Source organism: Pelodiscus sinensis, chromosome 12, assembly GCF_052426305.1.
Source record: "Pelodiscus sinensis isolate ZL-2025 chromosome 12, ASM5242630v1, whole genome shotgun sequence".
NCBI lineage: Eukaryota > Metazoa > Chordata > Testudines > Trionychidae > Pelodiscus > Pelodiscus sinensis.
In genome coordinates this window covers 23,091,178-24,244,548 of record NC_143063.1, presented here as the reverse complement: position 1 = coordinate 24,244,548, position 1,153,371 = coordinate 23,091,178, and the positions used below count along the sequence as shown (strand labels likewise).

The 1,153,371-nt window shown below is 42.1% G+C and overlaps 8 protein-coding genes, 1 long non-coding RNA gene and 1 other non-coding gene across 40 annotated transcripts; 5 read left to right on the top strand and 5 right to left on the bottom strand.

The window, feature by feature from the left end:
• Window positions 1-25,870: 25,870 nt before the first annotated feature.
• On the bottom strand, window positions 25,871-44,273 carry HDIP1 (HDAC and MIER1 interacting protein 1). The gene is made up of 4 exons (XM_006121191.3): window positions 43,982-44,273; window positions 35,826-35,922; window positions 32,216-32,398; window positions 25,871-26,386 (listed from the first exon to the last, which is right to left on the bottom strand). Exons 1-4 carry the CDS (start codon window positions 44,045-44,047, stop codon window positions 26,268-26,270), a joined length of 465 nt encoding a protein of 154 aa, XP_006121253.2. The 5' UTR covers window positions 44,048-44,273; the 3' UTR covers window positions 25,871-26,267.
• A 4-nt stretch (window positions 44,274-44,277) lies between these two features.
• GPT2 (glutamic--pyruvic transaminase 2) lies at window positions 44,278-112,559 on the top strand. Of its 3 annotated transcripts, none has more exons than XM_075940194.2 (12): window positions 44,278-44,407; window positions 63,096-63,689; window positions 86,463-86,552; window positions 88,640-88,748; window positions 97,313-97,446; window positions 100,761-101,004; window positions 101,676-101,755; window positions 103,510-103,646; window positions 104,845-105,019; window positions 107,559-107,714; window positions 108,834-108,946; window positions 109,516-112,559. In XM_075940194.2, the coding sequence occupies exons 2-12, from the start codon at window positions 63,342-63,344 to the stop codon at window positions 109,604-109,606; spliced, it is 1,677 nt and encodes a 558-aa protein (XP_075796309.1). In that variant the 5' UTR covers window positions 44,278-44,407; window positions 63,096-63,341; the 3' UTR covers window positions 109,607-112,559. The 3 variants fall into 3 exon arrangements, with proteins under 3 accessions (XP_075796309.1, XP_075796307.1, XP_075796311.1); XM_075940192.2 differs by lacking the exon at window positions 44,278-44,407 and adding an exon at window positions 45,376-46,158; XM_075940196.2 differs by lacking the exons at window positions 44,278-44,407; window positions 108,834-108,946; window positions 109,516-112,559 and adding an exon at window positions 106,616-106,754 and having other exon boundaries at window positions 62,892-63,689; window positions 107,559-107,696.
• A 3,245-nt stretch (window positions 112,560-115,804) lies between these two features.
• Window positions 115,805-195,097, top strand: LOC102449365 (borealin-2-like). 3 transcript variants are annotated; one of them, XM_075940201.2, is made up of 11 exons: window positions 115,805-116,059; window positions 118,722-118,850; window positions 122,388-122,437; window positions 122,991-123,051; window positions 125,123-125,190; window positions 126,056-126,126; window positions 129,289-129,384; window positions 130,622-130,751; window positions 131,496-131,582; window positions 173,062-173,135; window positions 192,066-195,097. In XM_075940201.2, the coding sequence occupies exons 1-10, from the start codon at window positions 115,924-115,926 to the stop codon at window positions 173,104-173,106; spliced, it is 873 nt and encodes a 290-aa protein (XP_075796316.1). In that variant the 5' UTR covers window positions 115,805-115,923; the 3' UTR covers window positions 173,107-173,135; window positions 192,066-195,097. The 3 variants fall into 3 exon arrangements, with proteins under 3 accessions (XP_075796316.1, XP_075796315.1, XP_075796314.1); XM_075940200.2 differs by lacking the exon at window positions 192,066-195,097 and adding an exon at window positions 176,025-178,596; XM_075940199.2 differs by lacking the exons at window positions 173,062-173,135; window positions 192,066-195,097 and adding an exon at window positions 132,438-132,842 and having other exon boundaries at window positions 115,808-116,059.
• Window positions 146,275-167,581, bottom strand: DNAJA2 (DnaJ heat shock protein family (Hsp40) member A2). The gene is made up of 9 exons (XM_075940197.2): window positions 167,371-167,581; window positions 161,403-161,462; window positions 158,921-159,144; window positions 156,737-156,817; window positions 155,619-155,752; window positions 153,387-153,583; window positions 148,000-148,144; window positions 147,684-147,811; window positions 146,275-147,053 (listed from the first exon to the last, which is right to left on the bottom strand). Exons 1-9 carry the CDS (start codon window positions 167,446-167,448, stop codon window positions 146,865-146,867), a joined length of 1,236 nt encoding a protein of 411 aa, XP_075796312.1. The 5' UTR covers window positions 167,449-167,581; the 3' UTR covers window positions 146,275-146,864.
• Window positions 195,098-259,712: 64,615 nt separating the features above from the next.
• Window positions 259,713-311,132, bottom strand: NETO2 (neuropilin and tolloid like 2). 9 transcript variants are annotated; one of them, XM_075940209.2, is made up of 10 exons: window positions 310,116-311,125; window positions 293,229-293,285; window positions 289,926-290,066; window positions 285,650-285,898; window positions 281,498-281,542; window positions 281,281-281,408; window positions 274,203-274,431; window positions 264,783-264,935; window positions 261,517-262,001; window positions 259,713-259,804 (listed from the first exon to the last, which is right to left on the bottom strand). In XM_075940209.2, the coding sequence occupies exons 1-10, from the start codon at window positions 310,147-310,149 to the stop codon at window positions 259,784-259,786; spliced, it is 1,542 nt and encodes a 513-aa protein (XP_075796324.2). In that variant the 5' UTR covers window positions 310,150-311,125; the 3' UTR covers window positions 259,713-259,783. The 9 variants fall into 9 exon arrangements, with proteins under 9 accessions (XP_075796324.2, XP_075796320.2, XP_075796321.2 ...); XM_075940205.2 differs by having other exon boundaries at window positions 261,399-262,001; window positions 310,116-311,123; XM_075940206.2 differs by having other exon boundaries at window positions 259,713-262,001; window positions 281,519-281,542; window positions 310,116-311,126.
• Window positions 311,133-311,604: 472 nt separating this feature from the next.
• On the top strand, window positions 311,605-348,372 carry LOC149523727 (uncharacterized). The gene is made up of 3 exons (XR_016350505.1): window positions 311,605-311,816; window positions 340,282-340,369; window positions 348,285-348,372. It is a non-coding gene; the product is annotated as an uncharacterized LOC149523727 (long non-coding RNA).
• ITFG1 (integrin alpha FG-GAP repeat containing 1) lies at window positions 320,525-534,543 on the bottom strand. Of its 2 annotated transcripts, none has more exons than XM_075940203.2 (18): window positions 534,419-534,543; window positions 526,976-527,048; window positions 524,290-524,435; window positions 521,127-521,184; window positions 517,478-517,552; window positions 505,033-505,127; window positions 472,655-472,716; window positions 462,827-462,911; window positions 432,278-432,372; window positions 426,746-426,918; window positions 399,647-399,797; window positions 393,659-393,767; window positions 388,425-388,468; window positions 381,706-381,784; window positions 339,454-339,578; window positions 338,434-338,516; window positions 325,509-325,626; window positions 320,525-321,839 (listed from the first exon to the last, which is right to left on the bottom strand). In XM_075940203.2, exons 2-18 carry the CDS (start codon window positions 526,978-526,980, stop codon window positions 321,780-321,782), a joined length of 1,563 nt encoding a protein of 520 aa, XP_075796318.2. In that variant the 5' UTR covers window positions 526,981-527,048; window positions 534,419-534,543; the 3' UTR covers window positions 320,525-321,779. The 2 variants fall into 2 exon arrangements, with proteins under 2 accessions (XP_075796318.2, XP_006121246.3); XM_006121184.5 differs by lacking the exon at window positions 534,419-534,543 and adding an exon at window positions 534,199-534,417.
• Window positions 534,544-534,546: 3 nt separating this feature from the next.
• PHKB (phosphorylase kinase regulatory subunit beta) lies at window positions 534,547-772,806 on the top strand. Of its 9 annotated transcripts, none has more exons than XM_006121178.5 (33): window positions 534,547-534,684; window positions 537,811-537,879; window positions 557,044-557,061; window positions 574,029-574,118; window positions 580,212-580,350; window positions 591,282-591,381; window positions 602,143-602,250; window positions 604,992-605,072; window positions 616,829-616,944; window positions 634,076-634,139; window positions 646,635-646,730; window positions 654,533-654,730; window positions 658,120-658,177; window positions 664,779-664,856; window positions 667,391-667,549; window positions 682,407-682,501; window positions 709,109-709,164; window positions 709,394-709,487; window positions 718,046-718,129; window positions 719,167-719,271; window positions 721,344-721,426; window positions 721,508-721,598; window positions 723,802-723,863; window positions 723,952-724,114; window positions 725,669-725,750; window positions 729,889-729,946; window positions 731,932-732,022; window positions 733,265-733,467; window positions 753,841-753,975; window positions 765,865-765,994; window positions 766,430-766,537; window positions 768,573-768,713; window positions 771,540-772,806. In XM_006121178.5, the coding sequence occupies exons 1-33, from the start codon at window positions 534,618-534,620 to the stop codon at window positions 771,675-771,677; spliced, it is 3,360 nt and encodes a 1,119-aa protein (XP_006121240.1). In that variant the 5' UTR covers window positions 534,547-534,617; the 3' UTR covers window positions 771,678-772,806. The 9 variants fall into 9 exon arrangements, with proteins under 9 accessions (XP_006121240.1, XP_006121241.1, XP_006121244.1 ...); XM_006121179.5 differs by lacking the exon at window positions 731,932-732,022 and adding an exon at window positions 730,858-730,948; XM_006121182.5 differs by having other exon boundaries at window positions 537,768-537,879.
• Window positions 772,807-956,759: 183,953 nt separating this feature from the next.
• On the top strand, window positions 956,760-956,885 carry LOC149523726 (small nucleolar RNA SNORA40). Its single transcript, XR_016350557.1, has one exon. It is a non-coding gene; the product is annotated as a small nucleolar RNA SNORA40 (small nucleolar RNA).
• Window positions 956,886-1,049,433: 92,548 nt separating this feature from the next.
• On the bottom strand, window positions 1,049,434-1,141,573 carry ABCC12 (ATP binding cassette subfamily C member 12). 10 transcript variants are annotated; one of them, XM_075940213.2, is made up of 31 exons: window positions 1,141,458-1,141,573; window positions 1,130,366-1,130,490; window positions 1,123,749-1,123,915; window positions 1,122,686-1,122,841; window positions 1,120,750-1,120,897; window positions 1,117,029-1,117,262; window positions 1,116,599-1,116,772; window positions 1,114,458-1,114,605; window positions 1,108,907-1,109,055; window positions 1,103,986-1,104,093; window positions 1,101,486-1,101,752; window positions 1,100,600-1,100,671; window positions 1,099,441-1,099,565; window positions 1,094,907-1,094,979; window positions 1,091,883-1,092,086; window positions 1,084,015-1,084,149; window positions 1,083,816-1,083,918; window positions 1,083,661-1,083,732; window positions 1,082,232-1,082,321; window positions 1,081,280-1,081,383; window positions 1,076,118-1,076,324; window positions 1,074,096-1,074,322; window positions 1,072,306-1,072,443; window positions 1,069,631-1,069,817; window positions 1,066,872-1,066,961; window positions 1,066,555-1,066,744; window positions 1,064,187-1,064,346; window positions 1,062,139-1,062,217; window positions 1,061,678-1,061,791; window positions 1,052,389-1,052,553; window positions 1,049,434-1,050,128 (listed from the first exon to the last, which is right to left on the bottom strand). In XM_075940213.2, the coding sequence occupies exons 2-31, from the start codon at window positions 1,130,459-1,130,461 to the stop codon at window positions 1,050,036-1,050,038; spliced, it is 4,275 nt and encodes a 1,424-aa protein (XP_075796328.2). In that variant the 5' UTR covers window positions 1,130,462-1,130,490; window positions 1,141,458-1,141,573; the 3' UTR covers window positions 1,049,434-1,050,035. The 10 variants fall into 10 exon arrangements, 8 of the variants coding, with proteins under 8 accessions (XP_075796328.2, XP_089637589.1, XP_089637588.1 ...); XR_012906711.2 differs by lacking the exon at window positions 1,049,434-1,050,128 and adding an exon at window positions 1,055,265-1,055,433 and having other exon boundaries at window positions 1,052,416-1,052,553; XM_089781463.1 differs by lacking the exon at window positions 1,117,029-1,117,262.
• Window positions 1,141,574-1,153,371: the final 11,798 nt, after the last annotated feature.

The following is a 1,153,371-nucleotide window of genomic DNA, read 5'->3' as shown; positions in this document are numbered from 1 at the left end:
GACTTGGGGACGCCTGGGGCAGAGCAGCTGGGGTGCTGCTGGGTTGCTCCAGTAGCGCGGCTCCTCAGCGCTACTGGAGCAACCCAGCAGCACCCCAGCTGCTCTGCCCCAGGCATCCTGATTCATCCGCTGCTGAAACTGACCAGCAGCGGCTGAATCAGGACACCTGGGGCAGAGCAGCTGGAGTGCTGCTGGGTTGGTCTGGAGCGGCGCTGCGGGACCAACCCGGCAGCCCCCAGCTGCTCTACCCCAGGGGTAGGCAAGAAAAGCCTGGTCTTCTGGGGGGGGGGCACTAGCTGCACCCCCCCCAGCAGACCAGGGAGACGGGGGTGGTGGGACCGCCCAAGTCCTCCACGGCTTTGCTATGCCTCCCTGGTCTGCTGACCTGGGAGACGCGGAGCAAAGCCGCAGAGCACACGGTCAGCGGGACAGTCCAGGCGCGCCGCAGATGTCCCACTGCTGGCATGCTCCGAACTTTGCTCCCCATCTCTCTGGTCTGCTGGTCGGGAGACGGGGAGCAAAGCTGCAGAGCTCACCCACAGGGAGACAAGTCAAGCGCACCCGGGCTGTCCCGCTGCAGGCATGCTCCAAGGCTTTGCTCCCCATCTCCCTGCAGACGAGGGAGACGGGGAGCAGCTTTTCTCGCCCCGGAGGACGGGGGCGGCGGACCGCGGCGCATCTGGGCGTCCCGCCGCTCCCATCCTCTGGGGCGAGAAAAGCCCCGTTCGTAACTGTGGATCCGACATAAGTCGGATCCACATAACTCGGGGACTGCCTGTAACTGTCTGTTCCAGCCAGCCATCTGCTAGCGTCTCTCAGTGCTCACACTGCCTGGGAGATGCCTCGCTGTTGTGGAGCGTGTTCCCAGTGGAGGCCATGTTCAAAGGATCCCACCCGTGGGCTGCATGTTGAGTAGCCCTGACCTAGATCATCCCTGACAGATGTCTATCTAACCTGCTCTTAAATATCTCCAGTGATGGAGTTTCTACAACCTCCCTAGACAATTTATTCCAGTTTTTAATCATCCTGACAGGAAGTTCTTGTCCTATCATTAAAACAGCAATACTGGATCAGAGCAAAGATCCATCTAGCCCAGTATCCTGTCTGCCCACAGTGACCAATACCAGATGCCCCAGAGGGAGGGAACACAACAGGTAATAATAACGTGATCCCTCTCCTGTTAACCATTTCCAGACAAACAGAGGCTGGGAACACCATTCCTATCCATTCTGGCTAATAGTCATTCATGGACCTAACTTCCATGAATCTATCTAGCTCTTTTTGAACCCTGTTAAAAGTCCTGGTCTTCACCACATCCTCTGGCAAGGAGTTCCACAGGTTGACTGTGTGCTGAGTGAGGAAAAACTTCCTTTTGTTTGTTTTAAACCTGCTGCCTGTTAATTTCATTTGGTGACCCCCCTAGTTCTTATACCGTGGGAATGAGTAAATAATTTTTCCTTATTCACTTTTTCCACATCAGTCAAGATTTTATAGACCTCTATCATATCCCCCTTAGTCTTCTCTTTTCTAAGCTGAAAAGTCCAAGTCTTTTTAATCCTTCTTCATATGAGACTCATTCCAAACCCCTAATCGTTTTTGTTGCCCTTTTCTGAACCTTTTCTAATGTCAATATAACTTTTTTGAGATGAGGCTAAGGAGAACAAATTTTCTCCCTCCTTCTAACACCCTTTTAGATGCTTGAAAACTGCTATCATGTCCCCTCTCAGCTTTCTCTTTTCTAAACTAAACAAGCCCTATTCTTTCACTCTTCCCTCATAGGTCATGTTTTCTAGACCTTGAATCATTTTTGTTACTCTTCTCTGAACCTTCCCCAATTTCTCCACATTTTTCTTGAAATGTGGTGCCCAGAACTGGACACAATACTTCAGCTGAGGCCTAATCAGTGCAGAGTAAAGCAATAGAATTATTTCTTATGTCTTGCTCATAACACTCTTGTTAATGCATCCCAGAATCATGTTTGCTTTTTTTTTAAAACAGTGTCATACTGTTGACTCATATTTAGCTTGTGGTCCACTATGATCCCTAGATCCCTTTCTGCAGTACTCCTTGCTAGACAGTGGCTTCCCAGTCTGTATGTAAGCTTTCTGTATATTCTATATAATATAATAACTGAAATATTTTAGATGTGCACATTTTCAAATATATTGATTTCCATTAGAAACAGCATACAAAGTGAACACTGCTCACTTTATATTAATATTGATTACAAATATTTTCAGTGTAAAAATTATGAATAAAAGAAATACAGGTTGGATCTCCCAAAACTTGGACTCTCTGGTCTGGCAACATCCATGGTCCAGTAGGACCACAGATGTTCCTAAACCAGAGAATCCTGACTAGGAGCTACAGTAGCAAGAGAGCTGGTGGCTGGGAGCCTAGTGGGGCTGAGGCTGGGACCAGGGCTGGAGCCCCTGTAGTGCAACGAAGGTCACGGCAGACACAGCAGTGAGGCTGGGACTAGCGATGAGTCAGCCCCAGAAGAAGGGATGGGGTGGCAATGCAGCAGCCCCAATAGTAGGGCTGAGCCAGGGATGTGGCAGCTGCAGAAGCACTGGTAGCGAGGCTGGGGCTGCAGCAGCACTGTAGCCTGGCAAGGGGTGGCTGGGGCTGGCAGCTGAGGGCTGCAGGGCCAGTAGCAGGGGACCTCCTCTGATCTGGCAAATTCCCTCATTCAGGACGGGTCAGGTCCCGAGGGTGCTGGACTAGAGAGGTCCAACCTGTAGTATTTTTCAATTCTCTTCATACAAGCACTCTTTATAGTTAAAGTGCAACTCACAAATGTAGATTTTTTTTATGTAACGGCGCTCAGTTCTATTTCTTCTTTAGCCAATTGCTAAGACCCAAATACATTTGTTTACATTTATAGGAGATAATGATGCTCACTTATTTACAATCTCTCCAGAAAGTGAGACTGGGCATTTGCATGGCACTTTTGTAGTCAACATTGCAAGGCATTTATGTGCCAGACATGCTAAACATTTGTATGCCCCTTCATGCTTTTACCGCCATTTTAGAGGACATGCTTCCAGGCTCATGACACTGGTTAAAAATACGTCCATTAAATTTGTGACTGAATTCCTTAGGACAAAACTGCATGTCTTCTGTTCTGTTTTATCTGCATTCTGCCATATATTTCATATTATAGCACTTTCAGCTGATGATCCAGAAGGTGTTGTTCATTTTAAGAATACTTTCACTGCAGATCTGACAAACTACAGAGAAGGACCAATGTAAGAGTTTTATAGCTACAGAACTCAATCCAAGGTTTAAAAATCAGAACTGTCTTCCAAAATCCAAGGGGGACAAGGTGTGAAGCATGCTTACAAAGGTCAATGCAGAAACTACAGAACCCAAACCACCAAAAAAGAAAATCAGCCTTCTGCTAGTGGCATCTAACTCAGGTGATGAAAATGAACATGTATTGGTCCACACTGCTTGGATCGCTATCAAGTACAACCTGTTATCAACATGGACAAATGTCCCCAGAATGGTGGTTGAAGCATGAAGGGACATATGAATCTTTAGTGCATCTGGTACATAAATATTCTGCGATACCAGCTAGAAGAGGGCCATGAAAAACACTTGTGCTCACTTTCAGGTGATATTATAAACAAAAAACAGGCAGCGTTATCTCCTGAAAATATAAACAAACTTGTTTGTCCAAGCGATTGGCTGAACAAGAAGTAGGACTGAGTGGACTTGTAGGCTCTAAAGTTTTACATTGTTTCATTTTTTGATGCAGTTATTTTTGTACATAATTCTATATTTGTAAGTTTGCATTACAGTACTTTTAAGTGAACTGTTTTTTATAGTGCAAACATTTGTAGTAAAAACATGTGTAGTAAAAATACATATAATGTGAGCATTGTCCACTTTGTATTCAGTATTGTAAAAAAATCAATATATATGAAAATGTAGAAAATATCAAAAAATAAATGGTATTCTATTATTCTTGAATATCACAATTAATTGTGCAATTAATTTTAAACACTTGACAGCCATAGTTATTTCCTGTAATCCATGTAACCTGGACAAATTATAAAATAGCCAGTTATTTTTGAATGTCACAAGCTATGGAAACTTCACTTGCCCCTGTAAAATATGAAACTAAACAAAATCTGTGATACACCAAAAACAAAATAACGTGTCCCACAGTGAAAGGATAGAGACCAGCCTTTTCACATGCTATGATATTTTAGATCAAAGTGCAGCTGCTCTTCCTGGCCTTGTAGCAGGTTTTTCTAGTGATAGTAAAGAAGAAAGGGAAATGAACCAGTTGTCATTGATGTATAATACATTTTCTCAGACTCTCAACTCTCACTTGGACTACCCTGTTCCTCATTAGCTAATTATTTAATTGACACAGTCTTCTTTGACTCTGGCCAGAATAACAGCCTCCACAGCAATATACTTGTTAATGAGTTCCTCTATCTCAAACAGTCGATCAACCAGAGAACCAGTAGTTCTTGTGAATGAGATGCACAGAAGAATGTGTGAAATGCCAAAGTTTGTGCAAAGCTGTAGGTGTCGGTAGAATTAGCTTCATTAATCTCTTTACATTTGAAGCTGAACTTTAGAATCGTACATACTAGGTGTGCAGAAAGATACACAGTCTCACATCCTTGACTACCAGTTATAAGGTATTTAAATGAGTAAGAAGATACATGGTTTAGAGGAATGCAGAAGATACTAATGAGGAAAGCTGGCTGTCTTTCCTGTCACGTTACAGTCTCCTCACCAATCTAGCGCCCACACGATTGCTGTCTGGCTTTTTCTAAGACTGGACTACTGAAATGAGAAATTGTATCTCCTCAGAATGGAACAAGGCAGCAGAAAAGGTGATATCTAATTTTCCTGGCTCTGCATCCACAGCGGAGGTGTAAAGTCATTCATTTCCTTTGCAGGATAGACCATAGGAGAAGGTGTGATACGCCGTGTTATGGCTGGAGTAGTGTGTAATTGATTTTGGTACTGTAGGGCAGCTGGATATCTATTCAAAGGAGAACATTGTTAACTTTGTTCACTCTAGTCCTTGGAAAACTTCCTAGCAAGCTGTGTTTTTTCGCTCTAAACTGTGAGAAGTATTTAGGGATCCATTTTAATTAAGATGAGCACTTCTTGGCTCCCCATGGGTGGTGTGTGGTCATCCCAGCCACCTGTGAGATGCTGAAGCTGCATTAACTTATCTGTAGCCTCCTCTGCACAGGGGAAGTCCCTTTTGGGGGGCACAGGATGCTCAAAAGACAATGGTACTCAAGAAAGCTTAGACTGTTCAGTGGCTAGGAGCCAACAAATGTGGGAAGTCCTGGAGATATTAGGAAGACACAGTATCTCCATCCAGATGGACACAGTATTGCCACTTATATTACATAGGGTTTTGGGAAGGAACTGCTGCTCAATCTATAGGGAAGAACCCTGCCTTCCTTTCAACTCATTCTATCCTGCCCATCCCTAATTATTTCCTCCAAAATCTCATATGATTTTCTCTCTTCCCAAATATCCCTCTTCTATTTGTCCTTCTGAGTTCCTTCTGACAACCCTCCTCCCTCCAAACATACTTCTGCCTGTAGTAAGTTGAGGGTCAGTAACATGGAGTCAGCAGGCCTAAATAGAGGCCTGTAACATGAAAATAGCAACCGGCCTGCAATCTAATGAGCAAGACTTTGGTTCAATAACCGGAGCCAAGAAAGAGGCCCTACTGATAACTGTGTAATTGTGTAAGTTAGGTCGAGCATGGAAGGACACAGGAAGGCACTGGGTACAAACTGTAAGCCAAAGGGAAGTAACGGAACATCTTAATAAGAAATGTCTTGGTACAAAGACTCCCTAAAAACTAATGCACATACTGACCTAGGTTCAGGACCAGGTCGGAATTGGCATCATGAAGGATAGTAAGTAAGCCCCCCTTCTGTAAGGTGAGGGGTCATAACTAGGCAACGGAGGGTGGTAACCTGGTATGTAAAGAAATGATGTAAGTTGTTTGTACCTGTCTATAAAAGGACACCGCAGAGGGTGCTCTCCAGCCGACCTTGGGGGGGTGCACTAGGCACCTGAACGGCAGGTGTCATTGCCTAAACTTACAGAATACATAGTAGCTTAACTTTGACTAACTGCTGTTAATATCTGTTATATGGCAATAGGCCTGCCCGGTGTTGGTACCTTGTCAACGTGGGCCATGGTGCCCAGTGGTGTAACATTGTACTGATCTCTGTTACCAACTGGTAGAGCTTCGCATTTGACAATAAACCTGCTTGATTGATTTCAAACCTTGCCTGCATCTGTCGTTTCCGGGGCCTCTCAGAGATCTCCTGTGTTGACCAAAGTGCACGGGGTCTAACACTCTAGATAAAGGGAGTACCAATTGTTAAGCGCGCAGCTGAAAGTTTATCATCACCGACGGAGTAGAGATCCTGTCAGGAGCGCGCCAGGACGACCCTGACCAGACGACGCTGACACTGAGAAGTTCAGACCACCGAAGGTACCGAGGTACGAAGACACCGAGGTACGACACTGCCATAGAGACCTCTGAAATGTACATATTGTGGCCCCTGCTACTCCACCTTACCCGAAGTCCCCACTTGTCTCAGCATCCTTCATCTTCCCATCTCTTCCCCCTTACATTTTCCTGATCTCCTCTCATCATCTGCCTTCACACTGCAAGTTCACCCTAGCTCTTGGGTCTACCCCAAATCATCCCAGAATGGTTCTCTCAGTTCTCCATATCAATTCGTCCTTGATCTCACCTTGCCTCTTTCTCCCAAGCTCCTGACTACTGTCTGGTCCCCTCTTCACACCCCAGCTCTCACTCATCCCCCACTCTATTCCACACAGCTCTCCCCTTATGCCCTCTGTCTCTCTAGTTCCCCAGAACCCCTACTACATAAGGAAATTCCACAGCAAGTCATCCTGGCAAACAGTGAGAACTGACCCCATGAAATCCCACAATCACTCATTTTATTTAGACACAGAGATATCTCAATAGCTGTTACACAGTTTTAATCTCTCCATAGCCCTTCAAGTCAAAGTGTTTGCTTTAAGAGTTGCTGTGGTCATAAAACAAAGAACTAAGTAACAAACAATTAATATTCCCTTTAAAATGCCATAAACTGATGCAAAGTAATCCCAAAACCAACCACTGAACAACAGCAAAGAAAACTAACAACTAGAAATTGGAAGAAAGCAAGCATGGTAAGAAAGGTGGTAGGAACATGACAAATAGCATAAAGTAATAATTACAGCTCAAGAAAAACAAATTAGTATTATACCTCATACTTTCAATTAGTTACTAATTGAAACTAACTTTCAATAATCTCTCTTGATATATTATTAGTGCCCCATTTTTGTAATTTTCCCAAAATTCTAAATTTTCAAAGTCATTTGGTAACCAAGACGTTTAAGTGATCTTAGATGATCAAAATGAAATATTTTTCCCTTACCCTTTCCATTTAAAGTGTTTTTTTACTTTTAATATTTTAAAAATTAGACTTTTCATAAAGTTCTCTCATATCAAATTTCAAACATCTAATAAAATTAGTAGAAATTAACAGTTTCACACACCACATTCTCCAATGTGTAATTGCCACCAGTTTTGATCTGTGCAAATGCAAACATCCCGGTTACCAAGTAACAAAGTATCTCTCTAGCTGGTAGATAGCACAGTGAATGTTGTAAGCAATATGACACAAGTTGCGAGCTTCATAATTTGGCCAGTGCCAAGACATGTAAGCTAAACATTTTGGTTATCATGCCTTTTAGATCTTTGTAAAACAAATGGGAGTGACAATGACAGACAAATACATTGGCTTGTGACCAAACACCTGGTTAATTCTTCAACCCTCTGGGGAAGGCTTCTTCCATATCAGGACTGCTACTGAGTATTACTGAGGATTAACATATCCCTGAATATTTAGTTGTGTCCACTACACTTCCCCTAATTTTCACCTTCTAACCAAACTCCTCTTCACTGCTTTCTAGCTGCCAATTTTATATGCTTCTATCTATTTAAATTGTAGGGTCATAGCATGAAAAAACAGTTATACAGTCAAGTATCAATGTACTTTTTTAAAAAATTAAAAAGCAAACTCAATGTCCCACCCTGACAAATCAAAAAATACCAATTTTGGCCAATTTTTTCAAGCTAGTTTTCAAGAGATGAGTAAAACTAATGGATCAAGGGACCTAAATCAGTCCTGGTGTGATTAAATCTATTACACAAATACAGCCAAAAAGGGGTTTAATGACCTCTTCGAAGATGCGGTTAGTAGATGCAAGCAAAATCTACCTCACGGCCTAATGGGAGTCTAGTTTGGAATCAATAAACTGGCTTAATCAGAGTTAAAGAAACTAGGTTTAGTCCCACACACAAAAAAAAATCACAAGCAGATGTTCTGGTAAAGCAACAGTTCCTAGGGGCACAACACAGGAGAAATCTGATGTAAAGAAGAGCCATACATCTCATGTCTAAAATGACACATCCAGGAAATGAGAACTTGCTTCTCCAGATAAAGCAGAGATCCCCAAATTCCCCACCCCCCAGCTCTGCTCCTGCCCCCAGCTGTGTCCCCTGCTCCCATCCTTGTCCCCAAACTCAGTGCAGCTCTGTTCCTAACACAGGGCCAAATCTGGAGGCAAGGCTGGGAATAGAGCCACACCTGGTGGAGGCCTGGCTGCTGGCCCTCACCACAGCCTGGCTGTGGCTCCACACCTGCCTGCAACCTTTGCCCCAGCAAAACCCTGTTCCTGGCCCCTGACTCATCCCCAGCTGCAGCCCTAGCACCCTACTACCCAGAGTCATGGCCCAGCTTCCAATCATGGCTGCGTGGGCAGTGCAGGAGGAGCTGACAGGCATGGGGGGGGGTGGGTGCAATCTTCAAAAGTTTGGGAACCACCGAGGAAGATTCCCATTGTTTCCTTTAATGTTAAAAGCTCTCTGTATCACCAGAACAAGACCCTCCATTAAGACCATGTACACCTACAGGCCTTTCCCAGTAGCTAGGGTTGCCAGGTGTCTGGTATTCACCCGGACAGTCCGGTATTTTCGCCTCCTGTCCGGTAAAAAATTCAGAGAATACCAGACACCTGAGATGTCCGGTATTTTCTGAAATTTTCCCTGACCAAGAGGCGAAAATGCTGGCAGCTGGCAACCCTACAAACACTCAGCGCCCAACCTCCCCTTCCACCCCCCAAGTCCCCAACAACCTCAGCCCTGGTTGTGTGCCAGAGGACCTAGTTCCTATCATGCTGTTTTATTTTTAAAAACTTTTTTTTTGGCTTAAAGTCCTTGGAGTCCTTTCTTTTTTTTTTTTTTTTTTTTTTTTTCTGAATAATTTTGGTTCTCTTTTCTTTTCCTTTCAACAGAATTTTTTCCTATTGTTTGTTTTTGGGTATTTTTGTGGGGGAGGGTGTTCAGTATTTTTGTTTCGACCATCTGGCAACCCTACCAGTAGCTGCTAGTAACAGAGGTTAAGAACCTTTCAAATTGCAGTTGGGCTGGATCCAGACTCTGAAATCTGTGCCCCTTCACATTTCTGAGACTTGGTAACTAGATTTAAATCCCTGAGCCCACATGCTATTGCCTTCATCAGGAAGCCAGTTGGCAATATAGCTGCACAGCAGAAGGTGGGAGCTGAGTTCATTAGACTAATAACTCTTCAAATTACTCAGAAGATTTGTGTACCAACTAATCTAAATCCTAATTTGTCTGATATCTGAAAGCTGAACCATTGCTAAAACCTAATCTGAATTCACATTTGAACTCCACTTCCTTGTCTTATCCATAATTGTAATGTTTGCATTTTTTCTGCAGTTATCCAAAGCATAGAAGTTACTTAGATAAAACTAACAATAATATCACTCCATAATTTGTAACCCTAGAATTGACATTGTTAGGAAAGAAAAGCAGTATCTCTTGAAAAACAAAACAGTAATTTTTTCCAGCTGCCTTCTCTTCAGCAACTAGTCCAACAGACACATCACATAGCAATAACACATCAAGATTTAGCATAAGTTAATCATTGTTTGAATATAATATAATCTATATTTTAATTCATTTCTGTTTGACATATAGCTATGTGTATTCCTGTAAAGAACAGGAGTAGTTTCCTAAGAATGCAGAGGGTAATTGTATATGCAGGATTTTCACTTTACTCTGTTATAAAGATACTAAGATACCCTCAGTTTAATTTCACTTATTTTTAAGTTGTTGACTTGCAGTCTGCCCAAATTGCTTAGTGGGTTTTAAAAAACAAGCTTAGCATTTCAAACTACATTCCTTTAACTGTAGACATTGAGTAATTTTAATGAAAGCCCCAGCTGTCGCAAAACTATGTACAATAGACAGCTGTTCTTTCTTTCAACAGTTTCTTATGTTCATGTGTTATAATTTCAGTCACCCCTTGTGTTAAAGAAACAAACAATTGACATTATGAGTGTGACACATGGTGCAGCTACTCAACACAGATTAACATTCTCCTGTACCCAATGTATCTTTTGTGACAAAGCTAAAGCTGTAATTCATGGACAATGCTATGAGTAAGGATAAAACTAACTTATCTCTCTAGAAATTCTGATTGTTAATAGAAATATATCTTTAAATGTTTTAATTTTTTAAGAAAACCAAACTACTTTAACAAAAAAGTTACCTTCCAATTTAGTGTGACCATAGTAAAGTGCTGTGAGGGCCATAAACAGCAGTAATGGACCTGCTGATGGCACAGTAGCATTCATTGCAAGGACTGGTAGTACAAGATGGCCCAAATAAATAATTGTTTATTCTCAGAGCATGAGAGAGACAAGGTAGGCATTTCATCTGCCTTGTCTCTCTCAAAGAAATATCTGGAATTGAGAATGAATTCTCTTCTATTCTTCAGGTTGGAGAAGCATGGAGAGAGCTTACACAATCAGGTTTTGTCTACACTACTTTTTTTGTGGAAGAGGCAGTGCAAATGAGGCGCTCATTAGCATTTTCTCGGACTTCATTTGCATAGTCTCTTCCGATCCTTTTTGCGCAAGGCTTTTGAGCAAAAATAAGCAGTGTGGACGTGTCCGTTTTGTGCAAAAAACCCTTTTTGCGCAAGAACGTTTTGCCTCTATTTTATCTATAGATAAAATAAAACTGTGCTAGTGCTGTCAACTGGTACCTTTTCTTCAAGAACTATAACCCAGGTGTTCAGATCATTTTTTCTCTCACACTGGACCTGCTTCTGGTGGTGCCCAGTATAACTGGTTGGAACGTTTTAAACTAAATTAATTTTTGCCAAAACATGCTGTTCCATCAAAGCCGAAACTTTTCACAGAGACATAGTGGTTCTGGTGATGTTTTCACTGGGCAGGTTGAGAGCAAGCACGCACACCTTGAATGTCAGAGACACAAGTACCAGTCCCTACTTTGCTTGGTTCAGTGATCTGAAATGAAAAAAACTCTTCTCAAAATCAGACAGCAGAGCAGGGAGTTAAACATGGCTGTCTCATATCCCAGGCCAATGCCTTAGCCCCAAACTATAGCTACACAGATATGCACATCTCTCCCTCCCTACATTGAAAATAGGCATGTGAAAGTGTAACGGATTACATGGTTAACCAATGAACCTAGGTTCATTGGTTAATGTGCATGGTTACATGGAACTGCCCCCCATCCTACCCTGCTACCTCCGTATCAAAGGCAGCAGCACGGGAGCAAGAGGGGAAGCAGGCAGGAGCCGGTGCATGCAGGGAGCTGGATTTTCAGTGGATATATGATTAGATAATTATATGCATTTTAACATCCCTAATTGAAAAGCTCAGATTTTGTTCCAAAAGAGAGACTGACAATTCAATTTTTGCAAAAATTTGCAACAAATTGTAGTTTTGTTCCACTGCAGAAGGATAAAAAATTTCAAAACCTCAAGAATTGCCATAAAATAGAATCATCGTCCACTAGTCAGCTCTCATGCTCAGCACAAGTAATGGTCATTCTCAATAGAAGACGTGGGTGTTCCTTCCTTTCTAGGACTAGGCCCAATAGGAAGCCACACCAAAAAATAAATATAAAATATTTTAAAATAAAGTATTAAAGGCTAAGGAGAAGTGAGACAGAAACAATTGCACAAGAATATGGCATTAAAGACAGCGAAGGGTCTTTGCAAGGAAGACAGCACTGAACCTCTGAACCCTAATTATCACCTTTAGTAGCATAAGCCCTGGATTAAAAAATTGTGGTCCTCTCCCTACTTGTGGATAAACTGAATAGGTGGCAGAGGAAAAGCGGAAGGAGATTGAAAAATAAACCTATGATTATAGTACAGTTGCAGGCTCAAATCTGCGTGCAAATATGTTTGCTCAAATTAGATCTTACATTTTTCTAACCACTTCAGTCTTTGGGGAGTGGCCTGTGTCTTGCCTGCTGTCTGAGTGGCATTGATTGCCTTCTAGTTGGGGTCCAGATCTAGTTTCAACAACAAACAACTACATTAAGCAACACTTTGTTAAAAAAAAAAAAAGCAGCAGAAAAAAACCTGACCTTTTCTCATGGTAATTATTGTATTTATGGATTGTAGTCAGCTCCATCTATATTTCATAATGCCAGACACAAAATATGGTACCTATTCCTGAGATATCTAAGCATTATTGGAGGAAATTAGTCAAGTCTCAACATGTGCTGCTTCATAATGATGGAAGCAAACAATTAGTCATTAGAGTAGTCAGAAGCCATGTTCAAAGTAGACAAGTCAAAGTTAAGACAGAAACAAAGTCATCCTCTTGGATATCATCTTTGATGTTCTGCTATCCCTATATGCTTGAAACGTGCCAGGATGTTTAATGTGAATTCTAAAGAGGAAGGAAGAGCAGAACACTGCAGTCAAACTCAGCTGTGTGGATGTGAAAGGAGAATTTGCCCGAAAATAGCCTGAAAACTTAAGAAAGAAAATGGAATCTATACAGTCTAAATAAAAGTACTTATAGAGCATTGATAGTGGAAAAGTAATTACACACAGAGAGAATGAAACAAAATGCTTTAACGTTCCATATACTAGTTGTGAAAGGAAACCTTCACAATGTGATGTAAGGCATAATTAATTACCTGAAGTGGGGAATATGAAGTAACCAGCCATGTAAATTCACCAGCCTTAGTGAGGGATCATAGGAAAAAATAGTACTGCTGTGCCATTTTGGGAAAGATGGATGGGGTTTTTTTCTGTTTGTTTTGTTTTTTAAAAGAGGAAGTTAGTCTAAAAACCCCGAGTGAAGAAATTAAAACCCTCAGACACAGTGTACAGAAAACGTAATGAAATATAACTGAATCGCAGAAAGCAAATCAAAACAAAGCAGGAAGGCAAGAAAAAGCAGCACTGTAAAGTGATACAAGATCTAGACTAAAAACAACGAGGAACTTCAGAGGGAGTTGGGGACCTAGTAAAACTAAGAGAATGGACAGCATGACAGATTAAATTCAGTGCAGATAAAAATGAGGTATTACACGTTCAAATTAATAGTTTGAACTACATACAGATTCCTGAATTCTGAGTTCTTTGAAACTACAGTGATGCCCATGCCTTTTCCCTAAGTGGACATTAAACATTTCTGCTCAATGCACAGTAATGGTCATAACATCTAATTTACTTTTTTGAAAATGATGGGATAAAAAATAAGCCATCATAACAGATATGGCAATTTCTTCCAATATTTTTGGGAGCTGTACTATATGAACTTTATATATCATTGTGGGCCAAGGACTGTATGTAATTCCATGAAGGTGGATGACCGCAGATCATTCAGAAACAAAGAACTATGGAGAGGTAGAGGTAAATTCATGCTAATTATAACACCTCCAGAGAAGTACCACCCTCACTTCAAAAGGGCTTGCCTATACTTGTTCAAGTTGGATTCAAGAGAACAACAAAGAAAGAACTTTTGGATAAATAGCCTGAGTTTAAACAGAATCAGAGTCTTCTTTCTGATCTAACAAGCTAGCAGGATCTCCTGTCCATGAAGTGTCTGAGTCCTTCCTAGGAAGGGTTGGAAGGATTTGGACCTATTGAGGTCCTATAACACTGATGGGTGACTTCTGGTAAGCTTTTAGCATGTGCATAGAAACTTTTATTTTTATATATGTTGTCTCTATTGTAGGCAGACCTCCTGGAAATAGTAATCAATAATGTAAATATGTTAATTATAAGAATTGTATGTTTATTTGATAATGTTAAATGAAATTTCTGGGCTGTTCATGAAAAACAAAATGGAGTCTGTATATCAGGTGACCTCAGAGCAGGAAGGGTCTCTCCTCCTCAGAGTGGTAAACAAGAACTGGCACCGACTGGAGTTTCCCACCTTTTTCCATTTACCTCAGAACTGGTCCCCGCTGAGGAGTCACATGGTAAAAATCACTTCAGGGGTTTCCCGCCCTCGAGGCTTTGTAAGTCCGGACACAGCCCATAAGGGGGGCTGTCCATCTGAGTAGCAATGCTTGCATGGGTTGTCAGCTCTCTCCTGAAACCACAGAGGGATCTGTTCCAGCTGCAAACCAGTCAGAGGAAGAGAAGAGGACATCCCATACGCTACCTACCATCAGCACCAGGATCATCTACCTGCAGTCCTTTCCAGGGTTCTTGTACCATCTGTGAGGGACTCCGCAGCCTTCCCTCCTGCGGGCTCTCAGTCAGCCCAAAGGTTGCGGGTCCTGGGCAACACAGCTCTGGCTCAGCCACTCCAATCCAGAAGAGTAAAGTAACCATTTGTATTTAGGGTATAACTTACATTTATTTCTGTGCAGTCCTGTTGAGACATTAAGGGTCCTTGTAATTGTTTTACTGTTCATTTCCACTGTTTTGTTAAATGTTATTAGTGTCAGGTCTCTTCCCAGTTTTCCCCTTGATATTGTATAAAATCCCTACTACAGTTTCCTTTTGTTTTTACTCTTACCTTGAGTCTGTTTTTATCAGCCTAATTCACAGGTGATAGACCCTGAGGGAGGGGGCGGATCTCTTTTCTTTTGACTGGGGGTTCACTAACAGGTTATATTTGAATGTTATCCAGGCCCCAGGGATAATACTATAACATTTTCAACATAAGAATAAGGGCTAAAGGCTGTGCAGTACCTTATGACTCTGGTCATCTGCAGAAGTGGGCTGTGCCCACGAAAGCTCATGATACCATCTACATGTTTTGTTAGTCTATAAAGTGCTACCAGACCATTTGTTGTTTTTTTAAGTTTATCCTGTACAGATTAATTCGGCTACCCCCTGAAGCTTATAACTGCTGGCATTTATATTGTTCATAGTAGTCATGATAGACCACAGAAGGAACACAGATGTAGATTGGGTAAATACTTTCCTTTGGGACCTAAACCAAGTTTGTAGCAACATCACAGAATCTAGGTTTCTTGATTTTAAATTTTGTCTCCTCACCATGAGACCACCCTAGCATGTGAAATATTTTCTGTTTTCTGGATCTGTCCTATTTTCAACTCCTTTCCTATTATAACACAAGCTAATGAGTAGATGTTTGTGAGAATAAAACAAAATATCTCTTAGCATCTGCATTTGTAAGCCCTTTTTGAAAGTTAGAAATGCACTCCTTTTATCTGTGATATTGATGGTCAGCAGACAATAGACATGAGCAATGATTGTCTAGTCAGGTATATCTACATTGAAATAAAACACCAGTGGCTGGCCTATGTCAGCTGACTCAGGCTCATGCTTCAGGGCTATAAAATTGCAGGATAGTTGTCTGGGCTCGGGCAGGGTCCCTTAGCCCAAGCTCTAGATTGACCCCAAACTGCTGCAATGAGCCTGAATTGGCTGACAAAGGCCACCTGCAGTTTTATTGCAGTGCAGACAGACCCTCTGTGACATAACATCACAGAAACAGTTGGTGACAGTCACTCATTTTCAGTTTGGAAAGCCACTAATAATTCCCATTTGCAGTATTTCCAGCTCTAAAACTTACAGCTGAGATAAGCAAGTGTTGTTTTTTTAATGAACATTTTTAGTGAACTTGCACTGAAAAAGCAAGCAAGCTAAAATAATTATGTCTAGTTCTAGTAGCAAGTATCCATGGATTTGCATTACTTTTCTAGAATTATGCTGCCATCTAGCAACAGAATAAGGTATATGCAAAGAAATCATGAACTCAAATTGGAATTGTGGATCCATTCTACTTGATATTATAACACAGTAATACTGTAATATCTCTAGGAACATAAGGCAAAAAGGGCCAGATTTCAAAAAGGTATTTAGGCATTCTTCCACTCAATATTGAAATGCCCAACTGAAAATTGGGCAGAGATTGAGTGAGGCATTGTGCTGTTATCTATATGTCCTAAACATCTCTGTCTGGGAGTCTGCTTGTTCAGGAACTCTTCCTAAATGGTAAGAGCTAGGGCCATGAAATTTGGTATGCAGCTTCCTCTTATCCTAACTTAAAGCAAGGTCAGGGTTTGATTATGCCAAGAAAATGGGCAGTGCCAGGAATGGGACTGTTTTCCATAAAATGGAAAGGGAGGGGCACAAAGAGGAGGGATGTGATACTGAGAGTGGCTCCTGGGGGTCCACAAGACCACAAGTGAAAGCTGTACTGCAGAGACACCACTGGTGGCAGCCCACCCCAAGAGAGTGGCCAGCAAGGATGGGGTTCCGCCATGTTGCCTGCTACCAGACTGGATAAGTAGCCCCCCTGCTCCATACCCATTCTTCTTTTCCCTTCCCTCAACCCCAGCTCCTGCCCCTGGGATGCAGTGCCAGAGGTAGAGAGAGAAAAGGCCCCTGGTGGCTGTAGGGGGCTGGGAGCAGACAGAAGGCCCTTGGTGCCCGGAGGCAGACAGAAGGTCCATGGAAGCCAGGAAGGCTGAGGGAGAAAGAAGGCCTGTACTGGCCAGGGGGTTGGGGGAAGAGATAAGGCCTGCACCAGTGAGGGGGGGACTCCCCACCCAGAGTCCCTCCTTACTGCCCAACTCTCACAGTCTCCTGCCCTGCCCCCCCTACACACACATCCCCAAGGCTCTGCCCTGACTCCTGCACCTCCCCCTGCCCCCCACCCCCACACACATTGTCAGCTCCCTTCCCTGAAGTCTTCTAGTACTTTTATAAATCTAAGCCAAAATGTCTTATTTTAAAGCACATAAAGGTATAATATTGGTTTGGATTTCAGAGTTTGGTCTAACTTTTCAATTACACTGTAATAGTTTGGAACAGAAAAAGATCAATAACTAACTGAGTAATGGTAAGTGAAGGAATTAAAGGAGATGTTAAAACAATGTTTTCCATGACAAGTTTGGCAGCGACCATACCTACTTAAATTGGCCTAGCTGAACATCACAGCAAAAGGGAGATAATCAATGGAAACACGTTAAACTAATATTATTATACTAGAATACTTTTTGGAGTTTGATAGATGGAATAGTATTAAAATGTTTTCCATTCCTGTTAATGCTCTTACCACAGGAATATTTATTGATGTAATACTATACTTAAAGCAAAGACTTTAAGTATTAAGTATATTATATATTATATTCGTACTCCCAATTTCTTACAACATGTATTTATTATCTTATATAAATATAACAGCATTGAAGTCACAAAAAGAATTCTATTAAGAGTAAAAAGAACTATTCATTTTAAAGGGCAAAACAAAGAACTTCATTTAATAATGTTAGCATATTATAAGAAAATAAACATTTTTCTCTCAGTGGGAATGAGGACCACAATAGAATGAAAGAGAATTAACTCAAACTGGGTTCAAAATGTAGACAATTATAAAAATAAACTGAAGTCCAATAGAAATGCTTCCATTTTTAATTCAAATTAATTAGTTAAGGCTTTTCTATAGCAACTACAACCAAAGTATAGAATCGGAAAGTGAAATGCACTGTAATCAAAAGTGAAACTAACTTAATGAAGATGAGTTGTCCAAACTAGAACAAAAAGTTAGAAGTGGTGAAAAATAAACTGAATATACAAAATTGCAGATTTAATTATAAATTAATCTAAATTCTCGACATTTAACGGCTATGTGACCTTGAGCAAATCACTTAATCTCTATGCCTGTATCCCAATTTGTAAACTTGGTGTTACAAATTGAGGTGTTTTAAGGATGAATTTGCATTCTGTAAAGTGTTTTGCCCATGGACAATACTAAGTATTTTCATCCTTACTGTGAAATAAATATATGAGTTTGGATAAAAAAACTGTTGCCTTAAAGATCAGGGTATGCTCAGTGGAAAGAGGATAAAAGCGCTGTCATCATTAACCTGTCCTGAAGATGGCTTTACTTGGAGATCTATGATTTAAATTACAGGTCATTGCTGATTCTTTGTCAAATAACACTCTCTACTGAAGTGAGGATTTAACATTTATTTAGTAACTGTATAAAGATAAGAAACAAAAAACAATCCAAAAGGGCAAAGTTTCTTAGATTTCGAACAGAACATTTAACAGTCAGGAAAGATGGTTCTTTATTTATTTTGGTCACTGATATGATCAATGCTACTGACATCAAGATAAGAATACATAGCACTATAATATAAACCAATAATTAAAATGACTTATATAACAAAAAATATTCGGGTCATCTAAAGAAGTGAGCTGTGCCCACAAAAGCTCAGGATACCATCTACATGTTTTGTTAGTATATAAAGTGCTACCAGACCATTTGTTGTTACATAACAACAGTGATTCATAGGTTTCGTACACTCTCACTCAGAGAGATATGTCTTTGTACAAAAAAAAAAAATCTAAATCTAACAAAAAGGGAGGTTAAAGACAAGGCAAATAAAGTATTTCCTGTTTTCTGCTCCAAGCTATAATTGCACTGTAAGTATCTTCTGAAGTAGAAACAGAAAAAACAGTCACTTTTTTAAAGAGTCAAATCAACTCATTCAATGATTTGCAAAAAAGTGAGAACAAAGAAAATTTCTTGCAAGCTTGAGGGGCTAAGACATCAGCTATATGACTCGCCAATAGTCCAATGACATAATCATGTGAACAGACGAAAAATGGGATAAAGTGTGAATTTCTAGTTTCATATTACACCCCAAAGGGCCCACAACATGTTTGTTTGTTAATGATTTTCCAATGTAACAAAACACAATGACAACCTCAATAAATAATTCTGGTGTTCTTAGACATTCAAACTATTTTCCAGAATGAAAAAAATATTGTGTATCAAATACAACTTTAAATGAGCTTTTATGCCAGGTTATTTGAACAGACTATTGATATAGCTGCCCTAAATGTGGTGAGATTTCATGAGCAAATTCATAATGCATAATTTAACAGACTAACTTCCTCCACTTTGTAATTAAACCTTTTTCTTTTTAATTCCTTAATTATGAATAGTTTTGTGAGCATCTTACATACACTGCATGTACTGTCCATTACTCTGTCTGGTCAGGTAAATTACATAGCATTGCTACAGCTTTCCAATTAGATGAGAATTCAACAATAATGGGCAACCTATGCTAGTGAGTGGGCCGTCTAAGTGGCCCTTCATCTCAGTGGTTTGCAAGATTGTTGTAACCAAGATGGTCTCCAGGGATAGGGTAGTTTTGCTAACTGCATACACAGAATTTGTGGGGTGTACCAATTGAACCATCGCAGCACTTTGATTGGATGTAGAGGGCGCTCACAGCTCTCATTGCATTGTACACAATCAACATGCACCTCATTTCATGTGCCCTTGCTTCAATTGTGTGTCACTTTTGTAACACTGATAGGAAAAAAACTATGCAAATGAGAACCATAAGAATCTGGCAACCCTGTATGTGGGCAACAGTAAACAAAATAATGTCTCACACAAAGGGCCACAGATTGCCCACCACTGATTTGAAATGTTCTCGTATTTAGTAGTATATGGACAAACTTGAATGATCTGTACAATTTGACAGCCATGCACCATTATGTCTCACTTTACTGTGGCCAGTGCATGGACATCACAATTCTGGTTAGTAAGATTTTGTAGTTTCTTGGAAGGAGAAGAAGTAATGCATACATTCTTGCAGTTCCTATTCGATTACTCACTAGTCTGTCAAGATGCCAGATAACTGAATGAACAGAGCTTAGTCTCCAGCACTGGTTTCATTGTAAGCACACATACTTTCACTTGTATTTGCAGCTAGCAATGATACCTACACTAAGCAATCTTACTGAGAGCGCTTGAGAATTTAATAGGCCACAGCTGAAACTATTAAAGCTTTAATTTGTGATGTGTGTCAATTTTTCAGTTTTCAGGTTTTTTTATTTTATAACACAAGAAGCTTAAGATTAGGTCATTTTTAAGGATTTCTGACACATCTAGACAACCTATGGCCCACGGTCTGTATGTGGCCCATCTGGGTTGTGTGTGCAGTCCAGGCACCTCTCCTCTGTCTTCTCCCCTCATACTTCTCACATGCTGGGGGCCCTGCACATACCTATTCCTCTCCCTCTCTCCCAGCACTTCCAGAGTACCATGAATAATAATCCTGTGAGTTCTTGCAAGATTGTGGGCCATGTTGTTATTATTGATGACAACACGATTCCCTGTAAGCTGCAAGCTCTTTCAGCCATTTTCTAACCTCTGCTCAGAAGTTCAAAGGTCCCACACAGCAGGGAACTCAGCTGTTTTGTGGGGGGAGGAACCTCTCACTGAGCAAGTAGCTAAATGAAGCTAACTACCTGATTGAATTGAGCTCATTGAGAGCCAGTAAAAATGGAGATAAGGAGACAATTAGTGGCTGGGAAGATGGGGAGTAATTAATTAGCTGATGAGTTAGAGGGGAGGAGAGTTTAGAGCATCCCTCTTCAGGAGTGAGAGAGAGGTAGCTATGTTAGTCTGATCTTGGTAAAACAAAAGGAAAAAATATCTAGCACTTTAAAGACTAACAAGATAGTTTTAGTATTATTATTAATCACCTATCTTGTTAGTTTTTAAAGAGTTAGATATTTTTTCCTCTACAGGAGGAGAGAGAAGCAGAAACTCAGCACTCTCAAGCTTCCTGGGAAGGGGGAGGTAAGGGGCTGGCTGCATGGTTTATGTTGGGAAAAGAGAGAGTTTGTGGGTGCTGGCATCTGTGCAGTGAGGTGGAGGCAGGGGCAGTTTGTTTGGGATGTCTGACTAGCTGCAGTCCTCTCTGTCTGACTGGGTTGCGGGGGAGCAGGGTGCAAGGGAAGCATGTGTACGCCAGGACATTTGCATGATTGCATTTCAAAGTTTGCATAAGGTGTTAACAGCTTAAGATAAGAAAAAAGATTTTTAACTGAACTGTTGTGGAGTGTTGCAAATATCTAAAACTCTGAACTTAATGGTTTTTTAAAAATCTGTGTTACTAATGAATACATGGTATATTGTATTACATTAAGGCCAGATCTTTGCTATTTGGTAGGGTTGTGGCTGTTACGCATTAGAAGTTGCAAGTACTAGCTTGACCTGTTAGAAAGGTGGATATATGTACTCTAACAGTAGTGGATTTTTTTTTATTTAATCATATTAAATATTGTATGCATTAATCCATGTTAAATATCCCTTGTTTTAATATTTTCTTCCACACATATGGACTGCTTATAATCATGTGTGTTTTGTTTGCATTGGTGGTGCACATCCACCCACACACAACCTCAATATTGGTGGTACACAAACTTAAACCTGCCCAAAAGAAAATTCAACCTGCACAAGGAAAGAAAATGTTAGAGGGAACACATGATACTGAGTTATTGATTATGTCATCTAATCTCATCTGAAAAGAACAGATTATACCAGACACAATCAGTCCCTTCACACATTCTCAAGATGCTGCTAAGGCAACAAATGCCAGATGAATGATTAAGTCCTCAACATTTCCTTTGTACTCTGCAAACTAATACTGTATAGCAATATATCAGACAGCATTAAATTAGTGAATAGCATTCAGCCTAATTGCATTGAATTAAATGAAAGGATAATTCACTTTTGTTTTGTGTGTTGCCATTTAAAAACTGTAGACAGTAAATAAAATGCTGAGGAAAATTTTAGACTCCTAGATTAATCCAAAGAATTCTGCTTCCAGGACCTTATTGTTTCTCTCATTGTTTTAAGAGACAATTGTGACAATGCTTCCATTTACTTTCACCTGAAAAAAAATCTGTTTTTAATATGAAAATGGAAACTAAAAAAATCCATAACTAAAGAACACAAGAAATACAAATCTGGGTATTTAGTATTTTCTGAAGATTCAGGAGGAGGACCTATAACACTACACTGGAAGAAAAGATGTACTTCTCAGAAGTAGATGTTTTCTATTAAGTCAGTTATTTTAAATAAACAGTTACATTTAAAAGACATTGCATTTCCCCCTTTTTCTTCCTCATTTTTTGGCAGTCACTGGCCTTAGGTTATTACTATGATGATTACTACTTTGATTACTTCAATGCATTTAGATTGCAATGCACTTTAAAGTGCATTTGCTTCAGCTACCAGCCCTAACAGTCATCCTATCATATGGAATTCTGTTCCGCCAGTCTCTCTCTCGCTCTCCTTACCACTTGCCATCTGTGACCGTACATTTAGATTTGGAAAGCAGAAAAACCACATGTTAAAAGTGAAGAACATTGTCTTGTTTGTGATTACAGTATAGATAAGCAGGTTGTGTTCTTATCCATACCCTCCTGTAAAAGGAACACCACCATTTTATAACAAACAATTTACTATTAATTTTCTGGTTTTTCCACTTACACTTCCATTTCACCTCCTTGTTGTGGTTCAATCGAACTTACGTTAACATACTTTTTCCCTTTGAATCATGTACTGGTATTAAAAAAAACATCAGCAGAATTTGGAAATGCTTTTTGTTAATAAATCTTTGCTCCCCTGCATTGACTAGTTCTACAGCAAGGCTCATTAGCTGTTCTTTGGTATAAAATAATAGTGAAATTTTATTTAAAAAGCATTTTGGTAACTTTCTCTGAGACTAACAATATTGAGAGGTCTAATCTGAGATCTAAGATATTTGACTGTATCCCTGGAAGTATCATCTTCAGTAACACTGAATGAAAGGTGCAAAAAAATTGAAGAGTTATTTAACATTTCACAAAGACTGTCACAGGTGGCAGACAGTCAATTTACTAGCTATGTTACTCCTGCAGCAATTCTGCACCAAAACATTTTGTGCAGAATATTTTCAAATTCTGCAAAATTCTGCATTTTATTTGTCAAAATAACACAATCACACCAGTTTCAATTATTTTTGGTCATTTATTTCAAAATACCTTGTCAGCAAGTGTGTCTGTAACAATTCAGACAAAAGATTCGAGTTGTTTTTTTTAAACAAATAGATTCCTTAGTAGGCATATTAATACAGAATTCTGAGTAATAATTCATTTAAGTTACAATACAATTCCATATTTTCCACGCCCCTTAGAACCAGTGTCAAGGCTTAGGAGAATCAGAAGATATGGAGGAGCTGAAAAAAGGCAATTGGTGGGAAGGAGCCTGGGTATGAACTTGGGAGTGTTGTTGCGTGTGGGTGGGAGGAGTATAGAACAGGGTTTTTTTGGTGGTAGGGGGAAAAGGAATTGTTAGGAAGCTTCCCCCATACAGACCTTGAGCCTCTCCCAGTCAGGCATAGCTGCCCTGTCCCCATGTATCCTTGCACTCTTATCCACATGTCCCTCCACCCCCATACCAATTCTCTCCACTAAATACTAATTCCCCATCTCTATGGGGCCCTGCACTCCCTCCCTGTCTCCCTACTCAGCCACCTTGTCCTTAGGCCCCGGCACCCTCTCTACCGATCACCATGTGGTCCTGCACATCCGCTAACATTCAAACCCTGCTCTAGCCTATCCTCCTCCATTAGTCCTTATGACCCCCATCTAACTCCACAGCAGCTCTACGTCTGTCTTCACATAGCCCATCTCCTGACCTAGCTTGACAGGTGTTCTGAAGAAAGCAGACTCTTTTTCTTCCCTAGCTGGCCAGAAGCTGCTGCTCTGTTCTAGTGCCACACCACCTGCAGCTGGGCAAAAGGCAAAACTGCAGCAACTTTCCAGCAAAAGTTTTTTTTCTGCTAAACCGTTAAATGTGTAGCTCATTAATTAAGCATGTGCTCAGTGGTACAGAATTCTCCTAGGTGTACTATGTGTGAAATATGAGCTGCAACTACTCATGTTGCACTGTAATATTTCAGTGAAACAGTCTGTACTCAAATAAATATCAATATAAATTGGATGTTTGCCCAAAATCTATTTTTGACTCTCAGGTTCATAGACTTTAAGGCCAGAATGGACCATCACAATCACCTAGTCTGACTTCCTGCAACCTCAGCCACCTGCTCCTATAATAGACTCCTAACCTCTGGCTGGGTTACTGAAACCCTCAAAGACTTAAAGAGAATCCACCATTTACACTCGTTTAAATCTGCAAGTGACCCAGGCCCTACTTTGCAGAAGAAGGGGGAAAAAAAATCTGCCCCAGGACAAAATTCCTTCACAATCCCAGATATGGCAATCAGACCCTGAGCATGCTCACAAGACCCAGCAACAGCCTAACACCTGGGAAAGAATTCTCTGTAATCATTAGGATCCTTCCCATCTAGTGTTTATCACTAGCCATTGGGGATATTTTCTGCTAGCGGTTGCAGATTGGCTTTGAGACTGAGCTTCATAAATTTATTCAGGGGATGGTATGATGAGACCATGTACAATGATATGTTGCCAGTTTGATTTTTTTGTCCCCATACTCCACTTGTAAGGCTGCTCCAGAACTTCATGTCTCTGACAGTTTGAAACATTCCTCTAATTTGAAGCCTAAAATTATTAATAGTAGTTTATATCCATTTGTTCTTGTGTCAACATTAGTGCTTAACATGATTAGTTTCTACAGATTCATGTGGATCAACATTCAGATGTGAAAGTTACAGCTAGAAACTGAGCAGTCAAATGACTGACTAAATTATATTTTTATACTCTGGTAAAAGATACCAGCTTACGATAAGAGTGATTCTGTTCATTCCAGTATGCAGTGTTGTAGTAGCAGTGTTGGTCCTAGGATATTAAACACACAAGGTAGAAGTTGGTCCAATAAAAATTACCACCTCACCCACCTTGTCTTGGTTCAATCTAGACATACAAATGAAAGAGAATCTAGTGGTTTGCCTGCACCACAGAATACCTATACTCTCCTCAGCAATAGCAAGAAAGGTGAAAGGGTGAAAGATCAGAACAGTGGCACCAGAACAAGGGAGGCCACAGTGCCATAGCTCTCCCACTTTTTAGAAGTGGATGGGCCTGTCCTGTCCACATTTCCCTACAGCGGACCTTGCCTCCTTTTCCTTCTTCCCCCTGAGACCTTATTCCCTGGCCAGACAAGCAGCTGGTGGAGTCTGATTGCTTTTGGCCCCGCCCCACTTTAGGTAAGGGAAGTGCCTCTGGAGAAATGGGTGGCACTTTGGGAGAAAAGGTGGAACAGGACCTAAGGGACACCTGGCCCCTTGTCTTCTATCCCCCCAGCATACGCACACACTTTTGGGAAGGCTTCAATGCCCTAGGATCTTTACTAATTAAAGGAAATGCAGCTGACAGTTACCTGGTACAAATGGTTTCTTTAGGACTTCAGCTGCTTAATTCTGCCAAATTTAAGGAGTCAAGCCCACAAAGGCATATCCAGGATAAAAAGAAAATACTATATAAAGTGAACCCAGTACTAAGGAGAGTTCATATGGAACATGAGTCACCATGCAAGGTGATCCTGAGAAACCTTGCATGCTAATCCCTACTATACCACATTTATAAAATGAAGAACCAGATCCACTGATCAAAATAACTGTCCAGAACCATCTTCAAAAAGCATAGTGCTTCTATCAAAAGGAGAATAAGATCAAGACACCTTAAATAAGTCCTGTACAAATGTACTAGCCAATTCAATAAAGTATCAGAATATCAATTTATTAAAAGGTAAGATGAACTATACAGAAGTAAACTGTAATATAGTTGAAAAATCTGAAATATATTTAATTTTAAAAAGAAAATCATTCTTTCAGAAAATATTTAAAATATTGCATTTCTGGGCAGCAAATCTAATGAAGTGCTCTGGAAATGGTGCATTCTCTCTGTGCATTAGTCTTCAAGGTATAAAGAACTAAAATGCTGACAACATTGCTTCTTGCTGATGTGTAGACACACAAGTCTGTGAGCTCCAAACCAGCAGCACAGATTTAACAGAGAAAGCTATGATCCTGGTTGATGAACATGCCTCCTGGGAGTCCATGACACCTTGGAAATATGCTAGTCATACTGCATACAATTACATCAGATTGTGCTGATAAGTTAGAGAATAAGTCTTTGATTGATAATTTTTCTGTTTATTTCTGCCAAGGCCACTGAAAACACGAAAGCCTTTTCATCTGAAAGGTTAGCATACATGTCAACTTCTTTTTCTTGTTTCTCTGTAGAAGAAGAAGAAAAGTCATTATGAAACAAAAGCTTTTCTCTAGCTCCTGCATCAGAAGTTTGTACATCAGTTACGCAGCTGTTAAATTATTATAATATAGGACAACACATAAGTAATGAAAAGTTGTATTCAAAACAATCAGCTCCCATCAGAAAAAAAGCTGCAGAATCAACCATCTGAAAATAAGGCAAGTCTACACTGTCACTTTACTGTGAAAACACACACACGTGTCCAACTGCTGCAAGTTAAAGTGTCAGAGTAAACATGCTCCCAGCACCGTTAAGCCATCTCCATAAGGCTAACTAGAGTACTATGAGAGTTCTCTCCCAGCATTCCTACTGAAGCCATACCACCACATTCAAGAACAGCCATTGGCTGCACTTGAAACCTTCAAGTGTAGACAAAGCCTTAGATTCAAAAACCTAGTCTTCAGTGAAGTTGACTCAGTACCTTCCCTTGCAACAAACCCCGTTGCCAGCTTTGTCCACATATTCATTCTGCTGATACCATTATTGGACCTAACCAAGTGAGTTATAAGATCAAGAACACATATTCCTGCGCATCCAGAAATATAATCTATGCTATCATGTGCCGAAAGTGTCCGTCTGCTATGTACATTGGACAAACATCTCAGACACTTCGCCAAAGGATTAATGCCCACAAAACAGATATCAGACAAGATCACAAAGAGAAAACAGTTTCTTGCCATTTTAACCAGAAAGGACACTCTCTCAATGACTTAACCACCTGCATTCTGCTACAAAGACCTTTTACATCTGCACTTGAAAGGGAATCCTCTGAACTGTCATTCATGTTAAAATTCGACACTTTACAAAAAGGACTTAAACATTTGAACTATCTCACCCATTACCAAGACAGTTTCCCCAATTATCACCACTAATACCATTAACTCACAAACATCCCACTCTCCCTACCTCTAATATCATCAATTCACAGACACTTACCTTCCTTCCCCCCCCGCCCTGCATCCTCCTCCTGTTCTGCAATGTGATTTGTCCTTTTCATATTTGTTCATTTTTTTAATTGTATCCTTTGGTATATATGGTTGTGACTATTTTCTTCCACTATTTGATCTGAGGAAGTGGGTCTGGCCCACGAAAGCTCATCATCTAATAAACCATCTTGTTAGTCTTTAAAGTGCTACATTGTCCTGCATTTTGCTTTAACATCATATGGAAGATTCTTAGCACACAATTAGGAGAGTAGCTAATGTAGCTAATGGTGCCTAATGCTTCTTCCTCCAAATGAAAGGCAACTCTTTACACTTTGCACTGAAATAGCACATTTCAGCAGAGGACATAAAAATGTATTGCAAAATGAAGGCATCCTGTAAGAAATAGGATAGTCCTTTCCCTATGGCATAGGTCCAAAGGGGGCGGTGGAAGGGAGGCAGTCCCGCGGGAGCTGGTATGTGCGGGACCTAGCTTAAAAGCCAACTCTCCGTGTGCTCCTGCCTGCCCCACACACACTGCTGCCTCTGATACAAAGGCAATAGCATGCTGAGGTGAAGTGGGATACTGTGTATTATTGTTAAGGCTAACCCATGAGACCAGGCTCATTGGTTAACCATGAACACGTTTACACTCACATCCATAGTTCACAGTGAAAATGACAGTGGGGGCAAATCCTTAAACACCAAGATTTGGCCCTCAGTGGCTGAACATTATACATTTTGTGAAAAGCTATTTAGCAACCTCAAACCACTTATAAAACTATGCTTCCCACATTCACTGGACAGCAGCTTGCTTAGTGAGGTATTTGAAATATTAAAAACCAGCACAGCTGTTCTAATGCAAAGCTATGAGAAGGCTGTTTTAGTTAAGTATGGAAATTTGAAACCAATTCAATCTTGGGAATACAAGTCACTTGGGCAATGTCCAGATTTACCACTTCAGAGATGCATCTGGTATTTGATTTAGCAGGTTTAGGAAGGACCCATTAAATCAAACATGGAGAGCAAAGTCAGGAGTTAAGAACCATATATATGCCAACAGCTCTTCCTTCCACACACTCTCCCCCATAAAGCTTTGGAGGAGCAATTTTCTCTCTTCCTACCTTAATTCCTTGCTCCCCCACCCCCATTTATAAAATGACAGATCACAGGAACACCCCAACTATTTTTGTATACTGTTCAAGAAAAAAAGGACTGTAAGTGCTAATTATTCTGTATGAAACACTTTGCAAAGTTCTGGCTCAAAGCTATTTTTTTTTCCCTGTATCACATTACGCTAAGCAAATGAGCTCAGCCATCTAAAATTGTCAGAAAAGCTTTTTGGGGTTTCTTCCAACTCCTTTTCACAAAGGATGGCAGGAGATTTGGAGTATTAGAAATATATAAAGTAAAATGTACTCCCTTTTCTCCATGAACATTCACTTGGAATTCAAAAGATTAACAAATTAATTTTACTAAATTACTGTCATCTATTCACAAGCTTCTTAACCAAGCAAACTTATTTTCCAAAATGTTTTCAAATGAATAGCTATTCCCAGGGGCTACGTCTACACTGCAGGCTTCTTGCGCAAGAAGCTTTTTGCAGAAGAGTTCTTCTGCAAAAACGTCTTGTGCAAGAGCGCGTCCACACTACAAAATTGGAAAAATGCATTGGAAAAGCGCATTGGAAAAGCAATGCGTTTTTGTGCAAGAGTGTGTCCAAACTGCATGGACGCTCTTTCGCAAGAAAGTTCTGATTGCCATTAACAGAATGGCCACCAAGGCACCTGTGCTTCTTTTGATAGGCTGTTTTTGTGCAAAAAAACCCATTTCCCATCCACACACACCTTTTTGCCAATAGCTCTTGCACAAAAAGGAGTTATTCCTCATAGAAAGAGGAATACCTATATCGCAAAAACCTCTCTTTTATTGATTCACTGTAAATTTTCTTGAGCAAAAATGCACTTGAGGTGTGCACGCTCCACAAGTTTTTGCACAAAAATGGCCTTTTTTGTGCAAAAACTCTGCAGCGTAGACATAGCCATGGAAATATAGTTCTGAAGAACTTAACTGAAAAATATTGCTAGATGATGCTACCATGCAGCAGTATCAATCATTAACGCAGAATTAGTAAGCTACAGTCATTCTTACTGCAGTTTCATCTTTCTCAGCTGTAACTATTGCTCATTTTATAGCTGGTTGAACTTTTCCAACGTGCTATGCATAGCCTCTGATTTAGAAAAACATCTATTAAAACCTTCCTCATCTGAAGTCAGTCTGACTCAGTTCTCTATTATTCACATTTGAGACTTCTCTGCAGGCACGCACAACTATTTTTGTAAGACACCAGAAATGAGAAGTCTTTTGCTGCTAAAATAAAAGATTACACATATCGGTATTTCAGCAACAAAAAAAAAAAAAAAAAGAGAACAAAATAACAACCTCTATCCTAGCTAATACAGGTTGAACCTCTCTTGTCTGGGACTCTTTGGTCCAGCAACATCTGAGGTCTGGTAGGACCACAGATGTTACTAGACCAGAGAGCCCCTGCCACAGAGGTTGAGTGTGGCTGGGGGCAGAGCTGCTCCAGTGATCTGGGGGCCATGAACCCCAGGAGCAACTGCCACCTTGCATGCAGGGCCAGGAAACCCCAGAGCAGCTGCCCTCCCCCCCACATGCAGGGTTAGAGGCAGGGAGCAGAGCTTCGAGAGTGGGCTGGGGGCAGCAGAGCCAGGCAACTGGGCCAGAGGAGGTCAGGAATCCGGGTTGTCCCGGGGTAGCAGCCAGGAGGGGAGCCATAGGAAAGCTTGGATGCCTAACCAGCCCTGTCTGGCAAATTCCCTTGCTTGGGACCACTCCAGTCCCAAGGATACCGGACCAAGGAGGTTCAACTTGTAGTTACCATTTAGTGAGGGGTGAAAACTGAGTAGGCCTACCACACCACCTCAGTAGCAACCTGAAAAGTTTTTTAAAATGCGAAGAAACGTATCAATCACACAATTAGCAGGGTCAAGCAAACACAAAAAATGGCCTGCCATTTCTAGAATCAAAACTAGTGAGTTTTGGATAAGGAAATAAAAAGCCACCAGTAAAAATCACTATGAAAAAGAAGTTATTTTGTTTTACAGTGAAGACAAAATATTTTAGTTTGAAAAGACCTGAAAGGATCTATTGTATAATATGAATAAATGTCCACTTTTATTTCCCCCTCCAGAAACTCAGATAAAAGATTTTGAAGTTACAACAGCACAGAAAAACAGCTCAACATGGTAAACTTCCTAAAGTTCTCTTTAAATTTCATCAATTTTAAATTAAAGTTATGGATGTATGGAAAAATTTGTTCTTTCTTCCCTAAGTCCTTAAACTGTATGCCAAACTTCAGGATGACATTTATATGGCCCAATTAAAATCCTCTAAAAATAAAAGGTTAAAAAGAATTAGGGATGTTAGCAACTAATCGACTCTCCAATAAGCAAATGCTTATCGGATAGTCGAGTATCGACTCAACTAGTCACTCCCCTCCCTCCCTTGTGGCTTCCATCAGAGAGAGGCAGCAAAGCGGGGAGCAGGAGCCAGTGCTGATATGCCACAGTACTACTTGTTTTTAAAGTTATGAACTAACACGGCTACGCCTCTGAGACTTACTTCTGTCCAACTGCTCCTTAGCAATTCTGACTTTTTTATTGCAATTAATCAGAGAACTAAATTGTTATTGAGGAATATAAAGAGTTGGTATGTGTTTTGCTCAAACATAGGAAATACTATAAAACCATAATACCAATTCATTTGGCACCCTCTTATCTTAAGTACTATGTGAAACAGGAGAACTAGCTGCGAAATGCTTTACAGTCTACACTCTCAGTATTAAGGAGTGTGAGAATCTCTGACATAGCCCAGTATCCTACTTCTAACAGTGACTTACACCTGTTGCGTCAGAGAAAAATGAAACCAAACCACTGTCAGATGTGTAAAGGTTGATCAGAGACACAGGAAGAAGGAGGAAATCATCTCTGACCCCTGCAGACAATTGGTTTATGCCTACGAGAGACCTTTTCAAAAGCAAATATCTGAAACAGTTCTTGCTTCCACAAAGAAAATAAGTTAGCCTTCCCATACATAACAATGTTGCTCTGGACAGAAAAACTAAGTCTCTACAGCATGAGACACTTCTTCCTCCTCATAGACTCTCAAACTTTAAAGGTCAAAAGGGACCATCATGATCAGGGTTTGACAAAGAATGCAATCTACTCACCCGTGGAAAGTAGATTACAACCCGGAAGAGCTGGGTTTGGGAGATCTGCGCATGTGCAGATCGCCGGACAGCACGGCTGGCGAGCCCTGATCACGATTATATTTTAGTCTGACCTCCTGCACCCTGCAGGCCACAGAACTTCACCCACCCACTCCTGCAATTGACCCCTAATCTCTAGCAGAGTTTGACATCCTCAAATCATGATTTACAAATTCACATTACAGGGAATATGCAGTTTACCTTAGTTTACATAAGACTACGTCTACACTTCACCCCTTACAATGGCACAGCTGTGCCACTGCAGACACCCTGTTGGCCACTCTTTGTCACTGAGGGTTCTCTTGGAAACAAAACAAAACCATCCCAAAGGAGGGGTGGTAGCTTGTCACCAGGAGAGGTTCTCCTGCCACTAAAGCACGGTCTACACATGTGCATATCATCACTATTACTTTTGTCATCTGGGGCAAGAGGGTGGTTTCACACTCCTGAGCAACACAAGTTTTAACAATGAAAGGGCAATTTAGACAAAGCCTAGAACATGTCACCAGTTGAGTTAATGCCAGCACACCATTAAAAAAATTAAAATAACTTCCCCCAACGAGGTTTTGTAATTCTCATACCTCTTTCTTCCTCATGCTTTTTGGCTGAGACACTCTTAGGTCTTCCTCTTCCCCGTCTGTTATGGTCTGAGTGGCTGTTAGATCTGGACCTTTTTCTGTTTTCTAAGTCTTTATTTACTGCAGAATTTATCTTCTCTCTCTTAACTCTCTCTGTTCGTCTCCTTTTGGCCTCACTCTTGTTTTCTGTATAAATGAATAAAGAGAAGTTTTAGGGTTACTTTTATGTCTTTTGAGTCACTTAGTCTCAGGTTTTTTCCCCATCCCACCTCTTTCCTTAGATCTCTTAACAAGAACGATGAATTGCCTGCACAGTAAGTCACCTCTCAAGCAGCTCACAACATGTGACTGAATATGCACAACATTCTCTGAGCAGAGTTGAGCAAGTTGTTCGAGGCAAAGGCATGGGCATACCCCATTTTTTTTATCACAAGGATCAAATCAAAATTGTAATGACATTCACATAGCATTTTACAACAAATAAGCAGCATCTATAAGCCATACAGTGCATAGGAAATGTTTAGCTCTTTCACTAACTACACAGATCACAGTTTTCAAGTGTTCCTGGTGCACCACTTCTGGTAACTGCTCTCATGCCAGGTTTTCCAAATTACTATCAAGAGATGAATAAAGAGACAAACACTAAATCTTCATATTTGTGTTTTTGTTTTGCCATCACTCCTGAAACCATTCTCATATTATAAAATTCAATGTACGACACCATTTAATCTGTACATTCAGTATTTACTACAGCAACACCTAGGCTCCAACTACTATCACTACAGCAACACCTAGGCTCCAACTACTATCAAAGGCCCATTCTATTAGGGGCTCTACAGACACACATATGGCGCTGCTAGTGCAGAAGATAATCTAAGCCCATGGTCACCAACCCGTCAATCACAATCGACTGGTCGATCAGGAAGGCCCGTGGGGTCCCCCTATTTTCCCCCACCCCCAAGAAGCCCCACTACTTACCTCCAGCGACAATGGAGGTAGCATCAGCTTCCAGCGGGGTGGATGGAAGTCCCGCAGCTGCGCACCACTTCCAGGGTTTCAGGAAGTGCGCTGGCTGCTCCCCATCCCCCAAACAGCCAGCACGGTACCTGAAAGGACAGGTCTGTGGCTTGCCGGGGACATCCCCTGGGGGGGAGGAGGGGAAGGCCTGAGCCAGGACATCCTTCCCCTGCGGGGCGGGGGAGGGGTAGAAATCCCGGGAGGAGGCACATGCGGGGACTCCCTGTTCCCTGCCCCCCACCAACAACCTGTCCCCTACCGCAGCACCCACTGGCACCCTGTCCCCTGCTTCAGCACCCACTGGCACCTTGTCCGCTGCCCCAGCACTCACTGGCACCCTTCCCCAGTACCATGTCCCCTGCGTCCACCAGCACAGTTGGGGCTACATTAGTGAGGCTTGTGGGTTGTGGAGGAGGGTTTTTTTTGGTTTTTTTTTTTTTGTCTCTCACTTGTGTGGCCCCAACTGACTTCTCTGTGGGTCAATGACCCCCTGACTCAAAACAGATTCCCCACCCTTCTCATAAATAAAGACAATGCTGAAACTTTTTGTGTTTGACATATTTTATTTAAAAATGAAGCCTGGCCAACATACCCCAATTGGGGCCAAGCCCCCATCTGGCCGCAGCATCATTACACTCCAACCCTCTGCCTAGAGTTCCCTCCCCGACCCAGTATCCCCTGCTCCACCTCCTCCTGCATCCAAATTCCCTCCCAGAGCTTGTCCCTCTCACCCCTTCCCACACCCAAATCCTTCATTCCCACTCCAGAGCCCACACATCCTCTCTCAACCCAGGGAGGGTATGGCTAGACTACAAGTGTGTTTCTGGGATACCAGAGGTATCCCTGAAAAACTCTTCCACGTCCAGGGATGTGCTGGTTCTTCCACTTTTTTTAGTGGAAGAGCAAACATGCTCTTTCGGCAACTCCTGTATTCCTCGTTCCACGAGGAATAAGGAGCCTTCCAAAAGAAGGGTTTTTTTTTACATTTGGCCCAGTCTAGACCGGCCAAATGTTGGAAAAACCTCTTCCTGCAAGAAGAATCGAAAAAAAAGCAGCAGTGTAGCTGTACCCTGAGAGTGTATAAGGGCTGGGGATAGCAAGTGATGGAGAAGAGAACAAAGAGGGCAGGGCTTCAAGGAAGGGGTGTGGTCTTAGGGAAGGGATAGGGTAGATCTTGGCTTGTTCTGACATTTAAAAAGTGAGCCTGGGCGTAAAAAGGTTGGAGACCACTGATCTAAGCCAACAGGAAAGTGCACTCCTGTCAATTACTCCAGCCCCTGTGAGTAGTGGCAGCTATGTTGGCGAGAGAAGTGCTTATGTTACTGTAACTTATGTTGCTCAGGGGGATGGCTTACACACACCTCTTAGTGAGTGAACTTATTCCAATGTAATGTGTAAGTCAGTGCATACACAGCTTTAGTCAAGCTGCCTTTACACTTCTCACAGGCCAGTTTTGGGGGAAAGCTTCCAAATTTTGCACCTGAGAATTTTTGGTATTTACCTTTGGACCTGGTTCTATTACTTTCCTTGTGTCCCCACCTTCCAATTAGCTATAGACTGGGCACAACTAGATGGCTCGATATAGTTTGTGACTATATTAGACAGGAGAACAAGACGCATTCACTTTCACACTGGAAGTACACAAGAGCCTTGCATAATCATCATAAAGCCTTTAACATATATAACTTGGTTAGGAACTAGTTTAATTAATCAACCATTAGCTAAACAATGGAAGGCAATTGCTGTTTTTTCCAGAACAAGTTCCACAGTTATTTCCCCACTGCTTCCACACTGCAAATCAACGTCTGACATCACCACTTTATTTTTTCCTACAGTTGACAACTGTAACGTTTTCTCATCAGATTAAATTAAGATACTCTCTAAGCTGATCCTTTGAATCTTGTAAGTCAAGAAATTCTACAATTCTAAATCAGATACTTTTGGGATTTTCCCTCAAGGGGATTTGTTCTGAGTAATGACCTATTAATGGTGGACAAAGCATTAATACAAATATAAGAGAGAAAATGAATCATGCTAGAAAGCGTATCTGACTGATTCCTTTTGTATACATCTACAGAAAGATTTGCATTTAAGATAGTTTATTTTACCACATACTTTAAAGAGATGAACATTTTAATAGCTTTCAAAATATCATTTGTTACACAAAGTATTAAATGACATGCTGCTATTTCAGGACGGAGTAAATAAAATCAATATAATATTTAAAACATTAATAAAACAAGCTTCAGTCATCAAATACTATGAAATCTGGCTTCTTTGGACATTTATCTTCAAAGTAGGATTAACAGAAAGCTTTCTTTAGGCAGTTATATTTTCATGGTGATTAAGCAAGCAGCTACAGGATAAACAATGAATAAAATGTCCACTAACACCCCTATACAGGAAGCAAGGCTGTAAAAACACCACTTTTTGTCTTAGTTTGTGGAAGATTAACTTACATTCAAAGTTTCCCTTTCCTGACTGCATAAAAGAAAGAAGTGACAAAAGTCACAGTTTATAACACAAGAGGCCACATGCTCTTCATTTTTTCCCCAAAGCAGAAATATGAAAGGGAAAGCCCCTCAGTAACGTTTACCTGCAGTAGGTGGTGATTTCTCAGCACGTTTGGCATGCAAGAGCTTTCGACTAATAAATATGTAGCCACAAGGACATGATTTACATGCAACAGGAACCTGAAAGCAAAGGGGAAAAATACGATTTTGAAGTATCACAAGAGTTTTTCTGTTCCAAATATAAGCATGTGCTCTCCAAGATAGTCATCACATTTTGTTTCATCATTAAAGTTCCATAGTAGGTGTAGAAGTTATAAATGCAATTGCGGTGGAACTAAGCGCTCAGAATCCTCATTCAATTCAGCCCTGATATTTACTAGCAATAAGTTTAAAAATGTGAGGGGTGCAGGGTAGGGATGTAAAAGGTTAGAATGTAACCCCCTCCCTGCGGATTACATGCTGGCTTCAGGAGCTGTTGGCCCCCTTCCCTTGGCAGAGCCCACAGCAAAGCCTCCCCTGGAGCAGGGCTGGCAGCAGCCCTCGTGGTCCCTGCTCCTGGAGAGTGGCTTCACTGAGGCTGCAAAGCTACTTCCCCGGGAGCATGGCTAGCAGCAGCCCTGGACCCGTTCCTGGGGAAGCTTCGCTGTGGGCTATGAAGTACAAAGCTTATTTATGCTGCATTGCCCGCAGCGCACGTAACTGCTTTTATTTATAGTGGTTACACAATTACATTAACTGCATTTGTACTTCTTTAGTGCAGGGTACATTATAGAAGTATACTTTAGGATGTCACATATGTTTGGTATTAGTGCTCTGTCCCTCCAGACCCTTAGAAAGAAGGGGATATTGCGGAGCAATGCCAAATAGAAGCAGGCTGGGTAAATTCTAGAGGAAACCCTGCACTACCCCTATCTGGCAGAACAATGCTTGCAATGTGGAAGAATTGATGAGACTGTTCTAGAACACTTGGGACAAAAGCATATTCTTTCCTTATTTAAAAGAAGTTAACAAAAATTCTTTCTTTGAACAATTAAAAAAAAACCACACACATAAAAGTTACCAAAGCTCTACATCTACATTAAGCATTTTGCAAACCATGGCTTTAAAAGGCAACAAGGAATGCATTGTGCTGCTCTGTTTTGATAGGTAAAGGACTAAAAAACAGAAAAAACTAAACAAAGATTTGGAACAAACAGAACAATGTTAATGCAGGACAGTACAGAACACTCTCCCCTCCTCCCCCTCCAAAAAAGGCATAACCATATCAAAAACATTGAGACAAGTAGCTTCAGGTTTGCTGCTGTTTATTAAGATCATGCAATAATGAAAGTGTAACTCAAATTTACTGTTTACTCTTTACCAGACGCACAGGAAACCAATTTAATTATTTTAGTAGAAGAAACGCCACAAACTGGTACATTCTAAGGAAAACTTTCTTGCTATACAGACCATGCAAACTGTGTTATTGATTTCTGTAGTACAGATATATTTTCTGTGTTTTGCTTCACAGGTTTAAAAGGACATCATATTTAACAAAAGCATTTTTTCATAACCAAAACTTGAAGCATTCACAATGCAATTTAAAACAGTTCATTGCAATGCAAAAATGAGAAGTCCTGTGGCACCTTACAGACTCTCAGATTGATTAGGGCATTCACTTTAATGGGTAAAACCTACTTCATCAGATGAATTGGAGTGGAAATTACAGAAACAGGAGTATATATAAAAGGAAGAAGTTGCTTGTGTGAATTAAGCTACTTAAGTCAGTTTGGAAGTGGGTCATTCACAGCATTTGGTGTGGAGATGTGACTATCTAGAGTAGGGAAACCCATTACAAAGGCCATTTCTCCTCTGGATATCCACATCTCCACTTCAAATTGAATGACTCACTTCCAGTACTGGCAGCCAGCAGGGGAGGGAGGAAGGCAGTGGCAGCCAGCAGCCCCAAGCAGGGGGAGAGGGGGCACAGAAAGGGATCCTGCCTAATCTGTCAACTGGTTAAATTTAAGGTTTAACAGGTTAACTGATTAACCAAGATTTTACATCCCTACCAAAGAAAAGACTACATCTTCATTTCATAAGCTCAATGCCAGACAAATGTGCTGCAAAACAAAAACAAACTACTATATTTATTTTTAAATATAGATGAATGATTGGTATTTGAAGTTATAATTAAAGTGGCATAGAACTTCCCTTCTACCCTGTTTATTACTTTCAACTATCTTGATAGTCACCTTTTCAGACTCAGTCTTTGCCTAACAAACTATGGGGAAAGGGGAGGAAGGAAGGCAGGAGAGCTTAAAGGGCAAACAATACCAGACAATTTTGAATATAAATACAGGTTGAATTTTTACATAGTCACTCTTCCAACAAATGCAGGGTCCACATCTTTGAAAAGAAAATGCTATAAAATGTAAAATATGGGTTAAAATGTTGTGAATGCCTACTAATAACAGGCAGTGATCTTCTCACAGTAATAGTAAGAGTTTGCAGGATCATACCCACCTATTCTTCTATGCAAGATTTTCATTTAAATCATTTGCACAACCCATGAAAAATTAATGTTCTTTATTTCATGCTAATAACACCATGTGCCTTGGGCTCCTTGATTTACTTAACTACATGGTTTGATGTTGTTTTCACTGTGAATGTGAAGATTGAACCAGTAAGCCCTACCCTTAACAGGTTAAGGTTAACCAGTGAGGCTGGCACAGCTCCCTGCTTGCCATGGGCAAGCCATGGGCTCCAGCCTGTAGAAGGCCTGCCGCAGACAGGGACTGCTCCATCCGATTGAGATGCCGGACCAGCCCCTGTGTATGGCAGCGGGGGTAGGGAGGGATTTCCAGCCCAATAGTGGGTGGGACCACCCTGACAGCCCCCTTTAATTAGTTAACCAGTTAAACAATATGTTTAACTGGTTGGCCAATTAAATGGGATTTTACATTTCTAGTTTTAACACCATATACGGTGAGTGGTTCTAAGTGAGCTCTTACACTTAAGCTGTATTCAGTAGGTATGTAAAATTTCAATTAGCTAATCGAATAGTCAATGCAATTTGCATCAACTATTCGATTAGTCAATAAGGGAGTCTCCGCCTGTGAAGTATAGCAACAGCCCCGTGCTCCCTGTGGCGTTTCAAAGTGGCAGCCCTGTATGGAGCCCAGGGTTAGCTGGGTCTCTGAGTTACCAGCTGACCCCAGGCTCCATACAAGGCTGCTGCTTTGAAATGCTGCAGAAAGCCTGGCATCAGGCTCCACGTGGCGTTTCAAAGCAGCAGTGCTGCATGGAGCCAGAGTCAGCAGGAGAGACCCCAGCTGACCCAAGGCTGCATGCGGCGTTTCAAAGCAACAGATCACACAGCCCGGGCTCCCAGATGGCTCCAGGATGCACCTGGCATTTCAAAGCAGCAGAGCCACATGGAGCCTAGCCCCGGGTCCAAGCAGCGCTGCCACTTTTAATGTGGCTCCTCCTCTCCCCTGCCCTTGCTGCCTCTTTCTGATGGAGGCAGCGGGAGGGGGGGGAGCAATTAGTCAGCTAGTTGTTCACATCCTTAGTATGCAGTTAATATACTAAAATCACCTCAAGAGTTTGAGTTAAACTATTTCTGTGGAAGTTCTCCACACACATTATTGGTAGCACAAAATTCTGATCATGTTCCTCAACACCCCTGTTCCGAGAGAATTTCAGAATTCATACTACAGTCTGACTACCCATCAATGCCCCAACGTGAGAACTTACTCTATAGAAGGAACAAAAAACAGGACTATGTAGCACTTTAAAGACTAACAAGATGGTTTAATAGGTGATGAACTTTCATGGGCCAGACCCACTTCTTCAGATCAAATAGTGGGTCTGGCCCACGAAAGCTCATCACCTATTAAACCATCTTGTTAGTCTTTGAAGTGCTACATAGTCCTGTTTTTTGTTTCAGCTACACCAGACTAACACGGCTACATTTCTATCACTATTCTATAGAAGGACTGACAGATAATCATGGGTGACTATTCTGGGAAATTTATATAATCTAGCCACTTACATCAAAAGCTGTCTGTTCCAATAATGTTAAAGCAAGAATTTAGTTTCTTCTACTGTGTGGCACAAGAATCCCAGGGAAAAATAATCAGGCCACACTAGAAGCCTTTGTGCTGGGACAGCACATATGCATGTAATTCCATGCTAGCAGCATGAAGAGCTACTAGTACAGAAATTCTATTCAGATATATGCATACTAGGTATATCAATGCGTAGTCAACCATATGATTAACCGATAAGCCTAGGCTTCTCAGTTAATCTTGTCAACTACATGCATTTCCTTCCACCCTTTCTGGCTCTTCTGTATCAGAGGTGGCAGGGGGAGGCAAGAGCTGGTACTAGAGGGAGCTGGCGTAAAAGCCAGTTCCTCCCAGCACCCACTTCACAGTGCTGCCTGCCCTCTCCCTCCCACCCCACCGGCATTGCTGACTATCAGAGGCAGCAATTGAGGGGAGGAGGGGACGCTGCCACGAAGCAACTTCTGTGCACCGCAAGCCTGGGATCACCGGGGATCTAGGCAGCAGCTGATACAGAGGCTGATAGAGAGGCAGCAGCATCGGGTGGCAGGGGGCTCACCGGGAGTGGGGCCAGAATACACTGGCTGCCAGCACCCCTAGGACTATCAAATACTCGTGTAACCAATAAGTATTCATGCGGTTACACAAGTATTCAATTACTGATACCTAACATCCCTAATGCATACCATTTACTTTAGGCTGAATGAGCAGAATGAATTAGCAGCACCTTTAAAAACAACAATTTTACTTGCTCGCTCTGTATCATCAGCTCCAATATTTTTATTCATTTTAATTTCTTCTTTTATCACCCAGGATGAGATCTAAGAAGAACTTGCTACTCTCACCCTCCAAAATAATGTCAATTTAAACATATAAGCATTTGCAATGGATAATATTTAAAAAAAATTAACAACACTATTGTAAAAATTATATAATACACAGGTTGAAGAGTGACTTTACACCTAGGTATTGTGCTTAGCTTACCCAAATGCACAAAACATATTTATCTTCTGATTCTTAAACCAAGGTTATTGCAGATTGTGTAGTATATTTTATGTTAATACATTTACCAATACAGTTTAGATACTAGAATCCCAATATTCAAGTACATCACTCATGAAAAGTTATATAGAGTTGGTTATAGAAAGCAAATCTAATTTGTAGATTTAATAAGTTGTAGATTTTCCTTCAGTAATTAAGCATTTAGGATAGATTGTCCTTCAGTAAATATAATCCACCAGATAAGTATTTCAGTTACTTTCCGATTTCACCTAACATGAAAGCATATCCCCCAAAGCCTAGCTTTCCACACAAATATAGAGGATGAACAGAAATGCCTTACAACTAATATAAGTCTATTGCAAGTAGAAGCCAGGCAAGAATAAGCAAATCAACATTTTATGTCAAGCTAAGGATGTTAAATTTAGATTAATCAACTAATTGAATAGTCGATGCAATTTGCATCGACTATTCGATTAGTCCATAAGGGCGTCTCTGCCTTTGAAATGTAGCAAGAGTCCTGCTGGCTCTGGCTACTTTCCCAAGGTAGAAGCACTGCAAGGAGCATGGGGCCAGGGGGAGACCCAAGCAGTCTCCTGCTGGCCCTGTGCTCCCTGCTTGTGCTTTGCTTTTGAAATGTACAAGAGCCAGGGGCTTCTCAAAAGCAAAGCGCGAGCAGGGAGCCAGCAGGGGACTGCTTGGGTCCCCCGCTGGCCTCATGCTCCCATCTTTGAAATGTAGCAAGAGCCCCTACATTTCAAAAGGTGGAAACACTGCCAGTTCCCTACTGCACCCCTGCTTCCCTCCCCCTGCCCCGCCCAGAGATGGCAGTACCAACTCCTGCTCCCCCCTTGCTGTCTTTCTCCGATAGAGGCAGTAGGGGTAGAAGAAAGCATCTAGTTGAGTCACTAGTCGACTATCCGATAAGCACATGCTTATAATTTATAAAAGTTTATTTATTTTATTTATTAAAGGCAGAACACATCTGGTAATAGACAAATATTTTTAGAGTTGTACAGCATGTAATATTAAACAAACATTTTTCAATAAGTTGAAATTACTTTGAGGTGAATGTTCCAGTGTAGTGCTGTGCCATTTTCCTGTGAATTATGAGACTGAAAATGACTAGTCATTTTCATTTTTCAAAATTAGTGATACATAAACGATAAATAGCATAAAGTTAGTTAAAAATAAAATTATTAATATACAATTTGATTGTTTTTGCTATGTAATTTTTAATGCTGTTGCAATAGTCCATCCACATGGCAATACACCAGTAACAGCTTATCAACACGTGGAGCAGCAGCTCACAAAACTCCCTACAGATTTGACTCACACCACATTAGCAGCTAGGACTCCTGTGTCACTTTAAAGACCAATACATTTATTAGGGCATAAGCTTTTGTGGGATGATGCATCTAACAAAATGAGGTACAGCCCATAAAAGCTTATGCCCTCATAAATGTGTTAGCCTTTTAGATGCCACAGACTCCTTGTTGTTGTCACTGAAACTATCACAGCTACATCTCTGACACCACACTCGAAAGTGTTCTGATTAAGGTCCAAACCTGGTAAACTGCAGCAAAGGGAGAGACAATTACTCAATCAGTATCACACATTTGCTATTATGATTCCAAAGGTAAAGTTGTATTTTAATCCATTTATTAACCCAACAAATACAGCAATTACTCGTTTAACAAGTGCCTGCTTAACACATTTTCGCAATAGCACAATTTTTTATTTTAAGGAAAGTTTTTCAAATAACACAACCTTCCTCGAAATAACACGAAAATAATCAAGTCGCAGACTACTTTGCGCGGTGGTTTAGGTTGGTGAAAACAAAGATAATACGCATGAGCGGATGAATACACGTGGTCACAGTGCTCCTCCACTCACTCACGTTTATCTTTGTGTTTTAACAAACAGCAGCGACTTGTGTTGCTAGTTATTTTGTGTTGCTAGATAACTAATGTTGATGACCCAGCACCAACAAAAAATTGATTTTGCCACCACCACCTGAAACGCAACCCCCACCTTTTCCATTATTTTTAATGGGAAAATTGACCTCGCATAGCACGTTTCCGCTTAGCACAAACATTTTCAGAAACGCATCTATTGTGTTAAATGAGAAATTACTGTACTAATACCGTCCGCATAATTCTATAGTGCTAATAAATGTCTCAAAACATTCCGACTGGATTCCAAACAAAGACTAGACAGGCAAAGGCCATATTGCACTTGAACACTGGCTCAGAATTAAGCAATGTTTATAAGAGTTCTATTTTAAATTCAGGAAGCTAGCTTATCTTTTTTCACAACTTGAATACATCTGAGCCAAAGAGAAACTTCCTGAATTAACCTTGTAAAGGTTCAACACCCAGGCAATGCTGTAACTCCAGAAAATCAAGTACTAGCTATCAAGAAGTAGAGAGTGGACTGAAGCAACAGAGGGCATTAAAAGCACTATGTTCAGTTAGGCAGTGGTGTAGTGACACACAACACACAGCCAAGGAAAGTGAAAGCAGCCTATGGAAATGGGCTCTGACCTTCTGAATCCAGTCCAACTAAGAGGGCTGAATAAGCACACTGAACATACCTCGTGCCACGCAAGGACAGGGCAAAGCAGACTTTCAATGGGATTTCTGAATGATGATGAATTAGGAAGTTAGAAGTTAGAAGCCATTACTGAATAATAAATAAGAGTTTTGTTAAGAAAGCTGAACCACGAGATTCTTGTGGTATGAGAAGCCTTTTCCCCCCACCACCTAACCTGCATTGCGTTACTAACATTTTCATGCTGTCTTGCACTTCCACAGAAAAACATTCTGTAACGGTACAAAAAAGTTTTTTCAACCTCTCTTCTCCAGCCTCACTGTAACCCCCAACTCTCCTCGGGTCTCCTCAAAGCCATTCGTCAGAGCTCCCAGAGCACAGCACTCCAGAGAGCTAGCAAAGCAAAGGCATGCCCCTTCCCAAAACAACCTTGCAACTCCCAGAATGGGCTTTTATTAATTAAACAGAAGCGAACAGAGGGTTGCAAAGGTGAGTCTCTCCTCCCCTCCCACCCCGTGGAGGGGCACGTGCAGGGTGCTGCAGAACTTTGGGATGGGGAAAGCAACTCTGCCCAGGCTTGGCCTTCAGTGGGGCTGAGCTGGTCCGGCTCAGTGCCCCATGCCCAGCAGGGGCCTCACCTGCTGGTCGCACTCCGGACAGGACTTGGTGGCCATCTTCACTTTCTTGGCCCTACTCGAGGACATGCTCTTTGCTGCTGCTGCTGCTGCTACTGCGGGAAGGGTGGGGGGGGGAGAGTGACTGCCGGCCGGCTGGCCGGCGGCCCCGCCCCCGAGAGACGCGATGGAACGCGGAGCTGGCCGGCCTGGCGCGCGCCACACACCTCACGCGGCCGCCCGGAGCAAGTACACGCTCGCTCTCGCCTCGCCCGCGCGACCTCAGGACCCAGCTCGCGCCCGAGCCCGCGCCCACTGCCGCGAATTCGGCCCCAACGCGCCACCGCGTCACTCTCTCCGCCGTCACCAAGCCCCGCCCCTTCCGAACGCAGCGGCAGGGCGGGATGTAGCGAGACACCGCCCAGGGAAGGGATTGGCCGGCGGCCTCAGGCAAGCGGGCCTCGGGCGGGGAGGGTTGGTGGCGACTGTTACCGGGTGAGGGGGACAGCGAAGGCTGAGCCCGGGCACGCGCGGGCTGGTCCCCCCCCCCCCCATGCCCTATCTGGTTGCGGGTTCCGCGCCGGGCCCGGGAGGCCGCCTTGGGGCCGGGGTGAAGAGCCCACGCTCCGCCGCCGCCCCCTTCGCTCGGCTCCCGGCCGCCGCCGCCCACTAAGAGGGCCCCGCTCGGGACAGGAGCGCTCCGGACATTTGCCGCTCCTGGCGCTGTGGGGAGCTCCCTTGGGAGGGCTCCCGCGTGGGGCTGCAGGCGCCGGTGACTTGTGGTAGCCCCGCTCCTGAGGAGCCCGCTGCCGCTCTGCGCTGCTGCCTCGGAAGCAGCCGCAGCGGCCCGGGCTGCCAGGTGGAAGCTGGTCCGCGGGGGGAGTCGGTTTACAGGCCAGCTTCCCTTGTGGATAGGCTGAGACAGGCCGCGGCGTGAGGTGGCAGCCACCCCTGTCCAGGCTGAGGGAGAGCGCTTAGCTGCCTGCCTGGCTCCTAATCTAGGTCCCAGACTTGGCCTGAGCCAGGCTGCTAAAAAAAATGACTGGGCGTGTGTGTAAATGTACGGGCTGCCTCTGCACTGCCAACTGGACCTTTAGGGGCTCTGTGGGCATTGCCAAACAGAGCTGCCAGGATCCCTTTTCAACCGAGTGTTCTGGTTGAAAACCAGACTCCTGGCAACCCACCTTATGGCTCCAAAATCACTGCTGCAACGTGCTCAGCACAAAGCAGAGGGAGAGAACAGAGCACTGGAGCTGGGGTCTGTAGCCAAAGAGAATTTCAGAGCTGACAAATAGGGTCTATAACCTAGCCTTATTGGGTAGTCCAATTGACTACTTGCTCTTCTTCCCTTCCCCCCCCATCAGAGGCAGCAAGGGGGGGGGGGGAAGGTGCTGCCTTTTCCCTCTGGGTCCCCTACTGCTGCAGCTCTGGCTTTTAAATATACTAAGAGGGTTAGCTTGCTGGGGCTACTTAGTCCTGGCTAATGCCGCACAAGGAGCTAACCTTGTTGCAGCGCTGCAGTTTAAATATAGTAAAATATGGGCTGCTGTGTTCCTGGTTCCTACTACATTTAAACTGGAAAGCTGCAGCTGGGGTAGCTAGAGTCCCCCCTTATCAACTAATTAAGTAGTTGATGAAAATTCCATCAATTTCTTCATTAGCTGATTAATCACAATTTGAGATCCCTACTCATAAGTATCATTGTAAAATTTCTTTTTCATGTAGCTAGCTCCTGTAGTTGTTCAGGAAGGTGTGGAATTGGAACTAGGAAACTGGGTCACCAAGAAGATTGTTTTCTAAAGTGGCTGAAGCAAAATTATTTAGAAAAATCAAAGCACTGTTTTTATAAAACCATCAGTGCTAAGGGTTATCTCTTCTGATCAATGTTACAAGCAATGTTACTCAAGGATTGTCACAGTTGGCATCTTTCTTTACCAGTTGAGTGTCCCATAACTATAAGCAGCAGTCATAAAAAGACAGAAATTAAAATATAACCTTACTCTTATTTCCAGTGTTTTAAAGTAAAGGCTAACTATGAATAAGAAGAACTGGAGTAATAAAATGGAATTGGAGTTACAGACACATCTTACTGAATTAGAATATATTTTACATTCAGCAAAAACATTTTTACAGTGAGATTTTAAAACAGATACTATACAAGTCATTTGTATCAGGAAATCCAGAAGAAGAAAACTCTGAGGGTGAGAAATTTTTTGTTTTGCTCAATTTTGTTTTAGTTTGATGTTTGTTTATGTTTGGGTACCTAGTGCTTCAACCTCAGTCATGCACATACATGCTATTATACACTTGCAAATTCAAAATAGTTTCTTCTAATCCATTTCAGTCTTTTTTTTCTAACTAATGTGTTTGGTATCTTTGCCAAAGATACCAAAGTTTGATTTTTTTTTCCTGTTAATGTCCAGCAACTTGTTTTTATACATTAGCATTTTCTTCTCTCTTTTTTTTTTAAAGGGGAGAAATATAGGTAACTAGCAAGTGAGGCTCATCATTGATTGGGCTAAATCATTTTGTGTAGATTACACTTTTAGGAAAGTTCAAGAAATTAAATATGTAACAATTTTTTTAAGGGAAATACAAGAACAGTTTTAAATATGTAAAATTTCAACTTCAAACATAATTCATTTTATTGAATAATACCATATATAGTAAATTGGAATCAGAAACTTGTAAAGCTTCCATTACTCTTTCCTTAGCTAATTTGAATTATTTTGTGATTTGTAACAGTAAAAATTTTCTTTGTGTTAAAATGACAGTTGAATAGGTGACTCAGTTTTAATTTTATTAGCAAATATTTATGAACGCTAATCATAATAGTCATGACTTTTTTCTAATGAAAAATAAAATTATGTAAACCTTTCACTCAGCATATTATTGTGAAAAAGTAGTATATTTAGCTAATTTAAGTGGCAGGATTGTTTATGCAAAATTTGATATCTGTTGGTCAGGGGTGGGGAAACCTTTTTTGGGTCGGGGGCTGTTGACCCACAGAAAAATCAGTCGGGGGCCACACACAAATGATAAGTAAAGCAAGAAGCCCCTGACTGAGAAGAAGAAAGACATTTCCCACATTCCCCTTGCACACCAGAGTCTAGAGGGGCCCATGCTTGTAGATTTTTTATGTGGATGGGCGGCAGGGGGCTGGAGCGCCAGCACAGGCTCCCCAATGCTGCCCCTCAAGGCCTGGATCCATGCAAGCAAGCTGGGGGCCAGATCCAGCACCCAGGCCTGAGGTTCCACACCCGGAGGTAGATAATTGTGAATTATGACTTTAGTTTGCACAAACAAATCCAGCAACAAACACACACTCCAAAATATATAACACTTTTTTATACCATACTATAAACTTGTTGCTGACCAAATTTCTTTTTTAATAGACTTTCTAAAACAATGACATAAATTTAAATATTTCATGTTTGAAAATTTATTTTAAGAAATGGCTTTGTCTGAATCTGTTGAATTGTAAAGGGCATTTTTCCCTAAAAATGGTTTATAGGTGAGATCAACCTCTGGAGAGAAAAAAGAGGATAATAGTGGACAGTACTGACAACCTTAAGTATAGCCTTGAATGACCTCTCTAAAGGGAAAGGGGAGAAAAAGGGTCTTTGGAAAATTCATTTTGAAGATTATTGTTTAAGACAGACTGAAGTAGAGCTGCCAACGATATTAAAGAATTGTACTGGGACTACAATGTTTCCACATGGGTGGAAGTCCATGTATTATAAGGCTGGCTCTGCACACAATGCAACACAAGACATTTGAAGTTACATCTCTGTTTTGGACTAATTCATTTTGTATTGTCTAGATAAAGATACTGAAGAAAATCTTATGATAAAAGGTTATCTTACTAAGAATCGTATCTGTGTTTTTCTTTGAGGCAGAGAAACATAGGGCAAACTGGAGGATATATTTTTTAAAAGCCAGTCTCTTATTATTGCTAATTTATTGCTCAGTTTAAGTTGATGCAGTCATTTAGTTCCTGGTGGAAAAGAATAGGGAGTGAGGTATTTACCAAGACAGCAAAGTTTGTTTTTTCCACTAGTCAAAAAGATACTATTCTTTCTTCAGCCAAAACTTTATGCTCCAATAAATCTGTTAGTCTTTAAGGTGCCACAGGACTTCTCGTTCATGCAGATTCAGACTAACACGGGTACCCCTCTGATACCTGATTATAAAATCATAGATCTGGAAGAGACCTCAGGAGGTCATCAAGTCCAGCCCCCTGCTCAAGGCAGGACCAATCCCAACTAAATCAACCCAGCCAGGGCTTTGTGAAGCCTAGACTTAAAAACCTCTAGGGTGGGAGATTCCACCACCTCCCTAGGTAACCCATTCCAGTGCTTCACCACCCTCCTACTGAAATAGTTTCTCCTAATATCCATCTTAGACCTCTCACTGTTTATTGGTTCCTATTTATGGTTAAACTCAGGGCTGGGGGCAGTCGGTAGGGGCAGCTGCCTGGAGCAACTGGCAGCCTCGTGGTTAACCATGTAACTGATAGAATTATTATTGATTACATGGTTACTAATTTATAATGTTTTACATCCCTAGGTATAACCAAACATTGCTTTAAGTTATGGTAAGAGGAAGCTGTTGATCAGACAGGCAAACTCTCTCCAATATATAGTAGATTGATTGATTGATTTATATAGCAGACATTTTTTGTTTTACAAGATTTCAGAGTCTTTAACAAAAACAATGGAGTGTCCTGCTTTGCATTAATCTAGTGGAGAATAAAAATCTATTAAAATATCATTCCTTTTCTGTTAGAAGAAAGCATTAGTGAATGACATACAAGATGCTGATAATGTTCAGTTTATGGTTCAACTATATTGTTACAAGCAAAACAAAAAATTGTTTCTCTACATGTAAAGCTGCTAGTATTTATTTTTTAGGCAATTATTAATTACTGAGATCATCTGAATAATGCATGTAGTTTTCAGACATTTTCATTACTTTCTGGCTTTCTTCCCTTTTTATGATTGTTTCCCTTAATATACTCAACTGTTTAACTTTCAAAGAGAGTAAGTCTTGTTTAATACATGGTCTAGCAGATGCTGTCTACAGCTAAGACAGCTCTAAGGTCTAAAAGTCAAATATAACGAAGACAGCTCTAAGCTTTGAAAGTCAAATATTTATTTTGCACCATGTCATATGGCAGCCATGGGCTCAGTCCAGCAGCCAGAATGACACTAAGGACATCCCTGAAGGTTCTCAGAACCTTTAGTCTTCAATAGGATTTAATTAATGGCACGCAACATCTCAGTGGAAATGCTAGGCCCTTTGATAGATTAAGACTGATATGAGAAGTGCTTTACAAGAAGTTGAAATAGAAAGTGAAAACGTGATGACACCTTTTTCATCTCATTTCACATTTTGTATGAAAAGTCTTTTTATCCTTGCCTGTTCTTCATGGCTATGTCTAGACTGGCATGATTTTCCGCTAATGCTTTTAACAGAAAAGTTTTTCCGTTAAAAGCATTTGCGGAAAGAGCGTCTAGATTGGCACGGATGCTTTTCTGCAAAAGCACTTTTTGCGGAAAAGCGTCCGTGCCAATCTAGACGCGGTTTTGCGCAAGAAAGCTCTGATCGCCATTTTCACCATCAGGGCTTTTTTGCGCAAAACAGTTTTTAGCTATCTACACTGGCTCTCATGCGCAAAAACATTTCTGGAAAAGGGCTTTTGCCGGAACGGGAACATCAAAGCATTTGCGCAAGAAGCACTGATTTCACACAGTAGAACGTCAGTGCTTTTGCGCAAAATCAAGCGGCCAGTGTAGACAGCTGGCAAGTTTTTGCGCAAAAGCGGCCACTTTTGTAGAAAACTTGCTAGTCTAGACGCAGCCCATGTGTGTCTAGTATTTAGAAAGCATGGCGTAAGAAAGGTGTTTGGGGATTTAGAATTTTTCCTACCTTTGATTTATTAGAATGCTTTTATATAGAAATTTTTTAAAGAAGCTTTTGCTACACTACAGAATCTCCCAAGATTAAAAGAACTGAGAACAAGAAAAATCTAATTATAAGATTAAATTATCTAATCCACAGGTTAGGAAGAAGAACCACAATATACATTTAAATAAAAAATGCCACTTTCCCCTTCCCAGCCAGCTTTGGCATTGAGCTCATAGCGAGAGGTCGACAGGAGAAACGCTCCCATTGACTTCCCTTATTCCTCATGAGGAGAAGTAGTTCTGGCATCGATGGGGGCGCCCACAGTGTTTGATTCCATGGGTCCTAACTAGACCTGCCAGATCGACCACCACAGCATCTATCTTCTCTGTAGACTAATGTGGCAAAACAGTAATTCACCTGGCAGTGGGCTGAAACCCACAGCTATGAGATTAAAGGGCAGTTACAGTTTTCTCCTAACCCTCACCTTGAAGGGAAGGAGTATGGAGGAAAGGGAAGGGGTCAGTTATCCTTTTCATACCCCTAACCACTGCTAATGAATCACAGTTTTGAAGGATTCATTAGCAGCGCCTGCTTCATTCCCCAGTTTCCTGGTGTCCCAGAGAGATTCCCCTTCCTTGCTGTTTCCCATGTCAATACAGGAAGTGGGTTTATTTCTGGACTAGGGATAGACATTCCCAAGGGCTCTAAGTATCCCCCACATTTAAGCTAACGGGACGTGCACATTCTTGACATTTCTGTAAATCAGGCCACTTGATCAGATGCCTAAATACAGATTTTGAGGCCTAACAGAAGGTTTGTTATAATACTTGGTGTAAGTGTCTCCATGGCTGTGTCTACACTGGGCCACTTATTCCGGAAAAGCAGCCGCTTTTCCAGAATAACTTGCCAGCTGTCTACACTGGCCGCTTGCTTTTCCGGAAAACAATGACGATCTACTGTAAAATTGTCAGTGTTTTTCCAGAAAAACTATGCTGCTCCCTTTCGGGCAAAAGTCCTATTCTGCAAAAGGGCCAGTGTAGACAGCACAGTAGTCTTTTCCGTAAAAAAGCCCCAATCGTGAAAATGACGATCGGGGCTTTTTTCCGGAAAAGCACGTCTACATTGGCCATGGACGCTTTTCCGGAAAAAGTGCTTTTCTGGAAAAGCATCCTGCCAATGTAGATGCGCTTTTTCCGGAAATACTTGTAACGGAAAACTGTTCCGTTTTAAGCATTTCCGGAAAAGGGTGCCAGTGTAGACGTAGCCCATGTGTCCTCATTTCACAGGGTATCATTTGTTACCATTAATAAAGCACTTTCCCATTCTTGTTTGGAAAACAAACAAACAAACAAAAACAAAATGAGGAAGAACGGCTCATGCTCAAGAGGGTGTTTTTGCGCAAATAGGAGCTGTGTAGATGGCTCCTTTTTGCGCAAAAGCTTCTTACGCAAAAACAGTCCCTAACTAATTATGCAAATGAAGTGTGGCAATATGCTAATCCATGCTTCATTTGCATAGGCTTTTGCGCAACAGGGATGCAGTGTGATGTAGCCCTGGAGAGAAAGAGGAGGAAGAAGTCTAGGAGACAGAAGCACGGGGCCCTATTATTAGCAGGGGCACAGAGCTCTTCTGGTTTTGGGCCAGGGAGAGTGCATTCCTCTAGCTCTGGGGCTGCACTGGGGGCACAGAATGTGTCTTTCAAAAAGCGGTCAAATTTTTATTCCTGCATAAGCAAGTGTGTCAGACAGTCAGGCTATGCACTTTGACAAGTCCCTGAGAAGGATGAAACAGCCCCAGAGAGCAGAAATAGCTCTGATGGTAACCCAGAGCAGGATGGGCGCTAAAGAAGAAAGAGAGGAAGCAGCCCAAGGAAAAAGAAATGTAAATTAATAAACATGTTAATTTACAAGTCAGTACAGCATTTTGTAACATTTTAGAGGTATGATTTGTGTATTTTTAGATTACTTGGTATTTATTCATTTAGAAACTAGTACATAATACTCATACCTGTGTCAAACTTCAGATGCAATAGCAGTACATTAGGAATGGTAAGACACAGAGAGAGAGAGAGAGGAACTTATATTTTATTAAACTAAACTGCTCCAAGAAGCCAGCAATTCAAAAGGGCCCAGGGCTCTTAGCCACTGCTGCCACTACTGCAGCATTTGCAGAGGCCAGAGCTCTGGGCAGTGCTAAGGACTGGCAGAGGGACGTAGCATGGTCCAAGCAGCAATGAGGGCTGGTTGCTCCCAGTCCCATCCCTTCAGAAGAATAAAAGGAATATCCCTATTCACATAAACCATGTGCTTTGCCGGGACCCTTCTGCCATCTGCTTTCATATCCCAACAAGGACATGGAAAGCAGAGGACATCTCTACCTCTGTTTATCTACTTCTATGAGAGCAAAAGATACTGAATCAATGTTGGTTGTGTAATAGAACTGCCATAGTACTGTTCAAGAATTAGATTTTAATTTACTTCTTAACTTATTTTCTCACAATATACCAGTAAAGCATTTGTCTTGGTCACTTGGGCATGGGCTGAGTGCCATCTTTAAATGGTAGATGGAGAAAAAGAGTATTCTATGATTTTAGGATTCATCAGTATGCTTATCTCCACTCACCTTGGTGGTGTGGATAAATCTCTGTAACATTTCCATATAACCATATATCATTCTCATATAACTTTGTATTAAGAGAAAGTTTGTAAGTCCTTTTATATATATAGATCTTGTCCTTTTAGATATATCTTTATGTTAAGCCTTCTTATAGAATCCCTTGTATTAAGAGAAACTTTGTATCCAGTCTTTTCCATAGAAACTTTGTATCAAGCTCTTTATGTTATAGGTCTTAAGAATAGTTAAGGTAAAGAAAAATGTCTTTTTCTAGGAGTAGAATAGATCTCTCCCCTTTCATGGATTGTCCTGTTGTAATGAATGAGGTGTGAATGGAGAAGCCTTGAAAGGTGAGCACCTCCAGCAGCAGTTGCAAGGGTGGAGAAGGGCTGGGAGCCAGATCAAAGACAATACCTGTGAAGTGAGCTCATTGAAAAGAAGACTGGATATATGACTGGCTTTGGGAGTTAAGCAGCAAGTGCCTGCCCTTGAAAGGACTCTCTTTGAAGTAGCATTAAAAAAGGTGAGGAGATGACTAACTGGCTACATGAGAAGGATAAATATGAGGCATGTTGCAGAGGGACCCTGGGTTTTCCTCTTGTCAGCATTGGAGCATTGATCCAGATCGGCAGAAGCCCAGCTCCACCCCTCTCCCATCTAATTCACCTGGTCAGTGCAGTTAGAGGGAGCAACTATTGGTAACAACAAGACAGAGTGTGCGTGTGTGTGTGTGAGAGTGCATGAGTGTAAAAGTATTGATTGATCTATGTAAGCTCAATAAATGTGGCATGTTGCCTTATCCCCCTGAAAAAGATCCCAGGTGCTTCTTTTAAGCACAACAGTGGGACTGGCTAGACTGCTGGAGAGTTTCCAACAGGTCTTGGTTAGCAACATGGTTGATGTATGTGTTCCCCCTCCTCCTTTTGATTCATGGCAAGATTGTGCCTGTCTTAAATGCCTCTTCTATATCCATAGTCGTCTTCAAGGTGCCAGTCCACCACTGGAAAACATGGCAAACAGCAGGTTTTCAGGCAACATTGATTTCTTCCTGCTTCCCTAGCCTTGTGATATCCCTACTACAGTTCTTCCTCTTTCACACAGCACTGCTGATGATTGCTGTTGTACTCTTTTTCCTGTGACAGTTTGTAGCCTTATCTTTACTGCTTTTACAATACTATGATAAAACTTGTTCAAAGTATGTGTTGTGAAGTATCATTTGAAAACTCATAATCTACTGATCATTATTGTCTTGGTAAAATGTGTGTGGCAACTTTTACATACAAAGTTATAAGATTCCACTTTGTGGCATTGCTGGGACATGCTCCAAGTTTAGAAAAGCAAGTACAGACCACTTGTCAGGTATCAACAAAATTAACTGAACAATCACCTGGTTAAGTGGCCAATTTTTGGCAGGAAGAAAGATGTGAGAAAGAAATTTACTTCTTGGCAGACAAACTTGCTGTCACCTGAACCCCACTGGAGATGATTCTCAAGAAAAAAAGATATAAAAATGAAGAACAGGGACCCAAAATTACCTCTCTCCCCTCTTTTCTACTCACAACATCAACATTTGAAAGACTAAGGAAGGTTTATTGAACTGAGACACCTTAGGAGATCACAGACTCCAACCCCCTCTGCCCAAATCAGGACCAACCCTAACTAAATCATCCCAACCAGGGCTTTGTCAAGCCACGACTTAATAACCTCCAGCGATGGAGACTCTACCACCTCCCTAGGTAAACCATTCAAGTGCTTCACCACTCTCCTAGTAAAATAGCTTTTCCTTATATCCAACCTAGACCTCCCCCAACTTGAGACCAGTGCACCTTGTTCTGCCATCTGTTACTACTGGGAACAGCCTCTCTCCATCCTCTTGGGAACCTCCCTTCAGGTAGTTAAATCCCCCCTTCATGCCCTGAACATGCCCCAATCCCACAGCCTCTCCTCATAAGTCTTGTGCTCCAGCCCCCAATCATTTATGTTGCCCTCCACTGGACTTTCTCCAATGAGTCCATATCCTTTCTGTAATGAGGAGCTGCAGCCCAGTCGGGCTCTGGGAATGGATCCTCCCCCTCTGGGTCAGTGGGCAAGCACTTGGCCCCACTACATGACCGTTCAGTTTCTCTAGGTGAATCAATTGTGCTGGGTTTTGGCTTCAGGTCAGTCCACAGCCACAGATAGCAGGCCCAGTCCTGGGTTCAGGGCAGGGCAACAAACAATTCAGTTTGCAATCACTAGACCAGGGGGTGGGCAAAAGGGCCTTCATGGGCTGGATGCAGCCCGCCAAGTGGGTGGATCCAGCCCATGGAGGTCCTGCTGCTCCCCCACCCCCAGGCCAATTAGGGTCTGGGGGCAGGGGAGCGCCCAAAGCCTTCTCCGCTCTTCTCCCACCCTGTGAGCAGGGAAGTGCACTGCGCTGCAAGTAGGGGAGTGGAGAAGGCATCGCATGCTCCCCGCACCCAGGCCTTAATTGGCCTGAGGGTGGAGGAGCGCACGAAGCCTCCTCCCGCCCTTCCAGGAGCACAAGGTGCTTCGAAGCGCTGCTTGCAGGGCGGGGTGGGAGAGTGAAGAAGGCTGTGTGCACTCCCCAGACCCCAGGCCAATCAGGGACTGAGGGCGGGGGGACTGCATGAAGCTTCCTTCAAAGTGACACATGCTCCTTGCAGGGTGGGAGGAGGCTTCCCGTGCTCCCTAGGCCCTGATTGGCCTGGGAGTGGGGGAGCGTGCCAAGCCTCTTCCAAGCTTAAAAATGGGATATATGGTCTCCCTATCTCCAGGCAAGTGGTCCTGAGGGAGCCCAGACCCTAGCCTCACTGATCGCAGCACTCCCAAGAAGCTGGAGTGATTCCCTGGCACCAGCCCAGCCTGGACTCACTGCTAGCTGTCCGATAGGTGCAGTCACCTCCCAGTAGGGCTGATGAGTGCAGCTAGGGAGTGAGGCATGTGGGAGTGGGTCAGGGTGAGAGGTGCTGGGCAGTGGGGGAGCTTTGGGTATTTTGAGTTCTAGTGGTGGGTCCTGGGGAGACAGGGAAAGTTTTGTGTGCTGTGTTGCTGTGTAGTTTGGGGTCTGTGTGGGATATTGTGTAGTTATGGGACTGCCAGGAAGGGCACTAGGAGTGAGAGAGATGTGTGTGTCTTGGGGCACTGAGGATTGAGGGTTGAGATACTGAGCAGTTGTAGGGGTGGGCTTGGCCCTAGTGGTGGAGCTGTGGGGAGTGGGTGCTGGGCAGGAGTGGTGGTTTGCAGCGTGTTGTGCATTTGTGGCAGAGGACTTTGAGGGGCACTGGGCATAGCAGGGTCAGGAGTGCTGGGCATAGGAGGTCAGGGAATATTGTGAGGGACGGACAATGTGGCACACAAGGGCCAACCCCTGAGCAGAAGGGGCATGCTGGCAGCATAAGGCTGGGTGGGCCAGTGTATATCTGGCAACTGCTTGTTTGTAAACAGTGCTGTCATACGGTATGTCTACACTACAGTGTTATTTTGAAATAACTTATTTCGAATTAACTATTTTGAAATAAGATATTTCAAAATAACGCGTCTACACACAAAATGCATTTTGAAATAGCGTTTTGCTATTTCGAAATAGCGCGTCCTCACTGAGTGGATGCTGAATCGCATTTAAGGCCGGCCAGAACCAGGTCTGGCAGGGCATCAGGTGAGGAGTTACTTTGTGTGGCTGCTGTCTGAGGCTATCTGAGGCCTGTGCTTAAAGGGACCCTCCCCCCCGGACAGCTGGTTCTCAGCTTTCCCTGTTTGCTTGCCTACCTCCACGAGAGACAGCAAAGCATTTTGTCTCTGTGTGCTCTGGTTGCCCTCACTCGGGACACCACAGCACTTTGCCACATGGAAACAGGGCTGCCCTTGGGCACTCTGGTGCTTCTCGTGGACATGTTGTTGCAAGACTGGCTGTACTTTCTGCAGGTTGCCATCCAGGAGGTCCATCAGGGGGCTGTCAGTATCCAGGCGGCCCTGCGGGAGAGCTTCCACCCTGAGGAGGACTAAGAGCCTCTCTGGTTTGCCCCCATTGGGGGCTTGTGCTTCATTCCTCCTTCACGTCCTTCCACTTACCCCTCCCTAGCCCCCCTTCTTGATGTCAAACAAAATACATGTATTTTCATGAACACAAACGCTCTTTATTTAACAAAACTGGGGGGAGTAGGGGGCAATGAAACTCTGGTGAGACTGGGGAAAGGAGGTGGGAGAGGGGAGGGGAGGGGGAAGCAAGGGGAAGAAGGGGGAGCAGAAGCTCAGGATCTCGCCAGACCTACTTTATTTTCATGTAAACCTGCTCCTGGGTTCGCATGTGGCCTTTGGTGGCCACGCTGGCAGCTATCCTCTGTCTAGTGTGGAGATCATGGATGTTGAGGGCACCCCCCCCCCCCAAACCTGAATAAGGCGCCCACCTTCTCTGGACCCTGGCAGGCTTCTGGGAGCTGGCAGACTGCTCCTGGGTGTGGTTTAAAGTAAAAGGTTCGGAAATGTGGCTAGTCCCAGGGAGGTGCAGAAACAGGCAAACTATTACTAAATATCTTTTAAACTTTTATGAGAATACTTCCAATTATAGTTTTTCTTTATTAGTCTCTTACATGCGTGGCCACCAAATAACTATTAGTTGGAGCAATAAGCAAAGTGCAATACAATAAATGAAAATTCCCTGAGCTTTTTCTAAGTCCCAATAGTTGTCAATAAGGGACCAGGATTATCAACAGTTATGTTTACATCAATCTTACTCATAAGTCTAATTATTTATCTAAAACTCTTAACAATACTACTTAACAAAACTCTTAACTAAGTTTAGATAGCAATACTCACACTTAAAAAAAAACACAAAGTACAACAGCAACAACAGCATAGCTGGTATACGTTACGCTCTACAGGAACTCTGGTTCGGTGAGCGGGAGGTGGCCTTCGGGTGATCAGTCCTTGGGCCTGGCTCGTATTCTGCCATCCAATGTTTATTCGGGATTCCTCAATTTGATATAGGAGGGGTAGCTGTTTTATAGAGAGCTTTTGTGCACTTTTTGTGATAGGCTAGCAGACCCGGTCTGTTAAGTGACAGGAGTAAGGGGGTGAGATGGTTTCCTGTTTTTCCTTTTCTGCCTTATCCAGGCATGGGACAGTCAGCACAACCAGCATGAACTTTACAGATCTGGTTTTGGTTCCTGTTAGTCGCTGACCTTTAAGTTACATAGTGTAAGGGTTTTCATCAGGGGGAAGTTGACCTTTTGCTTGGATGGCAATACGCGCGAGAGGCCTGGCCAGCAAAGAGCCTGCTTCCACACTGGGGAGTGGTGGAGGGCTGGCTGCCAGTGGCTTGCTGGCTCATGTTTTGGGGCCACTGGGTATGGGGCAGTGACTGTTGGCTGTGGGCTGGTGGGCTGGAGCTGGCACAGGCACTGTGGCCAGAGTCAACCCCTTTAAGGACTCTGGGGAGGGGGAGGAGTGTTCTTGGTTAAGGCTGGAGTGGCCACCAGGGCACCCTGGGAAGGCTGGAGGCCTCCTATTTCAATATAAGTGTCTACACAGCACTTATTTCGAAATAGGTATTTCAAATTTGGCGTTATTCCTCATGGAATGAGGTTTACCAAATTCAAAATAAGCACTCCGCTATTTCGAATTCATTTCAAAATAGCGGTTTGGCTGTGTAGACGCTAGTAAAGTTATTTTGAAATAATGGCTGTTATTTCTAAATAACTTTGCTGTGTAGACACACCCATACTGGGCTGGGAAGAATAGAGCTGCCCTTGCCATGCTCTTGGCTGGCCCCTTGCTCCGGTGACTGACCTACCTACACTATGCTCCATTGCTCTCATGGGGGCCCACAAAAGGTTAATCCAGATCTGTTTCTGTAGTTAATAAATGTGTTTTATTGTTCTATTTAAACCAGTGTGAGTTTGGGTTGAAACTGCACTTGATAAGATTTCTGCATATTATTTTCTATTAATAAAATGGCATTCTTTCTATAAGCTTGTATTGTCCAAAACGAACCAGCTGTGCAGAACAAGACACACATTTCTGGAAATAAGTTTGAGACTAGGAATTTGCTGATGACACTGCAATACAATTCAGAAGTGGCTGGCGCTAAGCACTCATAACCCATTTTGGAGTAATTTACACGTTAGAAGCTATATGTGAACAAGGCCAGGAGTGGTTGCTCTCACAGCACGGCCATGTAAAAGGTACTCCACATTGTAAATTGAAGGGCTCACAGCTTTTCAATAGTCCAGACTGTTCCTTAGGGAATGTGACAGGCTGCATCATCTGTGAAATCTATTTATTGATGCCTACATTTCTATATGTTCCATAGCTGTGCTTGCATAGCTTTTTCTCAACACAGGTCGAGGAAACCTATTCTTCTTGCCTGCTCCAGGCAGGAGTGCATCTTTTCATATGCATGCAGTCATAGTGAGTTGGACATGGCACAAGTGAGCTGCTTGGTTCACTTACCAAAGGCATTTTAAAAAATATGGATTTTTTAAGAAGCATAGACCAATGATCTCTGGTAAAAGTGTGATCAGAGCAATCATGTTGCAGAGATTGGGGCATTGCGGGACAATGTCTTTAGTACTGTTAGGGTCAATACAGGCCCTATAGTGTCTAGACTCACACTGTGCCAATCAAAGTAAGTCAATCATCCATTTTAGGGAGGTGGCTTTACTGTCTTGCCGTAATAGGGATGTTTATATCAGCCAGAGACAAATGTGAGCATGGACATGTGTATAAATGCATGGCATCTTATGTTGACCTAACTTTGTAGTGTAGACTAGGTCTTAGTGACAGCAACAGACCATGCACGCAGTTTTCATGAATGATGCTATGCAAAGCAATGTTGCATTATTACTGTAAAACACCATTGTTGTTAATGTTTAAACAAAATGGGAAATTATTTTGTATTCCATCTCTTCTGGGTTTAGAGTCAGTAAACAATAAGAGATGGAACTAATGAACCGCACATTTACAGCCTGATTAAAAGCCATTGAAATCAATAAGAATCTTTTCCATTGACTTTGGAGCAGCAGAACTGTAAGGCGCCTAATGTTCTGAATGGCACTCTGCTCACATTCATCATGTTCCAAGATGTCATCAATGGTGGCATCCCACAGGAGGAAGTCTTCTTTCCCATTTGTGCTGCTTGTCCAATAAAGAACCAGTATTCTCAGTAAAGACAGTTATCAAAGCATTGTGCTCTATTCGTTAAGATTTAAAAAAATAAAATAAACCTTAAAAACATTTCCAATCTGGAGAACGCTTAATGACTCAGTAATGCAAATTGAGTTTAAATACTTTATTTAAACATCTTCTTTAAATTAAATTTGTTAATTTGTAAAAGCATTAATTTAATCACTATTTTATTTAGTGCATGTATTTAAATACAGAAGAGCATGACATACCTAAATGCTAAACTATCTATATACCATTATTTTAAGCATGTGATTTGAACTATACAGCTCTTTATAGTATTTGGTAGAGGCCATCATATGACAGCATGTACTAGATGTGGCTGGCTATTCTGCACATCAAGGCTTTTTTCTAAAATTCACTGTCCAGTCTGATATAGTTATTTATGTGTTGTTGCTGTTTGATCTTTCCATCTAAGCACCAGTTTAAAATATGTTATTCTTTAGCTTCTTTTAACTTCAAGAGAAACAAATTATGTCTCTTACCAATATGAATATATGGAGGAATAAAGGAATCAATGTAGAATGACCCTTTGTTAACCACCACTTCCACTTACTCCTCTATATGCGCTACCAAGGAAACTTATGTTCATATGATTTCTACAAAGTACACAAATTGCTGGTCATGCCAGTCAGTCACATGCTGACCAATCTGCAAAAAGCAGTTACAGCTGACATACATTGAATTTGAGTGACTTGCCCAAGATCACAAATCAAGTCAGTACTGACTACCAGGGTGAATGTCTGATTCAACCTGTCACTGTAGTTTTGTCATGACTCATTAACATCAAGAGAGTCAGAATTTCAAACCAAGACCACATATTTGATAGACAACACCACCTCTCCTAAGATAAAAGGTTTATATTTAAAAATACATTAATAAGGATGTATTATAGGTAGATGAAGATATATTTATAATCTTAAATTATAATCCCAACACTTTCTCCTATAGTATAAAATTTTATAATTAAATCTAAAGGGATTTTAAGATCTTTTTACTATTCCTTTAATTTTTTGATATTTTGCTTTTCTCATCTTGGAGAATAAAATGAAGCTCTTTGTTTTCACATCATGTACATTCAAGTACAAATTATTTTCACTGTCAGGTTAACAAGCCCTATTCCAATGCTATAGTGCATGTTACAAATATAGAAGATAGTATTTATTATTTTAAAATCACCTACTGGAATTTTAAACATTTCAATTTGTTTGATGAAAGGTATTTTAAGTCACTTTTTATTTTTATGCATCAAATTTGACCTTACTGTCTTTCAATTTCAAACCTTTTATTTTATAAAGTTATATTAATTCAGGAACAAACTATTAATACTTGGATTTTTTTCATGAATAGTCAAAAGCAAGCTTCAAGAAATGTTCATTTTTGGCTATGTTAGTAAGTTACTGCTTCAAAGGAATGTTATCAAAGCCAGCTAAAGGTGAACCCTGCTCTTTCAAAAAAATAAAAATTAAAAAATTAAAAAAGCATTATCATACTTTTAAAAGTCATTCTCTGGTATGGAAGAGGCCATCAGCCTGAACAAGACAGGCAGTAATTATCTTGAAACATGAATATTTGTTTGGACAACCAAATAAAACCTACTTCCCAGGAACCTGAATTCCTAACACATGGTGCTCCTCTGGTCTCTTGTTGATTTTGGTTTTTGTGGGGGAAAGGCAAAGACTGTGCTTGTTAATCCTAACCTCATAGAGAATGCAAACAAAGATTATAAAAAGTGTACAAAAGAACACAGCTAAATAAGGATTGGAGGAGTGAGTGTATTGTAGGGATGTGATAAGGATCTCAAAGAGGAGAGTACAGATACAAAGAGAGTCTTTGCAGTGCATAAAGAATGAACCAAAAGAAAATTTAAGCTTACAAAATTACATTGCACATAAAACTAAATAGCCCTGGTGATGTGGAGAGAGTGAGAGAATGAATTAACAGATACCTCTATCCTATGGGACAGGGGCAGCAAAGGCAACTAAGGCAAAAAAAATCCCTCTTCCCCAGGAGCTTGGAAAGAAGGCTGTAATCCATACCTCTGAGCCAGGAAAAATGAGAAAAGGCCTCCTACCATAGCCTGGAGAGGGACCAAAGAGGAGACCACATGCATATACACACCTGTCCACTTCCCTCTAGAAAGCTCTTTCCTACTCTTGCTCCCCATGAAGTAAAGTGACATAACTCGAGCTAAGAAAAGAATCTTGCCCTTTCCATCAGCTAGGAAGAATAAGGAGAAAGAAATATTTTTGGTATTTTTGCTGCAGTTTCATAGCTAGGGGGTGCTAATCTCTGAGAAAATACCAGAATGGCAAAATGAGTGCAACAAATTATATGGCTAGTGTTTCCTGGAGCACCTACTGTAATTTAACGTTTGTTTAACCTATGAGCTGGCTAATCAGCAGCAGCACCAGACAGCTGTGGTGATATATAGATAAACAAGAAAAACTAGAAAGTCAAATTAAAATTGAAATTTCAAGGAGATAGGAAACAAAGGCAGGAGAGAGAGGATCTGTTTTAACCAAATGGACAGGGACAAAAATCAGCAAAACAACATAATTGAAAGAAAAGAAAGAAGTAGCATTAGGGTTTTAGGAGCCAAGACTTGTGAAGATTATTCCAGCTTCATTAGACTTGTTTTGTAATTTAAGCTCTTATTATCTCAGTTTCCATATCTGTGAACTGGGAATAATACTCTCTGCCAGCTGGAAGCTATTTAAAGGGCTGGCAGAGATCCGGGTTGCAATAGGACAGTTACCTATAAGAATTTTCAAGTTACTTTCACCCCTGCTTACCCTTAAAGTCTGTGTAGCTCAACGAACATCTGTAAGGAGCATTGAGACTTTCAGGTGACAAATGCTAAATAATGGTGTTTCTAAAATGTTCAGCTGCTGCCTTACTCGGTCCTAGGTACAGGATGATGCAGCAAAGGCTAGCAACCAGCCTTCAAACCTGGGGGCTGTACCAGCTCTCCTGGAGGATACTGGCTAGCTATGCTGTTTTTCTCTAATGAGTGATGGCAGAAAGGAAATAGCTCCATTATTTATTCAGCAGCTCCCACTTTTACTTAATACTCTACGGCATCTTTAACATGATTCGCCTCCCTCCACCCTTCGATTGCTTTGCAGCCGACAGCCGAGACAATGAAGATACATGATGTACCCGGCCGTGCTTTGACGGAACTCTGGGTATGGTAGTTTTCTGGCCCATCACCTGATGCTGCGGAGAGTTTGTAAGAACTACAAACCCCACCAGACCGCGCGACTGCGCCCTGGCTGGTGCAAGCTCTATTACTTTTGCATGCTGAGAAAGCGGGCTACTAGTAGCAGGGATCTGAGCGTGCGTTGGCTGCAGCTCTCAGCTGAATAGCTTTCCCCGGGACCCTGCCAAAGTATTAATGCAGATATCTTTTTTGTTTTTATTTTTTCCAAAGGTTGTGGCAATGGTGGGATTTATTGCTCATCTGATGGCATTGCAGCCTTGCAAGATCAGTTGTGCCTACTGCAATTAAGTTTCCAGAATCTGGATGTGGGGGAGACTGCAGAGAACTGAGCATGCACTTGTAACTGCCTGTCCACCGGAATCTCTTCTGGTCACACCTTGTGTGTGTGAAATTGTTACCACTTCCAATTTGTAAAAATAATTTATTATTCTTTGGAAGCGGCTACGCGCCAGGAGCATGCATCGGTTCGCAGTGCTTGCCAAGCAGACTGCGGCAAGCTCGGGCTGTAAAGGGCCAGGGTCCTGCAGGAATGGAAGGAGAGACGTGGCTTTGCGGTGCATTGCCTCGCTGGCGGCGGAGAAACAACACCGGCAGCGCTTTACCCAGCTTACTCGCTCGGGGAGAGAAGGACTCGTGCGTTGGAACAGCGCTGCCAAGGCCTCTGCGGTGAAAATCAGCGAGAAGACGAGCAGGGAGAAAATCCTGACGCTGGAGTCCATGAACCCGCAGGTCAAAGCGGTGGAATACGCCGTGCGGGGCCCCATTGTGCTGAAAGCGGGTGAGATCGAGAAGGAGCTGCGGAAGGTGAGGCGCGTGGCGCGAGGGGGTGGAGCGCTCGGGCTGGCTCCCGACAACTTCCCTGCAGGGCTGGGCGCCCAGCAGCGGGGCAGATGGGCGCGCCCCTGCCCTGTTCGTCTGGCCAATCTGCCGGGCGTTGCGCGCTGCGCGCCGGGGCCAAGCCCCGAACACTCCCCCGCTGCAGCGGCTCCTCCTTGGGGCTGGGGAACCCAGCGCGGAGAGCACGTTCCTGCCCGGCCCCTCCTGCACCGCTCGGGAAGCGGCGGCAGAACTAGCAAAATAGAACGTGGCAAATGTCGGACCCTCCCGGTGCTGTCCCTAGCGCCCCGCGTCCCCTAAAGTTTTAGGAAATGGTTTTGTAGCCACGTCTAGAGAAAGTGCAAGTGGGAGTCGGTGAAGTTGTGTCTAAGCGGGCAGTCTGGGTAAAAGTGATACTGAAAACAGGTGTTGTTTTACCTTTGTTAGACTCCGACTTTTAAATTTAACTAATTTTCGCCATTTACCACTTTGTGTCAGCAGCTGAGTTCGGGTCCTGAATGAATCCAAGTTTTTGTCATCACCCATTTTGGTTTTTCTGTAACTTCAAAATATCTAGCTTAATGTAGCTCTCAGACAATACAAATCAATATTCAATTAACTGTCATTGTCCTTTTAAATCTTAATTGTGGTAGTGTGGCATTTATATGCACAAGTGTTCGTAATCGTTAAAAAACTAGTCAGGCCTCTTTGGGGGGTGGGGGGGGGGAGACGGCAAATTCTCTCTCCGGGAACATTTGTTACCATTTATTGTGTGCACATGTCAACTGATGTATACACTGCAACAATAATCTTTACTTTTCTGCCTCTATCACTCCTTGGTTTAATCCAGTGCTCCTTTGTGTTTACACAAAAAAGTAGTTGTTATACAGTGGGTGCGCTTGAAATATTTACTCTGATTTTAGAGCTACTATATCTTTAAGTTGTGTTTCCTGTTTTAAATATAGGGAATATTTCTGCCAAATATGTTCTTTCTAGAACTGAAAAGGTGTTAACTGGGTCTGCTGTACTTCTCATAGTTTTGAATAAAGTCCCTGCTACTTCCCCTTTTTTTGCCCAAACTGCGGTTGTTAAGGCACTGTCTCCACTGTACCTTATGTCAGCACAATTTGTCAGAGGTGTGAGTAAACCAACTCCCTGGGCAACACAAGTTACAGGTCATGAATTACAGACTAACTTGGCTACCCCTCTGAAGCATAAGTTACACTGACATAGAGCTGTCCAAACCAGTACTTATGTGGCAAGGGGAGCCTCAGCTAACTGCTCATGGGAGTTGAAGTAGTTAAAGCCATCTGAAGTGCTCTCTCCCATTAGCTTAGAGAGACTACATTACAGAGCATACAACACCACAGCTGGACCAAAGTAAGCTCTCTAGTGTAGCAACTAGCCATAGCTTTAGACTCAAATCTTCTAAAGTGATCACGGAGGTTGTGTGGCTTCACATTTATGTATTTTATTTATTCATTCATTCATTCAGATATGCCCAATGTGAGACTTTGGGTCTGAATATTTGGGAGTTGTGAATCATTCGTGCATCTGAAGACCAGCCCAGAGGGTTCCAAATTAGATACCAATATCAGTCTTTGCTTTTGAAAACTTTGACGGTGACACTTTGGCCTCAGATTCCTCATTTATAGACTCTCTACTGAGGTTAAAAACATTTTAGTGATTTAGGCATGGTTTATTACTAGCAGTGTGTACAATGCAGTTTTCATGATCAGTGTGAAGACTTTTATAATGTATGACATATAATTCCAACTTGAGGAAAAGTTCTGAATAGCTTCCTTGAACAGAACCTGGGCTAATAAAATATATTACCTCTGGTTTTGGTTTGTGGAGGATCTCAGTGAGGAGCCTTGCGAAGACTGACTGGTAAATATGTGTAGAAGAATATTGTAGAAGGACTAAATGCAACATATAATTGCATACTTTGCCTCTCCACATTATTTGGTTTGTTGCTGTTGTGGAGATGATCAATTCAGAGAAGTTGAGCTTTGCACAAATCATTTTTCTGTGTGTAATTCGGTAAAGCTAAAGAGAAACTTTTCAAAAGCCCCTTAAATGTAAACTGTCACTTAGTGATGGAGGGAGCTATAAGAGAGTTTTTAAGACTGTGGTATTGTTTAGGGATGTCAGTGTATAGACGTTTACATGATTAACTGACAAGTCTGTGCTCATTGGTTATTCAAAACTAGTACACGTAACCCCTCCCTCCCTTGCTGCCTGTATTAGAGGCAGCAAGTGGGGAAGGCATGAGCTAGTGCCTGGGGGGGGCTGGCTGGCTGGCTGGCTGCATGCCAGTTCCTGCCTGTCCCCTCCCTGTGCTGTTGCCTTTGTATCCGAGGCACCAGTGCAGGGAGGGTGGGGCAGCGGAGGCTGTCAAAGAACAGTCTCTGTCTGCGGCAGGTCTGGGCTCTCTATGGACAGAAGCTGCTCCGTGACGTGGTGAAGCAGCCTATATCCACCCGGAGCTTGGGCCCCCTGCAGACAGGGGCTGCTGCTGCCCTGTGCTGCTGCCTCTGTAATAGAGGCAGCAGGGTGGAGTAGAAGGGGGCTTCCCGGGAGTGGGGCATGTAGCACTCTGGCTGCCGGCCCTGCCCCTGGGACCATTTTAGTAACCATGTAACCGATAACATTTGTTGTGGCTACACGATTACTAAAAAAACCCACGTTATCTAACATCCCTTGTATTGTTTGCTTGTTTTTAATTTCACATCTAAATTGAAATGAGTCCCATATGAAGAGAGACTAAAGAGACTAGGACTTTTGAGCTTAGAAAAGAGGAGACTAAAGAGGTATATGACTAAAGGGGTATGATAGAGGTATATAAAATCATGAGTGGTGTGGAAAAAGTGAATAAAGAAAAGTTATTTACTTGTTTCCATAATATAAGAACTAAGGGCCACCAAATGAAACCAATGGGCAGCAGGTTTAAAACAAATAAAAGGAAGTTCTTTTGCACACAGCACACAGTCAACCTGTGGAACTCCTTGCCTGAGGAGGTTGTGAAGGCTAGAACTATAACAGGATTTAAAAAAGAGATAGATAAATTCATGGAGGTTAAATCCAGTAATGACAATTAGCCAGGATGGGTAAGGAATGGTGTCCCTAACCTCTGTTTGTCAGAGGTTGGAGATGGATGTCAGGAGAGAGATCGCTTGATCATTACCTGTTTGGTTCAGTCCCTCTGGGGCACCTGGCATTGGCCACTGTCGGCAGAAAGGATACTGGGCTGGATGGACCTTTGGTTTGACCCAGTATGGCCATTCTTATGTTCTTATGTGATGATTTCTCCACCTCTTATGGATTTTGCTTCCTCTGTGGATGTCATTTCTCCCATGCATTACATTTAAAAACTTTTCTTGAGGATTGCTCTCCAAGGGTACGTCTAGACTACAGGGTTTTGTTGACGGAAGTTTTGTCGACAGATACTGTCGACAAAACTTCTGTCGACATAGAGCGTATAGACACATTCAGTTCTGTCGACAAAGCAAGCTGCTTTGTCGACAAAACCCTGTAGTCTAGACGCAACCCTACAGGCAATAACATCTTCTGTCGACAGAACTCTGTCAACAGAAGGTGTTATGCCTCGTAAAATGAGGTTTACCAGCGTCGACAAAACAGCTGAGTTCTGTCGACATTATGTCGACAGAACTCAGCGGTAGTGTAGACGCAGGTATAGTTTTGTGGACAAAAGTCCACTTTTGTCGACAAAACTCGGTAGTCTAGACACACCCCTATACTCACTTGTGGTGTTGTCACTGTCACTTTGTCATGCAATGAAACTCCATGCTAGCTATGATTTTAGGAACAAAATATAAACACTTTTCCAGCATAGTCTTTGACTGTTTATTTTGTTGTCCTTTGCCTTGATTATGGTTGGAAAAAGCCTTTTTGTGTAACCTGGAAAACAGATTGCATCCACAATACACAAGCAACCTAACTGGCCTTAGGGGGTAATCTTTTGAGAGTCCTTTGATAACATAAGAAAACATCACTGCTAATGGTTTTTATAAAATGGTATTTTTAGCTGTTTGGTTTCTGCTTATGTGTCAGTTTTTTCCGTGTAAAAAAACTAGGTTTTTCTTTCCCAAAACAGCAGAAGGGACTATTATCAATGGCCATTTGTATTTAGGTCCACATGACTATGCACTGTCTGAAGACAAACAAAGCAAACATAGTTTACTGAGCCAACTAATGGCCAGTGGGAAGAGATAGGAGGAGGAGATGTGAGAAAGCTGAGTGAATGTATCTGCAAAGAATGTTCTGAACCACCTAAATATGAAAAAGCAGCTGCACTCAACGTTTTCCCCTCTCGCTGCACTCCTTCTTGCCTTGAATCCTTAATAGCTTTCTGGGAAGCACAATTATACTTTGAACATCTGTTCTTTAAACAAAATCCCAGCTAGTAGAATGCTATTCTATATAAGCAGTGGGTTGCTTTTCATGAAAAGAATGATAAAATCCAAGTATTATAATTTATAGCCGAAATATCTTGTGTCAGGTGTCTATTCTAAGTCTATATTGGACTGCAGTTTTGTCTATATGTGGTTGGATAACTCTCAGTTCTGTTTCCTTTTCACAAAAAACAGACAGTATGTGTTCTGGCCAATTTTAGTGGCATGGCTGAGGAAAATTGGCTAATCCATATTGCGGACAGAAGTGATGGTGGAGATTAAAAAGCTCAGAGGATGTGGCATATGGAGTGTCTACGCTCTTTGTTAAAAGGGTTCCCAACCCCTTGTCAGTGAGGTGCATACCCCCAGAAGTTGGGAGAAGTAAGTTGTAGATGTTGAAGGCCTTCCTCTGAAAGTACACTGTTTCCTGCCCTGAAATTCCAACCTACCAGAGGGACTAGTAAAAGAAGGATCTCCGTTAATCTCAGTTGTCACAATGGCACTAAAATAGAGAAGGGATTTACAGTGTAGCCAGGACCCAAATCATGGAAATTTTATCTTGTAGCTGGTCAGAAAATGAGGTATTTCCTGTGGATAATGTTGGTCAATTGGAAAATCTTCTATTTGAAGATACTATTGCAGTGTCTCATGAGAGCTGTATTTCACGTGCCTCATGGCCCATTTCTCTCTATGGCTTTGTCCTCCTGGCTGACATTTCTTATGATGCAACACCTTCTTCTCCTTTTGCTAAGTCACCATGGTGTATCATGGGAGACAGCCCACATGGGGAACTCAGACCATAAAGAACTGGGAAATAAAGCACCCAGATTACAAAACCCCTGAGAGATCATGGTGGCATCTCTGAACAAAAATTCAGTTTTCAGTAAAAGTTTTCTGAGGCATAGGCACTGACTTCCCCTCTAATTGGGGAGGGGAGATGCTTGACTCACCCTCTGCCCCCATTCCACTCCTTCCCTCAAGCCCTCCCTCTCTTTCCCTGGGCTTCCTGACTGCTGCAACGCAGCTGTATGTGGTGCTCTGGAAGTGGTAGGAGGGTCAGTGGATTGAAGGAAACTGTGAGGAGAGGAACAGAGTGGGGGCTTGGCTGCTGGTGCGTAGTCGGCACCCACTTATTTTTCCCCATAGGTGCACCAGTCCCAGAGCACCCACAAAGTGGGTGCTTAAGTTCTGGGGTGTACAGTTTTTCAACAAAAGTAAAAATATTTTGCAAAACCCACAATTTTTGCACCAAAACAAAGTCTTTTAGTCAAAAAACAAATTAACATTTCAGCAAAGTCATTTTCTAGAGATTAAAAATATGATTTTTTTCCCACTGGATTCCAGTATAAACCTTACAGTTCACGTATAGTATGCTCCACCTGCACAACTAAGCAAGCAATCTTATTCTATTCTAGCTGGTGTTGTAAAGTGACCTTCAGAACAAGACTTACCTATATTACAGCGGTTCTCAAGCTTTTTGGGCTCCGGAGCCCTTTACATGCATAAAAATTTCTGTGGAGCCCCAGTGGTCCACTGATTGTGTGTATTGTACCTATCGATGTTGGCCGCATTAGATTTTCACATTTTGTGAAATGTTGAACATATATTTATCAACTCGTGTGTTTTATTCATAAATAATAACAATCACATCATTTACTTATACAATACTTTTTTATTCAGATTTTAAAACACAACATTTTTTATAAGAAAAATTACTGCATTTTGCCCAAAATGTTGCTATATTTAGTTTTGGTTGAAGCATATGAAGAAAATCCAGCCTCGCACAGATAAGTAGTGGCAAATGGAAGGAGTATTTTAACAGCTTTCTTCGATAACTGTGGATATTCTCCTCTGATACGGCACCAAAATTCCAGACGTGGTAGTTCTCAAAGGTTGCTTGTATTGAGGAATCCAAAATTGTGTAAATGAAAATTTTGTACTCTGTTATAGTGAATTCTCCTGGCCTTTCCCTAACTATGAACGGATTTTTAACCGATGAATCATTTTTCAATTTCTCGTCTTGGTCATCTGGGAAATAAGGCTTGACCGAGTTATATATATCTTCCAAATGTTGATGAATTTCGTCACACAACATCAACATATCACATTCTTCAATGTCGCCATCAATCTTGTGAAAGAAGTCCTTAAGTTTTGGGAAGCTGTCAAGTTCATGGTGGCGGATGCAAGTGGTCCAAAATTCCAATTTCCTCTTAAAAGCTCGAATTTTGCCATTGGCTGTGAACACTGTTACCTGTATTCCTTGAAGTGACAGATTCACTTTGTTTATTTTTGTGAAAATGTCTGTCTGCTAAGTATCCAAGCCAGAACAACCATAGCTTGTCTGTCAGTCGTTCTTCCAGGTCAAACCGGTATTCCATGAAGAGAGCAGCCAGTTCAGCCCGCAGCTCAAACAGTTGCACAAGGGTTTTCCCTTGAGACAGCCATCACACTTTGGCATGAAGTTGTAAGGCTTTATGAATGTTTCCCATGTCGTTGCACAAAACATTGAAAAGCTGTGTTTTCAGGGGTCTAGATTTAACAAAATGTATTATTTTTACAGCCTCGTCAAGGACATTTCTGAGCGAGACTGGCATTTTTTTTACTGCGAGTGCTTGGCAGTGAAGAATGCAATGGTGTTAATTGAATCCGTTTGAGGTGATTCTCTATTATGCTTTGAAGGTTTTCCAGTTTGTCAACCTCACAGAGCCCCTGGAGATGTCTCGCGGAGCCCTGGGGCTCCGTGGAACAGTTTGAGAAACACTGCAATATTACGTTGCAGGAGAAACTTAAAAATATAAACCCACTCCAGTGTTCATATAGGAGGGAGTTCAAGAAAAAATCATGTATTTAAATTATCAAAAATAAATCAAAACCTCTTCAATCAAGAATTGAGGGAAAATGGTGTAGCTCTGAAATGAAGTAATGATACTACAAAGCACTGAGGATACCACTAGCTGTTGTGTCAGAAAAGTACAATAAAATAAAATGTCAAAAAAGTACAATAAAATGAAGACACAGTGGATTCCTGTCCCGGTCAGATTGCCAAAGTATAAAATAAAAAGCCTCTCCTACAGGCAATGTGTGCTGCTTCATGTGCCAATATGAAATGTAATTGGACTGAAAAAATTGAGATTGTTGGTCATCTTTTAATAACTATGGCATAGTTTATATTAGAGAGATGTTGGAACCTCTTATGGAAAAGAAGATGGTTAGAGAGGAGGGAGACTACTTTGAACACATCCACGTCTGAAGAATGAGGAGTAGTCATGAATATGGATGTGCCAATTTTTGAGGCTTGGTGCAAAGTTCATAGCTGCACTTTGGCTTTTTGACAAGGGGAAGATTAAGCAGTACATGGTGATGGTATAGTGATTGGAGGAGGCAGAATAGGAGGATTCTTTTTTATTGCCCCTTTTTAGTGCTGATTTGAAAATGGATTTTAATAAGATATTATGGTAATATTTTAAAATAAAAAATTAAACAATATATTGAAGAGCAAAATATTTGTTGTAGAAATACATACATATTGTTGACCACTCCTACATTTCAAATCAACACATTATTGGGATAGAATTTTCCTGGATCAGTTACAAAAATTGATTTAATATAAATGCCATTGTATTCTGAGGGATTGAGCTCAAAATACTTCAGCTGCTGAGAGAGTTTCATCATTGCCACTACCCAAGAACTCTTATTTGCAATATTTGTAGGAAGCAGGTTCAGATGAGGATGACTAAAGTTCATCCCATTGAACGGCACAATAGGATCTGCAATCACTCATCTCTGAATAGTGTTCCATCTTCTGAGCACTCAGTACAATGTGCTCCATTTTAATGCTATTTTATTGCCACTATCAAGCAATTGCCAATGTACTTCTCCCAGCCTCAAATACACCTCCCTAGTAAGTTTCAGTGCTCCTTTGTAAATCTTTAATGTTCATTAAAAATGTTATTTCAGTTCAGGAATTAAGTACCAACTCCCCTCCATGTCTCGTGTCATCCATTGTTTTTTTTCTTGTGAATTCACCATCTTGCTATTTGTTTAAACCCCAACTTTTCCTTTTTTTAGTTGCTAAATGTGAGTTACTGTACTTAAAACCTACATACATTCTTTTTTAGAGTGAAGGAATGGGCTTTCTACTACTAACTCAACATCTCTAATATTCTGTTAATTGTGTGAAAGCGGTCACCTTCCAGTGCCAAACCAATTAAAAACCTTTCAGTAATCTCTTAAAAGCCCACACATTACGTTCCTTTTGATTTGTAATTTTAAAGCCTCCAGGTTTCATCTATATTGTGCCTTAATAGTAGCAAATGGGATAAAGAAATAATATTCTTTCTGTTTTTAATTGTTGAACAGACATCACTGGCTTCCTTTTTTCTTCTCCTCTCTTATTCCGAGATCACTTTTGATCAACGACAAAGCTTTGGGATGGGGACCACATAGCTCAAGAGACTGTTAAATCTTAAATCTTTTCATTTGTGAGATGTTGGTTTGGGTTAGTAGCATTGGTGTGCACACAGGGTGTGCCGGGTGTGCCTAGGCACACCCTAATGCAGGGACGGACTGGCCCGGTGGGACGGAGCCACTGGGCTCCGCACCCCTGCACGGGAGCCAGTAGGGGAGCCGGCAAGGTGGCCAGCAAGCTGACCCTGGCTGGGGAAGGTACCGGGCAGGGGAAGGGAAGCCGTCAAACCAAGTTGTAGCGTCGGGAGGAGCTGGGGCTGCGCCAGGGGTGGGGTCACACGCAGTGCACTGGAGGGGGTGGTGCCATATCGGCGTGGTGTTGCAGCGCCGTTTTTAAAAACAGCCAAGCCGCGGATTGTGGAAGGAGACACGCTGAGTAGGGTGTGGGGAGCACAGCCTGGCTAGAGGCGGGGCGGCAGCTGGGCCAGGGCTGTGAACGCCGAGCAGCCCAGCTCCAGGTCCGATATGTGGTCTGGCGCCTGGGCTGTGGTGACTTCTGGGGTCCAATCGCAGCAGACTTCAGCCCTGCAAACTGTAAGGCAGAAGGTAGGCGAGGGGAGGGGAGGGTAAGGGGGAAAAATAGGAAAAAGGGGTGGGAGAGGAAGGGGCTTGTGCTGATGGAAGGGGGGCAGGTCAGGAAAAGAAAGGGGAAGGCACCAAGGGACAGGGTGGAGGAGAGACAAATGCGGGGGTGGTGGTGGTAAGTGGAGACGACTGAGGAAAAGGGCAGGAGCCAGGAGGGGAGGTGTCAGTGGGAGGGGGACAGGGTGATGCTGGGAGAGGAGAGAGTAAGGGCATTGGAGGCTAGAGGGGGGAGGTGCTGGGAGAAGGCTTGAAAGAAGGGGTGGGCATGAGGAAGGTGGGGATGGAGAAAGGCATGTGTGAGGGCACAGGGGCATGATGGGAACGGGGGAGGAGGTTGGTGAGGGGGTGAGTATCAGGGGAAAAGAGGGCAAAGGGGGCAGGGGCAGTGAGGGAAGGGGGAGGCACTGGAAAGGTGCAGGTGCTAGGGGATTCTGGGGGTGAAGCAGAAGGGCAGACACCTGCAGGGGAGGGACCAGCACCAGAGAGAGGCAGGGCGGGTGTGTAGAGGGAGGTGTTAGGAGAGGGGATGAGGAGAGGTAGCTCCCATGATCAGAGTGGGGCTACTGGAGGAGTGGGTGCAGAAGGGAGAGAAGGGCTGGTGGAGGGGGGCAGTTCTCAGGAAGGCTGAGGGCAGTGAGAAGGCGGAGGGGGGAAGGCATCAGGACAGCAGAGGAGGGTGAGGTGTTGGGGGCAGCAGGCACCGGGGTAGCTGATGGAGCAAGCGGAGGAGACCTGGCAGCAGAGGGAAAAGGTAGACATTTATAAGATATTCATTAATAACTTGGGTGCCACAGTGGCACATCCAAACAAGCCACATGAACTCAGTACTGGTGCACAACACAAAATTCATTCTGCTCATGGGAGCAGACTCTTAGAGGGAACACTTCCCCCAGCCTCTCCGCCCCCGAGTTAATGTCACACACATTGGGTTAATGCAATTGCAGAATAGTTGCATGCGGGAGGCTTGGTGGGGCCAAACTAATCCCTGTTGGTAGGAGGATGGTGGGAAAAGTAGATGGGGGATGGGGAAATCACATGACACCTTTTACTTCGGGTCATGTGTCCATCTTGCCCCGAGAGTGTTGCCTCCAGAGGTGTGGCTAATGGGGGGGTCAGGGGTGTGGCTAATGGGGGTCAAAGAGTACATTTAAAAAAAATTCTTTGGGTGCACACCCTAATGAAATGTGCTGCGTACGCCTGTGGTTAGTAGCGATTGCAAGTAGCTACCCTCCACTGAATGTTCATTGGCTAATATGAAATAAGCAAGTCCATATCCCAGTAAATGTGTCCCCATCACAAAAACACCAGCCTCTTTGGCATTAACTGGTAGGCAAAGAACTAAATGGGTCTGGAGATTGATGTGTTTTTGAGAGAGAAGATCTACAGGTTAGAATTGAAACCTATAATCTGGTATCTTCTAAAGCGACACTGTCAAATTAAGTCATACATTATATGCAAATAAAAACAATTTTTAAAAAATTGTATGCAAATGACTTTCTTTATATGTTGTCCGTAACAACTTATATTGGTTCAAATTAAAATTTTATATTAATTTTACTTTCCACTATTTAAGCCATTGGTTTACTTTTTGCACTTATCTCTGCTTGGACTATAGCAGTGATGAAATCATTTTCACTTTAATAGTCCTAATTTCAAGTTTCATGTGCTGTAGTGTTTGGATTAAAAATACTGGTGGGAGTGTTTGTTTGGTCACGCCTCCTTTTTTTCCTTTGAGGTTTTTAAATTGCATAGAAACATCTCTTCTGACTTACTAGCCAATATTAAGGATAAAGATGACTTGACAGTGGCCTGGAGCTATGGAAAGTTACAAAAAGAAACAGGTTAGACCCTGACATGCAGCAATATGATTTGACATACATGAAAAACCACAAATGATACTTGATTTATTAATCACACCCAAAACCAAGAGGGCTAATTTAATATGAAAAGTGATGTCTAGCTTAGTATGTCCTAAGCGGGGCGGGGTGGAGGGAGCGATAGTCTGACATCTCCTGGGAGATAGCTGTTGACCAAGCAGGACAGTCAGAATGGTTCTTCCTCATTTGCCCGCGCATATTATATAATAGGAAGATAGAGTAGTGAAATCTTGCTTTCTGTAACAGTGGTGAAAACAGATGCAGATTAGGATGAGAAAGCTGAATCATTTTATGATTTTGGCAAACATTCTTTCTTTGATGTTTTTCTGCATAAAATCACATTGTTAGTGAAGAGAATGTTATGCCGTGTGCGGTTAGTTTTTTAATTTGTGTAGATTACTTATTTCCCCTGTTTTGATAGGGAAGTGGAAAAACATTTTTCAGAAGCAGATGCAACTTTTTAGAAAAGTCCCCTAAAATTCTAATTTATTTTTCAAGGGTAATTGCAAAAGGCCAGGGCATATGGTGTAGACGGAGCTTGATCCTGCCTTGAGGGCGGGGGGCTGGACTCGATGACCTCCAGGTCCCTTCCAGTCCTATTATTCTGTGATTATTCTATGATATTGTAATATATTCCTGTTGTTTAGTTTAGCCACTGGTTCTTAGTGCCACCAAATACCTCAGGCTAGTCCAGGCGACATTAGGGATAGAAAATCCTGTTTAAAATGTGAATGGATTAAACTATATGTTTAACCGTTTAATCAGGCCACTGTGCCACGGGTGGGGGCCGCTCTGGCCGGGCTAGATGCCAGTTAGCTGATTACCCATTTACATCCCTAGGGGACATTAAAGCTCATCATTGCTATTTTTCAAGTTAGAATTCAAACTCCTCATTCTTCTTCCCAATCATTTACAGTTCTTGTCATCTTGAATTATACATGCATAACACAGACTTAAAGCTATGCTCTGTGGTAAGCAGGTCAGGTTTATTTTGCTGCCAAGAGCTGGTTTAATAACCAAACATTACAATGCTAATTCAGGCCTTGAAGTTCCTATTAGGTGCCCAAGGCTGGTGCTTTTTAGATTATTTAAAAAAAAAAATGTACTTAGCTTCTGGGATATCCAACTCATTTATGGTGAATTTTTTTTGGTCTTCTCTTCACATTAATTACATAGTCTTCTCTTATTTGTGCAACCCACAAGACAGACAGGCTTCAGACAGGCTTGGTTTATGTAAGGAATTTTAAAAAAATAGTTCCCTAATGTGGGCATAGCCGGAGAGCTGAGATGAAGATGAATGTGAAACAGTGAGAAATAGTTATGAATGAGCCAAGAATGAAAATAAATAGCATTTTCTGATCTGGCTTCTTAAAGGGTTAGTGGGGATTTCAATCAAAAGAGGAGAGCCCTGGGGGAAAATGAGGCAAACTGAACATATTCCAAAGGAGATGAGACACAGACTGGGAAAACGGAGTGTTTAACAGGGATGTTGAAATATTTTGTCTCCAGGTTGCTAGTTGAAATCCAGTCCAAAAAGATAGCAACTGAAATTTACTGCCTGTAATAATTTCAGTCCTCTCCAGTTCCAGTCAAAACCCACCATCCTAGCCCTTATCCCTCTTGCTGACAATCTCAACAGATGGGCCAGTGAGTGTGTCTTTCATCCAAAGATTTGAGGTGAAGCACTTGGACACTTGCACAGTTTATGGTGTTCAGTGGTTCTTAATCTCTCCCTGTACCCTCATTTGCTCTCTCTCCCCTCAGTCTTCAGTACCCTGAGCTGTCAATGCAGCATCTATTTCAAGACCTTGACTTGCACAACTTTGTCACTTTCTTCATTTTTTTTAAAAAAGGGAGGAGGGAACCTTGAAGGAGAAATAGAAAAGATTACAGTTGTTTTGTGTAAATTCATTCCTATTTCTGACATTCCTCTGAAAAATTCCCACTGCTCTGTTTACTCCAGAATGAGGAAAGGTGAGGGCGTGTGTGGCAGACACGTTCCAACGAATTGATGCTTTTTGTTGGTTAACTTACTAGGGCTCTATCTTTACTGCTAAAGAAAGGTAGTTTTTTTTTTTACTGTGCATTAGCCACCCAGTTGTGAAATCCCAGTGGAGACAGAGCTCTATAGCTTTACCATAATATAGGCTAGGTCATGAGCTAGTCATGGGTAAGGCCAGGAGAGGGTATAGTGCTGACCTTGCCTAGATATCTCACAGTAAAAATTACAGGTATCTTGTCTCTGCTGGGATTTTACAGTGAGAGAACTATTATGCTTAAAACCCAAACCAACTCCCCTCCCCACCTTTTGGACATGGAAATCATAGCCTAGATTTAAGGGGCAGGTACCGTACTTTAGCGAATATAACCCGCGGGTTATACAAAGTTTTATTCCCCTTCCTCCCTGTCAGCCGATGTTCAGGGCAGTGAGTGGTGTGTGTGTGCTATACACCCGAGACTTCAACTGCTGAGACCGGGGTCCCTTGCAGCGGGCAACCTGGAGGAGGTTGACGAGCGCTCCAATTCTGCCAACTGATGGTCAGGGCAGTGAGTGGTGTGTGTGTGTGTGTATACTATACACCCGAGACTTCAACTGCTGAGACCGGGGTCCCTTGCAGTGGGCAACCTGGAAGAGGTTGACGGGCGCCCCAATAAGTTTACAGGGAGAGCTTATTAGACTTCAGATTTTAGCTGCTAGAATCCGTGATTCCTTCGCAGCGGGCAGCCTGGGGGAGGCTGAGAAGTGCCCCAATGGATCTGCCACCTGGGAGTGACACAAATCCAAACGCCCAAGCTCTCCCTATATCTGTCCCTTAAGACCGGCTGAAGTTCTTTTAAATTGTGCCTGGTTCTGTTACGGCAACTGAAGGAGTCAGGTTAAAAGCTTAAACAGTTACTATTTTATTGTTACAGGGTAAACTTAGCTGTTAAATGCTACTGCTGTGTTACAGATAACACAGCCACTACAAAGGACAGGACAGAAATTACACTAAGAAGTCACTTATAGGTACCATGAAACCCCTTTGGTTCTCTGAGCTCTTATTAAATGCATGCAAAATAGACACCTAGCAGGTATATATACTCACCCCTGCATTCCAGACTTGGCGTGGCCAGCGTCTTTCTCTCAATCCCTCGGGAAGAAGTAGGGCGAGGTTGAGCGTCCCACAGACCTCGGGAGACAATCAATACCTGCCAGCAGGTATAGGTGATTGGAGCTCAAATGGGGTGGGCTTCTGAACCTCTTTTTATACCCCTTGGGTCATGTAGGCTTCTTCCTGGTCTCAAGTGGCCAATTAGGAAAAATGGCTTTGAACACCAAGTTTCCCACGAAGGGTGCAAAGCATAATTTACACCTGGGAAAATGCAGACATTGGGCACCTCTGGTATGTGATGGGCGAAGATTCCTCTCCTGGGACAGTGCAGGCGTGTCAATTACTGGTACTAGCCATCAGGGCGACGGGAGGTCCCGGGTTGTCAGCTAGCCCATTTACTGTCTGGTTTCTGTTTATGGTAGAATCAGGGACAGGCAGCACACCTGCGTTCCCAGGGCATCAAAGACTGACTGCCTTTCTCTTTCTCTCTGGGGGGGGAGGGGCGGAAACCAAGATGGGGTTCATGTCTGGCTACACCCCCCGACAAGTTATACTCGTCTGCGTGTAATACAGGTTGTTTTTTTTACTGAAAGGAAGATAAGACTGACTCTTACTTGAGAGAAGCAGCATATTTTAATTTAATAATAGGGGCAGTTATATTAAAATACATTAAAATTAATTAGTTTACTGTGCAACTAGTAAAAGAATAAGTTTAAAAAGTTTAAAATACAACTTAAAAACACTGAAGGAATAAATTAATAAAGCGGTGTGGTTCAAAGGGGTTCTATACCAGCGATAAGGGTTGTAGCCTGCTCAGTGCTACTTAGCGGCTCATTAACACTTGATTACAGGTGCTTTGCATTAACAATACCCGCAGTCCATCTCGCGCTGACTATACATGTGCGTGGGGTATATAAGACTTTTTTTACTCAATCGGGGAAAACCGCGGGTTATACTGAGGTGCGGGTAATACTAGTGCGCGGGTTATATGCACTAATTTACGGTAGTACAGGCAGTCCCCGGGTTACGTACAAGATAGGGACTGTAGGTTTGTTCTTAAGTTGAATTTGTATGTAAGTCGGAACTGGTACATATTGTAGGGGAAACTCTAGCCAAACATTTCTCCAGAGCTCAGTTTTATTCTCCCACACCTCACTTCCCTCAGTCCTTTATTCTCAAGCTGAGGTGTCTGCTGAGAAAAGCCGCTCCGCGTCTCCCTGGTCTGCTGTGGAGGGGGGGGGAGCGCTAGCTTCGCGTCTCCCTGGTCTGCTGGGGGGGAAGCAGCTAGTGCGGGTTGCCTCACCCCGTTTGTAAGTAGGGATCCGATGTAAGTCGGATCCATGTAACCCGGGGACTGCCTGTATATTTACATTTCTGCAGTTCAGGCCCTTCATGCCATGAGATTGGATAGACCCCATTACGTTAATCTCTTCCCCTCCCCCCTTTAAAATCTAAGATGGGAGCCCTTGCCTCACATGAGGAAAGGTTAGTCTCTTGTACTTCACTACATGGAGAAGTGGCTTCTGTATACCTCCTTTTTTTAAAAAAAAACAAGGAATGTGGTAACATTCATGGATGAAAAGTGGGGAAAGCTGCATGGCTTTTTGTGTGTTGATCATTTGTCTTGTTTGTCAGGAAGTTTCTGTTCCAGTTTTGTTAATATATGGGTGGGGAGTGGTTACATGGTTCCTTTTGAACTGTGTTTTACAGCTCAGAACAAGCAGGCAAAATTCCATCCTCCAACACAGTGAACCAAATCCAGCCTTGTTGTAAGCTAGAGCAACTGCTACCACTGTCAACTGAAGTTTTGGCTACATTTGCCACAGTTGATTTTGGCCATTTCTTTGTGCCTTTTTGTATTCATTTGATTTTTAGTTTAAAATTACAGGTGGCCTTTGTTCTCAGTGGACCTCCATCTTATTTGAAGAATGCATATTTAGTCAGAAATGATACTTGATGCTGAGGAACAGACATGAATGCAATTCAGATACAATAAAACTACTGAACCCTAAAAATCAGATTTTGAATTATGAGGGATCTGTAATTCATTCCAAGCACTTCTCCTGACAGCATTAATAAACCGAGAAGGCTCTCTTGACAAGCAAAAAGGGCGTGTCTTTTAAATTGTTTTGGCTTAATATTTTGAAAAACACATTCTTTGAGTCTATTGCATGCACCTAAGGTAAGACCTTCCAGCTGTGTCTTGCCTCTACTTGCTCAGTTCCAAAGGAAGCTTGAATGTTATTTGCCTGAATGGCATCATCTGCAATAACAGAAATTGACAAAGATCTCACCCATGGCCATCATTGTTGCTATCCATTGACTTCTTGATAAAGAAATGTAATAGTAAGTCCTGTTCAGAACACTGGAGGCAAACAAAAGAAGGCAGTCACATTGCCTGGTCCTACTGATCAATGCAGTTAGTGCTCCCTCCCCCTTCTTTTTTCTTTTTCTTTTAAAGAGAGCTCTGATTACAAGCTCGTGTTCAAGTGCTTTCCCTCTAGTCTGATAATTAGGGGTTTGGAACAGCTCCCATGTGAAGAGATTAGGGGTTTGGACGGGTCCCATATGAAGGATTAAAAAGACTTGGACTTTTCAGCTTAGAAAAGAGGAGACTAAGGGGGGATATGATAGAGGTCTGTAAAATCATGACTGGTATGGAAAAAGTGAATAAGGAAGAGTTATTTACTTATTCCCACAATAAAAGAACTAGGGGTCACCAAACGAAATTAATAGGCAGCAGGTCTAAAACAAACCAAAGGAAGTTTTTCTTCACTCAGTGCACAGTCAAGCTGTGGAACTCCTTGCTAGAGGATGCAGTGAAGGCTAGAACTTTAACAGGGTTCAAAAAAGAGCTAGATAAATTCATAGAGGTTAGGTCCATCAATGGCTATTAGCCAGGATAGGTAGAAATGGTGTCCCTAGCCTCTGTTTCTCTGGAGGTTGGTGACAGGGGAGGGATCACATGAGGATTATCTGTTGTGATCCCTCCCTCTGGAGCACTGGTATTGGCCACTGTCAGCAGACAGGATACTGGACTGGATGGACCATTGCTCTAACTCAGTATGGCCGTTCTTATGTTTTTATGTTCTAGTCTCATAGTGGATTCAGTTCCTCACATGAGAAGTATGGCTAGAAAAAAACAGCCAGTTTTTTAGATTTCATAGATCAAGCATTTTAAATGCTAGTGCTGTTACTATTAACATTAGTCAGTACCTAAAATTTCCAGTCAAGGCCACGTTGTCCTAGTATCTGTGCAAACACATAATAGAGTATGACACATTTTCTAGCCATAGAGCTTGCAGTCTAACTAGACAAGACACAAACATTAATAAGGAGGCATAAACAAGTTGTCAAAAGAACTAAACTTGTTTAACATTTTTTCTATTTTTTCCTCAAGTCATTCTGCTTCTCCTCCCTTCCCTCTTTCCTGTTCAGGTACCCTAGCCAACCCTGCTGAGCCCAAAACCCCTCCTTTCATCCTGCCTACCTGTCTGATGTAGTTTCAGGTCCTGTTTGGAGAGGAAGAAGGGGGTACGAAAGAAATTACAGACTGGTTAGAAATGTATAAAGGCTTTGTTGTGGGGGATCTCAAGGTACAGAGGGAGCATTATGGTCTCCCATTGCATCATCTGGCTTCTCTTTCCTCATGGCCTACCATCAGATTCTAGAACTATTCTTTTATCTCAGATTATATTAAGGGATAGATGTGTAAGACTTTTGTTGCATTTGGGCAGGGTGAGAAGTGCAGGTGGCTATGTCTGTGCAATTTAAGATTAACTGTGTTCTGGTGTATTAGACTACTTGTTTCTGGTCATTTGCAGTATGCCCCTGCAAATATAGCTGCAATAGATGCAAAACCCTGAACCCAAATGCTCAGTGTGGCTCTCAGCTTGGTTCTTTATGAGGCCTGTTTAAAGCTGACTGTGGCTGAGCTAGGTTCTTATTATGACCTGGGGCTTCACTGATTACTCAGAAAAGAAGTGTTAAAGTGAGAAGTGTGTAGTTGGCATTATGACTGAGCTGGAGAGTGTGAGTGGGCCAGATGGAAGTGAAATCCATTTAAAAAGTGAATTGCAGCCTTGGTATCTACTAACGTCTCCATTTAAACTTGATTTCACCATGATTTTAGCCCTATCCATAGAGGCTGGATCAAGCTTTAGCTAAAACAGGGGTCTCAAATGCCCGGCCTATGGGCCATCACTCGCTGGGGCAATTGTGCAGTCTGTCCCGATGGGCTGGGGAGGGTTGTCCATTCCCATTCCCCAAGCCTCACCCCTTCCCCCCATTGTCCTGCCCTTTCTCCCTCATGGCAGTTCATCCCCTGACGATGCGGCTTTGGGGATCACCGAGGAAGCCTGGTGCAATGTAGCAACAGCAGCAGCAGGTGGACCCTCTGCATACCCTGTGGCAGCAGGAGCCATAGGGAAGGGGGGGAGGCTTGGTGAACAGTAAGACAGCGCCCTCCTCCCCCCGTCAAGATTCTTGGGCCAGATTTTGCATAATTGCTGCAGTGGGGGATGGCTTGGGTGCCTGGGAGTTTGACACTCCTGACCTAAAACCCTATTGGATCATAATAGAATCTAGCAACTATTCCTAATTCTGTTTTTCATAGCGCAGGAAAGGTTCTCTTTAACTTTCAGGCATTGTTGGTAGCAGGGTTCTTTAAACTTGGGTCAACACCTGTATCAACAAAGCCTGGAAATATTTATAAAATATTTCTAAAGTCATAAGAAAATAAGAAGGACCATATTGGGTCAGACCAAAGGTCCATCCAGCCCAGTATCCTGTCTGCCGACAGTGGCCAATGCCAGGAGCCCCAGAGGGAGTGAACCAAACAGGTTATGATCAAGCGCTCTTTCTCCTGCCATCTATCTCTACCCTCTGACAAACAGAGGCTAGGGACACCATTCCTTACCCATCCTGGCTAAAAGCCATTAATGGACTTAACCTCCATGAATTTATCTAGTTCTCTTTTAAACCCTGTTATAATCCTAGTCTTCACAACCTCCTCAGGCAAGAAGTTCCACAGGTTGACTGTACGCTGTATGCAAAAGAGCTTCCTTTTATTTGTTTTAAACCTGCTGCCCATTAATTTCATTTGGTGACCCCCTAGTTCTTATATTATGGTAACAAGTAAATAACTTTTCCTCCTAAACTGGTATGTAATCACCTGAAATTTGTGCTTAAAGTATTTCTTTTACTAGAGTTTGTACTTACTATACAAGTGTAACAATAAGGTGTTTTACCCAAACCATTAAGGATCTGTGTCATCACCTGTCATGTGCCGTGGGTGCTTCCGTGTTTGCAGCGTTGATTCAGAGCCCTGATACTATGCAGAAAGCACAGTGATGTCAGCATGGCTTCTATCAGCCTGGTTACTTCTTGCAGTGAGAGACCAAGAACCTTTCCAGTTCTGAGTCTCCCCTAAACCATTTTCCTGGCAGTGTACATTCTCTTACTGGATGCTGAAGTTAAGTTTGCTACACCCACAGAGACAGATCATGCAGCCTGTTAATTTTAAGGATGTTAGATAAGGTGTAATTGAACTGACATGTAACTGTATAAAAATGTTAGCGGTTTAAAAACCAGCTTCCTGTGCAGACCAGCTCCTGCCTGCTGCCCCACGCTGAGCACAGGGTGGCAGCAGCCCCTGTCTGTGGGATGCCAAAGCTCAGACCCCCCCCCCCCCACGGACAGGGCCTGCTGCTGCGGTGGGCCTCAACACGCAGTTGTCAGAGGCTGCTCCATGGGATGCACAGCAGCCTCTGTTCCCAGGGAGCTCGGACCCCTTGTGGCAGGGGCACGATAGAGACAGCAGCACAGGGGGAGTAAGGCAGGAGTCAGTGCTGAGGACGAGCTGGTGCTGTGGAAGGCAGCAAGGGAGGCAGACAGGTCCAGGAAGCCAGCACACGTAGAGAGCTGTCTTGAAAGCTGGCTCCTCGTGTGTATCGGCTCCCTCCTGCCCCCCTTGCCTATCAGAGGCAGCAGCATGAGGGGCAGGGGAAGGTGGCTCTGGTGCTCGTGGGGGCTGGCTTTAAAGCTTACTTCCCATGGGCACCAGCTGCCTCCCCCCTCCATCTAACTCGTGTCATCGTCTACACATTGATATCCAATTTAGCCAAGGACTCCACCCTTCACTTTAATGTACAAAACTGAGATAGTTTTGTATTAAAATAAGAATGTTTATTAACAAAGATCTGTCTGTCTCTGTCTGTCTGTCTGTCTGTCTGTCGGTACATTTGTTCAAGAACTCCTCCTAAATGGTAAGAGGCTAGGGGCACCAAATTTGGTATGCAGTTTCCTCTTCTAACTGAAAGCAAAGTCAGGGTTTGGTTGTGCCAGGCAGGAATGGCCCGAGGCCGGCTGCGGCAGCTGGCGCCCCAGGCAGAGTGCGTGATCGGCGCCCCCGCCTGCAGGGCCGTCAATGGCCTGACATCATCGGCGGGCGTCCCGGGTGACCCCGTGACGTCATCATCGGGCGACCCGGGCAACAGCACCCTAGGCGGCAGCCGAGTCTGCCTGTAAGCCACAGGCTGCCCCTGGTGCCAGGACAACCAGAAGTTCCAGGAAAAGGACTGTTTTCTATAACATGGAAAGGGAGGGGCTGTTTGGAGGGACATAGTACTGAGAGTGAGGAAAGCGAGCCCACGGAGGAGGGCTATCCTGCGTAGTGGCCATTGGGGACAGCTGTACCACCATGGGAGTGGCCATCAGGGCAGGGACTCGGCCATATTGCATGCCAGCACACCAGGTAATTAGCTTCCCTGCCCCAAAACCTTCACCCCGCCCCTGCTTCTGGCCCTTGACTGCAGTCTGGTCCTTGACCACAGTGCCAACTGGGCACAGATTTATGTGGGGTTCTAGTCCTTTTGAGGCTGTGAACCTGGGTCCTGTGGAAAGTCCCTGTGATGAGCCTTTCCAGGGCTGATCTGATCTGGTCTGTGTCTGTATCTGTATTAATCTGCTGTGAACACAGTGCTGGAGGGGGCGGGAGAGCCAAGCTCAGCAGGACAACGGGCTGGGATGTCCCAAAAGACAAGTAGGGGTGGGCTCAGTGCCGTCTTTAGCCCACCTGCCGGGGGCACCGCGAGGCAGAAAGGGAGGCGAGTGGAGCAGGGAGTGCCGAGGCTGCAGGGCTGGGGCTACGCAACAGGGTAGAGAGCTGTGGGCTGGAGGAGGCAGGGTTGGGGCTCCCAGGTGAAGGCGGCAGAGGGGATGGAAGGTGGTTCTGCACCACCTGCCCTCCTCCGAAGCAGGAAAACAGTGCCCCAGAGCAAGCCCTCCCCTTCTCCCACAGCTACCGCACCCTAGCCCAGCTCCAGCCTGCCTCCAGCAGTCAGTTCTTTGCCTTTATTTATACTTCCCAAAGTCTACTGTCTTCATTTCAAGAGCCTGGAAGTTTTCCTGGGGATGCAGGATCCATCCCCCATCATGATCACTAAAATGTTTTTCCCTGCTCATTGAGTTCTGTGCCTTACATTGCAGATGTACCTTTTGTTGTCCTCTGATGTGTTGTTACCTGGTTCAATTTACATTGTAGACATAGGAAAGGAGGCAAAATAACATTCCTTTGTGTAGGGCAGGCTGCGTTTATGTGTTACTTGCAGAGTATCTTTTAACAACATATTTTCACTAGACATTGATAATTATTTATAAATCACTCCTACATATATTATGTGATAATACTAATGGCCTGCATGTTACTGGTTGCATATGACATCTTAAGTGTAACTTTTTATAAAAACAAGGTGTTGGGTCAATGAAAGTGTCAGACCTAATGGGAGTTATTTTATGTGTGCCCTTTGCCATTGGTATTGAGGGCCTCCTAGGATCATAGCAGTTTAAGGGACATTTTTCCTTAACTAAGCATAACCACTGTTCTATCTTCATGTTTGTTTGTTCATTAGTGGTAAAAGAGGGAAAAAATGTAAGGGCCTCAAATTGCACCTGTACCCAGAAATACACACACATACCCATTCAAATTCATCTTTTGCATTTATATTGCAATTGTGTGGGTAAAATTAGAGGCATGTGTTGAAAATGTGTCTTGTTTTTCCTTTGCAAAATGCTTTGAGATCTGTTGATGGAAAATGTAGTGAAAAGTTACATATTACTAATTTATTATTATTGAATTATAAGAAATAAACTATACCAATGTTAACACCTTTACATCAGTCTAACTCTGCCGCTATTCTGTTGTTGTACTGCTTTAATTATATCTGTTTTTAAACTAATGCAGTTAAGTGGTAAAATAAAAACAGATTATAGAAACACTTGGTCTACTTCAGAACTAACAGTGCATTGTGAATTGTCTCACTTCAGGGAATCAAAAAGCCTTTTACTGAGGTCATTAAGGCTAACATTGGTGATGCACATGCAATGGGACAGCAGCCCATCACCTTCCTTCGTCAGGTAATGGTTTTATAAAACAATATTGTTTCTATATCTGGTATAGCCATGGTGTTAGCCAGTAGCCATATGTGGCTATTTGGTCGTTTGAGTATGGCTAGTTAGTGGCTACAGTTTCAGAACTGGTTGGACACCATGACTCTATGGAATATCACACAATTTCAGACCCTGTGATTTTCTGGAGAAACTTGTTGCAGCTAAGTGCTTGATTGCCCCCAATATGACAGTAATGCACAACAACCCAATTGTTTTATCACTATTATCAGTTGTGCTTTATAGCCTATGCATGTTTCATGTTTGTTTGCTTGCTTGTGTGAACGGATGGATTTTATTTGTATACATACACAGGGTGTGATACATGGAGCTGCCAGTATAGCTTCTCCAGTAGTGCCTTTATCATCAAAATGCTAATAGTTTGCCTTCTAGTAGTCCCCACTGTGGCTCTCTTTTGCATGTGAGCCTAGTCTACAGTATTCTTTCTCCCTGTTTTACGCCCCTGAAATGTCCCAGCCTGCTCTCACCTGCTACTTTACTCACATTTTCAGCCAGCAAACCAGTTATTGGTAATATAGGTAAGGGAAAAATAGACTGTTTTAAAATCAACAGTGTTCTTTTAGGGCCTTGCTTTTCTAAAGTGTGTACAAACAGTATGCATCCAATTACATGTGCCTGATTTATGTGTTCAAATATTGCTTTTGAGCCTGCTGACTAAATATTTGCATATGCATGAGGGAAATGAAATGCATAGCAGATCTCAGTTTACAGCAGTCAGTCTTAGCAGGTACAATTTCAGTTGCATGCATCTTTTAAGGTCCTTAATATCTTAACATGTCTGGGCTAGTTTTGAAGAATGCTTGGATGCTAAATACATGGGTTCTGTTGTAGAAACTATACCAAAGCAAGAACAACTGAATACTTGTAGCTACAATACATTTTTAAAGAACATCTTATGCATTTACGCATGTAAAATCCTCAAATTCCATTTTATTTATGAATATTATGGCATCACTCGAAGGTCCCAATTGGAATCAGGGCCACATTGTATAGTTGCTGTACAAACACAGATGATAAAAGCAGTGTGGCTCACAATTTTTTTTATATATATATATATATATACAATTTTTTAAAAGTCCATTTAGCAAACTCCATTACCTTTCATAAAGATACAACTCATTATAGCAAATTAACTTTGATCAGCTAAAATATCAAATAACAGCTCTGAGCTCAGGGTCCCTTCTCCCTGTGATACACATACATGCATTAATTCTACTTCCATTGCTGCCCAGCAAGAATACTATGACTTATCTATGTCATCGTGGTGAATGAATGCAAAATGAGACAGAGATTGAAACAAATGGAAGCTCCTTTCAGCAGGGACCTCTTGATTTCCCTCACAGTGGCTTAAATTTTCTTCACCACAGTTTATTTCTTTTAGCGCATGGCTCTGCTTCGACCCTCTGCTCTCCCTTCATTTTTTATTTAAATATTTTTAGCAATTTCATATTGGTAAAATAAAGATGCAAAAGTTATTTGAGAGACCTGTGATAGGGCTGGGACTCAGGAGACTGAGGTTCTTTTCCCACTTCTTCCTCAGACTTTCTGTGTGACCTTGGACAAGTCATCTTCTGTTCTGATCCTTATATTTAAACTGGTGCTAGAAATAACTATTCCTTCAGTCCTTTTTCTATTGAGATTGTACATTTCTCAGAACAGGAATCTCTTGATATCTGATTATACAGTGTTTAGCCCAGTGGGGCCCCAATCTCGATCAACTGTATTACAACAAGAAAAAAAGACATTTGCTGCTCTCAGTATTTTTAATTGGGTTCCAAACTCTGATGGCAAATATTTACATTATTATGTTTTGGAGAGAAGGGAGAATATATATATATATATATATATATATATATATATATATATATATATATATATATATATATATATATATATATATATAGAAGATCAAGAGTTTGAGACCTAATTTATTTATATTCTTTAGCTTACTTTCATATTAACAACTTCAAAATAGCTAGTGGCAATGAGCAGTCAATAGCAATAGTCAGTTTACAAAGATTTTCTTGATACTGTAGGTGGTTGCACTTTGTACATACCCAAACTTGTTGGACAGCCCAAGCTTTCCTGAAGACTCTAAGAAGAGAGCCAGACGGATCTTGCAAGGGTGTGGCGGGAATAGCTTAGGTAAGATGTTTATTTGCATAATTTGTTTGTAATTATAGATCTGTTATTTCCTGTTTTACCATCTTAAGACTGTGCAGTGATGGGCCTTTTAGAAAGGATATAATTATATGAATGTGGGCGGGGAGGTAGTGGTCTGTGGAATGGTGTATGTGGAGGTGTTTACAGCATTCTCTACTATCAAGGTAGGGTTGAAACTGAAAATGGTAGGCAACCACTGGTGTTTGTTGTTGAGAAGTCAAGCAGTAAGCAAACTTCTCAGCAAGACGCTTACTATAAATACATTTCTAGGTAACCCGTTACAAAGTTCCCTGTCCTTTATAATGCAGAGCAGCAGCAGGGGAAGTGGAGGTTGTGCTGACTAACCAGAGACCTTCCAGAGACCAGGGACTGCCCCAGTAACAGCTCTGGCTTCCCCATCCTTTATAATGCAAAAACTTATAAAACAACAAATAGTTTAGTAGCACTTTAAAGACTAACAAAACATGTAGATGGTATCATGAGCTACTCAGGTCATCTGAAGAAGTGGGCTGTGCCCATGAAAGCTCATGATACCATCTACATGTTTTGTTAGTCTTTAAAGTGCTACTAAACTATTTGTTGTGTTTTAAGTTTTTCCTGTTACAGGCTCCCCCTCTGAAACTTTATAATGTAGAATGGCGAGGGGGAAGGGGAGAAGGCTGTGACTAATCAATAGTGCAAACCGATACATTTCTGTCAACTAACCGCTTACATCTCTAATTGGCACAGCTGCGTTCTCCAGTCAAACTGTTCAGTTTCAAAGATCTTGAGGCATTTCTTTGAGTGTATATTGTTAGGGATTTCTGTCATTACGATAGTTTACATTAAAATGAAAAGGAATCATGCACAGTCTTTGTTTACAGTGTTAGAGTTTATGTAATTATTAAAATTAATTTTCCTCAAGATGTCAGTAGTGGGGTGTTGTACCTATTGGAAAAAAGTTTGAGAGCCTGTGGTCTAAGGTGTATAAATTGCATGTCCACATGGTTGAAAAATGTATTCTGCCATTATCCATATAGTCATCTTAATGATGGCTGCAATCAACCATGTTTGCAAGATAAAGTAGCCCTAAGAACATACTCAGGTTCCAAAATAGTTGTCTTCAGCCTACTGTCCAATATATATTTACCTATTGAGGGGGACAGGTCCTTTTTGTCCATCCAGCAACTTAGCCCCTTGATTGTATCTGGGAGCTCCTATTTGAGTTACTACTCTAAATATAGTGCTTTAGCCACGGGGTAGTATTGCACAGTACCTGAACAATCTGACAGACCTGATAAACTCCTTTCCAATATGAAAAGAGACTAGGGGTGACATTTCAAAGTACATATTAGGGTAACTGATGCATCTCCTAATTTTTGTGATTGCAGTGCCTCGTTGTTGTGGTAGTCGGTCCTATAAAATTGAATATAATTAGTGGTTTGGTTAGCAGTCAGGCACATTCAGAGGAAGTCAAACAATTCATCCAGTGTCAGTTCAGCTTTCATTTTTATCTTTTTGTTTACACATAGTTCATAAGTTCATCTTTTTTTGTATTGGTTTTTATGTGGTCATGTGAACTGGTCTGAGCACTTCCTAGTGGTTCATGGAGAAGAGTTTGGACGTATGGTGCTGGCTCTCCTTATTTCAACTTTTAAATTGCAGTAAAATAAAAATACTTGAGTCCTTTTCTATTAGGGGTCTCTCAATCTCTTTTAAACGGTGAGCCACACTACAAAAAATAATAGCGAACCCATGAATTAAACTGACCTTTTTGTACAACATGCCTATGCCTATGTCTAAACCACAAGCTGTGGAAACAGTTGTTCTGTTCTGTGGCTCATAGGTTGCAGTCATGGAGGTCGCAGAAGTCATGGCCATGGCTTCCAGGGATCTCTGGGACTTCAGCTTGCAGTGGTCGTGAGCTGTAGAGTACCCTGGCAGGGAGCCCAACAGTTTCCCAGCTGCTGCAGGTAGCAGGGGCACCCTACAGCCCTTGCCTGCCACTGGTGGTAAAGGAACCCCGTACCTCCTGCTCCCGTGACCTGCAGGGGAACCTCCAAGCTCCTATAGCAGGGGCCCCTGCAGTTCCCAGCTGTGGGCAGTGAGGGAACTGGCGCTCCCACACCCAACCCACGGTGGACGACCCCAGACCAGCAAACAGTATGAGGACCTGCAGACCCTATTACGTCAGATATTTTTAGCAAGTCACTGATGGGTCACAGATTCCATCAGTTTCTCTTTATTGCCTGTGACTTGTTCATGATTTTTATTTAAAATATCCATGGCAAAATCTTAGCCCTACTGAGGGGTAGCAACAAGGCTAGTTCAGCTCTGTTATATACTACAGAGAAGCTGATGCTGCACAGAGATAATACTTAGTATAACCCCCACACCTAGTGTGGTTACTGAGTACTGCAAGTGGCACCTAGACCACTGCAACAGTTAAGATCAAAGAGACCTCTACAGCATGGGCTGGGAGCCAGCTGGCTTTTAGCTCAGAGGGTAGAGGCTCCTATAGTCAGCTCCTGAGGTCCCAGGTTCAAATCCCGCCTTGGTGGTCGTTACATTAGCACACACAATACTTCATGGGCTCATCTACATTGGCCCCTTTTCCGGAAGGGGCATGTTAATTTCAGCGATCGTAATAGGGAAATCCGCGGGGGATTTAAATATCCCCCGCGGCATTTAAATAAAAATGTCCGCCGCTTTTTTCCGGCTTTTAGAAAAGCCGGAAAAGAGCGTCTACACTGGCCCCGATCCTCCGGAAAAAGCGCCCTTTTCCGGAGGATCTTATTCCTACTTTGGACGGGGATCTTTCGGAAAATAAAGCCTTTTCCGAAAGATCCCTTATTCCTGATTTTAAGAGGAATGGTTTATTAGGTGATGTGCTTTTGTGGGCCAGACCCACTTCCTCAGATCAAATTGTGGAAGAAAAGATGTTAGCGTACTGTGGGGCCATCCATGTTCTTTATGGCTGACTTAGAACAACGTTTCCTCAGATCCTGTCCCCTTTTATCCCTTCTCTACTTACGCTACATCGATGACATCTTCATGATCTGGACCCATGGCCAAGAAACACTGGAGACATTCCACAGAGATTTTAACAACCTACACCCCACCATCAATCCCAGCCTGGACCATTCTACACGAGAGATCCATTTCCTGGATATCACAGTACAATTCACCAATGGTAAATTAGACACCACTCTCTACAGAAAACCCACCGACTCGTACAGTTACCTACATGCCTCCAGTTCCCATCCAGAACACACCATACGATCCATCGTCTATAGCCAAGCCCTTCGATACAACCGCATCTGCTCTAATCCCACTGACAGAGACCAGAAACTCCAGGATCTTTACCAAGCATTTATAAACCTCAATTACCCACCCGGAGAAATAAAAAAACAAATTGAAAGAGCCAGACAAATACCCGGAAATCATCTACTTCAAGACAGACCCAAGAAAACCAACAATAGAACACCACATGTCATCACCTGCAGCCCCCAACTTAAACCCGTCCAATACATTATCAATAAACTACAACCTATATTGGAACAGGATACTAAACTCCGAGAGGCTATGGGAGACAGACCCATAGTCTCCTATAGACAACCACCTAACCTCAAGATGATTCTTACCAACAACCACAGCACATACCACACTAATACCAACCCTGGTTTCCCTTGCAACAAACCCCGTTGCCAGCTTTGTCCACATATTCACTCTGCTGATGCCATTATCGGACCTAACCAATTCAGTTATAAGATCAAGAACACATATTCCTGCTCATCCAGAAATATAATTTATGCTATCATGTGCCGACAGTGTCCGTCTGCTGTGTACATTGGACAAATGTCTCAGACACTTCGCCAAAGCATCAATGCACACAAAACAGATATTAGACAGGATCACAAAGAAAAAACCGTTTCTTGCCATTTCAACCAGAAAGAGCATTGTCTCAATGACTTGATTACCTGCATCCTGCTTCAAAGACATTTTAACACCAGACTTGAAAGAGAATCCTCTGAACTGTCATTCATGCTTAAATTTAACGCTTTACGCCAAGGTCTCAACAAAGATGCTAATTATCTTACCCATTATAAAGATAGCTTCCCCAATTATCACCTCTAATATCATTAGCTCACAGACATTTACCTCCCCCCTCATCCTCCCTCTGTTCTGAAATTTGATTTGTCCTTTTCATATGTGTTCACTTTTTTTTTTTATTGTATCCCTTCGGTATATATGGTCATGCCAATTTTCTTCCACAATTTGATCTGAGGAAGTGGGTCTGGCCCATGAAAGCTCATCACCTAATAAACCATCTTGTTAGTCTTTAAAGTGCTACATAGTCCTGTTTTTTGTTTCAGCTAGAGTAGACTAACACGGCTACATTTCTATTATGTGGATAAACAGACATTCTGTACTTTACAGACTGGAATGTACTTCTGTAGTATTGTATGTGGTAATGAGCAACTATCCTTCTGATTAACTGTAACAATCTCTCTATATATATAAATTTATTTTCTTGCGGGACAACAGAGTGACATCATTACATCACTCTGTGTCCCCTGGAGCCAAGTGCCACTCACTCCCAGCCTGGCCCTCCTCAGGGCTCACGTGGAGAGCTGGGGCTGCCTGTGGCCACGGCCTAGCCCTCCCCTCCCCAGCAGGTGGGGACAGGCATGGCCACAGTCTGACCTTCCCCAGTGGCTGGGGGGGAAGGAGGGTGGAGAGCCGGGGCTGGCACAGCCTTGGCCTGCCCCCCCTCCCCCAGGCACTGGGCAGAGAGCCGGGGCTGGTGCGCTGCAGCTCAGCCATCAGGGGAGTACTGGGGCCAGCTCGGGTAGGGAGCAGGAGCCAGGGTCCGGCCTTCCCTGGCAGCAGGGGAGGGGGGAAGACCTGGGGCTGGCCAGGGGAAGGAGATCTGGGGCCATCGGGAAAGTGGGGGGGTGGGAGAACTGGGGCAGCCTGGCCCACTGAGACCCCGTACCTCCAACCTGCTCCTGCCCCCTCCCCTTGGCCGGACACCTACCCCCAGAGTGAGAGGAGTTGGCAAGCATAGTGAGCAGGTCGTGCAGCTCCCTAGTAAATGTATAAAAACTGGCAGCATATATGGAAAAAGTGTGACGGTCATGTATGTGTTTTCAAAATAGTGCACCAGTCACCAATCTGATTAGCCCCCCAAACGGCCCACTGTGAATATTTGTCTAAGATGAGGTGTGTACATTTTCTGACTGGGAGCTGTCATTACCATAGTGCTAAGCGTTCAGCATTTCTTGTTTTTTGTAAACATAGCACTTCCTCACATACTTTTATGACGGGGTGGGCAATAAAACAGCAGCAGTTCACCAGAGTTAGCCCCTGGTAGGCCGCTTCCACTATATTTACCTGCACCTCCACAGGTACAGGTGATTGCACTCCCATTGGCCAGGAATGGTGATCCGCAGCCAACAGGAGCTGTGATCCCTGTACCTGCAGATCCCCCATACTTGCAGGTAAATACATTAGTGTGGGGGCCACCAGGGGTTAACACTGGCACACCGGATCCGGCCCGTGGGCCGGTGCTTATCCACCCTGGCTTTGTGGTCTGATGAACTGTGTTAAAATTATAGCTACAATAAAACTGGTGTCTTGAACAGGCTTGGCAGACCAACATGGAAATTGCCAAACTGTATTTTAAAATCAGTTTAGCTATATCAGGACCAATGATCCTAATTCTCTAAGGGTATGTCTACACAGCAAAGTTATTTCGAAATAACTTTCCTAGCATCTACACAGCCAAACCACTATTTCGAAATAAATTCGAAATAGCGGAGGGCTTATTTCAAAAGTGGTAAACCTCATTCCACAAGGAATAACGCCAATTTCAAAATTGCTATTTCGAAATAAGCGGTGTATAGACACTTATTTCGAAATAGGGGGCCTCAAGCCTTTCCCAGGGTGCCCTGGTGGCCACTCTGGGCACAACCAAGAAAACGCCTCTCTTCCCCGCCTACCCACAGCCCTTAAAGGGGGTAGACTCTGGCCACTGTGCCTGTGCCAGCTCCAAGCCTGACAGCCCAGAGCCAGCAGTCACTGCACCTGACCCAGTGGCCCCAGCATGAGCCAGGCAGCCTGTGCCAGCCAGCCCTCCACCACTCCCCAGGACCAGTCTGCCAGCTCCCAGGAGCCTGCAGGGGCTGGAAAAGGTGGCGCCTGCCTGGTCCAGTGCAGAGATCAGGGACCTAATTCAGGTTTGGGGGGATGCTTCCAACGTCCATGATCTCTGCACTAAATGGAGGAACGCAACTGTCTACAGGCGGATGGCTGCCAGCCTGGCCACCACAGGCCACATGCGAACCCAGGAGTAGGTTCGCATGAAAATAAAGGAGCTGCGGCAGGCGTATGCCAGGGCCACGGGGGCAGCTCCCAACCAGGGGCAGACCCAGCCACTGCCCCTATTTTGATGCCATGGAGCGCATCCTGGGGGGCAGGATGGTCTGTGCCCCCCCAGGTGGTCATCGACCCTGGGGCAGAGCTTGCTGCATCCTGCTGCTCCAGCCCCTGCTGCCTCTCCAGCTACCGCTCCTCCTTCCACTCCTTCTCTCCCTCCCGCTTCTTCCTCCCCACACCCCCAGGGATGCCGAGGCCCCTGCACCTGCGGAGCTGGGAGACAGTTGGGCTGGCGAGAACCCCAGCCCTGAGCGTCTCCTCCCCCTTCCTCCCCTGGCCACCCCCTGCCAGCTCCCTCCTCCCAGGTTTCCCCCTCCCCTCTCCCACCTCCCCTCTTCCACCTTCTTTCCCCAGTCTCACCTCAGGTTCATTCCCCCCCACCCCAGTTTTGTTCAAGAAAGAGGCTTTGTTGTAATGAACACACGTGTCTTTTATTGTATAGCAGGAAGGGGGGTTAGGGAAGGGTAAGTGCAAGGACGTGAGGGAGGAATGAGGCACAAGCCCCCAGTGGGGCACACCAGGGAGACTGTTACTACCTGCAGAACGTGCTGCCAGGCTCGCAGCAACACATCCAGGAGAAGCACCCAAGTGCCCAGGGGCGGCTCTGGCTCCATGCTGCAGAGTTCTGTGGTGTCCTGAGTGAGGGCAACGAGAGCACGCAGAGAAAAAAATGTTTTGCTGTCCCTCAGCGAGGTAGGCAAGCAAGCAGGGAAACCTGAGAACTGGCTTTCCGGGGGTGTCCCTTTAAGCACAAGTCTCAGATACCTTGTGTGGCTGCTGCCTGAGGCTAACTCCTGACCTGATGCCCTGCCAGAACTGGTTCCGGCCAGCCTTAAATACGATTCAGCGTCCTATCAGTGTGGATGCACTATTTTGAAATAGCAAAATGCTATTTCGAAATGCATTTTGTGTCTAGACGCGTTATTTAAAAATAAGATATTTCAAAATAGCTATTTCAAAATAAGATATTTCAAAATAACGCTGTAGTGTAGACATACTCTAACATTTTCCGTTGTTGCTACAATTGTAGGGAGACTTCAGGGTTGTTGGTAATTTATAATAGCTGTTGACTTACCTTGCTCAAAGTAGGTATAAATTACATGGTAGTTAAGAATGTTGTTTGCAGTGCATTGTGGGTGAAACCAAATAATTGCTACACTCTTGAATGAACTCTCACAGAAAAACAATAGAAACAAAAACCAAAACCCACCATATTGTCCCTTAGGTGAAGGTTTTCACAATCCTTAAAGGAAACCTTCACCACACCCTCAGAAGGTGAGCCACGTCCACCTACATCCATCAATCTACCTAAAGCCAAAAATGTCCTGCAGCTTCATGGCATGGTGCTAAATTAGCTGTGCACTTGTCACTTCAGCCTCCATCAGCCCTAGGCCTTATACCTTGAATTTATGTTGCAGTTTGCTGCAGGTTTATTTTTGTGCATACTTAGCAATGGCATTTATAAAACTCAATGCACTGCCTTTTTTAAGACTGTTACAACTATGATTCTAAACTGCTTCAGAAACTTGTGTACCATAATCTTACACAGCACTTTTGGTCACCCTGGCTGCTTCTGCTACAATTGAAAAGCGATTTAGATTGGAAAGCAGTATGATTGTGTGCTGCCACAGTATAAGCTGAAATGAAACTCTTACAAGTTTCAGAATGTTTTAAAAACCCTTTATGTTATTATTCCATTCAGACAGGTTCCATCCATCCTCTTGTTATTTAAACAGCAGATCCTTTTTTAAAATTAAATTGGTTGACTTTTTAGGTGACTTGGATTGGGTGAGGGTTAAAGGGAAGAATTGGGTTGCTACTTCTATGGCAAGGCAAACTTTTAGATAATTTGTATTGGCAATCCAATGTCTTCGTATTTATTTTGTCTTTCAGAAATATTTATTTCAGGTTTGCAGCCCTGGCTGTGTTTCTCTTACAATGCTGTGAATGTATTATTTCATTTTCTGCTTTAGAAAATTGCTGTACTGGGAAAATAATAAAACTCTCATATATCCAAACTACCTCATACACCACAAACTTTGGAATTTTAATGCCCAAAAATGGGCATTTAAGGATTTACGATTGTGTACATTTGAATATCTGCTCATGTTCTCTATTTCTCACAGGATCATACAGCGCCAGTCAAGGTGTAAATTGCATCCGTGAAGATGTTGCTGCGTACATTGAAAGACGAGATGGAGGAGTTCCTGCAGATCCAGACAATATATACCTTACTACAGGAGCTAGTGATGGAATTTTTGTAAGTGTTAAAAGTTAATGTGTGTATGTATATATTTTGCGCATAAATAAACTGTAGTACATTAGACGTATCCCTTAAGAAATATAGTCCTATAGAGCATGATTCTGATCTTCTTTTGCACAATTGTATGTCTGATCTATCACATACACCAGTGTTTCTGATCTGACTTTCATTCTCACATAACTGACCAATGTAAGAGACAGGATTTCAGAAACTCCATGGACACTAAAATCTTTATAAAGACATCTAAAGCATTTTATGTGCCTAAATATGGATGTAGGCAACTAGCATTAGCTGTCTTAGGTAGAAAAATTTGCCATACAGGATTAAGAGTTTGGCTATACTGGATATGCACTGCTGCAGTGATTCACTGAAAAACACTTCTGCGGAAGAGAGGGGTATCCTGTTGTCATACATAACCCACTTTTGCAAGAGGCAGTAGCTAATAGCTGTATATGTTGGATGCTAGGTCATCTTAACTGTGCCACTCAGGGTATGGATTTTTCACACTCCTGAGCAATGTAGTTAAGCCATCTTAAATCTCCAGTATAGCCCAGCCTAAAATATGTAGACACTAAGTCTTAGAAAATGTTGTTTGAGCCCCACAGACTGAGAATTCTTGGAGAGCCATTGCTCTTATTGAATACTTTAAGAAAACCATGTGTTAGGTAGAGTCAGTGAAACCTGCACTAAGGGTCACCTTCAATTAGCCAGCCTCCTTATATTAAGCATTTCACTTTAAAATGTTCCCAAAGCAGTTTTTGTTTGTTCTTCAGCTGAAGATCATCTCTACTAGATAACTAGTATATGTTGATTCTTTGCATGCTTACTGAAGATAGATGTCCTCCCGTTTGCTTTGCTGTAGCTCTATTTTTACTTTTTTATGTAGTTTGTAAATCATTTTCTGAAATTATATCTTGTGGCATAGTCTAGTATTTCAATTCTCTGCTTTACAGCAGTTTCATTGATTCACCCTGAGTAATGGGTTCCCTGGACTTTGCAATTCCAAGAGCTCTCTTGGCAGTGTCATCACGTTTTTTCATAAAACTTTCTCAGATATAATGCATCTCTATGTATATTTTAGAGGTTTGTCTGTCAGTGTGTCTGTCTGTCTGTGTCTGTCTGCAAGTTCATTTGTTCAAAAACTTCTAAAGGACAAGAGCTAGGACCACCAACTTTGGTATTCAGCTTATCCTTACTTAAATCAAGGTCAGGGTTTGGTTGTGCCAGGAAAATAGGAAGTGCCAGGAATGGGACTGTTTTCCATAACATGGAAAGAGAGGGGCACAAAAAGGAGAGACATGAAACTGAGAGTGGCTACTGGGGGGCACTGAGCCCACAAGTGAGAGCGATATGCAGAGTGACCACTGGGGTTAGCCATACCCCCGAGAGAGTGACCAGCAGGGCTGAGGCTTTGCCATTTTACGTACCACCAAACTGGATAAGTGGCCCCACTTAGGAGCCCCGTCCCCCAAGAGAGGCCAGGGGCAGGAACCATGGCCCGGCCCCAGACAGGCTGCAGGTATGCAAGCTAAGGGGGTGGGGCCACTGCAGGCTGGGGCAGCCCCTGGCCTCCTGCCCTCCTTTCAGACAGCCTGTAGACCAGCGACAGCTGCTGGAGCCTGTTCCCCCTCAATCCCTTGGATAGGCCACGGGTAGCTCCTGGAGCCCTGGCCCCCCGGGAGGAGTTGCCATCCAGGGAGTGTGGCACTGGCTACCAAAGCAGCACCACCCTCACCCCCATGGGTGGCCCCAGTAAGCTCTGCCCCCCAGCATCTCAGCCTCTTGCCCTGAGTCCTGTACCCCCACCCATTGTCCTGAGCCTCTATTCCATGTCCTCATTTCAGTGCCCCCATTCTCTGCCTTCACTTCTTTACCCCCATACCTTTCCCTAGACCTCCCACCCCCTGCCCTAACTCTGGCACCCTCCACCTCCTGTCCTAAGGCCCCTCCACATGGAACCCTGTGTCCTCAGCCCCCCAACCCCTGCCTTCACTCAAGTATCCTCCATCCTCTTCCCTAAGTCTCCCAATTCTCCTAGCTCCGTGCCCTGACCTCTGCACCTCCACCCCCTCACCTGACCTGAACCTCCTCACCAAACCCTGGGCCCCCACACCCTGCTCTCGTTCCAGCACCCTCCACCCCAAGGACACTAAGTAGCAAGTAAATGACTAATCGTGTACTTGATACAATTTGTATCGAGTGCACAGTTAGTCAATAAGGGGCTGCTGCGGCTCTGTAATGTGCAAGCAGCCTGGCTTCTACTACATTTAAACTGCAGAGCTGCAGTGGGGGTAGGTCTGGGGCCTGGTGCAAGACGGATCCAAACCACTGGCCTCTGCCTTTTAAATGTGCGGCTCTTACAACATTTAAAAGGCAGAGCCACAGTGCTGCTACGCCTCTGCCTCCCTGATCCTCTGCTCCCGCACCGTGGAGATGGTGCTGGGGGTAACCAGCTTTTAAACCGGCTCCCCCTGGCACCAGCTCCTGCTTCGCTCCCATCTAGGTGCCTCTGATATAGAGGCAGCAAGGTGGGAGGGAAATGTGAGTGGTCTACTCAACTACCCAGTAAGTCTAGGCTTATTGAGTTGTCGAATAATCAACTACTCTTTTACATCCCTACTCCACCTCCTGTCATGAGCACTCCCAGCCCACTGCCTTCACTCCTGCACCCACCCCCTTATTAGCTAAATTGCAAATACCGTCTGTCAACAAGTTCTATTTGTTGTTTAAATCACTTTCCTTCCCATATTAATAAAAACTTATTTTTCCTTCATTTTTTAAAAATACAATAATTTAACTAAAGCATGTACATTTTCCTTTTATTTTCCATACAAACCCCGAAACCCATTACTTCACTTAAAGATCCGAGCAACACTGAGTGCATCTGCGTAGTACAGCCATACTTGGTTATAGCAGTACTGCGTTTGTGGCGTCTTTTGAATTTGCCAGTGAATAAGCTGTAGTTAATGGGTTTCAGCTCCAGCTGGCAGTTACAGCATGAGGGCAGTTGTTGGTTATTTTTAAAGAACTCTTGGTGTTGTATTGTGGCATTGTTAAGTTCTGTGTAATTTTTGTTATAAAAGTCCTTAACGTTCTCTCTCTCTAACGGTGTGAAATGTAGAACTACTAGTGTCACTGTCATAAAGGCTTGTTGTGACTTTGTACCTCTTTAACTGAAATTTGCCAAGGGCCTTGAATTCCATAGAGCAGAAGAAAGTCACACAGCAAGTTTTTTCTAGCAGAATATACTCTAAATTGTTCTGTCATCTTTTCTTCTTCTTCGTCTTCTTTTAATTCCTCAACTTTCCCAGACTATTCTAAAGATTCTGGTCTCAGGAGGAGGGAAATCCCGAACTGGAGTGATGATCCCAATCCCACAATACCCCTTGTATTCAGCAGCCATATCTGAACTAGATGCCATTCAAGTGAACTATTACCTGGATGAAGAGAATTGCTGGGCACTAGATGTGAATGAACTTCGTCGTTCCTTGAATGAAGCCAAAGCCTACTGTAATCCAAAGGTCCTTTGCATCATCAACCCAGGAAATCCCACTGGTCTGTAATTGTTTCATTTAAACGTTTCAAAATTTATTTTGTTCACCCCCCTCTTTTTTTTTTTTACTGTACATTTTTAGGGTTTGCTTGTGACTTATTAGATATGTATGGCCAAGTTTCAATGATAAAATTAGGGATTTCTACCATATGAACAATTTGTCACCCTGAAACTTAGTTAGACATGTTTTAATTTACTGAAATAATTTACCAGCTAAGCCAGCAAGCCTAACCTCAGAGAACTTATTTCAAGTTTAAGTATTTTGTGAGAGGTTTGGGCATACCTCATGTGTGAGAGGTTTTTCACACATGTAAAAGAATGTGTGAACTGTAGTAAAAAACATATATAAAGAAGACTAATTTGTTGACAAGTCTGAAAATTAACATCTCATAAATTCACTGTTGTCTTCTATAATTTAGACAATATACCTGAAGCGTTTGTGGCTGAGGATTTCCCCTCCCTCATCATATTGTGTAGCGTATATAAGGGATTGTAATGAGTTTTATGTCCCACCTTCCATCGTTTTTTTTTTTATTTTTATTTTTTATTTAACGGAAAGAGGGACAACTTATTGAAAAGGTAGTAACCTTCCTGGTTTTAGACCGAAAGACTTTACATGTTCTCTATTAATTAACCTGAATTGCAATTTTTCTTCTCTCATTTTAAATTATAGGTCAGGTTCAAAGTAGAAAGTGTATCGAAGATGTTATACATTTTGCTTGGGAGGAACAACTCTTTCTTCTGGCTGATGAGGTAGTAGAGCATTAAAACTACATACCTTTTTGAAGTGAACACACCTTGAGTACAGCAAAAACACTAAGTGCTCTAGTATCAGAGGGGTAGCCGTGTTAGTCTGAATCTGCATAAACAACAAGAAGTCCTGTGGCACCTTATAGACTAACAGATTTATTGGAGCATAAGCTTTTGTGGGCAAAGACCCACTTCGTCAGGTTTGACGAAGTGAGTCTTTGCCCACAAAAGCTTATCTTGCAATAAATCTGTTAATCTATAAGGTGCCACAGGATTTCTCGTTGTTTACTAAGTGCTCCTGGTGGGGCTGCCAGTGGGCGGGATGTGCTGAGAGTGGTGGTGGGGAGATGATCAGGGCTGGTGATTGGGTGGAAGTGAGACGGGTTCCAAGCTGGGTGGTTTTCAGGGTGGGTGGGTTGCACCTTGTTAAACTAAAACAAGATACTAAAACAAGGTCATGCACCTTGTTAATCATTCCTTGTTTTAGTATCTTTTCTTACATAACAATTTAATATTTATTTTTATACATACATACATACATTTTGTAGTAACCAAGGGCTGCCATGGTGGCACACATTCTAACTAGCGCACCTGATGTCAATATTGGTGCACAAAACAAAACTCACTCTGCTCATGGATGGAAAATGTTAGAGGGAACACTGTTCTTGACCTACACAATACTGGCTGACAACCATCGGTTTAGATAATTTAAAGGAGAGAAACTGGAGCACAGGTGCCATGGGGATTGGGAATTGAGTACGCAGATTAAAAAACATAAAAAGTTATGGAAAAGCAGAGTTCAGTACTCTTCTTGCAAGGCCTACTCAATTAAATATAGGACAAGCCAGGGCTGGGCAATTGCCTGTCAGCAGGTCAGGTCTGGCCTGCCAAGCACTTTGATCCAGCCAACAGCAGCTTCCGGTTCCGCCACTAATGCATTGCTTGGGAGCCATTGGGTAGGTGTGAGCCTTTTCAATTGCTGCTATTTAAAGGGCTCGCGCCTTCTGGGTGGCTGACAGGCAATGTGGTAGGAACCGCCCAGAAAGCATGAGCCATTTAAATAGCAGCAATTGAAAAGGCTCGGGCCTCCCCATTAGTGGCAGAGCCTGGGAAGCGCGAGCCCTTCAGTTGCTTCCATTTAAAGGGCTTGTGTCTGCCAAGTGGCTGCCAGGCCACGTGGTAACAGTCACTCAGAAAGCTCAGGTCCTTTAAATTGTTGCTATTTATAGGGCTCACAACTCCTGAAGCTGGAGCCAGGAGCCTTTTAAATAGCAGCAGTTGAAAGGGCTCCTGGCCCCCAGGCCAATCGAGACCAGGGAACAGGGGAGCGCACAAAGTCTCTTCACCCCGCCAGGGGCACATGGTACTAGAGCGAACGGCCAGCTGTTCAAAACTCTCTCTAGGCGCTGCTCGCCCCTTGCAGGGCTAAGGTGGTGGTGGGGGCTAAGACTTCACGTGTTCCCTCACCTGCAGGCCAATCAGGATTGGTAGGCTGTGAAGTCTCCTGGCCTCATCCCTTCCACCGGAGGCCCCGCCCCTTCTGGGGCAGCCCACGACCACTTCAGAAATTCCAAAATTCCTTCAAAAATTATTGCCCACCCCTGGTATAAGCTATATTATACATTTTTGTGCTTGAAGTAATTGTAACAAATTTCTGTTTTGTAAATGCTTTTAAGCTTTCTTTAGAGACTTCTGTTCTGTGTAACATGCTGTCATTTATTCACATTTGGACATAGTGTAATTCTCTTATTGTGTAGGTTTATCAAGATAACGTTTATTCAGAAGAATGTCAGTTTCATTCCTTCAAAAAGGTTCTGTATGAGATGGGTCCAGAGTACTACAACAACGTAGAGCTAGCATCTTTCCATTCCACCTCCAAGGGATACATGGGCGAGTACGTCCATCTTCATTTCTTTATTGTATCACCCCGGCATAGTATTTAGTAGAGTAGCCTCCTCTTGTCAAGCAAGCATAGTGCACTGTCATCTTGTGTCTTCTGTTACCGTTACTGAACAACTAGTAAATAAGGAAAATGCAGTTTATATATGGAACCTGACTTATGGGCTAGTCCAGTGGTTTTGCAGACTTTTTATTTAGTGGAGTACTTGCTCAAAAGAGAGCACCTATCGCAGACTTGCCTCCCCTCCAGGCCTACACTAATACGTTTGCAAAATAGTTATGTGTGCACAGTGGGGTGACAGACTCACTGGGCCCCTGGGAAAGGTGGGGAGAGGCCCCTGCTCCATGTCCTCAGGCAGAATGGATGAGCTGGGAGCAGCCAGCCCTCAATGCTGCCCAGACTGCAGTTCCTCCCTTCCCTCCTCTAGACCTCCAAGCTGCTCAGAGTCCACTGTGCAGCACTCCAGGAGTGATTTAAAGGGCCCGAGGCTCCAGCCACAGCTGGGGTGGCTGGGAGCGCTAGGCCCTTTTGTATTGCCAGGCCCTGGGGAAAATGCCCCACCACCACCACCATCAGCGGGTCTGCATATGCAGCCTACTATGGACAGCACAATGGACCTCTGGTCTACTGACCAATTGAAGATTGACTGGATCAGCCTGATTCTATAGAGGGGGTGGATATATGTGTTTGTTTCTTTTTTGGAGGTGCCGGGGGATAAGAGTAGGGGAGAGAAATGCCAGTTTCCTGATCAGCTTCTGCTGTATGCTCCACTCTGAAGAATAAACATCCATGGCTGTGTCTAGACTGCATCCCTTTTCCATAAAGGGGATGCAAATTAAACACATCGCAATTGCAAATGAAGCGGTTTGCAAAAAAAGTGCTTTTGCCGAAAAGCGTCTGTGCCATTCTAGACGCTCTGTTCCGCAAATGCTTTTAATGGAAACACTTGTCCGTTAAAAGCATTTCTGGAAAATCATGCCAATCTAGACGCAGCCAAGATGTTTACAAATGCAGGTTACATGTATTGGTGCTAAGCAAGACACTATAATTAATATCAGATGGATGCTCCCTCTTTTTCCTTTTTTGGAGTTGTTTTCAGTAATTAATATTCCAGATTATATTTATTTTTATCTATCTCTCTCTCTCTCTCTCTCTCTCTCTCTCTCTCTCTCTGTGTCTACTGTATCCTCAGGTGCGGCTACCGAGGGGGTTATATGGAGGTGATTAACTTGCATCCGGAGATTAAAGGACAGCTAGTTAAACTTCTCTCTGTTCGCCTCTGTCCTCCAGTCTCTGGACAGGCGGCTATGGATATTGTAGTGAATCCTCCAGTACCTGGGGAAGAATCTTATAAACAGTTCATCAAGGTCAGCTCTAACATGATTTGTAGTTTTCTTACCCTGTCCCATTTATATTACATGGTGTGATGAAAATATACAGAAAGATACCAACCCTCTCAACCTTCCTTATGATAGAGCCCTACAACAACACTGGCCAACAGGACTACAGTAATTTCAAATACTCTTTGTATTAGCAGCTTAACAATCTTTGTTAAAGAGCCACAGCACTTCCATCACATGCTTGTGGCTTTTTACTGATGTCATCTTCTTTTAAAAATGTCTTTTCCTCCCTGTGGCTTCCGTGGCAAATGAGGGCATCTGCTCAGTGAAGCTGGTTTCTGTGAAAAAGAGCACAGGAGAAATTCAGCTACTAAATGAGAGTGATTATATAAGCGAAGATATATAATACCTTTATATACTGAATTCTTATTTGAACAAAGAATAGAATCTTCTAATTTGTGCTAGGGATGTAAGTGACTAATCGATTAGTCGACTGTCCAATGAGCAAAAGCTTATCAGATCATCAACACGCTAGTCACTTCCCTCCCTTGTTGTCTTTATCACAAAGAGATAGTAAGTGGGGAAGAGGAGGGGGGGTTGGAGGGACCCAGCTTAAAAGCCGGTTCCCTCCAGTTCCAGCTCCATGGGAGGGGGCAGGGGCGCAGCAACGGCTGACTTTGAAATGTTGTACATTTCAAAGGGGAAGCACCCACATGGAGCTTGGGGCCAGCGCAGGACACTGAGTCCTCTGCTGAGCCCAGGCTCCATGTGGCGCTTCCACTTTGAAATGCACAAGAGCCCCCACTGCGGATTCTTGCACATTTCAAAGTGGAAGCTCCCGCGTAGAGCCTGGGGTCAGCAGGACTCCTCCCTGGCCCCGGGCTTCATGGCACGTTCAAACTTTTAAAAGGCAGAACGTGGACGTTATTATTGAATAGTTGATGGAAATCTCATTGACTATTCGAGTAGTTAATTGACATTTAATATCCCTAATTTGTACAAATGCTCAACCAAATTCAGCTCCTGGAGTTAAAAATGGATAAATGTGGCCCACTATTTTAAAAAGAAAGGGTTTTCACATTATATGCAAAGTCAATCCTTCCGTTAGGAGTATTAGAGATCTTTCCAACAACATATGAGTAGCTGGTCTTAGTAGTTTTAGTGAATGTCTGTGTGTACTTTAAAGTATTTTTAAAGACCGCTCTTTTTAGCTCAGGGTTGGGCAAATACTGGCCTGCAGCCTGGATCTGGATCACCAGGGTTAGCTCTTGGCAGGCTGCTGCTGATATATTTAGCTGCGCCTCCCAGGTCTGGGCAATTGCAGCTCTTGTTGGCCATGAGTTGCAATATTTGGCCAATGGGAGCTGTGGGAAGCGGCGTCTTGATCTGCGCTGCTTCCCACAGCTCCCATGGGCTAGGAATGTCAATCCGTGGCCAACAAGTGCTACAATCGCCCATATTTGTGGAGGTGTAAGTAAATATAGTGGTGGCAGCCTGCCAGGGGCTAACCATGGCAAACTGCCACCATTTTAATTGCCCAGCCCTGTTTTAGCTCCTAACTACTGCCTGTTGGGTGGCCTGAATAGCGCAATATATTAATTAGACAACCCTGTTTTGCCTTAGGATCACCAGCCCACATTGACGATGACTGAAAGTCATCATCATCTGAAGAATGCTATTGAGCGAGCTTTTGAAAGGAGTTTCGCAGTGTTGTTCCAAATGGACAAGTGTTCCCCTCACAAAGGCTACAGTCGTCACCCTTGTAGGTAGTCTCGGCAGAAGTGCCACAAACTGAATGAATTTGGGGACTGAACTACTCTCTTATCCCTGGAAATTGTTTTTTCCAGGTCATACTTGAGGCGTATTGAAAATATAGTTTGAAAAGGTTGACCTACTTATTCTGTGTATAAATAGAGAATTCCAGGAATGTCCCCCCAGAAGTGTTGTTTCAGAACTCTTCACAAATGCTCAATTCACAATGGCACTTCCTTAAAAATATCACCTCTCCTCCACACATTTCCACTGGACTAGAGCTCGCACTTGAATTCTGGGCCTTGCAAGGCTAGTGCCTGTAGCAGTGACTTAGCATCTGCTTTGCTACACATGCAGAACTCCCTCTTGGCCACAGAACCCAAGAAGATCCAGGGTTTTGGGGCATTTTGATTGTGTAGCACATATCTGCAGAAAATGGCACTGAAATTAAAATGGTTTTATTCTGTGGGGGGAAAAATTATATATGACAAAACTAGCCCAGGCTAGAACCCTGTTAAACCTTTAGGTTTGCATCCAGTGTTGCACCACAGTGATAGGAAATACATACTCTTTTGTCATTTTCCTGCAGCAAGTATTTAAGATGGAGTATGCTAGATTTGACTGCTCCATTATGATTGACATCACTTGGTCCATTGCCGTTTGTCTAGAGTATTTGTTATATAGTCTTATTTAACTCTCATCTAGTAAGGAGTGAGTTTAAGAAAACTTTGTTGAACTAACTTACTATCACAATTAGTTATTTAAGAAACAATTCAACCCTTTTCTATTCCCCTTCCCCTCCTTTTTTTAACAGGAAAAGGAGTCTGTTTTGAACAATCTTGCCCAAAAAGCCAAGCTAACAGAAGATATGTTTAATAAAGTGCCAGGAATTCATTGCAATCCACTTCAAGGAGCTATGTATGCTTTCCCAAGGATATTTATCCCTTCCAAAGCCATTGAGGCAGCAAAGGTCAATCAGCCTTTGTCTTCTTATTCTGTTACTGGTTGCTATCAATGAGGAATTTGTATATCCTAGAATAAAACAAGTGCTTTCCAGCTACAAGGACTGACTATTGCCAAGAGATTAATTCACTAATAAACATGTGGCACCTTAATTTTCTAATTTATTTCTGATTGGGGCTTAGGTCTGCTCTCAGCTAAACAAATGCAAATTTTAATTGGCTTTAATAGGTATACCTGTGTTACTGAGACCAAAAATGGAGATTTTTGTGAGCGGTCTGATCTGAAATAATGTCTCTGAATCATGCCTATAGCTTTGACAGGTTGATTTGACTAACTTAAAATATAAGAATTTCCTCCAAATTATTATTAAGATGATTTACTACTCAGCAGATGTTTTGGAAAAATCCAATGTGAATGTCTATGGGTGTGTCTACACTACCCCCCTAGTTCGAACTAGGGGCGGGTAATGTAGTCATACAGAGTTGCAAATGAAGCCCGGGATTTGAATTTCCCGGGCTTCATTTGCATAAAGCCGGCCGGCGCCATTTTTAAATGCCGGATAGTTGGGACCCCGTGCCGCGCGGCTACATGCGGCACGGACTAGCTAGTTCGGATTAGGATTCAAATCCCGGGCTTCATTTGCAACTCCGTATGACTACATTACCCCCCCCCTAGTTTGAACTAAGGGAGTAGTGTAGACATATCCTATGTATCTGTATTCTGGGCAATATTATAAGAATGGGAATGTATGAGTTAATTCATCACATATTAAAATATCTTTAATCTGTTAGACACTTTGGTAAAATTATTTATAACACCAAAAAATCTGTTGCTAGAAATCTCAAGGGTGCAGTCAATCAAAGAAGGGAATAATTATATAAAAACAGAGTAATTGGCTAATTCTGTTCTGCTGAACCCTGGGATCCTCCAGTGGGGAGTGGATTCATTTCACCACCAGTGGGAGTTACTGTTAATCCATTTAGTGAAGAAAATGTTGTAAGCAGTCAGAAAATGCAAGAGAAATATTTTGAAAGAAAAATGAACATAAGAAGTGTATCTTGTGCAGTATGATTTCATGTTATAATCTGAAAATGAAGAATTACTCCAAAATTCCAACTCTTCTCAGGCTCATAAAATGGCACCTGATTTATTCTACTGTATGAAACTTTTGGAAGAGACTGGAATCTGTGTGGTACCTGGCAGTGGATTTGGCCAAAGAGAAGGAAGTTACCACTTCAGGTGCAGTATCTGTTGAATAGCAAATTACAGTGTATTGTGAGAATCAACTTTTTACAGTCTCTCTTTACTAAATAAATAAACTGTTAATACGTTTATGCAGTGTAGACGCGCGACAAGTTTTGCGCAAGAACAACTGTTCTTGCACAAAAAGCCTGCAGTTTAGACGTAGCCTGTGAGAGTGACTTGGGGTAAGCAGTACCTCAGCTTATTTCAAATTTGGATCGCAGGGCTGCCAGATCAAGCTGCTGGCAGGCCTGCTCCACTACTTAACGTGTTCGTTGCCACAGAGCCTTGTAGCTCCCGTTGGCTGCGGTTCTCCAGGTCAGCCAAAACCACAATATGGTATGTACACTGTAACTGTAGCTGTAACATAAATGCAGAAAATAACAGAATCCTTTTCAAAGTGGATTGCAGGAAGTTAAAGTTCTACCTACCTTCTCTGCACCATTTGGAAACTATATCTGGTGTGTGTGTGTCTCTTTCTGGTTTCCATTTCTTAAATTAATGATGTTTATTACAAATGTATCGTATCCAATGTTTTACACTACCGTTTTTCTCCTCTTTCCCAGAATGACCATTCTCCCTCCAGTAGAGAAGCTGAAGATTGTACTGGAGAAAGTGAAAGACTTCCACATACAGTTTCTTGAAGAATATGCATGAAAAAGATGCAGAGTCCTTGCCCCCCCTCCCCCAAAGCAAATATAGAAAATGAACAAATGTGAGCTGAGAATGGGCTGTTCATCTAGTTGATTGAATTACTACAGATTGAGCCCATATGTGGGTAAAACTTACACTTCTTCCTGAACAATTAAACCTAATATCTGGTGTGGAAGATATTGCTACCTTTTAATGTTTTGGAGAGGCGGTTGGGAGGGGGAATGTCTAGCAGACTACTTTGTGCCTTGATTGGAAATTATATTCTTGATTTACACTTCTGGCCTAGTTGAGGAGGAAAGTCACCTATGAAAACTATTCATATCATCACCTTTTACAAAGTAGAATTGCAGATAGCTTACATTTCCTTAGAAATATCCATTTCCCCTCTTAGATTTTACCCCCCAAATCCTAAAATGTACATTCTGGGTGTGGTTGGATTGTTGTTGGTTATGAGAATACACTAAAGCTGTTACCCAGATCTGATCAAACTGGCAGCTGTTAGAATGTTCATAAAAATCTTTTGCAGATCATTTTGTGTGGCTAAGTTCTATTGCATTTGAACTTTATATTATTTCTAAATAAAATCTGAGTGGACCATCACCAGTTTTGAAGGCAGAGACAGTGCATACAATATATTGTGTTTTTTCAGTCTTGGTTTATTAAGTTGAAACTCGGTTAATTATGATGACAAGCTAGTTTATCTACACACAATTCAAAATAAAGTAGACCAGTATTAGAGAACAATAGCATTGAGTATTTCCATCTCATAACCACTTTATTCAGAAAACAATAAATCTGAGGAGACGGTCCACGTATGCCATTTGTGTATATTGCCTATTGTAAGCAACCATCTTCAGAGCCAATGTGAACACTGTTAAGTCTTAAAAATGAGAAGGTCCAGCACAAAAATAGTTAAAATTGCAGCACCTCTTGATCTTTGGACAATGATTCTTTGGATGATTAGTTATGGGAGTAAGACTCTTTCACTTTTCTGGTTATTGGTTTGAATCTAGCCCAACGCTGTAAAGACTAAAAGAAGCTTCCATCAGACAAATGTTTATATGTAGCTTAAAGGAAATGAATTGTTGGTTTCAGTTTTGTTCCTAGCAGAAGTGTCCATAGCATATAAACTACTATTTCCGACATCTTCAGCAGGGAAGGTAAAGGCTGAATGGACATGAAGGTTTTGGCACTCTGAACTCCAGAGAGGGTTCTTCCAGAACAGGATGAGGTACGATGGCACAGTATTACGGAGATGCTGGCTCTGATTGTGCCATTCTTATTTAGCAGACAAACATACAAAAACAGTTAGGCTGTCAGTTTGGCACCTTTTGTCAGCACATACACACAACCGAAAACTCCCACTACCAGTCATGGAGGTACTAAGTCACCGTGGCAAGTTTTGCATGAGTACTTTGTATAGATCACACTTTAGCAACAGCATCTCATGTATTCACATCATTAATTGAGAACTTAGGAGTAAATTAGAAATCTTATTTGCTTACTACCATTGTTTCATTGGGGTTTTTTGTTTTGCTTTTTAATACCTGGCTCAGCATGTGGTGCTAATAAAGAAGTTACAGTTTTGGAAGTTGACTCGAGTACAGGGATGTGTCAGTCTAGAGCAGTGGTCTCTAACCTTTTTAACCACAAGATCACTTTTTTAATTTAAGTGCAATGTAAGATCTACCTCAAACCCAAATACCCTTGCCCCACTTCCTTCCTGCCCCTTCTCTGAGGCCTCACCCTGCTCAGTCCTTCCTCCCCTATCCTAACGCACTTTCACGAGGGTTGGTGTGCAGGCTCTGGTCTTGGCTTGGGCCAAGGAGTTTGGATTATGGGAGGGGCTCTAGGCTTAGCCCAGGATGGGGGATTGGGGTCCAGGAGGGGCTTCAGGGTACAATCTCTAGGAAGGCATTTGGGTGCATGGGGACTCATGTCTGAGGCAGGACGCTGGGTGTTGGAGAAGATTCAGGGCTGGGACAGGGATTCAGGAAGCAGGCTCTGGCTGGGCACCGTTTAACAGATGGCTGCTGGGTGGTGGAGCAATGGGGTTAAGGCAGGCTTACTCCTGCCCTGGCCTTGCACCACTCCTGAAAACAGCTGGCATGTACAGCCGTGGCTCCATGGTGCCATGTGCTGCCCCTCGTCTACAGCACTGAGCCCACAGCTTCTACTGGCCACCATTCCCCATTACTGATCAATGAGAGCTGCAGGAGTGGTGTCTGCAGGCAAGGACAGCATGTGGAGACCCCCTGCTCTGCCTTTCTCAGGGGCTGCAGGGACATGCCAGCTATGTCCAGGAACAGCAGTTACCACAGGGATAATGACTCGAGCCACAACAGTTTAGTCATTTTAGAACTCACTACTCAAAGAATTAAATTTAAGCATGAGAGAAATGAAAATAATGAAATGCACAGACCAGTCAAAAACCTAAAATACCCCACTTTCCAGGTAGTAAAAGAATTAACAACCCCCCACGTATGTGTTGGGTCTGGAGATGAAATGAGAGAGAGAGAGAGAAAATGACAGCGACACACACACGGTGTGAGAGTGACAGAGATTTTCATTGCCAAGCTCCCTCCATCCTCTTCTCTCTATGTGGAGATGGGGGGGCGGGAGGAGAGACACCCTAACATCAGAGCCCCCACCCTTTTCCCTCCCACACTCTGCACAGCAAGCAGGAGGCTCCCAGAGGGGCAGCTCCAAGGCAGAGGGCAGGAGCAGCATGATAGTGGGTGGAGGGGCATCACATGATAGCTTCCTGGCCAAACCAGTCAGGATCACCTGTCAGAGGCTTCAAGATCTACCAGTAGATCCCAACCTATGGGGGAGGGTGTCCACTGGTTGAGTGTATTAAGGATAAAGATAATTATTTGCTACATATCTTACAACAGCATTTACTGGCCTTTACAGTAGTATTGGAACAGACTGCACTTAGGAACTGTCAAAAACATGCCCTATAGGGAATGAATCAGTGGCCTCCTTTCAATGTCTAGTGGACAGATGTCCACAATGCAACCTCAGTCAAAAATGGTACGCTGGTGGGCAGTGTTGTCAAAGAGTCCTGGAGACTAAACTAAACTTTTACCTTTGGAGAGATGTTCATTATATCACTGGGAGGGTAGTCTGGGAACACTTGTGTTGCTATGCATGGATAAACAAAACACTTCATTTACCAGCTCTCTGGCACTTTTCATAAGTTCTAACAACAGAACAGAAATTTAAAAATAAAAATGCAAGAGGCCAAAACATTCACATTTAAAGAAAAAAAATACTAAAATTATCAAAGAAATTACACTTTTTTGCTGTTGGAATTAGTCTCCAAGTCAAATCTGATTTGGGGCTCGCTGCTTGGAAGTGGCTGCCAAAACAAACATATCTGAAAATTCTACAGTCTAATAAAAGGAAGTTAGTATATTTTTTTACACTTTTGTAACAGCAGCTTCTTTTCATGGAGTAGAATTTGTAGTCTAAACAGACCAATAGATTTTATATTTACCTTGTGTTTACACATGATATTCCTAAAAACAATTCAAGGTTTACAATATACTAGAGACATTCTATATGGGTGTTGAAAGCTGCTTTTCCCCCCAGTCAGAGCAGCAATCCTTACAGGTAACTTTTAAATCAAAGATACTGATCAAATTTGAGTTTTCTAAACATCATATGATGGTGCCTTTTATGTTTCTGACACTGCAAGGGAGAATATATGTTTGTTTTGATACATCTCCTAGAGAAGGGTGTGGGGTTTCTACTGTTGATCCACAATATTAGTATGTACTGTGGTAAGCTACAGTTTACAGATATGTTTTTGTGAGACATACCTAAAAATCTAAGAAGCAAAGGCATATATTTTCATTGTATTCAATGTTTGTTTAATAGACAATCTACTTTTTAATGCATGTTTCTAGGTTTGGTTTATCTACAGGTGCTCCTTAATACTGTACTAAGATTACCTTAGATGTATCCAAGACTTCAGAACAATAAAATAGATGTAAAAGTTGTAGTAGTACTTAATCTTCTGGGTCATTTGAAACCAAATGTCCAGTTTGTATGGTGAAATATTTATTAACTACGTAGGCTCACTATATAATATAATAAATCATTACATCAACATAATGTATGGTTGATTTCATACTTCTTCCAGTACATCATTCAGTGCATTTGTCATTAACATCAGTTAACAGAGTTCCCTCTTTCCCATGCACATAAAGCAGCAATGCACTCCTCTAGATTGCCTGAATTCATTCAAAACGGAAGGGGGCTGATATCAGAGGATGGGACTGAAGTCAATTGGTATGCAAAATTGTGCTCATTGATAGGAGAAAAAAATCTATACAAGAATTTTTTTAAATACCTTTTTGAAATACAAGACCTGGACAGCATTTTATTACATATAAAACTGAAAGAAGCAAGAGGAGGATCCTGCCCAGCTTCTCAGTGACTTCTGGTTACACTAAGTGCTGTTCCTGGAGCTGGAGGGAAAAAAAGGGGGGCTAGATCCTGTCGAGTTGGTAGAAGGCTCCAAGATGTCTTTTCTCCTCCTTAGGCACAAATCCAGCCCTTATTTCCCTAAATACTTACATGTAAGTCAGGCAATGACGTTTTAGTTTGCTATGATCTATAGCAGTGTTTCTCAACCAGTGGTACGAGTACCCTTAGGAGCACTTGAGAAAAGTCTGAGGGGTACATCAACACAACTTAAATTTGGAGAAAGCTGAATTTTTAAGTTTTACAGTGTTTTATTATTTTTGTACTTTTTACACCCAAAAATTTTATCGCCCGCCTGGCTACGATTAAGTTGTTTAAACAAATGTGTTGCAATGGTAGAAAAAAAAATTGTGTCTGAAAACTGTAGTTACTGGGGGTATTGTAATTTTTTTAAAGGGGTACTTTATAAAAAAAAAGGTTGAGAAACACGAAGCTCTTCTTAGAAATGATGTAACGACTTTTGAAGTAGAAATTATGCTTATCTATTTGTAGTGGAGTAGCATAACAGCACTCTGTTTCTAATTAAATGAATTTTTGAGCAAGCAGTTCAAACCATCATGTAGTTAGATGACGAAGCTTTGAAAGAAAAAAAATCCCTGCCTTGATCATACACTATAATGCGATAGAAAGGATTTCCTTCTCCTGTACAGGGACTATGTATTCCTTTCTAAAGGGTACAGCTACACTGCAGGCTTATTTTGGAAAAAGCAATTCTGGAATAGATAATTTTGAAATAGAGCCTCCACACTACAGGAAAGCTTCAAAATTAGTCAGAGGCAGACTCCCCTAATGTGGCTGCACTATCTTGATTTAGAGCCCCAGGAGGCACTGGGGAGGAATAACTTAGAATGGTCCTAATGAGCTATTTTGGAAGAGGCATTATTCCTCGGAGAATGAGGTTTACTAACGTTGGAAAAAGCCCTCTTATTTTGATTTTCTTTCAAAATTACACAGTTGCTGGCTGGATGCTAGTATTGCTTTTCCGGAATAACGGCACAGTGTAGATGCACCCTTAATCCTTGCTCTAAAGAACCTATAAGCATGCTGTTAACCACATGGTATAGTCCAGCATGTTAACACATAACAGTTCTCTATTTTCCTTTCTCCTATTTTGCTGAATACAGAGAAAGCTGCCCTTACAGCTGCAGATGGAAGTCTATGAGTGTTGTAAGATGTATTAAGTCAAAGAGGGTAAGGGGGAAGCAAAATGCAGGACAATGTAGCACTTTAAAGACTAACAAGATGGTTTATTAGATGATGAGCTTTCGTGGGCCAGACCCACTTCCTCAGATCAAATAGTGGAAGAAAGTAGTCACAACCATATATACCAAAGGATACAATTAAAAAAAATGAACAAATATGAAAAGGACAAATCACATTGCAGAACAGGAGGGGGATGCGGGGGAGGGGGGAGGAAGGAAGGTAAGTGTCTGTGAATTGATGATATTAGAGGTAGGGAGAGTGGGATGTTTGTGAGTTAATGGTATTAGAGGTGATAATTGGGGAAACTATTGGGGTAAGGGGGGAAAGAACTAGGTTAACATGTTTGAATGAGACCATTAGCTGGGTCCCAGATTCATACCATTAAATGAACACGTGTCCAGGCACACACCTTTCTTTACATTACATTAAAATATACAGGGCGGGGCGGGCGAATGATCCTCTCCTAGCCCGGGGGCAGCGGGTTGATTCCCAGCGTGATCCCTCCTCTCGGCCCCGGCAGGGGGCGCTCCCCAGGGCCGAGCGAGCCCCGCGGCCCGGCGTGGGCGCGTCCCGCCCCGCGGCTATAAGCGGGCGGCGGGCGGCCGGGCGGGGTGCTCGCAGCCATGCCGCCCAAGAAGTGCGCTGCCGCGGGCAAGAAGCGCAGCGCCGACTCCGGGGTGGAGACGGGCCGGGCCGCGCTGGCCCAGGAGCAGAAGGGCCAGCGGATCGGCCTCTTCCTCCGGGGCTTCGACCAGCAGGGTGAGGCGCCGGGCGGGACACGGGCTGCACAATGTTGGTGCCCTGCCCGTCCCCAGCCTCATCCCGCCTGTGGCTCTGGGATGGCGCTAGGGGGCAGATCCTGGGCTGGGGCAGGGGTGCAGGCTGTGAGCTGGGACTGGGGTGCAGGTGGGGGCGCAGGCTTTGGGAGGGGGTCTGGATTGCAGGCTCTGGGCTAGGGCAGGAGACTGGGGTGCAGGAGGGGGTGGGGGTGCAGGTTTTGGGAGGGGGTCTGGATTGCAGGCTCTGGGCTAGGGCAGGAGACTGGGGTGCAGGAGGGGGTGGGGGTGCAGGTTTTGGGAGGGGGTCTGGATTGCAGGCTCTGGGCTAGGGCAGGAGACTGGGGTGCAGGAGGGGGTGGGGGTGCAGGTTTTGGGAGGGGGTCTGGATTGCAGGCTGGGGACTGGGGTGCAGGAGGGGGTGGGGGTGCAGGTTTTGGGAGGGGGTCTGGATTGCAGGCTGTGGGCTGGGGACTGGAGTGCGGGAGACTGGGGTGGGGGTGCAGGTTTTGGGAGCAGGTCTGAATTGCAGGCTGTGGGCTGGGGCAGAGGGTGAGGGGTTAAGGGCTGTGGGCTCTGGGAAGGAGTTAAGGGGCTGCAGAAGGGCATTTGGAGGGGTTGGGAGTACAGGCTCTGGGAGAGAGGGATGGGGATGGGGGTGGGGTTGTGGCACTTACCTGGGACACCCCCCTATGGCAGTGGCTAGTAGGATGAGGGGGATTTTTGTGTTCTGCTGTCTGCAGGCACTATCCTGCTGCTTCCCATTGGCTCTTAGGGTGGGGGCAGCAGGCAGCTGTCCCCTCCCACACAGGGACCACAGTGATATGCCAGCGGCTGCTCTAGCCGGGCTGTTTTAGATAGCCTGGGGCAGCAGGTGGGCTAGGGGATGCACTAGGAGGAGTGGAGGGCAGCAGTCTGGTGGTTACTGAGTCTGGGCTCCTGATACCAATTAATTGGTAATACAAAGAGGGGTAATTATCACTTACCAAGTGAATCCTTGCTTTTGTTGTGGGATGCTGCCTGTTGTATTCGCTCAATGCCCCACTTCCTATCTTCCACTTGAAGTGGAGGTACGTAGCAAAGAAAAACATTATTTCCCGTTAGACTGTACTACTTACATTTTTGGCTTGTTGTCTTTATCATCCTGTCCTATACTTAATTCACTAAGGCTGGTGCTTTAAAAGGGGAAAATGGAGAGAAACTTGCAGGAGAGACTCCATGATAAATGGAAACTCATTTAAAAAAAAACACCAAAAAACCTAAAGCTTGTGGGCCCTAATAAATGAAGTTTGGATTTATGCAAAGAGACTGTGGGTAATGGGCATTAGCATCTTCATAGAATTAATGTCTGTTCATCTTGTTAAGAATGTGGAAACTTCAGTCTGCATTTTAAACCTAATAATTGGTTTACAGACTACCTTGTTAAACTTCGATTGGGATAACTGTTGTCTGCAGAACTAACAAATGTGCATTTACATTTGATTTCTAACTACATGAATTATAATCAATATTTAGTTCAAAAAGAAAACCTCATGTGACATTGGTCCGGATATTTAAGATTCCTATTGATGTTGTCACAGGAAATTGAACTAGAAATGTAATTGAACTAGACTTTTTGGAACTATTTTATTAAAAGTCAACAGAGCCCTTCTAATATTTACTGATCAGTTGCACTGAAATGGACAAGGAAATGGCTGCTGAAGTCTACATTTGATCAGATGAGTCTGGCAATTCAAACAGCTTTGCAATACAATAAAAAGGCACTTTTGTAAATTCACGTCTTATTAAAGGTTAACTTTTGATATTGTAAAGTGCCTGACAAGGCACCGAATGGCTAACTGCCATTGAGAAATAGTTTTCCAAAGATGCTAAACTAGGTTAAGTTGCTGGACAGCCATAGATTTGTGCAGCACATTTGAAAAATCAATCCTTAAGTTTGTGGGTGTGACTCTACAAATTGGTTTGCTAGCTCAAATGAGGTAATGATAGCTTCATATCCATGGGTATCTGCATCCATGGATGTGGATGCAGATATCTGTGGCTCACTTTTGTGGATACTAATTTTGAATCTATGCAGACCTCTATTATTCCTTTAAATAAAAGAATACATTAATAACACTTCAGGTCACTAAATCAAATTTTAGGCAATCTTTCCTTCCCTCTATTTAAGGGCTAGTCTAGGGCTCTTCTCTCCAGGAAAATCATTTTTAATGTCTAAAGCACTGGACTAGAACTTAGATATGTTTTCAGTTTCTGTGTAACCTTGGGGAAGGCAGATAATAATCTCTTCTTTCATCTATCTGTAAAATAGGATGGTATTTTTGTACCTTTCAGGGGTGTCCTGAGGCCTAATTATTAACAGAGACGCTTGACAATTAAGATGATGAGGTCATCTAAAGATAATGTTTTAAAATGTTGAACTGTTGACCAGTTTGAGAACTGACCGATTCTAGGAACATGTGACACTAGATAATTCATAGTCTACTTGGTATTACATTTAACTTCTAATCAAACTGACTGATCCCTGTAAATCATGATCTTAACTTGGCCTAGAACAAACATGCCATCCAAAAGGCAAACTATTAATCTACTTGGCAGTGCTTTGTACACTTAGTAACAGGGGTCTTTTTTTTTCTTTTTTTAAGCCAAAGAGAATCTTCAAGAAATGAAGAAAGAAATTGATTCACTTTTGCAAACTGCTGAGAAAGCGTTTAGAGTGGAGTTGCTGAAGATGCCAGTTGCTGTCAGAAAAATGAAAAGAAAAGACTTGCTTAGTAAGTGTGGGTTTTCTTGGAATGCATGCATAACACTACTTTCATGTCGTAAGTGTAGCTGTGCACCTCCTTGTAGACTGTTTGCCATTGGCTTTTGATAAGCTACTTTGTTGATTGACTTCACATGTTAAATTTTAATTGTGATGCAATCATTAAGAATAGAACTTATGATCAGCTGGTGTGACTGTGCATCACAGGCTCTAGAACGTCACCTAATAATTCCTGCAACCCACCCAGAACTTCTGGGTGGCTTTCTATATATTAGAGCAGTGGTCTCCAACCTTTTTAAGCATGAGATCACTTCTTGAATTTAAGTGCAATCCAAGAGCTACCTGAAATCCAGATACCCTTGCCCTGCCTCTTTTGTGCCCCTTCTCCGAGGCCCCACCCCTGCTCGCTCAGTCCTCCCTCATTTTCACCAGGGGCAGAGGCTTGGGCTGCAGGCTCTGGCCTTAGATTAAGGGATCTGGATTGTTAGAGGTGCTCTGAGCTGAGCCTGGGGCAGGCAGTTGGCGTGCCAGAAGGGGTTTGGAGGCAGGGATGCTCAGGACGAGGGCAGGGGCTTGTGGTCTGGGGGGGGGAATCATGACTGGGGTAAGGTTTTAGGATGTGGGCAATAGCTGGGCACTGCTTACCTCAGGTGGCTGCTGGGTGATCGTGCAGTGGGGCTAAGGCAGTCTCACCCCTGTCCTGGCCCTGCAGCACTCCCTAAAGCAGCCAGCAAACTCCATTCCCAGTCCTGTTGTGCCCCCTCTCCGCTCTGTGGAGATAGGATGCAGAGTGGGAGAGGGGACACCTTGACATCAGCGTTCCCTCCTCTCCCTCTCCTGCCCTGCACAGCAAGCAGGAGGCTCCTGAGGGAACAACTCCAAGGCAAAGGGTAGGAAATGTGCAACAGTCTTGTGGGGTGGCAGGTGAAGTGCTGGGCTTGATAACCTATTGGCCAAACCAGTCAGGATCACCTGTCAGAGGCACCAAGATCTAGCAGTAGATCCTGATCGACTGGTTGGTGACCACTGTATTAGACGCTTTTTGGATTTGAAGCCTCTAAGCAATGGAACGCCTTATGCTATTAAGTCTTTTCACCATGTTAGTAATTAGGTTTAAGACTATTTTGGTCCCAGCTTGCACTTGCGAAATAATAGAAGCAGTTCAATCTGTGATGGCCAACAGCAGTTATTTGCTGCTATTAGAATATTGGTTTCAGAAGTTTCTCTTCCAAAGTGAAATTCTTGTAGGGGACCAAATTAAGACCAAAATGGGAAGTGCTTATTGAATCTAGGGTTAATCAAAGTGGATTTAGATGCTTTGCTTCTGTCAAAATTTTAGTGTAAAATAGTTAACTGTGACAAGTGCCTTAAATACAAGCTTCCCTTCCCTTTCAGTTACGAACCATGTCTTGTGGGACTATATTTAGCTCCTCCAGAGATGTCAGCACCCTAGAGCTATCAGCACCCTAGAGTAGTAAGGAAAGCTGGTATCTGAGCTGTCAGACTTCATTTCATGATTGAATTCTTAAGGGCTTGTTCATATGTTGAATTAGTGTGAGGTATTTGGGGGTATAAATCTACAGTGCACAAGCTTGCTGCCTGCTGTCCATGCGGACCTTGTTGCCATGTACTAAAAGTTCCTTAGCCTGGTGTACTTTGACCTATTCCTATGCAGCATCAGAGCCCACATGGATGGGGAGAGCATGGCATACTAGTGCTCTGTAGATTCACGTTCCAGCTTGCTTATGCATTCATTGAGTTGAGACAAGCTTTTACCTTCTTTCTTACAAGACTAAAAATTGTACAAATGACATACTAACCCAGGCCAGAGCAATTTCTTGCGACACTTGTGCACCATAATTTTGTCTCCAGCTGTATCACTTGGTCTATTCCAGGCTCTCTCCATCTAGAACAGTGGTTCTGAAACTGTTGGTCAGGACCCCAGAGTAGGTTGGGTCCAATGTTCCTTGCAAGCGGTGAGATTGGGGGGCCACCCAGGAGAGATCCAAATGCTGGTCAGCTGATTAGCACAGTGCCCATAGCATCATGTGTTTCTACTGGTGATGCATAGTCACAATGCCTTCATGCATGTAACAACATTTATTCAAAATATGAATTGAATAAATTAAAGGAAACATTGGTCAGGACACCATTTTAATAGGGTTGCCTGGACTGACTTGCTGGGACTCAGGGCTGAAGTCTGATCACCACTGCCCTACACGGAAAAGTTGAAGCCCGAGGGTTTTAGCCCTTGGTAGCAGGACTCAGGTTACAGGCCCCCAGTCTTGGGCAGAGAAGCTCAGGCCTTGGCCCCACCCCTATCCCCCGGGATCATTAATGTTACCTAATTTCACTGGAGACAAGCCCAGGGTTACACTTACATTTATTTATTCAGTGCTGCTATTGGATCAAGCAATAAGGGAATGGAACTCTTTTGGAACACACATTCAGACTAAGGATGTTAAGTATTGGGTAACTGACTAATTACATTTTGCATTGAATATTTGATTAGTCTATAGGGTGCCTCCACCTTTGAAGTGCAGCAAGAGCCCTAGAGATTCACCAGCAGATCCTGGGCTGCACGTGGCATTTCAAAGTGGCAGCATCGCGTGGAGCCTGGGGTCTGGCCCCAGGCTTCAAGCATCTCTGCCACTTTGAAGTACTCCTACTTCCCCCTTGCTGCCTTTCTTTGATAGAGGTGGGGGGGAAGCGACTAGTCGTTCACATCCCTAATTCAGACACTTATGCACGCGACTAGTTGTGCAGAGAGAGCAGAAGAAGCCAAACGTGGTGGGTCCAGTGTGCCTGCCTGCAATCACCAATGTGGGTTAGCTAGCTGATTGTACAACCCATGGTCTGCATGCTCTCTCTTTATTGAGCTGGGCAGCCCCTGTCACAGACACTGAGTTCTTGCTCTGTCTCTCTCACCGAGAGGCCCACCCAGACTTCATTTTCCTCATGCATATTAATTCCTTCCCATCTTCGCTGCCCCTCCATTTCTTATCTTTCTCATGTGCAAGCGAAGATTACATCAGACCCCACCTAGCCCCTAGCTTCTCTCTGTAGCCTTGCAGTTCCTCTCTACAAAGGCGTAGATGTTACCCTACACACGCCATTTACACTACCCACTCATTCCTCTGTCACAGGATAGACTGTTACAGCGCTTAAAGATTGTACTGTACTAGCAATAGCTGGAAGTTACAGAACTTGAAACATTACATGAAAGTTACATGGCTTACAATAAAACTACATGTCAGATTCTATTGTAAGACATAACCTGGAACAGAGTTACGTGGCTTACAATAGCTGAGAGCTGCCTGACTTGCAATGGCTTAAACTGACATGACTTCTAATACGAAAAGATAAATGTCTTACATTCACATTATACTGGATTGGGTGGAGGCTTTACACAAGTGTCGTAATTTTTGTTGTAAAAAGGGGTTCTGGTGCAATGAAGTTTGAGAATCCAACCTAGAAATGCATAGACCCTAGTTAAACAAATAGTAGTTACTATAAACAGGGTACTTTTTTTTTTCTTCTGTTGCAGACCTGCAAGGAGGAGAGGAAGCCGCTGTTGTAGCTGCTGCTGTTGTAGCGGTAAGTGTTTGTAAATTGTAGCAGAAATTTTAAATATGGAAAGTCTCTTAAATCCTTACCAATGACATAAAGAAATCTTAAAAGGAACATTCTTTTCTATTAGCTTATTTTAAGGGAAAAAAGCCAAACCAAAAAAATGGCAGGGCACAATGGCCTATAATAGTGAAAGTGACCCTTTTAGAGTAACTTACAGATATTATTGACTAGGGATGTGAAAGTGTAAATGGTTAACTGATGAGCCTGCACCCTCCCTTGTATATATGAAACTGTTGAAGTTTTCAGCAGTTAGGTGTTTACCTAAATACATGCATTTTAACAACCCTATTGTTGAGAGAACTTCAAGTTTAGTTATTCACTCGTATCTTGTCTTGTGCATGTGGCTGAAAATGGCTTTGCTAAGCATAATTTTTCCCTCTATGCTGGAAAATTTCTGAAGATATCTTGTATCCATTTTCTTTACAAACTCAGTCACCTTCTCCCTAGGTTAACGAATACATATCTTGGGGAAGTTTACTGATTGTATAGCTCTCCGTTTTATTTAAATATCTTATAGAATGACTGCTCTGTAGAGGACATTCCAAATACCAAAGTGGTGAGAAACTGCAGCAGAAAAGGTGAATAAATTCTTGTTGGGGACTTTAGTATCTGATTTTTTTTAAAGAAATTATTATATATATTTAATGACGGGAAAAGTAGTATTGTTAGGATTCTCTTTGGTACACTGACTGTATAATTTACTATAGTAAAGCCTGCATAAGAACAGCCATACTGGGTCAGACCAAAGTCCATATAGCTCAGCATTCTTTCTTTCAATAGTGGTCAATGCTATGTGTTGTAGAGGTGATCTATTCCCAGTTTTTGGCAAACAGATGCTAAGGACATCATGCCTGCTTAGCTTGGGTAATAGCCATTGCTGGACCTGTCTTCCATGAACTTACCTCGTTCATGTTTTTTTGTTTTGGGTTTTTAATTTAAACCATTTTAGCCTTGGCTTTCAATCTTTTTTGGCAAAGAGTTCCACAAATTGACTGCATTGTGTGGAAAAAATAATTCCTTTCATTTGTTTTAAACCTGCTGCCTATTCATTTCATTTGAGGACTCTAGCGCTTCATGTACTTTCTCTGCATCAGCCATGATTTTATAGAACTCAATTTTATCTTTTCCAAACTAAAAAAGTCTCTTTTAAAAAGTCCCAATAGATATTAGGGAGTGGAGGAAGAGAGGTGGAGTGGTACAACATGGCACTGGGCATTGAGTAAAATCTGCTCATCTTCTGCTATATATTTGAGAGAGTGTCTGTCTGTCCAGGAGTCTGTTCAAAAACTCGTAAATGGTAAGAGCTAGGGACACCAAATGTGATATGCAGCTTCCTCTCATCATAACTTAGTGAGGCAGGGGTTTGATTGTGCCAGGACAATGGAATGTGCCTGGAATGCAGTTGTTTCTCATAAAATGGAAAGGGAAGGCCCTGCTAGCAGGGATAGTTATACTGAGCAATGACCATGGGGAGCAGCAAGGGGTCAGATGGGGACCAGGACAGCTATAACCCCATTGGGGTTGAAGGGATGGAGAAAAGGACTATTCTATACGAGTGTGTCTGTCCTGCAGCCTCCCCTAACAGCATGCTGCTGCAGCCAGAGACAGGTGTCTCACCTGGCTCCAAGCTGCTGCTGCTGAGAGGGCTGGGCTTGTCCACTCCCTGGGGCTGCCTGCACACTGAACCTCTCATCCCAGCCCCACCTTAGAGCAGTTATTTGAAATAAGTTTTGTTTTTCTTCATTTAGTGAAGGCCCTGAGCAATGCCGGGTAAATCCTCTGTGTTCCCTTTATTGTAAAACGAGGTGAAATAGGTTTCCTGAGGTCACACAAGTCAGAGGCAGAGCAGGGTGTAGAATGCAAGTCTCTTGGAGTCTCATTCCAATCCCCTATTTTATGAGCCATTCTGTGAGAATTAGCAATCCCTGTGGACTTCTTGTAGTCCTTCTCTTCAAAGGAAACAGGCACATGCTCAAAAGATGAGTAGGAGTTTAAATTACAAACTCTATAAACCTCATGACTCTTAGTATGGGGGAAAGATGCTGACTTTATGGATTATGACAACAATTGGTACCTCACTAACTCCTTTGTCCTCTGCCTCTACAGGTGTTAGTGGGCCACTTCACCCTGAATGGTGTCTTAAAATATGTGCATGCCAACTTGTGCTGAACTTTGTCTGACTTAGTATTTAGCTGTGGTGCTCCTAGTACCTTTCCAAGTCTTGAGCTCTGGATGGCTTAAAACCTTATTTCTCTCAGCTTTTATTAGACCAATTTTTGTTATGGTCTCACCTGCCTTGTCTCTCAAAGAAATAGTTTACTCTTTAATCTTAGAACAGGCACAGTAGGAAGGGTGCACCTCTGTCAGTGCACTGAACCTTCTTCAGAGGCGGTCACCTTTAAGAGTGACTTGATATTCTTCCCTCCCAGCATGTCATTGAGGGTGGTCATCCATATGTCATAGCTATGATGGTGGGTACAGGTGAATTCCACTTAAGCACTGAACTGAGTGCCAAATGTCTATCAAATGGTGGAGTCAATTGCTACTTGTCTACTAACAGTCAATATATAGCTAAATACATTTGTTGTGTGTCCATTGCTGGAGCTATTAACGTTCCCTGTATTTCTATTCCTGTTTGGGTTTTTTTAGTTAAAGTAACTACAATTGTTGAATATAAAGATGAGGAGACTGTGCCTGCCAAGAAAGCTTCTCAAAAGGTAAGTTTTCAAGGAAAACTTCCTCAGCTTATAGGACAGATCTCAGCAGATCCTTGGCCAGTTGCCTGCTTTCCATCTTAAAATAAACTATTGAATTTGTTTATAAAAAAAATCTCTTGAACTATTCTTAATTCAGAATTGGTTGCAGTTCAATATTCTTATCTTAATAAGTTAGTTTATATAAATTCCTTTTGTGAACTAGTTTGGTAGTAAACAGATAACGAATTAATAAAAGTGTACAGCAGTCATTGGCTATGAATTCAGTGCTGTTTTTCTTAAGTCTTCTCCTGAAATCGAGTAACACTGGTGGTAGTTCACCCTGCTGAATCATTAGGAGATATGTGGGACTTCAAGTCCAAACTTGGTTTTTGTTTTGGTTATGTTTCAACGGGGGGAAAAAAATGCCCACCTTGTGTTGAGTAGTTACCTTGCCATATTTGAGTAAATCGTTTGTTTGTTTTTAGAGACCAAAAGTAAGAACAAGCATTGCATCTGCCTCAGTTTACCAGTCTTAACTCACTTTTGCTCTGTGGCTTACAAATTTCAGCTGAGCACTGTGACATGGGTACACCCACACTCCCATCCATCCAGCAGAGACTTGATCAGTAGTACAAGCATGTGGGTAGATGTGCCAAAATGGCTCTTTCAAAAAAGTGTCGTGTGGTGTACGGCACAGTTAGGACAAGACAGACAAACAATAAAAATTTTACAATGGAGCCATAACATGGGGATTTCATGTGCCTCAGTTTACTCATCTAAACAGTAGCCTATTCACCATGCTATTAGAAGGCTTAAGTCTTCTTCATCAGTCTGTCTTACTATATTGTCATTTATTCTAACAATGCTTAACTTTTTGTTTTTTAAGGTGTCTAAAACAAAATCACTCACTACTTTAGCATCTGGCATACACGTAAACAATAACCACACTCTTTCTAGGTAAGAACATGACCTTCAGTAACTCTTGTAATTAATCTAGACTGAGTGGATTTTCAAATAAATTGCAGTGTGACTTTTTTTTTAAAGTGCTAAGAATAAAGAACTTAACAAACGTTATCCAAGTTAGACTTCCAGTGATATACTCTACTGTAGTAAATTGAATCTGATTCACCCCTTAAAATGGTGTGGTTGCTAAAGGAACATAGCGCAAATCATTTGACTGTATATACTGATGCATGCAAGTGTGTGTGTGTGTGTGTGTGTGTGTGTGTGTGTGCGCGCAATATAAAAATATCTAGTTAATGTTTAATTGAAGACCGCATGTAATGGAGGAAAGTAGCCTTTAGTAAGTAGTAACCTGAAATGCTTCTTTTAACAAAAACAGCAACCTGCAGAGTAATACTTCTTGCCAATCTTAACTGTAGAAAAGGAATTAGGATTTGCATGAGTATTTGTGTACTGGAATTTCTATTTGAGCTACTTACAGCAAAATCTGCTTTTTCTTTGAGGAACTGAGGTCTCCAGACAAATTGGCATAAAAATCTGTGCAATTGTTCTTTTTAAGAATCTGAAATATGTCTACTAGCTTAATCTACACTGTTTGTCTTCCTTTATTGAGGTGTACTCCAGATGTTGAATCAACTCAAACTGTACAGGAGAGAATGAGAGAGCCTAAACCTAGTTAAGCTGTGTCTATACTTGCAGAGGTTTTTGTACTGTCAGTTTAACCTGTGATAGGGAACCAGTAAAAGATGCATTGGCTTAGGTATTCACTTACTTCTGTGGGCATCGATGAATATTCACATTTGCAGCACTTCCGTTGCTGATGCAAGCAGCACCTTTAGGGCAGCCTATCCCAAAGTGCACCTCTCTCCATTTTGACAATAGGTCTTGTGGAAAGGGGGTGGAGTGTAATCGCAGGGCATCCTGAATCTCTACCCAGACCTCTCTGGGGGTTCCAAAAAGAGCTAGATAAATTCATGGAGGATAGGTCCATGAATAGCTATTAGCCAGGATGACTAGGAATGGTATCCCTAGCCTCTGTCAGGGAATGGGTGATGGGGAGGGATCCCTTGACCACCTGTTCTGTTCACTCCCTCTGGGGCATCTGGCTGTGGCCACAGTTGGAAGGCAGGATACTGGGCTAGATGGACCTTTGGTCTGAGCCAGAATGGTGGCAGTTAAGTTCACTAAACACTGATCAGCTCCAGTAGTTCTGCATGGCTGCAAATAGGGGATCGTTTGCTCTATGGAACAGGCATTGTCACCTGGCTAGATAAGTGAGCATTTGGCAAGAAAATAGGAAGGGGAGTTTCAAAGTTGCTTGGGATTTACAGGGGGAGGGACAGATATCCATGAACCTAGCATCAGGCAGAGGTGTTGGCTGGAGTGGTCACTTGAACACTGGGCCATCTTGCAGAGGCGAAAAGCTGTAAAAGAGCAAGACCTGGTTATCACTGGTAAGAGCTGTACACTTCTTGTAGAGGTGGCTTTCTTTTTTGCAGTGAAACTTCTGAGTCACTGCAAAAAGCCTTTGGCAAGTGGTCACTTCCACAGTTTTTGTGCAAAAGGACTTTTTTGCTTTAAATGACAAGTGTAGACATGCCCTAAGTGATATGGATTCCTAATTTAGGATTACAGATAATGTTCTGGTCTACAGAACTGACCTGGTAAAACTAGTCAGCTCTAGGCAAAACCTCTTTGTCAGTCTCAAGTATGTGGCTTTTCCCTACATTTCAGTAGCATTTTGCTCACATCAGCTCTCCTGAAGTGAACTCAATTCTGTGTTTGTGAAGGGCTTTAATAGCTATCTTGAAATCAAACTTCATGGGCCCATGAGAGGAGGATCCAAAATTGGAAGTACCCATTCTCTGGCTCAGGTGTGGCTTCTCAAGAATTCTCATGGGAACTGATCTTAGGAAAAACTCACTCCTCTTTTGATTAAAAACTGCCAGGAGGCTGAATAGGAATCTCAGCTTAACTGTGTCAAGGTCACAGTCCTTTCTCAGACACAAACGATCCTGTATTGCTTCTACAGGCAGTCCCCGGGTTACGTACAAGATAGGGACTGTAGGTTTGTTCTTAAGTTGAATCTGTATGTAAGTCGGAACTGGCGTCCAGATTCAGCCGCTGCTGAAACTGACCAGTGCTGACTACAGGAAGCCCGAGGCAGAGTTGCTCTGCCCCGGGCTTCCTGGAATCAGCCGCTGATCAGTTTCAACAGGCTGAATCTGGACGCCAGTTCCGACTTACATACAGATTCAACTTAAGAACCCCAGGCGTCCCCAAGTCAGCTGCTGCTGAAACTGATCAGCGGCTGATTCCAGGAAGCCCGGGGCAGAGCAACTTTGCCTCGGGCTTCCTGTAGTCAGCGCTGGTCAGTTTCAGCTGCAGCTGACTTGGGGACGCCTGGGGCAGAGCAGCTGGGGTGCTGCTGGGTTGCTCCAGTAGCGCGGCTCCTCGGCACTACTGGACCATCCCAGCAGCACCCAAGCTGCTCTGCCCCAGGCGTCCTGATTCAGCCGCTGCTGGTCAGTTTCAGCAGCGGCTGAATCAGGACGCCTGGGGCAGAGCAGCTGGGGTGCTGCCGGGTTGGTCCAGTAGCGCCCAGAGCAGCTGCTCTACCACAGGCGTCCGGAGAAAAGCCTGGTCTGCTGCGCGGGGGCGCACTAGCTGCACCCCCCCCCCCCCCAGCAGACCAGGGAGACGCAGGTGGCAGACCGAGACGCACCGCGGTCCCGCTTCCTGGGTCCTTCGCAGCTTTGCTTCCCCCCCCAGCAGACCAGGGAGGCGCAGAGCAGCTTTTCTCTCCTCGGGAGGACGCGGGCAGCGGGACCGCGGCGCATCTGGGCGTCCCGCCGCTCCCGTCCTCCAGGGTGAGAAAAACCCTGTTCGTAATTGCGGATCCGACATAAGTCGGATCCACGTAACTCGGGGACTTCCTGTATTTGAAACCAACTCTATACTTGCATAGGCTAGATTCTGGTGGATGAAACTTTGCTGTGTAGAGGAATTCACCTTTTCAGTGCCCTCTTAAACACTAGAGAACTAAAGTACCGTACACTCTTCTACTTATGGCATTTAAAATGTCTGCTTTGTAACTGGTACACTCTAGACTAAAAGCTGTGTGCTGTGTAAAAGCAAATGCTGTTTTTCTGGCAGATCTGCATGTTCTACTCCAAACGTGAGACACATTAAGGCTCTTCCATCTGATCGTACAGCTGCAAACTATAAATCTGCTCCACGTGTTTCTAGAAGGTAAAGCTTTTAGGTCATAGAATGACTAATCTCTTAAATTCTTATTACCACCCATATCTGGATTCCACCTAAGGAATGCTCCTTTGAATGAGACAATGCGAAGATCTTTTTAAGTACGGTGTCTGCCACTTCAGGAATATAGGAAAAGGGTCATGGAGGGGAACCTGAAGTGGGTGACTGATGTGGATATGTGCAACTAAACTCTTGTGCCAAAATTCTAGCGGTATGGCTGTGCTTTTGTAGTTAAGGCTACCTTCTGAAGCCAGCTTAATGGAGCACAAGCTACTAACTTTGTCTGCATGTGTTGACTTGGCTTACAGAAACAATACAGTTTAGAAACTAGCTTTCAGGGCTCTAATATAACTGAAATAATTTTGTTTGTTGAAAGTACTTTCAACATTTAGTGTGAATTCAAACAAGTATGTCTAGCCAGATAAACTATATAGTATAGCTGAGCTGGAAAGGTTCAAAAACTGGTAATTGTGAACTTATTTCTGGCAGACAACCTGCTAAAGTGATATCCTTTACATTGAGACTACATCTACACTACGAGGCTCTTGCAGAAGAGCAAATGCAAATAGACCATGTGTCTTGCTCTCATTTGCATTTCTTCTTTCTTTCCCTTTTGCGCAAAAAAGCGTTGTGTAGACGGCACTTTTTTGTGCAAAAACCTCCTTTTGCACGAGCTGTTCTTTCTCATTTTTTGAGACTGGCTCTTGCGCAAAAGGGGTTTTTGTGCAAAAAAGCGCTGTCCACACAGCACTTCTTTGCATGAAAGGAAATGCAAATGAGAATGTGACACTTGCAAATGGAGCGCTCATTTGCATTTGCTCTTCTGCAAGAGGCTCATAGTACAGACATAGCCTACGACAGCTCAAATAAGTCCTGAAGCCACACAGTGGTTCATAGCACAATGGCTTAATAGCAGGCCAGTGTAATGCTAAGAATCTTGTTTTTCAGGTTAAAGAAACCCAAAGTATCCTCCTTTCTCTCAAATATTGCACCTTGTCTCTGACTATGTTACTTGTGGTGCCAATAAACACTTACAGCATTAAGATGTTTGGGTTTTCTTTAGTGTTGATTCCAAACAGCTTGTAGAATAAAGTAGAAAATGAAGCTTTTCTCATGAAGTGCATATGTGAATCTGGCTGTTACTAAATCATGCAGGCCCTAATGGCTGACACACATGAAAAGGCAATTTATTATCAGTGAAACTGTTATCATATTCTATTTCTAGACTAGCACAAATGGCGGTCTCAAGAACTGTACCTATGAGAGACAGAGTCCAACCCATGTCACTAAGAAGTAACTCAGTGCCTCGGGAAAAAGCTGTTCCATTTGTTAACATACCTCTGACTGATGGGAAGGTATTACACCAACTTTTTAGTTTCACCTGCTTTAGATCAATATGTTTCTTGTAGATATATAAAAGGCGCATTTGGAAAATGTGTTATCTGTTTTTGCTAGCAAAATGGCATTTCAAAATCATAACTTTCTGAAGTAGCCACTTAACTTTCTGTATTGCTTTAGTGCCATTCTAATACATGACTTATAACAAGATTCTAACACTGGAATATATGATAGTCTCTAGGTATCATGCCAATGAATGTACTCATCAGCATTGGTGATGTGAAATAAGCATTTGATATATTTTCACTGGGCTGCACACTCTAAAGTAACTGAACTAAACACTCTGCAAATAACTTGGGCTACTGAAACTCTGTGAAACACTTGTTTCAGCCTGTACTACGGCTGACTTTGAAACATGGGATTCTGGCTGTGACAGCTGATGGATATTGGTTAGCTAATAAGAATGATATCTCTGTGCTCTTGGTGTGCTGAAAACTCTTGTTTCTTGAATTAACTACTTGACCAGTAGTAACACTAGTTTAATGGGTCATTAGCTTATGATTGATATTTATGAACATTAAAGCCAATGATGAATTAGAAGACGACATGCAGACTTTAACACTTTTTGGGCAGAATGTTCTTTGAGCCAGTAAAGCTGTTACAGATATTGAGTGGAGGTGTATATTTAAGGAAAATGGATATAGTGATTCATATAAAACATACTGAATAGCCTTATCTCTAACTTTCTGATTTATGCTTAGACTCTCTGTTCTGCTAATGAAGACCTTCATAACATCAATGTTGAGTTGCTTAATGATGACACAGTTCAACATATTCATAATCTAGTGGTAAGTTTAAAGAACCAGAAACTTGTAAGCATTCTATAGGCTAATGGCACTGAAGTCCTGGTACTTAGCCTTCAAATCTAAGGAACAAACAATTTCTAGTAAGGGAGAAAAGTTTCAAGTTTAAACTACTTGAAATAGCACTTTTTTCCTTACTAGAAATAGACTTTGTATAGGACTAATTTTATTCAGTCCTAACAGCGACCTTTCAAAGAAAGGGCAGAAGTCTTCCTTCTCCCCTGTGTACCCTGATCTGAGAAGACACTGTTAGTGAGAAGAACAGTGTCTCAATCTGCAGAATTAAAACCAAGACAACTGAGTTTCACATCCTATACAAGCCCTCTAGTCTACATCAATCTGCATAAAAACTATAGGGGTTCCCATCAAATCTGTACTTACTTTGGCTTCTTCCTCCTCCTACTATACTCTCTCCTGGACACCCCTACTAATTCTTTGCCAACTAGTGGCTCTCCAAGAGGTTATTGTGATGGGCACTCTTAAGATGTAACTACTGTTAGCAATAACTAATATATCCATAGGTAGTGAGTATTATGTAGAAAAGTGACCAATATAATGGGTGAGACCTTACTTTAAATTATATGAATTGTAGCAGGCTGAAGATTTGGCAGCTACAATATAGCATTCTCTCTGCCTGTATTGCAATCAGGGTGGGGAAGTGTGTCTAAAGCTAAATACTAGGCAGCAGCGGAGATGCTCTGCCTCCTCCTCTGCTAATCTGTGCTATATCCTACTATTGAAGACTTGCTTGTCAGTTTTGCTGTCTTGCAGAGTTGAAACAACTCTAGTTTTAATATTTGCCAGTAAGGTTGGTCTAAAATAGCTTTCTTTCCCTCCCAGAGCCAGTTGACTGTTTTATGTGGGAAAGCGACAGTTAAACCAAGTTAACGGAGTCTACATGGAAAATCTCATTTTCTCAATTGCACAGAATATTTTTATAAAAATTACCGTTTGTCTGTTTTTTAAATATTTACATAGCACTTAATATATTTTAATAAAAGTTTAATACTGCATATTAAACTTTTGTCTCGAAAGACTTAATGAACACATATTGACTGTAAAATTAGTATGTTTTACAAGCTCAAAGCCATGTTACCAGTTGCTTCCTTAACTGAAATTTAAGACTGTTTTCTACTCATGTTAGTTTAATGAAAGGATAATTTTATATCCTTTCCAGATTGCTCATTTATTTTTGATCCCCTGTGATCAGTAAATTATACATAAGAATATAAAATAAAATACATCTGTTACATCAGAAGCTATTTTCCCATCATTCTGGTGGTAGACTGCATCAGTGCTAAGCACCATTTAAAAATCATGTAAAGTGACAAATTGGTCTAAACAGGTTTAAAAGTGAGTTTGTAGCAGTCTCATTTGTAACTTGTATGCTGCGAAGTAGGTAGAGAATATAATGTAGAGGGGGTAGAATCACTCTAAAAATCTTAGGCCATCTTGGTATTTTATTTTTTTAGTCTAACTCTTAATCATGTGCCTAAGACCAGGCAAAAAAGCTTAAAGTCTTGCCTATGTGAGGAGTTTAGATCAAATTTAGCTGCATAAGGTTGGGGGAAGGAGTGAGTCCACACTACCAAGGCCATTCTGTCAACTTTAAGGGCCACTGAAGTTGATTTTTGGATACTCCTGCTTTTACGAGGAGTAATGCAAACTTTGATCTTCCATGGATGAACTTATGGTAGCGTAGACCCAGCGTTGCCATGGTCCGGGTTCTTGCACTCTGGGAGGCATCCCACAGTGCCCTGCTCTTGCCAGAACTTGCACCTCTACTACTCCAAGAGAATAGGAAAAGCACCAGGAAAGTTTGAATTTCATTTCCCATGTGACCAGCATTGTTAGTACATCTCAGAGCAGGCAGCACACCTGAGTAGGCCATGAGCTCCAGTTCCCTGGGGTGCAGAGTGCCAGCATGGAGTACAGAGGAGATCTTGGACCTCATGGAAGTGTGTGTGGGGGAGGAATCTGTTCTTTGGGAAGTCAAAAAACAGCAAAAGAAACACCAATATCTCTGCAAAGTGCCTGGTGGAGCAAGGATGCTCCAGGGATGCCCAGCAGTGACGAGTTAAAGGAGCTGAGACAATCCTATTTTATCACAAAACAAAGGAGGCAAATGGATGGTCTGGGGCATTACCACAAACATGCTGCTTCTACAACCAACTGCATGCAATTCTGTGTGGGGGACCCATCCAGCTTCCCAAGCCAGGTCATGGAGTCTGTCCAAGACGCAGAGGGCAGCAACATGGAGGGGAAGGAGAATGGCCAGCCAATGAGCATCAAGAGCCAAGAATTTTTCATCACTTGGGAGCCAATCCCCTCCTCCCAGGCCATCTCCCAATCAAGCACTGATCCTGGGGAAGGCGCTTCTGGTGCATTCACAATTTTTCCTTGCTACAAGGCAGTTGGGTGTGATGTCTGGCACACTCTGTGCCTACACAGCATGTGAGGGCCAAGTAGAAGCTATTAATGTGTCTGGAGGAGGAGTGGGAATCCTCCCTACCTGTCTCATAAAGCTCTTATAGGAACTATTTGATCCTTCTCTCAAGGTTTCTGGAGAGGCCACCTTATTCCATCCTCCATGGCAGGACACCTTCCCATGCCAAGCCAGCAGTAAGTGGTCTGGTGTCATTGCAGCATTAAGCATAAGGCCCAGGTTTCTGGCCACATTCAGTTAGTATCAGCTCCCTATCACTCTGATTCAGAGAAGACTGATATTTCGCATGACAACCTGGAGAAAGGAGGATGGGAAGCTATTAACTGCTGCCTCTGCTGCTATTGTGGCTTCAGCCTCCCTCTCCCATCCCACAGGCATGTGGGTAGGATGGAGGGAGAAAGTACCACACTCCCGGGGAAGAGGGGTGTGATGGACACTGAGGAGGAAAAGTGTGAGAGCCTCCACCCTGCGCCCATCCTCACTGCAGGATTGTGCCTTGACAGGTCCCTTACTCTGCCTGCCTCCAAATGGCCCCTTGAACTCTTGAAAGCAGTTGTAGAGTGGCTGCTTTAAAGCATAACTTCGGCCATACACAGACACATCTCTATTGTCTCTATAGGGCCCTTCGCTGTATGTTAAGAGTGCAGCCTAAAACCTAATGTATCTACTGTAGTGTGTACCCTTGTAACTCTGTTACAGCAGGGAACTTGCTAGGCACTGCTCCAGCAGTTTTCTGGCTCTCACAAATCCGCAGGTGAAAACCGACAAGGGAAGACATGTTTAAGGAGCAAATGGAGGGGAGGAATACATGCCTGGAGCAGATGTGCATGGACTGACAGGGTGAGATAGCAGAGCATGCAGGGAACTGCAAGCCAGGCAACAGGAGCCGGTCTTTTCCTCCTTGACAGCGGTGATGGAGTGTCTGGCTGCCTGCCTAGAGAATACCCTTCCCCTGCCGAAACTTCCTCCTCTCTTCACCCTATTGCATAGTTTCTAGCCCCAAGACACAAGGGGGGGGGGGGGAGAGAGAGGAAGATCAAGGGCAGCCTCACACACAACCTCCAGGGCCTTGGGAGGCAAAAGGCTGTCCTCCTCTTTCTGGTTCTCTTCTTCCCCCTTGCTCTGCATGGTCTCTGAACAAGGCTCTGCAGTGCTTGTATTGCAGTGGTGGGGTGAGGGGTTGCAGGCAAACACACTGAAGGCAGGGACAGCACCTGGAGAGCAACATGCATGTCTCTGAACTGGCCATTCATAAAGCTTTCTTTCAAGGTCTCTCTGACTTGTGCTGTGCTCTTGTGGTGATCACCCTGGGGTCTGGCTGCTACAACTGTCTAGGCACTCTGCCTCAGGCCCCCATCCCGCTGGGTAACTTCCCCCTGGCACTCTTGTATATTATGGAGCACACAGCAGGATGCCGCTACAAAAGGAAAGTTGCGTTCATTGAGGTCTAACCTAGTCAGACTCCTAAAACTTTCCTTTAAAAGTCCAGAAGCACATTCAACCACCATTCTGCACTTGCTCAGTCTGTAGCTGAACTGTTCTGTAGTGGGCTGCCTGTGTATGGCTTTATGGGCACAAGGGGTAGCCTGTGTTGCCAAAGATCGCTATTGGTATTTACACCTCTCCAATTCTAATTTTCCTATCTTGGGGGGGGGGGGGAACGAGCAGGAGGAGGAGGAGAGGAGTTCCAGCATGCATCTCCTAAAGCTATGCATGCCATGCACCTTTCCTGACCATCCCATGATGCCAGTGAAACAGCCCTTGTGGTCCACCACTGCCTGTGCACCCTGGAGAAGTATTGCAAGCTTCCACAGGACAACTGCCCCATGCTTCAGCATGGTCTCATTTGGGAGTCCTTCAGCTTCAGGCCAGGGGAAAGCCATTCACACAGTTCGATGAAAGTGGCCTTGTGCATTTGGAAGTTTTGCAGCCACTGCTGATCATCCCGTACCTGCAGCACTATGCTCTCCCACTACTCTGGTGCCAGAAAAGGGAGTTTACTCACCTTGTGCAGTAACTGGTGTTCTTCAAGGTGGGTGTCTCTGTGGGTGCTCCACAACCTGCCCCTCCCCCCTGCTTTGGAAATGTAACACCTTCCACAGTGGAGAAGGAACTGATGCAACAGTTGATGCCCCATGTGCAGCGGCACGTTTGCTCCGGCACTGTGGCGCATGCACGATGCCACCCTGGGAGTACTGCTGCCAAAAAGTTGATACAGAAGCATTAAACACCTAGAAACGAGTGTCCAGAGGGACACTCCTCAAAGAACCAGCATTCCACTGTGTCCAGAAAATTGCTTGCCAGCTGCATTTCAATCAGTGCAAGGGCTTGTCTGAACAGCGTGTCGACGGGATCCTGAGATTTGTGCTCGTCCTTTTCCTGGCAGAATGACATGTATATTCTCTGGAAATATTGACCATTAGCTGTACCACGATAGACCTCAACCTCACAATGGTTTGATGCAAAATGGGATCCATGCTTGGGCTGCTATGGTGTCTGTGTGGATTACCAGGGCCAAAAGGGCTGCAAGAAACCTGTTTCCCATTGGTCTCAAACAAGGGGGGGAAGAAAGTTGATGAGTGCATTATGCATTACATGAATCCAGGACTAACCACTGCACAGTTTTGGTCCCAGTATTCACCAGGAGCATAACCCAGAATGAAAGCGGAACAGGTACTGAGGGATAGCTACCCACAGTGCATTGCTCTCAAAGTCAATGGCAGTCTCTCTCATGGATATGTGCTACTTTGAACTATACTGAATTCTTATGCACAGTGGGGACATGGACCTTGGACTTTGCAAAATCAGGTGACTAGCAATCAACCTTAATAGATTTGACCTTAGCTCATAGTGTAGCAGGTCAAGAATAAAGTAGACCAGTGGTCCCCAACATGGTGCCTGTGGGTGCCATGGCGCCCGCCAGGGCATTCATGGGTGCCCGCTGACAACCTGGGCCGGCCCCGCCCCCGGCGCACGGGAGGCGCGGGCTCCAGGCGCGCGACACGCACTGGGTGCGTGGTGCTCGGGCGGCCCCAGCCCCGGGGCACATGCGGGCGCTCGGGCGCGTGGTGCTCGAGCGGCGCCAGTGCCGGCCCCAGGCACGTGGCTCGGGTGGCAGCACCGGCCCCGGGCCCACGGCATAAGGCGCTCAGGCGGCCCCAGCCCCGGCCCATGGGCACACTCCAGCGCCAGATGCAAGGGCATCCCAGTCCCCTGGCATGCCCCCGGATACGCGGCCCCGCCCCCAGGCGCCCGGCGCGTGAGTGGCCCCCACCTCCCGGGTGCCCGGCGCGTGAGTGGCCCCACCTCCCGGGCGCCCGGGAGCCTCTAAAGGTTGAGGACCACTGAAGTAGACAAACCTTCTGAACAGTTATTTGACAATCTAGGTGTTAAAACTTTACACTTGAGTTGACTTTCAACCCATCCCCCCAGTAGGCTGTCCTGTCATGCCCATTGACGTCTGGAGCATAATTTATTGAAGTGTAGATCATACTAGCTAAACGATAATATTGTTTCTCACAATAATCTAAGCTGCTGAGGTATCTTGGGTGCAAGGACAAACTGGGGCTCAACACAAGGGTCTGTTGAGAGGGGCTGCAGCCTAGTCAGTGTTATGATAACTCTTGACTCGTTTACACCTCCCTTTTCTTTTTAGCAACAGTCTGTGCTAACTTTTTAGGCTGGTTTCCCTGAAATGTACACTTACGTTGCATGTTTGCCACAGTGAGTCCTTAACTGCAGTAGATACAGGTTTAAGAATGATGAGAGGCAAAGGTGTGCTGCTAGATTAACTTTTTAAAATGAGGGGATTTTCCTAGTATCCTACCTCTGATCTCTCTTTCCTCTTGTAGCAATTAGGAATGGAAAGGCTGAGTTAGTGTCTCTGTAACTTCAGGATCTGGTCTCATGATCCTTTATCTCTTGCAAGAGCGTGGGACATTTGTCTCCTTCATAGTGCAGCTTTTGGTGGTTCTCCATCACTAGTCACCCTTTCCCAGTAGACTGTCTACTAAAAAGGCATCTACTGTGTCTGTTTTTTCCCTTCGCGTTACGGCTCCAATTAAAGAAATTAGAATTTTACACTGCAGAAAGTAAACATGAAAATAAGGCAATTATCATTTAAGGGTAACAATGCTTCCAGACTCTCAAACCATAACGAAGGAGAATGTAATGTTGGGAAGATAAGGAAAATATATAAAAATGTCTTAGCCTGGATGTGATTACCATGGTATCAGGGGGAAGAGTTTATAACTTACTATTAAGGTTGATGTTCTCCTCCAGAGCCTGAGTAAAATTTGCAAGCGGTTCATCCTTGGTCAAACTTCCTAGAGTTAGTCATGACTCTTTGTATTACCGTTTCACTCCTTCTAAGAGTTTTCTTATACCTTTTGAGGGCTGTTTTCAGTTTGAGGGCTGATGGAGACTTTCCTGATGCGCCCTGGATGTGGTTGCTCCTACTCTGGAAATAAATGAGGAATAATTCCAAGTGCAGACAAGACCTAAGGTAAAAGTGGGTGAACTCTTTTGGAAGTCAGAGTTTTGGTACTTGTAATCTGCCAAAACAATGCTACAGTTATTGAGTACCCTATTCAATACAGGTACAAACCAAAAGTCCCATGTCCTGGCTTGCAAGATGCTCCACAGGACAATCTAAGTCAGTGTTTTTCAACCTTTTTTTTATAAAGTACCCCTTTAAAAAAATAAGTCCCCCCCAGTCTAACCCAATGCCCTCCCCCCCACACAGCTAAGCACCTCCAGCCCCCCTCCCCACTCCAACCCAATGCACCCACCCGCTCCCCCAGAGCCAGGCACCTCCCAGATTCATTTAACAACACCCATGGTCTCACTGGAGCCACGCGCTTCTCCCTCCAGGCTCTAGGGCATGTGCACAGAGTGGCATGAACTGTCCAGGCGCGTGGCTCCCAAAGAGAGACGACGGCAGGTACTGCTGCCCTCTCCCCGAATCCCGGACATTTTTGTGTTTTAAAAAAGCTGGCTGGGTGGCAATTTAACACGGAAAAACGAGGCCATGTCTGGAAAAATGGGACAGATAGTAACCCTGCCTTTGAAGTGCCCGCTCCCGCCGCCTGCCCCTGCCTCAGCAGCTTGTTTGCAGGGAGCAAGTGGCCTGCCAGTGCTGGGTTCACCGTGTGGGGTTGTGCACTCCCACCTTAGCCTAGCACTCCCCTCCCCCCCTGTGTGGCGGCCAGGGGTAACTGCCCCCCTGTGGCCACCTCCCTGCTCCCTTTTGCTAAGCCTCTGGCCAAAACCGCCCCCCCCCCCCAACTTGGAACTGCCCTGAGTCTCACTGGAGCCACCACAGCTGTGTGTGTCTCCCTCCAGGTGCTGGGGCATGTGCATTAAGTGGTTGTTTGTGTCCAGGCATGTGGCTCTGAACATTCAGTTTGACAGGTACATGCCACTGCCCCCTCTCTGATCCCCTTTGCAGGGCAAAACCCCAGACATTTTTTGCCAAATTTCACTTGTGTTGACGTACCTCCCCGACTTCTCTTGCGTACCATCGGTTGAGAAACACTGATCTAAGCCATGTCAATGCCACCTCCACAAGAAGCGTAGAGCCAACCAGAGATGATGTAAGTAAGTTGGGGTGCAGCTTTCCTTGTAGCTGTTCTACAGCTGTAGGAGTCCTGACATACTATCTCACATCTTGCTACTAATTTCAGAAGTGCTGGACTTCCTTTCTTTGAAAGTTCTCCAATCCAGAAATCACAGCTCTATTTTACATGGTGTTGATAGGGCAATGCAGTAAGATGAAGAGGAAGATCGATTAAAATAAATCATTTTCATAGCGGGGTGGGAAAGGAGTTAAAGTGAATAGCTAGGACAGTTCATTTTGGATCAGTCTTGGTAACCTCCTAGGTGCTCAAATATGGCAGTGATATACAGTGTACATGAATAAAATAACTACCCCCTTTCCCAGAATAATGGTGAAAGTTTCTTTTCAAGTTGAATTAAGTCCCTCTGTATTTGGCAGCAACACTCTAAGTCCTCGTGTGCACTAGGAATATTGATCAGAATCTTTTTCTGCCTCAGGAGTGTGAAAAATCCATATGCCTGAGACATAGCTGATGTAAATTGTTAGTGCAAATGCTAGATCAACAGAAGAAGTCTTCTATTGGCACAGGTGCCTTTTGGGGAGGTAGATTGCCTATAGTTGATGGAAGAAGCCCTTATGTTGGTGTAAGTAAATCTATTGCTGAAGGGTTGTTATGGTCTATGCTTATTGACTGTATGTGGCAGCTGGGCAAGATTAATAACTTGGCATCAATGGTCAGTAGGTATCTAAAATTAACACACTGCCCTCCAGGCTGTTTAATCATAGTGGAGCCAAATAATTCTGAAGAATCAAATTAAATGGCATTGTCCCAATAAGCTTGATGAAGTATTTTACAGCCCTTAGTGTCTCCCCTCAACCTATTTCTTTTGCAAGTCATTACCAAAACCCATATAAGCAAAATGCTGCACAACTGTTGCTAGGGAAATATGTTTACACATTTATGCTTGATGTACTCAAACAAGCTAAGGCATGTGTTACAAACAAGCACTGCTGGGAGAGAAGCTGTAGGGAAGAGTCAAGTGCAGGCCAGTGCATTCCACATAGCCTGCTAATTTAAACTAACCATCATGAGAATTACTCATACTTCCCTTTCTACTTTAGCAACCACAATGATCAATACCTATTCAATTGCATGGGTGGGACTCTAGACACTTGAATTGTGGTTTTGTTCTTTCCTTGTGCTGATTATTTTAATTATGCGGCATTATCTTGGTTCCAGTGAGCGAGCATAACATCACTAACATGAAACAAACAGCATGAGCAACATCTTTAGAATTAGGAAGATGATTATTATAACTCACTGTAAGTGCCTTGATGGAAATACAAGAGTACAGTAAGGACCAAAGGAACTGCTTTGTCCTGTCCTACTTTTCTCATCACTCCTTCAGAGAATCCTTCCCCCCAGTGTTTTTGTAAGAGAAGTTTCTACAAGGGTATTACATGTCTTCTTGCAGTAGTCATTCAGAAATACCAATTCAACCACCATTTCTACTCTAGCTGTCTAAAGTAACATCTCAGCCTGACATCTCCTCATGGAAGGCTAGCTGTCATCTATGAGAAGATATCATGGATGTGCACTCAACATAGCTAAAAGTGGAATCTTTCTCCCGCTTCCTATTAATCACCATGCTCTTGCCTGTCACATGGGTGTCATCTTTCACTTGAATGACTCTAGCACCTTGCATCTGGACTGAGTCTTAGTCTTACTGTTTCTTTCTACATAGCCCATGTCGTCTTAGTCACACAGCCAGAAATCTTGCCCAAGCTCTGATCTTACAGCTTGATTACTGCAACCTCCTCCTTACTGACCATGACAAATAAAGTCTAACTCTGGCTCATGTCCATTCAGCATGATGCTGCAAAGATTAATTTCCCTAAGCAGACATTCTGACTACATCACACCTGTCTGCATTGCTCCACTAGTTTCCTCCATCTTTGTTGCATAAAACAAACTGCTTGTCTTTAAAGGTCATGCTATCTGTCATCTTCCTGTTATTGAGGTGTTGACTCCTACCTCTGACCTGCAGCATTAGCCCCCATCACATTTTCAAACAAGCACTTCCATGCTCCTATTGACCTTGGGAGTTCCCTCTAAACATCTGCAAAACTAATTATTCTTTGCCCTTCTCAGTAATGGCTACACTAAAACAGCTTGCTGTTATGTTGAGATACTGTCTGTCTAGCTCTTTTGAAATCAGTCCCTGCTGCCAGGAACATAAATGCATTTGTAGTAGCTTAGCATAGTTCACTCCTGGTCTTTGTACAGAACTCTTGACTACTAAGCTTCATTTATTGATATTACCAATCACAAACTTTAATTTATTCCACTGTATCCGTTACATTTTACTTTACCTCTGTCCACATGAAGACTGTTCTGCAAGTAAAAGTGATACACACTTAAAGTGTTAGAAGGGGAATTGTTTTAATTTTCATCAGGTGATTCAGATGCTTCCCTCCTTCCTACCCTTACAGAAATGGAAACTACAGCCTAGTTGTAGCAGTGTCAGTCTAAGGGTATTAGATACAAGATGAGTGAGGTAATATCTTTTATTGGCCTAGGTTAAAATGTGTAATTAACCATTTCACTGCTGAAATTTTCAGCAGTTACATAATTACATGAGGGGCAGCAGCCAGCTCCCCAGGAGCCACTGTGCGCTTGCCACCTCAACCCTAGGGAGCCAGCTGCTGCCTCTGATACAAAGACAGCAGCATGGGGCTGGCCACAGGCAGCTCCCTGGGAGCCACATGTAATCATTTGGGTAACGGGTAAGCTCATGCTTAGCACTTTCCCATTTAAATGGCTACACGCTTACATCCCTATACTGAACCATCTTCTGTTGATAAGATTACATCTATACTTATGTGCCAGAGATTGATCTTCTGGAGCTCAATTTAGAGGGTCTAGTTAAAACCCGCTAAAATCAAATGCCGAGGGGACCTCCAGTCGGCACCATTACTCCTCACAATCACAAGGACAAAAGGAAATCGATGGGAGAGTTTGCTCCCGTCAACCTTCCACTATGAATATGGTGCCAAACTACATTATTTACATAGCTGGAGTTACATATGTGAAGCTGAACTTCTAGGTCTAGTGTAACCCATGTCTAAGACAGACAGGCTACGTCTACACTGGCAGCTTCTTGTGCAAGAACAGCCGTTCTTCCGCAAAAACTTGCCGGCTGTCTACACTGCATGCCTGCGTCTAGACTGGCAAGCTTTTCAGCAAAAGCAGTTGCTTTTGCACAAAAACTTGCCAGCTGTCTACACTGGCCGCTTGATTTTGCGCAAAAGCACTGACGTTCTACTGTCTGAAATCAGTGCTTTTTGCGCAAATGCTTTGACATTCCCATTCAGGCAAAAGCCCTTTTCGGGAAATGTTTTTGCGCAAGAGGGCCAGTGTAGACAGCTAAAAACTGTTTTGCGCAAAAAAGCCCCGATGGCAAAATGGCGATCGGGGCTTTCTTGTGCAAAACCACGTCTAGATTAGCATGGACGCTTTTCCGCAAAAAGTGCTTTTGCAGAAAAGCGTCCGTGCCAATCTAGACGTTCTTTTCCGCAAATGCTTTTAACGGAAGAACCTAGAGTGTTCTTCCAGAAGTAAGTTTACAGTACAGCATTGTAAAACAAGGCTTCTTCCAGAAGAGTTATTCTTCTCCCCATGAGAAATATGCCATCTTGTGCAAGAGCTCTTCCAGAAGAGGGCAGTGTAGACAGGCAGCATGAATTTCTTAAGCAAGAAGCCACTATGGTGAAAATGGCCATTAGAGCTTTTTTGTGAAAGAGAGCATCCACACTACCATGGATGCTCTTGCGCAAAAGCACATCTCTTGTGCAAAAGCACATGGCAGTGTAGATGCTCTCTTGTGGAAGAGTTTTTGCACAAGAACTCTTCCGCCAAAGAGTTCTTGCAGAAGAAGCTGCCAGTGTAGACATAACCACAAGTTGTGGTGCCCCACAAAGCTCTACTTCAGGTCTAGGAAAGATATTTGTGTCACAGATGAATACAAGGTGGAACTAATAGTTTAGCAGAAGTAGGTAATACATGGTCCAAGGACTTATGAGAGGAGCTAGACTAGATGACCATATACATTGGTCTTCAGGTCTTGGTCTGAAGTTCTTGAAAGTTACCCATCTTCAATTCTGGAAGAAAATCAAAGCCCTGTTGCTAAAGGACAGCAGATCAAAGACACATCCCAAGAGTTGTGTTCCAGTTTCCATATTACATAAGAACGGCCGTACTGGGTCAGACCAAAGGTCCATCTAGCCCAGTAGCCTTTCTGCCAACAGTGGCCAGCACCAGGTGCCCCAGAGAGGGTGGACTGAAGACAATGATCAAGCGATTTGTCTCCTGCCATCCATCTCCAGCCTCTGACAAACAGAGGCCAGGGACACCATTTCTATCCCCTGGCTAATAGCCTTTTATGGACCTAACCTCCATGAAATTATCTAGCTTCTCTTTAAACTCTGTTATAGTCCTAGCCTTCACAGCCTCCTCTGGCAAGGAGTTCCACAGGTTGACTACACGCTGTGTGAAGAACTTTCTTTTATTAGTTTTAAACCTGCTACCTTTAATTTCATTTGGTGTCCTCTAGTTCTATTAGGGGAACTAATAACTTTTCTTTATCCACCCTCTCCACACCACTCATGATTTTATAGACCTCTATTATCTCCCCCCTCAGTCTCCTCTTTTCTAAACTGAAAAGTCCCAGTCACTTTAACCTCTCTTCATAAGGGACCCGTTCCAAACCTCTAATCATTTTAGTTGCCCTTTTCTGAACCCTTTCCAAGGCCAAAATATCTTTGAGGAGAGACCACATCTGTACACAGTATTCAAGATGTGGGCATACCATAGTTTTATACAGGGGCGGCAAGATATTCTGTCTTATTTTCTAGCCCTTTCTTAATTCCTAGCATCCTATTTGCCTTTTTGACCACCACTGCACACTGTGTGGAAGTTTTCAGAGAACTATCCACGATAACTCCTAAGATCTCTTTCCTGATTTGTTGTAGCCAAATTAGCCCCCATTATACTGTATGTATAGTTGGGGTTATTTTTCCCGATGTGCATTACTTTACGCTTATCCACATTACATTTCATTTTCCATTTTGTTGCCCAATCTCAGTTTGAGATCTTTTTGGAGTCCCTCACAGTCTGCTTCTGTCTTGACTATCCTAAACAGTTTGGTATCATCCACAAACTTCACCACCTCACTGCTTACCCCTTTCTCCAGATCATTTATGAATAAGTTGAAAAGGATTGGTCCCAGGACTGACTTTTGGGGGACACCACTAGTTACCCCTCTCCATTCTGAAAATGTACCATTTATTCCTACCCTTTGTTTCCTGTCTTTTAACCAGTTCTCAATCCAAGAAAGGACCTTCCCTCTTATCCCATGGCCATGTAATTTACACAAGAGCCTTTGGTGAGGCACCTTGTCAAAGGCTTTCTGAAAATCTAAGTATTCTATATCTACTGGATTCCCCTTGTTTGCATGCTTGTTAACCCCTTCAAAGAACTCTAATAGATTAGTAAAACATGATTTCCCTTCACAGAAACCATGTTGACTTTTGTCCAACAAATTATGTTCTTCTTCATGCCTCACAATTTTATTCTTTACTATTGTTTCAATTAATTTGCCCGGTACTGAAGTTAGACTTACCGGTCTGTAATTGCCAGGATCGCCTCAAGAGCCCTTTTTAAATATTGGTGTCATGTTGGCTACCTTCCAGTCTTTAGGTACGGAAGCCGATTTAAAGGATAGGTTACAAACCACAGATAACAGTTCAGCAGTTTTCCATTTGAGTTCTTTTAGAACCCTTGGATGAATGCTATCCGGATCCGGAGATTTGTTAACATTAAGTTTTTCTATTTGTTCCAAAACCTCCTCTAATGACACTTCAATCCGGGATAGTTCCTCAGATTCATCACCCGCAAAGGATGGTGCAGATTTGGGAATCTCCCTAACGTCCTCAGCCATGAAGACTGAAGCAAAGAAATCATTTAGTTTCTCCGCAATGGCTTTATCGTCCTTGATTGCTCCTTTTATCTCTCGATCGTCTAGGGGACCCACAGGTTTTTAGCAGGCTTCCTGTTTCTAATGTACTTAAACATTTTATTTCTTTGAGAGTTTTTTGCTAGTTGTTCCTCAGTTTTTTTTTTTTTTTTGCTTTATTACATTTTTACACTTGATTTGACAGTGTTTATGTTCCTTTCTATTTATCTCACTAGGATATTAGGCAAGAGCTGTGAAATTTTCAAATTCTTAACTTTGAAAATGAGCAGGATTTAGTTTTGGATGTCAAAGCTCTTTCCTGGCATTTTCATACTGAGGTGTGAAATCTTTTCACATTTAAGATTTAGAAGATGGAATTGTACTGAAAGATCAGTCTGCACAAATGTTAAATTCAAAAATACTTGATTAATAAGGAAAGCTGCATATGAAGGTATTAGTATTTGAACACTTAATTTTCTTAAATGAGTTTTCACTTGATTATGAACTCTAGAGCAGAGATGAAAGTTATACAGCATTTAGTCAAGTACAAGAATACCATTGTACTAGTACTTCTAGTATAGTATAACAAATACAAAGGAACTAGCCAAGTAGAATGGTGTATCCTTTTAGATAAATAAAAGTGTGACAAGGGGAAGGGAGTATATTATACACCAACGGCTTTTATTTACTTTCGGAAACCTCACAAGATGGTAAAAAACTTTTACAACCACTTCTAATTTAATCTTCCGTTGTTCCCAGTCAGCTCTATACCCACTATGTGTAAAGCCCATTTATTTACCATGCATCTAAAATGATAGATACAGGCTATGAAATTCTTTATTCTATTTGTAGCAGCTTACGCAGGTGCAGCCAAATACCAAGCCTCAGGACAAGTTGTACACAAACTTTACAATGTAGAATTTGAATTTAAAATATGAAACTTAAAATCTACACAACTGGTAAAAATCAAGCACAGATACGAGGACTGAAACTTAAAACCCATGTGAAAAGGAGTCTCGTCTTCCTTTCAAGTGCTTTATTCTGCTACAGAACAGTCAAAATGAAGATGTAAGCTTTGTGGTTAGTTTAAATTATACACTCTGTAGATACTATAGACCAATTTAAAAGTTACACATACAGCAATAGATGTCCATCGGTTCATCTGGATTGCTTATACAATCCAGCTGGATTGCTGAAAACAAGTCAGGCAAAACTGGAAAGAATCCTTGTGCAACTTTTTAGACAAATGTTTACTGATGGGCACACTGTACCCCAGGTCCATGATGAGTGCTTTCTTCATCAGAACTATCATTGTAGGCTTCACGCCTCTGGCCACCACCTGATCCACGAGTAGTATCGAATTCCTGAAGATCCACTTCTTCTGTATCACCAATTACACTGGGAACTTCTGGTCTAGCTGGCAGAAGATCTTCAAGTTCCTGCCAATAAACGGAGTACCGTTAATGTTGTGTGAGAAAGCACATGTCGATATTTGGCATATCTCCCCTTCATTCTTAGACCATCTCTGCATGATTAAGTTGCACCAATTTAACTAAAGGTGTGTTTTAAAGCCAGTTGCAAGTCCCATTAGGGACATTCATGTTTGATAACTGTGTAAGACTCTTAAGATTGCTAATCTGTTAGGTTAAAATTAAACAGGTTTGCAGCACTAATTTGCATTGGTTAAAATCAGTCCTCTAACTGGTCCAACTTTCTCATATCGATAAGGTCATAGGAAGCAAGAAATGAAAATCAAATCAAAACAACAGCTGCCTTCTTGTCTTCTCAATATAGTAGCTATTACAAGAAGTTTTCAAGCACTTTTTTATTATCCCCCTTCCCACAATCTTACAGGAGGGTTGCTGTTCGAGAGCTTTTTTTATATAAACTGACTGATTTAAATGGAAGGTTTTAAAATCACTTGTGCACTGTAAATTATACTGAAAGAACAATTTGGCTGTACTCAAATCCAAAAAAACTACTGGAAAGGAAGTGTGTGGGCACAAAACAATTAGCCCTTAAGACACCACATATCAAAACATTTTTGACCAAACAGAAGGAATACTCACTGAGAGTTTTTCTGGGCTAATCCAGTTATTTTCAGGAAACTGCACATCAAACTTTATGTAAAGATCTCCTTTTTCAAAGGGATTGCGATATTGTGGCATTCCTTCACCTCGAACTACACGAATACAACCTATAGTAAGAAAAGACAAAAAGACTTATCAGTTTAAGGTAGCCTGTTCTGTAACAGCTTTCCATCTGATGAAGTCATATCCCTGCATTTCTGCAACAAAGGCTGCAAGTTACAAGAGCATGAGAAGAATTTGATACAACAGTTCAAATGTATCCAAATAAGTTCTTGTATAAAAAAATCAAGATTACCTGGTTCAATTACTTTTCCAGGAGGATATTTTACCATAATCTGACGTCCATCCAAGTGTTTAAATGTGAACTGAAATCCACACAGTGCTTCAACAAGTCCTATCTTATGTGTCATGTGCAAGTCATTTCCATCCCTCTGGAAGACCTAAGAATGAGACATTTATCATCACCATCTGCATTCTAATACTTATTATTGCCAGTTATCCACCTACCCACACCTTGGTTTCCCCGACAGTTCACTATTGTTATATCCCCACAAAAAAAGTCAAAAGTACTCTATTTAGTTCCGCTTACAGAAGACCTTGGATACAATGAAGTGTTTCTTAATACAATCCTGCAGTAATAAACTCCATGGCTGCGTCTAGACTGGCAAGTTTGGAAAACTGGAAAAACTTGGCAGCTGTCTACACTGGCCGCTTGAATTTCCGCAAGAACACTGACCATCTCATGTAAGATTGTCAGTGTTTTTGCAGAAATACTATGCTGCTCCTGTTCGGGCAAAAGCCCTCTTGCGCAAATGCTTTTGCGCAAGAGGGCCAGTGTAGACAACGCAGTATTGTTTTGTGCAAAAAAGCCCCGATCGCGAAAATGGCCATCGGGGCTTTCTTGTGCAAATCTGCGTCTAGATTGGCATGGACACTTTTCTGCAAAAAGTGCTTTTGCGGAAAAGCATCCGTACCAATCTAGACGCTCTTTTCCGCAAATGCTTTTAACGGAAAAACTTTTCCGTTAAAAGCATTTGTGGAAAATCATGCCAGTCTAGATGTAGCCAACAAGTTATAAAATCACTGCCTTTAAAAATTAGCACTTGTAAAGGATAAAACTCCACATCATGGTTTTCCACAATTAAACAGGTCCTAAAAGATGCATATTGTGCAACATGCAATAATGTATAGATGTTTACTTCTGTGATTTTGGTTCCATATTCATTAGAAGCAAACCAGAGCTGTAAAGTGCTGTATAACTCTACAACAGACTATTTTCCTGATTGAAAGGAAATAAAATTATACATTAAAGACTATTTCACTTAGCCTCAAAATGTTCATATTAAAGCTGGCTGTTGACACTGTCACTATTTTCCCAATTAAACAAAAACAAAACAAAAAAACGGGGGAAGGGCACAAACCTGTTTCAGATAGTTGTATTCTACTGGACAGTCCAGTTTTTGCACCCTCTGTCCGGTAAAAAAATTCAGAAAATACCAAACATGTGCAATATCCGGTATTTTCTGTTTTTCCGGCTGGACGCCAGACAGAGGCCTGGCGGTGGCGGGGAGAGTGGCTAGGAGGCAGGGCCACCATCAGCACTGGGAGCTTGTGGTAGCATGCAAAAGCTTGGCTGGGACAGTGGCTGAGAGCCCATAGCTGACTGCATCTGAGGAGGAGTGATGCCCCGGGGAGGAGAAGCTCCATCCCTGCTCCTGAGCGCTGTTCAAACGCATTGTGGCGCCATAGTCCAGAAGAGAAGCCTGCAGGTGCTTTGTAGTTGCCTTTAGGAGCCTTCCACGGGCTCTCAGCCAAAACTGACTTGCATTGAATTTCTGCTTCTTCCCACTGGGACACCCAAAAACCTGGCTATGGGGGAAGTCACCTTCCTACCCATGGTCATGCCACTCCCCTCCCCCCCCGCTATTGCCTCGGGAGCTGCCTCTCTCCACTTTGGGTAGCAGGCGGGTGCCTTGAAGAGCAAGTTCTGCTGCCTCCTCCTTTGTTCCCAAGCTTGGTGGCTCTTGGTAGTAGCCACACAGGATGTGTGTTCGGTGTGGGTGGGTTTTTTTTGTTTTTTTTTTTTTTGGGGGGGGGGGGGGCTCAACAAATTTTTAGCCCGGGCATTCGGTATTTTTTGGGAGACCATCTGGCAACCCTATCTATTGCATAGACCTGAAGTTCACTACTTGCTTGCAGAGACACAGATATTTAGTGTAACAGCATATAAAACTTGGTTCATGATTTCATCCTCAAAGTTGTTCTTTCACAGCAAGAAGAGACTTGCATAAAGGTTTTTTAATCCAGCATTAATGTCTGTGCTTGAAAATAAAATATGGCAACAATTCTATGCTGATTTGTGAGAAGACAAGTTTCTCCCCAACAGCAAGTAATTTTTGGAACCGGGAAATACATCTCCACTGGCATATCAAACATGACAACAATTGTAATAGTTTCATGCTACCTGTGGCCTCAAATACTTTCAGATAAAAGTCATTCTCAGCTGCTAAACCAAATTTAACAACCTGCCAATGTCTTAGTTTTTCCCATCCAAATGCATTTAGCTGCAAGGCTTTTACTTAGAGTCAAATGGCAACAGGAGACCTTTCCTCAAGCTTTTAAGTACATGGAAGTTTTGGTATCAAAATGATTTAATGTTTGAGGAAAAACTTAAACCACAACAAATAGTCTAGTAGCACCTTAAAGACTAACAAAATATGTAGATGGTATCATGAGCTTTCATGGGCATAACCCACTTCTTCAGATGACCTATAGAATTACTAGTAAACATGGTCGTAGCAAAAAAGAAAAGTCCACAGTGTTTTATCATATAGGACAGTACCATAGTAGACCTAGCTAGATCAAAAAAAGGCCAAGACTGAGACGGCCCCTGCTTCAAATTTCTAACCTGTCATTTCTGCTAGTGGTACCTGAGACTTCAAGTCACACTATTTCTCCTTGTAGCCTCTCTTTCCGTTCACCCAAAAGACAGCCAAGAAATTGGGAGAAGCACAAAGTTACAATTGAGCACATAGGGAAACCATACCAACAGCTGTAGGAGAAACTGGGTCAAGTGCTTTGATGTTGGAGTGCAACTGCAGCATGAATCATTTTGAAGATTTTTCAGATACCTCTATTTCAGTTTTTAATTCAAAGCTTTCGTACATATGAACTTAGTCATTGTCCAGTATTTCATTAATCAAATTCTAAATTCACAATACTGAATTGTGTATATGGAATGCCAGAAAAGAAACAGCTTGCATTCTAGTTTCCCAAAGTAGTTTCACATGCTGTTATCATAATACTGAACCATCACTTATTTTATTGCACTTACTATTCCGAATTTTACCAAAAATAGTTACTATATTAAAGCATGGAAACATTCTCCTGGATTTTACTGTATACTGCAACTTTCTTAATTCACATGTTCAAAAAATTTAGCGAAGTGTGTCAGAATGAATTTCATAGTACTTAGTTCAAAATAATATTCTCCAAAGTACCTAGTATATAGAAAATATGTCAAGATAAAATAAAAAATGCAATTAGCCAAATTTAAATGTCTACAGTTTAGACCGAAACGAAGAGCAGTCCTATGATCAGTGCAACATCAACATGACCATGCTACTTATCTGGGTTAATATTTCCAAACCCATTTGTCACGCTTCCTAGGTCAAACAGAAGCATAACAGTTTACAGCTAGTGAAGATTAAGGGAGAATTCCCCATTTTCATCAACAGCCTTTGGGGGAAAAAAACCCCAAACAGCTAGCTTTAGACTCAAGTTTTACTTACTGCATGCCAGGGCTGAAGCAGGTGCATAACAAGGACTGTATATTCATAGTGGTAAGTATTGGCAAGGGTCACCCTGCTTCTGTTAGGAGAGTAACTTCTGACCATATTGACACAGTGGGATTCTTGGTGTGCTCCTCTCCAGGTCTACAGACAAAGCCTTCTAACTCAGCATTTCTCAAATTGGAGTCCAGAAGGGAACTCCAGGGTTTTCTGCAGGTCCCACTGATCAACTCTTCCCCCCTCCAGAGGCTAAGGCAGGCTCCCTATCTGCCCTGGTTCAGCTCTTAGGGTACGTCTAGACTACATACCTCTGGCACCAGAGGCATGTATATTAGACTACCCAACATAGGAAAATGAAGCGGCAATTTAAATAATCGCTGCTTCATTTAAATTTAAATGGCTGCCGCGCTGAGCCGATCAGCTGTTTGTCGGCTCAGCGTGGTAGTCTGCACACTCCGCGGTCGACATCAAAGGCATCCCTCCTGGGATGAGGCATACCTGGGAGGTCGACAAATGCCTTTGATGTCCACCGCGGAGTGTCCAGACTACCGTGCTGAGCCAACAAACAGCTGATCGGCTCAGCATGGCAGCCATTTAAATTTCAATGAAGCGGCATTATTTAAATCGCCGCTTCATTTTCCTATGCTGGGTAGTCTAATCTACATGCCTCTGTCGCCAGAGGCATGTACTCTAGACGTACCCCTAGAAGTAGCTGCCAGGTCCCTGCTACCCCTAGGTGATTGGGCAGCCAGAGAGCTGTGTGCTGCACCTGCAGCTCCCACTGGCCAGGAACCGTGGACCAATGGGTGCTATAGGGTCTGTACGTGTAAGCACGTGGGCAGCTCTTAGGGGAGGCAGGGAACTGGTGGCTGCTTCCAGGGAGCTTGTACCCCAAGCCCTTCCCCCTGCCTGTACTACAAATCTCTCATCTCTAGCCTCATCCCAGAGCCTGTACCTCCATAGGCAGAGCCCTCTTCCTCCACACTAGAGATGTGAAGAAGCATGTAATTCATTAATTGTGTAGTTGACAAAAATTTTGTTGACTACATGATTAATTGATAAGGGGTAGCACAGCTACCACTTAATCCCAGCTCCTGCCTGTCTGGCAACTTCCCCTAGTGCAGCTCTGCACAAGCACTACAGAGCTGCAATGGGGGTTGATGCTGAGTCTTGGCACTAAGAGTTGGCATGTGAGCAGGCTGGCTCATCCCAGCTTGCACAGGGACCCGGCAGCTACCCCCAGTGCGGCTCTGCACTACAAGCACTAAGAGCCAGTTCAGAGGTTGATGCTGGGTCCCAGTGTGAGCAGGGACCGAGCCAGCCTATCAGCTGGACAAAATTTACTTGCAGGTGTGTGGCGTGTAGTTGATAATGTTAAAGCATAAGCACCTGTTTATTGGTTAATCTATTAGTCAACTACACTATTACATCCCTACCCCACACACTCCTCCATCACCCAACCCAGAGTCCCCTCACATACTCCAACCCTCTCATCCCTGGCCATTACCTTAAAGCCAACACCCCAACACTCTTGCCCCAACCGAGTGAAAGCAAGCAAGGGTGGGGAGATCAAGCAACAGAGGAAGAGAGGGATAGAGTGAGTACAGGTAGGTCTCAGTGAAGGGGTGAGGCAGAGGATTCATGAAAAATTTTAAATCAAAATGGGGATCCTCAGGTTGCTAACATTTCCCAACTGCTGTTTTAGCTCAAAATTATAGCAGTTACCGCTAGGAACAAGCTGTACATGTGTGAATTCAGTTTCGATCTCAAAATGTTCACTTAAAATAATATAGGCAATCACTAGATTGTCTGTACTCTATCCTCCAGTTAGAAATATTTAAGGAGTATTAAAAAACCCATCAACTTTACTTTACCTATCAAGTCAAGTTACCTCATTCTCCTTTTCCTGGAGTAGGAGGACAATGTCTCCCGGTTCCACTCCTGGGGCCTGATCTGCTTCTCCAGTAAAGGTAATCCTCTGCCCATGTTTCATGCCTTTATCTACATGGACTTCAAGAATCTTTACTTCTTTGATCACCTTCTTCCCTTCACATTTTTTACAACGGTCTTTTTCATTAATAACTTCACCTAGAGAGAGAGGATTGTTAGTTTTTCAATGCCTGAGGATACAGTCCCACCCCCCTTTTTTACTGTACATTGGGAATGTGTTCAAGAGACCAAATCCCAAATCGCTTTGGAAGAATTTTTTGCTTTTAGTGTTGTGTCCTATTGTATAGGATATACTTTTAAAGGGCAGATATTTAATAAGGAACTGCCTTGATTAGAGTAGAATAACCAGAAAGTACTAGGTAACTATCTTGTACAATTCTATCACTTCAGATGCCAGTACAGTTCCTACTAAGCCATAGTTCCATGAAACATAAGTGTACAGAACATTAGAATGTATCAGATGTGTCCAGTTCTACTACTAGAACTATGCATTTACATTAAATTGGGCAAAGTACAAAGTAGCTAAAAAAACCTGGAAACCATACGGTATTTCAATTCTTTGGTAAAAAGTTTGGTTAAAAACGTAAGAGCAAAAACCAAGTTTTTATTGAGGCTCAGCACTCAGAATTTTCAGCTATTACATCATCAAGAGTATAAGCACAAGATTTCAGACAAATTAGTGTTGTGTAAATTAAGAGCCAGGAAATATATTTAAGACAGAGGATGTTTAATTTATTACCACAGATGTGCCCAGAATAGGGAAAGTACTGTAGAATGTAACACTATTATTGCCATCTTTCAGAAAGTGAACAATTTAAATACTGTATGGAATTTAACATTTGTTTCAGAAGAAATAAACTGATAATATTTCGGGAACCTGAGAAGATTGGATAAAAATAATCAGTGATTTAAAAAATAAAATTAATTTAAAAATTATTTAAAATTAAATTTGAGATGACATGTAAATTTAGGCCTAAATTTATTATCATTTCAAATAATTTAAAATAAAAAAATATTAAGCAGTGCATATTTGATACCTAGTTTGAAGGAAAGCTTGGTTTTCTTCTTGTAAACTATGAATAAAATTAGGTGAAAGGAAGAAATGTACTAGTTCGAAAATTTTGAAGGATACTTCTGGACCTATAATTCAGTTATTAGCTACAGATAATACTTCCTTTGTTTAATGAATAATTTTAATGCAAAACTGCTTCTGTAAGTTTTTGTTACATTTCCAGCATACTGCAGGTAATTTTATTTAATAAAACCATTTAACATATTCAACTGAATTCAAATGTTCATCTAGACAAAAAATACAAGTAAAAAATTAATTTAGGAAATGAGATGATCATTCACCATTTTTTAAAATCATAAAAATGTTAGCATTGAATTCAAATTTGTATGTGAAGCTTCCTAATTGCTTCAGTGTACACATACAGTGCACACGTGCTGGTTAACCAGAAGCAACACCCAATTTAATGCAAAGGCTATATATATTTGCCGAACCAATGTGTTGCAGTGATTACAAATACATGACAATCACACTCTATTTAGGAAAAATAATTCAAATGAACAAATGTAAAACTTTAAGCCTGATACAGAGCATCCCCTCTATAAGTCGCCCCGCTATACAACCGTTCCACACTAAAGTCGTTGACATTTGTAGGAACTGATGCGTGATAAGTCCTCCAATTCCCTGCTATAGTGTGAAACACTCCCCCTTATTTGCTTAAATGGAAGTCATGCATGGGAAAAAAATTCCCTGCTTTAAGTTGCTTCGCTATAAGTTTTTTGGACGTATCTTGGACTTATAGTGAGGATGGCTTGTAATTTAAAAATCAGTATATTCTGATGAGTTAAATTTATCTCATAAGAGTAAAATTTTTGTAGTGTAATGCAGCTAAACACTGAGGTAAGCATATCCAAATATTTCCAAGCAGTAGCACTTGCTATTCAGGTTCCAATAATCCCTCAAGCAGACTGCAAACTTTGCCAAATTGTGTTTGTTCTGATACACAAAAAAAATCTCTCACAGACTGAGATCAAACTGCACTAAATTACAAACAAAATCTAATTCAAAGATACTCCAGGTTAGATGAGTTGTGACCGTTTACTACTGAACCTAGATTCTAACCACTTTCAACATTTTTAAAAGTACAGCACACAGTTGGCTTACCTTCTCCATTGCAATCAGAGCACACAGACTGCATCTGTTGAACCATCCCAGGAGCCAGCTGTCTGATCATGATACGCACACCTCTACCTCGACAAGCACTACACTTCTGAACAGCTCCGGACTTCCCACCTTGACTAAATTGGAAAGTGCCAGTTACATTAAAATTGAAGTTATTTTGAGAAATGTGGAAAATAAAAACCAAATTTAAGTTTTACATCTCCAATTCCATTGACAGTGTCAGTTGCAGTTAGGCTAATCACTAAGATACAGAGGATGTTTTTTCACGGTTTCACAAAGAGCACCATCAATTGCATTACAGGTTAGATTTTTATATCTTTTATTTTGGTGATTTTGCTTCAGTACTTCAACCTGTTCCTAGCTCACATGTGAAGAACTACACTTCCTGCTAGATACCAGGGAAGTTAAATATAGTTTTGATCAACTAATTGACTAGTAGATGGATTTTTCCATCGACTAGTTGATAAGCAGGGGAGCTACAGTGGGGTTAGCTCTTGATCCCCGCAGCAGCTCTGCACAGCAAGGGGGACCCCAGTGCGAGCTGGGACAGCTGACTTGCGCTGGGTGTCTCTGCTGAGCTTCTGATTTTTAAATGTATTAAGATCGGACAGGCTCTTAATACATATAAAGGGCTAAAGCACAGCAGGGGGGACCTGGCGCAAGCCAGAAATCAGCTGGCCTGGCTCACGCCCGGTCCTCCCCACTGCACAACAGCTCTTTACATGTATTGAGAGCTTGCTGATTCTTAATACATTTAAAAAGCAGAGTCGCAGCCTCTGGGACCTGGCGCAAGCCGGGAATCAGCTTGCACCAGGTCTCCACTACTTCCCTGCGGAGACAATGCTGCAGGGGAGGGTGGGAGCTTCTCACAGCACTGGCTCCTGCTCCCCCGCTTTGCTGCCTCTGCTAGAAGCAGCAAGGGGGGCAGGAGCGACTAGTCAAGGAACTAGTTGACTATCTGATAAGCTTTTGCTTATTGGATAGTTGACTTGTCACTTACATCCCTACTAGATATCAATTTAAAGTAACAGTTTAATGCATTTAAGAGTAAGAAAGCAGTCAAAAATTTTAGCACTGTTAATGAAAATTATTGAACTTACCCATTACATGAACTACAAAGGACATTCTTGCTAAGCTGTAGTTTAGTTGTCTTTCCATTATATAGATCTTCTAAAGACACTCTAGAAAATAAAATAAGTTCTCCAGTATTAGTGTTCCAATAATTACTTTGGGATAAAGTGACTTTAACAGTCTAGCTTACGTATAAGCCACTATCTAACAGGGATGTTGAAATGCATTTAATTGTGTAACTGCTGAAAAGTTCAGCGGTTATATGCGGGGTGCAGGTACTTCCATGGGTGCAGGTAGGTGTAGGAATACTAGCTCTCACCTAACCCCACCAGCGTGTGGGTGGGTGGGTTGGGGAGAGGAGATGGGGGGAGGAGGGGAGGTAGCTCTCTGGGAGCCAGTGTGTGCAGGGAGCTGGCTTTTAAGCCACATTTCTCCTCCCCCACTCCCTTGAATACCAGGAGCCTGTATGTAACCATGAACGTTAACTGATGAGCCTGGGCTCATCAGTTAACCATGTACATGGCTACACTTTCACATCCCTACTAAGACAATTTTTGGTAAAACTTAAAAAAGTCACAGCAAACTTGACCCTTGTTTACACATTGTTCTTGGGAAAAAACACACACAGAAAAGATGTTAAACACGAAGTTTTTGAACAAGTAAAATTCTATATACTGACATTGTATCAAAAGCTACAATAAGATACGCTGTAATTAAAAATACAGAATCCTCCTCTTTCATGATTTTAAAACAGACTTTGAAGAACAGTTTCAGACCTGGAGAAATCTCATTTAAAAACAATGCACCTGAAAACATACATACTTCAAGGAAAAGCTCTAAATTAATCAGAAGCCAAGCTGAAGTTAGCTGTCTAGCAGAGGCCAACAGGAAACAAATTAGTTTAGTCTTCTGAAGAATTAACAAGGAATTTACAAGCTATCTAAAACAAGTCTCTCAGATGCAATACAATTCCTACCAGTTCTGAATAATAGTTATAGTTTAATATTTTCCTTAGGAATTCACACTAGGAGTTTGTTTTATTTCCACTGGAACAGTGTTGTATTGCTATATTATGGTATGTTCCCATGACCACATCAGCAGTAAGATTTACTAACATTGGACTACAAGATATCTAATGCACGAGAAAAAAACTGGATTGTTCTTTTAACTTTACAGTTTAGCTACTTAAAAGTAGCTGTCTAAAAAAATGTGTGTGTGTATATATTTGTGGGTTGGGACACAAGTTCAGTGTTACATTTTAAGTCACAGAAAAACAGATTTAGGTTTTTTTTTTTTTAAATCAAACATTTTTTAATTACCAACAAGTAGGATATCTGAAGAGGAGTTGTTGCAACTGATTTGCTGGCAGTAATTTCTGCTGTACATAATTAATGGAAAATAATCAGAAACATGCCCTTGTTCCCATGCTGGTCCCAGGGTAAGAATATAAATACCTTAAAACCTAACTCCACAACATACTAACAGCTCTATTTCCCAAAAACATTGAACTAGTGAATACTAAGTAATTTCATGCATTCTGAAGGTCAGAACATTTGACTAATTATGTTAATACAACCAGGGAAAATAATTCTAATCAATCTGTTATTAACAGTGATGAATGGGGCTGCAGAAATTCCTATCAATAGAGGATCCCCCCAGCCCCCCAAAAAAACCATCCATAGACTCCCAGTGGAATGAAAAACAGTCATTATCAAATCTAAGGGAGCCAATTTTCCATAGACCAAACTTCTAGTTTTGAATAAAACATTCAGGTTGGATGATCAGAGATTATTAGGAGGCTGGAAGGCTAACAGATCCCACTGTACAACTTTAGGCCATTTATGTTCAAATAATTAAAGCAGTTTGTGTAAACCAGTCAAGACTACGCAAGATTTAAATGTTTATAAAAATAAGCAGGGTTTACACACTAATAAAATATGTATCCTAACACTTGAAGTTTCAGCCACATATATTCTTCTAAAACACAATTTCTAAATGCAAACTTTTAGAGCAGGAAGATCGGTTTCTTTTAACTGTTGTGGAAATCTAGAAGTAACTCTTTTCAATGAATTTGAGTTGGTTGTGCCCACACAAAAACAGACTTTGAATGAACTGATACCCACTAGAGCATCAACAATTAGCAGACCATGTTCACCTTCACTGTATCTTTTCAGAAATTTAAGGGAGAAGAATTACAGTATCAAAATACTCACTTAAGTGGATGCATCATATCTTCTCCTCTTCTTCTACCATTGCGACTTCTGCTCTGACTACCCATGAAACTGAACAATCCACCACCAAAAATGTGGGAGAAAATATCGTCCATTCCACCACTTCCACTGCTGCCTTCTCGAAGGCCCTGTTCTCCATATCGATCATATAATTCACGTTTCTCAGGATTTGACAGAACTTCATAAGCAAAGCTTATTTCTTTGAACTGAAAAAGCAGTCAAGAAAAAATCCCTTAAGTTATTTACACACCCAAAAACAGATTTACTTTGAAGGTGTTCCACAAAGGAAATACCAGCATAGCGCCACTTCATCCTTTCTTGCACAAGGTAGTGCACAACCCTAAAAAAAAAAAAATCTTCCACATCAGAACATTCCATTGCAATCTACATTTTGTCCTTTAGAACAGGTAGATTTGGCTGTGCTTGCATGCTTCCAACTTTTCTCCTGTTTTACCATGACAGACTAGGCTGGCCACAGATAGAAGCTTATTTGTGGCAGCAGCCCCTATCCACGTGCGGGGTGGGTGAGCTACCTGCAAACAGAGGCTGCTCCACCTCTCACGGACAGAGGCTGGTCCAGCAGCAGCCCCTGTCTACAGGAAGATCAGATCCCCTGCACACCAGCCTGTCCACAGTGAGCTCGGGCTGCCACAGACAGAGGCAGCAGCGCAGGGAGGTGGTGGCACCCCGGAGCTGGTGCTGGGGGAAACCGGCTTTTAAACTGGCTCCTGCCTCTCCCCCCTCCCCCCCGCCCTTGCTGCCTTTGTAGAATACAGCGTAGGGAGGAGGGGGAAAGAGGCAGGTTCACACTGCAGGCACACACACAGAGCCAAAAGCTGGCTCCCCACAAGTACTGGGAGGAAGATCTGGTGTTCACGGGAGCCGGCTTAAAGCCAGCTCCTCAGTGCATGTAGTAGATAATATTAACCAATAAGCCAAGGCTTATCGGTTAATCGTGTAGTGGACTACATTCCTAATCTTTACCTACAAGGCCTTGTCAGGACTAGGATTTAAGTGTGTTACTATATTAGCTAACAGTTAAGTATTAATATTACTCTTAAAATTGTGATCCAGACAAGGTCTAAGATCTTGTCTTGATGGACGAAAAAGGATAATCATGTTAGCTTAACAACTTAAAGAAACACTCACCAGTTATAGTCCACTTGGCTAACTAACATGGCTTCAGATGTTAATTTCTTTAATTATTAAGAGGGCTTTTCCATCGTGTTAATCCACCACATTTGAGACATCATTGAAACATCTCTCTCTCTAGACAGGTCATTTAACGGAGCCCTGAATATCCAATCTAGTTTACCTTGAAGGTGACAAGCATTTTGTTTGCATCTCTTTCAAACACCTCCACTTCCATCTCTTATGAATAGAAAACACTTGATCTGCAAAACTTCTGCCTTATTTTCAGGCCCATCCTAAACATTCACTTCTCCCATGTTGCCTCAAAGCCACACCCAGCTGACTCCAGGTGGTGAATAGAGGCTTTTGTTTACTATCCAATAACTCATTTTGATGTTACTTTGTCCGAGGCCCCATTTGTCTCATCTACTTCAGAGACTGTTTCATAAAGTAGAGCAGTGATCTCCAAATTTTTAATATCTAAGATCTACCCAGCCCCTTCCCCCAAAGCTCCACCCACTCGACCCCCCCATTTAATCTGGCTGGTGTAGGGGCTGGGGGTTCAGAAGGGAAAAGGGTTGCAGGCTCTAAGATCATTTGCCCAAGCCTAGATTCCCTCCTACACCCAAACTCTTTCCCAGACCTTGCACTCCTCATTCCTGCCTCTACAACACTTTGGTGCAGGGGAGCTCCAAGCTGGGGCAAAGTGTCAGGTGCAGGATAGGGCAAGGGCTGTAGGCTCTAGGAGGGAGTTTGTGTGCAGGCTCAGGGCTCACACTGGAGGCAGGGTGCAGACTGCCGCTGGAAAGTACTTACAACAGGTGGTAGCAAACAGGGCTCTGCCTGGCCCCACTCTGCTCATGGAAATTGGCAGAGTGCAGGCACCCTCTGTGTGCAACCACTGAGGCTGGGAAGAGGTTTTCATGTGCTGCGCTGCTGCCGGTTCCCACAAGTGGTGCCCCCAATGGCCAATTCTCAGCCAACAGAAGCTGCTTGGAATGTGCTAGGGGCAAGGGCAGCATGAAGCTGCGCCCCCCAGGGCTGCAGAGATTGCCTGCACTCAGCCAACAGGCTGCTTCCAGTAGCAGATGGGGCCAGGCAGAGGCAGCCTACCTGAGGTTTACAACTGACTGGCAGAGGCTCCAGGATCTACCAGTTGATCGAGATTGACAGGTTGGTGACCAGTGAGCTAGATCATCATTTCTTTGGGTCACTCTTTTTGTTACTGCGTATGCAAGTCCTAAGACAATAGTGCCCCGAGTCTCTTTATGATGCCCCTAGATTCAATGGCAAAACAAATAAATACATTTCAAGATTAAAAAAAGAAGCTTACTTTGTCTCCTGCATTTGGATTCTTATCAGGGTGGTACTCCTTGGCCAGCTTTCTGTATGCCTAATTGACAAAAAAAAAAAAAAAAAAAAAAAAAAAAAAATTACGAAAGTGATTAAGTCTGTGATGGATTCCAGGTTTCAAAATACATCAGGTTGATTAACTGAACCTGTACTTGTTAAAGAATGATATAAAGGTCTCTTGTAAATGTGCAACCAGCACCTATTTAAGTCAATACTGCAAGATTAGAATTTGGCCATAAAGCAAAAGTCCATTAGAATAAAACAAATGAGTTTAGTCCATTTATACCTCCAAAATAAAATCAAGTACCTGATGTTTTATTTTACTGCAGGAGAGGGCAATCATTTTAATGGGAGGCTACCCCAAGATTTTGGTAAGTGGTCAAGGGCCACACTTCTGCAGAGAGGGTGCGGGGTCTGGGATGGAGGTTGGGTTCAGAAGGGAGCTTAGGGTAGGAGCCTGGGGTGGAGAGGGTGTGGGGTTTGAGAAGGAGTTTGGGTGAAGAAGGTGGTTGTGATATGGGTAGGGCTTGGGGTGCAGGATTCAAAAGGAGGTACGGATATAGAAGAGGATTCTGATCTGGAGGAGGAGGGGGTTTCAGGGTGTGGGAGGGAGTTGTGCCCTAGGAGAAGGGGATGCAGAGGGTTTGAGTGGTAACCTGGGGCAGAGGAATGGGGTGCAAGATCAAGGAGGGGGTATGGGTGCAGGAGAGGGGTCTGGCCTGGGGGAGGGATGTAGGAGCAGCTGCAGGGTCAGGGAGGAAGTTATGACCTGGAGCAGGTGGTGAAAGAGGGTAGAGTGTTGGCGACCTGGTGGTTGGAGGAGAGGGGGAGTGGAGTGCCAGAGGCAGGCTCTGGCTGGGAGGCTCTTACTTAGGTGGCTCCCAGCCAGCAGCCCTGCAGGAACCTAAAAACTGCCTATCTGCTGCATCTCCAGACTGGTATGCTGCCCCTACCCCCGGCAAAATTTCTCAGCTCCTATTGGGCAGAAACTAGTTCCAGTAAGGAAGCTATAGGCTGGATCCAGCCTTCGGGCGACATCTTGCCCTGCCCTGTTTTACTGAGTTAACAACTACCCATTTGTTGATTTGGCACATTAATGCATGCACAGAGTAAATGAAGTACTACAAAAACTAGCATTTAACTGTTGATTTTCTGTATTCTGGTTCAGGTATTACACTGAACTAAACCATTTCTCTGTACAGCATTCACTACTGACAAAACTAATTTCCATATGTGAACAAGGGCCGAGGATTATCATTAGCTAGAAGGAATGGATTCACATACCATAGTTATTAAACCATCATGTTGAATACAAATCATCCCCTGATTTGACATGTCCCTCAGGAGTCCATCAACATATTCATAACAAAATGGCTGCCTCAGGTTCTCACCCAAACCAATCAATCCATCCATCCACACTGACAGTTTCTTCATTTTCTTCCATATATAACTCTCCGGGAAGATTTAGCTACACTTTGAATTAAGTACATCGACAGAAGTACGTGGACTCTAGTCTTATAACTCAATTGTTCTGTGACAGTATCACAAGAAAGTAAAGTAAGGACTGTAAGTGGTTTTCAAACTGCTTCTTTCTGTTTGTACACTTCTGGATGTACCTAAGCAACAATATTTCTATGCAGCTTAGCATAACGTACTTTCCTGTGACCACTTCATAGTGGTGGAGCTGAATTTAGTTGGAAAGTTTTCACTACGTTGTCTCAAATCAGTTACTTGTGATGTAGAGGGAAGACTTCTCAAGAACAAGAAAAAGCAGAGTATTGAGAAGGGTTTACACATGGTTTTTCATTTCTACAGTATAGTAGTATTACATAAAGTCTCCACATCATTTTCAACTGACCTATTTACCCAAAATGCTGCATTTGAACAATATTTGTATTATTTTCATTGAAAACAAAGTTCTATAGATAGAACACACCTTCTTTTGTGTAGGGATAACTAGAATGATGTTGGTTTATAATTACAAACCCATCTTTTCACTACATAATTACAAAATAATCTGCATTCATGCATGTAAACAAGGGATAGGAATGTTTACTGTAAAATTTAGCCACAGTAACAACACAGAACCCCGATTATAACCTAGTGTATTCTAGAATACACTGAAAAACTGCAAAATTCCCAGGTCCTGCCAACACTGAGTATGCCAACATACTGCGTGAACACTTATTTGGGTGAGTTGTATGTGACATAAGCAAAACCAAACTTTTATTCTGGCTTATAAGAATGTCCATGTAAGGGTTATACTGGTATAGTTATCAGTTAAAAAACAAACACACAAACACACACACTTTAACTCATACTACTTCCTGTTTAGACAAATCTTTGGCCAGGGATGTGGCTATACTGCAGCTAAGAGCAAGCATTCCGGCCTGGGGAGACAGACTCACTAGTGCAGGGGTGGCCAACCTGTTACGGACAAAGAGCCAAAATAGTTGTGGATACAGCGCAAAGAGCTGAGGGGAAAAAAGTTGTTGAGCAAAACAGACAGACAGAAACATGCTGCCCCTTTCAGGGCCGAGAGTGTGGGAGCCGCAATTTCTTCTTTGAAGAGCCGCATGTGGCTCACGAGCTGCGGGTTGGCCACTCCTGCGCTAGTGTGAAGATAGCTGTGTGGACATAGCTACTTGAGCCCAACCAACCTCTTAGGTCTGAGCTTGGGTGGCTAGCCTGAGTTTTGCTGGAGCCACAACTGCCAGACTGCTGTTTTTAGCATGCCAGTTTGAGCCTCACTACTTTGCTCCCAGCTGCAATGCAGACATACCCTAGAGCCCAAATCCTACAAGTAAATATGCACCACAGCAGTCCACATTTAGCTGAATGGAATTACTCAAATACCCAGTTATTTTCAGATAAGTATTTTCAGGATCTGGGCCTATATTAGCATTCTACTGCAGCCCTAGAAGATAAAAAAAAAATAGTACTTAGTACAAATTAATACGGATCAAAAATAGCTTTGCCATCTCATCAGCATCATAATGATAAAACTGTTTTGCTTCGATTTGTTTTAATTTTTCCTTTCTGCTTTGGTGTAAGGACTAGACATCAGATTAAAAGTGTCTCCCTATATTGTCTCAGTTTCATTAGAGTAGCTTGTAAGTATGTTACAAAAGAACGGCCATACTGGGCCAGACCAATGGTCCATCTAGCCCGGTAGCCTGACTGCTTATAGTAGTCAATACCAGATGCCCCAGAGGGAGGGACCACAACAGCTAAACCTCACATGATCCCTCTCCGTCATCCATTTCCAGACAAACAATAGGCTAGGGACACCTTTCCTACCCATCCTGGCTAATAGCCATTGATGGATTTAACCTCCATGAACTTACCTAGTTCCTTTTTGAACCCTGTTAAAGTCCTAGCCATCACTACATCCTCTGGCAAGGAGTTCCAGAGGTTGACTATGCCCTGAGTGGGAAAAAAAAACCTTCCTTTTGTTTGTTTAAACCTGTTCCCTATTAATTTCATGTGGTGACCCCCTACTTCTTATATTGTGGGAATAAGTAAATAACTTTTCCTTATTCACTTTTTCCATACCAGTCATGATTTTATAGACCTCGATCATACTCTCCCACCCTTAGTCTTCTCTTTTCTAAGCTGAAAAGCCCAAGTCTTTTTAACCTCTCTTCATATGGGACCTGTTCCAAACCCCTAATCATTTTTGTTAGCCATTTCTGAACCTTTTCCAATGCCAATATATCTTTTTTGAGATGAGGCAATCACATCTGTATGCAGTATTCAAGTGGTAGGCATACCCTGGGTTTATATAGAGGCAATATGATATCCTTTGTCTTATTCTCTATCCCTTTCTAAATGACTCCTAACATTGTTTGCTTTTTTTTGACTGCTGCTATACATTGAGTAGATGTTTTCAGAGAATTATCCACAATGACTCCAAGATATCTCTCTTGAGTAGTTGTAGCCAAATTAACCCCCATCAAATTTTTATGCATAGACAGGATAATTTTTTCTAATGTGCATTACTTCGCATTTATCAACATTAAAACTAATTTCCCATTTTGTTGTCCTATCACTTAGTCTGGTGACGTCTTTTTGAATCTTTTCACAGTCTGCTTTGGTCTTAAATATCTTGAGCAGTTTGGTATTATCTACAAATTTTGCCACCTCACTGTTTACCCCTTTCTCTTAAAAAAACCCCCCCACAAAAACAAACAAAACAAAAAAACACCTTAAAAAGCAACGAATAGCCTTTAAGATGCTATTAGACTAACAAAACATAACTTACTAACAAGTGGATGATGCCCATGAAAGCTCATGATACCATCAACATGTTTTGTTAGTCTTTAAGGTGCTACTAGACTATTTTTTTTAAGTTTTTCTACTTACAGACTAACTTGACTACCCCTCTGAACCCTTTCTCTAGATCATTTATAAATACATTGAATAGGATTGGTCCCAGGACAGACCCTTGGGGACACCACTAGTTCTCTCTCTCCACACTGAAAACTTACCATTTATTCCTATCTTTTGTTTCCTGTCTTTTAACCAGTTATCAATCCATGAAAGGACCTTCCCTCATATCCCTTGACAACTTACTTTGCTTAAGAGCATTTAGTGAGGGATCTTGTCAAAGGCTTTCTGGAAATCTAAGTACACTATATCCACTGGATCCCCCTTGTTCACATGCTCGTTGACTCCCTCAAAGAACTCTAGCAGATTAGTAAGGCATGATTTTTCTTTACAGAAACCATGTTGACTTTTCCCCAACAAATTATGTTCAGCTACGTGTCTGATAATTTTATTCTGTATTATAGTTTCAACTAATTTGCTTGGTACTGACATTAGAATTACACGTTCTCAGTATTTAGACACCCAGTTAGGTCCAAATTAATTAACGAGAGATTACGTGCTTGGCACTGAGAGATAGCTGGCAACTTTACCATTAACTATTTAAGTATACTTTGGACTATGTACTTGTTTTGTTTTATAGGTATTAAACAATAGCGTTTCCAAGACCACCATTCATACAACAAACAAGATGCCCTAAACAAGGTTTCTTTCTGTAGACAGTATGATCATACTTGGCTGCCATCATTTCATAGCTTCCTTTTATCAACACGTATTGGACATATAGTTTCATAACAATTAATACCCACCCCAAACAAATTTGGCTATCACGTGCAGATACCTAGTTCACTGCAGCAGCACCACCCATTATTCCAAGGGATCACAGGCGGTGACCAGTAAATACCTAACCAAGGCTATGATGTACTTTTAAGTGCTAGGTGATGCAGTTGGGAAGTGGGTAAGGAGTGGCTGGCATACTAGACGATTAATACAACCAATACACGTTTAGAGGTCAGTGATGGGTATAGGGTAATGAGGATCCCAAAACACTGGGCTCTAATGCTCAGCTTCCTTGTTTATTTTCCCTAGGTGCTTTCAGCTTGGGAAAGACCAGCTCCACAGGGACGGGCCGGGGAGACCCAAAGGGGGCCCATGCTGCTGCAGTCAGACAATGGCAGTGGCTGGAACGCCACTTTCAGCAGGTTTCAGGGCTGAAGCCTCCAATCGCGATGGGATCGGCCCCCAGGGCACCACGGAGAGCAGGCGACGCTCCCTCAGCGCACGGGGCACGCAGTGAGGAGACACGCGCAGGCGGCTCCGGGCAGGGAACCCGGTCGACCCCCTCACGTTAGGCGGAGACCCCCCCCCCAGCGCCCGGCCAGGATCCCCTCCCCCCCCCGCGGCCCCGCTCCCTCCAGCGCCTCCCCGCGGCCTACTCGCCTTCCCCGGCGCCGGCCAGGCAGGCCCCAAGCGGCTTCGCGGCGCGGCCTCGCCTGGAAGCCGCTTGGGGCCTTCCGCTCGGCCTGACCCCCGCCAGCCCGGCCCGGGGCCTCCCCGCCTCATCGTGACCTCCCGGCTGCCCAAGCGGGGCCTGCCCGGCGCGGCGCCTCCCCGGCCGGTACCTTCTTCAGCTCGTTGTCGGAGGCCCCGGGCGGCACCCCCAGGATGTCGTAGAGCTTGGTGTCGGCCACGTTCGCCATGGCGCAGGGACGGGGCGGGCTGGCGGCGCGCGCGGGACAGGCCGAGGGGGCAGCGGGGCCGGCAGCGAGGACGAGACCGGGACCAGAATGAGAGAGGCCGCCGCGGCGTCACCCACGCACGCGCGACGTCACCGCGCCGCCCGACGCCACCATTCGCCTCCTGCGGCAGAGCCCCGCCCCTGCGTGTCCTTCGGGCGCACGCCCCCCGAGCGGGGAGGGGCGCCGGCCGCCCGAGGCCACGCCCCCTCCCCGCGTTGGCCCTGGGCCCGGCTCGCGGAGCGAAGTTGGGGGAGGGCGGTGCTCTGCCTCGCTGCTGCACTTCCCTCCCTTGCTTTGCACAGAACAGGTCGGGCCAAAGGTCCACCTAGCCCAGTAGCCTGCCTGTCAGCAGTGGCCAATGCCAGGTGCCCCAGAGGGAGTGAACAGAACAGCAAAATGCAGGACAACGTAGCACTTTAAAGACTAACAAGATGGTTTATTAGATGATGAGCTTTCGTGGGCCAGACCCACTTCCTCAGATCAAATAGTGGAAGAAAGTAGTCACAACCATATATACCAAAGGATACAATTAAAAAAATGAACAAATATGAAAAGGACAAATCACATTGCAGAACAGAAGGGGGATGCAGGGGGGTGGGGGTGGGAAGGGGGAGGAAGGAAGGTAAGTGTCTGTGAATTGCTGATATTAAAGGTAGGGAGAGTGGGATGTTTGTGAGTTAATGGTATTACAGGTGATAATTGGGGAAACTGTCTTGGTAATGGGTGAGAAAGTTCAAAGACTTGTTAAGTCCTTGTTGGCAAGTGTCGAATTTTAACATGAATGACAGTTCAGAGGATTCCCTTTCAAGTGCAGATGTAAAAGGTCTTTGTAGCAGAATGCGGGTGGCTAAGTCATTTAGAGAGTGTCCTTTCTGGTTAAAGTGGCAAGAAACTGTTTTCTCTTTGTGATCTTGTCTGATATCTGTTTTGTGGGCATTAATCCTTTGGCGAAGTGTCTGAGATGTTTGTCCAATGTACATAGCAGACGGACACTTTCGGCACATGAACAGAACAGGTAATGGTCAAGCGATCCCTCTCCTGCCATCCCTTTCCAGCCTCTGACAAACACAGGTTAGGGGGGCACCACTCCGGCCCACCCTGGCTAATAGCCATTAGTGAACCTAACTTCCATGAATTTATCTAGCTCTTTTTTTTAACCCTCTTAAAGTCCTGGTCTTCACAACATCCTCAGGCAAGGAGTTCCACAGGTTGACTGTACACTCTGTGAAGAGAAACTTCCTTTTTTTTTTGTTTTAAACCTGCTGCCTATTAATTTCATTTGGTGACCTTTAGTTCTTATGGGAACCAGTAAATAACTTTTCCTTATTCACTTTGTCCATATCTGTCATGATTTTGTAAACCCATAGTCTCCTCTTTTCTCAACTGAAAAGCCCCAGTCTTTTTAATCTCTCTGTATATGGCATCCATTCCAAGCCCCTAAAAATTTTTTGCCCTTTTCTGAACCTGTTCCAATGCCAATATAGCTTTTTTTGAGATGAGATGATCGCATCTGTATACAGTATTCAAGATGTGGGCACACCATGGATTTTTAAGGCAATAAGATATTCTCTGTCCCTTTTAAAGTTATTCCTAACATTCTCTTTGTTTTTTTGCCAGCTGCTGCACATCGAGTGGATGTTTTCCAGGCCTGTACGCAGGGTGTGTGCAAAAGGTGCAAAAGCACTCTCCTATGCTCCCCCAAGTAAGCATGATCCAGCTACCCATGGAAAGGGAGTGGCATGCTACCTGAGCCTCCTTCCCCCATGCTCTGGCTGGCTGGGGGAAGGCTGGGGCTGATTTCCCTGCTTACTTGGGAAACCATGGGAGGTGGATGTATTTAAACTCTTTCAGTCCACATTTACAAAAAAAATCACCCCCACACAAATTCCTGTGTACAGGCCTGTTTTCAGAGAACTATCCACAGTGACTCTAAGATCTCTCTCTTGAGTGGTAATAGTGATAGAAATGTAGCCGTATTAGTCTGGTATAGCTGAAACAAAAAACAGGACTATGTAGCTCTCTAAAGACTAACAAGATGAGGTGATGAGCTTTCTTGGGCCAGACCCACTTCCTCAGATCAAATAGTGGAAGAAAATTGTCACAACCATATATACCAAAGGATACAATTAAAAAAATGAACACATCTGAACAGATTTCCTTTTCATATGTGTTCATTTTTTAATTGTATCCTTTGGTATATATGGTTGTGACAATTTTCTTCCACTATTTGATCTGAGGAAGTGGGTCTGGCCCACGAAAGCTCATCACCTAATAAACCATCTTGTTAGTCTTTAAAGTGCTACATAGTCCTGTTTTTTGTTTGAGTGGAAATAGCTAAATTAGTCCCCATCATTTTGTATGTATAGTTGGGATTATTTTTTTCCAATGTGCATTACTTTGCATTTAACAACATTAAAATTCATTTGCCATTTTTTCCCCCTAGGGACTGTTTTATTTGAAAATGCATTTCTCAAGCTTTTCCCTTTCTATACAACATTACCCATCTTCACCCAGCCCCGTTTGCTTCCTTCCACAGCTTCAGAAGCTTTATTTGAGTTTCCCCTGAGATTTGTTTCGATTTACCTCTGCCCCACATAGGCTGGGTGTCCTCTCACAATAAATAACCAGCCTGAAAATTGCTGAGTCATGGAGCAGAGGTTCTAGGAAACTCTCTGTAATGTTAAAAAACGAAACTAATATCACTTCTGCTTTTTTTAAAAAAAATCTTCATTATAGTTAGGTTGTGTTTGTGCAGTTTGTGTCTTGATCATGCATTTTAAAGGAAGGGGTCACTTGTTAGGCTTTTAGTAAGTTGAATGCTATACAGTAGTTACTGTGTTATGTGTGAATAAGTGGTAAACAATGCCTGCTATTCTCGGGACTTTTCTGAGTTAACTAGCTTATTCTGGCACATGAAACACAATTTAGAATGGGGTTTAATCATATTTGAAACCAGATCTGAGCTTTTCCAGAGTAAAGAGGGTTTGGATAGGATGTTGATACACATGCATTTTACAAAGATAGGTCAGTCTCTCCTGCATTGTGGTCCAAATTTCTCCAAAATACAAGAAGCGTATGCATCACTACATACATATTATAAATAATTATATTGGATTATTATTATTTGGACCAGTGGATTTAATTTTTTTGGCTCTAAGATGTACTTACTGCTTTAGAAACATCTTGCTAATATTTTGGTAATTACAATAACACATTTGTTTTGGCACCTTGTGGAAACATTAGGCATTATGTGAGGCTGCACTGGCCCATAGGGGCACAGAGTAATCTCCTGTGTGGTTCTTGGCCCAAGCCAGCCAGATCTTTATATATATATAAAAAAAGGTTTAGGAGGAGATCCTGGTTGTGTTTAATAATAAGAGACTTCTCTCTTTAAATCTTGCATAAAGAGCAGCCTCTCATCCTTCTGCCCAGGTGAACCCCTTTAACTATTAACAAATATAGTATCATAAGCTTTTGTGGGCAAAATCCACTTCCTCAGATGAGATGAGAGGAAATCTCTAAGGTGCCTTAGGACTACTCATTGTTTTTAAAGTTACAGACTAACACAGCTACCTGTCTGAGCTCTTTGCCTACATGTGCCTCATTAAAGTGCTCTAGAATGCAGTGTACATAGTTTCAGGATAGGGAGGCAATTGTCTTCATGCATTTATGCAGAAAGAATAAATCTTCCCCACTCTGTTGCTGTCCAAGTACTTCTGAGCCTTGTGAAGAATGATCTACCTGCTATAGGTGAGTCATGGTAGCACTCAGAAGATGCACTGCCCTCCTATGCTGACATTTTAATTGCTAAATGGGATGCACCTCTGCCCAGCCCTTCCTGTACCCCTTCCTGTTGCAGGCACCAGTCACCCCTGCCATTAGCCCTTCTCTTGCTCAAGATTTGGGGGAAGAGAGTTGGTTAAAACTTGGAGTTCAACCAGTGTGAAACCTGAGGTGAAAATGTTCCCACTGATACTGCCTGTATTGCCTGGAAAGATCACACAGTGACAGATACTTGAAAGTGAGGCTGATGGTAGCTTTGGTGAGGGGGACAAAAAGTAAAGAGAGGCCTGTTAATGCACATTTGAAAGAGACATGCTTCTGCCTAAAGGTATTTCCCTTCTCCACCTGTATGTCAGCCCACCATTTTGCAGACTATGCATTTTCTTTCCTGAGAGGCCCTTGTTGCCTCAATCCAGTGCTGCATTATGCTATGAATAACCAAAAATGTTAAACTACCACATAACCCACCAGAAAATACATAAAGTAAGAAAATAATGTTGAAAGATGAAAGTGTTCTGAGCCTGCTTTGAAATAGAGTAAAGAATCAACAGCCAGGATGAGTTAGGTTTTACCAAACTGATATAATATAAGCAAAGGTCAAATACTGAGAAATAGAAAAGAAGGATTTCCTTCTCTGGCATTATTGCCAGCATCTATCCATCCAGTATCTAGGTAAAATATAAGCCATGAAAATATACCCCTTATATTTACCCCTTTTTTTGGTTCTGTTTCTATCCATCCCTTCTGTCATCATGTTCCTTCCATCTTCTCCTTCTCAACCACCCCGACAAATTGATAGTAAACAAAAGTAATAATGTACTGGAAGGGAATTGCATTTAAAACTTCAGCAGCTGCTACATCAAGTAGCTGAGGAATTATGTTGTTTTCTCTAGGTTGTTTATTACTACCAATTTTTTAAGTTTTTCCAGTTACAGACTAATTCAGCTACCCCTCTGAAGCTTTCAAATATATTGTGTATAGCAAGTTTTAGTTAAAGTGAATGATACAATTCAAATCTCTTTCAGCTGTTATTTTGGGCTGCCTGCAGACTATAGGTAGATGCACTTTTTTAAATTAAAGATGAGATTCCCATTTCATCATGTGACTCCAGAAGCTACTTATGCCTTAATCTGACCTTGGTTAGTACCCAGATGATCTTGCCTGGATTTCTGTCTGAGCCCATTGACTGGGAAGAACTTTGTGAATGTAGAGTGTATGATGTGAAGGCTCAAGTGCTATGAACACGATCTATAAGAATCACTTTTGCAATTATATATTGCACTGTTGAGTGTCACTGATGTGGATTAAGAAGCTCTCTGAAGTGAGGGTTCACAACACATAGCACTTTGCAGGATGCATCCATCATCTTGGAGGATCCCTAAGTGGTGGCATGATAAGGGCCTAATGAATAAAGGACTGTTTTCACGAGATAAATTATTTGCAATGAATGTTTCAACTAGCCTTGTTGGATGTCTGGATGGTCGGATCCCCATAGCGCTTTAAACCCTGTATCAAGTTCATTTGCATTTTCCTTCGCACGGTTTACATTACCAATGTGGATTATACTTATCAAAAAGTCTTAAATAAGGTTATGGTGGGAACTAAATAACATTTTAGTTTATTAAGACTTACAGTATGAAACAACTGAAAACACTAGTAATAGATCTAACAAGACTCAAAATTATCCATGCAAAATTTTTGTATTTTTTTAAGTTATCACATCGAGCAGTTTTAAATGGGATTTTCTCTTAATCAGTTTTCTGTATAAACTCTGTTCTTTTATCTTTTCAGAGTTTGCAACAACAACCTTTTCCTTTTGTTAAGGAAATCCACTAGCATTCCCACACTATATAAACATTTGAATGGTAAGTACCCAATCTTTTAATGTTTTCAAAAGGTTGTGATTACACTTGTCTGCAGCTTTGGACCACTGTATTTTAACCTAATGTCCTGTAGGTCCAATTGCAACTTTTTCCTTTTAATTTTAAGTAGGGGTATGTGATGTGGCATCTGCCCTGCACTGGCCCAGCAAGGGTAAAACTCAGCCCTGGGAGAGGGCTGCAGATTGTGGAGCTGAGGCACTTATCAGCCAATTAGGGCCCATCCGAGGGATGTATAAATGAGGGCTCCCGGAAGGGAGGAAAGAGACACTCCTGTTCCAGATGTGGAGCAGGAGGGACCTGGCTGCCAGGGAAGCTAGAGAGCAGGGCATGTGGCCTGTGGGCCAGATCCGGCCTTCCTAACATTTAGATCCGGCTCTTGGACTACATCTGGCCACTTTGTATTTATATATTTCCTGCTGCCCATGTCACTGAATTTCCAGGCAGTGTCTCGGGCAGCAGGATCCTATTTAAATGGCTCAAGGCTGCTGAACACAGCACTACCCTGGCAGGGTAGTACAACCCCAGGCAGCTGCTTGGCAATGCGGTAGTGGCAGGGCTGGAAGCCGTTAGCTGTGTTTTTAATTCAAAATCTCCAGCCCCAGACAACTCTATGGGAAGGCTAGTCCCCAGGCCTGCCACTTTTGTCCCAGGCCCCACCCCTTCTGGGGTGGAGCCAGTCCGCAACACGTACCAAAATTCATTAAGTGGCCTCCTTGTGAAAACTATTGCTCACATCTGCTGTAGAGGCTTCCTGACACAGAGTAGGGCTGGGGAAAGGCAGGCATGCAGCACTGGAGAGCGTTGGCCAGGCAAATTCCCAGACTAAGGTCTTGCTCTCAAGGCCTGAGCATACTAGGGCTCCAGGGAGGCAGCAGGTCCAACCCCTTGCCAATGATGCGTGGCCATTTCAGACTGCAGTTTGCCTCTGAGGCAGGAGCCAGATGATGACTGGCAGCAGGGTCACTGAGGCAAGGTGAATACAGGGGATTTGGGGTTCTTTGAGGAGGACCCAAAAGTGTGGGGGCACTGTGGGAGGGCAGTACCCTGAAGGAGGGGGTCCACAGTCCGGGAGGGACACAAGTCCTGATACGAGGTAGAGAATAGACAAACAGGTAAAGCAGGTGAGACTCTGGTCCAGAAGGGGGTGCGGAGTTGAGCTAATTCCCATGTGACAAGCAGGCGGCACGATGGTAGTGAGTCACACTGTGTTACAGGGTATCACTGTTTCCATCCCTAAAAGAAGAATTTTAGATTGTCATCAGATGCTCAGTTTTGAAGTATATAGAAACTCAGTGCAAATACATGGCCCCTGATTTGCATGTGGACAAATACCAGAGTTACATAAATATTAGAGTTTGCAGACGTGGACTCCTGTATCAGCAGAACACAATAATGCTTGCCTTTTTTTTAATGTACACTTTTGAAAATCTATGCTATTCGATACTGTATTTTGTAGACCATAAACTAGTTAAACTATGAAAGGAGATATTCTCATTGTTTACTACTCCTGAGGTTTATTTTGTTTATTGTTTAAAATCTAGCTGAAAGCATATTCTGAACAAATAATTTTCTGTGTTCCAGAGAAGCAAATCAAGGATATTTTCCAATGATAAAAGGGAGTGTCAGCAATAATGACATTTCACATGTATCTAGCTTCATGTCACAGCTATATAATACTGTATCAACTGTAGCTACATTGATGTTTGCAGTGTTGTAACTGTTGATCCCAGTATATTAGAGAAACGTTGATCCCAGTATATTAGAGACGCCGCTTTGCTCAGCGTCTCCCTGGTCTGCTGGGGGGGGGGACGCAGCTAGTGCCCCCCCCCTCAGCAGACCAGGGAGACGTGGAGCAAAGCCCGGGGCCTAGGGTAGAGCAGGTGGGGTGCTGCCGGTTGGTCCCGCAGCACCGCTCCTTGGCGCTACTGGACCAACCCGGCAGCACCCCAGCTGCTCTGCCCCAGGCGTCCTGATTCAGCCACTGCTGATCAGTTTCTGCAGCGGCTGAATCAGGACGCCTGGGGCAGAGCAGCTGGGGTGCTGCTGGGTTGGTCCAGTAGCTCCGAGGAGCGGCCGCGCTACTGGACCAGCCCAGCAGCACCCGAGCTGCTCTGCCCCAGGCGTCCCCAAGTCAGCCGCTGCTGAAACTGACCAGCGGCTGACTACAGGAAGCCCGAGGCAGAGTTGCTCTGCCCCGGGCTTCCTGGAATCAGCTGCTGATCAGTTTCAGCAGCAGCTGACTTGGGGACGCCTGGGGTTCTTAAGTTGAATCTGTATGTAAGTCAGAACTGGCGTCCAGATTCAGCCGCTGTTGAAACTGATCAGTTTCAGCAGCGGCTGAATCTGGATACCAGTTCCGACTTACATACAGATTCAACTTAAGAACAAACCTACAGTCCCTATCTTGTACTTAACCCGGGGACTGCCTGTAGTCTGGGCACAGCCCGTTTAATATTGGGGTATTTTTCCATTGGTACAGTTTTCCAGAACACAAGTGTGCTTTCCTTTAGAAAAGACTTCACTCTATTGTCCTCTGACAGCTCAGTCATCTCAGTCTGAGAAGCTGCTTTATCTGTGACTAATGGGGCTTTCAAACAGTCAGCCTCTGCAGTGAAAGGGTGGACCAAGAATCTTATCTGTGGCCTTTTCAATTGTAGATCATAGAATCTTTCCATGAAACTATCCTGAAGTTTTTCGTGTGGTGGTTTTTTTCAAGGCTTCAGCTGCTTGTTAACATTTCCCTGCATTTAACAATGAGGGAAAAAGCGTTAGTTCCTGCCTTTGAAGTTGTACTTTGAACAGCTTGAGTTTTTTGACAAATGCAAATACACTTTGCACCAGGTCAGGCAGCATCTTCAATTTTCCTTGTAGGTCTAAGTTGAGTCTGTCCAGATGATGCAGCATGTCCACCAGAAATGCCAAATCTAAAACCCAGTGTGGATCTGAGAACTCGGGATATTCTTTATGCTTCTCTTCCATGAACAGTTTCACAGCGTCCAAAAGTTCAAAAAAACGAAACAGCACTTGGCCCTTTGAAAGCCACCTTACAGTACAGTGCAGTGGCAGGTCTCCTGGAAGATCTTGGTCAAGCTCAGAAATTATATTCTTGAATTGTCTGTAGTTAAGAGCATCTGTGCGAATATACCTGACAATTTCTAGCACAGTTTCATTACATGGTCTAAATTCAGGTTTTTAGACACCAGTTGCTCCCAATGGATGTTGCAGTGAAACATCCAGAACTCAGGGAACCTGTCATCAGCTCTACATAGCCCCACAAGTCCATTCACAGATCCAATCATAGACAGCGCCCCATCCATTGCTATTGCTGCAAGTTTCGGTAAAGGCAGATTTGTTTTTGCAAACACTTCCATCAGTGTTTCTTTCACATCAGTGCCGCAGATTCTGTATTTTAATGGTACAGTATCTGGGAGTTCTTCGTTGATTACACAATCCTCTGTACAAATATTGCCAATTGAGGTTTGTCCTGTACATCATAAGACTCATCCAGTGCAATACTGAGGTACTCACATTTCTGAAGATCTGAATACAAATGTGATTTAAGTGCATCATTTATGTCAGATATTCTGTGTTTGATTGTGTGGCGTAAGAGTTGAAGGCCTGAAACCATTCTTTTTAGATTGTCATTTTCTGGAGACAAGATGGAAACAACATCTACAAGGCATTTTTTTAACAAACTCGCCTTCGTTGTAAGATTTTTTAGTGCGGGCAATGAGTCAAGTGTAACTTTCTGAGAATGCTTGGAAAATTTACGGAACCCTCCAGTCTGTTTTTCTATTTGACTTTTCCAAGTTTTAGTTTGTGATTGCGAAGTTCAGTACCTTTTGGAAATTCCCAATCGATGTTAGCATAGTGTGTTATGAAATGGCGCTGGAGATTTGGACACTTGAAATGTGCTAACAAAGTCTGGCATATCAGACAGAGTGGTTTGCCATTGCATTCAATGAAAAAATATGAATTTTCCCACTCTGTTAAGAATGTTCTATGTTCTTTATATTTGTGCTTATTTTTACATTTTCCTTCCATATTGAAAGAGGATTACCACATGCTGCAAATTATAAAGAAAATATCAGACACTGCTAAACATCTCACCAACAAAATGTGTTCCCCTCTCTGTTCCCTTCCTCTCCATCATTAGCTGTCCCCAGCCCTTGCTCACTCTCACTGGGTTGAAACAGAAGGGCTACATCTAGACTGGCATGATTTTCTGCAAATGCTTTTAACGGAAAAGTTTTTCCGTTAAAAGCATTTGCAGAAAAGAGCATCTAGATTGGCACAGATGCTTTTGCGCAAAAGCACTTTTTGCGGAAAAGCATCCATGCCAATCTAGACGCGGTTTTGCACAAGAAAGCCCGATCGCCATTTTCGCCATTGAGGCTTTTTTGCGCAAAACAATTTTTAGCTGTCTACACTGGCCCTCTTGCGCAAAAGCATTTGCGCAAAAACACTGACAATCTTACATTAGATCGTCAGTGTTCTTGCGCAAATTCAAGAGGCCAATGTAGACAGCTGGCAAGTTTAGCCGCTTTTGCGGAAAAACTTGCCAGTCTAGACGCAGCGAAGGTGTGGGCTCTCGGGTGGGAATGAAGGATTTGAATGTGGGAAGGGGTGAGAGGTGCAAGCTCTGGGAGGGAATTTGGGTGCAGGAGGAAGTAGAGAAGGGGATGCTGGCTCAGGGAGGGCGCTCCAGGCTGGAGGGTATTGGGGTCAGGTGGAGAGTTGTGGATGTGAGGGTGCAGGAGTTTGGGTTGGGGTGTACAAGTGGCTCAGGGCAGAGAGGCTTGGTGTATGCTGGGCTCAGGACACAGATTTATGGTGTGTGGATGGTGCAAGAGTCTTGTGGCAGAAGACTGAGGATGTGAGAAGCTCAGGACAAGTGGTTCCAATGTATGATAGGCTCAGTTTTGGGGTCTCTGTGTGTGGTGTGTATGTGTTTGTGTGTGCGCGCGCAGGAGTGTTATGATGCTGCGGCCAGATGAGGGCTTGGCCCAAATTGGGAGCTTTTTGGCCAGGCTTCATTTTTAAATAAAATATGTACAACACAAAATGTTTCAGTGTTGTCTTTATTTATGAGAAGGGCAGGGAACCTGTTTTGAGTCAGGGGTCACTGACCCACAGAAAAATTAGTTGAGGCCACACAAGTGAGATGCAAAAAAACCCAAACAAAACAAAAAACAAAAAAAATCTCCACCCCCCCCTAAGCCTCTCTAATATGGCCCCAGCTGAAACACCTCACTCCCCTGGCACTCCAGCCCCAGGCCAGATGAACTCTTCTGGGATTCCAGGGTTAGTGGAATTTGTGGGCCCCTTTACAATCTGAGGCGGGGCAAATGAGGGATCTAGTGTGTGGGACAAGGCTTCCAGTGAGTGGGATAGGGATGGGGGTGCAGAATCTGGGTGGAAAAAAGGGTACAGGAGCAAGCTGGGGATAGATGTCTGGCCAGGAGGGAGGGGGCAGGAGCAGGGTGCTGGTGGGAGTCTGGCCAGGGGGCAGAAGCAGGGTGCTATTAGGGCTTTGGCCAGGGGGCAGGGTACTCGTGGGGATCTCGCAAGGGGGAGGGGACAGGGACAGCTCGGTACCTGGGGATCCCAGGTCTCAGGAAGCGTGTGGGCTGATCTTCCACTCCACTCCCCTAAACAGTGAGGCCGTGTCTAGACTGCATCCCTTTTCCGTAAAAGGGATGCAAATTAGACACATCGCAATTGCAAATGAAGCGTGGATTTAAATCCCCCCCGCTTCATTTGCATAAAAATGGCTGCCACTTTTTTCCGGCTCGGAGCTTTGCCAGAAAAAAGCGCCAGTCTAGATGCAGATCTTTCAGAAAATAAAGCCTTTTCCGAAAGATCCCTTATTCCTCTTAAAATAAGGAATAAGGGATCTTTCGGAAAAGGCTTTATTTTCCAAAAGATCCGCGTCTAGACTGGCGCTTTTTTCTGGCAAAGCTCCGAGCCGGGAAAAAGCGGCAGCCATTTTTATGCAAATGAAGCGGGGGGCGGGGATTTAAATCCCCGCTTCATTTGCAATTGCGATGTGTCTAATTTGCATCCCTTTTACGGAAAAGGGATGCAGTCTAGACACAGCCTGAGTGTGCTTCCTGAAATGCTGGGTCTGTTGCTCTGCCAGGGACTTCCTTCCCTCTGGTGTGTGTGTGTGAGAGTGTGTGTGTGTGTGTGTGTGTGTTTGTGTCCCAGGACTGTGCACCAGGTCCAACTTCTCAGGAAGTGTGCACTCTTCCTCTGCTCCCCATGACAGCTGCGTGCTTCCTGAGAAGTTGAGGCTGGCATGCAGTCCTGGGCCTCCTACTCCCCTCCCACCCCTGTGCAGGCAAGCAACAGGGGGAAAAGTCCCCGGTGTCGTGACAGACTCGGCATTTTGGAAGCGCATCAGCTAATTAGAGGAGGGGAAAAGCAGCCCGCACACTTCCTGAGACACAGGCCCTATCTTGTAGCTGCGGGAATTCTTCCTCCCCCACCCCCTGCTGGAAGCCGGCATGCTACCTCCATTTTCGCTGGAGGTAGCATCAACGTAGGCTTCTTCTTGGAGGTGGGAGGGAATGAGGGGGGGCTGGAACGCCTCGTGATCAACTGGTCATGCCCCTGCAATTGACCAGTTGATCACGATAAACAAGTTGGTGACCACAGCTCTAACCCAATCTCCCTCCTTTCCCCCAGAGCCAGGCACCCCCGTCCCTGTTCTAGCACAATCCCCATCCCCTTCCCCAGAGCCGGGCACCCCCCAATCTCCCTCCCCTCCCCTAGAGCCAGGCACCTGCCCCCTCCCCCCAACCTAATGCCTGGGTCCCAGAGCTGCTACCACCACGTCTTCCTCCAAGTGCTGGGGTATGTGCGCTGAGCAGCCAACCTTGAACATGTGCTGGCTGGGACACCGTGTGCAGAGTGGCAGGCCCTAAGCATGCGCTGTAACGCGGTGCAGAGCGGCCTGGCCGTGAGCAGGCATTGTGGTGCCTTGTGCAGAGCGGCCTGCCCATGAGCAGGCTCTCAGGTGCGTGCACAGAGAGGCCTGGCTGTGAGCAGGTGCTGGGGCATCTTGTGCAAAGCGGCTGGCCTGAGCGGTACCAGCAAGAGCTGCATTTTTTTAATCAAAGAGCTGCATGCATCTTGTGAGCTGCGGGTTGGCCACCCCGATAAATTTGATAAAGCATACTTGGTTGCTAGGCGTTATAGAGCAACTGAGAAAAGAGCAGATTAAAACACAGAAAAATGGTCTCTCTGGCACATCTTAGGTATAGTGAATGGGGGAGAGGGAGGCACATAGATTTCACACACAGATATTTAATCAAACAGCAAAATTAAGAAAAATACCCTGATCACGACTAAACATACATTTCTCAGTCTACTCACAATCTGTACTGATCCATACTTTAAAGCCCAATCCATTCCCATGCCCAATATTTTTTGTAATTCCGTTTGATTACTTTATCTTGCTTCCTCCAGATCCTAACTTAAAACTCACATGAAGAGAGCAGGCAGCAGGTAAATATATTTACAATTTACATTTTGGCACTGTATCCCATTGAGTCTTCTGGCTCCCTGCCAACACCCTTAGTTTAACTCTTTAGTCACAGAGTGCTTGGCAGCACTCCTCCTATCCATCACAATGGGTTATGTCAGGGTACATGGTTATACGTTAGTCCTACACAATATGGTTCTACAAGACATTCTGCAGCCCTTAAGAATCGGTATTGTTATACAAGTAGTTTGCATGTATTGTCATATTCAGTGATAGTAAGATAATAGCAATGTATGCTTTAGATAACATCAAAATATATTTTTTTACAATTAAGGGTAGGTCCTTATCTACATAACTTTATAAAAATAGCAGACAGACTCTTCTTAAATCAGTACAGCCTGCAAATTCCAAATATTTTTATGTATTATATGGTACAAAAACTACAAATATGCGCAGAGTGTCTTTTGACTACAGACTTTTGCTTTAATTTCAGACATAGAAGTATGGGAAAATGCAGAAAGTATGTCAGCTGAGGCTAAATATTTCCCAAACAGTACCATTTTGAGATGATAGCTGCATTATCAATAGCAGACACTTTCTGCTAATTTTGGTCAAAATTAAACTTTCTGTGAAATATAACCCTTTTTGTAATTTTTTAACAGATTGGATGTCTGATGTTTAAACATTATGTGATATCGGAAAATTCAGCTAGAGATGTAAGGCTATGTCTATGTACATGCGCTGGCGTCCAGGGAATGCGTCTGCTCTTCTGACATTTTTTGCAGAAGAACAGATGCAATCTTTCAGAAGCCCTGTTTTCCTCGTACCACGAGGAAGAAGGGCTCTTCTGAAAGAGGAAGTTTTTCAGAAATTTGGCCCAGTATATACGGGCCAAAATTCAGAAAAGCCTCTTACGACAAAACTGAGCACAATTTGCGTACCTTTTGCCGAAAAAAGCGGCAGTCTAGACATAGCCTTAATGTGCACAGTTACACGCAATGCTCCCCCTCCCGCTGCTTGCACCAGCTCCCAGGGAACCAACTGACCCCTCATGTTGCTGCCTCTGATACCGAGGCAGCAGTGTGGTGGGGGGAGCAGGTGGGAGCCAGTGCACATGGGGAGCCAGCTTAAAAGCTGTTTCCTTGTGCGTGCCAGCTCCTGGGGAGTTGCTTCCCCCCACCATGTAAACGTACAATTGCTGAAATTTTCTGTATAAATGCATTTTAACATCCCTACTTTCAGCATCTCCAGTCACTCTGGTGCTGACCATCAGATATGTGCCTCATGAAGTAACAATCACATTTTCTAGCTGATGGCACCGCTTAGTGCCCAAAATGGATTCAGGCTGGTGGACTAAAATAATATGCAGAAAAGTGGATAGATGCTCCTTGGTGGTAATGGGGTCCTGTGACTATACACATTAGAGATGCCTTTTACAATATTTTTTGTACCAGTCTACAGGACTTCCCAGGCTCAGTTTACAGAGCGTTTTTCTAACCAAAAAGGAATTTCTTACTGCTGGGGGATGGGAGTGGAGGGGAAAATTCAAGGCAAACACAAAATATTTCATGATTTTGAAAGATCCCAATTTATTGCTGCTTTCACGTGCATGGTTGTACTGCTAGAACATTCTTCATAACGTTTGCTGATAGGGTATGAGAAATTAGTAACCAATTTATTAGAAATTGAAAGACATCAGTTAGTAATTAGGAACCATTCAAATCTTTTGTCATGAAACTTTTCCGAGGCGTACTGTCTGTCAAAATCCTCGGACTTCGGTATTCTTTATTGATAATGTAGTTAAGGCCCAAACAGTTTACTTAAATTTATGTAATTCAGGGAATTCAGTCAGTTCCAGACTATTGTCAGGAAAAGTTGCTTTACTGGTTTGTGAAAATGAGCAGAGAGCATTTTTGCTGTCTTCCTTCAGTCACAAAGCAACAGTTTTGACTTCTAGTGTTTTATTATTTTCTGGTGAGATGATCCAATAAAAGTCCTATATTAGATACTGAGCTCCATGTACTGCTACCTTAATGTAGTGTATAGTAACTTTGTAAGACGGTTCTACTCTGAGACAGTTGAAGACAGGGGCCGCATTTCTCTAACCAATTGAGAAGCTGTGCCCTAAAGGGCAAGTGAAGGCTCATACTTGAATTCTTTATAAGCTTATTGAACCACCACTGCCCTCCTGCCCCACACCTTATTGTCATTATTTGTGTTAGCTCTAAAGGTTACATTGTGAGTGGGACTTCAGCAGGAGCAAGACTGTATCCCATGCCAATTTTGGTACCAACCTCAACAGGAGCAGGAGCTGACACTTTAAGGTGTGTTTCCTGGGTTTGCAGAAGTTCAGAAATACTTTTTAATAACTAATATTAGAATGAGAATAAGGGTACATCTAAACTACATCCCTTTTTCAATAAAGGGATGTAAATGAGATGCATCGAAATTGTAAATGAAGCTGGGATTTTAATTTCCTGTGCTTCATTTACATAATGGTGGCCAAAAGCCGCTTTTCAAAAAAAAAACAAAAAAAAAAAAACCTTGGTCAAGACGGGGATCTTTTGACAGAACTGCCCCATTTTGATCCTGTAACAGGATCTTTTGAAATGGGGCATTTCTGTCGAACGATCCCCGTCTTGACTGTGGTTTGTTTTTTTTTTTTTTTTTTGAAAAGTGGATTTTTGGAAAAAAGCTGTGGCTGCCATTATGCAAATGAAGTGCAGGAAATTCAAATCCCAGCTTCATTTACAATTTCGATATGTCTCATTTACATCACTTTATCAAAAAAGGGATGTAGTTTAGATGTACCCTAAATGATCTGCCATTTATTTAATAGTATGGGCCAGGTATCTAAAGCATTAAAAGTTACCCCCTTTCTCTTAATTGCCCCCATACCTCATAGCCTTTGGGAGCAATACATAACTTATTTTAAAAATCTTTACTACTAACCCTCCAGGTAAAACAAAATAAGCCTGCTGGTATTCTTTATAATTTAAAAATGGACTGGTTCACACATCTATTCCCTTTGTTTTCTCTGAAAACAGAAAAAAATAACAGAGTTAACTTGTGTGTATATCCTCACGCTTTTACTGGACTAATGAAAGTCATTTTTAACCTATAGTGCATTAAAAAAGCCAGAACATAAAGTCTGGTTTCTACTTTAATGACCTTCTCGGCAGTTCCAGAGGGAAAAGGCCTGCAGCAGAAATAAAATAAACCCTGTTTCCCCACCAACACACAACACAATAAACTTTAATAAGGTCAGATAGCTCTCTTTTCAAATAGGTAACACAGCTTGGTTTTCAGACCCATAGTTTGTTGCATTCTTCATTTCAATGGATGAGAAAAGACGACTGAGGGGATGCAATGAAATGGTTCTTTCAGAAGGTCAGGGATTTAGGAGATTTGCTGTCTACAACAGGCTGGTTTCATTCACTGTCAATGCTGCCAATGATGAGTTTTGAAAATTCTTATTCTAAAGCAGTGATGGTCTGTGATCCGGGATATTTTTAGGACCATTTAGGCAGAAGAAAGTGCTCTGGGGGATTTTCCCCAATCATTGCCTCTGCTGGATGTTGGACGTGTTAATTTTAAAACCCTAAAAATGATCCTCTTTTCACTACAGTATTATAGTGGCTGCAGTCTGGGCCATGCCATGACGTGTAGGAAGGGTAGATGAGCCTAGAAAGAAGATGACAAAGGTTTCCTTTTCTTGCTAACAAGACTTCTGCCTCATAGTTAACCTGCAGCCAGGCGCATTAACAGGGTTGCAAGCTAATCTGTTTGTTTTAGTTGCTGCTGGTCAGGCAAAGAAGTTTCCTTTCTCCTTTGTTTCACAAGTCTTAAGACTGCCCAGCGGCATTTTGGTAGCTGGTGTTCCTGATCATAGGCCTCGTCTCCCACATTTGCCTCCTAGGCCATGGGATAATTTCAGCCAAAGCTGAGGCCCTACACATATACCTGAAGCTCCCACCAATCTCCTGGCCCTGCACCCTCTAAACTTGGTTAACTGTTTGGCTCGGTTACCATTTTTGCTTGAGATCCTGCTAAACTGGAGACCTATTCTTGTGGAGTCCACTCAGAGTTCCTTATGTCTTCTGGATTCCTATGGCCTGAGCATGGTGGTCCTCTGTGTGGGCCATCTTTGTGGGCCAGAACATCTGGATTCCCTAGTTACAGTTCTCAAGGCAACAGAAGTGAATGCTGGGGGGCAGGCACCATAAAGAAATGCTACACCTCATTCCCTGCAGTTAAAGTGCAGCCAAGCCCCTAAGCTTCCAGCAGTTAGTTTCATTATCACGAGAAAAGAGATCCCAAAAGACTAGATAAAATACGAGTAAAAATATCAGCCCTCCTAAACAGTGGTAATGTATCTCCCCCACCCCTTCCTCCATTTCTAAGGCTTAGCCAGAGGACTCAGTTTGAGGAAAAGCTGCCCACTGTCACTCTAATTAGGAAATGCTCCACAAAGGGTGAGGGTGGTCTTTGTTCATGGATTTCTGAAGCTGGTGATGTGACACTGTTTAAAGTGAGTAATTACTATAAACCATATATGTGTGATAATGGTTGGTAATATTTCCTCACACTTATCTTATTCAAGTCTGTTGCCTCACAGTGATGGGTAGGGATGTCAGCATATAGTCAAGTAAACAATTAACTGATAAGCCTAGTTTTATCATAGAATCATAGGACTGGAAGGGACCTCGAGAGGTCATCGAGTCCAGCCCTCCACCCTCAAGGCAGGACCAAGCTCCGTCTACACCATCCCTGACAGATGTCTATCTAACCTGTTCTTAAATATCTCCAGAGAGGGAGATTCCACCACCTCCCTTGGCAATTTATTCCAATATTTGACCACCCTGACAATTAGGAATTTTTTCCTAATGTCCAATCTAAACCTCCCTTGCTGCACTTTAAGCCCATTACTCCTTGTCCTGTCCTCAGTAACCAAGAGGAACAAATTTTCTCCTTCCTCCTTGTGACACCCTTTTAGATATTTGAAAACCGCTATCATGTCCCCCCTTAATCTTCTTTTTTCCAAACTAAACAAGCCCAGTTCATGAAGCCTGGCTTCATAGGTCATGTTCTCTAGACCTTTAATCATTCTTGTCGCTCTTCTCTGTACCCTTTCCAATTTCTCCACATCTTTCTTGAAATGTGGCGCCCAGAACTGGACACAGTACTCCAGCTGAGGCCTAACTAGTGCAGAGTAGAGCGGCAGAATGACTTCACGAGTTTTGCTTACAACACACCTGTTGATACAACCTAGAATCATATTTGCTTTTTTTGCAGCAGCATCACACTGTTGACTCATATTCAACCTGTGGTCCACTATGACCCCTAGATCCCTTTCCGCCATGCTCCTTCCTAGACAGTCGCTTCCCATCTTGTATGTATGGAACTGATTGTTCCTTCCTAAGTGGAGCACTTTGCATTTCTCTTTATTAAATTTCATCCTGTTTACCTCTGACCATTTCTCTAACTTGCTAAGGTAATTTTGAATTATGTCCCTATCCTCCAAAGAAGTTGCAACCCCACCCAGTTTGGTATCATCTGCAAACTTAATAAGCGTACTCTCTATCCCAATATCTACATCATTGATGAAGATATTGAACAGTACGGGTCCCAAAACAGACCCTTGCGGAACTCCACTTGTTATCCCTTTCCAGCAGGATTTAGCACCGTTAACAACAACTCTCTGACTACGGTTATCCAGCCAATTATGCACCCACCTTATCGTGGCCCTATCTAAGTTATATTTGCCTAGTTTATCAATAAATTATCAGTTAATCCTGTCGACTACACCCATTCCCCCATCTTGCTGCCTCAGTATCAGAGGCAGCAAGGGGTGGGGAGAGCGGAAGCCTGTGTTCGTGAGGAGCTGGCTTTAAGCAGGCTCCCCATGAGCACTGGATCTGCCTCCTCCCCCACCCACACTGCTGCCTCTGATAGAGAGGTGGCAGCACAGAGAATGAGGGGGGCAGGCCGGAGCCAATACATGTGGGGTTGCCATCTTTAAAGCCAGCTCCCCATGCATATCGACTCCTGTGGACCTGCCTTCCCCCCCCCCTTCTTGCTTTCTACAGAGGCGGGGGAGGAAGGGGCAGGCAGAAGCCAGTGCTAGGGGAGCTAGCTTAAAAGCTGGTTCCCCGCAGCACCAGCTCTAGTGAGCCTCTATTAGAGGCAGCAGTGTGGGGTGGGGGTGGAGGGCAGGGGAAGCTGCCACGAAGCAGCCTCTGTCCACAGAGGTCCAAACTCCCCACGGACAGAGGCTGCTGCTACCCCATTCTGCTGCCTCTGTATCAGCCAGTCCATGAGGGGAGCAGGTTTATAAACTGGCTCCCCCTCATGGACCAGCTCCCGCCTGCCATTCCACGCTGTTGTATTTGATAGAGAAGCAATGGCCTGGGTGGCAGGGGGCTCCCCAGGAGTGGGACCGTAGCGCACTGGTTGTTGGCCCCACCCTCGGGGACTATCAAATAGTCGTGGAACTGATAATAATTTGTGCAGTTATACAACTATTCAATTACATGGTATCTAACATCCTTAGTGATGGGCTCTTATCTCCCCTTTACTATCATGCTTTTCTTTTCTCCCTGTCTTTCTTCTCTTGTCACAAAAAGGGTGACTTTCCCTCTGTCTGTAGTCTTGAAACTGACTTGAGGGAAAAGCTGAATCAGAAAATACTGTAATTTGCTCTTTGATTTTTATCTAGATGGTGGTTGTCAGTGTTCCCTTGGTCTTGCCACTAGATGGAGCTTTTGTTTGCTAAATAATTTTCTACGCACTTGTGTGTGTGCACACACCCTTTCATATCAAAAAAGAGGGAAAGCTCAGAAATTATTTATCTGATGAAATTCAGTATTCTGATATTTTTGGCATAACTGATAAATTGTCTCTGCAGTAATTTTAAATCCCTCCCCGGCAGCCCACATACACCTAAGAATGAAATTTCCTCTTTTACCACAAATTAACTCTGTAGTCATTCCACTGAAATCAGTGGGATTTCTCTTTGTTTAGTAAAGTGAATCAGGCCCATGCTGACTGGCCAAGTAGCTCGGGCAGTACATTACATTGCACCATGCAGAAAGCCTGTGTTTAGGTGCAATCCATCATTCACGCCTTTGAGCTGGAATGGACAATAGCAGCAAGAAGAATAAGGTCAGAACTTCAAAGAAATCTAAAGAATACAAGCTAGACCCCCTATAGCTAAAATGTAGAAGGAGAAATTTTTTTTACTGAATGTCAAAAGATTTGAACCGGGGATCCGCAATTGACTGATGGATCTTTGGTTTATATTTTGCAATAAAACACAAATTCAGAAATGTGCAGGTGCAGTAGCATACTGTACAAGGGTGCCACACTTTGGGTATCATTGGTTAAGCTGCTGATGCTTTATATATTTTGTTTTAGTTTAGTACCCGGTGAAATGTAACTAGGGATGATGTTTCAAGAGTGTAACCAGAGCATACAACATCCCATCCCCAGAGAGCTTTGTTAGACCCTATTCTTATACAGGTTGCACCTCCCAAATCCAGGATTCTGTCATCTAGCAACATCCGGGGTCTGGCGTAATGCTCCTGGATGAGACAGCCCCAGAGCAGGAGGGCCAGAAGCTGGGAGTCTGGTGCAGCGCTGCGAGTTTGCTAGCATTGGGGCTGTAGCAGCCTGGGCGGAGCACGATTGGGGCTGTCTGCCACTCAGTAGTGGGCCCGGGACCACAGCAGCCCACGAGGGGAAGCCTGAGAGGCTGCCGGGTCACAGCAGCCTGGGTGGCAGTGGCAGCGGCAGCAGTGTGAGTGGAGCTGCCTGCTGTCCAGCAGCAGGGCCAGGCATGGAGCCACAGCAGCCTGGGAGGGGAAACCAGCTGCGGCAGCCAGGCATAATCAGCACGCCTGAGGCCATGTGCCACCTGGCAGTGGCGTTGGGGCTGTGGCCGCCCGATTGAGCAATGTTCAGCAGTGGGGCTGGAGCTGCCTGGCTGGCCAGCAGCAGAACCAGGGCTGGGGCTGGCCTGTAGGCAGCCCAGTGGGGCTGAAGGAGCCAGCAGTGGGGAGGAGCAGCAGGCTGAGAGACTGGTGTCAGGGGCCTCCCGTGTCCAGCAAATTCCCTCATCTGGGACTGGTCAGGTCCCAAGGGTGTTGGACAAGAGAGGTCCAACCTGAACACACAAAACTTTGCTCCTCTTTAATTCCAATTCAGTCACTTTGGGAGCAGGGGGAAGATTTGTCAGCCACTGTCACTTGAGCAGAAAAAACTAACATCTAGGGCAGGGGGGGCAACTCCAAGTTTCTGGTAAGTGGTCAAGGGCCGCATTTGGTGCAGGCTCTGGGACAGAGTTTGGGTGCAGAAAGGAGCTCTCAGGGTAGAGTGCAGGAGGTCAGGTCTGGGGAGGGGCGGTTTGGGTGCAGGAATCGATTCTGATTGGGGGAGGGGTGTACGAGTGGGTGCAGGATCTGGGAGGGAGTTGTGACTAGGGGCAGGAGTGCAAAGGGTTTGGGTTGTGACCTGGGGGAGGGAGGTAGGATGAGGGAGGGTGTGTGGTGCCAGGTGCAGGCTTTGGTTGAGAGGCGCTTACCCCAGGTAGCTCCTGGCCAGCAGCCCAGTGGGACTCTCTGGTAGGCTCCCTACTTGCTGCACTGTGCACGCAGCTCAAAGCCACCAGCTGCTGGGGCCATGTGCATCTGTGTGCAGCATGACATAGGAGGCGGGGGGGTTCAGCAAGTTGCTTTTAAGCACAGCTCAGGCAGGTCAAACCCCCCCACACACTCATGGGGCGCATGCTGTTCAGAGAAGCACAGGCTAGCCCCAGAATCCAGCGACTTTGAGTGATGTGTGGGGCGCTAGGCTCCCACTGAGCCATGCGACACTGGTGGCCCAGATGAGTGTGGTGGGCTGGATCTGAAGCTTTGGCAGGCTGGATTTGGCCCGTGGGCTGTATTTTGCCCACCTCTGATCTAGGGGATAAGGAAAGCCCCTAAGAGGAAGAGTTTAGGCTTTTGCAACTTAAAGGGCTACATTGGGCGCTACTCGTTCAGGGTCAGTGTGCCTAAACTCAAACCCATCAATCAGAACACATCAAACCAGTCTCTATTCCATCTACGCCTGTCTTTGATTACAGAAATCCCAAATTTCCTTCCTGCTTAGAATGCTGCTCTCATGCTCTGTTTTTTGGAGGCAGGAGGTTGTCAGAATTTGAGGAGACTCCCAAAGTCAGGCTGGGAAAAGCCATAGCCCGGGCAGCCAGTAGGCACCTCAGGGAGTTGGCAAATCCTGAATGGAGAAGAGAGAGGTCCTGGATGTTTTTCTTTGCATAAGATTGGCCCTTCTAAAAGAGGCATATTTCTTGAGGGATTCTGTTACTTTATTTCCCCTTGATAGTGAACCTGAACCTTTCTGTAGACTTTATTCCAGGGCCAATACAGGCAATGAATAGTTTAGCCCCATAGAGCTTCCGCAACTACAACTGCTCTAAACATTTTAAAGCAAGAATAAATGAGTCAGGAGGATTATCACATATGGGGAAGGATTATGGCAGCTAACATGCATATGAATCACATTCTAATTCCTTTGGCTGCGTGTTGTGGTGTTTTGAGGTTTATTTTCCCCTGGTTAAAAACCAAGAGGCACATTAAAAATTAAGGAATGAAATATCCATTCCCCAAAAAGGAGAAAGATTTATCAACGGTTTCATTACAAGGTGGATGAAACCTTGCTGCTAGTTGTAGAAACATCCTCTACCAGCTGGTTGAGCTACTGTGAGAATGAAGACTGGTTCCATTCTGCCATCCTAGTGTCTGGGGAAATACCTTTTGAAGGGCCTCTGACTTTAATTACATAAAGGGGAGTGCGAAGGGTCTGGTGAATGGAAGGCTGGGATAGAAAGTAAATTTCACACTGAGAACTAAAAGCTTTGACCCAGGCAGAGAGGCCGACAGACTTGCCAGGCTCCTGGGCAAGGTGGAGGGGCGGCTTCATGCACTTGGAAGGGACAGGGCTGGAGGCAGCCAGGCCCTCAGCACTGCCTGGAGTGCACCGCGCTGGCTCTCCTACCTCAGCAAGCCCCCAGAGCTACACGTCACTCCAGTGGTGATTTAAAGGGCCCAGGGCTCTGGCCATGGCAATGGCTGGGAGTCCTGTGTCCTTTCAATCACTGGGCCATGGGACAACTGCCTCCTTTTCCCCCTCCCTTCCCTGTTGGTGGGCCTGGGCACAGGAGACCCAAGCTCAGAAATGATGCTAGTTTGCTAGACCACAGACAGAATTTGGTTTGTGAGCTAGTGAGGCGGGTGTGAGAAATGAGAGAGAAATGGTCCTACAGGTTGGACCTCTCTGGTCCGGCACCCTGGGGAGTTTGCTGGACCAAGGCAGGTCAATTCCATCCCTCTGCTGATGGGATTACAGGCTTTCCTGGGGTCCATAAGCAGACCCCATGGAGCTTCCTTGCCCCCAATCTGTAGTAGCCCCAGAAAAAAAAATGGCAGGGGGCAGGGCGGGCGGACGAGAACACCACTTTCTGGAAAGTAAAGTTTGGGATCATAGAATTCAAGGAGCTACAGAGTTCTGCTCTTTCTGTTAGGATACTGAGCAACCAGCTTGAAAATAACGTTTCTTGCAAGTGTTATTTCTGAAGTTGTTAGTAAAACTAGTTGATCTTAATGTGCCACTAAATTTTATCATATCAAGAGTGATGTGAAAAAAAAACCAGTTTGAAACACAATAAATGCAGTATAATAGCCTTTTTAGTCTTCTCTCCATATTGAGTAATGGCTTGTAAATATTTTCTGTTTTCAAGGAAAAACAATGTAATTCCTTAATTGTCGATATCAGTCTTATTTGTTGCTGACTTTTTACCTCACAGTTAAACTAATTATGGCTTTTGATTTATCACCGATAGATCCCTGACAAAGAGGAACAACCAGTATTGTCTGTATGAATCGGGGCAGGAGGCGGAAAGGGACGACTTCAGCCCCCTTCCCTAAAGGGTGCCTCGGGAGGTGGGAGGCTTGGGGCTGGGTCAGTCTCATATGGGGGTGGTACCACCCACCGCCTTCCTTTCAGCTGCCTTGTGATTCTGTCTGTCTTCTATATGGTTTTATGAGAAGCAATCACATTCCAGCCACATTCCATTTTCTTGGCACAACCAGCCCTTTATCTTGCTTTGTTATGATAGGATGCTGTACACTGAATTTGGTGGTCCTAGCTCTTACCATTTATGAAAAGTTCTTGGACAGACAACAGACACTTTCTCAAATATAGTGTGTGTATATATATATATATATATATATATATATATATATATATATATATATATATATATATATATATATATATATATATATGCATAAAGAAGACTGGGCGAATCCAAACATTGCAGTTGTAATTTCAAAAATTCTAATGAAACAGTATCTTTTATCTAGGTGCTCAACCAGCAAAGGACTATGATCAGTGTCATTGAGACTTGAGTGCCTGAGATGTAAATACATTATCAATCTTCCTCAACAGAATGGTGCAGCTGGACTTGTGGAAGGAATTATTGAGAAGAACACAATAATTGTTTGCCTATGTCTAAACTCAAGATTTTAACCCTTAGTAACTCCATTTAAATCATTGTGGTAGTGTCCACTGGGGTCAGTGGTGAACTTTCAATTTAAAATCTACCTTTTGGAGTATCATTACATGATGACAGGCAATCTACTGAGCACATTTTGGTTCATACATAAGCAGGTTAGTGAGGTCACACTAGATGCATTATAATTGCAAAGGGCTTGGGGTGTTATGTTCAGTCAGTCAAAAAGAAAGTTATCTTAGTTGATCCAATGAGCTAGAAAACTCTCTGCATTTTATAATTCTCTCTGGGATTGCTACAAGATGAGGAGGAAATTCAAGGACTAGTCTTTCATCCCTAGTAGTTTGTCAGCTGAAACCTGACTGAAGTGAATTCTGTGATTGAACTTTAGCTTTGATGGCCCTTTTTAAATATCCTGAACCACATAAGTTTGTCAGATGTTTTAAACTCTATGCAAGAAAAGTGTACAACTGGTGTAGCAGACAAGTTATAGATCAGGCCCTTACCTATGCATATAGACCTGTGAGGAAGGATCCTGGTTAGCCCACAGATTGTTGCTTTTTATCTGCATTGCAATTAATTTATTACCTTATTAAACTTTAATATAGGCTGGCTGCTAATGTAACAGGAAAAACAACAGAGTGCCAACAGCCTCTAATTCATTCAGTTCTATTAGTTAAAACCAAAAACAATCACATTTAATCAACAAGCTGATTTTGTTCACTCAATGCAATTACTGTACATGGATTTGGCACACAGTCAATTAACACAGCAGCTGGCCTACAATGACTGTATTGATAATCTCTCAAATAAGATGCCCTGGCAGAGGTAAGGCCTCATAACAATAAGTATACTGCTTCCAGATGGTGAAATGAGTAATGAGCCCAGATGCCCTCCAGCACTGCTGAAGATTGCAAAAGCTGTACCTTCAGCATTGAGCTTTTTTCAACTGGGGGAACCTATGGACAGTATTAGCTAAATGCTTCTAAAAGGAAGCATCTAAGCTAATAATATGTGACACAGAAAGGTTATAGACAGGCCCTGGTATAATCCCCCTCCCTCCCGGCAGTTCCACTGCCAGTATCAAGCTAACAGGGCAAAGAGCTTAGCTGCAGTGCAGCATCAAAGTGAGGAAAATCAATAATTTCATCCTCTTGTTGGCCGAGTCTGTGGCAAAAGACGTGTGATGTGACTAGGAGAGATCAGTGGAAGAAGGTAGAGCTCTGTGTGGAGACAAAATTTGTATCCACATTCACAAAAATGATCCACGGATATCTGCATTCACATCTACGAATGCGGCTACCTACCGATATAAAGTGGATATCTGTGAATTTGCAGCATTCTAGAAGAAGGAACTGTCCCTGATGAAATGTTTTAATATTTCTTAGGCAAGGAAATCTATAAGTTCAGAGAATTTTATTAAAAATGGTAGCAAAAAATCAGAGGGTATTTTTCTGATAAATATTTGCTCACCTTCAGTGCTCACTATAAAGTGAAAACCTTGCAAGTTGGCGGAGGTGCCGGTCCAAGCTTCCCTACACATATACAGTACTACTTCGCTGGTCTGCAATAACTTTGCTTTCCTAGTTTTGTGCATGTGCTGAGCAGGGATAACATATGCATAGAGTTCTGCATTGATACAAATTTTGTATATACATCCACATCCATATCCACAAAAATGAGACACTGATATCTGCATCCACATCCGGAGATGTGGATATCAGCTGGTATTTGCAGATTTTCATGGCTCTACCTATACAACCAACTTGCAGTGGTTCTAAAATGTGGGCCAGATTTAGGGGTTCCAGTCTAGGTTATCTTACATCTCCTGAATTAATGTACTAATGAATTTGCCAGCTGTTCAAAGAGTACTTGTTCAAATGGTTTTTAGAGTAATTCAGTAGTAAGAAGACTTGAGGCTTTCTAAAGTATAAACTAACATCTCCCCATCAGATTCTTGGGTTTACTAGAAAGGAAAGAGAGCATAGGGAGACTGTTCCATCTGTGCAATAGCAAGAGAGAATTCTAAACTCAGTGCTTATTAGAGCCAAGATGGATAAAAAATGGATGATTCTTAAAAATAATATTTTTATAAGATAAATTAGATACAGGTTTATTTTTTTGTAAAATGTGCATATTTTAAATTTGAAACTGACAGCCTGTGCTAAGCTCTACATTTAGTATAATGTATTTAATATAATTTAAATTAAACTTGAATTATAATACTAAGCAATACATGTTTACTGCCAAGTTTTAAAGAAAGTCAAACAATGGAGCTGTTAGAAATCACTGACTGAGCGCCTGGAACTAGAGTTTGTTGAATGCTAAAATAGCTTTTGATAGCAGTGATCTTTGCAGACAGAATATTTTCTTCATTTTAATTTATTCAGCTAGTTCAGTTCAATAATGACTTCATTCCAAGTTAAGAAATCAACTGAGAGCTGAAAAAGCAGGAAAGTTTTTCTCTCTGCTATGCATAAAGACCATGTATGAGAGGATAAGATCTATTAGCTCTAAAATTTTGAAGAACCTGGTGACCAGAAAATAATCAATTCACTAATTACAGTTAAGGCTTCATTTCTTTTAATTTAATTTTAAATTTAAAACATGCTTTAGTAAACTTTTTGATAACTTTTTTCTTGTGTATCAAACATATTTAAGGTAGTTTAGATTGATAAAATATTTAAAATGCTGGGTTTGTGCATTTTTAATTTTATTTGAATTTCAATGCAAATGTTTACTGCCACACATTCTTAAAATAAGTAGTCTAGTAAGAAGAAATGTATCATTCACCATTTTGTAACATAATAAAAATGTAAAAATCAAAAATCTGAGTGCATGTTTGTTATACAATTGCTTAAATAAACATGTATAGCTATAGTGCAGGGATGGGCAATAAAAAACAGCAGTCTGCAGAGTTAGTCCCTGGTGGGCTGCTGATGCTATGTTTACGTGCGCCTCTGCAGGTATCGGAGGAACACAGCTCTTGTGGGCCAAAATCATTGTTCACAGCCAATGGGAACAGCGGGAAGCATTGTGAACCCAGGACAATGCAAAACAAGTGCAAACCATGATTAAAATCAATTATTTAGATCAAGGGGTTTCTTGCTTACTGTTTAAAATCATGATTACGATCAGTAATTTAAATCTTTTTAATATAACTCCAATCTTTACCCTGAGTTGATGAGAAATGACTGTCAGTGTAATAAAAGTCACAGAGTTCCAGGCAGAAGGGATCACCAAAGCATCTAGTCTGACCTCTCGTGTATCACAGGCTTCCAATACTCAGCACCTGCACACTAAATCTAAAAACCAGGAAAATGACAATAAGGAGAAACCCTTAAATGCTAAATATTCTGGCTTGTCTGGAGCTATTCCTTTTAAAGCAGACCCATTGTATTGAATAAAGTTCAAGTACTGGGGTGATGTACAGGCTACGGCAGCAGAGGGGAGGTTCGAGCAGCTCCTGGCAAAATGAGAAGTGATACACGTTTAAAGTAAAGGCTCGTGTGAGGTGCACGCTGATTGCACACAACATTGTGGGCTCCCTCTGCTTCTTTACATTACTTTTGCTGGCAATTTAATTTGCCTCTAATAATGGATCACTTTGTGTTGAAAAGGAACAATAAGGAGAATCAAGTGTGATGTCTTTAATCTTATTCCTGGAGTCCTGTTTAATGTTCATGCCGGATTTCAATCTTGTGTCCCACTTGGGTGAAGGAGGGGCACTCATGCGGACCACTCACTAGCCTTGGTTGCCCATTGTTGGAGCATAAAAGCTCCCTTAGTTCCTTTTATGCCTACTGTGGTTTAAATCACCAGTCAAAATTCAGTACACAAACTTCACGAAAACAAAATGAAAATGGCCATGTCAGGTTTAAATCCACCCAGAAATCAAATTAAAATGAATCAATAACAGATGGCTCTAAAATGTGCCAGCCATCTTGCATTAGCCACTTTCATAGCACACAGATGCATACTTATTCACCTCAGCTTGCTCTAGGACGCTCTGGGACTCCAGTCAAGAAATACCAGGAATGTGCCTTTTATGAACTCTAATAATACTGAACATTTTAACTAAAAATATAATTAAAATTTGTGAAAACTAAAATTCATATTATATAAATGAAGGCTTTCTATCAATACTGTCCTATGAATCACTAAACTTAAAATGCTATGTCTCCCACAGCAATAAGCTGCTTTTCTCTTAAATTATTCTATATATTAAGTATTTATGCTATTCCTGGCAGGAGGGATCTGTGTTTACAATATACACTACTTTAAGGCTTGTTAATAGTCTTAATTATAGAGTCTGCTTTCCTCTCATAAAAAAGGCAGACTTAATTATAGGGCCAGATTGTGAAAAGTGATATAACTACCTCTCTGTTTTTTCCCATACATGTTTTTTTTAACCATGCTGCTTATTTCACTTATAAATAGATACTGTCAGCTCTGTGCATAAGTAATTAATCTTTTGCTTAAGTGTAAAACAGTTTTGGACATTTAAAAATCTCAATGTATTCCATTTCAATATATTATGATATGCCCCTATTTTGTAAAATCTTTCAAGCAATGTACAGTTCAAATGTTACTTGATCATTGTTGTATTAATTGTATTAATCTTAAAAAATTAAGGAACTCTGAAAAACAAAAAACCTAAGCTATGGTGCTTTATCATCTGTTCACAGAAATAACTTGGAAACAAATCATCACACAGACAGCAAAGCCATGGAGAAAATTCATTAATAGATCATATTTTATATAATTTGAAAAAGGGCATTAGCAGAGTGAGTCTTTCCCATACACTGCTATATTGACCTGTAGATAAATATTACAAAAGGTTTATACACAGCTCCTGGCTACTGCTTACATTTGGGGAGTCTGCTTTCCTCTCATAAAAAGGGAAAAAGCTGAGCTTGATTCTTTTCTTTTGTCAATAAAATAGGGGTTTAAAATAGGGGAGAGGGAGGGAGGCACATGCCCATCACTACAATGTGTATTATGTTCTTGGTCTTGTACTGAGGGAAATAGAATAATCTTTACATCAAACATTTTGTTGTTTGGGTATAAAATGGACTGCTGAGGGGGCAATTCAACTCTCCCAGACCCAAACAATTGCAATGCTTATTCTGTGTTACTAATAATTGTAAACTGTTCTTTGCTTTTCTATGTTTCAAAAACCCTTTATCTAGCAAACTTAGCTCTGTCAGATGGGACAGAAGACATGGTCACCTCCAGCAGCAAAGTATTTAGGGCCTAAAAATTGCATATTCAAAAGTGTGTGTGTGACTATATGCCGAATTTACATTATTTATATTATTACTGCAATTGTACCTGCAAACCTGATGTAAATAATACTCATTATTAATTTAAACATATTTAAATGAGTGAAGATTAAGCGACTATAATGATCAGATTGAGTTTTCCCTGAATGTTACATTTTGTCTTCAAATACTATGGAATAGTCATTCATTCTTAGTAGTTGTGCTTTATACCTTTAAGGTGAAATTCATTCCTAAGCAGAAAGTTAGCTCAAAATTTATGCACCACTTAAATCCAACATAAGCTCTGTATATTACATGTGCCTTATTCTGGCAGCCTGCAAAGGACCTGATTCTGCCAATCTTAATTTGAAGTCAGTGAGCTCCTTGAGATGTAAAGTATTACTTTATGTGAATAAAGGTGACAGATTCAGACTCTATAGATGATTTCACATTAAGTCTGTTAAGATTTTTAGTAGCATACACCATACAACTAAATGATGCCTATAGATGTCAATTATCCCCTGAATGAATTCCACATAAAGCAACCATGACAGACCATACTGAGCTAGGTAGATATCACATAGAAAATAGTTGCAACTAGTATCTGTCCCCAATATCCATAAATTCATTATAGCTTATGAGCCTTTACATATAACTTAGCCTGTCTATGCCCACATAAGAGGTAAAAATCATTATGTCCTAGGGCTAATAAACAGACTTATATGGGATTTACAATACGAGATCAGATCTCTGGTCCGTCTAGCCCAGTGTTTCATCTCTGACAGTAGCCAGCACCCAATACTACAGAGGTAGGTAGCTGTGAAAAACCCGATAATAGGCAGATGTGGGATAATGAAAAGAGTAATTATAATCTCAATTATAATTGCTCAAAATCTCTTTCTCAGGGTTGCACTACAAAAGCTTCTCTTTCTGTCTCTTTGGCTTTCTGCTTCTCTGCAGTTGTTTCCAGCTCACACACAAAAAGATGCACAGCTGCAATCAAATCAATACACAGCCTGCATTAGCACTTGGTCCTGCAGAGAAACTCCTTAGACCTCTTGGCTCATCCACTCCCCAATTCTTACATATGGGTCTAGTCTATGGGAGATAGCACTGTTTGAGCTATCATTAAATGAAGGACATTTAATTGTTCCCTCATTTAGCTTGAACAGAAGGTGGCTCTCAAGCTCAACAGCTGCAGTGAGATAGTGTGATTGCCTACAAATCAAAACATGCTTGTGGAGAGCTACCCAACCTTACTAACTGTTAAGAATATAATCAGTGACATTTTTGATTTACTACTTATCTCCCTCCCCTCATAGTTTATGTCAAGCTGCAGTTAAGGCCAAACTAGAATTAATTCAATTAAAATAGAATTTTAATATTGTTTTATGTAAATAAAACTACCTTAAATGTGTTGCATATGCAATGAAAAATAACCTTATCAAAACATGACTTACATTTAAAATTAATTAATTTCTTAAACTAAGGCAATATTAACTGTAGTTAATGAACCAATGGTTTTTTATCACTATGGGTTAGATTTTCAAAGATATTTAGGTGCTTAAAAATAAAAGTTGGTGCCTAGTGGGATTTTCAGAAGCACTTAATGAGTTTACATGTCTAATTTTCTTTCCATTTAACTTCTTCAGGTGTTCTTTAAAATCTCACTAGATCATAGAAGCATAGAGCTGGAAGAGACCTCAGGAGGTCATCAAGTCCAGTCCCCCTGCCCAAGCTAGGACCAATCCCAACTGAATCAACCCATCTGGGGCTTTGTCAAGCCTAGACTTAAAAACCTCTAGGGATGGAGATTCCACCACCTCCCTAGGTAACCTATTCCAGTGCTTCACTACCCTCCTAGTGAAATAGTTTTTCCTAATATCCAACCTAGACCTTTCCCACTGTAACTTGAGACCATTGATCCTTGTTCTGCCATCTGTCACTACTCTGAACAGCCTTTCTCCATCCTCTTTTGAACCTCCCTGCAGGAAGTTTAAGGTTGCGATCAAATCCCCCCTCATTCTTCTCTTCTTCAGACTAAACAAACCCAAATCTTTCAGTCTCTCCTTATAGATCATGTGCTCCAGCCCCCTAATCATTTTGGTCGCCCTCCGCTGGACCCTCTCTAATGCGTCCACATCCTTTCTATAGTAGGGGGCCCAGAATTGGACACAATATTCTATATGTAGAAGAGCTGAATAAAGGGGAATAATCACTTCTCTGGATCTGCTGGCTATGCTCCTCCTAATGAACCCCAATATGCCATTAGCCTTCTTGGCTACAAGGGCACACTGTGACTCATATCCAGCTTCTCATCCACTGTAATCCCCAGGTCCTTTTCTGCAGAACTGCTACTTAGCCATTCAGTCCCCAGCCTGTAACAATGCTTGGGACTCTTCCATCCCAAGTGCAGGACTCTACACTTGTCCTTGTTGAACCTCATCAGATTTCTTTTGGCCCAATCCTCTAATCTGTCCAGGTCACTCTGGACCCTATCCCTGCCCTCCAGTGTATCTACCTTCCCCCCTACCTTAGTGTCATCTGCAAACTTGCTGAGGATGCAATCCATCCCCTTATCCAGGTCATTAATAAAGATGTTGAACAAAACCAGTCCAAGAACAGATCCTTGGAGCACTCCACTAGAAACCAACCGCCAACCTGACATTGAGCTGTTGATCACTACCCGTTGGGCCCGACAGTCTAGCCAGCTTTCTATCCATCTTACAGTCCATTTATCCAATCCATATTCCCTTAACTTGCTGGCAAGAATATTGTGGGAGACCTTATCAAAAGCTTTGCTAAAGTCAAGGTATATCACATCCACTGACTTTCCCATATCTACAGAGTCAGTTACCTCATCATAGAAGCTAATCAGATTGTTCAGGTACAACTTACCCTTCATGAATCCATGTTGACTATTCCTGATCACTTTCCTCTCTTCTAAGTGCTTCAGAATGGATTCCTTGAGGATCCCCTCCATGATTTTTCCAGGGACTGAGGTAAGGCTGACTGGTCTGTAGTTTCCTGCATTGTCCTTCTTCCCTTTTTTAAAGATGGGCACTGCATTTGCTTTTTTTCCAGTCAACCGGGATCTCTCCCGATCTCCACGAGTTTTCAAAGATAATGGCCAAAGGCTCCGCAATAACACTTGCCAACTCCCTCAGTACCCTTGAATGCATTAAATCTGGGCCCATGGATTTGTGTATGTTTAGCTTTTCTAAATAGTTCCTAACTTGTTCTTTCCCCACCAAGAGCTGACCACTTCCTTCCCATACTGCGTTGCCTAGTTCATTTGTCTAGGACCTGACCTTGCCTATCTGCATCTTCAGGTGCCTAAATAGCTTTGGAAATCTGATCCCATATCCTTCAAATTTTTAGAATTAATAGATCTCATCCTCTTCCAACTGATCTTTATTCCCAGATTGGAGAAGCTTTTCAACTACCAACCAGTGTCTCAATTTTGAACAAACTTGCCCAAATGAAGAAAATGTTGTCTCTGCATCTGCTAATTAAACTGAAATTCAAAATAATTAAGACAAAAACTTTTCTGCACAAAACAAACTAAAAGTACTTGCAGTTGGAAAAATATAAACACCAGTGCTGGCTCTGTTATAAAGACTTAATGCAGTGTATATGATATTGTGACATATTTATAAAGCTTGAGTTGACTTCAATAGATAAAAGACAGTTCTGTATATAATTTAAAAAGCAGCCACCTTTAACACACTGACATTTGGAGGAGGACTCAGTGTGCTAATTTTTTTTTAATGTATTTAAATTATTTCAATAAAACTAAGTCTAGGCCTTGAAATAAATTTTAAATGGAAAACCTGTTTTTAAAAATAACATTTTATTTATTTTTAAAAATTAAATATTTTAAAATCATGGATTTTTATCCATTCTTGCATCACTTTATACTATTGAACTAAATCTGCAAGTGCTTTTAATTACCTTACATCAAGGCCTTCAGAGAGCATTTCTTATTGTTAGCTATGTGTGCCTGAGTTTACTTGATAAAACTTAGTATGGTTCCCTACATGTTGTTCTTCCTGCAAGTCTTCTCAGTATTTTTTCATATGAAATAAGAAGAACTATACAGGCAATTCAGCAATTTTATAGGGCATAGAAAGAGATTGAGAGTTCGCTTACTGAGGTTCCAGAAACAAAAACAAAAGTTTGCATTAGCCTCCCCAACCAGAAATTCTATACTTGGGCAACTGCAATTTATTTTGTATGGAAATGGTAACATTTTATAGACACTCAAAACCAAAGTGCCCCAGAGGTAGGAAGAGAAGGAACATACTGTATACCTATCTTTTTTTATTTTTTCCAAACTAATTTGTTGTGAAGACACTTAGCTCCCTCAGGAGGTCACACAAGAGGCTATTAAAGGACCACTCTGCAAATATGAACAAGAAGACAATTGAGAACACTGGCACTGTGGCAGAATTCTCACTGCATACCTGAATATTCAGACTAACAGGTTTTCACATAGGACTGGAGAGGGATGACAACTATCTGTTGGTCTTTGGAGAGATTTTCCAAGGCAATATCCACTGATGTTAGAGCAGCTCAGAATTAAATTGTAATCTGCTGTCTCGGGATTTCTATTTGTACCTACAAATCAGACACTTCCCTGACATAGTCTCAGAAAGGTAACCCAGAAACTAGGGACATAACCAATTAGTAGAAACACGACAGTGGCCTAACCCAAGTAAGCTCCTCTCTTGTACAGCTTGTGCAAACCTCCCAGATGTATACTTAAGGTTTTTACATTTTAGATCTGAAATCAATGGCACAAAGCACTCAAATATCCTTTTGAAGCCTCCATTTGCAAGAATTACAGATGGAATAGTTGGTGTTATATAGACTGCACAATTCTTTAATGCTGACCAAAATGAATCCAGATCTACATTGAAGATGCTCTAAATATGATTAAAAGCAATGAGTAGTCCTGTGGCACGGCACCTATCTATCTATCTATCTTGTTAGTCTCTAAGGTGCCACAGGACTACACAATTGTTTTTAAAGTTGCAGATTAACATGGCTACCCCTCTGAGACTTTTAAATATGATTATTATTTTCACCTGTCCTTTGCTTATGGAGCTGCCATTACAAACACTGAATCACCAATTCATATGTTCCAAGTTGGCAATTGACTTAGTTTTGAATCCTATATTATATATTATACCAACAGGATTAATTCTCTGGTACTGATCTAAGAGCACAGAACTGTACTGGTTCAACCCCGGGTTTGGGAATACTGGTGTTTTTTGGCCCAACTAGTCCATGGGGCAGCTATGGGCCAGTTGGCCTCTAGCATGTCTAGTGATGGCTCCAGTAACCTATGATGGCATCGTTCTGCCTTATCTCCTCTACCACCACACTTGCTCCAGAACAACACTTGAGCTTGGGAATGCTAGGAACATGTAGCAGAGGTGAGATAGGACATCTAGAAAATCTGCAATGCAAGATGAATCCCTGGCTACCCCGATTAAGGGAGCTTTCCAACTGCTTTGCATTGACTATGCAATGTACTACAGGGCTGAGAATCTTACCCAAAGACTATGCTGGGCAAAAACCAAACAACTGACCCTTTTTAATCTACTGATTTACTACCATTGCCCCACACAGATAGCATTGTGAAAACTAAACCTATCCTACTCTACACAACAGCAAAGGGAATCAACACACCCAAAGAATGCATCTATAAACTGTGAGTTGCATATATAAATATTTTAGGAGTACAATGCATGGTAAATTAATTGATTGCCACTCTAGAATGTAGATACACTTGACTTATGTCCATGGTAATTTGTCTAATGCCCAAAATGTTGTTAGCTCATCATTACATTTTTAATGAAGATTAGATGGATACGCAGAAAAAATTATTTATATTTTAATTACTATGTTAAATGTTATCAAATCATATAAAGAATGTAACTAAAAAACCAATACTGAGTATTATATGAGGTAATACAGTTTTCCTTTTCAGCACTATGAGTTGCTCTTCTTTCACTTATTTTGAGTGTCCTCAAAATAAAATTTGGGAGAGGGGAAAACAGTCAGCCTAAGAAAAGCAAATGTGACAAAGTATCTGGTATCAGACCACTCTCCCATTTCTATAGGATTTTTCATGGGAACAATTGGAAGCAGCACTTACGACAGAGTAAGACCAAATAATATTTTAAAGCATGTATTACATCAGTGAGGCTAAATCCAGAGATATTGATTCAGTTTTTTACTCAGCAAAACTCCCATTGGCTTCACTTGAAATTTTGCCTAATTGAATAAACACTGAGCCAGCACTTCGACATTTGGCACATGGGCTTTTAGACTGCATGTAGAATTAACAAGCCAGTCAACTGGGATAACTTCTGTCATCACTCTCATCTTTGTGACCACAATGACATTACTGGTATCACATGGCCCACTGATCTGATGCTTCATGGGAAGCATACGTCAAAAGGTGAGATACTAAAGAAGCAAATCATAGTGGGTTGTGTTCACCCCGATGTAACTTCACTGGTTTCAGTAGTGTCACAGAGGGGATGACTTTTACTCATTTTACCCAAAATGTTACTTTCAGCTGAGGTCATTTATGTCTTTAAGGCATCGGCCCACAGTGGGGCAGGGTAGAGCTACAATGGTAGGAGCTCCAGGAGGCATGCATGAGGTTGCAGAGGTGTTGGCAAAGAAAGCTTCTTCAAAGTTTCTCCCCCACTTTGGTCACTTGCCTAGGTGCTATTCACTGCTTTACCCTGAATAGAGAGCGGAAAAGTCCTTTGAGTCAAGGACATCCCTGTAGAGTTTTGTATGAGTAGCACCAGACAAGGGATACAATTGTGCTGCTGAACGGGAAGATGCCTCTGGAGTTCTCCCGGTACAAAGTGATGTGCTCACTGATCCTGGCTCCAGCGAGCATTCTGGCAGGGGTCTTCTTCCCAAGCAGCCTGATGCCTGGTATGACAGCAATCTGACTATGGGTGAAAGCGTATTAGGTCTGATTGTTCTAAATGGAAAACAAATAATAGTTTGTAAGCAGAAGTGCCTGATAGGGAGAATCACAGATTTATGACTTTGGATACGTCTAGACTACAAAGAAAAGTCGGAAAAAGAGATGCAAATTGCAAAACCATAATTTGTGTATCTTTTTCCGCTTTTCTTTCAAAAGAGACTTTTCTGAAATTTGGTGCATCTACATGGCGCCAAATTTTGGAAAAACCTGCTCTTTCGAGCCATCCCTTCTTCCTCGTACAACAAGGTCTACAGGGATGGCGAAAGAACGCATCTGCTTTTCTGAAATTTTTTTCGGTAAAGAGGATGCTTTCCTTGGACACGGCATTGCTTTTCTGGGATACCAGAAGTGCTGCAGTCTAGATGTAGCCTTAGTAAACAACAAAGCTCAGAGATGATTGCAAAGGAGAATATCACCACTACCAAAAGAAAGAGCCCAGAAATATATCCAGTCCTCAGAGAGAGACTTGTCAGCCTTTAACTTAAGAAAAATCATAGAAAGACTGATGTTATGACAAGAGGACAAAGTAGGCTGTTATACGGTTTGCAGATGTTTAAGCCTTACCATGGCAGCAGTGGCATGTTGATAGTGGTGACCATCACACTGCCAGCGAGAGCATATAAATGTAATTTAAAAAAAATTCCAGCAGAACCTGGATGTTGAGAAAAATAAGACTTAATATAATGCAGCTCCAAATAGGATTTTCAATTGCTGCCATTGTTATATGAAACCGATCCAAAAAACAATGGAGAAAATACAAACCAGAGTAATGGATCATATGTATGACACTGTTGACTTGCACAAAAGTAGTTTCCATTTTATGAGCCTAACAGTCACAAGACTGGAATCAGTCAAGTAGATCATTAGACAGAAGCCACTCTCAAAGCCATACTATAGCTCCTAGAAAATCTTTGTTTAAGAAGATCATTACATTGGCTGGTAACAAGATAGTAAACATCCTTGGATGTTTGTAAATTACTACTGCCACCATCACCGCAGTTAGAGAACCCTGTTTTGAGAACGGGAGACATCACACTACCAAGGAATGCAGGTGTTTGCACAAGGTCTCACCCAACATTATCCATCTCCACATTAGAATCAGAGGTGGAAGAACTGACACATCAACACAAAAGGTAATTTTCTAACCTAGCTCATTAAGTGGAATTCACACTGATCGCTACAATAAAAACACTGCACTTAATAGCTCCATCCACTGATGATCTTCAACCATGCACAGTATGAACACCAATACATAAAACGACAGTCTGTAAAACAGGCATTTGTGCACAGATGGGGAAAAGTTAAGTGACCTTTGCAAAATCACATAGCCAGTTGGGTAATGCTGGGATTATATCCAGATATTCTCAGTGCTCTTGTTATGAGAAAACACTCACATATACAATATTTCAGCAACCAGGAATAACCAAGGTATACAAACACCTCAGCCTCACACCCTCCCAACATGTCTCTTGCACCCAACATGGTGTTATCAGATAGCTACACTGACTATGCATGCCAGAAACTTCCCATATGTCAGGAGACTTTCCAAACGAAGGCCTTATGGTAGCTTTTCAGCTAATTTATGCCAGGACAATCAGTGTAAAGTGGCTGCAGAACAAAGATGAATTAGAGTCATAGTAATTAACTCACAAACATCCCACTCTCCCTACCTCTAATATCATCAATTCACAGACACTTACCTTCCTTCCTCCCCCCCCCCCCCCGCATCCCCCTCCTGTTCTGCAATGTGATTTGTCCTTTTCATAATTGTTCATTTTTTTAAATTGTATCCTTTGGTATATATGGTTGTGACTATTTTCTTCCACTATTTGATCTGAGGAAGTGGGTCTGGCCCACGAAAGCTCATCATCTAATAAACCATCTTGTTAGTCTTTAAAGTGCTACATCGTCCTGCATTTTGCTTCAGTCATAGTAACTGTGTCATTCCTGAAAAGTAAATCTGTAACAAAACCTTATGTTTTTTGAGTCACCACGTTTTCTTTTTTTCTATTATATACACGTCTACATTAAAAAAAAACAGAATACCTAAGGCAAGAGCTTTAAATATCTGTCTTATTGTCTTAAGAAGGGTAAATTGGTGATAAAAATGGAGTTTAAGAAGGATGCATTATAATCTTAGTGCTACAAGAAATGAGCAAACAGAAAGAATAAACCACAGGCAGGGATCAGTGGGAAAAAATGAGGACAGGCTTAAAATTTGCAATGCAAGAAACAAAAGAATGTGAAATATTGCAAAGGATATTTAGAGATGATAGAACAATTTAGAGATGAGACAAATAAGAAAAGTCTGAAATTAGAAACATACAAAATAACGAACGGCAGACAATGGAATTCAACTCTACTGGTTTTTCACTCTTGTAATACAAAAATAGGCGACACTGACTGAAATCAGAAGGTACCAAATTTAAAATTGATGGAAAGAAACGAATTTTAACACAACGTGTAGAACTCATTGCCATATTGAGGGTAATATGCTGATAGGATTTTAAATTTTTTTAATACAGATAATGAAAACATCCACGTCTACAAAAGACATCATTGGATTTCAGACATCAACCATATTAACAAAAGAAAGAAGTAATCCAATAAAATTTAGAAACTAGGTTTTCCTCCATTTTTTTTTCTTCTGGAAAATAATTCACAAAATCAGCTTTCTGGTACAACCGAGAGTCTTGAAAAGGGACACTTTCTAGTTTTTTTTAAATCTTAAAAATCCAGTCTTCTAAAGGTCAACATAGTGGGATACAAAATCTTAATATAACATAGACATATTAAGCATATATACTATTACCTCTGTAAACCACAATATGATTACAAAAACATTAAGGGAATTCAATATTTAATGAAAAGGAAAATAGCTCCCTGTAATTTAAAATAACTTACTTGCAGTGAACTCATTTGGTAGCAGACAAAGCTGCTAAATTAAAGAGATATTCATAGAAGGCTACCATTTCAATTTGTAGGCATAAATGTGTGCAATCACAGTGGGAATCTAGCCAATTTTTGTAATTAATAGAGAGATTTCTCATTAATTAAATATTAATTACATAGATTTTCCTAGCAGGATAAAGATTTAGACCGCAGAAGTTGTTCTTAGGAAGTTTTAATTTTCAAGTCATGGGACTCAGATTATTTGCTAATAAAAGCAAATATTCATCATGAAAGGTAGGGATGGATTGCTAAATATATTGTAACCCTAGCTTTTGGCAGCCCTAAAAATAAGACACTCCAAAGGAAATACATGTTTTAAAATAAAATTTTGTAAATAATAAACAACAAATGTCCCGGATCTCCAAATTTGGCAGCAGCCCTACTCTCTTTATTTAGTGTGTACACAGATCTGCTTTCCTTGGGTAATAATGTTCACTTTCAGTTGTAACACAGTCAAAATAATGCTGGTTTTTGGAAGATACTTTTGCAAGAAGAGAGGGATCGCAGAAGCATGCACCTGGAATTGTGTGTGAAGTCTTGATAAAAACCCAGCATGGGAGTAAGATAAACATATATTGGCAAAGTAGATATATGATCTTAACTGCTAATCTGCTAATCATTAATCTGCCCTTTTAAAGCTTTGCAAATCCTATTATGATTTAAGATGAAAATATGTCCACTTCTTCCAATACTGAGTAAAACTACAGAGCTTCTTATCCACAGTTCAGCTACCAGTCAAAATGCTCATGACAGTAACATTGAATAAGCTTTCAAGGATTTCTATTATTTCCTGCATTAACCTGAACCATTTTAACATACAATCCATTTTTATAACACAAATATATACAATGTTTTGAGAGGCCTTTGTTATTTAATAAAACAGCTGTAGACACAGGATTGTCTTACAGGTGAAGACAGATAAATAGTAACCCGGTACCCAGCCACTAGCAGCAGTGTGGCAATTTTGAGAATGAAGATCTAGTATAAAACATTCTTTTGCATCACCTGTGGTGCTGCATGCGTGATGTGGACATGTGTCCACTAGGAGCCACAGTGAATGACCATGAGATGAAGTGGGAATTTTCTGTAATATTTATACGATGCTTGAGTGTATCTCAATTTCCTTTATGTTGCTTGGTCACCAATGGGTGGGAAAGGACAGCATGTTTTCTGCGTATAAGGGGGAATGTCACCTTGTCTGAAGCTTGAATGGGTCACTTCAAAAATGACTGGAGAGGCATGAAGTAGGGAATAAGAGTTAGCCACTAGGAGGAGTCGGGGATCTTGCCTGGAGTCTGACCCAGGAGGTTAGGCTAACCCCTGGTCTACACTAGGGCGTTATTTCGAAATAAACCCCGTTAGGCCAAATTTATAAATGGAGCGTACCAAGCCCGTTATTTCAAAATAATGGGCCGCTTATTTAGAAATCTGTACTCCTGCTTTTCTCGGGGAATAACACTAATTTCAAAGTAGTTTATTTAGAAATAATGTTAGTATGGATGCTCTGGTGCTGCTATTTTGAAATAATGGGCTGACGGAGGCTTCTTGCAGCTGCAGCTCTGACTGTTCTGGCCACATCTGGCATCTCAGGTTGGCACTCACATCCCCATCCTGGCCCCTAACCACCGTGCCTTGGACTTTATCAACAGGAGGGGGTACTTCACCAGGGTGCTGCAGGCCCTCGGCAGTCACCAGGGGCGCTTCACCAGCTTCAACGCAGGATGGTCGGGAAAGACGCACGACACTTAGGTTGGACATTAGGAAAAACTTCCTAACTGTCAGGGTGGTTAAACACTGGAATAAGTTGCCTAGGGAGGTTGTGGAATTTCCAACTCTGGAGATATTTAAGAGCAGGTTAGATAGACATCTGTCAGGGATGGTATAGATGGTACTGGGTCCTGCCATGAGGGCGGGGGACTGGACTCGATGATCTCTCGAGGTCCTGTCCAGGTCTAGTGTTCTGTGATTCTATGATCTTCTCTGCTCCCCTCCTCCTGCAGAGCTTAAAAGTCCTGGGAGCAGGAGAAGGGTTTCTCACACATAGCCAGCTTTCAACCCCAGCATGGACCGCAGGCCCTGCTCACCCAGGTCCTGATGCTCCTGCTGCTGCGCATGCCCCTCAATCCCCTGGGCACCACAGAAAAACGCTTCTGGCAGCAGGAGATTGTGGTGGGATCACATCGTCCTGCAGGGATGGGATGACCAGCAGTTGCAGCTGGAAACTTCTGCATGTAGAAAGTCACCTTCCTCGAACTCTGCGAATGGCTCGCCCCTGCCCTCAGGTGACAGGACACCTGCATGCGACCAGCCATTCCCATGCAGAAACGTGTGTGGCCATTGCCCTCTGGAAGCTCGCCACACCAGACAGCTACCGCTCTTTTGGGATCCAGTTCAGCATGGGGAAATCTACAGCTAGGGCTGTGCTCCTGTAGATAGCGAAGGCCATCAACCTTGTGGGTCGTCACTCGGGGGAATGTGAACACCATTTACAGCTTTGCTGCCATGGGCTTCACCAACTGGGGGCAGGCATAGATGGCACTCACATCCCCATCCTGGCCCCCAGCCACCGTGCCTTGGACTTTATCAACAGGAGGGGGTACTTCACCAGGGTGCTGCAAGCCCTCGGCGATTACAAGGAGCGCTTCACTGACATCCACGCAGGCTGGTCAGGAAAGGCGCACGATGCCCGCAACTTCCGGAACTCCTGCCTATTCTGAAAGATGCACACCGGCATTTTTTTCCCTAAGCCAGGACAACAGCCGTTTCATGCCATCCATCAAAACTTACTGATGTGGCTTTGTTTCTTTAGCAAAAGTTGGGACTGCAGAAGTGAAATCATCACAAAATATATTCCTCTTTCACACTTAGGTCCTACACATAATATAGGTGTGATCAGCAGTGAGCCCATACTACAAATTTGGATTAGGTCAAGGTCTGGATTTTGAAAATGCCCTTACCTTGCTTTAAGTTATGATAATAGGAAGCTGCATACCATATTTGTTGATCCTAGTTTTTACTGTTTAGGAGGAGTTCTTGAACAAACGGACAGACAGACAGACTCACTCGCTTGCTCACAAATCCTCTCAAATATATAGTAAATTTTATTACAATATTTTCACTGTGAAAATGATAGAAGAAATAGTATTTTCCAATTCAAGTACTCATACAAGTACTTTAGTGTAATCTCTGTATCATCAAAGTGAAATTTACAAATGGAAATTTTTTCTTACAAAACTGCACTAAAAAAACCAGTGTGAAACTTTAGAGACTGCAGACCCACTCAGTTCTAATTCTTGTTCCGCTAATTTCTAAGACAAATTTATTCACCAGCATTGCAAGATATTTATGTGCCAGATATGCTAAATATGAATATGTCCCTTCAAGCTTCAGCCACCCTTCCAGAGGAAATGTTTCCATGTTCATGACACTTATGAAAAAATAATGCATTAATTAAATTTGTGACTGAAGTCTTTGGGGGAGAATTGTATGTCTCATGCTCTGTTTTACCCACATTCTGCCATGTATGTCATGTTATAGCAGTCTTGGATGTTGACCCAGCAGATGATATTCTTTTTAAGAACACTTTCACTATAAAAGGTACCAATGTGAAATTTCTAAAGACAACTACCGCACTCAAACCAATGTTTAAGAATCTGAAGTGCCTTCCAAAATCTGAGAGGGATGTGAGGTACGAGGTGTGCGGCATGTATTTAGACATCTTAAAAGAGCCACATTCCAATGCAGAAATTACAGGACCCGGACCACCAAAAAAGAAAATCAATCTTCTGCTGGTGCCATCTGATTCAGATTATGAAAATAAACGTACATTGGATCCACACGGCTTTAGATCATTATCGGGCAGAACCTTTCAGCAATGCAAATGCATGTCCTCTGAAATGATGGTTGAAGGGACATATGAATCTTTTTTACACCTAGCACATAAATGCCTTGCAAAGCTGGCTACAACAGTGCCATCCAAACACCAGCTCTCACTTTCTGGTGCATTGTAAACAAAGAGGCAGCATTATCTTCTCAAAATGTAAAACTTGCTGAGCAACTGTCTGAATAAAAGTAGGACCAAGTGGACTCTCAGACTCTAAAGTTTTACATTGTTTTATTTCTGAAAGCAGGGGTTTTTGGTCTTAATTATATATTTATAAGTTCAACTTTCTTGATAAAGAGAATGAATGCTCTACAGTCTTATAATGGGGGAATTGAAAAATATTATATATTTTGTTTAGCACAGTGCAAATATTTGTAATTAAAAAATAAATATAAAGTGAGCACTGTTCACTCTGTGTATTCTGTGTTGTAACTGAAATCAATGTATTTGAAAATGTAGAAAATACCCAAAGTATTTAAATAAATGGTAACTTATTATTGTTTAATAGTGTGATTAATCACACCATTGATTGTGATTAATTTTTTAAATCAGTTGGCAGCCCTTGAATGTAGCATTAAGCCTGAAATGAAATGTTTAATTACATTGTTTTAATAGTCTAATACCTGGGACTTCACATATTTATTGTCTTTATAACCTGAAAACCCAATAAAAGAGTCACTGTGGGTAGAAATAAGACCCACTCAATTTAGCAGCGTTGTTTATGTTGTAGGGAGAAAGGGAAAGTGACGGGAGGTTCTTGTCTATTTAAGGATCATTATGTAGCTAGTGAGCTGTCCTTAAATGCTTCTTGAGCCAAATACACTAAAAGTGAGAAATTGGCTCAAAATAAATTGCAGAGACATAGACTTTATTTTAATTAGCTAATTCGTAAATAGCTGAACTGAACTTCTCTTTTTTTTTTTCAGTAATCGAAGTCCTTGGTTAGCCATGTTATTTCTAAACTTCCATAAGCTAATAGGCTATATTTGAGGGAACCTTGTCAAACAAAGCTTATTTCTAAGTAAATAGCTTTAAAAACATAAACCGTTTCTGTTCTGATAAGAGGTTCTTTTTTTCTGTTGGACCTTGGAATCTGTCTAGTTTTCTTCTCTGGAATTCAGTACTTATTTTAGAATGATTAGGTCAGAAATTCAGCATGTTGTGCTTCTTGCAATGTGTTCGCTTCATAGAGTGGGCCTTAATTTGCTTACAGATATTTCATTTGATGCAGAGCACAAAATTCAATCCCAGTGTAATTTCACTGCTCACAATCAAAACCCTACTCAGTCTCTGTTAAGAAATTTGTCAATCAAATAGGGCAAATGCCTACATATCTTTTTAAATGAGAGCAGGAGTTATTTACGCAGAGAACCAGCATCTATCATACCTAGCATTTAAACCTTCCAATTAAAATACCTGACAGAAAGCAAAGTCATTAATAATTTTTTGGACAGGAATTTTTTTCCAAAGTACTTATTCAAGTATGTTATAGCAGTGCATACATTTACAGAAATCCCATCTCTGCCTAGGAAGCAAATTCATTTAATTGGCCAAATTCGTCCCTGACATAACATCTGAGAATTTACATGGGAGATCATGCATATTTAAGTTATCTTTCTATGCCCTCATTTACATTCTTGCATATTTATAAAATTAGAACAGTTGGTATTTAACTGAAGCATTGTGTTTAAAATGAGTCATTACATTTCCTTTTTTCCAGTTCATGGCATCTCTTTGGGTCCTAACTTTGGCAGACAAACTCCCACTGACTCCAGAGTGAGCATGCAGCGCGATGCTTTCTGCTTGAGGCTATCTTTACTGATATAATCCCCAAGACTCCTGTCATTCCACAAGGAGACAGGGCAAGGGCAGACCAGAGAAAGAGGCTGTTCCACATCTCCACCTACTTCTGCATGTGGCATCAGTACCTTTTCCGGGAGATTGCACATGGAGGTACTACTGCATACTCTGAAAACAGAGAGGAAAATATGCAGTTTCAGACATGCATCTGACAAAGTGGATCTTTGCCCATGAAAGCTTATGATCCAATAAATCTGTTAGTCTATAAGGTGCCCCAGGACTTCTCATTGTTTATGCACATTCAGACTAACACAGGTACCCCTCTGATACTTTTCTTCTCCCAGCAATTTTAGGGCATTTTTGCCCCATACTATTGTTTTGTTTTCTTCTGTGCCTCCCAGTGTAGAGGAGTGCCAATGTTACCACTATTTGAATTGTGCCATGTTGAGACTTCACTGATATGACTATTTTGCTGTCTGCTCCTCCACAGGAGTTTACAGAACCCAGCAATTATAACAACATGAAAACACTTGGGATAAATGTGACAAAATGGGAACTGCTAATGGCATTGCCAACAACTGAGGATTCCAGATAATCTTGTAATTATAATGTCTGCTTAATGGCTATCCAAGAAACCATTATGAAGACGGTAACAGCAGGTGGCAAATACCCACAGCAGGTATCTGGATTGATTTTTTTTAAAAGGAGGAGCTTGTGAAGTAGAGAATTATCTTCTTTACTTTTTGGTTTTGCTTCAGGGTTGGCGTTCCTTGTTTTACCATAGTATTTATTGTGCTATGACAGGGCTGTAATTTTATGTACTTGCTATAAAACCAGAAGCTGAATTTAGAACAGATTTACATTGTACCCTTCTGATGAACTGTGACTCAGGAACCTACTTAAGAATTAGTGCCAATAGGCACTGGATGCTAGAGTTCACCTCTATGCTGCTGTTATGCTTATAAGAAGCAGACCGGATCTTTATAGGGGAAAAGGCAATACGCTGTGTTTATTAAGAATACAATAGTAAAGCAGCTAGCATATGCTTACATAGACAAAGACATGTGCACTATCCCACTAATTGATGTTATATTTATCAGTCCATAGTCCGTATCTCTCTGGTGGCTAACCAGATTGATCACAAATAGGAAAGAACAAGGCTCTACTGGTCCAGACCGATGCTCCAGAATCTTGGCAAGACATACCCCAAAACTGTGATAAAATAGCCTCTTTTTATAGCAGTTTTCCTTCATCGGGACCAGTAAATTTTGCACCATCATGCTGAACTCAGTCACTGTTTGCCGAGTGCTTGTTTTCTGAAATTGTTCTTATAGCACAACTATCTTGTCCCATTTGATAGGTGCTCACTTTATCTTTTAGAGTCTTCAATCTGCCCTTCATCCGCAAAGCGCTAGGGATATATAGCAATCTCCTGGCCCTTTTGCATCTGTCCTCAGCTTCTCCCTAGAACATCTGATGGTTTTCATTCTTATCTTCTAACACATATTCCTCATTCACACACAGAACAGAATTGATTTATTTGTTATTCAGACATAATATTAATATTTTAAGCTGGAACATCAAATTACAATTTAAAGAAAACAATCATCATACCCTTTTACTTATTTCACAATACTAATTTTAAAACTTAAAGCAAAAACCATAAGGATCTATTCCTGCCTTGGAATCGGCTTCAAAATTCTGGCTAGTGCACCTTTACCAATGGCAAGGTAAGGGTTCTTTCTGGTTTCAGAAAGGGTGGCTGGCAGGGTATAACAAATCATAATCCTAAAATACATCAATACATTTAATACCTAAACTACTAAATTATTATTTTTCTTATTCTAATATATACATAACCTAAAATAGGTGGTATTTCTGTGAGTAAAACATCTTTACTACACTTCTCAAATACATTGTGGAATTGATCCTCAGCTCCAGACACATTCCTCTAAGTCACTCATCCAAGAGAAGAAAGGAAGGCAAAGGGGACATTATGGCACTTTTATATCCTCTGTTACTGGGGTCTAAGTTACAGCAGCCACTCATGCCAACTATGACATGAACTGAGGATTACTGGAATGCAGCACCAGAGCCCTGAAACATCTCCTGTGTTCGAGACCGTAGGGACGGTAATGAGAATGAACACAAAAGCTCTACCTCGCCCCAGGGAGTCCTACATGTGACTGAAGTGGATCCTCCACTAATTGGGTAAGAAGCTTTACACAGGGGCCATAGTGAGGCTCAAGATTTGGGCTTGTATGTTCAGAATTGAAATCAGATTAAATACAAAGCCAGGAAGCTTGAATGTATCCAACCCCATAGCAGGGGGAGATCACAGAATCTTAACAACCCTGGCACCATGTCAAGGACTGTACAGTCAAAAGAATTAACTGCTCATTTACTCCTTTACCAAAACCTTTGGTACAAATACCCACCCCCCAACATTCTGGGCTCTGATACTCCAGTCACTTGGGTTACATCTACACTGCAGCACTATTTCATGTTTTTTGAGTGCTCCCGTTATGTCGAAATATAACAGGCTCGCCATTCCTATGTCCCTGTAAACCTCATTCCACAAGGAGTAAGGGACGTTTTGGAATAACGATTATTTCAAAATAAGTGCTGTGTCGACAGCTCCAAATTTTGAAATAAGCTATTTTGAAATTAACTCGAAATAAGCTATGCAATTTGCGTAGCTCAAATTGTGTAACTTATTTCGAGCTCCAGGTGCAGTGCAGCTGCACCCTTACAGTACAGGATCTCAAACTTCACTGCACTATCATAACCAGTCGCATAAGCAGCTTCAAAGTAGCTATTATTAAGACAGCACTGAAAGCATACGTGGTGCATTGCAGACAAAAACAGTCTGCTGCCTAAATAGATAATGAGGAGACAAGAGATGCAAAATGGAATGAACCCAAAGTATATGAGATGCGGCCAGCAGCTCATTAGCAATGAGTATTTGGTTTGCTTTTTTCATTTATTATTTTTAAAAAGAGAGGCAGCGTCTAGAATTTTTATGCTACTCTGGAAGAAATGTGCTTTCAAGTGTGACTTGGAGGAAAAGGCAGGACACATGGCAGACAGACTCAGGGAGGACTAGGGATGTAAAAACTTGGTTAAAAAGTTAACCGGTTAACTGGTGGGCCCAGCCGAGTTGGAGCAGCACCCTGCCTGCTGGTTGACCCTTTTCATCCCTAGGGAGAACATACCATAATCACCATCCGCTCAGAAGCAAAAAGATACAAAAATCTTCATCCTCTGGGATATTCAGTTGGTCTGAATTTTTTGTTTAAATAGAGAAAGTGAATTTTTCCTTTGTTATCTTTTAACTTGTATCTTTTTATTTTGTTTTATAAGATTTGAAAGATAACAGTACACACAATCTCAAGAGACAAGGTGTGTGAGGTATTATCTTTTATTGGGCCAACTTATGTTGGTGAAAAGGACAAGCTTCTTGAAGAACTCTCTGTAGCTCAAAAGTGTGTCTCTTTCACTCATGGAACTTGGTTCAATAAAAGATATCCATTATCTCTCTACTATGCTGGGACCAACACACCAACAATAATACTGCAAAACCACATTATCTAAAACCAGACAAAAGGCAGGCAGGTGCTAAATAAGCTTCCCCTGCAAGCTAGCTGTGCTCATGCATCTTCAATCTGGATCTGCAACATCCACGTTATTATAGATCCCAGAGCTCTGATACAGAGCTGCCGACCGTACAAGCAGAGACTGCCAATTACACAAGACTGTTCCAAACAACCAAATGATTTTGTGATGTGAGCAAATATTTTTCCCTGCTAGGAACAAGGATGTATAAGCCAGCCAAATCCACATTCTTTTGTGACATAGATTTGACCTCACATTTCTAGAGTGAAAAGCCAGGACATTGAGACACTGAACTCTCATCAAACAAATGTTAATGTGTAAGACGGAATGAAGTGCTGTTGCTCTGAAAATTCTAGAATGGTAACACTGGAGGGTTGCAGAGGTCAACACAGTATGCAGATTTTGCATCTTTGAGCTAGCTATCGAGTGACACGAGGTCGCACTGAGGTCCACGTAGCACCAAGTCAGCTCAGAGGGTGTGTCTAAACTACATGGCTCCGTCGATGGAGCCATGTAGATTAGGCTGATCGGCAAAGGGAAATGAAGCCGCGATTTAAATAATCGCGGCTTCATTTAAATTTAAATGGCTGCTGCACTGAGCCGACAAACAGCCGATCAGCTGTTTGTCAGCTCAGCGCGCTAGTCTGGACGCTTCCGCGCCGACCTGAAAGCCCTTTATCGACCTCCCCATTATGCCTTGTAGGAGGAGGTTTACTGGGGAGGTCGATAAAGGGCTTTCATGTCTACAGGGGAGCGTCCAGACTAGCGCGCTGAGCCGACAAACAGCTGATCAGCTGTTTGTCAGCTCAGCGCGGCAGCCATTTAAATTTTAATGAAGCTGCGATTATTTAAATCGTGGCTTCATTTCCCTTTGCTGAACAAACAAATCTACATGGCTCCATCGACGGAGCCATGTACGATGGAGCCATGTAGTCTAGACATACCCAGAGAGATGGCAAAGAGAAGAAAGAGGTTTGGAAAACCAAGAGAATCACCTAAAAGAAGCAGGAGAAATCTGTTAGACATCAGTCCTTTGGGAGCCCAAGAGAAAGCAGCAGTTTCTCGGAGTTGAGACAAGGAGCGAAGGACAGACAGGAAGTCAGTCAGATTGCCCAGAGAAATATTTAATGTGGGAAAAGATGACAAGTCAATTACTTTCACTTGCAGTTAGCATTTTAGGCAATGTTATGGACCAGTTAGTGCAGCCTTATGCACTAGAATAAGGAATATTAGTTTACTTTAGAAGATTAGTTTATTTTACTAGAATTCTCCTGTTTAGTATGGATCTGAGGATTTAATTTTCAAATAGTTGTGCAAATTCACATAAAAATGTGCTTGCAGTTGCCTAAATTTACCTGTATAGTTACTGCCATTGTTTAGTGCTTATTCTCACAGTGACCAATTGGGGCATTTGTGCATGAAATCACATATGCAAATAAGGCTTGCATACACATATGCATGCCTAAAGTTTTAAAAATCAGGGTCCTATTTTGTTTCTTTGCTTGATATTGTACACAAGACTCAGGCATGGCATAGGCTGAGGGCCCTAGAACTAACCAATGTCATGTTATTGCTTTAGGGCACAATTTATTAGTCAGACAGAATACTCAGGAGTAACACCAAAACAAAGCAATTCCCCTGCCTTGCATGGACTGCAGTCCCTAGAGGCTTTTCTCTGACTTTTGTCTATGTTTATTGGAGGAAGGACAATAGACCTTTCCCATAAATCCCCTTCTGGGTCATGTGGCAGGTACACAATCATTAATCACACATTTATATACACATGTAATATTTTTTGCTCTCACCTGCATGCAAGTAATAGAAGCATAAACTATCTGCAGACAAACTGAGCAGAATACGCAAATAAGGATTGTTTGTGTAAATTATTTCAGTTTTTTACACAAAGTGAGTTGGCATTTACAAAATGCATGCCACGAATAGAGATCATATTTGAATTTTTGACCCTAAGATCTTTCAGACATAGTTTGTTCTTTTACTTAGGGTTGCCAGGTGTCCAGTATTGAACCAGACAGCCCGGTATTTGCGGCATGTGTCCGTTAAAAAAAAACAGAAAATACCAGACATGTAAAATTCCTGCTGAGACTTCCTTGAAGCCATGCTGCCAAGGAAACAATGGGACCAATGCTCTGAGGCATGTGCCAGGTTGGGGGTGGCTTTTCAGGGGAGAATCAAACCTGAGCTCCCAACATGACAAACATCCTCACAAAGACTTCTGTTTTGAATGTTCTTACCCTATGCCTTTCCCAAAAGATGATCAGGCCATCTACTATCAAAACCAACTTGGAAGTACAATTAGAATTGGGTCAAGTCAACATCCCAACCTGTTTTTCGGATGCACCCAGGATTGCAGTGCACCCACCACATCATCATCTTCCCTCAGCCAGCTCTGAAGTTCCTCCTTCCAATGAGTCTTTTGAGTCCAAACTAGGGAAGTGAACGACTCATTAACCGATAAGCAAATACTTATGGGATAGTCGTCAGGCTAGTTGACTAGTCGCTTCCCGCCACCTTGCTGTCTCTGTCAGAATGAGGCAGCAAAGGTTGGGAAGCGGACGGGGTACTTCAAAGCGGCAGTGCCACATGGAGTCTGGGGCCAGACCCTGGGCTCCGTACAGGGCTGCCATTTTGAAACATCGCATGCAGCCCATGGCTAGCTGGGGTGTCCCCGGGCTGCATGTGGTGTTTCAAAGTGGCAGCACTGCGTGGAGCCTGGGATCAGGTGGGGACTCTCCCACTGACCTTTGGCTCTGTGCAGCACTGCCACCTTGAAATACTGCGGGCAGCCTGAAGACATCCCAGCTGGCCCCAGGCTCCCTGGGATGTTTCAAAGCAGCAACACCACTCGGAGCCTGGAGTCAGCAGAGGAGTCCTCAGCTGATCCCAGGCTCCACACTGTGCTGCCTCTTTGAAACACCACAAGGAGCCTGATGCCAGTCTCCCCACAGCATTTCAAAGTGGAAGTGCCACATGGAGCCTTGGGTCAGCAGGGGAGTCCCCAGCTGATCCCGGGTTCCACGCGGCTCTTTCCCCTTTGAAATATAACAACAGCCCTAGGGCTTTTGCTACACTTCAAAGGTGGAGGTGCCCTATCGACAAATCGAATAGTCGATGCAAAATGCATCGACTATTCGATTAGTAAATTACTCAATATTTAACATACATTAATAAATTACTCAATATTTCACAGAGATGTCCAAACATTTTCAACTTTCTGCTACTCCATTAAACATGTAGCTGTAGCTTCTCTCCTGTGCCAACTAGCCACCATTGCAACTATGAGAGTTGTGCTAGAAGGGGTCTCCCTGCATCTCTGACTTCCCCTGTTATGGTCTGCTCATCACTCCTAAAGAGCAGGCTCAACATCGCCTACCCCTAGTCTAGGGTTTTGGATCTTGTTCATTAATGCCACCATGGATGCAATAACAGGGTCTAAAACAAAACCTACCACATTCATGTTCTTCTTCAAAGACAACTTGCATTTACCAAGATCAAAGGAGAGTTCTACTGACTGAAACTTGTTGTTCTCAGCCACTCAAGATTTGAGATTGCAGTGGAAAATGATCATCTTCATCAACACACTGGAGAAGGTCAGCAAATGGCAGACAAACCTTTGCATAAATGTAACTGCAAAAGCATTACCCATTTTCCTTTTCCTTCTAAGTGGTAGGAATATTTTGTTTGTTTTCATTGGGGGGAGTCAGGTGTGTTTCTGGGAAGGGCAGAATAATTGCACTAATTATAAATATTAATAGTTAGAATTGGCTTACAACGTGAAGGCTTTGAACTGTGAATGAAAAATGCCTCCTGTTGTTTGAGTCCCATTGTGTTCAGGGAAACAGGACTTTTTATTACAAAGAATGTACATAGAGGATTGGATCACAGAAATTGCTAACCCTTATCAATTTCTCTTAATAGAAGCCCAATGTAAGGCCCACAAAATTGGTTAACCTCTCAGGCCAAGTAGGGAGTAAAAATAAAAAACAAATACAACATCTGAATAAATGTATGTTAATCTAATTGCATAAATAAAAGTGTACAGATATAGCCTCCTGGTTAGCAAAAGTACCTAATTTAGTGTGACGCTTAGATAAGCTGCAAATCAACATATTTTGTTGGTTACACCAATGAGAATGAGCCTTTCCTTAGGAATATAAAAAGGACAAATGCAAACCCAAGATTAAAATTAATAATTCAAATAAAGATAATTTAAATTGCTTTAATTTAAATCCGCTCTGGATGATATATGTACTTGAGGTATTATTCCTCTCATTGTTCCCTGGTGTGAATTGATTTGAAGTCCTTTTACCCTTTCATTTAGTTGTTCTGCGGAGATTTGCAAAGATCCTTTGATTCCTGAAAATGTCCATTATTGTGGTCTAATTTAAGAAATCTTGGAGATCAGATCATTGAGTTTTACACATAACTTGACTGAGTTCTGATATGGGCCTATTCATTTAGATGGATGAGTTTTGATACCATAGACAGCATTTATCTTCAGAAAGGATTCCATAGTGTGTTCAGAAAGTTATTTCTGTGGTGTAATGCTTGGGTATGAAAAACTAGCACATGAAATAAAGGTCGTAAAATAATTTAGCTTGGAGCTTATTGAGACATTGCTTAGAAGGCCTGCTGCATTATATGACCTCCCAAGTTGAATCCCTTACATTTTTGTTTAGTTCTCTGTGGTTTTTTTTATTATTGAACCCTTTTTACTTTCCTAGAACAAGAGCACAGCTACAAAAGTGATTCATCTTACTGCACCTCCATCTACAGACTTTTTTTGAGTGTGATCTTGTCCATATTGTTTATCTTTTGTACATTCAGTGCTTGAGCTACTTTCCTTTGTGTAGGATTTTCTTTTGTGCAGCTACATTAAACTGATAGTCCATGAGTGATCCTTTTATTGGAATAATTGAATATAGGAAAGACAAGTTCCCTGAATCACAGCCCCTTAACAAATCTAGGAAAAACAGAGAGTGAATTGTGCAGGATGTTATCTCAGTTTCCATTGGTTTGAACATCTACTAGGTTCAAGACCTTGATAAGGAAGAATAATACCTTAATAACTATGGCCATGTCCAGACTCAGGGGTTTTTTCTGGAAAAGTAGCCTTTTCCCGAAAAAACTTCCCCTGCGTCCAGACTCAAGCCGCGTTATTTCGAAATTATTTCGAAAGAACGCAGCTTTTCTTTCGATGGCGGTAAACCTCGTTTCACGAGGAAGAACGCCTTCTTTCGAAAGTTCCTCTTTCGAAAGAAGGCGTTCTTCAATGTAAAGAGGCCGTCTTCGAAAGAGAGCATCCAGACTCGCTGGGTGCTCTCTTTCGAAAAAGCGGATTTCTCTTTTGAAAGATCCGCCTGCAGTCTAGACGCGATCTTTTGAAAGAGGCTCTTTCGAAAGATGCTTTCGAAAGAGCCTCTTTCGAAAGAAGCCTGCAGTCTAGACATAGCCTAAGGGTATGTCTACACTTGCAGCCTATTTCGGAGTAGGGCTGCAAATGCAGGCATTCGGAGTTGCAAATCAAACCCAGGATTTAAATATCCTGCGCTTGACTTGCATCTTCCCGGCCGAGCGCCATTTTTGAAATTTACAAGCCCAGAATAACTGCCCACGTCTACTCGCGGCAGTGAAACAGGCGTTTGAAACAAAGCCCTATTTCGAACTACCTGTTAAACCTCATTGCAGGAGGAATAACAGGTAGTTCAAAATAGGATTTTATTTCGAACACCCGTTTCACTGCCGCATGTAGACGCGGGCAGTTATTCCGGGCTTGTAAATTTCAAAAATGGTGCCTGGCCGGGAAGATGCAAATCAAGTGCAGGATATTTAAATCCCAGGCTTGATTTGCAATTCCGAATGCCTGCATTTGCATCCCTATTCCGAAAATAGGCTGCAAGTGTAGACATACCCTAACTTTCAGGGAAGTTTCTTCTTTATCGCACATTTGTTCTTTATTTACACCTCAATCCTTAAAATTGAGGTCCTGTGGCACTTTTGAGACTAACAAATAAATATATGGTATCATGAGCTTTTGTGGGCAAACTCACTTCTTCAGATTCCACTGAAGCTCATCTGAAGAAGTGCATTTTGCCCAGGAAAGCTATGTATAGTTTTGCTGGTCTCTAAGGTGCCACAAGACTACTCGTTTTTAAAGTTACAAACTAACATGGCTACCCCTCTGAGATTCTTCAATCCGTGTTTTTAATTCTGATTGACAGAGTCTTTGGTCACTGTAATCCAAAAGGAGCACACTGGTCTCTTGTTATTTATTAATCTCCTCACAATTCTCCTTTCACCTGTGGTATCTCTTAATGTAACTAAGTGGAAAGATATGAATTCAGAGCTCAATATGTTGAGCTATTTTTCTGTGTTTCCCAAGCTTTGCTAAGAGAGTAGTTCTTAGACTTGGAGCATTTTCTGTTTTCAATACAAAGGATCACCTAGAATTTCTTGGATTTTCTGTGTTGTTGCTAAAAGAAAAATCTTATTTTATGTAGAATTTAATTAAATAGGACTTCCCATAGGAGTTGTACACACATCTGAGGGTAGAATTTGGACCTAACTATCTAACAGACTTACATGATATTTCTAGCATTCCTGTAGCATCTGTGAAATAGTAATAGAAATATAGCCATGTTAGTCTGGTGTAGCTGAAGCAAAATGCAGGACTATGTAGCACTTTAAAGACTAACAAGATGATTTATTAGATGATGAGCTTTTGTGGGCCAGACCCACTTCTGTGAGCCTCACAATCTTTCACATATTTATCCTCCTTATATAACTTTGAAACTTCCATTTTTCGTGGAAGCATCGAGGTACAGAGGATAAGTGATTGCCCAAGGTCACATAAAGAGCATGCAGTGGATCAGGGAATTGGACTTGGGTCTCTTAAATCTCAGTCAAGTGCTCTGTACACTGGACCATCCTTGCATTGATTGCATTGGAGCTTGACTGCACTTTGATTAAACCCATAGCCTTTTTCACTTGCTGTTTTCTTTAGATGCCGTGGTGCAGCAGTGTAATGTTACTGAAAGAGCAATGAAACCTGAGTTCTGATTCCAGCACTGACATATACTTATTGTGTGATCTTTAAAAAGTCTTTGCCTCAGTTTCCCCATCTGTAATATGGGAGCGATCATACTAGTTTTACCTTAACGGTGGATTGCAGGGGAGCTGACAGAATTGTTGGGCTTATGGGCAAGGTTGGGGCGGGAGGAGGCAGGGTCTCAGGCAGAAGGGGTGAGTCTGGGGGCTAGGCTCTCACCCCAGCTCTTCAGCACTGCCTGGAGCACATGGCCTAGGCCTCCAGCAGCGATTTAAAGGTCCCAGGGCTCTGGCTGCCTCTGTTGATGCAGTAGTGCTGGTGGCCTGAGCCTTCTTGAATTGCAGGATCCCAGGGGAGTTGCCCCCTCCCTCCATCAGTGGGCCTGGTGGATTATGAAGCTTAATGGGTTAGAGCTCACTTCCTTATGCAGTTTCACTGAGAGCAATGGAGAGCAATGGGGGGAATACTCATGAACATATCTGCTCAACAGTACATGAAAAATCATAATAAAACCCTAGAGTGTATGAAGCATGTTGAGCTCCTCCACCGGAAGGTGCTATAGAAGTCTAACAGGTTGGACCTCCCTGTCCAGTGCCATCAGGACCTGAGCCGTCTTGGACCAGGGAGTTGGCCAGATCAGAGGCGATCAATGCTCCACTGCTGGCTGCTCTGCTGCCAGCTACTCTCCCTGGCGCTCTCAAGACTGGGGTGCCCCACCCTCCCACTGCCCCACTAACTCTGACCCAGCTGAGGTTCCCCACCTGTTGTCACTGGGGGTTCCTCAGCCAGAGCCACCCGGCTGCCACCTGCCTCACTGCCACGGAATGGCTCCGTTGCCCCCGGGGGGTTCCTGGCCAAGGCCACTGAACTCGCTGCTGCTGGGAGGTTCCCCTGCTGGGGCTGGGAGTCCCAGCTACCGTTTGGCCCTGCTGCCGGGGTTCCCAGGATGCTGTGTAGCCCTGCCGCCACCGGGGAGATCATAGGGTTTCCCAGCTGGGGCCACTCCAGCCGCTTGACCCCACTGATGCCGGGGGTTCTCTGGCTGGGACAGACATTCTCAGAGCTGTCTGGCCAGGCTGTCACCAGGGTTCCCCTGCCTAGCTGCTGCCAGACCAGCCAGTACTCCGCAAATCCTGCTCTCCCAGGGCTCTTTGGTCCGGCAACATCTGTGGCCTTCAACCTGAATTATGATTATTATGTACCCCACATGTGAACATTTTAATCACCTTTCATTATTAATTCTTCCATCAATAGCAATGAATGCAGCATAGGGGTTGGAGAATTAAGGGCGCATCTTGCATTGCATGTGCTATAATGCTACGTGAACTGCTTTCTTCTTTTCCCTGCAAATCCACACTGGTGCAGCAGCGTGATATTATATTTGCAGGTATCTATGGACCATTTTTACAGATGCGGATGCAGATACAAATTTTGTATCTGCTCCCAGCTCTGTTAATCTGCCATTTTATTAAAGTATGTCTGTTGTCAAACCTCCTGTTGAAATGATTGGGGGAGCATCTATTTATTTTAGAACGTCTGGTCTCTCTTTTCCTCTTTCTCACATTCAGAGTAAAAATGCATTTATAACCTTTTGAGCTTCCCATCCTGTCATGGCTCAGAATGATCAAAAATGGAGCTTGCAGCCTTTGATCTCTCTCTCTTTCTCCCTTCCTGATTCTGTATCCGCCAGGTATAAATGAAGTCTCTGTTTCCATTTTCTGTAATTTTCTGCCTAGTTTTCATCAAAGCTGACATCTCCTAGAGGCTTTAAACAAGCTATTATTTTGGTGATGTTTTTTCTAAAAACATGTCATAGGTTTTGTTTCATCAAGAAATGGTTTGGGTGCATTTATCTTGTACAGCTCTGTAACTCTGGCCTTGCAAATTGCCTTCTCCCGGACATTGTTCCTTTCACTTTCCACCTGTACACGAGACACTGTTCATATGCAGACAGCATTTTTCAAGCTCATAATACACAATTCCCAAGCATTGGTACCTCATGCTTTTGTGACAGTTGCTCTAAGCGCCACATCTTATCTGGGGCTTTCTCAAGAAACCTTGGGAACGGTCTCTTCCAGTATGGAACTTAGGTTGCTCCAGATTTCAATTTCATGATGAGACTTGAGATCACAAGTTTGAGGTTTGGAAGAGCTCAACCTCCATGATGAGACAGAGCTTACTTAATTAAATGGGAGTTGGGCACCAACTGTTAGAGCAGCGAGTGGGCCGCATGAGTGAGGTAGCTTTGCTAACTGCACTCGTGCACCTAAAATTTGCAGGATGTACCCATTGAACTGTAGCAGTGCTTTGACTGGATGCAGAGGGCTCACATGGTCAATGTTGTGTGCAATCGGCATGCCCTTCGCTTTGCATGCCCTTGCTTTGTGTGTGTGACACGTTAGCAATACCAGTAGGAAAACCACCAAGGTGCCTGGAAACCAGCAGAATCTGGGAGCCCTACATGTGGGCAAAGGGAACCAGAATGTTTCATGAACCACCCGTAGGCTCCCCATGCCGCACAGGCTGCCCACCTCTGTGTGGAAGTATTACTCTTATGAACTAATGTTGCCTGGGGATGTTTGGAACCACTGTCTTAATAGACAATAAATAACAGATATTGTCCTGAACCAAAACTTTAAACTCAAACATTCTTAGATCTGGGGACAATACTAATCTAGATTAGAACTTTCCAGTGAATACTGAAGGAAGATTATGATCACACATACGTTCCTGCAAAAGATGTGAATGGTTAACCAGTATACATCGCCTTTAATGGATGGTGCGTTCCAGTTAACTGGTGGGGGCAGGAGCACCTGCCTGTGGTGGGGAAAGGTGGGGGACTCCATGCAGCTGGGCTGGAGCAGCCCCTCCATCTGCCCATCCCTTTAAACCAGTTAACTGGTTAAACATTACATTTAGCTGGTTAACCAATTAAACAGGATGTTACAGCCCTAGTTCCCGCAGTATTTGCTGCACACTATGGTAGAGTTTGGTTCCAATGATCTATGCAGCAGACGCAGATTTCACTCTAAGTTAAAAACAAGCTAACAGACATAAAATAGCTTGTATAAATAGAATGCACAGGCCTGCCATCCCCAACATCTTCAGTCCAAGGCTGGTACCGACCTGTTCCTTTCTTTTTGTGTTTGTAGCTGCTTAAATAAAATTCACAATTGATGCAAAGCCACGCTGGTGCTTCACAGGGTGTCTTGTCTGCCTTCCCCTTCCTCCTTATTTTACTCTTCACCAATTCCTGCTGCCCTGCCCTTTCTGGAGCTTCCTCCTCTTTAAAAAAACAAAGGGAATTTGTTTATCTTTTTGTAGGCTACATTTCCAGCTCCTCCTCCTTTCAGTGTGACGAGCGTTTCATCTGTTTTCTGTGGCACCACCGAAGCAGTATTTTCGATAGGGACAGTGGGGCATGTGCACACCTTTCAGTGGGAGGAGTGGTGCCTCAAGGAGTTCACCATTGCCCTCTTTCTACCAGGAAAGAGCCGCTTAAACTTGGCATCTGAACTCCATGAGGCACCTATCGTCAGACGCTGCTGATGGCTATGCTGAATCCTCACCAGGTCACTCTGAAAATAGGCCTGTGCTAGTTCGCACCTCCAACTTTTGAGGCTGCTCTGTCCTCCTATGGGACACTTGGGCTATGTCTACACTGGCAGCTTCTTGCACCATAAATATGCAAATGAGGTTAAGCGTGGAATATCGCCGAGCTTCATTTGCATACCTAATGAGCCACCATTTTTGCAGACGAGGCACTTGCACCAGAAGGAGCATCTACACTGCCTCTTCTTGCACAAGAAAACCCTTCTTGCGCAATGCCGCTATGCTGATTATTTTCAGGAATAACAGCATTGCGCAAGAGGGGTTTTCTTGCACAAGAAGGGGTAGTGTAGATGCTCCTTCTGGCGCAATAGCCTATACTGTAAAAATGGTGGCTCATTAGGTAGCAAATGAGGCTTGGTGATATTCCATGCTTAGCCTCATTTGCATGTTTCTGGTGCAAGAAGCCGCCAGTGTAGACATAGCTTTGGTGGCCTGTGAGTTGTGTGCCAATGAAACTTCCCTCTGGGCAGGCTTTTTGCCGGTGCATGTATTGTTCCCTTTACTACTGGTTATAAATGTACAGTACTGCCATTTAATCAAATATGCCCTTACTTTTCATAGTAAGAGATGTGGGCAAAGGAGGAAGAATAGCTTAGACAGGATAGAAGACTTTTCTGTTTTTATGCCTTAGTATCCCTCTAACATTTTCTTTTTCCTGGATCATTTGTCCTAGCCTTGGTTGTAAAGGAATCCCATCATCTTTCTTACTGTTTTCTTTGTTTTTGACTGAACTTCTTCAATCTAATGGAAAGAGCTTGTGTTGATTGAATCCTACATTTTTCCCCTGCTGGAATCTGTCAGTTGTGACCTTGACATCTAAGTTAGTAATATGTGGCAGGCTCCCATCACAGCATCAGAAAAGGCGCTGAGTAGCAAAGTCTTTGTCCCATTTCCTGCCACCCGCACCTTGCCACATGGTAGAAAGCTTTTTGTAGCAGAAAGGAGTGAGGAAGTGACAGCACTTACCCCAGTGACAGAAGCACATCCTCTGGTATGTTACCAGAAAAGAACTGTTTTTATACATATGGGGAATTATATTTTTGTCCTACTTTTCCGTTGGTGTCAGTAAAGCAGGGAAAGTTATTTTGAACATGCTCCCAAATTCACCATTTCCCCCTTTGTGTTTTTCTTTGGTACTGAAATAGTGTTGGGTAGTCCAAGATCAGTGTGTTTCTGAGGATAATTTTTTTAAATGATGTGAATGCTCTTTCCAGGAGCATGAGACATACTAAAACTGGAGAAAACAAGTAGAATCCTTAAGCATTTCTAATGTAATGTGTGAAAGGAGGCCTGCATTGCTCAGGAAATGTCAAGTGCTGTCAAATGATTTGTAAAGTACAGGGTATGTACACAGTGACAGTTAACATTTTAACACTGCATCTTGAAAACATAATTATGACTTTTCGTGTGGGACCAAACATCTGCTTTAAATGTCAGCACAACAATAAATCTAGCATTTTGAGATTAGGTTTAAAATATGAATCAAAGCTGTAAACACAATGGCTTTAAAATGTTCTCTTCGCATGAGAAATTTGCAACCAAATGCTTCATTGTACTATGCCATTTAGTGGTGCTGTTTATAAAGTGTGTTGTTACATATGGACAAAATGAAAATAACCATGAAATCTAAGCTGAGCAATGTGTTTAATATTATTTATATGGTAGTAAATGAGTATGAAGAAAATAACTGAATGTACAAAAACAAATGAGATCATTTGTTGTTTCATCTAAGAATATTATTATTACTAGCCCAAGGTCACAGAGTGAGTCAGTGGCTGAATGGGCAGTAAACCCCAACTCTCCATACAGCAAGTATGGTGCCCTAATCGAATAGATCTTGGCTACCTCCATCCAGCTCTGTTCAACCAGAGCTACCTTGTGATATGTTTGCAGGACAGCTTTTATAGATCAATTCTGTTGTGCACACAGAGCTGAATTTGAAACAGATGCACCCTTTGCTTAAAAACAATGCACCCGCCTGCTGGGCGGATAGAGGTGAATTTCTAGACTTCATTGATGTTACAGAATTCCTGGGGGGGTCACCCTCACTGTCCATTCACTCACTAGGTGCTGTGGGTAGGTGCCAGTAATTCCATGAGCTTCACAATGCGTCACAATGTATCCGTCCTGTCTGTCCCCTGCTTATTGCCACAGGGGAGCCCAAGGTTGTGAGGTGCCTCACTTCTACCGGCCAGTTGTGTGAAGAAAGTCCTATCTGTGCTCCCCTCCACGCCTATGCAGGCTGCAGCCCCTGAGCCTTCCCAGCATCTCCCTGGAGTGCTCAGCCCCTGGTCAAGTGGACACTGCCAGTGTTGACAGATTTGCTGCTCCAAAGAAGCCGTATACCCCAGCTTGCCAGCTACATTGGAGATCTCTGCTCTGCTGCCCACTCAGCCCTATGAAATAAAACTGTAAGATGCATTCTAGAACTGAGACTGATTTCACTAGATACTTTCATGTGTTATAGAGCCAAGCTCCTCCAAAGTCCTTCCAGCATTGTACAGCCAGTTCACCTGAGATTCTTCCAGTCAGGAGACAAGTCACATGGTCAGTTTGTCTCTTCAGTGTCTGTCTGTTCCCCTAAATTATAGCAGAACAATCCAGTTCCCTTAGTCATAAATAAGATGCCTTCTTGCAGGTTGTGTTTTCCTGTATGTTCTTTTCATAGCTATTCCCCCATCTCTGAATCAGCTTCTGGCTCAGTCTGTAAATAGGCCTCATAGCCAGGCTTGCTGATAAGAGCGGGCAAAAGGGGCAGTTGCCCAGCAGTTCAAAAGGGCCCAGGGATCCCGGTTGCTGCTACTGTGGGAGCAGCCAGAGACCCAGACCCTTTAAATCACTGCCAGAGCATTGGGCAGCATGGAAGGGCTGGTGAGGGGAAGCTAGCCCTAGTCCCGCCTCTCTGCCTGTAGCCCTGCCTTTTCCAGCAGCGTGTAGCCACTGGAGTGTAGTGCAGCATGCTCCAGGGGCCTCTGAGGGCAGGCTGGGGGTGTGTGATGCAATCCCTGCCGCACCCCTTCTAAGAGTGCAGAGCCATCCCCCACCTTTATCAGGGGCCCGGTGATTCTGCTGGCCATCCCACCCTAATCAGAGTTGACACATTTCCCCGTGTGTTTGAAAAGATGGGTTATCCAAACTGACCTGCTGGGTTATTAATTTCCTGGATATTCAACTATGTCAGCCTTTAATTCAGACAATAGACTGTTTACAAAACACTGTTACTTCCTTCAGGAGGACATTTGTATCTCCTTTGGCAGATTTCACACTGTTAAGAGAATGTCTGTTCTGACTTCCCCCAGCAGTAGCTGTGGCTGTGGATTTTAGGCACTTAAAGGAATCCCTGCTTTAGAACTTACTTTCATTCCTGTTAGAAAATACATTACAAGAGATTGAAAAAGGGTTAATCTATCTATATACTTTTAGAAATGTGCATCTGTCTGTTTGTCTAACTGTGAGTCCATTTGTTCAATAACTCGCCTTAAATGGTAAGAGTTAGGACCACCAAATTTGGTAGGCAGCTTCCTCTTCTCATAACTTACAGCAAGGTCTGGATTTGGTTGTGCCAGGAAAATGGGAAGTGCCTGGAATGGCGTACCATGAAAAGGGAGGGGGCTGTTTGGAGGGCTGCTATACTGCAGAGTTACCACTGGGGGCAGTGAGCATGGGGGAGAGCTATACTGCAGACTGACCATTGGGGGAAGATGCACCAGCAAGAGATGCACTTTTAAGCCAGCTCCCCCCAGCACTGGCTCCTGCTCCCCCCTTGCGGCCTCTGATATAGAGGCAGCAAGTGTGGGGCAAGGGAAATGTGAATAGTCTTCTTGACTATCCAATAAGCCGAGGCATATCGGATAGTGGACTATTCGACTGCTCTTTTACATTCCTAGTGTGCAGCCCCCCGCTCCTCCCCATCACCATTCCATGGACAAGCTGGTGGGCAGGGTGTGTGGTCCGACTCCACTCCTGGCCAGCTCTGGGAGAAGCTGGTGGGCAGAGTGAACAGCCCCTCCCACCTTGGGGATTAGCTGACAGGCATGGTGCCTCCCCCCCCCCCCAAACACACTGTCCAGGGCCATCCCTGGGGAGAAGCTGGTGGCGACTCCCATCCATTTCTCTGAAGCTCCCTGTCTTCCTCCCCTCAATCCACTGCCCTGACACCGGCGCCTCTTTACCCCCTTCCTTGAACCTCTCCTCAGTCCCTGACCCTGACTTCTTTCCCCTCACGCCTCCAGTCTCCTGTCCTCCCCAAGGCCCTGCCCTGACTCCAACATCTCTCACACCACCTTCATCCACTCCTGTAACCCTCATTTCATGAGGAGTAAGGGAAGTCGAAGGAAGAGCATTCTTCCTTCAACTTCCTGCTGTGTAGACAGTGCCAAAAGCCGAAATAAGCTATTTCAACTTCAGCTCTGCAATTGATGTAGCTGAAGTTACGTATCTTAATTCGACTTTTGCCCTGCTGCGTAGACGTGCTCTTGGAGGGCAGGATCAGACTTTGGCAGAATAAAAGCTAGCAGCTGTGTGGGATCTGCAAGTTGGCCCTGTCTCCTCTCTGGGGATGGGACTGGTGTGAAAGGCAGCTAATGGCCTGATCCTTCCCTCTAGCTGTATGGGCTTGTTAAGTACACCATGATCCAGGACAAGTGAGAGTGTTGGCCTCTGCTCAGATAAGCAAGGAGCAGAGACAGGAAAACTCTGTTATGGGTAGCAAAGACATCAGACCTGTTCCCAGGGACAGCAGGAAGCTAAGAGCAACCAGGCTTGGGTAGAAAACTGAATCTGATATTTATGTTCTGTTTTTTGAGATATCTATAATGTCAAACTCCATGCAGAGAAAAGTTTAGTCATATACATCATAGGTAGACGTCACTGGATGCAACATCCTACTTGGTCACATGAACTTATTTATTTAAATCTCATTTTAAGAACAGAAAGTCAAAGGAAGTAATTTATCTATAGAAGAAGACTTGTCTAGGACTATGGTGACTAGATGTTCCTATTTTGTAGAGACAATCCTGATATTTGGGGCTTTATCTTATATAGACTCTTATTTCCTTTCACCCCCTGTCCCAATTTTCACAATTGCTATCTGGTCACCCTATCTATAACTGCAAGGAAAATACTTTTCAAAATATGTGATCCTGGTGTCTCATCCCTTCATCTTTTCTAAATAACATCAAAATCCCAAATGACATCAATTCTTCAGTCGCGTGTCACTAAATAAAACCTTTCAATGGCATCAATATAAGAAAATTAGTTCGTTAGATGGCTGATAAACTCCACTGATAACAAATGTGGCAAACATTGCTGTAAAACAGTGCAGTGTTTCAATGACACTGAAGTTATTTGAGCTGTAGCAAAAGAAGCCTGCAATTTCCAATTTTCAGCTTTATATTGATGCTAGTAAGACTTAGAGGAGTATTGCCTTGGGTTATAACTACAATTGGATTTTTCACCTCTTTCATGGTGTCATTGTGTGGCTATCTGCTCAGATAGGTTTGTAATTTAAACTTCTCCCTCAAATCCAACTATGCTCCAGCTGAAAGGGTTCTACACAGTAGAAATAAACCACAAGATTAGAAGTGGCATTTTGCTCACACAGCCTTCCTGTGGCTGCTGGGAAAAAGAGAACCTTGTTTAATTTGGTTTGCTGAATTGCCCCTTCAGTGAGGAATGCTGCAGTGCTGGACATTAGCTATTAATAGTGAGACAAGGTCTTCCTTTAAGAAATCAATAAACACATCTAACCTTAATAATTGGGTCTGCTTGGTAATCAATACGGGCACTTACATAATGTATTACTGCTCATGACAGCAGTGCGGATGGCCAAACTTGTCTGGAAATCTCTGAGCGTGGGTGTGGATTCTAGTTGGAGAGTACTTTTTGTTATGCTCTATGCAGCTACTCTCTGACCCTAACGCTCACAAAGGGCCAAGTTCTTCTCTCAAAGTCAATAAAAGTTTTGCCAGTGATTTCAGTAAGAACAGGAACTATGTACTATTGCTATAAGTGTAATACACAATACAGTAAATACTGAATAAAATTACCATAAAAAGAAAACAACCATTTTAGAATAATAAGAAAAGAGAGATCACAGAGCTAGAATGAAAGATGCAAGTGTGACACTATGCCCCCATATTTTTTTAATGGAATTTTTTTTTAATATGTATAACTCAAATATACCTTAAGCAAAATGGGGCAAGTGATTTATCATTCAAGAACTTGTAATCCCCTGAATGTGCATATTTTCTTTGTGTGCATGTATCTTTCTTGTATGTGAAGTTAGAAGTATGAAATGTAAACCTGTCTATTAATCAAAGTCTTTGAGAAAGCCAGGAGTGGTACTTAATAGCCCGGTGCTCAAGGCAAATGATCTGTGGTGAATAGTTTTGTTTTTCCTGTAAACGTATACTGTAGTTGATTCAATCAAGACATGTGACCATCCCACCTTGTTCTGGAATCCATCTTGAATCTGGTATTTTTCCAGTAGGGTGATGAGAATAGAACAAAGACCTCCTGCCCTGGGGAAATTCTATTTAAGGAATGGGAAGCAAACAATGATTGTCTTCAGCTGGCTTCACAGACTACTCCCCATCACAAGAGGACACATGAAGAGACCTTGAAATAAAGAACTCTAATGGATGGGGGAGAGTAGCTAGGCCCACGTCAGAAAAATTTCAGCTCTGGCCTGAAAGACTTCACCTGAAATAAAGAATAGGGTGAGAAATTATTATTTGTAACAATTCCTTTAGTGTATTTGGCTTAGCTGGCATGTTTTGTTTCTTTTAGCTTAGTAACTTACTTTGATTTGCCTGTCATCGCTTACAACCACTTAAATCCTCCTTTTTATACTTAATAAAATAACCATAATTTATTATGAGACCCAGTGTAAATAATTGTTACTAGAGTGAGGATGGAGAACAGCAGCTGTGCATCTCTCTCTTTAATTGATAAAGAAAGCTGATTCTATGAGCTTTCTCTGTGTAAAACTTTTTTTATACAAAGTCAGATGGATTTATTTGGGGTTTTGGTCCCTATAGGGGGCTGTGCTCCTGGGTGCTTGCAGGTCCCTGTAACTGAGCCCTGCCAGAGCTGAGCTGTTTGCATTGCTTTGCTGGGGAGCTGTTACCTCAATTCTGTGCCTTTTCTGAGGGAGACCAGAGCTTCTGGCTCAGCAGGACAGGGGGCACCCTAGAGACAGGTAGGAAGGCTCAGTATTATGCTCAGCACAGTGGGTGACAGTCTCAAGGGGATCTCTGTGGCCCAACCTGTCTCAGAAGAGATCAGTTCCTCCTAAACTTTTAGGAAGTGCCCAGTGTAGCCATTTTTTATTTTCTGTGGTGTTTGTGTGTCAGTGACTGCGCTCTTTCATCATGGCTGTGTCACACAGTAGCCTCTTTGAAACTTGTCCTCTTTATGAATACCCAAGGCAAAACAAATATCCGTTTAAATGTCTGAGGAAAAACACCAACTTTCATACCAAATACATCTTGGAGTGGATGCCTGCAGTGCAGAACTATCCCACTCCTTTGCCATTTCTTGGTCACATTTGCACCTCCCATTTAGTTTCCAGACGTGTTCTGCCCCACTGATGTTCTTTTACCATCAGCGTTTTGAATATTACGGTAGCACTCAAAATACAGTGCAAGATTTGTATTTTCCTTCTAGCTGAAAGGCACCATACTGTACATTCTTCTCTAATTACACTCTCCAGTCACAAAAACTTCATCTGTTAATTACATGGATCTACGAAAGAGCATCAGTTGTGTACAACAGCACTGGACTAATCAACCCAATTTCTGTTCTCACTTGCTGCGTTTAAATATGGGGTTAGTTCTGACTAACATTGGTTTGAATGAAGTCAAAGTCAGGCTGATTATCTCTACTTCTACTGGAAAAATAGAGTTCTCTCTGGACATACTTTTTCTTAGCAGTCCACCACAATCATTAATATTCTTTATGGTATGTCTTTATTACTACTTATTTTTCCTCCTTTGCTAAAAATTTACAAATATTGATCTACTGCAGAGCTTATTTTTCCATCTCCTCACCCTTTACTTGTCTGTCAGGGTTCTAACACTTTTAATTTTCACATTGCTGTTGCCTGAAGCTATTAAATGCTGCACATACAGGCATTATCCTCTTGGAGATGCCAGTGATGTAAATTAGCTAGGATAGCGATAGCTTCTAAAAGCTCTTATGCTCAACAGGGCATGTGCTGCCCTGGGAAGGTGTCATTTCTTAACTCACTAAAGACAGTTAGCGTTGCCATTTGTGATATAATTCATGTGCATCATTGCATTATCCCAGTATGACACACAGAGTATGTCGTGTCCTATTGCTTAAGTGACAGCAATTATGATGATACAGAGTTCATTTTAGGACTCTATGTAGTGTTGTTTTCTGGTTATTGCAATCTAAAAAAAGGGTAAAAAAATCTGTAAACGTTGTGTTTCTATTGGTGTATTCATATATTAGAAGATTTACCTGGTGTGGCTCAGTTCTTAACTCAGGGCTGAGCATAATATGGCCCAGGGGCCGGATCCAGCCTGCCAAGCCACAGGACCCTGCCCGTGGATGCAACGGAGAGCCTCAGGCAGACTCCCAGCTTGCCCCATGGACCACCCCCCCCACTGCTCAGAAAAGCGGCTGCCACTGCTGTTGCGCTTTCTCAGCTGTGAGCTCAGGGCAGAGGGAGTGGTGCTTTACGCGTTTCTCCCATCCCCAGCACAATCCCATTGGCTGATTTCTGGCTAATGGGAGCTGCCTGTTTGAAGAACTAGCGTGTGTGAAGCACCACTCTCCCCTCCCCTCAGGCTCTTAGTCACCAATGTACATGGCCCCTGCAGGGGTGGGGCAGGGAGGCTGCCAGAGAAACATGCTGGACTGCTGGCCGGGAGTCACCCAGGTAAGTCTCCTTTCCAGAGCCTGCCTCTGGTACCCCAGCCCTTCCCTCCCCCAACCCTCTGCCACCCCACATAACCCATACCCTCTTTCCCCCTCCTGATCCCATGCCCCCTCCCATACCCTGGACCCCAATTCTCTGTCCAAGGTCACAACCTCTTCCTGTTCTAGGTCATATCCCAAACCCCTGCACCCCAATACCCTGCCCAAGGTCACAACAGCCTCCTTCACCCAAACTCCCTTCCAGACCACACCCCCTTCCTGCATCCCAAATCTTTACCTCAAGCTCCCTTCTGCACCCAATCTCCATCCCAGACTCCATACTTCCTCCATTCATATCATGTAAGAGTGCAGCCCTTGACCACTTTCCAAAATCATGGAGTGGCCCCCATCAAAAATTATTGCCTACCCCTGGCTTAACAATTAATTTTTGTTTTTTGTTTAAATCACTGCTCTGGAGTGGGGCTGGGGATGAGGGGTTCAGTACGCAGGCTGCCCCAGGGACAAGACTACCCCAGCCCTCTGTCACTGCAGCAGCTTGGGGCCAGGTGAGAAGCGCCTCTCCATGGTCACTGCAGCTTCAGCAGGCACAGCCAGGGGAGGGGAGTACATGTCCCCCAACTGGGGCAGATCTAGGTTAGTCTGCCTCCTGTATTCCGCAGCCAGATTGAGGGAATGGAGCAAACTGTGCAATTTCCCCTCACTTTCTGATGAAGGGGAACAGCCAGTGACATTCCCATATGTGGCTTGGGCCTGGGGCTGAAGCAGTTCAGGATGGCAGAGGAAGCACACCCCCATCCTGCGCCCTTCAGCTGCTTGGTGACTGTTTCTCTTCTGCATGGTTTAAGGCGGGGGAGAGGGGAAGAGGAGGAAAGGGAGGAACTTTCATCCACCGCCTCCTCCCCGCCATCCTTACAAACAAACCCTTACCTTGCATTAAGTTAAAAGAAGCTGCATACCGAATTTGGTGGTCCTAGTTCTTACTATTTAGGAGGCGTTCTTGAACAAATGTATGGACAGACAGACTCGCTCACAAACTCTCTTAAATACATACAAATGTTTTTGATATTCAAATAGTTCAGTTTGAACAGCTGTTAGCAAGAATGGAACAAGAGCCATTTTTCTTAGCTTACTTTCAGATTTGTTTTATACATTTCATTTCTGTCCCTTTTTCTGCAAACTGTAGCACCGGATCCTTGTGTTTGACTGAGCTACACAAAGCTCTAGGAGGAGGTTAAAGTCGTTTCAAGTAACTTTTGTGACCTTTGAATGTGGAGGCCAGTCTGTACTGGTCCTTGTCATGGTACAAATCAGAGCAGGCTTCTCTGAGAAATGCCAGCTACTTGCAACCCTGTCAAGGTCTTTCCAGCTACCTGGGATCACCAGGGTTGGGGATAGTCTGCTCCCTTAACACACCTGCTTCACTGAGGGTGGTATAGAACAACTCTGTTGGCTGTGTGCAATTAGAATAATAGAATCGTAGAATCGTAGAACACTAGAACTGGAAAGAACCTCGAGAGATCATCGATTCCAGATTTCTCAGCACAGAAGGTATACAGAAGGGGCCAGTTCAGCTGGCCTTACTGCTCCTTTGTGCCACCATAGCAGCATAAAGCAGCTGGAGTAGAGCAAAGACTAAAGGGTAACATTTTGAACAGCGCCTAAGTGACTTAGGGTGTGTCTAGACTACATCCCTCTGTTGGCAGAGGGATGTAAATGAAGCATTTCGAAAGTGCAAATGAAGCCGGGATCTAAATATCCTGTGCTTCATTTGCATATTCACGTAATGGCACTCTTTCAAAAAAGCGCTCTTTCAAAATTGAAACCGCAGTCTAGACGCGGTACTTTAAAAAACGGGGCACTTTTTTTAAAGATCCCGTAAACCTTCAGGTTTACAGGATCTTTCGAAAAAGCATCCCATTTTTGAAAGTACCGCGTCTAGACCGCGGTTTTAATTTCAAAATAGCGCTTTTTTGAAAGAGTGCCATTACGTGAATATACAAATGAAGCACGGGATATTTAAATCTCAGCTTCATTTGCACTTTCGAAGTGCTTCATTTACATACCTCTGCCAACAGAAGGATGTAGTCTAGACATAGCCTTAGAGGGAAATACCTAAATCCCTTTTGAAAAGGGGCTTTTAAACTCCTAAGTCATGTAGGGGATTTTGAAAAATTCTACTTACAACAATAAAAAGCAAAAGAAGGAAGGGGAAACAGGAGTATTATGAAAACAACACTGATGATATTTCTGATCAGCTTTTATTTTATGACTCTTTAAAATAAAAACATCTTCAGACAGAAAAATTTCTCTCTCATTAAGCTGCACTGAATCTTGGTAGAATCTAGTAACATGCTGCACTTATATAGAATCTTCTATCTGATTATCTCAGAGACCTCGACACGTATTTATTACATTAATCACCCTACGTTCCCTGAGGTAGGTAGGTAGGAGGGTATGATTATTGAAATAGAACTCAAAGTGTATGCATCACTCTATGTTTTATTTTACACCTGGAGAAACAGAGACAGAGAGTACGGGGCCTAAGGGAATTAAGAACCAAAATATCAATAAAAATCAATGAGAATATCTTAACCACAGTGATTAAGTGACTTGTGCAAGGTCACGTGAGAAATATGTCAGAGATAGCATTAACACTTCAGATCTTCTCTCTCCCATTCCTGAGTCTTCACTACGAGATCACTCTTCTTCCCAAATAATTATATAGCAGTTTACAGACCTATGCAATCAACATTTCTGGATGTGTGCTTGTTGTGTATAGCACAGGTATAAGGCATTTTTACATGACAGAATAGAATATCTGTGTAAGTTACATGACTGTAGTACAGATTTGTATCTCTCAAGTAAATGATACACAAAGATTAGGTCTGTGTCCCTGTTCCTGGCTTGCATCACCTCTCCTCTTTCTGACCCTTGTTACTCTTTTTCTACTGTATTTATTTCTGTATTATAAAAATGAATTATTTGTCTTAATGAAGGATGTTTCAAAATTTGAAAGATTGTATGTCTCACTTATAGACATCCAGTCCTTTTTGTATCAGCCAGATAACTTTACCGTGATTAAAAGAATGTATTGAATATGAATTAACAGGTCAATTATTCTATTCTGCATGGTTCTCCATTTACCAAACACATCGTCTGCTTGATTCTCCATCTGTTCATGCAAAAGTGTGAACAACATTCAGAACATGATCACAGAACAGTGTAGACATAAGCCATTTCAAGAAGGCAAAGGCATTCCCAAATATGGAATGTACACTGTTAGGGACATTCAAGTAGGAATAAGAAATCCTCTGGAAAAGGGCTTATTTTCCGGAGAATCGTGTCTAGACTGGTGCTTTTCTCTGGCTTATCCCCAAGCCGGAAAAAAGTGGCAGCCATGTAAATGCAAATGCTGCGGGGGATATTTAAATCCCCCGCGGATTTGCAATTCCGAAGTGTCACATTAGCATCCCTTTTCCGGAAAGGGATGCCAATGTAGACACAGCCTTACAGTCCTCAAATAAAATGCAGCAAATATCTGTGTTCTGTCAGTGATAAAGGACCAGCTATTAACAAGAGAAAAGGTGTACTTAATAAATACTCTCTTTTCTTTAAAAAGTTCTGGTTTCCATCTCTTTCTAGGGGAGAGATCCTTTCTTTCAGGCCTTTTGGACCTTCTTTTATTTCATTACACCTAAATAGATGGAAAATGGTTTCAGATGAAAAATATCCAATTTCTTACAGATGTGGCAGACTTGACTGAAGTTTATTTTCTTTAATATGTCTTTTTTGATCCTCTGAAAAGCAATATGTAAGTGCAAAATAATAATATTAATATATGTTATTTTTACCAAGGAGCAACATTACTGAGCAACTAGAGAAGAGGTAGGAAATCAATACCCTCGGGAATTGTATTCTGGAATTAGCTGTGGATTTACTGTGAGACCTTGGACACACCCGGTAGCCTTTTGTCTCATTTTGCATAGCTATAAAATAGTGATGATAATTCATTCCTAACTTGCAGGAGTATTGTTAGTTTTTAATATTTAGAAATAAGGTCCTGTAAACTTTTTGAAGACTACACTGTTGTGTATGGGAGAGGGAATGTTTGAAAAGTACATGCAGGATTCGATTTTCAACCATGGCCCTTTGTAAACATAGGCTTGCCAAGTTTATACAGATTGAACCTCTCTAGTGTGACACCCTCGGGACCTGACTGGTACCAAACCAGAGAATTTCCCTGACCATATAGGAGGTCACTATTGTCTGGCAATATTACCAACATTTACACTGCTTATGGGGCTCTTAGAAGACCTTTAGAGGTAAATTAGAGCTAAATAACAGCACAGAACACTGAGATCCAAGACTGGTGGCTGTAAACAAATTTTATGGGACTGCAGGAAACTTGTCTACAACTAAAATCCTGACGGACCACAGATGTTGCTGGACCAGAGAGTGCCAGAGTAGAGGGTTTCAACCTGTGATCACACAGAACTGAACACCCCAGCCCTGCCCCTTCCCTGAGCTCCCCCATCATTCTTCCCCACCCTTACTTACTTTCACCAAGCTGGGGAAGGGGCTGGGATACAGAAAAGGATGCAGAGTTTTGGAAGGACTTATTATGGCTCCCTGGAAGCAGCCCCCAGGTCCTAGGTGCTTGGGTAGCAGGGATGGTCTGCATGCTATTCTCTTGCCTGCTGGTGCCATGCACAGCTCCCACTGGTCATGGACCTGTCACTGGGAGCTGCAAGGGCCACATCTGTAGGCATGAGGGCAGCACATGGAACCTCCCTGGCTGCTTAGGGGCCGCAGGGACTTGGCAGCTGTTTCTAGGAGCTGGAGAGAGCCAGACCCCCCATGGCACCACGGATGTTCCAGTCAGAAAACAGACATCTGGAAACTCTATGTAAACAGCAGAGCCAATCATCGCAGGGGGAGCATTGAGAAGCATTCTGCCTCATAGAGGAAAAATGTATCCTGAGCTCCCTAGCTTCATAATGGGGAGAGTAATTTGGTACAGTCATTTTGAAGAGTGCAGAATACTCCTCCCTGCATGACTGGCCAGTTTCACTAGCTGGATTCTTGTGAGAGAGGAAGGAAACTGAGTCAGGTTTCCATGCCACCTGCTCCTTGCTCCATATTTGATGAGCTGCTCATCTGGGGAACAACTTAGTCTCAAGCCTTATGCAAACCTTAGCAAAAAGGCTGCCATTTTGGGCATCCCTCATGTTAGCTGCACAACAGGGTATCCTTCCTCCTACTGTGTGGACACATCTACATCCCCCTGTCTTCCTTCTGGACTTTGACATAGGGTTTCCCAGAGAAAGAGTTCTGAAACATTATATAAAATAGGAGCTTTATAAAAATAATGAGTCTATTTCTGTTTTCAGATGCACCAATGTAAATCTGAAGTAAATCCTTTACACCAGCCAACCTGAGAGTAAAATTTGGCCCAATGTTCTTTTAGAAACATCTTGGGCACGTCTAAACTACAATACTCTGTCAAAAGAGGACTGCAAATGAAGCACAGATTTAAATATCCCACACTTCATTTGCATATTTGCGTCCAAGCGCTTTTTCGAAAAAGGGATTTTCGAAAGTGAAAGCTCAGTATAGATGGGGTACTTTCGGAAAAAAAAACCCTTTTTCGAAAGAACCCGTACTCCTCATTTTTTCAGGAGTACAGGTTCTTTCGAAAAAGTTTTTTTTAAGAACTGCGTCTAGACTGCGCTTTCACTTTCAAAAAATTCTTTTTCAAAAAAGCGCTCGGACACGAATATGCAAAGGAAGCATGGGATATTTAAATCCACGCTTCATTTGCACTTTCAATTTGCTTCATTTACATTCTCTCTTTCAACAGAGGAATGTAGTCTAGACATAGCCCTTGTCTTCACATTTTCAAACAGTTTAGCATTAAAGAAAATTCACCTATATTCAGGTAATACTAGTTTTATGGCCAAAATAGTATCTCTTGAAGTTTCCTTTTTCTGTCCCATGGTCCAAAAAAGGTAAGCACCTTTATTTTCACGGATCTATTTAGCATTTTTTGGAAAAAGTTTGGAACGACCACTAGAACTTACTCGTCTGAGGAAGTAGGTTTTGCCCACAAAAGTTCATGATATTATATGGCTAGATATACACTAGGGGATAAGTTCGAATTAAGATACACAACTCCAGCTACGTTAATTGCGTAACTTGAGTTGAATTATCTTAAATCGAATTTTGGTGCGATCCACACTGCAGGAAATTGAAGGGAGCACACTCTCCCTTTGACTTCCCTCACACCTCATAGGAGCAGGACTACTGGTGTCGATGGGAGTGCTGTCTCAGTTTGAATTAGCGTGTTTTCACTAGATCCACTAATTCAAACCACGGAAGATTGATTGTGGCAGCTTCAATCTTCTCTGTGCTGTAGACCTGGCCTAAGGTGCTACAGGACTACTCATTGTTGATAACTATGAGGTTTACTATACATGCTATACTGAACATTTTAAAACTTCATTTTGGTTTGGCCTACACCTAAAAATTAGATCAGTCTAGTTACATCTAGTTACTTAACCCCCACTGTAGATGAACGTATACAATTCTTCTGTTGACCTAGCTACCATCTAGATTAACCATATTGATGGAGAAACCTCTTTTGCCAGGGTATGTCTACACTGCAAAGTTAATTCAAAATAACAGCTGTTATTTCGAATTAACTTTAATAGCGTCTATACATGCAAACCGCTATTTCAAATTTAATTCGAAATAGCAGACCCCTTAATTCCAATTTGGTAAACCTCATTCTGCGAGGAGTAACGCCAAATTCGAAATAGCTATTTTGAATTAAGTGCTCTGTAGATACTTAATTCGAAATAGGGGGCCGCCAGCCCTTCTCAGGGAGCCCTGGTGGCCACTCTGGGCACAACCAGGAAAACTTACTCTCCTCTCCCCCAACCCCGGAGCCATTAAAGGGGTAGACCCTGGCCACAGCGCCTGTGCCAGCTCCAAGCCTGCCAGCCCAGAGCCAACAGTGGCCACCGAGGCCCTTGATCCAGTGGCCCCAAAACATGAGTCAGCAAGCCACTGGCAGCCAGCCCTCCACTGTTCCCCAGGAGCAGTCTGTCAGCTCTCAGGAGCCTGACAGGGGCTGGAGAAGGTGGGCGCCTTCCTGGTCCAGGGTGGAAATCATGGACCTTATTCAGGCTTGGGGGGGGTGCCCCCAACGTCCATGATCTCTGCACTAGATGGAGGAACGTGGCCGTCTATGGCAGGATAGATGCCAGCCTGGCCACCAAAGGTCACATGCAAACCCAGGAGCAGGTTTTCATGAAAATCAAGTTGGTCTGGCGAGATCCCCAACCCTGAGCTTCCCCTCCTCTTCTTCCCCTTGCTTCCCCCTTCCAGTTCCCTCCTCTCCTCCTCTCTTCAACCCTCTCTTTTCCCCTCTCCCACCTCCATTTCCCAGTCTCCCCAGAGGTTCTTCCCTCCCCCCCACTTTTGTTCAATAAACCCAGTTTCTATTTTTGACCATATGTGTCTTTTATTTGACATCAGGAAAGGGGGCCAGGGAGGAGTAAGTGGAAGGATGTGAGGAAGGAACGGGGCACGAGCCCCTGGTGGAGAGGACTGGGGAGGCTCTGAGGGCTCCTCGGGGTGGATGCTCTCCCTCAGGTCCTCCTGGATCCTGACAGCCACCTGATGGACCCTCCGGATGGCGGCCTGCAGCAAGTGCAGCCGGGCTGATGGCAACGACCCCATGAGACGCACCAGCATGCCCAGGGGCAGTTCTGGCTCCATGTCGCCGAGTGCTGTGGTGTCCCAAGTTCAGGCACTCAGGGCACTCCAAGACAGGACTGCTTTGCTGTCCCTCATCGAGGTAGACAAGCAAGCGGGGAATCCTGAGAACTGTCTGTCTGGGGTGGGGGTAGGGTCCCTTTAAGCACGGAGCTTAGTTAGCCTCAGGCAGCAGCCCCACACACTAAGTCCTAGCCTCATGCCCTGCTGGCACTGGTTCCGGCCAGCCTTAACTTCGGTTCAGGGTCCACTCAGTGTGGACGTGCTATTTCGAAATAGCAAAACGCTATTTTAAAATAATTTTTGTGTATAGATGTGTTATTTCGAATTAGCTTAATTTGAATTAACTAATTAAGGGTAGACATACCCTCAGGGTAGATTGGTGTCCATGCTACTGCTGTGCAACTGTAGCCACTGTACTGTAGACATATTCTTTTGGTTAAAAATTATGTTCTTTTAAGGTCTGAATAATCTGCTTGTTACACATCTATGATGACCCTTAAAGGATCTGGACACCTGTTTAATGTTTATAAAAATATTTACATTGTTTTATATCTTCAACGTACTGTGCAGACATTTTAAATAACAAAAACTTCACACTCCTAACAGGTGTAAGGGTTGTTACTCCAATTTGTAGACAAAGAAACTGATACCGGAAGCTGCCCAAGCTCTCACAGTATGGCAGCGTGAGAGCTGGGATTTGAATGCTCAACCTTGTGATCATTCCTGCCTTTCTCTTAGGCTATGTCTAGATTGTAGCCTTCTTCCGGAAAAGCTTATGCAAATGTAGCACGGCATGGAATATCACTGCACTTCGTTTGCATAATTAATTAGCCACTTTTGCACAAGAGGCTTTTATAGATGGCTCCATTTTGTGCAAAAATCCCCTCTTGTGCAAAAGCCATTCTTCCTTATTTTCTCAGGAAAAATGGCTTTTGTACAAGAAGGGGTTTTTGTGCAAAAAGGAGCAGTCTACACAGCTCCTTTTTGCGGAAAAGCCGCTTACGCAAAAGCGGCTTCTAATTAATTATGTAAATGAAGCACAGCGATATTCCACTCCATGCTTTATTTGCATAAGCTTTTCCAGAAGAAGGATACAGTGTAGACATAGCCTTATTGATGAGCTTTCTTATGGAGAAAAAGAATGAGAGAAAAGATGACTGAGGTATTAGTGGAATAAAAATTGCTTTATGGACTTCTAGCTGCCCTCGGCCAAGGGGATCACAGTTTTTTATCTATATTGTTTTGATCACCTTTGAGTAAAATGTGTGTGTGTGGTGAGGGATTGGTTTCTTTTAATAAGGCAAAGCTCTAATGCAGGGATTGGTGTAGGGAAAGAAGTGTGCATGGAGACAAGACTGGAGAACCTTATCACTGACACCCCAAGGAATTGGTGATAAAGATATTTTCCTTCAGCAACTAGAGGAACATTTCATTGGGGGTGGATATATGATTCTCATGAAGCAGAAGGCGAGGAAGATGGCCTCAGCAGTGTCAGCTGAATTGTAGTGAGACAAAGCTTGGGAATCTGTGGAATCTGAATAAAGAAAACTGAGTTAAAGACCTTAAGGTTTGTCCGATGAGAAGTAAAAGCAATATGATTTTATTACTGCCTATAAAGTTAGCATATAGATTTTGAAATCCACTTGGAATTAAGTAAAATGGAAACATACACTTTTTTTTCTGATTATTTGGGTATCTGTTCCTGTCTTCCTACAAACCTTTTCCTGACTCGCTCCTTATCTCTAACCTCTTTGCCCTCATACCTCTTGGGAACTACATGGTTGTGGCTTTCAAAGATGTTTTCCAACTGTTATACAATGTATGACTCAAACCTTCTATTTTATGAAATGATGTGACATGTCCATACATGCTGTGCTAAGTTCTCTTCAGGGCATTTGCCAAGCAGGCTTTGTGGTCCCTTTGGGTAAGTCTACACAGCAGCATTATTTTGAAATAACATAGTCCACATCTACACAGCAGGCAGTTTTTCTGAAATAATGCTGAAATGCTGTCAAGCTGGAGGACTTCTTACTCCGACTCCTGTAACCGTCATTATATGAGCAGTAAGGGAAGTCGGAGGAAGAGTGCTCTATTTCGATATGAGTGCTGTGGAGACACTCCCAATTTCAAAATAAGCTATTTTGAAATAAGCTACACAATTGATGTAGCTCAATTTGCATGGCTTATTTCGAGTTAAGCCCTGCTGTGTAGGCAGACCCTTTGTGATGCCAGAACATCGCAAAGGAGCCATAGCAGGGCAAAGACTCTGGCCCAGGAGGTCTGTTCCCACTTTGCAATGAGGTAAATCACTTCAACTCCCTGAGCTTCAGCTTCTCCAGCTGTAAGATAGATATTAACATGCTTACCCTTCTTTATTAAAGCACCTGGGGAGTCGCAGATGAAAAACATTATGCAAATGCTAAATATTATTCTTATTATATATTAAGTTACACCGTTGGTTTTTAAAAAGGGAAAAATCTCTCCCAAGTAATGCAGATAGTGTGGCTCAGGGGAAATCATGGTGATGATGATGAAGTTAAGGTTGTCAGTAAGTAGCCTGTCTTAATGCAGGTCTGGGCTATTCCTAGCAATTTTTTACCGCACTCCAAATTTGTTGGTTTGCTATTAATAGATTGTAGGCCTGATTAGCAAAAGCAACTTATGGTTCTATTACACCTTAGAGACTAACAAAAAATATGCAACCAGGAGGATTTTGTATGTGACAGTACCTGTCAGAGAAGATAGGATGGCACCCTATAGCCATTTAAACATTTGAGTAGTATATCATGGAATGAGAGCTTTAATAACTGTTGACTGGCCAAACCAATATTATATTTATCTGAATAGTTGTAAAAAAATGGTTTGTGGCTCTTTGCTAAATTAATGTTTTTCTTTTAGTAATGCTTATCTTTTTATTCGTTTTTTGCAAGCATGTCACATCATTTTAGTAGGCATGCAGAGAGCATAATTGCATATGTTACAGTAACTGTTCCACTTTAAAAAAATTAGTGTTAAAATATTTCAGCAGCACATGGTGTTTGTGGTAAAGTTGTATCTTGTACTTCTGAAAATAAATTGACTATATTTCTTATAGTATATCCTATACTATCTATTTTATTTCTTCCTGGTTCTTTGTCATATTTCTCCACCCTGCCATTGGTGTGCAGACGTGGGAGGGAATTAACTGATCTTAGCATTTGTCCGAGAGTGCCAGTTGTTGTGCACCGAGTTAAAAAAAGGCTGGATTGATGATAATGATGGCAATTGTTTTGCAGTAGCACCTGGGAACCAGTCATTGCGCTAGGTGCTGTACACACACAGAACAAAAACACAGTTTCTTTCCTGAAGTTAGTTCTTTATCAACCAGGAAAGGATTAAGACAGTATTTCTCAGGACCCCTCTAGAGCAGTGAGTTGGCAGTAGGAGGCAACTGTTTGCTGCCAGCATAGGTCACCGGGAGGAGGCAGAACACACTGGATTGATGGCATTTCTTTAATTTTTTCCAATTGTGTCATTATATGACCAAGAGACGGGGAGGTGGTGAGTCAGCCAGGATGCCTAAAGGGTCAGAGTTTTGGCAGATCTAAGTTTTTAATATAGTCTGAAAGAATCCCTGCTTTTAATGAGGTTCCACTTGGGTCACCTTTCCCTGGTTCTCGCTAATCTCATCCCATTTTTGGCTCTAAAGCACTCTCTTTGGCTGGGTAGCCCATATGAATGACCAAGTGGTCTAGGGCAGATGGTCTCTGAACCATACACATCATTGCATATCAACCTTCTCGAGCTGAGGGCAGTAAGAAATGCTTGTGCATATTTTGCGGCCAGAATTCTCAGTCGTACAGTCCGCATCCTGACGGACAACATCTCCACGATGTTTTATATAAACAGACAAGGTGGCGCCCACTCCCACTCCCACTCCCTATGCACAGAAGCTATCTGCCTGTGAAACTGGTGAATTCACAACCAGATCACACTTGTAGCATTTTACCTACCTAGGGCCAGCAACACCAAAGCGGATTCCCTGAGCTGCAACTTCACCATGGACCACGAATGGAAATTACATACAGAGGTCACCAACTCAATATTTGACCAATGGGGTAGCCATCAATAGACCTCTTCACTTCTTCCCAGAATACAAAATGCCCCTGATTCTGCTCCTGAGTGGGACTTGGCAAACACTCCCTATGAGATACATTTCTGATCAAATGGACAGCCCCTCTGCATTATGCTTTTCCCCCTATGCCTCTTATTCCCAAAGTCCTACACAAAATCCACATGGATTGGGCTCTTGTCATCCTGATAGAGTAGAGCAGGGGTGGGCAAAGGCCTCTAAGCGGGCTGGATTCAGCCCGCCTAAGGCTTTGATGTAGCCCACAAGGCAGTTCCAGGAGGTGCCTTGGAGCCAGAGATGCGCAAGCCCTTTCAGCAGCTTCTATTTAAAGGGCTCGCATTTGCTGGGCAGCTGTGTTGCCTGGCAGCCACCTAGCAGGTGCAAGCTCTTTAAACAGAAGCAATTGAAAGGGTTCACAACTCTCGGTCCCACTGGCCTGTTGCCTGGCAGCTGCCTGGGAGTCATGAGCCCTTTCAACTGCTTCTCTTCAAAGAGCTTGTGCCTGCTGGGCATCTGCCAGACAACAGGTTAGCAGTGACAACAGGAGCTGAGAGCTGTGTTATGTGAATCCTAAGTCTCCACCCCAGACAACTCTGGGAGGATGCTAGGTCCTAACCTCCCATCTGGTCCAGATCCCTTCCATTGGCCAGAAGCAAAGCTCCTGGTAGGGTAGCTCTCAACCCCGTCCCTTGCACCCACGGCCCCACCCCTTCTGGGCTGGCCTGCAGCCACTTCCTAAATTTGTGAAGTGCCCCCCCCGTCAAAAATTATTGCCCACCCCTGTAGTAGAGGATTCTTGAACTCTACTGTTGTAAAAGGAAAAGGAAGGGCCAAATCTTTCTCATATGACTCAGGAATGGTTACTGGTAAACTTCTAATGTGTTAGGTTGCTTAGACTGTAATTGAGTGCAGAATTTAGTGTTAGCTGTTTCCATTGTGCCATGTTTGGACTGTATAGGAAATTCTTCCCTGAAGTAAATTGTGCAAGATCTTAGGCAGTAGGTACATCTTATTCTGCTGACCCAGTGAATGCCTGAGTAATGGCTGAACAGGATTTACATTCCCAAAACAGATTATTCATGCATCACCTCAAAAAATCAAGCTAGCTGCTGTAATCTGTCAATCATTCTTGTGAATGACATGCTGATATAAACTATTGATGAATTCTTCATCCTTGGCTAGCATTCAGTCTAGGTTTATTGTCTGTGGTGAAAGAGGTGCTTCTTTTTCACAGGTTTGAACTGCTTTCTGAAATGATGTAGCTGGGTCTGGCTTGCATTCTGTTGTTGGATGTACCTTTGGTTGAATGCTGCAACCAACCATCTGCCTACTATGCAACAGGCATGTGAGAAAATAATACAGGTATGAAGGACAAAAGTCACAGCAGAGTTCTTGATAGAGAGTGTATTTTAATTAACTTGTTCGGTACTTAAGCAGTGCAGATTCAGTAACATGAAGCTTTTCCTTTTACTCTTTAATCCTGGTTGATAATTATTATGCTAATAGATTTTTTTTAAGAGCCAGTATTTTTTTTATATAAATCTTTCTGGTTAAAACGAATCATTTAAGAACAAGATATCAAAGAACATAGCTGGCAGCAATCTTACAGAGATCTTACAGAGTTCTGGTTCCGGTAAGCCCCAAAGGCCATATTAAGATTAAAAAAAAGGTGCTAGACCACATTAAATGTAAAAAGTGTCCATAGCAGCAGTTCCGTGAAGGCTGCTATTCTACTGTTTCCCAGCCCTAACTTCTGTTTTGAGCCACAACTCATTGTTTAAAAGGAATACAGCAGCAGCTAACACTTCTCACCAAGGAGACCCTGATGCTTTTTTTCCCCTAGCTGCCTCTCCTAGTGACAGCTCTTTTCAAACTTGTTTAGTTCACAGACACAGGGCTTGATCTTTCAGTTGGGAGCTGAGGGGGCCCTGTATCTCATTGGAGACATTGCACATCTCACAGGATTAGGCATTGCCTTTCTGTGTCTGTGGTGTCAGATATCCTATGTAGTGATTGACGTAACTGGATCCACTTAAGTGTTCCGTAAATGCTTCTCAACTGATCAGCAGCTACAAGGCTTTACAATTATTAATAATTAATAAATTATACACCCTTTCCACTGTTCAGCTTTTCAAATACTTGAAATGTGGCTCAGCATCTGAAGTTCTGAAAACTGAGCTCCTCTCTGATAAAATAACCACAGAGTAAGAGCTACATGGGTGTAAGCCTTCCCCTTCAAAGAGCCCAAGGTACATAAACATATTGTACAGCTCACAAAGCAGCCCTAACCTACCACACTGCTTGGAAGAAAGCAAATCCAAGAAAGGAAGAGGAGGAGGGGGAGAAAAACCGACACCCGTTTTTAGGTGGCATTCTGATGCCATCTCCCTTCCTAGATGGATTTGATGGCCACACAAAGGGGCACAGGGAGCTAATTGTGTGGCACCAAAAGGATCTGTGAGGAATCATGGCTCCAAGTCTATGGAGAGCTAAATAGTCCTTATCTACATGAGAAAATTTGGTTGGTTTAATTACATGGGGGAGAGGGGGAGTTTGAAAAATCCACGACCCTGAGCGAGGTAGTTAAGCCGACTTAAGTCCCCATGTAGATAATGGAAGAACTCTTCCTTCAACTAGTTACTGCCTCTTGAGGTGGTGGATTACTTACTCGGAAGAATCCCTCCCATTGGCATAGGCAGTATCTATACTGAAGCACTACAGCTTTGATACTGACTCGATTTAAGTGTAGACAAGCTCATAGAGTTTACTGCTCTGCCCTTCTCTGCTACTACAGGTAATTAAGGATGTTAAATAGTGACTAATTGATTAATCAGTTAGTCAATAGGGCAATTCTGCCTTTGAAGTGGGGCCGTTGCTACACTTCAAAGGCGAAAGTGCTGCGTGTAGCCTGGGATCCGCTGGGGACTCCAGCTGTGAGGAGCCTGATGCCAGGCTCCCCGCAGTGTTTCAAAGTGGCAGTGCTGCATGGAGCCTGGGGTCAGTGGAGGACATCCCAGCTGGCCTCAGGCTGCATGCAGCGTTTCAAAGCAGCAGCGCCGTGTGGAGCCCAGGGTCTGGCCCCAGGCTTCAAGTGGTGCTGCCGCTTTGAAGTATCTCCTCCTCTACCCCCTTGCTGCCTCTTTCTGATAGAGGCACCAAGGGGGGAAAGCGACTAGTCTACTAGCATGTCAACTATCTGAAAAGCATTTACTTATCGGATTGTTGACTAGTCCTTCACATCCCTATAGCTGATTTTACTTCCAAGGTGCAGGTGGCCCTTGCTCTGTGTTTACTCACCACTGACTACAGTGGACTCTGTGTTAGCCTCTAGCACTCCCTTCCAAGAGATGGTAGTTGAATCCATATTTTTAACAGAATTATGACTTTGGTTATTTCTGCTATGGCTACCCAAGGCTTATAGGCAAGGTTGTCAATCAGTTAACTGATTGCAATAAATATCGGTTTTGTAATTCAGATGTCTGAATAATTCATTCCTTTAGACATACAAGGGTGGGTCATGACCTGCGGGGGTCTTAGGTAAAATTCTCCATTGACTTCAATGAGGAATTCTCCCTGAGTGAAGCCTGCACTATCTGGCTCTGCTTAAATTCACATATGTAGTTTTCTTAGAAAGAAGATGATGAATCTGGAAATACTTTTTTAGTCTGTTCCCCATTATTCTTCACAAAAGAAGCAAAATCTTGCAGGCTGCTTTTTAACTTCAGCTTCTGTATCTCATGATGTTGCTAAGGAACAGTTAGTTGCCTTTAGTCATGTTTCCTTAGGGGAAAAAAGGTTATTGAAAAGGAAGTGTCTTTGTGTTTTTGTTTCTCTTGTTGTTGGGCATTAGCATTCACCTACTGTACTGCACTAGCTCTGCTGAAATGTTGTCATTAATTCCTCCTGGTGCTACGCATTTGGCATTCTGCCTAAATGCAGCAATGTGTGGAAGTGCAGACTTCAGTGACAAACCAGCTATATAAATCAACATTTGAAAACAGGGCTTTTATAAATACAATCATAAACAGTGCACAATACTTTAAATCAACCTGACCTTTTTGTGTGTAGGTTTTTGTGACTGAGAAATGCATACATTCGCTTTCACAAAAGGCTTTCCCTTTTTATTTGAGCTGATGTCAAGACTTCAACAAAGTCATTTTAAATGTCAACATATAGAATGAATTCTTGTATGTGTTATAAAAAAAATTCTGGAAATTTCACTTTACTAGTTTTATAAAATACTATATTTACCAAACACAACTGCCTGACTCCATTTCCACCGTGATGAGCAAAACCGCAGGCTTTCAAAGCTTGCAGCATTGATCACTGCTCCTGAATCTTTAAAAAAAAAAAAAAGGTGCAACTCAGCTTTCTGTTATCACTGCATTATTCTAACCAGTTTAGAATCTTGATTGTTAGCATACAAGTGCCTGGGAGAAAGTCATAACTCCTGGGCTAGAAACTGGATTTTTTTAAAGCCCTACATGAAATTATTTCATGCCCAAGATACTTTTTAATTAATTTTTGATTCATTTGATATTTACATAGATCTCCTATATTGTCATTGTGGCTTGTGAAGTTCCATTCACAATCAGCAGTTATAAGGACTAGAGAAGATTTTAAAAGGCCTGTGCCATTTCTGTTCCCTCTAGTATGAGCAAAAGGAACAAAATGTCTTTGCTCTACCAAATTTATTTGTTTTCTATCACAACAAGAAAAATAAAAATGATTTGGCTTCACCCTGATGCCCTGACCTAATCCATTGGCTTATTAAACATATAGCAGACCCACGGAACAAGTGCTAATGGGTATGTACCCACCCTTCACTTTAACTACAAATTTCACGACCATGTTTTGAGACCTGGGATTTATTTATTTATTTATTAAGAATCTGTTTTTTATCCAGCTAGATGTTTTTCATGGGTCTTTCTTCCCCCACAAATCAATCTTTGAATCATCTATTCAGGTATTAATCCAACAGTAATTGAGACTGTCTTTATCTGGTATCTGGGATGGTGTTCTGAAATCTGAATATGAGTACTATGGCTTTTAAATAAACACCTGAAAAGCTGTGGCTGTGATGTGTTAAGGGAAGAGTGTACCAGAACAGGGGTTACGGCTTGTGAGTGCAATCCATGACTTTTTAACATGTATATCTTGAATCTGTCTTCAACCACTGCCCATCCTTCCAGGTCAGATGGAGGAGTAATGTGTAGGTAGAGATGGGTATAGGGGGACTGGTGTTGTGCAGGAGCCTTTGGCCTGGCCAGAATAAGGGTATAATGTAATACTTCAAGCTTAGAGAAATTATCAGAACGTGTGTTTTCGAGTCCAGGGAATGGAAATTCAGAGAGCCTGCATGTTGCTCGTTAGCTTTATAACTGTTGGCAGCATTGTTAGCCTCAAGCATTCAAATTTCTTGTCAGACTTCAAAGTACAAGATTATTTTAAAATTATGAAGATTATAAAAATGATAGGTGTTTTATTTTTTATATTAGCTCTAGGTTTTCAGTGTCTTTTAAGAGGAGGCTTTCTTCCTTCGAATTATACAAGAGCATTTCAGATTCAACCAAAATAACACACACAGATGTTGGGCCTTTTTTGTAACTGCTGCATGGGGGATCCATTAACCCTCTACTAAGCCAAGAGAGGTGGGAGCTGTATTCCCTTTCCTTTCCTTCTCGCTCATCACTGTCATTCATCTCTCCCTTTCCCATCTACTCTTCTGCCACACTGAATTCTTCTTCTATGTTCCCCCTGCTTTGTTCCTAGCCCATCCTTTACATTCACCAACTTCCATGTTTTTTCCCCTTTTACCTTTCCCTGGATGCTATTCCTCACATTCCCCTCTGGCCCCCTTAGGGTATGTCTACACTACAGAGTTAGTTCAAACTAACGGACATTAGTTCAAACTAACTTTCATAGGCGCTACACTAGCGCTCCGCTAGTTCGAACTTAATTCGAACTAGCGGAGCTCTTAGTTCGAACTAGGTAATCCTCATTTTACGAGGATTAAGCCTAGTTCGAACTAGCTAGTTCGAATTAAGGGGTGTGTAGCCCCTTAATTCAAACTAGTGGGAGGCTAGCCCTCCCCAGGTTTCCCTGGTGGCCACTCTGGCCAACACCAGGGAAACTCTATTGCCCCCCTCCCGGTCCCGGACCCCTTAAAGGGGCATGGGCTGGCTACGGTGCCCGTGCCAGGTGCAAGCCTGCCAGCACCCAGCCAGCAGACCCTGCACCTGGCACGGCTCGAGCCAGTCACCCGATGTCCCCCAGCCCTCCCCCTCTTCCCGGGACCAGGCTGGCGGCTCCCGGGAGCTTGCCTGGGACCGCAAGAGGTGGGCACCCGCCTGGGCTAGTGCGGACATCATGGACTTCGTCCACGATCTCCGCACTAGGCACAGGAAAGTGGCCGTCTAGGGCAGGAGAGCTGCCAGCCTGGCCACCCAGGAGCAGGTGTGCATGAAAATCAAGGGGGTCCAGTGAAACCCCTGACCCTGAGCTTACAATGGCCGTCCTGGGTCAGACCAAAGGTCCATCTAGCCCAGTAGCCTGTCTGCCCACAGCGGCCAACCCTAAGGACCTTGGAGGGGATGGGCCGAAGACAATGACCAAGCCATTTGTCTCGTGCCATCCCTCTCCAGCCTTCCACAAACCTTGGGCAGGGACACCACTCCTACCCCCTGGCTAATAGCACTCCATGGACCCAACCTCCATGACTTGATCTCACTTCCCTTTAAACTCTGTTCCAGTTCTAGCCTTCACAGCCTCCTGCAGCAAGGAGTTCCACAGGTTGACTCTTTGCTTTGTGAAGAACAACTTTCTGTTACTAGTTTGAAGCCTGCTACCCATTCCTTTCCTTTGGTGTCCTCTCGTCCTTCTTTATGGGAACTAATGAAGAACTTTTCTGTATGCACCCTCTCCACCCAACTCCTGCTTTTAGAGACCTCTATCCTGTCCCCCCCTCCGTCTCCTCTTTCTAAGCTGAAAAGTCCCAGTCTCTTTAGCCTCTCTTCATATGGGTCCTGTTCCCAACCCCTGATCATTGTAGTTGCCCTCCCCTCTCCCAGCCTCTCTCTTCCCCTCTCCCATCTCCTTTTCCCAGTCTCCCCCATTTTTGTTCAATAAAGACAGATTCCATTTTTGAACACAATTGTCCTTTATTTTGTACATCAGGAAGGGGGGTTAGGGAGGGATAAGTGGAAGGAGGTGAGGGAGGAATGGGGTACGAGCCCCCGATGGGGAGGACTGGGCTGGCTCTGCGGGCTTCTGGGGGTGGAAGCTCTCCTGCAGCCCCCCAGTTGTCCCCTCTCCCCAGATGGCAGCCTGCGGCAAGTGCAGCCAGGGTGATGGCCGAGTGGTGTGATGTGCCCAGTGTGGACACTCCGAGCACTCCAAGCCAGGACTGCTTTGCAAGCAGGGCACCCCTGAGAACTGTCTGTCCGGGTTGGGGGTCGGGTCCCTTTAAGCGCAGCCCTGGGCTAGCCTGAGACAGCATCTCCATGCTCTAAGTCCTCCTCTTATGCCCTGCCGGCACTGCTTCTGGCCATCCTTAAGCCTGGTTCAGGGTCCACTTAATGTGGACATGCTAGTTCGAATTAGCAAAACGCTAATTCGAACTAGTTTTTAGTTCTAGACGCGTTAGTTCGAATTCGCTTAGTTCGAATTAACTAATTCGAACTAAGTTAGTTCGAATTAGCGCTGTAGTGTAGACATACCCTGAGTTCCCTCTGCTCCGTGTCTTTCTGGCAGGATAGAGTGTGAGCTATTTTCAGACCCTTTGGAACTGACCCAGCTAAGACCCAGCAGTTCTAAAGTTGAAGTAAAACCTGAGAGAACTGCTTCTAAAATGTGACTCAATTGAAGTGGTTTTTGGAAACAACCCTTTTGGGTCAGACTGAGTTTTCAGGAGCAGAGCTAAAGTAACAGTAAAGAGAAATGCCATGTTTCTACCATCTTTTCAGACTGATGCAAGTCTCCAGTCTCTGAGTATTCCTGGAGGACTGTGGGTGAGGGGGGCAGTACTTGCTACTTCCTTCACTCCTTGCTCCAGAAGTGCGGTGCAAAGACGGTTGAACAGGAAGAGAATCTGGCCTCATGCATTTATGTATCTATTATAGGCAGTAGTTAAGCAACAACTTGTAGATACAATCCCCCTTATAGTTATGGAAGAGGAGCCAGGAGTTATACCTGACTGCATATGGGGCAGCAGTCAACCAAAACCTAGCATCTGTTAACATTTATCTTGGAATGTGTATGTACCTGTTTGTAGGTTTGTCACTGCACTTTGCTTTCCCTGTTCAGATCTGGCCCATAAACAGTATGCATTTCTTTGATTAAAATCACTAGTAGAAATGACACATTGATAATAGAAAAACATACATAGACATCAGGTCTTTGCTTTGTTTGTCTCCAGGCTTGACTGTACAAGATCAAATAGGCTTACGGAAATTAAGCTGTTTTATCTGCTGTATTTTGGATTATCAACAGTGGCTGGATAAAGAATAACACATTGAGAATTCAGAAATTATTGTTGTTAGTAGTGATATATAAAGGCAGATGGGAAACAGATTTAGTTAAGCTGATTCTACAAAATGGAGTGAAGCAAACGAAACCGAATGAAAATAGCCTTTCACTTTCATGGATAGACTGATCTCCTACTACAGACAAACTACATAGTGTACTGGACTCCTTTTTTATCTGCATTTATCCACTTTAGCAACAGTTAGGGGAGAGAAAAGATCACAAAAGCAAAACCTTGTAGCTCTCTCTCTCTCTCTCTATGTATTACAAGCTCACAAACTGATGACAAATAATCACATTCAAAGTAGGAATAGACAGATGAGAGTTTTTTATAGATACATGTTTATAGTATTAAAATATGTAAATTACTTAACTGTTCCAACGGGTCACATTTAGAACATGTAAAACTTGTGTAGAGTTTATTAGAGACTGGAAACTTTTATTTGGCAAAAGCATGGTTTCATTTGCTGACGCATGGATGTGTGTCAAAACCATATGAGCGAAAGTGTCTTTGTCTAAATTTTGGCTTGAGTGCATCTGAATCTGATAAGTAGGGTTGAAAATAAAGGAGGATCAAAGTTGAATACAATATTTGCTTGAGGCCTTCTGAACTGAAGTCCGAATTTCACACTGCTCTAGTCCCAACTTTGTTCTGGCTTGTCAGGTACCAGGAAGAATCACTACTTGGATGTTTGTGGAACATATAATCATTAGAGAATGTATGTGTCATAGCATTTTATCTAAATAGGAAAGTTGAGCAATCCATCAGTGACACAATGTATGACTTAAAAGAATAAATGTGTTTTAGAATACAGTGTCTTTTCCTTGAGTGAACAGAAGCTGTACTGCTGATATATAGAGGGGACTCTCTTAACTGTCCAGATGGATAAAATGTGCTTTTCAGCACATAGGAATGATGTGAATTTTGGCATGAATGTTGTTAAAGAATATTTTTGTATGCAAATGATAGCTTTTCCATCACTTTTGGTTTGGAGTGTGTTGAAGGCATTTGACAATATGGATACTGGTCCCTTGTACTTAGTATACAGGAAGAATGTGGTCTTCATACTGTAAAGAATGACTCACACTTTTACCTTGTACTAATTAAGATTTCTGTGGTCCTGGAAATGCTGCAGCATTTAAGAGCCAATCTCTGTGTCAAATTGGAGTTAATCCTGTGGCACTTCAGCATCAGTGTCATGATGAATCATAGCTATACACTTCCCTGTACCCCTTTCAGTGGATGACTGCTGAATGTCTGGAGAAACATTCGTATTTGGCCAAATGGTGACCCTGTTTGTACATGACACACATACGGAGGAGAAAAAAAAATAGTGCAGGCACAGGTAGAGAGGAGAGAGGGTGAGAATAGTAATTATGGGATCTTAGAGCTCTTAAACACCCAGAAAGTTGCTTTTCTACTAAAGCCAAAAGCAGCTTCTGAAATGCTTATTGTTAACTACCTCTAAGTCTAAAATCTTAACCCAAGAAGGTGGATTCTCTTTTCCAAGGGCTGTTCTCAGCATTCTGAAGGATACCACCCAATCTCCGCACTTAACATTTTTCTTTAGTGCTAGTGTTTTGTTTCATGAGAAATTGAATTCAGGATGATATAAATACTGTTATTTTCTTAAGACAGCTGAAAATCATAGAGATAACATTTCAATGAATATCTGCACACTTTCATTTACTGTCAGTCTATGTTAAGCAAATTAAGCCCAATTGCATTGCATTGCTTTGATAGCTTGACAAATACCATTTCTAACCAATGTTCTCATTCTTGGGTTCAGTATCAACTTCAACCTACTTGTAACAAGCCAAACAGAGAATTAGTGTTCCTAACAAAATAAACCTCCATTGCAATAAGGGGACAGAAATAATAGTTTTATTCCCCACCATCAAATTGTACCCTGTCAGGATTAAAAGACAGTACTGTTGTTATCACCACATTATGGTTTGATCCCGCTTCCACTGGAATCAGGGGTAGATTCTCCATTAACTCTAGAGGAAAGCTGGAGACACTCTAAGGCGCAGATTCTATTGTTTTGTTGTGCTGTTTTGAATCAGAAATGGGGATGAATAGGGGAATAATGTGACTGTCACCTTTGCAGTTCCCTGCTTCAGGACCCAGTTCATTTTTTGTTTGGAAAGTTACAGCAGGATGCTCATAGGCATAAGGGTCTGGAAATGGAAAGACATTCATGCACTTCAGGATGACCTTTAGGAGAAGTCACTTCTCCTCCAGATGGGTATTTTGGGATGTCTTCACAACTAGTCTCTGCTGTCAGAGTGGTACAAAGCCATCAGCCTATAGGGGAGACGTTCACATATAGCCAAAATAATTTGACATGCTGCTGCAACCCTTGTTTACATGAATAATCCTTACTCATGTCATTAATTCTCATTTAAAAATCAGACTGCTTGGTGATGGTTTGGTTCCCAAATGGCCCTATCATGCCATTGACCATTGCAAAGTATTTCTTACTGCAGAAAAATGGAGAAGCCAGTTAATAATTTTGTTGAGTTTTATGAAAAAGCTCAGAAAAATATCTTCAAAAAATTTCAGTGAGAATTGGGTTTTTTTGGGGGAGAAAAAGGGTTTTGGCACAATTTTATTTAACTAATGATGGGATAGGACCTTAAAAGTCTGCTGCTGCAAACTGCTCAGCAAGTTCTTTCAAAGGGCCAAATGCCCTTTAATCTCTGCAGTCAATGGGAGCTGAAGCCACACAATTCTTTTGTATACTTTACACATTATGCTCTAAGCATGATAGTAGCATTTTGCTTCTCACTTACCCTTACCAGAAGCCAGCAATTACAATTGCAGTTTGTTTTAATCTTAAAAAGGAAAAAGTCTGTTTTACATACATTCCCAGCAACTGATATGTCCTTGTAGTGCAGAAACCTCCAGTAACTGAATTAAATTTCATTGCAGATTGCAGTCAGCACAACAAAAAAAAACTTATGATAATTTGTCTTTATGTACATTTCTTAATACAGGATATGTCCAGTAACAGAGTTGTAAGGTCACATTTAGTGAAATAGTAACAGTTCCTGTAAACAAACAAAAACAAAAAGTAAACCCAAATAAATCATGGATTAAAATGGCTAATGCATGTCATTAAGTATTCTTTACAAGTTACAATGTGCACACCACTCACTGACTGTTGTTATTCAGTTCTGCTAATGGGGACACTGAAAGAGGCTCACTGTACAGGCGTTGCATCTTGATTTAATAAACAGTTTGTATAGTATCAAATTATATCAAAAGTCTAAAAAAACCCATGAGAACTGTTATTTTACAAGCTGTCTTGTGCTGAAAAAACAAAACGAGTTCTAACCTGCAGTTTAAAAAAAAGTTTTGAAGTAGGCAATTTTGCAGCATGGAAATAAGTGCTAGAAAAATGTGATAGTCTCAAGTAAGAAGCCTTAAGTAAGAAGCCTTAAAAGGCTCTTTCAGTTATTTTCAGATTTCTCTTTGTCCCCAGGGCCTTTTCATACACCTTAGTTATCACATAGATCTCAAAGTGTAACATATAGCAGGTTTCATTCTGTACTTTTCATGCAATTAAGACACCAACTGATACTATCAATCATGGATTTCAATAGGGGGAATACAGGATTAGGATCACTACAGGAGACAAATGTACAAAACACTCAATGGAGTTTCTTTATGTAAGTAGTAGGAAAAAAACCCAGAGGTTTAATTACAGATCTATGAAATCAATGGAATTGCATGGCTGTAACATGTCAGAATTTGGCCCACCCTATACTTTTGAAAACTGACATCTTCCTGAAAGAAGCCATTGTGTAAAGTCAGTGTCTAAAAATCGAAAGACATACTTGTGAATTACTTAAATTTTATCCACAAGTTGAAAAGACGATACACAGCCGGTTCCCAACTTACGAATGAGTTACATACCAAACACTTGGTCGTAATTCGATCTGTTCGTAAGTCGGACCCCATTCATTTAAAGACGGCCATGCTGTTTGTAAGCGTGGATCGCATTCGTAACTCTGGGACTGGCTGTAATGCGCTTACTGGGAGTTGGTCGTAACTACGAACGGTCGTAAGTTGATGCGTTCGTAACTTGGGGACTGGCTGTATTCTAAAAAATGTTAAAATGAATATAGCTAAGATAAAACACTAACTATTAAAAGACAATAGACCATTTCACTTATTTCTCACAGAACACTGTGTAAGGGAGCCAATAATTAAAAGGCAGTAATATAAAAACTAGTCAAGATGCAACAGATGGATGCAGCATAACTTGTCTTAATTGGCACTTGCCATAGTAACTCTAGCTGCAATTTGATAAGTATGATAAGACATCTGTGTCAAAATATGTAAGCTCATTAAAACTATTGGTCTGAAAACTATTTAAGAAAGTGAAAGGAAAAATAATTCTAAAGGGAGGGAAGAAAAATCTAGTCATTTTTAGATTTAGAAAAAATATTTTTAATAGTTCCATGCAAAATCTTCTGGCTTGTTGTTCAACCAAAGTGGCCATTGCAACGGTTATTGGTTATGAAGATTTTTCTTTTAAAAAATGAACTGGATACAGTAAGCTAAAAAGTGTGTATACCTATACACACTACATATGGTATATTTTTATATATACACATTGTGTGTCAGATATACACATACCAATTTCACCTTTAGCAGGAGACTAAAAGTCAATGGATAATGAGCCTTGTGCAGTATCCTCTCGTCCTCTCACATAAATTTCACAAGGAATCTCCTCCATCACCCTGTCTTCTATTACCTGCTCAGGGCAGTCATGGGCCTGTTTAAATGTGTAACTACTTTTCTTGAAGGTGCTATTAAATGTTTTCATCGGCTGAGGCTGTGCAAAATCATTGCGGAAAGGAAGTTCCATGGAACTGAGGTTGGTCCTGCTTTGTTTTATACAGGAGGCTTGAGAGCCACAGTGATGGTCATGAATACATCTTGAAGCAGTAGAGGAACGTCTCATTTTCTGATAGTTCTCAAGTTCTTCAGATAAGTCAGCCAAGTCTGTAGAAATCTCTTTATCCCTTAAGGAGAACAGTTCATAATGTGGAGGATCAAATACTTCTTGGAAGCCAGTTTTATTAAAAGCAGTTTTGCAAGCCATAACCTTTTTGCGAGGCTGCTTTACTTGCACCAGAATTGAAATTATGAGAAGAACCAAAACTATCCCTGAAGTAATTCCGATGATGGTTCCATGAGTTTTGGTGATTTGTTCAAACAGTCCAGTTTTTCTCTTCTCTGGAAAAAAAAAAAAAAGAGAGAGAAAGGGTGGGCTTTTGAGTCTGTCTACAATAGCTGATCAAAAATAATTTGGTAAAATTTTAGTTTTGACTTTGTATGTAAAGATTTAAGTTAATGAGAAGTGTAAATGGCAGAGCAGGTCATATTCTGTGATGTCACTCATATGTGTGCAAATGTTTATTAATTAAGAATAGGCTTCTTAATGGACACTGAGATCCCTAGGAGTCAGAGCAGAATTTGGCCCTGTATGTTTGAAGTATTAGTCCTTCCTCAGATGAAACTCACTAGTCGGAATTAAGTTTTGTTTCACAAGAGCCGAGCAAAGACTGTAGAACTGAGCTAATTTCACAGTGTGCAATTTCTGACAAGTTTTCCATGCTCTGCCCTCAGATAAATGTGTGCGGTTTTCCCCGAGATTCACACAAACATTGAAGAGCAGTATATGGCTCTATTTTTAGGAAAGAAGTTATATTAGAACATTAATGAATTTATAAGTTTTGTGGGCTTTTCCATATTAAAATCAGCACAGCGTTTCAGCTTTCAGCAGTAGAAAACCTTCAGAGGCTGGTGGGACCCCTCTAATTCAGCCACATACCTACTTTGTTGAGGTGTGAGTTCCTTCCTGACCCTCGTGGTAATGAGTTTACATTCTGAAATCTAAAATTTGATTAAACTGCATATCATTACTTTATTTTGTATAACTACAAATGCTCATATACAAAGGGCCCAGGTCTACTCCCATTGTTGCGAATGGCAAAATTCCCATTTTAATGGAGGAAAAATCAGGCCCCAAACTTAGTCCTTTAAAATAACAACAAAATCAATATACAAAAATCCCACCATACTCTTTAGCTTGACTCCACTAAATGGCTTCGTGACTGGACTGAACAGTACCTACATATTGAGTTGCAAGTTATTTAACAGGCCATGATGTCATAAGATCAGTTAAAAATTACTTGATAGCAGCTCCTATGAAAGTACACAAGATGGCAGTATCTGCTTACAGCAGGTTTCCCACACTTTTAGAGACAAGCCTCAAAGGGAAGCAGAGCTAAATCTGCAAAATAACGAGGAGTACACAGAAGTCACCTACTACAGGACAGGCTCAACAAGAACATAACAGAATACTCCTGCTTAGTCCCATCAATCCCAGGTAAAATCCCTCCAGTGCATCATTGACAATCTATAACATATCCTGGAAAATGATCCCTCGCTCTCACGGACCTTGGAAGAGAGCTGGTCCATGGCTATAGACAGCCCTCCCCCACCAACCTCAACCAAATTCTCACCAGCAACCACACACTTACCCAGGAACCTATTCCTGCAACAAACTCCATTGCCAATTCTGTACACATCTATTCAAGTAACACCATCACAGGACTGAACCACATAAGCCACACCATCGTGGCTCATCTGCTTGCACATATGCCAGCAAAGTCCTTCTGCCCTATATATTAGCCAAACTGGACAGTCTGTGCCTCACGGATAAATGGACACAAATCAGATATCAAGAAAGGCAACATACATAAAGTATTCTCCTAGTGGTTTAATCTTCCTGGACATTCAGTAATGGATTACAAAAAAACCCCCCAAAAACCAAAAACCCCACCCAAACAACAAAAAATGTTTCAAAACCGGCCTACAAAGAGAAACAGCAGAGCTGCAATTCACTTTCAAATTCAATACAATCAAATTAGGACTAAATAAGGATTTAGATTTGTAATCTCACTACAAAGGCAATTTACTCCTCTCTTTTATATTCACACCACTCTATCAGCTGCTGTGAGTAAGCCATATCCACCCTGACCGAATTAGCCTGGTTAACACTGGTTCTCCACTTGTATAAGAAAGGAAGAGATATATTTATCTAGTACTTTTAATATAATACATACACACACCTGCCTTTGTTATTTCCATTCCAATTCATCCGATGAATGGGGGGTTTCCCACAAAAGCTTGTGCCCTAATAAATGTTAATCTCTAAGGTGCCACTTTTAGAGACAAATGTTTTGCTCTGGAAGAAGTACATGTCCCTGAATGACTAAAAGATGTGTATGAATAGAACATAATATTCATTAGAAAACAGTAAAAATATTTATTGCATTTTGGGTTTTCTTTTGAGGATGGGAGAGGTGATGTTAGGTACAAACAATTCTGTTCATGTCTAAAGCTAAAATGAACCATAATGGCCAATTTAGTACACATGGTAGCATCAATTTGTTGCCATATATTTAATAAATAAGTCTCACCCAGTGCACTGGGTTTATAAAGGATTCTAGGAAAGGTGCATATTTCAGAAAACAATCTTCAGTTAAGGCAAACATTTCAGAAACCCCTTTCTGTTGGGAATGTGTACAATACTAGCATAGACAGCGCTTCAGATGGAGCAGGCTTTATGATGGAAACTTGCAAGTGACTAGTTTTGTTAATTAGAATAAATAAAACAAATATTCTGTGAAAAGATACATTTTAGCTTGGTAATTACATTTTCACACTAACAAAGGGGACTCTTTCAAAAAACAAGGATTTTCCTGCACAAGGCATCAAGATTTAGGAATGGACAGTAACAGTAGAAACCAGGCAAATACAGTAGGCTAGTGCTCTGTTTACAGTTTAAAATACCCTTTGTGAAGGGCATGAGATATTTCAACTATAAGGCAGGTACATCCTTCAACCCTGCTCATGGACTTCTTCATTTTTAATTAAATAGCTGTCTTCCACACATTTGCAAGAAAAGACATTTTATTAATGTTTTTCTTAAATGAAAGGCAAACTGACCATCCTGGTCATGAAGGTTGTGTGTTGAACTATATTCACCTTTGCAGTGATTTTCATCCCAAGGGTATGCACAGTTTTGAATGCCATTGCAGACCAAAGAATTATTGATGCACATGTTGCTATGGCAAAAGTAAGTGCTGCCTGAGCATGGAGCTGCAGGAGAAAAGAAAAAACAAGTTAAGGGTTGCCAAGCTCTCAGAGTGCACAAAGTCTGTGAAGAAACTTTGCATTACTCAAAATACATATTTATTTCTTCACTTACTGATTTGAAGATTTCAAATGAAGTGTGTTTTCCTGCATGTCACTTAAGTAGTTTACTATATGCCTATTGGGGTTGCTTTTAGATGCACAACAGACACTATAATCAAAACATTGCTGATCAAATTGGCTACCATAAGAGTCATATAGTGGTTGGTCTCCAAATGCACATGATGGAGAAAGTTTATATAGTCTGAGTGTCTGTCATAAAGCATTATATTGCATTCTGAATTACCTACTGATTATATTACACTGGTGACCAAAATGTGCCATATGCTTTCCAAACACACAGGACATCAGTTTCTTCACTGAAGAGTATATTTTCCTCCAGTACAGAACGTCATGGAGGCATTGTGATTTACAGATGAACGCAACATGAACATGACACATTCCTGCTCGGAAACTCTAAAAATCTAAGAGATGCTGTGTAGGTCAGAGGCAGCTAAAGTTCCTACCCATCTTCCAGCAGATATTCAGTACTTCCAAAACCTTGGCTGTTACATGGAGGTAAAATTCCAGTTCCTGGAGACTTTTGGAGGAAACAAGTTCCTCAGTGGAGGACCTTTCCCTAAAAACTCCTCTCTTCACGCCTCAGGAATTCAAATCTTGGTATTTTCAAATAGACTATCCTTGCTGACATCAGCCATTGAGACAGTCCATAGGAAGAGAGATATAAGCTTGGCCTGAAGCCCTGTAGGGCTTTGTATATTAAAGGAGACATCATGAATAGAATCCAAAATCAACCAAAAAGCTGGTACAAAAAATGTATTACATTGGTAACAATGTAGTAGCAATCAGCCCTCCTACAGTGCATTCCCCCGAGCTCAAAGTGCATTACAGACATTTAGGAATGGCTATCATATGGGCACCAGTAGTGTAAGCACAATAACACACCTGCAAACTGGGACTTCATGGCTGTTGCTATATTGTACTCAGCAGCCATTTGGAACTTAATGGTGAAAGAGGTGAACTGCTCATGAACATGCCCTATTTATTAGCAATAATAGAAGGTGCATGGGAGACAAGCCTTTAGTTGGCAGCTGTTTATGTACAGAAAACTGAAGAAATAAATACTATGCAGTCTCTCTAAAGAGAATTTAAAATTTCTTTATATTACATGCCCTTGATATTAGATCAATGTCAAAGCATCCATTTTCAGTATATATGTAGCATAGTCTTTCTGCTGCAGGACATTGCTTTTGATTTTCTATTCAATATACAGTGTTCCATTTCTCTACATCAATAATGTAGTATTTACACACGAGAGATTTCTGTATTGCTCAAAGTCAGTTATATACCAGTAGATTTGCGTACTGTTAGGATAGAAGTGTACAGCTGACAAGTTCTTACTCTGTCCAGGAAAAGATAATGGTTCAAGGTTCTGATTTTTTCTATTTTCATGTTATCAATCGATTGCTATATATTGGTAAGTATAGAGCCTCTGTTTGTAGCCTCAATTCTTTGGATCATAAAGCTTTTGTCCTACATAATTTAGGAATCTCCTAGAAGATGCATATGTTATCCAATTTTTATCTTAGTAATTTCAATATTTCTAAATATCATTATAATTGTTTCATGTACCCAGGACCAGATTAAGAAGGAGGGGGCGGGGGCTAGCCGGGCAGCTGCCTGGGGCGCCAACTTATGAGGGGGTGCATGATTGAAGTTGTAAGGGGTGCTGCACGCCTGGGGGCGGGGCCATGCATGTGCTACGTGCCCAGGGCCGGGCTGTGCATGCGCCGTGTGCCCGCTGTTCGGGGTGCAACTATGGCTCGGTTCGGCACTGCATGTACCTTCCTTGCTTGGGTGTTGTAAAAATGTAAATATTTGGAAAGTTTGAGGTCCTTTGAAGAACAGTATCTTTAGCATTATTAATTCATGAGAAGTAGTGGAGAAGCACTGTATGAATTAACAATGAGAGGCCTAAGGCAGTAGAGGAGGGAGGGAACTTTTGAGGCATTGCCTTTTCAAATGAACTTCCACTTTTTCATTTAACTTCTTTTCACTATTTAGTTTGAACTCAGAGATGCAAAAGAGGTGAGCCTTCATCCAGCATCCAAATAAATGGTCAAATTCTCAAGAAAGCTTTGCTCCCATTAGATTAATAAATTACGGCCAGTTTGTTCTCAGGGAGAATTGGAATGGGAGCTCAAAGGTGATGCTGAATCCTGAGCTTTTTTGAAAATCTGGCCATTCATTTACTTTAAGTGCCAATAGGGAAGAATAAGGTCCTCAGGTTTTTTGCCTGATCAAACTCTGATTACTTTTTTAAACTACGGTAGAACCTCAGCATTACAAACACCAGAGGTATGAACTGACCAGTCAGCCAAACATCACATTTGGAGAGAGAAGAATGCAATCCAGTAGCAGCAGGAGTGACCCTATGTCTAGACTGCAGGCTTCTTTCACAAGAAGCTTTTCCGGAAGAGAGCTTCCGGAAAAACTTTTCGAAAGTGAGTGTCAGCACAGCAAAAGCGCATTGAAAAAGTGATCTGCTTTTTCAAAAGATAGCATCCATTCAGTGTGGACGCTATCTCACATTTAAGCTGTGATTACTATGGATGGAGTGGCCACCAGGGCACCTGTGTTTTTCCTCTTTCCTCTTCTTTCAAAAGAACTCCCTCTTCCCCATCCACATATGCCTTTTCCTGAAACAGCTCTTTCGGAAAAAGGCTTCTTCCTCATAGAAAGAGGTTTACTGTTGTCGGAAAAACCCCTCCGTTCTTTTGACTTTTTGTGGAAAAAATGTGATTACAGTGTGGACGTAAGTGAAGTTTTTCTGGAAAACCGGCCATTTTCCCAAAAAACCTCTGCAGTGTAGACATACCTCCTCTCCCACCAAAAGCGAATACAGTACCATACCATGTTAAATTTAATCTGTTCAAAAATAAATGGAAAGTTTTTTTTTTGTAATTTTGACAAGGCAGGGAAACCATTTCTGTGCTTGTTTAATTTAAATTAAGAAGGAGTAGCACAAACAGAAAAGGATCTTAAGTGATTCAGCCTGAGAAACGGGTGTTTATCCAGCATTTTGTGTAGCATGTATAAAGAAAAAAATATGCCAATTAGTGTGGAAATGTTGGAGACACGGATCAAAGCTAACATGATTAAGAATCTTTGACTGAAAGCACAGCTGTATAGAAGAACTGGCTAGATTTTTCTTAACTTAAGAAACAAGGTATAAAATTGATTGCCTATTCCTGCAAGATGTAATTTCTGGAAAGCCAAAGAAACAGTAGTTGTTGGGTAGAACAAATGTGGAATGAACAGCTGTGGGACATAGGATCAAACCAGGAATTTGATGAAAGCTGGTTTTGGTTTTTCGGTAGTACTTTCTCTGTAGCCATGTCATTTTGAGGTTCATTGTTAGGTATGAAATTTGACTGTTTGAAATATATCTGGGTAACATTTAAAAACATTTTTTCCCTCCCTAGATTCTTTTGTAAAAGATTTTGGTTTTGAAATATGTGCATTACCAAGAACTGAGAATTTGAATCCTGGCAAAAGAATCTAAACTCTTTATTCTTCCACATAGCTCGTTTGAGTACCATACAGTTTACTGCAAATGGAGAAGAGGGAGAATCTTTTGAATGAAAATTTAAAAATTGAGGTTGTGTGGACACTGAAGATGAACACATATAAAAAGGACAAATCACATTTCAGAACAGAAGGGGGAAGGAAGGTAAATGCATGTGAGTTACATTAATTAATTACATTAATGTTACAGACATTAGACAGGATCACAAAGAAAAAACAGTTTCTTGCCATTTCAACCAGAAAGGACACTGTCTCAATGACCTAATCACATGCATCTTACTTCAGAAGACTTTCAAATCTGCACTTGAAAGGGAATCCTCTGAACTGGCATTCATGATAAAATTCGACACTCTCTGCGGGGGGATGAACAAAGACCCCAACTACCTTACCCATTACAAAGATAGCTTCCTCAATTATCACCTCTAATACCATTAACTCACAGACATCTACCCTTCCCCACCTCTAATATCATTAACGCACAGGCATTTACCTTCCTCCCCCCCTCCCCCCGCATCCCCCTTCTGTTCTGAAATGTGATTTGTCCTTTTCATATGTGTTCATTTTTTTTAAATTGTATCCTTTGGTATTTATGGTTGTGACTATTTTCTTCCACTATTTGATCTGAGGAAGTGGGTCTGGCCCACAAAAGCTCATCATCTAATAAACCATCTTGTTAGTCTTTAAAGTGCTACATAGTCCTGTATTTTGTTTACTAAGAGAGGATGTTGTCTGGGTATGTTTGTGTACTGAATATTGTAATGAAAATGCCTTCTGTCCCTTTTACAAACTTAAGCCCAGATTGTGACTTGGGTGGTAAATAGCCATCTAACATCTTGGAAGCTAAAAGAATTATGCCTCAGAAAGTTCAGTCCCCCTCTCTTAGCTTCCTGATGTTAAGATGAAGTTTTTCTGCACCCACTCAGCTTCATGGAGTGGTACAGAGAAGAAGTAAGGCTTTGACTTCTCTCTGTTGCCTCTTCCATTCCAAGAGGAGGTTTGCAAGTATCACATCTATCTGGATGAAAGGCATGTGTGCACTTCCTGCATCACTTATATAGGAAACTTGTCAAGAAGGGAAAGAAAGGGGCCAAGAATTGGGAAGCTCCTTGCAACCTCCCTTTGCTGCACAAGGGGAAAGAGCCAACTGGCCCCATCAATATTTTCTCTTTTGTAATAGAGAAGTATTAAATGTGGTGCTGGTAGCACCACCTATTTAGGTTGCCCAACATTTCCCATTGTAGGGCTGTTTTCAGTAGTATCTAACTGCAAAACAAACCATCTGGGCTGAAGTTTTTTATGCTGTGTGTCTGCCATAGGCTGAATTTTTTGAACTGTCAGCCAAAATGGTTCGGCTGGTTCCAAGAACATGACTAGGTAAAATATATAATTTGTTAAGTTTTTGAGATTTGAAATGCTCCAGTATTCCCATACCTGGGAACAAAGTGCTGGCTGACAAGTCTTTGAAAAACACAGACCCAATTCATACATACTCAGTAGAAACTTAGATTAAGGCTACGTCTACACTGGCCCCTTCTCTGGAAGAGGCATGCTAATTTAGAACTTTGGAATAGGGAAATCCGCGGGGGATTTAAATAAACATGGCCGCCACTTTTTTTCCGGCTTGGGGAAAAGCTGGAAAAAAGCATCTAGACTGGCGTGATCCTCCGGAATAAAGCCCTTTTCTGAAGGATCTCTTGTTCCTACTTACAAGTAGGAATAAGAGATCCTCCGGAAAAGGGCTTTATTCCGGAGGATTGCGCCAGTCTAGATGCTTTTTTCCGGCTTTTCCCCAAGCCGGAAAAAAGCGGCGGCCATGTTTATTTAAATCCCACGGGGGATATTTAAATCCCTGTGGATTTCCCTATTCCAAAGTTCTAAATTAGCTTGCCTCTTCCGGAGAAGGGGCCAGTGTAGACGTAGCCTAACAGTTTAAGTTTCTAAAGGTTCTGTCCTTACTGGGCATGCTTACAACTCCTAGCTTCTAGTACAGGGGTAGGCAAAAGGGCCTCCCCGGACCGGATCCGGCCCACCAAGCAAGTTGATCAGGCCTGGGGAAGCCCTGTTGCAAACCCCACCTCCATGTCAATTAGGGTCTGGGGGCAGGGGGAAGCACGCAAAGTCTCCTCCCACCCTGCCCCCGCCCCACAAGCAGTGCACTGCGTGTTCCTGGCAGCGCGGGAGAAGACTTTGTGCATTTCCCCTGTCCTCAGACCCCTGATTGGCTTGGGGGCAGGGAGAGCACGTGAAGTCTCCTCCTACCCTGCAAAGGGCTCAGCATTTAAAGTCAGCTGCTAGCTGCTGCTCAGCTGGCTGTTGACTCTAAGCAGGGCACTCCCTTGCAGGGTGGGCAGGGAGCAAGAGACTTCACGTGCTTCCTCTTCCCAGGCCCTGATGGACCTGAGGGCAGCAGGGGCAAGAATGTGAAGTCTCCTCCCACTGCCAGGGGCACAGGTAACTAGAGCTGGCGGTTCTCTCTGCGGGAGGTAAAGACTTTGCGCACTCTCCCACCCCCAGACCAATCAGGGTCTGTGGGTGGGGAAGCATGGAAGTATCCTGGCCTCGCCCCTTCTGCCTAAGGCCCCACCCCTTCCAGGGCAGCCCAGGGCCACTTCAAAAATTTCTAAAGTGGCCCCCGGTCAAAAATTGTTGCCCAGTCCTGTTCTAGTAGCTGACTGGACTGCATATGCACCATTTCCACAGTGTGACTGAGGATTCTTCAGTCCAAGGCTATGGGGGAAACTGGACTTTCCTGGTAATTGCTGCTTCTGGCTTCAAAGCAGTCAGCTACTAGAACTGAAGGCAGGGAGCCATAAGAACACTGCTACACATAACTACATTGAAATAATGTTATTAAGGTTATAAAACCAAGCACTCAAAAGATAGGAAATTCCAGAATATAAGTTTTCCTGTGCACAATACAATCTTTAATTACAAAGATCACCCTATTTTTTTTCCATAAGACCTCTTCTCTGGGGTTGTATAAGAGTTGTGCTGTTAATAAAAAAAAAAAGAAAGGCTTTTTGCTGTAGAAGCATCTTTCTCGATTGTTGAAGAAGTTGGAAGATATGTAGTGAATGAAGAGGGAACTGCAGTAAAAGAAAGGAGGGTTTTGTGGTTAAGGGCAACAACATGCCATCCTGGTGAACTGGATTTGATCTCTTCTTGTGTGATGCTATCATATAAGCCAGAACTATTCACAGAGAGGTCAGTAATTAAGAATTCATTTTCTGGATGCCCCACTTGCAGTCCTGGGGCCTAATTTACAGAAGTGCTGCACATTCACAGCTGCAACTGAAGTAAATGAGAGCTGTGCGTGAGTAAGTGCTTTATAATGTTAAGCACTCTTTAAAAAAATCTGCTCTCAGAATTAGTGGCTATTTTGACCTTCATCTCAGCGCCTCAGTTCCCCATCTGCAGAATGTGAAACATTCTATGCCTTCTCTTCCCAGAGGCGTTCTGAAGATAATTATTTGTAAAATACTCAGACACTATAGTGATGAGCACCACAGAAGAATTCATGAAGAAATAAACTGAAGTAATAAGGCTTAGAGCCACATATTGAACACTGAGGAGAACACAATATTGAGATATAATAATTAAGGGAGCACCAGCCACAGCACTGAATAAGTCAAAGCACCCGTGGAAAAAAAATTTAATCAATTACGATTATACATATGCACAATTAGGCTAAATTCAGGTGTCACAGGCAACCTTACTTCTGGCATTTCCTTATTTTTGAGTGTTTGACTCTGCAAACTTATTAAGGTTCTTTTAATGTAAGTAGTTGTGATTATATATTATACAAAGGAAGAAACCAAAACACATTCTATTTCAGCTCACCCGTTAGCTGACTTATACTATTTCAGTCACATCTGCAATGGGTAGGCGTGAACTGAATATGTCATGTAGAATTAGTTCATTTATGTAAACCTCTTCAGAAATATTGATTTATTTCATGGATGGATTCATACAATTACAAATCAGTAGTTAGGTAGAAGAGGAAAAAATGTGCTCAATGATCTGAGTAAAGAATAAGCACATAATTTCACTATTTTGAGCACTGAAGTTTGCTTATAACAAGAATATATTAAAAATGAAAATATGTTTTAAAAAATACACAAAATGCTCTGTTTCCTTGGCATTTTATTTTGACTCACCTTTCTCCTTTTCCTGTGGCATCAAACCTCAAGCTGGGAGACATGAATAGTTGTTCTTGCCTATTTTTTACAGATCTCCTTTTGGCAATGATTTTTTGATTTTCTCTTATAAAGAAAAAAGTCTAAACAGATATCTGTATACCTGTTCATCATTTTAGCTTGTTGGGAAAGCAAGAATGGAATAAAAATCAATAGCCTCACCAGAGCTACCATTATTATTCATCATTGTAGCGGAGGAAGAAATAAACTGAAAAAAAGCTTTTGTAATTTTGATTAGCAACCAGTACTTCGAAGTGATAGTTATAGAAAAGGAATGTTAAAGTATGAAAAGTGTACTAAAACCCTAGACAAGCTTCTGCAATATCAATAGTTATTTTTTAATTTAATATCCATAAAGTAGCAGTATCATATTGTACTTCAAATTAACCAAAGATTATTTCATGGCAAGTAAATTTGAATACAACTTGAATTCTTTTTTATGAAACTGTGATAAAACACACTCATTTAAATTTTTTTTTAAGAAACCCAATCCTGTAAGATGTTGAACAGAATCATTTCCAGGATGAGGCAAAGTAACAGTTGCATTGCCAATTAATTTTGCTTTTTTTTTTTTTTAAACACCCAAACCTATACAATTTCTATTATTCAGGTCACATTTGCTGTAAAATCAACATTAGGAAAAATGCAAGAATGTTTGCACTGGAGTGACATAGCAGGCATAGAGTCTGAAAGCTTTGCACTAGCTTTCCTATATTGGTCTTCCAACATATCTCATGCCTGCTCTACGGTTCCATGCTCAGACCTCTCCTATAGTGACCCTGCCAACTGTTTCAAATTATGTGGCGTGATATGGATATGTATACACATGGGAATAGATTAAAGCTATAAAACTCAGCCACATCTGGGGTAAAGTACACAGAAGGGGTAGCATATTAAACTATTAAATGCAGTCCCACATAAAATGTCCTTTTAAATAATAAGCCTTGTGAGCATCATTAACTTTTGAATATAAAATTCATACAAAATCTCAGAACAGCGTTCACAGTTCTTGTCTTAACCTATGGAGTCCTTGACAGATTGGGACCTGACTCATTCAAAGGCTGCCTCACCACCCACAGGCAACATAGCAGGGGGAATATAGATTTACATGATTATGTGCTGGGGCAGAGAATTCTCAGTAGCATGACCCTAGCTATGCAACTCCTGGTAAGAAAAGGCTTGGAGTCTGAGATTGACTATTACCAGGTTCAGATATAAGGCAGACCTTTATAAGAGAATCTTTCCCCAGGAATAGTGCCCATGAACATTAAAGTGAGTACTTTGTTCTCTCTGAATTGAGAGAATTGTGTGAATTGAGAAGCAACATTTTTTGTTATGCTTGGTGCTCTGCTCATAACACAAAGCTGATGCTTTTTCTTAAATACATGCAGTACTTGGACACTAAGATAACAACTGAGAATGTACTTACGATCAACAAATGAAGTGAACAACATTCTGAATCTGCTGAGTCTGCTACCCTCATCTGCCCACATCCGTATAACTCCTGTTCCAGTCCGCAGCATCACATCATTTGCTACTGTGCTGCAAAACTTTGCCTTCAGGTTTTCAATGGAACTGCTTCCATCATACACAGCTACAAAGTTTCTCTTGCATTCATTTGAGTGCTCCATTTGGTAGTCCAGGAATCTCAAATAAATCTATTTAAAACAAACCCCCACAACCTTTAAGAAAATTAAAGCAGAAATCTTAGCAATAAAGACTGCAGAATTTTTCTTAGTCTCCTAGTGGACCCTGATTACAGTATTCTGTCCTCCTTATAGAATCATGGAACTCCCAGTTTACAAACTCTTGTTGGATGCTTACAATTACATAACCCATGAATCCCTCACAAAATGGCATGTCATTATGGAATATTATTTGTGATTATTTTTATCCTAAGTATCATTAAATGACGGTAAATTTTAATTGGAATGTTCTTGTTTTACCTCTCTAAGCTTACAGGAAAAGCCAAGCTAATAATACAAAATGGTACAGGCTATAGAATGCATGCAAGGACTATACATGAAGAATGCAAGGATTTATCAGAATTTTGGGAAAGGCCTTTTCCTGTAGTGGGTTTCTGAACTTCAGAATGACAGATTTAAAGAACAAAGCAAAACAGAGAAATCTAGTTGAAGAGGCCCTAAAGTAAAAAGTAAGGAAGCAAAAGTCCTTACTCTCAGCATGGAGGCTATTTAATGAATCATAGCAGAGTCACTGAAGGCACAAACAACCCAACTAAAGCAGGAACACAAAACAAAAACAAAAACAAAACAAACTAGGGTTAAAGGGCAAGATTCAAGAGGCCATGTGAGCCAAATTGGTATCCCTCAGAGGCTTGGAAATCCAACTCAAAGACAAGTGTGAAGCCCATATATTACAGCAGACCATACACAACCATGAATTTAGGAAGACTAAGGTGCCATTTGAAGTGCAAATAGACAAATATAAAGCTATTTGCTTTTTGATGCAAGGGAACAACTGAGAGACTTGGGTTAACCTCTATTTGATGGGGGAGAAGGGGTTAGAAATAAGCTTCTCATATGGGCAAGCTATTCCAGAACAGCCCACTCCAGGTTGCCAGCTTTCTCCAAGTCTTCTACTGTGACAGACAGTTTACTGGACTCAGATCCATGCTTTGATCTGGTAAAACAATCTTACTTTTCCTAAAATGAGTTTGACATGATTAAGTAAAGAAAAAAAACTCAGTGGTTTCCGTTTTCATATAAATGTATTACATTTTTATGTTAGAATGACAATACTGTGGGGGAGGGATTCTCAAATATACTTAAGTGAGAGTCAGTACAATTTGTGCTCCTTACATATGATTTATATGGTTTATGGATGATGTTTTCAAAAGCACTAAACTGAAGAGCCTATCTCAGAGACATAGTAAGCAGCAAGCCAGGGTATGACTGTACACAGGCCCACTGACAGGGGGTGGGCAAAGGGGACTGTTGCCAGGACCTGGCAATTCAGCAGCAGTGGCCAGAGCCCCAGACCCTTTAAATCGCTGCTAAAGCATACTGCAGGGCCCTAGACAGCGATGGGGAGGGTGGAGTGGTACTCCAAATGGCACTATGGGTAGGATGCCCCCACCCCACCCTTCTGGGAGCATAGAACCACTTCCACTCCTCTCCCCCCAACCCTCTACCCCAGGCCCTGGCAAGGATGCTGACTCACCTGAATGTAAAGGACACTAATTTGCCATGCATTAAGTTGATATGTGGACCCTGCCACTGAAAGTTCTATAGTGTCCTTTGATGAACGGAAAAGATGTCTATGTGCACTACAAAATATTTAGTTAATTAATTACAATTAATAGGTAACTGCTTTTGCTGTTGTACGTATCTTGGATTCTGCTATTTCTACTCCAACTTATCTGATGAAGTGGGTTTTACCCACAAAAACTCATGATCCTATATATTTTTGTTAGTCCTGAAGTGCCACAGGATTACTCATTTTTAAAGTTACAGACTAACATAGCTACCCTTCTGAAAATTTTTAGTGTATGTCTACACTTCAGTAAAGCACCAATGGCTGACCTTTGTGAGCGGCCTTGGGTTTGGAGTATGAGGCTATAAAATTGCCATGCAGATTTCAGGCTTGGGTTGGAGCCTGTGCTTTGTGGATCTCTTTTTGTGCTGCAATTTTATAGTTCTATGACCTGAGTCAGCTGACACAGTTGAAGGTGTCTAGTTGAAGGTGTCTTCTTGGAATCTAGACATACCCTTAGTACAGAGCAGCAAGGCCCACAGGCAACTTAATGGATAGCAGGCTAGTACATATTCTCCCTAGTAGTTCCACTACCCCAAGGCATTGTACCTACCAATGTCCTCCACAGTCAAGAGGCTGGAAGTATGTCCCTTACACACCATGTCTGTGTCTACATTGGCACCCTTTTCCGGAAAAGGGATGCTAATGAGACCAGTCGGAATTGCAAATGCCGCGGAGGATTTAAATATCCCCCGTGGCATTTGCATGAACATGGCTGCCGCTTTTTTCCGGCTCAGGGTTTTGCCGGAGAAAAGCACCAGTCTAGACGGGATCTTGCGGAAAATAAGCCCTTTTCCGGAAGATCCCTTATTCCTACTTTAAGGGATCTTCCGGAAAAGGGCTTATTTTCCGCAAGATCCCGTCTAGACTGGCGCTTTTCTCCGGCAAAACCCCAAGCCGGAAAAAAGCGGCAGCCATGTTCATGCAAATGCCGCGGGGGATATTTAAATCCCCCGCGGCATTTGCAATTCCGACTGGTCTCATTAGCATCCCTTTTCCGGAAAAGGGTGCCAATGTAGACACAGCCCATATGTTTGAAAGCTAGGTTGTCATCTGATATTATTTTTCCCCTTCATCTGAGAAAATACTCTAATAGTTTACAGCTGAATCTTTATTCACTTGCTTCAGTCTGCACCAAGTATTGCAGATTGTGGCGTACCATTTACATGAGTGTTTGTTTTCCTGTCTCCATTATTACTGCACCTTAGCTTTTGTTGACTTCATACCTCCCTGAAGTCAAAGAGCTGCAGCTGATCAACATTTATCCTGAAATATACAACTCTCATAACTATTGCTTAATTGTATTTTTACTCCTGGTGTGGATCTATAAGGAAAGGAATACAACATTAATAGTCAATCTAACACTCATATTGCACCCTTGCTGTGTACACAAATCTAGGGCACAATTTTACCAAAAAGTTTCAACTAGTGAAAGATACATCATGTTTTAGGCACTAATGAGAATAATTTTAAGGATTTCTGCAGCCTGCAGATAAGATAATAATATCAGGGACTTCCTCTTTAGAATGCTGATTAATTTTCTGAATCCCTGAAGGCTGTCCAGAATTTCAATGATGCACAAATTTTGTTTAGTCTTCCATCACTCTCAATTTTCAGATTCATTTTTATTACAAAAAAAATCTAATTTGAGAAATTGAAAAAATCTTTCCCCTCCATAAAAGGATAAAACACCCATGGCTGCACTATCTGACTGTTCAATTTTGAACAAAGTCACAGCCCTGTCAAAAATGGAACTCAGGAGACCGATTATAGAGTGTGTGAACTGCAATCATTTAGGAAGATAATCTAATCTCAATAACCACTCAGCTACAGAACTGGCTTCAAGCAACATTTAATAATATTTATTAAACTAATTTAGGCATGGAACACTAAATAGAAAACAAAGAATTTTTTTGTAAAATTATTTTTAGAAGGACTTCTATAACTCATTCTAGAAAAGAGCTCTAAGTCACTCTCTCAAAACATGCAATAAAGTTTTTATTTTGCTATAGTTAGATCTATAGATACCTTACTCTTTGGTGCTGGTTCAGGTACAGATTGGACTTCCCTGGGCCACCACCCTTTCCCTACATTTTTCCCTTACCTCATTCGATTTTATATTGTATTGTATGATAAGCAGACATAGAAAGACATGTGACACAAGCAGCTATTACTTAGCCTATAAGAACTGTAGTTCAAGATGTAGTCAGTGTGGATTCCAGAGTAGGTGTGCTTGAGGATTATTTCAAAGTGCAAATGGAGGATGAGTTGTGAGAGACACACTGCCTACATTATCTCAAAGAACCACAATTATTGTTTGGTAATTAACTGTTCTTTCTTTTTAGAGTATGTGAAAGCCTGGGCCCCCACTGTAGATGACTTAAGCAGTATCCCTTTTCCCCTCAGGGTGAAGTCACTGCTGCATCCCTTGAATAGCAAGTGTTATACTGCTTTCTTGAATTGGGCATCTGACCTGACAACTAAATCCAACGTCTAACATTTCACAACAGCCAGTGGTTTTCACCACATCACTACTTTGCAGATAAGTTTCTGATACAGATACATTTCTGAAGCAGGTGGAGTGAGTGTTGATGTTTGGTGGGTGAGGTACACCAGCTGGATAACAGTGAGATTCAAAATTCAGTGTGAGGCATTTTGATTAGATTACCTTGTCTATAGCCAGTAAGATGGGACAATGGTCTGATTGCTTCGTTACATTGACAAGACTAAACCAAAGTTCTGCACACATCTAGTGTGTGGCTTTTCTCTCAGTGCCGTGTGTGGTTTTGGGGAGAAGACAAATAGATGGGTTGACTTGATTTAAATGAAAATCTAAGACCACTGTGAGAATGAATTTTGAGGATGTCTTAGTAGCATCACTTTGCTCTGAAAAGTGGAGTTGGGTGGTGTCTAACCATAAGCTCACTTACTCTGCAGACTGAAGTCATAACTATAAGCAAGACAATCTTCTGAGTGAAGTGTTGCAAGGTGCATGTTGTGGGCTCAAAGTGACTCTCGTGGACTGATCTAGCAAGTGTAGCATGAGCCAAATGTACCCAGATTTTAAATCTGGAAGAAAAGGGCATACATGGAATATGCCTCTCTGAGATGTGGATTGCGTCTATGCAAAACAGGCATTAGCCTTAATGGAGATCGCTCAGTTGCATGATGGGCAGGGTTTGAAGGAAGTCCACCATGAAGCATGGCAGTTGGCACAATGTACTTTGCCCCACTGCATAGGATTTAAATAAACTTCCATGTTTTGGAAGTGTGAAGATAAGATTTCTTTATAAATTTGGTTGAAGTAATCTTGAGAGAATTGCAACTTGGAGAGTCACTGGGTTCTGTCTCATTGCCATGTTGGCTATGAGAGCGAGGAAGGATCACAGCCACTCTATCCTTTATGCCTCTTATGGGAGGACAAGGAGGCAGAGGGCATGTGCGTGACCCTGACTGCTACTGCTATTCAAAGAATCCAGTCTTGTGTGCATTAGCCACACTCCTCCATGCTGACATATACTTGGAGAAGAATCTAAGAAATAGTTACTTTTTGTTAGTGCCTAAGATAGTAAAATTGTAGTGACACGCTCATACATAGTAATCTATAAAATGGATATATAAGACTCCCACACACTACAAATGTGACCATTTCAGAAAGGAAGTTCAATAGTGGTATATGTCTGAGTTAGCAGGACTGATCCTTTTCTTCCCAAATCCCATGGTGAAGTTCCCACTGACTTTAACTGGAGTGGAATAGGACTCTGTTTCTATATACAGACTCCAGTTCTGTACACACAGGTATAGAGGTTAATATTTAGATATCCAAGTACAGGCAGTCCCCGGGTTACGTACAAGATAGGGACTGTAGGTTTGTTCTTAAGTTGAATCTGTATGTAAGTCGGAACTGGCATCAAGATTCAGCCGCTGCTGAAACTGATCAGTTTCAACAGCGGCTGACTCTGGACACCAGTTCCGACTTACATACAGATTCAACTTAAGAACCCCAGGCGTCCCCAAGTCAGCTGCTGCTGAAACTGATCAGCAGCTGATTCCAGGAAGCGCGGGGCAGAGCAACTCTGCCTCGGGCTTCCTGTAGTCAGCCGCTGGTCAGATTCAGCAGCGGCTAACTTGGGGATGCCTGAGGCAGAGCAGCTCGGGTGCTGCTGGGCTGGTCCAGTAGCGCGGCCACTTCTCGGCGCTACTGGACCAACCCAGCAGCACCCCAGCTGCTCTGCCCCAGGCATCCTGATTCAGCCACTGCTGTAACTGATCAGCAGCGGCTGAATCAGGACTCCTGGGGCAGAGTAGCTGGGGTGCTGCCGGGTTGGTCCAGTAGCGCCAAGGAGCGGTGCTGCGGGACCAACCGGCAGCGCCCCACCTGCTCTACCACAGGCCCCGGGCTTTGCTCCACATCGCCCTGGTCTGCTGGGGGGAGGGGGCACTAGCTGCGTCCCCCCCAGCAGACCAGGGAGACGCGGAGCAAAGCGGCGGAGGACCCAGGCCGGACCCGCGGGCTTCCAGATCAGCTGGAAGTACCGCGGTCTGGCCCGGGTCCTGCGCGGCTTTGCTCAGCGTCTCTTGGTCTGCAGACCAGGGAGACGCTGAGCAAAGCCGCGCAGGACCCGGGGCCGGACCCGCGGCGCTTCCAGCTGATCTGGAAGCGGCCGCGGGTCCGGCCCGGGTCCTGTGCCGCTTTGCTCCCCGTCTCCCTGGTCTGCTGGCTCCCGCAGCAGACCAGGGAGACGGGGAGCAGCTTTTCTCGCCCCGGAGGAGGCGGGCGGCGGGACCAGGCGTCCTGCTGCTCCAGTCCTCCGGGGCGAGAAAATCCCCGTTCGTAACTGCGGATCCGACATAAGTCGGATCCGCGTAACTCGGGGACTGCCTGTAACTGATTTTGCTCACTTATCAGGTGACGGACATCCTAAGATTATTTGTCTGCAGCTAACTACACTCATTAAACTTGAGGTCAAGTTGAAGGCCCTTTAAACATGTGACCCATAAAATTATCAAAGTGGCTGAACATTTTAAATTTCAGGCTATGGAAAAGTAGCTGCATTACTATGGATTTGCAATTAGAAACTTGTTTCTGAAATAAATTTGTCTTAATTTTCTTAAATGCCAATAGCTAAATAAATGAAAGTGAAACATTTTGTAAATAATTACTTATGACCATTCTTTATCACTAATGAGCTGGAAGCCCATTATATATCAAATGATACAAATGAACTTACCTTAGCATTTGGAGTAGCCTTAATGGTCCATATGCAGTCAATTGCTTGTCCAGGTTTTGTTTTCTCTTCTTGTTCTACTTGACTGGACCGTACTATTCCATCAGCTCCTGAAAGCTCAAACTGGCAATCTAGAAAGGACATACAACTTGCTGTCAAATGCAAGATAAGATTGATTACAAATTTAATGTACAAATAAATTGTTATTTTAATACTAGACCTGGGATGGGATTTAAAATACCTCCTAGGTAAGTGAAGTCTGGATCTGCAACAGAAGAAACCACAAGTCATTGGGGCTAGCAACTGAGAGTCACTTCAAGATTTAAAACAATCTAGAGACAATATTTTCTAATGCACCAGAAAATACCATATGCTAGAACATAAATTTAATCAGTGGAAAAAAGATGATCCTCATGTTACCTGATGTTGGAGTCCATGAAAACTGACTGTACCTTGCTAAGATGGCTAAATATTTCTAATATAATAGAGGTGGTGAAAACCACACTAGAATTTCCTTTCAATTTTGTACTTCTACCTAATCTGCACTGATAGATCCCTGTACTGGATAGCACTGAAATCAGAAAAGCTCCACAAGGGCACATGAGTTTACCTGTGCACATCAGACTTCAGGATCAACAGGTATATAAGTAACTCTATATAGCCTAAGTGGGAGAGGTTTACTAGTGCAATCTGATGTTTTGGAATTACTAGTGTACTCAGGTACATTTCAACAAAAGGTAAACAAGCAACAAGGACCAACATTTCACTGGTAGTCACGTACATTGATCTAATTAGAGCCCTGCACGGATATAAAATTGGTATCCTAAATGAGCCGCGGATATCATTGAAAGCAGGGTTTGGCCCAAAACGAGCATGTAGCATTGCATGTACAAGCAATCACATTTTCATGAGGAGTTTAGTTTTTTTTGCACATACACTTACCCCTCAACAGGTGAGCCTTGCAGGTTACATGTACCTTTGCTGCACAGGAAAAAACCTGAATTTTTGTATACCAGTGCTCCAGTACACCAACAATTACACAAATGATGTGAACAAATGCTAATCTGCCTATTATTATTGTGTTGTGTTTGCCCATGCAATGGCTGCATGTCCATAGTGGACCAAATCTTGGCCCCACTGGACTCAAGCTGCAGGATTTGGATCTTTGTGTAACCCTTTATCTATAAAAAGGGATTTACAGTTTATAAAAAAAAGCATAAATCCTGAGCTGACAAATATTCAAGATGGTTCAGAAAACTCCATCCTTAGCCTGCTTTCATTTAGGTACACAGTCCGGCATCTATGTTCACTATGTTGAAATCTCTGTAAGTCAGAATTTCAACCGCCTTTCTGAATTCACTCTCCTGTGTGAACCTAACTCAAGCATTTAGTGTCATTTAAGTATTTTGTGAGCCTCAATTTCTTTTTCTGTTTTTTTGTTCATTGGCACTGGTACTTAATATATGTTAAACATCTTGTGAGAATGGAAAAGAAACAAAATGTAACTGTTCTTTCACAGCCATTACAGTCAACCACAAAAAATAAATATCTGTATTATAAATCTGCCACACAAGCACGAGCCTTTCTAGCATTAAGCTAACTTGGTTATGAAAATGACATATTGGTTAAATTGCTCTGAAAATTAGCTTGGCACACATATCAGTACAACCCCTACAGGAACATTTTAGCACATCCCACACAGTTCCCAAAGGGTTAGTGACCCATGCTAATCCAAACAATTTGAGAGACTAAATCCATAGCAGAGTGCAAACATTTCTGTTGAATACTTGCACTAATATATAATAATATTGTCCTATGATTCTGGAGGTGGAGGCATGTCTTAGAAAGAGCAGGAACATAAAACAGTTACACTTGTGTATACAACATTTGCAGTAATAGGTGACATTTATAGATTGCTTTTTGTCCCAAAGGATCCTAAAATGCTTATAACTGTATTTGTACATTATCTAAAATACAGCCAGCTGGAGTATAGCATTCTGCACAAGGACATCAGGTCAAATCCTCTCACCAAAAGTGCCATAGGAGCTTTAGTATCCTCACAGAGCAGACCTAAGCTCATTAAAAGCAAACAAAACAAACTCCCTGAGGTTGCAACCAAAATATTCCTCCTCTAACCCTAATAACCTGCTTAGTGTTTAATGTGCCTCAGCAGAATGAAGAGCTGAATCAACACTCTCAGGATTTGAATTCATGGTTCCAGAGAATCTAGGTATTTCAAAAGCTGATGCTTAGCCCAGTTAAGCCATTTCCTCCAACTTTCCATGCCTGAGATTATACTCCAATTGATACATTTAGAACCAGATTCTGTCTCTAGTGAGAGGCACACAGCTCAGGATCAAAGAGGGTGCAGGGAAGATGCACTGTCACAAGGAGATGGCAGAATCCATATTCTTGAGCTCGAATGCAAGCTGCACGCTGCAGTAATCCTGTCACTTAATAGGGAAGGGGAGGGGACTATGGCCCACTTCACATAGATTGAGATACTGGTCTGATACCTGCACTTAGGGAATACAAACTACACATTAAAGATGTGGCAAGTAGGAGCATGCATCTCCTAGCACCTTCAGAAACATTGTCTCATCATGGCAGCTGCCTTATCAACATAGTCCTAGCTTTTGATTAATATGATGGATATTGAAGACTGTAGCACAATTTAAATGCAAACACTTGCTACTCTTTTAAGCCATATTAAATTTTTTTATCGTTTTCGGTTTCTTAAACCATGTTTGAGAAGCTATTTTCAAGACTGAGTTAGCTTAAAGCTAGTGACCATGTATAGAATCCTGCGTGTATACAAAATGTGTCTGCATCCCTATTGTACCTGCAAAAATGAGCAGCCAATATCTGCACTGATCTCCACGGATTTGGATACGAAGTGGATATCTGAACATTCGCAGGGCTCCAAATGTGTGGTAATTAAAACTCTTACCGTTTTTAGAATTGTTAGTATAGGCTGTATACAAAGGCTGTGAATCAGCAACTATGCTCTTTTGTTTCCACTTCTTTAACACGATTTACAATTGGTAGTGTAGATAGGGCAAGGAACTAATGCCTTCCTCGGCATGTTGTCCTCTTTAGGAAAAAAAACATATTTACACTATTTTACAAATGTTCTTTTTACTTCACAGATTTAAAAGGCCCTAGAAAAGACCACCAATTCACCAACTCAGGCACCTTCTGAATGTGGAATTTTGATCAAATATTAAGAACTCCTTAGTTCTTAATGAAACATATGAAAATGTGTCAGTCTTTATTATGAAGCTCTGAAATTACCAATAGTGATAGATGGTTACTAATTTTAATTGTGTTTAAATACACTCTGTAACCAGTTTTCAGTAGTTAGTAGGCCAGTCAATTCAGTATTTCTTAAAAACAAAACAAAACCCCACACGAAACAGGTTTAGTCTACATCACAATCTAAAGCAGCGTTTCTTAAACTGTGTTCCCAGGCACACTGGTGTGCCACGAGGCAGTCAGAGGTGTGCTGTGGAGAACAACAGAATTCAAAATGGCTTTCCTTATAGGAGCAGGTGACTTTTTTCCCCTCAATAACTTTTCCCTGACCCATTTCTTTTCTCAATAACTCTCCCCCCCCCCCGCCCCCCAACAAAAAATCCTTGGTATTCCTCATTAAAAAAAATTGTTTCGTGTTCCTCAGTCTTAAAATGTTTAACACTGATCTAAAGGTCCTAAATCTGTCAGGTGCTATGCAACCACTGTGATGTGTTGAGCATCCTTCACCCCCAGAATGGCTATGCGGAGGCTTCTTAGGGCATTCCTTCAGTACTGTTCTAGCCTCTATGCTAAAAATACTGAAATGGTAGCAGACTGGCTGCTAATGTTTTTGACATCACATCATGCTAACATAGATAAAATGGTGGGGTACATTGCCAGCAGGAGGTTTATATTAAGATTCCTACTGCTACAGCTAGAGCTATAGTGGTCATAGAGCAACTGTGGGGAGAATTCTCTAAAATCCTCAGCACTGACCTCTTTACTTGGAAAACTAGGGACTGTAAATTGCCCCTAGTTTGGATTCCCCAGCTTTAGCAGCAGAGGAATCTGTAAAGTTGACAGTGCTAAGATGTTTTTAGCCACCATGTTATCTAACTCTGCTCACAGCTATTCCAATAATCATGAAATACAGCTCCAAATTGCCTGTACAGATGCACCTGATGAGTTCATAGGAGTATAGGGAACTGTGTCCCTCAAAGCATCTCACCAGTACTGAGCCCTAACTGCTGCAAAATGACCATTTAAAGTCTTGAATTTGAACCTTTAGATTAGTTTGAAATTCTGAGCAAACAACAACAACTAGCAATGTAAGCAGCTACTGAATAAATAGCTTTACCTGGTATAAATGAGTATTTTGCTTGAAATCCCTCTCCTTCTAGCTCCTCATCTGAAGTAAACTTTATCCACATAAACCTCCCTGTTGATCTAATTAGTGCAGGACTTTTCAGACCACAGTAGCGATCGATGAGAGGAGAAAAACCAAAAGGCCCATCTCGAACTTCAAGATGATCAAATCGACATTCAAATGAGGGTTCTATGTAATAAGGTTCATCAAAGGTCAACTCAATTCTTTGGCGTGGAGCAGCTACAACACAATAAAATTTTCAGCATAGTATTAATCAATAAATAGGATGTGTAAAACACAGTGAAATGAGATCCACATGGTGCAACCTGGGATCGTAGCCTGGACTGTCTCTCTCAATGCTTTGCTAGTGACAAGCAGCAAACCTCTCCTGGAGCTGTTATTACTCAGCACAACAACATGTGGAACCTCACATAGAGCTAGATTGCATGAATGCTCCCCAAGCCACTCACGAATCATACAGAGGAAGTGAGCAACCAAATCCCTCCGGCTCCCAGCCTTGTTCCTCAAGAATATGCCATTTTGCACTGCTAAAGAAAAGCAGAGCAATTTTATTAACTGGTTCACCACTTCAGATATACACCAGTCTTTGTAAACCTGAGCAGATTTATCAAACACTTCAAGGAACTTCATTGATAAGGTTAAATTCTATCTTTTGTAGTCCACAAGCCAGTTTTACTGTTTAAGTGATTGTAAATGATAGGCACAAAAATCAGAGTGGTTACCAAAAGCAAAGAAAATATAAGCACGCAGTCTAAAGGCTCAACCCTATTAGACTGGGCAACATTTAGACTAAGCAGCTTTTTCTCTTTCCACTGGATGGTGTAATTCATTGTACAGTTTGGACCTTCCTAGTCTGGCTCCCTCAGGACCTGACCAGTCCTGAAAGAGGGGATTTGCCAAACCAGGAGAGGTCTCTTCCCTCATGACCCATGCTGCCCCTGGGCTTGGGATCCAGCCTGGTCCAACTGCTACCAGTCTACAGTCCCAGCCCCTGACTCCTGATATGTGCCCAGACAGGACTGCCTGGGCGGGAGCTCCCTGGCTGCTACAACCGGGGCCAGAGTCAGAGCTCACTGCCTGCCGCTGGAGCTGCACAGCTGGGGCTGAAACTCCCTAGCAGTCACTGGAGGGAGCTTGCTGGCCACTGCTGGAGCACCATGGCTGGAACTGGAGCTCCACAGCCACTGCCAGTTCCACTAACGCCAGGCTGGAGCTCCACGTTTCCTAGGACTCTACTATGCTACCCGCTCCTCCTGACATAGGGCTCTGGGAAGAGTCACTGCCCCCCACATTGCTTCCTATGCAAGTCCTCCCTGTTCCTGGGCTCTGTGGTCCAGGAACATTCGTGGTCCTATCAGACTACAGATGTTGCTGTACCAGAGAGTCCTGGTTTAGGGGGTACAACATGTGCACAGGTTTCACCCTTGAAGCTTAGTCCAGTCTCCCCTGTTGGAGTCTTCAGTTTTTCCTCTGAATTCTTGTTGGCTGCAGTGTAGGTAGGCAGGTCAGGAGGTAGAGGAGAAAGCAAAACATGGCACTATTGTGTTATGTTTTATACCTTAGGTCCACATGCTTGGAGAACATAAGTCCAGGCATGTCTGTCAGGCATTGCAGAGGCCTCAGTGTGGAGCAGGGTGTCTCCTGTGAGTGAGTAATTGAAGTGTAACTCCTCTGCTGGACAATGGCTGGTGACGTCTGTTGAGCACCGACCCAGGTATTGGTTACCTCCCTTATCACTGTCTCTGGAGTGCTAGGATCTGAGCATATTCCTAACCTACAGCATACTTTGTGACAATGATACACAGATTTCCTAACTTCATATTTCATATGCATAATGATATACATATTTAGACGCTACAGTAGGTTTCAAGAGATCATAACGTCTCTCATGATACCTTACCCTAAGTTTGCAAAAGAACAGGCTATATGACAGTCAGATGTGTTTCAACCTGCTGATATAGGTGAGGTATGAAGTCAGTACTGAGGTTCTATGTGACACAGAAGTGGATGAACATGGGGATATATGCTACATTTTTGAAGTATTGAAGATGGCAGAGTCCCTTTTGAAATGCATTTATTACTGTAGATGATACAACAGTGGCAAGAAAAGCTGAAAACCTCTCCTTTAACACTTATTATTTCTGTACTTTCAAGTATTTGGGTGGGACCAAATACATCTCTAGCTGTCACTAAAAAACCTCTCACTCTCAGAGGTCTTGGGGGAAGGTCAATTCTCGCCTACAGACAACCCCCTAACCTCAAACAAATTCTTTCCAGTAACCACAAAACATACCTCCATAATAATCATCCAGGAACTCACCCCTGCAATACGCCCCATTGCAACTTTGCCCACACACCTACACTTGCAATTTCATCACTGGACTCAACCACATCACCCACCAAATCAGAGGTTCATTTAACTGTATATCCACTAATTTGATCTGTGTCATCAAATGCCAGCAATGCCCACTGCAACGTATACAGGCAGTCCCCGGGTTACGTGGATCCGACTTATGTCGGATCCATACTTACGAACGGGGCTTTTCTCGCCCCGGAGGATGCGGGCGGCGGGACCGCCCAGACACGCCGCGGTCCCACCGCCCGCGTCCTCCAAGGTGAGAAAAGCTGCTCCACATCTCCCTGGTCTGCTGCGGGGGAGGGAAGAGGGGGGAGAGGCCAGCAGACCAGGGAGACGCGGAGCAAAGCCGCAGAGGACCCGGGCGGCGGGACCGCCCAGACGCGCTGCAGTCCCACCGCCCGCGTCCTCCGTATCTCCCTGGTCTGCTGGGGGCCCCCAGGCGGTGGGAGACGTGGAGCAAAGCCACGGCCCCCAGGCGGTGGGAGTCGCGGAGCAAAGCCACGGAGGACACGGGCGGTGGGACCGCGGCGCGTCTCGGTCCCACCGCCCGTGTCTCCCTGGTCTGCTGGGGGAGGGGGGCGCAGCTAGTGCCCCACCCAGCAGACCAGGCTTTTCTCGCGGACGCCTGGGGCAGAGCAGCTGGGGCGCTGCCGGTTGGTCCCGCAGCGCCACTCCTCGGTGGTACTGGACCAACCCGGCAGCACCCCAGCTGCTCTGCCCCAGGTGTCCCCAAGTCAGCCGCTGCTGAAACTGACCAGTGGCTGACTACAGGAAGCCCGAGGCAGAGTTGCTCTGCCCTGGGCTTCCTGGAATCAGCCGCTGATCAGTTTCAGCAGCAGCTGACTTGGGGACGCCTGGGGTAGAGCAGCTGGGGTGCTGCCGGGTGGTCCCCGCAGCGCCCGGCGCTGCGGGGACCTACCCGACAGTGCCCCAGCTGCTCTGTCCCAGGCGTCCAGATTCAGCTGCTGTTGAAACTGATCAGCAGCTGGTCAGTTTCAGCAGAAGCTGAATCTGGACGCCAGTTCCGACTTACATACACATTCAGCTTAAGAACAAACCTACAGTCCCTATCTTGTACGTAACTCGGGGACTGCCTGTATTGGCCAAACTGGACAGTCTCTACAGGAAAGAATTAATGGACACAAATCAGATATCTGAAAAGGTAACACACAGAAACCTGCTGGAGAACACTTTAGCCTGCCCAGGCACTCATTAATGGATCTCCAAGTCACCGTTTTGTTTCAGGCCAATTCCACAAGCCAAATACACAGAGAAGGATTGGAACTTAACTTTAATTTTTTAATTCAAGTTTAATTCTTATGCAAACGGTATGAACAGAGATATTGGCTGGCTCGCACACTACCTTCCACATCCTAATGACTTAACCAATCAATCAACCAATGAATATGCTAATTGTTCTTATCAGCCTCTTGTAACTATTTGAACGGTCTACTCACTGTCTCTCTTTTTTCTTCCCCCCCTTCTTTTTTCTCTTTTTTCTGTCCTTTTCCCCCTCGCTCTTTCCCTTATTTATTCTTGGATCTGGACTGCTAATACTCCTGTCATCTGAAGAAGTGGGTTGTGCCCACGAAAGCGCATGCTATCATTTACATTTTGTTCTATTTGTTGTTTAAGTTTTTCCTATCACTAAATAAACATGAATTAACAAAATAAAACCCTTCAGCGTTCCAGAAATGTATAGTAACTGTTTTGCAGCCCAATTGCGTCCCCTTCTTACTCAGCTCAATATCTGCAGAAGTTAATCAATATATTATCAATTTTGCCCAAGTCATATTGCTTAATATAACAGAATAGTACAACAGTTCTACTTCTACACTTTCAACAGTAACAATACAATACACCAACGAAGGAAGAGGATGTTAGTACCTTCTAAAATGTAGATACACTCTTGGTTTGGTGGGTACAAGCTAGGATAGTTTGGTGAAGCAAAATGACCTCCATTGCTTGTCCGAACCCAGTTGTCACACTGGGTAGATGGTATATGGTTCACTCCAATATTCTGCCCACCTTTAAAAAGAAAAAAAACCCACATGTACTATAAACGTCAAATAAAATTTAACAATAAAAACCACCTACTTGAACAGTATACCCTAGAGCAGTAGTTCCAACCTTCTATACTGGGGACTTACAAACCCATTCACCTTTTGTTGGACCAGTAACATTTTATTTGCATATTTATTATGCAAATAATGAATATAAAATCAACTGGTACTGGTTTGCCAAAATATGGACTCCAGCCCCATCATACACTCCAAACCTGACTCCCACATCCCCCCACATTATGTTATTCAGCCGCCCGCCAGGCGGGCTTGACCACTGGAACAGGCCTCAGCTGCCACATGGCCACAGCAGATCCGAGTCCCCCCACACTCGCCATGCAGCAGGTCTTGGCCCTCTATCAGAGCAGGCTCTGACCTCCCCATCACATGACAGGTCCCAGGCCCCCTGCCAGAGCAGGCCCCCAGTCCCCTTCTGGAGCAAACCCTGCCCCCCCCCCCCCCCCCCCCCCGCCACATGGCTGTGGCAGGCCTGGTTCCCAGATCTAGCTGCAGCACGCTCAGCTGCTAGCCGCCCCTCTCACTCTGCTGCTGCCTGGGAAAGTGGGTGGGAAGGGAATTCCCTTACGGGGAATCCCAGCAATTGGGCTAATTAAAAGCTGGGGGTGTGGTCTGGCAATGTGCCAAAGCCCAGCAGGCAGGGGTTTGCAGCCTGCTGCCAGTCCACAGACTGGTGGTTGGGAACCGCTGCCTTCGGGTGTGGCACTAACTCAAAAGGAAGAGATAGCTTGCACGGATCTTCTTATACTAGCCAGCTGCCCCTATTTATGGGGATTTTATTTCTGTAAAAAGCACATTATAATTTATAGGAATGACACATCTGGACCACTATTTTGGAATATCAAACCTGAATAGTTACTACTGACGCGTGGTAGGGAACTTGGGATGAGAGTTAGAAACTTGAGAACATTCTTTTCTCGTCAGTCACCGTGGCATGCAACACTGTTTTACACCTTTATAATGAACTAAAATGCTACAGAAAAAACATACTCAATGCTATCACCAAATCCTCTCGCACCACTCACTTGAAAATTTGACCCATTGAAGTTAAATGGCAAGGCTTAGCAGGACTGGACCCCTGATTCTTTTTATTCACATTACTGCTGTTGGTCTGATTCACCAATGCACTCGAGCACATGCACTTGAATTAAGCCCTTCTTCTTCGGAATGTGGTTCATTACAACAATTACACTGTTTAAAATAATTACTGGTAAACATGTTAGCATTAATAAAACAAGTAATATTGCATTAGCATCCAGAGGCCCTTGTCAGGAACAGAGATCTATATAGAGCCTGTGGTGTCCAGCCAGTTCTGAAGCAGTAGCCACTATAGTAGCCACTGCTCTCATGAACTAGCCACACTCAAGCAGCCAAATAGCCACATTTGGCTAGTGGCTAGCATGTTGGACAGCATGGGATAGACATATAGAAACTATAATCCTTGCCCAGAGATTAATTGGTTTGATAAATTAAGACATCATACCAGATCACTCCCGGGCACCATCCGTACAAAGGGGCTTCTCCCATTACAGATTTTCCTGCCATCTGTCCACCATTTTAACATGATGGATATTCCTTGGTGGAGTTTAAGATGTGCAGGTTTGCAAAGGGTAGTTCAGGAAAACTGGCTTCTGCTAGATTCTCCCATTCTAATAGTGGAAACAACCATAATGCACTTATGCAACTTTCTCTTATACAATGAAGAACTGGGCCTTTGAGATGGGGCTTCATGGTGAAAGGAATTCCGAGAAGCTTCTAGAGGATCCCCCCCCTCCCAAAATAAACATGCATTTTAGGAGAGTTCTGGATCTCTTGAGTAGGACTATCTGCAAAGAAGAAATTCTGCAAGTGTCAACTGAAGTGAGTGTTCTCTCTACTATGTAGGTTATTCCAACATAAGAGAGAGTCACTGGCTTGTAAAACTATTTATCTATTCCCCACCCCCAAAAAGGGATGGTCTCTTAACATTTTTGGGGAAATCATAGAAAATTAGAACTGGAAGGGACCTCAATACTCACAGCAGGACCAAACACCCTAGATAATCCCTGACAGGTTCCACAACCTCCCTAGGCAATTTATTCCAGTGCTTAACCATGCTGATAGTTAGGAAGTTTTTCCTAATGTCCAACCGAAACCTCCCTTGTGCAATTTAAGCTCATTGCTTCTTGTCAGACAGTAAGAATAATTTTTCTCCCTCCTCCTTATAACATCCTTGTTGATACTTGATAGCTGCTATCATGCCTCCTTTCACTTTTGTCTTTTCCAAACTAAACAAACCCAGTTCTTTGAGTCTTCCCTCAGAGGTCATGTATTCTAGTTCTTTTAATCATTTTTGTTGCTCTTCTCTGGACCGTCTCCATTTCTCCACAGCTTTCCTGAAACATGGTGCACAGAACTGGACACAATACTCCAGTTGAGGCCTAATCAGTACAGAGCAGAGTGGAAGAATAACTTCTTGTGTCTTGCTCATGATACTCCTGTTAATGCATATCAGAATAATGTTTGCTTTTTTTGCAACAGTGTCACATTGTTGACTCATAGCTTGTGGTCCACTACGACAGCTACATCTCTTTCTTCAGTGCTCCTTCTTAGACAGTCACTTCCCATTTTTTATGTGAGAAGCGAATTATTCCTCCTTAAGTGGAGTACTTTGCATTTGTCTTTATTGAATTTTATCCTATTTACCTCAGATCATTTCTCTAATTAGTCCAGATCATTTTTAATTATAAGAGCATCCTCCAAAGTTCTTGCAACCTCTCCCAGCTTGGTATCACCTGCAAACTTTATAAAGGTACTCTTTTGCAGACCTATACAAAATCTGGAAAGGCTTTCTGACATAGGCAGAAAATGTTTTTTTCCTTATCTGTAAAGGCTGAACTGATCAGGATATGAAAAAGATAACTGAAAATAACCAATTTTTTATTTGCATTAAGAGTTGTATTCACTCTCTATATATATAAGAAGACTGAAGTAAATCTTAGTAAATACTACGAGTGTCAGTAAAATACATGAACCAGAAAGAATGTCTGTTTTCCTATATCCATCTGGCTTACTTTTTTAAAATTACAAAACTTTTAAATTTCTTTGAAAGAAAATCTTGTCAGCACTGTACCTTGTGTCTTCTGTGCCACAGCAATCCCTTCCACTACAAGGATTGTTATTAATAGCACTGGTGAGAGAAACAATACAGGTAAGACATCAATAATGGAACCAAAAGTCATTTTCTGCAGTACTTACTCATGCAACATCCAAATGAATCCAAATCACCACAGACAAGATACATATGAAAAGCAAATCAGTGATTTTAATTCTTAGGAAACTCAGTGCTTATGAGAAGTAGTGCTGGATTTACAGTCCTGAAGATTGAAGTCCTCTAGCTACTTAATAGCGTTGCCCCTTTTTGACCCAAAGAAGCAGCTACTCGAAATTCTGCTAGGTAATTATGCTCCAGATAGAAGTAGAAACTGAAGGCATATGGTATTTTCTTTCACAAAATCTTATTTACAAGGATGCAAAATCCTTTATAAAATCCTGCTCCTCAGAATGCAGGGGGAGCCAATAACAAAAGCAGCAGCTTCTTAGCTCACAAACCTTAAGCCTCTGTTGCCGATATCAGACCCATAGCGCTCTATCCAACTCTCCCCAGGTTATTGTGTATACAAGCTACAGCTCGGCTTTCTTGTCTCATTCTGTTTGTCTGTTCTCATTCTGTTTTCTCTAAGACTACGTCTAGACTGCAGGCTTCTTTCGTAAGAAAGCTTTTCCAGAAGAGATCTTCTGAAAAAACTTCTTCCAAAAGAGAGCATCCACACTGCCAAAGCACACTGAAAAAGCAATCTCTTTTTCGATAGATAGCATCTACACCGAATGGACGCTGTCTTGCATTTAAGCTGTCATTATTATGGATGGAGTAGCCACCAGGCCACCTGTGCTTTTTCCTCTTTCCTCTTCTTTCAAAAGAACTCCCTCTTCCCCGTCCACAGATGCCTTTTTCCGAACAAGCTCTTTTGGAAAAAGGTTTCTTCCTCATAGAAAGAGGTTTAACAATGTTGGAAAAACCCCTCTGTTCTTTTGAGTTTTTTCCCCCCAAAGAATACGATTGCAGTGTGGACGTAAGAGACGTTATTTTAGAAAAACAGCCATTTTTCTGAAAACTCTGTAGTATAGATATAGCCTAAGACCTTCCTACACACACACACACACACACACACACACACACACACACACACACACACACACACACACACACACACACACACACACACACACACACACACCCTTAGTAGCTATGGACTAGTTTCTGGGAAGTCGCTAAGGGTATGTCTATACTGCAAAGAAAAGTCTGTAGCACCAATTCACCTCTGCTTTGTTGTTTTTAGCTTCACAATCATGTAGATGTTCCCACTCCAACTGGTGCTTGGGCTCCGACACCTTCTGTTGATTTCATAGTCCAGGCGCCAACCGGAGTGGGAACATCTACATTACTATTTAAGTCCTGCAGCTCATGAGCCCACCTCAGTTGACCAAGGCCCAAGAGTCAGTGTTCCAGGTTTTCTTTGACTTGTTACACACATAGCCTAATAGGCCTGTTTCGGGTATGGCACCCTACCTGTTTTACAATTAAATTAAGTACCCAATTGCTCACTCTCTGGAACAAGGTTTCACTCAACAATAGGGTCAGCTCAGATAGCAATAGCTCAGGCTTCCGATATGGACTTGCCAATGTATTTCATTACTAAGCTTGAGAACCACTTTTAAGAGTGAGAGAGTAGCTTAGGATATGTCTATACTACGCAGCTTTTAGTGACAAGGCTGTGTTGACACAACCCTGTCACTAAAAGTTGGCATGTGTAAATGCTTTATATTGGCACTTTTGCTGACAAAATACTTCCACCCACAACAAGCAGATTTCACTTTGTCAGCAGAAAAGCGATCCTACTGACAAAGCAGCATTAACATGTCCACTTGCTGCAGCAAAATCTTGTTGTTCATTTTGGCTGGGGAGTGCGTTTATGCACCCATGAAGGACAAAAGTTGTATCGAGCAACTGCAAGAGTAGACACAGCCTTAGTTTCTATGTCTATTCAAATCTCACATCTGTGAGGAAACTTCCAATAAAGGTATCAGTTGTGGTGGCAGACTCATGAGTCCTTTAGGAATTGCACAAAAGCTATCATGTCTACATCCTGATTATGTTACAGAATTGTACTTTTACAAGTAATTATAGCAACTTGCAGCAGTGACTCAGATACATGTTTACTGACCTAGTTTATATAAATCCATTTAACATGTCCACATACATTTCTCTCTCCAACCACTGCAGTACTATTGTATTTTTGTACCAATACCACAGGTCCTTGAAAAGGTCTTCATGGGAACAGCAATCATCTCTAGACAGGGGCAGATGACCGTTTTGCGGGGCTCGGGCAGCATAACTCTGCGGGGCCCCCCTTTTGCCACAGCGCATGTGCGGGGCTTTTTTAAGCGCGGGGCCCGGGGCGGCCGCCCCGTTCTCCCTGCCCTATATCCGCCCCTATCTCTAGAGAAGTTATTTTTGAAAATGGTAACAGTATACAATTATAAGATAGATATTTTGAAAAGTATCAGCACCACGCAGCATTTCAAACTGTGAAGAGCCCGGGGTTAGCAGGGGACTCCTGTACATTTCAAAGCTGGCACGCCCACGTGGAGCCTGGAGTTAATGGGACTTCCTGCTGGCCCCGAGCTGCACACAGAGTTCTGAATTCCTCCTTTCAAAGGAAGAATGCAGAAGTGCCTATCGACAAATTGATGGAAATTCCATCGACTACTTGACTAGTAAATTACTTGATATTTAACATCCTTATCATCATTATCATCAACCTCAGTAGAATTAACCATGTATCAGTGCTGCTTGAAGAGGTGGCATTACTGTGTCACTGTAATGGGGACTTACATCAGTGGCAGACAAGTTTCAGCTTAGACATGTGCTACAACTAGGTTGACACATCGCAGCTTATGTCAAACTAACTTTGTAGCATGGATCTGGCCTCAGTCCTAACCCTGTGTGGTAGTTCAGTCAGCCAAGGCATAATTTCACAATTGTAGAACAATGAATTGCATTTCCTCTGAAGACTGTCAACTTTCAAAATCATGAGATTCTCCCCACCACCTTCATGTCAGCATACTAGCAGCTGAGTGGGTCACACTGAAACAGCATTTCCTCCTAAACTGAGAGCCTTGTAGAAAGCAGTTATTAGCTTTGAGCTCCTAGACATGATCAAGGTGAGCTTGCATTGGCATGTAAGCTAGGGAGTACTAGACCATATTCACACAGATATCACCTTAATGTTTGCACAGGTGCACTATTTTGGGCATCACTGTATTATGTCCCCCAAAGCCTCATTATAGATTCTGACTTTATTCAGTGTTATATGCATCTCTGTGCTTCACTTATTACTTCACATAAAGCCTTAAAATACAGAAATACCTGCCTTTCCTCACAGACAATAGTTTTCTCCCCTGCTGGGCTGGACCATTATTGTAAGTTACCTTGCGTGTCCCAACTGATTCATGAATCTTTCAAATAAGGGTAACATTCCTACAGGCATCTCTGTCTTCCGTGGATTAATTCAGCTTTCAAATTCCCATGTGTAAGGTGATTCTACATTTTCATTAAGATTAATCTATAACAAATATAATTTTCCAGCAGACGGTATCCCATCTGTTACAGATGATAATAGCTCTACATCACGACCAATCTGCCTTGGACTTGGAAGAGGACTTCTAGAGAAGAGAGTGTAGAGCTCATTACTGATCTCCAGAGCCAAGTTTTTCCATTTGTTAATTATTTTAAAAAATAAATTCTCTCACACACAAAAAAAGCTATATTTTTGACATCTTAGTTTTCAGAGTCTGAGTTGTCTATTTAACAGTATTTACTACCTCTTGTATAAGACAAATTCTATTCAATTTTCTTATTATTTGGGTCTTTTTTTGTAATATATTTTTAAATTGTGAAACTCAAGGACATGTAAAAACTCTACAAAAAGACTAATGATAATTCATATTTTTGTTTCAGAGATATATTGAACTCTAATCTATTACAATATTTTCCCAAAAGAAGCTTGATCGCTGCTATAAAATTATCTTGATTTTGATCTGTTTTTTCCTATGTTGTCTTTAGGAGAAGGAATGCTAAACTGAACTTGGCTTGTGTCTCTGAATCAAGTGCAATTCCATGATTCCATGTTAATAATGTTTCCATGTTGTGCTACTGAATTTATGGTCTCCACTAAAAAATGCAGCATGTCTGAGCTTCTGATAGCTGTATCCTTCCTTACCAGTCTCAGAGAAATCAATTTACCCCAGTTTTTATAGCTTTGTGATGTTTTCTACTATGCAAAAACTGGACCAATTTTTTCAAACAGAATGAATTACAGATAAATTAGGGAAAAAAATACAGACTTTTCATGATAACCTAATTCAGTATTTCAGACAGCTAGATTCTCTCTTTATAGATAAAGATATCTACTATGGTTGTCATTTCTGTTATACACCTTCCTCCAACCTTTAAAAAAGATTCGGGGGTGTCAGTTTATTTCAGTGGTACCTATTCAGAGCCTCACATGCATTCTGAATGAAGACAAAACCAGACTCTATATTTCAGTGCCACTATTCAGCGATTTCCTTTCTCTAAAGGGCGCTGTTACAGAAACAAACCTCCTGGAGGATTTAAAAAGTCTGATTGGTTTTCACTACAGCTCATGCTGATTCTATAAATAGTTGACAGCTCTCTGTGCATGTGCCTGTAAGAGAACAGGGCACATATCCTGCAGAACAGCATGAATAAGTAGCAGATAAGCAGGCAATTACAGCAGAAAAGTAGGTTAGATCAGGGTTTTCAAACTTTGAGCTGAGCCCTCCCTTTGAGTTCCAATTTTGGGTTGCATTATCCTCCTGATCTCCGGATAAAACAGACCCACTGCCAGGGTGGCCCACAAACGTAAGTTGGGTGGATGCGGCTCTTCCTTCCCAAGCCTCACATAATATTTCCCTATGCCCTTTTAGAGGGATGCACCCCACAGTTCAAAAGTCTCTGAACTACATAGACATGTTTGTTTATATTTAATGTAGGGCCACACTTCTTCTTTCCATTCATTCCTTAGCCCTCCCTCTTCTCTTTTCTGCTTACCTTTTTCCTTTTTACCCCTATTCCTTCCTTTTCTTGATATCAGGGACTCTCAATCTTTGCAGATATTTACAAGGTTTCCTTTGACTGTTTCTCCTACCTCTGGTAATAATATGATAAGGGAGAACGGGGTCTCAGAAATGGAACTGCATCAGCATCTGGTAAGTTCCAGTTCTCTACCTGGGCTCCACAGCCCCCTGGGGATTTGCGAGCTGGTTTTTTTTTTTTTTTTTTTTTTTTGCGAAGCAGGGTCAGTGTCAGACTGGCCTGGGCCCAAGGCAGAAGCCCCAAGGCTACCCCGTCTGCAGGGCAGAAGCCCAAACCCCCTTCTCCTCTCAGGCCCTGGAATTTTTATAGCATTTTGGAGGGACCACAGAAAGAAAAGTGTTGAGAACTGATGCTCCATGGTATGGATAATATAGCTATGAAGAAGCTATGAAGCGTAACTGTCTTGCTGGAAGTGGGGAAAGTCAGAGGGTGCACAAGATGAGAAACAACAAAATCATGCAGAAACTATTTTATCCTTTTGTAGTTTCAGTGTTACCTACAGAAAGCCATATTTTGTGCACAATTGATATGTTTTTAAAGTAACATAGGAATCATGTGTTCCAAAGCCTCACCACCTTCTTGACAGTCTTGTCAGACGTCAAATGCTAATCAGGACCATGCCAATCAGTAAATGGATTGGTGAAGGGTATCCTTCAGAGAAACTCCAGCTTGCTGTTGGAAAGGGCATTGGTGAAGTAGATATTCCTGAACTAGTCTCCCAGGATGGCATTTAGGGGCACAAGAATTTGGAGAGCTGAAGATGTCTTGACTACTTTCATTAAAGGTCTCATGGCATCTTCAAAAAAAAAAAAAAAAAAAAAAAAAAAAAAAAAAAACAACAACAACAACAACATAAAAAAAAGAGTTAATCTGGTTATCTTGATTAGAATGTCATGATTTAAATTCAAATTTATCTGACTAAAGTGCCCTGCTTTTGAAATATAACAATATTATTCCTTGCTTCCTTTTTAAAAACCTATTAAATAGAGTTGCTGTGCACCAGTAACAGCTGCATTTCAGTGTGATTGCAAAATGAATTTGTTATGGTGTATAATACCAAATTCTACTCTGATGCATATTGTAGAAGCGTGTAACTATCTTCAAATATTGGCTGCATCTGACTAGTGCATATTATTAGTCTTGCCACACCAATTCAACACCACATTAAAAAAAAGGGACAAAAACTAATCCTGTAGATCTGTGCAGAGAATCGAATTTGGTTGTGGGAGACCTATTGGAAGAAGCTATGGGATGGGAGGCAGCTGGGATGGGAGGCAGCTGGTTTAGGGCATGCTCCTGAGAACCCTTCAGACCTTCGGTCAGTAAAAGTAAGGGAAATTAATGCAGAAGTGATGCTGTTTCAAAGTAGCTCCATGATATGTAGACCCCAAAAGAGGCTGCTGGAGAAATCAGTGGCAGCATAGGCACTTCCCACACTTCCATTGGGAAGAAATGATTGCAAAGACACTTCCATTACTACTATGCATGGATGTAGCATTTGCTGCAAATCTCACTTCCGTGGTTGTGAAAGGCCATGTTGCCTGCTCTTTCTACAGCAAGAGTCATGCCATTACCAAAGGTAACGACAAAGTAATTTTAATATTTAAGTACATCAGAAGTAGAAAGCCTGATAAACAACCAGTGGGGGGCCACTGGATGATTGAGTTACTAAAAGAGAATTCAAAGATGATAAGGTCATTGTGGAGAAACTATATGAATTCTTTGCTTTGGTCTTCATGGCTGAGAATGTTAGGGAGATTTCCAAACCTGAGCCATTCTTTAAGGCAACAATTCTAAGGAACTGTCCCAGATTGAGGTTTCATGAGAGGAGGTTTTGGAACAAACTGATAAACTTAACAGTAACAGCTCACTGGAACCACATGGCATTCACCCAAGAGTTCTGAAAGAACACAAATGTGAAATTGCTGAACTATTAACTGTGGTTTGTAACCTATCCTTTAAATCAGCTTCTTTACCTAACGACTGGAAGACAGCTAATGTGATGCCAATATTTAAAAAGAGCTCTAGAGGCAATCTTGGCAATTACAGACCAGTAAGTCTAACATCAGTACCAGGCAAATCAGTTGAACCTATAGTAAAGAATACAATTGTCAGACACATAGATGAACATAATTTGTTGGGGAAAAGTCAACATGGTTTCTGTAAAGGGAAATCACGCCTTACTAATCTACTAGAGCTCTTTGAGGGGGTCAGCAAGCCTGTGAACAAGGGGGATCCAGTAGATATAGTGTATTTAGATTTCCGGAAAGCCTTTGACTTTCCAAAGGCTATTAAGGAAAGTAAGTTGTTATGGGATAAGAAGGCCCTTTCATGGACTGATAACTAGTTAAGAGACAGGAAACAAAGGATAGGAATAAATGGTCAGTTTTCAGACTAGGGAGTGGTAACTATTGATGTCCCCTAAGGATCTGTCCTGGGACCAATCATATTCAACTTATTGATAAATGATCTGGAGAAAGGGGTAAACAGAGAGGTGGCAAAATCTGCAGATGACACTAAATTGCTCAAGATAGTTAAAAACAAAGCAGACAGTGAAGAGCTTCAAAAAGATCTCATAAAACTAGATGACTGGGCAACAAAATGGGAAATGAGCTTTTATGTTGATAAATGCAAAGTAATGCACATTGGAAAAAAATAATCTCATTTATACATACAAAATGATGGGGACTAATTTAGCTATAACCACTCAAGAGACAGATCTTGGAGTCATTGAGGATAGTTCTCTGAAAACATCTATTCAATATGCAGTGGCAGTCAGAAAAAGCAAACAATGTTAGGAATCATTTAAAAAGGGATAGAGAATAAGACAAAGGATATCATATTGCCTCTATATAAATCCAAGGTACGCCCACATCTTGAATACTACATATAAATGTGGTTGCCTCATCTCAAAAAAGATATATTGTACTGGAAAAAGTTCAGAAATGGGCAACAAAAATGATGAGGGGGTTTGGAGCAGGTGCCATATGAAGAAAGATTAAAAAGACTGGCACTTTTCATCTTAGAAAAGAGGAGACTACGGGGGATATGACAGAGGTCTATAAAATCATGACAGGTATGGAGAAAGTGAATAAGGAAAAGTTATGTATTTGTTCCCATAACATATGAACTAGGGGGTCATCAAATTAAATTAATATGTAGCAGGCTTAAAAAAAAACAAAAGGAAGGTTTTTTTCATACAGTGGACAGTCAACCTATGGAACTCTTCGCCAGAGGATGTCATGAAGACAAGGACTTTAACAGGGTTCAAAACAGATCTAGATAAGTTCATGGAGGTTAGAGGTCTACCAATGCTTATTAGCCAGAATGGGTAGGAATGGTGTCCCTAGCCTCTGTCTGTCAGGGGCTGGAAATGGGTGATAAAAGAGGGATCGCTTGGTGATTGCCTGTTCTGTTCACTCCCTCAGAGACATCTGACATTAACAACTGTCAAAAGACAGGATACTGGAGTAGCTGGACCTTTGGTCTGACCCAGCATGGGCACTCTTATATTATGTTTTTAGGTTCTAATTTTGCAATTTTTTTTTATAAAGAGGCATGACTGTAAGCTTTTATTCTGTTTTCTTAACATCATCACTTCCATGGAATAATTTATCCACTATAGCTTTAGGATTCTTCAGCAGCAAAGGGATTATGATAAATATATAGTCATTATTACTACTCAGGTTTTTTAAATAGTCCTGTGTTGTGTTAAAATATTCATCTGAAACCATAAAAAATGCATTGTTTGTGCGTGTGTATGGGAGGGTGTTAAATGGCTTTGTTGCTGACACTATGAATCATTTTAGAAAATATATAAGATGAAAAATAAAATACTAGTTTCTTTATTGAAATCTCAGTTTTGCTCTAAAATAGATTGCAAGACTAAACTGAGTACTGAAGTACTTTGCTTAAAAAGAGTTATGAGTGCTTTGGCCACTTGATTTGACATATGCCTGTACCTATCTGATGAGAAACCTCCTGATCTACAGGCACAGTTCTGCTCTTAAATTTGCATGGCAGATCTCACCTCTACTCTTTTTGTGTGCTCTGGGGATCTGTACATACAGAGAGAGCAAAGAACAGAGATGTGACTCTACCATGTGGCTGAGAGCAGCATCTAACATCAGTGATGTCAACAAGAGATCTGCACATGCAGGGAAAGCTAAATATCAAACTTCAAAGCAACCATGCAGACCTGAGAAACAGCAAAGAAAAATTGTATTTTTAAAATAAACACAGGGTCACTTAAAGAGTATTATATATAAACAGTGGTCCTCAGGATCCCAGGGAAAAGGGTGATACGGACTTTGTTTATTTCAGAATTCAGTTTTATCTCCATACTATATCTACTGACTTCAGAAGTACCAGATTCACATATAACCCAAAAACACAGTAAAAGGGAGATCATACATGTTTCAGAGAGTAGCAGACATCCTGACAGGACTCTCTGTAAGAGACAGCAAATAGCACATCCTTGAGCCTAATGGAAACTACTACTCCCTTTTTGGGAGCAAATCCTTTTACATATGCATAAATCTAGGTAAACTGTTCTGTGAAACTAATATTAATCCTAGCATGCTGTAATGTAATTGCTAAAAGGACTCTCATAGCATATGTATCTATTGATTTTCTGTATTCGTCCGACATTAATTTTAGCTGTTAAAGTAGTGGGGACATTTGCTGCACCCTATCTTGTCTCCTAGTAGTAGCTTCTAGAAGCCCTAACTATCATCTGTCCCAAGGTACTATGCACTGTACAGATACCCAGTAAGACAGTCTCTACCCTGGAGAGAATACAGTCTAAACAGAGAATAGTACAGGGAAAATTAAACTGACAGTGTGGAATTTGATGAACAGACATCTTAAACAGAGGGTCATCTCTCTTTCTTTGAGAAAGTTGGTTTGCACACAAATGGTCTGATTCAGGCTATGTCTAGTTCATAAAATGGATAAGTGGTAACATCTTGGGTAGTGATAATTCTCACTCCTTTGCTGTCTATTGCTGGCATCTTTGAACTTGTTAGTGGGTCAAAGGAACATTGAACCCATACTGTTGCTTTTTCATATGTTCTCAAAGCTACTGGTTGTGATGAAAGTCACAGCAGATTATCAGTTACACCTCCCCATGATCACACTGATTCTTGTTGTTAACATAATGCAGGTTCTCCATTTTTGTGGTCTCAGTGTACTGCAGGAGGTTGAATGAATAGTTGTTGAAGCTGGTGGATAGACTTTACCCCATATGCAAAATGCTCCAATAGTTTAAAATAGGTTTTTATGATGCACAGCTTTGTGTGGCAAGGGAATTACAGAATATAGTAGTAGTTGTGCAGGTGGGAACCAGAGGAAGATAAATCTTAGCTTGTCACCATCAGTCATTTCTGCTCAGAGCATGCCAATCAAATTACCAAACTTGTTTATTTTATTTTATTTTATTTTATTTTATTTTATTTTATTTTATTTTATTTTAATGCTGTATATCAAATGTGAACTTCAGGAAGCTTGGAAAGCTGCTAGTATTTTTCCAAAATGCAAACTTCAGCAAGAATAAGTGCCAATGAGATGTCATGTTGCAGGCACATGTCATTCGAGCCGTTTCTAGGATGATTCCTCTCTCAAGATTGCTAGAGAAGCAAGTGGACACTCAGAGATTTGCACTGAAAGCAAGTTAACCGGTTTCAGGGAGAAAATACAGTTCTCCCAATCTCCTTTACTCAAAACTAGAGGCAGATCAAGTTGTACCTGAAAGAGTAGTCTAATCCACATTTCTAACAGTCACCTCCAGGTTTCCTCTAAAGGGCCAGCAACATTTCTCATGCACTTCTTACCCAGAAATACACAAGCAACTGTAATGTGCCTTGTTATTTCAGTCAATCCAGATCATGTTTATCCTTGACACATTTCTGGGTACATCTGCAAGCATCTTCTCTGCTGGAAAGAACATGGGCTCTTCTTTGTGAAAGCATTTTTGTTCATTGGTTCTTCAGTCTGCCTATGGCAGTGAGCTGCTGGGAAGGCGTCATGTACATGATGTGCTGGCAAAGGGCCTCCAGAAAATCACTTGTTAAAATTGTGCCGTCAGATTAAAGAGCTATCTGTGTGGCTTCCTTGCTGTTGACAGAGTTTACTAGCTCTCTGGCTATTGCTAGAGAGGACTTATTCCTGGGATTCCTAAAAATGCTTCTGAAGAGCATATGTTTGATTTATGATATACAGCTGGATTAGAGCAGATGTACCAAATGACAGGTATTTAAAGACTAACAATGGCTAGCTGCATCCTCAAACTTTATTTACTTTCAATATAGTCAATACGTTTTTCAGGGGAGAAATACTTTAACATGTTTCCAGCAAAACCATGTGAATATATATGTTTGGCAAGTGCTATTGCCTCCCACTTTTTTTTTTAGAACACAAAATTTGCCTAAATAGAAAAACAAATGATTTTTTCCAGTCCCCAGCTCCTCCTCTCCGTGAGCAGACACTGGTCCTGGTTCTTGGGTTTTATGGGCAAAGGAGGGAATGTGTTACAGGCACTTATTAAAACATGGGTAGCCCCTCTCTGCCACATATCAGAGGAGGGACACACAGGGTCTGTCTGTAATAACCAGGAACTGGAGAGGATTATAGAAACAGTTGTATAAATAGGAAAAATCTTCACAAAAATATAGTTTTTTTTGCTGAAAAATTCATTTTTAATTTTTATTTATATTTTACCCATTCCAAATAAGATAGTCTTCAAATCTTAAGATTGAGTACCCATAGTTGCTGTTAATACATCAAAACAGACCAGTTACATGGTATTCTATTTAACTCTGCAGGTGCTTTGAGAAGAGCAAATTGGTGGGAAGTTACACTCCTCCATACAAAGCAGCAGCAAGGCTATTTATAAGGCTCCCATCCCGATAGTATTTAGGGCACCAGATATAAAAAGAGCATGTTTTATTCCAAGATAACCATACCCTGAATTACATGCATCATTTCCTTAAAAGAGATGATTCTGTAAATTAGATTTTGCAATTTTAAGAACAATGATACAGTTTTCGGTAATAACTATCTTCTACTGCACTTAGCCACACATTTGTGATAGGTGAAGACTAGACAGACAGATTGAGAAGCTGCATTTTTTAATCCTTCTGTAACGTCTCTCTTCATAAAATTAATTGGGGAAAGAAATAGAAAATCAGGGATTTTTCATTAGTTAAGTGGTTATTTTGACTACATATTTCAAAGTCTCCCTTAGTATTGATGCTAAATCATCTCAGTTCTCACTGTAATTCTGGGGGCCATGGATCAGCATTCATGTCACATTCCACACTAGCCGGCCTGGGCCAGGTTGGAAGCTAATAATCCAAAAAGTGGACCAAATTCAATGATGAATGCTGGTCATGTGCCCCCTGAGGCACATTGTGCATATGCTGAGAAGACTACAATTTTTCAACCAAGTCACACATTTAACTTTCTAAAAATATAAAAATAGTTTCGCTGTAAGATTTTTAAAAAGTGCCTGTGCAGTCTTAGAGAAATTAGTAAATCAAAAAACCCTAAAATTAACTTAAACTACTTTAACAGAGAGCAGTGTTCTTCACATACTTTCAAGTTTACAAGTGTGTGAACAACAAGAGTGCAAAATGAACATTACCAGGCACATGCTGGCACAAATAAAGCTGCTTCTAAGGCCCAATCCTGTAATTCATTCATATCTGAATTCTCCTGCTGCTGAACTCAATGGGAGCTGCTTGGTACTCAGCATTTTAAGCATTGCTGCTGAGATCATATACAGTTCTCATATATTAGTTAAAAATAAAGTTCTTATAGTTCTGTGGCTGCTCTCATTCTGAAGTTTCCTTCATTTAACTTCATTGGGCCTGTGTAGCTTTTACTTTGGTTTATAACTGGACAAACAACAGCCTCTATATTTTTAAAAATTCTTTTGTCTCCTAACTTCAACTTCATTGGCTCATTATAGCACCTTTTGAATCGAAAAGCAACTAGGTGGGGTTATTTTACAATAAAGCATTAAATCTGTTTGAGGAATTAGGAACTAACAATTATGCAAGAATGCAAATGATGGGCAGGAGAGAATGGCAATGGTAATTATTCTGATGTGGCGTTAAGGTCTATGGTCTTGCAGCCTGCCAGAGAGATTGATGTTAAATAATGTACATCATTGGAAAGCAGGGAATGCTCTTACTTCTAGCTTTGCTGTTTGAGAAATATCTGACCAGAAAAATTTCTGGAGCCCTCTGGTTAGCAGGCTTTTTCCCATAATATTCCAGGATTTAAATTTATCATGCGTCTATCAATTCCTAATCTTGTCAGTATTTACTTTTGGATTTTTTTACTTTGTTTGTAGAGAGTGTGTGGGAATGGGGGGGGAGGAGGGAGAAAGAGATGCATGGGCTGGACAAGGGAACAAAACCAGTCATTCTTCTTCCTTTCAGGGAAAATAAGAGATGCACTAAAGAGAGATATTATTCAGATACAGGTTCTGAAAGATGAAGGAAGCATAACCTTATGTATAAAAAGTGGCTTACTTCTCCCTCCTATATGCTACTTATGTTTCTTACACCTGGCCAACTATGTTCCACAAACTGCATGCCAATCCACACAGTTATAGCAGAGTGTTTGAAGATCTCATTGAGATATGGGGAGGGGAAAGCATGTCACTTTCTCAAGCTAGTGGAGTATATAGGCTCTCAGATAAAAATCACATTGGGAATTGTACTATGGTTGCTCACACAGAAATAATGTGCATCACTAAGAAAACAGATTGGCTGGGCTCCACGTTAGCAAAGACTGCAATGGTCAAAACATTAGCAGTATCCTGCTCTACCATTTCTTCCAGTAAGTATTGACTATCACTTTGGTAGAGCAGGATGACAGCAAATTAATACTAGCTGCTCCAACATACATAAGAAGAATCTTTAAATCTTTTACTCAGTATTGTGTGCAAGTGGCATTAAAAATCAAAATTTTGGGGTTATTTAGGTCATAGTCTGCAACTGTGCTTTACTCGTGGGCTGTGTCTACACTGGCATGAATTTCCAGAAATGCTTAAAACGGAATACTATTCCGTTTTCAGATTTTCCGGAAAAGGAGTGTCTACATTGGCAGGCTGCTTTTCCAAAAAAGCCCTTTTTCCGGAAGAGCGTCTGTGGCCAATGTAGATGCGCTTTTCCGGAAAAGAGCCCCGATCGCCATTTTCGCGATTGGGGCTTTTTTCCAAAAAAGACTACTGGGCTGTCTACACTGGCCCTTTTCCGGAACAGTGTTCCGGAATAAGGACTTATGCCCGAGCAGGAGCAGAATAGTTTTTCCGGAATAGCGGCTGATTTTGTACAGTAGAGCATTGTTGCTTTTCCGGAAATTCAAGGGCCAGTGTAGACAGCTCGCAGCTTATTCCGGAAAAGCGGCTGATTTTCCGGAATAAGTGGCCCAGTGTAGACACAGCCATAGTGAAGGAAGTCCATACAGTAACTCTGAACAATCAGAATAAGGTAATAACTAAAAACTGAATGATGATCCTGATTCTGTTCTCAGATTTGCAACCCAAAATATATTCCTCATGCTTGACAGTAGAATACTTGTATATTTCACAACACTAGGATCCAAAGAGCAAAATGCTCCTGAATGTTAGAGAGACTGATTTGCCAGACCAATACACTCAGATCTAATGGAAGATACTAGTGATTAATATATGAACAAAACAGGACTCTCCCTCAATTTCAATAGTCAGGAATTCTCACCAATGCAAGTAAATATCTTGCAAGCTTCCAAATTTCCTTACAACACGCAACTTGAAATATTAAACGATTAATTTGAAAAATGTTCATAATAGTTCACTTAAAAATCAAAACTAGGTGTCTGTTTATAGGAACCACATTTTTACTTTGTATCAGATATAATAGTCTGGCTATAGAAAGATTTCTTGTGGAGAGGACAGAAGAGAACATATGATTTTAAATAATCAGTGGCTATTTCTGGAGTCTGGGATGAATGGAGTATTTAAAATTAAGAGCTCACTAACATTTCAATTATTTGTACAGTTTATGTATTTGAACTGAGGATATTCAAGTCACAGATATCAAATAAAACAAACTCACAAAAGAAACCAAAAACTATCTTAAGGAAATTTTAACTCAATCTACTGGAGACTATGAAGCATGGTTATAGAAGAGATTGTAGACATACAGACATTTCTTAGCAGACAGTTTACACCCACACACACAAATATACAGTAGCACAGCTACTCAACACATGCAGGATTAATTGCACTTGGAGACTATAATTCAAGCAGCATTTATCCCAACTGTACTGTTGGAATACAACTGTCTTTTGGAGAGAATTTAAAAAAAAATTGTAGATTAAGCACACCTTACTCTCCTTTGATATCTAGCAACAGCAAAATATTAATGTAATCATTAAAGAAAATACATTACATTAAAAATAAATCATAATATTTGCAATATACACTTAGATGTAGAGGAAAAGTAAACAAGAAATCATTTCATTTTATTTTGCCAAAACAACTCTGTAGTGTAATATAATGGACTGAATGAGCTACGGATGCATTTTGGGTTTAAAGTTGACTTTTTTTGCAACTTTCATACCACAGAAAATCATCACTACAGAAGAGATACTGCAGGTGAAAAGCAGTATTTGCCTTTGTGTTTAATGCTGTTTCATGTGAGCTAGGTGTCCTAAACAGTATTTCCTATCAGAATGTTCTATCATTTAAATAAAGGATCAAAGGCACCCTGATAGTTCAAATTAGATATTTCTACAAAAGAAATTTGTTCCCAATGCAACAAATTATGTGTGAGACACAAAGTTAACCATCAAGTCTGGCTTCATATAAAATAAACCTTCCTCCCCACTGTCAAAGTATGCAAGCCAATCTATCACCAGATGCTCAGAGAAGAAGCCTGGTACTAACCCTTTACCTGTGAACATGGATGAGTAAAACTGAAGAGAAAGCCAAAACAAAGGTGGATCAGGAGGCAGGCAGGTCTGGGTAGTTTGAGACACTCTATTAATTCTGTATTATTTTGCTAAAAGCAGATCTCCATGTGCCTAACAAGAATGATAAATAGCTGACCACAGCCACACACCCCTTATGGGAGTATTAGCAGCAACGAGTAATTTAGAGGCAGAAGGAGAAATATAGAGCTCTTGATTTTCCTCAGAGCCACTGTGCATTTCAGTAGTCACTGTTACTGGGACCCTCCTTCTTGTCACCCCAAACCCACTTCCTTAGCCGAATAAGAACAGGCAGCATCTGGCAAGGCTTCTGGATAGGACCCTTTCCTGTTTTCATATAGCCACGTATTCAGAAGTGGTCGCCCCTTTAGGGTTCGGGGCACCCAAGCTCCGACATCAGGGCCGATTTTCAGAGCTACTGAATACCCAGAGCCGCCCCAAGCTTCACCCGGAACTGCAGGCACTCAGCACCCCGAAAAGCCAGGCTCTGGAGTCTCCCTCCAGCCCCGGGCACTCAACATCAATAGCCATTGGGCTGGGGGTGCCCGGAGTGCTCAGCTCTCCGTCCATCTGGGCTCAAGACGAAGCCTCAGCCCCACCTAGCTGCCTGGCTCCGAAGACAGGGGGTTAACCAAACGCTCGGGCACTGTCCAGCGCCTGGAGCAGGATCTTGCTTTAGCAGCCGCCCAAACCTGAACGCTGCTCCCCAAGAGGCGCGGGGTAGAAGGGGGGGCGCAGCCCGGACAGCGAAGGGAGAGGGCGCCGTCGCCGCCCGCCCCCCGCCAGCAGAGCACCTACCTTCCAGCACCGAGCAGAGTTTGTCCAGGGCCATCTTCTCTCTCGCGCGGAGCGGGGGCGGCACGTCCCTGCCGCTCCTGGCCCAGGACCGAGCGCCGGGGTGGCAGCGAGTCAGAGGCGAGGCATAGCCACGTCCGCCACAACCGGGAGCGCCCGAGCGCAACGGCGGCTCCCGCGCCCGCTGCCGTCCGGCGGGGGAGCAGCTGGGCGGGCTCAGGTCTCCCCCCTGGCCATGCCCGGCGCCCCGGGCTCAGGGGAGCCGCCCCTGCATCGCCCAGCGGAAGGGAGCGACGGGGAGCGCTCCGCTAGCAGCACGCTCAGCCAAACCCCTCCGAGCCTGGAGCCTTCGCGTCCGCCGCGTTCAGTCCCATCTAGCGGGGGGCGTGGGTGGGGGGCTGCCCGCTTCCCCCACCCCAGGCAGCAGGGAGGAGCCGCGACCGTCGCCCGGGGAGCGCTGCTCCGCCACGGCGGCTCCCAGCTCGGCTGCCGCTCACTGAAGCTCATTTAAGATGTGGGGGGGTGTTCGCGGGAACAAGCCGCTTGTACGCATGTGCCCTCCCCCCGCAGCCTCGCCAGCGGGGCCGCTCCCCGCCGGGGCAGAGGGCGCCTCAGGCAGCGCTGAGGAGAGCAGCGTGAGGGGCGGGAACGGGGGAAGGCGGCAAACTGCCCCGGGGACCCGTCCCAGCCCCGCGGCGCGCACACGGGCCGGTGTAACGGTAACGGCAACAGCGCTGCCGCCGCTCCCAGGGATTCCCCTTCCCTGACGAGGACCGGGGGAGCCCGGTCGCTAGGCACCCGGGGATGGGAGCGCGCGCTGTGATCCGGGGCCGGTTCCCCGTCGCTTGGGAGGCCCTTTCCTCCCCGCCCCGTGGCTGGGGTCCCCGCGAAGCCCAGGGCCGTGACCGTTCAGGGTGGAGCGAGAGCAGCTCCTCGGCGGTTTCCCAGAGAAACCGCGTCAGCTCTTCGGGGAGGCAGCGTGTGGCGGGCTCTGCTGCGCGCCCCGCTCCCTGCTGCTGCCGGCGGCGTCGGGGCCGAGGGGAGCCCCGCGCACGCTGGGGTCTGACGGGGGGGGGGGGGGTGACAGCGGAAATGGAGCTATTCATGTACACGAAGTTAATCAACGGGCGCGCTGCCTGGCTCCCCGCTCGAGGCTGACCCATCACCTCGAGTAGGCGTGCGAGGGGACGGTAGGGAAGGGGGAGAATAATCTCTTCAGCTGACCAAGGAGCTAGGGATGCAGGGCGGGGACATGGCCATGGCCCCGGCAGGTCGTCGACTCAAAGCTAAGCCAGGAGCGGGACCTGCCTGGTGTCCCCGAACTTGGCCTTGTTTCGTGAGCACAACGAACGCGTGTCCGGTCCAGGCTCGTTTGGAAACCAACAATGGAGACTCGAAAGGGCACGTAGCGGCTCCACTCTCGCCGCGTGGCGCCTGGGCACAGCGGAGGGTCAGAGTGCTAGCAGACTGTAAGCACGCTTAATGGGGGCCCTGGAGTATTCTCGGGTGAGCAGCTGTGCGGCACAATTCCATTCATGTAGTCCTTTCCACCTTCTTCAAATGTCACAAGTGAAATGAACTGGGGTGTCTCATCCTAGTTGTTCATAATGGACGTTTGCCTTCATTTCAGAAGCACCATACTGGTTGATGCGCTTTACAATCCTTGGTCAGGATCCCCAAGTTGCAAAATAACAGGGGTCACAGGTACGTGGAGAACCTTGCCTCAAAAGTTACTAGTTGCTGCAAGTTTTCTTTTACTTTTATGAACATAGCATACCCCCCCTTTTCACCAGAATAGCTGTTAGATTCTAACCTCAGAGATTCACCTCTACTGCTACATATCCATGCAAACTTGCTACTATATTTTGTAATATATCAGAATGTGATATGTATATCAGGTTTTAGCTTAGCATCTGGTCCCCTTAAATAAAAAAACAAAAATAGCATTATCCATTCCTAAAGACTGTTTAAGAATATTTGCATCTCCCCCCTCCCCCAGCAGTAACAAAGGCAGCGGTGTATAGTGCTGTAATTCTAAACTTCAAAGTAGTCAATAGAACCCTATCATTGGTCCCTTCTTGCCTTTCATCTGTTCCAGTACCTTATGCTGCAATTTGGAAGGGACTCCAGAGCTAATAAATCAAACAAACTGATTGTAAATTAGATGGACATTTACAAGTGTTGTATTTTACATAATTTGTATATAGCAGTTCATTAGGTATAGACAAACATAATAGATTTAGTTCTCACAAGATGTTTAATTTTTCTGATGTTTTGATTAATATTTTATTAGAAAGTCAGGATTTCATGTTAGGAAAGATCAGAGCCTTCCTTCAGATTATCAGATAAATGTTTCAATGTGTTTCAGTTAACCTGATAGTGTCATTTATAGCTGATTAAGTAGGAAGGGCTGTAACAGTCACTGAGTGGTAAACCAGTCAGGAATAATACAGAAGTGCTTACAAAGTGGTAGCAGTGCAGTAGGTGGCACTCTTCCTACTGATCAGTATTGCTCCATTGTCCAGCATAGAGGTGATGGTCACTGTACTATCGGAGGGGCCATTTGATTAGATTTAAAATTATAATCCTGATGGTTTCTGGTCATTAAAGATTCCAGATGAATGGTATGGGAATAGAGTTGTTAAACTTGGTACACTGATTAAATTTTAAATCACATCAGAAGCATGCTGAATAGTAGACAAATGCCTGTTTGTTATTAATCATCAATATTTTATAGCCAGTAGACACATTTTTTATCACATTTCAGGTTCTAAGGATATTCTGTTTTTAATGTTAGGCACACACAAAAACAGGTGTTAATTTTAGAGAGATGGACAGCAGTTGGGAACTTGGTTACTGATGCAGAACTACTTTGTTGTCTGAAGGCTTATCTGACAGACTTAAGTGGCTTCTTTGAAATTTCTTAGTAATATACAGCTTCCAAATGAAAGCTGTTGGAAAACACAAGGGCCTCTATCTGCTACCGTAATGTAAACATTTAATTTCATGTTGAAAGTGCAGAGTTACATATACCACAAGTTAGCCAAGTTCCTAAGTCACAGAGAGGACTCTAGCAATCCTTAAAAAGATCACCAGACACCTGGTGATCACCAGGGCCTCGGTATGCCCATGTGAATGCTCTCTCTCACACAAAGCTTCACATAAGATGGTTGCTCCTTGCCTACACACATACATGGCCAGAACTGTACCTGAGAACAAACACTGACACTTCCGGTTGATCTCATTAGAGAGCAAGAATCCCTTACTTTCTATTTTACATGGGTTGAGCTGAGTCAATCATCCTTTATGGCTGAACTAGAAGATTTACCCAGCCTTGTTTGGGTCCTTAACTGAATGATTTTTTTTCATTTAAATCATTGCTGTGGGGTGGGGCTGGGGCTGAGTAGTTCAGCATGCAGGCTGCCCCAAGGAGAAAGGACTAGCAACTTGGGACCAGGTGAGAAGTGCCTTTTTATTCCCCTCCTCCCCCTCCCCCCCCCGGACAGCTACCACCACAAGATTGGCAATGGATGGACCTGGCACCCTGGGAACAAAAGACAGATAAGGGGGGCCCAGAATGTAAGGAGGTTGGGGGCTCCTCCACTGGTACAGTGGATAAGGTACCTGCCTTCAAAGCCAGAAGTCAAGGGCTCAAGCCACCATCCAATATGGGGTCACCCAACAACAGCTTGGCAATGGATGCACCTGGCACCCTTGGGACATAGGATGGATAAGACTCACCTTGCACAGTAACAGAGGTTCTTCAAGATGGTTGTCCCTGCGGGTGCTCCATCTTAGGGGTTTGGGGCACCGCTACACACCTAGTCAGAGATTCACAGCAGCAGTGCCCTCCAGTAGGCTGTGCATGCAAAACAGATGGCATGTACAGTGTGCTACTACACATGTGCTACCAATCACCTTGGCATTTCAAAGCAGCAGTGCTGCATGGAGCCCAGGATCAGCTGGGGAGACCCCAACTGATCCTGGGCTCCAGGTGGCACTGCCCCCTTGAAATGCCACTGCAGCATTTCAAAGAAGCAGCACTGCTCTATCGAATAGTCAATGCAAAAATGCATCAACTACTCAATTAGTCAATTACACAATACTTACAATACTTAACATCCTTAGTATGAACCACCACTGATGTGGCCACTGCCATATGGCCTAGAAACTGAAGACAGGACCTGACTGGAACTTGTGGGTTGGTTTGAAGCAGTGCAATAAGGTCCTTGATGAACTGGAATTTCTGTTGTGGGAGAGAAGCTATTGCCCAAGGACAGTTGAGGTGAGCCCCGATAAAGTCCATAGTCTGGGCTGGTTGTACTTTGCACTTAGGCAGATTTATCTGTAGCTCAAGGGTCTGGAACCAAGCCCTGGTTAAGGAGGCATCATGGGCTTCTTGACTTATGGTTGACTTCATCAGGCAGTCCTTAAGGTAGGGGAATATAGACACCCCCTGTTTGCAGAGGAATGCAACATCCAATGTGAGCACCTTGGAAAAAACCCTGGTTGTTGTGGAGAGTCTGAATGGCGACTTGTTGCCCAGAGCAAATCTTAGGAATTTTCAATGTGCTGGATGGATGGATACATGAAAGTACACATCCTGGAGGCTGAAAGTCAGTAACCAGCCCCCCTTGTTAAAGGCTGGTATTATAGTGGATATGGTGACCATCTTGAAGCCTTGAGGCCATATGTGACAGTTGACCCTTCTGAGATCAAGAACTGGTCTCCCTCCTCCTGACCTCTTTGTTGTGAGGAAGTAGTGTGCCCATGTAGTGCTGGAATACAGGTTCTATGGCTCCTAGATGAAGATGTTTGATCTCTGTGAGATGGGTCCCTGAAGGATAGGGAAGGTGGATGGGGAAAAAGGAGTAGAAGAGAAAGGGATGCGGTATCCACCCTTCACAATGTTCAACACCCAATTATTGGTCATAATGGAGGACCATTGATGGTAGAAAGGTAGTAGGCGATGGCAAAATAGGTGGTGGGACTTAGGTTGCCTTAGATGAGGGGGTGTTATTGGACTCTTGACCTGATATTCAAAATGTTTGTCTCAAGATTGAGGGCTGGGAGGTAGAGTGATAGTCAGGGGTCTGCCTCCATCTAGTTTGGTGTTGCCTTTTATTGTCAAAGTGCTTCTGAGCTTGAGTAAAAGGCGAAGGCTTATAGCGCCATGTAAAATATCTACTCTGTTTGTGCTTTGTTGCAGGGAAGTGGATGCCGAGAGTTTTTAGTGTTGCCTGCGAATACTTGTGGGAATGGAGTGACACACTCGGTGGTGTCTGCAAATAATTTTGAGCCTGGAAGGGAAGGTCTTTGAGCATTGTCTGTACTTCATAGGGAAAGCAGGCTACATGAAGCCATGATAATCTTATCACGACAGCGGTCGCAATGGATCGTGATGATGTGTTGGATGCGTCCAGGGTCACTTGTAGGGCTATGGGTGAGATTAGAGTGCCCTCATTTGTATTGGCTTTGAACTGTTCTCTTTTGTCATCAGAAAGGCTGTTGATAAAGTGTGAAAGTTGCTTGAAGATGTGATTGGCATGTAGTTGGATATACACAGCTGTAAAAATGTGGAGGAATATTCCTTTCAACCCATGAGGTCTGGGCACTTCCATTCCTTATCATACAGTGTGATCCTAGCTGCACACTGTTTTCCCCTCTGGCTGACACCACTAAAGAGTTGGGGAAGGGTAGGCAAACAGGAAATCAGCACCCTTCAGTGCAACATAGTATTTACGATCTTCTGCAGACCAGTGGGATTGTTGCTAGTGTCTGCCAGATGATCTTGGCAGGATCCACGAGCACCGGGTCCATTGGTAAGGCCAGTTTATTAGCTGGGGAAGCATGTAGTATGTTGATCAATTTATGTTGCATTTCAGGGAGACTCTCCAGGGAGACCTCCAGAATGTCCGCCAACCTCTTGTATAGTTCTTGGAAGGAGTAGAAATCATCTGCTGCCGTGGGGAGAGAGGGCATTAAGATGTCGTCCGGGGAGGACGACAATATATAAGTTGGAGGGTGAGAAAATACAGAAGATCCCTCATCACTCAAGGCTGGGTCATCTTCCTTTCAGTAGGCTGACCTGTCCAGAGATGGCAGGGATGTTGCTGTAGATGGTGCTGCTGGAGTTGACTGAGGTTGCATCTGCTGTGGTTACTGGGCTCGGTATGATGCCCAGAGGTGCCAGTAAGGCCAGTTGGGTGGGAGTGGCACAGGAGGTGGCAACCATTGAGGTAGTTGTCATTGCAGTGCTATTTGCTCCTGCTGTTGCTGTGGATGCTTTGGAGAAGAGTGCCTTGAGGTGTGGGTGCCAACCAAGAGCTTGTCGTCCTTGTCATTCAACAGAAGTATTGCCGAGCCTGATGGAGTTGAGATTGGGAACCTGCCTGATATGGCTGTGCCGTTGGTGCTGAACAACAGGGTTGTGGGCACTGAAGTTACTCTGAGCTCCTCCGAAGTAGTGAAAGAGAGCAGTGTCAGGGCAGGGTGTTAACTGCCACAATCTGTGGTGCCGATAGTGCCACATAGGAAATCGTTGGTACCACCTGCCTAGGTGCTGATAATGCCATGTGAGGCTTAGTCTTCGATGCCAACGGTGCCTCAGCCAAAGCTGATTTGTCCTTTGCTTTCATCGGTACTGAGATGGATACAGATGATGCCAGTGGTGCCAATGTAGACTTAGCCATAGGTACTAATGGTGCCATGTGAAGCTTAGCTGACGGTGCCTCAGCCGAAGCTGATTGGACTTTTCTTTCATTGGTATCGAGACAGGTACAGATACTGCCGGTGATGGTCATTTAGATGTAGGCTTTTCTAGCACCTTGGTGCCTGTCTTGGTGAGGTCCTTAGACCCCTGGGGAACCGTCTGTGTCAGACAGTTCCAGTACCTCCCTATCTGGTGCTCTGGGAGAGGTCAGTGCAGAAGCTATTTTGGTGCTTGTCCCCATTTCTTTGAGGGGGAGTCACCCCTACCTGAAGAATGTGATCTCTTCTTGGATTGCTCAGAGGAAGAGTCTCTCATGCTCGAGCCCGCTGGAGCCAGCTTCTCGGACATGGTAAGGGGAGAGGGCTGCTGAGATGGGGTAGAGTGCTCCGGGTCCAAGGCTGGCCTCACCATATTCTCAAGGGAGAGAAGTTTGTGTTGCAGTTCCCTTGCATTGTGCATATAAGCCGTTAGCTGCTAACAGTGTTGGCACTGGGCGGTGGTGTGTGCCTGCCGCAAACACCGTGCACACTGGGAGTGCATGGAGACAGGAACTGAGATCCTGCAGGAGAGGCAGTGTTTGAATGCTGAGGAACCAGGCATCCCAGGGAGAAAAAATTGTCTAAGGCTGAAAGACAGCCTTAACAGGTACAAAAAAGTCTCTCTTTTTAAAAAAAGTAATTAAATGTAACTAGAAAAAACTACTACTAACTGAACACTATCACTAACACTATACTGACGGATAAGAACAAGATCAAATTTGAAAAACTGTTGTAAAGCTGGAGAGCAACTGTGGTTCTGACTGATGCCAGCGGTGGCAGAGAAGGAACTGAGGGGATGTTTGGCTGCACATGTGAGGCAGTGGCACCATGCATGCCGTCTGCTTCGCATATGCAGACTACCAAAGGATACTGCTACTGTATATCTCCAACTAGGTACGCACTGGTGCCCAAAACAGCTAAGGTGGGGCACACACAGGGATACTCCTCAAAGAAGAACTGAGCACTTTTCCCTGGCTCCCTGATAAAGGGCAACAGCCAGCAATGTTCCCATACAAATCAGGGAGGGGAAAGTGTCAGGGAGGGGATGCCCGGGAGCAGAGGCAGTCCCAGATGGAGGAGAAGGATGCCTCAGCCAGCTCTTTTCACCTGCCTGGTGAGTCTTTTTTGTACAGTTTTATGAGAAGCAATCCCATTCCAGGAACATCCTATTTTCCTTGCACAAGCAAACCTTTATCTTGCTTTAAGTTATGATAAGAGGAAGCTGTATACAGGCAGTCCCCGGGTTACGTACAGGATAGGGACTGTAGGTTTGTTCTTAAGTTGAATCAGTTTCAACAGCGGCTGAATCTGGATGCCAGTTCCGACTTACATACAGATTCAACTTAAGAACCCCAGGCATCCCCAAGTCAGCTGCTGCTGAAACTGATCAGCGGCTGATTCCAGGAAGCCCGGGGTAGGGGCTTCCTGTAGTCAGCCACTGGTCAGTTTCAGCAGCGGCTGACTTGGGGACGCCTGGGGCAGAGCAGCTGGGGTGCTGCCGGGTTGGTCCAGTAGTGCCCAGAGCGGCGCTACGGGACCAACCGGCAGCGCCCCAGCTGCTGTACCACAGGCGTCCGGAGCAAAGCCGCGGAGCACGGGGGCAGCGGGACAGCCCAGACGCGCCGTGGCTGTCCTGCTGCCCTCGGGCTCCGTGGCTTTGCTTTGCTTTGCTCTCCCTCTCCCTGGCCTGAAGACCAGGGAGACGGGGAGCAAAGCAGAGCAAAGCCGCGGAGCACGCGGGCAGCGGATCCGACGTCTGCAGACCAGGGAGACGGGGAGCAAAGCAGAGTAAATCCGCGGAGCACGCGGGCAGCGGACAGCCCAGATGCGTCTGGGCTGTCCGCTTCCCGCGTGCTCCGCCACTTTGCTTCCTCTCCCTGGTCTGCTGGAGACCAGGGAGACGGGCCCCGTTCGTAACTGCGGATCCGACATAAGTCGGATCCGTGTAACTCGGGGACTGCCTGTATTGAATTTGGTGGTCCTAACTCTTACTGTTTAGGAGGAGTTTTTGAACAGACAGATTCACAGACAATCAAACTCACTCAAATATAGGTGTTAAGTATCAGAGGGGTAGCCGTGTTAGTCTGAATCTGCAAAAGCGACGAGGAGTCCTGTGGCACCTTATAGACTAACTGAAGTGTAGGAGCATAAGCTTTCGTGGGCAAAGACCCACTTCGTCAGATGCATCGCATGCATCTGACGAAGTGGGTCTTTGCCCACGAAAGCTTATGCTCCTACACTTCAGTTAGTTTATAAGGTGCCACAGGACTCCTCGTCAAAAATAGGTAAAATCTACAGAAAGATGCGTACTTTTCTACATCTGAAGGCAATCATTCCCTTCTCCTCAGCAAATCATGTGTCACTGATTACATATGCCTTGGGCACAGAATGAGCCCAACTCCTTCTCAGCCTAGCTCGTGAAATTTGGACCAGAATGTAGAAACAAAGGTTAGTTTATGGGATCATATATAGTTAACATCATACCTTGTACTGAAGGCAGGTATTTATGAATGCATATATCAAACTAATAATTATGGTTATAATTTTTTAAGAGACATGAAAATTGTATTAACCCACCATTTTATCCAAATGTATAGCCCCCAAATAATTTATACTCCCAAATAATACCCCCTGAAGGAAAAACGGGGCACTGGGTACAATTAGTTGTTGGGGAGAATTAACTGTGCAATTTAATTCTTGGAGATGAGAACAATGAAGACATTTATTTCAACAACCATTTGTCAGCTGGCTAGTTGCCAGTTCCTGTATAGGTGAGATTTCACATTGAAGAAGCCCCCAACTAGCATTGCTCATCACAACTGTGTATTGTGGATGTGTTCTGAAAATGTATGCAGTTATAACAAATTCTCACCACCCAGTTACTGTGAAGAGCACTTTGAAATTCATGTTCCAATTACAGTGGCACTCTTGAGTTTACTGTTAGTGATGGCAATCTTGCTGAAAATTTTTGTTTTTGACTCCTGCAATATAGATAGTCTAAGTAAAGTACTAAACATTTTACAGCATTTAATGCTACCTAAAATACTTACAATGTACTGTTTCTTATTGTTATAGGCAAAGCTGTATATTGCAACTAGAATCTGTTGCATAATTAAGTTTTTATTAGAAAAGCTTCTTGTCTGTTTACAAAGAGAACTTTAAAAACATAATCAGAGTATAAACTGATGCTATGTTGGATTACTGGGTGTGCAAAGTATCCTGAAACAAGACGTATGAGAGGCTGGAACTGACCCATTCAACTCATTGAATCGTTCACTCAGAAACTGATCACGTGGGAGATGTCTGATTATTATACATACACACACACACACAAGTAATTGGTACCAGTGAAAGCTTCATGGATTGGTAGAACTATATCATAGACTATATATCTTCTTGTATGAATATCTTATTTTTAAGTGTCATGACATGACAACTAAATTATTCCAACAAGATTTATGTTTAATTAGTTTAGCCTGTTTTCCTCACTGGTCCTCTAATACCAGCTCAATGTTGACAGGTGAATATAGTGTCAGAGATTAATAGGTGACAACAGGTTATGGGGCAGTGACTGCTCACACAATGAAATAGACCAATGAGGCTACAATGTAAAGATAGCACCAACAATATTCTAACAGTTTTCACTTAAGCAACGAACATGCTTGATTTAGTAAACATTTATTATGAATGCATATTAACAGATATAAATACACAGTGAATCATATAAATGCAGATTTTAAGAATAAACAAAAACTGTATTACATAAAATAAAACCATGATTGTTTTCAGGGAACACATTTTACCATTGCTACAATCTAATTTGTATGATGGAAAGCTATCAACATTTTGACTATACAGAGCTGAGCTTCTCTTCAGACATAATCATCACACTCTTCCTATAGACTTTGGGCACAGTAGTATGACATGCTCTCATGTAAGAAGTTTACATTAAGTCCTTAATGTGCATCATAGAATATCTTAGCCCTTAATCATGGCTTCGGGGTAGAAATAAGCAGATCAAACATAGGACTTAACCCCAGTTTCCCTGATAGGTTTATCTTTAAGTTTCTCCCCAAGAAAATCAAATTCAATTCATAATCTCAATGGCCAATTGTTTTCATAATTCAATTTAAGTATAGTCACATTGATACGCATCAGTACTCAAGAAAATTCTTCTCATCGCATCCATTCTAGGATGGCATAGTTCTCATATTTTGGATTATGATGATTATTTTTGTATAAACTTAAGTTGTTTTTTAAAAAATTGGAATGTATATACATCAACAGTAAAGATGTACAATTATTGGTTATTTGGTGTTAGCTTTGTAGATTTGTTTTAGTCCTTTAGTAAGTAAATGCTCATCTAACTATCGCATGTAAGGACTAAAACAAAGGAAAAAATATTTAGACATTTTAGATCAAATACCCCCCGAGTTCAGCCATAGTAATTAATGTAGAATGTCTCATCTGATAATCTGCTTGAGGTTCATTTATTGAAATGTAATTTAAATTGCAGAAATGTGTAAATGACAAGACTAATTCAGCTGGCACTAAAGGATTCTGCTTACTGAAATACTAACTTTATTTACACGTGACTTCTTATCCATCAAATATTGTACTGGAAGAAGCGGCAGCATGTAAACATTGGAACACATGCAATATGATCCCTTACTAAGAAAAATAAATTGACAGCGTTATTAAAGGCCAATAACTGCCAGTATATACAAACTGTTTACTGAAAGCTCATACAAGACATTCAGGTCTGATTTAATGCTTTTAAAATAAATACCAAAGAATGCAACATTTACAAATAACTCACTAATAAAACACCACTTCCCAGATTTCTTCTTACAATTTGGAATTTCATATTTTGATTAAGCAAATGGGTAGCAGCTCCTTCACAGATCTTAAGGCATATCACATAGCATCAAAATGGAACCGATGGGCTTCTTGTCGTTTCTCTCTGTCATCTGCTTTCTGAAAAAATAAACCATATCACTTTATAGAATACAAGTGACAGCATATCACACACCTTTCATTCTAATAAAACATTAGTTGTCAAATGCCACAGAATGGCTGGTTTTTCCAACTCTGTCATTCAACAGAAGACAGAAAGCTAACTAACTGCCTCAACAATTAATACTTAATAGGTGACAGTTTATAATGGCAATAATTGGCTCAAAATTGGCTGCTGCAGTTAATGATAAGCTTTTTTAGTATTAATGACCAATGCTTTGGGTTATATTCTAATGTATTTTTTCCCAAGGATTATTGCTTAATTAGTTAAATGAAAAATGTTTCTTTGTGTACTTTTGTCATCTGCATTATGAAAGAAGATAAATATGATGAAGAATGGTGAATTGGCTCAAACAACCACAAGTGGTCCCAGCTCTGTTGTAATTTAAGAGTCTCTTAAACTTACGGTTAGCAAAACCAAAATTGGCAAATTGGGCAAAACAGACAGTAAAAGTCAACCAAGTGTAATAATTCAACCAATAACAATATTAAGAACTAGTGATTCTTAACCATAATCATAGGGGGTTCCACTTTGTTTGTAGGCATACACATGTGTATAAAAAGTGAATAACTGGGAACATAAATACATTTCTTTCCTTATTTGGGCGCTATATATGCAGAGCTGTCAAAACAACAGTGTGACTGGTATGAGTGCATTTGGATAAAACAAGAATATTCATCTTGGACCTATATCTTTATGGCCTTTAATTACATGTAATAATCTTCCATGTAGTTTATTCCCTCTCTCCAGCTCAGAATATTTTGCTATGCACTTCTTTCCAAAGTTTACTAATTTTGGATGAATTTTATTGGAAACTGATATGATGCTAATGTGAGAAAAATTTTTGTTTCTCTGAAGTTAGAGTCCTCACAGCATTTCTAATATATGCACAAGCAGACAATGAATCACTATCTGATTTGCAAAATTCTACCTGTTTGCCAAGGCCAATATTTTTTAAGAGCCAGGAAAATATTGTTGTTTGTCACCATCATGGCATAGGTACGTGCCCGAGTGGATACCCTTTCACTACTGTACTAAATAGCTATGCTATATCTACCTTATGTTTATAATTAAAGCTAATTTGTGGAAATCATGCTATTTGTATTGTGTTCTACTGGGTTTTGCTTTTTTAGTCTTCTGTGACAGGTTTATAGTTCTCAGTGTAGTTAAAACCCCCTCATTTTAAACATAAATTCCATGTTTTCTCTTTCATGAATTCTGAAAGTGTTAAAGACTATCTCTGACTTGACAATAATAATACTGATTGGTAACTTTCAAAGCACTGTCTATGTAAACTGATTAATTCCAATATGGCATCATGTCCATTTATAAAGATGGGGAAAACAAAGCAACATGTCTGAATGACTTGCTAAATGGTCACACTGCAGGGCAAAGGAAGTGTTAGAACTCAGGATTTCCAAAGGTTCATGGTTATCTGACACCTATCTGAATGTCAAGTAAAAAATGCAGTAATTTTATTTGACAGCTGTGATTATTGTATGCTAGGTAGCAGCATTTACTGGCCATCCTGCCACTTGAATATTATTGTGAATTGAGAGTAGTTAAGAAAAGCGGGAACATACTTTTCTTTTGTGACATGAAAGAATCCTCTCAAAATACATCTTCAAATCAATGGATTTCTATATGCTGTTGTGTATTGCAGCTATATATCACAAAACAGCCAATATGTCCATGGCAAAATCCTGTACTGTCTTAAGTACTCACGTCAATACAGTCAGTGAGGACAGAAAAACATATCCTTTTTATGTTTTCTTTCTCTATGAACTACCGGCAGAATTTAAGAAGGGTAAGCTGGGGGTTTACATTTAATTTTATTTCCAGACTCATATTATTCCTTTAAACTCTGATCAAAGGCTGAGAGTGCAAGATGTTCAAGATATTCATCCTGGATATGAAATGAAAAAATTCCATTTAGTTATGAATTATGGTTTATCCTGAACTACCAGCACTTGTCTATGTTACTGCTAACTTTTAATTTATAACTTGGAATTAAAACTAAATACCAAATATTTGTTTTTAAGGTTTCAATGAATCCTAAATTGTCCTAATTTTGTGGACAGAAAGAAAATCTGATATTAGTCAGGCATGAGAGTTATTATTATAGATGGATTAATGCAGTTAAAACTCCTCAAAACTCTTTAAACTGAAAATCACTGTTCAGAACAACATACCATAGGGCAGTGGTCCCCAACGCGGTGCCCACGGGCGCCACGGCGCCTGCTGGGGCATTCGTGGGCGCCCGCCGACAACCTGGGCCGGCCCCGCGCACGGGAGGCGTCGGCCCCAGGCGTGCGACATGCACCGGCGCTGGGTGCGCGGCGCTCGGGTGGCCCCAGCCCTGGGACACATGCGGGCGCATGGTGCTCGAGCGGTGCCGGTGCCGGCCCCAGGCTCGGGCGGCAGCGCCGGCCCTGGGCCCACGGCACAAGGCGTTCGGGCGGCCCCAGCCCCGGCTCTAGGGCGGCCCCAGCCCCGGCCCTAGGGCACACGCCGGCGCCAGGTGCAAGGGCATCCCAGTCCCCTGGTGTGCCCCTGGGCACCCGGCGCGTGAGTGGCCTCCACCTCCCGGGCGCCCAGCACGTGAGTGGCCCCCACCTCCCGGGTGCCCGGGAGCCTCTAAAGGTTGGGGACCACTGCCACAGGGCATATCTACTATGTATTTGAAAGAGATTGTAAGCGAGTGAGTCTGTTTATTCAAGAACTCCTCCTAAACTGTAAGGGCTAGGACCACAAAATTTGCTATGCAGCTTCTTCTTAGGATAACTTAAAACAAGGTAAGGTGTTCTTGAGCAGGGGTGGGTGTTTGAAGCCCTCCTGCCCCATGCATAAGGAGATGCATAAAATCAAACAAAAACAACAACAAAAAAGACAATCACCAGGCAAGTGAAAGAGACTGGCTGGCGGCACCCCCTCCAGAACTACTGAAACCCTCATCTCCAGACCCACCCCAGAGCAATGATTTAAATGAAGAAAAAACAACAATTAATTGAATTAAGGACCAATCACCGCCAGGTAAATCTACAGATTGGACCTCCCTAGTCTGGCACCCTCGGGAACTAACCAGTCCCAAACTACAGATTTTGCCAGACCAGGGGAGGTCAATTCCGGCCCATCTGCTAATATACTCCAGGCTCTCCCAGGGTCCAGCAGCAAACCCATCGAGGCTCAATTCCCCCACCTGGCTCCTCTATTAGCTGTTCTGGCTCCCATCCTGGCTGCTGGGCTCCCTGGCTCCGGGCCGTTGGCCCTGGCAGCCAAGTAGGCTCTGTGCCCAGGCTAGGCTGCGCTGCCAGGTTTGATCCTGGCCTTGGCCACCGGGCGGGCTCCACGCCCCCAGACAGGCTGCGCTGCTAGTCCCACTGCTGCCCGGGCTTCACACTCCCATCTGGGGTCCATTGTCGGACCCATCCTCTGGGCTCTGCGCTGTTGGCTCCTTGCCCCCAGGCTGACTCCACTGCCAGTCCCAGCACTGGACTCCTGGCTCCTCTCCTGCTGTTGCCAAACAAGAGAGGCCTGGACCATGGAAGTTCAACCTGAAGTTTGAAATATTAGGAAGTTTAAAGTATTGTAAAGACACAGCTAGAAAATTTCCATGTAATTAAGCTTACCTTTTCTTGCCAGTGCAATATGCCAATTATGGCCAAGATAAAAACGCAGACACCAATTAGGGCAATTGCTGTGAGTAGCACGATGTTACTTGGGGTCAGGTACAGCTTGGCACTCCAGCTACATAGGAGAAGCAAAAGAAACAACAGTAACTCTTCATTAGCAGAGAGAGGAGATTCAACAGAGAGCATGTTTAAAAAAATATAAATGAAGCAAGACAACCCATGACTTGGTCTACAAAAGCCAGGGCTTTACGGAAATATCCCTCCTAATGTTTACTTACAAATATAGGATTTAATATCATTACTATTTTCAAGTAATGCCATTTCTAAATTCAGTGTCTATTGAACTACTTACAAAAGTGCTATGGTTAGCTTCAGGGACTCACTATTTCATTGAAGCACTCCTTAATGTGGCACTTCTTTTGCAGTGGACAAGGAAGGGAGCAAAATAAAATGTACGGATATGTCTCCACTCAACCATGCCTGAGACTTAGGTGGAAGGAAAAGAACAGGGAAACAGTCCACCTGGCATACTGCCTCTTCCATCAAGAAAGCCCATTAGTTGCATTACAGCACTGCAGGTGACATAGGCAGCAGTCATTGTGCATTTCCATCAGTCATCTGCATATTTTCGCTGTTCACAAATTAATGCTGCATTAAGTTTTTCTCATTGCCTGCATAAGCCTCAGAGAAGAACCCACTGCACAGGCACGGCAAGGGCAGCCAATAACAGCTGTGCTTCTGCGGGGGGAAAAAAAGGGAGCCAGGCAGTATCGTGGAGAGTCAACACACTGTAGAGTAGTGCTTTATTTCCTTGCAGATAGAGAAATGGGGGTTCAGTAAGGAATGCAAGCCTTGCTTCCTGTCTCCTCCGCAAAACCCCTGTATTTGGAGGGGAAATGTAGAAAGAAATCTGCCTATAAACTTTGTGGAGTTTCCTGAGTGTTCTTCGTTTTCCTCTATCAAGGAATGATGTGGCCTTATTAACAGCAAATACAAAAATAGTAACAAATTCAGTTTCTGTGACAAACATCTTTACCTTCTCCACACTATGAGGGTGTATGAAGAGAAAGTGATTTAGCCTCTTGAATCGGTTATATTCCACTTTTTGTCATTGGGAATTCATAACAATTTAAAAACTGTAGTAGGTACCTTATACACAGTATGCTACAGACCATGAAACTGGGAAGTCTTCACATCAAAATAATTTTTATGATTTATAAAAAAGAAGTTTAGGATCCAGAATGTTTACTTTTGAGCTGTGGCATAGTTCTGAGGCATTAAAAACTAAGTTAAAAAATATAGCTTTACTTGTTTCAGATAATCAGATGTGCCAGTGTAGCATGGTGTTTTATGAAAACCAACCCTATTGATAATAGGAAGTTAATAAGTAAGATGCCAACACTCTTGGAAAAGGCTGAAAAACAACTATAGCCAATCAAATGTCATCTCATTCTTTGCTTGAAATACAAATGGTTTGATATTGATTTTACTTAAGTATTTCAGCAAAATTAGCTGCAAGTGTCTTATTTGTGGAGTTGGGATATAATGCTTTCAAACTGCAAATATAAAATGTTAGCATTTTCGATTACTGACACATTAGGTACCATCTACAGAATTTCTGTAAAAACAGATGAATCCACAAGGAACTGCGTCTCTCCCTATCCTACAGCTCTCCAGCACCTTTCCATTAAGGGACAATTTACCTGCCTCCCTGATGCCCTTTTCTGACTTTGTCTATGGGAGGGGGAAGTCCAGATTTGCAGTACACTTAGTTTAATCCATAAATTGGGTGTATAGTTAATTGCTGTTTGTTAGTTAGATTTTATGGATTAAATCAAATCTACTGACCAATGAGTTCAGTTTCTGTAGTCAATAAATCTTGAAACAGACTGAAAAATGAATTCAATATGTATTTTATTTATAAATGAATTTGGAGAAAAAAATACTTGGAAACATAAAGAGGCAAATAAAAGTGATTAATAGGTTGGTTGTAGCTGAAAATGGTACAATAGAATCCATAAAAAATATCAAAGGCCATGAGAGTGCATCCAAATTACTTATTGCTTATTTGGAAAACTGTACCCTGGCATTACTTTCAAAGTACACTTTGTCAGTAAGTTTTTATTTTTAAACAAGCTTTTTATTTATTTTTTGGGGTTTTTTTTGGTATTTGAATCACTATTTTTGGAGTTGCATGCAGGTACATTCTGGCTGGCCATTCAGCAATATACTTAAAAATGTGACAAATATTAAGTAGTATCCCAGGGTATGTCTACACTACCACCCTAGTTCGAACTAGGGTGGTTAATGTAGGCAACCGAAGTTGCAAACGAAGCCCGGGATTTAAATATCCTGGGCTTCATTTGCATCTTGCCGGGCGCCGCCATTTTTAAAGCCCCGGTAGTTCGGACTCCGTGCCCGCGGCTACACGCGGCACGGAGTAGGTAGTTCGGATTAGGCTCTCTAATCCGAACTACGGGTACACCTCGTTCCACGAGGAGTAACAGTAGTTTGGATTAGGCTCTCTACCTACTCCGTGCCACGTGCAGCCGCGGGCATGGAGTCCGAACTACTGGGGCTTTAAAAATGGTGGCGCCCGGCAAGATGCAAATGAAGCCCGGGATATTTAAATCCCGGGCTTCATTTGCAACTTCGGTTGCCTACATTAACCACACTAGTTCGAACTAGGGTGGTAGTGCAGACATACCCCCACTGATTTAAATGGATTAATCTAGTCTGACTTCATGCATAACATGAACAGTCCATAGCATTTCACCCAATAATTCCCAAATCAATTTCAATTGTTTGCACCAGAAGATGATCTTTTAGAAAAATATCTTAGGCTACGTCTACACTACAAGGTTATTTCAAAAGAACTCCTGAAATAACAATTTCAAAATAGCCTGTCCATGCTACAGGGAAGCCTCAGGAATGTAACCCTGACATACAGCCCCAGGAAGCACTGGGGATTGATTACTTTGAATGACTCTGTGGAGTAGTTATTTTGAAATAACAGCGGCTGAGCATCCACACTAATGCTATTTCAAAATAGGTGTTATTCCTCGTAAATTCAAGGATTATTATTTCAAAATAACAAGCCTGTTATTTTGAAATAACATGCTTTCTGTGTGGATGCTCACCTTGTTATTTTGAAATAATGGTAGTTATTTTGAAATAATTCTGTAGTGTAGACATGCCCTTAGTGTTCTGTAAGACAGGCTATCTTTCAAAAGAGAGACGATCAGTTTTACTTACAAGTTAGAAGGTGTCCGAGACAGAACATCAGGAATGACTGCCCGTCGCAGGGAGCCATAGCCTGTAATACCTCTGAGGCTGGTATAGGGGGCTCTGTCTGTGAGGTGGAGTGTTTTCCATATAAGGGCATGTAAATTAATAATCTTCCCCTGCTCGCTCCACCCATTGCAGTAACAGATCAGCCAGTGGGCTGACTGGTGCTCAGGCCTGCTACTCCACCCACTGCAGCAAAAACCAACCTATGGGGTGATAAGTTCACAGGCAATAAAACAGGCAGGCAGCCCCTCTCTCACTGGGGATTCGCATTGAGTGAACGCCTGGCCTGATCACCCAGACGCCTTGCACCCCCCGCTCTTGAGTCTTACTGAGCGTACTCCGAGTTGGTCGACCCGAGTGGAGACAGTTTATGAGCGTGTGACCGGTACTTGTGTTCCTGCTGTCTCCAGAACTGGTATAACACCCCCCCCCACCACCATCATCCCTATCCTAATTGATTTTTTAGTTGTCCTTATTGCTTGCCAAGTGACAGTGGCTAAAAAGTTACTAAGTTAGTTTATAAATAGTTGTGGTTTAGATTTTTTACTGTTTCCTTGTATAAAGTTGTGTAAATAGTCAGCCCTATGGATAATACCAGTGTTAATTCAACTGTTCCTAACCCCTGGGCAGTTATTGGGAATTATTGTGATTTAGAAAAGCCTCAGGGAATTGTTTTGTGTTGTCTGGCAATCTGTTTAATTTTTGTTCTGATGATTGTCTGGCGCCATCAAAATAAAATCAGTTTGTGCTTTTTGAAACCCCCAGTTGTGGTCTCATCCTTTCCGGCATCCCTTCGAACCTCGTGTATTACGGGGACTGACATGGCGTCACGAACAGGATGCCGGAACCCCGGAGACCATGACAACTCTGATAGTTGCCCCTGGGCTAAAACTGAGACCCCAGGTTCTGAGGAGGATCAGTTTAATCATTTGCAATACCACCTCCTCTGTACTCGACAGCGCGAAGGGGCCCCTAACACTTTTGACTGGGTCTGTGTCATAGGACACGGCCATGATTGTAGGACCTACACCATTCCTTTGGGGTTGAGCGATGTGGGCTGCTTGCTAACTTGCCATCCCACCTTCAGGGCCACCCCGGCTGATAATAGCCTTCAACCGCGTCTCACTCAAGTGGGTGAGACAGCCCCTAATTCAAACCCTCTTAGCCTCTGGAAAGAGGTGAACAGAGTAATTAAACTCTGTGGGGTAGCCCCCTCCATCTTGGCCCCCGAGCCAAGAGCCCCACATGGATCACCTGCACACCACCTGTTAATAGGATTGGTCCAAAGGTTAGATGGGATAAAAAAGGTTAAAAAACTACACCCCGATTCTTATAAATCAGAGGATGTTCTGGCTGCCATCTGCAATACCCTGGCAGCGGCCCTTGATAAAGTTACCGTCTACCATGGGGCTGTTACAAATTGCGCCCGTGGGGTGGCGCACTCGCAGTCGGAGGGAGAACCGGAGTTTTCCCCTCAGGCGCCAAAGACGCCTCCTTTAGAGACACAACTTCCTCCCCCATACCAAGGCTCTCATGACCCACCAAACATTTACCCTGGCTTGACTACCCTGAGTTCAACCATACCCACAGCTCCCGACCTGATTGTACCGGAGGCCCTCCCTGTGACTGTAACCCGATTAAAAATGGATGGTCAGGGGAATACCTCTCAGGTAACTGAGACCCGCCCCCGAACCAAGGCGGAAATGAAGGAGTTCATCACAGATACTGCCCGACGTCCAGATGAGCCTCCTATAATCTGGGTAGGGAGATTAGCCTTGGAACAGGGGAGTGACTGGGTTGACCGGGAGGAAGCCTTAACGTTAACCCGTACCGGGAGTTGGTCGCGGGGCCTTATGGGGGGAGTATTGGCAGCGAATAATCATTGGCCTGTAACGGCCGCAGCTGCCGCGCACCTCCAAATACAAGGGGGATTTCGCGCAGTACAGATGCCACCTGATTGTGTGAATAACTCCACTACCCTTATGTACGCAATCGCTGGGAGTTCTATTCTGCTCTGGGATCCCACCGCACACCCCCTCAACTTAACTAACGTTCAGACGGTAGCACAAAACCCATTTCGTTTTGTTGATGATCCCACTCAGATTCCCATAGAAGATGCGGCTGTTACCCTAGCCGTGGACAACAGCCCTAATCTAGACACAGGGGCTCTTCTGTGGCTAAGGGGATACACAGGACAACCTATTGGCCGACTATACGACGCTGTAGAGAGGGTGAAGTGGGCAACACTAAAGGCCGCCCTACTTGCAACCCCCTCTACTCTGGTGAAAGGGTCCAAAATGGCGCCCAAACCCAAATACCCCGAGCGTTCGTTCATCGAGCGTAAGATTTTTGGATTTTTATTGGGTAAGGGACTCGCCAAGGAAGCTATTAGGAAAATGAATAGTGATCAACAGAAAGACTTGGCTGTGAAATTGGGGTGGGAAGATCGCCCTATTCCCCCGCAGCCAAAAAACGGGGAGAGGCCGAGTGCCTAGCGGTCACTCGGCCCGATTTAAATGACCCTCGACCCTATCAAAACCTGACTACCGAAAACGAGACAATTATCCCCTTTTTGTTAGACACGGGGGCACAGGTATCCATCATCCCCCCCGATATGCCCCACACCCCCACTGGAAAGATAGTCTTTGTACAGGGATTAAATAGCGTTGAAGCAACCTACGTTAGTCCATCACAATTGGCCTTCTCTTCGATCTTAATTAGCCCGCCTTGAGGGCGTTGTTTGTCCCCTTTTTGTTTTTCAGGTACCAACCCATTCGAGCCCCCCACCGGCTGTTTGACTTCCGGAGCCGACGAGAACCATCAAGATGGAAAAAAATTTAAGTCTGCCACTGAATCTTTCGTTTGGGGATATGTTACCAAATGTCCCGCAATCTCGAAGCCCTCACTAATTTGACCGCTGAAGGGTTTCGACAAGTCGATTTGGCTCTCACTGTACTAGCTCATTATGCCGAAAAGAATCGTCTAATGATACAGGTTATATTGCAGAAGGACTTTTGTATGGCACTCGAGGACCTTGACCCCAGATTTAAGGACCAATACTGTTTGCGTTTCAAGCCCGGGTGGAACAACGTTTCAGCCATCACCCAACAGCTGACCTCACTTGCAGTTCGGATTCGCGAACAGCGGGAAGAATGGGACTGGTGGCAAACAAAACTTTCCTCTTGAGGACTGAGTACTTGGGCATCCACCATTAAGCAGTGGTTGATTGTATGTGCTCTTGTGTTACTAGCCTTTTTAGTGAGCATTGCTGTTGCAAAAGCTCTTATCCACAGAGTTGTTTCCGCTTTCCCTGTTACTGTTGCTTACTTTTCCCTTTCTCCCCTTTCTGAAGACAGCAGCTCACCAGAACCTCAATTTACCCAATTGGCTTCTTGCTGATTACCCTTACGTGCGCTCTCACCTTAGGCAACCCCCTTACCGCTTGCTCCGGACAGCCACGGGGGCATGTCCGAGACAGAACATCAGGAATGACTGCCCGTCGCAGGGAGCCATAGCCTGTAATACCTCTGAGGCTGGTATAGGGGGCTCTGTCTGTGAGGTGGAGTGTTTTCCATATAAGGGCATGTAAATTAATAATCTTCCCCTGCTCGCTCCACCCATTGCAGTAACAGATCAGCCAGTGGGCTGACTGGTGCTCAGGCCTGCTACTCCACCCACTGCAGCAAAAACCAACCTATGGGGTGATAAGTTCACAGGCAATAAAACAGGCAGGCAGCCCCTCTCTCACTGGGGATTCGCATTGAGTGAACGCCTGGCCTGATCACCCAGACGCCTTGCACCCCCCGCTCTTGAGTCTTACTGAGCGTACTCCGAGTTGGTCGACCCGAGTGGAGACAGTTTATGAGCGTGTGACCGGTACTTGTGTTCCTGCTGTCTCCAGAACTGGTATAACACCCCCCCCCCCACCACCATCATCCCTATCCTAATTGATTTTTTAGTTGTCCTTATTGCTTGCCAAGTGACAGTGGCTAAAAAGTTACTAAGTTAGTTTATAAATAGTTGTGGTTTAGATTTTTTACTGTTTCCTTGTATAAAGTTGTGTAAATAGTCAGCCCTATGGATAATACCAGTGTTAATTCAACTGTTCCTAACCCCTGGGCAGTTATTGGGAATTATTGTGATTTAGAAAAGCCTCAGGGAATTGTTTTGTGTTGTCTGGCAATCTGTTTAATTTTTGTTCTGATGATTGTCTGGCGCCATCAAAATAAAATCAGTTTGTGCTTTTTGAAACCCCCAGTTGTGGTCTCATCCTTTCCGGCATCCCTTCGAACCTCGTGTATTACGGGGACTGACAGAAGGCTTTATGCAGAAATCACTGGAGAAGTTCTATCACTTGTATTATACAAGCTGTAATGGCCCCTTCTGTCTTTAAAAATCTATGACTCTTTCCAGACCTCCTACTACAGGAATACTCACATGCTTAAACTTAGACAAGTGCTTAATTATCTTAGTATCTTGCTGAACTAAGGACCATTTGCATCAACTGCTCAATATTCTCCCACTGGAGTATTAAAAAAAGCACTTGTGAATTGGGTTGCCCAGAATCACCAGCAGGCTAGTGTCAGAGCTGGAAATGAAATTCAGCCCTTCCGAGTTCCAGTCTAGTGCTATATTAGGACACACTGCATTGACTCAAGAAGCAGGTAATTTACCTGACTTCTTATTCTGGCACCATCTATAGGCTAGTCAGTAAGCATGAACCAATTTTAAAATAGTTCCTAGAGCAGGTTATAAAATTAAAGAGCAGGCCAAATAGATCATAGAGGTTTCCTTGAGAAGATTCCATGGCACAATTATACATTTTTTTTAAATAAAAAGGGCAAAGTGCCTTTCATATAATAGATTGTGTTCCCTGATCAGTCCATTAAAATTTAAGTCAGACAAAACTGCTAATATATAATGAATATTTAGTATCTTAACCATAATAATATATTATAGAAAGCATAGATAGAAAGAAAAATGGATCCTTTTAATACGTGAAGTACACATAGGCCTAATCCCACGCTCATCATCCAAAGTACCCAGCACTAAGAGGATGTTCAGACGCAATATGTCTCAGGCTTGTCTCAGATTTTAATTCTTGGGTTGAGGGGACTTTAGCTAGACACAAGTCCTGCACCTGAAGTGGGGCTATTATTGGTGCACATGTGCTTTTCAAATGCACAGATTTATCTTTGGAACCTTATGAGGATGATTACATATCAAACAGCATTTTAAAATATTTCTCTGTTGATGCATGCAGCTACTCTGGAAATGGGGGTAACTCCTGAGTAACAGCCTTTCCCCCCTAGATTAACCTTTGTCTGTTCTCGACTCATTGTGCTTCACTCTGAAATTTTGGTCCTTAGAGTCTGGGCTTTTTTCCAATATTAAAAAATGTTTTGGCTTTAAGAGTAAGGGAAAGGAGATTTTATTATGTAGAAGCGCTAGGGAGAAGAATCTGAAGAGACGGGTCAAATTTGGCAGAAAAGGGAGATGTTAACCTCCACTCGCAATTGCAGAATAGCTGTATATTTCAGCTAAAATGATTATCAGTGCAATAGTAAAGTGTAAACCTATACATTTTCATTAGGAGTCAAAGTTAAAAACCCCACTGAGATGAATTAAGCAGTTCTCTAGTCACAGAACGAGGATTCGCTTGGACTTTTGAGAAAATATGGAAATACTACTTGAGGATTTAAGAAATCTGCAAAGGACTTAAATACAAATTGGAATTATACTCCATATATTTCCCAAGGATATAAAAAGATATATATAGAAAAGAAGAGATGATTTTTTAAAAGTGGTTTATTTTTAGTTTAGGAATATCAAGTATGTCAAGTCCGGTCTTCCCTTATTTTTGTGGAGAATAACCTTCATATGTCAGAACAAGTGCATTGTGCCCCACCCACTTAACTGAAGGCAAAAGTACAGAGGAATGCACTTTAATCTGTATGCTTGAATCTGTTTGATTCTTCCTTTCTCCAAAACGTCAGTCACTGAAGTTCTATAAGAAAGTTTTAAACAGCCTCACTAAAAGCCTCTTTTTCTCAGCTGTTCATCTTCTCCTTTCCTGACTCATGATATCATTTCATTTGTTCTCCCCATCAAAACCTTGTCTACACTAAGAATTCCATGTTAGTAAAATAAGCATCAATATCACATGCTGGATACAACTTTGTCAAGAGCAAACGCTTAAGTGCCAGGGCTCAAGCAAGCACTTTTTTTAACTTTTATAACTGACAAGAAGCCCAGAGGTGTCGAGGCTATGATTTACAAAGTCCAGAGGTGTCCGTGGAGCTCAGCCTTGGCATATATTAAACATTGGAAATACCTTTAGAACACAGTGGACCCACATTTCTAATGAATCCCTAAGTCTAATAGATACTCCTTACTCACTACCCAGAGTCCTCCAGCTACATTGCTGACATAAAATAAATAAAAAACGTTCCGGCCTTCTTTATTTACCACATACACAAAAGCTCTCCTTCCCCCCCTTTTTTCTTTTTGCAGGTCAGAAAGCCTGGCCTTATGACAGGCTGGATTAGGGATGTTAGCGAGTAGCTGACTACTCAACTACTTGCTCCCCTGACCCCCTTGCCGCCTCCGTATCAGAAGCATTAAAGGGGGAGGGGGATAGGCATAAAAGCCGGTTCCCCCCAGCACTGTCTCTGTGGTGCCGCTTCCCTGCCTCACTGCCTCTATCAGAGGGAACAGAGGTGGGGAAACGGGAGGCTGCTGCAAAGCAGCCTCTGCCCGCAGTGGACCAAGGTTGCTTTTGCAACAGCCCCTGGGATCCCAGCGGGGAGCTGGTTTCCCCCCATGGACAGGGGCTACTGTTGCCAAGAAGCCCCTGTTCGCGGTGGCCCAGGCTGACCACGCACAGGGGCTTCTGGACTCGGCGCAAGCCAGGACCGAACAGTCTCAGCTTATACTGGTCCGGGATGCTGTGCGTCTTCATTTAAAATGCAGAGACGCAGCGCAGGTGGCTCCCAAAACTGGCACAAACTGGGACTGCTCAGTCCTGGCTCGAGCCAGCTTAGGGAGCTACCCCCGCTGCAGCTCTGCAGAGTGGTCCTATTGACTAATTGTGTAGTGGATACAAATCGTATCCACTACACGATTAGCCAGATAAGCACAATTTAACATGTTTAGGCTGGATGCTCTTGGCTTCCAATGAAGGCAGTGAAATTTGGGGTAGCTGGCATGTTATTAGATTGGTTCAACCCTTGGATTGATTATGGAGGTGTACCAGAATATAGCATGAAAAAGGAACAACATATTTTTAAAGGTAATTTTCTTAGGGTATGTCTAGACTGAAGTCATTGGGCATGACTTGATCTTGAGTGGGCATTCCGAAGCTGTCTTTAATCTAGCTATCTTAGATCGCAGAGAAATTAAGCTCTCACAGAATCCTGAGTAATTACTTGTAGGGCCAGTTTGAACTAAAGCACATGCTGGTGCAGCTTCAATTCTTTTGGGACCTAAAGTAGCTTGATTAAAGCTAGCTCACGTATGTCAACTTGAACTGCAATCATACCCTGAAAGTGCAATACAGAGATAACTTTAGGAAGTGTCTCTATGGATTGAAAGTTTTCAGTATGCATATTTCTCCTGTTTTCATGTAATCTCCAATTTTGTGTTCCACCTGTTGTCATTCTACAGTGTCTATATCTCCATGTGTTTTCCCTATGAGAAAACTAAACTCAATACTTTGAAAGTAAGAGGGGTAGGCAAATACCAGCCTGCAGGCCAAATCCGATTTGCCAGGGTTACCTTCTGGTGGACCAGTGCCGCTATATTACTTGGACCTCTACAGGTATGGGTGCTTGCGGCTCTCATTTACCACAGATCACCATTCCTGGCCAAGCAGAGCTGTGGGAAGCGGTGTCTCATACCTGCATAAGCACAGGTAAATATTGCTGCGCTGGCCTGCCATTTTATTGCCCACTCCTGATTAAGAAAGTGATCGTATAGGGGGAACCTTTACAATATATAGGCTAGAATATTAAATCTTATTCACCTGGCTCATGTGATTTTTGTGCTTAATTTTTCATCTCTTTGTATATTTGACTCTACAGTAAAGTTATAATGCTGAAATTGTGATACACTGGAAATGTATAAAATGTTTATGCTAATATCTGTATAGTCAATAATTTAAAGAAAAATACCAATATTACCATAGCATGAAGTGCACAATATATTTTATATTTGACTGGCCTGATCCACAGAAGCAAATAAAGCTGTATGCTTATTTAAAATAATCTGTCATATAGATGAGTGCATATGTAAACACATTTAACTTTATTTTGTACATATACATATTCTCTCTCCACCCGGCTCCTCCCTTACAATTTAGCAATGGTCACAAAAGAACACATCTATAATATATCAAGAGTAACATACTGATAATATATCAAATAAGACTTACAATATAGAATTAAGATAAACTTTATTAAGTTAAAACTGTCTGAATTAGAGTACATACATTGTGTAAAATATGCAATTGTATATTACTTTTGCACTGTATGTCCTCTAGTAGGGGAAGAGTGGATGCTAATATACTTCTTTTCCTGGAACCAGATAAAGAGTTTTTGGACAAACACCTGGTTTTAAACTGGCTCAGGGTCTTCTACCTAATACTGCAAATGGACAGGGTTCCAGGATCTCTGGTTCAAGGAGGGCCACAATCCTTTTTGAAGGGTTTGTAGGACAGGACTCTATGGCTACGTTTAGACAGGAGGATACTGGAAGTAAGCTGAAATAGCAATTCCGCATCTTTAAATGCACCCATTAATTTGAAATATATTTCGAAATAATGGGCATGCTATTCTGGTGTCCCTGTAACCTCTGTTAAGGGACATGTCAGGAATAGTACTTTATTTAAAAATTTGGTGCTGTGTAGACAGCGCCAAATTTCGAGATAAGGGTGCTGTGTAGATGCATCTTATGAAGCCTCATAAGACTACATAATTGTTCTGAGTTGAAGCTGTGCTGACTTGTACCCACACATAATCCCCTTAGATGGAGGTCTGAAGGACTGCTCCTGCCACAGAATACATTTTAGGATTGGAGCTAACTCTGGTAAGCTTACGAGCATGTGTGTAGGCTCTTTTCTTGTTTTTAATATGTTTTCTCTGGAATGCTTTTTACCTTAAGAATAAAGTAGGCTTGCCTAGGAAGTGCTCTAACAATTACATCTATCAGTCTCTGAGGAGAAAGCAAGCAGGTGTGCCTGGGCAGCCTCACTCTCCTGGGAATAACACAGTCAAGGCAGGGAATGGTGCAGCCTGGAAATAACACAGGCAAAAGGGACAGAGAAACATGTCTGCACTAAGAGAGGTGACAGCCGGAAACCTACTGTAGCTGTCCTTGATAGACAACAGAGGATAATAGAAATGTAGTTGTCTTGAACGGACACACCACTTGCTGAATATGCTAATCTAGTCTTCAGATACGCAAATATAACTAGGCTGCACATAAAAAACAAAGACTTTTTCTGTTAGCATTCTTATTCTTAAAGTTTGACTATAGTCATTCCACCATCATTCATTAATATCTCATGATAAATAATTACAGTTCTGCATCCACAGTATCATTTGCAAAAATCTACCTGCAACTATGATATTACCTTCGAGGAACGTTGTGTGGATATGGAATGACAATAAGTTGGGAGTTCGGGATGATAGCTGTCCATTCCTGTTTTCTTACAGACTGAAAGAAGAAATGAATTTTTATCCACTTCTTACAAATTAATAAAAAATGTAAATATTCTGAACTTTTCTGAGTAATGTTAGATAGAAAAACCAAACAAAACCCCTCAAAGTATTAATTTTCCAGGAGACATGAAAGAATAGTGATAATTCTCTAATACTAATATAAAGATTTTTATACTGAGAGATCCCAAAGCAATTTACAAATCGAATAAAAACTATAGACAAAGATAAATTTCCTCCACCACTGAAATACTGCCATCTCTCAGGAGAAACATGGCTATGTTTAAAAGCACACACTAGTACTGCAGTAACAGAAGAATACTATATTTAAGTAATTTGGTAGGGAAATGTTATATAGGCAGAATTTAATATTCCAAATGAAGTCAGGACATTGGAGTTAAAAATCTTCCCCAGCAGAACTGTTCCGTTTGCACCATGCTGGTAAAGAGCTCAATATCAACTCAGAGGGAAAAAGGTGACTGAACAGGAGACATATATAATTTTCCTGCCCACCCTGGAATTCTTAGTGTTGCCCAACCAAGTACTGAGCCATGTGAGCCTCATCTACTTTGGGAGATCTGATGGCATTATAGTATAAAATAGTGTGAATGCTGGCATATCTGGAATCTCAAAGCAAATTGAAATGTTTATATTTAATATAAACCAACTATTTTCTTATGTAAAGAACACTTCTGTGTTTTTCTATTGAGTGGTATTTTTGTTTTACTGTTTATTTTAGAGACTAATGATGGATACAACATGCTGAAGAACATGAACACGTAGTTTTCAGCAAGCCATTTTCAATATCAATGAAAAATGTTTCTTTATAATTTTGACTCTGAAAGACAGCAGTGCTAAGAACAGTACCCAAAGCTTAGCAGGAAAAGGAAATGCTAGAAAAAAAAATAGTTTACCCACAGTAAATCTCAACTTACCTTTTCTCCTAAAGGACGAGGAATGCCAACATACAAGTGATCGAGGAAATTAGCACTGCGTCCCAAACCAAGCACATTGTACGGCAGCTGGAGAGAGAAATGAGCTGACTGGCTAAGTTGTCCAGCTGGAATTTAATTTGAAAAAGAAGCTGTAGTGAATGTACAAGTTAAGATATTCATTGAACTAGCATCTTTTAAAAATTATAAGTGAGAGATTCTGAAATTCCAAATAATTCAACATTGAGAATAAACTAAAATGATCTGTATTTCTGGAGATATCTCCCCTTTGTGGAATTGGAACTTCTAGAATTTTTTGAGCAAATTTAGAACTGATTAGCTATGTATAAATGAGTGTAGTCTTGCTATATGCTAGAGTACTTTTTCATTCCCAGTGACTGCAACATGTGCACCTCACAGGCCACGTCCTTAGTGTACTACATCATTAGCTGTAATAAAAAATGATTCCACTAACAGTTTCAAAATTAGCTATCAAATGCATACTATGGACTAATTTTTCCCTGATTTAATTCTGAGTTACATTAATTTCAGTCAGGAAAGAAACTGACTTCACTGATAACAGATAATTATAAACAACTGAAAACAAAGAACTGTTGTCTGTTAATTAAAACCAGGAAAAGGATACATATTTATATTAGCTAGTTTTAGATTCCTTAACATCACATGATCTCCACATACATAACTTACTGCATTTTAATACAGTTTCTTACAATCTTTTCATCTTCTGCAGTATATACTAAATTGGATCAAGTGTGTGGATTCTTTGTTTTCTAAAACGCTTCTTATTAAAGGATTTGCTTATTGTTGCAGGAACAAGATAAACAATAAAAGCACTTCAGTCCTGGATAACAGAAATAATTTCAGCCTAGAAGCTGGGACTTGCTAGTGACAATATGAGGTAAATTTTCAAAGCAGTAAGAAATAGTTATTTTCACAATATTTTTTTTTCAAAACAGGACTTTGAGTGTCAAATTTTTGCACTGCTTTGACGTGCTCTGATATCTTCATTTAAAATATAATGTCTCATATTAGGCAACAAGACCTGACAGGATGTTAACTGTGGGTGGAATAATTCACAGTTTGTACATTAGAGTAGGAGGCCACAGGCTGACTTCTGTCTGTGCAACTCGGCATGAATTATTATAACATACTTCAATCCCTACAGTCCCTCCTTAGGTAAAATAAACATACTCCACCATCAAAAGAAGTAATTACAGCCGGTCCCCGAGTTACAAACGAGTTATGGACCAAACACTTGGCCGTAACTCGAAGTATTCATAACTCAGATCCCATTGAGTTACATGGCGACTGCGCTGTTCGTAAGCACGGATTGCGTTCGTAACTCGGGGACTGCATTTACGACCGCTTTGGTCGTAAGTGGAGGTGGTCGTGAGTCGGAGACTGGCTGTATTGGCAGGAGGGTAAGACTCAAGAGCAAAGATATCAAGATACACTGACATGTTTTCTATTTTCACTTTATGAATTCTGAAATACTATTGACTTTATGACCCCACAATGTACAAAGCCATTGAGCACTTTCATTTTATTTTCAGTTTGTATTGGTCTATCACTCTAACTTGGTCTGTAATAGAAGAATTACTCCCTGTTTAGCAATGGTTTAGCTGCATCCCCTGTTGACATGAGTTGTCAGCAGTATGTAATTTTACTAGAATGGACAAGACTTCCCTTGCTTATACTATGATGGGGCAATGCCTTGGGCTCTGACCTTGCATGTGAGTGGTACTGATGAACTCAACTTTATTACATTCTCAACTCAATTACTTACATGCTTAAAGCTAAACACACGGATACATTTTTGTGTGGACGTGAAGGACTAGAAAGGAACCAGCCTATCTCTGAAAAACATGTTTTCAAATAAACAACTACTTTTGTTTCTGATTTTAGTGCAAAATATAGCTATGTTCGGGGGTGTGGGGTGGAAAAAGACTGGATGAGAATCTGTTTGATTTAAATGACCTTGGTTTTGAATCCAAGGTGTGGAAATTTCACAGGAGCTGTCAGCAGCATCAGAACTTCTCCAGTTAAAGGCAGATGGTAAGCACAGCCCAAGTCAAGATGCTGAAACACAACATAATTTGCATACAAGCACAGAAAAGTGAGACACTTTCTCCACTTGGGGAAACCAAATTTTTGGGGGCTCAGCTGAAGAGCAGCCAGTCTTTGCAGTTTGCTCCATGTAGCACCAAGATGATATATCTGCTAGTTTTACTGCTGCTTAAGCAGCAACGACTTTGACAGTCAATTCTGAGCTTCTATTTTGCAACTAAATATGTATGAAAGGTAGAATCCAACAACAGCATGGTGCCTAAGGGCACATCTATACAGCATGGCTAAACTCAAAATAAGCTACGCAACTTGAGCCACACTAATTGAGTAGCTTAAGTCAAAATAGCTTATTTCAACTTTTGGCACAGTCTACATATCAGTTATTTTGAGACAGAGCACTTTTCCCCGGACTTCTCTTACTCCTTCTAGGAGGATTACAAGAGTCGGTATAAGCAGTCTGGCAGCTCGACATTATTTCAAAATAATTGCTTGTGTGTAGATATGGACTATGTTATTTTGGAATAAACATCAGTTATTTTGAAATAATGCTGCTGTGTAGATGTAGCCTAAGGGACCTCTGCTACATGATGGAGAGAGAAGGACAGACTCGCAATTTCCCTGCAGATCCTGCAGTTTAGGCAGGGCATCACTGGTTCTGTTTGCAAGGCTGAAAAACAAAAACCTCCAAATATCCAGGGTCTTGTTACCATTAATACTTTATCTTTAACTTCTGTTCTGTTGTCTTACAGCTTATTTGCGTGTAAGGTTTGGATTAGGGATGTTACTGGTTAACCAGCAAGCTTACTGGTAACCAGTTAACCAGCAGCACGACCAGGCTGTGGCAGCCCCCTAATCGATGAGGACTGGAGGGCTGCTCCAGCTCGGCCGAGCCCACTACACTATGTGCTGAGAGTGCTCCAGCTCAGCTGGATGTGCTGCTCCAGGGGTGGGGAACACTCCAGCCTGGCAGGAGCAGCCTTCTACCTGCTGTATGGCCCAGCTCGAGCTGCCTGCAGTACAGTGGAGTCAGCTGGGCTGGAGCAGTCTCCCACCTGCACCAGCCCGGCTTGGCCCCCTGCCCAAGGGATCCCAGCTAATTAGTTAATGGGTTTAACGGGGCATTAAAAGACATTCAATAAGGCAATCATGTAACTGCTAAGAAACAGCAGTTACATGGTTCCACATACTGTGGGCTCTGCAGTATAAAGCTTAAATAAGCTTCACGCTGCAGAGCCCACAACAAAGCCATCTCCCCAGAGGTGGGGCAGAGTTTAACCGATAGCATTAACTGATAAGTATCAGCTTATTGGTTAATCAGTTAAACGTTCACATCCCTAGTTAAATGTAACATTTAACATGTTAACTGATTAAATGGGATTTTACATCCTTAGTTTGCATTACATTGCACAAGGGCATAGAACTGATTGAACTCAAGTGATAACCTCATATTTAAGATGCTAAGGTGCTATGACCTTTTCTTAGACAGCTGTGAGCTCCCAGCTATCATTTCACACTTACCTGGGTTAAGTGTGCAATTTGTGGAGTGTAAAAATTATCTTAACTACTAATAGAAGACTTACCCAGGGTTCCCTGGGTTCTTTAGTAGATGGGACTGGTAGTGTGAGGGTGCAGGAGTCATGGCAGGGCCAAGGAATCTGGGGAGCTCAGGGCAAGAGGCTGGAGGCATGGGGGGGGGGTCAGGAGTTAAGATGGGAGGTTGAAGGAGGACCTAGGACAGGGGAGGTGTGCGTGTGGGGGAGCCAGGGTGGGAGGGGCCACACAAGCTGTCCTCGCCAGCATTCCCAGTCCTGGTCCAGAAGGTGGGAGGCCATACAGGCTGGCTCTCCCGGAGCCCAGTCCAAGGGCAGGAGGAGGCCCAGAAAGGTTGTCCCTAACAACGTTCTCCGGACTGCACAGCTGTCCTTGCCAGTAGAGAAGGGGGCCATGCAGGCTGGCTAGGGGGAAAAGGGGAGGGGGTGTGCTGGCTGGGCCGGCAGTGCTGGGAAGGGACAGGCTGTGGCTCCGCTGGGGATGGGAGAGTTGTTGGCTACTATGGATTTCCCCCCCAGTTTTGTGGGTCTCCTCCCTTCTTTCTCCAGTGCTGTGGCCAAGAACCAGGGGGGAGGGTTTTGGGACTGGGGTCCACTTACCCTGTCCAGTGGCCACCAAGATGGCAAGCCCCACCCTCAGCTGGCCACTTTTGCTGGGGCAGCTGCCCCCAGTGGTCAGTCTGCAGTATAGCATCCCTCTGATCAGGGTCTCCCTTTCCATGTGCATAGAATCATAGAATACTAGAACTGGAAGGGACCTTGAGAGATCATTAAGTCCAGTCTCCTGTCCTTGCAGAAGGAGCATGCATTATCTATATCATCCCCGACAGATGTCTATCTAACCTGCTCTTAAATATCTCCAGTGACAGAGATTCTACAACCTCTCTAGGCAATTTATTCTAGAGCTTAATCCTCCTGACAGTTAGGAATTTTTTCCTAATGTCAAATCTAAATCTTCCTTGATGAAATTTAAGCCCATTGTTTCTTGTCCTATCATCAGGTGATAAGGAGAATATTTTTTTCTCCCTTCTCCTTGTAATACCCTTCATATCCCATCTCAGTCTTCTCTCTTCCAAATTAAACAAGTCCAGTTCTTTCAGTCTCCCCCCACAAGTCATATTTTCTATATCTTTAATATTCTAGTTGCTCTTTGCACTTTGCCAATTTCTCCACATTTTTCTTGAAATGTGGTGCCCAGAACTGGTCACAATTCTCCAGTTGAGGCCTAATCAGCTCAGTGTAGAGGGGAAGAATGACTTCTTGTGTCTTGCTCACAAAACTACTGTTAATGCATCCCAGAATGATGTTTGCTTTTTTTGCAACATCATCACACTGTTGGCTCATATTTAGCTTGTGGTCCACTATTACCCCTAGATCCCTTCCTAGACAGTCACTTCTCATTCTGTATGTGTGAAACTGTTCCTCCCTAAAAGGAGTACTTTGCATTTGTCCTTATTGAACTTCATCCTGTTTATCTCAGACCATTTCTCCAGTTTGTCCAGATCATTTTGAATTATGACCCTATCCTCCAAAGCACTTGCAACCTCTCCCAGCTTGGTAACATCTGCAAACAGAATATTCTCTCTGCCATCATATAAATCAGGGATGGACAAAAGGACCACTTTGAGTGCCATGTACTCCTGGCAGAGCAGGAGGAGACTTTATGTGCTCCCTCATCCCCAAACCCTGACTGGCCTGGAGACGGGAGGAGCACATTAAGTTTGCTCTGCCCTACCCCACCCTGCCAGGAGCATGTAGCACTTCAAAGTGTTGCACGCTCCTTGCAGGGTGAGGGTATGGTGGAGGAAAACTTTGCGTGCTCCTCCCACCACCAAGCCAATCAGGGCTTTGGGGCGGGGGAGCGTGTGAAGTCTCCTCCCACCCTGCCAGAAGTGCAGGGCACTTCAAAGTGCCATGTGCTTCTGGCAGGGTGGAGAAAACTGTGTGTCCTTCCCCCACCTCCAGGCCCTAATTGTACTGTGCATTTAGTATAATCTGCAAACAGAATATTCTCTATGCCATCATATAAATCGGGGTGAACAAAAGGGCCACTTTGAAGTGCTGTGTGCTCCTGGCAGGGCAGGAGGAGACTTCACATGCTCCCCTGCCCCCAAACCAGGGGCACGGGTGCTTAGTGGGAATGGGGGTGTGACAAATTCCCTTGGTAGCTCCCTGGGATTCTGCGCTTCTTGGCGGTTACTTGAGTGCCTCAGAGACTCATGGAGCCCCCTTTGTTGCCCTGGGATTTTCCTAGAGACAAAGGTCCCTGCTTACCAAGTCATTCTCATCACAGGCCAGTCCTTGGGGTTCAGCATTTCCTTACTCTGCTCTCCAGCTCTCCTTTGTGTGCCTTCCAAAAACTCCCCTCTGCTGCCTGGGAGGAATCCTTTTATAGGAACCCTGGAGGCCTTAATTGGCAGCAGGTGCTTAATTAACCCCAACTGCAAGCTGCCTCCTAAGTAGGACTCTATTTTCTACCCTGGATGCTAGGCTGTGTTCAGGTGAAGCTAATTTGGAAACAAGAAAGCATTAACTCACCTTCCATTATGGCTGCTTTCTATAAGAGTTTTGCAGTTTGCAGGCTGTGGTCTGTCACAGGAGGCAAAGGGCTCCCTTGCCCCCAGACCAGTCGTAGTCTATGGGTGGGGAAGCCCGGAAGCATTCTGGCCCCGCCCCTTCTGGGGCAGCCCACAGCCACTTCAACATTTTTTGAAGTGGTCCTCAGCCAAAAATTGTTGCCCACCCCTAATCTAACCAGATGATGAAGATATTGAACAGAACTGGTCGAAAAACGGGTCCTTCTAGAATCCCCTATGTTACGCCCTTCCAGCATGACCGTGAACCATTGACAACTACTCTCTGAGAATGGTTATCCACCCACCTTGGAGTAGCCCATCTACATTGTATTTCCCTAGTTTATTGATAAGAGGGTCACGAGAGACTGTATCAAATGCTTTATTAAAGACTAGGTATACCATGACTACTGCTTTCCCCTTATATACAAAGTTTGTTATCCTATCAAAGAAAACTAAAAAGTAGGTTTGACATGATTTGTTCTTGATAAATTCATGCTGATTGTTACTAATCACCTTATCTTCCAAATGTTTGCATTCCTTAAATAAGAAATTAAGCTGAGTGATCTGTAGGTTTCCTGGGTTGTCTTTATTTCCCTTTTTATAGCTGGACACTGTTTTTGCCTTTTTCCAGTCTTCTGGAATCACTCCTGTCTTCCAAGACTTCTCAAAGATGATTGCTAATGGCTCAGATACTTTCTCAATCAGCTCCTTGAGTATAATAAGATGCATTTCATCAGGCCCTTGTGACTTGAAGACATCTAACTTTTCCAAGTAATTCTTGTTCTTTTCCTATGTTAACTTCTGAACCAACTGATTTTCACTGGCATTCACTACATTAGAAGTCCAATTGCCACCAACCTTCTTGGTGTTATAGAAAACAATCCTATTTCAGGCAGATCCTATTTTCCTTGCACAACCAAACCCTGATCTTGCTTTAAGTTAGGAAAAGAGGAAGCTGCATACCAAATATAGTGGTCCTAGCTCTTACAGCTGAGGAGGAGTTCTTGAACAAACAGACTCACAGATGGAGGGACAAAGATAGACAGATGCAGATTTCTAAAATATACAAATAGATAATGAACCTGCATTTTTGTATTCTTGGTTGGGAATCACAATTTTTTGCAGAGGTGAAAAGTATCAGGCAAAAATTGCAATTAACTCTACAGCAGTATGGATGAATGAATTATAATATTTATCAAGGATACAACAATAAATAAAAACAATATTAAAATGGTTCTAAATAAGGTAACCGCATATAAGTTCTTCTTTAATATGACAAATGGATACACAGGCTGAGAAAAAAAGAAAATGATTATTTTAAATGATCAGACTTTTTCAAACTTAGTTTGTCAAACAGGAATGAAAAATTATTGGCTTTCCCCCATCTAAATGTGGTATGGGCAGACAATTAGGGCCCTGTAATAGCAGCTGCCTATATAAGTCCCCAACACCTACTATAAGACAGCTCCAAGACCCTTGGGTTTCTTCCCCACACCTTCCCCAACACTTTCTTTCTCTCTGGTTTGTCCTCCTAGTGTCCACTTGTGTTTTTTTCCTTCTATTTCCAGTGGCATTTTCCTTTGTCCTCTCAATTACACATGCATACCGCCGACAGTAGGCAAACTCTTTTTATAGCCAGTGTCAATGGGTTTTCCTTAATTAAATCCAGATGTCCTACTCAGCCTAGGCTGGCCTGACTCTGCAGCCCTGGTCAATTAGCCCCAGGTGTTCAACTGCCCCGATTGCCTCTGCTGGTTCTAGACCAGCTCCTCCCTGTTACCCTGGGAACAGAGATTTCCTCAATCTGAGGCTTTCTTATAGCCTTTTGATCTGACCCTGTAACACCCTAAATACAAAAGTGAAGATTTTATTATTGGAATGCATTATAGCAGCACCAATGAAAAAATAACAGGGAATCTGCATGAGATGTAATACAAATGCTACAAATACAACTTATTTCCTTTCTTCAGTAAGTCAGACTTGCCAGTACATACTGAGGTCAACTATGTCAGACTCGGGTCGAAGGATGTGAGAACACAAGGGAATGCAGTGAAAAAAAATCAATAAAATACCCAATCTTAGATCTTTCTGATTTAGAGCATAGTTGTGTTCTCAAATCTAACAACTGGACATTTTCCCAAAACGCAAGCAAGGCTAACTCAATATTTTCAAGGACTATGGCTTTATCTCAGTATTTCTGTACTTACAAATCCACTGCTTTCAATTAAATAAACTACAGGACATGCCAAAAATGTAGCAACAGTAACTAATGTGTATTTGATGGCAGGATCTTCTACAGTCTCACATGAATAGGTGACATGATCTTGCATTTGGGATTTTAGAAAACATCAGAGTGATTTACAGTGAAACCTTTGTTATCTGGCACTCTGTTAACCAGAAAACTTAACCGGCATTGCCCCCAGCCACAATACTGTCACATCTTCAGTCACACAGGCCTGACTTGGTTTACCATGATTGGCTTAACAATTTTTTTTATTTAAGAAGTGCTAATCATCTTGAACTCAAAGTAGAATTGTGAGACCAACTGCCTCACACTACAAAACTACCAATATTAAAAACTTGAGTTTTACTATTATTGTCCATTGGTTTTTCTTCCTAGGTTGATGGGATCCTCAGATAACCAGAATTTTTAGATAACCGGAATGCCCTAATCCCCAAGCGTGCCAGATACATTACTACAGTAAAACCTGTGTAAGTAAATAAATGCATAATCTACTATAATTTGAATATTATTTGAATATATATTTCACACTATTGACATGAACTGGGGCACTGTGTTAATATTAAGGACAAATATTTTGTTTATAACTTCTAAATTGCAATTTTTTCACTCACTATTAAGAATATTGCTTAATGGTAATTTTCCTTTTGATCCCCTTTGATTTACTAGCAGCTAAAGAAATGTGTCCACACAAAAACACACACATACAACAATATATAACAAAATGTGTGTAACATATAACATTATATTACAAACTTCTGGGGAAAGGGACTTCAGTTTGCTTTATGAATGATTTAGGAACAACACTGACAGGTGTCAGAGAAACCAGCACCAACCTCTCTCCTCTGTCAGATGGCAAAGGACTCTGAAGATGGTATAAAATGGAGCAGGCTGCATAGCTCCGACCACCTTTTAATTTGCAGACCTGCAGTAGGGTTTGGTCCCAGTGTGAGCCAGGACTGAGCTGGGATGCCTTCCTCTCTTGAGTAATTGAGTGGCAGATAAAAATTATATAGAGTATTAGATTACTAAAATAACCTAATTTTAACATCCTTACCCAGAACACACCCTGGATCCTTCCTTATTCAGGGCTCCAGCTCAGAAGAGGCTGAGAATTCTATGATCTTGAATAGGATCTCTAAGAGGTTATCACTGAAATAAAGCTAAGATCTCACTCACTTTCAGTAAAGGCCTTTATATGAACAGAAGATGCGCTGGTTTAACTTAGATCATTTTAGTTAAATCAGTGCAACTTAGGTATAGACTCTTATATCAGTTTATAACTTGTTTTATAGGTTTAGTTTACACCTGTAAATTTAGGCCTTACCTACACATGTAAGCTGCTCTAGTATAACTTAAACTGATATTTAAACCAGTCCAAATAATTATTTTGGTTTAAGAGTATTTATTATTTAGATTTAAATTAAACCTGTTCCCAATGATTTAAGCTAAATCAAAAAAGGCACTCAAAGAAGTGCTGATATTGGGGCTCAGTAGTTCAATTATCAGTTTAAATTCACACCTTAGTTTATATTAATGCAATTTGGTTTAAACAAACTTTTACTGACACAAGAACACAAAGTTGCGTTGATTTACTAAACCAGTGTTAAAAAATCATACCATTGTTCTATTGGTACAACTCTGCAGGCCTGAAGAACAACAGGGACTATTACCTGGAAGGAGGTGCTGGTAGAATTATATACCTACAATTATAACTAACAAAAAAATTTAAAAATCTCCTGTTGCTTTTTCTAATTAATCTGGCCTTTCTCTAACTCTCCAGCTCTATCCCTTTCTTTCTGTTTCTCTTACTCCATTTTCCTGCCCTTCTACTTGCCTTTCACTCACTATGTATTCTCTGACTCTTTTTCCATGCCATCTCCATGTTTTACACACAATCTCTCTCCTTCAAACTCTTCTTTTTTTGTGTTCTTACTCCAATTCAACCTCTAGACGTTTTCTCTGACTCATTTCTTTTGCTTAAATGAGGGTTGATGCCAGGCTCGCGCTGTCCACTTCTCTTAAAAGCTAACCTGACCTTTTATGGGAATTGTCAGCCTCTCTTGATGGAGTTTTCTGCAGTGCAGGATACCTGTGAAAATGAAGGGGCTCCAAATTCCTTTAAATGCACATTTAAGTCACTACAGTGAGATACTCTGGACCAACCAGAAAACTAAGGGAGGAATGGGAAAGCTCTTTACCGGGAACATCTGAATGATCAGAGACAGCAGCTACAAAACCAAAACCAACAAATCAACCTCAAATCACTATGTATATTAAGAATCTGTAAATACCTTTAAGTTGGGAATCCTTTGTGGATCTGGTCATGGTGCAACAGAAATGAGGACTTGTCTACACAGTTTCTAAACAGATTTAATTAAATTTGTGCACACTGACTTAGGCAACATCTAGACTGAAGACATCTTCCAGAAAAACTTTTTCCAAAAGAGCACGTCCACATTAGCTAAACAAATTGAAAAAGTGATCTGCTTTTTCGAAAGGTAGCGTCCAGACTGACTGGATGCGCTCTCCCATAAAAGGCCACCCAGAACCACTTCAGGCAGGGCTTTAGGTCACCAGTTGCTTCTGAGTGCTGGTGCTAGAGCGTAGCAGAGACATGTGCTTAAAGGAACCCACCTAGAGAGCTGTTTCTTTGCTTCTGCTGTGTGCTTGCCTACCTCTTCGAAGGGACAGCAAAGCTCTCGCAGTATCTGCAGTGGTTGCCCAGCTTTTTTGGATGCTACAGCTTTTTTTCTTTGTGCCATGGAGCTGGAGCTGCCCCATAGCATGCGATGGCCCCACACAGCCATGCTGCAGTTTCTGTGGCACTTTGTGCGGCTGTCTTCCTGTTCCTGACTGAGCTCGACCCTGAGCTCATTCTGGGGACCCTCTCTCTGGGTGTGGGAGCAACACCCTTGCAACCACAACCCACTGTGGAGAGGTGTATCTGGAGGCTGGACATTAGTTCAACGGTGGGATGAACAGCAGTGGCTCCACTTCTGAATGCAGAAGGCCACCTTTTTGGAGCTGACTGAAAAAACTCTGGAGTGTAGACATACCCTCAGTTATCACTAGAGACCCCTTTTGCTGATACTTAGAGCCCAGCACATTTGGGGCCATATGCTTTATACCCACAGCTCATTTTTGTGGATATAACTGTGGATGCAGATACAAGTTCTGTATCAGCTCAGGATTCTACTGATATTATTTCAGATAAGAGGACCCTACATTCATAGGCGGCAAGTTATATGGGCTCATGGTGCCCTTGCTCCAGCAATATTCAGATCCGGGGGGCCTGCTCCACCAATATTTGGAGCTGGATCTCTCCCCTAGCCCTACCTCGAGCGGGCCCCAGCCCCCACGTGCCGCCCCCCCCCGGGGGTGCAGGAGACTATCCGAGGGAGCGCATGCCGCTGTACAACAGCTGAGCGTGGAGATGCCAGGTTCGCAAGATATCCGAGGGAGCAGGGACTCTGCTCAGAGAAGAGGCTGGGTTGGGATTTTTTTTCCTCCTCTGGTTTGAATGTGCGTCTGTCCCTCCGGCTTATTTTAGCAATCCCCACCCCTCCCCAACTTGGGAATAATCCTCATGCTCAGGGGCCAGCTGCACTTGTTGTCAGGCTGGCTTTCGTAGTTTTGATGTGTAAACACTTGGTGCCAGCCTGGCGTGGGAGGCTTTGGGCTCTGTTCAGCCCTGAGCCAGAGCCGCGGTGTTCTGGCTGGGAGATGCTGCACCCTTCAATTCCTGATCTGTAATTGAATTAATTCTATATCACAGGCATGTAGGAAGGATGAATATATTAAAGATTATATGGCACTCAGGTACTATGTTAATGGGTGCCATACAAGTACCTAAAATCAATTTAGTTTAATTAGTTTAAAAAAACCCAATGTAAGCTAAACTGATTTAAGGTATTAAGTCTATAAAAGGCGTGTTCACTGATATAACTAATCATTCTATAAGGTTTCACAGTAATGTATTTAAAACCTTGTTTAATTTCACCAATATTAAATTCTACAGTACTTCTCAGAAAGGAAATTGAGATACCGTAATATTATGATATTTAGCATTGAAAAGAGAACTGTTATGGGGAGAATTGACTGGGATATTTAGTATTATGTGAAAACTGGAACTGAGCAGGCCCTCCTTTTTTTACTCTGTTCCATCATATAAAAATGAAATGCTAGTTAAAATTTAATGCTAGTTAAAATTAATAAAAGGAAATACCACACACAACTTGTCATCAGCTTTAAGGTGGCTAGAAAATCAGATAATGTAGCTGGATTTTTAAATGTTGGATAATTTTATGGCTCATAACATTTGTCTTTACGCAAGCTAAAATTAGGGTAATCAATTTTTTTTGCTTCAAGGTGGAAATTGATCATGTGCAAAGATCAGGAAGGATGTTTTCCTCTGCACAGTATTGAAGAAGTGGCTAATACATTATGCTTTCTTTTGCTTTCCTCTAAGAGCAGCAGACATTAACTAATACTGGAACCAGGATATAGGACTTAATGAATTAATGATACAGTTTAGCATGTCCTTATTTTTTTAAGCCATTGACAACTCTCCTGATTTTAAAAGCAGCTTACACAAGTTTGTAGGTTGCAAATACTACATGTGTTGCGTTTAAATCCCCTATAAGATTTATATATTAGATTCATAAAGAATCTGGTAGTCACGTTGTATTTTATTTGCATATTCTCTTTGTTTGTGCTTAGAATCACAAACTGTTTGTTTAAAAGGATAAATGTGTGAAATTGAGTGATATGGACGCAAGAACTTGGATCAATAAAGATCAAAAAGTAAATAAAGTCAAATGATTGAAAGTATTGATGTAGTTAGCTGTTAAGAGCTTTTTGCAGTTTTGAATTATTCACAGTGGGTGTTGCTTGTCCAATTAAAATATGTGAGATTTTAATTAGATCTAAAAGTTGATTTTTTTTAAAAGTACGGCAATATTCCTATAGTATGCTCAGATGCATCTCTTCAGCTCTATTGGCCTTATCCTAAACCTAGGCCACTCTCCATTCCTAAAGGTTATGAACATGCCACTCATACTTCAGGCATGGAGATTGGGCCAAGCAATCTCTTCTGAGATATACATGGCTGCTGCTTCATGAATAAGCAAGAAAGATGTAGAAAATGCCTGTCCTGGACCCAGTATCTTAGAGTGGCTTCACCATACTTTTTAGCTTTCTGTTCAGCTTCATCACATAGGTCATCAGCATGTCTACAAAAAGTGCCAAGCTATTATTTATGTAAATTAGAAATTCTGTGATTATGAAAGCAGCAGGTTGAAATTTGTTACTTATTAAAATTGCACAATAGTGAAATATTCCTTTGTCAATTAAAGATTAAGTGTCAGACATAAAACCAAATAACTTGCTTGCAGATAGTAAACTATACAAATAATACAAAATACACATTCTCACTTTACAATGTTACAGAAAGTAGCCTGAAAAGGTTACTCAGTCCACAGATTATTGGGCAAGAGCTACTAGTGCAACAAATTACTCTAAAACAACAGGCCGCCAATAAAATTGACACAGATTCAAAGACTAATAAAGAAAGAGGGTAGAGTATACAAGAAGTAAGAAAAATCTGTTGCGGTTATACAATATAATTTGTAAAAAATTATTTGTAAATAACCTTTAGTACTAAGTGTGAGCATTGTATATTGCTGGTGTTATATTTTCTCCTTTGCTATCTGCTTTAAGGGACCGATTACTTTTTTAAACTGAGAATATCAACAATTTCAAGCACTCAACAATCTTTTGAATAAGGCCAAAATCAAAACACCACCTTAAGATGTCAGATTGTAATTCAGTTTTTTGTTTTTGCTTTTTTTCAACTTTGGGGGAAGCTGCCAAGCCCTAATTTGTGAGTGTGATAATCTCAGGTTCTAATAGGGTTGGCCAGGTGTCCGGTATTGACCCGGACAGTCTGGTATTTTCACCTCCTGTCCAGTAAAAAAATTCAGAAAATACCAGCTCCCGGCCTCCCCACCCCCGGGTCCGAGCACTCTCAGCTCCCTGCCCCCGGAATCCCTGCTTACCTGGTTCCACAGGGAAGCTAAGTTCTGGCTTGAACAAGAACACAAAATGGCTGCTGGCAAAAAGCCTAAAGACCAAGGGGAAGTAATGCCTTCCCTGGGTCTTAGTGCTCAACCGCTCCCCTGTTCCTATACCTATTCTAACTCTGCACTGACTTGGAAAGGGGCCGTGATGTTTTATTATTTATTTATTTGCTTAAGTCTCAGAGTCCTTTTTTTAAAATCCTCAATGACTTTGGTCCTCTCCCCCCCCCCCAACAGAATTTTTTCCCCCAGTGTTTTTTTTTGGGTGGGAGGGAGAGGGGGGAGAGAGTGTTCAGTATTTTTGGTTCAACCATCTGGCAACCCTAGGTTCTAAATAAATCCTTAAATGCACAGAGTAGGGCTTGCTGCTTACTCATAAGGGTGTTTCACCAACTTTCTTCTATCTGCTGAACTACGTAATTCACCTTGCTTGCTCCATTCCAAACACACTTTCCCCAAGTTTCATAACAATTATATTTTCTTCCATTCCCTCTGTCTTCCTCCTGTTCCCAATAAATCCATCACAGTTTGTCTCCTGCTCCCCAAAGTCCTCTGACATCTCAGTACTCTGTCTAGTTTCCTAACACACTTTTTTCTCTGCTGCCTCTACAATCTCACAGACAGCTCCTCAATAGCCATTGTCCTTAGTCTGACACTCACACAAGGACTAAAAGGCTACCATTTTTTTTTTGAGGACAGCTTGTTGCTTCAGTCCCATTGATAGTCTTGGGATATGGTGGCCATCTTGGAAAAAACTCCACACAATTTTAGAAACATCATTATGCTCACCATAAATTAGCAAGCACAGGAAATGCAGGAGCTATGGTTGTCAGTTATATCAAACCATCCTGACAGACTTCTTTGATCAGAAAAGAAGCCTTGTGGATAAGGGGAAAGCAGTATATGTGGTATACCTAGACTTTAGTAAAGCATTTGATATAGTCTCATATGACCTTCTCATTAATAAACTAAGGAAATACAATGTAGATGGGGCTACAACAAGGTAGTTGCAAACCTGTTTGGATAACTACTCTCAGGAACTGTTACTAATGGTTCATTGCCTTGCTGGAAGGGCATAACCAGTGGGGTTCCACAGAGATCAGTTCTGGGACCTGTTCTGTTCAATAGATTCATCAATGATTCAGATAATGGCATAAAGAGTACTCTTATAAAGTTTGTGGATGAATCCAAGCTGGGAGGGGATGCAAATACCTTTGGTGGATAGGATTATATATCAGAATGATCTGGAGAAATGATCTGAGGATGAAATAAAGGAGACATGCAAAATACTCCACTTAGGAAGGAAAAATCAGTTTTACATATACAAAACGGGAAATGACTATCTAGAAAGGAGTACTGTAGAAAAAGATCAAGGGGTAACAGTGGACCACAAGCTAAAAAGTAAAAGTGTGACACTTGCAAAAAAGCAAACATCATTCTGGTATGTATTAACAGCATGTTATAAGCAGGACATGAGAAGTAATTCTTCCACTGTACTTTGCGTTGAATAGGCCTCAAGAGTATTGTGTGTCCAGTTCTGGGTTCCACATTTCAGGAAAGATGTGGAGAAATTGGAGAAAGTCCAGAGAAGAGCAACAAAAATGATTAAAGGTCTAGAAAATGTGAGCTATGAGGGAAGATTGAAAAATTGTATTTGTTTAGTCTGGAAAAGAGAAGACCAAAAGGGGAGATTCAACAGCATTCACGTACCTAAAAGGTTGTTATAATGAAGAGAGAGACAAATTGTTCCCCTTAATCTCTGATGATAGGAAATGCAGCAATGGGCTTAAACTGCAGCAAGAGAGGTTTAGGTTTGACATTAGGAAACTGTAAAGGTATAGAAGCACTGGAAAAAATTACCTAGGGAAGTTGTGGAATCTCCATCACTGGAGAATTTTCAGAGCACATTATAAGAGCACATTAGCCAAAAACACTGGTCAGTAGGTCTAGATCAGGGCTCAGCAAAATACGGCTCACAGGCTGGATTAATTCCACCTATCTGATTAGCAGACTGTGCCAAAAGTGCATGCTCAGTTGCTTACTTCCCACATCTTGCTCCCTTCTGCAGCCAAGCTGCTGCCAGTACCCTCCTACTACTTGTGCAGAGGGAGGGGAAGAAAGGAGAGTGCTGAAGTCTTGGTGTCCCTCTGCCTCTGTACCTCATCTCTGCAGAGCAGGGATTGGGGAGAGGGACACATACAATGGAGCTACTCCAGTCTGAAGTATGGTGAGTGACTGAGATGGTGAATGACTCCTGTCTTAAGAGGCAGGGAACTGTTTCTAAGATTTCTTCAGCAGCCAGCTCTCTCTCACACACTTAAACTCCTCTCCTATCTCACCATATGCTGCATCTTTGCAGAACTGGGAAAGAGGGAGACAAAAGAGAAGGACAGCTTTTCCTGTCTTAAAGAATGGCATCTCAGAAACTTACCGGCTGTGTCTAGACTGGCCACTTGACTTTCTGCAAAAGCACTGACGATCTCATGTAAGATTGTTAGTGCTTTTGCGGAAATACTATGCTGCTCCCGTTCGGGCAAAAGTCTTTTTCCGAAAAACTTTTGCGCAAAAGGGCCAGTGTAGACAGCAGAGATTTGTTTTCCGCAAAAAAGCCCTGATCGCAAAAATGGCGATTGGGGCTTTTTTGCGGAAAAGCGCGTCTAGATTGGCCATGGACGCTTTTCCACAAAAATTGCTTTTGTGAAAAAGCGTCCTGCCAATCTAGATGCGCTTTTCCGAAAATGCTTTTAACGGAAAACTTTTCCGTTAAAAGCATTTCCAGAAAATCATGCCAGTATAGACGTAGCCACCCAGTAGCAGCAATAGTAGCACTGCATGGCAGGGGAAGGAAGGAGATACCAGCCCCACCTCTCCCTGCCCCCACTCCTCCTGCCTTTTCCCAGCCCCAAAGCAGCGAGAAGCAGCATCAGATGGGTTGGAGCTGCCCAGACTGCACCTTCCCTGCTGCTGGTGAGTGAATGAAGCAAGCAAGGGTGTGGGGGAGGTGTGTACTGCTGGCACTGGCCCAGCCCTTCTGCCTTAGGGGGAATATGTGGAGTGCATATGCACCCCCATGCATCACCTATGGCTGCTAGCAAACACACACACACACACACACACAGACTGTGCCACACACCTAGTCTGTGCCACACAAACACTCCCAGTTTCTGTGCCACACACACACAAAGTCTCTTTAGTCCTTAGTTCCATCTCTTCTGCCTGAGGCCTTGCACAGCAATTTGCTCTAAACGGTGCTTGCTCGGTCCTCCTGCTATGAGTGCAGGGGACTTGACTTGATGACCTCTAAAGGTTCTTTCCAGTCCTATATTTCTATGATCATAAATATGAAAGTATTGTTCTTGGTTGGTTAAGAAATATAATTATTTCAGTGTAAGTACACCACACCATAAATCATTGGGTATAGTAATTGAAATCAGTATAAAAAAGGCTAACTGCATTTATATTTAAAAGCAATGTTTTGTATTTTTCTTTTAAACAGAACTGATTCAGTGTGATATTGGATTATTAAACTAGTCTAGTTGAACCTACATAAATGAAAGTATAGTTTATAGTAGGTACATATATTGTGCAATCACAATTTAGGAAAGCCAATTTAGTTAAACATTAGGGCTATGTCTAGACTGGACTGTTTTTCCGGAAAATCAGCCGCTTTTCCAGAAAAACTTGCCAGCTGTCTACACTGGCCGCTTTAATTTCCGCAAAAGCACTGACTTCCTACTGTAAGAAATCAGTGCTTCTTGCGGAAATACTATTCTGCTCCCGTTCAGGCAGAAGTCCCTTTTGCGCAAAGCTTTTGCACAAAAGGGCCAGTGTAGACAGCTCAGATTTGTTTTCCGCAAAAAAGCCCCGATCACGAAAATGGCGCTCGGGGCTTTTTTGCAGAAAAGCGCGTCTAGATTGGCACGGACGCTTTTCCGCAAAAAGTACTTTTGCGGAAAAGCGTCTATGCCAATCTAGACGCTCTGTTCTGAAAATTATTTTAACAGAAAACTTTTCCGTTAAAAGCATTTCCGGAAAATCATGCCAATCTAGACGCAGCCCAATAGAGTAGAATGTGAGAGTTGACTACACGGCTATTAGAATGCTTGATCCATCCTCCAGTATCCCAAAATAGCAAAATACACCAATGCATTAATGTCTCTTTTTAAGTACCATTCTTCTAATTTTTAATTTAAAATGGAACAAATCATTGGTCATCAACTTGGCATGAGGCACTGCCAATTGCCATTAAGGACTAAACATTGTCACCGTAGGAAAAGAGCAGAAATGTCTAACTTCAGATTTAAGAGAAAGGGGAAATGCTTGTGCTGTTTGTGTAGAAGAAGAGGGTGATTAGGACCTCAAAATCTATAGTCATTTCTTAAAATATTAGGCTTCGATGACTAACTGAAGCAACATTGATTGAAATATTTTCTTCCTTTTGAAGCTATAATTTAAACAGGACTCCCATAGTTCTTGATATTAGAAATAAAAGCTCTGTTTAAGAGATCAGACCTTCATTTGACTAACAGAAAAAGTCAAGATGCATTAAGGGTCGCCAAACTTTTAGTATTGTCCTGGAATCTCCAGGAATGAAAGATTTTTTTAATTAAAGATTGTAACGAGATGAAATCTCCAGGATATGTCCAACCAAAATTCAGAATTAAAAAATTGGAAGGAAACTTAAGAGGTCATCAAGTCCAGTCCCTTAACACATGGTAGGACCAAGCACCATGCAGACCACTCCTGACAAATGTTTGTCTAACTTGCTCTTAAATATATCCATTGATGGAGATTTCACAACATCCTTAGCCAATTTATTAGTTTACCCACCCTAACAGGAATTTTGTTCTAATGTCCAATGTAAACTTCCCTTGCAGCAGTTTGAACTCACTGCTTCTTGTCGTATAATCAGCTGTTAAGGAGAATAATTTTTCTCCCTCCTCCCTGTAACAAACTTTTTGGTATCTGATTACTGCTTTCATGTCCCCTCTCAGCCTTCTCTTTTCCAGATTAAACAAACCCAGTTCTTTCAGTCTTCCCTCAGAGGCCATGTTTTCTAGACCTTAAATCATTCTTGTTGCTCTTCTCTGGACCTTCTCCACATCTTTTCTGAAATGTGGCTCCTACAACATGACACAATACTCCAGCTGAAGCCTAATCAATGCAGAACGGAGTGGAAAAATTACCGTAAAACTGTGAGTATAATGCACACCTACCTTTTAAACGTCAGAATCCTGGAATAAACTGAACTCTTATCTATAATGCGCACCCCGACTTTGCCGAATTTTGTCTTGCCTTTTTGTACTGCTGGGTAATCACGCGTGAGTGCACGAGTATATAGTGCGTGGCGTTTCCATGCTCTCTTTGGGATGCCATGAGTTGTCAGCGATCTTATACGACTGCTGAAAAACTTAAAGTTGTTAGCTATGCTGAGGCTCATGGCAACAGAGCTGCCAGCTGTGAATTTAATGGCATATGGAGTCTAACATTTGACTTTGGAGATGGCAGAAAGAGCACCTGCAAGCGCTGCCTCAGATGAAGATGGCTGAGCGAGGTAAAAGCGCTGCATATCCTGAGTTGGAGGCCAAGCTGGTTGAATGGATTGCTGAGTGTAGACAGTAAGGCGGTGGTATTAGCATTGCGGAGGTTAGAATGAAGGCTTTGACCACTGCCAAAACGTGCGCTAACACAGCCGGGTTTAAAGCTTTGTATGGCTGGGACTATCGGTTAATGAATCGCCATGGCCTATCGGTCCGACACCGAACAACAATCGCACAGAAGCTACCCATGGACTCAGACACCAAGTTACTACAGTTCCAAAAGTTTATCATAAAACTACACAAGCAGAACTGCTATGACCCTTCATTAATTGGTAACGCAGATCAGACACCATTAAATTTAGATAATCCCTACGACAGAACGCTTGAAGTGAAAGGTGCCAAGACCGTCTCCATTGCTATCATAGGCCATGAAAAGTCTAGGTTTACTGTAATGCTTGTTTGTATGGCCGACAGAAAGAAGTTGCCTCCTGATATTGTGTTCAAGTGCAAGACAATACCAAAGAATGTTATATTCCTGAACACCGTTCACGTGCGTGTTCACCCTAAAGGCTGGATTGACGAAGCTTTAATGCTTGATTAACTGCGGAGGAACCGCCAAATGAAAACTTAAAAAAAAACCTCCTATGGATAATGTGCACTTTGAAGCTAAAAAAAACAGGGAAAAAGTGCACATTATACTCGCCATTTTACGGTACTTCTCATGTCTTGTTTACAACACTACTGCTAATGCATTCCAGAAAATGCTTGATTTTTCTTCTACAGTTTTATACAGTAAACTCATATTTAATTTCTCCGGTTTGTCCAGATCACTTTGAAATATAATCCTATCCTCCAAAACACTTGTGACCCCTCCCAGCTTGTCATGATGAGCAAATGGTGTCATAATAATAACCTACCTTTTTGTTTAAAGTCTATTAATAAACATTAAGCTTGACTAAAAGCTTAACATTATAGTAACATGTAGCTTTTGAACTAAAATGTGAAAGAATCTCTATATCAAGGAACTGAAAATGAGTTGAATGCACTTTGGTAAATACAATATGTTGTGACGATTTACACACAATCTCCTCTTTGAGATACTATATTTTGCTCTTTATTTATAAAATATTACATTTGGCAAAGGCTGTGTTACATTTACCAAAATGCTAATTGACCAAAGATGTTTGTTTGAAATCATTTATCAATAACACATACCCAAACAGTGTCGAGTTTTAAGAATTATCTTTTTTTCACTTGTTGACAAGACAGATGGCTTTTCTAGTAGCTATGATCCACCATGTAGAATGCAGCATCAGCTCAGTTGCCTATAGGCCTAAACAGTCTTGTGTAATATGTATATCACCATTCTGCTTTTTACATTCAAGACAGGACATTTAACCTTATGTACACATATAAATGAATAAATATCTACGAGGGCTGTCAATTGAAACACAATTAACATTAATTTATTTAATGTGTTAACCATAGACCTCTGGGCAGGGAGAGAGGCATCAGCAGCGAGGAACCTTGCAGTGCCTGATCAGGTGAAGTAACCTAAGCCATGACTGGAAGGCGGGAAAGGAAAACAGGACAGAGGAAGAATAGGCTCACATCCTGGCTACTGCAGAAAGGCAGGGATCCTGATCTTTGTGCCTCTTCCTCTCAACCCTTAGTGCCATGCTTCATTGTCCCTGGCCATTCAGTTACTCCCAAGAGCCACTTCCATCCACCCTGGCACCATTCCCCATTATTCCAGGATGCCCCCCTTGTTCCACGGACTGACTTTGCCCACCCTCCTGCACCAGGCCCCATTGTTTCAGGCCAGCTTCTTGCTCTTGGAATGACTGCCCCCACTGTGCTGTACTCCATTGTCCCTGGCCAGCCACTCCCTCCAAGGACCACCTTACCACACCCCCATTATTATATCCCATTGTCCCTGGTCAGTCATGCTCTCCTGGGACCCCCCTCCTGTTGCATAATATCTGACTGGCCTCTTGCTCTAGGGACTGACCCTCCCCCCATGCTGTGCTCCATTGTCCCCAGCTGGTCCCTCACTTTGGGGACTGACCCTTCCCCATGCTGTGTCCCAATGACCCAGTTGGCTCATGCTCTGGGAAGTAACTTATAGAGAAGGAGCCTTGCAAGCTCAGCCTACATGCACCAACCTTTCCTCCTCTGCCGTATGTAGGGTCCCTAAGAAAAATCCACTCTCTGTTGCAAACAACGGCTCACTCGGCTGAATGGATCCTACCAAGGTCAGCAAAAGGAGTTTAATTGCACTGTTTAACTGTGCTATTAAAATGCTATTAAACACAATTTTTAAATAGCTCAGTAAGCCCTGATATCATACATGCAGTGGAAATAACACAAAGCTAGTTCAGACAATGGTGTCAAAATTGCAGCTACACAGGCTCCTACCCCAGCTCACCCTTATATGCTGAAATCCTATCATGGTTTACTGCTCCCTCTCTAGTGCTCCATGGCACCCTGCAGTGTTTCTTTCAATTTTCAGGGTGGTGAGCTATTAAAAGTTAACAATAAATACATAACATTGATTTGTGTGTGCTTTTCAATAGGGTGACAAAAACTTGACCTTGAAGTTTAAAAGGATGTGCAGGGAGTGGGGGAGGAAGATTTTCCTTGCTTTGAATTGTAAAAAAATTGCCAGGCTCCCTGCATGCCTTTTTTGACCCCTCTAAGGGTTTGTGACCAACTGACTGAGAAAGACTTGTGTAGGAGCATGAGCTTTGTTCTGAGTTCAGAGCTTTGCAGTAATGATAACTTCTGCTCTCTGGGGAAGCAGGATATGGCCCCCTTTATTTCAATCCTATCTGGAATAAGTCACTGGTTCTCTTGTTCACCTGCCCTATAATAAACCCTATCCAAATTCATTTCACAGACCCAACAATTGGGGCAGCAATTTCTTTTTCTCACCTTTTTGAGATGAGTCACCTCACATACGCTGGCATGACAGGACAATTTGGGGCAGATAAAAGAGGTGGTGGTATGAGAACAAGAATCAATGTTTCTATATATTTAACTTACAAATTTAATATTTGCAGTATTGCAAACCGCCTGATATTTGGTGTCTTTCTTACACCCCTGGCTTTAATTTTTTTAAAAACTTTTAAATCCAATGATTGCTGAGAAAAATTGCAAAGTATATCCATTAAAAAGCTTAACTACAAAACCAAAGAATTACAAATGTATTTATATTATAATCTTATGACTTTTTGAGGCTTGTCTTTTATGATATTTTAGTTTTTAGGGATGGCAGAATTGAATTGGATATCAGAAATTAAAATAAGCTGCCCAATCAAAGTATAATACAAAATTCTCTCTCAATAAAAACACAGCAACACTCATAAGATAATGGTCCAAAGGACAAATGTTTATCGAATAAAGATGGATATATAATAAAAAACCATGCACATGCTCCTTTCACTGTAGCTGCACAACTATGAATAAGAAAGATATCACTTCTCTTAGAAACACAGGTTAATGAAGAAAAAGCTACCCACATAATCAGACATAATATGAAAATGTGATTCTCTATGTCCCCATATTTAATATTCAGTTATAAATTTAGTTTATTCTATCTTAAATCTCAGCCTGCTATTTTACTTATAGACTCTCTCACCCACATTTAATGTATTCTAAGGGAATACTGCAGTGTCATCAGTTATCAAAATATAGCATTATATTTCATCACGGTTGTTTAGTATGCACTGGCATACAATGTTTATGTTTAAGTATGTTAGAAAAATGGCTGCAACAAATTTGTATGCAGCTCACAGTCCAACTACAACGATAAACATAAGGATACAATGCAGCAGTAACATAATAGAGGCAATCCAAGTTGTGCACGTCCAGGAGGGTCACAGACACTGTCTCAACAATACGTAAAAGATTAGTTTGCCACTAAAGGTTTAAACTCCAACAAAATATAAAAACTTGGAGGAGTAAAGGTACCCAGAAGATAGTGCTAAGCCTGGATAAAGGGCATTGTACTGAAAAGTTACCTCTGTGTGAAGAGTTGGGGTGATGTCTTGTACTCTTTTCTCATTGTCAGAATGTGCCAGAGGGTTTACAGATAACAGAATTTAATCCTGATCAGTCATCTTTATGTGAATTCTTACCACGCTTCCTCAGTAATGGGACACAGCAAGATGAGGAAAATCTATAGATAAACTTTCGGCAGCCATAATCAGGGTCTTGACCAGTTGCAGGTGGAGTATGTATGTTAAATCTCATCATTTGCAGGGCACACTCTTGGGCATATAGTTATTAATGGTAATATTGAAGTAATCCTCTTTTCTGTAGTCATGGACAGTAGATGGACGGACCAATTGAAATACAAACTTGTAGATTAAGCAGATGCTTAGAAACAGGTTACTTTAAATTATAGGATCAAAATAAGAAAAACCTATTAGAGCATGGAGTTCATTTGTTCTCTGTACAGGGATTAGTCACAAGTCACTGACTCCATTTACATGAGAAAATTATACAAGTTTAAGTATCTGCAGGATCAAAGGACCTATCTTTGTTTAAAAGCCTAATCATCTGCTGATCCCGGTCCCTGGGATTGATCATCTTTTTGTTTAGAAATGAATTCCAGCTGTGGTTCTCTGGAAATTTTATATTAATTTTAAACTCAAAAACTATGTTGAAAGGTCAAATTAGAGCTTTAATACAAGACATTTTAACAGAAAGGAAAAAAGAAAATTCACAATAAAGGTTAAAATGTACAAAATACCCTCCCATCCTAGGGCACAACAAAGAGCATTCAAATCATGTCATGGTGAGATTCCATTGGGTCAAGCATTTTAGGAACCAGACGGAATTTGAGAATTTCTTAATGGCACCTACAGTGAGAGAGCCCAGGCGGATAAGAAATTTGTATCCACATCCAATCCATTATCTGCAAAAATGTTCTGCGGATATCCACAGGTTTGCAGGGGTTTAGATATAAAATCTGGATCCACATTTATCTGAAGATATAAAGTGTATATTTAGGGATACTTAAGGTACAGTGCACAAAAGAACAACAACTTTGAGGTCTTTGTACATTTCATGAATGTATTCATTCTGGTTAATCCATACTTGTTAATTTATAAGGACCTGAATTTATTCATGACATTTTAGAAACACATTAGTATCTGTTTTGGAGAAAATTACTTTAAATAACTCACTGATAATTAAAACAAATGCTTTAAAAACCTATATTCCCCTGTACAGAAGACCAAAGAGATGAATATTGGGGTTTCTACCTTTTACATCTTGCGTAAGTGACATGCACATTTTTAAATCAGAAGCAGAACTGTTAAATATGATAAGTAACATATGCAAAAGTAGTAGTGTACAAGAAATTTTTTAGCAGTACTGGTTCTAGCACCTTATCTGCCGTATCTAATTAAATCACTGAGCAAACATTTAAAAATAAAAATGTAAAGGAAAGGCAGCTGTTTCATTCAGCATAAACATTTTCTGATATACCAAAATTGATAATTAAACTTGTCAGACAGAAGGCAGCTTGTTAAATAATCCCAACGATTTAAAATAGTGAGGAAAAACATGCAAACTAAAAAAGAGAAACTTCCTGTTCCCCATCAAAAAAAATTCAGAGAGATTGTGTGTCATATTAACTACTTTTACCATATCATGCATTATCTGAGCTAGACTGTGCACTCCTTGGGGCCGTAGCATAGTCTGATTTACTCTACAGAACACTGTGCAAATCAATGTATAAATAAGATAATTGACATATTTCTGATGTGTAAGCATTATCAATAAAACAAATGTCACTACTGGTATAGCATCTGTTTTTCTGTGCAGCAAAGTAAGTAATGGGTATTCTTTTCTGTCAGTGGAGCCAGTATGAATCATTTGGAGCAAAAGCAGCATAATCATTCAGAACGTTAAACATCTACATGAAAAGCTCACTTCACTAACCTCAACAAATAATATCTTAGTTTCCCCATAGTAAGCAGGATTGAAAGTGGATCTGAAATGTTTCTCATAAAAAATGTGCTATCAGTGTTTGGAAAACTTGGGTTGATCATACAGATACCTGTTTCCATTTTTAGCCATTTAGAATTAGTAGCAATAATAGCTTTCTAAGAATAAAATAACTGGTTTTTTTTTAAATCCAAACAACTGAAAACCTCCACTCCCTCAAAAAATCCTTTACTCAGGCAATCTGCAAACTGAGTTTTCTTTATAATTTTCTAGTAAAACTCACTAATTTCCTGCCATGTAATTAAAATGTTAATTTTTACTATATAATATTACTTTTAAAGACTGGGGCTTAAAAGTGTTACTGTATTAAATAATTCAGCTACCCAATCAATCATTTAACTTTAGTATATAAAAAGAGAGATTATTACTGATTTTACTGAAATTTTAAATTCAGTGCCTAAGTGACAATGTATTGAATGAATGCATTACATTTAAAAGGCTAATTCACATTATCATATACCATGCTCTATTTATGAGAAAAGCAGAGATCAAACAAAATTCCTCAATCATTTATACTTAATCACACGTTAACTGTTGAAAAGACGTAAGTGGATGCTGAATATCTGAATATGTTGCTTAGGTTCAACCTATCAAATGATTGCATGTAGGAGTGCTTTTAGACTACATCCAAAATGTTAAGTGCTTTTTACTGCTAGACAGTACTTTTACCAAAGATTTCTGCAGATGACTTCAAGTTAACATCAAGCAAAAGCACTCATTATGCAAAACCATTAATAAAAACACCCTCCTCTTTCTTTAGATGGTTAGCTTTACTGAATGCACCTTCTTTTTTTCAGAACCGTTGCAATTTACTTCGTGCTCTGCTTCAGCTCTAGCATACTGAAAGATGACTTGCATTGTAGCTTACAATTTTATTAGTAAGCTGCAAAACAATGATAATCCATGAAAGCATGAAAATTCAGAGTTAAGGCTGAAAATCCAAGGGAATATTCATCCACATCCTATGTATGTATTGTGTGGCCAATGTCTATTTAAAAAAAAAATTAAGCTGGATTCTGTGCAGTAACTTGCTTATTGTCTAAACAGACATTTCCTGCATCAATTCACTCCAGAATAAAGAAAGGTCATAAAGCAAGATATTATCCAGCATTCCTATTAACATCAGAGAAATTGATGGTTTTTGTTTTTAAATTGTAGTGGCTAAGGAAAACAAGAGTCAAAATTTTCCAGGCTCAGAAAAAGATATAGAACATTACAATGCAAGAAATAGTTTTGTTTTTTAAACCTACATTACATAGAAATGGATTTTATGGATTAAGTTGAGTCTACCTTTGAACAGGACACAAGGAGATCCCTCAATTGAATGAGTGTGGGCCATGCAAAATTCTGCTTTCTGTGCCCCTGATAAGAAACTGCTGAGGGTGTCTACAAATAGAGTGGCACTAGACTTATCAAAGCACGGTGAGGACTATCATCCCTCCCATTATATTCCATAACAGCAGAACTATGCTGGCATAGCAGGAGTCTTTGTCACACCATCTTAGTGTACTGGGACTACTCAGACCCATACTCCTCTAATGTTTTCTGAGTAGCTAAGCTTTTCATCTTTGTTTATGATGTTAATTTACAGACTTGCTTGCATATTAACCAAGCAGTAGTTTCTGTACCTGCCATTCCTGAAAGAGTGCATCGTGAGGTCAAATAGTATGATCTTTAGCAGACACCTAGCAAACGTGGCAAATATTTTTTTCACTTTATTATTTGTTTCAAATGGGTTCTAAAATTATTTAAAAAAAAACCATTCACTTAAAGCAAATCCTCTTCTTGAAAGCTTAGTCCTGAACTAAGAGCAAAGCAGAGTCAAAAGAAAATGGAAAGTTTCATACAATATGACTACTACACAACCAATGGAAGATCCCTGCAAATCCATGGATATCTACTTTGTATCTGTGGTATCCTCATCCGTGGATGTGGATGTTATCAGCTCATTTTTGCGGCTATGGATGTGGATACAAATTTTATATCTAGAACCCTGGAAATATGCAGATAGCCACGGGCATCCACATCTGTAGATGTTAATGATGGTATTGGTGATTCATTTTTGCAGATAAAGATGTGGAAACAAATTTTGTATCTTTGCAGGGCTCCACCAATAGAAACTTAGCCACTTCTCTTTACAGAATATATTAATCACAAATTCTGCTTTTAACTATGCTATTTTGTGGATCATAAAGCATCTTTTAGCAAGGACTATACAAATAGAGGGTGTGACTATACAGCACTCTAAACTTGAAATAAGATATGCAATTTGCGTTATTTCAAAACAGCTTGTTTTGAAATTTGGCGGGCCTATACAGTGTCAAATTTTGAAATAACATGATATTTCGAGACATCCCTTAACCTTCATGGAATGAGGGTTACCAGGATTCTGGCTGTTATTTCAAAAAATATTTCAAAATAGTGGGTGGCTTGTGTAGACACGGGGTAGCTATAGGGCATGTAGTGCAGACGTACCCAGAAACGGATCAAATGTATTTTTACAAGCTTGTTGTTCTTTTTTGCAGACATGAAGAATCACAATACATATATTAAAATACTGGACTAGAATCCATTCTGTAAGTAAAAACAATGGAATGGGGGGAGGGGGGTTCCAGCCCACAAAAGCTTATGCTCAAATACATTTGTTAGTCTTCGAGGACTCATTGTTTTTTGCTGAATCAGACTGACATGGCTATCCCTCTTAATTCTGCAAGAAACATTTAATGACGTAAATGTTTATCAGTTTATCTATAGTTTCCATTATCTTCACTATTTTTTAAAAACAAAAATAATTCAAAATATTTTAGCATTTTGAATCAATGTAGTAGGCTATATACTTGCTAGATGGATAGATAATTAAAAAATCTTTACACAGCTCTTCACAAGCAATATCCTCCCTTTCATATCATTCTACTTGACAGTTTAGTACCATCAACTAGTGCTCATAAACGATACTTTATTGCTTGAGTTGCTTTCTGATTGGCTGTTATATTATGATCACGTTCCAAGTGTCTATGTCGTCTAAGATAATAAGAATCTGTAGATCAGTAACTCTGTTCAGAGGATCAATTACTGTACTGTACAAGTAAGGAAGATACTCCTGAAAATAGCACAGAACAAAGTTTAGTTACAGTTTTATGGCTACATAACAGCTTCAGAAAACTTGGCTGTGATATGTTCACACAGGAACTATATATCCTCAAAAATCAATTAAAGTTGTAGAAACTCATCAAAAACAATACTATAAGTTATCATATGGGATCACCATAATGGCAAAATACACTTTTAATTCAGTTCTGTTATTCTTTAATACTACCATCCAGAAGAGGATATTTCATGACTGGGTAAAGTTTCACATCTGGTGAAGGTTTATGTATGTTGCAATATAGCAGTATTAGTAGACATAGGGACATATTCATGTCACTGTACAAGACACTGGTAACTAGACCTTATTTGGACTATGTACAATACTAGTCAGCCTTATTCAAGACTGATGAATTCAAAGTATAACAGTCCCAGAGAAGAGCTACTAGGTTGAACAAGGGAACGGACAGTTTATCTTTTGAGAAGACTAAAAGAACTTGGTTTCTTTAGCTGGGCAAAACAAAGGCTGAGAGGGGATATGATTACCCTCTACAATGTGTAAGGGAGTGTAAAGAAGAGTGAGGATCTGGAATAATTTCCCAATGGGAACTGTGGAAGGAAACAGCATTAGAGTGTCTTACCTGGGGATACAGTTGGGCTGCGTGCTATGAAGGAGAGTGGCCTGTGTGCCAGGAAGGAGAATGGCTCCTCTCTGCTCTTTGTTTCTTATGTGGCACCAGGGACTGAGATAGGAGCTGCCCACTGGTACTGGGTCTTGACATTGGCAATGGCCTTCTTGGTGCCAAAGGTTCCTGTACCAAGGTCGGAGCACTATTGATGGCAGTTGGTGATTCAGATACCGTGGTTGACTGCGGTTGAAGTGCTGTTTCCATATGGAGATGTTTCAAGCGGGTGTCTCTCTCCTTCTTGGTGCTTAGATGTACACAGTGTAGCAGTAGTAGTTGGTGCTATCTTACAGGTGGAATGTTTCAATGCTATAGTGTCCTGCTTGTGTGGCACCAAAGGTTTCAGTATTGCAGCATGCTTATTGACCTTCTTCTCTGTTGAGCCTAGAGCCTGGATGCAGGATTGGTACCAAGAATGTTAGGTATCTCATCTGTACTTACAGTGGAATGTGAGGTTCCCACTACAGTCTTGTTCCTTTTTGAGGTCAACACTTTCTGTGGAGGATGACTCCGTTTGCTCTGGGTCGTACCTCTGGATTTCCTTTGGGTAGATCAAGGGAACCTGACAAATTTGACAGGGCACTGTGTTTACTCAGCAAACATCATCTAGAGGTGTCTCCTGGCCTGGATGTGAAGCTCCTAAATTTTCTTGCTCCACCTTTAATAGTAGTGCACAGGGAGCACTTTTGTGACATATGAGATTTTCTCAAGCAGCAGATACCCCAGGAATGCCTGTTGTTGACTGGGATGGTCTCCCAGCAAGAGATTCACCACTTGTAGCATGAAGAGCCTGGTATACCCAGGGGAAATAGAATCTAACAGGGGAAAGCCCTTCTCCCCAAAGGGGAAGGAATTTGAAAGACACTCAAAATAAAAAGTAAATAAAATAACTAAAGAAAAAAAAGCATCTAAAGAAGGGTAACTCGGCTAAGTGACTTCAAAAGTAAGGAACAGTCATGTTCCATCTCAGGCTGAATCAGTTAAGGGGAATCCGAGGGTAGTTCCCCTGAGCAGCCCCATGTAGCCTCCACTGGTTGACAAGGAAGATATCTTTGATTAAAGCTGAAAAATGTGTGTGCATACCTGAAGTGGAGCTCCCCTAGGGACAATATTCTAAGAAGAACTAAAAATATTTTTTGAGATTCTTTAATGAAAAATGTTTTAATTTATTAAACCAACATGGTTAAAAAATACATTCTGGCTGAGTGTTTCAATTAGTTAAATATTATACCCTAAGTATAGAATATTTATTATAATCTCGTTTAAATATATATCCATTTATAGTATTACCTAATTTGCAATGTTGATTTGTTAGCCTGAGTTTGTGCTGACTGTATTAAGCAACAGAAAAATCAGAGCTGTGACTGAATAAACAACTGATCTAAATTAGTATAATTAAATATACAAAAATATTATGTTGTGGTATATATTTGATTTATAGCAATTTTATAGTACACCTCATCCTCGCAATGGAGAAAAAACTGCTCTTTTGGTAGCTTTTGCTGATCTTTTTTTCTCCTCAGCAAATACACAACGGTTTGGTAAAGAAAGAAGAAGTTACTCACCCTGTAAAAATAACGATTGTTCTTCGAGATGTGCCCCGTGGTTGCTCCACTCTAGGTGTCGGGTCCTGTCCCGGCGCTGTGAATCAGAGAGCTATCAGAGCCGTGGTCCGCCAGACCGCGCATGCGTGGCTGCCAGAGGCGGCGTTCGCGCCTTTGATGTGTTGCGCACGGTCCGGCTTGCTCAATTCCTCTCAACTGCTCCCTGAAATGAGAAAAATGAAAAATTCCGGAGCGGGGAGGAAAGGCGGGTCATGGAGCACCCACGGGGCACATCTCAAAGAACAATCATTACTTCACAGGGTGAGTAACTTCTTCTTCGAGTGGCCCCGTGGGTGCTCCACTCTAGGTGACTTCGTAGCAGTACTCGAACATTAGAGCGCTCTGGAATTAAGGTTTTTGAATATAGGAAAGGACTGCCGTAGCAACTGAGGAATCAGCAGCAAATTGGTTTACTATAGCGTAATGCCTCAAAGGTAGAATGCGAGGACCATGTTGCTGCTCAACAAATGTCTCAGAATGGAACACCTCTGAGAAAAGCTGTAGTCATGGCAACTGCTCTCGTAGAATGGGCCTGAGGTGAACACAGAAGGGGTTTGTTATGTATGGAGTAACAGGTTGTAATACACGACACTATTAATCTTGCAATCCATTGGGAAGTTACTGGTTGTCCCTTGGATCGATCCTCTAATGATACTATTAGGCGGTCCGATTTCCTAAAGTGTTGTGTTCTTTTGATATAAAAAGCTAATGCCCTCCTCACATCGAGTGTGTGCAACAGTGTGTCTTCCCTCGAAGCATGAGGCTTGGGATAGAAAGAGGGAAGAACAACTGGCTCGTTGATGTGGAAATCCGAACAAACTTTTGGAACAAATGCTGGATGAGATCTCAACGTTACCGACTCCTTAGTAAACACCGCATAAGGAGGTGATAACATGAATGCAGCTATTTCACTCATTCTGCGAGTTGATGTAGTGGCAAGAAGAAAAAGCAATTTTGCGGTTAGAAGCTGTAATGGTATCGTAGCCAAGGATTCAAAGGGGGGGGGCGTGTCAGAGAATCCAGAACGAAGTCTTAATTCCAAGAAGGTGGTAGTGGTCATCGTGGTGGGTTGAGGTTCGTAAGTCCCTTCAGAAACCTCTTTGTGATGGGATGAGCAAATACAGAGAACCCATCCTGACTCTGATGAAAAGCACTAATTGCTGCTACATGCACTTGCAGCGAGGCTATTGCAAGGCCTATGTCATGGAGGTGCAAAATGTAATCAAGTATCTGGGATATTCCTGCAATGTGAGCATCACTGCCACACCACGCTTCAAATCTGGCCCACTTGGCGAGGTTGGTCTTTCGAGTGGAGTCTTTTCTGCTGTGTATTAATACTTGCTTGACTCTCTGTGAGCACGAGCGTTCGACCGGATTGAACCATCGAGCATCCACGCCGTGAGGTGTAATGTTTCGGGTTTCAGATGAGAAAGGGAGCCGTTGTCCTGAGTCAAGAGGTCTGGAAGCAGAGGAAGGGTGTACAGTGTCCTAATAGACATCTGGTGGAGTATTGAATACCAAGGCCACCGTGGCCAAGCTGGGGCTTTGAGGATTACTCGAGCCCTTTCTATAGTGATCTTTTCCAGGATCCTGGAAACTAGGACGATCGGGGGAAAGGCGTATAGTAGTGATGTTCCCCAATTGTGAAGAAAAGCATCTCCCAAGGAGTGGTGTCTGAATCTTGCCCTGGAGCAATAATTGGGGCACTTGGCGTTGGCAGCAGTAGCAAACAGATCTATTGAGGAGAACCCCCATTGGGCGAAAATACCATGCAGAATGTCTGTGCGAAGTTCCTACTCGTGGTTGTGGGGAAACAGCCTGCTGATCGAGTCCGCAATAGTATTCTGGACACCTGGCAAATAGGTGGCTGTCAGGACGGTATTGATGTGGATACACCACTTCCACAAGTGCATCGCTTCTATATAGAGGGATAGGGATCGAGCTCCTCTCTGTCTACGTAGTACATGGTGGCAATATTGTCCGTAAGGATTCTGACGGTCGTGTTCCTTATATGGGACTGAAAATGCTGACATGCATGATGCACTGCTCTTAACTCGAGTATGTTGATATGTAAAAGCATCTCCTGTGGATACCAGCGACCTTGAACCGTCATGTTGTCCATATGCACTCCCCAGCCAGTAAGGGATGCATCCGTTGTTATTTGCTTCAATGGTTGTGGACGGTGAAAAGGAATGCCCGCCATAAAATTGGTCGACTTGGTCCACCACTGCAGGGATTGTTGTACATGTGATGGTATGTTGTACATGTGATGGAATGCGGTCCCTCACCGAAGTGTATATTGTAGTCAGCCAGTGCTGAAGGCAGCGAAAATGTAACCTTGCATTTTGAAAAATAGTTGTTGAGGCAGCCACGTGTTCCAGTAGTTGTAATGACACTCTGACGGGAATTGTCGGGGCTTATGTCAGCGTGTGAACAAGATCTCGAATGGTGGCAAAACGTTCGGCAGGTAAGTAAGCGCGTGCTGTTCTCGAGTGGAGCCTCGCCCCTATGAAGCTCAGATCTTGTGTAGGTTCTAGCGAGGATTTCTGCATGTTTATGAGTAGACCCAGAGAGTGAAAAACCTGAGAGGCTGTTGTCACCATGTTTTTGGCCTCTGAATATGTTAGGCCTTTTATGAGGCAATCGTCCAAGTATGGGAAAATTGTCACTCCCAGTCTGCGCAAGTGGGCAGCTACTACCACTGAGGTTTTGGTGAAAACTCTGAGTGCGCATGCCAAGCCGAAAGGTAGTACTCTGTACTGGAAATGTTCTCGACCTAGCTGGAAACGGAGAAAACGCCTGTGTGCCACATGGATTGCTATGTGGAAGTAGGCGTCTTGCAGGTTGAGGACTGAAAACCAGTCCCTCTTGTTCAACGACGGAATGATGGCATTTAGGGTCACCATCTTGAAGTGATGTTTCCTGAGGTAGCGGTTTAACTTGCGTAGGTCCAAAATGGGTCTCCATCCTCCTGTCTTCTTTGGGGTAAGGAAGTACCAGGAATAAAATCCTTTCCCCCGAAACTGACATGGTACCCTCTCTATTGCACCAATATTAAGAAGGAGCTGAACTTCTTGCTTCAGCAAATACTCGTAAGAGGGGTCCCTGAAAAGGGACGGGATAGGAGGGGGGCTGGGGGGAATGGATAGAAAGGGGATGGAGAGACCTGACTGTACCAGCTCTAGTACACACTTGTCGCGGTGATATTGGACCAGTGAAGGAGGTACTGTTTTAAGCGACGTTGAAACAGGTGTAAAGAGTTCTGTGATACATTGAACGTGGGAGTCATGCTTGCGTCCTCAATGGGAAAGTCAAATTTGCTGCTTAGCTGCAGATTGATTGGATGAACGGTTTGTTTTAGATCTCTTACGTTGAGGATGCTGCCGGAGGTGCTGATTGTCTTGGGGACGTGATTGATTCTTATTGAATGCATAATCGTACCTCCGTTGGAAAGGATAGTAGCGCTTACGTTTATAGGGAGGTGTGTACATTCCCAAGGTACGTAAAGTGGTACGGGAGTCTTTGCCAGAATGAAGAACTTCATCGGTGTTACTTGAAGAGCTTTTGTTTATCAAAGGGTAGGTCTTCCATTTTATTCTGAAGCTCCCGTGGGGTTCCAGCGGATGATAACCAGGAAGGCCACATCCATGGCCATTTGCAAAGTAGTATTACAGGATATATATACTTCTTGGACTATGGCCTTCAGTAAGGGTTTCTTGGCATCAGGAAGATATTGTAGTAGCTCTGTAAGTTGTGAGTAGTTATCAAAATTGTGGTTAGAAAGGTGGGCCATATAGTTTGCAATTCGTAACAATAACGTAATCGAAGAGTAAACCTTTCTTCCAAAAACGTCCAATTTTTATTATCCTTGTCTTGGATTGTATTCTTATATTGAGGAGCCTTAGCCCTCTGCTGTACTGCATCAACTACAAGGGAGGGGTTGAGGGTGGTTGAAAAGGAAATCCAGTCCTTTAGCGGGTACAAAATACTTCCTATCAACCCTCTTACTAGTTGGGGCAGTCGATGTAGGGGTCTGCCATATTTCGTCTGCCACTTCCATGATGACCTCATCGATAGGGAGGGCAATTTTTGCCCGTTGTTGTTGCCGCAAATTCTTCAAAAGACGATGTTTCTTCATGGGAACGTCCGTTAATTGTATTTCCTGTGTGTTTGCAACCCTTTTGAATAGATCCTGGAACTGCTTCAGGTCATCCAAGGGAGAGACGTCACCTGGAATCATTTCTTCATCCGGTGACGATGAGGAACAGTCAGCTGGAGAAATGTGTGGCTGAGGATCTTCTGCCTTGGACAGTTGGCCCTCTTCTGGTTCTGAGTGATCCTGATGGATGGTTAAGTTTTCTGATGGAGGCAATGAAAACAATTGCTGTGGACGCTCAGGTAAGTGTTGCACACCGGGTGATGGACGGGTACATGAAGAACCCCTATAAGATAGGGTAGCGTGTCCAGGGTGGGGGCGGTCATATTCAGCCCTATGGTAGCGCCCATAGTAATGGTCAGACCATGCTGGCAAGGAGTATCTGAAGGATCTTGAACTGCGGGTGTAGTAGATCCACTGCAGCAACTGCCTAGGTGATCTATGCCTTGGTGACCTCCTGGGGGACCAAGAACACGATGGGGAGTGTCTTGTTTCTATATAGACAGTGTCCCCATGGGAAGGTCCTCTAAGCAACTTGCGAAGATGGAGAAAGGCTATAGTCCTGGTGCCTTCAGTACCTGAGTGGAGAAGGAGATGGTCCTGGAGAGAAGGTAGGCAACGGGGGAAGCGACCTGTAAGTTTCTTTTCCCGCAGCTTTGCAAGGCAGTGAAGCCTTGTCAATTTCATCTGCTGGTGGAGAGCTCAGTGCCGAATGTGGCTGCAGTGCTGCTGTATCTCCACATGGGGTTGGCGTTGGCGGTGCAAGGAAGAGCCCAGTGCCGGCAGATCGGACAATGCCAGCAGTGCCTCATGGGAGACTTGCTGGCTTGGCACCGAGGGGTTTAAAAACGCTGCAGCCGGCGCTGCTTGGGCAGCCGTTGGTGGTGCTGGCTTTTGCGCTCCTGCCGATGCCGGCTTCTGCGCGGTTGTTGGAGCCAGTGCTCCTGCCCCTTGCGATCCCGGCTCAGGCGATCTCCTTGCTCTAGGAGCCCGTTGTTGTCCTGGGGCAGCTGTCCCAGATGCCTTGTCAGGGCATCGCATTTTGGTGGTGGTTGGCAGTGATCGAGCTGGGGACACCTTAGTCTTTTTCGTAACGGCTTTCCCGGGAGACGCTGCTGTGCCAGAGGCAAGGATGGCATCGGACTCTAGCGCCTTTCCATAAAGAATCAGCTTCAAGTGCAAGTCCCGATCCTTTTGTGCCCTCGCCATGAGTTTGCTGCAGTGGGTGCATTTTTGGGGGACATGCATCTCACCCAAGCACCTGACACAAGAATCATGGCCGTCAGATGCCGGCATGGATTCCCGGCAGACTGAGTACTTCTTGAAACCGGGGGACGCTGGCATACTGAAGCAGCGGGAAGAGAGAAATTGACTATGTACAATCTCTCCTAAGCTCATCCCCCTAACTTGTTGCGCTGAGACTCAGGCCGCTTTTTTTTTTTTTAAACAGATAGCCGCAGAGACTGTCCAAAGTCTGTAGATTTTTTTTTTTTTTAAAGAACCTGTACATTTAATGAAGAAGTAAGGAAGGATAGAGTTCTGAAACTATTTACAAATGTGAAGGCTCTGAGAGAAAACCGTTGGAAATGAAACTGACAAGAAGGAGCTCTCGTCTGTGACTGATGGTGGCTGAGAGGAACTGAGCAAGCCGGACTGAGCGCAACACAACAAAGGCGCGAACGCCGCCTCTGGCATCCACGCATGCATGGTCCGGTGGACCATGGCTCTGATAGCTCTCCGATTCGCGGCGCTGGGACGGTACCCAACACCTAGAGTGGAGCACCCACGGGGCCACTCGAAGAAGAAAGGAGAGTTACTTATTCTTAGTTCTCTGAAAATTAGTCGTAAGGTTATCCAGTAAAGGCTTTGTTATCTAGCATATTGGGAGAATAGGGTGTGCCAGTAAGTCAAAATCCAGTTAGCTAAGAGAGGAGTTAAGGCGCACAAGGGGGTACGGAATCTAGGGTTGTGGAAGGAGACTTGGAGCAGAGGTTGGGGTTCAGGAGTGATTTTGAGGTGCTAAATCTGGGTAGCACTCACCATGGGTGTCTCCCTGCAAACGGCGATATGTCCTTGGCTGCTTATACACAGAGGTTTAGCTAGGAAGCTCAGCGCACTGCCTCCATGTGCAGCTCACATTGGCTGTGGTTCTTGGCAAATGTGAGCTGCAAAGCCAGAGCTCAGGGAGGGATGGGGTCAGCATACAGAGCTCCTATGGCTACTCCTTTGTTTAGGGGAAGCAGGAACAAGTCACTGCATCTGGGGAGCCACACAGAGCCAGTTAGGGAGTTTGCTGGCCCCAAGCCAATGAAGCTATCAACCAGAGTGTGTCAATGAATATTAGAAATGGCAGTTTATAGAGCCTTCTGGTTTGTAAAATGCAGAGAACACAGCTTTTACTGTATATTCCTTGGTTACATGTCCTCTGTCACTTAATGAAGAAACTGATTCATCGCTCAGTACGTAAAGACTTTTTACCTCAGTGCACCAATATTGATGTAGTCCTGCAGTAAGCCTCAATGCACATCAAGAAGCAAATATACTACACTTCACAGGATAACTGTTAGTTTCTTTATTATTTGGGTCCTGACCTCACCAATGCAGTGACCTAACTTTAATGATGTAATCTAGGGATAATGTCAAAGATCTCAGTTGGCAATTAATTCTTAAAAAGGAAAGGATTATAAATAGGTTCACATTTCCGGAGACTAGAAGGCTAATCTCACATAATAAAACAGATATATTGGACAACAAAAAGTATTTTATTAATAACTGAAGGAGGTAGCTTATAGTGGACTCCAGTCCTTCAACTTCACTTCCATGTTTCTGTGCAAGAGATTGAGATATACACACAACAAAAAGACTAGTAAAACACATGGCCAGATGTAAGTACAGTACCTGCCAAGCTGTTTTCAGAAAAGATTTGCAAAAAAAAAAAAATGTTTTTCTAAAGAAAACATTCAGATTTTAAGCACCCAAGACCAAAAATGTTTGTTGGTAACAAAACACAGTGAAACTGCCAATCATTATATAATTTATATCTTAGCATTATCTTAACAGTACAGGCAGTCCCCGGGTTACGTACAAGATAGGGACTGTAGGTTTGTTCTTAAGTTGAATCTGTATGTAAGTCGGAACTGGCGTCCAGATTCAGCCGCTGCTGAAACTGATCAGTTTCAACAGCGGCTGAATCTGGACGCCAGTTCTGACTTACATACAGATTCAACTTAAGAACCCCAGGCATCCCCAAGTCAGCTGCTGCTGAAACTGATCAGCGGCTGATTCCAGGAAGCCCGGGGCAGGGGCTTCCTATAGTCAGCCACTGGTCAGTTTCAGCAGCGTCTGACTTGGGGACGCCTGGGGAAGAGCAGCTGGGGTGCTGCTGGGTTGGTCCAGTAGCGCTGCCGCTCCTCAGCGCTACTGGACCAACCCAGCAGCACCCAAGCTGCTCTGCCCCAGGCGTCCTGATTCAGCCGCTGCTGAAACTGATCAGCGGCTGATTCCAGGAAGCCCGGGGCAGAGCAGCTGGGGTGCTGCCGGGTTGGTCCAGTAGCGCCCAGAGCGGTGCTACGGGACCAACCGGCAGCGCCCCAGCTGCTGTACCACAGGCGTCCGGAGCAAAGCCGCAGAGCACGGGGGCAGCGGGACAGCCCAGACTCGCCGTGGCTGTCCTGCTGCCCTCGGGCTCCGTGGCTTTGCTCTGCTTTGCTCCCCGTCCCCCTGGTCTGCAGACCAGGGGGACGGGGAGCAAAGCGGCGGAACACGCGGGCAGCGGACAGCCCAGACGCGTCTGGGCTGTCTGCTGCCCGCGTGCTCCACGGCTTTGCTCTGCTTTGCTTCCTCTCCCTGGTCTGCTGGAGACCAGGGAGAGGGAGGGCCCCGTTCGTAACTGCGGATCCGACGTAAGTCGGATCTGTGTAACTCGGGGACTGCCTGTATATAACTTAATACCTCCAACTTCCAAGTCCTATACTTGCTTCCAAGTAATGCAAGCACAGAAGACAGATATCCACACACCAATATGACAAAGTGAGATGAATAAAGCAGTCCAGTGTGAAATAAAGTAACACAGATGATGCAGCATTCAATGTTCTAAAAAAATGGTGCTGAGCCAAAACGGGTTTAAAGAAAAGTAAGGGAACTCTATATTAAAGATTTACCAGTGCCTTTAAGTGTTACTGATAAGAGGTGGCCTGCAATTCAGAGAGCTTTGATAAGCCTCTCCAGTTTTAAAACTTCAAAGAGGGCAACAATTAGAGGTACAAGTTGTTAGTAAATTAGAAATTATCCCCTTAGGGCATCATCTGATTTTAATATAGTGTGTTTGTGTACAATTAAATTTAAAAAGTGTCTGAAATCATCATGGAGTTCTGAATGTTTCTGGCAGAATATAAGAGCCCTTTGTAGATTCAGGTCATGAAACTTGCTTTGCAGTAAAGAAGATGGGAAATGAAAACCACTGGCAGAATGATTTACTAGTTAACATGAATTTCTACTATGTATTAGGAAGGAATTTTGGATTATCATGAAATATTATTTCATCTAATAAAAAATGTAGGCCAACATTAAAAAAAAAAAAATTGCCTAAAGTTAGACACCTAAATCTATATCTAACTATTTAGGAAAACAAACTGCCATACTGTATCAGATCAGTGGTCCATTTATCCCAGGATCCCAGATAGTGTTTCAGAGGTAGGTGCAAGAAATCCCACAGTAGAATACTATGAAATGACCTGCTCACAGAAAAAATTTCTTTCTCTATACATTAGTGGCTGATATGTACCTTTTGGCATGATGATTTATTCAGATCATAAACTATTTTTTAACTCTGTCTTTTGAAAGGCTGGATGTTCTCTTGATCCATACTAATGTCTATGTCCTTTCTAAAAGTTTACTATGTACTTTGTCACAATGAGGCAATGAATTCCACAGGTTAATTATATGCTATGTAATAAAGTATAATTTTTTATCAGCTTTAAATTTGTCGTCTTGCTTATGTATGTCTCCTTAGTCTGGCATTCAATTAAAGAGTAAATAGAAGTACCTATTTTACCTTCTTTATAAATTACCATTTTATTATACTCATATCCACATTGATTATACGATATGAACATCCTTGCTTTTAAATTGTCCCTATTTTCCAATCTTTTTTCATGCAGAAGTTTCTGACACCTATGAAACTCGTTCTTCTACTCCTATATCATTTCTGAGTTAGGATAACCAGAACTGAACACAATATTCCAGTCAAGGGCATACCACTTATTTGTATAATAATACCTGCAGCATTATCACTTATTCCTATTAAATCCTAATATTTTGTTTAATTTAAACTGCTACACAGTTTTTTACAGACTTATAGACTTTAAGGTCAGAAGGGACCATTATGATCATCTAGTCTGACCCCCTGCACAATGCAGGCCACAGAATCTCACCCACCCACTCCTAGAATAATCCTCTCACCTATATCTCAGATATTGAAGCCTTCAAATAGTTTGAAGACCCCAAGATGCAGAGAATCCTCCAGCTGTGATCTGTACCCCATGCTACAGAGGAAGGCGAAAAACCTCCAGGGCCTCTGCCAATCTACCCTGGAGGAAAATTCCTTTCCGACCCCAAATACCAGCCAGACACCCAGAAAGTTCTCTATAGTAACTCCTATCATCCCTCCATTGACCTATTTACCACTGATAATGAATGGTCAATTAGTTACCAAGATCATATTATCTCATCAAACCATCCCGTTCATAAACCCATCTAGTTTAATCTTGAAGCCAGATAGATCTTTTGCCCCCACTACTTCCCCACTACTTGGAAGGCTGTTCCAGAACCTCACTCCTCTAATGGTTAGAAACCTTTTTAATGATGTGTCCATAATGACACTTACATCTTTTTCCTAATTGGTTACAGTTAATTTGGAACCTGCTAATGTGACTTAAATGAGATATATAAGTACATATCCCATAAGAAAAATCAAGCTCCTTATTTAGGCAGCTAGATATGGATTTACATGGTTAACTTTAGACAACCAATTTTACAAATTTGACATTAGCAGACAGTTACATCAATCACCATCTCTAAAACTCAAGCATCCTAAAAGATGCACTGAACAGTATCAGTAAAAAGCCCCACACACAATACAGATTTTCTTATACATGTAGAAACTAACTAAAACTATTTTATTTGGTAAGTAGCATGCATATGGTTTCCACAAAAATAAAGATTCTTACTGAAAGTTTCAAGTCCAATGCTACCTCTTAGAAAACATGACTACAATATAATAGGTAGAAAACTTAATTTGTTACAGCTTCAGATCATGAAAGACTGAAATTTTGACAAATGAACTCTTTATTACTCTGTCGAGCACTCAGATTTTGACAGAACCTGGAAGCTATTCAAATTTTATTTCCATAGTACAAGTAAAAGGATGTGATTACAATGGTCACAATAAATATGCAAGATGAAAAATGAATGGAAAACATACTGTATTTGTGCCTTGTATAGTGGAAGAACTCCTCAGGAACAAACTGACACATTTAATTTTTTAGTTAATGTTTTGTAATGTCCCGTAGGCTGCTGATTATGTTCAGAAAGTTCATAATTACATGTATTAAAAAATGAATCCTAATCTTACCTGAACCATTTTTCAGATATCCATTTGCATCTACAGTTGTGTACATGATGTAAGGTCCAGGCTGATTCACACCAAAGGGCTGCAATGCAAAAATGAAATTAAGCATCCAAACTTATATTAAACTTTTTTCAAGTCTAGGGATTAGTGCAGCTGAGACAACAAAATATAACTAAAAGCAAACTTCTGTTGGTTCATTGTTTAGATTATATCTTAGATGTGGATTATTTTATTTTTAGTATTATATCAGAGTAGAAGATAACTCATTTTCAGAATATGCTAATCGCTTTGCTATCCATAAATAATGATAATCCAGTTAATTTCTAAACACACTTTTTAAAATGCTTTATTGTAAAAATATTTTTATTATACACTTGATCAAAAGTGATAATGTGTAGAAGCGTTCACTCTGTCAAGTGCTCCATTCATCATAGCATCTTTTGTTGTGGTTGATTTGACTAAATGCAGTCAAATGAAACAATGAATCCAGTCAGTTTCATGGAAAAGCAAACTTTGGGGAACATTCTGCATAATTTTCAGATACCTGTTTTCTGCATCATTGACTAAAAGTAAGTGTTTCCAGTACCGATGCTGATTCATCACCTATTACAAATGTAAAGGTGATGGTTGACTTCTACCTGACAGTTAGATAGGACCGTAGAAACTAGTCACAGAACTTAAATGAGCTGATCATCTATGGTTTGACAATCTGATTAGAATCATGATAGAAATGTAGCCGTGTTGGTCTGGGGTAGCTGAAGCAAAATGCAGGACAATGTAGCACTTTAAAGACTAACAAGATGGTTTATTAGATGATGAGCTTTCGTGGGCCAGACCCACTTCCTCAGATCAAAAAGTGGAAGAAAATAAAACCCACCGACTCATACAGTTACCTACATGCTTCCAGCTCCCATCCAGAACACACCACACGATCCATCGTCTATAGCCAAGCCCTTCGATACAACCGCATCTGCTCTAATCCCACTGACAGAGACCAGAAGCTTCAGGATCTCTACCAAGCATTTATAAACCTCAACTACCCACCCGGAGAAATAAAAAAGCAAATTGAAAGAGCCAGACGAATACGTAGAAACCATCTACTTCAAGACAGACCCAAGAAAACCAACAATAGAACACCACTTGTCATCACCTACAACCCCCAACTTAAACCTGTCCAACACATTATCAAGAAACTACAGCCTATACTGAACAGGATACCATACTCCAAGAGGCTCTGGGAGACAGACCCATAGTCTCCTATAGACAACCACCTAACCTCAAGATGATTCTTACCAACAACCACAGGACATACCACACTAATACCAACCCTGGTACCTTCCCTTGCAACAAACCCTGTTGCCAGCTTTGTCCACATATTCATTCTGCTGATACCATTATTGGACCTAACCAAGTGAGTTATAAGATCAAGAACACATATTCCTGCGCATCCAGAAATATAATTTATGCTATCATGTGCCGAAAGTGTCCGTCTGCTATGTACATTGGACAAACATCTCAGACACTTGGCCAAAGGATTAATGCCCACAAAACAGATATCAGACAAGATCACAAAGAAAAACCAGTTTCTTGCCATTTTAACCAGAAGGACACTCTCTCAATGACTTAACCACCTGCATTCTGCTACAAAGACCTTTTACATCTGCACTTGAAAGGGAATCCTCTGAAATGTCATTCAAGTTAAAATTCAACACTCTCCGGGAAGGAATGAACAAATACGCAAACTATCTTACCCATTACAAAGATAGCTTTCCCAATTATCACCTCTAATACCATTAACTCACAGACATCGCACTCTCTCCAGCTCTAATATCATCAATTCACAGACACTTACCTTCCTTCCTTCCCCCCTCCTGTATCCCCCTCCTGTTCTGAAATGTGATTTGTCCTTTTCATATGTGTTCATTTTTTTAAATTGTATCCTTTGGTATATATGGTTGTGACTATTTTCTTCCACTATTTGATCTGCGGAAGTGGGTCTGGCCCACGAAAGCTCATCATCTAATAAACCATCTTGTTAGTCTTTAAAGTGCTACATTGTCCTGCATTTTGCTTCTGGTACCATGGAGTTGTTTGGTGAAGAAGAAGGAGGAAGGGCTAATGAAGGTGTTGCTCCCAGTGCAAGGGGATCAAGATGAACTGGCTAAGAAGGGATGGCATCAAACTGTGCCTCTTCTGAAAGAGATGGCTCAGGATGATAAACTGCAACATGGACTGGATGATTTTTTTTCATTTTTTGAGGAGTACAGGATCTTTCAAAAAATTGCTCCATTGTAGGAAAAAACACATTTAAACCGCGGTTTCAGTTTCAGAATGGTGCTCGCTCGAAACAGCGCCAGAATGTGATTATGCAAATGAAGCGTGGGATACTTAAATCCCCGCTTCATTTGCGCTTCTGATGTGTCTAATTTACATCCCTCTGTCGACAGAGGGGTGTAGTTTAGACATACCTTAGGTACCGGATCAGGAGCCCTTAGTCCCTTTATCTGAAAGTAGAACGTAATTTTTTTTAAAATGAAATTATATGAAGTAATTTAAATTTAAATGAAATTTAAATGAAGTTCTGTTTTTATAATGCCAAAAATTAAAAAAAGAGGGATTAATTATAAAGAATGTTCTTGTTCAGAACTACACAGTATTTAGTCAAGTTTCCAAAAGTATAAAAACCATATGATCTGGTTTGAAGGACGGCCATTTAAAATTTATGTATGGGTACTGACATTTTTTTCAGTACTATCTGTGGTTCTAAGGCAAAGACAAAGACAGTCTCTATTATAAAGAAAAGGTTTTGAAGTAGAAATCAATACGACAACCATATTTCTAGGGATTTAAAATGATTTTAAAAAGTGAACGTAAGCCAGAGGGAGAGAGTACAGGCATAGTGAACTTTTTCTATCTTTTTTTCTATCTATCAATACAGTTGTGTTATCTGCTAAGTTTTGGGAGGAGAAGATAAAGAATACAAAGAGCCATTCAAATCATGTGAAAGTAAAAAAAAAAAGTTAAAAAAAAAGGAAAAAGATAAATGGGAGGCAAATGTTTCAACTGCAATAGAGCCTTTAGGGATTGAATAACTCAGATCTATCTAAAAAGCAGATTCATAAATTAGACCTGATGATTTTCAAATTGATTTCTTAAAATGCAAGTTCAGGTTAATTTTTAGGCTAATCTGACAATATAGCTATTTTTCCTCAGCCCCTTTAAAATGTGTTGAGAAACAGAGGAACGTTGGCTTCCTGCTGATGAGATGTAGGAGCCTCAACCCCTCCCCCTGTCCCTTACTGTGTCGTCCCCTTACTCAAGCTCCAAGCTTCCAGTCTGTGACAAGGTGTATCTACCCCGCACCGAAGAGCAGGGAGTTGCTTCGGCCCCGCTGAAATGGCTCCACTCCCACAACACTGCTGGGCACACTCACAAGCGAAGCAGGGTATAAAAGGCTTACTTTAGGACTAGGCCTTCAGGGCTGTATATACCCTGATAGAGAGAACTGTGCTTTGAACTAGGCCTGTAGGACGTATATACCCCGATAGAGGGACGTTAGCTATGAACTGAGTCTGCAGACTGTTTGCCCTGGAAAAAGGGGGCAGTGACTCGAACTTTGGGGACTGCTGGAATGTCGAGGGGGCTTGCTCCTCAACACAGTCCTTTTCCAATTCATTTTATCCAATAACCATATCCCATCTATGTTGAGTACTTGCACTGGACATCCACTACAAGTTTTACATGTTAAGCTGGTACAATTATAACCTAGGAGTGAACAAACTGTGGCTCTTCTACTGTTGGAGTGCAGCTCCTGGAGGCCTCCACCAACCAGAATGGGGCTGGGGGCTAGGGGATGAAGAAGCTTGGGATCTCTGCTTTGCAACAGGATGGTGTCATAGGGGCTTTTGCACAGTATGTATGATTAGGGGTTCAGGAGGAGAGGGTCTGAAGCTCCAATCCTCATCCCTTGACAGGCATCCCCTGGCTCTTGAACTTCTGTAGCTTGTCATAGGGGTTCAGAGGGTCAATAGTCTGCTCACTCCGTTATAACTTCAATCCCTTATTTCATCCCACTGAGTCCCAGACAATGTGTGGGAAAGACAAAAAAAACTCACCCTACCTGGGCCAATTTAGTAGTAAAGGCAAAACTCTTTCCTAGCCCCCAAGGAAGAGAGACAACTAGCATAATACCCATAGCAGGTGAAATAGGGAACTCAGTTCTTCTGTCAAGTACAGAGCTGGCTGGGTGCTGTCATCCTACTCCTCATAAAATTGGCCTTTACAGGGCTGCATGGAGTATTAATTTCTACCCATCTTCTGGTCAGTAGAAAATGCAGTAATCTTGTTCTAATGTCATCCCAAATGGTCCCCACAAGCTGTAAATAAGCACTTAAAGGGGCAATTCCCCATCTCTTTCAGCTATCTGGTCAAAGACAAAATCATATAATCGTTGCAGTGGGCACATTTAAGTTGCTATTTAAGGCGCTATTATTATAGTGTTAGTAAAAGATCTTCAGTTTTTCATACATAGGGGGATTTACATCCCGTTTGACAGGCATGAAAATTATTGTTAATAACCAAAAAAAATTACACTCTTTTAGGGTGAATAATTAATTTCCTGGAAAGTTACAAATGCAATCAAGCAACAGACTACGAATTCAAAGGAGCTGAAAATTACCTCCTTCTGAAAATTCAGAGCCAGTGTTTAATGTGTTCTCAGACTTCTCTAATGTAAAAGATTTGTCTGAAACTGTATGTACAAATAGTAGCTTAAAATTATTAGCATTATTCATTACTATTGTTATATTTACACAATAAATACTACTTGATAAAAAGATCTTTGCCAAATGCCAGTGTGCAAAATTTAAAAAATGTAATGCTTAATGTTGTATTATGAGGGACAATAGAAGGTATTAAAGTAATTGTAGAAAACTTAAAGGGATTTGTGGATCATTATATGATAAATCGTGACAAGTGAGTTTGGAGAAGGAATGAGAAACACTTGAATTATCCATCACATTTGCAAATATAGGAAAGGAACTCAAGAAATACTTTTAAGAGAGGCAGATGAGAAGATTGGTTTTTTACTATGTTGAGTTTAAGCTGATGCACTTACATTCAGTAAGAGATCTCAGAGAGATAACTTCAGATGTATGATTGAACAGAAAAAGGGAGATTTAGCAGTGATCTACACTTAGGGCTTGTCTTTACAACTGCGCTACATCAGCACTGCTGCATCAATGTAGACACTGGTTTTTAAATCAGTACAACTTATGTTATTCAGAAGTAGGTTTTTTCCACACCTGTGAGTCACATAAGTTACACTGATTTAAGTGGTAGTGTAGATTAAGCCCAGAGACATTAGCTGAAGTCATAAAAATAAGGCATGGGGGAGGGGAGCATGACCAAAACCTGAGGAAAATATATGGACAGTATGGGTGTGAGAAGTAGACACATTAAGGAAATATTTGATGCAGAGATGAGAGATGAATATAAAAGGTGAGTTTCATGATGATATTTTCATATAGGTTACTTATACTGTAGCAAACAGCTTCCTAATTTTTGGTAGGGGAATTATATTTACATTCAAAACAGGGCCTGGGTTCCCGTACCAGCCATTGGAAGAGTGGCATAGATCATGCAGTGGAGAGTGCTGGGACAGTTTGCTTCAAAGGACTTGTAATGCTCTAGAAGGGGGAATACACTTTAATATGACCTAGCCAGAGAGCTAAACTCTGAAGAGGACAGTACTTCCACTCCTCACACATGATAGGCCATGGAGTAACGGAGGAGAATGAAAAGCTGCATAGCCACAGGAATGGGCATCAGACCAAGTGGCAGAGCGAAATCCCCAGCCAAAAGGAGATGCCACTGAGCAGTGACTAGGGCAGATCCTGACACAGTGACACTGAGTAATTAGTATCAGAGGGGTAGCCGTATTAGTCTGAATCTGCAACAGCGGCAAGGAGTCCTGTGGCACCTTATAGACATGACATGCATCTGACGAAGTGCATCTTTGCCCACGAAAGCTTATGCTCCAACACTTCGGTTAGTCTATAAGGTGCCACAGGACTCCTTGCCACTTGAGTAATTAGCTTGCCCCAACATCTGTTTATTAATGTTCACTTCTGATGTAATCCCTTTTTTTTTAATTCCTTTATCTGGCTTTTTAATATTATCAGAATAGTTTGCTATTTCCTATCACAAAACGCTTTCACAATAAATAGTTCTAAGTAGAAAGCTGGTTCCATATGAAGTAATTTCTTGAGTCCTGCATCTACCAGTATTATCAATATTTTGTCAAAATGAAATTCTTGTACATTATATAAACCCCAATTATTTTTTAAAAATGTTAATTTTACTTTCTTCCAGCTCCTCTTCCAGACTTGCTTGTACTATGAATATAAAAAAATGCCAACCAAAAATAGTTGAGCGGGTGGCTACTAGTGATGACTGATTTTGAATTGTTTATTGTCTTAAAAAGTTTGCGGATTTAGATGTAGGCAGTCATGGGAATCAGATGTAATTGTTAATGTTATCCCATCTCTTCTGTTTCCATTCATTTTTATCCACTTGTGTTCTGTGTCTTCAGACAGACTGTAAATTCTTTCAAGCTGTGGCTGTTTCTTGTGTGTCTGTACTGCAATCAGGACAAAGGGGCCCCAGTCAGACTGGGTCCTCTACACACTAATTTTATTCACAATGTAAATAATTATACTCACTGTTATTTTACTAGGACAGTCATTAGAACAGAGGCCACTAAGAACTGTGGAAAAACAGAAAATGGGTTTGTAGTTATTATATTGTCAAACAATTTCACAGTAAGCATTACCTCTCTCTGAAATCTATTAGTATATGGCATCAATTCAAGTTATTCTACATAGAAGCTTGCCTTTCTTGTAAAATAGTTAATGAAGAGAATAAACTGCTGTAGTATAACTTACATTAACATTTAAAAGACTATTGATCCATTTAAATTATGCTTATTTGCAGAAGTTAATTTGCTAATCACTGCTCTATTACATTTATTACCTGATTGGTTAGTGTAGTTCCAAAGATAGATTTGCCATTTAAAAAAATGCAAACAAATTAAAATGTATACTAAAAATAGCTGCATTATATATTTTCTTATTATCATTTATTTCAAGGACTTGTGATACTCCTACAGTTTACTTTTTTTTTTTTTGGATGAAAAAGGAGTCAGCAAATTTTAAGGCAGTAATAAAACTGTTTATATTTATGAAGAATTATAGCATGACTTCCGAGGAAAAATGCATAACAATCATTCTCTGATTATGTTTAAACCTTACTAGATTAAATAAACATTATCACTTAAATATTTAATTAAAGGGAGGACATGAAAGCAATCTGATGCATAATCCAATGTGTTCTGTCACATCACCTTGAACAAATAAAAAAAAGTGTCCTGAGCGCACACAATGGATCATTTTGATTGGAGAAGACTAAGGCCATGACTACACTAGGAAATTATTTCAAAATTATTAAATGCAACTTAAGAACTTCCGATTTAACAAATTTGAACTTGCATGTCCTTACTATGAAACCATCTAAATTAATCCAAGGCAGGTTTCATTAATGTGGATGTGCTATCTCGGACTCAGAGCCCCTGGAAGCACTCTGAGGAGCCACAGGAGGCCTCCCAGAGGTGAATTAGTTTGACTTAGTGGCACCAGAGCATCCACACTATTGTTATTTCAAACTTACAAGTTTGGAATTAGCATTATTCCTGATGAAAAGCACAAGTACAGCATTCAAATTCTGCGGCCTGTAATTCCAAAAAATGGGCTTGGTAGTGCCCATTCGAACTTGAGCAGTTTATTTTGGACTAAGGTTCAAGTGTAGACCAGAGTTAAGACACTGCCACCTCCTTTACCCTGTCATTTCTGGATAGCCCTTGAACAGGGGATGTTATCTGTCCGGCTGTCTATTCATATAATGGTTCCTTCAACACTGAGATTCACACAAAATACATGCAGCTTTTACTCAAGTGCCTGTTAATGCATTAAAATATAACTTCTTATAATTTCCTTTAATACAAATGAAAGTCTGTCTCTGAGATTTCAAATGGCTGCAGATTTTCGTCTGTCATTTCATGCATGAATGGGGTGTATGTGAGTGCAAGCTCTAGAACTGAGAACCTTTGAAGTGAGAACATCACACTTACAATGTACAGATAATTAACAGATGTGCATTTCTCTAGTACTATAAACCGATAAAAGATAAACTCCAATTAATTAATTAATTAATTAATGTGGTGTCAATATCTAAAAGCAGAAGGTAAATGAGTTGTACTTTCCATATTTTTTGAGAGAAAGAGAGCTGAAAGGAGGCCATCTTACGATGGGGAAGCCCAAAAAACACTGTGAAACACAACTAAAGCCATATCTCCACTGTGAGGAATGACATTGTTATGATGGTCTAACTCAAAGTACAGATGCAGCCTACAGCAGCAGAAGAGGTTTTTCTGTTGCTATAGAAACACAGACTCCCTGACTGACAGTAGCTTCTTCCATTGACTTGAGGGTTAGGCTGGCATAGCTAAATATCTCAGTGGTGTGGATACAACAAGACTCTGCAGGATCTGTGAATCTGAGTGACAAGTGATAGTATTTTCCCTCAAATCAAGCATCCCTACAATTTCTTCTTTCTCTTCCCTCTATTCAACAAACATAACCACATCCTTCTCTAAGCTGTGATTAACCAACTAACCTCTTCCAAGCCCTAGCCAGGCTCTAAGAAAAGTCATACCCAAGCTGAATGAAAGTCATAAAGCTATACGTCATCTACAGACAGCATTGGCCTCACCTACCACCTCATACATAATATACTGAACAGGAGAAGATTACACTGTTGCCAAATGCTTCTTTCACAAAAAGAAACAGAAAGGTCTTTCTCTACACTTGGGATTAACATTCAAAATTTGTTTCAGAAAATGATACGAAAGAAAACAATTTCTTAGGATCAACACCAAGAATGTATGCCATCCCGATCAAATTATTTCTGGATTACTCTACTGTCTCTGAAATCCATCATCCAATAGGGGAGCCGACTGGAACCTTGGGCAAGGTCGGGGGTGAGGACAGCTCTATGACCCTGGAAGGGATAGGGCTTCAGGCAGAAGGCACAGGGGGGTATGGGGGTACTGGGCCCTCTCAGAGCTGTCCAGATCTCACCACGCCCTCTGCCCACCAGCCCTCAGTACTGCCTACAGCATGCCACCCAGGCTCTAGTGGCGATTTATAGCTGTGGAAGTGGTACTGGCTGGAGCCCCAGGACATTCTGAATTGCTGGGCCCTAGGGTAGCTGCTCCTTTTGCTCTCCCCCATCTCCCGCTGGCAGGCCTGACATCCAAGATCCAAGTGCAGGGGTCTGCCCATGCACCAAAGCTGTCTGGTATGGAGGGGACCAAAGGAGAGGGAACATTCTCTTACCTCTGAATTCAGATTTATTGGACCCTTCATGTTGTAGGGGTTAATTGTGGAAGAACTCTGTACGTCTGAAGTACAGGGGTGGTGAGGCCTGCATTCCCCCCCACCCCATTCCCTGCTACTGATGAGCCAGAAGCAAGCCTCTAGGAACATATGCCACTGTAGCAAGAATGAATTGTAGATAAGGGCAGGAACACAACAATCCTGTTTACCAAATGTACTGATCATGTAAACAAAGTCAAAGGACAAGTAGTACAGCTGAGCCATACTGTAACAAGCGATGAGTAACCCTCGGAAACTTCCTAACTGCAAGACAGGGTAAAAACATGTATATAAGCTACACAATGGTATGGCAATTTGGACCTCACCGATGGGCTTTGGTACCGGTGCCTCAGAAGCCTACATGATCTCCCGCTTCATCTGCAGCTGAAACGGGGTCCCCAGCTTGCATAAGCGATGTAAGACACTGCTTTTCGTGTCATGAGAATGGACAGCATTTTACAGTTCTAAGAAAACCAACTTTCAACTTCATGGTTGATCTCTCTTCCTCTTCTCTCTGAAAGTATCTTGCCTACTCTCCACCTCCTCATCCAAGGGAATTTTGAGGCTTGGCATGTTTTCAATGAAACATCAGTTACAAGTTCTATCAAATAAAAAAATTCTGCAAACTATCCTGGCCTCTGTCCCCAAGGTCATCACAATTTCTCTCAAAGCAGATTGTATTATTGTTGTCTTTCTGGTTGCACCCAAACATCATAAGGGAGGAAAAATGTAAGTTAGATGTGAATAATACCTAAAATGAATAAATATGTATATAGTAGAGGCATTTAAAGTCTCAGGTACAAGTCCTCTCATTACTATGCATCCTGCACTCTGTGAGAACAGCAGTGATTTTTCAGGTGCAGACATCACACATATCTTACAAAAAGTCTGTAAGGCTCCTACAAGGTCTTACCATTCATACTTCTTCTAATACTGTGGAGTTGATATCTTGATCCATGCTGATGCAGTGTTTGATAGAAGGATTTTATGGAATATATGGCCCCAGTTACCCTTAAATTCCTTTTCAATTCTACATGGGTAAATTAAATCCTTCTCCCTCCTTCCCTAGGGATGATTTACTACTTTCTAATTCACAATGTGAAGACTGTATGACATGGAAGAGACTAAAAGAGGGAACATTTTCTTACTTGTGAATTCAGGTATCAGGATTCTTCATGTCAGACAATCTCACTCATCCTCAGAAGATCGCAATATATCCAGAATTGCTTCTCCCCTGCCCCCCGAATTCTTGTTTACTTGTTAAGTAGTTAAAATGGAACAGGGAGTTCCTCTGGGAAATCTTTTAATTTAATTTGAAGTTTTGCTGTGTATGTTTCTAACTGAATAAAACTATTAATTTTTTCATCTTTAGAAGCTATTATTCCACAGACTTCTGGCTGAGTGGTGGTCCTAAGCCCATGATACCTGGCTAGCCTCCATTTGCCACGGAGATAGGGAATGCCCCACTATGGAGAATGTCCAACATGGAGGGGCCTAAAATAGAAATTCAGTCTAGACAGAATTTTCCCTATCTAGCTTATGGACTCTAACTAGCCAATTTTTATAATGAGGAAAAGTAGTGTGGTCTAATAGTCAGTCAAGACTAGGAGCACGAGTTCTGGGGGGAATGGAAGCCAGCTTCTCTATAGCCTCTTCAATTGTCTCCATGTGGACCACACCCACAGGCCAGCGAGGGGCCTAGTTGTGCTGCAGCCTGCATGGACCTTGCTCATTGCTGTTGGGAGTCAAGTTTAACATCAGTTCTCTCCATTGTACTGGTATGGACTTAGCTCACAAGTCAGCCGGGAGGTCTGAGTTCCTGTAGCTTGCTGTCTCTGCAATTTCTGAGTGGGGGGAAAAGAAAGAAAGAAGCAATACTGACCCTCAACTCCTTCTCAGAAAGTGAAACGTTTTAAAGTTTAGCAATTCTGAAGGGAAAACTTCAGAAGCTAATGAATCTTAAACATTTTGTGAAAATTCTGCTACAAAGGAAAAGAAGGAGTCTGTTGCATGTGCCAGTTGGAGAAAGAAAATTCTAGAGAGTTCCTCCTAAGGGGCAAGCCTTGGCCCAGGCTCAGAGTGAAGATGTGATTTGTCATGGACATGGGGAATGTTCCGCTGTGAAGACTGTCTGACATGGAGAGTACAGCAAATATGATTTTAAGATGTTGTTGGTCAAAATTTGTGTTTAATATACTTGATAATATCTTTTTAAATGCAGATAACAGAATTAATTAAAATAAAAAGGAAACAATTCTGAAACAATAAATAACCTGTTAGAGTTCTGTACAGTACTTAGAATTCTTCAACTGCAACAGTCCCCTCTATTTTTAAGGCTTATTTTTGATACTCTAATACAACTATGTCTTTCTTTTCTAGCATTATCATACTTAGTATAATAGTTAAGGTATTCACACTGCTGTCATGAAGTTCCATTGTTATATGATTTTATGGTGATCACTTACCAATAACTTTAACAAAATAAGCATCTGCTTCAAAGTTATTCTTTAATGTGTGAATGGCAAAGTCACCGTTGAAATAGCCTTTGCTTAGTACAATGATATCTAAGATTCCCTGTGAGGAAAAGAGTAAAAGGTTAGGATAAATTAGCAAAATAAAGAACATCTTAAGTAGCGCAAGTATACATCCTCTTAGAGATTTCTTAATTTATATGCTTAATGAGATTTATAAAACCACAAACAACTTTAATTTTATATTAAGATTCTAAATCACCTCGATTAAATAATTACATGTAACAAAATGGAATAAGTTTGCTTCTCCAACCACTCATCCCAAGTCAGAAGAGGTATTAAAACCCCTTTTAGAGTTCTGAACAACTTTTCCCCTTGATATTCCCACTCCTCAAAGCAATGTGCACTTTGGACAGCTGAAAATGACTTCCTCTGAAGCCCAATGGTTGCAGGACAGTGCATCTTGAAAAGGTTGAAGTCGATGGTGGAAAAGGTGAGTGACTTTTTGTTCCATCACTGTAAGGACTTGCTGCATGCCCTTGAGCGAACCATCAAACTTGCTACTTGGAGTTTTGTTGATTGCCCCTACAGGATGGTTGAGGTTGTCTACGTTGTGGGCATTGTCTCGCATGCATTTGGTCTATGGGTCACTGCTGCTGCTGTTGTCTTTGATAGGGGTAATTGTACCTCCTCCGGTATGGATAGTATCTCTTGCATCGAAAGGGGGGGTGTATACATCCCCGGGGTGCAGAGCGTAGGCTGAGAAACTTTTCCGGAGTGGAGGACCTCATCCATCTTTTCTGCTAACTTGTTTTTGTCAAAGGTGAGGTCTTCTACTTTTGTGTGAAGCTCCTTTGGAACTGCTGCGGAAATAAGCCAAGATGAGCGCCTCATCGCTATTGCAGTTGCAGTCATGCAGGCTGCTTGTGTCTGCCACATCCAGCGAGATGTGCAAGCTCGCTCTTGCCGCTGCAAAACCCTCCTGCACTAGGGACTTTAAGGCTGTGTCCAGACTCAGGGTTTTTTTCGAAAAAAGTAGCCTTTTTTCGAAAAAACTTCACCTGCGTCTAGACTGCAGCCGCGTTCTTTCAAAATTAAATCAAAAGAACGTGGCTTTTCTTTTGACGGCGGTAAACCTCCTTTCACGAGGAAGAACGCCTTTTTTCAAAAGTGCTCTTTCGAAAAAAGGTGTTCTTGAATGCCAACAGGGCTTTTTAGAAAGAAAGCATCCAGATGCACTCGCTGCTTTCTTTCGAAAAAGCGGCTTGCTTTTTCGAAAGTTCCGCATGCAGTCTAGACGCTCTCTTTCGAAAGAGGCTTTTTCGAAAGTATCTTTCGAAAAAGCCTCTTTCGAAAGAGGCTTGCAGTCTAGACATAGCCTAAGAGGGGACGTTTGCTTTCTGGCAGGTATTGAAGAAGCTGTGCTATCTTTTCATAATTGTCAAAGTTGTGATTCGATAACAAGGCGGCATAATTAGAAATACATAGGAGCAGGGTTGCAGAGGAGTATACTTTCTTGCTGAATATGTCTAACTTTTTGATATCTGGTGTTGTCTTATACTGCAGTGTTTTGGCCCGCTGTTGTGCTGCGTCTACCACCAGTGAATTCGGCTGTAGGTGGTTAAAGAGGAATTCTAGATTCTTGGAAGGGACAAAATATTTCTTGTCCGCTCTCCTGCAGGTTGGTGGCACTGAAGCTGGTGTCTGCCAGATGATGTCTGTCACTTCCATAATGGCTTCATCAATAGGGATGGCAACTTTCGCGCTCTGCCTTAGGTGCAAATTTTTCAGCAGTCGATGCGGTTTCATTTGTGCTTCTGTTATCTTTATTTCCTGGGACTGGGACACATGCTTGAAGAGGTCCTGAAACTGTTTGAAGTCGTCTGGCAGAGATGTGTCAGCTGGGAAAAACCCCTCATCCGGCGAAGAGGATGAATGGTCAGGAATTGGATTTTCAGTCTGCTGGTCCTCCGCTTCTGACAACTGTCCATCTTCCAAGTCCAACTGTTGTGTTGTGACTCCTGTGCTGCATGTTGGAGAAGACAGGTGATGACTATGGTGTTGCTGTGGCGGAGAGTGCCCTGCTGTCGGTGGGTTGTTGTGTGACGATTGTTGGTGCGCATGGTGATGGGAGTGTGAACATAACGAGTATGGAGAACCATGGCGATGATCATAATATTGATCCAATGGGTGAAGCGACGAACACCTGGGTAACCTACAACTGGTATGTCGCCTCTTGTAGGTGGCACATAAAGAATAGTGATAGTATGGTGACCACCTATATGGTGGAGAGTAGGATCGGTGCCTGTAGTAGTCGCTATAGCCTGGGTGTCCATATGGGGAATAGTGTCTCTAATAGGACTGCTGTCTTGGGCTGTGGTGCCGGTAGGTATGGTGCAGAGGTGACACATACATTGGAGGAGAAGGGGAAGGACCTGGTGAAAATCTTGGAGAAGGAGAGTGGAGGGGCCTCTGTCGTTGTAACAGATGCCTTCGCCAGAGGCTCTGCTTCTATCAATGCCATCTCCGGCTCCTGCTCCGGTGTTTGAGTAAGTTGTGGCACCGCTGTATTTGCCAGCGCTGGGACTGTTTGTAACGCAAGAGTACCACGCGGCGCCGGCAATGGTGCTTGCTGCTTTGCCTGAGCCGGGAGAATTCCTTCCAGTGCCACCGCCGTCTGCGTGGTTAGCTGTTGCTCTGGTGCCGTTTGCGGAGTTGAACGGAGCAGTGCTGGCGCCCTTGTAGTGCAGGCGCTGCTTGTTGCCCCCGAGGCTGCTTTTGGTGCCGAAGAGGCTCTTTCGGATGCCGCTGCCTTCTTCGCTTTTGTCCCTGACCCAGGTACTGAGGATCGCGGGACAGAGCCAGAGGACCCTGGCTTATCTCCCGCTGTCCTGTTAGGCGGGAGTGATTTGGCAGGGAAGAACTTTTTTCTTTTATCTGCTAGCGGTTCAGGGGAAGAGACCCTTCTTTTCTGGGTCCCCCCAAGTTGGCCAGCATTCAAAGTACTGGGGTCTAGTGCCTTGTCCAGAAGGAGCATCTTGAGGTGAATTTCCCTGTCTCGATGATTGCGGGTTGTCATTTTTGAGCAGTGCCCGCATTTTTGGGTAACGTGGTTTTCCCCTAAACAGCGTATACACGCTGAATGCCCATCTGAAACTGGCATGGGCTCACTGCATAGGGCACAATTTTTAAAACCTGGAGATCCAGGCATGACTGGGTTAAAGTTTTTCTGTTAAATTCCTGGAGGCTAAGCTGTTAGTTACAGGAGGGAGCCTCAGTTACAGGAGGGAGCCAAGGGAAGCTGAGGTTTCAAGGAAGTGCTAACAAGTTTCTTTTCCTCTTTTCCTCTTTTTTTTTAAATAGATAAGAGAAGAATAGTGAAGAAAGGGGCTAACTATTTACAATTAACTAATTATAGATCCCCTGAAGGGAAGGAGAATTGCTGAAGGGATGAGAGAATCGAAGCTTCTTCTGTGGCCAGGGACAGTTGAGAAAAACTGACAGGTAAGCCGGGTGCACGTGAAGATCAAAGGTGCGAACGGTGTGTGCTGCATACCATCCATGCGTGGCCCGGCTGAATACAGCTATGCAAAGCCTCCCAGCTGCGGCGCCAGGACTAGCCCGACACCATGAGTTGAGCACCCATGGGGACCACTCGAAGAATCTGTAGTTTCCTCAAGAAGTCAGTGGTGTCTCAAAGACATCTAGAAGTGCTGTTAGAATAGGGCCCGAGGAGTGAATCAACACAGTCAGATAATCCTGCTGTCAGGATGCCTATGCCTGAGATGATGGGATGTCTGGGATTTCCAGGCTTATGGAATTTAGGTAGCAGACAGAATACTCCTAAAGTTAAAAACCAACAAATAGTAGCACTTTAAAGACTAACAAAACTAGTTGGGGATCAGGGAGTGTGTTTGGGTAGATTTAGTCCTGAGCTGTAGCAGGGAGTTTATTGAGCAGATGGTGTAGTTTATTTTGGTATTTTTCTGTAGGATCAGAGGAAAGACACCTGTAGAATGTGATGTGAGTTGTCTGGAGCCTTCTGTTCATAATCTGACCTGTTCATGACGGCTATTGCACCCCTTTAGTCAGTCTCTTTGATTATAATGTTTGAGTTGTTTTTGAGGCTTACTTCAGAACTGACTTGTTAGTCTAAAATTTACGATTTCAAAAGACAGTTTTTTAAATTAGGTTTTTCTTAGAAACCTATGTTCATAAATAACTCTTGGTAAGTTTTGAGTAAGTCCACATTATGGTTTAAAGGGCATTTTATCTCAAGGCGGTTGTTACGTCTGATTCCTGACTGCTACTCTTTGCTATTTAGGTATAATTACAATGAAAGCATCAACTGATTTTTTTAAAAAATCCATTACAACTAACAAATTACATGTAAGTGTCTCTGACTGAAATAAGATTTGTTTTCTAAGAGACTGTCTCAAAGGCCAGGTCTACAGTAGGAGTTTAGGTGAAATGTAGCCACATAAAATCAATTTCTAAATGAGTCCACACTGCTGAACCCGTTCCGTTGACCTTAAGGGCCACTGAAGTTGATTCCTTTTCACAAGGAGTAATGCAAAATTCGACCTTGCATTGTCAAATTCACAGTAGTGTAGACCCAGCATTGAAAAAGTTGAGGTTCTTGCCTACGGGAGGTACCCCACAGTCCGCTCTGCCCAGAATTTGCACCTCTTCTGCTCTCCAGGTGAACAGGAAAAACCCTGGGAAAGTTTGAATTTAATTTCCCATGTGGCCAGTGTAGTATTCTTCCAGGAAGTGGAGTGTAGCAGACACAGAGGAGGGAAACCATGTGAGCTATTGCTCTGTCCCCGCAGTCCTGCTTCCCTCCCAATGGGATCCAGCCAGTGGGAGCTGCTTAGGCCATGCTTTCAAGCATGTGCAATCTGTGAAGCCCCTCCGCCCCAGAAAGGGCATGTGGTGCAGACACAGACATGGCCCCAGCAACTACCCGCTTTGAGTGGCATACAGGACATGGCAGTCAGGGAACCTGCCGAAGGGTTGTGCTGCACGGCTGGCCAGGAGCCACCTAGGGAAAGCACCTCCAGGCCAGAACCTGCACCTGGCACCTTACCTCCTTCCTCCCTCCCTCAAACTCCCTGCCGTAGGTCACAAACCCCTTCTTCCCCAGGTCACAGCCCAAACCCCTGCACCCCTGTCTCAAGTTACAACACCCTCCCAGACCCTGCACTCCCTCCTACAGCCTTCCCACAGGTCAGGTTCCTCTCCTGCAACCAACTCTCCTCCCAGGCACTGCATCTCCTCCCACAGCTTTCCCACAGGTCAGATTCCTCTCCTGCAGCCAACTCTCCTCCCAGACACTAAATCTCCTTCTGCACCCCAATCCTCAGCCTCATGTTACACTCTCTTCCGTCACCCAAATTTCCTCCCAGACCTTACACCCCTTCACCAAAATTCCCTCCCAGACCCCCACACCACCTTCTGCACCCCAACATAGAAGAGTGAGGCCCTTGACCACTTACAGATTCTTGGAGTGGCTCCCCATCAAAAATTATTGCCCAGTCCTGGATTACATATTAATATTAGTTGCCAAATTCTCTTAATGCAGCAATAAATTATTTTTCAATCAACAAAATTATAAATCTTTGGGTATTGTGATTAAATAGCCATAGAATAAACAGCCTTTTGTTTTAACTCTAGTGATAATGATATCAAAGGGCTGCTAACCCCCTTTTTAGTATAAATGTAAAATGTACACCAAAAAAAGTAACATGAATCTCTTTCAAGGTATTTGTTTCACTCAGTCTATCAAGCTGGAAGCTCTTTCATAAATTTCTAATGGTTACTCTTCAGTTTTAAAGGATTTGTTTTAATTAACTCATTAGCTTTTATTAGCTTGTTAGATTTTCCAGTCAAATACTAAGTAGTATGTTAGTGTGAAAGTTCAAATAGGAACAGGCGGATGGCAATAAAAGGCAGAAACACAGTAAAGTGTGCTCAACTTACATCTTCATAAATGTCAAAGAAGGTTGCCACCACAGCATCTTTGATTTGATTTAGATCAGAGAGTTCCCAGTAGACTTTAAACATACGATGTACACTTCTGCAGCTTGCATTGTTACACGGGACATTCTCTAATAAAAAGGCCTGCTGATTGCTGTGAAAGAAAATAGGCATTTAATAGCTTATCTCATATAAAGAAAGAATTTGTATATCATATTTCACCTGTAATCTCTGATACTTAAATATTTATAACTTCATACCTCTTGACGAGCAACTATAATAAAAAGAAGCTAACAATTGGTGGATACTTTACATTTATGTACAATAGATATTGTACAATAGATATTGTACATAATAGCCAAAATCACAGTAATCATGCCACTCTGGTCTATCCCAGTGAATTAAAGTAGACAAACACGACCTAATCAATAGGGATTATTTTACTAACCAGTCCCCTCAAAAACAACTTATTTTGTTTTATTCCTGGAGCAGAGGTCATTTGTACTAAATTAATTTAATGATTAAAGAGAATGTGAAGAAAATTATTGTAATTCTCAATAATGTCCAGCCCAACTTAAAGCATTTCCTTTAATAAAAATGTAAATGAAATACTACCTAAATAAAGAAAATGAGCCTCTACCCTTGTATCAATATATCAATGACTTCATGAATAAAATTACTCAATGTTAAGGATTTTTTTTAGTAAATTCAAATAGTTACACTAATTTCCTAATCAATACATTTTCCATTATTATTTTAAAACAATAACTTTAATAAACCAATGGTACAATAACAAAAAAGATATAAAAATAACCTGAAATTAAACATTTGCTAACCTCCAAAAAGACAAATAATACAATTACGTTGTGACAGTACAACAAGGAGAACAAAACCTGGTGTAGTGGTGCTGTAACTCAATCCAGCAGGGAATGGATTACAGATAAAACAGAGTATGATTGGGCAGTCCCAGCCAATCAGGGCCAAGCTGGGCCCTATAAAAGACTGCATGGGCTTAGAAGTGCTCACTCTTGCTCCAGCTGTGGAGCATGAAGGACCTTCTTGGGAAGCTGCACAGGGTATCTGAAACAAAGCAGGCAAAGCTGGGAAGTTCTTAGCCTGATCCAAGTCCCATGGTGCAGACCTAATCCAGAGGCCTGAGGGACACTAAGGCTGCAGGGAGGCAGCCAGGGCAGACGAAGGTAGCAGGTCCACAAGCCCCTTACCAATGACGAGTGGCCATTTTAGACTTCAGTTTGTCCCTGAGGCAGGGCTAGATGATGGCTGGCAGTGAGTCACTGAGGCAAGATGGGTATAAAAGGACTGGTGTTTCTTGGGAAGGGGACTGCTTTAAGGCAATACCATGAGCTTGAATGGACACAGGACCTAAAGAAGCACAGAAGACAGATAACTGATAGCAAAACACTGGTTGTCAGAGGATGCTCCACGGCTGAAGGGGGAAGAGGGAAAAATGAGTTTTGGGGAAAGATTTTGCAAGCTGATGATCCCAAAACAGATTTAAATGCTACAATTGCAATGGATAAGATGAATGTTCTGAAGTGCTACGGTTTGTTACACTGCAATTATCCCCCTCCCCCGTCTTCCCTTATTTATTCTTGGATCTGGACTTTTAATACTCCAGTCATCTGAAGAAGTGGGTTGAGCCCATGAAAGCTTATGATACCATCTACATATTTTGTTAGTCTTTAAGGTGCTGCTAGATTATTTGTTGTTTTTAAAGTGTTTCCAGTTACAGACTACCCCTCTGAAACTTACAGCAAGTTTGTGACAAGTCCAATTTCTTATTTTAATGATATTTGGTGGCTTTACTATCACAAAACAAACCTTCTGAGTCTGCCAAAGAACAGAAGTCCTGAAATGGCAAAATGATATCTCTGAAAGTCCACACTTAAAAAGGGGGGGGGGGTCAGTAGAGGGGATAGAAATCAGCACACTATAAGTTACACTAATTTTTAAAAAAGAAAAGAGAATACATAATAATTAAATAGAAATACTGATAAAAAGCAAAGCAATCTAAGCCCACCAATCAAAGGAACTCTTATTTGGGACTGCCACATTACCCTTAGTATGCTATACATAACATGAGAAAAAACATTTAATTCTCCAGGAAGTGCTGAGTATGCAGATTGGTATAAATAACTTATTTACCACCTGTGTGACATTATTCCAAACAATTTATGAAGTACAGTCAAGTGAATGTAATGTTTAGTGTAATGTGACCTTCCAGAAAAAGGCTGTATATTACTACAAAGCTAAACTAAACAGGGTGAGGCATGGCTTAAAAAAATCATCCAAGAAGGATATTCTGATTTGTGTCCACCTCAAGCTTATTTTAATATATTTTTTGGGAAATAATAGTAAATATCCACTGCTCAGTTCCTCACATGCACCTGACTGTGTGTCATTCTATGAACCTTATTCTGTGTACTTTACAATGACTGTTAGTTGTATCTAAAAGAAATCTGAATGACTATTATGTAGATACAAATACATATATTGATCTTTATCTTTTATATTTATTCAATTTCAGGCTGCCCCATCTAATCTGTATATTAAGGAATATTTCTATTTTACCCTACATTTGCCCTGTAGCGTAAATAATAATGAACTACTAAGAAACATTTTATTGAATTTGTTTCAAGTAATAGTGATGCAAAGGATCGTACTGCATGTTACAAATGTAGTATTTTGTACAACAAAGAATACCACGAAAACACCTTAAAATATAGTGTTCTGTATCTTTATCTATTTATTGATCATCTGCTTTGAATATGGATAGTCGTGTTCAATTTCCTAGTTGTACACTTTATGGCCATAGACTGCTATTCACAGGTAAGGCCCACACATATGGATGTATAATAAAATGAGAATATAATATTTGTCAGTGTAAATGCTTAAGTTACTACTTTGTTCAAATGCACTATATACTTGGAAAATAATTTGTTAGGTTTTATGTTTATAGTTTAATACCCATTTGCCATGCTTTTGGTATATTACATGAAAAATGTGTTGAAAATAACTGCTTACCATTAATTTTATTACAGTTTAGAAAAAACACTTAATAATTTACAGGTGCATATAGAGTACTTAAATTAGTTTAGCAACTCTAATAATATTGAAAAGACAGTACAAAAAACTGAATACATTAGAACAAAACTGAAGAGGTTAACTTTTGTATAGTAACTTGATTTAAAGCTTCTTACCTATTTATTATAATCTGAATAGAGGAAACTCCAAGAATTTAAATACAACCCTATTCAAAAGAGAGAAGATAGATGCATTTGTGTTGCCTAGATTGGAATTCTAATCTGCAGCTTCTGATTCAAGTATTTAAGTAAATCATCCTTCATAGTCAGAAAACCACATAGCAGTCTATTTGAATTAAATCTCTTCTACTATAAGGGTTTTTTAGCTTAAAAGGCAAACTTGGGATCAAAAAACAAGTGTGTCTATTTAAATATATTAATGCTGTCAATGTTACAAGGCTGTTATTCAAAATCAGTAGGATGTGGCCGAAGATGAAATAGCACGATCTTATTCCAGATATAAAAACTAGGGATGTTAGATAGCAGGTAATAGAACAGTCAAATAACCTCATGAATTATTGGTTACTAAAGTATTCTATATAATCTTGGGGCAGGGTTGGCAACCAGTGCACTCCAGCCCCACTCCTGGGGAGCCCCCTGCCATCGTGTGCTGCTTCTCTATCAGAGGCAGCAGCGTGGGGTGCCAGGCGGGAGCTGGTCTGTGGGGGGAGCCAGTTTAAAAACCAGCTCTCTCATGGCCCAGCTGCCTGTCACCCCATGCTGCTGCCTCTGATACATGGACCCACAGACAGAAGGTGCTGTGGGGGGAGGAGGCCTGCCATGAAGCAGCCTGTCCGGCAGCAGTCCATGTCCATGGGGGGTCCCAGCTACCCATGGACGAAGGCTGCTTCAGCCTCTGTCTGCAGAGAGCTCTGATCCCCTGCAACCTGGGACTGCTGCCTGCCATGGACAGAGGCTGCTTGTAGCCAGACAAGAACCGCCCTGTAACATCCTTCTTTGCTTGCCTGGAGCATACAGGGCACACAGAGCAGTAAGATCCTTGACAGAAGGCCCAGATATGCAGGCTGCTGTGACCCTGGATGGCTGTAAACAGAGATAAGCCAATTGCTGACCAAGAGGCTGAGGAGTGCCCTTGACTGAAACCTATATTGATACTAACACACACTGTCCGGGGGGAGGAATCTCCTGCCCAGTAAAAAAATGTCCAATACTCACAATTTAGTTATCTCTCTTGCAAGTGTAAATTAAGTTGAAACTCCCTTGTAAGAACTGGCGTCACAAAGACGGACCAACACAATTTGGCATCTTAAATAAGAAAGAGGATATGGGCCCCTGTGGGTATAAAGATGGGTCCAGCAGCACGCTTACTCTGAGCGTCAATCTACTATTTATCTGCTGGTTGGGTTAGGTGATTGGCCTCCTGAGGTTCCATGAGGACACCCACCTCGTATTCGTCTTTCCTAGGAATTGAGGAACTGGCCCTGGCCTGATACGCTGGAGTTGAGAGGCACAGAAGGGGGTAAAAATTGTACCTGGATGTGTCCTTTGTCTTAAGTGTACAAATAGTCTTAGAGCTCTTTAAAGATTAAGCTGTCACTTGGTACCATTATTTCTATTTTCTATCTTTATTTTCTTTGTAACCATTTTTAAGATCTATATTTGCTAGTAGTTAAGAAATAGAGCAATAGCCATTGTAACCATATGAAGCTTGTTTAATAAACCTGTAACTGTTTAAGCTTTAACCTGACTCCTTCAGTTGCTGTAACAGAACCAAGCACAATTTAAAAGAACTTCAGCCGGTCATAAGGGACAGATACAGGCAGAGCTAGGCATTTGGATCGTGTCGCTTCCAGAGGACAGATCCGTAGAGGCATCTCTCAGTCTTCCCTAGGCTGCCCACTGTGAAGGGATCCTGTATCCTAGCAGTTAAAATCTGAGATGTAATAAGCTCTTCCTATAAACCCCGGAGCGTCTGTCAGCCTGTTGGCTGCCCTCCATGAAGGGATCCCGATCCTAGAGGACAAAGACACAGACGTTAAACTCCTTGGGGCCTTGTGTCCCAGCAGTTGAAGACTCAGGTGTAACACACACACACACACACACACACACACACACACACACACCCTGACCATCGGCTGACACTGCTGCATAGGATGAGGAGCAGCCTTTGTTTGCAGGGAGCTTGGACCCATCCCCACTGACGGGCTGCTGCTGTGAAGCAGCCTCTGCCCATGGTGGGTCCAGGCTCGCCACGGACAGAGGCTGGTCTGCAGGACGCGGAACAGTCTCTGCCTCAGCGAGCTCGGACCCACCGCAGGCAGAGGCTGCTTTGTGGCAGCCTCCCCTGTGCCCATCTCCCATGTTGCTGCCTCTGATACAGACAGCAGAGGCAGGGGGCAGGCAGCAAGGTGGAGCCGGTATGGGGATGGGACGGGACGGGCTTTAAGCCAGTTCCCTCCAGCACTGGGTCCTGTTTTGTCCCTCTCTTGCTGCCTTGGGAGGGGGAGGAAGGAAATACGAGTAGTCAAGAAGATTAATTGATAAGTCTAGGCTTATTGGTTAATCATATACTCAACTACTTGTTTAGATCTCTAATGAAAACACTTGTAGCTATTTATTATTTTTCTTCTTATTCACTTTGAAGGAAAGTAATCAAAGTAATCTCTGGTGATCTCAAAACATATTATATTTCTACTCCAATGCTTTGTAAAGAATTGCAAAAAAATCCATGCTGAACTATTTTTTCAGAAGGATATTAAATTCATATAATAATTTTTTAAACTTTATTATTCCATGTCAGAAGGCCAATATTGTAGATTAGCATGGCCTCAAATGAATACAATGCTGTATGCCTCTTTAAATTCTCTTAAGTTACAATATCATAGTAATTAAAAATTGGGCTTCCAGAACTCTAGCCCAGACTCAAGTCAAAGGTTTACAAAAAAGCTGTTATCACTTCATCATAGTAATCAATTACTGAAATTAGATCTGCAGAGGTTGTATTAGAATTATAAGAAAATAATGAAATAGCTTGGTCCAAATAGAGGGCTCTTTAGTAACTGGCTTAAGTTTCCATTTTTGTTTTATTTCAAGCAAAGTTTTAAAATTTAATTCTTACGGTTCATGTGAATTCCAGGAGTCCTATGAGCAAATGATGAATTTACTTAAATCTGTCTAAAACCATGAATTAATAACATAAGCAAAAGTAAAATGTGACAGTGATTTTAGGCCTTCAGAAAATGCTAGAACACCGTTTCTGTGATACTTATGCATATAGTAAATATGCTGCATTTTTCCAATTACTGAATTTCTCAGCTCTTAAATTAGCATCTATGCTGTCCCAGCTACATTTTCTACTCTTCAAACCCTTTTTTCTGACAAGTCTGAGAAAACCACCCTGCTCTTTGAGGCCTATTTTGCACTAGAGCAGAAGATTGAAGTAAGATACACAACTCCAGCTATGTAAATGATGCAGCTGGGATCGATGTATCGTACATCATGTTTCCAAACCATCCACACAACAGGAAGCCGACAAGAGCAAACACTCCCATCGACTTGGCTTCCCTTACTCCTCACGAGGAGCAGGACAACCAGCGCCTTTGGTGCTCTCTGAGTTCGACTGAGTGGGAAGATCGTCTTAAGCAACAACGATCTTCCACATTCTGTAGTCATGCCCTGAGTTCCTCTCATCTTTCCTCAGAGCTGCCTGTCAGCATGCCCATCTGCAATTTTAGATTGTAGGTCAGACTGTGTAATGTTCAGTTGGTAATGTTCAGTTACTAATCGGAGCTGTAGAAGTGGCCTCATTTCTTCTTCCCAGCTCTGTAGCAGATGTGAACAACAGATTGTGGCAGAGCACAATACTGAGAGGAGACATGGAGAGAAAGGATGCTAGAGGAAGAGGAAAGGAGGGGTAGAGGAAGAGAGAAGGAAGAAAGTATTGCATAGTAATGAACTAGGAAAATGGAGGTCCCTTTTCATTTCTCTCCTCCCCCAAAACCGTTATACACACCATCACTACCAAACAAAACTTTATCTGCACCCGGCAAGCCAGTGGTCAACAATCTTGTTTTGTAAGTTCAAAAATCTAGTCATTATAAAAAAGCAGTAAGCAAAAGACAATAAAAAACAGGTTAAAATAAAAAGAAAAGTCTCTGACTCCAACATTGGTGAAGCTTAGCCGCATCGTTATTAGGATGCTTTTTGGTGATGCACACCAAAAAATGTACAATTCTAGACTTTCCCCCATATGCTGGGAAAACAAAGGATCCTTGATAAATGACACAAAGCATCAGAGGGGGTGTATTTTAGGAGATACGAAGTCTGCAAAAGCCAAATTAATTTCTTGAAAGCTTATCTACAAAACTCTTGCCATCTTTACAAGCAACTTAAATCTATCTCAGCTACCATCATTCATCAATGTCCCAATTCACTCAGTTCTATGATTAATGGATAGTATACTAGACACACTTCCATGTATTCTAATGTCCTTAAATATATAAATTGACCATCCACCTGAAATCTGTCCAATGTGAAGATGAATAAAAATTTAGACGCAATAATGAAAGTTGTGGAATGAAAGGCTGCTGTGTTAATGATGCTCTAATACCAGGGAAGTAGAAATCCAAATTTCACCGAAAATGTTTGGGTACTGGGTGTTCCATAAAGACAAGGAACTTTCCAGTGTAACCACGTATTTATTCAGTAATGAGTTATTAAATTAGCTTTTTTTGTTTAAATAGCTTGTTTCTAAAAACACTCCAGTCTAACACCATATTTGCTATATTAATTTTTTTGCAGTCCTCTAGGTGCCAGACTAGTAAATGATAATATCCCACACAGATCTGTTTTTTCTTTCTCCTGCTAAAGTTAGATTTTTATAATATTCAGATACACAAACTGTGATAAAGAAAAAGTATAGACTTGACATTTGTTATACTTTTTTTAAAAAGGCATAAAAATAATTGTTATTCCCTACTTTTGGACTTAAAGTGAATCATTGTATACACTACAACTGTCCCTTTATACTACTTGTCATATGCACCAAAATAATGAAGAGAAAAATGTTAATTGGAGGCATGGTAGGGAAATATTTTGACATCTGTATAAGTGATAGGACATTTTGGGACATTGTTATCAGAGACCTCTTTGTATCCTTTTTTCTTCCATTTTTGAACATTTTTCAATTACTGTCTTCCAATTCTTGTAACAAATTTTGAAGGTTTACTATCAATATTTTTCATTGTCAATGGCTCAAAAAGTGCATCTAACTAATCTATCTGGCAAAAAGATAAAAATACGAAAGAAAAAAATACAGCCAACTCAAGGAACTGAGTGGCAAGCACATGGTTTCTTATAATGTTTGAACAGTTGGTATCATAAGAGAGCATGTGTGCAGTTCAAATGATCAAAGCTTTCAAGAGAGTTTTGGTATGTGGCTTGTGTAGGCACATATAAAAGTTGGAGCTTTCAGACAATACTCAAAAGAATAATTACTGGTTTGGTTATTTCACCCTGTTTTAAAATTGATTTTTGTTTGAAGCACAGACATCTGCATTCTAGCTTTTATTGCCTTCCTGAATCTTTTTTCTTCACTTCCTGCATTTTAAATAGGTTGACAACTCTAAAATTATCTTTAATTAAGCAGCTGTGTACAATTATGTCTTAAAAGTCAGAACAAATTGTTTCTCTGAAAAGTAACTTACTTTCTTAACATTTTCAGTTAGCACTGAATATATGATCTGTAATAAAAGGACTACAATTGTCTTAGTACAACCTTAATACCCCATACCAATAAGAATAATACCAGTTGTTTCTTTTGGCTCCTGCAGTTAATGTTTTCCTTGATTTCTGGGTCTTCTCTGATTATGGTGTTTAATGGCCTTGTCCTTCATTTATTTTCTTAAGAGCTGTACTGATGTTGCAATTATAGCATCAAGAAACACACATTATATTTGAAAGAATAATGATACTTATACCACACACTGAAACACAGAGTCAAAGAATACACATTAACACATTCAGGATGAATGTGTCCAAGAAGAAAACCCACTAACGAAAGCTCTAACACCTTTCTTTACCAACAGAAACTCCCCACAATTATATACATTGAATAAAAAAATTCCAATTACCTAGCCTGACAGCTGAAAATTTAATTCAGATTTCTCCTATCAAAATGTTCCAGGGAAAAGATCTAGACAATATAATATAGATGTTTTCTGGGTAGCATGTTAACAAAAATTAGTGTTAAAGAGACATATATACAACTTAATATACTCCTGTATCTTCTTTAACATCAACAGTGAAACCTTCATCGCACACGTCAATGGGATTTTTGCCATCAATGTTGAGATGAGGCCAGTATTTCACCCAAAATACACAAAATATTTGCAGAACTTCCTGCCCCGCCAGTATCAATGTTTACTGACTTCTTAAAATGCCAAACTATTATTCAATATATTAAAATCTATTGGAGTCTTTGATTTATTACTGTTCATATCAAACTGAATACACACTGTGTATGTATAAGCCCTGATAAAGACAAACACTTAAACATATTCTTAAAACTCCAGGGGCTAGCCAAGTTAGTCTGTACAGGATAAACTTAAAAAAAACAACAACCAAAAAACCAAATAGTCTGGTAGCACTTTAAAGATTAACAAAACATGTAGCTGGTACCACATGCTTAAATTATTTGGTTAATAAAGATGTCTTTTCTTAATCAGAACCAGGAAGTGGAAGTATTTCAAATGTAACGTTTGGACTTCTGAACTACAAATAGAAAAAATACTAAATGATTTTAAATAATTAGAACCAGTACTTCTGATGGTAGTACTTCTGATGGATCAGATCATGAATTCACATAGCAAAAGATTTACAATATCATTCTAGGATAGGAGACTTAAAAACAAAGCAGTGGGACAAACTGACAGGTCATATTGATAAAGGGTAAATTGAGAGAGTGGGACAAACCTATAGTACAGATTAGAAACTTTCAGAGAATGGAGCTATTTTATTATGATTGTGTAGTACCTAGACCAATAGGATCATGATCTCAGACTGGTTCTGTAGACACTACAGTAAAACATATTCCTCCCCTCAAACGGATAGAAAGCATCATCAAATAACACCATCTGTAATATTATACTGAGAGTTGACATAGATGCTAATAATTTATATATACACTGCAGCACTAAAATAATAGGGTAAAGCAACACACTGAAAGATGACACTCAGGAAAGATTCCATTTATATACATTCTAGGTGTTCTTTTATTTGCAGAATAACAAAATTTACAGAAGCATTTCGTGTACCCAATATGATATTACCCTTAGAAAAATATTTTATGCATTCCTCCTACAAAGAATCAACTGATCAGAGATGCAGTAAGTAGGAGTTTTAACCTGACCTATGAAATCAGCTTGGATTTTGTCTGCAGCAAAACAACATTTTCAATTTTTTTCTTGAAACAACCAGTTGAACATCAGAACAGGATAGATGTAAATGATAAAAATGTGAAGCAGTATCAAAAACATCTTTTCCAAGAAGGTAGACTATCCAGAAGACTCCCTGTGTGTGCACGCGCATGCACACATATATCTTTGCATGAATTTTAAAGAGGACTAAGAAGAGCTCTACTGAGGAATACTGCTACGTAGCTTGCTGTGCTTGATACTGTGGAGAAGATGTGCACTTCTACTCTATAGTGCCTATCATATGAGGATATCAGAAAAGTTTTAAAACATTTAGCCATGATAATCAGATTATGTGTAACTGATGTGCCTCACATATCTGAGCCTATGTGGCAAGTTATACACATGGGCTACGTCTACACTAGCCCCATAAAACGGAATAGTCATGCAAAGCAGGTAAGTCAGAACAGGGAAATCCGCGGGGGAAATCCGCGGGGGATTTAAATAAACATGTCCGCCGCTTTTTTTACCGGCTTGGGGAAAAGCCGGAAAACAAGCGTCTAGACTGGCGCGATCCTCCGGAATAAAGCCTTTTTCCGGAGGATCTCTTATTCCTGTCTTTTAGAGTTCCAAGACAACATTTATCCACATCACAGAATCAACTGCATTTAATATCACAAGAAATCTCTAATCCAGGGGTGGGGAACCTATCCAGCCTCTGATGCTCAGGTCCCTCCCCAGCATTGGGGAGCCCAGTCTGGTGCCCCAGCCTCTCAAATTGCCTTGCTGGGAGCTGGAGTGCACAAAATCTATGAGGCTGGGTCCCCCTAGGCCAGGGTTTCCCAACCTATGGGTCAGGATCAAAATATGGATCGCCATTACATTTCAAAAGGGTTGCCAAGTGTCTCCCCAGGTAGCTCTGCCCTACCTCCTCCCCCTGTTTTTGAATTGGCTTGGGTCACCAAGTCTTTTAGAATTGTCAAAATGGGTCCCCATCTGGAAAAGGTTGGGAATTGCTGCCCTAGGCTCTGGTGTGCTAGCGGAATGTGGGGAGTCTCTCTCCTTCTCAGTCGGGGGCCACAGTAAGGGTTTTTCCCCCCACTTCTCACTTGTGTGCAGCCCCCAACTATTTTTCTGTGGGACAGTGGCCCCCAACCCAAAAAAAGATTCCCCACACCTGCTATAATGAATAGAAACACAAGACTAGATCGCTAAGGCTAGTCTATATGGCAATGATCTATCAGAGAATCTTTTTCCGATACTTTTTTCAGAACAGGCTTTTCTGAAATTTGGCCCATCTACACTGGGTCAAATTTCAGAAAAGCCTCCTCTTTTGGAAGAGCCCTTCTTCCTCATGGGAGGAGGAAGACAGGGCTTCCGAAAAAGCATGTCTGTTCTTCTGGGAAAAAAAAAAAAAAAAAAGCAGAAGAGCAGACATGTTCCCTGGACGCGGCAGAGTTTTTCCAGGATACTATCCTGAAAAAACCCAATAGTGTAGACATAGCCTTGGAAACTACAGTTGAGACCAGGGCTGGCCTTAGGGAAAATGGCGCCCTGAGAAAACTTGCATTTTGGTGCTCCTGCCCTCCCTACCCTGAGTATGGCCCCCTCTTTCCCTTGGAAGCTGCCCAGCACCTTGCTCCCCTGAGTGCAGGGCTATTGTTTCTTCCCCTTGCAAAGGGAGTTGTCACAGTCTTTCTTGGCCAAGTCCTTCCTTTAAGAGCTACAGGGGGAATGGATTATATTAGATTAAATATTTCCCCCAAGATATGACACACAAAAGGCAGGCTGCTGTTTTTGAATGGCATCAGATTGTGAAATGAAACAGTGGGTAAAAAAACCTGAGCAGGTCACTCGTCCTTCAGTGGGTTCTTCCTTCAAAGTCTGAGTTGCTACACAGAAGCTCCCTTGTCCCTTATGCCTGGTGTTTGGCCTGAAGCTCATGGTGAGCTCCATGCTATCATATTGGGGCTGCATCTTGCCTGAGCCCATGGCCCTCCTGCAGTCCTGACTCACCAGGAGTGCCATTTCAGATTGTGGTGGGACTGAGAAAGGCAACTTTAACTGTGACACCAGAGGATACTTAGGCACCTGATCTCTCAAGGTTTTTTTTTTGGTAAGTAACTTAGAAATTAGATGATTTCACAGTACATACAAATCCTGAAATATTTCCATCAGTAATAATACATTATTTCCAGATAGGGAAAGTAAGAAAAATGCTGCTTGAGCACTAGTTAGAATTAAAATTCAGTGATATAAACTTCTGAATTGGGCTTGTTACAAATAGACAAGTGAATGAATAGTCAAATCAACAAATCATGTCTGGTGTTAGGATATTAATTTTGTATATTTTGACATGTGATATAGTGGTTTTCTCTGTTTTATTGTAGTCATGTTGGTGCCTGGATGAGAGCCACAAGATGAGTGAAGTAATATATTTAATTGGACCAAATATGGTTGGTGCAGGGCTGGTCTTTCCATGAGGCGAACTGAGGTGGCCACCTCAGGTGCCAGACTGTGTGTTTGTGTGTGTGGTGGGGGGAGGCACCACTGGGACCCAGAGTGTAGAAAATTGTGTCTGCTGCTGGTGCATATGCGCATATGGGGGGCGTCATTTGAAGTCCCCGCCTCAGGTGCCAAAATGTTGTGGGCCAGCCGTGGGTTGGTGATAGAGATAACCTTTAGAACTCCTCAGAGTTCCTACTTACACTAGGAACCTGATTCACTTGCAGAGCATGAAGAAGGTTTGCAGGTTAAGATGGGAGCAAAGAAAATTTTCTTATTCTTAATCTTGATGCAACAACAACACTGTGCCCAACATCTTTGACAAGGCCCTCTGACCTGAGGAATTTTAGCATTCTGATGAGTACAACTTGTAGTGAAAACAAACAAAACCTCAGGTTGTGAACAGTGATCAAGAGTTGAATGAAATGTACGTATTTTAGCCAGCCAGCCAGATACCATCCCCTATGACTCATTTCTCTCTTCTATTAGTATGGGACACATGGAAAGACTGATTTCAGAAACATTAACTTACCTCCTCTGCACCCACCCACCTGCTCCACATTATATACACCCAGATAGAAAGGTTGCTCCAAATCCCAACTAGCCAAAACACAGAGAGAAGCTACACACACGCACACACGCATGCACACACACACGCACACGCGCGCGCACACTCACTCACTCTCTCCTTCAATCTCCACCAAACTCAGCTGTCCATCCCGAGCCTCTTCCAGCACAGCCTGCCCCACCCACTCCCCACAGGGTTTCTACAGGGAGTGCCTCTCCCCATCCCCAACTCGGGCAGCCACCCTGCTGCTGCTCCCGCCAGAGCAGAGGATTTACCTGAGATGAGTGCTTTTGTCCTCTCTGACTCTGGCTGAGCTGGCTCCTGTGTTTCTCCTCCTCCTTAGCTGGCTGGCCCTAGGTAAGGTCACGTGAAACTATTCATGTGCCCTCATCAGCACATTGCCCTGGGCAGCCGCCCTGGTCGCGCAGGTCTAGGGCCGGCAGTGGTTGAGACTAATGGTGCATTGTCAGGGCAGGTATATGTGGAAGAAGGCTAGAAGTACAATTTAGGCTAGGGCCACTGCCACATCAGTCAAAGAGCAATTTCAAAACAGGAAAACAATATGGTTAATTTTCTTAGGCCTGGTCTATGCTTGAAAGTTTTACTAGCATAGCTATGTCAGTTAGAGTTGGGATATCTTTATTGACATTGATATACTGGTGAAAAACTTAATGTAGATGCAATTTGGGGATCGTTCATACTAATATATCTGTATTCACACTGGAGGGTTTTGCTGGTATGCCAGTGTAATAATACATATCAGGAAAACTTTCCTAGTGAGAGAAGGCCTTACTGCTCTCCCCTCTTCTTAACTTTTAGTTCTTTTCTTCAATCTCTAATGACATTTGTAAAATTTTACTAGAATAGCAAAACACAGACAAAAGCAGAGAGGCAAGCTCTGCTATAAACAACTCACTATACATTATGCCCACTTCACATTGTGGAAAAATAATTCTAATATAAAATAAGTGAGGGCAAGGCAGGTGACAAGCAGAACGTACAGCATGTATCGCAGTTGCCTTATATATTCTTCATTACTCAGAATGAAAGACTTACTAAACCATCTACTCTGCTCTCCAGGGAAAGGAATGTGCACAAAAACTGAAATATGGCACAACCATCAACATGCTTAATTGAAGGTACTTCCAATTCTTGGTGAAGAGGGGTGTATCTGAAAGCCTTCTCCCACCTTCACTAGTAAATTGAGTCTTTTTCACACCTACTTGCTCCCGTTATCTCTAGAGACACAATGTGCTCACTGTTTTTTTCTCTTTCATGCTTTCCTTCCCTTTTCCCCCACATTCTCTTCCATTTGTTTGTTCCTACAACACTAAGATCATGTGTGTTTCTTCCCCAAGCTCATTCTGGCACTTCTCTTAATCAAAAGAAAGCTACAAAACCTGCCACTTCTTAATTTTTATACTAAAAATTAAATTACAAAATGTGAGAAGTTAATTATTATTGATTCCTTTAAAACAATATAATTTTCTTTTCTTTTGTCCTTTTGTTCCAACAATCATAACATTGAGATAAATTACAGACTAGAACTCTACAAGACTTCTGTTTAATTATTTGATTTGCATAGATTCTAGTTCCTTGAGATTTGCAGGTTCTTGTGAAACGCTGAAAAGCAAACTAAGATGTTACACTCTCTTTCTTGCTTAAAATTCTCTGTAAGCAGGTTGGCTTAAAATGCTTGACTCAATTTTGGGCTTGAGCAAGAGCAACAGAGAGAGATAAGAGAATGGTGCTGCACGCAGTGGGAAACTTGTTGTCTAGTGCAGATCATAGGTGTTTTGGGGAATAAATTTAGAGAGGTAAATGTGCAAGCACAATCATCCCTCTCTCTTCAACAGACACTTGATAGTGGAACAAAATAAAATACAGGACTATGTAGCACTTTAAAGACTAACACGATGGTTTATTAGGTAATGAGCTTTCATGGGCCAGACCCACTTCCTCAGCTCACGGATACATTTCTATCACTATTCTACTGATAGTGGAGTGAGAAGATTTTGGGACACAGTAATTGTTGGGGATTTTCAATACTAGGCATACTAGGTTACTTTAACACTGAAATTTGAATGCCACAAAGCTAATTTTTGACCCTACTTATCCTTGCTCAGTGAAGTATCTCTCTATTAAAAGATCCAACCAAGTCTACCTGCTTAAGTAATGAATTGTTTGTAATAGCACAAGACATTTCCTGCCTCTCAAAAGAAAGAAGTTACCTTTGTTGGCACTTTTTTTTTTATTCATAGAAGACAGGAATTGCAATACCACGTCAATCTAATCCAGCATCCCAACCCTAACTGTGATCAGCACTAGAAGCTTCAGAAAAGGTTTCAAGAAAGCATATAGCTGTAGAATAATCAGTTGCCAATGCAAGTCTCATTCCATGTACTAATATAGTTAGAGACTGGTTTAAGTGCTGAAGCCTGAGGTTTTATATCCGTCCCCTCAAAATTTCTAAGTATTAACTATGTCATCTCTGGATAGTCTTGTTATCCATATAAATGTCCAATACCAATTTCAACTCTACCAAATTCTTAGCCGAATGACATCCATTTGCAATGATTTCCACAGCTGAATTATGCAATGTGAAAGCAATGCTTCCTTTATCAGTTTTGAATTTGCTCTCAACCAATTACACAGGGAGATCAGAAATTCTTGATCTACAGGCAGTCCCCGGGTTACATGGATCCGACTTACATCAGATCCCTACTTACAAACGGGGTGAGGCAACCCTGCACTAGTTGCTTCCCCCCAGCAGACCAGGGAGATGGGAAGCTAGCGCCCCCCCTCCAGCAGACCAGGGAGACGCGGAGCGGCTTTTCTCAGCAGACACCTCAGCTTGAGAATAAAGGACTGAGGGAAGTGAGGTGTGGGAGAATAAAACTGAGCTCTGGAGAAATGTTTGGCTAGAGTTTCCCCTACAATATGTACCAGTTCCGACTTACATACAAATTCAACTTAAGAACAAACCTACAGTCCCTATCTTGTACATAACCCGGGGACTGCCTGTACTTTAATTCCTTCCATTTAAATATTTTTATTACAATCCTTATTCAACTCCACACTAATGTAAACAATCCCATTCTTTACAATTTCTCTTGATACAAAAGTTTTCCAATATGCCTAGAAATTGTCGTCACCTTCCTCTAACTCCCCCCGCATCTAGAAATCCAAGAGATGAAATTGCTAAGTAAATTTCCTCTCGTATCAAAGGATTTTTTTTTATCATGGATGAATTTCAGGTGTGACACCAACTTCTCAGAAGTATTAAAAAGACTATTTTATATGCATCTTTAAATTAAGACTTTTTAGTACAGAATATTCTCTCTTCCTCACAGGCTATATTATTTACATTCTTACTTAACTCTCAACTGCAAGTCCTCTGGTTTTGTGCAAACACGCATGTATCAGAAGAGACATTTTTATTTGTAAATGTATTTTTACATAATGAGGACAAATATTAATTTAACAGGAATTCTAATGATAGCATTTGTCACATAAAAAGTTATATGTAGGCCTGCAGGGGTTAAATTTGTATTCCTCTAGGCCAGCCATGAGCCCCGCTGGCAAAAGTACTAGGTGTTTATCAGACGGCCTTCATCAGCCACAACTCCCTATGCTTGCTAGCTGAGAGTCGAGTATGGGATAAATAACATGACCTCGGCTCTCAGCCCCGTGGGAACATTGACAGTGGCATTGGGCCAACTCGTGCACACTTGGTAAACAGCTAAAGTATAAGATCACGGGGAATCCCACCCCTCTTGGGAGTCACACCAGGGACCTAGACCTTGAAGGGTGCCTCGGGTCCTCCAGCTGGAGCCACATCCACTGCGGCCTGGTGCGAGGTGATTGGAATGGGACTCCCCGCAGAACTGAAGGGGTGTAAGCATTTCCAAGTGCCTGTTACTCTTTCATGCATTGCTCTGCCTATGCTTATTGCAGTAGCTGTGTAACCATCTGGCAGTATTAAGCATGTAATAGTAGTGATGTAATGAGATTAATAAAAGCAACTATCCCTCTATCCCTAATCGACTCTGTCTTGAAGCAAATCCACAATCCTGTTGGGCCATAGCCCTGTGAGTTGACAGGATTACAAATACATGAACAATTGGGAACTTGATCAGCCCCTATTAATGTAATTCTTGAATACCCTATAATCATGGAAGTCATGGATTCCATGACTTCTCCAGCGACCAAGTGTGGTTGATCCCAAGGATGCCCAAGCAGCTAGCTCCGAAGTCAACTGCCAGCCGTACCAGCCACTGCTGGAGTGGCCCCGCAGCCAGTCACGCAGACCTCTCCTTGGGCAGCTCTGGGTTGCTGGCTCTAGAAACCGGCAGAGCAATTTAGTCAGAGGTATTTCTAGTAGAGGACATGGACAGGCCACGGGCCCAAATTTTTTGATCATTGCACGTGACCTGTCCGTGATTTTACTAGAAATTCCCATGACTAAATTGCAGCCTCACCTATAGCCCTTACGTTAATCTACTGGTGCTCAAAGCAGGAAGCAGTTTTTACATGGTGTGATTGGAGTGGACGAGAAAAGGGGATGTAAAAGAGAGAAGCAGGCAGTTGCTGCTGGGATCTGGAGCAGAAAGGACCACATGCCTTGCTGACTAAGGGAACTTCAGCACAGTGGACAGCAAGTTGGAGCAGGACCCATGTAAGTGGGAAACCAACCCCCTCTCTCTATGTGCCTTGTTTTTTTAAAGCTATCAAGAAGCAAAATTAAAATATTTTTAGTAACTCCTGGGATGACTAAATTCCTATCAAATTAATGTTTTAAAAATAATCAACTACTACACATTAACCAAAATATTTACCTTCTTAAAGTATGATTTTATAAAACAATTTGATTAACATTGCTCTCCCTTCTCTTACACTAAAAGCAGTAGTAGATACATGCCTTGTTTCCAACAACAGTTTCTAAGTAATGTTCTGCAACAGACTGACTTATTTGCCTGAAAACACCAACATCCAAACTTACACACTGTAATATTTGTACTTCATCTGGAGGAAAGAAGTCATAAACTACATAAGCAGAGTTTGCAGTGACTCACCATTTGCACTTGGAGACTCATGGAAGCTGCTAATATCTATCCAGCATTTGCTATGGCTTATTGAGAGGCGGTATGTACATAATCTATGAAGTGATATTTTAAGAGGAAGAAACTCAATCCATGTTGTGCTGTGTATTCTGGACCAGTCTTTTGCTTAGAAGCAATACAGATGCAGTGTCAGGTGTTACAGGCCCTTTATCTCTAGAATGGTTCAATACCAATTAAACCACTGCTATCCCACACAAAATATGTAACATTTGAGATTAAGTTTTTAAAATTTTATTTGCTTAATATTTTATTTAAATTTTGTAAGACAGAATGCTCACATGCAGAAAGGTCTGTCAGGTATACATTGGCTGTGTTTAGACTGCATCCACTTTGCGGAAAAGGGATGCAGATTAGCCACAGCGCAATTGCAAATGAAGCGGGGATTTAAATCTTCCCTGCTTCATTTGCATAAACATGGCTGCTGCTTTTTTCTGGCTCGGGGCTTTGCAGGAGAAAAGCGCCAGTCTAGACGAGGATCTTTCGGAAAATAAAGCCTTTTCCGAAAGAACCCTTATTCCTGATTTCCGCAAAAGGTGTGCAGTCTAGACACAGCCATTATGTTTTTGAGAGGTTTTCACTTTACTCATGTCTTGTCTTTCCGCATAAAAGGCCTATTTGAAGAGAGTAGAAGAGACAGTACAGCACTACTGAGCCCTAATCCAGAGCTAGACCTCAGTGGGAACTATGGAAGAAAGAGGAAGCAAAATTTTAAATTTAGAGCACCATTTCCTTTTAAGGAGAAGGTCTATTCTTGACTGTCTGCAACAAGGTCTAATGCTGGCATGGCACACCATTATCTATGGTTCAGCCTTTATATATTGATGCCTGAGCATAATATAGGATCATACAGTGGATATGGATAGCATAACAATAATACAGTACTGTAGTTTGTAGTATGCACAGATAAAAATTAAGGTAAGTAACACGGAAGGAAGAAAAATATATAGCCTTATTGATCTGTAGCACATAAGACACTTGAATAGAACTCCCAAACTGAATGATTTTGTATGGACTCAAAATCTTAAAATATGTGCAGTGAAATTTCAAAAACACGGCATTGACATTTTGAAAATATGTTCAGAAAATGTTTAAAGAACCTAAGCTGCATTTTCTATTATAATCACTGACTTTTAAAAAGGCACTCTATGAAAAACAAGCAGGACCACCCAATGTCAAATTAGGTTAACTGCTACATTAAAAGGGATAATTCAATTAAAATTCTTCTTATTACATATAGTTAGGAGTCTAATTGATAGGTGTTCCTCCTTAACAGCTTAACTTTTCTGATCTATAGGAAGTAAAATATTTCTCTTCAGTACTGTAGGTTTCCATAAATATAAATTTTTAAAATGCTTAAGTTTAATAATTTTCCATATTTTACTATTTTGTTTTATTCACCTTTTTTAAAAGAAAAAGGCTTCTGTCTTGTGCAGTAAAATGGGATTAACAGAAAAAGCAATGATTGGCAAGACAGGAGTGGAAGCCTGTGAATTTCCTACTTGTTTCAAAGGGAGACTTTTCAGTACTTTAAATTAATGGAATGTTTGACCATTTAGTGAGGAACTCTGCCACATTATTAACTGAGTCTTTAAAAAAACAGCAACTTGATATGAAATCCTGATTAAAGAATGTCATCTACTTTATTATACATACATTTGTGGGCTGAGGCCCCTTTGACAGATGGCATGGGATATTACTTGGCTTCCAAAAAGAGATGAAATGACAGAATGCTACAATAGGGAATATAAGATTGTTCATTAACAGTTCTTTTAAAATAGGTTTTGGCCTCTGTGTGCACTGCTGATACTGAAATGTTGGCATTGCACAATGATTTACTACTGACTCATACTAAGGAAACCATTAAACTAATTAATATTTCTCTTTATATGCAAAATACCTTTTTAGGACTAAAAAGGATGAAAAAGGCATGTACAAGCAATAATACAATGAAGTCTGATATTTAAAACAATAAAACCGTAGCATCTTACAAACCATTTTTCAACTAATACATTTATTCTCAATTTCTGTTGGAGCTGCAAAGTAAAATGCTTAGTATGCAATAATGACTATTACATTTAATTATAAATTCTGTATTACAGACTCATTCAATAATCATTTTTCAGGGGAAACAATTGGATGGCAAAATTCTGTTCTGGGTAGCAACTTCAAAGAAAAAAAAATTGCCTCAGGAGATAGACTGGAGACTGAACGGACTTCAGTAAATTGCAAATATAAATTGCTTTGGTTGCTAAGGGTCTCTATCCATTAAAGAAGCATTTTATATGTTAAGTTAAATATGCAGGACTTCACGGATTCATGCAGAAAACTTGGATTAAAAGCAACTCATTTACATTTAGGCAGGTGTTAAGATTTTCACAGAACAATTAATGGTGGTAAGAATTCTTTTTGATCGCTGAAAAACTAACCTATTCTGGGGAAACTAGCATTTTACTAAAAATATGTTCATCACTGTCTCATACAATGAGTATGGTGATTTTATAATCTTCTGCAACACACTAATGAAATATTTTTAAAGCAAAATTTAAACTAACCTTCTTTAGACTAACAAAGTAAATTCAGAAACCTGGGGCTGGCACATGCCTGTGAAATGGTTTCACCTGAATGGCTCAATATTCTGCTAATAGGTCTGGCAGGCTTTTTTGCTACCAAGTTAAATAGATACTCTCTGGAGGAAGCAGAGCCACACAACAAGTACTGTATGAGAACAGGTCATTGGATATTAAGATCCAGTGATGGCCCAAATTTTCAGAGTTCCCATGCAGCTGTGTATTCTGCAGATGAGTAAAGATTAGGGCTGTGAACTGTACCTGTGTGAATGGGTAACTGATGAGTCTGGACTCGTCTGTTAATCTTCAAAGTTACAAGCAGCATCACCCCTGTCTCTGAATGCTGCTGCTTCTGTATCGGAGGCAGCAGTGCAGGGAAGGAGGGGCAGGTGAGAGCTTTTGAGCCAGCTCCCCACATGCTCCTGACTCTCTATGTGTATCTGATACAAAGGCAGCAGCATAGGGTATGGGGTGGGGCAGCATGTGGCTTTTAAGCTGGCTCCCTGTGCATACTGACTCCCACTTGCACCCTCTCCCCAGCTGCCTCTATATCAGGGGCAGGTGACTCTCTGGGAGCTGGTGCTCAGGAGGAGCTGGCTTGAAAGGTGGTTTCTGCCCCCCAATCTCTGCTGCCTCTGATACAGAGACAGTGGGGAGGGGGCATGCAGCTCTCCCTGTGTACCAGCTCCTGGAGAGCCTCCTCCTCCCATGTCAGCCTGTAACCACTGAAAATCTCACCAAGGGGATGCTTTACGATGGTATCACAAAAACTATTGAGCCTTCAGTAGGCTGTGCTGATTTTCTTTTAACTTAGCTGTGTCAGGCTGTGTTAAGTGAGAGATTCACTCCCAATTGTGGGCCAAGGAGATACTGGTCTAAGGCCTGTGCTAAAACACAGTATGAAGGCTGCAAAAAGCAACGTTGGTCTGGAGTGTCTGTGTTGCAGTTTCTCGGCACAAAGTCTGGTCTTAGTAGTCCTGAAATACATGGAGTATCAGGCTAGTGGCATTGAGAAGCCAAATGAGCCTGAAGTATCTCTCCTTTCTAGTGTGTGGAGTTAAGGTTCAGCAAACGGAACACAAGACTCCTAAGTAGGTCATGACCTGCAGTCAGAAGCACTGTATGTTGGCATTGATCTATGGTATGACTGCTGGACAGGAGTACTAACTCTTCAAGCCCTTGCAGGGCTGAGTGTTCAGTATGGTCTAGGTCTCAGGGCCAAAGGATCATAGACTTTAAAGTCAGAAGGAGCCATCACAAAAATTTAGTCTGGCCTCCTGTACAATTGCAGGTCACAGAGCCTCACCCACCCACTCTTATAATATACCTTTCAATGTTGTGTCATCCACAAATTTTATTAGTGCACATTCACTTTTTGTGCCAAAGTCAGTTTATTAAAAAAAAAAAAAAAAAAAAAAAGATTCTGGAGAAAATCCACTAGTAACTTCCTTCGAGCATCACAATTCACCTTCCAGTATTTTGGAATGGGGGATGACTGACTACACTAAACTATCAGACACTATAATATTTACAAGAAATCATTAAGCTAGAGAAAAGAGAAGTTCCAGCATAAGGACACGGAGGAGAATTCAGTTCTGTTATGCAGCTGCAGCAAAGGAACTGAGGTATTTGGAAGGGGTGCTTCCTTACACAGCCTATGTCTACACTATGGGGGTTTTCTGGGATACCAGAGGTATCCTGGAAAAACTCTGCCGTGTCCAGGGAATGTGTCTGCTTTTCCGGAAGCCCTGTATCCCTCCTCCCATGAGGAAGAAGGGGTCTTCTGAAAGAGGATGCTTTTCTGAAATTTGGCCCAGTGTAGACAGGCTAAATTTCGGAAATGCCTCTTTTGAAAAAATTATCGGAAAAAGGTTTCCAAATTGCAAAGCGCAATTTGCATACCTTTTTCTGATAGATCAGGGTAATGAAGACATAGCCCTAGTCTAGGGTGATGACATCATCCTCAAGTGAGATTTCTTGTACACAACAATGAAGACAAGTTTTCAAGAGCTTCTTAGTATTAGGGATTCTATAAGTAGGAAAACACAGAGACCTTCAAAGAACAGCCTATGATTAATTATATTGCAATACAGAAGAAATATGGTTACTAAGCTGTAAAAATGTCCATGAGAAATTAAAAATGTATTTTTCCATAGATTTCAGATTCATTTTTATATTAATTGAAAATAAAATAGCCTAATTCAGAAAAAAATGCCTTTCCTATAAGTCTGTTTCCATTGGAGATTGGGTGTCAATGCCTTTTCAACAGTCTCAGGGGATCTGCAGTAAGGAAATGGTAATACCTTTCCTTGGCAGGAAAAATATGCTGTTGTATTTTAATTAAATTCACCTACTGATTTGCAATACACAGTAACAAATGCTATATTACACTACAGCATATTACACTATGGCATTAAGGAAAAATTCATTCCTGCTTATTATATGAAAATACTGCATGAAAATAAGTCTTCACAACATTTTAGTTGCTCTATGCTTTTAAAATGTATTTATTAATTACTCGTAAGTTTATATAATGGAAAAGCATCAGCACAATTTAAGGCCTTATCCTCTAAACTTATTCTTCCCCACTGTTTAGATCTATCTCCTCCCTTGCATTATGTCAGAAGTGAGACCATAAACTCTTCCTAAGAAGGATCTTTCCTTTTAGTTTGTTTTGTAATGTACAGCATGATTTTGGGCAGTGTAATAGTAATAATAATTCTGCTCAATTGTATTAACGAACATTCAATGGAAGGATTTTGTGAAAAGGGGTAAAACAATGTACTGATTGAACCTCTCTAGTCCAGCATTCTCTGTTCTAGCAACATCTGTGGGTCCGGCATGATTTTAGTTGGCTGGATGTCTGCTGATCAGGGGTATGGCCATATTTCCTGTGGTTCCATAAAGATTGTTTACAGCTATCAATCCTGGCGCTTACTGTATTGTACTGGTATTTATTTCTAATTCACCCTAAATGTCTTTTAAGAACCTAGTAAGGCGTGGAAGTGTTGGTAATGCTGCTAGGCAACACTGACCTCCTGTGGTTTGGCAAATTCTCAGGTTTGGCACTTGTCAGGTCCTGAGGGTGCCGGACTGTGGAGGTTCAACCTGTACTTTTCTCTAATGTTCCCAGAAATGGCTAAACCATTTTTTCTTGAAAAAAATCAACCTGAAGAAGACATGGAATTTTCCAGGCATGGAAAATTTATATACAAAAGCTTTAAATATGGCAAAGTTATCTGCACTTGAATAATGGGAATGGAATGACATTTTTTCCCCCTGGTGAAACGCTTTCGGACAAAAAAAATTGGGTTTACCAAAAATAGTAAGGAAATCAATGCCCAATTCACTGAACTGATTCAGTAAAATAAATACACTTACGAATAAAAAAAAATTGCAGTGTTCTGACATTTTTTAAAATGAAACACTTTATTTAATGTGAAATGACTTCTCATTATGAAATTTACTTCATTTTATTTTCAATAAAAAGCAAATCTCAAAAAAGTTCAAATGTTTCACTTCTGGTAAACTAAAACATTTGGTTTAATCAAATATTTTTCCCCACACTTTTAATAAGGACAGAAAACAGAATTGTTCACATAGCTCCACTTAAAACAAGGTTTAAAACACATACACCTGTAATTATTATAATGAATACTCTTTGAAACTACTATTGGTGGACATAACTTTTGAATATGGTAGATAACAAAATGGATGGATTTTTAAAAATTTGAAGTACTTGCAAATACTAGTATTCTACTGGCCTTTACAGCAGGCTGACATAGGACTAAATATAGTCTTACCTGAGACATTCAATAACATGCATTTTTAAAATTCCTTTTAACATAGATTAGATTTCATGACTCTCTCAATAATCTGAGTTTATGGAGCTTTTAAAATGTGTATTGTAGGGATTTTTGAAAGTATTACAGGGACTTTGAGATGCTTTTTTCTTCTCTAGTACTACGATAATACAGAGAACTAAACAATTGAGTGTGAGAGATACTACAGATATTTTAGAAAGTGATGACAGCAGATGTATTTGGAAAGTAGTTTGGGAAGGAAAGATTTTTGTATCACCTATCCAAAGTGCTTGAAGAGATGGATGGTGAGATGATAATGCAAACTAACAATTGTCTGTGCATGCAGCATCTAGGGTCTCTTTCTGACTGTATACTTGAAACTACTTTATGGTGTAAAGAGCTACTGATTTGTATGAAATTGATTCTTGCTTCCTGTTTCTTTCTAATCTTTTTGTTGTGTGATCAAACATACAATAATTAGGTAAAATTATGTGCTTTATATATTAAAACTTATTATTAAAACCTGAAGTACATATATGCAAGAAGTAAATATGTACTAAGTACAACAATTGAATTAGAACGTAAGAGACTGGGCATAATGTCTTCTGGAGTACTATGTGCCAGCTCAGACATCTTCAGCAGGTGCAGACTACTAAAATCCAGTGAACTGGGCTCTTGTTAATACTACATAGTCATGCTGCTATGGCTGTGTGGGTCATATTGAGACAGCATCCTTGTAACAAAGAACTGGAAATACTGAGCAGAGAATTGCACGACAACCATAATAAAATGTATTTACAGTCTTTGACATTAAAAGAAATGCCTGAACACCTTCTTGAGGGTGACACAAGTGCCTAAGGGGCAGGGACACACCAACAGAAAAAGGCTTTGTCAGTTTGCTATTAGCAGTGTCAAAATAAAAAGGGAGGAGAAGATTCAAACTACAGATCTAAGGAGAACCAGAAGGGATATTTGCCAGACCAAATCTAGTTTATCTTCCAGTATTCGAAGATGAAGACAGGAAAGGGAACTGCTAGTTGTTTAAGGAAGTAATCAGTGAAGTGGGCTCAAAGGCTTTCAGAGAAGCTTTAGTTGATATGAACTGAAATCTACCAGTATTGAATAGTGCTGTTGTTTCCTCTGGAGCACAATATGGATGAAATATCCAAATGAACAAATAAATATAAGCAACTTGCCAATACAAGTGATGGAGTCTTAAGAATATGGGAAGATATTTTGTTATAGCACCACACTCCACACAGACAACATAGGTAGAGCTGATAAAGAACAAGGAAAATTGTTGAGATGGCTTGAACGTACAGAACAAGGACAAAGCCATAAAACCTCAGCACCATCAGAAACAAATGACAGAAAGAAACTAGACTGCTGAACTTCAAAGACTGGAAAAGGAGCTGAGGTTTCCACAAGTCATAATGGAGAGTGAACACAAATTTACACCGTGATCAGGTGCTCACTGAGAATCATGCAGGTGATGGAAGCTACAGTATGAGCAATTCATCAGACTTACAAAGTGCAAGTTCAAGAAAAGCTTGTAGGTATTCAAAAATAAATTTATACCCTAAGAGTTTCCCAGTTCCAACCTCACACAGAGTTATTTTTCCAATTGTAAAACAAAAAATAATTGTATTGCATTTATTTCAGGGCCGACTTTAATTAAGCTTGGAACATACTCAACTACTGTCAATATAACAGATACCTTTGAATCAATTGCTTCTTCAAAGGTACAAGATTTCTTGGTGATTGAGAATGCTGGATCAAAAAGCCCCTTTACTGCTCTTAACTTCTCTGTGCATGTATACATTTTGAGCCACAATCTGGCCCTATGCCACTATGTAGTTTACATTTTTCATGCAAAATTTAAACCTTTAAAAGGGAAAATGTTTAATAATTATAAATAACTATTCATTTTTATGAAGAAGAATAAGATGATCTAAGATTAAAACAATTTCTAAACAATGTAATTCTAAAAATTGCATGAACTGATATTTGGATACATGCTTTGAAAATATTTTTATTTTTGGCTTCATAAATACTATACCTTCCAGAAGTATTTCTCAGTATGGCAAGTGCATCTGGGTAACCATCCATATTATAATCTCCAATATGAAGAGTAATTGGAATAGAAAGTTCATCTGAGGATTGATTGTTTTTATATGGTACAAAACCCCAGAGTGTGTCCTTATTTCTAAAGTCTTGCAACACTGGTATCCACTGAAAAAAATAAAAAAATAACTGTAGTTAGAAGTGTGTTTTGCATGTTAAAGTATTGATGCTATTAAACAGATCATCATTTTCACATCTACTACTGTTCTGATGTCCTATAGCTCTTTTCATCACGGAATTCAAAACCCTTTGAACATTCCTGTGAGGGATGGCATTAATATATAAGGATAACTTAATCTGCCTCTGGAGTGGAAAAGACTAGCTGTTTGGGCCTGAGTCCGCTTCTGCGAGACGTTAAGACCATTCTCAATTCCTTCACTGGAGTCAAAAGGAATTGAGGACAGTCAGTATCTTTGACTAAGGATTAAAGGCACACAGCAACCTAACATACTAATATTTAGGCTACAAAATGAGGATTATTATTGTTGCATTTACTAGAACCAGTTGAGGGACTGTAAATTCTCTGGGACAGGGTATATGACTTAAGTTATGTTCCTTAGAATGCTGTTTAAATTTATGACACTACATAAACCTTTACAATAATTATATGAAGTATAATTCCATTATCTGATATGAAGCCAAGTTATCATGGTTAACAACCATACTTTAGTGAAAAATTCCATGGAAACTTTAATGTTCATTAATCATTTTACACTTCATTTAAAAGACAGCACCCCCAGCAGAACATAATAGTATCACCCTAATGGAGCTTTAGCATCATGACCTACAGCATATAGGTATTTCTTAAATATCTCTAATCCTGGCTTTCCTAATCTGGTGAGTCCTGAGGAGATAAATACACAAAAGAACAGTATGGTTGCAAGTCATAAATTATATTGTTGCTCTTAAAATATAGGTCTGGAACCATTACAACATCCAGGAAACTCAATGGCCCTGACCTTGTCTATTAAAAATTTCTGTGGTGTTGGGGAATCGCAGGTACTGTAGTGCCTGTAGAGTGTAATTGATTCAACATCACTTCATTCTTGCAGCACATTCTGTAGAAGTTGCGTGGAAATGTAGCTGAGAGAAGCAAGTGTAACAGGAGTTCTGTTGCATGCCAATTATCCCTGGATGCTGGAATGGTCCCTTGGGACTGCCATCAGACACACCTTCTCGGCAGTTCTAAGGTAATTCATATTTGCAACAGAACCAAATGAGTTTTAAGACTGAGAGAAAGCATAAAAGGGACAGATGTTTTTGTCTTGCCACCAGCAAAACTCAATACGGCCCAAGGAATAGACCTTAGATTTTGTTGTTTTGTTATTGTTTCTGAATAGAAAATGTATACACATACCATTTACTAAAACTGCACTATTATGAAGATATATAACATAATTTATGACTGCCTAAATAAAAGAGTGAAAAAAAATGGAAATCAATAAGTAGATTCCTCAGTTTTTGTTTTTCAAAAAACTGTTTAGCCTCCATATGCCCATTTGTTTTGATAAATATTTCTTTGGTTATTATAAGCAGCAAGACTTTTTTGAAACATCTAGGACAATAACTCTGAAAATGAGAAATAGACTGTCAGTTTTATGGGAATTATATGTGTACACCAAATAAGTAACAGTATCTATACGCAGAACACCTCACTGAAAAGAAACATAAAAAACAACCAATAGTCTTGTAGCACCTTAAAGACTAACAAAAATACAGATGGTATCATGAGCTTTCGGGGGTACAACCCACTTCTTCAGATGAATGGAGTTATTAAAAGTAGTTTCTCAATACAGTAAAATCTGTGTTACCCAGCACACTCAGGGATTAGGACGTTCCAGTTATCTAAAAATCACGGTTATCTGAGAGTCTCTTTTTGGAGCTGTGACCCCCGCGCTACAGGGGTTGCCAGGTGCCCAGCCCAGCTCCTGGCTGGCTGGATCATAGCGGCGTGCTGCCAAGCTGAGCCCAGCCTCGTGCTGGCCAGATCAAATTGCTGGACCATGCCAAGAACCTTGGAAATTTGCCGGTTTCTAAAGTTTTCCAGATAGTTAAGTGCTGGATAGCACAGGTTTTACTGTAAATAGGGGCTTGGAGAGGGTGAGGTGGGGAGAAAGGAAAAAAAAGGGAAAGACCTCAAAAAAGAATGAGTATGCCTTAAAAACAAAACACAAAATCAATGAAGCAGATAATAAAAAAGACTTAGTTCTTCAATTCTTTTGTTAATTTCCACCATATGGCATCATTGGTACTACATTGTCCTAAAACAATTACACATTCAAACATTTTACATGCTTTAATTTATTCTATTTATTTTTTCATGGAAAATGAATCTATAGGCAGGTCAGGCTGGTCGTTGTCTGGACAAAGTAATTTTGCACAGATTGCACTTATAGGAAATTTCAAGAAATTAAATAAAAGAATTCTATTACATAAATGAATATGCTTGCAAAAGGGAAGTAAAAACTGTTTCAATTTCTAGGATTTCAACTTTAAACATTATTTGTTTAATTGAATAATTAACACACATAGTAAATTTAAATCAGAAACTTGTAAACTGTCCATTACACTTTCCGTAACTAATCTGAATTATTTTGCAATTTGTAACATGAAAAATTTGTAGGGCTGTCAAGTGATTAAAACGTTAATCCTGCCCCTCTGAAACGCTGTGGCGGCGTTTCAAAGGGGCAGCACTGCGGGAGCCCAGGATTAGCTGGAGTCCCCAGCTGACCCTGGACTCTGTGAAATGCTGCCCCTTTGAAGCACCACCCCGGTGCCTCAAAGGGGCAGCACATTAGGAGCCGGGGATCAGCTGGAGTGCCCATGATCCCTGGCTCCGTGTTGCGCTGCCTCTTTGAAGCACCGCCATGGAGCAGCGCTGCATGGAGCCTAGGGTCAGCTGGAGACTCCAGCTGATCCCTGGCTCCTAATGCCCTGCCCCTCTGAAGTGCCAGAGCGGCGCTTCGAAGGGGTAGTGCAGCATTAATGCCTGTGATTAACGTGTTAAAAAAATTAACGCGTTAATCCTTTCTTGAGTTAATCGCAGGCGTTAACGCATATCAATTGACAGCCCTAAAATTTTTCTTTGCACTAAAATGAGAGTTGAATAGGCAACTTGATTTTAATTTTGTTAGCAAATATTTTTTATGAACTCTAATCATAATAGTCATGATTTGTTTCCGATAAACAAAAATAATTATTTAAACCTTTCACCCAGCATATTCTGGTGTAAAAAGTGGTGCATGCAGCTAATTTAAGTGGAAGGGTTGTTTATGCAAAATTTGGCATCTGTAGGAAATTGTGAAATATTTGTTTATTTTGCATAAACTAAGCCACAAACTCTTCAAAATAGAAGAATTTTAAATAAAATTTAAAAATAAATACTGTATATCTATCTACCTATACACACACACACACACACACACACACACACACACACACACACACATATTTAAAAGGGGTAAACAGGACAGTGGTTTATTCCAAGAAAGAAAACGGGTTTCCTTATAAGGGATGTTCTGTTTTCCTATATATGAGCAACTGTAAATGACAAAATGTGTATGCTCTGAAAAAACAGGAAGATTTATTTTGGAGACTGTTTTTCTAGAGCAAACTATGTTCCTAGGCTAAGAGATGCTGACTGAAAATCATGTTCTTATCAGTGTCATCCTTACTATTGGCTACCTAGGCAAGCAACATCCGGAGACAGAAGAACCCAAATGGATTTACAAGAAATTTCAGTTTAACAAATGTGCATTTTCCAATCTGCTCTACTTCAACACCTGAATCTCATTTTCAAACGTGACTTAGCATCCAATAAATAAATAAATAAATAAAAGCCATTGTCCAGGTGTGTAAATGATGCAAAACATTGTTGAAAATTTAGCCTCAAATATTTTGCTGCTTGTGATAAATGACATCCTTTAAAAACAGATTATTTAACCAGGATACCTCAAATATTTCTCTCTTTTCCATATGATCTATGCCAATGAATAGTTTACAGTAAAACAATTCATGTATTTAATGAGTACAAGAGATTAAATACTCACTTAATGAATTTACCCTGAATTTTCCAATTTTCCAACTCAAAACTGGCATCTAAAAAGCACCAAGGCAACTACACTGCTTAGTTCAAGCATCATTTTGGATTGGTGGTATGATACTGGTAAACCAGTGCTACTTCAGGCCAAGACTATAGGCAAGGGGTCTCAAACTTAAAGCCCATGGGCAATGCTCAGCCGGAACAATTGTGCAATCCATCCTGGGAGTCTCAACCAGGAAGGGGAAGGGAGAAAGGGAAGTCTATTGCTGATCCCCCAAGCCTCATCCCCTCATGGCAACTGTCCAGTTCTCTCCCCACTATGGCACCCATTCCCCGGGGACACAGTCTCAGGAATTACTGGAGGGGGTGGTGTGGCCGCATTCGTTCCTTCTCTCTCTGGAACTTCTGGTGGACAGGGTGCCATGGGGGACAGAGAGCATAGCGGTGATAAGAAGGAGACCACTTGGTTGGGGGACGTGAACTAACAGCTCCCTCCCCCTGGCACTCCTGGTCCAGATTTCATAACTGCTCTGGCCAGGAATGGCTCATGGGCTGCGAGTTTGAGGCCTCTGCTATAGCTATCAGCTAACAACTGACTAACTCATAGAGGGAAACCAAACTAGGTCACTGTATGTTAGTTTTGTTCAAAAAAGGTATTAGTCTTATAAGAATGTGGTTAATATTTTGATTATTAAATTTTATAATGTACTGCATGCACTTATCTCACTTGTAATGTCTGTATTCCATGCTATTAGGAAATATTTAAGTTTTGCTTTCAAGGTTAGAAAATGGTTTCGCTGATGTTGTGAACCCAGGCACAAGAATCATTTCCCTTTTCCCACTATCCATCTAAGAGGACTATCATAAATTAAGTTGGACATTATAAGAGAATAAGGGGGCTGCCCCCCTGCCTGCTACACTCGCCAAACCCCATCTTGGATAGGGAGGGCCTACGGCCGAGGCCACGCTCTCTTTCGCCTCCCCTCCACTGCTGGGGAGGGCTGGGCCGAAGCCATAGTAGCCCTGGCCCTCCCCTGGTAAGGGGAGGGCCAGGGCCGCAGATGGCCCCAGCTCCCCATGGGATCCTGGGGAGGGCAGGCTGGGAGTGATTGGGGCTTGGCTCCTGTGGATGCAACATGATGTGATGATGTCATTCTGTTATCCAACAAGAAATTTATATCTATATATAATACTACTCACACTCAGTCCATGGTAAATATTTTTCCTTCTTCCTTTAAGGATCTATAGATGGCATTCTATCAAGAACACAAATTTCAGCCAATTATTAAAGAAAACATTTTTTCTATTTATGACAACCTAATGTGACAAAAAGATTGTTTTGGATTTTTTCCTGGGTTGCCTTTCTTATTCTCTATGTTAAACATGGTATTCAGTTTTGTTTCTGGAAATGGAAGCTCAGAATACCTGATTCTGTCCTGGTTTAGATAAGTAGATGGTACTTTTTTGACAAGTCGCATCAGCACAGGTTGGCAGTAAATGCTCAGTTTGCCCATCCCCATCTGCCAAAAAAAGGGGGAAAAAACAACTTCATCAGCTTACTACTATTTGCAAAACCAAATGTTCTTCAAACAGAAGATTAAATCAACTGTGCATACATTATAGTCTGTAGAAATCTTGATAAAATATAAAAATTAGATAAGTGTCAAGAAAAATCAGAATATTTGACATACTTAATCTTGTCAACATGTCATCTGGTTTGACTTTTGTTTGAAGGTGCAAATACATTTCTCTTTGTTAAAGGAATTTAATTTTGAGCCATTATGCAGTTTCAAACCTTAAATGTAAAAGTACATTTTAACAGAATGAATAAAAGAGTAATTGACATTGTCCTTGTGGTTTGCTTTTGAGAACGGCTGGTTTATACAACAGTCCATTTTAACAAAAATGCATTTCATTTTTTAAGTGATTTGTGCTGTGGAGGGAGCACTGGACAGACAGACATGCAAAAGCTTTTGTATATCTAAACACCTGCGGGGGGGTGGGTGGGAGGGAGAGTACTCAAGTTACCTAGTTACAACAGACAGCTGCTCTTTGACCTCTTGCACAAGGTAAGTCTGTATTCACATAGTTCAAGAAAGTCACTTTTAGCACATTTGAGCCATACATTTCCAAGCATGTAAAAAAAAATTATCCCTATTTTACATATTTAAATGAAGATTATATAACTGCCCTATGAAAGTTACCATGAGATCTAGAGGCTAAATTGAGCAAATAGTGTAGCATGTAAATATGTGTACAGAACTCCAGATAGCTATCTTACAGACTTACAAGACAGAAACTTTACAAAGGCATACCACTTATACTTCCTTGGTGCTGGCAGAATGAGCTGTAAGAATTTGGAGCATGAACATCCAACTAACAGAACATGTCTCAATGCATAGTCTAATTCACTAAGACAATTGCTTTCTGCTGATCTTCAAAAGACTGCTGACTCCCAGACACCCTAATCGTACCCAAATAAAAACTCAAGGCGCACAGTAAAATACCTGTTAAATACTACAACATTATTTACAAACTGGAGCCTGATAAATCTAAGAATGTAAAAAATTAAGAGAATTTAGCTATTTGACTGACCATAAATCATATTGCTACAGATGTAATTTAATATGCATTAAAAAAGAACAATTCTAATAATTGAATTACATCTCTTTACAAAAACCTAAACATCTTTACATCTATGGGTACGTCTAGACTACAGGGTTTTGTCGACAGAAGTTTTGTCGACAGATACTGTCGACAAAGTTGTCGACAAAGAGCGTCTAGACTACATCCAGTTCTGTCGACAAAGCAAGCTGCTTTGTCGACATAACAGTGTGGACGCAAAGGACAGTGTAGATGCAATAATGCCTTCTATCGACAGAACTCTGTCAACAAAAGGCGTTATTCCTCGTAGAATGAGGTTTACATACGTCGACAAAACTGCTGAATTTTGTCGATGTTATGTCGACATAACTCAAAGGCAGTGTGGACGCAGGTATAGTTTTGTCGACAAAAGTCCACTTTTGTCGACAAAACCCTGCAGTCTAGACACACCCTTAGAGATGAATAGATACAAATGGTAGCAAGTGCTGGAGCCTTTCATTATGTAATTAAGATTATTTAGCTGGAAATATTCTTTATTAAGAAAATATTTAATAGAATAGCAGTCTGGGAAGGATTTATTTACATATTTACCTCACCAGTGCCATATTTTAATCATGCATGAAAAGTTTATATTTACATTTTCAAATAAGTAAATAGAGTTCTCCATAGGGCAGCAAAAGGATTGTCCTGGATGTGCAGAAAGAAAGACAAAACACCAGTAATGTGGTTTAACTAGGCTATAATTTTGTTCACTTACTTCAACTGAAAACTATCTAGCAGTTAAGTTTTATGGGAAGCCCTCCTTCATGATAGAAAGCTGCTATTAGCACCACTTCTCACAGGGCCCCAGGCCACGGCTGGGACCCCATTGCCATCCTCTCATATACAGTTGGATCTGTTCTACACATTGGGAGCTCCAACCCCATACACCCCAGCTTCCTTAGGAGAAAGCAACCTTCTAAGTACACTTCCAATTACAGTTTATCTGGGAACATACATCTCACATGCCACCTGGAGGTGCTAGCAATCAGCATGGCTGCCTCCCCTTACCCCAAGCCTGGTTTTCATCTAGTTAGCAATTCTCTCCTTGGCTTCAGCCAAAAATATATCCACTACGATCAGACAGAAATACCACCCATCTTCCCTGAATAAGTCAGGGAATTAAGTATGATATCTTTTGGGACATCCCCAATCCTTCCTGGTTATGCACAAATTTAGGCACTTTCTGATTCACTCATCTGGCATGGTCAACCTCAGGAGGCCGGATGGTTCCCAAGTATACCTTCTATTGAAGCATTTCATACCAGTTCACAATTAGTCTTAGGAAAAGGTTTTAGATCTGCCCTACATCTCTTTTTGCCCATTTACAAGATCCCAATCTGTTTTATCTCAGGTGTATAATTATTATTTCAGATGAGTGCTTCATGGCTTTTAATCTGTCATTTTAAACTAATAAGTATAACACAATAAGATTTTATATCCATTATTTCTGAACCCCATAGTCACCAGAGAGAACGTGGGAAAAGGAAGGTGTAGTGCTCCAGAAATTTGTAATGTGAAGTGTAAAAGGAAATTCTATTGAGAGTGGCTTAGTTAAGGGGGAAATTCTGAGAAAAAATATAATTTTCTGCACACAGGAATCTGTTTATATACAGGATTTGGAGAGGGTGTAAAATTAGGCTTTATCATTCTAAGAAAAAAGCAAAGCAGAAGAACAACATTCCATAATGGCTACTAATGTTTGGATCATATCCCCCCAAATATCTTTTAGCGCATGGGAGGAGAGAGGGAAGCAAAATAACAACCCAAAAACCTAATATTCTACTAAAGTACAAAATGTACACATACAAAAAACCCACTCCAAAACAAAATAAAATCTATCCCTCCTCACCTCAAATCAAATAAAAAGTGTTTTCACATGAACAAGATTAAATATACATGCAATAATACATAGGACACACAGTGAAGACTTTAATTTCCTTTCACATTTATTACACAAAAATGATTATAGCTCTAGAAAACAGGACCTGTGAGAGAAGACTGAAAGAATTGGAATTGTATAGTTTGTAAAAGAGAAGACTGAGACCGGACAAGACAGCAGCTTTCAAATACCTGAAAGGGTGTTAAAAAGAGAAGGGAGAAAAAATTATACTCTTTAACTTCTGATAACAGGAAAAGAAGCAATGGGCTTAAACTACAGCAAGGGAAGTTTAAGTTGGGCATTAGGAAAAACTTCCTGTCAGAGTGGTTAAACACTGGAAACAATTGCCTAGGGAAGTTGTGGAATCTCTATCATTGGAGATCTTTAAGAGCATGTTAGATACATAGCTATCAGGCATGATCTAAGATCAGTGTTTCTTAAACTGTGTTCTATGGCACACTAGTGTGCTGCAGAGAAAAACAGAATTCAAAATGGTCACCCTTAAAGGGACAGGCAATCTTTTTTTTTGGCTCAATTTTTTCCCTGACCCTCCTCTGACGACGACTTTTTTTTTTTTTTTCTCAACAAAAAATCCTTGGTGTTCCTCATAAAAAAAAAATTGTCTGGTGTTCCTTGGTCTTAAAAAGTTTAAGAAACACTGATCTAGATGAGCGTTTCCCAATCCCTGATCCACTGCCAGGCTGCAGCTCTCTGGCTGTCAGGCCATGATGGCTTTGAGGGCTAGGGTACACTGCTTCTGCTGGGAGAGGCGTGTCCTGTCCTGCCTCTCAGCTAACCAGCACTGGGCTGGGGCAGAGTCTCTTCCTGGACATGGAACAGCACTGCGCTGCATGGTGGGAGGGCTACACAGAGCCCAGCACAGCAACTTTAGGGCAGCCATGACCTGAACTAGGCAAGGAGGCAGGGAATGCACTGTGGGCTTCGGGGACAGAGCTAGTGCTGGGGACATCTGAGGAAAGGGCTAGTTCTAGGAAGCTCTAAAGGATGGGGGACTCTAAAAGGCAGAGGGTTTACATTGGGGACCACTGGGGCATCTGGGGTGAGGAGCTGGCACGGGGGGGGGGCTATGTGGATGGGGCTAATATTGGGGACTGGGGCAGGCACTGGGGAATACGGTGGGGGGGCTCTAAGTGGTGGGGCGACTAGCACTGGAACGGTTGGGTGCAGGAGTCTGGGGTCAGTGTCTGGCACTGGGGGGTAGTGGAGGGGTGAGGCGTTCTAGGGGGCTAGAGCTGGCTCTGGGGCCGGGGCTCTTGGCAAGCTGGTAACATTTTATTTGCATAATGAATATGCAAACATGCAACTAAAATGTTACTGCTCTGCCAAAAATTTCCTGGTCCTTGGTGTGATGGGGGGACTCACCCCCGCACTAGCGGACGCGGGATCCGCAGCCCCGCGCGGAGTGTCAGCTGGCGCCGGGAAGCCAGTGCCGCGCGGCGGGGCAGCCAGCAGGGTCGGGGGAAGCCGGCACGGCTGGCAGGCATGCGCCCGGCAGTCCAGAGGCTAGCGGGCGGGTTTTAGGACCCAGGAAGCCGGCGGCGGCCCCGGGAAGGTCAGGGGCCGGAGGAACGCCGAGCGGGGAATTTAAAAGCGGGGAGGTGAGCAGAGAGGAGGGGAGATTCTGCTCTCAGCCTCCTCCGCAGGACCGACCGCGAGACCAGCTGGGGGCACAGCCAGGAGAGGACGCGGAGGGAAGGCGACCGATGCGGGCGGCCAGGGCGGCACGGAGAGAGCCGATGGGGAGCCCTGCAGTAGTGGCGTCGACGGACCAGCCAGCGATCCGGAGCAGCGGCGCAGCGGACAGGGCGCAAAAGGAAGACTCCGGTGGGATTGGCGGGGACGCGAGGAAAGGACTGTTAGGAGTGGACCGTGGGAACAGCGCATTAGAAGCCGGGGGCAGGAAAGGGTCGGGGTAGTGACCCTCGAATGGCAGGGTACCCCAGGGCCCCTAGCAGGCCACCCGGTTACACTCGGTATAAAAAAAGGTTGGGAATCACTAACCTAGATTGGGGTGGGAAACCTTTTTGGGGTTGGGGTCCTCATGTTCCCCTCTCACATCAGAGCCTAGAAAGGCCCCGGCTAGTAGATTTTGTGCGCGCCAGCCCCACTGGGGATGGAGAGGATTGGAGCACCAGCATGGGCTCTCCAGTGCTGGAGTGGGAGCCCTGAGCCTCAGGGGCTGGATCCAGGCAAGCTGGGCCGCATCTGGTCCACGGGCCTTAGGTTCCCCACCTATGATCTAGATGGTGTGTGTCCTGTCGTGAGGGCAGGGGATTGGACTTGATGAACTCTCAAGGGTCCTTCCAGTTCCATAATTCTATGATTTAAGACAGTGTGAATTGAATCAACACTGTGTCCTATATGTTCCTTGAATTAAAATAACTAATGGAAAAAAGAAAACCAGAAAAATGCTTGTTTTAAATTGTTAGACACGCATTTTTAATTACTGGACACTAGCCAGAACTAGAAACTTAGATCTTAATCTCTTCTAATTTTTTTGTTTGGGGGACTGGCAACCGTCTGCTGATACATTTTGGTTGTCTCATTAAAATTTGAAGGTATTTTTATTGGTGTTTGATTCTAGTTTTGAAATCATCAAAATTTCATCCAATGAGATTTCAATCCAAAACTGAAAAAAAAGCTCAGTCTGAGTTGTAGCTTTAATTCATTTTGGAGCCCCAATTTTAACCTAAACATTTTATTGATTTGAAATGCACTATGTTCTGTCCACTATTTTAACTTGAATATGAAAGACTAATCTTAGCCCTTCACAATACTGTTCCCTAATTCACAATACAGTTTTAACCCTTAGTGTCGAGATACAGGTACAATTTTACATAAAAGAATGGCCACACATACATATCATTTGCAAATGCATGCTTATCTAAATTATAAGTATGTTAAACTTTGATTAATCAGCTAATTGAGTAGTCATGGAATTTCCCCACTGTGCCTCTGCCTTTTCAACTCAAGTAGTCCCTCCTCACCCCAAGGCAAACTAAGCAAATGTTGAAAGGGACAGAACCAAGATGAGCAAGAAAAATAGGATGAACTTGGAATAAGACTGTTTCTCAATAAACCTTACAGAAAAAAAAAGAGATAAAACAGAAGTGTGGAGTTACAGTTTTGGTACTACCAGGCAATGTCACACAAATCTGATTGTTCATGACAAATGTTCACACTTGCACTGAAGTGGCTCAAATCTTTTCATTTTACCCTAACGTTAGACTTGAGAGGAAAATAACCATGTCTGATGTTAGAGTTAGAAAAGGAAAGTTATAAAGTTTATAATCTACTATAAAAACAAAACACAATATTACTGTAGCCTAAACATACCATATTCTAAACCAAAACCAAACAATTTCCAGAAAATACTTCCTAGTCACTTTTATTAGATTCACTGCTCTGCTGGTGTCTAGCATCCCAGTAACTTATACATCTTAATTTAGGCATAGTCCTGTCAGCTAAATTATAATGGTGACACAAGGATCTGTGTGATTTCCTCTGTAACAGCAAAGAAATTGCTGCACCATCTATTTTATTTTTTCCCCTTGATGCTGTAGCAAAAGATAGTCATTCAGCATTGGCATAAACTCTTGTAATATAACTGAAATCCTGTCCATTCCCCTGAACTTAACATTGGCATGTGACATCCTTTAATTTCAATGGGTTTACACAAGGGTAAATGAAAAGAAATTTGGTCCAAAATGATGTGTGGTTCCACAGAAACCCTGCCTCAGTGTAAAGATGCCTTAAGTGCTTTCCAATCTGTACCCAGAATAAAGTTGGACACTTCTGGAAATCACACTATGTGATCATATAACTGAAGTCTAGGTCATAAAGCACACACACAGTGGGCCACAGATGAGGTTAAGAGGAACAAAGTTAGGTCTTCCTTGGGAACTTTAGGAGCTATGATCACAATTCTTTTACTTTAAGTACGTACTTGGACTAGTTACACCTCAATCTTACTTTTGCCTCTCAAGTTCACACCTTTCTGAAATACCTGAGTGATTACTATTCACAACCTATTCCAAATATGTTAGTTGAAAGCAAAAATTTTTGGCATCTGCTTAAAAAACAAAAGAAAACAAAAAACCACGCAACAACTAGGGGGCTGTGCCCTCTGCTCACTGCACTCACCAACCCCACTCTTGTCAGGGGGTAGGGGGAGTAAGCAACCCCATCTCTCCCCCGGGTCACTGGGGAGGGCCAGGTTACAGCCATGCCAGCCTGAGCCGCTGCTTCTCTCTCCCCCTGTGGTCAGCCTGGGCCCCTTCTCTCCTGCAGTCAGCCTGGGCCCCTTCTCCCTTCCCCCTCCCACTGCCACCACCACCAGCCCAGGCCCCTTCTCCCTCCTCCTCCCAGCCCCTGCCACACCAGCCCAGGCTCCTTCTCTCTCCCGTACTGTGCCAGCCTAGGCCCCCTTCTCCTTCCTCCCCCTGGTCCAGCCAGCCCAGGCCTTCCTTCTCCCTGACCCCTTCTCCCTCCCCCCCCAGCCCTTTTTCACCCCCTCAATCCTAATACACACCCTGCCGGATGCAGTGCACACCAGACCCAGCTCTAACTAACGGCTGGGGAGGCGCAGGGGTACTTGTCCGCCCCATGTGAGGCGCAGGTAGTGCCATGTGCACACAGTGTTCTGCAGCCTGCTAATATGGGGAAAGCAGAAGCATGGCGGGACTGTTGTCCTGACCTCTCCCCCAGGCAGTCCCACTTACACTGCTCACTGCTTCAGCATCGCCCACAGAGTCCAGAGCAACCTGTCTGCCTGCCGAGAGAGAAGGGAAGGAACAGACAGGTTGGTGAAGCAGCTCCCACAGGTGGCTCGGGGTGCTCTGGCAGCTGCGGTAAATGAAGCCTCTAGTGAGGGGGTAAGTGTCCGTGGAGGCAGATGGACTCCAGAGAGTTGGGCACTGTTCTCCGACTCCCCAAGAGCCTGGTGGCGGGAGAGCCCCCAAGAGCCCATTGCTGGCACATAAGTCTGGCTGGGAGCTCCTCCCCTAGCGCCTGTCCCCAGGCTGCTGTCCTGAGCATCATACCCTCCCTGCACCCTGCCCTGGACCATCATGGCTGCAATGTGGGGTCTGCCAGCTACTGTGCCACGTTTCTTGGCACTGAAAGCCCTGTGGGGTGGGGGTGGAGGAAGGGAAGTAGGGACTTGATTTAAAATCTCAATTCCAAGTGGTGAGGGGAAGCAGTGAGGTCAGGATCAAGCTGGGAGAGAGGGAAGAGGGAGAGAAGGAGGAGGCATCATGACACCATTGTCATCCACGGGAAAAACTTTTTTGTATATAGACACACTAAACAAACACAAGTCGAATTGGACTACAACGTAATTGCAGCTGGTATCTTAGATACGGCAAAATAGTCTTTCCCTGAGAACCTTCTGTTCTCTTTGTCCTTATGGATATAGATTCTAAAAAAAACCCTGTTTTGTGCTGCCTAGCTCACATCTCACAAATAGCAAAGAATACAAATATACCCTTCTCTAAGTTCTTTACAGAGATGTGAAAGAAAGAAAAATTCCCCCAAGTACCAGAACGAAAGCTGGTTGTTCTCCTGTATGCAAGAAAGACTATGCATTTGGTTCTGAAAGTCATAGATATGGACGTGTTATTTCCATTTAACTGCAGCTATTTTAATACAGTTTTATATATATTAGGTCAGATTTATTGTACTCTGTATATGGTTTAGTCTCATTTTTCTAAACCCTGACACTTTGTACACTAGCTTCATCCTCCTTCACTTTCTAAAATTTTAAGAACCTTAAAAAAAAATTGAGGTAAAAATCTTGTGACAATGCATCAAAAAGGGACCACCCACAGTACTGAGCTTTATATTCAGACAAAATACACGTTAGTGGTTGCTGATTATCTTAAATCTTTTTTCTAAAACTGTATACGAGATGTGAATTTCAACATCTCAAGCAGATGTAAAGAGCTTTTATGGCTGTCTCAAGGAACTCCAGGCATTACAGAACTCCATGGCTTTCTTGTCTTTAGCAGAAAATCATTTCTGCTTCTCTAAAGTCCCTGACTACATCTTTCCAAGGAAACTGTACTAGCATCCTGATAGCAGGGACAGCATTTAACCACTGCTCAACTGAGAGCTGCAAACAAGAGTTCTCTGAGCAGCAAGGGCAAGGCCTAACAACTAACCTTGTGCCATAGCTGAAATGGTGAGATTTTAAAGGAACAGAAAATTAACTGTAACTTAAAAAAGAAGAAAAGAAGGGATGCACGTATAAAAAGATAGATATAGGACACGAGTTTCTGCTAAACAGGCTAGATTTAGTTTGACCATTGCTGAAACAGATGGCACAAGCCTATCTGCATAACATGAAACATCCAATGTTCTACATGTAGCTGACCACTTCGGGTTGCCAGGTCTCCAGTTTTCGGCTGGAAAACCTGATTAAGAAGGGATCCTAGAAGCAATGCACATCAGAGCTCCCTTCTAGTCTTTGCATTGCACAGCTTCCAGGAAACAGCCAGCATGTTTGGCTAGGCTTAGGGTTAGCTAAGTGATTCCACGTATTGCTGTCACCCTCCAACTCCACTTGCAGGCACAACTCCCATTGGCCAGGGCAGGGCAGTGAACAAATTAGCAAGAATTATGAGCTTTCAGCAGGTAGCTGTTGAGGGGTTATGGCACACATCTTCCCACTGCTGCTGGACCTCTTCCCATTGCGCGCCTTTTGTAGCGAGGCTTGAACCATGCTGTGTGCCTCTGTGGCCTGTCGCCAACATTGCTGTCATTCAGGGATTCCCATCTTGGAGTGTTGGGAATAGGGTTGCTGGAGTGGAAGGGAGATGAACAGGACTACCCTTCTCAGGATAGGATGACCATATTTCCCTATGCCAAGTATGGGATACCTGATAAAATTGTTCTGATTTAAGTGGGTTCAACAGCAATCAGTCCGCACAAACATTCAAAATAGCATTAAATTCACCGAGCCCCCATCCCCATAAGGATGTACGCAACACTGAGTAAATCCTCTAACTAATAGGTAAAAAATTGAAAATATATATTTACAATTAAGTGGTTACTGCTGTTTAAAAGCACCTGCCTTGTCCTCAGCTTGCTGTCCTCCACAGTGTAATGCTTCTTGTGGACTGTATTTGTCACGCAAATCAATTTTTCAAAGGATCCACTTGTTTTTTAGCAATTTGCCATAAAATGTAGCAGTCTAGGTCAAAATTCACTCTCAGAAACAGAATATCCTTCCGTTGAGATGTGATTTTTTGTTAGGTGACCAAACTGTATTCATTACCAAAACAACATGTTTGAAGGGGCTGTGGTGCCCAGCAAACACAAAATGAACTCAATGGCCTTTGCCGGATCTGAGTATTCTATTGTTTTATCGTCCCTCTTTTGAAAAACATTCCACCGCCTTTCAGAAATGGGGGTTTTCTGAGTGTTCCAGTCAGACATGTGACAGGATAGGATTAGTTGTGCATTTGTCCGTTTGTCAAAAATTTGGTTCTTATCTATTCTCATCTCATCTAGGGTTGGAATTCAGTGTGGGAAGAGCCACTGAGGATCAACATTTCAGCCCCAGAGCAGGTGCCAGGGCCCAAGGGGTCCAAAAAGGCCACTGCGGATGTGGGGGCCAGGTTTGCTGTGGATGGTCGCGGCGGTGTCGGGAATGGGACCCGTGAGTCGAGGACGCCCCCGAGGACCCTGAACGGATGGAAGTTGCGTCCGAGTCTGACGAGTAATCGGACTCCGGCCAGGGCGGAGCCGATGAAGAGTGCGGGGCAAACCTAGCCATGGACTCTGGCTTGCCCGCATGAGTACGGCGGGGACGGACGAGTTGCGGCACCGGGGGACCCATGCCCGGTACTGGGAGACTTGACGCCGCTGGATGCGGCACCAGGATGCCGATGCCCGGTGCCAGGAGAGACATCGCCAGCAGTTGCGACACCAGGGTGCCCAGGCCCGGTGCCGGAAGAGTAGACGCTGCTGGTTGCGAAACCGGGGTGCTGATGCCCGGTGCCGGGAGAGAAGTCGCCAGCAGTTGCGGCACCTGGGTGCCCAGGCCTGGTGTCGGAAGAGTAGACGCTGCTGGTTGCGGTACCGGGGTGCCGAGGCCCGGTGCCGAGAGAGTGGCCGCCAGCAGTTGCGGCACCGGGGTGCTTAGGTCCGGTGCCGCAACTGTTGTTGCTGACTGTGGCACTGGGGTGCTTAGGCCTGGTGCCGGCAGGAACGGTGTCGATAGCCGCGGTACTGGGGTGCCCAAGCCCGGTGCCGGGAGAGTTATTGCTGGCGTACGCGGTACCGGGGAACCCAGGCCGGGTACCGGACACGGCGCTGTGGGAGCAGCTGATGGCTGGGGCGCTGGCGAAGACCACAGGGTCGGTGCCGGCGTTTGTGTCGGCGCGGAGATGGACGCCGATTCCAGGAGGCCAGGTGCCGTGGAAGAGAGCGGTGCCAAAGTGGACACCACATGGCTGTGAGAGTACAGCACCAGAGCCGCCAAACGAGGGGCTGGCAAGGAACTCTGCTGCGCTGAGGGTCGAGCGTGGCCCGAAGCTGAACGGGGCTGGTGACCTGGCGTCGAAAGCCGTGTCGTGGTAGCGATCGGTACTGACCCCACATGGGATGGTCCCGACGCATAAGTCGCCTTAGCATACCAACCCGGGCCATGCAGAGGCAAGGCCGTAGCCAACTCAGCCTCTGGCGAGGGCAACCTCGACCCTTCCGTCTCAACTGACGACGGGAGGGAGGTAGTGAGGCTAATAAGGTCCTGCGCCACTTCAAATGTGTTCGGCGTGGATGGACGGTGAGAAGGCAGGCGCCCGGACTATCAAGACCTCCTTGCCGACTGTGGCGCACCACAGCCCATGTGTGTACCGGTGAGCCGGCACCGCAGTACCTGACCGAGGTAGTCATCTTTGAAGGGGACCTTCCGCAGGACTTCTTCACCCTCTTGGATGGTGGAAAGTGAGACCGGTGCTGGGATCTCGACACGGACGCGCGGTGCCGGTGAGGGGCCTCACGCATGGACGCCGGTGTTCTGTGCACCGTAGGCTGTTCCGGCGGCACCGGTTGTAGCGCTGTCTCCATGAGGAGAAGTTTTAGGCGGGAAACCCTTTCCCTCCTCGTGCGGGGCTTAAAAGACTCTGGGTATGTCTACACTACAGCACTAATTCGAACTAACTTAGTTCAAATTAACTAATTCGAATTAAGCTAATTCGAACTAGTGCATCTAGACCTAAAAACTAGTTCGAATTAGCATTTTGCTAATTCGAACTAGCATGTCCACATTGAGTGGACCCTGAACCGAGGTTAAGGCTGGCCGGAAGCAGTGCCGGCAGGGCATCAGATTAGGACTTAGAGCGTGGAGCTGCTGTCTCAGGCTAGCCGAGGGCTGTGCTTACAGGGAACTGACCCCCACCCCGCACAGACAGTTCTCAGGGGTTCCCCGCTCGCTTGTCTAACTCGATGAGGGATAGCAAAGCAGTCCTGGCTTGGAGTGCCCTGAATGCCCACACTCGGCACATCACAGCACTCGGCCATCAGCCCGGCTGCACTTGCTGCAGGCTGCCATCCGGGGGGGGAGGGTCAATCGGGGGGCTCCAGGACAGCTTCCACCCCAAGGAGCCCGCAGAGCCACCCCAGTCCTCCCCATCGGGGGCTTGTACCCCATTCCTCCCTCACCTCCTTCCACTTACCCCTCCCTAGCCCCCCTTCCTGATGTAAAAAATAAAGGACACGTGTGTTCAAAAATAGAAACTCTCTTTATTTAACAAAACTGGCGGGGAGGGGGATTAACCTCTGGGGAGACTGGGAAAAGGAGGCTGGAAAGGGGAAGAGAGAGGGTGGGGGAGGGGATGGGGAAACCTGGGAGGAGGTAGCTGGAAGGGGGAAGCCAGGGGAAGAAGGAGGAGGGGAAATATCAAACTATGGTATGCCATATCTTCAGTAGTGTGTACTTATGTGGTCTCCTTACCCCAGAAAAAAGATGTTTTGGCCTTGGAAAAGGTTCAGAAAAGGGCAACTAAAATGATAAGGGGTTTGGAACAGGTCCCATATGAAGAAAGGCTAAAGAGACTGGGACTTCTCAGCTTAGAAAAGACGAGACTGAGGGGGGATATGATAGAGGTCTATAAAATCATGAGTGGTGTGGAGAGGGTGCATAAAGAAAAGTTCTTCATTCGTTCCCATAATAGAAGGACTAGAAGACACCAAATGAAATGAATGGGTAGCAGGCTTCAAACTAATAACAGAAAGTTCTTCTTCACAAAGCAAATAGTCAACCTGTGGAACTCCTTGCCGCAGGAGGCTGTGAAGGCTAGAACTATAACAGAGTTTAAAGAGAAGTTAGATAAAGTCATGGAGGTTGGGTCCATGGAGTGCTATTAGCCAGGGGGTAGAAATGGTGTCCCTGGCCTCTGTTTGTGGAAGGCTGGAGATGGATGGCACGAGACAAATGGCTTGGTCACTGTCTTCAGTCCATCCCCTCCAGGGTACCTAGTGTGGGCCACTGTCGGCAGACAGGCTACTGGGCTAGATGGACCTTTGGTCTGACCCAGTACGGCCGTTCTTATGTTTTTATGTTCTAAGCTCAGGGCTCAGGGTCGGTGGTCTCACTGGACCACCTTGATTTTCATTCAAACCTGGTCCTGGGTGGCCAGGCTGGCAACTATCCTGCCCTAGACGGCCACTATCCTGTGCCTAGTGCGGAGGTCGTAGATGAGGTCCATGATGTCCGCAGTAGACCAGGCGGGCGCCCGCCTCTTGCATGCCTCGGGCAGGCTCTTGGGAGCCGCCAGCCTGGTCTCGGGAAGAGGCGGAGGGCTGGGTGGCAGCGGGTGGCTGGCTTGTGCTGTGCCAGGTGCAGGGTCTGTTTAATTGTACAGTTTTGTTTAAAATCTTTTTCGCTGGTAAGGTGAAGGGAACTTGAATCACAAAATCCATTTCCCACATTCAAACTATTACAGCTCCCGGCCTTCTCCTGATGCCTGTTTGTGCCTTGCAGTGAAAATGAACAAATGAGGTTTCAGGAGCTGTGAACAACAGAGGGAGGGAGGGTTGGATGAGTAAGTGAGTGAGTGTCTAGACAGTGGTCCCCAACCTTTTCAGGTTGTCGGGCGCCAGGGGGCGGGGCCGTTCGCCCGCCGGGCACCAGGGGGCGGGGACACTTGCCAGCCCGGGGGCGGCCCCCCCATAGCCACGCGCCCGGGGCCGGCGCCCCCCCTGTAAGCGCCGCGTGCCCGGGGGCGGGGCCGGCGCCGGGGCCAGGGCACGTGCGGCGCCCCCAGGGGCGGGGCCAAGGCCGGCGTAGGCAAGGGCACGCGCGGTGCCCGCAGGGCCAGGGCCGGGGCCGGGGGCAGGACCGGCCATGCGCCCAGGGCTGGCACCTGCCGCACGCCCAGGGGCAGGGCCAGCCCAGATTGCTCCGCGGGCGCATGTGAAGAGCCCGGCGGGCGCCATGGTGCCCGCAGGCACCGGGTTGGGGACCACGGGTCTAGGGCCTCAGAAATGGGTGGGACATGAGTATTTGGTTTTCTACATTTATAAAGTTGGCAACCTTAAGCTGATGGTTGTGATAAACTGTACCACTACTATCTTTGCTAGTAATAAAAACACAAGGAAAAGCAAAATGCTGAGTACTGTGCTTCTGAATTTTGGTTAAGGGATGTTTTGTTATCAATGTTGGTGAGATCAGACTGTTGAACAAGAAAAAACAGACAAGCGCCATATACTGTATCACTATGAGCTTACTGCTTGCAAGAAAGCAAAAAAATTCACAATTGTGCCAATCCACCTAGCACTATGGAAAAAATAAGTCATGTCAAATTTTTAAAGATGATATTTTTCGTTGTTCCAGCAACTTACACCAAAGTGGCAAATGAGGAGAAAACAGAGAACATCTTCCAGGAGCAGCCACTGATCTGGAACAAAAAAATCACAACTCATGGGCAAAAATCATATTCTTTATGTAGACAAGTAAAAAGTTATTTCAAAAGAGTACGGAGAAAAAAAAGTTAGGGTCCCTATTTTCTTCTCTGCCTATGCTGGTGGAGCATGCAAGGACATAAGGGATCCCTACTGAGAAATGTAAAAGAGAGGATGGAGGGAAATGCAGTATCCATGACATAAGCTGCAGCTCTTCCCTTTCCATCAAAGTAACACCTCCACAGAGATCAGGACGTGTATAGGTGGGTAGCAGAAAGCTGCTTTATGTGGCCTTTTTCCTTTCCAGAAGATGAACCAAGAAGTTAATTCTGATCTGGGCAGCATTATTTTGCTTTTATTCTTGCCTTGTGCTGAGCTACTCTAGAGGAGAACCTGATGGCTTCTAGATAAAGTGGCTAGAGAGTTAATTTATAGAAATATATCTCATGCCAGTGCTTTAGGACTGGAAAAAACTGGCTGCCATTTCAAAGGAAAGAAGTTTTTGTGGATCTTGCAGGAGGAAAGATGGTTTTAAGGGAATGAAGGTTTTAATGGAATTTAAGGCATGCAGAAGAGAAAGAGCAACATAAGATTAGGAGGTGGGTACTCTGGAAGAAAGTGAGACATCCAGGAAGGAAGGAATGGGGAATTTTGGGTAGGAATTTAGAGTCCATTTCTCCCCGAAGTTCACCCAATCCACTTTATAGGAGTCTCTCACCCCCACCTCCATGCTGCTCTCATAATTCCCCCCACCTTCTGAAGGTGGACAAAGAAACCGGATGGGGAGGTGGAATGTAGTACAGTGTGTGGGAGAGCATGAATTATTTCCATAAGCATTTTAGAATACTGAAAGCAAACCCCTTCAACCTACTAGTACAATTATTGCTGTGACTGCAAGTGTCAATTATTTTAAGGGAAAACTCTTTATGAGAATATTTTGTCAAAGAAATGGTAGACATTCACAAAGGTAAGGTTATACAGAAATAAGAAAGTGTCAAGTAAAGTAAGTTTAAAAGCTTAACACTGTGTTGTGGCCTACAGAAAAAGCAAAGATTAAATGTATTTTCAAAACACACACTTCCACGTTGAATCAGTGATTCTGAAACCTGAGTAGTTACCAGCTTGAAAGGTCTCTGCACAATGCCATGACATTTGAAGTGCACCTGTCTTCATGTCCCTAAAACTACTTATCATTTCTTCCTTAATACCACACAGAATTGCAGGATAAAGCCTTTTACATCTTTTAATTCAGGACAATTCCTCCAAGATGTACAAGGTTTCAAACATAAAAGTGTTTCAGCTGGCAACAGGGAAACAGATACCTCCTAGTCACAGAATACCTCCTAGTCACAGTATTTTACTTGGTGCAATTGTATAAAGGGACATATATGTGGTAAAAGGTCACAAGAGCACAGTTGTAATAAAAATGTATCTTACACATATCAATACCATGTGTGTGATTAGAAACCTTTTAAAACCTACTATATAGAGATGTAAATACAAAACTGAAGCCACAACTCCATAATACGATTCTTTGGGCCAGCAGTCCTCAATCCATGTGGTGTGCCTCTTTTTAGGGGCAAAGAACAACATGAGGTGGGGCCTGGATCAACCTCCACAGAGGGCAGGGAGGAAATGTCACCCAGCTTTGATCCTGATTATTGGCCCAGTGCCAGGGGGAATCCTGGCAGCTTGCCCTGCGCTGCACATGGGCCACGCTGAGCTGCAGGCCACAGCCCCAGGCCTCAGGTGAGGCCCTGTCCTCAATCTCCTTATCAATATCTACATACCCTGTTCCTGAAGCTGAAGCCCCACTCTGGACTTCATGGGGGGACCACGTGCAAAAATAAGGGGAGGCACAAGATAAAGTTTGGAAACCCTACCTTAGGCATACAAAACAAGGATAATAAAATTTAGATTTTTTTACTGTATAGGCTTATCATTTACCTCTCATGCAAAATGTAACAGACATGTTGGGTTAAGGACAGAGTTAAATTTATTTAGAGAATCTCAAACATGCATTTCCATACTTTATGATTTGTTTACATTTAAGTATAATTAACTTTGAATATCCATGCCAATTTTTTTATTTTCTCCAAAATCATTCTTCGATGTTTTTTCCTACAAGTAACTGTAATCCCAAAACCATTTTTAACAATCAAATATAAAAGAATATCTAATACCCTTACTTCCTTTAGAATGAATCATAGATATCTCATGAAAGCCTCTGATAACATGAGAGTAACAACTGAAGGATTAATCATTTTTGCTATAGCAACCACTGAATTGTAATTACCATAGTGACAAGGGGAGAGAAGAAAAAAAATAATGAAGAGCTCTTTCTTATTTGGCTGACAAAGTGCTCCAAAGAAGAGTAGCATTCTCTAGTGCACAGCTCTTCTGAGCTTAATCACTACAGATGCCATTTATAGAAACTTTATGTGCCAAAGTATTTTGGATTTTTATTTTTCTTTATTTTTCCTGAGGTCTAGTATATTTCTGATTATGCATTTGCATGCCTCTTTTGCATGCACAACATTGATAACCCTTATTATCGGAGGAATTTGACCTCAGAAATATTGCTAGAACAGTATATGGGCATAGTTGCTATTAAGGCTAAATGTGAATATCTATGATGGTTAGTTATATTAATGATGCATGGTACAAATTTTGCATTAAACAGAATGGTCTCTGCTCTCAATAGCCACTAAGGATGTAGTCGACTATCTGATAAGCAAATGCATTTGCTTATTGAATAGTATTTTGACTAGTTGACTAGTCCATATCCTCCCCCTTTGCTGCCGAGGAAGCAAAGGGGCGGGAGGGATACTTCAAAGTGGCAGCGTTGCACAGTGGTGCTGCCACTTTGAAACCCCCAGGCGGCTTTTCAAAGGGGCAGTCGCTGCACAGCTGATCTACAGATCAGCTGTGCAGGCCTCCCCTTTAAAATGCCACCTGTGTGCCTTTCAAAGGGGCAGCCATGGAGCCTGGGATCGGCTGGAGAGTCCACAACTGATCCCGGGCTCCCCGTGGCATTTCCCCAGAACCTGGGACTCCTCAGATGATCCGGGGAGTCCACAACTGACCCTGGGCTCCCTAGCTGGGGAGTCCACAACTGACCCTGGGCTCCCCAGCTGGGGAGTCCACAACTGACCCTGGGCTCCTAGCGGCATGCAGTGTAGGGCACTGGGGACTCTTGTGCATTTCAAAGCAGGCACCCTTGTGCAGCCCAGAGCCAGCGGAACTCACTGCAGAGTTCTGCATTTCTCCTTTGAAATGGAGGAGTATGTGGAAGGAGGAATGTGGAAGTGCCTATTGAAATTCTATTGACTAGTTAATTAACCACATTTTAACATCCTTAACAGCCACTTCTATAGTTTTTACTTATCCTTTGCATCAATAGCTCAATTTAAGCATGGGGAACTTATTCTAGAACTGCCTGTGTAATAACTCAACAAAAGTCCCTTTAAAGATGTTTCTCTTTTGTAATAGTTAAGGATATCTACATATATGCATTTAGAATTCATGCACATGGAAGGGGTAATGTACAGAAATTATGTCTATGTCCATACATATTTGGAGACAGGAAATCAAAAAAACTTATTAACCTTCTGTATCTGTTGTTCTTTGAGATGAATTGCACATGTTAATTCCAGTCTAGGTATGTGTGCACCCCAACCACAGTCGCCAGAAAGTTTTCCCTCAATGGTACTCATTGGGGCAGCTCTAGCACCCTCGGATAACCCACACCTATAGCAAACGAATTGAGCTGACCCCACTCTCCCCTCAGTTCCATCTTTCTGGAAAACTCTGATGTAGAGGGGAAGGAGCACAGGACATTGAGTGCACATGTGCAACGTCTCAAAAAACAACAGTTGGAAGGTTAGTAACTTTTTTTCTTCTGATAGTGATTACACAATTTTATTCATTCTAGGTGACTGCCAAGTAACTGAATAGATGGACGAATTGGAATTTATTCTACTAGAGAGCAACACCTCCTGCTCACTACACTCGCCAACCCCTTTCTCTGAGGGGCATGCAGCCCCGGCTTTCTCCCCTGGCTGCCAGAAGGGCCATGCTGAGGCGTAACAGCTCTGGCCTGCCCCAGCTCTCACGCCCCAGCCACTGACCCCACCCCCAGCCACCAGGAGAAAGGTTGGGGCTAGGGTTGGCCCAGTTCCCTTCTTCTGGCACTGGGGAGTTAGGTCAGGCTGAGGCTGGCTCAGCTCTCTTTCTCTGGCCACTAGGGGGCTGGGACAGGCTGAGGCTGTGGGTGGCTCGGCTTTCTTCCTAGGGTCGCTGTGGAGCTGGGCTGAGCCAAGACAGGGCTGGCTCTCTCCTGGCTGCCGGGAGGGGCTGGGTCAAGGCTCTTCCTCCCACTCCCTGCCAGCACGGGGGGGGGGGGTGTCCAAAGCAGTCCCAGCCCTGGCTCTTCCCTCCCCCAGGATCTGACCCTAAGGCCACCCAGGCCCCAAAGTTCCCCTTCTCCGAAGCTGCCAACAAGGGCGAGGTTGTGCCTGGCTCTCTCCCTGGAAACCAGGGGAAGGAGGTCTGCTCTGAGGCTTCACCAGGCCCTGTGCTCTCTCTCTAGCTGCTGGGGGAGGGGGGGAATGTTCAGAGGCCTCGCTGGGCTCCACCCTCTCCCCTCGGCTGCCAGGGGGGTGGCAGGGATGCTCCGAGGCCTCACCAGGCAGGGTGCTGGGAGAAAGGGAAGGGAGGGAGGAGGCAGGTGGGACACAGAGTGACACACTGTCATCCAACAGGAAATGTTTATTTTATATATATATATATATAGAATACCAAGTAATGTTATAGTAGAAGGAGAACATGTGCAAAAATGACCAAGTTGCTGTTTTACAAGTGTCCTGAATAGGGATCTGTGCTAAGAATGCCAAGGAGGATGAATGCAACCTTGTGGAATGAGCAGTCAGTAGAGATGTTAGATACCAGGTAACTGAACAGTCGAGTGACCACATGAATTCTTATTGGTTTCTTGACTATTCTATAGTCCCCAGGGGCAGGGCCAGCAGCCAGTATGCTCTGGTCCCACTCCTGAGGAGCCCCCACCATCCCTCTGTATCAGGCTGTTCAAAGAACAGCTCCCCACACAGATTGGCTGCCTGCCACCCCTGCACTGCTGCCTCTGAAACAGCAGTTCCTGTCTACAGGGGGTTAAAACTGCTGCGGGAGGTGGTGGGGTAGGAGAGAGGGGAGGCTGCCTTGAAGAGTTGACTATAATAGAGTTTAAAGAGAAGCTAGATAATTTCATGGAGGTTAGGTCCATAAAAGGCTATTAGCCAGGGGATAAAATGGTGTCCTTGGCCTCTGTTTGTCAGAGGCTGGAGAGAGATGGCAGGAGACAAATTGCTTGATCATTGTCTTTGGTCCACCCTTTCTGGGGCACCTGGTGCTGGCCACTGTCGGTAGACAGGATACTGGGCTAGAAAGACCTTTGGTCTGACCCAGTACGGCCGTTCTTATGAAGCAGCCTCTGTCTGTGGTGGCCCTGGTGGCTGCGGACAGAGGCTGTTGTGGCAGTAGTCCCTGTCCATGGGAGGTCTAAACTCCCTATGGACAGAGGCTAGTCTTGGTTTGCGGGGAGTTTGGACCCCCCCACAGACAATGGCTAATGCCAGGGACCAGCCTCTGTCCGTGATGGGCCCATGCTTGCTGTAGACAGAGGCCGCTCTGTGGGAGGCTGAGTAGCCTCTGGCTGCAGGGAGCTCGGGCAGCAGCATAGAGGATGGGGAGTAGAGGCAGCACCGTGGAGCCGGTGCTGGTGGAACCAGCTTTTAAGCTGGCTCCCTCCAGAATGGACTCCTGCTTCCCCCCTTGTTGCTTCTGATACAGGGTATGTCCAGGCTTATCGGTTAATCATAGAGTCAACTACATGTTGACATCTCTAGCAGTCAAGTCAGATGGAGCAAAATACCTGCCTGAACCTAACAAGTGTGAACACATGAAATAATTGAGGATATAATTGTCTGAGAAGAGACTGGTAGACCCTTCATCCTGTCAGTTACAGCTATGAACACGTGAGTAGACCTTTGCAATTGTTTGTTCTGTGCAGAAACCTAAGATTAATGTCTAATATGTGAAGACGTTGCTCATTCCAATCTGAATGAGACTTTTGGTAGAAGACAGGTAGATAGATTGCCTGACTGGCAGAAAAGCTCAAACATCTTTCTGGAGAAATTTGGGGTGAGGATGCAAATACATCTTAAACAAGACTATGTATGGATACTCTTATGTAACAGCACAAAGTTTCAAGACATCTTTCGGCTAAAATGACGACAAGTAAGAGAAGGAGACCCATAATAAGCACATCATGAAAAGTTCAAATGTTGGTCACACAGCTTTGATAAGACTAAGGTTAGGTCCCGGTCATACAGAAGCTCTCTCACTTGAGTATAACCTTGCTAGACCTTTGAGGAATCAAATTATTGAAAAAAAATGGACTGGTTATCCAACTGAGGGTGGAAAGCTGATACTGTTGCAAGATGAACCTTGCTAGAGAACAAAAAAACAGTCATGTAGCACTTCAAAGACTAACAAGATGGTTTATTAGGTGATGAGCTTTCATGGGGCAGACCCACTTCTTCAAATCATATTATCTGAAGAAATGGGTCTGGCCCACGAAAGCTCATCACCTAATAAACCATCTTGTTAGTCTTTGAAGTGCTACATGACTGGTTTTTTGTTTTACCAAGATCAGACTAACACAGCTTCTTCTCTGTTACTTTTCATCTTGCTAGAGAAGACTGCTACCTCTGCTGTTTTAGGTGCAATAAATGTTCAAGCATGGGCAAAACTCCATGATGAGATTTCCAATCAGAGAACCACTTCTACTTCAAGAGATAGTAGAAAGCACTCCATCAAGGGTATCTAAGAAAATCTGATGAACTTGTTCTGGGATAGCCTGCTCTCTGGGCTTTAGCCATGAATCGTCCAGCCCCGGTGCTATTTAGGGCAGTGAAAGGGTCAGGGAAGGAGAATATTCAACTGGAGAAGAGGAAAATGATCACACAGTTGTTATCCTCCTTCCAGATGACGTTGTGGTAGCCTCTTGCACTGAGGATACCTCTCTGAGGAAGGGAACTGCAGTTATTAGGAAAAGGTAGGTTTACTAATGGGGAATTCAATCATTAGAAACAAACAGAACTTGGTTTGCAATCACTGGGAGAACTTATGGTGACTTGCCTGTTTAGTGCAAGGTTGTGGATCTCTCAAGAAATCTAGATGGAGTTATGTGTAGGGTTGGGGAGGAGCTGGTAGCTGTACATGTAGGTACCAATAATATATGGAAGCGTAGGAGAGAGGTCTTGGAGGCCAAATTTAGGCTTCTAGGAAAGAGATTCAAATTCAGGATCTCAATGGTAGCATTATCTGAAATGCCTCCAGTTACACGCGCAAGGCTAGGTAGATAGGCAGAACTGCAAAGTCTCAATGCAAAGATAAGACAATGGTGTAGGGAGGAGGGGTTTAGATTTATTAGGAACTGGGGAAATTTTTGGAAAAGGTGGAGCCTATACAGGTAGGATGAGCTCTATCTAAACCAAAATGGAACCAGATGGCTGGCACTTTAAATTAAAAAGGGCGTGGAGCAGTTTTAAACCAAGGGATGGGGAAAAGCTGACAGATATGGAAGAGCACATGGATCAGACTGAGACATATCTTAGAGAAGCATCTATTGTTAGAGATTCTCTATGTTCTAGGAAGGAGGAGAGGATGAAAGATGATAAAATATGGGTAAGATCAGATGAGAAACAGTCAAATGAAAAAGAGTGTCATTCAATTACATCAGGAAATGGCAGATTGCTAAATAGTGACAAATTTTAAGTGCTTATACACAAACAGTAGAAGTCTAAATAATAAGATGGGTGAAAGTTCTTTGAGATGTGCGTCCCTATGGGTGCTCCACTGTAGGTGTCAGGTCTTCCTGGTGCTGCAAATCAGTTTTCCATAGCAGTAGCCAGTTGGGACATGGTAGTGGTGCCTACTATGCAAGAAGACTCATTTCACTCTGTCAGAGCAGAGTGTTTCAGTCTCCTGAAACTAGTGAGGAGCTAAGCTGTTAAATGTAGGAGGATGAGGATGCAGGAGGGTCTGCCTGTCCTGCAACAGTAGATGTGGATGGCATTGGAGGTGCCAAAGGGGAAGGGGGTCAAAGAGACATTCAAAGAGACTGGGAAACCATGTCTGCCCAGGCCAGATGGGGGCTATCAGAATTATTTGAGTGCAGTCCCTCCTGATCTTCTCACGGACTCTGGGAATGAGTGGGATCAGAGGGAAGGCGTAGTAGAGGTGACCTTTCCAAGGAATCAGGAAAGCATTACCTAGGGAACTGCATCCCAAACCCACTCTGGAACAATAATCTGGACATATGGCACTGTTACAAGAGGCAAAGAGGTCACTTTGAGGAAATTCCCATTTTCAAAATATGGGTCTGAGAACTTGGTGATCCCACGCATGGTCTATGGCGAAATGTGTGCCACCGTGTTGTTGATTCTTTGCAGGTAAGAAGCACTGTTGTTGGCAATACACCAAAACTAAAGACAGACAGCTTTCATGCACAATGAACAGCATCAGGCACCGCCTTGATGATTGATAGAATACATGGTCATTATATTTTCTGTCAGTATTCTGACTGGGCGATTGGCGATATGCACTCCAAAGTGCTTGCAAGCCTTGGAAACTGCCCCAAGCTCCATGAGGTTTATGTATAAAGTTGTTTCATGATCAGACCACCGACACTGAATAAAAAAGCCTTCTAAATGTGCTCCCCAACCTATCATGGACTCGTCAGTTGGGATCTGTGCCAACGGCTGATCATGCTGGAAAGGTACCCCTGCTAACAGACAGACTGGGGTAGTCACCCCTTGAGAGAGGATATGACATCCAGGTATGGGAGACGTACTTGTGAACTCAATGTTTTGAGGGAATGTAAACAGAGGCAGCGGAGGTGACGTGTAACCAGCCAGCGCCAGTGATGGCTGGGAGCCGGGCGGAGGGGGCCAAGAGCCCGCCTCAGCAGGGGTGGCACTGACAGACCAGCAGGGGGAGCAGCTGGGATTGGTCCTGCCTAGAGCAGGGGGCCGGACTTGATGACCTTCTGGGGTCTCTTCCAGTTCTATGATAAGGGGATGGTTTGATGAGATAACATGATCTTGGTAACTAATTGACCATTCATTATCAGTTGGAAATAGGTCAATGGAGGGATGAGAGGAGTTGCTATAGGGAACTTTCTGGATGTCTGGCTGGTGAGTCTTGCCCACATGCTCAGGGTTTAGCTGACTGCCATATTTGGGGTCAGGAAGGAATTTTCCTCCAGGGTAGATTGGCAGAGGCCCTGGAGGTTTTTCGCCTTCCTCTGTAGCATTGGGCACAGATCACAGCTGGAGGAGACTCTGCATGTGGGGGCCTTCAAAGTATTTGAAGGCTTCAATATCTGAGATATAGGTGAGAGGATTATTCTAAGAGGGGTGGGTGAGATTCTGTGGCCTGCACTGTGCAGGGGGTCAGACTAGATGATCATAATGGTCCCTTCTGACCTTAAAGTCTATGAGTCTATGAGATGCTGGAGGCAGCAAAAGTGTAAATGAGTCATCAGCTGTAAGCATGTAAGAACTGATACTGAAGGACTTGTGGTAATTATACTGATGAGATCTTGTATTGCCTGGGTTGGTAGACAGGCACAAGCCATGAGAGAACTGAGGCGAGTACCGATGAGCTCTAGAGACTGTGTCGTCTGAAAAGTAGACTTTTGGTCATTGATAATGAGACTTAGGGATCAGAATAGGCCTCTTGCAGTAGATGATGTATGGAGAGTCTCCTCCCGAGACGCACATTTTATGAGGCAGTCATCAAGATAAGGGAAAATTATGACACCTTGCACTATTGATTTCAACACTGATCTCTTATTGTCCAGTAAATGCTCCATCAATACCATTAGCCTGGAGTAATTATCGAAGTCATGACTGGCAAGGAGGGCAGAATAATTAGCTCTGCATAATTAGAGCATGGAAGACTAACATTTTTCTCCCAATGAGGTCCATGCATTTATAAATGATTTGGAGAAAGGGGAAAACAGTGAGGTGGAAAAATTTCAGGTGATACTAAACTGCTCAAGAGAGTTAAGACCAAAGCAGACTGTGAAGAACTTCAAAAGGATCTAATAAAACTAGGTGACTGGGCAACAAAATGGCAAACAGATATTAATGTTGATAAATGCAAAATAATCCCAACTATTCATACAATATGATGGGGACTAATTTAGCTATTACCATTTAATGTGCAGCAGCAGCAGCAGTCAAAAAAGCAAACAATGCTAGGAATCATTAAAAAAGAGATAACGAGTACAACACAGAATATTTTATTGCCTTTGTATAACTCATGTTATGCTCACATCTTGAATACTATGTACAGATGTGGTTGCCTCATCTCAAAAAAGATATGGTTTTGAAAAAGGTTCAGAAAAGGGCAACAAATGACTGGAAGTCTGGAATGGGTGCCATATGAAGAGAGATTAAAATACTGGGACTTTTCAGATTAGAAAAGAGGAACCCAAGGGAGGATATGATAGAGGGCTATAAAATCATGACTGCTATCGAGAGAGTGATTAAGGAAAAGTTGTTTACTTGTTCCCATAATACAAAAACGAGGAAGTCAGCAAATGAAATTAAAAGGTAGCAGGTTAAAAACCAAAAAAAGGAAGTATTTCTTCATTCAGTGCACAGTCAACTTGTAGAATTTCTTGCCAGAGGATGTAGTGAAGACCAGGGCTTTAACAGGGTTAAAAAAAAGCTAGATAAATTCATGGAGGATAGGTCCATTAATGGCTATTGGCCAGGATGGGCAGCAATGCTGTCCCCAACCTGTTTGTAATAGGCTGGAAATGGGTGACAGGAGAAGGGATCACTTGATCATTACCTGTTCTGTTCACTCCCGCTGGCACATCTGGCATTGGCTGCTGCTGGAAGACAGGATACTTTTGGTCTGGCCCAGTATGGCTGTTCTTATGCAGAAAAGCTGTACACTTACTTATTTGAATGTCCTTTGTTTGTTTGTTTGTTTGAAAATACAACAGAGCTTTGGATGCAGAAAGTTTTTTTCCCCGCTCATTTTTACACTTAAGATGTAGTTAGTCTTAATTTATAATTGGGATAAAATCTAATTATATTTTTTTCTTGTGAATTTTACCATCACACAGACTAGTATATTTCACAAATCTGATAGATGTAGCTTCATTCTGTTTTATGGATAATACTGTATTATGAAATAAAGCAATTTGTATTACTGATTTTCATTTCTAATGTACAGTAGCAAGAGAATTTTGCTAAGTGTGAAACTTTTTATATAACAAATTAAGAAGTATTTGTATATCAGAAACCATAAATAAATCAAATAATAAATGAATGTTACAAAAATATTTCCATTTCAGTACAGCAAATTAAAAGTGGCAGTGGTAACAAGTTGCCATCTTTGTTATTTGATAAGAGAGATAACAAAAAGGACTACTGTAAATTCTCAGCTTTGATTAGGGCAGCATATACTACTCCACCATATTTATAAGAGATCCAAAATGCTAGGATGCACAAGAGAATGCTTCTCAGATTTCAACCCCATATTAAATAAGGAAAGCAACTGACACTCAAGATCAGGGCTTCACAAACATATACCCTTTATCTTTCTTATATTTTTAAGTTTCACTGCTTCTAAAAATTTACTCTAGGTTAAAGCTCTACTTTTTCTATAGTTCACAGAACTTGCACATGTTTTAGAAATTTTATTCGAATGCCACTCCCTTAAAAAAAAAATCACCCAAACCTACCATTTGTTTTTATTTGAATTATGCAACTTTATCCCATCCAAACTGAACTAACAGATTAGACATTCTTGATATTCTTGAATTTTAATACAGGTATTTGAAAAATTCCTTCAATTTACACAACTTAAATTCTAAACATTCTTACCACCATAATACTATAATATCAATTTCAATAAGAGGAAAAAAATGAAACTACAGACTATTTTACTTTGAAAAAGAACTATTGTGTATCTACAATAACTTTTTCTAATTTTTTTTTTACAGCATTACTTCATAATCATGGTTCAAATTATCAGAAGCTGAAGCTATCCCCCAACCTCCTCTGAAGATACTTTTCACTTACAGTAGCCCCAATTTCTCACTACAACAAAGAGAATATGAAAATCATCAGGTTTTTTTAATAGTAATTAGAACCAAATTTTGCACTTATACTGTGGTTTAACATCCAACATCTAAATTTTGATTGTTCACTCAAGAAGTTAGATGAACATACTTATTATAATTCCTAAAACATATGCTCACAAAATCAGGAATATTTAAGAATATTGAAGATACCAGATATCCTGGGGTCCAAGTTAACTTAAATGTCTGTCAAATATGACAATGTTTCTACAATTATGATGCATCCTTTGGCCATAGTAAGTCACTTCTGTTAACTACAGCACATGGTGAAAAGAAATCCTATTTCAGATTGTTCCTCTGGATTTACATCTTTCAAAAGAAATCTGACATCTTTTCTGCCTATTAATATTCAGGCCACTAATCAAAACCATCTGCCATATCCATCACGGCAATACAAAATGGGGAAAGCATGGATAAATTTTTTTTGGAATATTTTGAGGTTCTGTTCTTTCTTTCAAATTACATGCAATATCCAAATGTTTGTAGATGGCCTAAATTTGTATTAAAACTTGAATTTTTTAAATGATTTTTGCACAATAAATTACATAAAATTTCTTAATATAACCTGGAACTATAATTTAACTCTACTTTACTTGGTTATACTATATATAAATCTTGTATTCAGCAGCTACCTCACAGATCAGCAAAGTTCAGTCACCCAGGAGAGGTGCTCTTTAAAGGTCAAATGAAATTGTGCTAAAATATGGAGGATATTTTAAAGTATCAGCATAAGAGAGAAATCGTCTGGTGCTAGTATTGGCTTTCTTCTTACTCCCTCATGAACATTACTAAATTTAAAACAAAAATTACTGACCCACAAAGTAGATCAACCATGTCACAACATTTAAATAAGGGCTCGATCTTGTGAATACTCAATAATGAGGGTAAAGCTAACTATCACAAGTAAATCCATTACTGTGCAGTCGTATTTGCAGAATCGGGCCCATAAAACTGCTAGTTACTGTGATGGGGCAAATCATATCTAAAGAAATTATCTAGTTCCAGAGAATAACTCATGAATGTATCCTATTTTATATACATTACCTGAATCACTGATTTAAAATTGATAGCATTGGCACTGTAGTATTTAAGGTTATGACAGAGAATAAATAACATTTTAGTATAAAGTCAAAAAACAACAAGGTGTTAAAATAAAAACTTGTTAAATCTATGGTTGTTGAATGTGAAAACTGGTATCAAACGGATAACTAGCTGAAATACCTCTCAGTGTATTCGAAAATAAAATAATAAATAATAATAATAATAATATGATTATATATGATTACACTTAAATCTTGTAATGTGAGACCTAAAGTAAGTTAAATTAGGTGAAATGTCAGAATAGTGTCTTCAAGGAAAATTTTGATTCACAAAAATAAAATTAATTTTAACAATTTCCTTTGGGCTGTTAAAATATACACACAAAAATCCATGCATTTGCAAATAGATTATTAGCAAAAGGAAAAATCTGAATTAATTTGTTTCTAAAAGTGAAAAAGGATGTATATACAATTTTTTCCCTTTGTTCTACAGCTTTCTGAAACAAATGCTAATTAAAAACATCAAGAACGTTGATGTTTCATTAATCTTTATAGAAATCATTGTAATTATTTTACAGTTTCCTCCTAGTTTCTCATACATCCTTCTAGTTTCTCAATTTATGGACACTTAAGTAGAGAATGTCTTTTGAATAAATTATTTCTTAAGAAAACAATTATATGCTAAATACAGCAGCACTTTTAAAAACGCGATAACGAAGAGCAATGTGAATGTTTGTATTATTTCTATTTGGTTATTACTTATAGCGACATTCAGCCCTACACATCGTGCAAATTCCAGCTACATAAGTGCAGTTAGCAAAATTACTCTACCCCAGAAGATTTTCTTGGTTATGACCATCTTGCGACATGCTGAGATGAAGGAGGATCACTCATGTGGCTCACTGACTAGCCGAGGTGGCCCATCACTGTTCTAGAGCGTACACCTCTGCCTTCCAACACTCCTGCATACCCCATTGCAGTGTTTCTTAAACAGTTGTTTCCGTGAACAACTCCCAGGTGTGCCACAACCTCTTCTTTGTTTTTGTCACTTCTTTGTTTTTGTCTTTTTTTTTGGTCTGATGACAATTTTTTTTTAAAGAAATTTTTTATAGGTGTTGCACATAAAAAAATATTATTGTTTGGTGTTCCGTGGTCTCAAAAAGTTTAAGAAACACTGCCCTATTGGTTCTCTAAGTTTTGACCCTTTTACCCTCACATCTGTTCCTGGTTATTTGCCTTTTTTGTCTCCTGAACTCAGTTGAGTCCTGGCTTCAGTAGCTCCTACATAGGGTGGGGAGTGGCTTTTAGCTGTGGGCAGGTTTGCACCCACCCACAACCAGGTACTCAATAGGACCACTTTCTTGATGAAGGGGTGAACCACTTAATAAATTTGCACTGCTAGTGTTGAGCAGTGAAAGACAGTATATTCCTGAGGTACAATGCTGGGAGCTGGGGGATTTGGTTGATGTTTTTCTCTGTATGATTCATGAGTGGCTCTGGGAGCATTCATGCAGTTTAGCTGGGTGCAGGGATCCACACTGTGTTAAGCTGAGCGATCACAGCACCAGGAGAGGTTTGCTGTTTGTTACTAGCAAAGCACTGAGAGAAACAGCCGAGGCTGGAGAGTTAAGCAGGCACAGCAGTCCCACAGTGTCAGCCTGCACCCCTGGGATCCCCTCACATGGAGAACTTAAAAAAAAAACTTTTCACTTTATTTAGGTATCTGAAGGAAAGCAAAACTTTGTGAAAATCTGACCAAAGAAATAGAGGGTTATGAAGACTTGCCATCTGCAAGCTTACATTGCTTTGAGCCATTTCATTTTTTAAGTGAAATACTGAGGAATATAATCTCATCCCAAATAAACTACCTATGTTTATATTGAAAACAGTTTATATGTACTTAACCTTAAACATGTGAATAGTCCACTGATGTAAATGGTTAGGCTTGCACAGCAACAAGGAGGTACAGGTCTGAGATTATGAACTAAAATAGCCACTTCCAAATTATCAAATCCTTCCACATACACAATACTCACTGACCTCATCAGTTTTTCTACATATAGAAGAAAAGAAAAGAATAAAGGAACATAATATATGTATTTACATAACTATGATGCCTACAAAGGAACCACTGCAATCTGTTGGATAAATATATAACATGCTTAAACTAATCTAGAAAAAATATAACTAATCAATAAAAAAGGAAATTCAAGTGTCAAGTAGTTTTGGAGGGGAGGAAAGAAGAAACTCACCAAAATCTGCAAACACTGATTGTCCAACAACTATCACGTCTTCAGGCTTTTGCTTTATGTCTGTGGCTTTGGAGAAATTCCCATCCTATCAAATACAATAAATATACAACATAAAAATTACATTAATGAACTGCAAACAAGCCAATGAAAATTTGAAGTGTATACTAAAGACTAAAAATAGCTTCTAAAAAGGATTAATGAGTGAAACAAGCCTTACTTAGTATTAATGTAAACATAAAAATTATCTTCCAGATTATTTTGATTAATAGAGTAATAAGTTGTCTCACTTCATTACATTGTTTTGAATATTTAGATACCTTTATCATATGGCTATGCCAATGCAATAACCAAATCTTTTCCTACAAACCGTTCTAAATGTGGATATTACTACTTACTCTTGTTGACTTCCATAAAAGTCCATGCAAGACTAAGTATCTGCACACCAGATTAGTGTGGAGGATGAGGCTTTAGTGTTCTAAACAACACAATTTTTCCTAGTTAAATGACCTTTTCCCCCACTCAAGAATCCTTTTTAGAAGTTATTTGTAGTCTTTGGTATATTGAGATCTCTATTGTTAGTTTGTAAATTTTTCATATTTTGAAGACTGTCCATATTTTTCTAATTCATACACTATTAAGGATCATAGACTTTGCTCCCTAGATGAGGTTTCTTTAAGGATAGTTTTCTTTTGCCCTTTAATTATAGCTATTTTTTTCTTCAAGTATAATCTGTAACTAATAGTGGCTTAGAGGACAAATTAATCAATATACTGTATTGCAAAACCAGAATGATTTCCCCAGCACTGTTAAAAACTCACATTGTTTTATCTATAAGCAGTTCCAACAGAATTATCTTACTGCAGCACTGACTTTGATATCCTTACAGATGCTAGCCATCTCATTGCAGTTAAGTAGAGGTGGGGAATCTCAGTGTGCAGGGGCTGGATGTGGCCCCCCAGTTTGCCTGGATCCAGCACCTGAAGCTCGGGATACCCCTTTCCCCCAAGTACTGGGGAGCCTGTGCTGGCACTCCAGCTACGTCACTGCCCCACAATGGGGCTTTAGCACACAAAATCTACTAGGCTAGGCTCTCTAAGCTGTGATGTGGGAGGGGAATGTGGAGAATGTCCTTCTTTTCAGTTGAGGGCCACGTCAATGAGAGATTTTTTTTTTTGTTCTCGCTTGTATGTAGCCCGACTGACTTTTCTGTGGATCAGTGGGCCCTGATCCAAAAAAGGTTCCCCACCCGTGAAGTACTAGTTCCTATGTCAAGTGGCCAGAAAAGAAAGACTAAGGCCAGTACCTATAAAGCATTTTATAGTAGATCAAGCAAAGAACAGACTTTGTTTCAGAGCAAGTTTTAATTCTGAATAATTTTTATCTTGATTAAGAAACATGTACCCTTGAACCTCTGGGAAATCGGGTATGCTGGATTTAAGATTTAGCTGGGCTAGGGAGTATACTGCAAGGGTTGGGGCGTGAGGGATGTGTGTGTGGGTAAGGGACTTAACTGGTGCCCTACTCCCAAAGGCACATGTGTCTTCGCCCCCTGCATCAATCCCAGATATCACCTCCACCACTATGGGAGAAGCAGGGAAAAGCTGCAGGGAAAGTGTGTCACTGTGCTGTTATTTCCCTAGTTAGGACACCTGAAGTAAGGCGGTTCAAGGGCATTCTGTGTTAAAGTCTCTGAAGGATTCAGTATCCAAACTGTACTTCTTGACTTGAGTAAATTTTAGATTTTACGTTTGAGACCCCTATAAATGCTGCATGTGGTATTTATTTATGTGGGAGTTAGAGTGCAGACATTTGCACTAGAACATGAAATAACCTGCCAAACACTGAATTCTTGTCACCTCTGATCCCCTGATGACAGAGACGGAAATGTATTTCAGATTAGAAAGAAGAAAAAGAAAAAGCCCCTGAAACAGTAAAATTCATGTTTCTGGATTACTCTAATTCTACTCAAAGACTTCAGTTATTGAATGTAAGTTTTCAATAACCTTGATGCCAAAAGTTATAATTTATCCAATAAACCTTAGAAAGCAATCTCTAAAAACATTTGCATGGACTTCACTAATGAAAACATTTTAAATTATATGTATTTTTCATACAATTATAAATCCATATCCCCAATTCTTCCCATCATCTAGAACAGAAGACAATGTATGTGATAATAATTACAAATACTTATTTACTGGAAATTTCATTACACGTAAAATAATTATTTTCACTTTTGACATATCTTAATGCCATGAAACTGTTTATTTCAACTTAAACAAAAAACAGGACTGTGTAGCACTTTAAAGACTAACAAGATGGTTTAATAGGTGATGAGCTTTCATGGGCCAGACCCACTTCCTCAGATTAAATAGTGGAAGAAAATTGTCACAACCATATATACCAAAGGATACAATTTAAAAAAATGAACACATATGAAAAGGACAAATCAAATTTCAGAACAGAAGGGGGATGGAGGTGGGGGAAGAGAGGAGGGAGGTAAATGTCTGTGAGTTAATGATATTAGAGGTGATAATTGGGGAAGCTATCTTTGTAATGGGTAAGATAATTAGCGTCTTTATTCAAATTTGCGTGTCAAGTGTCGAATTATAGACAACCACCTAACCTCAAGATGATTCTTACCAACAACCACAGGACATACCACACTAATACCAACCCTGGTACCTTCCCTTGCAACAAACCCTGTTGCCAGCTTTGTCCACATATTCATTCTGCTGATACCATTATTGGACCTAACCAAGTGAGTTATAAGATCAAGAACACATATTCCTGCGCATCCAGAAATATAATTTATGCAATCATGTGCCGAAAGTGTCCGTCCGCTATGTACACTGGACAAACATCTCAGACACTTCGCCAAAGGATCAATGCCCACAAAACAGATATCAGACAGGATCACAAAGAAAAAACAGTTTCTTGCCATTTCAGCCAGAAAGGACATTGTCTCAATGACTTGATTACCTGCATCCTGCTTCAAAGACCTTTTAAGACTTCACTTCAAAGAGAATCCTCTGAACTGTCATTCATGCTTACATTCGACACTTTACACGCAAATTTGAATAAAGACGCTAATTATCTTACCCATTACAAAGATAGCTTCCCCAATTATCACCTCTAATATCATTAGCTCACAGACATTTACCTCCCCCCCTTTCCCTCCCTCCTTCTGTTCTGAAATTTGATTTGTCCTTTTCATATGTGTTCATTTTTTAAATTGTATCCTTTGGTATATATGGTTGTGACAATTTTCTTCCACTATTTGATCTGAGGAAGAGGGTCTGGCCCACGAAAGCTCATCACCTATTAAACCGTCTTGTTAGTCTTTAAAGTGCTATACACTCCTGTTTTTTGTTTCAGCTGCACCAGACTAACACGGCTACATTTCTACCTTTATTTCAACTTGAGACTCTTGTATTTATTATGAATTTTATTCCATTAGCCATTCAACAATGGATGTTGATTTTTAGGTAGGAGGAAAGGAGGTCCCTCTTTCTGTAAGTAACTTCTAAATAGCATTTTTCTTGTCTAAAACTTTGTAGTCTGTAGCCTTCTGAAATCCATAAAACAATACAGAACTGGTCCACAATGTAAGTAATTCAGAACCAATCTTTTACTGGACTGGATAATTCCATCAAAGCATGGGAATGTGCTTAAAATGACATTTATTAAATATGCTATATAGCTCTGTACGTAGAGATGGCAAATTGAATTATGAGTATATAAATCCACTTAAGAAGTCTAGTGACACCAAAAAAAACGTGAGGAAAAAGTTCCAATGGTTTGTATAGTCATCAGAACATTGAGATGGAATTATAGCTCTCAAATGATTTTTCCCATCCTCTTTGGAGATGCTGTTTCTAAAGTGCACTAATGTGCACATTAATTGATCAGTGTAGAGCCTACTGGTGCACATAAGTTTTCTTAATGTACTTCAACATAGTATTTTTTCAAGCAGCACCATATTAATCCATACCACTAGACTCTATATAGCCCAATTAACATGTAACATGTTACATGCTTTCGAAATCACAGTCTTAGGGTACATCTGCACAGCAACATTATTTTAGAATAACTAGCATTATTTCAAATAACTTAGACCGCATCTACACAGTAGACAGTTATTTCGAAATAATGTTGAAATACTATCAAGCTGGAGGACTTCTCATCTGACTCCTGTAACACTCACTGTATGAGGAGTAAGGGAAGTTGGAGGAAGACTGCTCTATTTCAAAATAAGTACTGCGTAGATGCTCTCAATTTTGAAATAAGCTACACAATTGATGTAGCTTAATTGGAGTTGCTTATTTCGAGTTAGATGCACCCTTATAGAGCACATTACCCCACCACTCTGATATCATGGTCAAGTTACAACTGATCTCTGCTTCAATTGTCTCCCTTATAAAACAAAGCTAATCAGACTTTATGTATTGTTGCACAGTTTAGCTCAGTAATTTAGAAAGCATTTTCTACAACTTGTTTTGACATACTGTAATCTAAATTTTAAGATTTTTTTATTAATGATGAGCAGGTTTGTTGAAAAAAAATCAAAGTATTACAACAGGAACCAGACATAAAACAAAGGAATATAGCAGACCTATATGCACTAGTTATAGGCTATCGTAAATCTACATATTATAAATTAATGATTTTTTTATTTTAAGTGTTTAAATAGTTTATTGCCCCTCATCTTTCCTGAAAAAGTTCAATTAATTTAATATATGCAGTGAATAATGCTATTTTTCTTAATTCTTTTATTCTCATCTGCCAAATTTCTACAGGTGACATGTTTTTGCACTCACAATGAAAATATATACTGGTTTAAGTCACGAAGAAAGTCCAGACATCGCAGAAAGAGAAGAAAAGGTTTAAATCAACTGATTGTATACTATGCCACTGTACTCAGTGAAGTCTTTTAAGAAAGCTTGTAATGTTCTGAACTTGATAGCCATTATGGGAGATGTATACAGACGATGGGTTATGAATTTATGTGTTTGTGTATGCAGAAAACTGTGCTCAAAGTTCAGCTCCATTGCACGGGAAGTGTGGTGAGTAGCCAGTCATAGAGGGACACCCGCCAAGCCAATTATTTACTTGAAACCTATCCAGTGCCCATCCATTGTCCAAGTCAGGGAAAGACAATTAAAGTATATTAGAATTAATGAAAAGATGCCGAGACATCCCCAGAATTTCCCCACTTTGAATTACATGAGTCACCGTGACACGGGAGGGGAGAGAGTGGGGGAGAGAATCAGTTGACACTAAAAAATCCCCACCTTGGAAGCATGATCTGTCATTCAAAATCTGAGCAACAGTTTCTATGTGGGAAGCTGCCCATGAATACCAAATCATCCCTATAACAAGGAGAGCATTCCAAGAAACTGTTCAATGCAAATAGGTAACTTGTAGTAGAATAGAGATTTTATCTATTGTGGGAGTCTAAAGCCTAAAGTTACATCTATGCTTATTTTATGTGCAACTTGCATATGTTTACTTTCCCTTACTATTTCATCATTAAATCTGTGATGTTTCTCTTAAATAAACTTTGTTTTTATCCCAAGTAGATCTGGTGTGTGAACTGCAGTGTGTGTCAAAGCAAACTGATAACAGGGGAATTGGTTTCACATCTTTGTTTGGGGGAAGGGAGGGAAAGAAAGGGATGACGAACCAGAGAAGAATGCCTTCAGTATATGATATTTAAGAACTCAGGAAGACTGATGTAGGGAGACTTGGAATGGAAGGGCTGTTGCTGTTACCTTGCAAAGAATAACTAGACTGGTGTCTGGGATATGAACCTCAGATGTGCAGCACCAAGGTACAGAGCAGGCCATGACAGAATCTTTTACTGTGGTGTTCTGGTGTTCCCCAAAATGTCAGAGTACCCGTGTTTAAATTACAGGACATTTTCCTAATACTATACTGATAGAAATTTGTGGTGGTGGTGGTAACAATATCCTTAAGATAGATTAGATAGCTATCACCGTGGTTTTCAAACTGGGATGTATGTTCCTCTGGAAAAAATTCTGCAATGGCAAATACCACATTTTATTATTTTCAAATTGTGGAGCACGGAGGAACATTTCAGAAGGCGTGAGAGTCAATTTCAATGTTTGAAGCTGAGCTCCTGTTCTGAGTTACAATTTTTGATCATACCTACGGCTGCCACATGGTTTCAACAAAAATACCAAACTCTTCTCCCCCCCCCCAAGTTGAGACCAAAGTTATTGAGTAAAAAAACCCCCCCAAAACCAAAAAAACCCAAACACCCATACCCCAAGAGCATGGCCCCTTTAACTGCGTGTAGAGTCTCAGAAAGAGAAGAGGTTGCTTCCCCTTGCTCAGATCTTTAGGTTTTTTGCCAACGGCCATCTTGTTTTCTTGGTTGAGCAAGAAGGGAGCTTCCCTGCAGAACCAGGTAAGCAGGGGATCTGGGGGGAGGGAGGGAAGAGGGGGCTGGGACCAGTTGCTGAGTGTGTCGTATGGTTACCAGGTGTGCAGTATTTTTGTCTCCTGGCAGGGAAAAAAACAGAAAATACGGAATATTTTGGGTGTCTGGAATTAAAAAATTTTTTTTTTACTGGACAGGAGGTGAAAATACCGGACACCTGGCAACCCTAATCACACCCATTCCCCCAACCCAGACAGGCTGTATGGTCTACTGAAGCGAATTGAATATGAAGGTAGGACTTCGTCCCTGAGTCTTGCCGGGCTGGCCCAAGCCACCTGGGATTAATTCTTTCTCCTCAAATGTTCCTCGCTGTTCTCCTGGGATGTTGGGGCACAATTGAGAAACCTCTACAAGCTGCTGCTAAATGGAATGCATAAATCTGAATAAGCATGTGCCCCTGTGTGCCCACCTCCTCTGCCACCTCTGCATTTTCTGCAGGTAAGGAAAATGGCATGCATTCGATACCAAAAACTGCATTGAAATATACCCTAGGTCAGGGCTACTCAACTTTGGAAGCTCCGTAGGCCACAATGATACTCACAGCACAAGCTGAGGGTCGCAGCTTCAGTGTGGTTGCATATACATGCAAATAGCTTATTTCACACTGATGGGGATGGATACACAGATAAAGGAAAGACTACACAACCCACAGGCCCCATTCAAGTCAGTTCTGCTGATATTAATCAAATGTAATATTTACCTGATTTCCATCCACATGATAGCACTTCTAATGATCAATGACACTCCAGGAATGTAACTACTAAAATGCATATCAACAGAAGACCACTGACTCCTCTTTTGTTTTGGCTCCTACCTGCAGGATGCAGTGTTGAGCCCTGTGTAAACCCAAACCGCACCACGGGCTGCAAACAAACGGGCCACAGGCTGTGTGTTGAGTAGCCCTGCCCTAGGTGCATAAAAGCATACTTTTATACTTCCCATTAAGGACTTAAAGGAGCATATATTGTTCTCTATATAATTATTGATATTACAGGAAAAACTAATGATAAGTAATATGAAGTAATGTTAAAGATGCAGTCTTGATCAACCATTGCAGGTCTCTCCATTTTACTTTTTTTTGACTTAAAGCAAAAGTAATTATTGTTAGATGAAGAGGGTGAATATCTTTATTCTAATAATTTTGATGCAAAGCTGTTAAAAATATACTATACAATAAATGTAAGTGTTAGTTTATCAGTGTGTCCTCCCATACTAATGTACATGTTAAGCAAGGCATCCATAAAAAGTTTTGTAAAAAAATTCAATGTAATACATATATTGTACTTAACACTTTATAGATTTCTTACTCAGCATCTATTACAGCCTTAATTTACAACTATAAAAGTGACCTCTGATTGATTTGGTAGAATGGCTGCAGCACATACATGTTGCAGTACAGAAAGATAAGATTTTAGTATTAACTCAGTAATAATCCTGAATCTAGATTCTAACTTTTATACTAATATTCTTTAATGCTGTTCTGGAAAAGTAAAGGTGTGAGAAACAACCTCCTCAAAGTACTCAGTACAAGGGGCTTTCCTGGCATAAATAAAACCCTGTGTAGATACAAAATTTGCATCTGCATGTGCAAAATTATCTGTGGATATCCATGTTCACATCCACAGATGCGAATATCTGTGGAAATAAGGTGGACATCCACAAATTTGCTGGATTCTAGATACGGATGCAGATATAAATTTTGTATGTACAAAAATGAACCACAGATATCTACATCCACACCAAAGAATGCAGATACAGTGGATATAAAGCAGATATGAAGCAGATTTGCAAGGCTCTAGACTCTATTGTGGTACTGTTCCAAGTTTTAGTTATAGGGTCAGGGTTGGATGGCACGGAATTGCAGCTATTTTCTGCTTTTTAAGGTCTACAGGGCAAACAGGAAGCACAGAACAGCATTAGAGCAGCTTTGAAGCTGCTATAATTTACGAGGGGACCGACAGAGGACTGAACATCTTCAGAATATGGGGCTATATTGCCATCAGACAGAACAGGATTAATTTCAATATCTCTTCCTAAATAAAGCATGACGGCCAGGATATTATTTGATTCATTAAGATCCCAACTAAAGAGTAACTTTTTAGTAAAAATAGCTTAACATTTGCAGATATTCAGACAACTTGCAGTAATGGTAGAAAAGTGAAAGGAGAAGTGCAACTATGGTTGTTTTAAATCAGGGGTGGGGAACCTCTTCTGGGTCAGGGGCGGCTGACCCCCAGAAAAATCAGTTAGGGGCTGCACACAAGTGAGAAGCCCCAGAATGACAAGGAGAAAGACACTCCCCACAGTGCCCTGGCACACCAGATCCTAGAGGGGCTTAGGTTAGTAGATTTTATGTGCTACACTCCTGGGGGTGGGTGGCTGTGGTGCTGGAACATCCAGCCCCAGGGCCTGAGGTTCCCCACCCGTTTTAAACATTACGTTGTTTAATTCGTTCTGAAACATAAAAGTAGGCATAAAATGTATAGCTATCAAAATAACTAAGAACACCTGCATTGTTCAAAGCTATGAGACAGCATCATCATCTCCTCAGACGTTTCTATCAAAAAAAATTATTTCTCTGTTTAGATGTTTTCACATAATTCTTGAAGTCTCTATTGTTACCAGAATTGATTCCCAATTTAATTTTCTACTCATCCACGCTCAGCAAAATGCCTGAATTGCATTTTTTTTTTAAAATCTCAGACTACCTAATGGCTTTTTCTTAATTGTTACAAGCCAACCGAATCATAGCTTTTAATATAGAGACATCTTGAAAGGAGATAGTCAAGAAATGGCCTTCTTGCCTAGAAAGATTAATTCCTTTTGTTTGTTTTTCCTTTTTTTTCAAAATACTATGAATTATGGGAGTTTCTTGACTATAATCTATACAACATGTTCCATAGGGTATATTGCATCATCTAAATCTCTCTCGCTCATAAAAGTCTTTTATTTCTGCCCTGAAATCTTTTTAGCCACATTTAAAACAAACTAAAAATATCCAAGCCTGGAGGCAACAAGGAAAAATTACTTCTTTGAAAAGCTCTTTCCCCATAAACCATCATGCTGACAAAGTAAATGACAGTAACCTCTTACAACAGCTGACACCACAACAGGCGCCCTGTTAACATGTGCATTAGGGCAGATTGATTGGTTTAATTGGCAGTCATGCTAACATCCTGCAGAGGAACTGATGCTGAGTGAATCATTTCCTCCAGCAATATTCAGCAGTTTGAATGCAACAGTGCAGCTACGATCTCTTATCAACTCTGTTTATTCTTGAAATCAGTATCAGGTGACTTCTTTGTTTTACATTTCTTAAAATTATGTTTTGCATAAGACGATTGCTTTATTTTACTCCTTACCTTATTTACCCATGTTTCAAACTGAATTTGTTGGGAACTTGATAATGTTGTAAGGAACAAATCTGGAAAGACAAACAAAAGAATATAAAATTTAATATATTATTATACTCATGTACTCTTAATTCTAAATATATTCGTTTATTTAATAACATAGTGGTTTTTTAATGTATAAATAAATGGATCAAAACAACATAAATAAAGAGCTTGTTTTCAGCCCTGGGCCTCTACTGACACAACTGTGTGAAAATACATACTTTTGGTATACTAATGCCTGTTTAATAATAAAACATAATGCTTAACTGGTTAATCGATTAAGGGGGGATGGAAGAGAGCCATGGACAAGCACTGCTCCAGCCAGGAGGTCAAAGCAGCCCCTGCCTGTGGCAGGGGATGGGGAGGCGCAGGCCCATCACAAACAGGGGCTGCTCTGGCCAGCTGGAACCAGTAAGCCTCACCCATTAACCATTCAAATCCTTAGTATAAATGTACATAAACAAAAATATATACAAATAAAAAGGATGTACACAAAGCAGTAAGTGCTAGAAAGTCACATCTGTACAAGTGAGGAATTATGAAATTACTAGTTAGGGAAAAGAACTAAAGTCTCAAAATGAAAGAAAATATCACACAGAAATGATCATGTCCTAAACATCATTGTGTTTTTCTAGCTTCTCTGGCAGCAAAATTGGGTCTCCAGTGATTAGTTAAAATATTAAAAGACATTTTTCATCATAACATTATTGCTAACAGAAGAATCTATACTTTTGATTAGCAGTATTTTGGGAAGATTTCACGAGAAGGGAAACCGGAGAAGAGGAGGAGAAAGGGAAGCAAAGAAAGGATTTTAGAAAGAATGGTGACGGACCAAGTACTGCATGTTCTTAACCTTTTAAAAACCCAATTGCCTTTGTGCAACCTGATAGCCTATTTTGTCCCTCCCTTTTCCCATTTAATATTTTAAATTTAAAATAGCAAAATTAATTGACTACTTCTGTAAAAGAGTTCCATTACTGCGCTCCAGTGCTCAATATTCAGGCTATGATACAACTGTTCCTTTGCCAGCAATAAAAATCCTCAAAGTATTCCCATTACAGCAGTGGTCACCAACCAGTAGATCGGGATCTACTAGTAGATCTTGGAGTCTCTGACAGGTGATCCTGACAGGTTCGGCCAAGGGGCTATCAAGTGCCAGCACTTTATTGCCCCTCCACGTACTGCTGTGCTTCTCTTGCCCTTTGTCTTGGAGCGGTCCCCTCAGAAGCCTCCTACTAGCTGGGCAGGGGAGAGAGAGGAGGATTCTGATGTCTAGGTGCTCCCTCTCCCACTCTGTATCCTATCTCCACAGAGCAGAGAAGGGGCACAACAGGACTTGGGATGGAGTTTTCTGGCTGATTTTGGGAGTGGTGAAAGGACAGGGAAGGGGTGAGGCTTAGTCTCACTGCACCACCAACCAGGAGCCACCTGAGGTAAGCAGAGCCCAGCTGGAGCCCACATTCTGAAACCCTACCGCAGTCATGAACCCCCTCCTGCACTCCATGCCCCTGCCCTAGCCCCAAACACCCCTGCATGCAAACACCCTCCTAGAGCCTGCAACTAGAACCCCCTCCAGGATCCTGAATACCTGCCCCAAGCTCAGCTCAGAGCCCCTCTCACACTTCAATCCTTTAACCCAAGTTCAGAGCCTGCACCCCCAACCCTCTGCCCCAGACTGATAAAAGTGAGGGAAGACGGAGTGAGCAGGGGGCAGGGCTTCCGAGAAGGGGCACAAAGAAGGCGGGGCAAGGGTATTTGGGTGTGACATACATCTTAGATTGCACTTAAATTCAAAGAGTGATCTTGTGCTTAAAAAGGTTGGAGACCACTGCCATTACAGGAATACCTTTTTCCAATATAAACCTGAAGAAACAGAAGGAACATTAAGTCACATTAAGGGTAAGTGTCCTGCTCTATTACATCTTTTTTAAACCTGAAAACTTCACAATTTTACTCTCTATATCTAGATCCTTAAAAATATCCAGTTCCAGAACATAAGAATGGCTATACCGGGTCAGACCAAAGGTCCAAGACCAATATCTTGTCTTCCAACAGTGGCCAATGCCAGATGCCCCAGAGGGAGGGAAGAGAATAGGTAATGATCATGTGATCCCTCTCTTGTCATCCATTTCCAGCCTTTGACAAACAAAGGCTAGGAACGCCATTTCTACCCATTCTGGCTAATAGCCATTGATGGACCTATCCTCCAGGATTTATCTGGTTCTTTTTTGAACCCTGTGAAAGTCCTGGTCTTCACAGTCTCCTCTAGAAAGGAGTTGCACTGGTTGACTGGGGCCTGCATGAAGAAAAACTTCCTTGGTTTGTTTTAAACCTGCTATCTATTACTTTCATTTGATGACCCCTAGTTCTTATGTTATAGGTACAAGTAAATAACTTTTCCTTATTCACTTTTTCCACACCAGTCATGATTTTATAGATCTCTCTCATATCCCCCCTTCGTCTCCTCTTTTCCAAAATGAAAAGTCACAGTCTTTTTAATCTCTCTTCATATGGGACCCGTTCCAAACCCCTATTTATTTTTCCCCCATTTCTGAACATTTTCCAGTGCCAACATATCTTTTTTGAGACCACATCTGTATGCAGAATTCAAGATGTGGACGTAGCATAGTTCTATTTAGAGGCAATAAGCTATTCTGTTTTACTCTCTATCCCTTTTTAAATGATTCATAATATTTTGTTTGCTCCTGTGATTGCCGCTGCACATTGAGTGGACGTTTTCAGAGAATTGCCCACAATGACTCCAAGTAAGAATCTTGCTCTTGCGTAGTTATAGCTAAATTAGTCCCCATCATGTTGTATGTATAGTTGGGATTATTTTTTCCAATGTGCATTACTTTACATTTATCAACCTTAAATTTCATTTGTCATTTTGTTGCCCAATCACTTAGTTTGGTGAGATCTTTTTGAAGCTCTTCACAGTCTGTTTTGGTCTTAACTATCTTGAGCAGTTTAGTACAATCTGCAAATTTTTCTACCTCACGGTTTACCCCTTTTTCCAGATCATTTTGTTTATTAGGACTGGTCCCAGTACGGACCCTTCAGAGACACCATGAGTTACTTCTCTCCATTCTGAAAACTTACTATTTATTCCTACCTTTTGTTCCCTATCTTTTAACCAGTTATCAATCCATGAGAGGACCTTCCCTCTTATCCCATGACAACTTATTTTGCTTAACTGCCTATTGTGAGGAACCTTTTCAAAGGCTTTCTGGAAATCTAAGTACGCTATACTTACACTAGGCCCCACATTCAAGAAAGATGTGGAGAAACTGGAGAAGGTCCAGAGAAGAACAACAAAAATGATTAAAGGTCTAGAAAACATGACCTATGCAAGAAGATTGAAATAAATGGGTTTGTTTAGTCTGGAAAAGAGAAGAGTGAGAGGGAACATGGTAAACATTTTCAAGAAATTAAAAAGTTGTTACAAGGAGAACAATTATTCTCTTTAACCTCTGATGACTGGATAAGAAGTAATAAATTGCCTAGACTATAGAATCTCCATCATTGGAGATATTCAAGAACAGAGTAGACAAACACCCTGATTATCTAGTTGGTGTCCGGTCCTGCCATGAGTGCATGGGACTGCTCTTCATAACCTATCCAAGGTCCCTTCCAGTTCTAATTTTTTATGATTTTCCCCAAAATGTTAAGAGACCATACCATTTTTGGGTTTGAGGAAGAGACAAATGGTTTTACAAGCCACTGTCTTTCTCTTATGTTGGAATACCCTACATAGGAGAGAGAAAACTCACTTGAGTTGACACTTGCAGAATTTCTTCTTCTGCAAAGAAAAGACTGATGGTCCCACTCCCAAGATCCAGAACTCTCCCAAAATTCTTGTTTATTTTTTTTTTTTTGGGGGGGGGGGGACCCTCTAGAAGCTTCATTTTTACCGTGGAACCACTCTTAAAGGCCCAGTTCTCCACTGTATAAGGGAAAGTTGTGTATTATGGTTGTTTCTACTGTTAGACTGGAAGAATCTAGCAGAAGCCAGTGTTCCTGCCCTACCATTTCAAAACCTGAACATTTTAAACTCCACCAAGGAATATCCATGCTGTTAAAATGGTGGACAGATGGCAAGCAAATCAGTAATGGGAGAGGCCCCTTTGTAGGCATGGCTCCAGGGAATGATCTGGTGTGGTATCTTAATTTATCAAGCCAATTAATCTCTAGGCAGGGATGATACTTTTCTGTAAGTCTATCTCGTGCTGTCCAACATGCTAGCTGCTAGTCACTAACCACATGTGGCTATTTGGTCAGTTGAGTGTGGCTAGTTCACTAGAGCAGTAGCCACACTAGAGCACTAGAGCCACAATAGTTTCAGAACTGGCTGGACACCACAGACTCTATATAGATCTCTGTTCCTGACTAGGGCCTCTGGATGCTAATGCAATATTACTTGTTTTATTAATGCTAACATGTTTACCAGTAATTATTTTAAACAGTGTAATTGTTGTAATGAACCACATTCCGAAGAAGGGCTTAATTCAATTGCATGTGCTCGAGTGCATTCCTGAATCAGACCAACAGCAGTAATGTGAATAAAAAGAATCAGGGGTCCAGTCCTGCTAAGTCTTGCCATTTAACTTCAATGGGTCAAATTTTCAAGTGAGTGGTGTGAGAGGATTTGTTTTTTTCTGTAGCATTTTAGTTCATTGTAAAGGTGTAAAACAGTGTTGCATGCCACGGTGACTGATGAGAAAAGAAGGTTCTCCAGTTTCTAACTCTCATCCCGAGTTCCCTACCACGCGTCAGTAGTAACTATTCAGGTTTAATATTCCAAAATGGTGGTTCAGATGTGTCATTCCTGTAAATTATAATGTGCTTTTTACAGAAATAAAATCCCCATAAATAGGGACAGCTAGCTAGCATAAGAGGATCTGCACAAGATATCTCTTCTTTTTGACAGTCAGTGCCACACCCTAAGGCAGCAATTCCTACCCGCCAGTCTGCAGACTGGCAGCAGGCTGAGAACCTCTGCCTGCTGGGCAATAGCACATTGTGAAACCACGCACCCAGCTTTTAATTAGCTCTGCTGCTGGGGTTCCCCATAAGGGATTCCCCTTCCCACCCACTTTCCCACAAAGCAGCAGGGTAAATGGAGCAGCTGGCATCCAGGTGTGTAGTAGCTGGAGCTGCAGCCTCACTGTGACCCTAGTTCCAACTCCAGCATTTGCTATCTGGCCTGGCTGGCGGGGCCACGTGGTGACTGGCTGCAGTGCTGGGGAAGAGAGGGGGATGGCAGCTGAGGCAGGTTGGATACACATCTATCAGGGGTGATCTAGATGGTGCTTGGTCCTGCCGTGAGGGCAGGGAACTGAATTTGATGATCTCTCAAAGTCCCTTCCTGTTCTAGCGTTCTATGATTGTATGTGTATCAAGAATGTAAGACTTATGAATGGGTGATCTTCTGAAACTGTAACTTACGATTAACTTTTAATAATCAATGCTTCTTCCCACTTAGAACTTCTAAAATATATATTTAAAAATATCAGCAAAGATAATCTAATTAAGCATCCCAGGTAAAGTAAGATGCATTTTAGCTTTAAAGCCATCCTAGTAGCTTCTTTTACTATGTTAGCATAATCATAACTATGACAATTTTACTCAGTGCATATAAATGGAAGGCCTTAAAGTGATAATTTGCCTTATTTGAATTTTAAAGGTGTATTAATCTTTGTGCATTTTAAAGTGAAATAATCAGGACTGCTGCATAAAAAGGTGATGTCACAAAGACTTCTTTTTTCTTTTTTTTACATTTACTTATTGTAGCTTAGGAAACAGAATTTGAACTTGTCAGTATTGTGCCTGATCGACTGCTTGCGGCTTCGCAGGAGGACCTGCTGAACTACATTTGAGCAGAAACATTCCTCCACCATCTGCCACAGAGCAACCACAACTTGAGGTAGAGTGATGGCAGGTTCAGGTGAGGAAGGTGGCTTTGGTGAGGAGAGAGCCATTCCGGGTAGAGTGACATGGGCCACGGGGCACACCACGTTGTACACCAATTCTGATGAGGCCACGACACTGGTGTGGATGAGAATGATATTGGCACAGTACTGTTTTCCACAAAAAAGCCCCGATGGCGAAAATGGCGATCGGGGCTTTTTTGCGGAAAAGCGCGTCTAGATTGGCCAGGGACGCTTTTCCGCAAAAAGTGCTTTTGCGGAAAAGTGTCCATGCCAATCTAGACGCTTTTTTCTGAAAATGCTTTTAACGGAAAACTTTTCCCTTAAAAGCATTTCTGGAAAATCATGCCAGTCTAGATGTAGCCTGGCGGTGTTGTGTTTGAAGATTCAGAACACTCCATCTGCCAGGTGAAAGAGGAAGACCTTCTATGCCTGGTGAAATGCCTGTAGAAAGTTGATATTTGTGTAAAGGGGTCCTTCTTGGGTGGTCCACATAACTTGGGTCCAGAGATCACCGAAATGGGCAGCCCATCCCAGGTCCGACATGTCTTATACCGATTTGAGGGAGTGGGGAAGGGCTTCAAATGCTAGAAGAGCCTCCAGAAAGTTTTTGGAGCTCATCCGGCAAGAGAGTTGAGGACCAGAGCCAGGACCATCACCACTTCTCCAGGAAATATTTGGAGGGTGTATAGACCGACAACAGCCACTGCACATGCAAAGCCTGGAAAATTTTACCACGTAAATGGATGCCCTCATGTACCTAAACAGCTGAAGACATACTCTGGCTGTAGCGTTTGGTGACATGCTCAGGAGAGCCACATTGTCTGAAGGTAGGAAGACCCTCACTTCTATAAACCCTATTCGTAGAATGAGCACTAACTGACTTTTCTGTGTTTATCAGCAAGCCAATGTGGTAGCAGAGAATAAAATGCATGTGCCTGAAGTCCTTGGAGCAGAAGCTCTTGACAAGCCAATCATCCAGGTAAAGATAGATCTGCACCCTTTGTTGTGTGAGAGGGGTTGTTACCACCAAGTTACATATAGTAAAAACCCAAAGAGCAGTAGCAAGGCCAAATGGGAGGACTGCAAACTGGTAGTGATCTGCCCCCACCACAAGCTACAGAAAGCATCTATGACCCTCAAAAATGGCAATGTGAAAGTAAGCGTCCTTGAGATCAAGAGCAGCGTACAAATCTCCTAGATCAAGGGAGGAGATGATAGAGGCCAAGGACACCATTTATAAGTTCAGCCTCACACCAGGTAACAGTTCAGGCCATGCAAGTCAAGAATGAGCTGGAGCCCATCCCTTGGCCATGGGGCTGGGTAGGAATAAGGGAACTTGTATCCCTTCACCAAAATGAAGTATTTCCTTTTTTCCCTTTTGGACATGGGGAGAACGGAGGAGGGCATTTCCCACAAAGCTGTGGTGATGCTGGCCAGCCCATCAGGGAGGGGTAAGGTCATCCTGACTGGGGCTGTCTGTCTCAACACCACAAAGAGGATATCCTCCGGCTCTTCAAGTTCCTCCATTTGGAGGTTCAGGTTGGTGGCCAACTGCTTAATGATGTCCTGGTGTGCCCAGATGTCATCGCCCCTACCTTGGAGCGGGTAACCCAATGGCTTCAACCGGAGAAGAGGAGGCCTGCGCTGGGGGAGCCCCCTTGAGGCCGGAACCTGCATCTCAACCTCCTGCTCCCTGGGAAGCTTTGGGAGCTGGGAGGCATTTAGCGGAGGCAGTCGATGGTGCTCTTAGCACACTGGCTACTAAGCATGGGACTTGGGATGGTATGGAAAGCCCCCATGGACTCCTGGGGTACCACTGGGTTCCAGACCTGCAGCTACTAAGCTAAGGGCTTAACTGTGGTACCAGAGGCGTACCTTAGTGGAATAACTGAGGCTTGGTCCAAAGCCATGCTAGCAGAGAACCTGGTGCTGGGTAACCAGGAGCAGGGGCTGGTATTGGTGTGGTACCGCATGCTGGCAACTGACACCAGAACCTGGGATGTGGAGATCCACTCTGTGACGGGATCTGAGGCATCTGCTGAACAAAAAGCAGGAGAGTCCATCCACATTGACATTTTGGATCTTTCTTTATTAGGCCTCAGAGACTTGCCTTTGCCCTGCCTAGATCTGCATGGGGCCAGTGTGCGATGCCATGAGGCCAGTGGCACAGGGGCACCGTGCACCAAGGTGCTGGTGCTCAGTGCTGAGTCTCAGTGTGCATGCACCAGAGGTCAGGTGGATTCCATTGGAAGTCCTGAGAGGAGTGTCCTCCTTTTTAGTGCGAGGTTTAGAGAATTTGCAAATGTGGCACTGATCACTTCTATGAAGTCTCTCAATCACAGTGAGGGTTACTCACTGGCAGTGCCCTTACAACGGTGACATAACTTGAAGCCCAGGGAACAAGGCATGAAACCTGAGGCTATGTTTCTATGGGATATACACTAACTACTTAGAATAGTAAACTAACAAAAGAAATTATTAACAAGGAAAACAAAATCCAGTAGGGAAATGCACACCAGCTAACACTGAAACCTGTAGGCTCCAAGCACTGTCACTGGCAGCAAGACGGAACTGAGGTGGAGGGGGCCAGAGGTAGGGATATTAAAAAAAAAAAAAAAAAAAAAATTAAAAATGCAACCGTTTAACCATTAAAAACCCTAGAGAAACATGGGGTGCTGCAGAATTTGCAGTGCTCTGGTCAGCCTGCGACTCACGAGCAGCATGCAGCTCTTCACCCCGGAAAGTGCGGCTCGTGAAGCCGCCTCCACAGCACGTGAAACCGCCCCATGTGCCCCTACAAACCCCCCCACCCACCCCAGATCCTCTGTGCTCACCAGGTGCAAGGGAGCCATTCAGTGCGGCAAGATGGCGTTGGCTGATGGGAGCCTGATGTGGCCAAAAAGCCTAACCCGCGGTTTTTAAAGGGGCAGCATTTTTTTTCCTCAACAACTCTGGCTGGTGGGGAGCTCTCCTCCCACCCACCCTTTTTCTTTTGCTCAATAATTCTGGTGCGGCTCTTCACATTTTTTCCGCTGCTGTTTCGGCTCTCTTCATTTAATGGGTTGGCCACTCCTGCAGTATACAGTTTATACTGCAGAGCGTGCAGCATGGGGTGCCATCTAGCTCCCTGGTAACAGGTCTTGGAGGATTTTGGATTAGATTGGGTTTGAACATCGTTTACTGCCATGTTAGTTTGTATTATTTTCTCTAGTATTTGTAATTTAGAATGCATGTCTTGCCTTCTACTAAATGTTTGTAAAGAGCAGAAATGTGTGGTGAATTAATTTTTTCTAGTGTAAAAGTCAATAAAGACTTTTAAAAAAGCTTAATCCTGATGCAATTTAAATTAGACATTATACACTACTCAAAATATAATTGCATAATGGGACCAGATGTGTGCTATTGGAAACTACTGTAACACTAGGTGGCAAATTAAAAATAAAAAAAGAATCTGTATCTAAGATTCATGATGATAGGACCAGAATGAAAAAACTACCAGAAAAAAATTGAAAGTACAATGGCTAACATGTCACTTAGCTTAATGATAAAAAACAAAACACAGATGTCAGCTATCTGGTATGTGGGAGGAATAAATCTAGGGATTAAATTTGAGACAAACTACAAAAAGCTAATGCAAAGATGGTAATTTAAAATGTCTGAATTGTTCACTATGTAAAATGAAAGTGTGGAGATGAGTAGTTACAAAATCTTTTTTTCTGCTACTGTAGTACACTGAGAGGGCTGGTTTTAATTTTTGGAAATTTCAAGAAATTTTGGGCAAAATGTGTGGTTTGCACAGAAATCATGAGTAGCATATGGCCTTATGTAAATAACTCTGATTTATTCAGAACTTTGCCAGTCAATTCAGTATCATTCAGCAAAATCAATCCATCCATCCATCCTCAATCTTAGGCCCAGAACTACATCTACCTTTTGGTTTAGATCTTCTCCCAAAAACATGTTTTGTGCTGCACAGTTCTCTTCTGGACAATACAAATATATTATGAGTACATCTTGTTGCTCCAAATGAAGTTTTTCCAACACTTCAATTTAAGACCAGTGGATTAAATAACAATACAAGATTTGAAAGCAAAATTCTTATCACATTCTCTCAGCAGTCCTACTGAACAAACGTCTGCGGTCAAGAAGACCCCCATTTTCAGTTTAGTGGTTGCTTTCACTGGCTATGTCAAAACTATACCCCTCTGTCAGCAGAGGGATGTAAATTAGACGTATCAAAAGTGAAGCCAGGATTTAAATACCCCACACTTCATTTGCAGAACGGCGGCAGCTGCTTTTTTCCGAAACGGGGCTTTTTGAAAAAAAAACCACCCAGCAGTTTAGATGGGGCATTTTCAACAGAAATGCCCCGTTTCAAAAGATCCTGTGCTCCTTAAACTTTCGATACATCTAATTTACATCCCTCTGCTGACAGAGGGGTGTAGTTTAAATGTAGCCGCTGTTCCTTCAGATGCAATGAATCCGTGGATGGGAGGTTTCCCTCCTTGTTACAGTGTCAGAATGCCCCTCTTAGAAAACATTTCCGGCTGACAGGAAAAGTCAACACAGAACATTGTTCCCTGCTGCTTTTTCTTCACCTGTTAGAGCGTCTTTTATTGTCCGATCTGCTTGATGATCAATGTAAATCAAGCAAAGAACACGTTCCTTTTTTTTGACTACCTCAATATGGAACGTGTTAAGAACACTATAGGATGGACACATAACTTCACATACAATGTTGCCACACGTTTTATCAGGACAACCACCAGCAAATGATGAATTTTCAAATACCTCACAAAGCATACTTTGTAATCAGATATAGACAGAGTGCATTCTGTCATAAACAGTGAATGCTTTATGGTTTACTTGAAAGTTACTGTATGATTTAAAGTTAACACTCTCAAAAGCATTAGCGACAAAGAATTTCATACCTGAATCATAATTTTAGGCTATATGCAAAGATGGTACGCATTTAATGACCTGAATTCAGTCAACAGACCAGCATTTCACATCATTTGGGAATGCAATTCAGTCGATTATTTTTGCGGATTCGCAGAGAACTAAAACAACTTGAAGGTCCAAAGCAAGTAAAAAGGAATTACAGCAGTGAAAAGGAATTAATTTTACACTGTCTCTGACAATCCCAAGAATGAAATTTTTTTGTCTGAAACATGAGAATTCTATAAAAGATGATCCCTTGGAATGCTAATATATATAAAGAAATTTGTATGTGCTCAGAGTTGCAGCTGTTTCCCTGTTTCTAGATAAGACAATAAAAGCCTGCTAAGCAAAACTGTGCCATCAGTTCCAATAACTGTCTTTAGGCTACCTACAGTAAAACTCCAGTGGTCCGGCATCCAATGGTCCAGCACTCCTGATAGTCCGGCACCATCTGGAACACGGAAGTGCTCCGTGCAGCTGGACAATTGGAGCTGCTCTGCCCCCGGCTTCCCCGATTCAGCCGCTGCTGAAACTGACCAGTGGCTGACTCTGGGATGCCCGGGGCAGAGCAGCTGGGGTGCTGCCAGGTTGGTCCCGTAGCATCGCCCCTCAGCGCTGCAGGATCCACCTGGCAGCACCCCAGCTGCTCTGCCCCAGAATTCCCCAAGTCAGCCGCTGCTGAAACTGACCAGCAGCTAACTCTGGGAAGCCCGGGGCAGAGCGTGCTGTGCCCTGGGCTTCCCAGAGTCAGCTGCTGGTCAGTTTCAGCAGCGGCTAACTTGGGAAAGTCTGAGGCAGAGCAGCTGAGGTGCTGCGGGGTTGGTCCCGCAGCGCCAAGGGGCGCATCCCCCCCACTCCACCCCAGACCCCTCATAGCCCCCCCTTCCTATATTCCGGCATATCTAATAATCCGGCACCCTCTGGGTCCTAAAGGTGCCGGATTATCAGAAGTATAATTAGGATGCTCTAAATATATTAACAGGGAGTTGGTGAGAAAGACTCAGTACAGGATCGATAATCCCAGCTGAATAAACAATTTTCATCTATTCATTCTTTCTTTGATCCCTCTATTTTAAGGCTATGTCTATATTATAATTTAGGTCAGCAGAATTAGTTTTGTTTAGGAGTTTGAAGAACCTCCCCCTCTCTGAGCACCATTAAGTGCCAGTATGGACAGCACTATGCCAACAGGAGAGCTTGTCATTTGTGGAGGTGGTTTTATTATGTTAATAGGAGAGCTGTCATCTTCACTAAGTAATCCGCAGAGGCTGTATATGTAGACATAGCTTTAAAAGTAGCAGCAAGGTCAGCAGGTCCTTTGCCTCCTAGACCCTGACTATCACACTGAAATCTTGCATGCTTCTCGTTCTTCCTTACGTACAGAAATATATGACTGAAGGGGAAGCCTTCAGACATGTATTATTTAATAATTTTGGGAGGGGCACTATTAAGTTCTCTAATATTGTTGATGAAGTCTACTGAAGGGAAAGAGACGTGGACAGACGTGCCAGTATGAACAGCTCATATTTGGGCTTGAGAATTTTGGAGAACTATTAATATTAGTACATATTACTCAGACATGCATACGCATCTAAGGATTTAAACTGTAGTGATCATGTTTAAAACTGACAATTTTGCCTCATTATTTGCAGTGTCAACTAAACAACATATCTACTTAAATACCTAGCATAGAACAAACCCAAAAGACTAATTCACTATTAACTGACATTTTGCTCCTCCATATCATATATTGGTAGTTTTTCTAAAAATACTAGCATTTGTACATATGTCTTTTAGTCTGAAAAGCACAAAAAATTAAGTATTTGGCACTAGTTAAAATTCTCTATTCAAATGCTGATGGATTTAATGACAGTAGACATTAGTGGGAATATTTATGGTCTAAGATTGGATAATTAACAAATGAAAGCTCATGTATATTAACTATCTAAATTTTATAGAAATGACATTCAACTACTACACTACATAGAAATGAGATTCTGGATACTCTGAAAAAAATGTCACTCCAGATGCAGGCAGATGTGCTGTAATACATGTTTTCCACATCCTAATCTAATGGCTGGAATTAAGGAAAGCATTACATTCTGAAATGGAGGCTTACCACACAAACACATGTAAAGCAGACGATAAATCGTCAGGCCTATGTTTTTTTCTTTTTTATTATTGGTTTAACAAGCAGCATTCAATATAGTCATGAAATTGATGGGAAAATTAAATTAAATTCAGAAGGTTGGAGTAAATTAGGTGAACAAAAAGTAAGTAAGTAAAGTATAGAATTGAACACACCAACCAACACATTTTTATCACAGAATGAGGTTGTAGTAATCTCTGCCAACAGAAAAACGTGATCTTGAATAGTGGCCTGTGTGAATAAAATAATGTGGCTCTGCACCTGTCAGAATCAACCAGCAATCTGACCAGTGATCGGCTAGTTATCTTTTATCAGAATCTGCAAAAGCAAGCAGTTTCATGAGAGTTAGCAAGTGAGGGGGGGGGGGGGGAGAGAGGAGGGGAGAGGGGGAGGAGAAGGAGGTGAGGGAGCAGACAGAGTGCAGATGAGCAAGGCAAGGTCAGGATTTTGCAGGGAAGAGGCAGTGTGAGAGGAGGGATTAAAGGTAAAGGGCTATACAGAAGTGGAGTTTTGAGAAAGGGCATCGTTTGGAGGGGGTTAAAAAGAAGGGATGTCACATCATGTGCTACTCCTCAGGGCGCAGGGGCAATGACACCCAGCAACAGTACTTTTGTATCACAGTTGAGCAAATGGGAGGAGAGCCGGGTCCCCAACTGCTCCAATCCTGGTGGCACGAAGCGGGCCTTGCTGCACAGGAGTTCAGAGCGTGGCCAATGGTGCCAGGGTAAGCCATTGTGGATACAGTGATGCTGCCTGAGGAGCTTGAACTCAGAATGGGAAAGCAGAGCAGCCAGTAGATACTGGACAGAGCTAATTCGTACAGGCTGCCCAACCCCAGCCACTGACTTCTAGCCCTACGAATAATGCTGTGGGCTAGGAACCGCCCACAGGTAAAGCCCAATGCCACAGTATTTGCATCCACTCTACTATCCACAAAAATAGTCTGAAAATATAAAGAGAATAAGCGTGGATTCATAGAATTCTGAGCGTGACCCGTTTTACTCTACAGCTACGTCTAGACTGCTCTCTCTCGTGCCTAAAATATGCAAATGAGGCAAAACAGTGAATATCACCGTGCTTCATTTGCATACTTAATGAGCCACCATTTTTGCACAAGGGGCTTTTGTGCAAAAAGGAGCCGTGTAGACAGCTCCTTTTTGCGCAAACCTGCCCTCTTGTGCAAGAGTCATTCTGTCGCTTCCCGCCCCCCCCACCCCCCCGGAAGAATGGCTCTTGTGCAAGAGGGGATTTTTGCGCAAAAGCCCCTTGAGCAAAATGGTGGCTAATTAAGTATGCAAATGAGGCACGGTGATATTCACCTCTTCACCTCATTCACATTTTTTTTTGCACAAGAGTGGACAGTTTAGACATAGCCTACATCTTCACTTGTACAAAACCAAGGGGCACGAGTAAGGATGTGTCTAGACTACAACCCTCTGTACGCAGAGGGATGTAAATGAAGCACTTTGAAAGCACAAATGAAGCAGGGATTTAAATATCCCGTGGTTCATTTGCATAATCACGTAATGGCGCTCTTTCAGAAAAGCGCTATTTCGAAACTGAAACCGCAGTCTAGACGTGGTTCTTTTGAAACTGGGGTGCTTTTCCGAAAGATCCTGTAAAAACTCATGTCCCCTTGTTTTTGTACAAGTGAAGTATATGTCTTGTTTCTATTGTACTCTGCTGGCAGATTCATTTAAAATTAATCCATCTTTAACAGCAATAATCAATTCATAGGCATGCCCAATTATGTTCTTCCTTCCCTCAATCAGATAAAGGGAACAGTTTCTACTTCTCTGAACTATCATTTCAAGCTGCCCAAGTGAAGGTGGAGGAAGACAGTACTGAAATGATTTAAATTCATTTCATATTTAGGAGGTTTTGTCACAGCCATAAAGCACAGAAAGGTTTTTTTTGCTTGTTGTTTGAAATCGAAACAGATTATAGAATACAGCTCTGTACTCTTCACACACTCTTTCTGGGTGTATGTTGATCTCCTGGCAGAAGAAATCTTAAAAATTAAATGCATATTTTTCTGGTGATGGCTCTGAGGATCTTTCAAAGAGTAATCTAAGAGGAGTTTTTGTTAAATTGTGTATTGTGTGGTGCGCTTTTCAATTGTTTGAGTGTAGTGCTGGGTCCATAATTAGAGAGAAATTAAAATCACCAACATTTCAAACTTTTGGATATACCAGAAATAATGTAATACATTTCTTCATTAAATGCGAGTATCTAAATTAGATGTATTTATTGGCACATACAGTCTCAATCTGGTTCACATTTACTGATGTGTTTGTTATTCTAATAAGCTACAATTTAATTCTAATTCTAAGTGTGAAACTCTTACACTAAAGGAATAAATCCCAAGTAACTGTCAGTTAGCAACACAAAAGACACTAGATTGTTAACTACCCTGAAAATGAAGACACAAAAAGTTTCATAATTTGATCACATATAGAATTTACAGTACAATAAGAGAGGAACATGTTACTGATTTACTTGTAGCAAGTTAAAAGTAACACATTTATCATTACTGGAATTTCAATTTGCATGTACAGTAAAACTCCATTAGTCCGGCATCCAATGCTCCGGGAGTCCTGATGGTCCGGCACCATCAGGAACCCGGAAGTGCTGGGACAGACGGACAGGCTTCCCCCATTCAGCTGCTGCTGAAACTGACCAGCAGCTGAATGGGGGAAGCCGGGAGCAGAGCAGCTGGGGTGCTGCCGGGTTGGTCTCGTAGCGCTGCCCCTTGGGGCTGCGGGACCAACCCGGCAGCACCCCAGCTGCTCTTGGGGACGCCTGGGGCAGAGCAGCTGGAGTGCTGCTGGGTTGGTCCCGAGCTCTGCCCCGGGCTTCCTGGAATCAGCCGCTGATCTGTTTCAGCAGCGGCTGAATGGGGGACCGCTGGGGTCCTGCCGGGTTGGACCCGCAGCGCCGTCCTTTGGCACTGCGGGACCAATCCGGCAGCACTCCAGCTGCTCTGCCCCAGGCGTCCCCAAGAGCAGCTGGAGTGCTGCTGGGTTGGTGCCGTAGCACCGCCCCTCGGCGCTGCGGGACCAACCCGGCAGCACCCCAGCTGCTCTATTGCAGGCATCCCCGATTCAGCTGTTGCTGAAACTGACCAGCAGCAGCTGAATCAGGGATGCCTGGGGCAGAGCCGGACTATCGGAAGGGGGGGGCTATGAGGGGTCTGGGGTGGCATCCCCTCCCACCCCACTCCAGACCCCTCATAGCCCCCCCCTTCTGATAGTCCATCATATCTGATAATCCGGCACCCCCTGGGTCCTAAAGGTGACGGATTATCGGAAGTTTACTGTACATGGATATACTCAACGCAAGCACAAGCTTTTGAATTTACTACACAAATAAAAAATTAACATATGTTTATAGCAGGTATGTTAGAATTACGCGAAGTACATAACTAAAGAGTGTTCAGAATACTACATGCTTCCCTTCAATTCTTATTATTCCTTTTACCTGTCTCAATATATCAGCATAAGAGCCAATGTCACTCTCAGTCAATGTACATTCACACTTGGAAGGGTGCTTTCTGTTGGACAATTCCTACTGTCTATAAAAAGCAGCAGGATGTGCGATGGTTAGTATTCAAGAGCTCTGCAGGGAGGAAGTAAACCCCATTCCATCTTTCCTCGGCAATTCCTCAAATAGCAACCTTTTAACTGCATAGAAGGCTTTTCTCTTAAATGGATACATGCATGTATTCCTTTCATTGTATCTCCACTAATATATGTCTTAGTTTAGAACAGTATTTGCTTTTTAATTTTCAAAATTGCTATAAAAAGGAAAAATTAAATGTCATAGGCTAAAACAGATTTTGAAATGAGGTGTTGGACTGATCTGTTTTAGAATGAGGATTAGTTATTTGAAGTGTTTTTTTTTCCTGAATGGCATATATATGTGTCTTGCGGAGGCTTGTAAATGTGCAAATTTGATTAATTTAATTTAGACATTACTTGCATATAGATATATAATTAAGTTAATTTCTTGGCTTCAGTGGGCTATGGGAAGCAGATCAACACCTGAATCTAGGACAGGCCTGTGCAAAATACAGTGCACGGGCTGCATCCGGCTCATCAAGTTACTGGATCTGGCCCATGGAGGCAGTGGGGAGCCCCAAGAAGGCTTCCCAGTTTGTCCTGCAGCCCCACGCAGCGCGCAGAAATGCAGCTGGCAGGGCTCCATTTCTGTTTTAAAAGTGTGTGTGTGTGGGGGGGGGGGGGATTTTAGGAGTCTCTCCGCACCCAGCACATTCCCATTGGCCAGTTTCTGGCACTAACCAGCCAACGGGAGCTCCTTGTTGAAATAAGAGGTAGCTAAAAAGAATCACACCTCCTCTCCTAGGCTCAGTTATTCATGATGCACATGGCCCAGCAAGCAGGCAGGCAGACTGGGAAACATTTTAACCTCTGCAGGCAGGAGGCTAATTTGGCAGCTGGCAAGTAAGTCTCTTGGCCACAGCCCTTTCCTGCCCCAACTCACTGCCCCCTTCCCCACTCAACATACCCAAACCCTCTGTCCTCCATCTTACATCCATACTCCCTCCCAGATCTGGCACCCTCATCTCCTGCCCCAGATCACAATCCCCTCTTACCTGAGGTCACATCCCAAACCCCTGCACTCCAGTCCCCTCCTCTAAGTCACAACCACCTGCTTCATCCCAACTCCCTCCAAGACTCCAGTCTCTCTCCTACACTCCAGTCCCTTACCCCAAGCTCCCTTCTGCACCCAACCTCCATTCCAGACCCTGCATCTCCTCCATTAATACCATGGAAGAGTGCAGCCCTCAACCACTTTCCATAATCTTGTTGTGCCCTCCCCACCCCGGCAAAAATTATTACCCACCCCGATCTAGGATCTGCAGCCCACCATGGTTGGCACTTTATGCACAAGTAATAAAGACAGTCCTTGCCCTGAAGAATTCCCATCCTTAATGTATAATGAGACACAATATGTAGATCAAAAATAAGAGTGAAACGGGGAGGGGGAGGGGAGGAAGATAATGTAACTGTGAAGCTATTATGATTAATGTAACTACCATTAAGCTCCACACAATAATTGCCTACCTGTTTGTGTCAACTATTAATCAAAATTCCTGTTTAGTCAGATATTTTCTTTTGATTAAATTTATTTTAAAGTTGCATTCACAGAAATACATTGAAAGAACATTAAGATTTTGAAGTCTACAACTCAAGTTCAGAAATGCCAAAATGATGGTTGCCTGTGCAACCTTAATTCAGTCCCTAAAAGCAAATGCCTTAGGACAGACTTATATGTCCACAGATTAGCTTCTTCATAAAGCACCTGAATCATTCAGTGTCCAGAACAGACCTGCTCTGGGAGTGAATCAGGGTTATGCCATCGGGACTATTGTCTGTAGCACTCGTTTCATTTAACACACAAATTGGAAGGTGTGTAAGGCTTTGATTTCATGATTAAGGCAGACTAAGGCTGCCCTACAGAATTGTATTTTAACCTGTTTCTGTCAGAGTTACTATTTGATGGCAATTCATGCAAACCAAAAACTTTTCACGGGTGGACATTAACCATGGTCCTTGTTTTCTGCATGTCTAACTTGATGCAGTAGAGTCCCATTACAGAAGTGCTGAGCACTCAGAAGTGCATATGAAGTCAAAAGAATCTATAGTGTGAACACAGATAGTGCTATGCCAAGTTTAAGGTGCTTGTGGTCTCAAATTGGGAACCCAAAATTAGTGGTTACTTCTGACAATCTATATCTCTCACTTTACAGTTGTAAAATGGGAGAACAGTAGTCACTCGTTACATGGGGGTGTTAAGAAAATGATTTCATTAATATTTCTGAATCACTCATACTGCAGTGATGCGCATAATGGGAAGCCAATAGGAAATTAAGAATTCTGTCTTCAGGCAAGATCTAAATAGCATGCTGCTAATGAAACCTAGAGCAACACACTCAACGAGGGAAAAAGATATTTAATAGCTGCTCGTTACATGAGCACTGAATGAGAGAGAGGTCCTGTAGAAAAAATAGTATGTGATCATGTCAGCAGAGAGTCATACTGTCTATGTACAAGGGGCTTGAATCAAGTTAGCATAGGCAAATTTAATTCTGGCATTTCCTAAATTTAAAGAGCTTAACTTAACTTTAATACAGTAATGTTCTGAGAATTTTTGGCATGGGATTTCCTAGGTTTTAGGAAAGCAAACTGAAAAAAATTCTAACCAAGTGGTATCAAACTAAGACACATATTGATCACTGGTGCAGTTAGAATCTTCAGACCCATTACACAGACCTCTGTCCTTGGAGGTAACTGCATAGCATCCACCTCTTGTAAGTCCCACTTCCAGTTGAGTGTGCCTAGGGCCTTAAAATAGTCCTAGCCTGGCACTGTCCCATATCTCCAGGGCTTCCTCTCAATAGTTCTGCCCTTTTGGTCTAGTCTGGCTCCAGCTGGGCCACTTAGTAGTTCAATTTCCCTTCTGGGAAATGTATGACTCTAGGTCAGGCTACGGCTACACTGACTTTTTTTGCGCTCTCATTTGCATATCTTCTTTGGATTCTTTTTGCGGAAGCTTTTTTTTCTGATAAATGGCCCTGTCTACACATGGCTTTTTGTCGGCAAAACATCTTCTGCAAAAAGAATCGGAAGATATGCAAATGAGCGTGATTTGCATATCCTCTTCTGAAAAAAAAAAAAAAAAAAAAAGGCAGTGTATCCGTAGCATCAGTTTCCCGGTGGTTTCTGGAGAGGGACCCAGACCTACACACTACTCCAGGTCTCAGCCCAGAGACCCTAAAAATAGCAGTCACATGCTACCATGTTCCTTTAACTAAAATGCTTTTAGTTCCTTAGCACAATTTTCCACAGCCCCAGACTTTGCTAAAGCTTCACCTTACCATTAGGGCTCATCTAAGCTCAGGCTCAATAGACAGATCAGGCTCTTCTTTGCTTCCCTGGACAACAATGAAGCAATTGCCAGCTAGTAGCACCATCTGTACTTCTCTAGCTCCAGAAAGCAACTGTTTCTGGCTCCGCACCTCTTTGTTTACAGCCTTCCTTGGTGTGGACTGGCTACTCTATGCAGCTTTCTGATCTGCTGCTTCCACTGCAGCTGCTCCAGACCAGTGTTTCTCAACCAGTAGTACAAGTACCCTTAGGGGTACTCGACAGAAGTCTGGGGGGGGGGGGGGGGGTAAATCAACACAATGGAAATTTGGAGAAAACTGAATTTTTGTTTTAAGTTTTACAGCTTTTTATTATTTTTTCACTTGTTACACTGAAAAATTTTACCACCCATCTGGCTACAATTAAGTTGTTTAAAAAATGTGTTGCAACAGTAGAAAAAAAATGTGTGTGTCTGTAAACTGTAGGTACCGGCAGTATTTATAATTTTTTTTGTAAAGGGGCTCTTTATAAAAAAAGGTTAAGAAACACTGCTCTAAACTGCATGGAAGACTCCTCTATTGCTTCTTTCCTGGTACGTGTGTGGCAGGTTCAGAAAGGGTCTCTGGGCTTAGTCCTCCTTGTCACAGAGAGCAAACAAGTCTTCTTTTTCAGGAACATCTTCGTGACCAATTTCAGTTCCCTGTTTTAAAGAATGGTGTGTTAGGGGTTAAAGTCTGATAACTAAAGTGACCGAGGGGAAAAAATTCCATCAGCCTGAGGCAGGCACCCACATGGAAAATTTCACCCCAAGCATTTTTAGAGTTTTGAAAGGCTATATGCAACTGAAAACAGGACCTCACAATGGGAAATGTCAGGCAATCTCAATAATAGGCACTGTTACCAGTCCCAGCTACAATATTCTATTTCCAGTAGAAAAAGACAGGCAAGGGAAAAAAGGACAAAATTCACTTCTTAGTTCAGTTACCTTCTAATTATCCTTGTAATTTTTTCCTGGTATTTCTTTGCATGTTATAAAAGAAGAATGCTATTTATAGATTAAGATGCGTGTTCATTTCGCTAATGATCAACTTGACCTTTCTTTTTAATGTCAAAGGGCTTAATAAGAGAAATGAAACCCTTAGCACTGCAAGACCTTAAAAAAAATATCCAGGGTACCAAATGAGAAATTATTTATTAAATGCTTGATTTTAAAATCCAGATCATTTTACCAATCCACAACATATGTAGGGTGATGATTTAAAAGCTGGAAAGTTTGACTATCCTCAGACTGTCAAAATACAATAGAATTAAAATCTTGCTCAATGTCCCTTTTCAGGATAAAGCTCATGCCACTGAGTGAATACATTTGCAAACAACACACATACAATTTTTTAATTTGTGCGCGCAAATCAGGTACATATGCACATTCAAATGTAATTATACATAGTATCTAATTGGCCTACCTGGCTATTTGTTGATGTACTCCAAGTTTATGGATGCATATTAAGAACACACAAACATTTGCACATAATTTCATGTACCCAACTAAAATTCCACCCCTCAAGCTATAGTTTTGTATCTATTAAGTGCCTTTGTAAAGCTTTCTCCCAAACTGCAAAACTCAAACGATGTCATAAAGTATTAAAACTAGATAGCAAAATTATTTCCTGATTAAAACTTCCACTAAAGATTGCCATATTAGAGAAACCAAAAGAGCAGTTAAATTTAGGAACACATTTTCTGCTCTAGCAAAACCTGAATTGTGACCCAAAAGTCTTTCTTTGCTCAAAACTTATTTTACATTAACAACTGCTTGAGTTAATAAAATATTAAAATTAGCTAGTTATTTCTTTAGCATAGGATAATATCAACTTGGGTGAATATTTTGGAATAAATAATTTTACTGGAAAGTTTTGCCTTTTTAAACATAAGTTTTCCATAAAAACATTGTATGCTGCATAGTGAATTGATTTAAATAAACTGAAACCATGATTTAACACCAGCAAAACTTAACCTTGATTTAAATCTGTTTTCCATTTTTCACTTATTTTTCTTAGGAAAGATTCATTCTCATTAGTTGGTAACCATTGAAACATTCCAATTTACACATCAGAATAAACTTCACACAAAATGTAAGTACTTTTTGCTGCTACCCTATATCTATAAATATGTATTCAATCATATAGTTTAAAATACATTAATTCAAATTCTTAATATTGATAGGTTTTATTGTTTGGAAAATGGTGAGTTTTCTTAGTTTTTGTTATTTATGTCAAGCTACAGTTGGATTGAAATTGGAACTAAATTAACATATACAAGAACAGCATTTTTAAAATTAGTTTTGTTTAGCTAATAAATATTTTAACTGGACACAAAGTAAACTGATTCAGTAAGCAAAAGGAAATTTTATAATAAATTTAGCTGATTGTTTGTCATCAACATTTCATGTAAGACTTCAAAGTAGACCTCATTCTCACACCTAATTTTTATTCATATTGGAAAACAAGCTCTTCTGCTTTTTCAACTCCCAATCATTTACTCAACTTTGCAATAACTAGTCACTCAGCTAACTTGTTGAATTAACGGAAATGAAGAAAATACCTTCTGCAACTTTAGACAATGCTACTATTATAAAAAACTGGATTCAACAAACTCTGGTTCCAGGTACATAGCCAGTGATTTCCATCAACTGACCTTAAACTTGAAATTTCAGCAACAAACATTTGTTGCTCAAATAGCTGTATTTTTATGTAATTTAAATTATAATCAATATAGAAAGCTCAGGCCTTAGAATATCTTGTCATACAATTAATTTTAATACTAATCTAATTTTAATTTAAATTAACCCACTCCAGCTTGCCAAATAATTTCTGAAAGTAATTTTTGACCCTTAACTCCTTTGTGAGCCATTTGTTGAAAGCAGAATTACAGAATCCTGGGCTGGAAGAGACCTCAGAAGGTCATCAAGTCCAACCCTCTGTCCAAAGCAGAACAAACACCAACTAAACCATCCCAGCCAGGGTTTTGTCAAGCTGAAACTTAAAAACCTTTACGGATGGAGATTCCACCAGCTACCTAGGTAACCCATTTCAGTACTTCACCATCCTCCTAATGAAATAGTTTTTTCTAATATCCAACCTACTGAGCACAGCCTTTCTCCATCCTGTTTGGAACCTCCCTTCAGGAAATTGAAAGCTGCTTTCAGGTATCTAAAAGGGTGTCATAAGGAGGAGGGAGAAAACTTGTTCATCTTGGCCTCTGAGGATAGAACAAGAAGCAATGGGCTTAAACTGCAGCAAGGGAGGTTTAGGTTGGACATTAGGAAAAAGTTCCTAACTGTCAGGGTGGTCAAACACTGGAATAAATTGCCCAGGGAGGTAGAATCCCCATCTCTGGAGATATTTAAGAGTAGGTTAGATAAATGTCTATCAGGGATGGTCTACACAGTATTTGGTCCTGCCATGGGGGCAGGGGACTGGACTCAATGACCACTAGAGGTCCCTTCCAGTCCTAGTATTCTATGATTCTATGATTAAATCCGCCCCTCACTCTTCTCTTCTGTAGACTAAATAAGCCCAAATCCCTCAGCCTCTCCTTGTAGCTCTTGTGCTCCAGCACCCTAACTTGAGATTCAGATTATAACTGGTTAAGTGGCTACTTTCTATGACCTACGAAGATTAATATAAATTGTATTAACTTGGATTCAATAGCATATATACTTATAAATGTGCAATTAGCTTTCCATGAATATTCTGCAATATTTACTTAGAAGTAGATGTTTGATTAAGTGTTCCCTCTAGAAACCATTAGCTGAAGTATTCTTGGAAAACAAAAAGGACAGACAGATCCCAAGAAAATTCTTCAAAAAAAACCATTTGCAGTTATTTTTAATATCTAATACATCTAGAGTAACTGAGGATTTCAGAATACATAAAAATTTCAAAAGCTTAAAATTTTAACATTGACATTACCACAAGTATAAATCCTACATCAATGATACTCAGACCTTAATGGCTCAGGAGCTGAGTGATCAATATTATCCAGAAGAGACAGAGTGGTATGAAGTCATTCTTTTTATTTACTAAATATTTAAAAAGTATGATAGGAAATATTTAGAGTGTGCGCACACCTGTGTATTACACACTTTATTTACACATTAGCCTCTTGTCTCTGTCCTCAGATTGAGGACATTGCATAATTCTCCTTCAAAGAATCTCCTCTCCAGCTTCCCCAGCCACTTCCTTCGGGAACCCTTTCAGGAGCTTTCTGTGCAGTTCTTCCCCTTACCTCCCTGGGCTGAAATGGGTTCATAGACAGCAGTCCTTCCCCGTTGCTATTTTGCCTTTTGTAATGCCCAGGAACTGTCCCTTAAGCACAAGTGAGCAGACGGCAAGTAATCATCACAGGCTCACTGGATTCTGCTCCCCCTTTAAGTTGCCACTCATTCGTTGACAAACCTCTAGACCTGTGGTGTCCAACACGCTAGCCACTAGGCACAACTGGCTGGTTGAGTATGGCTAGTTCGCTAAAGCAGTACTGCTTCGGAACTGGTTAGACACCACAGCTCTAGACTCTTCTAGTTCTCTATACATCTCCATGCACTGGCTTTAAAACTCTAAGGCTACGTTTAGACTACATCTCTTTTTCATAAAAGGGATGTAAATTAGACATATCGCAATTGCTAATGAAGCGGGGATTTAAATCTCCCCCGCTTCATTAGCATAAAAATGGCTTCCGCTTTTTTTCATCACGGAGCTTTCATAGAGGAATAGTGGATCTTTCGGAAAAGGCTTTATTTTCCGCAAGATCAGCGTCTAGCCTGGCACTTTTCTCTGGCAAAGCTCCGTGCCGGAACAAAGCGGCACCCATTTTTATGCTAATGAAGCAGGGGAGACTTAAATCCCTGCTTCATTAGCAATTACGATACGTCTAATTTACATCCCTTTTACGAAAAAGGGATGTAGTCTAGACATAGCCTACGAGTTAGCCCTTTCTCAGCTGCCCCTAATTAGCCAGGATTGCTGCTGTTTTCTCTGCCTCAGCAGCCTCTCTCCCCTTCCCCCAAGTCCTTTAACCTGCTCTGTCACAATATATAAAGATAGTAGACACATTACAATTAGTTATGCATACATATATAACGGGGAAGGGGATGGGGATGCAAAGACTGCCGTCTCCTTTTCCTAAACCTCTCAGAATGAAAAATGTATCTCAGGCAACGGCATCCAAAACCTCTTGAATTTTCAGCAGCAGTGCATCCGTGTAGCTGTTTATTGCAATTCTAATGGTCAAGTAGCTTTATACAGTATATAAAAAAAGTAAAATCTATTTATTTTTGCTGATATTGTTGAATCAGATTTCTTCAGATAGGCATTTTACTCTCATCCTATACCAGTGGTGGGCAACCTGCAGCCTGCAAACCACATGCAGACCATTGGGTTTTATGTGTGGCCCACAAGCAATTTTGTTCACTGTTGCCCATATGCAGGATTACCAGATTCCACTGGTTTCTGTTTACATAGCTTTTTCCTACCAGTATCACAAAAGCGACACGCATGCAATGCAAGGGCATGTGAAGTGAGGTGTATGCTGACTGCACACAACATTGACTGTGGGAGCCGTGTACACCCTCTGTATCCAATCAAAGCATTGCTATGCTTCAACTGGCACATTCCACATATTCTAAGTATGCAAATACAGTTAGCAGAACTAACCTATCTTGGGAGATTGTCATAACCAAAACAATCTATGGCCCACTCATGTGGTCGACTCACAAACCTAGGCGGCCCATCACTGTCCTATACTGATTGCCTACATTTATTTCAGTGAAAGCTGCCCTACTTTCCCAAACACTGGCCCAGGTTTTCAAAGAAAGAATTTTAACTTGAACCCAAAGTTTGTATATGTGCCCGCCGCCCGCGTCTCCCTGGTCTGCTGGGGGGGAAGTGCCCCCCGTGCCACCGGAGGCGGCGACAGTGGGGGAGGCACCCCGCACTAGCGGCCCCCCCCCGGTTCGTAACTAGGGGTCCGACTTAAGTCAGACCCACGTAATCTGGAGTCTGCCTGTAATTAAAAAAACCCAACACACCTTTGATTTCTTATCAAGCCCAGTGTAAATAATTATTACCTGTGGTGGGTGCAGGGACGAGCAATCACTCTGCATAGCTCTCTGATAAAGTGGGCAAACCTTATGAGCTTCTTCTTTCTATGTAAAACTTTTACTCAAAGTAAGATGGATTTATTTTGGTTCCTATTGGGGGTTGGTTACTTGGGTGCTGAATCCTTATAGCTGAGCCCTCATGGAGCTAAACCGGTTCATTGTCTGCATTGCTCTGCAGGGAGGCGGTTATCCCAACTCTGAATTGGCTGGGGGAGATCAGAAGATTTGGCCTAGCAGAATAGGGTGATGGTGAGCCTCAAGAAGCAGGAAGAGGCGCATCAGTGGCATGATCAGCTCACCATGGGACAATCCCAAGAGGACTTTTGTGATTCAACCCATCACAGTTCTCATCTGTAATATGGAGCTACTTCCTTTTTTTCCATCCTTTCATTTTCTTTGACCCCAAGATCTTGACAGTAGGGACTATTTTCTAGGTACATAGTCCTTAACACAAAAAGAGTCCCAGTCTCAGTTGTGGTTTCTAATACTGTCAAACATTTAGTTTGCATTTGTTTAAGCATAAGATTGCATTTCTACTTATTTTAACTGATGGGAACAATGCAAAGAATTATATTCTTCTCCTAATCACAACAGTTGAATGCTGTTAGTTCATTGGATGAAAATCTCTAGATTCTATGGTATGTCATTTTTATTGTATGACCCATATGATCCCCACTAGTAGAACGTCCTTTTTCAGAAATTTCACCAGAATTCAGTGGTCTTCAAGGGACAGTCTAAGTTTGCTTCATCAGATTAACCTCTTAAAAAAAAAAAAAAAAAAAAAAAAAAAAAAGTAGTGGAAAAGAGCTGCTGGACCCAGTGCATGCAAAGACTGAGCAAGCCCAGCTCAGTCTCAGCATGTGCCGGGTCCAGGAGTTACCCCTGCTGAGGCTCTGCAATTTAAACGTAGTAGGAGCCAGGCTACTTGTGTGTCCAGCTCTTAGTACATATGAACGGCAGAGCTGCAGTCGGGTTAGCTCCTTCTGAGTGCCTTTCCTTATTGACTAATCATGTAGTCGATACAAATAGTATTGACTACATGATTACTCAGTTACCCACTTCTTACCATCCTTAATCTGTACTTCAATGCAAGATTATCTGACTTCAAGTAAACATGTATGCAGAACTATTACAAATACTGGATCACAGTGCAACATGTTCAAGATACATTTGTTGCCTGTGTTTTTCCAGAATTTTCATCAGTAGCAATTACATGCACAAAAAGTTAAGACCAGCTTTTACTTTATTTCAAATACATTACTTAAAATTTCTCCCAAGCAGTGTTCCTGAGTTATCCTTAAGGATATGAAGCAATGCAAAGAATTGGGTACTATCATTTATTTACAACTATACTGCTGTCATTTATTTGAAAATTTGTACTTACTTCAAACTCATTCCCAATACATACACAGCACCTAGAGAATTTCTATACAGAAAGGACATTTTAAAACATAAAATATATTTCTGCTGAGTTCAAGCTTGTTCAATCAGAAAATAAATAGTTCAAAGACAAGGCATAATGCTGAAATACTGAGATGATTACATTAGATGAGATTATTTAAGTGTACCAGCATTATAAGTAGATATTATCTTCCTGAGAAAGGTTAGTTTTATCTTTATTTGTGATTATGTTAATATTTTCTAGCTTCATAAAATCCTTATACAGTTAGCATTTTGTGACGTGCTGTTCATTATAAAACACACCTTTAGGAACACGATGATCTAACAATTTCACTATTGCCAGAGTAGAAGTATTCCATTATAAATCCCTAGTTTGGGGGTGGCTTACTATATTGAGAGTATGAAAATTAATTAGGCAGAAACTCAGCACAAAGGTTATTGTCCAACAGAGGATTTTTTTTTTAGTCCCACATATTTTAAATGTGTTAAACTGTTCATAGTGATAGAGTAGTCAAAAACAGTTCAGCTAAATCAATTGTTTTGGCTGCATATGCTGTGAAAGGAAGTACTGAGTATTCTAGTTCATGATACCATCTACATGTTTTAGCTACTAGACTATTTCTTGTTTTTTAAATTTATCCTATACAAACTAACTTGGCTATCCCCTGAAACTTAAAAAAAAAAAAAAAAAAGTATCAGAAAGGGCTTTTAAAGTATGTGGGAAAGTAGAAGATAAGGCATTTCAGCATTTTTTTAAAAATTAAGAGCAGATCATATACCTTTGTTTTATCGGTATGTCATTTAATCATATCAAAGCAGCACACAACAACCCCAATTAGGGTCCTGGCTCCATTGTGGTAGATGCAGGTCTAACCTCCCTGGGCCAGCACCCTCGGGGCCTCACCGTCCTGGATGAGGGAATTTTCTGGACAACAGGAGGACCCCTGACACCAGCCTCTCAGCCTGCTGCCCCTTCCCATTGCCAGATCCTTTGACCGGGCTGGGCTGTCTGCTGGCCAGCCCCAGCCCTACTGCTGGCCTGGTGTCATACTGCCCAATCAGGTTGCAGCAATCCCAGCCCCGCTGCCGGATGGCACAAGGCCCTAGCCGTGCTGATTCTGCCAGGCTGCTGTGGTCCTGGCCAGCTTTCTCTCCTGGGCTCCTGCAGCCACAGCCTCAGTCCTTCTGCCACCACTGCCCCACCATCACCTCTCAGGCTGCAGTGGCCCCAGCCAAGCTTCCTCTCCTTGGATGCTGTGGTCCCAGATTGCACTCTTCTGCTGCCCAGATTGGTAGCCGTGGGGCCACAGCAGGTCTCGCAGGGCTATTGGCCGTCCTGCTCTGAGAATCTCTCATCCAGGAACATCTGTGGTCATGCTGGACCACAGATGTTGCCAGACCAAAGAGGTGCAACCTGTACTCAACAAACATGTAAGAAGTGGAGCCATTTACAAGAAGCTTAACATTTTAGATCAAATTGATTAAAACACTTAACTCTCCCACATGTACTTCAACACCAGAATGAACTTCAGAGTTGAGAGAGCTCTGCAAATCTGCAGATATACACATATCAAATTTGCAAATTGATGTGGATCCAGATTTAATATCTAGAAGCCACATATTTGTAAGGTATCTACTTTATAGCCATGAACGTGGATATCCGTGGACCAAGTCTGCAGATTGGATGCCTTACCCAGATACATTTCACACAAGAGGGAGTTTTTAAAGAGTCAAGCAGCTCAAGATGAGCCTTTTATTTCCCAAGGGTCTTTTCCCTCCTCCCACTCTCCTATGAGAGTGGGATGGATGTCACCAAAGCTCCTCTTACTCTGCCCATCCCCAGTAGCACTCAGAAAAATCTGAGAAGGAGAAAACATGAGGCTGGAAGCTGGGCTTGAACTGATGTGTGAGTGTGGGGAGAGAACTAATTTCTGGGCAGGAGATGGGCAAGAGCTCGTGCAACAGGGGCCAAAAATCAAATTTCTTAAAAATATTGGAAAGTGGGCAATACTAAATTGTCTCTGACACTAAGTGGTGGAGTTAAAGAATATTAGAAAACATTAAAAAGTCAAATTTTTCTCATGATTTTGTGAGGGCTGATTCATGATTTTGTTATTAAGAGGGTCCCGACTCACGACTTTCATTTCTTGAGCTGGGCAACACCGTAAAAGTCAAACTTGTGTTACCACATATGTATGTCATTTCTATTATTTCACACGAATAATCCATCTTCTTTAAACTAGGCAACATCAATAAGATCGCAAATACAAAAAAGTTAGGAAATGCCAGGATTAACATGCCTGTGCAACTGCTTATGTGACCTCGCTGTGTATATACACATTATGATAAAATACTAAATTATAAAATCCCACACTGCATCCAACTATGTGGTTTCCTAGATTTTTTTAAAAAGTTTGTTTTCAATTCGTATAATATTGACATCCAGATGATCAGCAGGATTCAAACCTTTAGCTCCATTGCATAAACCTGTGTCATTTGAGCAAAGAGACTAACTAATAGTTAAAATAGGTTTTCATCTTCTACTACAGCAGCTGTGCTGCTATATGGACTTCTGTATAGCTGCTCCATGAACAGCAGGAGATAACTCTCCTGTCAGCATAATTAAGCCATCCCTAAGGAGCAGCAGTAGCTGTGTCAGCCAGAGGGAGTCTCGCACTGACATAGCACTCTCCACACTGGCATTTTTAATCGGTTAAACTTTTGTCAGACAGGAATATGTTTTTTTTCCCCCACATCCCTGACCAATAAAAGCACTAGTGTAGACAAAGCCTGGTTCTCAGTTTCAGTTTCCTACATCAATCACTCAGTACTAGTCTCCTCCAGGTCTTCATCTTGTGACAATCTCTCCCAGCTCCTCATACCCGTGGCTCCCTCTTTCTTTGTTTCAAGCACACCCAATATGAACAGAATCTTAATTTGCAAAACACTAAAAATTAAGTTGATTATAAGTTCTCTATTCAGAAATGGAGGAAGAATGTACATGTGAAGCAGTCATTTATGTTATCTCCCATGCATCACTGTTAGAACACCCTGAAATATAGAGATTATAAAATGGAACGGATAAAGAAATATTAATGGAACCTTTGTGCAACGTGATACATATAAATCGAGTATCCAATGCATTTTTGATTGATAATAAACATGAAAATAAGCTTTTTAAAATAAAACATCTATATTTCAAGTATCAAGATATGGGAAAGCCCACGACAGAGTAGTTCACATCCCTATTATCAAGTATAAAATCTTGTGTAGTAAACTAGTCAACTATCTGATAAGCAAATGCTTATTGGATAGTTGACACACTAGTCGACTAGTCGCTTCCCCCACCCTATTAGAAAGAGGTAGCAAGGGCAGGGAGAGGGATGATTCAAAGCGGTAGCGCAACGTGGAACCTGGAGTCAGATGTCAGACTCCCCACAGCGTTTTAAAGTGGCAGCGCCACATGGAGCCTGGGGTCAGCTGGCTGCAAGCTGCACGCAGTGTTTCAAAGCAGTAGCGCAACATGGAGCCCAGGGTCCTGCCTTGGCTCCATGCAGTGCTGCCACTTTGAAACACCTTCTCCCCTTCTTTCCCTTCCCCTTGCTGCCTCTGATAGAAAGAGGCAACAAGGGGGAGGGGGAAAGCGATGCAAATTGCATCAACTATTTGATAAGCCAATTAATCTAAATTTAACATCCCTACCTCATAACGCATGAGCTATACAGCCATATTCATAAATCACAGACTTTATTATGCCTATATTGGGAATGTAAAGGGTTTGCCACTTACCCAGTAAGCATCACCCTTACTGGCATGTTTACCAGGGTAATCCGTTAACTGGCAGCCCAGCCAGTCTGGAGCGGGAGGCTGCTCCAGCTTGCTTGGGCCCACCACGCTATGCCATGGATGAGAGGCCAGTCCGGGACCAGCCCCGCATTGCATCATGGACAGGGGCCACTCCAGCCCAGTCAGGCCTGCGGGATCCTGGTTAACCAGTTAAACATAATATTAAACCAGTTAACGTTATTTTACATCCCTAGTCTATATTAAAATTAATGTGGGTTAAGTCATTCCAGTCTCATGAGAGATGTGATTATATTAAAGTTTCCCTTTTAAAAGGCAAAAAGTATATTATTTTTGTCAGAGATGGTAACAATGAAGGAGGTGGTAACTAATATTTCAAGTACCTGCACAAAACAAAGCAGAGATACTGTTTCTCTTCATCTTGTCATTACAGTGCACAAATTTAACCAAATATTTACTGTTAAAGCAGCACCTATTGTATCACCACAGAATAAGAAATGTGGTTTTTAACAGTGGTCACTACATTATCTAGAGTTAGCAGTAGTTACAACATAGGTAGACAGGGAGGAAGAGAAGAAAACAAAGTAGGTAGGTGTGATGATTAGGGAACGTATTTTTAAAAAGCTTTACTATCATTATTCAAATTGGCAGTCATTTTGAAAAAGACAGAAAAATTTAATTTACAGAAGTCAGTGCATTAGAAAACCCATAAGTTTAATAAGAACACTTTCTGAACAACCAACACTTCCTGGAATGTCTTTTGAAAAAAATGTCTTTAGAAAGAAAGCAAACAAGTCCAGAAATGTTTTTAAACTTGTTATTGATAATATAACAGCAGTAAATTAAATTAAAATAAAATTACAAGTAAAGAGTTACTTTAAAAAGATCAACTAATATTAATAAGGCATCCATTAAACTGAATATAGTCTTTTACATTTCTTTTAATCATGTATTCATTCTTTCCTGTCAGCCAATTCAGAACTCTACTGCTCGTTATTCCTGAATACACAAGATGTTTTAAATGCAACACTTGTTAAATTAAATAAAACTTTATAATATTTGTGACTCACCTGCAGTGAAATCTCTATTCAAATCTATAAATGCATGAGAATGTGGTATGTACATTTTACTCTTCATATCCATTGCAGGATGCCATGATAAATTCCTGAGACAGAAAGAAAACAAAGCTATTCTTATGTGTTTACAATTTAGGGCTTGTCAACCTGGACAGTATCCTCTTAAAAAGACATTATTTCTAGCTTTTTGTAGCAATATTTCACTAATATCCAGTTTTATTATAGGCCTCATAATATACTGAGTAATTCTTGACAACATTTACATAACATGCTGCCAATGCCATAGCTTACGTGGTACTTTTAAATTTGTTGCTTATAATACCTGGCTATCTAAACAATCTTGATTCAGACTAAGCAAAGAATTACAAATATCTAAAAGAAATGGAGCACAGTTTCAGCAGTTATACCATTTTTTTAAAAATACTTTTATTGCTCTCATATCCTGTTTTAATTAAATTATTTTGTCAATCTTACCTTGATGGCATTTCTGAAAAATCAACAAAAATAGAAATAAGCATGCTGTTTAAAGCAGTTTATGCCTTCTATTACCTCAGAGAAGTAGTCGTGTTATGTTTAAGCAAATCTGTTTGTCTAAAGAACTGGAGTTTCCACAGAATAATTAATATAGCTTAATTAAGCAATACACCTGATAGCTACTACAATATCTATGTAGTAAAATATTGTAAGTATTCTGAGGCAGGTAAGAGTACTCTGCATAAGAATCCTTAACAAGAAATGTAATGGGATTCACTGCACTACCAAGAAGCCTTCCAGGTAACTGAGGAGCCACTGATTTCAAAATTAGTAGATTTGCTAATTGTAATGTTCATTTATTTTAAAATTTCTCATATAGAATTATGACTATCTTACAACAACACTAATGCAATGCTTCACTAAAAATGAGGCAGTCAAACAGTATTTTACAGCCATGAGTGATGAAAGCACAGTGAATAAGGAGATCTGCATTTTGGTCCTAGATCTGTCAGAATTCCTTGGTTATCTTAGTCACATCACAACCTTTATGTTCTACAGTTTAATTTCTAAAATGGGGATAATCCTTAACTAGCTCCCAGCCAGCAGTGTTGAGCAGTTTCATTAACTAATCTTTATCAACTGCTTGAGGAGTCTCATGTGAAATTGGGCTATAAAAGCAAAGTATAATTATATCTCCAAATGATTATAGTGCTCTTTATTTGAAATCTATTCTATTTGTTGTTGAGAAATATTAAGTTTTTCATAACAATTTTAGAAAGTCTCTCAGTCTACCACAGTTAAGATTAAAAGCCAAAATGTAAAGCAATTAAGCAGCTGTGTTAAATTGGTAGTTATAAACAGAAGAGCGACATATATCCAAATTGTATAACATTTGTCATTATGACATCCTTTTATAATTGCTTAACTCTGCCTCGGGATATTAATTTTAGAATTTCAACAAAAAGAGTTCAGAGAGCATAAGCTACAGTAAACCACTATCTGCACAGTAGCTCTTGTTAGTAGCTTGCACCCTTAATTTACCAATTCTCTACATGCACTGTACATCCTCCCTTGCTCTGCAGCGGCCACACAAATACAACCAATCCTCCTTCCCTGATCCTGAGTAAAAGGTACACCATGAGTTGAACATCTTTTCTTTTACCAAGTGGTTATAATAATTCTCTACACTCAGAAGACACACTCTTTATTAACCAAGTCCCCATATCACAGCCCTCTGAAGAAATCAAGTATTAGGTCTCTCTCAATTCTACCACATTTTATAGGCAAAATACAAGTTACACAAGACTTATTTTTGAAGGAGATGTGGAGAGAACCTGGTTCTCTAATATGAGGAACTCAAGTCTCTTTCACTTAGCCATACTAGACTGAATCCACTACACCTACATAGGTTGATTATGCAATCTGTAAAATGGAACTAGTTTTACCCAATTAACTAACTGGTGAAATTATATAACCCATACTGAAGTCAAATAATGGAGTTAACGGTAATAACAGATACATGAACAAGCTTAATTTTGTTAACTTTCTAGTTCTGAGTGCCTGTTGTGACAACTTTAGCATTCCTTTAACAGATTTTAGCATAGTTATATTAAAGTAGAATAAGAGGTTTCAAGAACAAAAAAGTTACCTTATGTGAATGGCTTTCAACTAATTTTAATCAGATATTGTCAGTTTAATTATTGGAAATATTCAAAGAGACAAAGGGTATGTCTACATAGCAACATTATTTCAAAATAACTAGTGTTATTTTGAAATAACTTAGTCTGCGTCTACACAGCAGGTGGTTATTTCGAAATAATGTCGAAATGCTGTCTAGGTGGAGGACTTCTTACTCCGACTCCTGTAACCCTCATTGTACGAGTAAAGGAAGTCGGACGAAGAGTGCTCTATTTCGAAAAAGTGTTGTGTAGACGCTCCCAATTTCAATTTCAAAATAAGCTTGGAACAGCCAATTCTGGGATCCACAAGAGAAGATGCAATTCATGATTCAGTCCTAAGTGGAGCACAGCATCTGGTCAAAAGATGAATATAGCTGAACTGCTTGGTAATAGTGATCATAATATAATTAAATTTAACATCACTGTGATGGAGAAAATACCACAGCTGTCCAACACTGTTGTATCTAATTTCAAAAAGGAGGACTACATGAAAATTAGGAAGTGAAATTATTCAAATCACCTCCCAGATTCACCTATCTTCTTCAATCTATAAGGATGATTTTGTATTTGTATAGCTACTCTGGTGGTAACAGTTACAAATCAGAGCAAAGGTGATCCACTATTCTTCAAGGTCAGATAAATATAATAAAAAGAGAAAAAAAAGACTACATATACTGAAATGTTTTGATGAAAATATAGTGTTTATGTCAATCTTCTAAAAAGCTGCTCTACCCACAGATCATACTTCTTTCAAGTGGAAAAACTACAAAGAAATAATTCAACATAACTAGAGAAAATAACTGCTCTTCATTGCATTTCTGCTCTTTCATGATGCAGTTTGTTTAATTAGGCAGACTTATTTCCAAGTATTTATTAAAATGTCCACATTACTATCCTGGGTCATGTTTTCCATCAAAGAAATATACAAAAATATGTTCATGCTTTCAAGTTCCAGCATGACAAGCCTTTGAAAGGACAGTGTTTGAAAAATGAGCTTTTTTCATATACACAAAAGTCTTAACTTTTATACTTGGTAAAAATCCAACTCCATGTATTTCTGACAATGTATGAAGGATTTTAGTAGTGATGTAGTTATTTCAAAAGCTCTAATTAGATTTTCCCCAAAACCCAATATAGGTTTCATTTTCTAGAAATATATAATTAAAAGATCAACATATATCAGTATCCAAAGAGCATCTCCTACAGATTTAAGATTTAATTATGAAACTTTGAAACAAAAATATCAACCTGCCCAATTAAAAACAAACATATACTGAAATTATATTCCAGAACATTTACTTCTAGAGAACTATAAAACAAGTAAGAAAATGAAGAACTGCTGAAATTTCCATTAAAAGCCTATGCATTTTCCATTTAAAAAACTGAACATTTGGAGCTGTAAGAAAATAGAACAAAACTATATTTTCCAAACATTATCACATATGGATTATATTATGACCTATAACATTCAACCTTCTTTTGAGCTATTAATATATTTCCTTATATCAGTAAATTATTATAAATATTTCTTCAAAGAACATTAACTGTGCTGTTCTCCTAGAAAGCTGATAAAATCTTTCAATATAATCACTGCAAGGTTAGACTTACTGTCATGAATATCCTGGGAGAGTTTGCAGGCATTGTTCCATGCATCACATATTTAAATAAAAGTCATCTTGATAAAATTCAAGTGGAGATTAATGGCCATCACTCTTAGAAGTGCATAAGAACTTCCAATTATACATTTGCAAGATTTAAAAATAAAAATAAAAATATTGTTTCCAGTCGTATATGGTAATTCTTTGTTTATTTTTTTTTTAAAAAAAGAGGTATAAGCCTTCAAATAACCCTCTAATAAAGGGAAATGTTCTTATTGTAAATGGTATTGAAATGAAGCTACTAGTAAATGCGTTACAGATTTGCTGATTTACAGACTCTCGTGGTCTGTCTCTGACAACAATTTACCAGATTAGTATCAAGAATAAAAAAATCTTTAATTAAACATTGCTTAAGGTCCAGGAAGATATAAGTTAGAAAAGCTGATGTTCTGTTTCTATGGAAACAGAGGTATAATCTGATTGACTTCTCTAGTTCTAATGGGTTTCTCTTGACACAACCGCTAAAAAATGCCCCAGGGAAATTCAAACACTTCACAACAAACCATTTCTTTTAAAGTGATGAACATCAGTTTTGATTACACTCTTCCTCTCTGCCCCCCCAAAATCCCAGCTATCAGAGACTAACAATCTAGATTTATATGTAGCAAACATCATTGCACATTTTCTCATTAGTACAAAGTACTAAATAGATAATACTACAAGTACTAGTTAAAACAGTAGTTTCCAAACTTTTCGGCATCACACCTCCTTCTTGATTTTTGAGAAACCCTCATGCCCCCCGCCAATAACAGCAAAACTTGTTGAGGGGAGGAAAAAAAAAAGGGGGGGGGGGAAACTGACCAGGGCCAAAAAACAAAAATAGCAGCACAAATTAGGGGGGAGGATTGATCGGGGTGGGGTGGGTGTGTGTGTGTGCGGGGGGAGAAGGCCCCCACCTTCTCCCTGGAATTCGGGAATTTCTTCATGCCCACCAGTTTGAAAACCTATGAGTTAAAAGGTGCAACCTATGAGTTAAAAGGTGTATTCTGAGACTCAAAACTACTATTCATTATTTGGAATTTAATTTAAGCAGATGTTACTAAAAAACAGAGCTGTAAAGAGGAAAAGGGGGATATACCAGTACAATGATTTAACAGTAATGCACAGTTGATCTGAGAGCACAGTCCTACAGGGTAACTTGCCCTGACTGCCTAATGAAATTGATAGAAATTGAAATGACTCAATATTACAGATGACCAAACCTAAAGATACACATATTAGTACATGAGTACCTAAATCAAAGTGCTCACATAGATTTGTAAAGACAACCAAATTTGAAATTTGTTTCAGCCTTTTTCTTTTTAAAGGTTTTGAAATGTTTTCACAGCTAATCTAGCTGTGAAAGTGTGAAATGTATTCACTTCTACTTTTACAAACCAAGCTGCTATCTATGTTCAGATTCTAGAGTCTTATTTAGCAGGGTTTTTTTTCCCCTTCACTGGTAATAAGTCAGGCCAGGGAGGTATATTCTCTGCACAGGGAAGCAACGTAACAGGGGGAGAATACAGTTTGATTTTCCAATGTTTACCAATTCATATCAATTAAAAGAAAAGGAAAGAGTGTAAATTCTGAGTTGCAGCATAATTGCCTAATACAGAGATCCCTATTCTATAAAGAAGTGGTGGGCAACCTATGACCTATCAGGGTTCTGTGTGTGGTCCATAAGACCTTTTGTTTGCCGCTGCCCAAATGCAGAATTGCCAGATTCTGATGGTATTACTCAAATGACATGCATGTAAACAGGGATGAGATACCTTTTTTGGGCCCAGGGCTGCTGACCCACAAAAAAAAAAAAAAAAATCTGTTGGGGGCCACATACAAGTCAGAAACAAAACAAAACCCGATGTAAAGCTGGGTCACCGGAAGTGCGATGCATGCTGACTGCACACAATGTTGACCCTGAGAGCAGTGAAGATGAAAGCACATGGTTTCACTGGCACATCCTGCAAATTCTAAGTAGTTAGCATAACTACCCTATCCTGGGAGACAATCTTGTGGCCCACTGAAATGAAAGAGGGCCACTTAAGTGGCCCACTCACTAGCCTCGGTTGACCATCGCTGCTATACAAAATTCAGACTTTCTATCTTCAATTATGTTCCTCTATCTAGAAACCAAAAAGTATGTTTCACATACAATTTGCTAAAAATTATGATATGTATGCACTATATACCCTACTTAATTATTCATAGAAGGGTCATATTAGTAACTCAGAATGACTTCAATTTTTATCCCTGGAAAGTTCAAGTAGGTGTTACCAGCTGAAGTGATCTTTTTCTTCTCCAAGTAGGATTCATAGCACTTTTCAAGTGTGAAAAATTTGTGAACTGCTCCTCCATTGTGTGAAGTTGCAGAACCAGGACCATGTTTAAATTATCTGATAGCATATACTGTGCCAAAAAGGATTTTGCTCTAAATTCCGAAAGAAAAATACTGCAGTTCTTTACTATTAGTTTTCTTAGCTAAGTTCACATTCTAACTTCTCCTATATGAAATGTATTGTTAATACTGTCTCTAATTGATGTAGATGCATGTTCTTTTACACTGTTTTAATGTACAGGCAGTCCCCGAGTTACGCGGATCCGACTTATGTCGGATCCGCACTTACGAACTGGGCTTTCTTACCCCGGAGCTTGCAGGCAGCGGGACCGCCCAGAGCGCAGCCGTCCCGCCACCTCGACCTCCGGGGCGAGAAAAGCTGCTCCGGGTGCCGCACCTCCGCCTCCCGGCTTTGGACCAGGTGTCCCTGGTCTGCTGGAGACGGTCCCCAGCAGACCAGAGGCACCGGGAGCAAAGCGGCAGCGGCGGCGGAGGCCCGCGCCTCTGAGGCTTTGCCAGAGCAAAGCCTCAGAGGTGCGGCACCCCACTGCCGCTGCGGTTTTGCTCCCCGCGTCCCTGGTCTTCTGGGGGGGCGGGGGGCGCAGCTAGTGCCCCCCCCCGCAGACCAGGGAGACGTGGAGCAAAGCCCCGGTCCTGTGGTAGAGCAGGTGGGGCGCTGCCGGTTGGTCCCGCAGCACCGCTCCTTGGTGCTACTGGACCAACCCAGCAGCACCCCAGCTGCTCTGCCCCAAGCGTCCCAAGTCAGCCGCTGCTGAAACTGACCAGTGGCTAACTACAGGAAGCCCCTGCCCCGGGCTTCCTGGAATCAGCCGCTGATCAGTTTCAGCAGCAGCTGACTTGGGGATGCCTGGGGTTCTTAAGTTGAATCTGTATGCAAGTCAGAACTGGCGTCCAGATTCAGCCGCTGTTGAAACTGATCAGTTTCAGCAGTGGCTGAATCTGGACGCCAGTTCCGACTTGCATACAGATTCAACTTAAGAACAAACCTACAGTTCCTATCTTGTACGTAATCCGGGGATTGCCTGTATTAGCCAAGTCTACAACGTATTTGAAGCACCTCAACAAAAGTCCTTGGCTTTAGGTATAACCAGAAATCGCAGACAATTTTTACATCTTCATTCCAGAATTCACTAGCAAGTACTGTATTAAAATCAGCTTTTGCTGAAAAAGTTTGATATTCTGTTCCACTGTTCTTGAAAACTGCAGTTATACCGATACAAGAAAGCTTTTATTTTCTCACTGCTGCTCTAATTCTGAAGAAAAATGCATCTCTCTTCCTTGCTAGATATCTGCTTCCTTTAGGATAGATCCTTTTTCAGGTATCTAAAAGGCTGTCATAAAGAGGAGGGAGAAAACTTGTTCATCTTGGCCTCTGAGGATAGAACAAGAAGCAATGGGCTTAAACCGCAGCAAGGGAAGTTTAGGTTGGACATTAGGAAAAAGTTCCTAACTGTCAGGGTGGTCAAACTCTGGAATAAATTGCCCAGGGAGGTTGTGGAATCCCCATCTCTGGAGATATTTAAGAGTAGATTAAGATAAATGTCTATCAGGGATGGTCTAGACAGTATTTGGTCCTGCAATGGGGGCAGGGGACTGGACTCGATGACCTCTCGAGGTCCCTTCCAGTCCTAGTATTCTCTCATTTTATGATCTTCACTTACAGCTAGGAGTATGTTTCCCAGGCTGAGATGTAATACTTGAAATAGCTCTTATAGAACTAGAGTAAAAATCTGTGTTATCCAGCTCACCTGGGGATTAGGGCATGCTGCTGGTCACCTAAAAATTCTGGTTATCTGAGGGGCAGCAGGCAGGAGTCATGCAGGGCCTATGGGGGCGGGGAGGCGCCATGTGAGCCATGCGGGGGTCGGGATGTGGCCTGTTGGGGGGGGGGGGGCACGAACCACGGGGGGGTGGGCCGAGATGCAGCCTGGGAAGGGGTGTGTGTGGTAGCGGGGGGGTGGGAGATTGAGATGACTGGGGTGGCCTGCGGGGGGGGAGATGGGGGGAGGAGGAGGAGCTGTGGTGGGCTAGGCTGTCGGGGTTGCTAGGAGCCGTTGCAGAAGCCAAGATGCTTGCTTCCGGCTGCCGTTTGCCTCTCCCCCAGATACATGCTGAACACTTGTCTGAGGAGCACTTAAAGGGCCAGTTTCCTTTTTTTTGTTTTGCTTTTCCCGGCATCAGAAATTTGCCAGTTTCTACAGTTTCTGGATGCTTAAGTTCCAGATAATGCAGGTTTTACCGTAGCACACTAAATATAGAGGATAGCAGGGAGGAATGGGAAAGGAAGAAAGAAGCTAGTTATCCCAAATAGCTTTTGAAATAACCACCCCTGAATTCATGAGGAATAACGCCTGTTTAGAAATTGCTAGTTTGAAATAGGGTTAGCATGGACACTCATCTGCTGTTATTTCAAAGTACAGTAAAACTCCATTGGCCCGGCATCTGATGGTCCAGCACCATCTGGAACCCGGAAGTGCAGCCAGACCATTGGAGCTACTCTGCCCCCGGCTTCCCCAATTCAGTCGCTGCTGAAACTGACCAGCGGCTGAATCGCGGATGCCGGGAGCAGAGCAGCTGGGGTGCTGCCTGGTAGGTCCCATAGCGCTGCCCCTCTGGGCTGTGGGACCAACCTGGTAGTACCCCAGGTGTCCCCATTCAGCCGCTGCTGAAACTGACCAGCAGCTGACTCCGGGAAGCCTGGGGCAGAGCAGCTCTGCCTCGGGCTTCCTAGAATCAGCCACTGATCCATTTCAGTAGCAGCTGACTTGGGGACGCCTGGAGCAGAGCAGCTGGGGTGCTGTCGGGTTTGTCCAGTAGCACCTCCCCTCGGCGCTGCAGGACCAACCTGGCAGCACCCCAGCTGCTCTGCCCCAGGCGTCCCCAAGAGCAGCTGGGGTGCTGCCGGGTTGGTCTGGCAGCGCCAAGGTGCGGCGCTATCAGACCAACCCGGCAGCACTCCAGCTGCTCTGCTGCAGGCGTCCCCGATTCAGCCGCTGCTGAAACTGACCAGCAGCGGCTGAATCGGGGATGCCTGGGGCAGAGCCGGACTATCGGAAGGGGGGGCTATGAGGGGTCTGTGGTGGCATCCTCCCACACCACCCCAGACTCCTCATAGCCCCCTCTTCCAGTAGTCCGGCATATCTGATAATCCGGCACCCCCTGGGTCCCAAAGGTGCCGGATTATCGTAAATTTACTGTAACTATTCCCCAGAGCCATTCGAAGTAATAACTCTCCAGTGCTTTCTGGAACTCTAAGTCGAGTTAGTGTGTCCACATTAAGGAAGTCCGCCTTCGATTAATTATGAGGCTTCCCCGCAGTGTCGACATTCTATTTTGAAATAGTTGTTTTGGGAGTTACTATTTCCAGGGCTTGCCGAAACGTGGCGAGCCCCGCTCGCCAGCTGCGCTGTCCGGCGATCTGTGCCCGAACCCAGCTCTTCCGGGTTGCAATCTACTCGCCATGAGGGAGTAGATTGTATTATTTGTCAAGCCCTATTTCAAAATAACTTATTTCAAAATAATCTTGTAGTGTAGTCATAGCCCTAGACCTAATAGTTGCTCCAAGCAGCTACATTTTACTACATCAACTATACTATAACAACAGGTGCTATAGAAAACCCTTAAAAAAAAAGCTTAGTGAACAGTCTTTGGGGAACTAAAGCAAGTTTTCTTTGCAGCAAACATAAGATTAGGAAAGAGATAATAGAATCATAGAATACTAGGAATGGAAGGGACCTTGAGAGGTCATCGAATACAGTCCCCTGCCTTTATGATAGAACCAAATACTGTCTAGACCATCCCTGATAGACATTTATCTAACTTACTCTTAAATATCTCCTGAGATGGAGATTCCACAACCTCCCTGGGCAATTTATTCCAGTGTTTGACTACCCTGATAGTTAGGAACTTTTGCCTAATGTCCAACCTAAACCTCCTTTGCTGCAGTTTAAGCCCATTGCTTCTTGTTCTATCCTCAGAGGCTAAGATGAACAAGTTTTGTCCCTCCTCCTTGTGACACCCTTTTAGATACCTGAAAATGGCTATCATGTCCCCTCTCAATCTTATCTTTTCCAAACTAAACAAGCCCAATTCTTTCAGTCTTCCTTCATAGATCATGTTCTCTAGACCTTTAATCATTCTTGTTGCTCTTTTCTGGACCCTCTCCAATTTCTCCACATCCTTCTTTTAAATGCGGTGCCCAGAACTGGACACAATACTCCAATTGAGGCCTAACCAGCGCACAGTAGAGTGGAAGAATGACTTCTCATGGTCTTGCTCACAATACACCTGTTAATGCATCCCAGAATCACGTTTGCTTTTTTTGCAACAGCATCACGCTGCTGACTCATTCAGCTTGTGGTCCACTATAATCCCTAGATCCCTTTCTTCTGTACTTCTTCCTAAATAGTCGCTTCCCATTCTGTATGTGTGAAACTGATTGTTCCTCCGTAAGTGGAGCATTTTGCATTTGTCTTTATTAAACTTCATCCTGTTTACCTCAGACCATTTCTCCAATTTGTCCAGATCATTTTGAATTATGACCCTATCCTCCAGAGCAGTCGCAATCCCTCCCAGCTTGGTATCATCTGCAAACTTAATAAGCGTACTTTCTATGCCAATATCTAAATTGTTGATGAAGATATTGAACAGAGACGGTCCCAAAACAGACCCATGCAGAACCCCACTTGTTATACCTTTCCAGCAGGATTGTGAACCGTTAATAACTACTCTCTGATTACGGTTATCCAGCCAGTTATGCACCCACCTTATAGTAGCCCCATCTAAGTTGTATTTGCCTAGTTTATTCATAAGAATATAATGCAAGACCATATCAAACGCCTTACTAAAGTCTAGGTATACCAGATCCACCGCTTCTCCCTTATCTACAAGATTCGTTATCCTATCAAAGAAAGCTATCAGATTGGTTTGACATGATATACACCATAACTGAATAAATATGGAAATGGTAACTTAACTTCAACACTTACATTCTCCTCATCTCACCATAACCTCATAACAGTATATAAAACAAGTCAAATAAACAAGTCAGCCTATAGGCTGTCTGGGGGGGCCAGGCTGCGGACGGAAGGGGCTGCCCTCCTGTCATCAACTGCCTACTGTGGTCTACAGGCTGTGTGGGATGGCGGATAGCTGTCTGCAGGCTGTCTGGGGAGAGGCAGGCTCTGGGGGCTATGAACTCCTCCAGCGGGTCCCCCCTCCACATGTCCTGCAGGCTCCATGTTTGGAGCAGGAGGGCTCTTTACCTCATCTGGAGGCAGGCAAAATGGTGGAACCCCAGTCTTGCTGGTCACTCTTTGTGCTGCAGCTGTTCCTAGTGGCCACTTTCAGTATTGTGTCCCTCTCCTCTGTGCCCTTCCCTTTTGCATTGCTCCACTATCTGCCCCCTCCCTTTTCATGTTATCAGAAACAGTCTCATTCCCACAACTTCCCATGTTCCAGGCACAACCAACCCCTGACCATCGTTTAAGTTGAGTAAGAGGAAGCTGCATACCAAATTTGGTGGTCCTAGCTCTTACGGGTCAAAGGAGTTATTGAACAAACAGAAAAACAAATGTACAGCTAAACAGACGTACTCTAAAATATATACACTCCAACAGTAATTGCTGTGAACAAAGACCAACAGCATTCACTCAGTTAAAAGTTGTTCCAAAAGATTCAGGCAATACTATACCTGGAACTAATTTCACCTTTGCAGGATAATCTATCATTAACCTCTGAACCAGTCAAGTGTGCCTCTGTATACTATATATATATATATATATATATATATATACACACACACACACACACACACACACACACACACACACACACCTCTCACACTTTTGGCCTCAACCTGAACATATGTAAAATACTACAGTCTATTTGAAGTTATACAAACATACAAGAATCAAAAAGGGACTCTGGCAACTATGTTCTATTGTAATAAAAATAAATGAAACTGAATTTACTTCTATCGTACACATAATAGTTGCAAGAAACCACCATGTAGTTTCTCATATCAGTCAATACTTATTGAAGTTTTAGATTATTGAAAGCACCATAGAATTTCTAGTTTATTACAGAAAAATACACAAAAAATAGTGTGTCATAGTGTAAACAAATCATTGCTCCTAAAGATATCAAAAGGAGAGGGTCAAAACAAAAGCTCCATGTCTGTATACCACCCCCTCAACATGGAGATTTCATGAACACAGACAACAGAATTAGGTGTGCCAACTTATATAAACATCTATGGTGTGTGCTAATAAATAAGTATTTGAACTTACCTGCCTATTAATATCTGGGGCCCATCTGACTCATTTGTGACACCAAAAACATCAGGAATTAAATCACCATTGAAGCTGAAAACATAAAAACAAGCTATGTCAGCTTATCCTTCATTTAAGTTTATTATAAATCATTCCTTTCTATTTGGGACTCCTTAGGAACTGAATAACTTTATTCTGTGCTGTCTCCTCTGAAGATTCAGTTCTAGTCAGGACTACAGTAGAAACTCAGATATTTACATCAAAGTTACAAACTAACCAGTCAATCACACACCTCAACTGAATCTGCAATTATGCAATTTGGTAACAGCAGAGAGAAAAAAGCAAATACAGTGTAGTACTGTGTTAACATGAATTACTAAGAGAAACAAAGAGAAAGTTAAAATAAAGGTCTGAATCTAAGAAAATGTTTTTCTGCTTGCTTAATTTAAATTAAAAAAAACGTTACTATGCAAAAGAAAAATGCTGCTTTTGAAGTGTCAAGTGGAATAAAGTCAATGCTCAGTTGTAAACTTTTGAATGAGTAACCCATAATGTTCTGTTCAGAGTTATGAACGTTATAAAGTTATGAACAACCTCCATCACCCCCAACATATTCACAACTCAAATTCTACTGTAGCCGGATGCAGGTTTCTCAGAAACAGATCTCATTTCTTAAATTGTGTCAAGTGTCAAGACAGAGCTCTTCCAACTACTTAACAAGAAACATATGTAGCTATTAACCTTTAAGTTTCTTCATTTCAAATCTGAGACAGCACAAAGTGATTTGAGTGTAAAACAAGTTATTCGAGCTTGGAAAAAAATTGATTCAAGGCTAAGTCCCCTTCTATGATTTCATCTGATTGTTCAACATGGCCACAATTGCTCCACTAACTAGATCTATTACAGGCAGTCCCCGACTTATGTCGGATCCGCACTTACGAACGGGGCTTTCTCGCCCCGGAGGTCGAGGTAGCGGATTGCTACCTGCGAACTCCGGGGCGAGAAAGCCCCGTTCGTAAGCTGCTCTGGTGCCCCTGGTCTGCTGGAGACCGTCTCCAGCAGACCAGGGGCACTGGGCGGGTTCCCGCGTTTCTGAGGCTTTGCTCTGGCAAAGCCTCAGAAGCGCGGGAACCCACCTGCTGCTGCCGCTCCAGTCCGGGTGCCTGTGGTCTACTGGGGACGGTCCCCAGCAGACCACAGGCACCGGGACTGAAGCGGCAGCAGCGGCGGTTCCCCGCGCTTCTGAGGCTTTGCCAGAGCAAAGCCTCAGAGGCGCGGCACCCCGCTGCCGCTGCGGCTCTGCTCCCGGTGTCCCTGGTCTGCTGGGGGGGGGGGGGGGGGGGAGGAGGCGCGGCTAGTGTGCCCCCCCCCAGCAGACCAGGCTTTTGTTTTGGACCCTGGAGCAGAGCAGCTGGGGCGCTGCCGTTTGGTCCTGCAGCGCCGCTCTGGGCACTACTGGACCAACCCGGCAGCACCCCAGCTGCTCTGCCCCAGGTCCTGATTCAGCCGCTGCTGGTCAGTTTCAGCAGTGGCTGAATCAGGACGCCTGGGGCAGAGCAGATGGGGTGCTGCTGGGTTGGTCCAGTAGCGCCGAGGAGCGGTGCTACTGGAGCAACCCAGCAGCACCCCAGCTGCTCTACCCCAGGCATCCCCAAGTCAGCCGCTGCTGAAACTGACCAGCGCTGACTACAGGAAGCCCGAGGCAGAGTTGCTCTGCCCCAGGCTTCCTGGAATCAGCGCTGATCAGTTTCAGCAGCAGCTGACTTGGGGAAGCTCGGGGTTCTTAAGTTGAATCTGTATGTAAGTCAGAACTGGCAGTCAGTTTCAGCAGCAGCTGAATCTGGACGCCAGTTCCGACTTACATACAGATTCAACTTAAGAACAAACCTACAGTCCCTATCTTGTACGTAACCCGGGGACTGCCTGTACTATTATTTATTAACTATTTCCCAGTCACTATTCTTCTAGCAGATCTCCACCAACCCCTTTAAACCTGCTACTTTGACAATCTCCTCACAAGTCCCATCACTTGTGGTAGCCTCCTTGCATCTCCTAGGTCAATGCTGACTTTTAACCTTACCTATAACATGCTCTGAAATAAACAGCCTCAGCAAACATGAGATTTTAATTTACCAAACAGTAGGCCTGTGCAGAAGGGTTGCTTATTTGAGGTTACAAAGATGACATAAGCAGTATGACAAACACATGGAATATGATTATATATCTACTTTATAAATATTATATGTTTGGTCTACAGGTTATATTCTAGCTCCACTGGAGATAGTACAGGAATTTCCTGCAGGAACTAAAATTATTTGATGGAGACGAGGATAATTAATGTGAATCAGTAGGCTTCTACCAAGTCTAGAGAGGTCTCCACCCTGAGGAAAAGGTATAAACTGTTCTGACATGGGCGAAGGCACCTGGGCAAACAGAGAACTGTATTTAAGTGACAACATGAAGAGTTCACTCCCACTGTATCCAAGAACTGACACGAGACTATGACAAGAGATACAGACCTCAAGAGATGACCTCGAGTAGTACTAAAGCTATCAGTGTCCTATATAGTAGACAAGCATTAACTAGTAAGCATTCTTGTAAGCTGTTTGTTATTTTCTCTGTAATGCTTTTGTTTTGAATAAATACTTGGTTTTTTGAATACTGATGGCCTATTTGTTAATCCCCGAGAGACCAGAAGTGAAGCTGGAGAATTAGGCTGTGTCTAGACTGCAGGGTTTTTTCAAAAAAAGTAGCCTTTTGTCGAAAAAACTTCACCTGTGTCTAGACTACAGCCACGTTCTTTCGAAATTAAATCGAAAGAACGCGGCTTTTCTTTCGACGGCGGTACTCCTCATTTCACGAGGAAGAATGCCTTTTTTCGAAAGTGCTCTTTTGAAAAAAACAGGACTATGTAGCACTTTAAAGACTAACAAGATGGTTTATTAGGTGATGAGCTTTCCTGGGCCAGACCCACTTCCTCAGATCAGTGGGTGTGGCCCACAAAAGCTCATCACCTAATAAACCATCTTGTTAGTCTTTAATGTGCTACATAGTCCTGTTTTTTGATTCAGCTATACCAGACTAACACGGCTACAATTCTATCACTTTCGAAAAAAGGCGTTCTTGAATGCAAACAGGGCTTTTTCGAAAGAGAGCATCCAGACTTCCTGGGTGCTCTCTTTCGAAAAAGCAGCTTGCTTTTTTGAAAGTACTGCTTGCAGTCTAGATGCTCTTTTTCAAAAGAGGCTTTTTCAAAAGTACCTTTTGAAAAAGCCTCTTTTGAAAGAGGCTTGCAGTCTAGACGTAGCCTTTGAAATAAATTTACTAAGGTGATCACAATAAATTACCATCTAAATGCCTCGGTTAGAGGCACAAAAAACTTAAACAATGAATAGTCTTCTAGCATTTTAGAGACTAACCAAAAAAATATACAGAGGCAGTGAAACATGATAATCTGGCTTCAGGAAAGGTAACAATCTGCAGCCTGGGTGATTTCATGTGTGTTTTTAATACAGGACACATTTTAGACTTAAGATATTTGGTGTTTCAATTGGACGTTGTTACACAAAAAATATATGTTTAATATTTAACCTGTAAAGTGTTTAATGTTTATGTTTCAATTTACTTCTGTAAATTTTGTTCAATATAAAATACCATAAATACTTACTCCATAACTAGTGGCTCATCACGAAAAGTTTTATTTAACACGGTCTTCCGATTAGAAACTGAAAAAAAGAGAGAAAGCATTCACTTAAGTTGCACATATTTTATGACATTAAGACATCCTGCTATCTTTATAATAATGCAGTTTTGTAATTTTAGATCTTCAAAAGCTATTTAGAGACTTAGTTTGTTGGCTATTGTATACATTACCAAAAACAAGCTAGGCTTCAGCACAAACAATATAGTAGACTGCTTTGAGAGCTCCATGTACATTCTAATTGCTCGGCTGAAGAGGAAAGGCAATTCAGCCACCCAATTCTGCAACATGACATTCTATAATAATTTTGTTGAGCCCACATGGTTAACAAAAATCTATTTCTACCGAGGTCAGCAATCTTATAAATTAATATAAATAAATTTATATTTATAATTTTATATGTAAATAAATATAAATAAAACAGATTGAAGCATTTGAAAATGTGGATAATGAGCATTATCTGAACCTGTTGGGAAAAAAGTGTCCTGATTTAACATTTGCACAAAATGTACCTGGGAAGTGCTTTTTTGTATAATTTAAGACTTTAGCACAGCTTACATTGGAAAAGGTACATTATCAATGAGGAGACTACGTGTAAGTGTAAACTTATCTGGGTACCCTGCACTGTTCCCCCACGGATCTCTCAAACCCTATATATATCTCTGTCGCTGGCATACTTCTGTGCATCCCAGCTGAAAGCAGGCAGTTATGTTTACAGCCCTATCAATTTCACACCCATGAAAATGCATCATGGAGTGTGAAATAAGCCCTTCCCTACGTCATCTGATGTTTCTTTGTTCCTAGGAGCAAGACAGGATGTCTCTTCCCTGCAAAATGCTGTGGGAGTGGGAGGTGACCAAACCAGACTTATCACTGGGTGCTTGCTTCCCACTGCTTTGGGATGCTGTCTGGGACTGGGAAAGAGCCTGAGGTTTCTGAAGCTGGAAGAGACTTTTCGGAACGCATTTCCCCTGTGCTGCTGGGAGCGCCCCATCAAAGGGGTCTTCCTAGATCCAACTGAGTAATGGAGGGACAGAACTTGTCCATCTCTTGCATAACTACTTGGGGTAAGGAGAGACTAGACAGAACCCTCTGAGTGACTCCCCAGGCTGCAGGACAGTCAGGGACTGAATATCAGCCTGAAGTTTTCTGCAACTGAGTGTGAAAAAGGGGTGCAATACTTGCAGCTGTGCAGAAAGAGAGCAAGTATTTTCCCTCCCAAGCCAGTTGGGATGTGAACAAGTAACTGGTTAATTGGTAACCTTATTGGGTGAGGCTTACCAGTGCTCCATACCTGCGCTGCCTGCCACAGGTAGAGGGGCTGCCCCAGCACCAGAGGAGCTGTGAGCCTACTGGTGGCACCTCCTGCCCCAGGAAGGGGAGGAGAGAACTGGGAGCCTGCCAGTGGCAGCCCTCAACCCAAGCGCCAGTGGTGGCGGGAGCCAGAAACTTACTAGCGACCGCCTCCAACTCCAACCCCAGTGAAAGGATCGGGGAGCGGATTGGAGGGGGAGAAAGAGATCCAGAAGCCTGTTGGCAGCCCCTACCCTAGTACCGGAGATGGGGAACGAAGGGAGCTGGGAATCTGCTGGCAGCAGCCTCCAGCCCCAGATTGGGGTGGGAAAATGGTGAACTTGCCAACAGCAGCCCCAGGCCCAGTGCTGGGGGTGGGGGTGGGGTTGGGGAGCTAGGAGCCTGTTGCCAGCAGCCCCCAGCCTTGGACTAGTGCTGGGATCCTGCTTAGTCTGTTAATGAGTTAAACGTTAGATTAACCTAATGTTTGACCAATTAACTGATTAATCAGGATTATCTATCTCTAGTTAGGAGTAAAAACAAGGAGCTCTTATCTGTAATATTGGGAGAAACCAGGCTAAGACAAGACACTACTTCCTGGAACCACCTGTGGTTGCAGGAATCTTTGCCGTTTCTGCCCTCAGAGTCTAGCAGTAAAGGCAGCAGAGAAATGGCTATCCCGTGATCTTCTTACAACAGGTTTGGGACCCACCTCCCAATCTCCTTTTGGGTTGGGATACTATGATTATAAGACCATGAAATTTCAGGTTTGAACAGCTGAAAACATGAAATTTATCTATTTTCAAATTATATGGCTGTGAAATTGGCCATAATAGACCATGAATTTGGTAGGGCCCTAGTTACATTGTTTCCCTTCACCCCCTCACTTCCATCATCTTCCATCTTCTGGTCCCCATTTCCTGAGTGTGCACTTATACACCTTCTATCTTGGGTAGGTATATAACCTCTACACTAACACTATTTAATATTTCTCATTCTCCAAGCTCTCAAGGTCCTCTGAATACCCTTTCAGCCAGCTGGCAAAGAGACTTGCATCTTTCTATTTATGTCTCTCTCCATGTCCACTCTTCATATTCTTCCCAAACACCCTGGTCATCTCATGTCCCTCCCTGGATATGCTCCAATGCATTTCCCCAATCTGCTACTTCACAATTCTTTCTCCACTCCCTTACCCCCAACCGCTCTGACTCAGCCAGACAGCAGCAGTACCTGAAGTCAGTAGTAGCTCGATTTATACTTCACAAATATTTTAATATTGATTGTTAAACACTGCCTTTAATATACTTCGACTGGCCTTCCCATCCCTCTCTAACCATCCCCCTAAAAGCTCTTCTCAGCAAGGTCAACAAAAATTGAGTAACTTGAAATTTCTAAACCAAACCATTTTATTAAAAGTCATGAACCCAAAAATGTTAGAATAATGTTAACAAATGAAAGAGGTATATTTTCACATTATCCTCTTTCTTTCCCATCTTGCCCTGAAAAACTTTAGCTTAGGATATAAATATAGTAGGGAGGGGCAGAGGCAGCAAAAAGGGGAAAAGTCATGTTTATACTAAGAAACTAGCTCCAGCTTGAACTATGAGCTTCCTCCATAACAAAGAATCAGATTTTTTTACCTTTATACCCACCGCAGTTCTACTGCAAAATTTAATACACATGTAAAACTGTATATCTGCTATAGAGGCTTGATCAGTGTTTCTGTTATAAACACAATAGTTATATTGTCCAGTAAGTTATAATTAGCTGACTGGATAATGGTTATATTATGGTTAATATTTTTTATTACTAATACCTAACCATAACACTAACTTACCTAATGTTTGATTGTGTCCCCAGAAAATAGTAACCGATAGTTCATCAGTGACATGATTTTGTGGTCGTGTTGTCAAGAGAACATCCATTTGTGAATCACCATCATAATCTCCAGGAACCACACTTGTTATAATGACATCCTGTTTTCTACAATTATAAAATTACACATTTACATGTACAAAAGGATGTGTGATTAATATCAGTGGACCCCTAAAATACTGTACAATCATCGACTACTAATGTATGTACTTTTTGCAAATTTTTTTTAAGATGGAAGTTTTAATAATAAACCTTGGCAGACAAACATTCTCCAATCCTATCCTGTACACCACTGATGGACAACCATTGCGGTTCTACATGTGGCCTGGTAGGCATTTTGTTTACCATTGCCCATGTGCAAGGCTTGCCAGATTCCACTGGTTTCCATCCACATAGTTTATTTCCTACTCGTATTACTAAAGTGACATGTACATAAAGGACACGCGAAGTGAGGTGTATGCTGACGGCACACAACACTGACTGTAAGAGCCATTATCTCCCTCTGCATCTAATCAAAGAATTGCTATGGTTTAGTTGGCACACACCACAAATTCTAGGTTTGCAAGCATAGTTAGAAAAACTACCCTATTCTGGAAGAGACCACCTTGCTTATGACAATCTTGCAGCCCGCTGAGATAGAGAACCACCACTCATATGGCCCACTCACTAACGTAAGTGGCCCATCACTGCTATACACTCTTCTCACACTATGCATTGCCTGAAAAACCTTAGTAGTCCCATATTGACTTATCACCGCTGGACCTTAAAAGCCACATTTGAGACACAAGGAAACATTCTAGTTTGATCCTAGTAGCTAGTTCATAAATTATGATGTATTAAGTAGTAGGAAATAGAGCTGTATATTGGGGCTTCAGAAAATGCAATCCTTTCTTCTTTGCTGTGTCTTTTTCCATATTATTTTTTGTTTTCTTCTCTTCTTTTGGTCCACACACACACATTGTTCATTGAATATCTTGGCTTTGTTTCCATCAATAAATGAGAACATGAATGTTCTTGCACCACTAATAGTAACGTGTGTCTACTCAGTGTCAATTTGTTCAAACATATACAGTAAACTTCCGATAATCCGGCACCTTTAGGACCCAGGGGGTGCCGGATTATCAGATGTGCCGGACTATCAGAAGGGGGGGGCTATGAGGGGTCTGGAGTGGAGTGGGAGGGGATGCCACCCAGACCCCTCATAGCCCCCCCCTTCCGATAGTCCGGCTCTGCCCCAGGCATCCCCGATTCAGCCGCTGCTGGTCAGTTTCAGCAGCAGCTGAATAGGGGATGCCTGCAATAGAGCAGCTGGGGTGCTGCCAGGTTGGTCCCGCAACGCCGAGGGGCGGCACTACGGCACCAACCCAGCAGCACTCCAGCTGCTCTTGGGGACGCCTGGGACAGAGCAGCTGGGGTGCTGCCTGGTTGGTCCTGTAGCGCTGCCCCTTGAGGCTGCGGAACCAACCCGGCAGCACCCCAGCTGCTCTTGGGGACGCCTGGGGCAGAGCAGCTGGAGTGCTGCCGGGTTGGTCCCGCAGCACCTAAGGACGGCGCTGCGGGACTAACCCGGCAGGACCCCAGCTGCTCTTCCCCAGGGGTCCCCGATTCAGCCGCTGCTCTGCCCGGGGCTTCCTGGAATCAGCCGCTGACTTGGGAACCCCTGGGGCAGAGCAGCTGGGGTCCTGCCGGGTTGGTCCCGCAGCGCCAAGGGGCGGTGCTACGAGACCAACCCCGCAGCACCCCAGCTGCTCTGCCCCAGGCGCCCGGATTCAGCCTGTTGGTGAAACTGGTCAGTTTCAGCAGCGGCTGAATCCCAACACTTGGGGCAAAGCAGCTGGGGTGCTACCGGGTTGGTCCCGTAGCGCCGCCCCTCGGCGCTGCGGGACCAACCCGGCAGCACTCCAGCTGCTCTGCCCCAGGGGTCCCCGATTCAACCCGGCAGCACTGGTCAGTTTCAGCAGCAGCTGAATGGAGGAAGCCTGTCCGGCTGCCCTAGCACTTCCGGGTTCCTGATGGTGCCGGACCATCAGGAGTCCCGGAGCATTGGATGCCGGACTAATGGAGTTTTACTGTATACAGTTATATACACACATGCACGTATGAAAGATGTGTAGAAGAAGGGCTTGACAATCTATTGAATTTACTTGCCCTGGAGAGTAGATTTCAGCCCGGCGCCCCGTTTACCGGCGGCTCTTGAGCATCCGCAATGCGGGGCTGGCAAGCGGCTTTCGCCGCCGTTCACCAAACCCTGTATATAAGGATATTCAGTTTTCTGTGCACACAGTAGGTGGGCATTTGCACAGGAACTGAAAATCAGGCCTATATTTTGCATTACTTATGTGAAGCTGAGATTTTCTCCTAAGGTGTAATTTCTGTAAAAAATTACAAAGTTCTTATTTCCCCATCTTCTCTCAGGGAATATATAAAATATAAGCAGGAGTGCAAATACACCAAATGGCTTTTCACAACATGATTCAGCATGCTTCTTTTTTAAGTTTGAATAGTATGGACAAACTGAATTAGACAAAAAACAATCCAGAAAGAATCCTAATGATGCTGCCACTAGATCTAGTTTCCAATTCAGTAATCTTAACCAAAGTGAAAGCTTCTATTCCATCACCATTAAAATATTATGTATCAGTGCTTACTTCATTGACAAATGGACTTTGGGTTTGAAATATGGCTCCTTTTGGTCTGCCAGAAAGATATGTAACTCATTGCCTAAAAAGAAAGCAAATACATAGCATTAAATTAATGAGCAAATCCTATTTAGCAAAGATTTTATGATGATGAATATATAACAAGCTATGAGTGAGATGATTTGCACCTCCAAATATAATTGCTCCTCACAGCCAAGGAAGAAGAAATGTTCAAAGGGTCCATTGTGACCAAGTCTCATTTCCTTTTTCTTTAAAAGAGATAGAATTGGAATAGTCTCTCTCATTATATCTCAAAATGTCCTGCAGGATGTTGGCCCCCCTCAGCCTCCACAGACTCAGAAACAGAAGTGGCGGCCATGGCTCGGGGTCCCCTCTTTCGGGGTGCCCTGGGCTCCATAGTGGCCCCCCAGCTTCCCTTCAGGAGGGTTGGGGGCAGCAGCTGCCTTCAGCCCCACTTTTACTTCCGGGTCCGGGGCCTCTACCCAGTGGGGAACCGCCACTGCCACCTGCCTTGCACTCCAGCTTCATTCTTGTGTCCTCCCCGCAAGAACAGAGCATCAGTGCTGGCTTCCTGTAGGGGCGGGAGAGAACAAAGCCCCAAGGCTCTGCGCCGGATCTAGTTTGGGGATGCATGCTCACGGCTGTGGGGAGGTGAGCCACCAGGACGCCTTGGCTATCCAGGGGTGGGGTGCTACAAAGTTTGCCTCTGAAGCTAAGTTGAGCCCCTGCAAGAGCTCCATGGCCAGGCCAGCCACACACACTGAGAATCTTGGCTTTTGTTCTCATGTGATTCTCTCCCCCGCTACTCTTCGCTGGACCTGGGCCCTTCACGGAGGGAAGGGAAGGCACTGGAGAAACAGGATAACAAGCAAACCCCATACGTGGGGCAGAGATTACAGCACCAGCCCGCAGGAGCCAAAAAGGAAAGTTCTCTCCCGAGCAAAGAGTCTCTGTGGCCCGAGGCTCCCCTGCATTCACTACTCCTAGAGGGGACCAGCCACGTCTCCCGAGCCACCTTCTGCAGGCTGGGGATGGAGCCTTCCATGGAGAAGGGAGACCCCCCCCCCCAACCCAGCAGTTGTCACCCCTCGCCCCCTTTCATTTGCACAGATGCAGCTGCCGCCTGGCTCTAGCAATCCACGTGTGCTCCCGAGGCACTGGCTCCCTCCCTCTCCCAAGCCTTCCAGACATCCTGCCTCCAGCCAACTCCTGCCCCCTCTACTCTGGCCAAACACTCCGCCCCCAGCCCGCTCCTGCACCCTCCCTCTAGCCACACACCCTGCCCCTAGCCTGCTCCTATACCCTCCCTCCTGGACAAACACCCAGCCCCAAGCCTGCTCCTGACCTCTTCCTCCAGCCAGACACCCTGTCCATTTAGGGCTCAGCCCCCATCTGGCCACAGGAAAGGCTGATGGCAGCTCCCTTCCTGCTGTGGCATGGGGAGCCCCCTAGGAACTCTAAAATAAAATTTGCTTATAAACAATCCAACTAGATTTTAAAACTAATTAACTTATTTGGTATTTCTATTGTTTATTTGGTAACAATTTTCTGAAGAGTTGAATGAGCAGAACATGATTCCAGTTATTTGCAGTGCAAAAATCTTATAGATGAAGGAGAAAAAAACTTTTTAACCTGGCAATTTGGCATCCGCAAGACCCACTGAAATATGATTAGAAAATTATGTATTTTGACATTTCTGTGTATCCACTGTAGGGATGCAAAAGGTAAGGGCTGGAACAGCTCTCTGCCTGCTGTAGCAAGAGGCTGCTCCAACTGTCCCCCCTGTAATCGGTTACAACTGGTTAAACACTACGTTTTACATCCCTAATCCATTGTCAATGTCCTTTTTTAGCAGGGAAACAAGTCTTTCATCTCAATATCAGTAGCCTGATTCTCATGTAAATATGGAACAGTGATTGCATATTGTTACAATTTGACAGCTGATGTGTGGTCTGAATGAAACTGAACTCCAGCAGGTGGACTTTCCAATCTTAATTTATTATATAATTTGACACCAAGAGCTCATTTATACTAGAATCCCAAAGCATCTCAAAAGGCCAAGCTGAACAGAAAGTGACTTACCATATGCTCTTCAGAGGTGCTTCTCCCTACAATAGGGTAACTTATTAGCATATTGCCATAAGTAAGCTTGCCCAGTCAAAATCCCCATTTTAAGTTTTCTGTCTTCACAATCAGTGATTTAGTTTATTTCACAATCATTAAATGTATTTAAAAATAAAAATGATCTTCCAGTATTTAATAATATTTTAAAATTTGTAAACAAATGTGTTGTCATAAATAGGAGCTGTTAAGGAGAGTATGACTTATCTGAAGAGTGAGGAAAGGATTAGGCAACTAGAGATGCACCTAGGGAGAGGGTTCAGGCAGTCAGCCAATAAAAATGCAGATAGGGATTTCAAATCAGGAGAGAAGGGTTTTTCTTTTTCTCTTCTTTGTTTGAGATCAGAGCAGTTTCTCTCAGGTATTCAGAGAGATGTGAGATGGGTTCTGTGATGTTCATGAGGGATGGCCAACAGCCTGGGGACTAGAGGAGTTAACTATGTCCCCTGTACCTAGCCAGGCGTCTGATCAGCCATTGGTAAGGCAGGTAGGGATTTAAAACGGAGACAAAGGAATTTTGGGATTTTCCGTCCTTTGTCTCGGAGCCAGTTTGCTCTCTAGATACTGAGGGAGACAGAGGACATCTCTCTCTCTCTCTCTCTCCAAGAAAAAGACTCTTCATAATGCGTAAGTAGGGTAAAGTCTAGATAAATCCGTCAGGTTTTATTGTTTTCTGGTTTGGGATTTTGGATCTGATGTCTGTGCTGTTAGAAATGGCTTTTCCTCTCTTTTGCAACTAAGTTTTGGCCTATGGGGGAATCCTCCATGAGTATATTAATTTGGTGGCTTTTACCATATAGCCATTCCAAGTATGCTTGTAACTGAGGTATTGTTTTAATAATAAAAGTTCCTTTTTTTTTTTAATTTATCCTGGTATTCATTTCTGTGTCCTGGAACATCTGTCTGGATATCTGCATGCCTCTGACTGAGGGACAGCAACCACAGACTGCAGCTTGTATTTTCTCTTTTCTTTCCCAAACTCTTTGGGGTTTCTCAGAGGTTTTTAGGGAGGAGGTTTCCCAAGTGACCTCTTCTCTGGTTTTTTTTCCTTGTGATACTTGGGGTGGTGCCAGTGGGTTTTTTTTATTTTTTTTATTTCCCAAAGTCTGGGTGTTAGGATTTTGGGGGAAGTTTTGTACCAAAGCCTGTAGAGATCAGGTTTTGGGGTGTTTTTGCAGGCCCCCGCTTCTGCATTCATCGTGCCAGAGTGGGGAACAGCCTATGACAGGTTCTCTTTCCAAGAACAGACTTCTTGAAATGTGTAAGTAGGGAAACGTTTAGATAGTCCGTCAGGTTTTATTGTTTTCCTTGTCTTGAAATTATGTCTGAGGTGGCTAATTGTTTTTCTATTTTGTAACTAAGGATTACAGTCCAGGGACTTTCCCTGAGTCTATGTCACTTCATGGCTATCTAACACCTAGTTATTTACTATGCTTGCAACAGCAGTTTTGTTTTGATTAACCAGTATTGGTTGACTGTTGTGTCCTTAAGTTTATGTGCCTAGTTACCCGGGCAGAGTCCATTGTTCTCTGTGGACTCCCTCTGTTTGTTTTCCTAACTCCAAGCAAAACAGAGGTTGGGGGCTGGAGGGAGAGCTTTACCTTAGGGATGGGATTCCCAAGTGATCTCTTCCCTAGAAAAAGGTTTTTTTATATTTTCCTTTACTCACTTGGGTGGTGGCAGCGGGTTCCTTTTGTGTCTCAGGGAAACTGAGGCTAGACAAGTTTGTCTCTGAGAAGTTACTGAGGTAGATTCTTACAGAGTTTATTCTGTTAGCTGATTTCCATCTCTACACTCGACATGTCAGGTTGGGGAATAGAGCCATGACATGTGTCTAAAGAGTTCTTTCAGGAAAGGTACCGTACAAGGTTTCAAGCCTCAAAGGAGAAAGGCAAAAAGGATCACCACCTGAAATTTCTTCTATGCCTTAGGAAAGTCAAAAGAATCACAGAGAGTGGAAAGGAACTCGAGAGATCATCTAGTCCAGTCCCTTGATGTAGACCATCCCTGTCACGTGTTCATATAACTGTCTCAAACATTTCCAACGATGGAGATTCTACAACTTTCTTGGGCCATTTATTCCAATGCTTAACTTCCAGATAGTAAGTTTTTCCTAATGTCCAACTTCCCTCTCTTTCTACAATTTAAGCCTATTGCTTTTTGTCCTATCTTCAGAGGTTAGAGAACAATTTTTTTCTCTGCTTCTTGTAACAACCTTTTATGTACTTGAAAAGTTATATCCTGCTCCAGGCTTCTCTTGTCTAGGGATGTAAAAAATTGGATAACTGAACAACAGATGCTATCTGCATCCAGTATTTGATTAGTCGATAAGGGAGCCTCTGCCTTTGAAGGGCTGTTGCTACACTTCTAAGGCGAAAGCGCTGCGGGGAACACAGGCCAATGGGGGACTTAAGTAGTTCCCCACTGGCCCCATGCTCCCTGAGGTGTTTCAAAGCTGACTCCTCAGCTGATCCTGAGCTCCATGCAGTGCTGCTGTTTTGAAATGCTGCAGGGAGCACAGTCTTTATGTGGCATTTCAAAGCGGCCATGCCGAGTGGAGCCTGGGGTCTGCCATTTGGAAGCACCTCCTCCTCTTCCTTCCCCCCTTGCTACCTCTTTCTGATAGAGGCAGCAAGGGGGGAAAGGGAGCAACTAGTTGACTGGCATGTTGACTATCCGATAAGCATTTGCTTGTCCATTAGTCGTTCGCATTTCTACTCTTGTCTAGACTAAACAAACTTCTCCCCCAATCTTCCCGCATAGATCAGGTTTTCTAGACTTTAATAATTTTTTTCATCTTCTCTGGACTTTGTCCAGTTAGTCTACTTATTTCCTGAAATGTGACATCCAAAACTCGACACTACTCAGGCTAAAGCTTAATCATTGTGGGGTAGAATGGAAGAACTAGTTTTTGCACCTGACTTAGAAAACGACTGCTAATACCTCCCAGAATGCTTTTTTGCAGCACTGTTGACGTATACTTAGCCTGTGATCTATTATGTCACACAGATCCTTCTCCACAACACTCCTTTCTAGGCAGTCAATTCCCATTTTGTAGATGTGAAACTGACTGTTCTGTCCTAACTAGGGTACTTTGCATTTGTCTTTATTGAATTTCATCCTAGTTACTTCAGACCATTTTGCCAGTTTGTCCAGATAATTTTGAATTTTAATCCTCTCCTCCAAAGTACTGAAAACCACTCCCAAATTGGTATAATCCAAAAATTTGATAAGTACACTCTCTCATATACATTACATAAATCACAGGAGATACCTAACAGAACCCAAACGGATCCCTGCAGAATCACATTCAATGTGTCCTTCCAGCTTGATTTTGAATCACTGCTCTCTGGGAACAGTTTTCCAACCACTTATGCACCCACTTTACAATAGCTCCATCTAGGTTTAAGTACCTTTGTTTCTTTCTGAGAAGATCATGTGGGGTAGTATCAAAAGCTTTAAAATATACCACATCTACTGCTTTCCCCTGTTCACAAAGCTTGTTATCCTGTCAAAGAAAACTATTAGATTGGCTTGGCGGGATTTGTTCTTGACAACTTCACGCTGACTGCTACTTATCAACTTTATTTATTTCTAGCTGTCTACAAATTGACTGTTTAATTGTTTGCTCCATTATCTTTCCAGGCATGGAAGTTAAGTGGAGGGCTCTGTAATTTGTTGGATTTACTTTATTTCCATTTTTATTGATAGTCAATATATTTTCCTGAAGAACATGGGCATGGATCCTGCCTGCCTAATGAATCCTAAAGCAAGCACTCATTACTTGAGTTAATCCCCTACAAGATCTGATATTACTTCAATTTTTGTTGCGTCCATCTTTAGTACAGGCAATCCCCGGGTTACGTATAAGATAGGGACTATAGGTTTGTTCTTAAGTTGAATTTGTATGTAAGTCGGAACTGGCTCCAGATTCAGCCACTGCTGCTGAAACTGACCAGGGGCTGACTACAGGAAGCTGGAGGCAGAATTGCTCTGCCCCCAGCTTCCTGGAATCAGCGACTGATCAGTTTCAGCAGCAGTGGCTGAATCTCAAGCCTGGGACAGAACAGCTGGGCTGCCAGGTAGGTTTCTGCAGGACCAACCCGGCAGCACCCTAGCTGCTCTACCCCAGGGTCCACAACAAAAGCCTGGTCTGCTGGGGGGGGGGGGGGGGGAGCGCACTAGCTGCGCCCCCCCCCCAGCAGACCAGGGGCACGGGGAGCAAAGCCGCAGCGGCGGCGGGGTGTCGCGCCTCTGAGGCTTTGCTCTGGCAAAGCCTCAGAGGCGCAGGACCCGCCGCTGCTGCAGCTTTGCTCCCCGTGCCCCTGGTCTGCTGGGGACCGTCTCCAGCAGACCAGGGGCACGGGGAGCAAAGCCGGGGAGGCGGAGGCTTTGCTTCCGGTGTCCCTGGTCTGCTGGAGACGGTCCACAGCAGACCAGGGGCACCCAGAGCAGCTTTTCTCGCCCCGGAGGTCGAGGTGGCGGGACCGCTGCGCTCTGGGCGGTCCTGCTGCCTGCGAGCTCTGGGGTGAGAAAGCCCCGTTCGTAAGTGCGGCTCCGACATAAGTCGGAGCCGCGTAACTCGGGGACTGCCTGTATAATGCTGATTGTAGGGTAAAGCCACAACCATTAAATGGCTTCTTTTAGAACAGAAGCAGCTGACAATACAATATTATCCAAAAGTCTCCTAGTGACACAAACGTCAATATTGTGTCACAGAGAAGGCCTTGGTCAAAGGACTTTTCTTAACAGTTGCTCTTTTGTGACTATCACAGACAAAGCTAGGCATTAACCTGTGTTAGCATTAATATTTAGGAGTTCCACCCTCTATTTTGTCCCCTATTACGTTATGTACTTTTGAATGATGGGCCTGCGCTTGTCCCATTCCGCTGCTACGGTGCTCACAGACCAGAGGCAGGTGCTTTAGGAGAAGACGATCCATGGCACACCAGGCGTTTCAATAATCAGTGGACTGTGCCCCATCTCCGCTGCTGAGGAGGCGCCCCGTCCGACTGCCCTCAACTGCTAGGGACACCCATGTCCTCCCGCCCGCGCTCGCCCCCGCGGGACCCTGCCCCTCCCGCACTTACCGCCCCTCAGCACGAATAGGTCCGTCTGCTTATCCGAGTTGAAATCCCCGAAAGCCGCCAGGGTCCCGAAGGCCTCAGCCCCGAAGAGCTGGGCGGTGACGTTCTGCAGCCCCCAGCCAGCCCTCAGCAGCCCCAGGAGCAAGCAGAGCCCGAACAGGTAGCAGCGCCCCATCCTCCCACCCACTGCCAGCCGGCTGCAGCCGCCGACAGCATCACTTACGGCCATGAGGGAGGGGCCGTCACAATCCTCCCCTTCATTTCCGGGACTGACCAGACTTCTTTACGACAGTGTCGCGACCCTCCCGTCTAGATAGCAGAGAGAGGGCAGTTGGTTATCTACTCGGCTGCTCGCGCTGCAGCAGGCGCGCGCGGGGCCGAGCCGGGGAGAGGGAGTAGCGTAGCCCTGGATCTTCCGCGCGATGGCGTCGCACCTGGCAGACGTGAGCTGGAGGATGTTGGAGCTGCGAGCCCGCTCCAAGCGCTCAGGTCTGACCCTTTCGCCTGGATGGGGAGGGGGCTGCGGGGTCTGTTTGCTTGCGCCCAGGCTGAGAGAACGCGGCTCGCCTTGTCCTCGCCTTCACCTCGCAGCTGTTCCTCTAAACGGGCCCCGCTCTCTCCCCCTCGCCTCAGCTGTGGCTGTCACTATCTCCGCCTGGCCTGGGCCTCCGCTAGCTTCGCAGGTCACTCGGAGTAGCTCGGTGGAGATCAAGTCACAAGCGCTGCTGCTGCTGCTGCTCTGCATGGTTGTCTCCTCACCTTACGCCTGACAAAGTCTGAGAGAAAGTTTGAGGCTTGTTCAGAGCTATGGGTACTCGCATTCTCTAGCCCTCTGCGCTTGCTTTCATGATAGCTGACCGAAATGTAGGACCCCGTTCTCTGTCGATCAAATTTAGATCCCTTTTTAAAGCGCGAGTCTTAACTTGTTTGTTTCTTTTTCTATCTTCACACCTTACATAATAAAACTCAAATTTGTAGCGGATCTCATTTGTTGGGGAAAACATTTCTTGGGTTAAAATTAAGGTGATTTCAAGGGTCTGATACTCTGCTGATGCATAACTTGTTCGAGACATTTTAAAATCATGATTTTTAAAATGACATTAAGGAGGCATTTACATTTCAAGGAAGCTCAGTTCAGCACGTGTTGTAGATGAAACTTCAGCTTCAGGCATCATTGTGTTTGACAAGCCATTGAACAGTAATGAATTCTGACATCTCCAATATGTTCTTACATCAAAGTCATGCGTTTTTGTCTAATTTTGGTGAGAACCACAGATTAGACTAGCATCTCATTCCCCTATAACGAAAAATCTTTGGTTTACTTAATTTATTGCCATTAACACAAAATAGTTTGTATTTATTTGTTACAATCTAAAAATTGCTCCGCATAAACTAATGCTCCATGTAACCCAAAAAGTTAGGTTATGTAAAAGTTTGTCTGTAGCTATGTATTTATAGACATCATTAAGATAGTTACTAAAGATCTCACCTTTTAGTGCTGCCCTTGCTGTACTATTTAATTAAACTTACACAATATGCAACACAATTTTTAACGTAGCATAACTCTACAATGTTTCCATCTAAAAGAAAAATGCATAATTTAGCATATATTTGATTACAAAATAAATAAAACTACTTGTGTTTATTTAAAAGGCGATTAAAATTGTTTACACAAATTACATATTTAAATGGAATATTCAGTGTACAACTTTAGTTTATAGTCATAAGTGTGAGACTCAAGTCTTAGAGTATCCCTGCCAAGAAAATGAAATTAAAATTCCCATTCTTGTACATTCTTCAATTATATGTTAAAAGTTTGAAAGTGAATTTTTGCCAACAAAAAGTTAAGTACTGAATTAAATAATTGATTACAGTTGTGTTGGTAGGACTGTACTGCAAGAACTAGGCTATACTTGTAATCTGATCTGTACAGAACCTCCCTGACTCCAGCAGGATTCTATATGTGTAAAAAGAACTGTCGGCACAGATTCATCTTCAGGATCAGGGCCTAGTTTTCAACATCAGTTATATGAAAACTATAGCCTGCTTTTGCATGATTCCGCACCAAATAGAGGAGACATCAATTCAAAGAATTACTATTCTTAGCATTATAATCATGATATAGTACTGCAGAAGGAAACCAGCCTGTAAATTACTTGTAGCCTAAAGAGCAGAGGGTTGCAATAGCTGGTTAACTGTGTATTGCTTGATTTGTTTTAGCACAAATATTTAATAGTTGCTATTAATGGAGGAAAAAATGCTTTTATTTTGGATCAAGGCATGGGCGGTGGATAACACAGGCCAGGGAAGCTGAGCTTTCCCAAAAATTCCTCTGTGGCCCTCCCCAGGCTTTTCCAGTAGACCCCCCCTTCTTCTTGCCCGTGACCTGTATCTCTTGCCCTGTAGTCAGGCCCTAGGCTCAGGAGAACTGGCCTATGGTCCATAACTCTAGGCAGCTGGCACTAGTGCTTGTGCCACTCAGGACCCCAGTAGTCAGAGTAAGGGCCTGGGCCTGGCAGCTGCAGGGGGGCTCTGGACTTGGATGGATGAAAGAGGGAAGGTGGAACCTTTGTCAGAAGGGGCAGGTGGGGCTGACCTACCCAAGCCAATAGCTGAGTACATTTATGAATTAAGGATTTATTTAATCCTGCAGCAGAAAATGCTGTGGGTTTAATTCTGCACATAATGATGTCAGTGTCAAAACTCTCATTGACTTCAGTTGTGCAAGATTAGGTCATAGAAAAGATAAATATTCAAAATACTGTTACATAATAGGGATGTTAAATGTTGTGCATCAATTTTTAGTTCCACAGTTACTAAAATACTACCTGGGGTGTGGAGCCAGCAGCCAGTACATTCCTGGACCCAGTTCTGGGGAGCCCCCTGCTACCCTGCACTGTTGTCTCTGAGCACGGGTGGGAACATTCCCTGTCAGTGGGGGGCCCAAGTTCCCCATGGACATACTGCTTCTCCCCGGGCTGCCTCTGTGGGAGGCAGCAATGGGGAGGGGAAAGCAGCTCTGTGGAGCCAGAACACAGGGAGAGCCAATTTAAATGCCAATTCCCTACATGTACTGGCTCCCACCTGCTCATCTTCTTCACTGTTGCTTCTGATTGAGAGGCAGCAATGTGGTAGGGGTGCAGGTGAGTCCAGGAGAGCTGGCTCCCACCTCTTCCCTCTTGTTGCCTTTGATACAGAAGCAGCAAGTTGGGGCAAGAGAGGTTGCATGTAGTTGTTTGGGTTAATCTATAAGCCTAGGCTTATCAGTTAATCATTTAAATGACTATAAACTGACATCCCTATTATCTGGTAACTAGAAATTTTACTGCAAAATAAAATATAATTACTTTACTGTAATATTCAGTATGGATAGATTATGGGTCCTGTTTCTTTGTTAGATGTTTATTAAAATTAAGGCTCAAGAACGTCAAATTTTAGGGTATAAAAGGGAAAACATAAATAATAATTAACCTTAATGATCCCCATGATTGTCCAGAGCATCATGTTAATAACTCTACTAACAATGTTTTCACTTAATTTAATGCTAATTGCTTCTAACCCTCACTGGACAGTTTTGAAAATTGCTGTAGTTTAGCCTGAGACGTTTCTGATTAGCTTCATCAGTTGAAATGGCCCATTCGGACGCTGACAGAGCCTGCTCTGCATATACTTTCTCAAGACTTGGTAAGTGCGTGATCTTTCATTTTTTATGTTTTTGTATCTTCTCTTTTGAAATTGTGATTGCTTGTTGCTGCTTTTTTGCAATCGTAGCGTGTTTCTTTGGTACTTGCATTTCTTTTATTTATAATTTTTAACACAAAATTTAGGCCAAAACCTTGAGCTTTTTGTGGAGAAAGCATTCCAATTCTGGAATCTCTAATTTTCAGAAACAAAAAAATCTAATAGGGATTTTTTTTCTGTGCATTTGTGTTGTGTATTATGTATCACTTATTTCATGGTGACAGTCTTGGTTATTAATTTTTTAATGGCAGTTAAGTCAATGGTGCTATTAGAACATTGTTTAGCTTCCTTCTTTGGTGTTAACAAATAGCTTGTTTTTTTTCCTTGAACATATCTCATGTAGCTCTGTTAAGGTTTGTCTATACTTGACAGTAAATTTGGATTTTGATACAATGTGTATTTAGAGCACAATATCTATTTACAAACAAGTCCATTTGTGGATATTCTTATTCCAGAAAAAAAGTGTCTTTTCCAGTTTAGCTTAGTCTACTAGATATTATACTGCTAGCATATATTTTCAGTGGTGACTGTCAGGTTTCAACTGAAAGGCTTTCAGCTGTCCACTGTAAGGCTCGCAAAAGAGGAACCACTTAAGCTTCTGTTGTACAGGTTGGACCTCCTTGGTCCAGCACCCTCCAGACCTGACTGGTCCCGGATAAGGGATTTTGTCAGACCAGGGAAGATAATTTCTTGCCCTTGCCTAGCCATGGCCTCGCTACCAGCTTCCCACCGGCTTTCCCCTGCTGCCAGACCCTCTGCACGCTGGGCCCCTGGCTCCATCATGGCAGTCCCGCCTCCAGCACACACAGCCGCAGTGCTGCGCTCCCGGCTTTGCAGGGCAGTCCCCTCCTGGGGCCCCACTTGGGCTTTAACCTCGGTTGGCTGCCCTGCTGCCTCCCAGCCTCACTGGGCAGCTCCGCAGGCAGCAGCAGGGCTGCTGGGCTTTTTGCTATGCTGTTGGGCAAAAGCCCCACTCTTGGGTTCCTGGCCCCACCACCAGGCAGCGCCATGGTCAGGCTCCCAGCCCCACAGGACAACTGCTCTGTCTCCTATTCCCTCCAGGCAGCTGCACTGCTTGGCGGTAGCAGGGCTACTGGGTTCCCAGTTGTGCTGCCAGGTGGCCCGCTGCTTCCCACTCTCACTGGGCTGTTTTCCTTCTGCACCCCCTACTCCCTGCAGTGTTGGCACCAGGTGGTAGTCCTACTGCTGGGCTACCATTTCACTGCCATAGGACAACCCTGCTACTACTGAGCTCTAGCCCCTCTGTAGGGCTCCCAGTGACCAGCCCTCCACCAGGACTCTCTGGTCCTTGGACATCTGTGGACCTACTGGATCACAGAGTCCCAGTTAAGAGAGATTTTCCTATTCCTTTGTATGTTAAAGTTACTGCTTGAGTTCTTCCCTGTGCCGAAAATCTCTCTTTCTACCTGCTTAATTTGTATAGTAGCTTAACATTTCATACTGGTAACTAAACAGATTTGTAGTACCAGTTAAAAGCTAATGTCCTGTAGTATCAGGTTGAGGAACACCAGCATAAAATACTGATATTTTGAATGTCCAAAATAATTTTCTGTTTGCTCTGTAACAATTGCAAGACGTGTTTGGAAAATGCCCATAAATAAACTCCTGAATGTATATTTAATTGTTACATGTTTTTACTGTTATATGTCATTAGTTAGAGAAAGTTCTGAAATCCTGTGGTGAAGTCCAAGTTCAGTGGATTACATAAACTGTTTCTTTTATTTGAGAAGATTAAGAGACTTAGAAAAAGGAAGTTTGGAGTTGTTTCCTCGGTCTTGTAAAACAGCGTTTCCCAAACTATGGGCCGCGGGAAAAAAATACTGGGCCTCAGCATGCCTGGTGGCTGCCGGCAAGGCCGGCCTTAGACCGATTCGGGCCCCGCACTCCTGAACCCGGAAGTGTCGGCAAGATACAGAGCCGGGGGCCCTGCTCCACCGATACGTAGAGCTGGGTCTCTCCCCCGGCTCTGTCTGGCGCGGGCGCGGGTCCCCTGTGCCGGCCCCGCGCGTCCTCCCACCTGTCAGCCGACGGTCAGGGCAGTGAGTGGTGTGTGTGTGGTGTGTGTGTGTGTGTGTGTGTGTGTGTGTACTATACACCCCGAGACTTCAACTGCTGAGACTGGTGTCCCTTGCAGTGGGCAACCTGGAAGAGGTTGATGGGCGCCCTAATAAGTGTACAGGAAGAGCTTATTACACTTCAGATTTTAACTGCTAGAATCTGTGATTCCTTCGCAGCAGGCAGCCTCGGGAAGGCTGAGAAGTACCCCAGCGGATTTTGCCACCTGGGTGTGACACAAATCCAAACGCCCAAGCTCTCCCTGTATCTGTCCCTAATGACCGGCTGAAGTTCTTTTTAAATTGTGCCTGATTCTGTTACAGCAACTGAAGGAGTCAGGTTAAAACTTAAACATTTACAGGTTTATTGAGGAAGCTTAGAAATCATACGGTTGCAATTGCTATTGTTCTATTTCTTAACTGCTGACATATATAGAAAAAATGGTTACAAAGAAGATCAAGATAGGAAATAGAAAATAATGGTAACAAATGACAGCTTAAGCTTTAAAGAGCTCTATTCTATGCATGCACTATAACAAAAGGACACATACAGGTACAATTTTTACCCCCTTCTGCGTCACTCGATCCCAGTATGTCAGGCCAGGATCGGTCCCTCAATTCCTCGGAAAGATGAAAATACGAGGTGAGCGTCCCCATGGAACCTCGGGAGGTCAAACACCTAACCCAACCAGCAGGTAGAGGGCAGATTGACACTCAAAAGAGAGTGTGTTGCTGTACCACCTTATATATCCGTTGGGTCACGTATTTTCTCTTTCTTATCTATAATGCCAAATGGTGCTGGTCTGTTTTTTGTGAGACCAGTTCTTACAAGAGAGTTGTAAACTTAATTTATACTTGTAAGAGAGAGTTGAGAGGATTAAATTGGAAGTACTGGACATTCTTTTTCTCAGTGGGAAATTCCTCTCCCAGGGACGGCTGTGTGTTCGAATCAACATGGGTGCCAGCCGGGCACTTCTTGCAGCCTCGAGCTCAGTTTATTTCCTTAATCGTTACTCAGTCAGAGAAACTCACATATCCTGGTCTCGCATCAAAGCAGATCAAAGCTTAATGGCTATGCCGATTTTCTTATTGTTCCTTCTCTGCCCTGTATACAGATATCTCAGAGGGCAAGCAAGATTGTTTGAGATGGGATGGGGGCTGCCGGCTACACCACCCTGCCCCCAGACCACCCCGCCGTGCGCAGCTCCTCCTCACTGCCTGCTGCTGCCCATGTGCGGCGTTGCACGTGGGCGGGGAGGACGCCTGGGCGTGATGTGACGTCACGGCCTGGGATTTTAAAAGTCTTCGGAGGCACGTGGCGGGGCCATGCAGCCTTCGGCGGCCTCCGGCCCCACAATGTGGAAGGCAGAAGTTAGGGAACGGGCTTGGGAGGAGGCGACAGCTGCAGTGGCAGGCTTGCGCGGAGAGAAAGGAGTGGAAGGCAAAGGGGCTTGGGAGGGGAAGGCACCAAGGGACAGGGTGCAGGAGAGAGAGACAAATGCCAGGGGGCCAAGTGCAGACAATGAGGGAAAATTCAGGAGGGGAGGTGTCAGTGGGAGGAAGGACAGGGTGATGCTGGGAGAGGAGAGGGGAAGGGCAGTGGGGGCTGGAGGAGGTGGTGCTGGGAGAAGGCTTGAAAGAAGGGGTGGGCATGAGAGAGGTGGGGATGGAGCAAGTCATGTGTGAGAGCACAGAGGGGCAGGAGTGGATGGGGCAGAGAGTGCTGAGGGGGTGGGTATCAGGGAAAGAGAGGGCAAAGGGGGCAGGGCAGTAAGGGAAGGGGGAGGCACCAGGAGGGTGCAGGGCTAAGGGAAGGTGCATGTGCCAGGGGATTCTGGGGTGAGGAGGAGGGGAGAGCTAGCCACTGGAAGCAGCACTGGACGGGGGAATTTGGGGGGCTGGTGGAAGCAGGGCTGCCGGGGGGTGCAAGGTTGGGGGTAGGGAGCTGGCCGGGGAAGATGAGGGGGGGGGGGAGAAGAAGCAGCCGCCGGAAGGAGGGCTGGATGCGGGCAGTGGGGCTGGCCAAGGGAGATTGGGAAGAGAAGCAGGAGGGACCTGGCTGCCCGGGAGGGGGTTGGGGGAAGTGGGGCTGGCCAGAGGCACAGCGGGCGGAGTAGGGGGAAGGAATGAATCGGCCTGTGGGGAGTGGGACTGACCCAGCCATATGTAGATCTTGGGATGCTGCCCCTGTTTCCCCCCCCCCCCCCCCCCCCCCCCCCCGCAAAGCACAAAGCATGAGTTAGTCCAGCCCGGGGATTCTATTGTCTGCCCCCCTCCCCACACACACACACACCCCCTTGAGTAGTTGCGAACTGTCTGGCTGGTAGACACACTCATGCAGCCTGAGCACATTTACTAGCCAGGCAGTTCGAAACTACAAACTAATACATCTAGTAATAATACAACTTACCTAATGAGAAAATACCAGACATGTTATATGTCTGGTATTTTCTCAGTTTGTTTTTTATGTGTTTATATTTTTGGGCTGCAAAAAGCAGTATTGGGGAAAAAAAGGGTTCCTACTAAAGTAAAAAGTTTGGGAAACCCTGGTCTAACCAGCTTTCTGTCTGTATTACAGTCCATTTATCCAGTCCTTAACTTGCTGGCAAGAATATTGTGAGTGACTGTATCAAAAGCTTTGCTAAAGCTGGCACTGGGGGTTTTGTGAGGACCAGAAACAATTTATTTGAATATTCATCATTTGATTAATGAATATGCAAATGAACATTACTGGTCCTCCAAAAGTTCATGAATGTATTTACTGGTCCCCAAGTCAAAAAGTTTGGGAACCCCTGTTGTAAAATGTATGTGTGTGTATAGGAGTGACAGTAGAGGTCCTAAAAGGTTTAACACCAGTAAAACAAGGGATCATTGGCAAAAGTTACCTTAATTTCTTGAAACAGCACAATGGACATTTATATTTGAACAATATTATATATTGCAAATCTTGCAAATTCCAAAAATCTGAATTGTTTTCAAGGTCAACACTGTTTCTTTTATAACGGCATACTGTGAGGTGCAAACTGACAAAGTGTATTGCGTGTTTTCCTCATGGTGTAATTATATGCATACACATATAAAATTAGTTTATTACAAAAGGCAATTTACAAGTTCAGTCCCTGTAAAACACTTGTAATTTTTTTTAAACTGGTTCCTCTAACTAAACTCTGAATGGAATTTAAAAAACTCCTTTTTTTTCCCTGGGAAAAGGTAATTATGAGTTCTCCTAAGTTAGTAATTGCAGTTTGTATTCTCCCAGGTTAGTAGTTACAATTGTTTGCAATTTTAGTTGGTAATTTGCTGCTTCTCATTACTGAAATATTTATTTTGGGAACGATGAAAAGCTAATTCAGATAACTTTGCAAACAAGAATTCTTTGCAGTAATATCCCAATATTACCCTTATAGATTAAACATATATTTAAATTACTGTGAAAACTAGGCTGCTTGTCTTAAAACTTTGCTTTCAAGCTTCAGCTATTTGGGCAAGTCAGGTATTCTAGGATATTCTATTTACCTATTTTACGGTTGCTTATCCTTTATTTTAATATATTTTTCCACGCCTATGAACTATTTAATATACATATTTATATCTATAGTTTTTGTTTGTACTGGTGGGTGCACATCCACACGCTATCTCAATATTGGTGTTGCATATAAGAAAATTCAACCTGCCCAAGGATGGAAGATCTTAGAGGGAATACTGCTTCTGACTAAAACAAAGAGTGCTTAAATTAGTAAACCCCTCGTATACATTCATATAGAATGTTTCACTGGAATGATTGGCTTGGAATATGTTTCTGACTTGAAAAGGTTATAATACGTTTATCTTTCCAGGCCAAATTATTGCAATGTGCTTTTGTTCTTTTCATGTATTAATAATTAATACTTAGCACGTGTAATACAGATATATTAGCTCATAGAGGTTTTTTTGGATGAATATGTGGCTAACAATAAATATTCATCACTTAAAAATTTATTCAAGTCTTGTTTAATCTCATAGTTTTTGATTCAATGAACGTGCATTGAGGGTAAAATTTTTATTTTGTGATGGAAGTGTGGGGACAAATTAGAAAAGATTGCACAGATATTGTCAGATTAAATTAGGAAAACATGAGAGCTAAAGAATGGGTAGAGGTTTATATAGTACAGTACTGTACTAAATTGCAGGTGTGACATGGCATTAAATATACTGATATGAATGACATAACTGAGATACTTAATGCAAGATGCCTAATATAAGATATGAAAGATTGGAATGTTTGTGATTTACTGAATATGATTACCTTATTTGTATGCAAGTATCATTTCTGTTTCTGAAGTTAGAAATAAGGGCTGTAGATTTATATTACAAATGTGTTCATGCTGGGTGAAGCCTACTACTGGTCCTTCCGATACAACAATGAAAAGCTCCACAGTGCTGGTGGCCCATCAGCAAGAGACCATGGCTTGTAAAAGAGCATAGTCTTCCTGTGAACGTGAGGGTCAGCCTCTGACATATGTCTACAAAAGCCCTACAGAGACATGTGACCACTTCACCACATACCAGAACCCATCTTGAATTCTGTACTTTTCCACAAGAAGTTGGGGGAGGGGAGACTAGAAAACAGTTGCAGGTATTTAAGAAAAAAAAAAGATACTATGAATTGTGGAGCCTAATTCTGTGGATCCATATTTGAAGATCATTAATGTCTCATTCTAGCTGTTAAATAAAAGTGGTTAAAATCATGTCAGTGCTACACAGTGGGCCCAGCCAGGCTGGAGCTCCCTCCAGCTGGGATCCTGCAACGCAAGCAGTGGGCTGCTCCGGGCCGGTGGTTAACTGCTTACCCGATAAACATCACCCTTTAAGGGAAATGCTTACTGGGTAACCGGTTAACCCTTTACATCCCTAATAAAGAATTCTAGCTACTGTATATAAAACTGTATGTTGGATGAACACATGCTTCCATGAGTAAAGATTTAAATGAATCAAATGAAGTGCTTTCAACTTTGACAAGGCCCATTTGAACCTAGTGTTGATAATAAAGTACAGGCCAAATCTCATTGGTCCGGCACTCTCAGGACCTGAGCCATCCCGGATGAGGGAATTTGCCAGATGAGGGAAGGTCCCCTGCCTCCGGTCCTCTCAGCCTGCCGCCCCTACCTGCTGCCGGCTCCTTTGGCCTCTCTGCTGGCCGAGTGACATAGTTGCCCCAATCCTGCTGTCATTGCTACTGCTCCAGCCCCACTGCCGGCACACAGTCTTGCTGCTGGCTGGCACACAGCCCAATCGGGCTGCCGACCTGCCAGGGCCCCAGATGGGCTTCCTCTACTGGGGTGCCATGTCCTGGCCTTACTGCCAGCTAGGCTGCTGCAGCTCTGTCCCCACTGCTGGGTCGGCACTCAGCCCCATTCGGGCTGCTGTGGCACAACTCCACTGCCAGGCCAGCATGCATGCGCTGCCTCTGATCCACTACCACAGCCCTGCTACTGCTGCTGGTCTGCTGAGCTCCTGGCCCTGCTACTACCAGTCTCCCTTCTGCAGTACTCTCAGTTCTGGCCCTTCTGCCCTTGGGCTCTTTTTTTCTTTCAGACCACAGATGTTGATGGATGAGAGAGTCCCAGTATAGGGAGATGCAACCTGTAGAAAATGTGTTGATCTTTCACAGAAATGGATTGGATGATGTGATGTAGGGGTAGGCAATAATTTTTGATGGCGAGCCTCTCCAAGAATTCGGAAAGTGGTCTAAGGTCGCACTCTTCCATGATACTAAGGAGAAGGTACAGGGTCTGGGATGGGGGTTGCATGCAGAAGGAAGCTTGGGGTAATGGATTGGGGTACAGGAGGGAGTTGGGGTGAAGGAGGGAGAGGGGGCTATGGGTGCAGGGGCAGAGGATATGGGTTATGTGGGATATGGTTGCAGGAGGGGAGCAGAGGGCTTGGATTATGTGGGGTATAGTGATACGGAGAGACGGAGCTGGGGCGTCAGAGACCTACTTTGGTTGGGAGACTTACCTGGGTGACTGGCAGTGAGCAGCCCAGCGGGTTTCTCAGGCAGGCTCCCTGCCTGTCCCTGCACAGGCTGCAGGGGCCATGTGTGTCTGTGAATAGCTAGGATCCCGAGGGAAGAGGAAGAAGGGTACTCTGCACACGGAAACTGGCCAATGGGATTGTGCTGGGGGTAGGGGCAGCGAGTGAAGCAGCTTGGCAGGCTGTATTTGGCCCAGCCCTGATCTAATATATCATTTATGTATCTAACTTCCATGATTCCACAAACTAGATCCCTACATCTGAAGCATTAACTCCTTGTGTTAGTGCCATTTTTAATCATTACATGTAGGAGTAATACTACGAAAAATTCTGTTTTTTCCAATAGGGATGTAAAAGATTAACGGGTTAACCAGTTATCAGATAAGCAGGTGGCTTATTGTCCTGCTTACCAGATAACTGGTTAACCGACCTGGCTGTCTGGACACTGCCTATGATGGGGCCAGGGCAGCTCCTGCCATCCAAGGCTACAGCAGGGCCGGGAGCGGGGCTGGGGCCAGAGCCAGAGCAGCGTTCACCTCCTGAGGCTGTAGCGGGGGTAGGGCTGGGGCAGCTCCCGCTGCCCATGACCGGAGCATCTCCCCTACCTCCCCCCAGGGTTGGAGCAGCCACTGCTTTTGGGCCCAGAAGAGCCCCCAGAGCCAGGGCTGTGGCCAGAGCAGACCCTCCCCCAGCCACAGCCCATCATGCCTTGGAGAGGGGAGAGGCTGCTCCATTGTTAGCTGCTTAAACCTGGCATTTAACTGGTTAACATATTAAACATTAATTAACATCCCTATTTCCAGTCAGAAAATCTATCCTTATTAATTTAGCTGCAAAAGGCTTTGCAATAGGACCAGAGCTATGATGTTTAAAGCAACTTTGCACTGTTATATTACTTCATTATGTTTTAGAGATTGAAAGAGCATATTTGTGTAGAGAGAGGCAAGTGGCTCTGCCCTCAAGTGTTTAGGGCTGAACCAACACACCAGGTGATGTTCCTTGCACCTGTTATTGGGCTGATACAGAATATGTCTCCCTTTATTTCCTCCCTGCAATAGCAGTCACAGTCTGCCTACTGGCCCCATCCACATCCATAACCTTCTCCCCGCACAAGTTAAGAAATATTTCAAGTCCCAAGGATACCAGGGATGGATGGGAAAAATGCAGTTGGTGTTATGTGCTTTCAGAAACCATTGCTCGTTCTAAAAGCAGCAAAACTCACAATATAGGTAACTAGTAGATAAAACATTTTATGGATTGGCCCACTTGCAGAAAAATGAAAGAGTTCAAGTAAGAATGCAGGCATTTGCCACTGCCCAGTGATTAAATAGCCCTTTCTCCTCTCCCTTTGCCCCCATAACCTTGACCTGCTTCAGCCTTATGATTAGATTTCTATAACAGCTGCTAACAGCAGTTAATACTGCTGACTGCAAAGTTAAAAAAAGAATGAGTGTACATGCTCTCAAAAGCATATGTTGATAAGGGAGATTGAGTGTTCCCAGTAACAGACCTTGGTAAACAAGTGTGAAGAGTTGAGACAAAAGCATTGCACAATTGCCAGATTACAATGTCACCCTTCACAGCACAGACCTAACCCAAAGATAAGCCAGTGGATGGGCCCTGTTACCTATTATGTGATTCGGCACAGGAAACAGCTGGATGCACAGGCAGATGTCATCCTGTGGATCCTTGCTGTTCAAAGATGAATGCCCCATGTGATACCCCTGTTTCACTTGAGAACTGAGAACCAAGCTCAGTATGTACAGTAAAACTCCGATAGTCCGGCATCCAGCTGTTCGGCACTCCCGATACTCCGGCATCAAAATGCCAAGCGCTCCTGACCAGCTGATTAAAAAGCCTGCCGCTCAGCGCATGTGCTGGCTGTAACCACAGAGCATAAGGTTGGGAAGAGGCGGGGGAGTGGGATCTTGTTACAGTATGGAGAAGAGCATTTTGCTTCAGCAAAGGGGAAACAGGAGGAAGAGGGAGGGGGAGGAGGATTAGGTTACAGCATGGAGGAGAGAGACGAGAGAGGAAAGGGAAGGGGAGAAGGAGGGAGATGGTGTCCTGGCCAGTTGTTAAGCCATGCAGCTGTATCGGACCTCATGATTCTCCAGCAAATCTGATAATCCGGCATCACTTAGGTCCAAAAGGTGCTGGATTATCGGAAGTCTACTGTACTATGCTATGCCCTTACTCTCGGGGTCAAGTTGGACACATGACCAGAAGTAAAAGTACCCCCTTCTAAGAACTTTTTCCACCATCCTCCTGCCCATAGGGGATGAGTTCGGCCCCCCACCGAACCTTCTCTTCGCTGCTGCTGGTCTCTCCCCTGCAGTTGTCTGCCCTTCTGCTTCACCCCCAGAATCCTCGGGCACCTAAACCTTCCCTTACTCCTGCATCCTCCTGGTGCTTCCTCCTTCCCTCACTGCCCCTACCCCTTTGCCCTCTTTCTTCCTGATGCCCATCTCCTCACCAACCTCTGCCCCAGTTTCTCTCATGCCCCTCTGAGTCCTCACACGACTTGCTCCATCCCTGCCTTCCTCATTCCCACCCCTCCTTTCAACCCTTCTCCTAGCACCTCTACCTCCCCTTGCTTCCTCTTGCCCCAATTCCCTTCCCCTCTCCTCTCCCAGCATCACCCTGTCCCCCCACCCTCCCACCCCCACTGACACCTCCTCTCCCTCCTCCTGCCCTATTCCTCATTGTCTCCACTTGGCCCCCTGGCATGTCTCTTCTCCACCTTGTCCCATGGTGCCTTCCCCTTTCTTTTCCTGACCTGCCCCCTTCCCCTCAGCACAAGCCCCTTCCTCTCCCACTCCCTTTCCCCTAGATCTCTCTGAGCCCCTCTTCCACCTTTTGCCTTCCAGTTTGCAGGGCTGGAGTCTGTGGTTGGGCCCCAGAAGTCCCCGCAGACATGGCCCCAGCTGCTTCCAAGGTAGGAGCTCTTGCCGGGACTGGAGCTGGGCCGCCCTGTGGTGCTAATGTTAGTGCTGCATTCCAGTGCCCGCACCAGCTTTGGCTCCTATTAGGAGGAGCGCGGGGGTGGGGGGAGAGAAAGCCCCCATGCTCTCAGATCTGGCTTGCAGAGTGTGGCAGAGCAAGCACTGCCGCTCCCCCAGCGGAGTTGGAGGGGGCGGGGAGAGAAAGGGCTGTGCACAGAGCATGCCGGCAGAGCCTGAACATACCCCGCTCTGCAGCGCTCCAGCTCGGACTCCAACATCAGCTCCCAGGAGTGGCTCACTGGCTCTGACTAGCGCCCCTCCTACTCCAGCAGCGGTGGTGGCCACCTGTGAATGGAGGAAGTGGCGTGGCCAGACTGGCGGCCACGCACAGCAGAGGCTGTCCTGCAGCAGGAGGGAAGGGCCACGCAGTGCTGGGGGCTTGCCGGATGGTGACGTGCTGCATGGGAGGTTGGAGCTCTGGACACTGCGCTCCACTGGTAGCAGCCCTGGCTGCCTGCGCAAAGCACCAAGGGAGCCACTTAGGTGCTGGGTGGAGGCTGGGAGTTACTGCTGCACCACGCTAGCACTGGGTGTCTTTAAATCCTTTACTGTCCCGGAAAAAAGGGACGTATGGTTACCATAGCGCCATGGCACACCTCAGACTGCCTCGTGCCACAGAACACTGTTAAAGAAACGCTGATGTAGATGGTATCATGAGCTTTTGTGGGCACAGCCATCTGAAGAAGTGGGCTGTGCTGACGAAAGCTCATGATGCCATCTACATTTTTTGTTGGTCTTTAAAGTGCTACCTGATTATTTGTTGTTTTTTAAGTATTTCCTTTTCAGTTTAGGCATTCACTTGCTCCATTTGGTTGGTAAAGTATTAGGGTGTGGCTGCCTTCAGTGGCCTCCTTATTGGCTGGAAATCCCATACTCTGAAATCTATTTATTATTTCTGGAATTCTTCTAACAGAAATCCCCCATTAGTCTTTTGGTGTTAATTGCCTTGGGGAATCTACACAACCACCACTCTGGCAGAAGGCTTTTCAACTCCAAAATGAAATGCAAAAGAGAGAGCACATGACCTATGCACATGAAACCATGCTGTTTCTTATGCACCAGTATTGGTCTACTCTTTGGTACACTGTCACAGTGTAAGATGCAGCAGCGTGACGGGGGAGGGGAGACAGCTCTGTGAAGCTGGTGCTGGGGGTAGATGACTTTTAAACTGGTTCCCGCAAGCACCTGCTCCCACCTTCCACACCCCCACCCCTATGGGAGGGAGTATGAAGGCACGTGTGAAGAACTGGCTTGAAAGCCAGTTCCCTGCATGTGTCGGCTCCTGTCTCTTCTCCCCCCTCCCCCCCCATGTGCTGCTGCCTCTGATAGAGAAGCAATAATGCAGGAGGCCCTGCAGCTTTGCGGGAGCAGATACGTGTGGGGAGCCATCTTCAAAACTGCTGCTTGCTGTGTGTACTAGCTTCTGCTTGCCCCCATCACTCTCTATCGGAGGCAGCAGCCCAGAGATGGGGGGAGGAGGGAGAGAAGGCAGTTCCATGAGAGCTGGTGCTCATGGGGAGCCAGCTTAAAAGTGGGAGGGATGATATGCATTGGCTCCCGCCTCCCTCCCCCTTACTATCTGATATAGAGGCAGCAAGAGGGGGAGTACATGCAATCATTTGGATTAACAGATAAGCCTATGCTTATCGGTTAATTGTTTAAATGACTATATGCTCATATCCCTAGTATCCATTGAGCTGAATAACTTCTTATTTATCCTCAAGGTCAGCTGTCTTTGGTGTGTCAAAAAGTTAGCATCGTAGGGCTAGAAGAGACCTCAAGAGGTCATTGAATCCAGCCCCTTGCTCAAAGCAGGACCAATTCCAACTACATCAACCCAGCCAGCGCTTTGTCAAGCTGAGACTTAAAAACCTCTAGAGATGGAGATTCCATCTCCCTAGTTAATCCATTCCAGTACTTCAGTACCCTTCTAGTGAGAGAGTTTTTCCTAATATCCAACTTAGATCTCCCCCACTGTAACTTGAGACTATTGCTCCTTGTTCTGCCATCTGTCACTACTGAGAACAGCCTCTTTCCATCCTCTTTGGAATCTCCCTTCAGGAAGTTGAAAGCTCCTATCAAATCCCCCCTCACTCTTCTCTTCTGCAGACTAAATAAGCCCAAATACTTTAGCATCTCTTCATAGGTGGTGTGCTCCAGCCCCTTTATCATTTTGGTTGCCCTCCGCTGGACCATTTCCAATGCGTCCACTTCCAATGCGTCCACATCCTTTCTATAGTGGGGGGACCCAAAACTGGACACAGTACTCCAGATGTGGCCTCACCAGAGCCGGTAAAGGAGAATTATCACTTCTCTATTCTATCACATCTGCTGGCAGTGCTCCTCCTAATGCACCCTAACGTTCCATTTGCCTTCTTGGCTACAAGGGCACACTGTTGACTCATATCCAGCTTCTCATCCACTGTAATCCCCAGGTCCTTTTCTGCCAAACTGCTGCTATTCTGTTCCCAGCCTGTAACAATGCTTGGGATTCTTTCATCCCAAGTGCAGGACTCTACACTTGTCCTTGTTGATCTTTGTTGAAAGTTGTGCTCAAATTCCATCCAGTCTTAAACTAATTGCTCGCTTGATTGCATAATCATTTGTTCCACAATAAGGATCAGGAGCGGTACCAGATCATCATCTACTTTGGCGGTGGGAATTGAGATCAGGATCTGTAATTACCATGTGAAAATGGGACAGTACCAACAATACATACACAATAAAATGTCTCCCTGTGATGCTTCCTGTAAAATGGTAGCACTCAAATTGAAAAAGCATCAGTAGTGTGGATCTCGGTATATTCATGTACACAGTGTTACACCTGTGTTTAGTACAGCATAAGTGGATGGTTGATATTAGTAAAGAGAGCATACATGGTCAAATAACTGACTAGGTGGGCCAGGGCAGATGTAAAGAAAAAATCCATTCTCATACTTAACTGAGTTTCCTTCCCCTTTATAAGGCTTATCTGTGCTCACCTAGCAAATGTGGCTAGATTGTGGCAGTCTCAAACAGGTCGTAGCTTGCAACATGTCTGGAGACCCATGCCACATATCATTCTTCTTCTCATTGGCGTCCTTGATGTTCAAATGTCTCTGGCTCCTCTGAGGTAGTCACAGGGGTCTGAAAAGTTCCTTTGCTTTCACACAGCACTGGAGCTGATCTCTGCCTTACCTTTTACTTGCCTACCCCTTGCAGTCTGTAGATGTCTATCTTTCTGTGATTGGTCCATTGCTGGTATTGCATAACTTTTCTTCACATGCCCAGGAGATCAATGTCTCCTGTAGACCTCAGGCAGAAGCATGTCTGGTGCCTGGAACTGGTATGATTGGTTGGGCAGCTGCACACAGTAAAGGTGAGCTGCTAGCTGTGCTTGCTAAGGAGGAAAATCAGGAAAAGGCATTTAAAAAAATCTACAGATAGTTTTAAAGAGGATGGTAGTCTGCAGTTCATAATTCTGACCTGGGCAGTCATTGCCACAAGGATTGGGGCATTGTGGAACAGCTGCTGGAGGACTATTAGTGTTCATAGAATCATAGAATAATAGGACTGGAAGGGACCTCGAGAGGTCATCGAGTCCAGCCCCCCGCCCTCAAGGCAGGACCAAGCTCCGTCTACACCATCCCTGACAGATGTCTATCTAACCTATTCTTAAATATCTCCAGAGAGAGAGATTCCACCACCTCCCTTGGCAATTTATTCCAATATTTGACCACCCTGACAGTTAGGAATTTTTTCCTAATGTCCAATCTAAACCTCCCCTGCTGCACTTTAAGCCCATTACTTCTTGTCCTGTCCTCAGAAACCAAGAGGAACAAATTTTCTCCTTCCTTCTTGTGACACCCTTTTAGATATTTGAAAACCGCTATCATGTTCCCCCTTAATCTTCTTTTTTCCAAACTAAACAAGCCCAGTTCATGAAGCCTGGCTTCATAGGTCATGTTCTCTAAACCTTTAATCATTCTTGTCGCTCTTCTCTGTACCCTTTCCAATTTCTCCACATCTTTCTTGAAATGTGGCGCCCAGAACTGGACACAGTACTCCAGCTGAGGCCTAACTAGTGCAGAGGAGAGCGGCAGAATGACTTCACGAGTTTTGCTTACAACACACCTGTTGATACAACCTAGAATCATATTTGCTTTTTTTGCAACAGCATCACACTGTTGACTCATATTCAACTTGTGGTCCACTGTGACCCCTAGATCCCTTTCCGCCATGCTCCTTCCTAGACAGTCGCTTCCCATCTTGTATGTATGGAACTGATTGTTCCTTCCTAAGTGGAGCACTTTGCATTTCTCTTTATTAAACCTCATCCTGTTTACCTCTGACCATTTCTCTAACTTGCTAAGTTCATTTTGAATTATGTCCCTATCCTCCAAAGAAGTTGCAACCCCACCCAGTTTGGTATCATCTGCAAACTTAATAAACGTACTCTCTATCCCAATATCTACATCATTGATGAAGTTATTGAACAGTACGGGTCCCAAAACAGACCCTTGAGGAACTCCACTTGTTATCCCTTTCCAGCAGGATTTAGAACCGTTAACAACAACGTGTTGACCCAGTTCACACGTTATCCACACTTGCACTGTGTTAACATCAGTAGATCGAATATAAAGCCACTGTGTTTGGAGAAATAGTTTGCTGTGTTCCTGTAATGGGGTACTAACATCAGCTGCTTAGGGTGCATTTGGAGGAGCTATTGCCAGCAGATCTAGAGAAGTGATTATTCCCCTTTATTTGGCCCTGGTGAGTATTGTGGAGTATTGTGTTGAATTCTGCCCGCCCCCCCCCCCCATTACAGAAAGGATGTGGAAACATTGGAGAGAATCCAGCGGATGGCAACAAAAGTGATTAGGGGGCTGGAGCACATGACTTACGAGGAGAGGCTAAGGAATTTGGGTTTATTTAATCTACAGAAGAGAAAAATGAGGGGGGCGGGAGGTTATACCAGCCTTTTATTATTTGAAGGGCCGTTCCAAAGAGGATGGAGAGAGGCTGTTCTCAGTAGTGACAGATGGCAGAACAAGGAACAATAGTCCCAAGTTACAGTGGGGGAAGTCTAGTTTGGATATTAGGAAAAACTGTTTTACTAGGTGGGTGATGAAGCACAGGAGTGGGTTACTTAGGGAGATGGTGGAATCTCCATCCCTAGAGGTTTTTAAGTCTCGGCTTGGCAAAACCCTTTCTAGGATGATTTAATTGGGGTTGCTCTTGCTTTGGGAAGGGGGTTGGGCTCGATGACCTTTTGAGGTCTTTTCTAGCCTCATAATTCTATGATGCCAGATTTGAACACAGACACCTGCACAAATGAATTGCAAGGTGACTTTTGTTGACCTACCTTTTTTAGTGTAAAGGAGGAGCTCACAATAGCACACACTATCCTCCTATGCCTTCTGATGGGCTTTTGTACACCAAGAAATTGAATGGCATAACTATCATGGTAAAATTCCCCATCCGGAATAGATGTGCTCATAAAGGGAATTATACAGGTTGAATTTCCCTGGTCAAGCACCCCCGGGACTTGGGTAGTCTCAGATGAGGGATTTTGCTGGACCAAGGGAGGTCATTTCTGCCCCTCTGGCAGTGCTGGCCCAGCCACCAGTCTCCCAGCCAACTCCCCCCTGCCACTCATCCTGCTGCCCTACTGGCCCCACCAGGCAACCCTGCTGCCAGTAGCCCAGAATATGGATATAAGCGACTAGTTGACTACCTGATAAGCATATGCTTATCGGGTAGTCAAGTAGTGACTCAACTAGTCAGGTCTCACCCCCCTCGTTGCCTCTATCAGAGAGAGGCAGCAGGTGGAGCGGAAGGGGCTGGAGCTGGCGCTGTGGGAGCTGGCTTAAAAGCTGGTTCCCAACAGCACCGTCTCCACAGGGGAGGCAGAGGCGTAGCAGGGGGACTGTGCGTGAGCCAGGAATCAGCTGATTCCCGGTTCACGCCCAGTCCCAGATACTGCACTTCTGCTTTTTAAGTGTATTAAGACCTGCCCCGAAATTCCATCAGCTACTTGATTAGCCGATTAAATGCAATTTAACATCACTAGCCCAGAGGGCTCCCAGCTCCCAACACTCTACCAGGACTCTTTGGTCCTGGAACATCTCTGCTTGCTGGACCAGAGACTGCCAGTTTAGAGGGGTTCAACCTGTAATGGTATTATACTGAGAATTATGCGGGTATAATGAATAGAACTGTATTGGTATATTGAAATAATCTCTGTTGTGTGAACAAGCAGTAAGACAACAATTCTGCCATTCTTTGCCATGACATGCCTGCCTCTTCCCCTGGCCAGCTCCTCTTGTAGAGCTTCTGAAACATCTAGTCTGCAAGTTGAGGATGTGTATTGTGAAAAGATTGACTGTTACTGAGTATCTTGTAAAATGGTAAATTAAGTGGGTATTAACAGAACTACAGGATATGTGTTTAGATTAATATCACTTTGTGATATATGACAAAAACATGTATTTCATCATTGCATTTACATAATTAAGACTAAAAAAAACTCAGGCCACAATTTTGTTGCGGAAACTACAGATTTCAACATACACACTACATAATTGCTGCAAGTTTGATTGCTGTTGTGCCTCTTTGCTTGGGGTCACAAACTCACTCCAATCTAGCCCAGCTACCACTACCTTATAGTAGAGGGTTGACTGGGCCAAATTGGAGCAAGTGGTACTGTGACCTGACGCACAGGGTTGCAGTGCCACTCGAAGAGAAGTGGGGTTATTGTTCTGTTGTATGGAACTTGAACTCACTGTACCGAAGCTGTAACTTTCAGGTTGTGACTTCTGAACCAAAAAAATCCTTTTCAGATCTGGACTTCAGTTTTGCATTAGCTGGGAATGATTTTGCTAGTGCTATACGACACTGATGTTGTGGCTAATACCCAGCGTATATGTTGATTTGTTTAGAAACTAGATTCTTCTCTTGTCACCTATGTATCTTAATGACAGTTGAGCAGTATTATGTTATAGAAAGGCTAATAGGCTATCAGAGGCTGAGCATTCAATATTGTATTATGGAATGCAAGAGTAGTTACAGTATAAAGTATATATTTATTCCTTGTCAACAAACTAAATGCCTCTAATATAAATTATCTTGCTAGAATATGACAAAATTAATTAAGATGATTCGAAAATGCTGTGATTGATTCTGACTAGCTTGCTTTTTATTGAATTAGAAAATATGTGGAACATTTTGTCAGTGTCTTGTTTTATGCATTTTGAATTTTAAGGTATCTTTTACGGTCTCTAATTAGAAATATTGTTACCTGTATTTAGCAATGAATTTAAAGTTGATTTTTCACTAAACAGCGAAACTGGTGTGGGAAAGAGGGAAAGTTTTAAAGCAAAAAGCACATATTTGCCATTATCATCTGTGTTCCCTTGTCTGTAATAAAAAGATTTGATCTTTCGAAACCTGGATTCGCTTCCAGTTTGATTTTTGCAGAAGGGTGGTTATCCTAATTTTTACTATACCAGTTTGTTGCCTTGGAATTAATTGTGATACTGATTAAGTATAGTTTTACTTTAGAATTTGTTCAGCAAAAAAACTCTAGCTATAATTTGTTCAGATAATGTATACATTGTTCATTCAGATATCTTTAAAAGTGAGCAAGAACTGCCTAAGAAAATCATATGAAAATTGAATGGATTTTTGTTAGTCCTACATATATAATTATTTCTCCCATATGAGTACTTTCTAAGAGTAAAACTGTTATGCTGTAATCATATGGACATGTTATCACTTGTGCTTTCTAATTCACATGATTCCTATAGTGTATTAATGAAAATTGAGAAGTTTTACGTTTATTTCTATTGCTAAAATGTCACATACTTAACTTTAACACTATTAATTGCATGTAGGGTTCTGAAACTTTCAAGCTTGTTTATTGTTCAACCTAAACCTTTTTCTGCATACTCTTTTTATATGTTCAATTTTTTAAATAAAAATTAAATATATTACTTTGCAATGGTAACTTTGTTTTGTTTCTTTGCTGACCCCAGAGGATCACAAATTGTCGGGTGAGTACACCTATTAGAACACTATCTGATCCTTTTGGAATTTGAAAATCCTTGCAATATATGCTGTTGGGTAAAACTTCTTCAATGGATTTTAAAATTGATTCTATTTCAGTAAAATTATTTGACATATGATTTATAGTAGAATATTCCTATGGTGAGCATGTGAAAAATTACATAAAAAGCTGGGTTACTTTGCACATACTTATATGGAAAGAGAGTGAATCCTTTTTTCCAATATGAAGACTGTGTTTTAGACTTAAACACATAGAAATGACTAGTATAGATATATCACTTGATACTACCTAGAATTATTAAAATAATATTATTGTCTAATGTTGTTTTATTTCTACCTTGTAACATAATCACTGTTGCAGATCACAGCTCTTCACTTGTGTTCTAGTTGTCAATAATCTTCCAAGAGTCAGACAACTATGCTTGAAAATTAATTAACACATGTTAACTCCACATTATTTTTAAACCTTTAATAGACAAAGCTAACTACTATACCAGTTTTTTAGTCTTTATTTAATGTTAAGTGATCTTTCAGGGACCATTTTATATGTGTACAGGAACAGGATAAAGAGGGAAAGCACAGTTGAAAGCACTAGGGAGAAGAGAGGAGGAGAAAAAAATGAAGCAAATAAATATTCGATTTTACGTTATTAGAATTTTGGCATTTCAGTGGAAGCCATATTTGGCCTTTAATGATTGTGTGGGTAAACTCATGCTTTCTATTATATTGAAATACAGCTAGAGTTTTATTTATTAAAAAAAAATCGGTCTGTATAACAATAAGGTGACCACCTTAGAAATGCAAAAAAACTTGCACTCATGCTCCTCAAAGCAAAACTGTGATTAAACGTAACCAACCACAAGGCACCTCCACAACTGCCCCCTTCAACAGCCATTGTGTTCGGACTCTAAATACTACCATATAAATAGGGTAAACACCTATTTGTTAGCATGTTTTGCCAGCCCATCTTTGTATTCTGCATCTTTTAGTTATTTGTCACTGAATGTACACTTTCTGATGCAAATTTTTTCCCCCCCAGGGTGTAGTAGGTAGGATCAGTCACACCAGGGGTAGGGAACCTTTTTAAGGTTGGAGGCAACTGTCCCACAGAAAAATCAGAGGGCCGCACACAAGTGAGAAGCAAAGAACAACAAAAAAGGAAAAACATACTCTCCACATTTTCCTCGTACACTAGAGCCAGGGGGCCCCAGGCTATTAGATTTTGTGTGCTCCACCCCTTCAGAGAGAAAGAGAGCTGGAGTACAGCACAGGCTCTGCAATCCCGAGATTTGGGGGCTGGATCTAGGCAAGCTGGGGGGACGCATCCAGCCCCTAGACCTTAGGTTCCCCACCGCTGAGTTACACCACATCACCTTGATCTTCCATTATTTAATATGCGTCTTGTGTCTTCTCACTGTCACATGACACTCACAAGTGCTCTCTCTCAGGGCCCTTACATCTTATTGGATGGAGAGCTTCAGTTTTCAACAGTTTTCATCTGTTATCTCTTCACCTGCAGAAGTAGGAACTTTGAAGCATCTTTAATTAGATCAGAAACTTTTAACATTAGTTATCCCAGTTTGTTGTGGTGATTATGCAAATCTTTAGACACACACAAAGTTAAAAGGTAGATTACATTACTTTTCTGGCAACTGACAAATCCATTAAAACAAATAGAATAAAACAGCCATACCAGTCAGATATTGGACAGAAGTTAATCCTGTGTACTAGCCACAGTGTTTGAACAGTTCATTATTTTCTGTGTTGCCAGCATATTTGTAATAGTATAGGAAAAAAACTTGACATGTTTATATTTGCTGGGTGGGTATAATGAACAGTGATTACCTATCAAACGTCCATTCATCCTTTCTTTGTGATATCTATTGTGGAGCAAGCAAAGATGATGCAAATAAAAATGCTCAAGTCTATCAACAGGGAATTGTTTTGTTGCAGGCTATTCTGACCACAGCTTTTATGCAAGAAGCCATCTTGGCTGGAACCATTTTGCAGCAGCAAGTGCTCAATAAGATAACAGGAGCTTTGTTCAGAGGATGCAATTATTGTGATATTCTATGTTAGCTAACATAATTCACTTTAAAAATAGTTGGTGTTTGATTTGGGAATTATACTTCAGGGCTGGTTGTACCCTTGAACTTTAACTGAGCTGGGGCAAAGGATTCTTTCTAAAAGTATGGGGAGGAAGCATAAGGCCTCTTCCCTTCCAGTTCTCTTTAAAAGTGAAGGAAACAGCAAGGAGTCCTCAAACAGGATTAATTAAAGCTTGGGACAAGGTTGACTTCCATTATCTTTAATGGATGCATAATTAATTTAGCTTAATTTTGAGTCATTGCAAGTGCAAGCTGAATATGTAAATGTGTAAATGTATATTGCCTTGACTTCAGTTTCCAGGTGTGTGTGTGGTATTTTGTTTTTGTTTTTTTGTTTTTTGTTTTTTAAACACTGGCCATTGAATGGCACTATCTCCAGCAGCTACCAGTGCTTCCCACTACTTCAATAATCATCTCCAGTTTTCACCACTTCAATGAAGTTAAGCATTCAGATTTGGTATGAAATGGAGAGGATTTGGGGGGACTCACCAGGGATCTAGTATTGAGAAAGTAATACATTAGTATTAATAGAAGTCACTGATGACCAACTTGAAGAAAATTGAAATTTCTAGTAGAGCTGTTCATAGCAGGTTGTGGAGGTCTTTATTAGAGCTCATTGAAATGGGAGTCAAGGTGTTGATGTTAAGTCAACATTTTCCTGCATACTGCAGGAAGAAAGCCAAGCCCCAGGAATATGGTTTATATAGCCTGCACTTTATACACCCTCACTGTTACTAAATATAAACCCTGTTGCAGTAGGGATGCAGGTTAAGTATTTGCTTTGGACTAGAAAGGCACACCTGCAAATCATACAAAGATAGACAGAGGAGGAGTTCAAAGGAAGGAACTGTAGTCTGCTGGGAGCAGTACTGAGAGAGAAACTGGCTGTTGTATTTTCTGGCTCTAAAGAGAGTTTGGCAACCATCAGAGTCTCTGTCCTTGAGGAAGGGAGGACACAGATTCCCCAAGCTAAGAAGGGGAATGAAACCAAGACTTGTTCTGGATATCACATGAGCTGTGAAGGAGATGGAGGCCTTGGAAGTATCACACTGTGATATTTCCAAGGCCTCCTGATGTAAGAGAGGCCAACAAACTGCCCATGTGTTTTCTTTTCTTTCTTTTCATTCATACTTTGATTTAACCTAGTTTTGCTGACACACCACCTTTATTTGCTTGACCTTGGGCCCTGAGAGAGGAATAAACAGCCAGAAAGTCTTATACAAAGGATTGAGCTTTTACTCACTAGGGAAACATACCTTCTGTGCCTGCTCTGGTGGGTCTAATTAGACCAACGTGCTTGTGGTCCCCGCATGGCTCCTGAAGGGTGTGAACTGCCGAGGACAGATTCATGACTATGATGCATTTGAGCATTATCTGGCAATAATTCATTCTGTGCAGGTCTGCTTTCTTTCCAGCATCTGTGTCTCAGCCTCCCCTAGTGTTAATCTGATTCCAGCACACTGCTGGACATGACTGATCTCCACATATGATGGTTATGAGGGGAAGAGAGGGTGATTCTTTGTTCTACCAGACATTGGGAACCACAGTCTGATTCTTTACCTTATTTATAAGATGCTCTGTCCTAATCAGCTTCCAGTTCATGTTTATTGAATGATTACATGCACTGAGTACCTGCTAAATTGCAACAACAAGAACTTTACAATTTATTCTATTTACTTGGTCCATAGGTTACTGAAAGGAAGGTGAGAAAACTCACATAGTCCAGCCAATCAGATAGTGAGGCTACCTATATAACTCCCTTGCCCTTCTTGTCAGGCCAGAGCAGATGAACTCTACTGCCCTGAGGAAGCAGGAAACAAGGACTCAGCTTCCCCCACTGTGAGCTGCCTGCCTTCCAAAGGCAGGACCCAACACCCTCCTCAAGGAAAAAATTAAAAAGGAAATTCATGGGACATTAGATATCCCCATGTGACTCTACCATCTGTCACAGTGACTTTGTATCACTAGTTGCTGGTCTGGGTTAAAAGCAATATGCTAAAGGAGAAAGGATTTATATTCTAGAACTAGCCAATTAGCCCGTCATAAAACAGCCAACAATAAAAGGGAACAGGCAACAGCACCCCCCAGAGGGAACAGCCAGCATTTTGGCGTTAGACTCACAGACACTGGGCTACTATATATATATATATATATATATATATATATATATATATATATATATATATATATATATATATATGATATGATGATGATTCTCCTGTACCAGACTATACTGGAAATGAGTATGAAAGTGATGGCATACTGTAGCATGATTTAAGATAGTGGATTTTACAGTATAAACAGTACAAAGACATTAACTGTTCATGTGATTATTTTTAAATGTACAGTTTGCTTGGCAGAGCAATTGAAAATTTCACATGGTAATTATTTTCACTCTGTGCAGATATTCAGTTACATTTTAAGCTAGTTTTTCTAATATTAAAGTTGTTTTCTTTATTTGTGAGTAGCAGCAATATTACTGAGAAGTCATAATTTAAGACACCATTGGAAAAGAAGCTCAATGAGTGATGATAAAAATGTATGCTCTTGTTCTAATAGTGCTGCAGTCATTTAAGGAGTAAATTTCTTTTTCTGACTTGTAAATCAGTTTGAGGGTGTTCTAAGACAGCGGTTCTCACCTACCCGTCCACGCCCATTGCTAAGCAGCAGACCTCTGACTGCCAGGCTGCAGCAGCTCTAGGGGCTGGGGCTGGGGCACATGGCTCCTGCTGCACCTGTTGGGAGAAGTGTTTTCTGCACCGCCTCTCAGCCAGCCATCACTGGGCAGGGGCGGGGTCTCTTCCCAGACACAGAAGAACGCTTTGCTGCATGGCAGGAGAGCTGCATGGAGCCTAGCACAGCAGCCTTAGAGCAGCTGTGACCCGAGAAGCAATGGTCTGCTGGGAGGCTGTGCTGGGCTACATGGAGTGGGGGGGTAGGCAAGCATTGGGGGTTCAGGGGCAGGGCTAGTGCTGGGGAGCTCTGGCACTGGGGTGCTTTGGAGGCAAAGCTAATGCTGAGGTGCTCTGGGGTTGGGGCTAGTACTAGGAAGTTCTATGGGGTCGGGAGGCTCTAAGAGGTGGAGGCCTAACACTGGGGGGGGGCTCTAGGGTGGGGAGCTGATACGGGGGAGTTATAGGGGCAGGGATGGTGGGGGGATTATGGGAGCAGGGCTGGCACTGGGGGGCTCTGAGGATGGGGCTAATATTGGGGACTGGCATTGGAGAGGGCTCTAGGGAGTTGGGTGTAGTGGGACTTGGGAAACAGGAGACTGGCACTGGAGTGTGTGGTGGTGGTGGTGAGGCTCTAGGGGGTGGGGGCTGGCATTGAGGCATTTAGGATATGGGCTGGCACTGGGTGCAGGGGACTCTGGGGTCAGTGGTTGGCACTGGGGGGTAGTGGAGGGGTGGGAGGATCTAGGGAGTTAGGGTGGCTATGAGGGCTGGAGCTTTTGGCGGACCAGTAATATTTTATTTGCATATTCATTGTTTGCACAATGAATAGGCAAATAAAATGTTGCCGGTCTGCCTGAAGTTTGTAAATGGGTTTGTCAGTCTGCGGTATAAAACAGGTTGGGAACCACTGCTCTAAGATTTGTAGCAATAGAAAAATTAATTTGGCTATTCTGAATTATTCATTTCTAGAACACATTTTGTATTATATTTGTTTAAAATATTACAGAATTGTTTTAAATTCTAATCTACCAGCGGGTACATTTGTTCTAGTCATGTGATTCATTTGGCAATCTTTATTGCTACTTTTTCATATTAATATGCAAGATTGTATTTCACACATACATGTTCATTATGCACACCTCCATTGGGGTGATTTTTAATTAGAATAATGTTGTATTCATAGTAAATGAATAGCAGCATTGCTCATAGGTAAAGTACAGATCAGATTTTATCAATATGCGGGGACATCAGGTTTGTAGAATTTTTGGTGGTTCCCAGAACAGGTCCAAGTCCCTCCCTCCCCTGCACCTGCCTAAGGGTTTTGGGAGGGTAGGGGTATGGGCTCTGGGAGGGAATTTGGATGGTGGGAGAGGGCTTGGGTGTGCAGGCTCTGGGGTGTGGCAGACAGCAGGTATGCAGGCTACAGGAGGGAGATTTGGGGCAGGAGGAGGTGCAAGTGGTGAAGGGGGTGCAGGTGTGTTGCTTACCTGGGGTGGTTCCTGTAAGTGATCTGCACTCCCTTCCCCCCCTTTGGCAGCAGCTTCTAGGCAGGAGGCTGAGGGATCTCAGCACACTGCTGCCCGCAGGCACTGCCCCCACAGGGCTGTGGCTGCAGGGGTGGAGGCAGTGCTCAGAAACACACACATCATGTCCAGGGGCTATAGCAATGTGCCAGCAGCCATTCAGCAGTGGCATGAAGTGAGCAGGAAACTACTTTAGCCCCACTTTGCTGTCAGTGAGGGCCTTTGGCCCTTTTAAATCACCCGGGGGTGTTACCCGCACAAATTTCTCTATCCCTTCCACACTTTAGGGACACACACCTTTACCCAGTTCCTAGGGCTCATGCTGAAACCCTGTGAATTTACACACCCATCCTTACCCATTCCTAGGGCTCAGGGTATAACTTCCTGCAGGTTGGCAGGATCTTTAGCCACTGAAAGAGCCTCACACAGTATTATCCTTATCCTCTATTTATTGACAATTCCCAAACAAGCAGAATACACATGCTAAGCACACAGTGTCATGCTCACCAATCCTGAAAAAGGCAGGCATACTTCCCCTGTTGACCAGGCAATATCAGTCTCTCTGGTCTTAGTCTGTGTCTCAGAGGTGAGTTTTTCTTTCCAGGTCTTCCCCCTTCTCCTGGTCTTCTTCCAGCCTTTTCTTCCTTCTGTTACTTCTGATCTTCTTCTTCCTGATCTCCTTCTTGGACTTGGACCCCAGTTTATATAATGAAACCTGAGTCTTGCTTAGCTATACCTTAACCAATTATTTTAGTATAATTTTACTAACCAATCATACCCCACCACCTTAATTGATTTACACCTAGCAAAATTAGTTATACAAGACAGAAACAGTTACAAACCAGAGATTACACAGTCAACAATAGGACAGTGTCATAGAATGAGGATTCCACAATATTCTCTATTGATAAGCAGTTTCTTGCCAGACAGAATGGTGTTACTTAAGTTTTCTTTACCCATCTTGGAATCTGTTTTTTTATCTGGTGATAGTGGGGGAGCTATCAGGGCAAAGTCCCCTCCTCACAGCCTGGTGTGACACTTTTCAATATGGTTTAGATAGATGTGAGCATGTGACTCCAGGCCTTACAGTAATGGCTGCTACTCTTCAGTCTGGCTGCAGAAGGCGGCTTTGGTTCAGGCCTAGGATAGGCCTTTCAACATGGCTACAGAAAAGCCATATTGTTACAGGGGCAATAGGCAGGACTGGAGCTGTATCAGTAGAGGTGAATGGGGGCAGCAGGCAGTGCTAGAGCAGAGCCCCAGTCCCAAACTTTGATAGAGCCAGGCTCTTAGGCCTGGAATATTCCTGGTGCTTGGGTAAACGATAGAATGCATTTTTAGTGGCATTCTTCCCTGTACCCCCCTTCCCCTTACCACCGTGGTCACCAACCAGTAGATCGCGATCTACCGGTAGATCTCGGAGGCTCTAAGAGTAGCTCTTGAGCCCTCTCTGAACTGCGCACCTGCACGCAGTACATTTACATTAGATTTCCTCATTTGAGGAGCAGCTACTCACGGAGCAACAGCACAGGTGAGTAGCTGCGAGGAATGGTGGGAATATTTTTTTTAAAGTAGCAGTATAAGGATTGGGGATAGCAAGTGATGGAGAGGAGGAGAATAGAGAGGGTGGAGCTTGAAGGAAGGGGCGGGGCGGTAGATCTTGGCTTGGTCTGTCATTTAAAAAGTGATCTTGGGTGTAAAGAGGTTGGAGACCACTGCCTTACCATAATCACAGTGTTAAGTAAAAGGGAGTGTGTCATTTGTTCTCTTGAACTCAGCTCCTGCAATAGGGCATAGAAATCTGTGGAGGAAAGAATCTAAATTCTTTTGATGTGTTTCAATTATTCTGTAGCTCTAGGTCAGAAAGCTGGTGGCCTAAACAACACCTGTCTTTGTTAGTCTGTTTAATTAAAGGAGATTGCAATAGACACAGAATTAAAATTACAAGATACGTAATGTAAAATAAAAAGCAGCTACTACTGAGTAATTTGTGTATGTCCTAAGAGACTTTAACTTGAACATAACATCCTTGGACTTGTGACTTTTCTATGGACATTTACAACTTCTTTCATTTTTTTTTTAATTGACTCAGATTTTAGTTTTTTCAAATCCTGTTTATCATGATGCATAACAAATACGTACGTAATTTTTTATTTAAAAAAATTTTAAGTTTGGGATTTTGTTTTGTAATTTCTAATCAGTCACTGGTAAAGTAATTCAGAAGTGTTTTAAACGTAGTAGTTTCTATTTATACATGCAGGTTTTTTTAAGTTTATTTTTTGTGGTTAGTGTTGTTCACTGTTCCCCCCCCCCCCCCCATTTCATCCTAATTAAGGGTATGTCTAGACTACATGCCTCTGTTGCCAGAGGCATGTAGATTAGGCTACCAGACATAGGAAAATGAAGCTGCGATTTAAATAATCGCTGCTTCATTTAAATTTACATGGCTGCTGCGCTGAGCCGACAGTCTGGACGCACAGGTGTCGACATCAAAGGTATTTGTCGACCACCCAGGTATGCCTCCTGGGATGAGGTATACCTGGGTGGTCGACAAATACCTTTGATGTCGCCACCCGTGCGTCCAGACTATCGCGCTGAGCTGACCAACAGCTGATCAGCTGTTGGTCGGCTCAGCGCGGCAGCCATGTAAATTTAAATTAAGCGGCGATTATTTAAATCGCCGCTTCGTTTTCCTATGTCTGGTAGCCTAATCTACATGCCTCTGGCGACAGAGGCATGTAGTCTAGACGTACCCTAAGTGAGACTTACAACCATTCTATGCATATAGTTGTCAAAATGTTTAGATTTGTTTACTTCAAGTATCCTTGACGCATTATTTTTGGAATGTCTTGACCTTCAAGGGTTATGTTTCCTATTAATTTATTCACGTGTTTCTAGTTTGCTTTCTATCCTTAATATTATGATGTGGTGGTAGGTGAGTCATAGTCAAATTGCGTGGTTCTGTACAGACCTCAGGATTATATCTTAATATGAATTTTAAATATGGGCAGTGTATAGTGCATGGTAACAATTCAGTGAATAAACAGTAAAAAGTAAAACCATCCTCAATTATATTGGTTGGAGAAGTACAAGTTGTTTTCATAGCACTGAGCAGAAATGTGCCATTTGACTTTGTATCGCAAGTGCCAGTTCTGCTGTAAGAAAATAATAGAAATCTACATTTCAGACTACTTGACCTCCAACTTTGTGTAGGTATAGAGATCAGTCAGAGGGTAGAATGTTGCCTGCTGATTCATCAATACCATTTTGTGCAGCACTTTTGGATTCTTTGGGCCTGAGGTAATGTACTAATCAGATACGAGCTGCCTTTATCTTGAGATATATCTGAGGACTAAGTGGAATGACAGAAGGACTTTTCATCTTAAAGTATTAAGTTCTTTCTTCAATTTTAGATTTTAAATCATAGTTTACTATATATTTGATAGAATCATAGAATAATAGGACTGGAAGGGACCTCGAGAGGTCGAGTCCAGCCCCCCGCCCTCAAGCCAGGAACAAGCTCCGTCTACACCATCCCTGACAGATGTCTATCTAACCTGTTCTTAAATATCTTCAGAGACGGAGATTCCACCACCTCCCTTGGCAATTTATTCCAATATTTGACCACCCTGACAGTTAGGAATTTTTTCCTAATGTAGAACCTAAACTTCCCCTGCTGCACTTTAAGCCCATTACTCCTTGTCCTGTCCGCAGAAACCAAGAGGAACAAATTTTCTCCTTCCTCCTTGTGACACCCTTTTAGATATTTGAAAACCGCTATCATGTCCCCCCTTAATCTTCTTTTTTCCAAACTAAACAAGCCCAGTTCATGAAGCCTGGCTTCATAAGTCATGTTCTCTAAACCTTTAATCATTCTTGTCGCTCTTCTCTGTACCGTTTCCAATTTCTCCACATCTTTCTTGAAATATGGCGCCCAGAACTGGACACAGTACTCCAGCTGAGGCCTAACTAGTGCAGAGTAGAGCGGCAGAATGACTTCACGAGTTTTGCTTACAACACACCTGTTGATACAACCTAGAATCATATTTGCTTTTTTTGCAACAGCATCACACTGTTGACTCATATTCAACTTGTGGTCCACTATGACTCCTAGATCCCCTTCTGCCATGCTCCTTCCTAGACAGTCGCTTCCCATCTTGTATGTATGGAACTGATTATTCCTTCCTAAGTGGAGCACTTTGCATTTCTCTTTATTAAACCTCATCCTGTTTACCTCTGACCATTTCTCTAACTTGCTAAGGTCATTTTGAATTATGTCCCTATCTTCCAAAGAAGTTGCAACCCCACCCAGTTTGGTATCATCTGCAAACTTAATAAGCGTACTCTCTATCCCAATATCTACATCATTGATGAAGATATTGAACAGTACGGGTCCCAAAACAGACCCTTGAGGAACTCCACTTGTTATCCCTTTCCAGCAGGATTTAGCACCGTTAACAACAACTCTCTGACTACGGTTATTCAGCCAATTATGCACCCACCTTATCGTGGCCCTATCTAAGTTATATTTGCCTAGTTTATCAATAAGAATATCATGCGAGACCATATCAAATGCCTTACTAAAGTCTAGGTATATGACATCCACCGCTTCTCCCTTATCCACAAGGAGTTTGTGTGTCTGTTAGGGATATTGACATGTACTTGCATACATGGTTAATCCATAAGCCTCAGCTCGTTGGTTAATCCTCATGGTTACACCCACCCCTGCCTCTATATCAGAGGCAGCAGCGGGAGGGAGGAGGGGTGCGAACCGGTGCATGTGGGGAGCCAGCTTTTAAGCCAGCTCCCACAGAGCAGCATGCCCCTCTCCCTCCATTGTCTTCCGCAGAGGCAGCAGGAGAGGGGACAGGCGGGAGCCGGTGCTTGTGTGGAGCTGACTTAAAAGCAGGCTCTTGGCAAGCACCGACTCCCATGGAGCTGCCTCTGCCTCCTGCCCCCCTTCTGTCACCTCCCCGGCTGCTGCCTGGGCAGGTGAGAGATGGTACGTGTGGGGAGGCAGGTCCCCATGCATGCCAGCTCCAGTGGAGTCACCTGCCTCCTCCTCGTACTGCTTCCCACAAAGAGAGCAGTGTAGGAGGACAGGCAGAAGCCAGTGCTTGGGGGGGCCAGCTGCCAACCCGTGCTGCTGCCTCTCGTGGAGAGGCAGCAGTGCGGGGGAGGAGCAGGTGGAAGTTGGTAAATGTGAGAAGCTGACTTTCAGGCCTGCTCCCGTGGGGCTACCTGACCCCTTTCCCCCCCCCCCCCCCGCCGTATCGGAGGCAGCAGTGCGGAGTGGGTGGGAGGCAGACAGGAGCCGTCTCCCAATGAGGACCAGTTCCCGCCTGTCCCCTTGCATGTAAATGTGTAATTGCTGAAATTTTCAGCAGTTACATGTTTACAAAAATAAATATTTAACATCCCTACCATTTGTCTGTGTGGCTGTCCCGCCACATGTGCATCAGCTTGTTCAATAACTACTCCTAAATAATAAAAGCTAGAACCACCAAATTTGGTATGCAGCTTCCTTATATCATAACTTAAAACAAGTTCAGAGTTTGCTTGTGCCAGGACATTGGGATGTGTGTGGAATGGAATTTTTTCATCAAACGGAAAGGGAGAGCTGTGATACTCCCAAATGACCACAGGGGTCCAACAAGCATGGGGGACAGCTATATTCCTGTATGACCATGGGGGGCAGCAAGCGAACTAGCACTGATCAGCAGCTGCTGTGTGGGCTGCATGGCCTCTGACACCCTGGCCTAGCCTGGGCAAACAGCAGCCTGTCCATATGGGCTGGCCACCACCACTACTACCTCCAGGCTGACTGCTGCTGCTGCCCCACCCCTTCCAGCCGGCCTGTGCTGCTGGCTCTGCTAGTGGCAGACCAGGCTGGCCCCCAGCATCTCCTGCCCTGCTCTCCCTCACATCTCCCAACCTTCTTTTCCAATTACTCACCCTTTTCCCCCCATCCCTTGCTCTGAGCACCACCCCCTCCTTTGGCTTCTCCATCTCCCAACTGCCCCTTGCCCTGAGTCCCTTTTCACTCCCCACCCTAACTCCAGCTCCCTGCACACCTCTGAACCTTCTCTCCCTGAGCCCCCCAGACCTCCAGCCCCTGCTCTGAGGGACAAGAGCAATACCAAGTAAATCTACTAATTTATTTTAAACTAGAAACTAATATGATTGATCATCCATCACTGTGTCTCTTTTTAGGAAAATGGCTGCTAGGCAACTCTGCAAATGTCAGTTGTAGCTAAACATTTTATATCTTATGTATCACAGTGGACAAGTGGAAGTACTTCTTACCATTTGAACTTTTGTTTTCCTGCTCAGAATGGGTCAGTTATACTTCTTAGTGCCTCTTTTGCCCTATTTGTTATAGGGATGTTAGCATATAGTCATGTAAATGATTAATCCATAAGCCTGATACAGAGGCAGCAACATGACATGGCAGGGGGCTCCCTGGGAGTGGGGCCAGAAGCTCACTGGCAGCCGGCCCTGCCCCAAGCGACCATCGAATAATGTTGTAACGTCTAAGATTTTTGTGTGGTTATACAATTATTAAATTAAACGACATCTGACATCCCTAATTTGTTACAGGGACTAAACTTCTTTTTTCTGAAACTCTGTGTGTTAGCAAATTACTGATCAAAGTTCTGAGAATCAGTAAGAAACAGAACTATATTAGTGATTAAAAACTTGACTAATTAAAAAATGAATTGGTTAGTTTTGCATTGAAGTAATCTTTTCTTGAAATAATATACCTGTAATTCATCTATGTGGGCTGTAAAGACTAGGGATATAAGTGACTAATAAGCATAAGCTTATCGGATAGTCGAGTAGTGACTCAACTAGTCATTTTCCCCCATCAGAAAGAGGCAGCAAGGGGGGAGCAGGAGCCAGTGCTGGCAGGGGGGTGGGCAGGGACGTAGTGAGGAAACAGCATGAGCAGGGGCTGAAGCAATGCCTGCTCGCACCGGCTTCCACTGTGGTGTTTCGGCCTTTGAAATGTGCAAAAGCCCCACAGGACTCTAGTACATTTCAAAAGCAGAAGTGCTGCAGGGAGGATGGGGCCAGTGGAAAATCACAGATGAATAAATTCTTTACTTCTGTCTTCACGGCTGAGGATATTGAGGAGCTTTCCAAACCTGAGCCATTCTTTTTAGGTGAAAAATCCTGAGGAATTGTCCCAAATTGAGGTGTCATGAGAGGAGGTTTTGCAACAAATTGGTAAACTTAACAGTAACAAGTCACCGGGACCAGAAGGCATTCACCCAAGAATTCCAAAAGCACTTAAATGGGAAATTGCTGAACTATTAACTGTGGTTTGTAACCTATCCTTTAAATCAGCTTCCGTACCTAATGACTGAAAGATAGCTAATGTGACGCCAATATTTAAAAAGAGCTCTTGAGGCAATCCTGGTAATTACAGACCGGTAAGTCTAACGTCAGTACCCGGCAAATTAGTTGAAACCATAGTAAAGAATACAATTGTCAGACGCATAAATGAAAATAATTTGTTGGTGAAAAGTCAACATGGTTTCTGTAAAGGGAAATCGTGCCTTACTAATCTGCTAGAGTTCTTTGAGGGGGTCAACAAACAAGTGGACAAGGAAGATCCAGTAGATATAGTATACTTAGATTTCCAGAAAGCCTTTGACAAGGTCCCTCACCAAAGGCTTTTAAGCAAAGTAAGTTATCATGGGATAAGAAGGAGGGTCCTTCCGTGGATTGATAACTAGTTAAGACAGGAAACAAAGGGTAGGAATAAATGGTAAATTTTCCAAATGGCAAGAGTTCACTAGTGAGGTTCCCCAAGGATCTGTCCTGGGACTAATCCTGTTCAACTTATTTATAAATGATCTGGAGAAGAGGGTAAACAGTGAAGTGGGAAAATTTGCAGATTCTACTAAAGTGCTCACGATAGTTAAGACCAAAGCAGACAGTGAAGAGCTTCAAAAAGATCTCAGAAAACTAAGTGAGCGGGCAACAAAATGGCAAATGAAATTTAATGTTGATAAATGTAAAGTAATGCGCACTGGAAAAAATAATCCCGACTATATATACAATATAATGGGGACTTATTTAGCTACAACTGCTCAAGAGAGAGTGCTTGGAGTCATTGTGGAAAGTTCTCTGAAAACATCCACTCAGTGTGCAGCTGCAATCAAAAAAGCACTTTTGCCCACTTCTGATGCAGATCCTACTTTAATTTTTAAGATTGGAGATGAGGGGAAAGAGTACATTTCAGTACAGGTTGAGCCTTTCTAGTCCAGCACACCCTGATAGAGCAATACGCATGATCCGGCATGGTTTTAGTTAGCCACATGTCCACTTACCATGGATGTGGCCAAGTTTCTAGTGTTCTGATAATGTTTGTTTACAGCCACCAGTCCAGGGTCTCAGTGTTCTGTGCTTGTATGTAGCTCTAATTTACCCCCTAAATGTCTTCAAAGAGCCCAGTAAACAGTGGAAGTGAAGGATCAGCAGTGGAAATGCTGCTAGAAAATATTGACCTCCAGTGGTTTGGAAAATTCTGTTGTTTGGCACTAGTCAGTTCCTGAGGGTGGTGGACTAGACAGCTTCCACATATTCTAAGAGGTATCAAGCTTTTCCCATAATTTCGAAGAGAAAGACAATGAGACCTACAATGCTCAGTGTTGGAACGGAAAATTAAAGGCTCTTTGAGGAGGAAGGGAATAGTCTCACTGGCATACAAAATTAGGTCAAGGTCATATCTATCATATGGATATAGATACAAAAATTAAATTATGGTGGTTTCAATCAGGATAAGGTGAATTTATTTTCTGACGCAGCACCTTCAGTTGGTAGCATCGAAGTGTTTTTTGAGTAGAACATCCTCCATTTTCGATACATGCCCCCAGTTCCATAAATGCATACTAGTTAATCTCAGTAAGTCCTCAGTTATTTATTAAATGGAAAATATGCCATGTATAGATTTTATGGTTTTAACCTCATAACCACTTGGTCTACACAGAAGCTTTACTGAAGAACTTTTAACTTTAAAACTAAATGGAAGCATAAGTAAATTATTGGGTGTTCATGGTCTACTGGTATTTTAAGCATATGGTGCTTCCATAAATAACAAGAATACATTAATTCTAGCTCTCTTTAGAAGGAAGACACTTCAGTGCCTGAGCTTATGAAATGGTCACTCCTGAAGCAGTGTAATTGTGTTAATGTGCAAAGTTACATTGGTGTGCAATTTCTTTTTAAAATGGTTTTCATTTAATACTGAAGCTTGTGTTGAACATGTAGGTAAACTAGTTCTGAAGAAAACCTCCTAGAATATATGGGTTTCTTGTCCTTTCATCACCTCTTCTAACTGCCTGGGTTAAAATTGTGTAGCACCCAAAGAAATAGAACAGCTGAAGGCTTTTCCAGAATGGAATTATGCAGCTCAAATCTCACAAGTTCAGATTTCTAATAATTTAATGGTGTCTCTTACCCTGTAGGCCAGGCGTGGGCAAAAGGGTCTCTGCAGGCTGGATTCAGCCCACGGAGGCCTTGCTGCTCCCCTGCCTCCAGGCCTTAATTGGCTGGGAGTGGGGGTGTGAGCGAAGCCTCCTCCCACCTTGGGGCAGAGGGGAGAAGGCTTCGGGCACTCCCCTGCCCCCAGGCCTTAATTTGCTTGGGTTGAAAGCATGCAAAGCCTTCTCCTGCCCTGCGAGCAGCACACGCTGCTCACAAGAACCTCATTCTGCTCGCAGGAGCCAGGGGTGGGAGTGGAGGAGGCTTGACACGGTCCCCATTCTCAGGCCAATCAGGCCCTGGGGACGGGGCGGGGGGGGGGGAGGGAAGGGGAGAAGCTGCATGAAGCTTCCTTCCTTCTCTCTGCTCTGGCCCTGCGAATAGCCTGTGGCACTTCAGAGTGCCACAGGCCCCTCGCAGGGCGGGAGGAGGCTTTGGGTGCTCCCCAGGCCCTGATTGGCCTGAGGATGGGGAAGCATGGCAAACCTCTTCCAGGGCATGGGTGCCTAGTGGGAAGGGGGGCATAGGGGCTCTCCCACCCCCAGACCAATCATGGTCTGGGGGGTGGGGTAGCCCCGCCCCTTCCTGTTTATGCTCCGCGCTACTTCAACAATTTTTGAAATGGCTTCTGGGAAGAAATTATTGCCCACGCCTGCTGTTGGCATTCAGAAAGTGGATGCTGAAGCAGCCTCTTCATGGGGAATCTGGGTTTCCTGAAGTCAAGGGCTGCTCCAGTTGGGTTAGATAAGCCCCAGCTTGCGGCAGAAGGGAGAAGGAGAACGCTCCAGCCAGGCCTTGGCAGGCAGAGGGCCCTTCTAGCCCAATAGGATTGGAGCACACCCTTCTTCTCCCCCTTTTTAATCAGTTAACTGATTAAACATAATATTTAACTGGTTACCCAATAGAACAGGTTTTTACATCTCTATCTAATGGGTTCAGTATTGGACAATCATGTAAAATCAACTGGATTATAATAAAAATAAAATAAAAATTGTAAATCAGTTGAAACTGACCAAAGTGTTGTGTTTGTATCATAAAAATTTGTGCAGAAAAAAAGCATGAGTATTTTTAAATAATATTCCTATAACAATTTATGGAAATAATTTTGATGTTGATTACTGTGTTTTAATTAAGATTTTGTGATTTCTTTCTTTAGGCTCTGTTTATGAACCACTTAAAAGCATTAACCTTCCAAGACCAGAGGGAGAAAGTCTGTTGGATAAATTGGATCATTATTACAGAATTGGTAAGCAAAGGGAACTCTTTCTGTATTAATTAAAAAAATATTTGAAACGCAACTTGTTAATTCCTCCACTTCCATAAAATTAATATCTATATGAAAAAAGTATAGTGAATTAATTTAGATGTCCTGTATCTTTCTCTCCAAAATATCTCTTTCTACAGATATTTATGGAAATTGTGCAGAGCCATTGCAGCTGTGGGAGAGGTATCTGGATTCTGTTGTTATGGTTAAGTTACGAATCACCTCACTGAATTGATATTAGCTCACAGGCTAGTCATTTAGCTTAATGAAGGGTCAGTATATATTTGTAACTTCTGTCAGGCCAGGCCCTGTTACCTGCATAATGAGTGAATACATAAAAATTGTAACATTGGCCAGGGTATATTCTGGACTGTTGAACATCTGTGTCCTCTCATTTCTTTTTCACTTCTTTGCCAAGAGAGCAACCACTCCTCACCTGCTCATACACAGCTTCAAGCATGCATATTACTCCTAGCTGTACTGCAAAAATGCTACAGCCAGACACCCTTGAATTACACTGCAGAGCAACACCATCATATTCTAAGTCCTCGACTTCACTCCCAAAATGTACATTTTGTTCAGCCCAGTCCCGTCCTGGACAATACAAGCTCATGTATAGTCTGTTATTTTATTAATAGAAAATGATAGGCATACATCCTGTGATCTCAAATGGAGTTTCACAAATTCTTCATTTGGAATTAATTTAAATGTCCTGTATCTTTCTCTCCAAAATATCTATTTATACAAATTTATGAAAAAAAAATAAAAAACAAAATTATTAACTGTGATTACAAGTGATGGGGCATAAATATCAGAATTGTTTACAAAAAGTAAAAGGTAAAATGCACATAACACCTAAGTTAACAAGTCAGGTCTTTCAAAGCAAAATTCTTTCACCACATATTTTAGCAGTTTTACTGGTTGAATTAATTTCTGACAGGGTCGTCTCTCCCCAGTCTAATGATGTTTCCTTTATCCTTGAAGTGTTGCGATGTTATGAAAGAGATGGAGAGACCTTTTGGGGGCATTTGTTCCCCTTTCTTAGAAAATCATCTCCAGTTAGATTCAAGACACTGCATGTCTGTGGGGGATGGGACCCCCTCCCCTCCAAGCTCTTTCTTCGCTGGAAATACAGTTTTCTCCCTACCCTTTGTCTCTGAGGAACTGGTTTGTGCTTGCTGTTCTAAATTTTGAACATGTTTCAGCAATGCCATACAGTAGAATTTTATAACTACACACAATTTTGTCACACTTTGGCAACCAGGACAGTAATGATCAGCAAATTATGAGTTTTCAAATTGTACCTCACAAAGCATAGTTTGTACAGTATGTATTATAGTCTTGAAAAAAGGGTGAATATAAGGATAAAATCTGATACAGGAATATGTAAGTACCATAAAACACAGTATATAGTGTTTCTCAGATGCTGCCTCTGATGTTATAAAAAGAAATGTTGCTAAAGTAGTAGAAGCTTCAAAATTTGGGTTGATGGTATTTGGGTTAAAATAAACAATAATTAAAACTAGATGTATCATGCATTCTGAATTCATTTTTTAGCCTTATTTCATTCTCTTGCTCTGAGCTAACAGTGTAAAAATTGGCAGCAAAACTTGGAAATGTTTAAAGATTTCATTAAAAATAACTCCTGATTTTTTTAGGAGGTGAAATTAGTACATACAGCAGAAGTCAAATATGTTGTTCAGGTCAATATATAGTTTTAAACCATCTAGAGTAAGATAGGTTGTTGTTTCTTCTTAGTGGCCTGTAATGTATTTGTTTTCTTTATTTTTAAAAAGCTACATTTCTTATGATTGTTAAATTAAATTGAACCAGCCTGTAAAGAGAGGAACATTTGGGACACATTTTAAGATAGCATCATATCACTTCTGTAATTTTCCTTGGTGGTAATCAGTGATTTTTTTGGACTGAATGAGAACTCAAACTACGTGTACTAAGCAAAGCTTTGAGAATTCAGGGTTTTTTAAATAGATTTTTCTATAGCAAAAAATAAAACTGCCAAAGTCCTTAGCCATTTCCCTAGTTCTTTTCAATGACTAGTTCATTAAGAGATCAGAACACAGTATGGAGTTCAAAAAGCAGGAAAGCTTCTTTTCCTCTTCAGTGTGTGAAGAAAACTGAGATCTAATAGTTCTAAAATCTTGAAGAACGTGTTCTCCCAAAACAGTCACTTCAGTTTACTAACTACAGATAATAGTTCATAGTTCAATGAATTAGTTTTAAATGCAAAATGTGTTTTTGATAAATTTCTTGGTATTTTTGTAGCATCAGTTAAATTTTACTTAGCTGATACAAATATTAAATATTTTATACATTTTTAATTTAATTAGAATTTTCATTAGGGATGTTAACTAGTTGGTAAACTGTTTAACTGAGAAGCAATTGCTCCTCTGTTAACGGTCCCCCTACACCCACCTCCCTGCATGCTTTGCATTTAAAACTTGGACCGGCAGGCTAGCTCAGTCCCAATCTGCTGGTCTGATTTTTAAATGAAGAACATGCAGGGGAACTGCTTGCCATCCTACACTATTGCCTCTGATACAGAGACACCAGTGCAGAGCTGCAGGTGGGAGCCAGTCTGTGTGGGGTGCTGGTTTAAAAACCGGTTCCTGCCTGCTACCTGCACTACTGCCTTTGTCCGGAGGGGCCCTGAGCTTGCCACAGAGGTTACTCCATGGGGTGCCAGAGCAGCCTCTATCTTTAGAGAGCTCAGGGGTCCCCACAGATAGGGCTGCTGCCACCCTGCTGCCTCCAGATATAGAGGCATTAATGCGTAGTAGTAGGGGGCTCTCCAGTTGTGGGGCCAGGAGTCAGGAGTACACTGACTGCCAGCCCTGCCGTGTGGCAGGGGGACATTTTAGTAACCTCTAAGAATTATTGCGGTTACATGATTACTAAAATAAACAATTTCTAACATCCCTAATTTTGAATAAAAATATTAATCTGCATTTAGTAAATGAGAAATTCATCTCTGTAACGAAGTAAAAATTTCTGAATAAAGTTAATTAGGCTTTATAGTTGCATTAAGAATTGGGTATAGCTATAGATTATCCTCCTGAGTAGTAAAAAGAAATTTAGTATAAAGGCCATATTAAGTGACAAATCTACATGTTTTAATGGTTGCCAACTAGTGAGAAATCAGCCTTTCTTTAGGAAAATAATCAAAAATACAAATGCAAAACAAGATGAAAATTGCTGACTTATCAAGTTTTCCTACTAGCTGATTTAAATCAGGATTAAAATTGCGATTTAAATCCCAATTCTAATCCTGATTTAAATCAACCTACTCCACACATCACTTTGGTTTAAATCAATCCACGCTGCACAACACAGTTTTGAACTTTCACTTGAAGTCAATAATATTATGTTTTTGTTAAATGTTGAATTCATTTTGAATAATAATCTGTTCTAATAACTTAAAATAGTTTCTTAAATCTATTTTAATGTAAATATGAAACCCGAGCCGCATACTCAGGGCTAGTCCTTCATGCTGCTTGCCAAGCTGCAGTTATGTTCCAGTTTAAGCGAGCTAGTTAACTGACAGCTATGGCAGGTATATTCCCTTGATTTAGGAATCCCATTTTTGTGCATCTCAGTATACAAGTTATGTACATCTCTAACTGTTTTGTTGTAGTACTGGACAGAATGATGCCAATATTTACTAATACAAATGGCCTTATTGTATTTTTATAACATATGGGACGTAGGTCAGTTTTTAAATGTTGAAGTACTTTTGATTATCCATTTTTCAGGGTCTTGTAAATTTAATTATTTATCTCTTTTTTTCTAGTTAAATATGTGATCCACTTTAGAAAGGTATAATGTTATCAAGAAATAGCTATAAAAATTCCTCGTTTGTTTTTTATAATCAAGTCTTGGTTGTGCAATTCACTGTTTGAAGTTTTAAGTTTAATCATTCATTGGTACAGTACAGTAAACAAAAAAGTTGTCAGCCTGAAAAGGAGAGATGATACTATATTCAACCTTATGATATACCTTGAAACAAAATTTTCTGGTTCATGCTTGATTCATCTACGTATTACTGTTTTGTAGGTTCATTACATTTTTTCTTTCCTATGGAGTGGATGACAGTTCAATTTACTTTTAAGAGTTGGCAATGGCAAATCTGTGCTATTTACCATTCATGTACTTTAGGCTCTATGTATGCTGCAGCCAGTCTTCTGTTTTAGCTGAAAATGTATTGTTGAATTCAATACATTCTGGCATAAGCTATATTGACTGTTTTGCTGCTAGCAAAATGATTTGTCAAATAATACTAAGTCACCGAAGGATATTATGCAGTGTACTAAGTTTTAAATCCAAAATTAAAATGAATCTACAATTTCGATAATTTCTGAAAGATAGTAATTTATAGATGCCGGAATACATGATTGCACATTCTGGAAAAGTACATTTTCTTAAGGAATAAATTATTTTATAAGTGCCATGATCAAAGAAATTAAACCAAATTTTGAAACTTTCAGTTATTCACAAGATTTTTGAATCTTCACAATTCAGTGGGATTAATCATTTAAACATATTAGATATTACTTTATTTTTCTTAAATCCCTTGTTGATGCTTGAATAGAATATTTACATATTTTGTGTGTGTTGGAGTACTCAGAAAAGTTTAAATGAGTTCAGTAGCTGCAGATTCTTTAATTTTACTTTTATGGATATCAGTGTGCGATGGGATAGACCAGGCCCTGGACACCACTGTTGGAGGACTCTGTCCCAGAAAAGGACCATAGAGAAGTTCTCTAGGAAGCTAGAGCAGCTGCAGGAGAAACCAGCCAATCAAAGGCCAGGAAGGCCTATAAGAGGCTTCAGGACCAGAGTCATCTCAGTGAATTCAGAGATGTGAAGAGGTGTTGACTGGGTGAGGGAGTGGCAGCACCATGGGGAGACCTATGGTGAGACTGATGGACTGAGATAAAGCTCAGGAAATTGTCTCCAAGAGGGGGAGCTCTGAATGCACCACTTCCATCCAGAGTGGAGAAGTAGACTCAGAGGGACTCTGAGCTGCTCCATGCTAGAGGTGTACCCCAGAAGGGATTTATGATCAGCCCAGTTTGCGCGCACACCGTGTGAAGGAGGGCTAAATAGCCAGAAAGGCTGGCATACTAAGTGAGTGTGGTCATAAACACTCAGCCAGACAAGGGAGTTCATGGGAGATGAGTGCTGCTTTATTACACAGTGTAACACTTATTTGGTGAAATTTGTAATTTCACATGTTAGTAAGGTTTGTTTGGTTTTTTTGTTTTGTTTTGTTGTTTTTTTTATTTTTTGTATGATGCTAAGCTTTTACACTTCCCGTTTCCTTTTATTTACTAAAATGGGTTGCTATTTCTCTTTTCTGGACTTCTTCCTGGATAGTAGTTACTGAGCACTCTTACCTTGGAAAGAATTCAGAAAGTGATCTCATCACCACTTGCACTCACTTTTTAGAGTGTTCTTTCAGTGCTTTCCTGATACATATGAACTAAGTTCATCAGGTTGCAAGTGAGAGAGAAATATGGAAAAAATGAAGCATTTGTGATAAGAATAAAAGGAGTAACTATAGCCACGAGCAAATTGCTTATACAATCCATTATAGTTTCCACTGGACAAAAGGGATTTTTTTTCAACTCTGTCTGTCCCTGAAATCTCTTGGGCACAAATCAAAACACTGTAAACTTTTTATTTAAATGATTTTAAAAATTGTTGTGGGCATGCAAGCAAATGCAAACTATTAAAGTGGCCTTGAATTCAGATCCGTCTCATATAAATAGGCTGTGATATAGCCATAAGCTATTTTTTAATCATAAAAGCTGCCATGAATACACATTTGTCGGAATGTTAGTGATAGGGGAGTTTGGTAAAAGCCATGATGTGTATGCGTGTAGAAAAATTGCCTTTTTTTAATCTTTGAATTTTTCGTGCTTGTTTTTATTTCCATTGTGTGGTTCTCTGTTATAGATCAGGATCACAAGATATACAACCTCTCCTTCCACCTGATAAGCTTTATTTGGGTTTAGAGGAAACTGAAATCTTAAAAAGATGTATTTTTCTTTGCAGTCAAGTCAACGGTGTTACTCTATCAAAGTCCAACTACTGGTCTCTTTCCCACAAAAACGTTTGGTGACAACCAGAAAGCAAAGGTGCAAGACAGTCTTTACTGTGCTGCATGTGCTTGGGCATTAGCACTTGCATACAGGTAAATTGTTTTTCTGCTGATTTGTAAAGCCTTTTAATAATTATTCAATATTTGGATTTTAAGGTGTTGAATACCATAAATACATCTAAATGAGAGAGATCCTTTATCAAAAAGTGTTTTGTAATTCCATGGAAATGGACCAATGTATAAGAATCATGGTATAAATGTGCATATTTTGATTTCAATAAGAGTATTGCTTGACTTTCATCAGTTAGAAAATTTTTCTTTTAAATACAGCTCTTTTTAAAATATTTTGTCTTGTTAAGCATCTTTTTAAATTTTCACTGTCATGGATGTTCTGAGGCAGTATGATTAAGACCTATTGTCAAAAAATTTTATGGTAGGAAGCAGTATTCAAAGAAATACTACTCCCTGACTAACTGTAAAATCTGATAAAGCTAGCTAGAGGCTTGAGAGTAGTTGCCAGTGGGAGCAATTCAATTGAGTCCTACCAAACAAACTGAGATTTGAAAATGAAAGAGAATGATTTTTGATGGGAAAGAGGCCAAAAAGTATCATAGCAATCCAACCATAAATCATCAGTTCCGTAAAGGAGAGAGTATAACTGTGTCTTCCCTGTCCCAAATTTGGGCTTTTTTATAAGGTTGGGCCTCCCAAAACTGGAACTCTCTGGTCCGTTAACATCTGTGGTCTATGGCAGAACCTTGGCTGTTCCTGGACCAGGGAGTCCTAGCTGGAAACCCCAGTGGCAGGGCTGGGGTTGAGACCAGGGCTCTAGTAGCGCATCCAGAGCCGTGGCAGGCCAGGTAGCGGGGTTGACGATGTGACAGCTCTGGTGGCTGAATTGGGGTCAGGGACACAGCAGCCTGGGCTGCTGGGGTTAGGGATGTTAAATTGCAGTTAATCATCTCATCGAGTAGTTGATAGAATTTCCATCAACTATTTGGTTAGTCGATAAGGTGGGAGTGCTTGCTACTCCGCTGTGGCTCTGCAATATAAATATAGTAGGAGCTGGGGGTACAGCAGGAGCCTGGCAGGCTCTTACTACATTTATAATGCAGAGCCACAGCATTCTGGGAATGGGAGGTGAAGGTAGAACTGCAGCATCCCAGAGCTAGCCTCTGCCCCACCTCACCACGAAGACACTGCTGGGGAAAACTGGCTTTCAAGCTGGCTCCCCCCAGCACCAGCTCCTGCTTCCTACACTTCCTTGCATCCCTAATTGAGGCCACAGCAGCATGGAAGCCTGGCTGGGTTGGCGGGGGAGGAGGCGGGCTGGTAGCTGGGGACCTCCCCAGTCCAACAAATTCCCTCATTAGGAATTGGTCCGGTCCCGAGGGTGGTGGATCAGAGAGCAGTAAATTTATTCTTATCAGCAAATAAGTCTGAATACTTTTGGGGATTACATCTGTATATTTGCTGAGTAAAAAGGCTACATTTTAAAAATATCGTCCACTCCCACACTGTATATCAGGGGTATGGGGCAAGGGAAACCTCTACTATATGTGGCAGTGTCTTAGTACAGTTAATAGATCATCATCACAGCAGCATGTCTTCCAAGGCTTCAGAATGTGACAAAGGATACACTCAGCACATATTTCTTTGGAGACCAGCAGTCAGAAATAGATTTCAGCATAGACTTCCAAATAGACTTGCTTGCAACAGTAAATTGAAGATATGCTGTTTTGCTCCTGAGACCGTCACTGACTTCTGGGGGATGTCTTTCATCTTCATTGGTCATTGGATCTACTGTACGTATTCCCACTGACTCCTCTAATAGCCAAAGTTTTACCCAAAATTTTAAAAGACAAACCTAGAGTTCTCCTGATAGTTCTAACCTAGCATACACAAATATGCTTTTCTTATCTAATACTGCTGGTCATGTGCTCAGTTATCACACTTTTCATGATCACTGATTTTCATCTCATCTCCCAGGAAGACCCTTCACTCCAACCTCCGAATGTTCATCTTAAAGCATATGTGGTCAATGCTCATAGGATTAGAAACAACTTGGTCAGAGGCAGTAAAAAGAATGTGATTGCACATCAGACTTACTACACTTGCTATGAAAAGTTGACAATATTTGTCTGTTGGTGTGACTTTAAACCTATTCCATCAATAACATCTTTGTTGCCAGAAATACTCAACTATATACCAGTGGTAACAAAGCTTGGGGCTATTGCCGATCTCCATTAGAGTTCAACTGGCAGCCATCATGGCTTTCCATTCTGCAGTAGAAGCTTATTCTGTTTTTGCACACCCTGTGACAGTGAAGTTCCTCAACAGGCTTGAAAATCTCTTTCCATCAGTCAGGTGTTCTGCTTCACTTTGAAGCCTCAGGCTGGTTCTTAAATGCCACCCATGACCACAATATAAACCACTGACTACCAGCTCACTTTTCCATGCAGTGAAAACTGCATTCCTGATAGCTATCTGTCAAGGTTGTTCCCCACGCTAGTACTTTGAGTGCAAAAGGTGTGGGCGTGCCAGATACCCTTTAAAATAACTCTGTCACTTATGGCTTCTGATAAGAACTCTGATAAGAACTCACTTACGGCAGTCTGGATGCTCTCTTTCAAAAAGGCCTGGTTTGCATTCAAGAGCGCCTTGTTTCGAAAGAGCTTTTTCGAAAGAAGACTTTCTTCCTCATAAAATGAGGTTTACCGCTGTGGGAAAAAACACCATGTTCTTTTGACTTAATTTTGAAAAAACGTGGTGGCAGTCGAGACACAAGTGAAGTTTTTTTTTAAAAAAGGTCATTTTTCAAAAAAACCCTGTAGTCTAGACATAGACCTAGAGTGGATCATCTGTAAGGACACTAGTAGAAAAGGAAGAAATGTTTACTCACCCTGCACAATAACTCTAATTCTTCGAGATGTTTGTCTGTATGGGTGCTTCACAACACATCTCCCTTCCTCTGTGCTCTTGCGTTCTCTGATATATGGCTTGAGGATAAAGAAGAAACTGAAGGCAGTTCACCTATGCAGTGCTGTATAACTGGACAGGGCCGAAGATCAAAATCCTCCAATCAAAGTTCAGGGGTTGCGAGGACACCAAGAATGGAGCACCCATACGAACATGTTTCAAAGAATTTTGTTTACTGCAAAGGGTAAGTAACCATTTCTTCAAAATGAAGCCAAGTTTGGACAATTAGTTATTCCATCATTGAGACTCTGAATCATCCCTGTCCAGATGGAATTATTTCTGAGTGACCTGAAGTAGAATGGACATGTGCAATCATGCAAAGAAAAAGAAGTCACAGAAGACCTGCCAATGGGGGTAGCAAAAGTGGCAACTTCCCCGAGGTCCAAAGGGGCCCAGAATTCCTGACCACCACTATTGTGGCAGTGGCAGTGGCCACTCCGGACGGTGATGAGGAAGGAGCGCACTCTGGGTAGTCCTTAGGGCTGGCTGCTCCAACACTTCTGCCCGAGACCCTGCCTCTGGCCTAGTGACCCAGCAAATCTGTTGGTTTGCCTGAGTCACAGAGCAGGTAGTAATTGTTTTTTTCATTACTTGACATTGTTTTAGTCTACACTTTTCCTAGTCCAACAGCATTTAAATGCTGTATCTTCCTTGTTCTATGTTGACACAACTCTTCTGCCTTGTGTTTTTATTGATTTCTGGAAGAGAAGAATAAGTCTCTAAATATGACTGAACACTGTTTAAAGCCAGTTTAAAAACCAGCTCCCCTTGTGGACCAACTGCCTATTGCCCTGTGCTGCTGCCTCTCATAAAGCCTCTGTCCAGAGGTGGGGCTGAGCTCCTGAACCTGGTTCAAATCAGAACTGAGCTGGGCTGCTTGCCCGCATGGCTCTAATAAACTTTAAATGCAGAACCACAGTGGTGGTAGGTCCTGGACCCAGCACAAGCCAGGACTGAGCCAGGCTGCTAGCTAGCCTGCTAAAAAATTTACTGGTAGGGTGGGAGGGAAGGATGGATGTAATCTACACTATTAACCTATAAGCTTTTGCTTATCAGTTAATTGATTACAGTATTATATTCCTGCCTCTGGTCTGGGTTTGCCAGCACATCGTATATTAGCTGGCCAGAGGTCAGGCCAATGAAATTAAGATCTGTTAAGTTGATACACTTGCCTGTAAACCAATGAAGAGGTAGAAAAACAGTCTCTTCTTTTCAGGTGAGAATTTCTATAGTTTAAAAATACTGCACTGATCTGCCCTATGAACTCATTGGAAGGGAAGGTTTGTCTGACAAAATTTTCAGAAGTTATATTTGCCAATTTTTCCATGCAACAAAAATAAAAGGAATCGCTTTAGGAACCACTTTGGCTTAATTTTGTTCTAACAAGTTTACACTGACATAAAACATGCCATAATAGCAGCCTTCTTAGTGTGTGTAAAGTTAGCCCTATCTTCACCACTCCTTGCTCCCTCTTTTGGTATTTAATATAGGATGATTGTTCCTAATAGTTCATTTACAATTATTGCAGAGCTATTATATTAATTTTACCACCCAATTACAGAGAGGGACTACTGAACTGGAATTGGTTCACAATTTTGACACTGTCAACCTGGGCTTGAATAAAGATATTAACCGGTTAACTCATTACAAAGGCAGTTTCCTCTGCCTTTGACATTTGGCATTTTCACATGAAAAGCTATGAATGTGACACATCCAAGCCTACTTAATTAGCTTCATTAATACACGTCCTACAATTGTCAGATAATTGCTTTTGCTGTTATATATGCCTCAGATTCTGTTATTTCCACTCCAGCTCATCTGACGAAGTGGGTTTTACCCACAAATGCTCATGATCCTATATATTTGTTAGTTTCTAAAGTGCCACAGGACTACTCGTTGCTATTGCATTATTGTTATTTCCAATTTATGGGCTGAAATGGGTAGAGTGTATTTGTTGCTGAGTAGTTGCTAGAATAAGTCAAAACTGGAAATGTTATGCTTTCATTTAGATTGTTTTGAAACTTACGTTAAAATTTTGAAAAAATAGAATTACTTAAAACCAGAAGTTTTAATTGGGGATTAAGGCACTTAAAATATGTTCAAATTCTAATTTCCCAGAAATGGAAAGGATAGTTTAATTAGGTAATTCCACATATAGGTAAAAGTGTAGTTCAGCCAAAGGCAAAATACCTGGTGAGAGAATATTACCAGGAGGATGTTATGGGCTGCAAAATACATCTTCGGACACCAGCAAACCTTTGTTTTCGGGTGTTTGCAAGGGTATCTGGTGATTGGGATTAAGGCATATGACATCTGGAACTCTTTAATTTTCTTTAATCGGTTGTAATTTTTTCTCTAAAAGTATTCACTGTTGTGGCATGTTCATCTCCCTGTTTTCAACTGATAACAGATGGTTAAGAGTCAATCAAATTTATAAAGTTGAGAACAGAGCAGAGAGATGAGGTTCTTTGGATAAGGATTAGTTACTGTTGTGCTGTTTACATAACCTAAGAGCACATTGTTTAAGAAGAAAATCACTTGTAGCATTGAGTGATTTATATTATCTTGTAGTCTTGTTGAGTGTTGCCTAATCACTGAAAAAGCTGTGATTTACTTCATTGTAATTTTGACCATGACTGTGTCCTGCGATAAGAAAAGTTTAAGAACACAAACTGAAAGAATTATGATGTCCCAATTAATAAGTCTGGAAACACCAGTTTAGGTTTAGTGACTGTTAATAGTAACTGTATTGTCATAGGTTGAACCTCTCTATTCTGGCACCCTTGTGACCCAGGTTGTTAGAAGACATGTAGGGGTAAATTAGACCTACATAACAGCACAGAACACCGAGAGCCAGGAGTGGTGGCTATAAATAAACTTTATGGGACCATGGGAAACTTGGACATACCTGTGAATAGTAATAGAGATGTAGCCGTGTTAGTCTGGTCTTGCTGAAACAGAAGACAGGACTATGCAGCACTTTAAAGACTAACAAGATGGCTTGTTAGTCTTTAAAGTGCTGCATAGTCCTGTCTTTTGTTTCACTATGAGTAGTGGACATCTGATTAACTAAAAGCTTGTCAGACAATAGATGTTTCCACACCAGAGAGTTCTGGACTGAAGTGGTTCAACCTGTAGTTCTTCTTAAATTGGCATATAAATCCTGCAGACTCAGTAAAAGAACTTTATAAATAAATTAGCTATACAGAAATATCTACGTTTGATGCATCTTTTGTCAGTCCTTTCATCTGACTTCTTGCAATGAGGATTTGGGCTGAATACTTTTCTAAAATTCCAGTTCTCTAACTTTTATAAGTATAGCTTCATTTCTAAATTTCTGTTTTTGGAACTAAAGTAATCGCTTACTGAAACTTGAAAAGACATTCAGTTTTTGAAATATTTCAGGCATTGAAAACCTAGAATAGCCCCAAAACCTGGGAAAATCATCATAATTAAACATTTAAAAACGTTTTTCATTCCCATAAGATTATGTAAGCAGCTTTTTAATTTTCACTTAACAGGAACATTAGAACTATCTTATGAGCTCCCTGTTACACTAACCTATATAGAGGTTACAACATCGATTACTGTAACATGTTTGCTACTATTGTATAAATAGTAATTTCAAAATATTGTGAATTGGTAGGGAGAAGAATGGATACAGGTACCCTCTAAATTGCAACTTCTCTTCATATAGACGTCTCTACTGAATTACAAAAGGATGAGATAAAAATAGTAACAAAAATAATTCAGAAGAGAATGTTTTCTCAAGTTTCAGTCAGGGGAGTCTTCATTTGAGGTTATTGGGCTTTCTTGTCCACCCTTTGCCACTTAGTGAAAGGTAAGTTTGGCATCCCATTTTATTTAGAATTTTTGAGGTGTTCATCTGATAGCGATAATTTAATGTTGAGTCCCAGGATTGGGTAGCAAGAGGCTATAATCAATGCCTGTATGAACTCCTCTCCAAATTTTACCCAAATCTTAGTCTTCTGTTGCTCATATCCTTCCTTCCCAATCCTAAATTGTTTGAATAGCAGCCAAGGTAAGTGAGCAATATTTAACTGTAGTTAATTTATAATATGATATGAAGGATTGTGGGAGTCGTTGCTTCTCCATGTTTAGTATTCTGTACAGTACTAAGCAAGATGGTGCTAGTTGAAAAATAATGTATTTGTGAGATGGGAAGAATGACATGAGGATAATGAAAAATTTACTCTCTCCTAACAGCCAGCATCACATAAAAAGAAGATAATCATTTTTGTCAGCACAATTCTATTATATTTTCAGTTGGAGAGCTAATTATAATTCATTATAATACAGGGAATTTTTGTTCCAGTGCAGATGATCTAGTAGGTGGATAAAAATACGGGTTAGATTTTTATCCTTCCTTAATCTATGTAATTTATTGGTCAAAATCGTACATCTCTATCTCTATGGCTTTACTTGAAAGATTTAAATTTGTTTGACACCTCAAAACTGCTATTTTGGTCTTTTGTAATAGTTCATGTTACAGGCATACTTTTACATATACTATTTTTTATGACGACTCCCTAATTACTCATGGTGCTTGCAAATAAAAATTCAATATTCTTGACCAGCGTAGCATTACTCCAGGATTTGATTTTAATTAGCAGCTGAAATGGCTGCATGTAAAAATTGTGAAGTGTAATTTCAGTCTTACGTTTTAAACATATTATGAAAGCTAGCAATAAAGGTAGTAATTAAGAGCATTAAAAATACTAAAAGAGTGTCATCATGTTCTTCCTATTATCCAGTTGTATTGAAGGAGTACCTTACATCTTCCTTTTTATTTAATCTTTTAATCCCCTTGCAAATGAAGCAGGAATATTTGGAAGGATGGAAGAAACAGATATTGTAAAGGAAAGGAAGGATTGACACAGTAGTGATGAATACTTCTCGTTTACAGTAGCTATCAGACAAACAAAGCGGGGTGGTGAGAAAAGAAGTGACACAGATCTTGCTATAGTGATTTAAAGTCTTTGCTTGCTGATATCTGAACACGTAGGCTACGTCTACATTGGCAAGATTTTGCGCAATGAGTACTTGTGCAAGAACACTGATGTTCTAATGTATAAAATTAGTGCTTCTTGTGCAAATACTCTGATGCTCACGCTCAGGGATAAAACCTCTTGCACAACTGTTCTTGCACAAGAGGCCAGTGTAGACTGGCAACATCAATTTCTTGCGCAAGAAAGCCTGATGTTTAAAATGGCCATCAGAGCTTTCTTGCGCAAGAGAGCATCTACACTGGCACATCTTTTGCGCAAAGGCACATGCCGGTGTAGATGCTCTCTTACTCAAATACTCTAATGCAAAAACTCTTGTGTTAAAGAGTATTTGTGCAAAATCTTGCCTATGTAGACGTAGCCATACAGTATGATACTTGGGATTGTTTTTTGTACTGTGTGAGAAGGAGAGGTAACAAAAATATTAGTGATAAAGTGGTGTTCTATTAGTAAAATTTTATTTCTTCTGTCAGAACAGAGTTCTGGCCCTTTAATTGCATAACCAGTTTAGTGTGGGCATTCTTTGCTCTCAAGAGTCCCAGGGCTGTGACAAAATAGGTGTGATAAGTCAGAACTGAGTCTCTGTATGGGGAAGATGGCACAGTTCTTGCATTAATGTTACTGCCCTGGGTTCTCCGAAAAGCTGCTGTTCACTTAGGTTTCTTTAGAACATTTTTAGGAAAAATAAAAACTTTTGTAGTGTAACCCCCCCCCCCCCCCAAGGAACATGAGTTAAACTCAGTAGCACTTGTCACTCACCTGCTTACTGTGTTATACAAGATGAACCTCCCAAATCTGGGCCTCTCTGGTCCGGCAATATCCGTAGTCCAGCATGGATATTGATAGACCAAAGAGCCCCAGGAGCGGGAGCCAGCCAAGAGAACATGGAGTTTACTGAGTCTTGGGTGGGCCAACAGCAGCTAGGCAGGGGAACCCTGGCTTCAGCAGGGCTAGGAGCCATCCATGAGCTTCCCCGCTGTCGGGGAACCCCAGTGTAAGTGAGGACAGGCAGCCAGAGAGCCCCTGGCAGCGGGTCCGGCAGTGGCCAGGGAACCCTGGGAAATCCTCAGCGGCAGCAGGACCAAGCCACAGCAGTGGGGCCGGTAGCAGCCCGGGGTTGGGAAACCCTGATGAACTACCAGAGGTAGCGGAGCTGGTGGTGGCTCTGGCTGGGGAATCCCTGGGATTTCCCAACACAGCTGGCGGGCAGCAGGGTGGGAGTCTCACCAGGCTAGCTTTAGCAGGGCAGTGGCAGGGCAGAGAGCTGAAACCTTGGGAGCCCTATGGAGAGGAGCTGTCAGCAGATCAGCCAGCAAGGGAGCCTTGACCTTCCATAATCCGGGATGGCTCAGGTCCGAGGGTGTCAGACCTGGGAGGTCCAACCTGTGCTTAGTTTTTAGATAAAAGTCTGTTGCAAACTACACAGTGAACATGTATTCTGTGTTTATTTTTGTGGTCTTATTCTTGAGGGAGCTTGCCTTTTCCTCACTTGAGTTTTGTAAATTAAGGCTTGTATTTCACTTTTGGTACATGTATTTGGGTATGTCTACACTACCCCGCTAGTTCAAACTAGTGGGGTAATGTAGGCATACCGCACTTGCAAATGAAGCCCGGGATTTGAATTTCCCGGGCTTCATTTGCCTAAGCGGGGAGCCGCCATTTTTAAAACCCCGCTGGTTCGAACCCCGTGCAGCGCGGCTACACGGGGCTCGAACTAGGTAGTTCGGACTAGGCTTCCTATTCCGAACTACCGGTACTACCGGTGTACCGGTAGTTCGGAATAGGAAGCCTAGTCCGAACTACCTAGTTCGAGCCCCGTGTAGCCGCGCTGCACGGGGTTCGAACCAGCGGGGTTTTAAAAATGGCGGCTCCCCGCTTAGGCAAATGAAGCCCGGGAAATTCAAATCCCGGGCTTCATTTGCAAGTGCGGTATGCCTACATTACCCTCCTAGATCAACTAGGAGGGTAGTGTAGACATACCCTTTGTATGTAGGCAGCAGTACTATTTAAAAAGCCTCCAAATGCTATGTTTTCAATCCATGACTTGAATATTAAAGACACTCCAGTGTTTATTGATTATCACTATGGTAAGCAGAATTACAGCTCACCTGCCTAGTACATGCTTCTCTACAATACACTGCTACCGTTGTGACTCATTCCCCATGGCAATACTCTCTCATTTGCAAACAGTGCAATAATCTTTAAACTTGCCACAATTAATTAGTGATAACTATGCTTAGCTAATTAATCAAATATGTAAATACTTACAGATGTACTGCATGCCATATTTGTAGTAGAGCCCCATTATTTGTGGTGCTCTATAAAATATTGGAAAATACTCCCCTTGATTGAAAAAGCTAAAACATTAGAAAGAGAGCGGGGAAAGTGTTATGATGTATCAGCAAAATGGTTAAAGTAATGCATGCAAATAAATAAAATTTTAATTTAAAACATTTGTTACGTATGAATTTTTGTAATATATTAAAATAATTGTTTAAACCATTTGAATTCATAGCATACCCATGTTAAGAGAGAGGTTTCTTAACATACGTAGCATCTGGTTGGCATATCATTGTAATGCACTATTATAACTTTTCAGAATATAACATGTAACCGATTATATCAGTGATAAGAATTTTGTAAAATTTAAAAATTAAGTTGCTGAATTTAAAGACATTCCAGTTAGTTTAAAGAGAGCATATATTTTCCTCTTGTAAACAGCTGGGAAATTTTTCCTTTTGTTTTGTTTTATTCTGTTTTGAAAGAAGGAGAAAAAATCCTACACTGAGAAATTTGCAGGCAAATTTGTAGCTCACAATTCTTGGCATTATGGAATAGCATAAACTGAAAAATGTGGATTGAATCATGGAAAGACTGACAGGGTTCTATGTATACTAACAGTAATGGGTGTTGCTGTAACAGTGTTTAAGTATGTAGTTAAATAATTATCAAAAGTACTACTGACCTTCTATTTTAATGCATTTCCAGTTAATTTCATGGGTTCTCTCTCTCACCCAGGCGCATTGATGATGATAAGGGAAGGACACATGAGTTGGAGCATTCTGCCATAAAATGTATGCGAGGAATTCTCTACTGCTATATGCGCCAAGCGGATAAGGTAAAAATACTGCTGTGTGGACACAAGCAGTCACTTAACTTTAAAGCAGTAATTTAACTAGGAGCTGTAACATCTCCTGTAGATAAATACAGATAAAATTTAAAAGGGCAACATAATAATGGGATGCAATCCAGCTAAGGATGGACTACTCCCATTTTCTAGGCCTAGCCATGTGCAATTTAAGAAGAATTTCATCCTGTATATAAATGGTGGACTGTACTTCAAAATTGCCTTTTTAAAATTACTATTAAAATTTGAACACATGATTGGCAGCCCTCTATCTGAAACATTAGTGATACAGTCGGTATAGTAGTCCTAATAAATACACTCCAAGCAAGCTTCTGGCAGTCTTTGTTACTGATTTAATCAGTCATAACAATGAGTAATGTTTCTGGGATTTGTTGCTGGATGTTCAGAACATCAGCAGCTCCCTTTGGAATCAGTGGGAATGGTGAGTGCTTAGAATGTTTCAAAATCAGGCCATTAACGTAATGATTTTTCTATGGAAGGTTGTGGGATTATGGGAGCTCCTTCCCTTCCTGACCTCAGAAATCTAGAGAAAAGAATCTTTCAACACTAGGTGAATTTCATGTTTTAAGAGCAAGGTATCTCTGTTTTTGAAGAGATGCTAGAACTTTTTTGGTCAGCTATCCAACAGATCATTGAGTATACTGGTCATCACTTCTCTACCTTTTTATGGCTTAATTTTACATTGTAAGAAGTAGGTACTTGTCGGGGGGCTCGCCGCTGTCTTGGGGTTGCCACCCCCATCCGGGGCCTAGTTCAGCCCGTCTGGGCCTAGCCCTCAAAGTACAATGCCCCTCTCTTAGGGGAAATACAGCCCACTGGCCTAGTTCCAAAGTACAATGCCCCTCTCTTAGGGGAAATGCGGCCTCCCGGCCTAGTCCACAGTTTGCAGGCCCAGAGGTCTAGTCCACAGTTCAGTGTCTGTTACTCCGGTCCCCACTTGCCAGGGTCTCGGGCAGCAGGAGTAGGGGGGCCCGGGCCCTCCCTCTCCACCAGGCCCCGACCCAGGGCCCTAGTAGTGGCGGGTGGTTCCCACCACTGGCTCGGCGGGGGCTCCTCCCCGCAACGCCCCAAGCCCTCAGGGGCTTCTACAGCTCCCTGCCCTGGGTCGCTTCCTACCCCCTGCTCTCGGCCTGCCGCGGTCCCACCTGTTGGCGTCGGTCGACTGGCTGTAGTGGTACTCCCCCTGGCAGCCGCAGAGTTGGTGGAGTCCGGTCCGGTGCTCGGGTCACGGGGGGTCGGTCGGCGGCTCCGGCGTTGGGGCTGAGCCCAGCGGAGGCCCGGCAGCAGCACCCTCGGCAACTCCCTCTCTGGCCAGGGGTTGCTAGCTCCAGCTCGGGTCACAGTCTGCCCCTTCTGAGCAGGCCAGTAGCCTTTTGTACCTTGGCTCCCTTTGGAGCATGCCCGGTAGGGCTGCGTGGGTGGGGCCTTCTCCGACCCCGGCCCCAGGTGGTTTCCCTGGGCTTGAGTGCGGGGCGGGGCTGCCCCGTCACAGTACTAAAGGAAGACCATCAGTATACTCATTCCATGATCTTTCTGTTCTCAAACCCTAGATATTCTGGGATCATAATTGGCTTTTTCCCCTCTGTAATTAAGATTGCTAGAGAATATCTTGAAATTACAGAATTTTGTGTAATTACATTATTAGTGGTGAGGTTGGTCTCGGTGTGTCACCCTGTGTGCATATGTCTGAAGTAGGGGAAAAGTTAGCCAAGGAGAGTGGATGAGTTAAAGGGACTCTGTCAATTTGAAAATAACATTTTTCTGAAAATTTGTGCTTATTATTTTATTATTCCATGTAACCCGTACGATGAATATAACTGAAAAAGAATACAGAAGAAAGTTCTTTCTTTTCATTGTGTTTATTTTAACATCTAACAGTACTTAGTGCATAGTCAATTTCACTGTTTTGTTTGATGGTTAATTGTGCTTAACATCTTATACTCTAGAGTCTAGCATATAGTGACATCACTGATGTGTACTGCTTTGTGGGACACTACATTTTACTCTGTCTCTGAGATCTGCAGGAAGGTATAAATCAGTAATACAACAGAAGAGTTGTTGCTTTTTTCCATGTTTGGGATCAAAGGAATTATCTCTTTTCCTAGTTCCTGCATGGTGCTGGAAAGCAAAAGGAACTGAGATGCCACTTAGTGAGCTCTCTTTTTCAATATAGATCCTGTACAATGCCGAGGGAGCAATAGGAGCCTAAAAGTGAAGAGACCCTTTCACTCCTTAAATGCCTATTGAGATCCCAGGTAGCAACTGAAACCGGGGGTGGGGATACTCATTTTTTCTATCTTCAATTCTTGGTATAGGGCTGAGAAATGGGAGTTCTTCTTTGAGAGGCATTCCTGGGAGTGCTCCACATTAGGTGCTGAGCATCCCTCTGCCTCTGGATGGATTTTTGCCTAGCAGTGCATTAGAGGGCCACGCATGTGCAGTGTGCTGAGTGCGCGGGCTTCCCCTGGTACCTACGTGCATGCGTGCTTCCCCCCCTTTCAGTTCCTTTCTACTGTCCTTGGCTGCGGATGGAACTCTACAGTGCTCTCTCCTCTCCTCAGAATTAATTCGCTAGATTAGATAGTTAGTCATTAATAGTTAGTTCTCTGTTCTTATTGTTATGGTTAGTCAGGGTTAGTGTTAGTTTAAAAAAAAAAAAAAAAAGAGGCAGCAGCTCTGGTCTCGAACTGCCGCCAGAGCCATACGCTAGCATGAGCTCACCTGGCTTCAAACGCTGCATGCTCTGCAGTGACGTGATGCCTGCCTCTGACGGGAATGACAACTGCGTCAAATGCCTGGGGAACTCTCACTCACAGAGAGACTACCCCCACTGCGCCAAGATAAAAGCACGAACGCACAAAGATAAGGAGCTCAAACTCAAAATGCTCCACACAAATAATGGCAAGCGACATGCCACTGACTCGAGCTCTGGGCAGAGTAATATATATAACAAAGATAAGCTTAAGCCCTTTAAGAGAAGGGCAAGCTCGTTGTCTCAGCAACCCATAAGGAGGCACTCAGAGGGGGAAAAAAGTCAGACCACTCAGATAAGAACCATCTGAGTACGTTACTTCAGGCGAACAGCATAATAAGCCAAGGAGCGCTGCAAATGCTGCCCTCAAAAGGGCAACAGGCCACTCCGTGCCTGCCTCAGATACCCTGGTATCGCTGACCATTACGGCAGTTCCACCAGTACCTCAGACTCTCACGACGGCACCCAGAGAAGGGATAGAACAGCCATTCAGTACTGCTCCTCCCCCTCCCCCTCGATTGCTGGGGGTGACATCTGTCCCTCTCAGCTCTGTGGAAACAGTGGGCTCCTCTCAGCTAGCGCAGCCGCCTGCACCACACACTCCCCTCGTTACCTACAGGGAGAACAAAGATTTACAGATTGCCTCAACGCTTCACTCCCCTATTTTGAGCGAATAGAGGTGCCTTCATTCGCTACTCTCCGATTAATTAGATCCACCCTTCCCCCTCTCAGAAGAAGAGGGAGAGGAATTGGCTGCCTTCTCACTTCATCTGTCCCCTTACTCAGAAGGGTCAGCAATGTTTCTCAGTCAGATGCAGCCAGATCTCCTCGGAGCGCAAATGACTCACTGGGCTCCTTATCTGTGGATACTCCGGGCCATGGCATACCCCCCACAGTGGCAAATGTGGAATCAATTCCCACAACAACACACAAAGAGATCGTTTAAAACCAAACATATCAACAAGCCTCCTTCACTCTCGACCGAATCTCCTCACAGAAACATTCGGGAGCATGTGAATGAGAACCAATATTCCCCAATGTCAACGGCAGAATCTTGATCTAAACAAGATCACTATCTGACACTGAAGAGGCAATTCTACCTCCATATTCTAACACCTCAGAGGACATCTCCTCCTTCCAAGATCTCTTTAAAAGAGTTGCACAAGATTTAAATATTCCCATAGAGGAAGTACAGGATACTCCCCATGAGCTTATTAACATCCTGCAAGCGAGTGCATCTTCAAATATCGCTCTTCCTATCATCCCAGCCATTCTACAACTCACAAAAACTTAATGTAAAACACCTGCCTCGATTTCCCCCCCACAAGTAAAAAGGTGGATCAAAAGTACTATGTGCTTCCTAGGGGATCTGAATTTCTCTTTATACATCCTCCTCCACGCTCCCTGGTGGCGGATGCTGCACAACAAAGAAATAAGCAGCAAAATCGCTCAACCCCATCAGACAAAGAGAATAAAAGAGTAGACTCATTTGGCAAAAAGGTGTCTGCCTCAGCCACGCTCTAGTTGAGGGTAGCAAATTATTCAGTGCTGCTCAGTAAATATGACTACAAAAATTACATGAGACTGAACACGTTTATTGAGAATCTCCCTGAAAGCAAAAAATCACATTTCAAAGCAATTGTCTCTGAGGGACAGACAATTTCTCGTATAGCGCTGCAAGCTGCTCTTGATGCAGCATACACAGCCACAAGAGCTACAGCCACAGTGGCTACAGCCGCTGTGAGGCGAGCCTCTTGAAATAACTCCTCGGCTTTTCTTCAACAACTCCAACCAGCAGGAGAAGACTTTCCCTTTGAAGGGGAAAACCTCTTCTCCATGAAGACTAATGAAGTTTTTCAATCCATGAAAAATTCCAGAGCGATTCTCCGATTTCTAGGAATCCAAACACCTGCAACAAGAACCAGACAATATAGGTACCAACCATATCACAGACCAATGCGCCCGCAACCCCTATATCAATATCACAGACGAGAACACACCTTTACCAGCAGGGGGGTCGAAACAGGCAACAGAGGGTGACAGTCGCAGGTCCAACCGTCCACCTCAATCGAATAAGCAAATTTGAAATTACAGTCAAGAGACCGAAAACCAGATCACCCACCTCAGAACTTCAGAATCTTTCTAAACTATTTCAATCTCGTCTGTTCCCATTCCTACGCCAATGGAAATTAATTACCTCAGATAAAATGGATTTTGCAAACCATCTCATTAGAGTACACCATCCCCTTTTTCTCCCTTCCCCCCTTCCTACTCGCCTACCTCATCCCTCTTCAGGGACCCATCTCACGAGGTCATATTAGAACAGGAGGTAGACCACCTGCTAGAATTAGGAGCCATAGAGTCTGTTCCACGGCAATTTCACAGAACAGGATTTTATTCCCATTATTTTCTCATAGAAAAGATGACTGGCAGTTGGAGACCTATTCTAGATCTCAGATCCCTGAACAGATACATAAAAAAACACCATTATCCCAGCTCTAGAGACTGGCAACTGGTTTTCCCCTCTCGACTTACAGGATGCGTACCTCCACATATCTATTAGACCCTCTCAGACTTTTCTCCGTTTTACTTAAGGTCCATACCATTTTGAGTATACGGTTCTGCCCTTCAGACTCTCCACAGCTCCGAGAGTATTTTCCAAGATGTTAGCAGCAGTCACCGCCCATCTCAGGAGACAAGGGGTCACCATATACCCCTGCCTGGATGACTGCCTAATCAAAGCAAGGTCCAGACATGAGTGCCACCATCACACTCACATGGTCCTAAGCTGCTTTCATTCTCTCAGACTCCTGGTAAACCAACTCAAATCAATGCTTACACCCTCACAATCCATCCAATTTATTGGGACCAACCTCAACTTTGTCAGAGCCTGAGCATCCCTCCCTGCCGACAGATTCACTCGCATTAGTTACCTGGCACAGTCTCTCCAAGACATGCCGACAGTCACCGTGCTCGACTGCCTGCAACTTCTGGGACATATGGCCTATATTCCTTAAACTGAGTTTTTTCAAAGCAGTCATGTAAATTTCTTCTTCCTCCTCCTGCTATTCTCATTTTTCCTTCACAGCTTTAATCTGTACTCTAGATTTCTAAGCCTATTTGTCATCTTCTCTACTTTTTCCTTTATTTCCTTCTGTTTTTCTTTCTGTTTCTTCTCTTGATTCTTAGTGTAGATCAGATCAGCAGATGTGCAGCCATTCTAATAAAGATACACTAATCAATATAGCTCCACTGAAGCCAAATTACACTAGCTGAGCCTCTGGCCCATAGTTTATATCCATGCACTCAAATAGCATTTTTAGAATCTTTTTCTATATTCTATTTCTAGAATTTTTTTCATAAAAGTTATGGGGGGGGAACGACTTGTTTTTTCTTTCCTTTGCCATCTCTTTAGGCCCTGCTTTCAGTTTCCTTTCTATCTTGTTCTATCTATCTTGTTCGTTCTATCTATCTTGTTCGTTCTATCTATCTTGTTCGTTCTATCTATCTATCTATCTATCTATCTATCTATCTATCTATCTATCTATCTATCTATCTATCTATCTATCTATCTATCTATCTATCTATCTATCTATCTATCTATCTATCTAGCTTTCTCCCTCCCTCCCTCTCTTCCTCCCTCAGTTTTACAGCTTTTTATGAATGCGCACCCCATGTCATCTTAACCACATCTTAACTACTAAAAAAATATTTGGTTTCTTTATTTTCAGAAAATAAAGTAGGCAAGTAGTATTCAGAGTGAAAGATAAGGCACATTGTGATCTGGTTCCAAAGATGGATATCAGAAGTATAGATGCTTATGAAATTTTGGGGATCACCCAGGCCAGTAAGGATATCTGTCACCATCTGGTAACTTTGGATGACTTAATGCTGTGATCTGTGGCTCAGAATCCTGAAACTAGGAGCCAGCCCACAAATTTAATGGTCTCATTCTGCCTACAATTATCCTAGTTACTGTTTGCAAGTCGATCCCAACAGTTCTTCCAATCCTAAGTCTTCCCAAATCAATCCATATTGAGTTTTAAACTTTCAGACACTCAAACTTTTCCCCTCTGGTTCATCACTGCAAAGGTGTGAAAATAGCCCCCAATTATCAGTTCATTTTAGGGGACATACTCCACATAGTTTCACACCATAGTCCTAATTTGGATAAAAATAAAACTAATTTATTTGAAAAAATAAAATCACAGATTCAAAGATGAAACAATAAGGAGAAGCAAATATGTAAAGGTTACACAGAAAATAAAGATAAAGGTGCAACCTCTAGCTTTACATTTCTATATTAGATTAATATAGAAATGTATAGATTATATTAGATTAATTCCCTTTTCTAAATACAAGGTATCTGATATTTCTAAACTGTTTCCCAATGCACTCTATGTAATGAAGGGGGATCCAGTGTTTCATGGGCAGTTTCCCATTTAGAGTCTATCCCTCAATTTCTATATTTAAAAAACCTCAGACTCAAGCCTGCTTTTGAAAGGCTTTTTTCTTTCCTAGCGTGGACTTGTGGTTATTCAAAATGGGGTGGGGGGGTGGGTAGGAGAGGGATTTCCTGTAGCCTCATTGTCTTCCCATTAACTCTAATGGTACACCATTATTTTTTCCTGGTTAAGACACCAGATGGGTATTTGAATCTGGGTGTGTGTAAAGAACTGGCTTTGGAAGGTGCCTTCTCTGTAATTGATTCCTCACCGTGTTGTGACGTGATGCTGCTGGTGTATCAGCTACATTTACAGTTTTCTGCATATATACATTGATATCTATAACTTTGATGCACATCCTACAATTAGTCAAGTTCAGTACATTAAATGCATCTATAAAATACCTTATTTGACATACTATAAATCAGGGGTTCCCAAACTTTTTGACACAGGGACCAGTAAATCCATTCACGAGCTTTTGGAGGACCGGTACAGTCATATTAGCCAGTGTAAGCAAAGTTTTTGATATAGTCACCCACAATATTCTTGTCCGCAAGTTAAGGGAATATGGATTGGATAAATGGACTGTAAGATGAATAGAAAGCTGGCTAGATCAGGGTTTTCCAAACTTTACTTTAGTTGGAACCCATTTTTTTTTAGTACTGTTTTTTGCAGCCCAAAAATATAAACACATATAAAAAAGAATTTAAATTAAATAAATTTTCAGTGTTTTACCCGGCTGCATCCTCGATCCAGCCTGGGCCAGGGCTTAGGGGACCCAGCGCTGCATGGACACTCCAGGAGGCAGGAGCAGATTGAGGGTAGGGTATCTGGCTAGGAGGAAAGGTGCAAGGAGGGGTAGGGTTGCTAGGTGTCCAGTTTTGTACCAGATAGTCCGATATTTGAGGCTTCTGTCCGGGAAACAAATTGAGAAAATACCGGACATATAAAATGTCCAGTATTTTCTAATTAGGTACATTTTATTATTATCAGGTGTATCAGTCCTTATCTGCGATCTGGCTGTCTGGTAGATGTGCTCAGGCTGTGTGAGTTTGTCTACCTGCCAGGCAGTTTGCAACTGCTTGAGGGAGGGAATGCGGGGGCGGGGGGGACAAAATGGAATTCCCGGGGCTGGACTCACGTGTGTGCCCAGGTCTGCATGTGCCCAGGTCAGTCCCACTCCCCCCACCCTTCTCTTCCCGATCTCCTCAGTCCAGCCCTGCTGCCCCCATCCAGCCCTACTTCTAGCGGCCGGATCCCCCAGACCCCCACCGATCTCCCCTGGACAGCACCGCTCCCGTGATGACCCCCCCGTCCAGCCCTGCTTCCCCCGTCCAGCCCTGCTTCCCCCGTCCAGCCCTGCTTCCGGCAGCTGGTTCTCCCCTCCTCCTCCCTATCTCCCCTGTCCGCGGGATAGCCCCACTACCCCAACCCTGATTCCGCCCTCCCGCCAGCCCCGAGCTCCGTGGGACAGCCCTGCTGCCCCCAACCCTGCTTCCCAGTGGCCGGTTCCCCCTCTCTTCCCCCCGCCCACATCTCCTCCCAGCCCACCCCTCTCTGCTCCCCTCCCGGAAGCCACGCTGAGGCCCGGTATTTTTTTCCCATGGCCCGGTACCAGGCCGCGGCCCATAGTTTGGGAAATGCTGCTATAAATCATAATAATAGTGTATAAGATCAGTTGATTCAGTTGCTTATTTCGGAGGGATTCAACCCCCCCGTTCTCCCCTTTGGGTGTCTGAGCCCTGATTATCTTGGTACTGTTGCAGAAGGAGGAGTATAAACTTTGATTTTATGAGTATGTTCAAACCCATGAATTCAGAATGACTGTGATACGGTTCAGTATATTTTTCCATAGCTCACTACCTTTTTGAGTGCAATAAAGAGTCTTTAGTCCTGCAGTTGGTTTAGCTAATAGGTGCTGGGATGTACTTTTTTAAAAAAAAAGTCATGTAGACTTGAAGTAAAGATAAACCATATGCGTAGTATTCTGTATGATAATTAGACAAGTGTTTACACAGATCTATATTTTAGTCTTTCTCAGTCAGGGTAAGAAATGCTGAATGTTTTCTTTTGTTTTATACTGTTTCTATGGTTTTGCATTTTATTCCCAGAAACCATGCCCCATTAATCTCTAAAGTTTAAAAGTTTGGGGTTGTTTGTTTTTTTGGTTTGTTAGGGTGGGTTTTTTTGATTAAATTTTAAATTAGTCTTTTTAGATGCATCAGAACTCAAAGCACAGTCATGCAATTTTCTTTGCATATCTTTAATCATCATATAATACTTGCGATTTCTTTCGTGTAGTGATTATATGTAAATTCTCACGTTGTGTTCCTGTATGTACTGAAGAAAAATGCAAATGTTAAAACCATCATAATGTCAGTTGAAGCTGTTGTTTAGTTAACTAGATAAGATCTGCACATTTTTTATCAGTATTGGATGAAAAAGACGCATTTCGATATAATCAATATACCTCAGTCTGAAGCAACCAAAAAAGTACATGTAAGACCTTGTTTGTTTTTTTTTAAAGTAGTACATTTCTTGCTGCTGTGCAAGTAAAGAATGCTGTAGACATTTATTTTTTCACTGACTTTCTTTTCCAAGAGAATTTATTTATTTTTAAAACATCTGTCTGCTTTAAACCTCTTCTTTTGGTGATGATGTACTATTGTATCAAGGCTAGTAAAGATTGATTCTTTGAGGCGATTCTTTGCTTTTTTTTCATCTTTTATGCTAAAAATGCCCCCAGTAACATTGAAAAAACACACCAGTAATTAAATCTTTATGTAATTACTTTAAGGAAAAAAATTAAGAAAATCTTAGGAATAATGGAAGGAAGGGCAAACTTGTGTTTTAAAAAAGTGTGAAGATCTCAGAAATGATAGTTTATAATGATGCAGTAGTAGTATAGGAAAAAAATAAAATCATACAGTGAAATCATAGAATGAGATCCTTCATCAGGAGAGGAAAATGTGCATAAAAAAACTTTTTTTCAGTCTCCAGAATACCTAGACAAATAGAACGTAGCAGAAACCATTGTTTGACGTGTCGTCCTCATAGTTGATATCATGTGACCTGCATCTGACGAAGTGGGTTTTTGCCCACGAAAGCTTATGCTCCTACACTTCAGTTAGTCTATAAGGTGCCACAGGACTCCTCGTCGCTCTTATCAAGTAGTAGCAATAGAAAGGAAATTTTAATGATTGAATTTGTATGCAATGTTTTCTTGGTGTTCACAGTAGAGAAACTCTTTAATTAAGAAACCAAAGAGTACAGAATGAAATTACATATGTAAAGAAGACATTATTGTTGTATTAAACTGAACAATTCTATCATCTCAAGGAAAAAATAATATAAAATGGAGTCAAATATTACTTAGTTACTTAGTGCTAATTCACATAAACTTTATCCATTATTAATTGAGAAATAGATTGGCATATATATGCATGACACCTTAAAATAAGCTATCATTGATTATGAATTTGTCTTGGGGGTGTATTTATAATCAATTTTTCATGTTTTTTAAATTGCCTCTAGGTTCAACATTTTAAGCAAGATCCTAGACCATCCAAATGCCTTCATTCTGTTTTCAATGCATATACTGGAGATGAAGTCTTTTCCCACGAGGAATATGGCCATCTTCAGGTAAAAAAACCAAACCATTTCCTTTAAATGTGATTGCAGGACTGCATACTTCTATGTAATATTACTATTGAATCAAATGCTTTTTCACGATGGATGCTTCTTTATAGTCTAATAAGACTTATAGAATTCATAAATTGAGATGTCTGCTGTAAAATGTATTGAATGGATCAAACTATTTTGAAATTTAATTCCAAGTTCTATGTATCCTTTTCAGAAAATATCAATTTTTTTTTCTGAGCAGGACAAATGATTTTCAATAAATAACTCAACTTTAAAAAAAATAGTTTCTGCACTTGCTGTATTATAAATACATTGAAAAATTGCAATACTCTGATGTTGGATGCTATATTTTTATTAACGTTCCCAGCCATATTTTCTAGAAAGCTGAAAAGTTTTAATTAATAATAAAGATGTAAAGGGCGCTGCCAGATGCTATTTTATTTTTTTTTAATTTGTTGTTCTCCATTGTCTGTGATGCTTTCTCTATGTTTATTTTTTGCCCTTTTCCATTTGACATATTGATATGCCTTCTGCTGCATAACTATGATGTTTCTTATGTAACTCGCAGCAAATTAATTTAATTTGTGCTTCATTACCATCCTTATTTATAATAGAAGAGGCTGGCACAACTCTAAGAACAGTGCTGCTGCTTCCAAAACAGCAGAGCTAAAACCAAAGCACAAAATATTGTCTAGTTAATTAAGAGTGGTGGTTATGCTGGGAATTATTTAATTCCTTGGTGTCAATATGGCTAAATTATTCCCTTCATAAAATATACATGTTTAGGAGTCAGACAGCTCTGTTAAAGAAATTCTTGCACATCATTTCATAGATGGAGTATTATGCTCCAGTCTGCTGCTGGATGAAACATGCTAAGCATACACTTTTCTCTGATGATAATCTTTAGATATTACATGGCTCTTGGGAAATCTGAATAATCGTGAGGAAATGGTAGTGGCCTGGTATTCTAAGTGTCTGTTCCTCCAAACAATAGCACTTCTTCTGGATTTGTGTTGGTGTAGCTTCTCTAGTTGGTAGCTGCCATGAAAAACACATACACAAAAAATGGGGATGTGGGATATAATTCTGACTAGGACAGCGTACTGTTTTGTGACAAAATCCTTGTCAATTTGCAAGGGAACAATGCCATAGAGAGACAGAAGCCCTCTTCTCCACCTCTAGTAATTCTCTTCCATAGTGTGGTACTTCAGCATCATGGAATGGAATTACAGGGATGGGGAGAGACCATTGTTGCAAAATCCCTATGGCCTCCTGGCCCTCATCCTCTTTCCCAGTCCATTATGACTGTGTTAGGCTATGTTAGAACATGGGAGCAATAGACAGCAATAGAATCTTAAAATGTAAGTAAAATAAAACTGAAAACATATGATACATATAAAGAGTGCAGTTAATATGATATGTCTTCAAATCTTTTGGAAATATCTGGGAACTGTGAGAGACAGTGTTCTACCAGTCTTTTCTGATATACTTAACACTTTAGTTCTGTTATTCTGTTCTGTCTCACTAGTTGGTGGCCTGAAAACAATAGAATCTTAAAACATTTTGGATTGCAAGGATATTTTAAAATGTGTTTTGTTTTTTTTTCAAAAATGAAGGAAGGTCATATTTTGGGTCCAGACTATTTCTCTAAATCCGACAACTGAAGTTAAAGCTTGTTTTAATTTCATAAAGCAAGTTACTGATTAATATGAACACTTTAAAGTGACTAATTTTGTGTCTGAAACACCAATTTTATATGAATCCTATATTATTAGAGAATGGTATATCATGCTGCTGTTCTTTTTGCTTCATTGATGTTTCAGATATTCTGGTGAAATGGTACTTGTGAATGCTGAGAGAGTTGATAATCTAATAGTCTATTAGTGATTTGTCTCACAAGACCACAATTCATTTTTTCATGAATGTAACTTAATCATATGCTGATTAGTTGATTAAAATTAATACTTCTCTCCAGGTGGTTGCATTAATGCTTTATTTGTTAGGATTTAACTGTTTTCCTATTACGCAGAGTACTGTTTAAACTACTACAAGTTGAACGTCTTTAGTCCCGCCCCCTCTAGACCTGAGTGGTGCCAACCAGAGAATTTGTTGAACCACGGGAAGTCAATATTGTCTAGTAGCATTATCAACTTTTCCACTGCTTATTGGGCTGTTCGAAGACATTTAGGGGTAAATTAGAACTAAATAACAGCACAGAACACTGAGAGCTAGGTCTGGTGGCTATAAACAAATTGTATGGGACTGTGGGAAATTTGGCTACACTCATAAGTGGACATCCAGCTAACTGAAATCATGTTTGACCACGGATATTGCTGGACCAGAGTGGACTAGAGAGGTTCATCCTGTACTTGCTTCTTCTAGTGCTTCACTTTTCCATAACCTTGTCATTTACATACATTTGAAATGGCTTGTCACAGGTGGTCAAATCAGTATTCCCAAGCAAAAATGTTTTAATATCACAATTTTCAGATCAATCTTTAAATACAAATATTGCTAAAGCAGTTGTTTAAAACACTTTTTGCTACAATTCTCCTGATCAGTGTCCCATATCAGTACCATTAAATTATGTGTAATACTACAAATCATAAAATGTCTTAGGAACATAACCATGTCATAGCACAAAAGCTCTCTCCTGTATATCTAAAATCACATTTTTCGTTTGAAAATGAACAGGTCTGCTATGACTCCCTGAAAGTAAAGTATACTTTTTTTCACTGCAGATAAATGCTGTGTCACTGTTCCTCCTCTACCTGGTTGAGATGATATCCTCAGGACTGCAAATTATCTACAATACAGATGAGGTATTAATTAAATTCCAACATTAATCAATTATGCATATTAAAGATGAATAGTAGTTTAACCATAAAATTGAGTTAACTTCTTATGTTTAGGTAATTGGTCATCTAGAGATTCATCAACACGCCGCTTATTTTTTAATGATTGTCATATTGAAGATGAGCTGAATATATAAAAAATAAGTGGTAAAATGGCACAGCTACAAAAAGAGCATTTTAACATGATCTGACATACAGTTCAAAAAGTTTAAAAATGTATGGAAACCATAAGAATAAAAGATATACCATTTTCTTCTGGGATAGTTATTTTATTCTGTTCTATTACCCTCTTCAGCAGCTTAAAGACAAGTTAATATTTTAGTAATCTTTTTTTCTGCATCACTTTATGCCCCATCCCTTAGCAAATCTTCAAGGTACATGCCTAAAAAAATCTAATTATTGTAAACCACAAGTATAGCGTCAGTTATTATAGTGAAAATTTTTCCTATTTTGGAAATGAATTAGTGCACTAAAATAAAAAAATCAAACACAAAAGTTGGGGGAAAAAAAGGAAATGTAGAGAAACTCTGTACAGTAGTATGTTTAAACAAAATGTGAAGTGTTCAATAAGCTTTGATAAGAAAATGTCAGGAATGAAATAAACCCCCCTCAGAATTCAGTTGTTCCTGTAGCACAGGTTAAGCATAAGTGGGAATGACTCACTGAAACATGTAGGGTTGCCAAGTGTCTGGTATTGACCCAGACAGTCCGGTATTTTTGCCTCCTGTCCGGTAAAAAAATATTCAGAAAATACCAGACACCTGGCAACCCTACTTACACACTCAGCAACCAGGCCCAATCCCCCAGATACCCTGCCAGGCCCTCCCGGACCCCTCACTCCTTATCTTACCTGGCTCTGCAGTGGCTTGTCTTGTGGCTGAAACAGAAAAAACAAAATGGCCGCTGGCAAAAAAAAAAAAAGCCTCCTCTTGGACAATGCTGGGTTTATTTTATTTTATTGCTTAATAACTGCTGTCGGGTTTTGTTTGTTTTTTGCCCAACGACTTTGGTCTCCCCTCCGCCCCTTTTTTTTCCTCAACAGAATTTTTTTCCGGGTGTTTTTTTGCCGGGAGCGAGGGGTGTTCGGTATTTTTGGTTAATCCATCTGGCAATCCTAGAAACACGACAGTAGAACTTATTTGAAGTCAATAGTAACATAAATGTGGATGGATTATATTCAATACATTTAATAGAAGGTTTAAATAAAAGTAACACAGTTATATCAGACAAGTATCTTAATATCTGAGCTTGAAAGCAGCACTCATAGCTTTTGAGCTATTAATAACTTTAGGGTATGTCTATACTGGCAACTGAATGACAAAGCTTTCGTTGTTCAGGAGTGCATAACACCCTTCCCCGCCCCAATTGACCAGAGCTTTGCCATGGCAAATATTAGGCTTTGTCTATGCTGGCAGGCTTTGTCAAGGTAAAGTGTCTTTTGTCGACAAAGCTGCATGACTTGGTTCACACTATAATATGACTTTTGTCATGAAAAATGGCATTTATATCAACAAAAATTTCCAGCTTCAGGATGGACATTTTCTTTTCCCTTCCCTTTGTGGTCAGTAAACATTCAGTGCAGACATCTCTAGACGTTTTGTCTCTGATTCTGGCTTCCAGGAAGTGGCCCACAATTCCTCAGAAGCCTCTCTGGTCAACAGTTTGAACTTTGCTGCCCTGTAGCAGATGATCAGCTACCCACCCCAATTCATTGCAGTCCCTGTGAAATTTAAATCTCACTTCCTGCTGCCTAAGCACCTGCCTTTTTACGCGTCCATGGACTGGTTCAGCACACAGTGACTTTATGGCTTCTTCCCAGGTGCCCATGCCTAGTCATCACTTCAAATGCTTCCCCACTTGGACTGCCACAGTGCTGTTGGATCTGAACAGTGTATAGAGAGGAGTTTGTTCAGTCCCAGCTGTGAGTGACCTGTAGGAATGGAGATTTGTGTGGGCACATTTCTCAATTCTTGTGTGAAAAGGAGTAGGAGTGGGACAGTCAGTGGTTCATAATGAATGTTAAAGAATTCCAACAAACCTATCATAAGGCCTGAACCAATGCTCTGGTGCTTCATCAAAGATCTGCCATTTCTCTAAGGAGCCGTATGCTATCCGTGGCGGTGACCCCACTTTCAACATCAAGAGCCCCATGAATACTTCAGTACATGGAGGACCTTACCCCAAGGATGAAATTGTAGATGAGAAAGTTGAGGTAGACAAGAACTAGGGGCTTTTCTTGGGGCCACCAAGTGTGTCTGGCAGCCAGGAAATGTTCTCCACTGCTGACGGATGTAACCAGCCTGAGCAACCACTGTCGAGGGACCAGTAAGCAGGGGATGAGATGCAGGGTCAGTGGCTGTGGTTTCTGGAGTGTAGGGCTAAGAGCATGGAAGAGTGGAAGCTTGTTTTACTTAGAGAAATAGAGCTAGCAGAATCTTATTTGGGGGATAAGGCAATGTGCCATGTTTATTGTGAATGCAGAATTCATTTGCTGTCCCTAGCTACTCAAATTATCCACCACATATACATACATTCATGCACACAGTCCAACAGATGGGATATAATTATCATCCTCAGTTGCTCATGCTAGTCCACTGCCCAGGTAGTCTAGAGTAGGGATGTTAGAGATCAGTTATGTTAGTAGTCATGTAGCCAAAACAATTTTTAGCATGATTTTTAAACATGATTATTTTAATGCTCCTTTTCCCCTTCCCCCCCAAGCCAAGGCATCTGTATCAGAAGTAGCAGCATGGGGTGGCTGGTGCAGCTGGTCTGCACAAACTGGCCACCTGCCATCCTGCTCTGCTGCTTCGGATACAGGCAGCAGCATATGGTGACAGCAGTCCCTATCTACAGCGAGCCCTAGCTTATCGGTTGACTGTTGAAATGATTGTATGCTAACATCTCTGATCTAGACATGAGGGGGGAGCCTGATTATGCCTGTGTGCACCAGTGCTCCTGAAAGATGATTGTAGAACTGAAGACCTAATCCTGTAGTTTTGCACTCATCTTTTTATGTTTTAGTCTGTGGATCATGCTGTCCCATTACCCCAGGACACTATATGACAATGTGTCATCAGTTAGCAGATGGGACTTGGATCTTCTTTTTTTGATGGGGCTTTTTTGTCTCTTTCTTGGATGAGTTCTTTTGCAGGGCTCACCTGCATTGTTCTTTGGACCTCAAGGCTGTGCTTGCGGCTGGTTGCTTAGACAGGCTGGTTTCAATGATTGATTCCATTGCACACACAACCACATTCACACTTCTAAATGAGATTACAACCAAACACCTAACTTTAAACAGATTCTGCAAAAGCAGTTCTTAACAGGTTACTAAAAAATTAATCCAAAAGTGGTTAACTCTGTTCCATGTGTAAAATTCCATTAACAAAAAAATTGATCCAAAGTTCATGAAGTTACATAACGTTATATTGGTAGAAATAATTCATTAAAAGGACAATTTCATTCTTCACCCCTGTAAGCTTGGCTATGTTTCTGTGAGCAGCACATATGCCTGTATAGTTAATCAATATGGTCAAGCTCTTTGATTTCAATGGAATCTGGCAAAGAGGATATCAAAACTTTTTAAGAGGTGCTTGTAAATTTTCTGCAGATCCCTTGGAAAGCAGCTTTGTCACCTCCCTCATTGTAGGACATTAGCCCATACCATTCATCAGTCATTTGTGCAGAAATGAAAGCAAAAATAGGTGGGCTGCTTATGGAGCAGGACAGTAGCCACAAACCAGAAGAAGTTGTGCCCTGGTTTCCTTCCTTACCCTGAGCTGGGAGATGTCTGGCAGGGTCAGTAAGGGTGATTAATTATAGGAACAAACTGCCAGAGGAAGAGGTGAATATTCCATGTCTTGATATTTTCATATCAAGGCTGGATATGTTTCTGAAAGATATGCTTCAGGAAATAAGATATTGAGCTCAGTATGGAATAACTGGGTGAAGTATAATGTTCTAGGGTATATAGGAGGTCATACTAACTAACATGATCTCTTCAGGCCTTTAATGCTAAGAGTTGGAGGATTATGTTGCTCACTCTCTCACTGATTAACTGAGTGACTTCAATCAAGTCTGCATCTCAGTTTCCCATCTATAAAATCCTTTGTTATTGATGTTCACCAATTATTCCCTAAGAAAAATCTGTTTTTGAGAGAGACAGCATTTCATTTTTACTAGTTTTCACCCAAAGTTTGACTTTTTGGGGGGGATCTTGGAATTTTCACCAGGGAAGTGGATGGGGCCACACTGAAGGACCAGAATAGTGAGCAGGGGCTTTGTCCAGTAAGTGGGCCTGTACTTATGGGTTGCAGTCTTCTTCTCCCCTCCTGACCTTGTTCTTTCAGTGCTGCCCTGACTGTTGCCTTTGCACAGTGTGGGAGCAAGATGGGCAGAGAGACAAGTCCTAGTAGCCGAGACTGCTTGACTGCTACAGTGTGTCCCCTCCCCATCCCATCAAAGAAAGTCCTCTCCTAACCCTAGCATTTCAATATGGGAGCAGACAGGGCTGTGCTGAAGGTTCAGATTTTGGAGGGATCTCAGTTTGGTCAGTCTCTATTACCACTATTCTTTCATTTAAGTTTTGAATAAGAAACAATAAATTCCAAAGAAATTAAAATACAGAACTAGAAAAGGCTTTATTTACGTATAGTATGCCCAAACTTCACACAGTTATTATAGAGAGAAATCAGTTGTTTGTGATAATGATTACTGTAATAGAAAAGCTTTTAAATAATTATTCCTCTTTGTCATGTTCATATACAGTGCAGTAGGGGTGACTGATGTTTCTGCCACTGCTGTGCTAGTTGGAGGCAGGAAAATCGGCCCATTCCAGTTTATGGAAACTTAAGAGAGAAATAATTTTGTTTCAATTACATATATATTAAGGCAGTAATTTAGTCAACTACTTAAATGGTGAGCCAGATGATAAACTCCTCAACTTAGAATAAGGAGAAGATATGAATATGGAATTAGGACCTATCACTTGAGTAAAAGTACAGAGGGCAGTCAGTTGGTTAACAAGTGGAAAGGCACCAGGTGTGGATAACATCCCAATGAAAATCTTGAAGGTAAACTCGAGGAACACTGTAGACATTTTTGGGCCTCTTACAAAGGATATGGGAAGAATGAAAAGTACCACACAAATAGAAAAGTGGTCATGTATTGAGATTGCCAAAGAAGAGACTGCAGACAGTGCTACAGCTGGAAGGGACATCTGATTGCTGTTTTCCCCAAGTCAAATAAACTAAAGCAAGAGGTTTTAAGGCTAAGATAAGAATAGGCAGGATTTTGGTAGGAAAAGTCATGCATAAGTTACATAGCAATAGAATCGTTCACATAGATCACAGCATCAGAGAACTGTTGGTTGAATGGCAAGTCACCACTTTACATGAATTTCATAGACTTCCAAAATCTCAAAGGCTAAAAGTATGAGTCTCCAAGGTGACACAGGACAACTCATAGATTTCCAAGTCTTTGATACAGTGGATAGAAGAGTCTTCTGGAGTCTGCTGTGGCACTATGGAATCCCTTAGAAATATGTGATTATTCAGAGCTTGTATGAAAATATGACATGCCAAGTCATACAAAACAGTGAGCTGACTCAAGGCTGGTCTACACTGGGAATTTAAATTGACATGGAGGCTATGTTTGTTGAGGGTGTAAAAATCCACACTTGAAGGACAAAAAGTCTGTGGTACAGCTTGCTTGCTCTGTAACTGTGACAATATATAATATTTGTTGATTTAGTAGTTAGTCAGAGAGTAATTGTCAGGTTTTGATTTCTGAAGTCAGATTTGGGCAAAAGAGTCTTGACTCGCGTCCCATATCAGGTATGAAGTTAGAATTCCAGATTACAGTGCTTTAGTTTGTAGAAAGCTGGAATGCTGTTAAAGTTGCAAAGCTGTTAAAGCTTTTATTTTTGGAGCTTTGATATTATCAGCACTAGCAGAGAGTGCTATCAACTAATTTAGCATACCTCAGTGTTACTTATAGAAAAAGACCACAGGCATGGTTTAGTGAGAGAGGCATGTGGCTGGGTTTGTTGCTTCAAGGCACAATCCTAATGAGTCCCACAAATTGCACAAGTACATTACCATAAAAATACCCAGTAGCAAGGAGCAGTTCAGTCAACAGCAGGAGGTTTTTGCAGTCCCCTCAGCTACCAAAAGGGTTAAGGCAATGTATCTTGACTTTTACAGACTAAAACAGATAGCTGGGATAAAAAACTTAAAAGTTTGACATTTGTGTACCTCCACTTCTTCCTATGATCTTGTACAGAACTTCCCTATTCTTTGTTCTGTCAAACCATCTTGTACTAGATAGGGGTGTGTTTGCTCTAACCCTTTAATATATATTTATGTAAATATCTAGTGCCAATTACACTAGCAACAATTTGACCAAGTTGTCATGGGGTGCCCTGGTCATGTCACTCAGTCCCCTTCTCTGCTTCCGTTTTCCTCCCACCCGGCCGTCCCGTCCTGCTGGATCATGAGGTTCTGCCACTCCCTGGTTGTCCCAGTGATACCCCGAGCAGGGAGGTAAGGGGGGTCCGGGCCCTCCCTCTCTCCAGACCCCAGCCCAGGGCCCTAAGGTGGGGGAGAATATTCCCTCACCTGGATGATGGGGCTACGTGCCGCAACTCATCAGCCTGCAGGCTCCTGTTTTGAACCCGCCTTGGGCTACTTTCTCACCCCCACTCACCAGGGTGCTTCATGTGCTGCTTCCTTGAGGCCCTGAGCCCCCTCATCCGGTGCTCTGGCTGGCCTCCCCTATCCGAGTGCTCCTGCTGCCTTTATATTGGGGAGGATGCTGCCCCTCCCTCCTAGGATGCCTGCTCCGGCGTTCACCAGGACAGCTCCTCCCCCCTTCCTACTGCCCCCGCCCCCAGTGTCCTTCCCCATGCCAATGTCGGCGTGCATCGGGGCCTCACCTGGGGCATTAGCGGGGGCACCGGCCCCACTGTTGTCTGTGCAGCGCACACCAGCTGCCGCCATGGTCCCTCCCAGGGCAGGGGAAGCCTCCCCCGATGCATCCGCGGGAGTGCTGGCCAAGCTGCCAGCTGGGTGGTGCGCTCCTACCGCAGCCGCTGCTTCCCTCGTGGCGGGGAAAGCCGCTCTGTGCCTCTCCACCCCCCGGGGGGGGGGGGAGGAGCCCGGTTAGTACGGGGTTGCACCACCCCGTCCCACAAGTTCATGTATGGAACAGTGAACATGTAAGCATTTATTTTAATACATGGCCTAACTTTTTGGTTCCTAACCTTTGGTTCAGGCCTCATAATTGTTTTTTTTTTTTTCAGGAAAGTAGCAAAATGGTTAGTTTATTTAGCTATTAAGTATTGTAGTTGGAGGAAAGCTTCTGTGTTTTACCTTCATTCGTATAATAAATGGAGCAGTGTTGTAGACCAATAACCCTTTCTTTGGTGTCGATTACGATTCTAATTTTTTTTCTTGGACATCTTTTGTTTGTCTACAGTATTCATCATATTATTCCAATATTTAATGTTCTTTCTTTTATAAATAATTTTGTCTGTATTTTAAAATATAATAATAATATATTTTAGAAAGCTAATCTTTATATTTACAGATGTAACAAACCATTGTCAAAATGAAACATGTTGATTTGCAATTATATGCAACTTGTAAATCCACGGTATTTTGGAATTAATACTTTGCTGCAAAACTTTTTCTAGACTGTCTAAAGAACTGGAGAACTATTTTGTTATGTTAGTCAAACCTTCCAAATGTATATTTTATTAAAACACTAGAAGATTTACCCAACATTGATGGGGTCCTTAACTCAATTTAATATTTTTTTTAAATAAAATGAAAATGTATATGATTCATTTAAATTATTGCTGTGGGGTGGGGCTGGGTGATGAGGGGTTCTCTTAACTCATGCAGGCTCTCCTGCGGGGGAGAGGACTACCACATCTCTCTCTTAACTCAGCATTTTAGGGCCAGGTGAGAAGCACCTCTCCATGGCCACTGCAGTTGCAGTGGGTACGAGCAGGGGAGATCCAGATTCGTCTACGCACTGCGTTCCCCAGTCAAAGTGAAGAATTCAGGAAACTGTGTACTTTCCCCTTGCTCTGTGACAAAGGAGAACAGCAATGTTCCTTTATGAATCAGCTAAGGGAGCTTCACTGCGTCCCCCCCACCTAATCCTTCCTAAAGGGCACCAGGGGGTTGGAGGCTCCGGGCTGAAGCAGTCTGGACAGGGTAGGGGAGAATTTCCAGCCCTTTCACCTGCCTGGTGATTGTCTCCTTTCTGTATGGTTTTATGAGAAACAATCCCATTCTAGGCACATTCAAACCCTTACCTTGCTTAAAATTATGAGGAGGAATTTCTATATCAAATTTGGTGGTCCTGCCTCTTACTGTTGAGGAGGAGTTCTGAACAGACATCCAGACAAACTCAAATATATAGTAGATGTGCAGCACTTGGGAGGAAAGTATGAGATTTTATAGCCATATGTTGGCTATACTTATGTTTGACTAAGTTTAATATGTCTATATATGTTTAAACGTATATAAGTAAGTGGATTTATCCTGTCCCTAATTCAACATATGTATACGGGATACTGGGCTAAACTTAAATCATTCCCACAGGTTACCTTTATTGCTGAGATAATAATACAATATAATCCTCAAAGCACCTTTCTTCTGAGGTTGGCTTTTCTTTCTCTGCAAAACTCCTGTTCCTGCTCCTATTTTCTTCTGTATTAGGGTACAAGACACATTGTTTTATGCTCCTGGTATAGTAGGAGCCATCTGCTTTGACGTAAGGCTGTTATGAGCAGTAACTGCACTAATCTGGAAGGTACTAATACCTGATATCAATATGCAAGCTAAAGAGCTCTGCTTTTCCATGCATAATCTTAGAATATGGCATCCTATTAGAACATACTTTATGAGGTAGGTTATAGCTATAAAAATATTGTAGGACAATTGTATTGTATTGTAATATTGCCTTGCATAGCTTTTTCCACTTCTTTTTTCAGAAGAGGCTTTTCCAACATTTGGACTGTCTACGCTAGGCCAAATGTTGGAAACCTCCTCTCTCCCTTTTCAGAACATCCCTTCTTCCTCATAAAACTAGGTTTACAGGGATGCCAAAAAAGCATGTCGACTCTTCCCAAAAAGATTTCAGAAGAGCAGACGCGTTCCCTCGACACGGCAGAGTTTTTCCTCTTGAAAAAACTCTGCAGTATAGACATAGCCATTGTGTAAATGAGTAAAGATGAGACTAGTTTCCTAGTGATGCAATCACCAACATAAGTGTGTTCTCCCTTTAGATGGTTTCAAATAACTCAAGTGTGATATTGTTTGCTTTCTGACACAAAAAGCCAAAGGCGATGAATACTGATACATTTGTTTGGAAAAATACATTTTAATGATATTTGACACATAGCTAAATTCACTGATATTTAGCTGTTCTCTCATCCCAGCTTGTTTTGAAAAAAGTATTACTAGGATACACTATCTCTCTCTTTTTTTTTTCATTTTCAACAGCATATACTATTCAAGCAAATGCTAAAGAATCTGTAGCACTATGAGTAGTAACTGAGAAATGAAATGCAATTATTTTCTCCAATTCAGGCTTCTTTTTTTGTTTTCCTTGCTTCTGACATGCCCTCTGGCTTCAGAGTTTCACTTCTTGGACTAAAAGTAATCTGATACTTTTCTTTTGCTGCAAGCCCTGGACTCTGTTTCCATCTTTCCCTGCCATTCTTTCCTGCATTATTAGCAACCATTAGCCATTTGATAATCTCTCCTAATTCCCAGTTCACCATCTGAAGGGAAGGCTTCCTGCATCAGCGAGACACACATGCATGCACGCACACAGAAAACAGTTGTCTTGCTTCCAGCCCTAAACCCTCAGAGAAAAGTGTCTGGTGAGGTACAGGGAAGGCTCAAAGGATGAAGTGGGGATCTGGCACAAAATAGAACAGCTAAATTGGGAAGAGGAGTGCGTCGAACCTTTACTGCTTCTGCATTACTTTTCAGGAAAGGCTCCTCTGCTATTGCTAGTGGCTAATAGTCCTGGCTCTAGTGCCTTGGAATCAGTCATTCCTTCAGCTCAAAGATTGCATCAGTTAGCCTTTTTGAGGTCATCTTGAAACCTGGGTGGACATTACTTTTTAGAAATTGTGATACTTCTCTAATAAATAATTTTAAGGGACAGTATTAAACTAATCTTGGTATATTTAATATTACACTTTTAAGCAAGTAAAATTGTTGGGTTTTTTATTTTATTTTTCTTCCTCTGTACTGATTATAAGCAGATGGCTCAATTTTCTTTTGCTGACATAAAATGAGATGCTAGCATAGTGGCAAAATTTTGTTCCTGGTCGCTGAGGAGATGGAAACTGTCAACAGTACCATTCTTCAGTAACATCAATGGCAACATTTTCTCTCCTCCGGCATGAGTGAGAATTAAGGAAACCTGCAGCAATGTGATCTGCTCCCACTGCCAAGAAAAATATCAGCAAAGTTTTGATTCTGTATATTCTACATATTGGAATGTATAGGTTTCATCTTTAATCCCCCTCCATTCCTTTTATTTACCTTTTAATGATTCTCTACTACCTAAACATAAGACAGGAAAATAGCATCTTCATCTTCATCCTTCTCTTTGTTACCATGAAGCAATAAAAGTGAAAGGGAGAGGAAAAAAGGTGTCAGTTACCAAGAGCTTCACACTTGCTCATATGCTCCTGAGACAAGAAGCCAACAAAATCATAACCACTCCTCCTTCTGCTACCCAGTGGAGTTAACAATTGTAAAGTTAGATTGCTGGAGGTGGAAAATAGCTAGGCCATTTTTGTTTCTGAAACCATGCACATCTTCAGGAAGAGTTAAACATGACCACAGTGGTTACTTATAGTGTCTTTGGGATGAAAAATAAGACTTATCTCTTCTCCCTAACTTTCCTAAGATCAAAAAACACTACTCTATGGAACATTTGAAGCAAATTTGTTTACCTTCTTGGGTTTAGTTAATTTCATGAGACTCAGATACCACAGTGATAAAGATACAATCAGAACCAAAGTAGAGAGAATCCATGATTGTGATTTAATGTCACCTGTATCTATAAATATTTTCCTACTTTTTCCAGTGGATTTTCATAATCTGAGAAAAGAATAAATTATTGCATTCTTTTTAGTTTCATGACAGATTGTGCTGCATATTTTTGTATTGAGGTAACATTACAGAATTCGTTTTATGTCTGAGCTGTGTTAGAATGAGCTGTTAGGGACAAAACCAATGTTTCTGTGCCATAAGTTTTTATTTTAAGTGTAACTTACTGTGCTTAATTTTGTCTGGTTCCTAAAAGTTATTTTTGATACAGTTCTTTTAAAATTCAAAGTCTTAGATTACTTTTTTTTCTTGCTTTTTTTTTCACTGATGTTCTGGCATTTGATTTTAAATATCCAATTATTTGCATGCCTAGTTTCATTAGGGTTTTATATAAATTAAGTTACCACGGTTTTGGGAAGTGTTTTTTAACATATTTGATGAAAACTGGCTTTATAAAAAGAAGAGGCTTCAACTTGAGAACACCATACTTAATGAAAAAATAAAACCTAGTTGGGTAGTAAGTATAGTTGTGAAGCCTGTAAGCCATAACATTTAAAAAAAAATACAAATATGAAATTTTGGCATATTTGATTACCCCTTGAGGTTGTTCATGTTTTTGGTTTTTTTTTTTCCTCACAGGTGTCCTTCATTCAAAACCTGGTCTTTTGTGTGGAAAGAGCATACCGAGTGCCTGACTTTGGTGTCTGGGAAAGAGGCAGTAAATACAACAATGGCAGCACAGAACTGCATTCAAGGTATTTGACAAAATTCTTAGTGCTTTTGTTTATGTACATGCATGTAATATGAATGCAGAGAATTCAGGAAATGTATCGAAATAGAAATAACTAAAGTAGGAGCCAGCAGCCTTTCCAAAGTGGCATGCCAAGATTTAGCCCTCCTGCCCTGGGCTTTGCTCTGGCTTTTCCTGTGGGGAGGGGAGGAGCAGTGTACGCACGCTTTCCTGCAAGTCAGGTCTGGCATGGAGCCTCGGGATTTACTCTCACTCCTGCAGGAAGCCGCTGCTGGTTCCAATCTTGCGCATGGGCTCCCTGTTGCAAGTGGTGGGAAGTGAGGGGAAGCCCATTTATTGTATGTACCACACAAGATCATTTTGCGTGCCACTTATGGCACACGTGCTGTACGTTGCCAACCCCTGAACTAAAGCAATGTTCTCACTTCTAAAAATGTACAGGTTGAACTCTCTAGTTTGACAACGTCAATGGTCTGGCATGATTATAGTTAGCTGGATATTTTCTTATCATGAGTGTGTCCACATTTCCCATGATTCTGTAAGATTTGTTTACAGGTACCAATCCTAGCTCTTAGTGTTCTGTGCTGTTACTTAGCTCCAAATTATCCCCAAATGTCTTTTAAGAGACCACTAAGCAGAGTAAGTGCTGGTAGTGCTCCTAAGCATAAGTATGTATTTTATACTTTATCTACTTTTTTTCTTGTGCCAATACAGTAAAATTATCTAGCAATACTAACACTTTGTTATGGAGAGAGCAAATAAGCGATGGGTAGGCATAGGTTTATATAGGGTGTATCAGTACAGTCATACGTTGTTGAGCAGCATTGTAAGAGTTATTCCATTGATTTGCCTCGGTGAAATAAAAATAGAGACCCCCACTCACTACAATATTGAGCTCCCATGGTTGGGCAAATTCTCTCGTTCATCACTGATCAGGTCCTGAGGGTGCTGGATTATAGAGATTCAACGTATGTTATACCTAGAGTGAAATTAGTGCTCATGAAATATGCCGGACTGAGGCCTTCTGGAGACTGAAGTCTATACCTCATGAAAATATGAACACAGTGTTATATCTAGATTATATGTGTGTATAACCAGTAAGTTATTTGTGCACCCAAATTGCTGTAATTGCAGTTGTATGTGCATTTTTACTAACACTTACCCGAAGCTGCCGCCTCATGTATGGAGCAATTAAAGCACATGATTTGGCAGTCTAAGATTCCCAATACCACACCATTTTTATCTGGAAGGATCAGCTCTATGAAAGGTGGGAAACTATAACACAGACCCTGTTTGTGGGCCATTGTATGAACACTGGATCCTTTGGGTGCATCTGGTATTGGAACGGTGGCATCATTCCCTGCCTCTCCTCTTTCTCCCAAAGACCTACACCCTGGCCAGATACCAGAGCCAGACCCAGGTAAAAGCGTTCTAGAGAACCCGAGAGCTGCCATCAGCCTGTTGTTCCCTGTCCCTGGAGTGCCCCACAGCTGGTGGCTTGTACCATGCCCTAGCTCTGACTTCTATCCTGGCCAGGGTGTGGGGCCACAAGAGAAAGAAGAGAGGGAGCAGAGCCTTTAGGTGAGGGGGAACTAAGGTCATCCCAGCGCCTCCAACCAGGAAGGGTCTGGCACTGCTAGCAGAGTCTGTGCCTTATGGCAGGGAAGCTTATCACTGTCAGCTCCCCCACCACAAAGTGCAACCACTGTTGCCACTGCTTTGTGTGTGATGACCAAGGCTAATACATCCATATTAAAAAGCAAGCATGCCCTTCTACTTTTAAAAGGGTTCCCAGTGATCTTTGTGCCCAGGGTCCCAACAAATCTGAATCTGTCTCTGATCCATTGAAGAACTCAAAGCACACTCCTGCTGACAGAACTAGATTCTGCAACATATTGAGCAGAACATGCTGTAACATATTGAGGTTGGCCCCCAGAGGACAGGGGCTGCTACCATGAAGCATACTCTGCCATAGTGGGCCCATGCTTACCGTGGACAGAGGCTGCTTCAGGAGATGTGGAGCAGCCATTGTCCATGGGGAGCTCGGACCCCGGAGACAGGGATTGCTTTGTGGCAGCCTCCCCCCACCCCTGCTGAAGGGAAAGGGGGACAGGCAGCACCGCAGAACTGTTGCTTGGGAGGGAACCAGCTTTTAAGCTGGCTCCCCCCAGCATTGGCACTTGCGCCTTTCTCTCCCCCCACTTGCTGCCTCAGATATGAACTTTGACCTGTACTTCTGAAAGTTGATGACTCCACACAGTCTCCCTGTCCTGGCCTCCATCATTCCTTCCCTGCATCTGAGAGACTGGTATGCTGCTCTTGATTTGAAGGACGTATTTCTACATAGCAATCTTGTCAGGACACAGATGCTTCCTGTGGTTTACAGTGGGCCATGGCCACTGCCTGTTTGTAGTTCTCCCATTTGGCTTGGTATCTGCACTGAAGAGTGTTCACCAGGTGCACATCAGTGGTCACTGCTTACCTGAGTCACAGCAAGGTGTCCATACCAGGAAGTCTGGCTTGTCAAAAGCTGCTTCAGGTCCCAAATCCAGAGGCAGCACTCACTTATGTAGTATGCTGTGCCAGGCTCTGCATGCAGCCCCTCCAGCAATGGCTGGCTTTGACCTACCCCCAATCTAGGGATCACCTGGACAAGCTCATCACCTTTCCCCTAGCTGTTTTCATCTTATTAAAGTAGTGGACCAGGAGTGAAAATGTCCTGCAAAAAAATCCTCTTTGGCCATTTCATTCCTTCTGTCTACTTGGTGTTGGAGACCTCAGCTGAAGTGCACTCCTTGGAGGAATGTGGTCCTTGTAGGAGGTGACATTACATATAACCATCAGAGAGCACAGGGAAATTTGATTGACATGCGGAGGCTTCCTGCATTAGCTGTCAGGCAATGCGGTGAGAGTCCTAGTGATAGAATCATGGAACACTAGAACTGGAAGGGACCTTGAGAGGTCATCAAGTCCAGTCCCCTGCCCTCATGGCACGACCCAGTACCTTCTAGGCCATCCCTGAAAGATGTCTATTTAACCTGCTCTTAAATGGATATTCCACAACTTCCCTAGGCAACTTACTCCAATGTTTAACCTTCCCAACAGGAAGTTTTTCCTAATGTCCAACCTAAACCTCCCTTGCTGCAGTTTAAGCTCATTGCTTATTGTCCTATCCTCACAGGCCAAGGAGAACAATTTTTCTCCCTCTTCCTTGTGACACCCTTTTAAGATACCTGATCTATATAGCTTGAATGTTTCACATCAGCAGGCAAAGAGGAACATGCTTGTTGCCTCTCTGCAAAGAGGCCCTCCACATCTGGGATTTCTGCATCTGCCACAACATTCATCTGGAAACTTGTCATCGTCTCAACGTCAGGAATGCACAGACAGCTGCAGCGGCACAGGAGTCAGCAAACAGAGCTGTAAACAGGGGAGTTTGAGTGGGAGTTTGTAAGGGGAGTTGGGATTTTGGGACTCATTTGGGGTTTGTTTTTGCCATGGGGGAGGTGTTTTGGTTTGTTTTTGTGTTTGCCAGATTAACAGGATTTAGGTGTGAAGGCTGATTAACACAGAGGTAGCAGTGGCCATGACCGAAGCAGTAGAGAACACAAGGAGGATGATTGGATGTGGTAGCTGGGGTATGTACATGATCCTGGAGGGGGTACCTGAAAGTAGTTTTATTTGCATGAAGTGCGGCCTGATAGAGCTGATGGAAGAAAAGATCCGAGGATTGGAGATGTAGGTGGAAACTTTGGTTGAGTTTAGAAGGCGGTTTGAGCAGATGATGGAGCAAAGGCATAAGGTGGCTGAAGGGGAAAGCTTAGACCTGCAGATGGAAGCCGGATCAAAGGCCTCTGAGGGGGGACTGCTGGGCGAAGAAAATGGACAGTGGAAGCATGTGACTAAGAGAATGAGGCAGAGGGAAAAGATGGGCCAGTGAAGGAGAAATTGAGCTCAAGAACAGGTATGCGGAGTTGGAGAATGAAGATGTGGTACAGCAGATAGCCACTGAAGGTGGCAGGGCAAGGAAGAAGAGAAGAGTGGTTAGTCCCATAGATAAAGGGGAAGAGTCGATGGAGACAAACTCCAATAATGAGCACCAGGAGGCATATAGTATGGGTTGAAGAGAATTACAAGGGAAAATAGGAATGGAAAGGATTTGCAGCCAGAGGAAACAAGAGATAGACCAGAGAATCGCACTGTGACCAGGAAAAGGCAGGTCTATGTGATTGGGGACTCCTTATTGAAAAGAATAGACAGGCTTGTAACTAGAGCTGATCCAGAGAATAGAAGGATGTGCTGTCTGCCAGGTGCTAAGATATGGGATGTGAAACTGAGGTTGAAGAGGATAATAAAGGGAGAGGGAAAGAATCCATTGATCATCCTTCATGTTGGAACAAATGATATGGCTAGATTCTTGCTGAAACGAATCAAGAGAGACTATGCCAGTCTGGGGAAGATGCTTAAGGAAATAGAGGCTCAGGTGATCTTCAGTGGGATTCTGCCTGTCCTAGAGAAGGGCAACTAAGGTGTGACAGGATTAGGATTCTCAACAGGTGGCTCAGGCAGTGGTGCTATAAGGAGGCCTTTGGGATGTATGGCCACTGAAAGGCATTCACGGACAGAGGACTGTTCTCTTGGGATGGACTTCACCTAAGTAGGGAGGGAAATAGACTTCTAGGATGGAGGCTGACACAACTGATTAAGAGAGCTTTAAACTAGGAATTTGGGGGGGATGGTTGGGAGATGTCCAGGTAATCTCTACGCCAGATTTTAGCATTGAGAGGGAGGAAAACAAAGAAAGAAAGTATATAGTTGGGGTAGGAGAATGGACATAAGGAGGAAGGGTAGAGTGGATACTAGTCTAATAGGTTATATTGGAGGTACAATGTCCATGCCAAATTGGGTAAAGAATGTGAATGAGGCCAAACAGCAAAACTTAAGATGTTTGTACACCAATGTGAGGAGCCTAGGTAACAAAATGGAGGAACTAGAGCTACTGGTCCAGGAAGTGAAACCAGATATTATAGGAATAACAGAAACATGGTGGAATACTAGGCATGACTGGAGTACAGGTATTGAAGGGTATGTGCAATTTAGGAAAGACAGAAATAAAGGTAAAGGTGGTGGAGTAGCACTGTGTATCAATGATGAGGTAGATTGTAAAGAAATAAAGTGATGGAATGGAGAAGACAGAGTTTGTCTGGGCAAAAATCACGTTGGGGAAGAAAACTATTAGTTCCTCCCCTGGGATAGTGCTTGGGGTGTACTATAGACCATCGGGATCTAATTTGGATATGAATAGAGACCTGTTTAATGTATTTAATGAAGTAAATACTAATGGAAACTGCGTAATCGTGGGAGACTTCAACTTTCCAGATATAGACTGGAGAACAAATGCTAATAATAATAATAGGGCTCAGGTTTTCCTAGATGTGATAGCTGATGAATTCCTTCATCAAGTAGTTACTGAACCAACAAGGGGGAGATGCCATTTTAGATTTGGTTTTGTGAGTAGTGAGGACCTCATAGAAGAAATGGTTGTAGGAGACAACCTTGGTTCGAGCGATCATGAGCTAATTCAGTTCAAACTGAATGGAAGGATAAACAAAAATAAATCTGAGACTAGGGTTTTTGATTTCAAAAGGTCTAACTTGAATAAATTAAGGAAATTAGTTAGGGAAATGGATTGGACTAAAGAATTTATGGATCTTGAGGTGGAGGAGGCCTGGGATTATTTTAAGTTAAAGTTGCAAAAGCTATCAGAAGCCTGTATCCCAAGAAAGGGGAACATTTATTGGCATGTGTTTTAGACAAAGCTGGATGAGCAAGCATCTCAGAGAGGTGATTAAGAAAAAGCAGAAACTTCTTGTCTAAGATTTTGATTAGTAATTAGCAATGAAGTGCAAATGTTAGTGCCTGTTTTCCATTCGTTCATTAAGGTTATGGGACAGATGTAGCAATTTAAAGCTGTATTTATTGACATTTTTAGTAAACACAGTTAGCTTCCTTGTCATACCAGTATCATTAGGGAATACAAATGTTAGTTAAACTAATAAAGGGTGTGTCTAGACTACAGGGTTTTGTCGACAAAACTATACCTGAGTCTACACTCCCGCTGAGTTCTGTCGACATAACGTTGACAGAACTCAGCAGTTTTGTCGATGGCTATAAACCTCATTCTACAAGGAATAACACCTTTTGTCGACAGAGTTCTGTCGACAGAAGGTGTTACTGCATCTACACTGTCCTTTGCGTCTACACTGTCATGTCGACAGAGCAGCTTGTCGACAGAACTGGATGTAGTCTAGATGCTCTTTGTTGACAAAAGCTTTGTCGACAATGTCTGTCGACAAAACTTCTGTTGACAAAAGCCTGTGGTCTAGACGTACCCGAAGACGTGAAATCAAGCCAAAAAAATTAGATCCAGGTCCTGAATACTCCATCTCTCAAGAATGATTTATTCAGGATTTTGTTTTGAGGGCATCTATTGGTAGAATATATTTACAATGGGAATAAGTTAGACTGTGTTCCTACAGTGTGTTAATCTTGTATTCTTGTCCACGCTAAAGGGAAAATAGAAGAAAAAGTTCCTTAGGCATTATGACCAGAGCTGTATATTTTAAAAGAACATATTTCTTCACAAGATTAATTAATAGCGTTTGTAATGTAAAAATGACCCAAACGAAACTAACATTACATGCCTAATAGTGGAAGCTCTGTTACATTGTTTTTCTGATTTCCCCAACAGGGTGCAATTACTATTTAAAGATTCAACTAAAATGTCTGGTATTTAATAGCATTCTTAATGTACATAATCTTACACTGCTTACTGCTTTGAATAGTTTTTCATTATCTTAAGACATATTAGCATTTTTCCTCTTTACTTCGCTGTTGTAAAATCTGCAAAAGATAAGGAAGATGACAAATGCATGGCATTTATAGCTGTCCTTAACATACAATGATGGAAGGCTCTAATAAACAATTAACATGAAGGAATATTTATTATATGATGGGGAAATGAAATCAGCATTTCAGTTACAAGATACTATTATTTTCATTTGCAAGCAGTTGTGTCACTAGTGAACACTAAAAATATTGAATAAGTAAAGATAGAAAATACTGATGAGCTACAATCAGTCGTGATTGCTTACCAAGAATATTGAGTGAGCAAGTTAAAGAAAGGTATATTAAAATTCACTCTGGAGGAATCCATATTTATGTATACTCTGTCAGCCTCCTCTCCATATAACATCCAAAAAACATGATTTAACTAAAGTTTCATGCTTATTTCAGTTAAACAGGTTGCTATTTCATAACTCTGAAGCAATGAGTTCAGCTTACTAGAGGTTGTACCTCCCTCATCCAGCACCCTCAGGACCTTAGCCAGGACCCAGGTGCACAGCCCCACAAGAGCACACAGACCTATAGCTGCTGGGCTGCACTCTCAGCACTGCCACTGGCCACAGGACTGGACTCTGCAGTCACCCTGCCTCTTCCCTTGAGAGTCTCCTGTTGCTGCTTCTCTCCTTCCCATCCTAAGTTAAAGCACTGTATATATGAGTGCAGGGAAGGAGTTACTAAACATAGGGCCCAACTTTTTTCTCTTCCCTCCAGACCACAGATGTTCCTGGACTATAGAAGTCTCGACTTTAGCGGTCGAAGCTGTATTTCATTGTATTATTGGGGTAACAATCATAGAATCCTGGAGCTAGAAGAGACCTCAGGAGGTCATTGAGTCCAGCCCACTGCCCAAAGCAAGACCAACTAAATCATTCCAGCCAGGGCTTTAAGATGGGACTTGAAAACCTCTAGGGTTGGGGAGATTCCGCCACCTCCCTAAGTAACCCATTCCAGTACTTTAACACCCTCCTAGTGAAATAGTTTTTTCCTAATATCCAACCTAGATCTCCCCCACTGTAACTTGAGACCATTGTTCCTTGTTCTGCCATCTGTCACGACTATGAACAGCTTCTCTCCATCCTCTTTGGAACTTCCCTTCGGAAGTTGAAGGCTGCTATCAAATCCTCCCTCACTTCTCTTCTGCAGACTAAATAAGCCCTAATCCCTCAGCCTCTTGTCATAGGTCTTGTACTCCAGCCCCCTAATCATTTTGGTTGCCCTCTGCTGCATCCTCTCCAATGCGTCCATATCCTTTCTATAGCGGGGGGGCCCAGAACTGACCTACCACTCCAGATATGACCTCACAGTGCCAAATAAAGGGGAATCATAATTTCTCTAGATCTGCTGAAAATGCTCCTCCTGATGCACCCTAATATGCCATTAGCCTTGGCTACAAGAGCACAGTTAACTCATATCCAGCTCTCATCCACTGTACTTTTCTGCTGAACAGCTACTTAGCCAGTCGGTCCCCAGCCTGTAATATTGCTTGGGATTCTTTCGTCCCAAGTGTAGGACTCTGCACTTGTCCTTGTTGAACCTCATCAGATTTCTTTAGGCCCAATCCTCCAATTTGTCTAAGTCACTCTGGACTCTATTCCTGCCCTCCAACATATCTGCCTTTCCCTTTAGCTAAGTGTCATCCGCAAACTTGCTGAGGGTGCAATCCATCCCCTCATCCAGGTCATTAATAAAGATGTTTAACAAAATAAGACCTAGAACCAATCCTTGGGGCACTCCATTTGAAACCAATCGCCAACCAGACATCAAGCTGTTGATCGCTACCTATTGGGCCCGACAATCTAGCCACCAATAACTTATTAATTATCAAAACATTTAAACACCAAAAGAGTTTACCAGCTTTTATAGCAGCTGCTCCAAGCAGAGTTTTTTTAGCTATCATAATTAGCTTTCCCTTGTTGAACCAATTAGAATTAAATCCCACAAGCACTATTTCTGGCAATATTTCTGAACGGAAGACTGAAGTTTTATAACCCTGTTGGTGTTGGTTTAAAAAAAAAAGATACATCCTTAAATCCATATTTATGGAATTGCTGGTAATGAAAACAGGGTAACAGAAATAATGTATGCAAAATATAGTGTGTATATATAATACTGCATCTAGACATGTTTCCCCTTTCATTCTTTTGAAATTATTTTCTGTATAGTTATAACAAGTTCCTCTGACAAGGATCTCACTTTATTTTTAAATTTTCTTATATTGAATAACCATAAATAATAGTGATTAATTTACAAGGAAAAACTTGAATCTGTATAAATCCCAGACAGACTTCTATAATGAAATGCTTGTGACACTGCACAAGTAAGGTTCAATATATAGCTTATCCATACTTGTATCTCTTTTGAAATATTGTGCATAATCAGATAATTTGTTAGCTGTGGCTAATGTAACCATTTAAAAATAACATCTGTTCAATGTCAGAAAAATGGGTCTTACCACTGATTCGTCTTCTTAAGTAGTATTTTTCCACTTAGCCAAATGTTCCCTTTCAAGTTGCTCTTATAATTCTGACATTAGATTTTTTTTTTATAAAATATAAAATCCTGGCAGTGATTAATTGTACTTCATCTACAGCAGGGGCTGATGCCAAAATAATTTATCTCTAGAGGTATTCCTCAAAGTCATGAATTTCTTTGCGTTAAGGTCACTCTCATGGTATTTGTGTGTGAGATATGGAAGGGGGTGTACTCGTATATAAACTTATTTACTAGTTTGTTAATATTGCCTTAATCCAGGGGTCACAAATCGTTTCAAACCAAAGAGCCAAACTACAAAAAAATTCAGAACAAGTGGTCAACAAAGAGCTGAATAAGAATGCCAATTTGTATAACTTAAAATATACAGCTTAATATTAATTGACATTATTAATTATAGCACAAATGAAACATTGTACTCGCAGACTTTAATTGGACTTCTGCTGCTGCCATCTTTTCACACTGTTCTTAGAAGTTTACATCATAACTGGTCAAATCCAGCTTCATGTGTGCATTCATTCTGTTTTCTCTCAATCTTATGGCAGGGGGCTGGTGATGTGGGAGTGCAGGGGGGTTATGGCAGGAGTCTGGGGATGTGGGGGTCCGTGAGTTTGTGTGGTATGAGGGGGTTAGGGCAGGGCATTCAGGTGTGTGATGGGCTCAGGCTTGATGGTGGAGGTGGGGGTGCAGGATTGTTACGACGCTGAAGCCAGATGGGTGCTGGGCCCCAATTGCTGCCTTGTTGGCCAGGCTTCATTTTTAAATCAAGTAAAATATTATGTCCAGCATAAAAGGATTCAACATTGTCTTTATTTATGGCGGGGTGGGGAACCTTTTTTGAATCAGGGCCCCTGACCCACAGAAAAATCAGTTGGGGGCCACACAAATGAACAGCAAAAAAACCAAAAAACCATCCCCAAATTCCCAACTCACTGATGTGACCCCCAACTGAAATACCTCATTCCCCTGGTGCTCCAGCCCCATAGTGGGAGGAGGGCCACAGAGGACTGAGGTTCAAGGTCTCAGGCCAGATTTACTCTTCGGAGGTTACCAGGTTAGTGGATTTTGTGTCTCCCCCCCCCCCCCCCCCAAGCTCTGGGTTGGGGCCAAAAATGAAATATTAAGTGTCAAGGACAGGACCGCCAATGGGTGGAATAAGGATGGGAGTTCGGGATCTGGGCAGGAATTGGGTTGTAGGAAGGGATGAGGTTGCAAGGTCTGACCAGCAGCCAAGCTGCTGGGGGCAAGAGTGGTCTGGGGGCTGGCTGCCTGGCCAGGGGACAGAGAGTAGGTTGGATTTATTAAGGCCAGGGATCAGAGGAAATTTTGGATAGGGGGCAGACTGACAGGCCAGAGGGCTGAGGGCAAGAGGTGTCTAGCTGGGGGCAGAGGACCGGGGGTATTTTGGCCAGGGGGCTGAGGATATGGAGAGATTCTGTCCAGGGAGGATTTTGGCCAAGAGGTTGGGGGCAGGCCATCTGTCTAGGAGCAGGATGAGTGGAGCTGTGTGTCTGGGCATGGGGAGGGGCACTTGTTTGGTGTTGTGCCACACAGCAAGCAACATGTAACATGCCTCCCGCTGCTCCCATTTGCTGGTAGGAAGCCTTTGAGAAGGGTTGGCAGGGGAGGCCTACAGGAATCATGCCTTGAGGGAACAAATTAGCAGTATGCAGAGAGCCATCTTTGGTTCCTGGTTTCCCCCACATGGGGGCATGAGAAAATGCTATCGCACCAAGCCATGGTTAGCTCTGCTTGTTCCCCACATGCCAGATCTGGGATACCCTTAGGGCTCCCCCTTCCTTCCCTCTCCTCCCCCCTCCCCTTGCGTTCCAGTCTTGCAGGGGCCGTAAGGCTCTAGCGTCAGCCCTGGCTTCCTGCTGTGGGGGGAGCAAGGAGGGGCTGAGTTGGGGCACCAGAGGAGCCATATTTGGCTCATGAGACATAGGTGGCTGACCCCTGCCTTAATCCTTCTCATTATCCTTGATAGGAGCTCTTTCTTACCAATGTTGTCTCTTGCACCATGGTAGTGACATGGCAGGGGCAAGATTAGAAAGGCAAAGGCACAAAATGAGATCAAACTAGCTACAGGCATAAAGGGAAACAAGAAGACCTTTTATAAATACATTAAAAGCAAGAGGAAGACCAAGGACAGGGTAGGCCCACTGCTTAGTGAGGAGGGAGAAGCAGTAACAGGAAACTTGGAAATGGCAGAGATGCTCAATGACTGCTTTGTTTCGGTCTTCACCGAGAAGTCTGGAGGTGTGCCTAACGTAGTGAATACAAGCAGAGAGAGGGTAAGTTTAGAAGATAGGATACACAAAGAATAAGTTAAAAATCACTTAGGAAAGTTAGATGTCAGCAAGTCACCAGGTCCTGATGAAATGCATCCCAGGATACTCAAGGAGCTGATAGAGGAGGTATCTGAGCCTTTAGCTATGATTTTTGAAAAATCATGGCAGACAGGGGAGATTCCAGAAGACTGGAAAAGGGCAAATATTGTGCCCATCTATAAAAAGGGGAATAAGAACAACCCAGGAAACTACAGACCGGTCAGTTTAACGTCTGTCCCAGGGAAGATAATGGAGCGAGTAATTAAGGAAATCATATGCAAACACTTGGAAGGTAATAAAGTGATAGGGAATAGCCAGCATGGGTTTGTGAAGAACAAGTCATGCCAAACTAATCTGATAGCTTTCTTTGATAGGATAACGAGCCTTGTGGATAAGGGAGAAGCGGTGGATGTCATATACCTAGACTTTAGTAAGGCATTTGATACGGTCTCGCATGATATTCTTATTGATAAACTAGGCAAATATAACTTAGATAGGGCCACGATAAGGTGGGTGCATAATTGGCTGGATAACCGTAGTCAGAGAGTTGTTGTTAACGGTGCTAAATCCTGCTGGAAAGGGATAACAAGTGGAGTTCCTCAAGGGTCTGTTTTGGGACCCGTACTGTTCAATATCTTCATCAATGATGTAGCTATTGGGATAGAGAGTACGCTTATTAAGTTTGCAGATGATACCAAACTGGGTGGGGTTGCAACTTCTTTGGAGGATAGGGACATAATTCAAAATGACCTTAGCAAGTTAGAGAAATGGTCAGAGGTAAACAGGATGAGGTTTAATAAAGAGTAATGCAAAGTGCTCCACTTAGGAAGGAACAATTAGTTCCATATATACAAGATGGGAAGCGACTGTCTAGGAAGGAGCATGGCGGAAAGGGATCTAGGGGTCATAGTGGACCACAAGTTGAATATGAGTCAATAGTGTGATGCTGTTGCAAAAAAAGCAAATATGATTCTAGGTTGTATCAACAGGTGTGTTGTAAGCAAAACTCGTGAAGTCATTCTGCCGCTCTACTCTGCACTAGTTAGGCCTCAGCTGGAGTACTGTGTCCAGTTCTGGGCGCCATATTTCAAGAAAGATGTGGAGAAATTGGAAAGGGTACAGAGAAGAGCGACAAGAATGATTAAAGGTCTAGAGAACACGACCTATGAAGCCAGGCTTCATGAACTGGGCTTGTTTAGTTTGGAAAAAAGAAGATTAAGGGGGGACATGATAGCGGTTTTCAAATATCTAAAAGGGTGTCACAAGGAGGAAGGAGAAAATTTGTTCCTCTTGGTTTCTGAGGACAGGACAAGGAGTAATGGGCTTAAAGTGCAGCAGGGGAGGTTTAGATTGGACATTAGGAAAAAATTCCTAACTGTCAGGGTGGTCAAATATTGGAATAAATTGCCAAGGGAGGTGGTGGAATCTCCCTCTCTGGAGATATTTAAGAACAGGTTAGATAGACATCTGTCAGGGATGGTGTAGATGGAGCTTGGTCCTGCCTAGAGGGCGGGGGGCTGGACTCGATGACCTCTCGAGGTCCCTTCCAGTCCTATGATTCTATGAACTTCACACGGACGGTAGACTTAGAATCATAGGGCTGGTAGAGACGTCAGGAGGTCATCGAGTCCAGCCCCCTGCCCAAAGCAGGACCAATCCCAACTAAATCCAGCCAGCCAGGGCTTTGTCAAGCCGAGACTTAAAAACCTCTAGGGATGGAGATCCCACCACTTCTGTAGGTAACCCATTCCAGTACTGACTGTGAGGAGGGGGTTGATACTGAGATTCTCAGCAGTGGCAATGAGTTCATGTATGAAGAGCTTTTTCTGTCTCTCCTTTCCCTGGAAAGGGAAGTGAACTGATTGTGATCACCATTTTTATAGGAAGGTGAGGCTTTTACTACTTTCCTATGGTACTTTCACTTCCTTGGGCATGGAGACTTTGTCTTCCAGAATATTCTTGAATTCTGCTCCCCTTTATACCCTATGACATATCACTTTCATCTTGCCTTGATGACAGTTTTTTGGTTTTGCTTCTTACAAGCATGCTTGCACCTTGACAGATTTATGTCTGGTGCATCCTTGTGTGCAACTGAATCCTTCCTTAATACTTATTTCTTTCAGTTTGCCTCTCGTCACTGCCCTCCACCCTTTCTCTTGTGCCACATTCCTTCAATTTCAGCCACTTTTTAAACAAACCAACAAGATGCATAGATAACAACAATTTTAAAAACTCCACCAAAATCCATCCCTATGTCACAATATCTTGCGATTCTCATCCCCCGTGTTCTTTCTCCTATTCCTTAATCATCTTTCTTTTTAAATAATGACATCTTATGCTTAAAGAGGGTACTGTCATTTTATAATGAACTCTGAAAACACTGTGCATGCTTATAACATGTAAATATATAAATCAATAAATGCACATGATTATGAATTAGAGTTGGACAGAGACTTGAAAGTGAAAACAAGCAGTTGAGATTAGATGCTGGAGAAGGTAAGAGGAAACTAGTAAAGACATTTAAGAGGAGGATATGCTTAGAAAATTAGCAAGATCATGTCAACAAATGATCTTGGAGGCAGTATGTTAGATTGCTTATGATGTAGGGACAAGTAAGGAGAAAGGTGACAGATAACACTAGATAAAAGATACCCAAGGATAGTGGTGAAAGGACACTGTCATTTTGATTGACATTTTAAACATATACAAGCAGTCACTCATTGAAGAAAATAAGAGGACTCCATTTCATTAGGCAGCAGGAGTTAATCTAGGTTCATGTACTTTCATTGTGGCCACAGATGTGATTTGTAAGCAGTCTGTCTAAAATGGTCTTCCTAGTTTGTGTAGTATCTATTCATAGTCTATAATAAAACTGTCATTAATCTGCCAGTTTAATATTTTACTTTTTATAAGCCCTGTGAATTTTAAAATGCTGAGGTTTGGGCAGTTATACTAATGTCAAACCATTTTTGTCTATATGAACGGTTTAGCTCATTATTATTCCAATATAGTGGACACATTTGAAGTTCTGTTCCATGTAGTTTAGTAGCATATATTTTAAAAGAATAGTGCAGTGATGGTGCCTTTTTTGGCATTCCTCTGCTTATGGTGAGGTTTCTGATTCACCACATTTCTAGCAGTAGATAGCTATTAGTTTTTTTGCTTTAAGACTTACATAAAAATGTTAATTATTAGAGAGTATTAAAGTATAAAGTGTGATAATGAAAATGAGCCTGCTCACTAAATTTTGAAAAAATAACAGTCATCATACTCCAATAGTAAAAAAGTCTTTTATCTCTTCATGATGTATTCAAATCTCAGATAAATCTGTCAAAAGACTGTAGATTTGTATTAGACCATCTTAAACTTTTTTCTTAAAAAATGTTCAACACAAAAAATGTGCTAGCTAGAAGAAAATGCTGCTGCTGCGGCTTCTGTGCTAAATGATCCCTGAAAGCATAAGATTATATACAGGTTGGACCTCCTTGATATGGCACCCTTGGGACCTGACGGCTCCCAGATGAGGAATTTTGCCAGACCAGGGAAGGTCATTTCTTGGCTCCCCCAGCCATGATCTTACTGCCAGTCTTCCACCAGTGTCTACCTGCTGTCAGGCCCTTCACACACAGGGTTCTTGGCACCACCGTGGCAGCCCCTCCGCAAGCACACACAACCACAGAGCTAGACTCCCAGCTCAATGGGGCAGCCCCCCTGATGGGGTCCAGCTGCTCTACAGGGCAACAGCTTTGCTTGGGCTTCAGCCTCGGTTGGCAGCCCCCCTGCTTCCCAGCCTCACTTTTCAGCTCTGCTGGGAGGTAGCAGGACTGCCAGATTTTTTGCTGTGCTACCAAGCAAAATCCCCACTGCCAGGCAGCCCCGTGGTCAGGTTCCCGGCTCCATGGGGCAGCCGTACTGCCTCGTAGTCCCTCTATACAGCTGAGCCGCTGGGCAGTAGAGGGGCTGCCAGGCTCCTGGTTACGCTGTGGGGTGGCCCCCTGCCTCCCGATCTTGCCATGCAGTTTGGCATCTGTGCTCCAGCCCCACTTCCTTCCGCCCTCCCACCCCCACTTCCCACAGTGTTGGCACTGGGCAGCCGTCTTACTGCTGGGCTCCCGGTTTCGCTGCCACTGCTACCCTTCGGCTTTTGCCCCCCCTGTAGGGCTCCCAGCAACTAGCCCTCCACTGGGACTCTTGGCCTGAGACATCAGTGGTCCTACCAGACCAGGGATATTGCACAGGGAGTCCTGTTTGAGAGATTGAACCTGTACAATGAAAAACTGGAAACTACATATAGGCCACATGATATTACAATATATGCTTTGTGAATCATACTTTAGCAAAACTTTGATTTAAAAGTATATAATTTAGAAAGGCTTATACATTTTAATTTGGTTTGCAATCTGTATTTAGAAAATTGTAGAATTGTAAAATTGTAGAATTTGTAAACAGATGGTTCCTTTTTTATCTCTTCAGTTGTTTACATATATTGTAAAAATGTCACAAGTTGATTAAAATTTGGTAATATTTTCATGTGAGTTTTAACTAGCTACCAACAAATATAAAGAAAATCTAATGTCATAGTGAACTATTTCCTCTGACTCCTAGAACAATAATCCTAGTTTCCTAGTACCTCTTCTGCATGAAATGGTCATGGACACAAGAGAGAACACTTATAAAATTATGTGCTACTATGTTTATTGTGTAATGGGAAGCATGGACAGTTAAAGGTGGAACCTGGGCAACAAGCTCTGTGCTAATTATCGCATGTCAACTGTCATCTGTCTAGCTACCTAATCATAACCCATAAAAATATAAAAACGAACATCCAAAATTAGATTGATACCTAATAGCAAAACCATTATCTTGTAATGCCAGACCAAGTTTGCTGGCTGTTTTAATTATATGAGAGGTGGAATTCCAGTGGAAGATGCAGCCTGTGAAAAAAACGCATTTTTTCTGTTAAGTAGGTGGACATTCTTTAAGAAATGTTGGTCTCGTTTCCTGTAACAGTAGACCTTTTTCTATGCAACAGATAAGGTGACCAGATAGTTATTTGATCAGAGGTTTCTTTTGTCAAGTTCAGTGTCTGAGAGCTGAGTGTACAGAAATTCTGTAGAAAATAAACCTGCTATTCTGCTAGAAAGGCCTTGAAACACAGAATGCTGAATGTCTAACTGCAAACACATTTTTTTTCCAAATGATGGTTTCTGTCCTCTAAACACAAAGTGAAAACTGAAAAGAGAAATTCTGGAAAATAAACAGTCTACTGTATCATCATTCATTAGCTTAAGGTTGAAACACAAAATACTAAGCAAGAAGAGATCCTACTTCTGAGAGAAACCACAAGTGTTGATTTGTTAAGTTCCAGGTTTTAAGCATGACAGATATGTTTTTCTTTTTTCCCCTCAGCTCTGTTGGGTTAGCAAAAGCAGCTCTAGAAGCGATTAATGGATTCAACCTCTTCGGCAATCAGGTAATGAAAAAATGTATTAGTTCATTCTATATTTTTAATTAACAGCTTCTTTTTAACAAATTATTTTCAACCTACATTAATGGATGTGTAAAATTAATGTAACAAAATCAGTTCAATTTCCCAAATGGTAAATTAAATTGTTACTTTTTCAGGTACAGAGTGGTAATTGAATAAAAGATTAGTTCTTATATGTAGCAAGTTTTATTTCTCTTTTCAGTTGTGTGTGTCTTTAAAAAAAAAAAAAAAAAAAAAGATTGAAATGTCTACAACTTATTCTACTTCCCTATCATCTTTGGTCAAGAGTGTAAAAAAATCCTATTGTTTATGTAATCTATGTACTGTCATTTCTATTTTGAATTGCATGTAGGTTGCACATCATTTGAATCTTCTCTATTACCAGCCTTGCACATGTCTGTTTATTTGGTTTTATTATTTGATTTCATTTTGGGTTTCTCCCCTACTTCTCAAATACATTAAAAACCATTTTAAAAAGTAATTCTTTTATCAGACTTCATTTTTTCCAGACATTCTCAAAAACTTTGGATATAGGTCTTTAGATGTATTATACAACACAGTTCTGGAGTCAAAAGTATTCATTCAAAACTGATGACCCTGAAAAGGTGGGGAGTGGAGGAAATTTTGTTTTTGCACCATTAAACATTGTCAGTCATTGGGGAAAGTATACATTGTTGTTGTATAGAGAGGTGAACAGTGCCATACGTGCACCAATAACCAAGTTCCAAGAGCAAAGCAAGTGACTTTTGGCAAAAAAGTGAGCACAGAAGCAGAGCTGTGACATTAAAACATTGAAATTATTTTCAACTTCCTCCCACTTACTCTTTTTTTCAAGTTTTCATTCTTTCACGTCTCAGGCAGTTTTTTGTCTTACCTTCATTTCTGAAAAAAGAATATTAATGGATGGAATATTTTAGTTTTGCAAATTCCCCTTTTAGTGTTAAAAATTATTGAAAACTTGATTTTGAAAATATTAAATTTTTCCTCCTACAGCCACTATATTAAAACTTTTCCTGATATACAATAGTTCATTGAAAGTGATCCTTGAAATTTTAAATAATTTTATGTGACCATATGTACTCAAAGTAGCAGTGATCTAATTAAAAATCAACATCTGGAGAAATATATCTATATACGCTGTACACGGAATGAAAACATAAAAAACTTGAGGACTGACTGAGTCTGGGAATCTTATTAAAACATCATTCTTGATGTTTTTGGCTTTTTTTTTTTAATAAACATATTGGTATTTTTCTGTTGCCTCAAGTCAGAGACAAAGCTGACTTGCAGAGTGACTATGTGAAAGTTTAAAATCCTGCTTTAAGATATAGCTAAATTAGATTCCCATGGTAAATCCAGGGTAAGGGATCAGGACGAATTTTATACAGTAACCAAAGAAAAGCCTTTCTTCATATTGTCTTAACTAAAGAGCATAGAGACTTGGGCATTTTTTTGTAAGTCACCTTTATTTAGACTTGCAAATCCAATGCTGAGTCATTTCACTGACATAGTGCTAAGTGAGCTAATGGTTGCTACTATTTCCTTACTTGTATTATTGTAATGCTTAGGAGCCTGAGTTATAGAATAGGATCCAATTGCTAGATGATATGCAAGTACAGAATAAGAAGACAGGCCTTACCCCCGAACAGCTGACAATCTAATTATGGAACAAGAGAGAACAAATGAATACAGACAAGCTGGAATACATGAAAACAATGACAATGTTTTCTACTGTAGACAAAGCAGACATGGTGGTGGTAGACAGATGAAGGGATATAACCGAGAAGCCAGGTGAACCATGAGATGAGTGTAAACATATTATTTCCACATTCCATGTTCATGACTGTTGAACCTCTGGGAGAGATGGGAGGAGTAGGGAAGAAATATGAATCAACAGATTCATGCCACTATGAAAGCGCTAAGAGGGAAGAGGAGGAGTAGGAAGTGTGGGACTCCAGTGCCCCAATGCGTGAGAGATGTGGGGGAAGAGTGCATAGGGGGAGTTCATATGCCTCTGTTGGAACTCCAGTAGTCTGCTAGCTGTAGGAAGCTCACCACTGGCAATCATCAGAGTTCCTTGGAGGGTGTGCACCTGCATGGCCATGCACAAAAAATCTCCCACCTCCTTTGCAGAGTTGGGCAGCAGCACTCACCTTCCTGCTGGAAGGTGAGCGGTGCGGCAGGCAGCTGCTCCTGTGGGCCGAGGCCACCCAGCAGGTAGCTGCTCTGGCTGCTTCAGCAGGTGGCTGCTCCGATGGCCAAGGCCACGCAGTGGGAGGCTGCTCTGGTGACTGGGGCTGAATGACACGGCATTAATGTACTGTAATGCCAGAAAAAGAACCATTTCCCTGGCAGCCTCCAGGGATCACAGGATCTTTGAAAGTGTAAATGTTGTTATATTCCACTTAAAATGCATCAGGGCATACTGCCTTGAAAGGTTGCAATGAAAAAGTGGATTGCTGTTTGTAGTAATTGTAGATGATTCCTTTCAATGGTGCATTATTTTTTAAATCTTCCTTTGATACACCCAACAACGCTTAGCAGGCATCGAGGACTTTTTGTTCCTTGATATGAAAGTGCTTTAGAAACTTGATCTATTTAAGCCTCACAGCCATTTTGCCAGACCAATGTAATTATACCCATTTTAGAAGTGGGTAAAACAAGGCACAAAGCTTAAATAACCTAGGGAATCAGCAGCAGTGTTGGGAATAGAATCCAGGAATTCTAATGCTCCATTCTTGCTCTAATTGCATATTGCATATGTTGTTATTTTAGCATCAAAGATATTTTCTAAGATTTTTTTATAAGTTCACAATCAATAGCTTATCTTTTGAATAGTCACTGTATTTGTACAGCTTGCAGGTGAATATCAGAAATGTTCACTGCAGAATATTGCTTTATAAATGGTATAACATCTGCGTTGCAAATATGCTAGCTCTGTGTCACATCCTTCAATCAGTGGTTAGCATGTGCGGTCTTAGGGCCAGGTTCCGAATACATTCAACTTACATTTGACCCTAGAGAGAAGAAGTGAATCATTACTATAAGTGCCTTTTATCTAATAAAGAATGTCTAAGATAGTCTTTTCTCCACCCTCTGCAGTATATGAATGCCGGAGTTGGTGCAACCACTTTATGACTAAGTAAATTGCTAAACAATCTGCTCCTCCCTCTTGTAATGCCCAGGAATTTAATATTCTATTTCCTGCTTGCAGTCTGGTGTGAATAGGTATCTTTACATGTTCCTACATGACCATGGCTGCCTATCACACAAATGCAAAATGCTGTCAGTTGGATCTAATCAATATATGGGGAGCAGAGTCTGTGCAGTCCTTTGCACATGTTTTGGTGAGTGCTACTGTGCTTTCTCTTAATCAATAAAAGCAAAGATTGATAAAGGATTGGTCCATAGGAATTGGGATATATATAGGCACATTTCTTGAAGTTTGTCCAAAGATAAAGCAGCTGAGGAAGGCATACCAAATGGGAAAGGTGGCAAACCATTGCTCTAGTGCTGCACCTAAGACCTGCCATTTCTATAAGGAGGTGAATGCACCCCTCCTCCACTACCAAGAGTGATGTAGATAGTTCGGAGGGCATAGGCTCCCTTTCCGCTGCCCATAACACAGAGGGGCTACGTCTAGACTAGCATGATTTTCCGCACATGCTTTTAATGGAAAAGTTTTCCATTAAAAGCATTTTCGGAACAGAGCGTCTAGATTGGCACGGACACTTTTCTGCAAAAGCACTTTTTGTGGAAAAGCGTCCGTGCCAATCTAGATGCGCTTTTCCGCAAAAAAGCCGGAAAACAAATCTGAGCTGTCTACACTGGCCCTTTTGCACAAAAGCTTTGCGCAAAAGTGACTTTTACCTGAACGGGAGCAGAAGAGTATTTCTGCAAAAAGCACTGATTTCTTACAGTAGGAAGTCAGTGCTTTTGCGGAAATTCAAGCAGCCAGTGTAGACAGCTGGCAAGTTTTTCCGGAAAAGCGGCTGATTTTCCAGAAAAACTGGCCAGTCTAGACACAGCCAGGATGAAATTATTGATGAAGAAGTTGAGTTAGACGAGGCTGTGGAGGTTGAGTTAGATGAGGCTGTGGAGCTCTCTGCGGGTTTGTCCAGTTTCGCAGACAGCAAGGAACTTTTCTCCACTTCTGGAGCCAATCTCTGCAGTTGATCTCTGGGGAGCAGGAAGTGGGAGATGAGATGCAGGATAATTGATTGTGTCTTGCAGAGTCCAGAGGTTAGTGTAAGGTACAGAAAAATGGGAGGTTGGCTGTGTTTCTGTGATCTGGACACTGTCCTGTGTACCCCCAATTGGCATGGCCAAACAGGGTGTTGAAATCTCAAAGGAATCCTCCAGAGTTCTCCAGGAAAGTTTCCTGGAGATACGTGTTACTCCTGTGCTGCAGGTTCCATGGGTGCTTCAGTAGATGTGTCCTTGGGGTATACGCCACACACTTCTTCTGCTGATCATCTCTAGCATATAAGAAAGAGGACAAGATGCAGCAAAGAAGTCCTATTCAGTGAGGTGCTGCATCTTGGAACAAAAGGAGTGCTGTGAAACCAAAAAGCAGAAAAGAGAATGAAACATTTCAAAGGACGAAACTTAACAGATGATAAAAGTAATGGAGAAGTAAACAGACATGTTCAAGGGCTCAACCTGCACTACACCACATCCACACTTCATTGTCAAGCAACCCATCTTCTACACCCACAGGTTTTTTTCCATTTTTTGGTATGCCTCAGTTTCCCCTTCACTCCACTTCCTCTCACAACTTTAGCAATGATATCGGGACGTACACAGTTTTGATGTTTCGCCTTCTCTAAGTCTCTCCTTTGCACATATTTTGGTGAGTGCTACTGTGCTTTCTCTTAATCAATAAAGGCAAAGTTTGATAAAGGAAAATAGTTTTTGTGTTCCACAAATTCACATAGAAATCACTTTGATTCCAGATACAGGCTTTTAAAAAAAATCCTTTTCTTATTTCCCATTCACCAGGGAAGCAACTCCAAAACAGATGTATATTAGTGCCCCTCTTTAAATTGTGAAGGCTTTGAAGAAGCATTTTGATAAACTGCAGCCTTCCGGGCTCATCTGGCTGCTCAAACTCGTCAGCCAAGTGTTCTGCCTCAGGTCTCCATTCCTGAGCAAATATTTCACCTTTCTAGTCACGCAGATTATTCAAAGTGCAGCATGCAGCGATGACCATGGAAATATTATCCTCTTTTAAGGTGTAACCTGCCATAGAGGTATCTCCAGCATGCCTGTAATCTTCCAACGACACATTCGACTGCCATATCACATCTGCTTTATCCTGTGGTTCAAATGCTTGTTAATGCTGAGTAAGGTTTCAAGAGAGAGGGTTGTGAGGGGATATGCTGGGTCTCCCAGCATTACTGCATGTATTTCTATATTCCTCAGTAGTGTAATCTTGTGGCCTGGAAAGAAAGTTCCTGCCTACAGTTTTCTGTACAGGCCAGTGTTCCTGACGATGCATACAACATGACCTTTTCCAGACCACTTCACGTTGATGTCTGAAATACCCATGGTGGTCCACAAGAACCTATAACACCATGATTAAGTACCCCTTCCTATTAATGTACTCAATTGCAAGGTGGTATGGAGCTAAAATTGGAGTGTGCGTGCCATTTACCTCCACGCTAGCTAGGGAAGCCTATCTCTGCAAAGGCATCCATTAACTCATACATATTTCCAAGAGTTGCAGTCCTCTGTAGTGGAGTGTGATTTATTGCCCCTCACACTTTTCCAGTAGTGTAGCCCTAACAGTAGATTTTCCCACTCCAAATTGATTTGTGACCAACAGGTAGTAATTCAGAGTCACCAGTTTCTAGATAGCAGTTGCCACACACTTCTCTATGTAGAGGGGCAGCTCTCATTCTGGTGTTCTTACACCATAGGTCTGGGGTTCAGCTCAGCATAGAGCTCCAGAAAGGCTGTTTTATACATCATAACATTCAGTAGCCACTGGTCTTCCTCCTACACCTGCTGACAATGCAATCCCATCAATCAATGCTGGTTTACCTAGCCCAAAAGTGGACTACCCTATGCAGCTGTTTTTTGAATGCTAAGTTGCTACTGTCTTTATCTTGCAGAATGTTGGGCACCTGTGAGTATTGCTGTCTCTCTTATTTCATAATAAACTGCACTGCCATGCATGATGTCCTCACAACACTTAACAGAGCATAGGAGACAAGTATGGGTATCCGTCCTATCTCATTGCAGATGCTGAACTGCCAAAAAAGAATGGCAGTTGAAAAAAATTGTGCAAAAAGAAGTTGGAAACCACTGGAGGGCTGGAACACACAGCAGTATGTGATTCAGTGTTCCCAAGGAGCAACATGTTCCATGTTGTCTTTCTATAACCCCTAACAGAAGATGTCTGCAGACACTGTAGGATACATACCCACAGTGCATTGCTCATGCTGTCAGTGATGGTGCTCCAATGTGGACATGGTTTGTTGACAGAGGAAGCAAGTGTGAACAGAATTTTGATTTCACAATTTTGGTTTAATCAGTTTTTTTTCAGTGTCCCCATGAATTTCATCACAAAATTTTGTAGTGTAGATAATCCTTTACTGTACTTAGTTTTAGTCTTAGCATAGTTCATGTAACTTAGCTTTCTCCCTGCCTCCGTGAGTCTCTCTCTACAGATAAAAATACTCCCAGGGCTCTTGGGTTTAAAAACCGTATCTTCTGCTCCCACTCTTTCTTCGTGATCCATGAGCTCTAATGTTGCCTCTGTTTTCTAGGAGAGGCACGTATCTCAGATAAGCCCTGCAATCATCCCACTGCAGTAGAGTGCCCCTCAACTGATTGACCCTTTCTACTTGACAGTGTTAGGATCCATGCAATACCTATGGTAGACCACCTGGATCAGTCCACTGTACCTCTTTTGTGTGACATCTACTGGCTCTATCAGAGCATGAGGAAGAGGGGATAAATCTGGATCCACATGTATCCACATGTGATTTGTCTTCCTCGTAAGAGGAGGCAGTTGCCCCACATATGGCACTCTTGCCTGACAATCATAGGCAATATCAGGAGCTTCTGCAGAGAATGAAGAATGACCTAGATTCTACTAGAAGTCCAGAATACTCAATATCAGCACCTTGAGATGTTACAACCTCTTGGCCTGCCATTAGGAGGGGGTCAAGTGAATATCCCCTCACTTCCTGCTAAATGTGAGATTTGCAGGAGACCAACATTATGTGTGCGTACCCCCTTAACATGCAGGAGTATGGCTTTGTCTGTACAAATTTATTATCACCCAGCAAGTGTTACAAAGAGCTGCTTACCCTCATTCTCTGTGAGATTTCAGAGGCACCTTGATGCCCACAACCTTTCTCTACAGTAAATCTTTGGGGATATATGTCTAGAACCCTGAAAATCTATGGATATCCACTCCCATATCCATAGATATGTGCATGTTTGTAGAGCATGACAAGCACCCTGCCCCAACCACGCTCCTCTGTATGACCCTGCTCCCCAGCTCCTGGTGGGGTAAAGCTGGGCAAGCACCTCAACCATGCTCTTCTGTAGGAGCACCCCAATCCGGCTCAACACTAGGAGCTCCTAGTGGGGCGGAGTGGGACAAGCACCTTCCCTGAGCACACTCCTCTACCTTGGTACCAACTCTGTAGGAACACCTGTCAGGTAGAGCAGGACAAGCACCTCTAGGATGCACACCCACCCATACATATGCTCTTCCTGAGACTGTGGCACTAGGAGATCATTTGCTGTTGCTCTTCTCATACCCATTACCTATAGACAGACCTTAAGAGTTTCTTGGCATATTGATTGGAGGCCTGCATATGCAGCATGGAAGCCTTAGAGGGCTTGTCAGGATGCCTACTCGTCCACCAGAGGCCTTAGGCTCATGAAAAATGAGCTTAATGTCTGCATGGGAAAGATAGTTTGGGAGTCCACTGAATTTCCTAAGGATTGTGGGGTTTGGGAAGAGATGTATATGCCTCTAAAACAGGAGGCAGATGGGCTCACTTCAAACTGCTGCCCATGTAATGGGGCTTTCTGAGACACATTAACCTCTGTTCATCCCTCCACAAAAGCCAGAATAGATTTGCTAGTCATCTGACAAGTGTAAATTGGCAGCCTAAAAAGCAGGAGTGGGCTTTTTGCCCCTATGGAATGTGGCACAGCTTAAATGGACTAATAGTCTTCTAAGGGGAGAAGAAATCAGATTAGGTTTTTTTCTTTGCTAAAAGCAAATTTTTCCCCCAGTGCAAGTATTGAATGAGTTTTTGTATCTAAAGACGTGAATTCCATCTTCTAACCTAAACTTTCCTTAAATAATGAAGACCAAATAATGTTCAAACACAATTCTTTGAAATAAAAACGGCTAAATCTAGAAGCAATAAAGGACAAGGAATTTCTTAGACAGAATGCCATTTTTAGTTGTTGTGGTTAGTGGCTAGATACGATGGTGATGGATGTGTTAGATGTAATTAAAGATGAAGCAAAAAGGTGCTTTTGGGGGGGTGGGGTTTCAAGTAAGTAGATATACATATTTTTCTGTTACAGAAACTTTTCATACACTCTCAAGATTTGTTTTAAACTTCAACATGCAATGTCATATCTGACAATTGGTAACTACATCTTTCGTATACATCTCCTCTCTCTGCATGTGTTCATGTAGATGCAGACACCGACTTTTTTTTTAAATTATGATATTTATTTTTATTCCCTGAAGTCTTTCACACCATCAGCAGCTTAAGTGCAAAATCTTTCTGGAAGGGCTAGATAGCTTCATCTTTCCAAAGATCCTTCGGTCTGATGGTGTTAGTATAGTTGCAAGTGCATGCAGGTTTCTCTCAAGATGCCCAGCAGGATTTCACAAATTGACAGGAACACAGTTGAAAATGAAATATAGAAGCTGTCTCTTCTTGTGCATGACTTGATTTAAGGAATAAATGCAAAAATGTGCTGGTTATTTCCAAGATGAAAAGAAATATAAACTCAAGACACTGGTGTTCAAAATAGCATTATCTGATTATCCAAGTATACGAAGTATTTTCTCCATTTTAAGTACTCTATCATAGCTTTTAATTTAGTTAAAAAAACAAAAACAAAATGGGTGCTTGAAATCTTTTTCTCCTGTAGCTAAATGACTAGCTTTGCCAGTTCAACTCTCTCTTCCTGTCTGTTCAACTTGGCTTGCATATAGTTGTGAAAGGGACAGTTGGGTTAAAAACATCACAATTGTATTTTCAGATTCTATTTATCAGGAAGGTTTTTTTCCAATTGTGAAGTTTCAATTTATCTTCAGTTTCCTGCTAAGAGAATACTTTGAGTACATAGCAAAGTTGTTGCTATCATAGTGCTGTGATGTTCTTCTGCCACAGTTCAACATAAAGGCAGCTGCTACAATGTGTATTCTGAAGTCATTGGCTAAACTGAGCTCCAACAGTACCCACTGAAGTCAATAGAGCTACACTAATTTACACCAACTGAGGATCTGGACCTTGGAGCAAATATGTTCTGAATTGTTTTAATTAATGGATTACACTCGTGTATTAAGGTTGCATCTTTCTGACCACTATTCTACTAAAGATAGCTTGAATAAGCCTGTAGCAGGTGTGACAGGATCCTTCCCTTCCTTTCCATTTCCTCCCAATAAGACTCGACAACCAGAGCCACCCCTACCATAGGACAATTACTCATACTGAGGCTAGCCATGGGGCCTAGGGCAATCTGGGAGATTCCATCAGGGGACCGGCATGGGGCGGCAGCACGACTTGGCACTTGCATATTCACCAACAGTGGGAGGAGACACAGCAAGGAGAGGAATGCAGCAGCCTTCTCCACTCTGCTGACACTCCGTTGGGTCACTCTGCTTCACCATGGCAATTGACCTGGCCTCAGCCTGCTGCATTTCATTCCCCTGAGTGATACAGAACTCTGATAATGGTGGGGGGGGGGGGGGCAGGCTGCCACCTGTTTCCTCATGGCATCTAGCCTCCCCAGCAGGGTTGCCAGGTGTCCGGTACTCACTTGGACAGTCCTGTATGTTCGGCTCCTGCCCGGTAAAAAAAAATTCAGAGAATACTGGACACATGAGATGTCCTGTATTTTCTGAATTTTTCCCCAGCTAGGAGGTGAAAATGCTGGGCACCTAGCAACCCTACACACATTCAACCCCCTCCCCCACCCCATGCCCCGAGTCCCCCTCTGGCTCCCAACACCAGCCCCCATGCTTACCTGGTTTGCAAGGCTGCTGCCACAAAATGGCTGCTGGCCAAAAGACCTAGGGGAAGGTCTTTTTTTGCTCAACAACTTTGGTCCCTCCCCTCCCCCCCACTTTTTCCCCTCCCTTCAACAGAATTCTTTCCCGGTGCGTTTTGGTGTGCGGGGGTGTGGTTTGGTATTTTTGTTTCAACCATCTGGCAGTCCTACTCCCCAGTAATCCACCCAGTCATGTAGCTCGGGGGCGGGAGCTTTGAGCAAGAGTTACAGTGGGGGCAAGAGGGAGCAAATCATGGTGAGAGTTTGGGGGAAGGAATGAACGGGGCAGAGCAGGGGCAAAAAGAGGAGGGACATGAGGCAGAGAGGGATTTTGTCCTAGCTCCACACCCTCATCCTCTATGGATGGCACTACCAACAGCACTTCCTTTTGTCATGAAAAGGTTGACTATAACAGCCTATCCTTTTCTCTTGTATGGGAGAGGCTCACCAGTTGTGCCTCCCTTGTTATTGATCAGCCATCATTTTTTATTGATCTCATTAGATGGTTTCATGGAGCAAGGAAACCCTTGTGTGGGTCACATTTACAAGTTTGAATTACATTGGTGTTGAGTATTCAAACACTGGTAGGAGTGTTTCTAGACCAGATTAGCTACATGGTTTGGGTGAGAGATTGATATTTTGTTTTGATTTTGGGAGAGGGAGGAAAGACAAACATTTTTAAATCTCTTTAAAAAGGAAACTAAATGTTGGGATGTAAAAAATGGATATTTTCTGTTCCCATATGCATCAAAAAGCTTTGTCATCTCCCTTATGGAAATGCTGCTCACAGTCATGTGTCTGGTATTTAAATAAAGCTTTGTTATGACTTTTACTTACTGTTCTCTATCTTTGATAAAAGGAATGTTTCACTGAGATCTGTAGCAAATCATGTGAAAAAGTTATTTAAAAGGCTAAACTGTCAGTTTGTATCACAATACTAAGCTAGTACAATGATAAACTGGTATAGTATTATTATAGCAAACAGTTTTTTATAACAACAAATCAGTAATTGCCTTTTGATTCCTTTTATAAAAGGAAAATGATTTTTGAAATATCACTTGAAAGCAATGTGAAGGAAGAGGACACTGCTTATTTTAAAACAACCTCTTTTGCAAAGAACTGCTGCATATTGTAACATTCTTTTGGCAGCACTCTACAGAAGGACGAATATGACATGCTTAACAGTGCTGGTACCCAAAAATATTTCAAAATTTTCAATGGCTCATAAAGTAGCTTCTAAAAATCTCTCCTTCACATGTTGGTAGAAATGATTGAAATACCTTCTTTGTGCAATACACATTTCTTAGTAATAGTCACAGAATGTTGTTATATGTGCTATAGGAGTCTTTAGCATTGACAGCATGTTCTAGAAGAGGCAGTCATGTAGCCTTTCTTTTATTAAAAACAGTTGAAAAGTCTTCTAAGATAAACCAGCTGTGAATCTAAGGAGTAGATAAATTGATATTTATTTGTACATTTCACCTTGGAAAAATTCATTTGACTCAGGTCTTTTGACTCAGGTCCTTTTATCACTTCAATAAATATTTGTTGGAATGAAGGTTTTTGAGCTTTAATTCCATCATCTCATATAATTAAATCTGACAATATAAACAACGAGGTGAGTGAAGTCACAGGGAGTTCTGTCATTGTCTTCCCTTGGGCCATAGATTTTACCCTAAGGCCCCAGACTTATAGTCAGATACATTCTGGTGGACCTTTGGACTCAAAACTCAGCCCTAAGTGGCCCATGTTATTTGGTGGTAAACTCCATTTCATGTATTTGTCAAAAATTGAAATTAGTGAAATTATATTCCTCTTGTAAACCTTATATTTTACAACTTAAGATCCAAAAGTGACCATTAAATTTAAGTATTGGAATATTTGGGCCATGTGTAAGGAATGTTTTGTTTTGGGATCTTTCATTCAAGTGGAAGAGAGTGGGTTGTTCTCTCCAATTTTGGCTAAGGGTTGTTTTTTAAAGACCCTTTACCTTTTAACTTTAACCATTAAATCTGCTGCTTTCACCAGTCTTTTTTGAATTGTTACTGATTGTAATAGAAGATGTAATTAATGTTACCTTAGTTAAATAGTCCAAACAGTAGTTACTAGAAATGAAGAGGAAAGATTTTTGTGATCTTAGATTGTGCTCTTGCTATTAATTTCTGCCAACTCTATTTAATTTCTTTATTAATATTATGTTTCATATTCTATTTAAAGGGCTGCTCTTGGTCTGTTATATTTGTGGATCTTGATGCCCATAATCGAAACAGACAAACTCTCTGTTCATTGCTACCCCGAGAATCGAGATCTCATGTAAGTAGTTTGGTGGAATCCAGTTTAAAAGAATACTGAGAAAATAAATTGGTAGGACTTCTTAGCTTTATTACCATTTTAATATCCATTTTGATAAGATAGGAACTTGTTGGTTGGGAAGAAATTAGATTCTACTGTTTAAATATTACTGCAGAATAAGAGTCGTCTCTGCAATAGAATTATTATGGCCAACCTCTCTTTAACTTAATAATAATCAGAACAAGGTGAAAACAGCAAGCTAAATAATTTAAAACAAAAAAATCTGTTGGTCTATGAATAAGCTAGGTCAAGAGAGGCATTTAAAAGGCTTATGAGTCTCATGGATAGTGTGGTTATTTTCTTCCACTTTGTACTCTATATAGTGACTGGAATCTCTGCAATGTTAAAAGATTTTGTTTGTTTGTTTCATAGTAAAACCCAGTGCCTGAGATATTTGGCTTCTAATACAAATGAAATCCCATATTCAGATTATTAGAAAGTATATTCGGTTTGCTTTGTATTTGACTGCTTACACAGGGGAATTTCTGACATCTCTGGATTTACCACTTGTAAGCTTCCTCTGCTCCCTGTGGCTTCCTCCACTTTTGCTTCTTGCCACACCCTATAATCTCCAAGACCCTTCCCTCCTGTCAGGAATTGATGGCAGACTGCTCCCCCTTCTGTCCTTAGCTTCTTAGCTTTATAGAATCCCTGCCTGTTCCTCCCAGATAAGCATTGTTGCCTAAAGCCTCCGCCCAAGCTATTGCTTGATTTACACATAAAATTTCTGGAAATGCATTATACTGTAAGGTTCTGCCAACACATGACATAGAGAATGACAAAACCTTGTCAATGACTACATTGCTATGAACATGGTTTAAGGGGGGGAAGTTGTCTTCTAAGTTAGTGTTTCTCAACCTTTTTTTTTTTAATAAAGTACCCCCGTTTTCAGAAAAAATTGTAAGTACTCCCAGAGCCTAGTTTTCAGACACACAATTTTTTCTACTATTGCAACACAGTTGTTTAAACAACTTAATCGTAGCCGAGCAGACGATGAAATTTTTGGGTGTAAAAAGTACACAAATAATAAAGCTTTGTAAAAGGTAAAACAAAAATTCAGTTTTCTCCAAATTTCAGTTGTGTTGATGTACCCTCCAGACTTCTCTCGAGTACCCCAAGGGTACTCGTACTACTGGTTGAGAAATACTGTTCTAAGTCAACAAATGGTCTGATAGCACTTTATAGACTAACAAAACATGTAGAGGGTATCCTGAGCTTTCATGGGCACAGCTCACTTCTTCAGATGACTGGAGTTCTAAGTCATTTTATTACTGATGATTAAGATGGAAATTGTTCTCAGTCAGCTGCTGTGCTCTGGAAGGCATCTTTGTAACCACTGAGCTTTGAAGTTTTGTACTTGTCTCTTTGTAACTTTCAACTACCTTGCCTTTTACAGTCTGCCCCTTGTTGTGAGATTGTTGAGCTTTGAAACTTTGTAACTCTCATACACTTTGCTTTATAAGTTCAGAAACCTACTGTAAGCTTGGTGATTGTTGAGCCTTGCAACTTTGTAATCTTTGTAACTCTCAACCACTTTGCTTTTAACTTGCTGTAAGATGCATGCACCCTGGGGGTGGGAGGAGGATGTGTGGCACCACAGATCGGAGATCTCAAAGCTGTTGTCTGCTGGACTGTGCATGCGCGGCCGCCATCTTGCACGGTTCAGCTCCTGCCAGTTCCTCCTAACCGTCTTCGGGTGCATACGGAGAAACAGCTCCCTCTCTCGTTGTTCGTCAGAACCTAAAAGGAGAGAATTTCAACCTTTTTGTAAATATTATATTTCTTTAGTCTTCAATAGTTAGTTACTTAATAGTTTGTTCTTTTAAAAAAAAAGTTTTTTCTTCTTATAGTAGTTAGTAATTAAGACAGACACAATGCCTGGCTCCCCAGGCTTCAAGAAATGTGTGGCATGTAAAGACTCCATGCCTGTCTCAGATGGCCACTCCACCTGTATAAAATGTCTCGGTGAGGAGCACATCCCACAAAAGTGCACCCACTGTTTAAAACTGAGGGCCAGGGCTTGCAGAGATAGCGAAATGCATCTCAAGATGTTGTTTGACAAAAGCCCTTTGGCCGCAGTCCGAGCCTCCCATGCACCCACCCCACCTCGTACCAACCAAGGCGGCGTACAAGAAGAAGTTTCCATCACGTCCCGTTCTCTGCCACCTAGAGTGAGCACGACGGACCAGCCAGGGACCTCTGGGCTCACGGTCTCCCGCAAGGCGGAGAACCACAAACAGCCTCGTAGTGTGTCCACGTCTAGTTTATCAGACAGCTCGGCACACTGGCCCGAATGGGCTCCAGCGCCATCGGTGCCATCTCCTTCACAGCCGCTCCAAGCGCCACCGGCACCCACACTGACAGTCTCGGCACCGACTCCCTCAGCACCAGGAGCTACGGGCCCAACTTCATCATTGGCGCCGGCGGCCTCTGCACCGAGCGCTACGGCACCGCCTATAGCCTTGGCACTGTTGAATGCAGAGCCCACTGACACATCGGCATCGAAAACTACGGCACCGACTCTGCCTTAGGCACAGACAACTGCGGTACGAGCACCACCTCTCCCCAGGGCACCCTCTGGCTCAGCCTCTGCTAAATAGATACCTATGTGTGCGGAACGCAGTCCTCCACGCTCTCCATCATCTATGAGGTCAGTCTCATCTGCATCTCCTATCCAAGCCCACGGTAGATTCAGGGAGAGAACGCACAGACTATCTTCTCTGTCCCCAAGTCCTGGGCCAGAGGTTTTCTCGCCTGAGCCTCTTTCACCGCCCATATGCTCGCCTCGTGTATTCCGCGATCCTTCCCCCGCAAGATACCGAACTGACGCTGCTTCACCTCACCATCGACATCCTTATTATCGATATTACTCTCCATCTCCATCCTATTCCAGGAGGCACTCCAGGTCTCCGAGGTCTCTATCATATCATAGAAACTCGTACTACGGACATCGTTACTCACATCACCGTCATTACTCACCTTACCACGATGACAGATGGCGCTGACACTACACTTCCAGGGACGGATCTCTACGCTCACCTCCTCATTCTACAGCTAGATCGCTGTCACATTCTCCTCCACTGCCCCTGCCACCTAGGAGTTTATCCGTCTCCCCACGGTCAGACAGACCACCGACGCCTTCAGGGGTTCAGGCTACGACAGTGGAGACCGTTGATGTCAGCACTGGCCACCCCTCTGACACAGAGGACTCTCACCGCCAGTCCCCCACAGAGGTAGAATCATCATCCCCTGATGATGCGGTGTTTCACGGGGACTCTTCGCCTTCGGACGACATCAAGGATTTTCAGGAACTCTTCAAAAGGGTTGCCGAGAACCAGAACGTCCGGTTAGCAGAGGTGCAGCAGAAACAACACCATTTACTGAGGAATCTTCATCCTTCTCACTCCTCAAAAGTTGCCCTTCCATTGGACGCTGCCGTCCTCGAAATAGATGATGGCATTTGGCAAACACCCTCGATCCCACCCACCAACAAAAGGCAGACAAAAAGTTTTTTTGTTCCGGCCAACGGCATGTAGTTCTTACTTAACTACCTGCTTCCGAAGTCCTTGGTGCTTGATACTGCCCAACAGAGGTCCGAAGCACCCCACCATAAGATCACCCCAGGGGATAAGGACATCAAAAGGCTGGACCTATTTGGCAGAAAAGTTTACTCGTCCGCCACATTATCACTCTGTATGGTGAACTATTCGGCCTTGCTGGCAAATCACACCTTTGATAATGTCGCCAAACTTGTCCCCCTCCTCGACCACCTTCCAGACTCCAAATGCCAGATATTGAAAGCGGTGATACAGGAAAGTTTCACGTCCGCCCGTTTAGCTCTCCATATTGCACTGGACTCAGATGATACAGCAGCCCACACCATGGCCACATCCATCATGATGCGCAGGGCATCATGGCTCCACATAGCGGCAGCTCCAAAGGAAATCCAATCAAAAATCGAGGATTTGCCATTCGATCGGCAGAATTTGTTTGGGGACAAAACAGACCAGGTACTACACTCTGGCAAAGACACGCGCACTGCACTAAGGACTCCAGGTATGTACACTCCGCCCTTTAGACGGAGACGCTACACGCCATACCAGAGGCAGAGATAGCGCCTCTAAGCACAACCCCAGGGAAGGCAATATGAGACCCAAAGAGGTTGCCAACGCTCCCAGAGGCATCACCCACAAAACCAGAGACCAGCTCACCAACAGGCTTGACAGGAGTGTCGAGGGACTGTGAACCATCCAGTTGCTACCTACTCATCACGTCACCAAAGCGCTCTTCCTCCATCGTTTGAGGCCCTACCAACACCATTGGGCCATAATAACATCGGACCGATGGGTCATGCAGCTAATAACATCTGTCTGTCTGATTCCATTCCTATCACTCCCCCCCCACTACCACTTCCTTCCCTTTCCTCTTCAGGGACCCATCTCACAAGTCTCTTCTCGCTCATGAGGTAGATAATCTACTCAGTATGGGAGCAATAGAGAGGGTCCCAGAAGCCTTCCATGGCAGGGGCTTTTACTCCCACTATTTTCTGATGGAGGAAAAGTCAGGAGGGTGGAGGCCCATACTTGATCTTTGGCAACTGAATCGATACATACGCAAACAGCACTTCAAGATGGTAACATTACCAACAATCATACCATCCCTAGAACAGAATGATTAGTTTGCGTCCCTCGATCTGCAGGATGCCTATTTTCACATCGCCATCCATCCTGCACACAGGCGTTTCTTCTGCTTCCTGGTGGGCACAGCCCACTACCGATACAAGGTCCTTCCCTTTGGCCTATCCTCAGCCCCGAGGGTCTTCTCCAAAATGCTTATGGAAGTGGCAGCCTTTCTTCATCAATTAGGAATTATCATCTTTCCCTATCTAGACGATTGCCTCATCAGAGCACGCTTGTTCAAAGAAACCAAGTGGGCGGTTACCACAATGACGCTCGTGTTCGATACACTGGGGCTCATAATCAACACCCAGAAATCTTCACTGACTCCTCCACAGTCTATACAGTTCATAGGAGCTCATCTCGACTCCACAACAGCTCGAGCCTACTTACTTCAACAGATTTCAGTCCATTCAAGATCTAGCGCAAGTGATAAACACAAGCCCTACAGTACCTGTCCTCACGTGTCTACAACTTTAAGGACACGTGGCTTCCATGACGTATGTCGTAGCCAACGCGCGGCTCCACCTCTGCTGCCTCCAGCACTGGGTGTCCAGAATATACACACCAGGCAAACACAATGTGCACAGGACGGTAGTGGTTCCTGTCATGGTCAAATGATCTCTTATTTGGTGGACCATTTCTGGCAACGTGCGGGCTAGTATCCCCTTTCACAACCCAAGCTTCAGCTCACAACAGACGCTTCGTTACTGGGTTGGGAAGCACACATGCAAGGCAGCCAAGTTCAGGGACGGTGGTCTCCCGAGGAGTCCCTCCTCCACATAAATCTGTTGGAGTTACAGGCCGTCGCAAATGCCTGCAAGCACGTCCTTCCCCTCCTTCACAATCAAGTTGCAACAGTGTTCACGGACAACGCTACTGCCGTCTACTGCATAAACAAGCAGGGAGGAGCATGCTCTCACTCCCTGTGCACAGAGGCGATCCGTCTCTGGACCTTTTGCAACCAGCACGGTGTGACCATCACCACTGCCTGTTTACCAGGAAAGGACAATACCATGGCAGAGGCGTTGAGCAGAAGGTTCACTTGCCAGCACGAGTGAGATACATCCAAACATCATACATACCATCTTCACCAGGTGGTTGGACGCCTGTGCCACCCTTCCATCGATCTTTTTGTCACACAGTACAACACAAAACGTGCGTGGTATTGTTCACTAGCAGAAATCGGCCTACACTCAATAGGAGACACCGTCTTCTTCAGTTGGAAAGGGAGTCTACTTTATGTATTCCCTCCCATTCCATTAATAACGAGAGTATTGGAGAAGATGCTCCTAGACGAGGCAACGGTAATTCTAATAGTTCCATTCTGGCGTTGCCAGGTTTGGTTTCCTTAGCTGTATCAACTGTCTTCTCATCCCCTGTTCCATCTTCCGGACTGTCCAGATCTTCTGTCACAAGGTCACTGCCGAATACTGCACCCGCAACCACACCGCCTCGCCCTTCATGCCTGGCTGCTAGTTGGTTCAAACAAACAGAAATGAATTGTTCTCAAGATGTTAAGAATGTTCTCTTAAACAGCAGATAATCTTCCACACGAGTAACTTACCTGCACAAATGGCACAGATTCCAACAATGGTGCATGTCCATAAAGTGCCCTGCACCACTACCCCATTGCCTTCCATACTGGAATACATCCTACATCTTAAACAAGCTGGTCTCACCTTATCGCTCAAAGTCCACCTGACGGCTATTACAGCATTTCATCAACCAATTGACGGATTCACCCCGTTTTCTCACCCAACCACAAAGAGATTCTTGAAAGCCCTTATCAATCTCTTTCCCGAGCACAGGCGTCCTCCAGAACCCTGGAACTTAGAATTGGTCCTAGACACATTGATGCAACCTCCCTTTTAACCGTTAGCCACATGTGATTTCAATACCCTATCGATAAAAGTGATTTTTCTTGTGGCTATTACCTCTGCGAGGAGGGTAGGAGAATTGGCAGCCCTCTCAGCCAATCCAGCATACATTATTTTTACTCCTCAGGCGGTTATCCTTCGTCCCCAACCATCCTTTTTATCAAAGTTAATTCCGCCTTCCACGTAAACAAGCCCATTATATTGCCAGTCTTCTACCCAAAACCTCAGACCGCCAAGCAAGACTGCACTCTCTAGATGTTCATAGAGCCCTCGTGCTTTATATCAAGAGAACTAGGGAAACACGTAACTCTCAGCACTTGTTCATTTCCTTGGACGCTCACTCAAAGGGCTCCCCTCGTCATCTCCTGCATAGCCCGCTGCTACGAGCTAAGGAGTAAGCCAGTTCCTCAGACTATTACAGCCCACTCTATGAGAGAAGTAGCCTCTTCTGTGGCCTTCCTCAAAGGAGTTCCCCTGAAAGACATTTGCTGAGCGGCTACCTGGTCCTCAGACTTTACATTTGCTAAACACTATGCTTTTCAGAATATTCTTCTAACAGACGCAACCATAGCCTCCGCAGTGCTAGCCACGGCAGTAACCCACTAACTCTGAACCCGCCGCCTTCATCCAGGCTACTGCTGTGAAATCAACCACAGTGGAGCACCCACGGGGATACTACCCGAAGAAGAAGAATTTACTCACCTTGTGCAGTAACGATTGTTTCAAGGTGTGTGTTCCCATGGGTGCTCCACGACCCGCCCTCTTCCCCTCTTCGGAGTCTGTTCTTTCTGTCTTTCAGACGTCGACTCTTAGGAGGAACTGGCGGGAGCTGGACCACACAACAGAAAATGGCACGAAAAGCCGCAAGATGGCCACCGCACATGCGCGGTCCAGCAGACAACATCTTTGAGATCTCCGATCTGCAGCGCCGGGATGGGCCCGACACCCACAGTGGTGCACCCATGGGGACACACACCTCAAAGAACCATCGTTACTCTACAAGGTGAGTAGCTTCTTCTTTTTTTATTTTTAAATCTTTCTTGTATTATTTTCCAGAGTAGTAAAGTGAGAGCATCAGATCCATAATCTAAGAACATATTTTTTTCTTACATTCTTGTTTCAGATTTCATTGGATGGGTTAAGCTATCTTTGCTTATGAACGAAATGGTTTTTATAAGATATGAAGAGAAATTATTTTTTTTTCTAGAACACTGATGCAGCACTTCTACCCTGCATTAGTTATCCTGCATTTGCTGTGGATGATGATGCTTTGTACAGTCAAACACTTGATAAGATTGTTAGAAAACTGAAAGGAAAATATGGGTTCAAACGATTTTTGAGAGATGGTTACAGAACGTCACTGGAGGACAAAAATCGGCGTTACTATAAACCAGCAGAAATAAAGGTAATGGAATACACTAATGGAACACACAATATGCTTAGGATGTCCACTGTTCTTATATAGTTTTCTCATTTCAAGAATTTTAACTAGCTGTATAAGAGCATCTTTTAGGTTGACACTCATGAGACATAATCTGATCCTTGTGTATGTTTTTTTTCAACCAAATTCTTAAATGTTAATTTGGCAATGATAGGCTCCATAGGGTTTTCTAAAAGGAGGTTTGTTCTTACTGACAAAGCTACATTTGTCCTGCTTGTTGCACTCCATCTATAATGGATTCTTCTAGGCAACTACCATCTTTAAGTGAGTTAATAGCTTTATCATATGTCTTAATTTTTTCCAGTGATGTACCTACATGCTGAGAAATCAGGCTAATAGGACACAAAATCAGGCTTCCACGGGAGGCTAAAGAGTCCATATTACTAAGTCAGATATTTTTAAAATGTTTTCTCCCTGTAACCTTTCCATAGTGGGTACATGTGGCATATTGGGGGGGGGGGGGGTGTATGCATGTACATACAGTACATATATATGCACACTAACGGGTGAGGGTATTCTTTCATTTTATATAATATGAAAGCAACGTAGTTGGGCTATACTTTAAGGATGTTAAATATCGACTATTTGACTAATTGACTAGTCAATGCATTTTGCATTGACTATTCGATTAGTCGATAGGGTGAAAGTATCGCATGGAGCCCAGGATCAGCTAGGGAGTCCAGCTGATCCTGGGTTCCACGCAGCACTGTCACTTGGAAATGCTGCAAGGAGCCTGATACCCAGGTCCCTGCAGCGTTTCAAAGCAGCATCGCCGTGTGCAACCCAGGGTCAGTAGGGGTGTCCCCAGCTGATCACGGGCTCCGTGCAGAGCTGCCACACAAGTTTGACACGGGCTCCTCATGGAGTTTCAAAGCATTAGTGCCTCATGGAGACCAGGGTCAGTGGGAAAGCCCCCGCTGATCCAGGGCTCCACGCAGTGCTGCTGCTGCTTGGAAGTACCCTCTCTACTCTCTCCCTCCTTGCTGCCTCTTTCTGTCAGAGGCAGCAAGAGGGGGGGAAGTAACAACGGGAGGGGAAGCAACTAGTCAACTAGCGAGTTGACTGTCCGATAAGCTTATCGGACAGTCAACTAGTCCTTCACATACTACTCTACTTAGGGCTGTTATCGGCTGTTATAACGTATCTCTAGAAAAAATATAATCAAAATGCTTAAATAAATTTGTCTTTATAAGAATCTGAAAAGATCGTTATAAACTATGTCTCTCTGTCTTTAAAAAACAGAAGCAAAGTAATAATATTGTACAAATATCGATCACCATAATTTTGAATTACTTCTGGCCTTTGTGGTCTAATTCTGGTTTTACTTAAACTTTTAGGATTTATTTGATGTGGAGTCAGAACATTGTATTAGTTGTTCTAGATCATATTCTTTTCACAAGGTTGCAGTGAAAATATGAACTCCCGAGAATGAGAAAGTTTCAGTTGTTTAGCAGGAAACAAAAAACTGCAAAAACTTTGTGGTGTTAGTTTAAACAGCATTGTGCAATCCAGTAGACTGAAAATATGTTATGGTCTTTACACGTGGTGTTCTAAGAAAATGTTAAGTCAGCAGCTTAATCATTGATTGATTTATTTGGTGATAAATGTGCTTATATTTAAATTCAGTTATCAGCTGGTTTCACATAACAAATAGGCAAGTTATTTATCATTTAATTTAATTTCACAGCTGACTACAGTCTGAGACTATTAAAAACAGTTTCACTGTTTTTAAGTATTGCTGTATCAGTAAAGGTTGTCTGAATGAAAATTCAATTTTTCCTTTAAATACTTTCAGATGTGTCTTAATAAATAAAAAATATTTTGCTCAGAATATAATTTAGAGTATGTAATAGGGATGTTAAAGTGCGTTTAATTATATAATCATGTAACTGCTGAAACTGTCATGTAACTGGTTACATGTGGGGGTTGGGCATGTGGGAAGCCGGGGGGAGCCAGTGCACACAAGCTTTAAGATAGCACCCCATGAGCACTGGCTACCATCTACCCCTTCCACCTGTGCTGCTGCTGATACAGAGTGGTAGGCAGTTCCATGGAAGCTGGTACGCATGGGGAGCCAGTTTACAGGAAGTCCCCGACTTACGCGGATCCGACTTATGTCGGATCCGCACTTACGAACGGGGCTTTCTCGCCCCAGAGGTCGAGGTGGCGGATTGCTACCTGCGAGCTCCGGGGCGAGAAAGCCCCGTTCGTAAGCTGCTCCAGTGCCCCTGGTCTGCTGGAGACCGTCTCCAGCAGACCAGGGGCACCAGGCGGGTTCCCGCGCTTCTGAGGCTTTGCCAGAGCAAAGCCTCAGAAGCGCGGGGAACCGCTGCTGCTGCCGCTTCAGTCCCGGTGCCTGTGGTCTGCTGGGTACCGTCCCCAGCAGACCACAGGCACCGGGACTGAAGCGGCAGCAGCGGCGGTTCCCCGCGCCTCTGAGGCTTTGCTCTGGCAAAGCCTCAGAGGTGCAGGACCCCCTCGCGGCTGCGGCTTCAGTCCGGGTGCCTGTGGTCTGCTGGGGACCGTCCCCAGCAGACCACAGGCACCGGGACTGAAGCTGCAGCCGCGGCAGGGTCCCGCGCCTCTGAGACTTTGCCAGAGCAAAGCCTCAGAGGTGCGGCACCCCGCTGCCGCTGCGGCTCTGCTCCCCGTGTCCCTGGTCTGCTGGGGGGGGGGGGCGCGCAGCTAGTGTGCCCCCCCCCAGCAGACCAGGCTTTTGTTTTGGACCCTGGGGCAGAGCAGATGAGGTGCTGCTGGGTTGGTCCAGTAGCACCGAGGAGCGGCGCTACTGGAGCAACCCAGCAGCACCCCAGCTGCTCTGCCCCAGGCGTCCCCAAGTCAGCTTCTGCTGAAACTGACCAGCGCTGACTACAGGAAGCCCGAGGCAGAGTTGCTCTGCCCCGGGCTTCCTGGAATCAGCTGCTGATCAGTTTCAGCAGCAGCTGACTTGGGGACACCTGGGGTTCTTAAGTTGATTCTGTATGTAAGTCAGAACTGGCGGTCAGTTTCAGCAGCGGCTGAATCTGGACGCCAGTTCCGACTTACATACAGATTGAACTTAAGAACAAACGTACAGTCCCTATCTTGTACGTAACCCGGAGACTGCCTGTAAAAGCCTTAGCTTGTTGGTTAACTGTGTAAATGGTTACACTTCCACATCCCTATTATGAAAGTTTATTAATTATTGTTAAAAGCTCAATAAGCCTCATTAAATAAGAACTATGATATGTGTTTTAAAATGAAGAGCTAATATACTAAAAATATTTTGTAATATATTTTTAAACGAAGGATAAAATTATTTGAATGCATTTCTTTTAAACTAAATGTTGAATGTCTTTTTTTATTATTTTTAGCTGTTTGATGGGATTGAGTGTGAATTTCCTCTGTTTTTTATTTTCATGATGATTGATGGTAAGTTTGTCTCAACACTAGTGCTTGATAGAGATATTAGAGACTGGTTCTTAGAATACAGAAATGAAATTGTTTTCCTAGCCTACAAGAGTAAACTGTCTTTCAGTAATATAAATGTCTCATTGATAAGTTTGCTTCATGAGTCAAATGCAATGTATTATTTCATATATTGAACTGTTTCTTTGCATAAAAATCAAAGCTACAAGTAACAGTCACTTAATAATGATGCATAGTTCAAAGACACAGTACAGAACTCTAAAAATTCAGATCTGCTTCAGTCTTTAATTAAACCTGTGGGAGCTGGTTAGCCTTTCCCTCTCTAGGAGTCACCTCACTTAATCCATGTCTGAAGATGCGTCCCATTAACCTTCTTCCTTACACCTATCATCGATCATTCTTGCTTTCCATAGGCTACTAGGGATTCCACCATCACTTGTGATTCACTGTGGTGCCTGGCTATATTTGTTAGAATTTGGTACCGTGCATTTTCTCTTTTAAATTGCACCTGAGGTACACCAAACCCCAGTGTTTCCCATCAGTATTAGGTTTCAAAAGTCTCTGCTATAAAATGCAGTTAGGATGGTTGGTGTCTTCACCATCTTGTCACTCTAAAAATAAGTTCTTAATCTGCATGGAGAAAAATTGTTCTTTCCAAATTTCTTGTTTTCTGTAATATTAAATGCATGTTGTGATGAAAACAAACATGGGTTAACAATGAAAAGAGAAAGACCATGGAAGGCCAGAGTAATCTTCATCCAACTGCAACTCACGAAAATGTATATAATACCTTTTCCACTTATAAAAGAAACAAATGGAGAAAATCAATGATCAGAAAAAGCATTAGGCTGAAAGATATGGCACAAACAAGATTTTCAAATTTTAAACTTATTAAAACTTATTACACCATTTCCTGATACAGTGGTAGAAGCCATTGTGGGATAAAATATTGGTCAGAATTACCATCACCAAGAAAGTTTTACCATGTGGGAGGAAAAAAAAACTTAATCTCCTACTCCCCACACCTAAAGTTAATACAAAATTTGAAATATGTACAAAGAAACTAATAAAATTGGAAAGGTAAAATGAAATTCCTGAAGAAAGAATGAATTACCCCATCACACTGGTTCTGTGGAAGCAGTTTCTCATCACAAGATCCTCCCCTCCCCCATCTACAGAGGAAATTATTTAATTAGGAGTTCTCTGAGCTATGTGGCTTGATAGGAATACCTGTTGTGAAATGCATTCATTGTTAACAGATTCTTGCAGTCAGTTACTGATAATTTATTTTTTAAATCATATCAATGAAATTCTTCGGTGTACTTCTAAAATAAGAATGATACAGTTCCCAATAAATACACATATTGTGCACATCAACAATAATTAATTTTGGCTTAAAAAGTTTTGCTATTTATATCATGAAGTAATTCAGGTTTTTCAATATTTTACTCCTATACATGTCAGATTTTCTGTTGTGTGTCAGATGACAACTTTCTAATGTTTGAAATTGGGAGGAGTGAGATTCTGAAAATTATAGAGTCTGGAATTAGAAAATGCAAAACTATTAACATTAACAGGAGCTCTCTCTCTGATTTCCCATGTGTCACACCTCATTATTTATCCTTTAATGGATGCTATTTGGTACAAATGGCAAATGAATTTTCACATGCATCTTTGAGAGGATTTTTTTCCTAACAGTCTGGCAATAAAAATATTTTGGAAATAAATGCTGTCAAAATACAGTAAAACTCCAATTGTCTGACATCCAGTGGTCCGGCACTCCTGATAGTCCGACACCAACTGGAACCCAACAATTGGAGCTGCCCAGAGGTGGCGGCAGAGAGGGGTGAGAGGCAGGCAGCTGTTTAAGGCGGGTGGGGGAGGCGAACACTCCGCTTTGTTGCAGGGAGGTGGTGGAAGCCCCGTGCAACCGGCTTGCAAGCGGGGAAACTCAGCCGCTGACTTGTAAGTAGTGGCGGTGGAGAGGGGGCGAGAGGCAGGCAGCATTCCCCGATGAACCCCACCCATTTTAAACAGTTGCCTGCTTCTCGCCCCCTTGCCGCTGCCGCCGCTTGCAAGCCGGCTGCATGGGGCTTCCACTGCCTCCCCGCAACAAGGCAGAGGGTTCTCCCCTCCCCGCGCCGTTCCCCACTGACCCCTCCCCCCCACACAGTGCTGGTCCCGGGAGACCTGTCACAGCACCCTGCCGGAGTACCTCCTAATACTCCGGCATATCTGATAATCTGGCACCTCCTGTTTCCCAAGGGTGCCTGATTATCGGAAGTCTACTGTATTCCATTTCTTTGTCCTGACAACATAGTGTTCCAAAGTATGTTGATGAGGTCATTGTTATATACTTTCAATGTGGGTGGGATTTTTTTGCAAATTCTTTTTCCTTGTACAAATCTTCACCTGCTGAAATTTGCAGTTTTGTTTTCTATTGCATTTATTTCTTCTTAGTCATTCTTAAATATTCTATAGTGAAACCTTTGTTATCTGGCACTCTGTTAACCAGAAAACTTTGTGAACCAGCATTGCCCCCAAACACAGTACTGTCACATCTTCAGGCACACAGGCCTGGCTTGGTTTACCATGATTGGCTTAACAGTTTTTATTTAAGAAGTACTAATTATCTTTAACTCAAAATAGAAATGTGAGACCAACTGACTCACACTACAAAACTACAAATATTAAAAACTTGAGTTTTACTATTATTGTCCATTGGTTTTTCCTAGGTTGATGGGACCCTCAGATAACCAGAATTTTTAGATAACTGGAACATCCTAATCCCCGAGCGTGCCAGAGAACACAGATTTTACTATATATACTTAGGAATATTCCAAAATATATGGAAATATATTTTCTAATATATTTTCTTTCCCTTAAGAATTGTAAAATGGGGTGAAAAGGAAAAAAAAGCTTTCTTAATAGTACACTTAAAGAATATGAAGATTAAGTTTAAACTTCTGTTCCAAGTCCTGATATAATTGGAATGGCCAGTTAATTGTGTATTGGAATGCTTAAAACACACCGTGATGAAATTTTTTGAGTTCAGGAAAGTGTGAATTAATAACTTTATAATGTTTATATGTTTAATGAAAATATATTTACATTTTATCAAAGCATCTTACAATTGGATAATTGGACAAATCATAGAGTGGAGAAAGGGATTGGGCTAGACAAGCCAGTTTCATTATTGGGAATTGTCATACCTGTTTTCTGCTATTTCTCAGTTATTTTTTGAAAACAACAGAAAGCCTTCACAATGAGAGTATAAGGAGAACCCGATGGCAGAACAGAGGAGCATATATAGTATGTTATGGCAATTTGATAATTGCCTGTTAATATTCATCAAGAGAATCATCTTTAGAGCTCCAGAGTAGCACTGGAGTATATTAAAAGAGTTTAGCACATCCCTAATTCCCTCTGCTTTTTCTATCTGGTAAACTGCCTCCGAGCCCCTTCAAGACACCATTTTACCCCTTCCATGTTAAGGTTAGTTGATTCTGTGCTGGGTTTGGTCACACAGAACTCCTAGAGACTGTCATGCGACAGGCTGATTATACCACAGAGCCCACCTACCTGTCCTCTGGGGCACTCCACTACCTTGTCTTGCTGAGCCAGAACTTCTGGCTCCCATAGCAAAGGCACAAAGTTGGGGGTTACAGCCCACAGCAGAGCAACACAAGACACAGAGAGCATTTCACTTACAGCGACTTGACACAATACCCAGGTGCACATCCCGAGTGAGACCAGAATTCCACGTAAGTCCATCTTATTCTGCATAAAAATTTTATACAGAGCAAGCTCATAAGTTGTTTGCTCCCTTTATCAATGAAAAAGAGAGAGATGCATAGCTATTGTCTTTTCTTTCCCAGGTAACAGTTATTCACACTGGGTTTAATAATAAAAAAAAATATTTTATTAAATATAAAAAGTAGGATTTGAGCATGGCTACAGAGCCTTTAGATAAACAAACTGAAGTAGCCCATTAGCAACTTTCTCAAAGTGAGCCAAAGGCCTACTTTGAGAAATACTGATTTAAGTGGCTGCAAGTGATAACAGAAGGAGCAGAGTAAGTTACTAAGCAAAATAAAATAAAACATGCCAGGCTAAGCATAATACTCAAAGAAATGTGTTACATGCAGTTTCTTATTCTAATAGTAGTTCCAGTCATCTTTTTTCACAAGCTAGGCAGCCTCCTAGCTTGGGCTCAGTTCTTTCTCCAGTTCCAACAGTCATCTTGGTGTTGTGCAGGGTGGTGTCTTGGCACCTGCCAACTCCCTATTGTCTGGTTCACTGCCTATAAATAGATGTTGCCCAAGGCAGGAATCCTTTGTGTTCAGCTTCAACCCTTTCACGTCGCCATGGAAAATTACCACATCCAAAATGAGTTCCAGCATCCGGTGACCTAGCCACATATTTGGCAGAACCAATCCAAGTCCAGGCTTAACTGAAGAACAAGGCTATTCACAGAACATTGTCTTGAGCAAGGTCTCTCAAAGATGTGCAGTAACTTGGCACCACAACTGCTTAATGAGCACTGCCCAACCCGAAGCTCTGGGCTCCACCCATAGAGCTGCCTGGCTGGGGGAGGGGCAATTCTCCCTCAGCTGCAGCAGCAGCAGCAACAGCAATTGCTTCCTGCTGAGGACAGAGCAGTGAATCTCTCCCAGCCAGTAGGAACATGTCCCCTCCCCCAGGCAGCCAGGTTTACCTGTGGAGATTTGAGCCCCTGACTGGGCAGGGTTCATTAAGCAGCTGTGGGAACATGCTACCATGTAGCTTATGGGGAACCTTGGTCTTAAGTACTTTTAAGTTCCTTGTGTACTATTAATGGCCATCATTAGAACATCTAGATATGTAAACAGACTTACACTTCATATTTCTTCATATACTTCAGATACAGGAATTATACATGCACACAAATAGAATATAGACATTCAGTGGATTACAAGCTTTTCATAAAGCATTTTCAAGTTAGGAATATTCATGTTCCAAAATATATTTCCATAACACTATGGAGGTGCAACATCTCACATTCCTCCTAACTTTGCTCTTGGTATTGAAGATACTGTGCCTGTATACAATTTTTTGCATGGGATTTTCAAAGGGGAATTATAGGTTTTAGGCACTTAAGATCTATTGAAATTCAGTGGCAGTTGGGCACATAATTTTCAGGTATCAGAAAAGTCCAGTCTGAAGACCTAGAGCTTGCTCAGGAAAGATGGGATTGCTCAGAACACAATATAAAGTCTACTTCAAGAATACTTGCTCTCTAGCTTTATTATAGGTTGGACTTCCCTGGTCTGGCACCCTCAGGACCTGATGAGGGATTTTGCCGGACCAAGGAAAGTCATTTCTGCCCCCCTGTTGCTAAGCTCCTCCCTAGCCAGCCTCACTGCCAGCTTCCCAGCTGGCTTCCCGCTGCCATTGGCTCTCAACACAGGGCTCCCATACCCATTATGGCAGCCCCATCACCACAAGCACGGTCCTTCTGCCAGGCTTCTGGCCCCACGGAGCAGCCCTCTGGTAGAGTCCAGGTACACTCCTGGATGGCAGCCCGCTTGAGCTTCACCCTCATTGGGCAGACCCGCTGCCTCCCAGCTCACCAGGCACCTCTCTGCCAGATGGAAGCAGGACTGCCAGGCTCTTTGCTGTGCCACTCAGCAGCCCCACTCCTTAGTTCCTGACCCTACCACCAGGCAGCCCCGCAGTTAGGCTCCCGGCCCAACTGGGCAGTCCACTTCATCCCAGTCCCACTGCACAGGTGCGCTGCTGGGTGGCCCTGCTGCCATGTCCCTGGCCCTACCACTGGGCAACTCCACTGCCTCCCCATCTCGCTGGGCAGTTTTGCTGGTAGGCAGCAGCCCCACTGCTGGGCTCCAGCCTGCTGGGCAGCCCCACTGCCTCTTGGCCTCCCTGCACCTCCTGATGGCAGTGTTGCCACCAGGCAGCAGCCCTGTTACTGGGCTTTTGGTTTCGCTGCCACAGGGCAGCCCTTACTAGATTCCAGCCTTCTGCTGGGCTCTCACCTACCAGCACTTCATGGGACTCTCTGGTCCTAGAACAGTTAAGAGAGAGGTTTAACCTGTATTATGTTGCTCTTATGATGTTTACGTTAAATGTGTGGTTGTCTTATTCCAATTTTTAGTGGACACGTACCATTTAAAAAAAATTACATCTGGCGCTTCCAACTTCCTTCTTGGCATATATACCATAGCAACTTTAATATTATCTTCACTAGTATCTTGCTCTTAGCCCTTGTCTGTGAGGAAAAAATGGCACTCATACTGAATGGGGTGCCTATTTCTGTAGGTTATAATGATATAACTGTATTGGTTTAATTCATAACTTAGGTGGGGGAGAGGGGCCTTTTCTACATAGACAAGGCCTTAGAGTGCTCCCTTGCTCCCAAGGATTGAAACATAATGGCAGACCATCATGGGGACTCTTTCTTTGTTACTTCCCTGTGCTATATTCATTCTGCAGATAACTCATTAGAGTCCAATTATCAAGGGTGTCAGTATATACCTTTTTATCATCACCAAATCCACATGTAAAAAAGTATTTCATTAATTGAATTTTAATTGGTTACTTGTAGGAATTTTTAGAGGAAATTCTGAACAAGTAAAGGAGTATCAGCAGCTTCTGGATCCTTTGCTTCAACAGTCAGTTGAAGGTAATGTATAATAGTTTCAAGGCACTGTAGGTTCCTTTGAGTTATCTTAACTTATAAAAAGTGTACTTCTATTTTATACATTTTAGTGGAAATACTGTAGCAGATCAAAGCAGCAAGAAGCGAATATGTGAGAGGAATGTTTCACTGTAAATATTAATAGAAAACCTAATTCATTTCTTCTATAAAATCACATCTGAACAGAAAGGAGTTCAATATCTGGAAAAAGAAATGATGGTAGTTTACAATATGATTTCTAAATAAACCCCTCATTTAAATCATTTCATTCCTTAGAGATTATAGTGACTACACTTGGAAATTTTATTCACTAATATTCCCAGTATCAGAATATACCACTCTTCATACAAATATATGTAAATCTTTTAAGCATTCATTGGTTCTCAGCTTTAACAGCAGTGGGCCTTAAAAATTGTTCAGTAGTTGGATATAATACAGTTTGTATTTTTGACCTAGCCTTCTGTGAAAATAACAGTATTTTAGAATTGATTTTAATGTTATGTCTTCTAAATCACTTGTACTATAGTTTTAGTGGAACTGATGTATTATAAAGTAGACAGGTGGACTAAATTGGTGGCTCTACACAATGAATAAAGAGGCCACAGATGAAATGAGAATGACAAATAGATCCCAATAGAGTTTAAAATATTGATAGTCCAAGCCTAAAATTTTGAGTTTTGTTGAATATGTTTTGTTAATATTCAGTGGCAGTATCATAATTAATTAGGTGAATCCAAGGTGCAATTATTGCTAGTTGATAACTTTTGTTTTTGTCTATACAACTAGTAATATGCAAGAATCTTCTAGTCTTTCTTTTTAACTGAGTCATTTGCTCATGGGAATTTAAGAATTGTTGTACCACATCAGACCACAATGCAAGTCTTGTTACCTTATTGATCATCATCTTTTCCAGATCATTAATTTATATCTTGAGCAATACAATCTTAAGGGAGAATCTTATGGTGCTGAAGTGTTAACCTTTTTTCATCACCATTTATAAGATGGCAAAATTTGCAGATGATGCAAAATTATTCAAGATAGTGAAGTCACAGGCAGACCGTGAAGAGATACAGAAGAGTCTCTCAAAACTAGGTGACTGAGCAACAAAATGGCAGATGAAATTCAGTGTTGATAAATGAAAAGTAATGCACACTGGAAAACATAATTTTAACTATCCAAATAAAATGATGGTTTCTTAATCAGCTGTTACCACTCAAGAAAGACATCTTAGAGTCACTGTAGATAGTTCTTTGAAAACATCCACTCAGTGTGCAGTGGCAGTCAAAAAAACCAAATTTTGGTAATAATTAAGTAAGGGTTTGATAATAAAACAGAAAATATCATGGTGTCTCTGTATAATTACATGGTATGCCCACATCTGGAACACTGTGTGTATATGTGGTTGCTTCATCTCCAAAAAAGATGTACTGGACTGGGAAAGGTTCAGTAAAGGGCAACAAAAATGATTAGGGTTATGGAATGGCTTCTCTATGAGGAGCTGGGACTTTTCAACTTGGAAATGAGATGATTAAGGGGGAATATGATTGAGGTATATAAAATCATGACTAGCATAGAGAAAGTAGATAAGGAAGTACTATTGATCCCTTCTCATAATGTAATAATTAGGGGTCACCACATGAAATTAACAGGCAGCTGGTATAAAACAAACAAACGGAAGTATTTCTTCATACAACATACAATCTTGTGTGGAACTCTTAGCCCGATGATGTTGTGACTAATAGTTTTCCAAAAAAGAACTAGATAAATTCATCGAGGATAGGTCCATCAGTTATTAGCTAGAATGAACAGGGATATTATCCCTAACCTCAGTTTGCCAGAAGCTGGGAATGAACAACAGGGAATGGATCACTTGATGATTACCTGTTCCGTTCATTCCCTCTGGGACACCAGGTACTGATCACTGTTGGAAGACAAAATACTGGGTTAGATGGGACTTTGGTCTCACCCATTATGGTCATTCGTATACAATTTTATACAACTTAAAGCAGATTTTTTTATTAAATTTTTAACTTTTCATATATGTTCACTGCAAACTTAAAATGTACATGATTTATTATAAAACTTTTTCACATTGAAAAAATCTGCTTACCTTAATGATTTTCCCTCACAAAATTGGATCTAATTTTGAGTTTGTAAAGAAAGGCAAAAAGGCTCTTTATTTTCAAGTTACTTTGATTGTGACTACTTGGCTCACTTCTAGGCAGCATACATTTTTTTCTGCTATCTATAAATAAATGGGCTTAATAGAATATTAAACAGACAGTACATTTGTTCAGTACAGAAATCATATGAAAATGATGTTCAGTCATAAATAAAGTACTTGTTAATACCATCTTCAGTCTGTATTGATTGTTGCTTGGAAGGATAATACAATGCTGGCAACCTTTCAGTTCAAACAGATTATCAGTCCATATTTTATCCACTTTAAACTCATTTCAGTTTTATAGGGGAAATAGTGTGATTTATTTACTTCATGAATTTATTTTAAAATTATACAGGATATCCTGTTGTACCCAAATATTATTATGTGCCAGCTGACTTCGTTGAATTAGAAAAGAAAAATCCTGGTAGTCAGAAACGATTTCCTAGCAACAGTGGATGTGATGGAAAGCTTTTCTTGTGGGGACAGGCACTGTACATCATTGCAAAACTCCTAGGTGAGTAGAACTGGATAAAACTAGATTTAAACCATGTTTATCACACATCTGAATGTTAGCAATTAAACCTGTATTTCTTGTCACCATTTTTCTTAAACCAGTATACATATTCAGATTTAAGTTTTGAATGACTGGGTATTGTGTGTGTGTGTGTGTGTGTGTGTGTGTGTGTGTGTGTGTGTGTGTGTGTGTGTGTGTGTGTGTGTGTGTAAAAATAATTAAAAATCAATCACTACTCATACTTTGATAGATATGTGTAATTAAGTTCTGGAATAGCCTTTCAATGGGAGTAATAGGGACCAAAAAAAAAAAAAAACCAACCCCTTAATGGCTTCAAGACCAAGTTTGATAAGTTTATGGAGGGAATAATATGATGAGACTATCTACTACTGCAGTGTTCCTTTGTCTCATGTTACTTCATGTGTGAAACACTGTTGGCTTCAAAAGTTTCAGGCTTTCCTGTCCTCTTCAATACAGTTTCCCATCATTCAGTCATTAACCTTTGCTTTCACTCCCTTGACAGCTTTATAAAATATCCTACTCCATTAAAATTATGTTCCATACCAAGAATGCCTATAGTAAAATTTGAAGGTTGTACAATTAAGTGCTCAAGCTATGAAATGCCAGATTTAAGGCTTAATATGCCAATGCCTGGCCTAACCTCCAAACTGTTGAGGTTAGGTTACCACTGAGACTTACATAATGATTAGACTAATTAGTCATTTTCAGTAAGATTGAGAAAGTTGTCACTCCTGATAAATCGACTGGAATAAAAAGTCAAGGATCCCACAAGTGAATAAAGTGTGGTAATAAAATAAGGGAGGGTTATTTATGAAAATGAAATTCATATCAACTTTCAAATACTTTTCAGTATTGGACAGTGCATTAGTAGATATCTTCACGGAGGATTGGTCTTATGGACACATTCCCTCACAACCTACCACTTATGATCCCAGTTGATAATGCAGTATCTCTTTGACCAAAGCTGAAAAATGTATGTGATTCCTTCTAATGAAGCAATAAATCTGCTAGCCCAGATGAGACTATACTTGAACACCAGTCCACTTCCTCTCAACAAATCAGAGCTAAGCTTGCTTCCAGTTAAATAAATGTTATATGCTGTTTATTGTGTAGCATATTTGGTGTTTTAAACTAATGATGGTTATTTAGTACTGGACTTCTAGCTATGTCTAACAATTGTTCTTTCAATCACTGATCAGTTTAAATACAAATGTAAGCTAAACTGGACTTCTAGCTATGTCTAACAATTGTGCTTTCAATCACTGATCAGTTTAAATACAAATGTAAGCTAAACTGAAAGTAGCATAGAGTGACACTTTCTACATGGTTCTTGCTTTTCCAGAATCATCAAGCTAAAAGGTCATTGATTTCAGAATAGGTTAATTTATGGCTTGACAATGTCTGTAAGTGATTCTGTTCAGCATTACAAATATGAATGTACATGTTGTTAAGTGCACGTTTGCTTATCCTAGGCATCAGTAAATCAGTAGTTTTATAAGTATTTAGATATTGTGCATATCTTAACACATTGTAGATGACTATTCAGGAGTATTTTCATTTAAAAAATCAGTGTATGTTTTTTATTGCTGCTGCATTTTTTGATGTTAGCTGATATAACCAGAATATTTGTTTTCTTTTTTTAATCACTAATTAATTTCCTGATAGTCAAAATGCCATAGTGCTTTTCAAGATCCTGTACAAATTATTGGCTTATTCATGAATATATTAAAAGTAAAATATGACCCATCTGTAGCATACACCTAAGGAAGATTTGTTTCATAATGTAGACTGCTTCACATGTAAATTGAAATTATAAATGCTGACCTAAATAAGTGCTACAAATGCCTTAACTATTTTAACTAAATAGATTACTCTTGTTTTCTTTCTATAGAACTAATGCATATTTCTTCCTATAGGATTGATGCTTAGCAATAGCTGGCATTAAAATCATTTTTATTTTTACATTTTGAGTATTATTTTCTTTTCAGTTCCTACATCATTTAATTCAAGACAAGTATTTGCAGTTTGTACTCGAAGTGACTGGCGCGTGCGCTCTTTCTTTCACTCACTCGCTCACTATCTCTCTCTCACAGAGACTCTCTCTCTCTCTCTCTCTCTCTCTCTCTCTCTCTCTCTCTCTCTCTCTCTCTCTCTCTCTCTCTCTCTCTCAACACATTAATGTAGACATATAAACAATGAGACCTCCACATTTACCTATATGGCGATGTGTGTAACACAACTTTATTAACCAATGGAGAACCATTTCACAAACTACTATTAAGGCTGTACCAGTGCAGATTTCAGTTGGTCACCAGTGGCCCTAGGATCTACAAACTTTAGGACAGGTTTGAAGGCAGTGTCCTCCCTGCACCTTTCAGGCCTGTCCAGTGACCATGGCTAGAAACTATAGTCCAAACCCTTGCTTCTACTTCAACAAAGGGAGCAGAGCTTGAAATGGCTTTTTGCAGTTGTGAAACAAGCAGCAGCAGCAACTTGCAACCGTCTGTAGGTGAGAAATGATCAGCTGTCCCATCATGACCCTTTTCTGTCCAATGGAGCAGGAACAGATGGGGCAGATTCCCAGAGGGCATCCCATAGCACAGGAAATGTTGGAGAAGTAGAAACAAGAGAAAAGCAGCACGCTCCCCCTCTCCCTGGCGCACACAGTGCAGCCATCAGAAAAGGAGAAGAGGAGGACAGGGATATGTATGATAGTGCCCGAGCAGCTTCTGGATGAGATGTCCTTGGGGATAAGGGTGTCTCCCTTTGTCCCAGGGCCATCAAAGACACACTCCAGCTAATGTGGTGAGCACTAATTTGCATGTTCTGTTTCCTGTACTCGCCAGAAGTTCACCTGGTTATTTTTTGCTTTTAACTTTTCACATCTTTGTTCATAAATCTATACTTAGCAGTGATCAGCAGTGTAGTAACATCAGTTGATTAGGGCAAGAGTTCTCAAACTTTGTGATACTGCAACCCCCCTCTAAGCTGATTATGACCCCTCTCTAAGTTGATCACGACCCCCCGGGGGGTCGGGACCCACAGTTAGAGAAACAAGGTATTAGGGCATAATTGGTGGGTAGTAGGTTTTTTTTAATAGGGATTGAGTAATTATAACATGATCTACATTCCTGGAGAATGATAAAAAACATTTCCATGTCAATTCTTCTCAAGTAGGTAAAGAATATATGAATAACTAATTGAGAATACTTATAAAACTCAATACTGGAAATATAATACTATAAAACCAAACTAGAATAATTAAAGAAAACAAACTTCCTTAAATATTTCTAACAACAAAGCTATTTCCTGTAAGTTGTCTGTACATAGCTTTTAATTGAGTTTCCCCCATTAATTTCTTCCAAGTTACTTATAATCAAAATAAATAAGATACAAGGGAATGTAGATGGATACAGCTCTTGATAGTGTTGAAACCTATGCAAGATCTACTTACTTACATAGCCAATCTACATAATTCCTCCTACAACACACTGATGAAATAAGGAAAAGAACCCAGAACTGCATTCCATATTGGCCTACATTTATTTTCGTCTTCATTTGGGAGACACAGCATTTCAGAATATACATTGCTTTTAAATGTCCTATTTCTAAGAAAAATAAAGTAGTATGCTTTGCAGTATCAGATGTTGTGGCACACATTTGGTTATCTGGGCAGAGAATTTACTGGTTGAGACCAATGTTTCTATAGTCAAAAGTTTTTGACATGGACTGGATTTGAGAAATATGACTATACTGTAATTGTAACCATATATTCTTTTATCTATCTTTGCTACCCATTCCACTTTTCCATTGGTGGATTGGAAGTACCATTAGTTGTTGTTATAGTTATGTATATATTTTCAGTCATTCATATTTTATCTTACCTACTTGAGAACAAGTGACATGCAAATATAATATATATTATTCACCTTTAGCGTGACTCCTGTTATGATTACTCAGTTTGTGTACTGATTTTAATTTAAACAAATATAAAATTGTTGTAAATTTTAGTGTTTTTTCATTCTTCAAATATAAAAGCAGTGAGAAATGCAGGCTTACATTTTCAATGTTAATGTTATTTTTAAACTTTATCTTGAGCATTCAATACATGTCTAATTATAATGAAAATTAATGTTCTTCGAGTGATGTCCCCATGCATGCTCTACTGTAGGTGCTGGGCTCGTTCCCGGCGCCGCAGATCGGAGACTTTTCCATAGCGGTATTCAGCTGGACTGTACATGTGTAAAGGGCATCTTGCAGTGTTCGCGCTCTTTTGCATAGGCGTGCGGTCCAGCTGCTGCCAGTTCCTCTCAACCACCTCAGGCTGCAGACAGAATGATCTGGTCACTCCACCCCTTTCCTCATTCGTGAGAGTATCAAACTTGTTCATTGTTATTGACTGTTTTATTTATATATTTGTGTGTGTGTGTGTGTGTGTGTGTGTGTGTGTGTGTGTAGAGAGAGTTTGTAGTTACTTATTCAGTTTTAAACCTTTTGTTGGTTCAAAAAAAAAACTCTTTGTTCTTCTGATGTATATAGTTTTTATAACATCTTCATAATTAGATAGAAAATACCTTAACCATTTCCCAAAATTGAGAACTTTGTTTAAAAAAGAAAAGCCTTAAAATGCCCAGCTCCCCGGGTTTCAAGAGGTGCAAGACATGTTGCGAGGCCATACCCACTTCTGACAGGCACTCTGCCTGTATTCGCTGGCAAGGCGCACATCCTACAGAAGTGCCCTCACTGTAGTAAATTAATAGTGAGGGTCCACTGAGATAGGGAAATGAGACTCCAGATGATACTCTTCGATAAGGCTCTCCAGCCTGCTGAATCAGATTCCTCAGCCCCTTCAGATCAACTGGCTCAGAAACGTAGGGCCTCATCTCCCACTGCCGTTCCACCCAGGAAAGTCAGGGCTCTGCCTGCAAGATCTCTGCCTGCTACATCGCAGAGCAGATTGAGCACTGGGGATAAGCCTGGCACGTTTGGCACTGTTGTCTCCCTCTATAAGGCACTTTTGACTTCTAAAACTAAAAAGTCGACAACTACGGTGCTGGTGCCACGCACACCGATGGAACCAAGACCAACCTAGGCTCCGTTAGACCTGACAAACAAATCTCCAGCACCAATAAACAAGTCAGTGCTGCATTCCTCATCAGCACTGCTGGCTCCGGGCTTGCAACCGCCTGCACCAAGTTCACAGGCAGACAGTGCGGCACCGAGGAAATTGTTATAAAAAACACCTCGGCACGGAAGCCCTATGCCCCATTCACTGTCGCCAACTTTTTCTCCGTCACCATCGCTGGCACCGAGATTGCCAACACTTGAATCTCACCCTGCAGAGCATCAGAGATCTCCTCACTCCGCGCACCGGAGACTACCATCTCCATTCCTTAGGGCACCGAGGAATCATGCCCATTCCTCTCACCACTGCTTCTCTGTCCCCTCATCGCCTTATTCCAGGATCTCATGCACCCGATCTTACTCAACACAATAACCGCGGGCAGCGCACTGGGAAGACTATAATCATGCCCATCTGGAAAGACGTTTGCCCCTCCACAGGGCATACTATCACCATGACTATTACCGGCATTACTCACCTCACCGTTATTCCTATCATTATAGATCTAGGTCTAGGGGAAGGTCTTTATGTGAGTGTGAATCCTCTAGACAGTCACCTGCCCAAGCAGCCTACCCCTGAGTTCAGCAAACTGTATTTCCACAGCTGCAATGGTTGGAGCCAGAAGAGAAGCAAGATTTGCATACGGAAAAACAGCCACCCGACATCTCTCCAACTGACCAATCCTCCTCTTCATCTGATGAGGCTGTTATTCCAAGAAACATCTCCCCTCCTGATGACCTCAGACAATTTCAAGAGCTCTTCTAGAGGGTGGCAGGAAGTCAGGATGTGCAGTTGGCAGCAATACAGGAGAATCAACATTGTCTCCTCAAGAATCTCCAACCAACACACAGCGCTAAGATTGCCATCCCACTGAATGAAGCCATACTTGAGGTCACAGACAAAATATGGCAAATACTTGCCTCTGCTCCACCCACTAGTAAAAAGGCGGATAAGAAGTACTTCGTGTCACCTTAAAGGGGTGTAATTTTTATTTACCCACCCCCAGCCCAACTCCCTAGTTATCGACGCAGCACAACAGAGATCAAAAACACCACAATCCAAAAACCAGATAGCTGATAGGGACAGCAAGAAGTTGGATTTATTTGGCAGGAAAGTATACACATCTGCTAAGCTAACTATGCTGCGCACTTGTCAAACCACAATTTTGATAATTATATGAAATTGACATCACTCATGGACCATCTCCCTCAGTCAAAGAGGCCCATTTTGCAATCTGTTGTCTAAGAAGGATATACCTCCGCCAGAGCAGGATTGCAAATAGGGATGGACGTGACAGATACAGCAGCCCGTTCTACTGTTACTGCAGTGGTGATGAGATGGACCTCTTACCTCCAAGCAGCAGGAGTCCCCAGAGACCTGCAGAATCAAGTGGAGGACTTACCATTTGATAAAAACAAACTATTTGCTGAGAAGACAGACACTGTGGTACACTCCAGCAAGGATTCGTGTACTACCTTGCACACTTTGAGGATGTACACTCCCCGTATAGAAGACAGCTTTATACCCCTTACCAAAGACGTTATGATTACGGTTTGTTACCAGATTTGCCCAATACTCTGGGGTATGCTCATTTATCAGGGTTACCCTTATGGGACTGGGGGAAGGTTAACAGTTCTATCAGTGTGCTGTTGGTGCTTACTTGGGCTCTCATATGGAGCTGAATTCTCCCTGCTGCCAATTCCCCCTCCCACTGGAGCTCTCCTGCAGGAACTAGGTTCCTCAGGATGGGGTTCTTACCACCTTGGCAACACACACAGACACTCACACCCACTAACAGAGCACGTCTGAGAGGACTGGGTACTCAGCACTCACAAGCTGACCCCTTCATATGTCCCTGGACTCAGCTGGCTGGGTTTCACAGCTATGTCACACTGCACCCTCATGTGCCTTTGGACTCCGTGGGCTGGATTAAACAGCACTTTAAGCTGCCATCCTCATAAGCCCCCAGGTTCAGCACCCCCTATCCCCACTTTCACACCACAGTCATTCACTGGTAAACCACACGATGAGCAAACCCCACAGGATTTTAGGCACTACAGGGATCTTTTGCTTGGGTACAAGAAGCGTTGCTGCAGAGCGAATGGGGAAGCCAAAACAACACCCCTTAAGGAAGAGTGAGCAAAAGAGAAAGAAAGAGAGAGAAGCAACCAGCTTAACAATGAAAGTGATTTATTTCTGAGTAGTGAATAGATATCAAACAGTTACAATATTAAATCTAACAATTACAATATTAAATCTAAATTGAAACTGATTACAAAAGTTAGGTAACCATATAACAGTTTATACAGGGCAGGGTCAGGAGTCTATGCTTAGAGAGATAGTTGAGAGAAAGAGAGAGAGAGAGAGAGAGACCTCACCACTCCACGGAGCTTGCACTGATCGGGGTTCCCAGATGATGATGGTAGCCGGGGGTCCAGAGGGCAGGAGAAAAGCAGGACAGAGCCCCCAGCACGATCAGACAGGAGATGAAGAAGTCTCAATGGAACTGATGCAGTTTAAGTCCAGGTATCAGAACAGTTTTCTTGGGGCAAGGATAGGAGTTTTATAGAGATAGTTCAAAGAGAAAGAGGAGAGACAATAGAGACTGATCACACCTGGTTATGGGTGATGTTCCTTGAACGAGCTCACAATGCAACTTGGCAGTTTCAGTATTTTAGATGTCAATAGGATCGTTACTAGAATTGGTCTGATAATGACTAATTTGGGTGTGAGCAAGCTTAGGTTCATTAGCATCTGGAGCAGGGATTTCCCATCAGGCAGTGCTTCTCTGCTTTCGGTGTCCCATAGTTCAGTGCGGTTCCTGCCTTGGAAGAGCTGCTCTCCATTCTGTATGCTAATGAGATGTCCCTCTGTTCCATCTTTAATGCAAATGAGGCTGGGGTGTTTCCTTAATTGTATCACCCTTGTCTGAAGCAGTTTAGGTGTGTCTTCCCCGGCCTTTACATTGCTTTCTCTTTGATTCTAGCAGAGGCCTGAGGGAGGGGGATGGTTTTCCATGAATGTCACTCCCTGACTCTCCAAGAGCACAAGGCTGACAGGCGACCATGTTCTGGTTCCCCAAGAATCACAGAGCTGGTGGGTAACAGGTTATAACAGACAACATTGGCAAAACCCAACAATGGGGCTTTGATTAGTCCCACACCCGAAAGAGACCTCAGACATGCCGTAATCAGAATAACCGCGCGCAATCCCAGCCTGCCATCAAGCAGCAGGTTTAACTCCTCAGTCAAGAGCATCCAAACCATTGCACACAGTGAGCAGGATCACCGTACCACCCACATATTTCACCATCGTCTCCAACCCTTTTACCATCAATGGATCGTCATCACTACTGACAAATGGGTTGTAGAGATAATTCAGTCCAGCTACACAATACTTTTTCTCTCCATCCCCCACCACGACCCCACCCACTCCATCCCTCTTCAGGGACCCTTCTCATGAAAACTTGCTGCGCATCGAGGTCAACAATCTACTCTCCATAGGTGCAGTAGAAAGAGTTCCAGACGAGTTCAAAGGGAGAGGGTTTTACTCCTTCTATTTCCTCACACGAAAAAAGATGGGTGGGTGAAGACCAATACTGTATCTCAGGAAGCTAAACAGATATCTCCAGAAACAATTATTCAAAGTGGTGACTCTTTCCTCTATAATACTTGCACTAGATCACAACGACTGGTTTGCTGCTCTCGATTTTAAGACGCATATTTTCATATTACAATTCATCCCGCACACAGGCGGTTCCTTCGGTTTACGGTTGGCATAGACTGTTTCCAGTACCGAGATTTACCCTTCGGTCTATTCACTGCCTCCAGCATATTCTCAAAAACTCTGGCAGTAGTTGTGGTGCACCTGAGTCGACAGGGAGTAATTATATTTCCCTACCTCAACGATTGTTTGCTGAAGGGCTGTTCAGTGGCTGAGACATCTGGCATGGTGGTTATCACCAGACTCACTTTCGATTTTCTGGGGTTATTAGTCAACGAATACAACTCAACTTTCCAACCTACTCGGGAGCTGAAATTTATTGGCGCCCGATTAGACGCCACTACAGCAAGGGCATATCTGCCCCTTCAAAGAGTTCAAGCCATTCAAAACTTGATAAATGTTATATGATACACCCCTACTATGCAGGTAATCACTTGTCTAAAACTCATGGGCCATATGGTGGCTACAACATATGTAGTCCGACACACCAGACTGCATTTCCGCAGCCTACAACACTGGCTAGCATCTGTATACAGCCACACAAAGCACTATGTGATACCTCCGACTTCGGTCCTGCACTCCCTCAAGTGGTGGACAGAGCACAAAAATCTTCTCACTCATGTCCCCTTTTGTCAACAACAGCACTCATGCTATATCACCACAGAAGCCTCCCTCATAGGTTGTGGAGTGCACATGGATGCCATGTTGGTCCAGGGCCTGTGGTCGCCTCAGGAAACTTTGTTCCATATAAATCTTCTAGAACTCAGAGAGGTCTTCAACACATGCTGGCACTTCCACAACCATATTTGCAATATGTCAGTCAAGATTCTCACAGACAACATCGCAACAATGTACTACATCAATCATCGGGGCAGAGCACATTCTCGCTCCCTATGTGTAGAAGCAATCCGACTTCGGAATTGGTGCATTCAAAACAACATCACACTTGTGGCATCTTACTTACCTGGAGTCAGCAACCTTACCGCGGATTTCCTGAGCAGGCACTTCACACTGGATCACAAATGGGAGTTCCATGATGGAGTCCTTCATCTCCTCTTCCGTTGTTGGGGGACGCCCCTCATAGACCTTTTTGCGACCTATCACAACAAAAAGTGCCATTATTACTGCTCCAGAGATCCCTTCACGGTACATTTCTACTCAGTTGGAATGGGCCTCTTCTGTACACCTTTCCTCCCACGGTCCTTATCCCCAAAGTCCCAGAGAAGGTCAAAGTGGGCAAGGCCACCATGATATTAGTGACACCCACGTGGGCACGCCAACCTTGGTTTCCCTTCTTCCAGCGACTGTCACCATGCAGTCCTTACCCCCTTCCGATTATCCCAGACCTCCTCACCCAGAACCGGAGGTCCTTGCTTCTTCCCCAAGTGCACACCCTACAACTCACAGCATGGCTCCTAGTTGGCTAAGTGCATCCAAAGACCTCTGCTCCACACAGGTCAAGGACATACTGATCCACAGTAGAAGACAGAACACCCAAAATACTTACCTTTCCAAATGGCATAGGTTCGCCTCCTGGTGCTCCATAGATGATATAGACCCTCATTCAACTTCTCTCCATTTCATCCTTGACTATATCCTGCACCTGAAACAGACAGGTTTGGCTTTATCTTCTCTAAAAGTGCATCTCACTGCAATCGCTGCCTTCAGACTACCCATTGATCACACCTCAGTGTTTGCCCATCCCATGACCAAGAGATTCATCAGAGGCCTTACAAATCTAAACTCTCCTAGAAAACCTGTCCCCTCACCATGGAACCTAGACATAGTACTTGAGGCTTTAACCGTACCACCTTTTGAACTACTGGCTACAGTTTCCTAACAAATAAGGTCTTTCTTCTTGCCATCACATGGGCCTGCAGATTCAGCGAAATATCAGCTCTCATGGCAGTGCCTCCATATGCGATCTTTAATAAGGATGGGGTAGTTTTGAGACACCATCCAGCCTTCATTCCCAAAATCTGCTCAGAATTCCATGTCAATGAGCCAATTATCTTTTTACCCTAAACCACACACCTCACGGCATGAAGCATTGCTCCACACCCTGGATGTCCATAGGGCACTTGCTTTTTATACAGAACGGACTAAACCATTTAGAAAAAAGGGCCAAGTGATAGTCTCACTTGTTGAGTGATCTAAGGGTGAGCCAATATCATCTCAACGTGTGTTCAAAATCATAACTTCGTACATAGCCAAATGTTACTTTGTGCGACGTGTACCTCTCTCAGCGCAACCTAGAGCTCTCTCTACCAGAGCTATGGCAACCTCAACAGCCTTCCTCCAGGCGTCTCCTTTAGGGACATCTGCAGAGGAACCACCTGGTCATCCCATGACACGTTTGTTAAATACTACGAGATCCAGCATTGGTAGCTTTCAGATGCTTCAGTAGCATCTGCAGTACTCTCAACAACCAAATAGGGACTCTTGAGTCCTGCCTTCCTGTAAGTTAAGGGTACTGCTATTCAGTCACCTACAGTGGAGCACCAATTGGGACATCACTTGAAAAGAAAGTGAATTTACTCACCTTGGTGCAGTAACTGTTGTTCTTCAAGATGTGTGGTCTCCGTGGGTGCTCCACTACCCGCCCTCCTCCCCGCATCGGAGTCTCTTCTTATATCTTCAAATTGTGAGGCAGATTTGAGGAACTGGTGGGAGCTGGACCACGCACCTGTGCAAAAGAGCGCGAATGCCGTGATATGCCCTCCGCCCATGTACGGTCCGTCTGAATACCGCTATGGAAAAGTCTCCGATCTGCAGTGCCGGGGCCAGCACCTACAGTGGAGTACCCATGGGGGGATACATCTCGAAGAATGACAGTTATTGCACTAAGGTGAGTAACTTCTCTTTTTATTATTTTCCAGTCCAAGGTGGCATGCTTAGAATAACACAACTTTTTAAAATATGCAGAAGGTTTTCTGGGAAGGAAGAATGATGTGGGTGGCATAAGAGCAAGGAGCTTGGGAAAGGAAGATCTTGAGAAGTTTGTATTAGCTCAAAACTCTAGCAGATATACAAGCCTTTAAAAATTGAATATCATTATTAGTATTGCACTGAATTTCCATTCTTGTATTCTGCCTCTCTTATAGCAGTTGCTGTCTTGCCTATTCAATCAAGATTCCCAGTCCCTGAGAAGGCAATAGGGAGAGAAGCACTATCAAAGCTGCTGTTTTGTTCTTGAAAACGTTATCCATTTTATCATCAGATTGAACCTCTGTAATCCGGCACTCCCTGGTTTGGCAACATCCGTGGTCCAGCATTATTTTAGTTATCAGATGTCCACATATCATGGGTGTGGTCAAGTTTCTCATAACCCCAGAAAGTTTGTTTACATCCACTAATCCTGACTCTGTGTTCTGTGCTGTTATTTAGCTCTCATAAACCCCTAAATGTCTTCTAAAGCAGTGTTTCTCAACCTTTTTTTTTTATAAACTGCCCCTTTAAAATATGTATAAGTACCCCAGGTACCTACAATTTTCAGACACACACAATTTTTTTCTACCATTGCAACACATTTGTTTAAACAACTTAATCGTAGGCAGGTGGGTGATGAAATTTTTGGGTGTAAAAAGTACAAAAATAATAAAGTGCTATAAAACACAAGACAAAAATTCAGTTTTCTCCAAATTTCAGTTGTGTTGATGAATCCCCCAGACTTCTCTCGAGTACCCCAAAGCTACTCATACCACTGGTTGTTTTAAAGAGCCCCGTAAACAGTGGAAGTGGTGGAAATTCTGCTAGACCATATTTATTTCCCATGGTTCAACAAATTCTGTGTTTTGGCATCAGCCAGGTCCCGAGGTTGCCAGACTAGAAAGGTTCTACCTGAGCTTTACAATAACACCTATGTAACATCTGTAAAATATTGCATCATAAAATCATAGTGTTCTGATTGGTTTTTAGGCAAAGATCTGAAAATCAAACTTTTCTTCAGCTTTCTGAGAACTCTTGCTTCTGTCTTGTACAGGATGTTCCGCAGGGCTACTCAACATGCGGCTCGTTTCTTTGCCTCCCACAGTGCAGTTTGGGTTTACGTGGGGCTTAACACGCAGCACCGGGTGGGATCCTTTGAACATGGCCTCCACTGGGAACATGCTCCACAATGGCGGGTCAATATACTGGTCTTCTGTTGATACGCATTTTAGTAGTTAAATTCCTGGACTGTCATTGCTCATTAAAAGTGCTGTCATATGGGTGGAAATTGGGTAAATATTTCATTTTATTGATATCAGCAGAACTGACTTAAATGGGGACTGCATGTTGTGTAGTCTTGCCTTAATCTTTGTACTGATGTCCATCAGTGTGAAAGAAACTATCTGCATGTATTTACGTATATATTTGTATGTATATGCAACTACGCTTACGTTGCGCCCCTCAGCATGTCCTGTGAGTATCATTGAGGCCCCCAGTGCTTCCAACGTTGAGTAGGCCTGATGTACTGGGTCAGATCCCTGTGCCTGATGGGCCCCCATTGCGTGCAGGGAGGAACTGCTTAGCTGCAGGGATCCATGATAACAGAATTCTTAGGTCAGCTCAAGGCTTCTCATTGAAGAATAACAGTGTATGCATAGGGTGTTCATTCTTTCCCTTTTCTAATTCAGATTTGTTACTTTATACATCTCTCCTTAGTTGGTGCCATGATTGAATATGAGTAGCATTCAGATTCAGTTTTATGTGGTTAATTGACTTGAAGGGCATTAAAGATGAAGTAGACTAGGGATGTTAACTATTGTTTATTTGTGTAAATGTGTAACCACTGGAAATTTTAGTGGGGGCAGGCAACTCCATGGGAGCCAGCTTTCAGCTTCTGCCTCCCCAGAATTTCCCTTCCCCAACCCTCTGCCCCCTCTCCACATACCCAAATCCTCTGCCCTCCTCCTGTACCCATATCCCCTCCCAGATCCGGCACCCCAGTCTCCTGCCCCAGATCACAGTTCCTCCCGCTCTAGCTCACAACCCTAACCTCTGCATCCCTCCAATTCCCTGCTGTAGGTCACAATCCAGTCTCCTGCATCCAGTCCAGTGCTCCAGGTCACAACTGTTTTTCACCCAAACTCCCTCCCTTAACCCCAACCTCTCTTCTGCACCCAACCTCCATCCCAGACCCCCCACCTCCTCCATTAATATAATGGAAGAGTGTTGCCCTCGACCACTTTCCAAATTCTTAGAGTGTCTTCCCATTAAAAATTATTGGCTACCGATGTGTAATATGATGGATTGATCACTAACAATTATATGCAAGTGTTCAGCGTGAATCGTCTCTGTTTGATTGGGCAGATGAGTAACATAATATTGGATGAATGCGAATATTTTTGCACAGATATCTTACCTGAAAGCATATTTGATTTCAACTTCTCTACTCATAGTTTTGAAGCTCACTGATTTATGTCATGTCTTTCTTTTCCTGTGAGTTAATAAAAGGTTCAGCTCCAAGAAATGAGAGCATAATCCCCACTTACCATTAATAAAATTACTTTGCACCCTTCCTCTCCTTTATTGTGTATTGACATTCAGGTCCATGTTGATATCAGTTGTATACATCTGTTTTTCTAAACATTGTTATGTGGTTGGTTAAACGTGTGTGTGTTTTTGGTCACAATTTTAATTATGAAAGGAGCCCCAAATGGTATTGGTACTTTATGGCTTGTCACTTACCTCAAACATAAGGATAGACTCAGGAACAAATACAGCTGTAGGATGCTTTGGGGGATTTAAGACATGGGAAGAGATTTTTGTTATTGAGAGAGGATTTAAGGTAATGCTTGGTCACTTTGCATAAGGAAAGAGTTGATTTCAGTTGGTAGTTGATCACCTTTTTTTAAAGAGATTTTCAAAATAGGGCGCAAAGCTATTATTTCTATGCTATGTTTCTATATTTATGTATGTATATTAATGGTTTGCATATATTGGAAATATAATATGTTATCTTGAACATGCTCAGACTCTTTAACAGTGTTTCATGTGGTTTACTTTCAGTTGATGGGTTAGTAAATCCCAAAGAGATTGACCCAGTAGGGCGTTACATACCTCCACAAGATCAGCGAAATGTTAGCATGAGATACTCAAATCAGGTAAGCACATGTTTATTTTAATTTGTTAGGTGACATAAGAACAAAAATTAATTTAAAATATTTTCTTTAAAAACAACCTTGTTATGTCAAAATTCAGGTAATTTTCAAAATTAAATGCATATTTTGGAGTCTTATATTTATTTTTAAAGCAATTTCCAGTAAAAATCCTTCTGAGTAGTGGATTATTGATTTTCTTTCAGATTTTATATGTCTGCTCTTGGACAGAAACTGAGACTAACTAGCCATATAAAATGTAAACCTGATGAAATCTTGCTTTGGATGAGAAGTATGTTCTATGTGAACTCTTAGGTGTGGTAGTATGATTTGGTAGTGTGGACAGGAATTATGATTGTCATATGCAATATCTATTTCTGGACCTAAGTTATGATATAAGCAAGAAGCCCATGACGTAGAAAGCACATTAGACCTAAATTGTGTGGTAATCAAAGATGTCCACGGTCTTGCACGCTATGAGAGGTGCACAGGGAGGTAGAGAAAGACCTGTTCTTCCCTACTGCCAGATGAACTTTGGCTGTAAGAGTATAAAAGATTTTCTATATTGAATTCCTAAGATATGCAGGCATTCAGTTCTCTTTGATACATATAGGCATGACTAGTCTAGACTGGCTTGATTTTCCGCAAATGCTTTTAACGGAAAAGTTTTCTGTTAAAAGCATTTGCGGAAAAGAGCATCTAGATTGGCACAGATGCTTTTCCGCTAAAGCACTTTTTGCGGAAAAGCGTCTGTGACAATCTAGATTCGCTTTTCCGCAAAAAAGCCCCGATCGCCATTTTCGCGATCGGGGCTTTTTTTACGCAAAACAAATCTGAGCTGTCTACACTGGCCCTTTTGCACAAAAGCTTTGCGCAAAAGGACTTTTTCCCGAACGGGAGCAGCGTAGCATTTCCACAAGAAGCACTGATTTCAGACAGTAGGAAGTCAGTGTTCTTGTGGAAATTCGAGCGGACAGTGTAGACAGCTGGCAAGTTTTTCCGCAAAAGCACTTGCTTTTGCGGAAAATCTTGCCAGTCTAGACACAGCCATAGACTGTATATCTGCTATATACACATTCCTCTGCCAGGCACATAGACCTCCTTAGATTTACAAAAGATAACCCTGACTCTGGAGGACCTTGGGAGCAAGGCTTAGTGTGGCACACTGTTAAATAATGGGCCTTGGTATCTGATAGGGAAGGAGCAGCCAACTAATTTTTTGCTGTGTTCTGCATGTTTTGTTTGTTGCATCTTACTGTTTTTTCAAAGGTCTTGATCCACGTATGAAAAAAGTAAGATACCTAATACAGTAAACTTCCGATAATCAGGCACCCTTAGGACCCAGGGGGTGCCGGATTATCAGATATGCCGGACTATCGGAAGGGGGGGCTATGAGGGGTCTGGCCGAGACCCCTCATAGCCCCCCCTTCCAATAGTCCGGCTCTGCCCCGGGCGTCCCTGATTCAGCTGCTGCTGGTCAGTTTCAGCAGCAGCTGAATCGGTGACGCCTGCAGCAGAGCAGCTGGAGTGCTGCCAGGTTCGTCCAACCTTGGTACTGCGAGACCTACCCGGCAGCACCCCAGTTGCTCTGCCTCAGGTGTACCCAAGTTAGCTGCTGCTATAACTGACCAGTAGCTGATTCCATGAAGCCCGGGGCAGAGCAGCTCTGCCTCGGGCTTCCTGGAGTCAGCCGCTGATCAGTTTCAGCAGCGGCTGAATCGGGGACAGCTGGGGTGCTGCCGGGTTGGTCCCGCAGCGGCGAGGGGTAGCACTACAGGAGCTACCCAGCAACACTCCAGCTGCTCTGCCCCCGACTTTCCCGATTCAGCCGCTGGTCAGTTTTAGCAGCAGCTGAATCGGGGAAGCTGGGGGCAGAGCAGCTCCAATGGTCTGGCTGCCCGGAGCACTTCTGGGTTCCTAATGGTGCCGGATCATCAGGAGTACTGGACCATCAGATGCCTGACCATTGGAGTTTTACTGTACTTTGTTATTAGTATTTAAATCAGTATCAGTATTTAAATCCTTGTTTGGCTGCTAGGATGATTGTAAGGAGTGAGGGTATGTCTGCAATACCAAGTTTTGACAACAAGTTTTGTACAACCAAAAGTCAATAAAACAACAATCACTAGTGGGTGTTCACCCTTGGCTCTTTGTCACCAGATCATGCCCATATTGGGGGCACCATCATCAACAGTATATGCAGTGCACTGTGCGTATGTATCCCAAAGTGCCTTGTTGTGGGAAGGCAAAGCTGATCCCTGTGCTTCTTGGGATTCCCTTCCCACTGGATTTTTGTTAACCATAAAAGGAGAGGAAAAGAAAAAAGCCTCTCATGGGGGTAAAAGCATTTTGTTACCAACAGAAGTCACATTGCAGTGTGAATGCTCTTACTGTTTTGTTGCCAAAAGGCAGTTTTTGGTGACAAAATTTGGTAGTGTTGTGGCTTCTGGGAAAAGATGGAATAATATGGGTATTTCTCTTTCTCTCTCCATGCATATCTATATAATACATAGAGACACAGGATGTAAAATCCTGTTTAATTGATTAACTGGTTAAATGGAATATTTACATTTGGGGTCCTGGGATGCCCAAGCAGCCCCTACCTGTAGTTTGTTTTCTCTCTCTCTCTCTCTCTCTCTCTCTCTCTCTCTCTCTCTCTCTCTCTCTTCCCCCCCCCTCCCCACATTCTTTAAAAATTACTTATTCTAGAAATATAAAATTGCTCCTGCTTCATGTAGTTTTACTGCTCCTTGTTTTTCTTTTAGTTTGTTTAATGTCAACTTCAGGTTAACTAAATAGCATATACATTGATGGGGTTTTTTTTACTATAATAATACACAATTTTCCCTGGTTCTCCAATTAAAATAATGTAGATAGTTCTGTCACAGAATTAGCTTGACGTAACGCATCTTATATCAAGCTAGCTTTATAAGCATCTACATTATAGCATTAGTTGTGACAAAGTGGGGGTTGTTAACTTCACCTGCACTAGAGACCTAGCACTTAGGTCAAATGATGTTAGAGTGACATAGTGTGTTGCATCGCCTCTCAGCTCCTCATAGAACAACAGGCCAGGCTGTCAATGTCTGGCAGTTGGTGCAAATGCTACTGGAGAGGACGCACATCATTAGCAGAAGTAGTATAGTATGGACATGGAAAACTCTCATTAGTTATTGTGATGAATATATATTGGGCTAACATAGGCTGACTTAAATCTGTAGTACAGGTAAGGATGTAGGTCAAGCAGCAATTAATTCAGGAAAGTTCTATGGCCTGTGGTATATAGGAGAATAGACGTAGATTATTGCAATTGTCTGTTTTGACCTTTCTGTAGAAGTAGAAAACATTTCTGAAATTGATCCAACAGATATTTTTTTAGAATTTTGATGCAACCTTTTAAATATTATTTTTCCAGCTTGGACAATATTTGTCATATTTGAATAAACAATGTAGGATTAAGACTTACATAAACATATTTCTTTCCTCAAAGGCAGTTCATAGTTTTCACATGCGTTTCTTATAATTGAGTGCTGATATTTTTAGACAAAATGCTGTAAAGACTTTTTAAAATCTTTTTTTTTAATTAAGCGTCATAAATTTGAAATGTTCAATAAATGGAACAAAATCAACCCTTCCCATGTGAGTTGATAAAAGGAATATTTAATGTCTGTCTATTGTATAATGTAAAATATGTTTATGGTTTTCAAAATGGGGTGCCTCAGCTTTGGAAGTCTAAATTTCATCCTTTCAGCCTGACAGAAGCCAGAAGGTTGCATATAATTTGAATATAAATTTATTTTTCCTTAAAAACAAGTGAAGACAACTGTAATATTTGGGTGTATTTGTCCCTTGCATGTTAGCAAATATTTCATGATTTCACAGTAATATAAACATGTTACATAAGTTGATCAGCTTAGTTCCATTCCTCTAGTTGCAGATCCTTGCAACCATGTATTAGCCAAATACGAGAGCAAAATTAATTTCCTTTTGTAATTTCCTGTAGTGTAAATGTAGGTTCTAAAACATCAGTATATTTAAAATAATAAAAAGCACACAATCTAAGCTAGATTCACTACAAAAGTGATTACAAACAATAATTTCTCACCCTGAATATCATTCAGATAGATATTTGGCCTTTCCAAAGACTTTTAGCCTGGGTTCAGTAGTTTTTACCCTTGCCAGTTAAATTTCTTTTGTTTAGAGGTGTTTTCAAGTATCTCTTTAGGGTGGAGAGGCAACAGTGAAGCAAGCTGAAGGCCATCATTGTTTTCCTCCTCCATCTTACATAGAATTTCCATAAGACAGGAAACCTTTGTTTAATTCCCCTCATCTCATTGTGGAAGAATTCAGCAGTCCAGAATACAGGTCAGTATCAGATGACCAGATCACCTATATCTGTCGTTCATGAGTCAGTAATATTATGAAAGATCGGCAGGAAGACTAAAATTTTTTCATTGACTCATAAATAGCTATTCCTTCCCTCCTTCCCCCTCATCCCACCTTCTGTACTAAATCTGATTTGTCAGTTTAATAATGTGTTCACTTTTTTTCATTGTATTCTTTTGGTATATATGGTTATGCCAGTTCTCTTTCAGAATATGATCTGAGGAAGTTGGTCTGGCCCACGAAAGCTCATCACCTATTAAACCATCAATTTAAGAACATAGGGCAGACACTGCCATTGTAGATATTTTTAGGGCTAATCTACACTTAAAAGTATAGCTATACCAGCAAAATTCTTCTGATGCTCAGAGACCACTTACTCCAATACAAATGTGCTTTTGATTGTATAGCTTACACTGGTTCAGCATTTTTTGTGCCAGCTAGTTATGTCTAAACTGGGGCTTTTGCCAGCCTGGAAATGTCACTGCCCCACCCAAGTCCGCATTCTTATACCAGCAAAAGTTTCCACTGTAGATGTATCTTATTTCAGTTTAGGATTCATATGTTTGAGTAGAACTTATACCTAATGTTAGTTCACTTCAGCTATACCAAAGAAACTCTTAAATCAAAATGAGCTCCCCACAGGGCAGTGTACTGGTTAAATAACATCAGTTTAAATACACATTTTAGGTGAAAGCAGTGCAACATTTTCCTCTACAAATCTACTGGATATTTTAAAGAGTTTGTCTGTATGTCTGTTCAAGAACTCCTCCTAAACTATAAGAGCTAAGATTACCAAATTGGGTATACAGCTTCATCTTATAATAACGTATAGCAACATAAGAGTTTAGTTGTGCCAGGAAAATTTGGGATGTGACTGCTTCTCAAAAAACCGAACAGGGCTCTGCTACAGGCTGCTACACTAAGCACCAAACAGTCAGGAAGGTGAATGGGGCTGGCTAGGGTCACTCCTTTCCCCCCATCTGGGACTTCTCCAACCCTGAGCCTCCCACCTCCCAAATGCCTTTCAGGGACAGCTGGGGGGGGGGGGGGGGCTAAAGCTTGCTGTTCCCCTTCTTCGTTATCAGGGAGCGAACGTGCAGTTTGCTACATTCTTTTCCCTCTAGCTGGGGAGGGTGGGGGGCAGATGATATGTGCACTTTACTCTCACTCCTTGAACAACAAGCAGCTTCATTCCTTGTCACACAGATGCCATACACATACACCGCTGCTTTTTTCCTTATTTTTTGAAAAGTACAGTTGTTTAAATAAAGCATGAACATTTTCATTTTATTTAAAAAAAATGAGTTGTCAAGTAACACTGGGTATATCTGTTAGTAGAGTATAAATTTGTGAATGTGTTACACACACACACACACACACACACACACACACACACACACACACACACACACACACACACACACACACACACACACACACACACACACACACACACACACCCCCTGCTGTTTGACCTAAATTATGTAGGGAAATGTTTGTATTGTAATGTAAGTCTTCTACAGTGTGTTGCTATGAAGACAGGCTAAACAGATATAATCAGATCTGAGATTGTATACAGAAATGTTGCATTGTTTAAATGTCAGTTACACAGAGATGGCTGAGAAACCATATTGTAGTACAATTATTAAGTTTTCAGAAACATTTTTCATCCAGCTTCGGGATGAAACACGGTTTTTTAGAAATTTTCACAGAACTAAAAACCTATTTTTCCCTGAAACACCTAATTGTAGTACTCCCAAAACAAATTGTGCTACCCAAAGCCTCAGCTGCCTAGCAGGTGGGCTGCAGCAGAGCCAGGAACCCTAGAAAGCCCTGGCTGCTGTGAACTGAAATTGACATAATTCCTATTAGTTGCATGACTGCTATTCAGTAGTGGGTAAAAGAATGAAAAGAATTAAGAATTATATCAGTTTCAGTCTGAAGCTCTATGGCAGCTAGCCTGGTAGTCCGTCAGGGAGACTCAAAGGTCTGGGAGAACTGGCTGTCAAGTTCCAGGGCTTCTGACATGACCTGGCAGGAAGACAGGCAAGTTTCCAGCAGTAAAGTGTCAAAAGTAAACTGTTTCTGCAAAAAAAATTAGATTTTGACAAATGGAAAAATTCAGATGGAAAATTGTTTATTTCAATGTTTTCCTACTATCTGTATCTATGCTAGGTATGTTACTGGTTAACTGGCAGCCCATCCAGACTGGAACATCCCTCTGCCTGATGCAGGCAGGGAGCTGCTCCATCCCAGCCAGGCCCACCATGGTTCAGGCTGGGGACTCATCAACCCAGCCAGATTCACCATGCTGTGGCAAGGGCTAGGGGCACTCCAGTCCAGCCAGGCTGGAACATCATCCTGCCTGCCCATGGCATGGATTGGCCTGGCCCACCCGGAGCAGCCCCCTGCCAGTGACATGGTGTGGTGGGCCCTGCCCAGATGGAGGAGGTCCCCATGCATTGGGACAGGCTGGAGCAGCCTGCAGCGTGAATGGGGGACAACTCCAGCCCAGCAGGGTCCACCATGTAGGTGGCAGGGAGCTGTGGAAGTGCCCCCCTCAGCCCATGGGATCCTGTTTAAACTGTTAACTGATTAAATGGGATTCTAAATCAGTAATCTGTGCAATTGTATGTAAATGAGCTCTTTTTAATGAAGACAAGAGCATGTAAAGTATGAAGCAGGTGATAAAAAACACATTCTGAAGCTTACATTTTTGCAGAGACATTCCCTTAATCCAGAGTAACTTTTATTTTCTTATTGTGCGTTGTGTTTTGCAGAAGAAATTGTAAACCATTTATTAGATATTGACATAAACTATTATGTGGAGATAAAGGCTAATGGGTGCCTTGTGCAAATGAATGAGTATCTTGCTTGCAAAGCATTCCTTTTATTGGTTTATCCAATACAGTAGACTTCTGATAATCCGGCACCTTTGGGACCTAGGTGGTGCAGGATTATCGGATATGCCGGAATATCGGGAGGTACTCCGGCAGGGGGCTGTGACGAGTCTGCTGGGACCCGGACTGCATCTGGGAGGTGGGCGGGGAAAGGCACAGCCACAGGCGAACCCTCCGCCGTTTTGCAGGAAAGCGAGGGAAGCCCCGCGCAGCTGCCAGCGTCAGGCCAGCTGGGGAAACCCAGCCACTGGCTTGCAAGCAGCAGCAGAAGAGAGGGGGTGAGAGCTAAGTCCCTGAACTTGCCCCATTCCGGCTGCGCTCAGCTCCGCGATGCCACCGGGAGTTTCCGGGAGGGGAGCAGGCTCCCCACCCCCGTGACTGCAGTAGTTATCGCCGAGCAGGGGAGTGAGGGGCAGCGCTGCGGGACCAACCCGGCAGCATCCCAGCTGCTCTGCTCCACCGCTTCCCCAAGTCCACCGCTCGTCAGTTTTGGCAGCGGCAGCAGGGGACTTGGGGAAGCAGCAGAGCAGAGCAACTGGGGTGCTGCTGGGTTGGTCCTGCAGCGCCGCCCCTTCCCTCCCCCCTGCAAAACGGTGGAGAGTTCACCCCTTGCTGCGCCGTTCCCCACCCACCCCCTGGCTGGACACAGTACACATCCCGGCAGACCCGTCACAGGGGTATAATCCCCTACTCCTCTTCTTCCCTTCCCTTTCTCAGCCACGAGCGCCCATAGGACTCACAGCAGCGCCAATTGTCCGGCTGGCCGGAGCACTTCCGGGTTCCAGTTGGTGCCGGGCTATCGGGAGTGCCAGATCACTGGATGCTGGACAATTGGAGTTTTACTGTACTATTTACAACCACCCAGTATCCTTATCATTTCCTGTAGCCTAGGCAGTCTCAATGCCTGGATGCTAGCTGATTATCCATGAATGTAACTTCCATTGTTCACATTTCAGCATTCATGCTATGTTAATGAAAGATAATGGAAGCTCAGAGACTTCATTTATTTCCAGCATCAGCTGTTGTTCATACTTGATGATGTTCTTTTAGAAAAACTGTAAACTGCTAATGGTATGTATGGAGTTGTCAGGTGTTTTACTGGGCACCCTAACTCCTGCTACCAGGAGTTACATTCTACAGTGAATTGTGCAGCACTAAAGTTGGGTTCATTTAGTTAGCATAAGAATTGCCTCTTGCTTTACAGCCATTGTTAATTTGCATAAATTCTTCACTACCTTGATTCTCCCTTATGTTCTTTTTTATAGCTGTTCTTTTGTCATCTCCCTTGTAAACTACTTCTTTCTGGAGCCAGTATTTTCTGATGGTCATAGATGAACAGTATTGAAAATCTAGAAAGGATTTGTTCTACAAACCAGTGGAACATATTTCATGACTCAGCAAAAAAAATCTCTGTTAATTTTTCAAGTGCAGGGAGAACCACTGACTGGGATTAGGAAGAAATGTTCTCATTTCCAAGTTGTTCCATTACACAATTTTTTTCTCCTCATTTGGAGCATCTGGTATTATAAACAATTAGAGATGAGATGACCAAACTAAGTGGACCATTCTTCTGTTCCCTTATAGTAATTCTTGTGTTCCCATGCAGTCCTCAAGAATTTCTCATAGCGACTAGCGGTATTGTAATTGACATTGTGCCTAGTGCAAGCAAGCTAGTAGTGACACCTGTCGTTACGATTGCCTGATGTTTCTCAGAATAATACTGTTTGCAGTTGTTTATCACTGTGGCGAACTTGAACTATTGGGCTGAAAGTTTTCATGCCCGGTGTCTCCCTCAAGATGTATTTGTTTTAGAAAATCTCATCAAAAACAGTTCAATTGTTTCTGAGAACAAAATTAGGGATTAGTATATTTGAAGCAGATGAATGAAATTTGGCATGGTGTGGCCTTTGTATCAGGAATGTGCCTTTTGCTGTTCGTGATAATCTGTCTAAATTTGGCCACATTAAAAACCTTTGAAATTTGCAGTTTTCACATGCTCAGAAGATACTCAATAGAGATAGACTCTTCAGTGAAATCAGCTAAAAGTATGTACCAGCTTGGGTCAGAACAGGTATAACCTGCAATTGCAGTTCTGGGCTGCTATGTAATGTGCCTGATCCAGGCACCTGAATATGAGAGCAGGTAGGCTGCTTCTCCTGTGCTGGGTCCAGGTCCAGGCAGGGTGAAGGAGGAAACTGACTCAAATGCAGAGAGATCAAGAGCAGGCTTACACTTAAAATGTTGCAGGTTTACACTTAAAATGTTGCAGCTGCACTGCTCCAGACCTTCAGAGGAGACTCTGGTTATTGCGATGGCAAGGCTACTTCTATCATCCTAAGTTTGCCACTTCCCCAAGGAGAAGTAGCTGTGCTGGTAGGAGAAGCCATCCCATCAGTATAGCATGCATAGTTTACATTGGGAATGAGATCACTATAACTATGTCACTCAAGAGTGTGAATTTCTTACATTCCTGAGCAATGTAGCTACACCAACCTAATTTCTTAATGTAAAACAGGCCTTGAGGGATGAATTGGGACTGGAGGCTAGAGGAAACGGAAATTTGGACTGGGAGTTGGGTGAGAAGGAGATTAACACTGACTGGCTGGAAGAGGAGATTGGGTCTTGGGCGCTGGAAGGGGTGGACTCTAACAAGCTGGGCAGGGAGATTGGGATCTGGAGAAGGAAATGGGGATGGATTTGAGAGTTGCTAGGTTGTAGGGAGAGAGACTGAGCAAGGAAACGAGGAACAAAAAGCTTTTGGCCATGTAGGAGGAGATGAGGGAAGATGCATGTGATAGAGGCAGGTTGTGGGGAACACTGGCATTAGCTGGCAAGAGACTGAGATAAGGAACGGGATGGGATCAGATACAGAAATTGGAGGATGAGTTTGGGAAAGAATATGGGAAGATGGAGTCAGTTGAGAAAATTAATGTGGATTGAAGTTCGGGAAAGGAGTGGGAAAGGTGAATCATTTGAGGAGAGGTAGTTTGAGCCTTGTCTACACTACAGGGTTTTGTTGAACAAGTCACACTGAGTCTCAGAACCCAGTACAATTCCATAGTTTGTGGATGGTCACACAGTGATTCAGTCAGTGAAATATGTCCCCAGTATGTGATATTGACAATGAGAGCAGTGCACTGTGGGTAGTTATCCCACTGTGTTACTCATCACCTTCTGGAGTTCTGAGAAGGTGAAGTGGATCGCTCTACCCAACTGGTACATGAAGGATCACACTGCAGGGTCATGCAGTGCGAAAGATACCATTTTGAGAGCAAAAGGTGCCTGAAGGCTGTTCCAACTCCACTGTACCTCTGATGAAGGGACAGAGAGGAGACTGGGCAATGAGACTAAAGCTGGGAATGAGAAAGAGAGATGGGTACTGTGGAAGGGGAATCTGAAGAAGATGAAGATGTGCTGGGTAAAGAGAATGACTGGGATCAGAGGACTGGGGAGTGGCACCTGGGATTGGCTTAGGGTATGAGGAGAACGGGATTGGGACCAGGAGTCAGGTTAGAGGGAAGAGGGCAGAAATGGGTCATTCACAAGCAAGGAGAAATGTCAGAATGAATACATTTTGAGTGCTTGGACTTTGTTGGCTTAATAATGTTCTTTTAGCAGTTTTTTTGTGTGAGATTCTGAAGGTAAACCTTGCATATAAATGAGTTTCTAAGGCATTCTCAGTTTAGCTAGAGAATATTAAATAACCGTGTTTCCATATCTGGTGCTAATGCATATATTTCACAAACTACAAGGCTGGAGAGCATTTGTCTCTGGTGAGACTTGTACCAGCCCTTGTCCCTGGGAGACTCATAGCACCAATGCCTCCCTAAAGCTCCTATGTCCTCGTGGACACTTCAGCAGGGGGAGAGGTGCAGGCAATAGAGAAGTAAGTGACTAGTCAACTGTCCAGTAAGTATATGCTTATCAGATAGTCAATTAATGACTCAACTAGTGGCTTTCCCCTTCTCCTTGCTGCCGCTGTCTTAAAAGCCAGCTCCCTATCCCAGCACCATCTTCATGGGGGGGCAGAGGCATAGTGGGGGGATCAAGCGCAAGCTGGGAATTCCATTGACTTGTTGATTCGCTGATTAAATTTCATTTAACATCCCTCACAGGCAATGCCCCTGTCTCCAGCTGAGTAGAGGGACTCTGCTCCAAACACCTTCCCCAGCGACCCCTGACTTTGTGCCTGGCCTGGGGCTGCTATACTCTGCCCAACAGTTACCTGTGATGCGGAATGAGTGTCTCTGTCCTTCTCCCTTGGCACCTCCCTCCACATCTCCAGCATGTTTCAGGCTTACTTGGCTGCTCTCCCCAGCAGGCCAGGAGTGGAGGGAGTAGGATGGAGACACTTCTCATGTTAGGTGTGGGTGACCATTCAGAATTGCTGCCCCTTTGCAGACCAGTGGCTGTCTGCAAGAAAGCCCGGCTGGGGGAAGTGGCAGTAGCTGCTCCCTCTCAATCCCAACTGCCAGGGACAAGGGCTGAACGAGCCATAGCCCCCCAGTCCTCCACACATGCTTGTCTCCTTTGCCTAGAAACCAGTTCTGGACTGTCACTGCCTCCCCACCCAGGCTCACTTGCAGAAAGTGACCCTGAGCAGAATCGGTGTGAGAAGCTACTCTGTACTGTCTCTTCAGCTTCCCTCTCCCCCGCTGCTGGGGGAGGAGCTGAGCAAGATGGAAGTGCTGGGGTGGGGTGGAAGAACTCAGCAGGACAGGCCCTCCCTCTCCTGCCAGCAGGCAGAGAAGAAATCTGGGATGGGGGGTGGCAGTTAACACCACATACCTCGTCCCCCTCTTTGTGTGTCTCTGTCAGTTGTTGGTCTTTTTTGTTGTTGTTTTTTTGTTGGCTTTTCTGTTCAGTATTTCACATCTGCTCAGACAGTTATTCTGAATATTTGATTATGCCATTTTTATCTAATGTAGCTCAATTTATGCAAAATCAGCATGCAACTATTTAGTGCTCACTTTGTGGTAAAAATGAATAAAAATGGAATATGAAACTAGAATATAACACATTTCACTTAATTATGTCATCAAAATCAAAAAGCAGGTTATTTCCTTATCATGTCTTGTTCCTTTTCCCCACAACTAAAGAAAATGCATGAAGTAATTTCATTTTCTTTAAAAAAAATATTTCAGAACATTAGGCAACTTATACTGATCGATTTTCTTTGAATCCAAATTCAGTTTTAAAAAAGAGTAGTTTTATTCATTATTATTCCATTATCAATAAAACAACTTAATTAGACCTAAGTCTTGTTCCACAAAGATTTAGATAAGAGACCATTGTAATTGCTATATATACAAACCTGCTTTGTGTTCAGTATCTCAGAAACAGATTTCTTGAGAGAGGATACTTTATAACTGTAGATCAAATAAAGTGGTCTAAATACAGGAAACTAATGAATTGTCTCTAATACAATTTTGTGGTACCTGTGGATAAATGCTAATGTTTCAGTGGGGATCACTATATATTGCCTCTGCAGAGGATCACTGGTGGAAATGGCGATTATCTGTGTGCAACTCTGCAACCATCCAGAAAGCAGTGACCATGTAGTTCATGAAAGTACCTTAAATTTTTTACAGGTACTGTTGTCTCAGCGCAGAGGGTTGGGAGGGTGCAATATAACAGTACCTGTAAGAAATTTAAGTATGGGGCAGAGTGAAGGGGGCTCATAGCAGGAGGTTGGGGGGAGTATTGGGAGGAGGTTGAGTGTGTGGCAGATGCTGGATTCAGAGTTCGGGTTGTGAGGAAGGCCCAGGGAAGAGAGTCGGGGAGCTGGGTGTGTATAGAAGAGTGCAGTAGTCAAGGTTGGGGGATATAAGGAGTAAATCAAGGTAGAGGGTTGGGGTGTGGTAGGGTGCAGGAATCAGAGGTGGGGAATCATGAGGAGGAGCTCATGGCAGAGGATTGAGCTGGAGGAATGAGGAGGAGCTCATGGCAGGAGGCTTGGGGTGGTTTATGAGTTGGGGTTGAATGGAGCTCCAGGCAGAGGGTTAGGGTTGGGGTGGAGTGGTGTAGGAATTGGAACAGGGGGTTGGGTTGTGTGAGAGGAATGCGAGGGGGATAACAGAGGGAAGCCCACAGCATGGGCCCCTCTACCCTTCCCCACACCAGCCAGGAGAGAGCGGAATGTATGCAGGCTATGAGCTTTCCTCTCTCTCACTGACAATGACTGAAGGAGAGCAGGAAGCAACAATCAGCATCTGTAAGAATCCCGGAGCTTCATCCTTCTCTGCCCCCATTAAATGATCCCGGGGGGAGCATTTGGAACTAGGTGAATCTTGGACTGGTGTGGCGTATACCCCCTTTTATCTGTCTGCTGCTTAGTGCATCAGACTGTGGGAAAGTCCCGGGAGCCTGGCTGGAAATGTGGCTGCCTATGGTGGAGTGCCCAGCTAGCTCTTGCTGGAGCAATGCACTGTGGTGTACTGCTTTACTTTCACCTCTACTCTGATGAATACAGACTTTCAGTGAAAGGCTATACAAAAGACCGCAGACCCAATTTTTTCTCTTTGAATTATCGGTGAAGGACCAGGGGGACGGGGAGCAAAGCAGAGCAAAGCCGCGGAGCCCGAGGGCAGCAAGACAGCCACAGCACGTCTGGGCTGTCCCACTGCCCCCGTGCTCCATGGCTTTGCTCCGGACGCCTGTGGTACAGCAGCTGGGGCGCTGCCGGTTGGTCCCGTAGCGCTGCTCTGGGCGCTACTGGACCAACCCAGCAGCACCCCAGCTGCTCTGCCCCAGGCGTCCTGATTCAGCCACTGCTGGTCAGTTTCAGCAGCGGCTGAATCAGGACTACCTGGGGCAGAGCAGTTTGGGTGCTGCTGGGTTGGTCCAGCGGCGGCGCTACTGGACCAACCCAGCAGCACCCCAGCTGCTCTGCTCCAGGCGTCCCCAAGTCAGCCGCTGCTGAAACTGACCAGTGGCTGACTACAGGAAGCCCCTGCCCCGGGCTTCTTGGAATCAGCCGCTGATCAGTTTCAGCAGCAGCTGACTTGGGGATGCCTGGGGTTCTTAAGTTGAATCTGTATGTAAGTCAGAACGGGCGTCCATATTCAGCCACTGTTGAAACTGATCGGTTTCAGCAGCGGCTGAATCTGGATGCCAGTTCCGACTTACATACAGATTCAACTTAAGAACAAACCTACAGTCCCTATCTTGTACGTAACCCGGGGACTGCCTGTATGTTAGTTTGTGTTACTGTGACTAACTCCAAGTAAAAAAAACTAAAGAAAAAATCCTATGAAAGCAAAAGAGTTTAAGAAATTAATTTTAATTATCCAGTATAGCATGTCTTGAAAGGCTTTCTATTAGTTTATTTTTTCTTCAGTATTAAAATTAAGGATGTGTTAGTAAACATATTTAACCTTCATAGTTACATGCAAGGCTCGCCCCTCCCCCTCCCACAATGTTGCCTCTGTATCAGAGGCAGCAGTGAAGGGGGGGAAAGAGGAGCAAGAGGGAACTGGTGCTTGTGGGGATCCCACTTTTAAGCAAGCTCACCATGAGTGCTGGCTCTCCTGGAGCCCCCTGCCCTGTGCTGCTGCCTCTATATTGGAGCCAGCAGAGGGGGTAGGGAAGGAGACGACTTTTAAGATGGCTCTCTGTGCATACAGGCTCTCACAGACCTGCCTGCCCCCGTGTATGCCTTTCAGCATTAAAAAAAAAAAACCCAACAACACTTTTTAACACCCCAAATTAAAATCACAAATTAATAAATTAATAAGATATATTCAGTTTTTTTCTTTCCAGGATGTCTGGGAATCCCTTGGATACACATCTTACACTTTAATAGATGCCTGATATTTTGGAGTTATTTGTGTCTAGCCCACATGCTATCTGTGTGTTTGAATCCTTTGCTTGATGAAGAATTATAAAGAAATTCATGGGCAATGTACTGAAGGAGCTCTTCCTTCCAGTTTACTAGGGTAATGAAGTTGATGCATAGTTCAGTGCTCTATGCCGTGTGTTTCACATGCAATATATGAACTTCTTTTCTAATTTCTTTTTTGAAAACTTTTAAAATTTGTTTAGAATTCATCATGCCTATATAGTAGCTTACATTAAGTATGATATTCTTTTTAAAGGAGCTCTACTGTAGTGAAACATTGACTGTCCTTTAGCTAGCAGGATTTACAAATGAAGCCTAATGACCACAAATTACTGTTACTTGAGGAATTGAAAGCAAAATGTTATTAAATCCTCAACATACACTTTTCCCTTAGGTTCCAAGCATTAGCGTTGCATTGCAGATAAACTGTATTTTATGATAACTTATTTTAAATTGTGGCATGAAAATTTAGTCTCTGAAGATTCTAAGACCGACAGTATGTTATATAGTATATGAAAATATGGTCTGGTTAAGTGTTTTATAAATGATTGCTTTGTGATCTAGATTGCAGACGTTAGTTGTCATTATAGCTAAATCTAACTCACTCTTCTTAAAGCCTACTGAATCTGTTAGAACAAAACAACAGTCTTGTATGTTACAGAATGCGTGTGGAGCATAATGAGCAATTATAGTAACGGTTGTGTTAAAAGTGCTTTGCTACAAAAATATAACACTAATATATTCCCATAGTGTATATAGCAAAAAAGTACAGTAGTAGTTTGATCTCCTAATTAATCCCTAAACATTTTATTTTTTTTATATTGCAGCAAAATGTCTATTTGTATAACATAATGTGAAATCACCAACAAAGAGTTAGTCCACTTCACAAATGAGGATTTTTACTTTGTGTTCCAAGTTAGAAACAAGAATGACATAGCAACCAGGGTAGTTATGGTTAGTGCTAATATTTTCATGCATACCCCCTATTTTGCTTTATAGTGACATGGTCATTATTTCATGTTCTCTGTTGGACCTCATTTCCCATTCGAGAACTTAATTGTACATTTTTATCATGTGTACTGTACTTTTTCATAGGTATAATGTAGGACATTCACATGCATTGTCAATAACTGTTCTGAAGTAATTTTTTTCAAAAGCTTGTTTAGTCCCCTTTTGTGCCTACTGTACCAAATTTGATGCAGCCGAGTGTTGATTATTATGTTTCATTTTTGGAATGAGATGGACCAAATTCTGGTGATCAGATATATTAATGATCTGTCATATCAAGATTTTCCCTTTGCAGTATATGAAAGCTGATATTTTCCTGCTTTGTTTATACCATGCAGCTGTAAAAATCAAGCGTAATTATACCGATCTACTGTGAACAATTAAGCTACTGATCAAGAGTGCCTGCAAAACTTTAATTACAGAGGTTCTCTAATCTGAACAATCACAGCGAGAATACTCTTTTTGATTTGGGGTGTTGGTATTTTGATTGGAGACTCATGCTGCCATTACTAATATTCAGCAGAAGGTATTAAAAATGCCACTTCTTGCTTGAATCACTTGGTAATTTTATTTTCAAGACTGCATATAATTCTCGATAAAGAATCAGCACAGATTACACTAATGATAGATAGACAAGGATTTCTAAAATAAATAAAATCTGGATTATGATCATGTTTGTGTATACCACTTAACTTTTATGGCATTAGAAGAATTCTCTACTATGCTAATCAGATCAAGAGAAGTGTTGGAAAAAGTGAACAAATAAAAAATTTTAAATCTAATTCATCAGTGGTATAACTCGATTGACTAGACCATGTAGGTATTTGAGAGTTAGGGAAGAGATTTTGTTTTGGTTTTTAATTATGTAAACCATTTTAGGATATGGTCTATCTAATTTGATATGTTAAAAGATAAGTATCAATATTAGACATTACTTTCAGGATTCTATCTAAATTAGTAGTTAATCTTTGTAGAGAGATGCTCAGAACACTGAGTATTTATTTTGTAATAGCATACATTAAAATTTCACAGAAGTCTTGGTGTGAAGTTCTCTGGATATCTTAATTAATTAAAACAATTAGCTTTTACAAGGTAAGTGAAACTTAAGTAATGATTTAAAAAAATTCTACCTCTAATAAATGTACAAACAGCATTCTTTTGCCTTTGTGGATAATTTGTCCTTCGTCCAGGAAATGCTACATACAGTATCTGTCACAGAACATCTGGCTATTGTATTTAAGATGTGATCTGTACTCCAAAACCAAATACTCTTAACTTCCTTCATTTTTTGGGCCTGCCTCTATTGTAAATGTTTGCTCTAGTGCAGGTTTTACATAAACCTTTATCATAGCTAAATATCTTGAATACAGAAGCAAAATTTGACTTCTTTAAATCTTTTCTTGCTCTGACTCTAATTTGGGGAATCTTGTAATTTTAGGCACGTTCCTGTTTCCATTTAGCTATACTGTTTGTTCAGAATACTCAGTGCTGTAGTGAAAACATGAAATATTACATATTTTTGAGTTTGAGACACTTCTGAAAGCATGAACCAGCAAAATTCTGAAAGTGATACATAATTTATGCCCAGTACTATCTGAGTACTCGATATTCTGGGATGCAGCTCAGACTACGGATGTAATAGTGTAGTTGATTAACCGATAAGCAAAAGCTCATAGGTTAATGCTATAGACTGCACACATTTCCCTCCTCCTGCCAGTAAATTTTTTAGCAGGCTGGCCAGAAGCCCAGCTCAGTCCTGGCTTGCAGTGGGTCCAGGACCTATCCCTGCTGCAGCTCTGCATTTAAAGCGTATTAGGAGCTGGACAGGCAGGTGGCCCAGCTCAGTTCCAACTCACACTGGGTCCAGGAGCATACCTCCAGGAGCAGACCTCCCCACCTCAGACAAGGGCTGCTGCCTCCCTGCACTGCTGCCTCTTTATCAGAGGCAACAGCACAGGGCGACAGGCAGCCAGTCCGCGAGGGGAGCTGGTTTTTAAATCGTCTCCCTTCGCAGACCAGCTTCTGCCTGGCACCCTGCTGATACAGAGGCAGCAACACAGAATGGCAAGGGGCTCCTTGGGAGTGAGGCACACTAGCTGCTGGCCCTGCCACTGGGGACTATAGAATAGTTGAGTAACCGATAAGAATTCACGAGGTTACTCGACTATCCAGTTAACCAATATTTAACATCCCTAGTTCAGACCAGGAGGAGGCTATGTTACCTGTGCAATAGGTAGTTGGGTTCCTCATAATGATTTATTACTGTAGCTCTGTAACAGAGTTGAGATGGATTGTCATAGCAGCATCTCCTGGTGGAATTAGCTAGAGGAATTAGCTCCAACCCTCACAAGATACCCTCTTTTAGCTGGTATCTCACCCGTTGTTGCTATTTGCTCTGTGCATCATTTCTACTGTCTGGTGCTGGATCAGTGTCATTACCTAGATTGTAGTGTCCTCTTAGGACATTGCCTTCCAGCAGTGCCCACTGCTTTGGTCTTTTGCCCCCTTCTAGGGATGGGTCAGCAGTCCTCAGTCTTTACACCTACCACTGTGGCCAACTGCAGCCCCAAAGTTTAACCCCTTGCCTCAGGGGCAAGACACAGTCTAGAGAGGTCATGCTCCTTGGTGGCATAATGGTGCAAGGGGAAAACCCAGACCTGCCCAGGATTCTCTAGTCCAGCCCTTCTTCACTCCTCCTTTGCCTCTCTCTCTTGTTCCTGGGTCATTCTCTCTAAGTTATTCTCTATGGGCATGTCTACACTATAGAGTAATTTCAAAATAATGTGAGTATTTTGAAATAACAAGGCAAGCGTCCACACAGCAAGCACGTTATTTTGAAATAACAGGCTTGCTATAGCAAAATAATATCTCATTCTACAAGGAATAATACCTATTTCAAAATTGCTATTTCAAAATAGGGTGAGTGTGGATGCTTATCTGTGCTCATTTTGAAATAATTGCCCTCCAGAGCTTCTGACCGCTTCTCCGGTGGCCACTCTGTTTAAATCTCTCAAAACTCTATAGCGTCCTTTCTTCTGCAGAGTTTAAAGCTGCAGGCAGAAGGGAAAGGGTTTGTGGCATGATATGAGCCCTACTAGCACTGTGCCATACATCACCACCCTGCTCTGCATTCCCTGCTGCCATGAGTGACCCCAGCACTCCCTCCAAGCCCCCCATGGCTGCAAGCACACCGGCAGCCAGCTTGGATGCTCCCGGCCACGGGCAAAAAAGGGTACCATCCTGGACTGGTGTGGAGACCCTGGATCTCTCAGAGGTCTGGGGCGAGGTGCAGAGATCCTGCAGGTTTGACTCCAGGCACAGGAATTCAGATGTCTACAGCCAGATGGCCGCCAAACTAGCCCAGAAGAGGCACACCCGCATGCTGGACCAGGTGCAGATGAAAATTAAGGAATTGTGGCAGGCCTACATCAAGGCCAGGGAACAAAGTTCATGCTCTGAAGTGGCCCCTCAGACCTGCCACTATTATGAACAGCTAGATAGGAACGTGGAAGGGGTTGCTGGTTCCTGAACACACGAGCATCATGCGCCTTCCCTGACCACCTAAAGTAAATGTCTGTGAACCATCCCCGATAGTCCACGAGGGCCTGCGGCACCATTGAAAAGTACCCCTTCCTATTGCTGAAGTCCGAGGCACAGTGGTTAGGGGCCAGGATGGGGATGTGCGTGCTGTCAGTGGTTCCCATACAACTGGAGAAGCCTATGGCAGCAAAGCTAGTGATGATGGCCTCCCCATCTCCCAGGATGATGACCCAGCACAGCAGGATGGCATCAATGGCCTTCACCGCCTATAGAATTATAGAAACCTAAAATTACAGGGTTGCCAGAGCCCTTGGGAATTCCCTGAGTCCAACCCCCTTCCCACACCTGCAGCAACTCCAACTACCCCATCCCTACTAGGGCTTTGTCATGCCGGGACTGCAAAACCTTTAAGTATGGAGATTTCACCCTCCTTGCTAGGGAACCCCATTGCAGTGCTTCACCACCTCATAGGACAATAGTAAGATAGTCAAACCTGCATGAGCACATCCCCAACAGTCATTCTCCCCAGGCCAAACTGATTCCCAATGGAGCGGTAGCTATCCAGAGTGGTGAGCATTCAGTGGGCAATGGCAACACATTTCTGAAGGGGGTTGGTGGGTTTCATCTGGGTGTCCCATCTTCAGGGCAAGCCACTTGTAGAGTTCCCAAGAAGGTGTGAGCAAGACACAAGAAGTCATTCTTCCACTTTACTCTGCACTGACTAGACCTCAGCTGGAGCTTTGTGTCCAGTTCTGGGCACCACATTTCAAGAAAGATATGGTGTAATTGGAGAAGGTCCAGAAAAGAGCAACAAAAATGATTAAAGGTCTAGAAAACATGACCTATGAGGGAAGGCTGAAGAAACTGGGCTTTTTTAGTTTGGAAAAGAGAAGATTGAGAGGGGGCATGATGGCAGTTTTCAGGTCACAGAGAGGAGAGGGAAAAATTGTTCTCGTTGGCCTCTGATGATCGCACAAGAAGCAATGAGCTTAAACTGCAGCAAAGGAGGTTTAGGTTGGATATTAGGAAAAACTTCCTAACTGTCAGCATGGTTAAACACTGGAATAAATTGTGTAGACAGGTTGTGGAATGTCCATCACTGGAGATAATCAGGGTCCTACTGTGAAGGCAGGCTACTGGACTTGATGATCTCTCGAGGTCCCTTCCATTTCTAGTATTATATGATTCTATCCAGAAGTTCTGGAGCCACTGCAGGTCATCCCAGTGCTCCATGATGATGTGATCCCACCAGTTGGAACTGGTCTCCCAGCACCAGAAGCCGTGGTGTACATTGTGCAGGAGAGGATGGATGGGTATGTGGTCCAGGAGGAGCACCCAGGCCTGGATGAGGAGGACTCCCATACCAGGCTGGTCATTGTCCTCCTGCAGCAGGTCCAGCTCCATGTTGGAAGTGCTATAGCATCTGCAAGGGCAACCAGAGCATGTGGTGTGAATTTTCTGTCCCTCAAGGAGGTAGGCAATGAAGAAGAGTCTGAGACACGGCTGTGGAAAAGAGCCCTTTTAAGCGCAAGCCTCAGGAAGCAACTACAGGAAGTCACTGCTGTCCAATGCCCTGCCCAGAGTGTTTCCAGGGAGCTTTAAATCTGATTCAGGTTCCAATCACTGTGGACACTCTATTTCAATAGAAATCTGTACTGTTTTGGTAGGGTTTTGTAGTATGGACGTTCTATTTAGAAACAATTATTTATAGAGTGGTGGTTGTTTCAAAATAAGAGTGTAGTGTAGACATAACCTAAAATCCTCACCCTTGTATCAAGGCCCCCAGTCAGGTAGGCATCCAGCTATGGTGTATCTCCCGTTCCCCTGAGCCTACCCACCATTGCTTTCTTGAAGTGCTTCTCCCTTGCTGGGAACCAGTCCTGGTCAGGATCCAACTGCCCTCTGCTCTGCTGAGCAGCTCTTTATAACAGGCTGTTGCAGCAAACCACCCTCTGATTGGCTTCTTATAAGCCCTTTCATTATTGGGCATGGCTTTGCACAAGATTCCTCCAGTGTGCTTTAAGCCTTTCCCTGCAGGAGTGGGGCAGCTGCCCCATAAAGATCCCACCTGGACAGCTCATAAAAACAGCCTTCCAGCTTGCAGATAACAGCCTGGGTATCTGTGTATAGCTACCAGCCATACATCAGTCACATTCTGTCTTCTACCAGCTTTAGTTACTATGTGCTGGGTGTCATGGCCATGAGGGGTTGGCCAGCAGCCTGGGGACTAAGGGGTTAACTATGTCTCCTGTATGTAGCCAGGTAGTGGTCAGCCAACAGAAATGCAGGTAGAGATTTCAAATTGAGACAAAGGAATTTTGGGGGTATTCCTGTTCTTTGTCTCTGAGCCAGTTTTGCTCTCTAGATACTGAGGGAGACAGAAGAAATTTTTCTCTCCAAGAAAAAGATTCTTCATAATATTTAAGTAGGATAAAGTCTAGATAAATCCATCAGGTTTTATTGTTGTCTGGTTTGGGCATTTGGGTCTGATGTCTGTGGGGTTAGAAATGGTTTTTCCTCTCTTTTGCAACTAAGTCTTGGCCCATGAGGGAATCCTCCATGAGTATATTAATTGGTGGCTCTTGCCATCTAGTCGTTCCAACTATACTTGTAACTGGGGTATTGTTTTGATAATTTAAGTTCTTTCTTTTTTTATTTAACCTGGTATTGATGAATTTTTATGTCCTGGTTTTACTTGAAGGCTGAGATTTCCCAAGTGGTCTCTTCCCTGGTTTTCTTACCGTTACTTGGGTGGTGGCAGCGGGTTTTTTTATGGTTTTTATTTCCCAAAATCCAGGTGTTAGGATTTTGGGAGATGTTTTTGTACCAAAGTCTGTAGAGATCAGGTTTGGGATTGCTTTTGCGGGTCCCCACTTCTGCATTCATCATGCCAGAGTGGGGAACAGCCTTGATATGGGTGATCCCAACACTCTCCAAGTCCTAGATTTTTTTCCAAAATGTGTTTTCTGTACTGCACAGCCTTCTTCTGAATACACCAGTTATGTTAGGTCTCTTGCTCCGTAAGGGGATCAGTATATAGCAGTTTGCTACCCTAAATGGAATTACCCACACCATTCTCAACACTGGAATAGTTTGAAATTAATGAAAGAATAAAAGAAATTAATTTAGCTACAAGAAGATAGATTTTAAGTGAGTACAAGTATAAGGCATTAGTCATAAATGGTTACTAGAGAAATTAAGATAAAATGGTTCCTAATATTAAAACTTAGCAAACTATACTTGGTTCAAGGTGAAACCCTTACTACATGTTTCCAGTAAGATTACTGATAAAATTCTCCAGCTGTGATACACTCCCAAAGTCCAAGTGCTGTTTTTTTTTGTCTATTTATGTAAAAAAGAGAGAGATGCATAGAGAGGGGTAACTTTGGGTGGTTTTCCTCTCATTTTTATAGTTGTCACTCTTTTATATGCATTTTTCCTGAGGATTAGCCCTAGATAAAGTTCATTCCTACTATGAGGACTAGGGATGTTAAATTTTGATTAATTGACTAATCGAATAGTCAGTGCAATTTGCATTGACAATTCATTTAGTCAATAAGGGGCCCTCCACCTTTGAAATGTAGCAGCAGCCCCAGGGCTGTTGCTACACTTCAAAGGCAAAAGCACTGAGGAGAGCACAGGGCTAATGGGGGAGTCTCCCACAAGCCCAGTGATCTATGCAGCATTTCAAAGCAGCAGTGCCGTGGGGAGCCTGGGGTCAGCTGGGACTCCCCCGCTGACCGTGGGCTCCCTGCAGCGCTTCCACTTTGAAGCACCACAGCGAGCCCGGTGTCAGGCTCTTTGTGGCATTTCGAAGCGGCAGTGCCCCACGGAGCCCCAGACCAACTGGGGATTCCCCCATTGACCCTGGACTCGAAGTGGCACTGCTATAGCCACTTTGAAACACTCCTGGGAGCTTAGTGCCAGGCTCCTTGTGGCATTTCAAAGCGGCAGTGCCCTGTGGAGCCCAGGATCAGCTGGGGACTCCCACCACTGACCCTGGGTTCCATGCGGCGCTATCTCTTTGAAATGCCATGGGGAACCCAGCATCAGGTTCCCCATGGCGTTTCAAAGTGGCAGCACTGCACGGAGCCGGGGGACAACAGGGGAGTCCCTGGATGATCCCAGGCTCCACATGGTGCTGCTGCTTTGATGGTTCCTCCCTCCCCCCGCTGCCTGTTTCTGATAGAGACAGCGGGGGAGGGGGAGGAACAACTAGTCGACTACTGTGTTGACTATCTGATAAGCATTTGCTTATCAGATAGTTGACTACTCAACTAGTCATTCACATCCCTAATTTGGACAGAGACAAGGAACATGATAGTAAAAGAGATTCCATGCTGTTATTGTTTGCTAAAATGCAGATCTGTTTGTTCCTGTCTCTCTTGCTTGTCAAATAGTGGCCACTTGATAGGTGATTGTCCACTGACTTGGATTACAGCTGTCTAGAGGCATCAGGTTGTGTCTTTGCCTTTAAGGAACTGATTTACTGGTTCATTAAGCACATTTCAGACCTAATTTTAGCTTATGTTCATAACTTTACATATTTTGCACCATGGTATTATTGAGCAGCAAGTTACTAGTTTTCAAATAATATCTCACAAGATATATTTTGTGCAAAAATTATTACAGTGGAGTGTAGGGTATGAATATAGGGGCATGCTGACATTCACATTATTCAGCTTTGAGTATGAGTAGTTAATGCTACAGTGCCCAACAGTTTTTGAGGAGGATTGATAAATGGCTTTATTTCATTAATGTTTTACCTGAATATTCTGTTTACAGTATGGTGTGGCACACTCTAGATCTATAACTTTATATGTTCTTCCAGGCTTTGGCACATTAAAAAGAAAAGGCATTTATTTCCTTTCTTTTTAATATATAGTGTTGTGTGAGTAATGCACTCTATTGAGTTTCTCACCTTATTTTATGAAAATCTATGTAAGTTTCACACAACCAGGTCCTCTAAAATAAAAATGACTGAAGCAGTAAGTCACTTAGAAAAAGATTGCAGCACATACTTTTTGATAAAGTACTTCATCAGGTGCAGTAATCCATGAAAATCCTGCGTAACAGTATAGATTAACATGAGAAATGGGGGGGTCTGCAGTTTATTTTTAATCAACTCCCTTTTTTGTCCTAGACATTATTTTTTAGAGTTTTGTACTAACATTTTATAGCTGTTTCTTTGAGTGTCATCAATCTGATTATTCAGCCAACTCATACGCACTGTCATTTGGAAATAGAGAATTCTAGTTAGAACCTGCTTTCTTCCGTCTTTCATTTCAGCTAGTCTCAGTCTCTGTGATCAAACAACCTCAATCTCTTACATGATATTGATAGAAGTAGAGAGCAAAGCAACTCCATAAAACAAGATCATAAGTTTACAGAGGCCTGTTATACTATCTTCTCTTCTAAGAAAGAGCTTTTTTTCCCTGGTTTTAATAGCTTTACTAACAGTATTTAGTCAATAGGAACTCCCAGACTAGGACACTGTTTTGTTATTAAGGTGTTACGTTATTTAAATTTCCAACAGGTTATCCTGGCTCCCATAGTGCATATTGTAAAACTCACATTGGAAAAAACCCATAATTGTTTTGCGTGCTTAAAAATTTTATGTTATAGTGCTTCTACAGCTTCTAGTAGAATTATTCATGCACATTTTAGGGCAAATACACCAGGATTTACTTTTGTGAATAAAACAAATATGACTTGATTTGAAGGAGTCTTAAATGCTTGACCAGTGTTTGGGTTTTTTGTTTGTTTTACTTTAAAAACTTAAAATCAGAAGTAATTATAGTACATTTTGGATGTAGGAAATTTTTCAAGTTAATGTAATTTTTACTTAATTTTTGCTATGCCAATTCTATTTCATTTACCTTCAAATTGTTAACATTTAAATTCCAAGTGAGGGTTTTTTATACAAGTAAAACTTCTGTTACAGCGGTCCATCTTGTAAATAGCACTATATTTGCTTCTGCTAAATGCATCACAGCACATCTCCTATTCTTTCCTCCATTTCCCTGTCTCTTCCCCCCCCCAAAATTAGAAGGTATATATGTAGAGTACATTGAATGCTATCACAGAAATGATTGAGAATAACACAGACATCTTATATCTTAGCCAGTGAAGTATGTTGCCACTTAGAAAAAAGTATGAAATCCTATTCCCAGTCACTGATTTTACTGGAATCAGAATTTTTCCCAAACTGTTTAATTGAATACAATTTGCATCTTTTTTTCTTACTAAAATATTGTCATTCCTTTTGTTTGTAATAATCTAATTAATTAAAATATTATAAATATTGCCATCCTTTTGAAATGTGCATTATATCTTTCATACAATAATACAGGTAGCGTAGCAACTGTCTAGTCAAAAATATTTCAGATTAAAATATTTAAATTATCAGCTTGCATGTGATTGGGTTGGGTGCTCACACGTGTATTGTGATTCGTTCTGAACAAGTCTATACAGTATATCAAAATAATACTCTGATATAGTAGGCATAAGGGGGAAAATATCAAAAGCATCAAAAGTATAGCCTTTATTTTTTCTGGGATACATACTTAAATATTTTTTACTACATATAGAAATTTTTAAATAAATCTCATAGATGGTTTTCTTTACAAAAATATAAATGGTGACAAAAGAAGAATCTGTTCAATATGCATCATTCAAAATATCATTGACAGTACAGCCTCTAACTTAGTTGTGAGATTTATGACTTTTAGGTCTGTGGTGACCATGTTTCATTACTATGTCTACACAGTCAAATTGATTAGCAGGCAGTGGAAAGCAAGGAGCAGCAAGGCACTGAGTTGATTCCGATCTTGTCTATGAACAGTTTAAATACTGTTAATGTCCTTGTTCCTGTTGAGATGACAAACTCTTCTCAGTTAGCAATGCTAATAAAAGTTTGTTTCCTCTTATTGATTTTAGGGGCCGTTAGAAAATGATTTGGTAGTCCATGTGGCACTGATAGCAGAAAGTCAGCGGTAAGACATTTAATTTTATTAAAAATTTCTGTTTTAAGAAAGAATTAAATGTGACTTTGATCTAGAGTTTGGTACAGGTTTTTAAAGATGTATGAATGAGAATATGAATTCAGATTTAAATTGGTATGATATTGATGTTATTGCTTCATCATTGATTGCTACCCAAGACCATTAGAAAAATCAGACTGTATTTATGCTGTGATTAAATCCCTGCATTTATTTTGTTTAGTCTGCAGGTTTTTCTGAACACGTATGGAATCCAGACTCAGACTCCACAGCAGGTGGAACCTATTCAGATATGGGCTCAACAGGAACTTGTCAAAGTAAGATAATATGCATTGAAGACTTACCTATGCATTGTTTCTTTTTTATTATTTTAAAAATCAATTTCTTATTAGCTGACAACCAGACTTACGCTTACTTATGTTGCAATTTGATTGGGAGGATAGAGGGTGCCACTGCAGGAGCTCAGACTACAAAGGCTTCTACTGTCCCCTTCTCCTATAGTCATAAAGTTGAACAGTGAATACCTGGATCCCATTTACCTCGGGGAACTGGCCATTTTAGTTATTATCTACACTGGAAACTCGCTATTTGGGGTGCCAGAAATTAGAATGGTCACGGCCACCCACACTGATTGGCACAGACTTGCCGAGCACCCGGACAAGGTATGGGGGCCTCCATGCTCCCACAAGGGGCTGAGGTGGGGGCGGCCAGCACAGCCCAGACTGCACCACACGAGACTCTGGCATCTAGATTCAAGCCTTCAAATCATGAAGATATTGCCATCCCCTGCAATTTGTCCATCATCCATATAACTTATGCCCAGTGTATTGGACGTCACTATGTGTGATCATTGAGCCCCTGCCTCCATGATTATCTTGGCAGTCTTGGTTCACATTAGGGATATAATAGTGTTGTCAATTAACTGGTAAGCAGAAGCTTATAGGTTAATGCTATAAGAGGACACACATTTTCCCCCCTTTCCCCTTGCCACTAAATTTTTTAGCAGGCTGGCGAGCAGCCCGGCTCAGTCCTGTCTTGCACTGAGTCTGGGATCTACCCCTGCTGCAGCTCTGCATTTAAAATATATTAGGAGCCAGGCGGATAGGCAGCCCTGCTCAATTCTAGCTTGTGTCAGGTCCAGGAGCTCAGCCCCCACTTTGGACAGGGCTGCTGTCACCCTGTGCTGCTGCCTCCATATCAGAGGCAGCAACATGTCATGCAGGATGATAGGCAGCCGGTCCATGAGGGGAACTGGTTTTTAAACTGGCTCCCCTCATGGACCAGTTCCCACCTGGCACCTTGCCCTTCTGCCTCTATTATACTGGCTGCCGGCCCCACTCTAGGGATTATAGAATAGTCAAGTAACTGATAAGAATTCATGAAGTTAATTGACTATTCAATTAACTGATATTTGAAATCGCTAGTTAACATTTTTATGGGCTTTGTCATCACAGGCTGGTTTGACAGGTCCATGCCATTTGTCTAGTGAGCCTCTCTGACCAAACCAGTTTCATGCATAGTCATTACTCCATAATCAATTCCAAATCCCTCTGAATCCTAACTCTCAAATTTTGTCTATTGCTAGCCTCAAGATCACTTTTATAACAGATTAACACAGCTATCCTTCTGAAATTTTTTATCACAATAAATAACCAGTGGATGCAGGGGAGCCGTAAGCTGATTCCACAACATGGCTATTCTGCCCTACCACTGAAGGCAGACGGTTTTAGCCTTGAGTCTTGGTTGCGTTACATCTTCTGACCTCATTGTTGTTTTGTGTGCCCCATTCACAATGGAGTTCCTGAAGACCCAGAGATTAACCCTCCTCACAATTTCTCCTGCAGTTACAGCTAACAAAGTTAATTCAGAACCACGATGTGCCCCAGCAACCTATTGGTAGGGTGAACATATGTCCTGTAACAATCTGATTTCCAATGCTTGATTGCTTGGACCGTCCAGAAGTTGAAATCCTCTGATCCAGTACATGTCATTGCCCCAAAACTAATTTGCCAAAATTTGCCAAACTGAGATATAAGTAAGCTAATGCCGCCTTTATGTCCACAGCAAACTGATACCTGCTCAGGTAGCAGCCATCCCCGGGAATGCATAATGGATCTGTTTTCTGGTCCTGTATATTTTAAAAGGCTTTGATGGCATTCACAGGTTTACCTATTCATCTGCATATTCCTTATCTCTACCGTGGCCCTTTTTCCTGCTTGATTGGTTTTTTGATACTTCAGTCAGTTTCAGTGACATTGCTCCTGCGTAAATTGCACATCTAGTAATTCTAATTCAAAGCTAGAGCAGTAAAAGAACCCCCAAAAAGGCCATAACAAATGCTACTTTAAATAGAACTGCTTACACCCTATAGTTGCATACTCGAATAAAGCTTCCTATCAGTATGGTTATGTGGATCCTGTCTTCCTCCCTGAACCATCATCTTTGGAACATCCTTCTAAAATTGTCCTTATAAAAATAAAAATCACCTTCATACTCCAGCAAGTGCTGCTAGCCTCCAGCAAAACTTGATGCCAGCAAGGTGATCCTATATTGTGGGTGAAAGCTAGCAAATGGTGCACTAAAGGCACTGCATTACTTACCACCTACAACTTCAAGACAGACCCAAAAGAGAAAATAACAGAACCCCTCTTGTTATTACCTATAGTCCACAACTCAGACCCCTCCAACACATTATACATAATCTACAACCCATCTTGGAAAATGATTCCTCATTCTCAGAGGCCTTGGGACAAAAGCCTATTCTTGCTTTCAGACAACCCCCTAACCTGAAACGAATCCTTCCGGGTAACCATACCATACAACCACATCATAAGCCTCCAGGAACCCAGCCCTGCAACCAAAAACAATGTCAACTTTGCCCACATATCTGTACTAGTGAATTCATCATTGGAGCCAACAACATAAGCCACCAAATCAAAAGGTCATTTGACTGCACATCCAGTAATTTGATCTATGCCATCAAATGCCAGCAGTGTCCCACTACTATATATATATTGGACAAACTGGACAGGCTCTGCGGGAAAGAATCAATGGACACAAATCAGATATACGTAAAGGAAACATACAGAAATCTATTGGGGAGCACGTCAGTCTTCCACATCACACTTTAAAAGACCTCCAAATAGCTGTCTTGTCATAAACCAGTTCTACAAGCCAGATCCCACAGGGAAGCATTGGAATTAGAGTTCATCCGGAAATTCAATTCACATACTAATGGACTCAATCCTGATGAAAGTTGGTTGGGACACTACCAATTTAACAGCCATTGAAGGTGCAAACAACTTTTTGTGTAGTATCTTTCCTGACTTGGGTCTGTCCATTGACTTCGATTCTTATCTGCTTCAGTTTAACTACCCAATCTTCAGATACTTACTGATTCTCTCTGTCTCCCCCACTCCTTTCTCTTCCCTCCTCCCTCTCCTTCCCCTCTCCTATTTATTTTGGGTGTACACATCCTAAACTCATAACTCCAGTCATCTGAAGAAGTAGGCTGTGCCCACGAAAGCTCATAATACCATCTACATGTTTTATAGTAATAGAGATGTAGCCGTGTTAGTCTGGTCTTGCTGAAGCAAAAGACAGGACTATGCAGCACTTGAAAGAGTAACAAGATGGTTTATTAGGTGATGAGCTTTCGTGGGCCAGACCCACTTCCTCAGATCAAATGTTTTGTAAGTCTATAAAGTGCTACCAGACCTTTTTTTTTTTTTTTTTTTTTTTAAACTACCTGCAGTTCAGGGATGGAGCAGAAACAATGGAATCCTTCCCTAAATCAAAAGTCAGATCCCTCCTGCCTGCTCCAGGCTGTCCTGGGACTTGCAGCTAACATCGATATGGGAGACTGTCTCGTCTGTAGGATGGTTGGGGCAGCTGCTGCAGTCCCCCCTCCCACTCCCCGAGCATGGGGCCTAAAGAGGCCACCCTGAACCATCCTATGGATGGATCGACTCAGGCTACAGCATATGACTTATGAGAAGCTGACAGAACTGAGCTTATTTGGTTTGAAGAAGAAACAAGTGGGGGGAATTTGATAGCAGCCTTCAACTACTTGTGGGGGTGTTCCTAAGATGATGGAGTCATGCTGTTCTGAATGGTGACAGATGATAGAACAAGAAGCAATGATCTCAAGATGTAGTGGGGGAGGTCTAGGTTGAATTTGGAAAAATTATTTGACCAAGAAGGTGGCGAAGCACATAATGGGTTGCCTAGGGAAGTAGTAAAATCTCCATCATTAGAGATTTTTTTTAAGGCCAGCCTTGACAAAGCCCTGGCTAGGATGATTTATCTGGGATTGACCCTGCTTGGAGTAGGAAGTTGGACTATATCTGTGGTGTCCAACACGCTCGCCATTAGTTACATGTAGCTATTTGGCCAGTTGAGTGTGGCTATTTGGCTTGAACAATGTGGCTGTTTGGTTGGTCGAATCTGGCTAGTTCGCTATAGCAATAGCCACTATAATGGCTACTGCTTCAGAACTGGTTGGACACCACAAGACTAGATGATCTGAGGTCTCTTGCATCCCGAATTGTCTGTGGTTCTATGAATTAATTCTTCCCTTTTGAAACCTGTTGAATGGGAGTCACCTACTCACTATCTGTTGCCAGAATCCTGGTTCTGCCATCAGTAGACATCGTCTCTCCTGGCTGTAGTGGTTGTTTCTTGCTTCTGCTCCTTGATCCTTCCCATGGCTCAGAAGGCTCCCCCACACCTGTGCCCAGCCAGCACTCTATTCCAATGGAAAGGTCTCTGCCAGCTTCTGCTAGCTTGCAGATATGCAAATTCTGTTACTTAGGGTATGTCTACACTAGCCATTTTTAAATTCTCCGTAGTTCGAACTACCTGCCCGCAGCTACCCGCAGCACGGGCTAGGTAGTTCGAATTAAAGCTCCTAATTCAAACTACCATCTAGATGCAGTTCTTTCAGGAAAAAAAAAAAACCTTTTTCAGTAGATCCTGTACTCCTCATTTTTTTGAGGAGTACAGGATCTTTCAAAAAAGGTTTTTTTCCCTGAAAGAACCTCGTCTAGACAGCAGTTTCACTTTCGAAATACCCTTTTTCAAAAGACCGCTGTGACGCGATTATGGAAATGAAGCATGGGATATTTAAATCCTTGCTTCATTTGCACTTTCAATTTGCCTAATTTACATCCGTCTTTCAACAGAGGGATGTACAGGCAGTCCCCGGGTTATGTACAAGATAGGGACTATAGGTTTGTTCTTAAGTTGAATTTGTATGTAAGTCGGAACTGGCTCCAGATTCAGCCGCTGCTGCTGAAACTGACCAGCGGCTGACTACAGGAAGCTGGAGGCAGAATTGCTCTGCCCCCAGCTTCCTGGAATCAGCCACTGATCAGTTTCAACAGCGACTGAATCTCGAGCCTGGGACAGAACAGCTGGGCTGCCAGGTAGGTCCCTGAAGGACCAACCCGGCAGCACCCCAGCTGCTCTACCCCAGGGTCCACAACAAAAGCCTGGTCTGCTGGGGGAGGGGGGGCATTAGCTGCTGGCAAAGCCTCAGAGGCGTGGAAGGCCTCTGCTGCGGCTTTGCTCCCAGTGTCCCTGGTCTGCTGGAGACGGTCCCCAGCAGACCAGGGACACCCGGAGCAAAGCCGGGGAGGCGGAGGGGTCCTGCGCCTCCCCAGCTTTGCCAGAGCCTGCGAGCTCCGGGGCAACATAAGTCGGATCCGCGTAACTCGGGGACTGCCTGTAGTTTAGACATACCCCTCAGAACTGTGGAATTTTGTCTTTCTTCTTTTTTTTCTCTTCTAATAATGTCTTTTCTCTTATGTTTTCTTATCTTTCTCCCTTCTTGCCTTCATTTTCTTTTCCTTCTTCTTTCAGCATACTTGCTGAATATTTTGATACATGATAATGTATAAATTATTTACCACTTTAAATGCAATTTAAATTAATGCATTTTATATTATAATGGACTTTTTATTGTTTTTGAAAATGTTCTGCTAAAAACAATCATAAATGGTAATTTAAAGTCATTTTCTCAATTCCACTATAACTGTCTTTATTTTTCAGATAGTTCAATTTGATTATTAACATTATTCAAAATAGTCAATTACAGAATTATAAACTAGCCTAGCCACCAGTGATAACATATTAAAGCTAAAGATTCTAAACTGTGGGGCTGTGTCCCAAGAAAGAGTATTTATGAAAGGATAAAGTGAAGAGGAGATATGAAAATAGAAATGTAAGAAGTGTGTAAGGAGGGGCAGAAAGACAATAGTAACAAGCATATAAGAGGAAGATGAGGTAGATAGTAGGAATGCTGAGGATGGAGAAATTCAGACAAGTAGAATTAGAAAACAGATGGTACAAGAGAGCAGCAGGAGAGGAGAATAGACTAAGTGATAGCAAAATCAAAGAATACAAAAACAGATGGCAGAGGAGTCCACTTCAGCTTTTTATAAAGGACTCTAGAATCTGGATATCCATTATCACTCCAGGTTTTTACAGAAATATTCCACTATCGTTAACTCTTGCTGCACTGCATTGATCCAACCTGTTAGGGAAGTTAACTTGAAAAAACTTCCTTTAGTGAATTGGACTTGAAATATTTATTGGAAATGAGCCAGTGTTCTGATGTTTTGAGCTAGGAGTGTATGGTTGGTAGATAAAATGTTGGCTAGCTTGTTTCCAAAAATAAATTAACAAGACTAAATCTGAATTGATTAATTTTGTGGACTATTTTTGTTTCTTTGTCTGAACTGTAGTGGATGAAGCAGGAGATGTATTAGTGGAAGATAGAGGATAATAACATATTACTACAGTTTAAAAACAGAATCTTCAAAGAAATATGAGGTATTATAAGATTATTAGCATTCTGTTTTTATTAGTAGGAACAGTTCTTTTATAAGTAAAATATTATAGTGTTCTAGGGCAGTAGAGCTCCATCTAGTGTTACATTATAATGTGTTTTGTTCTTGTCATTCATATGGTCACGGTACTATATAACAATAAGCTGATTAACATGAATGGCAGCTTTTGATTTATGTTATGTGCAGATACAGTATTACATTTATTGATATTTTTTTACATTAAATGTCATTTCCGGTCTTTTCCGACTTCAATATATTCAGATTGGATTGGATACTAATGGTGATAGGGGACAGTTTGTTCATGTCATTGTAGCAGTGTGATTGACAATTGAGTATCACTGTGTACAGCTTTGTAATGAGTAAAAATAGCCTTTGTGCTACACACACAATTTTAAAAAAATGCTAAAGTCAAACTGACTTCAAGGCCAACTCACATTATACCTAATGTGTAGAAAATGGATGCACAGGTCAAGGAAGTGGGATGTTTTTTCTTAGTAAAAAAGAAAAACTCTTCCCATCAGTTTGATAAATAGCTAGAGCCCCATGCCTATTACCTTGTCTCCCATCAGCCTCATTGATTTCATTAGACGAATAGGGTAGCCCTCAGCAGGTTCTAATCCAGTAGTCATCAACCAGTAGATTGGGATCTAGTGGTAGATCTTGAAGCCTCTAACAGGTGATCCTGACTGGTTTGTCCCCATGGCTATCAAGTGCTGGCACTTCAGCTGCCCTTTCCCCCCTGGTGCTCATCTCTTGCCCCTTTGCCTTGGAGATGTCCCATGGAGCCTCCTGCTTTCTGTGCAGGGCAGGGGAGGAAGGGAGGGACACTGATGTCAAGATGTCCCCTCTTCCACTCTCTATCCTTTGTCCACAAAGCAGAGAGGGGGCACAACAGGACTTGGGATGGAGTTTGCTGGCTGCTTTAGGGAGTGGGCCAGGGCAAGGGGGAGCCTGCCTTAGCCCCACTGCACTACCAACCAGGAGCTACCAGCAGTGCCCAGCTGGAAGCCACATCCCAAACTCCTACCCTAGTCATGAACCCTCCTGCTCTCCAAACCCTCCTAGCCCCGAACACCCCTGCATCAAAACGCCATCTCGGAGCCTGCATCTAGAACCCCTTCCTACATCCCAACTGCCTGCCCCAAGAGCAGCTCAGAGCCCCCCTCACACGCCAGATCCCTTAATCCAAGACCAGAGCCTGCACCCCAACGTTCTGCCCCAGCCTGGTGAAAGTGAGTGAGGATGGGCAAGAGAGGGAGGATGGAGTGAGCAGGAACGGGGCCTTGGAGAAAGGGGTAATGGTATTTATATTTGAGGTAGATCTTGGATTGCATCTAAATTCAAAAAGTGATCTTGTGCTCAAAAAGGTTGGAGACCACTGTTCTAGTCCATGACTTTCTTTCCCTAGTTATTAGCACTCCTTTTCTCACTTGATAGTTGTACAGTTTTTGGGTGGAATTTTTAGTTTGTTACTTTTTGCAGCAAGTTGCCTTTTTTATGTGCTGTACAACCAGTAAACATAGGGTTCTGCAGTCTTGTGAGGTTCAAAAAGCAGTGGATGATTTGGTCTAGATAGAATTGTTTGTGTTAATGAGACTTCATTGTTTTAGAACAGAATGAGGCAAATTACAGCCTGATGCTTTTATTGTATTCTACATGGTTAGTCAGTGAAAATATTATTAAAGGTTAAGATTTAAATAATCTATATGTATCCTTTTAATAATTTTTTTGCCTTCTTACTTATCAAAACACTGGGCTAAAGTCAAATCCTTGAGCTGCACATTTAGTCAAGTTTTATCTGGGTTTTTTATTTCAGTTTTTCCTGAGTCCATCACTGTGATATGGATGTACATCTAAAAAAAATAGGAACAATTGTAAAGGTTTTATATTTATGTTCTCCTCCAAAAAAAAAGAAAAAAAAAAGAAATGTTTCTGGGGATGTTTATTACTGGAGGTAAAAACAAAAAGACCTGGACTTTGTATAATTAGTTGGCTTTACAATGTCACAATTGCTATTTTTTCAGGCTTACTTTCATTTGGGGATTAATGACAAAGTGGGATTATCTGGACGGCCTGACAGACCTATTGGATGCCTTGGAACATCAAAGGTCATTGCAAGAAGTGAATGATTTGTATTATTTTTATTAGCATATACATTAGACAAATTTGGGATTATTCTGTGAAGACAGAATACAATTTAAATTGTTGATTTTACTGAATGTTGTAATCTTATTTTCTGCATGTAAATCTTCTTATTGGTTATTATAAAATGTTTTGTATACTTTATAAATCTGTTAAGGACAAAGAATGAGCTATGTCACTGTTAAATTATTTCACACTTTACCTAAGCACCTAATTACAGTAATACTCACCCAAGATAAGATTGATCATGATAGGGTTGAATTACTGTGATTAAAAAAGAATGTGGATTTGCTCAATTATAAGAACAAGAATTTTTAAAATCAGATTTTTTAGTTACAAATATTTTTTACAGATCATTATTACGTTGACACTGCAATATTGAATCTGTGGTTTCATTTTCTAACCTATGTCAATACTAGAAGACTTACCAGAGTAATCAGGGTGTAAGGCTAGGGCTGGAGGGGTGCAGGAGTCAGGGAAGGAGCTTGGAGATGTGGAGGATGCAGGAGTCAGAGTTAGGGAGTGAGGAGGATCTCAGAGCAGGGGATTGGAAAATGTTGGGGGCTCAGGGTAGGGGCTGTAGCCCACAGCCGCAACATAGCCTGCCCAGCAGCTGCAGCCCAGGGCCAGCCTAGCCAATGGCTGCTCTCCAGGGATGGGCGGGGGGGTGGCGCATGGCCCAGCAGGAGGCTGGGGCTGCCCCACTGTGATCATTCTGGGGTATAACTGTCCTTGCTACCACACCTCTTCCTTTTTGATAAGAAACAGTTGCATTCCACACATATCTCATTGTCCTGGCACAACCAAATCCTGACCTTGCTTTAAGTTATGATAAGAAGAAACTGCCTACCAAATTTGATGGCCTTAGCTCTTACCATGTAGGAAGAGTTTTGAATGAACAAAGTCTCATAGACGGACCAACACAGACAGGCACACAAATATATAGTAGATGAGTTCCGTATATTTTTAAGAAATGGGTAATGTTAGCTTTTTCGCCCTACAGATTTATCGAATACTAGGAAAGACTGTTGTTTGCTACCCAATCATTTTTGATCTAAGTGACTTTTACATGTCTCAGGATGTTATGCTGTTGATTGATGACATTAAGGTATTTATCTGTGTTTTTCTTTCACAACCTGATTAAATAAATCCCATATAAAAATAAATGGAGTGGGTCTAAAGATTTGATGAAATGTAGGATTGAGCAGGGGAGATGAAAAGTATATAGTCAATGTACCTTACTATATAAAGTAAATAAACTAAGTTATGGTGGGAAGAACGATGCAAATGTTAGCATTAATATACTATTAGATCAGCACAGAGCCTATGCTGTGGCAGAAAGCCAACTATAAGAGAGGGTGAGAATGTAATGGCACAATATATGCTGTGCAACCCCCTCTTTTCCCAAGCAACTGGCAAAGTGCAGACCCCAAGGCAAACACATGACTGGGGTAAGGGATGTGGCCAGTTCACTTAAGGGCTGCTTTGTTTGAAAGCCTCATCTGGTGGCACTTCTTTGGAGCCCTGTCCACAAACTAAATTCGCCTTCCTTGGGTGAATACCAATTAAAGGCAGCAGTGCAGATTAGATCTATGTGACTAACTGATTGTGCAGTTTGCAGCAAGGACCGGACTCTGGCTGTGTCCTCTCCCAAATCGGTGTGCTAGGCATCAGCCATTAGGGTCATTTGTCTCTCTGGTCTGTTGAATAGTTAATAATTTATGTAAAGTGGAACTGCATCAACAGGAGAAACCCTAGAACATTGGTTCCCAAATTTTTTTATTCTGGGGACCAGTGTTCCCTCTAAGCTGTGCAGCAGCACAGCTTCACAGGTGATTAATCAGCCCCACCCAGTCTGAGGCTCAGGGCTGCCACACAACTTAGAAGGAACACTGCTGGGCATCAGCAAAACCATTCACAAACTTTTGGCAGACTGGGAACATTGTATTTGCATATTCATTATGAAAATAAAATGTTACCGTTCTGCCAAAAGCCCCAGCCCCAAGAGCTCCTCAGTGCCAGCCCTAACCCCTAGAGCCCCCCAGCCCTCCACTGTCCCCCAACACCAGCCACTGACCCCAGAGTCCCCTGCACCCAACCCCCCCCCCAAGTGCCAGCCTCCCATCCGCAGAGCCTCTCAGCAGAGCCTCCCACCCCCAGAACTCCCTGTGCCTGCCCGCCTCCCTCACCTAGCTCTGCACTGCCTCCCAGACACCACCTGAGCACTGCTGCCTGGGTCACGGATGCTCTATGGCTGCCATGCTGAGCTCCGTGTGGCTTTTCTGCCACGCAGCAAAGTGCTCTTCCATGTCTGGGAAGAGACCCCGCCCTCTGCCCAGCACTGGTTGGCTGAGAGGTGGGGCAGGACACGCCTCTCCCAACAGCTGGGGCTGGAGCCATGTACCCCAGCAGGTTGTGGACCGGTGGTTGGGAGCCACTGCCCTAGAATACCTTATAGCCCTATTGGCGGGGCCTTCATCTGTGAGTTCAAGACAGGCAGAGTAGGGGTTGAATCTAGGTCTTCCACATCCCAGGTGAGTGCTCTAACCATGGAGCTATCAGGTATCCGGCCACCGTTACCCTTTCATCAGTTTTGAAAATGGCATCTAATACCCATCATAAATCTATCCTGAAATGTTTTTCGTGAGCCTAATCAGTGAGTTTATGTCAAGGAGGTGAATAGTTTCAGTGGATCTGAAACCACATTTTTTTACAAATATTCTATTTGAAAAAAAATTTCAACCAGTCCTAGTGCTCACACCACTTGCCCTACTCCCCCAGCTTCAGAGTGAAATGACCTGGGTTGCAGCACCTACTTCTGGAATATGAAAGGTGCCAATTATCTCCTCTGTGCTTTCACTCCTGATTCATTTCCGAATCCTTTTTATACATATCAGTAGATCTAATCCAATATTTCATTCTGCTCAGACTGGTGACATGGTTAGTTTGTGGCTACCTATAATGAGAGCAATGTTATCATAAAGGTGTGGCTATGAAGCATCTGAAAATTGTTTACATTCTACATAATGCTTACATTCTGTGGAATTGATTAATGGTTTGAGATTTGTAATCTGTTGGATTTAAAGTAGTACCTTTTATTTTAGGTTGTTTGTTATTGTTACAAAGTATTGTACTTTTATCTTTCCTGGCATAATCTCATATACCTTTATGTCTGTCTAGAATGCATTGCAGTTCATTAAACAATATTGGAAAATGCATGGTCGTCCCCTGTTCCTCGTGCTTATCCGTGAGGATAACATAAGGTATGGAATACATATGAAGATCATTATTTGTAATGAGATTTTTCATATTTTTAATATTCATGTTTGTTTTTAAAATTATAGGGGAAGCAGATTCAATCCAATATTAGATATGCTGGCAGCCTTTAAAAAGGGAGTTGTTGGAGGAGTCAAGGTTCATGTTGATAGAGTGCAGGTATTTTTTTTTCTAAATGTTACATTCATACTCTGGCAGTAGTCTGTGTTAGTCCATGAATTGTTATTTCTATAGACATTTTATTATATCAAAATTCTTTAGTTCTCATGTGACTTTTCAATATCTCACTGAGTGTAATAAAATTAAACATGAGATAAAGTCATGAGTTCTGCTTCTTTTTAAAGCCCTTTGTTCACTTTCAGGACAGTATAAATCATGCTTTCTCTAAGCAGAAGCTCAAGGCTTTGATATTTACCACAAAAGGCCTTTGAATATGGCTGGGAGTCTTTTATTTTTTACTCCCAGCCATCTGTCTTATGGGATTTATCACCAAAGGGGGCAAGCCCTTGATATCAAGAGTTAGGGGCTCTATTTGGGGCAGGGAAAGGTATGTTTCATTTGTTAACTAAAGTTAAAATTCTAGTTAGTTTTAATACATTGGCTGTTCAAAACAAACCTTAATGGGAAGACTTAAGTTTTACCTCAACAAGCGAACATGTTAAAATTACAAAAGGAGCTTTTCTAGCTCTAACAGTAAAATAAATGCTTTCAATTATGATTTAAATAAACTTTTTTTAAATTTCAGCTGTCAAACCTAGTTCACATAATCTCTGACTATTGTAAATTAGGGTTCCTGATGCAAATGTCATTGCCATCCATTCGAAGAGCTACCTACAGGCTCCAGGGGACTTTTGATACTTACCTGTAATGCCTCCTTTTTATTATTTTGTATTTTATTAAATTGATATATTATTACAAGAAACATTTATCAAAAATTATCTACACAGCTTGCTTTTAGATTATTTTACATATTGTACTATTTCAAAGACCTCAGCAAGTCATTGTTCCCATCCACATCCCATTTCTTTCCACGAAGAGTCTTTAAATAATTAAGAATCATTTTAGAACTGTTTTCTGTACTTGGCAATCACTGCTGCTGCTGTTGTCTTGCCTTACTCACGAAGAGTGCAAAAACATTTCAGTAACCCTTTTTGCTGCTTTGGCTTGAGGATGGTTTCATCAAGATTGTGTTGTTCTATATCTTGGTAGAAGGGGTCTTCCCCTTATTCATCATTTTGCATACCCATTGCTCACTTGTTTCAATTCATGTCACTTCCTATGTGCATATCTATCATTTGCAACTTACGCCTTTCACATTTGTCACTTTTCTGTGCATCAACTGGCAGCCTGACCACCAGCAGCCCTATGATCCCACTGATCAACTCTTCCTCCTCCCTCCCAGCACCTCCTGCATGCCGCAGAGCAGCTGTTCAATAGAATGCAGCTGGTGTTTAGGGGTAAAATTAACAATTGCTGATTAAAAGTCTAACAAATAATTTAAGCCTCCCAAGCCTACAAATAATTTAAAGTTTCTTCCATTGTTCTTAATAATTTTTACTTTCATTGTCTGTAACGGCTTTGTCATCAGCTGCTTTCCAGAGGATTATATATGTCAAAAAGTGATAGGAAGACATCAGTAATGCAAACTAAAAAAAATGCTTGATTTTGTTAAGCATTTTCATAGTCAACTCTTACTGTCGTATTTGATCATAAATTTTAAAATGAAAACTGAGTTTACAAGTTCATGGGACACAAATCCATGGGTTTTTTCTCCTATTGACAACTATCAATACAAAATGCTTTTTAAGAAACGCTCTTAAAACTACTTTATTAGAACAGATTTCCTCTGCAACTATATACATGTGAAATTCATATGAATATTCAATGAATTATTTGCAATCAGTAAAAAAGTATACTGAAATATTAGTGACAGAAGCTTAACATTTGTTATAAGAAAGACAGAGAGCACATATTTGTGTGTAGTATAACCCTGGGGCTTCCCCTCCCTTGGCACAGGCTGCTGGGACAAAACTGCTTCCCTACCCCATGCATCTCTGAAGCTGTTAGGGAAGAAAAGCCTCAAGTGATTTCTGGAACTGGGAAGCTTGGTCCCTAGCTGTCTGGGCTGGGGCTGGCTGCCACAAGGAAAAAAAATCCTTGCTTTTAAGTTGTTTCGCTATAAGTCCAAGTTTTTTGGAACGTATCTTGAATTTATAGTGAGGACGGCCTATATATCAAAATACAGTAGTTGATCAATTCCTGTTCAGTAATCAGCAGTTTATATTGATCTTAGAATTGATATGTGTAGTGTACAGACTAATACCATCTTGCTGAGTGCTTTTTGTTTTTTTTCTCCCCCCAGACATTAATATCTGGAGCAGTCGTTGAACAACTTGACTTTCTAAGAATTGGTGAATCAGAAGAGTAAGGATATGAGGGAGATTTAATTATAGTGTTTTTCACAATTAAAATATCTTCTGAGCTGTGGACAATTAAAGAATTATTTTTTTAGGGCTCCCGAATTCAAGGGTTTTGAGGAGCTGGAACTTCCAAAACATTCGAAAGTCAAGAGACAAACTAGTACACCAAATGCCTCAGAACTTGAACAGCAACCAGATGTGAATATTAATGACTGGAAAAACAAATCAACTTATGAGATTCTTCAGAAACTGAATGTAAGAAAATTGGATAAATAGTTGTATAATTATACCGTACCAAATTCATGCCCATGAAAAATGTGTCGCAGACCATGAAAATGGTCTCTCCTTGTGAAATCTGTTGTTTATACTTTTATCCTATACTATACAGATTTCACAGCGGAGACCAGTGTTTCTCAAGCTGGGGGGTCCTAATCCAAAAGATAATTGCAAGTGGATCACAAGGTTATTTTAGAAGGTTCATGATATTGTCACCCTTACTTCTGCTCTGCCTTCAGAGCTGGGTGACTAGAAAGGGGCAGCTGTTGACCAAGAGCTGAACTCTGAAGGCAGCACCACTCTTAGCAGTGCAGGTAAAGGTGTGATATCCTATCATGCCCCCGTGCTCCTGCACTGCTTCCTTCAGAACTAGGCCACCGGAGAGTAGCAGCTGCTGACTGAGGGACCACCTCTGCATGAGGGCAATATTTACTAGCAATTTTCCATCCTTCCTTTTCTAAAATTCATATTATTTTTTGGCAGTACCTGAAATGTTCTAACAAGGGAGAGATGTTGTGTTTCTTATAAATAAATATCTCAAATCTAGACTGTAGCTCCAAAAACATTTGAATGATTGAAATTCTCTAAGACTGTTGAACTTTTAGTGACTTTTGATTGTAAGATAAAATATCAAAGTTTCAATTGGGCATTTTTCCTGTGCCAAAAACCAACAATGAATGAGTATTTCACCTTTCAACATTCTGTCTCAAGCTACGTCTAGACTGCCACTTTTTTTTGGAAAAAGGTATGCAGATTGCGGAGTGCAATTTACATACCTTTTTCCAATTGTTTTTTCAGAAGAGGCTTTTCTGAAATTTGGCCTGTCTTCACTGGGCCAAATTTTGGAAAAACCTCCTCTTTCAGAAGAGCCCTTTTTCCTGGTGAAACAAGGAGTACAGGGCTTCTGAAAGAGTGCATCTGCTCTCCCACAAAAAATGTTGGAAGAACAAACACGTTCCCTGGATGTGGCAGAGTTTTTCCGGGTTACCTCTTGGGTATCCCAGAAAAACTCCATAGTCTAGACATAGCCTCAGTGGGGACTTGAAAAGCTTATCTTGTCAATTAGTCATCTCATTACAAGCATTGGTTTGCAAATGGCACAGACCAAGGACATAAGACTGGAATGATCTTTTTGAACCGAAGGTTGCAACTTTATTGAACCTTGATATATCTCCTAAAAGCAGTCATTCTAAAGTAGCAGTAAAAAGAGCGTTAACAAACTCTATGCCACTGTTTCCTTGGAAGAGATAGAAAATAAAGATAGAGATGATGATATAACTGGGTATCAGAAGGGTCCAGATCTGGTAAGGTCCTGAGAGCCCTCAACTCCCACTGACAACCTAATACTAACTATTTGGTTATTATTATAGGGGGGGCAAATTAAGATTTGGAGTTTGGAGGGCAGACTTTCTCCCTGAAAGTTGTGGTGCTGCATAGTACTGCTCAAACAACTGTCTTCTGGTTTTGTGTGAAAGTTGCAATAACAGTGATGCCTTTTGCTAATGATCTAAATCTGAAAATTGTTCTTTTTAGGACTGCAATTGCCTAGCAAGTCAAGCAATTCTTTTGAGTATTTTGCTCAAACGGGAAGGACCGAATTTCATTACCAAGGAAGGTAGGTTATCCTTTCATGTGACTATTCTAAATACTGAATTAGAAGAGGCAGTGTTCTGTATAGTTCTAATGAATATGAATAATGGACATGCATACAAAATGTCATGTAGCTATTTTCTTCTCTATTAAAGCAGTTTCTGTTTTAAATGGAAAATGCACACTAATATATCATACAGTAGAATGAGCTGTTAAATCTATTAACTCTTCTAAATTGTTTGCATGCAGCATTTTGCCTATTCATAATTCTGGGCAAATAATTTTTGTCAGAAATGATTTGATTTTTGCATAAGAAAATGAAGCTGAAGACAGGTTGTGCGTGCCTGTGTCTCTTAGCCTGAAACATATCAGGAATCTTACATTGATGGTTTTGTTTTATTTTACGTATTTTGTGAAATGAGATTTTATTTCAAAATATTATGTATAGAAATTATTCTACTTGAGTTTTACATCAGAATTTTGTATTAAAATACAGGCATGAAATACACATAAGACATTACAAAAATAAGCTAATAATAATCCAGTACTGCTAACCTAGATAGTGCTATATTGGGACCAGTTCTGCTTCCTTAAGGAAGCAAATAGATAGAGGAAATAGGGGTTGGGAAGTGATTCTATCTATAGCACTATACGGCCCATGGTGTGAGCTTTATGTACCATGCAGACTGCTTTTTATCCCTGAACCATATACATGCATCCCAGAGAAAGAGGAGATGGAATCAGGCCTACACCATACGTTCAGTATTGCTGTATAAAAAATATTCTGGAAAGTTCTAAAAAAACACAAGATGCTTCATTATGTTTTATTTTTTAAACTTTGTTATTTTTATATAAAATATAAACAAATAACAAAACAAAGTACAGTAAAATTCCGATAGTCCGGCATCCAACTGTTCAGCACTCCCGATACTCCGGCATCAAAATGCCAAGCGCTCCTGACAGTCTGATTTAAAAAAGCCTGCCGCTCAGCACATGTATTGGCTGTAACCAGATGGAGCATGGGGGAGGGAGATCATGTTACAGTATGGAGAAGAACGTTTTGCTTCAGCAAAGGGGAAACGGGAGGGGTGGGAGAGGAGGATCAAGTTACAGCACGGAGGAGAGAGACTGAAGAGGAAAGGGGAGGAGAGAGGGAGGGAGATTGTGTCCTGGCCAGCTGTTAAGCCGTGCACCTGTACCGGACCACCTGATTCTCCGGCAAATCTGATAATCCAGCACCACCTAGGTCCAAAAGGTGCCAGATTATCGGAAGTCTACTGTACATAGTCTTGTGTCCTAGAAATATCAAAGCTAACAAAAATCAATGTTTGTTATTTATAAAGTCTGGAAAAACAAAAGCAAGCATGCAAACAAGAACCCTTAACCCACAGAGGTCATGCAGGGCATTAGTTTCTAAAATAACTAAATAGATAAATAAGTGAGAACATAACTTTTTAGCATGAGAGACTAATGTATACTAAGCCTTAAAAGTATGCAGGAGTTTCACGTGTGATCAGACACTCTCATATTTCTTACATCTAATAGAATCATTGGGAATCATTTTTTCCTTTAGTGAAGTAGAGATGTCAATAAGCTAGTCAGTGTATGAGAAAGGAATTGCAGATGTCCATTTTCTCAAAATAACACTTTTGGCCACTAAAATAATTACTGCAGACAATTTCTTAAAGTTAACTGGCAATACCAACTCATCCAGAACCCCTAAAATATACAACCTTGAAGCATCAAAAAGAACAACTCTTAAAAGTTTTTGAGAAAGTATTAAACGCGGTATTGATTAGTATAAAAGATGTGTGGAGGATTGATTAATTGTATTATAAAAACCTGTTTCAATGTAATACTAGGATTTTGTGAATCCACTGTATCCAGACACCTGGTCTACTTCTGAATATCAGGGAAGCATGCTCCCACCACTCCAAATAGCCTGGAAAGTACTTTGTTGTTGGTTAGACACTTCAGTAGCTTTCTGTAGTCATTACTTTGAATATACAGTACTGTGCTCTAATGAAAAATGTTCTTAAGGAATCTCCCACATTCAAAATTGGACCAAAAACAACAACCTCACTTTCTTGATCCTCCAGTTCATAATTAACCAAGCACCCATCTGGGGATGTCTGAGCTTAATGAAATTTCTGCATTGCCCTCTTATCAAATAGTACTATGATGTGCAAATCAGAGGTCTCATCCAATATGAAGTAGTAGATGATTTTAACTTTATTAACTGCTGATCTTGCATTAAACAGTATGAATAATTGACAAGAGTCCCTGCCAGTCAATTTTTACACCATGCCATACGAGCAGTGAGACTGACCTTAAACACTGACTGTTCATTCTACATAATAAATGTTTTCTTCCTGATTAACTTCAACTTCCTACCACATAATGATTTGAAGGACTTAAGTACTTCCACTTGATAGGCCCAGTGCTTTCAGATTAGGAATGTGACCAGGTAGCCAGTTTAACTGGTGTCCAGGAGCAGCCCCACCACCTGTGGTGTGCTGAGAGCCCTGTGGGGGAGCAGAGGTAGCCAAGACTGGGAGCCCTGCCAGCTGGAGGCCATTCCAGTCCTCCACCTGGGATCCTGCTTAATTGGTTAACCAGATACATGTTTGTTTATCATAATTTTTAACTGGTTAACTGATTAATCAGGGTGGGGGGGGGGGGGAGATAGCTCAGTGGTTTGAGCATTGGCCTGCTAAACCCAGGGCTGTGAATTCAATCCTTGAGGGGGCCATTTAGGGATCTGGGGCAAATCTGACAGGGATGATACTTGGTCCTACCATAAGGGCAGGGGACTGGACTCGATGACCTCTCAAGGTCCCTTCCAGTTCTATGAGATAGGTATATCTCCAGATATTTACATCTTTTCTTCAGATCTACATATCTCTAAACTATAATCTTGCAGTTTGACTCTCTCATGCACCCCCCATATTCCCTTTTGAAGTGATGTTGCTGCTATACCTGGGGTGTACAAATAAGTGTATCCCACCTATGAATTTTAAATATAATGGATACAATAATTACCCATTTAACACATGCCCGCTTAACACATTTTCGCAATAGCACGATTTTTTTTAGGGAACTTTTTTGAATAACACGACCATCCCCAAAATAACACGAAAATAATCAAGTGGTGGACTACTTTGTGCAGTGGCATAAGTTGATGAAAACAGTGTTAATACACATGAGCAGATGAACACATATGGTCACAGCACTCCTCCACTCGCTCGTGTTTATCTTCGTGTTTTAACAAACCGCGGCGACTTGGGTCGCTAGATATCTAATGTTGATGTTGATGACCGACAACCAACAAAAAATTGACTTTGCTACCACCACCTAAAACGCAACCCCCACATTTTCCATTATTTTTAATGGGAAAATTGACCCCGCATAGCACGTTTTCACTTAGCACTAACATTTTCAGAAATGCATCTATAGTATTAAATGAGGAATTACTGTATTTCAAGCTCAAGGGATTGAATGGTTATCAGTATTCACTGTGATTTCACATCCTGTGGTCCCTCAGTATAACTCTCGGTTCTCAATCCTTTGCCACTGAGGCTAAATTTGTGCAGCAGAGCCTGTGATACTGGAGAAATATGACATAGGAAACTAAGAAGTGCAATACTGTATAATAATGCATACTTAATTATTACAACTGCTTCTGCACTCCTTGTGTATTTGACAAACTTCACTGTCTGGAAGTTTTTACCAATGCCTATTTTTTTCTGTTTAATCTTAGGAGATCCTTTAAAGTAATCACCCAAAAAGAAAGTCATTGCAAAATAAGCCAATGATTCACATTTAGGAAAAGTTACTATTCACTTAGCAACAGAAAAGAAACCCACTGTTTATTTTTTATATTACATTTAATTGTAACTGACTGTTCATATAAGCATTATAAAACATTTGATTTATTGAGTTTTCTTACGGTCTCCCAACAGGTTTGACTAAAATTAGTCAGTCACCCGAGTGGTATCACAGGACACAGATGGTGATTAGGTGGCATGTTAAATTTAAATTCTAAAGTTAAACATGTATTTAAGTGCTTTACTGAATCTGGTCCAAAATGAACTAATGTCGTTATCAAACTTACTTTATTGTTGCTGAATAAAAGTCACTGCATCTTTTTTTCATGTGCTTAGGTACTGTTTCTGACCATATTGAAAGAATCTATAGGCGAGCGGGCAGCAAAAAACTCTGGTTTGTATTTCATATGTTCATTTTTGTTTTTAAATGTTGCATTTCAGCCTGTTTAAAAAGCATAAAAGGTCAGATTGTTAGATAATATAAAAAAGCATAGCTCACCTGACTTCAGTTCAGCTATACCAGCTGAAAATCCACCTCATATTTCTTAACATAGAGAAGCAAATGGAATTTATTAATATGTGATGTATTTGTTCCTGTCACAAGTATATCGCAAAGCAAATGGCTCAGTGGCCAGTGTGGTAAACATGCTTCTTTACAAATGGGTTTGTAGCCATCTGAAGGACACATTAATATAAATTGTGATTGTCAACATTGTCTCTTTAAATCTGGGTGATCAACATTACTTATAAATACAAATAAAATTAAATAGAATTAGTAATGTAATTGACATGATCATATTTTCGAGAGTATGTTACAATGCTATAAAATTATGGCTTTCAGTAGCAAAGTTCAAAAATTAAATTAATAACAAAATTAGATACAGTTAGACAGTTTACTGCCTGTTGTTTCTGAAGTCATTTAGGTTAAAGATGGCTTTGCTTTCCCAGCCCTTTTAAAATTATTTTGGTAAAGTGTAATATTTACATGTAGTTTGGGTAATTGCTGTAAGACTATTCTAACTGAATTACTAGATTTCTATTCAGTTTTCTATATATAAAACAAGATTTGAGCTTAAGATGAAACCCATTCTCAGCTTGTTAATATTATTTATCAATAAGGTGTTTAGATATTAACCACATAAATTGATTTCAATTTTTTAGTTTTAGCCTGTTAATAAAGTGAAATAAACCTCTGGCTACTTATATGCTAAATTTTGTTGTTGATATTTTGAATACTTGTAAAACTAAAATATATAAAGTCTTATTTCTCATTTCTCTCTTATGATTGTCATATGACATACCTAGGTTGATGGTACGCTACAGTGCTGCATTTACACAGAAATTTGCTTCCTCTATAGCCCCACATATTACTACTTTGCTGGTACATGGGAAACAGGTAAAGTGCACAGAGGTCTTAAATGGTGCTGCTTGAGATTTGTTGCCTTAATTGCATTTTGATGGATCAGCTAATGCAGTTTTAAAATGCTTTGCTCTTGATCTTTGGAGTGCACAACTGAAGTCAGTGTCAATTTGGTTGATGGATTTGTACTAACTTTATTGAATATTATAACTTGTTCATTAACTCCCTTGATAAATTATTATTTGCAGCTATAAACCTCACGCAAGAAAATCTTAAACGTAGCTTATACAGTTTTCATTTTGGCATGAAATTACGATATATAAAATTAAACATTCACTTTTTTAATAGTTATAGCACCATGTCCATCTAGTTATTTTTAAAATTTGCAGCCAGTTTTAAACCTAGCACTTTACATGATTCTCTTTTTTCATTGCTTGCATATAAAAATATAGCCTGTAGGCAAAAATTATCAAAAATGTTAATTCAATGTGTGTTGCATGTGCTGTACTTACTCTCACAACAAAAATCTTTGCCTACTCCTTCAGTATAACTTTCTGAATTAAATGCTTTATTTCCTTTGCAAAGATTAAATACTGTATGCTTGAAAATTTCTAAATCTTTCCAGAATAAACTAAAATGTCTATCAAAGAGAAATTTTCCACTAATTACGAATTGGTGGCAAACAAAAACAGATATTCCTTTATAGAACAAATAATTATAACATGGTGTTTTCTTAACATGTTGTGAGAGAAAAGAAAGCCAGTTTATTATTTGCAGTTCCTAGTTTAATGAATTCTAACTGTTCCCAACACAGCCATTATTCTAAACTTTATTGATTAATAAAAATCCAGGATTTATCTAAAAAAAACCTTATGAAGTGACATTTCAAAAACAAATGTATGTATTTTCGTAGTTAATCATTTGGGATTTATCAAATGTGATGACAATTCAAACACATTATAGAATTCATTAAACCAGCATTTGATATCCAGTGGGATTGCTCTGTTTTCTACCCTCAGGTCTGTTGTGCGCTTCGCAGCAAGCCTTTTAGGTAAACTAGTGGACAGCCTTGCACCATCTATTACTAATGTTTTAGTTCAGGGTAAACAGGTAAGTCTGCATTTTTCAGAATTGCATTCAATGATAATCAAGAGAAAAATCTGTATAGGCTCTTTCATTTTGTAGGTCTCATATACTTTAAAAAGTACAAGACTAAAAAATACTTGTTAAATAATTAAAGAACTGAGTAAAATAAAAATTGCTAAATTTCATGTACTGCATATACTTGTGCTAAGACGTATGCATAACTAATGAAGTTGAGAGTAACATCGAGTAGATAGTTGAACAGCCAGAGCTAGATGGGAAAGAAATGAGAGAGATGCTGCAATTAAAGGTAAGGGGGAATGTATGAGAAGATATTTGTATACAAAAGGGCATTGAAGCAAGTAGTAAAACATTATTTAAAGAAAGTATATAGAGAACTTAATAAGCTAAAAGGGTAGTTAGTACATTTTGCACTGAGAGTAGCCACTCAATAGGGAATTTTTCACCATTTATGTTTTTCTCTCTGTATGCCTCTGCCCTAGTCCTAGGCCCTAATTTGTTCTATTGTTTGCCCTCCTGGCACAAAAGTAATTACAGTATGATTATAAAAAGTTTCTTTTGATTAGAAAAAAATACATATTGGAGACTTATGGCAGTTTTAATATCCAAACATTCCAAACAAGAAGGGCTGGAAGCATGCTTCTGGTGCTGTGTAGAAAAGTCAATGTGCATGCTGAATGGTTTGCAGTTGCTTATTTTCACTTTTTCGATTAACCAGGCTTGATCAAAACTTTTATAATGTAACATTTTTAAACGTCAGGAATGATGTTGTGTGTTGCTCTGTTTTACTTACAGTAGATGAGAAATGTAAAAATTTATTCATTAAATGGTTTTTTCTTTTGGCTAATTAGTCTAATAGCTTAATTATTCTAGCTTTTAAAATTCTAATTCAGTTTTGTACACATGAAAAAAAGAACATGGTAACAAGAATCATGTTTCCTAATTTTAAGGAAAGCTTTCTAGAAAGCTTTGACAAGGGAAAGGAAAGAACTATCTAGAAAATTATCAATCATGCATTCATGTTATCTAAACTGTGCCAAAATAAAGTGATGGCCAAGGAAGGTCACCTTAAAGTAGTGGACCAGTTACTCTTAGTAGTTAGTTGACACCATAATATATTTTGCCATGAATTCAGTTTTAATACTACCAGAGAAACCTTAGAATATAAAATCTAACTTTTATAATTATCATTTATTTTTCCTATTTCCCCCCCCTCACACACACACATTGTTGCTAATATATTCTTAGGTGACTCTTGGAGCTTTTGGCCATGAAGAAGAAGTTATTTCTAATCCCTTGTCTCCAGGAGAGATTAAGAACATCATCTACGACAAATGTAATTTGCAGGATGAGAGGGAAGCTGTAATTCAGCAAGAACTTGTCATTCACATTGGCTGGATCATCTCAAACTCACCTGAACTATTCAGTGGCATGTTAAAAATACGAGTTGGGTCAGTAACATATCTGATTCTGATATTATTATTATTATTATTATTATTATTGTAGCTATGAGATGCTGTAGCGAAAATCAGGGCCTTGATATGCTAGTGATTTTTATAAGCAAATACACTGAAGGGTTTATTTATTCATTATATTTTGCATTTAGTTTTCATTTATTTTATACTTCATTTAATGTAACATGCATTCTGCTGTACTAATATTTCCAGCAAAATTGGAATTACTAGTCTCATAAATATCATATACAAGTTCTTTTCCAGAAAATAGATTTGTCTTTTCAGCCTAATCCTCAGTTCATTCAACAGGATGTAGTTCTGCTGTATCAACTATATTAAAACATTTTCTATCACATAAGTTTTGTAAGATTCACATTACTACGCCAAGCAGTATACACTGAGCAGTATAATGAATATTATTTCTATACAGTGTTACATGATGGAGTCCCTTCATTAGATGTAAGCAAAGCTTTTGAAGTGAAGGCTGTTTTCCAAGATTTTATGTTGCTGTTTTCTATCTTTAGTAGTTTCTGCTTGACTGCTGATTTACCTTTTTTAGCTGTAATTTATATTCTTTTTGTTGGACAACATCTTCATCCTCAGAATTACTAATTTTGTCCTGAAGCTTCTTAGATTTCATGAAAAAAAAATCCAAGAACAATGCAACAATGAATAGTGTGCAGCACCTTAGAGACTACCAAAAAATGTAGGTGGTATCATGAGCTTTTGGGAGCATAACCCACTTCTTCACATGAAAGCTCATGATACCACCTACATTTTTTGGTAGTCTCTAAGGTGCTGCAGGACTATTCGTTATTTAAAAAAAAAATCAGTTACAGACTAACATGGCTACCCCTTTGAAACTTAGATTTCATGTGAACTATCTACTTAATATATTCTAAAAATAGGTCCTCTTATGTTTTATTTCTGCTGTTCTGCATTCAGTGAATACTTTGGATGAGAAGCATTACTTCTTTTCTTTACTCTGTCAGTAAGGATAAAATATAACCCTAGTATCATGTAAAATTATATTTACGTGCAGTAGAAGAGCATTGTCGTGGGGGAAAAAAAGCTTCAGCCTTCTTATTTCTTCAAATGATTGCACATGTAATTCCACTCTTTGGGTTGGTGCATCCAGCACACAACAGGCAGTTAGAAACTGCCTTAGTGGGATCTGTTGGGCAACTTGGGTTCATTCTGCTGCCCCATTCTGGCAAGGGAAGGGTTAAAAGGCTGGAGAGAGCCTGCATGAACCTAGGCAATTAGCTGCCTTGTAAGATGGGAAAATGGAGTTCTGCGCACTGCTGAAGGGCAGCTGCCACAGACCAAAGGGCAGCACACTCCATAAACTGAGCTAATTACCAGCAGGGAATGCTGTAGAGGTGAGAGAACTTGCTCGGGGTGAGAAAAGACCTCCCAAGTTCTCTCTTACAACTTGAAAGGGTCATTGGAACTCTGTTTTATTCAAAACTATTTGACTCAGCTTTTATGAACTCTGTGCATGTGTGCACCAGCGAGCAGCAGCAACAGTTAGTAGAATAGATTCTAACATCACCCTACTCCCCATTTGCAACTTCTACTTCATCCTCTCCAGACAAAACAATTTCATGCAGCACAGCTGCATCTCTTGATGATTTTAAGGTTTATCAGAAGTTGTTAAAGAAAGTGGCTCTAGGCTTACGTCTATTAGTCCTCATTTTGCCTGGATGACATTTTATCATTAGCGGGTCCCTCAGTACTCTAGCGGGAACTAGAACTCATGTGAGTGCTTTATGGCATACTCTGTGCTCTTTGCCCCTGAAAAGGGTAGAAAGCCTTTTGGCTAAGATCATATTTTGTACTGGCCTAAAAGTTTGAGTAACATTTTATTCACCCACCTCTGGGTTCATTAGTCATCACAGGACCTAAAAAGAGACGGTGGTTACCCCCCCAACCAAAAGATGCTAAGAGGCTAGACCTGTTTGACAGTAGATTTGCAGCTACATGTTGCTAACGAATAGGCCCTTTTGAGTTGATACAATTTTAATTTGTGGGTCTCCATGGAAAAGTTCGAAGAGCTACTTCTGGAGAATCCAAGTGAGGAGTTCTCTTCCCAGTTCAATGGGAAAAGATGTTATAAGAATTTCACTGCATGCAAGACTGGATGCAGCTAAAACCAGGGCCTACAGAAGCCATGAGCAGATCATCCTGGCTGAAATCTTCTGGTCTTTCTTATGAAACCCAGAGTTGACTCTAGAATGTTCCAGGGATCTTTTCTGTTCTCCGACAAGATGTACAACAAGCTCCATGGACTGACGGACACCTGCTCCTATTAGGATGTACTTACCAGCCAGAGCAGACACCTTTTCCTCAGCAGGACCTATCAAAAAAAGATTTACAAGTCCGGACTAACTGCCCGCGTCTACATGCTGCAGGGACCTGGTAGTTTGAAATAAAGCCCTAGTTCGAACTAGCTGTTATTCCTCCTGGAATGAGGTTTAACAGGTAGTTCGAACTAGGGCTTTATTTTGAACTACTGGGTCCCTGCCACATGTAGACGCGGGCAGTTAGTCTGGACTTGTAAATTTCAAAAAATGGCAACCGGCCAGGAAGATGCAAATCAAGCGCGGGATATTTAAATCCCGGGCTTGATTTGCAAATTCAAATGCCTACGTTAGCCTCCCTAGTTGGAACTAGGGGGCTAGTGTAGACATACCCTTAGATAGTTGGCTTGTCAAACGCCACTCCAAACAACAGGCACAGAACAATGTTCCCCTGATCCAGTCAGCATTTAATAGACTACTTATTATATCAGGAACACCATGGAATAGTAGATAATTCAACATTTAATGTGTCAGTACTGTTGTACAACAAAGAAAATTTTTCTTCTCCCCAGTATAGAAGATAGAGTTTGTAGGGGCTGTAATGGCCTCATCTCTAGCCATCACCTTTTCCACATTCAAGGTTCCAGGCAATTTGATCAGTGATTATGGATTTGAAGGCTCACTTGGTCACAACAGCACAAAACTATTTGAGGCTTCTGGATAACAGGGCCTCTTGCACCCATGTGGTTCAACATGCCAAACTGCAACTCAGCAGGCTATCATCAGTCTCCAGGATAGATTCCATAACCAATGCCTATTTACTGATATGATCAGTCAGGTTCCTAGATTTTTTTTTCTACCAGTCCCACTCATTTACAAGGTATTATTAAAGATAAGACAGGACCAGGCCAGAGTCATACCAGTACCTTCAGCATGGGTCTGTCAGCACTGTTCTCCACTCAGCTGGTGCTTTTGGTGAAGGCTGCAATTTCACTTTCACGAGAATCAACCCTAATATCCTGCCATTATGGTCAGCTGCCCCATCTACGCCTACAATCCCTTCATTTAATTGCAGGATAGGAGAAGAATAGAGAATAGGCTTGCTAAAAAGATGTTCAAGAGGTCTTGCCAAAGGTGAAAAGCCTACAAGAGCTACTCTACCTTGCTAAATGGAGATATTTTCCCATCTGGTCTCAATCGTATGGGATATCAGTGACCAGTTCTTCAGGTCAACATATTCTGACTACTTATTATATCAGAAATGGCAAGTCTTGGCAAAATAATTCCACTGCAGTACGTTTGGCTACTATTTCAGCATCCATCCTTAAATGGATGATTTTTCTATTTTCTCCAATAACATGTTCATAAGGTGCCAAGATCCTGTTCCCTGTGGGTTCTAAACTTAATAAGACTTGTGAGTCCCTGTTTGAATCATTGGCTACTTGATTGTTGCTGCATCTGTCAATGAAGGTGGCATTTTTTGGTAGTCATTACTTTGGCCAGAAGAGTAGGGGACTTGGAAGCATTAAGGTAAGCATGTACAGTCTTTGGTTTACCTACATCCTCATCTGAATTTCATCCGAAAGGTGCTTTTCTCTTTCCACATCACCCAGCAGATTTATTCTACCCAAAACTACATATGACCAAAGAGAGAGAATGTTTGCATATCCTGGATATCAGAAGAGCCTTGGCATTTTACCTGGACAGAACCAGTAAGGTTCAGCCAGGACAGATGAAGAGGTTGGTCTCCATGAAAGAATCTTCTAGGATTCCATCTTGCATGTTCATGTGTTGTGACTTGGCTAATGTCACTCGACACCATCACAGCTCATTGAAGGTCAGAATCTGTTACAGTGGCTTTTCTAGCAGAATTTCTAATTGCAGACATGTACAGAGCAGCAATCTGATCCTTGGTCCACATGTTTGCCGCCCGTTAAACTGTGGATCTAAACTGCAGAGACAATGCTAGAGTGGGTTAAGTTGTTCTGCAGTCTTTATTTAAATTAGACTCTGATCCTGCCTCCTTTCTAGCAGTTTGTGAATCTGCTGGAGTGGAATTCATGTCTACAATCATTCATTCAAAGAAAAAAACAGTTACTAACTTGTTACATAACTGTTCTTCAAGATGTACTATTGCACATGTCCATTTCATGACCTATTCCTGTACCCCTCTTTATTGGAGTCATGGCAATGAAGAACTGATGGGACTTGGGATGGGTCTGATATTTATACTATGCTGAGGCTGAGGGTAGCAGGGGGGACCTCAAGCAGTCCAACAGGTACTGCTGATGAAAGAAGTTTCCAATAACCGTGCACTGGACACATGAACACCAAATGTGAGAATGGACATGTGCAATACATCTTGAAAAACAACAGTTATGGAACAGGTTAGGAACTTTTTTCCAAAATGTATTTTAGAATTTCATGTTGTCAGATCTTTCTTATTATCTGGACAGAACAAAGCTGTTCAGAAACTCTCCTGGGCTATGTCTAGACTGCAAGCCTCTTTCGAAAGAGGCTCTTTCGAAAGATACTTTCGAAAGAGCGCGTCTAGACTGCACGCGGAATTTTGAAAAAGCAAGCCGCTTTTTCGAAAGAAAGCACCCAGTGAGTCTGGATGCTCTCTTTCTAAAAAGCCTGTTTGCTGTCAAGAACGCCTTCTTTCGAAAGAGCACTTTCGAAAGAAGGCGTTCTTCCTCGTGGAATTAGGTTTACCACCTTCGAAAGAAAAGCCGCATTCTTTCGATTTAATTTCGAAAGAACGCGGCCGCAGTCTAGACGCAGGTGAAGTTTTTTCGAAAAAAGGCTACTTTTTTCGAAAAAAACCCTGAGTCTGGACACAGCCCTAGATTGTTCATAGCATTTGTTGATATAATGATATGCCAAACAATATTCACTCAAAGATTGTCAAAATGGGTCTCTGATTATGCAAAGATATGCTACATGATGGCCTACTATCAAGACTGTTTAGGACTTATTCCAATAGAGCCTAGCTGCCTTTGCTGCCTCATTGTAGGAGATCCCTATTTTGGAGATTTGAAAAGCAACTATCTGGAGTATAATTCACTCCTTCACTCCTTATTATTCCTTGGTATAGGGCTCCAGATATGATGCCCACTTTAGCACAGCTGTCCTGCAGTCACTGTTTCAATAGGCTTTGAGTACCCATTTCCATGATGAGTTACTGTTTGTGAGTCACCCAAAGAGGAATGGAAAACCTGTCTTATGAAAGGAGACTCAAGGAACTTGGCTTGTTTACCTTAACCAAAAGAAAGCTGAGGGGAGAAATGATTGCTCTCTTTAAATATATTAGAGGGATAAATGCCAGGGAGAGAGAGGAATTATTTAAACTCAATACCAATGTGGACACAAGAGCAAATGGATATAAGCTGGCTATTAGGAAGTTTAGACTCGAAATTAGGCGAAGGTTTCTAACCATCAGAAGAGTGATGTTCTGGAACAAAATACAGGACTATGTAGCACTTTAAAGACTAACAAGATGGTTTATTAGATGATGAGCTTTCGTGGGCCAGACCCACTTCCTCAGATCAAATAATGGAAGAAAATAGTCACAACCATATATACCAAAGGATACAATTTTAAAAAAATGAACACACATGAAAAGGACAAATCACATTACAGAACAGAAGGGGGACGTGGGGGTGGGGGGAAGGAAGGTGAATGCCTGTGAGTTAATGATATTAGAGGTGGGGAAGGGGAAATGTCTGTGAGTTAATAGTATTAGAGGTGATAATTGAGGAAGCTATCTTTGTAATGGGTGAGATAATTGGAGTCTTTGTTAATTCCCCTGCGGAGAGTGTCGAATTTTAGCATGCATGCCAGTTCAGAGGATTCCCTTTCAAGTGCAGATTTGAATGTCTTCTGCAATGTGATTTGTCCTTTTCATATTTGTTCATTTTTTTTAATTGTATCCTTTGGTATATATGGTTGTGACTACTTTCTTCCACTATTTGATCTGAGGAAGTGGGTCTGGCCCACGAAAGCTCATCATCTAATAAACCATCTTGTTAGTCTTTAAAGTGCTACATTGTCCTGCATTTTGCTTCAACTACCCCAGACTAACACGGCTACATTTCTATCACTATTCTGAAGTAGGATGCAGGTTAGCAGGTCATTCAGACAGTGTCCTTTCTGGTTGAAATGACAAGCAACTGTTTTTTCTTTGTGATCCTGTCTAATGTCTGTTTTGTGGGCATTGATTCTTTGGCGAAGTGTCTGAGACGTTTGTCCAATGTACATAGCAGACGGACACTTTCGGCACATGATAGCATAGATTATATTTCTGGAGGCGCAGGAATATGTGTTCTTGATCTTATAACTCAGCCTTCCAAGGGAAGTAGTGGGGGTAAAATACCTATCTGGCTTCAAGATTAAGCTAAATGGGTTTATGAAGGGGATGGTTTGATGAGGTAACATAATCTTGGCAATTAATTGACCTTTCACTATCAGTGGTAAATAGGCCAATGGTGGGAAGATAGGACTTGCTATAGAGAACTTTTTTCTGGGTGTCTGGCTCATGAGTCTTGCCCACATGCTCAGGGTTCAGCTGATTGCCATATTTGGGGTTGGGAAGGAATTTTCCTCCACGGTAGATTGGCAGAGGCCCTGGAGGTTTTTTGCCTTCCTCTGTAGCATGGGGCATGGGTCACTAGCGGGAGGATTCTCTGCATCTTGGGGTCTTTGAACCATCGTTTCAAGGACTTCTATATCTGAGATATAGGTGAGAAGATTATTCTAGCAGTGGGTGGGTGAGATTCTGTGGCCTGCATTGTGCAGGGGGTCAGACTAGATGATCAAAATGGTCCCTTCTGACCTTAAAGTCTATGAGTCTATATGTAGACACTCATTCAAAGAAGAAAGAGTGGTTTGTTACCCTGCAATAATTATGGTTCTTTGAGATGTTTGTACATGTGTATTCTACAACACAGCCTCTTTCCCCACTATGATGGAGTTTCTAGCAATCTACATTCTGTTTTAGTGAAAGAACTGGATAACAACTGCAGATGCCCTGCCTTTTCTGACCTCAGCCACAGAGCACCAGAGGGTGTGCCAGGGTGCAGATTACTGAAAAGGTTATGATTTTATTTGCCTGGAGCATGTGTACACCAGAAGAGGAATACATGTCAGCAACACATCTTGAAGACCACAGTTACTGTAGAGTAGGTAACTGTTCTTTGGTAGAAATTCTAGCAGGATTGTAACAGAAAGTATATGTATAATTTGCAAGGTATCCATGGCCAGTAGCTGTGTTTTCATGTCAACTCATCTTTAGTCACACCAAAACAATGGTTTTATTAACAATACCCATTTCATAGTCACTCAAGTGCAACAGTTTTTTCCATTATAAAACATTCTTTCTACAGTTTCTGCTTATTACTCACCCCCGAATCTTCTGTAAACCAATCCCAGTGTACTAATGTACCTCCCTGTTCCAAATTTCATTCTATAGATTTCATTTCATTTCACTAGTGTCATTCACTTCAATAAGTAAAATTAAACTTCTCTCAGAAATTGTATTCTAGTCTGATAATGATTTGATTTGGTGTTTCATTATTGATTTGTAGTCTGGCTTTCATGTTGAAAAAGATCAAGTTCCTGACAGACCCATTACGGTTAAGACCTCCAATTACCTGCTTTCTACCCAAGCTCTGTCACTCAGGTTTTAATAAGAGATACCTCTAAAGATTATTTTATCAGCCATTTTTCATGTCCATTTTTATACTGTCAGGACAAGTCATATAAGGAATTACAAACAAAATACCCTGTCAGTGAATGAACTATTGATGCCTTAACTGATCACAGTGAACTGATTCCGAAGGTAATACTGTATTTTAATAACAGGACAATCACATTGCTTTGCCCAGGCAAATAAAATAGATGCAATTGATACTTTGAACTTATAATCCACTAAAAGCAATGTCTACAGGTATGCTTCTGACTTTTGATATGAAAGTTGAGGAAATTATAGCAATTTACATGACTAAATCTATCTTACTATTCGTTAATCATCAAATAATGTGGCTGTCTGAATCATCATTATTCAAGTACAGTATGCATACTTTCAAATGACTATGTTTTCAGTGTTAATATATCTTGTATAAAAAACAGGTTCCTTTCATGTCGGTGACACCTGTTTGACTTTCTCTAAGCACTGAGAAATGGAGCACATCTCTCTCATAGAGTTAAAATATTAAGCTCTTGGATGCATGGTGATTTTTAAAGTTAAACTTCAAATATTTATTCAGAAACTTTGTTGAACATCATAAATCACCAACTTACATGTATTTGTTACTTAAAAGTCAATATATTTTAATAGTTGAAAATCACGTAGGCTGCCATATATCCTGACTTTGAGTCCCTTGCCATACTTGATGACATAACTAGCTCAGAAGAGAAGCAGAAAAATGTTCGTGGCTCTGACTAAAGTCTTAACTACCATCTGTGTTTTCAGGGTGCTACTAAGGACTTGGCCTGAAAGTGAAGGAGGAATGAATATGTATTCTGAATAAAATATTTGAAAGTGCATTTGTATTTTTGAAGTCAATGTTTCCCATAAGATGAGGCATGTCCAGATGACTACCCTTGGTGTAGAGGCACATACATGCTTCACAGTTGTTTTCCAAAATCTCAAAATTTATTTGTTCAAAAAGTCTCTAGTTATTGTTCTAGAGAGAACTTTCAGAACACGAAGTAAGAGTGTAAGTGATGCAATGCAATAACATCTGCATGAGTTTGTAGAGTCTGAAACAGTAGTTCTGAAATGTGAATTATAATTGGAATGTGCTTTGATAATGATGAAATTTTAAATGTCAGCATTAACTACATCTTGATTCATCAAAGCATGTAAGAGACAATATGATTCATCTCATTTTGAAGTTCTACATCAACCTTTCCCAAACTTGGGGTGGTGGGATGAGGAGCAATAAGGACTGGTTTTGGAAGATTGATAAAAAGATGTATACAGTAGGATGTCTTGACTTTCAGCAGTGCATGGTAGAATTGCAGAATTGGGGTATGTAAATAGTTTCATTTTTCTGAAGCAGCGACTCAGCATTCTGAAGTTTCATAAACAGCGATTCAGTCCGCATGCATACATTAACTAGTAATGATTTTGGGTCTTAAATGGGGAAACTGCAAAGCTTTTCAGTTTGCACTGTGGAATCACCCTTAAAACAGAGGCAAACATGAGTTTGTCTTTATTTATTTGAATTAATAACTTATAATTTTGACTACTGTGAGGGGAGGAAGTTGAGACTGCAAGTTGTAAAAAAAGAAGATTCCAGTATACCAATCTGCTAATCGTTTGCTGAAGATGGTAACATACAGCTCATGTAGAATGCACCTATCTTTGCACAATGTATGAGTAGACATTACGCACGGATTCTCAATCTTGTTCTTCTTTTTTGCACTAGTCAAGGGATGTAAAGGGGAGTAGAAAATAGCTGCAATTATCAAATTTTAGTTCTTCAAGTGGCCCCATGGGTGCTCCACTCCAGGTGTCGGGTCCGTCCCAGCGCCACTGATTGGGAGATTTTGTAGCCATATCGGGCTGGACCACGCATGCTCCCTGCGCCTGCTGGTCATTCGCACCCTTTCTAACATGCGCGGTTCGCCCCTCCTCCCCGCCAGTTCCTCTCAACCGTTCTCGGTTGCTGACGGGAGCTAGCGATCTCTCTTCGGTCGCTTACCATTTTCTCTGAATAAAAAACGTGTAAATAGTTAAAAATTTTAGTGTTAGTTGTTAGTTTTGGTTTAGTTAGTCTTCAAAAAAAAAGGAAAAGAAAAAAGATCGTTTTGGTCAGTTACGCGCTGGAGCATTTTTTCTCATCAGTTTCACCACCATGTCTGGATCACCCAGCTTCAAGCGGTGTGCTCAGTGTAAAGAGGCAATACCCGCTTCTGACGGACATGCACTCTACATTCGTTGCCTGGGGGAGTCTCATGTCACTAGTAAGTGTGCCCACTGCTGTAGGTTAACACTGAGGGCAAGAAGAGACAGAGACTTTACGCCTGAAGCTCCTGCTATGTGATAAGGCTCTTCAGCCATCACACACTCCATAGCAGGAGTCACCGCAACCCCCAAAATGAAGGGCATTATCCCCTGCGGCAGTGGCAGCAAAGAAGAAAAAAGCCTCCCCTGCCCACTCCCTGCCAGCAGTTCCTCTGCCTCAGATAATCCAGGAAGCCCAGGGTTCGCAAGAAAGCCAGTCGGCAGCCAACTCAGTTTCACGGCCTCGATCTGATAAGCCGGGCAAGCCACGCACAGCATCTGCCCCGCCACTAGCCTCCCCTCTCCATAGGGAACACAAGCAGGTGTCAACCCCTTCGGGGAGCAAGTGGCCCCAGCTAACAGCACCGATGGAGGGGGCACCGTCCTCGAAACACCGGGACACACAAGGTTCAGCCCCGGAATCGGCAGTCCGGTCGGTCACGGAGACGGTGCCGCTTACGGCTCCGCAAGACCGAGTGCCCTCCGCACCAGACAGGAGACGGCACTGGAAAAGCCCTGCACCGCAAGGCGTGGACCCGGCACCGGCAATTCAGCCAACACCGGCAGCAATCAGCAGTTCCGCTGCACAACCGGTGCCGCGAGAATTACCCTGCTCGGCACTGAGAGCGCTCTCGCACTCTACTCAGCAGGCTATATCAACACTGCCAACAGGCTCTCCCCCCTCCCATGACTCAGACTCTCCATCAGTGGAGGAGATCTATCGGAGCATAATAGGGGACTCCTTAGTTGTGAAGGGACACTCATCATCAGTCCCTTCAAAAGCAGATAGGAAGTCGGTCCCTAGGGATCATTCACTGTCTCCTCCTATGCTTTCAGCAGACCCTTCCCCACCCTATTATCCAGTATCAGGAAGGGGACCTTACCCTCCAAGGCATAGATCTTTGCGTTCCCTGCGACGAAGATCTCACCATTATTACAGATATGCACCTCGTTCTCCCATTTACTCCCCTCCAAGATTTCACCATTCTAGACATGGGAGTAGATACGCTTCCAGAAGGTCATCTCCTGATTATGACTATCGTTATCACAGGAGTTATTACACAGGGAGGAAGGACAGGTCACAGTCCCATTCTTATTCGTGTTGCTGCCGCCAGTCCGCTTATAGACGCTGCTCGCCACCTGTCTCGGACCACCAACCACTGCAGTAACCCGGACCCCCTCCTTGTGCACCTTCTGTGTCGGTCCTGTCAGAACCTGAAGAGGGTCAAAACTCAGACACGAATGAGTGGATGCCACAAGCTTCCCCGCAGGATGCCCAGTCGTCTTCTCCCGATGACGCAGTTTTTGCAATGGACACCTCACCACCAGATGATACCTGAGAGTTTCAGAACCTCTTCAAGAGAGTGGCACAATCATAGGAGGTTCAGTTAGTGGAGGTGCAAGCAAAACACTGTATGTTACTAAAGAACTTGCATCCCAGACAACAATCTAAGGTGGCTCTACCGCTCTGCTAGACGAGGCGATCCTGGAGCCAGCCACAGAAATTTGGAATATGCCGGCTTCCACTACTCCATCATGTAAGCGAGCAGAGAAAAGATATTTTATATCTTCAAAGGGCGCTGAGTTCCCTTTTACTCATCCTCAACCAAACTCGCTAGTGGTGGATGCAGCTTTGCAGAGGGCAAAAAACCCGCAAGTGAGGAATTCAGCAGCAGACAAAGATGCAAAGAGACTGGACATATTCAGAAGAAAAGTGTACTCCTCCTCAACACTTCTCCTCCGTATCGCAAATTACGCAGCCTTACTTTCTAATCATAGTTTTGACAACATCTCAAAGTTATCAGAAATTGCTCAGAGAATTTCCGAAACCGACAAAATACTCCTCCGTTCTATACTACAGAAGGGATATGCATGTGCCAGAGCGGGTTTGCAAATTGCCATGGATGTGGCAGACACAGCGGCTCGAACAATTGCAACAGCAGTTTCTATGAGAAGAGCTTCATGGCTTGTGACCGCTGCTGTACCGAAAGAGTTACAATCCAAGGTCGAGGATCTTCCATTCAACAGGATTAAGTTGTTTGCGGAGAAAACGGACGAGGTGCTCCACACGGGTAAAGATTCCCAAGTCACCTTACGTACACTCAGGATGTACATTCCACTTTTCCACCGTGTTATTTCCCATTCCAAAGATGTTATGAGTACTAGTTTTGTAGACAGCAAAACAGTCCATATGAGCCAAACCGGTCCAAGCAGAGGACACAGCACAGACGCCCTCAGTCATCTAAGGCGAATAACGCAATGATACCCAAACAGCAGGTTTGACTCCCAGGTCGAGGGCACGCCAAACATTCCTGTTCTAGTCAGAGACACCAACCCCATTTTTCAACATTGGCTGCGACCCTACTACCATCAGTGGGTTGCCATATCATTGGACAGATGGGTCCTGGAAATGATAAAATCCGGACTCACCATCCCATTCACATCCCTTTCCCCCCTCCACCCCTCCCACCCTGTCCCTTTTCAGGGACCCTTCTCACAAGGCCCTCTTACAACAGGAGGCCTATCACCTGTTACGAATTGGAGCGATAGAAAGGGTCCCGGACTTCTTCAGGGGAAAAGGGTTCTATTCGAGATACTTCCTAACTCAAAAGAAATCGGGGTTGGAGACCCATACTCGATCTACAAGGGTTAAACCATTATCTGTGGAAGCAGCAATTCAAAATGGTGACTCTGACTACGATCATTCCTTCTCTGGACACCAATGACTGGTTCGCGGCCCTCGACCTCCAGGATGCCTGTTTTCACATAGCCATACACCCTGTGCACACGCGATTCCTGCGATTTGTTATAAGCAACGAGCATTTTCAGTATTGCGTCCTTCCGTTTGGGTTGGCTTCGGCTCCAAGAGTTTTCTCAAAGACCCTCGCTGTAGTCACCGCCCACCTTCATCGCCTCGGAGTCATCATATTCCCTTATCTAGATGACTGTCTCATAAAGGGAACATCACGACAGGAGACGACACAGATGCTTTCAATAGTCAGAGACACTTTCAACTCACTGGGGCCGATAGTAAACGAGCAAAAGTCCACGTTAGTTCCAACACAGAACATAAAGTTCATAGGAGCAGTTCTCATTTCTCGTGCGGCGAGAGTGTATGTGCCGGGGGACAGATTCCAGGCAATAAAAGATCTGGTCAATCTTCTCTACAAAACTGCAACAGTCTCAGCGCATACTTGCCTACGCCTGCTTGGCCACATGGCTGCAGCCACCTTCGTCGTCCCGCAAGCACGTCTCCATCTACGGAATCTACAGCACTGGCTGTCAACGGTATATGTCCCCACAAGACACGACATACACAAGTTAGTTACTCCTCCATCCCACATGCACAGCTCCCGCCGATGGTGGATGAACCCATCAAACATCCTTATGGGAGTACCGTTTCACCAAGCTCAGCCATCGGTTCAGTTAACATCGGATGCTTCTCTCATTGGGTGGGGTGCTCACATGGGTGAGGAGCGTATCCAGGGATGATGGTCTCACGCCGAAAGATGCCTTCACATCAACCAACTAGAGTTACGAGCGATCTTTCTAGCATGCAAACACTTCCTCCCCAGTCTGAGAGGCAAAAAAGTCAGGGTATTGACAGACAACGTAGCAGCAATGTATTATATAAACAGACAGGGAGGAGCAAGTTCACGCTCCCTATGCGCCGAAGCAGTACGGTACTGGAATTGGTGCAGACAGAACAACATAATCATAACAGCGTCGTACTTACCTGGCATAGCCAATGTCATTGCCGATTCCCTCAGCAGACGCTTCCCCACAGACCACGAATGGGAGGTGAGGCAGGATGTACTTCAGAAGATCTTCCGCAGATGGGGAATGCCCCCGGTAGATCTTTTTGCAACATCCGTCAACAAAAAGTGTTGCCTTTTTTGCTCCAGAGCAGGAATCGGCAAAGTATCTCTCGGCGATGCACTCCTATAAATTGAAAAAAATTGCTCCTGTTCGCTTCTCCGCCAACAGTCCTCATTCCCAGAACATTACAGAAAATCAGGACGGAGAGGGCGACGGTAATTTTAATAGCACCAGCTTGGCCAAGGCAAGCATAGTATACGTTCTTACACAAAATGTCGCTGCAACCACCATGGCCTCTGCCCTTGTACCGAGATCTCCTCTCTCAAGACCAGGGATCTCTCCTTCATCCCAAACTAGAAACATTGCATTTGACGGCGTGGTTCCTGACTGGCTTAGACTAGATGAAAAGCTTTGTTCAGATCAGATCAGGTCAGGTCCATATTGATACATAGTAGAAAGACATCTATGCGAAATACTTACCTAGCTAAATGGCGCAGATACTACGACTGGTGCCTCCAGAATAACGTTCAACCATTGTCTTCTCCTCTACACCAAATTCTCAAATACATTCTTCACTTGCGAAACTTGAAACTTTCTCTAGCATCCCTCAGAGTTCACTTGGCAGCCATCAGTGCCTTCCATTACCCAATACAGGGTTCTTCAGTGTTCTCTCACCCGACGACTAGACGTTTCCTCAAAGGCATGATTAATATAAGCCCACCTCGAAGGCCACCTCTGCTGTCGTGGGACCTCGACCTGGTACTTGACACAATTATGTATCCTCTATTCGAGCCTCTAGCATCTGTACCCTTACAGATGTTAACCATGAAGACCATCTTCTTGCTTGCAGTTACATCAGCACATAGAGTTAGTGAGCTAGGGGCGATAATGGCAAATCCTCCTTTTACTTCTTTCTCAGAGGAGTCGGTGACTTTACGATTGCACCTAGCGTTCATACCCAAGGTCTCTTCGTCATTTCATATCAATGAACCAATCATCCTGCCTTCCTTTTACCCTAAGCCACATGCCTCAACGAAGGAGGCCCTGCTGCATACGCTGGATGTAAGGCGTGCTCTTTCCTTTTACATACAGAACCTGACAGTGGAGACAAACAGATAGACTCTTGATATCAACGGCTCACCGATCTAAGGGAGCTGCACTCTCCACTCAGCACATTAGCAAGCTTATCACCTTTGCATTACCACATGCCATTCCATTCAGGGTAGACCCTTGTCTTCTCAGCCACGAGCGCACTCAACCAGGGGCAGTGGCGACATCTACTGCCTTCGCCAGAGGAGTTCCATTAGCAGACATTTGCAGGGCAGCCACATGGGCTTCCAGCTCTACATTTATGAGACATTACGCTATAGTGCAAAAATGTGCAGCGGACCATGCAGTCGCTTCTGCAGTCCTTTCCGCAGTAAAACCTCATTGATCCGGAGCGCTCCTTGTTCCAACTACTTCTATAGTCACCTGGAGTGGAGCACACACGGGGCCACTCGAAGAACAAGAGGTTACTCACCTTGTGTAGTAACGATGGTTCTTCGAGATGGGCCCCGTGGGTGCTCCACGTCCCGCCCTCCTCCCCGCTCCGGGGTTTTTTCTCTCTCTTTCTCGTTTCAGAAACCAGATGGTGAGAGGAACTGGAGGGGGGGCCGAACCGCACACATTAGCAAGGGTGCAAATGACCAGCAGGCGCAGGGAGCATGCACGGTCCAGCCCGATATGGCTATGAAATCTCCCGATCAGTGGCACCGGGATGGACCCGACACCTGGAATGGAGCACCCACGGGGCCCATCTGGAAGAACCGTCGTTACTACACAAGGTGAATAACCTCTTCTTCCCTCTCATGTAGGAGGAACTTCAGCAACCTATAGATTACCCCTTTACCACTTCCTCCTTCAGGCTCAGCATAAAGCTTATGATTGGTATGGGGAATGACCCTGCTCAAGATCATCTGCACAGTTATAAGTCACAAGTTACCAAGTGGTTCCTTGGGAATAACTGTCAGATGATGGAGTACTCAGCAGCTTCTCGCTGGCACAGAACCAGCCAGAGAATTCAGAAGTTATAAATAGTTTCCTTTCCAGTTTCCTGATATAACACGACACTCTGTTTCGAAAACCAAAACTATGTTTCCTTATGAATTATTATTAGTATTCCTCTGAAATAAAACAATCTAAAGGCATAGGTACACAAATGGAGCATCAGAGCTACATATCAAAAGGTGAGCACCATTAGCAGGGCTTGACAAACAGCGGTGAAACCTACTCGCCAGCCCCTCACTGTGCATGCGCAAGACCCACATTGCGCATGTGTGCACCACCAGTGAACGGGGTGACCGGCTAAAATCTACTCACCACGGGCAAGTAGATTCAGTGATTTGTCGAGCCCTGGCCATTAGTAATATGTCTTTTTGATTCACAGTCAGTTATTGGCTGGACTGAATTTACGAGCATATGAAAAATCAGTCTGTCTTAAATTTCTCTGTAATGAAGGCTTCTGATTGACTAAGATTTTTGGTTTATGTCCAAAGTAAGTGTCTATATCATAGATCAATTAAGATGGGTTGCATCATACCAGGTTGTCAAGCTTCAAGAAGCATGACAATTGGTACATCTTTCTCCAATAACAGGTTGTCAACTATGTGCCAAAAATCCTCTGTGAGGTTTGACAATAACAGACATTATATCTAGTAGAGAAAATAATCTTTTTTAAAAAGTACTTTTAAGAGACATTCTACTAAGTGCTAACTCTTGAATACTTGTTATATACTGTATATTGTCCTGTTTATGTATGTAGATATAGCTAACAGAACTAGTTGGAAGAAGGTTGCTCTTTTGTTATTTATCCGTAAGATCTGTATATTGTATTGTGAAGGACATTACACAAGTTTTAAACCTTTAATAGAAAATGTTTTAAAATTAAAATGGTATATGTATGACAGCATTTCGTTTGTGAGAGACCCGAACATAGTTTCAGAATTTTCACTTAGTCTCAACATTGTTTTATATATGTGTGTGTGTGTGTGTGTGTGTGATTTAGTCACCAAAATTTAATAAACTGTGAGTACCACAATTATATAATGACTTTTTTTTTAAAAGTCAGTTTACAAAAGTAGGATTGTCTAATAATTAATCAACGCATGCAGTTGACTCAAAAACTAAATACTATTTAAAATTAATCACAATTTATTGCACTGTTAAACAATTGCATACCAATTGAAATTTATTACAAATATTTTAGATGTTTTTCTACATTTTCAAATCTACTGATTTCAATTGCAGCACAGAATACAAAGTGTACAGTGCTCAATTAATATTGTTTTATTGCAAATATTTGCAGTGTAAAAATGATGAACAAAAAAATAGTATTTTGCAGTACACCTTGTACAGGTACTTTAGTGCCATCTCTTTATCATTAAAGTGAAACTCCCAAATGTAGGTGTTTTTGTTACATAAATTAACTCAAAAACAAAACAATGTAAAACTTTAGAGCATATAAGTCCACTCAGTCCTACTTCTTGTTCTGCCAGTTAAGACAAAAAAGTTGTTTACATTTACAGGAGATAATGCTCCTCACTTATTTACAGTGTTTCCTGGTAGTAAAAACATGTGTTTGTATGACACTTTTGTAACATTGCAAGGTATTTGTGTGCCAGATACGCTAAGCATTTGTATGCCGCCTCTTGCTTTGGTTATTGTTCCAGAGGAAGTGCTTCCATGCTGACGATGACTCTTAAAAAATGTGTGAACTCCTTGGGGGAGAATTGTATGTCTCCTCTGTTTCACCAGCATTCTGCCAAATATTTCATGTTATATCAGTCTTGGATGATGACCCAGCACTTGTTGTTCATTTTAAGAACACTTTCACTGCAGAGTTGACAAAACACAAAGAAAGATTATGAAAATTAACATGCTTTGAATTAATATGGAGCAGAACCCATCCTCAGCATGTCCACATCCTCTGGAATGGTTGTTGAAAGCAAGAAGAGACACAGTAATCTTTTTAGTGATAGAAATGTAGCCGTGTTAGTCTGGTGTAGCTAAAATAAAATACAGGACTATGTAGCACTTTAAAGACTAACAAGATGGTTTATTAGATGATGAGCTTTTATGGGCCAGACCCACTTCCTCAGATCAAATAGTGGAAGAAAATAGTCACAGCCATATATGCCAAAGGATACAATTTAAAAAAAAAGTGAACACATATGAAAAGGACAAATCACATTTCAGAACAGAAGGGGGATGGGGGGGGGGGGGGAGGAAGGTGAATGACTGTGAGTTAATGATATTAGAGGTGGGGAAGGGTAGATGTCTGTGAGTTAATAGTGTTAGAGGTGATAATTAGGGAAGCTATCTTTGTAATGGGTAAGATAGCTGAACAAAGACTCCAGCTATCTTACCCATTACAAAGATAGCTTCCCTAATTATCACCTCTAACACTATTAATTGTATTCTTTGGTATATATGGCTGTGACTATTTTCTTCCACTATTTGATCTGAGGAAGTGGGTCTGGCCCACGAAAGCTCATCATCTAATAAACCATCTTGTTAGTCTTTAAAGTGCTACATAGTCCTGTATTTTGTTTTAGTAATCTTTTTAGTACATCTTAGACATAAATATTTTGCAATACTGGCTATTACCATGCCATGAGACTTCCTGTTCTCACTTTCAGGTGACCTTATAAACAAAAAGCAACCATCAGCATTATCTCTTCCAAATGTTAACAACGTTATTTGAATAATTAGTTGAACAAAAGATAGGACTGAATGGACTTGTAGGCAGTGTGATTAACTGCTCATCAGCGAAAGTCAAGAGATATACGCAAGCAAAATAAGCAAGTCCTAGGTTTCCAGATACAACTTTTTCTTCTGTTTACAATTTATTCTCCTTTACCACTGTGAATTTTCTTCCAATAAGAGATTATATAGCCTATTCTCACATTGCCTGATGGTTTCTCGTTTTCCCCCTTCTGCACCATTCCTTGATTCCCAATCAGGCCTTATACTGCAAAGCAATGTAGAATATAGGTCCAGCTATAGGAGCCTTGCTGGCATCATAGAAATACTAGATACTATTATCTGTGAAATTACAAAGATTTAAGACTTGTGAATGTGTATAAATAGACTGGCTACCATTAAATAATGTCCTTTGAGGTTATGTTGTATTCTAAACAAAGTAATATGTGTGAAAGTTGAATATAGTAGAGAAAGGTGAATCTTGAAAAAATACTTGCTATAAATAGACGTTAGGTATATTTTATCTTCCCTTCATTCCTTTGCTAGGTTAACCGGACAGAGACTCAGAATCTAAGCCCTATAGCTACTTTTATTGAGTATAATTTAATGGAATGCCTTGAGGGCCAGAGCTAGTCAAATTTTTTGTAATTTCTGACAGCAAGTAACCATGTGCTGAAGAAGCTATGCTTAATAAGAAAAGAGGGTAGCTGAATAATCCAGCTTCTCAGATTGACTTAGCAATACAGTGTTTTTTCGTTATTCAGTTAAGACTGTAGAACTTAATTGTTTCTGTCAGATGTAAATGGAACCATTTTCCATCTCCTTTCTAATAGTTTACAAATTCTGTTTCCCTCAGACGTAAGGTTAATTGTTAAAGAGAAAAGGTCATTGATTTCATAATTATTTTAATCAAATCACAATAGTAAATAATTTTAAGTATTAACTGTTTTAATATAGGACAGGTAATGATTTTTTTCCCAGTGATGGTCAGTGATACAAGAGGAAATTAATGGGGCAAGCATATATTTCATGTAAATGACACATATAGTACCAAACCCATCTCCTAAAACTATATAATACTAGTTTCAGTTTGCATCACACGTGTAAAGTGGACTGTGGGAATTTGAACAAACTTCATCTCAAAGTAAAACTGGTATAATAGCATCTTATTGACCTAGTTATTGATGGATCTCTTTATAGCCCAAATGTACATAAAAAGGATCTATTTGGGTTGTGAAGGGATATGTAGCAGACTGTATAATTATTTTAGGAATTTGCACTTTTCTTGTCTTTGAGTAAAAATCACATGTTCTATAATCCAGAACCCTGTACACGTGTGTACACGTACACTCTCTCTCTTAAACTCAAAATTTCCAGCTGTCTATCTAGGTAAAGGAGAGACCTATGTTGTTAAAAAGTTCTGTTTAATAGATTTCAAAGGGTATCTGTATCTGTAATGTCCTATAAATACGTATTTTCCTTCTTATATTTCAGATGGATTATCCATGCTATGAAGTATGAACTAAAAATCCGTGCTGGGGATATGCCACCCATGGATTTATACCAGCTGTCACCTAGTGAAGTGAAGCAGCTTCTGTTGGATATTCTTCAGCCACAGCAGCAAGGGAGGTAATGAGATCTGTGTTTGTATCTCTGCTGCTATTCATTATAGATTGATTGCATAATCTGTGTATTTCTAAAATAATTTGTATGCATCTTAAATCACCAAGTGTCTGCAATCAATAATGTTTGTCATACTTTATGTATCCAGAAGGTTGTGATGACACGCATTGATTTGTTTGTTCTTTTAGTTGTCTGTGATTTTCCTGATTTTTTTTCTACATGTCTAAAAACCTGCCCTATTGCCCATAATCCTTGCATGAAACTTTACAATATAGTAATATTTGATACTATAGACATCTAATGCATAGGATTTTTCTAATTTAGCCTACCACTAAGAACCAAACATCACCCCAAACTAGTTACTTAAGGAATTTGCATTAGAGTGGAGTTTCTATGCTACTCGTTGACCTCTTCCTTCCTAGCTGTCAAAATCCCATGTCTCCTCAGCATGCTCAAGCTCAGACAGATTGTCTGGCATCTACCATCTCTTTCAAGGCTGCTGCACTGGCTTTTATTAGATGCCAGAAAGAGCATTTTTAGTTGGTGAATCACAAATAAGCAAGATACATGCAAAGGGCATTATCTCCATACTGATCACAAACTGATATGGAAGACAGAGGACCAAAATTTCCACTTGAAAGCTATGTGTGTTAAGTTTAAACTTTTGCATTAAGGTTTGCTTATACTGCTGATAAATTCCATAGTCCTCCTGGGCCATAGGGGTGGCAGTTTTCCCTGTCAGTAAATGAGAGAGATACCATGCATTCAATTCTCAGTTCACCTCTAAACCATGTAAAAATACATCCATGTTATTCCAATACCAGTAAAAAGATAACCATTTAAAATCTGTACTGCCTAAGGCTGATGTTCAGTGTCTTGTCCCATTTACAAAATGATATACAGTACACTGACTGTGCAGTAGCTCCAGGTCCAATTCATATCTTCATAGTCTCTCTCACATCCTGCTCATAGAATACTAGAATAGTAGAACTGGAAGGGACGTTGAGAGGTCATCAAGTCCAGTCCTCTGACTTTGTGGCAGGACCAAGCATCATATTTTCTAGACCTTTAATCATTTCTTGTTGCTTTTCTCTGGACCTTCTCCAGTTTCTCCACATCTTTCCTGAAATATGTTGCCCAGAACTGGACACAATACTTCAGCCGAGGCCTAATTAGTGCAGAGTAGAGGGGAAGAATTAGTTCTTGTGTCTTTCTTGCTCAAGTACTTCTGTTAATACATCCCAGAATGATCTTGGCTTTTTTTGCAATAGTGTCACACTGATGACTCATATTCAGTACTCCATCCTAGACAATTACTTCCCATTTTGTGTGTATGAAACTGATTGTTCCTCCCTAAGGACTTTTCTACACTACAGAGAAAATCGATGCTTCTGCAGTCAATTTTCCTGGGTTCAAATTAGAGGGTCTAGTGAAGACCCGCTAATTCAATTGAGAGGGCGCTTCCATTGGCACTGGTAGTCCTGCTTCTCATGAAGAGTAAGGGACTACAGCTACATGATTATCATGGCTGGATTTAAGTCAACTTTTCCCTTTAGTGTGAACCGGTCCCAAGTGGACTACTTTGCATTTATCCTTGTTGAACTTCAGCCTCTTTACCTCAGACCATTTCTCCAGTTTGTCCAGATGATTTTGAATTATGACCCTATCCTCCAAAGCACTTGCAACCCCACCCAGCATGATGGTATTTGCAAACATGATAAGCGTACCTTATGCCAGAGGCCAGCAACCTTTCAGAGGTGGCATACCGAGATTTAACTTGTTCACTTGTGTTTATGGGCCTGCATGCTGTTGATGGTTTTTAAAGTTAATAATGGTCCTATTTACAGCAACTTAATTAATAAATAAAGATGCAGAGCTTACCATTTTAGTAACACAAGATTTTAAAAAATCATTATCAGAGTTTTAGATATCCGCAAAACTCCAAAAAAATCGTTTAAAAGAATCTTTTTCTTTCTTTCTTTGGGATACACAGGCTTAATTCTTGGCTGCATCACAGATTGTTTGAGTGAGTTCAGGTAAGCCCCCAAGGGTACATCTACACTATAGCTGGAGGTGTAAGTTAAAGCTCAGGAGACATAGAGTCCACTTAGATTGAGCTAGTCTGCTGAGGGTAGGTTTGTACTGTAGTTAAAAACTCGCTGCTATAAAGTGTGGAGCACACACACTTCCAATAGCACTAAGGGGAGCTGAAGATGCACCCTACTGTCTGAATGCAACACTGAGCTGGTTGAAATTTTTAAAGCTTTTTTTTTTTTTCTTTTCGGGAGCAGTAAAGGACTCTTTTCTAAAACAAAACTGTCTCATCCCAAACTGTTGACATTTTCAAAATGGTTACTCTTATGTAAAAATGTTATGCCTGTTCACTAACACAAACTTCCAAGTCTTTTATAACTAGTTAGCGCCAGTTTTTGGAGCGGCTTTTTGTAAAGGAAAAATTTCACTAACTTCTTTGGGGACAGGGAAAATAGAGAAGATGTAGGACATTTTGAAAAAGGGGGAAAAAATTAAAAAATGGGTCCATTTGGCACACTTTGAAATGAAAATGAATTCATAAGTTAATACTTTGGTTTTCCCCTCTGTGAAAAGAGGTGGGCATATTTCAGCCAGTTCTGGTAACGGAGGGTATGTCTACACTATCACCCTAGTTCGAACTAGGGTGGTTAATGTAGGCAACCGGAATTGCAAATGAAGCCCGGGATTTGAAATTCCCGGACTTCATTTGCATATTGCCGGGCGCAGCAATTTTTAAATGTCTGCTAGTTCGGACTCCGTGCCCGCGGCTACACGCGGCACGAACTAGGTAGTTCGGATTAGGTAGTTCCACGAGGTGTACCGGTAGTTCGGAATAGGAAGCCTAATCCAAACTACCTAGTTCGTGCCGCGTGTAGCCGCGGGCACGGAGTCCAAACTAGCGGACATTTAAAAATGGCGGCGCCAGGCAATATGCAAATGAAGCCCGGGAATTTCAAATCCCGGGCTTCATTTGCAATTCCGGTTGCCTACATTAACCATCCTAGTTCGAACTAGGGTGGTAGTGTAGACATACCCATAGGGAAAAATCATGAGTTGTGCTTTTGATGACAGTTCCCATCAGGGCCTTTAGCTTTGTTTTTTAGATCTAGAGCCAGATATACAGAGGCATTTGGATGCCAGAAGAGACAGATGGGTGCCTTACCTGCTTTTCACTACCGAGAACCCCACATGTCTCACTCACATTAAATGTCAAATGAAAACAAATGCAATTCCCATTAGGCACCTATCTGTCTCTTTAGGTGTTTGTAAATCTAAGCCATTAACACCTCCTTATCTTGCTGCTTCATTTCAAGCACAGAGCAGCTCCCTTTAGCAGCTGCTTGACAATGCCCCACCCTCTGCCAATCAGCTGAACTCCCTACCTGTGCTAGCTGTCTTTGAGGCTCAAGTGACAGTGCAGGCTCCATGCTGTATGGGGGAGGGGCGGGACTGAGCTCCTGCCTGCATGCCACTGAAGATCAGCTCTCATGCCACTGATGACACGTGCCGTAGGTTGCCAACCCCTGCTCTATGCCATTATTTAAAGGAACAGAACTGGTCCCAAAACTAACCCCTGTGGAACCCACTTGTTATGATTGTGAACCACTAATAACTACTTTCTGAGAACAGTTATCTAACCAATTATGCAGCCACCTTATAGTAACCTCATCTACATTGTATTTCTCTAGATTATTGATAAGTAGGTCTTGTGAGGTTGTATCAAATGCTTTACTAAAGTCTAGGTAAACCACATCTACTACTTCCTCGTATCCCCAAGACTACTTCTGCTATCAGAGAGGACTATCAGATTGCTTTGATAGGATTTGTTCTTGACAAATCCATGCTGTTACTAATCACCTTAACATCCACATGTTTGCAGATGCATGCCTTAATTATTTGCTCCATTATCTTTCCTGGCAGAGAAGTTATGTTGACTGGTCTGTAGTGTCTTGGGTTGTCCTTATTTCCCTTTTTATAGATGGGCACTATATTTTCCCATTTTTAGTCTTCTGGAATCTATCCCATCTTCCATGACTTTTCAAAGATGATATGCTTCCTCAATCAGTTCCTTGAGTATTGTAGGATGTGTTCCATCACACCGTGGTAATTTGAAGAAGTAATTTTAATTTGTTCTTTTCCTATTTCAACTTTTGAACTTACCCAATTTTCACTGTCATTCACTATATTAGGCATCAAATCGCCACCAACCTTCTTGGTGAAAATCGACACAAAGAAGTTGTTAAGTACCTCTGCAATTTCTACATTTTCTGTTATTGTTTCTCCCTCTTAATTGAGCAATAGGTGTATGTCTTCCTCTTGCTTCTAATATATTTGTAAATTGTTTTCTTGTTACTCTTATGACTCTACCTAGATTGAGCTCATTTTGTGCCTTTGCCTTTGTAATTTTGCACCTACATATTTGTAGTGTTTGTTTATATTCATCCTTTGCACTTTTTTACTAGTTTTCACTTTTTGTAGGACTCCTTTTTTATTTTTTAGATCATTCAAGATCTTCTGAGTAAGTGTAGCGGTCTCTTGCCATACTTCTTGTCTTTTCTACGCAGTGGAATAGTTTGCTTTTGCATCCTTAATAATGAAAAACTGCCAACTGTCTTCAGTTGTTTTCCCTCTTAGGCAAGGTCCCATGGGAAGCAAGTCTATCAGCTCCCTGGGTTTACTAATGTAAGTCTTCTTGCTATCTAATATCTTTACTTCGCTGTTCCCCCTTCTACCATTCCTTAGAATAATTAACTCTATGATTTCATGATCACTTTCACCCAAGCTGTCTTTCACTTTCAAATTCTTAACCAGTTCCTCCCTATTTGTTAAAATCAAATCTAGAACAACCTTGCCCAGTACCTTTTTTCACCTTCTGAAATAAAAAAAAAATTGTCTCAAATACATTCCAAGAACTTGTTGGATAATCTGTGCCCTGCTGTGTTGTTTTTCTAACAGATGTCTGGATAGTTGAAGTCCCCCATCACTACCAAGTCCTGTGCTACAGATGATTTTGTTAGTTTTTTAAAAAGCCTCCTCTCTCTCTTCTTCCTGATTACAAGGTCTGTAGTAGATCCCTCCCATGATAATCAACCTCTTTTTTTAACCCCTTTTAATCTAACCCAGAGACTCTCAACAAGTCTATCCCCTGTTTCCATCTTAGCTTCAGTCCAAGTGTATACATTTTTAATATAAAAGGCAACATCTCCTTTTTTCTCTGCTTATTCTTCCTGAGCAAGCTGTACCCTGCTATACCAATATTCCAATCATGTGTATTATCCCACCAAGTCTCTGTGATACCAAAAATGTGATAGTTGTGTTTAACTAGCATTTCAAGTTCTTCATACTTTTTGCATTTGTATGTAGACAGTATGAATTTGTGTATCTTCTTCCAATCGCTTTTTTTGAAATAACTGTTCTTTGTAAAAAATGAGGTTTACAAGTTCTTTCGAAAAAGGGTTTTTTTCTAGAAAAAAACATGTCTAGACTTTCTTTTTCGAAAGAACCTCTTTCGAAAAAGCGATCGCAAGAAGATATGCAAATTCACACCAAATTTGCATATCTTCTTTCAAAAGTGAAAGCAAGTGTAGATGTGCCCTGGAACATGCCTTATGGTCAAGGAAGCCAAAGCCCTCCTGGCAACACCATCTTTGCAGACAGGCATGTTCACCTGCATCTGGCCGGTGCTTCTTCCTATGACCAGAAGAAGAAAACAGCACCTGCATCCCATACCCCTTAACTAGTATACCCAGAGTCCTGTAGTCACTTTTGATCTGCTCAAGATCACACATTGCAGTGTCATTAGTGCCCACATGGATGAGTAGCATGGGGTAGTAGTCAGAGGGCCAAATAATCCTCCACAATCCTTCTGTAACATCTTGGGTACAGGACTCTGGCTAGCAGCATCCCTCCTGGAATGTTGTGTCAGGGCAACAGATGGGTGCCTCTGTCCTCCTCAGAAGAAAGTCTCCATCCACCACTGTCCTATGTTTCCTCCTCACAGTGGTGGCTACAGACCAGTGTTGAGGGATACCTGGCTTCTCCTCCTCCCTCACCTTAGGGGATGATTCCTTACCTCCAAGGCAGCATAATGGTTCTCCAGAACCACAGTGGATGGGTTGAGAGTATGTGAGAGAACTGCTTGCCGCCAGAAGTAAGCAGCTGCCAGTGTCCCTCCTGAGACAACCATCTCCTACTCTACTACTACTACTACTTGTCAGTAGTCCTTTATAGCAGGATAGTGTCCTCAGCTTTAGATGTCTCCACATGAATACTCTGGAGGAATTCTTCATGGGTATGGATGCGCCTCAGCCTAGCCATTTCCTCCTGTAGCTCTCCACCTACTTCCTGAAAGATTCCATCAGCAGCCACCTTTCACATTGGATGGTCTCCCCAGCCTAGATTTCTGTAAGTTGGTAATGCGAGTCAGTCTCTGCAAAACCATACCATGACCATGATCAGGTGGCATGTCTGGCTACTGGTGGAGGATGCAGGAGCAGTGTTGGCACAAGTTATGTGGCCCTTCCTAACCATACTGGCTGTACTAGGACTCCCTCTCAAACTCTCCTGTTAACGACCACCTGGTCACAAGCTCCCCTGGTCGTGTAGTCTCTGGCTTTTAAGGGCTTCTCTCCTAGGTCAGCCCTACCCCCTCATTAACCACACAGTGGAAGGGTGATCACTAGGCTGATTGAAGCTGATCAAGAGAAGAAAGACTCAAATGCTCTCAAACACACAATCCCAACTGGCACAATAACTGAAATAACTGCAGTCACCTGAAACAGTTGAAAATGTAAACAACAGTCAAGCAAATACACTCACCCCAAAATTAGTACTCACACCTTATATGTTCCACAGGGGGATATCCTTCTCTCCTTCTCAGACTCTCCTGTTAACACGGTTGTGCTGTTTCTTACTCATGCTGGCACAGCACCAGCTTAGTTTCTTCCAGTTGAAGCTTTTCCTCTGCTATACTGCTGATTCAGGGAACTTTTTATAGCATTTGGTTGTTTCTTCAGTCACTGTGTACATCCTCTACACCTCCCTCTGGGATCTTGTCATCTTCAGACTGTCTTAGCTCTGGCCTCTGTTTCCTTGACCTCTGCTGGACTACCAGTGAACTGCGTGTTCTTCACAAGTCCTTACCCAATTCTGAACCACAATTCCTTTTCTGATCATTTGTGTACGTACAGCAGGCCAACCGTGGGGGTTTTTTTCAGCTCTTTAGAGTTTAGCTTCCTTTCACTCACAACTCTTCCAGCTCATCTTTCCTGAGTCATTTTCATAACTCGGGTTTTTTTTTTCTTTTCTGACTGCTTCCCAGAAATATAGGTAATTTTTTCTCTTGGTTTTCCCTCTACAATACTTGTTTTTATTGCTGTTGTCACTTACTGGAAATCCTCCTTGTCATGATCCCATATACAACCACCCACGTCAGAGTTAGCCACATATCTGTTCCCTTGAGTGTACCCCCTCAGGTATCAGGCATCCTGTCTTACCATAGTTTCATAATTCTGCCTCTCTTACACTCCAGGACCTGCTCTAGTACCCTGTGTATTCACCGTTCTTACTCTTCATGTTCTCTTTTGAAGTCGGTGATGTTATGCTTATAAGAAGCACATGGGATCTTTTTATGGGGGATAAGGCAACATGCCACATTTATTGATAATATAACAAAGTAACATATGCATTTACACACACACTGATGGAATAGTTACCAGTCTGTTGCTCTGCCTAACCTGTTGGCCAGATAGGTCAGGTGCAAGGAAGGAGCTGGGTTCCTGTCAGTCCGGACTGATGCTGCTCATGGTCTTGCTTAGAAGGACAGAACCCAAAGAACCATACAAGACACCCCATCTTTTATAGGATTTTCCTTCCATGCAAGTCTATGCATTTTGCCTTGTCAGGCCTTAGTCAGTCCTTCAGCATCACAATCAGTCATCCTACCCCGACATATGCTTATTGGGAAGTTGTTCTCAGTGTCATCTGATATCAGTATGCTGATGATCCCTCAAGGGTGTTGTCTTTCTGGCAGAGTTGTGATTGGTTCCCTATCAAGGAGTGCTTGCCTCTAGCTTCAGGGTTTGTCAGTCTGCCCGGGTAGTCTGTTTTCAGTGTGCTTTGATTGTTATTTGGTGCTTCTGAGTCTCCAGCCCCTCCTCTGACCATTTGAGCATGCAGTGGCCTTCACACTTATCTCTCCTAAAACATTCTCTCTCTCATTCACACTTACAGAATTGCAGCGTGGAACAAAGGGATACTTCTAGTCACTTTAACAAAGTTACATAGTCTTTCAACATTAAACTTCTTTCTGTCTACTACAGGGTCTTATCTAACACTAACATCACTATGCATTACAATATTCCATCCTTTCACTTTAACATGCTAACGTCAAACAGAGCTGGAGCTATCAAAGCTGCCTGGCCCTGAGTGAAGCCTACATCTTGTATTTAAGTTTAATCCAAACTTTTGCTATAACACACATTTATTATAACTGACTTATTAGTTACAAAATTCCAATGCCAGTGCTACAATGATCAGTGGTGAATATAGTGATCCAGACGTCGGTCTCTGTCACTTTGTATAATGACCAAAGTTTTTTTGTTGTTGTTGTTTTAGCAGTAGTTAAAAAATCTTTGACAAGAAGGATTTTGAGACAGTTTACATAGATGCCTCTTATACCATTCCCAGATGGTAACCTAAGTACATCTGACTTCTTCAGACATCCCCAGCAAAGTGTGTTTCATTCTGGCTCCCTCAGACAACTGACTCACTTCCCTTGAGAGCAAGACTCTTTTGATCTCGCCCACAGTCCCTTTGAACTTCTATATTCAGGGCCCTTTTCCTGTCCTGATCCAATTCAGTTTTGTAGGTTGGCTGGAGAGGAAGCAAACATAATCAGAACTAATAAATATATAGTCCATCTACCTTGTCCATCGGGCCAACCCAGAGCAATCCACTAGCCAAGCTGTAATGGGCTTTGTCCCTTTCTGACTCCTTTTGACAGATCCATGTTGAGAACAGGCAGCCTTTATCTCCAGACATACCGTGGTGGGTTCACCAAGCCACCTACCCAAAGCACTGATCATTCAGTCATTAGAGCTTCCATTACGCTTCTGGAACCTCTGTCGGTCTCAGTCAGTTTCAGCCAGTTCTTAAAGATTCATCCATTACAGCTCGGACAGCACCTCATGTCCCCTATGCTGCCCCAAAAAACAGGCTTAACTCTTTTTCTTCCACTAGTAGTACTGCAAAGCATAGAGAGGAACTGAGACACACTTCGGATTCATAAGCATATTACAGAAAATTCCCATTTTGTCACACCTACCATATTTCCTTAGCAGGCCTACCTGTGTTTGGCACTTCCCAGAAACTCCCCTTTGGGAATATAACAATACAGCAACTCCAGAGTACTTCTTGCAAAAAAAAAAAAAAAAAAATATTATTTATTTACACATTGGAACATAAAATCAGAGCATAAAGTCATTCCAGCATTTGGGAACAGAACACTATCTGTTTCCCTCCAGATCAGTCTGTCTGATGCTCACAGCTTAGGTACTTTACCAGTTTAAATCTTTTGCTCCTGATTTCCACCCAAAGCCCCAGCATGACTGGAGGGAGGCTTCACAGGGCTTGTTCCCATACGTTCTTGTGACTAGAATTATCTAAAACCGTTGCTTGCCTTCCCGCAGATTTGTATAGCCAGCCAGAATTAAATAAACTCTTTGACCCCCAGATGCCTACCAGCATCATAGTAATCATATAAACAGGTATATATAATATTCATAACAGCAGTACAGATATCACTTATGTTCTTGACAGAAAGTAAAGGTAACTGAAACTGGTGGCTATTCTGTTACACTGCTCAAACACTCAAATGTTGTAAGGTAGGAGTGTATCTTCAATGGAAAGGTTAAGGTGGTAATACATCTTCTAACAGCCTAATGGGACCCACTCTTTTAACTATAGAAAACTATTTAGCACAGAACTAATTAAAAGTTAAATTGTCTACACAAATTGGTGTGGTAAATAATTCATAACATTTAGTTTGCTGATTTCTTGGCACCAGTGTCTGGCCATGTATATGGTTAGACATAATGCTCTCCTAAAAATACTAGTTAATTTTTAATAAAACATCTCTATTGTTGAGCTGAGAGATAAAGTATGAAATAAGGCACTTATCCTAACAACCTAGTATGGTTTCTCAGAAAAGCCTTCTCCGTGCAGATCAGAGAGCTTGCACAAACTCTTGCTGCATGGAAAAAGATTTTCTCCTTCAGACAGAAGAGCTCTGAGGACTACTGCTGCAGGAAACAATTTTTTCAGTTAAATAAAAGTAACTATGAAATATTCCTACACAGTATTCAAGATGTGGGCGTACCATAGTTTTATACAGGGGCAGTAAGATATTCTGTGTCTTATTTTCTATCCCTTTCTTAATAATTCTTAGCATCCTATTTGCCTTTTTGACCGCCGCTGCACACTGTGTGGAAGTTTTCAGAGAACTGTCCACGATAACTCCAAGATCTCTTTCCTGATTTGTCATAGCCAGATTAGCCCCCATCATACTGTACGTATAGTTGGGGTTATTTTTCCCCAATGTGCATTACTTTACACTTATCCACATTAAATTTCATTTGCCATTTTGTTGCCCAATCACTCAGTTTGGTGAGATCTTTTTCGAGTCCCTCACAGTCTGCTTCTGTCTTGACTATCCTAAACAGTTTGGTATCATCCGCAAACTTTACCACCGCCAGTTTTCAGTTTTGTTTCCAGTCTTGCAGTATCTTAAAATCACCACTCTAGAAGTCATGTTTCTGTGTAAGAACCGCAGCTTTCCTTTATTGTTGTACAGAAAAGCTTGAAGATGTGATCCACTAAAGGCTCAAACAGAATCCTAAATTTATTATAATTTAAAATCTCATGATTAAGATGATCTCATAATTTTGGAGGATCTGCGTCATGATTTTTCAATGCTTGTGCATAGCAAAATTGTATTACACTAGTCTTGTAAACCCTTATGGTTTTTGGTTTAATTTACAGTAGAATCAACTTCCCTAATGTAGCTCTAGTAATTTCATTAAAATTACAAATGCTGTAAAGCATGGACATTTGGGATGAAGCACCTACAAAATTTCAGCTTACCAACTTCAAAAAAATTGTATTTCATTTAAATTACAAGATGCAAAAATGTCTCTGTAACTTAATATACTTTTTGTACTCTTAGTAGGAATTGAACTATTTAATATGAAAGCTGCACTAGCACCATAAATTGTATTACTTACAGAAGAGGGATAATAAAGGAAATATTTATACTGTAGAAGTGCTAGCCTGAATCATAGTATCTTCTTTATGCAACATATATACATTTTGGTGCTGTGCATATGTGCCTAACAAATTATATCTCTGGTAAATTAAATGTAAAATTTGTTATCCTTTAAAATGTGTATATTTTCTTATACATAATAGGTGTGCTGTAAAATTCTTCCCTAGTTCCTGGTAACTTTGACTTTAGTGGAGTTACAGCAGAGTTTAATTTGACCTTTGTCCTGTCTTGTATTCTAGTTAAATCAATTTAAGTGTTAATTTTTTAGGCCATTTAATAGGTTACCATCCCACAGTTAAGTATGTCACTACAGCCTCTAAATCCTGATTATTGGCTTGCTTTTGTTCTCTTTAGGGTCTGTTTTTATTTTTATCTGAAATATTTATCAGGAAAAAGCAACACATACTCTGTTTGCATCATTGATGGATATTTATTGTTATTGCTTACCCTAATGGCTTAATTAATCAACAGAGAAAGCTATTCTGAATCTGAAACAGATTGTTTTCTCTAGCCCTTAAGTTATTTTGTTTTGTCCACAGATGTTGGCTTAACAGACGTCAAATAGATGGTTCTCTGAATCGAACTCCCCATGGTTTCTATGACAGGGTGTGGCAAATCTTGGAGAGAACCCCTAATGGTGTAATAGTAGCAGAAAAATATTTACCACAGGTAAAAAGAAAATATTTAGAGACATGCACAGTAGTTTTAAACTACTGAATGCCCTGCCATTGTATTTTTTCCTCTGTTCATGGAGTATGTGTTACAGATAACAAAGAATTCCAAGTATAAAATAACATATTGGACATACAAAGTCTTCTTCCAGCACTGTATATAAGAAGATTTAAATTTACTATTTGCTTGTAACTGCAATGAAAATATTTTAATATTCTGAAGGGGCAGGGAATCTCAAACAAAACTCCTAAACAGAATACTGTTATCATTGACTAGAAATTTGCTTCTCTTTGATCTAATGTAGTCCAGATTGTTAATGTTGGATAAATAATCCGCAACAAATAATCTAACCAATTCTATTAGAACATGCTTTTGGTTGAAATCAAAGGGTTACAAATAATGAAATGCTGTGTATATCATTTCTTTTTTTAGCAGCCAACACTATCTGATATGACTATGTATGAGATGAATTTTTCCCTTCTCGTTGAAGACATGTTGCAAAATATTGACCAGCCTGAATACAGACAAATTATTGTAGAGGTCAGTACCATATGATTAAGAGAAGTTTTATATACATTACTTCTTTGTAACAGTTTTGAAAAGAGTAACTGAACCCCATAAAGAATTAAATTAACAGAAGGGGTATAAAGTCACAGAAAAAGCACTTCAGATCAAAACTACAGTTTTTAGGACACTGTCTCCATGATTGTTGTGATTTATGTTAAACAGGTTCACATTAGTGTATTCGGATAATGCATTTTAAGATGTTGGAGTCCCCACATGACACCAAACAAAGTAAACAGTGGTCGTTGTGGCAGAGCTCTATGCCCATGGGTCCTGCACTTCTGGCAGACAGTGTTCAACCTCAGAGGCTCACTGTGAGCCTCCACATAGGCAAGGGCCACAGCCTACTGAGCCATAGTCATCACAGACTAGTCCAGAGTATGGGGTGAAACCCCTCTATAGTCCTGGTCTCCCTATCCAGGGACAGACTTCATAGTGGTGTGGGAAAGGTTGGGGGAAACCCAGGCCCAACCACTACTCTGAGTTCTGGCGCAGAGACCCTAAAGCAGCAGCAACAGATAGGATTTATTCAACTCCTAGTCTGGCAACTATTTCCCTGGGCCACTTCCTGAAATGATCCCTCCCATTACCTTTCCTTTGGTACCTGAGCAGCCTATCCTGCTCTTCTGCAGCACTCTGACTTACTTGCAGTTCATAGCTCTCACTCAGACACCTCTTAACTCTCAGCTCTTTGGCTCCTTCCCTCCTCCTTTCACACCTGAACTAACAGAAGAGGAGCCCCTTTAAACCACTCTCAACTGACTTTTGATTGGCCTCAGATGTTCTGATTAGCCTGACTCCCTTGGTTCTGGAAGGCTCCTATAATTGGTTCCAGGTGTTCTAACTGGCCTGATTGTCCAGTCTGCTTCTGGAAAGTTCCTGCTGGTTCTAGGCCAGCTCCTGCCAGTTTGCCCAGGGAACAGAGACCTGCTTCATCTAGGGCTGACATATCTCCCTTTCAGTACTCCCCTGTAACCATCTGGCCTGATTCTGTCATGCCAGAGTTAATAATGCTAGGCTAAAGGAGCATCAGACTTTTAAACAAAAGATAATTCTAACATAACACTTTATACATAGGGTTGCCAGGTGTCCAGTTTTCACCCGGACAAGCCAGTATTTGTGGCCTCTGTACGGTAAAAACAAAAAAAAAAAACCCAGAAAATACCGCCGTGTTCGGTATTTTGTGTGAAAGTATCTGGCAACTCTATTTATACAGCCCCTAGCTTAAGCCAGGAGATCCTTTCTTCAAAGCCCAATTGTCCTAAACACCACTGCCACCTGACAGACAACTACTTTCCCTCCTGTCTCTATTGAACAGTCCAAAGAGCAACACTTGCCCCCAATTAATCAACAGTATTTAACCAATAGCTTCCTCTAGTGTTACCATACCTACCTATCAAAGTGAGGCAACAGACAATCTTACTACCCTGTTATGTACCATTCCACCATGATTCTGTCTCTGGATATTCCCCCACAGTTAGAAGTTCAAAACTGTTTTGATCATGCCCAACAATCAATGGCATGTTGAGTATAACGCACCTTGCAGCTGAAAGATATGATCTAGAATCACCAAGGTCTCAATTAATCAACATGCACTCCTTCACCAATTGCTATTCATACTGTTAAGGCCTGTGTGCCAATCATGCAGATCAGTTATTCCCATTTCAAGTGCTGTTTCAGCTGCAAGGAATTCAGGATCCCTTGGCTTTTAGTTGATTAATGTGTCTTCTATTTACAAATTCTTGCCCTTACCTATTCTCTAGTACTGGTTGTTTGCTCAGATTATTATAATCTTTTGACTGTTCTGTTTACTTCATCAGTTTCAAACTTGTATTTTACATAAAATTCTGCTTTTTCTATAGTATACAGTGTTATAATGAAGATGTTTCTTCAGAAATCCCCTTATGGCTTAAATCAAGCATAACTTTGTGTTGATAAAGGCATCTTTTACATAACCTGTTTTTAAACTGGCCTAAAATTCAAGATGTTTATTATTTTTTTTCTATTCTAGTTGTTAATGGTTATATCTGTTATTTTGGAGAGAACCCCTGAATTAGAGTTCCAGGGTAAAGTAGATTTGGACAAATTGGTGAAAGAAGCATTTAATTATTTCCAGAAAGATGAGACCAGGCTAAAAGGAGTTGAAAAGCAAGTGAGTAAAATATTCACTTCATGTAAAATTTACAGTTCTCAAAGACAGAATTTGTTAACAAATGTTAAATGTGTGTGACAGAAAATAAAACAGACCTATAGAACTCCCACATGGAATCAATGAGATTTAAGTATTATGTAATATGAGAGGTTTCTGGTGGGAGGGGTGTCTTGTAGCACCTGTAATCAACAGAGATGCATATTTTAAAGTTCTTGAGGACTATGCAACCAGCCCACAAATACACTTGAATGAAAGTGTGCCTACATTACTGTATGTTAGAATGATATAGCTAAACTTGGAATAACCTGAATATTCTTAGAAAAAGTTGGTGTCTTAAAATGAAATGTATTCTCTTTGATAGGAGAATAAGAAGGTAAGTGGTAATGGTGGTATCTAAATAGATTCAGGATATGATTTTTAAAAACGGCCTGAAGTGAGGGTTCTAAATCCATACTTAGCCACCTAAATAAGTGTCCAGATACAGGCAGTCCCCGAGTTACGCGGATCCGACTTATGTCGTATCCGCAGTTACGAACGGGGCTTTTCTCGCCCTGGAGGACAGGAGCGGCGGGACGCCCAGATGAGCCGCAGTCCCGCCCCCCGCGTTCTCCGGGGCGAGAAAAGCTGCTCCCCGTCTCCCTGGTCTGCTGGTCAGACCAGGGAGACGGGGAGCAAAGCCTCGGAGGACGTCCGCAGCGGGACAGCTGCGGCGCGTCTGGGCTGTCCCACTGCGGGCGTCCTCTGCAGCTTTGCTCCACGTCTCCCCGGTCTGCTGGGGGGGGGGGGTGCAGCTAGTGCCCCCTCTCCCCCAGCAGACCAGGCTTTTCTGCCCACAACACCTGGGGTAGAGCAGCTGGGGAGCTGCTGGGTTGGTCCCGCAGCGCCGTTCCTCGGCGCTACTGGACCAACCCGGCAGCACCCCAGCTGCTCTGCCCTAGGCGTCCTGATTCAGCTGCTGCTGGTCAGTTTCAGCAGCGGCTGAATCAGGACGCCTGGGGCAGAGCAGCTGGGGTGCTGCTGGGTTGCTCCAGTAGCGCCGAGGAGCGGCGCTACTGGAGCAACCCAGCAGCACCCCAGCTGCTCTGCCCCAGGCGACCCCAAGTCAGCCGCTGCTGAAACTGATCAGCGGCTGACTACAGTAGGCCCGAGGCAGAGTTGCTCTGCCCCCGGCTTCCTGGAATCAGCCGCTGATCAGTTTCAGCAGCAGCTGACTTGGGGATGCCTGGGGTTCTTAAGTTGAATCTGTATGTAAGTCAGAACTGGCATCCAGATTCAGCCGCTGTTGAAACTGATCAGTTTCAGCAGCGGCTGACGCCAGTTCCGACTTACATACAGATTCAACTTAAGAACAAACCTACAGTCCCTACGTAACCCGGGGACTGCCTGTACTCTGAATGCTAAGTACACAGGAACTTCTACTGAGCTTAACAAGAACATTAAAACAAATTCAGTTTTGCATCTGAAGTGTCTATCCATTCATTATTGGTCCTAGAGCAGGTGATTATTATCTACTGAGCTGTTTTTCCATCAGTAGTTTAGGAAACAGCACTGGTTTCTAATTAACCACCAATCACTAAACAGTTTAAAAGATGTTCCAATATGGTATACAAGTCTTTCTTCTGGAATGGCCTCTCTACATTCCTGCTTACAGAATTTGATGTCTCTAGCAGTGAACTATAGAATTGTATATCAAAGTTCTGACTGCTGGGGAAGCTCAGTAATGTGCTAATACTGAGATTACATCACTGGCTTCATCTACATAAGGAAGAGTATCACTGACCATCTCAGTTCCTTCCTCACCCACTGCAGAGAGCTGAACTGAACTACCTCTCATATACATGAGTTAATTAGCCTGTCATTGTATAATTCGTCGTTAGTTCCTTATAGTATAGTTAGTTGTTGCAGCTGCTTGCATCAGATTATCCTCAAATTTGGGTTCTGAACCCTGTTGGTGTTTTAAAAGAGGTGATGCTTCCTATCTTTCCAGGGATAGATGCACATATTCAGTGTCTTGGTGTGAGACTCCCAAACATACCAATCTGCCTCACCTTCACACCTTGGAAAGAGAGATAGTTAAGACTGGAGGTGCATTTGGCTTTTTTGAGCTTTCAGCTAAGACATCCTCAAACTCCCAAGAGTTTCAAGATGTGCTGTTTTGCTAAGGCTTTCTGTGAGGAGATATGAGATGCATTTTGATGCCCAGCCTCAATGCCATCTTTGATGCTGACCATCCAGAAGGCAAATATTTAGTGAAACAATCTACCATTCATTGCTGCAGGGTTAATCAGAACCAAGTGCTACAAACTATTCCCCTGGTGCCTTTAGTTAGCACTATCTACATAGTCATTGAGTGTCAGGCTTCTGAATCTTCTCACACCCATTTCAGGGAAGAGAATTGACAAGGGGAAAACTGGAATGTGAAAACAGGTCTAAAGAGAAAGTAGGCATTGTTTTCCTTGAACAATGCATATCACTTTTGTAGTCTCCTTACTAGTCCCAGTGCTGCTACGGATAAATATATGCAATATGGATTGTTGGGTTTTTTTCACAAAACTAAGGCATACTCTAAGATTTCTAAGGAAGTCTTTAAGCAGTCGAACATGTATGTATCATACCTTCAGAAAAATCTTAGATTTTAAAATCCTATTTGGCAACTAATTGCACAAATGAGTGTGTCATACAAAATGACTGATAATGTTAATGAGAATTTCATTTTCAACTATAAAATGGTTTCAGTTAATTTACTCTTTACCTCTGATTAAACTTGATTCTTCTTAACCAACACTTCAGTAGAAAAATACCGTTTTTTTGTGTTTGTTTTTATAGGATGACATGACTTCATTTTATAACACTCCCCCCATGGGAAAAAGAGGAACATGCAGTTACTTGACTAAAGCTGTGATGAATTTATTGTTGGAAGGGGAAGTGAAACCAAGTAGTGATGATCCCTGTACCATTAGCTAAAGTTCAGAAAGAAAGATAGAAACCATTGCTTATTTAAGTTTGTGTAGTTTTGCATGTGATGTTTAATTCTTATTTTGAAGAGTAGCCATAGGCAGTACTATAAATCTGCACGATCCTTCATTGTGATAAGCAGAATTGCTTAGGGTAGAAAATGCCACAACTGATTATTTGGCTGTAAAAATAAATGTATTTAATCAAGAAAAAAAATCTAACAGCAATCAGCAGTCTTCACTTAAATGTCAAAATAGTGTGCTGACTGAAAATTATGCATGAAGCATGACATGCAGTTCATGTTAAATGAGCCTTAGGAGATTTAAACAAAAAGTTGGCTGGGCCTGTATTTTTGGTTATACAATTGTTTTAAAACAAACGATTCACTTCATTATTTATGTAATTTTGAACTAACAGTTTATGCAACATTTATTACCGCTCTCTTCCATTTGTACTGTTATTCATTATAAAACATTTATTCTAAATGCTGAGTGAAATACAGTCAGATTTTTTTAAAAATCAGAGAATAAATTTGAACTAATGGCTAGCACACAAAATAGATTATGAAACTTAACATAAAGGATAGAATGGCTTTGTATTTGGTCATCTTACTGAAAATGGAAGTAAAAACAAATTCTGCACAAAATATTTTCTTTACAATTCAGTTTAATTGATATAATGGTATGAGAATTGTTTAGGGTTTTAATGGGTTAGTCATAACCTGGCTTCAGACTGAAGACTGCCAGAAAATGAATACAAAATATGTAGAATTGCTTTTTATATTTTAAATAAATATTGTAGCTAGCCACTTCTTCAAAAGTTTATATGACATTTATAAATATATACTGAAAACATTAGTTAATATGGAATGGAAATGTTTTAAATGTATTTAATTGAAATTAATATTGGGAAGATGAATGAAGAGAGAGTTTCATTAAATATAAGTGTTTGGCAAGTTCTTTCCTTATTAATGGTTTGTCTCCAATTTCTCAAGATTACTGTAGAATCTACAGATTCTAAATAACAAAACTTTTTTCATCCGATCCAGATCCCTTTTGCTTTTATGAAGATTGGATGAAGCCTTGTTGAGCATATATAATCAAAACAACTGTTGTGACAATAAAATATGTTAATCTGATAGACAGTTTTGCATAGCATTTGTAAATTTAATGAATAGCTGTCCATTGCAAGTATTAAATCCTTTTGGAACCATATGGTGAGTAGAGAAAGGATCTTTCTCTAACTGGTCTGCAGAATTAAAAAAATGGAAAAAGTCTTGTTTTGAGTCTAAAAAATAAGTGTCATTGGCCTTTTATTTGAAAAATATTTAAACACCTGCAAGACAAGTTAAGTAAAATATGAACACATTTATCAGAACATTTTAAATTAGATTTAAGTTTTACAGCTTATGACCTCACAATGACAAATTCAGCAAAGGCATGTTTGTTCTACGTGCACCAGCTGTTGCAAATCACTGAATGAACAGTAGTTTCTGTTATATTACTTAGCCCTCATTACAAGTAATTTTTATTTAATCACTGTGATGCTATCAGAGTCCTACAATGTCCCATTCAACTATCATAATTTTTTTTCATGAACCAAATTTTTCCTAAAGTGTTTAAAAACTATAAGAACATGAGAAAGGCCATACTGGGTCAGGCCAAAGGTCGATTTAGCCCAGTATCTTGTCTTGATAATGGCCAATGCCAGGTGCCCCAGAGGGAATGAACAGAAGAGGTAATCATCATAAATTCATGGAGGTTAGGTCCATTAAAACTTATTAGCCAGGGTGGGTAGAAATGATGCCCCTAGCTTCTGTTTGTCAGAAGCTGGAAATGGATAACAGAAAAGGGATCACTTGATGATTACCTATTCTGTTCCCTCTATCTGAGGCATCTGTCATTGGCCACTGTTGTATTACAGGATACTGGGTTAGATAGACCTTTGGTCTAACGCAGTATGGGCATTTTTATGTTATGTAACTTATCCATCCCCTGTCGCCCATTCCAAGCTTCAGACATACAGAGGCTAAGGACACTATTCTTGCCCATCCTGGCTAATAGCCATTGATGGACCTATTCTCTATGAATGTATCTCGCTCTTTCTTAAACCTTGTTAAAGTCCTGGTCTTCACAATATCCTCTGGCCAGGAGCTCCACAGGTTGACTGTGCATTCTGTGAAGAAATGTTTCCTTTTGTTTGTTTAAAACCTGTTATCTACTAATTTCATTTGAAATCTCCTAGTTCTTATGTTATGGGAACAAGTAAATAACTTTTCCACACCAGTCATGATTTTATAAATTCCAAGCTGAAAAGTCATATGGCAGCCATTCTATACCCCTAATCATTTTGTTGCCCTTTTCTGAAATACGAAATGCTGTTAGGTGAATATCACAGTGAATTCTCAGCACATTGAGTAGTATCCTGCCAAGATGATTTTCAGAGTCTGGAATGTGGAAACAACTTGTTGCTGTGATTCTGCCATCAGGAGACAGTCATGTAGGTAGGGAAAGACTTTGTGTCCGTAACATCTCATGTGGGTCGCTACTACCATGAGTACCTCTGAGCATACTCTTCATGCCATCTCAATACTGAATGGAAAGACCTTAAACTAGTAATGCTGGTGTCCCAATATGAAGCAGAGGAGCTTCCTGTGATTTGCATGGCTATCTACATGGAAGTATATGTCTTCCATGTCAAGAGCCATGAACCAAGCTCCTGTTGGAGAGACAAAGGGAGTGATTGATGCGTGTTATCATTCAAAACTTCAAATTTCTGATAAATGTGTTTAATAGATGATGAACTAAGATGGATCTCCACCATTGCCCTTCTTTGGGATAAGAAAGTATGGTGAGTTAGAAGCCTTTCCCTTGCTATCAGGAAGGGAGGAACCTGTGTTGCACCCTGGAGGAGCAGGGCTTCCGCTTCCTATTGAAAAATCAGTTGATGGGTGGGATTTTCCAAAGGGGTTCGGGTGGGAGAGCAATAAGTAAGAAAGGAGAGAAACTCTATTGAGTATTTATCGTGAATGATCTCCAGTAACCAGCTCTGCATAGTGATATTTCTCATACTGTGAGCAAATTGGGCAAGACAGTCTCTGAAGATGATGGGTGAGTGAAATGGTTGGCAACAGAAGCAGTTCATGGGTCTCAAATTGCAGGTCAAAGAGGACCTTTGGCCTGCAGGTGGGGGAAGGGTCAAGAAAGTGGCAATAGCAGGAAATTGGGGTCTCTGGAACATCCGGCACTTCCACGGGTCTCTGGGTGCTGGTAGTAGTGAGAGGCCCTGGTTGAAGGGGCTAACTCTAGGACTTGTGCCAGGGAGAGGAGATTCCCAGTGATCTCAGGATCAACCTCAACTCTTTCAGAAAGTGCAGGGCCTCATCCATTTTCTCACAGAAGAGGTTGGCCTCATTGAAAGGGAGGTCACTGATGGTATTTTGGCCTTTCTGGGGCAACCAGAAGGTTGCAGCCCTGCACATCACAAGGCTGGTGACTTGTGAGCAGGAAGCAGTGTCAGCTACATCCACCAAAGTCTTGAGGGCCACATTTGCCACTAAGCTCTCTTCATCTACAAAGATGTGAAACTGAGCATGGTTGTTTGTAGGGAACTTGTCCTTGAACTCTGCTCGCCTGTTGTGCATGTTTAAATCATACTTGGCTAATAGATCCTGATAGTTTAGGATGTGGACCTTTCTGTCCAGAAGACCCAGTCATTTGGAGGACTCTTCAGGTGCAGTGGATTTCTGTGGTTGTTGTGTTTTCTGTGGCCCCCTGGACCACCAATGAATTGGGGACCAGGTGTGTGAATAAAATAATCAGCCTCGTTAACCAGCTCTGAGTAGCATGCCTTGGACTCTTTGGAGTGGGAGCACAGGAATCTGGCATGTGCCACAATGTCCAGGCCAGTTCCAGGATGGCCTTGTCTATTGGGAAAGCCACCCTGGAAAATCTTTGTGATGAGAAAATATCCTGGAGTTGACGATGTGGGTCCTGAACTTCTTCCAAGGAAATCTGCAGATCTCCAGCCATTTTCTACAACAGTTCCTGACGCTGCCAGTGATCATCTGGGGGAAAGTGTGAGAAGGATGATTACCTCACTGGTGATGAGGAAACTCCAGTTGGGACAGTTAGTGCTCAAAGTATCAACTTAATGACTTCCCTTGTACAGAAGTGGTGCGGAAGAGATATGGGGAATCTGGCAGTGCTCTGTCCAAGGACTCCATGGAGTTAGATGGCAGTTCTGTTAGAAGCAGCTTTACAGTGGGTACCCAGAGGGCTGGAGTGTAGCATACAAGAGAGGGACAGCTGAAGCAGCAACATGAGTTCCTCCTCTGGTGTGGAAATGTCATGAAGGCAGGATCAGGCCTGAGAATTGGAGACTACAGACATGGCAGAATCACCTCCTCTGCTGCAAAAGGACGCTATGCATCCAGGATCAATTATGGGGTTTGTCCTTAGGCTTTAGTGCTGGTGGCTCCACATCATGGAAGATGCTTGGAGAAGTGCTCACGGTCAGCAGCAGTTGATGCATAGGAGAGAGGGGTCCCTCTGGCCACAATCCAAGTTCATTTTGTGCCTTATTGTCTCTATCAGGTACTTTGGGAAGTGAAGCTCACAGGCCTCTGGTTCTGGACAGGAAGGACTTAGCACTCTTTGCCAAGATGTGCACCTCACAGTAGAGGCACTGTGGATGCACATCACTGATGGAGAAAGGAAAAGGACAGGAAACATAGTTCTTGTAGTTCAGGATCCTGGGCATAATCCCTAGGTGGTGAGGATTGAGTCCCCTGCCAGGGAAGGTATATACTATTACGTCAGGCCATGCAGTGGTAAGAAGAAACTGGAGTGGCATGAACCTTCACTGCTTCTTATATGCTCAAAGACATGCACTATGCACATGCAGGTCAGCAGACACTGCTTGGAACCCTTACAGACTTAGATGCATGGTGTGTATGTGCATACACATGTGGAATACAAATTGGGATCGTCACTCAAAGACTCCTCTTTCAGTTTGATAGTTTCTGAGCCACTGGGATCCTGCTGACCAGTGTCATTTTTAATGCCACCTACTTGTACAGAGGCTTAATCACACACATCTCCAGCTTGCAGTTTTAGTTTAAATTGAAATAAAATGTGAATGTTTAAATAGCAAAGTTTTCCTTTTGCTTGTTGCACTGCAGAGTTGCTAATTTTGCAACTTGTTTGACTAGTTGGCGACTATTTTGACTGATTCACTCATAATCCACTCGTTCAAAACAATTTTGCCTGCTAGAAAGAGTTTCAAGCTATCCAATTTTAATCAGAATCTTTCAATTCAAGGGATATTTTTTGTAGATGGCAGGAAATGCTTTTACTCATACAAACTCCTTGGATGACAGTCTGTGAAAAAGGATTCTGTTTTCCCTCATAACCTTCAAACCAATACAATTTACACATTTTATAAAATAGTAATTGAAGTGATTTTTCAATTTCTACAGAGTAAGGATAAGCAACTAGACTGAGGCAAATACCAAAAACCATCAGAGTCAGCACTTGTGTAAGAAGCTCTGTTGTATACTAGAAGAACAGTCCCATTAATCTTATCTAATCCTTCTGGAATAGCAACAGAAAAGGAGTCTGCTGCCATAAATAGCTTCTGGTTTTGGAGTGCTTTACCATACTATAGATCGGTGTCTAAGTACTGTGGCAATTGAATTATGGTTTTAAAGATTGCACCACAGGCAACCGGAGAAGCAACTAAATAGTGAAAAACCTTCAATTCTATCTTTTCAATGGTAATGCTTTAGTATTTTATAAAATGAACTGCACTGAAAGCCCCAGAGGTTTAAATCCTCTATTTACCCACAAATCAGATAAATCAAGCCCTGCACAGATAAAGTTTGTATTCGCATCTGTATCCATAAAAATGAACCACGGTTATCTGCACTGACATCTGATGTGAGTACCTGCGGAGATAAAGCAGATATCTGCAAATGTGCGTGGTTCTAGATACAAAATTTGTATTGACATTCTCATTGACATCTGTGGATGCCAATATTCATTGATATAAAGCCAATATCTGCAGATTTGCAGGGCTCTACAAATAAATCAAAGATCTGCTAGTTCAAGCTTTCCTACAAGGTACTGTCAATGTACCTCAGTCTTCACATGATGACCACCTTATTGATGAAATATTAGATATATCACCATTGTCAGTCCTTCCCTTCTCTACTGAAAATACCAACAAAACCGCCAGTAGTTATGACATGATTTGGGATGTAGGCACTAACCAGCAGGAACCAGTTTGAGAATCTGTTACTCTCTATGCAGGTCAGTGAAAAGCTTTTAATTAGTAACATGATACGTTAGCCTCAAGGTTTTGTAGCATAGGTCAATTAGGGCACAAGCAGGGCAAAAGCAACTTCGCAACTTGAGCTATGTTAATTGCGTAGCTTAAGTTGAAATAGCTTAGTTGGGCTTTTGGCGCTGTCTACACAGCAGGAAGTCCGAGGTAGAGCACTCTTCCTCCAACTTCCCTTACTTCTCATAAAATGAGGGTTACAGGAGTCAGAATAAGAAGTCCTCCAGTTTGACATTATTTTGACATTATGTCAAAACAGCTTGCTGTGTAGATGCAAATGATGTTATTTCGGAATAACGCTGCTATGTAAACATGCCCCTTAGACAAGCCTACAAAAATACAGATTAATTCCTCTGTCCTTTCTTGAATATGAACATTTGTATTTCTTTGATGTGAAAAATCAGTTCTCTTATGAGACTTCCCAGTTCTTCTATTTCCAGATGACTTGGAAACACCACAAGAACAGATTCTTCTCAGGATCTTTTTTTGTGTTTCTACTTCCCCTTCCAGACATATATAAAAAATAATTTTACCAATTTTTTTAAAGCACTTCCAAGATTTGTATCATTTCAAACATGAACTAAAGGTTCAGGTTGGTTCTTATATTACCTAAATTGCTTTGCTAGTCACAGTAATGAATTTTTTGATCACTAACTCACTGGGTCAGATTAGAAACCGTAAATTAAAAGATGAAAGGCTCAACAGCTATTTTCCAACTCTTAACCTTTCTAGTTCCTTTTCAAAGTCCTGTAAAATCTTAAGGCAATCTCTTGCCCTTGTTTCATGCATGCAATTTCCATTAATATCAATGAGAGTTGTGGGCATAGATTAAGGGCATGATTATGCCCTTCATCTCCAATTAGAGGTCATAGTTTTATCCTGTAAAAAATTGCAATAAAATGAATCTCTGTGATTCAGAGCACCTTGTGCTACCAAAGATTTTTCAAGTTTAATCTGCTTTTTGAGTAATGCAGCGGCACTCAAAGAAAGTTACAAAGGTTCATCTACAGCCCAAGCATCTGAATTAGCTGCATACTACTAAGTAGGTTTGTCGAGGAGTTCTCCTTTTGGCCAGCTCTAATCTCCTGTAACTGATGTTCTTTTAGATGTTTTGCTCATATCCATTCCACTCCACGTGTACATGCCCTGAGTACAGTCACCAGAAATCTTTCCCTCAGTGGTACCTGTTGGGAAAGCTCGAGTACTCTTTTATGCTGCATGCTCATAGCACTAGTGTAAAGGGCCCAGCTGACGCCAGATCACTTTAGTTCCTTGTTTCTGGAAGACCACAAGGCATAGCGGGACGAGGGAAGGTTGTGGAGTGGACATGTGCAATACATCTTAAGTAGTTTCACGAAGTTGCTAACCACTTTTTGTCTTTCAAGCAATTGCACATGTGCATTCCACTCCGGGTGACTCCCAAGCAGTTGTATAGGCAGAGGGATCAAACAGGACAGCTCAAACAACTCTGGCATCATCTCTGAACCTCTGAGTGAAAGTGAAATGAGAGAAAAATGAGTGCATCAATGACCAGGATGCTGCTTTACAAATGGATTGGATAGAGATCTGTGCTACAAATGCTGTTGAGGATGCTAGTGACCTTGTAAAAGGCACCATTAGAATAACCAGTGACAGAAACCCGATTGGACTGTGAAACAGGGTGGACTAGGCCCTGATGGAGGATGGAGGCCACAGGAGCAAGGTCCTCCAAGCAAAATAGAGTGGTGGCCTCAGCAGCAGTCAATCAGGGTGCAAGAGGGCAATATAAAGATGCTCCTGGACCAGGGCCTGGCAGTTCCTTGCTGGAGTTTGAACCAGGCAGACCTGAGGGCAATTGGAAATTGGGTAAATATTTCATTTTATTAATATCAGCAGAACTGACTTAAATGGGGCCTGTGCATTGTGTAGTCTTGCCTTCATCTTTGTATTCATGCCCGTCAGTGTGGAAGAAGCTATTTGCATATATATTTGCATGAATATACAGCCACACTTAAGTTGTGGCCCTTGGCATGTGCTGTGAGTATCACTGTGGCCCTTGGGGCTTCCAAAGTTGAGTAGTTCTGCTGTAATCCTGGGCAGAGTCCAGGGAGAACTCGACAACAAGGCCCGAGAGAAAAGGGCTGGACAGAGCAGCTTCCCAGGGAATGTGACAGCAACTGACTTCTTTGATACGTGACAGGTAACTGCTACTTACAGGGTCCCTAAGTCGGGACCCAGAGGAGTGGGCAGGCCTGGGTTCACCCCAACCCCTAACAGCCACAATAGGGGGTAAGAAGAACCCTGATCTCAGGCCACATAATGGACACTTCCTGTCCCGCAGACAACCAGGCAGAGAGACTACAAGACTCCCCTCGGCACAGAGGGGTGGTTACAAGCGGGGTGGTGACCTTTACAGACTGTAACAAAACCAAATGCATAATTTAATCTAGGATAAAATTTGTCTGCAAAGAGACTGAGAGCACCTGACTGCCACCACAAGGAACAGTTGGGTGGACTTTCTGAATGGTTTAGTCAGTTCTATGTGGAAAGGTAGGGGCTCACTTAACATTCAATGAGTGATGTTATTGCTCCTCTGTATTTGCATATGACTTTGAGTAAAAAAAATGAAGATGGATTGCCTGATTGTTATGAAATTGGACACCGCTTTCAGTAGGAACCTGGGATGAAGATGTAACTGCACCTTGACTCTAAAGAACATTGTGTAAGGAAGAGCTAAAGTGAAGATCTGAGATCCTCCTGGCCAAAGTGATGGTCACTAACAATTGTAATTGTAACCCCTCTAGTTGGTTGCTGTGCAGGGAGAGCATTTTCTGTTGTGCTGGGTTGCAAGTACACTTATCTGGTACACTGATAATATCCCTGGTGTAGCTCCCTGTGAAGCCCAGTGTGGGCCTCATGGAATTTGAGGCTGGGCTGTTGGTCCAAATCTGTGTGGCAGTCAGAGCCATGCGGTGAGGTGTAGCTCCCAGTCCCAGCTTCCTGCCACAAGGCTTGTTCTGGGTGCCTGCAGCTTTAAGAGCTGCCAGGAGACAAAACTATAGATTGCTGATTAGTTTGGATGGAGTGGCTACCAGGGCACCTGTATTATTTCCTGGAGGCCTCTTCTTTCAAAAAAACACCCTCTTCTGCGTCCACACATGCCTTTTTCAGAAAAAGGCTGCTTCTTCATAGAAAGAGGTTTACCACTGTTGAAAAAAACCCCTCCGTTCTTTTGACTTTGTCAAAAGAACGCAATAGCAGTGTGGACGTAAGTATTGTTTTTCTGGAAAAATGCTGTAGTGTAGACATACCCTGAGAGTCCTGAGGACTGCAGCCAGGAGCTTCTTGATACCAAACTGGGTGGGGTTGCGACTTCCTTGGAGGATAGGGACATAATTCAAAATGACCTTAGCAAGTTAGAGAAATGGTCAGAGGTAAACAGGATGAGGTTTAATAAAGAGAAATGCAAAGTGCTCCACTTAGGAAGGAACAATCAGTTCCATACATACAAGATGGGAAGCGACTGTCTAGGAAGGAGCATGGCAGAAAGGGATCTTGGGGTCATAGTGGACCACAAGTTGAATATGAGTCAACAGTGTGATGCTGTTGCAAAAAAAGCAAATATGATTCTAGGTTGTATCAACAGGTGTGTTGTAAGCAAAACTCGTGAAGTCATTCTGCCGCTCTACTCTGCACTAGTTAGGCCTCAGCTGGAGTACTGTGTCCAGTTCTGGGCGCCACATTTCAAGAAAGATGTGGAGAAATTGGAAAGGGTACAGAGAAGAGCGACAACAATGATTAAAGGTCTAGAGAACATGACCTATGAAGCCAGGCTTCATGAACTGGGCTTGTTTAGTTTGGAAAAAAGAAGATTAAGGGGGGACATGATAGCGGTTTTCAAATATCTAAAACGGTGTCACAAGGAGGAAGGAGAAAATTTGTTCCTCTTGGTTTCTGAGGACAGGACAAGGAGTAATGGGCTTAAAGTGCAGCAGGGGAGGTTTAGATTGGACATTAGGAAAAAATTCCTAACTGTCAGGGTGGTCAAATATTGGAATAAATTGCCAAGGGAGGTGGTGGAATCTCCCTCTCTGGAGATATTTAAGAACAGGTTAGATAGACATCTGTCAGGGATGGTGTAGACGGAGCTTGGTCCTGCCTTGAGGGCGGGGGGCTGGACTCGATGACCTCTTGAGGTTCCTTCCAGTCCTATGATTCTATGATTCTATAGCAGCTACTGAAGCCATGGACACTTCTGTTGAATCAGCTGCATCCAACACAATTTGCAATGAGGTCATCACTGAGTTACCCTCTTCCACCAGGTAGCAAAACTCTTGGTTGGCCTTTTAAGGAAGCAAGTTGTTGAACTTCAGTATGGAGTCCCACGTGTTGAAATTATATCTGCCTCATCGGAGGAGGAGGGAGCCCACACTGGCTGAGGACACTTTTTCCCTTTCTGTCTTGACAAATTCCCCTTAGGCCAGCTTTTGAATTTCAGTGCTGGGTTTAGTACTCTTGTCTGGATTGGCTGCAGTTCAATGGGGCTTTGGTGTCCTTCAGACCAAGGCATCAAACAGGAGAGCTTCAAGTAAGCTCCTGGAGTGGGTGGAAACCTCCACAGATTCCAAAAGGGTCAAGGTACAGACATAGGTCCCCAATGATGGTCAGACCTCACACTCAATGGTACCCCTGTGCCTGAGTCCATGTAAGGGTAGCAGTGTCTTGGGGATTGACTCTTCAGACAAGAGGAGTAAAACTCAACTTCTGACTCAGATTATGATGAGTCTCTGCCGACCTCAGAGGTGTGATTCCCACCAGTACTGGAAACGGGTGCTGTGTCAAAGACACCCACACTGCAACCATCGTAGCCATTTTTTTCTTTTGATGCTACCAAAGGGCCTGATGGCAAATGGTTGTTTGAAGCAACAGGCTCCATCGAGCCTGACAGCACCAATTCCGCTGACTTCTGTACCACCGAAGAAACTGGTACTGGAGGAAACTTATTGCAGGAGATACAGGGCTTTAAGCCTGGTGGCTGAGGCATGTGTTGGCACCTGGTAATGGACAAAAATTCCACTGACTCTTTTAAACAAAAATCTTCACTAAACCCGAGTAAACTGACTAAAACTATTTACAGCTAGCTATGTAGAGCTATTTAACAGGGAAGGCCACTGTGAGAGCTTACCAAAGCAAGAATAGCAGTTCCAGCAACTGTAAATTGAAGTTGCTAGTGTGAAAAGTTAAAGGTAAGTTGGAGATAGACTGTTTGTAAAACAAGAGTCTCAGACATGATTCAGGGTATGTTAGTATTATGTTTTGGTTATAACTGGTTTAAGCAAGGTTTTTAATGTGTTTTTGAGAAACATGAAAGTTTTATTAAAATGCTATCTGTACAGATCACATGAGAAGGACATTGGTGCAGTGCAGTTAATTCAAATAATGTGTAATGTAAAGAACCAATGAGACAGTGAAAGAAATATAATTATGGTAAAGGGCAGTTTAATGTTAATCAGTATTATTATGGAGTATAAAAAGAGTAGCTTTGCTAGATTGTAGAAGAGTTTCAATTACTATGAAAAAGGTGCTGTTAGCTTCCGGGATTATAAGGCTTTATTTCACTCTGTCAGGGGACTGATCAACAGTTGATCTATCCTTTCATCTCTGATTGTGAGTGTAATAGTAGACTTTGTGTAAGCAGTAATTACATGTCTGGCTGCTTACCTAATATTTTTCCTTTAAAAAAAGAGTTTGGATGCATCATTCAAAGTGTTGCCTACTGGTCCTTTATTAAATAAATGTTCTGTAACCAATCCAGAGGCTCAAACATGAAAGCTAAGTTGGGTTTTACTGCACCCTTACCTTTAATATTAATTGGGAACATTTCAACATAAAGGTTACAACATTAAGACTGACCATGCATCTACATACTCCAACACTCAGCCTCTGTTCTGTTGAAGATTTTCAAGGAATGCCACAATGGGAAAGATTTTGTGTGTGGCTACTGTGTACCCAAATCCCTTTATTAAAATGCTTCATTTTCCCTATCCTGACCTTAGCTGACTAGCATGGAAAGAAACCTATTTAAGTTAATTTTGTTTACTTTTTAGCTTGTGAAATAGTCCGTTGATCTGTTCTGTCAATCAATAGGGCAAGAATTGTGTTTCAAGTCTTTTTTAAAAATGTGACTGAAAACAATTGAGTGAATCTCCTGCAAATTCTCTGTAAGCAAAACAAAACAAAAAAAAGAGCTATCCTTCACACACTTTCTTTTATCCCTGCAAATTTTCTAAAATGATTGTGTCTCAAAGGGACATCCATTGCAGTTTCCCTTCAACTCTATTCAAAGTTTAAGGCCAGAAGAGAGATCATCTAGTCTGACCTATATATCACAGGCCACAAAATTTCACCTAGTTATCTCTGTATTGAGCCTAGTAATTTGTATCTGACTAAAGCGTATCTTCCAGAAAGCATCCAGTCTTGATTTGAAGATATTGAGTCCAGAGAAAATCGATGCAAGATATGCAACTCCCGCTACTTGAATTGCTTAGGTGGTATCGAGTACCTTGCATTGATTTTCTGGGGCAGCCTCACAGTTCGGAGGTTGATGGGAGAAATTCTTCTCTTGAATTCCCTTATTCCTCATGAATAAGGAGCACTGGGGCATTTGACAGAAGTGCCTTCAGTATTCAATTTAGTAGGTCTTTTCCAGACTTCCTAAATCGAATCCAGGAAGATCCATCACCAGTGTGTCAATCCTCCAGTAAGTGGAGACAAGGCCTAAGAGATGGAGAATTCACCACTTCCCTTGGTAGCTTGTTTGAATGGTTAATCACCCTCACTGCTGTACACAAAGTACATTAAACATCCCTTAAGAAGAGACCTCTCATGGTCTGTGCACACAAGGTATAAAAAGCATCCCTGTAGAGCAGCTTGTCTCAAAATAAAAACCTGTGCAGCTGATCTGAAGAGTATTTTTGCTAGATAAATACTTGTGTGCACTGCTGTTGCACTTTTGTCTAAGACACCATATTCCACTTCTCATCTCTCTGAACAAACAGAACAGGAGGCATCACTCATTCCTTATGTTTTATTCATGTACAGTGGTAACTGGATCTGAGCATATTCTCCAATAGGTTTCTCAGCCACAGCATTTGATGATTTGTCACATTTTCAATATCTGACCTTTACAGGTTTTTTCCCCCAAGATTATGGTATTTTAAAAATTTCCCTTTTCTTATTCATGCCTCTTAGGCCATGTCTACACTGCGGAGCTATTTTGGGATAGCTCAAATTGTGTAGCTTATTTCAAGCTACGGGTGCAATGTAGATGCACCCTAGCAGAAGGGATCTCTCCAAATGGGCCTACATGGGAGAAGAGGATAGAAAAATCTCATAAAGGAAAAAAGATTGTAATGCAATAGCTGTGCATGTGAAAGAGGGTGTATGCAGTGTGCAGTATGCAGAGTGTAACTGCCTACCTTTTCTGCAGCACATGGATTGGAAAGGGAGAGAGGTTGCCTTAAAATGCACTTGGATGGATATCTTGGTATTGACACTGGCCTATATAGAAATGTGGCATGGATGGAAAGAATGGAATGCAATGCCCTCTGTATTTCTGACCTAAAGAAAGCCTATGTGATTCAATGATCTTTTTTTGGAAATAATGCTTGGCAATGGAGAAAGCGATTATATTCCAGTAATAAACTATGCCAAGAGTTAAACAGAACTTGTATTGATATCTGAATGATTTCTAGTTCTATTCTAAATCAAGGTAGACCAAATTATGAAGAGGTTCTAAATTTGGCATCCTATGTCTTGGTACTTGAGAAGCAGAATCCTTACTTAATGAAGCCTGTCTGGATTTATTTATTCTGATTCATGCTGAAAGGTATGAGTTTGTAGATATCATGCTTGAAATGCTAAATGGGAGAAGTAACCAAGCAACTATGAAAAATATTTGTTTGGTGATCTGAGGTTTTTTGCATGTGTGTCTGTGTAATATTACAGTAGGATGGAAATCACTGCCTTAGAAGGGCTGAACTTTGGAAAACACACTGGTAAGCACTGCCCTCTGAACTATCAGTTTCCTCAAGTGTAAAATGGAAAGCAGTGGTACTTGTAGTGCTTCACTTGAGCGCTGAAACCTTTAATATATTAATGTTATAGTTATTTTAAAACCCTTATGAGAAATGGTGCATACTAGAGCAGTGGTTCTCAACCAAGAGAATATGCACTGTTTGGGGTAGGCAGAGGTCTTCTAAGGAGTGCAGCAAATCATCTAGAAATTGCCTAGTTTTACAATATGCTATGTGAATAAGCACAAGTAAAGTCAACACAAACTAAAATTTAATTCAAATAGACCCAGGCAATTGCGGCGGTCCCAGAAAAACGGGCATGTCTACACCCCAACCCATTCTACCCATCCAGTCCACCTGCTGAGAAACAAAAAAGGCCTTGGTGCTGCTATTCTGCTCTCTGGCAGGAGAAGTGGGTGGGAGAGCGGAAGAACAGCAGGTGGAAGGAGTAGGAAGTGGCCCCACTTGCTCGGATCTATGGTCCCACAAAAGCTTAATCCACTTATGCATTCAATGGCTTGTTCACACTGGTCTGTATACTGAAATGTAAGTGCAATATTTATATTCCAGTTGGTTTACCCTATAACTATGGTAAAAATGAGAACATATGCAATTTTTCAGTAACAATGTGATATGACACTTTGTACTTTTATGTCTGATTTTGTAAGCAAGTAGTTTTTAAATTAGGTAAACATGGCTGGGAGGTGGCATACACAAGACAAATCTAACGTCTGAAATGGGAACAGTCGTCTGGAAAGGTTTGAGAGTCACTGAGGTAGAGGACAACTACAGAAAAGTGCCCATATGAATAGAGCGTGAAGAGAAGGTTTAGTTATGGTCTTCAGACATTTGACAAAGTTACTCATCCATCAGAGAAAGTAGAAAGTTTTTTATTAATTTTTATTTTTAAGAGGACTTTGGATTGTTGAAAAATAAAAAGATATTTCCGAGGGCTGAAGGAAAGAAGAGATCATGGCCCTGGGTGAGGGCAGAACTATCAAGATAAATCACATGCAACTACTTCCAGGCCTATGTATTCACGGTCATTTCTAGCTAATGTTTTCGTAAGTGAGGAGGCTTGTTAATATCTATAGAGTTCTGCATTTCATTCATTTTCAATAAATAATTTACTGTTTAATACTTAAAATTATCCTTACCATGCATCTAATCTTAAAAAGGTGCAGTTTTTTCTTCTGAAGAATAGTTTTGCTGCGGAGAGGGAGGAGGAAGGGATAGGTGAATCAGGAAGATGCACGCACACAGTGCTGGAGGAGGCATCTTAATTTTATGGGTACTGTTTTCATCATTGCTTTTTCCCCAGAGTGGTATAAAAATTCCATTAGAACCCTGCTAAGTTCCCACAAACCATGGAAAGACTTGTAAATATCTCTGTCCTTTTTCTTTGTATATATCCTTATTATTCACTAATCTTCTCCCTTCCACTTTTAGCCTGATAGGTATATCTCCTATATTATTTATCTCCTAGAGCTGGAAGGGACCTTGAAAGGTCATCAAGGCCAGTCCCCTGCCCTTACAGCAGGACCAAGTAGCATCCCTGACAGATTTACCCAAGATCCCTGAATGGCCCCCTCAAGGATTGAACTTGCAACCCTGTGTTTAACCAGTCAGTGCTCAAACCATTGAGCTAGCCCTCCCTGTGAGCTATTCCATCACTTTCTATTTTTGTAGTGATTTCTCCTTCCAACTCACCATAGCAGGCCGTGATTGTACAATGACTTTAGCACTTTCTTACCTTGGTGAACTGAGAATAGCCTTACTGACTTCAGTAAGGCTACACAAAATGAGTGAATGCTTATGTATGAATATAAATCTTGGACTCGGGCCTTGGCTTCTTAATTTTCTTAGCTGTTTTTCACCTTGGTTTGCTTTTTCCCATCCCTCCATGTGAAAGCGAGCATTCTTTTCCTACTCTACTGGCCTGATTATAGATTCTTCTTGAGTCAGCTGTACATAGCATAAGCTTTTGTGGGCAAAACCCAATTAAACCGCTTCAAGTCAGCATCTCTAGTCCCAGCAACTATGGCAGGCAGCAGCAGGGTGGAGGCAGCTGCTGGAGAGGGAAGTGTACAGTGAGTGAAATTAGCAAGCACAGGCAGGCAGGGATTGCAGCCTCGCCATTGGGAGAGAGGGGCTGACTAGTGTTTCAGGAGGGAGGAGCATAGTAAGAGGGTAACGGCAAGTGGGCTGGGGGGAGAGGGAGGAGAAGGGGCACACATGGGACACAAACCTCTGAAGATGGGTGCAGAAGAAAAATGTAGTGGCCTTTGCACTAAATAAAACAACTTGGCTATATTAAGTGTTTTTCTCCTTTTTCTAAAGCAGGTTTTATAATAAAGGTACATACTTAATGTCCATTGCTTGAGAGCCATGCTGCATAATGTTCTGATAATGTCGGATTCACAAGGTAAGCTGGTTTGGGCCAGATGAGAGTTATGTGGCTTTTACACACTCGGAAGTATGTTCTGGTTTGAGTATTGCCTTTGTTCTTACTAGGGATGTGAAGGACTCGTTGACTGATAGGCAAATGCTTATTGGATAGTCAACATGCTACGTAACTAGTCACTCCCCCCCCCCTCCTCTTTGCTGCCTCTATCAGAAAGAGGCAGCAAGGGGAGTGGAAGAGGAGGGGGTACTTAAAAGCGGCAGCACCATTTGAAACTTGGGGCCAGACCCCGGGCTCCATGCAGCGCTGCCACTTTGAAACACCAGATGTCAGGCTCCTCCCAGCATTTCAAAGCAGCAGCACTAGGTCTAGCCCAGGATCAGCTGGAATCCCAACTGATACCAAGCTCCTCGTGGCACTTTAGCCTTTGAAGTGTAGTCACAGCGCTAGGGCTGTTGCTACACTTCAAAGATGGACTCGCCCTATCAACTAATTGAATAGTTGATGCAAAATGCATGGACTGTTTGATTAATCAGTTAGTCAGTATTTAACATCCTTAGTTCTTACAGTAACTTTTTTTGGTCACGGCAGAGTCTATTTTTGGATGAAAGACAAGGCCTTCCACAAACTCAGCACCACTTATTTATCAATCCTCAACCCTGCCACTTCAGCCCCTACCTTTCTGGGAGCACAGACCTTTCCCCCTTCCCTCCTATCACACACACACACACCTTGCTCAAAGGCCCGTGGAGGCTGTTGGCTCCACTGCCTTTCTCATCCAACTCTTACATATTTGAGTCTTATGTTATTAGACAGTCTCCTCTTCTGCTGTTCCCAACCCGACCATGTTTGTGGCTATCATACATGTTGGACCTGCAGATCCTGCTGCTATTTTACTGGCCTTTCCTGCCTTCAGATTAGTTTTACTTTTTTCATTTAACAGACTCATCATTTGATTTATTTTATTTTACAGTCAAAGACCTGAAAATGTTATGTTTGGAAAGATAGCACAGTTAGAAATGTTATTTTCTCCCCAGAAGAAAGAAATCTTCTGTGAATGAATTGGAATGAAATCTCTGACAAGCCTCGAAATCTCCAAATATAAATTATTTAAAACCTACCAGACTTCTTAGTTTTTAAATTCCTGCTAAAAAGGTGGGGGAGAGGAATTTCTTAAAATAGTTTGTCTTTAAATTTACATGAGACAGAAGATCTCATTTGGATTCTTCCCCTTGTCCCAATCTGACAAAAAAGTGAACCAACTTCTTTACCTCCTTCTTTCCTGGAAGCATAATCACCATGGTTATGAGAATGCTACCATATGAATAATATACTTAAGAGTAACTCAGCCAACTGAAACATTGTAGATATTGATGGTCTATAACAATATGCATTTGACAGCTTAATCAGACAGTATAGTATTTACACTAAAGGGTGAGCAAACTATTAAAATACAAAAATCTTTTTCATACTTTCTTGTGATCATAACCGATGCTACAGTAGTAAGTAGGGGAGGAATAGTACTGTATCTACACGTCAGATTGCCAAGCACAATTCAAATATGTTATTATTTGTGCAGTGATAATGACCAGGGTCCCCAATCAGGGCTCAATCCCCAGTAGTTGGTACAGTACAAACACACAGTACAATGTGCTTCCCCAAAGAACTTGGATTTATGATGTATACAGTTCAGAGAGATTCTCCTGTTGCTTATTCCAATCCATGTAAATAGTTTGTCCACATCAGTATTTTAAATCCAACTTGCATCTGTTTCTATTTAACTCAGCTGCCTTTTCTACAACTGCATTGTCTCTGTTTTTGCTCTTGTTAAGCTGATGTTCACAGATCAGTGACTGTCACAGCGTAACTGGCACATCAAGGTAAAAACAATTTTTAAGAATCCTCCTCATCAACAGTAAGGCCTGGGATGTTTTACTTAGACTGCCATGGGTTTGAAAATATTTATAGAAGCTCTAGCTCTGGCTGAACTTAAACCCTGATTATGCTCTAGAATGAACTTACACAGGAAAACAATACAAGACAAATCCACCACATCACCTATGGGAGGGCACTGTCACAAAGCAGTCATTCTCCATGTGATTTAGCTGTTCTCATCCTGAAAGTAAACCTGTACACCACTTTCAAAAGACAAGCCTTGCAACTTAAATTCTAAGTGTCTTAGATTTTGTCTACACTTCCAAGTTGTGTCGCCAAAAACTAGCTTTTAGTGATAAAACAGTGAGCACATTCCCATGGCAATGTGACTGTTGCCAGGGAAAAACACCCATTTTTGGTGACAACTTCCAGAGACTTTTTTCTTTTCCCCTCCCTTTACTGCGGACTAAGAGCCAGTGTAGCCATTCCTGTTTGTTTAGTAGATAGAACTAGCTTGTGCCGGTATCTGAGCATATCTGCCCTGATGGCTTTTCTCAGTATTTTGATCTCTGCTGCCCTGCAGGCATGTGCCTCTCCCCTTTCAAAGCTCAGGGAAGTATCTGACAGCTGTGTGTGCTCCTCTGTTTGGGGAACAAACAAATCATTGGAATGCTCCTTTTCTGCCCTAAACTGGAAAGACAGTGCTAGGCAGACTGCGGTTGCAGGTAGAAGAGGTAAGGCTGCTGTACTATTTTGACATAGAAAGGTCTTGAGGCTGTGGGAGAACTGAGGGGGAATTCCAAGATATGATTCCTGCCGTCCCATAACACTGCATTGTGGGATACATACAGTGCATTGCTCACACTGTTGCTAATGTTGCACCCCAGTGTGGATAAGATCTGTTGACTGAGGGAGCAAGTGTGCACACCCACTGTTGATTTTTGCATGTCAATGTTCGTTCCATTGACAAAATTTTGTAGTGTAGACATACCCGTAGACCAGGGGTGGGCAATAATTTTCCCAGGAGGGCCACTTCATGAATTTTGGTACATGGTTGTGAGCCAGCTCCCAGCCCCCCAGAAGGGGCGGAGAATTACCATCTATGCTTCAGATTGGAGCAGCCCTGCTGTGTGTCTCCTTCTCTCTGATCCCTGCTCAAACATCAGCACTCCCCTCTCCTTCCCTATTCTGCACAGCTAGCAGGAGAATTCTGGGAGCAGCTTGGGTGCAGGATAAAGCCAGGTGAGGAGAGGAGCAGCTGAATACTCTCTGCCAGCTGTAAATCTGCTAATCAGCTGGGCAGGCTAGAGAGAAATACTTGGCAGGAGCAGATAAGGCCCCGGGCCTGATTGTCCCCACCCCTACTTTAGACATGAAAAAACCATGGGAGTAATAAAAACAATGGATCTGTGTCTTCTTACAGCGATTTGTAACCCCTTAACCCGCCCCCACCTTTTTGTCCTATGTCAACAGGAGTATTAACAAGCCATTTCATCTTGGATAGTCCTTTAGCACAAGTAGTTAGTACATATTTTAAACAATCTTGTTTGCTCTTATATTTAACTATGACACGCTTAGTTTGTTTCCCCTGGACTTGAAAAAGAGCTCTCCAAAGCTCATCTGTCTCACCAACAGAAGTTGGTCCAATAAAAGATAGTATCTCACCCTTCGTCTCTAGTTTTTACAAGTGGCAGATTATTTTGTATGGCTTAGAGAACCTCAAATGTGGATCTGTACGAGCTTGTGGAACGCTGCCTGCTTAGAAAACTCCATTATTTCTTGCTTTTAAATGTTCACCAGGTGTAGGGGAGGCACTTTGTCTCACCCCATGGATAGACAGAAAGCAGAAGAGTGAAAACCAGGCCTAGGGATCTTCTTTGGTGGACTGGGCACATAGACTGTAAAGTGGTAGGTGCCTCCTGCCAGGTACTATGCAGTGTTTCCGTGGCGCTGTGTCTTGGTATTTTTTAGAGAAATATGTTTTTGAATATGAATAGGCATATCTTGAATATGCTTTATGCAAATTGGGGCATGTAATCTTCTCCTTAGAGAGCTTGTAATCTGCTGAATGTGTATAGTCTACTTGCATTCATTTGTCATTCTTGCATATGAAGTTAGAATTATGAAATATAAGCCCATTTATATGAGATCACAGGGACAATGTGTATGGGGGGGCATGAGAAGGCATGTGCCCAAATGCTGTGAAATGGCAGGGCAAGGGGCTGGCCAGAAGCCAGTGAGGCCAGAGGGCATCCAGGGCAACTAGCACAGCAAAGGTCCACCCCTCAATCTCCCGCTCACTGGAAGCAGCTGGGGAAGTAGAGCAACCTGGCCCCCGCTCCTCTGTTTTCCTGCCCATGTCATTCAGGGGAGGGAGCCTGTCTGCCTCTGCACTCACTGGTAGGAAGTGGAATGATGTGGCCAGACAAGCTGAGTGAACTGGGGCTACTTTGCTCCACTTCTCCTGGTGCTGCTGGTGAGTTTCAGAGGGTCTGGACCTCCACTGTATGCCCTGAGGGTGCATCATTTGAGTGAGGTACATGGGAGAAGATGCAGAGTGTGGGCAGAGCAAGGGCAGGGAATAAGTGAGGTCGGAGCGGAGCAGAGGTGGGGAGAAATGGGGCCTGGTGCCAAGGGGTTTGTCCTGACCCTTCCCCAGAGTGGGGGGAGCAGTCACATGACCATTGCCCCCAGCCCGTGTTCCCCTCACCAGTTGCCCCAGTGTGACAATGCCACCTGGTGCTGGACACCATTTTTAATTTTGTACTTTTTCAAAAAGATGAGAACTGAACAAAGACTTCCCACCCTGGAGAAATTCTATACAAGGAATGGGAAGCAAACAGTGGTGGTTTGCTGGTCCCCATCCTGAAAGGATACATGAAGTGACCTGGAAGCAAAAGAACTCTAAACACCAGGGAGGAGGGGGAATGAACTGCTGAACCCAGGTCAGAAAGATCAGCTCCAGCCTGAAAAAGACTTAACCTGAAATAAGAACAAGGGTGAGAAATTATGATTTATATCAATTTATCTTAGTGTAATAGGCTTAGCAGGTATGTTTTGTTTTATTTTAGCATAGTAACTTATTCGATCTGTCTGTTATCACTTGCACCCTTTTTAATCCTCCATTTTATTCTTAATAAAACTACTTTTGTTTATTATTAAACCCAGTTAAATCATTGGGTACGTCTAGACTGCAGGCTTCTTTCGGAAGAAGCTTTTCTTGAAGATATCTTCAGAAAAAACTTCTGAAAGAGAGCGTCCACGTGCCAAAGTACACTGAAAAAGTGATCTGCTTTTTTGAAAGGTAGCCTCCACACTGAATGGACGCTATCTTGCATTTAAGCTGTGATTACTATGGACAAAGTGGCCACCAGGGCACCTGTGCTTTTTCCTCTTCTTTCGAAAAAATTCTTCCCTGTGCACACACGCCTTTCTCCAAAAGAGCTCTTTTGGAAAAGGCATTCTTCCTCATAGAATGAGCTTTACCAATGTTGGGAAAACCCCTCCATTCTTTCAATTGTCTTTCAAAAGAATGCAATAGCCATGTGGATGTACATGAAGTTTATTCAGAAAAACGACTGTTTTTCTGAAAGAAACCTGCAGTCTAGATGCACCCATTGTTACCTGGAGGAAGCAACAGCAGTGCCTCTCTCTCTTTCGTTGCTACAGGCAAACTTTATGAGCTTGCTCTGTGTAAAACTTTTATAGTGTAAGATGGATTTACTTGGGCTTTTGATCTCATTGAGGCTTTGCAGCAGGATGTTGTGCTAAGTCCCTGTGTCTGAGCCTTCCCAAAGCTGAGCTGTTTTCAGTGTCTCTGCTGTGGGAGGTAACCATAGTCCTCCCTAAGGTGCTTCTGGGTGGTTTTAAATGGATCCAGCATCCAATTGAGTGTGGACGCTCTATTTCGAAATAGCTCCATGCTATTTCGATGGGCATTTGCTGTGTAGATGCGCTATTTCAAAATAAGCTATTTCGGAGTATTTCCTCTGAAATAGCTTATTCCAAAATAAGTGTGCAGTGTAGACCTGCCCTAAAAGATCTCTGTGACACAACCTGGCACAGTCCCTTCATTTTTCTTCTTGTGACTGGAGGACCCGATTGCCTGAAACCAAGTTTAAAATAAGTCTCTTCCATGTCCTTCCCTCTTTCTTGACTCTGTTCGTTTATTTATTCATTCCCTTGGCAAAAACGTACTCTCCCTCCTAATTTATTCAGTACACAAGTTTTATCATCTCCTTCCCTCAGTATCTCGGCCACTATCCACACCCTCCTCAAGCCCTTCCTAATGTTTGCTCTGAGAACAGAGGAAGCCATTTTCCATTTCCCACTGCCGCTGTTCCTGGCTATTTGAACCAGAAAATAATTTCCTTATGTAGCAGGCAATCCATATGGCTGAATAACCATATGGCCGTTAGTGTCCTCTGATCCCATTGTCTTTTGGGAGTTGCAGGTGCTTAGCACCTCACAAAATGGGCCCAATCTGGTTGCAACATAGAACAACTTGTCATTCATAGGGAGGAGAAAGGCAATAAAGGAAGTAGCTGCCTAAAATGGAAGAATCAATAAAATCTCCCATATAGGCCCCTGAAGATTGAGTAAAAGATGATTACTAACCTTTTCATAAGTGTTGTTTTTCAATATATGATGCTCATGTCCATTCCAACAGAGGTGTGCACATGCTACATGCACTGTTGCCTGAAGACTTTTTCCTTTAGTGGCATCTGTCAGGTCAACTCTAGTGCCTCCAGGGTCTCCATAGCCACCTGCCGATCTACCATCTCATCAGCTCCTTCTTGCTGGCAAGGGGTAGCTGGACAGTAGTGGAATGGACACAAGCAACACATCTCAAAGAGCAACAGTTACAGAAAGTTTAGTAAAGTCTTTGAGTGCTTGCTCATGTCCGTTCCAGTACAGAGGATTTCCAAACAGTCAATCAGGTGGTGGGACTGGAGTTTCCATGAGACAAGGACTGAAGCTGTGTCCCAGGCTAATCACTTCTCCCCTGTTGAGTAAGGGCTTAATGAGCCATGGGCATGCAGATGGAAGACCTTGCAGACATCTAAGACCAAACATGAGCCATGAATGCAGCTGATGAACCCTGCAATCTCACAAAGTGCGCTGTTAAACGTGGGGCAGCCACCTTCACCAGGTCATGCAGATGCAGGACATTTTGCAGGAAGATATCCTCTGTGCCAAGACTGAGTTGCCTCGCATCCTTTCAGCAATGGCAACGAATAGCACTGAGTGGACTTGTGAAGAGGTTTGTTCCTCTCTACATAAGAGTCACTCAGTGGCCTGTTCTGGCAGCATGCCACATACTGTTTGAAGCCTTGAGACCAAGGCATGCCCCAAGGCCCACACAGGACAGCCCTGCAGGGTAGGTGATATCCAGAAAACTATTTACTAACTACTGCTTTACTTATGCTAACTATTTACACTTATCAACCATCTAGCTACAGAGGGAAAACCGCTATGTGGATCACTTGCTAAGCAAAAGATAAGAGCGTTCCAGCAACTGCCACAGACAGAAAGAAGGAATAGAGCAGGCAGAGGCGTTTTATATATGATGGTGGATTTTTTTTTAACTTTCTCATTGGGGCAGGAGTATCAGTTTGATTGATACATTGTCCAAAAGCAAACTTTTGAAATGCAAGTACATAGCTAATACTAATACAAAGCAGATATGTGCATACAAATGGCATAATCATAATTAATGAATTACAATTTTCTCATAGACACTTTATTTCATACACTTGGTACAAGATTTGTTGCAAGCACATAAGAGTGATTGCAACAATGATCTGAATAGTCATATTTCAATTAAAGAACATTACACATGGTACATCATGGGAGATGTATTCTAGTCAGGAAAAAAACAATGTTTGTGTCAATGTTCTGTTGTCAATCCAACATTTGATGGAAATCAAAATGTTCACAAGGTGCGATCTAGGCCTTAATGTGGACATAGGTTAGCAACTATTTATGCGAACAGCTTTACACTTATCTGACAGTATGATGCCTTTAGTGGCATGATTACTAATGTTAAAAGCTGTCATTGCTACAATTAGCAAGATTTAGAGCACAGGATCTTTGTGTAGTTCTCTAGCACATTGAGTATTTTATGATTCCCCAATCAATGAACAACATGTTCTTAGCATTGTGTTCAAGTGTTCTCATGCTGGGGGTGTACTTCTTGAGGAAGAGTGGAGGTAGCACTATTGTTTCACCAATGAAGGAAAACAACTTTGCAACAAACAGTGAAATGGAAGTATACATAGTAAAACTGGTACGTGCAGGCTGCTCTTGCAAGGATTTGGTCAGCATGGAATCATGTTTTATTCAGGATTATTCTGATAAATCTTGGCAACAGTGAATATAAAAACAATTTAGTTGCAGCTGTTCAGACACCAAGTTGTGAAAGGGAGAAAGTGGTTGTTTATGCTCCATGGTTGGAATCTTCATATTGATAAATGGCTCGTGAATAATGCCATGCAGGCAGTCCTTTAATTATGTCCCCCCTGTATTCTAAACATCTGCTAGGATTGTGATACACACAGTAGCTTTGCTGAATGAAGCCTGTGCCTTCAAACCTCCTATGTGCTGTGGTCTTTGTCTTGCTATCCACAGTAGCTGGTCATATGGGCTTTTGAACAAAAGAGGGTGAAATGTTTTCTCATGGAGGACGCAATCCAAAGGTCACTGAAGACAATAGAAAAACCTCCATTTGTTTCTATGTATAAGGAGATTGAGCCCTTGCACGGAATTAAGCCTTTTAGTGTGTCAGTTTCTTTTTTACTTTGTGTTTCTTTTGGTCATCTAACATGGAAGGAGATGCAACAAAGTCAGTCCAACAGTGGTGCCTAGAAATGAGAAAAGCACCCAACGTACAAATGGCAGACCTCCCCACAGTGGCTACTAAACCACTTGCCAGATGGAGGTTGGAGTATATTCTGCTCCCTAGCTAGCCTGAGAGCACAGCATTGCCTCTTTGGTTCTCCACAATGAGTGCACCAGCCTTAAACAGGCTACTCCAGACTGAGCGACTGTGGGCAAGATTTTCCCTGAACTTCTTGAGACCAGGGCCGGCTTTAGGAAGTGTGGGGCCCAATTCGAACTGTTTTGGCAGGGCCCCCCGCCTTTCCCCACCCAGGATTTTTTGTCGAGCAAAAAAAACACAACCACACACAAATATCACATCAAGTAGATCTGGTCAAAATGTATATCTATATAATTGAACATTTAAAAAAAAAGCCATCCTTTATTATGCAAAATTTTACACAAAATTAAATCAGTTGCCTTAAGTGTAGGTCAAATATTTTCAATTGCAAACTATCAAATTTTTTCAATAAAGTTTAAAGTTTCATTTTTAAAAAGTTACCAGAGAGCATTGCAGTTTTCTGTTACATTGATTTACTTTTGAAATAGCAAAAATGAAGTCTTTGTTAAGAAAGTGTCAGTTCTGTGGTCAAATTCCAGTCCTTAGTGATTTCAGTACCAATGATTTCACTAGGTAATATGGTACCTCACCCTATTGCCTCCTTTGCACTGCCCTTCAACACACTGCCTGCATGTTGAGTCCAAGGTCAGTCTACACAAGATTTTATCAATGATTTTTTGCTCAAGCGATCACTAAGACAAGACAAGGACTCTCAACTGATTCTAGGCAGCTCTGCCTTTAAACAGTGGATGTAAAGTGTCAGATATAATTGAGGACTCCCAAATAGACTACACCACCAGAAATAAAACCTGTTTCCATCTTCTGTGACTTTCACTTAGATGTGACTCACTATCCTCTGCTTAGTGTTCAAGTTATGGAAGACCCTAAGCCAGGTCATATTAAGTTCAGGTCTTTTAATCATACAGTATGGATAACAACTTTTCATTCTCCCAGCTCCAAGTCTTAAATGAATTTCAACCCAAAAGAGCCAAAATTGATCACCTTGAGACAGCAAGTGTGTCTACTGATCTCTGTGGCAAAGTAAGTTGTCTATATAAATAAGGTCTGCTTGTGAAGCCTTTTCCTACAGTTGATTAACAGATGGCAGTAGATAGCTCATTCAGACCACTGGTTGATAATAGTTAGTCACCCTGACCAGTCATTAACCATAGTCATAGACTCACCCTACTCTCCATTGTCTCTATGATTCTCTGATGACCTGTGACAAAAAAGGAGGGTGGAAAAGGAAACTGAAGGGAGAGACCCCTCTAAATTCACCAAACAAAGAGCAATATTGCCAACCCAAAAATCACAAGGAACGCCTACACAAAGTTATGAGAATGGTCGACAGATCATAAGATTTTTAAAAAATAAAACATGTTGGATTTTTATTGGCCTTTTGTTTCTTGAGTATTTAGGGTTCATGTTTTAAAGCTTTCCTCCTTAGCTGGAAGGCCCAGAAGTATAGAGAATTTTTTTAAATGAAAGCTGAGATTCCTACATAATCAATTGACTCCAGGCCTTTAGAAAAACACCAAATGTTTTGAAACTCGTGGTAAAAAAATGGAGGAATTCTTGTGAGCCCATGCCTTGCCCACAGTATAAATTAAAAAAAAACAAAACAGTATCTTCTGCACTCAGCATCGTAATGAGATACTGTAAATGGTGAACTGAATTCAACAGCTCGTGATATGAACAAGTATCAAACTAGTTTTTCATATTTGAGATGGGTTACCAGAAATCATACATGACAATAGGAAATCTTTCCACTCTCAAGTCAGCATATTCACAAAGCACCTATAATTTTGATCCATACATTTATTGGATAGTGAGAGATAGTGGAGGGGAATTAGTGTAGATAAATGTTCAAATAAAAAAAAAAAAGCCTGAAGGAATTAGGACTGGGCTCCTACATCTCACGTTCAGAACTGACTAGGACACTTATGACCAGATTTTCAAAGGTGTGTAAAGATCAGATAGATATCTTTGAAGATCTGAGTTGGCAACTGTCTCTTAGGAGCTTACGTACCTTTGAAAATCTGAGCTTAGATTTCCAAGTCCAATTTTCAAAAATGACTAGTCACTCAAGTGCTTTTGAAAATTTTAACTGGGGGCCTAAGGAGAAAAATAGACAAAAGTCAGGAGATATGGTATTCCTTTTAAAAACGTGACATCTATTTTTAACTAAATTTTATATTATTTTTCTCCCAAGGGTAACTGACCCCTCCGGCCCCCTCACTACGCCACTGCCCCCCTCTTGCAGATCTATCATCTTATGCATGTGCAAGATCTGAGAGAGCCGTCCCACGAATCTGCAGTTAGTGTCTGTGGTGCCTGCTTCTGGGTGGTGTCTCAATGCTGCCACTTTCACCTCCAAAGAGGGGGCTTCCCAAAGCAGGCCCTTGTTACAGACCCCCAAGGCATCCACAGGTCCAGTCTCCTTTCAATGGGCCCACTTCCCAGGGCTCATTGATTTTTGGATTTGGCTTCCATCCCCTCTCCAGCCCCCATGAGAACTACTGTTTCCTCCTAACTTAGGAAAAGAATAAATAGGAGGATTGGAAATTAACCCAGCCAGTCTCACATCCCCTAGGCAGGGAATGAGCCATCTACATTAGGCCCCAGCTGGAGTATCATGTCCAGTTCTGGGCATCACATTTCAGGAAATTTGGAGAAACTGGAGAAAGTCCAGAAAAGATCAACACAAACGATGAAAGGTCTAGAGAACATGAGATATGAGGCAAGGCTGAAGAAATTGGCTTTGTTTACCTTGAAAAAGAGAAGACCGAAAAGGGACATGAGAGCAGATTTCAAGTATCTAAAAGAGTATCATAAGGAGGAGGAAGAAAAATTGTTCTGCTTGGCCTCTGAGGTTAGGATGAGAAGCAATGGGCTTAAATTGCGGATATTTAAGACCAGGTTAGACAAACACCGGTCAGGGATGAGCTAGGACAACTCAACTTTGGAAGCCCCAGGGGCCTCACTGATACTTACAGAACATGCTGAGGGCCTCAACTTAAGTGTGGTTGCATATGCAAGCAAATATATACAAATAGCTTCTCTCACACTGACGAGCATGAATACAAAGATTAAGGCAAGACTACACAACACACAGGCCCCATTTAAGTCAGTTCTGTTGATATTAATAAAATGCAATATTTACTCGATTTCTACTCATGACAGCACTTTTCATGAGCAATGACAGTCCAAGAATTTAACTACTGAAACACATATCAACAGAAGATCATTACACTGACTACTTTTGTTTTGACTCTCAGTCGCCGGCCACGTGTTGATCCCCACATGAATCCAAACTGCAGCATGGGGCGCAAACAAACTGGCTGTGGGCAGCATACCATGTTGTTAATATATATTTTATAAACCTTTACCTTTTCTCTCTGCTGCCATGTCTCCTCTTCTTGCTCCATCATCTCCCCTTGTGCCTACTGCCCCCCAACTCCTCACCCTCCTCTGCTGTCCTGACTCCTGCCTTTCTCACTGCCCTCAGCCCTCCTGTGACCTGCCCCCCTCCACCAGCCCTTCTCTCCCCACTGTGCCCACTCCTCCAGTAGCCCCACTCTGATCAGGTGAGTTACCCCTCCTCATCCCCTCTCCTAACACCTCCCTCTACACACCTGCCCTGCCTCTCTTCTCTGGTGCTGGTCCCTCCCCTGCAGGTGTCCGCCCTTCTGCTTCACCCCCAGAATCTCCTGGCACCTGCACCTTCTCTTAGTCCTGCACCCTCCTGATGCTCCCCCTTGCCTCACTGCCACTGCCCCTTTGCCCTTTTTCTCTGATGCCCATCCCATCACCACCCTGTGCCCCATTCTCCTCCTGCCCCTCCATGCCCTCACACGTCTTGCTCCATCCCCACCTTTCTCATGGCCACCCCTTCTTTCAAGCCTTCTCCCAGCACCTACACCTCTATCCCCCAGTGTCCTTCCCCTCTCCTCTCCCCACATCACCCTGTCCCACTCCCACTGACAGCTCCCCTCCTGCCCTTTCCCTCATTGTCTGTACTTGGCCCCCGGCATGTGTCTCACCTCCACCCTGCCTCTTGGTGCCTTCCACTTTCTTCTCCCTCCCCCTCTGCAAAAGCCTCTTCCTCTCTCCCCTCTCCCCTCTGTACAAGCCCCTTAATCTCCCACCCCATCCAAGCCCCTGCCCCTGCCACTGCTCCCGCTCCCCTACCTTCTGCCGGGCCAGTCTGTGAACTGTGTGCACCGCGGTGGCAGCAGCATGGCACTTTTCAGTTTTAAAATCCCGGGCATCTCCCCGCCCGCCTGCGAATGGCACGCACAGCTGGAGCAGCCGGCAGCGTGCGCAGGTAAGGGTGGGGAGGAGCCGAGCAAAGCTGAGGGAGCCAACTTCCGGCTGCAGGGGTGCGGGGGCCCCTTACATGCGGGGCCCGATTCGGCCGAATCAGCTGAATCGGCTTGAGGCCGGCCCTGCTTGAGACCTTGGTTGACCGCGCTGGTGGATAGGAGTTTTGGCATTTCTTGGCATCGCGGGTGGTTCTTAAGTCAGGAGGAGAGGATCGAAGAGGATAAAGTCTGGGCCAGATCAGACAAAAAACATTCACATGAAAAAGAATCTGACACATCAGAAAAGGGCAGACAAATAAACAGTGACAAGTTTTTAAAGTGCTTGTATACAAATGCTAGAAGTCTAAAAAATAAGATGGGTGAACTGGAGTGCCTCATGTTAACGGAGGATACTGGTATAATAGGCATCACAGAAACCTGGTGGAGTGAGGACAATGAATGGGACACAATCATTCTGGGGTACAAAATATATCAGAAGGACAGAACAGGTTGTGCAGGTGGGGGTGTGGCACTATATGTGAAAGAAAATTTAGGATCAAATGAAGTAAAAATTTTAAATGAATCAACATGTTCCATAGAATTGCTATGGATAGTAATTCTCTGCTCTAATAAGAATATAACCATAGGGATCTATTATCAGCCACCTGACCAGGACAGTAATAGTGACTATGAAATGCTAAGGGAGATTAGAGAGGCTATCAAAATAAAGAACTCAATAATAGTGGGGGATTTCAACTATCCCCATGTTGACTGGGTACATGTCACCTCAGAACAAGATGCAGAGACAAAATTTCTTGATACCTTAAATGACTGCTTCTTGGAGCAGCTGGCATAGGAACCCAGAAAGGGAGAGGTAATTCTTGATTTAGTCCTGAGTGGCATGCAGGATCTGGTCCAAGAGGTAACTATAACAGGACCACTTGAAAATAGTGACCATAAAATAATAACATTTAACGTTCCTGTGGTGGGAAGAACACCTCAGCAACCCAACACTGTGGCATTTAATTTCAAAAAGGGGAACTATGCAAAAATGAGAAGGTTAGTTAAACAGAAATTAAAAGATACAGTGACCAAAGTAAAATCCGTGCAAGCTGCATGGACACTTTTCAAAGACACCATAATAGAGGCCCAACTTAAATGTATACCCCAAGTTAAAAAACATAGTAGAAGAACTAAAAAAGAGCCACTGTGGCTTGGCTCAACCATGTAAAAGAAGCAGTGAGAGATAAAAAGACTTCTTTTTAAAAGTGGAAGTCAAATCCCAGTGAGGTAAATAGAAAGGAGCATAAACACAGCCAAATTAAGTGTAAAAATGTAATAAGAAAAGCCAAAAAGCTGTTTGAAGAACAGCTAGCCAAAAACTCAAAATGTAATAAAATGGTTTTTAAGTACAAAAGAAGCAGGAAGCCTGCTAAACAACCAGGCTGTGTCTACACTGGCATGAATTTCCGGAAATGCTTAAAACAGAATAGTTTTCGTTATAAGTATTTCTGGAAAAAGAGCGTCTACATTGGCAGGCTGCTTTTCTGGAAAAGCCCTTTTTCTGTAAAAGCATCTGTGACCAATGTAGATGCGCTTTTCCGGAAAACAGCCCTGATCGTCATTTTCACCATCGGGGCTTTTTTCCGGAAAAGACTACTGGGCTGTCTACACTGGCCCTTTTCCGGAACAGTGTTCCGGAATAAGGACTTATGCTCGAGCGGGAGCAGCGTAGCTTTTCCGGAATAGCGGCTGATTTTGTACAGTAGAGCGTCGTTGCTTTTCCGGAAATTCAAGGGCCAGTGTAGACAGCTCGCAGCTTATTCCGGAAAAGTGGCTGATTTTCTGGAATAAGTGGCCCAGTGTAGACACAGCCCCAGTGGGGCCCCTGGATGATTGAGATGCAAAAGAAGCACTTAAAGATAATAAAGTCATTGCGGAGAAACTAAATGAATTCTTTGCTTCAATCTTCGTGGCTGAGGATGTTAGAGAGATTCCCAAACCTGACCCGTCCTTTGTAGGTGACAAATTTGAGGACTTGTCACAGATTGAAGTGTCAGAGGAGGTTTTGGAATTAATTGATAAACTTAACAGTAACAAGTCACCAGGACTAGATGGCATTCACCCAAGAGTTCTGAAAGAACTCAAATGTGAAATTGCGGAACTATTAACTATAGTTTGTAAACAATGACTGGAAGATAGCTAATATAACGCCAATATTTAAAAAGGGCTCTAGAGGAGATCCCGGCAATTACAGACTGGTAAGTCTAACATCAAGTACCAAGCAAATTAGTTGAAACAATAGTAAAGAATAAAATTGTCAGACACATAGATGAACATAATTTGTTGGGGAAAAGTCAACATGGTTTCTGTAAAGGGAAATCATGTCTTACTAATATATTAGAGTTCTTTGAAGGGGTCAACAAACGTGGACAAGGGGGATCCAGTAGATATAGTGTACTTAGATTTCTAGAAAGTCTTTGACAATGTCCCTCATCAAAGTCTCTTATGTAAATTAAGTTGTCATTGGATAAGAGGGAAGATCCTTTCATGGACTAAGAACTGGTTAAAAGACAGGAAACAAAGGGTAGGAATAAATGGTAAATTTTCAGAATGGAGAAGGATAACTAATGGTGTTCCCCAAGGGTCAGTCCTAGGACCAATCCTATTCAACTTATTCATAAATGATCTGGAGAAAGGGATAAACGGGGAGGTGGCAAAGTTTGCAGATGATACTAAACTGCTCAAGGTAGTTAAGACCAAAGCAGACTGTGAAGAACTTCAAAAAAAGATCTCACCAAACTAAGTGTCTGGGCAACAAAATGACAAATGAAATTTAATGTGGATAAATGTAAAGTAATGCACATTGGAAAAAATAACCCCAACTATACATATATGATATGATGGGGGCTAATTTAGCTACAACTAATCAAGAAAGAAATCTTGTAGTCATCGTGGATAGTTCTCTGAAGACGTCCACGCAGTGTGCAGCGGCAGTCAAAAAAGCAAACAGGGTGTTAGGAATCATTAAAAAAGGGATAGAGAATAAGATGGAGAATATCTTATTGCACTTGGGAAAGCAGCAGGCAATAATAGGATAATTTTTGGAGCTCCTCAAGGCACGTAGGAAGGAAGCTTGAGAGAGATATCTATGCACTCCTCTGTGACTGTTGGGATTAAAGCCACATACAGCAGGATTTGAAAGATGCAAAGATATTTTAACCCATATAAAAATAGAGTTCAGGACTGGATGCTCCATTATAATCTTATTATTGCCTCCTGCTTTCCCAAGTGCAATCTGTAATCTCTTCTTCTGCTTCAGGTGTTGATATTTAGTCCAACTCCTGCATCACTGGAAACTGGGGAATGGGACCTAAGGCAGTATCACAGAAAATGGCATCCTTTAATAGAACTGTTTGCAATGCTGAGTTCATCAGTCAAGACGAAGCCATCTTTTGTTTTCAGGTGCGCAGTCTTTTTACAAAAGTAGACCAAGTGCCTGCTTAATTCCATTTTAGGTAACACAATGCTCACTGGTTTCTAAGATGAACTGATTCTTTTTGCAGCTGTCTGACTCATATTTCTGGGCACATTCTCTGGTGACATTTTGAATGGCAGCTTTAGCCTGTTTAAACCTGAGAGTTCTGAGCTTGGTTGGTTGTGTAGTAAGTTGAGTCAGTAACATGGAGTCAGCAGGCCTAAGGCCTGTAACATGAAAACAGCAACAGGCCTGCAATCTAGAGAGCAAGACTTTGGTTCAGTAACTCAGATACTCATAACTGTGTAATTGTGTAAGTTAGGACACAGGGAGGCACGGAGAACAGACTGTACGCCAAAAGGGAGTAACAGAACATCTTAAGGAATGTCCTGGTACAAAAACTCCCTAAACACGAATGCACATACCGACCTAGGTTCAGGACCCAGGTCGAAATTGACAGCATGAAGGATAGTAAGTAAGCCCCCCTTCCATAAGGTGAGGGGTGGTATCTAAGCAACAGAGGGTGGTAACCTGTACGTAAATAAACAATGTAAGTTGTTTGTATCTGTCTATAAAAGGACACCACAAAAGGTGCTCTCTGGCCGACCTTGGGGGCGCATTAGGCGCCTGAACGGCAGGTGTCGTTGCCTGAACTTACAGAACGCACAGTAGCTTAACTTTGACTAACTGCTGTTAATATCTCTTATATGGCAATAGTCCTGCTCGGTGTTGGTACCTTGTCAACGCGGGCCATAGTGCCCAGTGGTGTAACATTGTACTGATCTCTGTTACCAACTAGTAGAGCTTCGCATTTGACAATAAACCTGCTCAACTGATTTCAAACCTTGCCTGCATCTGTTGTTTCCGGGGCCTCTCAGAGATCTCGTGTTGACCCAAGTGCACGGGGTCTAATACTCTAGATAAAGGGAGTACCGATTGTTACGCAGGCAGCCGAAAGTTTATCATCACCGACGGAGTAGAGGTCTTGTCAGGAGCGCGCCAGGACGACCCTGACCAGACGACGCTGACACTGACAGTCCAGACCACTGAAGGTACCGAGGTATGAAGACACCGAGGTATGACAGGTTGTTGAAATAGAATTTAGCGAACTTGCTTTTCTTTTTCTGTAAATGGGTGTTTTGGTTCTTCAGTTTACATGTGACGTGCCATGCACTGAGAATAATTTCTTGACAGCAAGTCCAACACCATGTATCCTTGGTTCATTGTCAGGTTTCCCAGATCAGTAGAAGTGGCAATTTATTTGATCTAGTGATCCAATTTCTGAAACGCTTGTCTCACTGAGGGCTGTAATACCAATTCTTAATCGATCTAATTCTCCACTATGTGTGTTCTCCGAAGTTCATAGTTCAAGTCTGGTTAACATAGTGCAGTCATTCCAACAAGCAATGATTAATTTAGGGCCAGGAAAGAAGGTAGAAGAAAGCTTTCTTTAGTCTTCCTTAAATAGGGCTGCTTGGACATCCAAGCCACTGCTGAATGCTTGGGTCATTCCCCATTAGAATGAGTGACCATCGAGCCCAGACCCTCAACACACACCTAGACAGAATGAAGGGGATGCCATGGTCTCTTCACTTTCTCTCTCAGCAAAAACAATAGAACTCCAATAGCAAAACAAAGGTTGAGATGATTGTTACAGGCTTGCTGCTGCTTGTAACCGGAACACCACTCCAAACGGAAGAAAGCACTTGCCTTCCGTCGGCAACTGTGCTTTTTCTGGATAGGTACAGTCTAGGTAGTGTGGGCCAACAACATTCTGATTCATCTGCTTTTCTAGGGTGTTAACCAGCACCTTTCACTCACCATTGCATTGCTGGCTGCACTGTGTAAGCTTCCAGTGGCGAATCCCAGGAGGAGGACAAGCCAGGCCCCACACTTTGTACTTGTATTACAGCTAACACAATGGGATGAGGTTCTGACTGGAACCTCTATGCACTACTGTGCCATAAAAATAATATAGACTTCAATCCCTGCTACCCGGAAGTAGCAACACATTTCTGTGATGGGAGTACCATACTGTGTAGTTTTGATGGATTGATAAGATCAATGAGCTAGAAGTATATGGCCCAAATTCTCTCCTAGTGTAAATTGACAAAGCTCCATTGATTTTCATGCATCTGTGCCATTATGTTTATATTATTATTCTTAATTCAAAACAGTGCATGAATGTAAAGATGTATTTTATATACCTACAAAATGAATTTATACCTGATGTTTGACATAATATACTTTGCCATTGGTGTGTGCGCATTTCAATGGAAAAACTAACTACTTTTAAGTCAAATAACCTGAAAGAAAAATAGGATAAAAAAGAGACTTTTTTCCCTTTCTTCCTCTAAAAAGCTCAGAGATCCTCACTGCAAACATTTATCTCTAAAATTATTTTAAGAGAATAAAATATATCTTAACCAGTGAAGCCTATGAGTATAATTTTCCATTATAAATGAAAATGCTAAGAAGCCATAACATAAAAGTAATAACCTACCATTAGTAAATGTGATGAAAAATGATAGCATATTTGTCATACTTTAATGATAAATAGGTGTAGACATTTACAGTACGTTAGTATATGATTAGAAAAAATACTTTAATAAGTCCAGTACAATATAAATCAATATATTGAGAGCATTTACCTGGAAGTTTTTAAATGTCAATGTACAATAGAAAAAGTCTTTTAAAAAGGGTCAGGGAGATGCAGCAATCAGATACTTGCAACATAATTAAGTAAATTGCACCTTGGTATTTTATCCAGTCATGTCGGAGGAAATGATTCAAAATCAATCAAGAAAATGACACTTTTGAGTGGATTGTTCTATAGTCATGATCGGCAGTCTTCTCATTAAATGTATTTCACTTTTCCTAGAAGTGAGATGCTCTTAAGTTCCTTTGATGAACCTACAACTAGTAGCATGGGAGGAAAAAATGAAGGGAGCAGAAAGGTGCACCATAGTGGCAGAGCATATGCTGTGAGTAGTGGGATCTTGTTGAAAGCATGGGAGAATTGCTTCTCTTGCTGATCTGGGTAAACTGCTTTCCCCTACAACTCCTCTCTTGCTTGGTTGCTGCAATGGGAAAAGGAGTTCCCTCCTCAGCAGCCAAGGAGAAGTACAATTTACTTAACCCAGGGAGAGGAACGGGAGTTCCCTTGCACTGATAGTAGAGGCAGGGGAGTTCCTCTGTACTTTCACCTATGATTGAGAGTAGGCAATTGAAAGGGGTGTTATGTGTTCCCTCCCATTTTCTATACCTTTAGCCTTTCTAAGCAGCATGCTTTGAATGGTAGGAGCAATAAAGCACTAACTGGTCATTTCTAGCTGTGCTTATTGTTTTTAGATATTAAATATGAGAACAGATGAAGAATACAAGATATAGAAAAAGCATTTGTGGTGAGTGAACTTATCTTCCCCATGAAGTAAGAGTGAGCTCCTAAAAAGTTTACCGGGGATTTTCTCTTGGCGCAGTTAACAAACATTGCTCATTAAACAAAACAGAATAATTTTTGCCTTAATCTGTTTAAAGAGGGTAGTAAAAATACTGTCGGTGTTAAGAAAATATAGACACAGGTAAGCTAAAGAGAACGTACAGGAGACCCTTGTGATTTGCAGAATTGCTATTTGCAGTTCTATGCTGCCAGGGGGGTGGGTCCCTGACAGGGGTCGCGGCCCCCTTCTACTGGCCCGTGCCTCGGTCCAGGCCCTTCTCTCAGGGCATATACAGTACCCGAAGTCTCAAAAGTCCTGGCCCCTCTCTCAGGGCATATACGGTATTAGAGGCCTAGCCGCTCGGAGAAGCCTCTCCTGGCCCAGGGTTTGATTATCCCGGGCAGGGGGAATGGGTCGTAGGGGGACCCGGGCTCTCCCTCTCCACCAGGTCCCAGCCCAGGGCCCTTTAGGCAGGGCCTATGGCTCCTGCCGGCTCAGCGGGGAATCCGGCCGATACACACCAAGCCAAACTTTGTATCCTTTGCCCTGGGCTGCTTCCTACCATGCCCCGGTTCCCCTGGGCCCATTCACCTCTGAGGCCGTACCTGCCGGGGTTGTGGGCGCGCTCCTGCCACCCTGGGTCGGCGGCTGCTTTCTCTGTGTCAGGGTCAGGTACGGGCAGTGACTCTGGTCTCAGCAGCTGCAGAAACACTGGCCCGGCCTGGTCTATCCCCTCACCCTGCGGTCTCCTTGACTGCAGGGCTCCCTCTGCTTTTATACCCGGCCTCTGCTGGGAGCATGCCCAGCAGGGTCGGAGGGGCGGGGCCTTCTCAGCCAGCTGTGCCTGGGCTACCCCCTGTCCGTTAGTGCAGGGCCTGTCCGCCCCATCACACATGCATTCTTGGGTCTCTTGTCCAGCCTGAGAGGAAATGGTGCCAGGTGCCGGGAACTGACAGAAACCCCAGTGAGTTCTCTGTGGTGAGTGTGGGAGCTGCAGAGAGCTCACTGTGGAAGCCAGGAGCCATGGCCCTCAGTATTTGCAAATTCTGCCATTTGCAGTGGATGCAGGAACAGAACAACCTCAAAGTAGCCTGTTTCCTAAAGACAACAGACAACGAATGATAGTGTGAAGCCTGACCGGCCATATATGGCTGGCCACTGCTGAATATTTTCAGTGATGACAAGGGAGCCAGGAAAAGAGATAGAAAGAAGTGACGCAAACAAGGGAAAAATTGTAAAGTTTGATAAAACTGCTTGTAATTCAACTTTCCCATTAATGAGTACACAGTGAAATGATAGAGGGAAAAAAGCAGTTGGAGACCCCACGTCCAAGCATGTGACAAAAACTTCTTGGACAATGCTAATAGTAATTGGAAAAGATGTCATGTTTCCTTACACTTTTTTTAGTAATATAGGTCTAAAACTGCATGTGCCTACCCTGTTATAGGAAAATATGGCTACCAAGAAGTAACGTCAATCCCAGAAGATTGTTCTAAAAAGCAGAGAAAATACAATCCAGTGTATTACCAATGAGAGACAGGAATACAACACATAATATCTAAGATCATTCTCTGAGTTAATGCTAGAGGCTAAAAAATAACTTCTGATTCCACTGAGTGAGGCTGATATGCTCTAAATGGAGAAATATCAAACTTCACCTTCCTTGAAAGTAGGAATAAGAGATCCTCCGGAAAAGGGCTTTATTCCGGAGGATCGCACCAGTCTAGACGCTTTTTTTCCGGCTTTTCCCCAAGCCGGGAAAAAAGCGGCGGACATGTTTGTTTAAATCCGCGGGGGATATTTAAATCCCCCGCGGATTTCCCTATGCTGACTTACCTGATTTGCATGGCTTTTCCGGAAATTGTGGCCAGTCTAGACGTAGCCTGAGTGAGAGGGGTACAGTAGGAAATCATGAAAAAGCAACAGGTAACTTGTCTTAGACAAGGGATTTTACTTATGGAGAAGTGAGGTTGCTAAGGTTGTCTTTTTGTTATTTATTATGTAACTTGTATATGTTTGTTTTGCTCTCCTTTACTATTCAAACTTTGAACTTGTTTTTCTTCTATTAAATAAATCTTTTGTTTATTTCTACCCCAAAAAGATCTCAGATGTGCAAACTGGGTAGAGAATGTGCACCAAAGTAAGCTGATAACCAGGAGGTTGGTTTCACATCTTCACAGGGGACTAAGAGCTCAGGAAGGATGGATTTTGGGAGTCTTGGGACTGGAAGGACTGTTGGAGTCACCTGGCAAGGAGTGAATAGGCTAGACAAAACCTGGGCGAGACCTTGTGCTTGTGAGAAGGCTATAAGTGTCAGAGCTCTGATCCATAGCAACAAAGCATAAAGGTTACAGAACAGTTGAGGTGACGAAAACCCTTACTGAGCTGGATCAAAACCAGCCAGGTCAAAACCTCCTTACAGTAACTGATTCTTCAAGTTGTTTTAGTCACTATGTATCCTAGTATAGGTGTGCTTAAGCCTCATGATCCCAAGACTACTGTTTTTTTTAACGAGGAGTGTTTGTTGTGGTCACATGTGCATTCTGCACTTCTTTGTTCCCTCCATAAGAAGCAATGAAGAGCACAGCAGCCCCAAAGCTTCATCAGTTCCTTTGCAATTCAAAGATTACATTTCTGCAGGCTCTGAAAAGTGAGGCTGGAGTGTGGATTGTGAGATCCACACTGAATACTATATTTCAAAGAACCACAATTATTTTGGGGTAAGTAACCATTGTTCAAATATGTACCAGGATAGATCCCATTGTAGGTAACTGACAAGCAGCATCCTCTCTGGTACTCGTGAGGATTCCAGGCTATATTGGTTAAACAGAGTTTGGAAGTACTATTTTTCTACTCTGACTGTCATATCAAGTGCAAAAAGTGTAACAAAGATCAGTGGTCACTCCTCATGGCTCTTACATAACATAGCTCCTGGCATCTTTCTGAATCAGGCTGAGAACCTGTTTCCCAGTTGAGTGTGCCTAGACATTCAGAGAAAGAGAGAGAGGGAAGCTCGCCAGCTGGCTGAAAACTGTAGAAAATACACTGTGTGATCCACTTCAAAATTCTCTGAGACAAAATAACTTGGCCTTTAGATGCACCAGATACACATGGGTGGGGTGGAGGGGGGGGGAACAAGCCGGAAAGACTTAGTCCTGTTGAGATATTAAAACAGGGTTCTGTAGATGTCCAGAATTTGGAGTTTCTTTCTTCCCGGTGAAAAGTGTGGCTTTGGAATGAAGATTAGTAAGGTAAGAGACTAGCTCAGGTAGAATTCTGATTCCAATTTAGGGATAAACTTTATAGCATAGTTTCCTCACCACCATGTCCCTGTGGAAGGATATGTAAGGCAACTGGGTCAGAGCTCACTGACTCTGTGTTGATGTGATGACGATGGGGAAGACTGCCTTGATTGTGAAGTGATATAGTGAGCACTATAAGCTAGGTTCAAAGGGTGGCTCAATACTCGGTAGGAGGACAACAGAGAAGTCCTACATAAGAATTGGTTCTCTAGCTAGAGGGCAGAAATAAAGGCCTTTGAGGCATCTCGATACTCTATGGTATGAGACAAAATGTTAGTCTCAGAACATGGCGCACAGATGTTGCTTTTAGTTGGATAGTGTGAGAGCTGAATTCTAGTCCTGCTTGTTTCAGGAGATTTATATCAACCAGAATCTTCAGTACTGGGTCTTGTACTTGATTCAAGTTGTTTTGATCAGCCTATTTTGGAAAATCTTTTTCACTTTGAGGATTGAATCTTCTTGGTAGAGAGGAATTATCTGATCCTGTAGAGAGAAGTTGGATGCTATCTGACCATGGTTCTGAAATATTATGTTTGTACAGGTAGGAAAGCATAAATGAGGTTGGATTTATATGAAAGTAGATCTGTCAGACAACAGTGTCTTGGCTAGTAGGGAGCTATCATGATCATACAATTATAGAACTGGAAGGAACCTTCAGCATCTTCAAGTTCAGAACCCATGCACTCATGTCAGGACCAAGCACCATCTAGACCATCCCTGACAGGTATTTATCCAATCTGCTCTGTGAAGGTGGGCCACAATGATATCAGTAGGCATTTGGGGGTATTCTGTACTGATACCAGGGACTGGCAGGTTTTCGACTAAATTGGTATCACTATTGAGAGGTCAATGACTTGAGAGGGGATAGTCTCTGCTAGATGCTGGAGAAAAGTTGTATCCTTGACATGGGAATGCCAACAAGTAAGGCACTGTTGGTATGCACTTGTCCACAGGAATCCACACTAACAAAGACCTCAGGAATCACCATTGCTTGGCATCACATGATTCCAAGGTCACAGCCACTTTTTACATTACCTTTTATTTACTGTATTGTTCCAAGAAGACCCCCAGTTCAGCAAAGTATTTAAGCATGTATTTAAGACCGTCTTTATTCAGCAAAGCAATTAAAGTGTACTTATCTTTAAGCATGAGCTTACATCCCATTAGAGTAAATGGAACTAAAGCGGGTGCTTGAATGCTCTGCCAAATAAGAATCATCAAGCTACACTGTTCTTTTAGCAACCAGCAGGAGCCATTAAAAGGTTGGAATAATTTTCTTTGCTATGTTCAATGTACCTGAAAATAGATGTAATGATGTTAGGTAACATAACAGCAGGTTGCCTGTTATAAACTAGAAAATGTATTTTCACATTCTTTCACTTTATTTTTTTGTAATTAAGTCACACCAAAATGCACAGCTATTCATGCAGATACAACTGAATCCATGCTGGATTGCTGTCTTTTTCTCTCTCCCCACCTTTTATTAGCAGCAAGCTTGATATCATGTTGACATATTTAAATATCCCCTTATCAGGCATTTATTACTGAGAAGCCATCAAACTGGGGAGATTTTAACTGGGGAAGTTTTACTGCAAAATACTTATTTCCAAAAGGGTGATACCCACATTTTACATTGCTTTTAAGGCTGTTTTTCAGGTATCTCAATCACAGAGAAGCAACTTTTTGTCAGGCAGATCACCTGTACCTGTGGATGGTCGACAAACAAAACGTCTCCCCACCTGCCAGCGGATTACTCTGATGGGCCGCGTGCTAAAGGTTGCTTACCCCACTTGACTGGGTGGCAGAACAGAGAGTAGTGCTCAAGAAGGACTGTCTGTGACTCCATGATAAGACTGCTGTAGTGTGTTAGAAGTTCACACTACAGCAGCTCTGATATTGCAGTAAGGATTTTACCTTTAGCCAAGTGTGCTTGTTTAGTATTAGTTACTAGGAAGTATTGTATGTTTATTTATCCTGTAACCATTTCTGACTTTAATACCCAATCTTTGAATTCATGGAAAACTTCTCTCTTTGTAGCTAAATAAATGTGCTTTGTTTTTAATCTGAACTCATCTAGTTTTGTGTTTAAACTGAACTGTTTGGTATCTCCAGTTCAAGTAGCAAACCGTTGAATATTGACCCTCTACAGGGGCAATGGACTGTTAATACTTGAACTGTCCAGAAGATGGGTGGATGGTGCAAAATACATGTTTTGGGGAATATTTAGGACTGGGAGTGTGTTGGGGTCACCCTGCAAGTAAGTAACTCAAGCTATGTCTCCACTTGCCACACTGGAGATTGATCTTTTGGTGTTCGATACAGTGGGTCTTGTTAAGACCCACTAAATGGAAAACTGAACGCGGCTCCAGTTGGCACTAGTACTCCTTGTAGTTGTGAGGATTAAGGGAAGTTAATTGTAGCATTTGCTCCAGTCAGTCTCCTATTGAGAAAATGGCACCAAGCTTGGCTTAAGGTAAGCCAACTCTAGCTACGTATTTTATGTGGCTGGAGTTGTGTTGCTTAACCTGACCTTCCGGGTCTAGTGTGGACCTGGCCTGAGTCTGGTGGCAGCCAGCGTCTGACTGGAGTGTTGCTGACAGGCTCCTAGGATCAGAGCTGCTGGACCAGGGCTACACCTACACACAGATGCTCAGGGCCTGATGTGCATGCTGGCAAGTTCTTTCTGGGCAGTCAGGTTGGGAGCTACAGCAGCAGAGCATTGTGAGGCACCCAGGATTTTGGGGCTTGTGATGACACACATTATCCCTTGCTGGTCGGGACTACACCCCAGAATGTGACATTCCCTATTTAGCAAAGCATTTTGGCATGTACCTAAATCCTCGTGAAGGGATTTAAGCACATGCCTAGGTACGCAAGTGCTTACGTGCTTTGCTGAATAGGGATGAATTACTCAAACGTGGGCCTAAAGAAGAGGCTGAGTAAAAGACAAATGTTATTTGCTAAGTTGGAAAATAAGCCTATTTGCCCTTGACCCAGTAAAATGAACTGCATGCTCTCCTATATGTGCTACAGGGTACTGAATGTTGCACTTTCTGAAGATAAATTGTATTTCTGCAAAATTCATAAATGAACAACTTAAGAACATTCTCACAAAATAATCTATCACATTCTTTTTACACAAAACAGCACTAGTGCAATGTGACATTAATGGGCTGCCTTCCATTTGGAAAAGTATGACGTGTAAACACAACGGCAAAAAGAAAAATGGCAGGACATACACAGTTAATGTGTTTTGGAAATCCACCAAATGCTCCTAAGTGCAAAGACATACAGATGTGTAAGTAAAGCGAAACAAAACTACTTCTTAATGATGCACTAAGAAGAAGCATTTAGAGTTATCATCTCTTTACATTCAGGTTACTACTGCTTGCTTAATGGGTCCTTTTGTTATAGTCTTAGTGCTATGAGCCTCAAGGGTTTAAATACAACTGAAATGAATGGTTACCTGAGCTGTTTTATTTCCACTTTCAGTGAGGCTTTTCGCTTTATATATTCTGTCTTTATTTCCCTTTCTTTTCATTGACCAAACATGAAAGCACATAAAATGTGTAGCTCAACAAGTTGTTAACGGTTTAATTCTGCATGTTTGCCTTCGTTCCCTAGGGTATTTCTTCTAGATTATGTCTCCACTAGATTTGGTGGGGGGGAGAGGGTTATGGGGAGATCTCCCACCCAGGCACTATCTCCAGTTTTTTATTTCTACTACCATAGCACTTAAGAGTCTTAATCATGGACCAGGACTCCACTGTGCTACATGTTAAATCATGGTTTTATATTCTCCAGCACTACTGTATGCTTGCAAGCATAGAAGAAACACCTGAAAACTGACAAGTGATTCGGATGTTTAAATTCTTAAAACCCAGCAAGAGATAGGATTTTCAGTGGAGGCTTGAGTGATATATTTAATTTATTTTAGAAAGAATCCCCAGCCACAGCCCCTAGATGTAGCAACGAGTCCCGACCTAGTTACTGATACTGACATGTGGCAGAAGGGTGACTGTATTGCTTATAGCTGGTACGGAAGTCACGAACAATATCCATCCAAATACCTAGACTTCCCCTAGGCCCAGTCACTTGCCTTTTGTCTACAGATCACCAAACACATTGCACAGATAGATGTTGTTAATCTGGATTGTACAGCTGCTCTAATACATTCTGGTTTTGAAATTCTTTGGATTTAATCATATTCACTAGGACAGATCTGCTTCAGATTTGGGTTGGATTTATCCTATCATTAATAGTCCCCAAACTGGCAATGTCAACGTAAGTAATGTATTTAATCCTCCTTGTGCTCTCTGGTTCCAACACCGCACATATCCTAGGCAATTCTGCATCACAGACTATGAAATATAGCAAATAGCTTATCAATTCAGTGTTAAGAAAAATAAAACTAATTGTAAATGAGCAATTATTTTTTATTTCCTTGGTGACGCCACAGAATGGGTAGGAAAGATTGCATAGTATGTATAGTACTCCACATGATATAACATCACTAGCTCTGAGGTTCCTCTTTGCATCCTGTGTATGAATAATTTCTTGCAACACTTCTGATGGCAGTGCTGTGAAGAATTGTATGATCTTTTATGCAGTGTGCATGTGTGATGTTAAGGTTTTATGTCTTTGGTTGGCAGCAGTTAACACTAGTAACAGAACAGTCAACATTATTTTTTAGAAGCCACTTTGAATATTTATTCACTTTCTCTTGTATCTATGATCACTTTGAAGTAAGATTTCTGCTGAAAAGTTTCACAGTATACAGGCATTTTACATTCATGCAGTCATTCTACATTATGAAGGCAAATGAAGGCAGAGCCATTGCAATTATGGACAAGATTGACTATTAGAAGAAAGCCCCCTGGAGAAACTGAATAGCATTCTACACATTAAATCAAATGAGTAGCTATTAACATCAGTTGTAAACAATTTACACTGTGCTGTTGCTGCTGTCTTGCCATATTCCCTTAAGAACTCAATGTGAATTTCAACTTACCTTGTTAATTAATTTGAGAAAGGAAATGTTCTTAAAATCTGCTGCCATAACTAGAATGAGATGGTGTATTAAAAATCCATTTTATGAAAGCATGCCATGTAAGCAGCAACTCTTTCTTTGTATGAAATAAGTATAAATTGTGGACACTGAAAATGATCGTTACTGATGCTTGTAGTTTAAAATAAAAGCGATCAGCAGGTTTGGATCTGGCAAACTTTGGTGAATGATTATTCATGAACAAATGCTGCAAATGTCTAACTCTCTCTACTGTATGTAGGTTATTCTTTAGTTATAAGTAATTCTGTATCTAATGTTCTGTGTTGTTTATTAATGATCTCCTTTGGAGAAAACATTCCTTTTATTCATTTTTGTTGCCTTCTCAAAAATAGACATATTTGGGACCATTTCAGATGTGGATATTCACTTCACATTGAAATAGTACTGGCACTTCTTGAATAAATTAAGTGCCACAAGATGCTGTGTGCAATATGAAATTTCACCTTCATAGTAAAGGAGAGGCAGTGTGGAAAGCAGAGTGAAAATTCAGATCTCAGATATGGGCTTCCAAAGCCCCATGAAGTAGAATCCATACCTTTAGGGAGCTACCCTTTCAGCAACCTCTTGACTTACACGGCTGCAATTCTGCAGTCCTTCCAGAAATGTTAGATTGTATCTAACGTGCCTGTGCTCAAAAGATAACAAAAATAGGACAAGGTTAAAGGAAAATGGTTAGTCCTGCCTGGCATTTATTTGAATATATCTGCCTCACATTGGTGCATCAGGAGCACATACTGTATTTCAAGTACTTGATAGCTAGAACAAACAATGCATAGGCACCTCCTCAGCTAGATGTAGAGTTCCTGAGGAGCTGCCTGCTGGTCTACAGGTTAATTTCTTTCCAAATACTAAACTAGGCATTCTGATATGATGGGGATCTGTGACTCGCTGTAGGCAATCTTGTGGCCAGAAACCAACGAATTATTTATCTTTGTGACACACATTATTGGTAATGACTTTTTAAAAGAAACTCCAGTAAATACTAATTACTAATATGTTAAAATATTATTTTAACAAATGCTTTGAGAACACTTTGTCTGAGATGCTATAATGTAGTAGAAATTGCTTACTAGGTTGGAGTGGGGATTGCATCATTTTTGCTGTCTGGTACACATTTGAACATCGCCTACAGCATCTCTCATTCTGGTTTGCTGAATGAGGCATGCCATAGTCAAGAAGCTTGCTGGAAATCAAAGCAGACTGTGAAGAGCTTCAAAAAAGATCTCACCAAACTAAGTGATTCAGCAATAAAATGGCAAATGAAATTTAATGTTGATAAATATAAAGTAATGCACATTGGAAAAAATATTCCCAACTATATGATGGAGTATAATTTGGCTACAACTACTCATGAGAGATATCTTGGAGTCATTGTGGATAGTTTTCTGAGAACATCCACACAGTGTGCAGCGGCAGTCAAAAAAGCAAATAGAATGTTAGGAGTCATTAAAAAAGGGATAAAGAATAAGACAGAGAATATCTTATTGCCTCTATATAAAAGCATGGTACTCCCACATCTTGTATACTGCATGCAGATGTGGTCGCCTCATCTAAAAAAAGATATATTGGCATTGGAAAAGGTTCAGAAAAGGGCAACAAAAATTATTAGGGGTTTGGAACAGGTTCCATATGAAGAGAGATTAAAAATACTTGGACTTTTCAGCTTAGTAAAGAAGAGACTAAGGGAGGATATGATAGAGGTCTATGAAATCATGACTGATATGGAAAAAGTGAATAAGGAAAAGTTACTCCCACAGTATAGGAAGTAGGGGTCACCAAATGAAATTAATAGGCAGCAGGTTTTAAAAAAACAAAAGGAAGTTTTTCTTCACTCAATGCAGTCAACCTGTGGATCTCTTTGCCAGAGGATGTGGTGAAGGCTAGAACTTGAATAGGGTTAAAAAAAAAAAGAGCTAGATAGATTCATGGAGGTCGGTCTCTCAACGGCTATTAGCCATGATGGGTAGGAATCGTATCCCTAGCCACTGTTTCTCTGGAGGTGGGTGACTGGGAAGGGATCATGTGAGGATTACCTGTTGAGATCTCTCCTCTGGGGCATCTGGTATTGGCCACTGTTGGCAGACAGGATACTGGGCTAGATGGACCTTTGGTCTGACCTAGTATGGTCATTCTTATGTTCTTAAACAGGCTTTAAGGTCACTGACAAGAACGCGGTCTTACAAAATGCTGCAAACCTACTGGCAAAGCATTGCCATATACATTGGTTTAGACGTGTACAACAATAGTAAATTATGCATTGCATGTAAATTATGCACTGTACTTTTAAATGTTGTTCTTTTTATTACTGTAGCCCACAGGAGCCCTCAATCAGGATCTGAGACTAATTGTTCTAGATGCTTTACAAACACGCAGAAGAAGACTGTCCCTGCTCCAGTGAGGTTACAAACTAGGATTTCAATTCAGGAAAACACTTAAATAGATGGTTCAAGCCCAGTGATGTCTGTGAAACTTAAGGACACTTAAACTTAAAATTAAGCACCTGATCAAGCATCCTTCCTGAAAAAGAATGTTTTCCTGAAGTGGAACCTCAAAACCACCAAGACCTGACAGATGGCTAAGGGGGAAGATAGTAATACGAACACAAAGGTACACAATACCCTTAGAGACTTTGCAGGTATTGCTTTAAATTAAACAAGATAATTGAACAAGAGAAATGAATTACTAAAAAGCCTCACAAGCAAAATGGATTCAAACAATGTGTGTAACCACTGACCACTGCTTAGCAGGGAGATAAGGGTGACCACACCCCCACATGGGTCCTCCCTGTGCCACCCATAGCCTGGAGGGAGGGCCCTGTCTCTTCCTGCGCCCCTCCCACTCATGCTTCACCTCTTCTTACCCCTGCCTATCCATGGTCTAACTCTTTCCCTGAGCCCTGCACCTCCTACACTCCTGCCCCTTTTCCATCCATTGTCTCCAGCCTACTCTCCTGAGTGACAGGGGCCTGGCACTGGCAACAGGGGTTACCCTCCCGCCCCACATACACACACCCCTCCGCAGTAGGGGGAAGCAGAGCAACCCAGTCCCCTGCTGTACTTCCCCCAGCCCCCAGCTGTTGCTCAGAGGAGGGATTAGGGGGAAAGAGTGAAGCTGCCCCCTCACACTCTCCAGTGGTGGAAGCTCAGCGACACAGCTGGAAGCAGGGGGAGCAGAGTTGGGTCCATCTGCTTCCCACTGCTGCCAATGAGTGTGGGAGAGTGGCCCCTGCTTCTGGTGCCAGGCCCCCCGCTAATCCCCTGGGTCCTGTGAGGCCCCCAAAGCACAGGGCCCAAAACAGCTCTTCCTGCTGATTGCTGGCCCCTTCTCCCTCACCCCCATGGCACTGGGGGGTGTACGACCCTGTGTGCTCCCACATGAATCATCCCTGTGTATAACTATGAGGGTATGGGGTGTATGGGAGAGGTGAGTGATTTAAACTGCCACACTCCTTGAGTGGTTCTTTTCCTCTCTGGTCCTCACTGTGCACTCTGTCCTTGCCTGTGGCTCCAAGAAGCTGCAAGTCTGCAACAGTGGCCATGTTCTGGTAAACTACCTCATCAGGCAGACTAAACTGGGTGAGGGTAACCGCAAGTGTGGAAGCTGATGGTGATTTAGGGATTGCTCTCCCAAGCATGCAAAGACTGTTCTGGTTGCTAGGGTGGAAGAGACTATATATTGGTGCAATGGCTTGAAAAGCACTGCAGCAGTGTATTGAGAAAGGCGAAAGGCATGATGGGGCACTGGAGAAGTCATGGCTATCCACTTCAACTAAAGAAGCCTTCTGTTTAGCAGCCTGTGTGCCACTGGGCCAAGCTTTAGCAGCTGAGCAAATGGGATTGTCCCGGTGTAATGACTCTGCCATTTTAATGAACATCACGCAAGCATCAATCAAGCGCATCTCTCTTCAAAAGTCCTGTGGTAATGGGGGAGTGGCAAAGTGACAGGTGAAGATAATTACTGGCAGCTGTAGCCAGAAGCCTGCACACAGGATCCCGGGAATATTCTTTGCCTATCCCTGACACTAGGGCATCAGGGAAAAGAGGCAATACCTCAGGTGACAGAGCAGCCCTTTCTAGGATTGCACTGCCTGAAAAGGGGCCTGAAACACTGCCTGTCTAAATTAAATTAAAACTGGCCAGTTTATCACAACTGTTGGCTCAACCTCAACACAGTTGAAAACCAAAGATAACTGAAAAAGCATTAAAGATTGCTGCCTGGAACTTCAGGACTATGAGAGACAAAGATAATACTGCTCGGTTTCAAAGAACAGCTCTTCGGTCACAACAGCTAGTCTGGTCTGACATTGACATTGCAGTGCTCAGTGAAACTAGATTGGTAGACAAGGGCATTATTACAGAACCAGCTGGGAGTTGCACCTTCTTTTGGAAGGGAAAAGAACCACAGAAAAAATAGAATCCATGAAGTGGGAATAGCCATCAAGACCAAAAGCTTGCAATTTCTTTAAGACTATCCAGTAGGCATCAATAAAAGACTCAGGAAACTGGTTACGGCTAACTTAGTCAAAATTAACTACCGTCATCACTGCCTATGTGCTCAACTTAACAGGCCCTGATGATGCTAAGGAACAGTTGTACTCTGATCTGTCATCAAGGCTATGTCTACATGTCATGCTTCTTGCACAAGAGCGCATCCACACTGCAAAAGCATATCGAAAAAGCATTGCACATTTGCAAAAGAGATGTCAGACTGCATGGATGCTCTCTTGAAAGTAAATTCTGATTGCTATTTACAGAATGGCCACCAGGTCACCAGTGCTTTTTTCAATTGCCCCTTTTTGTGCAAAAAAATCCTGTTTTCTGTACACAAACACACACACCTTTTTGCACAAGAGCTTTGCGCAAAAAGGAGTTATTCCTCATAGAAGAAGGAATACCTACACCGGAAAAAAAAAACCTGTTCTTTCATTCTATTTGCGCAAAAACACACTTGAGGTGTGGACAAGTCAACACCACAAAGTGACAAGCCAATCATCCTAGGAGATTTTAATGCAAGAATAAGTAAAGATAACTGGCAAGGTGTCACTGGAAAGAATGGCCCTGGAAAAATTAATGAAAATCGCCTCTTGCTCCTAAGCAAGTGTGCCTGACAATTACAATATCATAGACAAATCTAATATTACATGGATGCACCGCAGATCCAAACACCAGCATTTAATAGACTACATCATTGTCCAATAATGTAACACAAGGGATGTCAGGATCACCAGGGCCATGTGCAGAACAGAATGTTGAGCAGATCATAGAATCATTACATCAATACTGAACCTATGCATCCCACCCACATTCCTGAAGCACCCCAAAACAATCAAGATGTCCCATGATGTTGCTAAATTAAGCCATGCATGCTATCGAGACAAGTTACTAAGTGCATTAGAAACCAACCTTAGTGATAACCCTGTGTCATGGGAGGAATTCAGACACATAGTACAAAAAACTGCAACTAATGTTCTTGGGTTGAAGAAAAGGGCGCCCTGAGATTAGTTTGATGAAAATGAGAAAATCACCACACTCTGGAACGAAAAAAAAAAGGAGGGTTTTACAAATCAGGCAAAATTATATTCATTCAACCTCTGAGAGACTGATTCAAATATCTGCAAAGCAAGGCACAAAGATACCTGCACTTGATATAAGGATAAACGGTGGAAAAGGTAGCAGAAGACATTCAAATGTATACGGAAACAAATGAAACAAAGGTGGTCTTTGATTCTGTGAAGCTAGTCTATGGACTTTCAAAGGTGGGCACAGGTTAGCTCATATTGGCAGAACAGTATGAAAGACAAACATGGCATGGAACACAGATGGGCTGAACAATGACTAAATAAACCAGTCTCAATTGAAACAAGTGTTATTTATTTACCTTAAAAACCTATTCAGCACCACCATGATTCACCACCCTCACTAGAAGATATAGACAAGGCAATCAGTAAGATGAGCTCAGGAAGGTCCTTGGGCTAAGATATTTCTGTTGGCAATTCCATAGATCTCTGTGTCCAAAGATGGTAACAGCAATCCAGAAGATCATACTGACATCTGGGACAATGAGGAAATGTCACAAGACTTCTAAGATGCCACAATTGTTCCTTTATTTAAAAATAAAGGCAGCAACATGGTCTGGGATGACTACCATGGGATTTCTCTCCTAGCGGTCATTGGAAAAATCTTTGCTTGTGTCCTCCTGAATTGACTGGTTTCATTTATCTCAGAAGCCAGGCTTCCTGAGACTCGGTGTGGAGTCAGACCTGGTTCTAGCAAACAGAAGAAAAACAAAGAACAAGATATGGATCTGTTTAGTGTTGCCACTGAACTGCCAAAAGCATGTTACACTGAATAAAGAAGGGTTACGGATGATTCACAGCAAACATGGTGGCCCACCAAAACAGGTAAATATCACACATTTATTTCATGAGGGGGTTGCAAGATCAGATACTTTTTAATTGAGATTTCACTGACTCCTTTTCCATTTCCAAATGAGTCAAACAATGCTGTGTTCTTGCCCCTGTGCTGTTATGTGATAAATAAGCTCAGCAGAGACATATAGATCACATACAGACAATGTAATATGGCTTAAGGCAGAAACAAAAGTAACAGCACTATTAATAAGAGAAACACACTTTGCAGAGGATTGTGTCTTCCCAGCACACACCGAGCGAGATCGCTAAAGCATTGTAAATTGCTTTGTTAAAGTCTCAAAGTTGTTTGGCCTCATAATCAGCCTGGAGAAAACTATAGTTTTGTATCAGTCATCTTCACCACTCCTGAGTCATATCCCCTACCATGTCCATAAGTGGACTCCAACTAAAGCAAGTTGACAGTTTTAGCTGTCTTTCCAGCAATATCTTCAATGATGGATCTTCTGACAAAGAGCTCCCAAACAGGATACAGAAGGCTTCTCAGTCATTAGGGAGCAATGTAACAAAGTCCTGAAATTCCCCAACAATCCTCTCAATAAAAATAAAATGTCATAATGCTTTTGTGCTCACCTTTCTCCTCGAAGACTGTGAGATCATACAAATGGCATATCAAACAGTGGAGGCATTCCATATGTGATGTCTCTGTATCATTATAGGGATCGGTTGGTGGGACAAAATGACCAGCCTTGAAGGCTCTCTAAGGGTGTGTCTAGACTACATGCCTCCTTCGACGGAGGCATGTAGATTAGCCAGATCGGAAGAGGGAAATGAAGCCGCGATTAAAATAATCGCGGCTTCATTTAAATTTAAATGGCTGCCCCGATCTGCCGATCAGCTGTTTGTCGGCAGATCGGGGGAGTCTGGACGCGATGCCCCGACAAAGAAGCCTTTCTTCATCGACACAGGTAAGCCTCGTGAAACCAGGCTTACCTGTGTCGATGAAGAAAGGCTTCTTTGTCGGGGCATCGCGTCCAGACTCCCCCGATCTGCCGACAAACAGCTGATCGGCAGATCGGGGCAGCCATTTAAATTTAAATGAAGCCGCGATTATTTTAATCGCGGCTTCATTTCCCTCTTCCGATCTGGCTAATCTACATGCCTCCGTCGAAGGAGGCATGTAGTCTAGACACACCCTAAATGTCAAATGCTATCCTGATAAATGCTCAACTATAGTGGGTTGGACACACCATTGACTCCCCAGAAAAATTTTCTATGGAGAATTGGCACAAGGATATTAGAATCAAGGTTGCTCCAGAAAGGGCTGCAAGGATATTATAAAGAACAGCATATAATTTGGTGCAATAAAACTGGATGATCTTGAGAAGGCTGAGTTAAATAGATCAAATGGCAACACACAATACTCAGAGATTTCTAAGCCTTTATAGAAGATAGAAATAATTGATAGCTGCTGGGGAAAAGCATTATACTACCGCTATGGGTACCAAGATGCTCACCAAAGACTCTATTTGACCGATATGCTCACAAGCATGCACATCATGCTTTGGACTTCAGAGTCACTCCAGAATCCACAGAAAGGGAAAGCTTGAAAATGTCATTGTCTATCTACACACACAGAGCTATATATGTAGATAATGATTATTTTGAAAGAGAATTCATGATCAGAATATGAGGATAAGCATCAAGTTACTTTGAGAGCAATGATATGAAAACCACAATGTAGTAATAGCAAAGAATATAGTAATGTCCATATTAAAACTGAGCATCAGTGTAAGTATTATTTCCAAAATCAGAATGAACTTAGTCTACATGCACTGCATGTAGCTAATAAAAAATGTGCCTCTCTCCTGACAAAGCTAATCCTAAGAATCTTCCAAGATCTGACTTTAATCTGTGTTCATGCAGCCAAAATCTTTTCCCTGATCATCTTGTGCCTTGACTAAAGTAATATTTTCTCTGGCTTTCCCATCCGATTCAATTTTATTCAAAATTCTATTACTAAAATACACTTTCTGTCTCTTTGCTTTTACAGTGGCAGTCTCCTCTATAAGTCTTTCCAGTTGTTTCCCTTCTCCTACCACATTAAGCACACACTCCTTGTCCTTACTTTCAAAACACTCCACAATCTAGTCTCCCCCTCTAGCCAAGTTTTTATTTATACCAAAGGCAATACTTTGCCAGTGATGCATGTTGATTGCTTAGTCTCTGCTTCTTTGGCAAGTACTTTTATGCTTTTCTTCCTTATGAAGCTCCTAGTCAAAAAACACCTAGCTACGATCTTAACCTCTTTCAAGGTCCGTCTCAAAACTCACCTCCTATAATGAAACAATAAATTACAACCTGGTAACAGTCCATCAGGTGGCTGGTTGCAATCTCTGCAACTGATTAATAGGATAGGTGCATTCTTAGACATTTATATTGCCCTGTTTCACCTGCCCTCCTTTCACCCCACATGTGATTATTTGTACACATTGTCTTTTAGACTGAACTTTTTGGGGCAAGTACTATCATATTCTATATGTTTATACACTGTATTGGACAATGTGACCTTGCCCTGGCTGACCTTTAAGTGCTATCCCAAAACAAACAACATATAACAACATAATTATATGTTACAGAGTAGAGTGTTACCTCTGACATATTTAGGGTGGCTGCATTCCTCATAAATGCCTTTACAATTAGCCCTGAAATTCTGTGTGATCCCAGAGACCAAGGATTCCCTTATGTCTTTATGAATATCAGTGAGATTGGGGTATCCTTCACGGGCAAAGGATATCTACTAAAGGTGATTTTTCCTCCCAAGTTCAAGACTGGAAAATAGCAACCCTCAGAAAGAACATCAAAAATGTTTCAGTGCCCCTCAGAGTTTCGCTGCTATATTATGATGTGATTACTTAAAAGGACATATTTCCCCCAAACCACAGGGAATGAAGATCAATTCCAAATATCCCTAGCAGCAGCATTTATCATTGATAGTGCATAGATTCCATTTCGCTGGGATCTACAGCCATGGCTGCAAACTCAGTGGCCAGGCACCAACACTGGCTAAAACCCTGCCAAGAAGATAGTTATTAAAACCAAGTTCATCAGGACTCAGCTTCTCAGCCTTCCACCACGTCCTGGTCTGGGGTCCAGGCAGTGGCAGTACTGGCTGCCACTGGGGATCTGGCCCACAATACGCTGACATATTCTAGAATGTTCTGAAATCGGCCTGACAGTCATCGGCTTCCCCTGGACCACTGCCTACCTCCCCCTCAGAATCTACCTGGCTCCTCGCTGGCTGCTGGTTCTCAGGAACGTGGTAGTCTGAACCCTTGGGCAGGGCACCGTCTCCTTTCCAGAGCAAGGGCCCAGCAGTCTGGGCCAGTCCTCAGCCTCTGCAAAGTCCTCAGGGCCCTCCTAGCTTGAGAGCTCAGGGCAGGCCTCTGCTTCCTCTGGTGGCTGAGGCTCTACAGAGCTCCTGGGCTGGGCTTTTATCCTACCTGCCCCTCCTCTTGGCCTACATGGAGCAGGATCTCATTCGGCCCACCTGGAGGGAGGTTCTTCCCCCCTCAGGATCAGTGAGTGGGCATCTCTGCTTACTACAAATAAAAATACAGATAATTTAGTTTCCATCTGGTTGAGCCACATAAATGAAACACTGCACACAAACGGACTTTCTAAGCCATAAATAGACAGACAACTACAAGTCATCTCTGAAAACTGAAGTTCTTTCACTGGTGCCCAGGTGGACCTACAGGCATACAGTGTAAGTTTTACACTTTGAAATTAAAGTTTATTCCCCCATATACTTTTAAATTACTCATAAACCTTGAGATCAAATATATCTGGTAAGAAAACACCATGCCAAGTTTTGTTTTGTTTTTGTTTGAGGGAGAGGGGGAATAAATCTTTATTCTAATGTAACTCATTCTAGAATAAGCCTTCTCCCCCCTCAGATTGCTGGCTCTTTGAAGGTGCTTATTATTAGAGAAGCTTCTTTCAGCTGTCACCTGTATTTCGGAGGCCAGGCTCATCAAAGGGAGGAGTTGATTTTTTGTAAAATTGTAATGAATAAATAGCATTCCCACTCATCAAGTGCCTAATTCCTGAGGTTAATGAATAGTGGCAGTGATAATTGTACCTGTCTATAATTATAGGTAGCTACTTCATAAATATTGAATTGTGCTGTTATCTACATACAGTATGTGCCTGTTTTAATTCCAAAAGCATTTTCTCATCAGGATAATGATGCATCCCTAATATGCCGCCAAATGGCTATAGGCCAAGAACCTTAGCACTTGTGGGAGAACCAGTAAGTACTTTTTACGTTTTTGCTGAGTAAAAAGCCAATAGCTGGGGCTCTACCATTAAAAAGTGCCCTTTGTGACCCCATGTCCAGGCCTGGTTTTATTTTACCCAAGGCAGTATTGTCAATAAATCACTTCATTTAGGCCTTTGTTACCCTAGAATTTTATATGCCTGCATATGCCCCAGAAGTTGACTGTACACCAGTCAGCCATTTTGTATGGTTAGCGCTGCCAGCTGAACAACAAATATCACCTAATCTTAGGCCTTTGTAAAACAAGGTCAGACAGCTGCATACTTGCAGTTTGTTAATCAGAATGGGAAGATGGGACAGAAAGTAATGGAAGAGAGTGAATGAATAGCGACTTCGTTTTAGGTGCCTCTAATATATTATTGTTTTGGCTAGAAAGACTAGAACTATTTTGAGATAATGAGTAGTTGGTTGAAATTAGGAGAATTAGTGACCTAACAGAGATTATGCTGAACCACTAGGAGACACTATAGATTATGTGCTTTGTTAAAGATCACTATTAATGATTAGGTTATAGTAAATACCTTGGAACAGTCTCAGGGAGTTTTTCATAGGGCAAGAGGTGGACATCTGAACTGTGTATCAGCTGGATGAAAAGAGGGCCCCTGGAAACCCAGCAGGCATTCATGCAAAACCATCCCAGATTGTGGGTAACTATATCTGGGATGCAGAGCCAGCCCAAGATACAGGCTGACCAGTCTACCGCTCGGGTTGCCCCATGCACCGCCCGGGGGTGGCACTGTGCATGTGCTGCGCGCCCAGGGGTGGAGGGCGCTGCATGCCTGGGGGCGGGGCCATGCATGCACCGGGCGCCCAGGGCGGGGGGGGGGGCGCCGCATGCCTAGGGGTGGGGCCACGCATGCATCACATTCCCGGGGGCGGCTCTGCGCTCCCGGGGCCCAGCATGCACGAATGGCTCGAGCCGACCTGCTGGGATGCCCTACACCTATTGCATGTGTGTGTCGGTGCTTACTAGCTAATAATTAGCAGTTTAAGATAAGAACATGTTCACTTGTATCAATCTTTTATTTGACAGAAGCACTGTCTTCTCATCGAGTTATTCTTGACACCATTTGGAGAGAAACAGTTAAGTTTCCGCTATGCTGGGTTGTGAAAAACCCAGGATAACACTTAAAGATGCTTAATTATGCTAGATCTAACTCTTACAGGAATGACACTATAGAATAAAAAATGACATGGCATTGTATCAGCAAATTATTAATATGACAGCAAAATAAGCACCCTGGGTAAGTCAGTGAATTTTTCTTCTATAGGGTTTGGACCTTAGTCTATGGAAATACTGGATACATGGTTAGTACATTTCTTCTATTTACAAAAACTAGTGACTGAGAGGGACCAGTGCCATCACTAAGAAACGCATTTTCATTTTTAAATTTTAACTAATTATTTCTTTTTTTCCAGCACAGATATCTTACAGCAAATGTGCAGCAGCCCTTCAGCCTACCACATCCACTTGTATTTTGGGACTGCAGTGCAGGGTAGCTCATGTAAATGGTCAGGGAGACATCTGTTTAACAGGCATGATATAGCAGAGCTATACTCCCTCTTAGTTTGTCTGAATACCGTATTAATTTGGTAACTTCCATGCAACATATAACCATGTCATTGTTGCGGGTAATTAGATATTATATACCACATAATTACACAGGTTGTAGAGAGCTATTTTCTTTAAATACATTCAAATAAATGGTTATCGTGAGACCTATATCAAATATTGTTGAAGAGACTAATATTTTTGTCTTGTTAACGAGATATAAGAAAATAAGAACATCTGTGATAGAATGTACCAACCTTGCTCTGGCACTGTGGGGGTTAAGCCTAGCTACCTGGCTGAGAATGCCCCAGCCCCACAGCCCAGAGGGGCATGCTCCAGCTGGAGGCCAGGTATAAAGGCCTATGGAGGAGCTCAGTCTGGGCTAACCACCGATGAGAAAGGAGGTTCTGCAGGAGTTCCCGAAGGAGAAGTATAGGTGCACCCAGATGCCATCGCCAGTCAGCAGGGAACCGCAGCAGAAGCCCCTGGCCTGGAGGACAGAGATGGAGAAGACTATGCAGGAGAGACTGGTAGGAAGTAGCCCATGGCAGGGATTTACACGTTGGGAGCTCCGCATTGTTGGTAGGATTCCCTCCCTGCTGACAGCGCCCTGGGTTGGGTCCCGACGGAGAGGGCAGGCCCGGATCCCCCTACGCATTCCTCAATAAGCCTATGAGAGGTGCTACCTTTCCCGTTACTATTGACTCTGGCTTCTAGGCCCCACTTCCTGTGGGAAGGGAGCTTTATTATTGACTCTAGCTGCTAGGCCATGATGTCCGGGATGAAGGGAGCTTTTCTTTTGACTCTGGTTGCTAAGCCATGCTGCCCTGTGGAAAGGGAGTGTTACTATTGACTCTGGCTGCTAGGCCATGCTGCCCTGTGGGAAGGGAGCCTTTCTAAGGACTCTGGCCTCTAGGCCTGGCTACCCTGCTGAGAGAGGCTGTTACTGTGATATGGGCCACTAGCCTGACTGCCTTGATGAGAAAGGGAATTACTGTTGATTTTGGCCATTAGGATTCACGTGGGGTTGAGTACCATTCAAGAGGCCATAGAGGCCCAATGCCAGCCCCTCAGAGGGAATGGGCAGGCTTACCCCACAAGAGTATCGCACAGTATTTTATTTTTCATTCCTCCTTGAACATATTTCTGAAACTCTTCTGCTATGCATTTACAACTAGCCCAGATTGTTCCCTTTGATCATGTTTACTTTAATGTCACTTTGGCAGTGTTGGCCAAGGAACTAAAAGATAATCATTCCCTTTCAAAATAGAACTTACTGTTGCAAAATGAGTTATGCTTTCTTCATAACACGGACTCTCTAAGCCAGTACTGCCAGCTTCTGGGTCCGTTCCACTAACTTAACTGAGCATTGAACCAAGCCCTCTGTGACAGGCTGAAGTCATTGGTGTTCAAGTTGTTGTCCCAGCTGCATGAATTTCTCTAAAGCCCTTTGCATTGTTAATGGAGCGTCACTAAAGGATCATGTTTTGAGTTGGCACTTGGCTAAATAGGGATATACTATCATTGATAATTTGTGAAGACGTGCTGCTACCCCAGATAGGTTCTTTTAGAACGTTGTGGGTGCGAATGATAGGCCAAATGGAAATACCTTCTATTGAAAATATAGAAATACCTTCTATTGGTACAGAGTGAATCTCAGAAACTTCCTGTTGCGTGGTTGGATTATGATATGGAAATAAGCGTTTTGTACATAAAGGGTCAAGAACCAGTCTCCCTTGTATAGAGATGGTATTGCTACTAATGTGACCATCTTGAATCATTATGTGTTTACATATCTCTTGAGTGAACTCAAATCTAGAATGGGTCTCCATCCTCTGTTGTTTTTTGGCATCAGGAAGTATTTGGAGCCGAAACCCTTTCCTCAGTGCTGATTAGGAATGGATTCTAGAGCATCAAGTTTTAGAAGGTGATTTTTATCCTGGTATAATAGATGCTTGTGAGAGAACTTGCTGAAAAGGTATGGGAAGGGAGGTAAAGTGGATTGAATAACCATTAGAGATGATATTCAGTACCCACTTGTCTGGATGTTATCTTTTCCTAATTTTCTTAAAAAAAGAACAAGGCAGTATTTGAAAGGATGTAAATGATTCAAATTTTGCAGCAATTGGTGTTGGGAGTGGACCGGGAGAAGCAAGCCCAGATCTCTGTCCCTTCTGTCTGAGACCCCACTCCTGTCATCCATGGCCCCCATGGAAGCCAAGCCTTCTCCCACTGTATGGCTAGAGCCCCCCCAAGAACTGAGGGGCTATGATCCCCACTCCCCAAGCATAGGAGGCTCATGCCCTTCCCCACACAGCCTTTCCCAGTCTGGGGTCAGAGTATGGGTGGGATCACCCAGGCAGTTTAGTAAAGGCATGCCTTCCCCCGCCTCTTACACCTGTCGCCCATGGCTTGGGGCCTGAACCAATGCATCAAAAATGATGTTTCAACATTTATGATTGTGAAGTTTAGGGCATTATCATTCTTCATTTTTATATCCCTCATCTCTTCCATTGGGTATTACAGCATCTCTGGGATGGAGAGAACTGAGTTGGCCAGTGTCTTTGTCATGTTTAAGTTTTACTGTATTTTCCCCTGCAGGTGTGTAGATCCCCAGAGAACATGACATGGCTTTTGTGCCTTTTAGAGTCTGTTTTTTCCACAAAGAGTTTGGATCCATTAAGTGGAAGGTCCTCCACATTTGTCTGGACCTCTCTTGGGAGGCCAGAAAGCTGAAAGCACAAAGGTTTCCTCATTATCACTCCTGTTGATATGGAGCATTCAGCTGTATCAGCAGCATCTAGCATAGTCTATAACGATGTCCTCGTCAGAAGCTGGTCTCTGAAATAGCTTTGTACTGCTCTCTTTGATCATTTGGGAGCTGTTCAATAAAGGTACAGAGTTTCATATAATTGATGTGACTGTAATTCATCATAAGGACCTGATAATTAGCAATTCCAAATTGTAGAGTTGCTGATGAGTATGATTTCCTGCCAAATAAGTCCAGTCATGTCCAGTCCTTCATGTAGGGTGCTATTTTAGAGTGATGCTGTCTGCCCTATTCATTTACAGCATCTACCACAAGGGAACTGGAACATAGATGGGAAAAGCCCATATCTTTAGAGGGGACGTAATATTCTTCATCTGTCCTTTTTGCATGCTGGCAGTATTGTGGCTGGAGCTTGACAGGTAGTTTTGGCTGGGTCTAGTGGGGCCTCCTTGACAGGGAGTGCTATATGAGCTGATGAGGGGGACATATGCAGGATGTCAATCAGCTTGTGTTTCAACTTCTTTACTGCTTCAAGGGAGATCTGAAGTGGCAAGGGAATCAATGGTACTTGTAGTATTTTGTGGTCCAACAAATGGCCAGAAGATGATGCTCTTGTTTTTTGTGTATTGGAGGACCTTGGTACCAAGGTTCTCCTTGTTCCCAGCGGTGCCATTTTAGAGGAGCTACTGCAATTTCTACCACTTCTTTCCTCTGATTGTACCAATGTCTTTGAGCTATGCTCTTCAGGTCTTTAGGCTTACTGGTGGTACAGGTACTTGAGGGGCCTATAGCTTCATGGGCACCCAGTTACAATTCGCTAAGTACTGTGGTGGATGATCGTGCCAGGGATCTCTTCTTCCTAGTCGGTTCTTTAGTCTGGAAGGTTTCTGAGAGGAATCACCAGATTTTCTCTTTGAAGTCACTTGAGAATGATGTCCCAAGTATTTTGATGATTATGTCACAAACTGTTCTTTCTGAAGGCTCCCAGGTCGGAGTCTGGTCTAAGTGCACTTTCTATCATGAAGAGTCTTATGAAATATTACCACTAATTATTATTTGTATTACACTAGCACCAAGAGGCCCCAAACAGACTTATACAACTTTGTTAGGAATTGTATAAATGCATAAGAAGAGGCACCATCTATTCAAAAAATCCTGCACTCTTATTTGAAATTCCTGTGGTCATATAGTGCCCCGGTGTTTTTATATTATATACTGCAGAGTTATACGGTTGTGACTTAACAGGTGTGTTGTGTGGCTACATGGGTCCCAATGCCAAGTTCTTTGAGGGACCAGGAATTAAGTGTTTTGAGAGTTGTATTTATTTTAAATATTTAAATATGCATCCCTCTGATTGTTACTGAGTGCCTAGGTATAAACTATTTTAAATTCAGCTGACCAATGTCAACTAAAATGACATATTTGAAAAAAAAAAAAAAACACCCACCCTCATTAGGACTACAGTAAAGAAAATCCAAAACTTCATGTATTAATAGTCAGGACAATTTGAATTTTAAACCCTCTCCAACTTGGTTTATTCAGAGCATTGTCTCAAGTGCAACAGTTTGTGAATTTTTATTTCAAAGTTCACAAATGTCTTGTGAGATGAGCTGAGACTTAATTTTTTTATATTAATCCAACAGATAACATTTTAGTCTTGTTAGAGAACAATAGATTATTTGGAGTCTATTCTCATTATTGCAAACTGCTGCCATGCTAGTGCTTTATAAACAATTTATAATGTGCTGACAGGAGATGGATCTGCGAATGGAAGGCTCAGAAAGAAAGTATCTCTTCTGTGCAATGTATAGAATCTTTGGTGTTTGACTATATAAATAAACTAGTCATGTTATTTGTAACACAACTAAGACATACACTGCACATATTGTAGGACACAATACTATAGTTCACAGAGGCAAAACTTTATATCTTAGGTCTTGATCCAGCAATGAGTTCTTTGCAGGCAGGTTTCTGTTTTGGTGCAGAGTCCTACTGAAACCTATGGGACTGTGCATGAGGCACGAATCCACCCATAAGGAGGTCCTTGCAGGACAGAGACCTTTGTTAGCCCTGTATAACACTGAGTTGATATGAAAGAATAAATGTTATTTGTAAGACATGAGCAGTGCCTAAGAATAATTCCTGAATCTGTTCTTTAGTTTCTGCTGCGTTTCTGGGAACATAAAAATGGCCATACTGGCTCAGTTTTCCAACAGTGGCCTGTGCCAAGTATCCTAGATAGAATTAAGAGAACAGGCAATCATCAAGTGATGCATTCACCGTTGCTCATTTCCAACTTCTGGCAGAGGCTAGGGACACCATCCCTCCTCAACTTGCCCAATAGCCATTAATGAACCTATTTTCCCTGAATGTATCTAAAATTTTAAAAATCCTGTTACAGTCTTGGCCTTCACAACATTCTCTGGCAAAGAGTTCCACAGATTGACCGACTGTGCATTGTGTGAAGAAACACTTCCTTTCGTTTTAAATCTGCTGCCTATTAATTTCATTTGGTGACCTCTGGTTCTTGTGTTATGGGAAAGAGTACATAGCAGTTCCTTATCTGCTTTCCTTATCCACGCCACTCATGATTTTATAGACCTCAATCACACCCTCCTTAGTCATCTCCCAATCTTAACTCTTGGTGCATTTCATCTGTATCTCATATATGGATCTTTAAATGGAATTAGATTGTATTATTCAGAACTACCTCTTACTAAAAAAATGTTTAAGGTAATATTATTTTGCAAAAAAGTAGATTCTCTGATAAAAACAACTCCTTATGCAAAACAGCATCATCACAGAGAGGTTATTCACCTTGAAGTAACTGGCACTCTGAGATGTGTCCCCCTATGGGTGCTCCATTTCAGGTGCATATGCACCCTGATCCTTTGATAGGAAACTGTGTAGCAATGCCTCTTCTGCCTGCTCAGGGGCCCTACATATCCTTGTGTCTCTTACCTCAGGCTATATGGGGCTGCAAGGTGAACTCCACTCAGTTCCTTCTCTAACACAAAGTCAAACAGAGAAAATTCCCAAGCACAGGAGAGGAGGGCTGGTAATTGAGCCCCCAGAGGGGATGAATCTTGAAGAACTCCAGTTATTGCTCAAAGAAAGTGACACATCCTCTCTCTTTCAATTTTGTTCTCTGGTTGCACCAGTTCAGGTGAATCTCCAGTAGTAATCCCTTAGGGTATGTCTAGACTACATGGCTCGGTCACCAGAGTCATGTAGATTAGTTTACTAGACATACCCAAATGAAGCGGCGATTTAAATAATCGTCGCTTCATTTAAATTAAAATGGCTGCCACTCTGAGCCCATCAGCTGTTTGTCAGCTCAGCGCACTAGTCTGGACGCTCCACGGTCAACATCAAAGGCATTTGTCAACCGCCCCGTTATGCCTCGTGGGATGAGGTTTACCGGGACAGTTGACAAATGCCTTTGATGTCGACCGCGGAGCATCTAGACTAGCGTGCTGAGCCACCAAACAGCTGATCAGCTCAGCACGGCAGCCATTTTAATTTAAATGAAGTGGCGATTATTTAAATCGCCGCTTTATTTGGGTATGTCTAATAAACTAATCTACATGGCTCTGGCGACAGAGCCATGTAGTCTAGATATACCCAGAAAGAGGTGGGCATTTCAGAAGAAGAAATTGTGCCATTTGTTGCAGCATCTGATCTTGGAGCGAGAACCAAAGAACCACAGGTGGGAAATGTATGCATTAAGGACTATGTTGGAGCCTTGCAGATTTCACCAACTAGCAGTTCTTCACTAGATTGTGATGTTGTAAAATGCAGTCACTCATGGGGAGGTGGAACCTCAGTGGAACCATAATAAGACTTGCAGAGATCAATTTAAAAACTCTGAGTGGATATAGAGGCTAGGTCCCTTACACCTACCTGCAATAGAAGCAAAGAGTCTAAGGATTTTCCTGGATGGCCTAATTCTGATGTTTCATGAGCTGGTTAAGAGCAAAGTTGAGATCCCAAAGTGGTGTAGGGGATCCCAAATGCAGAGAAAGATTCATACGGTCTTTTAAGAATATCATTGTAGGTGAATAAGCGAATATGGAGACAATTGACTCAAGGAAGATTGTCTCATTGCTACTGCTATGGAAACAGACCTGGCTGCAGTGACTGCTGTATCAAGTGACACCTGCAAATGTGCCTTTCCTAAGAGCTGAACTTCCTGTATTATGGTGCTAAACTGTTCTAGATGTTCCTGTGACAAATGGTCAATCATAGCATTAAACCTCTCATAGTTCAAGCTGTCATCTGTTGAAATCAGGCCCTGGTAATTAGGTATCCTGAACTGTAATGTTGCTGAAAAGTAGCTTTTATGATGTTTCTGGTCCTTATTATATAAGTTGGCTATTGGGAAATGTTGCCTGTCCCTTTCATGGACTGTGTCCATGACCAGAGAATTTGATGCAAGTTAAGAAAATAAAAATTCAGAATCCCTGGCAGCTGGGAGTGACTGGTGGGGGGTAGTGCACTGATCAGGCTAGTGGCCAGGAGAGTAGCTCCATGAGAGCCCTACACCTGACCTCCCCTGGTCCAGAAAACACCCTTCTTTGGGACCGACCATTCATGTCCTGAGGGTGCCGGACCAGGGAGGTACAACCTTTATCATAATACATCCAGGGTACTTAGTATAAAAGCATGTTTATTAGATGACAAAGTATATGAATTGTAAATTTTCACAAAAATTATGTAAAAGATTTACTTTTTTCCTAAATAAGTCTTACACACTAGTATATACTAAAACTTGTAGCTATTTTGTCTGGGAAATGGTCCTTGAAGCTTTTTGTTGATAGCCACAGACAAAATGTACAAGAGAGAATTCTAACAGATCTGCAGCTGTGTACCATTATCACTCTAGTTTCCATAGAAACGGGCATCAGATCAGCAAAAAAAAAAAAAGTAATTGAAAGTTTTAAAATGGTGATTATTTTAAATCGCTCTTTTTCATAGAAATAGTGGCTAGCAGCAGAATTTTTAGAACTCTTTTTTTCATCTGTAGCTGCAGGATGAGTGAGTGAGGAACAGCATCTACAGACACGGAAGTGCTAAAATTTATGGTAGACTAATTCTGAAAAAAAAAATCAATTTTACCTTTTCAGGGCTAATGACAATTCATTGGGGGGAGACAAAATGTTGGTAAAGTATTTCTAGCAAAAAATGATTATTTGCTACGATTGATTTTTTTTTTGTGGAACATATATATATTTTAAAATAGATACTTTCTTTTTATCGTTTTCTTAATAATAAAAATATGCTTTGAAAGTATGTTAATTGTTTTTATGATCTTGATGTTACACTGCAAGATTAAGGTACTATGTCAAAGTTGCTAAATTCCAAAGTCTTGCTTGTATCATGTCACTCTTCTTCTCTATGATCTATTATATATGCTGACTGATTAAAATGTGCTTGGTAGACTTTAAAATGGAATAAGGCATTAATGTGGAAAGGAGTCAGCAATTCATGATGTGAGCTGTTGAATTTAAATGAATTACAGACTGAAGTAGTTCAGCACATTAGTTCCTGAATTTAGTTTTGTAACCTAGAAACCTTCTCCACAATAGTCCCATCACCTTTTACATTACCAGTTGCTGATTGCTTTACAGCTGTTGTTACAGATAGCCAGGGAATACCAAGAAGCACACACGGGTAATTTATCTAAAATGGAACCCTAGATTTGTAAATGGGGAATTCTCCGTCCTCCACACAGGAGTTTCTGATTTTCACAACATAAAACGCAATGAGAGGAAAACGAAAAGCCAGTCAGACGGTGATACCTTCTTACAAAATGTGTTTCATACAAATGTAGTAATAGTGATAATCAGTAACATGCAAGCCTAGCATGATGGGCTTCTACCACCATTTAATATGAAATGTATGGAGTTGACTGTATTCTATTGCAGTGTATGGATAGTAAGAACTAAAGAGTACAAGTCAGATTAATATATCATATATGATCTAGGCAATACTGCATTATTTTCGCTATTGCTTCTACACATGGTACAACTTATTTTGGATCAGAATAAAAATTATAAAATTTGTGAACAAAATTGTGTCAATTTTACCATACACTGTGGAAGTAAAATCATATCTAGTGTAAAAGAGTGTCTGTCTATCTATCTATCTATCTTCAGTGTAAAAATGAGTGAATCTACCGTATAGTTTTGTCAAGTATTTATGTGCGATCGAGAACAACCCACGTTGATATCAGAGACCAGAAGTTATCATGGATGATGAAGTTTTAAAAAGTACCAGAACTTTAACTGAATATGAACACTTTCAGGTAGCTTCTACAATATCTGATTCCAGGTGAAACTAGAAGTGATAAAGCCAAACCACACTTTGGGAGATGATCTCGGTATGTGCCACGACAGGAACATGACTAAAACATAAAACGTTGGAATTGTCATGTGCAAATCTCTGAAGCATATTGAAGGCATTCTATGCCTGAGAGTTCAGTTAATCATTGTGGCTACGGCTACACTACATGCTTTGCCAAAAGAGGTAATGCAAATGAAGCATGGATTAGCATTTTCTCGCACTTCATTTGCATACTTTCATTCCATTTTTGTGCAAGGGGTTTTTGCACAAAAAAGAACAGCGTGGACATTTCCTTTTTGTGCAATACCCCTTTTTGTACAAGATAATAATGCCTCTCCCACTCGGCAAAGCATGTAGTGTAGCTGTAGCCTTTGTGTAGTGCGCCATATGCTCTAACGCTCTCTGAATAGCTGGATGACCATTGCTTATGTATTTCTTTTGATGATCATTTACCACATCACATACCACTTGTGCTGAACTGTTCATTGATATGCTGTTTTTCTGTTTATACCTGCCCTGTTTTTTTGGTTGAGTAACATGATAGGGAGTTAGACTATTTAGCTAGATACTGTTCCTCATTGTTCCAGAGACTCTTCTGCATCCCTGGATATGCCACTTAACTTCCATATGCCCATTTAATTCTCTGTAATTGTATGTAGAGTTGTTCTAGCCAAGTTGAAAGCATGCCTCTCTCAACAACAGAAGATGGTTCAATATAAGAAATGACCTCACTCACCTTGCCTCTCTAATTATCTCTAAGACCTAGATAACATATGCTTCCCACAGGTTTAATGGTTGCAAAGTGTTTTGATATCCTTTAGAAGGTGCTATAAAATATAAAGAAGTATAAAAGTAGTATTTTTCCTTAGCTTGTATATTAAATAGTTAATTATTGACTAATGACTCATTGTAATTAATAGTAATTCTGCCCTGATTTCTTGGGCACAATTAATCCCCCAAGCAAATAATTTGCATACTACATTGAGACTATCACCATATTCACTGTTTTTAATGGAATGTTCCCTGTGCTATTCAGTGAATCCCTCCAAAGACAATATGTAACCTATATTGTGTGTCACTATATCCCATGTTCTTCATAGATGTTCTAATATGATTATAGCATAACCAGGGTATGTTTTGATTAAGATAAGACATGTGAGTTATCATTGGTGAAGTTATGGTTTACTGGATAGCATTATCCTATTTGTATGTGTCACGGAATAGACTCACCATCATGGCACCTTCAGCTGGTTGACTTGGGGAATTAGCTTGTTGTTTCGTTGGGCGCCTTCCTCCAGCTGGAATCTCCCCATGTTCCTCTTTAAGCATGGCGTCTTTTTCAGGACACTTCCCTCCAGCAGTGCCCACTCCAGTCTCTCTGCGCCCCCTTCTGGGGGGAGGGGCATTTACTCCACTGTATACTCCAGGGTCCTCCCTTCTCCCAGGGACCCCCAGTTCTTCTCCCAGGGAACACCCAGTTCCCCTGCACCTATCTTGCCTCAGGGACCCACTGCTAGTCTTCATCTAGCCCCTGCCTCCAGGGCAGACTGCAGTCTGTAAGGGCTACTCATCACTGGCAAAGGGGTGTGGACCTGTTGCCCTTCCCTACCATGGCTGCCTCTTGCAGCCCTGCCTACCATGGCTGCCTCTCGCAGTCCCAATAGCTTTAGGCCTTCCAGCCTGGGGGCTTAGTTGGGCAGAGCCTCCCCAGCCCTGCCTTCCTTCCCCAGCACTGCTCTACCTCCAGGAAGCCTCCTGCTTCCTTGGCAGTCAGGTCCCTACTGCTCTCCAGCCAGAGCAGCAGTCAGTTCTCCCTTCCCTCCAGGAGTCCCTCTTTATATAGTCCCCAGCTGGGCCCTCATTTGCAGAGCTGCCTCAACCGGGGCTTCACTATCAGCCTTCACTCAGGGCTGGGGTTCTGCCCTTAAAGGGCCAGTGCAGGGCAAACGCCCTGTCACAGTATGCATGTATCATTTTTGTATCCAAAGTTAGGAATATTAACTATACACCTGTACTACAAAGTATTTGCATTTGGGCAACATCCACCTGTTAAAATGTAGTCAGTCTGGCTGGCTAACTGGGAACAAACATATCAAAGGATCATTAGGGAGAATGATTTGTCTTTGAAAATGCTAATCTCCCACCATCTTGGGATATGCTGCAAATAGCCTTTAATTCATGGCTGCTTGGGCACTGCAAGGTCATGTGATTAAGTCACCTGGTACTGGATTCCATGATGGATTACCAATATTTTTCCACCCAGCCAGGGAGAGGACAGGAGGAGGAGCCACACTGAAAAACAAATCGTTCGTGTGTGGAGAGAAGCAGTGAGACCAGGCTGGAAAACGTGTTGGGACTGTGAAAGTCTCAGAGGAGTAGCCATGTTAGTCTGTAACTTTAAAAACAATGAGTAGTCTGTGGTGCCTTAGGCTACGTCTAGACTGCAAGCCTCTTTCGAAAAAGAGCATATAGATTGCAACCAGTACTATCGAAAAAGCAAACCGCTTTTTCGAAAGAGTGCACCCAGGCAGTCTGGATGCTGTCTTTCAAAAAAGCACAGTTTGCATTATATAGCACCTTTTTTCAAAAGAGCACTTTTGAAAAAAGGCATTCTTTCTCATAAAACGAGGTTTTCCATCGTCCAAAAAAACTGCTGCATTCTTTCAATTTACCTTCGAAAGAATGCAGCAGTAGTCTAGACGCAGGGGAAGTTTTTTTGAAAAAACCTGTTGTCTAGACACACCCTTTGAGACTAACAAAAATATATATAGTATCATGAGCTTTCCTGGCAAAACCCACTTCCTCGGACAAGCTTGACTGGAGAAAAAAAGGGAGACCTTCAGAATATATAACAGAAAAAGAAGAGAGAATGGGAAAAAACAGCTTTCCTTACTTTCAATGTAACCGGGTGGCCTGATAGGGGCCTTGGAGTCCCCTCCAGTTCGAGGGCCACTACCCCGATCCTTCCCTGTCCCCGGCTTCTAATGCGCCGTCCCCACGGTCCACTACTGACAGTCTCTTTCTCACGTCCTCGCCACTCCCACCGGAGGCTTCTTCTGGCGCCCCGTCCACTGCACCGCTGCTCCGGGTCGCTGGCTGGTCCGGCACTGCCCCTACCGCAGGGCTTCCCGTCAGCCCTCTCCGGGCCGCCTCGGCTGCCCGCATCGGTCGCCTCCTCACCAGGTCCTCTCCGGGCTGGGTCCCCAGCTGGTCTCGCGGTCCGTCCTGTGGAGGAGGCTGAGAGCAGAATCTCCCCTGCTCTCTGCTTGCCTACCCCCCACCTGTCTCTTTCTCCCCACTTTTAAACTCCCCGCTCGGCGTTCCTCCTGCCCCCGCCCTTCCTGGGGCCGCCGCCGTCTCCCTGGGTCCTACATCCCCCCCGCTAGCCTCTCGCCTATTGGGCGCATGTGCGCCCGCCATGTTGGTTTCCCCCGATCCTGCTGGCCGCTCTGCCACGCTGCGCCGGCTTCCCGGCGCCCACTGATCTTCCGCGCGGGGCCCGGGGTTGTGGATCCCGCGTCCGTTAGTGCGGGGGTGAGTCCCCCCGTCACATTCAATACCCCATTAACATCAAAAGCTAAGTGTGGGACATTTCCATCCCACTCAATTACCCTCATTAGCACCAGCGCTACTATTAGCATTTTTCCCACTCTCTCTTTTTCTCTGTTATAATTCTGAGGGTCCCCTTTTTTTCCAGGCAAGATCATCTGAGAAAGTGGGTTTTTTCCACAAAAACTCATGATACTCTGTTAATCTCTAAGGTGCCACAGGACTACTCATTGTTTTTGGCCTGTGAAAGAAATACCCAGACTTTTAAGATGCAAGCAAGAGCCAAGTACCTTCAAAAAGCTCTGAAATCTGCTTAAAACGACATTTAGGGTGAGAAATTACTGCTTATGACCAGTTTCTTTAATATCTAAGCTTATGTTGCATTTTGGTTTTATTTGCTGGGTAATCTATTCTGATCTGTTTGCTATCCCTTATAATCACTTCAAATCTGTATTTTGTAGTTAATAACCTTGTTTTTTGTTTTCTCTTGAACTAGCTGGGAGCCAAAAGCTGTGCATATTTTTCTCCACATTGAGGGAGGGAACAAATTTCACAAGCTTACACTATAGAGTTCTCTGTACAGTGCAAGACAGCACAATTTTGGTATGGCACTCCAGAAGGGATGTGCACTTGTATGCTGAGCAATTCCTTAACAGAAGCCTTCCCATGCAGTGCCGATTTCAGTGTCTGTGTTTTTGCCATGGGATGTATCCCTACCTATGTGTGTGCTGAACTGAGGCTTAGGGCCTGGCTCAGCAGGATAGTGTAAGGGAGCTCAGGCTGGTAGAATAGGCAGGTTCAGTGGTACCCCACTGTATCAGGTGGCACCCTGGAGGGAAGGGCACCCCATCACACCTTAAATGTTACCATTTTCTCTTATAAGAATACTTCATGTGTAGTTAACTAGCAGATTTACTTGGTATTGCTTGAGCCCTTAACTCAATTCAGGGTTTTTTTAAAATAAAAGGAATATGTACATGCTTTGTTGAAATGATTGTACTGATCAAAGTTAGTGTTATTTTTATGAAGTTAATTTTTATTTCAGAGTTCTTAAAAAAGGGATTATCCACATATAAAATTTTCATTTTGTTTTTTAATATTTTTTTTAATGGAATTCCATCAAGCGCATTTTCTTTTTCATTCCTATAAAGCAGCGGTGGGCAATAAAATGGTGGCAGTTCACCACTCCTGAGACATTCACCTGTATCTCCACAGGTGCAGGAGATTGCAGTGCCCGTTAGCCAGGAACAGCAATCTGCAGCCAATGCGAGTAGGCAACCTGTGAACCCCTGTACCTGCAAAGGCGCAGGTAAATACAGTGTGTGGGGGCCCAGCGGGGCCTAACCGTGGCAGACTGGATGTGGACTATGGGCTAGTAGTTGCCTACTTCTGCTATAAACTCTTATCATTTGTTATACAGGCAGTCCCCGAGTTACGCGGATCCGACTTATGTCGGATCCGCAGTTACGAACGGGGTTTTTCTCGCCCCCGAGGACCGGAGCGGCGGGACGCCCAGATGCGCCGCGGTCCCGCTGCCCGCGTCCTCCAGGGCGAGAAAAGCTGCTATCCAGCCAGAGCAGCAGTCAGTTCGCCCCCCCTCCCCCCCAGCAGACCAGGGAGACGTTGAGCAAAGCCGCGGAGCATGCGGGCAGCGGGACAGCCCAGACGCGCCGCGGCTGTCCCGCTGCCCGCGTGCTCCGCAGCTTTGCTCCCCATCTCCCTGGTCTGCTGGTCTCCAGCAGGTCTCTAGCAGGTATAAAGGGCTATAGTTAATTTGATTTCCGGTAACTTTTTTTCCATAGTTTTCAAACATTAAGCATTGATTTTGCTGTGACAAAACAGAGTGCTACTCTAAATTACTCGATTTTATCTCTTTTCAGTACTGTTTGAGAAGCAATCCTAATCCAGGTTCATCCTATTTTTGTGTCTCATCTTGGTTCAATTTCTTTCAACAGACACTCAGTTATGTCTATTTTGAGGACCATACTTGATCTGGTGAAACTTTGTCTTTTGTGTTTGGTTTAATGAGAAGCAGTTGCATTCCAGGCACATCCTGTTTTCCTGGCACAACCAAACCCTCACGTTGCTTTAAGTTATGATTAGAAGAAGCTGTATATTGAATTTGGTGCTCCTAGCTCTTTCTGTGTAAGAGAAGTTTTTGATCAGACAGACAAACTCTCTCTCTCTCTCTCTCTCTCTCTCTCTCTCTCTCTCGTAGATGTTATTTCTTTCTGGAACTATTATTTAGAGCTATGGGTATGGTTTTAAGAATTATTAGATGCAAACTGCTTATTTTATTGTACCAGCCTCACATTATTTTGAACACAGTTCCTTTACAAAAATTAAACCTAAACAATGGTATGCATAATATGAACAGTAGCTTAAACTATTCTGTTAGACTTTTCTGATCCAAGTCACCTATGGAAGTCCAAATAATTTATTTTAGAACAACAATCTTGCAGTCTTCTTTGTGACAGTTAACTACTGTGGACTTTGGATTTGTTCCTTGTCAAAACATCATTCTAAATAAATGGCTGCTATATATAGTACCATTTTGAGATGTGCTTATACCAATGGTGGGCGACCCTGTGGCCCGGAGACCACATGCAACCCGTTGGGGTTCCATGCGTGGCTTGCAAGACGTTTTGCAACACGTAGGGTTGCCAGATTCCACTGGTTTCCATCTGTGTAGTTTTTTTTCCTATTGGTATTACTAAAGTGATGCACACACAAAGCAAGGACACATGAAGTGAGGTGCATGCCTCTGGTTCAGTCAGTACACCTCACAAATTCTGCCTATTCTCAAGGCAAATTTGTAATGAGGATACAGATGAAAAGAGGGCCTCAGAGCAGGTAATTTGGATTCTTTTTCCTATACAATTATGAATTTATTGGCAAGGAATGACTTGGATGCACAATTAGGAAAATAATTAACAGATTGCTGCTGATGACCTCTTTAGTTCTGAATTGAAGGAAATGGCAAAACTATCTTAGCGGTAGTTCTCTAAATTGCAGATAGGGCCTGAGTAGGATCAGGAACTGAAGCTGACTTGTGAAATGTGACATTAAAAGCTGTTGAAAATCTACGTAAAAATGACTAACGTGTCTATCAGAGCAAATTGTATATGGCCAATATGAATGGCTACAAGACAATACTGTTCTGGTTTTACATTAATTTAATATTAAATGTGGTTACATTTTTTTTGACAGTCACTGTTTTCGTATTAAAATAGTCTCTCTCCAGTGATACCAGATAATTAACAGACATAGCCCTTGAGCTGTAATCTGAGTGAACTGAAAAAGACTGTACGCCTGAAATAGCTTAGCTTTTAAAATGTTGGCACAGGTTCTGAGCACTAGATTCTCTCCAAGAATAATCACATACAGTTACACTTTGTACAATACAGGTGTGGACAATCAGTATGCACTGGAACAGAGCTGGGTTTATTGTTAAAGTATGGGAGGATCAAACGGTACAGTAAAGACAGAAAAGGCCTGGGCAAATGCAAGGATTATTTATTTGATTATTGTTTTAAAAATGAATGCCTTCAGCAATAGCATTCAGCTTCAGTAATAATTAGGTCAAGTGTTCCAAATCTATTTTAAGGGGGAGGGATGTTCTTTGTTTGTTTTTGTATGAAAGCATTTTTGTCTTCCAAAGAGGTAATCAGTTAATGTTGTGGACAGTTCAGCAATTAATTGGGTACATCTTCAAAGTATTGAATCACTGAATGTCCACCCTTCTCAACAGTAGCTGTTTTATTCAAGTAGCAAAAAGCTTCTTGTTTTGGAAGCATATAAATGTACTTTATAATTAAAGTTGGCTAGAAGAATAGTGCAGTTACAGAAATCATAATGTGGCAGTAAAGATACTTTCGCTGCTTGGGGATTCCATGCTGCCATGGGTTTCTCAGCTATTTAAAAGCAGATGAGAAGGAAAAATAAGACTGATTCAAGATAAATGTAAAAGAGAGAGACTCCTGGAAATATTCATTTTCTGCTCCTCTTCTAGGTGACTCACCTGTGGGAGATGAGGTGTGTGTCAACCCTATAGATGACTGAATCATAGGTTTGGAAGAGACCTCAGTAAGTTGCGTCCAACTCCCTGCTAAAAGCAGGACCAACCCCAACTAAATCATCCCAGCCAGGGCTTTGTTAAGCTCGGACATAAAAACGTCTACAGAGAGAAATTCCACCACTTCCCTAGGTAACCCATTCCAGTGTTTCACCACCCTCCTAGTGAAATAGCTTTTTCCTAATATCCAACCTAGACCTCCACCACTGCAACTTGAGACCATTGCCCCTTGTTCTGCCATCCGTCACGACTGAGAACAGCTTCTTTTTGAAACCCCCTTTGAAGGCTGCTGTCTTAGAGGAAGTTTCCTAAATAGTAGCTAGGGCCTCAGTAGGATCATAGGGTATGTCTACACTACAGCACTAATTCGAACTAACTTAATTCGAATTAGTTAATTCGAACTAAGCTAATTCGAATTAGTGCATCTAGACTTAAAAACTAATTCGAATTAGCGTTTTGCTAATTTGAAATAGCATGTCCACATTGAGTGGACCCTGAACCGAAGTTAAGGCTGGCCAGAACCAGTGCCAGCAGGGCATCAGGTTAGGACTTAGAGTGTGGAGCTGCTGCCTCAGGCTAGCCGAGGGCTGTGCTTAAAGGGACCTGACCCCCACCCCGGACAGATAGTTCTCAGGGGTTCCCCGCTTGCTTGTCTACCTCGATGAGGGACAGCAAAGCAGTCCTGGCTTGGAGTGCCCTGAGTGCCCACACTCGGCACATCACAGGACTCGGCCATCAGCCCAGCTGCACTTGCCGCAGGCTGCCATCTGGGGGGATCAATCAGGGGGCTGTCAGGATCCAGGAGGCCCTGCAGGAGAGCTTCCACCACGAGGAACCCGCAGAGCCACCCCGGTCCTCCCCATCGGGGGCTCGTGCCACATTCCTCCCTCACCTCTTTCCAGTTACCCTTCCCTAGCCCCCCTTCCTGATGTAAAAAATAAAGGACACGTGTGTTTAAAAATAGAAACTCTCTTTATTTAACAAAACCGGGGGGGGGGGGGGTTGATTAACCTCTGGGGAGACAGGGAAAAGGAGGTGGGAGAGGGGAAGAGAGAGGGGAGAGAGAAACCTGGGAGGAGGGAGCTGGAAGGGGGAAGCCAGGAGAAGAAAGAGGAGGGGAAGTATAAAACTATGGTACGCCATATCTTCAGTACTGTGTACGGATGTGGTCTGCTCACCTCAAAAAAGATATTTTGGCCTTGGAAAGGGTTCAGAAAAGGGCAACTACAATGATTAGGGGTTTGGAAAAGGTCCCATATGAAGAGAGGCTGAAGAGACTGGGACTTTTCAGCTTAGAAAAGAGGATACTGAGGGGGGATATGATAGAGGTCTATAAAAGCATGAGTGGTTTGGAGAGGGTGAATAAAGAAAAGTTCTCATTAGTTCTCATAATAGAAGGACTAGAAGACACCAAATGAAGTGAATGGACAGCAGGTTTAAAACTAATAAGCGAAAGTTCTTCTTCACACAGCACATAGTCAACCTGTAGAACTCCTTGCCACAGGAGGCTGTGAAGGCTAGAACTAGAACAGAGTTTAAAGAGAAGTTAGATAAATTCATGGAGGTGTTGGGTCCATGGAGTGCTATTAGCCAGGGGGTAGGTATGGTGTCCCTGGCCTCTGTTTGAGGAAGGCTGGAGATGGATGGCACGAGAAAAATCACTTGGTCATTGTCTTCGGTCCATCCCCTCTGGGGTACCTGGTGGTGGCTTCTGTCGGCAGACAGGCTACTGGCCTAGATGGACCTTTGGTCTGACCCAGTACGGCCGTTCTTATGTTTTTATGTTCTAAGCTCAGGGCTCAGAGTCGGGGGTCTCACTGGAACAACTTGATTTTCATGCAAACCTGCTCCTGGGTTCGCATGTGGCCTTTGGTGGCCAGGCTGGCAGCTATCCTGCCCTAGACGGCCGCACTCCTGTGCCTAGTACAGAAGTCGTGGACGTTGGAGGCCTCCCCCCAAACCTCAATGAGGTCCACGATCTCCACACTAGACCAAGCAGGCGCCTGCCTCTTGCGGCCCCAGCCAGGCTCCTGGGAGCTGCCAGCCTGGTCCCGGGAAGAGGCGGAGGGCTGGGTGGCAGCGGGTGGCTGGCTCATGCCGTGCCAGGTGCACTGTAGTCAGATTGTCCCCCTTTAAGGGCTCTGGGGCCGGGAGGGGGGCTGAAGAGTTTCCCTGGTTGTGCCAAGAGTGGCCACCAGGGCAAGCTAGGAAGGGCTAGTCTCCAACTAGTTCGAATTAAGTGGCTTCACAGCCCTCAATTCGAACTACTTAATTCGAACTAGGCGTTAGTCCTCGTAGAATGAGGTTTACCTAGTTCGAATTAAGCGCTCCGCTAGTTCGATTTAAATTCAAACTAGCGGTTTGCATGTATAGCCGCTATTAGTTATACATATACGGCTGTTAGTTTGAATTAACTGTGTAGTGTAGACATACCTATGCTGATATCAAATCCCCCCTCATTTTTCTATTCTTCAGGCTAAACAAGCCCTAATCCCTCAGCCTTTCCTAATAAGTCATGTGCTCCAGCCCCCTGATAATTTTTGTTATCCTTAGCTGAACTCTCTCTAATGCATAGGTTCCCAAACTGGGGGTGTGTGCCCCCCTGAGGGGGGGGGGGGGGGGGGGGGGGGGGGGGGGGGGGGGCATGAAGAAATTCTGGTGGATGGGGGGGAGTGAGGCTCTAAGAAAGAGCCCGGTCTGTATAGTAAAAAAATTCAGAAAATACCATGTGAAATGTCCAGTATTTTCTGTTTTTTTCTGGCTTGGGCATCCTGGCTCATTTTTGGGGGGGGGGGGGCGGAATTTCTCAAAAATCAAAAAGGGGGAGTGATGCTGTTCTTGTTTCTTCTTTTGGTTAGGATCCTGAACTTGATTATCTCATGATCACTGTTGCCCAAGGTGCTACCCACACATACTTCCTCTACCAATTCTTCCCTTTTTGTGAGCAGCAGGTTGAGTTGAGCATAGCCGCTGGTTGATTCCTTCAGCTCTTGTGCCAGGAAGTTGTCTCCAACATTCTCCAAAATCTTCCTGGATTGTCTGTATACTGCTGTATTGGTCTCCTAGCAGATGTCTGGGTGACTGAGGTTCACTGTGAGAACCAGGACCTGTGATTTGGAAGTTTCTGTTAGCTGTCTGAAGAAAGCCTCATAAACCTCATCTACCTGATTGAATGGTCTATAGCAGACACTCCCCTACGACATCACCCTTGTTGCTCCTGCCTCTAAACTTAACCCGAAGATTCTCAACAGGCTTTCCCCATGTTTTATATTGGAGCTTTGAGCAATCATACTGCTTTCTTATATACAGGGCAACTCCTCCACTTTTTCTCTCCCTCCTGTCCTTCTTGAACAGCTTATACCCTTCCATGACAGTGCTCCAAGCATGTGATTATTCTCACCAAGTCTCTGTTATTTCAATTACATCATAGTTCTTTGACTGTGCTTGGCGTTCCAATTCTTCCTGCTTGTTTCCCAGGCTTCTTGTGTTTGTATACAGACACCTAAGATAACTAGCTGATTGCCCTAATTTCTCAGTATGAATCGGAGTCCTCTTCTGTTGCACCCTTCTCTTTGTGTTTCTTCCTGGTATCCCATTTACATGGCTTAGGTCACTGTCACCCGAGGAACCTAGTTTAAAGCCCTCCTCCCTAGGTTTGCAAGCCTTTCTGTAAATACGCTCTTCCCTCTCTTGATTAGGTGGATCCCATCTCTTCCTAGCAATCGTCCTGTCTGGGACAGCATTCTGTGGTCTAAAAATCCAAAGCCCTCTCTCTGTTTCCACCTGTGCAACGACAAATTTACTTCCAAAATTAGATGATCCCTATTTGGGCCTTTTCCTTCAACAGAGAATGTTTTCATATTAGTCTTTACACTATATTCTCTGTGTTTCTTAGCACGCCACATGTTGTTAAGTTAATAACAGGCTCCAGTGCACACTTGTGATGACTACACATTTTCAGAATAATCTGTATGCATTTTAAGTGATTCCATCAATAAGATTAATGAGAGGGATCCAGAACATTGCCAAGTATATTGTATGAATGGACTAATTACTTTTTTCATTTTTACCACTGACAAAGATCATATATGGAGCCAATTTTTTTTAAAACAAAGTCAGTGTACAGTGGATGTGCTTGGGTTTGCTTGAATAAGCTATTAGCTGAGTTGCTGATTTGTCTACCTGTTTTCTGTCAGGAATGTTAAATATTAAGAGAGTTAAGAGAAGTGTTATCTAAAATGTGATAGCTTGCATCAGAGGTTGCCTGTAATAGAAAGTCTCATCAGGGAGAATCAAATTGATATTATTTGAAAATCTGGAGTCACAGAAAACAAGAAGCAGTATTATTCACTCAGAACTGAAAATGACAACTTAGTAATACACATGTTGGTGCTAGGGTGGGTCAAACTAAATCAGAAAAAAGAAATCAAACCAAAATTGCACACATGCGCTCAACCAAACCATTTTTTAGTTTCAGGGGAAAAAATTACATCAGCAACTTTTCATCTTTCTGACAATTATTGAATCACAGGTTCCTCCTATTCTTCAGGCAACTTTACAAGACACTATCATAGACTCCCTTCCCTGTAACATTCTAGCATGCCTCAATATCCTTCTGTTTGTCCTACACAGTTCCATTAGCATTCCCAATTTCTCTTCTTTTCAGTGGCTGTTGTTTTCACCTTAATGATGCAGTATAGCTTTTTCAACTCATCATCACCTTCTTATAGGCCCCTAACCCTTTGCCTTTTTGTTCTTTATTTTTTGCTATGAAATACTTATTGCACTTTATTTTATGCCGTGTTAGAGATGTTTTGGTCTCCAGATATTAGAGAAACAAGCTTGGTGAAGTAAAAACAATTTTTTTTTATCAACATCTGTTCGTGAGAGAGACAAACTTTTGAGTTTACAAATAGCTCTTCTTCAGGTCTAGGATACATTTCTAAGACCTGAAGAAGAGCTCAGTGTAAACTTGAAAGTTTCTCTCTCTCACCCACAAAAGTTGGTCTAATAAAAATATTACTTCACTCACCTTGCACTTTATTTTGATATTTATGAAGGTACAACTTGGAGTTCTGCTTAATTGATTTTCCAGGGGCAACAGTTACCAGAGCGCAAATGGTTGAAAAAAAGATAAGATTGGCCTATATTACATGACGGACCAGATGCAAATAACCCACTGTTTATCTTTCTATGTTAAATGATGTAAGACAGAAAACTGTTGAACATTTGAAAATGTCTGTTTAAATGTTTTGGAAGATTCAGAAGAAATTCTTGAAGAGTGGAAAATATATGCCTAAAAAAAAAAAGGACTAAGAGACTAATTAGTAAATTCTACTAACAAGTGAATCTGATGTCTATTATAGGGAAAATCTTTGAAATGTCTCAAGAGATATGGTGGGAAAACACCTGGAAAGCCCAGATTAAATAAGAATACTCAGTATGGATACATGTAGAGGACATCATGCATAACTTACATGCTGCAGTTCACTGAAGCACACCTCTCAGCCTGTAAACATGTCCATATGTAATACACGTCATTTACATGTGACAAATAGCCCAAATGTGTAACACCTGATTTGTTCCACAGTGAAACACAATTGTCAGATTTTTTAATAAAAAATATCGATCCCCCCCCCCCCCCCCCCAAAATGGGAAAAAATTTTGTTGAGGAAGAAAAAGGGGGAGATCAAAGCTGTTGAGCAAAAAAAAAAAAAAAAAAAAAAAAAAAAGAAAGAAAAAAGGACCCTGAGAGTTGTTAAGAAAAAAAAAGCATAGCCCCTTTAAGAAACACTTTGCTTTTAAGGCTTTTTGCCCCTAATAGGCTGCCATCTTGCTTCCCTGCACCAGGCTGGACAGCTCCCCTGTGGAACCCAGTAAGCACCCGAGATTTTTGCCTCCTGGACAGGAAAAAATCAGAAAATACCAGACATTTTAGGTGTCCGGTATTTTCTGAATTTTTTTTACTGGACAGGAGGTGAAAATATCAGACTGTCCAGTTCAATTCCGGACACCTGGCAATTCTACGAGGCAAAACAACTCAGCCAGTTATCCAGTCTGCAAAAGGCTGTGTCTCTTTCCAATCAATCAACCTGGGACAGATCACAAAACAAGCTATTTTGACTTGCACAGTGTTTATACTTTAAAATTACAATATATATATAAGTTGTGGCACAATCCACAACAAAACTTGGGTCCCAAAAAACCAAACTATTTTACTCTTAAGCAGAGGGATGGAGAGAACTTGTAAAGCTGCTCAACACATATATACCATTGCTCACCTGCCACAATTAATACAAAGCCTACATCCTACAATTATACACCATTTCCTGCACACATCACCTCTTCCTTCCTTTCCCAGGTAGCTAATGCAAGCTGTGGACTCCCCCTTTCTGCTGTACCTCTGCCGCTCTGCTGGGGTCCAGAGATTCCCAATTGCTCTGGTGGTTTCATGTCTGAGACCGAGGGCTACTCTTCCTTCCAAAATGCAGAGTCAAGCATGGAGTAAGAGCTGTCCTGGAGCCAACAGAGGAATTCAGGTAGGGGAGGAGTAAAAAGAGAAGGGACTGATAACAAAGAAGAGTAAAGGGAGAAGTGAGCAGAGTTGAATCTTTCTGCTAATTCCTTCACCAACCCTTTTCCTCTTCGTTCCTTTTCTGAAATCTCTTGTTGGCTATTAGGCAGCTCTCTCACTCCCCCACCATCTCTCTTTCTCTGCTGCTTGGAGAGGAGGAAGGGCAGAGAGGGCAGAGCTGTGGGTTAGTAGCCCTTGTCATGTCAAACACTCCTGAGAATTCAGTGCTCCAAGATGGGAGGCTGACCCACTCCAAGGCACAGTGCGGTCAGTGTGGTGGTCAGTGTGGAGGTTAGAAAACTGGCTGAAAGCAAAAGATAGATAAAAGCTATGGGTAAAAATTCTCAGAGTGGCAAGGGGTTATTTTTGTATCTTAGATACCAGTTTTAGGTTATCTGCTGTTAATAATTATATGTGGCAAATAGATAAAATGATAATAGATCCCAGTGACAATTCCACTAATTTAAACCTTAGTGTCTCTTCTTTCTATGTCTGGTGTTCAGTGATGACAGAGGAGCAGACTGAAAGCAAGACACAAAACTTTACAGACACTGAAATTGGAGATCCCCCAAAGGAGTTATACTGTTACAGGATTTTAAAAGATTCACATGTAGTTAAATGGCCAGTAAGTTGCAAATACAGCTCATTTATATAAAATATGAAATAATACAGGAGCAAGGAACTAAGCTAGGAAATATGTGCTGTTTTGGGATTCTCATCTAGCACACTGATTGCAGAAGGTATTTAGCAGGTTACTACAGAAACAAAAAATTAATTAAAAAAATCAACCTAGTGCACAGACTATATGCAACTGTGCAAGTAACTTAAAATTTCTTACGGGTACTGTCCTATTGCAACCCAGGTCCCTGCCAGCTCTTTAAATAGCTCCCTGCTGGCTTTTGCTAAAGCTCAGTCAGCTCTTGCCAGAGTTGTGCACCAATGTGCACCCGCTTACTGTTACCTCTGATTGTTAGACTCAGTCTAGAATTTAGTTTGCTTTCCTGGCCATTATTTCATAGAAAGGATGTTATTGATTTGGCAAAGATACCATTCACAGAAATAAAAATGGCCCCAGGTCTGGAGAATCTAAGTTCTAAGTATAGGTATTGTTTTTTTTTTATTCTCACTAAACAGAGGAGACTTGAAGGATCATGCAAGAATAAAAAGGGGAAAATTCAGCATGAAATAATGTTTCAGAAAAGTGACTTAGTGGCAGATAGAGGATGGCTTATGTCATTTTCAGATCTACCACTTCCCAAATCTGCACTATTTGGAGATACACTATGCCATTTTGACCACTCAGTTCAGAAGCATCGCTTTCAGAAGTACCAGTTTACCACAGTGTTTGAATACTTTGAAGACTGTGTAATGAACGATAAATAAGGAACTTGATCTAACAATTGATAAATTAGTATTAAATAGGAATTTCTGGAAGATCAATAATAAAAAGGTAATAAAGGTAATAAACTGCTGAGGAAGATGATTAAAAAGAATACAAAAGACAACTTTATTTCTTCATTGGGAAGGTGAAAAAGCAGTAAACTACAGTAAAGGGAGATACCCTAAAAATGGGCTAGCACTCTGGGCTTTGCCTTTTGCTTACCTAATATTCCTTGTACAGTAAACTTCCGATAATCTGGCACCTTTAGGACCCAGGGGGTGCCGGATTATCAGATATGCCGGACTATCAGAAGGGGGGGCTATGAGGGGTCTGGAGTGGGGTGGGAGGGGATGCCACCCCAGGCCCCTCATAGCCCCTGCCTTACGATAGTCCGGCTCTGCCCCAGGCGTCCCTGATTCAGCTGCAGCTGGTCAGTTTCAGCAGCAGCTGAATCGGGGATGCCTGCAATAGAGCAGCTGGGGTGCTGCCGGGTTGGTCCTGCAGCGCCGAGGGGTGGCGCTAGGGCACCAACCCAGCAGCACTCCAGCTGCTCTTGGGGACGCCTGGGACAGAGCAGCTGGGGTACTGCCCGGTTGGTCCTGTAGCGCTGCCCCTCGGGGCTGCGGGACCAACCCGGCAGGACCCCAGCTACTCTGCCGCAGAGGTCCCCGATTCAGCCGCTGCTGAAACAGATCAGCAGCTGATTCCAGGAAGCCCCGGGCAGATCAGCTCGTCCTTTGGCGCTGCGAGACCAACCCGGTAGCACTCCAGCTGCTCTGCCCCAGGCGTCCCCAAGAGCAGCTGGGGTGCTGCTGGGTTGGTCCTGCAGCCCCGAGGGGCAGTGCTACGAGACCAACCCGGCAGCACCCCAGCTGCTCTGCTCCCGGCTTCCCTCATTCAGCTGCTGGTCAGTTTCAGCAGCAGCTGAATGGGGGAAGCCTGTCCGGCTGCCCCAGCACTTCCGGGTTCCTGATGGTGCTGGACCATCAGGAGTCCCGGAGCATTGGATGCCGGACTAATGGAGTTTTACTGTACTTTTATGAATCTTAGATAATAAAAGCTCGTGTACCAGAAAGAGAGTAGATGGAGAAGTATGGGACAGATTTAGGGTTTATTCATGCCAGAAAATTTTGCTGCTTTAATTAAAGAAGGCGGACTAGTGTATCTGTAGAGACACAAGTTGGCTGTAGTGATATATTTTATTGGATCAACTTCCATTGGCGAAAGAGACAAGCTGTTGAGCTACACAGAGCTCTTCTTGAGGTCTTAGTATTGTGATTGGAGTTGTACTGGTAAAGCATATTATAGTCCAGGAAGTAGAATGGGCCATGCCAATATAAATCAGTTTTAAATTGGTATAACTGGATTTTTTACCAGTATTTTGCCAGCACCGTGAAAATTGCTGTTTATTCTTTTCTTGGTTTGAAAAAAGGTTGAGACTTAAAACAATTCCAGTTGACGCATCATGTCCAAAAGCATCAGTCATGTCCTATTATATAACATAATAGGACTGACATGATCCAACATAACATGACAGAACTAACTAGTCAGCTGTGAAATTAGAAAGAATGGTTTTCTCAAAACTTGCAGTGACATGAAACATTGTTTTAAAGAAAACAAAAAGAGGCTGCTTTGAAAAAGCAAAGAGAAACTGTCATAAATATAACAAACAAATTGACACGTGAATTATGTAAATAGAGTATTTCCTATATCAGCGCATTTCAGCAGTTCTGTATAAATCCTTCCTCTCAAATCAGTTAGCATACTTTTGTTTTACTTGTTTTTAATAATTTTTCATAGCAGAATATGTATGAATATAGCAATCTGACGATAGTATCCACTTCTACCAGAGACTTAAAGCTTGATTATGAGTTTATTTATATTTGTTTTATACTGTTGTATAACTCTAAGAACTTCAGTAATTTGTCAAAGTGTAAGGATTCTGAATAAGAACCCTATGGCCAATTTTTTTTCAGGAGTGGGGAGGAGGAGAGGCCTCAGGCCTTCAAGTCTACATTAATACGCAGAATTCCTTGGCATTAGAGGTTTGAAGCTGGTATGAAGACACAGAAATGTACATTTCATTTGAAATTGTAGTATGCATGTCTTTGCACATGCAGATAAGTATGTATACACTTTCAGAATGATTCAATCTGTCAAAATCCTCTTGGAAAAAATGGGGAGATTAAAATATTTGTTTTCTGATTCATTCTAAACGTATCCCATGTGAATTTGATGTGACTGTATCTATGAGTGAGGAGTAATAATGTGAAAGTCAATTAGAATGTGTAACAGTCACATAAGAAATTCAGTCCACTCAGAACATAGGAATCCATAGGCATAAAAACAAACAAAAATTAAGAGCCAAAAGTTAAAAAGAAATGAGGAAAAATCCACAGAAAACTAACAAGAGTTAAAATAGGGAGTAAACACCAACAGACAAAAATTAAAATAAGAGACAGTGGCAACCAGTTATTAGGTTGAAGCAATAATAAGATTATGCTTTGTTTTTAGAAAAGACCTACTAGTGAACATGCCATTTTCTACATCACTCTCAGATATTCTCCTTCAAAAATCTCTAAAATTTGAATGTACGTTCTTTGTGTAATTTTGATGCCCAACTCAGCAGTATCGTTTATACAAACATCAGTTTTCCTACAATGTTTAGATTCCTTTCCAAATCTGATCAAATTGCCCATAAAGACATGGATGGACTAATTGTTCTCCAACACCACTGTGTGTTACCCACACAAAAGGAAACTTGTGTAACTCAAAGAGACAAAAGTTTTTGGGATTGTATTTGAATGCAAAATTTAGTCCAATTTTTGGAGCTGTAACAAGAGAGTACTTTTAAGTTCTTTAATACTTTCAACTTCATGTACATAATTAGATTTATGACCCTGCTGTCGACTGATGTGTGTCAGTGTTCCATTCACAATACAGGTCATCTTTGCCATAAGTCCAAGATATGTTCCAAAAAACTTGGATTTATAGTGAAACAACTTAACGTGGGCTTCCCCCCCTCCCCATGGCTAACTTCCATTTGTGCAAATTGGGGGTGTGGGAGATCTTGCGCGGCTTAAGAGCAGGGAATGGGAGGACTTACACTGCATCAGTTCCTATAAGCATCAATAATTTTAGTGTGGATGTATACTGGAGCAACTTATAGTAGGGACATCCTGTAGTCTATAGAGATAACTTTCCATACCCATGTCCTTTCAGGGTTTTCTTATTCTGAACTTGAATAGTAAAAACCTGGTTTAATATAATTTCATCAAAATAATCTTTGATCTAATTCACATAAGCTTCCACTGATGCTTAAATGCTTGACATAAACATACCTTTCATGCGGTGGTGATCTCTGAAAGCTGCACAATTTTTAATGTTTCATTTTGATAGAACTTACAGATACAGTCCCAATTAGCAGGTCTGGACAAACTGTTCTATAAATATTCAGATCTGCTGAATCAAACATGAACTTGAATATTTCAGTTTTGGATTTTGCAGAGGCAATGTTGTGACAACAGCCCAGAAGATCAAGTGCTCTAGGAATCTGCCTGCAGGGTGAGGGTTACATGAGGGCAAGCTGTATGTAGCTCTTTCTCCTCATGGTCTGGCTCTTCTGGGGCTGCAAACTTCATGAATGACCAGAACTCTTCTGCTGTCCAGGAACTGAAAACTCTCAGCACTGACTCTCTGGGGCCTGATCTATGCTACAAAATTAGGATATCTAAATCAACTTATGTTGACCTAGTTGTGCATGGGTCTACATCCAAGTATGTCTCCCGTCGTCCTAAAGACTTTGTTACAGAGACACAATAAATCCATCTCCCTAAATGACACAGCAGTTTGACTGACCTACTCAAGTCAATGCAATGCAAGTGTAGACATTGCATTAGGTGTATTGACTCTAGTATGTCTAAACTATGTTTTTTTTGAAAGAGGATATGCAAATTCCATGGGAATCTTAAAAGAGGATCTTTTGAAAGTGAAAGTAGTCTGAACGCTTTTTTTTTTCAGGAAAAAAACCCTTTTTTGAAAAAAACGCATAAACCCCATTTTTTTAAGGAAGAGCAGGGTTTTTTTTTCAAAAAAGGGCATATTTTCCAAAAAAAGTGTCCAGACTACTCTCACTTTTGAAAGAGGATCTTTCAAAAGTGAGATCAGAAGATATGCAAAATCCTGTGGAATTTGCATATCCTCTTTTGAAAATTCTACGTAGTCGAGACATAGCCTTATAGTCTTCCAGACGTTGTTCCACAATGAATGCCCCTATCTTCAACTGTGATTGCTCTGGTTGCCAAGGATCACTCTAATTGCCAAGGATCACACAAACCAGAAGCCTGTGCCCACCTTAAGCCTCCTAGATGTTTCTGTATTGCTTTTTCCTAATCTTCCATGTTGACAAGCGCATTCGGTGAGCATCTGACTATGTCAGCTCCACCCACAGAAATGCTTCTACTTGGACCAGGAAAGAATTCTCTTCAAGCTGTTCAGAGAAGAGACTACACAAACACAGCTCAAGATCAGCCAATGAAACATAAACATCTACATTCAGATTGCACACAAGATTCTGGAACTGGGACATGACAGGTATGAGCAGCGGTGCCACATAAAAGCAAATGAACTTTGGCAGGCATCTGAGAAGGCAAAGGAGGTTAAATCTGGTGCTGCCATATAAACCTGCAGCATCTACAACAAACTGCTTAGTATGGACTCGAAGGACCTGTTTTGGGACTGGCTCTGCTCAATATCTTCGTCAACGATTGAGATATTGGCATAGAAAGTATGCCTATTTAGTCGCAACCCCTCCCAGCTTGGTATCATCTGCAAACTTATCTGGAGGATAGGGTCATAATTCAAAATGATCTGGACAAACTGGAGAAATGGCCTGAGGTAAACAGGATGAAGTTTAATAAAGACAAATGCAAAGTGCTCCACTTAGGAAGAACAATCCATTTCACACATACAGAACGGGAAGCGACTGTCTAGGAAGGAGTACAGCAGAAAGGGATCTAGGGGTTATAGTGGACCACAAGCTGAATATGAGTCAGCAGCGTGATGCTGTTGCAAAAAAAGCAAACATGATTCCAGGATGCATTAACAGGTGTGTTCTGAGCAAGACACGAGAAGTCATTCTTCTGCTCTACTCTGCGCTAGTTAGGCCTCAGTTGGAGTATTGTGTCCAGTTCTGGGCACCGCATTTCAAGAAGGATGTGGAGAAATTGGAGAGGGTCCAGAGAAGAGCAACAAGAATGATTAAAGGTCTAGAGAACATGATTTATGAAGGAAGACTGAAAGAATTGGGCTTGTTTAGTTTGGAAAAGATAAGATTTAGAGGGGATATGATAGCGGTTTTCAGATATCTGAAAGAGTGTTACAAGGAGGAAGAAGAAAACTTGTTCTGCCTGGCCTCTGAAGATAGAACAAGAAGCAATGGGCTTAAACTGCAGCAAGGGAGGTTTAAGTTGGACATTAGGGCTACATCTACACTGGCACCCTTTTCCGGAAATGCTTAAAACAGAACAGTTTTCCGTTATAAGTATTTCCAAAAAAAGAGTGTCTACATTGGCAGGATGCTTTTCCGGAAAAGCCCTTTTTCCAGAAAAGTGTCCGTGGCCAATGTAGACGCGCTTTTCTGGAAAAAAGCCCCGATTGTCATTTTGGCGATCGGGGCTTTTTTGCGGAAAAGACTACTGGGCTGTCTACACTGGCCCTTTTCCGGAACAGTTTTTTCGGAAAAGGACTTTTGCCCGAGCGGGAGCAGCATAGTTTTTCCGGAAAAACACTGACAATTTTACAGTAGATCGTCAGTGCTTTTCCGGAAATTCAAGGGGCCAGTGTAGACAGCTCGCAGCTTATTCTGGAAAAGCGGCTGCTTTTCCGGAATAAGTGGCCCAGTTTAGACACAGCCTTCGAAAAAGTTCCTGTCAGGGTAGTCAGACACTGGAATAAATTGCCCAGGGAGGTTGTGGAATCTCTATCTCTGGAGATATTTAAGAGTAGGTTAGATAAATGTCTATCAGGGATGGTCTAGACAGTATTTGGTCCTGCCATGAGGGTAGGGGACTGGACTCGATGACCTCTCGAGGTCCCTTCCAGTCCTAGTATTCTATGATTCTATGACCTTCTGCCCACAGCTAGAATTTTCACATCAGCCTGAAATGAAGACCCCTACAGTGAGAAAGAGGAAAGGGAGGAGTGATGGGGAAGAGCTGCAAACCTGGCTGGTGAGTCAGGAGCTGTTTGAAATTCTGCTGGAATCCAGCCAGTCCTGGAAGGTGAGCACAGATGAGTCCACTGATAAAGGGAAGGGAGTCTGTGTAAGTGCTTGCACATATTATCACTCTGAGAGGCCACTAGTTCCAAATGGCAGAGAGCTCACCCTACCATAAGTCACATGAGGACTGACAGGCTCATTGACCCAGTGCACCATTATAATAATCTGTATCCAAAAACTGCCATGTAAGACAATGGTTCTTAACCTTTGCACTCTACTGTACCCCTTTTAGGAGTCCGATATGTCTTATATTCTCCAAAGTTTCACCTCACAGTACTTGCTTACACAATCAGAAAAATACAAATGTGTCACAGTATGCTAGTACTGAATCATTGCTTACTTCTCATTTTAACCTTAGAATTAAACATAAGTAAATTTGAATATAAATATTATACTTATGTGTCAGTATATAATATTATAGAGAACAGTGTAAACAAGCCATTGTCTGTATTTACTTAGCTTGTGCTTTTTACGTAGACTGTTGTAAAACTAGGCTAATATCAAGATATTATCCATGAGGTACATCAACTGTTCAATCTAATCTTTTCCATGTATGGAATACATTTTTACAAACACTAGCTACAAAAAAAATCAGTGAATGTACAGTATCTACAGAGCCCTGCGTGGATACAAAATTTACATCAGCAGCCACATCTGCAGAAATGATCAACAGATATCTGCATTCATATTCACAGATGCAGACTCCTGTGGCTATCAAGCAGATATCTGCAAATTTGCAGGGTTCTAGATACAAAATTAGATTATAAATTAGATTAATCTAATTAGATTAAAAATTAGCAAAAATGAGTGGCAGATATCTGTGGATGTGCAGTGCTCTAAGAATCTGCTGCCACTGAGGTGTCTGTTCTTAAGAGACATGTGTAACTCTCATGTAAGAGCGACGAGGAGTCCTGTGGCACCTTATAGACTAACTGGAGTGTAGGAGCATAAGCTTTCGTGGGCAAAGACCCACTTCGTCAGATGCATGCATCTGACGAAGTGGGTCTTCGCCCACGAAAGCTTATGCTCCTACACTTCAGTTAGTCTATAAGGTGCCACAGGACTCCTCGTCGCTTTTGCAGATTCAGACTAACACGGCTACCCCTCTGATACTTGATCTCATGTAAGAATTAATGCAAGGTAAACATGCACCAAGCAAGAGGTGTGAATACACATCTGTACCTTTCATGTCATATTTTATTGATAAATCATATAAAATATTGTATATAAATTGAAAATTAGTGGCTTAGTTCAGATGACATAAGAATTTACGTGAAAATTTGCTCCAAACTCACATGAATCTTCGAGGTTAACATTTTTCTTCTGATTATTTTCCAGTTTCTCACACTTCTGCACCTCCTAGTTCCATTAGAAAGGTCTTGCACAAATTTTTCAGCCTGCCTAACCAGAAATAGAAGGCACCAGACAAACAAGATCTTTCTACCTAAACTGTCAACTAGTATAACATATCCAAGAGAGTCAGGTAAGTTCAGAATTTTTTGGAGTGTAACTCTTTTTTCTTTTTAAGCAATTTCAATCCAATAAAGTATCATGAAATTTGAAAGATTAAGCTGATTTTGACAACACACCTTCATAAATATCTAGATGGGCTATTATTTTGGCTATGCTTCTGGGTTATTACCAGTAAAGTGCACAGCTCTGTTGCTTCCATATGTGCCTCTCTCTGCCTTCACTAAAGCACAGTAACTCAATATTAATAAAAAGACCAGGAATATTTTTCAGCCTTTGTGTATATAAAGCATGGATACAGAAACACACAGTATTCTTACTTTAATTCAAACCACCATCCATTTACTAAATTAATGTAACTTACATTACTGACCAATAAACCTTTCCACGTGTTTGTAAGAATTACATGCATACTAGAAGAATACCACCACATTACGGCCACCTTATTAAATAATGATTATTCCATGTATGGATTCAACATCTTTTATAAAGGTCAGACATATCATAGAATCAAAGGATTGGAAGAGACCCCTGGAGGTCTTTGAGTCTAACCTCTTGCTAAAAGCAGGACCAACCCCAACTAAATCATCCCAGCCAGGGCTTTGTCAAGCCGGGACTTGAAAACCTCCAAGGACAGAGATTCCAGCACCTCCCTAGGTAACTCATTCCACCCTCCTCATAAAATTGTTTTTTCCCTAAAAACTATATGTTTGTTTCAAACTAAGAAATCATTTTTCTTACCCACCTAGTCCTCCAATACCTAATTTGTATCCTCAAATTACAAATCATACCATGGTAGCATATCTTAAATCCAGATTTCAGATCTCATTACAATAATTATAATTTTTCTGATAATGTAATTTCTGTTGTGACAAACAAAAATACTTTAAAACCTGACTTGAAAAATCAAACTATGAATATTATAAAATGGCTTTATGTATATAATTTAATTAGCAAGGAAAACTCTCCCTTCTTTTCATTAAAGCAGCATCCGCCAAAAATGATCAGTGCACTGAAACTTGCAAATGAGAACAGATATCTGGAGATTCAAAATAAACATGTAACTGAGTTTATATTTGCTATGGTCATGGCAGTAATATTTTCTCTAATATTATTATATTGTGCTTAATAATGCAATAACTTTCATCTACCAAGTATGCTGAAGTTATCCCCTCTAGTACGGGGGAGGACCAAACTGGATCCTGTAAACTAGCAGGGGCTGCTATGATTTGGGTTGGGGTTCAGTCTTATCCTCTAAAATTATGTTTACACCATTGTCCTCATCGGGCTTCATGCAGATGACAGCAGCTTATGCATAACTCCATAGGAAGGTCACCAGTGATGATACTAAAGGATGTGCTGAATCAGCACATTTTTGATGTCTTACTACTTCTTGTTCACTGGTCAGGACTGTCCACTCTGAAGGTGCGTTGCATGGTGCATGGAGCTAGGGTTGAGGATACCTTCCAGTACTCGGAGCCCAAATCTTCCATGACATCTCTACATTTTCATGTTTGGCCGGTAGAGGATCCACTCCTTCACTCATGGGCCAATCAGTCTGGAATTTCCTCCATAAATCACTGCTGATCTTAAAATCATCTGCCTTACAAATTTACTCTTCTCCCTTTAGTTTCCTCATTACTAGGACTCCTATTCTCCCTGAAATAACATCACTCTGTATTTTTTTTACACAGCCAATATATCTTTTACTTTTGGGGGTAGGAAGGCAAAGTTTTTCAAAAATGAGAAGTGACGATTTGGTTTTGTTCTGAGAAACTGCACTAAAGAACCTTTGAACGTGGTGTTTTCAGGAGTAACACAATCCCAAGAAATCATCACTCCCTTGTAGAGGTGGACTCAATAGGCAACCTATCTAAAGAAAGCCTCTGATTCAAATGCTGAAAGTGAAACAAGTAGTTAGCATATCTGTGCCCAACGTGTTACTGTGGGGCTCACTGTGTCTCCCTTCCCACTTCTACTTCTGTCTGGACCCAAAGAAGAAAATGGTGCTCATTGTCCAAAGCATTCCTTTTGGCAAATGCTCTCTCCCTTTTATCCTGCCTTCTCTAATCAATTTACTTAGTAGTCAGTCTCTGTGTCACACATACTGCATCCAGAGAAGCTCAAATATGGAACAACATAGCATCATGATATTTTGATGATAGATTAGACATATATGTGAGAGCAGGGAAACTTTTTTTTTTAAAAAAGGTTCCCCGGAAACACTATGCAGCAACAATGTTTAAATGTTGTGGGATTAATTCCTTAAACAGGAATAATACTCTGTCTAGTCTGATTTCATTATTCCATATTTTCACTCAAACATTTTTTTGTCTTAATACAAAGAATCTAAAAGCACAGGTCCAATATTTGGTTTGTGCTGAAAAAAATGGTTTTAAAAGTATAGATGACAATAGTCATCATGGATTTTTAACAGCAAAGCAATTAAAACACATTGTGAACATGAACATTTGCTAATATTGGATGCCTTCAGCCACTCCGTGATTTTTATATTGGTATCAATTAGAATTTGTCAGCATTTGATTGGCATGACTTTTGAAAGATGCTTGATGCATATTGCATCTCATCAAATAACCGCTGAAATCAATGAAAAGACTGACTTCAGTGGGTTTTGCATCAGGCCCATTGTTTATTAGGAATGCACTGGGCAAATGGTAGTAATCTCTGGAAGCTGGAATGGAGTCGTTAACTTAATCTGATTATCTTTAAATCGTATACTACATCAGAGCTTGGGTTTTTTTTTCTGCTTTTGAAAGACTATAGCTATATTACTTCTCTCATTTTTGCAACCTAGTTTTTTAGCTGCTCATTTCAGCACTCTGCTACATAAACAAAAATACCAAAGCAATCAAGGTAATATCAGCAAGATGTTTTTGCCTGTAGGAAAATAATTTTCTAAAATTAATTAGAGCTTTGTTTGACTGCATCACTCTCATCCTTCACTCTGTAAGGTTCTTAAATCAGGATATTTATAACCAAGTAATAGCCTGCTGTTAAGATTTTTTTTTTTCTCTGAGCCTAAAGCAAGTCTCTGTGAACATGTGTGCACAAAGGAAAACTGGACATTTTCTGCACAACACAGAAGCTATAGATTTTATTTCTAACCCTCAAAAGAATTAAGTGAGTAGCAGAGTTCCCCACAGCTAGCATACAAATCTCCTCAAAATGCCTCTAAAGGAAGAGATATCTATCTATAATATTTATAGACTACTGTTTGGATCTCTGGAAGGATTTTTACAGGCTTCTTCTCTTAAAAACCGTTTGAATAATTCAAAATCAAATATTACAAAAACAAAACTGTTACAAAGGATATGGTGCATAATTCTTAATTATTTAAAACCTAATAATTACCAATGCTCCACATCTCGGTAGTTTTATCAGAAAATAGGTTTCATGGAATAGGATCATATAAGATTTAAAACACGGGGTAAGTTTTGAAAACACCAAGTAGAATATTTGGGATTGAATGCCTTTGACAAAACAATGAGTTCTGTTTATCTTATAAGTGGCATGTATTAAAAATATTTCATTAATGGTGTTTGATTTTGAGCTCATTACAATTCTGGACTGGTACTAAATAGCCATAGAACTTTCAAGCTTAGAATTACTACTTAAGCAGTACTCTCAAGAGTAATTGTTGCAAAATGTGATAAGGCAGAGAACTATTTTGTATTCTTACATAAGGGAAAACTCCTAAATGTTGTTTATATTTGTGCTAGCTTGATGAGAGCTAGTGCAACTATGTGTATGCAAGCAGGGAAGTCTCGCCCCCAGTTCATAGAATACATGTAGCTTTAGACATGTGAGACCTGGGTGAACGAACATCTAAACATGTTTATGTGGGTGTAATGAGGTGTCCTCCCCATGCAAGGCCTAAAAGGGTAAATTAGGCCATTTAACCTATAGGTTGCCCCTGGAGGAAAGTCATAGCGTACTAAGGCCTAACTGACGGATGAAATCCAGCTGAGCCAGTTTATAAAGCCAGGAAGCTGGCAACTGAGAGGGGGCTGTAGGCAAGTAGTTTGCAGTCATTCCTTGGAAGTGTGGTTGGGACTGCAAAGGCAGTAGCCTACAGTTATTTTCTGAAAGAGGGGAGTTTGTTTTGACAAACCCAGAGGAGTGGGGAGATCCAGAAGGGCACGGAAGGGGCCCAGGGAAAGGGAGTAAAGTTGAGGAGGGACTAGACATTGGCTCCTGACAATAGAGTTCCGGGCTGGAATAGAGGGTGGGCCCAGTTACTAAGGAACTGGCATCAGAGGGCAATGAATTGGAAGACTACGAAAGAAAGACTTTGATTCCCAGGAAGGGGGAAACATGCATAATGACCTGGTCACAGGGCAAAGTCATTAGTCATTATATGTATCCTTGGGAACAGTGCAAGCTAGAGCCTCTGGTAAATTTGTTCTATAGATGTTATCTTAGGCAGTTAAAGGGGTGGGGGCTTCTTCTAGTACCATAAGAGTTCCCTTGGAATGGACCTGAAGCAGGCTGCATGTGGGGAAGGTCTACCAGAACATTTGCATGGTTACATTTCAAACAAAGGTTACATAGATGTTAATGGCTTAAGGCACAAAAGAAAAAGATCCTTTTAACAGAATTTTTTTGGGTGTTGCAGATATCTAAAATTCTGATTGTAATGATTTTTTTAAAAAACCCTGTGTTACTGTAAACTGGTAAATCCTGGCATACTGTATTGCATTAAGGCCAGATCTTTGCTATCTGGTAGAGTTCTGGCTTTTGTGAGTCAGAAGTACTAGGTGTGATGCTAGCTGTTTAGTAGGATGAAACCTTATTTGCAAGAGCTTTGAAACATGCATCTGTCTGTTAGAAAGGATGATAATACATGTGCTCCAAAGTCTCAGGGTATGTCTACACTACAAAATTAATTTGAAATAACAGCTGTTATTTCAAATTAACTTTAATAGCGTCTACACAGCCAAGCTGCTATTTCAAAATAAATTCAAAACAGTGGAGCACTTATTTCGAATTTGGTAAACCTGATTCTACGAGGAGTTACACAAAATTTGAAATAGCTATTTCGAATTAAGTGCTGTGTAGACACTTAATTCGAAATAAGGGGCCTCCAGCCCTTCTCAGGAAGCCATGGTGGCCACTCTGGGCACAACCAGGAAAACTTACTCTCCTCTCCCCCAGCCCCGGAGACATAAAAGGGGTAGACCCTGGCCACAGTGCCTGTGCCAGCTCCAAGCCTGCCAGCCCAGAGCCAGCATCGGCCACCGAGGCCCCTGACCTAGTGGCCCCAAAACATGAGCTAGCAAGCCACTGGCAGCCAGCCCTCCACCGCTCCCCAGGAGCAGTCTGCCAGCTCCCAGGAACCTGAAAGGGGCTGGAGAAGGCGAGTGCCGTCCTGGTACAGGGTGGAGATCATGGACCTTATTCAGGTTTGGGGGATGCCCCCAACTCCATGATCTCAGCCCTAGACGGAGGAACACAGCCATCTATGGCGCCAGCCTGGCCACCAAAGGCCACATACGAATCCAGGAGCAGGTTTGCATGAAAGTCAGGTTGGTCCGGCAAGACCCCCACCTTGAGCCCTGAGCTTCCCATCCCACTTCTTCCCCTTGCTTCCCCCTTCCAGCTCCCTCCTCCCAGGTTTCCCCCTCCCCTCTCCAACCCTCTCTCTTCCCCTCTCCCACCTCCTTTTCCCAGTCTCCCCAGAAGTCCAGCCACCCCCCAGTTTTGTTCAATAAACCCAGTTTCTATTTTTGAACATATGTGTCTTTTATTTGACATCAGGAAGGGGGGCCAGGGAGGAGTAAGTGGAAGGACATGAGGGAGGAATGGGGCACGAGCCCCGGTGGAGAGGACCGGGGAGGCTCTGAGGGCTCCTCGGGGTGGATGCTCTTCCTCAGGGCCTCCTGGATCCTGACAGCCCCCCCGATAAGCCCCCTGGATGACAGCCTGCAGCAAGTGCAGTCGGGCTGATGGCAACGACCCCATGAGATGCACCAGCATGCCCAGGGGCAGCTCTGGCTCCAAGTGGCCGAGTGCTGCGATGTCCCGAGTTCGGGCACTCGGGCACTCCAAGACAGGACTGCTTTGCTGTCCCTCATCGAGGTAGACAAGCAAGTGGGGAACCCTGAGAATTGTCTGTCCGGGGTGGGGGTAGGGTGCCTGTAAGCACGGAGCTCAGTTAGCCTCAGGCAGCAGCCTCACACACTAAGTCCTAAACTGATGCCCTACCGCCACTGGTTCCGGCCAGCTTTCACTTCGGTTCAGAGTCCACTCAGTGTGGATGCACTATTTTGAAATAGCAAAATGCTATTTCGAAATAGTTTTATTTCAAAATAGTTTTTGTGTATAGTTTAGCTTAATTCGAATTAACTATTTTGAATTAAGTTAATTAGAAATAGCACTGTAGTGTAGACATACACTCAGAGGGGTAGCTGTGTTACTCTGTAACTAAAAAAACTTAAACAACAATGGTCCTGTAGCATTTTAGGGTGCATCTACACTGTACCCTTACCTCGAAATAAGCTATGCCATTTGCACTACACAAATTGTGTTGCTTATTTCAAAGTAATTTTGAAATGAAGCGCTGTTCCAAATAGTTCCTTAACCCTCGTGGAATGAAGGTTACAGGGATGCCAGGATAGCGCACCCATTATTTTGAAATCTATTTTGAAATAATGGGCTGCTTTAAGGATGCAGAATAGCTATTTCAGAATATTTCCACTATCCTGAAATAGCTCCGCAGTGTAGACGTAGCCTTAGAGACTAACAAATATATAAATAGTATCAAGAGCTTTCATGGGGACCACCCACTTCTTCAGTCAAGGGTCATGTTAATTTTCTTTTTATTTGATTTGATATTAAATAATCATAAGCATTGCTCCTTGTTAATTATCCCTTGTTTTAATATAGTTCCTTTCACACCTATGGATTATTTAAAATACATATTTATATCTATGGCTTTTGTTTGTACTGGTGGGTGCACATCCACACACTACCTCAATATTGGTGTTGCACATGAGACATTTCAACCTGCCCAAAAGAAAATTCAACCCGCCCAAAGATCGAAAATCTTTGAGGGAACACTGCCCCTGCCACATGCATATGGGTCCAGCATATGGGTCTAAACACACTAGCTGAACGACTGTCCAGCAGGGGGAGCCTGACTAGGGCTATGAGAGCTGGATTTGATGTGATGAGCCAGAATTGAAAAGAACAAAGCCATTACTAATTCCTTCAGTCATCTAGTTCCCCATCAGCAAACAATTTGTAAAAGCTAAGTGTACTCAAGTTTCCATGTTAGGTAAGTTTAATTAAAGTGTCAAAAACCAAAACACCTACATCAGTCCTGGAGAAGTCACAGGTGCTAATCACCAGTGATGGACGGGCTAAGATGGTTCAGGGCTACAGAATGGTATGCAGGCACTACAGTGCGGCAATAGGACCGGTCTACTGGTCACAGAACAGAGTAAAAATAATTATAGACCTCCTGTAAGTATAGTCACCAACTGCTTGATAGTGTTCAAAGGAATGCCAGAAATAGTGTCTCACGGGTATTCCAATTCTTCACTTCATTCCTTCTCAACTTAGGCTTCTTAAAAGTAGTTGATTTTTCATTGATAAAGAATCCTGGATGTATTTTTTAATAATAAAAAAAGCATCCTAAACATGTCTTTTTGGACTATCTCCACTGATAAGGACAAATACAAGTCTCACTACCGGTATTTCCACTAGTGCCCTCTCTGATGAAGATACAGACACTGCTTCTTTATGGTGCATGACTTTCCTCCCACCCTTCATCTGAAAACAAAGCTCAATGAAGTGACCCTGTTCTGAAATAATCCTTCATTTTAGTAGCAATATTGGTTCTCATGCTTTCAAAATGTAAATGTAAAGCTGGATCTATGCCTGTGATAGTAACTTGCACTCCTATTCTTCGTTAAAATGTCCCTTCAGTCTCAAGTTGAACGTGTAAACATCAGCAATCCTGTGACCTTTCAAGACATTATTCACCTAGGCATAGTGAGTGATTAAAAAAAAAAAGAGTATTGCAGATCTAATCAGTAAGCTAGTTATTATGGAGTACAAGCTACCCTAGGGGCCTGATGACACTCACTGACCTTGACAACTTGAATGAGGATATAAAGTTTTTAAATGACTAGGAGATGGACTACTAAGCATGTAGGCTGCTGAAGACTGACAATGCTAATCAGTTCCAAGTTATGGGGGAAAATGTATAATATTTTTGAGGATAGGGATACTTGATTTGTTTTTCTGTTTTCACATTAAAGTAGTAAAATAAATGTTCATCCTTGGTTTCATTCAATTCTATTTGCTTTAATATAATTGTCTGTTCAGATCCACTGATGTTGAAAATTGCATTTGTCCTGATCAGAATAGGTAGTCGGGGGGGGGGGGGGGGGGGGAGAGAGAAAGAGAATTCCAAAAGGCATACAGCTTTAATCCAAATAAACTCAGTTTATTATTTTTAAACTGATAAATCTTATAAATTCCCGGGAAAAGGCAATAATGTATTTTTAGTTGTACCAAACTGTTTGTTTATAAAAGAACGTATTACATGCAAGCCCTGGAAGTTTAGGAAGTTTTGTTTACTTGGAGTACTACATTTGTCCTACAGTGCTGAAGATGTCACAGGCCCAAAACTATATGGTGCACTTTCAACCATGGGCTTCTTCCTGTTCTCCGCAGAGAAGTGGTCATGAAACCATATGCCTGTCCAGGAGATATAATGTCTCTTGCACCACTATACCTCGTGCAACATTATAATTTTTATTGTAGTAGTCATGGTTGTGGACCAAGAACCTAATGTGCTAAGAGCAGTATTCCCTGTCAGCTGAGCAGTTGGGTGACTGCCCATGAGAAATTCAGATACTGCCCAGCTGATTAGCAGAGCTCCCACAGCCAGCAGCATGTGTGTCTACTGATGGTGCACATCCACACATAACAAAATTTATTCCTCCTGTGGATGGAAAAATTTAGAGGGAACATTGACTAAGAACATTACAACAGAGAGTCATTTTCTGATTGCCATACATGACTTTATTCTTCAACAAATGAGGGTGTGAGTTTCAGAAGGATTATGTCAGAAAAACACAAAAGGCATTTTTTCCATAGTTCCATCTTTCTATTGATTTTCTTGGCTACAAATGTGCTTTGTGTTGAAGTGGTGTTCTCTTATCTTATTTCTAACACCATTATTATTATTCATGTGGTTATTTAAACAGCTTGTACTGTGTCAACAGTTCAGTTTTCTTTTTAATAAAATATTTGCTACGAGGAATGCAATGCTACCTATAGGAGGAACTACTTCAATATTCATATTAAACCAAATCCTATAGGGCTTTAATAACTCCTGTGATTTGTTTATGGTTGAATTCATATTATGGAAATAGAAAAAATGTAATGACATTCAAGTCATACTGTGTTCAATTTGTAATAAAAAAGTTTCCTAAGGCTAAATCAGTTACTCTATTAAAGTAGTTCAAGTGGAAAAATAAATCGCTTAGATGTAAGCAAAAGAAACTCATTGTTTAGTTGACTTGCAGAAGGTGTGTTAATCCTTGTTTTGCATAAGTATTGTTTAGCAAATGATTGCCCCACATGACCATTTGATTTTCAAGAGCATGCCCCTATTTCTCCTTAGGATAGATTCAGTTGCAAAGAGTCACATGAAAAATTCATGCACTGTCAGCTTACCTCTACATATAAAAGCTTTCCTTTTGTTAAAGGATTTCAAACTTCATAATATTTGCAGTAAATTATTTCAAAAGCTTATTAATAAAGGAAAATAAGGATTTCTCCCTGGGCTTCTTTGACATCATCCTTAAATAGTAGTATCCTATTTCTTGCCTTTAATTGTTCACAAATATTTTACATGAGAATTTATTAACTCTCTGGCCTGAAATAACTCTCTCAGCTTTGACTAATTATTTCAATTTAATTTGACTGGGATCCATTGTTTTCATTATCTTAAACTGAAACATGCGGCATAGGCTATGCGTGGGAAGATCTTGAAATTAAAACCTGTGTCTCCAATTGAAGACTTCCTCTGTAGTAATCTAAGGCACAGCAGGCATACACTATCACAAGATGACTTGAATCTCACTGGGGAAAGAGTAATGAAGGTTCCTAAACATGGATTGGAGATTCAGAGTTAAGCTGATTCAGAACAAGCAGTTTTCATTCTCATCCCATCTATTTTGACACTTTCCACCCTGGAAGGCTAGTGGAACTTTCATTCCTGAAAAAATGTGCAGCTCACGTTTGTGAAACCATACAGTTACTTTCTGTGTAACACTATTCATTCAAGAATTATCACCAAAAGCTTTTAAATTCAGATTGTCTCTCAGAAATGTACAAGTGCAGTGGAAAATAAGGAGACCAGAATGTCAAACAAGGTAAGAATCAGTCTAACTGTGGGTAAAAGCTAAGGGAAGGTTGGGAGCAGGTAGGCAGAAAATTGAGCAATTTGCACGAGGGACAATGAAATAGAAGATGAACTCTGCATCAGGAAAGGAAAACTATATATTGACTTTGTGAAGTTTGCATTTTATCAGAGATTAACAAAATGATATGTGAACTGATTTTAAATCCATGTCCACATACCAGATTCTGATGCACACTGAGTAGCACCAGGTTCCACAACTATTGCTATTGATTACATAAGAACACAACATAAGAACGGCCGTACTGGGTCAGACCAAAGGTCCATCTAGCCCAGTATCCTGTCTGCCGACAGTGGCCAGCACCAGGTGCCCCAGAGAGGGTGGACCGAAGACAATGATCAAGGGATTTGTCTCCTGCCATCCCTCTCCAGCCTCTGACAAACAGGAGCCAAGGACACCATTTTATCCCCTGGCTAATAGCCTTTTATGGACCTAACCTCCATGAATTTATCCAGCTTCTCTTTAAAGTCTGTTATAGTCCTAGCCTTCACAGCCTCCTCTGGCAAGGAGTTCCACAGGTTGACAACACTCTGTGTGAAGAAGAACTTTCTTTTATTAGTTTTAAACCTGCTACCCGTTAATTTCATTTGGTGTCCTCTAGTTCTTCTATTATGGGAACTAATAAATAACTTTTCTTTATCAGCCCTCTCCACACCACTCATGATTTTATAGACCTCTATCATATCCCCCCTCAGTCTCCTCTATTCTAAACTGAAAAGTCCCAGTCGCTTTAACCTCTCCTCATATGGGACCCGTTCCAAGCTCCTAATCATTTTAGTTGCGCTTTTCTGAACCCTTTCCAAGGCCAAAATATCTGAGGTGAGGAGACCGCATCTGTACACAGTATTCAAGATGTGGGCGAATCATAGTTTTATACAAGGGCAGTAAGATATTCTGGGTCTTATTTTCTATCCCTTTCCTAATAATTCCTAGCATCCTATTTGCCTTTTTGATCGCCGCTGCACTCTGTGTGGAAGTTTTCAGAGAACTGTCCAGGATAACTCCAAGATCTCTTTCCTGATTTGTCGTAGCCAAATTAGCCCCCATCATACTGTACGTATAGTTGGGGTTATTTTTCCCAATGTGCATTACTTTACACTTATCCACATTAAATTTCATTTGCCATTTTGCTGCCCAATCACTCAGTTTGGTGAGATCTTCTTGGAGTCCCTCACAGTCTGCTTCTGTCTTGACTATCCTAAACAGTTTGGTATCATCTGCAAACTTTACTACCTCACTGATTACCCCTTTCTCCAGATCATTTATGAATAAATTGAAAAGGATTGGTCCCAGGACTGAGCCTTGGAGTACACCACTAGTTACCCCTCTCCAATCTGAAAATTTACCATTTATTCCTACCCTTTGTTTCCTGTCTTTTAACCAGTTCTCAATCCAAGAAAGGACCTTCCCTCTTATCCCATGGCCATGTAATTTACACAAGAGCTTTTGGTGAGGGACCTTGTCAAAGGCTTTCTGAAAATCCAAGTATACTATATCTACTGGATCCCCCTTGTCCGCATGTTTGTTAACCCCTTCAAAGAACTCTAATAGATTAGTAAAACAGGATTTCCCTTTACAGAAACCATGTTGACTTTTGTCCAACAAATTATGTTCTTCTACATGCTTCACAATTTTATTCTTTACTATTGTTTCGACTAATTTGCCCGGTACTGAAGTTAGACTTACCGGTCTGTAATTGACAGGATCACCTCTAGAGCCCTTTTTAAATATTGGTGTCACGTTGGCTACCTTCCAGTCATTAGGTACGGAAGCTGATTTAAAGGATAGGTTACAAACCACAGATAATAGCTCAGCAATTTCCCATTTAAGTTCTTTTAGAACCCTTGGATGAATGCCATCCGGTCCTGGAGATTTGTTAACATTAAGTTTTTCTATTTGTTCCAAAACCTCCTCTAATGACACTTCAATCCGGGACAGTTCCTCTGATTCATCACCCACAAAGGACGGTGCAGATTCAGGAATCTCCCCAACGTCCTCAGCCGTGAAGACTGAAGCAAAGAAATCATTTAGTTTCTCCGCAATGGCTTTATCATTCTTGATTGCTCCTTTTATAGCTCGATCATCTAGGGGACCCACAGGTTTTTTAGCAGGCTTCCTGCTTCTAATGTACTTAAAAAACATTTTATTTCTTTTTGAGTTTTTGGCTAGCTGTTCCTCAAAATCTTTTTTTGCTTTTCTTATTACATGTTTACACTTGATTTGACAGTGTTTATGTTCCTTTCTATTTATCTCACTAGGATTGGACTTCCACTTCTTAAAAGATACCTTTTTGTCCCTCACTGCTTCTTTTACATGGTGGTTAAGCCACGGTGACACTTTTTTAGGTCTCTTACTATGTTTTTAATTTGGGGTATACATTTAAGTTGGGCCTCTATTATGGTGTCTTTAAAAAGTTTCCATGCAGCTTTCAGGGATTTGGCTCTAGTCACTGTGCCTTTTAATTTCTGTTTAACTAACCTCCTCATTTTTGTGTAATTCCCCTTTTTGAAATTAAATGCCAGGGTGCTGGACTGCTGAGGTGTTCTTCCCACCACAGGAATGTTGAATGTTATTATATTATGGTCACTATTCCCAAGCGGTCCTGTAACGGTTATATCCTGGACCTGATCCTGCACTCCACTCAGGACTAAATCGAGAATTGCCTCTCCCCTTGTGGGTTCCTGCACTAGCTGCTCCAAGAAGCAGTCATTTAAGCCATTGAGAAATTTTATCTCCGCTTCTCTTCCTGAGGTGACATGTATCCAGTCAATATGGGGGTAATTTAAATCCCCCATTATTATAGAGTTCTTTATTTTGGTAGCCTCTCTAATCTCCCTCAGCATTTCTAATCTCCCTCAGCATTTCTAATTCAAATAGGACTACTCATGGAGTAAAAACTGCTCATATAAGGGTACCAGAATCATTCTATTAGTTGAGGGAATCAACTGATTTGGTAACAAATTATTACATCCTCATTTGTATTTTACAGTATCTAGTCCTACTTGGACCTGTTCATGATTAGGGCCTCTAGACACTATCGTAACATAAATATTTAATAACAGAGGCTGGAACATTCCCTTTTATTTACAAAGAGAAATATCAACTATAATGCAGAAAAAAGTTGTGAATATGCTTTTAAATTAATCAAAACTATCATTAATTTCTGATCAAACTTGCTAGCTTAGCTTAGTATGAGAAAAAGAGGAAATTGCACACACATCCCTCTAAAGTGTGGGGCAGCATAGCTTCACCAGAGATTAATCAGCCCCACCCAGTCAGTCAGCTCCATGCCCTGAGCTTCTGATGTGGTGAGGCTGATTAATCACCTGTGAAGCTGTGCTGTTATGCAGCTTAGAGGGAATACTGCACACAACCCATCATAATTTTCCATAAATATATCAAATATTCTAAACGAGAGGACTTTTAGTCTTCATTTTTAAGGAATTAAAAGGCAGGCTCCTGGACATGGCTTGCATGTCCCTGTGACCCCTATGCAGAGAGACCATGAAGCTCTACACGCTTCACACAGGCACTGCCCCTTCCGTATACTTTCTAATTTACAGAATCCTCAGTTCATCCATTTGAGAGTGAAGTCTGTACTCATTGCTTTCTTCTAATAGAAATGTGATACCCCCTCCCTCCACCGCAAACTGGAAAAGCGTCTAACTTCCACAGGCTGAGCGCACATCCACCTCGCCGTCCATCTAGAAGTGAGAGAACAAAGAGAGTAATGCAATGTTTTTGTATTTTTATTTGTTTTAGAAATGTGTGTCTGTCCATCTGTCTGTGAGTCCTTTTGTTAAGAACGCCTCCTAAATGGTAAGAGCTAGGGTCACCACATTTAGTAGGCAGCTTCCTCTTATCATAACTTAAAGCAAGGCCAAGATGTGGTTGTGCCAGAATAATGGAATGTGCCTAGAATGAGATTGCTTCTCATAAAATGGAAAGAGAGGGGTCTGGTAGGAGGGAGTTATATTGCAGAAGGACCACAGAGAGGCAGCAAGGGGCCAGAGATGGGGACTGAGACAGCTATAACCCCATTGGGGCAGCAGGAGTGGAAAAAGGAACAGTTCTCTACTATATATTTCAGAGAATTTCTCTGTTTGTATATCTGTCCCTCAACTGGGGAACATGTACCCGTCCCACAGCTGTGCTCATTGCAGCTGCAGCGAGAGGGCTGGGGTTGTCTTCTCTCCCCAGGGCAGCCTGCATATTGAACCCCTCATCTCCAGCCCCATCTCAGAACAATTACTTAAATGAAGAAAAACAAAAACTTTTTTGAGTTAAGAACCCAAGCAATGCTGGGTAAATCTTCTAATAAGGTAATACAATCACTTCTTTCCATCAGTAAGAAGCATCTGACAGAAGAATTGACACCTCCAAAAGGAAGAGCAGCGAGGTCCCTGCACAGTACCAGGATCTGTGTGTGATAGTCCCTGTATATAAAATTGTGGTGCACAGCTACAAAGACTAAACAGCCTCCATTTTGGAAGGCTAGGGTGTGGAGAACAGACTGGACTGCAGCTGATTGCTGTTTACCAGGGATGTTCATTTGTGTGTTGTTCATTGACAAACAAAAAATTTAAATAACACAGTTAATGTTTCCCCCGTGCCTCCTGCCCTTTGAGAACACAGAATTCAGCTGAACTCAAACTCAAAACTAGAAAATGAAGCGTTAAAGCAACACAAGCCTAAATCCCTGACAAGCAGAAAACATGTTAGTGTTCAAGCCTCCCTCTCTGGCAACACAATCTTTTCCCTGCCCCATGGAGAGGATAACAATGCTTACATCGTCCCTGTTCCCTGGTCAAAAAATGAAATGTCAGCAGTTCTGCCTATGCAGCTGAGAGGTGCACATTTCTACTCTATCCTGGGGGAAACACCTCTGTTTGGCAGGCAAGGGGAAAACAACCCATCAGGGCTGCTGCTGGAAGCAAATCATGCTCTCTATCCCTGTGCTTTAGCACGTACCATACGTACAGGAGGCGAATGGGACAAGTGGGAGGGCTCTGGTATCTGTTCCTTCCCTGCACCCTTTTCCCTGGCCTGTGAGTGGGGGTAAAAAGCTCCAGGAAATACAAATGAAGCAAAGGTGAGCTAGGATGAACAACCTATGTGGGATAAGAATTAGGGTGGGCAGAAGTGGTGTGGGGGCTGCATTAACGGAGATAAAGAGGCAGAATAGACATGCTATTACTTTCATTTCTGTAGAAAATGGCAGGACCCACAAAATCTTTAAGGCCCCTTTCAGTACTATCCATTTGTGAGGAAGGAGGGGTATAATTGTAAGTAGACCTAAAGAAAGGCTAGGACAAAGTATGGTAATTGGCTTGTGTTCCACAGATTTGAATTGCAGCATTTATCCTTATATACTTCTGCTGTTATTCACTGTGTTAAGTGCAGCTTCATTGAATGATGGATTAGTTAGAGCATTCTGGCAGAGATGTTCCTAAGAATGATGAGTCACCTGTACCGTATAAAGTCAAATATACCCTCATGGCAATACTGATTTGTGTATGTGTTTTAGTACAGGCATACAATAGTAGCTCTTTGCTATAGCAACTGTCAGCAGGCGTACATGGCATTGGTCTGTAGGGCTTAGTGAATGGTAGATGGAAGCGATGTTTCAGAAGGAATTCTCAGGGTAAAGGTGAAGGGCAGATACAAACCACTCCCAGATTTGCAATGCAAAACATGTGTAGTGGGTGCTGTGTTTCAGTACTGGCTAATTCCTGTTTCCAACACCTGACCTAAATCCCTGTTTGCCTTACCAAATAGAAAGGATTAAAGTTATGTCTGAATGACAGTTATGGTGCTGTAGCTGTGCTGTAGCATAGAGATGTCACAGACAACCAAAGGTTTTTTTTTTCCATTGCTATAGTTTAATTCTCTCTGGGATGCGGTAACTGGGTTGGTAGGAAGAATACTGCCATCATCCGATCTACATCTATAATAAGGATTTAGGCTGTTTAAGTTTCTCAAGGTTGTGATTTTTTTCAGAAGTTTTCACACACCTAAGCAAAGTAGTTGGGTCAACCTAAATTTTAAATGTAAGCAGGCCTTAGATTGTGCTCATGTGTTCTGTAGCATAAAGGTAGAATGCTAGTACATGCACTATTGGTGTGTTGGAGCATTAGAGAGGTTGGCATGTACCTTAACTCTGTATTTCCTGCTTTTCAGAAGATAGTGTTTAGCTGAATTCAGTTTTCTGGAAGCACATATGGCACCACTGTATGACTGTAGTTCTGCATTAGTGAATGTCCTACGGTTTTTTTGTTTTATCATTTTGTGGCAGATAATTATCACATAGGTTTGCAGGTGTAACTGATGATGGGTAAAGGATGCTATATGGTTCCCATGAAACCATCTCCATAGCTGAATCTCTTGATCCCATATCAGCTCCGTCAGGAAGCAGGGCCTCCTCCTCCTCCTCTCCGAAGAGAATATAGAAGGGGTCCCTCCGCTACTGCCTGTAATCAACCATGTCAGGTTATAGCAGAGATTACGTTTCCTTTACCTACTCCAAACAGCCTGATGCCTTTGTCTTTAAAACCAAAAAGTGAGCTGTATTCTAGGGTGGACCTTTGCAGGCTTTGTCCTTTCCCAAAGCACAACAGCTACAACACTTTGTCCAGTTGTGTGTAGAGCACACTTTTTTCATGCCCTGAGTTTCTGTCCCATCACCCATCTCCAGATCTTCACCAAGTCAGGGGCATTGCAAGGGGCGGGCGGGGGGGGGGGGAGGCAGTTGTCCCCAGCTGCCATGCTAGGGGGGGCAAAAATTTAACCCTCTTCCACTCCCTCTGTCATCTCTCAGCTCGCCTGCTCCTCCTCTGCCCGCCACTGTGGGCTGGAGCCTCCTCCCTGCCTCTCCGCCCCCAGCCCGACCCTCCTCCATCTCTGCCGGCGGATTAGTGCATGCGGGGGTGTCAGCCGATGGTCAGGGCTGTGTGTGTGTGTGTGTGTGTGTGTGTGTGTGTGTGTGTGTGTGTGTTACACCCGAGTCTTCAACTGCTGGGACACAAGGCCCTGTCGCAGTGGGCAGTCTAGGAGAGACTGACGGGCACCCCGAGGAGTTTAACGTCCATGTCTTTGTCCACTAGGATCAGGATCCCTTCGCGGAGGGCAGCCAACAGGCTGACAGATGCCCCAGAGTTTATAGGAAGAGCTTATTACATCTCAGATATTAACTGCTAGGATACAGGATCCCTTCGCAGTGGGCAGCCTAGGGAAGACTGAGAGATGCCCCTATGGCTCTGTCCTCTGGAAGCAACATGATCCAAATGCCCAGCTCTGCCTGTATCTGTCCCTTATGACCGGCTGAAGTTCTTTTAAATTGTGCTTGGTTTTGTTACAGCAACTGAAGGAGTCAGGTTAAAGCTTAAACAGTTACAGGTTTATTAAAGAAGCTTATAAATCATATGGTTACAATGGCTATTGCTCTATTTCTTAACTACTAGCAAATATAGATCTTAAAAATGGTTACAAAGAAAATAAAGATAGAAAATAGAAATAATGGTACCAAGTGACAGCTTAATCTTTAAAGAGCTCTAAGTCTATGTGTACACTTATAACAAAGGACCACATCCAGGTACAATTTTTACCCCCTTCTGTGCCTCTTGACTCCAGTGTATCAGGCCAGGGTCGGTCCCTCAATTCCTAGGAAAGACGAATACGAGGTGGGCATCCCCGTGGAACCTCGGGAGGTCAAACACCTAAACCAACCAGCAGACAGATAGTAGATTGAAACTCAGAGTAAGTGTGCTGCTGGACCCATCTTTATACCCATGGGGGCTCGTATCCTCTTTCTTATCTAAGATGCCAAATTGTGTTGGTCCGTCTTTGTGATGCCAGTTCTTATAAGCAAGTTTCAAGTTAATTTACACTTGCAAGAGAGATAACTAAATAGTGAGTACTGTACATTTTTTTACTGGGTGGGAGATTCCTCCCCCCGGACAGTGTGTGTTCGTATCAATATGGGTTTCAGTCAAGGGCACTCCTTGGCAGCCTCTTGGTCAGCAATTGGCGTATCTCTGTTTACAGCCATCCAGGGTCACAGCAGCCTGCATATCCGGGCCTTCTGTCAAGTATCTTACTGCTCTGTGTGCCCTGTAAGCAAAGATGGATGTTACAGGGGTTCCTGTCTGGCTACAGGGGGCCCAGCCCCAAACTGGAGTGGGTGGGGGAAGACATGGTACAAGTCCCCCTCCCCCCGGGTTGGGCTCAGCTGTGTGCCAGGTTCAGGGCCCCTCCGCATGGTGCCGGGGGACAGAAGGGAGCTCAAATTTTGCCTTTGTCCCCGGGTACATAACATCCTCACTACGCCTCTGCACCAAGTTACTGTTCAGTATAAGACTCTTACAATTTAGTGAAAATGGTTAAAAAGTAAAAAATATAACAAAGTCTTGGTTTTGGAGATCAGGAAGTTGTTGCGATTAATGAGGGAGGCTGCCTAGTTGGCTTTGAAAATGCCAAAGGTTCAGATAGGGTTAGCCAGTTTGCCAGCTACTTGAATTTCTTTCTTTCAGGTTCTCAAAACATAGCGAATTCAGGCTTAGCTGATTATGAATGAACTCTTTTCACACGTTTACAACTTGCTGTAGAAGCTACTGCTGTTTTAACTTGTACATTTGTGGTGTTTACACTAATAGTAACTAATAATGAATGTTTTCTGAGCTGCTGTGTTCTCACAGATAGTTGCCCTCCCTTGCCCTGTTGTCTCTTCATGGCAAATTAATCCCAGGCTATACCTTTTCAGGCCCTGGTCCAGCAAAGCACTTAAGCATATGTTTATAGTTAAGCACTTGAGTGTTTTATTGAAATAAACAGGACTGTTTATGATCATATTGTTAAACATGGGTTTTAGTTCTTTGCTGAATTGGAGCTTTAATGAGTCATTTACTTGAAAATTAATTATCACAGAGTTTCATACAACTTGTCACTTGGATTATTCTGTCAATTTTTTAATGAAACGCCTACAGCAAGTTTTTCTGAGCCAAAATCCAGTCTTGCTAAATGCCTCTTTTAATCTCGGCTAATATATCTCATATATAACAAATTCATTACTCTGGGAAATATAACTGAGTAATTTAGGGATCACAATGCTACAAAGCAGACTAGGCCAGCACACTGAGAGGACATATGTCAAGGCTATCCAGGGTCATAATCAAACAAAAGAAAAAAAGAAACAACATTCAAACAGTATTAAAGGTGACTATATGATGTTGTCATTTGCACTAAGAGCAGGCTAGCTCCACCTCCCTAATGGTTTTAATGGCATATGAAAGTCTATAATTTAACTTGCTTGAGCATGTGATCATTCAAAAGCAAGCAAATTATGCAAATAAGAAGAATATTATTAAAAATGTACTAATTTGAGGCTTCTAAGAAAACAGGGGTACAGCTCGTAAGTGTTATATTCTCATTATCACACACAATAGAACATGACACAAAGTAGAAACAAAGCAGCTTGCACAAGCACAATATTTCTCATCAATTCACTGGGGAAAACACTTGCCAGCTTAACTGAGTGGATCCTAATAAAAAAAATTAGAGATAAAAAGAAAAAAAGGGGTCACTAGTGAAAAGAACACTTACAAAATCAAGTGCTTTCTTATTATTTCACATGAAACATAGAAACCCAAAACCTAATTAAAGATGGCCCTGCCTTCATAAGTACTCCATTCCTCAGTGCAAAACTAATTCAGGGAGACTCTTTGAAGCCTTTAAAAATAGCTAATTTACTTGAAGACCTAAAATTAACATTTATGACTGTATCATTATAATAAATAAGTAGAAAACTACAGTTTATTACAGGTTATTGCATCTACATAAAATAAGACCATAAATATCCACTATGCAAAACTATGAGCTTGAAATGGTACACCAGTATTATTGCTCATATCTGAAATATTGCTCATTGGTTTTCCAGTAGGAATCTTACTTTAAAAAATATATTTCTCTATACCAGATTCTGAGCAAAATATTTCATTTTTTAAATTTTGAGTCTGTCATATTTAGTAGTACATTAGTGAAAAATTTCATACGACACTGTTAGTTTACTGAGAATTGTTGCAAGTATTTGAATGTTTATGCAGATTTTCAAAAATAAATAGAAAATTATTATTTTAGGAAGATAAAGTAATCCCAGAAAAAAGCAAAAATCTTTTGTTTTCTAGTTTTGCTTTCTTGGCTTATGCTATTGTACAACAAGTACTGTGGTGTTATTTCAGTATTAATGACTACTTGCCTCAGTGTTCTTTTTGTGTGAATTAATAAGAAAAATATATGAAAAGAGTTACAAGCCCTTTTCCTTAATTACCCTCGTGGAGTGAGGACAATATGGTATTTTCAGATTTAAATGCATTCAGGAAGCTTTTGTGTTCAGTTGGATACCTTTGAGTGAGATAAGTCAGTTATGTAAGTGCTGTCGAAAATATTTATGCTTCAATTGTCCATTAATATTGTTTATTAATATCAAGCCAAGAAGGTTATTTGTAGTTGTTTTGTATTGGTAACTACCAGTCTAGTAAGGCCCACCGATCATGACTTTAGACATCTGTAACTTCTAGCTCATGGTGATTGGAAAAATGGGGAAAACAAATCATTTCTGTTTTGTTGTATGACCGAGTCATGTATTTCTGCATGCAAATCTTGTTTTTAAAATTATTTCTTCCTACTAACAAGGATCAGAACACATATCTGTTATAAAATACAAAGTGTTTTTTCCCTACGGGCACGCTGACGTAATATAACATAAAATATTTGGATATGTATATGGAAAGTGAATTGATTCAGGAATACATCTTGAAGTATATATTAGTTACTCTTCAAGGGATCCATCTCTAACATGTAGTGATACCCACTTTACTTGCAGTTATGGTGACTATTCACTGTAATGGCATGCTGTGTACACCAACTCCCTACAGCTGTAATTTTAGTTTTTGTTGCTGCTGCTGAGGCAGAGTTAATATTCTGGTGGTTACCTGTGAATGTGTGTAACCTTTGTGAAAATGCAGTTGCAATGATGCTTTCCAGGCATATTCATCAACTTAGGAATGTCATGCCCTTAGTGTAAAGCAGTCTTGCCTGATGTTTGCTGTAGCTCTACTCCCTGAAACAATAGTCTCTGGCCACAGAGGAATGTTGACTTCCAGGTAGGGTTGCCAGATACTTTCACAAAAAATCCCGAACATGGCGGGGAAAAAAATTGGTTGCAAAAAAACAAAACAAAAAAAGTTGTTGAACAACAAAAAACAACAACAACAAAGGCACTGTGCCTTTAAATCCAGACACAGCAGGGAAAGAATGTCCCTGCGGGCCTTCCATTCGTGTATTTTCTGTTTTGTTTTGTTTTTTTACTGGACGGGGCCACAAATACCAGACTCTCCCGGTGAAAACCAAACACCTGGCAACCCTACTTCCAGGTCCCATAGACCTCACCCTCTCATGCATGCTAGTGACAGACACACACTAATGCATGAGCCACTCTGCCAGTGTCCCCCTGTGTACTGTCCAGCCCCTTTCACTGGACTGTAACAGAAATAACCAGGAAAGCTGTTTCAGAGAAACAGTGTATGCAAAGCTTAGCTGGCGTAACTCAGGATTAGGCCATTTAGGATAACATAGCACTGGAATCTACTTACAGTAAAAACAAATATAATTTTAATTGCAAAGAATAAGATTTAAGAGAGAGGGTACGTCTACACTACAGCGCTAATTCGAACTAATTTAGTTCGAATTAGTTAATTCGAACTAACACATCTAGAACTAAAAACTAGTTTGAATTAGCGTTTTGCTAATTCGAACTAGCGCGTCCACATTAAGTGGACCCTGAACCAGGCTTAAGGATGGCCGGAAGCAGTGCCGGCAGGGCATCAGAGGAGGACTTAGAGCGTGGAGATGATGTCTCAGGCTAGCCGAGGGCTGTGCTTAAAGGGTCCCAACTCCCACCCCAGACAGACAGTTCTCAGCGTGCCCCGCTTGCAAAGCAGTCCTGCCTTGGATTGCCCAGAGTACCCACACTGGGCACATCACAGCACTCGGCCAACAGACCGGCTGCACTTGCCGCAGGCTGCCATCTGGGGAGAGGGGACAATTGGGGGGCTGCAGGAGAGCTTCCACCCACAGAAGCCCGCAGAGCCAGCCCAGTCCTCCCCATCGGGGGTGCGTACCCCATTCCTCCCTCACCTCCTTCCACTTACCCTTCCCTAGCCCCTCTTCCAGGAAGGACTGCTTGGCGGAGATGGAGTTCACCTTTCCAGGAGCGGGAAGGCCTTGTTTGGACACAGACTGGCTAACCTTGTGAGGAGGGCTTTAAACTAGGTTTGTCGGGGGCAGGTGAGCAAAGCCCACAGGTAAGTGCTGAATGTGCAGGACTGGGAGATGGGTTGGAAATGGGGGGGACTACGGCCTATAATGGCAAGGAGAAAGGAGGGTCAGGGCACAACAGGGAGGCAAGATCAAATCAGTATCTTAGATGCCTATATACAAATGCGAGAAGTATGGGTAATAAGCAGGAAGAACTGGAATTGCTAACCAATAAATACAACTATGATATCATTGGTATTACAGAAACCTGGTGGGATGGGACGCATGATTGGAATATTGGTATGGAAGGGTACGGCTTGCTCAGGAAGGACAGACAGGGAAAAAAGGGAGGAGGGGTTGCCTTGTATATTAAAAATGTACACACTTGGACTGAAGTGGAGATGAACGTAGGAGATAGCTGTGTAGAGAGTCTCTGGGTTAAGCTAAAAGGGGTAAAAAACGAAGGTGATATCATGCTAGGAGTCTACTACAGGCCACCTAGCCAGGTGGAAGAGGTGGATGAGGCCTTTTTTAAACAATTAACAAAACTATCCAAAGCCCAAGATTTGGTGGTGATGGGAGACTTCAACTATCCAGACATATGTTGGGAAACTAACACAGCGGGGCACAGGCTATCCAATAAGTTTCTGGACTGCATTGGAGACAACTTTCTGTTTCAGAAGGTTGAAAAAGCTACCAGAGGAGAAGCTGTTCTGGATTTGGTTTTAACAAATAGGGAGGAACTAGTTGAGAACTTGAAAGTGGAAGACAGTATAGGGGACAGTGATCACGAAATAATAGAGTTCATGATCTTAAGGAAAGGTAGAAGGGAGACCAGCACAATTGAGGTTATGGATTTCAGGAAGGCAGATTTTGATAAGCTCAGAGAACTTGTAGGTAAGGTCCCATGGGAAGCAAGACTGAAGGGAAAAACAACTGAGGAGAGTTGGAAGTATTTCAAAGGGACGTTGTTAAGGGCCCAAAAGCAAACAATTCCGCTGTGTAGGAAAGATAGAAAATATGGCAAAAGACCAGCTTGGCTTAACAAGGAGATCTTGCATGATCTCAAAATAAAAAAGGAATCATATAAAAAATGGAAACTAGGACAACTAACAAAGGATGAATATAGGCAAGCAACACGGGAATGCAGGGGCAAGATTAGAAAGGCAAAGGCACAAAATGAGATCAAACTAGCTACAGGCATAAAGGGAAACAAGAAGACCTTTTATAAATACATTAAAAGCAAGAGGAAGACCAAGGACAGGGTAGGCCCACTGCTTAGCGAGGAGGGAGAAGCAGTAACAGGGAACTTGGAAATGGCGGAGATGCTCAATGACTTCTTTGTTTCGGTCTTCACCGAGAAGTCTGGAGGTGTGCCTAACGTAGTGAATACAAGCAGAGAGAGGGTAAGTTTAGAAGATAGGATACACAAAGAACAAGTTAAAAATCACTTAGGAAAGTTAGATGTCAGCAAGTCACCAGGTCCTGATGAAATGCATCCCAGGATACTCAAGGAGCTGATAGGGGAGGTATCTGAGCCTTTAGCTATGATCTTTGAAAAATCATGGCAGACAGGGGAGATTCCAGAAGACTGGAAAAGGGCAAATATTGTGGCCATCTATAAAAAGGGGAATAAGAACAACCCAGGAAATTATAGACCGGTCAATTTAACGTCTGTCCCAGGGAAGATAATGGAGCAGGTAATTAAGGAAATCGTATGCAAACACTTGGAAAGTAATAAAGTGATAGGGAATAGCCAGCATGGGTTTGTGAAGAACAAGTCATGCCAAACTAATCTGATAGCTTTCTTTGATAAGATAACGAGCCTTGTGGATAAGGGAGAAGCGGTGGATGTCATATACCTAGACTTTAGTAAGGCATTTGATACGGTCTCGCATGATATTCTTATTGATAAACTAGGCAAATATAACTTAGATAGGGCCATGATAAGGTGGGTGCATAATTGGCTGGATAACCGTAGTCAGAGAGTTGTTGTTAACGGTTCTAAATCCTGCTGGAAAGGGATAACAAGTGGAGTTCCTCAAGGGTCTGTTTTGGGACCCGTACTATTCAATATCTTCATCAATGATGTAGATATTGGGATAGAGAGTACTCTTATTAAGTTTGCAGATGATACCAAACTGGGTGGGGTTGCGACTTCTTTGGAGGATAGGGACATAATTCAAAATGACCTTAGCAAGTTAGAGAAATGGTCAGAGGTAAACAGGATGAGGTTTAATAAAGAGAAATGCAAAGTGCTCCACTTAGGAAGGAACAATCAGTTCCATACATACAAGATGGGAAGCGACTGTCTAGGAAGGAGCATGGCGGAAAGGGATCTAGGGGTCATAGTGGACCACAAGTTGAATATGAGTCAACAGTGTGATGTTGTTGCAAAAAAAGCAAATATGATTCTAGGTTGTATCAACAGGTGTGTTGTAAGCAAAACTCGTGAAGTCATTCTGCCGCTCTACTCTGCACTAGTTAGGCCTCAGCTGGAGTACTGTGTCCAGTTCTGGGCGCCACATTTCAAGAAAGATGTGGAGAAATTGGAAAGGGTACAGAGAATAGCGACAAGAATGATTAAAGGTTTAGAGAACATGACCTATGAAGCCAGGCTTCATGAACTGGGCTTGTTTAGTTTGGAAAAAAGAAGATTAAGGGGGGACATGATAGCGGTTTTCAAATATCTAAAAGGGTGTCACAAGGAGGAAGGAGAAAATTTGTTCCTCTTGGTTTCTGAGGACAGGACAAGGAGTAATGGGCTTAAAGTGCAGCAGGGGAGGTTTAGATTGGACATTAGGAAAAAATTCCTAACTGTCAGGGTGGTCAAATATTGGAATAAATTGCCAAGGGAGGTGGTGGAATCTCCCTCTCTGGAGATATTTAAGAACAGGTTAGATAGACATCTGTCAGGGATGGTGTAGACGGAGCTTGATCCTGCCTTGAGGGCGGGGGGCTGGACTCGATGACCTCTCGAGGTCCCTTCCAGTCCTATTATTCTATGATTCTATGATTCTATGATTCTTGATGTACAAAATAAAGGACAATTGTGTTCAAAAATGGAATCTGTCTTTATTGAACAAAACTGGGGGAAACTGGGAAAAGGAGGTGGGAGAGGGGAAGAGAGAGGGTGGGAGAGGGGAGGGCAACTAAAATGATCAGGGGTTGGGAACAGGTCCCATATGAAGAGAGGCTAAAGAGACTGGGACTTTTCAGCTTAGAAAAGAGGAGACGGAGGGGGAACAGGATAGAGGTCTCTAAAAGCAGGAATTGGGTGGAGAGGGTGCATACAGAAAAGTTCTTCATTAGTTCCCATAAAGAAGGACTAGAGGACACCAAAGGAAAGGAATGGGTAGCAGGCTTCAAACTAGTAACAGAAAGTTGTTCTTCACAAAGCAAAGAGTCAACCTGTGGAACTCCTTGCTGCAGGAGGCTGTGAAGGCTAGAACTAGAACAGAGTTTAAAGGGATGTGAGATCAAGTCATGGAGGTTTGGTCCATGGAGTGCTCTTAGCCAGGGGGTAGGAGTGGTGTCCCTGCCTAAGGTTTGTGGAAGGCTGGAGAGGGATGGCACGAGACAAATGGCTTGGTCACTGTCTTCGGTCCATCCCCTCCAGGGTCCTTAGGGTTGGCAGCTGTTGGCAGACAGGCTACTGGGCTAGACGGACCTTTGGTCTGACCCAGTACGGCCATTGTAAGCTCAGGGCTCAGGGTTGGGGGTCTCAGTGGACCACCTTGATTTTCATGCACACCTGCTCCTGGGTGGCCAGGCTGGCAGCTCTCCTGCCCAAGCCAGCCACTTTCCTGTGCCTAGTGCGGAGATCGTGGACGAGGTCCACAATGTCCGCACTAGCCCAGGCGGGTGCCCGCCTCTTGCGGTCCCGGGCAAGCTCCCAGGAGCCGCCAGCCTGGTCCCGGGAAGAGGGGGAGGGCTGGGGGACATCGGGTGGGTGGCTCGAGCCGTGCCAGGTGCAGGGTCTGCTGGCTGGGTGCTGGCAGGCTTGCACCTGGCACGGGCACCGTAGCCAGCCCGTGCCCCTTTAAGGGGTCCGGGGCCGGGAGGGGGGCATAGAGTTTCCCTGGTGTTGGCCAGAGTGGCCACCAGGGAAAGCTGTGGAGGGCTAGCCTCCCACTAGTTCGAATTAAGGGACTACACAGCCCTTAATTCGAACTAGTAAGTTCGAACTAGGCTTAATCCTCGTGGAATGAGGATTACCTAGTTCGAACTAAGCACTCCGTTAGTTCGAATTAAATTAGAACTAACGGAGCGCTAGTGTAGCGCCTATGAAAGTTAGTTCGAACTAACGTCCATTAGTTCGAACTAACTTTGTAGTGTAGACATACCCAGAGAGAGTAAGGATAATACCAGATTACATGAAACATAAAAAGAATAACATGATTCTTAAAGTCGAAATATTAACAAGCTGAAATCTTGTATGAAACTGTTTTTCACCTACAGCAATCTCCCAGCATCACTAGCATTTCATGTCCAGGATCCAACTTTCATGATTGCAAAACTCACTGTCCTTTTGTTTTCTCAGTAAAGGATAAGAGGGCAGGGGAACTCCTTCTTTCCTTTTATCTCAATAAACCTCCCAAGTACCCCTTCTGTTGTGTACCCTCAGAGAACTCTTCTCTCCCATTATTGTTCTCTAATGTTCTCTACCCCTATTGAGTTCACATGCTCCTGTTGACCTATTTTTCTTGTGTTCGCGTAATTTGCATGTGACAGAGAGAGGTCTCCTGTTTAAGGGAAAAAACTCCCAACTCTGACTAGCTTTATAGGTGCAGGTAAGAGTTGCTGGTAAAGAGCACTGAACTTTTTGCGGTTGGCACTGAGATGTTCTTAAAGTCACAACAACCTTAACTATGAATTTCCTGTCTTCCTTAATGTTCCCTTTAAGCTATCCATTTTCTAGTTCTGGTACATTCTCTGCTATTATCTATCTTTCTTATTATTCATGATAATATGAGATGTTTCTAAGGAAGAAAGGTCTCTCCTCTGCTATCCATGAGATGTCAGGTATAATTAAGACAAATGATTGGTGAATAGAAGCCATAAAGGAAATAAGTCTCTCATATTTAATTCTTACACTGAGTTTCTTTTTATATTGATATATTGAAGGTTGTTCTTTTTAATGTGTTTGCAGATTTGGACTAATTATCCAGCAATCATTGCATGGTCATAAATCATTTTTCATCCTAATAATGTTCTCTATACCTTCTTGACAGATGCTTCATCAATGTTCCTAGATAAGGTCTTGCAAAAAACCAGAATACTTTAACATGCATGTTCAAACTGTCTTGGGCAGGGTATGTTTTAAAATTTAAATCAGTACAGTCAGTATCTTATTTGTCTTATGGACAAATGTAACTTGACATTTTCCCCCATGTCATCATCAGCAACATATTTCATATCAGGCATTTTGACTTTCTTTAGGATTTTTCCTGATGGGCTTTAGGTATGGGATACTGGCTTTTGTCAGTGCCTGACCTGCACATTTTTTTTCTTATTACCATTGCAGCAAAGTTGTTGCCTTTCTCCATCCCATGGGTAATAGACAAATCTGATTTTAATTAAACAGTTCAGCTCAGATCCAAATTTCTGTGAAGCTCTCTCTGATAGATTCATATCCAATATGCTGTTGTCTATATACATGGGATGTGTAAATCTACATGTATAACATCTAACCTCTAAATTTACATCATCTGACTTACACCATCTTTTCTGCTTTACTTCTGGTTAGACTACCAGGTATCTAAGGTCACTACTGCAGCTATACTGGCAAACCTGTCCAGTTAGAAAGTGCATGCTATCCCAGAGGCCATGGAGTCAAACTGCATAGAATAATCTTAGATTAGCTGTCAGGGCTATTTCATAAATTTCCTTTTTTCCCATGGCTTAAGTATCTGCCCTGTGGGTTTTCTTTGAGGGTCTCATTGTTTTAGTTGAGATACTGTGAAGGCAATGCCATTATCAGGATAGCATTGGTCAAGGTACTTAGCATCCTGAAAGCATCCTGACATGTCCTGTAAATGGACTGAATTTTCTCCTGAGTGGGCACAATTTTAACTTTATTTTTTGATTGTTCTCAAACAGACTAATGTATAGGCCATTTCCTAGATAAGGAAAGATGCCTTTAGGGGAATCTGTATCAGGGAGGAGGCTTGCTAGAGATCCAAAAGGGTGGGGATCTGCACCATGAAAAACGCATTGCCATTGTGATTCATACTTGTAACAAGCACCCTGGCCCTATAACCCAGACAACTATCCAAGGGACAAGGTTTAGGTAATTAATCCATCTTCCTTAAAATTCTTTAGGGACAAAGAATAAATTGTGTAATGAAACACTATCTGAATTTCATATCCTGAAATAGTTAATACTATTGACCTCAATTCTACCCTCTCCAAAATCACTTAGGTCCAGGGAAGAGCAGCTGTTACACAGCTTCAGAGGAGGCTGGCAGTGTTCCCTGTAAGCTGAGTGTTTGGGCTGCCGCCCAGGGGAAAGTCAAATGCTGCCCAGCTGATTAGCAGAGTGCCCACAGCCTCCCACAGCTGATAGCATGTGTTTCTATTGGCAGTGCACATATGCACATGCCTGGGTACACATAACAAAATGTATGCCACACATAGGTGGAAAAATTAGAGGGAACACTGATCGCTGGACTTCATTTTTCTAGATTTCATAGAAAATGACATGTAAAGATTACTGCTGTGTCATTTATTTTATGAATATTCTTCAGAAGCAAGCTGATCAATGTCCAATTTCATTATGCCAAAAAGCAGTAAACTTTTATGTAACATTGCATTTTATCCTATATATTGGGGGTAGGTAATGGGGAACTGTGGGCCAAATCCAAACTGCCAAATGCTTTTGAATGGGCCCCTAAATAATTTTATTTACTCATTATTATTAATTATTATTATGGTCTCTGTAGATTGGACCTTGATTATACTTTGTCCAAGAAATATTGGCCTAGGCAAGAAATAGCCTCCCCTGCTATGTTGCTGGGCTCCATTTATTGCAAATTGTTGGTGGAATTTTTTTATCTTGCTGTGCTTTAATATTTTATTTCTAAAAAAAGGAAGCATTTTGCTTTCTTTGTTTCTTTTCATATGCAACAGGAGCACACATTAAATGAAAGCAATGCATTCTCTATTATGTTACAGATTCATGACCTAAATACATTGAGTAGATTCATTTACAGTACATAACCTTTACAATGTACATTGTCATGAATATCTGTTAATAATTTCAATTTCAGTGACATTTTAATGGATATAGTTCCCAACGGATCCAATTACGTGTGGATACCAGATTTGTTTGTTAATATAAAATATGTAGCTTGCTCTCTGTCTCTCTTAATAGAGGGAGACGCTGCTATGTGCCAGTGTAACAGTTTCACTGGCACAAGTGTGGGATAGCTACATTACTCAATTAGGATCTGATCTTCTATGGTCCTCAAACTCCTTGTGAAATATTTGAAGATTTCTTAATGTTATGCAGATTATCCAGCACAATGGCTTAAATACCAATACATACCATCAGGTATTGGGGTGGGGGAGAAACCATTTTAGAAGGTAATTATCATTTTAAAAATTCTTTCCAGTATACTTCCACCTGTGAACAGAGCTATCCTTACCCATACGCAGAATACACAGTTGCATAGAGCACCTGAACATTTGAGGCACCACTGGGTGTTGGTGTCCATCCTCCTGCCTCTTCTTATCCCTGTGCTGTAGTTCTGCTTCCTCTGGAGAGGATCTGGTTAACGTAAAATGAAAAAGCCTGCCAAACCTATTAGCTGAACCTGTGAAAAAGCCATTCAAGTGGTAATGAAACCATTTAATGGGCATTTGCCAGTCCCTGTCAGTTTTAGAATTTACTGTAAAAATAAGTAGTCCTGTGGCACCTTAGAGACTAAAAAACATTATAATATATATACACAGGAGAAGGTATGCACAGTACATATCTTTAAAAAGAGGAACAAAGAGGACCTGGGGAATTACAGACCAATCAGCTCATATCCCTGGAAATATACTGGAACAAGTTATTATACAGTATGTTACAAAGAGGATAGTGATCAATTGTTCACAATGTCCACTATAGAGAGGACAAGAAGTAAGTATTACAGTCTGCAGCAATGGAGATGTAGGTTAGATGTAGTGAAAAATGTTCTGGCTGTAAGTAGGTTTAAGTACTGGAATAGGCATTGAAGACAGGTTGCAGAATTCATATCTCTGGAGGTTTTTTTAAGCATAGGTTAGACAAACACCTGTGAGGGATGGTTTGAATATACTTGGTCTTACCTCAAGATGAGAGGAAGGGGATGGGCTAGTTGGCCTCAGGCAGTCAGTAGCCCTGTCTAGGTTATATTTCCCTAGATTATTGATAAGAATGTCATGCAAGACAGTATCAAATGCTTTACTAAAGTCTAGCTATATCACATCCACTACTTCTCTGTTATCCACAAGCCTTGTTGTCTTATCAAAGAAAGCTATCAGATTGATTTGACATGATTTGTTCTTTACAAATCCATGCTGATAGTTACCTATCACCTTATTATCTTCCAGATGTTTGCAGATGAGTCTTTAATTACTTGCTCCATTATCTTCCCTAGCACAGAAATTAAGTTGACCGGTCTGTAGTTTCCTGGGATGTACTTATTTCTCTTTTTATAGATGGGCAGGATCACATAATCTACTAGTGAAACACCTGACACATGTCTAGGCTCCCTCATATCACTAAGTCATTATAATCAACAGATTATTGCATGCAGATGGTTGCTTCTGATGCCATAAGAATGGCTATACTGGATCATCCCAGTGGCCAATCTAGCCCAGGATCCTGTTCCAACAGTGGCCAGTGCCATGCTGGTCAGAGAAAATGAACAGAGAAATGAACATTGTGTCCCTCCTTACTACTCTTGATTCATTCCCACATTGTCCACTCCTGCATCTTGGCTAATAGTCAATGATAGACCTCCCCTCTATGAACTTATCTAATTCTTTTTTGAACCTAGTTACAGTTTTGGCCTTCACGGCATCCCCTGGCAAAGAGTTCCAAAGGTAGGCTGTGTGTTATGTGATGGTACTTCCTTATGTTTGTTTTAAACCTGCTGATTTATTTTAATGTGGTGACCCCTGGTTCCTGTGTTATGTGAAAGAATAAGTAACACTTTGTGAATGATGCGGAGGAAGTGAATAACAATTTTATAGACTTGATCATATTCCTCTCCCCCTGTAGTTGTTTCTTTTCCAAGCTGAAAAGTCCCAGCCTTTTTAATCTCTCCACATATGGAAGGTGTTCCATATTCCAGTCACTTTTTTTGCCCTTCTCTATTCTGTTTTAAATTCTAATATATAATTTTTTTGAGATGGGATTAGGAGAACTGCATGGAATGTTTAAGTTCTGGGTGTACCACGACAGGGGCATTATGATATTTGCCTTTTATTATCTTTCCCTTTCTTAATGGTTCCTAACACTGTTAACTTTTTTGACTGCTGCTGCACATTTGAGCAGATGCGCTCTCCACAATGACTCCAAAAGCTTATTTGTATAGAAACAACTAATTTTGATCCCATCATTTAGAATTTACAGTTGTGATTATGTTTTCCACTGTGCATTACTTTGCATTTATCCAGTTAGAATTTCATATTTCCGTTTTGTTGCCCAGTTTCCCCTTTTAGCGAGATCTCTTTGTAACTCAGTGATCAGCTTTTGACTTATCAGTGACCCCAGTTGTGAATTACCTGGGGTGTTGACCTGAACATGCCTATAGTACATACTGAAGTGACACATGTTTTTCTGCTCATATAGACCAAGCTGGCAGGTAGTAGGAGGGACAGGAACACAGTCTCTTGTCAATTAATTTGTGGTAACTATAGGATATTGCTACTAAATTTAAAATGTATTGTGTCATGTAATCCTCTTCTTCTCTTCTCTTCGTTGTTTTATCAATTACATATCAATTTCTCCTTCACAGTTCCCATTTGGTGCTATGGACACAGGAGGTGGAACTGTAGCATTGTGGCATATGAAGTATTCTGTATTCTTCCAATAACAGTAACATATGGGTATATTTATTGAATGTCATTCTGTCAAAAAACATAGAGAGAGAGGATGCAGTAATAGCATGCATACTACTTCCTTTGACATTAACTCAAATACATCATAGAGACTGAGGGTAGAATATGGCTCCAACACTGAAATCCCTTTTCATCCCCACTGTATACTGGGATACAACTTGGATTTCCAGACAGTGGATAACTAGACACATTCAGTGTATTTTAGCGTCTAGGCATGATGACAAGAACTGAAAGTTTGAGTCTTATTTATGAAGTTTCTTCTCTATATGGACATATTTTTGTGCCTTAATGTGATCAGTATTATTTTATCTAATGCATACAGTTATTGTTACAGATGTAAAGACATAAGTATTGAAGGAAAATAACATTTAGCATAATTTCTAATTATCTCATTCGAGCTCTTTGTTTAAAGACATTTGTCAAAACAGCTAGAAAGCTGAATAGACAAAGAATACATCTGAGCTGAATTGATGCAGCAAGCATGTTGATTACAATTAACTGAGTTTGTTGTTAGCATATATTAAATGTAACCTGCAGCTGAAAAATGATGTAGTAGGAGCTGGGTTTTTTTGTGTGTCAATAGCTGTATACTTGAATTATACTGAGTTTTTTTTCTCTGGTGTACAAAGAAAGGGATTATTACTTTCCCATATGGAGCAGATTATCTTGTGGGAATAAAATGCTTATAATATAAGGGGTTTGTGTGTGTGTGTGTGTGTGTGTGTGTGTGTGTGTGTGTGTGAGAGAGAGAGAGAGAGAGAGAGAGAGAGAGAGATTTTAATCACTATTTTGCAACAATTATCTTTCCAGTTATGGTTTTAATGCTGGAGGATTATCATAGAATGTAAGAGATGAACTGTTCAATGCATGGTAATGAGTCTGAAGACTGAGATGTATCAAAGATGAGGCCCTACAGTCAGATTTCCTGCCAAAATAATTGCTTCTGAGCTGGAGAGTTTGGCTAAGTAATTCGATCACAGAGGTCCCCCTGGGGCTCTGATCCAGTGTGCTGATCATGCCACTCAGCTCACCTGTCTGCCCTTTGGGGCACCCCACCACGCTGTCCTGTTGGACCAGATGCTCTGGTTTCCTCCATCAAAGGCACAGAGTTAGGGGAAAAACCCCGCCAGCAGAAAAACACAGATGCAGAACCAGCTCATCTCTGGAAGAGCTCAGCTATCGGGCCTTGACAGCACCCAGGAACCCAGCCCCCAAAAGGACCAAAATCCCAAATAAATCTGACTTACTCTGTATAAAAGTCTTACTCAGAGAAAGCTCATAAGGTTAGCTTTCTTTATCAATGAAGGAAAGATATGCACAACTGTTGCTGCCCTCACCGCCAATAACAATTATTTACGCTGAATTTGATGATAAACAAGTGGTTTTTATGAAGTATAAAAAATAGAATTTAAATGATTGCAACTGAAAATAGACAGATCAAAGCAAGTAATTAAGGTAAAATACACCAGCTAATCTTCATACAATAAGAGAGAGTGTGTCCTGCCATGAGGGTCAGGGTCTGGACTTGATAACCTCTTGAAGTTCTGTCCAGTTCTAGTACTCTAGAACTCCTTGTCAGAGGATGTTGTGGAGGCCACAGCTTTAATAGGGTTCAAAAAAGAGCCAGATAAATTCCTGGCAGTTAGGTCCATCAGTGGCTGTTAGCCAGGATGGTTAGGAATGGTGTCCCTAGCCTCTGTTTGTCAGATGCTGGAAATGGATGACAGGTGAGGGATCACTTGATGTTTATCTGTTCACTCTCTCTGGGGCATCTAGCATTGGCCACTGTTGAAAGATAGGATACTGGGCTACATGGACCTTTGGTCTGACCCGGAATGGCCGTTCTTATGTTCTTATGGTTCTATGATAGATCATAGTGCTCACTGTAGTTCTTCCTCCAGGTCAGGTAAAATCCTTCAGGACAGAGTTGATCTTTTTTTTCTAGCCTCAGTCTACAGCTTTTTAGACTTATTTAGAGTTCTTTGTTTTCCAGTTTCTTCATGTGTATCTGTAGTGGGTTGGAGTAGCCACACACTGATCCCAAAGGGGAGGCGCCCCTCCCAGAGCCTTGGTGGGCTGCACCTGGTTTTAATGATCCACTTGGGTGGAAGCCAGGGGGTGAGGTCAGCAAGATAAAAAGCCTGCCAGCAAGGCCAATAAAAGCCTAGCCACTGAAGGAGCCAGAAGTCTCCCCTGCACACTGAGGAGACGAGCTAAGGCCCGGAGAGATGCACAACTGGCATGGGCCACCGGTCCCCCCTGCTGTACAGTGACCCAGTGGGAATGCGGGCCATACCAGACTTCCCAGAGATCCTGCAAGCTGCTGAGGAGTGGCAGCTGGACCTGGATCCCTTTAGCTCCCCTGAGAGACCTACCGGACATCCAGGTACGTGCTGAGGGGGAGAAGGGAAGTGACCCAGGGAATAGCACAGATGCATAAATGCCCAGGTCAGTGTGTTTTGGGCTGAAGCCCCTGCTGACCCAGGGCTGGCCTTAGGCTGATTCGACCAATTTGGTCGAATTGGGCCTTGCGCCCAAGGGGGTCCCGTGACCCTGAACCTGGAAGTGCCAGGGAGTTACAGAGCCAGGGGCCCTGTTCCACCACTATGTGGAGCTGGGTCTCTCCCCCGGCTCTGCCGGGAGTGGACCCCGCCCACCGGCCCCAGAGCGTCCCCCTCAGCCCCGGATCATCCCTGCTGTTCGCGGCTCCTCCTTGCCGCCTGCTGCTGCCCATGTGTGGCATTGCCTATGGGTGGGGAGGACGCCCGGGCGTGACATGACATCATGGCCCAGGATTTTTAAAAGTCCTGGGAGGCACACTGTGTGGCCTCTCTGGCTCCGGGTTCGGCCTCTGGGGCCTGAGCACAGACTCCGGCCCCACAATGTGGAAGGCAGAAGGTAGGGAACGGGCTTGAGCAGGGGTAGCGGGAAGGGGCTTGGGTGGAGGCAGAGGTGGGGGGGGAGAGGAGGCGGCGACAGGGGGGTTTGGGTGGGGGTGGAGGTGAGGGGGAGGGATTTGGGTGGAGGGGGACGGGGAAAGGAGCTTGGGCGGGGGTGGAGGCAGAGGGGTGGAAGGAGAAGGGGCTTGGGCAGGGGGAGGGGAAGGCACCAAGAGACAGGGTGCAGGGGAGACAAATGGCAGGGGGCCAAGTACAGACAATGAGGGAAAGGGCAGGAGGGAAGGTGTCAGTGGGAGGGGGGACAGGGTGATGCTGGGAGAGGAGAGGGGAAGGTCATTGGAGGCTAGAGGGAGAGGTGCTGGGCGAAGGCTTGAAAGAAGGGGTGGGCATGAGAAAGGTGGGGATGGAGCAAGCCATGTGTGAGGGCACAGAGGGGAATGGGGCACAGGGTGGTGAAGGGGTGGGCATCAGGGAAAAAGAGGGCAAAGGGGGCAGGAGCAGTAAGGGAAGGGGGAGGCAGCAGGAGGGTGCAGGGCTAAGGGAAGGTGCAGGTTCCAGAGGATTCTGGGGTGAAGCAGAAGGGCAGACACCAGCCGGGGAGGGACCAGCACCAGAGGAAAGAGGCAGGGCAGGTGTGTAGAGGGAGGTGTTAGAAGAGGGGTAGCTCACATGATCAGAGTGGGGCTACTGGAGGAGTGGGCATAGTGGGGAGAAAAGGGCTGGTGGAGGGGGGCAGGTTGCAGGAGCGCTGAGGGCAGCGAGAAGGGCAGGAGTCAGGACAGCAGAGGAGGGTGAGGAGTTGGGGGGCAGCAGGCACCAGGGGAGATGATGGAGCAAGAAGAGGAGACATGGCACCAGAGAGAAAAGGTAAAGGTTTATAAAATATTCATTAATAACTTGGTATGCTGCCCATGTCCAGTTTGTTTGTGCCCCGTGGTGCAGTTTGGATTTATGTGGGGATCAACATGTGGCCGGCGAGTGGGAGCCGAAACAAAAAAGTAGTCAATGTAATGATCTTCTGCTGCTATGTGTTTCAATAGTTAAATTCTTGGACTGTCATTGCTCATGAAAAGTGCTGTCACATGGGTAGAAATCGGGTAAATATTGCATTTTATTAATATCAACAGAACTGACTTAAATGGGGCCTGTGTGTTGTGTAGTCTTGCCTTAATTTTTGTATTCATGCCTGTCAGTGTGAGAGAAGCTATTTGTATATATTTGCTTGCATATGCAACCACACTTAAGTTGAGGCCCACAGCATGTTCTGTAAGTATCAGTGTGGCCCCTGGGGCTTCTAAAGTTGAGTTGTCCTAGCTCATCCCTGACAGGTGTCTGTCTAACCTGGTCTTAAATATCTCCAGTGATGGAGATTCTGCAGTCTCACTAGGCTATTTATTCAGTGTTTAACCACCTTGACAGGGAGGAAGTTTTTCCTAATGTCCAACCTAGCCTCCCTTGCTGCAATTTAAGCCCATTGCTTCTCATCCAAACCTCAGAGGCCAAGCAGAACAATTTTTCTTCCTCCTTATGATACTCTTTTAGATACTTGAAATCGGCTCTCATGTCCCTTTTTGGTCTTCTCTTTTCTAAGGTAAACAAGGCCAATTTCTTCAGCCGTGCCTCATATCTCATGTTCTCTAGACCTTTCATCGTTTGTGTTGATCTTCTCTGGACTTTCTTCAGTTTCTCTATGTTTCCTGAAATGTGATGCCCAGAACTGGACATGATATTCCAGCTGGGGCCTAATGTAGATGTCTCATTCCCTGCCTAGGGGATGTGAGACTGGCTGGGTTAATTTCCAATACTCCTGTTTATTTTTTTCCTAAGTTAGGAGGGCACAGTAGTTTTGATGGGGGTTGGAGAGAGGATGGAAGCCAGATCCAAGATCAATGAGCCTTGGGAAGTGGGCCCATTGAAAGGAGACTGGACCTGTGGGTGTGAGGGGGAAATCTTGCTCCCCTGGGGTACAGAGCCCCCAGAAGGGTTCGAGGCCGGAGGTCAAATCAGTGAGGCAGGAAAGAAACTTAGAAGAGAAAACTTTATGATGCATGCATGCAGGCTGTCACTTCCAAGAGTGAAGCAGCAGCCCTGACAGACAGATTCAGGTATCCTTTATACAGAATGCTTAGACAGCTCAGTTGTGGATTGTTCTTCTTTAACATATCAAAGTCTCAGCAGAAGTACTTTGAGACTTCTGTTCACCCCAGGAGTGCTAGAAGTAAGTTTTTACAGTACACAAAGCCACATGAGAACTTGAGTGGAGGAGTCTACAAGGCAAACTGTGACAAAGATAAGGGTTTACATGACAAATTGTGACAGACTAGGAGTATCCATGAATTTGAGATAGTCATTTGTAAGGGTCTTTGATTAGAGCTAATTTGATTTCTCTCTGTTACAGGGAGAGAGGCCTGGAAAACTTTTTAACCCTTACAGCAGTTTTCTTTTAGAAAGTTATGATTTCTGCACAGTCCCCCCTTAGACACAATTGGAGTTATTTGATTTTCCCCACAATTCCCCCCTTTAATACTCCTATTGGAGTATTACTTAAAGTTTATTCTAGACATTCTTAGGTATTCTTCCTTTGCTAGGATGAAGTTTCATCTTAGAGGGAGGTTTTCTTTATCTGCTGGGTAAATGATCCACTGCCCATTCACCCCCAGATCTTTACCAGTGCCAATATTGCTTTTAAAACATAAGGGAAACATAAGGGAAGCATTCCCTGATGGATGTAATGCTTGAGTAAGGGGAATCTCTGAGGCAATCAGATTTTTATGCCAAATCTGCCTGTCCCCCACCATGACTATGTACTTCTGGCACAGTGTTATCATTCTGGGCATTTACCCACTCCCGCTCTCCTGCACAGTACTGACTACCAGTAGATCTGAATTTTAGGGGTCTGGCCCACAGGGAGGCAGGAGTTGGGATAAACTGTAATGGTAAAAGGCCTTCAGAGCCTTTGATAAGCTGTTCACATATCCAACAGTCACTTGTATTGGTGAGGGACAAACCTTCTGCAGGGCTTCCCAATAAGGGTGGGTAAAGTTATATACTAAGGCTATTCTGACTACTAAAAGAAGGAAAACAATCCCCATCTTATTATAGTATCTTAAGTCTCTAAAGTAGAAGGATAATAATAATATAGTAATTATCTAGCAACTAGCAAAGCAGTCTCTTTAACTAAACTTAATCAGTTAGTATTGTTTGGCTTGCCTCTGCAGGCACTCTTCGAGGTTTCGTAGTTTCTTAGTTCACTCAATACTGGAATGGATTTTCCTTTGTGAGAGCTATGGGGCACCAGGCTCACCTGTAGGTCTTTGCTGGTACAGTCCTACCTCTCAGGTTGTACCTCGAAGCTCCTGGTGGAGGCCGGTTTGGTAACAGTTTGGTTTGAGAGTCTGCCGCCTCGGTCCGCTGAACCTCGTCCTCAGGTGATTCCTCCAGGGAGGGGTCCTGGGTGACGGGGTCAATCAGCTCTGTTGGATCTGCAGTTCGGCGTACATGACTTGCGTGGATCCACGAGGGGCGCTCCTTCACCTTTACTGCTGTGTGGGTGATGAGCAGCAATTGGAACGGTCCTTCCCACCGGGCTGTCAGGGAATTCTTTTTGCGATGTTCCTTCACGAACACGTAGTCGCCTGGTTGGATGTTGTGGCACGGCACATCAGTAGGTGCTGGGAGGGCTTCCTTTACCTGCAGGTGCAAGCTTTCCTAACCGTCATTTTATGTCTAGGTTTCTTCTTTCTGTGTGGCTGCTAGCCTGTGGGCCTTCTGCAACATTAAACTGCTTACAAATCACACATGAATTAGATATTCTTGAGACAGCTTCTAGGTGCATGCCTGGGGCGTACCATTGTTTTGGGATTTGTGAGGCCACCCCCCTTTTGCTCATGTGTGTCATTTGATGAGACACCTGAGCAAGCTGCCGTGTGAGAGATTTTTGGGGCAACTGGGCAGCCATCAGGTGCACCCATTATCCCAGCTGGGGATAAGGAGCAGCCTGCTTTCTCCCAAAGGTTTTTCTCTGCAGGTTGAGCAGCTTGCTGTAGTTCTATCAGGTCCTGCAAAGAAACAGGGAGGGAAAGAGAGACCAGAATCTGAAAGGGAGCCAGAGGTCCATGTGCTGCTGCATGTTTGGCTGCTGCATTAGCACTCCCATTACCCAGAGAAACAGGATTAGTGGCACCTGTGTGGGCCGGGCAATGGGTAATAGAAAGGGATGTGGGTAGCTGAATAGCATCAAGGAGTTGGGAGATAAGGGGACCATGAGAGATAGCAGAGCCAGAAGGGGTAAGGAAACCTCGTTGTTTCCAAATTTGTCCTGTGGCATGACAGACAGAGAAAGCATACTTTGAGTTAGTATAAATGGCAGCAGACTGTCCGGGCGCTAAAAGGCAAGCACGAATTAAAGCGATGAGCTCAGCAGCCTGAGCTGATTTTGATTCCTGGAAGAGAAAAGGCCTTTAAAACATCATTATCTGAGACCACTGCATATCCAGCCTTTAGTTTACCAACTGAATTTCTTTTATATGAGCCATCAGTATACAATACAAGATTTGCATTTTCCAGCAGTTGATCAGACAAATCTTGGGGAGGCTTTACACAGTGCCCAAGCAATTCTTCACAGTTATGGGTATGTACTTTACCAGTAGAGGGTAAAGGAGAAAAAGTAGCTGGGTTAAGTACATTACATCTTTGAATTACCACATTTGGGGAAGAGAGGATAACATTCTTATACAGGGTTTGTCTCTGAACAGATAGGTGCTGGGTGCGGTATCACTGTAAGAGAGCAGAGACAGCATGAGGGACCTGTAAGATAATGCTGTGGCCTAATGTGACAGGTTGGGCCTTTTTAAAGTAATTCAGCAGTAGCTGCAACTGCCCTCAGACAAAGTGGGAACCCACGGGCTACTGAGTCCAGTGTTGCAGAAAAATAAGCTACTGGACGAGGTGTGGGCCCAAGGGGCTGACAGAGAACTTCAGCTGCAATTCCATTCTGTTCATGACAAAACAGAGTAAAAGGCTTGCTATAATTAGGTAAGCCTAGAACAGGTGGCTCTGAGAGAAGAGTTTTAAGGTAAAGGAAAGCAGATTCACATTCTGGGGACCAGGTCACTGGGTCAGGAGCTAAGATTAAGAGTAGAATAGTAAGGGGTTTGGTGAGTTCAGAAAAGTTAGGAATCCATTGTCTGCAATATCCTGCTGCACCCAGAAATTTGTATACCTGACTTTGGTGAAAGGGTGAGGAATGAAAAAAACTTGAGATTCGCTCAGGTGTTAACTGGCGGCCATCTCCTAAAAGTAAATGTTCCAAGTACTGAACTCTTTGTTTTACAAATTGCAATTTGGCTTTGGAAGCCTTGTGACCCTTATTAGCAAGACACTTTAACACATAGGAGGTATCAGTTTTACATCTTTCCTCAGTTTTACTAGCAATTAACACATCATCAACATACTGAACTGCAGGGAAGAGAGAGAGAGTTAAGGTCAGCTTTTTTAAAAACTGAGAAAACAAAGTAGGGCTTTTACAATAACTTTACAAAAACATGTCCAGGTTAATTGATGACCCTGAAAGGAAAAGGCAAAGAGAAATTGGGAATTCTTATGCACTGGAATAGAAAAGAAGGCAGAACATAAATCTATTACAGAAAACCAGGTTAGGTACTACTGGAAATCTAGGGATTACAAACTTATTAATGGCTCTTAGGTTTTCTACAAATCTATAGATTTGCTTTTTCACAGGTAGTATAGGTGTATCACATGGTGAAGTTGTATAAACAAGTATCCCTTGTTTAAGGAGGGAAGAGATTACAGGCTTAATGCCCTCTTGTGCCTCCCTAGCCAATAGATACAGGGCTACCCTTGGGAAAGGCTTGTTGTGTCTGTATGTTATTTGCACTGGTGTTGCAGAGGCTAGCAACCCCACTTCATTCACAATGGGCTGCCCACAATGTCTCTGGGACATCTGAGAGGTCCAGGAGGGGTGTATGTCCTGAGGTCTCATCAGATTCCTCTGAGAGTAGTAATGCCATCAAATCTGGAGCCTGATAGGGGGAAAGGTTAACAAATATCCCTTCCTCTCTACAGAGAAGGTTTGCACCCAATTTACACAACAAGTCAAGTCCCATAAGGTTTACAGGAGAACAGGGAGATAACAGGAAAGAATGTTCAGCTGACAAGGGTCCAAAGCGGGGTGGGGGTGCAGATGGCACATCTGGGGAATCAAGCTGTTTCTTTAGAGTAGCCAATTCTTGCTGCAGCTTTTCAATAGAATTTTTTTTGCTAGCCATAATGCTCTGATTTTATTTTTTTTTACTGCCACATCCTCCCAGAGGCACCAATATTCCATCTGGTTAGGATGTTTTTCCTCGAGGAAAACTCTAAGATAAGCAAGCTTTTGTAAGTCAAAGTTCTAGTTGTCATTTATTCTGGGAATTCCCCTGAGTATAGCCATTTCAAATGCTCAATAATTCCTTAAGTCTCCTTAGTTTCAAACCTGCAGGCAATTCCTAGCTGACTGATCATCTGAGACAAGGGAGTCCCAGGCTGTGAGAAACCTTTTCCCTCAGTAGGAGACAGACTTGAGGGAGCAATCTTATCCATGTTAGCACTGTCTTGTCCAAGGACAGCGCAGGAGCCCAACAGTACTACCCTCTCCAAGGATAGTACAGGCGTCCAGCAGCACTACCCTCTTCAAGGATAGTGTGGGAGTCCACACAAACTGTCAGCTTCACTCATACTCCTTATGTGCCGGGGGAAACCGCCCTTGCTTTCAGCAGCTGTGCAGTGACACTGACAGCACTGGTGCGGTTGCGGTCCCCCTCCGGACTTCACTCACTCAAAACCATGCGCTTGGACTCGCCACCAATCAGTCAGCAACAACAACAACAACAAAATCCAACCCCTATTTGGCTATACTCAGTGTTTTCGTTTTAAATTTCCCTCAAGCCTCTTAACAAAAAAAATTTTAAGTAAAAGATGACTCTTACCGCCAGCCGGTCCAGCTGGTGACGAGAACAGGGAGGCGGACCGGGGGATTTTAAATGGATCCCTTACCCTCCAGATGCGCGCTGTAGTCCGTTCCCATTCCCCGTCATCAGCCTTTCCAACTGGAGTTCCAAGCCATCCCACTTCTGACACCAAATTGAGGGGGAAATCTTGCTCCCCTGGGGTACAGAGCCCCCAGAAGGGTTCGAGGCCGGAGGTCAAATCAGTGAGGCAGGAAAGAAACTTAGAAGAGAAAACTTTATGATGCATGCATGCAGGCTGTCACTTCCAAGAGTGAAGCAGCAGCCCTGACAAACAGATTCAGGTATCCTTTATACAGAATGCTTAGACAGCTCAGTTGTGGATTGTTCTTCTTTAACATATCAAAGTCTCAGCAGAAGTACTTTGAGACTTCTGTTCACCCCAGGAGTGCTAGAAGTAAGTTTTTACAGTACACAAAGCCACATGAGAACTTGAGTGGAGGAGTCTACAAGGCAAACTGTGACAAAGATAAGGGTTTACATAACAAATTGTGACAGACTAGGAGTATCCATGAATTTGAGATAGTCATTTGTAAGGGTCTTTGATTAGAGCTAATTTGATTTCTCTCTGTTACAGGGAGAGAGGCCTGGAAAACTTTTTAACCCTTACAGCAGTTTTCTTTTAGAAAGTTATAATTTCTGCACAGTCCCCCCTTAGACACAATTGGAGTTATTTGATTTTCCCCACAGGTGCCTTGGGGGTCTGCAACAAGGGCCTGCTTTGGGAAGCCCCCTCTTTGGAGGTGAATGTGGCAGCATTGAGACACCACCCAGAAGCAGGCACCACAGACACTAACTGCAGATTTGTGGGATGGCTCTCTCAGATCTTGCACATGCATAAGATGATAGATCTGCAGGAGGTGGGGGGGCAGTGGTGTAGTGAGGGGGCCGGAGGGGTCAGTTGCCCGGGGGAGAAAAATAATATAAAATTTAGTTAAAAATAGATGTCACGTTTTTAAAAGGAATACCATAGAGATATGGTCTCTGCCTTTTGTCTATTTTTGTCTCTTTAGGCCCCCAGTTAAAATTTTCAAAAGCACTTGAGTGATTGAAGTCATTTTTGAAAATTGGACTTGGAAATCTAAGCTCAGATTTTCAAAGGTAATTAAGCTCGTAAAGAGACAGTTGCCAACTCGGATCTTCAAAGATATCTATCTGATCTTTACACACCTTTGAAAATCTGGTCATAAGCATCCTAGTCAGTTCTGAACGTGAGATGTAGGAGCCCAGTCCTAATTCTTTCAGGCTTTTTTTTTATTTGAACATTTATCTACGCTAATTCCCCTCCTTTCTCTTTCAGTATCCAATAAATGCATGGATCAAAATTATAGGTGCTTTGTGAATATGCTGACTTGAGAGTGGAAAGATTTCCTATTTTCATGTATGATTCCTGGTAACCCATCTCAAATATGAAAAATTAGGTTGATACTTGTTTATATCATGAGCTGTTGAATTCAGTTCACCATTTACAGTATCTCATTACGATGTTTAGTGGAGAAAATATTGTTGTTGTTTTTTATTTATACTGTGGGCAAGGCATGGGCTCACAAGAATTCCTCCATTGTTTTACCATGAGTTTCAAAACATTTGGTGTTTTTCTAAAGGCCTGGAGTCAATTGATTATGTAGGAATCTCAGCTTTCATTTTAAAAAAAAAGTTCTCTATACTTCTGGGCCTTACAGCTAAGGAGGAGAACTTTAAAACATGAACCCTAAATACTCAAGAAACAAAAGGCCACTTAAGGCAACTGATTTAATTTTGTGTCAAATTTTGCATAATAAAGGACGGCATTTTAAAAAAAAATGTTCAACTATATTGATATAAATTTTGATCAGATCTACTTCTGATGTGATATTCATGTGTGGTTGTGGTCTGTTGTGTGGGTGGTGTGCTCAGCAAAAAACCTTGGGGGAGGGAGGGGCACTGCCAAAACAGTTCGATTTGGGCCCCGCACTTCCTAAAGCCGGCCCTGCCGGCAGCAGTCTATATTGCTGTTTCTAGGGCCCTCTACTTACCCTTAAAGTAAGGAATAAGGGATCTTTCAGAAAAGGCTTTATTTTCTGAAAGATCCCCGTCTAGACTGGTGCTTTTTTCCAGCAAAGCTCCGAGCCAGAAAAAAGCGGCAGCCATGTTTATGCAAATGAAGCAGGGGGGATTTAAATCCCCGCTTCATTTGCAATTGCGATGTGTCTAATTTGCATCCCTTTTTCGGAAAAGGGATTCAGTCTAGACACTGCCAATGTGAAAAGAGAGTCAACCCTACAGTAGTCAGCTTTATGTCTTGAGACCCTGGCAATCAATGTAGCACCAACTGAGGCATAATCAAGTCCTCTTTGTACATGCATCCCTTCTTTCTGAGCTATGCTAAGCACAGAAGGGCTTCCCTGAAGATTAGGTCCATGAAAACTTCCCATAAATATTCTTCATTCAAAACTTACTCAGTTCCAATTAAATTATTAACAGTAAATCCTGCACTTGTGCTTGGTAGGAATTAAACTGTTATACTTAAAAAATGTTGGCATATTAATAAATTTACACTTTTGATTAAACTAGTGTGAAGTCTTTACATAAAAATGATTTTGTAAACCTCAGTTACAAAACATCACATACATAGTTCCCTAAAGAGGTCACATAGAATTTTTGTGGTTTTAATAGTCATCGTCTTTTGTTTTCCATTCCATTAGATATTCTAATGCATCCAGAAATGCTGATGGGGAAAAATGCCTCTGAATGATATTGGAAATAAGTATCTGGAAATTAGAATCTGTATCTTCGTACACTTGCTGCATACAAAAGAGGCAAAAACTAAAAAGGGAGCTGTGTATTAATACATATGCATGTGTATGAATACATGTTTAAAATATAAACATGCATACTTATTTAAAGGAGTCTTATACAAAATAATTTACTTATATCCTATTTTGTATTATTATACACTGATTGTACATCAGTCTTAGAAGTGACTAAGATTTTTTTCCCTGAATGCTGTTCTAAGAGGAGATTTAGGAAATAAAACTAACAAATGAAGGTAATAATTAATAGAATTGTCTGTTAATTCTGATGATGATTATATTTCAGATAGGAGGTTCTTTGTGCATTACACATTCAGAAAAATGCTTGTGCTCTACAGCTGGTGCATGAACCTCTAGACAACAAATGTCTGGAATGGTTAGCTTTTTCCTTTACATTATTCCCTGTTACACACCAGAACTTATGCAATTGTACTGCCGATAACTGATGCAGAGAAAGTGTTATGCCTTTTTAATTTGCTTTGCCTGATGTTTTAAACTCAGCTTGAGATGCAGGTACAGACGTTAGATGAAGGAAAGAGATTTGGTTTGGTTTGGCTTTTACCAATACAGCTTAAAACCAATTAACAGTCAGCCAAGTGACTGAGCATGGCATGGTTTCAAGGTCATTTTCTTAGTCAGGTATCTGTTTGACAAGCAATTTGATTGTTCCCTTCTCCCATTTCCAGAGAATTTGTTTGTCCCTGAAAAGTTGGTTCCCAGAGCAATTGTTCCAGCAATGGCATGTGTCAGTGTCTTATCATTGTCAGGGTTTCTCTGTATGAAAATGTTTAGTCTTACTGCTTTTCTAGAAGAGGCAGCTGATATTAGTGGCAGATAGCATAAAAATAGTGGAAGGCTGGAAAAATAAGATTAGAAAATCAAATTATATGATCAGTACATTTGTCTACTCACAGTCAGCCAAATTCAGTCTTGGTATGACTCCTTTGACTTTAGTAGTCTTACACCAGGTAGATCCATTAACATTTTCTTAATGCCCCTTTCCCCTTCAGTATACATTTGTCTTACAGCATTGTTAATATTATAAAGGAGTACAAAGATCAGTGAGGGAGAAGAAAGAAGATGTCTCACAAATGTAGTTATCAGAAAGCAGTGACCTTTCAGGATTATAGCATGCCACTGTTATCAAGGTTATGTCAGAAATTCCATAACATGTCCTTTGTTTTTAAAGATTACTTGTAACTTGGTGGTAGGGTATTATTATTTATGTTCAGCTATAGTTGTGCATGATACTTAACCCACATAGGTCTTGGTTCTTGGGACTGGCTGAGCAATCTTCAGTGCATGAGGCTGGTAGAATGGAGGGAAAAACTTTGCTAGGCCTCCTTTTCATTTCCTGAATCCTGGAGCTATTCAGTGGCTGATTAAACTCCCAGAGTAACCCTAAGGCCTGTACAACCCTCCTGACTCTCTACTAGGAGTAACCAGAATGCAGTAGGGTTGCCAGATGTCCAATTTTCAACGGGAACATCCGGTTGAAAACGGAATGTGGCAGCATCCAGTCAGCCACAGTAACTGGACTCCACCACTGAGGGACAGGAAGAGCAGCAGCTGTGGCTGGAGCCAACCAACTCCTGATGAAGAGCAGTGGCAGGTTTCTGGACCAGGCTCCAAGAGGTACGTGTCACTGCCTCAGGAGGTGGGACCCTTCTGCCCACCCCCCCTTCCTGCACCTCCATGCCTCAATTGTCCTTGCTCTGGCCTCTTGCTCTGGGGATTGACTCCTCCCTGCCCTGGACCCTTACTCTGGAGACTGGGCCCCCACCTCCACCCCATTCTTCCCCAACTGGGTAGGCGGGCAGCCTCTGCACTAGCTCCTCCCATCCTGGCAATATAGGCAGTAGGGGCAGTGGAGAGTGAGAGACCCAAGGAGGGGGCAGAAGAGTGAGCAGGGGCAGAGCCTCAGGGGAACAGGTGTGGCAGGGGGTAGGGTCTGGGTGTTTGGTTTTCCACAATTAGAAAGGATTGTGGTGTCCTCTGGCTACATCCCTATTTTACCATCAGCATATTGAGGGTGGTCACGGTCAGATAACACAGAGATGGTTAGTGCTCACTTCACACTATCCAAGGATTTCTCTACACCAGAGGAATCTCCAGATATCCGGCATCTCGGGCAAACTTTGCAATGCTTGGATAACATAGAATAATAATGTTTATTACCTAGTGCCTAAGAGCTCCAGTCATGGGCTTGGCACCATAAAGGTAAACACAAAGATGGTCCCATCCCAAAAAGCATGCAGTCTAAGCATGCAACAATCAACAATACATAAATTAAGTTGTCGTTGGATAAGAGGGTAGATCCTTTCATGGACTGAGAACGGGTTAAAAGACAGGAAACAAAGGGTAGGAATAAATGATAAATGTTCAGAATGGAGAGGGGTAACTAGTGGTGTTCCCCAAGGGTCAGTCCTAGGACTAATCCTATTCAACTTATTCATAAATGATCTGGAGAAAGGGGTAAACAGGGAGGTGGCAAAGTTTGCAGACGATACTAAACTGCTCAAGGTAGCTAAGACCAAAGCAGACTGTGAAGTACTTCAAAAAGATCTCACCAAACTAAGTGACTGGGCAACAAAATGGCAAATTAAATTTAATGTGGATAACTGTAAAGTAACACGCATTGGGGGGAAAAATAACCCCAATTATACATATAATATGATGGGGGCTAATTTAGCTACAACTAATCAGGAAAGAGATCTTGGAGTCATTTTGGATAGTTCTCTGAAGACATCCACGCAGTGTGCAATGGCAGTCAAAAAATCAAACAGGATGTTAGGCATCATTAAAAAAGGGATAGAGAATAAGACAGAGGACCTTATTGCCCTTATATAAATTCACGGTATGCCCACATCTGGAATATTGCATACAGATGTGGTCTCATCTCGAAAGAGATATACTGGCATTAGAAAAGGCTCAGAGAAGGGCAACTAAAATGATTAGAGATTTGGAATGGATCCCATATGAGGAGAGATTAAAGAGACTGGGACTTTTCAGCTTGGAAAAGAGGAGACTAAGGGGGGATATGATAGAAGTCTATAAAATCATGAGTGGTGTGGAGAAAGTGAATAAGGAGAAGTTATTTACTTGTTCCCATAATATAAGAACTAGGGGCCACCAAATGAAACTAATGGCAGCAGGTTTAGAACAAATAAAGGAAAGTAGTTCTTCTCACAGCGCATAGTCAATCTGTGGAACTCTTTGTCTGAGGAGGTTGTGAAGACTAGGACTATAACACAGTTTAAAAGAGAACTAGATAAATTCATGGAGGTTAAGTCCATAAATGGCTATTAGCCAGGATGGGTAAGGAATGGTGTCCCTAGCCTCTGTTTTTCAGAGAGTGGAGATGGATGGCAGGAGAGAGATCGCTTGATCATTACCTGTTTGATTCACTCCCTCTAGGGCACCTGGCATTGGCCACTGTCGGCAGAAAGGATACTGGGCTGGATGGACCTTTGGTCTGACCCAGTATGGCCCTTCTTATGTTCTTAATCAGCAACAGATAGAGAAACTCAGATGGGATAGTACAAGATCAAAATGACACAATATTGGCCAGCATGATGGGCAGTGTGGTGTCTGCGCAGCTGTGGTCCAAACATTGTCAATGTTTTTGCTTTAGTTAGCATCACAGAAAGGAGAGTTTTTGAGGAGGGATTTGAAAGAGGATGACTGAGCTCCTCTCAAGCCTTGGAAGAGCACATTTGCTTCTCTGAAAATGTAACACGCAGCAATGGAAGCTGGCCTGACTGCAGGTGGGAGCTGGCATTTTGAAATGGAGATGTGATAGCTAGGCTGGGGATAGACAACAGAGGGTACTGAAAGTGTGGACAGGGCTGAAGGACCTGGCCTATACGTGGAATAGAAGAGATCTCTGTCCAGAATAATTTATAATCTAAATAAATCTGCAGTGAAAGACAGCTTTTAAGATGTTAGGCTGACAATAGTAATTTATTTTAGTTGGACATAATGCTAGAGTATTTACTCGGTGTTGCTTTGTGCAGGAGTCAGGGCAGGAACTTGGAAATGTGAGGGGATTAGGGAAGGGGCTGGAGGTGTGGGAGTCAGGATTGTGGGGTGAGAGGGCTCGGTGGGGGTGCAGGAGTCAGGACAGAGGGTTGGGAGGTGTGGGAGGCTCAGGGGTGAAAGGGAAGGGGACAGAGGTTAGGACAAGGGGTGGGGGCAGCTGGCAGCTGCTTCCTAGAGCTGGCCTGGGGAACTGTCCCCAACTGCTGACTGTTCCATAACTGTCCAAGGTTGTTGGGGGCAGCGAGGGCATGCTTGCTTGCTGCTTCCTCTGTGGTCATTCTGGAGTATAACTGTCCCTGCTATCACAGCCCTCCATTTTCATTTGATGAGAAACGATCACATTCCATGCACATCTCATTGTCCTGGCACAAGCAAACCCTGACCTTGCTTTAAGTTATGATAAGAGGAAGTTGCATACCAAATTTGGTGATCTTAGCTCTTACCAGTTAGGAGGAGTTCTTGAACAAACAGACTCACTGACAGACAGAGACAGACACTCTCTCTCTCTCTTAAATATATAGTACATACAGCCACATGGTGATAAGTGTAATATAAATAAATGTTTGAATCTAGAAGACAATATTGAAACTTTGTATTTCTAATTCAGTTCCCCTTGAAGGAATTATAAGATCAACCCTTCAGTATATCCCCACAGGAAACACTTCAAAATAATCTAGAAAGTTTCATATAACTGTGCCCCTTCTATTATTGATGGTTTCATACTAGTGCTGCAATATCAAGACATGTTTTCACTCTCTACTTAACCTTTTCATTTTTAGTTGTGTTGGCGTAACTCCTGAATTTTTTCAACATCTGCTAGAATATTTTTAGTGACCATGCAATAGCACTCCTGAAATCTCTTGGCATTTTCTGAAGGAAAAAAAAGGATTTGGTGTCCTTGAAACCAGAACCCCATGTTATAGTATGTTAACATTATCAGATGTTAGTTTTTTGCCATTTAAAAATTTACGCTTTGGGCTGTCTATAGCGTAACCCAGGCACTCCTGGGCCATACACAGAGGTGTGTGGGTTTTTTCTTATCCAGGAGATTTTAGTTCTAACAATAAATACGTTTTGTTACACTCACTAAAATAAATTTACATTCACAATGGAAAACCCGATACTTCAGACCTGACAATTGATGCTATCAATCTCCAGTGCCGCATTAATAAAGAAGGGCAAGGATAGTGCTGGTTTATTGGGCTCTCAAATAGAAACTGTGGATGAAACTTAGTTTTCATAGCTCCAAGCATCAGCTCTGCTACATTTATTTTTCATTTTATCCTCTTTTGCTCCTGTGGGCAGATGTCATAAGGCAGATTCTGATCTCAATTAAAGTGATGTAAATGTACTTCCATGGGGTTACTGCACTTTACACAGCTGAAACAAAGTTCACAATGTGGCCCATTATCTTCACATTGCCCCCTTTCATGCTGTTAACATTTTCTGTTTGACCAAACATCTGATGCTTTTAGGTATAAACCAAATAGGTGGCTGCATAGGTGGTAATTTGGGGCAGGGAGAAAGAGAGAGCAGTTGATATATGACATAACTGAGAGGGGATCTATTGTAGGAGTAAATTATCTGGCCAGAAAGCCTCCATACTTGGGAAGCCCATCTCCAGGCCTGCCAACGGGGGAGGGAGAGGCAAAGGAGGCAGTTGCCCAAGGTCCTGCCACTGTTACTACGGCAGCAGTGGCAACTGCTGGACCCCCAGGCCCTTTAAATTGTTGCCAGAGTGCCATGCACTCCAGGTGACTCTGAGGGGGATGGCCCAGTGCCATGGTCTAGGCAGCACTGAGGGCTGGCTGCTGAGCCCCACCGCATCTGCCTGAAGTCCCACCTGTTCTGGGGGCACAGAGTGTGGGTGCCCACACACCTTGCCTGGGGACCTGCAGAAGCGGTTGGCTCTCCTACCCATCTCCAAGGCACAGACTGCAGGAAGAAGCATGCTGGTAAGGATACAAGTTCTCTGCTTATCCAGCCAGAGAGGAAGGCTGGTATGTCCTAAGAAATTGTGAAAGTGGACCCAGCAAAGGAACAGGAAAAGATTACTTTGCTTTGACTTGAGGTGAGGGTGGAATAGGGCTGAAAAAAGCCTTGTCTCCAGGTACCATCCAGGACTAGCATGTCAAATATTCTCCTAAATATGCCCCACAGAGACTGCATGTAGCGAGCCTGTGTTTCTATTGCATCTATGGCACTACAAAGGACAATTAATATTTTGTTGGTATTTGACAAACATGAATGATTCAAGGTGCCGATTCCTTGACTATATTTTCTGTTATTTCTGTCTATATACAGTTAATCTGCTGTAGGTAGCTGCATTAATATTTATAAGCAAGCACTCCAGTGCCAAAAAAGAAGAGCTGTTAGTGGAGTAAGTAATGCAAATGGCTAATGCTGATGATTGTCAAAGAGCAGAATGGAAATAGTGCTTTTGTTTTCACAGTCTGGGCTCTGCAATGCAGTATGAAGTCATCTTTTCTCGTCACCAGACTGACATTAAAAATTGGTTAATTTGACAATTTATTGTTGCTACAATCTTTAGACACAAAGCAATTGAATTTGGATTTGATTATTTTTAATTATAACCCGGGAGTAATCTGAGGACATTTTTAAACTGAAATTTAATTAGGAGTGGGAAAGATGTTCGTTAAAGTCTTCCCTATCTGTGAAACGCAGCCTGGTGCACACGGAATTTCAGGGTTTTCCCATTTCATTTGGCACACTGAGACTCGGGCCATGTCTAGACTGCGGGCAGTACAGCGCCACAGCACCAAAGCTATGGTGATGTAATGATGCTGCGATAACCTTATAGTGCAGACCCACATTGTAGTGACAAAAGGGGTATTTACATCACTGTATGGATTTCACCTGGAGTGGCAACAGCTGGGCATTTTTGCATTAACCTAGTTGCACCTATTCCAGAGATTTGGTTGATATAATTACAGCGCTCAGGGGAATAGGTTATTTTTTACACCTCTGAATGCTGTCCAGGCTCATTGGCAGGGAGGGAGGCAAAGGGGGCAGTTGCAGTGGTGTCAGACAGAGCTCCAGGCCCTTTTGAATTGATGCCAGAGCACTGGAGCCCCAGTCGGGTGCTCCACAGGGCTTCTAGGGGGAACCACCACCACAGCCCATGCCCTTTTTGCCCAGGGCCCCCCTTTTGTGGCCACTCTTTGCCCCTGGGGCCTGCAGTGGCTGTTGGCCCCTCTGAAGCTGTATCTATCTTATCCAAGTTTTAAGTGTAAACAAAGCTTTGCTAATGAAAGTTGCCTATGTACGACCTTCCCATGCCTCTGTGGAGATTCAATGGTTGCTATTGTGCTTTCTTAAACAGCTGTTAAAACTCAGCCTCCTATCTGAACTCTAGATAGACAGAAATAAATTAGGTTATATAAGAAATCATTTTATTGGCATTAAAATCTCCAAGTAACACAAATAGGAGTTTCTGGGAACAAGTACTGGCAGTTTATGAATCATGAAGAGTGGAGCGATATATGAAAATTAATACACAAGTTCAATTCAATGTTAAATATTGTTAAATTGGTGCAAGGATTGAGTAACAGTAATTCTGATACTCCTTTCACTTACTTTGGTGTAAATCAGAAGGAACTCCTGTGAGGTCCATAGAGCTACCATGACGTAAATGAATGTGAATTGAGAGACAGTGTTGATAGGCTCTGTTACATTTGAAATTACATACTAATTCTCCAGAGTTTTGGATGATTTTGAGGCAGGAATTACTTTTTATGTTGTTGTGCCTCTTCTCAGTTGCTCTTTCTAAGAAATGTCTCTTTAACCCTGCCTGCCCTATTTGTAATCTCCTTTGAAATGGTTCTAAGTGTTGGAAATCAGGGGGCACATGAAGGAATCAGTGTTCAGAAGAGTCCATCTAAGCCAGTGTTTCTTAAACTTTTTAAGACCGAGGAACACCAAACAAACATTTTTTTTATGAGGAATACCAAGAATTCTTTGTTGGGGGGAAGTTATTGAGGAAAAAAAGTTGCCTGCCCCTTTAAGGGCAGCCATTTTTTAACACTGTTGTTCTCTGCGACACACCTCTGACTGCCTCATGGTACAACGTGTAACACAGTTTAAAAAACATTGATCGAAGATCTAAAACCAGTGGCTCAAGGGAGTGCTACAAATTCTGGAGTTTGTCCAATTACAATTCTTCATGTAAATCATCCTTTACTAGAAATGCAAAATGTATTATCAGGAATGTACAGATTTTAGTGGTATATAATCTGTAATTTTCCAGTGGGGAGTGGAAGTGAGATGCTGTATTCTGACTTTGTGGCTGTGTTTTCTTTATTGTTTGGAAAAGAAGTAGGAAATACGCTGCAGGAAAATCGGAATGCCAGACCCCCCTCTACCCTCAGTTCCTTCTTGCTGCCAGTGATGGTGCTTGGAACTGCATTGCTACAGCTCTAGGGCCTGGTCTACACTAGACCAGGCAGGTCGTCTTGAGGTATACCATACACAAAATACATAGGTGGATTTGGGTTACTTCAAGCTGAGCTACCACAGTGTCTACACTGCAAGTGCCTGATGAGAGCACGTGCTCCCATCAGAGGAGTAAGGGAAGAATGAGCAGAATGAGGAGTACAGGATGCTTGCGGGGGCTTCCTTCATTGTTTGGTTTGGGGGTTTACACTAAACCTGCAAAATTGACTGCTAGAAGATCAAACTCTGGAGGGTCATGCCCTAACTGTCCTGTTTCCTTAGCGTTGTTGGTTATTTGATCTGTGAATACTTTCCCTCTAGTTGTCTGTTGTTGTCGTTTAGATTAATTTTTAAGTCCGTTTAGAGAGATTGTCTTGGATAGGTCATATGCCAGTCCCCAGGCTTTAAGTGGTGTCTTACTTACTGCAAGCCTATGCCTGTTAGCAACCCTCACAAAGATTGTTTATAGTGCTGAGGAGAAGCATGGATTAGCGATAAGTGCCGTATTTATAAATACTTTCAGACATGTACCAAGAAAGTGAAGGACATTTGTTTAAAGGTTCTCCTCTCGGAGTTGGCTCCAGAATACAACCAGTGCTTGAATTAGGCACTGATCTCTCTACAGGCTGGGAGAGACTCGCTGCTCTGCCCTCAACAGGGAGCTGCTGCTGTAGCTAAGGAAGAATTATCCCTCCCCTACCCATGCCAGAATGGACTCATTAAGCAGCTGTGGAGGTATGCTGCCACACAACTTAGAGGGAACCATGGTCTTCACTAGACTGACTTAATCAACTGCTGGTGGATTGATCTTAAGAGTGCCAGTTCGGGCTTGACTGTGTATGTTAGCCTCAGTACTGATGAAGTTCCTCTTCTGTCTTGCTTAAAAGATACATCGCAAACTAAGCCTAAGGTGATACGGGTTTGGGTTTATGTCATTGTTTCTGAAAATAGTACAGATGTCCTGAAATAGCAAAGATTGCAAATCTATAAAGCCTGGTTTTTGATGTTCTGCAATAAATGGAAATGTTCGAATTTGCAGAACTTCAGCTCTCATGTCTTCTCTTAGTAGCTGTCACCAACCCCAGAATTTCCTAATTGAATAGACATGTCCACTGACTGATACATTTATTGCAGTCTCCTTCCCAGGACAAGAAGTTTTTGTAAGTGCTAGATCTGTAGTCAGTGGGAAGACGGCCATTGATTCCAGTGAAGGATTGGACAATCTAATCCATATACTAAGCCCTGTGAAAACTAGCACTTTACAGATAGAAGACAATATGAAAAGAACACTGGACCAACAACAGTCACATTGTTTGCATTAATAGGCCAGCATATTTTTAGTGCTAGAATAGAATTCAGCTTTTGGGAGAAAAACATAGAATTGGAAGTGGGTCATTAGGGGTGTGTCTAGACTACATGCCTCCTTCGACGGAGGCATGTAGATTAGCCAGATCGGAAGAGGGAAATGAAGCCGCGATTAAAATAATCGCGGCTTCATTTAAATTTAAATGGCTGCCCCGATCTGCCGATCAGCTGTTTGTCGGCAGATCGGGGGAGTCTGGACGCGATGCCCCGACAAAGAAGCCTTTCTTCATCGACACAGGTAAGCCTGGTTTCACGAGGCTTACCTGTGTCGATGAAGAAAGGCTTCTTTGTCGGGGCATCGCGTCCAGACTCCCCCGATCTGCCGACAAACAGCTGATCGGCAGATCGGGGCAGCCATTTAAATTTAAATGAAGCCGCGATTATTTTAATCGCGGCTTCATTTCCCTCTTCCGATCTGGCTAATCTACATGCCTCCGTCGAAGGAGGCATGTAGTCTAGACACACCCTAGGTGGCACAGTCATTCAGAGATGGAGTGGGACCTATATTCAGACTGTCCTCACATGCCTCATATTATCAGGCTGTGCTAATGCTTCCAGGAGTGACATGGGCTATGATAAGATGTATCACATAGTAAGTGTTAAGAAAGAGAGGTCTTGACCTTGAGGAGCTGATAGACTGGTAGCAATGAGAAGATACCGATTGTGAAGAGAAACTGGAACACAGTTTGGCTGCTAACAAAAGGGGTGTACAATTGGAAAACAACTGGGAAGCAATTTTCCACCATAAGACTATTTGACAGAAAAATTGAGTAAAGTACGCCTGTTGGAGACATTACTACATGAACTCTGTACTATTGAAACTGCTTCTGTTGGTGACTCAAAGTGGAGATTAACTACTCTTCGCTTCCTATGTCATTTCATGGCTGAGATTTGATTTTTAGCCCAAGTTTATAGAGGCATTTCTTTGTACTGTCAGGTTTTTATTGAACTCACTCTTTCTTACATCTTTCTCATCTTTCCGTAATCTCTTTTAGAACACTTGCAGTACAGCACCGAGTTAGCATAATGAATGTTTTGAACATGCTGCACTTTCAGGAAAGAATTTTGCCTTTAAGACATCTACATAGGTGTCCAATAATCTCTCTTTAAATATAACATTTTTTTCCTGCGGGATGACAAAGTGAAATAATCGCGTCAGTGTCAACAAACTGGGGACAGGCAAAGCCAAAGCAGAAGGAGCCTCATGGGCAGCGTGGTCCACAGTAGCAGGACATGGCAAGCTTCTTGATCACCCTGCTGGCGGCTTCTTCGCTCCTGCCTCTCCACCCAGTCCCCTCAATCATCAGCTCAGCCCCCTGCAAGACTGGAGCTGGAACACCAATTTCCTGTGCAGTGAGAGGGGATCCAAGCCCCAAGCCTCCCCACTGGACCCAGCTTGCCAGCTACACCTGCTGCTGTTTCCCTTCCCCCTGCACCAGCTGAAAAGCATCCCACTCCCCTGCAGCCAGCACTGCCCCACCCCGAGCATGGCCCCCAACTCAACAGCTAGCCCAGCTCCCAGGGGCTGCTGCTTTCCTGCCCCTGGGCCGGCCAGGGCTCACACAGCTGGGAAGCCGTGTGCGAGCTGGGGCAGCAGGGAATGGGGGGACAAGGGAAGAAGTGGAAAAGAAACCAAGGAATGGGGGAAAGGAGGAGAAAGAAAGAAGGGACTAAGGGAAGGAAAAGTGGAACAATGGGAAAACTAAACAAGGGAGGAAAGCAAGAAGAGGCGATGGAAGGGGGTGATCTGCAGTTGAAATAATGGGTGCAGTGTCTCTTCCCCCCCCCCCCCGGAGGGCACTCTTTTGGACACTGAGAAACATGTCCCGTTGTTAGTGTCACAGTGCGATTAGGACATTTCAGGCATGCGAGCCAAGAAGCAGGCTGGAAACTGGTCAGCCATGTGTCTCTTTGTTCCCCCAGCTGTGGCGCTGTAGGGGCCCCAGCGTGAGTCCTGTCCCGCCCCTGCCACACGCGCGTACAGGAAAGGTTCATGATGCCACTCACGGCCTCTGTAGTGAGCAGCACCCCGGAGGCGGTGCAATTCTACCATGAGAAAATGCTTCCAGCGAGCTTCAGCAGCAGGGAGCCACTTGACGGCACTTAGCAAATCCCAAATAAAGAATAAGTCAATTTCCTACCTGACTGTGACATTGCAGAGTTGATTGCTATGTAAATACAGGGCAGATTTTCGCTTGAGTTGGGAGTGGAGCTCCAGGAAAAGGATGTGTGCACACTGCAGCCTGCATTGCATGGATGTCCAGCCTGTGTTTGTGCCCTGCTTCTCCAGTAACTTCAGGACACTGTTGGCTGAGACAGGCTGCTTGTTGTGCCCTGGGGTTTCAGAAAAAGAAGCTCTCTGTGCCTTGTTGCAGCAGTTCTGTGCCTCTCATCTGCATGGTGGTGCTGCCAGCTAACCTAGAGGGGTTGGCCAGCGAAGTGGGCAGCAGGCACAGCTCCCTAGTGTGCTCTAGCATTTTTATGTTAAACAGACAAGCATGTGAATGGAATGAAAAGAATATTATTATGGATTTAGCCCTAAAGATCCCCAAAAGACAATAAGCCAGATCCTTTATCTTAATGCCACCTTTATGTTGCCAGTGGTGAAATATGATGGAACAGCACCAGGGAACTGACAGGGCCAGTGTACGTAACAGGAGCCTTGAAATCCTCTGAGTTGTGCTGGGGGCTAGTCTGACACCCTACGCCCTCCTCCCAGCAGCTCCAGGGGTCAGGGAATTCAAAGGTAGCATATAGCCACACTTGTAGCAACACATTCTTTGCAGGATTAGAGACAAATTATCAAATTCTATTGCAAACTCTGCAGAAAAGGACTAGACTGTAACAAAATCCTGCTAGATTTGTGAATCTGCCACTCCAGTCCAGGCGAAACTTCATTGGTGACTAGAGGTAGTTGCAATATTGACCTCATTGGTTCATTGGCTTTGTCTCTTTCCTGTTCAGTGTCTGTGAACCAATCATGACTTTTATGTATTTGTCATTGTAATTGTTCGAGGAGTAGTTTTGATGAATGTGTTTGGACCTATGGATTTGTTTGGTGTACTTAGCAAAGTACTATCTATCTATTTGATGGTCTTCGTGACTAAGATACCTTATCCATGTTTTCTGTTTCACAAATAGATGGTCAAACTTTACCAATAGCAACAAAATCAAAAGAAGCCATTAGATGTGAGTGTGGGAAACATTTTAAAGTGAGAGAGACAGATGAGGTAAGTGAGCCTTGGAAATTTTAGAACACTTTCCATCTCTTCCTATCCTCTTCTGCATTAAGGCCATAAGGTTTGGGTACATATATGGACACCAAAATTGTTTGTTTTGTTTTTGACAGAGAGAAGGGGAGGGAAAAGTCAGATTTAGTAGCTATTCGGATTATTCTGTGTCCAGTTTTCTCTTGTCACATTCCTACCAAATGCTACAATTTTGTCTATATGATGAGTGGCTGGGGGAGCTTTCCTGATACGACCAGTTGCACTCCATCCTGTGTGAATGCACTTACTCATGTATGGCTATTCTGACTTATGTGCAAATGTCCATACTCACATGGATAAATGTCCTCCTCACAGGTTAACAGGAACAAAATGAATTGCATGAACATTCACAGAAAAATGAGGATATTAGCATGGCTGGATTGTGCTGCACATCAGAATTAGTCAACAAGTTCACAGAAACAATTTCCCACAGCTTGCTCAGCTAAGCCCATGACCTTTGAGACAAAGAATTTATAGGGTCCAAGTTCAGTCCTGCCATTACCTGACAGATATTCATTAACGTTGGAGCTGCGCCTGCTGACTCCAGAGCTGAATTTAGCCTCAATTTTAGCCTGGGGCAAAGCTTAATTTGAGCAAAAACATTTAACATGGGCATAAACGAGGGCTGTCATGACTGTTCTTTTTTGTTACTTGCTAAATACTACTTAATTTTACTATTAGGCACTCTATGAATGACAAGAGGGGCTCTTGGATTTGAGGAGGGAGTTAGCCAGGGAGAATTGGAAAGAAGGAATCCTAGCACAAGGAGGAAGCTGGTAAGAAGGCTGAAGGGAAGCAGGAAAAAAGTATATGAGGAATAGGATGGTGGTGAGAATAGATGTCAAATAATGAGGGGGGAAAGAGCCTTCCTACCTATATAACTATGTGGTGTATAGAATAACTGACAAAACAGAAAGTTAGTTGTTCAAATGGTCATATTATACAAAACATCTTCCTGCATGTTTGGATGGTGCTCAGAGAAAGGGATGCTGCCATTAGACTTTTCAGTCGAAGGACTTTTCTACGTAGAAAAAGTACACTAGTAGATGTGAGTGTAATAGGATATAGTGATACTATTAGTACCTTCTATGAAGACAGCCTTATTCTGAAGTCTTTAGGGGTTTTTCAGTTTAACTTCTATAGCTTTGGAAGATTAGTTAATGCCTATTACGCCCGCTAGTGTGTAGGACAGCAATAAAGGTTCTCCATTTTTATCTGTCTTTGGCCATTTTCTCCAATGTGTCCCAGTTGTAATTCGTTCTCTTCATGTCTGCCTCAACAGTACACTGCCATGTTGTCTTGAGTCTCGCATGTTTCCATCGTCATTCAGGCGTCCAGTGAAGTGCTATCTTTACAATGTCATCTGCCTCCCTTCTCATCACGTGCCCTATCCATCTCCAGCGTCTTCTCATAATGTTAGTGGTCATGTCCTCCTGGTGACATCACAGGAGCTTTGGAAGGGGTTTAAGCTAAATTGAAAAAAGCTGCATGTACCAGAGTGAGTGTCCATATATAGGGCAGGCCTGGGCAAAACACCCTCTGCAAGCTGAATCCAGCCTGCCAAGCCACTGGATCTGGCCTGCGGATGCAGCAGGGAGCCTCAGGCAGACTCCCCTGCTTGCCCCGCCCCTGCATGCCTCTCAAAAAAGCGGCTGCTGGCCCGTTTATGTTCCACAAACTCTGAGCTGGGGGGAGCAGGGAGTGGTGCTTCAGGCACTGCTCCTGCCCCCAGCACAATCCCATTGGCTGGTTTCTGGGCAATAGGACCTGCCTGTTTGAAGAATAGGCAGTGCACAAAGCATCATCCACCCCTCCCTTCAGGCTCTTGTTCACAGAGCACATGGACCCTGCAGCCTGTGCAGGGGTGGAGCAGGCTTCTGCCCAAGAAACAAGTTGGGCAGGTAATTCTCTTGGCTAGAGCCTGTACCAGAGTGAGTACAGAGTGGCACCACAGCCCCTCCCTCTGTCGTCCCCCCCACCCTCCTACTCCGCATAACCTCTACTTCCCTCCGGAGCCATATCCCCTCCCAAACCCTGCACCCCAATTCTGTGACTTAGATCACAACCCTCTCCTCAGCTAGGTCACAACCCAAACCCCTGTACCCCAATCCTGTGCCCCCAGGACACAACTGCCTGCTTCATCCAAATTCCCTCACAGGCCCTCTTACATGTGAATCACTTATTCCAGGGGTAGGCAAAACAGCCTCTGCAGGCTGGATCCAGCCTGCCAAGCTGGTTGATCTGGTCTGTGACTGCCCTGCCATTCCACCCTCTCCTCCAGTTGAGACCTGGGGACGGGGAGTGTGCAAAATGTTTTCCCCCTGCCAGGGGCATGTGGCACCAGAGGGAACTGCCAGCTGTTCAAAACAGCTGGTGGCTCCCTCTAGGCAACATGCGCCTCTGGCAGGGTGGGGGTAGGGGGTGAGAGACTTCATGTGCTCCAAGGCCCTTATAGGCCTGGGGACGGGTGGAGCATATGAGAGTCTCTTCCTGCCTTCAGGGGTATGTGGAGCCTAGAGTGAACCAACAGCTGTTCAAAACAGCAGGCTGCTCTCTCTAGAGGCAGGATGACACTACAAGCTTTTTCCAGAAATGGAAACGCAAATGGAGTGCTCATTTGCAAATGTTGCACTCTCATTTGCATTTTCTCTTCTGATCCTTTTTTGCGGAAGAGGTTTTTGCTCAAGAAAGCGCTATATAGACGGTGCCTTTTTGCGCCAAACCCCCCTTTTGCATAAGAGCCCTTCTTCCTCAAAAACCTCTTCTGCAAAAAGGATCAGAAGAGAAAATGCAAACGAGAATGCGACATATGCAAATGAGCACTCTATTTGCATTTTCTCTTCTGGAAAAAGCTTGTGGTGTAGCCATAGCCTGTGTGCTATGGGTTGGGGGGGGCAAAGACTTCACGTGCTCCTCCCACCCCAGGCCTATCCGGGTCTGTGGGCTGGGGAACATGGGAAGCCTCCTGGTTCCACACCTTCTGCCCAAGGCCCTACCCCTTCCGGGGTGGCCCACAACCTCTTCAGAAATTTGTGAAGTGGCCCCCTTCAAAAATTATTGCCCACCCCTGATATAGGTAGTTAAATTGGTGTAGTGTAGCATGGTCAACTCACTGCTGCAGTGCTCCCTGCTGGTCATGCTAGGAATTAGCTTGGTCCATTGGAATGCACTACCTTCTGGCTCCTGGCTCTTACCCACTATCTGTTCCTTTCTCCCCCATGTCTCTGTGGATCTGTGTCACTCCCTAGACTGCAGTGTCCTCTTCAGGATATTGCTCTCTGTCAGTGCCCACCACTCCAATCTCTCCAGCAGTCCTCAGCCTCACACCTATCACCGGGGGAACTTCAGCTCCAAAGTTTAGCCCTTTGCTTCAGAGGCAAACAGCAATTTGTAAAGACCATGTTTGTGGTGGCTAGGTGTGGTACAAGGGGGAAGGGTGGGGCCCAGATCTGCCCCCTAAGGCACCCTCAAGTGGCAGCCATTTCCTGCCCTCCTTCTCTCCCTTTGACTGCTCCTGGGCCATGTCCATGATCCTTGTACCTTGTTGGCCCTTGTCTCAAAGCTGCAGCCTGGCAGGCATCAAACTGGAGCCTCTCTCTTTCTCTTTCTGTTCCCCTGAGCCTGCCCAACACTGCTCCACCCAAGATGTTTCTTCCTGGGATCTGGTCCTTCACCCTCACTGGTCAGGATCCAACTGCCCTCTGCTTTGCTGAGCAGCTCTTTATGCCAGGGCTGCCTCAGCAAGCCACACTTTGATTGGCTTCCTATAAGCCTCTCTCTGATTGGAGAGGTTTGTGCAGGCTCACTCTAGCCTGCTTCTAATCCCCTCCCTTGTAAACAGCTCAAACAGCCTTCTAATCCCCATCCCTTTACGTATAACTATATGGATTTAACTCTATCAACATAATTATATGGCTATAAGAGGTCCAACTTTCTTATATAGACAAGCCCTGAGCAATGCTGAAGGTATGAGTCACATGTGAGCAGTGCACCATGTGAGACATTTTCTTTAGAACGCGTTTCTGTGTTTCACAGGTGACTTTATTGCTCAGAACCACATCTTTCTGCTAAAGGACATTTGGGAATTTGTCTAGACAAAGAAACCAGGTTAATACACAATGGGACAGATTGTTACGCATAAAGGGTACACATGTTGTAGGAGTCCACTTAAAATGAAGAGGGCTGTGAAAACTGGCATTTGTAGGACAATGGAGGGTTAATAGGCAGCAGGGTGTGTTACAATTATTACATGGCTTTTATGAGTTTTAAAAATGAATTGCTGATACATTTTCCTTGGTGGGAAAAGGGTGGCAAGGGGATGACGGTGAGTTAGCAAAATCTGTAAGGTATCGTTGAAGTTTAGCCATACAGATAATTATATCAAAATATAAAACCTTTTGGCTATATCTATACTACACTTCTTTTTCCTTCAAACAATCCATAAGTAAATTCAATTCAGAAGTGAATTTCTCTGATTAAAATGGTTATGAAATCAAAGAAAATAGGCCAGTAACTGAAAGGAAAAAGAATGAATGGCTCCCTATTTTCTGACCATTGCACCAATATTAGAAAAGCTTCCCTTTTGTTTGTTGTACTGTTTTGGGAATATCCCTGAGCCTGTTCCATGCTGGCACATCCACCCATCTCTGCACTTCAGTGAACATCTCCGATTAGACGCACCATTCTAGATAAAGAAACTTCCTGTTTTCAGAAACTCAGCGGAACTCTTCGTTTCCTCCCAGTGTTGCTTTTTCAACCTTATCTTTCTCTCAAATATACCTCATTCTGGTTTTCTGTCTCTCCTTCACTTTTGTTCTGAGACTTTTGTGCATGAAGTTGATCTGTTCCTATTAACTCACTAGGCTTACACAAGCACTTAAGAATAGTGATAGAAATGTAGCCGTGTTAGTCTGGGGTAGTTGAAGCAAAATGCAGGACAATGTAGCACTTTAAAGACTAACAAGATGGTTTATTAGATGATGAGCTTTCGTGGGCCAGACCCACTTCCTCAGATCAAATAGTGGAAGAAAGTAGTCACAACCATATATACCAAAGAATACAATTAAAAAAAATGAACAAAAATGAAAAGGACAAATCACATTGCAGAACAGAAGGGGGATGCGGGGGGGAGAGGAGGGGGAGGAAGGAAGGTAAGTGTCTGTGAATTGATGATATAAAAGGTAGGGAGAGTGGGATGTTTGTGAGTTAATGGTATTACAGGTGATAATTGGGGAAACTGTCTTGGTAATGGGTGAGATAATTCAAATTCTTGTTAAGTCCTTGTTGGCAAGGGTCGAATTTTAACATGAATGACAGTTCAGAGGATTCCCTTTCAAGTGCAGATGTAAAAGGTCTTTGTAGCAGAATGCAGGTGGCTAAGTCATTTAGAGAGTGTCCTTTCTGGTTAAAGTGGCAAGAAACTGTTTTCTCTTTGTGATCTTGTCTGATATCTGTTTTGTGGGCATTAATCCTTTGGCGAAGTGTCTGAGATGTTTGTCCAATGTACATAGCAGACGGACACTTTCGGCACATGATAGCATAGATTATATTTCTGGATGCGCAGGAATATGTGTTCTTGATCTTATAACTCACTTGGTTAGGTCCAATAATGGTATCAGCAGAGTGAATATGTGGACAAAGCTGGCAACGGGGTTTGTTGCAAGGGAAGGTACCAGGGTTGGTATTAGTGTGGTATGTCCTGTGGTGGTTGGTAAGAATCATCTTGAGGTTAGGTGGTTGTCTATAGAAGACTATGGGTCTGTCTCCCAGAGCCTCTTTGAGTATGGTATCCTGTTCCAATATAGGCTGTAGTTTTTGATAATGTGTTGGACAGGTTTAAGTTGGGGGTTGTAGGTGATGACAAGTGGTGTTCTATTGTTGGTTTTCTTGGGTCTGTCTTGAAGTAGATGGTTTCTAGGTATTCGTCTGGCTCTTTCAATTTGCTTTTTTATTTCTCTGGGTGGGTAGTTGAGATTTATAAATGCTTGGTAGAGATCCTGAAGCTTCTGGTCTCTGTCAGTGGGATTAGAGCAGATGCGGTTGTATCGAAGGGCTTGGCTATAGACGATGGATCGTGTGGTGTGTTCTGGATGGGAGCTGGATGCATGTAGGTAACTGTATGAGTCGGTGGGTTTTCTGTAGAGAGTGGTGTCTAATTTTCCATTGTTGATTTGTACGGTGGTGTCCAGGAAGTGGACCTCTCGTGTAGAATGGTCCAGGCTGAGGTTGATGGTGGGGTGTAGGTTGTTGAAATCTCTGTGGAATATCTCCAGTGTTTCTTGGCCATGCGTCCAGATCATAAAGATGTCATCGATGTACCGTAGGTAGAGGAGGGGTGAAAGGGGACGGGAGTTGAGGAAACGTTGTTCTAGGTCAGCCATAAAGATGTTAGCATACTGTGGGGCCATGCGTGTACCCATGGCTGTGCCGCTGATCTGGAGGTATAAGTTGTTCTCAAACTGGAAATAATTGTGGGTGAGAACAAAGTTACATAGGTCTGCTATCAGGTTGGCAGTAGTGTCCTCTGGGATAGTGTTTCTAATTGCTTGTAATCCGTCTTCATGTGGGATGTTGGTATATAGAGCTTCTACATCCATGGTGGCAAGGATGGTATTATTGGGGAGGTTATCGATGTTTTGTAGTTTCCTTAGGAAGTCAGTAGTGTCTCGGAGATAGCTGGGGGTATTGGTTATGAAGGGTTTGAGAAGAGTGTCTACATAGCTGGATAGACCAGTAGTGAGCGTGCCAATACCAGAGATGATGGGACGTCCGGGGTGCCCAGGTTTATGGATCTTGGGAAGTAGATAGAACAATCCTGGTCGGGGGTCAGAAGGTGATTCTGTGAGGATTTCTTGCCACTTTAACCAGAAAGGACACTCTCTAAATGACTTAGCCACCTGCACTTACCTTCCTTCCTCCCCCCTCCCCTCCCCCCCGCATCCCCCTTCTGTTCTGCAATGTGATTTGTCCTTTTCATTTTTGTTCATTTTTTTTAATTGTATCCTTTGGTATATATGGTTGTGACTACTTTCTTCCACTATTTGATCTGAGGAAGTGGGTCTGGCCCACGAAAGCTCATCATCTAATAAACCATCTTGTTAGTCTTTAAAGTGCTACATTGTCCTGCATTTTGCTACAAGCACTTAAGTCTTCCTTTTCCTTTCTTGTATTGGGCACTGGCTTTGTAGTGCTGAGCTTTGTGCTGATATGATGATATCAGTGTGCACAGCCAAGACTGGCAGCTTTCCTAGAGATCTTTTATGGGAAGTTGACCCACTAATGGCTCAAGGTGCAATGTGGAAACAGTTCCTCTTCTCTTCCTGATGCACATTTCTAGGGGAAGAGAGGCTGGCCCATGCCACTCAGCAAGGGGGAAATGTTTACACAAATGCCTTTATTCTACCTAAATTCAGGGAGTATGAGAAATGAGCAAGGTGGACTTTGTAGACCTCGACATAGCTTATTGCAACTCCATCATAAAGTATACAACTTTATCCATCATCTTGGAATATTAATATAATTAGATGATCCTTCTGTTTTACTCATGGAAAGAATTAGTGAGCCTGTTAGATAATGATGAGGTTTTGACTTTCTGTAGTCTATATTTTCCTAATTACTTCCATACTTAAACTAATATTGACTACTTTTATGGGTCTCCAAGTAACACTTTTGAACTCAAAGTGCTGTGTATCTATATACTTATACAGCATCCATACAGCCACAACATTTGAGAGCCTGCACATAAGACACTTGCATGTTTGTTTGCAAGCAATATTACAGATATTAATGTTTAACTTTTGAATGAAGTAATGGACACTAGTGGAAATACAAGCTTGTACTTGTAAAGTTTGGAGGTAGATGAAAAGAGGAATATATTGGAGGTTACAATAACTCCATTCACACTGAGGAAGTCAGGAAACTACCTGGTATGCTAATGTTGCGTGGTAAAATATACACAGAAATTTTCTGTGACTTTATTATATGTGCATAGGTATGTAAACATGGAGTTCAGGATTAACAAATGCGGCCATATACTGTTATGGTGGGAGCAGTTTTCCATGAATATTGTCCTTCAAATGAGGTAAAATACTTTAAGACCCAACCCAGACAGGATGGCTCTTTGTAAACAGATAGCAGCTTAGCTATCAAATACCTACCCTTCCTGGAAATAACTGATCACCTCTATGCTCAAAAATCCTATAACATTTTTAATATTTTAATTAGTTATATCTTGATATCTATATCATAAGCTTAAGCCTGAAAAATGTAAAAATGTTACTTGTTTGTAGATAAAAGGGGGAAAGCGCATATATTTCAGAAGAGTCATTCAAAGTAATGAGCATATAAATCTCCTCTGTCTTTCACTTAAATTAAACAATGTGCCAGGTGAACTGATGTAATGAGACCACTTTTTAAAGGAAGTAAATAATGCTATGCCTCCAGAGTTGATCACTGAAACTATTTTTATGCACAATTAACCTGGCTTGCAAGATGTATTTAGTGCGTGTTAAACAAAAAACAAGATTTCCTAATGAAAAGCTATCATAGGGAATCAGTATTGGATCCTGCAGCATTTGTGGGCTGTTCTGGAAAGAACAGCCTCCCCAACTTCAATTCTTTACAGTGAAATCTAATGCACTGTTTTTCAACTGTGTGCCATTCCTGTTTGCATGAGCTCTCTCATATCAGAATTACTCCCATTAAAATCAGAGCTATTTCATCAGACCAAAAAACCCCCCTAGATATGACTGTGCTGCACATTGCTTAAATTGTTGTTCCCATTTAGTATTCAATACTATGTTTGATTTTATCATTAAAGTGAGCTGTGTGTTGCCTTAGTCATTTGGAACAAAGCATGAAGTCCATTCTGAGAGTCAGAGGGAAAATCAATGTGAGAGCACAAAAGCATCCGAGCTCAAACAGATATATATCCCCTTCCCAGCTATATTTTGAATTGTTTCCTTTTGTTTTAGATGCTGCAGTTTACTGGCTGAAAGACATAAGTGGCCTGGGATTTTGGGAATTGAGGTGCTTAGTAAGTTTGTTTTTTAAATTCTGTTGTTAGCCAGCTGTTCTGTCTTTTATGCTTTAACTTAACTGTGAAATGTCTAAAAGCCATGTTGACTATGGTATATCACGCACTTAAGAAACCAGATTGCTAGGGTGGTAGTGGCAATATATCCGGGGAAAAGTGTGAGCAAGTGACCTATTTGCATATAGGCCATTTATGTCTTAGAGCCATCTGGTCACTAGCAACTATTCATTATTTCTCTCTTGTAACATGGGTGCATCTCTATATTTCTTGAGGTCACAACAAGGAAAAAAACACTAGCTGTCATGAGTCATCCAAAACATCCCCCATAGTTATTTGAAGTGGCTAAACTAAGTGTAGCTCTCAGGAAAATATTACACGAGCTCTTTAAAAAAACCCTGAAATTCAAATGTTTCCTACTTATTATCCGTATTCTATGCAAAGAAAAGAACAATGCTAATTCATTAGGTAAAGAACAATTATGTGATGAGTCACTAAATAACTGTCATTTAGTTGCAGTCTGTGTATATGCAGAAGGGTCGGGGAGAATCAAACGTTTGGAGTCAAATTCAGATGCTTATCGAAATTTTTGAGGGCTGTCATTGAGAGCCTTTTCTCTATGGGTACGTCTAGACTACAGGGTTTTGTCGAAAGAAGTTTTGTCGACAGATACTGTCGACAAAGCTTCTGTCGACAAAGAGCATCTAGACTACATCCAGTTCTATCGACAAAGCAAGCCGCTTTGTCGACATAACAGTGTGGACACAAAGGACAGTGTAGATGCAATAATGCTTTCTATCGACAGAACTCTGTCAACAAAAGGTGTTATTCCTCATAGAATGAAGTTTACATATGTCAACAAAACTGCTGAGTTTTGTCGATGTTATGTCGACATAACTCAAAGGCAGTGTGGACGCAGGTATAGTTTTGTCGACAAAAGTGGACTTTTATCGACAAAACCCTGTAGTCTAGACACACCCTATGTTAAGGCAGCTCTTTCCTTTCCTTTCTCTGGTGTTCGAATTGGTTCATATTTCCAATTGAACTAAACTTTACCCTTTCTAGATTAACTGAAATCCAAATGAAAGTCCAGGCTTTTGTTCATTCTCTCCCTTGGTCCCAGCCCTTTCCTCAGGAGTCTGTGTCCATTTTCAAAATGTCTCACTCTTGATGTAGCAGAGACCACTCCCACTCAGCGTCCGGCACAGCAGAAGAAGAACTTCTGCTATCCCTGTTCCAGATATGTCAGTCCTGAGCCCTGGATAACAAAGTAGGCATGAGTTCTGAGATCTCCCTGCGCTACTTTTCTCCCACAGTTTCTTCCTTTGGTAGTGCTCTAATCCATTACGTTCCTCCTGGGAAACAAGGAGTTGTCTATGTCTACATCCCTGTCTATTGACAGATGTCTCATTAGGTACTTTACAAAGCATCTGGATGTTTCTTAGGTCCCTCCTGCTCCCTTTGATTGGTGCTAAACTCTAGTGGTTCCCAACCTTTTTAATACCACGGACCGGCAAACCCATTCACAAAATTTTGGCAGACCGGTAATTTTTTATTTTCATATGTGCATATTCATTATGCAAATAGAATTTACCAGTTTGCCAAAAGCCCCCATCCCCAGAGTTGCTGCAAAGAGCCGGCTTCAGCTCCGCCAGCTCCTGGCTCCTTAAGGCTTAGAGCCCCCACCCTCAGACCCCCCCAGTGCCAGCTTCCTGTTTCCAGATCCCCACTGCACCCACCCCACCCTAGCTCCCCCAGTTCCCAATATTAGCTCCACATCCAGAGTCCCCCAGTGCCAGCTCCCCACCTGGATGCCCCAGTGCTCCCCAGTTCAGCCCCCCACCTCTTAGAGCCCCCCACCCTTTAAGACAAACCGTAAGCCTCCTGAAGGATGGGCAGAGAGAGCTGGGAGAGGGGAAGGAGGCTGCTTGGAGTGACCCAGGGATGCAGGCATTTGGGTGGAAGGTGGCAGGCCCCAGAGCGTGGGAGGGGGGAGGGTTGCACAGGGATGAATAGCTCAGCGTTTTCCCAGCTGCACCCCCCGGTGGTGGTGCTGTGTGGGAGAATTGTGCCACCAGACTCTGAGCCTGTATCAGACCCAGCGGCTCCTGGGGCTCCCCTGCTGTCCAGGGCAGGGCAGGGCACAGGTGCGGTGGCCGGTAGATGGGGAGGCCCCTGCCAACCCTTCATGGTGTGGCCTGGTGGGATCTGTGCTTAGTACATGTGATGTGGCTCCAGCCTCCTCCTCAATGCTGGAGGTTTATTCTGTGGCAGCTATCTGTGCACAGGGGCCTTGGGCCGTCTGTGAGCCGCACCCCTCCCTGCCCACTGATATGACCCCCTCCTCACCTCACTCCTCAACTCTAGCTCTGGGCCCAGCTGGGGCCGTGGGAGTAGCCGCTGCCTGACACGCAACTCACAGCTCCAGCCCTGGGGAAGGTCTGAAGCTAGGGCCAGGGCTGCATGGTGGCAACCCAGCTGATCCTGAGGCGGGGCAGCTGCGAGCCATATGGCCCCACCCCAACGCAGCTGGGTGGGCCTCAAATTCTTGGTGCGCACTGCTCAGGGCACACGTTAGAGGGAACACTGCTGTGCTCCCCATCCACCGACTACACTGCTGCACTGCCCAGCTGGGGTTGTGACCAGGCAGTATGCTGCGACTGGGCAGGCACGGGACCTGCTAGAGGACCTGCTTCCTGTACTGAGCAAAGTGAACTCCTTATGCAGTGTCTCCGCAATGATGTCTACAAGTCCAAGCAACCCTACCGTCCCTATGTGTCTTGTTGCTAGAGTTGCCAATTTAGTTGTATGTATTCCTGGAGGTTGCACCACCAGACTTAATCTTTAATTAAAGATTAACCTTTAAGGAGATTCCAGGTGAATCCTGAAGGGTTGTCCATCTTACTTGTTGCTGGAACTATGGTTGCCCCTGGGATCATCTTTTTGGGTAGCTGTCCTAGGAAATGTGTAAGTGTACTCTATATACACTGCCAGCTGCAATGTTCTATGGTCTCCGGATCATCCTGGATGTTCAGGGTTTTTGTACCTCAGAAGTGGCAACCCTACCAGGAACAGAAGATAGTGCTGGACTATAAACAGGCCTTAAAAAACCAGTGCATCCTGTTACAAAACTCCAGAAGACCATGTGGCTTTTGTAGTCCTCCTCTCCTGCACACACGCACTGACTCAGCCCAATAAGTTGATACCTGGAGTAGTTTATTTGAAATCCTGGACGCTTGGGAAGCAATATTCCTCTAACTTTTTCTGTCCGTGCGTGGAATAAATTTTATGTGCGCCGAGGCATATGTGGATGTGTACCATCAGTAAAAACACATGCTGCTGTCTGTGGGCACTCTGCTAATCATCTGGGAGGCATTTGAATATCTCCTGGGTTGCCCCCTCAAGTACTCAGCTGACATGAGAACAAAATGCTACCGCTTCAAATAGGCGAGGGGATGAAGATCAAGAATCAGTTAAAAGATGGGAAACAACAAATGGTAAAACAAAGGCTCCTTAAAGTGATGTGTAGGGTAAGCAGACTGATGCTCTCTCCTCCTGCCCCTACAACACCCTCAGGGTCTCTTATTCAAAGGCAAAGGTTTGCCCAAAGTTCTGTACTATTTCAAAAGGTGTGTTTGTGGCCGGGGAAAAGGTAATCAGAAGAGAAGGCAAGCTATGATTGCCTGAAACGATTAAATTCTAATTCAGATAATGAAAAAATCCAGATGGCTTTATAAAGCATCAGGAATTGATGTGATGCAGTAAAAGAAAAATGATCTAAACAAAAAATAATTTGTACTTGTAAAATATTCCTGGACATTAAGTCAACTATCACATTCTTCAAAAGAGAATACAGAATCTGAAGCTGTGACAAGTGTTTCTACACAGCACAGAAAGTGACAGATGTAGGTGCTTATTTCTAAATTCTTCTGGAATATAAAGGAATGAGGGTTGTTTTCCTGCTGGGCAACAGCTCAGTTGACTCCTTGTTGCTCTGCTAGTCTCTGCTTTCAGAAAAAAAGAAAAAATCCAACTTTGTTCAAACATGAAATAAAAATAAATGAAAGAGATCTTTTCTCTTGGCAAAGCTATCCTACATAATCATCAGCTTGCTCTGGACAGTTAAGCTTGACAGCATTTCAGTGGTTTCAATTTATGCATCTTTAGAGAGGTCTTGCACTTACTACATTCCTAACCATCTACAACCTGTCCTGGAAAATGATCCCCCTCTCTCACAGGCTTTGGGAGACAGGCCAATCCTCGCCTACATACAACCCCCTAACCTGAAACAAATTCTTTCCAGCAATCATGCATCACACCTCAAACATACTCACCCAAGAACTTACCCCTGCAATAAATTCCATTGCCAGCTCTGTCCACATATCCATACAAACAAAACCATCACAGGACCTAACCATTAAGCCAATATACCAAAGACTCATACAACTGCACATCCTGTAATGTAATAGATGCCATCAAGTGCCAGCAGTGCCCCTCTGCAGTGTATATTGGACAAACTGGACAGTCTCTATGACAAAGGATTAATGGACACAAGTCAGATATTCAAAATGGTAACACACAGGAACCTGTTGAAGAACATTTTAACTCGCCCAGGCTCTCACTAATGGATCTAAGGCTACGTCTACGCTGCACAGTTATTTCAGAATAAGCTATTCCGGAATAGTTATTCCGAAATAGCTTATTTTGAAATAACACATCTACAAGGATTCCCTAATGTAGATATGCTATCACAATTTAGAGCCCCAAGGAGAAATAACTTAGAATGGCCATGGCGAGGGGCTATTTCAAAATAGCAGAATGAAGCAGAATACACAGCCCCTATTCTGAAATAACTATTTTGGAATAGGCATTATTCTTCAAAGAATGAGGTTTACAGAAGTTGGACTAAGCCAACTGTTGTTTTGAAATTATTTCAAAATAACGGAAGTGCTATGTAGACACTCACATAGTTATTTGGAATAACAACCGTTATTCTGAAATAACTTTGCTGTGTAGACAAACCCTAAGTGACTATCTTCTTACAAAGCAATTTCAGAAACCAGCCAGGGAGAGAAACTGCAGAACTTGCCCTCATATGGAAATCTGATATAAGGATTGAACAAAGACATGAACTGGATGGGCCATTATATTCAACACCCAAATGACATCAAAAGCTATGTATTGGGCACTTACAACCCTCTCTATTAGCCTCATTTAGCACTATCATTGACAGGTTTTTTTCTTCCTCCTTCCTCTCTTGCCTCTTTTTCTGCTTTACATTTTTGAGGGTTCTGTGCCTCTTGTTCTACTCATCTGAAGAAGTGGGATGTGCCCATGAAAACTCATGATACTATCTATATTTTTGTTAGTCTCTTAGGTGCTACAGGACCACTTGTTTTTTAAGTGTTTTTTAATTTACAGACTAACATGGCTGCCCCTTTGACACTTTTACATTCTTACAGTTTGCACGATTGCATGTCCTATTTTCCTCCAAATTTAACTCATTAGTTTCATATGAGGAAGGGGGGGGGGAGAGGGAGAGGACACAAGAAGAAGAGGTAAGTGTAATTTGATCAGACATCCAGATGTTCTCTTTCTCTTACTCAAGTCCAACAATGGGTTCTGCTAGGCGGTAAGAGTTGGGTAAGCTGGGCAAGGTAAGTGGAGCTGTCCCTAGTGGTTCTGGTGCCCTATGCAAGGGGCTGCTCAGGGTGGAGGAGTTGTGGGGGCAGAAGCAGGGCAGCTGTGCAGGGAGACATCAGGGTCTGGGCCTGCTCCTCCCACTCACCTGTAGTGATGGGAAAGGGAGTGATTCACACCCACCTGCCTGGCTCCCAATCACATTACTTGGGAGAAGAGGTTTGGGAAAAGGAATAGAATGGCCAAGGGGAAGGGGTGGAGCAGGGGATTTTCCCAGGCCCTGCACCCTCCTAGCAATGACTCTGCTGGTCACAGTTCGCAGGGAGCCTGACGGAGGTATAGGACTGGTTGTGGGAGCCCGCAATGCTGCATACTGCTACACACAGCTACCTAGGGCACCACAACATTTGAGTGCAGCTATGTGTTTTGTGCAGTGGTAGGGTCAGCCTTGTGGGTAAGCTATCAGAACAGTAACATGCAGCAAAAGGAATGAGTGTGAATGACTGCATAAAAATATACACTATAGCTGTGTAATGTTACATTGAATACACAAAGTTGTTGCAGCTGTGTTGGGCCCAGAATATTAAACGGGCAAAGTGAATGAGGTAATACCTCTTAGTGGAGCAATGTCCGTTGGTGAAAGAAACAAGCTTGATCATTCATATATTCAAAGTTAGAAATATGAAGTATAAACCTGTTTTACTAATCTAAACATGCTAAATGAGGGCCAGTAAGGGTTTTTCAGGAACTTGATGGCTCATGCATAAGGAAAATGATCAGTAAATGGGGTTGTTTTTCCTAGGAGCCAGCCAGTAGGAGGGGCTTAGGACCTGTGTTTAGGTCTCCTGATGCTGGAACCCATCTTGGACGTTGTACTTCTACACTGAAAATGTGAGAAAGTTTAAACTGAACACAAAGGATTCCTGCCTTTTGCAAAATCTGTATACAGGTGGAAAGCCAAACAGTAGAGGAGCTGCCAGGTATCCGGGCACCCCTGCTAACCACCCAGGATGACTGCAAGAATCATCTCAGACTGAATGGGGGAAGGATCAGGCTGAGGGGCTTTCCAGCTTGTGGAAAAAAAGATGATTAGAAATACGGTTAAGGTAAGGTATTGCAATTAACAAGATTCTTAGTGTATTGGGCTTAGCTGGCATTTTTAAAAAAAAAATTTGTTTGGTAACCCACATTGTTCTATCTGCTGTCTTTTATAACTATTCAAATCCTATTTTTATACTTAATAAAATCACTTTTGCTTATTAATAAGCCCAGTATAAATATGTGTTACTTGGAGTGGGGTTGTGCATATTTCTCTTTCATTGGTAAAGAGGGTGAATATTTTATGAGCTTGCTCTGTATGAAACTTTCGACAGACTAAGACAGATTTATCTGGGCTTCTGGTCCTATGGGGGCTGTGTATTTGGATCATGTGGCAAGTCCCTTTGACTGAGCCCTCCCAGAGCTGAGCTGACCTTTTCTCTGTGCTGGGGCTGCAGGGCCTGAGTCAGTAGTGGGTGCTGCAAAGAACAAGTAGGTATTTCAGCACATCAAATGACAGTCTCAAGAGGATCTCTGTGACTGAGCCTGTCACATCATGGTTCATTCTCCCTCCTTCCCCTGATCATTCTTGTTACCTAGAAAAATGCAACCCAGCAATCTAATTGTGCAACCTATATTTTTGACTGTTTCTATTATGAACTATGCAGTAGTGCCTGAAAACTAGTCCAATTTGATTTTATGCTTAGTTGTTTGCAGATTTTAATGAAGAGCCTGTAATATCATTGTATTCAGCGAGGGACTTTAAGAAGCTTGAGGAAATGTATACACAAAAGAACAAAGATGAATTGTATTCAATGGACTGTTACCTTTTGCTTGTATCCTAATGAAAAATGACAGTCTTACTTGAAATTTCAGTCCCTTGTGCCCTTTTTACTTTAAAACACTAATTTATCTCCTACTTGAATGTTTCTAGAACTCTGTGCCATTTGTCTTATAGAAGACAATGAAAGGTGCTTATTATTTGGATGAGTTTATAAACCATGTAGCTTTTAATAAATAACAGTACTCTATGGAATATGACAAAAGTGGATGTTCAGGAAGCTTATATGATACTTGCTTATGAATCCTTATCTGTTTATCTAGGACACATATATGGCTTGCATTGCCATAGCATTAGAGTGCTTCCGAATCCTTAATGTGTTTATCCTCACAATAACCTCACAGTTATCCCCATTTCTGCAGAAGAGAAATAGAAGCCTGGAAAGGCTAGGTGACTTGCCCAGTGGTCATGCTGTAAGTATGGTGCATCAGGGACTAGAATGTATGCCTCCCAACTCCTAAGCCTTACCCAATGGACCTTTCTTCCTCTTGTTACCCAGTTGGAATGCAGGGAGATTACCTGAGCTACCTGTGGTATTCTGACCTTGAAATATTGTTCTAGAAATACAAGTCCTAATTTGTGTCAGAGTCCAGCCTACAGGAGTGGTGTGTTGCATTAAGCCTTTAGATGCCAGTCCTGCAAATGCTTCTGCATGTCTTTAACTTTACACATGTGAATAGTTCTACTGATTTCAGCAAGCCTAATTATATATGTGAAGTTCAACACATGCAAAACTGTTAACAACATCAGGATCATAGTGTTATTCAATGTACTGTGTACCAAAAGAGCACTGTGAATGGATACCATAACTTATATATAGAAATACACTGACTGCCTGTCAAAAGACATGAGCTTAGGAGCACTGTAGCATAAGGATTTGGGTTGTACAATAAACATGGTGTTTCCCTAGGACATCCAGCTCTCAGAGCAGAGGCATGTCTTTTATCCAAGTGGAGAGAAGTAATGGGAACTCCATCAATAAAATGATTTGAGCCTAACAACATCTGCCACAGGAAATCACTTGGTTTAAGGATTGTACGCTTTCTGATTTTTACTTGTGACAACTTGTCTATCCAATTGAATGTTTTCCAAAAGGCAGTGAAAACCTCAGTCAGAAAGCAGGTCCCAATATTGGAACACTCTAACTATTTTATTTGAAATCCTAGATATGCATCCTTCTCTCTCCAGACTCTTTGCTGTCCATTAAGAGAGCACTGCTGCTCACTAGGGAAATGTACTGCTGCCAGAATCATACAACTTATCACTTGATCTGCATCCCTCAACTCTTCTGTATTCTGCTAGTTTAATTTATGTGAGTTGAAAAACCAATTTTTGCTGGCAAACCTTACTGTCCACTATTGGTGAAAATCTAAAGCTCTTCTGACCAAATGTTTGTGTGTGGCTTTTTTTAGCATTGAAAAGGTGTATGGGGAGAGGGCAATATGAGGGAAAAAATGAGACCTGTGGTAAGATCTGTGAATTTTCCTTGCTACATCTAACATTTATTAATGGAGTATCTTCATTTTCACAAATTAGTAAAATTCCCTATTTATTTGTTGCAAAATAAAGGCTCAATTCTTCTTTCATTGTGTCCAGTGTTGCTAAGTTGAAGCCCAATGAAGTCTGAGTTTTGTTTCTTGTATCTTTGGAAACAGGATCTGGCCCTACCTGCTGTAAGCTTAGTGAGACCCAGGGAAATTCACGTTGCATTCCATAGACATTTTAGTTCAGTTATAACTAAGCAATCATAAAGAAATAAAGACTGTAATGGGGCCTTGTTTATATTTTATTCTGGCATGAAAGGAGGGCATGGGGAAACATGGATTTCACCAAGCATATCTGCCTTCCCCATATAGGAGAGAGAGATGCTATGTGTATCCTGCCCCCAAGAGCGGGTGGGACAGCTTTGAGCTTTTCTGGGTGGGAAGAAAAATACTGTCTGAGCTGTCATTCTTCAAGGGAGGAGCTGACAACTGTGCCTCATTAGGAAAATAAACCTTTAAATGAAATTTATTGTTATCAGCAGACCATGATTCCATGTGAGATCAGACTATGCCCAGATTCTAGGCCAAAAGGACATTTGCCCACAAAATTTGGATCTGAAGACAGAGAGAGTGAGAATTCCACTATCAGCTGTAGAACTGCTGGTATAGAGTCCCCTAGGTGTTCAGTAATGTTCCTGGCTTAACAACTCTTGGTGATATTCCATACATAGAGCTGTACTGTGCTTGGGTGTGAAGTCTGTATAGGATGTACCCAGAGACCATGGTGTGGCTGCCCATATACCTTTCATCCCATAATAATTCATTGCAGCACTCTTGTTAGCGTATGATGGATATTTAAAGTAACGCAAATTGAGAGACACTGTGGGTAATTCAGTATACTTTCTATCTAAAGACTCAATATTATCATATATCTTCCTTCTGAGCATTTTCCACTCATTCTCTTCACTTCTTGCTTGCTTGTTTGCTTGCAACAGTTTTAAAATTAACATTACTGCTGCTTTCAGACTATCTGCCTCCTGAGCATGGAGTCTGTTATTCCAAAAATACCTCTTTCTGAGTGCATGATATATGATCTTACAAAAGGGAAGATGGTGATTTCAGGACTGCAGGATCAGTGTCGACACAGACACCCCAATTAAATATGTCAATATAAATAAAAATATTTGCATACCATGACAACTGGCATCACCAATTTAAAAATATTTGCAATGTCTTATTTGCACAGAGCCTTGATGGGAAGCTAAGCAATGTAATAGTGGGGGTTTTTTTTGTGCCTGCCTTCACTCATTGATATTAGCATTGTTTAGCATGCTTTACAGTATCCAGGAATCACATGTACACAGGTGGGTTCATCTGGCTATGCCACGCAATAGCTTTCTTCCTTACTGGCTTGCTTCCCAAAATGGTATCACCAGGGTGATTAGCCAGATGGGAGCCTACACAGATGCATACTTGGAATATGTAGTTGCTATATAATAGTTACAATGTAAGAACAGAACTAAGCCGTGTATATATAGCATGTATTTTATATATTTGTTTTTTCCTAAGTATTTTTAATATTAAACTCTCTCCCTATCATTCTCTTGCTATAGCCAAGTAATGCAACTACCCTCTATAAATGCCCAATAATAACTTTTGGATTCATGGGCAGATGATCTGCTGGCCCCACCTTCATAGCTCTTAGTCTTAGCTTTCTAAAAACTAGGGAGTCCCATTGGAGCCGGGCTCCACACACAGAGCAAGACCAGAACCTCCCAGTAAATCTTGGCTGCTCTTTTTCAAGGGAAACCATATTTGCTCTGTATCTGGGGCCCTGGTTCCTATGGAGTATGTGTCAGGATTTAGCAGCTTTACAGTAGTAAATATTTCTGAAGCTTCTTGATCATCTTCTTACTTGTACACATGACCCTCAAAATCAAGATTAGCTGTTGCTTTCATTGGCATTTTGCCAGCATAGTACATGCTCTGGTTTTCCAATTTCACTTTTACTAAATCAGCAGCATATGGTTTGTTAGTCCCTGGTAAAGAGCTACTGCACAGTGCAGCTGTGGCAACATCACCTGTCAATTGTGCTTTAATCACATCCCTTGCAAATCAGGAAATATTTAAATATAACGCTAAATGTAAGTATTTGGAATCAGTAATCCAAGTCCTTTGTATTCATTCAGTTGTCTGAATTTGTTTACAGTTTAAATCTGATATCTGTTAAATAGCCATAGAAGTCTAACAACATTGAATAAATGCTAGTTAAATAAAGAGCATTTATGGGTTTTTATTATTTATATAGTGGGCTAAGGGCTTACAAAGGAAAGACCATTGGGCCAGATTTTCGGGGGTATAAATTGTCATACGCTGTTGACTTCAGTACAGCTGCATTGGTTTACACCACTTGCGGATTTGACCCATTGTCCATGCCTCAGAATTTACAATCTAAGGCTCTGATCCTGCAAAAACTGTTGGGCATAGTGTTTGCCTCCATAAGTAATCTTGTGGAAGGTGTTAATATGGGATTAAGGATTCAGAAAGCATGATGGCCCATCTGGTAGACTTTTTCACATGAAATAGACTCATGTTCAGTATAAGCTGTGTGGCTACTCAGTAAAAAAAAAACAAAAAAACAAAAAAAAAACAAATGTTGTGTAGCTAATTAGCAGAGCACCCAGAGCTAGGTTTTTTGTTTCTACTAGTGGTATACATTCACACTTGATGCACATAAAAAATTATTTCACACATGGATGGAAAAAATCTGCAGATGAATGGAAAAGATTAGAGGGAACATTGGTCTAATGGGTAAGTTATTGACTTATGGAAGCAGAAGTAATGTTTGGGGAACAATATTTGATTTAAAAAAAAAAGAGAGATTGTGGGAGGGTTGTTTTGGGATGAGGGTTTTTTGGGATTGTTGGGGGTTTTTTTTAATCCCAAGTATTTTCACAAGGCTTTGGAAGAAATTCACATTGACAAATTTACCTCAGGAAGAAATAATTTATCGTAAAGATTATGTAACTCACACTTCCTTTAATCTTATTACCTTTTTGTTTTCCTTAGCTGAACTTCTCCATCTGGGAAGCTCCTGAATACTATGTGTTAAGCCAGGGTGGGCAAGAGGTGGCCAGCAGGCTGTATCCAACCTGTGAAGCCGTTCGGATCTGGCTCCTGGCCACCTTGCTGGGACCTTTAGGCACAGAGCAGCTGCAGCCACTTTAAAGGCTGGATGATTTCTGCTCTGCACACTGGGGAGGGAAGAGGGAGGCTTCCTGCACTGCCCTGCCTCACAGCAAAATCTCTAGGTTCCCATTGACCAGTTTCTGACCAATAGGAGTTGAAAAATTTTGCTACGGTTGGGCACTGTGTGAAGCCTCCCTTCTCCCTGCTGCCCTCCATGCCCAGAGCAGAGCCACATGGAGCAGTCATCTGATCAGCCTGGGACTGCAGGAGACATCGCATCTCAAATTCCTGCAGGGCTGTTGGCTGGGAACTGTCTAGGTAAGCTTCTCCCAGCCAGAGCCTGCCTCTAGCACCCCACCCTCTCTACTGCCCCAGGCCACTACCCAAACCCTGTGTACCCCTTTCACCACTTCTCCCAGGTCACAATTCACTTCCAGACCCTGTGCCCCTTCCTAGAGCTCCTCCTGCAGGCCAGAATCATGTCCTGCACTCATAATCCCTCCTGGACCCTGCCACAGATCACAACCCCCATCCTTCACCCAAACATCCTCTCAGACCCCATACCCTCTCCTACATCCCAGTCCTCTACCTCAAGCTCCCTTCTGCATGCAACCTCTATCTCAGACCCCACACCTCCTCCACAGAAGTGCAGCCCTTGACTAAATACCAAAATCTTGGAGTCCCCTCCCTTAAAAATTATTGCCCACCCCTGGGTTAAGCAATATGTGCTATAATGGGACTTTGTGGGAACAACGCTTGATTGCCCAACCTAACCACTGTGCTTCAATGCAACTGTTAATTCCTGTTAATATAGTGGGTTTTATATGGAATAAATAGATATTATATATATACATACTACATTATGGAATATATATACATAGCTATAAACAAGCTATTTTTGATAAACTATAAAAGATATACTTTGACTTCTGGAGAATCTGGATATTTAATTTTATATTATAAAAGTATGAAGTTTTTATTGCTTTCCAAGTAGCAAAAAGGGCAGTATTTTTAATAAAATCTCCATAGAATGAACCTTCTCATGCATGAAATATTTATCATTTACAAACTTTAGAAGATTATTTTTTCCTTTAGGAAATCATGTGTCTCTTCGTTGGAATGCACATTATTGTCAAAAAGTATGTTACTGTTCACTGAGTACTTGTTTTTATCATATTCCTTTCCCATTAAATATTCAAGTTTGGCATGTCACAAAGGCAAATGCCACTTCCGTAGCTAATGTTGTCAGATGCTAGAGAAGTGGCTGAAGCAAAGTAATAAAAAATGCAGCATTAATGTCCTTTCTCTTTTGATAACCAAAAAGCACAAGTTTAGTGCAAGAGTCAGGCATTGCAAATTCAGCCTCTCTGGATATTTCTAATTAGCAGTGTGATAATTAGGTTCGGATAGCTTAGAGCTGGAAGATGGCAGTGGTTGTTTTTCCAGGGCTGCACAAGGTGTCTTCTACTTTTTCCATCCTAAAGCAATGCTTTGTGGGCCTGATCCAAAGCCCATTCATATCAGTGGAAAGATTTTTCTCAACTTCAGAAGGCTTTGGCTCAAGCCCTAATTCTGTAACTATACATAAGAATATTTGTTTCTGTACAGTAGGAGGAAAATAATATGTAACACTGCATCTTCATAGTACAGTAGACTTCTGATAATCCAGCACCCTTGGGACCAAGGGGGTGCCAGATTATCAGATATGCTGGAGTATCAGGAGGTACTCCGGCAGGGTGCTGTGATGGATCTCTCAGGACCCACACAGCGTGGGGGGGTCAGCGGGGAATGGCGTGGGGAAGAGCGAACCCTTCGCTGTGTTGCGGGGAGGGAGTGGAAGCCCCATACAGCTGGCTTGCAAGCGGCGGCGGCAGAGAGGAGACGAGACGCGAGGCAGGTAGCTGTTTAAGGTGGGCGGGGGGGGGGTCGGCAGGGAACTGTGATGCAAGGGGCAGTGTTCCCCGCTGACTCCCCTCCCCCCGCCCTCGCCTTAAACAGCTGCCTGCCTCTTGCCCCCTCTCTACCGCTGCCACTGGGCAGCTCTAATTGTCCAGCTGGCCGGAGCACTTCCGGGTTTCAGTTGATGCCGGACTATCAGGAGTGCCGGACTACTGGATGCCGGACAATTGGAGTTTTACTGTACTTTGAGACCATTGAGAAACACATTCTGGTGCCTAGAGGGAAGATGCTACTCAAGATGAGCATGGTTTATGGAATATAGTCTTTATTAATTCAAGGCTCAGTCTGTATCCGTTACTCACACAGAGTAGATGCCATTCCCTAGTCCTAGTTCTCACGGGCTACATCTACACTGCACAGTTATTTCGGAATAAGCTATTCCAGAATAGTTATTCTGAAATAGCTTATTTCAAAATAGCACGTCTACACTGCAGGGAAGCCTCAAAAGTAGTCCGAGGCAGGCTTCCCTAATGCAGATGTGCTATCTCAGTTTAGAGCCCCAGGAGGAATAAGTTAGACTGGCCCTAGTGAGGGGCTATTTTGAAATAGCAGCAAGGGAGTGTCTCCACATGCATTATTTCAAAATAGCTATTTCAGAATAGGTGCAGAATATCATCGAAGTCTTACAACCTGACTAGTCACCAGACTATTACTAAAATTCGAAAGCGAGATTTTCAGATATATATACCAGGTTTTAAATAAGTCAGTTTTAAATCCATCTGTATTTTATGTAGCAGAAAACACTGACAACTGTATCCAATGGCATTTCCTACATATCAGATCTCAATTGGTGTGTAGTTTCTCAGAAAAGTATAAGGAATTAAAAGAAAAACAAGAATGAACAGTTGTATCTGAATGGAATAAGCGTGTGCTTCTGTTTCAGGGTTTTATGAGCTATTTATGAAAATAGGATTCTGTTCTGAATGTAACACAGCCAATTTCTTAAATCCACTAAACCAGTCTGACATTGGTTGGGAAGGTATGATTGAAATAAACGAAATGATATGAAAGGAGTCTGCCTCTGTCACAGCAACAAAAATACATAAGGCAAACTAAACTCAAATGGTTGGGTTATTTATAATTTATTTACAAATATGTACCTAATTTTTGTATGCAGTTACTGAAATTGTACAATTCCATACGTACTTCTTTTATACTCAGATCTCAAATGTCCATCCTTTTACCTAAACAGTTTTCAGTTTTAATTTTTAGAATTTAAGGCCCAGTGTAAGGAGAACATGTCCATTATACGCAGTGGACTAAGATATTTGGGACCTTTTCTCACACTCATCAGATGAGATTATTTCCCCTTCATGTCAAAAAAAAAAAAGGTATTATAGGTTGAATCTCTCTTGACCGGCACCCTCAGGGCCTGACCCGTCCCAAATGAGGGAATTTGCCAGATATGGGGAGGTCCCTGTCACTGGCCTCCCAGGTTGGTCCTTGTCCCTGTGGTTGGCTCTGCTCCAGCCCACTGCCACTGGGTGCCAGCCTGCAGGGCTTAGACTTGGAGCTCCCCTGCCTGCTGGAGCTCCCCAGCCTCTGTGGCCCTGCTTCTTCTCTTTTGACTGGGAATCCCTGCTGGGGACGGGGCTTGCCTGTCCTGCAGCTGCACTGCTGGCTAGAGCTCCTCAGGGATGGAGCTTGCTGGCTGCTCTGCTTTGGCCTCTCACCGGTCCCATTGCTAGCTCTCCAGCCTCCATGGTCCTGCCTCTCCCCTGCCTGACTGGGGCTCCCCATGGACAGGGTTCACACTCCCAGGTGCCAGGGCTCTGATCCAGCAACATCCGTGGTCCTGCTGGACCATGGATGTTGCCAGACCAGAGAATCCTGTATTTCGGAGGTTTAACCTGTACATGAGTTATGTCCGCTGGGCGTGAAAGAGTGGTAATTATCCCCTACTCCTCCAAGATTATGATGATTTAGTTACTTGGCTTTGCACATTCTTTCTGATCCTACAGGCCATTTTCAATAAGGCATCCTTTAAACACTTTGCACGTGCTTTTTTACACACTGAGTAACCCACACCCCTGAAATCAATAGGGCTAATCACAATGTGTACAGTTAAGTATGTGAGTAAGTCTTTGTGATCAGGCACTAATGGCAGTGTTACTTAGCAATTCAAAACAGCTGTTAGTAGAATTAGGTACAAAATCAGATTCCATTCTCACTTACACATGAGTAAATTAGGACTAATTCCATTCTCAATAAAGTAATGGGTATAAATGATAGGCTTACAGCAATTTTCCCTCTAATCTTTTCCATTCATATGCAGATTTTTTCTATCCATGTGCAGAATAAATTTTATGTGCAGCAAGGCATGTGCAAATGTGCACCACTGTTAGCAGAAATAATTCCTAGCTGTGGGTGCTCTGCTAATCAGTTGGGCAGCATATGAATCTCTCCTGAGTAGCTGCACACAGCTTACAGGGAACACTGGCTTACAGTATCATTCCCTGTGTTCAGTGAGTTAAATATCCATTGAAATCCAGGAGTCAGGTGATATCTTCACTTGGAACAATATCTAAAAATGTACCTGAGCTTGAAGTTTCCATAAATATGGAAAACAAATTCTTCTCTGAAGAACCAGATTCCATTGTACCCCCTTGGGCCAATTGTAAAATGCAAAAATAGCTTCTCCACTAAAGCACTTTAAAAATCTTTCCATTTGGCACAGATATATATATATAGATGCTTCTTAATGGGAGAGTAAAGGGCTTCCCAGCTTTCCTACATGGCTGAAAATATTTAAAGGGACACAATTAATATTCTATTGTAGATTGTATCATTCCTTGTATATAGATCACAAGAGTGGAATGTAGGCTTTTTATATCAATTTGGAAAGATTGATCTAGGTTGGAAAAGCATCAGGGTTAGAACTGTTTCATACCTTTATACTTTTTGCTATTACATATTTACTACATGTAAAGGTCACGTTGAAAATATTTATTCATAGATAACTGAAGGTATTTTTAAAATTAACTGCCATTGAATTTTATTTAGCCTGATCAAATGTGTAAATTTCCAAACAACTTTACCTAAACTACAGTATAAATGTTAATACCAGGATACCTGTCAATGGAGAAATTTATTTTACAATAATGTGGCATTTTTCAGTAGAAATCACCCTGCAAGATAGATAGTATGTTAAGTCTTTCTCAAAAGTTTCCAGAGAATACTTTTCCAGTCTCAGTGGATCGATTAAAATAATGCATCATTCCTCAACACATACACTGTATTTCATGGGCCAAATTCTGTTTTCAGTTACACCTGTATAAAACAGGTGTAAATGAATGGAAAAACTCTCTCTATATCATTCCTTTTATTTAAAAAATGGAGTAGCTCCATTGGGTCTGCTAGAGCAGTGTTTCTCAACCAGTGGTATGAGTACCCTTAGGGGTACTTGAGAGAAGTCTGGGGGTACATCAACACAACTGAAATTTGAAGAAAACTGAATTTTTGTTTTAAGTTTTACAGCGCTTTATTATTTTTGTACTTTTTACACCCAAAAATTTCATTGCCCGCCTAGCTACAATTAAGTTGTTTAAACAAATGTGTTGTCACGGTAGAAAAAATTTTGTGTTTCTGAAAAGTGTAGGTACTGGGTGGTACTTATAATTTTTTTAATGGAGTACTTTATAAAAAAAAAAGTTGAGAAACACTGTGCTTGAGTGTAACCTGAGTGCAGAATCTGTGCCAAGCACAGTGCTTGTATTTAGGAGCCATTCATTATTTTAATTGTTTTGATATCTCTTCTCTTTTTATCTCTGCTGCTCTATCAGTGTAGGAGAAAACCATCTTCTCCAATCACTCTGTTTTCTTCCTTTAACTAGTAAATTGCTCTCAGGGTCTTACCTAGTGGACAGAACAAAAACAGTGGAATTATTCCAGATATACCCTGTATTTGACACAGTGTATGAAAGCCCTTTCAGAGAAAATCAGGATCTTTAGGATAGTTTGCTCATCTAGCAAGCTACTGTTCTTATTGTGAATGCTTTAGTAACAGGATAATAGAAATTGTAACTCTGTTACTAAAGGGGCTGATTGCTGAACATGAAAAAATGTTAACAATTTCTCACCCTTGTATTCCCCAAGACAAAATATAGATATGTCCACACTATTACATTTTGTTGAGGATACTGATGTTGACACACAGAAGTCACCAAAAAAAGTCACCAGAGCCTGTTTATGCTCATTCCCTCAGTAGACAACTTGTGTCCACATTTTTGGCTCACTGTTGACAGCGGGAGCAATGCACTGTGGGTACGTATCCAACAGAGTCTGGCGACACCATCAATCACTAGGTGTTGTGGAGCCACAGAACAGAGTGAGGCATATTGGGACCTTGCAAAATGTTGCATCAGGCACCACTTTGTTCAGGGGCTTCTAGCGTGTTTCCAGCTGCCATTCTCTGCTGTGCATTCTGGCATCTGCAGCAAGAAAGAATGGATCCCACACTTCTCTTTCATGCTCTGTTAACTGTCGTGAGGGCCTCACACATAGTAGCAGAGATCATCTTGCAGTTACTGACAAAGGAAGATAACTCAGAGGAGCTTGACGGTGTGCATAGTATAGACAGCAGCAACCTGTCATTGCATTTGGCAGCCACAGAGCAGCTGCATAGGGATCAGCACTTTAGGACTAAGGAAACCGGCACTGATTGGAGGGATCACATTGTCATGCAGGTGTGAAGTGATGCGCAGTGGCTAAAGAATTTAATCCTTAAATAAGTGGGCTGCCTATGAAGCTGGGCAAAGCCCACAACCCTAGAAAAGTTGCGTCCTGGTTCACCTTGCTTACCATGAGCAGGGAGATGTCTGCCAGGATGACACCTGCCTGTGGAGAAGCTTGGCATAATTAGGACTACATTAGACACTCCCTCTGCCTCTGGAAATTTCCACTACATGCATCTGATGAAGTGGGTCTCTGCCCATGAAAACTTATGCTCCAACACTTTGGTTAGTCTATAAGGTGCCATAGGACTCCTCGCCGCTTTTGTCTTGGATCTGGCTCCCAGAACTTCTCCACCCTTGCAACTGCTGCTGGAGGTGCTCACCTTTCATTCTCCATTCACACCTCATTCATTTCAACAGGACAATTAAGGAAAGGAGAGAGCTCAAAAGACATTTTTTCTTACAAGATCTATATATATAAAAAGGAAAGTTTTTCTTAATACAATGTTATAGGAGAAATGTTACAGAGATTCTAAGAACACTTAACAAAGATATATCTAAAAGGACAAGATCTTAATACAAAATTATATGAGAATGATAATATTATAGAGATTTAACCACAATGACAGGATTATTCAAACACATGATATTTCGGGGCAAAGCTAAATGATGAAAATGTAGCTTAACAAATGCACCTTATCCCACTCAAATACAATGCAACTGGCATTATTGTTTAAAAATGTGTCTTTGAAAAGACTTTGCTGTATGCTTACGTTCTGATAGGCTACGTCTAGACTACATCCTTTTTTCAGAAAAGGGATTTAAATTAGACATATCGCAATTGCTAATAAAGCGGGGATTTAAATCTCCCGTGCTTCATTAGCATAAAAATGGCTACTGCTTTTTTTCGGCACGGAGCTTTGCCGGAGAAAAGCACCAGTTTAGATGCTGATCTTTCGGAAAATAAAGCCTTTTCCAAAAGATATCTTATCTCTCTTGAAATAAGGGATAAGGAATCTTTCGGAAAAGGCTTTATTTTCCGAAAGATCAGCATCTAGACTGGCGCTTTTCTCCGGCAAAGCTCCGTGCCAAAAAAAAGTGGAAGCCATTTTTATGCTAATGAAGCACGGGAGATTTAAATCCCCGCTTCATTAGCAATTGCGATACGTCTAATTTACATCCCTTTTCCGAAAAAGGGATGTAGTCTTAGACGTAGCCGTAATGTTTAATTAGAAGTTCTGAGCTCTCTCTGAACATAACATAAGAAATAAAAATGGTCTGAGTCAGACCAAAGGTCCATCTAGCCCAGTATCCTGTCTACTAACAGTGGCCAATGCCAGATGCCCCAGACGGAGTGAACAGAAAGAAGTAATCATGTAATCCCTCTCCTGTTATCCATTTCCAGCCCCTGACAAACAGAGACTAGGGACACCATTCCTACCCATCCTGGTTAATAGCCATTGATGGACCTAACCGTCATGAATTTATCTAGTCCTTTTTTGAACCCTGTTAAAGTTCTGGTCTTCATGACATCATCTGGCAAGGAGCTCCACATGTTGACTGTGCACTGTGTAAAGAAAACCTTCCTTTTGTTTGTTTTAAACCTGCTGCCTATTAATTTCATTTGGTGACCCCTAGTTCCTATATTATGGGAACAAGTAAATAACTTTTCCTTATTCACTTTGTCCATACCTATCATGGTTTTATAGAGCTCTATTATATCCCCCCCCCCCCCTTAGTCTTCTCTTTTCTAAGCTGACAAGGCTTCATAGGCTCTTTTCATGTGGCACCCGCTCCAAACCCCTAATCATTTTTGTTGCCCTTTTTTTGAACCTTTTCCAATGCTAATAAATCTTTTTTGAGATAAGATGACACTGTTCAAGATGTGGGCATATCATGGATTTATATAGAAGCAATAAGATACTCTCTGTCTTATTCTCTATCCCTTTTTAAATGATTTCTAACATTCTGTTTGTTTGTTTTTTGACTGCCGCTGCTATTCCTTTCTCTTTGGCTTCTGCTGCTTTCCTTCTCCTCTCAAACTCTGTTTTTAAACAATGACTCCATATACTGTTAGCTACTCCTCCTGCCCCCTCTTTTTCTTTTGTTTTCTTCCTTTTCTTTAAAGAGCACATTGTCTGTATTCCAATATGTGGGCATGCTGAAGATTCAGTTTGGGATAGAATTTGTCTTAACTGAATAGTCTTGCCTTTTTTTTTTAAAGAACTTATTATTTTGTCAGGTTTTGTGGCTTAACACTAGCATGTGAAAGATTACACTTTGCTTTGATCTTTATAATATGCATGCAGTGACACAATGATCTTCTCACAGGAGATGTTTGCATCAAGATGTTATTTTAACAGATGGACTTCTCATTAGATATTCACATCACATGCACTGTCACCTTTGGCTCAAGACTAAAATTTGATTCTAGCTGCAGATAATTACTCTTGGACTACCCAAGACCCTCAGATCAAAGATCAGCACTCAAAACATACCAGATCCTCCTCCTCCTCCTCTATCACTCCCTTTGGCATTGTTGAAAACACTAGTAAAATATGCTGCATTTCTCATCCATTAACATCTATACAGTTTCACATAAAAGTTTATGTATAGATTAAAAATGCAGAAATGCATAAATTTGGAATCTGTCTGACTCGGTGAACAGAGCACTCGACTGCAAGTCAAAAGACTATTTTTGACTCTGGCTTTGGGAAGATCATTTTTCTGTGCCTTTATTCCTGTCCCAGAACAGGGACAATTCATTATTGTATTATATTGCAAGATGTAGGACTAGCAAAAAACATGAATTTGTTCCATTCTCAGAGTTGGAAATTCAAATCCAAATTGTTGGTCAAGTCTTCATGAAGAAAGCACAGTTTATTTCATAAGTCATAACTGCATAGCTGCCTGAGTCAAATTCATATTTATAGATTTATGAATGTAAGAACGGCCATACTGGGTCAGACCAAAATTCTTTTTTGAACCCTGTTAAAGTCCTGGTCTTCACAACACATGGAAATTTGGATACAAGTGGGTACATGTAGAGCCAAAATTTCAAATATGGGCAATTAGGCATGTAAATCCCCATTTTGTCTTTCAAGGATCTGTTTTAAGTATTGCAGTTAGAGGCTGGAATATCCCAGTCAAGTGCCTGTGGTTGAAAGCTGAGCCTTAAGTCACTTTTTGCTATTTGTTGTTGAGGCTGACCTGTGTGTAGGTTATATGTGTGAATGGAGTGTGGGCCTGGTGGCACTGTGAGTTATAGGATGATCATTTTAGAAATGTTCAGAGCGGAAAGGAGTGTCATTTTAAGCAGGTTGGTTAGAATCTTTTTTGGAGTGGCTGTGTTCCATGGTGAATGGAAGGAAAGATTCTCTTGAGAAGTTGGGGACATTATTGCAATAAGGCTGAAACAATCCCTTACATTAACTTTTCCTGGTGCTCATTAACTTCTTTATTAATAGGTCTCCCTTTTGTACCCACCCTTGATTGGTCTAACTCCTCCTCCTTTTCCCTGTGTATTAGGCTTTTCTGATCATACAACTGTTTACTTAATAAAGGGGGAAAGTCCCGTAGTTATACCGAAATTTCCTTGTCACTAGCCTCTGCATCTCATTCCTTCCTTCTTTCCAAGTCAGCTTTCCTTGTCCCTACCTATTCACCCATCCCAAAATGACACAGTTGATCTACTAGACAGTTATATCCCTTCCCTCATTCTCCCTATAATCCAGATTGGAGCTACACATACCATTTGAACTTTCCCTGCAAACAAAACATTAATCTTAACACTATTTTAATGTGTTCCTAGGCTTTGACTAACATTTAACTCTTTATAAATAGTACAGTCCTAGAAGAATGATGTCCCAGGCTTGTCTGGACCTAAGGCAGGGGTGAGGAACCTTTTCAAACCAAAGAGCCAAACTACATCAAAATTGAGAACAAGCAGTCAACAAAGAACCATATGAGAATGCCCATTTGTTTGACTGAAAATATACAACTTACTATTATTGATAATTGACATGATGATTAATAGCATAAATGAAATATTATACTCACCGACTTTATTTAACGGGACATCTACTGCTGCATCTTTTTGCACATTTCTTTAAAGTTTACATCGTAACTGGTCAAATTCAGGAACTGCACACATTCAAGTTATGTGAGTAATTATGCATTTTTAAAATTTTGAATTTATTTTTAAAAGTTGCATGTATTTTGGAAATGACAAAAGAGCCATATTTGGTGTGAGAGATATACATTGCAGACCCCTGACCTAAGGCATGAGCCTGTAATGAAAGCTGAGTCGTTCTTCTCATTAAATAAATAACTCACTCTTTTGGTGTGTTTGCGGCTACAAAAGGGTAACATCTCCATCTTCCAGGTAGAGAGGCAGTCCCAGTTTATGATCTTAGTTAGGCTTGAGGTTACTCTTTACAATCTAGCATCATAATAAAGTTCTGGCTTATAATTACGTTAGTTATTATGAAAAATGTATCTATTTGTTCTTTAAATCTTGGTTTAATTTTTTATTTCTGTTTGTATTATAGCCCATTGCTAGTGAAGATAAATTTGATTTTGTGTTTTGTTTTGCCCTGTCATATGGAGAATTTAATTTTTAAAAAGTCTCTGTATACTCAGTGTATTAGGGGAGAGGTGTGCAAACGGCATCTACATGTACTGTCTTCAAAGTGTGCTAGCCAGTATTATATGGGGACCCAAGGGAAATGTAGCAGCTTAAAAATAAGGGTTAATTTGGTGGGAGCTACAATCCAACTTATTTTATTCCGTTTATCCCACATTAAATTTCATTGTGCAGCTTGCTGATTAGCTGTGGTCTAATTGTACCTGAGAGGCACAGTGTTGTACAGTGGGCCATATATCCTTCTTTTCTGTGCTTTTGCTATCTCCCTTTGGTATGGCTTACACTCCGAGGGGCACTGAAAAAAGGGATTGCTCTGTACTGCACTCCTTCCACCCTTGTTACAGGACCAGGCAGCATCTGGCCCTTAGGAATTAGAGGATCTAACATGCAATGTGGCTGATAAATCCTTAGATCATCCTAATTATGCCCTAAGTGTGAGATAATCAAACCTGGTGTTGTGCCCACCTCCAGAGAGGAGGCAGATACTAAAGATGCTTCTTTGCCACTTCATTATCACCTCCACAGTTTTTAGGAAAGCTCTGTGGATGTCTCTCTGTTGCTATAGAAACACTTGTTCTTGCTTATCTTTGTTTCTCTGGTAACAATCCCCTACTTTCTTGCAGCACTCACGTTCTCTGTTATTGCAATAGTCCCTACTGTGATTTAAGTTACATGCTAATTACTCATGTTGGGTCATCCCATACATTCAGGCTTATAGATTCTTCCTTGTCCTATGGGTTACAGGACAGCTTGTTTGGTATTTCAGAAACTACTGAGACAAGAATAGGAAAACTTACTTGCTACAGTTTACAAATGAGTGTGGCAGAAAAGCTATTAAGAGCTAGATTTCACAACGTATTGCTTCTTGTGTCATTTGGGTCTAGGATTCACTTAGGAGACTAGTCTGACATGGGTCAGAGTGACTAGAAGCCTTTAGGAGTTGTATACTTGAGGTATGGTTATTTGGGATTTCATGAGAACATCCAGACATATGCCCTGAGTTCCTGCAACTCCGGGTATGTCTAAACTACATGCCTCCGTCGACGGAGGCATGTAGATTATCCAGATCGGCAGAGGGAAATGAAGCCGCGATTAAAATAATCGCGGCTTCATTTAAATTTAAATGGCTGCCCCGCTCTGCCGATCAGCTGTTTGTCGGCAGATCGGGGCAGTCTGGACGCGACGCGCCGACAAAGAAGCCTTTCTTGATCGGCACAGGTAAACCTGGTTTCACGAGGCATACCTGTGCCGATCAAGAAAGGCTTCTTTGTCGGCGCGTCGCGTCCAGACTGCCCCGATCTGCCGACAAACAGCTGATCGGCAGAGTGGGGCAGCCATTTAAATTTAAATGAAGCCGCGATTATTTTAATCGCGGCTTCATTTCCCTCTGCCGATCTGGATAATCTACATGCCTCCGTCGACGGAGGCATGTAGTCTAGACACACCCTCCATGAGAATTGGCAACCAAAACTGAAGCCTTAGGGTCTGGGTTTCCATGATGGGTATTTAAAAACAAAACAAAACAAAAACTGGCCATATTAGACTAAATGTGAAGATAACAGGGTTATTGCTCTAAACAGGGACTATTGTCAATATTTGTAGAGGGTTACAACTAATGTTTTTCATGGTGCTCTCCAAGGTGCTGAATATTCAATCCACTGAAATGCTGCTCATGTCCTTTATTGTTAGAAACATTGGACCAGATAATCAAGTGTTTGTGTTGCTTTTCTATATTAGTGTCACCAGCAGAATCTGACTTTACAGCTGGTCTAAGGAGCTACAAGAGAGTAACTGCACTTGATGGAGATACTCAGGTGGTAAGAAGTCAGTGTAGAGAGGCCTATCTCACCCACCTCTGAGACTGGTAGAAAAGACACACCTGGGGATTCCTTATATTCCCACCCCCAGTTCCTAGCTGCCTGTGGCAGAAGGTATAACACTGGGGGGAAAGCCTTGAAAAATGCAATGATAAATGAAAAAGTGAGCTTTGTGCATTTCTTTCCTATCCTTTGCTGTACATGAGGGTAAGGTGAACAGGGTTTAAAAGGAGAAGGAATGTGATTTGAATATGGTTAGAGTTAGTGCGGGCCAAACTCTTCAAGATGAACTGAAATTTGATTAGTCTATAAAGTTCTCATGAATTTTAGATAAGAAATTCATTAAAGAATTATTATGAATAAGTTAGTAACTTAAAAGAATCTGGAGGAGTTTTTTCCTTTGGGTAGCAGACATTTTAGTGCCCTTACATCTCTTAATTAGCTTGCATTTTATGGACCTCATATTTAGGTGACCATTGTTAATGTTTATGAAAGTCATTTGTATTCATTTCATTGTTCCATTCTCTGAATTTAGCACAATGTCCTGAAAATAAAATACAACCTACTCTTTATGTTCCTATAGAGAAAGGCATGTTTACCTTCATGTAATTCGTTGGACTGTGAATCTTTTGAGAGATGAAACTACTATTTTTAATGTTTACACATAGTTTCTGTTTTAGCTCTTTTTTAATTTATGGGTGGATCAATAATTCATATTTATATAATTTTGCCTCACTGCTCAGTTTATCATTTAACACTTTTATCTGATTTAAGAGTAATATGCTATCTCTAATATCAAATCAACTTTGGTACCCATCGTATATGTAATAAAATACATGTAATGTAATTGTGTAAGATAAGAGTTTGTGAATTGACTTATTTAATTTACACAAAGTAATTACTTTATTTTCTCCATTATCAGTGTTGTCTATGCGTCTATATTGGATCTGTGTCCTGTACAATTACATAGACTGAATGATGTTATGAAGAAAAAGATAAGAAATGAACAAATAAGAGTAGCTACATTTGTTGCTAAAATAGAGAGATGCTACAAGACAATTGAAAACCAGCCATGCCAGACATTTTGGCTACACATTTGTATTGAAGTGAGTGTTACTACTTGGAGCAATAAGGATTACTTGCATAAATTTAGCAGGATTGTGTCGCTTTTAGGTTTTATATGTATTACTTTAAGACAATAAACTTAAAAACAAAAACTGGTCTGGTAGCACTTTATAGACTAACAAAACATGTAGATGGTATCATGAGCTTTCGTGGGCACAGCCCACTTCTTCAGATGACCGGAGTCGTCTTCGAAGTGAGTCACATCTGCTTATTAACTCAATATTGGTGTACATCAGAAAATTCCCTTCATTTTTTTCCCCACTCATGTAGAATATTGGCCAGGAGTCTTCTGGAATTGGGCTCTTGTGGTTAAATCAGGAGACCAGCCACTACAAGCCCAGAAGAGCAGAGGGGCTAAGGCAGACTCCTCCCTGCCCTGACCCTGGCCCTGTACCATTCATGGAAGCAGCGGGCATGTAGCTGCAGCCTGTGGGGACAGGGAATCATGGCCAATGAGAGGTGAGGGGGCAGTGCCTGTGGATGGTGGGAGAGAGGGGGTAGTACACAGAGTCACCTGGTCCTCTTCCTAAGAGCCACTAATGGACATTCCAGCCACTTTTGGGAGTGGCACAGGGCCTACATGGGGGTGAGTCTGCCTTAGGCCCACTGTGCCACTGCTGGAGAGCCACCTAAGGTAAGTGGTGTCTAGCCAGATCCTGAACCCCTGCCCCAGCCCTGAGCCCATCTTGCACTCCAACCCCCTGCCCCAAGTTCAGCTCAGAGCCCCTCCCCCGATCTGACCTCCTTGGCCAAAGGCCAGAGCCCGCACCCTCTCCTGAACTGCAAACTCCTGCCCCGGACCAGAGAAAGGGAGTGAGGGGGAGGGATAGCTCAATAGTTTGAGCATTGGCCTCCTAAACTCAGGGTTGTGAGTTCAATCCTTGAGGGGGCCAATCTGTCAAGGATGGCACTTGGTCCTGCCATGAGGGTGGGGGACTAGGCTTGATGACTTCTCAAGGTCCTTTGCAGGTCTATGAGATAGGTATATGGGTAAGGCTTGTATGTACAGCCATACTTGGTATAATTTGAAGCATTTTGTTCTTTTGTTTTTGTCTGTCTTGGACAGAAACAGAACTTTGTGCTAATAATAATGGCTCTTTTGCAACCCACAACTCATAACCAATATGAGTTGTGCTACTTGTAAGAGTGAACAGTAACTGAACACATGGTTACAATATTCTCTATTCAGCATATCTGTCTTTCACTTATCTTTATGAAGTCTTAATCTTCCATGCCTCTGTCCAAATTTTAAGCTGAATGTCAATTATGGAACACAAAATGCATACAAAAACATGCTCCGTGATGATGGATCTACCAAATGTTTAAGGTGTGGAAATGTCATCTCTTAAACTGTGGAATAAATTGGGGTTCCTGAGTGTGTTTTGCACAATGTCAAAGCAGCACTGCAATCTCTCCAGTCCTCCCCGTGCAGCAGCAGTTTGCTTGCTGCTGTGTTCTTAGGGCAGAACATGAGCATTCCAATTATTTGTTCTTGGAGTCACTCAGATTCTTCCCAGAGCTTTGAAAGAGGACAGGGCTCATGCCTGCAGGTCTGCAGAAATCCTAAAACACTGAGCAGATCCATCAGGGTAGGTATGGTGGGATACTGGCAGAGGCTAGTTGTCTCAAATGGCTTTTTGTCAACAATAAAAGGGGGGGGGGGAGAGACATCTTAGAGCTGGAAGTTTTTTGTCACCAAAGCTGAATGTCTTTCCCAATCAAGTCCTATTGCAGCGTAAATGCTCACTGTTTTGCTGATAAAAGGGAATTTTTGGCAACGCTGCCAGTATAGTCTAGGCCTAAATTAATAAATTGTTTATAGTGATGGTCAGAATTCCCAGTCTGGAGTGAGAATATACAAACAAATCACTATCCCACAGCAAACATAATTCCAAATGGAGACAGGGATGAGAACTGTGCACTGAAAATCATCTCATTGAGTTGGACCTTAGCAAGTTAGAGAAATGGTCAGAGGTAAACAGGATGAGGTTTAATAAAGAGAAATGCAAAGTGCTCCACTTAGGAAGGAACAATCAGTTCCATACATACAAGATGGGAAGCGACTGTCTAGGAAGGAGCATGGCGGAAAGGGATCTAGGGGTCATAGTGGACCACAAGTTGAATATGAGTCAACAGTGTGATGCTGTTGCAAAAAAAGCAAATATGATTCTAGGTTGTATCAACAGGTGTGTTGTAAGCAAAACTCGTGAAGTCATTCTGCTGCTCTACTCTGCACTAGTTAGGCCTCAGCTGGAGTACTGTGTCCAGTTCTGGGCGCCACATTTCAAGAAAGATGTGGAGAAATTGGAAAGGGTACAGAGAAGAGCGACAAGAATGATTAAAGGTTTAGAGAACATGACCTATGAAGCCAGGCTTCAAGAACTGGGCTTGTTTAGTTTGGAAAAAAGAAGATTAAGGGGGGACATGATAGCGGTTTTCAAATATCTAAAAGGGTGTCACAAGGAGGAAGGAGAAAATTTGTTCCTCTTGGTTTCTGAGGACAGGACAAGGAGTAATGGGCTTAAAGTGCAGCAGGGGAGGTTTAGATTGGACATTAGGAAAAAATTCCTAACTGTCAGGGTGGTCAAATATTGGAATAAATTGCCAAGGGAGGTGGTGGAATCTCCCTCTCTGGAGATATTTAAGAACAGGTTAGATAGACATCTGTCAGGGATGGTGTAGACGGAGCTTGGTCCTGCCTTGAGGGCGGGGGGCTGGACTCGATGACCTCTTGAGGTCCCTTCCAGTCCTATTATTCTATGATTCTATGATTCTATGATGCAGGAGGGAGGAGATATGGAATGAGCAGGACGGGGCCTCAGAGAAAAGATGGGCAGGATGAGATCTTAGAGGATGGGCAGGGGAGGAGGTGGGGCACAAGTATATGGGTTTGAGGTAGATCTTGGATAGCATTTAAATTCAAAAAGTGATCTTGTGCTTTAAAAGGCTGGAGACCATTGGTTTAACAGAACAGAAAGTAGAAGAGGTCAGCATATCTGCAGCTTTGTAATATTCAATCAGATTTATTTCCTTATAAATGATAACATTCTTCTGTCATTGCAAAGAGCAGGCATTCCCTTCTTATTCTGCATGCTGCACGGTACAGTATTTACCTGCTGTTGTGAATTACCTCTGAGCATATATTTTTGGGTCATCATGGCCTACCTACTTTTCCATGCCACCAGTCTTAAGTGACATTGATTTATTACATAGCAAATCATGGGAAGATGTTCTGTCAGCAGGTACGGCCCAAATACATCTTGGCTTTGTCTAGACTGGCAAGTTTTTCCGCAAAATCATCTGCTTTTGCGGAAAAACTTGCCAGCTGTCTACACTCACCACTTGAATTTCCACAAAAGCACTGACGATCTCATGTAAGATTGTCAGTGCTTTTGCGGAAATACTACGCGGCTCCCGTTCGGGCAAAAGTCTTTTTCCGAAAAACTTTTGCACAAAAGGGCCAGTATGAGATAGACAGCAGAGATTTGTTTTCCGCAAAAAAGCCCCGATCGTGAAAATGGCGATTGGGGCTTTTTTGCGGAAAAGCGCGTCTAGATTGGCCACGGCCGCTTTTCCGCAAGAAGTGCTTTTGCAGAAAAGCGTCCTGCCAATCTAGACGCACTTTTCTGAAAATGCTTTTAACGGAAAACTTTTCTGTTAAAAGCATTTCCGGAAAATCATGCCAGTGTAGACGTAGCCCTAAAGTTGTATGTTTGCTCTTCAGTGAGCAAAAGTAGCAGAAATCTTTGTGAAGTCCCTGGGTGCTGCAGATGACATCTCCATGATGTGAGCTAGAGGAGTGGAGTGTGGCCTGCTGCATGTGTACTTACAGATCTCCTGGGCCAAGCCCATTATTTTTCCCTCTACAAGCTAATGGTGACTGCAGCCCTTCTGAATGGACTTTCTGGCTAGCAGGGACTGAGGAGTCCCTCTCTCAGGCCTGAGATACTTTTACTTTGAGCAAAGCCCTTATACTGACGTTTGCTTCCATTACCCAGGTTCTGTTCTTAAGTGCAGATGAATTTAAGTTGCTCTTTTTACAAAAGCAGCCAAAGATGCAATGCCTGAAAATGCTACAGTGAGTCATGAGAAGACACTTTACAGCCACTGTGTATTTTAGAGCATATGCAAATCACCCTATTCATATTGCCACAACTTCAGCCCTTAGTAAAAGCAAGATCAGAGCATAGCTATTGAGTGAGACAGATGAGTCTCAAAACGCCACTTCCATGATTTTGAATCAGAAGGACAATTAAACTCAGCAATCTCTCCCAGGAATATATTTGCCTGCTCAGTCCAATCCAAGTATCTTAAACATGCCCTGGAGTACTGTTTCTGAGCGCAGACCCTGTAAAACAGTATTTTTTTTAAAAGAGACATTTGTATATTGCAAGAGACTCCTACAAAAAGGTGCAGTTGTCACAGTGGTTCATATGAATTTTGCAAAATTTGGAGACAGACTTAGAGTTTAAAGCACTTTATGAAATGCATTCTTTTAAATAACAGGGTCAGTGGGGCCTGGATTTCACTCTGCATCTTCCTGTAAGCATCTGTAATGACTTCTCCTTTTCTCCATTCTCATCAATGTGCTTGTTTGTATGACAAAAATTTATGTTTACTTGAGGAGATTAAAAAAAATTGGCTTGATAAGGCTCCTTTACACTGTTCTAGAGACAGATACAGGGGTCTTACAGTGGGGGCAGAAATAACTTATGACCACTTTAAGGTCTCCTTACATAGAGGATATAACAAGTTCTTAGTCCAATGAGAATCAATTTCATATTTCTTTATCTGATCCTTATGGAGCAGGATATTGTAGGCTCCTTATTGAGAGATCTCTTTTATACAATGAACTTTCGAATACTTACCAAGATACACTTGTGCACATATTTCAAATTTCTGATTTCACAAATATCACATCTGTCCCTATCCATAACAAGGTTTCACTGTATCCTCTCGTGGGTTCCAAGCTTACATATATCAACTGGCTTGAAATCTCTTTGGATTTTAGGGTTGTTTCAATTATGCAAGTGTTGTGAAGTACACTGCACGGTCCTTGCTGTCTGCAGTTAGAAGTCCCAGTTTATAAAGAATAATGGCTTTATCCATTGGAAATGTTGCTGCACTTAGCACAAAAAAAGTGTTGTTTTCCCCCATTACCCATATAGATTTTAAAGCCAAGTGACACAAGTAATTTCTAAGCATAATAGTGTGATTTTTGCAGACTGCCTTTCTTCAGAAGGGGCAGCAAGCAGGAATATATAAGCAAATTGAAATGCTGCTATTGGCCATGGACCATGGTACTCAGTATACAAGTCATATAAACAAATATTATATGTGGAACTGCCATGAAAAGCAATTTAAAGACCATATGGAAGATATTTCTCCCTAATTTCTTTTTAATGATAGTAATTTCAAAGTACCATGTAATATTGAGTTGTCACATATATCTATCACCACACTTCCTTTTCTCTGATGTTCTGGGTTGGAAAAACCCATTTTTTTCTCTGAGCAGTCATCAGAAAAAATCACAAATCCACATTGCTGAACTCTCAGCCCATCTCTGGTTTATTTTCATTACTTATGGGGTACCATTTCAGATTGGGGGAAACAGCTTTAACCACAATTCCATTTCAGGGGCGGCTAAGTTTTTTTCAGTTAATAACTTAGAAATTAGCTGATAGGAGCACTGTCCCTAATTCCTATATTAAGAAAGAAAAAATAACGCACCAATTAAAGCCATATTTTTTTATTTAAATGTAGAACAATAAACAAATCTTGAATTCTCAGTTTTGGAGCCTTAACACAGATATCAGAAACACAAGTTCGATACTTAGTATACTATCTTTAGTAGAGATAAATACACTCTGCTTACCCCAGTAATTATTGTTGGTTTTCAAATGCCTTATGGTCCAAATTGTGAAGAGGAAAATGAGATACTTAATTTCTTCCAGGAATGTTTAAAAGTAAATAGATTACTGAAAAGAAAAACACTCATAAAAATAGTTGAGGATTTCTATTGAATCTATTATCCACAGTCACTTAAACAAAAAGCAGTAGCCCCAAAGTAGCCCAATCTATTTATTTAAACAACTTTTATTGCTACAATATACCTCTAAAAAGAACCACTATTAAAGTATGATTAAATGATAGAGGTTAGCAACATAGACCTATAAAAAACAGATTTTGTCAGCCCAATTTTTACTTAGGTTTATATGCTCTGAATGGTTTATGCAAATAGTTCTGAATAAATATTAAGAATTGGAAGGTGGTTCTAGTATGTTACTATAAGGATGTTTATTCTCTCACCTCCATGAAATTCACTGAAGGTATACAAGTTTTTGAGACTGCCACCCTCACAAATACTGAAGATTAAGTGACCAGGAGCTCTAAGATTACCTACCTGTTGGAAGAGAATGACATATAGCACAGCAGACACATAGCTGTAAAATGGCTGGCTGCTTATAGCAGTATTTGTTTGTATGTGCATATGTAAAGGACCAACAACTCCTCCTCCTGGGAAAAACTCCTAGAACTGAAAAGTGCAACTGCTACCCTCCTGGCTCGACGGTCAGGGCAGTGAGTCCCTTATGACCGGCTGAAGTTCTTTTAAATTGTGCTTGGTTCTGTTACAGCAACTGAAGGAGTCAGGTTAAAGCTTAAACAGTTACTATTTTATTGTTACAGGGTAAACTTAGTTGTTAAATGCTACTGCTGTGTTACAGATAACACGGCCACTACAAAGGACAGGACAGAAATTAGACTAATAAGTCACTTACAGGTACCATGAAACCCTTTTGGTTCTCTGAGCTCTTATTAAATGCATGCAAAATAGACACCTAGCAGGTATATATGCTCACCTCTGTGTTCCAGGCTTGGCGTGGCCAGCATCTTTCTCTCAATCCCTCGGGAAGAAGTAGGGCGAGGTTGGGCGTCCCACAGACCTCGGGAGACAATCAGTACCTGCCAGCAGGTATAGATGATTGGAGCTCAAATGGGGTGGGCTACTAAACCCTCTTTATGCCCCTTGGGTCACGTAAGCTTCTTCCTGGTCTCAAGTGGCCAATTAGGAAAAATGGCTTTGAACACCAAATTTCCCACAAAGGGTGCAAAGCATAATTCACACCTGGGAAAATGCAGACAATGGGCACCTCTGGTATACGATGGGCGAAGATTCCTCTTCTGGGACAGTGCAGGCGTGTCAATTACTGGTACTAGCCATCAGGACGGCGGGAGGCCCCGGGTCATCAGCTAGCCCATTTACTGTCTGGTTTCTGTTCATGGTAGAGTCAGGGACAGGCAGCACACCTGTGTTCCCAGGGCATCAAAGGCTGACTGCCTTTCTCTTGCTCTCGGCAGGGGGGGGGGGGGAACCAAGATGGGGTTCATGTCTGGCTACAATATTTCAGTCTGTATTTCCCTCCTGGGAACCTGGCCCAAAGCTCATTGTAGGCAAAGGAAAGACTCTCACACAGGCCTGTGGGCAAAGGAGACAATTGCCCAGGGGCCTGGCATTTCAAAGGGGCCTGGATCTCCCGACTGCCACTGCTGCTACTGGAGCCCCAGACCCTTTTGAAGTGTCTCTGAAGCACTGTGCTGGGCTCTCCACATTGTTCCAGGTGGGGTCCGGGTGGAGCTAAGGGCTGAATGCGCTCAGCCCTGCCCCTTGTGCCTGAGGCCCCACCCCTTCCATGGGCACAGAACCAGCCTCCTCCCTTACTTTGTCCCCTGGCTTGTGGTGGCTGTTGGCCTCGCTGGTCTCACGGATAAGTGGCACCAAATGGCCAGCCTGGGGTATTGCCATTCCCCCCAGAATTGGAGAGTTGGAAAAAATGGGAAAGTTCTAAGTGTAATTTAAGCAATGCTTGTGGTGTGACGCCTCATCTTTATTTCTTGGCAACGGGGAAAGATCCCAGCTGGTCATTCTTTAGCTCTGCTGCTTGTGCAGCGAAGCACTGAAAAATCCACAGCTGCATTAACCGGAACGTGCCTGGGCAGCAGCCCCTGCCCCCGACCTGAGCAGCTCTGTGTGTATTGGTGTCACAAGGGGCTTGCTCTTCCCAGCCTTTGCAACAGATCAACATGTGCAGGTAAGGGGAGATCATGATGAAAGCTGCTGCAATCATCTTCTGACCTAAGCACAGTGTACCTTCCCCACCACTCCCTGATCCTGCTTGTTTCAATGCGTCTGAAAGAAGTTCTGCAGAAGCTCCCAGCCCTGCCATTGGATATGCCAGATACACCTCTACATCCTTACTGGGAGAGCAAAGAATTGCCAGCTCTGAGGGACAGCAGGGGAAGAAGAGGGAGCTTCTGAAGCACTTCCTTTGCAAGCCATGTGGCTGAGGGGGGAGGGGAAGAGGAACAGCAGAAGAGGTAGCTTTTGGCTGGCTCGAGTGCAGAGAAGAGTAAGCCGAGGGAGGCAAGCAGCATGACTGCTCACCTTTGTGCTTTGCCATTTGCTGCTGCAGCAACTTTGTTCTTGCCCATCAGGAGATGGAACCAGTATCTCAGCACTCTGATTCCAACACAGCTACTCCTGAGTTTAGCTAGGAGTTTGCATGGGCTGGGACTTTTGTTCAGCTTGGTAAGCCTGCACTTCTCTCACTCCTGTGAAGCGGGGGAAGGAGTAAGCAATGCAAACAGGCCCATCAATGTGGGATGAAAGGGGGAAATTTCCTGGGGCCCTGGTGATTCAAAAGAGCTTGGGGCTCACAGCCATCGACACTGCTAATGCAGCAGTGGCAGCAGCCAGAACCTTGTACCCTTTAAATCACCGCTGGAGTGTGGAGTTGCGCGCTCAGAGCGGCTCTGAGGGCTGGAGGGGGATGAACTATGGTCCAGGCAGTGCTAAGGGAAGGCTGTCTTAGCTCTACCCTTTCTGCCTGAGGCCCCACCCCATCCTGGAACATAGAGCCTGTACTCCTACACTCTCCCCAGGGCATGCAGAGGCCTTCTGTTTTCCTGAATGCAGACTGCCTGCATTACTCTCACTCCAGGCTAATGAGGGGAGGCAGGAGATAGCATCCTGGTATGGCAGAACACTTATGGGGAGCGGGAGAGCTGCCTCCTTCAGCCCCCCCTGCTCCGCCGGCACAAAGATGCCAGAACATATCTGGAGCAGGCCAGCAGGGAATTCCTAAGCCAGTATGCCTGTTTACTGTGAGTTTTACTGCCCTGAGGGTCCACAAATCATTTACAGTAACTAACTTCACTTTTAATGATGATAGTTCACTAAGTAATATGGCTCTTCATATCTCATGAAGTCCCTCATGATGGTTTCCACTGTATAAATTAGTGACTTTCAACCAGGAATATATGTACCCTTGGGGGTACATAGAAGTCTTCATGGTTTCATAACAATCTATCTAAAATGCACTCGCAAAGCCAATACAAGCTAACATTTCATACAATGACTTGTTCATACTACTAAAATACTACACACTGAATGTAAATACAATATTAAATTATATTCCAGTTGATTTAATTTATACTTATATTGTAAAATAAAAAACTAAGCAATTTTTCAGTGATGTTGTGCTGTGACACTTATATTTTTATATCTGGTTTTGTAAGCAAGTAATTTTTAAATGAGGTGAACATTGGGGTTGTACAAGACAAATCAGAGTCCTGAAAAGAGTACAGTGTTCTGGAAAAGGTTGAGAGCCACTGGTATAAATCATTCAACAGAGTGGTGATTTCCTTTGTGGAAGAATCTTAGAGAATGTAAGTGATTAAATCAAAAGGATTCTACATAAATTAATTGTGAATCTATAGAAATTGCTCTAAAACCCAAAGAATGGCATCCTTTCTGTAAAATGTATGTCAGGGTATAAAATTATAGACTATTATACTCTGCTATACAATTCAATGTTAGTAGGATTTTTCTAGAATGGTTTCCTTTCTATTGTATATTGTTTCTAATCTCTTTCCTTGTCCCATGGTGACTTCAGAGTACAGAACAGATTTCTTTGTTAATCAACACTGGAAAAGAAGACCCCTGTGTTCTACACATTATATGTCATCTTCTTTAATTTTAAAATCATATTCAGGGAAGAGGCATCAAAACAATCTTTTAAACCAATTAAATTCCTAGACAATACAAGGCATATTTCTGTAACAAGTAGCAAACTGAAAGCATAAGTCATTATCAAAGACAGACTGTCAGTCGCTTAGGTTTATAGGACTTGTAATATAACAAGTACTGACATCATTGCAGATTGGAGTCTGAAATAGATTTTTTTTTTAAATGCGAGGATTTCTTATGATGGAACAAGCCTATACCGAGGCACTTGACTTATAGAAAAAAAAGGTTGCTAAAGATTTAACATAGTGGGTATTTGGGTATATCTCCAGAGGGCTTAATTAACTATCTTTTAACCTTTTTATTTTTAAATCTCTAATTCTGCAATTTGATCCACATGGGTGGACATATGGTTAGGTACAGAGCACCATGTACTGTGGTGAGATTCTGTAGGGAATGAGGGGCTCATACATCTGGATCCGATTGCAGGGTCAGGGCCTATTGATGAGTCTGAAATATGTTGAAAGAACGTGGCTTGCAGAAGCCAATTGGCATCACTGACAATGACATGAGTGAGATGCAAATCTATTAATGATACTGACTGCAGCTTGTGTGGGAGAAAAATCAAATAACCCCAATTGTGTCTAAGAGAGGACTGTGCAGGAAATCAAAACTCTCTAAAAGAAAACTGCTGTAAGGGTTAAAAGTTTTCTAGGCCTCTTTCCCTGTAACAGAGAGAAATCATCTTAACTCTAATCAAGACCATTACAATGCCTCCTATCTCAACTTCATGAAGACTCCTAGTCTGTCACAATTTGTTGTGTAAACCCTTATCTTTATCACAATTTGCCTTGTAAACCCCTCGCTCAGGTTCTCATGTGCCTTTGTACTGTAAACTTACTTCTAGCATACTTGGTGTAAACAGAAACCTCTCAGAGTACTTCTGCTGAGACTTTGATATGTTAAAGAAAACAATCAACAACTAAACTGTCTGAACATACTGTATAAAGGATCCCTGAACCTGTCTCTCAGGGCTGCTGCTGCTCTCACTCTGGTAGCTGTCAGCCTGCATGCATGCATAATAAAGTTTTCCTTCTAGATTTCTCTCCTGCCTCACTGCTTTGACCTCAGGCCTCAGACCCTTCTGGGGACACTGTACCCCAGGGGAGTGAGATTTCCCCAACACTTGTTTGTAATTACGTATCAACATAGAGTTGGATATTTTTCAAGGGCACTTAGTGTTCACTTAGCCCTTCTCTCATTCAAGTTGAATGCCGCCACTGATGTCATTGGTAAAAGTGAGACAAATGTTTTTTGGAAATTTCATCCTTTATGTTCTGTTTAAAATCTATAAGGAATGACCAGAAGTGTGAATCAAAAAGGAAAAAACAAAGATAATTTTTAAAAATTAACTCATTGGTTTGCTAAGCATGTATGTTAGGGCAGGACCTTACAGGGAATTATTTTGAAATTCAGTTAAGATCTATATGACTATGTCTAGATTGAGGCTTCTTTCAGAAGAAGCTTTTCCAGAAGAGATCTTGCAGAAAAACTTCTTCCGAATGAAAGCATCCACACTGCCAAAGTGAATTGAAAAAGCTATCTGCTTTTTTGAAAAATAGCGTCCACACTGAACAGATGATATCTTTCATTTAAGCTGTGATTACAATGGATGGAGTGGCCACCAGGGCACTGGTATCTTTTCCTCTTTCCTCTTCTTTCAAAAGAACTCCTTTTTCCCTGTCCACACACACCTTTTTCTGAAGAGCTCTTTCAGAAAAAGGCTTCTTCCTCATAGAAAGAGATTTACCAATGTTGGAAAACCCCCTCTGTTCTTTCCATTTTTTTTCGAAAGAACATGATTACAGTGTGAACATAAGTGAAGATTTTTTTTGAAAAATGGCCATTTTTCAAAAAAAACCCTCTGCAGTGTAGACATACCCTATGTTTGGCTTTCTCATTAGGTTTCGTTGATAGACAATCAGCAGAAATTCAATCTAACCTGAGACCTCCAGCTGTGATTCATTTGATTTAATGTTTTGAAAGAGACTTCTTATCTGACAGGGATGATTTTAAAATCCAAATAAGAGCAATTGAATCAGTCAAGTTTGGGTCTCAAGGTTGCAATCACTTTAAAAAGCCAACCATAGCATTAAAACAGCTGAAGTAAAATTACTTGTGCTGAGTTTAATGCTGGTCTTTTAATACATTTTTGTCTTGCTTCTTAGGAAAAAATTAAACCAGGAAAATAGCATTAATAGTGAGCAAATATCCCTATATCTTTACTAAGGATGCATATCCCTGTATCTTTACTAATCTCTCTAAAATTGTACTTCTCTGATTCTATCCATGGTAGCCTACTGTAAAGTGTTCCTATTAAGCTTTATGACTATATATTGTAGTGTGTGTGTGAGGGCGGGTGGGGGAGGGATGTTTAAGGCCAGAAGAGACACTAGATCATCTAATCCAGTGTTTCTGAAACTTTTGAAGACCGAGGAACACCAAACACTAATTTATTTTTATGAGGAACACCAAGGATTTTTGGTTGAACAACAAAAAAAAGTTCAACTGCCCCTTTAAGGGCAGCCATTCTGAAATCTGTTATTCTCTGTAGCACACCTCCAATAGCCTCACAGCACACCGGTGTGCCATAGAACACAATTTAAGAAACACTGATCTAATCTGATCTCCTGTGTAGCACTGACCAGCAGCACCACCTCACACCCACATCCCAGCAACTAAAAATAAGCTAAAACATTACCACCCACAAGAGATTAATCTATAATGTGACACAAGCAGAGAGCAGGCAGGGCCAACATTCCTTGGTGCCTGAAACCTCTGAAATGGCTGGTAATTAGTGAGAGAGATCCTGATAATCCTGACAAGTGACCCACAATCCCTGTTGCAGAGGAAGAGGAAGAATCTCTCTACCCCACCATCACTGCCAATCTGATGTGGGGGGAAATTCCTTCCCAGCCCTACGTAGGGCAATTGGAGCCTGAGTATCTGTACAAGCGCCAGTCATCTGAGCAAATGAGAGAGAGAATGCTCAGTGTCCTGTCAGAGCACTGGCTCAGCCCATGCAATGCCTCTTGTCCAACTGTGACCATCTCTGATGCTTCAGAGGAAAGATACTTATCTCCCCACCCACCAACCCAGAATACATTGGGTGCGTTTAGCTTGCCCTGACTTTATGCAGCCTGGAGGTCACTCAGGGTATGTCTACACTACCCTCCTATTTCGAAATAGGAGGGTAATGTAGGCATACTGCAATTGCAAATGAAGCCCGGGATTTGAATTTCCCGGGCTTCATTTGCATAAGCGGGGCGCCGCCATTTTTAAATCCCCGTTGGTTCGAACCCCGTGCCGCGTGGCCACACGCAGCACGAACTAGGTAGTTCAAACTAGGCTTCATAGTTCGAACTACCATTACTCCTCATTCCACGAGGAGTAACGGTAGTTCGAAATAGGAAGCCTAGTTCAAACTACCTAGTTCGTGCTGCGTGTGGCCGCGCACGGGGTTCGAACCAGCGGGGATTTAAAAATGGCGGCGCCCCGCTTATGCAAATGAAGCCCGGGAAATTCAAATCCCGGGCTTCTTTTGCAATTGCGGTATGCCTACATTACCCTCCTATTTCGAAATAGGAGGGTAGTGTAGACATACCCTCAGTATTCCCAGTTCACACAAGCTCCCTAAAACTCAATGAAAATACCAACCCCTCCTCCAAACAATTCACAATCCACCTCATATCAGGCCCTAGAAACCTCTGGCCTACTTAAGTCTTTGTATTCAGAGGTCTGCTGCCTCACTCTCTTCCTCCATCAGATTTATAAGAAAACAGACATCATAGGAATTGGATATGACCTTCTCATAGCTGCTGGTGTGTTAACACCTATTATTTATTTACCTGTCAGGGAAATGTTGAAGAGGAGAAGGAGCGGACTACAGTAGTACAAGGATAATGTAGTTGTTAATGCTTCCACGACTGGTTTTATAATTAAAACCTTCTCTATTGTGGGAAGATAATCTGCATGCATACTGGTTTATTTCATCAGAAAATAAGTCATCACAGTGCAAACTTTATAGAGTGTTAATTCTACCACCTTTTACCCAGTAAACCTCTTTCCTTGCTGTTGGTCTGCAACATTTACTTTGTCTGGAATATTCTCCTGTCCACTTTTTATCAGATTCCTTCTAGTTTATATTACCTGTAGATAAATATTATCTCTAGAGTATCTCATGTTATAGTGGTTTTACTCATTTGTAGATCTGTATGCCTTTCTAAAAGATTATTGTAACCTACTTTTTTAGGTAATACATTTTTATTATAAATAGTGTTTGACAAAGTTGATAGTAGTCTCTGGTGATTCCCTGTAACAGCAACCATATGGAACTGTAATTTCAAAGTCCCACAGATCTCATTTAGTTTTATGCTGTTGGATTACATGTCAAAGTTGTCTTTGTGCCATCTGTAAGATTTCTTACACTCTGAATGGCTTTACTCTAGATTCTGTTATCTAGAGATTCATTCTTTACATCAGTTACCAAGATTAGATTCCTTGTTAAAAGATACTGTACAGCTTAATTTATTCCCCCATCTCTAGTCCTGCAGACAGGGTTCTGGAATTTATGTGAAAATCAGAGAGTCTCCAGAGATGAGTTAACAACCAAGTAAGTGAATTTGATAAAAAGGAGCAATTTAGTTATTTTAACTCCAGAACATGTGGGTGGGTGGGAAGAGAGGAAATGTCATTCTGGCCTATTCCAGTGCAGCACTATAGTAGAAGTTCACTTCCCCTTACTGCATAATTGCTTGACTTTCTCCATCTGTGGCAGTTCATTCTCAATGGGATAGAACTAAAAGTAAGATCATCATTAACTAGGGAAAAATGATGGAAAAAGAAGGGCAATCAAATAATCTCAAAAAGCCTAATGAACTTTTTGCCTTTTACTTTGCCTTTAGGAAGTGAAAATGAAGTGTTTGTCGAAGTCAAGTGAGTCTCACCTAATTTTTTGGTTTTGCCCAATTAACCAGTCTTTTATTAAATGTTTAGGAAGTTTTGGAGGAAGGAAGAATACCTCTGGGTGCTTAGAAAACTTTCAGGAAAGTGTTATTTCTTTTTTACAATGGCTTGTGAAGAGTTCTGGAGTAAAAGGTCCTGTGCCAGTCTTCCTTTATAAGTTCTCGGAACCAGGGCCGGCTCTAAGCACCAGCAAATCAAGCACGTGCTTGGGGCGGCACATTTCCAGGGGTGGCATTTCCAGGTAAGCAGCTGCTCCACTGATTTTAAAGGACCACAGGAGCTCGGCTCTGGCTGCATGTCCCCAGGAGCTGGTTGCAGAACGTGGCACGGCCAGGCTCCACACCGCCCCATCAGCTCCAGTCCTGCCACGGCCCTGGCCCCCTTCGCCGGGAAGAGACGGCTCCCTGCCAGCTGCCCAGCTCGCTGCGCCCACCCTGCCCCACCCCACACCCCTCTGGCTTTGTGCTGCCTGTTCCCTGTGTTGCCCCTGTGCCCTGCACCCTACTCCCCTGCACTCCGGTCTCCCTGTGACTCTCTGGATCTGCGCCACCCTTGCACCCCATACCCTGCTCCCCCTGAGCCCTGTGCCCCTCTGGCTCTGCGCCACCTGTTCCCTGTGCCACCCCATGCACTATGGTCCCCGTGCCCCTCTGGCTCTGTGCCCCCTCTGCACCCCACAGACCCTTTTCCCTGCACCCCTCTGGGTCTGTGCCCCCATTCTCCATGCTGCCCCTGGACTCAGATCCCTCTGCCCCTCCCAATCCCCTTGTCCCATTCCCCATGTCTCCCCTGTACCCCCACACAGTTCCCTGCACCCCTCTAGCTCTGTGCACCCCAGCATCCCAGTCCCCCTGCTTCCCCCAGTCCCCATGCCCCTCTGGTTTTGTGCCTCCTATTCCCCACAGTGAATCCTGTTCCCCATGCCCCTCTGGTTCTGCGCTGTCCCTGCACCCTGCTCCCCCTGTGGGTCGGGAGTGAGGGGCGCTTGTCCATAGGGAGGGGCTGGACAGGGAAAGGAAAAGGCTGCTGTGACCCAGCAGTGAGTGAAAGGGGAGGGGGAGTTTACTTGAAGCGCCTTTGCCTTTATGGAAAAAAATAATTACAATTATATTTGCTATTTATAGGGCTAAAATGCCGGGACGAAAACAAAAAAATTGCAAAGTGCAAACGTGTAAAAGCCAACAAAAAAAGGGCTTTTACAAAAAAAATTTTGCTTGGTGCGGCACAAAACCTAGAGCCGGCCCTGCTCAGAACAGGTATGGTTCAGGAAGTGGCAATAAATCTGCTCTAAATATCCAATTCAATGCATCTTAAAACTCTCCGGAGGTGAAAACATAGATTAGCATGTTTCCAGGCAAATTAAATCCCTGGCCTTTCTGCTGAGACACTAGAAAAGGGGTCATTTGTGAGAGTGGGTTTTGTAATATGTATGCCTGTGCAGCAGGGACAGGTGTGAGACCGCAAGCTCATTTAATGGGAGCCAATGAGCAGCTGCCGGCTGGGGAAGATTTTTGGTCCCTATCACCTTGTTTCTATGTGAAATGCTAATCTGCAAGTTACCATCTATCCCATAAGCCACACAGTGTGTTGGAAGAGGACTGGTATCTGAAAGAATGGAATAAAGATTTTTTTCCTCCCAAAAAATACTTGAAAATCCCTTCAAGGTTTCACAAAACAATGGTAGCTAGCCCAAAGGTGCTAACAATTGCCAGCACATGCTCATGTCAGTAGGGGTAGAAACTCAGACTTCTGACTTGAAAAACACTCTGCTAATACCATTATTGGACCTAACCAACTGAGTTATAAGATCAAGAACACATATTCCTGTGCATCCAGAAATATAATCTATGCTATCATGTGCCGAAAGTGTCCGTCTGCTATGTACATTTGACAAACGTCTCAGACACTTCGCCAAAGAATCAATGGCCACAAAACAGATATTAGACAGGATCACAAAGAAAAAACAGTTTCTTGCCATTTCAACCAGAAAGGGCATTGTCTCAACTACTTGATTACCTGCATCCTGCTTCAAAGACCTTTTAACACCAGACTTGAAAGAGAATCCTCTGAACAGTCATTCATGCTTAAATTCGACACTTTACACCTCCGTCTAAACAAAGACATTAATTATCTTACCCATTACAAAGATAGCCTCCCCAATTATCACTGCTAATAGCATTAGCTCACAGACATTTACCTCCCCCTGTCATTCCCCTTCTATTCTGAAATTTGATTTGTCCTTTTCAGATGTGTTCTTTTTTTTTTATTGTATACTTTGGTATATATGGTTGTGCCAATTTTCTTCCACAATTTGATCTGAGGAAGTGGGTCTGGCCCACAAAAGCTCATCACCTAATAAACCATCTTGTTAGTCTTTAAAGTGCTACATAGTCCTGTCTTTTGTTTCAGCTACACCAAACTAACACGGCTACATTTCTATCATCAGTCTTGTAGTTTGCCTTATGGATAAGAAGAGATGGGCTTGGCCGCAGTGAATGCAGATTATTTTACTGGACATGCACAGCTTTTTGTTTTCTAGTTTTGTGCGTCTGTCTAAACTCGTCCTGCGGTGCTCAGTATCACACAATGTATCCCTAACAGAGCAGTCCCAGCCCATCGGAAGTGCTAAGCATGAATATTTTATACCCCCAACATAATGAAAAGCAAATGGGGGGGCCCCCTTGAGCTACTTGGGTCCCTGTGCCATTGTTTACCCTGCTTATGCCTAGTGCTGAATCTGCTCCCTAAATCCTGGCCTGGGCCATGCAATCATAAAAAGGGCAGCTCCTGCTAGTTCATGCCTCTGATGTGGTTATTTTATTTAAGGTCACAATGTACTTGAAACTGAAGAGGACAGAAAATCATGGAATCGTAGGACTGGAAGGGACCTCAAGAGATTATTTTATGGCAGGACATTATTTTTTAATCTAAATCAGCTCTGACAATTTATTCCAGTTTTTAACCACCCTGATATTTAGGAAGTTTTTCCTAATGTCCAACCTAAATCTTCCTTGCTGTAATTTAAGCCCATTCCCTCTCGTGCTATCCTCAGAGGTTAAGGAGAACAAATTTTTCTCTTCTCCTTTTAACAACCTTTTATGTACTTGAAAACTGGTATCATGTCCCGGCTGTCTTCTCTTCTCCAGACTAAACAAACCCATTTTTGCAATCTTCTCTCCTAGGTCATGTTTAGGTCATGTCTACACCTTAAATCTTTTCTGTTGCTTTTTTTCTGGACTTTATAGATTTGTCCGCATCTTCCCTGAAATGTGGTGCCCAGAATTGGACACAGTACTCCAGCTGAGTCCTAATCAACACCAAGTAGAGAGAAAGATATACTTCTTGTGTTTACAATGCTCCTGGTAGTATATCTCAGAATCATGTTTGCTTTGTCTTGCAACAGTGTTACACTGATGACTCACATTAGCTTGTGATCCATTATCACTATTGCAGACCATTGCACTGTTCTTTCTGCTTATGTTATATCCTCTCCCTCCCACTCTGTGTCTATTTTCTCTGTTTAGATTGTGAGCATTTTGGATCAGGAAATGTCTCTTACTCTCTGCTTGTCTGGTACTACAATGCTGCCTGTAGTGACTCCAGAGAATAAGTATCAACCTCAGGGCAAATTGTGAAGAACCAGAGCACAAACCCCAAATTAGTTGTGAGTTCTATTGGTTGCAAGAAATAAAATGCCTTTCCATGGCTATCTCCCATAAATGCCACATTGCTTTTGAAGGGACAATTTCCCAGTGGAACTCCCATTCTAAACAGGAAGATGCTGAATGTACCATCCACTGTTAGTGCTAACATTCGCAGTGAAGAGGCTAAAACATCTCATCATGCTAGAATGGTGTTCATTTTCTGCATTGCCATAAAAAGAATTTGGTTTGATTTTTCCAGTTTGATCCTCCTGTTCTGAAGTCTAAGAATGCAGTAGAAACCCTATTTAACTCAGGAGTGTTGTTTCCTGCCAGTTAAAGCATGGTATTAAGGCTTATCAGGAAGATCCTAATGCAAGGTCCAAGAAGGTGAGGCTATTCAGGTGTGGGAGGATATAATCATGATTCAGTGGGAAGCATGAACCCTTTGAAAGGGAAATTAACCTTTTCTCCAGCACTTGAAAGATGTGACTGTTCTTCAATTGTATATATTCATCCCAGATCTTTTTGAGAAGCTTATTCGTGCCTTTATTTCCCCTAGATTAAATTACTGCAATGCTCTGCTTGCTCATATACCAAGTAGCTTGATGATTAATATTCTGCTTGTGCAGAATTCTACTGTGAGGGTAGTATTTCATGCAAGAAAGCACAGGCATATTTTTGCAATCTCTGTGCCTGCTGCCTATAAAACAAAGGATTGATTTTAAAATCTTTATGAACCTCAGTCTCATCACTTTCAGTAGACTTTCAGTACATTGGGTATGTAATTATGAGAGAGGACCATTCTAAGTCCCTGTGGTCTGCAGCTTCCCAATTATTTCCAATTACAATTACTTGGCAATGAATGTGGGATGACAGGGCTTTCTGCCATCTGCCCCACAACTCTGAAACAAGTGGCGTGTCTGTCTGGGGGCTGTTATGCCTGGTTGTGAATGTAATTCGAAGACATTTCTTTATTAGTATGATGGAGCCTAGTACCCTTCAGGTTGTTCAGTCCTGTTTTCACAAAGATTCTTGCTAGTCTCACTGGAACACTAATTAGGGAGGGAATCTTCATCCTGACCTATTAAGAGGGAATAGGGTATGGTCTTGGTAAGAAAGAGTGAGTATCTGTTAAGGATTAGGAAACTGAATAATAAATCTGAATTATACCAACATCGGTGCTTTTCAACAAGTTCCAGATTATGCTAATATCGAACTTCTGGCCATACGTGGTATGAAAACCTTTGTGCAAGGATGGGGTATGTTGCTGGTCCAGAAAGCATAAGGTTGTTAAGAGTAGATCAGTGGACACCTGACTCAGTGGATTTAGCAAAGGAGGGCAAACAACATTGAGCTACAGAACTGACAACCAACCTGAATGCCCCTTCTTCCTCATCCTACACATTACAGATAAAATCGAAGCTGCTGTTGTCAATCTTCCAGGGTTCAAATTAGTGGGTTTAGTTAAGACAGCTAATTTGAACTGAAAGGGCCGACGATCATTGTCAATCGATGTCAACATCTGGTCCATGTCACTTGTGCTTCCATGAGGAGTAAGGGAAGTCAAAGGAAGAGTGTTCTCCCTTTGACTTCCTGCAGGGTGGACAGTGCGGAAAGCTGAGTTAAGCTACTTCAGCTATGCAATTAATGTAGCTGATGTTGCGTATGTTAATTTGACATTGTCCCGTAATGTAGACATACCCTTCGAGAGAAAACCTACCTATCTGCCTGTTATCCGTCCTTGTATGGAAAGATCCTGAAGCTTCCAGCTGTCTTACTACCAATGTTCCCTCTATTATTTATGCATTGTGTATCTCTCTTTCTCCTTGCTAAGTGACTTCTACACCCTGCTACTCCCTCCTACTTCTTCCGTTCCCTCCCTCCCCCGCATGCATTTCATGTTCTAGCTGAAATAGCTGGCAAGATAAAAGAAGGGCTGGGGAAGGTACTATATGTGCTTGCACCTCTCTGAAATGTAAGGATCTCAGCACTGAGCAACTCCCACTGTCCTGGGTAATAGCTGCTCAAACCTGAGCTCTTTTGAAAATCTAACCCAATGTAAGCAGGATCTGAAGGAATGCTTCCCTTGCAGCTAGCTGGAAGGGAGGAGAGACCCTGCCTGAGGCTATTTAAATATAGTTCATGCCTGTTTTGCTTAGATAGGTTAGATATTCAGCAGATGGAGTGGTATTTCACCCATGTAATCAACTTGATTTGTGACCCAACACCAGCTATGTTCATATTAAATGAAGAGAAAGCTGAAATATGGTTACAAATGTGTGTAATTTTTATGGGAATACAGAAAACGAGATCAGTGCTTAATCTGTTCCAAAGGAAAGCGCTCACAGTTAGCAGAAAGAACCTTGCTAAGCAGGGACTTGACTTTCAGAGCTCTATGAGAAAAGAAGGAGGGAGGGAAAGCTATTTTGGTCAGAAGGCTATATACCTTCCCCTGCCTGTTACTCCCCCACACATACACTGTTCAAAGAAAAGAACAGCAAGCAAATGGTCTGGTAGCACTTTATAGACTAACAAAACATGTAGATGGTATCATAGTTAGTCTATAAAGTGCTACCAGACCATTTGCTTGCTGTTTTTCTCTTTGAACAGTGTTTGTGTGGGGGAGTAACAGGCAGGGAAAGTATATGTAGATGGTATCATTGTTAGTCTATAAAGTGCTACCAGACTATTTGCTTGCTGTTTTTTTCTGTAACAGACTAACTCGGCTACCCCCTGAAGCTACTGTTCAAAGAATAAAACTAAATAGGCATCATTAGGAACCTCTTTCTTATGTTAATTGTGGTGGAGCTCTCTTTCTACCCTGCCTGCTAAGAGCTGAAATCACTTGAGACTGAATGGGCAGAAGTCACAGCCAAGAGGTGAATGGCAGTGGATGGTGACTAACAGCCAAAAGGTTGGTGCCAGAGAGGCCTGACAAGTGGCCAGAGGAAAGGCAAGTTGAGAGGCCCAGCCCATAGGGAAGCTGTGGAGAGAAGGGGGCAGGCAGAAGGTGTGTGAGTAATGGAGTAAGATGCCTCTTTGCCTCCTCCCATCAGTGACAGAAGGTGAACTCTGCAAATGAGCTTCTGAACTCAGGGTCTGACCTGACCAAGGGCAGCAATTGTGACTGGGGTGCAGAGAAGGGTTGGGCATGTGAAGGAGACATTTTGATTGACGGATTTAAGAACACAAGACACTGCTTAATCCACTGGGGGGCAGAGTGGGTCTTTTACTTGTGGTTTTATGTTTATGAACCCTGTCTGTGGTGTTTTCCCAAATTAACATGAAGTTACTTCCCTTCAGTTATTAAAAGCTTTCTTTCTATGCTCAGACTCTGCTTGTGAGTGGGATGTGTGAATTTCCCAGGTTACCAGGTGGGAGATCGAGCTAGTTCTGTGTTGGATGGATGGAGAGACACCCCTAGATATTGAACCCAGCCAGCGGCGGATTTAGGGCAGGGCGAGCAGGGCGGCTGCCCTGGGCCCCGTGCTTCCTGAGGCTCCGCACATGCCCCTTGGCACCACGGCGCATGCTCTGTGTCAAAGGGGGGGGGGCTGCGAAATTTTGCTGCCTGGGGCCCCGCGGCACTGCCCTGGGCCCCGTGGCACTCTCATCCGCCCCGAACCCAGCCTTGGATGTTGCTGCTCCTCCTGGCAGAAGGGTTACCCTAATATTCGGTACATTGTTTTGAATGTGGATGTGCCTGTTGTAAGAAACATTGAACTGAAAACAAAAGGTGAGACATTCACTTTCTGAAGGTGAGTCCTTGCATTTGGAATATGTGAGAAACTGACTTGCACATGACAGAGGAAAGCTCATGTTCCCCATTCTCTGCATCCAAATACATAGTTAACACAAGAATTTCCTAAGAAAATGAGATATAAACAAACCAAAAATATCAGAGTCAAATGCTGTGTCCTGCCCAGCCATCGGGCATGAAAGGCACTAAAAGCTGCACTGTTTCTCCATGGCACAGCCAGGTTGGGGAGAAGGTTTACATGGACCATTGAGCAGTACTCTGCATCAACTGCTCTGCTCCAGTGCTTGTGAAGAAAGTTTAGGTCCTAGGTTAACCACACCCAGGCTATGGTCTTGGCCAGTGTTCCCTCTAAGCTGCCAGGCAGCACAGCCACACAGGCAGGCCCGGCCTTTGGGCATGGTGAGCAAGGCAGTTGCCTAGGGCCCTGTGCTGCCTGGCTCCCGCCCACTCACTCGCTGCCCTGACTGGGAGCCCCCTGGCTGTGTGGCTCAGCCAACCAAGGCTCAGTGTTGCCTTCGGCCCCACAAAATTTTTGTCTAGGCCTGTTCACGGGTGATTAATCAGCCCCGCCTAGTCAGTCAGCTCTATGCACGGAGCTTGATCTTGGCCTGTTCGTCCACCATAATTAGGGTGTAATGGCCAAAACCTTTATACACAGCGGGAGACAAGAGGCAGTGCTGTGAATGGTTCCTGGGTTAGGGCATGTCTACGCTAGGAAATTATTTCAAAATAATGAAATTTGACATCATAACTCCCAAGTTAACACAATCGAAATAACGTGTCCCCGCTATGGGGAAGCATCGAAATTAGAATTATTTCCAAATAGCCCAGCCACACTGATTGGAGCCTGCCTCAGACTTAGAGCCCCTGGTAGCCCTCTTGGGAGGGCACCAGGAAGGTGGACATTTCTTGTGCTGCTTGGTCAGGCAAGCTGTGACCTGTGCTTTAAGAGGCTACTTTCTATGGCCGTGTCTCTCACACCACTCCTCCACTGCCTCTCCTTGCCCCACCGGACACGCAAGGGATACAGTGTGCTCTGGTTTTCATTGTGGATGTCACAGCACTCGCGCCATGGAGCCAGAGCTGCTGCAAAGCTCCATAGCTCAGTGCTTCCAGACTGCCCGCATGTGGGTCCAGCAGGATGAGGAGCAGGACCTGAAGAATGAACTCCCATGTGAATTACAGGCCCTGATCACCCAGGCCCTGGTGCTCTTCCTGCTGCGCATGCTCCTCCATCCCTTGGATGCCACAGAATGCTGCTTCTGGTGGGCAGGAGACGAGGTCGGACTGGTGGGATCACATCATCCTGCAGGCATGGGATGACCATCAGCGGCTGCAGAACTTCTGCATGCAGAAGGCCACCTACCTACCTTAAGTTGTGTGAGTGGCTCACCCTTGCCCCAAGGTGACAGGACACCCGCCTGAGACCCACCAACCCCATGCAGAAGCATGTGACCATTGCACATTGGAAGCTTACAATGCTAGACAGCTGGTGCACTGTTGGGAACCAGTTTGGCATGGGGAAATCCAGAGTCAGGCTGTGCTCTCTCAGGTAGCCAAGGCCATCAACCAGGTGCTGCTATGGAGGGTTGTCACTCTGGGAAACATGGACAGCATCATCGATGGCTTTGTCACCATGGGCTTCCCCAACTGTGGGGATGAAGGGGCATACCATAGACGGCACAAACATCCCCATCCTGGCCCCCAACCAGCATGCCTCGGACTATATAAACAGGAAGGGGAACTTCTCTATAGCGCTGCAGTCCCTTGTGGCTCACAAGGGACGCTTCACCAACATCATTGTTGGCTGGTTGGGAAAAGTGCGTGACACCCGCATCTTACAGAACTTCTGCCTATTTTGAAAGATGAGCCCCGGCACCTCCCTCCCCCACCGCACCATCAGAGTTGGGGATGTTGACATGCCCATAGCGATCCTTGGAGAGTCAGCCTATTCATTGCTCCCTTGGCTCATGAAGCCCTACACAGGCAGCATGGACCCCACCAAGAAGCACTTCAATGCTAGGCTGAGCATGACATGGTCGTCAAATGTGTGTTGGGCTGTTTAAAGGGGAGATTCAGGAGACTCCTCACCTGTCTGGACCTCGGTGAGTGCCACATCCCCTCTGTGATGGCAGCCTGCTCTGTGCTCCACAGCCTACGTGACAACAAGGGGGAGACTTTTCTGCCAGGGTGAGGGGGCAGAGGCTGAACAGTTGGCCAGGGAATTTGAGAAGCTGCATGCCAGCCTCATCAGGAGAGCACATCAAGTCAAGCCCCCCGTGCCGTCTACAACCCCTCCCCTTCTGCTAGGCCCCGTCCCTCCTCCTCTCTCCCCAGACATGGGGTAGCACAGCATGCCATGCATGTGTTCCTCTCTTTCAACCACAGGGGGGGGGGGTTAGGGCATGGGCACTCACTCACCACAGTCTACCTAGCAGAAAGTGCACCTTGCCACGTGGCCTGGCCAAGCCCAGCCCAGAACATCCCAGCTCAGCCCTGCCTCATTGGCCCAGCCCAGCCCACCCTCTCCAGCCCTGGAGAAGGGAGGAAGGCATGCCACGTGGCCAGACCTGGCCTTTGCAGCCCTGGAGCATCGGCAGGGTAGATGCTGGTGGCAGCAACACTCTGCCCCTAAAATGCCTATAGCAGGCATTCTGGGGGCAGAGTGTGGGTGAGGCAAGGCTGGTGGTTTGGGAAGGCTGATCTTTCCCTGCCTTACGTACCGGATCCTCATGAAGCCTAGCCCTGATCTCTGAGCTGACATCAAAGGTCATGGTTCAGATGATGGCAATATGCTTTGAGCAAGGCCATCTGTTGCCTAGACAGTGGGCACTTTCCAGCAGGGGCACAGATGTCCCAGGGGAGCATGGCAACACCCATGGCCCAGAGACAAACAGGCATGGGAAGGTGCCAGCCAGGCCAGGCACTGTGGGTAGGAGGGGGGAACAGGGAGGCTCAGTTTCCTTCTGTGCCCCACATATGCTGAGTCTGGCACTGGCAATGTCTTTCAGAGAGAGAATTGCTATCCCTGCCTGTTGGAGGAGGGTGTGGTGTTGAGGGGGGGAGTGAGCAGCAGATGCCTTTTGCCAGAGAGAGTGCTACTGAGTTCCCCTCCTTTCCTTCCCCCCAGCAGGTTCCCATGCAAGTGATCGGTCTCCTCTGCATCACTATGTTTGACTGGGAGCGGATGCTGCCTGAGTGCGGGCATGACCCTGTGCCATGTGCGGTGCTGCTGTGTGGATCCATGACCGCAGACTCCTTAGCGGTGGCTTGTCATGGGAAGGTGTCCCACTATGAAGGCAGAAGTAAGATAGGCCTCTCCAGAAACCTTGTGAGAAGGACCGAGGGGTTGCTGTGTGACAGCGTCATGAGGCTGAGTGTTCCAGCTCCATGTGCACCCATGTGCACAGGCTGTCGTGCAGCCCCCAGGCCAAGCAGGCCAAGAAAGGAGTGTGCAGCCCATCACCTGCCACAGCATATAGTTAGGGAAAGTTATAGAACTCCCCTGAAGTGCATTCCCCAGGTTCGTCCAAAGCCTGGAAGACATCCTGGGAGGGGAGCACTGGCTCCAGGGTGAGGAGCAGGTCTTTGCCAGCAGACTTGATCGCCTCGCTGGCTGCCGCCAACTCCTTCTCCACCTCCTCGTCCTTTGCCAGCCCACACACCTCTGGAGAATGACACCGGGCGAGTCCTGGCTGGAGTACACAACAGCCGGGGAGGGGAGGTGGCAGAGAGTTGACTGACCCTCGTCCTCCCAGGATGGCATCCAGCTGTATGTAGTATTGGCAGCTGTGTGGTACCACCCCGGAGCATCCGCTCTGCTCCTTGGCTTTGTGGTAGGCCTGCTGGAGCTCTTTGACTTTCATTCAGACCTGGTTGAGGGTCCAGATGTGGCCTTGGTAGGCCAGGCTGTCAATCCAGCTGTAGACCTCCGCATTCCTCTTCCTGGTGTGGAGATCCTGGAGGCTGATTTCCTCCCACCAGACCTTGATGAGGTCCAGGATCTTCACACCAGTCCATGCTGGAGCTCTGCTTTGTCCTTGACCAGTGGCAGCTGAGGAAGCCGCAGGAGTGCTGGCAACTGTTGGAGGCTCTGAGGGAGCTTTGGAGTTGCTCATGTCTCCCATGTTGGCTGCCGTCTCGTACAGGGCTTGCATAGCTAGCCACATGCAAGAAGCCCTTTTCTTGCTGCCTGGAGTTTTAAACACCGCAGGAAAAGCAGAGCGGTAGAGATGCCAGTTGTGGCCAGAGCAGTTAGAGCTGCAGCTGTGAGAGGCCTTCCAAGGCCAATTATTCCAAATTAGCAGTAGCAGAGTGTCCACACTATTTTGAAATAACTATTTTGAAATTAGCGTTATTCCCCAAGGAAAGCAGGAGAACAGATTTCAAAATAACCAACTCATTATTTCAAAATAATGGGCTTGGTAATGTGGACGTTCCACATATAAATTTGATGTAAGGGGGGTTATTTCGAAATAACTCCCTAGTGTAGACCAGGGCTGAGTGTAGCATCACTGTGGCATGACTCTGAGTATGTTCACCTGCCTCTGTACCAATTCTTTCAAAACCAAAGTAACAACACAACTTTTTTCAAGACTGAATACCTTGCCGTTGAAACAATGAATTTGGAAGACAGTTAAGTGTCACCTGGTGATGTCTGCCATAACAATATCATGGACCATTATATAGTATGTATGTATTCAAATGCTAGCCATAAAGCATTTGTTAAAAATATAATAGTAATTACTACAGACAAGTATGGAATACTGTTGCTGACTGAAAATCAGAATACAAGAAGTTATGTATTGTTCAGGGCTGCAGTCTCTGGTACACAGTCCTTCACATGTCCACAACTCTGAGGAGAACATTTTCCACATGAAGAGAATGAAAAAAAAAAGAGTCAGAAGAGTCAATGTGATTGCAGAATGATTCATAGGTCTAAATCCTTGTACGGCTACATTTATTACCTAGTGACAGGACTCACTGCTCAGTCACATCCATACATACTTCCAATAATAAATGTCAATTTTTCAGGAGTTAATGTGTCTCAAACTAAGTGCTTCAGAGTCCTGTAAATTAACATTCTTGGTTGAAATGTATATGATTCCACATGATTTAATGAAATTAATAATATCACTAAACTACCTACTGATACTATCTTCATGGAGCATTTTATTTTATTTTTTCAGTAAATGGTAACTGCTTCCAATAAAAAGGCTTTTTAATCATGATTGTTTTGTTCCTTAGTGCTTGCTATGCCATGAAATGTTACATTTCACAGGAAAAACAGTATTAGTGCATAAATCAGGAATTTCTTCTGCTTTGTTGTGTTGTCCTTTACACCCCTAGGGAAAAACCAAGGCTTAAGACATTCCACAATGGAAAAAAGTTAATTCATAAATTCATGAGACACATGCAGAAAAGCATGGGTAATACAATAGCTGTTATCATCATCTAGCTTCAGAGGGGTAGCCGAGTTAGTCTGGAACTGGAAAAACTAAAAAAGAACAATGAATAGTCTAGCAGCACCTTAAAGACTAATGAAACATGTAGATGGTATCATGAGATTTTGCAGGCAGGACCCACTTATGCAGGTATCTGTCCCCCATTTCTACACACCAGTTGATCACATTGATATTTCATCTGAAGGCAGAACTGCCAGGATGGAAATAGTTCTGTTCAGCAAAGGGGAACAAGTCACCCTTCTCAGTAAGCAATGGAGTGGTAGATCATAGAACATAGCTGGAGTTTTCAGATTTGCTGAAAATATAAAAGTTGATAACATAGCAGTAAAACAACCCTCTGTTCTATGCTGCGGATATCCCCCGCGGATTTAAATAAACATGTCCGCCGTTTTTTTTCCGGCTTGGGGAAAAGCCGGAAAAAAGCGTCTAGACTGGCGCGATCCTCCAGAATAAAGCCCTTTTCCGGAGGATCTCTTATTCCTACTTGAATAAGTAGGATTTCCCTATTCTGACTTACCTGCTTTGTATGACTTTTCCGGAATTTGGGGCCAGTGTAGACGTAGCCAGAAAGTTTATGGACCTCCCTAAAATACTTATTTAAGAGAGGTTGGAAGTGAATCAGAGTTGAAAGGTATTTTAAAGCATCTCCCTACACCTGTCTCCCAATAATCTAATGAGCTGGCCAAAGTAAAAAAGGGGGGGGGGGGCTCACCATCAAAAGGCTTTTATATCAAGTAGAGATGCTGTCTTTGGTCTTTGGGAGGCCCCATAATGGACGCCTCAATCATCATATGGACAGGAGCCAAGGGATTACCTGGAGGCCTGGCAGAGGGTGGCACCAGGGATTGCTCCCCCCCCAAGTCACCCACTCCTTCCTCCAAGCCCCACCCCTCCTCTGCTCTGTCCCACCCCACTGCCCTCTCTCAGCCTGCTGTTCTCTGCTTTCTCCATGAACCACCACCACAGTAAGTGCAAGGGAGTGGGGGGTGACCCTTGCTTCTACCTTGTGCCAGGCCCTCAGTTTGCATCATGCACGGGAGTGGGAAAAGGGGCAGAGCAGAGGTGGAAAGGGGTACTGTGGGGTGGAACAGGGCCAGGGCTTGAGGAAAAGGGTGGAATAGGACAGTGTATAGGTGGAGTAGGGGTAGGACAGGGCCTGTGGCAGGGGTGGAGGTATTCCTGGACCCCATGCCTGGAGCCTATGGAAGGCCTTGGTCATGGTACTTAGCAAACAGCACAGCCTATAGGCAACTTTGTTGTAGTGGGTAGAAGGTGGCATCATCTTGTCCAGTAAAGAATCAAGATAGTGGCAGTATCCAGAGTTTGCAAGATAACTTATTTTGATAGTAATTTCAAGATGCTCCTCAATTGTTCACTCCCTACCCTCTCTCTCCTGCTTGAAATGGGTCAGAAAATTACAATAGGCCCAGCTGCCTTTAACCAAGAAGAGATCTGAACTACAGACTATATCATCACCCTGAATTGATGAAGACAGGCATGAGTATAGTTGTACCATGGCTGCATAGGCTCTTCCAGACCATCTTGTGCATTAATGATATGATCCTAGATGATTGGAAGACGGGTGCTGATCTCCCTGTGCTCAGGGAGAGTCTTTGCTTCTCTGTTAATTCTCAAATCAATAGTGTGCTTCATGGTAAAGGTTGGGATGCTAAGTGAAGCTCTAGACCCAATCATTTCACTGTCCACCAGATCTTTACCTTGAAAAAGCTCTTGGAAAAGACTGTTGAATTTAATAAGGTGACTTGACAGATAATTCTCCATTGCATTATGCACCACTTCTGTCAATGATGTTATTTTTAGGTTAATGGTAGATACACAGCACAGTTTTCTTCTTCCACAGGAGTTAGGCAAGGCTGTGTTCTGTCACAGTTGTTGTTCAATAGAGGCATTGATAGGCTGATTACCTGTGGGAATAAGTTTGAGGCGGCAGCTGTTGATGGCATCTAGCCGAACTCCATTTTGCTCTGAGATCTCAAACACGCTGATGCTGTTCCCGTGTTGTCGCAATCTGTGAATTGCTGCTGCAGATGTCCAATTTGGTCAGACAAGAAGCAGCTTGTACCCATCTGGTTATTAATCCAGATAAAACAAGAAGCCCCTTGCACTAGATTATGCCTTGATCAGTATTAATCTGTGTGAATGAATATTAAGTTGGTGTCAACTGTCAAATACTTGGGAAACATCATTGATAGAGCTGGAAGATGTGAGATATGAGGATGCTTCAGTAGCAATAGCTACTACCATGTTCTAGGCTCTTCAGCGGCCTCTGAGAAAACATTGTGACATCAAACTTACTGCAAAGTTGGAATTCTTTGGGACTATCTGCTCTCTTGCACAGAGAGCACATTCACCGAGGAAGGCTTGAGAGCATCATATTGACGTTTTTTATTCTTGTTGTCATTGCCAGATGCTCCATAATAAGTAGCAGAGTAAGATCAGCAATAAGCCATATTTGAAGCCAAACCCACCTACAATCTCCATCAATACTGGTTTGAATTCGGTGACTTCCTTAGTAAAAAAGTATTATCTAGGAGCAATTAATTGCTCAATGTGCGTGCTGAGGAATGCCTTGAATTTGTCAGTGATTATGTGGGTATCAAACTTAAGAACCGAAGTTGAGACTGATCTGAGTGGTGCTCAGTTTGCAAGGAGGTTACATCCTGTTTGAGATTTGGCATGACAAAGTTGATGAGTAGCTATAGTTGTGAGTCCCCTAAATGTGTTACTGCCCATAAGGGGGAACATGTTTTTTGAGGAAAATCAGTGAAATTTTTGCAAGCTTGTGTTTCCTCTGTCCAACTGGGATTTATTTGGACTGTTGCCTCCTACAGGGCTCCTCAATTGGACAAAGACAGAAATATACTGGGTTGACTGTAACACTATAAAACGTAGTGAAAACTTTCTGCAATCTCAGACTTGGTGCCACATCTCCATGGAAGCTGCATTGCTGGAAAGGAGAGGGGTTTTTGGCCATTTATCTACCGCTTGAAGTTCAGATGACTAGTTTTTCCCCAGAAGATCATTCCCTGCTTTAAAAAAACAACACATAGTTCCTGCCATGTCTTTCTGTGCCAAATGTTCTCTCTGCTTGAGCACACAGATTGTAACTACCTTCTCAGATTTGCATTAGAGCAAATGAGCTGTGACGCTGCCTGCCTTTTTTTTAAATAAGTTGAGCAATGTTCCTCTAATGAAATGCTAAAGAATGCTGTGCCCATAGGAAATATGCAGGCTCCACATGGAAGGGTAGCTAAAAAGAAGAATATTTTAAAAATAAATATGATGTCCAAAATGCAGTGGAAGTCAGTTTAGGTACCTGTAGCTTAGATTTGGCAAAGTCCAAGTAACTGTTTTGGTTAGCGCTAGGAGAGGTCTCAGCATCTGAAAATCAGATCCTGGTTGTCTCAAGTAGGATACTCAAAATTAAGGGACACTTAAATGTTAATGTTGACATTAATCTTACTGTCTTAGTTCTCCCATTTATGAAATAGGGAAAATAGCCATTATGTAACTTGCAGGCTGTGAAAGGATGCATTAATGTTTGTATGGTGCTTTGAATATCAGCACGGTTTCAGTAAATCTGTTTTAGTTTCTATTTAAATGTCATTCAATCAAATGAACTGAAAATTCATACTTCATTGTGTAAACTTTGGTTGATGACCTCTAGTTGTTTAATGCTGGTCTTGGTGCTTCTGTAGTCTCTTCTGAACTAGAGTCTCATTTTTAGATCACTTGAGATGATCACCTTATTCCTCTACATGTGTTTGGCAACTGCTCATTCTGGTTTTACATTCTCATTAATCTTTCTACGTTATTTGGAGGTCTCCTGATAATTTGCCTTAGAGCATCAGCTCATTTTTCTGCATGAATACAGAATATGATGCAGGCCTGATGTCTTCCTAGCAGGGATGAATCACTATTTTAGGGCTGCAATTGATAGCTGACTCCCATAATATGCAGGTGGCTAGTGTGAAATGGTATCTTATAGGGTGTCATACTGGTTACTCTCTGCAATGCAATGTGGCCATATACAATCACACGGAATGTGTCTTTCCTTTGGATATATAATCGTGTCTTATGGTTCTTATGCCCCTGGCAATATTGCCTGGAGCAAATGATATTTTGCCGCAGAAAGGAAGAGGGATGCAAATGATTAATTCTGTGCCAGCAAGTGTTCTTAAAGTTGTCATGGGTTGTGAAATGGCTTAGATAAGAATATAGAAAGTGTGGGGACCCATTTATATATTCATTGCTGAATATTTTGACTTTGTATGTGAACTTTTCAGAGAGATCTGCAGAGAGAAAGTACCAGAGCAATAGAAATTTTCTCCTGTCCACAAATTAATTAAGCTTCACAATAGTCTTTTGTGATAGGATCCCATTTTATATAGTCACTGAGGCCCCAAACAATGCGATGATTTGCTGAATTTTACCCAGCAAATTGGTGACAGAGTTGGGAATAGAAACAAAAGGTCCTTCCTCCCAAACCTCTACTGTAAGCAAAACACCACACTGCTGTAAAATATGGCTTTAAAAAAAAAGAGAGGCAGGAATTAGTGATGTGGGCGGGTACAAGCCTAACGGGATTTGGGAATCCAAGGACTTTCATGGACGAGAGTCAAGTGAGTAACTTTGTGTAAATGTATGAGAGTATAATGTTACTACATTGTAGCATGACATAAGAAGTGGAGAGATGCCTCAGGCAGCCCATATAAAATCTGTGGAATTAACAAGATAAATGTATATCTACAATAAAAGCTCTGTCATCCAGCACTTAATTCACCAGAAAACTCAATTAACCAGCATTTCTGGCATCTCCCAATACAAACCTTCAATTTAGTAACAGTGGACTAGTATACTGCCCAGCACATTATGCATTGCACATGCTGCACTCTGTGCAAAAGAGGCAGAAGACAAGGAAGCAAGATGATATCAGGGATTCATTCAAAAAGCATTTTCCAAGGTGTGTCATTGGGCTGAATCTCATACACCTATGTCTACAGTGATAATTGGTGTTGATAATGATAACCCAGAGGCACTGCAAGAACCTGAATAACCTTCTGAATCATCAAAGAAATATTAAATTATGTTCAGAATACTTTTAGGGTTAAGGGTATGACTGGGGGTATGTCATGCACTGCAGAAAGTGAATTTTAGTGTCATAAGATAACCTATGGAACAGAAAACATCATCTGTATACACATAGGCAATGCATGGAGGACATGAGGGGTCATGTGCCCCAAATTCTGTGGGCAGGAGGGGCTGGCAGATGACTCTAGCAAGGGGAGAGGGTCTGGCTCCCTCCGCACTCACCAATAGCAGTGGGGAAAGCAGAGAAATTGCTTCTGCTCCCTCCTCTCTTCTAGCCACATCGCTGAGGGGAGGGGAGGGACCGCACACACACTCTCACCCATGGTAAGCAGAGTGATGTGACTAAAAGAGCACAGTGAACTGGGACCATTGCTCTGCTTCCCCCCAGATGGAGGGGGCAGATGAAGAGGGCAGACCCCTGCTTCCAACATACCAGATAACAGAGCTTTCACTGAAATCAGTTGAAACGCTTTATATTATTTGATCATAAGGGGGTTGGAGATTAAATGCAAGAGAAAGGGCTGCAACCATATCCCTTTGCCTCACGTGTAAATGGGGCATCAGTCGTGATAGGCACAGCCGCTAGGAACTGATGAAGTAGACAACAACTGAAAGAGGACACAGGCTGCCATGGTTATGGTTGTATATTGCAGTCTGTATTTCTGGCTCTCCTCACCGCTACTAATTACAATATACATTTCCTCTGTCTAGCGTCATCTTCCTTGATAATAGAAATGGTTGGAAAAGATCAAAATAGGAAGATTGGAGTGAATCTCCTTGCCAGATTGCTTATCTGATCTGTGGCATGGAACTGGGAGGTCATGTGTTGACAGCCACTGTGTTCGAATACTGAGTGGAAGTAAAAGTTTGATCCAAAGCGATACCACTTATTTCTGTGAATGATTCAGCAGAAATATCCTCTGTCAAAGAAAGAATTAGAATATAAAGAAATAATTTGCTCTGATGAGCCCCTTGACACTGATCTGACTTTGAGTACTCCTAGCAGGTAAAATTCTCAGAAAGGGACTTTTTAAGCTGTTTGTTAAATTTTCATTTTCTGACAGATTGTCTGCCTCGCCATCTAGTTTGCAGAATGCCATTGTCTTCATTGGCATTAAACCAGCAGCGAACTGGGCCCTTTAGCTATGGCATTCTTGAGTATTTAGTTGGTAACTGACTTAAATGATACATTGAATTAGCACTTATTGTATTTTGTATTTAATTTCCTAGATGTTTTTAACAGGGAAGTGGGAAGTTTATAAGTATAAACATGCCATGAGTAGTTTTAATGAGAATTGTTCCAAAACATTACAGGTTGAACCTCTCTAGTGTGGAACCTTCAGGACCTGACTGGTTGTGAACAAGAGAATTTTCTGGACCATGGGAGGTCATATTGGCTAGCAGTATAACCAAAACTTCCACTGTTTAGTGTGCTGTTAGAGGATATTTAGGGGGTAAATTAGAGCTAAATAACAGCACAGAACACTGAGAGCTAGGACTAGTGGCTGTAAACAAACTTTATGGGACCACAGGAAACTTGGCCACACCCATGAAAAGTGGACATCTGGCAAACTAAAATCATTCTGGATGACAATTATTTGGAGACCTAATAAGTCTGTGGAAAAACAAGGGTTTTTTTTTACTGAAAAGAGTCTTGCAACCTTAAATGTAGCAGATGTTGTTGGCACCCATCCTAATAATGCTTTTATATGAAAGAAAAACAGATGAAGTCCCTGCAGTCACTCATATGTTGACTGTCATATTCAATAGACAAGACTATTATTATTTTTTGTTTGTTTTAAAAAATTATAAGTATGAAAGAAATGTTGGCTATAATCCAATTGGATAAACCAAAAGCCGGGGTGGAAGAATTGGATGGTATTTAGAGAGATTAAGGGTAAACATGTTGTTTGGCCTTATCAATTACATTTCATGCTGCTACTTTGGTAATTTAACTGATTTTGTAACATAAAGAGGAATGCTGGATAAAATATAATGGGATAAAGCAATGTAGGGTTAAAGGGGGAACAAATAGGATATGGAAACAGCTAGGTGAGAAATTATTGTATTCCTAAGGTTATGAAAAGCAGACATCAGTACATCCAACAGGATCAGCAAAGGCCAATGTGAATGAACAAGGAACTGAAAAAGTAATCAAAGATAAGAAAATGACATACGAGAGGTTAGGTACACAACATCAGGCATAAAGAAAAATGGGGAAATGTACGGAATGAAGCTAAGAGAGTGTAAAAAGTGATAAGCAAGTTTAAAATAGATAACGTAAAGGAAATTACACAAAAAGTAATAAGAATGTTGAACTACATTAAGAAGAAGAGATTAGTAAAATTAAAACAATTAAACTAGTCTGTCAGGTTTCTAAGGGAGAATTTTAGAAGAGCTAATTTAATGGAAAGGAAGGCATGGCAGGAAATGTAAAATAATTCTTTGTCTCTATATTCACCAGGGAAGATGAAGGACTGATGCCAGAAAATGAATTAGATTTTCACAATTGGAAAGAGACTTGTGAAGGAACTTAGGGATCACATCTGAAAATTTGATTCAGAAATCAGACCTAGTAGAGATTGTTAATGCATTGGGGTTAGAGAGGGTCTCTCGGAATTCTGAAGTTGGTGTGTAAGGGGATTTTATTATCAGATATTTGAAACCTCTTAAGAAATGGGGTGACACAAAGGAGAGGAGGGAAGCTGATGAATTCTTTTTTAAGGTAAGGTCTGGTACAGATTGATGAAATGCAGTTTGTAGCTCTCACTTCAGAAAAAAGAAAGTACTAGTGATCTTATCCTCATCTGCGCTGAGAGGGTTTTGCTAGTATGGTTATACCAGAGTAGTCTAGCTGGCAAAAACTTCTAATCTAGATGCAGTTATAACCACTTTCAGATCAATATACCAATATAGCTTATGCCAGTTCAGGAAACCAACATATGGAATTATACCAGTATAACTGCATCTACGCATATACCAGTATAACTGCATCTACACCAGAATAACTATATCAGTTTTAAAAAATCACATCACTAACCAACACAGCAGTGCTGGTAAAAGTAAGCATAGACCAGGTGTGTCAAGGCTAAATCCCCACTCTGTCACGATGAATGCAGGAGTGGGGGCCTGCAAAAGTACTTCAAAACATTATCTGTCCAGGCTTTGGTATAAAGCTTCCCCCCATAATCTTAAAAACCTAAATTTGGGGGATAAAAATCTACTGCCACCACCCAAGTAATGGTAAGGAAATCAGGGAAGAGATCACTTGGGAAATCTCAGCCCTAAAGTAAAACCAGGACACAAAAATTAACCAATACCAAGTTAATAAAAAAAGAGAGAAAAAACTTTTATTATCACCACAATACTCCGGTTATAAGCATACTGGCTAGATGGAAAAGTCACCAGTTAATATACTCATGGGCAGGGCTCGACAATTTACGTAATCTACTCGCCATGGGTGAGTAGGTTATAGCCTGGCACGGTGCCACAGTGCAATCAGCGCATGCGCAGCATAGTTTGCACATGCGCAGCATGCTGACCTGCGTGCCTGGTGAGCGGGGTTCGCCGTGGCTTGGCGAGTCCTGCTTATGGGGGACCCCACATGGGCCAAAAGCTTAGTTACAAAGGAGTGAAAAACCCATTTTTAAATGCACAGACATCAGATCCCCGTTCCCAAACTATAAAACAATAAAATGGAATGGAATTATCTACACTTTGCCCTGCTTACAGATAGTGAAGAGTCTGTTCTTGGAGAGAGACATTTTATTTGTGTCCCTCAGTATCTGGAGAGAAGCTGCTCAGGGATAAAGGAGAAAAAAACCAAAAATTCTTGTGTCACAGTTTGAAATTCCTACTTTCAGTTCTATTAGCTGACCACTACCTGGCTAGGTACAGTTAACCCATTACTCCCCAGGCTTCTGGCCATCCCCCGTGGTCATGACAAAGTCTGAGACAAACTTTCCTTCATTTTACTTCAAAACTCACTTGGGCCTGGTCTACACTAAAGGGGAAGGTCGACTTAATATATGCAACTCCAGCTACACTAATTACATAGCTGGAGTTCACGTATCTTAAATCGTGTTTTTGGGCTGTCCACACAGCGGGAGGTTAATGGGAGCAAATGCTCCCATTGACTTCCCTTAGTCCTTGTGACAAGTGGTACTACTGGCACCAATGGAGCACCCTCTCAGTTCAAATTAGTGGGTCTTCACTAGACCTGCTAAATTGAACGCTAGAAGATCAGCCTCTGGAGGGTCGCTCTACTCGGTAGTGTAGACAAGTCTCTGGAGAAAGCACTTGCGGGAATAAACCTGAGTGCCTTTTTTAGTGACATTGCTAAAACCTTGTTTACACACAGTTCTTGTACCAGCATAACTATTTAATTTGAAGGGTATGATTTTTTTTTTAATCAGTATCTTTGCAGAGATAGTTATGCCAGTATGAAAGTGCCTTGTACCAGTATAACCTTTTCCTCTGCCTGCATGGGAAGAATACTGTTATATCTGTGGTAGGTAGGTCATTGTTTTAACTATACCAACAGCTTTTGTTTGTTAAGGTGACAGTGTTTGTTTGTTAAGATGCTATTTGTGATGAGAACTGAGTAACCTATTCAATATGAATAATTTCCTTGATAAGTTTTGCCTTATACTTTGAAGAATTGCAAGTAGGATATGTTGTGTTTTTATCAAATTTATTGTGCACATTTTTTTGCAGATTTCTTCTTGGGCTACGGATTAATTGAATACAGTTATGTGCAAATATTTGATACTCTATGGCTGTGACTAGACTGGCAAGTTTTTCTGCAAAAGCGTCTGCTTTTGCGGAAAAACCTGCCAGCTGTCTACACTTGCCGCTTGAATTTCCGCAAGAACACTGACGATCTCATGTAAGAAATCAGTGCTTCTTACGGAAATACTATGCTGCTCCCGTTCAGGCAAAAATCCTTTTGTGCAAAAGCTTTTGCACAAAAGGGCCAGTGTAGACAGCTCAGATTTGTTTTGCGCAAAAAAGCCCCGATCACAAAAATGGCGATCGGGGCTTTTTTGCACAAAAGCGCATCTAGATTTTTTGCGGAAAAGCGTCCGTGCCAATCTAGACACGCTTTTCCGCAAATGCTTTTAACTGAAAACTTTTCCGTTAAAAACATTTGTGGAAAATCATGCCAGTCTAGACATAGCCTATGGGTACATCTACACAGCAGGGCTAAAGTCGAATTAAGCTACGCAACTTCAGCTATGTCAATTGCATAACTGAAGTCGAAATAGCTTAATTTGGCTTTTGGCACTATCTACACATCAGGAAGGCAAAGGAAAAACACTCTTTCTTTTACGTCTCTTACTCCTCATGAAATGAGAATTACCATGAGTTGAAGTAAGAAGTCCTCCAGCTCAACATTATTTCGAAGTAAAGGCTTGTAGTGTAGATGCGCACCATGTTATTTTGGAATAACACTAGTTATTCCAAAATAAAGCTGTTGTGTAGATGTGCCCTATATAAGAGCTGTGATGTATCACCTAAATTGCACATAATTGTTTATTTTTCCTGATTAGATGAACATAACTTTTATAATCTGGCTTTCATTTGAATATTTTGATAAGCAATCTTCAAAATTGTTTTCTGTAGTTGTTCATGTGTGAGAGAGGAAAATTCATGCTCTGTGAGTACTTGAAAGAGTAAAATCACTCATTCATGTACTTATATACAGTAAACAAAGAAGAGTCAGAACACAGTGGAAATGAGTCTGTTTAAATTCATGTAAACATTCACAAAATATTTGTGCTTTCCCATTCTTACTGTCCTGAGGAAATTGTGTTCCACTGCACACATGCTGAATTCATGTCCCTCACAGGTTTTTTTTTCTCTCCAGCAGAATGTATTTTCTGTAGAGGTACTGCAGTTACGCCTTTTGTCCACTGGGACTGTTGTGACACCAGAAAAGAAGGTAGCTTGTGGAGCCAGCCATAGCAGTTGATAGGGTTAGAGCCAGTGTTCCTTCTGGTACCCTGCCCATGGAGCTAGGTGAAAAGGCATGAGATATGGAGAGGGACCCGGACAGAACAGGGCACCTGGGTTTGCAGGAGGTCATATAAACTGGAGTTCAAAAGGATTAGTGGTTAGGAAATTTTGGGGTAGAGAAGATGAATGGAAGTGGGGGTACAGGGCCCCTTGGAGATGGGGAGTGGGAGATGGCTGAGACAGGGTGCAGGACATAAGAGATAAGGAGTTCACAAAGTGACAGGGGCCAATGTGCCTAACTGAATGGAGGAGGCTAGGAGTCAGCCAGGGTACACATAGGGGATGCTCTCCAAGTCCCTAACAACCCCTCTCCTCCCCCCTAAAAAAAAAACCCTGTTCCATATTTCTCTCACCTGCATCCAACAACCCTCCAGATGCACTCCTGGCTCCTTCTCAACTCTTACTTCCCTATCTTTCAGCTGCTTCATTACCCCTAACTCCTCCAAGCATTTGCACTGCTTCTGGGGGTTCAGGAAATACATTTCTGTATTGTGGTTTTAGTGAACTATTACTCAAAATTATGTATTTATCTGTCTAGTAAGGAATCTGTTTGAAAAAAAAAATCCTCCTGAATTTTTATTGTTGTGTTGTTACAGATATAGTTGTTGACCGATATTAAATACATTACTAAAATAATCAAAATTGATATGATTATATTGTATTATTTCGACAAATAAAATGTGAGTTTTGCAGAATTTTTAATTTTTGGCCAGAATTCCCCCAGGAGTAATCTTTACTTGTGATGTTCGTTCTTGCTTACTAGGAACAGTAACTATGCCACCAATTTATCTCACAAAATGTTTCACATACTCATTGAAAGATATTTGGCCATTAATAAATGGATTTAAATTGATGGCTTAGGGCCAGATGCAAAGTCAGAAGGAATCTTTCTTTTGACTTCAGTGGGCGTTGGATTAGACACAAGATAAAATGTTTCATAATTCTTTACCAACCTTCCAAGCTTTTCAGTTCTCCATAAATCCTTTTCATAAAGTACCTGCCTCTGTCTATTGTTGTAGCATGTATTCATTATCTCTGCTCTTGAATCACAAGTATGCTTAAATGTTCTATTCATCTTTGTATGTAAATTATTTCATTTGCCGTCTTGTAGTTTATGGAATGTGTTAGTGTATGACATGTATTATTCTGTGATTAATAAAGTTATAGCATGAAAGGATAGAAGGAATGCCTTTGATATAATTTTATCCAACATTGTCAGCATGGATACCCAGAAAGAAGATCATGTCTAATATAGAATTTATTCATGAAGATCATTTACATGGGCTTTAAGCAAGTTTGTTACAAAGTATAAAATGTATATAGTGAGCAGTGTGGTAAAAGGGCTCAGCTACTTGTGTGTTAAAGGAGTCACTTGAAGACTAATATTTAAGGTATTTGTTTGTTGGAAGAGGGTAATGTGGGGATCCTCAGAAGTATTTAAGAGCAGTTTTGTTCACTCTCTCTACTAAAGATCCAGTGCAGAAAATCTGGATCCCACACAAAAGCCAAGTAGCTTGGCTGGTCAGTGGTGAGATGCATGGTGATGGACAGAGAGGGAGAATCTTACCTCTGGGTCATAAGGCAGTAATGATGCTGTGTTCTGTTGCTGAAGAGCTGTCAACATTAAGCTGAAGAACTCAAAGTGCCAGTCCAATGGCTTGAAAGTCGAACAATGGTGATACATTTTGGCCAACACCCGCAGTGAGATCCAAACCCAGTTTACCTTGCTGTGGTGTTGGATAGATCATAAATGTACCACGCTCACTTGAGGAAGATAGCAGCCAAAGTCAACACTCAGAACAACCTGCTCAGAAAATTGGCTGATGCAAATGAGGGTGTGAGTGCCTGGACTCTAAGAGCACCAGCCCTTGCCCTCTGCTATTCAACAACAAAGTACTGTGCTCCTGTCAAGTGTCACTTGTCTCACATGAGGCTGGTCAATGTAGAGATTAACAAAGCCATGTGTATTGTTATCAGGGCTTGCAGGCAATTCTGTTGCCATGCCTACCAATGCATAGGAACATAGCACTGTTCCATATTCCACTGCGAGAAGGCCGCTGCTGGCTACGATCTGTGAGAATAGCAACCTAGCTTTGTACACAGACCTCTTCAACTACCTGCCAGCTCTCCTGCCTTCTAGTCTAGACATCCTTTATAGTCATTTACGCCCCCCACAGGACAGGACAGTGGAATTGGCTTAGAACAATCAGTGGTCACTGACAGCTGTCTTTAATCATTCTCTCATCGCTGACTCAACCAATTGTCCATCAGGTAATTGCCAAAGCATTTGTGATCCTCTCTAAACCTGGTTTGAACAGGATAGGGCAACACTGCAGCCATTCTCTTGTTTTTAATGATCCGCAATGCAGCTGCAGTAATCTTAATACTAAGCTGAATACCCTTGGTAGTGCCTGCTGACTTATTTCAGCGTTGGGCTACCTGGCTGATGATGATGCAATCAAATGGCTGAGCACATTCCATGTACACTGATATAGGGCAGTTGTGCAGCCGCTCCTTAAAGGCTGCATAGGGATTGCCACACTGGATCAAACCAGTGGGCCATCTAATCCAGTATCCTCCTGACACTAATGGTGGCTGACCCCAAATACTTCAGAGAAAGGTTCAAAAAAGTCCTTCAGTAGGAAGTTACAAGAGAAGCTATCCTTGTCCTTATGAGAGAGGCGGTCATTACAGAAACAACGAGGAGTCCTGTGGCACCTTAAAGACTAATACATTTATTAGGGCATAAGCTTCCATGGGCTGCAGTTTACTTTGTCAAATGCTGCACCCCACAAAAGCTTATGCCCTAATAAATGCGTTAGTCTTTAAGGTGCCACAGGATTCTTCGTTGTTTCTAGTGAAACAGACGAACACCACTACATCTCTGAAACCGGTGATCACAGTTACGGCTCTGATGTAGCAAAGCATTGAGCAGGTGCTTCATTCTACACTTATGGAGTTCTGTCTTTGTACAGCGCCATGAACAACGGAGTCCTGGTCCATGACTGTGGCTTCTTGGTGCTTCGGTAATACAAATAATTAATACGCCGTGTAACTTTAGCCAAAAAAGAATGGATGTGGGGGTTATCATTGCAAAATCTTATGGAGCTGATTAAAAAATATGTAAGCACATTTCTGGGATATATAAATTGAAGGTAAGGCAGGATATGTTTTGTTGGCAACATCTGAATCATAATTCACTTATTAATATTTATTGCCTGCATCTAAAGTGCAACAGAAATGAACATCAATTAATTATGGCTAATAAATTCTTAGGAGGTAGATAAGTACTGTGCCAGTTTTATATTTGCCTGTGTGCTGGGCCTGCACATCACTTAAGTCCCTTTTAAAGCCTGTTTAAAGGCTTTTATAACATGTAAGCAAAATGTAAGTCTTTTACATGCCCTTTCAACAGGGATGAATCTACCCAAAAGTTTTTAAGCCTTCTCACTTAAGGTAATACAATGATTCCATGACAGAGGTGGGAATAGAATCTTCTATTCCTTACTCTTCATCCTTTCCTCTAGATAAAATTCCCTGTCCAACAAAGACCAATGGGGCCTGATCTGGAAAATTGCCCTTATCTATAGTTTGTATACAAAAAGTATGGGAGAGAGCAGAAAGAATGACAACCAGAATGATTTTTGCATAAAAAAGCACAGAATAACTGTGATCTCTCCCATGCTTTATGAAATAGGCTTATGGACACAAATATACATAACTCAGATGCTTTGGACACATTGCTTCATGTAACCTATCAGACTTCATGTCATAATCCGCTGGATATGTTTATCTTATGTTGGTATATGCATTGTTCTTGTGTGTAAAATCAGATGTATAGAATATGGAATATTTTGTGGTTTTAAATGTGCAAAGGGAAGCCATCAAGGGTGTTTCCAATGCTGAGATGCCTCAACGTCTAGGCAAATCATATGTAAATTGCCTTTTGTTCTTAAGACTTAGCAGTGGTTGGTCTTAGGAAGTCATATGACCTCCCTAACTAGTAGTGACTGGTCAGGTAACTTCCCAGGCAAAAGTGGGAATACTTAAAACAATAGGAAACTAGCAGATCTTTGTCTTTGTCTTCGGCACACCGAGGAGAAGTGAACCAGAGATCCAAGGGGAAGAAGAGATTTCCCTGGTCTTGGAGGGTTAGCTGGATAAGAAAAGCTTTAGGGTGAGTTTATAATGTTTGTACTGAGGTTTTAGGATTAGAATTAGCTAAATGTTTTCTGTTATTTTTAGTCTGTAATCTACTTTTCTCTGCCTGTTCTCACTTATAACCACTTAAATCCTACTGCTTATACTTAATAAAATCACTTTTATTTTCTTTCAAGTCCAGTGTAAATAATTGTTACCTGGGGAGCAATCGGTGTGTATATTCTCCCTTTCATTGTTAAAGGAGGCTTACCTATATAATTCATTTGGGGTTCTGATCCCAGTTGGCGAGCAATATCCCAAGAAGGGGATCCAAAACTGCATTTTCCTTGGACATGAAGAGTTTCAGTGTCTGCATTGCTTCTTGGGGGGGCGGGGATCTCAGCTCTGTGCTTTGGCTGGGGGAGACCAGGGGATTGGCTCAGCAGGACAGAACAGTGTGAAGCCCCAGAGGGCAGGAAGGTGAGTGTAGTGGCCTTATCAGCACTCCAGGAAGCCCCCCCACGGGATCTTATGTGACCTCAGCCCATCATAGTAACTACATAGCAGTCCTAAAGAAAGGAGAATGAAATGGGGTATGAATTCTTTGGAAAAGGTATGACTGCGGGAGAGCTGTTTACTGTGAAAAAATCTGAGGTGAAAAAAAAGGATCATTGCAGCAAGACTGTTTGAGATGGTAGCCAACATAAGTACAAGAAGGGTGCACAAGGGAAGGAGCAGCATTTCTTTCATAGAATAGTTAGTGGGTGCGGGAGGAAGAAGTAGGAGTACATGGTGATTTTAAAATGAAGCAGTTCAGGAGGAATGCAACTGCTGATTCAATAGACTGGGTTGAATAAATTAAATAGTCTTTCATTTATATAATTTCCTGTCTTCTCATTGTTTTCCATGGGCCTAGGAAATACCATTGGCATGACTTGTCAGTTTCCTGACCTTAGATATTTTTTGTTCCTTTGACTCTTAGTTTCTTAAAAATCAGTCATTATGTGACTTGCCTGGAAATTAGGTTTGCTGGAGTTGGGGATTAAATACTAGGCAACACTTCCCCCCCATTCTACTTAATAGGAAATATTCATCTAAGTGAGCACAACCCTTAAATAAGAGAATGTTTCACACAACACTTCTTGCATGATTTTAGTGCTCACTCCCTTATTGAGGTATTGTGAAACTGAGCTCTATGCACGGTAGCGAATATTCCTCAGAAGTAGAAACAGTTCTTCACGAATATCTTTTATGATATTCAATATGTGGTGGGACTATGTGTATGGCAGGAGTGGTTTTGGCATGATATTATTTGCTCTGAACCTCCACAACTCTGCCCTGCTGATCTCCATGTCAAACAAATCTGGAGATAGGTTTTGCTATACTTAGGAAACTTCAGAAAGAAAGGGATGAATTAAGTGTACAAAAGGTGGGGGTACAAAAATAGAGCCAGTTCCTTAGCATGTATAAATTGACATACCTCTGTCATGGATCTGATCTGCAGTCCTGCTCTCTGAATTAGCTCATCAGTTATAGTGCTGGGTGTAATCTTTCCTGTGTGGCAAATCTCATTGACAAGTTAGTGTCAGGGAATCATGGGTATTAGTTGGAGTGTTCAGAATTCCTTGAAGACAGATCATTTTTGTTATGCCAAAAAACTTTTTTACCACTACCTCAGTGCTTGGGTTTTAAACCTTGTGATTGTTGTAAACAATCTATACCTGTGAACGATCCACATAAGTAGTGGTCTCGGGTGCCTTGGTGAAGGGAACAGACGTGGCAAATGGCACATCCTTTAAGCAGGGACTAAAAGCATGAGATGGAGTGGGTGCTCATTCAGGCCCTTGAGCAAAGGTCTGATTTGGCACCTAGAGCTGTGGCGTCGGTGCATAGTGCCCTGCAGGCACCCTCGATTAGCTAGTTCTGTTTCCCATCCACAGGCCAAGCCAGGAAGCCAAAGAAGGCCGGCAGGGAATGGTCTCCTGCTCTCCACAAGGAGAAGGACAAGGTTGAGGGTGAGCTAAGACCTGCGCTGGGTAACTTATCCCCCACTTTGAAAAGCTGGGCTTCAACTAATGGCCAGTGATGGAGCCCACCCTGTTCCTTGCCTGGAATCCTGGACATGGAAGAGGGCATCAAGTGCTGTTGATACTTGAAGATCTCCAGGCTGCACAGGAGGTTCTGATGCTCCCGATGCTGCTCATGCTGCTGTGCCCAGATATCAGGGTAAGTCCACCGTAAGACCTTCCCATCTCTTCTCTCCCCAGTGGTGCTGCTCCCCATCACAGGGGGACTAGCACCACTGTTCACATACTTGAACACAGACCTGTCAAGGCTAAATCCCCACTCTGGCATGATGAATGCAGAAGTGGGGGCCCGCAAAAGTACCCCAAAACCTTATCTTTCCAGGCTTTGGTATAAAGCTTCCCCCAAAATCTTAAAAACCTAGATTTGGGGGATAAAAATCCACTGCCACCACTCAAGTAATGGTAAGGAAACAAGGGAAGAGATCACTTGGGAAATCTCAGCCCTAAAGTAAAACCAGGACACAAAAATTAACCAATACCAGGAAAATAAAAAAAGAGAGAAAGAACTTATATTATCACACCAATACTCCTGTTACAAGCATAATGGCTAGATGGAAAAGTCACCAATTAATATACTCATGGGGGATCCCCATGGTCCAAAAGCTTAGTTACAAAGGAGAGAAAAACCCATTTTTAAATGCACAGACATCAGATCCCCATTCCCAAACCATAAAATCTAATGGATTTATCTAAACTTTACCCTACTTACAGATGGTGAAGAGTTTTTTCTTGGAGAAAGAGACATGTCTGTTTCCCTCAGTATCTGGAGAGAAACTGCCCATAGACAAAGGAGGGAAAAAACAAAATTCCTTTGTCCCAGTTTGAAATTCCTACCTACATTTCTATTGTCTGACTACTACCTGGCTTAGGTACAGTTAACCGTTTAGTCCCCAGGCTGATGCCTAACCCTTGTGGTCATGACAAGACCTCAGGGCTGGGGAGGAAGATGCAGCAAAGCCCTCTGTGGTCACTGTACCCTGGCCACCAGCAGTAGGATTCAAGGCAGATGTTGCCGATTACCTGGCACACACCTGCACAGACCAACATACATGGTCTCTAGCAGGAACATGGGGACTCGCCCTTTGTGTCTCAGGGATGTGGTTACAGATCAGAAGAGCTGGCAATGATCTCCAAGATGGGTGTTTCCATATTTGAGAAGATTCCCTGGCAGCCAGTCCACGTTACCTGCAGGTTCCGCTCCTCATCCCAGTACCAGTCTCAAAGTACAAGATATGGCTCACCGGTTTTCCATTGTGGATCCACTGAGTGGTGATGATCGATGAGACCCCCAGAGAGGTACATATTGGTCCTTGGCTTGGTCCTTATCCAGATGTGATGAAGAATACTCCCAGGTGCAGAGTCAACACTGCAGTAGCCCCTGGTCACTGGGTAGCAAAGTTCTGAATATGTCTCTGGTATGGAGCAAGGCTCCAGATCAGTGGGACAGCCTCTGAAACAGTCAGTGCCACATAAGTCATAAGCACTGAAACCTGCCCTGTCATGCCAGGTTCAGTGGTTGGCCCCATGGCACTCATGCACCCCGTGGTAGTTCACCCCACTTTCTCTTTGTCAAGAGCCTCAGACAGGCTGGTGGCCTCAACAACCCCACCCTCAGTTTTCTGTTAAAAGCATTTTCGGAAAAATCGCATCTAGATTGGCAGGATGCTTTTCCGCAAAAGCACTTTTTGCGGAAAAGCGGCCGTGGCCAATCTAGATGCGGTTGTCCGCAAAAAAGCCCCGATTGCCATTTTCACAATCGGGGCTTTTTTGTGGAAAACAGTACTATGCTGTCTACATTGGCCCTTTTGCGCAAAAGTCTTTCGGAAAAAGACTTTTGCCCGAACAGGAGCAGCATAGTATTTCCGGAAAAGCACTGATAATTTTACATGAGATCATCAGTGCTTTTCCAGAAATTCAAGCGGCCAGTGTAGACAGCTGGCAAGTTTTTCCGCAAAATCATTTGATTTTGCGGAAAAACTTGCCAGTCTATACACAGCCTGTGTGTCTTTAAAGAAAATTCAAAGACTATTGTTCACCAGGCTGAAGCAATTATTCTGAGATATGAGTCTCTCCCTTACTGTTTTTGAACCTCTCACATTTGCAGTCTGGGACAGACCTGAGTTTTTAGAACTATAAAAAAGTCATAATCTTCATAAGTCAAAAAAAAATGAGGAAACCATATCAGAGATCAACAAGCCAGAGTGAAACATGCACTTGAAATAGTGCTAATTTACTTCTCAGTTCAGTTTAATTTTAAAAAACCCACAGGACATAATAGGGCTGTAGTGTTAAATTTAAAATACGGGGTGGGGATGCTTTTTTTTTTAAATTGTGAGAATATTACTGTATTTTTAAATGTGGGTTTTTTTTGTAATTTGATGTTTGTTCCTTGACAAGTTATCTGAAGATCTATGGACTGGCCTTGAATTTTTTAAGTGACTAGAGACTTTTTTATTGGTTTTTGTCCAAAATGTCCTGTAATGTTATTTTTATCTCTACATTTTGTGTAATCTAGCTAGCTAGCTAGCTGTCTATAATATGTGGCTCTTTGCACTCTATCCACAGCTATTTTGGCTCTTTGTCTCTAACTGGTTGGCCACCCTGGAATAGAGCTCTTCCATACTCTTCCAACTGCAGCCAAATGTAATTGCTTTTGTATTAGGATACAGTCAGCTATTAGTTTTGCTTTCAGAATGTGCCTTTTGACATTCATTTGGGGCTTATATTTCTCCTGTTAATGTTCCTTGAGCGTGAAAGTCTATGCTAATATAGACACATTGTCAGAACATATTTTTAAGCACCACATAAGACGACTTCGCTGTCACCTTCACTTTTTTTGGTGTTTCATTAACTTCATTTTTGTTTATGTGGAACACACTATGCTCTCTGAATACTAAAAGCAAACTTAAATAGATTTGTTAACCATTAATTACATTTAAAAATCACAGTTAGTGATAAATCGGCAGAAAATTATGTATTTTTTAGAACCAGGCTTTTGTTCAAAAGAGTGGCTTTAATGAAGTGTTTTTAAACTTCACAATGTATTGTGCAAAATGTTACCCCTGAAACTTACCAGTAATCCAGTCTGAAAAGATGATATTCTCCAGTGAACAAGATAAAATGCAAATACTTTTGTTGGTGCATAAATTTTCATTATTGGCTACATTCAGAATATGGCAGGTGGCTGATAAAGCACTTACTGGAATTTTCCATCTTTTTGTTATTTGCGGAGTTTTTCCTTTTTGAACAGTATGTTTTATGTCAAAGAATTTATGTGCTCTTCAGACTTCTATTTAATCTTGTCTATTCTTAGATGTGAAAATGCAGCTTTTGAGTCTTCATCATTTTATGTATTCATTGGTTATTCAGTAAATGCTCTGTCCAGCTTGAACACATTTTCTGGAGATATAACAGAATTTCACCCTCTAGTGCTTTACCTTGTATATTTTTTCATCCAAAAAAAATGCAAATTAAGCTAAAGATTTTTGTTATAGTTCATTTCATGTCATTTTCAGTGCCCATCTGAGTGAATTAAAAATATATATGTTTAGTATAAGCACCATGAATAAAATTGATAATGAAATAAGGAAACAACAAATAATTTATAGTTGAAATACAATGTTTGTTCCAATGGCTTTTGAATTTATAATACATTTTCTTCCACTGAAATGCAGTGTGTCACTTCCATTAATGATGATGTGAGCTAGGTTTAGAAATAGAAAAACCTCAAGAAGTCAAAAATATTTTCAAAGATAAAGGTCTAATTCTCAAAATTGCATTTTTTGCACACTCTTAATAGTGAAAAGCGAAAGGATTTTATTTCACAATAAAAGCCACAGTGTGTCCTCGGATATGATGATCTTAATGGATTGTTCACTTTCAGTCCTTTGGGTACGATGTCCATCTTCTTGCACTTGGATAGAAAGATGATGTCTGTCTGTATCTGTGCAAGTTTCTTCATATGGTTGATGGATTTCCATTCCAAACGGCTAAATGTAGTGCCTTGCATATAGAATAGTAATAGAAATGTAGCCGTGTTAGTCTCGTGTAGCTGAAGCAAAATGCAAAAGAAGATGGACATCGTACCCAAAGGACTGAAAGTGAACAATCCATTAAGATCAACATACTGTACTGACTACAGTGAAAGACTCTGCCTCACACTATCCAAGAAATTAAGGAATCACCTGCTAAGTATTTTATACAAGAAACAGAAAAACATCAGGAATGACATTTCTAACTTAGAGCGTCTCATCTCAAGACAAACATCCACACCAACTGACACCTTGCAAGACTTTTGTTCCACCAGACAAGAGATCTACTATACACACTTCTATTCCCTACAACAAAGAAAAGACAATAAATTTTCTAACATGCTCCATACCACTGGCTACAACAGCAACTACCTCAACCCACCGGATAATATTGTTAACCTCTCCAGCTACAAACTCAATCCAGCAGAAGAGTCTGTCTTGTCCCGGGGTCTCTCTTTCTGCTCCACGTCCCCCACAAACTGGATACAATTTTGTGGTGACCTTGAGGCTATTTTTCGCTGCCTCCGCCTCCGAGAATATTTCCAAACCACCAATGAACATCGATCTGACCTACCAGATCCCCCCTATCAACACCAAAGGAAAAATAATTCTATATGGACTCCCCCTGACAGTTGGAATTACAATCTGGATTTCTATATACAAAGCTTCCGCAACAATGCACAGACTGACATTATTCGCAAATGACAACAAGCGACACACAATCTTAGCCATGCTGAACACCATGCCATCCAGAGTCTCAAAAACAACCTGGACATTATAATCAAACCAGCTGACAAAGGGGGTTCTGTGGTCATTATGAATAAGGCCGACTATAACCAGGAGGCAACCAGACAACTCTCGAACACCACATTTTACAAACTTCTCTCCTCTGATCCCACCTCGGAATACCAAAAGGAACTACACTGTCTCCTTAAAAGCCTCCCCACAGCTACTCAGGAACAAATCCACACAGAAACACCTTCTGACCCCCGACCAGGATTGTTCTATCTGCTTCCCAAGATCCACAAACCTGGACACCCCGAACGTCCCATCATCTCTGGTATTGGCACGCTCACTACTGGTCTATCCAGCTATGTAGACTCTCTTCTCAAACCCTTCGCAACCAACACCCCCAGCTATCTCTGAGACACTACTGACTTCCTAAGGAAACTACAAAACATCGATAACCTCCCCAATAACACCATCCTTGCCACCATGGATGTAGAAGCTCTATACACCAACATCCCACATGAAGACGGATTACAAACAATTAGAAACACTATCCCAGAGGACACCACTGCCAACCTGATAGCAGACCTATGTAACTTTGTTCTCACCCATGATTATTTCCAGTTTGAGAACAACTTATACCTCCAGATCAGCGGCACAGCCATGGGTACACGCATGGCCCCACAATATGCTAACATCTTTATGGCTGACCTAGAACAATGTTTCCTCAACTCCCGTCCCCTCTCACCCCTTCTCTACTTACGCTACATCAATGACATTTTTATGATCTGGACGCATGGCCAAGAAACACTGGAGATATTCCACAGAGATTTTAACAACCTACACCCCACCATCAACCTCAGCCTGGACCATTCTACATGAGAGGTCCACTTCCTGGACACCACAGTACAAATCAACAATGGAAAATTAGACACCACTCTCTACAGAAAACCCACTGACTCATACAGTTACCTACATGCTTCCAGCTCCCATCCAGAACACACCATACGATCTATCGTCTATAGCCAAGCCCTTCGCATCTGCTCTAATCCCACTGACAGAGACCAGAAGCTTCAGGATCTCTACCAAGCATTTATAAATCTCAACTACCCACCCAGAGAAATAAAAAAGCAAATTGAAAGAGCCAGACGAATACGTAGAAACCATCTACTTCAAGACAGACCCAAGAAAACCAACAATAGAACACCACTTGTCATCACCTACAACCCCCAACTTAAACCTGTCCAACACATTATCAATAAACTACAACCTATACTGGAACAGGATACCATACTCCAAGAGGCTCTGGGAGACAGACCCATAGTCTCCTATAGACAACCACCTAACCTCAAGATGATTCTTACCAACAACCACAGGACATACCATACTAATACCAACCCTGGTACCTTCCCTTGCAACAAACCCCGTTGCCAGCTTTGTCCACATATTCATTCTGCTGATACCATTATTGGACTTAACCAAGTGAGTTATAAGATCAACCACACATATTCCTGCGCATCCAGAAATATAATTTATGCTATCATGTGCCGAAAGTGTCCGTCTGCTATGTACATTGGACAAACGTCTCAGACACTTCGCCAAAGGATTAATGCCCACAAAACAGATATCAGACAAGATCACAAAGAAAAAACTATTTCTTGCCATTTCAACCAGAAAGGACACTGTCTCAACGACTTCACCACCTGCGTTCTTCTACAAAGACCTTTTACATCTGCACTTGAAAGGGAATCCTCTGAACTGTCATTCATGTTAAAATTCGACACTCTCCGGGGGGGCGGATTGAACAAAGACCCCAATTGTCTTACCCATTACCAGGATAGCTTCCCCAATTATCACTTCTAATACCATTAGCTCACAGACATCTAACTTTCCCCACCTCTAATATCATTAATTCACAGACACTTACCTTCCTTCCTTCCCTCCCCCCCCCCGCATACCCCTTCTGTTCTGAAATGTGATTTGTCCTTTTCATATGTGTTCATTTTTTTAATTGTATCCTTTGGTATATATGGTTGTGACTATTTTCTTCCACTATTTGATCTGAGGAAGTGGGTCTGGCCCACGAAAGCTCATAATCTAATAAACCATCTTGTTAGTCTTTAAAGTGCTACATTGTCCTGCATTTTGCTTCAGCTACCCCAGACTAACATGGCTACATTTCTATTACCAATCTAAGTGTTCATCTTTAGCCTTGTTACTTGGGGGACTTAGGTAAACAATTACTGTGGAAGCCAAAACCTGTAGTAAAGCCTAAGGCAGGTTGCCCCCCTTCCCCACAGAAGCCAGATTCGGCCTGGTGTTACGTATCTAGTCACTGTTGGATTGGGTAACCACAAATCAGGCGAGAGCCCAATGTTTAGGGCCAAACCATATATTTTAAACAGTAAAAACACAGCACCATAACAACAACAACAAGGCTACGTCTACACTGGCTTCAAAGTAGGAATAAGATCCTCCGGAAAAGGGTGCATTTTCCGGAGGATTGGGGCCAGTGTAGACGCTCTTTTCCGGCTTTTCTAAAAGCAGGAAAAAAGCAGCGGACATTTTTATTTAAATGCCGTGGGGGGTATTTAAATCCCCCACGGATTTCCCTATTACGATCTCTGAAATTAACATGCCCCTTCTGGAAAAGGGGCCAGTGTAGACGAGCCCCAATAGTATAAACCCACCCTATCCCAGAAGAGAAAGAAGATAGATAGGTCCCGAATACACAAGGGGATATACTTTACAATGTCAGAGGCGGCGATTGAGGCCTGCGACCTTCTACCCCGTGGCTAATGTGAAGCCTTAGGGGAGGACGGCAGGGTGTCCCTCGCCGACAGGGGATGGTCCAGTTGAACGATCCTCCTGTAGATGGGCCCTCGCCTCTGGTGGATAAGGTAGATTCCCTCTGGGGTTGGCACCTGGTAGTCCTTCGAACCACAGTCCAATCCAGTAGGTAAGGTGATGGTAATACAGTCCAAGTCCACATGGCAGAAGCCTGCAACCAATCCAGTGGGGAATTCCCACACTCGCGGTGGCTATCTCCCATGACTAGAGCTGAAACCTTATACCTGTGTCCACGAACCAAAATGGAGTACCACGGGAAACAGACAAACACTGACAGGACTCTAAACAGCAGACAGTGACGGACAGACGATAGTACAGACGGACAGTGGCGAACCCGAACCTCTCTTTGGTCAGGGCTTATAAACCCTTCAAGGCAGGAAAAGGGTAGTAAGGGCGAGGTGCACAGAATGGTGCGTGTGTGCAATCGTTCTAAGAGGGAGGTGTGCTCAGTTTCTGGGTGGTGTGCAGCTCATTTGAGTGCCTAGTGCACAGTTTTGAGCTGAGTGCATAACTACAGGGAGGGGTGCACATAGCATAGGGCGGTGTGCACTTAATGTTTTTGCGGGAAAGGTGTGGTAAAGGAAGAAGAAAGGAGGACAAAACAAGATGGAATCTGAAGAGACTCCATTTTGAAAAGCAATGGTTCTAATTATCCTTGCTCAGGCAACAGCCTTAAATGCTTGAATCCTTAGCATATAGTTTTAAAATAAATTATTCAAAAGACCAATCTTATCTAAAATACACATTTTAATTTTAATTGCTCTAGAACAAAAAACTTGATTCCAAAGTCATCTTGTCTTTCCTGTCCTCTCTGCTGTAATCTTTCTCCCTTCATACCTTGCTGAAGTAAGCCCTTAATGTGACAAATGACAATAAAGTTTCCCATTTTTACTTCTATTTGAACTAATTTTAAGAGAGCCTTCCACCAAAATTAGCACCTGAGTCAAATATAAAATCCTTTGTTATGTCTAAAATCCTTGGAAACCTTTTTTGATATAAACACAATGACATTTCATAAACACGTCTATTGTTGTGGCGATCACACAAAATAAATTAGTGTTTGCTTTTTTTAAAAGCAATGAATTTTGTTATGAACACACTAAACCACTCTGACTGATTAATTTGAAATAATGTCCTTGTATCAGTGCAATAAATATGCAAGAATGTGGAATGATTACTTTATGAAGGCTTAAGAGTACATTTAAAATATAAAATCACCTTAGAAAATACTGATTAAGAAAATGTAAAACAGAGCAGATCTGTATCATGTATTCCATAATATTTAATGTTGTATTCAGCAGGACAGCTGATTAGCTCTTACTACAAAGTTTTTGCAAATAAATCTTTGACAAACTTCAAGGTATATCGGAATACCACTGATTGACATTTTTTATTCCAAATTTAGTGCTTTTAATTAGGTATGTGTGATGGGTTGGGAATACCCTGCACTAGAACGGGAGGTGTGAGTGGAGGAAGTCCCGCCCCTCCAACCAGATTGGGCATGCTCCAAGTGCTGGGGCAGTATAAGAGGCCAGGGAGCAGCTCAGTCTGAGTGGGCCAGTGAAGGGGAAGGTTCTCTAGGCAGAACTCCAGCACTGTTACAGCCCGCGGTCCAGATAGAGGGAGCTGAAAGACCAGGAGGCAGAGACTGCTCAACCCCTGTGGAGACCCAGGGAGAAACCGCAGCCGGAGAACAGGCAGACCCAATAACTACATGGGATGACGCCCTGACGGGACCGGAAGGGTGCAGGAACCGCCCCTTCTACCCAGGTATCTTCGGTGTGTTTCAGAGGGCCCTGAAACATGCTCATAGGGCCCTGGGTCAGGACCTGGTGGAGCAGAGTGGGTCTGGATCCCCCTACCAGGTGCAAATCCTTGGCTCATTGACTCTGGTCATTGGGCCCCACTGCCCTGAGGCAAGGGTGCTTACTGACTCTGACTGTTAGGCCATAGTGCCTGGGATCCAGGAAGGCTTATTGACTTCGGCCTGTAGGCCATGCTGCCCGGTGGGTAGGACTACTAATGGACTTAGAGTTGCATCCACCTCTGGAATAACCCCATTTCTGTGATGGGGTGGGCATATACCGCCACAGTACCTTTTGCATGTCCAGTAATCTTCACAATCTGGCTAGCAGTGAAAAACATGCTCCATTTTCTTTAGAAAAAGTTTAGAAGAGTGTTATTTTCAAATGCTGTTTGCTGCACTTGAGTTCAGGGATTTGGCTAGAAGAGGGTAAGCAGGAAGGGAGAAGGAAGAGAAAAGGGAGATAGTGGGGAAGGGCCTGGGGGGCAGGGGAGGGGTGGAGTATTGGTAGGGCCACAGGCAAGGGAGCTTGCCTCCCCAAGTAGTAGTTTAAACCTTGGCCATGAGTGGTAGGTGATCTGATGCGGAGCCAAATTCTGCTCTTGGTTACATCTTTGCAATGCTGGATTAACAGACCTGCATGGATGTAACTATGGGCAGAATTAGGCCCTCAGTATGTAGCTACAAATTGCAAACATTGGCTTTGAAGTCTGGTTTTGTATCATACAATAGCTTCATTTCAAGCAGTAATCAATTGAAAATATGGGCCAAAGGTCTCTACTCTCAATTACTTAAGATTTATGTTCATGTAAGAGAACAGAGTTTATCTCATCATCTCCATTACTCTGAAATGCACAGGAATCAGGTGGTTTTGAATTGGACAGAGATTTCTGTACTTATTATGATTCTTGTGCTGCTAAAATTCAACTTGCATAAAGTCTCTGCCTTCACATCGTCTACTGTTGATGTCACTGGACACATCTGCTTGATAGATCAAGAGGCACATATGATGGATTTCCACATGCTGTAGTAAGGAAAATCCATTTTGTTTCTCCAAAGATAAATTTATTGGCTCTGAGTTTCATTCGTGGTACCCTATTGCTTTATGGTGATGGAGTTTTCAAAGTGAATTCCACTAAACTGATAGAGATGAGGAAGCCATTCCTGGATATAATTCATTTATATTTCATCACAGAAGGAAACTCAGATAGAAATGGAGGCTGGGATTCCAATTCCTTTGGCTTATTCATAGAAGCATTTCATTCAAGAAAGCAGTTGCAATGTGATGACCTGCACAATCCATGTCAAATGAACTCTTGTAACGATCTTTTGGCTTTGATTTAGTTACAACCTTGGAACTTATTTGCCACAGTATTCATCAAGTTCTATTCACCGTTTGATGAATTCAGGGCCCTGGAGCATGTTTTGGTTAAACTTAGGGAGAGTTTTAGAGGGTGGGATGGGATTTGTAAGCACAGGAGGAAACTAGGGGCTATGGAAATGTCATTTACAGGATAGCATCAGTGAAGGTGTATATGTCAGGTCCTGCACTCAGAGCTATGATGGATGTGTATGTGGGGAGAGGGGCAGGATTAGGTCCTGTCCTGGTTGGGTGAAGAAGTGAGGCCCTGGGATGGTGTAGTAGGCCAACTTCATCCTGTACTCATCCCATAGTGGCTTCTGACTCCTCCCGATTCCTGGCCCTAATACTGCTAGATACCCTGCATTGAGCTGAATTGTGGCTTCTAATAAGTGGTCAGTCATTGTCCAGATGCCACACCCACCACCCAGGGTCTGCAATATCTGGAAACCATAGGACACCAAGGGATTTATGTGACTCTATCAGAAAAACATGGCAACAGAGATTGAGTTTCAGTTTCTCAGATTGTTTTGAACCTGAAATCAAAGGAAGTGTGAATCCGAACAATCCAAAATTTTTAAAACAAGCCACTAAACCAAAGCCATAAAACTTTGCCCAGCTCTTGTTCTAAGGCTGTTAGGCAATAAGAGCTAGAGTGTGTGAAGAGGATGAAAAAGGAGAGGATGTTTTGCAGTCAGATATACTAACAGTGTGGGTATATAGGTGCATGAGGCTGTTTGAAAATTTTTCTTAACTGTTTCAGAAAGATATAATGAGCAGAAATTCGGAAAATAATGACTTCTTGTCTGCATTACTTCCCTATGATCCTGAGCCTTCTGGCTTGGATGTCCTTTAATCTAGGCTTCTATCTCGGTTTGGAAGGAGAAAGAAAGTGGTTCTAGAGGTCATCCCAATGTCACTTTTCTCTTCCCTTCCCTTCCCTTATTCAGTGGCGCTAAGGAGCCCCCACTGCACAGGGGTGTGGTGACTTTATTTGTAGACTCTCAGGGCTGTGTCCAGCAGAGCTGGAGAACACTGCTAGAAGATTTACCTGGTGGTGTACTAGGCTATACTAGAAGATTTGCCTGGTGTTGCTCAGGTCCTTAACTCAATTAATTTGTGTTTATCTTAAGCCATTAACACCTAAGTAAACTTTGTTTGAAATGGAATCATGCAAATGTCCTGGTGCACATCCATCCCATACAGCCTGCTTCCCCCCAACTCAGACAGAGAGGACTGCAGCTAGTCAGGGACACCCCCAAATAAACTCACCTATCACCTACATCTCACTGCACAGATGTCAGCACTCACCCATCCCTTTTCCCTGATATACCTCTGTGAAATCTGCTCCCCCCACCAATCCAGCTGGGGGCTAGGATAAAATCTTGCTTCTCAAACTAGCAATCTGTCCTGTTCTAACTCCAGCTAAAGCACAAATAGATTATTCACACCTTCCCACCTCACAGCACAAATTACCTCCACTTCCACCTCATCCAATATCAGCACCTACCCCATCCTCTCTTTTCCCCACCTACCTCATGCAGTCAGCCTTTTATCTCCCCCTCCCCAGGAGGCTTGAGAGTGCTAACTTTCTTCCTCTCTCTCCTCAAGCAAATGGGACTCTCCAAACTTCTCCCTCCCCGACTTCCCCTAAGCCAATTAATTAATTAATTAATTCCTCCCTCCCTCCTCCTCTTTCTCCTCCTTCCCACAGCCACTTATTCCCTTATCTCACTTTTTACCTGCTCTGGGAGCTGTTGAGTTTCAAGCACGTAGCAGCTCCATTTAGCTGCATGCTTGGCAAGACGGTGTCCCACTCCCCACCAGTCAGTTGAGCTCCCTGTCTATGCGGGAGCTTTGAACTTCTGAGCAGAGCTCAGAAAATAGCTGCACAGTCGCCCAGCTGCACAGCTTGCAGGGAACTTAGGTCATGAGCCCCTCCTCTTCCTGAGCCCTCTTTCAACATTCACTCAGTTATGTCAATTTTGAGGACTGTACTTGATTTGGTGATTCTATCTCTTCCGCTTGGTTTTATGAGAAGCAATCCCATTCCAGGCACATCCTGTTTTCCTGGCATGACCAAACCCTTATGTTGCTTTAAGCGATGATAAGAGAAAGCTGCACACTGAATTTGGTTTGGTTATCCTAGTTATTACCATTTAGATGCAGTTCTCGAACAAACCAGAAAACACACAGACAAACTCAACTATCTCAGAGAGGTGGCATGAGACCTGAGTCTGTGAAAGGGAATTGACCTGGGTCTAGAGGTATGAGACCTGAGTCTGTGAAAGATGATTGACCTGGGTCTAGAGGTGTGTGTGACAGGGTGTACCAGCCCCACCCTGAATTAATAGGGTTTAACCAGGTTACCCTGGCTGAAGGAGCCCTGTCAGGCATGCTCAGACTGTAGCTCAAGTATAAAAGCCTGGGGGAGAGGCTTAGTCTGAGCTGGCAGGCAGAGGAGAAGGACCTCCGGTTGAAGCTCCTCAGCAGCAGCAGCAGCCAGCCACCTGAGAGGAGAGCAGTGGATGCTCCAATGCCAGTTGAGACGTAACCTCAGCAGACCACCAGGGAAGGGTGGCCCCTTAGGAGTCAGAAGACCCAGCTAGAACGTGGGAATTCAGCCTGTTGGATCAGGTAGGACGTGGCCCAGGGAAGGTGCAGGAGTGGTCTCTCCCATCCAGAGATCCCTGCTGCATTTAGGTTGGATTTGCTGCCGAGGGAGTGGTGGGCCATTCTGCCACTCACAGGGCCCTGGGCTTGGACCCGTTGGAGTAGGGTGGGCCTACATGGGCACAGGCCTGGTGACTGGCCATTGTGCTGTGCAGCCCTGTCTTCAAGGGCCAGTGATTGACTTTGTGTTACTGACTCTGGCCATTGGGCTGTACAGCCCCATCTTATAGGGGCTGGTGACCAACTTTGACTCACTGACTCTGGTTATTGGGCTGCCCAACACTGCTTCACAGGGCCTACAAGTGATTGAGCTTTACTGACTCCGGATACTGGATCATTCAGCCCTGCCTTAAAGGGCCAGTGTTAGACTGTGGTTTACTGCCTCTGGCCATTGGGCTGTCCAGCCCCGAGGGGAGGGGCCAGACTACAGGTGGTTTACCGGTTACGCAGGGCATGCTGTGTTCTCATATAGCTCAGGGAAACAGGACCCTACCCCCCTTCAACAATGTGGAATTGGAGCAGGGAAAAAGCAGAGCCTGGGAAGGAGAAGTGGAGCTGCAGATTCTGGCAAGAAAAAAGGGATGCAGAATTGGGGCTGTAGAAACAGAAACAAAGTTTAAGAAAAACGTTGGATTTGGGAGGGATGAGGGGAGGAGATGAGATTAGCAAGGATGGGGAAGACAGGAAGGAAGGGAGACTGAAGATGAGAAAATGTGAGATAAGCTAGCCATGAAAGGATATGGGGAAGGAGGAAGAATACTAAGCAAACAAAGGAGAAAGAAAGAAAATGAGGAAGAGAGAATAAAGGACAGTGAAGAACATGAAGAGATCCAAGAGAAGGAATGGAAAAATGGGATGGAAGAGGAGTAAGAGCAGCATTACATGAAGTATCATGGTTTAGAATTTTTTAAAAAAATCATTCAATAGAAGGCTGAATGTCAAACATTTCAATACAATAAATATAGGGGATGTCCAGCAAATTCTCAATTGTTATCCAGCCAGATATTTTATGAAAAAACAGTTCAATAAAAAATAGCAGTGACTAAATTTTAAATCAAACATTTTCTGTAAGGGGGAACATTTCTGTAGTAAGTAACATGTATTCCCAATTCTGACCTTGCTGGCTAAAATTCCCAAGAGAAAATAAGAAATGTCAGTTTTGTAGAATGACGGCTTTTATACAGCTACAGTCAGTAATGCTTATGACCTGTATTTTCCACAAGTGTTTGCTTCAGTAATAACATCAGGAGATGGAAGAAATTTGTCTTAATTCAAGGAAGGCAGCTAATTTAATTTGATAGAAGAATGATTGCATTAGGTAGTTTAGACTTTTCCCTGAGCTGAAAGCCATGTTTATCTTTATTTTCAGTTGATGCAGATTTCAGCTATCAAACATTATGTGATAGTAAAAATCTATTGTTACATTAGTGCATGAGTTAAGGCAACAATTTAGCAGCAAATCTGACAATAATAATATAAAGTTGTGCATTCCTCAAACAGATCTAATTTATTATTTTAACGATAAATCAATATCAATATGATAATCTAGATGTATTCTAGTATTTTTGATATACCAGCTGATAAAGTGAAAATAATAGCAATCTTCCAAAAATATACAAGTGCTGTAGTCAGTCAATAAACTGTTAATTTATAAATGTAAGTATTAAAAACTTTCTTCCTTTACATAGACTTCAAGATTGTATTGAGTAAGGGAGTTGATCCTTTTGAATATCGGAATGTATTTTACACTGATGGGTCAAAGGCACATCGACATGGATGATCCCTGGCCTTTGATTAAGATACAGATGCTTTCACTGCATCCCACAGTAAGTATTTATAAAACCAGCAATAGGCCTACACTGTTTTTTCAAAATTTCAGTCTTTTAATAATAATGGACATCCACCTCACCCTTATTCACAGGGAATGAAATTAGTGCACATTGTAAGTTTATGTGGAAAAGCAATCCCATCTAATGATCATTTTAACTGACTAAATTAAATTGTATGTCTGTTCTCTTTGGACTTCCCAGAGTAAAACCACTTTATTTCTATCTAGCAGGTGGCAATGCAAATTATTTTGCATATTAATTTTGCTTCTCCATTCAGATTTTGTTGATTTTTCAGTACAGCAACTTTTGACCATATTTGGATTCATTAGAGGGAGAATGACACAATTTAGGAGAATCATCACAGCAGACGCTTTTCAGAGCTTTGGCCAATTTCCATTCCGATATTCTGGTGTTGTGAATGTTAAGTGACAGGCTCCTCCACTCTCTCTTCTCCCTCACGGTTATTTAAATTTCAGTTTAAGTTTTTAAGTGAATACAGAGTTTCTGAAAAATGCCAGGTGTGACAATGTGGGAACTCAGCAAAATATGCACAGCATGACCCTTACGAGTGATGTCTTCCCAGGTGACATAGTACAATTTCCCAGCCTGGTTAGAGCAAAGATTGGCCTTTCTATTTATCTAGTGCAAGGGCTCGGTCCTATGTTTCATGCAGTAAAGTCAGTAGGAGTCTGGTTAAATGTGAATGTGAGATTAGTCCCTTAGTCTCTAAATGTAATTATTGGAATACTGATGTTTTGTCTAGTAGAAGATAAAAGGAGATCACCCACCCACCTAGGAACACTGAACAATTAGAACTGGATTACCATACCATACCATACCAGCATCATACCATACTGACAACAGCAGGCTGTCTTGGAACCAGATACTTAAGTTACATGTTTCAGTGCCAATGGCTTTTCCAAAAATGTAGTGGAAAATAAAATAGTGTAATGATTTAGATCTTCGATATGTATTGCAATCTGCCTGTTACATTGGTAAACTGTTTTCAGGGCTGCTGTCCCTTCCTAATGACGTTCTCCTGATCTGAGGAACCTTTTTTTGTTGCTTTTGAAAAAATATTTATATTTTGTGCCATTAACTTTTCTAATTCATGCATAATCATAATGAAACAGTAGTTGGCCAAGAATTGCTCGATTTCGGCTCAGAATGCTATTGCAATTATCTCATTCATGGCTGAGATTAAAAAAAAAATGCACAATTGCCTGTGTCTCCATCTTAAATGTAAATTCTATTATCATTTCCATCAATCTTCAGAATATCCCTTCTTTTGCAGTAGATATTTCAAAATATCTAATAATGATTTCATTGTCTCCTTTCTTCTCCTATTACAGAATACAGGAATGAATTGCATCTGAATCTGGGTTGTCAAATTGTAGGATGTTGTTTCTTGTTCTGACAGGATTGTGATTTTTTTCCCCTCCCCCTCTTTTTCCTCCCCTGGGAAATATGTCTGTTTCCAGCATATATCTTTCCTTCTGTGTGAACACAGAGCTGAAAAATCCATTTAATTTAAAGCAGGGATGTAGCAAGAATTCATTGCAGCTGGACACAAAATTCAATCTTAGATTTGCTTTATAAATAAACTTGCACTCCACTTTATTCTGCAGGAAATTCATCTGAAGAGTGCCTTGCCTTTTCACCTATTAACTGTGAATATTTAATGTGAATCAAGTAATTAAAAGGAGATATTCCCCTCTGTCGACTACAATTCCTCATAGAATCTTTCCTGTATCACACAACATTTCTCATTCTTTCTCACTCCCTCTCTTAACTGGTCTGTACAGTGTGGTTTTTGTTTGTTTGTTTATTTGTTTTGGTGTGTCTATATTAGAATGTAACCTCTTCTGAGCAAGGACTATTTTCTTTCTTGTCCATGAACATTCAATGAGGATAAGGTTGCCAGGTATCTGGTTTTCAACCAGAATGCCTGGTTGAGAAGGGACTTTGCAGTTCCAGTCAGCACCTCCAGCTGGCCGTGAAAAGTCCGGTCCAGGGCTAAGGCAGGTTCCCAGCCTGCCTTGGCTCTGCTTGGCTCCTGGATGCAGTGGTATGTCCTTCTTCCTATGCATAGAGGCAGCCAGGGAGCTCTGCTCACTGACTCCCCAATGCAAGCACTGGCTCTGCAGCTCCCATTGACCAGGAACCATGGGGCAGCCCCTGCAGATAGGGCAGCACCCTGAGCCTCCTGGCCACACCTTTACCTAAGAGCCAGAGTGGCAGAAAATCACTACTTCTGGGAGATGCTTGAGGCAAGCACCACTTGGAGCTTGCTCCCTGACCCCCTCCTACACTTCAACCCCTGCCCCAGCCCAGAGCCCCTCCTCCGCACCATGCACACTTTGAACCTCCTGCCCAGACCCTCTCTTGCGCTCCAAATTTCTCATCTGCAGTCCCACACCAGAGCCCTCAGCCCCAGACGGAGCCTTCAGCCTGATCCCCGCAGCCCAGCCCTCCCAAACTCTGATTCCCCTTCTGCCCTCTGAATCACTCAGTCCCAACCCAGAGCAATTTCCTACATCCCCAAACTCCTCATCCCACTGCAGAGTCTCTACCCTCAGCCAGAGTCCTCATCCCCCCATCTCTCTGTCCCACCTCAGACCTGTTCCTACACTCTGAACTCCTCAGCCTGGAGCCCCCCCTGCTGCACCCCAAATCCCCCATCTGGCCCCACACAAGAACCCACACCTCAAAACTAGAACCATCACCCACATACACTCCAAACCCCTGCCTCAGTCCGGTGAATTGACGAAGTGAGTAAGGGTAGAGAGAGCAAGACACAGAAGGATGTTGGGTGGGGGATGAAGAGAGGGAGAGGGTTGGGGCAAGGGTGTTTGGTTTTGTCTGAGTAGAAAGTTGACAACCCTGAAGGAGGATTATATTGTGACTAGCCTTTTTGTGGGGCACAAGTGAGAAGGTGTTATAAATCCCTATCTCAAGGACCAGTCAAAAATCATTACCTCTCCACTCTACATTGGCTATGGCGAGCAGAGGAAAATACATCACTAGTATAATGGCTGCATTCCCCTTTAGGTGGGTTGATTCTGCCTTACACTCAAGGCTAAGCCTCCAATGTGTAAACTGAGCTATAGATACTTCATTATAATTTGACTCATCTGCCATCATAATTTTACTGCAGAGACCTGATTAGTGACAGAAACAATTTTGGAACCCAGTATAGCCCAGATTTTCTTCTGTCTTAACAGTCGGTTAGTGAGCAGATAAACAATTTTATCTTAGAAGGTAAATGTTGCTCAATATTGCAAAATAACATGTACTAGTGATTGTTAAATCAAATTCTGTTAATACTAGACTGGATGGCATCTGATGCTAGACTCTTTGCATTTGACAAGTGTTCCTTGACTCCCCCAGTTTCTTTTATCCCACAAACAATTGTAGGTCCTTGAGGGCTAAATTCCTTCCTTGGATGTGTGTGTATGTAATACCTACTATAGCTTATGGGAGCTGTGCAGAGGCACTTCAGAGCAGAATTTGGACCTTTTTCGTATCTCCCATTTATCTTTATAAGTGTGGAACAACATCACCAATAATGACATGGTTGTGAGAGTAGATTTGAACTTCCTCTCTTGGCTTTGTATTACAAAGGACAAAAGCCTGTTGTTGAACCTACATATATAATGAGTGGGGGGGCTTTAGGGGGAAATTGAAAGAGAGATATATACTATGTATTTTGTAAGAATGTCCTTAGCAGATAACATTACTTTTATGGTAGGTCCAATTGTGGACATTTACTACCACAATTTAATAGTGCCAGTCAGGTGGAACTGCTACCTGTTTACCACAGTAACTGAGGCAGTGGTCACAGTTCTAAGTTTTTTTCCATCTCCTTCATCTAAACTACAAACTATGTGTAGCCTTCTTTTTCAGCAGTTCTACTGTGGGGACTTGAAGAGCTATGAATATTGGTACCTACAAATCCCCGTATTTTTTTATTTTTGGCTGGACCGTGAGGTCACATCCATACTTACTAGCAGATTGACATTCTAGAGGTTGATCTTCCAGTGTTCTATTTAGAGGGTTTAGACTCACTAAATCTAATGTTGAGGGTGCCCCCATCAGCGCCAATACTCTTACTCCTCATGAGGAGCAGGGGAAGCTGATGGAAGAGTTTCTCCCATCGACCTCCCACTGTGGGGATGATGCCAAATTTCGAATCAAGTTACGTCGACTCCACTTATGCATAGGGATGCTAGTTATTGGTTAATTGAATAGTTGATTCACTTAGCAGTTAGTCAACTATTCTATAGTCCTCAGGGGCAGGGCCGGCAGCCAGTGCAATCCAGCCCCACTCCTGGGGAGCCACCTGCCACCCTGCACTGCTGTCTATCAGAGGCAGCAGAATAGGGTACCAGGCGGGAGCCAATTCATGACAGGACCTAATTTTAAAACCAGCTCCCCTTGCAGATTGGCTGCCGGAGCAGCTCCCCTCATAGTCCAGCTGTGGACTAGTTGATAAAGACAGCAGTGGGGGGCGGGGTGAGCAGAAGGCATGTGGCAACAGGTTCCCCCCAGCACTGGCTCCTGCTTCTCCCCACTCCCTGCTGCCTCTGTTACAGAGGCAGCAAGGGGGGAAATGCGAGTAGCCAACTAGATTAACTGATAAGCCTAGGTTTATCGGTTAATTGACTAGTTGACTCCTCATTCACATCGCTAGCTATGCAATTAACATAGCTGGAGTTGCATATCTTAATTTGAACTTATCCCCTAGTGTAGACCTGGCCTGGGAAACTTCAAAATTCGCGGCTGCAAGTCCTGTTTTGAGACCTCTAGGCCAGGAGTAGGCAATAAGTGGCACTTTTTCAGTGGAATACAGCAAATGAACTGGAGGCCCTTAATTCTCACCTGTGACTAAGGAGTGCTCAATTCAAATGATGAAATGGGATGCCGATATGGTTTAAAATATACTCATCTGATCCTGGGACACCTCTCCACACCTAGGTGCTGAGGGATGCTCTGACTTATAATGGGTGTCATGATATGTCTACATTGCAGCTATGAGCATGCCTCCCAGCCTGGGTTGACAAAAGCATCCTAACAAATGTCAGCCATTTGTCTACATACCCAGCACATAGCATGGGTGCATTCAGTGCCACCTCCTGTGTGCAGTGTTTACACTGCTGTTTTTAGTGCACTAGCTCCAGCAGAGCTAGCACATCTGTCTCTCCAGCCTGGGAAACATGCTCCCAGCTGCAGTGCAAACACTTTCAATGCCCCCAGCTGGCTGTTGTGGAAGCTATGGATCCTTAGGGCGGGAGGTCAATCTAGCCATATCCTCACGCTGACTGCTGGGGAAGCATGAGTGCTATTGAAATGGCTCGTCACCAATCAGAAAACCCTGTGTGCTATGAAGGTTCATCCTTCCGTGGCTGCCTAAGTTATCTTAGTTTCTCTTTGGAATGTTAGCAACAACGTTGTCTCCCCTGATTGCAAACCCAGAAAGTAGCTGCACCCCTTATGACTATTGTGCATCAGAAGAGCTGTGTAATGCATCTGCTGAAGCTGCTCTATTCTGATGAGAGAGCTCTCTCCTGCCGGAATAGTTACTCCACCTGTGTGAGAGGAGGAAGCTGTGTTAGGGAGAGAGCATCTCCTGCTGAGGTAGCAGCATTGAGAACAGTTCTTAGGTTGCTGTAACTTGCATTGCTCTGGGGAAGTGGCTTTTTCGCACCCCTGGGTGGTGCAAGTTACATTAACTCAAATGATAGCTAGACTTACTCCAGTATTTTGAACATATGTTATCATAAAACTTTATGAGTTTCAGAGAATGTTTTTTCCCCCGAAGCACATGAAAACCATTTTGGCTATAAAACATTTTCAAAGAAAAGCAAATGGAAATATAAGTATTTTTCTTCCTTTAGCTCTAACAAAAGAAAGATTTCTTTGTCCCTCAAAGGGAAACAGAAATTCGCCTTCAGCAACGTTTATGTAATCACTATGTGTCTGTCCATATTTGGTGGTCAAAAGGCTAATGTGTTTGAGGAAAAAATAAGATTCAGTTGAGAAAAATGCATTTTATAGAAAGAAAGCTTTAGGGTATTTGACAGAATTTTCAGAGTGGAAAAATGAGTTTGACAGTATGTGTTCTAACGGAAGAAGCTTACAGCATTTCAAAAGTCAATCATTTCTGGCTTTATTCTTCCTGCATGTTAAACCCTAACTGCTCAAGTCTGTTTTGTAGTACTACTTATGCATACATACAGTTTTTCTTCCACAAATTTCCTAGTAAGATTTAAAAGGGGTAGTGCTGTTTTATATTCTGCACATCAGCATCTGAAACCGCACAGACTGTAGATAGATCAATAGAATGAACTGTGAATATAGTCAGAGGGATTCTTTGTATCTTTAGCATGTTTAAGAAAAAAACCAAATTCTTGAAGGCAGGGATGCAAATCTTGTAAATCGTGGACTCGCTGTAGCTTTAGAATAGTGGCACAACCACTTCCTATCTTAATGTCGTCTTTTGCAATTGTTTAGGTAACCTGGAGGTATTTTGAGGATTCATTAGAATGAATGCCAAGATAATACAAAGAAAAATTGGCACATAGGATCCCAGACATTAACCTCCACTCCACCCTTCTCACCTATAACCCTTTCACTACCAATGTCCTATTGCCACATCAGTTTATCAAATCATGGAGGACCATATTGAGTAAAAACTTAAAAAACAACAAATAGTCTGGTAGCATTTTAAAGACTAACAAAACATGTAGGTGGTATCATGAGCTTTTGTGGGCACAGCCCACTTCTTCAGATGACATAGAAACATAGATAGTTGGGTTTGTGATGACTGGGAGAACCATATGGTCACTTGCCTGCCTGGTGTGAAGGTTGCGGATCTCTCGAGGCATCTAGATAGACTTATGTGTAGTGCTGGGGAGGAGCCGGTGGTTGTGGTACATGTAGGTACCAATGACGCAGGGAAGGGTAGGAGAGATGTCCTGGAGGCCAAATTTAGGCTGCTAGGAAAGAGACTGAAATCCAGGACCTCTATGGTGGCGTTCTCGGAAATGCTTCCAGTTCCACGCGCAGGGGCAGGTAGGCAGGCAGAGCTTCAGAGTCTAAATGCGTGGATGAGATGATGGTGTAGGGAAGAGGGGTTTAGATTTATTAGGAACTGGGGACACTTTTGGGAGAGGGGGAGCCTATACAGGAAGGATGGGCTCCACCTAAACCAGGGTGGAACCAGACTTCTGGCACTAAACATTAATAAGGCCGTAGAGCAGTTTTTAAACTAAGAGATGGGGGAAAGCCGATTGGTGCGGAGATGCACGTAAATAGGAGAGAGACTTCTCTTAGAGGAGAATCCGTTGATAGAGATTCTCTAAGCTGTAGTCGGAAAGAGAGGAGGGGAGAGGGCAAATCATGGGTCAGAGCTGACAAACAACCGCATACAAAGGAATCCAATGCATCAGGGAAGGGCAGACAAATAACCAGTGGCAAATTTTTAAAGTGCTTGTACCCAAATGCTAGGAGTCTGACTAATAAGATGGGTGAACTAGAGTACCTCGTATTAAATGAAGAGATAGACATAATAGGCATCACTGAAACCTGGTGGAATGAGGAAAATCTGTGGGACACAATCATACCGGGATATAAAATATATAGAAAGGATAGAGCAGGCCGGGTGGGTGGCAGAGTGGCACTGTATGTGAAAGATAATGTAGAATCAAATGAAATAAAAATATTAAGTGAATCAACATGTTCCATAGAATCGCTATGGATAGAAATTCCATGCTCCAATAATAAGAAATTAGCAGTAGGGATATATTACCGACCACCTGACCAGGACAGCGATACTGACATTGAAATGCGGAGGGAGATTAGAGAGGCTACCAAAATAGAGAACTCTATAATAAAGGGGGATTTTAATTACCCCCATATTGACTGGATACATGTCACCTCAGGAAGAGAAGCGGAGATAAAATTTCTCAATGGCTTAAATGACTGCTTCTTGGAGCAGCTAGTGCAGGAACCCACAAGGGGAGAGGAAATTCTCGATTTAGTCCTGAGTGGAGTGCAGGATAAGGTCCAGGATATAACCGTTACAGGACCACTTGGGAATAGTGACCATAATATAATAACATTCAACATACCTGTGGTGGGAAGAACACCTCAGCAGTCCAGCACCCTGGCATTTAATTTCAAAAAGGGGAATTATGCAAAAATGAGGAGGTTAGTTAAACAGAAATTAAAAGGCACAGTGACTAGAGCCAAATCCCTGAAAGCTGCATGGAAACTTTTTAAAGACACCATAATAGAGGCCCAACTTAAATGTATACCCCAAATTAAAAAACATAGCAAGAGACCTAAAAAAGAGTCACCGTGGCTTAACCACCATGTAAAAGAATCAGTGAGGGACAAAAAGGTAACTTTTAAGAAGTGGAAGTCTAATCCTAGTGAGATAAATAGAAAGGAACATAAACACTGTCAAATCAAGTGTAAACATGTAATAAGAAAAGCAAAAAAAGATTTTGAGGAACAGCTAGCCAAAAACTCAAAAAGAAATAACAAAATGTTTTTTAAGTACATTAGAAGCAGGAAGCCTGCTAAAAAGCCTGTTGGTCCCCTAGATGATCGAGCTATAAAAGGAGCAATCAAGGACGATAAAGCCATTGCGGAGAAACTAAATGATTTCTTTGCTTCAGTCTTCACGGCTGAGGACATTGGGGAGATTCCTGAATCTGCACCGTCCTTTGTGGGTGATGAATCTGAGGAACTGTCCCGGATTGAAGTGTCATTAGAGGAGGTTTTGGAACAAATAGAAAAACTTAATGTTAACAAATCTCCGGGACCGGATGGCATTCATCCAAGGGTTCTAAAAGAACTTAAATGGGAAATTGCTGAGCTGTTATCTGTGGTTTGTAACCTATCCTTTAAATTGGCTTCCGTACCTAATGACTGGAAGTTAGCCAACGTGACACCAATATTTAAAAAGGGCTCTAGAGGCGATCCTGGCAATTACAGACCGGTAAGTCTAACTTCAGTACCAGGCAAATTAGTCGAAACAATAGTAAAGAATAAAATTGTGGAGCATGTAGAAGAACATAATTTGTTGGACAAAAGTCAACATGGTTTCTGTAAAGGGAAATCCTGTCTTACTAATCTGTTAGAGTTCTTTAAAGGGGTTAACAAACATGCGGACAAGGGGGATCCAGTAGATATAGTATACTTGGATTTTCAGAAAGCCTTTGACAAGCTCCCTCACCAAAGGCTCTTGTGTAAATTACATGGCCATGGGATAAGAGGGAAGGTCCTTTCTTGGATTGAGAACTGGTTAAAAGACAGGAAACAAAGGGTAGGAATAAATGGTAAATTTTCAGATTGGAGAGGAGTAACTAGTGGTGTACCCCAAGGGTCAGTCCTGGGACCAATCCTTTTCAACTTATTTATAAATGATCTGGAGAAAGGGGTAAGCAGTGAGGTAGTAAAGTTTGCAGATGATACCAAACTGTTTAGGATAGTCAAGACAGAAGCAGATTGTGAGGGACTCCAAGAAGATCTCACCAAATTGAATGATTGGGCAACAAAATGGCAAATGAAATTTAATGTGGATAAGTGTAAAGTAATGCACATTGGGAAAAATAACCCCAACTATACATGCAGCATGATGGGGGCTAATTTGGCTACGACAAATCAGGAAAGAAATCTTGGAGTTATCTTGGACAGTTCTCTGAAAACATCCACACAGTGTGCAGCGGCGGTCAAAAAGGCAAATAGGATGCTAGGAATTATTAGGAAAGGGATAGAAAATAAGACCCAGAATATCTTACTGCCCCTGTATAAAACTATGGTATGCCCACATCTTGAATACTGTGTACAGATGTGGTCTCCTCACCTCAAAAAAGATATTTTGGCCTTGGAAAGGGTTCAGAAAAGGGCAACTAAAATGATTAGGGGTTTGGAACGGGTCCCATATGAGGAGAGGTTAAAGCGACTGGGACTTTTCAGTTTAGAAAAGAGGAGACTGATAGTGTGTCTAGACTACCGAGTTTTGTCGACAAAAGTGGACTTTTGTCGACAAAACTATACCAGTGTCTACACTACCGCTGAGTTCTGTCAACATAACGTCAGCAGTTTTGTCGACGCTGGTATACCTCATTTTACGAGGCATAACACCTTCTGTCGACAGAGTTCTGTCGACAGAAGGTGTTATTGCCTGTAGGGTTGCGTCCAGACTACGGGGTTCTGTCGACAAAGCAGCTTGCTTTGTCGACAGATTTCAATGTGTCTGGACGCTCTTTGTCGACGGACGTTTTGTCGACAGATACTGTCGACAAAACGTCCGTCGACAAAACCCGGTAGTCTAGACGTACCCTGAGGGGGGATATGATAGAGGTCTATAAAATCGTGAGTGGTGTGGAGAGGGCAGATAAAGAAAAGTTATTTAGTAGTTCACATAATAGAAGAACTAGAGGACACCAAATGAAATTAAAGGGTAGCAGGTTTAAAACTAATAAAAGAAAGTTCTTCTTCACACAGCGTGTAGTCAACCTGTGGAACTCCTTGCCAGAGGAGGCTGTGAAGGCTAGGACTATAATAGAGTTTAAAGAGAAGCTGGATAAATTCATGGAGGTTAGGTCCATAAAAGGCTATTAGCCAGGGGATAAAATGGTGTCCTTGGCCTCTGTTTGTCAGAGGCTGGAGAGGGATGGCAGGAGACAAATCGCTTGATCATTGTCTTCTGTCCACCCTCTCTGGGGCACCTGGTGCTGGCCACTGTTGGCAGATAGGATACTGGGCTAGATGGACCTTTGGTCTGACCTAGTACGGCCGTTCTTATGTTCTTATGTTCTTATGACCAGAGTGTTGGAAGTCCAGAACCAAGAATATATAATGGAAGGGAGGTGGGGGGAAAGGAAAAAATGGGAGGGGGGAAGAGGACATTGGGTAGATAAGTTTCAAAGGGATAGCCAAGACAGTCTGTAACAGGAAAAACTTAAAAAACAACCAATATTCTAGTAGCAACTGAAAGACTGATTACAGAGCTCTGCGACTTTGTCCTCACCCACAACTACTTCCGATTCAGAGACAATTTGTATCTTCGAGTCAGCGGCACAGCCTTGGGCACCACAATATGACAACATCTTTATGGTTGACCTAGAACGTTTCTCGCCCCCTAACACCGTTACTTTACTTACGCTACATTAATGACATCCTCATCATATGGACCCAAGGGAAAGAGACCCTCGAAGAATTTCATGGGGATTTCAATAATTTCCACCCCACCATCAGCCTCAGCCTAGATCAGTCCACTTCCCTGACACTACAGTACAATTAAAGGATGGACAAATTTCCATCACCCTTTATCAGAAACCCACCGACTGCTACACTTATGTTCATGCCTCTAGCTTTCATCCCAGACACATTTCTCAATCTATTGTATACAGCCAAGTCCTAAAATACAACCAGATTTGCTCCAATCCCACTGACAGAGACAAACACCTACAGGATCTATAAAGAGCATTCCTAAAACTGAAACACCAACCTGGAGAAGTGAAAAAACAGATTGACAGAGCCAAAAAAGTACCCAGACATGAACTACTTCAAGACAGACCCAAAAGAGAAAACAACAGAATTCCACTTGTCATTACCTACAGTCCACAACTTAAACGTCTCCAAAGCATTATCAACAATCTACAAAATCTAGCTTGGAAAATGACCCGTCACTCTGAAGCGTTGGGGGAAAGGCCTATTCTTGCTTACAGACAACCCCCTACCCTGAAACAAATCCTTTCTGATAACCACGCTACAAGCTACATCATAAGCGTCCAGGAACCAACCCCTGCAATCAACCCTGGTGCCAACTCTGCCTACACATCTATACAAGCGATTTCATCACTGGACCCAACCACATCAGCCACCAAATCAGAGGCTCCTTTAACTGCACATCCAGTAATGTGATCTATGCCATCAAATGCCAGCTATGCCACACTGCAATATATATTGGACAAACTGGACAGTCCCTACAGGAAAGAATTAATGGACACAAATCAGATAGCCAAAAATGCAACACACAAAAATCGGTTGGGGAACACTTTAACCTCTGTGGACACTCATTAAGGGATCTCCAACTTACTGTTTTGGTACAGACCAATTCCACAAGCCAAATACACAGAGAAAGATTGGAACTCCACTTCATTCTCAAGTTTAACTCTTACACAAATGGTCTAAACTGCGATCTCAGATGGCTCGCACATACTCAACCAACCAAACAATGAAGGTGCCAATGGTTCTTGATGCCTGTGTAGAATCTGTGATTAGTACTCTTCCCTTCCTAGTACAAACTAATGGTTCTTATCAGCCTCTTTTAATTATGTAGTCTTTAAGGTGCTACTAGACTAGGGTTTCCCAACCTATGGGTCGGGACTGAAATATCAGTCACCATTACATTTCAAAAGGGTCGCCAAGTGTCTTCCCAGGTGGCTCTCCCCTCTCACCTCCCATCGTTTTTGAATTGCCTTGGATCACCAAGTCTTCCTGAATTGTCAAATTGGGTCGCCACCTGGAAAAGGTTGGGAACCTCTGTACTAGACTATTTGTTGTTTTTTAAGTTTTTCCTGTTACAGATTGGCTCAGCTATCCCTTTAAAACTTATCTACCCAATGTCCTCTTTTCCTCCCCTCCCATTTTTTCCCCTCCCCTTCCCCTTCCTTTATTTATTCTTGGTTCTGGATTTCCAACATTACGGTCATCTGAAGAAGTGGGCTGTGCCCATGAATGCGCATGATACCATCTACATGTTTTGTTAGTCTTTAAAGTGCTACCAGACTATTTATTGTTTTTTAAGTTTTGCCTGTAACAGATTAACTAGGCTACCCCTCTGAAACATATTGAGTAAATTATTCCATAATGGGAAGGTGCCTAGTTGGATCTGTTTTTGAGATGTTTCTCATCTACTCAGCCTGATCCCTTTGTCCACAACATTGGAGTCACTCTTCATTCTGAATTCTCCTTTGTCTTTCACATGTTCTGTGTCTGTAAATCTTCTATCGCTACCTCCACACATTAATCCTGTAATCCACTGCCTTGAAAACAGACCCTGCTGCTAACAATTACCCTTGCCTTTCACTCTTGTAGCCTTGACTATGGAAATACTGTCCATTATGGCTTTCCCAAACTGCAGTTCTTTAGACTCTGCACCATGTAGCCAGGTGCTCTCTGACTTCTTGCCTTCATCATATTATTCCCATCCTCAGACACTGCTACTGGTTCCCTATTCATTTGAGGAAATAGTTAGGAACAACTCTTCTTGTGTCTGCAACTCTCCATCGACTTATTCTACCTAAGTGACAGATTCTGTCCCCATGTCTCTCTTTCTATACTAGTCTTCACCCTCCTTCTCCTTATCGAGTACCTTCATCCTCTCTATCAATTTTTGCTATCTCTCTTCCTTTATTACAAAAGCCTTCTTCTCTGCAGCATGGGTGGTGGTTAATGTAGGCAAGGGAAGGCATTGCCCTCCCAAAATCTGATTCCCTAGTTGCTGGGAGTACTGGAGCTGTTGGGCAGCATCCCTGGCCCTCTGGTTGGCCAGGAAGAACCATGCTTCAGGGCTGGAGTTGGGTGGGGCATTGCTCCACAGGGGGAGGAGGAGATTGCTGAAGGGGCATGGTCTTAGATGGAAGGGTTGGGGTCTTAGACAGAAAGGGCAGAGCTGGAGTTTGCCTTCCCTAGCTGGGTCTTCACCTGCCTCCCATTCTCTGCAGCTTCTACTGTTTGAAAAAGCCTTCGTATATCCCTATATTCATCAGTTTTCCATCGCTAAAGAGCTAATCTGGGGGAGGAGCAGAATCTCCTTCTGGGTCTAAGGTCAGGACTGGAAGTCTGTAGTTTCTGTTTGTACATTGGTTCTATCTGTGACCTTGGACACCACTCTGCTTCTTTGTATCCTTTGTAATAATAATGACTTCACTCAGAGGGATGTGATGAAGATTATTATTTTAAAAGTTTAAAAGAGAACACCTAATTTTAAGGGCTAAAGTCTGCTTCCCATTCCCTTCCTATGCAAGTAGTCTCACTGATGGCAACGAGACCTCTCTCACAGAAAGGTATTATTCGACTGAGTCAGGGTGGCAGAATCAGGCTCAGAATGAAGAGGGCAATGGATTGTCTATACATTCTGAGGTTAGATAAAAATATCGAAAATATCATTAGGATCTTTCAAGTTTAAATAAAAAATGTACATAAGTGGTCGTATTTCTGATGATGAGTTTGCTGAATTTCACACAAAAAATGTGAGTTAGCAGTGTGAAATGTGTTACTGGTGCTGACTTCTGAAGAAAGTCTGGAGAATGCAAATTTGGTTGGCGTGATTAAAAAAAACGCTCACCAGCCAATTCCTTTGGCATCAGTCGGGTGGGGGACAGATTGTAAACTCTCCTCAAGCTCTTTCTTATTACATTTTTTCAAAAGAAAAAGGGAGATTAGGAGAACAGCTTTCTGTAAATTGCATGTCTTTTTATGTAGCTCCTCCAAAGGATCCTCTGGCTACTGTCTCCAAGTGAGGCATCTCCCTAAGATATGGCACTGGTTTTATCGAGGTCAGTATAATTTAGAAGGGATAAAAAGAGTTTAAACTGAGAGCTGCTTTCCATTATGAAATTTAAGTTAAACCAAAATCTGAAACAGTGCATAAGAACTGGCCCTTAGATCAGAAATTAATAGCATCAAGGGTTTGGCAGGAACATTTTATTTGAGTTGTCCCATCACATCATTAATTCATTTGGAATTCACTTTGCTTCACTGCAATAAGAACTGTTCATAATAAATTCATTTGGCATTAATGCAGAGGGCTCAGAGCTTCCAGATTCACCCCCTACAATATTGATTAAGTACTTGTAGAGATTGTCTCTCCTCAACAAAAGTACAACTGTGGTTGACAATCCAAATTTATATAAATATGCTTTCACCTAAGGGCCATAAGAATAAGAGATGGTTCATGGCCTTTTTATATGCTTCTTGCATATTGTGCAAGATAAAAATATAGAACTCTTCCCTCCTCCTAAAATATGTGTCTCTAATCTTCAACCCCTTTTCTCCTGCATGCAATTTTAGGTGGAAACCTCTTCTTCATGCTTCTAGAAGTTATGTTATGATTTATATTGCCCTTGCAAAGAAGGAGGAAGAAAAGGGCATCACATTTTGGTGGATTTAAAATGAAGACTCTGGTCCCAAGGACTTTCCAATCTAATTTATGCAATTAGCATATGAGTAAAAACATCAGATCAAAAGAGCTGAGAATGGGGGCTGGAGGAGATAATTAAAGTTGTGGAATTTCTGAATTTTCAAATATTGTGTTATCTTCTCAAATAATGTGATTGCATTTCTATAGCATCTTTTATCTGACAATCTGAAAGCATTTTACAAAATTATGTGATTAGGATTAATAGGATTATTTTACAAAGGAATGTCCTTAGCAAAATCACTTAGTGACGGAATTGTGAATAAAAACCATGTATCACTCGTGTCTCGTCCCCTGCTCCCACTACTCTGTGTAGTTGGTATATATCTGTTATACACACTAAAGCAAAAATTGGGGAAAAATTAGATAGGGAGGGTAAGAATCTGCAAGGGCATGGAATTTGTAATGGGGATCCCAAGGCTGTTTTTTTTGTTTTGTTTTTTGAAAACTCCCCCTGAAATTATCTGAGGGGCTCGTTTTTTCAGGCCGTTTTTCATCATAAGTTCTCCATCAGGATAGAGCCAAAAATAAATAAATATAAAAGCTCACACTAATTAGCTAGAGGAAAAATTGAAATATTTTGGCAGTTGGGAGTGGGGGAGTGAGGGTGGAGGGTAAATGAGGCTACTGAAATGGATGGTCCCACGCAGGATGAAATCTTCATTGTGTGAATGTGTTTTTTATCGGTTTGTGCAAGGTGAACCTGGGACCAGATGAATGTTTCTGTCAGAGATTGTGACAAAAATATATGACAGAGGAAGGAACGGGGAGGGCGAGGGAATATGTGGATTATGTCTCAACACTGCACTTAAGCCAAATACTAGGGCTGGAGAGTGCACACAATGTGAAGAACGTGTATTTTAAGGAGCTTTTGTTCTGGCATACGGGAGACAGAAAGATGCAGTAAAGGCTGAATCTCAAGATGCAAGCTTTTTTGTTTGTTTCTGTAAGTCATCCAGGAGGATGAGTATGTTTCTCAGCAGAACTTTTACCTGCTATTTTTTGTTTTGTTAACTTGCTGTCAAATGCACCTAAGTCAAAATGCGGAGAAGAACACGACATATCTCTTCTGTGCACTATTTTGGATAGCGAAGTATAGAAACTTGGACAGGAAGAGTTGAAGGAGCCCCCAAACAGCTCCATTCCAAGAGCTTTTCTTCCCAAGTGGTCTGCAGCAAAGCTGAGGGACTAGCCACTTCTGTATAATGAATGGGGGAAATCCAGTAATAGAGCTGTCCACAGACATATGGCTCCTTCTCCCACAGACTGTGACATCAATCAAACCTGAGTTAGAGGGACATGTTACACCTCTGCTGCACACCAGTCCGCTGGTCAGTTGCAACCATGTATAAAGTAGCTTGTAGAAGCCTGAAGCAAAAGAAGAGTATAGTAACATTGTGTCTGAAAAATCGTTTGCTGCCTCAATTGCATGAAGTCTTAGAGTACATATTAGCAGTATTAGATGATGTGTCCTTAATGCATCATTTACTGGTGAGGCCACGTTGGAAGTTCAGGAGAGAGAAAGCTTTTGGGACAATTGAAAGACAAATGTGAAATGATAAATTACCTGGGGAAGGGGGCGGGGGAAAGGAGGGGAGTATGGTGTGCATGAGGTAGATCTTGCCCTGTTTTAGGGCAGGTTTATGTGGCTCTGTTGGGTCAAAGTTGTTGTGACAATGGTTTAGTTGGCCACTGGTAAATTTTCCCAGTGCTGAAGCGGTGTGATCAGAAAAAAAAAAAAGACATGTGGCCAGGATCTCTTTACCCTGGTAATCCTTTAGCTGCTGAAATAGCTCCATGGATGCCATAGGCAGCCAATGCAACTTACAGCAGCCTTCACATTTCATCTAGTTTGCCCCAGGAACTGGTACTGGGATTGACCGCAATTAGAGGAGGGAGGGGCACAAAGTTTACTTGAAACCAGCTTTTCACTGGTGGTTCTCACCTGTGCTGCCTGCTTCTTGGCTGTAGGTCAAGATATATGTCTGTACGAGTGCGCCTATACACATTCATCGTTACCCAAGTTGGCCAAGTCTCTGTTCAGAAAGAAATCAAGAAGCAGCTTCCAAATTCAAACACTCCCAAATGCTTATATTAATCACATTTTTCTGGGTTCCCTTAGAAATACCCTGAAAAAAGCACTCGCTGTATTTCACAGGAACTCTGACTATAGTTAGCGTTTAACATGTCAAAAAATGTAAAAGTTGAAAATACATAATTTACACAAAATGCCATTGATTTAAAACCACTCTTGTTCAGTACAAAACATCTTATTCCAAGAACTGTGTTTAGATTTTTGTGTATGCGCCTAAGTGTTTGTTTTGCTTTTGCTTTCAGGCTGTAGACAGATTTTCTGGATGCAGCATTTGCTAACCTTAAAGTACACATTTGACACGACCTCGTCACATTATATGATCATATACTACTGAGGGATAAAATGCCTTAGGAGTGTATTGTGCCTAGTTGGATATACAGCATTATGACAGGAAAATTTTGTAGATCAGCTTTTTAGCTACATTTTCAACTGATGCATGAATTTTCTTAGAGGATGTTATTCACTATGCACCTTATGAGGTGGTATGTGACTCCAGTAGCCACTTTAGAACCAAATGAAGCAGGGACCACTTTGCTAAGGTGACAGAGTGGGGGGAGGTGGTAAAAATGAGGACACTGGGTGAGCTTTCCACTGGGTCTTTGACTGGATTTTTCTCCCCTGTGCTGGTTGTTTGCACCGCCAACCCTTTTCCCCTGCTCCCACCTCCCTGAGTCTTTAAACCAATGATGGGTAACCTGCGGCCCACTGTGGTTCCACCTATGGCCCACGGATCCCCTGGCTGTCCCCTCCTCCACACACCTCTCATGAACTGGGATACCGGAGCCTAGCACTTCCTATATCTCCTTCCTCCCTCCCAGCACTTTTGGAGGAGCTGCAAATCATCTGATTTGTGCTCCATCCCTGCTCCTCCCCCATCCTCCCAAGCTGGAATGCTGCAAATCAGGGAGAAAGTGGGGACAGAGCATGAATGCAGTGATTTGCATGTTCCAAAAGTGCTAGGACAGAGGGAGAGGAGCAGGTATGTATGGGCTCCAGTGTCCCCATGTGTGAGAAGCGTAGGGGAGAGGAAGCAGCAAACAGGGGGCCCTGTGGCTGCAGGTGGAACCCCAATGGGCCATGGGCTTCTGCAGCCCACTGAGGTGGCTATTTGTGGTTGCCCATCCCTGTTTTAAACCCTTGATGCCTTGTCCTCTTCTCCCTGTCCCTGTCTTCCTTTCCCCCTTTCCTTCAATGTCTCATCTCCCTTCACTTTTATTACTATTTGCCTGAGACCTCCTAAGTAAACTACCAGCCCACCTCTCCAAAACAATCTTGGAATGAACATGATGTAGGTACAACTGTAATAAACATGATTAATCATATGAACTGAAGCTGATTGAATGCTACTGGTTACTGTTCCTGCAGTGAAAAATTAAGCTGTGTTCTCATCCAATATTCCTGCTGTTGCTACTGCTGTTACTTCTTCCCGATGGTTGGCTGGTTACAATCACTTTGACATCTGTGGATGATAATCCTACCATGAAATCCTAAAATAAACTAGTGACATGTACAATCTCTTCTATGGCCAAGAGGATGAAACACAATTTCACACGTCAAGAATCAGAATTCCTGGTGTGGAAGGTGGCCGAAGCAGCAAAAAGGGATTGTGCTAAGAAGTTATCGAAGATTTGGTTCTTTCCTGGCACACTACTTTCTTGTCTGCCTTTAGAGAAAGATGACAACATGGAACGCAAGTTGTGGCAGCATAATCCAGTGGATAGGATACTTTTTAGTTAGATGCTCTTGTTTAAGGGCTAGCTAGATGTATCCACAAAAATGGACCAGATTCTCAGATGGGAGATTGAGAATTCTGAAACAGCCTGAATAAAGATCTGGAGCCATATTACAGAACTTTTGTTTAATATACATAAAAATTGGAATTAGCAGGTGATGAGCAATAACAATAGGTCACTTTAATTATCTGTCCCACTAAGAAAACAGTATATCTGAAAATGCTGTTTGTTTCTCAATCTCAATGAACTTCAATTGCATGCTAATTTCTATTATCTTGTAAACTGAAAATAAATGTAAAGACGAATATACTTGACTTCTTTCACAGTGTGATGGAAACTGAATAAACAAGCAAATATTAGAGTTTAAGAGCCAAATCAGCTTCAATGACATCAGCCTGAGCCTGTCAGAGAACATCTGTCACACTGCGCACTAAGCAGAGCCGGATGCCATTCCAGAGCTGGATAAAACATAAAGAGAGACACTGGGTAGTTAAAAGGGGGTGGAGGGAGGACTGTATGGTGGGGTGGAATGCTGAATTACACAATTACTCGTCATAAAATAATCATTGGTTTTATTTAATTACTTATTTATTAATAGCTCTGGATTTTCAGTTTTCCTCTAACCACAGCAGCACCCAGAGGCTGAAAACTGACAGCTCCCTGGAAGTAGAGCTCCTTGTCTCTGGCATGGTAGGTAAGACTCTGATCATGCAAGTGATAATTCAATAGCTTTAACAGTAGGATTACTCTGGATGAATGAAACCTCAAGGTCATTTACATACTTTATTTTATCTTAAAGAATCTTAAATGTTTTTGATTGCAAATACTAGAGTGGTCATTGAGAAGTCTCAGCTCAAAGCCGATATTGGAACCAATCCAGAGAGATCCCCAGCACCTGCCGAGCACTGGCAATAGAAGTTGCAGGTGCTCACTGTCCCTTAGCTCTTGCTCCATTCAGTGTAAATGTTTAAGAGCTGAAGAGTGATTCGGTGCTAAGTATTGATTAAGGGCTACATTCTGCCCATGAACATCGAGGAAGACAGTTGTATGCATATTTTGTCAGGCTAGCCTAATTGTGGAAGTCATTGTTTTTCTAGACCAACGTTATTGATGGGAGAGTCACATGAACATTTAATTCCTTCCTGTTTAAAATGTGGATTTTGCTTCTTCCCATCAAGAGGAAATCTTTTGCAAATGATTTGGGTGTAGTTCTGCAGTCAGCTACAAGTTTGTACCTCTGACAAACTCCAGTTTTGAATCTGAGTGCTGAATAGGAACCAGGCTGGGTCATCCTTACCAACCTCTTGTATTCACTGGGCCAGACCATGTGTAAAGCTTAACTTCCTTGAGTTGCCTCTGCATGCAGATACTCACCATGACTCAGTGAAGCTACTCATACAAATAAGGGCTCTGCAGGATCATAAAATACTAGGATTGGAAGGGACCTTGAGAGGTCATCGAGTCCAGACCCCTGCCCTCATGGCAGGACCCAGTACTGTCTACTTTAGACCATCCCTGATAGATATTTATCTAACCTACTCTTAAATATTTCCAGAGATGGAGATTCCACAACCATCCTAGTCAATTTATTCCAGTGATTAACCACTCTGACGGGTAGGAACTTTTTCCTAATGTCCAACCTAAACCTCCCCTGCTGCAGTTTAGCCCATTACTTCTTGTTCTATCTTCAGAGGTCAGGCAGAACAAGTTTTCTCCCTCCTCCTTGTAGCACCCTTTTAGATACCTGAAAACCACTATCATGTCCCCTCTCAATCTTCTCTTTTCCAAACTAAACAAGCCCAGTTCTTTCTGTCTTCCTTCATAGATCATGTTCTCTAGACCTTTAATCATTCTTGTGGCTCTTCTCTGGACCTTCCCCAGTTTCTCCATATCTTTCTTGAAATGCGGTGCCCAGAAATGGACACAATACTTCAACTGAGGCTTAATCAGTGCAAAGTAGAGTGGAAGAATGACTTCTTATGTCTTGCTCTCAACACACTTGTTAATGCATACTAGAATCATGTTGGCTTTTTTTGCAACAGCATCACACTGTTGACTCATATTTAGCTGTGGTCCACTATAACCCCTAGATCCCTTTCTGCAGTACTCCTTCCTAGACAGTCGTTTCCCATTCTGTATGTGTGAAACTGATTGTTCCTTCCTAAGTGGAGCACTTTGCATTTGTCCTTATTAAACTCCATCCTGTTTACCTCAGACCATTTCTCCAATTTGTCCAGATCATTTTGAATTATGATCCTATTCTCCAAAGCAGTTGCAACCCCTCCAAACATGGCATCATCTCCAAACTTAATAAGTGTATTCTCTATGCCGATATCTAAATCGTTGATGAAGATTTTGAACAGAACTGGTCCCAAAACAGACCCCTGCGGAACCCCACTTGTTATTCCTTTCTAGCAGGATTGTGAACCATTAATAACTATTCTCTGGGAATGGTTATCCAGTCAGTTATGCACCCACCTTATAGTAGCCCCATATAAGTTGTATTTGCCTAATTTATTGATAAGAATATCATGTGAGACCATATTAAATGCCTTACTAAAGTCTAGGTATACCACATCCACCACTTCTCCCTTATCCACAAGACTTATTATCCTATCAAAGAAAGCTATCAGATTGGTTTGACATGATTTGTTCTTTACAAATCCATGCTGGCTGTTCCCTATCACCTTATTATCTTCCAAGTATTTGCTGATGATTTCCTTAATTACTTGCTCCATTACCTTTTCTGACACAGAAGTTAAACTGACTGGTATATAGTTTCCTGGGTTGTTTTTATTTTCATTGATGGGCACTATATTGCCCCTTTTCCAATCTTCTGGAATCTCTCCTGTCTTCCATGATTTTCCAAAGATGATAGCTAAAGGCTCAGATACCTCCTCTATCAGCTCCTTGAGTATTCTAGGATGTATTTCGTCAGGCCCTGGTGACTTCCAGACATCTAACTTTTCTAAGTGATTTTTAACTTGTTCTTTTTTAATTTTATCTTCTAAACCTACCCGCTTCCCACTAGCATTCACAATGTCAGGTATTCCTTCATCAGACTTCTTGGTGAAAGCCGAAACAAAGAAGTCATTAAGCATCTCTGCCATTTCCAAGTTTCCTGTTACTGTTTCCCCCTCCTCACTGATCAATGGGTCTACCCTGTCCTTGGTCTTGCTTTTACTTCTAATATACTTATAGAATGTCTTCTTGTTTCCCTTTATGCCTGTAGCAAGTTTGAGCTCGTTTTGTGCCTTTTCCTTTCTGATCTTGCCCCTGCATTCCTGAATAATTTGCCTATATTCATCCTTTGTAATTTGTCCTAGTGTCCATTTTTTATGAGACTCCTTTTTTATTTTTAAATCATGCAAGATCTCCTGGTTGATCCAAGGTGGTCTTTTGCCATATTTTCTATATTTCCTACGCAGCGGAATAACTTGCTTTTGAGCCCTTAACAATGTCCCTTTGAAAAACGGCCAACTCTTTTCAGTTGTTTTTTCCCTCAGTCTTGCTTCGCAAGGGTCTTTACCTACCAGCTCTCTGAGCTTACCAAAATCAGCCTTCTTGAAATTCATTGTCTCTAATTTGCCATTCTTCCTTCTACCATACCTTAGACTCATTACCTCTATGATTGCATTATCACTTTCACCCAAGCTGCCTTCCACTTTCAAACTATCAACCAGTTCCTCCCTATTTGTTAAAATCAAATCTAGAACAGCTTCCCCTGCAGTAGCTTTTTCAACGTTCTGAAATAAAAAGTTGTCTTCGGTGCAGTCCAAGAACTTGTTGGATAGTCTGTGCCCCGCTGTGTTAATTTCCCAACATATATCTGGATAGTTGAAGTCCCCCATCACGACCAAATCCTGCTCTTTGTTGATGATTCTGTTAGTTGTTTAAAAAAAGCCTCATCCACCTTTTCTGCCTGGGTAGGTGGCCCGTATTAGATCCCTAGCATGACATCACCCTTGTTTTCTACCCCTTTTAACCTAACCCAGAGACTCTCAACATGCATGTCTCCTATGTCCATCTCCACCTCAGTCCAAGTGTGTACATTTTTAATATATAAGGCAACACCTCCTCCCTTTTTTACCCACCTGTCCTTCCTGAGTGTAAGCTGTACCCTTCTATATCAATATTTCAATTGTGTGTATTATTCCACCAAGTCTCTATGATGCCAACCATGTCATAGTTGTATTTATTTATTAGCACTTCCAGTTCTTCTTGCTTATCACCCATACTTCTTGCATTTGTATATAGACATCTAAGATACTGATTTGATCTTGCCTCCCAATTCTACATTGTTCCTCCTTTCTCTCTGCTATTATACCCATATTCCCTCCCATTTCTGACCTATCTCCCAAGTCTCCATATTCTTCACTTACCCGTGAGCTTTGGTCACCTGTCCAAAATTAGGATTGCTTCCATGGGCTTTTACCCTTTGAAAATACAAGCATTTCATCAGGGTGAGGCTCTAGGGACAGATTTTCAAAAGAGATCAGCATACCATAAAGCATCTTTTATAACCAGCTAGTGTCATAATAGGAGTTACTGAGTACTTTGAAAATCTGACTTTATTTAGGTACCTAAATAGAAGCTGAGCTATTTTAAAAATCTGGCTCTGATTTTTGGTATTAAGCATTGGAAAATGTGAGCCTGAGCTTTTTTTCAGGGAGGGTGCATCTACACTGCACCCATAATCCGAAATAAGCTATGCAATTTGAGCTACGCAGATTGTGTAGCTTATTTTGATGCTACTTTAAAATAGCTTATTTTAAAATTTGGTGCTGTCTACACAGCACTTATTTTGAAATAAATTGCTATTCCAAAACATCCCTTACTCCTCGTGGAATGAGGTTTACAGGGTCATCAGAATAATGAGCCCATTATATTTCAAACTAATGGGCTTGCTGTGAAGATGCAGGGTAGCTATTTTGGGATACTCTGGTATCCCAAAATAGCGTTGCAATGTAGATGTAGCCTGAATGATTAGAATCAAACCTGCTTCTTCTCTTTTGTAGCTCTCACTCAATGCTCTGGGTTCCTATTTGACATGAATGTGCTAATCAAACTTTGTCTAACAAACTGACTGTTAATGAGGGAAGACTGAGTGTGCCCATGTGAATTTCTTTCTTCAGCCTAATTTTGATTTGTTAAGGACATTGGCCTTTTGATTCCAACAGTTTACCACATTATCTTGCTGCACAGTGTGAAGTGGTAACCTGTTATTTTGAATTCCTTCTGAGGGAAATTTACATTTTGAGTAATGGAACTATAACTTTTCATGTGCACTTAATTGACACTGAAAATGTTCAAGTTTATTCAAATAGAGCTAAATACTGAGATGTATAATTTTGATGCCAATTAGTCTACTCGAGTGAGGTTACTTAATGAAAGACTCTATTTAACTGATGAAAAAAATTGCCGTGGGAAAAAAATGCCCGATATCTTGCAGCACTTTCAATCGTTGTAGATCATACAGTATAAATCCCCAGATGCTTATTACAAAGCATCGGAGAAGATGCTAAACAGCAGTAATGTACAACTATAAAAGCTTATGGGAACCATGAATAAAACCATAAGCAAATGTTCTAAACCTTTGAATGAATGGAGGTCAGGCAGTAATTCTTTATTTCCTCTTTTAGGGATATTAGGGTTAAGGAGTGGTCTTCTGAGATACATTCCATTCTTATTCTTTAGTTTATTCTCCTGCAAAAGCCAGGGTACAGTTTGCTCTCTCCTTTCAGCTGAGGAAGGTTGTCAGACAGAACTGCCTTCTAGCTTTTGTGTGCCTCTTCAAGGTCAAGCTGGAGGGAACTATGTCAGAGCAAAACAAGTTGCTCCCATTTCTCAAAAGTTCAGCTTGCTCCTTCACAAGCCTCACAGACACTGGGAATCAGGCATCTCAAGGACTAAATACTTATCTGATGTCCAGTCTAGTGTACTGCTTGTCTTTTACTGTATTTTAGGGATAACAAGTATAATAGATTACAACTGCATAGCTGGTTAAATTGTAGATGCCTGGAGCAGAGCACTAACAAATATAATTACCAGTGGTCTAGTGCAGAATAATCACCATTTTATACATCAGTAGACAGATCCATGTGTACATAGATGTCCAGATCCATAAATGGCAAATACACACACACACACACAGAGGATACTTTGTTTTCAGTTGGACTAATCTATGGCTATGTGTGGGTCAGCCATATTATGTGCACACAGTAACAAATTTGCACTGTTTATAGGGCCCACTGGTGTAAGATGCTTGTACTAAGAACTCTTTTTTGCATGAAAGTTGGAATTTTCCAGCCCAGAACCCACTGCTGTTAATGAGTCATCAAAGTGAATTATTTCTGGCTCCAAAGAGGTAATTTATTAATTACTATGAGTGGGTAATGGATTTTATAAAAATGATTAACAGTCAGATAAATAGAATGCAAAGTTGCCAAAGTACAGAGACTACAGGTTACCTTGGGATTTTCCAGACCTTCAGATGTATTGGTCTGCATTGGCCTCAACCTCATAGCATTCCCAATAATGGGCCTGGAAAGGGCTGCAATTTATCCAAATGAGAAGCTTTACAAACTATCCCCCATATTCATCTTCTAACATCTGAGGGGTTTGTTGGTTGGGGTTTGTTTCACACTTAAATTATTTCAGATCTTAGACAGAGAAGTGCAAAAGAATGCATAGATCACTTGCTGTTATATGAAGTAGCTACTGTAGCATCTTGTTGTCTCCTGCCCCTGTTATACCAACATAAGAAGGGTCATACTGGGTCAGACCAAACGTCTATCTAGACCAGTATCCTGTCTTCCAACAGTGGCCGATTCCAGATGCCCCAGAGGGAGTGAACAGAACAGGCAATCATCATGTGATCCCTCTCCTGTCATCCATTTCCAGCCTCTGACAAACAGAAGCTAGAAACACCGTTTCTACCCATCCTGGCTAATAGCCATTGATGGACCTAACCTTTATGAATTTATCTAGTTCTTTTTGAACCCTGTTAAATTCCTAGCCTTCACCACATCCTCTGGCAAGGAGTTCCATAGGTTGATTGTGCGCTGTATGAAGAAAAACTTCCTTTTGTTTGCTTTAAACCTGTTACCTATTAATTTCATTTGGTGACCTCTAGTTTTTATGTTATGGCAATAAATAAATAACTTTTCCTTAATCACTTTTTGCACACCCGTCATGATTTTATAGACCTCTATCATATCCCAGCTTAGTCTCCTCTTTTTCTAAGCAGCAAAGTTCCAGTCTTTTTTTATCTCTCTTCATATGGGACCCATTCCAAACCCTTGATAATTTTTGTTGCCCTTTTCTGAATCCTTTCCAATGCCAATATAACTTCTTTGAGATTAGGTGACCACATCTGTATGAAGTATTCAAGATGTGGGTGTACCATGTTTTTATATAGAGGCAATAAAATATTGTCTGTTTGCTTTTTTGACTGCTGCTGCACATTGAGTGGATGTTTTCAGAAGCCTATCCACAAGGCCTCTCTCTTGAGTAGTTGTAGCTAAATTAGTCCCCATCATATTGTATGCATAGTTGGGATTATTTTTTTCCAATGTGCATTAATTTACATTTATCAACATTAAATTTCATTTGCCATTTTGTTGCCTAATCACTTAATTTGGTGAGATCTTTTCAAAGCTCTTCACAGTCTGCTTTGGTCTTAATTATCTTGAGCAGTTTAGTACAATCTGCAAATTTTTCCACGTCACTGCTTACCCCTTTCTCCAGATCATTTATAAATAAGTTGAATAGGATTTGTCCCAGTACAGACCCTTGAGTGACACTACTAGTTACCTCTCTCTAGTCTGAAAACAGAACATTTATTCCTACCCTTTGTTTCCTGTCTTTTAACCAGTTAACAGTCCATAAGAGGACCTTCCACCTTATCCCATGACAACTAACTTTACTTAAGAGCCATTGGTGAGGAACCTTGTCAAAGGCTTTCTGGAAATCTAAGTACACCATATCCACTGGATCCCCCTTGTCTGCATGTTTGTTGACCCCCTCAAAGAACTTTAGTAGACTAGTAAAGTATGTGGTAGAAATGTAGCCGTGTTAGTCTGGTGCAGCTGAAACAAAAAACAGGAATGTGTATCACTTTAAAGACTAACAAGATGGTTTAATAGGTGATGAGCTTAGGAAGTGGGTCTGGCCCACAAAAGCTCATCGCCTATTAAACCATCTTGTTAGTCTTTTAAGTGCTACATAGTCCTGTTTTTTGTTTTAGTAAGGTATGATTCCCTTTACAGAAACCATGTTGACTTTTCCCCAACAAATTATGTTAATCTATGTGACTTGCAATTTTATTCTTTAGTATAGTTTCAACTAATTTGCCTGGTACTGACGTTAGACTTACTGGTCTGTAATTGCCAGAATCATGTCTAGAGCTCTTCTTAAATATTGGTGTCACATTAACTATCTTCCAGTCATTAGGTACAAAAGCTGATTTAAAGGATAGGTTACAAACCACAGTTAATAGTTCTGCAATTTCATATTTGAGATCTTTCAGAAATCTTGAGTGAATGCCATCTACTCCCAGTGACTTGTTACTTTTAACAGGAGGAAGCCATGCCAAATGAGGCACCACAGGGGTGGTGGGGAACATAACTAAGTGTTGCAGCGGCTTTTAAATTCTCAGTGCTTAACTTAGGAGTCGCAGGTGTCCTTCTGCTTAGTGGAATTTGGAGCCCAAGGCAATGCTTTGTTGGTGGGCATTAAATGCCTATGGATGGGTTTCACAAAAGCTAACAAGCTGATTGAGCAGTTGTCTAGCCAATGGCAGTAGCCAATGAAAGGGGTGTCCTTTATCTTGGCTGAATACTTTTACAATTGGGCTGAAAGTTATAAGCAGGGTCAGTGCCACTTATCTGTGGCATCTTTTGTGTGAATTTAGGTGATCTCTGAACATATCCCAAAGGCAAGAGAGGTGGGAAAATGTCTGTTTTGATATCACCAAGATTTGGGGGTGAATTTGTTGCTGAGCTGCTGAGTGTCAGGAAAGAGGTTGTCCAGCCACTGAACTGTAGACACCTTAGGGGCTTTCACAGTGGAAATTTAGGGAATAGTTGAACCAAGGTTTTGTGGATGCCAGTGGTACTTACATGTTTGACTTCCCCTTTCAGTACCTACATCCGTTTGTGAATCTGGACCTAAAACCTAAAATGGGTCTGACCTAGTGCTGTGAGAGTATGAAGCAAGGGTGAGAAGTGACCTACTAATTTCTCTGTTTACGTGGACAATAAAGAATTTTAAACTGCATCCAGGCTTTGCTGGTTTATGTCTGTTTGTATGAACAGAAGCCCAGTAAAAAACTCAGAAACTCCAGAGACAGTTTTAGTTAAACTTGGATCTCCTGTGATCTTTCTTGCTGTCTGCTCTCACTGGTCATTACTGTCTGATGTGAAGCTGATAGGGAGCTGGCCGACAATACATGTTTCCATCTGTTCTGCTGCTACGATGAAACAATGCAAATGTTACCACTGAAAAAGTTAAGTGCATTTGAAAGAATCAGCACGAAATATGGTTAGATTAAACAATTGCTGTATTTAGACAGCTTCTGATATATAATTCTGATCCTGCATGATTCATGCTGCTGAAAGGGAAACATTATCCATATGTTTAAGATTAGCACTGTGAAACTTCAAAAGTTCAGTAGTAGCTAATGGTGTGAATGAACTGTGAAATATGTTCTATATAAATATTAATTTGGCATCTGTGATGAAGCTTCAGCCATTTGGAATGACCAAATAGAAACAGTTGTTTAAGTTCTTTTAGAACACAATGGATAATGAATTACAAGAAGATCTAAGTATGCCTGGAGTTGGCAGATTTTAATGGCAGGGGGCATACATATCACTCTTTGAAGCACTTGATGTCTTTCTTTTTAAACTGTGTGTGTGCCATGCCAGGTTCAGTGGGGCCCCTACCTGGTAAAGGCAGGTTGGCACAATATATGCTAATTCTAGATATAAGTGCTCTAGCTTGAGGTCCTTAGGGAAAGAGCTCTCTGCTCTGATCTGTTGAATAAGTGTCGATATGGCTTTAAAGTATTTGCATAAGCGTTTTATCTAGTAACCCTCCAGTAAGACTTTGGGTGCCTCCATTTCTGTAAATAAGCTCTGAATTGGTTGGGTAGTGGAACTGAACTGAGATGAGAATAGGGCTCTTTTCCCCAGCAAGGAGTGCATTCTTTCTGGTAAGGATTCTTTTCAAGGATCCTTTATGCTACTGGTTCCCTTCATAGGTGACTTGTGCTGACACTCAGGAGGTGAACTGCCTCCCTGTGCCCATGCCAAAATTGTAATTGCTAAATGGGGTACTCCACATCCCCCTGATGCTCAAGGTGGCCCTTCCTGTACCCCTCCCTCTGCAGGCACCAGTCGCTCTTGTGTCCATTCCAATGAAGATTCTGTAGTGCAATTCCTTTATCATGAACATTCGGTTTACAAACGTAGGATTTTTTTTCATAACTGCACTCAAAATCAAAACAATGTAAAACTTTAGCACCTACAAGTCTCAGCATGAAGGGGCTTATGAATGTGTATCACATCTGGCACATAAATATCTTGGAATATTAGCTACAGTAATGTCATCAAATGCCTGTTCTCACTGTCAGGTGACATTGTAAACAAGAAGCAGGCAGCATGATCTCCCATATGTGTAAATAAGCTTGTTCAGCAATTTGCTCAGATGAACAAAAGAAGAGGAGTGAGTGGATTTGTATGAGGTGAATTGAAAAATACTATTTCTTTTGTTTTTTCTTTTTACAGTACAAATATGTGCAATCAAAAATAATAGAAGGTGAGTACTGTGCACTTTGTATTTTGTATTTTAATTGAAATGAATATATTTAAAAATTTAGAAAAACATCCACAAAACAGTATTTATAATAAATTGATAATTGTATTTTGTTTAACAGTGTGATTACAGCTGTGATTAATCACAACTATTTTTTTGTTAATTTGTTGTGAATTAATTGCTTGCATTAACTGTGATGAATTGATTCATACAAAGCCTCTGTGCTGAAGGATATGGAAGTATTACCTACTAAGGCTGGCCCAGTATGGGAAAGTCCTTAGTGGCACTAGAAATTTGGGAGTAGGAGGCTTCAATTTTGTTAGATTTAAGAGGAACCCTTTGCTATTTGGACCCAGACCTTTTTGCTGTGGATAGCACCTTCCTGTAGAATTACACAGATGATGTTAACATAGTGAAATACCTGGCCCTGTACTAAGCTGTGTCTTGCTATTGAATTCTGCAACCCCAGAATTATTTCGGAGCATAAATATTAATGGCAGGAAGAGGTAGCACAAAGGAATGTGAGTTTGGTTGGTACTTAAACACGACTGAAATGGGTGCAATATAAGAGACTATGTCGGGGGGGGGGGTGAAAGAGGCTCTCAATGGGCCAGATTCGGCCCACCAAGCCACCAGATCCAGCCTGCAGCTGCCTCACTGGAACCCTTAGGCAGAGAACAGCTCACACTTTAAAAAGCCAGCTGTTCTCCATTCCGGACAGCTGGGGGAAGGAGGAGAGAGACTTTTCATGCTGTTCCTGCTCCCCAGCAAAATCTCTTTGCGCCCACTGGCCAATCTCTCAGTTTGCAGGCAATAGGAGCTGAGAATTTTTGTTGGGAGCAGGGGCAGTGTAGGAAGCCTTTTCCCTTCCCCCTTAGCACCCTCTCTTTCCCCCTCATGCCCAGAGCAGAGCAGACAGTCTACCTCTGGTTTCTGTTGGTAAGCGCCTCCCAGCCAGAGCCTGCCTCTGGCATCCTAGCACTTGCCTTACCCAACCCTCTGCCCCCTCCTGCATCCATACCCGCTCCCAGATCTAGCACCCCAATCTCCTGCCCCAGATCACAATCCCTTCCTACCCTGGGTCACATCTGAAAATCCTGCATCCCAGTCCCCTGCCTGGGTCACAACAGCCTCCTTCACCCAAACTCCCTCTCAGACCCCATTTTCCCTTCTGCGCCCCAATCTCGTAAGCCAAGCTCCCTTCTGCACCCAACCTCCATCCAAACCCTGGAATTCCTCGATTAATATACTGGAAGTGTGCAGCCCTCAACCACTTTCCAAAATCTTGGAGTGGCCCCCTGTCAAAAATTATTGTCTACTCTTGGGCTAGGTAGAGTGGAACAGAGATCCAATATTACTATGATATTACTTTGGGGGGAAATATTTTCTGTGATATAACCTGTTGTGGAATACTCTTGCATTTCTCTATCAGTACAGAGAATAACCTTCTGTCACCGATAAATTCAACAGGGTTTCAGTTATTTTTAAGATTAGTGAAAGCTTCATTTAGAAAAAAAAATCCCTTCATTGTGATTCCTGACTCCCTCTGCCCATGAAATCCCATCATATGCCCCCTCCTTATTCAGTCAATACGCTGCTGTCTTCCCTGCCTTTTAAGAACTTTTGCAGGAATCAAGTGTTTCTCATTTGGACTGAGCACAATTAATTAAAATTTCTTTAGCTCTAACTGAAACGTTATAGTCTGGGGAGGATTTAGCTTTCATGAGAGCTACAAATTACTTATTTTTAGATAATATATATGTATTATTTGTGACTGAACTGATGACTGTTCAAAATGGAGACACCAGTTCCTACTTGGCTATATTACATAATGTTAACAATACATACTTAACTAAGGGAAGAATAAGTGACTCACCAAAGATCATACAGTGAGTCAAAAAGCAGAGCTGCAAATAGAGCCCAGAAGTTCTTGCCCTTTAACTGCCAGGCCATGCTTCTTGTTTCCTTGTTTCTAGTACTGATTGACTTAGCATTAGAAAAATGGCTAAATCATTTTTATGTGGGTCTTGCCAATTTCTTAGATAAAATGTTCATCTACCATGGTGAAGGGCAGCTTCAAAATACTTAAATAAATACAATAAATCCAGAAGAATCATTTAGCTTTAGCTGATTGACAGTAATGAGAGCTTCTTTTCATGAATATTGCATATTTGTAAAACTGTCCCTCTGGTTTTTATTTAGACCTTGCCATTTTGTTTAGGTCACTACTTACATTTTTATCTAGAATCAGAGGCAAAAAAATCATTCGTAAAATGTGTTTTCTTAGAGAAGACAACAGATGAGTTAAAGTTGCAGAGAAGACTGGTTTGGCAAGATATAGTGATGTTAAAGTACAGAATAAACAGACTGTAAGAACTTTGTCAGTGACTTAGATTCTAATAATTTTTCCTGACAAGTTTTCTTGATTTATCTTTTCTTTAAATGATATTTAATATCCCCTGTAAACCCTTTCAAGATTAATATGGGCTAAGTCTATAGGTTCCAGAAAAACAAATCCACTTTTCTTCTTTTCATACGGAAGGCAAACACTATTTTCAGTCACTGAGAAGTATTGTTTTCTTTTGTGCTCAGAATAATTAAGACATAAAAACACATACTGCCTTTAGGTGAGATTCAAACTAAGATTATGATTCAAACTATCAATGATCAATGCAGTCTTTGGTGCTTCTGTGTCATTACAACGACATGATAAGTTTTTGTGTAAGAGAGTATTCCATTATATGATCAACATGAAGCTCTTACACAATTGTTGAACAATTTAACTTAGTATAGTTTATTTTTTCCTTTGGGATGAGCATTTGCATATCAAACCCCTTCTCCTTCAGAAAATGTCTCTGGTATTTGGCATATGCATTTATAGAAGCACATACCAGGGCATCTTCATGCACATATCTGTTGTACACAGCCAAATCCTGATTTTTCCATTTTAAAAAGGGCCCTCAGATAAAGAGGTCTCCTGAAAATGTGGACCTTCATAGGAAATATTGAACACATAATATTGCAGAAAGACAAGTTATCTGAAGCTCTGGTGTCAGGTGTTTTGAGCAATATATTTGAATGACAAACAGCAAGATCAGTGGCAGAGCTAAATAGGGGGTCAAGAAAGGCGACTTGCAGCCTTTAGATGTATGTCCGGTACCTTTTCATGCATAATATGCAATTGACAAAAGGAGGTATATAATGCAAATTTTCACATGCACTGGAGACTGACTATGCCTGCACTGATCCAGGCCACGGAGCAAGATAACAATATTGAAACTTAAGCTTCAATGGATGAAATATTTTATTGTTTACCAGTCTGTAATGATTAATCGATCACATGGAATATACAGGATAATAATCTTTACACCAAACGTGTCAATAAACCATGTTTCATGCCTTGAATGAACACATCTGTTGCACATTAAAGTGAAAGATATTAATCAGCTCTTACTCCATAAACTTTTAATTTTATAATAAACTTTTTAAAATATTGTCTTGCATTTTTCAGTGTTTCATCATTTATCTATATTTTATAGGAGGTACAATATTGAACTGTTATATAATGCAGTAATGTAAAATGGTACATTTCTGTAGTTTCCACTGGCTTGGTGCACTATATGACACACACACTTAAATTCCAGACTTCAAACCTGATGTCAAGTAAGCAGTTGATTCATCTGGCATTTATACTAGCTTAATCCTTAGTCTTTTTAGGTGGTGCTATATGCCTGGTAGTGGTATGACTTTCAGCTAAAGGTCACAACGTTAATTTCTAACAGGATCTTGTTGCTGGAAGTTAACATGGCAGTCTAATAATGTCCTTATTTTTAATCTATATCACAGATCCATCTCCAACGATCATACGACCAAAACAAAATACGTCTTCTATGATGCCACTTTGTTTGCTGAAGCCAAGAGTGATACAAATGCAGAATCTGGTTTTTGCACAAGTTCTTCGGGCGTGCCAAACTCAATTACCTGAAAATCAGCAGGAAATAGATTGAATGAATGTCAAATAGGAAGAAAAAACACAAATGTTTGAGTTTCACACTATATTAATCATCTTTGGATGAGGATGTTGATCCCTTCTGACCTTAAAAATATTACATATAGGCTGCGTCTAGACTGGCATGATTTTGCAGAAATACTTTTAACGGAAAAGTTTTTCTGTTAAAAGTATTTCTGCAAAAGAACGTTTATATTGGCAAGTGCCTTTGCACAAAAGATTTGCTTTTGTGCAAAAGCATCTGTGCCCAGTATAGACACGCTTTTGTGCAAGAAACTCTGGTGGCCATTTTCACCATCGGGGATTTCTTATGCGAAAAATTCCTGTCCCTGTCTACACTGGCCCTCTTGCGCAAGAGGGCTTTTTCCTGAGTGGGAGTGTCAGAGTTCTTGCGCAAGAACACTGACAATCTTACATTAGATTGTCAGTGTTCTTGTGCAAATTCTCGCGGCCAGTTTAGACAGCTGGCAAGATTTCCTAGATGCACCCATAAAGTAATAATGGCAATATAGCTTTGCTATAGAACACTAGCACTAGAGAAGAGTGAGATGGAAACATTTGTGAACCAATTCATGATACTCTGAACCTAAGTGCCTCATAACCATGGTAAACTATGACCCCGAGAATTCTACAAGATAATAAATGGAGCCAAAAATGTATCAGATGAGACATTTCTATATTACTTAAAAGACAGTTTATTAGCTTGTGAAGGATGGGGGCATAGTCAGAGCATTACTAAGGTTCAGTTGATTGCTGGCTGATGTAATAGTCTTGTAGAGGCCATTACCAGCCGGCATAATCAAGACTCCTCTAGTGGTACTAGCGCAAAAGGTCAAAAGTCACAATTTCCATCTTTTCTTTCCTTCCCCTTCAAAATTTGTGCCGACAAGGATCAGAGCCAGAAGCATCACTTTACATAACAGTTAGATTAAAAATCAATGTAACTGCAGTGACTGTCCCCAGAATATTGCATACCATTCTATCCACCTAATTGCCAAAATGCTATCAACAAACAGCAAATTCAGAGAAGAGCAACAAAAATGTATAAGAGGCTGAAATGACTCCAGACTAGTCGATATGGGAAAGTTTTTCCAGTTATACCAATATTGTTAAAGGGATACAACTCTCCGTACATGCATGGACAAACTCTGGTATGGACACACTCCATCCAGAATATGAATGGTGTTTTTCAGTTTAGTTTAAACGCTTTCATAAGCAATATAAGCTAAAACAAAGAAACCCTCTTATACCAGAATAAGATTATCCATTTAAATTCATGAGCTAGTTTATACCAATGTAACTCTCCTGAGTAGAAGAGCTCTGATTTATTTTCAAAAAGGCTCAATCCTGCAAGGTACTGAGTTATTCTGGGTCTGATCCAGCAAAAACATGTAACTATGTGCCAATGAAGCCATTTGTTCTTAACATTAAACTTATTTACTGGATTGGGGCCAGAATGTTCAGCACATTACAGAAATGAGCCCTAAAAAGTTAAACAAGTAGGCTACGTCTACACTGGCCCCTTTTCCGGAAGGGGCATGTAAATTTCACTAGTCGTCGTAGGGAAATCCGCGGGGGATTTAAATATCCCCCGCGGCATTTAAATAAAAATGTCCGCCGCTTTTTTCCGGCTTTTAAAAAAGCCGGAAAAGAGCGTCTAGACTGGCCCCGATCCTCCGGAAAAAGTGCCCTTTTTCCGGAGGATCGGGGCCAGTCTAGACGCTCTTTTCCGGCTTTTTTAAAAGCCGGAAAAAAGCGGCGGACATTTTTATTTAAATGCCGCGGGGGATATTTAAATCCCCCGCGGATTTCCCTACGACGACTAGTGAAATTTACATGCCCCTTCCGGAAAAGGGGCCAGTGTAGACGTAGCTGTAGAGTCTGGCTGAGCAATAATGAAAGGAAATGGGGAGGGGAGACCATAGCCAAAATCTAAATATTTTAAGAGTCTAAACATCAAGGATGATGAGAATAATTTGGTTGGTTTGGGGTTTAAAAGGGAATAATGGGAAGAAATTAAGAGATTTGAGAAAAAGCCTCAAGGTAATGAGATCTATTAGGTGGTAGAAAAGTTTTTCCCAAAGTACTGAAAGCCCTGGAGTTTTAGACATTTTAAAGTAGACCAGACATAGCACTGGTAAATGTACATGAGGGAACAAATGTACAGTGGCAGAGTGATGGATAAGATGATCTATCAGGTCTTTTTCTTTTCTAACTTCTTTAATTCTTTACCTTTCCATTGTCCATAACCAGAATACGGTCAGACTCCAGAACAGTGTTTATGCGATGTGCAATGGTTAAGACAGTGCAATCCTTGAATGTATCTCTGATTGTGCACTGAATTAGTGCATCAGTTCCAGAATCAATGGAGGCTGTGGCTTCATCAAGAAGTATAATCTGTTGAGGATAAAAAGAAATTTTTAAATATACAATATGTATTTCTAAAAAAACATTAAGCCTTATAATGCTTTTCTATTTGACTAAACAGGAACATATACAGGTTGAACCTCTCTAATTTGGCATCCTTGGGACCTGACTGGTGCTAAACCAGAGAATTTGCCGAACCACAGGAGCTTGATATCGACTAGCAGCATTACCAACATTTCCTTTGCTTACTGGGCTCTTAGGAGACATTTAGGGGAAAATTAGAGTTAAAGAATAGCCCAGAACACTGTGAGCTAGCAATGTGGGACAATGGCAAACTTGGCCACACTATGATAAGTGGACATCTGGCTAATTAAAATCATGGTGGACCATGGATGTTGCTGGACTAGAGAGGTTAAGGCTGTATTAAAAATGGAATGTATCAAATTAAACATTATAAAATTGACTTTTAACAATCAGATTAGACCAAACAATGAAAATCAGATTATTAATTTCTCTCACTGGGGTTTGTTTGAGAATTTGCGAAGTGGGAAGATTTTGATTTGGGCCCTAATCCTCTAAATACTTACACACTTGCTTAATATATAGAACTACTCACATGATGAAGATTAAGCACATGTATGTTTCTAAGATTGGAATGAAAATCAAATACCCTTTATATTTCAGATTCTCAGAAAAAAACCCAGCAATATGAATAGGATTTTCATTTTTCCTTTTCTATTTCTATTGTTAAAATTAACATTTTAAACATTTTTCCCTTACTGACTTCAGCGGGACTACTCGTATGCATAAAGTTAAGCATGTATAAGTGTAGAATTAGGACCTTGATTTGTAATATGTGTCTGCTACTTGCTATTGATATGTGCAGGAAGGTGCAGAGGGAATGTGCTGATGTTCTGGCTGTTGTAATGATTTGGGTATTATTTTTAACCAGTGGCAAGGCTAATTAGAGCTTGGGCTAACATTCTTTTATGTCTTTTTATATCTAAATGAATAAATATTAATTTTAATCATTGGATACCATAGTTACAAACTGAAATTTCCGCAAGGTGGGAAAATTTTAAGAATATTGGGTATCTAAGCAATAGCACCATCTTCCTCTTCATTTGAGAATAACTGACTGGATGCACAGTTGATCAAAAATGAAAAACACCCAAAGTTAGTGATCTCTTATTTCAATATTATTTAATTCATAGTTCATCCTCTAACACTAATGTAATTATACCCAGAAAAAAAAATAAGTATGGGGCTGACAGACTATATCCTCTGTTCACATGCTACATGCTACTGTAATAATCTTTGTAGAAAGTGTTGCTTGTAAGATATCACTTGAAAATTCATAATTTGCTATTCATTATCATCCTGATAAAATGTGTGGCAACACCAGATGTGAAGTTACAAGATTTCCCTTAATGCTGTTATTAACATAGATTTAAAACCCTACAGCCCTGCCCAAACAGAAGGCAGCAAACAGATTTGTCCTAATTAAAGGAATTTGTGCTTTTCTTAATTTGCATTTAAACAGTGAACCGAGTGCTCAAGCAAGAAGGGAAACAGAGAAAGCTCAAACAGGTGAGGGGGAAGCAGGGAACATCCTTCCACATAGACTCTTCTAGTCCCAACTAGGAAATATGTTTTTCAAAAGGCAGGACTGAAACCATAAAAAGGAAGGCACACACCCCAAGGTACACTCCTCTCTCTCTCTCTCTCTCCTCCCCCCACCACCCATCACATTCACTGCACCTGAAGTGAAAAAGGAAGCATTTGTTAGAGTCTGGGGGAGGGTCCTTATTTATCAGGGTATATCAACACTATGGGGCAAGGTCAAATTAAGATACGCAACTTCAGCTACATTAGTTCAGTTACATCTATCAGGGATGATCTAGATGGTGCTTGGGCCTACCGTGAGGGCACAGGACTGGACTTGATGCCCTCTCGAGGTCCCTTCCAGTTCTAGTATTATATGATTCTAATTGTATAGCTGAAGTCGAAGTACCTTAATTTGACTTTTGGCACTTCAACTTCCCTTATTGCTCGTGGAAGCAGGGCTACTTGTATTGAGCAGAGTGCCTCACTCAGTTCAAATTAGCGTGTCTTCACTAGACCCATTATTTCAAACCCTGGAAGATTGACAGCCTCAGCTTCGCTCTTCTCTGTAGTGTAGACATACCCTATGAGTGCTGAAAGCCTTTGGTAAGAAACTTTGCTTGAATCTGTTACAGTTTGTTAAGCTAGGGATTTGTAAATGTCTTATCATTAGTCTTCTTGTAGCCATTTCTGACTTTTATGCCTCATTTTATGCTTATTTACTAAGCTTGTTTTATCTAATCCAGTATGTTCAAGTTGAAGTGTCTGGTTAACTCAGTTTGGGTGATAAGTTGTATTCATATTATTCTCTTAAAGAATAATTATTCTCTTAAATTATTTTATTTAAGAGAATTATCTCTTATTAATATCTCTTATTATTTAATTATCTCTTATTAATCTCTTAAATTATTTGCACTTTCTAAGAGCGATCTGGGCAGTGTAGGACATACATTTCTGGGAGAAAATGAGAGACTAAAGGAGTGTTAGGCGTCACCATGAAGTACAACCAAAGCTGGTAAGAACTGGAGCATAACTCAAATGTGGTTGGCAGGCTGTTCCTACATAGGGGGTGGCTTGCATGCTGGAAAGCTGTGATTGGTCCAGGTTTGAGCTACTTCCGCAAGGCATTGTAATACCTGCAAGGTTGTAGTGCAGGAGCGACACAGCCCCTCGATGGTCAGGGTTGTACCCTGGTATTTCACATGGGCCAGTTGTGTTTATCAGGAAAGATTTAGGTCCTAAATCTTCTCATTGAAACCATTCACAAAACTGTCTTGGTGACTCCAAATGGAGGAAGATTGGATCCTAGAAGAGCAAATTATTGTATGAAGTGCTGAGAAAATTTTAAATTTGAGTTTCACGAGAGAAAGGATAAGACACTTGCAGAGAGAACTCTAGGGGCATTTCTACATTGGGGAGTTATTTTGAAATAACGCCCCTTATTTCAAATTAACAAGGCAAGTGTCCACACTTCTAAGCCCGTCATTTCAAAATAACGGGCTTGTTATTTTGAAATAGTAACTCCTGTTTGTGAAAAGGAATAGCTTATTGTAGGAAGTAACACAGGCCACATGGTTGTGCTGGCTGCTGCTGCCCACAGTTCCCATTGGCTGGGAATGGCAAAGTGTGACCACTGGGAGCTGTGGGTAGCCATGCCCCCTGAAGACACTCAAGGAAACAGTTCTGATAAGTAAGGGTTGTCTCAGGAGTTTGGGCTTGGTATTCCCACAAGAATCGTAATCAGTGCAAGCACATACACACGTCTACAGAAAAGCAAACTCCAGGACTTGATGTAGCAAAGACAAAACTAAATCTATAAGAGGGACTTTTCTCCATCCTATTTCCCCTGGGTCAGTCTACTCCCCAGCTCATCTTCCCTCTCCTTTGCCCTTTCCCCCTACTTTTCCACCACATCATCTTCCCCTTTTACTTTTCCCTAAGCTCCTATTTATCTCACCATGCAGACTCCTAAGAAAAAATGACTATTCTCACTTACCAGTTTTCTCTCACCCTCTGCTGCCTTGTCTATGTTAATTGTAAGGTCTCCAGGATCGGAAAAGTTTCTTAACACTGTTTATGTGGATTGCCTTAGAGCTGTATACAAAATATATATAATTTTCTATAATTGACCAGCTCTGGCCTGATAGAAGAGCAAAACTGGGGTTAGACTGATGGTGAAGGAATGAGAAACCTAACATAAACTAACACCACATGCTATGACTTAAAAAGCCAGAGCAATGCGACCAGGGGAGCGAAGCAGACAGGGGACTGCACACAGGGGAGTTGAAGAGGGAGTTGAGCAGAGGGAGTGACTGATGGTGATGAAGACCCGAAGCGCTTGTGCCAGTACTTCTCCTGTCTCCTCCACCTGTGCCTGTATCCAGACAGAGAACCTGAGCATGGATGCCTCTACCCAGGTCCTGGTTGGTGTTGCAGTATTTGTGGCTTGCAATTCCCACTGACTGATATCCAGGCTGGGGGAGACAACCATTGTGAAAGGTGCCTGCTGGTGGAATCTCTCAGGCAGCAGGTGGGAGAGCTACAGGAGGAGGTGGCCAGGCTGAGGAGCATTCGAGGCCATAAAGAATCTCTGGACAATATTCCTGTGGAGTCCACTGAGGTCACTGTCCTAGGATGTGGGACTGCTGACCTGCCACTTATGGAGGAGGAGGTGGTGCAGGGTGAGCACTGGCAGCTGGTTACTTCTGGCAGCAGGCAGTGTTCCACCCCTGCTCCTAACCCTCCCACTGTGTTGTTACATAACCGTTACACTTTACTTTCTGCAGGAGACAAGGAGTCACCCCCCACAGTGGAGGAGACCAGGCCTTGCACCACCAAGGTTGAGCAGTCTCCTGCCACCACTGCGAGGAAGAAACGTAGGGTAGTGGTGGTTGGAGACTCTCTTCTGAGGTGAACGGAGGCACCCATCTGTCGCCCTGACAGTTCATCTCGAGAGGTATGCTGTCTGCCAGGGGCCCGTATCCAAGATGTTACGGAGGCATTGTCGAGGATTATCCGGCCCTCTGACTACTACCCCATGCTACTCATCCATGTGGGCACAAATGATACTGCCAGGTGTTGTCTCTGAGCGGATCAAGCGTGACTACAGGGCTTTGGGAGTACAGGTGAGGGAGTTTGGGACACAGGTGGTATTCTCTTCGATCCTTCCTGTCAAAGGTAGGGGCCCGGGCAGAGAGAGGTGCATCCTGGAGGTGAATGCCTGGCTGCGAGGATGGTGTCGCCAGGAGGCTTCGGCTTCCAGGAAGGACTGCTTGGCAGAGATGGAGTTCACCTTTCCAGGAGCAGGAAGGCCTTGTTTGGACACAGACTGGCTAACCTTGTGAGGAGGGCTTTAAACTAGGTTTGATGGGGACAGGCGAGCAAAGCCCACAGGTAAGTGCTGAATGTGCGGGACTGGGAGATGGGTTGGAAATGGGGGGGACTACGGCCTATAATGGCAAAGAGAAAGGAGAGTCAGGGCACAACAGGGAGGCAAGATCAAATCAGTATCTTAGATGCCTATATACAAATGCAAGAAGTATGGGTAATAAGCAGGAAGAACTGGAATTCCTAACAAACAAATACAACTGTGATATCATTGGTATTACAGAAACCTGGTGGGATGGGACGCACGATTGGAATGTTGGTATGGAAGGGTACGGCTTGCTCAGGAAGGACAGACAGGGAAAAAAGGGAGGAGGGGTTGCCTTGTATATTAAAAATGTACACACTTGGACTGAAGTGGAGATGAACGTAGGAGATAGCTGTGTAGAGAGTCTCTGGGTTAAGCTAAAACGGGTAAAAAATGAGGGTAATGTCATGCTAGGAGTCTACTACAGACCACCTAGCCAGGTGGAAGAGGTGGATGAGGCCTTTTTTAAACAATTAACAAAACTATCCAAAGCCCAAGATTTGGTGGTGATGGGGGACTTCAACTATCCAGACATATGTTGGGAAACTAACACAGCGGGGCACAGGCTATCCAGTAAGTTTCTGGACTGCATTGGAGACAACTTTCTGTTTCAGAAGGTTGAAAAAGCTACCAGAGGAGAAGCTGTTCTGGATTTGATTTTAACAAATAGGGAGGAACTAGTTGAGAACTTGAAAGTGGAAGACAGTATGGGGGACAGTGATCATGAAATAATAGAGTTCATGATCTTAAGGAAAGGTAGAAGGGAGACCAGCACAATTGAGGTAATGGATTTCAGGAAGGCAGATTTTGATAAGCTCAGAGAACTTGTAGGTAAGGTCCCATGGGAAGCAAGACTGAAGGGAAAAACAACTGAAGAGAGTTGGAAGTATTTCAAAGGGACGTTGTTAAGGGCCCAAAAGCAAACAATTCCGCTGTGTAGGAAAGATAGAAAATACAGCGAAAGACCAGCTTGGCTTAACAAGGAGATCTTGCATGATCTCAAAATAAAAAAGGAGTCCTATAAAAAATGGAAACTAGGACAAATAACAAAGGATGAATATAGGCAAGCAACACGGGAATGCAGGGGCAAGATTAGAAAGGCAAAGGCACAAAATGAGATCAAACTAGCTACAGGCATAAAGGGAAACAACAAGACCTTTTATAAATACATTAAAAGCAAGAGGAAGACCAAGGACAGGGTAGGCCCACTGCTCAGTGAGGAGGGAGAAGCAGTAACAGGAAACTTGGAAATGGTGGAGATGCTCAATGACTTCTTTGTTTCGGTCTTCACTGAGAAGTCTGGAGGTGTGCCTAATGTAGTGAATACAAGCAGAGAGAGGGTAAGTTTGAAGATAGGATACACAAAGAACAAGTTAAAAATCACTTAGGAAAGTTAGATGTCAGCAAGTCACCAGGTCCTGATGAAATGCATCCCAGGATACTCAAGGAGCTGATAGAGGAGGTATCTGAGCCTTTAGCTATGATCTTTGAAAAATCATGGCAGACAGGGGAGATTCCAGAAGACTGGAAAAGGGCAAATATTGTGCCCATCTATAAAAAGGGGAATAAGAACAACCCAGGAAACTACAGACCGGTCAGTTTAACGTCTGTCCCAGGGAAGATAATGGAGCAGGTAATTAAGGAAATCATATGCAAACACATGGAAGGTAATAAAGTGATAGGGAATAGCCAGCATGGGTTTGTGAAGAGCAAGTCATACCAAACTAATCTGATAGCTTTCTTTGATAGGATAACGAGCCTTGTGGATAAGGGAGAAGCGGTGGATGTCATATACCTAGACTTTAGTAAGGCATTTGATACGGACTCGCATGATATTCTTATTGATAAACTAGGCAAATATAACTTAGATAGGGCCACGATAAGGTGGGTGCATAATTGGCTGGATAACCATAGTCAGAGAGCTGTTGTTAACGGTGCTAAATCCTGCTGGAAAGGGATAACAAGTGGAGTTCTGCAAGGGTCTGTTTTGGGACCCGTACTGTTCAATAACTTCATCAATGATGTAGATATTGGGAAAGAGAGTACGCTTATTAAGTTTGCAGATGATACCAAACTGGGTGGGGTTGCAACTTCTTTGGAGGATAGGAACATAATTCAAAATGACCTTAGCAAGTTAGAGAAATGGTCAGAGGTAAACAGGATGAGGTTTAATAAAGAGAAATGCAAAGTGCTCCACTTAGGAAGGAACAATCAGTTCCATGCATACAAGATGGGAAGCGACTGTCTAGGAAGGAGCATGGCGGAAAGGGATCTAGGGGTCATAGTGGACCACAAGTTGAATATGAGTCAACAGTGTGATGCTGCTGCAAAAAAAGCAAATATGATTCTAGGTTGTATCAACAAGTGTGTTGTAAGCAAAACTCGTGAAGTCATTCTGCCGCTCTACTCTGCACTAGTTAGGCCTCAGCTGGAGTACTGTGTCCAGTTCTGGGCGCCACATTTCAAGAAAGATGTGGAGAAATTGGAAAGGGTACAGAGAAGAGCGACAAGAATGATTAAAGGTCTAGAGAACATGACCTATGAAGCCAGGCTTCATGAACTGGGCTTGTTTAGTTTGGAAAAAAGAAGATTAAGGGGGGACATGATAGCGGTTTTCAAACATCTAAAAGGGTGTCACAAGGAGGAAGGAGAAAATTTGTTCCTCTTGGTTTCTGAGGACAGGTCAAAGAGTAATGGGCTTAAAGTGCAGCAAGGGAGGTTTAGATTGGACATTAGGAAAAAATTCCTAACTGTCAGGGTGGTCAAATATTGGAATAAATTGCCACGGGAGGTGGTGGAATCTCCCTCTCTGGAGATATTTAAGAACAGGTTAGATAGACATCTGTCAGGGATGGTGTAGACGGAGCTTGGTCCTGCCTTGAGGGCGGGGGGCTGGACTCGATGACCTCTCGAGGTCCCTTCCAGTCCTATGGTTCTATGATTCTATGACTTGTAGCATTAAAAATGGATCCAGATATTTGTATAGAACAGTACCCAGTGACTATAGATGCCTAGCATTATTGAAATGAAAGGTACTCAAGATCTTGAGGCTTACACATTAGTAAGGATTTACTGATCTGACCCTCAATGATGTTCATGGAAGTCTTTCCACTGAGTGGAACCTGGATGGGGCCCTTGCTAAAAAAAAATGGCAGGAAACATCACCACTGATCATGTTTATGCTAAAATATCAAGTTCAAGACAAACCAAAGTCCTTATGCTTTTACAGACAGGTATAGGGACTTGTTTGTTACCGCTTTATTGGCTTATAGATTATACAATGTCAACACTTGAAGAGTAGCCTGATGGATCAAAATAATAAGATTATTTAGTTTCCGGAGAACACTGGGAAATCCAAACTCCCATTATGGATTAGTTCCTCTCAGGAACCAATTCTCCTGGTCTCCCTTATATGTTTTAAACATTCATTCCAAAGAAGTTTGGAAATGCCTATTTGAGTATAAAAAATATGTGCATGGATGTGCTCCTCTGGGGAGAAAGAATCTCTGCAGACAAAGCCCTCTTTTGAAGTTTTCACTTGAAAAAATGTAGTTGAGCAACAGGCACATCTCAGATATGCTTTTTCAAGCAAAAGACAAAAGGTTAGAGTCTCAGCTGGTATAAAATACTGTTGCTTTACTGAGGTCAATGGATTTATACCAGTTGATGATCAGGCTCCGAGATTTTATAGATTAAATATGACCACAGGCTTCCTGTCCTCAGAGCACTGTTAACTAACAGGACTTTGTGACTGCAAATTGCCAAAAGCAGCAATTAAAGCAAGCAAGAGACATTGTTAGTGAGAGAGGTATATACTGTTGGAAAATAAAGAATATGGGTGTTCAACCACTAATCAAAGAGGTTTAATATTTGATATGAGAAGATACAGGTTGATTTAAGAGGTGTCTAAAAGGTGGAAGAAATTTGGATGAAATACAGCGAATAAGAAATGCAGAAAACCATATTTCAATTCACTTGACTTTACTCATAAACTAGTTATAAAACTGACAAATACATATGTGGGTTTCTTTTTAGGTTTAATCTTTTTTTCCTATTCATTGGTTGGGAAACAAATATTGTGACTATCAAGTATTCAGGACCACTGCTGGAAGTATCAGAATCTCTCCTTTTACTTACTTTTGAATTTCGAAGGAGTGCTCTTGACATACAAATCAGCTGTCTTTCCCCTACTGAAAAGTTTTCTCCATTTTCAATAACTTCTGCCTGTAATTTTCTTGGAAGTTTCAATATCTAGAACACAAAGAAAAAGACAGAATGATGATAGATATTATGCTATAATATATATTGATTGTGCATGGTCATACATTTATCAGGATGTTATATTTTAATGACAGTAAAAAAAAATGTTGGATATTTCAAATAAACATTCTACCATTATAACATGAAAAAGGAAAACAACTCAGTAAGTAGATATTAATTATTCACAACTAATGAGATTACATATTAATGCCTCACTATATATTAATGTCATAACAATCTATCATGATAATTTATATGCAGTACCAAAGATTAAATAATGACTACCCATTTATTTCTTTATCAGAAAATGAATTAAGAACAAACCCCAAACAACGTACAGTCTCTTTCATAAACGTTCTTTCCAGAGCTTGCCAGATCTGATCATCTGTATAGATATCAAAGGGATCTAGGTTGTACCTGACAGACAAAAATTAAAACAATTGAAAAACCCCCCACAATATAGAGCAACAATATTTTGTAAATTAATACCACAAGACATTTTAAACCTGAAATATTGTGGCTGAATGGCCAAAGAACTTATAATTTTTATAATGCATGTTTTCAATTATTTTTCATACATTGTATTCCTGAGCTCTTAGCTAGTTTGAAGGCCAAAATGTGTTTGTCCTTTTGATACTTCTAGATTCATGATTGTCCATAAATATGCTGATATTATTATAAAAATAATAGCTATATTCAGAGTTTCAAGTGATACTGCTAATACGATCAAATGCCTTCTGTTCTCACCCAAGTGAAGTTTTTATGAAGGAATTTAAGGTATGTTGGTTAACAAGTCTGGGCAGCATATTCAAATACTAAAGAGAAGCATGAAAGATTGCATGAAGGGTCGTGTAAAAGAAGATGACTGTGTTCTGAAAGCTAAAGGAAGACATGGGAGAAAGATTAGTGTAGACCTGGCTGAAGATGTAGACAAGCACTGTCTGACAGAAGGCTGTGAAGACAAGTACAAGAGGATGAGCGTGAAGAAAAGTATAGTGAGAAACCAGGAAAACAATCTAAAGAAGAGTGTTTGAAGTGACTGCCAAAAAGGTGATTTTTGGCAGTGACATTTTAGATAAATTGAATAGGGGCAGGGAAGAGTGGTGGTATCAAGTTTAATGAGGAATGGCTAGGGTATAGAGTGAAAGCTAATGACTTAGCTTTGCCCACATTAAGCTTGAGATTATGGTGAGCTGCTCAAGCTGATATATCTGAGACTTAACAAATTCTGTTCCAATGAATATGGGGGATGTTTAGTGGTTAGTTCCCTCCTATTCACAAGCCATTATTCATATTGGTAAATGGGGAAATTTCAGGTGTTCTGTGTATAATTTTATCAAACTCGTATTTTCAAAAAGTTGATTCAGTGAGGATTTCTGGACTTGGACACAAGTGATCTGTGTTCAATTCCTAGGGTTGTCGCAGACTTCCTGTATAACCTTGGGCAAGTCACTTGTCTTAGGATATGTCTACATGGCAACTGAGAAACACAGTTTCCTTCATGGCAATGTTCCCTCTCAGCTGTGTAGAAGCACAGCCCCCACCACTGCTTAATGAACCCCACTCAGCCAGGGGCTCATGGCTCCATGCACAGAGCTGCCTGACTGGGGGAAGGGCATTCAGCTACAGCAGCAACTCTCTGCTGAGGACAGACCAGCTAGTGTCTCCCAGCTGGTAGGGACACATCTCCTCCCTACCGGCTGGGAGAGACTCACTGCTCTGTCCACAGCAGGTAGTTGCTCCTGTAGCTGAGGAAGACGTGGCCCTCCCCTAACAAAGCAGCTCTGTGTGTAGCAGCCCTGAGACCATGGGTGGTGTTCATGGAGTGGCTGTGGGGCCATGCTGTTAGGTGGCTGGGAGGGGACCTTGCTCCATGGGTAGACAGACATGCACTACTACTGCTGTAGCTGGCACCTCAGAGAACCTATGTGACCCAGCAGCTTGAGCTAGCTGCCAGAATACAGTCTCCCACAACACCCTGGGTAAGGACTTGGGTGGCTAGGCTGAGTCACTACCCATTCTGCTGCGGCTCTATTGCTATTTTTAGATGCTATCTAGAGCAGAGCTACAGCCTGCATATCTATTTGGGCTAGAAATTGAACTCTCAACTGCTGTGTAGACTTACCCTTAGCTTACTTGCATCCCACTTCTTCATTTGTAATATGGGAACAATAATTTACCATTATGCCTGTTTATACTATCAGCTTTTCTTACTATGTGTCTATATAGCATAATGGGGTTCGGTTCTCAGGTCTTCTCAGTACTATTGAATTGCTAATTAAGAAATAATTACTCATAATCAGTTTACCACGAGCCCCTCAGTTTATGATTTAATGAGCTTTCACTTTACCAAAAATGTTAATTTACAATTGTAGGGAACAAGTACCTTACTGTACCTACAAACAGAACAGGGTCTTGAGGAATAACAGAGAGCTTTGTTCTTAGATCTTCCAAACTAATGGTACAGATATCAACGTTGTCAATTAGGATAGTACCAGCAGTTGGTTCTACTAGTCGAAACAATGCAACTCCTAATGATGATTTTCCTTTAGGGGACAAACAAAATACTATTAAGACAAATTTTGACTTTTATAAACAATGATTAAAGACAAGTTTAGTCTAGCTAGAAAGTTATAAGTCTGCTATATGTGTGATCTGAACTCTGTTTTCTTCACAGATCAGTTATTGCAGTTAGCAGCAGTGCAAATTGCTAAAACACAGTGATCCGTACTGTTTCACTTTGAAAGTGAGGGGTAAGTTCATCCTCCAGGCTTATTCATTCTTGAGCTCTTTGCTGAATGGGTGAGCAGTTTCCTAATAATGTTAATTATAAATTAAGGATCCATACTTATAACCAGAGTTCTTTGAGAAGACTTTGTATATTCCCACTTACTGGGTAGCATGCCATCTCATGCTGCCTAGTGGTAGAAACTTCTCTCCAAGTTGTGTCCACTAGAGTGCACATGGGTTGCCATCTCAGTATCCTCAAATGTTCTAAGGGCTGTCTAAATAAGATAGCGGTTTGCCCCCTTCTACTTTAGTTCCTTCTGCTACCAACCCATGGGTGTGTCTAAACTGCACTGTTATTTTGAGATAACTAGCATTATTTTGAAATAACAATGAGATTGTCTACACAGCCATTCTGTTATTTTAAAATAATTTTGAAATAACAGACGGCTTATTCTGAAATCTGTAAACCTCATTCTACAAGGAATAACGCCTATTCCAAAATAGCTATTTTTAAATAAGGCATGTGTAGATGCTCCACTGCTGCTATTTCGAAATAGCCCCTCACCAGGGGTGTGTCTAGACTCCATGCCTCCGTCGACGGAGGCATGTAGATTAGCCAGATCGGAAGAGGGAAATGAAGCCGCGATTAAAATAATCGCGGCTTCATTTAAATTTAAATGGCTGCCCCGATCTGCCGATCAGCTGTTTGTCGGCAGATCGGGAGAGTCTGGACGCGATGCCCCGACAAAGAAGCCTTTCTTCATCGACACAGGTAAGCCTCGTGAAACCAGGTTTACCTGTGTCGATGAAGAAAGGCTTCTTTGTCGGGGCATCGCGTCCAGACTCTCCCGATCTGCCGACAAACAGCTGATCGGCAGATCGGGGCAGCCATTTAAATTTAAATGAAGCCGCGATTATTTTAATCGCGGCTTCATTTCCCTCTTCCGATCTGGCTAATCTACATGCCTCCGTCGAAGGAGGCATGTAGTCTAGACACACCCCAGTAGAGTTGTGCTTCAATCTCCCCAGTGCCTCCTAGGACTCTAAATCAAGATAGCGTATCTACATTAGGGAAGCCTGCCTCGGACTAATTTTGAGGCTTCCCTGAAGTGTAGACATGCTATTTCAAAATAAGCTAATTTGGAATAACTATCCCAGAATAGCATATTTTGAAACAAGTGTGCAGTATAGACGTACACAAAGGTAAGACTCTGAGAAAGAGGGAAAGGTTACTTATTTGTAACAGTTGTGGTGTGCACATGGGGAGTTCTCTTGAAGAATTCCAGTTACAAGTATCCAACCCTCACTACTTCTTTGCATGACTCAGCATATACATACATATGGATAGTTTGGCAGGCATGATGAGATTTCACTAAGAGGGAACAGAGTCCTTATCAAATAGTGATTGAAGCACAACTTTACTAACTCTGGCATTGCTCTTGAAGTAAAATCTAATGCATAATTACTGGTAAAAGTACAGACTCTCCTCTCTGTGTAGCAGCTGGAAAGATTTTTCCAATAGAAACATGTTTAAAGCACACAAGAGATGTTACCGTTGCTCTAGTTGAATGAAACTTCACAATAACTGGCACAGGAACTGCCCCTAACTTATAACAGTCAATGAAACATTATTTAACTGATCTGGACATAGTCTGAATAGATACACTATTACCCATGGGAGTCTTATCATAAGAGAGAAATAACCTAGATGACTTTCTAAAACTTTGTTCTATTTTAATAACATGAGAGCATTCTTCTAGCATTTAAAATATGTAACTCCAAATTCCCTTCATTAGCATGTGGGCTAAGGAAAAAGAATTAGGGGAAATAATAGTTTGAAGTTAAATTCAGATACTATTTTGTAGAAACTTAGGGCCAATTCTAAGAACAGCCATTAATGTAAAATCACAATTTACAGATAAACTGCCCTTAGAAAACAGTGAACTCTCACAAATATGTACTTAAGTAGCATGGAGGACCAGTGAGAAATCAGGGTAGGAGGAAGTCAAAATGATATATCTTACCAGCGCCTGTTCTTCCAACGATACCGATTTTTTCTCCACCGTGAATGCTCATATTTAAGCCATTGAGAACCACAGGACTATTGTCTCTGTATTTCATCTGGTAGTCTTTAAATATGATAGCCCCATGATCTGGCCAGTTTTGGGGAGATTTCACTAATTCTGGCTTCTGGGAGGCCTCAGGAGCGCATGTCTACAAGAAAGGGGGAAAGGGAGAAAACATTTAATTGATCCACAAAGTCATTAAATGATAGTTAAAAAATTTCAGTAATATTTACACACACAGTGGTTTTAATGCCCCATTTAGATGTATTTCTTACCAAGGCATATTCTTGAATCTGTTCAACGGAAATTAATGTAGCTTCTGTCTCAGTTCCTGTTCTTACACATAGTTGGAGAAGTCCACTCAACTATTTAAAAAACAACAACAAAACTTTAGGGAAATATTCATATGCATAAAGTTGAGCATGTATCACAAGTCTTTGCAAGAAAAGGGCCTAAACAATAACAAACTCATTAATATTCATATTCATATTAGCTTACTGAATGCTTCTGATTAGGGCTGTCCTTTAGGATTTATGGGGCCCTGTGCAGTATTATTAAACTGATTGCCCTATGGCAGCCAGGAAGGTGGGACAATTACTTTTGAGAGATGTGATTTTATAATCTTCAGCAATACACTAATGAAATACTTTAATACAGATTTTAAACTAAGATCTTGTGGACTAACACTGTAAATTCAGAGACTGACAGTATATATCTAGGATTGGCAAATGCCTGTTGAATGGCTTCATTACACTTGAATGACTCTTTCACGGATTTGATGTTCTGCTAATAGATCGGGCAGGCTTTTTCACTTTTAAGATAACTAGGCCATGCCTTCACTAGGGGGAAGATTGATGCTGCCACAATCGATTTCCCAGAGTTTTATTTAGCAAGTTTAGTAAAGACCCGCACAATCAAACTCAGAGGGTGCCACCGTAAGCAGCCAGTACTCCTGCTCCTGTGAGGAGTTAGGGAAGCTGATGGGAGCATTTGGTCACTTTGGCCTCCTGCTGTGCAGATGGCGGGGAAACTCAAACTAAGGTATGTCAACTCCAGCTGCGTAATTAATGTAGCTGGAGTTGCATATCTTAATTTGACCTTCCCCTTTAGCATAAGCCTGGCCCTAGATCCTCTTTGGAGGAGTCAGAACCACAGAACAGGGATAGGAAGAAGAAGGTGGATGCGCATTAAGACCCAATGGTGCCCCAAATTTTGGGGTGCTCTACACAACTGCATTTTCTGCATAAGGGTTAGGATGGCTCTTTTCCTGACCATTATCCAGAGCTTCATAGGAAATCTCTTTTTGTCTAATAAGTAATGCATCTGATAGTGGTTATTTAGTGTGTGACTGTCAATAGCACAAAGGGAAGTTAGCCATACAACTTCCACTGATTTTTAGTTTGACTTGAGTGACTAATTGCCCTTTGTGGCTTTAAAAATCAATCCCTTACAGTCTGACCTTCCAAAGATAGGTGTGCAAATGTGTCTAATATATTTGCTTATTTCAGCCAGTATTTCATGGGGGATCTTGCTATAGAGAAGTCTCTCCATGCCCACTCCACCGTAAAGCTTTTAGGCACAATCTAGCCCACAGCTGTGCCAATTCTTCATTCCTTTGAGAAGTTTAAAAACTTCATACACAACTGTATGCCATGAGTTCCTCCCTCTCTAATTGTCTTTGTATGTAACAGGCATTTGAAAAAGTACACATGAACCACATGACAGGCTATGGCCTTTGGAATTTAGCCCAGTGCACTGTGGGAAGTCACTTTCTATTCACTTCTATCTGCAGTAGCTCTAGAAAAGAAAGAAAAGTGCATAATTAATTTTAAAAAAAGTGTTTAGGAGACTGAACACAAGCTAATCATCAGCACAGCTCAATGATAGATCCTGAGGTGGTTTCAAAGCTAATACAACTGCCTGTGGAGCTTGCCAAGACGAAGCAACTGGAAAAATATCTTTCACAGTTTGACATGCGAGTCTTGCATTTTTTTGGCCTTTCTGCTCATTGCTAGAAGATATTCGGTAGTCAATGAAATGTGTTATAAATATATTCATATTTTTCATGACATCTTAACTACCCTGACATTTAGGAATAATTAATATTTTTAAATCTACATTTTTCATATTTATTTGTAACATTTAAAATACATTTTGGCAACGTATCATTAATCCAGCAGTAAAAGCTATTGGTATATGTGTTCTTTACACACTAATTTTTAATAGATGTATGAGCTTTAAACGTCATGAACAAAAGTGGTGGGCTACTAAGAGTTTATTATGGCTAGAAATATTTCTATTACTTTTCTGAAAATAGAAAGGTTGTGAAAATAAAAGTGCTACCCTAAGTGTGTAAGATTTGGGATGGTTTACTGTGATTTTTAAAGAAGAAAATAGAATTTATTTTCATTTGCCATTAAAAATAAACAACTCCCATTCCTTTTTGTACTTTGCAAATGATCTTGATATCATTTTCTCATGCAAATTCTATATTAAACTAAGGAATATTTAACATTCATCTACTAAATACACATGGTTTGGAATTATATACTTAAATATTGTTCAGTAGAACATAAAGGCCCTAATCAATATCCAGGTGCCGACTGTGCTGTACAAACACATAGGAAGACACAGTCCCTGCCTTGAAATATTAGCAATCTAACTTAAAAGAAGACATTATAAATGAGTTAGTAAATAATGGAAGGTAAGATGCAGTGAAATGAGGATTAGGTAATACCATTACACAAATTAACCATGTGTACAATTTGTCTCTCATCTCTTTCCAAAATGTGAACCATTTTTCATTTCCCTATGTTCTCGATTCTGCCATTCTTTATCACGCTGAGTAATATCTTGATTCATTGATTTCAAAATCCAATCCAGTATTGCCAGCCTGAGTAAAGGTGGTAGAGTCTGCTTCAACTGAATATAATATTTAAACTGCATTTTAAGATAAAGAATGGCTAGAATAAGAAATGTATATGTACTAACAATTAACAAATGTTAACCCAAGATATAAAAAAAATACTTTTACCTGGATAATATAGGACAAAGCCAAGCCTTTTGCAGCAGTACTAATAATAGAAGGGCTCAAAACAACAAATAATGCCACAGCGAAGGTTATCAAAGTCAGGAGGATATCTGTTCTGACCGCAAACCAGCGTAGTGCACAATTAAACAACAGAAAATGACTGCAGTTTTCATCATTTAGAATTTTAAACCTGAAATTAAAATAGATGAACATTTCTGATAATCTAAAAGAAGTTTTTAACATGTAAACACACAAGTTCCATTACTCCTAGTGAGTCAGTGATGTAGGTATTTTTATGATAGCCTTCATGCATATTTTATTCTACTTAAAATATTATGCAAACACAATTGAGTAAAACAGGAGATACCACAGCTCGGCGTGAATTATTCAGGAATTGCAACATTTTTCTAAAATGAGGCTTCCAGAAATCCCTTCCTCAGAAACAGAAATGATGTACCTGAACCTAAGCCCTAAATACTGTTTGGGCCAGACTGTGTGCAGATTTTAAGAGCTCTTGGAATGTATAGGAACCTTAACATATATTCATTGTTTTTTTCCTTAAAGTATTTATATGTGTTTTATGCTCTGTAAAGAGCCAAAAACATAAATGAAAATCAGATCTTTAATGCAGATGGGTTAACCTCAAAGTCCACATGACATGATGTAAAACACCACGGTCCTTTTCTCTGATCAATGCCACGTTGTGCTTAACATTGTATTAGTTAATCTGCGTTCTGACAAGATGCAGTTTTTCAGTATAGTCAGACCATAAGAACATAAAAAGGGCCATACTGGGTCAGACTAAAAGTCCATCTAGCCCAGTATCCTGTCTTCTGACAGTGGTCAATACCAGATACCCAAGAGGGATCAAGTGATCCCTGACAAACAGAAGCTAGGGACACCATTCCTACTCATCCTGGCTAATAAGTATTGACGGACCTAACCTCCATGAATTTATCTAGACCCACGGAGAAATCATCCATTTCTCTCAGACATATTGGGAATGTATGAGCTGCTCTTTGCCCCTGCCTTTCTGCACCTTTTATTTCCCCTGAGAGGACACCGGTGTAGTCCATGTATTCCCACACATGCAGAAACTGATTCTCCTTGTACCCTCAACTAAGGACCAGAGACAGTCAGACCATTGCCAGGATGGATGGATGGAGAAGAGACAGTGAAAGCAATAGTTTGCTTTGATAGACTACTAGGAGCTGAAGGGGCTGTTGGATTTATTCTTACAGAATAAAAAGAAGGTACACAGAGAAGCAGCCATTGGACTACTGGAGACAACAGGTCACTGATCATTGAAAAAAAATGTAAGATAAAATCAGGTGACATATGGGGCAAGCTGGAGCTTCCCTTTGGAACTGCAGGGACTCCAGGGTCTGAATTTTCAAACAAACTAAGCAAGGCTTGTCATGAGTTCTGGAGAATAGATCTAACATGGTCCAATTGATCATACGTGACAAATCAAATCCTAAAAGTCAGTATGTGTGGGTCTAGATCAATTTGGGAACCCACCAGTGAGAACTCATTGCCTCTTGGCTTTTAACTCAAATCCTAGAAATTGCTAAAAACTTAGAAAGTAAAAAATTACACAATGTTCAAAAGTGGACACAGATATACAGTGCTGTATATGTGAAAGTCTTCTGCGAGTCCATGGTACAAACTAGGAGCATCACCATGGGTTCTCATTTTATGAAAATGAAAAGCTTGCAGGATCTTTGCTAGTCTGTATTGTAAGAACAGAATGGTTTCATCAGTGTCACTTAGGGTGACCAGATGAAAAGTGTAAAAAATCAGGACAAGAAGTGGGTGCATATATAAGAAAATACTCCATATATCATAGAACCATAGAATACTGGAACTGGCATGGACCTTGAGAGATCAAGTCCAATTCCCTGCCCTCATGGACCAAGCATCATCTAGATCAGTGATGCACAACCTTTTTTGATCTGTCCTCCAACTGCCGGGCCCAACCCCTGGCCAGCCAGATCTAGGTGCTGTGCTGTGGGGGCCGCCAACCTCCGAGCCCAGCCACCAGCCATCCGGATCTAAGCGTCGTGCCATGTGGCTGTGCCCAGCCCCCGGCCAGCTGGATCTAAGTGCCGTGCTGTGCAGCCACACCCAGCAACTGGCCAGCCGGATCTAAGCACCATGTGGCCGCACGCAGCCTCTGGCCGGCCAGATCTAAATGCCATGACCCCCTGGGAAGACATTTGTGATCCCCTTGGGGGTCACGCCCCATGGATTGCGCACCACTGATCTAGATCATCCCTGATAGATGTCTGTCCAAACTGCTCTTAAATAGTGATGGAGATTCCAAAACCTCCCTAGGCAATTTATTCCATTGTTTAACCACTCTGACAGAAAGTTTTTCCTAATATCCAACCTAAACCTCCATTGCTGCAGTTTAGGCCTATTACTTCTCATCCTATCTTCAGAAGCCAAGGCAAACAATTCCTCTCCCAACCCCCTCCTTCCTGTGACACCCTTTTAGCTACCTGAAATATCAGGACTGTACCTATAAAATCAGGACATCTGGTTACACTAGTGTCACTGCATGTACAAGGCAACAATATCCACAATCAAGTAAAGAATAACCATGAAGTGTTATCTGTCCATATCAGATTCACAAATGAAACAAAGAAGATATAAGTGTCATGTGTGCATCTTACTGGTTGATATAGTCTTCTTTTTTATTATAAGCATGAATTATACTGAGGCCTTGCACAGAGGAGGTAATGTGTGAGAACCATGGAGATCTGCTAATATTTTCCATTCTTTTTAGTTCTCTGATGGCTGTCTGAAAAATTCTGCAACAAAATGAAAGCAAAATTATATTGTGCATGTTTATATGTCAGCATGCAAATTATATACATCACAGCCTCTTGGCTAAAGCTAGTGCAGTAATTCCTCAGTTAAAATGATCCTGTTTAATACTGTTTTATTACAAGGTTGCTGATCCACTAGAGAACATATTAGTTTAAAGTTGCACAATGTTCTATTATAAAATGTTTTGGCTTGCCCTACTTTGCCTACCCACTGCTCCTGCTGGGGAGTGGGGTTGGGACGAAAGGCTCCCACTAACTTCCCTTACTCTTTGCCCTCAGCATTCAATTTAGCAGGTCTTAACCAGACCCAGTAAATCAAATAGCAGAAGTTTGATGTCTGGTGCGGCAAGTGGAGATGTGGCCTGAGATGAAGGACAGTAGCAGGGTCTGGCCCTGTCACTGGAGTGCAAATGGAAGCTCCTTGTCTAAACTTAAAGCAAGTAGAAATTGTGGGTGCTTCCTGTCTCCATTTTTAGTTGCCCGATTTGAGATATTTTAAAAGAACTGGATAATCAGAAGGGACTGGGTGCCCAATTTGACATATCTTAAAAGCATGGGTTCCCAAACTGGGGGCCGTGCCCTCCCGGGGGGGCATGAAGAATGTCCAGAGTGGGTGCAAGGCGACCCAGCCACACACACACCCATCAATCCCACCCCAAGTTTTGCTGCTAGTTTTTTGAGAGGGGGTGGTGTGAGGGTTTCTCCAAAATCAAAAAAGGGGCCTGATGCCGAAAAGTTTGGGAACCACTGTCTTAAAGGGACAGGATGCTTTCTATTTTATGAAAATTAAGTCCTTTCTAGGTGTCTCAAACTGAGTATTCCAAATCACTACTCACATTTGAAAATATTGGCTACATGTATCCTGTCTGCCTCCCAGTGAGAGGCCAGACACAACCCAGTCCTTCATGTATATCATATTCTTTCATCACTAGTGCATTTATGAGTACTGAAGTATGACAGCAGATTTTGAAAACGGAATGAGTAATATCATCCCCTCTACTTCCAGGTGCAGAAGGAACGAGAAGCACATGAAAACGTGCAACGTGTGGCCAGAACACATGTCTGGGGAGAGGAGACTAAGCAGCATCAGCGTCCCATTGAACCCCAGTCCTCCAGGACTGTGGCTTGATGCGTCCACCGTGAGGGTGTGGCTTGAAGCTGCCGTCAGGGCTCCATACCTTCCCCATTGCTGGAAACTACATAGCATAAGCTAAATTGACTCATTGCAGGATACCTTGGCTATGCCCTCTTTTGCCCACCTAGCCTCTTTCTGTGGCTTTTGATCCTAATTATAGACCTGTAACCTGAAGGAAGGTTGTGGAAACTTGTTCCTCTGTAACATCATGTTGGGCAGACCAAGGACCGCGGCCTATATTGGCAAAAGCCAAGAAAAGCTAAAGATTTAATTTAGCCTCTAGTATAAAAGGCAGTAAATATCTAACAGCTTCCTAGTTTCCACTGGCTGTTCCTGTTTTATGCGATACTGGCTCTTATAGTTCTCACACTCCAGTAAACCTTTACAAAACAGAAACTCAACAACAGATTAACAGGAGAACTACAATTGCTACTGGCTGGACCGCAAGGAGAATAAAAATTCTTAAAATAGTTTTTAAAGAACTAGCACATCAACTTACTGAAAGAGAATCACAAATATAATAGTTAGGATAACCACTGCAATTAGGAGGAAAGGAAACACAATGCCTATTATGATTACAATAGAGAACACCATAAAAAACTGGTGCAAAAAATTCTCTGCATGAAATGGAAGTCTCACATCCAATTCATCCATATCCTTAGAAAAACGGTTCATTAGCCTGCCAGTGGGAGTTGTATCAAAGAAACTCATTGGACTCAGTAAGATCTGTGGGTAAAGAGAAACAGCAGAATCAAATGACAGTTTTTGTCTTTTGCAATATTCAGAGTATGTGTGGTAAAGTAAATATCAGTATAATCTTAGCTAAAATGTAAATAGAAGGAACAGCAAACAAATGTATTGTAGCTTTTACAATATCAGATAGTGTTTGTGAAGCAGCCTTTGAAAATAGAATAAATATTTCTTAAGGCTTATTTCCCGTTGTCATGATCATAACATAACAAAGTAAATGCACATGAAAATCAGAATGCTGAGGATCTACTGTACACTTTAAAAGGAATAATTGTAATAAGCTATATAGGCTCTGATTCATCAAGGTGCTTAAACAGATGTCTGCTTCAAAGCAGGTGTTTGCAGTGTTGTGTTAGCCATGTTAGTCCCAGGAGATTAGAGACAAGGTGAGTGAGGTAATATCTTTTATTGGACCAACTTCTGTGGGTAAGAGAGACAAGCTTTTAAGCCACACAGAGCTCTTCTTCAGATCAGAAGTACTTTTTGTAAGCTTGAAAGCTTGTCTCTTTCACCAACAGAAGATGGTCCAATAAAAAATATTGCATCACTTATCCTGCCTCTCAAAGCAGGTGAGTAGTACCTCTGAATTTAACAGGACTACTCATCTGCTCAGAGCTGGGCACTTAATTAAGCACTTTGCTGAATCAAGGTGTCATAAAATATAAGATCATAGGACAGGTCACACTAGATTAAGGTAATGAAGTAAAATTTTTAAAAGCACCCGAATGACTTAGGAGTTTATACATGTTAAAAAAAAAAGCACCAAAGCAAGTTAGGTGCCTAGATCACAGGCTGTTTTCCCTAGGCTCTGCCCCCACTCCAACCCATGCTCTGCCCCCACTCCATCCCTTCCTCCAGGGGCCTACCCCCACATTGCCTCTTCCTGCCCCTGCTGTGTTCTTGCTCCTCCCATTCCATCCTTTCCCCATGCAGGCCCCACCTTCATTCCTTCCTTTCCTGCTCCTGTCCCACCCAGTGCCAGACCCCTGCATGCCACATACCAGTGGCAGGCAGGAGGTGCTGAGGGGAGAGAAGAGGAAGAGCTGGTTGGTTTTGTCTGCCAGTGAGAGCTGAGCTCTACCATTTGTTTCCAAGGGTGCTGCAGGGCTGGAGCACCCACGGCATCACCACCTACAACTTAGATGCTTCAGCACCTTTGTAAAGCCCACTAGGCTACTATGTGCATCTTTAGGTGACTACATCACTTCTGAAGATTGAATTTAGATGCTTTTCAAAAATGTTACCCTTTGACCCTTCGACTCTGGTGCCTGGCGTGATTTCCATTTGGATTTGAATTCAGATGTCACTTTTGAACCTTTTACCCTTTTGCCTTTTTTGTTCAGTAAAAATGCCTTCAGCAGAGACCACTATCTGATGCTTCAGAGGAAGCTGAAAACTTGTGTGGTGTTTCTATCTCACTGCACAGTGCTAGTGAACTGGCAGTTTCCCTCATCAGAATCATTTGAGGCCCAGGTTACAGGAAATAATAGTTTGCATTTACAGAGTCTTTCATCGGAGACGCTCTAAGCACTTTGTGAACATTCATTTAAAGTTGACAGTGATCTGGTGCGGGAGGCAGGCATTATAATTTAATAAAGAAAGCGGCATAGAATGTACACTGCTTAAGGTCACACAATAAGGCTGCAGCTGATCTGGAAACAGAACCCATGGCCCCAGGCATCAAAACTAACTACTAAACCATGCTCCATCCTTTTTGAGCTTATTTTGGCAAATATCCTTGATAACAATTACATCGATGTATCTTCCATACCTTGTAAAATACATTATCATGTAGCACTGACGAAGCCTTTAATGTTGTCTTTGTGAAAACAAACCCTTTGATGATGCTTAGGACAATAATGATCAGCATGCTCATTCCGTAGACTAACTGGTAAAAGTGCAGACTGGGGTTATCCGAGATGCTTCCCATGTCACAAATGGGATATTCTGTTTCATTACTCGGGAGGCTGCAGTTTGCCTTTAAAGCAAATGTGTAAAACACAGTGATTTGAATTTGGAAGCTCTTATTGATAACAGGATAAAAGGATAAGGATAAAGGAAGCTGGAATAACTAAAGTATAGGGCTACTTCATCTACACCACTGTCCCTGTGCCTGGGTCAGAGACAGGGTGTCATAGAGCTGTTATGTCACCTGCACTGCACACTTGCATCTTCCCTGGACCCTTACACAGGGAAATCCTCACAATGTTGTATATCCACTGGTTTCATGCAGACACAAAGCTTCAGTCTCATCCAGTGTTACCATTTTTTTACAAAGAAAACAATTTTCCAGTTTGAAATCCTACAGATTTTTGTAACAACAATTCTCTGACTATGTTAAACACAACCCTTCGCTAGCTTCCTCTTATTTTTTTAAGTTTTATAAAATGTATTTTAATTGGACAGCTTCAGTATTGCCTACCTGTTATGTTTCATTTCTTTTAACAACTTATCTCCCATTCTAATTTGAATATACACTTATTTTCATCCATTTTAAATTCTTTAGGACTTGTCTAGTTAGCCTGTATATGTGTCACTTCCCTACACTAATTGAAATCAGAACTGCTCAACTGTATTCCATAGGATCTATATTATTAATTGTTAAAGGAGAAGTCTCCTTTTGTGAAAATGTGAGGAGGTGGGGTGGGGTCTTGTGCTTTTGGAGAAATATTTGTAGTCAAAGTGTTTGAAGTCTTTGTTGTTAACGTTACATTTTAAATAACTATGGTGTGTCATTTTGTGACAGATGTGATTTTTCTAGGTCCCACTTGTTACTCTAGTAATACGATTTGTTAAGTATCATTTGTATCTGTGGTGCTATATAAAATGTAATAATTTTGCCTCCTGAAAGCTGTAGTTGGCTTTTAAAACCTGCACTTGTGTATTTCAGCAGGGAGCCATCCAGTCAGACACTGCAATCTAGAAGTCAGAGTTCTTACACTCACTCTTCAAACTAAGGTAATTCTATGTAGTTAAGAACAAATCTTTTATAACCCTGACTTTAGTTTTCCTGGTCCATTGTGTACAACTATGGAAATAGAAGTGGTGTTGATAAAGCAGTTACCAGAAGGACAATGATTCTTATTTTTTTGTGGAAATGTAGGTCAGACAAGGAAAAGTAAAGTCAAGATTTTAAAACACCACTCTAGCTTTAAAAAAACTACCTTATTTTGTAAGCTTAATCTCCATTTCTAAAAAACCCCACTGCAGATATCAGGAGCTTTTTAGGTCCCTGCCTTTGAAGTATCTGAAATTTTGTAAATTTAAGAGGGGAAAAATTACTATTTATTTGTATTTTCAGAGGCACTGTCAGAAACATCCTTATTTTTTAAAAAGAATTTTTTGACCTGTTATAATACCTTACATTAGAAAGAATCAGTTTTACTTTTCTCCTTTAATGAATTTTTTTATATTTTACATTTCTTTTAGCTTGAAGAATGAAAACAAATTAATTCTTTTTGCTGGAAATTATGTTGCGTGGTTCGGATGCACTAAGCACAAAGTTACTAATGAGGTCTACTTCCTTTGTAGAGCATTTTGAGATCCACTGAAATATAAAATCTAGGTAATTTATTATTATTTTATTATGCCGTTTTGAGGTTATAAACACAGCATACACTGAAACATTACACAAAAGCTGTTTTCATTTATATTATTGTTAGGTTTTCTATCATTAAAAAAATCAATTAAATTTGAGCCATAGCCAGCTAGTCCAACCTCTTTTACTTAGTACTGTAATCGGGAACATGTTCATCTATGAAACACTTTTGCAGTGCTACATATGGACAAGTTTTTACTCTTGCTAAAGCCTTACATAGTTGTGAGACCAATAGAAGGAAGAAATCTCTCTTCCAACAATCTTTTATGGCTGGGCTGATAAAGTGCGGAATCTGTGCCCTGGCCAACATTAGTTGTCAGGTGCATGGCAAAGGGGGCAAGAGAAGGAGACATTGTACCTCTGACATTCAGGGCTTTTAGCTCCTTTCATTTGGTGAAAAGGCACAATTTAGCTCTAAATTATTTTTATCACATGATAATGGGAAATTTAGGTGTGATTTTGTTCCAGTAAAACATGTGCAACAATAGAGCACTCAAACTAATATAAACTAGTACATGATTCATATCCACTTATTTATATTTATTGTGAAAAAATGTGATGCAGTAAATCAGCCATATACACAGCTTTGAATTCCCAGCTAGTATGTTCTCAATGCATATATAATATACTACAATTAATTTGATTTTTATGGCATCCTTAATATGCATTATCTCAGAGTCCTTACAGAGAGTTCATTCTGTGGCAAAGAGAAAGGAAAAATATTTAAATGGATTTAAGATGAATGTGCGAGTCATTGTGTGGGAGGGAGATGGCAGAGAATCCTAGATACAAGGGCATACAATAACATAAGTAAAAGATTAACTTTGGGAGGAGCACAAAATTGTAGAAGTGGGAGAGGAAGGAGACTAGATAAATGTACAGTTAAAGGGGCAGTGTGGATAGAATCCAGTGTTGCAAACCAGGAAGGGACTGCTGCATTGGAATAAGCAGGAGGCTGCTGAAAGTAGCAGAGGGGAGATGGTTCATTGACTTAAAAGCACACACACAGCAAATGGAGTGAGCGTAGAACCACTAGGCACTCAGGCTTGCATTAAACTAGCCTGGGTAACAGTAACAAAGATGTGGTAGTACAGGCTTCAGTGCAGGCTAGCCACCGTAGGCATAGGCATGCGCAGCACATTTCATTAGGGTGTGCACCCAAAGAATTGTTTTTAAATGTACTCTTTGACACCCATTAGCCAGACTCCTGACCCCCATTAGCCACGCCTCTGGAGGCAACACTCTCGGGGCAAGATGGACACATGACCAGAAGTAAAAGGTGGCACGCGACCCCCCCCAAGGACTTTTCCCACCATCCTCCAACCAACAGCGATTAGTTTGGCCCCCACCAAATCCCCTGCATGCAACTATCCTGCAATTGCATTAACCCAATGTGTGTGACATTAACTCGGGGGCGGAGAGGCTGGGGGAAGTGTTCCCTCTAAGAGTTTCCTCCCATGAGCAGAATGAATTTTGTGTTGTGCACCAGTACTGAGTTCATGTGGCTTGTTTGGATGTGCCACTGTGGCACCCAAGTTATTAATGAATATCTTATAAATCTTTACCTTTTCCCTCTGCTGCCAGGTCTCCTCCCCTTGCTCCATCAGCTCCCCTGGTGCCTGCTGCCCCCAAACCCTCATCCTCCTCTGCTGTCCTGATGCCTGCCCTTCTCATTGCCCTCAGCCTTCCTGCGACCTGCCCCCCTCCACCAGCCCTTCTCTCCCTTCTGTGCCCACTCCTCCAGTAGCCCCACTCTGATCATGTGAGCTTCTCATCCCCTCTTCTAACACCTCCCTCTACACACCTGCCCTGCCTCTCTCCTCCAGTGCTGGTCCCTCCCCTGCAGGTGTCTGCCCTTCTGTTTCAACCCCGGAGTCCCCTGGCACCTTCACCTTCCAGGTGCCTCCCCCTTCCTTCACTCCCCCTGCCCCTTTTGCCCTCTTTTCCCCTGATGCCCACCCCCTCACCACCCTCTGCCCCCATTCCCCTCATGCCCCTGTGCCCTCACACATGCCTTGATCCATCCCCACCTTCCTCATGCCCACCCCTTCTTTCAAGCCTTCTCCCAGCACCTCCCCCCTCTAGCTCCCAATGCCCTTACCCTCTCCTCTCCCAGCATCACCGTGTCCCCCCTCCCACTAACACCTCCCCCCAGCTCCTGCCCTTTTCCTCAGTGTCTCCACTTACACCCCCCCCCGCATTTGTCTCTCCTCCACCGTGTCCCTTGGTGCCTTCCCCTTTCTTTTCCTGACCTGCCCCCCTCCCATCAGCACAATCCCCTTCCTCTCCCACCCTTTCTCCCTATTTTCCCCCCTCCTTCCCATCGCCTACCTTCTGCCTTCAAGTTTGCAAGCTGGAGTCTGCTGTGATCAGACCCCAGAAGTCCCCACAGCCCAGGCTCCAGACCACATACCGGACCTAGATCTGGGCCGCCCAGCGTTCACAGCCCCAGCCCAGCCGCCAGCCCGCCTCTAGCCAGGCTGTGCTCCCCCACGCCCCACTCAACGCGTCTCCTTCCACAATCCGCGGCTTGGCCGTTTTTAAAAATGGCGCTGCAAAGCCACGCCGACATGTCACTGCCCCCTCCAGTGCACTGCATGTGACCCCACCCCCGGCGCAGCCCCAGCTCCTCCCAATGCTGCCGCCTTGGTTGACGGCTTCTCTTCACCCTGCCCGGTACCTTCCCCAGCCGGGGTCAGCTTGCCGGCCTCCTTGCCAGTGCCCCTCCCGGCTCTGGTGCAAGGGTACAGAGCCCGGTGGCTCAGTCCCGCTGGGCCAGTCCGCCTCTACATTAGGATGTGCCTAGGCACACCCGGCACACCCTGTGCACATGCCTATGACCCTAGGAGAAGCCCAGCATAACTTGAGTGGAAACTTGTCTTGCTAGTCTATGCTGAATTCTCTGCTGCCACATTAGCTACTATTGTTACCCATGCTAGCTAGAGTGACAGTCACATGTTAATTTGCTCAGGGAGGGAGAGAGAAAACTGTCTCAGCACTATGAATTTGAATGAGCACTGTGTTAACAATGGTGACATGCTTGATGCTTTCAAGAGCAAATTCAAATAAGTTCAAAGGAACAGAGAGTGGCCCTCTGACACTTCGAGAAAAGGTGTTTATGAAAACCATATAAAAATGAACTGCAATTCAGATGGGAAGAATTTAAGACAAATAAGAATTTCATCTGAAGCAGGTTTTGAAGTTTCCTGTGTAGCAATTAATTGTCTTACTGTCCTAGATGCTGGAGCTGTACTTTATTATTGATATTATACTTCAAATATGTGTGCAACTCCGTTTTAAGAAGCAGAAATTTACAATTAAATTGTTACACTTACCCCTGAACCCTGTTCTAGCCAGAAACTTAACCACCAATTGCTGAAGGCTGAGCTGCCAATCATCAAAATAAAGAGAAATACAACAAAGGAAGACAGTATGAAACCTGCAAATGGAACCAAAAAACAGATAATGTAAGAATGTTTGAGCATATTCTACTCATATACTCTGTTGGGTATCTTCTCAGCAAAGACTCTATTGTTTAATGCATATTTATTCTTCTCTTCCTATGCAGACTGCCATTTACATCAATGTGGGGACAGGGAGTTAAATTCTGAAGTCAAAGTGAGTTTTCAGTGTTACTTTTTCAGCAACAGTATTTGTGCCTATGGCTAACATAAGACCCAGAGAGGGAAAATCTTAAGAGTAGCAATGTGCATATGTATTTACATAAACACAATTTCTCTTTGTAATTGTAGATTAGAAGTTCTTTTGAAACAAAATCTCACAGACTCCCTGGAAATCTGTGGGGTGTGTAAATCTGAATCTGATCCCGACCTACATTTGACTGCTAACTTCTCTAACTAATGAGCTGGCCCAAAACCCAGATGTGAATTAGTGCAAGCTTCAATCTTGAAATCCCAGTCTGGATCCAAATTTTGCTTGTCAGGCTTCTCTCTGACTAGAATGTTTCACATTTTCTTTCTAATAAATGTCAGAATGCCTTCAGTTATTACTTACTTACTAACATATTTCTCTATAAAACTCAGTGATCTGCAATTCTAGGTTCTATTAGGAGATTACAATGCTTTGTTTCTTGAGAACAAAGCAACCGTTTTATTGTTTGTCTAATTTCAATAAGATTAAAGCAAGAAACTTTAATGGGGTAGAGACTGAGTCAATCTAAAACTGAAATATCAAAGTTTAGATGTAATGAAAAACACCAGAAAGGAATCCTAGCTTTGAAAATGGAAATATCAAAGAAAAATGCAAAGACATTTTTGCAGACTATACCTCCAGAAGCTTTAATGTAAGTGCGATAGGTTTTCCATGTCACAGAACCTTCTTGTTTTTCCTCTTTTTGAAAAAGCTGGTTTGCAGGAGCTACCACACAAACAAAATGCATACAAATAAAATGCATCTAGTCATTCAAAATGGTTTTTGAATAACTAGAAAATCGTGATGACAATTAAAATGTAAGTAATATGGATTTTCTAAAAATGATAAATAGCACATACATTTGAATGCAAAACTCTGTTGACATTCTTGTTCTACCTCTTCCTCCTTTGCAGAGAAATATGCATGCTAAGGCAGACCAAAAAATCAAATCTCTCTGCCTCACGTATGATAGTTATAAACCTGTGTATATCACCACACTGCTAACGTATAGCATCTAATGTGAAGGGAGAGTTTTTACAGTTAAACATTTGCTCTCTATATTAGTTCTTTACAACATCCCTGTAACTTTGATTTAGCTCTGAAAATGTCTTTTTTTCCCTAACCCTGTTGTGTTTCTCTGAAAGGATTTTAAGAGCAAATATATACCAGTTCTTGAAATAACAGTTCCAGCCAATTTGGGCCATACAAATGAGAAACTCCTGTTCAGCATTAATACTGTGGCCTTCGGTTCCACTGATGGCTCTGACTGGCAACTTAATCATTGTAATTTTAATTTCTTCATATTTGTGAGAGACGTGCTTATAAGTGACAGTGTCAGCCATGCAACTGAAGGAACAGTGTCAGTGCTTACAAGTTTCCATCTTGCAGGAGAGATAACAAAACGGGCTGTGTCCTATCTTTGCTCCCTCCTTCCTGCACTTTTTTGGCCACAAGCCCACTTTTCCACAAGTTATGTTTAATACATTTCAAAGTTGCTCTTATTCTTCCAACCAGTTGAAAATGTCTCTCAGGTTGCCTCACCTGAAGGTGAAGGAAGGAGGAGGTAGGCATTCCTTACTGGAAGTCTCATTAGAACAGCCACCCACTCAGACTTACTATCTGTCTCAGTTGCTCTAGAATAGAATTGGTTGGAGGCACAATGGCAGGGCAAAGGTGGGGGGTGTTGGTGCACTGAAACTTGCTGTGTTGTGCTTGTTCCAAAGGGAAGTTATGAGCTTACAGTATTCTCCATGTGGCATTTTTCACAAATATTAAATTAATCTAAAACTGTTCCAAGAAGCGAAGAGGTAATGGTGATTGATCTGCTTCCCTGCCCATTATGCACTAACATCCCATTATACTGTACAAAGACAGCAAAAAGACAGCTCTCCTAGGCCAAAAAAGCAGTGCAGGCAGGAAGGCCTGAGGAAAATAAACTAATTGGTGGGCATAGTACATTTTGAATTCAGCAATCTCTTTCAAATCAGAAATATATATTAATTTACAATTAAATTATTTTTAAAAACAATTTAGAAAGATACACAAGTGAGTGTTTGTAACATACCTATCTTCTTTTCCCTTTGTGTGTCTCTCTCGGGTTCCTTTTTGATGATTTCTTCATCGGACATTAAAAAAGCTATGGGAAAGATAGAACAGTTAGTCTTCTTTTTTAAACAGCAGAATATAGGCAATTCCGATTATTGTGTTAAATTATATTACCAGGATTATCAACCCCTTTATAAGAACTTCCTGTGGAATCATTCCTATCCTGAGTTTCACTCTCTGATTCTATGACTGATTCAGTCATAATATTTTCTGGATCCTGTAAAATAAGAAAAATTTACTTGTGAGATCTGAAACCCTATTTTCAATATTCTAAGGCCTGTAAAAGTGGAATATGCTTAATATTAAATGTTACCTTTGCTTGCTCCATGTGGAGATTTTGGATTAGCTGAGCATAGCATCCTTGTTCTTTCATTAAATCTTTGTGAGTTCCCCGTTCATGTATTTCTCCATCTTCTAATAAAATGACTTCCTCACAGAATTCTAGATACTACAGATTTTTAAGAATGGACCATTAATTCCATAAATATTGTAACTGCATTGGAAATAAAGGCATCAGCGTTGTGTTTTCAAACTGAATGATAGTAATTAACAGCTTTCATTTCACAGTTGAGAAAACTTCCGCAATTCTATGTTCATTTGCTACATTCATGCAGGTGTCTATGCCTCTGTCTGTATGCCACAAGGGAATGTGTAAAGGAATTAATTTAAAAGATGACTTTCCAATACAATCAATTTTGTTTCAAAAAATGCAGCCTATGTTACCAAAATAGCTTGTTTAGGTTCTGCAGAACTTGATGCTCTTCCCTTTAATTTAGTCATCAGAACAGATTCATTCCTTAGCTGTACTTATAAATGGTGAAGACCACTGAGGGGAAGAACTGTGAAAAAGCCACTTGTAGCTCTCTAATTCTGGGTCTGGGTCTGTGCTGGACCATGTGTGGTTTAGTGGAGCCTTAGGGCTGGCTGTTATTTCAAGGATCAGACACGTCAATTGGAGATTGTCAGAGTACAGTCCATCTCTGGTCACACACTCATCTTGGCATGACTCAGCATGTCAGTTGCTGAGGAGGGGAGGATAACAGCGGGCTATGGTGGTTCTACACCACCAAAGTATTTCTCTTTGGCACAGCATTTCCAAGATGACTACTAGTGTTTTCTTTCCAATCTCTGTGGGCCAAGTTCCCCACATTATTAGTCTCACAATTCCACACATAAAGGGAAAATCCTGCCTGTACTACTACAGGTGCAGAGGGGTCCTGGGCAGCAAAACTGGTGTGGTTGGTGCAATAGTGGAGAAGGGGGGGGATGTTCAATCTGCAGAGGGATGCACCACACCTCTGCAAATTTGCTTCAGCCTGTTGCTGTCATGGAGTGGTTCTAGCACCACTGTAATGTCATTGCTTTGATGATTCTTCTTCCCCTCCTGGGTCAGCTTATAGACCAGCCAAGACACTTGGCTGGGGCACTGGGGACTGCTTTAATCCCATACTTTTCTTAGAAAATCTTTAAATAAATTCACCATCTCTATAAGGCCTAGTACAACTTCAATATGCACCTTTCAGCCTTTCCTGTTAAACTGGACTTCTTGCCCCCTGGCAGGCCCCTTATTCTTTCCCCAAATACATGCCAATATGTGATCATTACATGCAAGTCAGGTCTAGACTCTTGGGTTTTGTGCCTCCAAATGTAATGGGTCTTAGAGAAGCTGAGAAATGTGAAGTAGATAACTATGGGTGCATTTACACAGCAGCATTATTTCAGAATAATGGCCATTATTCCGAAGTAACAATGCGAGCATCTGCACAGCAATTCCGTTATTTCAAAATAAATTTGAAATAACGGACAGCTTATTCCAACTTCCTGTTTTGGAATAGTTACATATTTTGGCATAGCTGTAGTATGGACGCTCCACTGCTGCTATTTCGAAATAGCTCCTCCCCAGGGCCATTGAAACTAATTACTCCCCCGTGCCTCCTGGGGCTCTAAATAGGGGTAGCACATCCACATTAGTGCCTGAGACTAATTTTGAGGCTTCCCTGTACTGTAGACATGCTATTTTGAAATAGGCTGTTTCGGAGTATTTCTTCCAGAATAGCTTATGTTGAAACAAGCATGCAATGTAGATGTACCCTATTACTCCTAGGAGAATTCTACACCAGTATGCACATGCAGAATTGATGTCTGGCATAGATTTTTCTCCCTACACAAAATATACATTTTGTCTGAAAAGTGCTACAGTTCCACTTTTTACCCCACAGAGGCCACTCTGGCTACGTCTACACTGCAATGCTATTTCGGGATAATGGACCATCCTGAAATAGCCATCTCACATCTTCACAGCAGCCCATTATTTCGAAATATAATGGGCTTGCTATTCCAATGTCCCTGTAAACCAGATTCCATGAGGAGTAAGGCACATTTTGGAATAGTTGAGTATTTCAAAATTTGGCACTCTGTAGACAGTGCCAAATTATGAAATAAGATATTTCAGAATAAGATTGAAATAAGATATGCAATTTGCATACCTCAAATTGCATATCTTCTTTCAAGCTATGGTGCAGTGTAGACACACCCTCTAATGCCACAACAGCCATGAAGAATTTTTAATTTTTTGGCATAGAGTTTCTCCACCCCCCCTAACTTCTTTGGGGCAATTCAGATTGCATCAGCAAGTCCTCAACCCAGCCACCCCTAGCAATTTCAAGGGAGGCAAAGGTGCAGCTTTTCTCTGCACCAAACAAATGTCTCTTACAAATGCAGTTGTTGAAGGGTACTCATACCACTATCTCGTAGTGTGCACTCATTCATTTCCACCATCATTATGTAGATTTTTTCTTTAGGAAATAATTTAGGAAAATAAATGAGGCCAACTTGATTAATATATTATTAAGGTTGCCTGGTAAATTCTTTTTAATAAGCAAAGCAAAGGCTTCTACAGCAAAGTCTGATTTCCTATTTTTGTTTTTCTACATCGCTCTTTATGTTGTTAAATGTTACCACAAATAAAGAGAATGGGCAGAGTGGTTAAGTTAACATTGCTACAGGAACCTTACATTTTGTATTGACTGAGTTTTTCTTTTCTTTTATCTGATCAAACTCAATGTTGCATTAATTCAGATTTTGGCATTTAGTGCTTGCTACGCTAATGGCTTCCATTAGCGTAGGACATTCTCTTCCAGCTTGTGCTTATCTGCAGTATAAAATGTGGCTTCAGTGCCACCTGCTGGCACATTGCTTTTATATTGCTAGCGACAAAAAGTAAAAGACATGAAATGGCTGTGCTAGATCAAACACCTTCCCCTGCCTACACACACACACACACACACTTGCCATTGGGATGCTATAAGAAATGCATTCCATGTATAAAGGCTCTAATGCTGAACAAGGACATCTGTGCTTTAATTAAGATTTATAGAAAATAATGACTTTTGGAAGGGAGACAGTTCCCTATTTTGTTAGTGCAAGGAGGATAGGCTTGAAGCACAGTAATTTAGATTGCAGAGAGATGTCTGCTCAAACACAAGGCATTGCACTATATGGGCATCATGGGCAGTTGGTGCATCTGGTGCTGAGGGAGGCAGGCCTCCAGTCCCACCTCCAGCTCCACCCCCCTCTGCTGAGGCCCCAACCCCATGGGGAGGGGAGGAGGCAGGCAGCATGCCAAGCACATCCCGGTCTCCCCGGAGCACTGAGGAGGGGCAGAGAGGCAAGGGGAGCATGCACAGAGCACAGGTCTCAGAGCACAGGAGTAGGAGAGGTGGTCGTGTGGTTCCAGCCTCCCCAGCCAGGAGCAAGAGGGAAGGCAGATGTTGGCGGCAGCAACACCTGCCCCAAAATGCCCATAGTAGGTGTTCTGGAGGTGGAATGTGGGCGAAGCCAGGCTAGTGGTCAGGGACAGACTGGCAATCAAAATAGGCCCGGGAAATGGGTTGAGAATGGCCCACTTTTTCACATCAAACAATTTTTTTAAAATTTACTCTTTGATGCTAAGTCGTTCATAATGTCCTCATTATTTATTTCAGACAGTAGGTCCGAGCAGAGCCTTTTCCTGCCTAAGCCATCAGACGTCCATGATGGGCATATCTATACTAGGGAATTATTTCAAAATAACTTATTTTGAAATAATAACTCTCAAAATAACTATTTCAAAATAATATGTCCACACTACAGTGAAGCTTGGAAATTAGTCTGAGGCAGGCTCCCTTAATGTGAATGTGCTACCTTGTCTTAGAGTCCCAGGAAGCTCTGGGGAGTAATTACTTCTAATGACCCTGGGAAAAAAAATATTTCAAAATAGCAGCAGTGGAGCATCTGCACTACCGCTATTTTGAAATAATAAGTGTTATTCCTCACGGAAAGCAGGAGGTAGCATGGACACTCCACTTGTTATTTCAAAATAACTCCCTAGTTTAGACCAGGGCTATGTCTCATGAGAGGCAATGATGGGAGGGAAAAGTTTTTCCTGCCGTGCAAAACAAAATGAGATTTTAGATGTGTATCCTTTTCTGCATTGGGATAAACCCATGAGCTTTTGAAGTGTTGTGCCCGTTTTCAGAATACCCACAAGCAAGAGCTCTCAGTCAGAATGTGGGAAATCCAGGTTGAAGTCTTTGGTCTGTATCAGACAGAGCAGAGACTTGTACCTGCGTTGCCTGCATTCTAGGAGGATGCCCTAAAACAGGGCTACTCAACACCCAGCATGCGGCCCCTTTGTTTGTGGCCCACGGTGCAGTTTGGGTTTACATGGGGCTCAACACATGGCCTGGGGGTGGGAGCCAAAACAAAAAAGTAGCCAGTAAAATGGTCTTCTGTTGATATGCATTTTAGTAGTTACATTCCTGACTCACATTGCTCATTAAAAGTGCTGTTGTATGGGTGGAAATTTAATAAAATGCAATATTTACTCATATAATCAGAACTGATTTAAATGGGGTCTGTGTGTTGTGTAGTCTTGCCTTAACCTTTGTATTCATGCCCATGAGTGTGAAAGAAGCTATTTGCATATATTTGCATATATATTTGCATGTATATGCAACCGTGCTTAAGTTGCGGCCCTCGGTATGTGTTGTGAGTATCATTGTGGCCCCTGGGGCTTCCAAAGTCAAGGAGGCCTGCCCTAGGAGGAGAGTGGCCTGCTCCTTAAAGGCCAAATGGCCTGCAGGTTGTTAGCCTCCACATCATTCAGTCAGCCCACATGTGATGCAATTAAGTAGCTGCTTCCCAGCCTGAGGGAACTAGACTATTTGGGATCAAGTGATAGCATGAAATAGTCTTAAAAGGACTAAGAAAGCTCAACTGGGGAGATCATAGGGAGCAAGTTGGGTTCCTGAGGAAAGCTTTCAAGGAGGGTCTGAAAAGACCCCAAAGAATCAGCGTAGGTAGTAGAGTTCTGTTCCAGAGCTAGAATGACTAATGCAGTGAGAGGGATTAGCCTTTGAATCCGAATTCTGCCTCAGAGCGCAGACACTTTGGCCATTCCTATGCAGCCTGCAGAAACTAGCCTTCCAGCCTGAGCAGACAGACAGGCTACGTCTAGACTGGCATGATTTTCCGGAAATGCTTTTAACGGAAAACTTTTCCGTTAAAAGCATTTTTGGAAAAACGTGTCTAGATTTTTTTTTTTGCGGAAAAGCGTCCGTGGCCAATCTAGACGTGCTTTTCCGCAAAAAAGCCCCGATCGCCATTTTCGCGATCGGGGCTTTTTTGCGGAAAACAAATCTCTGCTGTCTACACTGGCCCTTTTGTGCAAAAGCTTTTTGGAAAAAGACTTTTGCCCAAACAGGAGCAGCATAGTATTTCTGCAAAAACACTGACAATCTTACATGAGATCGTCAGTACTTTTGCGGAAATTCAAGCGGCCAGTGTAGCCAGCTGGCAAGTTTTTCCGGAAAAGCTGCTGCTTTTCCGGAAAAAGTGGCCAGTCTAGACACAGCCACAGTCTTGGGGTTCATGGTACTGTGCTAAAAATAGCTGTGTGGATTATTGCAGTTTGGGCATTGAAGACTCCAGAGTGAGGAGTAATTAGGCTTGGAGCCTGAGCTTCAGCCCCAGCTGAAATTTCAAAGGTTTGGTTCTGCCTGTCTGCATTACATACTACATCAGAAAATCAAAATGTTAGCTTCTGGGACTCTATTGCTATATGCAGTGGTATTGGTATTCTGACACTTGGGGAAAAATCAAGATCATAAACATGGAGCCTGATTGGAGGTCAATGAAAAGACTCCCAGTGACTTCTATGCACTTGAGATCAAGTCCATGGAGATTGCTGCTCAATTATGTTTCAACTTCAAGTTTTGTAGCTTCTGGCTTCTTCATGTTGATTTAAAGCTTAACATTCCCCTGCAATTCTTGGACCTGGTCATTATATTTGCTATAAAAGTGTGAGTTCCAATTTATAGGGTTGCCAGGTGTCTGGTATTGACCCAGACAGTCGAGAATTTTTGCCTCCTGTTCAGTAAAAAAAATGCAGAAAATATCGGTCACCTAAAATGTCCAGTATTTTTTGTTTTTTTCCCTGCCAGGAGGCAAAAATACCGGACACCTGGCAACCCTATGACACACTCAGCAAGTGGGCCCAGCCCTCAGCCCCCGACACCCCTGGCCCTCAGGACCCCTGCTTACCTGGTTCCACAGGGAAGCTGCGTTCTGGCTTGATCAAAAAAATAAAATGCCTAAAGGCTAAGGGGAAGCAATGCCTTCCCTGGGTCTTAGTGCTCAACTGCTCCTCTGATCCTATCCCTATTTTAACTCTTCACACACTGAAAGGACCATGCTGTTTTAATGCTGTTTTATTTTTTAATTAATTAATTTATTTATTTATTTTTTGCTTAAATCTGAGTCCTTTTTCTTTTCTCAACAGTTTTGGTCTCCTCCCTTTTTTTCCCCCCTCAACAGAACTTTTTCCCTGGTGGTTTTTTTTGGATGGGGGAGGAGTTCGGTATTTTTGGTTAAACCATCTGGCAACCCCAGTTCTAAATGTAGGATAGTAGGGGTAGTTTTCAATAGCTATTAACTTATTACAACAGTCAAATATGAGGCTGAAACTATTTGATTTTTCCATTGTTATACTCACAGTAATCTCTAGTGGGAAACTAGAACACCTAATAAACTAACAACCAATATCTTATATTTTATATTATTTTTCCCATAATGTAGCTCAAATGGTATAAAGTGATAAAAATGGCTCCCTATATCCAGTGCTAACAAGTGTGAAATGAAAAACTGGAGGCAGTTGATTAAATTGTCCTCCCTCCTAGAATGTACTCCAGAAATGGAAACTCAGGTGGAAACTGAAGAAGATGGATTGATCTGTCTGTCTGCCTACTCCTATCATCATAGGTACTTGAGTGTCTTCCAAGTATTAAAAAAGTTAAAATAATAATTATAATTTGAAGAGAAACAACTATAAACAAAACTGCAATTTTGCCTTATTTATAGCAATAGTTGATTTAACCTTCAGAAAAAAACTCAGTGAGAGACTACTTCATTATTTATGAAAGCATCTCTATCCCCAGATTTTAGAGACATTTAAATGCCAACTAATTGGTTCCTATAGTCAATGTCCTATGTATTCCACCATTCGATGGCTGGAATTTAGTCATGGAATGCATTTCCTGCTTCAGAATCTAAGCTTTAATTTAAAAAATATATATTTTTTCAGTTCTTTGGATGACAAAGAAAACCATTAAATTATGAAACCAATATAAACCAGTGCAGGGCTGTCTGTGTGAGTCCAGACAACCTGAAATAATAATTCTCAGCTATATTCATCTTAGTAAGATATTGACCATGAAACCTAAAGATGATACTTAAAATGACTTACCTAGTTCACAAATCATTATAGCAAACTGACCTAAGGTCATTCAAGAAATCTGTGTTAGAGCCTGAACTTATCACATGGACCTAAACATTAATTATCAGATTGTACCACATTCTCCTTTTTTGTTCTGTTCCCCCAACACAGCACTTATCAAACAATCTCCAACATACTAAAAAGGGGGCGGGGGAGTCTTCTCTGAGTAGAGTTTTGCTTACATTGTTTTGTTTGTAAGAATAATATTATTTTACATTTATACTTACACAAATATATAGAATCATAGAACACTAGAACTGGAAGGGACCTCAAGAGGTCATCAAGTCCAGACCTCTGACCTCACAGTATAGGCTTCAAATATATTTCATATTTATAATTACTGCATTAAAAATAATATTTTTAATTACCTGTAGTTGATGAGTTACAAGGATTACGGTTTTTTCTTTAAGGGCCTCTTTAATGCATTTTTCAAAAATGTGTTTTCCAACATGTGCATCAACTGCTGATAAGGGGTCATCCAACAAGTAAATATCTCTATTGGCATAAACAGCACGAGCCAAGCTAATTCTTTGCTTCTGGCCTCCAGAGAGGTTAACACCTCTTTCACCTAACTTTAAATAGGAAAAGATAAGTTCACTGCATGAATTTATTGGTGGTAATTCATTTGATTTTATATGTGCATATAATAGATGGTGCTCCACTTATCTATTACATGGTTTACATAAAACTTTGCATTTTAAGACCCTGTTTTCACTTGTGTATAACTTTGCCAAGCTAGGCATGCTAAGAGCTGGAACCTGGGGATGAGGCATGATACTGACCAGGAGTGAACAAGTAGACACTGGCAGGGACAAGGTCAGAAGGATCTGTAATCATTAGAGCTACAGTAACTGGTATTGAACCCATTAATCCTGAATCTCAAAATTCTCTTGCTGTTTAGTAAATGGCTATAAAATCTGCTAGCAAAGGCTCTCTCTCTATCCCTTCTAGTGGCAGGTCCACATAGAAGATAATTGCCTTCTGCTGTTATCAGTTTCTCTGTTAACTCAAGTCATAAAGAGGACTGTGCTGCAAATGTAAAGATCCCAACAATACTGAACCATAGGCATGGTTCCATACGGTTCCATAAGACTTAATATTTAGTGTTTCAATTTTTACATTTTTAAAGAAACTTAGGAAACTTAAATATAAAAATTTAATTAAACTAACGTGAAGTTTAAAAAGTCAAGCACTCAAAAGATATGGAATAGCAAAATTCAGGTTGCATATGCAAATATACTTTGTTTTTCAGGAGGTTGACATAATACTTGACCTTGAAGTGTAAGGGTATATAGGAGATTTTCTTTGCTTTACATTGTAGCAGACTTTTCAATGCCTTGTGATCCTCTTAATTGCTTTCTATGACACTCCTGGGTGTTGCAACTCACCAGCTGAGAAATATTGATCTAAATATTCAGGGTCAGAGTCTCAGTTGCTGTAATGTGATATAGCTCCATTGACTTCAGGTTTCACAGTTAAGTCAGGAATCACGTATAAATGACTAGCAAATGGTAATTACAGATATTCACAGGAATACTGTCTCTGCAGTGAAACAGCTCAGGGAACACTATCATTCTCCCAAATCTGCTTCCAGTATATAATGGCTTCTTTGATTGTTCAAAAACCTGCTGCAAACCATTTCATGTTCCTTCAACTTGTGTGTCTTTGTTTCCTTGTCTAGGATGACAGTAACCCATTTTCCTTATGGGACTTAAAAACTAGGTGCACAGATATTTATGTACAACTTTATCTCCAGAGGCTGTTATATAAAAGAAACCTTTATGAAAGACTCTGAGTAGTAAACTATGACCCATTTTGGGAATCATTGTCACAAAGGTGACCTGCAATTGTTGAGAACAACATAAAACAAAATTTAAATTGTAACATTTAGGGGGACATTGTGCTCTGAGAACATTCTACAAAGTAGATATCTTTCAGCTTCAGTAACAGATCCAGTACAAGAGGTCTAGAAACTTTATGGACTATTTAAAATATTTTGAGAAGTGGATGCTATTGGATTGAAATATAGGACTACCTCAATAGAAATTTGTAAAATAAATACATACAAAAAATGATCAATCATCCTTTTTCTGCGAGAGGATGCTTTTCATGGTTATGTCAGCTGTGTTAAGAATGTTTTAAGTAAAATAGATATTACTGCTATAACACAATTTTGATTTCATTTCATTTGATACAAAATAGCTGTCACTTGTGAGTTTGTTCTTTTCTTTAAGCAACAGCATAACAATATTTATGTCTATTAAAGCTTTCTCGAGGATTAGGGCCTGATTCAAATCCTGCCGTGGCCAATGTAAGTTTTCAATTGACTTCAGCAGATTTTAGTTTAAGCCACAAAAGCAACATACAGATGGCATAGTTGATAGATGAGATCACTCCTGACCTAAGTACTGTAGTAGGAATATGTATGGACATACTGTCAGCAGACAGACTAGGCTATTACTGCTGCCCTTCACCCTATATACTCTATGGCAAACTGGATGCCTGGATTATGCAGAAGCATTCCGGTGTCACAGACTGGAACTTCTATGGCAGCTTCATTTAAACCTTAAAGCACAGTGTTTGATTTAAACAAATGTGAAAAATGCAAAGAATACAGTGACCCCTGTATTTATTTTCATATTCGATTTTTTTTATTTTATGCTTGTCAGGATGCAAGCACAAGGGAGATAAATCCATAATCCTTCCCTGTCCCTTTTGATCTTTATCCTTTTCTCCCTTCAAATTTGTGTGCTAGGAATAGTGCAGTTAGCATGTGGGAATATGAGTACCCTGTAAACATCTTGGTATTTTCTCTTTTGTGATATATGATATCTCTGTACTAGTTTTGTGTGTTGAAACTAGAACTTGTTTCATTTGTGTATTGAAAAAGTTTATTAATAAATAAAAATACTTCATGCTGTCCCCACATTTTATCAGTTTTCAGTATGTTGAAGATTTTTAATTGACAACATAGAACTATTATGAAGAAGCTATTGCAGTTGTATGTATAGGGCTAAGTTAGAATTTATTTTACTCCAGGGAGAATGGGGCGGTAAGCTTTGGAATGTGGGATAATCATACTACCAGGATGTATTCAGCTTGTGTGCAGCCTTTTAAAGCCCACACTGTATGTTTTACATTCAGTTCATTTTTGTAGGATTTCTTTTGTGCAGCCATACAAATAGAAATGAGATATTTAAAAATACTTTGAAATCTCCTTTGTCTTTAACACAAATGTTGAGAAAAATTAGTCTGGGATTTGGTGTGGGAGAGGTAAATTGGAGTGAAAGTGTATTGAAAATTGAACACAGTGGGACTCTACTGTCAACTTTTAACTAGAAACTCTCCATAGTATGTTCTAATATTTTACTAGATTGCATAATCAGACTTACTTCAGTCAAATCTCCATAAGGAAGAGATACCATATCTGACTTCAGACTGCACACATTGATTGCATAATTGTACCTAAAGAATGAATTTTCAGCATTAATTCCTCAAAATTGTCTTCAGTACAAAATCTCATGCATTTTGAATTACTGTAGCATCTCTGTTGCAAATACATTGATTTGAACCACAATAATTCGGTGATCATTCATTCCTTCAGATCCAGCACTTCCCCCATGTGTTCAATCTATGTGTACAAGTTGCAGTTATATCATACTGTGACACTTGCCGTTTAAATTCTTATACCATAATACCATATCAGAACATGAGTAGATATAGTGTTGCACTCTAACATTTCCAATTGAGACCAAAAGCATCAAATCTGCAATCCCAGTTTAACATACAAATTCAGAAATGTAGGGATCTGAAATTAGACCTTAATTTGGACCTGAATCATAGTTGCTTCTTATATGTCGAGCTTTTTGATCAGTCAAATACTGAAACCTGATTCTCATTTACATTAAAGGCTCTTTGCACCACTTTGTCAGTATGACAATGCATTTAAAAAATAGTGCTAAGTCCCATAGTGCTAAGCTAGGTACAAATACAATAAGGATACACTCCTTCTCCTGGAAAGTTTACAATCGAAGGCCTTGTCAGTAAGGAATCTGTGCAGTTCCATCTGCATTTGACCTGTAGGAATTGGTTCACATAAGGACACATTTCTCGGGTGTTGTACAAAAAAGACTATGATTGGGACACTTCTCAAAGATAAAGGAACTGAGGCAGGTGTACCATAAGGGGAGAGAGGTAACTGTTGCACTGGTATTGCACCTAAGATCTGCTGTTTCTATCAGAAACTGAAGGTTATCCTCAGTGGTGACTCAACCTCCACTGCCAAGAGCCTCAGGGATATTTCAGAAGACATGGAAGCAGCAGAAAAAGAGCCTAGCCCAGAGGATGAAATTACTGATGAAGTGGTGGAGCTGGACAAGGATGTGGAGGTCACCTGGTGGGGAAGACCACCAAGAACTGTTCTTTACTTCTGAGGTTCATAGCCAGTCCTCAGTAGTTGCTCTCTGGAGCAACTGAGGTAGTAGGAGATGAAACACAAGTTAAGTGGCTATGCCTTGTGTCATGTGGAGAGGGAGATATAGAAAAGTGGGAGGCAGGTTGTGTATCTATGAGCTGGACATTTCCCGTGGTAGCTAATCAGTACAGCAGAACAGGGTGTTGAATCACGCAAAGCTCTCACAGGAATCTCCCAGAGAGAGCCCCGGGAGGTATTCATTAATCCTCTGCTAAAGGTTGCAGGGAAGGGCAGGTTTCCTCACCACCATTTCCCCGCCTGCCCCCCATTTTGGGACACTGTCCCACACCATTTTGCAGTCACTTGTGCAGGGAGCAAAGTGGCACACAGGTGAAGCTGTATATCAAGCAGGGCAGAAGCTACCAACATGCATTAGTTGTACCATGGTTTCCCTGCTTATTCTCAGTAGTGAGATGTCCGCTAGAATGATCCCCACCTGTGGAAAAGTGTGGGAAATTTTAGAATAAGTTCCCTGTAAAACTGCATTGCAAATCCTGTACAGTCTGTATTTTCTTTTGTCCCAGCAATGCTCACCATGCTTTGGGTGCTTGCAGAAGTTTGTGCCTGGCAAGAGTCAGTGAGAAAGTGATATTGCAAAAGGTTCATATAACTGAAATGTTTCAATGCTGTTCTTGAATTTAACAATCCTCCTGTGCATTGTCCACTTGTGTTTCAGCATATGTGAGAAAATTGAAGTTTAATTACCAAAAATCATGTTGTGACTACAGTTTAATTTAATTCCTTTCAATATATTGGTCAGCATGGTGTTGAGTGTTGAAATATGGAACTTCACAAGGGATATGTCTAGATTACAGGTTTTTTTCGGGAAAAAAATAGCCTTTTTTCGAAAAAACTTCACCTGCGTCTAGACTGCAGCCACTTTCTTTTGAAAGTAAATCGAAAGAATGTGGCAGCTTTTTCGATCACTGTAAACCTCATTTTATGAGGAATAACACCTTTTTTCGAAAGTACTCTTTCGAAAAAAGGCACTATTGAATGCAAACTATCCTTTTTCAAAAGAGAGCATCTAGACTCTCTTTTGAAAAAGTGGCCCGCTTTTTCAAAAAACTGCTTGTAGTCTAGACACTCTCTTTCGAAAGAGCTTTTTCAAAAGATTCTTTCGAAAAAGCCTCTTTCAAAAGAGGCTTGCAGTCTAGACGAATGCCAATCAGATATATATTGAAAAAAGTTAATAAGTGCTTTACTTAAATATTACAAGAGGACCAAATTGAAGGTTGCACAGGCAACAATCCACCTGACATTCCCAGATTTGGGAGTTCCTGATTTTGTAATCTCTTTTAATCCCTTTTAATCTTTAACTTTGTACTTTTTAGTGATTTTTATGGTTTAGTTTATTCATAAGTAGCCTTAACTAACAAATAAAGGTTTTTTTATTATGTGTACCTTCATAGAATAATTATTGCCTTTTAACTGCATGTAAGTGTTCATAATCTAAAGCCAGTATTGTTTGGAGTCATTTTTGGGGAGTGGTAAATGGTGTTTAAGAAGAACCAAAGAATTTGCCATGCTTTTTCAAAACTTGCTGTAATATATGAATGCCATAGAAAATGGTTATTAACTGTCTTTTTCTGATATTCCAATGCCAATATGTTTTAATAAAATAGCTCCAATGCTACTTAAGGAAAATAACTTATTGAATTTTTAAATACAAACCATATGTCTGGGATGTCTAATGGAAACATTTATCTGAAATATGTATACAGGCAAATTCATTACATTTCCCACATGGTTCAACTTCATAAATTCGTGGGTTGAAGGCAATAGCAAATACTGAGTGAAACGAACATATTTGGGCATGGCTACCCACCAGCACCTAGGCAGATTTAGCAGGTTAGATACTTGAACAAGACCCCCCTCCTTTTTTTTTCAAATGAATTCAGGGATTCTTAATCTGTTGTCCATAAAAGTATGACAGAACATGGTTGAAATTAAATAATTATTATCTATACAAATGTTACTTTTTGTAGTAGTTTAGCGACAGGAACTTGCTGGTTTTATGCAATGCTGTCATTGATAAGTAGCAGAAATGCAGAGGAAAGTTTAAGGATATTACAGGAGCTCTTTATTTTCTACATTTCCCCATATTTCTTTGGTTTGAAGTCTCCTAATTTAGTTAATCTGTTCCCATTTTTATTTTAAAAGCCTCCTTCCACGTATTAGTGTCCTGTTGTGTTATGTGTGGTCCATGTGAATATAAAGGAGAGAGGCATGTGTGTAACGTGTGTGACAGGTTGTTCTGTCCCATTAATCAAATGCAAGAAATACAGGTGTTCCCTATTAAAGGGCTGCAGGAGAACTGGGATGCTTAAAACAATCTGCAGAAAGGGATGGGCAAAGGGAAGCCCTGCTACTTGTGTTAGGGTAGAAAGCTCCAGCTGGAAATTTTGTTTTCCTTTTGTGACGTGTTTGGACAACCAGAAGGGAGGGCCTAAAAGCTGATTTAGGCCTGGCTGATGTTTCCCCAGGCTGGTGGAGAAAATTTATAACTAATTAAAAAAAAACCTTTTAAAATATTGTCACAAAACTAAATGCAATATACACTGACAACACTCGTGAGCTGCTGGGTTTTTTATTTCTGGGGATACTACTGGTATTTCATTTATTTGGCACCCTTAATAAATTTATTTTATTTTAGTGCCATATGAATGCAGCTAACATTTGATCATGACAACAGAGATAAGGTGATAATTTAATCATCATTATAGCATGTGAATACCAGTCCTGAAGAATGAAAATGTCCAGCAGCCTAGGTCAGTCACAAAGACAGTAATGGCTATATACAACCTAACATTAATTTAACATGACTTTTAAAATAGTCCATTGTCTTTTGATATTTAAAAATTAATTAAAATAACTGATCATCTTGATCCTTCAGTTGGTGATATCTGAAGTCCTTATATGAGAGAGACCTGAAAGTTTCAATTCTAAAGCTAACTGGGGCTGGGAGCATCAAAGAGATGATACTATATATCTTGTGACTGAGAATGTTGCATATCTCTCGCCTCAGCAGTCACTGGTGAATGGCTGTGAAGTTAATGCCTTTGAAGATAATATTTGGCATTGATGGTTGCAGTATGAGTACACAATTTCATTGGGTATGGATAGGAGCATTGGAACTCTGAGGTCCAGGTTGCATGTATGTGTGTGACCATGATCAGTTACAGGTCTTCTAGTAGAAATGAAGGTGGCCTGGGAACAAACTGAATCAGTATAGCGGCAATGATGGAAGTCAAATACTGTAATAGGGATTTGTAGAGTGAAGAAAACCACATGTTAAGTCGCTTTTGGCCACAGTCAAAAAAGGGAACATACACACATTTGTCTTCTGTTGTATGTATGTGTATGTACACATATGTAACCTCCTCTGTCCAATATGGAAGCTTATCATTAGAGTAAAAGTATTGGTAAGATTTCAATATTCCAATAATTACCTTTCTTCATTGTATTCTTCTCCAAATAGTATATTCTGCATAACATTACCATGAAATATCCATGCTTGTTGAGACACATAAGCTACTGTTCCATCAATACCTACTGTCCCATCATACATATACATCTGAAACAAGTAGATTTTAAATTTAAATTACAGAGGTCTTTTAATCATCATTATAACCTGACTCAAACTGGACAATCAGCGAGAATGGTTGTTTTGCTTATGTGTTATCAGTATAATTCTTCATTGTATAAGTAACAGGTATCTAGGACATGATTAAGAAGGACCTGCAGTTCCTTTGAAAATCCATTTTCTGGCCAGCTGGTGAGAGCTAGTGAGTACTTTTCCCTTTTGAAAATCATGCCATTTATTTGGGTGTCTAAGGGTGTGTCTAGACTACTGAGTTTTGTCGACAAAAGTGGACTTTTGTCGACAAAACTATACCAGCGTCTACACTACCGCTGAGTTCTGTCGACATAACGTCGACAGAACTCAGCAGTTTTGTCGACGCTGGTATACCTCATTTTACGAGGCATAACACCTTCTGTCGACAGAGTTCTGTCGACAGAAGGTGTTATTGCCTGTAGGGTTGCGTCTAGACTACAGGGTTCTGTCGACAAAGCAGCTTGCTTTGTCGACAGAACTCAATGTGTCTGGACGCTCTTTGTCGACAGAAGTTTTGTCGACAGATACTATCGACAAAACTTCTGTCGACAAAACACGGTAGTCTAGACGTACCCTAAAATCAGACTCCTATATTTGCAAATCTTAGCCATAATATTCACTTATCCTCATACTGAGACCCCCACTTCAGTCTTTCATCTTTTGAGGGTGGTTACTTATTTGGATCTTTTTCTTGGCCTAAAAGTCAAAAGAAATCTATGATTCTAACCCACTTTCCTTAATGTCACATACCCAAAGGACAGGCAGTAGTTACATTCGGCCTTTCAGATATATAACTAAATACTTCCTCCAAGAGCAGCTTAAGAGAAAGCTAGCTGACATAGTTTCAGCACCTTAGTGTCAGCCTTTTCAAAATAGTTGACAAATAATAATGTACTAGAACAAACAGTACCAAAGTATTCATTTGATATTATTTCTCCTGCAAATAAAAATAAATAGTAATTATAGAAGTTATTCTATGGTGATTACCATACCTGGCCTAGAATAGCTGATATGACGGAGCTCTTTCCACTTCCAACATTTCCACAAATACCCAAAACCTTTCCCTACAAAGAGACATATTTTGAAGATAGTTAATCTATATTTGTAAAGCAAGAATTTTTTAATGTCACATTGCCCATTGTTCTGTGATCATGCCACAGATATTTCATATCGTATAACACCTGCCAATTCAGGGAACCATCCTTATTCAGGAAGACTGCCTAAGCATTTAATTTTAAGCATATGGATAAAGTGTTTTCCTGATCAGTTACATAATTCATATTTTACTCCTAAGAAGACAAAGCTAAAGGGGTTTGTTTGGATTGATAGAACGCTATGTAAGGTAGCCCAAAACAAGGGTATTGTAAATAACACAGTAATATAATTTTTAATTTTTTTTATACAAAAAATCCATTTTTACTGTGTAGAATGCATAGTCTATAGCCTTTTCATTGATATAAGTAATTTACCAAAAAAAACCAACCCCAAAAAACCTTCTGTAATCTGGTGACTGGTGGATAAATTAAGGCTTGTATATGAAATTTATTTATAAAAATCAGTCACTGTTTGGCATCGAGATATGCTGTGTTTGTACCTAGCACAATAGGTTCCTTATCTGTGACTGTAGCTTCTAGGTTCTACTGCAATACAAATAATAAACAATTATTTTATTAATTATCTAACAGGTACTTTAGAAACCTATGCTGCACAAGGAAAGGTGTATTTCCGGGGGGGGGGAGGGGGAAGGGAAATTGATTCTTTTGTACCATAGCTCAGCAAATGCTGTGCAAAGCAGAGATAACAAGGGACCCAAGACACCAAAATCCTTGCAGGCAGATTAAGTATTCTTTCTAAAAAGAATATTTAAAATAAACTTACCTTCTTCACAGTAAAGCTTAAGTTGTATAAAGTAATGTCTCTAAAACCCTCTGTTCCCATTTCTGTGACTGATGTCTGAGAGTGAGGCTCTGGTTTTGGTTGGAGTTTATAAATGCTTTTCTCATTTATTATGTTTTCATTATTGTTCTTTCTGCTGTGTTCATTCAGACGTTTCCAAGACAGTGTAGCATTTTGCATTACCACAGCATTTTCTGAATTTTTCAGTTGCCTTACATAAACAGGAGGAATTTCAGTTAGGAGAATTTTCTAAAATAAAAGAAAAGTTAAGAATGACATTTATTTATCAAACTATGAAAAGTGGAAAAATATTATTCTTTTGATGAATTTAACAAAAGACTGCTACAAACATGTTAGTGAAATGTGGTGACATTCTGAGCGAACTTTCAGTGAAGCAGAATCAATTCAGACATTGCTTTAGAAATACTACAAAAATATTCAAGAGATTTTCATTTTTATGGATTCAAGTATTTGTATAAGCATTTGAGCTTTTGTACACTGTCCCATTGTTTGGGGTTCACCTTAAACAATTAATTTGTTTAGTTACAGTAAAAGTCCACTAAGTAGTTCTAATTCAAAAGAGATCCATCATGTAAACCTGCAAGTGAGACACCCAATAGTTTTCAGGATCAGAGCCTTAGAGACCTATATGCTATACAACACTATTTGATATTTGTTATAATATTTTTTAGAAATATCTGCTGCTATTTCATATCTCCATTCGGTGAATGGGGTTGATTTCTCTTTCAGTGAAGCCAGGCATTCCTAGGATAGACATATTACGTGAAACAAAATAGAACTAATCCAATCAATTGGCCCATAAAAAGACTCTGGAAATCAGAAAATTTCAGAGTTTGTGGGTATGTCTACACTACAGAGGTTTGTTTGTTTTTTGGAAAAACAGCTGTTTTTCCGAAAAAACTTCAATTACGTCCACACCGCAATCACATTCTTTTGAAAGAAAATGGAAAGAACAGAGGAGTTTTTCCAAGATTGGTAAACCTCTTTCTATGAAGAAGAAGCCTTTTTCCGAAAGAGTTCTTTCAGAAAAAAGCATGTGCAGATGGGGTAGAGGGAGTTATTTCACAAAAAGAGGAAATAAGAAAAAGCACATTTGCCCTGATGACCATTCTGTCCATAGCAATCAAGTTTACATGTGAGATAGCATCCACACTGAATGGATGCTCTCTTTTGAAAAAGTAGATATCTTTTTCGATGTGCTTTGGCAGTGTGGACTCTCCCTTTTGGAAGTTTTTTTGGAAGATCACTTCCAGAAAAACTTCTTCCAAAAGAAGCCTGCGGTTTAGACATAGCCCGTATGAAGTAATTTTTATTTTATACATATACATATAATACTCATACTAGTTTGCTTAACAGTTGGTTTATCCGTTACTTTTAGGTTAACTCCCTTTAAACACTAATTTAAAGCTCACTATTTCCACAGAATTTTAACAGGAAACATAGTATTTTAATCTTTCTTCTTTTCTCTTGTTTCATTAATTGTTTTGTTTGTACAGAACCTATCAAAATAGTGCCCTGGTGGAGGCTCTTAGGCTCTGCAGCAATACAAATAATTCTACCAGAAGAGGAGGAATTAGTGGCTTCCTATTTGATAGATAATTATTCTGGTTTTATTTTTACAGTTGAGATACCTAATCCTAAAGAGAAAATAACTAAAATGTGTATGTAGGTGAAGCAAAATGCAGGACAATGTAGCACTTTAAAGACTAACAAGATGGTTTATTAGATGATGAGCTTTCGTGGGCCAGACCCACTATTTTTTTGACCTGAGGAAGTGGGTCTGGCCCACGAAAGCTCATCATCTAATAAACCATCTTGTTAGTCTTTAAAGTGCTACATTGTCCTGCATTTTGCTTCAACTACCCCAGACTAACATGGCTACATTTCTATCACTATTCTGTATGTAGGTGAGTAGTTTTCTTTTAATTATTTACTAAAGTCAGTTATAATGGCTGACCATTGATATCAATGAGAAACTTTCCATTGCTCTGAACAAGTACAATTATAATTTATATTAAGGGATCTTTGTCTGGAAATGGGTGACGGGGGAAGAATCACGTGAGGATTACTTGTTGTATTCCCTCACACTGGGGTATCTGGCATAGGCCACTGTTGGCAGACAGGATACTGGGCTAGATGAACCATTGGTCTGACCCTATATGGCCGTTCTTATGTTCTTAAGGGATTTCTGCACTGAGAAATTAATTCAGATTAAAGTAGGGTGTGAATTTAAAACAGAAGAGCTATCTCTGATTAACTTCCTATGTAGCTGCTCTTTTTAAAGAAGATTCTTATTCCAGTTCAGTTTTATCCACTTTGAAAGACGGTAAAGCTAATTTGGAATAAGTTGTGGACATACAGGGAGTTAATCAGGAATTCCAGGAATACTATCTCTGTACAGATTAGCATTTGTTTGTACTTATCTAGAAAATTATCCAAATATTTTAAAATCATGTTTTACCTTCAGTCTTTTAAGGGAAACTTTAGCTTCTGCTGCTGCTTTCACTGAGAAAGGCAAGATAGCAATTGAAAATTTCATTACATTAAACATGGAAATCACGGTAAATGCCTGTAAAAGAAAAGGGAGAAAGGTTTTTACTGTTTTAGTACTGACCATTATTTTTCATGAAAATGCTAAATGTATTTATGTATTATATTTTAAAGGGTAGGGAAAAAATTATCTATGTGGCTTTTATTTGTGTGGTGTTCATTTTCAGAATTGTAATGTGACTGGCTAAAGAAAATGCAGCTGCCTCCATTTTTCAAGTCATTACAAATATGCAAAATAGCATTGGCCCTATTACTGAACTTTCAGGAATATGACTTTATGAGGATTCTTCCTTGCTCTTCTATCACTGATTTCAGTGAAGCTAGGCAAGGAAGGAATTTGGCCTGTTAACTAATCTCTGAACTCTTTCTGCAAACCAATTTTCAATCCATCTTGCTATGTTTGCAATGTCTAGAAGCTGCCTGTGGGATACCTTATAAAAGGATTCATGGAAATCCAAGTCACTCTTATACACTGCATTCCTCAGTATGCCTTGTCAGTTCTTTAAAGAAATCAGTCAGGCTTATTCTTAATCAACCCATGTTGGCAAGTGCCTAAATCCTGTTCATATACAGGCCTGCTGACAGGGGGGCAAAGAGGGCAACTGTTCCAGGGCCCAACAGTTCCAAAGGGCCTTGGAACTGGGGTGAGGGATGCATCGTGGTCTGGACTGCACTTAGGGTTGGCTGCCCTTGCCTCTTCTGCCTGAAGCCCCACCCCTTCTGTGAATGCGTAGAAGGCCCCATCCCTTGCTCAGGGGCCAGCGAGTCTGCCAGCTCCCCTGTTTACGTATAATTGACATCTCTAATTTCATTCCTAATAAATGAACCCAGTATTTTCACAAGACATGAACAAGACTTCTGATTTGTAATTGAAGCCTCTAGTCTGCAATGTGTTTTAAAAATTGGTAGTACATCCACTTTTTGCAGTTTGTGCATTATCTGCTTACGCAGCTTCATGAAAAATAAAAAGATGCTACTGTTTTTGCTTGTTCCTTGCTTAATTCCAAAAGTTATTAAAGGAGCTGGACAGGCTCAGGAAACAACTGCCTGGGGAGTTTAGGTACTGGGAGAGTCCGCACCGCAGGAAACTAGGCAGGTGGACTTAGGCAGAGTCAGCTTTTTCCTACATAATGTTTGAATTTTGTCGAATCAGCATTTTCCAATAGAACAGTGTTCTTCTGGAAAATTTTCAACCAGTTCTAGTGGACAGTGAGGAACTAGTCACAGTTGCAGCCTCTGCTCAAACTTTACATGTACCCCAGGCTTCCCAGAGGAGCTAATACAGGATAAAGTTCACAAAACTCATCTCAGGAGATTTCAACATCCACAAGGGCAAGAACTTTGATATAATATCAACCTCCTATCCAAACTATTCATCTTTGTTTTCTCATGAGGAATCTTTGGAGTCCCACACACAAAGCATAAAAATATACAAGCAACATACCTGGAATAAAGAATTGTTTCAAAAGACATCAGCAGATCTTTTTACGAAACAGTTTGCTGTGAAATACGTCACCTTTGGGCAATACTCTGCACCAACTCCCCATTAATACAAATCTAGTTTAAGAGTTCTAACCTGACATTCAAAGCCTTCCATGGAACTAGCCCTATTTGAGAAATCCCCTCTATGGTCTTGACTTTCATGTCTCACTGGAACAACAAAACGATCAACAGCATGGGAGATCAGATGTTACAGAAACTAGACCAAGACATTGGAACACACTACCAGACATCAGAATGACAGCAAATCTCACCAAGGGTGTGTCTACTCAACAAAGTTATTTCGTGATAACGGCCATTAATCTGAAATAACTATGCTAGCCTCTATACAGCAATTCCGTTATTTCGAAATAATTTTGCATTAACGGACGGCCTATTCCGATTTCGGTAAGCCTCATTCTATGAAGAATAATGCCTATTCCAAAATAGCTTTTTCAAAATAAGGTGTGTGTAGATGCTCCACTTTGGCTATTTCAAAATAGCCCCTCACCAGGGCCATTCTAAGTTATTCTTCCTGGGGCTCTAAATCAAGATAGCATATCTACATTAGGGAAGCCTGCCTCAGACTAATTTTGAGGCTTCCCTGCTATTTCGAAATAAGCTATTTCAGAATAACTATTCTAGAACAGCTTGTTCCAAAATAACTGTGCAGTGTAGATGTAGCCCAAGTTTACAGTGAAATGTATGCAGGGTATGTCTACACTGCAACATTATTTTGAAATAACTAGCGCTATTCCAAAATAATTTTGTCCATGTCTACACGGCAGGCACTTATTTTGAAATAGTGTTTCAAAATTCACTATATACGCTGTATATACACTGGAGGACTTCTTAATCCAACTCCTGTAACCCTCATTGTACAAGAAATAAGGGAAGTTGGAGGAAGAGTGCTCTATTTTGAAATACACCCTTTTCCCGACTTACAAACCAGTTACAGACCAAGCAATTGCTCATAACTCGGTTCATTCATAAGTCAGACCCCATAGAGTTACATGCGACTGAGCTGTTCGTAGGCATGGATCGTGTTCATAACTCGGGGTCTGCCATTTACAACAGCTTCGGTCGTAACTGCGTACAGTCATAAATCGACCGTTCACAACTCGGGGACCGGCTGTAAATGCTGTGTAGACACTCCCTATTTCAAAATAAGCTAATTCAAAATACGCTACGCAATTGACATAGCTCAATTTGAGTAGCTTATTTCAAACCCTGAAGTGTAGACACCTCCTTCCCCCTGAATATTGATCCCTTCTGCTTAGCTGTATCCCTGTTTTCTCAGTAAACACTTAAACTGTATTGAACTCCTCACAGGCTGGAGAGGAAGAAAGAGACCACACTATTTCTATTTTTAAATATTTGGGAAGTGTTCAAATGCTGGTAGGTTAGGGGCAGGAAAAACATATGGATTCATTGGATAAAATCGTGTACCCATTTCAGTTAATGGCAAAACTCTAAAAAATATATCAGAAGCTATAGTCTCTTTTAACAGCATTACATGGAATCTTATCTCATGTTTTTTGCTGTTTCATTATTTCAAAACAGTGGGCTGGTTATTTCAAAATAATAACTTCTGCTTTCCATGAGGAATGACACTTATTTCAAAATAGTTATTTTGAAATAGCAGTAGTGTGGATGCTCCACTGCTGCTATTTTGAAATAACTCCCTAGAGTCATTCAAAGTAATTACTCCCCAGTGCTTCCTGGGGCTCATGACTTAGAGCCCCAGGAAGCACTGGGAAGTAATTACTTTGCATTCACATTAAGAGAGACTACCTCGGACTAATTTCGAGGCTTCTTGGTAGTGTGGACACGCTATTTTGAAATAGTTATTTTGGGAATTATTATTTCAAAACTAGCCAATTAGCCCGTCATAAGATGGGATTTTCAGGTCTCTCCTTCATGTTGGTCTTCTCTCCTGAGCCTCTGGTCTCTCTCTCAGCTCTTCTGCCTCTCCCTCCGTCTCTCTCTTTCTCTTCTCCTTCCCCTCCTGCCTCTCACTCGGGGGACTGCGGAGCCCAAACAGCTGTTTGGGCTCTGTGCTCCCCATGCTGCATGGGGAGCGAGGAGCACAATATTCGCTTGTGTCACATGATCCCGCACGGCAGCCCGGCTGAGCGGTGCAGAAGTCAGCTGAGAGCCACGGTGGGAGGCGAAGGGGAGCGGGGCGGTGACATTCGCGGCCAGGGGATGGGGCCTGGAGCCACTGTCACGCCGCACGTCAGCACCATGCCCCCCCTTCACCTCCTACCGTGGCGCTCAGCTGACTTGTGTGCTGCTCAGCCGGGCCGCCACGGGTGAGCAAACAGAGCAAGTGGCTGTTTGGGCTCCCCCCGCAGTGCCGCGGCCCATCTGAGAGGTGCAGAAGTGAACCAAGCCCCACAGCAGCAGGTAAAGTGTGGCGCGAAGGGGGGCGGAGCGGGGCGGTGACGTACACGGCCAGGCCCCACCCCCTGACCATGTACGTCACTGCCCCGCCCCCATTCCCTCCCACAGTGGCTCTTGGCTGACTTCTGCACCGCTCAGTTGGGCCGCCGTGGGGGAGCCCAAATGGCCGCTTGCTCCCCCGCCGCAACCCGGCTGAGCGGCGCAGAAGTCAGCCGAGCACCACGGCGGGAGGTGAATGGGGGTGGGGTGGTAACGTACACGGCCAAGCCCCACCACTTGGCCATGTACGTCACAGCCCCGCCCCCCTTCCACTCCTGCCGTGGTGCTCGGCTGACTTCTGCACCGCTCAGCCAGGCTGCCACGGGGGAGCAAGTGACTCAAGCGGCCGTTTGGGCCCCGCGCTCCCCATGAAGCACGGGTCACCCAGAGGGAACAGCCAGCATTTCAGCAACAGCGCCGCCCAGAGGGAACAGCCAGCATGTCAGGCAACAGCACCGCCCAGAGGGAACAGCCAGCATTTCAGCGTTACAGAGTCACAAACATTGGGCTACTATATATATGATAAGTTATTTTAAAATAATTTCCTAATGTGGACTGTCCTTACTATTTAAGAAGATGCTTTAAAGCATTTTAAAGACTATATAACTTCTTTTAAAAGCTTCCTTAATTAATAGCCACTTTAATTTATTAACTGCGTCTTTACCATGCAGAGTTTAATAGAAGCTATCCTTGTTTACTAACCATATACAATCTGTGTAGGAAATCTATGTTATTTCTGGAACTGCCATTCACTAAAAATCCAAGCCAGAAGTAAGTAAATTTAAGAGGAGCCAGATCTTCTCTACAAAGATATACAGTACCAGAAGGGAACAGGGATTTTGTGGAAGATACTATGTGCATTTTATATTTATATATAGATATATATAAATATATAAAAATAATCATACAACTGATGCAGTTAGTTCTTGCTTTAAAAGAGTGTGTAAAACAAATGTCATGACAGTCGCCATTGTTGATACAGTAGGTGTCAGAGCAGAGTTTACACTTTGTACATATCCTGCTTTTTCCAGTATTTTCCTTTCCATATTTCTTATACCTGTGAAATACAAAAAATGTAAAATAGTGTAACATAAAAAATAAGCTAAAACAGAGCTAACATTTTCAAGAGACCATTCTAAACAGCAAAGGCTTTCCATATACTGAGCCTGTATTTGGGAGACATTGATAGCAATTGAAGTGCATGCACCAAAGACAAATTTATGGCCCTACAGTTCATAGCTTTTGTTACCACCATTGTGCTATTTAAATATTGTTACTGCCTCTATTTTTCTTATTAAGGAAAAAAATCTTAGAATTAAGCAAAAGCCAGTATGACTGCCTCACATATACGCTTTTTTAGTCATTGTATAAATTGATTTTTATTTTGTAACTTCAGTAGTGACCAGGAGATTATTTATTTTTTAATTGATTTAAATTTTTGTTATAGTTGTGTAAAAGTATTTTTTAATTTTTAAGCATTTAAAAAAAAATTTAATCACATTTAAATTTTCACTGTTGCAGAAAATTGGGAGGGCTATTGAACAGTAATTAATGACAGTGCTTCAAAAAATTAAAGCTTTTTAACCACTGAAACATGAACAGTCAACAGCATATATCATAATACAAAAAATAAATATCCCTAAATCAAGGAGAATTTTTCTTTTTTTGCCTGTCTATAAATTTCAGTTATTATTGATAGAAATATTTTTGTTGGTTTGTGAGTGTAAGATAAAATTAACATTTCCCAATAAAAATCAAATCCTTCCAAGGCTGTATATTTTAGACCTTTTAAAAGCATTAAATGATGGGTAATCAGTAAATAAACTCATATGTTTGCACTTAGATTCAGCTAAACATATTGATTTTAAACAGCTCCTTTTTCATTACTATATTTACCTTCCAAAACCTTTTAAAAGTATTTTTGTGTAAATACTTTATTTCCACATTAACTCCAAAATTCTGGAGGAAGTCTTTGTGAGGGTTACATTGACGATAGCATGGGTTGTGATGAACAGGACAATGGGCTTGCTTTTGTATTGGTTCAGAACCCCAGTTTTTGCTTTGAATTTTGGGTTTGTGTGAAAATGCAAACTTAACGCAGAAAAGGGAAGGGAAAACAAACAAAAATACGTCTCACAGTGAGTTGCACTGAAATTTACCAAAGTACATCACATCAGTAACTCTTTCCTCCCAATATACCTGGCCCTCTCTTCACTGGTCTGGAATCCATCCACTCCCTTGCAAAGGTATCCCATCACTTACCTTTTGCAACCTTGAGGGGGAGCTACTTTGCCTACTCTCCCTTATGAGAAGCCTTTAGAGGGCTGCTTCTCTCCCATTCAGAGTAAGAATCTTCTTGGGCAATGGGAAGCCTGTTTTCTTTGTTCCCTTCTCTGCATCTCACTTTGTCCAATGTTCTATTTTTGTGTTCCAATGTATCTCTCTCTGTACCACCCATTCAAAGGTTAGGAGCCTGGAACCTTTTATAAGAACAACACCTCACTTCATTGCTGGCCTTCTAAGACTGTTTCTGGAGGACTGATCCCCTTAATGTTCCTCTCTTGACCATCTCTAGGAATAGTTCCTTCTGGTCTAGGATTTCCCTGTTCAGTCTACCCTGGCTACTTCTGTCCATTTCCCCCCGATAAGCTTCCATTTTGCCTCACTCATATGCAGACACTCATCACTTATCTTCCCCTCATCCTCTTGTGACCATACACACAGCTCCACTGAGCTCCAGTGCTCTGATTTCAAGAGCCCGGCATGGAAACAAAATACACCTGCATACATATCTGCAAAAATGAACAGTGGATATCCACATCCGTGGATGTAACTACCTGTGGCTATAAAGCAGATATTTGCATTTGCAGGACTCTACTGATTTCCCTGTCTGAGTCCCTGAACAGAATAATGGAAATTCAGGCATAGGCTCTACATAGTAAGGGTATGTCTACACTAGCCCCCTAGTTCGAACTAGGGAAGCTAATGAGGGTGACTGAAGTTGCTAATGAAGCACGGGATTTAAATGCCCCGTGCTTGATTAGCATAATCCCGGCCGGTCGCCATTTTGGAAACTGACTAGCCCGAAGTAACTGCCTAGTCTATATGCGCCAGAGAAGCGGGATTCTGAGATAAACCCCTTAGTTCGAATTAACTGTTACTCCTTGTGGACTGAGGTTTAACAGTTAATTCGAACTAAGGGGTTTATCTTAGAATCCCGCTTCTCTGCTGCGTATAGACGTGGGCAGTTACTTCGGGCTAGTCAGTTTCTAAAAGAGCGACCGGCTGGGATTATGCTAATCAAGTGTGGGATATTTAAATCCCGTGCTTCATTAGTAACTTCGGTCGCCCTCATTAGCCTCCCTAGTTCGAACTAGGGGGCTAGTGTACACGTACCCTAAGGGATCTGTGAGGCAGGGATGCCTGGAGAAAGAAAAATATTGCAATACAGGATGCTACAATCCAGGTAAGTGCCCACAGAGCAGGCAAGGACAAACTATTTCCTGTGAAGAGATGCTACCTACCCATATGCACTCTTTAATCGTATTACCCTTTTTATTGCCAAATCACAATCATGTTGTTTCCTTGCTGTCCTTTATCACTATAGATCTCCTAACATTACTACTTTCCAATTTTGGGTCATTTTTACCCAATTAGCTGATTTTTTTTCTTGTTATTTTCTGCCATATTGCTAACTTCTTTAGATTACCTCTGTATTACTACTGTGTTGTGACCACCTCCTGATTTAGTGTTAGTCATTTTGATCAGTGTGTTATTTTCCTCCAGTTCCATATCATGAATGAAAAAATTAACTAGGACAATCTTAACATCTTAACATCTTCCTGGCACCTCATCTTAATGCTGTTTTATCATTCCATTTTTGCTTATGGCATTTCAGTTTCCAATCTAGGTATATGTTCACATCCAAGCCAGTACAAATCAATTTTTTGATCAACATTTCATGAGTCATCCTATTAAATTCCATATTGCATTTTCTACCTTCCTTTATTAGGGGCCCAGTCCTGAGAGGTACCAATTGCTCTTCAACTCCCACTTATGATGGGCGTTGAGGTCATACAGCAACCTTTTGCGACTGAGCCCTTATTTTGTAACAGCCAAAAGCAGTAATCAGATTTGTCTGGCAAGATTTTCTGGTTTTCGTAGACAAACTGGAGTGAGTGCAGAGAAAATCAACAACAGTTATTAGGAAGCTAGGGTGAATAATTTATGAGGAAAGAGACTGAATATGAATGGCTTGACTAAGAAGTGAAGGTAAGAAGGTTTTACAAGTATTTGAAGAACATAAACAACCAAGAAGAAAATGAGTGGAATTCTTAAGGGTACTACAGTGGATACAGAGGTCTAAATTGTGCTGACTTTTGGTGGATTCTAGGCTGATGGGGTCATGTTTTTAAAGATATTTAGATATAAAAAAGGTAAATATTGGATTAATGAGATTTTCAAAAGCACTGTGGTGCCTAAATCCCATTGACAACACTGGGAATAAGATGCTTTTTGAAAATCCTAATAGTTTCCTATCTGTGTTTTAGGTATCTAAATGCCTTTACAAATCTGGCTTGGTGATCTTAGATCCCACTGAGAGTCAGCAAAACTTAGGTTCCTACATCACTTGGGTGCTCTTGCCTATATTTAGCTGTTGTTGCCCATACAGTCCCTTCTTGTGCAAAACCACGCAGAAGAGAACAGATTAGCCCTAAAACACTGTAAGGGTATGTCTACACTACAAAGTTAATTCGAACTAACAGACGTTAGTTCGAATTAACTTTGATAGGCGCTACACATACAAACCGCTAGTTCGAACTTAATTCCAACTAGTGGAGCGCTTAATTCGAACTAGGTAAACCTCATTCTACGAGGACTAATGCTTAGTTCGAATTAACTAGTTCAAATTAAGGGCTGTGTAGCCACTTAATTCGAACTAGTGGGAGGCTAGCCCTCCACAGCTTTCCCTGGTGGCCACTCTGGGCACCACCAGGGAAACTCTTCTGCCACCCTCCCAGCCCCGGAGCCCTTAAAGGGGCACGGGCTGGCTACGGTGCCCGTGCCAGGTGCAAGCCTGCCAGCACCCAGCCAGCAGACCCTGCACCTGGCACGGCTCGAGTCAGCCACCCGCTGCCACCCAGCCCTCCACTTCTTCCCAGGACCAGGCTGGCGGCTTCTGGGAGCCTGCCCAGGTCCGCAAGAGGCGGGCGCCCATCTGGTCTAGTGCAGCCATCGTGGACCTCATCCATGACCTCCGCACTAGGCACAGGAAAGTGGCCGTCTAGGGCAGGATAGCTGCCAGCCTGGCCACCCAGGAACAGGTTCGAATTAAGTTAGTTCGAACTACGTTAGTTCGAATTAGTGCTGTAGTGTAGACATACCCATACTCTATAAAACACAGAGACTGTGTATTCTCCTCCCAAGACAACTGGATGTGTCCCCCACTCTGGAAGTGAAAAGGGGCCTTAGAAGGGTAGAAGAAATAGTCCCAGAAAATACCCTGAGCATGGGGACAATATCAGCTGTTTTATGTAATCCCTTGCCAGCCTTAGTGGTGGGGATTGCTAAGAGTATGTGTACACTGCAGTCAGGGGTGCACTGCAGCTGTGCTGCTTAAGCTTCACTGCATTTGTTATTCAGGCTAGTTTGGCTATGTCTGATTGCACATGCAGAGTGGATCAGACTATTTTGGGCTACAGATCAGGCCACTAGCAAGCGTATGGAAGCTGCTTTATGTTACAGCAGACACTGCTCCAACTTCTGCAGGGGGCTTCTTGGGTTTCCAGGAATGTAGGGTGCATAAAGTCATCTTGGCACCTTCCCAGAGGCTCTACCTTCTGTCCTGCATTCTAAAAGACGCAGCAGAGAATCTGGCCTTTTGTTGGCAGGAACCGAAAGGTGTAGCATAGATTGTCAAGGAGTCAAGCCAAAAAACAAAAGTAGGAGTGTAGGGGAAGGAGGGAGTCTGCAGTATCTCAACATCCAATCTTGTGATCCCGGGCCTTCCATGTGATAAGTGTTTTCATTTCCCCACTCCTCAGCCATAAGATGGAGCACAGACCATGCTGAGAGAGTTAAGTGATGCTTTAAATTGACTAACTGTCCACAGTTTTTACTGTGGATATTCACACTGTCTCCCCCTTCCTTGAAGATGGTAGAATGCATGGAATTCTGCAGGAGAATGGGAAGGTGACATTATAAAGAGGATATACATCTCATAGAGGTGCTTTACCCCTTCATCCTCATCCACCAAGATTTTTTCCTCAGTCTGCACCCCTTGGCTCTAATCAGTGGAGAACACAGAACAGGAGTTCATGAACATCCATCTTAGACACTGTAAGTGCTTGGTTTTAAGAATACTGAGAGCATGTTAAGTTTCTATAAGTCACTGATATTGTAGAGAAAAAGGCACATTTGCCATTTTATATACTACTTTAAAATAATAACTTTCTATACCTTTGATTGTCTTTGCGAAAGATTTTTCCCAAGCATACATTTTGATCAATTTAATGCAGACTAAAATCTCATTCATTGTTCGCACACGCTTATCAGTCACTGAAATAGCAGCTCGTCTGAATACGGATGTGAGCTTAGCCATGAGCATCTGCAATCAAGATGTAAAATGCTATTAAAAACACAGCCTTAAAATGGAGATGTTTAACAAAAGTATGCTTTTAAGCAAACCATGTTCAAGTGTGTGTGTTTGTGTGAACTACACAAATAGGCAGTATTGCAGGAGCCAATTGCCACATCTTTTTGAAGTGACAGCATGATTTTGCTGCCTCACTTGCAAGTCTTTATATATTTGAATGTTTCTCTTTATGTGCTTCCAAACTCTTTTTTGAATATTCCTGGTTTATATTAATACTCATTGTAATATTCCAATTAATACATTAAAGGCCTAATTCAGAACTCCATTTTTGCAACCTGTAATATATATTGTATAGATTTCTTGTTTCTATTCTGATTTCACTCTTCTAAGATGTGTGTCCCCTAGACTAGAGCTTGTTTCCATATTGCTTGTCAGAGGCTATTAACTTGTCATGTAAAAAACAAGAACAGTGTTCCTATATACCCTACTATTTAAACATGATAAGGGAACAGAGCTTAATATGTAGATTTGACAGTCTAGTATATTGACAGATGCTAATATCATCAAATTAGAAACAAACCAGAAATATACAATATATATTACTGGATGCAAAAAAGGAGACCTGAATGAGGCCTTTAATGCATTCAGTGGAATACTGTAATGAGCACAACAGATGCTGGGAATCTGAATATTCAAAAAAGAGTTTGGAAGCACATGGAAGAAAAGCATTCAAATGTCCAGAGATTAGCTAGTAAGATAGCAATATAATGCTGCCACTTTCAAGGAAGTGGCAACTAGTTCCTGCAATATTACCAGTTGTAGGCATTGCCTATCCATACAGCCCCACGCTCAAAAAAATCCAGCTGCCCCCATATTTAAAGCCCTTTTAGGTAATGGCTTGTGGTTCTGTGTGCCAGCATTATAAGAGATTATTAAGTTTATATTAGATGCTGTTTATGTGCCTGCAAATACTTAATCAATCAAAAACACATTTGATTAATTAAACAATTGAATGACTCATTTTTAAATAGAAACAAAAGACATAGAGCTTCATATAAAAGAAACAAAGGATTATTCCAGAGTTACTGCTTGAAAGGAAAGCTCTTTTAACTATTCTGAATGAAGTTTATTCTTTATTTGAAAAATACAAGCACCAGTGAATATTTAATGACTACATTAATTAAGATATTAGTTGAAATATTTTCAGGTCATATTTTCATATACTCTCTACACTTGCACAAGTTATTGATTGTACCATAGGTACAAAATTGCAGTTACATATGTTAGAATTTTTATTTTAAATTACCATCCCTGACTGTTTTTGAATTATGTTGTCTTTATATCATATTCATTTTCATTTCTCTAAAATTGCTCACAGTATAGCACTAAACTGAAAAGATACTTGTGAGCAGATATTGCAGTGCTATATATCAGAATGAAATCAGAGACGTACTTAATGGAAAATTCAGATATTGGGACAAATTCTGCTTTTATTCCAGAGCAACTGTGAGAATGGAGTTACTTAGGAATTACATAAAAAAGAACTTGGCCCTTTAGGCCATGTCTACACTACAGAGATCGAAGCTGCTGCAGTTGATCTTCTGGGGTTTGAATTAGCAGGTCTAGTAAAAACAAGCTAATTCGAACTGAGAGGTGCTCCCATTGGCACCCGTAATCCTGCTCCTGCAAGGAGTAAGAGTATGCTTCCATCAACCTTCCTTTGTGTTGATGGTGCCAAAATTCAATTTCAGATATTTTGACTCTAGCTACATAATTAACATAGCTGGAGTTGTGTATCTTAATTCAAGCTTATCCCCTACCGTAGAACTAGCCTTATTGAGTTCTTTGTGATTTAAGGTAAGGATTTTCAAAAGAGCTTGAGGAGCTGAGTACCCAACTCTATATTACATTTCACTGCCTTATATCCTTATATTGAAAACCTCAGTCTTGATTTTAATATTGATCAATGCACATATAAAATGATTAGGAAAATCAATCTCTTTACCTGTATAGGTATAAATATAATATAAACAAATGCTCCTATGAGTGCAGTGGGACCAAGAATAAAACAAGAATATATGATGCAAACAATCAGTAATATAGGCACAGTAATTGGCAGAGGACAAAATAAGGCAGCTTCAAACATTCGATAGCCATCATTGGATAATGTATTAATGACCTGCAAAAATAAAAAGAGTGATGAATAATTTTCCCTTTTATCAAAAATATTTTTGTGATCAAGAGTTTTTAAACCAATAATGTTTTTATAATCCCAGGAGTAAGATTTTCAGGAGACACAATCCATACACTGTTTATTATTGCATCAAGACTTAAATAAACATGCCATTTACATTTACTTGTTTAAGTATTTCACAAAAATAGCTCAGACATTAAAGGCCACCTGGAAGTAATGGAATATGATTATGAAAACTTACCTCACCAACAGAGATATGTGTTAAAGACTTAAATGCTAATAGGTACTCGAAAGCTACTGTAGATAAAGCAACTTTTAATCGTATAGCTGTACGGTAGTTGATGGCCCACGCCAATGCCCAAAATACTACTTTGGAAAATTCAGTAATGAAGAGTGCTATGCAGAGTCCAATTCCCCAAACGATGTCTTTGGAGACACTTTCACTGTGCTGTAGAATTTTATGAATAATCACAGTCTGCAAAGATATTTCAGAATTAATTTTAAAAATTGCATTGTGAAAAGTGTCACATTTGTTAGCCTTTGGGAAGTTCAGCACTATAAAATCATGAACTGTGCTGCTTCCACAGATACCTGTACAGTGAATGCTCCTTTCAGTGAGCTCCCTCAAGCCCACAGAAATATCTTTGAAAATCATCAAAGAATGACAGAGCAAAATGCTTCCCAAAATTCTGCTGTTTCTACTTGAAGAAGCTAAAAAATATAAGTAATAAATAGGAAGAGGTGAATGACAACCACTGTGGATCTATCAAACTTGGAAGAGTCACTGTAGCCAACTCCTTTGTTGTATGAACATTGCCCCAACCCTGCAACAAGCTATGGTTCCTCTGCTTGATGCCATTGCCTTTAAAGGCTTTTGTTGCCTTGATTTTCTGTAGCAGAAACCATTTAGCATGTCTCTTCCTTTTAAAAAATTGTTTAAACCTCATTCCTCTGTTGCTTTGTGATTGTGAGGTTGATGTTATGAATGAGAATTTTGAGATGATCAGAGGATAATATGACATTATTATGGGGGCATTTTTACAGTGCAGGTTTTTGTTGTTATTTTTACTACTCATACATCTTCTAGAACAGTGTTTCTCAACCAGTGGTACCAGTACCCTTAAGGGTACTTGAGACAAGTCAAGGGGTACATCAATACAACTGAAATTTGGAGAAAACTGAATTTTTGTTTTAAGTTTTACAGTGCTTTATTATTTTTGTACTTTTTTTACACCCAAAAAATTTCATCACCAGCCTGCCTACGATTAAGTTGTTTAAAGAAATGTGTTGCAATGCTAGAAAAAATGTTGTGTGTCTGAAAACTGTAGGCACTGCGGGTACTTATAATTTTTTTTAAAAGGGGGTACTTTATAAAAAAAAAGGTTGAGAAACATTGTTCTAGAATATAGATAAAGCATATTTGCCATGCAAGCTTGTGGACTTGCCTTCACACTTAAATGTAATTGGTATTGCACAAACATTTAACTCCTGACTTCACAACAGAAATGGCTCTTATAAACAGAATAATAATGCAGGTTACCCTTAAAACCTGCAAATGAAATAACATAGTGCATGAAGTAAACATACTGTGATATCGTGATTCAGATTACAATGATGGGTGGAAGGACTTAGAACATGTTTCTGTCTAATGGGATATTGCACTTATGGTCTCTGTGAAGAATTCAATACTTTAATAATAAAGATTACAGCAGAATTCTATTGATTTTTTCATATATAGAATATGGGGATTCTATATGTATGAACAGCTAGCTGGCCTTGAACTTTTACTGCTCCTATAAATTGAAGCTCATGTTACATGTCATCAGAAATCTTCTTTAGATTTGCAATAAAACATCAGACTTGAGCCATACCTTTCATGATGCCATAATTTAGATGAGACATAGCTTTATAAAAAGCAAAGATTAAAGTAGCAGACTCATTTGGCCTTGAAACATCCATGGGATCCTCTCATTATAGGCAATTAGTTAGTATAATGTCCATTAGTGCCTGTTAATTCTTTAAAATTCCATCCATAACTAAGCAACAAAAAATTGTCTCCATTTCCCATAGTTAGTTTGCAAGAGAGAGATTAATTAGAGTACACTAAAATTAACTATTAAAAGATAAATCCAGCCCCCATCTCCAGGGATGCTGGAAAAATTTTTTAGTGAGGGGTGCTAAGTGCCACTGTAAACCCTGTATACAATGGAAACTGCTTCAAGTCAGGGGGCACTGCAGCACCCCCCAGGCCTCTAGTTCCAGCATCTATGCAAGCTTCTCTACAATCAGGGAGGGTCTTCTGGCAGTGGAACTGGTGAACTGCAAATCTGAGTGAGAGTTCTGGGGCTCTGCAAAGCTTAACATACTTTGAAACTCATCTCAATTGAAACTCAACTCATCTCCAGCATGCCACCACAAGATCAAATGGGTTTTGGGTCAGGGCTAAAGGATCTACTACTATATAGATCCTCCTGTCTTCTCATCACTGCAGAGGGGAATGACAGAGCTAAGGAAATTCAGATACAGTTTTTACTATTTTTAACCTTTAGTTCCAGAATTAAGCTAAATCAATATAAGCCAGGGGCCATCTGGTATAAGTGTGTCCACACAAGGGATTCTACCAGTTTAACTAACTGGGATTCAAACACAATTTTAGTTAAACTAGTGCAACTTTTATTTTGTGGTGTGCCTCCTCTATGGAGCATGGCTTATGTACATATAGTCCCCATGGAATCTGAACATTTTCTCTTCATTATTATGTTAATCTTTGCACACTCAAAAATGAAGTGGGTGAGGAAAGAACTCTGCAGAAAAAAATAAACCAGGGTGTGTCTACATAACACCCTAAACTCGAAATAAGATATACAATTTGCACTACACAAATTGTGTATCTTATCTCGAATCTATTTCAAAATAGCTTTTTTTGAAATTTGGTGCATTTACACAGCACCAAATTTTGAAATAACACACTATTTTGAGTCATACCTTATCCCTCGTGCAACGAGTTTACCGGGATGGAGAAATAGCATGCCCATTATTTCAAAAAATATTTCAAAATAACGGTGGCTTGTGTAGACAGGGGGTAACTATTTCGGGATACATTTGGTACCGTGCAGTGTAGATGTATCCCCAGGGAGAAACACAGTTTCATGCTACTGCTACTGGTTCAGATTATAAGAACATGGAAATGGGAAAAAATTGACTGTGCTTCCTAACTTTCTACAATATTTACTTACTGTTTCCTCTGATATTCCTTGGTATAGGTTGAATCTCTCTAGTTCAGCCTTGGGACCTAACCAGAGCCAAACCAGAGAATTTGCCGGACCATGGGAAGACAATATTGTCTAGCAGCATTACCAACATTTCCACTGCTTATGGCTCTAGAAGATATTTAAGGGTAAAATAGAGCTAAGTAACAGCACAGGACACTAACAGCAGGAATGGTGGTTGTAAACCAACTTTATGGGAGGGTGGGAAACTGCACCACACCCATAATAAGTGGACATCTAGCTAACTAAAATCATGCCAGACCACACATGTTGCCAAACCAGAGAATGCTGGATTATTAGAAGGGTTCAGCCTGTAGTAAATATCTGTGGAGAAGAAAAAACAAAGGTGTGTGAACCCTTTTTATAAGGTGAATAGATATTTTTGGAAAGTTTTTGGCAACATTCACCCAACTATAGTTCTTTCCTGTCTGTCTTCTGCCATTTTGTTTTGTCAAGATAGCACAAGTAAACTTTGGACACTACAGCTCAAATTATGTTACTGTACATGAAAAGTAACTATCTGGAACAGAAGAGAAACTATACTCAGTCTAATAATCATTTCTAGACCATTTCATTAACACCCATCAAAGCAGAATACAGACAATAAAATAATTATGAAGAATAATATACAAATATTTGACAATATTTTATACAATTGATTGGAAAATTGTTCATCTGTATGGAACTACTTACTGGTCCTAGCGCAGCCAAGATAATACACATGAAATTTGCTATCACATCCACCAAAATTCTTGTCCTCTGAAATTTAAAAGCTACTCTACCCAAAGAAGCTTTCTCAGGTCCAACTCTTGCAAGCTCTTCTTCCCAAAGGAGCTGAAATCTGGAGAGAAAAAATATCCCCACATTTTAAGAAGTTGAAGGTTAAATAGCAGAACATAGGATTTCTTCTAACCACAACAGTTTATATATGGAACTGCTACAATGATAAAATTAAAATTCGGTTCCTCATCCTGTCAATCAACAGTTATCAAAATCTAAAACGTATACAATTAACATTTTATAGGTCAACAGTTCATGAAAGGAGATCATTATTCAATGTGATTCCTGTAAGGAAATTATCCCTCTGAAAACATTAAAATTTGCAATCTGAGGACAAATATTTTTCACTGTTTTCATTTAAATGCATGTATACCAAAATGGATTACACTGAAATAGTTTTCAAAATCACAGGAATTAATTGGTTGCTGATAGTACCTGGGGCACTGAACTAATAAATACTACAACCACTACATCAAAGCTATATTGGGTCCTTAATATGTTTTTTCCCATTTCATTTATGTGCAAAATTTACTCAGTATATCAATGAGCTTTGCAATGCATTTAGGCTCATTGCTGTATAATACTGACATTCTGGTCACGATCCAGCAACACGATTAAACGTGTTTAAAGTTAATGTACTTCGCTGCTGTGCTGGATTTGGGCCAGAATGTTCAGCACCAGCCAAGACAGAGCTCTTTGGGTCTGTTTCAAATCCCATTAATGGAAAGATTTTCATGGCCTTCAGTGGCCTTTTGACCTGACCCGGTATTGCCATAGCTGAAGCCTTGTCTGCTGGACAGAAACTAAATTTTGGATAGAGTTCTTGATTTCAACCTGAGTTGCCCCCTACTTTATCTTCTTGCAAAGTGGAATCCAGATATAAGATATGGGTAGAAAGAATAAATGTCAAATCAATAAAGGAAAGAGAAAACTCTCAAGAAGTTTTGTTTCTTGCTCCCTTATCTTTTATCAAAACCAAATCCCAGTCACTTGTTTTCTTCTGTTCCTTTCTCTTTGTCCCTTTTTTAAAATTGTTTTATTGTTTTCTATCTTTAGGATCCTGTCCAGAGTCAGACAATAGAAAACATGCAAAACATTTTGCAGCTAAAACCTGCTGTTCTATATTATAGGCTACACCTCCCTAAACCGGGGCTCTCTGGTCCGGCAACATCCGTGCTCTGGCAGGGCCACAGATGTTCCTAGGCCAGAGAGGCCCCAGTGGCCAGGAATCAGGCAGCAAGAGGGCTGGCTGCTGCAAATCCTTGGGAGCCTAGCAGGGCTAACAGCAGCCTGGCAGGGAAGCTGGGGCTGTGCAAGCAGGGGAGAGCAGCAGCCCGGGGTTGAGTAGCAGCCCAGCAGGGAAGACGGGGTCATGCAGCAGCCTGGCAGGGGGGGCTGCATGAACTAGGAAGCCAGGGCCACGCAGCAGCCTGTCAGGGGACCAGAGCCACGCCTGGTAGGGGAGCCGGAGCCAGTGCCACAACAGTGCAGCAGGGGGACCGGACTGCGCCAGCTTGGGGAAATGGCAGCCAAGCAGAGGAGCTGAGCTGAGGCTACACAGCAGCTCACTGAGTTGGGACCATCGGTAGGCAGCTGGAGCTGTTAGCAGGGTGACCAGCCAGAGCCAAAAGCAGAGCTAGCAGCAGATGAGAATGTTTGCAGCAAGGGACCTCCCCTGGTCCAGCAAATTCTCTTATTCGGGAATGGTCAGGTCCCCAGGGTTCTGGACCAGGGAGGTCCATCCGGTATATTTAGTGTACCTGGGAAGTTTCAAATCATGACTCTCAATAAAGAACAGCACATTAGAAATAATCTTACAATAATTATACCAAAACTGAAATAATCATACCTTCTTGCATTTGGCTCTGAACTATCTAGATATGATAATGGAGGCAAGGTGTCCACATTGATATTGTGTTTATATCCTTTAATCATTAAAGGTGAAAGCCAAGAATATGTAGCAAATGAGAACAGTCCTGCATCATCTATTGGGTTAGGAGAAGTTCTAAGAGGAAAATAAAAGCTACTCATTCAGTATTCAAGTTAATTTCACAGTTGTTTTATTGACCTTACAAATGTTAACTATAGAAAATTATGTTTTCTGAGACATTAAGAAACCTTTTGATACTGTTAGGCAGAGATCATCATGCATCCCTTAGTGGAGTGATAACTAGTATGAGTACACCACCTATTAATTAATGATAGGGTAAGGTCACACTGAGGGAGTGAGAATCAATCTGTAGCTTCCAAAACACGCTGTGTGCTCAGCTTCTGAGCTAAAAATCAGCTTCATTATGTGAAGTCAACTGGCATTTGCTGCATTTAATCAGTATCCTCCTGAGATAATGCTACAGGGTGTATATAGAGCATCAGAGAAGTCACTCATGACAGCTTTCAACAATACTGAAATGTCAGATTCTGTCAGGTTAACTCATCTCAGATTACTCCTAAAAAATTTCTTGGCAGTGTATTATCCCAGTTAACCAACTAAATATAAGTAAGACATAGTTAGTAGTTCATAAAGACATAGTTAATGCAATTTCAACTACTTGAATACATTTGAAGTAAAAGCTAGAATAATAGTTGGGGAAGTGGGAGGAGCCAGGGCTTCCTGAAAAATAAATTTTAATCTCCATTAGCCCTCAGACTGTGATTTTATTTCTGTAGATTTTCTTTCTACAAGTTATACTAGAAGATTTACCCACCATTGGTTGGGTCCTTAACTCAATTAATTTTGGGGTTTGGGAAAATAAAATGAAAATGTACAAGCTTCGTTTGAATCATTGCTCTGGGGTGTGGCTGGTGGTCCTAGGTCTTACTGTTTAGTTGTTGAAAAAGCAGACAGACAGACAGACTCACAGACAAACTCCCAAATATATAGTAGATTTAAATTATAAATAAAAGTGACTTGCTTTGCTTTGAAGCGGATAGGAATCATGGTTTTTAAACTAGGTTCATATTTGTGGCGAAAGGTCCTTTCATCACCTCGTATATCTAGATCAGGTAGCAGATAAGGTGCTGAAGAAATCATTGTGTCGGTTTGCAGGTACCAAGGTTCCGTGTGCTCTGTCAGATTCCTCTTTGAAGGTAAGATTTTAAAAAAGAGCATATGAGAATTAATTATGTTTATTTAAGTAACATTTCCAAATATGTGGTAAATCCCATAACCATTTTCAAACCACTACAATATCTCATCATTGGCGACACGACGACATGGCGACATCCATGGTTATTTATTTGATTCCCTTGCAAACGTATATAAATACACTCCCTCCCTGACTATTCATAATGCTCACATCACCAAGGTAACTCAGTAACCAACACTAGTCAAACCTAGAAGCTGTCCAAAGCCTTTTGCTTTTGCCTTCTGATGTACAGAGAAACCCCCATTAAATGACAATACACTGAACATCTGCAGCTCAGCATCTCTCAAAATCAGGTCATTTATTTTTGGCAGCTACTAAGGATATAGGTGCTCTCAATTTAAGGTACCTATGCTTGAAAATGTAGGCTTAAGAGTTTAATTAAGTTTATGGTTAACATCTCTAACACCGTTGCCTCAGTGACCTCCCTTCACAATGTAGCCTCTTATCCAAACCCCACTGAAGTAAAAAGGTTTTTTTCCCCCTATATTAAGGACACTAGGATTGAGCTCTGGGTCTGTCTTTGTATGTTATATTGCCTAATCTTTTTTTATCATTTTTGTAGCTTCTGGAGTCTCTCTTCAGTCTTTTTTAGTAAAGAGTTTCAAACTGTAAATACTCTGAGTCTGAATATTTTAAAGCTACTTTAAGAGTTGAAGTGAGCATATACCCCAGAATAGCTTTGCTTTTTTATCTCCACCCGTAGAATCTGCAAATTAGTGCTGGATTTTTGAGCCTATTCCTCTCTCTGTATTTAAGATGTCTACTCTGCTGCGTCCAGGGAACATGTCTGCACTTCTGAAATGTTTAGCAGAAGAGCAAACGTGCTTTTTCAGCATCCCTGTAAAACTCATTTTATGAGGAAGAAGGGATGTTCTGAAAAAGGGGTTTTCCCCCAACATTTGGCCCAATGTCAGAAAAGCCTCTTCAGAAAAAAAGAAATGGAAAAAGCTATTTCACAATTTGTAAAGCTTTTTCCAGAACAACACTGCAGTGTAGACATAGCCTTAATCATCAAACTCCATTTTGTCTTTCTTAATGCTATTATTTTCTGCCCTCTGCCCATGCTCACATAATGCACTTTTCAAACTAAACTCATTCCCATTAATTTCTGTCCAGGTCTCTACTTCTCTCTGGATCATTCTGTAATTCTTTCTAAGGGCATGTTTCCAGATTCTCCTCCAGAATGTTTGTGATATCTGCATATTTGATCAACTTAAAATTCATTTATTCCAATTTTTTAATAAAATATTAGACAAACATAGATCCAATGTTGATGTTATTGGAATCAGACACCCATCTGATATTTTGCCTTCTTGTAAGGAAAACAAACCATTTGATAGTACATTATTAAAAACTAAAAACATCCTGGGCAGAAAGATTTATCTTAGCAGGAGCCAGATTCTGGTTTCCCTCATTCCATTTTTATACCAGTCTTACCCTGTTGTCTTCATTGGAGTTAGTCTCTATTTATACCTGTGAAACTGGCATCAGCCATTTCTAGAACATGTATAAATGCTGAGAGATGGAAACAGGCATCCTGCTCATTACCATTGTTTCTTCTGTTATTTTTTTAAACCTGTTTGTGCCATTTAATTTATTTGCATGGTCCCCATGGTCCTGCATATAACAGACATGGACACTTTGATTAGAGTATTTTAATTTAAAACAATGTTTTAGCACAGTTCACCTGAAAGGTGATAAGTGCTAGCACAGTTTTTTGGTCATTATAATAGAATCGCTTTTGTAAACATTTCTGTCTCCCTTGTTAAAGGCAATAAACTGCATCTGAAACCCCATAACCATTAGGTTTCCCAGAAAGCAGATTAGACCTTGTAGGACTATATTAACAAAGTGCTTGACACAATACACTGTGCACTGAACACATAACCAAGACAAACATGTTCTTTGGCAAATGGGGATGGAAATGTACAAATAGGACATTTTCTAGCAATGATCTAAAATGCTGAAAAGCGTACATCTTTAGGGGGAAATGGGGGGGAAACTGATTACCATCTGCAGCACTGTTTAGAGATTCAAACCCTGTTACTTTTTATTTCTTGTTACGTTTTGTTCCCATAAATGCACAGAGGGAAACTGGGCAAAATAACTCCCATTATTTGCAATTTTAAAAAATAAACTTACTGCAATTATGTCAACTGAAGATAATGATACTCCGCCCAATACAGCTATTCTGATATACTCAATTGATTTAATAATAAAATTGTGACTGCTGAGAAATCAAGTTGTCATACTTTATCTGAATTTTTAAATGGTGGTCTTTGTAATTCATCTGCAAAACCCATGTCTTGTCAATTCCCTTTAGTCAAATCTCTAAAGGATTCATTTTACTATTTCTTTCTCAGTTTTGTCTTTTATTTTATGTAGATACTAGAAGGCTTACCCGGAATTACTTGGATGCTTTAGGGCAGGGAGCTGGCAGTGGGGTAGGGAGAAGAGCAGGAGTTAGGACAGTGCCTTGGGAGTGTGTGTGCAGGGAGGGGGAAGACTGCAGGCAGCTGGAATAATGGGAGGTGCAAGAGTCATTGAGGAGGGGCTCAGGGCAGGGGACTGTGGATGTGGGGTGTGCAAGAGTGAGCGTTAATCTTTATCAGCCATGGGAAAATGATTTATGGCATCTACCCTACAAAAGTTTGTTTGTGTGTGTCTGTATAAACACATACACAATGAATGTTTGTGTGCATCACACATACATTTTAATAGTATAGGATAAGTTGTGAACTACTACAAAAACTTCTAAGTCATCACAAAGTTTCCTTTACTTCATTTATATACTTTAAAGAAGTCAGCATGGAGTAGCAATGTGGTTGCAATTTATGCCTGGCACTGGTTTCTGCTACAGAGATTTCAGACATGGAGGTCATTGGGTACCTGATCTGAATTTTAACAAGAAGGAAATTGGTTCTGGGATCTATGATTTCCTGAGACATGCTCAGAGAACACGCAATTATGATTACTTAATGGCTTCAAGCTAGTAGAGATGGAACATTTTCAGTGCAGTATTTGACAGCATCCTGCCCTCCCAAAAAACCCCAATAATGAAATGGTAATTTGGGTTAATATCTCCATCCAGTCTGTAACATAACCAAAACCCAGTAGTGCTGTATAGTGATATAGCACACGTCCCGCCCACTCACTGTTCAGAGGCAGTAATAGCAAAAAACGTGGTCAATATTAAAAGAATAATTTGCCCAACTCTAAGACAAATGGATTAGGATTATTATTTTATTTAGTCTTTTTGTAGCCCAAGGTCCAGTGTGTTTCAGCAGCAGCCCTGGGAACTACATGTTGTGGACTACAAACTGCGGCATGTTGGGAAAACTTTGTGGTTCCTGCCAGGATGTGCCCTCTGCCCCCAGCAGGGTCTCAGCAAGGACTGTGCTAGAAGCAGCACACAGGCTGCATGCTGAGAGAAGGGGCTGCTGAACTGTTTTCCTCTTCTATGTTTTTTACAGAATAAAGCCTGTTCCTGGTGATTTGTCGGAGTGGGTCTGGTCTGAGGTGCACTCACACATACACAATGCAGAGCACACCAAGCAGCCTCAGGCCTAGCCCCCTCCACAGTGGTGTAAGAAGTCACAAGCTTCCCCTATGATGAATAACCTCACACTGGGCTAGCCAACAGGTGGGGTTACATTTTAAAAAAACAAACAAACTGAATGCTCTGAGTTAGTGTTCTGTACAACAAGTTACATAAGGGTCTCATTAACCAGCAGCAGAGTAATTAAGGGTCATGTATCACATTGGGAAACTTCACTGAACTGTCCCATAGGAAAATTCAAGAGATAGTGCTGGTGCTAGTACTAATTTGTATATTTAATAACCCAAAGGAGAGGGTGGATAGTACATAAATTATAGGTGATGATACAACATGAAGGGGAGAGGCAAATAATGCAACACAAAGCAAAGATATAACTTGAGTTAAAAATGTTACTGAAGTGGGCAGAAATTAATGAGATTTGGTTCAATGAAGATGAATGCTAAAATGAAAATCCTGACAAGTGTTAAATATCTTTGAGTATTGTGGGCCACAGTGGAAATTGCAGGTGTTTAGCAAAGGAACAACACCTTTTAGGATTTGGCCACTTTTATTTAAAAAAAAAATAAAAACCTAAGTATAAAATGCCTGTGCAGCAATGAATATGGAAGAATGCTAGTTAGACAACATACTTAAGACAAATATTTGGGCAAAGTAATAGCCAGTAAATTGAATGTTACTCTACAGTGAAATACAATTGCAGAGAAAACACAGCCTGTGTCAGAGGAGGTATTTCATATGAGATGACGCAGATGCAGCAGTACTACATAATATCTTTTACAGAGCCATCTGGCCCGGATCCCCTTCTTTACTTTAGGCTCTTTAACTGTTTGAATCTGTGAATCAGAATAGGTTGAACACTATTGGCTTCTGTTTAGACCCTCTTTATTCTGTAGCCCCAGTCTTTTTCCTAAACTTCACATCTAAGGGAAAACATTTTTAAATAAGTTGTTACATTTTTCAAAGTAAAGAGAACAAAGAACTCTGTGTCCAGTGCAACAACCTCCCCTTTCCCTCTAGCTAGCTACCCCCCAGCTTTGCCACACTTTCCTTTATAGCACTATAGTTATCTCTACTTGTTCCATATAGCCTCTCGAGACCTCGAACCCTGAGCATCCACAACTCCAGCTGATGTCAGTGGGAAAGGCAAGTGCTCAGAAAACTAAGAATTAAGGTCAAGTTGGGCATCTAGGAATGGCACTTATCTGTCTCCTGGGGCTCTTTCCTGTTCCTTCCCTTCTGATTTTGTGTCTCGAATCTCTTCTTTATATTTTCTCTGTTACACTATTTTTCCTTCAGCTCATTTTCACCCTCACTTGTTTCTCTCTACATTTAAGGAAATCTTGTCTCTGTCATTACTATTACACAGACCTCTCTCACTCTCCAACTGCCCAGTCCAACTGACGCTTGCAGCCTTCAGGGAACTTTCTGGTGCCAAGGTTCCTTCCCCCGTTCTGTGAGGGAAACTCCACTCCAAACATTCTGCCTGAAGCGAAAGCTAGAAGGTGTCCAGTGAGAATGTTTAAACTTTTCATGCATAAAGAGCAAATTAACTCCACTATAGACCTGCTTTGGGTAGACCAGCAACAAAGCTCCTCACTGCAGTATCCTTTTGGGGACTGTGGTGTTGGGGCTAGCCACACCTATATGGAATCCTGTTTCAGAGCCACCACACGGAAAGGTATTTCTTTTATAGGCCTCCTGTGAGATTTGATAGCATGGGGATTCAGTCCTACTCTGAGGAGTGGGGCGGGGGGGGGGGGGGTGGGCATCAGGGGAGACATCCTGCCCCCTTGGTGTCCTTTTGTTGCCAGCCATGAGGACAAGAAGCAGTCTATAAGGGAAGTAAACTGTAGAATGAGCTAGTTTCATAGTACAGGTTGTACCTCCCTTAGCCGGCAGGGGGTGGGAGGGACGCGGAGACTCAGCCAGGAGCTAGGGGGCAGGGAGTGGAGGGGCAAGCAGCGTATCAGGGAGCTCTGGCAGGGAGTGGAGTCCCAGCATCAGCCACGGAGCTCCCGTCCCAGCCACAGAGCTCCAGCAGTCAGGCCTGGCCAAAGAGTTTGCGGGGCCCACGACGGCGTGCTGTGCTTGGCTGCATCATGAAAGTGGGTGGCTCCGAGCCAGGTAGGTGGGCACCGGGCAGCGTGGGGCCCTGAAGGAATGGGGCCCAAGGCAACTGTCTTGCTCGCCTTGCCCTAAGGTCGGGCTTGCCAGCAGTGGCAGCACTCTGGCCCCGGCTGTGGAGCTCTATCCACAGTCACGAAGCTCTATCCACAGTCATGAAGTCACAGTGGCAGCGCCAACCCCAGCAGAAGCAATGTCTGGGCAGGCAGCAGCAGGGCTAGACTGGAGCCATAGCTGGGGACAGCAGGACAGCATGGGCCATTTGGGAGGAACCTCCCCTGGTCTGGCAAATTCCCTTGTTTGAACCAGTGAGGTACCAAGGGTGCCGGTGAAGGGAGGTCCAACCTGTATAATATTAAGCATGTTTAAGTGCACCCATCCTGTATTCCTTACCAAGGCAATCCAGAGCTTTGCCTGAATGTGAGGTGCAAGATTAGGCCCTAAGATTATCTTCCATCCCCGCCTATAACCTTTCTTAAAAGTCTTAAACTGGAACTATTTTAGACCATTAATATTCCATATTTACTTTGTAGATAAGCAAATCTTCAGATGATCTACATAAAAGAGAAGAGATCCTGCCAACGTAAAGTGGCACCGAAAGCTCCTTTTGTAATTTCTTCAGATTTGGTGAGAGGATAATAGAATTTTAGGCCACTATACATGGCTATGATGTAGTTTAACTCAAGAAATTGTTACTTACATATGTCAGGCCAGTAACTCCATTACTTTCTATATTCTTCTCCTTGGTTGAATTATTGTTGGAAGCATACAGATATTTACTCTTCTTAGTTGGCATTTTGTGTAACCACCTGAACTCTTTCTTTTCTAAAATGGAGAAAAAAATAAAACAAACATTACAAAACTACCCCAAAGATAAGTGAGCCTGGAGCCTTTTCTATTACCACAACTTTCTTCTTCAGTTAAACTGTGCATGGGCCACAGCAGCATGCAGTGATTATCTGCTGTGATCAAAGGAAACTCCTGGCCCCAAGTTTTGCATCTGGTCAGGTTGCTCTTTCTCTTGTGCTGCCAATTCTCACTCTCGTCTTTTCACAATGGCCCCTCTTTCATATTTGACTGGAGAGATTAAAATCTGAAGTTCATTAGCAAATATTCCTAGAATATTGCACAATGCAATTACTGTGAAAGAATCCCCCCATTACACACACACACACACACACACACACACACACTTACTGTGAAAGAATCCCCCCATTACTCGCTCTCTCTCTCTCTCTCTCTCTCTCTCTCTTTCTCTCTCTCTCACACACACACACACACACACACACACACCAGAAAATCTCTGTAAAGTTTTAAAAACTTTTTTTTTTTGTCAAGAATGGATTGCCAGCAATTCTTGGCAGGCATTGCATGTACTGAGCTTATACAACCTACTGGCAGTATTTCAATCAAGCCAGAGATATCAAAACACAGAGATCTTTTGGGTGAAGACAGAGGAATGATTGTGGGCATTTAACACAGAGGCTGCATGTGAAAAGCAGCTTTTGAGATTTCCAGTGCAATCTTCTAGAATGAGAGACACTTCATCCCCTTCCCCGAACATTGTCACCCTCCCAGAGCCAGCATCCATCCCCCTCTTACATCTGCACCCCCTTCGAAATTCCAGACCCCAACCCTAGCCCAGTAACAGTGAGTGAGGGTGGGGGAAAGTGAGCGACTGAGGGTATGTCTACACTGCAAAGTTAATTCAAACTAACAGACGTTAGTTCGAATTAACTTTGATAGGCGCTACACATACAAACCGCTAGTTCGAACTTAATTCGAACTAGCAGAGCGCTTAATTCGAACTAGGTAAACCTCATTCTACGAAGACTAACGCCTAGTTCGAATTAGCTAGTTCGAATTAAGGGCTGTGTAGCCACTTAATTCGAACTAGTGGGAGGCTAGCCCTCCACAGCTTTCCCTGGTGGCCACTCTGGGCACCACCAGGGAAACTCGTCTGCCCCCATCCCAGCCCCGGAGCCCTTAAAGGGGCACAGGCTGGCTACGGTGCCCGTGCCAGGTGCAAGCCTGCTAGCACCCAGCCAGCAGACCCTGCACCTGGCACGGCACGAACCAGCTACCCGCTGCCACCCAGCCCTCCGCCTCTTCCTGGGACCAGGCTGGCGGCTCCCGGGAACCTGCCCAGGTCCGCAGGAGGCGGGCGCCAGCCTGGTCTAGTGCGGAGATCGTGGACCTCATCCATGACCTCTGCACTAGGCACACGAAAGTGGCCAGCTAGGGCAGGATAGCTGCCAGCCTGGCCACCCGGGAGCAGGTTTGCATGAAAATCAAGGTGGTCCACTGAGACCCCCGACCCTGAGCTTAGAATGTCCATACTGGGTCAGACCAAAGGTCCATCTAGCCCAGTAGCCTATCTGCCGACAGTGGCCAACACTAGGGACCCTGGAGGAGATGGACTGAAACAATGAACAAGCCATTTGTCTCGTGCCATCCATCTCCAGCCTTCCACAAACAGAGGTTAGGGACACCATTTCTACACCCTGGCTAATACCACTCCATGGACCCAACCTCCATGACTTTATCTCACTTCTCTTTAAACTCTGTTTCAGTTCTAGCCTTCACAGCCTCCTGCAGCAAGGTATTCCACAGGTTGACTATTTGCTTTGTGAAGAAGAACTTTCTGTTATTAGTTTGAAGCCTGCTACCCATTCATTTCATTTGGTGTCCTTTAGTCCTTCTATTATGGGAACTAATGAAGAACTTTTCTTGATGCACCCTCTCCACACCACTCATGCTTTTATAGACCTCTATCATATCCCCCCTCAGTCTCCTCTTTTTTAAGCTGAGAAGTCCCAGTCTCTTTAGCCTCTCTTCATATGGGACCTGTTCCAAACCTCTGATCATTTTAGTTGCCCTCCCCTCTCCCACCTCCTTTTCCCAGTTTCTCCGAGTTTTGTTCAATAAAGAGAGTTTCTATTTTTGAACACACGTGTCCTTTATTTTGTACATCAGGAAGGGGGGCTAGGGAGGGGTAAGTGGAAGGAGGTGAGGGAAGAATGGGGTACGAGCCCCTGATGGGGAGGACTGGGGTGTTTCTGTGGGCTTCTCGGGGTGGAAGCTCTCCTGAAGCCCCTTGATTGACCCCTCCCTCTGGATGGCAGCCTGTGGCAAGTGCAGCCAGGCTGATGGCCGAGTGCTGTGATGTGCCGAGTGTGGGCACTCAGGGCACTCCAAGCCAGGACTGCTTTGCAAGCGGGGAACCCCTGAGAACTGTCTGTCCGGGGTTGGGGTCAGGTCCCTTTAAGCACAGCCCTCAGCTAGCCTGAGACAGCAGCTCCACGCTCTAAGTCCTAACCTGATGCCCTGCCGGCACTGCTTCCGGCCATCCTTAACCTCGGTTTAGGGTCCACTCAATGTGGACATGTTAGTTTGAATTAGCAAAATGCTAATTTGATCCAGTTTTTAGGTCTAGATGCACTAATTCGAATTAGCTTAGTTCGAATTAACTAATTCGAATTAAGTTAGTTCGAATTAGTGCTGTGGTGTAGACATACCCTGAGAGAGGGGGGATGGAGTGAGTGGGATGGAGTTTGGGGGAAGGGCTGGGGCTTCAGAGAAGGGGCAAGCTAGATTGTGAGTTGCCCTTATACTTCAGAAAGTGATCTTGGGCATGACAGATTGGAAACCACTGCTTTACATGGACAAGCACAGCCATGTGATCAGTTGTCTACAATGCCCTGTATAACTACATAGTTTCATCACTTGTGCGTAATGAGGTTATTCTGAATTCATGACAATCAATGCTTTATATCACATACTACCTCACCTTGCTTTGGGCATTCTCTGTGGGCCAGATAATCTGCTGACTAAAGTGGTGATTAAAGCTTTGTTAAATTCAAGGGCACAGCTCACACACATATGATTGAAGAATATGTTTAAGTGTTTCCTGGTTTAGGGACTAGGTACTAGCCTGGACTGAGGAGGGAGGCTTCTTAACTAATATCCTGGATAAGTGAAGAATGTTAAGACTAGCCACCCCACACTGTGGACACATCCAAGGCTGAGGAAGCTATCCAGCTGCAGAGGACTGCTGGTATACCACTGGGGGAGGAAAACTGTCGCAGGGAGAACACTGGCAGCTGGTTACTTCTGGCAGCATACAGTCCTCTACCCATAATCCCAACCCACCCACTATGGTGCTGGAAAACCATTACGCTGCTCTGGCAACAAGAGGATGCCTTGAATTTGCATCCCAGCAGATGTGCTGCCTGCCAGGAGCCTGTATCTGAGATATTACAGACGGATCTGGCCCTCTGACTATTACTCATCCTATTCATCCATGTGAGTACAAAGGATACTGCAAGGTATTACCCTTGTCAGATCAGCAGTGACTACTCTGGGAGTATGAGAGAAAGAGTTTGGGGTACCGGTGGTATTCTTTTCAATCCTTCTGGTCAAGGGCCCAGGCAGAGACAGATGCATTCTGGAGGTGAATGCCTCACTGCAAAGATGTTGCCAGGAGGGCTTTGGCTTCTTAACCATGGGACACCGTTCTAGAAGGAAGGATAGCTAACCTGAGATACGGGGTCCATCTATCAAAGAAAGAGAAGAGCACTGAACACAAACTGGCTAACCTAGTGAGGATGGCGTCAAACCAGGTGACCAAAGCCCAAAGGTAGGTCAAAACATGAAGACCTGGTAGAAAGGTTAGAAATTGGGGGAAGCGTGAGCTGTAATAGCAGGGATAAAGAAGGGACAAAACAGAACTATAGTGGAAATCAAATCAGTATCTTAGATGTCTGGATAATAACGTGAGACCTATGGGGAATAAGGAGAAAAATACTTGTAATGCTAGTAAATAAACAGAACTGTGACATAATTGGCATCACAGAGAGTTTGGTGGGATAATACGCTTGCCTGAAATATTGGTAGAGAAGGGTACAGTTCGCTCAGGAAGGATAGGCTGAGGCAAAAGGGAGGAGCTGTTGCCTGATATATTTAAAAATGTGTATACTTGGACTGAAGATGAGATGGAAATAGGACACATATTGGTTGAAAGTCACTGGGAAAGGATAAATGGGGTAAAAAACAAGCATGATGTCATGGTAGGATATACTACAAACCACCTGAGCAGAGTAGATGAGGCTTTTTTTAAAACAACTATCAAAATAATCCAAAGCACAGGACTTAGTGATGGGGGACTTCAACTACCTAGATATTTGTTAGGAAAATTACACAGCAAGGCACAAATTATCCAACAAGTTTTTGGAATGTAATGAGGAAGATTTTTTTACAGAAGTTTGAGAAAGCTACTAAAAGAGAGGCTGTTTTAGATTTGATTTTGACAAATAGGGAGAAACTGTTTGAGAATTTAAAACTGAAAGGCAGCTTCAGTGAAAGTGATTGTGAAATGATAGAGTTCTTGATTCTAAGGAATGGTAGGAGGGAGAAGAGCAAAATAAAGACAATGTGTTTCAAGAAGGCACATTTTAGCAAATTCATAAAGTTGGTAGCTAAGATCCCATGAGAAGTAAGTCTGAAGAAAAACAATCAAAGCAGTTGTCAAATTTTCAAAGAGACTTTATTAAGGGCACAAGAGCAAACTATTCCACTGCTATTTCCTGTAGGAAAGACAGGAAGTAAACCAGTGTGGCTTAATCAGGAAATCTTGAATATCAAAGAGGAGTCCTACAAAAAGTGGAAAAGATGTCAAAATACAAAGGATGAATATAAACAAATTACACAAGTATGTAGTGGCAAAATGAGAATGGGCAGGGTACAAAGTAATCTAGAAACATAAAGGATAACAACAAAACATTCTACAGATACATTAGAAGAAAGAGGAAAAACCAAGGATAGGGTAGGCCTATTTTTCAGTGAAGAAGGAAAAGGAATAAACATAAAAATTGGAAATGGCAGAGGTGCTTAATGACACCTTTGTTGAGGTTTTCACCAAGAAGGTTTGTGACAACTGGATACCTAACATGGTGAATGCCAGTGAAAATGGGGTAGGTTCAGATGCTAAAATAAGGAAAGACAAGTTAAAATTACTTGGATAGGATACAGAGGGGTAACTGAGTTAGTCTGTAACAGGAAAAACTTAAAAATCAACAAATACCCTTACATGAACTACTTCAAGACAGACCCAAAAGAGAAAACAACAGAATGCCATTTATCACCCCCAGACCACAAATTAAACTGCTCCAATCCATAATCCATAAGCTATAACCTATCTTGGAAAATGACCCCTCGCTCTCAGAGGCCTTGGGGGAAAGGCCTATTCTCGCTTACAGACAACCCCTCAACCTGAAACAAATTCTGTCTGGTAACCATGCATCACAGCTACATCATAAGCATCTAGGAACCCCACCCTGCAATCAGCCCCAGTGCCAATTCTGCCCACATATGTATACGAGCAAATTCATCACTAGACCCAACCACATCAGCCACCAAATCAAAGGCTCATTTAACTGCACATCCAGTATTGTGGTCTATGCCATCAAATGCCAGCAATGCCCCAATGCAATATATATTGGACAAACTGAACAGTAGCTACAGGAAAGAATTAATGGACACAACTCAGACATCTGAAAAGGGAACATACAGAAACCTGTTGGTGAACACTTTAACTTTCCTGGACACTCATTAAGGGATCTCCAAGTTGCTATTTTGGTACAGACCAATTCCACAAGCCAAATACATAGAGAAAGTTTGGAACTCCACCTCATTCACAAGTTTAATTCTTGTGCAAATGGTTTAAATCATGATATTGGATGGCTGGGACATTATCAACCAACCGAACAAGGAAGGTGCCTATGGGTCTTTATGTTTGTGTAGAATCTAGTGTTAATACTCTTCTTTTAAATTGCAAACTAATGGTTCTTATCTGACTCTTTTAACTATCTAGTCTTTATGTGCTAATAGACTATTTGTTGATTTTCAGTTTTTCCTGTTACATACTAGCAAGGCTTTCCCTTTGAAATTTATCTACCCACTGCCACTTTTTCTTCCCCTTCCCCTCCCTCCAATTTTTTCCTTCTTCCCCCCACCCTCTTTCCCTTATTTATTTTTGGCTCTAGACATCCAGTACTCCAGTCATCTGAAGAAGTGGGCTATGCCCATGAAAGTTCACGATACCAGGTACATGTTTTGTTAGTTTTTAACATGCTACCAAATTATTTGTTGTTTTTTAAGTTTTTTCTTGGATAAGTTAGATGTCTTCAAATCACTAGGCATCTAATGAAAAACATCCTAGAATACGCAAGGAGCTCACTGAGAAGATATCTGTGCCTTTAGCTGTTATCTTTGAAAAGTCATAAAAGATAGGAGAGATTCCAGAAGACTGCAAAAGGGTAAATACAGTGCCCATCTACAAAAAGGAAAATAAGGACAACCAAGAAAATTACAGACCAGTCACCTTGACCTCTGTACTTGGTAAGATAATTGAGCAAATAATTAAGGAATCCATCTGCAAACAGCTGGAAGATACTAAGGTGATAAGTCATTTGTCAAGAACAAATTGTGTCAAACCAACCTGACAGATGTCTTTGAAAGGTTAACAAGCCTTGTAAATAGAGGGAAGCAGTAGATGTGGTATATCTAAAGTTTAGTAAGGCTTTAGATACAGTCTTATATAACCTTTTCATTAATAAACTAGGGAAATACAACCTACATGGAGCTATATAAATTGGATGCCTAACCGTTTTCAGAGAGTAACCACGTGATCTTTACAAGAGTTCACAGAGAGTAATTATCAGTGGTTCACAATCATGCTGAAGGGTTCTGCAGGGATCAGATCTGGGTCTGGTTCTGTTCAATAACTTCATTTATTTAAATAGTGGCATAGAGAGTACCCTTATAAAGTTTGCACAGGATACTAAGCTTTGAAGGGTTGCAAATGTCTTGGAGAATAGGATTATAATTCAAAGTGAGGTGAATAAACTGGAGAAGTGGTCTCAGGTAAACAGGATGAAATTCAACAAGGAAAATGCAAAGCACTCTACTTAGAAAAGAACAATTAGTTGCACACATATAAAATGGAAAATGATTTTTTAGGAAGGAGTACACTGGAAAGGAATTTGGGGGTCATAGTGGACCACAAGCTAAATATCAGTCAACAGCGTGACTCTGTTGCAAAAAAAAGCAAACATGAATCTGGAAGGTATTAGAAAGAAGAGTGTTGTAAGCAAAACACAATAAGAATTTTTTTTTGTTCGCTGTGCTGTTCAGGCCTCAGCTTGAGTACAGTGTCCCATTCTGGGCACCACATTTCAAGAAAGATATGGAGAAATTGGAGAAGGTCGAGAGAAGAGCAACAAAAAGGATTAAAGGTCTAGAAAACATGACCTATGAAAAAAGATTGAAATAAATGGGTTTGTTTAGTCTCGAAAAGAAAAGACTAAGAGGGAACATGATAAAAGTTTTTAAGAACCTAAATAGTAGTTACAAGGAGAAGGGACAACAATTAATCTCTTTGACCTCTGATGATAGGACAAGAAGCAGTAAGCTTGAATTGCTACAAGCAAGGTTTAGGTTGCACTCTAGGAAAACCTTCATGTCAGGGTGGTTAAGCATTGAAATAAATTGCCTGTCCATGAAGGTTGTGGGATCTCTATCCCTGAAGCTTTTTAAGAGCAGATTAGACAAACACCTTTCTGGGATGTTCTAAACCATGCTTGGTCCTGCTGTGAGGACAGGTCTCTGATTCTATGACAGATTGAAGTTTTGCAAAGCGTGGGTAGCTGAGTAGGTAGGGGGAAATAGCAGAACGGGATATAGCACCTCCCTGGTCCGGCACCCTTGGGATCTAACCAGTCCCAAGGAAGAGTTTGCTAGACCAGGTGTGGTCAATTCCATCTCTCTGCTGATGGATTCTGGGCTCTCCCACGGTCCATCAGCAGACCCAGATGGGCTCCCCTCCTGGCTGCTGGGCTATTCTCTGCCCCTGGGCCATTGTAGCTCTGCAGCCAACCTGGAGCCATCAGCCTCCCAGCTCCACTCCCTGTCTCTGGGATTCCAGGACACTCTGGTCCGGCAACATCCATGGGCTGGCAGGAGACACCTAATTAAAGCAAGATACGGATTGCCTCCATCAGGAAGAACCTGATTGAGGTAAATGGAAGAGAAAAGCACCTTACCACCTAATATAGGAGAGGAGAACTGAGAGTTACAGTGAGACAGGTATTAAGAGGTTCAGGATATATGTTTATGTTGCATGGGGGGTAGAAAATTCTTCTTCATAGGGAAAAAGAAACAGATTTGCTTTGGATTAAAGAGTCTTTTAAATGCATATTACGATGTGGTGAAGTTTATGAAGCTGTGATATCCTAGAGTATGTCTACACTATAAAGTTAATTCGAACTAACAGACGTTAGTTCGAATTAACTTTGATAGGCGCTACACATGCAAACCGCTAGTTCGAACTTAATTCCAACTAGCGGAGCACTTAATTCGAACTAGGTAAACCTCATTCTACGAGGACTAATGCCTAGTTCGAATTAACTAGTTCAAATTAAGGGCTGTGTAGCCACTTAATTCGAACTAGTGGGAGGCTAGCCCTCCACAGCTTTCCCTGGTGGCCACTCTGGGCACCACCAGGGAAACTCTTCTGCCCCCCTCCTGGCCCTGGAGCCCTTAAAGGGGCACGGGCTGGCTACGGTGCCCGTGCCAGGTGCAAGCCTGCCAGCACCCAGCCAGCAGACCCTGCACCTGGCACGGCTTGAGCCGGCCACCCGCTGCCACCCAGCCCTCCGCCTCTTCCCAGGACCCCAGGTTGGCGGCTCCCAGGAGCCTGCCCGGGACCTCAAGAGGTGGGCATCTGCCTGGGCTAGTGCAGACATCGTGGACCTTGTCCACGACCTCCGCACTAGGCACAGGAAAGTGGCCGGCTAGGGCAGGAGAGCTGCCAGCCTGGCCCCCAGGAGCAGGTTGGCATGAAAATCAAGGTGGTCCACTGAGACCCCCGACCCTGAGCCCTGAGCTTAGAATGGCCGTACTGGGTCAGACCAAAGGTCCATCTAGCCCAGTAGCCTGTCTGCCGACAGCGGCCAACACTAGGTACCCTGGAGGGGATGGACCGAAGACAATGACCAAGCCATTTGTCTCGTGCCATCCATCTCCAGCCTTCCACAAACAGAGGCCAGGGACACCATTTCTACCCCCAGGCTAATACCACTCCATGGACCCAACCTCCATGACTTTATCTCACTTCTCTTTAAACTCTGTTCTAGTTCTAGCCTTTACAGCCTCCTGCAGCAAGGAGTTCCACAGGTTGACTATTTGCTTTGTGAAGAAGAACTTTCTGTTGTTAGTTTGAAGCCTGCTACCCATTCATTTCATTTGGTGTCCTTTAGTCCTTCTATTATGGGAACTAATGAAGAACTTTTCTTGATGCACCCTCTCCACACCACTCATGCTTTTATAGACCTCTATCATATCCCCCCTCAGTCTCCTCTTTTCTAAGCTGAGAAGTCCCAGTCTCTTTAGCCTCTCTTCATATGGGACCTGTTCCAAACCCCTGATCATTTTAGTTATTTTGTACATCAGGAAGGGGGGCTAGGGAGGTGTAAGTGGAAGGAGGTGAGGGAGGAATGGGGTACGAGCCCCCGATGGGGAGGACTGGGCTGGCTCTGCGGGCTCCTCAGGGTGGAAACTCTCCTGAAGCCCCTTGATTGACTCCCCCCCCCCGGATGGCAGCCTGCGGCAAGTGCAGCCGGGCTGATGGCCGAGTGCTGTGATGTGCCGAGTGTGGGCACTCAAGGCACTCCAAGCCAGGACTGCTTTGCAAGCGGGGAACCCCCTCGGCTAGCCTGAGGCAGCAGCTCCACGCTCTAAGTCCTAACCTGATGCCCTGCTGGCACTGCTTCCGGCCATCCTTAACCTCAGTTCAGGGTCCACTCAGTGTGGACATGCTAGTTCGAATTAGCAAAACGCTAATTCGAACTAGTTTTTAAGTCCAGATGCGCTAATTCGAATTAGCTTAGTTCGAATTAACTAATTCGAACTAAGTTAGTTCGAATTAGTGCTGTAGTGTAGACATACCCCTAGGTTGCTCGGACTACCCTATACAGGCTGGAGGTGACTGTTGTGGAAAGGCTCTGCACCCACTAAGGAAAAAATGCACCTGTAGTATAAGGACAACAGCTGCAGAAAGTTCCTGGGACTAGCCAGGGAGTTTTTGTTGCAAAAACTGTAAGAAAAACAGTCTACAGGGAGCCCTGGAGACCAGTTCACTTCATCCAGCATGAAACTTTTTTTCATTATGTGCACTTTTCTCAAAAGGGTATTTCAGCACTGTAAAATCTTGCATCCTAAAGTAAAATGCACACTTGGACAAAAAAAAAATTAAAATAATCCTATCAGCTATAATTATCATTTCAAAAGGCATATTCAGTTAAGTCTACTATAGTCCAGTAATAAATTGTCAGTATCTGATATTATACATTACTACATATAAATATTTTTTTTCTTTTCTCCTCTACTGCTGAGAGGAATTCATTACTCAAAGTAGCAATGGGTACAAAATAGTGAGAGGTTATACTTCAAAAGAAATAAAGCAGAATCATTGCACAGTGTATCATCTGTTTTCATTGATACTTACAGATGTTTCAGGAAATAAAGTATTTTCTTAACTAACAAAGTTAACAGTCATACACTTAAAACAAAGCATAAGTCATTTTTCTTTTTAATCTATGTCTGCATATTAAAACTCAATGGAACATGAATCAGGAAAAATAGAATGATATCATTATATTATTACAGTTAATTTATTGCAGAATAGTCTACATTCATTCTAAGTTTATACACATAAAAAGCGAAGCTAACATTACCATGTGAGTTAGAAGAATTTGACTTGTCCTGTTGAATGAGCTTCTGTGTAATGGACAAAGTTCTTATGGCAAATGTTCTTATGTATGATAGTATTGCTAAAGTTTCTCAGTCTAATCAGTCTAAAGGTTACATTAGACAGTCCTGTGCAATTCCAGACAAAGCATTTTTATAACTAAATGTATCTTTTATAGAAGTCCATTTAAAGCCTGTAAAGATTTCTATAAAACCACAAAAAATGTACTTTCTATTCACCTTACCCATGCAAGGATTTACATTCAAGTCTTGGTTGATTTGTGAATCAGAGGTGATCAAGAATGCTATATATAGTATTAGGAGTAATAAATAAGGGAACTTGTTAGAGGCATGAATCAGAGCAGAGAACTAAGAGTTAGAATTTCTGTATTCTCTTCTTGGTTCTGACCCTTGGGCTATGCCTAGACTGCCGCTTTTGGGGAGGGGGGAGGAAAGGTACACAAATTACGCTTTGCAATTTGTGTACCTTTTTCCGATAGTTATGTCGGAAGAGGCTTTTCCGAAATGTGGCCCATCTACTTTGGACCACATTTTGGAAAAACCTCCTCTTTCGGAAGATCCCTTCTTCCTTGTGGAACAAGGAAGACAGGACTTTCGAAAGAGCGCGTCTACTCTTCTGCAAAAAATGTCAGAAAAGCAGATGCATTCCCTGGACACGGCGGAGTTTTTCTGGGATACTTCCAGTATCCCAGAAAAACTCCATAGTCTAGACATAGCCTCTGTGTTACCTGAGCAAGTCTAAGGCCCAAATTTTCAAAAGTATTTATTGTTTCATAATGTTGGGTGACCAACATGAGATACTCAAGCCCTGCTTTTTTATAGCTGCTGAGCGTGCCTTTTGAAGTAAACAAGACAGCACAGTGGAGTAAAGAAGTTAATTTTTTAAAGGAATTAAATAAATATATCTCTAAGCTGGCTAGTTTCCTGTAGGCTTCGCAGTGGTAGCAAGTGTCAAGGAGAGTGGAGTTTGACTGAGAAAAAGGTATGGCCTTGCTCACCAGCTCAAGAGCATTTTGTGCCGTATTCAGCAGCACATAAAGTAAGTGTGACTACTCAGAGGCTTACGATTAAATATGTAGTTTTAGAACTTTGCTGAACTGGGTCCTAAATCTGGCCAGAACAATTTTAGTTTACATGAGGCCAGCCATGCAATTTGCTTCAGGAAGCTACTGCATTGGTAGAGTGGCCAGCTCCTCAAGAGGCTTAAATGACATGATGGCGAATTTGGAGGAAACAAAAGTGGTGATACTCTCCCAAGTTCCAACAATGGAATAAGCCCCACACATTTGAGTCAATGAGGTGCTATTCAAAGTAGAAATTAGGTATTACTCATGGTAGATTGTGCAGAGATTCAAAATAAGGTATCTATGATATCTCTATATCTGGGCTCCTCAAACTTGGTTCCACTTTACCACACTTTGAATGTACCAATAGACTAGGTTGCACTCCTCAAACTTGGCTTTCCCTGTGGGGTACTTAGATTCGAGGATATGCTGGTTGGGCTTAATTCTTCTGTGGTAGTGCTCAGATCTCTGCTTGGCTCCTTTAACTTGGGAGAAAAGAATAATTGGAGGTATTTCCCAGAAGCTGCCCACACATACTTCATGTTGGCCCTGTCACTATGAGGATATTGTGCTCTTTCCTCTCTTTGCATACATGCTTTCATGAGCAAGTAGCTAACAAATTTCACAGGATCATCAATGAGCACTTGAGTTAATACCTAATTCCAGTAGTTCACACTTCTCAGAGCGTATTGTTTCAGACCATTTCATTAGTTAACCTACAAAAATGTGATCTCAGTGTTTCCTTGCTACTGTGACACTTAAAGACTTCTATAAAAGATTGGGAGCTGAGTTTCTGGAGCACATAATGACTGAGAGAGGCAGTAATACACTTATCACAATGTATTGGCTTAGTCTTAGCCCTGCTTGATAGCAGCAACATCAAAAGATATCAGAATATTTGTCTACACTTGAACTCCCACGAATGCAGCTCAGCTGGTGGTCAGCTGTCATATTTTGCTAACTTTCCCTAGAGTGCACATGACTTGAAAAGCAAAGCCTTTGATTGGGTAGGGACAGATTGTCCTGTCAATTCAGCTTGAGGGAACAGAGTCAGAGGGATCCATGGTGTCTAGGATAATCACTGAAAATGGGATGCCAGTGCAAGCCTGTAACTAAGAGTGAGTCTACACTGCACTGTTTCCCCAGAATAATGGAGATTATTCCAGAAAAATAATCCTAGCATCCACACTGCCATTCCGTTATTTCAACAGAAAGTCAAAATAATGGATGGCTTTTTCAGATGGCGGTAAACCTCATTCCATGAGGAATAAACCTTTTTCTGAAAAAACTTTTTCAGAAAAAAAGTGTGTATGGACATGGAATAGGGAGTTTTGTTGGAAAAAAAGCCTCCAGGAAATAACACAGGTGCTTTGCTGGCCAATCGGTCCACACTCATCTCAACTCTATAGTTCCTGTTCTCCTGCAGCTGTTAACACTGCAGACACAGGGGACAGGGCTTGTGGTAGTTCCTGATGTCTGGGCAGCATGTCGCAGCCACAAGCCCCCCAAGAGCCTCCTGCCCATCCCAGGGAGCATGCACAGGACTCCCAGGAGCCACAAAAGGCATGCACTGTCCTGGTCTGGGGTAGAGATCTTGGCCCTCCTTGAGGTGTGGGGCAACAAGGAGACCCTCCAGGATCCAAATGGCACAACACCAATATCTATGGCCAGATGCTGACAGCCTGGCCACGAAGGGCTATACCAGGAGACTGCAGCAGGTCCGCAGCAAGGTGAAGGAGCTGTGGCAGGTCTATGCCAGGGCAAGGGAGCGCAGCTCACACTCAGGAGCAAGAACCTACTTCTGCCCCTATTTTGATGAACTGCACCAGATCCTGGGGACAGTGTAGCTCCTTCCCCACCCCTTGTACTGGACTCGGGGCTGGAAATATCCGTCATCACCCACCCGTGGGTCCCAGCCCACAAGGAGGAGGAGGAGCAGGAGAAGGAGGAAACGGTGATCACCATCACCTCACTCACTTTGGAGCCGGTACCCCAGGGCTTGGATGTTCTCCAGACATCCTCCGAGGGTGGGGAGGGATCATCAGGTGAGTGCTCTTAGTTTTACATACACACAGGGTGGAGGTGGCGGGCGCTGAGGGGCTGTGGTGTGATTTTCACTCAGCCTGGCCATCGTGCTGCAGTGTGTGCACGTGGATGAATGTGCAGTGCCAGTCTGTACCACGCAGCCCCAGGAGGCAGCGCCGGAGCACCCCAGGCTCCTGCTCACAGGCTCTGGGGAGGGCTCTGGGGAGGGCCAGACACACTTCTAGTCCCCTGGGGGAGACACCCTCCACCAGGAGCTACTGCTGGAAGGAGGCTGGGGACAAGGGCGCATGCACACAGACTCTGGCGTCCCGCATACTGCACATGGACATGCCTGCATGATCAAGGCAGCACCCGCTCCTGGGGACCATGCTGCCAGGTGCAGGTGTGTGTGTGGCCGCAGTGGAAGCCCAGGCAACTTGAGGCCCCTCTCCCAGCCATGGGATCCCAGTGTGACTGGCCATTTCCCTTGCCTGCTTGTCCGTAGGGTGGGGGGTGGCAGGGCAGGGAACATGGTCCCCAGGAACCTCTGGGCCTCTGTGAGGCAGGACCCACTGTCCAGGCCACACATGGCCTTGCTCCTGGGATATCACCTTCCTCAGACCCAAGAACTGTTGCTCTCAGCTCACTGAGGAGGGCAAGGGCTCAGGGACAGTGCTGCAGGGGTGACTGAGCCCCTCTCTTTATTCTCCCCAGCCGGACCAGCTGTGACTATGGGGCGATTGACAGCAGCTGAGCCAGCCGCCCGACCCTGGGGGAGTCGCGTGTCCATCCTCTGGGACATGCAGCAGACGCTGGCAGGCACATATGTGGACTGAGTGGCTGCAACAGGGCCACAACATGTGTGCAATTGTAGGAGATGATGACCTACCCAGCACCAGTCCCAGTCCCTGCTCCAATCCCTGCTCCCCCTCCCATGCCTGACCCTGTTCCCTTTCCCATAGCTGACCCTCCTCCAGACCCCTCTCCTGCCTATGCCCTTATCCTCCCAGGATACCCCCACCCCCGAGGTTGCTGAGGTCCCTGGACACGAGGCGGAAGACGCACCTGAGTCACAGGCTGCTCTCAGTCCCAGCTTTGAGTCTCTCCTCTCCCCTCCAAGTTTCTCAGTTCCCCTCCCCATTTCCAGGTTCTCAGCCCCTTCTCCTCCCCATTTACTTCTATCCCAAATAAATAACCAACCAGTTCTTTTTTTTTTTTTTTAAAATAGCACAACTTGTGGCTACGTCTAGACTGGCATGATTTTCCGGAAATGCTTTTAACATAAAAGTTTTCCTTTAAAAGCATTTTCAGAAAAAAGCGTCTAGATTGGCACAGACGCTTTTCCGCAAAAGCACATTTTGCGGAAAAGCGTCCGTGGCCAAACTAGACGCGCTTTTGTGCAAAAAAGCCCTGATCGCCATTTTCGCGATCGGGGCTTTTTTGCGGAAAACAAATCTCAGCTGTCTACACTGACCCTTTTGCGCAAAAGTTTTGCGCAAAAGAGACTTTTGCCCGAATGGGAGCAGCATAGTATTTCCACAAAAAGCACTGATTTCTTACAGTAGGAAGTCAGTGCTTTTGCGGAAATTCAAGTGGCCAGTGTAGACAGCTGGCAAGTTTTTCTGGAAAAGTGACTAATTTTCCGGAAAAACTGGCCAGTCTAGACACAGCCTGTGTGTTTATTGGGTCTAAAGGGAAGAAAGGTGGAGTGAGGGGTTGCTGGAGGAAAGGCAGAATGGGGCAAGGCACAGGCCCCTCGTGGGGAGAGTTACTGGGGTCCTTGAGAGAAACTCTCCCTCAGGGCCTCTCAGATGTGCACCCCTACCTGATGGGCCTGGCGGATGGCAGCTCTGTGTGGCTGCTCACTGACCCATCCCTCCAAGCATGCCTCTGCCTCCCCAGTGCAGAAGGGAGGCCTCCCACTTCCTCACCATGATGCTGTGGAGAACACAACATGCTGACACTGCCTGGGGGATGTTGTACTCCCCCATTGAGGTGGGTCAGGAGGCACCTGAACCTCACCTTCAAGCATCCAGAGGCTCATTCAGCCTGCATGCAGGCCTCGCCCAGGCAGCCTGGTCTGCTCCAGGTTGCTGGTGTATGGCTTCATAAGCCATGGCATTAGGGTGTAGGCTGCATCTCCCATGATGCATACCCCCTATAAAGGCTCCCCCTCTCCGCCCTCCATCCCCCCGCAGGGCTGTGTGAGGGCCGGGGGAGTATAAGAATTTAAGTTCTGTTTTCTATGCCTCCAATCAATGAGAGACATAAAGAGCTCAAGTTCTAGTTCATACAAGAGTTAAATGGTGACTTGGTTGCACTCCACTAGTAACTCCATGGGGAAGTGATTTCAGATAGTAGAAAGCGCTAATGAGATCCAATGGCTGCAAGCTGAAGCCTGTCAAATCGGACTAGAAATAATGTTTTAGCACTAAGCATAATTAATCCTTATCTAGGGGTACACTAGAGTATCCATCACTTGGGCTGTGTTTCGAAAAAACTTCACTTGTGTCTAGACTACAGCCGCGTTCTTTCGAAATTAAATTGAAGGAACGAGGCTTTTCTTTCGACAGCGGTAAACCTAATTCCACGAGGAAGAACGCCTTTTTTCGAAAGTGCTCTTTCGAAAAAAGGCATTCTTGAATGCAAACAGAGCTTTTTCGAAAGAGAGCATCCAGACTGCCTGGGTGCTTTCTTTTGAAAAAGCGGCTTGGAGCCTTGGAGTCTTTAAGTGGAGATGAGTGTTCCCTGTATGCTGTGCAGTTGGGCAGCAACCAATGAGATATTCGGATGCCTTGCAACCCACCTGATTAGCAGAGTGTCCAGAACTAGCAGCATGGTTTTCTACTGGTAGTGCTCATCTGCATGTGTATTGGTGCATATAACAAAATTTATTCTGCACATGGATGGAAAAAATGAGAGGGACCATTGACCAAGACTGCATAGCTTTAAGAGATATATGATAGAGCTCAAACAGAAGTTACAGGCTTAATGCAGAAATTGCTGTTTTGGTCCGTGTCATACGAGCAATCATATTAGATAATCATAATGGTTCCCTCCGGCCCCATGTTCTATGAAACTATAAAGCTGAATGAGGAAGTCCTTTGATATCTGATATGAGGGAGCTGGTTCTTCACTTAATGAGTGATGTTCTGCCAGCCATGAAAGAAGATTAAGTGCACTCAGACATCTTATTATTTATTGTTGTATTATGAAAGCATCTAGAGGTCCTGCCCACTGCTACACTATGCATTGCAAGGATCGTTATCTAGAAGATAAGGTGATAAGTAACAGTCAGCATGGCTTTTTAAAGAACAAGCATGTCAAACCAACATGATAACATTCTTTATTAGGTAAGAAGCCTAGTGGATAAGGGGGAAGTGTTAGATGTGGTACACTTAGACTTTAGTGAAGCATTTTAATACACTCTTTTATGACTTTCTCATTAATCAACTATGGAAATGTAACCTAGACAGGGCTACTATAAGGTGACTGCATAACTGGTTGGATAACCATTCCCACAGAGGAATTATCAATGGTTCACAGTCATGCTGGAAAAGCATAATGACTGGGGTTCTTCAGGGATGAGTTTTGGCACCAGTTCTGTTCAATATCTTCATCAACAATTTAGATATTAACATAGAGAGTACACTTATAAAGTTTGCAGATGATACCAAGCTGGGAGGAGTTACAAGTGCTTTGGAGGATAGAATTACAATTCAAAATGATCTGGACAAACTGACAAAATGGTCTGAGGTAAATAGGATGAAATTCAACAAGGACAAATACAAAGTATTCCATTTAGGAAGGAACAATCCATTTCCCACATACAGAATGAGAAGTGACTGCCTAGGAAGGAGTACTGCAGAAAAGCATTTAGGGGTCATAGTGGACTACAAGCTAAATATGAGTCAATAGTGTGACACTGTAGCAAACATTCCTACTTCAAGGTTTCTCACAAAAGTTCATCATGCTCCCTGTAGTCCCTCTTCATGCTACTTTCCTTTACCTGACAGAGAGCGTTCTCATCTAGGACTTCCTGCTCAAGTGAGTTCTCCTCTTTTCTCCATGTAGTCCTTTTTGCCCCTTTTATAGCTGGGATCTGATTATAATTAAGAAGATGGCAAGTGGGCTAAATAGTAGGTTTGAAACCCTTCCTTCCTTGTCCAAGGCAAAACTCCACAGCTGGGGCTGGTCCTGATGGCACCTCAGGCAAGAAGTGTCTTTGGTGCCCTTCTTCTCTTTGTTACACTTTTAAATATCTTGTTTTTTCTACAGCACCCTAACTCTGACACCCCAGAAGATCTCCCGGGTCTCCTGCATCTATATCTAAACCTACCCACAACCCAGCTGAGGAAGAGCTATATCCTTAAGAACAAATATCTTACTCAGCCATAGGACTTTCTTGTATGTATTTAAAGATATCCTGTCAGTTTGGCATTTTCAAGTCTAATGAAGATTGCTAAGACGAAAACAAACTACAGGGCTAAACAAATGTGCACTGTGGCTATTGCAACCAGTTAGTATTGAAGGGTATGCATGTGTTCATTTTAAACAAAATGTGGTTTGGAAAGTAGGTATGCATAAAGAAGCACGCTGTGGCTCACCACCCTAGGAACAGTCTAGAAAAGGCCAAGGGGAGGGGGGTGAACTCAACATGTGGAGTGGAGAAGTACAAGCATGTGACAAACAAAGCCATATATGGAAAGGTTGAATCTGATTGGTTTAGAAGTTTGTGTTATGTAACCTGTAACTGCCATGTGCTATAAAACAGCAAGGGGAGGGGCTCCTTGCTCGAGGGGCTCTGGCTGATTTTAGTACCAGGGGCTCTCCCCTTATGCACATTGAATAAAGTCTTGTTCAATTCAATTCAATTCAATTCAATTCAATTCAATTCAATTCAAGACCCTTGATTCTGCCCAGCACCTGACTCTCTGGGAACCACAAAATCCCAACAGTATAAACATTTCTGTTACTTCCGAGATTTTACCTCTGTACAGAAAAGCAGTAGTTCAGAGTACACCATCAAAGTCAGTTATTAACAAGGGGTCAGGCAACATCATGTACAAAGGCCTCTGACATGGCATTTTTTTAAAATCAGTTAAGAACATGCTGAATGAGACATTTCAAAGGCCCCATCCAGCAATTAGCTCTCAGAACCGGGACTATTCACTTCAATGGATCTTAGTAAGATCGGGCCAAAGCTTGTCATGTTCTGACATTCCATCAGTGGGCCTGGAGACACCAATGCCATGCTGATGAAAAACGAACAGCCTGGCCCTAATCCTGCTGTTTCTCTTTTCTTCACATTTATTTTTAGGGATTTATTTCCAGTGGAAAAAAACAGTAGCTGAAAACACGGACCAAAAGAGGTGATGACTGTGGGAGGAGAGTGAGCGCAGTTATTTGCCAAGAGACCCAGAGCTCCTTACATCAAAACGAAGCACAATGGGACCCTGATCCTAACTGGGGCCTCAAGGGGTTGCACAAAAATAAGTAATAAATAATCATCTTCGCACAGCACTTGCTAATACCCAAGATCCAGTTTTAGCATGTACTGCATTCGGTGGAAAACCTTGGAGGATTCTCTGTACTATGTATAGATAAATCGTGGTCTCATTGGCACAAGAAAGGAGAGTATTGTTTATCCCTTGCAAAAAAAGCTCCTGTTGGCCATCCTATGGTGATGGCTGAAGGGATGTACTTATGTTGCCCAGCACTTAGCAACTTCTTTTAGCAGTTACCATATTCCTTCAACTAGTGCTGACCAAAGTAGCCGCTGGGAACCTGGGTAAGTTGATTAACCCATAGACCTACGCTGCACAAGAGATGTGGTGCACGGGTCATCAATACATTCCAGGGTTGTCTTGAGAACTTCAGAGAATTCCTGCCATACTACTTGCATAGGGAAAGAGACTATTTGTGCCCTTTGCACACCAAAAAAGTGTAGGTCATGATTTAGTCCATAATCAGAGTAAGCAAGAGACCATGATTTGTAAAACACAGAAGAGCCAGGACTCACTTATAGAATCATAGAATCATAGGACTGGAAGGGACCTCGAGAGGTCATCGAGTCCAGCCCCCCGCCCTCAAGGCAGGACCAAGCTCCGTCTACACCATCCCTGACAGATGTCTATCTAACCTGTTCTTAAATATCTCCAGAGAGGGAGATTCCACCACCTCCCTTGGCAATTTATTCCAATATTTGACCACCCTGACAGTTAGGAATTTTTTCCTAATGTCCAATCTAAACCTCTCCTGCTGCACTTTAAGCCCATTACTCCTTGTCCTGTCCTCAGAAACCAAGAGGAACAAATTTTCTCCTTCCTCCTTGTGACACCCTTTTAGATATTTGAAAACCGCTATCATGTCCCCCCTTAATCTTCTTTTTTCCAAACTAAACAAGCCCAGTTCACGAAGCCTGGCTTCATAGGTCATGTTCTCTAAACCTTTAATCATTCTTGTCGCTCTTCTCTGTACTCTTTCCAATTTCTCCACATCTTTCTTGAAATGTGGCGCCCAGAACTGGACACAGTACTCCAGCTGAGGCCTAACTAGTGCAGAGTAGAGCGGCAGAATGACTTCACGAGTTTTGCTTACAACACACCTGTTGATACAACCTAGAATCATATTTGCTTTTTTTGCAACAGCATCACACTGTTGACTCATATTCAACTTGTGGTCCACTATGATCCCTAGATTCCTTTCCGCCATGCTCCTTCCTAGACAGTCGTTTCCCATCTTGTATGTATGGAACTGATTGTTCCTTCCTAAGTGGAGCACTTTGCATTTCTCTTTATTAAACCTCATCCTGTTTACCTCTGACCATTTCTCTAACTTGCTAAGGTCATTTTGAATTATGTCCCTATCCTCCAAAGAAGTTGTAACCCCACCCAGTTTGGTGTCATCTGCAAACTTAATAAGCGTACTCTCTATCCCAATATCTACATCATTGATGAAGATATTGAACAGTACGGGTCCCAAAACAGACCCTTGCGGAACTCCACTTGTTATCCCTTTCCAGCAGGATTTAGCACCGTTAACAACAACTCTCTGACTACGGTTATCCAGCCAATTATGCACCCACCTTATCGTGGCCCTATCTAAGTTATATTTGCCTAGTTTATCAATAAGACTATCATGCGAGACCGTATCAAATGCCTTACTAAAGTCTAGGTATATGACATCCACCGCTTCTCCCTTATCCACAAGGCTCATTATCCTATCAAAGAAAGCTATCAGATTAGTTTGGCATGACTTGTTCTTCACAAACCCATGCTGGCTATTCCCTATCACTTTATTACCTTCCAAGTGTTTGCATATGATTTCCTTAATTACCTGCTCCATTATCTTCCCTGGGACAGACGTTAAACTGACCGGTCTGTAGTTTCCTGGGTTGTTCTTATTCCCCTTTTTATAGATGGGCACAATATTTGCCCTTTTCCAGTCTTCTGGAATCTCCCCTGTCTGCCATGATTTTTCAAAAATCATAGCTAAAGGCTCAAATACCTCCTCTATCAGCTCCTTGAGTATCCTGGGATGCATTTCATCAGGACCTGGTGACTTGCTGACATCTAACTTTCCTAAGTGATTTGAACTGTCCCATTTAACCAAAGACAATATCTTTTTTATATCAACTCCGATCTCTATATTCAGCTGTATATTCATTGCACATTTCTTCTCTCTTTAACAAAAACAATGTAAATTAATTATAGGTGCTGGCCTGCCATCTGGTGGCTCAGACAGACATAGCAATGCTCAAAAAGCAAGAATAGAAGCTACTTGCAAGTTTGGCAGATGTGAGCTATCATATTAGGTGGTGACACCCACAATTACTAAATAGAAAAAGGAGCACTTTATTTTGAAGCCCAGGTCTCCCCACATATATGATGCACCATTTAAATACTAAGGACGTTAAAGGATGGGTATTTTGCTAATCATGTAGTCGATACAATTTTTGTCGACTACATTATTAGTCAATAAGGGGAGGGGGTCAATAAAGCCTCTGGGCTCTTGCTACATTTAAAATGCAGAGGTGCAGTGGTCCCAGACTTGCATGAGCTGGGACTGCTTGTTCCCAGCTCACACTGGGTCCAGCAGCCCCTGTCCACTGCCAGCCTGGGCAGCTGTGAACAGGGGCTGCTTCGTGGTAGCAGCCTCTGTCCACGGGGAAGGAGGCCAGCTCTCTGCTGGAACCGCTGTGTACAGGGACTGCTGCCAGAACAGCCACAGCTGACAGCGAGCCTCAGCCTGCTGTGGGCAGAGGCTGATTCACAACATCCTTCTCTATCCTTCCCCTTTGCTGCCTCTGGTAGAGGCAGCGAGGGGGGAGGCAGGCAGCACCATGGAGACGGTGCTGGGAGGAACCGTTTTTTAAGCCAGCTTCCCTCAGCACCAGCTCCTGTACTGCCCCTCCCCTTGCTGCCTCTCATACAGAGGCAGCAACATGGTGGTGGTGGGGAGAAGCGAGTAGTCGAGTACTCCACTCAACTGCCCGATAAGCTTATGCTTACCGGGTAGTTAAGTAGTCGACTATTCACTTATTCCCCTATTAAATACCTACACAATTTACTTAGGTTAGCCATGACTTGTTTTTAAAAAATCTGCTTTTAATACTAGTGCAATGTGAGTGCTAAGAGCAGGGGTGGGCAAAAAGTGGCTCACAGGCCAGATTCGGTTCACCTGATTTAGTTCCTAACAGGCTGCCAGATGCTCTATTTACCTAAGCATCAGCAAGGTATGGCCGCTGTCAGGTCCCATTGGCTGTGGTTCACTATTCCTGGCCAATGGA

Excerpts from the sequence above, each read along its gene's own strand:
- HDIP1 (XM_006121191.3), bottom strand. The coding sequence starts at position 44,047 with ATGTCCTCGAGTAGGGCCAAGAAAGTGAAGATGGCCACCAAGTCCTGT. Across the intron at positions 32,399-35,825 it reads GAAATCACCACCTACTGCAG|AAAACAAGAGTGAGGCCAAA; the intron begins GTAAACGTTACT and ends TCATTTATACAG. Across the intron at positions 26,387-32,215 it reads AAAGCATGAGGAAGAAAGAG|AGAAACAAGAAAAAGAAGTT; the intron begins GTATGAGAATTA and ends CTTCTTCTACAG.
- GPT2 (XM_075940194.2), top strand. The coding sequence starts at position 63,342 with ATGCATCGGTTCGCAGTGCTTGCCAAGCAGACTGCGGCAAGCTCGGGC. Across the intron at positions 101,005-101,675 it reads CAACCCAGGAAATCCCACTG|GTCAGGTTCAAAGTAGAAAG; the intron begins GTCTGTAATTGT and ends TTTAAATTATAG. Across the intron at positions 108,947-109,515 it reads GAAGGAAGTTACCACTTCAG|AATGACCATTCTCCCTCCAG; the intron begins GTGCAGTATCTG and ends CCTCTTTCCCAG.
- LOC102449365 (XM_075940199.2), top strand. The coding sequence starts at position 115,924 with ATGCCGCCCAAGAAGTGCGCTGCCGCGGGCAAGAAGCGCAGCGCCGAC. Across the intron at positions 116,060-118,721 it reads CCGGGGCTTCGACCAGCAGG|CCAAAGAGAATCTTCAAGAA; the intron begins GTGAGGCGCCGG and ends TCTTTTTTTAAG. Across the intron at positions 129,385-130,621 it reads GCTCCACGTGTTTCTAGAAG|ACTAGCACAAATGGCGGTCT; the intron begins GTAAAGCTTTTA and ends TTCTATTTCTAG.
- DNAJA2 (XM_075940197.2), bottom strand. The coding sequence starts at position 167,448 with ATGGCGAACGTGGCCGACACCAAGCTCTACGACATCCTGGGGGTGCCG. Across the intron at positions 155,753-156,736 it reads CTTTGTAGTTCATGTAATGG|TCAAGGTGGGAAGTCCGGAG; the intron begins GTAAGTTCAATA and ends TTTCCAATTTAG. Across the intron at positions 147,812-147,999 it reads TGGAAAAGTAATTGAACCAG|GTTGTATTCGTGTAGTTCGA; the intron begins GTAATCTTGATT and ends TTCTTACTATAG.
- NETO2 (XM_075940205.2), bottom strand. The coding sequence starts at position 310,149 with ATGGCCCTGGACAAACTCTGCTCGGTGCTGGAAG. Across the intron at positions 290,067-293,228 it reads TGTGGCACAGAAGACACAAG|GTGGGCAGAATATTGGAGTG; the intron begins GTACAGTGCTGA and ends TTCTTTTTAAAG. Across the intron at positions 262,002-264,782 it reads CAACCTTCATGACCAGGATG|AGAAGAGAAAAACTGGACTG; the intron begins GTCAGTTTGCCT and ends TTTTTTTTCCAG.
- ITFG1 (XM_006121184.5), bottom strand. The coding sequence starts at position 534,370 with ATGGGGCGCTGCTACCTGTTCGGGCTCTGCTTGCTCCTGGGGCTGCTG. Across the intron at positions 524,436-526,975 it reads AAAGTCCATTTGTCAATGAA|AAAACAGGATGTCATTATAA; the intron begins GTAAGCACTGAT and ends TTATAATTGTAG. Across the intron at positions 462,912-472,654 it reads TTGAAACATGGGTAAATAAG|GATGGGAATTTCTCCAAAGC; the intron begins GTAAGGAGTAAA and ends TGTATTTGATAG.
- PHKB (XM_006121178.5), top strand. The coding sequence starts at position 534,618 with ATGGCGTCGCACCTGGCAGACGTGAGCTGGAGGATGTTGGAGCTGCGA. Across the intron at positions 574,119-580,211 it reads GGATCATTATTACAGAATTG|TCAAGTCAACGGTGTTACTC; the intron begins GTAAGCAAAGGG and ends TTTTCTTTGCAG. Across the intron at positions 667,550-682,406 it reads CATCATTGCAAAACTCCTAG|TTGATGGGTTAGTAAATCCC; the intron begins GTGAGTAGAACT and ends GTTTACTTTCAG.
- ABCC12 (XM_075940213.2), bottom strand. The coding sequence starts at position 1,130,461 with ATGCCAACTAAGAAGAGTAAATATCTGTATGCTTCCAACAATAATTCA. Across the intron at positions 1,120,898-1,122,685 it reads TCAGAGCCAAATGCAAGAAG|ATTTCAGCTCCTTTGGGAAG; the intron begins GTATGATTATTT and ends TTTTCTCTCCAG. Across the intron at positions 1,104,094-1,108,906 it reads AAGAACTAACTGCATCAGTT|GCATTTACCGTGATTTCCAT; the intron begins GTATGATTATTT and ends TTTCTTTTACAG.